The sequence below is a fragment of the Homo sapiens genome, chromosome 6 (genome assembly GCF_000001405.40).
Source record: "Homo sapiens chromosome 6, GRCh38.p14 Primary Assembly".
NCBI classification, from domain to species: Eukaryota; Metazoa; Chordata; class Mammalia; order Primates; family Hominidae; genus Homo; species Homo sapiens.
This window is the reverse complement of record NC_000006.12, coordinates 132,969,493-134,072,349: the sequence shown is the minus strand read 5'-3', so window position 1 is coordinate 134,072,349 and position 1,102,857 is coordinate 132,969,493. Positions and strand designations below refer to the sequence as shown.

At 37.9% G+C, this 1,102,857-nt stretch overlaps 6 protein-coding genes, 6 long non-coding RNA genes and 5 pseudogenes across 45 annotated transcripts, besides 23 other annotated features; 7 read left to right on the top strand and 10 right to left on the bottom strand.

The window, feature by feature from the left end:
* Window positions 10,661–11,325: an enhancer, noted in NCBI's record as "H3K27ac hESC enhancer chr6:134382163-134382827 (GRCh37/hg19 assembly coordinates)". NCBI's record gives its function as "activates a minimal SCP1, AML or CMV promoter by ChIP-STARR-seq in primed H9 embryonic stem cells {active_cell/tissue: H9 hESC(primed)}" and the evidence as "EXISTENCE:reporter gene assay evidence [ECO:0000049][PMID:30033119]".
* Window positions 11,326–11,990: an enhancer, noted in NCBI's record as "NANOG-H3K27ac hESC enhancer chr6:134381498-134382162 (GRCh37/hg19 assembly coordinates)". NCBI's record gives its function as "activates a minimal SCP1, AML or CMV promoter by ChIP-STARR-seq in primed H9 embryonic stem cells {active_cell/tissue: H9 hESC(primed)}" and the evidence as "EXISTENCE:reporter gene assay evidence [ECO:0000049][PMID:30033119]".
* On the top strand, window positions 19,726–84,769 carry SLC2A12 (solute carrier family 2 member 12). Of its 3 annotated transcripts, NM_145176.3 has the most exons (5): window positions 19,726–19,972; window positions 42,629–43,969; window positions 65,416–65,538; window positions 70,221–70,353; window positions 81,042–84,769. In NM_145176.3, the coding sequence occupies exons 1-5, from the start codon at window positions 19,870–19,872 to the stop codon at window positions 81,193–81,195; spliced, it is 1,854 nt and encodes a 617-aa protein (NP_660159.1). In that variant the 5' UTR covers window positions 19,726–19,869; the 3' UTR covers window positions 81,196–84,769. The 3 variants fall into 3 exon arrangements, with proteins under 3 accessions (NP_660159.1, XP_016865800.1, XP_006715412.1); XM_017010311.3 differs by lacking the exons at window positions 65,416–65,538; window positions 70,221–70,353; window positions 81,042–84,769 and adding an exon at window positions 62,288–62,386; XM_006715349.5 differs by lacking the exons at window positions 65,416–65,538; window positions 70,221–70,353; window positions 81,042–84,769 and adding an exon at window positions 56,087–57,699.
* LOC100421250 (epithelial splicing regulatory protein 1 pseudogene) lies at window positions 62,803–63,342 on the bottom strand (annotated as a pseudogene).
* Window positions 81,918–120,176, bottom strand: TBPL1 (TATA-box binding protein like 1). 2 transcript variants are annotated; one of them, NM_001253676.2, is made up of 7 exons: window positions 119,620–120,176; window positions 92,090–92,268; window positions 89,700–89,782; window positions 89,470–89,533; window positions 87,871–87,974; window positions 87,679–87,773; window positions 81,918–85,389 (listed from the first exon to the last, which is right to left on the bottom strand). In NM_001253676.2, the coding sequence occupies exons 2-7, from the start codon at window positions 92,222–92,224 to the stop codon at window positions 85,310–85,312; spliced, it is 561 nt and encodes a 186-aa protein (NP_001240605.1). In that variant the 5' UTR covers window positions 92,225–92,268; window positions 119,620–120,176; the 3' UTR covers window positions 81,918–85,309. The 2 variants fall into 2 exon arrangements, with proteins under 2 accessions (NP_001240605.1, NP_004856.1); NM_004865.4 differs by lacking the exon at window positions 119,620–120,176 and adding an exon at window positions 118,925–119,126.
* Window positions 88,716–88,885: an enhancer, noted in NCBI's record as "experimental_90037 CRE fragment used in MPRA reporter constructs". NCBI's record gives its function as "activates a minimal promoter by MPRAs in K562 erythroleukemia cells, with activity observed for both the introgressed and non-introgressed 6:134304688 variant alleles {active_cell/tissue: K562}" and the evidence as "EXISTENCE:reporter gene assay evidence [ECO:0000049][PMID:34662402]".
* LOC128092253 (umcharacterized LOC128092253) lies at window positions 92,262–119,046 on the bottom strand. The gene is made up of 2 exons (NM_001414965.1): window positions 118,925–119,046; window positions 92,262–92,268 (listed from the first exon to the last, which is right to left on the bottom strand). The coding sequence occupies exons 1-2, from the start codon at window positions 119,044–119,046 to the stop codon at window positions 92,262–92,264; spliced, it is 129 nt and encodes a 42-aa protein (NP_001401894.1).
* Window positions 105,275–105,324: an enhancer, noted in NCBI's record as "active region_25081". NCBI's record gives its function as "activates an Ori minimal core promoter by ATAC-STARR-seq in GM12878 lymphoblastoid cells {active_cell/tissue: GM12878}" and the evidence as "EXISTENCE:reporter gene assay evidence [ECO:0000049][PMID:35858748]".
* Window positions 107,508–107,677: an enhancer, noted in NCBI's record as "experimental_90028 CRE fragment used in MPRA reporter constructs". NCBI's record gives its function as "activates a minimal promoter by MPRAs in K562 erythroleukemia cells, with activity observed for both the introgressed and non-introgressed 6:134285896 variant alleles {active_cell/tissue: K562}" and the evidence as "EXISTENCE:reporter gene assay evidence [ECO:0000049][PMID:34662402]".
* Window positions 109,296–109,465: an enhancer, noted in NCBI's record as "experimental_90026 CRE fragment used in MPRA reporter constructs". NCBI's record gives its function as "activates a minimal promoter by MPRAs in K562 erythroleukemia cells, with activity observed for the introgressed 6:134284108 variant allele {active_cell/tissue: K562}" and the evidence as "EXISTENCE:reporter gene assay evidence [ECO:0000049][PMID:34662402]".
* Window positions 120,019–120,128: a silencer, noted in NCBI's record as "silent region_17555". NCBI's record gives its function as "represses an Ori minimal core promoter by ATAC-STARR-seq in GM12878 lymphoblastoid cells {active_cell/tissue: GM12878}" and the evidence as "EXISTENCE:reporter gene assay evidence [ECO:0000049][PMID:35858748]".
* TCF21 (transcription factor 21) lies at window positions 176,813–183,237 on the bottom strand. 2 transcript variants are annotated; one of them, NM_198392.3, is made up of 3 exons: window positions 182,503–183,237; window positions 180,540–180,637; window positions 176,813–179,195 (listed from the first exon to the last, which is right to left on the bottom strand). In NM_198392.3, the coding sequence occupies exons 1-2, from the start codon at window positions 182,950–182,952 to the stop codon at window positions 180,548–180,550; spliced, it is 540 nt and encodes a 179-aa protein (NP_938206.1). In that variant the 5' UTR covers window positions 182,953–183,237; the 3' UTR covers window positions 176,813–179,195; window positions 180,540–180,547. The 2 variants fall into 2 exon arrangements, with proteins under 2 accessions (NP_938206.1, NP_003197.2); NM_003206.4 differs by lacking the exon at window positions 176,813–179,195 and having other exon boundaries at window positions 180,093–180,637.
* Window positions 179,266–179,874: an enhancer, noted in NCBI's record as "H3K4me1 hESC enhancer chr6:134213614-134214222 (GRCh37/hg19 assembly coordinates)". NCBI's record gives its function as "activates a minimal SCP1, AML or CMV promoter by ChIP-STARR-seq in primed H9 embryonic stem cells {active_cell/tissue: H9 hESC(primed)}" and the evidence as "EXISTENCE:reporter gene assay evidence [ECO:0000049][PMID:30033119]".
* Window positions 180,760–181,524: an enhancer, noted in NCBI's record as "H3K4me1 hESC enhancer chr6:134211964-134212728 (GRCh37/hg19 assembly coordinates)". NCBI's record gives its function as "activates a minimal SCP1, AML or CMV promoter by ChIP-STARR-seq in primed H9 embryonic stem cells {active_cell/tissue: H9 hESC(primed)}" and the evidence as "EXISTENCE:reporter gene assay evidence [ECO:0000049][PMID:30033119]".
* Window positions 182,776–183,689: an enhancer, noted in NCBI's record as "OCT4-NANOG-H3K4me1 hESC enhancer chr6:134209799-134210712 (GRCh37/hg19 assembly coordinates)". NCBI's record gives its function as "activates a minimal SCP1, AML or CMV promoter by ChIP-STARR-seq in naive H9 embryonic stem cells {active_cell/tissue: H9 hESC(naive)}" and the evidence as "EXISTENCE:reporter gene assay evidence [ECO:0000049][PMID:30033119]".
* TARID (TCF21 antisense RNA inducing promoter demethylation) lies at window positions 183,344–570,098 on the top strand. Its single transcript, NR_109982.1, has 9 exons — window positions 183,344–183,746; window positions 226,399–226,473; window positions 303,427–303,519; window positions 312,090–312,165; window positions 504,102–504,160; window positions 534,992–536,570; window positions 565,029–565,106; window positions 566,080–566,271; window positions 569,670–570,098. It is a non-coding gene; the product is annotated as a TCF21 antisense RNA inducing promoter demethylation (long non-coding RNA).
* Window positions 217,438–218,176: an enhancer, noted in NCBI's record as "NANOG-H3K4me1 hESC enhancer chr6:134175312-134176050 (GRCh37/hg19 assembly coordinates)". NCBI's record gives its function as "activates a minimal SCP1, AML or CMV promoter by ChIP-STARR-seq in naive H9 embryonic stem cells {active_cell/tissue: H9 hESC(naive)}" and the evidence as "EXISTENCE:reporter gene assay evidence [ECO:0000049][PMID:30033119]".
* On the bottom strand, window positions 218,358–251,203 carry LINC01312 (long intergenic non-protein coding RNA 1312). Its single transcript, NR_027030.1, has 3 exons — window positions 250,615–251,203; window positions 234,626–234,757; window positions 218,358–221,153 (listed from the first exon to the last, which is right to left on the bottom strand). It is a non-coding gene; the product is annotated as a long intergenic non-protein coding RNA 1312 (long non-coding RNA).
* Window positions 234,336–234,385: a silencer, noted in NCBI's record as "silent region_17554". NCBI's record gives its function as "represses an Ori minimal core promoter by ATAC-STARR-seq in GM12878 lymphoblastoid cells {active_cell/tissue: GM12878}" and the evidence as "EXISTENCE:reporter gene assay evidence [ECO:0000049][PMID:35858748]".
* On the bottom strand, window positions 300,154–323,416 carry LOC124901402 (uncharacterized). The gene is made up of 3 exons (XR_007059772.1): window positions 323,305–323,416; window positions 313,962–314,040; window positions 300,154–301,346 (listed from the first exon to the last, which is right to left on the bottom strand). It is a non-coding gene; the product is annotated as an uncharacterized LOC124901402 (long non-coding RNA).
* Window positions 364,532–364,732: a silencer, noted in NCBI's record as "peak6128 fragment used in MPRA reporter construct". NCBI's record gives its function as "represses an SCP1 promoter by STARR-seq MPRAs in K562 erythroleukemia cells {active_cell/tissue: K562}" and the evidence as "EXISTENCE:reporter gene assay evidence [ECO:0000049][PMID:32103011]".
* Window positions 370,516–370,660: an enhancer, noted in NCBI's record as "145 bp enhancer 179 fragment used in the MPRA reporter construct; PK_construct_4085". NCBI's record gives its function as "activates an SV40 promoter by MPRA in K562 cells {active_cell/tissue: K562}" and the evidence as "EXISTENCE:reporter gene assay evidence [ECO:0000049][PMID:23512712]".
* Window positions 370,579–370,596: a transcriptional cis regulatory region, noted in NCBI's record as "GATA motif; enhancer activity is reduced when this motif is scrambled". NCBI's record gives its function as "necessary for full MPRA enhancer 179 activity {active_cell/tissue: K562}" and the evidence as "EXISTENCE:site-directed mutagenesis evidence [ECO:0005528][PMID:23512712]".
* FTH1P26 (ferritin heavy chain 1 pseudogene 26) lies at window positions 394,949–395,462 on the top strand (annotated as a pseudogene).
* Window positions 540,222–831,757, bottom strand: EYA4 (EYA transcriptional coactivator and phosphatase 4). 30 transcript variants are annotated; one of them, XM_017010368.3, is made up of 20 exons: window positions 831,513–831,757; window positions 830,601–830,722; window positions 797,537–797,634; window positions 689,909–689,958; window positions 625,596–625,720; window positions 624,171–624,239; window positions 615,702–615,794; window positions 611,170–611,236; window positions 609,873–610,015; window positions 609,586–609,729; window positions 607,492–607,571; window positions 603,601–603,784; window positions 590,751–590,887; window positions 589,235–589,318; window positions 566,155–566,244; window positions 559,571–559,629; window positions 559,312–559,472; window positions 556,915–557,029; window positions 549,173–549,294; window positions 540,222–547,196 (listed from the first exon to the last, which is right to left on the bottom strand). In XM_017010368.3, exons 3-20 carry the CDS (start codon window positions 797,567–797,569, stop codon window positions 546,988–546,990), a joined length of 1,965 nt encoding a protein of 654 aa, XP_016865857.1. In that variant the 5' UTR covers window positions 797,570–797,634; window positions 830,601–830,722; window positions 831,513–831,757; the 3' UTR covers window positions 540,222–546,987. The 30 variants fall into 30 exon arrangements, 27 of the variants coding, with proteins under 27 accessions (XP_016865857.1, XP_047274234.1, XP_047274235.1 ...); XM_047418278.1 differs by lacking the exon at window positions 624,171–624,239 and adding an exon at window positions 547,235–547,335 and having other exon boundaries at window positions 540,222–543,625; XM_047418279.1 differs by lacking the exon at window positions 624,171–624,239 and having other exon boundaries at window positions 540,222–543,625; window positions 547,096–547,196.
* Window positions 561,624–562,077, top strand: HSPE1P21 (heat shock protein family E (Hsp10) member 1 pseudogene 21; annotated as a pseudogene).
* Window positions 566,000–567,199: an enhancer, noted in NCBI's record as "MED14-independent group 3 enhancer chr6:133826289-133827488 (GRCh37/hg19 assembly coordinates)". NCBI's record gives its function as "activates an origin of replication core promoter dependent on BRD2, BRD4, P300/CBP and CDK7 cofactors, and independent of MED14, by STARR-seq in HCT116 cells {active_cell/tissue: HCT116}" and the evidence as "EXISTENCE:reporter gene assay evidence [ECO:0000049][PMID:35650434]".
* Window positions 590,736–590,909: a silencer, noted in NCBI's record as "fragment chr6:133802579-133802752 (GRCh37/hg19 assembly coordinates)". NCBI's record gives its function as "represses an EF-1alpha promoter that drives an FKBP-Casp9 reporter gene in an ReSE screen in phorbol 12-myristate 13-acetate-treated (for megakaryocytic differentiation) K562 erythroleukemia cells {active_cell/tissue: K562(+PMA)}" and the evidence as "EXISTENCE:reporter gene assay evidence [ECO:0000049][PMID:32094911]".
* Window positions 615,745–619,665, top strand: EYA4-AS2 (EYA4 antisense RNA 2). The gene is made up of 3 exons (NR_199014.1): window positions 615,745–615,816; window positions 618,688–618,742; window positions 619,304–619,665. It is a non-coding gene; the product is annotated as an EYA4 antisense RNA 2 (long non-coding RNA).
* Window positions 661,272–661,804: an enhancer, noted in NCBI's record as "NANOG hESC enhancer chr6:133731684-133732216 (GRCh37/hg19 assembly coordinates)". NCBI's record gives its function as "activates a minimal SCP1, AML or CMV promoter by ChIP-STARR-seq in naive H9 embryonic stem cells {active_cell/tissue: H9 hESC(naive)}" and the evidence as "EXISTENCE:reporter gene assay evidence [ECO:0000049][PMID:30033119]".
* LOC124901403 (uncharacterized) lies at window positions 748,554–771,696 on the bottom strand. The gene is made up of 2 exons (XR_007059773.1): window positions 750,188–771,696; window positions 748,554–749,143 (listed from the first exon to the last, which is right to left on the bottom strand). It is a non-coding gene; the product is annotated as an uncharacterized LOC124901403 (long non-coding RNA).
* Window positions 818,756–832,030, top strand: LOC124901231 (serine/arginine repetitive matrix protein 1-like). Its single transcript, XM_047419612.1, has 3 exons — window positions 818,756–818,837; window positions 829,939–830,131; window positions 830,694–832,030. Exons 1-3 carry the CDS (start codon window positions 818,756–818,758, stop codon window positions 831,562–831,564), a joined length of 1,146 nt encoding a protein of 381 aa, XP_047275568.1. The 3' UTR covers window positions 831,565–832,030.
* Window positions 828,863–829,755: an enhancer, noted in NCBI's record as "H3K4me1 hESC enhancer chr6:133563733-133564625 (GRCh37/hg19 assembly coordinates)". NCBI's record gives its function as "activates a minimal SCP1, AML or CMV promoter by ChIP-STARR-seq in naive and primed H9 embryonic stem cells {active_cell/tissue: H9 hESC(naive and primed)}" and the evidence as "EXISTENCE:reporter gene assay evidence [ECO:0000049][PMID:30033119]".
* Window positions 829,756–830,650: an enhancer, noted in NCBI's record as "H3K4me1 hESC enhancer chr6:133562838-133563732 (GRCh37/hg19 assembly coordinates)". NCBI's record gives its function as "activates a minimal SCP1, AML or CMV promoter by ChIP-STARR-seq in primed H9 embryonic stem cells {active_cell/tissue: H9 hESC(primed)}" and the evidence as "EXISTENCE:reporter gene assay evidence [ECO:0000049][PMID:30033119]".
* Window positions 911,170–911,339: an enhancer, noted in NCBI's record as "experimental_89904 CRE fragment used in MPRA reporter constructs". NCBI's record gives its function as "activates a minimal promoter by MPRAs in K562 erythroleukemia cells, with activity observed for the non-introgressed 6:133482235 variant allele {active_cell/tissue: K562}" and the evidence as "EXISTENCE:reporter gene assay evidence [ECO:0000049][PMID:34662402]".
* Window positions 921,522–921,803, bottom strand: MTCYBP4 (MT-CYB pseudogene 4; annotated as a pseudogene).
* Window positions 922,578–922,747: an enhancer, noted in NCBI's record as "experimental_89898 CRE fragment used in MPRA reporter constructs". NCBI's record gives its function as "activates a minimal promoter by MPRAs in K562 erythroleukemia cells, with activity observed for both the introgressed and non-introgressed 6:133470827 variant alleles {active_cell/tissue: K562}" and the evidence as "EXISTENCE:reporter gene assay evidence [ECO:0000049][PMID:34662402]".
* On the bottom strand, window positions 965,772–984,270 carry LINC00326 (long intergenic non-protein coding RNA 326). The gene is made up of 4 exons (NR_026969.1): window positions 983,773–984,270; window positions 975,787–975,840; window positions 972,166–972,343; window positions 965,772–966,255 (listed from the first exon to the last, which is right to left on the bottom strand). It is a non-coding gene; the product is annotated as a long intergenic non-protein coding RNA 326 (long non-coding RNA).
* Window positions 1,074,305–1,074,976, top strand: RPL23AP46 (ribosomal protein L23a pseudogene 46; annotated as a pseudogene).
* Window positions 1,083,993–1,085,192: an enhancer, noted in NCBI's record as "BRD4-independent group 4 enhancer chr6:133308297-133309496 (GRCh37/hg19 assembly coordinates)". NCBI's record gives its function as "activates an origin of replication core promoter dependent on BRD2, P300/CBP, MED14 and CDK7 cofactors, and independent of BRD4, by STARR-seq in HCT116 cells {active_cell/tissue: HCT116}" and the evidence as "EXISTENCE:reporter gene assay evidence [ECO:0000049][PMID:35650434]".

Here is a 1,102,857-nt window from a genome sequence, read left to right as displayed (position 1 = left end):
ATTCAGAATCTGAGATAGTGGCCTTAAAGGTCGCCCCTGTGTCATTTCCTTTTCACGATGCTCTCCTGGGATAAATAGCAACATCACTCCAATAAACTCAAGTAAAGTTGTCTTTGGGTTTTCTGACATGTTTGTTAATATCTCACTCAGTGCTTGCCCAGGAGTCCTAAAGCATTTTACAGGTTTTTAAAAAGTGTTGTTTCAAAATCCACTGGTTTGTCCCAACTCAACACTTAAGAAAATCCTAACTCAGCCCTGTCAATCAATTCTCCAAAAGAGTTAAGGCCTTGTCAAAACAATCTATGGCATACAATTTTATGGATTTTGACCAGCCACGAATTGCCCAAGAATACACATAAATCCTGGAACTATTCCTCTTGTGTAGTTGTTATGAATTTTGTTCCACATCATGTGGTATAAGAAATGTCACATTTCTTGAATTCCTATAAATCAACCACATAAACTCTGGTTGACAGCAAATTCAATCTCAGCCATCTGGGGCTCTATTTCTTCCAGGTTTGCGGAATGATGTGGAGGTTTCACATGGTTCACAATGTTGAGAAGCAGCCTCTGGTCATGGATCTACAGTGGTCACGGTGGAGCTGTCTACATTACATATTTCATGGTCCCTTTATGGGGTGGTTTTGTTTCTTTGGTGCCATACTTGGGCCCGGGGATTTTTGCTGAGGTGGTAGTCATGTGCTTTGTGTCCAAGCCCCTCTAGTGCATCAGATAGCCATGGTAACCCAGGCCCTGGCACCTCCAGGGCCCCATGGGGAACACGGTTGGAGTCCTTGGAGATTGTGGTACCACAAAACCCTTAGTCTTCTACCTAAATCCTCAAAGCCCCGTTTGTCAAGGGGTTGCTTCTGACTCTTTAGCTCTAACACTGGATTGAATCGTTGTATTAGTCTGTTCTCATGCTGCTAATAAAGACATACCCAAGACTGTGTAATTTATAAAGGAAAAAGTTTTAATTGACTCACAGTTCAGCATGGCTGGGGTGGCCTCAGGAAACTTACGAACATGATGGAAGGGGAAGCAAACATGTTCTTCTTCACATGGCAGCAGCAAGGAGAAGTGCTGAGCAAAAGGGGGAAAAGCCTCTTATAAAACCATCAGATCTCGTGAGAACTCACTCACTCTCACAAGAACAGCATGGGAAAAACCCACCGTCATGATTCAATTACCTCTCACTGGGTCCCTCCCATGGCATGCGAGGATTATGGGAGCTACAATTCAAGATGAGATTTGGGTAGGGACACAGCCAAACCATATCAATCATGTCCCTCAGAATTCATGTATTCCCTAAAACTTCAGAATAAAACCATATTTATAAATTGAGTCTTTGCAGATGTAATTAGGTAAAATGTCATACAGCAGGCAGGTGGGCTCTACTCCAGTGTGACTGGCATCCTTATGAGAAGAGGAGGAGAAACAGACATAAGGAGAGAAAGCCAAGTGACAACGAAGGTAGCAATTGAAGGGATGTGTCTACAAGCCAGGAAATGCCAAGGACAGCCAGCAAACACCAGAAGCGGAAAAGGCAAGGAAGGGGTCTTCCCTGGGATTTTCAGAGAGAGCAGGGACCTTCTGACATCTTTAATCTATACTTCCAGCCTCCGGAATCATGACAGAATACATTGCAGTTGTTTTAAGACACCCAGAGTGTGGTGCGTTGTTATGCAGCCCTTGGAAACTAACACAAACCCAAGCACTGGCCTCTCTTCCCCCCGTCAGTCGGACAATCCAGAGCAATCCCACTCCATCAGTCTGGACTTTGGCAAAACAAAAGCCAGGAGGAGATGTGTTTTCTCAGCACCAGGTCACTGCTGCTTCCCATCTGCTGCTCAATGCCCCGAGGCAGGGCACACTAAGCCCTGGTTTCCCCGTGAGCCCGGGAGGGCAGCACACTCAATGTCTACATAAACTATCCATGTGGAATTTATACGATATTCATGAAGTTGATGAGGGAAAAATGTTCTTCGATGAGTCTTTATATTCAAATGTTTCAATCTCCAGATATATTTGAACCACATATGTCTGGTGCTGTCACCCACTCATGAAAGACCTGAAATCAGAAATTAAGCAAAAAATATTGCTTTGGCTACTGAAAAGTGCAAGTATGGGTCTGTGTGTTTTACTCACCAGGGGAAGGGCTGACACCCCTTCCTCAGGCACAGAGCCTACCTAATTATACAGGTGATTTTGATTTATCTGTCTTTCTTTAAAGGCCTTATGTTCCTACCTAGGTTTCAAGTGGGGACTGGGGAGTAGACAACATGGAGTGCAGGAAAAAGAGGGGTGAAAAGCTGCAGTCTGTGGGGCCCTTCTGTGAGTCAGCGGGCTGACCAGCAGGAATGACTTACAGAGGGGGAGAGAGGGCCTGCCCGGAGGTCCTTCAAGGCAGGGCAGCTGCTCAACTCTCTGAGCTTTTGTCCTGAGGACCTGCACCGATCCTTGCCTTACCTCCATTTGCTTTGGCAAATCTACATCCAATGTAGACACAGAGAACAACTTACAGCAGCTCTCAGTTCAGAGACCCAGGGCTGGCCTCATGTTACCTTCCCTGCAGCCACTAGCCTGCCTCCACGTCCAGGAGCCAGCTCCTCTCACCGCTGGGCTCCCAGCAGCGGTTCCCTGGGCGAAACCTTGACCCTGATTCTTGAACCCTTCTTCTCTAAAGTCCCAAAGAATGAAACATTTCTCTCCCTTCCCACCCAGTTTCTTCCCCCAACCTTGAAATTTTCATTTGTGCTTTTCAGATCTGCCCCTTCTCAGGAAGATCATGGCAATTGCCACTTGCTGCATGGAGCTGCATCCCCAGTCCAGAGGGGATGGCCTTCTTATTTGGTGCCAGCAAGACGACGGTGTCTACTATGTGCAGCAGAGTAGACAGAGTATACTGAGTAGTCTCCTGTGATAGACACCATTGTCTTACTGGCACTATAGTACATTATTGTAGTTCCCCAGGCCAGAGTGATTTAGTCTGGTATCACACCACCTGCAAGACATCGATGGACTAGTTCAGATTGAGCCTGGTCAAATCTAGTCCAGTTTTTTTGTTTTTTTAAATACACTTTATTTTTTTGGAGTAGTTTTAGGTTCACAACAAAATCTAGCTAAAAGTACAAAGATTTTCCATATACCACCCACCCCAACTACACATGCACAATCTCTTTTATTAATCTCCCCCACCGGAGAAGTCCTTTTTTTTTCGAGATGGAGTTTCGCTCTTGTCGCCCAGGCTTGAGTGCAATAGTGCAATCTCGGCTTACCGCAAACTCCGCCTCCCGGGTTCAAGCGATTCTCCTGCCTCAGCCTCCCCGGTAGCTGGGATTACAGGCATGCGCCACCATGCCCGGCTAATTTTGTATTTTTTGGTAGAAATGGGGTTTCTCCATGTTGGTCAGGCTGGTCTCGAACTCCCGACCTCAGGTGATCTGCCCGCCTCAGCCTCCCAAAGTGCTGGGATTATAGGCGTGAGCCACCACTCCCAGTCGTCCATTTGTTAACATTAGTGAGCCCACATTGATGCATCATTATCATCCAGAGTCCAGAGCTCACATTAGGGTTCACCCTTGGTGTTGTATATTTTGTGGATTTTGACAAATGTTTAAACACATGTATCCACCATTATAGTATCATCCAGAGTAGTTTCACTGCCCTAAAAATCCCCTGTGATCTGCCTTTCCATCCCACCCTCCTCCCTTGTCCCAGCAACCACTCATCCTTTTAACCTCTCCATAGTTTTACTTGATCCAGAATGTCATCTTTGGAACCATACAGTATGTAGCCTTTCCGGATTTGCTTCTTTCACTTAGCAATATGCACGTAGGGTCCCTCCATGTTTTTCATAGATTGATAGATCTAGTTGCTTTTTCACCATTTTTCAGTATAAGTTGGGGATTGGGCCTGTTTGCTCCTCCTGCAAACTTCAGATCTCAAATTCTAATTCATAGAGAGTCTCCCTCCCTCCCTCCCTCCATCCCTTCCTTCCTTCCTTCCAGCTATAATCTATTTATTTTAGAGTAAGAATTCAAAAATGAGAATACTGTCACAGAAGATGCACATGTATGTTTTTATCTGAACTTAAAAATTTGCTGGTGGAAAATAAGTATTATTTGACATTTGGTTTGACACTGAGGCCGATTAGCATATGTAGCAGATGTTATCTACAGATTGGATCTGTAGTTCCTTGCTTTGACGCATATAATAAAGGAATATGCATTATACAGTACCTTGGAAAATATAGACTCTGCAACTATTTTAACTTATGGTAAAATATTTAGATGCCATCTTTAAAATGTGTGAAGAGGTGTGGAGTTTTTAAAGAGTTTTTTGGGGCCGGGCGCGGTGGCTCATGCCTGTAATACCAACACTTTGGGAGGCTGAGTGGGGCGGATCATGAGGTCAGGAGATCAAGACCATCCTGGCTAACACGGTGAAACCCCATCTCTACTAAAAATACAAAAAAATTAGCCGGGCATGGTGTTGGGCGCCTGTAGTCCCAGCTACTCGGGAGGTTGAGGCAGGAGAATGGCGTGAACCCAGGAGGCGGAGCTTGCAGTGAGCCGAGATCGCGCCACTGCACTCCAGCCTGGGCGACAGAGCAAGACTCCGTCTCAAAAAAAAAAAAAGAGTTTTTTGGCCAGGTGTGGTGGCTCACGCTTGTAATCTCAGCATTTTGGGAGGCCGAGGTGGGTGGATCACTTGAGGCCAGGAGTTTGAGACCAGCCTGGCCAACATTGTGAAACCCTGTGTCTACTAAAAATACAAAAATTAGCCGGGGGTGGTGGTGTGTGCCTGTAATCCCAGCTACTCAGGAGGCTGAGGTAGGAGAATTGCTTGAACCAAGGAGGCGGAGGTTGCTGTGAGCCAAGACTACACCACTGTTCTCCAGCCTGGGCAACAGAGTGAGACTCCATCTCTAAAAGAAAAAAAAAGAGAGAAAAAAGAGAGTTTTTCAAGTTCTTTCATGGTGTAAATGAGCACAATGTTGAGGACTGTATTAGTCAGTGTTCTTTAGAGGGACAGAACTAATGGAATAGATATATATAAAGGGGAGTTTATTAAGTATTAACTCACATGATCACAAGGTCCCACAATAGGCTGCCTGCAGGCTGAGGAGCAAGGAGAGCCAATCCAAGTTCCAAAACTAAAGACTGGAGTCCAACGTTTGAGGGCAGGAAGCATCCAGCATGGGAGAAAGATGTAGGCTGGGAGGCTAGGCCAGTCTCTCTTTTCACATTTTTCTGCTTGCTTATATTCTTGCTGCATTGGCAGCTGATTGGATTGTGCTCACCCAGATTAAGGGTGGGTCTGCCTTTCCCAGCCCACTGACTCAAATGTTTCTCTCCTTTGGCGACACCCTCACAGACACACCCAGGATCAATACTTTGTATCCTTCAATCCAATCAAGTTGACATGCAATATTAACCATCACAAGGACCATCAGCCAGAAGCAACTGAGAGAAGGAGCAAAGGTGACTGTATTTGACACATCAGTTACTCTTCAGGACATCATTGTATGACAACACAATATACTCACTACTCAGAGTAATCCAGAAGATATTCATTCTGGTTCCTACCATATGTTAACTAAGGCATATTAATTAGAATAGTTAAAATAAAATTTCAGAGTGGTCATCAAAAAATTAACTCATTATCTAGTTCCCTGATGGTGGCAAATGTGAATATACTATACATTTTTAACTGCCTACTATGGTGTATAAATGTTTTGCCATGTACAGAAAAAAATGGAAAGTATCATTGAGGATAAGGAATGATAAGATTATATTTTATATTTAGTGGTGTTTGATACTCATCTTTGTCCTATTTTTTTTTTTTTTTTGAGATGGAGTCTCGCTCTGTCTCACCCAGTCTGGAGTGCAGTGGCATGATCTCGGCTCACTTCAGCCTCCGCCTCCCGGGTACAAGCGATTCTTCTGTCTCAGCCCTCCGAGTAGGTGGATCTACAGGTGTGTGTCACCACTCCTGGTTAATTTTGTATTTTTAGTAGAGACAGAGTTTCACCATGTTGGCCAGGCTGGTATTGAACTCCTGACCTCAGGTGATCCGCCCACTTAGGCTTTTGAAAGTGCTGGGATTACAGGCGTGAGCCACCGTGCCCGGCCTTTGTCCTATTCTTCACCAACCCCTCGAACTTGGACAAGCAGATTCCCTTGTCGGTCCTTTCTCAGGGTGGGGCAATGTGAGAATTGCATCTGTAGGGCCCAGGCCACAGCAGCACCTGTTCAGGTTCTGCAGCACCAGTGATACAGACTTAACTAATGTTTTTTGATAATTTTAAAAATTAAAGATAACATGAAAGTAGTAATTCTACTACCTAATAATTAGCGGTTTGCTTTGTAAACTAAAGCCACTGAGTAAGTCACCATGTGGCCAACCACTTAACCATGGAGGGGGCTCAATTTCTCTACCTGTCAAAAGGGGGCGCTGAACTAGAGTCTCTGAGGTCACTTTCAATCCTTACATGTTGTGATTCCTAGTGATGTCATTATAAAGCTGAAGAGAAGAAATGATCAGGAATCATTTTATTTATTCAATTATGACTGCACATCAGAAAAAAAATATTTCAAAGCCCTAGGGTGGTTAGGCTGTGGGTAGAAGACTTTAGAAAAATGCAAATCTCCTCTTCCCAGAAATAGTCTTCTGGAATCCAATCAAGAAAGGTATCTGAATGTTGCGCTTCCGAAAAGTGCTCACTCTTTGATTAACATGTTTACTAACTCCTTTTCCTTAGGTTTCTTAGACTTACCAATCTTTGAACCCGAATTTTCTCTTCTTTCACTCTCAAATGTTTAATTAAGGGGTAGAAGGATCATTCTGAGAAGAGGAAAGTGCAGTTTGCATGAGATCAAATTATTATCCATTAAGTAGATCTAGAGTTGATTGGGTTGTGGAAGGGCTTAAAATGAATTGTGATGAAGGTGAAGTTTGGGGAGAGGCTAGACTCTGACTGCTGGTGAGTTTGTTGGTGGAGCACTCGGAACAGGGTCTGGGGGAGGCCACTGCCACTGCCGAGCTGTCCAGCATGGTGGATGGGTCCCAGTTCTTTTACCTTTTTCAGAAGGCAGATATAAGGTGTTGCTTACGCCTGTCTAGCAGACATTCAGAAAGCAATAAAAAGAACCGTTTTCATCCAGCCAGTGAGTCCTAGATAGGAGCTCCAACAGTGAGGAATTTAAAAGGCTCACCTGCACATCAGAGCTTCCAGAACCCCAGAATCAGTAAGTTGTTTTGAGAACAGATTGTGAGAATACATTCATTTCCAAGTGCCCAGGATAACAGAAAATTTTTTTTTCTTCTACCACTTTACTTCTCATCAGTAAATACCATAGATTAATGATGACTGAAGCGGCAAAGTACCTCAGCCTGTCTAGGCCACTCTATGTTGCTCTGAAGTGGGGCAAGACTCTGGAATTAGGAAAAAGTGCTTAATTGCCACTTACAAGTACCTGTAAAGTTAGAGCAGCCAGGAAAGGGATGGAAGTACTAAAAACTGCCTCATGACATTTTCCTTTTTTTCTGTAGAAATTTTTAAGTGTTCCATTTCTTGTGAACCATCACAGGATAATGACAGCTCTAGATATTAAAAATTCCATTAAAATTTCTTCCCCGAGTGAATACCCTTCCATGTCCAGGGTAACCCCTAGTGGTGTATTCTGTGACACAGACTCTGCCTCCAATGTCAGCACAAAACAGAATAAAATAAGAATTCTGGACATAGTGAAAATATGAACCTGAAGAGGTCATTTATAACAAAAAACAAAAAAATCCAAGTGTCCTTGCTAAACAGAATTTGGGATCTGGGAAGCTGTGAAAAGTTGGTTGTTGGATGTGATGTGATAAGAAAGCAGTCTTAGATCAAAGACTTCAGTCTTTAAGATTCACATTTAGAAAGGAAGAATCTTAGAGTCAAAGAAAGGTCAGGCACGAGTGTAATGAATATAGTCAGGCTGGAAGAGTGTCTGGTCCTTCGATAAGAATGCCTCACTTATCTTCCTCTTTGTATCACCCTGCATTGCACCAGGCACATGGTAAGCATCCAATATTTGGACGGAGGGATAAGTTTCTAAATGAACGCCTGTGCTCCCTTCGCTCTAGGGCCCAAACACACCTGGGCAGGCGTAGATAGAGTGCAAACAAGCAGCTAATAAGTCACAAAAACTGCACAAAGCAGTTGACAGGAGCAGCTCTGAGGATTCAAGTGACTCTCTCTTTCCCTAATAGACTCTGTTACCAACTTGCAGGCTCCCTCTTCTGTCCATTGCACTGGAAGCCTGCTCTTCCCTCCATCTATCAAAAGGGGGCAGCAGACAAGAGAAAATTCAGGTTCGTGGCCTACTGTGAGCTGAGCAACCCCACTCCCACGAAGGACTTAACGCAGATTTCCCAAACTGTGTTCGTTTAAACGTTAGCAGGTTTTTTTTGGGGGGGGGGCAGGGGGGACAGGGAAATTAAGAATCCAAAATTTAAAAGTGCGAGGAAATCTACGCTAAAACTGTTTACACATGTATACAGCAAAATTTCTTAGACATGAAACTTTTTTTATGTCCTGAGAACAGCATATAATGTGAAGAATTTCTCAAAACTTTTTGAATGATGAAACAGCCTCCTCATTTTTTAATTCCACAGAATATCTATTAACATCTCAGTGGTCATACAAGCTCTGCAGAAGATGAGTTTGGAAGCTCTGTCCTAGCAAGTCCCGTCCTATTTTCATGCTGAAGCTGATTCTCTCAGCTTTCCAGTATCGGCTCTCTTTCCCAACAGGGAGAGAAGGATCGCAACTTTGACAAATGCCATTTCATGGAGTAGCCTCTCTGAAGATGGAGCTTGAAGAATGGAAATATACCTCAATCCTTTACACTTGCACTTTCTTCTCCTGGCAGCTATCTCACCACTCCTGGGAGGTAAGGGCAGCCCCCAGATTTTCACCTGGGAGTTAAAAGATCTCACCAGGGGGCTCCAGTTGTGTATGGGCCTCTATGAAATGCTGAGTCAGGCCATGCTATTGTAACTAGAGATGCCTGGACCTTTCTGGTTTTTCACCACTGTTTCAGTTGCCAGTCTCCTGTCATATGCTGCTTCTATCCTTATTTAGAAAGGGAGAGCATGGTTTGAATGGATAAACAAATGGACTAAGCATTAACTTGATTCTCTTCTACAGTTGCTGTTGCTGTTGCCTTGGTGAACGGTTCATATTTATATAGCACCTTAATAGTTTTTAAGATGTTTTCAAATACTTCAACTGATTTTCTCTTAACTAAAATCCTTTGAGAGAGTTTATGTTAGGGAATCTTTGCACTCTGGGTAACACTAGCTAAAAATGAATTTGTTGCTTGGCCTTTGGTTCATAGAACTGAAATAAGAAGAACTGTCTCGGGGAAAAAACAGAATAGCTCAGGAGAAACATGACATAGAAACTGATAAATAGATGGTCTTTTTTGAGTTCTGCCATTGGGAATGGCTGTTCTATTCGGGTGTAGTCTAATGCTACCTCTCAAGACTAACATTTTAGGGATAGAGTATCTAATTGTCATTGCAGGTAGAGAGTGGTAAACATTAATTGACAAGTACATCAAATCCGCATGCAATATGCAATCCCCCCTGCCCTGACCCTGATAAAAAAATTACAGGAATATTGCCAAGAGGAGAAAGCTTTGCTTCTGGGCAAGCAGTTGACAGCTTTGTATGAGGCAAGTATATGTCTCCCTGTGTTAGAGATGATGAAACTGGACCTAAAGGGATTATAAGACTTGCCCAAAGTCATGGATAATAAAGTTCCAACATTAGAATTTATATTCTCTTACTCCTGAACCAATATTTTTTCTCTTTCTCTTTTTTTTTTTTTTTTTTTTGACACAGGGTCTCACTCTGTTGCCCAGGCTGGAGTGCAGTGGTGCAATCTCGGCTCACTGCAACCTCTGTCTCCCAGGCTCAAGTGATCCTCCCACCTCAGCCTCCTGAGTAGCTGGAAATACAGGCATGCACCACCACAACTGGCTAATTTTTGTATTTTTTGTAGAGATGGGGTTTCACTATGTTGTCCAGGCTGATCTTGAACTCCTGGGCTCAAGTGATCCACTTACCTCAACCTCCTAAAATGCTGGGATTACAGGTGTGAGCCACTGTGCCCTGTCCCAGCATTTTTTCTATTATTACTATATACTTCTATGGAGTCCCTTGGATGCAGCAACAGCTATCATTTATTGCAGATGACTATGGTCAGATACTGTTCTAATTACTTTCTATATATTAATTCATTTAATCATCACAAGAAGCTTATGAGATGGCTGCTATTGTTGTCCTTATCTATTAGAAAAAAGGAAACTGAGGCATTAAAGAGGTTCTAGAGCTTGTAAGTGGTACAGCCAGAATTAGAACCAAGACTAGGCCTAGAACCTACTTTCAAAAGGATGCTGCAATGAAACAACATAAGGTTGATCAGAAGTTTGATTGTGTATACCCTTTTCTTCTTCCTCCTTTTCTCCTGGATTTCTTTAAATACATATTTAGTGAGCAACTCAAGGTTTCAGACACCATGCCAAACTCTGAAGGAGTATGAACAAGGTGATCACGACCTTGTGCTCATGGTGTTGACACACTAATAGGGAAAACAGATTAGTGAATTATCACAGCACTCTCTGTTTAATGCTCCGTCTGTGAGAGCAATATGTGCCCTGGGAGCAGAGAGGAGAGCACTTGGCCCAGCCCCGGGGGAGGGAAGGTCAGAGAAGACAGAAGTGCCTTGCAAATGGGGATGGATAGGGAGTGAGCGGGGATAGAAAAGAGGATATCAGTCAGTCCCTCAGCATAGAAGGGCAAGTGTAAAACACAGCCAGGGCCGGATGTGGTGGCTTATGCCTGTAGTCTTAGCATTCTGGGAGGCCGAGATGGGTGAATCACCTGAGGTCAGGAGTTCGAGACCAGCCTGGCCAACATGGTGAAACCCCGTCTCTATTAAAAATACAAAAAATTAGCCAGGTGTGGATGCGGTGGTGGGCACCTGTAATCCCAGCTACTTGGGAGGCTGAGGCAGAAGAATTGCTTGAATCCCAGACGCAGGGGTTGCAGTGAGCTGAGATTCCGCCATTGCACTCCAGCCTGGGCAACAAGAGTGAAACTTCGTCAAAAAACAAACAAACAAAAAACACCACAGCTAGGCCTCACAGAAAACCCAAAGCCAAGACCCTTGTCGTGGGGCCATAGAGTCCTGCTTCTGCTTCATTCTGTGAGTTTCCATTGTCCAGCACTCACGCTTCTTTTATTATGCATGTCCCTTTTGCTCCTGCTATTACAACTTCAGCTTTGGCCTGCTAGGGCCCAGACCTGAAGCCCCAGCTCATATGATCTATTGACACAAACATTCACTATGATGCCGGATACAGCAGCGTGGCCCTCTCAACTTCCATCCTGCCTTCCCTCCCACTGGAGAGATTGATTAGAAAGCTACATTTCCCAGGTTTCCTTGCAGTAGGGGTGTAGATATCAGTTAGATGCACCTGCACGAAGATGAATATGAAGGGAGTGTGTTTGTTTTCTTTTTGTTTTCCTCTTTGGGGAGTTTCTGCTATCCTAGGGAATCAGGCAGATACGAGATTTTCCTGAGGTGACATTCCAGTATCTATAGCTTCCTAGAGAATGCAGGTATGGGAGCAGAAATGGTCTGCTCTCTGGGTTTAAACAATGCATTCCTGAACTCATGGCTCCATTGGGCAGCTCAGATGTAGGAGCCCAGCTGATGAGTCAGCTCTGTATTATTCTGGGAGTCATTCCTGAATGCTTGGAATCTTTCAGGCTTTCCAGTGAAAATATAAGCACCCAATTCTCTGTGCTAAATTTCTTCCTACTTGAAGTTCCTGCACTGAACTACAATTGATATAACAACCCCTAACCTAATCAGAGAGAAAAAGGATCTGAAAGAGAGGACCCTAGCCTGTCCTATCGGCTCCCTGAGCATGAGACATCTACTCCTGGTTAATTTAATTTTGCTGGAGGCTGGTGGGGGACAGGAGCGGGTGGGGAGATGGGAACCACAATAAAGTGTGAGACAAGACTGTCTAAAAGAATATCAGGTCAAGGAGGCGATGATTGGCATCTCCACCATATAGTTCATGATGGGACCAGATTGCAGAGGTCGAGTCAGGAAGTGGCAAGAGATGGACCTGGAGGGATCAGCCCATGCAAGACCCTGTGGGGCATTTTAAGCCTCATGAAGAAATTTAGATCAACCCTAAGAACAACTAGAAGTTGGAGAAAAGTTTAAAACAACTGAAAGCCATTTAAGTATTTAGATTTTAGAAAAAATCTTGGCACCACTGTGGAGAATGGGCTTAGGAAAGCAAGAATGCCCACAGGAAGACCTGTTAGAGGCTATTGCAGCTCTTCCCGTGGGAGATTATAAGGTGGCCCGGATTTAGAGGGTGGTAATGGGGATGAGGAGGACTGAATGGAGGTACAAGGTTTTTAGTAAACATGGTCATCTGGAAAGAACTATACTTCTCCAACATATTCATAGGGGCAGAACCAAGTTTTGTGGGGCCTGATGTTTATAAAATTTGGGGGCTCTGTTTTAAAAAATAAGAATACAGGCCAGGTGCAGTGGCTCACACCTGTAATCCCAGCTTTTTGGGAGGCCGAGGCGGGCGGATCACGAGGTCAGGAGATCGAGACCATCCTGGCTAACATGGTGAAACCCTGTCTCTACTAAAAATACAAAAATTTGGCCGGGCATGGTGGCGGGTGACTGCAGTCCCAGCTACTTGGGAGGCTGAGGCAGGAAAATGGCGTGAACCTGGGAGCTGGCAGTAAGCCAAGATTACACCACTGCACTCCAGCCTGGGCGACAGAGTGAGACTCTGTCTCAAAAAAAAAAAAAAAAAAAGGTGAATATTTATTTTGATAAATTACAATTTTTAAAAAATTTAGACAGGGTCTATCTAGCTCTGCCACCCAGGCTGAGGTACAGTGGTGTGATCTCAGCTCAGTGGCATGAGCTCAGCTCACTGAAAACTCTGCCTCCCAGGCTCAGGCAATCCTACCTCAGCCTCCCAAGCAGCTGGGACTACAGACATGTGCCACCATGCCTAGCTAATTTTTGTATTTTTTGTAGAGAAAGAGTTTCACCATATTGTCCAGGCTGGTTTCAAACTCCTGGGCTCAAACGATCTGTCCGTCTTGGTCTCCCAAAGTGCTGGGATTACAGGCATGAGCTATCATGCCTGGCAGTAAATTACAAATGATAAAAAGCTGCCAAGCATTACAAAAATTGCATAATCCAGGAATTACCTGATACACTTCCATAATACTTTTTTCCCTTCATTTTTTGATTGCACACATTTTGATCTTTTTTTTGTAACACAATTTTTTTGTGACATTACTTTCTATATAAAGAAAATAAAAGAACCCAGTCTGTCCTCTAGCATGGCCCTCTGCCATGGCCCTGGGAGCTGTAGGACAAGTTCACACTGAGAGATAGCCTCTAGCCCTGTGCTTTTCCATCTTTGTGCCACGTGAGTGATAATGTGGGATATGCACGGCATGAGATGGCATAGTGAGGAGCAAGAGAATTCCTGGAAGTCTTTTCTATTCCAAGAGAGCTAGTGAGGGCTTAACTCTATATTAGTTAAGTGCTTGTGAACTATCCATGAGAAACCAAAACCAGGCCCAGTACAGTGGCTCACGCTTGTAATTCCAGCACTTTGGGAGGCCGAGGCAGGTGGATCACTTGAGGTCAGGAGTTTGAGAATGGCCTGGCCAACATGGTGAAACCTCATCTCTACTAAAAATACAAAAAAAAAAAAAAATTAGCTGGGCATGGTGGTGTGCACCTGTAATCTCAGCTACTCAGGAGGCTGAGGGAGGAGAACCACTTGAACCCGGGAGGCAGAGGTTGCAGTGAGCCAAGATTGTGCCACTGCACTCCAGCCTGAGTGACAGAGTGAGACTCTGTCTAAAAAAAAAAATACAAAAAAAAATTTTTTTTCTAACTTCACTGATCTTAAGTCAGATCCCAAATATTCCATGGCCACCCTTATGTCACATGACACAAAGGAAACAAGATGTTGCTGGCCAGGTGCAAAGCATTAGTGGTCTTAACTGATTGCAGTTATTTCATTTTAGCAAATTTTACAAAACATATCATTATATAAATGCATTGCTGGGTGCCTCCCAGGGTCTTGGAAGGGCTGGTGTGGGTGAGGGGCCCTGCAGCTTAAACTTCATTAGCTTCCTGATTAATCTGCTTCTGCACACATGAAAAAGGACTTATCTAGTTGAGTCTGGTGTCATTCCTAGTTCTTGGTTTAAAGCAACAGAAACCAACTCCAACTTGGAAACTGTAGTCAAGAATAACTCCCCAAATCCTGCTTTGAGCTAATCTAGCCACCCCTGAGCACATACCTAACAGTGTATATCTAGCAACTCTGACATTAAATATTTTGGCCAGAGCCACTGCCACCATCCTCACTGGAAGGTGGGGCCTGTAGATCCTGCTACTTTGTGCTACAGCTTCTGATGCAAAATCCAGGGTGCATGAACTGCTTGGCAGAGCCTGGTCCTAAGAGAAAAGGGAGTATCAGGCCTTTCCAGCTTCTGTTTAGGAGACAGGTTCTTCCTTGCAGAGGGGGATTCCCAACACAGGAAGGATCTTCTGATCCTGGGCAGCCTAGAAGAAAATAAAAGCCCGTGACAAGCTCTAACATGTCCACCTGAGCTGAAATATAATGAGTTCATCTTCAGAAGCTGAGCACAAGGTTTCGCATTTCAGTAAGCTTTCTGCTCCAGATTTTCCCTGAGTTATTCAGATTATTTAAACTTGGAAAGTAGTCATTTTCTGTGCAGTGCCCTCCTTATTGTCTGGCAAACAAGGGACATGTAATGAAAGCAGACCAGAGTTCCCAACCCAATAACTACTGCTTGTTGTCATGTATGATCAAGCAACTTTTTCTGACTTCATGGTATCAAAGGCAGGTTAATCTCAAGGAAAGGTTTAATCATTGAACAGCTTTTTGTTAATGCCCTCCATCCAAGGGTCATGGCAATCGGACTGAGAGAGATTTTTAAGTTAAAAATACTTTATTTGGAAAAATAGCTAATCAAAGGAAGAACAGTGCTCATTCCACGTAGCTGGGCAGTACAAAGACAGACATGGGCCAAACTAATAGATATGACATTGGTGTGATTTAAAGGGAGATGATAATTTGAACAGCCCCATCAGTTGCCCAAATGTACCTTTGAGCAAATTAGAAAAAGCTGCCCTTTCTTCAGGTTAGTATTGTCATATTCTGGAAGATTTGCTTTATAAATAAGCAAACTTCTGCTGTCTGCAAATGAGAATGACCCACTTAGAGTTGTACTGTGTCCAAATTGCACAATGGTATATGGCAGCCCTAAGTATGAAGAAGTTTTCTTCAAATTTATATTTATTATATATACAATCTGATAGAAGCATTAAGCAAACAACTTTTAAGACAGTACTTTTTACACATGATTTACCACCTCAACCTATTAGTTATTTTCAGTTGTTCCAAGTTTCCTTCCAGTCTCTACCAATAGGCGCATATATTTTAAGAAAGTATTGTAATAGTAATGAGTATGCAACTTTCTGTATGCCACTTTGATTCTCCCACTTAAAATAATTGGAAAAACATTTTCTTGCATTGCTACATTGTCTTTCTTTTAATGATTTATCACATGTTATAGCAAGTGAACATACCATAATAAATTTAACCACACTTACTTTGTAATTTGAGGAACTTTAATCAACATGTTATGAGTGATAATATTCTACACCTAAGGAAAGAAGTCATAATGAAAACTTTCAGATAGAGAAGTTATTTAGATAGTATAAACAGTGAAATAATAAACATCCTTCCAAACAATCATACCAAGATGAATATTTTATTGCAATTAGGCTAAACAAGAAGTGAATTTGTATTTGGAATTTTTTTGTTTGCATAAAGACCATATTTTCCCATTTGTGTTTACACTGTAATGAACCATTGTAGAAGGTGCATTCCACATCAATGTGCACTGCAGGGTGCACTGCAGGGAAACAATACGGTGTAGTGAAAAGCATTTGGGTTTTGGAATCAAATGGACTTGAACTGCTGTGCTCTGAAATGTTATGTTCTGCATAAAAAGACTTGTGCAAGAGTGCTCATAACAGTTTTATGTGTAATAGCAAAGAATTGGAAACAGCCCAGATGTCCATCAATAGGAAAATGGATAAACTGTGGTGTATTCACCCATATAACACTATTCAGCAATAAACAAAATGAACTACTAATATACATAAAAACATGGATGGATATCAAAACTATGCTCAGTGAAAGACTCCTTACACAAGGCTGCATTCTCTGTGGTTCCATTATATGAATTAAGGTTTAGAACAAGCAAAGGTAATCTATGTGGAAAAATATCAGAAAATTGGTTGCTTCTGGAGCTTTTTTGTCTTGAAAAAAAGAACCTAGTATTGAACTCTATTTAATAATATGCATTCTGAAGTATTTCAACTTACTTTGATATGTATAAAAACTAATACGGATCGACTGATGGATGGAAGAATTGTTATATATAGATGTGAATGAGCAAGCATGGTAAAATGTCGAGTGTAGGTTTTCCTGTGGGATTCAAATTTTTATAATTCAACATTGGAAAATGTTTTGATCTTAGAAATGTTTCATAAACTTCTCGGTTTCAGTTTCTGCAAAATGGAAGTAACGGTATTTACTTCACAAGGTTTTTGTGAAGCTTTTAAAAAATTGCCATGAAAATAGGCATGCTCTATGGTAGATGTTTACGAGCCCTGTGAAGCTGCTTGTCTTTCATCCCCTCTTCCCCGCTGTGCCAGTTTATAAGTCAGGATAGGTGTTTTTGGATTTGGTAGCATTGCCTATGAGCAGTGGTCCAAAGTGGTATGTAGCAAAATTATTGGGGTTATGAAGAATGAACTGTCTGCTGTCTGCTGATTATGAATTCCTTGAGTGGAGGAACAGATTTTAATAATGGAAGTGGCTCAAACTCCAGGGAAGATGGATAGCCTGTGGTTATACTTGGTCTAAAGGAATTGGCAGAAACAGAGAGGAAGGACAAAATGTCATAGGCAATCATCATATGGATTTTAATATTTAAAAACTAAATAGTTATTTAGTCACTAAAAGCTCTATTTGTGAGCACTCATTTATCTAACAAATATTTATTAAGTGTCTACTGCATGCCTGGCATTGTGTTAGGAGCTGGACGAATGTGCAAGATAGAAATAGGTGCCTGCCCTCTTGGAGCATACATTCTAGTGTTGCTAAAGTTTATTGGATTTACAGGGATCAGTCTGTCAGCCAGCAAATACTTACTGAGTATTTGCTGAGTGCCAGACACGCAGAATACTATAATAAACTAAACAAACATAGTCCATACTCTCATAGAGTTTGCAATCTAGCAGAAAAGGCAGATTTAATTGAATCACCGCATTTAACTGTATTAAATACATTATGGTGTGCAAAAGGCTGGGAAGGAGAAGTACAGGGTTCGTAACAGAATTGAGGCAGAGTTTCCCCCCTCTAGTCTGGGTGAAAAAAATTTTCTCCCCTAAACTTTTCTCTGAGTTAAGAGATTGAGGTAAGTACAAACAGAGCTTGAGATAGCCAGTGGCCCCGGTCAGGTCACCAGCAGAATAAAGAACAGAATTAGGAGCACCAGGAGGTGATGTTGTCAGTTGCATTGCTGAGCATTCTTTTTGACTCCTGGTTGGCTTACTATGCCTGTGGATCTCCTGTATGGTTTGGCTACACAAAACAGAGTGAGAACTGTTGAACTGCTTTTAACCATAGTAAAGTATTCTGGAATTAGTTTTGTCTTCTGTCTAGTCAAGCACTATAGCAAACACTCTAACACTCCCATGGGGCCAAGAAGCTGCTAGAAACACAGGTTGTGGGATCACGAAACAAAGCAATGATACAACTAACCCATTGCAAGAACATTTTCCCCCTAATGAGGTCATTGGTTCTGAGCAGAAAGAAGTTAGAAGCCAAGAGAATATAGAGAACTTATGGGAAACATATGTGTCTCACAGATAGAAACTGGGACTCCTATATAATTATAATGCACCCTGGGAACAAATAAAATGAGTTGTTTCAAACCATGGTTGCGTTACACATTCTTTAGTGGGGACACTGATGTGTGGGATTCTGAACTTCTCACCCTCTTAATCATAAGGGGCCTGGATTATGCCTGGAGGACTTCCATTTTCTAGCACTATCAGCAGACATACAACGGGTACATAATAAAGACTAGTTGAATTATTATAGGTTTGTTTCCATTTGCTACCTGTTTCCCTGAAAGATAAGAAAAATATAGAATTATTTAATGACAAGCAAAGGAAATGTACAAATAAGTGAATTTAGAACTTTGAAGTGATTCAGTTAAAATGTTGAAAAGAAGTAACAAAAATTTAGCTTCTGCTTATACAAGCACAAATTTGTTTTTCTGTCCAGAGAAATGCCTATGACTAAAAGCCATATTTCACGGCATCTTCTTAAAGTCGAGTAGGTCTGAAACCATAGGAAGCCAAGAAAATTAGAGAAGGACAAGGCTGGGAAGTTAGAATATAGGAGAGTTACAGCTTTAGACCTCCTGGATTCATAATCTCAGCTCTACCACTGATTAGCTGTGAGACTGTAGCCAAGTTACCCAACCTCCATTTCCTCTTCTATAATGTTGGTACCTGCCTCAAAGTCATCATCTGCGTTATTGCGCTTAGCACAATTTCTGGCACATAAGTGCTCCACACATGTTAGTTTTTATTCCAAATGATTTTTAAGATGATCTCAATTTCCTCTATAAGGCTTTTTTTTTTAATAAACATGATTTGTTGAATGAATAACTGAAGGTAAAATGTCATAACCCTGTAAGACTTTTTTATAAATATGTTCACAAATCAGAAAAAGATCCTCTCTCATGACCTGATTTTGTTTGAGATTACATGTCCACCACACGCACACAATGGGCCACTTAGTCTGGCCTCTCTGAGTGAGGAGTATCCTCCTCCTACCTACGCAAACATGAAACCTAACAGAGGATTCAGTGTTAATTTGTCTCTTAAAGACAATTCTGCATTAAGAAATGGATTACTTTGCTATAACCTCAGCATATAAAAAGTCTAAAGAATCTGTGCATTCTGAGTTTGTGTATTTTTGGTCTCAGGCTGTGATTTATCTGAAAGGCCTTGGAGAGAAAGATATAGGCCTTTACCTAGACCAAAATCAGGTTGAAACAATAAAGGTATTTTATGCTTTGTGTAAGCTGGTAAATACCATGACTTTTGGAATAACAGTCTTGCTGAAAAATTGACACACTTTTCCTTCTGGTATGTCTTTGCATAAATTGTTCCTCTTTCTGCAAGATTAACTGATACCATCTGTGAGTATTCTATCCCCACTCTCAGCTTGCATTTAAATCTGCATGTTTCCTTTCTCTGCCTCTTTTCAAAGGTGCTAGAATACAAGAGCTACCCTTAGCTAATGGCCAAACACTCCGTCTGAGTTCCCTTTCTTTTAACCCCTTGCTTCCAACTCTGCATCTAAAGGCAAAAACAATCCTCTGACTCACGGCCCTCCCCCTGCCTGTGATAGGCTGCTTGGAATAGCAACAGCCTGTGTCACCGAAAAGGGCAAAGCCTTCGGAAATAGAAACAAAGTTGGTCACAAATCACATTAGCTTTGCCCGAAGTTTTTCCCCACACTCTTCTTTAGCATGCTATTATGGGGAAAGTGACCACTCCTGGGAGCGGGGGTGGTCGGGGCGGTTTGGTGGCGGGGAAGCGGCTGTAACTTCTACGTGACCATGGTACCTGTTGAAAACACCGAGGGCCCCAGTCTGCTGAACCAGAAGGGGACAGCCGTGGAGACGGAGGGCAGCGGCAGCCGGCATCCTCCCTGGGCGAGAGGTAAAGTGAGCCTGCAGTGCTCGGGTGACCGCAGAGAAGCAAGCTGTACTCATCTCCCGAGTGTACTGTCTCTTGAGTCCCGTGTGTGTGTGTGTGTGTGTGTGTGTGTGTGTGTGTGTGTGTGTGTATGCGCGCGCGCGCATGTGGGCGCGCTGGATGAGTGGAGAGAAGGGGACAGGGTCTGGTGGGACGTGGGACAGCTCGGAGCTGTAATGTTGTGAAGATCGAAGTCTTGGTGGAACCTTATGTGCCAAGAAAATACAGGTTACACATCCACCACTGGTATGATGGGTCCCCTTGATTGTGTTTACATAATACAATGTATGGATGTTTTTCATATTGGAACGGTCCACTGGCAAAGATAGTCTCATTTGTAAACACACACAAGCACACGCTTGCTTACACTTTTTCATTTATTGTCACAAATGGACACTGTGTAACCAGTTGACATTATAACCACTGTTTTAAAAATCAGTATTTTAAACAGGCTTCATAAAATTATTAGTTATGTAATCAATGAGAACACAAACTTCCTTTTTAAATTCCCAGCACGTTTGTGATGAATTTGAGCGTTATTCAGAGCCTGAAACGCTTGCTTTGCTGGGTTCTGCCTTCTTTAAAACTGGCCTTGCAAACTGAGGTTTGTTTGCTATGATGACCTTCTGAAGGTGAAATTTGGAAAAGTTTTAATTCATTTAATGATCTTTGATAAATCAGAGGCTGGTCTTCACTTCCACATTTACAATTCCCACAAATACATTGTACGCTTTTTGCTGCCTCTTCCTGCTCATTTAGTTTGTGCTGCAAGGAATAGAAAGTAATTGTAATATGAAATGACAACAAACACAAAAAATCTTCTCTTTCCTACTACTTTCCTCAGCTGTGTATTCTTAATCAGATATTACATTCCCAAGCAGCATATAGAAATTTCATGCAAAATCCAATACACTAAATGATACAAAAGACATCTGCCTTTCTCTTGGGAATGGTCCTAATACTGACGTTTGCCTTGTGGGTTTGTCTGATCTTGGGGAATCGAACCTGTGACCCCTAACATCGAGGCATGAAGCGGCCCTCTTCAGGAGTGGAGAAGCCCTCCATCTTCCATGTCCTGATCTCTTCTCTTGCTTTCACACTTCTCGTCAAGAATGAGGCCGGGCGTGGTGGCTCATGCCTGTAATCTCAGCACTTTGGGAGGCCAAGGTGGGCAGATCACTTGAGGCCAGGAGTTCAAGACAAGCCTGGCCAACAGAGCGGAAACCCTATCTCTACTAAAAATACAGAAAAATAAAAAAATTAGCTGAGCATAGTGGCACATGCCTGTAATCTCAGCTACTCAGGAGGCTGAGGTACAAGAATCACTTGGAGGTTACAGTGAGCTGAGATCATGACACTGCACTCCAGCCTGGGTGACAGAGTGAAACTCTGTCTAACATAATAATAATAATAATAATAAAAGAATATCTGGGGTCATCTTTCAATATGGCCTGTCCTCTCCTATGCAGAAGTACCCTTTTCCCTAAGCGCTTGCTACTCATTGGCCCACAAGTTCCCTAAGAGCAGGCAAGGGAAACTTATATTTGGAGATAAAGGGAAAGAGTTGCAAAGTTCTTTTCTCCAAATTCCTGGGAACATGAGCTGCAGTCTAGACTGCAGAGCAAGCTGAGGTGGTGATGTTAACAAAAGGGCTCACTAAATACAGTCAGTGATAATGTCACAAAGAAGATGAAAAGAAACTGCCTAGGAAGAGCCTTTGTAGTAACCATTAAAAATGGACTGTTTATTTTGATATGGCTTTGAAGGTACAATGTGCTCTTAATAGCTTATATTGTACAAATTCACAATTATCCAGAAGAAAGATAATGTGTATTTACATTTGCAATAGTTGGTTACATGCACAAAATTCAACTTAAAGTGCAACTGTTTATGTTGTAAAGAAATAATAAATGAATAAGTACCATAAATTATCTTTCAAATTTAATTTTAAATTAACTTTCATTTTGTAGAAGAGAAAGCCTGAATGTTTCCTTAAAATGTCAGATGAATACAACTTTGATTTGTGCTATACATAATCTGCATTTAGATGAATGCAAACCTTTTATTTTCTACTTTTGTAAATTTTCTTAACTTATCTTAAACATCTTTTGGCACCCAAAAGCAATTATACATACATATGTATAAATGAATGCATAGTGCAGACTTGCTGTATGGTTTTCTTAAGTTACTTAAAGTCTCCATTCATTAATATTGGGATTGTATCTTCATCTATTTTATGAAGGTGTTGAGATTTAATGAGGTAATATTTGTCAAATACTCCTTTTGGCTTCTTCATATTTTCAACTTCCATAGTTTTCATTTAAGACATTCAGAGTATTTAAATTATGCTCAACAATTATCACAATATGTCTGCATTTGAAGGTAGCAAGCTTTTCTACATTCCTAGATGGAAAAATCAAAGCACAAAGAGGAATGAGTTATATAACTCAGGACAAGGTAATTAAATCATGTGAGATACTGAAAAACAAAACAAAACCAACCCCCTAAGGTCTGCAGTTGAACTCCCTTGATGCTATTGTGCACAGTGAAAAATTTTGGTAGGTCTTTCTTGACTAACCCTCTTTAACTGAAAAGAATGCTTTGTTCCAATGACTAGAAGCTAATGAACTTAATTCATTTTCAATAAGCTATGACTCAAAGTGGTTACATTTTTAGTAAATTTTTTCAGCTTTCATGGACATGTTCCAATCCATCTTAATATAGGACAGGATTAAGCTCAGTTTGAAATTCTGGTGCCTAGAGTTGACAACAGATATAAATGAAGTGAGATATTAGACGGATGGAGCAACTCACACAAGGGAAATCTGAGGTCAAAAGATGTGTGATCGGCCCACGGTCACACAGAGGATGGTGCAGAACTGACCCTGGTGGCCTCTGGCCCAGGAGATTCAATACTGACTTCTACTTCAGCTCCCAGGCTTCCTTTATTTCATGATCCAAACAATTGGCTGGGGACAGAGTCCTCTTAAGTTTCCCTTCACCCCCAACTGTCCAAAGGTTCAGAAAACAAGAACAATATTTACTGTATGAGTGCAGGTTGTCAGCACTGCAGAACTCTCTGGCACTGGGACCCAGAACATGAAGAACGGGACTCACGAACTCAGCTGAAAGGACTGTCCTTTATCCCCTCTGAAGATGCCACAGTCTGGAATTTAAGAAATACACGCTTCTGCTCAGCAGATGAACATTCTAAGGCAGTTGTTCTCAAAACGCTTTTAAAGCTGTGAACTCCTTTTTCCTAAATGGAAGCTGGGCAGGTGGTGAGTATGTAAGATGTAACTGTAACTAAGTTCCTACTGAGTGCTGTTCTCCCGGGTTTAGCTTAAAATGGGCCCCCTGGAATTTCGTCAGGCCTGGCTTTCTCAGGCTTCGTCAGTCAGCTCTAGGGGAAGTCAACTTGTAAAAGAGACGGAGACTTGGAAACAAACTCATCCTTAGGGAAGAGGGAGTCAGGCCAACCAGCTTGGGCAGATGTCAGAGCTTTGGTTGTGAGAAGACAGATTCTAGTAAGAGGCCAGTTACCTTGGGCAGACCCAGGCATCTCAGAGTTTTTGATGCTGGGCCATTCCCATTTTTCCACACTTTCTATATATTAAAAACAATTAAGCATCAAAACCCGTGACAAAAATTATAGTGCTTTAAAAACATATGTATTTAACAAGTCAACATCTGATAACAATGATTGTGTCTACTGTGATACGTATTTCCAAGGAAATAACAGGTTTTTTTGTTGTTGTTGTTTTGTTTTTTCTGAGATGAAGTCTCGCTCTGTCACCTAGGCTGGAGTAAGATGGCGCGATCTTGGCTCACTGCAACCTCTGCCTCCCAGTTTCAAGTGATTTTTGTGCCTCAGCATCCTGAGCAGCTGGCTAATTTTTGTATTTTTAGTAGAGATGGGGTTTTACCATGCTGGCCAGGCTGGTCTCCAACTCCTAACCTCAGGTGATCCGCCTACCTTGGCCTCCCAAACTGCTGGGATTACGGGTGTGATCCACAGTGCCTGGCTGGAAATGACAGGATTTTTAGACGTGTTCATTTATGGAGGACCACTTGCTCTTCTGTGTGGTCATGAGACCAGATTTAAACATAAATATCTCCCCTTTCAGTCCAGTCAGCGTATCTCTGTGACTGTACATTTAACCTCACTTGGAAATCACATCAAAAGTCTAGATTTGAGGCTTTTCACCACTGTGAGCACTGGGCAAATGGCTCCTCTGGGATCTCTTGGGAAGGGAAAAGGCTGCGAACATGGTGGGAGATGTTTCTCTGCAAACTCTGGGTGCTATGCATCGTACGCGGCAGTGGTCTTGCTCCTCTCTAAGGATGTGTCACCCAGAGAGAGCAGAGAGGTTGCCACAGACCCCCTCCCAGGCTCTGAAGCAGCAGCAGACACACGCTGCAGGAAGCCTGCCCTGCCAGGGCCTGGCAGAGCCAGACCAAGCCAGCCTGAGAGCAGCCGGCCAAGAGGTTGGGCCCATCTGAGCAGGCTGAGATTAGCTGGTGCACACCAGCATGCCTGAACCAGTTTTTACAGCCATTCTGATAGGTCGGTGCCTCTGTCCTAGTTGTTAAATATTCTCAACATCACCGTTCTCTCTGTCAGATTACCAACAGTTGCTGAAGCAGCTGAGAGCCCAGGAATAGGCCTGGTGGTAGCTGATAGGACCTGAATATGAGCCCACAGGGTATCTTTCCTGTGAATTCTCAAGAGGGTGGTCTTTAGTGGTCTAGAGCTTACACTAGTTGGTAGAGACAGAACTCAAAATACACTGAATCTACCTTGGAGCAGCCGAAGGAAGCTGAGATTTGCATGTGTAGATAAAAGATGAATCCACCAACTTGAAATTGCAATTTTTAATTGCTGTAGGTATGTAGGATTTTATTATTCATTCAAGAATAGTTCATTTTAGAATCACGGTTTCATAGGGAGCATTTTCTCGGTACTATCTAGCCTTTGGGTTAAAAAAGTTCTGAGAGCTCTAAAGGGCCCTCCATTACTATGCAACAGTTGAAACAGCTATTTACTCAGTGTATGAGCAAGAACGGGTTATATAAGATTTTAAAATTGAATAGAGTCAGAGCTCCTTCATTCAGTATTTTTTCTCATGAACAGTCTCCCCCAGAAGGATGAGTTATTGAAAAAATTAATGCAATGGAAGCCACTTAAAAGATACCAAGTTATGGTGATGAGAAAGGAAAAGTTGGAATTGGCTCCTTCCCAAGAGGCTATTTGACCAAATATCAAATGCGGATGATTTTTCATCCCTTCTTCCCTTCAAAAGTACTCAATATCAGTTAATGTCACTGAACGTGACATCCCCCAAAATACTTCCCAGCTGAAACTGAGTCAAATATATTACCTTTAGAGTAAATCATAAATTCAAATTTTTTTTCTGTATTATTTTGTTTTGCCTTTGCACACTGGTATCATTTTTCTTCCCATGTTGTAGCACACTTATTTTATGCATTTGCTAAATGACTATGCCCCAGTAATACTAATCATTCTTTTTAAAAATGTAAGACAGAGTTTTGCTCTGTCATCCAGGCTGGAGTATAGCCTCAGCTCACCGCAACCTCCACCTCCTGGGTTCAAGCAGTTTTCGTGCCTCAGCCACCCAAGAAGCTGGGATTACAGGCACTCACCACCACACCCGGCTAATTTTTGTATATATATATTTTTTTTTAGTAGAGACGGTTTCACCATGTTGCCCAGGCTGGTCTCGAACTCCTGGCCTCAAGCAATTCACCCGCCTCAGCCTCCCAAAGTGCTGGGATTATAGGCGTGAGGCACCGCTGCCCACCTAATTATTCTAAACAACTTAGTAGAAATAATAGTAAGACTAAAATAATTTATTACATCATTCTAGTTTTAGGAGATTTCATTATTTTTGAACAATGATTTATTTTATACTGTTTTGCCAAAATTCCACGGAGAAAAATGCAATTCTTGTTTGACTTTTAGGAATATATTTTTTAAGTAAAGCAAGTGTAATTTAATTTTAAACTGTTAAATTGTGATTGCCTTGGAAGTAGCTGCTTCTCAGACAACTCATGACTCAGGTCTGCCTGGCATCACTGGGCTCTGGAGCTGTTAGCAGTGCCCATTATTATTTTATACAAAATGTCTTGCTCCCACACACATTTCCACACTTTATGGAAGTTAGAGTTGGGAGTTATGAGTAATACTAATTAAAAAACCATGACAGCTCAGCTTCAGATGTGCAAAGTTTTTCAAGAACAGGGGAAATGGAAGTTGTAATTAGGGTCAATTTGTGTGGTGAGAGAGCATCCTCACACTAATGAAATGTTTTATTTATATTGGGAAACTAAGCTGCAGAAACCTTCAGACAAAATCACAGGAGGAATTTTTCATGCTGCAAGCCCAATTATGTAGGTACTGCCAATTTTGAAAGCAAAGGAATTCAAGAATTTATGAAAGACACAATTGTTATGCTGGAAATAAGGTATTATTTTATTTCTGTTGCTATCAGTAAAAGACTGTTTCAAAGCTTTACCTCCGTATTATGAAGATTTTACCTTCTAGATTCAGATTAAAGGAGCTTTTGTTAAATGATTCTTGTGGGCCAAGTGGTTCTACTACTGTAATCCCTTCAGATCTTTACAGCAACCCCATGAGGCACCCCAGTTCACAGATAAGGAAACTGAGGCTAAGAACAACAGCTAACATTTACCAATCATTTACTACCAGGTACCAGGGTCTCTTCTGTCTCATTCATTCTTACAACTCTATGAAGGAGGTAATATTATTATCTTTATCTTGTGAATGAGGACACAGAGAGAAACAAACCTTAAGGGACTTATCAAAGTCTAGCCGGTAACTAATTAGGACTCTGATTCCACACTGTTCTTCACCTTCAAGCCCAGGTTCCTCCTGGAAAGAAGCAAAGGGACTTGTCTTGGGTAGCACAGATATTAGAGGACAGCACAGTGATCTGAACCTTACTTTCCTAAATCCAGTCCAGGTTTGCTCTCTTGACCCATATTACCAGCCAGCAATAATGCTTCTACTTTCCAATCTGTGAATTTGGATTCCAGTTACACTCATTTCAGGACTTGTTTGCATTCTGTTTTAGTTAATTCCCTAACTTTTTATGTAACTTGTATTTTTCTATAAGATTATAAGTTTCTCGATAAAATATATATTTCATGCACCTATCAGAGCTCTGAGCTGACTGACAGTGCTTGGAAAGTTCTGTGCAATTCATAATAGGTAGGAATCATGCCTTTTTCTCTGTATTTCCAGCCTACACATGAGGGATCACATCCATGTGGCACAAGTACCACCTTCTAGTGCCATTAAATCCAGATGTAACCTAGGAAACATCTCAACACGATGCTGCCAGCAACCATGAAGGCTGATTGCAATAGCCGTCAATGAAACTTGCCTGCCAGACAGTGCTGGCACATAGTTCATGCTTAATTGTTGAAGGAGTCAATGAGTAAAGAAGCGATTGCTGAACTAAAGAGCATTTTACTTCTGCAAATACATATTGGGCACCTACTACATGAGAGGCACAGTGCTGGATGCTTCAGGGTTAAAAAAAAATGTATCTAAGACATTATTCTTTTTTTTTTTTTTTTTTTTTAGACGGAGTTTCACTCTTGTTGTCCAGGCTGGAGTGTAGTGGCGCTATCTCGGCTCACTGCAACCTTCACCTCCTGGGTTCAAGCGATTCTCCTGCCTCAGCCTCCCAAGTAGCTGGGATTACAGATGCCTGCCACCACATCCTGCTAATTTTTGTATTTTTAGTAGAGATGGGGTTTCATCATGTTGGCCAGGCTGGTCTCAAACTCCTGACCTCAAGTGATCCACCCACCTCGGCCTCCCAAAGTGTTGGGATTACAGGCGTGAAGCCACTGTGCCCAGGCCTTTATTCTTGTCTGTAGGTTTTACCAACTTATCAAAAAAATAAAAATCGAACTAACTGCAAGATAACCATTCAGCAAATACTGAGTGGATAGTAGGAATCAGATATGATGCCAGACCCTGGAGTCTGGTGAGAAACGAAAGGCATCCTCACAGTGCAGGTGCTTACTGCCAATTAGTGGAGAGCGATGAGGGATCAGGAATCCTTTGATGGAGGAGATGGCTTGATATTATACATGTATTATGTGTAATATCTATGATAGCAAAGGGGGAAGTTCAGCCAGTCCCTGGAGACTCCTGGAAGACAGGATGGCTAAGTTGAGCCGAGCACGTGTAACTGAGGCCAGTAGTTTTACGGAGCATTCTAAGGAGGGAAAATAGCTTGAACATGTTTGGAGAAGAGAGAATGGCACGTTCAGGGAGCTTCCAATACTTCGGAATTCTGGGAGCACAGAGTTCAAAGCAGGGAAAGAGGATGACAAAGGAATCTGAAGCTGGCAGCAGGCACAGCTTCCTTAGCTTACAAAAGATGTCACAAAACTTTTGTGAACTAAGTACCATGAAAACAGGAATTCTTGGGAAGGAGACCATATTAATTTAGAGACATCAAGAAAATTTCTTTTCTTTTTTTTTTTTTTTTTTGGGACAGAGTCTCGCTCTGTCGCCAGGCTAGGGTGCAGTGGTGTGATCTCGGCTCACTGCAACCTCTGCCTCCCGGGTTCAAGCGATTCTTCTGCCTCAGCCTCCCAAGCAGCTGGGACTACAGGCACATGCCACCACACCTTGCTAATTTTTGTATTTTTACTAGAGACGGGGTTTTACCATGTTAGCCAGATGGTCTTGATCTCTTGCCCTGGTGATCCGCCCATCTCGGCCTCCCAAAGTGCTGGGATTGCACGTGTGAGCCACTGCACCTGGCCTGAGAAATCAAGAAAATTTCTAAAAGTGACGGTAGTGGTGACAGAAGTGGGAGTTTTAGAAATCCTCATTTACATGTCTCCAAATTCTACAGCTTTATGGTGTCACCATTCTTTTAATTTTAAAATAAAAATAGTTGCAGGCCCCTTATGGTTAAATCCACATGCCTCCTTCCTCCCCACCAGCCTCCCATCCAAACACACACAGTACACTTCAGGAGTTTCGTGGTTCTGATCACCCTCCTGCACCAACTTCCTGCTTTTTCTGGGTCCTTGCCCTCCACTTCCAGCAACTGGTCTTTTCTCTTATCCCTGCTCCAATCCATTCTTAGATGACAGCAGCCCCCTTTCCTTCATATTCTTGAATCCCATTCATATAAGCTCTTTGTAGATTTTTACTAAGAATTTGAAGAGTGCTGTAGTGCAATTGAATATTAGGTAGGCCCATCCTGAAAATTCTCTTGTCAAATCCACCATAAGGAGTTTCTTTTTTGGGGTGTGTGTGTGTGTTTGGTTTTTGTTTTGTTTTGTTTTGTTTTGTTTTGTTTTGAGACAGAGTGTTACTCTGTCGCCCAGGCTGGGGTGCAGTGGCAGAATCACAGCTCACTGCAGGCTTGATGTTTTAGGTTCAAGCAATTCTCCTGCCTCAGCCACCCAAGTAGCTGGGATTACAGGTGCACGCCACCACACTCAGCTAATTTTTTTGTATTTTTAATAGAGACAGAGTCTTACTATGTTGCTCAGGCTGGTCTCAGACTCCTGGGCTCAAGCAGTCCTCCCACTTCTGCCTCCCAAAGTGCTGGGATTACAGGTGTGAGCCACCTAACCCAGCCAGGAGTTTCTTATAAATCAACTTTTAAAAAATCCTCAGGCTTCTTGTCATACTGAGCTCTTGGTGTCTCTCCCTTTCCCCATTCCCCACAACTCGACAACTTGTCCTGACCTTTTCTTCTACTTTTTTTTTTTTTCTATTTCTGGGCTCTCTTAGCCTTTCATTCTCTCTTTCTCTTTCTCTGTCTCACTCTCTTTCTCATCAAAATCCCTCCTTTGTATTCGATAGAGCACTTTAGCCTTTTCTCTCTCCCTCTCGCTCTCTCCCATAGGCCACCTGTCCATTATCAACATGATAACGGTGAGCTTAACCCTTAGTGTTCAGGTGGCCATTCAGGTATTAATTTTAGTAAATTGCTCTTCCTAAAAGGACCTTCATCCACAGCCTTCACAATATAGTTTATGTTCTTCCCATTTCATTTCCCTAATTAAATAATTTAAAAAGCACTACTGGTGATTCTCAACCATTATTGAGTGCAGCAACTCCTTTTAAAATATAAAAACAACTTCAAATCCTCACAAAATTGTCTTCGCAGTTTTATATTTATTGATTAGAAAATATAGAGTGAGAGAAAGTTGCTATGTACTCACTAGCACACTGAATTTTTTAAAAAACAACTTTCCATCCCATTTATATACATTTGAAATTGAGAAGTACAGATACATCTTTTACTATTTTTTCAACATTAAATAATCTTCAGTGGACTGGGGATCCTTTCGGAGATGTCGGTTTTCAAATGTCCATGGCTCACCAAGGCTCACACACATTGAGCATCCCCTTCCTGGAGACGCCAGGGGACTCTAGGAAAGACAGCTGCGGGTTTATTCTCCAGGTTCCCTCCCTCTTTACCATCTATCATCGAAAGTCTCCACAAAAATGCAGACAGAAGTGCAAAATCACCACAGCATTGAAAGCCCGAATATTTGTCAATGAGTTAGGATTTAACAGTAAATAAAATGGGGAGCCTAATGTATAAGATTGGGCCGTAAAATGTTGGATTCCCGTAGACTGCCGCTGTGCATCCTCATTTGACAGAGATGGAACCTTCACCAAGCAAGGAAGGGAAAGAGCTCCTCAGACCCTCAGAGCTGCTTTCTCTGAGGGTCAGAATTTCTTGCCCTAACACCTGATTCTTCCAATCCCATCCCCCATCCTGTCATTATCACTTCCCTTTCTTTCTCTCTCTCTCTCTTTTTTTTTGTTTGACACAACTTTCTTTGTTGCCCTGGCTGAAGGGCAGAGGTAAAATCATAGCTTACTGCAGCCTTGAACTTCTGGCCACAAGCAATCCTCCTGCCTTGCCTCCCAAAGCACTGGGATTACAGGTGTGAGCCACTGTGCCTTGTCATTTCTCTTTCTGTATCTCTTCAGGGACTCCAATTTCCATGATTTCAACAACTCTGGGCTGGATAGGCAAGACAGTGACTCACTGCATTTTGAAATATGAAACTAGTGTTAAGAAGAGACAAAGCCTTTCAGAGCCACTGGAGCAATGCACTCTAGAAGTTTGTTTTGCACCCACTGTTTTTGACAAGTAAAGAAATACAGACTGCTTTAAATAATCCAGGAATGATCTCCCTCATTTGTAATCAGGGGACCAAAAAGTGGAAGAAAAAAAAATTAAAAAGTTCCTTTCTTGGTTCAATGGAACCACACCAGAAAAATAACATACAGACATCAGAAAGTTGGCCAGCAGCTGTGCACATCAATTGCACCTCCAGTGCAAAAGACCTGAGAGGAGTTTCTAACTGCAACCAGGTGGCTAGAATAAGGTGTGTCAGACACTGAATATACCACAGCCATTCCAACTCCCCTCTGATTTTCTACTTTTCCTACATGGGTAACTAAAAGATTCAGACATGCACTTGTCAATCTCTCTCACAGCCAAGTTTGACCAGTCACCCACTGGCTCTGGTCAATGAGATATTAAGTAAGTCTTCCAGGTTGCTTCTTGAAAGTTTTCCTCCTGATAAAAGGAGAGAGCCACAGGAGGATAAATCCTTGTCCCAAGCCTCCTTCTATTGTCTCCTGCCTATGGATGTGGTTGTGAGGGAACGTAATTCCTGGAGCTGCGGCAGCCACCTTGCACATATGGTGACAAGCCAGGGGACAACAGACAATCCTTTGAGGAAACGGGAACAGGAGGATGGGTACAGTGTGAGTCTTTGGAGACACCAAACCCAACTTGGTCTTTTAGTTAATTAAGCAATAAATGCCACTATGATGTAAGCTTCTGTTTATCAGGGCTTGGGGTTCTTGCAGTCTGTGTTAGGCTGTTCTTGCATTGCTATAAAGAAATACCTGAGACCTGGCGTGGTGGCTCACACCTGTAATCCCAGCACTTTGGGAGGCTGAGGTGGGAGGATCACTTGAGCTCCGAAGTTCGAGACCAGCCTGAGCAACATGATGAAACCCCATCTCTATCAAAAATACAAAAATTGGCCAGGTGTGGTGGCATGCACCTGTAGTCCCAGCTACTCGGAAGGCTGAGGTGGGAGGATCACTTGAGCCTGGGAGGTGTGGAGGTTGCAGTGAGCTGAGATCGCACCACTGCACTCCAGCCTGGGTGACAGAGTGAGACCCTGTCTCAAAAAAAACAAAAAACAAAAAACAAAAAAAAAAAAACAAAAAACAACAACCTGAGATTGGATAATTTATTTTTAAAAAAGAGGCTTTACTGGCTTACCATTCTGCAGGTTATTCAGGAAGCATAGTGACATCTGCTTCTGGGGAGGCCTCGAGAAGCCTCCAATCATGGCAGAAGTCAAAGGGGGAGCAGGTACATCACATTGTGAAAACTGGAGTGAGAGAGAGAGAGTGGGGTGGAGGGAGAGGGGCCACACACTTTTAAACCACCAGATCTTATCTGAATTCAGAGTCAGAACTCACTTATCACCAAGCAGATGGCCCAAGCCATTCATAAGGGCCCCCATGACCCAAACACTTCCCACCAGGCCCCACCTCCAACATTCGGGATTAGAATTCAATATGAGAGTTGGTGGGAATATACATTAAAACAATATCACAGTCTTGGAATGGGACATCAATTGTGATTAAAAAAAAACTGTATCACAGTCAAAAATATCATAACTGATTTAGGGGCTAGGTTATGCTGCAAATTTAGGGGCTAGGTTATTTGCAATGCTGCAAATCTGGTTATTGGCAAGTATGTTTCAAATACAGAGGAAAAGGATGCATTCTAAGATTTCTATTTATAGGAAACATAAATAAATTATGGAAAGCATCTGATTTCTGTTCTCAATATAGTTTTTTAAGATAGACTCTGTGGCAAAAGATGTAAACCACATCTGATGATAAGAATAAACTGAGGTGAAGATAGAGCTTGCTGAGAACTGAGATGCAAATAGATCAATGACGTGTAGAGTGGAAGGGAATGAAACTGCAACAGCAGAATCATCATCTGAAATCTGTGATGTGGAGGATGAATATGAGAAGTTCTTCTAGGATGCAGATGAAAAGGATGAGAAGCTAGAGATGAAAGAGGAAATGAATATATTAAACTAACATATAAATAACTGTGTCTAAACAAATAGACAAAAATATTAGAGGAAATCTTTCCTGAATGGAAAAAGAACTCAACAAGTAGCAGAAAAATTTAGAAGAAAATGCACCAGACTTATCCTGATGAAAGTTTTGAATTGAAGAAAGGAAGAAAGGAGGCTGGGTGCGATAGCTCACGCCTGTAATCCCAGCACTTTGGGAGGCCGAGGTGGGTGGATCACCAGAGGTCAGGAGTCCAAGACCAGCCTGGCCAACATGGTGAAACCCTGTCTCTACTAAAAGTATAAAAATTAGCCAGGCGTGGTGATAGGCACCTGTAATCCCAGCTACTCAGAAGGCTGAGGCAGGAGAATTGCTTGAACCCAGGGACAGAGGTTGCAGTGAGCTGAGATTGTGCCACTGCACTCCAGCCTGGGCGAAAGAGCGAGAATTTGTAAAAAAAAAAAAAAAAAAAAAAAAAAGGAAAGAAAGGAAGAAAGGATAAAAGGAAGAGCAGAAAGAAGCCAGGTGCGGTGGCTCACGTCTATAATCCCAGCACTTTGGGAGGCCAGAAGCAGGTGGATCACTTGAGGCCAGGTGTGCAAGATCAGCCTTGCCAACATGGTGAAGCCCTGTCTCTACTAAAAATACAAAAATAGGGGGTGTGGTGGCCCACACCTGTAATCCCAGCTATTCGGATGGCTGAGAAAGTAGAATCACTTGAACCTGGGAGGCAGAGGTTGCAGTGAGCCGAGATCGCACCACTACACTCCAGCCTGGGCACCAGAGAGAGACTCCATCTCAAAAAAAAAAAAAAAAAAAAAAAAAAGGCAGAAAGAAAAAGAATGAAAGTAATACACATAATCAGGCAGAAAAAGTGAACCACAAATCAAAGCACAGGGGAGTACTAACATGCAAATTTAAACAGTGTCTCCTCTTATTAACTCCTCAGCCAATAGGAGTGGAAGAATATTAGTTTCAGGAAAGGATGTCTGTGAAATTGCTACTAAATCAAACCCGGGGTTGGAAAACTAACAAAGAAAGATCGCAACATTTCTATATTTTTTCCGTAGAAAATTCAAATAATAATAGGTGTTGAGAGAGGCCAAAGTTCCTTTTTGTCTGAGTTTCACTGTGTGCTGAGGAGAGGATCAGGGTGCAGGGGAGGGGTGGGAGATAGTGGCTAGATAAGCCTTGTACCCAGTATTTGTCAATACAGGCATGGCCATGCAGGGTCCAATGCCAAGGAGCAGCATGTTGGACATTTGGTGGGCTGGAAACACCACACCAGAACTCTCCCTGGGACATGCCCTCTGGGAGGTTATAGGAGGTGAGCCTTCTGCTAAGTTCCTGCATCTCCTTCCTGGGGCATCCTGTAACCTCTACTGAGCACTGGCACCCATGATACAGACACTCCTGCTCCCAACATGCTCCCAGTCTAAGGCAGGATACAAACCTAGTGAAATATAATCCAGGGTGCTGTAAAACCTTGGATGTAAAGGCAAGAGAGAGAAGGGAGAGTAAAGCTAACCTGGCCGGGTGTAGTGGCTCATGCCTGTAATCCCACTTTGGGATGCCGAGACAGGCAGATCACGGGGTCACGAGATCGAGACCATCCAGGCCAACATGGTGAAATCCCGTCTCTACTAAAAATACAAAAATTACCCAGGTATGGTGGTGCACGCCTATAGTCCCAGCTACTCCGGACGCTGAGGCAGGAGAATCGCTTGAACCTGGGAGGTGGAGAGTGAGCCGAGATCATGCCACTGCACTCCAGCCTGGCGACAGAGCCAGACTCCGTCTGAAAAAAAAAACAAAAACAAAAGCCAAAAAAAATGCTAACCCAAGAGGGTAAGCCTATGGAGGAGGGGATATTGGAGCTGGCCCTTTAAAAATGAATAGGAGGAGGCCAAGGAAGGAGCATCACTTGAACCTGGGAGGCAGAGGTTGCAGTGAGCCGAAATCGCGCCACTGCACTCCAGCCTGGGCGACAGAGTGACACTTCTTCTCAAAAAAAAAAAAAAAAAAAAAAAAAAAATTGAATCGAGTTTCCCTGGGCTGTGAAGGAAGGCAAACGACCCTGTGGTGAAGGGAATAGCCTGAGTCTCAGCACAGACCTGGGAAAGAACACAGAAGATTCTGGAAACAGCTAGTGGTGTAGATGGGCTGGAGAGTTGGTGCCTGGAGAATGTTATGGAACCTGAAGACCTGGTCCACTGAAACAGGGCTGCTAAATACTCTGTCTGAACAACTAGAGAACAATTCCATGCATAGGGCTGAAGTTTAATAAAATATAAATATAGTTGTGACAATAAAACACTTTATGGTCCCTGAAATGGTGCTATATCAGCTAGCTAAACATAGCGCTAAAACCTTCATAGAAATGCTAATGGATTGCTATTCAGTTGCTAAATATTTATATGAAGATAAAGTTCTAGATGCTAACCATTATATAACACTACAGATTAACCATAGTCTGTTGATACAATTGTGGGGAGTAGAGGTGTAAGGATCAGTATTCTGGAGTGTTGTTTTCATTCATTCATTCATTCACTCGACAAACATTGAGTATTTACTTTGTGCCAGAAGGCTAGCGGTGAAAGGACAGGTCTCAGAAAGGCAGGGTTCTTGCCTTCAAGGAACTTCCAGTCTAATAGTGAAGACACACAGGTCAATCAAAGAGTGCCTTAAAATGAGATGGACTCTGAACACACATTCTGTGCATAGTGGGCACACACGAGCCGGGGGCAAGATAATGCTGAGGACTGAGAAGTGGACTTCAGAAATGAGGTGGTAGTAGAGATGACTATTGAAAGATGAGTTGGGAACAAAGGCGTTCAGGGAGAAAGAGCACAGGAAGGGCAGGCCATAGCTGCAAGGCCATTTTTGGACAACTGCAAGTTTTTCTTGAACAAAATATGAAGTGGGGGTGGGGGTGTCTTTTAAATTTGTAAAGTATTCACAGTTGGTCAAGCTATATAATTACCTGGCTGCCTGCCAAAAAAAGAAAAAAAGAAACCACCTGTGTGTGCATGCTTTTCAGCTGGCTGTAGGATTTAGTCAGCTGGCAAGTGTTTATTGCGTGCCCATTATGTCCATATGCAATAAAAGGCATATGGGGAAGAAAGAGAAGAAGAAAGCAGGCAGAAACTCAAATATTGTGAAAAATGGATTGTTTCGTGTTGAGTGCCAGCTACAGTTGTGGTTTCATCTGACTCACTGACCAGCAGACAATGCAGCTATTGTGGTGGTGGCTGGTGCTACAGTCTCGTGGCACCCTTGGTGCTCTTGTGCTGCAGGTCTCAGCACCTGTTTGCATAAAGCTGCTTGATTGAATCACAGCTTTGATAGGAACAGTTTTACTTTATCACCTTAATAAAGAATTGTCATTGCATCAAAAGGCAAACTGGAGATCTTCCTCCTACTGCTGCTGCTGAACTTCTAGCAACGCAGTGTGGAGACAGAAAGGTGTGATGCCTTTCCTCACTCATCAGGGTCACAGCTAACACTCCTATCACAGGAGACAGAGTGACAAGAGAAAAGCATAACAAATTTAGTTAATCAAAGTTTGATGTGACATGGGAGGCTTTCAAAATGAAGATCTAAAGACTCAGGGAAAAATGTCTGATTTTATGCTTAGGTTTGATGAAGAAAGGATGGGCGTGTAGAAATGTGATTGAACAAAAGGGTATGAGTCAATAGTAATAAACTGAAACAGAAACCCAGCAAGGCCTGTCCAGATTTTTTGGGCCTCACTGTGTGGCATTTCTTCCTCCTGGGCAGAGGGCAGGACTCCCATGAAATAAGGTTTTCAAGGGAAAAGGGAGAGAGTGACCTTTTTAGGTTTTATGATTTGCTTTGGGGCGGAGTGGTTCTGGTTTCTGAGACCCACCTTGGGGAAAGGAATTCTGTTTTCCATGACTTGCTTCAGGGGAAAATGCGAGAGGGTCAGAAAGACCTTGTTTCTGGCTGATATCCTACAGCCAGCTGAAAAGCATGCACACACAGTTTTTTTTTTTTTTTTTTTTTTTGTCAGGCAGCCAGCGGCCTTTCCTATGTTCCCATGTCTAGTTCAAAGTACTCAGCACACCAATGTGCCGTACTTTGGGGTATCTTATTCCGAGCCCCAACAGCAGGAAGAAGACAGGATAGGCATAACAAAACTGCCTATGGGGTACCACTTACAAGCCTCCAGGTAGTTTCCACTTCTGTAATGTCCACAAAAAGCCAAGAATTCCCCATGGCACTTTTTGGGAGAACTGGGGTGTAAAGGAAGGGCCCCTGTGAAGCAAAGCCATGAGCAAAATGACTGGGAATGCTCTACTTCATCATTATTAAAGGCAGACTGACTTGAAAGCTGGGTATTTTTTGGAAAAGTGCTAATTGTGAATCCTCATCTTACTCTGTCCTTCACCACTGACAACTTCTCCTCAGTCCACGTGGCTGCCCAAACTCTCACCTCTGTGTGTAGACAAACACAAACCCCACCTTCCTGCCAGTGCTTTAACCCACATTCTGATCTCTTGCTTCCTGTTCACTGCCAGATTTCTTAGAAAAAGGTATCTCTACTTTCCAGCATCCATAGGATAGCATCTTGCTCTTGTCATGGCTAACCAACACACAAGAAAAACCCACTCCTTATGCCTCTCTTTGTAAAGTAGCACCAGGAAAACTTCCTGTGATGGAAGTCTTGAAGTATCAGAGTCACAATCTCAGAAGCGCTAAGGACTAGCCTTATACAGTGAATTAGAATTCAAAACCCCAAATGGAAAGGCTGAGGATCAAACAGCAGTCCTAAATATGAGTAGTAAGGGAAGGGGAAAAGCTAGTTTGGGGCAGTATCCCTTAAAGCATATAATAGGGAAGATATTAAAATTCAGACAACTGAGACCACAGCTAAATTCTGTAACATATAACTCCATGTTGGTAAGCCGTCCATGTGGGACTAGGGTTCTAGAATGATCTTGTACAAGGTTTTAACCTCTTAAAGGCAAATTGCCCAGAGACAGGAAGATAGAAAGATGGATAGCAAGAAAGAGATATATGTTATCATATAGAAAATTGTAAAAGGTTTTTATGATTCATATAAAAATAATTCCTTAATGTCTCTGAAGAATTATACTCCATGGGTTTCAAGGGGAACGTTGACAAACTGGGATGGCTTCCAGACCCTTTGCACATATTCCCATTTGTCAGTGTGCTATGAGTCCCGGCCCGAGAAACCAGGCAAATGATCTAAGTCCAGAAAGCAGCAGAAGAGGTTGGGTCCCTCTTCTGTCAGGAGCTCTTTCCTCCAGACAGAGAAGCTAGCACTTAGCAAACCACTTCAGGCTCTCTAAGGTAAGATAATGGAGCACAGAAGGAAGGGACTCCTGCATCTCAAGGCATCTTTCTCATTGTAGGGACACAGTATTTTCCATCTCATGAAAGAGGAAAACAAGAAAGGAAGAGGAGAAGCACAGGGTGGCAAGGACAATCTTCTTCTGCTATTAAAGCAGTTATGGCATTGATTCCCCTGCATCCTTAACTCCGCAGCCCCAGGTGCCCTCTGTCACACCACATGCCCTTCCCAGGTCCTTCACTCAGTCTGGCCTCCCAGGTGGTCCATTCTCCAAATTCACTTATTTCTCCAATCAGAATATCAGAGACCAGTCCTCAATTGCCAAAACACATACACTAATCAACACAGCAAACATAGAAAAAATGAACAATGACAAGCAGAGATAAGAATAATACAATATTCTTATCCAAATGTGAAGATTTGACCTAATTCTCCTTGTGGTAGAGGAATTCATTGTTGAGGATTTTAAGATCACATAGGAAAAGGAATATGGAAACCGTGGACATGAATGAACCTATAAGAGAGTACTTTAAAGTCATTTTGCATGCCAAAAAAGTCAAACAGCACACAAAATTAATAAATAATAGGTAATAAAGATATCATCAGAATGTTAAGTTTTTTGGCCCCATTATACTTGGAACACAATGAAAAGTCATCACTGTGACCGACAAGGCCCTACTTGAAGTGCCCCCTCTGTACTTACCCAAATTCACTTTAAGCCCTTTCCGTCCTACCTCTCCAGGCTCACAATGTGCCCCACATGTTATATGCTGGCCATCTGACAGTTCCTAAAACATAATGAGAACTTTCCTGTCCTAAGGCCTTGGAAATTACTTTCTCCTGGGCCTGAAATACTCTTCCCTCTGTTGCTTTTTTGTTTTGTTTTGTTTCTATTTTGACAAGTTGCAAACATATAACAAACATCTGTGTTCCTACCACCAAAAATTAAGTTATTTATATATATAATATATGTAATATATTATATAAATATATATTTATATATAAATAATATATAATTTATATATATAGATATAAATTATATATATATAATATATATATATAGCAGTGAAACAGAACAAATGTGGTATCAGAGCCACAATCTCAGAAGCATTAAGGACTAGCCTTATACAGTGAATTAGAATTCAAAACCCCGAATGGACAGGCTGAGGATCAAACAGTAGTCCTAAGTATCAGTAGTAAAGGAAGTGGGAAAGCTAGTTTGGGGCAGTGTCCCTTAAAGCATATAATAGGGAAGATATTAAAATTCAGGCAACTGAGACCACAGCTAAATTCTGTAGCATATAACTCCATGTTGGTATATATGCTATATATATATAGCAGTGAAACAGAACAAATATATATATATATATATAAAAATATATATATATATATTTATATATATATATATATATATAAATATATATATATATATATATTTCTCCCTGTACCCAGGTAAATGCCTGCCATGTAACAGTGCCAAATATTTTGTTTTCTGATTAGCTAGATAAATTGCTGATTTAATTTCAGTTTACTGGGTTTTGTTCAAAATGCTCATAAATTTGCTTTATTTCTTGTGGATTATTGCACCTTTATTTGCTCCTCCATCTAAATATTCAGTGCTTTTTTCCCCTTATTTTTGGGGCTGCCAATTCCCATAGCCTACTAGGATCCTGGAGATGGAAAATACCTTGAGTATTTGTGGTAGAGCTTTAGATCACCTTTATTTGACCTGCTTATTTCACTAGAGCTGAATAGCATTTTTAACTATACCCTCCCCCAACCCCGAAAAGGCAGCCTTAGCTCAGCCTATGAAAACCGTGTGTGTAATCACATTTCTAACATTTGACTTACACCTCAGTTCTGATTCTTCTCCATCTCCTTTGCTGGCACTAGTCTTCTAAATATTGGCATTGCCTAGGTCCCAGTCTTGATCATGCTTTTCCTTTTCCCCTATTTTATCTTCCTAAGTGATCTCACCCATTCCTGTGGCTTTAAATACCAAATGTGTGCTGCTGGCTTCCAAATACATATGTCCAGGCTTGACCTATCTTTAAGCTCCAAATCTGTATACCCAATCCCCTACTTAACATTTTTACCTGAATGTCTTACAGATAAAATAAATAAACCATTTTACTAAGTCCAAAATGAAACTTTTGATTTTTGCCCCTCCTCTTATCACCACTCACAACCAGTTCTATTCCTAATCTTCCCTATGTTGGTATGTTGCGCTACACAGTATATAGTACAATGCCCTCTACATCTCTCAATGGGTGTTGGCCCCATATAGTACTGTATTGAGTATATCAAATATTGTAAAATCACCCACCCACCTGCTCAAGCCACAGAGCCATCCTGGGTTCTGACCCATTTTTTATCCCCCATCTCCAATTCTTGAACAAGTGTAATGTTTTTTTTGTTTGTTGTTTGTTTTTTGTTTTTTGTTTTTTTGTGAGATGGAGTCTTGCTCTGTTGCCCGGGGTGGAGTGCAGTGGCATGATCTCAGCTCACTGCAACCTCTGCCTCCTGGGTTCAAGTGATTCTCCTGCCTCAGCCTCCTGAGTAGCTGGGACTACAAGGCATGAACCATCATGCCCAGCTATTTTTGTACTTTTAATAGTGATGGGGTTTTGCCATGTTGGCCAGGCTGGTCTTGAACACCTGACCTCAGGAGATCCACCCACCTCAGCCTCCCAAAGTGCTGGGATTACAGGCGTGAGCCACCACATCCAGCCCTGAACAAGTGTAGTGGTTTTTAGCTCCAAAATAAGTCTTGAATCTGCCTACTTATCTCCAGTTCCACTCTTAACACCCAAGTCTAAGCTACCATTATCTCTTGTCCAAACCAAGGCAACAAACTCCTCCCTGCTACCAGTCTTGCCAGTCTTGCATTTTGAAGAACTAATCTCTACATAGCAGTGAAGGTGGACTTTATAAATAAGAAACCTATAGCGTCAATGCCCTCTACACCTCTCAGTGGGTGTTGGCTCCATTATACTTGGAACACAATGAAAAGTCATCACTGTGACCGACAAGGCCCTACTTGAAGTGCCCCCTCTGTACTTATCCAAATTCATTTTAAGCCCTTTCCGTCCTACCGCTCCAGGCTCACAATGTGCCCCACATGTTATATGTTGGCCATCTGACAGTTCCTAAAACATAATGAGAACTTTCCTGTCCTAAGGCCTTGGAAATTACTTTCTCCTGGGCCTGAAATACTCTTCCCTCTGTTGCTTTTTTGTTTTGTTTTATTTCTATTTTGACAAGTTGCAAACATATAACAAACATCTGTGTTCCTACCACCAAAAATTAATAGTTACTAACTTTTTGACATTTTTCCTTGGATTTGAACATTAACGAAAGAACAATATAAAGGTAAATTCTCCTTGTTCTGCCTGTGTTCCATCCCCCTTTCTCCTTACTCAGAATGAGTAAGGGATATTGCTGGTTCCTTACACTACATACATTTCTTCCTTCCTTCTGTTTAGCAAAACCTTGACTTTGTTAAGGCATTCACACACTGCCCACTCCCACCTCCACCCTCTGCCCCAACACCCTCATGTGTTCAGCAGAGGCCATTTGCAGCACGACTGTGGCCCAGGAGATAAGAGGGCAAGTTTCCTGGAGGCTGTGTTTCATTTTGACCCAGGCTATCCAGCAAGGAGGCTGTAGCACTTCTAGAGGCTCCTATCCTCTCTCTCCTGCCCTCAAAGATTTGCCTTTAGAGAACTGGAATGGGACCAAAGAGTCAGGCTCTTTGAATTTCTGATCCACTGCCAAGTCATGAACCAAATGATGTTCTTGTTTGTTCAGTCTTCATCATGTGTCATCTGCTTATCTCAACATCACTGTCTGATCTAAACCAAAAACATCAACATCATAAATAGAAGGAAACTGGACTTCCTACATGTCTCCATGCCTATCCTCCCAAAAAAGAAAGAAAAATGATTTCTCCTTCTATATCAAATCATTTTTTGGTTAGTGTATTATTTTATCATAATTGTGTGTTCGTTTAAACCCAGTGCTATGAAAGACTTCTACAAGGTTAAATCTCCGCTCAAATACAAAATGTTTAAAATCTCAACTGAGAACTGACCTCCCTGTCTCTTCTCTCTGCTTGCAGGCTGCGGCATGTTTACCTTCCTGTCATCTGTCACTGCTGCTGTCAGTGGCCTCCTGGTGGGTTATGAACTTGGGATCATCTCTGGGGCTCTTCTTCAGATCAAAACCTTATTAGCCCTGAGCTGCCATGAGCAGGAAATGGTTGTGAGCTCCCTCGTCATTGGAGCCCTCCTTGCCTCACTCACCGGAGGGGTCCTGATAGACAGATATGGAAGAAGGACAGCAATCATCTTGTCATCCTGCCTGCTTGGACTCGGAAGCTTAGTCTTGATCCTCAGTTTATCCTACACGGTTCTTATAGTGGGACGCATTGCCATAGGGGTCTCCATCTCCCTCTCTTCCATTGCCACTTGTGTTTACATCGCAGAGATTGCTCCTCAACACAGAAGAGGCCTTCTTGTGTCACTGAATGAGCTGATGATTGTCATCGGCATTCTTTCTGCCTATATTTCAAATTACGCATTTGCCAATGTTTTCCATGGCTGGAAGTACATGTTTGGTCTTGTGATTCCCTTGGGAGTTTTGCAAGCAATTGCAATGTATTTTCTTCCTCCAAGCCCTCGGTTTCTGGTGATGAAAGGACAAGAGGGAGCTGCTAGCAAGGTTCTTGGAAGGTTAAGAGCACTCTCAGATACAACTGAGGAACTCACTGTGATCAAATCCTCCCTGAAAGATGAATATCAGTACAGTTTTTGGGATCTGTTTCGTTCAAAAGACAACATGCGGACCCGAATAATGATAGGACTAACACTAGTATTTTTTGTACAAATCACTGGCCAACCAAACATATTGTTCTATGCATCAACTGTTTTGAAGTCAGTTGGATTTCAAAGCAATGAGGCAGCTAGCCTCGCCTCCACTGGGGTTGGAGTCGTCAAGGTCATTAGCACCATCCCTGCCACTCTTCTTGTAGACCATGTCGGCAGCAAAACATTCCTCTGCATTGGCTCCTCTGTGATGGCAGCTTCGTTGGTGACCATGGGCATCGTAAATCTCAACATCCACATGAACTTCACCCATATCTGCAGAAGCCACAATTCTATCAACCAGTCCTTGGATGAGTCTGTGATTTATGGACCAGGAAACCTGTCAACCAACAACAATACTCTCAGAGACCACTTCAAAGGGATTTCTTCCCATAGCAGAAGCTCACTCATGCCCCTGAGAAATGATGTGGATAAGAGAGGGGAGACGACCTCAGCATCCTTGCTAAATGCTGGATTAAGCCACACTGAATACCAGATAGTCACAGACCCTGGGGACGTCCCAGCTTTTTTGAAATGGCTGTCCTTAGCCAGCTTGCTTGTTTATGTTGCTGCTTTTTCAATTGGTCTAGGACCAAGTAAGTACTTTATTCTTTAATGTATTGCTTTTGACCAGTCAGAGCATCCTACTGCTATAGTACCTCATGAACATAAGTGCTAGAAGGAAGACAAGGATAACATTGGTCATCTGATGTTCCTTCTAATGCAGAAAGTATGCTTGGCTTATATCTGCTTCTGAAAAGTACAGGGCTAGTATTCAACTGAAAGATAAGTTTCCCATTATCTGTCACATGAGGATACTTTAATTCCCATTAATTGAGGATGAACCAGACCTGGAAAGATATTTATTGCCCAAGGGAATTACATTGCTTTATGAAAGCAAAATTTGCTTTCATAAAATGGGTAACATTTTCCTCTATATCATCTCTGAGTTTCTTCCTATGTAGAAGGAAAAAAATCAAGGGTTTAGATTTTCTTAAAGACACAATAGTGGATGCATTCCAGTGATAGTAAAGAAGGAAGACATTATGAGCTGAGAAGGAGGATGTATTATTATTACTATTTTGAGTACATCTTATTCACTAGAGTAGCCTCCCATGGCACTTTACTCTTGTCCATTAAACAGAAGCATGAAAGTCTAGTTGCTATCATTCAACATAATACAATTTACAAGGACATAGCTATGAGGTTTTATTTTATATAACTAGTCTGCTCTAATGACAAAGTATAAACACCTCTCTTGGGCAAACTCTTTTAGAGATGGATTTACTAGAATAGGCTGTTTGTTGTAGTTCTCTTGTCTATTAGCCTCACATCTAAAGCCTGAATGTCTCTGTAGGGAGGCTGTGAAGGGTCTTTTGTACGCCTCACTAGAAAAAAAAGGAGGACTTAAAAGCTTAAAGGTAGCCTCTATTACCCCCACCTCCTACCCCATTCCTCTCTCTCTCTTTCTCTTTTATTCCTCTCCTTCCTTTCTCTTTCTTTCTAAGTCTCTCCCTCTCTATCACAAAGTTGGTTTTGAAACTTGTTGAAAAGGATCAAGGAGGCAAACAAATTGGCTCAAATAATGGGAAACATTGGAGGTTCAGGCCAATAAGAAGGTATAGGCTATGCTGAAGAAGGAATTTCATGGGGAGATGTAGGGCTCTGGTTCTAGGTACTGGACAGGGTTTCTGGAAAGAAGGCCATGTAGGGGCTTGCTTTAGTCATCCACTGCTAACTCATTAACTATTAATTCAAGCAATATGTATTGAGTGATGAATTTTTTTCATAACCAGGAACTATGCCAAATATTGGGGAAAGGATAATGACCAAGACAGACACTGTCCCTATCTTCAGGGAGATTGTAGGTGAATGGACTGAGCTATACTCTCTGTATCTGCCTCCTTCTGGTCAGCAACCAGCAGGTTTGGCCTGCTTAATCTCAATTAATAACTAGACTTGCACATGGCTGATATGTCCTCTCCTGCTCTAACTCCACCTCCTCATTTTTCAGCTTCTAATTCCACTTCTAAGGGCACTCAGTTTCTAGATATTGATTTGTTCAAATTCCAAAGAGAGAGAGAGAAGGGTTAGGTGAAATCTGATTGACGCTGCTCTTTGCTGTGCCAAGTCAGAGATGGAAGTTCAGGCCTAAACAGCTGTGGCAAGATTGGGTCATGGTCCAAGACATGGAAGACCAAGACATGGCCCTTCCTCTGCACTGTGAGTAGACATATTTCCCGCTATAAGACTGCTTGGGCAGATAGAGTAAACATTACAATACCACCAGCCTCTGATGACTCAGACCTGCTCCTGAACCTTAAACCTGCTTTTTAAGACTTAACAATGATAATTACCATTAATGAACAGTTTCCCGGAAACAGATTTCTACCATTACTTTGGGGTTCAATTATCTTGAGTGTATACCTATGAGATACTCATATGGCTACTATGACACTTTAAGCTAATGAAATTTGAGCTAACCTCTTATTTTCATTTTTATTATTTTCTTTATTTTATTTTTATTACATTTTTATTTCAAGAAACTCTTCAAAGCAGAAGGACGAGATATAGGTGCAGTCTTGTACCAAGGAACACCTTAGATTTGGGTGTGAAACTTCTCTATGTTAACAAGTACAATAAGCTTTGCTCATTTGATAAACTTCAGGTGGTAGTTACTGTTCCATTGGTTTCTTCTGCTAGCATCTCTTGTCCTTCTTGTATATTCAACATAAAACTAAAAGTATTTCCTTTGTACATCAATTTTCTTGGTCCAATTTTTTGAAATGTCAAGATTAGCTAAGAGTCTAAGAAAAAGCCACAAAAAAAGGAAGGGATACCCTCTTCTTTCTAATTCAGAAAACCTCTCAGGTTAAAAGGGTATATGTCATGGCACATATTATGATATGAGATCAATATGAGAGACATTGATCTTAGGCCTCCTGAACCAACCTACTCATGGTTAGAGTCCTTTCAATTTCATGCCACCCATCTCTCTTTAGTTTTGGGGTAATTTTGAAAAATGCAGCAAATCTTCCAGTCTCTAACACATCATTTGATACCTTATTGTATTAGAGCAAGAGTTCTCCTTTTCAGAAAACCAAATTTGATTTTAGAAAAAATTACTGGAGGCTGGGAGTGGTGGCTCATGCCTGTAATCCCAACACTTTGGGAGGCCGAGGCTGGTGGAGTACTTGAAGTTAGGAGTTCAAGACCAGCCTGGCCAACATGGTGAAAACCCCGTCTCTACTAAAAATACAAAAAACAGCTAGGCATTGTGGCACACAGTTGTAATCCCAGCTACCCAGGAGGCTGAGGCAGGAGAATCTCTTGAACCTGGGAGGCAGAGGTTGCAGTGAGCATTGCACTCCAGCCTAGGCAACAGAGTGAGACCCTGTCTCCAAAAAAAGAAAACAAAACAACAAAAGAGAAAACATTCTGTCGGCTGGTTGTCTTTCAATAACATTCTATGCTAATTTTTTTAAAATATGGTTTAAGCTTTAGATTCCACTAATATTTATTGACACCTAGTATGTCAAATACTGTGCTAGGCAGCTTTTACGTACTTTGCAGTACTTCATTTTACCTTCAAAACAAGCCTGATAAGAAAGGATATTCACTGCATTTTACAAATGAAGATACTGAGTCTCAGAGAAATTAAGTGACTTGCTGAAATAAATGAAAACATGTTTTATCTTCTGAAATTCAACATTAATCTCAAGTCTAAGACAGGAATAGGCAGTCCTGTGTTGATCTTAAGGGTAAATGTTAATTATTTTTAGTTCATTCTTCTCCTTGAAAGTCCACTAGGAGGAAGAATGAATAAAAATAGTGTACCATTGTCCATCCATCAGGATACTAATGGACCATTGTGCATTTTGCAAAATAGAGAAATAGTCTCTGCTTTTCTGAAGCTCTGCTAAGTAAGTGAACATGTACTTTTTATAAGGCTGAGATATAGGATGAAAGAGAAGAAGGGTAATAACAAGAAGAGAGTTTTTGCTGTGCATTTACTTTCATAACTGAACGTATTGAGAAAATGCTGAATGTAGAATTCAAGCTCAGCAGATGTAACAAGGCCCAAAATAACAATGGCTTAAACAAATTAGAAGTTTCTTTCTCTCTTACTTAATAGCTGGAGTTGGGTAGTTCTGGGTGTTGTGGAGGTGCCCAGGGTCAGACACCTGAAGTCTATAGTTTTTCTATACATTATTCAATTCTGGTTTCTAGTCTATCATGATGACCATTTATATAAGATACATTTAAAAATCTCACGCATATTAAGATGCATTTAAAAATCTCATCATCATTTACTAAGAGCTAATGGTCCCTTGGAAATAAGTAAAAATGCACGAGTGCAGTCAACTAAAGGGAGATTGGGTATAGTAGGGCCTGGGTAATCTGTAGACAGCCTGAGCAATTGCAGCAGGGAATTAGGACTGCTGTGAATGATACGGCAAATCATTTCCTATAGGGATTTGGTATCGCACAATTGTAGGAGAAGCTGAGAACACAAAGGTCTAGAAGGGGACAATTGGGGAAAAAGGAAAAATTTATTAATCAAGGCACAGAGGGAAGCTGGTGAAGAAGTATGTGGAAGACTGCGGTCTTGGCATCTGGTGGTGGCCTTCTGAAGCTTCTGCTTGGCAGCAGGGCAGGCCGGAGGAAAAGCTGGACTCAAAGCAGAGGGAAGCAGAGACGACTCACTGAATCCGGTAGACAAACTGGAATCCATGGGAGGAAACTGCAGCACTCATGTCTTTCGCCACATCACTCCAGTGAGGCAGGCGACCTGCAGAAAAACTGCTGCCTTCTCCCAGAGCCCAGTCTAGTGCTTGGAGAAGTTGTAGGAGGAGATCTGGCCAAACTCGCTGGGCCCTCACTCCAACAAGGGGAACCAGTGATCGGCAGCAGGGTGCACGAGCTGCGGTGGTGGCTAGGGCCCGGCACCAATGCCTCAAGCACAGCACTGTAGGGTCACTTTGGCCTTCCAAATCATGCAAATTTCTCTTCTTTCCAACCCTAATCCAGAGCTACCCAGGGGAAGGGAATTCTGGGAAATGTCCTTCTAGCTTAGCTAAGTAACACAGCACAAAATCATCACAGTAACAGACTCTGGCCTAAGAGAGAATACACGTGACTGTGGGGGAAAAAATTTCAAAAGGTCAAGGGCCCTAAATTCAGTCCATTGCTGTGATAAACTTTAAAAATCAAAATGTTAATTATTCAAATATATGACTAGCTTCCATTCCATCTAAAATAAGAGGTGAGGTCATTTCATTAAGGTCTCCTCGCCTTCTGTTTCTTTAGCTATAAAACTGAAAAACACATTTGCTAATGCATTATAAAGGCTTTCATGCTTGTTTTCTCAGGAACGTTAATTATCTCCCTTGAGCTGATGACTCTCGCTTATTTCCAGTTCCATCGTCTCACATGATTTCTAGCTCCTTTTTTCCCAATGAGTACTAAACCTTTCCCCCTCCATGCTTCACTGTCAGCCAAACACAACAACCCCAAAGCTGAATTCCTTTTCCTCTTGTACCAGGGTTCTTTACCACTTCCATTCCCTTTCTAGAGGGCAGTCACTCTTCCTGCCACTCGGAGCGATGCTCTGGGGCTTTTTCTCAGTTCAGTCAATCATCACAACGGCTGTTGCTTTTATGGTTTCCTTCCTATATCTGCCATCCTATGCTACCTCTTATCATCTCGTTGTCAGATTACTGGGATACCCTTCCAGAAGTCATTGTCTATTCCAGGCCCTTCTCACACCCATCCATCCTCCAGACCACTGTCAACCTAAAATGAGTGACCAACTCTCCGAAGCAAAGAGTTTAATACGGAATAGCGGGGGTGTTGCAAACCTGTGATATGCATGCTGTGATGGTTCATAGACATATCTGGGGGTTGGGGCAAAGGGGGAGCTTTGAAAGACAAAAAGAATTCCACATAGACTGTAACCAAAGGTTACAAAGACCAAAGGTAACATGAGTTTGTTACAGGAGTTGGCATTAGCTTATTGGTTGGTTGAGACAGACTAACTAGGCAAGTGTCCTTGTGTAAACAGATTATTTGGAATACTGCCGTCTTGAGGGATTTCCTTGCAATAAGTCCTGTTACAGGAAAATCATGTAGTACGTGCAGAAATCTCTTGTGATAAGAGCTCCTTCTTTCTTGCCCTCCTGACTCCATTTTGTTTGTGTTTTGACATAAGTGACTCCATTTTGGTATTGGCAACTTTCACACCAGTATTCCTTAAATACCATTTTCCTCATGTCATCAATGTTTACAAATCTTCAAAGCTTTCCTCTTTTCTTCCACGACATACAGGTCAAATGGCTTTCCAGATGAAAAGGAGATTAGAAATGATCTGGGGCAACATTTTTCTTTTCTTTTCTTTTCTTTTCTTTTCTTTTCTTTTCTTTTCTTTTCTTTTCTTTTCTTTTTTGAGATGGAGTTTCACTCTTGTCACCTAGGCTGGAGTGCAACGGTGTGATCTCGGCTCACTGCAACCTCTGCCTCCCGGGTTCAAGAGATTCTCCTGCCTCAGCCTCCCAAGTAGCTGGGATTATAGGCACCTGCCACCATGCCCAGCTAATTTTTGTATTTTTAGTAGAGACGGGGTTTCGCCATGTTGGCCAGGCTGGTCTTGAACTCCTGACCTCAAGTGATCTACCCACCTCAGCCTCCCAAAGTGCTGGGATTACAGGCATGAGCCATTCAATAGAAAACAAGTAAAAGAAATTCTGGGAGATTGAGGGCACACAGATTTGGGAATAGAACCCTAGGTACCTGAAAGCTAATCCATGTTCTTTCTGCTTCTATATCACCTATGTTTGAGGCAAAACCTCTGGTTTTTCAAGACCCTCCATTATCTCACCCAGCTCTATCAGGGTGTCTGCAGGACCATAGGGCCACGATTTACTTGTAGTCTTAAGTCTTGTGCTCCAGGGCCACCATAGACTCCACATAACGGACAAAGTGAATGATGCTCCCTGGGGTTGTGCAATGAGGCAATACTTTATCAGTGTGGGTTTATTCCCCACTGCTCCACACCCAAGTCAATACACACAAAGCACTTGTTGTGGCCCCTTCCTTCCGCCTCTGCTCTATCCAGATCCTTCCTCTTTTTGAAGTTAAATGAAAGCTTTATCTCCTCTTTGAATCCACTCCATTTTTTAGAGGTCTTTATTTGTATGAACTACTAGTGTGTTTCTAGAGTAATTCAGTTCTGGGCTACCAAACGTATAAATTTAAAATCAGAAAACCTCTGTTCTAATCCCAGCTCTTCTACTTACTGGTGGTGTGACCTTTACGTGATTTTTCTTCTCTGAGCTATTTCTAATCTATGTAATGGGCATAGTAATATCTGTCCTATCTCCTAGAGTACAGGTGCACATCAGATGATCTAATGTATATGAGAGTGCTTTAGATGCTGTAAAGTATGAGAGTATGATATAATGTAAGTTACAATGTGAGAACACATCTTAGTCCTTAGCAATAGGGTATTACTTCTGTATGTTTATTTTGGTTTATTAACCAGAATGTAGTTATAGACTGTAAGCATTTTGAAGGAAGAAACATCTCATATTTTTTCTTTCTGTCCCTGTAAGTGAGCACAGCATGAGTCTGTTTAAAAATCATGCTGGTTTATTTACCTTTGTGTTTTTAAGCAGGAAGAAGGAAAAGGACTTAAAAATACGATGCAGACATAGGAAAAATGTCAAATTGGGCTTCTTTACTTGTGTAAAGATCTGGCTAGTGGGCAGGCTAGGAACTAAGTAAGCTAGAAATACTAGGCTGCCAAAAAAACTCCTGTTCCTGCCAGACACCATCACGAGGCTTTTTGCAGAACAATCCATCACTTGGGCATGATTTTTAAAAAATATCTTTCTGATTTTGGCTGTAAGAAAAGATGCAGGAGATTTAGTAGTGTTAAGAAACAATTAGCGGGAGATATTTAGGCATTTCTTTGTTAAGGCATACATAGTTATTCGAGAATTTTGGACACAATATCTAAAAGTTGTTCTGGATGCTTTTTGGATCCTCTGCTTTTTGCTACAACATGGAGAAGAGGGGCTTCGGAGAACTGCTTAGACCAGAAGCAATGCCAACGAGTTGGAGAATCTCAGGGTTGAAGGAAGTTTGGATCTAGGAAAAGGAAATACTTCTTACATCTCATGGACTGTCCAATTTACAACTGCAGGTGCAAGGACTGGCCTGGGTAATCACACGTGAGGCTTGGAGTCATGCTGTCAGAGGCAGGAATCCAAATCACATCTAAAGAGAACAGTCATTTCACATTCTTATCTTGAGGCTATGGATTCTCCTCGTGTTTTTAAAAGAGACCCAAATAATTCTCCATTTTTTTTCTTGCTAAGAGTCAATCCTTTACATCCATATTCACATTTTAGTTTCTTTTTCTTTTCTAAAGAAAATATCCTGTAGTAATTTCATTTCAATCCCCAATTGTATTCTAGAGCATTGGTATAAACTATATAAACTAGTTGGAGTTTAAAGAAGATTTTTATTAGGAACAAGCTTTTCATACCAGATCTTGAATGCATTACCAAACTTATTAAGCTGATGTGATTAGTGCTCAGGTATTTAGAGAGTTTATTGCTTGTAATACAAATAAATCCTTTGTGTAAATAGAGGTATGAAGGAAAAGTACTTGCTGTTCTAAAGTAACATTGAAAGCAAGATTAAACCATCCTTATTAGACCTTCTTAAATATGGATTGGCTTAGAACAACATTCCTTAATTGTGTTAGATCACAGCATGATTTTCTTCTGCCAGGAAAGTGTTTCTATTCTTAGGTTAAAGTGGATGCCCCACGTCATTTTACTTTCTGGTCCCCTGTTCCCCTAACTGTAAAATAATTGGGTTGCCCCAGAATTTAGAATCCAGGAGGGGTACTCATGTAATCTTACATACTTTTTTTTTTTTTTTTTTGAGATGGAATCTCACTCTGTTGCCCAGGCTGGAGTGCAGTGGCTCGATCTCGGCTCACTGCAATCTCCGCCTCCTGAGTCCAAGCGATTCTCCTGCCTCAGCCTCCTGAGTAGCTGGGATTACAGTTGTGCACTACCACCAGGCCTGGTTAATTTTTGTAGTTTTAGTAGAGACGGGGTTTTACCATATTGGCCAGGCTGGTCTTGAACACCTGACCTCAAGTGATCCACCTGCCTTGGCCTCCCAAAGTGCTGGAATTATAGGCATGAGCCATTGCGCCCAACATCTTATGTACTTCTAGAATGCATTTAAAATATTATTCTAAGAAGGGGTCCATAGGCTTCACCAGCCTACCGAAGAGGTTCATGGCCCCAGAGAGGCTAAGAGCCCCTCCCTTCCATTTTTCTGTAGCTAATATTAAAACCCGTATGTCAAACAAAATCAGGATATATACTTATTAAACACTCTGTTGTCCATAACTTATCTTTCACTTCAAATATGTTCAAAATCTTACCTCGACTCCCCACTGTTTCTGGGGTGCTCTTGATCATCACTTCAGCTCCCTTTAATAACAGAATTTTTCTAACATGGTTCAAGCTTTCACAACGTAGAATCACAGATTCTTGACATTGTGAAGACACAGAACAACGTGAAGATTTTTATATTCATGCTTCACAAGTAAAGTCAAGATGAGCCAAAACCCAAGGCATAATGTTATTATTTCATGAGTTCATCTGAGGTGACACTTGTGTAGAAACCCAGCCCTCCTTAAAATAGCCACTGAAACTCCGGAAAATATATGTGACTGTTTTTTTTATAATAATTATTAGGGCTTTTTATCCAAAAATTAATATGCCCATAAATTAATTAATTAACCTCTTCTTTCATCTCATGATGAATAAGTTTTCACTTTGAGCAGATGGAAGGCATGTTTCCCAAGGTCACATACGAAGTTAGGTGATAAAGCTGCGACTGTCATCCTTCAGCTACCTTTGTATTCACATATTCAAGTGACAGATGACACCAAATAACCTCCCCTGATCTCTTCTACCAACTCTGAGGACTCAAATGGGCAGAAATTCCAGCCAGAAAACATCTTGGAGTGAGGAAGAGGAGAAGATAGAGAAGTGGTAGGGATTCATTGATTCACTCACACATCCAGCACATGTGTCTTGCTCACCCACAACATGGCAGGCACAGTACCAGGTGCTGGAGATCCACATCTTATTTTCACGAACCAGTGATAGGGACAGACGAAAAGAAAAAAAAAATGAACACACCTATGATACAGTTTCAGGAGACAGAAGTGTTAAAATTTAGGTGGAGGTAAGAGTGATAAAGAAAAATAAAAGAGGGTAAGTGAAAGGGCATGCTTGGAGGAGGGTTATTTCCGATATGATAGTGACAGAAGACATTTCTGAGGTGGTAACATTTGGGCCAACGTTTGTATGAAGAAGGCAGTGTGACAATCTTGGAGGAGGGGGTCTTGAAGCAGGGCTAATGGCAGGTCAGATGGCTTTGAGGACATGAGCTTGAAGGGTGAGGAGAGCTGCAAGAAAGCCATTGTGTTTGAATGTGGACCAGGCTTTGGTATTGGACTGCCTGGCCTTGAATCCAGCACCACCATGCAGGACTTAGGGCAAGTCCATTGATCTCTCTAGCTTTCAGTTTTATCTAGAAAACAGGGCAATTGTATCCACTTGATGGCCTGTCGAGTTAAATGAAGGAATCTGTATAAAGTGCCCCTAGTTCAGTGCATGGTTTGTGGCATGGACTTAGTACACTTAGTCATTAGTGTTATTAAATGTCTGGCTGTGGTCTAGACATGAGGTGAACAGTTCTGATAATGCCAGCACTGACTTCAACAGGCATTTTGCTTAAGTCACTCTGGGACACATAGGATGTGCTTAAAGCCCTTTATTGATTTACGATGCTGTGGTCTTCTTTCCCTCCCTCTACACATAAATCCAGCTGAGTCAGGACCACAGAGACCGGATTGTGGCTTTGAGAAACATAGTTCAATCCTAGGTCACCTGCAGTCCAGAGGGCTTCCTAGGAAACCAGACAGGTTTTACAGAGAATCATGAAGCTTTGGTGAAAGATGAAAGGTGAGATATAGGCTGAGAAACATACAAATGTCCACTCTTCTTTTTTTTTTTTTTCTTTTGAGACAGAGTCTCGCTCTGTCGCCCAGGCTGGATGGAGTGCAGTGGCGCGATCTCGGCTCACTGCAAGCTCCGCCTTCCGGGTTCACGCCATTCTCCTGCCTCAGCGTCCCGAGTAGCTGGGACTACAGGCGCCCGCCACCACGCCTGGCTAATTTTTTTTGTATTTTTAGTAGAGACAGGGTTTCATCGTGTTCGCCAAGGTGGTCTCGATCTCCTGACCTTGTGATCCGCCCTCCTCGGCCTCCCAAAGTGCTGGGATTACAGGCGTGAGTCACCGTGCCCGGCCTAAATGTCCACTCTTCTAAGTTGGTGCAACGAATTTAGACTATATATCCTGTGCAAACATCAACTCTGCCCTGTTCACATTGGCTTCTCCAGGCCTAACATGGCACCTGGCCTACAACTGGGGCTCAATAAATATTTGTTGGATGAATCAAAAAATTCTTTCTAGAACTCTTTCAGCTTCCATAATTAAGGGGGAGCTCCCTAGTCTGGGACTGGATATCTTGATGTCCTCTGGTATGACTCTGACCCAATATCCAGGGAATGAGAGGTGAATGTGGCTTGTGTGGAACCTCACACACATTTGGCCAAAAATTATTTCTGAGTAAAGCTACTAAATTGAGTATGCAAGGCCATCTGCAATATTTGGTGACTGAAAAAGTTTCATGTTTTAGATTCACTAAAATGAAGGCCATTTAAAAAAATGTACAGTGTTAGACAAAATTTATTTTAAGTTTTTCCATGTTTTTCTCCAAATATGAGACCCAGCTTCCTCTGAGAAAAAGATTGAGAATAGCCCATCCAAGGTAGGATAATTATTCCTACCTTGGTTTCATGTAATTGAATGTATTTAAACTTTTTACCAAAAAGATTGGAGGAAATTCCTTCATGGTTTTCCTAAGAGAAATATGTGACAATCTAAACCTGGAATTTGGGAGGGAAGTGTTTTTGCTTACCTAATTAAACATTAGAGGTTATAGAAATATTTCAATAGATTATCTCAGCCTTAAGAATCACATTAAATCTCTCAGATGTGAATGGGCAATCTAAAGTTGATAATAGTACTAAAAGATCTTTGTAGAAAAATCATACCATAGCCACAAGTAATCAAACTGTTGATAACCATAAGGGGCTGAGATTTTACCCCATTTGCAAGCTAACAAGTTAGCCTGTCACAGTTTAATGATGTTGACAAAAAACACAAGACTCCTTGGTCAGAGACAAAGGGCAGTTTATTATCCATAGCAAAGCAATAGCTAGAATATCAACAAGTTAACCTGTCACAGTTTAATGATGTTGACAAAAAACACAAGATTCCTTGGTCAGAGACAAAGGGCAGTTTATTATCTATAGCAAAGCAATAGCCAGAATATCAACACTTGCCCAGGTTCTCCTAGCCCCAGTACAGGTCAACATGAAGGGGGCCAGATGACACCTGCACATAATTTTTTTTTTTGAGGGAACACCCCAGCCTAGCAAACCCACATTTTTCATAATAGAGAGTAAGCTACCCGGATGTCTTCCCTGGATGGAGACATTATCTTATTTATTTATTTATTTATTTATTTTTTCTTTTGTTATTTTTTCTAGGAGATGTTATCTTTATCGGACAGTCAACAAACTTGCCCTCTGCTCCAGAGGGTGACACTATCTCTATCTCCAAGACTATTTATTATGCAGCCTACAACAAGGCTATTATACAAACAGCCTTGGAAAGACAGCCTAGAGCAAAGACAGTCAGTGCCTTTTCCCATAAGACATGAAGAAATGTGAGAGACCTACGGAGAACTGGCTCCCAACCCAAATATCCTAAAACTCAAATGTCTTTCTTTCTATTCGAAACAACAAACTAGAATTTTGAAAAACTCAAAGACCATAGAGCCTAGCTTTTTGCTCTGTTTGGTTTTATGGAGCTGAACCAGCCTATTGGAGGGTGGGTATCAATGTTGGAAGCATGAGTCATCTGCCGTAAAATTTAAACTTAGATTTAAACAAATAACTCTGGCTCTTAAAAATTTTGTTCATTGGATATTTGCACAGCTAAAGATTATGACAGCTCCAAGGATGTGGAGCAGCAGGTTCTAATTTGGAAGTTTACCTAGTGGCTTCATTTCAAGACCTACTGGGTTTAAGGCAAAGAGGCTGACATTGCAGAAGCACAGGTGTTTCAAAAAAGATTCTGGTATTCTTCAGATTTCCTCCAAGGCTCCAGGTCCCTAACACGCAGAACCACCACAGTCAAAGGCTTTTTCTCTGCTCATCTTCCTCTTCCACCATTCTTATGGGATAATTACATATCTTCAGAGAAAAGGCAATTTCAGACATTGTTATTTTTTGAACAGGAGAGGGTTATTTATTTTTTAAATATATATTTATTTCCAACTTTTAAGTTCAGGGGTACATGTGCAGGATGTGGAGGTTTGTTACATAGGTAAACGTGTGCCATGGTCGTTTGCTGCACAGATCAACCCACCACCTAGGTATTAAGCCCAGCATCCATTTGCTATTCTTCCTGATGCTCTCCTTCCCCCCACACACTCCTTCGATAGGCCCCAGTGTGTGTGTTGGTCCCCATCCCCCACATGCTTCCAACAGTGTAAAAGTGTTAACAGGAGAGTTTTGTTATTAAATGTAGCCATTATACAATAATAGTCATGTGAGTTTATGTTGTGCATCTACCTTTAAGATCTTTCAAATCTTGTTTTTCCCTTTAAATCTTAAATTTCAGTTATCACCAATATTTACACAAACACTGTTCCTTTTTCTCAACTAATTAAGTCAAAGGTCATTTAGGGTGATGGGAATGGTGAATTATTATATGGAAAACAGCATTCATGTGGTTCTGTATTAACTTTGCATCCAAACAACCAGGAAAAACTTAAAGAACTAGATGCACTTAGCTAATTAAATCCTGTTTTCCCCTCGGAGTTAGATGATGCAGCAGCAGTATCTAATAGAACTAGAGTTTAAAACTACATTTTTGTAGCATAACCACAGCAAGAAGTACAGCAAAATGACACCATCAGTCCTGTCACCATGGGCAACTGCTCACATAATACGTCAGTGTTTAACTTATCTCTCAGTCTATACTCCAATTACAGTTCTATGACCTTGAAAATGATAAATATTGGACTGTAAAAGATGTTAAAGTGTCAGGCTAAGGCTTTAATACTATCTTAATAAACACAAGTATTCACGTGTTACTTTACTGTTTTCCATGACTCAGTGTTAAGGATTTTTCAAGGATAATTTGCAACATTTAAAACTATAATACATTTCTAATTAAAGTATCAATAATGAAAAATGTACAACATCAAATATGATCTCCGAAGCCATGACATTCAAGTTGTAGTACAAACTAGAAAAGACTAATTTCTTGCAGCTCCTTCCTTTTTGGCTTGGTATTTTGAACTTTTAGTTCAGTGGTCTGCATATTGGGGTATGCATGCTCCGGGGTAGGGGTTCCCAACTCCTGGACCATGGACTGGACCAGTACAGGTCTGTGGCCTGTTAGGAACCCGGCTGCACAGCAGGAGGTGAGCTATGGGTGAGCAAGTGAAGCTGAGCTCTACCTCCTGTCTAATCAGCTGCAGCATTAAGGTCTCATAGGTGGGCAAACCCTAGTGTCTGCCCATGCGAGGGATGTAGGTTGCATGCTCCTTATGAGAATCTAATGATAAACGTCACGTACTTGAATCATCCCGAAACCATACCTCCTGCCCCCGTCTGTGGAAAAATTGTCTTCCACAAAACCAGTCCCTGGTGCCAAAAAGGTTGGGGACCACTGCTCTAGGGAGTTTACTTTCTGAAGCGCACTCCTTCCATGATAATTCAAAGCAAATCAATTTCCAGAGATTCAGGTTCAAAAAAATCTGTTTCTTGATATTTCTCCTTCCCCATCTCCCCAGTTATAGCTGTTCTCCCACTTAAAAGAAAGCACACTTGTTACTACCAGAAATATTATTTTGATACATGTTCAAAATTGTAAAAACCTAAGAATGCTAGTTAAAAACACAACTGGAAATATTGGTGTAGCTGTTCAAAAATGAGTCTAAAGCCTAGATAATCATCATTTTATAAGTCAAGCTATTTCCAATAATTTGCTTTCAACAAAAAATAAAGGATAATCTAATCAAGTTATCAGCACTATATTATTACAAATAACTTCTGTTTTACTTAAAGAATTAAGTGACATTGCTATTAACAAAATTTTTTCAACTCCCCATATTTTAATTAATCTTGAGAACAATCATTTTCATCCATTTAAAAAGTAGAAATGTATCATGTTATTCTAGAAATAAGTGACATTCAACCACAGATACAAAATAAAGAAAAAAACTCCCCATCCATCTCATTGAGAGGTATTTCCAATATATTTTCATTTTTCCTGTTTAACAATCATTTCTAAAATATGTAAGATATTTCTATAATTTTGATCCATTTATAGTAATTATTATGCTAATAGCTTAATTCACACAGATTCTTAGAAGCTCTTAGAGTAAATAAAAAAATTTCAATTTAAAGTCATATTTTAAAACATTATTATTATTATTAATATTATTGTTTGAGACAGAATTTCACTCTTGTCACCCAGGCTGGAGTGCAATGATGCAACCTCCACCTCCACCTCCACCTCCAGGGTTCAAGCAATTCTTGTGCCTCAGTCTCCCAAGTAGCTAGGATTACAGGCATGAGCCACCATGCCCGGCCTAAGGTCATAGTTTTTTTGAGAGATGTATGATGGGATGATCAATAAAAGACTTTCCAGCTTAAAAATGCAGTACAGTAGAGTAAAATACTAAGTTCAAGTGAAAAAGAAACAATGTAAACTTTCTATTAAATACCTTGTTCTTATACTATTTATTTATTTACTTTCTAAGAGACAGGGTCTTGCTCTGTTGCCTAGGCTGGAGTGTAATGGTGTGATTGATCATAGCTCACTGCATCCTCAAACTTCTGGGTTCAAGCCATCGTCCTGCCTATGCCTCCTGAGTAGCTAGGACTACAGGCATGCACCACCATTCCTGGCTATATTTTTAAAAATTTTTTGTAGAGACAGAGCCTAGTTATGTTGCCCAGGCTTTTCCCAAACTTCTGGCCTCAAGGGATCCTCCTTCCTCAGCCTCCCAAAGCAATGGAATTGTAGGAGTGGGCCACTGCGCTGGCCTGTTCCTAAATTTTTTAAATGGATGACAATGGCTATCAAATAGGTATGGTATTTGAGTTCCACAGGAAACATTTAAAAGAGTAATATAACTATTCTACTTTAAATGTTAGAATTTAAATACAATATAAATTGCATCCTTTGCTATTATTTAAATTTATGGTGAAAAAATGTTAGCTGTTGGCTTATAAATTAAAGAAAATAGTTATTAAAATTCCAGGCCACACAAGCAAGAGAGTTTGAAGACCACTGCCATAGTTCTCTCTTATCCCCAATTGGTGCCTGCTCACAAAAGAGTTCCATTTTTAACTCCAGCATTCATTATTGAGGCTTATTCCATTTAGTCCAATTTCCCTTAGTATATTTTTTTGAAAAATCATTTCAGTTGGTTTTGACTAGAAATCTTTAGGACAGAAAGATTAGAGAACATTGAGCCTTTATTTAATTGCCTTTTTTAGTTTGTAATTTAAGTAATCCAAGATAATATTCTTGAAAAAGTATTTCTTTTACAAAAGGCCATGAGTGGATATGACTCAGGGAGACTGAGAATACAAAAAAGAACAAGAAATTAAAGCAACCACATCACTGCCAATGTTGGGGATGCTATCCTATAGTGGGGTTTATTTATTTATTATTTATTTATTTTGGGGGAGGCAGCCTAGCTCTGTCTCCCAGGTTGGAGTGCCGTGGTGTGATCTCGGCTCACTGCAACTTCCACCTCCTGGGCTCAAGCGATTCTCCTGCCTTAGCTTCCCAAGTAGCTGGGGCTACAGGCTTGTCTACCACGCTTGTCTAATTTTTTGTATTTTTAGTAGAGATGAGGTTTCACAATGCTGGCCAGGCTGGTCTCAAACTCCTGAGCTTAGGTGATCTGCCCACCTCGGGCTCCCAAAGTGCTGGAATTACAGGAATGAGCCACTGCCCCTGGCCTATTTTTGTTTTATTTATTTATTTTTTTGAGACAGGGTCTCACTCTGACACTTGGGCTGTAGTGCAGTGGCGTGATCATGGCTCACTGCAGCCTCGATCTCCTGTTAATAACTTAATTCAGAAAAACTCTTGGAAGCTCTTAGAGTAAATAAAAAGAAATTTCAATTTAAGATCATATTTTTAATTTGATTTTAAAATTCAAAGATCACTCACTGCAGGCTCAATCTTCCTGCCTCAGCCTCCTGGGTAGCTGAGACTACAGGCACACATCACCACACCTGGCTAATTTTTGTATTTTTTTATAGAGACGGGGTTTCACTACATTGCCCAGGCTGGTCTCAAACTCCTGGGCTCAAGCGATCCACCTGCCTCGACCTCCCAAAGTGCTAGGATTACAGGAGTGAACCATCACACCTGGTCGTATACTTATTTTTAAAGAACCCAATTTTTCCACTTGGGCAACTTATGAGGCCAGAATTTAAACATCTGCTTGGAAGGGATGGGCACAGTCCCTCTCAAATTCACATTTGAATTACTCCTTTGCAGTCAGAGAGGTAGGTGTGCCGCTTACAAAGGCAATAAAAACCAAGGATTTTTCACTCCTACAAAGTATAGGGCATGGCTCCTTTGCAAATCAAGTTGTTGAAAACTCTGCAGTCTGAGTGTAGAGCTTCCTCCAAATTGTTAGGAGTTCTCTGGCAAGATTTTCAAGACCTCTGTGAGCCTTTCAAACCCTGGGCTAGCATGCCAGGTGGTTTAGGAAGGACTCAAGCCAAACAGAAAGTGTGCCTGGAGAGCTGTAGAATTTAAATCTGAAGGCATAGAAGGTTAAATGACAGTTTCTGTGGGAAAAACTGGGGCAGGAACCTGAAATAGGTAGGAGGGGGAAACACACAAGTGTCAGGGCTGCCATTTCCATTGAATACCCCTATGAATCCAAGTCCATGTCCTCAACCGGAGACAGAGAGACTTCAACGAACTTGCCCTTCATGATCTTTTTATGACACTCTGTGTAGCCATAAGCACGCTGTCTGTGGATTTCATCTGGATCAGGCAAGTTCTGATAGGCAGCCTTGATGATTTAATACCATGTGAAATATGAGTTTCATCTCTGTAAACAATCACCACACCTCCGCCCCCCCACAAGTCCAAAACTTCCTCCATTATTGCAACATAGACAAGACCTTCAAGATTCATGCAGACCCTGACATTTGTAAGAGTACGAATTGCTGAGGCGGTCCTCAAACGATGGGATTGAAAGTGGAGTAATAGGAGTCAAGGAGAATAATTTTCGTGCCTGCTGAACTCCAGTGGCTGCGCTCACTGTAGAAGAGTTCACTGTGTCTCTGTTACAAGTGCTCTGTGGATTCCTGATGCACAAATAGGACAATGTGCATCCCCTTTTGGCCTGTCATCGGGGTAGGGAATAAAGAAGATTCCCAGAGAGAGCCACTACTTTTTTGCTGTGGTAGTGAAAGGGAGCCCTCCCCTGTGGCAATAATTTAATTTTCCTTGGGGAGAAATTGGGCCATCTCATTGGGAAAAGGAATTAGTGATTTTAAGAAAACTCCCACCTGTTATTATAAACATAAACACATCAAATCCCCATGTAATGATTCATACCTCCTATGAATGAATAAGAGTTTCAGTCCTTACTTATGAACTGAAACTGAGTTTCTCCACTGCTTCTGCTTTAGGTATTGAAAGCATCTTTCCAGAGAACATCAAGATTGGTGAGATTCTGGCACTGTCTTGCTTCTAGGTCAGCCATGGAAAGACTCTGACCCTTTCAGTGAGTCTATCTTGCTGCACATGATACTTTCAGATTTGTATTTCCCTTTCTCTGGAGCTGAAAACCTGTGATTTTACAATCTGGAATCATTGTTTAAATAATATTCTCTCTTTATTGGGGTGAGGGACAAGGTCTCACTCTGTTGCTCAGGCTAGAGTGCAGTGGTATGATCATAGCTTAGGGCAGCCTTGATCTCCTGGGCTCATGTGATCCTCCTGCCTCAGCCTCCCAAGTAGTTGGGACTACGGGCATGTGCCACCACACCTGGCTTATTTTATTTTATTTTATTTTATTTTATTTATTATTTTAAGTAGAGACAAGATTTCGCTATGTTGTGCAGGCTGGTCTGTAACTACTGAGCTCAAGCAATCCTCTCACCTCAGCCTCCCAAAGTGCTGGGATTACAGGCTCAATATTCTTATTTTTAACTTGACAGGCTCCACATTGGGAGGTTGAGCCATCCTTGTCAAATTGTCAAAACATTTGTCAATTTTTGTGACATCCAGTTTGTCAATATTAGATAAACCAAGCCATCAATTCTTTAATTCCTTCATTCAATCAAAAAAGAAGTAGACTCTTTCAGCAACAATACAGTTATTTTTGGAAGCATCAGGTGTAGGGCTTGCTTGACAAGTTTCCTTTCGAACAGAGACTGAGGGAAGCCTCTTTTTCAATATTCAACTCACTGCTCACTGACTGGTGAAACTACTGGAGGACTTGGCTTAGCTGCTATATTGAATGAATATCTAGGACAGGCTTGCAATGTGGATCTCGAGTTTTTCTAGACAAGCCCCTGGCAGTTCAGACTGAGCACATAAAACTGGTGTTTTGTGCAACTGTCCCATCTTCTTGTTGGCGAGGTCCACTTTCTATCACAGCAGGATCAACTCATTTTCATTTGAGGCCAAGGTGGTTCTGATGAGCCCAGCAATGATTCTCCCCAAATCTCACTAAATAATCAAGGCCACCATGATGAAAGATGAGGAGGGGAAGAAGGAGGTTTGAAAGGTGACGAGGTGAAGATGGAAGCTGGAAGAAGAAACCCTGAGCTATCTCCTCTACTAAAAGAAAATGAGAGTGCCCTTTACCCCACCTCCTCCTCATGGCTGTTAAAGCAAATGGTTGTAGGGACCCTCAGCTTCACCTGGCCAGCATCGAATACCCATGCCAGGAAAGGGTATAGGGAGGTTGGTCCGTGGCATATATTATTTAGCTTCAAAATCGGATTTATATAATTTTATCTTGCATTTGTCCGAGGACAGGTCTTCATTACAAAGGCTTCACCAGAATTATGCAGATATCAGTCTACTCAGAGCTGGATCTTCAGTCTTGCAAAGCTCAAGACAGGGTTACCTGAGCACTAAACTGGTCTCATTAAAAGTAAAGCGATTCCACCAACGATATAATCTGCAAGAATCTAGTGAAGGTCTTTTAGCATGGAGAGGGGCAGGGGAAGACAGGTGAGGTGAGAGTGTGGCAGACATGCGGTTTCCTAGTTTTGAATTCCCCATTAATAAGAACAACAATAATAATTACGCTACTTTTTATTATAATTATCTTCCATGCATGAAAGGTAACCCTGTATAGATTCACTTGGAGAATGTAAGAAAAAAATAGATTTTTTCCAGTCTTCTGCAATCCAATTTAGTTTTTTCTTCTTTTAAAGCAGCAAATTTACAGCCAGCAGATGTTTTTTCTACAGGGCATAATCTTGTCAGGAGAGGCAAATTTTAAGTTAGAGGCATGGCTGACTGCTGGATTCTGGCATAGGCAGCCCAGGTGGTTGCTGGCCAGAGCGGCCTCTCCCTGGCTTCTAGTTTCTTCTTCCCATCCCCTCTTCTGGGATAAAATTATGTAATTGGTTGATAAATCAGAGCTGGTCTTCTGAAACACAGTGAATCAGCCAACAGTGAGCCTGAGCTGGGGCAGGGCCAAAGGCCTTCTTTCCACTGAATCAAAGATGCTTACACTTGACATGTATTTATTAATTAATAAATATTTATTGAGTCACTATCAATAAAGCACAATGACAAAAAAGCATGAATTCCAGAGACTACTAGGGATAATGCCACGTTTGTCACTTAAGTGCTCTGTGACCTTGGCAAGTAACTCTTCTAAGCCTCAGTTTCCTCTTTGATAAAAGAGGTTTCGTAATAGTTCCCACCTTGTAGGGGTTTGTGAGGATCAAATGAGATGAGGTTGTAAAAATGTTTGTAAAAGCCCACAGTAAGAACTTCTGGCTGTTTTTTATTAGGCAAACTGGGCTTGATAGGCTGTGAGCAGAAGACAAGTTAATTTGCTCCTTTATTGCCCCATCTGATCCCATCAGGCAAGCCCCATAATGTTCCCTGTCACTCTCAGATAATAAAAAGTCCTCTGATGAGTTTTGGTGCCAATAAGACTCTCCTTCTAGAAATTCAAATGTTTAGTCTGGTACAATAATCAAATCTTGGAGCTCTATTTAATTTAGAACTTCTCTCCATCCAGCTTGCTTCAGGCCAGGACGCCCAAGTCAGAGAAGGGAGAGTAGCCGGCTTCCTCATGCCCACCTGGCTCCATTTCCTACCCACTCATTAGCTGTGATTTCTGACTCCTCCAAGGTCAGGGGGAGAGAGCTGAGGAAACAGCCCAGTCCTACAGCAGGTACACCTGGGCTCTGGCACTGAGGCTTCTGTGCTTGGCAGATGTCCAGAGCTGGCTCTCTTGTTGCTGCCAGGCAGGTGGCCCCACCTCTGCCCCTGCGGTTTGCATTTCTTGGGCCTGTGACAGATACCAGCACCTCATGCCCCTCACCCTATGCATGGGGACCATGGCCCAGCTCTCCTAATGTTTCTGTGAATCCTTTCTTCCTTGGCTGGAGGTGAGGAGGCAGCACGTCCCTTTACTGTCCTGTTCTGCTGAGGTAGGAAATGGTGCTTCCCAACCACAAATCCCGGCAGGATGAGGGCAGGGAGAGATCAGGGTGCTGGCACTCAGATTCAATGGGTTTTTGCTAAATGTGCTGTCCGCCACCCACTCTTGCCTTTCTTCTAGTGCCCTGGCTGGTGCTCAGCGAGATCTTTCCTGGTGGGATCAGAGGACGAGCCATGGCTTTAACTTCTAGCATGAACTGGGGCATCAATCTCCTCATCTCGCTGACATTTTTGACTGTAACTGGTAAGAAGTCTTTGTTTTCCTCTAATGTCTTTGGTCCTCGTAGGACAAATGTTAGGGAATCACACCCACCTAAAGACCATTTTTTCGTGGAAATTTTCAAACACACTTAGAAGGAGAACGGCCATGACCCTGAAGTACCCATGACCCAATTTACAGTTTTGAATGTAAATCTATTTATAACCCCACCTGCTCTTCCCCTACCCAATTATTTTGAGTCACATCCCATATGCAATGTTGTTTTTTCTGAAAAATTTCAGCATAGACCTTTGACATTCAAAAACATATAACTACAATGTCATTATCACACTTAAAAATATAATCATCCCATAGTATCAAACACCTAGTCTGTGTTCATGTTTTAATTGTCTTATAATTGCTTTTTATACATGATTTGAATCATGACCCAAATACATAACTTACAAGTCACTGAAATATGTCATAATTTGTAGGTTTTGTCTCCATCTCCTCCATCTCCTCACCCCCACTATACCTTATATTTTTAAAGAAATTAAAAATCTATTAAAAAACAAATGATTTATTTCATAGAATTTTCCAGTCTGAATTTTGTTGATTATAGTCATGTCACGTGCCCCTCTCTGTTTCTCTGTTTTTTTTTTTGTTTTTTTTTTTTTTTTCCGATAGTCTCTCTCTGTTGCCCAGGCTGGAGTGCAGTGGCATGAGGCATGATCTCGGCTCACTGTAACCTCCGGCCCCTGGGTTGAAATGATTCTCTTGCCTCAGCCTCTGGAGCAGCTGGGATTACAGGCACACAGCATCACACCCAGCTAATTTTTGTATTTTTAGTAGAGACAGGGATTTCACCATGTTGGCCAGACTGGTCTTAAACTCCTGACCGCAAGTGATCCACCCACCTCAGCTTCCCAAAGTGCTGGGATTACAGGCACGAGCCACCACGCCTAGCCCTCCTCTCTGTCTTTTATGTTTCTTGTAAATTGCTATTAGATTTAGATAGAGGCTTGAGGAGAAAGAGAAACCAATCCACAATAACAAAAGTCATGTTTAGGTGTCAGGCAGAATTGCTTGTAATAATAACAAACTTTTATTTTCAAAAGGGATCTCATCAAATTTAAGGATAGAGAGCAGCAGAAGGGAGATTCTTTTTTTTTTTTTTTTTTTTTTTTTTTTTTTTTTAAGACAGAGTCTCACTCTCTTGCCCAGGCTGGAGTGCAGTGGTGTGATCTCGGCTCACCACAACCTCCATCTCCCAGGTTCAAGTGATTCTCTTGCCTCAGCCTCCCAAGTAGCTGGGACTACAGGTGCGCACCACCAAGCCTGGCTAATTTTTTTGTATTTTTAGTAGAGATGGGGTTTCACTTTGTTGACTCAGGCTGGTCTCGAACTCCTGACCTCGTGATCCACCTGCCTCAGCCTCCCGAAGTGCTGGGATTACAGGCGTAAGCCACTGTGCCTGGCAGGGAGATTCTGTAATAAGGTCAGGCTCATTGTTACTTTCCACTGAAGCCTGAAATTCAACTGCATTGTATAGAAAATTTGAGGATCCCTATGTCGGAAATAAGGCAAGGCATAAAAAAATGTTACAAGCAAAACAAAAAATGGCTGTTTGTGTGTTCCATTCAGCAGCCCTATCTAAAGGAACCACAAATTAGATTTATATATTATAATAAAATAACCCAATATTAGGGATCAAATCAGAAACAGAAGCATTCGCCTTGTTTTCCTAGCTCCAACTTGTAAACATGAAGAAAGTAAGAAGGGAAACCCTTTGGGGATTACAAAGAATGATAGAGCTAAAATAAATAAATAAAGCCTAAATTTATTTTTTTAAAAACGATAGAGGCTTGAGGAGATTTACATGTCATTTTTTGGTGAACTCTGTGGCAGCTGCTGCCGTGTGAACTGCCAACAGGAGGCACATGAGGTCTGGTTGTCTCGCTGTTTGTCATTGTTGGCCTCCTTTGATGATCATTTCCCAGACCTACTCATTATGTCATTCCTTCTCCATTTTTATCTGAAATACCTCTCTAAAGAGAAATTTCTTCTCATTAGCTATTTGGCTATCCTGAAGTGTGGATCATATAAGAAAGGTAAAATACGTGCTTGAAACTTTCTCTTTATTTTCTAGTTTTCAAAATAATGTGGCAGTTCCCCAGTATCCACGAAAACTGACCAATGAGTCGGTTTCTCTTTATTTCATATATAGATGAGGAACATGCAGCATGACTACAATCAAGAAAATCCAGACTGTGGGAAGTTCTATGAAACAAATAACCTAATTTCTTCATTTCATATATATTGTCTTTATAGATACAATTTTCAAAAATGGATGTTTGCTGAAAAGCATGCATATATATAAACACATATATACACATATACACACACATACATACATATATATTTAGTATATCCACTTTTGGAAATTAACCTTTGGGGTTACTATTTAAGCGTGGTTTGGGTTTTTATATAAAATTTTCAAATGTTCCTATCCTACCTTTTGAGAAGTAGCTCAAGATTAAAGGAAACAAAGAAACTGGTCCTACTCAGATCACACACATAAACACATGCCCTCAACCTTCACATGTGCACACACGTACTCAACACACACACACCCTCCATCTGCTATTTGATGTGGAGAAAGAGAAATATAAAAGAAAAAATGGAATTGATGAGGGATGGAAAAGATGACACACATCTCTGGGAGGGCTATAGCTAATACACTGGAGGAGCTAGTGAAGCTTTAGAAGTTCCGTATGGGCTTTTAGAACAAATGTAGGAAAACAGATCCACTTAAAAACAAAAAGCCTAGAATGCTCTAAAACCTTTAGATGACATTTAATTGGAATGCTTGACATTTCCTACTTATTTTCAAAAATAAATTTTCCAAGTGTAGGACACAGGGATCTAAAAGACGTGAGGTTCTACTTGGCAGTAAGCCCTTAAACACCAACATTTTTTATGCAATTTCAGCTGTATCAATAAAAGCAGACTGTTCCAGATAGACAAATGTACTCTGCAGTGATCATGACACAATTGTAGCATTGCATTCAGCTCTGAGTAAAACATCTCGAGAGGGCCATTTAAAAATTGCAGTGTGTTCGCTGAAGGAGGGCAACCTGAATGGCGAGGGCAGTAACCTATGCTGTGGGAAGAATGGTTGAAGAGCTCAGGATGTTTGACTTGGACAAGGGGATTCTCAGAGGAGGGCTGAGGTGCATTCAAATATTTGAATGGCTGTCACGGAGAAGGGGTGGGGAGAGCTGATTCACTGTGTGTCCTTCCACAGGACAAAGCACAGCCTCTGAAAGGCAGATTTAGGATCTAAGCAAGGAATAACTTTTTAGCAGACGCAACTATTTCACAGGGCAGTAAGAGGCTTCGTGAAATGGTGAGCTCCCTGTTACTCAAAGTGCTCAAACAAAACTGGGGACAATTTGATGAGACAGCCTTTAGGGTTTTGACAATTTCTATATTCTGGTTTTAAGCTCCAGAGAAGGAAGGACACCCAATTCTACAAGGACTTTATTAAGCAATCAGTTGGGCCATACCCTGTGCCAGCTAGAAAAGCAGAGAGAGACAGGAGTTTAATTAAAATTGCCAAAAGAACTGCAGTGCGGTTCCTCCTTCCTGCTTCTCCCAACCTCAGCACAACTCACCGACAAGTAGTTACTATGCTTCGATTCTTTCATGCTGCATTTACAAACACTGCCTCAGTACACAAGTGCTCAGTCAGTTTTCCTGCCTGACCAACTGTGGTTTGTGGCTGCAGCTGTTAAAGGCTATTTGTAAAATCTTGTTGTTCGTAGTTGACTACTCCTTGCCACACTAGACATTCTGCTGCTGAGTCAGGGGCCGCCACAATGCAAATGGCAGCCTCAAGTGCACTGTGGGGGCCACTGCTGACCACTGAATGTGCCTTGACTTGGTCCATGACTACAAAGGGACTGTATCTTTGGCTGGAAGCGGTCAGAGGAAAAACTAGGTTTGCAGATGAGAGTCATCAGAATCTTGAGGATCCTGCTTCTTGTGATGCATCTTGGCAAGTTGATGGCTTTTACTGGATCCATGATCACTTTTTTCTCTGAACCCAGGAAGAAACATTACAAATACACTGCAAGCTATTAAAAATGATGAAATATTGCCAGCATGAAATGATTTATTCACATCAGAGCAAAGAAGGGTGAGCTCATTCCAAGAAAAATCCATCTGTACAAATGTCATTAAAAATGTCCACCATTGGGAATGATAGCAAGAGGGGGAAAAAATTGTCCACCGAACAGAAACTAAACTGCTACCATGGCGATTCCCAAGAGGGGAACTGTGGAGAGGGAGAAGAGAGATTTTACCTTCTACATCATATGTTTCCATGTTATTTGAGGTTCCTTTTTTGCATGTGCTTTTTTATATTAATAAAGACACATTGCCATTTTGAAACAGAAAGACATGCCCACCAAGAAGATGACATTGGGTGTAAATTGTGATAGTTACAAGACTGCTATTTTCTTCAACAGAGAAAACTAAGGTAGTCTGTAAAAGTAACACCTTCAGAGCTGGCTACATTTTAAATTTGTGATTTCTATTTTCCTGGATACTGCTGGCATGTTTGAAAATACATATGGTGCTATGTATGCCCTAAGTGGCTGTTCACAAATGGGATCAAAGCTACACAAAACACATTTCTAATCAATTTCTTTTGTCCTTTATAGATCTTATTGGCCTGCCATGGGTGTGCTTTATATATACAATCATGAGTCTAGCATCCCTGCTTTTTGTTGTTATGTTTATACCTGAGACAAAGGGATGCTCTTTGGAACAAATATCAATGGAGCTAGCAAAAGTGTAAGTATTACATGCATTGGTTTCTGAACAATACTCTTTGGTCAAAAGTGCAGCTTTTATATACAGCAAAGGAATAATATCTGAAATTATTAGATATTATTAGATTAGGACATTCCCTTTAGCGTAAGACTATGTCTCAGTGCATAATTCCAATTTCCCTGCTTTGTCTTTAATTTGGGTGATTCAGCTAAGGAAGAATAACCATTTCTTCCCAATGAATGAAGCTTTTTTTTTTTTTTTCAAACTACAAAGTGAATGTATTTGATTGGCAAGTGCAAATTTTCACTTATCAATGAAATATTGTACTGAATTTGAATAAAATCTTTACAATTGGAATGTTTTTTAACGTTAGCCTTTTATAATTATCATCAAACTGTAATGCTATTATTCATTACTATGACCAACCAATATGTACGTACAAGGTTACAAGTTTTTTCCTTTTATACGAAACAAAAACAAAAATACATCATTGTAATTAAAAAGCATTAAACCATATTTTCCTTTTTTGTAATGTAATAATTTTTACTAGAACAAAGTTTAATATTTTCACTGTCTGCATTTCTTTTCGGAAAAAGAAACTGTTACTATTGTTGTTTTACCTGATTTTTTCCTGAAACTAATTTTGTTGTACAGAGGATGTGAATCTTCTGTGCTACTGATTAAAACTATCTCATTTAAAAAACAGTTTATTTCCATAGGTTTTTGGGGAACAGGTGATATTTGGTTACAGAGTAAGTTCTTTAGTGGCGATCGTGAGATTTTGGTGCACCCATCACCGGAGCAGTATACATTGAACTCAATTTGTAGTCTTTTATCCCCCACCACCCCCCAATGCTTCCCCCACCCAGTCCCCAACCAACGGGTGAACATTTTAAAGCTCTACTCAATCACCATCTCAGAACTTCTTCCGCCTCTCTAGCTCCCCCCAACAGGTTTTCTTTGTTTGGGGTTTGGGGTGGGTCCCGGAAGTGTAGATATACCATGTTCACACTGGGCTAGGAACTTGGGTCTCAGCCTTTCCATCTCTATCAGACTTAGAGCTCCTTCTCTGTGCCCTAAACACTTGCTAAGGCTAAGATTAGCAGAAAAACTCTCAGGCTTAACCATCTACCGTTGTTCTAAATATTGCACATTTAAGGTAATTTTAAGAAAGATAAGTTTCTTATATGAATAGGCTTTTAGAAAACTGGTTTAAAAAATTTCACAAGGAGAGATTGTTTAAACAATTTAACTTAGAAGTGAAACATTTAATTTAGAAGTGAGTGGCAGAAAATTCCCTTTCCTTTTTTAGTAGCTCTAATTGCCAAAACCATGTCCTGGGGGAAGAGGTGAGACATAGGGGCTAAGAATGAAGCAGAACTTGTTACTCTTCCTAGGATTACGTCGTTCCATTTAGAAATGCAGGGATACTTATTGTTGGGTTTTAATATAATGGGAGGAAACTACATTTTCACAATTTGTGATTTTCTTTTAAAAATACTTTGAAAACAGTAGAGAAAAATGTATGATTACAGATATTGTGGGCATAGCGATTCTTCAGCTTTTACTTGAAGGAAGAATAAACCTGATAGGTGAATTGTTAGTAGGTATATGTGTGCATGTGTATTTATATTGAACTAACCATTAATCCTGGCTTATTGGGGGTATAGTAAGTAGGATTGTGGAAAATTTTCACTTTGTGCTTTATACACTTTTAGATGGTCTAAATTTTAAAATATTTTACTTTAGAAAAAGCAGAAAAAAATTCTCCCAGTTTAAGCTTAAGGTAAATATCAAATTATAAGGCTAATTTTTTTTGATACAGATGAGGCCCTGTTTTCAAAAAAATAAAATGAAAATGATTCATTTACAATGGGAAATAAAATTGTGAGGAAGGCTGGCTATATCCTTGGACTAACTAACGCATTGCCTGGCTCTATCCAAGTGGAGGTTAAAATGATTGGATTTCTTGGTGAGCATTAGACTCTGAATAAGGCTATCAATTACAAACACGATTTAAATAATCAATGGCCTCAGACTTTGATAAGCCAATGTATCCACCTGTAAACTGGCAACATTCCTCATGGATTCAGGTTTTTCCATAACTGAGATGCCAGGACACCGATGACTTCCAAATCTATTGGTATTCCTCCATTTCTCATCCTTCCTTATGCCTGTTTCACATCAATTATCCATTGCTGCATAACAAGGCATCCCAAATGTTGCAGCTGAAAACAACTATTTCCCATGATTCTTTGGTTTGGCTGGGTGGTGCCTCTGCTTGCTTTGCCTGGGCTCACTCACATGTCTCCCTGGGCAGGAGGGCCCACAATCACATGGGACTTGATCACATAGGTGGCAGTAGGTGCTGGCTGTCAATGGGGAGCTTCAGTCCTCCCCAGTGGCTTCTCATCCTTGAGGAGGCAAAGTGGCTTCCTCACATGTCAAACTCAGGGCAACTTTCCAAGGTAGTGAAGGCAGAAAGAAGCTGCAAGTCTCTCTGAGGTTTACATCAGGAAGACACACATCACTTTGACCACTTTCTATTGTCAGCACAAGTCCTGAGGCCAGCCTAGATACAACAGGTGAAGAAAGAGACCTAACCTCTTGATGAGATGAAGGGCAAAGAATTTCTGACCACATTTAATCTATCAAACCTATTCTTTCTTGAAGTTCTTTTAGCTCATGTGAAACAATCTTCTTTCCTGGAGGGCCTCCTAGCTCACGGCTCTAATCTCCTGATTTCTCCTTCTGTTCCTACATTTTAGCTAACTTTGAAGATTCAGCTCTACATCCTTATGCTTTCAGACCCAACTCAAGTACTCATCCTCGAAGCCCTGAGTAGCTCTAGCCCTGGAGAGTAATCCTTTGTCCTAGATTTTCAATATCTTCTAGCCCTCTTTACTTCTATACTGCATTGGCTAGAACTCTTGTGGTTTCATCTTGTTAATTAATAAAGTTTTAGTTTCCAGGAATGCTCTGTCCATTATCTTTCTTATGTAACTCCTACAATGCCTACCTAGCTTAATATTGATTTCTGGTAGATGATTAAAAAGTATCCACTGTTCAATTTTATAACTTGTTTTGTTGGCTTCATGGTAAATCCACTTTGTGTATATGCACCTTTGAACTACTCATCTACTAACTCAGGGAGCAAAATTCCTTTAAACATTTTGTGGCTGGGTGTAGTGGCTCACCTCTGTAATCCCAGCACTCTGGGAGGACAGGGCAGGCAGAACGCTTGAACCCAGGAGTTTGAGACCAGCCTGAAAACATGGCGAAACCCCATCTCTACCAAAAACACAAAATATTAGCTGGGCATGGTGGCTTGCGCCTGTAGTCCCAGCCACTCAGGAAGCTGAGGTAGGAGGATCATCTGAGCCTGGGAAGTCGAGGCTGCAGTGAGCTGTGATTGCACCACTGCATTCAGCCTGGGTGACAGAGTGAGACCCTGTCTCAAAAGCACACACACACAAAAAGTAAAATTTTGTGAATTATTGTGAACAAAAATAACTGAAAAATTGAGGCAGGGAGAAAGTAGCAATTAATTAATTGAATGAAACTATATAGGCCTCCCTTACTATCACAACCCATTGTACTCTCTTAAAAAAGTCAAACTTGAAAGCAGAATGTTCTGTATAAGATTAAGAACTTTCAAATCCTTTTTTTCATATAGGGTTGCCAGATTGTATCAAATTGCAAACCAAACGAAAATTCAATGACAGAACTTAAGAAAATCTAATCTTTCTTTCTAGTAGGCTTCCAGAATAAGATATTCCTTAAGAACATATGATGTGGGTATCTAAAACCCAACAGAACTTATTAATTCAGAATTTGGGGTGGGGAAAGAATCTGTCTAAATTATTAAAATTCTGACTTAGGAAATGTTTTTGAAAGAATCACATTTCTGTTACTTTTGAGTCATGCAGTTACTCAAACTTAAATCCAGACCCTCTCCAAGAAAGTTATAAATTGCAAATTAGGAGAGGACCAAAAGCCAAAGGTACTGTTGACCTCTAAACAGACTATAGGAGAACTGCAAGGTTTGTAATGAAGAACAAAAATAAAGGCAATTATGAAAGATGAGATGGCAAAACAATTTTACATTTTAAAGTCATTACAGCAGTAGTAATCCCTACTAGCTATAAACCATGAGGAAGCCCAATACTGAGGACAAAAAGGAAAAGGTGCTTTCAGAATTTTTTTTTCAACATTTATTTTAGAATCAGAGGCTACATGTGCAGGTTTGTTACAAAGGTTTACTGCATGATGCTGAGGTTTGGAGTATGAATGACTCTGTCACCCAGGTAGTGAACATAGTACCCAATAGGTAGTTTTCTAGCCCTTGCCCACCTCCATCTCTCTCCTCTCCAGTCGTCTCAGTGTCTATTTTTGCCTCTTTATGTCCATGAGTACCCAATGTTTAGCTCCCACTTATAAGTGAGAACAAACAGTACTTGCTTTTCTGTTTCTACATTAGTTCACTTAAGAAAATGGCCTCCAGCTCCATCCGTATTGCTACAAATGATTTCGTTCTTTTTGACGGCTGTGTAGTATTCCATGGTGTATATATACCACATTTTCTTTATCCAATCCACTGCTCATGGACACCTGGGTTGATTCCACATGTTTGCTATTATGAATAGTGATGCAATGAACGTATGGGTTCATGTGTCCTTTTGGTAAAATGATTCATTTTCCTTTGGGTATATACTCAGTAATAAGATTGCTGCGTCACATGGTAGGTTAACTTTTTTTTGAGATGGAGTCTCGCTCTGTTGCCCCTAGGCTGGAGTGCAGTGACATGAGCTCAGCTCACTGTAAGCTCCGCCTCCCAGGTTAACACCATTCTCCTGCCTCAGCCTCCCAAGTAGCTGGGACTACAGGCGCCTGCTGCCACGCCCGGCTTTTTTTTTTTTTTTTTTTTTTTTTGTATTTTTAGTAGAGACGGGGTTTCACCGTGTTAGCCAGGATTGTCTCGATCTCCTGACCTCGTGATCTGCCCGCCTTTGCCTCCTGGTTAACTTCTATTCATGCAATACTAGTGAGCCAGAGGCTTTTCTGAGCTGAACCAACAGGTTGGCAAAAGCTTTTAAAATGACAATGTGAGCAGCCTGGCTTATGTAAATTGACCAAAGTATCTAAAGGGTATACGTTAAACAAGGTTTCCAACAGAGAAATGTCAGAGACAAAAAAATACAGTAAGTTATCAAATTAGTTAAGGAAATGCGAGGTGGTAGAAAGCCCATGGAACCTGCTTGTGCACAGAAGCTGAGGTGAACTTGAAGAATGAGGAAGGACACTGCTGAGTTAAGAGAGCCTTCATGAATTTACAAGTTAATAAAACAATGAATCAACTTTTGTCACCAAGGTAACCGTCCTGATGTAGAAATCCCAATGTCTATTTCTAAGAAAGGAAACTACAGTATCAAGTTAACTTCAAACATGATACTACACATTGCTTAGCATTTTCCTCTACATTTGGAGCTGGGTTCTACCCCTATTTCTAAAAAGCTGAAAAAACGAATATTCTTCCAAGGATGTTAAGTTTCTTATAAAATAAACAGTGACTCAGCTGAGAGGTCAGAAAAGATTTCTGCAATAATGTAATTTGAAAAGATTTTATTTTGAACTTCTGCCTTGCAAGCTACAAACTCAAAATGGGATGTGATGTTTGCCATATTTGCTGTTTCAGCTGTGATTTACTTTTCCCCCCAGCTTAAGTGGGCACAAATGGAGAAAGCAAACAAGTTAATGTTTTGTAAATATTTCAGTTCTGAGGCAAACTTACTTTTCACTTTTAGCAGTTAATTTGATGTGGTCATTTCTTCATTCATCCATCCATCCAATTCATTTATTCAACAAATATTTATCGAGCATCTACTATGTGCCAGGCACTGATCTAGGTTCTACAATAACATTATCAGCGAGTACAATCACCATGAGATTTCCAGTATACTGATTAGATAGTAAGTGACTAAAGGACTACTTTCAACTGGGCGGATCTGAGAAGGCTATTCTGAGAGGTAACATTTAAGATAAAACCTGGGTAATAAAGAGCCAACCTTGGAAGATAGGGGAGTAAATCCAGACAGAAAAAACAGGTAGTGCAAAGGCTAAGTCAGAAACACACTTGACTTGTTCCAGAAATGGAAAGAAGGCTGTAATCTTTGACAATGAGTTAGGAAGTAGGTAGAGACTAGTGTGCAGGGCTTTGCAGGCTGAGTGAAGAGTTTGGTTTCATTCTAATTGCAGTGGAAGCTACTGAAGGATTTTAAGCAGGGCAGTGACATGATCTGATTTACACTTTAAAGTGTGCCATAGTAAGTGTCTGCAGCCATCCAGCTGAAGGAGGCTGGGAAAGCATGCGATTCTAGTGCTGGGTCTCTTTTTCCATCATGACCACGGACCTTAAGTGGCCTTCAATCACATGTGGCAATCACACATATCCCTAGTCAATTAACTTTGCTTCTCTCCTAGACACATGTTCCAGATCACTTTCTCTCTGGAAACCTCCTCATTTCCTCATTCCTCACTGATGGCCTTGCTTCTGACTTCACTGAGAAAATGGACATAATCAGGGGGAAACTTCCACCCCTTCCACATACACAACCATTCCTCCAGGGCCTATGTAGGAATGCAGTCCTTCCTATGAGAGCCCCCTTCACCCCCTCTCTCCTCTCTCCCTTCTCCGGCACATTCTCCAGCAATTCTCCCAGCTCACTGCTGCATCATCTGCATCTTTACCTACTCCTCATCAGCACAGAAACCTGCTATGATTCTTTCTCCATCTTTTTAAAAACAAAACAAAACAAAAGGTCTTTTTGTGCCACTTTTCTCTCCAGCTTTTGCCCTATTTCTTGGGTACTATGTATAGCCAAGTTTTTCTAAAGCGTTGTCTATATTCGCTGTCATCACTTGTGCTTCTGCTCTTCCCATTCTCACGAAGCTGCTCCAGTGAGACTGTTATGGCCACTCCGCTCCTGAAATTACTTTTTAACATCCCAATTACCTCCATGTTGGTTAACTCTGTGGTCAATTCTCACTCCTCATCTTAGATTATCCCCAGCATTTGACTGGAGATAGTGCTCTTGGCTGGGGATAGTCCTTCCTGAAATGCTTGCCTCACATCCTTCTGCGACCCGTCCCCTGGTTATCTCTTACCTATGGTCTCTATTCCTCTGCTTCCTCTCTTAAAGTTGGTGTGCCCTGGGGCTTAGTCCCCTGACCACTTCTCTATCACCCTCACCAGCCAGTTGATCTCAGTCAATGTTAGTTTCTTTTTTGTTTGTTTGTTTGAGATGGAGTCTCGCTCTGTCGCCCAGGTTGGAGTGCCATCTCGGCTCAATGCAAGCTCTGCCTCCCAGGTTCACGCCATTCTCCTGCCTCAGCCTCCCGAGTAGCTGGGACTACAGGTGCCCGCCACCACGCCTGGCTAATTTTTTTGTATTTTTAGTAGAGACGGGGTTTCACCATGTTAGCCAGGATGGTCTCGATCTCCTGACCTCGTGATCCACCCACCTCGGCCTCCTAAAGTGCTGGGATTACAGGCGTGAGCCACCGCGTCCAGCCAGTTTTACAGTTTTTATCTCATTGATATGCCAGGGTCTGAAATTTATGTCTCTAGCTATCTCTCTAGAATTCAAGGCTTGTTTATTCAACTGCTTACTCTACATGTCTTTCCAAATGTCTAACAGATACCTAATACCTCACATGCCCTAAATTGAACCTGTGATGTTCTCAAACCTATTCTACTCACTGCCTTACCCACCTCAGTTGATGTCAATGTTATCCGACTACTTTGGCCACAAACTTTGGAGTCTTTCCTCTTTCTCACATACTCCACATTCAGTCTATCAGGAAGTTGTGTTGGCTCTTACTTCAAAATATATCCAGAGCCTGAACACCTTCACGGCTGCCCTGGTCTGAGTCACCATGATCTCCATCCTGAATTACTGCAATACCCACTTACTGGTCCCCATTTCTGCCTTTGTCCCCTCCCATCAGTTCTCTACACAGTGGCCAGAATGACCCCTTAAAATGCAATCAAGGTATTCTTTTGCTCCAATCCTCCAGTGGCTCTCCAGCAAGAGCAGAAGCCTTCCAATGCCCTTCCAGCCCTGCACAGCCTGCTAATCTCCCCTTCTTCTCTCACAGCCACACAGGCCAGAGGCTGCATCCCAGACACATCAAGCATGCTCAAGGCTCCAGATCGTGGCACTTGTTTTCTCTGCCTCGAATTCTCTTATCCTAGATATCCACCTGTCTTGCTGCTTCACCTCCAACAGACTTTTCCTGTCCCTCTATTTCAAATCCCAATTGTGTAGCCAACTCTGCACCCACTTTCCAATCCTTCAGTTTTAACCAAAGCAGAAACACTACATTTTACTTGGTCTACTGTCTATCTCTTCCTGCTATATTTAAATTCCATGAAGCCAGGGAATTTTGTTCACTGTTGTTTCCCAACACTTGGAACAATTCCTTGGCATATAATCGAAGCTCGGCATTGAATAGATGAAAAAACATGAATGAAATGGATACAAGAATAAGGTAATGAAGTAGTCAGGATGACACTGCAAGTTTTAGCTGAGAAACTGGACAGATGGTGAGATGCAGAAGCCTGAGAGAGGACTAGGTTTCAGGGCTCAGGACAGAATAGAGCTCGGATTTGGAGATATTGTGAGATGTCCATTAGACATCAAATAGACACATTAGTAGTAGGCAGTTGGATACGTAAGTCTGAAATTTGGAGACTCTAGGGGTTAGAGTCAAATGTGGGTGGCCATCAGCTTATAAGTGGTATTTAAGTCCTGAAGCCAGATAAGCTTATCTGGTCAGAGAACAGAGAGAGAAGGGACTAGGCCCAGTTTTGTGCCAAACTTAGAGACCGAGCAAAGAAGAGAGTGTTAAAAGGGACTGAAAAGAAGCCAACAGTGAGGCTGGAGGAAAGCCAGAAGTGTTGTAGGAAGGTGGGACTGGAGAGGCCAAGCACAAAGACAGATGTAAGCACAGGCTCAGCGGAATGAGAGGACAGAAGCTGACTGATGTGGTTGGAGGACAAAATGGAAGTGAAGTGAAGAAGCAACAGTCCACTCCTTACATCAATTTTGCTGTGAAGGGGAACAGAAAAGCAGGATGGTCATGCCCTAGACTCATTTCCAATCACTGCTTCATTCACAAGCATTCCACTCACCCTCTAACCACTCATCTCTCCAGCCCACTTCCTCAAGTACTGGCACTTCAACAAGTCTTCAGCCCCACGACGACCTGGAGGCCCATGCTCTCCCTTCCTTCCTTACCCTGCTTCCTACTTTCCATGGCCCACCAAGGCCACTTCTTCGCATTTCCCCTTCTCCCTTTACTCTCTTCTCTCTCCCTCCATCACTCAGGCAAACCTTAACTCTGACCAAGTCAACTCTTAGTTTATTTTAACCCTGCATTCAAGGAGCTAAACCTGGCTGAATCAAACACACAACTATGCTGATAAGCCTTGTTTTCACCTTATGAACATACATCTCAAGTAGATCTTGAGGAATACCCTGCAATATACCACATTTCCCTGGTGAGTTGACGTTCCTACTTTCGAAGATGATTACTTCACACCAATACTTTTCCCAAGCCTCCAGGACCCCCTCCCACTTCTTCACTCTAATTATTTTGCTTTTTAGTTCACTGAGAAAATAAATTGAGACCACCTTGTCCTCCTGCCACAAGATCTTCTAACCTACCTACATCTATGCCCACACACACTGCCTTGTTGCAAAGGCCAATGCTTCCATTTGTACACTGACTGCATCAATTTCCCCCTCCTATGGGATTATCATCACGCACACACGCACAAAGCTGCAGTATTTCCCATCCTGAAAAAATACCTTCCTCAGATTTCCCTCCAGATACCAACCGTTTCCCTGCCCCAACTTCTCAGGTCTCTGGGATTCTCTGCAGGAGTTCCCTCCCTAACTTCATTCCATTTTCTGATCATTGTCACTGCTTTAGAGAGATGCCACCTGTATAATACAGTCTGTCCTCTCCCACCCAACTAAACCCTTTTTTCTCCTTCCCCGTTTATTTCTCATTTGCACTTTTACTACTTCAAGTTATAAGCTCGTCTCCCCTCTAAAATCTAAGTAAGCTCCTTGAAAACAGAAGTCTTTATCTACTCAACCCATACTACCTACATATTGTGGCCACTCAAATCATTGGTTAAATTACAGAAAAAGGTATTTGAAAAGGGAGGTTCAAAGGCAGCTCTTCATTTTTAGTAAAGGTAAAATACAATAGCATCTTTTTATGCTGATGGGAAGAATCCTGTAGAAAAATTTGTTAATGCAGGAGTAAGGGATAACGTAGAAGATAGAAGAGATATAAATATAGGCACATTGCTGGAGTTTGAGAAATGGAAAAAAATAAGGTCTGGGATGAAACCTCCACTGGTTCTCTGTATGTAATACTATCCTTGGAATCCTTCCCCACAGAGCTGACTGCTGGGATTGTATTCTGAGAAGACACCGTTACCCCTTGCATGAGATTGACCAAAGTCTGTGGCATACTGAATTTCATGATGCAGCAGGATTCCTAATAAAAATGTGTATTTATTTTTGCATAGCTAAAACATTAAAGCCCCAGGGTGGTTTAAAAAATAATAGCCTACACATTTTTTTCATGTAAACTAAGAATGACATTTTCATTAGTGCCTCTTTCTCTTTCAGGAACTATGTGAAAAACAACATTTGTTTTATGAGTCATCACCAAGAAGAATTAGTGCCAAAACAGCCTCAAAAAAGAAAACCCCAGGAGCAGCTCTTGGAGTGTAACAAGCTGTGTGGTAGGGGCCAATCCAGGCAGCTTTCTCCAGAGACCTAATGGCCTCAACACCTTCTGAACGTGGATAGTGCCAGAACACTTAGGAGGGTGTCTTTGGACCAATGCATAGTTGCGACTCCTGTGCTCTCTTTTCAGTGTCATGGAACTGGTTTTGAAGAGACACTCTGAAATGATAAAGACAGCCTTTAATCCCCCTCCTCCCCAGAAGGAACCTCAAAAGGTAGATGAGGTACAAGGTCCTAAGTGATCTCTTTTTCTGAGCAGGATATCAGGTTAAAAAAAAAAAGTTACTGGCTGGTTTAATACTTTCTACCTTCTTCACAGAGCAGCCTTTGAATAGACTATGTCCTAGTGAAGACATCAACCTCCGCCTTAAGCTATGTATGTATGGAGGCCAGTCGCAGCTTTATTATGCAGACACACAAGTGGTCTGGACATGAGGGTACAGTTTCTGCCTACCAAGACACTACTTGCACTGGATCTTACGCAAAAAAGAACCAGAACACACAGTGTGGACAACTGCCCATATATTCTATCTAGATTAGGAGAGGGTCCTGGCTAGGATTTTAGTGGTAATTCCTAGTTACATTCAACAAGTATAAAGATTATAGAGCTTATTTTATGAACTATAAACTATAATTTAATGCAAAATATCCTTTTATGAATTTCATGTTAATATTGTGAAATATTAAAATAATTCCACAATAGTTGAGAAAAATGAGCATTTTTTTCCATTTTTAAAAAATGCATAGAAAAGACAATTTTAAAATCCTGGGACCATATTTATTTAGAAGTAGCTGTTAGTAAAACATTAGAAAAGGAGTCAGGCCATTAGGTTATTTATCCAAATCTCTAAGCAATTAGGTTGAAGTTATTAAGTCAAGCCTAGAAAAGCTGCCTCCTTGTAAGGCTTTCATGACAATGTATAGTAATCCACAGTGTCCAATTCTTCACACTCCTCAGGAATATCACTACCTCAGGTTACGGTACACAGGCTATAATTGATGATGATGTTCAGATAACTGAAGACACAATAAATGACATTCAGACATCAGGACAATTCCCTCATGTTCTTTTCTATGATGGCCACCTGTACCAGCAACGTGGGTTTCACCCACACAACGATGAACTGTTCTCTTACTTCTCCAGTTGATTTTAAAGACTTGTTAAGAGGTCTTACTAATAAAATTTGGGTATGATAGAAAATCCACAATCAAATCTTGAACCAAATAACATATTAAATTACTAATATTTAAGTGATGGAAGACACACAAAAAACTTAAAAGCACGAACAACCTAACTTGAAAAAGAATTTTAAAATATGATTAACCTGAAGAAAAGAGAATCCTAAGAGCCAAAGCTCCTTTTTATTTAGCTTGGAATTTTCCTATTGGTTCCTAACAAACTGTCCCAATGTCATATAAGGAAACATGATCTATTACATTCCTTTATAACAATGTGGAGAGACTATAAACCTATGTAAGTAGTAAAACTATATCAGAGACTCAGGAGACTGACTAAAAGGCCTGGATCTGCAGTGTATTATCTGTATAAAAATTGGCAGGGGGAAGCTAAAAGGAAAGGAGATTGGAGATCTCAATTCTATCATGGTGTATTTCATACGCAAATCAGAGCATGCATTGTTTTTTGTTTTTGGAAAGAGAAGGGAAGTGTGTTCTGCCCCATGTTTCCTTCCGTGTTTATAGTTCAAACTCTATATATACTTCAGGTATTTTTTGTTTAGCCCTTCATTATAAATGGGCAGGAAATTGTTTATCAACCTAGCCAGTTTATTACTAGTGACCTTGACTTCAGTATCTTGAGCATTCTTTTATATTTTTCTTTTATTATCCTGAGTCTGTAACTAAACAATTTTGTCTTCAAATTTTTATCCAATATCCATTGCACCACACCAAATCAAGCTTCTTGATTTTCAAAAATAAAAAGGGGGAAATACTTACAACTTGTACATATATATTCACAGTTTTTATTTATAAAAAAAATTTACAGTACTTATGGAGAGCCAGCAGAAGACATCAGAGCACTCACTTCTTCCCATCTTTGTTAAGGTTAGCGAATTACCCATGGACACTGTTAGGTGAGGCTCATTCGGCAGCCCTGAAAACAAACCTGGTCACACTGTCTTTACCCTCTCCCTTCAGATAAAGCACTTCGATTATCTATTGATCTGCCCAGTTTTCAAGTCATGCGAATACTAAAAAGGTTACATCATCTGGATCTGTACCTTGGCTATATAAGCATGTTTTCCCCCTATTCTATGTTTCTTTTTTTGGTGAACATTGAAAAACAGGAGGTGACTTATTACTGTTAATTAAAACTAAATGAAAAATGTCAAGTCTTTAAAACAGTGAGCTTGTAACTCTTTCATGTAATTTTATTCTCTATGAATTTGGCTATCCTACTGAATCTTAAAATAAAGGAAATAAACACTTTTTTTTTAAAAAAAAGGAAAAATACAAGTCTAAAAATCTCAATGAAATATTTCACAAGAAGGAAAAATGTAAGTTAGCCTTTGCTTTCCACTTTGGAATAAGCAGGAGGTTAGGGAAGGCATTGAGAAGAAAAAAGATAAAAATAATATGTGTTGTTCAGTGCAGTGCCTAAGCTAGGTTTTCAAGATTTTATAATACAGTAAGGAAAATGTACTATATATGGAGATTAGGATGTTGCAATTTTTCCACAAAGGTTTAAAAACATTTTGGAAATACAAGTTTTTGTGGAACATTGTGTTGGAATATTGTCCCCATTAAGTTTCTCCTGAGAAGCTAATTGGACTCTCCACTCAGCTTTATTTCTAGGTATAATCACTGTTGGTTACACTAAACTCCTAAACCTAAATGACAGGGCACAACTACAGCTTGATCCTGTATTACCACATCAGGGCTCCTGGGTGAGCCAGAGACACTGTTTCATAAATGCATATTTATTATAACTTTAAGAGTAGCAATCTCATATACTGAATAGTCACTCTTTAACTCCATTAAATAAGATACAGCAAGGGGAAGGACAGTATCACACAAAATGGCTTTCAAATTCAAGTGGGGCTATTTGATAATTACACTGTGGCACAGAGGCAGCTTATGGGCACTTCTTGTTAAAACATCTCCATGTTACCAACTTCTGACAAGACTCTTAGTATAGGCTTGGGCATCAACCCAAGATTAAAGTCAAGAACCTCAATCACTTCTCTACAACTACAGGTGTTGAGTCTTTCCAGAAAAACAAAGGTCCAAATGAGGCACCATTCATCACAGCTTCTTTCTCATTTCCATCTAGTGGGTAAGAGGTTTCTCTTCTTAAAACTACAATTTCTTAACCTTTACAAGTTATTTAACATTTTCTATCATATTAAATTAGCAACATAAAACATTATCCTTTATCTATAAACTTCTAGTCTGGTTCCCTAGAGTTTATATACACGTTTTTATTTCTAATCTGCAAGAAAAAAAATTCCTATTTGTTATTTGGTAACAGAGCATTAAAAGATACTATACACATGTGGTGCATATATATATATATATATACACACACACACACACACACACACAAAATACACTTCAAAAAGAAGCCAACACACTTTAGCCAAAGTCTTAAGCTTGCATAGATTTTAAAAAAAAGAAGTATGAATACAATTTTTGTTAAAATAGAAAATGGGGAATAAAAGTTATAGAATGAAGAGAGATCTTTTCCAAACTTTTATTTGTGCACATTCAATTGAAAAAGATAACTTTTACAGGTTCTTTGGTGCCCATATTCAGCATACAAAAATGTAAAAGACTATTCACAAATAAAACACATTAGCTCAAAATGGAAAAAAATAACAATGACGACAATAAAACAATCTAAGGTAGTGCACACTGTGACAGCTCTGCTTATGGGGACATGAGAATTACTGCGAAAATAAATAGAATGTCCTTTTGTAAAAGCAGCAATATCATGTCTTGTAAACTTCCTTTTATATTACAGCAAGGTTTGGAATAAAATCCAAAGGGACTGGAGCTTACACTGTAGCCGTGAATGAATAAAAGAGTCTATTTCCTCAATTATTGTTGGTCCAGTTTTCCTTTTGAGTCCAATGTGCAGCAGGTTTAAAAGGTGCTCAGTTAGAGATTCTAACCAATTAAGTGGTGAATTATAAAATTTCTTTCCTGCTTTCAAACACAAATGGGTAAATCTGTTCCACAGCAGTAGCAACAGCCTTTACATTGGGCCCTGTAATAAACACAATGGAGGAAGGAGTGAGAAGAGTTGGAAAAGGGAGCACTAGGAAAAACTGATTTTCCAGAATTAAAAATATTCAAGTGGTATAGAATATCAAGTTAACTGTTAAAAAAAAGAAAACTAGACATATAATTATACACATAGCCATAATAAGTAAAAGTAATACAGATTTTGTTCTGGGCAATTAAAGGACATATGAAACACAAAATGAGGTTATTCACTTTGTTTTAGGGCATACAAACTATCATGGACTAATATAAAAAGCACTGTAATATAATATGTACATGAAAGGAAGGAGTAACAAATGGGACTAAATAACAGCTATCCTTTAAGTCACTATCATCTGGCTTCTGGTTAGGCTACAACAGAGGCTCAGGGATATGGAGGAACACAGCAGAGTGAAACAAAGCTGCTACCAAAATGTTGGGAAACCAGAATGCTGGTTTAAAAATCCCCACAGATTTACCACCACTGGGTATCCACATATTTATTACCAATCTGGTCATTTCACCCTCAGAGCGTATACAAGTCAATAGAAAACAAAAAAAGCACAAGGCTACGAGGTGACCATGCATTATGCTAATTCTTGAACAACTTTATAAAAATGTAATCTTTCATTTAAATCGCTAAAAAGAAACATAAAAAAGGACAATGAAAACTATTCTCATAAAATTTTGAATAAAAATGGCTTCACCAATACACACTTAACCTCTTTTGAAAGACCCAGGAAACTAACAAATCCACCCACTGTAAACTCTCTGAAAGTCCTAACCACACATCCTATCTTGGTCAGGTCCTTCCTGACTCACTTTACCCCCACCTTGCTATGCTTTGTTCATGGGAACCAATTCAGTAACATTTCATAGGCTATTCCTGATCTAAGTAAATAATGCATACTGCTTAACCAGGTGAATTGTCTTCAGTTTGTTATTGTTTTGTTTAATATCTAGTAACTCAGTAAATACAGAGTTTTACATATGCATTGTTTTATTATATACTTAGTAGAGATTGTTCAATAGGCTTTGTGGCTTCTCAGACATCCATGCTCCAAAGTGTAGAAACAGAGAGCTGAAAGAAGGGAACAAACAGACTCGTCTCCTATCATCCCATATTTAAGATGCAGGTGGGATCTTGGGAATACGTTTTGAAAGTCCCCAAGGAAGATGGAAAAACCCATGGGATGAGTCAAAACTAAAGTTTATTTGTTGAGAGACTAAATTATTTTCCTCTGTGGATTGAAGAAAGAAAAAACAAAGCTCAAGGACATTAAAGACATTTTCTTTAATTCTTTTTTGCCTAAGGTTGGGCCTGACTCCCAAGCAATGCCTCTGTACAATTTATAATCATAGTACCATTAAAATGTCACACAGCATGCTAATGCTACTCTCTGACATGAATGCCTAGTTTTCTGAAACCACCCTTTCTCCAAATAAAGATTAAAAGATATAGCAAGACAAACATAACAAACAGGTACCAATTATATTTAATATTTTGCTTATGTAAAACCTCTGTGAAATTTATGAGTTTCTCATGAGAATTTTAAATGTAAGATATCATGAATTTACAAAAAAAAAATCATACTATGGATACATATACCAGAAAATATATGTGTGTATATATATATATATATATATATATATATATATATATATATTTTTTTTTTTTTTTTTTTTTTAGACAGAGTCTCACTCTGTTGCCAGTCTGGAGTGCAGTGGTGCGATCTCAGCTCGCTGCAACCTCCGCCTCCTGGGTTCAAATGATTCTCTTGCCTTAGCCTCCCGAATAGCTGGGACTACAGGCGTTCACCACCACGCCCAGCTAATATTTTGTATTTTTAGTAGAGACGGGGTTTCACCATGTTGGCCAGGATGGTCTTGATCTCTTGACCTTGTGATAAGCCCGCCTCAGCCTTCCAAGTGCTGGGCTTACAGGCATGAACCAATGCACCTGGCCTACCAGAATATTTTTAAAGCTCCAACTGGAAACTACTCAAATGCCCAATAAGAACGAATGATCTACATACAGCTACATAGAATATAATATAGATGAAACTCACTAAGATAATGCTGAGTGAAAAAAGACACAAAATAGTAAGTGTAACATTTATAAATAGTACAAAAGTAGGCAAAATGCATCTAGTGTTAAAAGTCAGGAGACTGGTTCCTCTAAAGGGCAGAAGTGACTGAAAGGAACAAATCACACATTATTTCTATCTTGGTATGAGCATCTTGTATCATTCAATCCATAATTGATAAGTGTGGTTTCAATATCATAGAATACCTGTTACTGTGATACTTCCTGTTGAAAAAATCTGTAATGTAGCTCTTAGAGATTTTATCCGATAGCACACAGCAGGATGAAGTTCAGGTTCGTAACTACACAAAATAAGCCACAATTAATATAAATATTTATACCCTGACTAGTAATTTCAAATTTGGTAATTTCTCAAGATAAATTGCTTCAAAGACTTACCTGGCATGAGGTCTATTGTTCTTTGTGAATTCTGGCAAACGGATTTCAAATGGCATGTTACACACTGCCAGAACGTTAACAACCTTAAAATCTGTAAATATTACCTTTAGGAGAGAAGTAAAATTCAATAAATTTATTTTGAAACAAACAAACAAAAAATCTGCTCATAATGGCAATCCTTAAAAACAAGAGCAAACAAGATAAAACAAAAACATTTTAAGTGTATGTTTAGTACTGTAAGTTGTGTAGCATGGAAAGCTTTAATTCAGTTTTTTAAAAAGCTCAAAAACTCCATTAAAAAAATTAAAAACTGAGGTATTTGCATGATCAAAACAGTATGGGTCTTTCTAATCATATGTTTAATTTTTTAATACTTTAAGTGAAATATTTAAAACTACTGAGAAAGGAGAGAGAATAGTGAGGGAAAAAAAATTTAAGTCCAGGTCATCCTGCTAGAGTAAAAATGGAAAAGATGTCACTTTAAAGTCAGTAAATACAGAGTGTACACTGGGCTCCAAAAGTCAGATGTTTTTCTCATATGCAATAAGGCAAAATGACATTTCTGTGAGATTAGCTAGATGTTTATTTTCTTTCTGGGGATAGAGTGATAAATTTGTTTCTAACTAATTGGGATTTCTCTCAACACTTCTAATGTTACACTAAGAAAAGAAGTTCCAAGGCTGAAAATAATGCTGTTAACATTAATAACTTTGGCCACTCCAACCAACATCTTCGTTTCATCTCATTATCTTTTCAAACATTCCTCCTAAAACCACAATTTTGGGTGAGCGAACTATCCTTCAACTCAGCCTTGCACACAGCAGTTGCGCAAAGCCAGGAAACCGCAAAGTGGCAGCACTCTCAAATCACAGTACAACTCAAGCCTCTCTCTACTGCCACCCTTCTCAAGCACCAACCCCCACTCCCCACCAGCCGTTCAGTCTCTTCCTATCACCCTCTACTTCAGAGAGACTGAGTCATCAGAGGGAAAGGTAACTTCCTATCCCCACTTCTACAAACTTGTCTCAATCCCAAACAGCCTTGCCCTCATCTTCAGGGACCATTCTCATCTTTATCTTTCATTTATTCATCATTTGCAAGTGACCTAGCAAGTCCATAATATGTAATCGTTTTATTCAAAGGTATACCTCTATCAAGTTATAGTGATGAGGCTGACATGCCAGTGACAGTCACGTTACAAGTGTGAGAGCCTGCCAGCTGGTGTGTCCATGTCAACGGCCTCTGCCATTCTCTATTCACCATTCTGACCTGGCATTCTTGAGATGACCAAAAACCATTTTGTTTGTGTACGTCAGAGGTGAAAACACTTAAAAAAGAGTTGAAAAGGAAATTAACTTGTGAGGAAACAAGTCTCTTTATGGGAAAGGAATTAGGGAAAAAGCTAGGATCCTTTACAAATACCCACATAGCCAAATTTTGCTACTAATTTTCACACTGAAGGGCAGTATTAAAAAACCTAGAAAAAGTTTAATCATAAGAATAGTACGCATAGTGATTTCTTGAGTCTATTACAATTTTTAATTCTATAAAAATAAGTCCTTGAATATTTGTAGTTTAGATACTATTTGAAAACGTTACCTGAAAACCTAGTTTCTGCAGACTACGGGCTAAGCGTCTGGCACCAAATTTAGCTTCTTCTTCACTACGGTTTTAAGGAAAGAAAAAGATTATCAGTTACACAGGAAATAAATGTTATACTGAGGAACATAACAAACTTTACATATGATTTTGCTGTTAAGTCTAGGAAAATGTCCTTTCCATGAGGGAAAAAGTAAAAAATAAAAACAAAAAACCCAAGTAGCATTTACCTTGTTGCTCCAGTGCAAATAATTTTTCCTGAGGACCAAATTGTAGCTGTAATTCTAGGTTTTCTAAGCTTCATTAATACTTTCTGGGGGGAAAAAAAATCTGATTACCTCATAAGCATTATTTTTCACATAAGGTTCTGTTCTATATAGTCATATTAATGTCCAAATACTACTCTCCAAGCTTATCCAAGACTGCAATAACTGCTCTCCAAATCTACCATTCTGAAATCAAGTACAATACCAAACACAAAGAACATATTAATCCAAAAAGACATTTGATTAATTAAAAATACAAGGTGTATAGAAATCTCTCACTCTATATACTTGAAATCAATGTACTCCAAGTATATAAACAATTCAACTCTCATTCCACCCCAGTCATATAACTGGAACTTGCATGGTTCTTCACACACACCAAATCTGTTCATGCTTCAGAAGCTTTGCAGTAGCTGTTGCTTTCATTTGGAATATTATCCCCTCAATATTCTCACTTCATTCAGGTCTCTTACCAGATGTCACCTCCTGAAGAGAGGCCCTCCCTAATCATTTCCCTGAAACACCCATCCCTTCATTGCTTTCTAATTCCTAATTCTGCTTTCTGCTGCTTCATGGTACCCATCACTACTTTATATTGCATCCTAGAGTTGAGATGCTTATTACATACTCAAGTTCAACATCGGCATCTTGAATAAAGGAGAAATGTTGGAGCTGGAGATGTAATTGGAAATTCATTTAAAGCTATGGGTTACAATGAAATAACTACAGAGTGTGTATAAATAGGTCAAGGACTAAGCTCCAAGAAAATATGCAAATTTAAATTTTCATTCCAACTTTTCATTAATGGAAATATTTGTTAGATGCTCATTCTATGTAAGAAAGACATAAATGCTCACTGACTAACATAAATGAATCAGATGTTTCTGCTTAAAATTTTTGTTACATTTTGTGTTCTTCATTCTCTGTCATATGCCATATTATCAAACTAGAAAGCTATTAAATCTGGGCAGACTCAAAATTCACCAAAGATCAAGATAAAATTTGAACTAAAATACATTATAAAATTTCATATACAAGTGACTGAGAAACACTTGACTGAGTTTATCCTACATTTAATTGTCTCTCACCATCACCAGCTTGTCTATCAACTCAGAATTTTCAATTAACCTGCCTTAAAAAAACTACTTCCTTTCCATATGTCATGCTGAAGTACCAAAGCAGTGTTAGGCATATTCCTCTCTAAACTTTTGAGCAGACATATTTATTACTTTTCTAAAGGAAGGATGGGATTGCTGACAAACTTGAAAATCTTTGTGAGTCACTGAAATTTTTAATTGAATTTAATTCATCTTTACTTAGTTTCTAGTACTAAGAATTAATGACGGCCAGGCACGGTGGCTCACGCCTATAATCCCAGTACTTTGGAAGGCTGAGGTGGGTGGATCACAAGGTCAAGAGATTGAGACCATCCTGGCCAACACGGTGAAACCCCGTCTCTACTAAAAATACAAAAATTAGCTGAGCGTGGTGGTGTGCACCTGTAATCCTAGCTACTTGGGAGGCTGAGACAGGAGAATTGCTTGAACCTGGGAGGCAGAGGTTGCAGTGAGCTGTGATCATGCCACTGCATTGCACTCCAGCCTGGCGGAAGAGTGAGACTCCGTCTCAAAAAAAAAAAAAAAAAAAAAAAATTAATTAATTAATGGCAATTTACATAGGTATCCTGGCATCTAATTTTTAAAGCTAAATAGAGCCTTGAGATACATTCTTAATTTTCATAACAAATGTGTAAAATACATATTCCTCTCGTCAATCTTTGGTTTATAATGACATCCAATGTCTTTTATAATGTTAATCTCAAAACACTAAGGTTTTATTATTACTTATTAATATTCAGGCTTTAAAATATTACAGGTTTAACAAAAACTAAAATTTAAGATGTCCAGGTTAAGATATAAATCATATTATTTTCAGCAGTTTGTTATGAAAGAAAACCATCTACCTTTGTTAAAGAATATGACAATTAAAATATTATAAAAATTATAATATATATTAAGGCATCATTCAAATATAATTCAAATATAATCATATTTGAATAGGTACATGTGCGAATATAAAGGTCCCTTTCTTCAGTTAAAATAAATTGAGAGAGCAATAAAATGTCTCTGTAACCAATGAGTTCTTTGCTGATTCAGGTACCAGCACTCTATGTACAAAAGCTTGCACCTCCATGAGAGGAGGGATTGCTTTTACAGGGCTCACTTCTGTATCCAGGACAACCAGCACATGGTAAGGTGCTCATAAACTATCTGTAGAATGAATACATTTTAGTATTAGTCATAGAACTATAAAATTAGGCTATGTAGTACAAATACGAAAACTCAGATACTTACTCCAACATCACGTTTATAAATTACATTTGCTCCTTCCAAAGCAATCTTCCTTAAGTTTAAATGACATCTTGTTCTAAAAACACAGACTACATTTGTAATTAGAATGTCCAATGCAACATCACTGTCTGCATCCATTGGGGTGGTTTTAAAATTTAGCTTTCCACCACGAAGATCACATCCTGAGAAATAAAACAAAATAAAGTCATTAAACTTAAATGTTGTTAATTCACTTTTCACAATTTTGAAATTGAAATGTAAAAAATGAATCTATATTATTTATTTTTCAAATGTTACTAGAATCAAATCATGTCCCTGGCCGGGCACAGTGGCTCATGTCTGTAATCCCAGCACTTTGGGAGGCCAAGGTGGTTGGATCATCTGAGGTCAGGAGTTCAAAACCAGACTGGCCAACATAGTGAAACCTGGTCTCTACTAAAAATACAAAAATTAGCCGGGCATGATGGTGCATGTCTGTAATCCCAGCTACTAGGGAGGCTGAGGTGGGAGAATCACTTGAACCTGGGAGGCGGAGGTTGCAGTGAGCCGAGATCGTACCACTGCATTCCAGCCTGTGAGACAGAGTGAGACTCTGTCAAAACAAACAAACCAAATCATGTCCTTTCTTTTCCCCACTAAAAATGTCATTTTTAAAAAAGCTAACATGACATCTAATATATTTCAAAATCTAGGCCTAACTTTCATTCCTTAAACTAAAAAGTAACTTTTACTTGACAGGAGCTTGCCAGACTTATCTCCTGCTATTCACCTCTACAAACACTACGTTCCAGGTGTACCACAGTAATGACAAATCCCCAAATGCACCACGTTCAAGGGTTGGACTCTGGTTCCAATGTCTAACCATTAGTGGCATATAACCCTTCTCATGCAACTTGCTGGTACTATAAAAAATATGACATACTTCTATTTCAAGCAGAGTAACTGACTTAAGTTTAAAGCAGCAAAAATATGAATAACATTTACTAACAGACTTTTCTCATTACTAACCATTCATTCATTATTTTCTTTCTGAACACCTATACACTGAAGATAATGGAGGGAAAAAAATGATTAAGGCAAAGTCTTTTGTCCTCAAGGAGTTTGCAAACTTGGGTGTACAGGAGGAGCTCTACCAAGTAATTTGCATAATACCATTTTTATCAAGATCAGAATCTTCCAACATGTATTTGCCGAGACTCCTATGATTTATACAAACAAACAAGCCCCAGTTTTTACTAAGTACGTGACTCATGACCCAGCTAAAAAATTCTCTCTTTGCATTTTCACACTTCAAAAAATAAACAATGGCAATTTGACTTAACTCACAAAAAGATCAGAAAATGATAAAAACATACTATAGTTGTTTTTAAAATTCCTTGCAGCCACAATGTAAAAAACTAGTATTCTTTATAATAAGGATTCAAATTATTATATAACTAAAACAGTGAAGGGGCCAAGAGTCTAAATAAAGAAGGTCTTGTTTCTCTGCCTTTAAGTTTCTGATAGAACACAGTGGCAAACCAGACCAAGACTTCTGACACCTCTATAAGACCATATGGCATTCAATTCTGTGTATCAATTGTACCTCAACTTCATTATATTTTTTCACTCTTGTATTCCCATATTCCCCTCAATCTGTGTATCTTTTTGTTTTTCTGTTATTTGTGCATGTTTGAGCTACCTCAAATAATTTTTACGTATGAGGAGTGAGGCAGGGGTGACAATAGGAACTGATGGATAGATATATAAGCAGACAGATTAAAAAGCAGAGGCACAGGGCCAGTTTATTACCATTGGTCTTAAGCACGTGCAATGTCTGACTCACCACTTAATAGCTATCAGAACTTGGGCAAGTTATGTAACCTGTGTCTCAGTGTTCTCATATTGTAACATGGAATAGACCATGCCTACCACACAGCAGTGTTGTGAAAATTATATAATGTATGAAAAGTACTTAGCATATATATCTAGGATATTGTAACAGTAAATGACAGTAATTATTGATGAAATAAGTTCAAATCAACAGGCAGAGGATTTCTTAGCACTACTTCCCATGATTACATTAGAGCCCAGTTACTGAGCCATCTGGACAGCAGCAGGTTTTCTGCTAGGCTCCTGGCTGCTTACCCCAACATCCATTCCACCTTGCCTTCATAATGATCAGAGCTCAGATGTTTAGCTGGGTACAATGTGGCAGAAATAAAATACTATAGATGTCAGCCTCCCTGGCAACAACTGGTATAGCCAACTGGCCACCTGAATATGTTCTGGTCAATGAGACATAAAATAAAATGGTTATGTATCCTCTGGGAAGTCTACTTAGAGCAACCAACTAAGCCAGCAAGGGCTCCTTTGCCTTTCTGCCCTTTTTCATTCTTGCTGTCTAGAGGTTGGATATGAGAGCTAGAGCTCAAGTAGCCAATTTTGCACCACGAGACAATGAGGATGAGGATGGTAGAACAACAAGATAGAAGCAGCCTGGCCCCTGACGCTGTGAATCTCCTTATTATCCCTGTTCTTCTTAATTCTAGACCTCATGAGTATGAGAGAAAAATCAGTTTCCCTCATGTTGGATTTCTGTGATATACAGCCAAACCTAATCCTAACTGTTGCACATCCCTTGAGGATAAGCTACCACAAGGCAACTACTGAAGAAGAAACTTCATGCGAATCAACTATCAAATTTACTATTTTACTTGTTTTTATATCAAACAGGAGAAAACAAATTGACTCAGATTTACTACTTTGAGTTCTACTCTACTCTGAATTTACTACTTTGAGTTCTGCCTGAGGGGACAACACTAAGGACAATATAAGTAAAACTAAGTCAAGAAAAAAAGGGGTAAAGAAAATCTGTGTGAATGCAAAAAAGAAGCCTTGAAATTCAAAATTGGTGATTTTTCATCATTTCAGCAACTTAAATTTTAAAAATAAGGTCATGGGAATAGTTCATAAGTTACTAAGTATTCATATTTTTATAATATGAGTAACCTGAAAAGCAGGCTCAGAAAAGATTGCTTTAATAAGAAGTTTTCAATTAAAGATGCAATATAAAAAGTCAGTACTTTTTTAAAAGAGGCAACCTACATAAAAGATCACATTTTTCGAAGCATGAAAAAAGGTCCACTTGCAATCAGTTCATCTGTCTTGTAGAACGAGAGCACAGAACTGGATATTAACAAAGATTTACTTTCTAAAGCTAAACATATTATATCCCTTTTCAATAGGATAATTAGAATGACAGTCCAACGAAACAGACAAATCTCAATTTCTTTTTTTTCTTTTTTTTTTTTTTTGAGACCAAGTCTCGCTTTGTTGCCCAGGCTGGAGGGCTGTGACGCGATCTTGGCTCACGGCAACCTCCGCCTCCTGGATTCAAGCAATTCTCTGCTTCAGCCTCAGGCACCCACCACCATGCTCAGCTAATTTTTGTATTTTTAGTAGAGACAGGGTTTCACCATCTTGGCCAGGTTGCTCTTGAACTCTTGACTTCGTGAGCCACTGCCTCGGCCTCCCAAAGTGCTGGGATTACAGGTGTGGGCCACCGCGCCAGGCCGACAAATAGCTCAGTTTCTACAAAGCATCTGATTGCCTAACATGTCCCTTGTATTTTTAAGTGTAGTGACATAATTTATCGATGGGTTAAACAGGTCTAACTAAATATTAGTAGTTCAAAGGCTTAGGTTATTCTTGAAAACACAGACTCACCACTTTGTTTAAATTAAAACAAGAAAAACAATAAAACAGCTAAAGGAAAGATGGAAACTAATTCCCAGAAGGGAACAAATATTCCAAGTTGTTTATGACTATGATGGTACCTACAGTTAAACACCAGAATCACCTATTTCCCCTACTAAATTCTAAGCTTCTTGAGGTGAAAGACTCTTTTATAGGTCTATATATTCCCATGACTCAACATCGTATCTGAAACATTGTAAATGTTCAATTATTTGGTGTATGAACGCTATGAAATCGAACATTTCAAACTCTTAACTATATTAAATTTCTCATCTACCTAGAATTCCAAATTATTTCGTTTAATTCTAAGCATGAAAAAAAAACTGTTAGCAAGGCTGAAACTATTTCCAAAGCCACCTATTTTCACTGAATGCAAAAGAGTTAACGATCTTTTTTTCCTACAAGCCCTTTGACACAACATTCATGAAAATGCATATACAGTACATTTCATTATATTTCATGGTGGTTTATACATGATTTTTTTAACTGGTTGTATAGATTCCAAGGGGAATGTGTTTAAGCAACTCCACCAAAAATACAGCATTTGAAAGTGACATTTAAACTCACAAGGCTATTAAGCCTGCTAATCATGGCACTACCATATATTTAAGATATACAAAAAGGCAAAAAGAACACAATGAACATCTACGTACCTATCATTCAGCTTAAAAAATAAACATTACAATACAACTGATGCCTCCCCATGCTGTTCTTCCAAATCACATCCTCCTCACCTTTCCCTCCAGAGAAAGCCTCTACTTTCAATTGCAGTCTTATCATTCTCATATATTTCTCTTAAACTTGTTATACACAGTGTTATATTCCTAAATCCAATTAATTCTTGATTTTTAAAAGATTATTGATGAATCTGGTTTGCTAATACTTCATTTAGTTATTGGGTAGAATTAGCCTATACTCTTCCTTTCTTGTATTGTCCTTATCTGGTTTGAGCATCAAGATTATACTAGACTCATTAGACAATTTAAGGTGGCTTATTTCTTTTTTCTTTTTTAATTCTCAGGAAGACAGGTTAGAAGACGTTACCTGAAGATTATCTGGAACTGTTTCTTGTTTGATAAATTTTTAAGACAATTTCTAATTTTTAAATTAGATTGAATTTAAACTTTTAAATTCAATTTCTTTAAGAGTTTTAAAATAATTCATGTCTCTGTTTTCTTCAAGTCTATTTTGCTTAATTAAATTTTCCATTTCTTCTAAATTTTAAAATTTACTGGGCATACAATTCTTCATGGTTGTCTTAATAATCTTTTAAAGTCTCTGTTGTAGCCTACTTACCCTTTTTTCACTGTAGTATCATTTATTCCTGCTTTTTATTGCTCTCGTCAATCTTGCTTTTTTTCCACTTTGGTTTCTTCTCAGAACAAACTATCAGTAGCTGATCCTCTCTAGTGAATTTTTTGCCCATGTCCATTGTTTCCTTCCTTCCACAGATTTAATATATTCTTTTTCTAATTTCTTAAATGAAAGTATTTAAGTTGAATACTTAATACTTTAGTTTTTAACTGTCTTTTCTTGTATAAACATTTAAGACAATTATAACCCAGTGTCTTAGGTGTGACTGAAGTTGGATATGTGTTTTCATTATCCCTTAATTCTAATGATATTAAAATTCATTTTTTCTTAGACTAATCATTTATTTAGCAGTTCTTTGCATTTACTAGTAATTGAGGAAATGCTAACTTAAAAGAATAAGATGACACTTACTTATATTGGCAAATATCAAACGATGTTGAAAGTGTGAGTAAATCTGTGTTCTCTTACAGTCTGGTACAAAAACTTTCTATAGGAGATACTCTGGCTGTGTGTATTCAGATAATTTAAAATGTAAATATATGTGGAACTATAGTCAACCAGTAACAATAAGAAATAACTGAACTCGTCTGGGCACGGTGGCTTACGCCTATAATCCCAGCACTTTGGGAGGGCAAGGTGAGTGGATCACGAGGTCAGGAGTTTGAGACCAGCCTGACCAACACGGTGAAACCCCGTCTAAAAATACAAAAATCAGCCGGGCGTGGTGGTGCACGCCTGTAATCCCAGCTACTCAGGAGGCTGAGGAAGGAGAATTGCTTGAACCCAGGAGGCGGAGGTTGCAGTGAGCTGAGATCGCGCCACTGCACTCCAACCTGGGTGACAGAGCAAGACTCCATCTCAAAAAAGAAATAACTGAACTGACCAAAGTATAATAAGATGATATATGGCAATTTTATTTATAACAGAAACAACCTGCACATCCAATGAAAAGGAACTAGTTAAATACAGTACAGTCTTATATAATAGACTACTAAATGGAGTTTATAAATTATAAAGCTAGACAGATGTAGAGATGTAGACAGAGGTCCATAATGTTTGCCAGAGTAGAAAAAATTATATGTCTAATTATGAGTTCATTTTGGCTTATGTATCTACATATGCACTTACATAGTTATATCTGCCAAAATGTTAACAACTGTTCTATTCAGAGAATTGGCACAGCAGGGTGACTTTTTTTTTTTTTTTTGGTAAAGTCTGGATGCTTTAAAATAAAAAAACAAATATATATATATATGTTAGGTTTAATATAAGAAAAATAGTTGTTCCCATTCTGATTTAAATACAAATACCAATTATTTGCCCACTGCCCAAGGCCTAATATTAAGACATAGCTTGATCAGGTGTTTTGTCCTGTTTCTCAAGGAAATGGCTTAGTGTGATTTGTCAAATATCTTCTCATAAAAAAAGCAAACTTCAAAACTGTAGCCCTTCAGGAAGTGGCATATTTCTAGCTTTCTATTAAAATACATCATAGAAGTTAAAGCACATTCTTCCTCACTCAAAGATTTTGTGTACAAGAACACATCATCTGTATTTTTGGTCCTCTTTCTAGTGGTATTCAAAAACATTACTCCAGCAACTACAATGAATTGAAACCTTAAATGGAAAACATCGCCACCTTCTGGCTTTTACGACAAATTGCATCAAAGACTACTGCATTTAAAATTTTCCACACCAGGAAAGATATTTAAACTGAAAGGCCACAATAAACCCTGTCATAAAAACGAAGCAAAAATAAATCTAAAATCTAATTGAAAGCCAAGAGAATAAATAAACCTGAGAATACAGAAAAGAAGAATCTAGCTACTTAAAGTATACTCAAGTTGAAGCTGAGGATACAGGGGAATGGGCCCTAAGGTTCTAACCACAAAATTACCATCTATGATCTAAGAAATGGCAGAAGCAGGGGAGGACTGATAATAGACCGATTTGCAAACACAATAGGAACCCACATGGTCTCCTAGAGATAGCTCTTTTCTAAAAGAAAGACAGGCCATTCAAAGTAACCTCACATCCTTTATAAAGCTCCCCAAATAGTAGATTAGGAAATAGACATTTTGTGTCCCAATCCCAACACATTACTTGACAGTCTCTCAACACATGCCTAGAATCAGGATGAAGAAAAGCTAACATTTGCCTTTTAGAACGATGTTCTTTCGTATCTGTTTGATAGTATAAAATAAGCCTTATAAAAGGGGGCTCTGACCTAGTGTTCCCATTTAGCTATGTGACACTGGGCCACTTACCTAACCGCTCTCTAAATCCTCATTTTCTCATCTATAAATTGGTGATAATACCACCTGTACCTCACAGGGTGCTTTTAAGGATTAAATATTATTATCCATGCCAAGTATATAGCATACAGTATGTGTTCATTAAATGGTGGCTATTACTGACAGATGGATTCACCAATAGTTGAATATTAATTGTATTATTTAATGAATTGATGCAAAACTTGAGAACAGTTACAGATGAGGGGAAAAAAACAAACAAACAAACAAACAAACAAACACCAAGATCATAATAGGTTAGGCAAGGGTCAGCACACTACAGCCAATGGGCCAGTGCCTGTTTTGCAAAAGTTTTATTGGAACACAGCCATGCCCGTGTGTTTCCATAATGACTACGCAGCACAACTGAGTAGTTGTGACAAGAACCAAATGAACCACAAGCCTAAAATATTTACTCTCTGGCCCTTTAAGAAAAAGTTTGCTGATTACTGGACAAGCCCAAAGAGGCACTACCAACAAAATAAAATTTATCACTGATAAATGTAAGGCCCTTATTTTTAATTAAAATGACAAAATGTCTGTATAACATGGTCCTTGATTAGATCCCGGTTTTAACAAATCAGTATAAAAGATATTTGAGAGAAATTTGAGTGATTTGAGTGGATCTGAATAGATCTGAGTGACATGAAATTATGAAATTACTGTTAATTTTGTTAGAAGAGAAAATAGAGTGGTTATGTAGACAGACTTTTTTTAGAGATGTAGACTCAAATACTTGGGGGAATGTCTTGTCTGCAATTTAACTTTAAAATCTTTCACTGTTTGAACTCAGTAACAAATACATTGAGATACAATTTCAGATGACTCTTGATGTCTGGAATCTTGCCACCAAACAAATTTGGATAATCTATTCTAAGATAAAGCACAGACTTGTATAGTAGTTATCACAGTATTTTAGCACCAAAAAATGCTGTATTACTGCTTTACCTTTTAACGATTATTAGATCAAGATGACAGAGATTACATCCAACTAAAAAGCTTTTGCACAGCCCAGGAAACTATTAACAGGGTGAAAAGCCAACCCACAGAACAGGAGAAAATATGTGCAAATTATATATCTGATAAGAGATTAATATCCAGAATATATATATGAAATTCAACCAACTCAGCAAAAGAAATAATCTGATTAAAAAATAAGCAAAACACCTTAACAGACACTTCTCAAAAGAAGACATACCAATGGCCAACAGGTATATGAAAAAATGTTCAACATCACGTATCATAAGGAAAATGCAAATCAAAACCACAATGAGATACCACCTCACTCCAGGTAGAATGGCTATTATAAAAAAACAAACAACAACAACAACAACAACAACACCTATGTATTGGTGAGGATGTGAAGGAAAGGGAATACTTTACACACTGTTGGTAGGATAGTAAACTCACATAGCCATTATAGAAAACAGTATAGAAGTTCCTCAAAAAATTAAAAATAGAACTACCACATGATCCAGCAATCCCACTGCTGAATACATATCCAAAGAAAATGAAATCAGGATGTTGAAGAGATTTCTATACTTCGCTATTTACTGCAGCACTATTTATAATAGCCAAGATATGGAATCAATCTAAGTGTCCAACAGTGGAAGAATGGATAAAGAAAATGTGAATATTATTCAGCTGTAAGAAATCTTGTCATTTGTGACGTTAGTGAACCTGGAGGACATCATGTTAAATAAACCAAGCCAGACACAGAAAGACAAATTCCTCATGATCTCACTTGTATGTGGAATCTTAAAAAAAAAAAAAAGTGTTATCATCGAAGCAGAAAGAAGAGCGATTAACAGAGACTGAGGAGAAGAGGATGAGAATGAACGGAGGTTGGTCAATTGATTTAAAATTACAATTGGATTGGAGGAATAAGTTATGGTGTTCTGTTGCACAGTAGGGTGACCATGGTGAACAGTAAAGTATATCATAAAATAGCTAGAAGAGAGGCTTTTGACTGTTCTTACCACAAAGAAATGATAAATTCATGAGGTGACAGATGCCCTACCCTGATTTGATCACTATACAACAAATCTGTACCTCATAAATATGTATAATATGTACAATCATGTGTCAATTAAAAAATAAAAAACCAGCCTGGGCAACACAGATAGACTCAATTTCTACAACAAATTTTAAAATTAGCCAGGTATGGTGGTGCATGCCTGTGGTTCCAGCTACTTGGGAGGCTGAGGTGCACTGAACCTGGGAGGTTGAGGCTGCAATGAGCTATCATGGCACCACGGCATTCCAGCCTGGGTGACAGAGTGAGACCCTGTCTCAAAAAAAAAAAAGCAAAAACAAAACAAAAACAAACCTTGGTGACAGATATATGAGTGTTCATTATGCTACTCTCTCCACATTTCTGCCTAAAAGTTTCCATAATAATTTCTAACAGCTGTTTAAGATTAGGACTTTATTTAATAATAGGTTATATTAAGACAACATGGGGTTCAAAATGTACTGTATTACTTAAACAAACACATATACACATAAACTTAGGTTAGATAAGAATGTCCAGACCAAAGAGAGTAATAGCCTTTGCTATTGAAATATCTACAGTATCCAGAATTTATCAAATTATTATTTAAAGATACTAAAGATATTATTTCCAAATATCCAAAGCAAAGTACGATGGTGTGAGATATAAAAACAGTGAGCTGTGTGAAGAAAATCTTAGGACATTTAGCATAAGAATGGAAAAAGAGTAGTTGTTCTCAACTGAATAAAAAAGAAAATTGACAGAGTCAATTGAGGTCACATGAAAGATCTCATGAAGCCACACAAAAAACCAGATACTTAACACTGCAAAGTGGTGGGCTCCCCAGAAGATTCGTGTCCAAAAAGGGAAGGCAGAGCTAGATAATTAACCAACAGTTAGGAGTGGCACAAAACAAGTCTTCTATTAGGTGAAAGATGAGACTAGACTGATGGTTTTTAAGATTCCCATCTAATTCTAAAATCCCAGGAGCCTAACATATTAGATGAAGATACATTCTAGACAAATGTAGGAATTATACAGTAAATTTCCATTTTAATTCTAGAATTATTCTGTTAGTTTAGATAAATTATCATCAATTCTGAACTCACCACTTCCCCTTCAGCATGCATTTGTGTTCAAAGGGGCAGTAATGGGAGAGAGTTAGATGCACTAAGGTCTAACAGTTGAAAACCTTGAACTTGTTTGGCAGGGTGACATTCTATCATGAGGACATTTTAGGAGTCAGTCCACAGGGTTGGCATTTTTATAGTCTAGCCACATGAAGAAAATTTTACCAAGTTTGCCTGGCCATAAAAAACCTTGAATCTTCCAAAGAAAAAGACTGTATATTTTACCACCCGTAAAACATTTAACAAATGCTTAAGTGAAAGCAAAAGTATTTGATGTACAAAAAGCATCATTACATTCAGTTAAACAGAAAGTTAAACTATCTTCATTACATATGACTACCTACTATCTATGAGACTCAATCTAGATATTCAGTCTGAAGACTGTTAAGCAGGTAGCATTCATGTGAATAATTTTGTATCAAAGTGAATTATGGTTAAAAAAATCTATATTAAGAAAGCTACAAGGTACTATTTTTTAATGGAAATTAGTCAACAACTCTGAGGTTGCCAGCATCTATTTACTAAAAAAAAAAAAAAAAAAAAAAAGTGTATTTTATGGTTCAGTCAATGACATTATTTGTAATGGTGTCTAAAAGGTGATGGGGAAAGATTTAAATGATACTGATTTTCTGAATGACTGCTTAAGAAAAGATAAGTTCAATGGTTTACATTCTCATGCAAAAATTCTGGTTGAAAAAATGAAATATTTTGCAATATAAGAAGATATAATTGAAAACCTGTCTCATCTTAATAATGTTTAAACAGTAACCTAGTTAAGATTCTCACTGTTTCGACGAATACTAAAATATATCTATAAAGTAAGAAAACTTGGATACTGACCAGGAGTGGTGCCTCACGCCTGTAATCTCAGCACTCTGGGAGGCCAAGATGGGTGGATCATTTGAGGTCAGGAGTTGGAGACCAGCCTGGTGAAACCTCGCTCCTACCAAAAATACAAAAATTAGCCAGGCATGGCAGTGGGCGCCTGTAGTCCCAGCTACTGCGGAGGCTGAGGCAAGAGAACTGCTTGAACCCAAGGGCAGAGGCTGCAGTGAGCAGAGATTGTGCCACTGCACTCCAGCGTGGGCGAGAGCGGACTCCATCTCAAAAGAAACAAAACAAAACAAAAAACTTGGATGCTAAGACAGTAGACATCAATTGTAATGGAAGCTACACGACAGTGGACTAGTTCTGAACTGCTCCTGTTCTCATTTGTAAAACACAATACCATTTACCTCTCATGATTGTTTTGAAGAATAAAAAAACTCACAAATTTTGATATGCTCTATTAAAGCAATGTATTAGTGAATGCTAACAATAATATTAACTAATATACTATTGTGGATAAAGGAAAAAAGTGTATTTTACTGACTACAACCTTACATTTGGAAATTCAAACGCAAAGATGAGAAATTTGGCATATGATTCCTTACTATATAAAAGCAAGTTTTATTTTGGATAGATTTCTTAATATTTCAGATAAACTGTCTAAGTATACAAGATTTAAGGAAGATAGCATGTCATTTTCTGATTATATAAGAAATACTCAAATAGTCACCTGGCCAGGTGGATCACGAGGTCAAGAGATCGAGATCATCCTGGCTAACATGGTGAAACCCCGTCCCTACTAAAAATACAAAAATTAGCTGGGCGTGGTGGCACGCGCCTGTAGTCCCAGCTACTTGGGGGAGGCTGAGGCAGATGCAGGCTGCAGTGAGCCGAGACTGCATCACCACATTCCAGCCTGGTGACAAAGCAAGACTCTGTCTCAAAAAAAAAAAAAAAAGAAAATAGTCACCCATAATCCTAACAGTGATAACTGCTTTTTTCCTGTGCTCATATAAGCACATGGTCCTAGGCTCTAAATCCATATATTTGTCTGTGCACATGAAACAAGATTGGGATCGCACATGCTGTCTTACCTAGTCAGCAAAGGATTTTATAAAAATCTTGGACAACCTGAGATATGAAAAGCAGCAATACTGAATTAATTGATTTTCCTTGAATACTAATGAGGGTGAACTTTTCAAACACAGTCATGTGCTGCCTAACAATGTTTTGGTCCAGGGGTCCATAATATTATAATACCGTAGTTCTACTACACCTTTCCTATGTTTAGATACCCAAATACTTATGATTATGTTACAACTGCCTACAGTACTCAGTAAAGAAACATGCTGTATAGGTTCACTGCCTACAAGCAATAGGCTATACTACATAGCCCAGGTGTGTAGTAGATTCTACCGTCTGGGTTTATATAATTATACTCTATGATGTTCACGTGATGACAAACTCACTTCTCAGGACACATCCTTGTCATTAAGCGATGCATGACTATATTACTAACCATTTGTATTTCTTTAAAGTTAGCTGCCTCCTATCTTCTGTTCATTTTCCTTCTAAGATTTCTTATTGATTTATGGAAGCTCTAATATATAAAGAATATTAACCTTTTGCCCGCTTAATCTAATTCATTCTGCTGAAAATGATTTATGCCCACTTCTACATGTGATCCACTCCCACTTGTTCTACAGCTGAGCATCACCTTCATTCAATCAATTCTATAACAATGAACTGGAAATCTAAGCATTAAGACCCATACTAGGGGATAGGGACCTGGTAGTGAACAGACTCGGTTCAGGAAACAGCAGATGTTCTCAGCTAAGAGTAGGAACTGCTCAGGCCTGAAGGAAGAATCAGCATGGCTACGGTGAGAAAAGTGAAAAGGAAAGTGGCATAAGACTAGGCTAGAAATGCAGGGAGGGGTCAAATCATGCCTTCTATGCCACGTTCAGAATTTTCATGTTTATCTCAAAAGTAGTGGTTAGCTAAAAAAGAAGCAAGAACTGACATCACGTATTTGCATTATAAAAATGTATCACCACCACTCTGCAATGGGAGGATGGACTGAAAGAGAAGAATGGGTAGCACAGCAGTCCAGGCAAGATGACAGGACGGACCACAGTGGTAGTACTGTGGTTTGAAAATGCAAAGTAGTAGACACAAGACAGGCAGTTTTAAGAGATAGAGTGAACAGAATTTTCTGATTGATATGGGGATGGAAAAAAGGGAGATGGAGAATGACTGCAGGTTTGTGGCCTAAGATACTATTTACTAAGATAGGAAACACTGGAGAAAGGGCAGGTTTGCAGGGCAGATGAGAAAGGTAGGAGGGGTTAACAATTCGGTTTTGGACATTTTGAACTGAAGGAACTTGTGAGACATCCAAGAGGAGATACGGAGCAGTTAATCAGCTAAAAGTCCATTGCTCAGGACAGGTCTAGGTTAAGACTGGAAATGAAAATTTGGAAATCCTAGTACAGAAGGTAATTAAAACCATCATGGGTGAAATTTAAAAATCAAAGGAACTCAGAAATCTGATCCTCAATATTAAGCCAGAGTGTCCCTATTCTGAGTCCCATTTGGTCAATGGTAATGTTACTATACATACTTATATCACAGTTTTCCACACTACAAACTATGGTAAAATGTTTCCTATTTATAGTCTCCTTGGTAGACAATAAGCTCCTCAGAAGCATGATCAAATCTTCTTTATTTCTGTACCCCAGCCTTGGCGTAGTTCCCAATGCGCCATACACATTCAATAAAATGTCTGCAGAGTTTAACTGTAAGCTTGAGGTTATTAAAAAGCAATGTTTACTTACACACCCACACGACACACACACACATGCACACACACTCTCTCTCTGTTTCTTTCTGTCTCTCTCTGTCTCTGAAGTTGAAGAGCTCAGCAGAATGCTTGGGTTAAATCTAGACTCTACCACTTATTAGCCATATGACTGTGGGTAAGTTAACACCTTTGTGCCTCAATATCCTCCTCTGTAAAATAAGGCAGATAAACAGAACCCATCATAGTGTTGTGAAAATTAAATTTCATATAAAGCGCTTGGCACAGTACTTGCACATGACAAGCATTCAAATGTAGCTGTTCTTATTGTTACTATTATTATATCTCCTTTCTTCATATGGATGGAGAAATGTTCAAAAATGGAAAGGATTTCTAGTTACTCACTGTAGTCCTCAAGCTTTGGAACACAAAAGCAAATCATATTCCTTCAAGTTTAAAAGTAAGTGGTAAAAATAAAGAATACAACTTTGATGTATCTGTTAAGTGAAATGAGTACTGAAAAAAGCACTAAATTTAACAGTGAATTAAAAAAAAAAACCCACAAAACTCCAACAATAACAAAACCATCAAATCAAAGCAAATAGTTGTTGATCATGGGGTTCTTTTTTGGTGGTGCTGAGGGGAGTGGGGACAGGGAAGGTGGCAAATGAAACAGGAAAAGACTGACCAAATCTACTACATGTTACGAAATAGGTATTATGCTAGATTTTACTTCATTAGGTACCTGCAAAAAAGCAGGAAAATTAGAAGCATAATGGGTTTGGATATTAAATTGTGATACAAGTTTATGATGTTCATTTCATTTAAATTGTAAGGTATTTGTTTTCTTGAGCAGGTCTTATATGTGCCCCTACTTCCCATATTACGGACTATAATTTTAAAAGCTAAAAAGTTTCATCTCTTTACTGAGAAGTTTGATATTTGTCCTAAGCTACTGTAAGTGACTATAATTTGTAAGACTAATTTAGCCATTAAATTAATGCTAACAAAACAGCATAATTTTTAAAAGATTATTAGTTTCATTTACAAGTGTAAATGTTAATTCACTAGGGTAGCTAAAAGACTGAATAAATCTTCTCATAAGTTGGTGTCAGAATTGGCATGCATCAAGATCAAGCCTCTCTATATTCTGATTTATTTCAAGGGTGTGAATGCAGGGCTCAAACTTGAAGCACTGATAACTCATCAAGAATTTAATCAAGAGAAAGTACTGCATGGGGAAAATACAACGGGTGAAACTTCCTATTTTCATAGTTTCGACTGTTTTTATAGAGTTACCCCTCATATAAAATGCTCTAGCATAGACAACCTGTTTAAGGTCTATGTCATGCACAAATGCCATTTTAAGAAAAGGAAGGTCAGATTATGAAATTAGTTACTTGGGAAAATAAAACAGAGTTCGGCCGGGCATGGTGGCTCACACCTGTAATCCCAGCACTTTGGGAAGCTGAGGCGGGTGGATCACGAGGTCAGGAGATCGAGACCATCCTGGCTAACACGGTAAAACCCCATCTCTACTAAAAATACAAAAATTAGCCTGGAGTGGTGGCAGGCACCTGTAGTCCCAGCTACTCGGAGGCTGAGGCAGGAGAATGGCGTGAACCCGGGAGACGGAGCTTGCAGTGAGCCAAGATGGTGCCACTGCACTCCAGCCTGGGAGACAGAGTGAGACTCCATCTCAAAAAAAAAAAAACCCAAAAAACCCAAAAAAACAAAACAAAACAAAAAAAACAAACAGTTCAAACATTTCTGGTTTAAAAAACAGTACAAAATATACTTAAAACAAACATGATTACATAATGAACACTCTTTCCACATGTAAGCACCATTAGGAATTTCTTATTTTACTCAGAGCTTGTCAGATCTGAGTAACTGGTTGAAGGGTGCGTCACTCAAAAAGGATAAACACAGAGAACTTGGCTAGAGATCAGAAGAAAGCCATACATTTTTAAAACCTGAAATTATGGTCTGTGAGAAAGTCAAGAACACTACCACAACAGTAGGGTGAGTAATTTAATGATAATATACAAGTAAAAGAATGGGTTCTTACACAGAACACACAAGAGTGATAAGGAAGTTTTCTGATTGGAACATTGGTTCTTTTTTTTGAGACGCAGTCTTGCTCTGTCGCCCAGGCTGGAGTGCAGTGTCACGATCTCGGCTCATTGCAACCTCCGCCTCCCAGGTTCCCACCATTCTCCCGCCTCAGCCTCCCGAGTAGCTGCGACTACAGGCGCCCGCCACCACGCCTGGCTAATTTTTTTTTTTTTTTTTGTATTTTTAGTAGAGACGGCGTTTCACCACGTTAGCCAGGATGGTCTCGATCTCCTGACCTTGTGATCCGCCCGCCTCAGCCTCCCAAAGTGCTGGGATTACAGGCGTGAGCCACCGCGCCAGGCCGGTTCTTAACGATCAAGAAAAAGACAAGGACAGGCCTGGTGGACTCATGCCTGTAATCCCAGCACTTTGGGAGGCCAAGGTGGGCAGGTTGCTTGAGCCAGGAGTTACAGACCAGACTGAGCAACATGGTGAGACTCTGTCTCGACAAAAAAATACAAAAATTAGCCAGATGTGGTGGTGTGTGCCTATAGGCCCAGCTACTCAGGAGGCTGAGGCAAGAGGATTGAGCCTGGGAGGTCAAGGCTGCAGTGAGTTATGATCACACCACTGCACTCCAGTCTGGGCTATAGAGTGAGACTATGTCTTAAACAAATAAAAAGACCAAAAGACAAAACAACAGAAACAAGATAATAACTATGAAGATGCTCAAATCCCACAAATACAGATTTAATTGACCTTGATAGGGCCCTAATTTTGAAAATATTTCCAAGATGTTTCTAATGGGTAGTCAGTTGAGAACGACTGGGTTGAAACACCATCATAGGGTAATTAAAATAATGGAATTTCCCTCTCCATAAATCCTTAAAAAGGGCTCTATTCTTCTATCAGTACTGTTTTTCAGAGAACATCAAGACTTCTACATTCTGTTTACCATCCCTTGTTTCCCAAACTCCACTTCATGCTTTTAAACCAGCATAATCTGTCTTCTGCCTCTACACAGTACAAAATGTTACAAATGAATGGCTCATTGCTGAATTCAATGGCACACTTTAAACTCCCTCCTACTCTAGAGCATAAAGCACTGGGAACTTCTGATTCTCCAACTGCTCCCTTGCCATGTCCTATCCCTGGATTCTGAAGAAGCTTTCTTGAATTCTCTCCCCATCTCATATACTTCTCTGTCTGTTCCTTAAATCAGAAGTTCTTAACTGAAATCCATGCCAGACCCTGAAAAGCTCAACAATAGGTTCCACAGGTTAGGAACCCCCTGAAATTGTATACACACTAATCTGTACCTGAGAAGGCCATTGTTTTTTTCATATTACCAATAGGTTTAAGATCCCTAAAGGTTATAAACCACTGCCTGAAATCCTTTTCCTCTTTAAACTTTTCAGGCCTCAGTTGCTATCTATGAGCTTATGGCTGGCTCCTACATCTATCCTGACCTATCAGATATCTGAATCCATATTCCCAATCATCTATTAGGCATATCTATTAAAATCGACACATACAAACAAAACTCATTAAGCACCTCAAGAAATCTTGCTCTATCTCCTTGTAATTCTGTGAATGGAGTGAGTCACAATTAACACTCGCTCACTTCAACCAGAAATTTCAGAATCATCCTTCATCTCTCATTCTTCTCCTCTGCTCAGTTAACTTTTAATCTAGCTTCTTTTCTGCATCCAAAGCAACGTTTTATTTTAGGCCAGCTCACATGTCATTATGGCTACAGGCTTCTAATAGAACTCTCTGCTTGCATTCTCCATGCTCTAATCCATCTACCAAATAGCTACCAGGATTATCTTCCTAATTGTCTCCCTATCTGAAGAAGCATCTCTTGGCTCTCTTAGAATGAAAAACAGAATCTCATCTGCTTGCCTTGGAATGCAGTGGACTTCCCACCCCCGATCTTCCTTATATAACCTAATCTTCCACTTCCAACACACCTTAACATTCTCAGCTTTACACCATTCCTCTTCCAATAACAGACTGTTTCGCGGTTTTATAGCTGCCTAAATCGTCCTTTCCCCACTCCTTCAACTAGGAAACTTTTACGCATAATTGCATATTTAGTATGCAACTCATGTGAACCAAGCTCTGCGGGTAGACACTGGGAATACAGCTCAGAACAAAATGGTCAGGCAAGCAACTCTCATGGCAGTTGTATTTCAGTGGAAGAAAAAGACAACAAATAGGCTGACAAAATAATCAAGAGAATGTGATCTATGTTATAAAGGAAACGAGATAATGAAAGAGAAACTTCAGGAGCAATGATCCAGGGAAGGTCTTTCAACTTTCTTAAGAGGTAAGAAATAATTCTTGGCCAAGTGCGGTGGGTCACACCTGTAATCCCAGCACTTTGGGAGGCCAAGGCGCATGGATCACGAGGTCAGGGATTCAAGACCAGCCCGATTAACATGGTGAAACCCCATCTCTACTAAATACAAAAACTAGTCGGGCATGGTGATGTGCACCTGTAATCCCAGCTACCCAGGAGGCTGAGGCAGAAGAATGCTTGAACTCGGGAGGCGGAGGTTGCAATGAGCCGAGATTGCACCACTGCACTCTAGCATGGGTGACAGAGCACGACTCCGTCTCAAAAAAAAAAAAAAAAAAAAAGAAAGAAAGAATCTTAAAAAGAGATCTTAAAGGATAAGAAGTAGCCAGCCATATGAAACACTGGGAGAAGAGCAACCCGGCAGAGGGCACAGCAAATGAATGGTACTGTTGGTGTTATAAGTGTCTACTGAACTGCAGACACCAAGCTCCTTGAAGATAACTGTTTAATTTAAATGTGTGTCTTTAGAACTTGGCTGAATTGCTGGCATTTGGTCCTAAACTCAATAAAAAGTTGATGAATTAAATGAATACCTTAAGAACAACTGAGAAAATGGTTTGTGGGGTTGGGGGCAGGTAAGTGTAAACAGTAGATATCTTTCACGATAGCAATAAGAATCTGAGTAGCCTCAACTGACTCAAGTTCTCCAACAGTATCCAACTCTTCCCTTACTTCACTTTCTGGTATATTATACTACTTAGTGCTCCTACACCTAACAAGTTACTAATGGTTTTAGGTCAGACCCCCAAATCCTGAAGAGCAACTGTGTTCCAGGAGCTTTTACAAATACAAAAATATATTTCTGATGTAAGAAAAGAATTATTTTAATTAAAACACACCTACTGACCTTCAGCATTTTTTATATTCCCTTTTCTCATCCTCTGAAAGTTACTGTCTCCTTTTCTTCATCCCCAAGGGTTCTAACTCACCCATGTTCTATAGCCTACAGCTAATTCCACTATAGCCGGTCATCAGAGAATGGCCACCCTGTCAGTCACTTCCAAGATATCAACCATTCAGTTAAAGTTAAACAGGGTGTGATGATGAAGCCATTTTTCCTCTATACCCAAAGAGACAGCAAAAATATATAACCAAGACAAACAAATTCAGAATATTGTTTCAGGCATTTGAAACTCTTCTAATTTTAATAGGCCAAAACCAAAAGCCTAGAAAGAGTAAATCAAGAGGCATGCATTCTAAATGTACAGACAAATTAAATAATTATCCAAGTTGTTTTGTACTGCGCACTGAAGTGGAAGTTTCAAGATTACTGGCCACAGCCAAGGAGTAGTGTTGAATTTCTTAAAATTAAAAAAAAAAAAAAAAAAGGCTGGTCAGCCAAAGGCTTTCTCTGCTATACTGAGACCTACAGATTTCCATTAGCAATATAGCTTTTTAATCTGTTGAGCCACTCAGCATCCCTTACTGAGGGCCTCCCCCCTCAGTACAAAAGAAGAGTAAAGAACAGAGTACCTTTAAGATTAGCACACTAATTTCTGTTGAGGAAGGTCTAATGAATTAGTCATTGTGCCTTCAATATGGTTGTCTGTGATCCCTGCAACCACCCTAATCTGTAACGAGCAAAGATCCTGGAAGGAGGTCAACCCACAAGCAATTAAGGTATGCTCATTACAACTTTCCTAGGTTGTACATGTACACAAGTCACTGGAAATGCCCAAGGAACACACTGCAGCCATAAGTAGGTGAGAGGAAAAACGCTTGCGGCTCACCAGAAGCATCTGACAAATTAAAAAGGATGGGGTGGTTCTTGTTCCACAAAAGCTTCAAGTTCATTAACTGAGTTTCAAACAGTAACAGGCCCTATAAATGTTGTCCACAGTCATAAATCAAATCTCCATCTTCATATTTGCACTTTTGGGTTACACATTGACTTTATTATGTTCATATCTGAAAGACAGCAACATCTGTCCCTGAAAAAGAGTGTGATAGAAAGAACACTAGGTGGCCAGGTGCAATGGCTCACGCCTGTAATTCCAACACTTTGGGAGGCTGAGGCAGAGGGACCACCTGAGGTCAGAAGTTCAAGACCAGCCTGGTCAATGTGGTAAAACCCCATCTCTACTAAAAATACAAAAAAATGGCCAGGTGTGGTGGTGGGTGCCTGTAATCCCAGTTACTCGGGAGGCTGAGGCAGGAGAATTGCTTGAACCCAGAAGATGGAGGTTGCAGTGAGCCGAGATCGCGCCACTGCACTCCAGCCTGGGCGACAGAGTGAGACTCCATCTCCAAAACAAAACAAAAAGAAAGAAAGAAAGAAAGAACACTAGAGAAAAATTAACAATGTGTTAGACAGAACTTTGTCTCAAAACAGGCAAGTTTTATTGTGGACTATAGTACTGATACCATGGCAACCTGTTTTCCTAAAAATTTCCTAACACAGGCCAGGCATGGTGGCTCGTGCCCATTGCCCATAATCCCAGCACTCCGGGAGGCTGAGACAGGCAGATCACTTGAGGTCAGAAGTTCGAGGCTAGCCTGGCCAACATGGGGAAACCCTGCATCTACTAAAAATATAAAAATTAGCTAGGCGTGGTGGCGCATGCCTGTAATCCCAACTACTTGGGTGTCTGAGGCACAAGAATCACTTGAACCTGGGAAGCCGAAGTTGCAATGAGCTGAGATGCCACCACCGCACTCCAGTCTGGGTGACAGAGTGAGACTCTGTCTCAAACAAAAAAAAAATTTCCCAGCACAGTCCTCAGGGTATCTAAAACTAAAGGAAATATATATCTCTATCTATTTGGTGCAACAGTCATGATCATTTCCTCTCTTAAACAGGAAAACAAAAGTCACACCTCTAAATACAAGCATATTTGCCAACCTCCTTAGTGTGTGGAAGCTTATAAAAACCAGCTGAAACAAATAAACAAAACCAGCACAACATGGAAGAAGGAATTATAACACTTTACCCTGCACATTTAAAGCAAAATATGCTTTTAATAATATATTTTATATAAACCTCTATAGTATATATTTTATAAAAATGGATTTCAACTAAAAACTAAGACCTGGTTATTAGCCAGAATAGGAAAGAACAGTCTGCAATTCACTTTGTTTAGGCAGAAACATTTATTTTTAGTCAGCAGTTTCCAATGTCCACACAACTAAACTAAAACATTTGGACTTAACTTTTTAAAGTTAGCTATTATTTCAGCAGCAGCCTAAACAAAACTATAATTATCAAATTATTTTCCTGATTAGGTAGCTTCAGTATTTGTTTTTAGCTTTACCATAAACAAATAATTTTGCTATCCTACGAAGTCATTCTTGAGCCACCTGAATTACTGGGGCAGAGCAGCAATTTTAGCTACTTCTAAAATTACAAAAAAAAGCTACTATTAGAACATTCATAGTGGCACAGAAAGCTCACAACACATGGCTTTACACTGATACTAACAAGCTTCAAGTTTACCATCAACTAAGGTTATACAAGTAAAAAATAGTGCCTTCTAACGAAAGCCTAATTCTGTTAAATGAAACCATTGGGGTTTATTCCTTTTATTCAGAAGTATCATACAGCTAAACAAGTCAAGTCCACAGGGAAATAGTATTTCAATAGCTGCAACATGGTGCCAGCCCAGGCTTTGTCGGCCTTCCTTTTCCAAGAAACAGAGATGTCTCTCTTTACTTAGTCCATCTGCCATCAGTGATAACCAGATGCCTGTGTGACAATTCAAAACTTAAAAAAAGTACTTCCCCCTCCTAAAGCCTAACAGCAGAGATGAGTCCAATAGTCAGTGAACAGAAAGAAAGAAAGAATTTCAATGCTCTAGTAGAAAGCCTCCCAACCAAAGAAACAAAGCATCCAAGTGGTCCAACAGTTCACCTTTAAAATAATATCCAGTGCCACTGCTACTAGCACCTGCTAATACTTTTTAAAGCTTTTAACTAAAGTTCTAAGTGCTTTATGCTAATTCTCACAGCAACCCTGTAACGTAGTAGTAGTATTAACTCCCTAGTACAGATGAGGAAACTGGGGCTCAGGGCAGTGAGAAAGCTATTTAATATTTAAGGCCATGCCATTAATTAAAAGCACAGCCATGATGCTGAACACAGGCTGCCTGCATCCAGAGTCCGTACTCTTTAAGTGTTGTACCAATCCCAATCTCAAGAAAACGTAACTGATTCTGATCAAAACTCTTCTGTCTCACAGTGAAAATACTTGTAATTTATCAGGAGCGGGAACGTTAACACCTGATTCTTTGGAACCATTTTATTAATGGAAACAAATTTTTTTACTGCTTTTAAGTAAGACTTAAGTTCTCACCTAGTGAGTTAAAAAACAAAAACATACCATGGGCCAATGTCTACACACAGATGTCTATCTTGTGCTAAGCACAATTCAATGCTGAAATCATCCACATATGTCCTAAGAAAACTCTGTCCTTAACACACCGTCTGGTTTTCAGTATTTTTTATTAATGGATGGTGAAAGTAACCAACAGCCAAACTTCTGTGCTGTACTTTTTGGTGAAATTTTAAACATTTTCATTATTGACTCCCACACAAAGGCACATCTCCACTACCCCAGAAATCACCCTATTGAGTTTTTTTTTAAAAACATTTAATGGGATCCATAGCATGCTTCAACCCACAAAACCAGCCATTTAAACCAAATTCTCTATTTTATCACCCTTTAGTCACAGACAAGTAGAATTTCTGATGTGACCTGATTCCTTTCCACTAAAGACATACTTCCAGAATCTTGCTTTTTCACAACTACACAAATACACAAACTCCATCTGTCTTCTAAAGAAAAGATTGACTGGTTAATAATACAAAAATCAAATTTGTCTATGTAGCCTGGAAAAACCTCAGATACGTATACAGTCTCTCATCCTTTTGAAATTTCCCAAAGTGGTAGTCATGTGACAAGAGCAAATATCGTGTCTACTCAAGTGAAGGCAGTCCACCATTATCTTTATTGTTTGAATTGGTTAGAAGCTGTAATCATGCTTGAGAAAGTGTCACTGCTTGTAATTTGCATGCCCACAGCCAGAATACAAAGTTGAAATTTTAGGCATCAAGAATCAGATTTCAAAAAGGTTTCCTTCATCCACTAGCTAAGCTCTTGAAGTGAAATAAACAAACATGTATCTCCTTCTATTAACAACGTAATCTTCAAAATACACACACAGGGCAGGGACATACAATATGATGATGGCTACTCATACTCCTGATCCTCAAGAAACTTCTAGTTTAGCAGGCATGATGAAGTCCATTCACCAATAGTGACAGTACCAGGCAGTATGTAATAAAGAATTTAAAATTCATATTTGTGTCTGTCATGTTTTATTACACACATGTCATTTCTCTGCTACCTACAAGTGCACAAAAAGCACCTGAAGGGAAATACCTCTCTCATCCAGCTTTGCACACCTGACACGGCACCAGACATACAGAAGGCACAACAAAATGGATTTAAGTTTCAGGGAATCTTTATTAGTTCGAATGTCACAATACAGCTAAAATTTGAAAACACCAGAGATTTTAACTCAGAGACAATGTGGAAACATTCTACTATAAATTCTTCTAAAAATCAACTGCAACGTTCATATTTTATAGCAATAATTTCATCACATGGTCTATGATGAAACAGAAGGAAATCAATCACCTAGGTTATTACTGGTATCCTTCATCTAAAAACAGTCCTCATGTTCACTCAACTAGATTATACAGTATTTTCTGATTTTTTTAAATAATGTGCCATGTCCATGAGAAGAAATAACTCTCTCCAAAAACATTCAGCTATATGTTTCATAAATATTTGTTCTACTTCATAGCAAATTCTGCATTTTATATGTGTTCATCCACACAAATGCTGATGTGACAATTTTCTATGTTAAGAATAACTTGGGGAAATTACTATAAGTAGTTCCCTCAAATTTGGCAGAATATAATTTCAGTCAAGATTGATTTTAAGAATAATTTTTTTAGAATAAGAATCATGAAAATCTAAGGTTCAATTTAAAACACAGAACAGGCTCTACAATACTTTTTTAAAAAGTGACCGTCTACAATTACAGTATTACCATTTGGACTTCTAACGTCTTTCATTCTGCTAAGTTCAAAAATTTTAATATACCTTATTTTAATAGAAGCTCTTGAGTTTCAGCAGAGGCTCTTAACCTGTTGTATTCACAACCAACAGTTACTCAGAATGAATACAGAACATCTAACATGACCACTCCAATTTTCCAAATAAAGAGGAGGGTACAGAAGGAAAATGCAACAGATAAAATCACATTAATGAAATGCACATGCAGGCGAAGGACACATGTTGAAAATGCTGTAAGAAACGGAAATGATACAGCATAAAAAATCATTTTTGATTGGGACATGATTAAGAAAAGACAGTAACTAAACTACCACCAAAGTTGGGAGTATTGGGGCGGAGGAGAGCAGGGAAAGCAGACACTGCATTGTTAATAAAGGTGGAAGCTAGGGCTTGACCCTCACTCAAACAATGAAGAGACAGACAACGGCAAACTAGATCTGGGTCAAGTGAGTCTGATGGCAGCCCTGAGGTTGAGGGACACTTCGTCAAGTCTCATATGCACAAAGATAACCCCAGGACTCAACATCCACAGCCTCAAGTATGGCTATCCCAGTATATCCTTCACAGAACTGCTACAAAGATTAAGCAACAGTCTTTGATTCATTAATCTATCTTTTTCTTCTTAATGTCTTAAAATGCAACTTAAGTTTCCCAATGTTCACACTTTGCATCCTGTCCACTTCTTTACACATGAATGAAATTCCTTTAACAGACACTGGACCTCAATTCCATATTAAAAGCTTAAGATGAAAACGCCTGAGTTGAAGCTATATTCTGGCTAGCCCTCATTCAGGAACAAGCCAGCCCAATCAAGGGCACATAGTAATAGGTCACTAGAGTTTCTGATACTGATTTTGAGGGCAGAGGGTACGTAAAGAGGAGGCTGGGGAAAGGATGACACCTTTTTGCTTAGGAGAAGTCAGGTTTAACAAAAGGGGTGGGGAACAAACAGAAGCTGTGGTTGACCTAATTGCTCCTATGATTTATCAATTTTATTTTCATCTTTAATCTTCAACTTTACATAAAGAACTTTGTATGTATATGTGGCCTTTTCATTGTGCTACAGGAAAACCTCATTTACTCACCCAAAATGATTTTGTAAAGTATAAAACCATTAAGCAGCTTGTGATGTAAGACTAAAGAGGTAACATAAACTGATATTTCACTGGGCATACCAAACTGTGAATAATCCTTTCAACCAGATAGTGCTAACAGTCACTTCTCAATAGGAAGGAACTGCCATTTTCTCAAAGAGACTGCGAAATTATGCCAGGATGGCTGAACCTTCTTATGTCTCTTTTTATATTTTCCCAGAGAATCCACATTGCTTACACACACACACGCAAACCTGCTCCCTTTTCTTAAGTCACAGTTTTAAGGCACTGTTCTAAACCCTAAATACAGAAGCTCATGCACTTACTGCCAGTGTCGCTTTGGAACTGCAGGTGACAGATGCAGTCAGAGAGCTCACAGATGTGGATTGACTGCAGTTTGAGTCTTATTGCAATGAGCACATTGACAGAGCCTGCAGATGCACATCTCGGCAGGAGAGATTTTCTTTTTAAGCCCTCATGCCCTATTAGATTTACTTTTAGGGCTTTTATTGGCTATTTTTATCACTTATCCCGACTCTCATCCCTGCTTAGCCCTACCCACAATTCATTTTCTCTTCTTCAGTTCTAGATCCTTCTCCATCAATCCTAATTTTGGTCAAAAATAATAATAAAATAAAGCGAGGCTGCCGGCATTGCCAGAATCAGAAACCGACGAAGCCGCTTTTTGGGAGCTATTAGAGAAGCCGCTGTAAGTTTTCTGAGAAGCAACGGACCCCTAGCATCTTTGCACGGTCCCTCTTCCCCTGGGTGATGGCTCCGAGACAGATGAGGAATCTCTTTTCCCCGTCTTTCCCAGTGGTGGCTTAAACGAAAGATAACCCTTCTTTTCTTATCCTACACCAGGCTCGGTAACGCTCCCAGGTACGGACGCCCCACCCCCAACCCGTTATCCCTAAAGAGATCCCCAAATATCGCCCGGTCCTCTTCAGAACTGAGCCCTCCCTCGGCCACCGGACCGGTTTCCCCCACCTCAGCGGCTGCCCTCCAGTCGCCCGCCCCCACACATCCCACCCCAAGTCTGGCCCGGGCTCCGCACATGCCCACCCCGCGCCCAGACGCCCCGCACCCGGTGCTCAGGCCGCTCAGCCGCCCGCGCTCCCTGTGCCCAGGGTCGCCTAGGGGGTTACCGTGGGAAGAGGGAGCGGTGGCTGAGGACGCGGCGGCAGCGCTGCTGCCGGTTGCGTCGGATGCGAAGGAGAAGCTGGAGGACAAGGATGAGGATGAGACGGGCGCGCTCCCCAGTCTCCATGGAACTCCCGCCCCGGCCCGTTGCTAGGAGCCCCCGAGGCTCGGACTCCGTCTTCCTTGCTTTGTTGTTCCGGGTGCGAGGCGGCCGCAGCTTCCCCGCGACAATAAATAGACTAGACGCTGGGGAGCATAGAGACAGTGCGCGAGGGCTAGAGCGCCGCCGGACAGGGCGCTCCTGGGTGCCTCGCTAGCCACTCATTTCCGGCTCTCACTGCTCCCGTCACTTTCCCCGTCCCCCGCCCCCACCCTTCCTTCCTCCTTCCTGGTCCCCAAATCAGGCCCCTCCTGCCCACCCGCTGGGCTCGGTGGGAGGTAAGAGGTGGGATGGGGGCGGCGCTAATGGGCATCGGACTAGACTTTTTTGTTTAAGAACCGCTTGAAAGGGTTCTGAAAACACCGTGTATCCTTTGTATATTTTTAGTTGATATCTAAACGTGTAGTAATTTCTGGCATACAGTCGAATATTTAGGTGGACTTTTTTGTCAAAACCGTAGAACTTTCTCATCAGCTCATTAAATTTATACAAAAGGTCCTCCCCACCCCCCATTATATAATTGCTAAAGCTAGTCCTTACCGTCCAGACGAGACTTGTTTTCTGCCTGAAAAAAGTCCTTCGCTTTTTCAGTCAAAATGAACCCGTTAATTTATGATGTCGCGATAAATTCCCCTAGTGAGATTCCTCACTAGGCGAATTGGAATCCTGGTCTTAGAGCGACCGGGGATGACAGATGACAGACGGAGGGAAGGAAGTGGGGAGAGATGGAGACACAAGGTGTGGCGAGACGGAGGGATAACGCAGGACCGTATGCCACTTCTGTCGCCTGTCCCACATTCCTTACTCTACGTGGGTTTGCGGTCGGGACTGTCCCTCGGGAACCGAGAGGCGGATCCAGGAAGGATGGGAGTGGGAGAGGGCGGATGCTGGCGAGGACTCAGGCAGCCCGGGATAGGAGGACCTCTAGGAACGGAGACCCTCCGCGGCTCTGCGCCCAAGTAGCCCTGCAGGGGCCGGGGGACCCCGGGGGCGCACAATGGCCCGTTTGAACCGTCGCCCTGGGGCCCGAGTGCGTCCTCGGGGTCCCTCGGGAGTGGCCTGAGAGGCGCTGCCCGCGGGAGCGAAAATCGCGTAACGGCCCTGAGGGCGCCACGCCACGCCACGCCACGCCACGCCGCGCGGAAGCCCCCGGCTCCCGGCCCCACGTTTCCCACTCTCAGGCCGGCATCGGCCTTTCCACCAGAGCTCGGCTGCAGTCAGAAGCCCCTGGCGTTAGTTGAGGTCAATGGCAGCCCTGATTTAATTATTAAAAGACCACGCCGAGCCGGGTTCATGGGTACCTGGCCTCTGATTGGTGGGAATCAGATGAAAAAAATGAAAATGCCACTGCCTTTTTAAAAGAGAAGACGTGGGCTGAATTCTTGGGGTTTTGACAGTAGGCAACCATTTAGGTATTTTATTATTTACGAGATCTCCAAGGATGCCTCTTGATTTTTTGCTTTCCCCTCTGAGTGTTCAGAAACATATTCGAGCATTTGAAAGCTCCGTAGAATGATGGAGTTTGTTTTCATTTCTGTACTAATTTATTTTTCAAGGGATAGTGATTATAGTTGGGTCAGGTTTAATAAAGAAAGTGAACAAGAAGCTGGGTTAGAAAGTAATGTCTGTGTGGTGGTGGGGAGAGGACTTTTAGGAGGTAACATCTCAGCCAATTTCTAAAAGGGATGGGAGTGGGAAGAATGTATGTAGAGTGTTCCAGTCAGAGGGAACAAGATATGCTGAGTACTTGCTGTGCTGGGGTATTAGTGTGGCTAGGGCATCAGGAAACAGTGCAAAGGAAGAATGACAGTCATTGAAATTGGAGGGAAATTAAGGTCTTGAACTTTCAGTGCCTTGTAGACCATAGAAGGAGTTTGGACTTTCTTCCAAGTGCTAGGGAAAGTGGAGTTTTAGCCTGGAAAATAACATGATTTGCCAAGGAAACGGCAGGGGAGACTCTCTATTCCAGTGGCTACTGCCACTCCTGAAAAGTCAACGTTACAGCAATGGCGACAAGTTCTAAGGTCCTTACGAGGCATTCTCCTTCAAGGGGACCAGCCAAATACCTAGAAGCAGGAATGTCAATTACTTTAGACTCCCTTTTGTCATGGATCAGCCAATAGTTTGCTTCCCTACATTAGTTCCACATTCTGGAATGGGATTTGGTTTTGCTGCAAGCACTATTCCCTATTAATTATAGACCTATTATACTATTCCGGTGATGGTTAACACTAAAAGCCCAGATTTCAACCACTATGCAACATATCAATGCATCAAAACTGTACTTGTACTTCCAAATTTATACAAAATAATAATAATAATAATAGACCTATCACATTATCCCATACACCATTCCTCTAACCAAAGGCCATGGGCTTCACTGCTCTTATAATGTGACCCATTATTCAGGTGCCAGCTAGGAGACAATGCATTGTAAAGTTAGAATATGCAGTATATGTTCTCATCCAAGACTATTGATCAGTACAGAAATTGATAACCTAGAAATAGGAATTGTGATTGCTGACCCTTGTATTAGGGTTTTCTAGAAGGACAGAACTAATAGGATATATATGTCTATCCTATTAGGATAGACATATATATCCTGTTATGTATGTATATAACTACTACTTAATAAAATATATATATGGGAGTTTATTAAGTAGTAGTTAACTCACATGATCACAAGGTCCCACAATAGGCTGTCTGCAAGCTGAGGAGCAAGGAAGCCAGTCTGAGACCCAAAGCTGAAGAACTTGGAGTTCGATGTTCAAGGAAGCATCCAGCATGGGAGAAAGATGTAGGCTGGGAGATGTAGACTGTAAGACAGTCTAGCCTTTTCAGGTTTTTCTGCCTGCTTTTTATATCCTGGCCATACTGGCAGCTGATTAGATGGTGCCCACTCAAATTAAAGGTGGGTCTACCTTTCCCATCCCACTGATTCAAATGTTAATCTCCTTTGGCAACACCCTCACAGACACATCCGGAATCAATACTTTGCATCCTTCAATCCAATCAAGTTGACACTCAGTATTAACCATCACAACCCTAAAATGTAGAACTGGCCTAGTAAAGGAAGTGGGGACAGTGAGGAGTCATCCATCCCAGGCTTGGAAAGTAGCAAGTTTTATTGGTTTTATCAGTGCTACTAAAAATGTGATGTACAGACCAAAGCCAGTCTGCAAGCTCTACTAGTCAACAATGAAAGAGATATGGAAAGTGAGAGGAGGATTTGGAAACGTTTAATAATTTGACATCACAGGGCTATCTAAGCATGCAGTTTTGTATTTATGAAAATATTTGTCTGCAATGGGCTGGTAATTAAAAATAATCCAAAAATTGATTCTTCACCCTAGAGACTTTGAAAAACACTGGTAGATTATTTGTTATGTCCAGTAAGGCTCTAACTTTAGGGAAATTGGCAAAAACAAAACAAAACAAACAAACAAACGGGCTATTGGAATATGTTGGCTACTTCTTGCTTCAGTGCCATGAGAGAGACAAACTAGCTCAGCATGGCCTTTCTGAAAGAAACCAGCAATAGTGAGATGTAAATTACAAAGCATTGTTGAGGAGCTCTTTTTCTAGTGGTTTAGTTATCCTGTATTCCTAAGGATCAGATAATATCTACTCTGCCAAGTGAAATAACGAAAATTTCTGCCGTCTATAAGTTAATACACTAAGTAGGAATTAGCAATGGAGTCATGGATGCTTCATTCCTCAGAACTCTTCCCAAATATCTTCTGCTATGCTTCCTTATCAATGGAAAAAGGTAAGTCCTCCCATTATACCAGTTGAGTGGTATACAACTTAAGGGCTGGCATCCAATACGATAACCTAGCTTCATAATCCCAGCCTGTTCTCTTCCTCACCCTTGGAGAGCCTATGACAAAAGCCATTGAACTAAGATATCCAGGGAGATTTCATGGAGCTGCCAGGCTAGTTTTCAAGAGATCAAAACAGGAAGGGTAGTGTCCATATTTGAACCTGAAGTCTTAGTGAGATTTCTGATAACAAGCTAATGGATTTCGCCAAATGACACTGACTGGCAGCCAAGTCAAGTTTTAAGGTATCGCTAGAAATTCCTCCTCAGCCTGGCAAAAGGTACCTACTGTTGTGCTGTCTTAAAGGCAACGTCCCAGTCTCCATTCCTGATAGAAAGATGGCTACCTAATGGCTGCCAGGATTCCTTTCACTACATCTCTGAGGCAGGATCTTTGAGAAGGAAAATCTTGACACGTTGCTTGGCTGACAGAGATCTTGATTCTTTGCCGTAGAAGCGAAGTCTGTCTTACTCTTCTTACTCTTGTCCAGCAGGATATGGTATATGCTCACAACCATTGTATGTTGCTTTTCCTTTTTCTGTTTTCTCATTAGTTTTTGTTATCTAGTGCCCCCCACCCCCTACACCTTTAACATACATTTGTACTCTAGGGATACATTCATTATTCATTATTTAGCTACATCTGGACCTCATCAAGATTGACAGTACTCAAAGATCCTGAATTTGAGGCTGGATTCAATATCGGGATGTGACTGAGTTTTCTCCTCTCACTAGGGAGGGACTGGGTATGGAGAAACCAGGGTGTGTGTGTGTGTGTGTGTGTGTGTGTTCATGCATGCACTGAGCAGTCAAAGGGTGAAGTGTAGGGAACATTTTTGTTTTGTTAGCCCAGAACTCCTCTCTTCTTTTGGGAAAAGTGCTTCACCCTCTTATTTTGGGAGAACTACTTTTCTTCTCTGCCTATCCCCAGTCTAATGATAGACCAAATGGGAGCTGCAATAGCCACGGTGATTGACAGAGAGGTAGTTTTTCTACCTAAGCTAGCCAGCTCTATAGTACCTGTGCTGTAATTTATTTGTTGCCTCTCAGTTCCAAATTCACTTTTCATGCTTGTTCTATATAGATGGATCTGACCCCTTAAAATAGGCTTCTACTACTTCTCTCAGCATTCTCTATGTGGTAGGTAGGTCTACCTACCACAATGGTAAGTTCTGTCCATAGAGAATGCTAGAGACGCATTGAAATAGGAAAGGGTTTACTTTCTGGTTCCAGTGTGCTTCCCTGACAGGCTCCTGCAGCATGGAAGGCCTCTCTAGAATCCATCTTCTGCAGCACAGGTGGCTATCCCAGCCCTAGTCAGGCGCCGGAAGGGCAGTGGTGAAGGCAGCTCCTCCAGGTGGGCATAATTCAAACAGTACATTTGTTTACCCAGCATGTCTGGAGCGAGAGATGACCAGAATGGGCAGTGGCTAATGATTTGTATAGATAGTCTGTGACTTGGAAAGAATGACATTGAAAAATAGGCAACAAGGAAGTGTGGGAAAGAGATATCTGGAAGGACTTACCTGAATGTTTAAAAACTATGAAGTATATCTGCTACATTAAATGTATCCATTGCTGAGGAGACTCCTAATAATCAGGTGGACACTCTGTGGATATCAGTCAGCATCTTTGCCCAACCAACCAGTGCTTGCTCAGTGGGCTTATGAACAAAGTGGCCACAGTGGTAGGGATGGAGACTATGCATGTGCTCAACAACATGGAATTCCCCTTTCCAAAGTTTACCTTGCCAGCACTACTGCCAACTGGTTAATCTTTCAAGAGCAGAGAACAACATTCAGTACCTGATATGGCACCATTCCCAGGGGTAATGAACCAGCCATCTGGTGGCAGGTTGATTACATTGGACTTCTTCCATCATAGAGGGAGCAAAGATTCATCTTAATTGGAATAATCACATATTTTGGAAATGGATTTGCCTTTACTGCTTATAATGCTTCTGCCAGCACTACTATCTATGAACTCACAAAATGCCCTATCTACCATCAGTGCTTTCTACTCAACATTGCATTTGATTAGGGAACTCATTTTACAGCAAAGGAAGTGCAGCAATGGATCATGCCAATAGAATTAACGAGGCTTACCATATATACCATCATTTGGAAGCAGCTGGCATAACTGAATGGTGAAATGGCTTACTGAAGACTCAATTATGATCTTAGCTGGAAGACAATACCCTGGAAAATGAGTTTCTGTCTTAAATGATATGTTTTGAGTCAGAGACCATTATATGTTGCTGTCTTTCTCATAGCCAAGATACATTTGAATCTAGTTATGGCAGTAAGAGTAGCTCTTCTTATAGTATCACCTACTCTCAGAATTTTTTCTTCCTTACCTGGAAACTCTGTCTTCTGCTGGGTTAGAGACCTCAGCCTCCAAGGGAAGAGTGCTTCCATCAGGAGATGCAACAATGGTTTTGCCGTAATAGACTATGAGACTACCACTTGGCCATTTCCTTACACCACTGAAGCAAAAGGCAAAAACAGGAGGTAGTCCACTGGCTGGAGCGATGGATCCTGATAACTAAGAGGAAATTGGCTAGCTTCTAGACAATGGGAGCAAGGAGTACAGTCTAGAACCCAGGGGATCCTCTAGGGATCCTCTCAGTACTTCCGTGTCCAATATTAAGATAAATAAAAAACACAGCAACTGAAAATAAAAGGTAGGGTGTTTGAGGACTTAGAACTTTTGGAAATGAAGGTTTAGATTACTCCATCAAGAATCCTGACCAGCTGAGTTTCTGGCTGAGGGCAGAGGAAATACAGAATGGGTAGAGGTGGGGGGAAAGCTGTAGATATCAATTATAGCCTTGTGAACAATTATAGAAATGAGGACTTATAGTCTTGTGAACAATTATAGAAACGAGGAATTATAGAAATGCAGTAACTTTACATATTTTCTGTTGGCTTATTATATATATATGTGTTGATTTGTATTTACTAACCATTTTCTTTTCACTCCTTCCCCATTTTAATTTTTTATTCAAACTCTTGGCACTTGTGTTATTTTCCTAGGGCTGCTACAATAGAGTTACCAAAAACTCGGTAGCTTAAAACATAAATCTATTTTCTTACAGTTCTAGAGGCTAGACATCTGAAATCAAGGTGTTAGCAGGGTTGGTTTCTTTCAGAAGCTCCGAGGGAGAATACGTTCCAGGCCTTTTTCCTAGTTCCTGGTGGCTGCCTGGCAATCTTTGGCATCCTTGGGATTTTCATGCATCACTCTCATCTCTGCCTTATTTTCACATTGTTTTCTCCTCTGAGTGTCTCTGTGTCTCATATTCCTCTCTTCTTTCTTTAATAAGGATACCAATATTTGAATTCACAACCCACCCTAAATCCAGGATAATCTCAAGATGTTTTTTTTTTTTTAAGACAAAGTCTGGCTCTATTGCCCAGGCTGGAGTGCAGTGGCACGATCTTGGCTCACGGCAACATCTGCCTCCAGAGCTCAAGCTATCTTCCCATCTCAGCCTCCAGAGTAGCTGAGACCACAGGTGCACACCACCATGCCTGGCTAATTTTTGTATTTTTTGAAGAGATGGGAGTCTCACTATATTGCCCAGGCTGGTCTCGAACTAGTGAGCTCAAGTGAGCCACGCATTGCCTCAGCCTTCCAAAGTTCTGGGATTACAGACATGAGCCACTGTGCCTGGCTAATCTCAAGATTTAATAACATCTTCCAAGACTGTTTCCAAATAAAGTTCCAGTCCCAGGTATTGGGGTTTAGGACTTAGATCTTTTTGAGGCCACAATGCAACTTTCCACAGAAGTTAACTTCACAATTTGTCTTTAGGTAACCATATTTGGTGGAATTGATTATGAGGATTAATAATATAGCCAGTGATGGATACAATTACTCCCAGGACTGCCTTTCCTCATTTTGGGGAAAGCATAAACTTCACTGGTAAGAAGATAGCTGTATCTTATTACATAGAAAGATAGCATTGTTTGTTGCAGAAAGGTGCATATGGAAGCTGAGTAGTCAGGCGGGTTTCTGAAGTGCATGTGGCTGCTGCAATGTGAGCAGCTTCTCTGGCATCTGATTCTTGCAACACATGCAGCTCCTCCAGTGCCCAGTTCCTGCAACAACACCCCCACCTCTGCCCTGTCGGGTGCCTCCAGTGAACTGCTTCCCCAGCACCTAGAGGGTGGATTTCCAGTCTGTGAAGCATCATAGTTTCCAAGGCATTCAGTGAGCCCTGGCCATGCCCTCTCCAATAAGGGCTGGAGCTCAGCCATGATGAGGGGGAGCGGGGGTTGGGGGGAGGTTGAGGGGCTAGGAGGACATGAAGGGAAGCTCTTTGGGTGCCCCATCTCAGCCCTAGGAGTAGTACCTGCACCTTATACATACTATTTATGTATTTAGAGTTTTCTTGCCTTCTTCCTAGATATTTGCTCAATACTCCAATCCCCTGCTATAGTTTAAAATTCTTTATATTATTGTCTCTATTCAAATTACTGTATGGTTTATCTCCCCTGACTGGACTCATTACCCCACCTTCCTCACCACTGTGATTGGTGGGAAGAAGGTATATGACCAATCCAGACCAAAGAGTATCCTACCCAGGATTAACTGAAGTGCAGCTAGGAAAAAGAGCAATTTCCTTTTCTGGTAGTAAAACTGGGAGGATGTGAACTGAAAGCAATAGGCTGACATATCTTCTGTGAATAGGAAGATGATATGCACTAGCAGATAACAAAGCTGACATGCAGAGAGCAGCAGAGACAAAAGGTGGAGAGAAAAGGAAAGCAAGTGTAATACTACTTCACCAAGCTTGTCCAACTTGAGGCCTGCAGTTCACATGTGGCCCAGGACAGCTTTGAATGTGGCCCAACAATAATTTGTAAACTTTCTTAAAACACTATGAGAGTTTTTTGTGAATTTTTTTTTTTTTTTTTTGCTCATTAGCTATCATTAGTGGTAGTATATTTCACATGTGGCCCAAAACAATTCTTCCAATGTGGCCCAGGAAAGCCAAAAGATTGGACACCTCCTGACTTAATGAAAAGCTCAGTAGTATGAAGATATCAATTCTCCTCAAATGTGCTACAAATTTAATGTTATCCCAGTCCACAGCCAATGATAATTTTTATAAAATTAATCGGATTCTAAATTTCATCTGGAAAAGAAAATGCAAGAGCACAACAGAAAATTTTGGGAAAAAAAAATACATTAAGACTGCCAGGGACCAGGCACAGTGGCTCATGCCTGTAATCCCAGCACTTTGGGAGGTCAAGATGGTAGAATCACTTGAGGCCAGAAGTTTGAGATCAGCCTGGGCAACATAGCAAGACCTCGCCTCTATAAAATATTAGTAGTCCTAGCTACTTGGAGACTGAGGCAGGAAGATTCCTTGACCCCAGGAATTCAAGGCTGCAGTGAACTCTGTTCATGCCACTGCACTGCAGCCTGGGTGACAGAGTAAGACCTTGTCGCAAAAAAAAAAAAAAAAAAAGAAAAGAAAAAAAAATTTTTTTTTTTTTAAACCTGCCAGCCAGATGTGGTGGCTCATACCTGTAATCGTAGCACTTTAGGAGGCCGAGGTGGGTGGATCACTTGAACCTAGAAGTTTGAGACAAGCCTAGGAAACATGGCAAAACCTCGTCTCTACAAAAAATACAAAAATTAGCCAGGCATGGTGGTATGCACCTGTAATCCTAGCTACTGGGGAGGCTGAGGTGGGAAGATCGATTGAACCCAAGAGGTTGCGGCTGCAGTGAGCTGTGATGGTGCCACTGCACTCCAGCCTGCATGAGACCCTGTCTTAAAAAAAAAAAAAAGGCCCTCTAGATACAAAAACACACTGAAAAGCAATAATAATTAATATAGTGTAGTATTGGGACAGGGATGGACAAAAATATGAGTGGAAAATAATAGAAAAAACAGATCCATGTATTTAAGGAATCTAGTAAATAATAAAGGTGGCATTTCAACTCTGTTGGAAAAGGATAAACTACTAATAAATGTTATTATGTCAATTGGTTATTTTAAAAAATATATATGATAAGATCTTTATTTCATAACAAAAATAAATTCCACATGGGTTCCCACTATCTCTGATCTTAGGCCACTTTTGGAGGTGTTTTTAATGAGATGTGCCAAATGTATAGGTTTTAAAAATCCTCAGCTCTGTTAGGTTTTATTGTCAAATCCGGATCCAGTATCCTTACAGTTTATTTATAAATGATTATACATAAATACATTTTCTTTGTAGAAATTCAGTACACACACACACACACACACACACACACACAGATTCCTTTAGTCTTCTTACTCCTGCCATTCTACTTTCCTCCTCAAAATTAACACTTGATATGATATCTACTTTAAATAATCCAGAAATTATCCATTGTGCCAGTCTTCTGGTTTTTAGTGCTGCTATGAATTAATTTTTATGTTTCTATTTCTTGTTAATTTAATTAAATTTTGAAAGAGTATGGAGATAAATATGTATTTCTAGTTTTGAAAGTAAAATATGGAGTTTTGAAAGTATGGAGATAAATATGTACTTTTTAAATTGACAATAATTGTACATATGGAGTACATAGTCATGTTTTGATACATTGTATGTATCAAATTACATTGTATAGTAATTAAATCAGGGCACTTAGCAAATCTATCATCATTTATCATTTAAGTAACCTTCTTGAAACAAAAGTTCAGTTGGTTATTTCAAAACTAATTCATTTTGCAACTAATATAAAACTAATAAATATTAACACTATTTTGAAGTATATAAAATCAAAAGTTATTTTGAAAATGCATTTCAGGCCAGGCGCAGTGGCTCACGCCTGTAATCCCAGGACTTTAGGAGGCTGAGGTGGGTGGATCACCTGAGGTCAGGAGTTCGAGACCAGCCTGGACAACATGGCAAAACCCTATCTCTACTAAAAATACAAAAAGTTAGACAGGTGTGGTGGCATATGCCTGTAATCCTAGCTATTCCGGAGGCTGAGGCAGGAGAATCACTTGAACCCTGGAGGCGGAGGTTGCAGTGAGCTGAGATTGTGCCACTGCACTCCAGCCTGGGCAACAAAGGCGAAACTCCATCTCAAAAAAAAAAAAAAAGAAAGGGAAAGAAAAGGAAGTGCATTTCAGCTGGGTCCAGTGGCTCATACCTGTAACCACAGCACTTTGGCAGACTGAGGTGGGAAGATAGCTTAAGCCCAGAAGTTCGAGACCAGCCTAAGCAACATAGTGAAACCCCATCTCTACAAAAAAATTACAAAAAAATATTAGCTGGGTGTGGTGGCACTTGCCTGTAAATCACATCTACCCAGGAGGGTGAGGTGGGAGAATCACTTGAGCACCCAGGAGGTTCAGGCTGCAGTGAGCTGCGATTGTGCCACTGCACTGCCCAACCTGGGGGACAGAGTGAGACCCTGTCTCAAAAAATAAAATAAAACAAAATAAAATGCATTCCACTATGTAGTGGTGAGAAAGTTACCCACTTTATTTCCACTCTAGAAACTTTATCATGCATACTTAACTCTATTAAGTTGGGGGAAGAAAGTGGAGGTCAATGCAAGAGGAATGTCCTTAAAACTTGTATTGTTTGAAAGAGGAGTTAAGATATGATTAAATTTCAGATCTTGGTGTTAAGTAGAGTACTAAGACTATTACTATCACAAGAGAATCAAACTAGAGCATAAAACTAGAGTATGTAAGTTTTCATCTAATAAAAGGCAAAAATGAAATAAGAAAACAGGTGATTAAACAAATACTGTATAAAGAAAATCAAGAGAGGAGAAAAAAGAAACAGAAAAAGTAGAACAAATAGAAAGCACAAAGAAACAGAGTAGAAGCAAGCAAGTTCTAAATGTAGTAACCATAATATGTGTAAATAGATTAAATTTACCCTTAAAAATACAGAAATATAATAACAATGGAACAACATAGTAATGGATGAAAATAATTCAAGAATTTTTTTGTACAAATATATTGAGCTAAAATAAAAACAGAGATTGTTCTGGTGGACTAAAAAAGTAAACAAAAAAACCCCTCTATTGTCTCCACAAGATTCTTTATATTTAAAGAATGGAAAGCTAGAAACTAAAAAGAATTTCAGAAAAATACTAACCAGAAAATCTAGTAGCCATGTTAATATCAGACAAATGTTTTGCTGATATTTTGCTTACACAAAAATCACATCTACCCAGGAGATAAGCAAAAATTAATAGATACACAATTGTTACCAAAATGCCAAGGGGTTCATCTAGGTCCTGCTGCTTACTGCATGGAAAGCCAATCACTGAGAGGGCAAGTATTGCCAAGGAAGAAGGCTTTAATTGGGTGGTGCAGCCAAGAAGATGGGAGCTCCATCTCAAATCCATCTCCCTGACAGACTAAAATTAGGGATTAATATAGCAGGGAAGAAATGTAACAATGCATAGAAAAACAGGAACTTAGGAAGCCTAAGGAATCAAACATGATGATTGAGGGGCCTGTTGTGTCATTGTCTGGATGCAAACAATTGCTGAGTTTCAGTTCTTTGATACTTTTTGAGAGGCCTGAGGGTCCTTTCTAGAGGAAGGAACTCAGATAAAACAAATTTAAGTTTCAAGCTTTAAGAAGATCAGGAGGATTAATTTCTATGTTTATATAAACACAAAAACAAAAAATCTATCTATGTGAGTATTGGGTTGATTTCACAATGAGAAATTGACAAATTTATATTGCAATGAATATGCCAATAATAAGCCTTTCTGAATAAGGCAGATAAAAGTAGAGATATAAGCTTGTTATTTGCTTTAAGGAAGAAAGCCTGAAAGTTATCCACTTGAGAGTGTAGAAAGAAAGGCAGAAGAAACTGCAAGAAAGAAAAAATTAACGACGAAGATAAAGACAGAAACTCATGAAATAGAAAAACAGAAAACAGAGATGATTCTATTGATTAAAAAAAAAAAACGTAAAATAACCATTGGGTGAGTCTGGCCAAGAAGAATGAGATAAAGCCCAAATAAAAACAACTAAGAATGAAAAAGGGAGTCCTAACTTCAGATATAATGAAGCCTAAAACAATAAAAGGGAGAACACCATAAACAACTTTGTACCAATAAATTGAACATTTTGAAGAAATGGATAACTTCTTAAAAATAAAAAAAAACGTATAGCAAATATAACACAGGAAGAAAGAAATGAACCTCTGGATTTTGGTAATTGACCAAACATTCTGAAGAAAACTATTAAAAATGCTGGGGAAAAAATCTAAAATCCTTTTTAAAAGCAAATACTGAACAGAGAATAAGATACTGTAAGACCAAAATTAGGAACGAAAAAGAACCAAGAGAGATAAATAAGCAGTAGAAGGTGTTTATGCTTTGTAGGGGTAATGACAACTTGAACTTTCGTTTTGATGTCCCCACTGAGTGAAAGGTATGGCAATTGCCCAGGGATTGCACAAAGCAGGAAGCTGAACAGGAAGGAGATCCTCCTGACAGTGAGGTAGGAAATGAAAGGGCTGTGTCCTTAGGGCAAGAATATACCTGAAATAAACAAATCCTCTTTTGGTTGTTTCCATCATGGTGACGGTCCCGGGAATTTCAAGCTTTGAACTTAGATTAAGGTAGTCTCAGACTGATGGTGTCCTTAGGTGCCTAGCAGAAACAAAGATATCTCTCTATAGGAAGGTGGATTCCTGTTAGGCTAGGATAGTTCCCACAAATACATTTTAAAGTACTATTACCAGAACATGTGTAGTCAAGTTTAAACAGACACATGAGGAAAGAAGACAACATAAGCAAGAACAAACAGAAATAACAAAGGCCATAGAACCACAAATACTTAATATTTGGATTTAGCAGGTTATAAAACAGGTAATAAAACTATAGTTATTATTTAATGAAATAAAAGATAAATTTGAAATATCTTCGGGAAAAATTACGTTGCAGATATTTAAAAAAGGACCAAAGAATAAAATAAATTTATATGGTTCAGAAATTCTCCACTGTTTTAGTCTTCTGGTGGCACTCCATACTGGTTTTTAGTGCTGCTACGAATTAATTTTTTTTTCTTTGAGACGGAGTCTCACTCTGTCACCAGGCTGGAGTGCAATAGCACAATCTTGGCTCACTGCAACCTCCACCTCCTGGGTTCAAGCGATTCTCCTGCCTCAGTCTCCCAAGTAACTGGGATTACAGGCATGCGCAACCACACCTGGCTAATTTTTTTTTTTTTTTTTGTATTTTTAGTAGAGATGAGGTTTCACCATGTTGGCTAGGCTGGTCTCAAACTCCTGACCTCAGGTGATCCACCCACCTCAGCCCCCCAAAGTGCTGGGACTCTAGGTGTAAGCCACCATGCCTGGCCTGAATTAATTTTTATGTTTATGTTTTTACATAATTTTTATTTTTACATTTCTTCAATTTAATTGCATTTTGAAAGGGCAAGGAGGTAAATATGCATTTTAGGCCACCTTGAAAGCCAGTTGATGACTTTAACGGCAGACTAAATACAGTTGAAAAGAGAATTGGTGAACTAGGAGCTAGGTCAGAAAAACAATAATTTAAAAGTGAAACAGAGAGACAAAAAGAAAACACAGAATAAGAATTAAAAGAAATAAACAACAGAGGAGAATAGATTAATATACATCTCATCAGAATCTAGGAAGGAGAGGAGAGAGAAATGGGGCAAAGGTAATATCTGAAGAGATAATGGCTGAGAATTTTACGGAAGTGATGAAAGACACTAATGTACATGAAAGACACTAATGTACAGGTTAAGACAACCCAGTGAGTCTCAAGCAAAATAAACAAGAAGAAACCTATATCTAAAATTGTCATAATGAAACAGCTGAAGAGCAAAGCTAAAAAAAATAGAAAAAGAAAAGAAAATAGTGAAAACAATCAGAGAAAAGTGATGAATTGCTTTCAAAGGAGTAAATATGAAACTGACATGACTGCTCAGCAGCAGCAAGAGACATCAGAAGACAATGGAGGGGGATCTTCCACTTACTGAGAGAAAATTACTATCTAGTCTTAATGTCTAGTGAAAAATATTTTAATAGTGAGGCTGAAATAAAGACATTTTCAGGCTAATGAAGACTAGTAGTTTTTCCTAAGCAGAATCATACTAAAGAAAGTTATAAAAAAAGTGCGTTAGGCAGATAAAAAAAATGTAAGCTATAAAAAGGTATAAAGAACAAAGAAAGTGGTGAATAAATAAGTTAATATACACTGAAAGAGTAAAAGAACAACAATATAGCATCTAAAAAATAGAAAAAAATGCAATTACAAGTATCACATATGTTGAAGAGGGTCAAATGGAATCAAATATCCTAAGCAGCTTGTATGAAGGGTAAAGGTTAAGTATGCATGTTGTAATTCTAGGATAATTACTAAAAGAATAGAAACAAATTACACAATCTCCCAGCAGTAAAGGGAAAAAATTGGATGATAAGAAACAATTTGTTGAAAGAAGCAAGAAAAAAGAGAAAAGTATATACTGAATAGGTAGAACAAATAGCACACCATAAGATGGTAAATTAAAACCCAAATATGTAGACAATTACATTAAATGTATATGAACTAAATACTCCAGTTAAAAGTCAAGCTTATCAAGCTTGACTGATTAAGAAAAACAAAACAGGACAGGCACAGTGGCTCAGGCCTGTAATCCTAGCACTTTGGGAGGCTGAGGTGGGTGGATCACTTGAGGTCAGGAGTTCAAGACCAGCTTGGCCAACATGGTGAAACCACATCTGTACTAGAAATACAAAAATTAGCAGAGCTTGATGGCGCATATCTGTAATCCCAGCTACCTGGGAGGCTGAGGCAGCAGAATCACTTGAACCTGGGAGGTGGACGTTGCAGTGAACCCAGGTTGCAGTGGAGCCACAGCACTCCAGCTTGGGTGACAGAGTGAGATTCCATTTCAAAAAAAGAAAAAGAAAAACAAAACAAAACAAAAACAAAATCTAACTATATGCAGCTTACAAGAGAGACCCATCTAGGGCATTTTGGGATCATGGTGGACACAAGGCAGGACTAGATTGCAGCTCTGGTCAGGGCAGCATGCGGAGGCTTGCATTATGAATTTTAGCTCCAGACTGACTGCAAGAACAAACCAGCAATCCTGAGAGGACCCACAGACCATCTGAAAGAAGCAGACTGCTCCTGCAGGACCCAGGAGATACCCCAAATACTGTGAGTGCCCCAACTGCAGAAGTGGGAAAGGGAGACCCTCCTCTCCTAAACACACACCCCTACTGGAGAAGCTGACAGTCTGTTTGCGGGAGAAGTTTCCAACTTTACCTGGAGCTGATGCAAGTTACAGAGCTGAGTGGAGTGAAATACAGGGGTAGAGGTAGCAGCAGAAAGGCCCTGGGAGCAATCTGGGTCCCCAAGCAGCCCATTCCTGCCTGGCACCACAGGGATCCATCAGGAGGGTGGCCAGAGGAGCAGGGGGTAAAACTCCAGGGGGAAAAGGAATTCTCTAGCTGAACTTTGTAACAATTTGAACTAGGTGAGAAGCCTCCTGGCCAGAACTCAGAGAGAGCAAGAATTCGGCTTGTAGACTTCACAGGTGGGGAAAGTACTAAAGCCCTTTGTTTCCTTTTTTAAAAAAAAATTATTATTATACTTTTAGTTCTGAGATACATGTGCAGAGCATGCAGGTTTATTACGTAGGTATACACGTGCCATGGTGGTTTGCTGCACCCATCAACCCATCATCTACATTAGGTATTTCTCCTAATGCTATCCTTCCCCTAGCCCCACACTCCCTGACAGGCCCCAGTGTGTGATGATCCCCTCCCTGTGTCCATGTGTTCTCATTGTTCAGCTCCCACTTATGAGTGAGAACATGCAGTGCTTGGTTTTCTATTCCTGTGTTAGTTTGCTGAGAATGATGGTTTCCAGCTTCATCCATGTCTGTGCAAAGGACGTGAACTCATCCTTTTTTGTGGCTGCATAGTATTCCATGGTGTATATGTGCCACATTTTCTTTATCCAGTCTAACATTGATGGGCATTTGGATGGGTTCCAAGTCTTTGCTATTGTGAACAGTGCTGCAATAAACATACGTGTGCACGTGTCTTTATAGCAGAATGATTTATAACCCTTTGGGTATATACCCAGTAATGGGATTGCTGGGTCAAATGGTATTTCTGGTTCTAGATCATTAAGGAGTTGCCACACTGTCTTCTACAATGGTTGAACTAATTTACACTCTCACCAACAGTGCAAAAGCGTTCCTATTTCTCTACATCCTCTCCAACATCTGTTGTTTCCTGACTTTTTAATGACGGCCATTCTAACTGGCATGAGATGGTATCTCATTGTGGTTTTGATTTGCATTTCTCTAATGACCAGTGATGATGAGTTTTTTTTCATGTGTGTGTTAGCCACATAAATGTCTTCTTTTGAGACATGTCTGTTCATATCCTTTGCCCACTTTTTGATGGGGTTGTTTTTTTCTTGTAGATTTGTTTAAGTTCTTTGCAGATTCTTGATATTAGCCACTTGTCAGATGGATAGATTTTCTCCCATTCTGTAGGTTGCCTGTTCATGCAGATGGTGGTTTCTTTTGCTGTGCAGAGGCTGTTTAGTTCAATTAGGTCCCATTTTAGTTCCATTTTAGGTCCATTTAGTTCAATTAGGTCAATTCTGGCTTTTGTTGCCATTGCTTTTGGCATTTTAGTCATGAAGTCTTTGCTCATGCCTACATCCTGAATGGTATTGCTTAAGTTTTCTTCTAGGGTTTTTATGGCTTAAGTTTTACGTTTAAGTCTTTAATCCATCTTGAGTTAATTTTTGTATAAGGTGTAAGGAAGGGGTCCACTTTCAGTTTTCTGCATATGGCTTGCCAGTCTTCCCAACACCATTTATTAAATAGGGAATCCTTTCCCCATTGCTTGTTTTTGTCAGGTTTGTCAAAGATCAGATGGTTGTAGATGTGTGGTGTTATTTCTGAGGCCTCTGTTCTGTTTCATTGGTCTATATATCTGTTTTGGTACCAGTACCATGCTGTTTTGGTTACTGTAGCCTTGTAGTATAGTTTGAAGTCAGGTAGTGTGATGCCTCCAGCTTTGTTCTTTTTGCTTAGGATTGTCTTGGCTATATGGGCTCTTTTTTGGTTCCATATGAAATTTAAAGTAGTTTTTTCTAATTCTATGAAGAAAGTCAATGGTAGCTTGGTGGGGATAACATTGAATCTATAAATTACTTTGGGCAGTATGGCCATTTTCATGATATTCATTCTTCCTATCCATGAGGATGGCATGTTTATCCATTCATTTGTGTCCTCTCTTATTTCCTTGAGCAGTGGTTTGTAGTTCTCCTTGAAGAGGTCCTTCACATTCCTTGTAAGTTGTATTCCTAGGTATTTTATTCTCTTTGTAGCAATTGTGAATGGGAGTTCACTCATGATTTGGCTTTCTGTTTGTCTATTATTGGTGTATAGGAACGCTTGTGATTTGTGTGCATTGATTTTTGTATCCTGAGACTTTGCTGAAGTTGCTTATCAGGTTAAGGAGATTTGGGGTTGAGATGATGGGGATTTCTAAATAGACAATCATGTCCTCTGCAAACAGAGACAATTTGACTTCCTCTCCTCCTATTTGAATACCCTTTATTTCTTTTTCTTTCCTGATTGCCCTGGCCAGAACTTCCAATATTATTTTGAATAGGAGTGGTGAGAGATGGCATCCTTGTCTTGTGCTGGTTTTCAAAGGGAATGCTTCCAGGTTTTGCCCATTTAGTATGATATTGGCCGCCAGTTTGTCATAAATAGCTCTTATTATTTTGAGATATGTTCCATCAGTACCTAGTTTATTGAGAGTTTTTATCATGAAGGGGTGTTGAATTTTATTGAAGGCCTTTTCTGCATCTATTGAGATAATCATGTGGTTTTTGTCATTGGTTCTGTTTATGTGAATTACATTTATTGATTTGCATATGTTGAACCAGCCTTGCATCCGAGGGATGAAGCTGACTTGATCGTGGTTGATAAGCTTTTTGATGTGCTGCTGGATTCGGTTTTCCAGTATTTTATTGAAGATTTTCACATCGATGTTCATCAGGAATATTGGCCTGAAATTTTCTTTTCTTGTTGTGTTTCTGCCAGGTTTTGGTATCAGGATGATGCCGGCCTCATAAAATGAGTTAGGGAGGAGTTCCTCTTTTTCTATTGTTTGGTATAGTTTCAGACGGAATGGTACCAGCACCTCCTTGTACCTCTGGTAGAATTCAGCTGTGACTCTGTCTGGACTTGGGCTTTTTTTGGTTGGTAGGCTATTAATTACTGCCTCAATTTCAGAACTTGTTATTGGTCTATTCAGGGATTCAGCTTCTTCCTGATTTAGTCTTGGGAGGATATATGTGTCCAGGGATTTACCCATTTCTTCTAGATTTTCTAGTTTATTTGCATAGAGGTGTTTATAGTATTCTCAGATGGTACTTTGTATATCTGTGGGATCAGTGGTGATATCCCCTTTACCATTTTTTACTGTGTCTATTTGATTCCTCTCTCTTTTCTTCTTTATTAGTCTGCCTAGTAGTCTATTTTGTTGATCTTTTCAAAAAACCAGCTCCTGGATTCATTGATTTTTTAAAGGGTCTTTCAGGTCTCTATCTCCTTCACTTCTGCTCTTACCTTAGTTATTTCTTGTCTTCTGCTAGCTTTTGAATTTGTTTGCTCTTTTTTCTCTAGTTCTTATAATTGTGATGTTAGGGTGTTGATTTTAGATCTTTACTGCTTTCTCCTGTGGGGATTTAGTGCTATAAATTTCCCTCTAAACACTGCTTTGGCTGTGTCCCAGAGATTCTCGTACATTATGTCTTTGTTCTCATTGGTTTCAAAGAACTTATTTGTTTCTGCCTTAATTTCATTATTTACCCAGTAGTCATTCAGGAGCAGGTTGTTCAGTTTCCACGTAGTTGTGCAGTTTTGAGTGAGTTTCTTAATCCTGAGTTCTAATTTGATTGCACTGTGGACTGAGAAACTGTTATGATTTCCGTTCTTTTGCATTTGCTGAGGAGTGTTTTACTTCTAATTATGTGGTCAAGTTTAGAATAAGTGTCATGTTGTGCTGAGAAGAATGTATATTCTGTTTATTTGGGGTGGAGAGTTCTGTAGATTTCTATTAGGTCTGCTAGGTCCAGAGCTGAGATCAAGTCCTGAATATCCTTGTTAATTTTTTTTCTTGTGGATCTAATATTGACAGTGGGGTATTAAAGTTTCCTACTATTATTGTTTGGGGGTCTAAGTCTCTTTGTAGGTCTCTAAGAACTTGCTTTATGAATCTGGGTGCTCCTATATTGGGTGAATATATATTTAGGATAGTTAGCTCTTCTTGTTGCATTGATCCCTTTACCATTATGTAATGCCCTTCCTTGTCTTTTTTGATCGTTGTTGGTTTAAAGTCTGTTTTATCAGAGACTAGGATTGCAAACCCTGCTTTTTCTTGCTTTCCATTTGCTTGGTAAATATTCCTCCCTCTGCTTATTTTGAGCCTATGTGTGTCTTTGCTGATGAGATGGATCTCCTGAATACAGCACAGCGATGGCTCTTGAATCTTTATCCAATTTGCCTGTCTGTGTCTTTTAATTAGGGGCGTTTAGCCCATTTACATTTAAGGTTAATATTGTTATCTGTGAATTTGATCCTGTCATTATGATGCTAGCTGGTTATTTTGCCTGTTAGTTGATGCAGTTTGTTCACAGTGTCGACGGTCTTTACAATTTGGTAAGTTTTTGCAGTGGCTGGTACCGGTTGTTCCTTTCCATGTTTAGTGCTTCCTTCAGGAGCTCTTGTAAGGCAGGCCTGGTGGTGACAAAGTCTCTCAGCATTTGCTTGTCTGTGAAGGATTTTATTTCTCCTTCACTTATGAAGCTTAGTTTGCCTGGATATGAAATTCTGGATTGAAAATTATTTTCTTTAAGAATGTTGAATTTTGGCTCCCACTCTCTTCTGGCTTGTAGAGCTTCTCCAGCGAGATCAGCTGTTAGTCTGATGGGCTTCCCTTTGTGGGTAACCCTACCTTTCTCTCTGGCTGCCCTTAACATTTTTTCCTTCATTTCAACTTTGGTGAATCTGATGATTATGTGTCTTGGGATTGCTCTTCTCAAGGAGTATCTTTGTGGTGTTCTCTGTATTTCCTGAATTTGAATGTTGGTCTGTCCTGCTAGGTTGGGGAAGTTCTCTTGGATAATAGCCTGAAGTGTGTTTTCCAACTTGGTTCCATGCTCCTCATCACTTTCAGGTACACCAATCAAACATAGGTTTGGTTTTTTACGTAATCCTGTATTTCTTGGAGGCTTTGTTTGTTCGTTTTCATCTTTTTTCTCTAATCTTTTCTTCTTGTTTTATTTCATTAAGTTGATCTTCAATCTCTGACATCCTTTCTGCCACTTGATTGATTTGGCTATTGATTGATACTTGTGTATGCTTTGTGAAGTTCTCATGCTGTGTTTTTCAGCTTCATCAGGTCATTTATGTTCTTCTCTAAACTGGTTATTCTAGTTAGCAATTCCTCTAATGTTTTTTCAAGGTTCTTAGCTTCCTTGCATTGGGTTAGAATATGCTCCTTTAGCTCAGAGGAGTTTGTTATTACCCACCTTCTGAAGCCTACTTCCGTCAATTTGTCAAACTCATTCTCTGTCCAGTTTTGTTCCCTTGCTCTCCAGGAGTTGTGTTCCTTTGGAGGAGAAGAGGCTTTCTGGTTTTTGGAATTTTCAGCCTTTTTGCACTGGTTTCTCCTCATCTTCATGGATTTATCTACCTTTGGTCTTTGATGATGGTGAGTTTCAGATGGAGTTTCTGTGTGGACGTCCTTTTGGCTGATGTTGATGCTATTCCTTTCTGTTTGTTAGTTTTCCTTCTAACAGTCAGGCCCCTCTGCTGCAGGTCTGCTGGAGTTTGCTGGAGGTCCACTCCAGACTCTGTTTGCCTCTTTCACCAGCTGAGGCTGCAGAACAGCAAAGATTGCTGCCTGTTCCTTCCTCTGGAAACTTCGTCCCAGAGGGGCACCAGCCAGATGCCAGCCGGAGCTCTCCTATGTGAGGTGTCTGTCGACCCCTGCTGGGAAGTGTCTTCCAGTCAGGAGGCACGGGGGTCAGGGACCCACTTGAGGAGGCAGTCTGTCCCTTAGCAGAGTTCTTGAGTGCTGTGTTGGGAGACCCGCTGCTCTCCTTAGAGCTGGCAGGCAGGAATGTTTAAGTCTGCCGAAGCTGTGCCCACAGTCATCCCTTCCCCCAGGTGCTCTGTCTCAGGGAGATGGGAGGTTGATCTATAAGCCCCTGACTGGGGCTGCTGCCTTTCCTTCAGAGATGCCCTGCCCAGAGAGGAGGAATCTAGAGAGGCAGTCTGGTTACAGCGGCTTTGCTGAGCTGTGATGGGCTCTGCCCAGTTTGAACTTCCCAGCAGTTTTGTTTACACTGTGAGGGGAAAACCGCCTCTTGCAGCCTCAGTAATGGCAGACACCCCTCCCCACATCAAGCTCTAGCATCCCAGGTCGAATTCAGACTGCTGTGCTGGCAGCAAGAATTTCAAGCCAGTGGATCTTAGCTTGCTGGGCTCCGTGGAGGTGGGTTCTGCTGAGCTAGACCACTTGGCTCCCTGGCTTCAGCCCCCTTTCCAGGGGAGTGAACGGTTCTGTCTCACTGGCATTCTAGGCGCCACTGGGGTATGGAAAAAAACTCCTGCAGCTAGCTTGGTGTCTGCCCAAATGGCTGCCAAGTTTTGTGCTTGAAACCCAGGGCCCTGGTGGGGTAGGCCTGGAGGGAATCTCCTGGTCTGTAGGTTGTGAAGACCATGGGAAAAGCGTAGTATCTGGGCCAGAGTGCAGGGATTACAAGCATGAGCCACCGAGCCCGGCCACCAGCCAGTTTTAATCATAATGCAAAATTCTTGAATAAAACAGTGGAACAATGATAATCTTCTCAACAATAGCACCGGAATCATTTGGTAGCCACATGCAAAAACACAAACAAAACTTCAATCCAATCCGTACCTTGTATCATATGTAAAATTAATTCAAAACGGATCCTACACCTAAAACTATGAAATTTCTAGAAGGAAGGATAGGGAAAAACCTTTATGGCCTCTGGTTAGACAACTATTTCTTATATATGACGTCAAAAGTCTGTCCATTAAAGAATAGACTAATACACTGAGCTTATTCAAAATTAAAATGTTCTATTCTTCAGAAGACATTGTGAAGAGAATGAAAAGATAAGTCACAGACTGGGAGAAAATATTTGCAAATCATATGTCTTATAAAGGATTCTAAAAACTCAAATATAAAGAAAAATTAAATAATATAAGGAGCAAAAGATTTTAATAGACATTTTGCCAAAGAAGATATACAGAAAGCAAATAAGCACATGAAAAGATAACTGTCATTAGTCATTAGAGAAATGCAAATACAACAAAGAGATATTGCTACATAGCTATTCAAATAGATAAAGTTTTTAAAAAACTGATCATATCAAGTGTTAACAAAGATGAGAAAGAACTGGATCTTTTATACAATGATTTTGGGAATACGTAATAGGAAAATTAGTTTAGAAATCTGTTTGGCAGGCCAGGTGAGGTGGCTCACGCCTGTAATCCCAGCACTTTGGGAGGCCGAGGTGGGCGGATCACCTGAGGTCAGGAGTTCGAGACCAGCCTGACCAACATGGAGAAACCCCGTCTCTACTAAAAATACAAAATTAGCCGGGCGTGATGGCTCACGCCTGTAATCCCAGCTACTCGGGAGGTTGAAGCAGGAGAATCACTTGAACCCGGGAGGCAGAGGTTGCCGTGAGCCAATATCGGGCCATTGCACTCCAGCCTGGGCAACAAGACTGAAACTCTGTCTCAAAAAATAAATAAATAAAATAAAATAAAATAAAAAGAAATCTGTGTGGCAGTATGTTAAATAGTGAAATGTATACCAACCATATGATTCAGTCATTCTACTTCTAGAAATGAATACATATGTTTATCTGGATATCCCATAAAAAAGAAAACACAAGAAAACATGTTTATTCAAAGACTGTACACAAATATTCAAGAAGCTTTATTTGTAACAGCCAAAATGAAGAAACAATCCAAATATCCATCAACAGGTGAATGGTTAAACAAATGGTGGTATCACCATGAAACGGAATACTATTCAAAAATAAGAAGGAATGTACTATTGATACAGGCAATAAAACATAGACGAATCTGTAAATAATTATAATTATGCTGAGGGAAAGAAGTCACGCAAAACTGAGCACATATTGTATCATTTCATTTATGTGAAATTCCAGGAAATTCAAACCCATATATAGTGACAGAAAGCAAATCAGTGTATCCTTAGGGATAAAAAAGAAGGGTGGGAGAAAGAGATTATAAAGGGGCATAAGGAAACTTTTTGGAGTGATGAATATGTCCATTATCTTGCTTGTGATGATGGTTTCATGAGTGTATGCACACATCAAAATTTATCAAATTGCACATTTAAATAATAAATGTGCAGTTTATTATGCTAATTATACCTCAGAAAAGCTCCTAACATATTAGCCAATATATAAACAAGTGAATACACCATGATCGAGTGAGTTTATCCCAGGAATGTAAGGTTGCTTTCATATGAGAAATAAATAATTGTAATCTACTAAATGAATAGATTAAAGAAGAAAATTAGATGAATATTTCAATGGATACACAGAAAGCATTTAATGAATTTTAATATGCATCTATAATTTAAAACATAACTCTTACAAAATCAGAAATAAAACCAAACTTTCATAAACTGATAAAGATTATTCTCAAATAATAATAACAACTTTACTGCAAATATCACACCTAATGGTGAAATGCCAAAAACTTTCCTTTTAAGAATGAGATTAAAATAGACATTTGCAAATAAACTTCTATTTTATTTCAACCAGCTCTCTGCTGGAGTACTAGCCAGTTCAGTATGGCAAGAAAAATAGATTAAAGACACAAAAATTTTAAAAAATAGTCAATGCTAGCAGATGCTGTGGTCATGTACATAGAAAATTCAAAAGAATTATAGGTAAACAATTAAAATTTTTAAAAAGAGGGCTGGTTGTGGTAACTCATGCCTGTAATTCTAGCACTTAAAAAAAAAAGGAGTCCAGCAAGGTTGTTACATTTTAAAAAATGAATATGTAAATATAAAAATCAGTTGTATTCCTATATATTAGTTAACAACCAGGAAATAGAAACCACTCTAAGTTATTTAAATAGAAACAGATTTAATAGAGGAGATTAGATGCTTATGAAATCATTAGAAGATCTGGGCTTTTCAGCGTGAATCTCAGAAAAACAGAAATTACCCTTCAAAGAAGACAACAGTAAGTAACTTAGAGAATCAGAAGACTGCCACTGTCATTTAGGAATATAGCACTGTCTTAGTCTGCTCAGGCTGCCATAACAAAATACTACAAACTGCTTATAAACAACAGAAATGTCTGTCTCACAGGCTGGGAAGTCCAAGATCAAGGCTCCAGCAGATCCAGTGCCTGGTGAGGGCCCTGCATCCTCATGTGGTGGAAAAGGCAGGGAAGCTCTCTGGTAGCCCTTTTATAATGACATTAATCCAACTCATGAGGGCTCCACCCTCATGAACTAATCATCTCCCAAAGACCGCATCTCCTAATACCACCGCATTGCCGATTAGGTTTCAACTTACTAATGTAGGGAGGACACAAACGTTCAGACCCTAGCAATCTCTAAAGCTGCAGTTCAGGACTCTGAAATCAGAAAACCACTTCTTCAGTTGCCTTTCAAACTCAGCACCTGTGAAATATGACTGGATCCTAGAACAGAGCTGCAGACAAATTTCATACCTCAGTGACCTTGCCTATTTGCCGAAAACCACCGAAGCAACAGAAAGGTGATTTCTGCCTTACTTTTTTTTTTTTTTAAACAGAGTCTCACTCTGTTGTCTAGGCTGGAGTGCAGTGGCAATTGTGGCTCACTGCAACCTCGGCTCACTGCAACCCCCGCTTCCTGGGTTCAAGCGATTCTCATGCCTCAGTCTCCTGAGTAGCTGGGGTTACAGGTGTGCACCACCATGCCTAGCTAATTTTTTTCTATTTTTAGTAGAGACAGGTTTCACTATGTTGGCCAGGCTGGTCTAGAACTCCTGGCCTCCAGTGATCCGCCCACCTCTGCCTCCCAAAGTGCTGGGATTACAAGCGTGAGCCATTGTGCCCAGCCGATTTCTGTCTTACTTTTGCCTTCCGAATCTCCCATAAATGTATATAATTGGTGGAAGCTATTCATAAAGATAAAACTAACTTGAGAATCTGCAAGATGTAGATTTTAGCTGTCCATCCTCTTCTGGGAATGACAATGGCAATCAGGTGGTGACTCTGGAAAAGGCTGGTAATAAAACTGAGGGTCAATTCACTATGTCTACTTCAACTAGCAACAAATAGTTGAGAGAATATACTACAAAAATGGATGATATTGACAGAATCCACAAAACAAACAAAGTACTTAGGAATACATGTAATAAGATAATTATGTTACATTAAAGGAGATTTAGATAAATTCAGAGATATACTATTTCAATAGATAGGAAAACTCAATATTTAAAGAAAAGTAATTTCTTCTCAAATTGATCTATACATTCAGTACAAATTCCAGTCTAGATCCCAACAAGATTTTTAGAGGAACTTGACAAACACTCCTGAAGAAGATCAAGGTTGGGAAGAAAGGTTGGGAAGAAAGACTTGCTCTTTCGATGAGCGGAATTCATTAAAAGCTATATGACTGCAGGATGAGCCACTGGTGTAGGATTAAATAAATACATTGACTAGTAAAACAGAATCGAAAGCCAAAAATCAGACTCACTTACATATAGAAACTTGGTGTATGTCAGAGGTTATACGGTGATTCCAGTGGGGAATGGGTAGATTATTCCACAAACAGTGCTAGGAAAATTGGTTATCTATATAGAAAGTAAAATAGGACACTTACTTTACATCAGATAGAAAAATTAATTTCAGGTGAATTAAAGACAAGTAAGAAGGAAAAAATTTAAAACTTTTTAGAGAAAATATGAAAGAATATGATCTCAGGATTGGGACGTATTTCTTATATAAGATACAAAAAGTATCAATCATCAAACAGTTATATTATACAACATTAGTATCCTTAATCCATGAAAAAAAAATAACCCGCCTTAGATAAAGTGAAAAGACAAGCCACAAACTGGAAGAATGTATTTCTAACTTACATAAATGCCAAAGTGTTGGTGTAGTGTCCAGTTTCTATGAAAAACTACCATAAATGAATAAGAAAAAGACAGAAGACCCAGTAGAAAAATGGGCAAAAGACATTAAGAGGCATTATATAGGAGAAACACAATAATATGATAAACATGTAAAGAAAAAGTAAGGAAACATGCTCAATTTCATGTTATTAGAAATAATCAGAATAACCCATTCACCAGGAGACAATATACAAAAATGTTCACAGCCACGTTGTTAACAGCAAAAAGTATAAGCAACCCAAAAGTCTCTTGAAAGTAGAATGCATAAATTGTGGTGTGTTTATACAAAGGAATGTAATATAGCAGTAAAAATTAATAAATGAATGCTGGAAGCAATTACATGGATTAATATTAGCAATTTAATATTGAGAGTGATGAGTAACTGGGAAAAACTACATAGAGTATGATACTAGCTCAAAGACAAGCAAAACTGAACATATATGCAAAAGCTCTTTTGAAGCAATGCAAAAAAACCCTCAGAAAAATAAATTTTCAGAAAGTAAGATATAAACACCCAATTCAGGATAGTGTTTTCTTTTGATGTGATGCAGGGGGATGGGATAGGTGAAAAGTGAGACTTTGGGTCATTTGTGATGTCTTTCCTGTTGTATTATTTGTCAATGCAGCACATTCGTTAAAGTAAAGCTAAGACAAAGATTTCTCTGATCACCATTATTTCTCCTTGTTTGTTCTAGAAGTTCTAGCCAATACAGTAAGATAAGAAAAAAAACTGATAGATTAGTAACTAATAAAAGCAGAGTTAAGTGATTTTTATTAGTACATGATGGTATTGTCTGAAAAACACAATGAAATCAATTAAAAATATCCATCAAAACTAATAAAACTTCAATGAAATAATTGGTCATTAGTATCACTATCTGCCATTTGTCATATATCTACCACGTGCCAGCAACTGGGCTCAGCACTTTATATTCATTGTCTCAGAAGCAACCCTATGTGTTACATTTGTATCTCCACAAAGATGAGGAAAAGTTTTAGGTTGAGTAACTTGGGCAAGTGTCAGGACAACAATTTGAACTTGCTTTGTCTGATTCTAAAACTTCTGCTCTGAAACACTTGATTACATCGTCTCCAAATAAATACTGAAGCTAAGATATTTTCTCCATCACAAAAATCATCAGTGATCAGGAAATTCATCCGTGGAAAAATACTTGAATATTTTCAGTGGCAAGCATTATCAAACAAGGATAGTATCTTATTTAAAAGTACACAGATCTCAAATGGACAAAATCTGTAGGCAAAGTGAACATGACTTTCTCTCCTGAACAATATTGCAGAAGACAAAATTCTTCTCCATCTCCCCCTTTTTTTAGACATTATGCAGATGGCTACCTTTCTTTTAACTTATTTTTTTCTCCAGAGGAGTTACAATATTGTTGATCAGTAATTTTTTCCCCCTGAAACTATGCCTTAGTTGGATGGGGGTGGTAGTATATTTCTCCTCTAAGCAGAGTTGCTTACACTAGAAGTTGATGCTAATTTTCTTCTGAGATGGCAGTTTTATGCGTAAGAGTTGGTTTTAGCACATTTTCTAGGGTATGGAAATTAAACACAGAACCAGTGTTTTCTAGCTCATTCATAAATTCCATCATAATCTTTCTTAATTTTTTTTTGTCCTGGAGACCTTCATACTTTCAAAGAGTTTTGATGAGGTCGTTATTTTCATACCTTTCATTTGGAAAATGCTGGAAGCGTCCTCAGCCTGCACTTTCTCTTACTATTTCACCACTCTCTGGAATGTGCCTGCTGAGCTTGCCCATGAAGTTTTTGGCCCACCAGCCTCTTCTCACGTGTAAGCCCAATCTTAGCAGGTTCAACTTTGCTATCAATTCAGCTTTGAATCATGAATTAAAGCTAGACGGAACTTTACAAATCACCTAATTCAGTTTTACAAATAAGGAAAATACCACTTTTTCTACTAGTTTCCTCCAGGGCATGGTTCTGCCTATTTGGTTTCTGAGGATTCTCCTTTCCTTTTTTCCCTAACTGGATACCTACAGCAGCAGTCAAGATCCCTATTGTGAACATACAGAAAAGGAAATGAGAGACAAGGCTGCCACCATGTGGTGTAACAGGTGAACAGGAAGGAGGGGTTTATACAGAGAAGCATAAGAATTGGGAAGCTTATGAAAGGTGAATGTCCATTCATTAGAACAGTAATTGTCAACCGTTTATAATTGCTGTCATGACTCGGTGAGATCTACAAGTTTCTGAAATCCTCCTTATGGTACATCAGGAACTCCTGGACAGCCATTAGACCTAGCCATGCAGCTGCCTTAAAACTTAGGAAGATTTTATAATTGACAGATGTCCATGGATTGAGAGGTCTATAGAAGGCCCTTAGGAATATTTTTTATCTAAAAGTAGACCTACATATGTTTAATTTTATTTTATAAAATCAAATTAAGTAAACCAATATTATGGGATATTACACTATTAACCTTCTTTTTTTTGTGTTCCCATCTTTTTTACCATCAGATAGCTTTGGCATGATAGTCATATTCTATACATGAGATTATTTAATTAAATCGAATTTAAAAAATGCTAAGTGAAGCAAGTATTTAAGAAGTCAATATTTAAATAGGTTTTGCTTTCAGTAGTTACATAAGTTGTATTCTAGTTTGAGTGTCACAGAAATGGGCATGAGATATATTTTTGTTAAACATAAGAGGGAAGCACAAGTGAACTCACTGCTCGAGTTTCATAAAAGCCACTCTGTAGATGTGATGCTCCCAGCAAGCTGACCCAGGGTAAGAAGCAAGGCAATGAAAGATCAATCCACCAAAAATACTGTAGCAGCTGCTATCCTTGTCCTAGACAATCACAAATTGCTCATGGCATGTACCCACATATCTGCACTACTTCACCCAGAATCAGTGAGAACGGGCAGGGGGCAACATATCAGCGGCTCTTCCTCTGCTAATCTAAAAGAATTAGAAATAGGCTGCTCCCTATAAAATTGCCTGACATTCTTAAAACAGCCTAATAATCTCAAAGGAGCAATTTCCTTTATTAATTGAAAGCAGCTGAAAAATATATTAGCCTCATTTTATATTTTTAAAGCTTAAATATCTAAAGTATTGGAAACAAAGAAAACTGTACATCAGAGGGGAAGCAAAAGGTGACTAGATTGGGCCCTGGCCTCATGGCATGGTCAAGATGTTGAGCCGGCCAGGCGCGGTGGCTCATGCCTGTAATCCCAGCACTTTGGGAGGCCAAGGAGGGTGGATCAATTGGGGTCAGGGGTTCCAGACCAGCCTGGCCAACATGGTGAAACCCTGTCTCTACTAAAGTTACAAAAATTACCCAGGTGTGATGGCATATGCCTATCATCCCAGCTACTTGGGAGTCTGAGGCAGGAGAATCACTTGAACCCAGGAGGGTGGAGGTTGCAGTGAGCCGAGATCGTGTACTCCAGCCTGGGTGTCAGAGTGAGACCCTGTCTAAAAAAAGAAAAAAAAAGTTGAGTCCTGGAGTAAGACTTATTTGGACTAAAATACCAGTGTCACCGCTTAGATGATGACTTTGGTGAAGTTATTGAACCCCTCCCGTCTTCAGTTTCCTCATCTGGAAAATAGCCTGTCCTCTGGGTTGTGGCAAGGATTATAGAGGTAAAGCCATGCAGAGCACTTAGCACAGTGTCTAGCATTTACTCAGCACTCCATAAATGCTAGGCTAATAGAATCACCCAGAACTAGAGATGTGAATACAGCTAGATTCTGAGCACACTCACAATGAAAGTTAAAGAGAAAAGCTTAACTTCTATTGCATTTTTTAGACATTTACAAAAAATATGTGTCATCCAAAAAGCAATAGTTGAATGCCTGCAGGATTTCTCAAAGGCAGGACCTTAGTTGAGGCACCACATTTTCAGCTTAGAACTTGGAATTTCTTAGCACATCACATCAAAAAATTAGTCCCTTTGTGAAAAGTTCGTCCTGAGTTAGTGACTAGAGCACCAATATTCTAGTCAAATGATCTTACATTCAGAGTTTTAGATTCATCACTTACTAGTTGTGAGTTCTTGAACTTCAGTTTTCTCATATTGTAAAGTAAGAATAACGGCCGGGCGCGGTGGCTCATGCCTGTAATCCCAGCATTTTAGGAGGCTGAGGCAGCCGAATCACGAGGTCAGGAGTTCAAGACTAGCCTGGCCAATATGGTGAAACTCCGTCTCTACTAAAAATACAAAACTTAGCCGGGAGTGATAGTGGACGCCTGTAATCCCAGCTACTAGTGAGGCTGAGGCAGAAGAATCGCTTGAACCCGGGAGGCGGAGGTTGCAGTGAGCCGAGATTGCGCCGCTGCACTCCAGCCTGGGTGACAGAGTGAGACTCCTTAAAAATAAATAAATAATAAGAGTAGTAGCAAGTACTTATAGACAGCTTACCAAAAGTATAGCACTCACTATGTTACCACTGCAGCAGGGAGATAATGTATGTAAACACCTATCCTAGAGCAAGCCTCAATAAGTTTATTTTATTACCTTGGAATTCTTTGATGGTGGTGTCTAGAGAAACCCTGGGATTTAGGAATTTGGGAATGGACTAACAAATCCATTTTGACTTATGAATGGAAAAAGAAGAATATAGGAGGAAATGATTTGGCAGTGTTCCAGTTATCAATTTGTTGTCTCTCAGCTCCAAATCCACTCCTGGTTGCCTGTTCAGCTGGAAACCCACTGTTCTGGAGCCAGTCTCTACCAGCATCTCTCCTTTGCAGCTGGCACGATGCTAAACTTTATCAGTAGAGGGCGCTGGAGGGACACTGTAAGGAGAAGTGTTTCCTCTTTCGAATTCATCCACTGTGCCCCTCCTAGCAGGATTTTACTTTTCTATTATTTTATTTTATTTTATATTTTATTTTATTTTATATTTTCGAGACAGAGTCTGGCTCTGTCCCCAGGGCTGGAGAACAGTGGTGCAATCCCGGCCCCCCGCAACCTCCACCTCCCGGGTTCAAGTGATTCTAGTGCCTCTGCCTCCCGAGTAGCTGGGACTACAGATGCCTGCCACCATGCCCGGGTAATTTTTGTATTTTTAATACAGACAGCATTTCACCATGTTGGCCAGGCTGGTCTCGAACTCCTGACCACAAGTGATCCGCCTGCCTCGACCTCCCAGAGTGCTGGGATTACAGGCATGAGCCACCGCCTCACCCACTGTGCTCCTCCTAGCAGGCTCCTGCAGACCATGCTCCTGCAGCAGGTGTGGCCTCCAGCAGCATCTGGTGGCCAGAACACAGCCACTCCCTTGTGGAGATCTCCATCCATCGTCTCCTCAGGTGGCTTTACAGCGACTTCCTAGGTGTGGCACCTTTTGTGGGTGGCTTTCCCCTTAAACCCTAGAGGGCAGTTTCCCAGTAATTCCCAGCCATGGTTCCCAGCTTGCCAGCCTCTGCCAGCCTGCACCCCAATAGGCAGTTTCCTGCTTGCGAGCTCTAGCTGAAATTCTAGTTTGCCAGCCTTTGCTCAGACCAGCTGTGGGACAGTTATGGCCTCAATCAACTCAGGAACCTCTCCTCTCTCCGGTGAACTTCTCCAGTGAGGTCTGAATCCTACCTTTGGGAAGGGGCCCTCTTTTCCAACTTTGTTCCCTCGCTGGGTATATTCACTCATCCCTAGGGTTCTCCCTTTATAGTTAATCCTCTGCTGCAGTCAACTTTTTTTTTTTTTCTTTTTTTCTGAGATGAAGTCTTGCTCTTTCACCCATGCTGTAGTGCAGTGGCGCCATCTCGGCTCACTGCAACCTCCGCCTCCTGGGTTCAAGCGATTCTCCTGTCTCAGCCCCCCAAGTAGCTGGGATTACAGGTGCACACCACTATGCCCGGCTAATTTTTTTATATTTTTAGTAGAGAGAGGGTTTCATCATGTTGGCCAGGCTGGTCTCGAACTCCTGACATCAAGTGATCCACCCGCTCCGGCCTCCCAAAGTGTTGGGATTACAGGCATGAGCCACCACACCCGGCCAGTAGTCAACTTCTTAAAATTTAATTTATTCAAATTACGTTCTGGTTTCTGCCCTCTGATAGGACACTGACTGCAAAGGTGGGTCATTCATCCAACCTCTGTAAAAACCCAATGAACTCTAGTCTACCATTAATAGGGTAGAACTCTATTCTGCTTTCTTGTGACCAAATTTCCTTTGTCCCTCATATCTTTCTGGGAAATTTTGAATACATAATGGAGATTTTGGTTCTTTGTGTGAGTCACGTCCCTTTTATTAATCTATCCTTGGCTCAGATGTATAAATTTCAGTGAATGGTCAAATCAATATTGATAGGAGCCTGCAAATGTTATGCCTCTTCCAGTTATGAGTTGGTTTAATGAACTGATTCTGTACCATCCTAGAATCCATCTCACTCACACGGCAGCTTACACCTTCTTGGTAAGGTGATTGGGAGAGCCTTCATGGAGGAGATGGCATTTGAGTTGGACCTTGAAGGAAGGATGGAATTTTACAAAACTGAAATATAGCCACAATCATGGGTATATTCCAGGCAGAAGGAAAAGATGCAGAGGTTTAAGCATTTATCCAACGAACATATTTGATGGGGAAAAAGTAGGAATAACATTGAGATGAAGGTAAAGTCAGAGCATGGAAGGCCTCGAATGCCAGGCAAAGAAATATCGAGGAGTATCATGTTTTCATGAAGATTTGGCTTCAGTGTAGAATAGATTGGATTGGGGCATGATTCTGAGACCTAACCAAATTCACGAATGAGAAAATTATTATAGTAGCCAAGATATGAGGCAATTTGGACCTATAGAGCCACGAGGATAGGAAATGGAAAGGAAGGAATAGTTGTACAAAACAATGCAAAGGAAAAATACGTGAGATCCTGAATGGGTGGATGTAAGAGAGGAGACTTTGATAACTGAAGTGGTATCCAGTTTGTGGCAACAGAAACAGGGATCATAGGGAAAACATGTTAGTGCTGATTTTCCAATCTGACAGAAATGTGCTGTGAGGAATGGAAAGTCCCTGTAATAAATATAACTGCTAGGATGATGTAATCCCAAAACTTTATTTATCTATTTATTTAGAAACACACCTAGCTAATTTTGTTTTTTGGTAGAGACGGGGGTGGAGGTCTCACTATGTTGCCCAGGCTGGTCTTGAACTCCCGGGCTCAAGCAATCCTCCCATCTCAGCCTCTCACAATGCTTGGATTACTGGCATGGACCATCATGCCCAGTCCTATTTATTTATCTATTCTCCTATTGCCTCTTTAAAAAGGGTTCAGTGGGGGAAGTTATTATTATTCCCCTGAATGAAAATTTGGCAGGTCCCATACTTTTTGTGCTAATTCTTAGTAGACAATTCTAAGTGTCATAGAGTTTCAATTCAGTAATTATGAAGTCCAATTCAAGATATTAATAGAAACTCTGAACTATTTGTGTTAAACCTCAGCTTGCCAGCACAGATTTGCCTGAGGCTGGAAGTGGGAAAAGGGCATTAGCTGGCTTCATCTTAGTCTCTCTCCTTTTTTTTCTCTTCCTCTACCACTAATCTTGCCAGTTTCTGACCACCAAAAGTTGAAACAGGAAGGGGTGAGTTTGGAGACTCGTAAGGGGAAAGGAAGTATCTTACTAGAACAGGGTATCATTATTATTTGGCTCCATGTATTCTGGATCTGCAGATGTTTAGAGCCAACCTTTTCCTTATGGGAACTGTCCCTTGCCCCAGACAGATGCATCTCCACTTCATGTGGCCCCCTGAGACTCTGTCTGTGGGCTTTAACTTTCTGCTTGGGTTCTTCTGCCTCCCCAAGTGTTCTGCTTGGACTGGGGCCAAGCCGACCTGGTGCCAGCTTGCTCTCTTGTGGATGACAGCTTCTGAGAAATGTGTTGTTAGGTGATTTTGCCATTGTGTTAACATCATAGGGTGTACTTACACAAACCTAGATGGTATAGCCTACTACACACCTAGGCTATATGGTATATATTGCTCCTAGGCCACAAACCTGTATGGCATGTTACTGTACTGAATTCTGTAGGCAATTGTAACATGATGTAAATGTAACATGATTTATATATTTTATATATTTGTGTATGTAAACATAGAAAAGTTACCATAAATATATGGTATTATAATCTTGAGGGATCACTGTTATATATGTGGTGTATCATTGACTGAAACGTCGCTATTTGGCACATGACCATAGATCCCAGCACAGTTTTCCTCTCCTGGCTCTGCTACAAAGGAATTGAGCCTCTGTGGCCTCAGGCAGGAATCATCCCTGGGAAATCTCTCCCACCCCAGGAAATGGCAGGTCTCTCCTTCCCCCTTGAGATAGGAGTGAAATGGGGCTCGCAGCTCAGCGCCATACCACATACAATATCTTCTTTCAAAGATATTCTTCTCACAAAAATCTTCTTTCTCCCCACACTTACCTCTCCCTTTTTATTCTTGATTTGGTTGAGGAGTTCAAGGGTCATGAAGCCATTTTTGGACCAGTTTCTTTACAAATTATTCATAAGGGGTTCTGTCTTGAATCTTACATCTGTTATAGTGTACTATCACAACAAAAACTTCAGTGTGAACATTCTCTTACATAAAGCCTAATCCCAATGGTAATTTTTTTCTGAATTTCTTTTATAAAACATAAACTAGTTATAATTTTTGTGTCAAAATTTATATGTTTACATGTTTTTGTAAATGAAACATATATTCATGTAAACACATAAATCATTTATATATATTAATACATTAGATTTATGGGTTTTTTTCACTCTTTTATTCTAAGAAAATTTTAAGACAGCTTTCATAGCTTTGGTTTATTAGTTCCATTGCTGCTCTAACCAATTCCCACAAATTAAGTAGCTTAAAAGAACACAAATTTATTATTTTACAGTTTTGGAGGTCAGAAGTTTTAAATTGGTTTCCTTGGGCTAAAATCAAGATACAGCAGGATTGCATTCTTCCTGACAGCTCTAACAAAGAATCTATTTCCTTGTCTTTTCCACATACTACAGGCTACCAGCATTTTGGCCTGGGGTCTCTTTCTATCTTTAAAGACTCTTCTGCCTGCCTCTTCCACAGTGAAAGACCCTTGTGATTGAATTGGGCCCACCTGGACAATCAATGACAATTGCACTGTCTTCAAGTCAGCTACAGCTAATTAGTAAGTTCCATCTGGAGCTTTACTTCCCTTTTCCATTGTATATCAGTCACGTTTCAACCAGAGAAGCAGAACCAGTAGGAGAAATACATATTTTAAGAAATTTACTGCGAGGAATCGGCTTATGTGATTGTGGGTGCTGGCTAGGCAAGTCTGAAATGCAGGGTTTCTTGGTCATTCAAGGGACATACACAGAGCAGAGAAAAAATTGAGTCAACTACATTCAGAGCACGTCTCCCGCTGAGGTTATTAACAAGACAATGCTCTGCTTTCCTGTCTCAGCTTTCAAACAGCGATGACCGGAGGATGCAGCCAGTAGGGGGCAGTGCAGTGTAGTGCAAGAAGCTCCAGCTTTAGGGTCAGTCAGATGAGGTTTGAAGTCCGACCTTGATAGTGGGGCAGCCTCATGCAAGTTATTTTACACTTCTGAACCTTTTTTTCACTCTTTTAAAAAACAAAATTTTAATTTTGAATAGCATTTTCACCTTTGTAAAATAAAGAAAATAGAATCTACAAGGATCAACTGTTTTGAGGAGTTAAGATTATAATCTATGTGAGATATGCTTGCTTAAATATGAAACATATATGAATGAGCACACATCCTAGGAGCAATGGTTCAGTATTTGCTAATTCAGTGTTTGCAGCTGCGTTTTGGAACATAACTACCACAAATAACAAGAATTGGCTGTACTAAGAGATGGCACTAGGGTATCTCTTGTACATTCTTCTTTACTTTTATGCATAGTAGCAACCCAATTTCCCCTTGATAATCAGGACAAATTACTTCAGCCAATACAGCATCCCTTTCTTTGTCTGTGAATGTTATGTAATGGAATCATACATTATGTAAACTTTTGGGATTGGCTTTTTCACTTAGATAATTCTCTATAGATTCATCCAGATCGTTATGCGAACTAATAGCTCATTCCTTTTTACTGCGGAGTAATAGATGTGCCAGTTTGTTTAGCCATGAGGTTTGAATTCTAATCCTGTTAGTGGGGCAGCCTCAGATGAATTATTTAATACTTCTGAACCTCCTTTTCGCTCTTTTAAAAAACAAACTTTAAATTTTGAGATAGTTGTAGCATTTTCATTTTTGGAGCTATTATTAGTAAAACTTCCATAAGCATTCATGTACAGGTTTTCGTGTGAACACAAGTCTTTGTCTTCTGAGATAAATGACTGGCAGTGCGTGGTAATTGCATATTTAGTTTTAGAGGAAGCTACCAAACTTTTCCAGAATGGCTGTGCCATTTTACATTCCCCAAAACAATGTGTGAGTGATCCATTTCTCTGCATATTCACCAGCATTTGATGTTACTTTTTTTTTTTTAAATAATGCTTTAGCTATTCTGAGAGGTAGGCAGTGACACCTTATTGTGGTTTTAATTTGCATTTCCCAAATGACTAATAATGTTGAATATCTCTTCTTGTGCGTATTTACCATCTGTATATCTTCTTTGGTTAAATGTCTCTTCATGTCTGTGTTTGAATTGAATTGTTTGTTTACTATTTAGATTTGAGAGTTCTTTATAAATCCTAGATACTAGTCTTTTGTTGGATATATGGTCTGAAAGTACATTTGTCCATCAGTATTAGTGGGGATTGGTTCCAGGACCATCCCCAATACCAAAAGTCCATGCATACTCAAATCCCCCAGTAGCCCTGCAGAACCTACCTCTTGGATATGAAAAATCAACCCTCCATATCTGAGGATTTGGCATCCTGCAAATATTGTGTTTTTTAACTGTGTTTAGTTGTGGATATGGAGGGCTGGTGGTATTTACTGAAAAAAAAATGTGTATGAGTGGACTCATGTAGTTCAAACCTGTTATTCAAGGATCAACTTTATTCTCTTCCACTCAATAGCATGTCTTTTCTTCCTTTTCACAGCGTCATTCAAAAGGTAAAAGTTTTAATTTTGATAAAGCCCAATTTATTATTTTTTCCTTTTATGGCTCATGCTTTTGGTGTTATCTTTGTTCAGGTTGCTATAACAAAAATACCATAGACTGGGTGGCTTAACAGAAACTTATTTCTCGCAGTTCTTGAAGCTGGGGAGTCCAATTTCATGTCACTGGCAGATCTGGTGTCTGGTGAGGGCTCACTTCCTGGTTTGTAGATGTTGTCTTTTCCCTGAGCTTTCACATATTGGAAAGGAAGAGGATGCTCTCTGAGGTTTCTTTTATAAATGCACTAATTCTATTCACAAGGGCTCTGCCCTTATGACATAATCACCTTCCAAAGGCCTCACCTCTTAACACTGATGATTAGGTTTCAAGACAAAAATGTTAAGAAGACATAAACATTCAGTCTATAGTAGATGTAAGTCTAAGAATTCTTTGTCTGGCTTTAGATCACAAAGTTTTTCTCCTATTTTATTTTTTCAAAAAGTGTTATGGTCTTATATTTTACATTTAAGTACATGATCCATTTTAAGTTAAATTTGTATAAAGTAGAAAACTTCAGTCTAGGTTCTTTTTTTTTCTTTCTGCCTGTGAACATCCATTTTCTCCAGCATCCTTCATTGAAAAGACTATCTTTCCTCCATTGTCAAAAAACAGTTGAACATGTTTGTGTTAGTATATTTTGGGATTCTCTATTCCAGCTCCATTGATTTATGTGTCTGTCCCTCTGCTAGTACCATGCTGCCTTGATTGCCATAGCTGTAAAGTAGGTTGTAAAATCAGGTAGACTGCTTCCACTCATTTTGTTCATGTATTTCAAAATGATTTTAGCTATTCTAATCCTGTACCTTTCCATGTAAATTTTAAAATTATCTTGCCTACATCTATCAAAATCTTGCTGGTATTTTGAGAGTACTTGTTTTAAGCCTATATATTAATTGGAAGAGAATTGACATCTTTACTATATGATATTGAATCTTCCAATCCATGAACGTGGTATGTCTCTGTATTTATTTAGATCTTTGATTTCTTTTATCAACTTTTTGTAATTTTTGGCATACAAGTCCTGTGCATGTTCTGTTAGTTACACTTAATTTTTTATAAGTAATTGTAAATATTGTATTTTTGATTTTAGTGTCTACATGTTTATTGCTAGTAAATGGAAATATAATTGGCTTTTGTGTGTTTATTTTGTATCCTGTGACCTTGCTGAACTCTCTTATGAGTTCTGTTCTATGAGATTTTGTTTGTTTATAGATTGGGATTTTCTACATAGACAATCATGTCATATGTAAAAAGGGACAGTTTTACTTTTTTCCAATCTGCATGACTTTTATTTCTTTTTCTTGCCTTATTGCACTGCCTAGAACTTTTAGCCCAATATTGAACGAAAGTGGTGATGACTAACATCCTTGCCTTGTTTTTGATAATAGGAGGGAAATCATTCAGTCTTTCACCATTTCATCTAAGTTGTCAAATGTATGTGTCTGTAGAGTTGTGTCCAGTAATCCCTTTTTATCCCCTTGAGCTCTGCAGGTATAGGTGTATTCTCTATTTAATGTGTCTTCTCTCTTTTTTACTTTGTCAGTCTTGCTAGAAGTTTGTTCATTGTATTGTTTCAAAGAATCAACTCCTTGTTTCATTGATTTTTGCTTATTTTTCTGATTTAAATTTTATGGAGTTCTGCTTTTATCTTTATTACTGTCTTCTTTCTGCTTGCAGTCAGTTTATTTTGTTCTTCTTTTCCTAGGTTCTTGAGGAGGAGCTTAGGTTATTGATTTCAGACCATTCCTATTTTCTAAAATATGAATTTAGTGCACAAATATTCTTCTCACTGTTTTAGCTGTGTTTCACAAATATTCATATGTTGTATTCTTATTTTTATTCAGTTTAATGTATTTTTTATTTTCCTTCCTCTTTGACTTATAGGTTATTTGGAAGAGAGTCATTCATTTTATTTCCAAGTGTTTGATGACTTTCCTGTTATCTTTCATTTATTAATTTCTATTTATTCTGTTGCGGTCAAAGAACATAACCTACATAATTTTAACTCTTTTAAATATGTTGAGAGACTTGTCATAAGATCCAGGATATGGTCTTTCTTGGTATATGTTTATACGCACTTGTAAAGCACATGTATTCTGCTGTTGTTGAGTGGAGCATTTTATAAATGTGGAATACATCCTATTATTGAGGTTCTTCTATATCGTTGCTTATTTTCTGTCTAGTTTTTCTGTCAATTATTGAGTGAGGAGTGTTGAATTCTTTAACTGTAATTAAAGATTGCCTATTTATCCTTTCAGCTCTATCAGTTTTTGCTTCACATATTTTCTAGACCTGTTTTTTGGTTTATATACATTTAAGATTAAGCTATGTTTTCTGGATGGATTGCCATTTTATCATTATATAATATCGTTCTCTGTCTCTGGTGAATTTCTTTGCTCTCAAATCTATTTTTAATATATTAATTATAGTCACTTCTGCTTTTTTGATTAATATTCGCAAGTTATGTCTTTTTTCATCCTTTTACTTTTAGCCTATCTGTATTGTTTTATTTAAATTTTCATGTAGACAGCATGTAGTTGGATCATGTTTTCAAATCCACTGTGGCAGTCTCTGTCTTTTAATTGACATATTTAGACTATTTACATTAATGTAATTACTGGCATGTAACAAACTTAAGTCTGCCATTTTGTTTTTCAATTTTTAATATTTCTTAGAGATGGGGTCTCACTCTATTGCCCAGGCTGGAGTGCAGTTGTATGAACATGTCTCACTGAAACCTCCAACTCCTGGGCTCAAGCAATCATTCGGCCTCAGCCTCCCAAGTATTATAGCTGGGACTAGAGGCATACGCCACCATGCCCAACTTGTCATTTTACTTTTTTGTTTATTCTAGTTTTTTGTTTTTGTTTTTTTTCCCTGCCTTCCTGTAGCTTACTTGAATATTTTTAGAATTCTATTTTATTATCTATAGTGCTTTTTGGTGCATCTCTTTGTATCATTTTATTGGTGGTTTCTCTAGGCATTACCTTACATGTTACTGTCTACTGGTATTATTTCACCAGTTCAAGTGAAGTATAAAAATCTCACTGCTCTTTATGTGCATTTCCCCTTTTTCATCTGCAATATGATTGTCAGTCTTAAATATTTCCTCTACATATATTTAGAATTACATCTGACAGTGTTTTAGAAATTTTTGATTCAACACTCAAACATAACTTAGAAAACTCAAGAGGAGAATAAAAGTCTATTGTATTCATCTATATTTTTCCTTATCTTGTTCTTTCTTTCTCCCCGAGGTTCCAAAGTTTCTTCTTTTGTCATTTTTCTTTCTACTTAAAAAAAGCTTACTTTAGGCCTTTTTTTTTTTTTTTTTTTTTTGAGATGGAGTCTCGCTCTGTCACCCAGGCTGGAGTGCAGTGGTGCAATCTCGGCTCACTACAACCTCCACCTCCCTGGTTCAAGCAATTCCCCTGCCTCATCCTGAGTAGCTGGGAATACAGGTGCATGGCACCATGTCCAGCTAATTTTTTTTGTATTTTTAGTAGAGATGGGGTTTCACCATGTTGGCCAGACTAGTCTCGAACTCCTGACCTCAGGCAATCCGCCTGCCTCAGCCTCCCAAAGTGCTGGGATCACAGGCATGAGCTACCGTGACCAGTCCTTTCGCCATTTTTTAAGGGTATGTCTGCTGGAAACTACTAATTAAAACTTAATTCTCCTAGTTTTCCTTCATCTGGGATTGTCTTTATTTTTCCTTTCTTTCCTGAAAGAAATGTTTTATGGGTGTAGTATGCTGCCTTGACAATTCTTTCTTGCAGCATCTAGAAATTATCATGTGACTTCTTTCTGGTTTCCATTGTTTCTGATGAGAAATACATTGTTATTCAAGTTGTTTACCCACATAAGGAAAAGCATAGTTAAAAAAAGATTTTTTATTGTCTTTCGTTTTCAGAATTTTAATAATAATATATCTCAGCTTGTATTTCTTTGAGTTTATTCTGTTTTGGGTTCACTCACATTCTTGAGTCTGTAGTTTTATGTTTCTTGGAAAATTTAGGAAGTTTTCAGCCATTATATCTTTGAGTACTTTTGTATTCCTGCCCTCTTTTTCTCTCTTTATGGGACTCTGATGACACAAACCACAGGTCTTTTGTTATAATTCCACAGATTTCTGAGGCTCTAATTTTTTTTTTCAGTGTACTTTCTCTCTGTTTTTTAGAATAGGTAATTTATATTGTCCTATCTTTTACTTCACAGATTCTTTTCTCTGTCCCTTCCATTCTGCCACTGAGCCCATCGACTGAGCTTAATATTTTGGTTATTATATGTTTCAGTTCTAAAATTACTATTTAGGGCCAAGTGTGATGGCTCATGCCTGTAATCCCAGCACTTTGGGAGGCTGAGATGGGTGGATCACTGAAGGTCAGAAGTTCGAGACCAGCCTGGCCAACATGGTGAAACCCTGTCTCTACTAAAAATACAAAAAATAGCCAGGTGTGGTGGCAGGCACCTGTAATCTCAGCTACATGGCAGGCTGAGGCAGGAGAATCACTTGAACCCAGGAGGCAGAGGTTGCAGTGAGCCAAGATCATGCCACTGCATGCCAGTCTGGGTGACAGAGCAAGATTCCATCTCAAAAATAAAATAGAATAAAATAAAATAATAAAATTACCATTTAGTTCTTCTTTATATCTTCTTCCTCCTCTCTCCTTCCCCTCCTTTTATTCCTCCTTCTCCATTCTTCTTGGCTGAGACTTTCCATTTCTTTTTTGAGGCTTCACAGTTTTTCATTTGTTTCAATCATATTTGTAGCTCCTCAGTGAAGCATTTTCATCACGGCTGCTTTCAAATATTTGTTAGACAATTAGAGCAGCTCTGTCATGTGAGTGTTGGCATCTATTGATTGTCTTTTTTCATTCACTTTGAGATCTTCTTGTTTCTTGGTATAATTTTTAATTTTAACCTGAACATTTTTGTATCATGATATGGTGTGTTCTATTTAAAACTTCTGTTTTAGCTAGCTTTCTCAAACACTCCTCTGGCAGGGTCCAGTGGTAGCCACCTTATTACTTCCAGGCCGAGGTAAAAGTCCAGGTGCCCTGCTTGTCCTCCAGTGACACCTGAGGGTGGGGTAGACAAGGGTAGGAATTCTGTTTTCTGTATCGTCTCCACTGACAGTGCAGTGAAGGGGGCCTTGTTACTGCTAGGTGATGGTCTTGACTCTCCCTCAGACCTCATTTAATACCACCCTAGCCGGGAGAGGAAGGGCCACCTTATTACTGCTGGATGGGAGTTCAGTTTCCTCACTTGGTCTTCACTGACACTGAAATGGAATCATTCCATGTGTTCCTCAGATTCCAAAGTCCCTGGCTGGTTTCAGAGTCTTATGTTTGTTTAATATATATTATGTCCAGGGTTTTTAGTGGTACTTAGCAGTCAGAATAGAGAAAAATACATCTACTTCAGTTTCCTGGAAGCAGATGTCCTCAGTGAAAATTTTAAAAATTTGGTAACACTTAATATTGTCAAGAGTGTGATGAAATCTCAATACTGGGAGTATGAACTTTTTCAAATTCGGAGGAGAGCAACGCCCAAAATTCAAAAAGATCAGGAATCCTACTTGTAAGGATCTACTGTATACAAATACTAACATCAGTGATTTAAGAATAAAAATGTTTACTTTAGTGTTGTTTGTAACAGGGAAAATAATAAGCAATTTAGCTATAAATAATGGATATAAATAATATATGTGTATATATTCTCTAAATAGAGAAATGTTTAAATATATATAATATACATTAATTATGCTATCCACACAATGAAATTACAGGTGGCCAGTCTTATTTTAAAAAAAAAAACAAGCAACGAAATAGGATATGTAGCACATTCCTTTTTTTTTTTTTTGAGACAGTCGCTGTCACCCTGGCTGAAGTGCAGTGGCCTGATCCCTGCTCACTGCAACCTCCACCTCCTAGGCTCAAGTGATCTTCCCACCTCAGCCTCCCTAGTAGCTGGGACTACAGGCATGCATTACCACGCCCAGCTAATTTTTGTATTTTTTGTAGAGATAGGCTTTTGCCATATTGCCCAGGCTGGTCTTGAATTCCTGGGCTCAAGTGATCTACCCGCCTCAGCCTCCCAAAGTGCTGGGGTTACAGGTGTGAACCACTACGCTGGCCCTTCCCATTTTTTTAAAAATGAAAATTGTTGAGTGGGGCTTTGCAGGTTTCTTAAAATTGATACCTAAGGCTATAAACTGTGGACAGAGAGGCATCAAGTGTCCTATTTTAAGAAAGCTCAAACATTTGTGGGCTGACAACACTATTAGAGCTTATAAGCAACTAGGCAAATTCTCACTACTACCTCCACTCATTATCCCTGGGCATCCTCCTTCCTCCAGTCTCAACCATTGCCTCAGGGCTCCCCAATAGCCCTATAAATAGGAGATCTTGGATAGTGGTAAGGTAGGGAAAAAAAATCTGTGGAGTCAGATGTTCTTGGTATACATGAAAACCCTGTTAATTCTCCACTGACTTCCCACGGAAAAAGGTAAGGGGATGCTTCTCCCTGTACACAAATCAAGTAAGGAAAAGAGGGGCATGATAATTGCTTAAGACATTGAAGGTACCTGAAAAAAAAATCTGAAACTGGCATCTTGTTCCCCAAAGGAATTTTTTGGATTTTAGCCTAAGTAGTTGCTTCATCAACTATGCATCTGCATGAACAGGTGAAGACAGAACTGGAGACAAACGGCAGACAGATGAGAGTTGACCAGGACATGAGGAGACCCCGATGGCAAGAGCACAGAGGCTGACGGGGTTGTGAAAGCTAGACACAAAGATACAGAGACAAACTCCACTCCAGAGAGCTGTGCAGAAGGGTTGCTCCAAGGCATCCTCTCCATTCCCAATGCATTCCCCTCTGGAAAAGAGCCTGCAGAACTTATTGTTGAGCCCACAGGAGAGAAAATTTTCAGACTCTCGCTATCTAAAAGTTAGCCAGAGCAAGAGAGAAGCAGCAACAACCAACAGAGAACCAGGCCCGTGGGCAGTTAATAAAGACAAATCCTCTCTCATACACCCTTCAACCCCCAACACCAGACACATAAGACCTTGAATAAGGTAAAGGAAAAGATAAGTCCGACTCCTGGCCAGGCGCAGTGGCTCATCCCTGTAATCCCAGCACTTTGGGAGGCTGAGGCAGGAGGATCACTTGAGGTCTGGAGTTTCAGACCAGCCTGGGCAACATGGCAAAACCTGTCTCTACTGAAAATACAAAAATTAGCTGGGTGCGATGGCGGGCGCCTGCAGTCCCAGCTACTCGGAATTGCTTGAACCCGGAAGGTGGAGGTTGCAGTGAGCTGAGATAGCACCACTGCACTCCAGCCTGGGCAAAAGATTCAGACCATCAAAAAAAAAAAAAAAAAAAAAAAAGCTAGACTCCAGACTCCTTTGTCCTCCTCTTCAACTGAAGTGAATGATTTGGTGGAGAAGCTGAAGAGCAAACCCACTGCAGGTCCCTGGAGGGACGGCCCACAGCAAGTGGAGGAGATGAAATCTACATCAGATATGAGATCTGAGTGGTCAACTGGAAATTATTGAATTTGTCTCTTAATAATAAGGTGTTGGAAATGCTGTAGCATCAGCCCAAGATATTATTAGGGATCTGTTCCCCACTAAGGAAAGGAGATTTGACATAGCATGGATTATAGAAAAATGAAACTGGTTTATGAATTATTCATATGAAGTTGAAGCTGTTAATCAACATGTGATATTCACATGTATGTACTGTATGTATGTTTGTATATACCTGTTTGTATATTCTTGTTAGTCTATATGTTTACATTTTCTCTAAGGGAAGCAAACTATTTAGAAGGATCCACACTCCATTATTAACAATCGTCACAAAATTGTATCTATAAAGTTGGAATTTATAATAACCAACATGTTTTACATTTGAGAAACAAAAATGTTTCCTATATAAACAATGGGATGTACAGTTCCAGACAGATAAGAGCATGCCCATAAATTTCATAAAGATGAAAAAGGCTTTATTGATTGATGAGAATAATCTTTCACCTTTGCACCCCACACATCTCAATGCTCTGAGCACCCACTGGTTTGACTGCCAAGCTGTGGCCTTTTGATTAATGAATTCCTAAGAGAATGACCCTGTCTAGGGTCATTTTAAATGTAAAAATCCCTGAGGAATAAGGGGCAAGGGCTGGGTTGAAGTTTGGAGCTACTCCCTTAAAGTAATCAAAGTGGTGGCTCTGACTCCATTGGGTGAGTTTTGGCTCCTCTTACCTTCCTGCTTTGTTGAAAGCTTTCATTCTTCTACTGGAAACAACATCAGCTTCTTTGGGACAGCTAGCTCCCTCCTATCCTGTGGATTCCTGCCCCTATCTCTGCTGATCTTCTGGGAACAACTTCCTGGTGTTCTTTTCCGATTAGCTATAGGAAATCTCCGCTTTCGGTGACTTCTCTTTAAAAGAAAGTTCTTACAGCACAGCAGTTTGCTCTCCTGGGACACTGTTCTTTCAGGTCTCAGTGGCTAGTTTAGGGTTTAGGGGATGATTGACTCAGTTGCTCATTCTCTCTGGAACCAATGCCCTCTTCAATATCCAGACCCTGTGGAGCAGCTTGGCCCACTCTACTCCACTCCTTTGCACTCATGGTAGTGTTTTTCTTGAGGCCGTCCCTGTCCCCCTTCCACTCCAGTTTCCTTTGGGGATACACAGGTTCTCAGGTCTGCACATCTCTTACCTCTAGTTGTAAACAGAGCTCAAGTTATTTCTCACAGGACTTCTGAGTCCATGCAAATCAAGGAGCATGACTGAGCCTTTGCTCTACATGTCTCTCAACATTTCAGAATGGTAAAGTTCATCAAGAGGCAAACATGACCAGACCACATGGTGGGGTGGTGGTGTCTAACTCCCGCTGACCACATATCAGCAATTACTCAACTCAAATGCCACAAAGGGAAGTAACTTGCCTTTCAGAGCAATCCTGGGACAATTCTGGGAGTGGAAACCTTCTTTCTTTTTCTTTCTCCCATTCTGTCTGTCTTTCTCAGTACAAGATCTATAAGTAAAGTTCCCAAAACCTGATTTGAAAACAATCTGGAAAAATAACAATGAAGTCAATGAAATATCTTGGACAAAGATTTAAAAGAATAATATTCAGTGTTTATAAGGGTTTATTTTAATGGGCATTCTTGTATACTGCTGGTGAGAGTTTGAATGGGTACAACCCTTTTGTAAAGCAATTTTGCAATATGTATTCTTAAAGAATTACTACTAAGATTCCATTATAAAAAACATAATTTAAAAAACAAACAAAAAAATTAAAAGAAAAAGAAAAAGAATTTGAGAGGTAATCAAAGATTAAGGATGTATGAAGATATCCAATGCAGAATTACTTATCATAGAAAAGATTGGAAACAACTTAAATGTCCAAAAATAAATTATTATTTATACATTAAATGTGATATTTAAAAATATTTAATATAATGTTTTCCAAAACAATTGTATGAAGTGGCAACAGGCTTATTCTGTAATATTAAGTGACAAAAGTAGAATATAAACTGCATATACAATATTAACCTAATTTTGTTATGTTTATCCTCTATGTCTCTGGAAGTAAACCCTTTCTTCCCAAATGCTTTAAAATAATCATAATGATTTTTATGGTTAGAAAACCAAATTAGTTAACAGAATCTGTTTTAATTTGGCAACGATCTGTTTTGGGGGTTTCTGGTTTCGGGGGTTTCTGGTTTCGGGGGTAGAAGCCTCTCATGGTGTACTGTGTCTTTAAAGGTTCTTAGAGATGGACTGGAAAAACAAAAAGTTGGAAGCCAGTTTATTCACTCCCCCACAGATGTAGTTTTAATTGTTCTCATTGTTTCATGTTCTCCTTCAGTCTTTGCCCAAGAACGTTTTTTAAAAAGTTGAAAATTGATCCAAAAGTGGTCATGGTATGAATTAGTGGAGAGGAAATAAACTCATTCATCTCAGTCAATCATTCTCTTAACCTGCAGAATGGTTAGACTTCCCTCTATGGCAAGAGGAAAAAAAAGTTAAATTAAAAATTGAGTCCTAGTAGTGAACTAAGTGATTTCTGGTGGGGTATAAAATAAGAAGCAATTTAGAAATGTGTATCAACATCCTAAAACTGGTCATGATCTTTGGCCCAGAAGTCTACTTCTGGAAGATGGAGACAAGGATCTAAGATGGGCATCCCAGCTCCAAGCAAAACTGCAAAATCAGACACAACCTAAATACCTGGAAATCATGGAATGGTTAGCTAAACTGTAGATGGAACAAATAACATATGATAAAATATTAAATGTTTTGAAGGTTTAGCAAGTTCTCGGAGTACCATGCTCTCTTCTCACAGAGGGACATCATCCTTCTCTTCTCAGCCCCATTTTGCTTATGCAGCCATAAGCAAAGTTGAGATGGGTCCCAGACCTAGGGTCATAACAGTAACTAAACAGATGTGAATGTATAATTCGTTTCAGGATTTTTTTTTAAATATTATGGAATGTGGAGAAGGAACTCATTCTAATGAGAGAGAGACAGTCTTAGAAGCAATTTCATGCTCTTTTTGGTATTGGTCCTAACTAGTTTTTAAGACTTCCTATAGCATACAGTTGAGACCGGGTGGGGTATTTATCAGACCAAATAACAGTCTGGTTCAAAAACCTTGGGATTCTTCTCTAGAGTTGTAACTTTTAAAAAATTGTTTTTAATGTTAGAAGGAACTTTAGAAATCTTACTGGTGAAGAAACCAAGGCACAGAGAGATTAAGTGACAGTTTGGATTATAATACCAAAAGACACATTTTTAAACACCATAATTGTTAATGTTGAAATCCTGAAAGAGCAAAATCCTCAAACTCTAAAAATCCTAAAATCCCCAAATCCCAAAATCTCAAACATCACCATCACAGGATAGTTGGATTATATTTGACAAGCTCTTATGAACCATCTCCATGCAAATTGCCCAAATCTATCCCTATATTATACTTGTTTATATGCTGAATTTTCTTTTTAGTTTTTAAATTTGCTTTTCCTTTTTTTAAAAATTTTCACTATTTTAAATTGTCAGCATTATTTCTTATAATTCTACACGCTATGTATTTAATCTTCACATCATTTCCAATATTGGAGGTATAAATCGTATAGAGACTTTTAGAGCATTCTAATTTGTTTTATGCATGTTTTGCAAATTTGACTCCATGAAGATGCATTATCAGAATGTTGCCTTTGTGTGTAAGCATTGTGCATGTACATAAAAATGTTAAAACTTCTTCAATAAATGAATAGATGTTCTTTTGTACATCTGCATTTGTGAAAGGTAAGATTTCTCAAGATCTCAGCTCTTAGGGTAACTGTATATGTGGTGGTGACCCATTGAGGTTTTCAATTGATCTTATCAGAAGGTTATGGTTGTTCATCATGGTATTTCAGATGGCCAGAGTTATAAAGTTGGGTACACTCAACTACCAACCATAGTGATATGCATTGATCCATTTCCTTTTCTGACCTACTTCCTTGTGAATACAATTTGTCTGCTCATAACTGTTTTGTCCATGTGACTGTCACTAGTATGCCTGAGTGCCTATGTTTGCAAAAATATATACATTATTATGGCTTATTTTATTATGTAAAGTGGCCTATGAAGCCTTCTGTTGCATTTTTATGCTTCTCAAGTAAATCCCCTTTTTAAAGTATAAATAAAAATCTTTTAAAAAATTAAATTTTTTTTTCAGAATTATATTTTTGAGATTCTGATCTTTTGGGATTCCAACATTCAGGTTTATAGCATTTGGGATTGTGTCTTTTGGGATTATGATCAGCTTCCATTAAAGGATTTGCTTGGGGTCAGAGCAGCTAGATGGCAGAGCATCCAAGCTCAAGTCTATCTATGAGCTTTTGAAAATACCACTTTTTGGTTGGTGTTATGGGTCACGCCAGTAATTCTAGCACTTTGGGAGGCCAAGGTGGGCTGATCGCTTGAGCTCAGGAGTTTGAGAACAGCCTGGGTAACATGGAGAAACGCTGTCTCTATAAATAATATTAAAAAATTAGCCAGGCAAGGTAGCACACAGTAGTCCTAGCCACTTGGGTGGCTGAGGTGTGAGGATCGCTTGAGCCCAGGACATAGAGGCTGTAGGGAGCCAAGATCGCGCCACTGCACTCCAGCCTGGGTGACAAAGTGAGACCCCGTCCCCCCCCCCCAAAAAAGGAAATATTACTTTTTAAAAAACTTATTCTAATACATTTGAATGTACCTGATATGAAATATTGAGAAGGATAGTGGAATTCAGTATCATATAATTTATGAGTTAATGTATAAGATTCAAAAGAGAAGAAAAAGCAAAAGACAGGTTCTAGAGACAAAAAGGTTTGGAAAATTGATGAACTGTTTGAGGGGATGGTCCCTAAGATGATGCAGAGGGCCTTGGGAGGTGGGGAATGAAAAATTAGCTCAGCTATCACTCTGATGGTCTATCATTCATAGTTTTTGAGTTGATTTTCCAGTAGTGGAGGTAAGTTTCTGTGAACACATCTATCATATTTAAAAATTTTTTCACTTAGGACCAAAAGTACATATTTACAAGATGGCTGCCCATATCCATGTAGCAGAATGATGGCCCACCGTATATAGCTCATCTCCAAATGGCCAGAGTCCAATTTCAGCCTTGGGAAAATAAAAACCTCCAGGACAACTACCTTAGATACAGGGAGGGATCTTTTGGAATCACTTCTTCAGATACTTGCCCACCATTGGTTAATTGGTTAGTCTGGGATAGAGGCAGGTGGGAGTGCTCCATTTTGGGCTAGCTACATGAATGGCAGGCTGAGGTGTCAGTAGCCTAGTGGTAGAGTACGGCAGGGGCAGCCAGCATGTCCTGGTAGCTGACCCTTGTGGAAACTGGCACAGCTGGCAGTTTTCAGAACACAAGATTGCCCTCCCCTGCCAGGTCCTTGCAGAAAAGTGATTGGGTCTTCTGAGGAATACTCAAGCTGGAAGTCAGGAACGTGTCCTCTAATTCAGCTATTTCCAATGTGTAGCACAGGGTCATGCATACGGTGGACACTCAATGATGATGCATATAGCCAGGCAGCCACAGATATAAGAGCAAGCCCCAGCAAGAACAGTAGAGTCCAGCTCAGAGTGAAATGAGTTACTATATATCATCATTCTAAGATGCATTTTCTCCCCAAATTTTCACTTTTTTTTTTTTTTTTTTTTTTGAGATGGAGTCTCTCTCTGCCACCTAGGCTGGAATGCAGTGGCACAATCTCAGCCCACTGCAGCCTCTGCCTCCTGAGTTCAAGTGATTCTGCTGCCTCAGCCTCTGGAGTAGCTGGGATTACAGTCACACACCACCACACCTGGCTAATTTTTGTATTTTTAGTAGAGATGGGGTTTTATCATGTTGGGCAGGCTGGACTCGAACTCCTGACTTCAAGTGATCCACCCGCCTTGGCCTCCCAGAGTACAGAGATTATAGATGTGAATTACCACGCCTGGCCCATTTTCACATTTCTAAAATCAGGATGCATCTTAACATTGGTCTCTTTGTTTCAACAATTTGTATTGTCGGAGCTATAATGGATTCAACTGCAGTTGAAGAATGTCTTTACAAAGATTATGCTCTGATTCCATATTGAAAAAATGTTATTTTATGCATAGAAAGTAATGGAAATAGAGAATCAATGTGTAGTAACAAAGGCATTTGCCATTGGAAGAATATCCATAATTCCATATTTTCTTACAAATTAACATCAAAGTGCTTTTTGGGGCATAAGAAAAAAAGTAAACAATAAGTAGATGATCCTGTGATATTTGGTTACTGAGATACATGCAAAGGATTGCCTAACACAGGCTGTATTAGTTTCCTGTGGCTGCCTTAATAAATTTCCACAAACTTGGTGCCTTCAGCTGACAATAATTTACTCTTCTCTTAGTTCTGGAGGCTGGAAGTTCAATGACAGTTTTGTTGGGTTGAAATCAAGGTGTAGGCGGAGCCATGTTCCCTTGGAGGCTTTAGGGGACAATCTCTTCCTTGCCTCTTCTGGTTTCTGGTGGCTGCTACTCTTCCTTTGTTTGTGGCTGCATCATTTAAATCTCTACTTCTGTCTTCACATCACCATTTTCTCTTCTGTGCATCAAATCCCCCTCTCCCTTTCTCTTATAAGGACACTTGTGATGGCATTTAGGGCCTACCCAAACAACCAAGGATAATCTCTCCATCTCAAAATCGTTAATCATATCTGCAAAGACCCTTCTTCCAATTAAGGTAATATTTACGGTTTCCAGGAATTAGAATCTGATTTCTTTGAGGCCACCATTTAGCCCACTACACAGGCCAAACAATGCAACTAGGGTTAGGGAAACCTCCAAATTTGTAAGAATAAGTAAAAGAAAGCTTGGTGTGACTAATTTATGTTGCTATTTTCATTATGCTCCCTGCCAAAAATATCAAGAAAGAGTCAATATTAAAACTATAGAATGGGTATCAGTTGCTTGGAAGAAAATTACAGAGATAACAGAGAACTCTTCTAAGAAATGTTCTTAATAAACCAGAAGATAAAATTGGGTGGTAAATCACTAGATATTGACCTTTCAAAGTGGAAAATTATTCAGAAGGGCCAAAGAATTTTTTTAAAAAAACTTTTGTGTGGTAGATTAATTATAAAAATAGTTCTAAATTTCCACACGTACACAGTCTACATGTTCTAAGCAAAGTGCATTTGTAGTTTCTCCCATTGAGAGGTAAAATTTATTTCCCTATCTCTTGAATCTGGGATGCCCTTGTGACTGGCTTTAGCCAATAGAACACAGCAGAAGTGGCACTATACCTGTTGTAAACCTAGGTCCAACAGGCCTTATGACTTTCTGTTCCCTCCCTAGTTGCTACAAGAACAAACTAGCCTATGGGATGATTAGAGATGCATGGTTTAGCTGGACCCAGTGGCTCACACCTGTAATCCCAGCACTTTGGGAGGCCAAGCTAGGTGAGTTGCTTGAGGTCGGGAGTTCGAGACCAGCCTGGGCAACATGGTGAAACCCTGTCTCTACTAAAAAAGAAAAAAAGCTGGGTGTGGTGGTATGCACCTGTAGTCCCAGCTACTTGGGAGGCTGAGGTGGGAGGATTGCTTGAGCACAGGAGGTGGAGGTTGCAGTGGGCCAAGATTGTGTCACTACACTCCAGCCTGGGTGACAGAGGCAGACCCTGTCTAAAAAAAAAAAAAAAAAAAATGCATGGTTTGGTTTTCCTCATACCCTAGCCAATAACTGGCCAGCCACCAGGCATGTGAGTGAGGCTGTTCTTGACCAGCTAGCTCCTAGCCAAATAGACAGCCAGCCAAAAATGTATGGGCAAGCCCCAGCAAGAACAGTAGAGCTCAGCTCAGATCAGCAGAGCCTCTTAACTAACTCAGATTCCTGAGTAACAACTAAAGCTTATTGCTTTTAAGCCACTGGGTTTCAGGATGGTTTCTTTTATGACAAAAACTGTTACATAATAAAAAGTCACAAGACTTTCATGACTGGGATTGACTAAATGATTCAGAATGAATTAGGCTCTGAATATAAAATAATTTTTGGAATATTTTAACTAGTTTATTTTGCTTATAATTTCCTTTTATGTATCCTTAATGGCAATATAGGATTAAAATAAAGTTATAAATAAGTCTAAAAGAGATCCTTAAGTAAGTATAAAATACAAATTCTAATTTTAAAAAGGCTTAATGTCATGCTTTTATTGGAAGTATTTCTTTCCTTTGTATGGCTACAGTTTTTAAAATTTCTTTTATTCTGGGACCCTCCTACATTCAAGGTAGTTTCAACAAAATAAAAGAATTCTATACTCAGCTTTCTGCCACTTTTTCACTATATAGCTCTTGGCAATTTATTTTCCATCTCTGAGTTTCAGTTGCCCTATAAAAAAAAGTGAGGATAATAATACCTCTGGGTCAGGGTTGTTTTGAAGATGAAATATGATAGCCTCTATAAATGTGCTTCATGAATGCAAATGGATGAAAAAAATTAAGAAATCTTAGTCTGTGCTGTTATTTCTTAAATGTGCCTTACAATAACATTTTACTGGCTAAAAAGTGCTAGTGATTTCCTCAATAAGATTGTTCTAGTCCATAAAGTAGATCATTTAGGTTATATGAATTTGTTTTGTTGTTATCTCTGCTCCTTCCCCACATCATAGACACAATAAGACCTGAGAACATGACCTTTTTCCAAAAACATGTTGCTCCCCATTGGAGTAGCAGAATAAACCCAGGTGGTCCATATGTAGACACCCCAGGCCTTATGGCATTGTATTATGTTTGTAGCAAACCGATTTGGGATTCTTGTTGCATTCAAAGCCTCCATTGCAAAAAGCTGCCCCAGCCAACAGCCAACCCATCTCCAGCCAACTACAGCTGATGGGATAAGAGGCATACAACTGCCTGGAGAATCTAACCACAGCCTCTAGATGAAGTCAGTAGTGGTCTCTATCTTGAAAATTCAAATTCAAAAGATATGGAGATGTAAGCTTTGGATAGTGGAGTTTGCAACTGAATTCAGTTCTTGCAGAATTGGGGCCATAGTCAGCAACTTAATAAACCAAACCTATGTGAAATCGATAGTTCAGAAGCAGTTGAAAGTGAGCCAGCACAGAAAATTAGGTTGCAGAGGACAAAATGCAGAAGACTGGCAGAGAAAACAGAGACAAGGGCCCAGAGAGCTCCAGCTCCAGAGAGGAGAGAGTTTCACTCCTAACTTTTCAGTTTCCCAGGGGATATTCCCTAATTCCTTGTTACAATTTATTTTCTGCCAGGAGATGTCAGCCAGATTCTCTGGACTATCTTTACAATACCTAATTCCCCTTTTTATTGGAGCTAGTTTGTATGGATTTTTATTACTTGTAACTATATGACCCAGTTAGTTTTAAAAAATTCTCCTGGGTTTAGAGATGTCTTAGATTGCTTTCATTCAAGGGGAATATTATTTGGTGATATAATATAAAATATAGATTTGGTCTCTGTCCCGGTTCTTGGCACAAGAGCTTCTAAGACTCTTGGAATCTCCTGAGTGATAAGAATTTTTTTTTTTTTTTTTTGCATGCTAATGAGATGGCTGGTGGCTGGAATCACTGCATGGTCCATAGACAGCTAAGGTATAGCAACTGGTTGCCTGAGGAACCAGCCTTGTGATTAGAGGGTCAGCATTTTCAGCCCCACTTCACCTCCAGGGAGGGAAAAGGGGCTGGAAATTTGAGTTCAATCCCTTATGGCCAATTGTTTAATCAATCATGACTATGTAATGGGATCTCCACAAAACCCCTAAACAACAAGGCTCAGAGTGCTTTTGGGTTGGTGAACACATCCGCTTACTGGGAGGGTGGGACACTCTGCCTCCATGGGAACAGAAGATCTCATGCTCAGGACCCTTTAAAACCTTGCTCTATATACTTCTTCATCTGGCTATTCATCTGTATCTGTTGCAATATCCTTTATAATAAGCTATTCTTTGTAATAAACTAGTAACTGTAAATAATAAACTAGTTCATCTGTGTCCTTTGTGATATCCTTTATAATAAACTAGTAACTGTAAATAAGTGTTTGTGAGCTGTTATAGCAAATTAGCAAGGAGTTAGCATCAGAATTGAATTGTAGGACACCCAGTTGGTGTCCATAGAGAATTGGAGAATCCATTTGTATGTGGGAAAACTCCACACATTTGGTGTCAGAAGTGTTGTGACTGTACAGAAAGGGAGAGTTTTTCTTTTAGGGAGGAAAAGTATGATTGTTAAGAAAAAAAAAAAAGACTAGGTGCAGTGGCTCAAACCTGTAATCCCAGCACTTTGGGAGGCCGAGCGGGTGGATCACCTGAGGTCAGGAGTTCGAGACCAGCCTGGCCAACATGGTGAAACCGCGTTTCTACTAAAAATACAAAAATGAGCTGGGCATGGTAGTGGATGCCTATAATCCCAGCTACTTGGGAGACTGAGGCAGAAGAATCGCTTGAACCCAATATTAACTAGTGTCTATTATGTTCCAGGCATTGTCCAATTACACATTATCTCACAAAAGTAGTCATTATTATACTCATTTTAAAGAGATGGAAGAACCAAGGTCCTGAAAGGTCTAGTATCTTGTCCAAGAACTCAGTCAAAAGCTCTTTCCACTATACCAGTGTCTCACCTACATCTGTGAAAAGCAATACATTACTTCCTCATCACCAACTGGATTAATTTTAAAATAAGGTCATGTAATCTGCTTAGTGTCTCAAATCATTTTCATTATCAAAGCACATTTTAAACTAATGATTCTAGTCTACGGGCCATGTAAATTAACATCTAGTAATATATTTTACTGGAAAAGGAGAGAGCATATTTCGTGAGTGCTGCAAACAATCCACCACCACCTGATTTCACCCAGTCCCATCATACCTACTTGCTTTATTCTTTTCTCAAATGTGCGCCCAGACTTCAAGGTAAGAGGTTCAAGTTCAAGTTCAATTTAACCACAACAGCCCATTGTCACTTTGCCCCATTACTCTCTATCTTATCTATCTTATAGCCTCAAAGAGTTAATGATTCATTCATGATTCAACATTTATTGAGGTGTCAGGCACTACACTGAGTGCTGGGTACAAAAGACCGCCTGACACTGTTTTTGAGAAGTCTGTTCTCGTCACTCTGGGGCATTCTAAAGGGATGCTCTCTCCTCCTTTTCCCACCCTTTCTCCCCGTTCGGCCCTGAGAGGGGCTCTTAAATAGTCCTTGGAGGTGGTTAATCTTTCGGTGAACTGGAAGGAGGGTGGGCCCGCGCAGCCTGCCCAGACCCAAAGATCAAAGGCGTGTTCCTCCAAACGCCTGAAGGAAGCCCGGCGGACTCTGAAGAATGCTGCTGGCAACCAGCGAGTTTCCAAGGGCAGAGCCAGCATTTGGAGCGAAGGATGCAAAGCTAAGAAAGGATGTTGGCAGGCCAGCTGCGCCCCGCTCGCACCTGGGTTCCCCGCGGTGTGGGGACGTAACCCAGAACCTGCCCTGCGCCTCATCCCTGAGCCAGCGGATCTGCAGCGGGACACGCACCCGCTGGCCCGGAGATTGCACCCGGAAAGGGACGGAAAGGAGGCTGTGCGGACTGAGGCTCAGAACTCCTTCCCCGTCTCGCCTACTTCCAAAAACTCTTCTCCCAGGCGGGGAAGCCTCAGAGGCTGCTTCCCTCCTCCGCCTTTGCGCTCAGCTCCCCGCTGGCCGCGAGCTCTCCAGGCACTCCTGCTGCGCTCGCCACCAGCCGTGGCGTCCCTGCAACCCCAACTCCAGGCCGACTTCCCGACGCACACAGTGCCGGACCAGAGCAAGGCCAACCACTCGCACTGGAGTGATGGGGAGATTTTTTTCTGGCCCGAGAATGGACCAAGGGACTCTCTTGCAGGGGACGTGATTCCAGGGAGCCCAGATTTCTCTCTCCCTTAGAGGTCGCAACGGAGCCAACAGAAGTCTGGCTTTAATCCACTCAGGACTTAAAAACATCATCTAATGACTGAAATCTGTCTGAGAACACAGGATGAGCGCATCCATGTCCACACACCCGGGTGGAACAAATCTTTTATTTTCTGAAGACAAGTGATTTGAAGTCCAGACTGAATGGCATTTAAGAATTAGGAATCCTGCGTGCCATCCTGGAGTGAATTAAACTAAATTAGAGTCCAGAATATGCAGCTTCTTTAAGAAAAAATTCTCCTCTGAAATATTTTCTTTCCCACTGCATTAAGTAGTGTTCCTCATGAGACACCTGAAAACATTGATTGTTAAAATGTGGTCCTGGGACCAGCAGCAATGACATCACCTGGGGCCCCACTTCAGACTCCTGGACTCAGGATCTCTGGAGGGTGGAGGCATCTAGGTGATTCTGAAGAACCACTGGCTTAAAAGTCTCCTTGGTCAGTGCTTTCCACTAATCAGTAAATATATAGAGCTAGCAGAGCTGGAGCTCTGTTTATCACTTCTCTTTTTAGAATGAAGTCTCTGTTTGACAGTGGGAAAGCCTGCTAGAATGATCCTGAGTTGCTTGTGAAGTCATACAAGCAATGAGAGAGAGAGAGAGAGAGAGAGAGAGCGAGAGAGAGGACTTCCCTGGCTGCAGTCCAGATTGGATATCTGTCTGCTTCTGAGAACTTGCAGACTCGCTTACTTGAAACACTTCATTCTCCGTTCAGGCGTCTGTAAGCTGCTTTGGTTGTTCTCCTGGTTCTTTCTAAAAGCACCTTCTAAGATAGTTTTCATAACCTAGAGGTCACAGGCAGGATACTCCCCACCCTTAACATCCCCGACCCCCAACTTCCAAACTATACTGGCTTGAGGCCAAGGGAGTTCCCCATTCTTTCTATGAAGCTACTCACCCCCTATTCATATTGAGACACACCAACTACCTGGGCTGAAGCTGGAGCAGGGTAGGCTGGGAGTTTTACCCTTCTGGGAAGACCGGAGGAGAGAGACCTATGGTGGGTGTGGGTGTGCTGATGATCTGGAATGGGAGAAGGGCTCACTGAGAAGGAGAGATGTTTAGACTGTGGGTGTGTGTTGGAGGCATGTGTGGTGTGGTCACGTTGTCATGTTCCTGGGCTAGTGGCAGCCACCACCCAGTCATTCCCACCTTGATCCTCACTCCATTCAATGGACAACCATGGGGACCTGAGTGTGCCCAGGCCCCTCCTTGGCTGAGGCTCCTGATGGGACTGGGCAGCCTCACCATCAGACACCAGTGTTATCCTATCTGCAGGTGCCAGGCTCTGACTTTGCTCTCTGGATTTCTAGGAAAAAGAAAGCTCTGGACAAATTTAGAGAGCATTAGGGAGAGGTGCAAGGTGAAAGAGAGACAGAAAGAGAGAGAGAAAGAGTCAATAGATACCAAAAAGAGGTATTTTAGTTCGTGGAAAAAAAAAGATCATTGCCTGGATGCTATAAACATACATCCCTTGGAACTTCCTGCCTGAGACACTTTCAGTTTGGGTCTAGGCACAGATAATTCACTACCCGCCACTTAGTAAAAGTAACTGACATTTTCACGGAGCTTTTCCTTTACCAAGGGATTTTACAGATATAATCTCATCTGAGCCTCACTAAGCCTCTGTAAGATGAAAGAGGAAGGTCTGCATATAATGATTATTATCATTCTCATTACCGTTATCCCTGCTTGCAGAGATGGGAAAACTGAGGATCCAGGCTCTTTCAAGAAACAGCTAGTTGGATGCAGAACCAGGGTCAAATCTACGTGTTCCCTATTCATAGCCACATGCCTCCTGCCTAAAGCAAAGGCTTCAAATTATTGGTAGGGAACTATAGATAGCCATGAAGACTTTCTAAAAATCCATGTATAGATTGGGGTTGTAAGGGAATGAGCAAGAAAAAGTTATTTCTCTATGGATGGCCTGCCTGGAATCCTCAGAATTTAGAGCATTCGTTTTGTAAAAACGTGAGTGGGAGATTGGAAAATTTGCGAAACGTGAAAGGCAATCAATTGAATCACACTGGGGACTCTTTGATTTGAACTCTGGATAGGTTGAGGCATGGGCTCTATCCCTCTGGTAGAAAGGAGAGAACACATGAATTTGAGGAACGGGACTCTGGCCAGAGCTTGAAATGTGTTCTTGAAAGTCAAGTTGGGGTGGCGGTGGTGGGGTGATGGAAGGGTATCCTGACATCTTGAAAAGTCCTCCATGTGCAAATAGACAGGTGGATGAAGTCACCGAAGTTCTCAGCCCTTGGAGAATGGGGAATTGCGCTTGGTAATGTGGTCGCCACCCCTTGGTAATGAGGTCACTATTGCTGACAGAGAGCACACCTGGCAGAGCAGCTTCTCCAGTCGGGACCAGCCTAGCGGGATCCTTCCTCCATGGCCAGGCAGAGGGCTCCACCCGCGAAGCGGCCTGTGGGGTTGGTGGAAGGGCGGAGAAGCTCTCGCTCCAGGTACCAAACTAAGCCGAGAAAAAAGGGTAAAAAATCGAAAAGAAAGAGCAAATGAAGCGGAAGTTTCAAGGCTCTCTGCGAGGAATAACAGTATAAATAACCGAAGACGTCTTGTAAACACTGCGGTCATAACCCCGAACATTAAACAGCCCCGGTGGCATCTGGCGCATCGGCCGCCGCGGGCTGCGCTGGGGCAGTGAGGGAGCCGGGTCGCAGGCTCCTCGGCCTTGCTTCTCTGTTTATCTCAACTTAATCTTCCCTTAGGAGCTGTTCCGTAGCCTGGAAAATGTTTAAATTAAACCCAGTCCGCCGGAAGTCGTGGCGGGAGCTAAACGCACCCGCTAACAGCAACCAAAAGGCAGGCATGCGGGTTTATTGTTAGAATTAATTAATGGACTATTAATAAGAAATGTAGATAATGTATGCTGCAGAGCTTTGAAAATCCTGAAACACACCCTAAGGGTTATGGAATTTACATCTTTCATAGCTTCTATTATTTCTTCACTAGTTTGCAGCTATGCTCACACCTGGAAGGTGACAAAAGGTGGAGTTTACTTTCTCGCCCGTGTCAGCAGTCATACGGTGGAATCCATGAAAATTGGATTTCCTTTTTCTGGTGCGTTTTACTCTTGAACTGTATAACTGTGGATAACTTTAATACTGCCCATTCTTTGTTTTCAGTTATATAATTTCTATTAGCCTTAAAAGTAACCGATATATTTCTTTTTTAAGGTTTCAGTATAAAACATAATCTGCATCTTCATTATGAAACTCATATGCAATTTTCTTCTATCTCTAGAAGTTTAGATTGAGGTTTAAAAGAACCATTTTCATTATCAAGCTTCCCCATAGTTTCCCACTTTCTTATTCCAAATATTTTTAAAAATCACTCCAAATATCAGAGCTTTTAGCAATATAAAGAAAGATTTATTTTCAAAAGTAGCAAAACTTGTTTGAAAAAAATATATATCTTTAAGTGAATTACTTTATAAATGTGACTGTCAAAGTCAGCTATCCTATGATCTACATTTTACAACATATTGTACAAAAGATACATTGATAGGCTCTTATCTATTTATATATTTATAATTACATATTGCACTTGGACCAGCAAGGCTTGCAGAGTCATTCACGGTAGAAGTTAATAAAGTTAAATAGATGGGAATCTTTGTAAGTACAATTGATCTCCTCTGGTTTGGAAACGAATCTCCTCGTCGTTGTAAAGTGTTCTCGCGGGGTGGGACAGAGAGAGGAGCATTGCGAGGGGGAAGCAGAGACAGAGAGCACTGAGGGCAGGGGTCGCCTTCCCGGGGCCCGCTCCCCCCGGGAGCGCGCCTTTCCCAGACTCGCACCTCCAAGGTCAGGACGCGGTGGTTCCACATAAGCGGCTCGCGGTCACCACTTCTTTCAGGTCACTCTCGGGTTTCCCGGCCACCATAAAGGGCCACGTCTGCGGGAAAGAAGAGGGTGGAGGAGGTAAGTGGCCGTGGCGGAGGGGGTGGGGTGGACTCGGGGCCTGAGATGAAAGGAAGGGGGGCGGTGGGGGCAGGCGGTGCTCTGGAGAGACCGGTTATCTCTGCAATTTACTCCCGGTCCTAGCGCACCCTGCGGCTGCATAAAGCAAATAGCTGCTTTGGCGCCAAGTCACAGCTCGAGGTGGTGGTGGTGCTGGTGGTGGTCTTTTAGAATGAGAGCCAAAAGGGCTTATACTGGGTTCCTTGTGAGACTCAATGCAGGAAGCCCCGGGCAAGCCGAGAGTGGGAGAGTGGGTGGTGCTGTGGCACTGCCTGGAGGCAGACGCTTTGGCAGTCTGAGCCGGGAAGCCCAGAACGACCTTGTGCCTACTGGGCACCGAGTTCGGGGCGAAGCGCCCTCCTGGCCTCCTTCTGAGGCGGTGGTCGGGTTTCAGGGCCCTGTCGCTTTCATCGCCTTTCATCACCATCTATTTCCCTAGTCCGACTTTCGTTTCTTCCATCGCAAACACCGGCTTTGACTACAGCTTCTAGATTAATCACCACCTCTTAAGGAAAAAAAAATGCTATACTACATTGACTTTTAATTTAAGATCGTCTTCATGCTGGACTGAGAAAGTATGCTTTCTCTTCCTTTCTCCGGGCTGTTTTATAATAAAGCTCATTTAAGTTTCTTATTCAAAGATGAAGAGAGTAGCAGTTGTAAATATTCGAGGCAACACTTTCATTTTAGGTGGAGATTTTAAAAAGCTATTTACTCATTGGGGGGGAAAAACCCCAAACTTTCAATTGGAGAGAAAACATTTTTCATGGTAAAATGTGGGTTTGCATCTTCTTCTCCAGCAATTCCAGAAACCAATTCGGTGAGAAGACAATTCAGACCCCTCTCACTACTGCTCTAGTGCTAGCTGATAAGACTTGCCTTTTAAAAGGAAAAATCTCTCATTCTTATCATATACAAACAGAGATCCTAGTAAGTTGTTGTTATTGTTTTTCTTTAGATCTTAGAAGTTTTAAAATAAAATCAAATGAAAAAAATTAAGATATATTTCTTAAACAGTAAAATACATTTGAGAAAAAAGTAGACTCAATGATTATCAGTTTTTTGTGTTAAAAAATTAGGCTCAATGGGCATTACTTTTTAAGATAAAAGGTAACATTTCTTAAATCTTGGGTGAGAGTGACCTATTTTAGTATTTATTACACTCATACTAGTGAGGATTTACTGATTTTGCTGATCATTACTAGAACTTCTGGGATTTAAAAATATTAATCCACTTATAGGAGAAGCACAGAATATTTAAGCGGTTAAGGGCTTACGTGGACAATTTGGGGGGCATAGATGTGTCCTTATCCAATGGTCCTAAATATGCTTGTGAAAGAAACGGAGTTGGGTGTTTTTATTTACAAGGAAAGGAAAATCAAGTTCCACTCTCTGCTAAAAGAAGAAAAAAGGATTAACAAAATGCCTGTCCGCTCGCAGCGTCTTGTCAGTGTTCTCAGTTCCGCAGCAGCCACTGCACCCCAGGGAGGATGGCGATGGAGCGGGAGCGGGGGATCCCTCCTCTGTGCCAGCTCAACACACTTGCAAACTTTTAATTGGGCTGCCACGTCAAACCCTCGCATAAATCACTCCCGCTCCGGGGGCTGGTAGGGCAGAGAGCGAGGGCCGTGTCTAGACCGCCCGCCTCCGGTCCCTGGAGGCTCTAGGCCCGCGGTGGTCGAGATGTGTAAGTCACCGCCGCGCCCACACCCCCACTCCCAGCCCCGCGCGCACTCGCGCCCACCGCAGGCGGGAGTGCGGGCGCGCCTGGACTGCAGCTGCAGCCCCGGGAGCACTCACCAGGTTGACCGGGTGAATGTACCCGTTCTCGTATTTGTCGTTAGCCAGGATCTGCCTCAAGTGGGCGATGTAGCTGGACGCCAGCCTGAGCGTGTCCAGCTTGGAGAGCTTGGTGTCGGGGGGCACCCAGGGCAGGGTGGTCTTGAGTCTGGAGAAGGCCTTGCTCAGCACTCGCATGCGGGCCCGCTCTCGCGCGTTGGCGGCGTTGCGCTGGACCTGCTTCCCCTCCTGGCTGACCCCGCTCAGGGGGCTCTTCTTGGTGGGCGCCTTCCTCCTCTTGCCCAGGCCGCCGCGGCCCTTCTGGGGAGACCCATTCTCGCAGTTGGAGCTCTCCTCGGTGCTCTCGTTGGAAGTCACAAATTCCTTGTTCGAATCCATTTTCAACCCGTCACATTCCAACATCTCCACCTCTTGAAGGTCCTCCACATCGCTGAGGGAGCCGGTGGACATGTTTGGGGGAGTGGACGAGGGAGAGAGAGAGAGAGAGACAGAGAGACAGAGAAAGCGAGGAAGAGGGTGAGAGAGAGACAGAGAGACCCTGAAACCAAGAGGCCTCCCGAGTGTGGCGCAGCCACCTCCTGCTGGGAGCTGGAGTTGGGGTCTGGTTGGGTCTCACAACCCTTTCCCCTTCGCAGAGTTGTGAGAAGGAACCCCGAGGACTTCTGCAGCAGAGGAACCGGCTCTCTGTTTCCCCACTCCCAGAGTCGTGGCCGTAGAGGAGGGTGAGCGAGCGCTGAGGAATTTGGTGGACACTAGGAATTTATCTGGGGAATAGAGGGGCGGATCCTTGCAGCCCAGGGAGGGGCCTGCCAGGCCCCAGCAAAGCGCTTAGACCCCTTTCACAACCGGAGGGAAACTCAATGCACAGACCCTGATTTGCAACTTGTAATGTAAATCAACTCAACTGCATCATGTACTTACCAGCCACCTTCTCCCAACTGTGGCCGGGGCCGAGAAGCAGCATGTTCTGTCCATCTGTAAAAGGCCTTCTTTCTCTCTTAAGACGTCACAACTGGTTGTTACTGAGAACTTTAGAAAAACGACTAGATCGTTTGGCTCTTTCTGGGCCTTCCACCTACACTCCATGCCCTCTCTCCTCCCAAGAAAACACGAATTAAAATACAGGGAGTATCAACCGCATCCTGCCAACACCTCATAAGACTCCAAGGCTTTACCGAGATCTTCCACCTTCCCCGGGATAAATGAAGACAAGTGCTTCCTAGAATCTTTATGGTGATGGAAAAGTAAGTATAAAACATTTCACCTACACCTGGTCATTTTCAAGACATCAAAGGACTGCCTACGTGTACACAAACATACTTGATTTGCACACTCAAACCCAACCACACACAGCTTAGTGGGAGTGGGTAGGGAATGAGAGGGCAGTATGAGTGTGTGGAAAACATTATGTTAGTTGATCATCTTTTCCTAATAAATGGAAACTTTCCCCTCGGTTTTTTTTTCTTTTCTAGAAATGCATTTAATATTGCCTTGAGAGTCTTTGTTGCTCTCAGACATCACCTTGCCTGGCACTTTTTGTGATGCACCGTCCCTTTCAATGCTGCTGTCTTTGTCTTCTTCCAGCCTGTTAGGTGCCAGTGTTCCTCACATGAAGCTGACATTACACAACACAAAGCAAGACTATCCTTTTGAGAAAGGTTCTTTTCCATCTTTAACCCCAGCTCGAACCACCTTTCCTAGAGAATAAGAAAGTCTCCTGGGAAGTAGGTAGAAAAAGCACAGGGAAACAGAACCTAGGGATTGGATGAAATTGGTGCAATGAAACCAGGGAGACTGAAGGCATAAATCTCTCTTACAATTTCTTTGCCAGGTTTTCTTCCCTTGCAGGTAGGCATTGAAGTTGAGGGGCTGGAGCAAAATGTAAGAGTGGTTTCTGAGTGGTTGGCTTAGGGTCTGAAGGCTTCTCCTACATTAAGATATCATATCTCTAATCCTAGGCTCAGCTGGGAATTCACTAACCTCTAACGTTTTGTTTTGCTAGCAGGGTCTTGTTTGCTTTCCCCCTATGCTGTAAACTAAACAGGTTGTCAGCAAATCAGTCTTTATTAATGAATTAGCGACCCCTCTTCCATAATATCTTCGCTGAGGATCCAAAATTTGTTAATCACCAGTGTAGAGATTTATGAGCTCTCTTATTTTCTGTTGTTTGTGCAGGTGGAGATTTAAATGACCACATCCACCCTAAGATTTATTGTGAGAATGATTGATGTTATAAACCAGGAAAAGGACTCTTCCCACAGCAGGGATGACAGAAATATCAAGTTGAAGTTGCCTTTGTCTTCACATACGAATGACCCAGTACTACAACACAGAAAGTATAATAATTTAATCTGAGGTTCAAGACAGCAGTGAGAGAACACCCAGCAGGCCTGTTAAAAATTTCTTCACTAATTCCTCAACTAGTTTCCTTTGATTTGCTCTCCCTTTTCTCAGTCTTGGTAAAACATGAAAGTTAAAGTTATTTTTAGACTAAAGAGCTATGTGAAAATGGGCATTGGCCAATACTTTGTGAAATGTGTGTGTGTGTGTGTGTGTGTGTGTGTAGCTACTAAGATATCTGCAAAATAACTACAAATAATTAATTTGGGCTCTGGAATGTGATAATTATTATAAATCCAAACTATGGCCTTACTGCATACATTAAGCTGTGATTTTTCTTGTTGGAGCCATTTTTTTTTCTTTTTGGCTCTGGGTCTCTGTTACACCTTAGTTAATGGACTGCTCAGGCTGTCTGGGGAGATAGTAAAAATCATAGTAATATGTACCACTGAAAAGATTTCTGTTGTCTGTATATTTTTCAATGTTGGAAACTTAAAAGTACCAATTTCTGGAAGCATGTAAAACTAGCCTCATGTCATAGGCTGGTTTTTATGCTTAGCAATTATTTTTCTTCATAGCCATATAAGAAATAATTAAGTCCCATGTCCATTTATCTTGCAGTAAGACATTTGGGCTGAGAAAGGCTAGTGGGCTGATAATAAATTTTGGAGTGTTTCTAAAATTCTGTAAAAGATGGCTTCCAGTTTGGGAGTAAGAGTCGAAGAATACTGTTGCTTATGTATCTTGATATGAAGTCTTGGAGAGAGAATATTCATATGAAAAATACTTTTTTTCTTTTAAAATTTTGTGTCTATCCCTGCTAATAAACACTTAGGGACAAATGGGTGGGAGAAATGACTTCTTGTTGGATTCTACTGAGCAAGTCATTTAAGCTGTAACTTAAGCTGTGCCAAATTCTCCCAAAATATAAACTATATTCTGTGAGAAGACAAGCACTTTTGAGAAGCTGTATTAACCCTTTTGGTAAGTTGACCATTTCTGTTCCAAAGCACGAAATAGAAAACTCGTGATTTGAAAGTATGAGATCATTTCTAAAAGTTCTTACCTGACTTTTAAGAAACATTTATGCCCCAGAGGCATCTGGCCAATTTGCTGCTCACTTCTAACAATTTGTTTTGCAAGAGAGACTATCTTTGAAAGATTTTAGTGCTAAGGAAATTTTATCTCTGAAAGCTGTAAAATGAAGATTAGGCATGGAATGTACCCTTGAACTTAAATCCTGGTTTATCAGCTGATACATTTACAGGAAGTTCAAATTTGATTCAGTTGCACTTGGATGGAATAATTTGCTTCCTTTTTTATGAGAAGGAAAACATCATAGGCTTCCTTTGAACTGACTTCATATGCCATTACATAATCTTTCTCAGGGGAAAAATATGCCTTTAAATTTAAATGTTAATCCTTTTCTCTTACTCCTCATCATTTGGTCAGGAGACACAGGCTGGCAAATTGGCAAAACTGCCCATTCTCTTTTTTCTTCATTTCTAATTAGCACCTCCAGATGTTTTATTCATTTTATTTGATGGTAACTACCACCACTTCAAATATTTGCCAACTTTCTATGCAAAAAAAAGTTGACGCCTTTTTTTTTTCTTTTTTTGATGGAGTCTTGCTCTGTCACCCAAGCTGGAGTGCATCAGCACGATCTAGGCTAACTGCAACCTCCGCCTCCCAGGTTCAAGAGATTCTCATGCCTCAGCCTCCCGAGTAGCTAGAATTACAGGTGCCTGCCACCATGCCTATCTAATTTTTGTATTTTTAGTAGAGGTGGGGTTTCACCATTTTGGCCAGGCTGGTTTCAAACTCCTGATCTACCCACTTCAGACTCCCAAAGTGCTGGGATTACAGGCATGAGCCACCGTGCCCAGCCAGGTGCCTCTTTTTTGATTTTACATAATTATCTCCATATACTTTGTTTGCTGCTGATTGACTGTTGTCTATCTCCCGCTTATATGCCTATCAAACTCTGACTTTGTTTCATTAAATTTTAACTTTATTTAATAAAGTGAGCATTACCTCTCTTTGCTCATTCTAAATTATAGTGGTGCTGTCCTGTTATATTTTGGCAGCCAAAGTGAATATGGCACTAGTGAGCTTGGTGGCTAGCTAAGAAGGTCAATAACAGTGATGCTGGGTATTGCTGCTACCTTTACCTGGCACCAGCTGGGAGATGGTATAAATCCTGGATGGTATAAATCCATTCAGTAATTAGAAGTCTTCTGCGTGTTCACTATACCTTAACCCCCTCTTTTCACATTTAATTCAGTGAATTGTAGATAAGATGCCACATTGCTAAGATTTAAAGGTGGCAAATAACAACAATAAAGTCTAGGGAAAGATTCTGCATGGTTCTTTGAATCCAGGAGTTAATCTTGCATTTCACATGTTCCACAATACAGCTTTGAAAGCAGCCAAGCCTATGCACTTGAAAGTCAGAATTTACCCTAAGGTGTAAGTGGGCCAGAGAAAACTCGGGCAGACAAAGAGAGTTAAAAATTTTGCAAAGCCAGTTTAATGTCCTCCTAAGTTTTCTAATACTAGAATAATTTTATTAGACCCTGTCAGTGTTAGGAAAGAGAGAGAAAAGGACTGAGCGACTCCTGAGTCAGGTACCATGCAGGGACTTTTGCCTCCATTCTCTCATTTCATGTATTTTCTCTCCTTTCTGTTGGCACTACTAAAGAAAGAGCTGCCACATGAAATGAACAGTGTATTAGAAATGTATGCCAGAGGCTTTCCCCTGTAATAAAGTTTTAGAAAAACTGGCTTGAGTGATGACTATTCTGTATCTTAAAATAAAGCTTGAAAGCAAAACCTCCCAAGCTTTCACAAAAAGAATAAATCTTCTAGGTTGTATGGGAGACCTCTGTAATGCACTTATATGTTAAATATAGTTTATTGATGGGCATAAAACAATACAGGCCAACTTGCTGTCAGCCTCCTTCCTGTCAGCTTGGGAGAGTATGGGCACTGGAATCAAAGGCTCCTTCGGGTGATTACCTCTTTGGGATTATTTCCTGGTGGCAGGTGCTTTCAGCTTTGAGGAGACAAGAGTTGCAGGGTTTAGATCTTAGGACCAGCAGGAAAGTACTGAGTGTGAATCCTGACTTTAGGAAGATGAAATATTTCCAGGTGATGAAGCAGTTTAAAATAGAGACACAAAGTAATAGTTTGTCAGAATTGGATGGGGCTGGGGACCAAGGAGGCCATAAATAATCACAAACTCTGTTCCAGTGAGGTATCAGGGACAGTACTGCCCACCTGACCCTGTGTCCTGATTTGCCTCGTATTATTCCTTCCACTGAGTCACATTGCCATGAATGGTTTTTGCTGTTTGAATAATCATAGTAAATGTGAGAAAGCTTCTATTCTGTTATTCCCTATTTAGAATATGTAACCATTGATCCCGAAATTATACAAAATGAGATAGACTTGAGCTGTCCTGGGATATAATGCTTAGAACCCTGTCTAAGATGGTTTAAGTAACGTAATCGCCAGAAGGACTTTGTTAAAATAAAAATCTCATCTCTACCGTAGAAACCTGATGGGCCATCCGAGGGCCACTCATTCAACTAACATATCCCCAAATCTGCCCTCTTCTCACCATTTCCTCTGCTAAACACCGGATCGAGTCACTAAAGTCACTCAGATGATAACAGTCTCTTAAATGGTCTTTTTGTTTCCATTCTTGTCCTCTTAAAATCTATTGCCAATACAGTGGTTCAAGTCATTCCCCTGCTTAAAATCTCTTAAAGCTTCTCATTGTGTTTAATATAAAATCCACACTTCCTATTGTGGCTTGTATGACTGGTTTGCTTGCTACCCTTTAACCACGCCGGCCATGTCTGTGCTCCTCCAAGACACAACACCCATTCCTCCCTCAGGACCCTTGCCTTGCTGGTTTTCCAGTTTGGATGTTTTTGTCCGGCTCTCTGCATGGCTGAGCCCTTAGATTTCAGGTCTGAGCTCAACTGTCATTTTCATGTGAGAACTTTTCTGAGCATCCAATGAAGAATAGTTTTGTTCCATGATTCTATTTTATTTATTAATAATAAAAAGCAGTAGCTAACATTTACTGTTTATCACATACCAGGCACTGTTCTAAAGCCCTTTCCAGTTTAACAAATTTAGCCCTCATAAAAACTTTATAAGGTAGGAACCTTATAGATGAGAAAACTGAAACACAGATAAATTAACAAACTTCTTTAGTTCATAAAATTAGTGTTCTAGTCGTCTATTGCTGTGTAATACCCAAATTAGTGACTTAAGTTATTATTATTTCTCTTGGTTCTATGGGTTGACTGAGCAGCTGGGTGGTTCCCATGTGGGGACTGTCATGGTGTTGCAGCCAGAAGGCATCTTACCTGGCTAGAGTCATGTAAAGGCTGGACCAAGCTGAAATCAAAGGGGACTTCTTCATTCACACATCCAGGCCTCAGCTGGGATGGCAGGAGCAGCTAGTTCTGGGCCAGCATCTCTCTCCAGACGGCGTCTCCATGTGGCTTCCTCAACCTGACAATCTTAGGTGGCTGAAGTTCTAACACAGTAGCCAGCTTCCTTCAGAGTGAGCATTCCATAAGACCCAGAGGCAAGACAGAAGTCTTCTTATGACCTAGCCCTGGAAGTTACACAACATCACTTCTGCTTCATTCTGCTGGTCAAAAGTGAGTTCTGGGGCCATCCCAGATTGAAGAGCAGGGCTTGTATGAGAGCATGAATACCAGGAGGTATGGTTCAGTGGGGGCGGTGGGGGGTTGAGTGGGGGCCATCCTTGGAAGTTGGTTACCACAGTGCATAAATGCCAGAGTCTGGACTAACACACAGACAATCTGACTCTTGAGCCTTCACTTTAAACTACCATGTTCTGAAATTATTATTTTTTAAAATTTTGTTTACTTTGTTATTATCTCTCTGCCAACCCCTCTCTAACTATGATGAAAGCTTCGCGAGTACAGGGACTTGATGTGTCTTGCTCAGTTGTGTACTCAGAACCTAAAGCAGGGCTAATATATAATATGTACTTAATAGTTGTTGAATTAATGAAAGAATGAATGAATGAATGGATGGATATTTTATCTTTTATCTTTTTAAAAAAATTACTCAGCCCCCAATGTCAGATATTTTAGATTTTAACATTTGGAAGGTACACAGTAAACTGTAAAGTATAATAATTATTTAGAGTACTAATAAATCTTCAAAACAGAGTGGCTCAGACAAGCCACAGATTTACTTTTGTCTTTCATATCAATGCAGACCTAGGCAAGTGGATGACTCTGCTCCATAAGGACACCCAGGGATCCTCGTTTTTTTCTACCTTGTTACTCTCTCATCCTTTGGGGGGTGACATACATGAGTGAAGCCAGCTTACCTTCACCAGCCCCGAGGAAGTGCGAAAAAGAGGATGGAAGGCAAGCAGATTCCTTGTAATAATGGGATCTGAAAATTATATATATAAGTTCCATCTCCATCCATTGGCCTCTTTAGATACAGGGGAATTTGGAAGTATGGTTTCTAAATATGCCATGCTAAAACTTAGGGTTAGGGGGAATCTATTAGAAAAAAGAAGAGGAGCCAGTTCACAGAATCTGCCAGTGTATTTATAGCATAAATGATAGAGTTAACTATAATGTAAAGACCTGAGTCTTTTGTTTGACCCTGATATAAAGTTTACTTTCTGTATAAGTTAGCTTCATTGTTTTTATGCAGATGACAGTTCTCTGTGAAATTTATAATTAGTCAAAATCTAGTGCTAGTGGGCTTCAGGTCTTATTTGGAGCTCAGAATCAGTTGAAAAACATTTAACAACTCACCTCTAGCTATGTGTTTGAGGTCACACACCAGTGTGAGGCATTCCAACTAATGTTGTCATTAACTTACCTTCAAAACAACAGCTTTATAAAATTACTGTTTTTGAGGCTAGACCAGTAAAAATATATAGGCTATATTTACTAACAATCATTGGCACTCACTAAAGCCCTCCAAGTTGTTTTATAAGAGTTGAGAGCAGCTCTTCAAAATAAATTGCTCTGTCACTCAGGCTGGAGTGCAGTGGCACAATCTTGGCTCATTACAACCTCAGCCTCCTGGGCTCAAGCAATCCTCACACCTCCTCTTCCCAAGTAGCTGGGACTACAGGTGTGTGCCGCTATGCTTGGCTAACTTTTAAATTTCTTGTAGAGATGAGGTCTCACTATATTTCCCAGGCTGGGCTCAAACTCCTGGACTCAAGCAATCCTCCTGCCTTGACCTTCCAAAGTGCTGGGATTACAGGCATGAGCCACCACACCCAGCCTGACATATTTTCAAGGTTTGATAGTAGTGTGCTCTTTTAGTCAGCTTAGCCTGCCATAACAAAATACCGTGTGGCTTAAACAACAGAAATTTATTTTCTCACAGTTCTGGATGCTGAAAGCCCAAGATCAGGGTGCCAGCATGATTAGGTTCTGGTGAGGGCTCTCTTCCTCGCTTTAACTTTAACTTCATTTAGCAGCCTCCTTCTCACTGTGTCCTTCATGGCCTTTCCTCTGAGTGCATACAGAGAGACAGGCAGAGAAAGACAGAGAGAGAGAGAAAGAGAGAAATCTCTTCCTCTTATAACACCACTGGCCCTATTGAATTAGGAACCCCCTTTAAGACCTCATTTAAGTGTAATTATCTCCTGAAAGTCCTATCTCCAAATACAGTTACACTGGGAGATGGGACTTCGACATCAATTTTGGGGATACACAATTCAGCCCATAAAATTCACTATTAGAAATTATAACCAAAAAATGTCTTTTCTTTATTATTATTCCCAGTTTTCTACCTATTCAAGATTAAGAGAAGATATGCCTAGGACTCTTCTCTCATTTGAAGATTTACTGTAGATTTTATACCATTGGCAATAATGGTAACAACGATAAACCTAAAGCATTAGCTGTCTTGATTTTCCTTTTTGAGGAATCATTAGGATGAATTGTACATCTAGATTCATGACCTATGATGGGGGCAGGGAGGTCATCTGATTCTCATTCCTAAAATTTGCAAAGAGAGAGGAGGACTATTCTTTAGTTAGAAGCTGTAAATCAATTTTAAAGAACCATTAGTAGAAGAATTTAGGAATTCTTTATCTAGTGCATTTGAGTACACCACATCACTCCCACACAGCAATAGACATGGGTTAGATCAATTTAGTAATAACATTTGCCAAATGATTTTGGTGGGTTACTCCATAGACAAAACAAACAGTTAGTTGATTGACTGTACTGGGGTCTTTTCAACTGGTCACTGTGACATATTTTAGATAAAGTCAGCATTATTTTAAGCTAGAATGTTAAGCAGATACTACACTTCTTGCTCTCACATGAGTAAGTAAATTCTTTTTCCTCTCAATCTAATTGCAAAGCCATCTACAGTGAAATAACTTGCCCAGGAAGGATAGGAGTCACACTTCTCAAATGAATTTGAGTGGAAGAGTAAACTAAATGTTGGATGGAAAGTATAAAGCTTACATCCTATCAAATTTTAAAACATGAAAGTCCTTAATAGAATTATGATTTTCTGTTCATTTTGTATTTTTCTCTTAAATTATTGTGGTAGGAAAATACTCCTGGACTGTGAACCAAAGGACCAGGTCCAAGTTCTGCTTATACATCTAACTAGTTGTATGAACTTGGACAAGCCCTTTAACTTCATTGGGTCTCAGTGTCCTCTTTAATGTGCTGACAGCAGGGATGGTTTCCATAGGGCTAATTGAGATGATGCATATAAAGGGATTTTGTTTAGTGCTTAACATGTAGTAAACATTTACAAATACTGGTGGTTGCTGTAACGGTAGTTGTTGCCGTCTCTTAGGCCCTTTTTAATAGTAACATTCCATTTTTTTTTCCATTTCCATTTTTGGCTAGGGGTAAGATTTTATAGAAAATAAGACTTTCAGCAATAACAAAATAATAATAATAATAACTGAAAATGAGTAAAAGATGATAGTCATATGTTTGCATCATGAAAAAACATAGACTTGCATTGGATCTTTTATGGAAAATGGAGCCAAATTTTCTATTGCTGATGAGGGAAGCCCTCAATCAACAAACCAACCAAATAAACAAAAATGCTGTTTAAAATGATGCTGTTGATACTTTGGGAGGCTGAGGTGGGTGGGTCACTTGAGGCCAGAAGTTTGAGACCAGTCTGGGCAACAAAGTGAGATCCTGTCTGCATGAAAAATAAAAAAATTATCTGGGCGTGATGGTGTGCACTTGTAATCTCAGGTACTCAGGAGGGTGAGGAAGGAGGATCACCTGAGCCCAAGAGTTTGAGGCTGGAGTGAGCTCTGATTACACCACTGCACCCCAGTCGGGGTGGCAGAGCAAAAGACTGTCTCGAAAAAAGAAAAATGATGCTATTGAATAAAAACTTTAAACTTTTAGAAAAAAGGAATAAATAGTCATGCCTCTCTAATAATAATATTTACATATGATTTCCCATTAAATGGGGGCAGGTAATAGAATCATGAAGACTCCGTTTCAGTCACTTAAACATATGCATTTTATTTTAATTTTCATATATGCATTCATATTCATATATATTTCTAGTATTAAAAAATCATCTGAGAACTGAACCAGTTATTGCAAGTATTATTTATCGTTTTGTCTTTAAGAAGAAATTTTAAAAATTATAGTCTATTGTTATGTCAAGAAAAGCATTGAAAGGCTTAAATGTTTCACCTTCAATTTTTCTATTTCTACCAAGTGACTCCACTTGATTCCAATTATTTTGCATCCTTTTCTCTCCCTTTAATTATCTTTTACAAGGTGTTCAGTCAGTATCTTAATGATGAATAATCTTAGAATAACTGTAGTTTATCTTCTCATGCCTTGTGGACTTTTATCCATTAGATCAAAAGCTTCATGGACTTCCCAAGCAATAAAGAATTAGCCTTAGAAACTTTACATAAACCATATACGTTAGGCAGCATTTCCATTTTTCCACCTTATTTTTTAATAACTTTTCTCACTGTGGAAAAGACTCTTGATCAGACAGATGTCTTTTCTTTTTCCCTTGGGCTCTTCCAATTTGTGTTATATATTTTTAAAAAATCCTTAAAAGACAACATGAATATAATATGCTTGGTAAGACGTGTTCTTTTTTTTTTTTTTTTTTTTTTACAAAAATTAAACATTGACATATAAAAACAACTCAGGTTGTAAGGGGCTTCCATCTTTCACACTGAAAGTGTTACTGACACATACCATGTGAAACGAGTTAAAGAGTAATTTTATCTCAAAGCGTCTGCAGCTATTTTTTTGTCCTTCACCTATACAAAATGACAAATAGGAATAAAACATTCTTTATCACATCCTAGAGTACTCATGAATTTTTATATCAAGTGACTGATATCTATTTTTCAAAAAATATTGTTTTTGTGACATGAAAGAAAAATGTAGTATACTCTAGGCTGATGGCTATTTGTAAGATGGCAGCATACTTTATCATCCCACAAATATTTTGACAGGGAGAATGTTGAGAGGGATGATGTCTTTTTTGACTGCTTGTTTCTGAAATGTTAAATAAACTACATTAACATGCTTCACTTACATTGTTTCTAAATATGCAAAACCATCAGAGGAATTTTCATCATTAGGATAATCCATGCCCATTTTTTTTCTTCAAAAATATAAAGATAACAAAGTGGAATTTTGGGAAAGAGCTTAAATTATGTAAATAATTGCCTTCCTTCCTCTGCTTCACAATAATTGTAAGTTCTTAAATATTCTAAAATATTTTAGTTTTCTTTTCTCATATTTTAGTTTTTGGTCTGGGCCGGATCGAGGTAAACATGCTCTGTTTCATTTACAATTACATCCAAAAGAGTGGGATCACTTTGTCCAAATTATCTTTTTATTTCTAGTTTCTATAGTTGATTTCCTTTGATGACATGCACAATGTTAACTTCAGTTAACAGCTACCACTCCACAACTCGACTGAGAACGTAAACTTGTGGAAACAAAAAACTTAAATGCCTCTGACAAAAGGGAAAAGGATTTTTAAAAAGGTAGACAAGGCATAAGTTATCATGAGCGCTGTGGGTAACTCTATAGTGTAAGTAGCTATTGACCTGTCTACCAAGTTACTGAAACCTCTCCGTAAGCTCCAGGAAGGAAAATAAAGTGTTAGTAGAAGTTTCCTGTAATCCTTCCTCATCGTGACATAAGATCCCTTGGGAAATCTGCTGCCGTTGTAGGATTTCTCCGCTCCTATGTGGAATAGTGGTTATCTTTCCAATGCCATATTCTAGGCCCCTTAGCAAGTGGTTCAATTCATTCTTACTCAGATACCATCTTCATCAGCAGGTCTTCTCAAATTGCTGTGTTTTTTAAATTCTAGTTTCACTTCAATATGGCACATAAACAGAGTATGTAAATATTAAAATTTAGCACACTGGAGCTCTTTCTTCAAAATGGCAAACAACGTATAGATAGCATTAATTGACTGAAAAGATAAAATAAAGTATTTTAGAGATATTATGACAGAATTTCACTTTTTAGCAGCTTTATGGAAGTATAACTTACATACCATAAAATTACCTCTTACAATTCAGTGATCTTCGTAAGTTTATAGAGTTGTGAAACCATCACTACAATCCAATTTTAGACCATTTCCATTAATCCAAAAGTTCTCTCCTGCCCATTTGCAGTTAATCCTCACTTACCTAGCCCTAGGCAATCATTGATCTGTTTTCTGTGTCTAAACATTTGCCTTTTCTAGACATACTATAGAAATTATAAAATACATGAATCAGAATATGTAATCCTTTGTATCTTCCTTCTTTCACTTAACATGTTTTTGGGGTTCATCTATACGATGGTATATATTTGTATTTTGTTCCTTTTAATTGTTGCTTGGTATTCTTGCATTTCAATTTTTAACCAGATATTTGGCATATTATGGAAACACAGACCCATCTAAAGGACAGCGTTTTTGACTTTAGTATTAAGAACTATATATTAAGTGTTTTAAAGAGAAACAAAATAAGTACTGTCCTTTTCACTTCTGAAAACCATAGTGGAGTGTGATGACTAGTTCTTCCAGTTTCTACAACACTGTAATTTGTTGTGGGAAGGTTGTAATAGATAGACCAAATTTTTCTTTCTATCAGTAATTCCTCAGACAGAAACTAAGTTACTACCATGATCTTTTCATGCAGACACTGGCTTGGATATATTATTTCTGCTTCTATTCTCGGATTACATTAGGTATGAAGAAGGAGGAAAAAAATTGAACAACAATACAAGATAGAAAGCAAAAGCTTAATATTATGCACCAGGGATATTGAGACAAACTACAGCTATATTCAACATCATGGATGAATCATAGAAACGTGCTTAATCATAGGAATATTGAATGAAAAATCAAGCCACAGACTACACACAATATGATTGTATATTATATATTGTATGTGATAAAACTATCTAGAAACATAAGGGATTGTTGAAAACAAAATTCAGAATGTGATTTTATCTAGGGATTTTAGGGGTATGTGATTGGAGGAGCACAACAATAGATTTATAGGTGTTGGCAATGTAGTTTTTGTGTTGAATGGTGGTTCTGGGTGTTTTAAATGAATGGTGGCTAAGGTGTTTGTGTGGATCAAATATTATGTAATTACGTACTTGTATGATATAAAACCATGAAACTCAATATAACCTCATAAGTTTTATAAAGTCATTAATTTATACCTTCTGGAATAATGTAGAAAACCTATTTATATTTATGGTGATGATAGTCATTCTTTCATAGTACTGAATATTTCCATTGTTAATATTCAAAAGAAAATCTACAATCCACTCTCCAGGCATATGCCAGAAATAGTAACCTGTTGAAAGTGATAACTTCAGTGAGACCAAACAATTTTTTTTACCAACTTGACTGAATATATTTGGGGTTTACCACTTTAGCCTTTGGGACTGACGTTAAGTTATTTTTCCCATTCACCTTCTGGGATTTTTCACTACTCGTAAAGCACCTCCATTAGAGAGGAGGGAAAGGGAAGGAGAGGAGGTGAAATTCAAAACGCTCAATGTTATTTCAGTGTTGGTTAGCAAGCTGTACTGGTGAGAGTTATGGGACAGACACTGAAATTAATAGCCATACCAAATATTTTGGATTATCTGTGAAACTCACTATCTATTGAAAGGTGTTCTTAGAGTTACAAATAAAAATAGGCCTTTTGGATGGGTTCTGCATCAAGTGACAGAAAACCCATTTTGATTTAAGAAAGAAGTGGGGAATTTATTGGCCCGTATATGTCAAAGGTCCGAGGATATAGTTGCCAACTATAGAGCTTAAATTATTAGAAATCAGTCCACATTTAGCCGGGCGTGGTGGCGGGCGCCTGTAGTCCCAGCTGCTAGGGAGGCTGAGGCAGGAGAATGGCGTGAACCCGGTAGGCGGAGCTTGCAGTGAGCCGAGATTGCGCCACTGCCCTCCAGCCTGGGAGACAGAGCAAGACTCCGTCTCAAAAAAAAAAAAAAAAAAAAAAAAAAAAAAAAAAAAAAAAAAGAGAAATCAGTCCACATTTCTCTCTGCCTTCTTTTTTATTTTTATTTTATTTTTATTTTTTGAGAGAGACTCTCACTGGTTGCCCAGGCTGGAGTGCAGTGGCACCATCACAGCTCACTGCAGTTGCACAGGCTGAAGAGCAGTGGTGCAATATCGGCTCACTGTAGCCTCAACCTCCTACACTTAAGCGATCCTCCCACCTCAGCCTCCCAAGTAGAGGGGACTACAGGTGCATGCCACTATGCCTGGCTAATTTTTATATTTTTTGTAGAGATGGGGTTTCGCCATATCAGCCAGACTGGTCTCAAACTCCTGGGTTCAAGCGATCTGCCAGCCTTGGCCTCCCAAAGTGCTGGAATTACAGGCGTGACCCACTGTGCCTGGCCTTCTCTGCCTTCTGCTGGTTGACTTCTGTGTCAGGCTCCAAATGGCATTAGAGTCATTGCCTGATGGTCCAGACCTCTTCCCAGGCATAGCCTTGGTGGGAAGAAGAGGGAATGCTCTTCTCTTGCAGCTCCAGCAAAAGGTTTGCAGGTGTGAAAGGCCCACTGGACAGCACAGACTTAAACCTGAACAAATCTGTGGGTTACTTGTTCTCTATAGTCTTTCCCCCAGGCACAGATGAATATTTTGAGTATGTCATATCTTTGACCCCCACTTTCACCTATACTCACTCTTGTGATCAGAACTCTTTCCTTTCCAGTATTCTGAACTTGCTCTTGTAAGGCCACTGTCACATTTCTAATGAAAAATACCAATGGCCTTTTTCTTGGTTTTCATCCTCTTTGGTTTTTTTGTACAGCATTGGTAGCTGACTTATTATTGATTTATTATAAACATTTTATAGTGTTTACCACCAGTTTACACAAAGAGTGCGTAAGTATATTTTTTATGGTAAAGCTTCAAATAAAGCAGAATCAAAATGAGAAAGTTCCACTTCACACTGCTGTTCTACGCCTCCTCTTTTCTCCATGTGGTGGTCAACCTTAAAGTCCACCAAATACTTTTGGTCTGTGAATATCTATCATCTATCAATATAGAGATATAGACGTGTGTGAGTATATATTTTACATATATTTTATAATGTTTTAAATTTTCTTCTTACATATTTGGAAACTTAACCACGTATATATTATTCTGTGATTTAATAATAGGGCTTGGGAATCTTTCCATCGTAGCAAGCATAGATCTACCTTTCCCAATGGTTGTGTAATATACTGTGGTATTACATCATAATTTAATCATTTCCTGATTGATAGGCATTTAGGTTAACTTTTAAAACGTTATTTCAAATAATGCTATATCACTTTCTCTATTTTTTTTAAAATACTCCTTTTGCTTGGATCCTGTGACGCTACACACCTTATATTGTTTTCACATTATCTTTGATCACTTGTTTTATTTTCACTGGGTCCTCTTACACAAACTACCTAAATGTGTTCTCAGTTTCTCTTGCTGTTTTTTTTTTTCTTCATTTTCTTTCTTTACATTAAATGGTCATGGTCATTTCCAAGTCTTTAATTAGTAGTTGTACATGTATGGTGTCCGATTAGGTTTTTCCTCTGGATTTAAATCCTGCAGTTCAGAAATGAATCTTCAAATGCCTTCTGGTCATTTCCTTATGCATTTGTCTCACAGGCAGCATGCCCCAAGCTAAGCTCTTTACTTTCTCTTTCAAACTAACTCCTCCATGTCAACATTGATCATTGATGAGAAGGAAGCCTTGGCTATTTGATAAGAAGAAATAATTGGGATTTCAATGAAATATTTGAGAGAATTTTGATTGAATTAATTTGAAATTATTACTGAATGTTAGGGAATTTTTTGTTAAATTATATGTTTTGATTTATTGGTTGTATAAGTAGGGTTTGCGTTAATAAAACCATAATATCAATAAGTTGATCAATATAAAAAGTACAAACAATAGGAGTTATTCCTGTCCAAGCAGAACTCTCCTTAAATATATAAAATAATGCTATCAATACCTATAACAACTCATGCCTCTTCCCTGCCCCTCAAGCTCCTTTTTCATTTAGCAAATATTTATTAGTACATTCCATGTATCAAGTAATGTACAAGATTCTGTGGACTTTTATGATTTGCATGCCTCTCATTCGTCTCCATCTCCATCTTATTCTTTGGGTTGAAATACAAGGCACAGCATCTTGTTTAGGCCAGCAGGTTGTACTTTCAAGCTGCAAATCAACAGATGAAATGTTGAATGGGCATTTATTTTCTCCTTTCATTTAACACATGCTTTGAACTGTCACATTTTCCTGTCTTAGTCTGTTTTATCAATTTAGATTTGTGCCTTAAATAAAACAATTGAGTTTTTTGGCTGCAAAATAGCCAGGTCTGAAGCGAAAAGGGATCCCTAGTTTATAGTGACTTTCCTCTTCTTTCAGTAAACTAGCTGCTGCAGAGAAATGAGTATCTATGAGAGGCAGAATAGTACAGCTAGGTTTGGTGCCAGATGAACGGATCATTCTGCTCCTTTCTGGCTGCATGAACTTGGGCATAATTAACCTATGTAGCTTCATACGCTTGTTTTGAGGATGATGTGAGATTGTACAAATACACACACACACACACAAATTAGCACATCTTAAGTACTCGATAAGTGTTAACTCATTATTACATGCTCTATTTTGTGTTTCCTGTATGTTCCAGGTTAGAGGTCTTTTTCTGCCATTTTTAAAGTAAAATATATTATTTCACGTATTTAGATGTATACCTTAATCTAAACTTTCTAGAAAAATCATCATTCGCTGTATAATGTGAACTTTTAATGGATTGTCAGCTATCAATCCCAATTCTATGTGCTTGAGCAAACAAAGTTACCATGGAAATCTCTGTATAACAAAATGATTATAAAACCCATAGAATTGATGTATTTTAATAAACAATGTCTAAAATGTGAATTTCAAGGCAATCAAAATATTTGAGATTTTAAAATACTTGAATTTTTGCTGTAAAAGAATTAGATCCATATTGTTGTCATAATTTTGATAAAACTACTGAGCTGTGTTATACATGTGGACAGATATAAAAACACCATTCTACCATATGACATTTAAAGAAGTTCAAAGCAAAGAAATATATTTGAAAAATCTGGATCCCATGCCTCTTTAATGGCCATATTTCACTGCAATAAGATTATATTTTACATTTCTTCAACACATTTGGTAATTTCATACAAATATAAATTTTATATGATCCTTTGTAACAATTCTTTCTGCATCGAGTGTTAAGTATTTACAAGAGTACAAGTTCATTTAATCAATATTAGACTCCAAAAGTACTATTTTCATTTAAAAGACGGTAAAATAATTTGTGCCAAGGTGCGCAGGACTAGCTGTTTTACATTCACTAATTACTTGCTTATTAAAAGCAAATTTAGCAATTCAAAAAACCCTCTAATTTGAAGGAAAAGATCTACTGTGTGCCAGATGGGTTGAGGGCTTTACATGCATCATCATATTCAATCTCATAATAATGTTTCTAGGTAGAAAATATCTCCCTTTACACACATAAAACCAGAACTTAGAATGATTATTTACTCAAGTTCAGTCTTTCAAAGCAGGGAGAAGCTGATGAAATCCAAGTCTTTCTGAGTGATATTTCTCCATTGCCTCACACCACTTCCTAATTATCTGCTTGTGGTAGAAATATTTCTTAGTAGAGAAACTTCCAAATGCCTTTATTTGTTAGATGGACTGGTGTTCTCTCAGAGATGGATTCTTGGATCTTTGTAGAATTGTTCAAACTAATTCATTTTTATTTTATTTTACTTATTTATCAACAAAAATTTAAATATTTATTTATATTTTAGAGGCAGGGTTTCACTCTCTCACCTAGGCTGGAGTGCATACCGCAGCCTTAAACTCCTGGGCTAAAGTGGTTCTCCAGCTTCAGCCTCGTGAGTAGCTAGTACTATAGGCACATGCTACCACATCTAGCTAATTTTTATTTTTATTTTTTTTATTATTATACTTTAAGTTTTAGGGTACATGTGCACAATGTGCAGGTTAGTTACATATGTATACATGTGCCATGCTGGTGCACTGCACCCACTAACTCGTCATCTAGCATTAGGTATATCTCCCAATGCTATCCCTCCCCCCTCCCCCGACCCCACAACAGTCCCCAGAGTGTGATGTTCCCCTTCTTGTGTCCATATGTTCTCATTGTTCAATTCCCACATATGAGTGAGAATATGCAGTGTTTGGTTTTTTGTTCTTGCGATAGTTTACTGAGAATGATGATTTCCAATTTCATCCATGTCCCTACAAAGGACATGAACTCATCATTTTTTATGGCTGCATAGTATTCCATGGTGTATATGTGCCACGTTTCCTTAATCCAGTCTATCATTGTTGGACATTTGGGCTGGTTCCAAGTCTTTCCTATTGTGAATAGTGCCACAATAAACATACGTGTGCATGTGTCTTTATAGCAGCATGATTTATAGTCCTTTGGGTATATACCCAGTAATGGGATGGCTGGGTCAAATGGTGTTTCTAGTTCTAGATCCCTGAGGAATCGCCACACTGACTTCCACAATGGTTGAACTAGTTTATAGTCCCACCAACAGTGTAAAAGTGTTCCTATTTCTCTACATCCTCTTCAGCACCTGTTGTTTCCTGACTTTTTAATGACTGCCATTCTAACTGGTGTGAGATGATATATCACTGTGGTTTTGATTTGCATTTCTTTGATGGCCAGTGATGATGAGCATTTTTTCATGTGTTTTTTGGCTGCATAAATGTCTTCTTTTGAGAAGTGTCTGTTCATGTCCTTCGCCCACTTTTTGATGGGGTTGTTTGTTTTTTTCTTGTAAATTTGTTTGAGTTCATTGTAGATTCTGGATATTAGCCCTTTATCAGATGTTTTTAAATTTTTTGTAGAGACGGTGTCTTGCTGTGCTGTGCAGGTTGGTCTTGAATTTCAGTCCTCAAGTGACCCTCCTGCCTCAGCATCCCAAAGTGCTGGGATGCTCAAACTATTTTAGGGACTTGGTTTAGTATCTTTGTAATATGTGTAGATATCTACTAATTGCGTAAATATGTATATTAACTTATTAATTATGTCTCTATTTTCTTGAATTTAAAAATTGAGATACTCCTGTTCCCAGGGGTACAGGCCATGGACATAGAGCAAGCAAGCTTCATTCTTCTCAAGCAACACAGACTATAGGAGACAGAAACCCAGGATGGATTCTTGATACTTCTTCCTGTCTCATTTTCCATATTAGATAATCCATCACCAATTTCTCTTAACTCTACCTTTGAAAAATCATTGGAATACATCCATTTCTTTCATCTTTCTAGCTAGCACTAATGTTGAAGCTACCATTATCCTTCACCCTGATAACTGCAACTGAATTAGTACAAAGAAGTCTCTCCATATCCTTTCTTGCTCACCTCTATTTATTCTCTGTGATGCAGCCAAAATAATCTTTGGAAACACAATTCTAATTAGGCCAGTCTTCTGTTTTAAACTCTTTCCTTTCCATTGCATTTAAGTTGAAAACTGTCTTAGTCCATCCAGGCTACTATAACAAAATGCCCTAGCCTGAGTAATTTAGAACCAATAGAAATTTATCGCTGACAGTTCTGGAGGTTGGAAAGTCCCAGATCAAAGCATCAGCAGATTTGGTGTCTTTTCCTCATAGATGGCACCTTCTGTGTCCTCATGAGGCAGAAGGGGCAAGGAGGCTCCCTCAGGCTACTTTTATTAAGGCACAAATCCCATCCATTAAGGCAGAGCCCTCATAACCTAACCACCTCCTAAAAGCCCCCTCTTAATACTACTGCATTGGAGATTAGGTTTCAACTAAGAATTTTGGGGAGACACAAACGTTAAAACTATAGCAAAAACTATAGCAATGGTTTTTGGTGAGAGATAGACTGAGTGTGGCACATATACTTATTTATTTAGTGTTTTAAATATGTAGAAATGAGTAGTGACTTCAATGCATTTTCTCATGGTTTAATATTATGAAAAGTTACTATTACCTGCTATGAAGATGAAACTTGTTTTTGTAGATAATTTTCTGAGCGATAATATTAGTACTAAAATTCACTTATAAGACCAACATGATAGATAGGAAGTACAGTATAAAGAGTATAGACTTTCCTGGAGTCAGACTGCCAATGTTTGAAACCTATTTGTTTTGCTACTTCCTCACTGGAAAACTTACTTGAGTTCTCCGGGCTTCAACTTCTCCATCTGGAAAGTAGGGACACCAACAGTTCCTATTGTGAGGATTAAAAGGGAAAATACATATAAAATCTGCTTTGGAGAGCTTGGCACACAAAAGGTATTCAGTAACTTAGAGCTGTTTTCATTAGGTTCTTTAGTAGTTAGGCAAAATCTTGTAAAGAAGACCTACATGAAATATTTTACCAAACTGCTATTACTTAGAACAATAAATGAAAACTGAGCACGATTACTGTTCTTAAATGTTAAAATATGATACAAGTTAGAAAGTAGAAAGGGAGAATTATCACAGGTAATTAGGGAATCAGAAAAATTTAAAGAGATTACTTTAATTACTAAATTACTGTGAAGAAATTTCTCCTTAAAGAGTAAACACAGATCATTTTGGAGAAAAATATGATATAGCAAAACTTAAACTAGAAGAGACAAAAAAAATCCCCTAACAGTCCTTAGAAAAATTGAAAAGCTGTCAAGACTTTCTACTGTCCCCTCATCAAAAAAGCAACAAGCCTAGATGTTTTTTTCATGGGATTCTATTTCTAAGGAGCTGATAACTCCATTATTACTTATACAGTTTCAGAGGATAGAGGGAAAAGAAAGTTTCCAAATTATTTTCATGAAGTGAGTATAACATCGATAACAATTTTTTTTTTATAAGTAGACAGTTTATTTGCGTCAAGTTTAAGGATTATAACCTGGGAGCAAAGACTCAAGTTGCCTGGAATCTACACTTTGATTAGCAGCAGTTGCAAGAGGAGTTGTAAAGACAAAAACAAAGAGACAGAGAGTGGGCTGATACAGAGTTGTTTGCCAGAAATTTTTATTTATTTAAAGAAATAACATGGGTTATTGATTAGATATATATCATTATGGTTTAGGGTATGAGATATAGTGTCCACTGTGGTATTATTAGTTTAATATATATCCACTTGTGGCAATAGTGAACAATTTCAAGAGTTGGATACATAATTTTGAAATATAAATTGTTTTAACTGAAGTATAATTAAAATTTTTAAAAATGGCACGTAGATTACTACTAGTTTATTAAAATTATTCATACTTAGATATTTATATCTAATACCCCAAAAATTTACTACCAAATTGTTACAGTGGATATTAGTCTGACATGCTTTTGATACCAAATGTTAAGAATGCTAGCACACTTGAACCTATGCATACGTATACCCAACCATCCACCATATCCAAGAACTGTGGTCCATTTTCATCTAAATCTTTGCAAAAATCCTAACCAAAATATTTATAAAAAGAATGAAGCAGCATATGAACAGACTAATATGATATATATAAGTACATTTATACATTTTTATATGTATGAAAACAATGATGTTTTAGTATCAGGGACTCTATTATCTATTAACATATTCATTATATTCATATGTCAGGAAAATCACATAGTCATTGCTATGGTCTGTGTATTAGTCAGGGTTCTCTAGAGGGACAGAACTGATGGAATATAAATATATGTATATATGTATATATATGTGTGTGTGTGTGTGTGTATATATATATATATATATATATGAGTTTATTAAGTATTAACTCACAGGATCACAAGGTCCCACAATAGGTTGTCTGCAGGCTGAGGAGCAAGGAGAGACAGTCTGGGTTCCGAAACTGAAGAACTTGGAGTCCGATGTTCAAGGGCAAGAAGCACCCAGCATGGGAGAAAGATGTAGGCTGGGAGGCTAGGCCAGTCTCTCTTTTCACAGTTTTCTACCTGTTTATATTCTAGCCATGCTGGCATCTGATTAGATTGGGCCCACCCTGATTAACAGTGGGTCTGCCTTTCCCAGCCCACTGATTCAAATGTTAATCTCCTTTGGCAATACCCTCACAGACACACCCAGGATCAATACTTTGTATCCTTCAATCCAATCAAGTTGACACTCAGTATTAACCATCACAGTCTGGCTCCGTGTCCCCACCCAAATCTCATCTTGAATTGTAATCCAAATTGTAATCCCCATGTGTGGGGAGAGGGACCTCAAGGGAGGTGACTGAATCATGGGAGCAGTTCCCTCATGCTGTTGTCATGATAGTGAGTGAGCTCTCACAAGATCTGATGGTTTTGTGAGGGCTCTCCCCCTTTGCTGTGCACTTCTTTCATTCTTCTCCTTCCAGACACCATGTAAAGAAGGATGTATTTGCTTTCTCTTCTGCCATGATTATAAGTTTTCTGAGGCCTCCTCAGCCCTACGGAACTGTGAGTCAATTAAACCTCTTTCCTTTATAAATTACCCAGTCTCAGGTATTTCTTCATAGCAGCGTGAGAATGGACTAATATAGAAAACTGGTTGTGGTAGAGTGGAGTGCTGCTATAAGGATACCTGGAAATGTAGAAGTGACCTTGGAACTGGGTAACAGGCAGAGGTTGGAACAGTTTAGAGAACCCAGAAGTAGACAGGAATATGTGGGAAAATTTGGAACTTCCTAGAGACTTGTTGAATGGCTTTGACCAAAATGCTGAAAGTGATCTGGACAATGAAGTCTAGGCTGTGTTGGCCTCAGACGGAGATGAGGAACTTGTTGGGAATGGGAGCAAAGCTGACTCTTATTATACTTTAGCCAAGAGACTGGCAACATTTTACCCCTGCCCTAGACATCTGTGGAACTTTGAACTTCAGAGAGATGGTTTAGGGTATCTGGCCCTGATGCCTTCGCTCTTCCAGCCTTCAGGCTTTGGAGAGTCTGAGCCAACTCAGGGCAGAAGGGATCCCCCCAGCACAGCACAGCCGCTCTACCAAAACATGCCCAGACTGCTGCTTTAAGTGGGTGCCCAATCCCATTCCTCCTCACTGGACTGGTCCTCCCAACCAGGACCTCCAGCCGCCCCTGCCCAGGCTCTCCAGCCAACACAGACCTGAATTCCCCTGGGGCAGTGCATCCAGAGGGAGGGGTAGGCCACCATCTTTGCTGTTTAGGCAGAGTGTCTGAGGTGACCAGGAGCTGAAGTGGACCCCCAGCATAGCATAGATGCTCTAGCAAAACATGGCCAGACTACTTTTTAAAGTAGGTCCCGATCCCATTCCCCCTCACTGGGCGGGACCTCCCATCCAGGGTCTCCAGCCACTTCCTACAGGTGTCTTTGGACCAGCAATAGGTCTATACCTCCCTGGGACAAAGCTTCCAGAGGGAGGGGCAGGCTGCCATCTTTACATTTTTGCAGGCTTCACTGGTGACACCTCTAGGTTCTGGAAAATCCAAGGTGGCTAAAGACTGGAGGGAGCCCCAAGCATACCACAGCAGCCCTACAGAAAAGTGGCCAGACTGTTACATGAGTGGCTATTCCCATAACTCTTTACCAGACAGGGCCTTTAGTCCTGGGCCTCCAGCCACCTCCTTCCAGAGCTATTGAGCCAACACCAACTCAGCAACTATCTGGACAGAGCCTCCAGGGGAAATTGAAAGCCTCTTGGCCACTCCCCCTGCAGTGGAACTTCCCTTGCCACCTCAGACTAATGAAGTAGCAAAGACCCTAAGTGCCTTATCCATACCTCCAACAAGCTGTAGTCAACCCAAGGAGAGGAGGCCAGTCCATTTCCCATAAGTCCCACACATTCGCCATAGCTCATCACTAGACAAGGAACCCCTGGCTTGGGCTCACAGCACAAACCCTCCATCTTGCTGACTACACTGAGTGATTGCTGACCTGCATCTCTCTGGGGTGGAGCCCCCAGGAGACAACCAAATGGCCCATGGCCACAGCCACTACTAAGATCTCTTCCTCTGCTGCCTCTAAGCTGGGGAAGGAACATAAACACTGAGATTGTCCCAGAGCTACAGTGGGCAGCCCAGGAGTGCCAAGTTGTGAGCTACAGGCAGCACTCAAGGGGGAGAGGAGTCCACACTTTCAGAGAACTGAGAGAGAGCATGGCTGCAGCTGTGAGGAAACATAGGGGAGCCACATAACTGAGCAAGAGTCTACTAACTGAACAATATGCCTCAGTGTCACCCACTGGATCACACCCCAAGGCTTCAACACCAAAAATATCTCACTAACATACCTCTGAAGCTACAGGCAAGAAGTCAGCTTCAAATAGAGACCCTACACAAAGCCTTGGTCCAGTGAAAACGTCCAAAAAAGAGGTCTATTGACCATACTTAATCTACACTGGAGTTAAAGGAACACCCACACACAGAGATGACAAAGAACCAATGCAAGAACTCCAGTAACTCAAATGGTCAGAGTGTCATATGTCCTCCAAACAACTACACCAGTTCTCCAAAAAGAGTTATTAACCAGGCTGAACTGGCTGGAATGACAGAAATAGAATTTAGAATATGGATAGGAACAAAGATCATCAAGATTCAGGAGGATAGCAAAACCCAATCTGAGGAAAACAAGAATCATGATAAAGTAATATAGGAGCTGAAGGACAATATAGCCAGTATAAAAAAGAAACCAATGGTTCTGACAGAACTGAATAACACAATATAAGAATTTCACAATGTAATTACAAGTATTAACAGCAGAATAAACCAATTTGAGGAAAGAATCTCAGAACTTGAAAACTGGTTCTCTGAAATAAGACAGACAAAAATAAAGAAAAAAGAATAAAAAAGAATGAACAAAACTTCTGAGAAGTATGGGATTAGGTAAAGAGGGCAAATCTATGAATCACTGGCATTCCTGAAAGGGAGAGGGAGAAAGCAAACAACTTGGAAAATACATTACAGGATATAATCCATGAAAACTTCCCCAACCTTGTTAGAGAGGCCAACAGTCAAATTCAGGAAATACAGAGAACTCCTTCAATATTCTACACAAGAAGATCATCCCCAAGACACATAATCATTAGATTTTCTGAGGTTGAAATGAAAGAAAGAATGTTAAATGCAGCTAGAGAGACAGGGCATGTCACCTACAAACGGATCCCCATAAGGCTAATAGTAGACCTCTCAGCTGAAACCCTACAAGCCAGAAGAAATTAGGAGCCTATATTCAACATTCTTAAAGAAAAAATCTTCAACCAAGAATTTAATATCCAGCCAAACTAAGCTGCCTAAGTGAAGGAGAAATAAGATCCTTTTGAGATAAGCAAATGTTGAAGGACTTCATTACTACCAGACCTTCCTTAGAAGAGAGCCTGAAAGAGGCACTAAATATAAAAAGGAAAGACTGCTACCAGCTAATACAAAAACACGCTTAGACACACAGACCAGTGTCACTGTAAAGCAACCATACAAACAAGCCAACATAATAGCCAGCTAACAGCACAATGACAGGATCAAATCCACACATACCAATACTAACCTTGAATGTAAACAGGCATAATGAGCCACTTAAAAGGCACAGAATGGCAAACTGGATAAAAAAGCAAGACCCAATGGTATGCTGTCTTCAAGAGACACATCTCACACATAATGACACTCAATGAAGGGATAGTAACCCTATTGAGGGAATGACATTCTATGAAGGGGTAGAGAAAAATCTACTAAGCAAATGGAAAATGCAGGGGCTTCAATTCTAATTTCAGAGAAAACAGATTTCAAATCAACAAAGATAAAAAAGGACAAGGAAGGGTATTACATATGGCAAAGGGTTCAATTTATCAAGAAGACCTAACTATCCTAAATATATATGCACCCAACACAGGATAATGAGTTCTTCTTGATGAATTGAGTACCCAGACTTATAAAGCAAGTTCTAAGCAACATAGACTACCACACAGTAATCGTGGGAGACTTCCACACTCCACTGACAGTATTAGACAGATAAGGCAGAAAATTAACAAAGATGTTCAGGACCTAACATTAGGGTTGAACCAAATGGATGTGATAGACATTTACAGAAGTCTCCACCCCAAAACAACAGAATATACATTTTTTTCATCACCATATGGCACATACTCTGAAATTGACCACATAATTGGACATTAAAAAGTCTTCAACAAATGTAAAAGAGGTGAAATTATACCAGACACACTCTTGTACCACAGTGTAATGAAAATAGAAGTCAACACAATGAATATTGCTCAATACCATAACATTACATGAAAACTTAACAACATGCTCCTGAATGACTTTTGGGTAAATAATAAAATAAAGGCAGAAATCAAGAAGTTCTTTGAAGATAATGAGAACAAAGATACAACATACCAGGATCTCTGGGACACAGTTAAGGCAGTGTTAAGAGGCAAATTCATAGCACTAAATGAGTTAGAAAGATCTCAAATTAATAACCTAACTTCACAACTGAAAGAATTAGAGAAGCAAGAAAAAATCAACCCCAAAGCTAGCAGAGGATGAGAAACAACAACAATTAGAGCTGAACTGAAGGAAATTGAGACAGGAAAAACTGTTCAAAAGATAAATGAATACAGGAGTTGGGTTTTTGAAAAAAATAATAAAATAAGTAGGCCACTAGTTAGGCTAAAAAAGGAGAACAGAGAGAAGATCTAAATAAATACAATTAGAAATGATGAAGGGAATGTTACTACTGACCCCACAGAAATAAAAACAACCATCAGAAACTACTAAGAACACCTCTAACCACACCAGCAAGAAAACCTAGAAGAGATGGATAACTTCCTGGACACATACACCCTCCTAAGACTGAGCCAGGAAGAAATTGATTCCCTGAACAGACCAATAATGAGCTCCGAAATTGAATGAGTAATAAATAGCCTACCAACTGAAAAAAGCTCAGGATCTAATGGATTCACAGCTGAATTCTACCAGATGTAAAATGAAGCACTGGTACCATTCCTATATAAACTATTCCAAAAAACTGAGGAGAAGGGACTTCTCCCCAACTCATTCTATGAGGCCAGCATCATCTTGATACCAAAACCGACTAGAGACATGACAAAAAAAGAAAACTTTGGGCAAATATCCTTGATGAACATTGATGCAAAAATCCTCAACAAAATACTTGCAAACCAAATCCAGCTACACATCAAGAAGCTAATCCACCGTAATCAAGTAGGCTTCATCTCATGATGCAAGGTTGGCTCAACATATAAAAATCAATAAATCTAATTCATCACATAAGCAGAACTAAAGGCAAAAACCACATGATTATCTCAATAGATGCAGAAAAGGCTTTTGATAAAATTGAACATCTCTTCATGTTAAAAACTCTCAATAAACTAGATATTGAAGGAACATATCTCAAAATAATAAGAGCCATCTATGACAAACTCACAGCCAACATTATGCTGAATGGGCAAAAGTTGGAAGCATTCCCATTAAAAACGAGCACAAGACAAAGATCCCTTCTCTCATCACTTCTATTCAAGATAGTATTGGAAGTCCTAGCCAGAGCAATCAGGCAAGAGAAGGAAAGAAAGGGCATCCAAATAGGAAGAGAGGAAGTCAAACTCTGTCTGTTTACAGACGACATGATTCTGAATCTAGAAAACCCCATAGTCTCGATCCAAAAGCTCCTTCAGCTAATAAACAACTTCAGTAAAGTTTCAGGATACAAAGTCAATGTACAAAAATCACTAGCATTCCTATACACCAACCACAACCAAACTGAGAGCCAAATCAGAAAGGCATTCCCATTCGTAATTGCCACACACACACACAAATAGCTAGGAATACAACTCTCTGGGGAGGTGAAAGATCTCTACAATGAGAATTACAAAACACTGCTCAAAGTAATCAGAGAAGATACAAACAAATGGAAAAATATCTCATGCTCATGGATAGAATAATCAATATCATTAAAATGGCTGTACTGCCTAAAGCAAATTACAGATTTAATGCTATTCCTATTAAACTACCAATGACAATCTTCACAGAACTAGAAACAATTATTTTAAAATTTATATGAAACCAAAAAGAGCCCAAATAGCCAAGGCAATTCTAAGCAAAAAGAACAGAGCTGGAGGAATCGCGTTATCCAACTTTAAACTATACTACAAGGCTACAGTGACCAAAACATCACCGTACTGGCACAAAAACAGGCACATAGACCAATGGAATAGAATATAGAGCCAGAAATAAAGCCACACATCTATAACCATCTGATCTTTGAGAAAGCTCACAAAAACAAGCAATGAGGAAAAGAGTTCCTATTCAATAAATGGTGCTCGGATAACTGGCTATCCATATGCAGAAGATTGAAGCTGGACCCCATCCTTATACCATATACAAAAATTAACTCCAAATGGATTAAAGACTTAAATGTAAAACCCAAAACTATAACAACTCTGGAAGACAAACTAGGCAGTATCATTCTGGACGTAGGAATGGGCAAGGATTTTATGACAAAGACACCAAAAGCAACTGCAACAAAAGCAAAAATTGACAAATGGGATCTAATTAAACTTAAAAGCTTCTGCACAGCAAAAGAAACTATCAACAGAATAAACAGGTAGCCTAAAGAATGGGAGAAAATATTTGCAAACTATGCATCTGACAAATATCTAATATCTAGCATCTATAAGGAACTTAAACAAATTTGCAAAAGAAAAACAAACAGCCCCATTAAAAAGTGGGCAAAAGACATGAACAGACACTTCTCAAAAGATGACATATGGGCCGGGCACGGTGGCTCATGACTGTAATCCCAGCACTTTGGGAGGCCGAGGCGGGCAGATCACAAGGTTAGGAGATCCAGACCATCCTGGTCAACATAGTTAAACCCCATCTGTACTACAAATAAAAAAATTAGCCAGGTGTAGTGGCGTGTGCCTGTAGTCCCAACTACTTGGGAGGCTTAGGCAGGAGAATCACTTGAACCCAGGAGGTGGAGGTTGCAGTGAGCCGAGATCGTGCCACTGCACTCCAGCCTGGTAACAGAGCGAGACTCTGTCTCAAAAAAAAAAAAAAAAAAAAAAAAAAAAAAAAAAAAAAGGAAAGAAAGAAAGAAAAGAAAAGAAAGAAGACATGCATCTGACCAACAAGCATATTTAAAAAAGCTCAATATCATTGATCATTGAAGTAATGCAAATCAAAACCACAATGAGATAACATCTCACAACAGTCAGAATGGCTATTATTAAAAAGTTAAAAAAAAAAAGAAACAGATACTGGCAAGGTTGCAAAAAAAAGGGAACCCTTACACACTGTTGGTGGGAGTGTAAATTAGTTCAACCATTGTGGAAAGCAGTATGGCGATTCTTCAAAGAGCTAAAAGCAGAACTACCATTTAACCCAGCAATCCCATTACTGGGTACATACCCAGAGGAATATAGAGCATTCTACCATAAAGACACATGCACGTGAATGTTCACTGCAGCACTGTTCACAGTAGCAAAGACATGGACTTAATCTAAATGCCCATCAATGACAGACTGAATAAAGAAAATGTGGTACATATGCATCATGGAATATTATACAGGCATAAAAAATAACAAGATCATGTCTTTTGCAGGAACATGGCTGGAGCTGGAGGTCATCATTCTTAGAAAACTAACACAGGAACAGAAAACCAAATACCACATATTCTCACTTATAGGTGTGAGCTAAATGATAAGAAATTATGAACGCAAAGAGGGAAACAACAGACATGGGGGTCTACTTGGGGGTAGAGGGTAGGAGGAGGGAGAGGAACAGAAAAGATAACTACTGGGTACTGAGCTTAATACCTGGGTAATGTAATAATATGTACAAGAAACCCATGTGACACGTGTTTATCTATGTAACAAACCTTTACATGTACCCCAAAACCTAAAATAAAAATTAAAAAAGTAAATAAAAATAAAATAAAATCTTATAACTAAATAGAAATGTTAATAATATCACAAAAACATATGATGAAGCACTAGACACAGTCTCACTGAAGTCAAAGACAAAAGATATATTATCTCTACTATTATTTATTATGGTTCTGGAAGTCTTAGCCAAGGCAAGTAAACAAGAGGAAGAAATTGAATTAGTAAACTGCGTAGGACAATTTATTATTGTTTTCAGATCATAAACCTGTATACCTGGATAACTGAAGAGAATCAATTAAAAGCTATGGAAAGGATAAGAATAATAAAACAATAAAACAAAGGAAACAATATTTAGAAAAAAACTCAAAAAGCAATGCTCAGGACCTAATAAAAAGAAGAATTTTTTTTGGAGCATTTGCTAGTGCCAAACATTGTTTAAGTGCTTTGAATGGAACTTTACATTATTTTAATTCATTTAATTCTTTTTTTTTTTTTTTTTTTTTTTTTTGAGACGGAGTCTCGCTCTGTCGCCCAGGCCGGACTGCGGACTGCAGTGGCGCAATCTCGGCTCACTGCAAGCTCCGCTTCCCGGGTTCACGCCATTCTCCTGCCTCAGCCTCCCGAGTAGCTGGGACTACAGGCGCCCGCCACCGCGCCCGGCTAATTTTTTGTATTTTTAGTAGAGACGGGGTTTCACCTTGTTAGCCAGGATGGTCTCGATCTCCTGACCTCATGATCCACCCGCCTCGGCCTCCCAAAGTGCTGGGATTACAGGCGTGAGCCACCGCGCCCGGCCAATTCATTTAATTCTTATTACCACTCCCTGAGGCAGGTGCTATCGTTATTTCTATTTTGTCTGTGAGAAAATGGAGGTACTAAGTGTTTATGCAGCTTACTCAAGGTCTCATAAACATGAGTCTATGCTCTTAATCAGTATAATATACTTCTTCCTGGACAATCTAAATCTCACTGATGAACATTTTTATAACTTGGGGAAAAAAACTTCTGCCATAAAACCATAGTTGCTCTTGGGTCAGAAGATTCAATATTTTGAAGACACCAATTCTCCCTAATTAATAAATCCAATGCAATCCCAAACATAATATATGTACATTTTTTAAAGCTAGGTACACTTGTTCTTATATTGCCAGAAACATTAAAGAAAAGAATAAGTAATAAAGTAATGAGGGAGGAATGATGTCATAAATTAACATATATATACTAATTTAAATAATTATGTGTTGACACCTGAGTAAACAGACACATTATTCAACCAATGTGAAGAGCCTAGAAACTCAAATATAAATAAAAATTTAATTTATGGGATAGCTGATATTTTAGATCAATGGAAAAATATATTCCATAAATTGTGTTAGGACAAATAAACTGTATCCTTACTTCACTGCTTGAACCCAAATAATTTCTAAATGGACTGAAGATTTAAAAGTAAAAAATTAAGACTATAAAAGTACTAGAAGAGAAGTGAGAAAAGTTTTATAAAGTGTAATTTTATCATGTGTGTGTGTATGCAGAGGAGGGAGCTTTCTTAGCAAATGTAAAACCTAAAAACCATGAAAGAATAGATTGATAAATGTCTTTACATATACATGTAAAAATAAACAAAATAGAAAGACACATTTCAAGTAGAAAAACATTTGGAAATATATGATAGAAAGACAGCTCATTTCCTTAATCTATCAAGAAATTTTCAAACCAATAAGAAAAAAGCCAACAACCTAAATTGCAACATGGATAAAGGAAAAATACTTCTATCGTATAATCATTTTGTATTTTAAAATTATATACATGTAAAACTTTTGAACAAAAAAGTAGAACATCATTATCCTGTGATAAACCGCCTCTCTATATATCTTCTCAGATCTTTTTTATGACTTTATTTTTTCACAAAAGATGAATTATATTTTATGATAATCCATTTTGTCATCTAACGTCATAAATATCTTTGGATGTCATAAAATTTTCTTCTATGACATAATTGATGACAAAACAATTTTTTATGTTGTATATATTTATTCCTAGTTTTTTATTACTGTGAATATTCTGTAAGTAAAATCTTTGTGTATATCCTTATTTTTTATCAAATAAATTCCCTGAAATAGAATTGCTAAAGTTAAAGGGTATATGCATTTTAAACTCTTTTACTAATACTTTTGGACATTCCTAGGTTGTTCTAATTTACATATTCTCAAACAGTATCTGGGAGTGGCTGTTTCGTTGAATTCTTGTCAATATTGGGTGTTATATATTAGGAAATTTTGACCAATTAGACCACTTGAAAGACAATCCTATTATTATTATAATATTACATAAATGATTACAATGGAGATTGAATTTTAATATATATGCATATTGGTTATTTTTTCTTTTGAGAATTTAGACATCTATTTAGAAGAAATTAATACTGTGCCTACTTGGCTAAAATAACTATCTGGCCTGATCATTTTGCTTTCCATAATCATTAAGTAGGTAGTCTTGCAATCAGTTTAACAACAGAGCCACAAATAGTATCTTGACTAAACTCTTAAATAGCTGCTTTTGTCAGGGAACCTATATATGCAGATTCACCAAGCAGCCATACAAGAAGGAAAGCCTGATGAATTAACACAAAATTTAGATGGTTCTCCAGTGTTCACGCAGACAGTAGAGTTTTTACAATTACTTCCTCTACTTTTTTTCTTATAATTTCTTTACATAATAAACCCGATAATTTAGAACTCTCCTTTCAACCGGATTGGTTTCATTTCCAACAGTCAAGGGAAGACACAAACAGCTCGGTGTTACATTGTCAATTAAACCAAGGTGGAGGAGGGGGAGGGTGGGCACAGTGATAAATGAGCAGTCATTTCAATGTTTTCTTTCCAGCAGAAATCAGAGCCAGATTACACTTTATCTCACCCTGACTTTTAGCAAGATAGATAGCCACGCAAAATTTTCAGGTTCAAATAGTCTCCATCAAAAGGGCTAAAACCCTCATCTTCTGGCCACATTGAACTTTCATCTTTCTAACTCAAGGGATCTGATTCCTTTTACTGAATAAGAAAGAATTTTATTCAATTTATTCTCCCAGTCTTAGGTCTTTAACCAAAATAAAAGCAAACAATTAAACAAATTAACCTCACTGCTTCATGCACGGCTTTTTAGATATTGTCCAAAAAGTACTGTTTCAGATCCTGAAAGCAAAGTGATTAGGTTTACTTGTTATCAACGGGGAGTTCTTGTTCAGAACTACGTATTTTAGGTATCTAAGCCTGCATATTCTGATAAGACAGCATTGGCCTTAAAGCTGAGGCAGCAATAAATTACATTAAAAGTAATAGACTTCTGGAAAAATAATTCCTTTTGATTGCATAGCAGTTAGAAATTTACCTATTTATGTTTGTGCGTAGATATTTAATACAAATGTCTCTGTTTTTAAAGGATTTTAATGTAGCACCTAATACACTAACAACAGAAATAAATAAAGTTCGGAAATACAGAACGAATGAATGTGGCAGTGGTTTGTTCTTTTCACGTTAGAGCTGTAGGAGCAAGGCTTGCAGGGTTTTGGAGCGGATCTACTGCAGAGTCGCTGAGACACCAAGGGTTGTCTGCTGTTAAGAACCAGTATATTTTAGTTACATTTCATATTAAGTGGAATTAAATTTCACGTTCAAATCACTTGTCAGCGCTTAAAAAAAAAAGACTTCTAAACGACCTCTCAGATATATGACCCGGATGCTGCCAGACCAAACGACTTTTATCCAGGTGGACCCTTCGGGGGTACTGGGTCACCTGCAGGGTAACCGGGCAGGATCTCAGATTTGGTGACCGTCCCAGAAGCTGGGGAGAAGGTGCCGCCAGAGAGTGAGCGGAAATCTCCCTTGGAGGCCTGGAGGCAGCAATACGAACCCCTCAAGCCGGGAGAGGGCACCCTGGCTGGCTGGGGCCGGCAGCGCTGCAGCCTCACGTCCGCAGGTGAAGATGCGCTCCCGCTGGGCATGCGCGCCCCCTGGGGCCAGGAGCAGGTGGGAGGTTCCTACCTTCCGCCCCAGCACCGCCTGAGGTCAGAGGGACTGTCCTTTCTTGCACTGCCCAATTTGTCAAGGTCCCGTATCGAATAAATAGCTGTCTCCCCAGACCTTTATACTGACTAATCCAAATAAATCGCAGTCACTTTTACTGTGCGTTTCAGCGGGCAGCCTGGCTTTAATGGCTCTGCCTCCTAGACCTCCGGGGGAGACTCGCCGCGGCTTCTGCGAGATCGTCAGCTCCCCTGGCTGGCCTCAGAGCCTCAGCCTCCCCTCTGGGTTTCGTGGGGTCACTGGGAGCGGTCGCAGCCCATCCCCTGCACGCTGGCACTATCTGCTGACTGGAGTTGCCCTCTGGGGTTCCCAGGGCTAAAAGCGAGGGTAAAGCCTCCCATCTTCAATGTGCGCCTGTCTAATGTGGGCTCTCCTCTGAGATCTTGTTTACTCCCTACCTTTCCACCCTCTTCCCCTGCTCCTCTAAACCTCAGAAATTCGAATTATCTTCCCCATTCCACTTAAACCCCTTCGGCCAATCAATCCGGATGTTACCGATTTCCTCTGGGATATTTAAAGCTTTGATCCGCAGGCTTACAGCTCCATCTTACGCACTCCCATCTTTCCCCTCTGGGATCCCTCTAGATGCCTGCTCAAAATACCTGCTGGCGCCAGAGGAAATTCACATGTAACAGATACCCAGCGGGTGTGAAACCAGCACTCTGCTTCCAGGGTCGTTTTCCTCCTCACCTTCCCCATCAAATTGTCGATTAGTGAGTGCTAACACTAGGCATTACTGTGAATCATGAGTGCGGGGCTGGAAGATATGGAACCGTTTTAATAGAGCCGATGATTGCTAACTTACACGTGGCATCGCGCACTCCACCCTCCCCTACTCGGGGCAACCCTGGGTGCCCGACGTCTGTAAAATTAATATGAGCCCCAGGATTGGTCCGCAGGTAGCTTTTGTAAAGGGGTCCAGAATGACTTCAAGCAAATTTCAAGATATCTAAAGTAAAAGATAATTATTCACTTGCTTCTAAAACTGTTACTGAAGTAGAAAAAAAATCAGAGGAAAGCAGTAAATCTCACTCATTTTATTTTGGTGAAAACAAACTACTAGGAAGATTTAACAGGTAACATCAATTTTGCAATGAATTTATTCCAGATACCTTTTATATTTCATATATAAGGTGAATTATCCATGAAAATAACCACTTTATATGAATGCAGATGGCCAGGATGTTGAAAAAAATGAAATTGGCTTCAGAGAGAAACAGTAAATATAAAGGGAGACACACTTTCCCTCCCTAAACATTTGCAAGAGTGTCAGGTAGGTTTTATTTGAGCAAATAACCTTATTGTAATATTTCTTTTCAAAAAAGCAAAAACTGGTAGTCCATTCATAAAACTTTTTTTTATTGTTGTCGTATTTTCTCATTCAATTTGTTATTTAATATCTGATCTTTTTCAAATTTTACACTTTACAAATCATTTGGCATACATGTGATTATCATCAAAACTGTTGAACTTTATAAAATACTGAAAAAAAGTATGTGTTGTGTTTATATTTCTAAACATTTGAATTTCTTGGGGAGATAGTGGATAATCCCCAGTGGTTTTATTTGAAAATCTCACCTGACAATTGTCTTTCAGAGGAGGTGTGGCTCTGGAGTTGTTTCTGCCTGGCTCTGTCTTTGTGCTGCTGACCAGAGCTCTAGGCTCTCAGTAGAAGCTCACAGAATTCCTTTTGATTGATGGCGAGGGGTGATGGCCTACGCAAAGGTCTCTACTTCCAACTTCCCTGTCTTCTATGGCGGCTCCAGATTAGCTCAGTGGGTGTGGGGTGGAATTTTCAGTCAAGATGCATGATGCCTCACGGTTTACTTTCTACTATAGCATCACTCTTATGGTTAAGAACTTCTGGAATGCTGTTGAGCAGTTTCCCCATTATCGATTTTGGAGATCTTGGCCTATGTTATTTAGAGATGGGTTTTAAACAGTGATAAAGTTAAGGTACAGATTTACACTGAGAGTTAGTAAGATCTTCCTTTGGAAAAAGATCTACCACATTTCAGAGGTTTGGAGCTGTTAGTTGAGCCAAGAATGACATATAATTTTTGTTACTTGAGGTCTTTCTTGTTTATCAAGTTTTCCAGTTTGCTTTTCTGCCAAACAGAAATGGCAGAAAACATCAGCATATGAAAATTTTAACTAGAAGACAATATTGTCTAGGTTCTGGGAAAGCTAGGATGATTTTAAGGAGAATACCAGGGAGAACATAAGAAATACTTTACAAATTACATTTAGATGTCAGTGTTATAATTGTTTCCTGAACCTTTTAGAGAACTTGAGGGAGGAACTAGGAGCAGGAGGGAGTTTCTTAGGATTATCCAATTAGATTTCTAAGTTTTCCATTATAGATTTTTTGTTTGTTTGAGACAGGGTCTTGCTCTGTCACCCAGACTAAAGTGCAGTGGTGCAATCACAGCTCACTGCAGCCTCAACCTCCTGGCCTCAAGGATTCTCCCACCTTAGCCTTCCCAGGAGCACACTATCACGGTTGGCTAATTTTTGTATTTTTAGAAAAGACAGGGTTTCACCATGTTGCCTAGGCTGGTCTTGAAGTCCTGGGCTCAAGCGATCCACCTGCCTCGACCTCCCAAAGTGCTGGGATTACAGGCACGAGCCAACAAGCCCGCATATGGAATGTATTTGATGGTTTAATTGTGCAAGGTCGGTTAAACTGATTGGATTTTCTCACTCCAGAGTTTGGTAGGTGGCAGAGCATAACACTGTTGTTTGAGATATTAACATCCTAAAAATAAGTCACTTTTTGATAACACCTAAGGTAAAATTATTAGCTTCAGGTTAATAAAGCATGAAAACAAAGTTTCATTTTGTTAAAGCTGAGGTAAGTTATTATAGCATTAGAACAGACAAAAAGGAACAGCAAATGAATGGGGAATAAAATATTAAGATCAAAACAATAATTTAATGCCAATTGTGATGATTGTATCACTTTTGATTATCTTCTTTTGAAAGTAAAATTTTAAAAAGTGTATTTTACTTTGTAACTGTCTCAGTATTTGTTTTTTAAGGGAGAGATTAAGAAAACCCTTAAAAACAGTTTTGAAATACAGGAATTACATTATCAAAAAAGTACAGCCAACAGTAGTTTTCTAGTGAATTTGAGTTGTGTAGGAAATTAAGTAGGTAATGGTGCCTCCAGATAACAAATCTAACCTCAGATAATTATTCAAGCCTCCTCTCCATGTTTTCACCAGAAACCTCTTGCTCACTGGCAGTCACTCCTATTCTCCTCTCCTGACCCCAGCCCTATACAACCACTAAACTATTTTGTCTTTGCAGATTTGCCTACTTTAGAATTTCATATAAATTGAATAATACAATTTGTGGTCCTTGATGGCTGGCTTCTTTCACTTAGCATATGTTTTTGAAGTTCATACATGTTGTAGCATGTATCAGTAATTTATCCTTTTTAATGGCTGAATAATATTCCATTGAATGGATGCACTGCATTTTGTTTATTCATGCATCAGTTGGTGGGCATTTCGGTTGTTTCCATTTTTTGACTATTATGAATAATGCTGCTGTGAACATTCATATCCAAGTTTTTGTGTTCTCCGCCTTGATTATGTAGATAGTGCCATGCATGGCTTGGTCTGTATGTCCATGTGAGATTATGAAAATTTGCTCTCTACCTTGAAAGAAATAGAATTCTAACCCAAGTTTTTCCTGTTCATTTACCAGGCTGAGAGTTGTTTTCTCTGATACATGCATGTGGTTTATCTCTAAGAAGTACCATCGGAATGAAGAGTTGTCTATTTATTTGAACCAGTTGGAAACAAGGGATCTAGAAAACAGAAAAATATTTGTTTTGTTTGCAGATAGGCAAATTAATATAATTAACCAAATTAAGTTACTTTCAAGTGTTAGGAACTAACTATGTTTGCTTATGGACTTTCCATCTGGTACAATTTGGATGATTATTTTTTGATTCTGCTAATCCCTAACTCTTGGATGCTTGCTATTGTAATTCCTATGCAGAAGGCTCCCGATTTACAATGGTTTAACTGAACAATTTTTCAATTTTACAATGGTGTGAAAGCAATATACATTCAGTAGAAACCACACTTTGAATTTCGAGTTTTGATCTTTTCCTGGCCTAGCAATGCACAGTAGGATACCCTCTTCTGACACTGGGCAGTGGCAGCAAACTGCAGCTCCCAGGCAGCCACGATCACAACAGTAAACAACAGATACTACACAGTGCACTGTAGTCAATAAATTACATGAGATATTTAACACTCTATTATAAAATCCGCTTTGCATTAGATAATTTTGCCCAACTGTAGGCTAATGTCAGGGTTCTGAGCACACTTAAGGTAGACTAGGCTAAATTATGCTATTTGGCATATTAGGTGTATTAAGTGCATTTTCAACTTATGATAGTTTCAGCTTACAATGGGTTCATCGGAAGGTAACTCCCATCTTAAGTCAAGGAGCATCTGTATTCCCATAGAATATGCATCTTACACTTTAGGTAGTGTTCTATTCCATTTGGTAAGCATAGCTTCTTTAACCTTTTTTTTGGTTTGATCCTATCAAGGAATATCTAATTTCTATGGCAGCAGGCTTATTTGTTTTTGTTTGTGTGTGTGTGTTTTTAGGAGGTTTAGCAGAATACTTCTGGTATTCTGTCTTGCAATGGTGACGAATCTGGCTCACCATGTATTTTAAAACAATTAATGTTTCCAAAGTAGAACTCCAGGGACATAACATGGTATGATATTGGATTGTATGAATGGCTGTTAACACTTATACATGTTCTCTGTAAAAAGGGGTTATACATTCATCCAACAGATATTTATTGATTTCCAACTATAGCTATTAAAATCTCTGCTTTAGGATATTATAAAAGTGTTATTTATTACACAGATTCACCTAGCACCTCTTAGACTATCTGAGACCTTTTGGAACTCAAAAATTACATGGAACATGATCTGTAGCACACAGCAGTTCACTATCTTTGAAATAACGAATGTAATTCCAACTGAATTAAGGTTTACATTGCGCAGAGTTAATTATAGAGCTAGTGGTTATTACTACATAGTTAATACACATTAATAATTGCAGATAATTCAGAAAACTTACTTTGGTAGGATCAGCAACACTTTTGCAAAAATCTCAACATATATCATTTGTTTTGTTTGTTTGTTTTTTGTATTTTTTTTGAGATGAGTCTCACTCTGTCGCCCAGGCTGGAGTGCAGTGGCGTAATCTCAGCTCACTGCAACCTCTGCCTCCCCGGTTCAAGCGATTCTCCTGCCTCAGCTTTCAGGGAGCTGGGACTACAGGCACATGCCACCACACCCAACTAATTTTTGTATTTTTTGTAGAGATGGGGTTTCGCCATGTTGGCCAGGCTGGTCTTGAACTCCTGACCTCAGGTGATCCGCCTGCCTCGGCCTCCCAAAGTGCTGGGATTACAGACGTGAGCCACTGCGCTTGGCCAAAAATCTCAACATATATAATGTTTCAAATAAAATAAAGTAGATCTCTTTCAATTAGCAAGAAAGAATCTTAGACAGATTCTAGTTATTCAGGCAGCTATGGCGTCAGGGTTAAAATAATAACCCCTGAAAAAGATGTCATTGACTCTTTTATAATCTCAGCAATCCAGATCCAGTATTTATATTTTGTTTGAAAGAGAACATGGGCTTTCCTGAACTGTGTAAGCTGTACAGTTAATGCAATAAGATTCAACAGGATTTTAGAGCTTTCCAATTCCCTTTCTCTCATGTGTGATCTTGATTAAATGCATCTATGTTCTAAGCCTTGATGCAAGCTTTATCCCTTACCTTGAAGTCTCTTTTTAAAAACTTGTATAGGCAAGAAGTGTGTTTTGGAATTGGGTACAGTTAGTTGTCTGAGTCAGAATTTTAAACATGGCAGCATGGTTCTTGCAGTATGGAGTTCAGGTGAGGATACTTCACTCAGTTGACATCTTAATGGCTAAAGCTTTTTACTGTTTTGTCCTGACTAGCACTTCAAAAGATACTCTACACAGCAAACATTCCCTTAAGTGTTGGAAAGCTTGGTTCCAAGTGTGCTTCTACATGGAACCAAGGATATTTGGGTGTTGAATACTGTAGGAAGGTTCTTTGGTGCAATGAAGAATGTCGGAACTATTTGACAATGTACTTGGGCACACCAGACATAGGATTCTTCATTGCACAATTATTCTCTAGCAATTTTCTTTGCAAGAAAAGAGACCTGACTTTCTTTCATGGATATAAATAAACTTAATATTTCTTATAGCTGTGCATATTTATCTTCTTAATGACACAAATTTATAACATAAATATGTTATTTACATATCCCAGGACAAGTAGCAATTTATAACATAAATATGTTATTTACACATCACAGGACAAGTAGCATCTTGACAAACTGTCCTCAGAATAGAATACAGTAACTAATAGAATACAGTAATTAATCTTTGTGTGTGTGTGTGTGTGTGTGTGTGAAAACAAACACTTCTTTAATAATGACTTTTGAAAAAAATGATGAAAAGTTATAAATGAACAGTCAGTGTTCAAAAGAGGTTTCTGTGATTTTTATAAATGCATAGCATCTTACAAACACTATAAATTAGTTGGTGGATATTTAATATGATAGAAACTATTCCATCTGAATTTTCTAGGGAGGTCAAAGTTACTTTGGTATTGTAACTCTTTTAAGCCAAATTAATTGGGTTATGTTTCCTTTTTTTTTCTTTTTCAACTTTTATTTTAGGTTCAGGGGATACATGTGCAGGTTTATTACATGGGCAAATTTCATGTTGCTAGGATTTGTTGTATAAATGATTTTGTCACCGAGATAGTGAGCACAGTACCCAAAAGGTAGTTTTTTGAACTTCTCCCTCCTCCCCCACTCCACCTTCAAGTAGGCCCCAATGTTTGTTGTTTCCCTCTTTGCACTCAATGTTTACCCCCCATTTATAAGTGAGAACATGTGGTATTTGGTTATTTGTTCCTGCATCATTAGTTCACTTAGGATAATGGCCTCCAGCTGTGTCTATGTTGCTGCAAAGGTCATTTAATTCTTTGTTATGGCTGCGTAGTATTCCATGGTATATATGTGCCACTTTTTCTTTAGCTAGTCCACCATTGATGGGCATCTAGATTGATTCCATGTCTTTGCTATTATGAATAATGCTGTGATGAACATACATGTGCATGTGTCTTTTTAAACTATAGGTATTTTGACATTAGTAGTATGCAAATCACTTTCTAAAACCATTGTATAGACTGTCTAATGGTTTCCAGTTAAAAGACACAAAGATAAGTGAATAAATAAGAGAATGAATGATGGAATAAATATACTATAAAATCCAGATGTCTGTTGTCTTTGCAGGAGGGAAGAAAAAATTTATCATGGACTTTTGAATCTAATTAGGAAATTTGCATTTTATCATCTTCTCTCTTGTTTCCTTGCACTATAAGAATACAAGTTACTATTATTACTACCTGGACAGTTAAACAGTTTGGGCTCTTTTACTATACAGGCATTAAGGCTCATGTTCTAGGGAAGAGGGAATGAATACTTGGAAGATGAGCACGTATCTCATTGGGAATTTAAAATGTTTTAGTTTAATTCTTTTGTAGATTCTGTGTTAATGGGTGGGGGCTGGATCTTGATGAAAATACAGAGGACAAAGCAACTGTCATAAACACTGATCTTCTCACTTTAGGAACCTGAGCTCTATTATTGTCTAAAAGCATGAGTGCCCAGTAAATGTCCAATGATTGCTTGAATAATTACTATGCGTTCAGATATACAACTCTGTGCTTTTGTGTGTGCACATGTGTGTGAAAAAAGGAGATATAAAAGAACTTGAACTTGCCACTCTGTAGTAACTAACAAAATTAGGTACATAGTGCTCAAAATAAAATTTCATATTTAGGATTGTTAGAAGAATAAACAGAAAGAAAATTATTAAATTGTTAATTTTGTAATAGGAGACAGAATAAACTCAGTTTTCACTATAGTACAGTATTCTTTTAGCAGCAATCCTTACAAAATATCAACTGAAAATCAATTACATAATTTTTCCTTCAAGGAAAGAGCTCATATCTTTGGTTTCTATTACTCCTGTGTTTTTATTGTCTTTGTATATTTAAAAGATGGGCTAGGACATCAATGGACAAGTCCTTGGAACATTAAAAACTATTATTCTAATTTCCTTCTTTTAAAAATATGCATATTTAATCTATTTTGGAACAATTTGGAAATTCAGGAAGCATAAAGTAACAGATAATTATAACCATGACTCAATTCTGATTAAATGTCATAATATGACTATCTTTCTTTTTTCAATGGTTGCCTCTTCAATATGCTAAGTAATGAACACCTTCTATACATTACACATACAACGGAAAGATTACAGGATCTCATTGTGCAAAATTGGTATAAATGAATGCCTCTTAAACTTCTGCTACTTTGCATGGATAAACAGAAATAATAACAAGTATAACAAATAGACCAACATTTCTTCTTTTATTTTGAAATTGAGGGAAATATGTCCAGCTGGTGGTAAGAGCTACACATTGTTTTATTTCAGAGGAAATGGAACTTTAAAGAGTTATCTGTGTTCCTTTGGGTTGTAAAACTTTCAAAATATGTACTAAAACAAGAAATAATAAATTATTGTTGTATACAGTTCTTTTTTCCTAGGAAAGAACAGTGGAAAGCTGAGAAATTATTCAGTTCAATTGAATCACTCTTATGAAATAAAAAATGCCGCCCTAAGAAACTGTGACTTTTATTTCAGATAACCCAAACCTGTCAGGGTGAACCCAATCTACACCATCACTTAAAGCTGACAGGAAAAAAATGTATACTATAACTTTTAGTTTAAAAAAATACCACTATGTATGTTTTTATAAATTATTCAGTCAGAATTAAAAAATTATGTATCATTCAATATTAACTGAACAATTCAGAATAGCAGGTTTTTGTAGTTAATATTTGTACAAGCTTCTAATAATTATTAAAATGGCCTTTATTTGTTTTTTCTTGCCACTGACCTATAGGATATACTAAAAGAAGACAGATCAGTCTCTCTCCTGATAAGAAGAGTCACCAAGAGGAACATCTGCAACAACTAGGTTGTGAGGAATTTCTTTTTTAAATGTACATAAAAATATGTTAATGTACACTGCCTTGGGTAGATGAGATGTGTTATTTCTTTAATAAGTTTGCAAACATTTACAGAAAAACAGTACTTGCTTCTTTATTTTTTGTAAAGAAAGGAATTAGTAAAAATGGAAGTTCCAGAAAATGCTAATTTCTTAGAATAAGATCTGTTTAAATTTTTCCAGTGCATAACAAAACACTTAAAACATTTTTTCAAACATTAAATTTAACATACTATGTTTTAGAAAATATGTGAAAGCAACCTGGATTTAGAGGGTTTAGATCAAGCCTTTGAAGTATCTTAAATCTCCTTGAGACCTAAAAGACTTGTTTATAACTAACAGTTGCTTTGTAAAAACAACATTATGAGATGTTTGAAAATTTTCTTGTTAAATTTTTATAAGAATATTTCGGTTGGGGAAGGAAGCATCTGTATTGCAAGATGATTTCTATTATTGATTTATTTAATCTCAGGAATGGAGAACAGGATGCCTTGCAGGGAAGTTTATCTGTGACTTGTAAACATGAAGCGACTAAAAATATGGAAAGTTCTATCATCTTTGGATGGGCCTAATAATTTCTCATTATGAGTATAAGACTAGTGATATGGCATCTTTAGTAGATTTTTGTGTGTCTTTTTTTTTGTAAGACTACTGGAACTTAATCCTGGTTCACCCAAGTTTGAGAGTACACTGTGAGACTATTGAACAGATCAAACCTACTAACATGTAATTTTCTCCCAAGTTTTGCTTTTAAAGTGATCAGAATTTATTTAAAACAGATTGACATAAGAAACTTATTTGGAAATAAAGTCTGCATTAGTATTTGGGACTATTGATAGGGAGAGAATTTTTTTCTAAGAAAAACATTTCACTGTCTTGTTGTATAATAGAAGAGAGTTTTTCACATTTGCTCTGTGCCTCACTCACTCTTGGCTATGTACTTTTGTAACATTGTCAGACTTTGCAAGAGAAGGCCAAGGAACAGAGGGAGATTCAACAAATATACCACATTCCAAAATGCCGAGTTCTTATTTCTCTACTATGAATTAGTCTGCTAGTCATTTATTTCACTAATTAAGTCCTCCAGGAAAATGTGAACTTAAATTTGTACAGCTGTTGAATCCTAAAGTAATAAAACAGTTAGGTTTTAATTAAGAGATTTAGTAGAGGGTTCAATATACTTTGCATGTTACTTATATTATTAATATATACTTTAGTATATATTAATACTAATATAAATATATTTAATAAACAAATATATTTAATATTAATACATTATCTAAATCTATTTAATGTATATTATATATTATCTAAATATATAAATATAGATGAATTGCACTTATTTTTTCTCTGTTCGATCACATACGCATTCTAGAATTTTCAGAATTGGTTGCAGTGACCCCCATCGTTTTCCTCCTATTTTCTCTAGATTCATTATTCAGACTATTAACTTATAGTCTCCAATACTTTGTCCTTACATCTCAATAATAAATGTATTTTGATCTATTTCTTTCTTTAGATTTTGAGGGCTTTATTATTACAGGGTAATAGTCCTAGATTTCTTAATATTTTGGGAATTCTATCGTGAAATTACTGAGTGATTTGGGGAAAGCTATTTTTTTGGGAAGAATTGCTTTGCATTTGGTGTTTAGTTCTGTGTTTTTAGTCCTAAACCCTATACTCATGACAAATTGGACATATTTGTGCTTATGTTGAAAAAACTGAATTGAGATTAATCTTTTTCTTTTTTTTTTTCTTTTTTAGACAATCTTGCTCTGTCACCCAGGCTGGAATGCAGTGGCACAATCTTGGCTCACTGCAACCTTTGCCTCCCTGGTTCAAGTGATTCTTCTGCCTCAGTCTGCTGAGGCAGAAGTAACTGGGATTATAGGTGTGCACCACCATGCCCGGCTAATTTTTTGTATTTTTAGTAGAGATAGGGTTTCACCATGTTGGCCAGGCTGGTCTTGAACTCCTGACCTCAAGGTGATCCATGTGCCTCAGCCTCCCAAAGTGTTGAGATTATAGGCGTAAGCCACTGTGCCCAGCCCGAATTGAAATTAATCTTATAAGAATTATATTTCTACTTCTCTAAAGAATCAGTGTTTATTGAGTAAATACATTCAGTAAAAAAGGCAGGCTACAAAAAATGCATTAGATATGATGTCATTTTTCTAAAAACAATATACACGTAGGAAAAGATTTAAAAGGATCTACATCAAGGTACTTGGTGGTTTTTAAGGAGATTTCCCTTGTATATCTGTATTCAGTAATTTTTCTACAGTGAATCTTAATTGATTTTATAAGTACAATAAATTTTAAAAATAATTCATGTTGTGGAATTGAGTATAGAAAGCTAGCCACACTGGATCTTGATAGATTGAGGTACACTTTATACTTTGTCAGCAGTTAAGTCAGAAGCCACATCCTCATCTGAGAGTTGAAACTGGGTGTGGGGAGGATGATCATAACTCAAGAATTGTTGAGTGCTCATCTTATAAAGAACTCTGGAGCTGCTGCTAGGGAAGTCTTCTCCTCCATCCTATGGATGAGGTCACTGAAGCCCTAGCTATGAGGTCATGAGTCCAGGTTCACATGGCTACATGGCTAAACCTGGTTTTAAGAAGTTCTTTTCTTAGAGGTCACAGATTTGTGAAACATTTGCTGCTACGTCAGGTCTGCAGGCCTATGAATATTTAAGAATTTGGGATTCGTGTCTGCATTTAACAATCAGGAGTATTCACATAAAAATCCAGATGTCTAAGTTATCTTGAGAAAAATCTTGAAAAGCCATACTTCATGTTCTTTTCCTAAGGTAACAGGTGGAATGGGACACAGATTGCCCATTTTATGAGGGGCACAAACTTTTGTTCTCCATTGACCTCACAAGAACCACCTGGCCCCGTAGGCCTTGGAATTAGCAACTTATGTATACTGGCCCCAAACAATGAAACAGTGGGAGCGTGATTCTTCATTGATAGTAATTAGGATCACCATTTCTCAGAATGTCTTATTCTCAGAATGCTTCTTTTCTTCCTATACTTCTATGTCATTTGGGAATCATTACTGAAGAATAAAAAAACTCATTACTGAGTTATTATTCAGTAATAATGAAGTTCTTATTATAGTGAGAGGGTAATTCCTAAACAATAGCTTGGAGCACTTAGTGTCAGACTAAGTTAGGAAACACAGCTTAAGAATGTGGATTTGTCAATCCTATGATACATGGATAGTCAGAAAAGAGAAAGCAGCAGAGGAGATGGCTCTGGTCCACTGGGCTTTCCTGAGACCAATCTGAGACAGCAGGAGGTAACACTGCCTTTTAAGTGTCTTTTTCCCTTGACTCATAAACCTTCCACTTATGTTCATTTATATAGTTATTGATACTTGATTTTTAACTCTCACAGCACCCCGAAGGAAAGCACATGTTTAATCCATAATGTGAAAAATGCATTGATAAGTCTTGACTTGAGTTCAAAGTCAAGAGGATGTCTTAGCTGTGATGTTATTTCTAGACTATCCCCTCTGAAAGCAAATTATCAAGATTTGTTAGAAATACCTATTCATCTTACTAACCCCTTTCCAAAATGGAAGCGGATTCTGAGATGGATGTTAGCATGACAATTAAGGGTAAATGGCAGGACATTTTACTCAAGAGGCAAAGAAAAGCCATATATGGTTTAAATGGGATGCCAAATAAAGTACTTACTTTTCCCATGCTTTATAATGCTGACACTTACATCTTGAAGACATCGTAAGTTTGGATTTGTTTGGAGGTTCCATTATACATTGTCATACATGCAAAAAATTTTATACATGCTGTAGTTAGAGATTCCAAAGTACTTTTGGTTATTTGATACTTTTCTAGAATAACTCTCATATCTTGGCTCTGAATGACCAAATGCCTTGCTTACTGTACATTCATCTTTATAGTTGCATTATTGAGCTTGACCAGTTTTATTTGAAGGAAAATATTAATCTAAGCAGAAGCATTCAGAACATGTGTGTAAATCATTTCTCCCAGTACACATTTGTTTTGTTAACTTTAGTTCTCAGTGTCTCACCAAGCTGCCTCTAGCACCATTTTCTTGTTAATCTAAATAGAGAAGTCTTCTTCAGTCTTGCATGACTGTTTACGTAGGCTGTTGATCAATTTTGTTTGATTTTTAAAAGTTGTTATTAAACCTAAAGAGAATACTTAATACTTAAAGCATACCACTTTTAACATCTTCTTCCTGGTTTTATTCCTAATTTAATAATTAGGACATGAGAAACCGACTCCTAAATAGTTTTTGGCTTAAAATCACACACGGTTTTTTTTTTTTTTTTTTTAACACAATGCTTAGCTATGGCTTTTGGCCAGCGTTTATTCCTTGCATGTCATTTGTGAATGCCTTCAAATAAAAAATGTGCAGAGTTGAATTTATATTTTTGGCCTCAGAGCCAGCATAAAAGCTGTTTCCATTTTAATTTTAAGCTAGTTCTGTAAAGAGATATAATGCTACTTAAATTTTAAACACATCAAGGATCTCATACAGTTAGTATGTGTTATGTTATCACATCTGGTCATTCTTGGCATTAGGATTATTCCTAATGTTTTGCAATGTTCACTACTTGGGCATCCAAAATCTCAATAACAAACCAAGACCCTAAAGGGTCCCTATTAGAGAGCTATTATCAAGAGTAAAGAATAGTATTGAAATACACTTTCGTCTTTAAGACCAGTTTTTAAAGTTTTGGGTTCATGGGTTTCTCTGAGAATCTAATGAAAGCTGTATAGCCTTCTCCAGAAAAATGCACACACAATGGAAAAATCTGAATATTCAGAAAAGCTCTCATCATGTCTCTAAGTTTATAGGTCACAGGTTAGAAAGCCCTGTGACAAACTAATATAGATATATGTTCATAGATTTGTATGTATGCACTGTATATGCTATAGGATATACATGTATTTAATTTTTTAAAAACTTCCTTTAAAATCTCCTCAAGTAGTTGAAAGCTCGAAAATCTTGGTTGCTTCTATCTAAGGATTCTTTACTTCTGTAGAAGGCAGGTAGAGGTACTGAGTTTTAGGAATCAATATATTAATAAAATAAGAGCGTGTCTAAAACAAGCAACTGACCTAAAGGTAGGTTATATAACTGCAGCTGTATGACACCATCATACCCTCATCCCTTCAACAGTTTTTGACTTCTAATGTTCATGACATGCCAGTTTTCCAGGTATGCTTATAAAAACAGATATTACATTCATTGTCTTTAGTCACATTCAGATCAACATGTTTCTAATTTTATTTTTGATGTCTTCTTTGGACACAGGAGAAATTGAGAAGTTTGTTGCAGAATTCCAAAGTTCCTAGAAATGTCTTATTAGATTTTTTTTATAATTTTCAAGTATTTTGGGTTTTTATATATTTCTTTTTGTTTGTGTTTTCTGTTTTCTTTCTGCTATTGTCAGAAAACATACTGTGCATGATTTCAATCCTGTGGAACTGATTGTAATTTGGTTTTTATATAGCCCATTTAGTTGAATGTTTTAGATGCACTTAGAAAGACTATTCTGCCACTGTTGGTTATAGTGTTCTGCATACGTCAATTAGATCAAGTTGGTTGATATATCTTTACTGATTTTTGTCTCTTTTGTCAATTACTGAAACTGGAGTGTTAAAATCTCCAAATTTAATTGTTGTACTCGGTTGAGTGGTGTTCCTCCAAAATCTATGTCTACCCAGACTTGTGCATGTAACCTTATTTAAAAATAAAATCTTTGCAGGTATAATCAGGTTAAGGTGAAGTGGAGCTGGATTAGGGTGGGCCATAATTCAATGGTTGGTGTCCTTACACACCTAGAGATCTGGACACAGAAGTAGAAGGAAGAAGGCTATGTAAAGAAGGAGGCGTAGATTGAAGTTATGGTCAAGGAATGGCAAGGACTGACAGCAAACACCAGTAGCTTGAAGAAGGAAGGAAGGATCCTTCCCTAGGGCCTTTAAGAGAGCACGTCCCTCTGATACCTTGATTTCAGACTTCTGGTCTCTGTAACGGTAAGCCAATAAATTTCTGATGTTTTAGGCACCACCCCCGCCCCCCCCAAAAAATAAAAGGTGTTAGGATGCAATGATAATTATTTTGACAGATTTCTCTGGAAAGCTTTAAATTTTTTAAAAAGCAAAAATACTCCATCACTATCCTGATAACAATCAACATGTAGTCAGATGCTTTAGCTAGCATAGTCTTACTAATATTTGTATCAATGAGCAGGGTTATAGTATTAACATTTTCAACATGGTAGCAAATATTTGTCCCCTGCACTTCTAATTATAAGGTCAAATTCAAATAAAAGTAAGAACACAAAAATGAGAACCCTCATCCAAATTTCGACGTACATTATTATTTATCAATCATCAATAGACTCTGTGCCAAGCACTGGGCTGGGTGCTGTACCTTTTGAGGATGCAAACGTAGAGTAAAAGCAGCCCTGTCCTCACGGTGCTCTGGACACTGTGCGGGGGAAGACATACAACCAGCGACATCGTAATATGGGCCATCAGTACTCTAATAACGCTGACAGGAGTGATGCTTCGGAAATACTTTTCAGTTCGTGTTTCCTTATTGGCTAGCTACGCTTTCTCTCCCCGTTCCTTGCCGATCTTAAACAATCCAAGAAAGGGGCAGACCAAAGCTACTTAGGAGACAAGAGCGGTCTTGGTGAGATTGCAGCAAGAAGGGCAAGGTTGGTGGGCGTGGTGGTGGGTGCCTGTAATCCCAGCTACTCTGGAGGCTGATGCAGGAGAATCGCTTGAACCCGGGAATCGGAGGTTGCAGTGAGCCAAGATGGCGCCACTGCACTCCAGCCTGGGCGACAGAGCGAGACTCCGTCTGAAAAACAAAAACAAAAACAAAAGCAAAAACAAAACAAAAAGGTCGGACGCGGTGGCTTACGCCTGTAATCCCAGCACTTTGGGAGGTTGAGGCAGGTGGATCACCTGAGGTCAGGAGTTCGAGACCAGCCTGACCAACCTGGTGAAACCCCGTCCATACTAAAAATACAAAAATTAGGCGGGCATGGTGGCGCATGCCTGTAATTCAAGCTACTAGGGAGGCTGAGGCAGGAGAATAGCTTGAACCCAGAAGGCGGAGGATGCAGTGAGCCGATATCGCGCCACTGAACTTCAGCCTGGGCAACAAGAGCGAAATCCTGTCTCAAAACAAAACAAAACAAAACCTGCACTAGAATAAGTGCTAGTTCTTTTTTTCTTTAAAGACGGACAAGATGAAATGTTTTAATTCTCATTTTACCTAATAATAAAGGATGTACCGTTAAAATCAAGTAGGAATTTATCCTTGTCTTATTGTCATTTTTTAAAAATTTTGCTATTCTGCACAGGACCAGTTTCTCTAGAATGTTCCCTTGCTGACTTTTCCTCTGGTAGTATCAGTTACACTGAAAATCAGTTGTATTCTTTTGCTTTATTTCACTGGGCACCATCAAACTAACAAAAGAGGAGAGTAACAGAGTAGGAGAAGATGGAGGATGCAAGGGAATAGGACACCTGTGTCCTAACCTCCTCTCGGGTATATATCCCGGGTTGGGGAACTCTTTCCACAAGCCCGGAGAGAACTGGTAACAAGAGGGCGGGGCGAGTGCGAGTTTCGATCCAGATAGGGCCTCCAGGTGGAGCGCCTGGGATCTCAACGGCACCTGGCCCCCGGGCGGGCGGATTCAGCCCCCGGGGAGCAGGCGCGGGAGTGAGGAGCCCCGATTGATTCTGCATGGGATGGGCCACGGCTCAGGGGGCCAGAGGCGGCGCCAAGGCAGGGGGCGCGGATCCAGCACAGCTCCTTCCCGGCCCAAACCGAATAAAACTCCCAGCAGCCCACAGTGAGACCCAGTGGAAAAGGCGCCCTCTGCTGGAGAGGCGCAGACGGGCGGAGCTGGAAGAGACAAAACCCAAAACACCTGAACATTTATTTCAGCAACTAGAATACTTCAAGTAGGAGGCGGGGGAAGCCGTGCCTTGTCAAGTTAAAGCGGACAACTTGTTCCTTCTCAGCACACCTCACTCCCAACTACCCTGCAGGATGGAGGTGTATCAGGAAAAACAGTGCTCCGGATCCCTTACCTGAGATCTAAAGACGCCACATTTTCTTCACAAGTGTTCTTAAGTCAACTGGGAGGACAAAGATTGCGTGAGTGCTTGGCTTATATGGTTTCATTTCTGTTTTCCAGTTGTCATTGTAGGCATGATCAATCTCTGCAAAAACAAAAAGAATAGGTTTAGGAGTAAAATATCCCTGAAATTAAGATTTCTAACCGTTCCCCTTCTAAGTGTATTTTAAAAGGGCACAACCAATTTCTTGATGTTTTGGATTTATTATTATTATTATTATTATTATTATTATTATTATTAAAGACAGGGTCTCATTCTGTCGCCCATGCTGAAGTACAATGGTCCGATCATAGCTCACTGCAGGCTTGAACTCCTGGACTCAAGCGATCCTTCAGCCTCAGCCTCTCAAAATGCTGGGATTACAAGCGTTAACAATTTCTCCCGGCTGCATTTTATTATTCTAATTGCGCAGCTTTGTCTAGTAAAGGATGGAGGACTAAAGGGAATAGGACACCTGTGTTCTAACCGCCTCCTTTTGGGTAGAGATCCCGGGTCGGGGGCCTATTCCACCTGACGGAACAGAGAGGTGCGGCTGCGCGTTTCGGTCCGGAAGAGGCCTTATATCAATGGTAGTTCTCCCTGCCTTTATATACCTCTTCTGTTAAGTTTGATAGTGCCCAGTAAAATAAAGTAAGAGTACGACTGATTTTCGGTATAACTGATACTACTAGAGGAAAAGTCAGCAAGGGAACATTCTAGAGAAACTGGTCTGTGCAGAATAGCACAATTTTTAAAAAAGTGACAATAAGACAAGGATAATTTCCTACTTGATTTTAATGGTACATCTTTTCTTTATTATTAGGTAAAATGAGAATTAAAACATCGCATTTTGTCTGTCTTTAAAGAAAAGAAAGAACTAGGACTTATTCTAGTGCAGGTTTTTTTCTTTCTTTTTTTTTTTTTTTTGACGGAGTCTTGCTCTGTCGCCCAGGCTGGAGTACAGTGGTGCAATCTCGTCCCACTGCAACCTCCACCTCCCGGGTTCAAGCGATTCTCCTGTCTCAGCCTCCCGAGTGGCTGGGATTACAGGCATCCGCCACCACACCCACCTAACTTTTGTATTTTTAGTAGAGATGGGTTTCGCCATGTTAGCCAGGCTGGTCTAGAACTCCTGACCTCAGGTGACCCACCTGCCTTGGCCTCCTAAAGTGTTGGGATTACAGGCCTGAGCCACTGTACTCAGCCTTTAGTGCAGGTTTCTACATTAATCTTCCTCTCCTTTGTTCTCGTGAGCTGACTATCAAGACCAGATTAGGATATGTGGTTGTTTCCTAAGAGACTTAAGCTTGGGGGACATGTGTTTGTTTTGGGAGTATGTCAGTATGTCTGTGTGTGTGAGTATGGTGGGCAAGGGAAAGAAAGATGAGATCCTCCCTCTCAGTTTAAGGTAGTCTAGGTCTCAGGAAAGAAATGAGGTATGAGCTGCATAACATTTGGGTAATGAAGCAGGTCTTCGAAGAACCAGTAGGGCTTCGAAGAACCAGTAGGCCTCCAATGTCCCCATCCATGGCCATACACGTGGAATCAGTGAAATGGATGAGAGTAGGTTCCCGGTCAGGATCATGTACAGGGAGTTGAGAATTCACTTTTCTTTCTTTCAGAAGACCAATTTTAATTTTTCCACCCAACAGGGGTCAGCAACACACAGAAACTTGTCTTAACTAACTCTTTCCTCTTCTTTAAAATATTATCTATATATAGATAATTTCCCCTTCTTTAAAAATTATCTATAAAATTCTCTCTCTATATATATCAGTAATTTTTAAAGGGGAAGATATATACATAAAGATATATATGTTTAATATATAGATAATTATGTATATCTCTGTTTTATTTTATATATATGATAAAACAGAAAGAGAGAGACAGTGTGTGTTTACTCTTTTACCCAAGTACATATGCCTTTCTAGTGCTTTGCAGAGTACTTTGAATAAGAAGGTTCAGAGACATCTGAAAATTATCTGTGAACTTTTGCTATTCTGATTCTTTTAAGGTGGTATATTATAAAATTTTTAAAGGTACAAAATTACTTTAAAACAGCCAGTGGGTTAGTAGTTGGTAATGCTAGTAACTGATAGTAGATGACATGTAAGTGCTCACTATGCCACTATGCTGGACAACACAAGCAAATACCGCACATACATTATAGAACTTGATTCTCACCAGCCTGATAATATCAGCGTGTGTCAGGCTTTCTAGGTGGTATCCACTGCGCTAAACACCTCAGTATGCACTATTTGATTTATTTTTTCTTAACCTTACAAAAGAGGAACTACTATCAATTCCACCTTAAAAATGAGAACACTTTTGATTACCTCTGTAAAAAAGAAAAAAAAAAGGAAAAAATGAGAAAATCAAAGCTTAGGAAGGTTAAACAATTAGCTTAAAGTCACACTGGTAGTAAGTGGTGGCACTGGGATTTGAGCAGGCAGGCTAGTCTTCGCCACTCTTGTTATTATACATTCTACACTCTTACAGAGGAGTTAGTTGAGATTCTTTAGAGGTAAATCCAATCATGTTACTCTTATTCAGTATCCTTTAGTGAGTTCCCATTTCTATCAAAGTAAAATCCACACTCTTTATTATCATGTACAAGGCCCTCTGAGTTCTAGCTCCCTGTTACTCTGACATCAACTGCTGCTGCTTTCTTGTTCTCTGCCAGCCATAGCTGTCTCTTTGCCCAACAAGCCAGGCAACACTCTTCTGTCTCAGGGCTTTTGCACTTGCTGTTTCCTCTTTTGGGAATGCTTTTTTTTCTCAGCTATCTGCATGACCTCAGGCCTGGTGAAACATCGCATCAGGAAGTTAGGGACTGGTCTATTCCAAGTTGCTACCTTCCTTTCTACTCCTAATCTTGACACTCCCTATTCTTCTTCTCTCATTCCTTATATTTTTTCTTAAATGTCTATATTTTTAAATCCACCTATTTATTAACAGTTACTTTTCCTCTTTAAGATATAAACATCACAGAGGGCAGGTATTTTTGCTTCCCTGTTTAAATTGCAGCATCAGCATTTACAATAGAACGTGGCATAGTAACAGGCACTCAATAAGTATTTGAATGAATGACAAGAGCTTAGGAAACTCACCCAAGTTCACACAGTTAGCAATAGGTGAAGTGAACTTTGTTACAAATCCAGTATTGGATTTATCCACATATCAAATGCATAAACCATCTTCCTGGGCTCTTCTTAGAATTCCCTTGGTCTTTAATTATAATAGACTGAGTGAACATGAATAAACAAACCAAACAGGAAAAAGGCAGCATTTGTTACTGTCTCTTAAAGTGGGATACTTTAAAGTGAGATCAAATCAGAGGCCAGGTCAGCGAAAGGGGACACTGGTCTTTAACAGAAAGGGAGTTGACAAGTGATGAAGTCAGGAATGTGCTGATGTTTCTGGGCTGCGTGAAGGGGCAAAGTGTGGGAAGGTCCTGGATGAAGCTGGTGTTGGGTTAATTAATTAGGGTGGGATGCCTGTGCATTAAGGGGAGGAAGGAACCAAGGGGATTGATTTGGAGTAGACTGGAGTCTCAAGTAGCATTTACAAAGGATCCTGGAGGCACAGGAAGGATGGGAGAAGTGTTGGGTACAGCTCAATTTGGCGAGTGGCCAAAGAAACATGTCAGATATTAGTGAAAACAGGCCACAGCTGCTGCACTTTACAAGCTAAATGGCAGGCCTTTCCTTAGCCCTCCCCCACCCCAGCCCATCTTATGTCTTGTAATAGTTATTTTCTTCCTGAGACAGCCAGCCATAACTCAGTTCTCACTTGAGGGCACAGGAGAAGCAAAGGGATGCTGAGGCTTCATTGCCAAGGGAAGAGGGTTCAGAGCATGAATGAAAACTCAATTTCTCCTGAAGCTGAGAATTTAAATGTTAGTGTATTGAAGACCCACCTCTTTCATTCCCAGGATCATTTTTAAAAAATCACGGTTATTTCTCTTTAATCTCATGATATCTAAACTTGTCATTTCTAAGATTTCTAGAATACTTAAAAGTCTTTTAAAACTGTTTTCCTCTTCAAAATGTATTTGTACATTTTGTATATTTGTATATTTCTCCTTTCTAGAAAAAACATCCTAGATAGTTCAGAGTAAAATAAATGTGTGCATATCTATATATATATCTATATATATATGTATATATATATCTATATATATATCTATATATATATGTATATATATCTATATATATATCTATATATATATGTATATATATATCTATATATATATCTATATATATGTATATATATATGTATATATATATCTATATATATATGTATATATACACACCCATATACGTATACTACACTGGAGTGTTTAAATATAGAAAGAACAAAAACACTGAAAGAGAACACATGTTGTTACTAAATAATACTATTTGGTTAAGCTGCTTGGTAGCATCTCTTCCCTCCTCTTTCTTACCCTTTTCCCACACTTACCTTACAAAACTTTGCAATTAGATGCATGGACTCTGGAATTCATAGCTGCATTTCAATCCAGGCTCTGCCACCTTCTAGTTGTGTAACAGTGCCCGCATTATTTAGCTTTTATTTTCCTTATTTTTCCTCATTTGTAAAATGAGGCCAAAAATAATTAACTAAAGGACATTCATAATAAAATAGTATTAAATGTTAAATATTACTATTATTTACAGACATTATAATTTTTTTTTAAGTTCAGGGGTACATGTGCAGGTTGGTTACATAGGTAAACATGTGTCATGGGGGTTTGTTGTACAGGTTATTTCATCACCCGGGTATTAAGCCTAGTACCCATTAGTTATTTTTCCTGATCCTCTCCCTCCTTCCACCCTCCACCATCAATAGGCTCCAGTGTGTGTTGTTCCCCTCTACGTGTCCATGTGTTCTCATCATTTAGCTTCCACTTAAAAGCGAGAACATACGGTATTTGGTTTTCTGTTCCTGTGATAGTTTGTTAAGGATAGTGGCCTCCAGCTCCATCCATGTTCCTTCAAAGGACATGATCTCATTTTTTTATGGCTGCATAGTATTCCATGGTATATAAGTACCACATTTTCCTTATCCAGTCTATCACTGATGGGCATTTAGGTTGATTCCATGTCTCTGCTACTGTGACTAGTGCTGCAATGAACATAGGCGTCCACGTGTCTTTATAATAGAATGATTTATATTCCTTTGTGTATATATCCAGTAAGGGGATTGCTGGGTTGGATGATCTTTCTGTCCTTTAGGTCTTTGAGAAATCACCACGCCATCTTCCACAATGATTGAACTAATTTACACTCCCACTAAAAGTGTCTAAGCATTCCTTTTTCTCTACCACCTTGCCAGCATCTGTTATTTTTTGACATTTTGATAATAGCCATTTTGACTGGTGTTAGATGGTATCTCATTGTGGTTTTGATTTGCATTTCTCTAATAATCAGTGATGCTGAGCTTTTTTTTCATATGATTGTTGGCCACATGTGTCTTTTTTTGAGAAGCATCTGTTCATGTCCTTTGCCCACTTTTTAATGAGGTTGTTTATTTATTACCTCTTGTAAATTTGTTTAAGTTCCTTATAGATGCTGGATATTAGACCTTTAAGTTCCTTATAGATGATGGATATCAGATGCATAGTTTGCAAAAATTTTCTCCCATTCTGTAGGTTGTCTGTTTACTCTGTAAATTCTTAAATAATTTTTGTATGTATTTGGAACTTCATATTGGCTGCTCATCATTTAAAGTCTAAAGCGGGTGGGAAACTGGTTTCTTAACTGGTTTTATACAGCACTTAGGAAAACTACTTCAACACTTTTATCATGTTGAGGAAAAGAAAATGTAATTACAGTTCTAGCCAAATGATGCTTCTTATTCTTGATGAAAATATAAATGTATATGGCATATGAAAAACTCTTCTATTTGGTGAAATAAAAGTTAATATAAAATTAAGAGCAGGTTCAACATTTAGGAAGTGAATTTATTGTTTTCTTAGTATCAATTTTTCTTTCTGACATTGTCCAAATGTTGTGTGAAGTTGTGTTTTTTTTTTTTTTTGAATAACACTCATTTGAATGCTGAGATGGTGTAAGGTCCATGACCCCAGGAACTACCTGCTGTTTAAGATGAGGAACGTGGTGGTTTATCAAGCACACATGATAAGAATGAAGATTTTACTGTAATTTCTTCCTTGATTTCTTCTAACATGAATTGATACTTATGAGGGCATCATAAAGCATGGATAAAGATTGTGAAAAACATTGAAACCAAACTAAATCTTATGTAAGTTATCAATGAATAGATTTACCTCAAATTGCTAATTTTAAGTGCTTTATTGGTTAATCAATTGTTCTGTGGTCAGTTGATTATTTAAACTAAACGAATTATTGATTTTTTAAAATCAGGTGCTGAGCTTTGTTAAAGGGGCTAAATATAGAAAGTTGCATAAGACAAGTCCTGCCCTCAATAGAAGTCATTTTGTATTAGGAGAGATACAAATTATCGTCTTTTAATTGTAATGCACGTGGTAATGCTATGACAATATAGGACTAGGAGGATGCTAAAAAGACAAGGGCTAATTCTTCTAGAATTAAGGGGTGTGGGTGATCTTGAAGGATGAATAGAGGTAACACAGCGTCATCTCAAAGAGCAGCCAGAGAATACTTGGTGCTTCTGGTACATGCAAATAGTCTATTGAAGCAGGAGTATAGGTTGCTTGGTGGAGACTGTCGTGATATGTGACTGGAAAAAGGATAAAGCTGAAAACAAGGCAGTGACAATGAAAATGGAGAGGAAAGTATTTACTTGATAAACATTTTGAGGTATGATAGACAACACATGCTGACTAATGGCCGTGAAGGTCTAGGGAGCTAGAAATTGGAGATAAAGTGGCTTGAGTTTGTAATATTATCTGAGATAGGAAACACAGCACAAGTTTATTTTTGTTTTATGCTTTGCTTTTGCTTGGCAAGGATGTGAGTATTGCTAATTCAGATTAAAGAGTTTTGAGTTTAAATATGTTGTCACCATGCAACCAAACTACCTTTGCCTTACTGGTTCTGGTATTCAGCTAGTCACAGCATCCTCTTAACTTGTATTTGCACTGTGCCACGCATCTCATGGCTGGTCTGGTTCATTCTTCCTCCCTTACGGAATGTTGTGTACCTTTTTCAGGGCTCTTAGTTTTTAATGCTAGCGACAAGCAATAGAACTGGCTAGTATCAACTAAAATAAAACAAAGAAAGCTCTTTCTATGATTCAAATACGACACATACCCAAACAACGTAACCCATTCCCCTGGGCACACTATTCCAGGTGACTCTTTTGGTCCTTAGAAACTTCTAGATCCCTAACCAGATGTGAGAGTTAGCAAAAGAAGTAAACAGTTCATTTGAGTGCACCAGGAAACTTCTCTCCATTCCCAGATACATTCCTATTCCTGAGAGTTATGCACAAGTCAATAAAGATTAACTAAACAGTTGGAAATACAACTAAATAAAAGCTGAGACTTTTAAAATCACTCAAGAATATGCACATTGTAAGCCATTTGGTAGGAAACTGCTGCATGTTTGTTTTTGCTCTGTTTCTTAACACAGTTTCTAGAAAAATCAGCTTTGAGACCGGGCACAGTGGCTCACGCCTGTAATCCCAGCACTTTGGGAGGCCGAGGCAGGCAGATCATTAGGTCAGGAGTTCGAGACCATCCTGGCTAACACAGTGAAACCCCAACTCTACTAAAAATATAAAAAGTTAGCCGGGCGTGGTGGCGGGTGCCTGTAGTCCCAGCTACTCGGGAGGCTGAGGCAGGAGAATGGCGTGAACCCAGGAAGCAGAGCTTGTAGTGAGCCGAGATGGCTCCACTGTACTCCAGCCTGGGTGACAGGGCAAGATTCCGTCTCAAAAAAAAAAAAAAAAAAATCAGCTTTGGCAGAAAAATGGAAGATCCTCTGTAAATGGATACTTGAGAGCTTGGGCTGTGTTCATAGTTTTCTTCTTAAACTGAAAGCCTTAATTCACTCTACTGATGGATGAGCTATATTTTTTCTCCCTTTAAAACTAATTTGTAACTATAGTATAAAATGTAAACATAGGCTGGGGTGCGGTGGCTCACGCCTGTAATCCCAGCACTTTGGGAGGCGAAGGTTGGCAGATCGCTTGAGGCCAGGAGTTTAAGACCAGCCTGGCCAACATGTGAAGCCCCATCTCTACCAAAAATACCAAAAAATTAGCTGGGCATTGTGGCATGCACCTGTAAACCCAGCTACTTGGGAGGCTGAGGCGCTTGAATTGCTTGAACCTGGGAGGTGGAGGTTGCAGTGAGGTGAGATCGCACCACTGCACTCCAGCCTGGGTAACAAAGCGAGACTCCATTTCAAAGAAAAAAAAAAGTAAACATATCAAAGTGGCATATATTAAACAAAAGCATATTTTAAGAGTTTTTAAAACAGATGAAGGCAAATATTCTTTTGGCTTATACATTTCTATTTAGATGTTAGTCTAAGAGTACTTTAAGGTACATATAATTGTGACTAGTATTTAATTTTAGAGAACAGTTATCCAATTTGTGGACTCAAGAGATAACATGAAGTTTTAAAAAATGTCGTTAACTTTTTACTTTTGGTCTTGTAATTAATTTGTGTATTTTTTCAGTATGAGGATAGAAAAATGAAACAAATCAATTCTACTCCCTGAATATAGCTCTAGTACAAAGTCAGGTGGAGTTGAGAAGATTTAAATTACTCTGGAAACTGGAATAAAGTTTCTAATGATGTGTGCATTTAGATTTATTTACACCAGTTCTTCCAGTTACAATGTAGAATTGAAAAATGGATTTAAATTATAGGAACCATACGTATTTCAATGCTAGAATGTCTTCATTGGAGAGAAAGAAATACAGAATCACTAATTTAATAATATTTTTTTTCTTGTAATTTGTACAAATGTATGGGCTACACATGCAATTTTGTTACATGCGTAGATTGTGTAGCCGTCAAGTCCAGGCTTTTAGGGTATTCATCACCCAAATAACGTACATTGTGCCTATTAACTAATTTCAAATCATCCTCCCTCACACCCCCTCACCCTTCCAAGTGTCTATTATCTATCATTCTACTCTCTATGTCCATGTTAACACATTTTTTTTTTTGTTTTTAGCGCTCACTTATGAGTGAGAACATGAGATATTTGTGTTTCTGCTCCTGGAGTGTTTAGCTTAAGGTAATGACCTCCAGTTCCATCCACGTTGCTGCAGAGGACATGATTTCATTCTTTTTTTAAATGGCTGAATAGTATTCCATTGTGTATATATTCCACATTTCCTTTATCTGTTCATCCATTGATGGACACTTAGATTGATTCTCTATCTTTGTCATTGTGAATGGTGCTGCAATAGACATATGAGTGCAGGTATCTTTTTGATATATTGATTTATTTCCCTTTGGATAGATACCCAGTAGTGGGATTGCTGGATTGAATCGTAGTTCTATTTGAGTTCTTTGAGAAACCTCCATACTGTTTTCCACAGAGGTTGTATTAATTTACATTCCCACCAACAGTGTATGAGAGTTCCTTTTTCTCTGCATCCTCACCAACATCTGTTATTTTTTGTCTTCTTAATAATCATCATTCTTGCTGGTGTGAGATGGTATCTCATTGTGGTTTTAATTTGCATTTCTCTGATGTTGATAATATACTTTCTTTATAAAGAGCTAAAAGTTGATTTATTGAAAATCTTCAAATGCTTTAAATATCTGTCTAGTAACTCTTATTTGTGGTTTCCAGAAGAAGAATTGAGCCAGCATTGCTGGTTGTTCTGCTCAGAGGAAGGGCTCCTCTCTGGCATAATCAGTTATTTTACTCATTTCTTTTTTTAACATTAAGTTTGAGAATTTACCAGTTGCCAGAAAAGGGAAACAAAAGTTTTTTTTAGATATAAAAGGCTTAAGAAGATATTTTAAAAAAGTTTTGATACTTGATGAGTTCATTTAAAAGTTTTCAAAAGTATTTCAGATTTGACTAATGTACTTATGTCAGAGTTCCTATTAGTTTTGAATAATTTCATTTTCAATTCGTTTAAACTTGAATGTTAGTACAGACTATAAAAATAATAAAATTAGTTATTTATATTGATTAAAAACTATCATATTAGTTTTAATTGATCACTTCAGTTTTATTTTTTCCTCAGTTGAGGTTACTAGCAGAGCCATTTCTAAATACATTGTTGACATGCAGAATTTTCCCTCAGAGAGTAATCTTCTCCTTCTTACCATGAGTCCAGAAACCTCATGTATTTCGTGAAATAAGATTACCCACTGTAGAGCCTCCATCTCATGTTCTAGAATTTTCTTTCATTCTCTCTGTTAAAACTTCTTTTGTCTTTCCTCTTGGTTTTGAGCTCTGTTCCTAGGCCATCATTAAAGCATTAATGGCCAATATGCCTTAATAATAAGTTACGCCTTCCAGGCAACATCTTTCTACACTTCCAAGAGAAAGTAATTTTAAGGAAAAAAAAATCAGGAGTGCTTTATTTCAAGGGGAACCTTTTCATTATTTCCCCAAATCATACTTTTAGAATCTGCTTGCCTAGTTTGGTGCAATAATTCCTAATAATCCCACAGAGCATTTTATGGGTCACAACCTGAAACCATACAGGAATGCTGCCTTGATGGGCATTGTAATACTCTAGGGCAGTGGTTCTGAAAAGATGATTATGTCCCTTTCCCTCCTCCACCCCGAAGATATTTGGTAATGTCTGTAAACATTTTTTGTTGTCACAACTGGGGAAGTGCTACTGGCATCTAGTGGGTAGAGGCCAGGTATGCTGTTCAACATTCTATAATGCAAAGAGTATCCTCCTACAAGGATTACTTAGCCCACAAATGTGAATAGTGCTGAGGTTGAGAAACCCTGCTCTCAGACAATACCAGCCTAGGATGCAGATAATTAATCTAGCCAAAAGGCTTTCTTTTTAGTCTGGAATCAGAAGTGAAGTAAATTTTGATTGACCACTTAGAGTGGCACAGCTATTTATGAGATAGTCTACTACATTTTTGCTTTGGCAGAGATAAATAGTTAAAATATATATACTTTCAAATTGGAATTTAAATTAAGCATTTTGTAATAAATGAAACAGGGAACTTTAGAGTTTTGCCTTGGTCATTAATATTATAGTTTTAGAAGTAACACTTTTAGTGCTTTTCCTTAGTGTTATTTCCCCACTCGGATTCTTTTCATTTTCTCTAGTTTGGGACAGATAACCCAGCAAGCTTCTTGGGTTTGTGTGAATGCACAATATTTATTAATATTTACTATATTTTCTTCTGTTTCTTTAAGTTACATCTTTCTATGTTTGAGTTTTTCAAAGCTTTCTATAGTTTGAATCATTCACTAATTTATTCATTAAATAAATGTTTATTGTCAATTGATCCAGATAAAGTATGTTAGGGCTACAATAATGAATAAAATGGACAAAAGTCCATACAGTCAAGGAGTTTATATTCTAGTGGAATAGAGAGACAATAAAAAAAATACACCAGAAAATTGCACAGGGATGAGTGCTATGGAAACAATTAAGACAGAAAGAGAAGGGGGAGTTTCAGGGTGAGGGATGGGGGTAAAATCTTAAATTGATTGACAAATACAGACAAACTGAAAAAGTGGCATCTGAGCAAATACCTGAAGAGGATTGGAGGTGTGCCATATGGAAATCTGGGAGAAGTACGTTCCAGGAAGGGGAAATTACAAGTGCAAATGTCCTGAGGCTGGAATGTACTTGGTCTGTTTGAGGACAGCAGAGCAGTCCGCATAGCTGGAAGAGAGTGAACTGGAGATGAAGAAGAAGCAATGGAGTCAGGGAGGTGATGGATGAAAGGATCATGTCAGAATTTACAAGGTTGTTGGAGAGATGTTGGCTTTTACCCTGAGTGAGAGGGGGAGCCATTTGACACTTTTGAGAAGAAGCACAACAGAATCTGACTTGTGTTTTAAAATGATCACGTTGACACTTACTTATACACTGTGGTGGGAATGTAAATTAGTTGAGACACTGTGGAGAGAAGTTTGGAGATTTCTCAAAGAACTAAGAGTTGAACTACCATTGGGCCCAGCAATTTGATTACAGTACATATACCCACAGGTTCTACCGAAACGTGCACCCATATGTTCATTGCAGCAGTATTCACAATAGAAAAGACATGGAATCAACCCAGGTGGCCATCAATGGCGGACTGAATAAAGAAAATGTGGTACATATACACCATGGAATACTATGCAGCCATAAAGAATTAAATCATATCCTTTGTGGCAACACAGATGCAGCTGGAAACCATTATCCTAAGCAAACTAACACAGAAACAGAAAACTAAATACTGCATGTTCTCACTTATAAGTAGGAACTAAATATTGGGTACTCATGGACTTAAAGATGGGAACAATAGATACTGGGGAATACAAGTGGGAGGAGGGAAGAAGAGGGGCAAGAACTGAAAAACCACTTATTGTCTACTATGCTCAGTACATGGATGACGGATTCATTTGTACTCCAAACCTCAGATCATACCTTTGTTACAAAGGTATGATTAGACCTGCACATATATCCCTGATTCTAAAATAAAAGTTGAAAAAAATTATCAAATAATGTTGTAGAATTCCAAAAGAAGATAATTAAACTCACATTTTAATAACTAAAATAAATAAATATATAAAATGTTCACTTTTGTCCACTATCTGGAGAATAGGCTAGTGGGGAAAGGGTAGAAACAGGAAGACCAGATAGAAACCTGTACATGGCATATGGACCAGGATGCTCAAACCTAGAAGTGGTAGATCTATTGATGGATTTGATTTGAAAACAGGAGAGGAGCCAAGAGTTTTAGCCAGAGCAACTGGGGGACCAGTGTGGTAGACTGTTTTACTGTTTACCAAATATTTTAGTTTCACTAGATGTAGGCTCCTTTCCCGTGAGGGGACAATACACCTCTGCCCTGTGGAAAATGGGAAGCCATGTGACTTGCTTGACCAATAGAAGTGGTCAGAAGCTTTAAGAGCCAGCACTTGGTTCGTGTGTCATTTTTCCTTTTGCCACAAATCCAGTAATTTTCCAGATAAAGGTTATTCTGTAATTCTGGCTCCTGGAGTAAAGCTGATGTGGATGGCAACTATAGGAGACAGGCAGAAGATAGGCAGCAAGAAATAAACCTTTGCTTTTGGAAGCTGGTACAGTGTTAAGTTCGTTTATTGCTTCAGCAGAACCCAGCTGAGCCTGACCAATACAGATAGGGTTGGCATTAACTGAGATGGAGATGTCTGCTAGAAGAGCAGGTGTTGGATGTGTATGGAGAGACCAGGAGTTTCAGTTTAGGTAAGTGAGATTTGAGATGCCTTATTAGACATCCAAGTGGAACTGTCAAGTAGCTGGTTGTCTATAAAGAGCTGGAGTTCAAGGGAGAGGTCGTGGATAAGGATCTACATTTGAGAGTCTTCAGCCTGAGATTGAACAAAATTACCAAGGGAGTGTATAGATGTATAAGAAGCCCAGGAACTGAGGTTGGGAGTATTCCAACAATGAACAAATGAGACTGAGAAGGAGCAGCAGTAAAAGAGGAGGAAGACTAGGAGAGCATATTATCCTGGAAGCTAAGTGAACAAAGTATCTCAAGAATGATAAGCTTGTCATATGGTACTGATACATCAAGTGAGGTCAAGACTGAGAATTGACTTTGTGATGCAGCAATGTGGAGGTCACCAATGACCTTGACAGGAGCAGCTTAGACAAAGTGGTCTGTAGGAAAGCCTGAATGAAATGGGTTCAGGACGGAATGGCAGGAGAAGAGTGAGACAGCAAATATAGATAACGCTTTCAAGGAGTTTTCCTGTAATATGGAGCAGAGAGTGATAGCTGGGTGATATGGTTTGGCTCTGTGTCCCCACCCAAATCTCATCTTGTAGCTCCCATAATTCCCATGTATTGTGGGAGGCAGCCAGTGGGAGAGACCTGGTGGAAGATGATTGACTCATGGGGACAGGTCTTTCCCATGCTGTTCTTGTGATAGTGAATGGGTCTCATGAGATCTGATGGTTTTAAAAATGGGAGTTTCTTTGCACAAGCTCTCTCTTTGCCTGCCGCCATCCATGTAAGACGTGACTTGTGCCTCTTTGCCTTCTGACATGATTGTGAGGCCTCCCTAGCCATGTGGAAATATATATATAAGTCCCTTAAAATCTCTTTTTCTTCCTAGTCTCTGGTAAGTCTTTATCAACAGCATGAAAATGGACTAATATACTGAGGAAGGAAATGGGGCAAAAAGGTGTTTGTGTTTTGCTTTTTTTTTGGTAAGATGGGTAAAGTGAAAACCTACTGATTTGCTAATGAAGTGATCCAAGAGAGGAAAAACAGTTGATGAGGCAGAAGAGGGAGGGAGAATTGCTGGAGACATGTCATTTAATAGGCCAGAAGAGATGGGATATGGTACACAAATGGAGATGAAGGACCACATACAGTCCGTTTACAGGAAGAGGACGGGAAGGAAAGTATGAGGATATAGATGGGTGTGGGGTGAGAGCTTGTAGAACTTCTGATTGCTTCTGTTATTTTCATTAAAAATGGAAGCCAGGTCATCCACTGAGAGTGAGGATGGGGAAAGAGCTGCTAGAGATTTGGCATAGTTGTGTGTTTTTCTCCATCTATGTTCAGTTGGATGTAATGTAAGTGTGGAGTGATGGAAAGATGCATATAACCATGGTTGGAGGTTTTCCTAGCAAATTCGACAAGGCAAAGGAGGATGAAGTGTTTGGGTGTGTATTCAGGGGAGAAATTACAGTGAACAACCATGGAATTTTAGGTGGGTAAGGAGAGATGTGAGGAACTGGGGGCACTGAGAGACAGTGAGAAGGCGGTACTGTGAATGGATTGGTGAAGTTGGAGAAGTAGAAGGAATACATTGCAAAAACAGAAGCTGTTGGTCAGAGAATGGGCTGCTTAAAATTGAGATTCTAGAAAGGCTGCAATTGGTAATGGCAAAGGCTAGGGTATGTCAATGGAAGTGAGTAGGGTGTAGGACAAGATCCTGGAAGTTTTTTACACTGAAGTTGCTCTATTTAATTCATTTCTTTTTTCTTAAGAATTTTCTTTCACTGAAACTCCTCAATTAAACTCATATTTCTTGCGAGTTCCATCCATATGGATTTCAAATCTAATGAAAATTTACAAAGCCAAATTGAGTAAGGAAGGAGTTTGTTGAGTATTATTTCAATAATTAAGATGTGTTCATATCAAAGATGACCTAATCACTCATTAAAGTCCCTAAATATATTAGACAGTTAAAAATTTGTTATTTATTTGTTTAATATTTGGCTTCATGCTACCTTTATAAATTATTATCTTTAATATCACTCTTCTCACCATCATCTATTGAACTATTTATATTCTTAAGATATTGTTTAGTGTTGGGCAGTCACTAATTATTAGGTTGTGAAAATCAGATAGGAGATACCTAATTATCAAAAAACGTGAATGTATTGTTTATCTGAAACAATGGAGAAAGTCCTGTTTTATACTTGACAAATCACAGAACTATAAGTTAACTTTGAAGCATCAGGGCTTCAGGTCAGTTTTGGATGCTTAGAAAAAGTTGAAGGTAAATCATTGAATTTATATGAAAAAATAATTACAAATAATTTAAAGTCTGAGACTAAGAATGAGACTTACTGCTAAGGAGAAAATACGGTTATTGATCCTAACCTGACCGACTTTATGTCAGTCTTTTACATTGACATTTGATTGATATAAATCTCATACAACCCCAAATTTTGGATTAGCTTTTTTCCAAATGATTTCCAATGAATGTGAATTCATATATATTTCTAATTTACATGTATGTCATATAAATTTAATTTTATGACTGATTCTGAGGTTGTTAAAGGTCTCTAAGGCAGAAACTGTTATCTCCCAATTATCCTTCTCCTTTCTTTAATATAAATACCTGATTTTGTCATAGCATTTTTCAGCTTAAAGACTGCATTTTCCAGGCTTGAAAGCAGCCAAGTGAGCTTTGGGACTAGGTTGGGGAATTTTAGGTGGTTCTTCTTAGAAGTCTTCTTTAAAGTGAGCGTGCATGCCCTTCTTTTCTCCCTCTGTCTGGTTTCCTGGAACTCAGATGTACACGTGATGTCTGGAGCTCTGGTAGCCATGTTGGGTGATGAGATGAAGGAGTTACTAGCACTAGAATTGGGAAAGAAGACCTGGAAGGTGCCTGGGTTGCTGAAGAGCTCTTGAAGCCACTGCATCAGCCTGGACTGCTGAATATCAGTTTTCTTGATGGAACAAAATTTTATTTGTGTAAATCACTATTTTCGAGGTCTCTCTTAGTTGCAGCAAAATTCAATTTCTACAGATAAAGTAAGAATCATTCGTTCTCATCCCACCCATATGTCTTTTAAAGAAATTTTTCTTTTATTGACTGCTCTTCTGTTACCTCCTCATTTCTCTATAACTTCCTAGGAAAAGACAAACTTTGGGTGGGCCGCTGTTTTCATGTACAAGGTTTCTAGCCACTTGTCTTGGTGTTCCACATCTATGACAGCAGTTTGATCTCATTATGAAGTAACAGCTCAAACAGTAGTTCTAAATGAGGGTGAGGGTGGGGGAGTTGTAGAATCATTTTGGGGAGTTTTTCCAAACTACACATTCCTAGCTCCATTATCTCTGCAGAGATTCTGATATTCTTCTATCAGCTCCCATTCGAGACTCACTTATCTGTAGCACATCCGCAAGTGTTTACTTGCTTCCAATTGGCAAAATTTAACATTAAAAACAAACCAGGAATTCTGTGAAGTGAAAAACTGCCTAGATCATTACAAGGTAGTAGAAAAAAGGTATACATTTTTAAATATTTTGAAATCCACTTAGAGGCTCACAACCTTTTAATTTAAATGTGTCTTGAATCTTAGTTTGAAAAGCCCCAGTCAAATATAAGTGGCCTAATGTAAGTGACTATATATTTTTTCTCCACTAGTTTCTTCCTAGAATTCCTCCTTTAGAAATATGGGGAGAAAGTATGGAGGAAGACACTGGGCTGTATGTCTGTCAAATCACTATTTTTCTTTTCGTTATCACACTTTCAGTAATATATATTAAACACTAAATCATATGTATTGCTGTGCTAGGTGCTATATGCATTTGCCAATGGCAAAACACAATTATCTCCTGTTTCCATCAGAAGCTCTTCCAGGTCTCTGTGGGAGGACTCAGGGTCTTCTTTTTACTCTCTTGGTGGGTGGCCTGTTGATTTGGGCTTATACCGCTCAGCGTGTACTCATTAGGCTAAGCTGTAATTAGACCAAGACTGTGGCATTCCTTGCTTTGTCTACAAGACATGGTGATAGAAGAGACAAAGACTGGATTATATATACCTGATATATTCGATGAAGAAGTAGTGTGTTCAGGACAGGTGAACTCTATAAATAAAAATAATCAAAATAGAATTAAAAACTGAAAAGAGAGCAAGGTTACATGTAACAAGGAAATGACCTTACCTCAGAGGTGTGGCAGCAGCATTGCTGATTTTAAAATTGAAAAAGAAATCATAGACTGCCTTCAATGATTAGTTCCACAATTAGAGAGGAACTAATAGGATGCAAATACTATACTTGTGTGTACTCAGAGCATTGCAGAACAGTGTCTTGTGCAAACCATATGTTCAGGGAATGTGTATTATTGACTGATTACTTTCTTTTAAGTAGTAATTTTGTGCTTTGGGTGATACTGAAAGTTCATTTCAATCTGAGTATGCTTTTGATTTAAAAAAATCTTATTTGTGTAACTTTAATTGCACAGTCTTATATTCTTTGCTAATTTATATAAGTTGTGTGAAGTCCAGGATTTATTATTATGGCATTCAGCACAAGCCTTTAATAAATAATGGGTGGATTAAGTAAGTACAAGGAAAAAACCTCAGCATTTTTCTGAGATTTGACTTTTTACCTTATTGATTTTCTTTTTACCTTATTGACTAAGACATAAGCCTTAAGTACTGGATTTGAGAGAATGGCTGTGGTTGTCAGCTATCTACCTGAGTCCAGTCTCTCCTCTGCTTTAGTGAAGGGAATACTGCCAGGCAAATGCTAAGACTTCAGTTCCCATTCTTCCTTGGCTTTTGAGTGAAAGTGACTTGTGTCACATCTGGGCTGGCTGAGGCTTTTTATAAGTGCACCTGTGGGGTTTTCCATGCTCTTCTCCAGTTTCTGCCCACTGGATACAGATGATAATGCATCACTAGAAGATAGGACAGCCACACAGCAGGTTGAGGAGAGAGGCCCATTAGTATGAATACGAGCCCTCTGCTGCTACATATGTGAGAAATAAATTGCTATTGCTTTTAACTGACTAAAATGTCCAGGTCTATTGATTACATAAGTTTATTTTAACCAGTACAGATTTTAACTTATTTATTTCATATGAAAATTAATTATTCAATCATTAAAATACTAATACATAATTAAAGTAGAAACAGATATATACTATGTACTACAAAAGTCTGAAAAAGTAGCTGATTTAATGACCACTTTCAAAGATGGGAAAGATTTTAGAAAAATGAGATTTCTGGGAGCAAACTCATAGGATGGAGACTGTATCTTGAGTAAAGATCTTGATTTTTGGTGCCTTAAAATGACGGGAGTTCTATTCCTTGTTTTGCTGCTCAAGTAGCTGTGATCCCAGGAGGCTGGGCTATGGTTTTCTCATCAGTTGAAGGAGGTTAGCCTACTGCTACTTCCAAAAAGGCTAAAATTAGGGAAGATACTCTATTTTTGATGAGTTGCTATAGTTTCTTGGGCAATCTGAGATTATCGTTGGTTTTTCATTAGCTCTGTCCTATCACAGCTTGCTTCTGTTGCTATACACAATGTTTGTGCTTTGTGAATTATAAGTAAAATGTCTTCAGATTTTCTAAAAAAATTACTTAGCTTTCTTTCAGCCTCTTGCTGTAGTATATTTTTTAATTTATAAAATTAATAGTGCATGGAATAAGTGTATTGACTTACACATTTAATAGTATACTAAATAAGTCTATTTATTTCTATTCAGTAGCATATTTAATACTGATGTGGTTTAGGCCGTGCCCCCACCCAAATCTCATCTCGAATTGTAATCCTCATAATCCCCACGTGGTAGGAGGTGATTAGATCATGGGAGCGGTTTCCCACATGCTGTCCTCATGACAGTGAGTGAGTTCTCACGAGATCTGGTGGTTTTATAAACAGCACTTTCCCCTGGGCTTTTCTCTCTCTCTCCTGCCACCTTGCGAAGAAGGTGCTGGCTGCCCCTTCTGCCATGATTGTAAGTTTCCTGAGGTCTCCCTAGCCATGTAGAACTGTGAGTCAATGAAACCTCTTTCCTTTAAAAATTACTCAGCGTCAGGGAATTTCTTTATAGCAGTGTGAAAATGGACTAATACAAATACATTTAATAATATTTGGTACCATATTGAATAAATGTATTTTCCTCATGTCTGGGTTTAGGTCATAATGAATGAGCTGGATTATTTGCTGTAAAGTTCTTTTCTAAAAACTGAGATGTATTTTTACAGGAGAAAGTTTGCCCAAATGCTATAAAGGGGAAGCATTAGGCAAAGAAGAGGCAGACTGTCCAGTCGGCTCCAAGACAGACACAAGCTGGGAGTCTTTGCTTTCACAGGATAATTCCTTTTAATCCAGTACATAGTAACAATTTTTGGATTTCTTCTTCACTCTCAGTTCTCCCCTCTGCAACTGTTCTGTTCTACTGCACCATACTGGCACTGTGGTTCTAGGAAATACCCTGACTCTAGGGCCCAGGTCCTGGCATTTTTTTTTTTTTTTGAGACAGTGTCTCACTCTGTCGCCCAGGCTGGAGCACAGTGGGGGACTCTCGGCTCACTTCAGCCTCCATCTCCCAGACTCAAGCTGTCCTTCCGTCTCAGCCTCTGGAGTAGCTGGGACTTCAGACGCACGCCACTGGCATGCGAGAATTTTTACTTCTCCAGGTAGGTAGGTATTACCCAGGCCCAACCCGCTGCATGTGCAGTGCCTCACTTGTCCAGTAGGGGCGCCAGCCACACTATGTTTGGTTTAAACTCTAAATTCCCTTTGGGTCTGGGGTCCAGACTGTGTAACGTTCTTTCTCTCTGCAATCACTCCTGAAACACATTTTTATTTTATTTTAAATCCTTAATTTATTTTATCTACTTATTTAAAATTCTTATAACACTATTACATTAGCTGGCAGATTGCATAGGAACAAAATAGTACCTGAGGCTCTGAGTTTTTAATTATGGAGCAAAACATTTGATTAAGATACAGATGTTCAGAATAAGGTTCCTAATTCTTTTTCTTTTTCTTTTTCTTTTTTTGAGACGGAGTCTTGCACTGTTGCCCGTGCTGGAGTGCAGTGGCGCGATCTTGGCTCACTGCAAGCTCCGCTTCCTGGGTTCACGCCATTCTCCTGCCTCAGCCTCCCCCGAGTAGCTGGCACTGTAGGCATCCGCCACCACACCGGGCTAATTTTTTGTACTTTTTTAGTAGAGACGGGGTTTCACCGTGTTAGCCAGGATGGTCTCAATCTCCTGACCTCATGATCCGCCAGCCTCGGCCTCCCAAAGTGCTGGGATTACAGGCGTGAGCCACCGCGCCTGGCCAGGTTCCTAATTCTTAAGAGCTGGAGTCATCTTTGCCTAAAAATTTGCTGTTGCCCTGACAAATTGTTTGGTCTGACTCTGCCAGCACCCTTCTATTTTTAAAAAGGGTATTTTGGCCAGGCATGGTGGCTTACAGTTGTGATCCCAGCACTTTAGGAAACTGAGGCTGGAAGATCGCTTTAGAACGGAAGTTCAAGATTAGCTTGGGCAACATAGTGAAACCCTGTCTCTACAAAAATAAAAACAATCAAACAAACAAATAAAAATGGTATTTGTGTTTAATGTGTCATGAATGAAACATTTTCCTTCTCCTTCAGTTTGCAGCTGAGAGGGAAGTCCTGACATTACAACAGCATTGTCCATTATAGAAGCAGCATCTGCAGGCCTGTTCTTCCTCTCCCACTGCCAACTCATTATGGATATATTGGGATGCATAGGTATCCAAAGCTCATTAAATACACAGTAAAAAGTTGGACAGGAGAAAAAGGGGTCAAAATTTATGCAGAACTCTCTCAGAGAAGCTAAAAGGCAAGAAGGTCAAAGTTTCCCTGTGTGTGTTTCAAATTTTTTTAAATGAAAGAAGACACTGTTTTTATGTTCTGTGTGTCCAAGTGTTAACAGAATGAGAAACACTTTTTGTTCACATTCCCTTGTAACCTTGAACTGAGAATGTTGAAGTTTTCGTCTTTCTTTTTTATTGCATCCCACAAAAAGGTTATTCCAAATGCACTTGGCAATATTCAGACAAGCTATTTCCTAATTCTCAAAATAGCTTTTGTTTTGAGTGTTTCCCAAAAGTCTTAAAATATGTTCATGTTCATGAACTGTATATATGCTTCATTACTAAACTTTTTGATTGAAAATCCTTAAAGGAAAAAATGAAACTTGAAGAGCAAAGATTTTTAAATATTGTAAATCTAGATAAGCAGAAAAGCACATTAAAATATCATCTTTTTACTAATAAATAGAAATCAGCTTAAAGTTATATACTCAGAAAAGAACCTCATCAATACTAGAAAGTTAAATTTTTGTTGTTCCTATTGTAAATCATACTAATTTATTGAGTTTTCAACCACAGAATATTTTTACTTAACATGAAATTACTCATGGAGTAGAAAACAAAGTAATATTATGAAATCATTCAAAACTGCATGTCCTTTTCGAAGCATTCCACATAGTGTGGATTTTCTTCTAAGGTAACACATTCTATTTTCTGAAATTGTAAACTCATTCATTTACTCATTCAACAAATACTCATTGAGTGTCAGCTGGCACTGTACTGGTACTGATAATATAATAGTGGAGGAATTAGACATTAATTAGAAATAATCACACAAAACTATGTAATCACAGATTGGGATCTGTATGATGAGGGAAATAAGTTGGGAGTCTTGAGAGACCTGACTGAGGCTGAAGAATTGGGAAGAACCTTGTGAAGAAGTAACCCTTGAGCTGTGATGCAAAGGATGAGTAGGAGTCAACCAGGCACACAGTGAGCCAGGACAACGTGTACCATGGTCCTGGCATGAGGAGCACAGCATCTGTGAGGACCTGAAGGAAGACTAATGTGCCCAGGGCACAGAAGGTGAGGGAGTCTGTGTCCCCTGAGTTCAGCCAGGTCTGGATCTTGTTGGATCTGAAACCGTGCTGAACATTTTGATTTTATGTTAAGCCCAAAGTAAGTTTTTAAGGTATTTTAAGAAAAAAGGGAGAAAGACCATATGAGCATTTAAAAAGAATTACTCTGGCTATATTGTGGAGGATAAATTAGAGAGGGAGATAGGTGTGGATGAGAGAAAGCCAGATGAGGAGTTGTATTAGTCCATTCTCATGCTGTTATGATGAAATACTTGAGACTTGGTAATGTATAAAGAAAAGAGGTTTTTCTTTATAACTCACAGTATAAAGACTCACAATTCCACATGGCTGGGGAGAGCTCAGGAAACTTACAATCATGGTGGAAGGCACCTCTTCAGAGGATGGCAGGAGAGAGAATGAATGCCAGCAAGCAGAGGAAATGCCAGATGCTTATGAAACCATCAGATCTTGTAATGACTCACTCACTATCACAATTACACAATGGGGGAAGCCGCCCCCATGATTCAGTTACCTCCCACTGGGTCCCTCCTATGACACCTAGGGATTATGGGGATTATAATTCAAGATGAGATTTGGGTGGGGCATAGCCAAACCATATTAGGGGCTATTAAAATGGTGCAGGGGAGAGTTGTCAATAGTAGCAGTGGAGAGTAAGTGATAAGTACAGAGGTTCAAGAGATTTTTAGAAGCTAAAATCAATAGGAAACTTTCTAGAGGTCTCACATAGTGAACCTTAGAAGTATGGGCAAAAGCCTAAGTTGATGAGGCACTCATCTTCTTCTTTGTTGAAAGGTACATGGCATTTATGTGACATCAGCAGAGGCAGCTGCTGAAGAAGGTAGACAGGTAATAGGCCATTGTATGCCAGAAGTTTCAATCAGAAACAGAACAGCCAAAGTTAAGGCAAGATAGTGGCCAAGCTAAGGCGAGCAGCAACAGCTGGGATCTCTCTTGGGAAGGCTCCTTGAATGAAGCAACTAAGTTGACATTCAATGCAGGCTGTATATGGGGTGGTTTAGATTCTCAGGCAGATCTGCTCATTTGCCAAAGTAACCCTAGAAAGCTAAACCTGCCAAGCCACCTGACTTATCTCTGTAACTGTTTGATGTGTTCTCTCTCTTTCTAGGTTGCAACACAATAGTCAGGGTTCCTCATCCCTCCCTCACTGAAGAGAATTTAATGTTCTAGAAAGATTTTGGAATAGGGAGTCAAAAGGTTGGGGGCTAAATGCTAGTCCTGAATTTTTTTAGTAGTGTAAAGTTTAGAGGTACAATTTCTCTCCTATTTAAACTATGGTTAATAAGATCTACAACCTTGCAGTGTGGTTGTGAAGATTAGGTAACAGGTACTCTGCAAATGGTAGCAACAGCAATAATAATAATAAGTAATAATTTTTTATTGTTGAAATATACTTTTCTTTCACATCTTTTTTTAAATAGTTATTTTCGAGATAACTTTTTTCACAATTATAGCTTCAGCTATATCTTTATTTGGCAAATGTTGCATACTAGTTAGGTGCCAGATACCATAGAAGGTGATGAAGATAAAGTGCAGGAGATGAATATATTCTCTGTCCTCACAGACTTTTTATTTTAAATTTTCATTTTATATGTATATTTTTTGAGACAGAGTCTTGCTCTGTTTCCCAAACTGGTGTGCAGTGGCATGATCTCGGTTCACTGCAATCCTCTAGTGCTTCATGCAGGGGCAATGGTGAGCACCTGCTAACTTATAACATTCCCACCAGCCTCCCTCACTTTCAGTCTATGCTGCCAGCCCCTGTTATATTAGCCTTCTGAAAGCATTGGTGTTATTACTTCCTGCTTAAGTTCAGTGGCTTCTCCTTATCTATCAAAGTGAACTCTGTAGCCTTGTATTCAAAGTTTACTGTAACCTAGTCTCATTTTATGTCTCCAGCTTTTTCTTCTATTATTCTTACCCATGTTTCTTAATGCAAACAATATTGGCCTTTGGGAGGGAATATTATTGGTTGAACCATAATGTCCCAGGAATTATAGAGCATTTAGCCACGCTGAGCCCATCCACTAAGTGCCAGGAGAACTCTCTGGGCATTATAAAATAATAAACATGTCCACAAATTTTGGAGAAGGGAAGAAGACTGTCCCTGGTTGAGAACTCCTATGACTACACCATTAACAAAAGACAACATGTATTTATTGAGTCTGCACCACTCTGTTATTTCCTTATTTAATCCACATAACAACTGCCTGAGCTAGGTGTTATTTTTATAAATATAGATATTTGGAGAAAAGTTTGGCTCAGGAAAGCGAGAATTACATAGCTACTGAGAGAAAGAGAGCTGGCTCAAAATGTTCACTTGTATACTTCATCCAAACTGGGCTAATATGCTCTGTTTTATATTGATTCTCTTCATTCTGCTTATTCTGCCTGATATGGTTTGGATATTTGTCCCCTCCAAATCTCATGTTAAAATGTGATCTTCAATGTTGGAGGTGGCCTAGTGGGAGGTGTTTGGGTCGTGGGGACAGATCCCTGCCACCCTTTTGGTAATGAGTGAGTTCTTGCTTTATTAGTTCACATGAGATCTGGTTGTTAAAGGAGCCTGGCACCTCCTCCTCTCTCTCTCTCTTGCTCCCTATTTTGCCATGTGACACGCCTGTTCCTTCTTCATTTTCTGCCATGAGTAAAAGCTTCCTGAGGTCTCACTAGAAGCTGAGTAGTTGTGGGTGCCATGCTTGTACAGCCTTCAGAACCGTGAGCCAAAGAAACCTCTTTTCCCTAGAAATTACTCAGTCTCAGGCATTCCTTTATAGGAAAAAAGGAGTACATTGCCCAAATACCCCTAATTTCTTTCTTTTCTTTTATTTTTTCCTCCCTCCCTCCCTCCCCTTCCCTCCCCTTCCCTCCCCTTCCCTCCCCTTCCCTCCCCTTCCCTCCCCTTCCCTCCTCTTCCCTCCCCTTCCCTCCCCTTCCCTCCTCTTCCCTCCCCTTCCCTCCCCTTCCCTCCTCTTCCCTCCCCTTCCCTCCCCTTTCCTCCCCTTCTCTCCTTCCTTCCTTCCTTCCTTTCTGTTTTGCTCTTGTCGCCCAGGCTGGAGTGCAATGGCGCAATCTCAGCTCACTGCAACCTCCGTCTCCTGGGTGCAAGTGATTCTCCTGCTTCAGCCTCCTGAGTAGCTGGGATTACAGGCATACACCACCACACCCAGCTAATTTTTGTACTTTTTAGTAGAGATGGGGTTTCGCCATCATGGCCAAGCTGGTCTCAAACTCTTGACCTTGGGTGATCCGCCCACTTCAGCCTCCTAAAGTGCTGGGATTACAGGCATGAGCCACTGCACCTGGCCACCCCTTGCCCTGTCTTCAAGCATGAGTTTCTATACCATTCCCTTTAGAAACTCTTCCCTGACCACATTAACCAGGGACCTTTAAGGAGCCCTGTGATGCTTTCTCCTGCTGCTCAGCCTTTTCCACAGCTTGCATTGAACCATCCTCTGTGCACCCTCTTCTCCTCCCATGTTGGGGTATACGCTCCTTAAGGGCAGGACTAATAATATTGAAGCCATTGGGTTGTCATGAGAAGTAAATAAGAATGTATGACATATTCAGCAAATTAATGGGAGCTAGTGGAAGTAATAATGAAAATAGTTACATATCAGGGCTTTAAAAAAATCAACGCAAATGTTTTTCAATGCTGACTTAGGCATTTTCCTGAAAGTCCAGGACTGAATTATCTCTTTACGGGTATGCCTGGGGATGGTGTCCATGAAGTGATTTTGGTTTCAATTCTCACTTTTCTCACACTATTCAGGTTGGTTCTGAACCTGGGAAAACACAGAACTATAGGGCAGGCTTTCCCTAATACTCCCTGGTAAGCTCCTCTATAAACCTGGCTATCAAAGTAAAAGAGGAGAGCTCTTATTCTGATCCTCACAGGAATTTCACTGGGTCATTGTACATCTAACTGTAACTCTAGAAGATTTTGATATGAAACCAACCACTCATCTATATATCCACTTATCCATTCTTTCTTCCTTCTAGTCATCCATCCACAGGCCATTTGGCATTTTTAAATGCCACCTACGTATCTGTATTATGCTAGGAACTAGAGCTGAAATGAGTACGAAGACATAGTTTCTGTCTTCAAGAACATTATAGTCAAGAAGGTCAGAGAGAAATGTAACACATTCGGTGAACACAGTTATCAAGTCAATTGTAGAAGCATGCGTAAAATGCAGTCTTCTGGATCTCTAGACTGCCAATAGACTTGAGGACTATTCTTAGTCTTTAAAAGAAGTGATAGAAAACAGCTTGCTTTGTCTAGTAAAGTAGGGTCATCCATTGTGTAAGTTAACTGTGAAGTTAGAGGGATCAGTGCACACAAGGCCAGCCTTATTTCTGATACCAGTTGCAAATTCAGGGGATTCCCAAAACCACTTCAGGTTTGATAACTTGTGAAAAGGGCTCACAGAACTCACTAAAAGCTGTTATGCTCACAGTTATAGTTTTTGGAAGGGAAAAGAAACAGATTAAAATCAGCCAAAGGAAGAGACACATAGGGAATGTATAGGAGTACATCAAAGAGGGAGCTTCCAGTTGTCCCCTGTGGTTGACTCAGGACAGCATTATTTCACTAGTGTCAATGAGTGACTATGCATGGAATACTGCCAGTCAGGGAGGTTTACCTGATGTCCAGAGTTTTTATTGGGGCTTCATCCTATAGGCATGACTGATTGCTCATATAGCTGATCTTAGTCTCCTGTCTCTCCAGAGGTCAATCGATACCATATGACCCAAAGTCCCCACCCTAATGACATTGTTATTATTAACTCAATCAGTAGCCTAATAAGGCTACCTGGTGTTTCCAGCCCCCACTCTAAATCAAATTGTCAGGCTATCCAATGTGATTCAAGTCTGCCAGGCAAACAAAGACACTCCTATTGAGCATGACATTCCAGGAGCTCAGAGATTCCTTCCAAGTAGCCATGGACAAGGCCAGACCTCTCTTTGGGCAAGGCTAAATTCTTTACCACAAATTCATCTGTAGTATTTTCAATTTAAAAATTCTCACAGTTTATAGTAAGTGAATTTTTATTGTCTGCTCATAGTCATCTACCTAAATGAATTTTGGAAGTTCTGCTCAAGGGTTGAGGATGAAGTGATGAAGATGAGTAGATGAGTTTAGGGGATTATCAGATACATTATTTGGGATTTTAGTTACAAATAATAAAATCTCGGCAGCTCTGGTTTGAGAAAAAAAGTGGGATTTATTAGGAGGATAAGTTCATGGAATTCATATATGTGCTTCTTTCTTCCTGTAGTCCAGAAAGAGGAACTTGGTCACTCCATGGTTCAGGATATATATGATTTAGGTCGAGTAAAGGAGACACTGATTATTTCTTTTATGGTCCCAATTCCAAATTTCAGTTAGAAGGAATTTGATGAGCTCAACGTGAAGAAGGTATTTACCTCTGGGTCAATAAGCTAGGACCAGTGGAATAGGGCTATCAGGTGTAAACATGTGGCAGGGAGCCAGAGAAATATGACAGGGAAGCTGTCCTATTAGATGTTGACTATAGAGATCCAGACCCACTGCAAGGGATGATCATCCATGAAATGTCATGTAGCAAAAGGACTCATGGGTAGCTTAAAAGCAAGGTAGGCTAGATGACTGGGTAAATCCTGGGATTACAAGAAGGATGCTTATGTTCTCCTTTTAATTTTGCCACACATTTATAGCATTATTTTATGTCAGACTATGCATTAACATAAGAAAGACATGGCATCTGGATACAAAGAAACCACATTTAGCCTCTTACTAATGTCTTAGTGAATTATCTTCTTGGAGCCTTTGTTAACTTATTTGTGAAATACGGAAATTCCCAACTCATGAGGTTGTCATGAATAACAAATGAGATCATGTATGTGAAAGCACTTCCTAAAATACTGAGCACACATTAACAATTATCTTTTGGAAATAATTTATTGACTTAATCCAAAGATTTTCTAATTTGTGTACTCAAGAAAATGTATACATTTAATTAGTCTATTAAGTATTTTGAACTCAAAATTATATGCAGATCTAAGTGTAAAGATTCATTTTGATGCAAAAAAAATGTTTCTCAAGGAACTATAAGACTTATTCAACAATATCCTTATTAAACTTGATGATTGATTTTTTTATAGCTGATGAGATGGTTAGTTAGGAATAATGCAACATGTTTCAACAATTCTTTAAAATCTCAGAATACTTCAGTTAAAAAATGTTGAGTGGTCATGATGTGCAAAGAATTGTTTTTCCTTAAAAGGAAAGAGGCAAATCTAATTAATACCATGATTCAGAAGGTTGGTGCTACTTCTTTAATCCTCTTTTTTGATGTATTACAAAATCTAGATAGAATCTATTTATTAGACCCTTACTGAATTACTATAATAAAGGAATTTATTTTCCCTGTGTTTCTAAGATAGCAGATATAAATGATATCTCTTTTTTCACCTTGGGATATATAGCATTTAGATTAAATGACTGAGCATGTGGTCTACCAATAAGAGAATGTCTTACCTCTTTCCCAGAGATCTTCTTCCAACAATAACTTCCAGATCCTCCCTGAAATTTTTATATAGTCCAGTGAGTCTGTCCTACTTCCTGTTGTCCCAGTGAGAAAACAGGAGAGCTTAGTAGTCTCCCTGTGACTGTCACTGAAACACAGATGTTCTGGTCTTTCTAGTGGTATCTTCATTTTTGTCTACTAAAATAAAAAAGTCCTTCAATGACAGGGTCACCACTACCATGGCTAGCTGACTTATGGTTTCTCCAGTCTGGTTTCCCTGTGCTACTTTCACCTGCCTTAGTTGCATGCTCATACCATTTTCTCCCTGGCAGACCTGAGGGCCAAGAGAGTTGAGTCTGCAGGGTTTCCAGCCTAGGTGACTGTATTAGTCCATTTTCATACTGCTTTAAAGACGTACTCAAGACTGGGTAATTTATAAAGAAAAGAGGTTTAATTGAGTCACAGTTCAGCAGGGCTGGGGAGGCCTCAGGCAACTTACAACGATGGTGGAAGTGGAAGAGACACTTCTCATGTGGCAGCAGGCAAGAGAGAATGAAGAGCAAGGAGGAAAGAGCCCCTTATAAAATCATCAGATCTCATGAGAACTCACTCACTATCATGAGAACAGCATCGGGGAAACTGCCCCTATGATTCAATTAACTCCACCAGGTTTCTCCCTAGACATGTGGGATTATAGGGATTAGAATTCAAGATGAGATTTGGGTGGGGGCACAAAGCCTAACCATATCAGTGACATACTGTGCCAGCCTTCTCCCAAACCTTCACATCCCAGCATCAGAATGTGACATTCAGTGCAGTTCAGGAAAAACTCCATCTTGTTACACAGAGATGGAGAAAATGTACTTCCTAAAGGCAATTCAGAAGACATATTTTAAGTAATATGTAGTATGATTTAAAGCTAAAATAACTGCTTCATCTTGTTTACAATTAACAAAACCTTGTGCTATGCAAACTATTATTCCCTATTATTATGCATATGCTTAATTTCTCTTTGCAATTGTGGCCATAGAATGCTTGGGACAGCTTGGTTACATAAAGAAGATAACAAATTCAATGAAGAAACTCAGAAACGGAAAACTGACAAATAGAATAAACAAGTTTATCATATTTCCAAATGGAAAACATAAAGGGTTTGCCAAGGGGATTGTAAGATTTGCTAACTTGAATGTGTGTGTATGTATAATGTAGTTTCTAGGAATTTTGGCCATTTCCCTCATAACACTGCTAAGTTACAGAGAAATCAGACAAGTAAACAAAATATTTATAAACAACTCAGAGGACATTTATGGGTCTTTGGCTTTACACACCCTCTTTGTGTTTGCTTCTTACCTCAAGTTATTCTTCATTTCCCAACAGAAAGATATCATGTCTGTTCATTATTTAAATCAGGCAGATTTCCTCTAAAAACTACATTCTCACATATTTCCATAGAAATAATGGACACTGGTTTATTTCAAATCTTCCAAATATAACCACAAGTAAAAAATGTACAAGGCATTAATCATATTATTCCCTATCTTTTAGACTTATTTGGCTGGATGGCTCTATGTGTAAAAATTTATTTTGATTCTAACTAAATTTAATACAGTAACTGCTGCATTTCAATTATTTGGGGGCCCCCAAAAGCTGACAAAACATAGTACTGGGGTTTAATCTGCTTTTTATGGAGTTCCCTAACTTGTTTCAAATGCATTTTCATTTTAACCTTAATGTCAACAGCTGGAAATTGAATCATGACATGCCTCATTAGTCAAATGAAAAATATGAAAAATAAAAATTTGATACACTAGTGTTAATATAAAGGTTACTTTTTTTTTGTTCACTTCACATCTCTAGTCAGTTTCACTCAGGAAGAGAAGGATACTCCTCCTGCTGAAAAGATATTTGGCTGATCCCACCTCTGTCTTGGACATACAGAAGATGATTCTCCTCTCAAGGGATTTCCTACTCATTATTCATATGATCAGTGTGCCTTTTCATAAGCTAGGAAGAAGCAAGTTTCCTATGCACTTGGCAATGAGTAAATTGAGGCTAATGGTTACTCAAAACCCATCTCAATTCTGAAGGATGATTCTATAGAATTTCTAAAACAATCATGTGTTTGTGGAAGTGGGCAGTCTGTTCAGGATTGACCATGAGCCGTGAAAGGAATCAGGGAAAGTGATGTCTGTGTGCCTTACTCCATTTGCCTGGTGTACTTGCTTTCCTCATCTCTGAGAAGGCAAATTGATATCATTTCCTCTGTCATCAAACTTTCAACTTCACTTTCCCATTCTTCACTATCAGCTGGTGACCTCATTTGTTATTCCACTGAGAAAACAGAAGCATTCAGAAGAATATGACCTCATCTTTGCATCACCAAATTGACCAACCTTTACATGTGCTTGTATATCAACTTTTCTCTTGTTAAAATGAGGAGTTCTGTGCTCCTCTAAGGTCACTGGTCCCATCCATTCTTCCACAACTATCATCTCTCTCTTGCATCATTATTTTATCTCTCTAACTAAATTATTCCCATGAGGCTTCAAGTATAAGGCCATTTGTCTGAAATAAAAACCCTCTGTTGACCACATACCCATGTCTAGCCCATTTCTTTGCTCTTCTTTAGTAAAATTCCTACCGTGACTGGGTATACTCAATATATTCTTAATATATTGAACCTACTCTAATCAGCTTTTCACCCTCAGTATTTCACAGAAACTGCTCTTGTTTATAAAACCACTCACCTCTCAGTTTGACAAGACAAAGGTCAGTTCTCTGTCACCTCCTGGCTTGTGCCCCGTGTAACATTTGGCACTGTAAACCACTCTCGCCTTTTTGAACACTTCCTTCTTTGAGCATCTGAGATGACACCACTCTCTTGGGATTTGTTACTTCACTGATTGCTCCTTCCCCTGACTAGCTTATTTCCCAAATTTGACCTTTCAATGTTGGCACACCTCAGGTTTCAGGCCTCAGCTCTCCTTTTTCTTCCATTTGCACACTTTTCCTAGCTGACCTTATTCTGTGTAGTAGTTTTTTTTTTTTTTTTGGAGATGGAGTCTCGCTCTGTCACCCAGGCTGGAATGCAGTGGCGCGATCTCAGCTCTCAGCTCACTGCAACAGCTGCCTCCCAGGTTCAAGTGATTCTTCTGCCTCAGCCTCCTGAGTAGCTGGGATTACAGGCGTCCGCCACCACGCCTGGCTAATTTTTGTATTTTTAGTAGTGATGATGTTTCACCATGTTGGCCAGGCTGATCTCAAACTCCTGACCTCAAGTGATCCACCTGCCTTGGCCTCCCAAAGTGCTGGGATTACAGGCATGAGCCACTGTGCCCAGCCCTGTGTAATAGTTCTAAACACCTTCAGTATGCTCAAGTTTATATTCTTCAGTCACGACTTCCCTCCTGAAATTCAGATTTGTGGGTGTAACTAGTTATTTTCAGTTTCTGCTTGAATGTCTAATTGGGATCTCAAATGTTAACATGTCCAAAACATAATTCTTTATATTATTACCCAAAACATATGCTACTCTAAGCTTCTCCAACTGAATAAGTAGCATTATATTTGTTCAGGTCCTCAAACTAGGAAGCATAGTGGATTTCTCTCTTTTCTTTACCCTCCATACCCAATCCATTAACCAGCGCTGTTGGATCTGCTTTCCTAATACATCCTGAACCTGATCACCTCTCACTGTTGTCACTGCTCCCACCCATTCTGGAACAGTTGACCGTCAAGCTAGGCCTGGCCTCCCACCATAGCCTCTTCACTGGGCTTCATGCTTCCTCTGTGCCATTTCTGTGATCAGCTTCTCATTGGTTCCCATTGCATTTGGAATAAAGCCCGTTATTCTGCATTATCTAGTGTGGTCAAACTCTCCTGTTACTTTCTCCTTGACTCCCTCTGCTTGTGCTATGCTTACCTTTTCGACATTCTTCAAACCATCTGTGCTCCTTCCTGCCTTAGAGCCTTTCCACACCTCTTCGCTTAATGCTGATGCTCTTCTCCCACTTCTTGATATAATTCAGATCTCTGCTCAGGCGTCACCTTTTCAAAGAGGCCTTCCCTAATTGCATGATTAAACACATTGCTGTCCTCCTTTTTTGCCATTTTCTCTCCCCATCCCTGTTTCATTTTCTTCATATCCCTTATCATCATTTGACTCTAATTATTTATTCAATTTTGGCGGTTTATTTTTTATCTCTTTTAATAAAATTTCTATTCATTGTTATATTTACATTACTCTCTCCTTAAAACACCTCTATTTCTTGGCATCTGGGACACCGCTTTCTTGGTATTGCTTATCTCTTTCCCAACCTGACTTCAGACTTCCTGTTGCATAACTCCAACAGAATGGTGTGGGGCCAAGGAATAGGGAGCTGCTAGGCTGGAAAAATTGGGAAATATTTAGGCTGCTCAGGGAAAATAAGAGGGGCTATCAGAAAATTTCAAGGTCTAGACAGCTAGTCTGGAGCCAACCTAAGGTCAGAGTTGCCCTTGGGAGTTCTTCTAGAGAAACAACAAAACTGAACATTAGTGGTGGTTTTAAAATGGAGTGGCTCAGGCTTTCCCAGTCATACTCTGGAGCAATCTTTCTTGATCTTAAAGATAACAAGCTCTGGTGGGTAGATGAGGTTCTCATGTAAAGCTTTTACTTTTATTTTCCACCTCTTTTGTCATGACTCTTTCTGTTGTCATCTTCTCTCCTTCTGTTGTCTGCCCTTGCACTTCATAAGGTTTAATTTTAACAAGTTAGTAGAAGTAACTCTTCAGAGGATGGAATAAGTATGATGAGATGTTTTATGCAAGAATCTGAAGGTAAAATGGTGAGCAAAATAGACTTTTCTGAGTTTTATTGAATGCTTTTTCAGCATCTATTGAAAAAATTATATGGTTTTTGTTTTCGATTCTGTTAACAATATACCTTAAGATGATAAAGGCTATATATAACAATCACACAGTTAATATCATACTGCACTGGTTTCACCACTTTTACTCAACATAGTATTAGAAGTCCTAATCAGAGAAATTAGGCAAGAAAAAGAAATAAAAAGGCATTCAAATTTGAAAAAAAGTCAAATTATTATTGTTTGCAGATGACATACTTTTATATTTAGAAAAACCAGCCTCCATTAAAAAACTCATAGAACTGATACACAAATTTAGTAAAGTTGTAGGATACAAAATCAACATACAAAAATCAGCAGCATTTCTATACACTAACAGCAATAAATCTGAAAAAGAAATTAAGAAAGCAACCTCATTTATAATAGCTACAAAAAATAAAATGCTTAGGAATAAATTTAACCAAAGAATTGGGTAACTATATTTAGAAGAATGAAACTAGACCCCTACCTCTCATTACACACAAAAATCAAATAAAAGTGGATTAAAGAGTTGAATCTACGACCTAAAACTATGAAACTAATTGAAGAGAAAACATTGGGGAAACACTGTAAAGCATTGATTTGGGCAAAGATTATTTGTTTAAGACCTCAAAAACATAAGCAACAAAAGCAAAAATAGACAACTGAGATTATAGCAAGCTAAAAAGCTTTTGCAAAGCAAAGGAAACAATCAACAAAGAGACAGCCCACAGAACGGGGGTTTTGCAAACTATTCATCTGACCAGGGATTAATAACCAGAATATATACGCAACTCAACTCAATAGCAAAAAATAATAATAATAATAATAATAATCAAATGTAAAAAAGGGCAAAAGATCTGAACAGACATTTCTCCAAAGAAGACATACAAATGGCCAATAGGTATTTGACAAAATGCTCAACATCACTAATCATCAGAGAAATGCAAATCAAAACCACGATGTGATATCATCTTGCCCCAGCTAAAATGGTTTGTGCCAAAAAGAGAGGCAATAACAGATGCTGGTGAGAAAGTGGAGAAAAAAGAACCCTCATACACAGTTGATAAAAATGTAAGGTAGTACAGCCACCATGAAGAACAGTATGGAAGTTTCTCAGAAAACTAAAAATAGAACTACAATGTGATCTAGTAATCCTATTACTAGTTATATATTCAAAAGAAAAGAAATCAGTATATAAAAGAGATACCTTCACTCCTATGTTTATTGTAGCACCATTCATAATAGTCAAAATATGAAATCAACCTAAGTGCCCATCAATGGATGAAATGGATAATGCAGTATATATACACAATGAAATATTATTCAGTCATAAAAAGGAATAAAATCCTACTCTTCGCAGTAATATGGTTATAACTAGAGTGATTATATTAAGTAAAATAAGCCAAGCACAGAAAGACAAATATTGCATGTTCTCACTCATACGTGGAAGCTAAAAAAAGTGGATCTCATGAAGACAAGACTAGATTGGTGGTTATCAGAGGCCTGGAAAAAGGGAGAGGAGGGAAATTAAGACAATATAAATTTATTTATTACCACTGAACCATAAACTAAAAATGTTAAAGATGTAAATTATATATGTATATGTTACCTCAATAAAAATAAAGAAGTGAAAGATCTCTATAAGGAAAACTATAAAATATTGATGAAAGAAATTGAAGAGGACACAAGACATGGAAAGGTATCCCATGCTCATGGATTGGAATAATTAATATTGTTAAAATGTTTCTACTACCCAAAGCTATGTACAGACTCAATGCAATCAAAATACCAATGACATTCTTCACAGAAGTGGAAAAAACAACCTTAAAATTTGTATGGAACTACAAAAGACTCCAAATACCTAAAGCAATCCTGAGCAAAAAGAATAAAGCTGGAGGCATCACACTACCTGATTTCAAATTATACTACAAAGCTGTGGTAACCAAAACAGCATGATAATGGCATCAAAACACATATATAGACCAATGGAACAAAATAGAGAACCAAGAAATAAATACACACACTTAACAGCCAACTCATTTTCAACAAAGGTACCAAGAACATATGCTGGATAAAGGACAGTCTCTTCAATAAGTGATGCTGGAAAAATTGGATACCCATATGCAGAAGAATGAAACTAGATCCCTGTCTTTCACCATATACAAAAATTGTCTGAAAATGGATTAAAGACTTAAATGTAAGACCTGCAACTGTGAAACTACTGTAAGGAAACATTGGAGAAATGCTTCAGGACATTGGTCTGGGCAAAGATATTTTGTTTAAGACTTCAAAAGCACAGGCAACAAAAGCAAAAATAGACAATTGGGATTATATCAAGCTAAAAGCTTTGGCAGAGCAAAGGAAACAATCAACAAAGTGAAGAGACAATCCACAGAATGCGAGAAAATATTTTCAAACTGTTAATCTGACAAGAGATTAATAACCAGAATATATAAGGAACTCAGACAACTCAATAGCAAGAAAACAAATAATCTGATTTTAAAATTGGTAAAAGAGTAGGGCATGGTGGCTTGCACCTGTAATCCCAACTACTCAGGAGGCTGAGGTGGAAGGATCACTTGAAGGCAGGAGTTTGAGACCAGCCTGGGCAACATAGTGAGACCCTGTGTCTAAAAAATAAAAAAAAATTAGCTGGGTGTGGTGGCCTGTACCTGTAGTCTCAGCTACTCAGGGAGGTTGAGGCAGGAAGATCACTTGAGCCCAGAGTTCAAGGGCTGCAATCAACTATGATCATGCCATTACACTCCAGCCTAGGTGACAGAGGGAGACCTCATTTTTAAATAAATAAATAAGAGCCTGGCCAAGATGGTCAACTAGAAGCAGCTAATGTGTGCTGCTCTCATGGAGAGAAATAGAAGGCATGAGTAAATACAGGATTTTGAACTGAAACATCTAGGTACACACATTGGGATTCATCAAGAAAACAACTCAACCCATAGAAAATGGAGAAAAGCAAGGCAGGATGGCTGCTTACCCAGGAGCAACATGGAGCCAGGGGAGCCTCCCCTACCCAGGGAAGCAGTGAGTGACTCTGGGATCCATGCTTCTCCCACAAATTTTTGTAACCCTGGGGTCAGGAGATCCCCTTGTGAAGGCATTCCACCAGGGCCTGCTGTCTGACACGAAGAGCTATGTGGGGTCTTAGCAGAGCAGCTGCTTAGGCACACTTGGAGCCCTGGGAGCTTTAGATATCTGAGCTTCCTAGCAAAAGTGGCTGCAACTGTGGCAAAGCAGGAGGATAGACCCCTTTAAAAACTCCTAGGAAAGGGGCTGAATCCAGAGGGCTGAGCAGCAATGATCTTCAGGCCCCACCCACTTCCATGGTACTTTGCAGGATAAGACCCACTGGTTTGGAACTACAGCCAGCCACCAGTAGCAGTGTTACACCTTCCTGAGATGGAGCTCCCAGAGGGAGAGGCAGGCCACCATATTTGCTGTTTCTCAGCCTTAGCCCCTGTTGCCTTCAGTGAAGCTGCTGTAGGAAAAGCAGCCAGATTGCTTTTCTTACATGGATCCCTGAACTTGCTTCCCCTCACTGGGTAGGACCTTCCAACTGGGGTCACCAGCCACCCCCACCAGTGTTTTCCAGCTGGCAGTGCTTCTGAGCCTCCCTGGGATGGAGCTCCCAGGGAGAAGAATGGGCTGCCATCTTTGCTGTTTCACAACCTAATCCATTGTTGCCTTCAAGCTCTAGGGAGTCTGAGGTAACTAGGGTCTGGAGTGGTCCCCCAGCACAGTGCAACAGCTCTACAGAGGAGTCGCCACACTGCTTTTTCATGGGGGTCCTAGTTTCTCTTCACTGAGTGGAATCTCCTGACTGAGGACTACAACCACCCCTACTGGTGTGTTTAGGTTGGCAACAGGTCTGTACCTTCCTGAGACAGAGCTCCCAGAGAAAGGGGAAGGCTGTCATATTTGCTGTTTTGCAGCCTTCACTGTTAATACCTTTAAGTGCTGGAAAATCTAAGGTGACTAGGGACTGGAGTGGACCCCCAGCATGCAGATTTTTTGTTACATGGGCCCCAGATCTTGTATCTCCTCACTAGGAGGGTCCTGGGTCTCCAGGCACACTCTGCTGGGGCCGTCGAGACAGTAGCAGCTCTGCAATTCCCAGTGGGAGGGGTGGGTTGCCATCTTTGCTTTTTTCACAACCCTTGCCCTTGTTGTTGCCAGGCTCTGGAGAGTCCACAGGGACCAGGAGCTGGTCTGGACCCCCAGCAGAGAGCATTCACTTCATGGAAAAGAGGCTGACAGTTCTCCATGCAGGTTCTGGTCCTCACTTTTCCTCACTGGGTAGGGCCATCTCACCTGGGACTCCAGCACAACCATCCTGACCCCACCTGACCACTTCAATCAGAGGCAGCCCAGCAGTTAAAGAACACCCACATGCAGAGATAAAAAAGAACCAACACAAGAACTCCAGCAACTCAAATGAACAGAATGTCTTATGTCCTCCAAACAATTGCACTAGTTCTCCAAAAATGTCTTATGTCCTCCAAACAACTGCACTAGTTCTCCAACAAGTGTTCTTAACCAGGCTGAGTGGGCTGAAATTACAGAAATAGAATTCAGAATATGGATAGAAACAAAGATCATCGAGATTCAGGAGAATGGCAGAACCCAATCTAAGAAAAGTAAGAATCACAATAAAACAATACAGAAACTGACAGATGAAATAGCCAGTATAAAAAAGAACCTAACTGATCTGATAGAGCTGAAAAACACACTGCAAGAATTTCATGATGCAATCACAAGTATTAACAGCAGAATAAGCTAAGGAAATAATTTTGGAACTTGAACACTGGCTCTCTGAAGTTAGACAGATAAAAATAAAGAAAAAAGAATGAAAAGGAATGGACAAAACCTCCAAAAAATATGGGAGTATGTAAAGAGGCCAAATTTAGGAACTGTTGGCATCCCTGAAAGGAATGGGAAAAAAGTAAACAACTTGGAAAATATGTTTCATGATAACATCCATGGAAATATCCCCAACCTCACTAGAGAGGCCAACAGTCAAATTCAGGAAATATAGAGAACCCCTGCAAGATTCTACATAAGAAGATCATCCTCAAGACATATAATCATCAGATTTTCCAAGGTTGAAATGAAAGAAAGAATGTTAAAGGCAGCTAGAAAGAAAAAGCAGGTCACCTACAAATGGAACCCCATCAGGCTAACAGTGGACCTTTTGGCTGAAACCCTACAAGCCAGAAGAAATTTGGGACCTATATTTAACATTCTTAAAAAAAAATCTTCAACCAAGAATTTCATATCCATCCAAACTAAGCTTCCTCAGTGAGGGAGAAATAAGACACTTTTCAGGTAAGCAAAATCTGACGGAGTTTGTTGCCACTAGATCAGCCTTACAAGATGTCTTGAAAGGAACACTAAATATGGAAAGGAAAGTTTGTTACCAGGCAATACAAAAACACACTTAAGTACATAGACTAGTGACTGTGTAAAGCAACCACACAAACAAGTCGGCATAATAGCCAGCTAAAAAGACAATGACAGGTTCAAATCCACACATATTAATACTAATATTGAATGTAAACAGGCTAAATACCTCATTTAAAAGGCACAGAGTGACAAGCTGGACAAAAAAGCAAGACTCAATGGTATGCTGTGTTCAAGAGACCCATCTCACATGCAATGACATCCATAGGCTCAAAATAAAGGGATTGGCCAGGTGTGGTGGCTCATGTCTGTAATCCAAGCACTTTGGGAGGCGGAAGTGGGCAGAACACAAGGTCAGGAGTTTGAGACCAGCCTGACCAACATGGTGAAACCTCGTCTCTACTAAAAATACAAAAATTAGCTGGGTGTGGTGGCGTTCACCTGTATTCCCAGCTACTCAGGAGGCTGAGGCAGGAGAATCGTTAGAACCTGGGAGGCAGAGGTTGCAGTGAGCTGAGATTGTGCCACTGCACTCCAGCCCAGATGACAGAGTGAGACTCTGTCTCAAAAAAATAAAAATAAATATAAAGGGATGGAGGAAAATCTACCAAGCAAATGGAAATCATAAAATAACAGGGGTTGCAATCCTAGTTTCAGTCAAAACAGACTTTAAACCAACAAAGATTTAAAAAGACAAAGAAGGGCATTACATAATGGTAAAGGGTTCAAATCAACAAGAAGACCTAACTATACTAAATATATATGCACCCAACACAAGAGCACCCAGATTCATAAGGCAAGTTCTTAGAGACCTACAACGAGAGTTAGACTCCCACACAATAATAGTGGGAGACTTCAACATTTCACTGTCAGTATTAGACAGATCTTCAAGGCAGAAAATTAGCAAAAATTCAGGACCTGAACTCAACATTGGATCATATGGATGTGATAAACCTCTGCAGAACTCTCCACCCCTAAAACAACGGAATAGACATTCTTCTCACTGCCATGTAGCACATACTCTAAAATTGACCACACAATCCGACATAAGACAATCCTCAGCAAATGCAAAAGAGTTGAAATCACACCAAACACTCTTCTGAGCCACAGTGTAATAAAAATAGAAATCAAGACTAAGAAAATTGCTCAAAACCATACAATTACATGAGAATTACCCTGCTTCTGAATGACTTTTGGATAAATAATGATATTAAGGCAAAAATCAAGAAGTTCTCTGAAACTAATAAGAATAAAGATACAGCATGCCAGAATTTCTAGGACACACCTAAGGTAGTGTTAAGAGAGAACTTTACAGCACTAAATGCCAACGTCAAAAAGTTAGAAAGACCTCAAATTAACAAGCTAAAATCAGAACTAAAGAACTAGAGAAGCAAGAGCAAATCAACCCCAAAGCTAGCAAAAGACAAGAAATAACCAAAATCAGAGCTGAACTGAATGAAGCAGGTAAAGACACAAGAAACCATCACAAAGATCAATGAATCCAGGAGTTGGTTTTTTGAAAAAAAAAAAAAAAAAAAAAAAAAAAGAAGATATGCTGTTAGCTAAATAAAGAAGACTAGAGAGAAGATCCAAATAAACACAATTATAAATAACAAAGGGGATGTTACCATTGACCCCACAGAAATACAAACAACCACTAGAGACTACTATGAACACCTCTGTGCAAAAAAAACTAGAAAACCTTGAAAAGATGGATAAGTTCCTAGACATATACACTGTCCCAAGACTGAGCTAGGAAGAAATTGATTCCCTGAATAGACCAATAATGGAGTTTTGAAATTGAATCAGTAATAGCCTTCCAACTAAAAAAAAGCCCAGGACCAGATGGATTTACAGCCAAATTCTACCACATGTACAAAGAAGAGCTGGCATCATTTCTAGTGAAACTGTTTCAAAAAATTGAGGAGAAGGGACTCCTCCCCAACTCATTCTATGAGGCCAGCATCATCCTGATACCAAAACCTGGCAGAGACACAACAAACAAAACTTTAGGCCAGTATCCTTGATGAACATTGATGGAAAAATCTTCAACAAAATACTAGCAAACCAAGTTCAGCAGCAAATCAAAAAGACTAATCCACCCTTATGAAGTAGGTTATCCCTGGGAGGCAAGGTTGGTTCAAAATACACAAATCAATGAATGTGATTTCATCACATAAACAGAACTAAAGACAAAAACCACGTGATCATCTCAGTAGCTGCAGAAAAGGCTTTTGATAAAATTCAACATAGCTTCATGTTAAAAACTCTCAATAAAGTAGGTATTAAAGGAACATACCTCAAAATAATAAGAGCAATCTATGACAAACCCACAGTCAACATCATATTGAATGGGCAAAAGTTGGAAGCATTCCTTTTGAAAACCAGAACAAAACAAAAATGCCCTCTCTCACTACTCCTATTCAACATAGTGTTGGAAATCCTGGCCAAAGCAATTAGGCAAGGGAAGGAAATAAAGGGCATCCAAGTAGGGAGAGAGGGAGTCAAACTATTCCTGCTTGCAGATGGCATGATTCTATATCTAGAAAACCCTGTAGTCTCAGCCCAAAAGCTCCCTCAGCTGGTCAACAACTTCAGCAAAGTTTCAGGATACACAATTGACATACAAAAATTACTAGCATTCCTATACACCAACAACAGCCAAGTCAAGTGTCAAGAACACACTCCTATTCACAACTGCCCCCAAAAGAATAAAATACAGCTAAGAATACAGCTAACTAGGGAGATGAAATATCTCTACAATGAGAATTATAAAACACTGCTCAAAGAAATCAGAGATTATACAAACATATGAAAAAACATTCCATGCTCATGAATAGGCAAGAATCAAATTCTTTAAAATGGCCATACTGCCCAAGGCAATATACAGATTAAATGCTATTCCTATCAAGCTACCAATGACATTCTTCATAGAACCAGAAAATACTATTTTAAAATTCATATGGAACCAAAAAAGAGCCCAAATAGCCAAGGCAATTCTAAGCAAAAATAACAAAGCTGGAGGCATTATGTTACCTTACCTGATTCAAACTATAGTATAGGGCTACAGTAACAGAAACAGCATGGTACTGGTACAAAAACAGACACATAGACCAATGGAACAGAATAGAGAGCCCAGAAATAAGGCCACACACCTACAACCACTTTGATAAAGCTGACAATAACAAGCAAGAGAGAAAGGACTCCCTATTCAATTAATGGTGTTGGGATAATGGGCTAGCCATATGCAGAAGATTGAAATTAGACTCCTTCCTTATACCATACACAAAAATCAACTCAGGGTGGACAAAAGACTTAAATGTAAAACCTCAAACTATACCAACCCTAAAAGACAATCTAGGCAATACCATTCTAAATATAGGAACTGGCAAAGATTTCATGACGAAGATGCCAAAAGCAATTCCAACAAAAGCAAAAATTGACAAATAAACTAAAGATTCTAAATATAGGAACTGGCAAAGATTTCATGACGAAGATGCCAAAAGCAATTCCAACAAAAGCAAAAATTGACAAATAAACTAAAGAGCTTCTGCACAGCAAAATAAACTATTAATAAAGTAAACAGACAACTGACATAAAGGGCAGAAAAATATTTGTAAACTATGCATCTGACAAAAGGCCTAAAATCTAGCATCTTTAAGGAACTTGAATTGCAAGTAAAAAACAGACAACCCCATTAAAACGTGGGCAAAGAACACAAACAGACACTTCTCAAAGGAAGACATACATGTTGCCAGCCAGGTGCGGGGGCTCACACCTGTAATCCCAGCACTTTGGAAGGCCAAGGTGGGCTGATCACGAGGTCAGGAGTTTGAGACCAGCTTGGCCAACATTGTGAAACTCTGTCTCTACTAAAACTACAAAAATTAGCTGGGTGTGGTGGCGTGTGCCTGTAGTCCCAGCTACTCAGGAGGCTGATGCAGGAGAATCGCTTGAACCTGGGAGGAGGAGGTTGGGGTGAGCTGAGATGGTGCCACTGCACTCCAGCCTGGGCAACAGAGCGAGACTCCGTCTAAAAAAAGAAAAAAGAAAAAAAAAAAGACATACATGTTGCCAACAAGCATATGAAGAAAAGCTCAATATCACTGATCATTGAAGTTATGCAAATCAAAACCACAATGAGATACCATCTCACACCAGTCAGAATGGCTATTATTAAAAGGTTACTGGCAAGGTTGTGATGAAAAGGGAACCCTTATACACTGTTGGGAGTGTAAATTAGCTCAACCATTGTGGAAAGCACTGTGGCAATTCCTCAAATAGCTAAAAACAGAGCTACCATTTGGCCCAGCAATCCCATTATGGTATATACCCAAATGAATATAAATTGTTCTACCAAAAAGACACATGCACGTATGTTCGCTGCAGCACTATTTACAATAGCAAAGACATGGAATCAGCCTAAATGGCCATCAATGACAGACTGAATAAAGAACGTGTGCTTCTTATACACCATGGAATACTATGCAGCCATAAAAAAGAATAAGATCGTGTCTTTGCAGGAACATAGATGGTGCTAGAGGCCATAATCCTTAGCAAACTAATGCTGGAACAGAAAACCAAATACCACATGTTCTCGCTTATAGGTGGGTGCTAAATGATGAGAACACACAAACACAAAGAGGGGAACAACAGACACTGGGACCAACTTGAGGGTGGAGGGTAGGAGGATGAAGAGCATCAGAAAAAATAACTATTGAGTAGTAGGCTTAATATGTGGGTGATGTAATAATCTGTACAACAAATCCCCATGACATGGTTTTACCTATATAACAAACCTGCACATGTACCCTGAACCTAAAATAAGTTTAAAATAAGCAAATAAATAAATAATAAAAATAAAAAATAGGCAAAAGACCTGAATAGACATTTCTCAAAGTAGAGATACAAATGCCAACAGGTATATGAAAAAATGTTCAACATCACTAATCACCAGGGAAATGAAAATCAGTGCCACAATAAGATATCTCACCCCAGTTAGAATGATTATTATCAAAAAGACAAAAATTAACAAATGCTGGTGGGGATATGGAGAAAAGGGAATACTTGGAATACTTGCACATTGTTGGAAGAAATGTAAAATAGTGCAGCCAAAATGAAAAACGATATGGAGTTTCCTCATAAAACTAAACATAGAACTAACGTATGATCCTGGAATTCCACTGCTGGATATGTATCTATAAGAAAGGAAATAGGTACATCAAAGGGCTACCTGTTTACTGCAGCACTATTCAAAATATGAAATGTTTATCAATGGACCAACAAATAATGGAATATTATTCAGCCACAAAAAAGATTAAAATCTTGTCATTTGCAGTAACAAGGATGGAAGTGGAGATGATTATGCTAAGTGAAATAAGCCAGACACAGGAAGACAAACATCACATGTTGTCACTCATATGTAGGAGCTAAAAATGTAGATCTCATGGACCTTGAGAGTAGAATGGTGACTACCAGAGGCTAGGAAGGAAAGTAAGGTGGAATAAAGAGAAGTTAGTTAATGGGTACAAAAGTACAGTTAGATAGAAGGAATACGTTCTAGCATTCGATAACATGGTAGGGAAATTACAGTTAACAATAATTTATTATATTATTTCAAATTCACTAGAAGAAAAGGATTATGTTTCCTAAATAAAGAAAAGATAAATGTTTGAGGAGATGGATATCTCAATTACCCTGATGTAATAATTGGACAATGTATCAAAATATGACATGTACCTTCAAAATATGTATAATTATGACATATCAATTTTAAAAATATAAAAAAATAGACTTTCCTGGGGCTTACAGCTTAGTAGGACAGACATATTTGATCACATCCATGCACACACACACACACACACACACACACACATACACACATATATAACTTTCAACTCAGAGGAGTAAAGGAAATCACTCATCAGCCTGGAGTCAGGAGTGACTTCCCTAGAGTTCAGATTGGAAGGTTGACTAAGAGTTAATAACTGCTTTGGCAATCTGAGCCACATCACTCCCCATTTACAAGTTAATACTCCTTTCTGTGCAGAACACAGTCAGGGTGTTTCTCTCTTCAATTGTTTCTTAACATTTACCAATATAAATGATAACTGTGTGCCCAAGGTCAAGTCTGGCAAAGCAGCAGAAGTGAGGCTGGGAAGGGTGGAGGCTCTGGAGCTTAGTTTACGGAATCAATAAAAAATCATTATGAGATTAAGTTGTGGTTTTCATAGAGACAAAATAACCATGTTGGAATTCATATTTTGTGCGGCACAGGCTCAGGCCAGCTATTCTCCACAAATGACCCAGAATAGGAGTCTGAAATACATAATACCCTCCTGAGATCATGGTAGACATTATTACTGGCCCTGTTTTCTGCTGAGCCAGCCTGGCTCAGAATCTTTCTAAGGAATGTCTTCTAGGTGTCCTCCACCAATTGGCTACAATCAACATGAGAAGAGTTCCATTTGCCAATGTGAGCATAGGTAGTGTATATGCTGATAGTCGTATTTATTAATAAATTCAGTAATGGTTACTGGTGAAGTTATGTAGTCACCATCAGTGAGCAAAGGAGCTGTGACATCTTACAGCTGTAACTTTCAAACCTTAAAGCAAAGTTCAATACCTTCTTTCGCTAATAGAATTTTGAAAAACTGGCATTGAATTGTAACCGCAGTCTATAAACCATATAACAAAAGAATTAATGTGCTTGCAGCTGGAAGTAGATCCCCCCCATCTTGGTCCTAATGTTTTTATGTTTTTCACCCATACAGAAAATCCCGAGGCATCCATGGAATCCTAACCACTATTGACACATTCAGAAAACCACTGTCCCAGATGATTGTCCTGACATGGTTTTTGACTATAGTTCATAGTTTGGGGGCTCATGAATTATAAGATTCAAGTTCAATTGGCACCCATTGGCCAGGGTCTTCTAAGACTACGAGAATGGCACTGGTCTAAAATGTCTTAATATCTCACATCTTGGTGGATAAAACCACTTGTTCACAATTCAACTGAGATTTAAAACATTTTTGCATCACGGACACTGATATGGTTTGGCTGTGTCTCCACCCAAATCTCATCTTGAATTGTAATTCCCGTAATCCCCATGTGTGATAGGAGGGACCCAGTGGGAGGTAATTGAATCATGGGGGTGGTTCCCCCATGCTATTCTTGTGATAGTAATTTCTCATGAGATGTGATGGTTTTATAAGGGGCTTCCCCCTTGGCTCGGCTCTCATTATTCTTTCTCCTCATACCTTGTGAAGAAGGACATGTGTTCTTCCTCTTCTATCTCCCCAGCCCTGTGGACTTCCCCAGCCCTGTGGAACTACTAGTCAATCAAACCTCTTTCCTTTAAAAAATACCCAGTCTCATACACATCCTTATAGCAGTTTGAGAACAGACTGAAACAGTAAATTGGTACCACAGAGAGTGGGGTGCTGCTATAAGGATACCCGAAAATGTGAAAGCTACTTTGGAACTGGGTAACAGGCAGAGGTTGGAATGGTTTGGAGGACTCAGAAGAAGACAGGAAAATGTGGGAAAGTTTGAAACTTTGAACTTGAGAGAGATAATTTAGAATATCTGGAGGAAGAAATTTCTAAGTGGCAAAGTGTTCAAGAGGAAACAGAGCATAAAAGTTTGAAAAATATGTAGCCTGATGATGCAATAGAAAAGCAAAACCCATTTTCTGGGGAGAAATTCAAGCCCTCTGCAGAAATTTGCATGAGTAACCAGGAGTTGAATGTTAATTACCAAGACAAGGGGGAAAATGTCTCCAGGGCATGTCAGAGACCTTTGCAGCAGCCCCTCTCATCACAGACCCAGAAGCCTAGGAGGAAAACATTGTTTCATGGGCCAGGGCCCAGGGCCCCCCTTGCTGTGTGCAGTCTAGAGACTTGGTGTCCTGTATGCCAGCCACTCCAGATGTGGCTAAAAGGGGCCAAGGTACAGCTCAGGCCATAGCTTCAGAGGGTGCAAGCCCTAAGCCTTGGCAGCTTCCACATGGCATTGAGCCTGTGGGTGCACAGAAGTCAGGAATTGAGGTTTGGGAACCTCCACGCAGATTTCAGGGGATGTATGGAAGTGCCTGGATGTCCAGGAAGAAGTTTGCTGCAGGAGTGGAGCTCTCATGGAAAACTTCTGTTAGGGCAGTACAGATGGCAAATGTGGGATTGAAGCCCCCACACAGAGTCCCCACTGGGGCACTGTCTTTAGTGGAGCTGTGAGAAGAGGGGCACCATCCTCTGGACCCCAGAATGGTAGATCCACCTACAGCTTATACCCGTGTGCCTGGAAAAGCTGCAGGAACCCAACAGCAGCCTGTGAAACAGCCTGAAGGGGGGCTGTACCCTGGAAAACCACAGGGTTGGAGCTGCCAAAGGCCATGGGAGCCCACCTCTTGCATCAGCGTGACCTGGATGTGAGACATGGAGTCAAAGGAGATTATTTTGGAGCTTTAAGATTTAATAAATGCCTTTTTGGATTTTGGGCTTGCATGGGGCCTTTAGCCCCTTTGTTTTGGCCAATTTCCCCTATTTGGACTGGGAGTATTTACCTAATGCCGTACCTCCATTATGTCTAGGAAGTAACTAACTTGTTTTTGATTTTACAGTTTCATAGGCTGAAGGAACTTGCCTTGTGTCAGATGAAACTTTGGACTTGGACTTTTGGGTTAATGCTGGAATGAACTAAGACTTTGAGGGATGTTGGAAAGGCATGACTGTGTTTTGAAATGTGTGGACACAAGAGTTGAGAGGGGCTAGGGCTGGAATGATATGGTTTGACTGTACCAAATCTCACCTTGAATTGTAGTTCCCATAATCCCCATGTGTGGTGGGAGGGACCCAGCAGGAGGTAATTGAATCATGGGGGTGGTTTCCCCCATGCTATTCTCATGGTAGTGAGTAAGTTCTCATGAGATCTGATGGTTTTTTAATGGGCTTCCCCCTTGGCTTGGCTCTCATTCTTCTCTCTCCTCCCATGTTGTGAAGAAAGATGTGTGTGCTTCCCCTTCTGCCATGATTATAAGTTTCCTGAGGCCCTCTCAGCCCTGCAGAACTGTGAGTCAATTAAATCTCTTTCCTTTATAAATTACCCAGTCTGCAGTATGCCCTTATAGCAACATGAGAACGAACAAATATAGACACCCTTTAAAATCTAATGAAATCTACTGCACTTCTTCTTTTAAAAAATACTCAAGGAAATATGGACACATTATTTGACATACAATTCCAAGGACTTTAAGGATCTTCAGAAGCTCTTGATTTAATGCTAGAGGCAGCCTGGAAGATGGAGCTCCTGGATGTTTATAGTTAAGGAAAGAAATGAGCTGACCCTGGACAGAAACATGGGTATTGGGCAGGAACATGCGTTTTCCATACAGTAGTATTGAAAATTTCTTTTCTTTTAAAAGACCAGTGCTTATTAGAGAAGGCCCTGGTGTAATGTTCACATCCAAAATATAAATAAATGGTAATTTGCCTTCATCATTGTTCTCTCTCTTCTCTGTCAGCCGTTCCCATCTGCACCTATAGGAAATTGGGTGTTAGATCCAAAGGCAGTGGTGGATCAGCAAGGACATGACCCTACCCACCTGGGTTCACAAAGGCTGTCCTGGGCTGCTCTGCGAGGTAGGCTTTGTCCCAATGAGATAGCATCCTCTAAGCATGAGGCAACTTGCACAATTTCCTCATAAGGATTTTGAACACTTTTCTATGGTTTTATCCATCAAGAAGAGCTCTAGTAATGCAACCTGTTAGAAAGATCATAAGTTTTGAAATAAATCAGAATTGAAAAGCTGTGCTTTGGAGCTGTGATTCATTTCGATGGGGAGAAGTCATACCCCTGTTCTGGGGCCCAGAGTGTAGCCACGAACTGCTCCAACTTGCACAATGCTAGTGTTATGCAAGGTGCCTGTAGTTGAATTAGGTGCTGCAGATTGGGGTTTGGTGAATAGATTTTGGCGCAAGATCAAGTAACTGGCTCTTGGGTGCTGCTGGTGAAGGGTACACAGGTATATTTTACAGATGACAGGAGGCTGGATTAGGCACTCCAGGCTAAGCTTGGTGAGTAGAATTAAGGGCAAGATCAAGAAATCCCTAATTGGCTAGGAGTGGTGGAAAGAGGGAGGTCATTGTTCATGAATAACCAATAATGGGAATAAAATTGTTCCTTTGCTGGATAAACAGGCCCCTCTGGAGAAACTTAGAGATAAATGGCATGGCAGATAGACAGGAAATAAGTTCCTAAAACATGAAACCATGGTCAAATATTGGTGAAACCACACGAGCAGTGAGGCAGGGCTGAGACATGATCAAGAACAATAGTTGGTATTTCTTGTTGGTGGTCAAGCTGTCTCAGCATGGCCTGCTTCAGTATCAGAGTTCATTGTTTAACCAAGTGGCTCAGCATTTCCCAGGCAGCTTCTTGGCCATCTCAGCATTTGATGTTAAGTGGGCCACTTCTTGGGGACTTGAGGTTTTCCACTGACACCTCAACACTTGAGAGACTTCTGCAAATTTACATGAGGGAAGATCAGAGCACCCTAGAGAAAGAAAAACTCTTGGACATAGACTTAAGAGTTTGAACAACACACAGGCCGAGAGCGTCAACTAGAAACTACTGGAACTTCCTCTAAAGCGAGCTAGAAGTCTTTAGGTATTGTAGGTAGTGAGAGGAGGGGAAGAACATAAGTTTGAAATGGAAAGACTGAAGAATAAAAATTTATAATTATAAGAGTTAGGGAATAAGTTGCTTATATGCAATTCTTCAAATTGTGATATAAAATGCATTTTGCAATAAAATAGTTAATATCTATTCTTAACATTTTAGTAAAATCACATTTGTATCAAGAAAGCTTAATTTAGTTGAAAAGAAGTAACTCTCTGTGTCAGTTTTGAAAAAGTCTAATTGGAGCAAAAGACACGTAGGCACCACCATCCACTGGGTGGTAATATGTCTTAATTGAGAAAGTAAACCTGGGAATGGTGTTTCTCAACTGGAGATATACATACATGACCCTTTTTGTCAAAGTAATATCTCCTGTCCCCACAGCTGGCTATGTAAATTGTTGACTATAAAAGAAAAATGCTAGGCTCCTTATTCAAAATGCAGGAAAAAAGCATTTTCCTTTTTTCTGTTGTCTCTATTGACCCATTATGGCATTCTTTGTTATTTAACATCAAACTTCTGTACCCTTGCTGGCATCCAAGGGTCACATACCATGACTTTGTGTGTGGGCTGGACTCTATTGCTTCCTAGACCTGTGCTCTGACCCCACCTGGGGAAAGGGTAACAGCGTCACTGGGCAGGGGCTGTGCAGGCAGCTGCAGCCCCTACCGGGAAGGTAGTGAAATGGTGAGAAGCAGGTGATTCTGAGCAGAGGCTCCAAACCCCTGCTCATACTCTATCATCCCATCAGACTTCACTTACAAAACACAAATTCAAAGGTAAAAATAAGAACACCAAGACTGCAGAGTACTGAGCCTCAAGTGCAGGACGGGGAGGGAAAGGAGCCCTTCTGAGAACTCCTAATCAAACCCTCATTAAACTGGCCCTGCTCCCATGCCATCAAAAATTCTGATATATTCTCCTTAGTTATGACAAAGTCACTTTGTCAGAAACTAGTGTGTTCTTCAATGTGTTGGCTATCAAAATCATCTCCAGAACTTTACACATAAATTCCTGGGTCACACTAAAGAGATTTCTGTTGGATTACAGAAATCCAACAGGAATGTTGGAAGAAATTATTCCTTCATCCCTTCACATATATATTGGGCATTTACCAGGTTCTAGGCCCTAGGGTAAGCTTTATGTACAGAATGAAGACAATAACAGTCAACATCTCTGTCTTTGTGGACCACACAGTCCACTGAGGAAGACTGTCCTAAAAGAAATGAACAAACAAACAAAAATCTAACCACATATTGTGGAAAGAGCGATGAAGAAAATACACCAAAGGTAACTGGGAAAGGTTTAGCCTGGAGTAGAGGATGGATGATATTTAAAGCCTACGGTGAGAGTCACCTCAGAGTATTTGTAAGAACCTTCTCAAATAATCCTGACTATTTGCCAGGTTTAGAGTTTTAACTAAAAGTCTGACTGCCAACTGTCTTCACCACGCAAGAGGAATTTGGCAAATCCACCCTCTCTAGTTCATATTATGAAAGCAATATGAAATCACCAAATCCTATTATAATAATGAATATGCTTTTCATATTATAAGTGCTCTGTAGAGATTTTTCCATCCCACCTCTTGGTTGTGAATCTGCAAATCTATTAATCTTCCAAATACAGTGATGACATGTTTCACAGGCGCCGAGAAGGTATATTATGGGCCAAGGCAAAGTTGTAGCATATGACAGAAGTGTGCCCTAAAAAACCACATCTCTTAATTCCCAGTCTGTGAGAGACCACAGATGTCATCACATGTCCCTAACACTTAATATTGAACATGAAGCTTCCTTGTTTCCTTCATAGAATCACTTGTATCTGTCACAGTATAATTAATGGTGGCTGTGGCAAATGGGTCAGTGTGAGGGTAGGGATCTTTTTGTTTTTAACACAGAAAAGCTGTAGGAGACACTATAGTTCCTCAAAATGCCTAACAAACCTTAAATGCATATCTCAATTGATCTTTTCTTCTGTTTTATGACTTTTCTCATTACAGTGCCACAACTGAACTAGGACATGAGTAATCAGGCCTGAAAGCCTTCACTCATGAAAGTTGGGGATGGTAGGCTTGTCCTTCCACATTTCAGGACATCCAGTAATAGAGAATGATGGAAAGGTGATGTCCAAGCAGAACTTTCTGAACCAATGAAAAATGTGGCTCATTTGGAAATCTCCGATAGGATACATTAAAAAAAAAATCATCACCTAGATACACTGTGTTGGAGCATTGGAGTAAAACAACAAAACTTAATTAGACCAAAAGAAAGAACAAAGAAAACTATTGCAAAATCAGGAGATGTAGCACAAAACAAAATTGTAGAAATAAATTTAGATCTATTAGTAATAGTAATTACTATAAATTTAATAGACTTGACAGTTAAAAGTTATAGATTGTCAAGGAGAATGAAAGAAACATCTAAATTATGAGTACACAGAAAGGTCAAAAGTAAAGGGGAAAAGATATACTACACCCCAATTCACTAACATCATGGTGGAGAGATAGGCCAGTCAAAATAGTCTTCAAGGCAAAACGTCACTAAGCATAAAGAGTATTGCTATATGATGATAAACATTTAATTGCAACCTGTAAACTTTTTAGCATAGCCTCAAAATGTATAAGGCCATAATGGACAAATCTACAATAACAGTGTAAGAATTTACAAACTTCTCTGAGTAACTGATGAATCAAGCAGCAAAACATTTTTTATGAGTGTATTAAAAGTTTAGATAACATCATTAGCAAGCTTGAGATGAAAGAAAAATGACCCCCAATGAAAGAATAAACCGTATTCTCAATTATACAAGGAGCAGTTTTCAAAATCAACCTTACCCAATAAACCATATTCTCAATTATACAAGGAAGAGTTGTCAAAATCAACCGTATCTACAATTTTGTAGAATTTTTATCATCTAGACCATTTTTCCATGTTAGAAATCAATAATAAGTAGTTGTATAGGAAAAATTTATATCTTTGAAAATTAATTTTAGAAAGCATTTCTAAATAACTCATAGCCAAAGGTGAATAATAACAAATACATGCCCAAATTGCAAGATACAATTGAAGCATGCTTTCTGGTGAATTTACAGCTCTAAATGCTTATACTAGAAAAGGAGAAAGCTGAAAATAAATGAGCTAAGCAACTTAAGAAGTTAGAAGAACAACAAAATAAACACAGAGAAAGCAGAAGGAAGGAAACTATAAAGATAAGGGGAAATTAATTAAATGAAAAACAAATATACAGTAGAGAGAATCAACTAAGGCAAAAGTTCATTTTTTGAAAAAACTAATAAAATAGACATTTTTGGGCTCAGAAAATATGAAACAACACAAATAAACAATATTAGCAATGAAAAAGAAGACAGCTATAGATACTATTGACTAAAAAGATAAAACTATGAAATTAACTTTTGACAAACACAAAAACTTGGATAAAGTGAGAATTTCTTAGAAAAGCTACAGCTTAAGAGGGAATTCAAGACAAAATAAAATGCATGAGTCTTCTTCTCATTATATAAGTTTAATTAAGATTGGAAATGTACTCACACAAAAGCCAGTTCCACATGATTTCAGAGGTAATTTAAATCAAAGAGTCAAAAAACATGATTTCATTTTTACCCTAATTTTTCCTGGAGAATCAAAAAGTCAGACATCTTCTAATGGTTTTATGTGAAACTAGTATAACCTTGCTACCTAAATTGGATAAGGAAAATATTAGAAATGAAAATTACGGGCTAATCTCACTTATGATCATAGATGTCAAATGCTAAATAAAATATTATCAAAAAAATAAAAAATTAGATCAAGTTTAAACTGGGTTTTCCCAGGAATAAGAGGATTATTGAAAATAAAATTATCAAAAGAATAAAAGAGGAATTAGTTTAATTCTTCAAATAAGAGATGAAGGATCGTCTCACAAGATGCAAAAATATTAAAATATTAAACACTTCCTTATGATAAACAATGTAAAAGATCTCTAAATGCACTGGTAGTGGAAAGCATCCTAGTTTGGTTTCCCCTAATAGGAGACACTAAGGCAGAGAAGCCAGTGCCTCCAGTATTTGGGAGATGATTCAAGAAACATGGATGAATCTCACAGATACAGGTTCAATAAGACAAACTTTACAAATAGGCAAAACAGCACTATACATTGCTCAGGAAAATCTATGTACGTAGTGGTAGTATAAAGCAATGCAAAGGAATGATGCACACAAAATTCAGAATAGTACCTCGCTCTGGTGTGGGTGCATAGAAAATTTCTTTGAGGAAGAGCAAACGGGTTTGAATTCTATTAGTAAGGTTTACTTTCCTAAGCTAGGCAGTGATGTAAGTGTGCTCATGTGACCATTCTTTATGTTTTACTTAAAAAAGTAAACAAGACAGAAAAATATAGAAAAGATACATGTAAATATCAGGGATATAGAGAACACAACTATAAGTAAACAATAGAGTACTGGCCGGGCGCGGTGGCTCACGCCTGTAATCCCAGCACATTAGGAGGCTGAGGCGGGTGGATCACGAGGTCAGGAGATCGAGACCATCCTGGCTAACATGGTGAAACCCCGTCTGTACTAAAAATAAAAAAAAAAAAAAAAATTAGCCAGGCGTGGTAGCGGACGCCTGTAGTCCCAGCTACTCTGGAGGCTAAGGCAGGAGAATGGCGTGAACCCAGGAGGCGGAGCTTGCAGTGAGCTGAGATCGCGCCACTGCACTCCAGCCTGGGTGACAGAATGAGACTCTGTCTCAAATAAATAAATAAATAAATAAATAAATAAATAAATAAATAAAATAAAAAATTAAAAAAAATGGAGTACTATAACCAATACATTACTAAGATATGCAAAGCATTGATCAGAGTGATTTGGGAGAGAGAGAGAAAGGGAATGAGAAAGAGAGAGAGGATATGTTATTACATATAGAATAAATAACTACAAATGAAACGTGGAAATATAGTAAAAGTATTTATAAAGAAATGTGAACAAATTTGAAAAATTACAGAAATATAAATTGCCAAAATTGACACTAGAAGAAATAAAAAAACCTTGAGTACATTAATAACCATTAAAAAAATCAAAGTAGAAGAAAAATATCCCACTCCCAATTATAAGCCTCAGACCCAGAAAGTTTCTAGATGAGGTTTACCAAATTCCTTGACTTGTTACAGAAAATAGAAAAATAGCTGTTTGGCTTTTGAAATGTGGTTAGTAAAAACTGAATTTAAAACTGGATCAGAATAGTGCAGAAAAGGAAAATTACAGCAATCAATATTTAAGAATGTAGATGTAAAGCTGCTAACTATAATATTAAGTAACCAAAATGGACCTAACAGACAGATACAGAACATTCCATCCAACAGCAGCAGAATATACATTCTTCTCAAGTGCACATGGAGCATTCTACAGGATAGATCAGATGTTAGGCCACAGAATAAGTCCTAACAATTTTAAGAAGATTGAAATCATATCACGTACATTGTCTGGCCAGAATGGAATGAAGCTAGAAATCAGTAACAGGTGGAATTTTGAAAAATTCACAAATTCAGCAGGCCTTTCCTATCTGTGGGTTCCACATGGATTCAACCAACTGTGGATCAAAAATATACAGAGAAAAATATTTAAAGGTAATACAAATAAAAAATGCAGCATAACAAAGGTTTACATCGTGTTTACATCGAATTAGGTATTGTAAGTAATCTATAGATGATTTAAAGTATCTGAGAGGATGTGCAGAGGTTATATGCAACTACCATGCCATTTTGTATCAGGGTCTTGAGCTTCTGTAAATTTCAGTTTCCATTGGGGTCTTGCAACCAATCCCCGATAGATACTGAGGCACTTCTGTAGGTGGAAATTAAACAGCATGTTCCTGAACAACCAATGGGAAAGAAGAAATTCAAAAGAAAATTAGGCTGGGTGCGGTGGCTCATGCCTGTAATCCCCGAACTTTGGGAGCCTGAGGCAGGTGGATCACCTGAGGTCAGGAGTTCGAGACCAGACTGGCCAACATGGTGAAACCCTGTCTGTACTAAAAATACAAAATTAGTCGGGTGTGATAGTGCATGCCTGTAATCCCAGCTACTTGGGAGGCTGAGGCAGGAGACTCGCTTGAACCTGGGAGGCAGAGGTTGCAGTGAGTTGACTCCAGCCTGGACAACAAGAGCGAAACTCTGTCTCAAAAAAAAAAAAAAAAAAAAAAAAGGAAAATTAAAAAATATCTTGAGACAAATGAAAATGAAAACACAACATGCCAAAACTTATGGGATGCAGAAAAGCAGTTCTAAGAGGGAAGTTTTTAGCAATAAACACCTATACCAAAAAAGAAGAAAGATCTCTAACAACTTAAAGTAGTATCTCAAGGAAGAAGAAAAGGAAGTGCAAATTAACCCCAAAGTCAGTACAAGGAAGGAAACAATAGTAGAGCAGAAATAAGTGAAACAGAGACTAGAAAAACAATAGAAAAGATCAATGAAACTGAGTTGTTTTTGAAAATATAAAATTGACAAACCTTTAGCCATATTAAGAAAAAAAGAAAATGCAAATAAATAAAATCAGAAATGTAAAGGGAGACATTACAACCGATACCACAGAAATATAAAGGATCATAAGAGGCTATTATGAACAATTATACATCTGCAAATTGGATAACCTAGAAGAAATAAATTCCTAGACACATACAACCTACAAAAATATACTCAAATCATGATGCAGAATGACAAAGTGACTCATCAAATGATATTGCCTATGTGATTAGTATGATGGACTAAATCTCAAATATAAAACTTCAGAGTGGACTAGAATGATACACATCAGACTCATGAAAGGGGATACTTTCCGTCAGGGGAGACTGGGAGGCAGGATTCCAAGTGTGGTCAAAGTAGACTGTAATTTTGTCTAAAATTCTTCAACATTCTTTCTCTTTGTCTTTTACCCCTACCCACTTCCCTTTCTTCTTCCCTCTTCCTTTCCCTCACTGCTTTCTTCTTTCTTCTTTCTTCTTTTCTTTCTTCATCCCCCTCAACTTCTCCTTCACTCTCTCCCTTCATTTTTCTTTCCCTTCCTTTCTTCTGATATAGACTTATGTTATGCATATAATATTCCAAAAGTATACACATAAAACATTCCTGCAGTAAATGTAACAGTACCAATAAATACCTTCCAACTCTTACATGTTATTTTTTAAGATAAAAAATTAAATGAAGCCTAAATTTTGAAATAAGCCCACATTCTTGGTGAACTACTTTATTCTAATTTCAAGAATTAGTCTAAATTTAGGCATCACTGCTAATTTAAAAAGTGTTTTATTGTGATTATCTATAATTTTCAGTCATCTCATAGAAGCACTGACTTACTTAGCATGGTATTCAGTCATTGTAAAAGAAAGACAAACCAGACAAGAAAATATGTAGTTTCATGTGGAAAGTTTCACTTCTTTTAAATACCAGAAATGAGTTCACATTCTCATGGTTGAAAGGAATGAATCCAGAATCCTTAAAAGGACTCTTTAACTTGCTTTGAAATAATGTGTATACATCAGTTCTCTCATAAGAATTAATTTCCCCAGAACTGACAACCTTTCCCACAGTCATGGACAACCTTGCTTATATTCAATGCCTGGAAGATTTCCTCATGGCCTGGATCAGAGTGAGAAACATTTCCACCAGGATGGTATCTTGAAGAAACAGTGACAACACCATTGTCTTTGGAAGAGAGACAGCAGCTCTCATGTGTAGTATTGCCTATCATTGAAAAGTATATTCCTGATGTGATGCAATTTGACAAGCGGTCAACATTAAAACTGGCTTTACTTTTCCTAAGAAACACAAAATGCCCATCTGACTCTGATTTCTAGAGTGGCTTGGCACTGTTCATTCAGTGATCATTGGAAAAAAAAATTGAGTTCATTTGGATAATTACTTTCTTGTGGTACCACTGCCACCAGAGGAAAAGTACTGATGAGATTCTAAATGTTTTAGAGGCCTTGCAAACCAGAGATGGACATAAAATAGATACGGTTGTGTAATAGCTTAATTAATGCATGGAGCTCAGACTTTTGACCTAGAAGACAATCTGCACTGAGTTTCTGGCTGTGCCAGAACACAGATAATTATAAGCTCTCCCAAGGTGGTTGTTGATGAGACGATTAATGAAATGATGGCTGTAAAGTGCTAATTGTTATTATGAGGTGTTACTTGGATCAATAAGTTAATCGTACTGTGTCAGTCTTGCTGTTGTTTCTCTTCCCATTTTGCTATTGTCTATTCTTTTCATTTGGAACTTATAGCATTTTACCTTGTATAATTTCTTACCTGTATTATAAACATGGCTCTATTATTAACTTTCCCTCTCTCAAATCCTTTGGAGAATATGGAATATAAACACTTTATATTTATTAATAGCTAAATTTTTCTAAATCTTAGATCCTTTGTGAGCAAGATTAGTATAAGCAGATTAAACTAAGTAATTCAATTTATCATGAATCTATGTGCCACTTTGTCAAACAGATGTAGAATTTTTGAAATAAATTCTTATCTTTTGTGTCTTATCATTTTTCATAGTACACATAGTAATGTCGATACATTGTAAATTCTGACATTCAGCAACCAGAGACAAATTCTATTTAATTTCTTTAATAATAAAACATATTGGCCTCAAATCTGTTTCTTGTTTCATAAAATAATGTATGTATATTTATAAATGTTTCTACCCGGCATTACTTAACTTTCTTTTTCTTCTAGGATTTTAACTTGTATTTTTATCTCTGACAAAGTCTTTTATTATTTTGAACTCAGGCTTTAAGACACTATACACAGACACACACACACACATCATTTATAGAACATATATACTGCAGGTAAAAAGTACACAAAAATTAAAGATTATAGTTATGTTTTACTATAGCCCTGCATTGGAATTAGGAAAGCAATGTCAAAAATCCAAATGATGTTTTTTATTGCTCAGTTTAAGTGGTATTGTTGGAACACTTAACTGTATAAATATGTGGTTGATACTACCGCAAATATGTCAGTTCTAATATAGATATTGTTTTCATGCACTTGAATAATGTTCTTTATCTGGCTTCATTTCACTCTGTATTGGTGGAAGATGAATTCTGAAGAACCTCTGGGTCAAATATATAAATCTGTTTTAGTTTAAAAGAGTAAAAATGTAACTTGTATATAAACCAGTTTAATAGATAAAAAGTGTAGTTTTATATTGAGTATGGGCTTAGAAATCTTCTATGTGCTTATATTTTTAAGCCAAGTGTGAATCATTAGGATTTGCCAAGATCGAAAATGTAGAGTTGTGTAAGGCCCTGGACATTTGGACAGTTTTCTCTCCCCATATGAGTCATGCTAGGTCACATGTCCAAGTTTGAAATGACTTTGAATTACTGATTTTTTCCCACTCTTTTTCAGACTTTGGTTTAGTCCAAACTGGCTTGAAACCAAACTCAGTGAAGTTGAAAAATAGGCTTAAAAATAAACCCTTCAGAGACAAAAAATATTTTCCACCTTCAATAATTTTTTAAGCATCTGGAATTTCAAGTTTGAGCTGTGACTTTTTTTGAAATTTGAATTTTGGATTTGGATTCCCTAATTTTGACATGAACTTCTGAATATGTTCTTCACTAAAAAAAAATTTAAACCTATACCAAATGTCAACAAATTTCCAATAGAAAAAATGACTTAAATTTTCCATTATAAAAAAATGCATCCTGGCTGGGTGAGATGGCTCATACCTGTAATCCCAGCACTTTGAGAGGTTGAGAAGGGCTGATCACTTGAGGCCCGGAGTTCGAGACCAGCCTGGCTAACATGGCGAAACCTCCTCTCTACTAAAAATACAAAATTTAGCTGGGCATGGTGGTGGGTGCCTGTAATCCCAGCTACTTAGGAGGCCGAGGTAGGAGAATTGCTTGAATCCGGGAGGTGGAGGTGGCAGTGAGCCGAGATCGGGCCACTGTACTCCAGCCTGGGTGACAGAGTGAGACTGTCTAAAAAAAATAATAATAAAATGCATTGTAAGAGAGTTTGAGAGGAAAGAAAACATTACCCTATCAATGTTAGGGTAAGAAAAAAAGACATGACATGTGATTTCAATGTACGTTTAAAGTGTATATGAAGAATTGTCATTTTGATGAATGATATACCTTAATGGCAAGACCTCTTGTTGCAAAGTCAAAAATCAAGTAGTGGCAATGGATGCATCATTGAATATTGCCTAAATTATAAAGGCTATTAGTACTATAACGCATAATACAATTTGCTGGAAACAATTTAAAAAATATATTGTTTAAGAGAAAGCAGGGTATTGTAGTTACACTATTGACAATGTTATTTCTTATAAGATTGTTTTTATTTTTAAAATTATTTAAAATTTTTTTAATACATCAATAACAGAGGCTCTTCATTAAAAATTAAAAAATTCAGAATGAAATAATAAGAATTCCAATTCTGTTACCTCTCTTCCTGTTTTCTAGGGGAGGCTTTGTTAACATTTTGGCATGTGTCTCATGGTTTTTGAATCCAATAACACAAAATATAAAAAGATGTGAAAATATGATCTTTCTCTCATGGACTAGGAGAAATGAGAATAACTCGTTTCTCATGTCAGAATAACTAGTTCTTTTCTGACTGGCCTAGTTGTATTTCTGTTTGTATGAAATTTGTTAAAATGATTTGGAGACAGTTTCCCTAAACAGTTTTGCCTTCCACTTTATTCCACTAAGTTTTGCAGTTTTCTCTAGCATAGAGAGGCAGTTCTGAAATAATTTTTTTGGATGATGTATATCATAGACACATTTGGAAAGAGAGTTTTCTTTTTACTGATGCAAGCTTTACTATACTTACAATTTCCACCTGAAGAACTTAGTAAATTGACATATGGACCAAAAAGTTTTTATTGGCATGTTTGTGATTCCAAAATGGATCAAATGGTAAGTGTAAATGTACAGTGTTATTTATCTCTAGAGAAAGAAATTTGAGCTTCCTAGAAATGAGTGAATATGACTTAATTGAACTAATTGTTGGACAAAAGTCAGTATGAAATTTCAAGGGAAAGTAGTAATGACTCTTCTTGCTGTCAAATTTATGGGTAGATAGGCAGAACCTAGCACTTGCCTCTGGAAAACACATTTCAGAGCTCTTCTGAAGGGGTTCCACACCTCAGAAAATGCTGCTTATTTCCATAGTAAGCTGCTTCACTCTAGTAGATTTTGAGTTTCTAGCTGTCACTAATTAGACACATTTTTCCTATGTAACACTGCCTGTCCCCAAGTAATCCACAAATAACATTATCTGTAACTTCCTTGGCCAAGATAAGACATGCTATCAGTTATTAAGGTCTTTTGTGGCTGGTGGTCCCTAGCATTTTCTTCTCCGACTTCTTGCTTGCTCTGTGAATCTTGTCTCTGCCTCAGTACTTAGCCCTACTTTTTCTATTGTTTCAGATTTTCTTATTCCTGGCTCTCCTACTTTTGCCCAATACTCTTATCTTGTTCTTCAGTATCTCTTTTCTTTTGACTCCAATTACTTTTAATATTTGCTTTGACCTGTATCTATGTGTTCCTCAATTAGACACCATTACATTAGTGTTTATTGCTTGGATTGAGCTAGTTTCACACTGTGCCTCTGTGCTTTGTTTTGCTATGACTATCTTGGTCCTCTATTTCTGTCTTTATTCTTGCTGACAGCCAGTAATAATACTTTCATCTATAATCTATGCTCTGTGTCCCCATAGGCACACACATACACATATCTGAATTATTTAACTTATGTAAACATATATATATATAGTGTATAAATTCATAAATATTTGACCACAAATTCATAATACAATCATTCTTTTCTTTTTCTTTTTATTTGGCTCCCTTTCCCCTCTTCCCTTTCTGACTACCAAACCTTTTGCCTCCCAACTGTGGGGTAGCCATATTGGCAATCTAGTTCATATACTACCATATTTTTAACTGTGCTTAAAAATCATATGCACACATACATCTAGAATATACACTTGTACATACAGAACACAGAAAATAATCTCTATGTACACACACACCACACACAGAAATACACACTCAAATGTATACGTACACACATATATGAGGGGAGATATTTAACATCCTTTTTTGTCTTATTTTTCCCATTTAACATTACCTCATAAAAATTCTTCCAAATCTAATAATATGGCCCCAAATTTTCAACAATAGTTTCAAAATATTCTATATGGTAAACATACCATTATTTATGCATCCTCTCATTAATTAAACCTTCACTTTGTCCAGCTTTTATTTCTGACTTCCGTTTGGCCTCTTGGTCTTATGATTTATGTTACATATTTGATCTTTCTTTCTGACCTAACCCGAAGAAAGACTTTTCATCCTAAAAAGACACATTTATCATTGAAAAATATTTATAGGTATTTCACTTAGAACTGCTGAATAACAAATTACCCCCCAAACTCAGTGGCTTAAAATATTCATTTTATTTTGCTCCATATTTTGAGGGTGACAATTTAGGAGTTACTCATGAGGTTGCAATCAGATATTGGCTGAGGCTGCCAATATCTAAAGGCTTGACTTGGCTCAATGTTCAAGATAACTTACTCTCATGACTGGCGTTTGCTATTGGTGATGTTGACTGGAGTACCTATGGGTGAGTTCTCCAGCATGACAGGCTCAGCATAATTGGACATCTTTCATGGTGGTTGGCTTCCCCTAGGGTGAGAAGTCCAAGAATATCAGGCAGAAGTTGCATGATATTTTCTTACCTAGACTCAGAAGTTACATGGCATCACTTCTTTCATACTCTATTGGTTGAAATAGTCATAAATACACCCACATAGATCCTACCTCTGGATAGAAGGAATGTCAAAGTTTTGGATCCATTTTAAACAATCAATGTCTATGCTCTGGTCACAAATTATTTTTATTTCTCCTACATGCAAAATACAGTCATCCCCTCTCAAGATTCCCCTTCTCCTCTTTATCCCCCCAACCACCTATCATCCCATTTCAGCATCAGGCTTGGAGATTCAGAATCTTCTTAACTAAACCAATTCTAGGATGGAGTCTCTTCAGATATTGTTCCCTGGGTTCAGCTCTGTGAGTACCATTCTTCCTGATCTGAAGATCTGTGACGTAAGGAACACATTATCTACTCCCACACTCCCAGTAGAAATTGGTGGAATAGAAATTAGACAACTTAGAGATACTCTCATTTAAAAAGGGGGGAATGGAAATGATAATCGCCACTGATTTATAGTGTGTCTGGAATAAGCTGAGCACAAATTGCCAGTTTTAAATGAGGGATCAGCACTGTTGTCTGGGACTAATTGTCTGTAGATTTTGGTTTGCCCTCAGAATCTTGCTTCTATCTCTCTGATTCATCTTTCCTTTCCACAGGAAATGGCTGGTGTTGCAGCTGAGTCATTTTTTTAGTCTGCTTCCTGTTCAAGGGCATCCCTCCATTTTGTACTGTCTATGTTCATTTCAGTTCAAGCTTATACAATTCCTTTAGAAACTCTGTAAGCTTCTTGTGTACCAATTTAAAATCCACTCCATTAGATAAAATCCACATGCGCAGATCTCTCCCAGGCAAGTCCTTCTGTACCCCGGGCTCCCTATAAGGTGGTTATGAGACCACACTCTTAGTAGTCTTAGAAGCCTTATTTAACAGAAAGGCTCACCAGGCAATCCTTAAGATACTTATAAGGCTTTTTTGTTTGAAAATGTCTCAGAGGCACCATCTAAAATGATTCCAAAATTTTAAAAATTGCTGTCACAACATAGTCTTCGTATTGACCATGAGACCACATTTTTCCAGATTCAATATTTATCCTAAGACCTTTTCTTATGTTTAGAATCTTTTTCTGGGAGAGATTGGAAACAGTGCTGTATTCAAGTCCATTAAGCCTTGGCTGCTTTCTATTTTCTCCACATAATCTTGGAAACTGAACGTTTTCTTCTTTGGCTCATCTTGCTCTATCTATGCCTTATGAATATATGGCTAAAAGAAACCAATTGACTTTTTCATTCTGTCTAGCAGTCTCCTTAGCCAAATCCATCAGTTCCTGAGGCACATTTTCTATTTTCTGTTACTGCAGGCAACAGTTTATCTAAATTTTCCCACTACAGAACAAGAATCCCCTTTCCTCCAGCTTCTAGTAACATTTTTCTCAATTACCTTTAAGCTCTCACGGAGTATTTTCGAGGGCCATTAGACTTCTGACAGTAGTCTCCTTAATCCTTCCAGCTTTTTCTGAGCACCCAAGCTGAATGTTCAGCACTCAGTCTCAAAGTCAGTGCACATTTTTTGGGTTTTATTGTTGTTATTTTTGTTTTCAACAGTAACCCACTTCTAGGTAACTAATTCTGTTTTGATTACTATTGCTGTGTAACAAATTACTCTGAAACTTAGCAACTTAATCTTTGGTTTGCTCATAATTTTATGGGCTAGGAATTTGGAAAGAGCTTGGAGGGGCGATTCTTGCTTGAAATCTCTTCTGCAGTTGCAGGCAGATATCAGCTGGAGATACAGTAGTTTGGGGATGCAGTAGTTCAGTTGGGGATACAGTAGCTCAGTTAGGCTTGATGTACAAGATGCCTCCCTCATATTACTGGGAATTGATGTTGGCTCTTCAATAGGAGCTCACCTGCACTTTTACTGAATGCCTACACATGGCCTTTCCAGCCTGGTGGTTGCAGGATAGTTGGACTTATTTCATGGTGCTTGGCTTCTTCTAGAGAGTGTTCCAAGAGGACCAGACTGAAGCTGTATGACTGTTTCTGACTTAGCGTTGGAAACCCCATCACTTACGCTATACTCTATTGGCTAAAGCAATCATAAGTTTTTCTGGGTTCAAGGGGATAGGACATAGATCCCACCTTTTGATATGAGTGTCAAGAAATTTTTGACCCATACGTTACATTACCACACTAGGGTAAGCATATCAACAAATGGCCTTGATAATCTGTTTGTTCACTAATTTGAGAGTAGAGCAAACTACTCACTTGAACAACATCCTTCAGGCCATGTTGATTAAGTTATTCCTGCAGCTGGTCCAAATGTGGTATCTCTAGCAGTCCATCTTTTTTCTTTAACCACAGGACTGCTGAAAAAGCTGGCTGTAAAATATTAGACTCAGCATGTTGGCAAAAGAAAACAGGGCCCTCAACAAGGCATATCTAGTGACAAAAACAATTTTCAGAACTTTATCTTTCAATTTAGACATCTAGTTTACCCAATCTTCTCTCTTAGCTTATTAAATAACTGCAAGGGGCACACCTAGACTCTGCCAGTTTTTTTCTTTTCTTTCTTTCTTTTTTTTTTTTAAATACAGTTATGGTGGGGTTTCAGGCAGCTCCTGCAGGATAATGTCTTGGCTTGGCTAGTAAGTAACAGTTCTGTATGTGTTTTACAAAGATGAACAGCTAAATCAAAAGAATGCAGATGTAGGTTTTCCTTGTTGGGAAAATGACTGGAGTCTACTGTAAACAGGCATCCATGTAGCATATCAAAACTGTCATTACATCCAGAGGTGACACCTGAGAAGCTCACAGGGGAACTAGTGGCTTTCAACTTGAATGGGAAAAGCATTTGGAATCTTGGACCCACTTGACAGTGCTTTCTCATTATGGAGGTTGGCATCCCTGTTGCCTAGATTGGCATAGCAGCTTCACATACAAGGAAAGAATTGAAGAACAGCCAAAGTATTAAATTATTAAGTTAATGTAATATCAGATAGGTAATCAAAGTGCTAAGAATTATTTCACTTAAGACAAAGATAAAAAGAATCAGAATTCCCTCATTATTAATCCTCTCATGCTCTGTCTTTATCCAGGATGGTCTTGTCCTTTCTTGGTGGTCTAGTGACCTCTCTCTCCTCCACCCACTGGCTCTCCTCTCAAACATGTCCATTGCAATACTGGATCTTTAATTTTCCCCCAGATCGTTAAACTTTCTATAGAGTGCTCCTTTTGCCTTCTCAGCTTACCCAAAACATGAATTTGCTCTGATGGCACTCCCTTCCTCAAACCCAGCTGGAGGGAATGCTGTCCATTCTGCCTCTCCCCAAGTCCTGGGGTTAGAAGATTAAACCAGCTTTCTCCTAGCTTTCTTACTTGACCACTCTGTGATATTGGCACAAATCTTTAATTCCTCCTTCTGAAAACTCTCTGCTCTCTTGACTCCCAATATGTTATTCTCTATGGTTATAACCTTTCTTCATAGACTTTCTGTATTGGTTCCTTCCCTTTGCCCTGCCCTCTCAGGATTGGTATTCTCTTGGTGTTTTCTCTGTCTAGAATCATGTCCACAATCTCCAACTTTCTCCAAATCCTCATCCTCTGCTTCCCCAATATATTTATTCTTTTTCTGTAGTTCTTCTTTTAGTTAATGGTGTATTCATCTGGTTTACCACCAAACTGAAAACCTCAGGGTCAACTCTTATCCCAAGGTGTAGTCAGTGACCACATATGGTAGATGCTGCCTCTAAATTATTTCTCAACTCAATCTCTATTATTCAGTAACTGTCATTGTCTTAGTTCAGACATCATCTTCTCTAATCTGATCTTGGGAATCTCTTACTTGATTTCACTCCCTTTGGGCTGTTGCCCTACAAACCCATTCTCCATAGTGATCTTTCCGTTACACAACTGGAATCATGTTATTTTCTTTTCATCAAAGTCCCTTGTGGTTCTTTGTTTTCTGCAGGATTAAATTCATTAAACCAGCTCAGCTTTCCAGTTTCATGTCCTGCTTGTTCTTCCTAGCTTTATGGGGCAGCTTTCTACTTCTTTAAAACAGCATGTAATATGCTCTTTCATGTACAGACTGGATACACTCAGTATCTGGAATGTTTTCCTTCCTTGTTCTTTCTTCCTTTGAAAACCAACCCTTTTCAAGACATGGCTCAAATATTATGTCTGTGGTTGAGTTTCTTCTATTATAGCACCTAAGAAAGAAAATGGAATACACAATATTTACTGAGAGTTAGGTATTTTGCCAAGTGCTTAAAAGTTGTAATTTCATTTAATTTTCATAACAGCTCATGCAGTAATTATTTTTACCCTATTTTATAGATGAAGAAACTGGGCTTTAGAGAGGAGGGATAGCTTCTTGAGAATGTCCATTTACTGAGGGCAAGGATTGTGTCTGTTTAGCTCTATGCCCCCTCAGCACCTAATTCACTGGCTAGCAATAGTAAGCATTCAATAAATATTTATTGAAGGAAGACGAATGAAAGTCTATTCCATTAAAGCAGGAGCTACAAAGAGGTAAAAATCTGTAACAGAAATTCTCAAAATAGTGGGGGTTATTGTAACATGGGATAGAAAATTGGAGTAGAGTCAAAGGAGAGAAAATGGAGAAAATGTTTTTTTCAAAAAGGAAATGTAATACTTGATTGAACTCAAGACAGTAACATTTTGATGTCGATATTCATAGGAATACATGGACATAAAGATTAGGAAAGGGTTCCTCTCCTCATATAATATTTGTGGATTGTGCTAAATCGATAAATCTCAGAGATAATAATGTACCAAATGAAAAGTAGGTAAAATGAATACAATAGGTCACCCAACAATTTATATTTTCTAAGTTGACATCATTTCCCAGTGTGCTAAAAAAATCATATGATTTTGGTGTTTGCCTCTTCAGTCAATCTTACTACATTATGAATATTTCACAGTTCAGCTAAATTTCTAGAAGTTAAAAACTTAGAAGTAATTTCAAAGCTCTTTAAGGCTTTTATGTTTTTAAAATATGTATTAATGTTTACTTAACTAATATTTGAGATCTATATAATTTTTGCCTTGCATTAAATTATAATGTTAAAAAGTTTAGGTGGACCAACATTTAAAAAATTAAAATATGAAAGTATTAAAATGCAAGTGAGTATTTTTAAAAAAGAAATGCAAAATAAACATGAAACTTGAAGGCAACAGGTGATATTTGCCATGGAGGACAAATTTTATGTATTTTTTAATAAGGTACCTCTAAAATAGACCAAGAACTCCTGGAATTTTAGTGGGGGGTTTTGATAATGTTCTAGAAGCCTAAACACCTAGTTGTAAAGTGAACAAAGTGAGGCAAGAAGGTAAGTGGGATTAATTAAGGGTCATACATACAGTAAGATCAGAGCCAGTGACCATCACCCAACACATTTCTAAGTCTTTGATTTCTTTTTATTTTCACAGTTATTATAAACTAAAATGACTGCTTTATTATCAATGGAGGAACAAAGCAATCTGGTTGATGACATCAGTGCATTGGCAGCTTCTGTGGTTTGTTAAGGAAGGGGGGATTCACTTAGGTTGTCTTTCTGTCGCCTTCCCTGGGATGGGCCCCATGAGGATGAACACTGCAGAGTTAGAGGCATAAAATGTGATAAATACCTTGAAAATATGGTTTGAGCCTCTAACTTGAGGAGTTACAAGAAACATAACTTAGAAAGAGGCAATTAGGAAGGATGTGCTTATCTTAGGTTTTCCCAGATTAAATATAACCTTGCATTTTAGTATAAAACTGCCAGAGCTAGTAATACTTTGGTTTATTTTAGGGGGGAAGGGAGGGCGGATATTCAGACAAGTCAATTAAAAAAGAAATTCTTGCTTAAGAATTATCTTTATGGCTCACAACTGTAAACTGTTCTATATTCTCTATTTATTAAATAAAAATTATTATTCATGGACTCTTCACTCCTTTTCATGCTCTAGTCTTAAGTTTTACTCAGAAGTGTAGAAGGATCTGCTTTTACTCAGAAGGGTTTTGAAGACTTCCAGAACCAGGGTCCTTGCGTTTCTCCCACTAGTACTTATCCGAAGCTGAGGGATCCGCTTGGGGCTTTCTGAGAGCAAGCCCTTTGATTGTCCTGCTTTTGGCCAGCTGCCAGCTTTGCTGCGTGATGATTAAGTGTGCTTTTACCCAAAAAAGTTCAGAAAAGCTTTAATTATTCTTGAAAAACAGAAAGTGTTATCAGACTTTGTACACAATTGGAAGCCAGATAATGACCAGCTTTTCTTACCTCTAGACAGATGCTGCTACAAAGAGACCAATCAACAACTGCTCAGCAGAGATACAGATCTGAAGCACAGAAGTGCAATAGACCTTCCTGATGCCTTCGCCAGGTACCTCTGCATTCCTCTATCTCATGTCATTTCCTGCCCACTCCTCTGGCCTTTCCAAATACCCAAGTATTTATTGGAATTTTTATTATGCCACATGCACAGCCTTATATTTTATATATGGAGGGTAGGTAGCTATAGTTCATTTGGCCTTGCCTGCCACTTTATTCAAACCAGTACAAGGATTCTGAAAAACATCACGAAAGATTATCACAGTGAAAGAATGAAATAAGGTTTAGGTGCAAAGTAGAGGGAAGGGGAAAAGAGCCTATTTACATTTAGGAGATGATAAAAGTAAGTTCTTGCATTTTTTGAAGTATGTAATACATATTATTTTATGGAATAAATTGTAATTTAATAAGTAATTGTAATTTAAATATGGGACATCTTGTTATAAACAGTACAATAGATAACAACTTATTGTACTGCTTTTAGGTATTTTCTTATGGTAGGGAACTAAAAATCAATGCCTGGTATTTCTCCAATCTGCCAAATAAGATCATTTTCTTTTTTTCTTTTTTTTTTTTTTGAGACAGAGTCTTGCTCTGTCGCCTAGGCTAGAGTGCAGTGGCGCAATCTCGGCTTACTGCAAGCTCCGCCTCCTGGGTTCACTCCATTCTCCTGCCTCAGCCTCCCGAGTATCTGGGACTACAGGCGCCCGCCACCACGCCCGGCTAATTTTTTGTATTTTTAGTGGAGACAGGGTCTCACCATGTTAGCCAGGATGGTCTCGATCTCCTGACCTCGTGATCCGCCCACCTCGGCCTTCCAAAGTGCTGGGATCATTTTCTTACCCCCACCTTGACTCAAGCCTCATGTTCCAGCTTTTTTATTTGTATAACTCTTACCTTCTGGACCCAAGGTGGGAAGAGAACCATCTTCAGCCCTGAATAGACACTCAGTTTTTTGGCTTTCACTAAACTGCACAGTCAGATCCAGGTCGGCAAAACAATTTGGTCTCATTTTGCTTGGAACCTGCTTAGTCAATGCTGATTAAACCTGAATTGCGTGGTTTGGTCACAGAGTTGGTAACTGAACCTCATTTGATTCAGTCACTGTTGTTTACCAAGCTTTCATCCTCCTTCAGTATTGGCCCAGAGTAGGATTCATTCAGTCATGTACTTCCTGGTTTAATATGCACCAGCTGCTAAGGGAGATATAATGAATGAGATGGATGTGGCCCTGCTTTTGGGAACTTAAGGTCTATTTGGGAATACAGATCACTAAGCAGGCAATTACACATCTCTAAGTGCTGGGAAAGAGAAAGAACACTGTGTTATGTAGTCACCAAGGGAGGATGCATAATCCTGCCCTGAACATCAGGGAAGGCTTCCTGGAAAAGATGGCATGTAAATTGAGGTCCACAGGATGAGTTGGAGTTAGCCAAGTGACACTTGGAGAAAAGAGTGCTTCAGATGCAGAAGAAAGTGCTTCGGGGTAAGTAGAAGTCTGAAGAAGAGAGGGCATGGCATATCTGAGGAAAGGAAAGGAATTCCACATTAGTAGATCATGACATGTGTGTGTTTGTTTAGTAGGCGAGGGTGGGACTAGGAGGTGGGGTGGGGAACAGAATAAGTAATGGCTTCACTGGGCTTTGTGAACCACGTGGCTCAGATTGAACTTCACCTTGAGGGTTTTGGGAAGTGCCTGGAAGAGTAATGTGATGGGATTTGTGTGTCTAAAAAGATCACGCTGGCTAAAGGAAGGAGAATGGACTGGTGAGGCACAGTTAGGAAGCTGCTGCATTAGCCCAGCCAAGAGGCCCGTTCTAGTTTGGTAGCATTGAGCCTGCAGTGAAGCCAGTAGACAAGAGACAGGTTTAGGAGGTGGAATTGATAACGCTCAGTGATTGATAAGATTTAGGGAATGAGAGAGTGGAAGGAGGCATGCATGATACCTCTGTTTCTGGTTGAATAACTGGATAAATTATGACTTTTTTCCCCTAGGTGGAAAAGGAAAAGCATTGGTTTTTCCTAGTTTCCTGTGATCAGCCATACTTTCTTAACAATTCTTCCCTTTTTCCCTCTTCTTACACTCACTGGTCTTGCCTTTCCCTCATTTCCCTGTTTTCTCTAAGGTTGTTTAGGCATTCAGTAAATACCTGAACAACTCTAGGGTTGCTCTCTTGACCTGGAAATATGGGAGAGACTGTTCAATCTCTTTAGTTATGTTTACAAAGAGCCATGAGCCTCTGGAGGGAGAGAGAAAGAGGTCAAGAATGAATATTTCCCATTAGTGCCAAGCTTACCTGAAATAGCTCCTGGCTTTGTCCCATTTTAGAGGTGTTTAACTTTTCTCATTTGGAAAACCTTGCTTCATAATGTTCATGCATTTGTACCTACTTTCTTCTCTGTTACAAATGTTTTCTACCACTTATTTTTCAGGCAAAGTTTTGCCAATCTACTTAGACCCAGATCAGCTATGACCTCTTCAGTGAAGCCATTCCCAGCTCCCACAGGGAGAATTTTGTGGCTCCATCCCTATTCTTCTACATCCCTTTGTCCATATCTCAATCACAGGACTTACTACCCATTGTATTGTCTGTCTTCTTCCTCCTCACCTTCCCACCATCCCATCACCTCACACCGGATTATTATCAGCTCCTTGAAGGCAGGGATTCTATCTGTTTTATTCCTGTTTCTGTCATCATAAGGGGTTGGACTTACACATACTAGGTGTCCAAGAAGAGTTTAATGAGAAGCTATGAATGAATTACTCATAGACTTTCTTTACAAATTGGTTTAAATGTCCACCTCCCTCCAAAAAGTTGTTTTAGTTAAGTCTATTCCTTAGCCAATTTACCAATACATATTTGAGTCTTTCTTATAATAATTGTCCTTTTATGGGAATAGTTAAGCCAACCCTGTGACACTCCTGAGTTTGTTATGAAATGCTAAGTTTCCTAAGGACAGACAAACGTTGTTTCTGTACAACGCTGACCACTCCAATTCTGTAATATAACGTACAATGTTTCAAAAATATGGGGTTAGTTGTGACATCTTAGGTAAATTACTTAAACCTTTCTAATAAACCTAAGTTAGATATAAAAGGTAATAATTTCTATCCCATTAATATGCTACAAGAATTAATTGAGAAAAATGCATTCAGAGCATTTAGGACAGTACCTGGAGCACAGTAAAAATGCTCAATAAATGCCATCTTTGCTTAATCTCTGCTTTCTACATATTTAAAATTCATAGATAGTTATGATTTTTTTCAACTTTATCTTAACAGACTGGTGATTGCATGTGTGCATGTGTGTATATTCATGTAACAGATGTTGATAAATCAATTATTTATTAATTTAACTTTATTTTTCATTTTCATATTTTAGATTTAGGGGATGCATGTGTAGGTTTATTACATGGGTAATAAATCACAATATGTGTGATGTTGAAGCTTGGGCTTCTCATTTTTCCATTGCCCAAGTCGTCAACATAGTACCTGATAGGTAGTTTTTCAACCCTTATTTATTTTGATTTATTTTTACCAAAGTGCATACTCGTATTCCATGATTAATTATTAAAGAAAGCAGTGTATATTAAATACGTTACCTTGGTCAGAAGAGCTCTCACGGTTTGCACATTTGCCTTTGGCAACAACTTTGTTAAATCTCATGTTTTGCTGCTAATCTATCATTTAACTTTTGCTTATATAATTCTTCTTGCTCCAGTGGGAACTATGTCTTTTATTTCTTTGGATCCCTATAGTGCTAAGTACTAGGTTTTGTGCTTATTAGGCATTCAGTAAATATCTGAACAACTCTAGCTTTGCTCTCTTGACCTAGAAATATGAGAGAAACTGTTCAAACTCCCTAGTTGTGTCTATAAAGAGCCATGAGCCTCGGGAGGGAGAGGAAAAGAGGTCAAGAATGAATATTTCCCATTAGCACAGAAGACTTTGAGAGCCCTCTCATCTTTTTCTCTGAAGTTGTAGGAAGTTCTGTTTCCTTTTACCAGTGCTTTATGTTGCCGGACCCAAAGTGAATTTTTGAGGAACTAAGGGAGGATGAGAGCTGATCCAAGATTCTGCACTAACCTCCATAGCCACAGTATTCAGAAATCAAGCATCTGGGTTCAGAAATGATGATGTGCTTTAGTGAAGCATGTGGTTAAAGGGCCAGTAAGTCTTCTAATTATGCAATCCCCAGCCTTCTGTGAATACCAAGGATAAAAGAGCAAAGCATGTGCTCTTCCTTCTTCCCTTCCCCCTCCCTCTCTCCCTCTCTCCCTCCCTCCTTCCCTCTCTCCCTGTCTTTCTTTCTCCCTTCCTTCCTTTCTTTTTTATCTTTAGAATTGTTTTTACTGTTTTTGTAAAAATGATGCATGCTTATTACAGAACAATCCAAGCAGTGTAGTCATAGTATATTTAATCTCTTCTAGATTGCCTTCTGGAATTTCATCAGGATCGCCCTTTTAGGGTTAAGATGAGGTCTCATTTTTGTGGTTCCTGCAAACAATGTAAAGTGACAGCACTTCTGACAGGGTGGCCCAGGTTGGCTTCAGAGGCTCCCTCATGCCACAGGCTGGCCTGAGCTGGATCTTCCAAGTGTTCTGCTTAGATTTTGATGGCAAGGTTTTGCTATCTCAAGATCTCTCTTCCTACATTGGAAAAAAATTACCTAAATGTAAGAACATGCAGCTATGACAACTGTTGATACTCTGGGTTGAACTGGCTGTTCTTGTTCTTTCTCTCCCTCCACTCCATGTGTGTCCCCTGAGTCTGTGTACTGGTAAGATCTTCACAGGGAAAGTACAAGTTGACATTCCAGGGTATATGAGTGGATGTGGTTCCCCTGATCAAATTCTTAAGCCGTTTTGGAAAAGTTAGGAAAGCACTAAGAGTTGTGTGCACCTGCATACAATTATTAATTGTAATTACACAAGATACCCATGGGATCCTTACACTTTGGATCTGAAAGTATTATTCAGCTTTTCTTAGTATGGATTATGTCTTACTAAGTGTCCTTGAGTAGACATTCTGGGGAAGCTTTTGAGTTTTTCATTGCTGTAGGTTTATGAATGTGATATCCATCTGGAAGAGGGAGAAATGTACTACATCACTGCACATAGTAGGCAGACAATAGATATTGTTGCTGGACCTCAGAGCCAGGCCAGCACTTGAGCTCTTTAGAAACTGGGTGACTTGGTTAGCCTCCTCCTTTACAGACTTCTTTAGTATCAGAAAATTTAAAGATCAGGAGGTTATTTAAGCTTTTGGTAACCCCTGGTAGTTTACTTTGCAGAGAAGGCACTATGACTGGTACTCTGGAAATGTTTTGGGCTGGCTTATTCTCCAGTGCTGCTCCCTTAGGAAAATTTTCTCCTAACTTGACTTTTCGATTTGAATATTTTCCATATAAACTTTGCCTTCTTTCTGCTCATCTTTTTTTCTTGCCCCACTGTAACATCTGATTGACTGTGATGTCACATTCCCCACCCTCCCACAGCAAGGAGACGATGAGAAATGACTGTTCATTGATTGCTGAGTATGTGGTATACTGCAGTTATGGGTCTTGACATTGAAAATGATCTTGTGAAGAGGGTGTAGGAGGAGTGGATCAAATGGGATAATGTGTTGAGAAAGCTTTGTCAAAGTTCATTCACCATTTTTGCACACTTCTTATAGACCAGGTGCCGTGCTAAGCATAAATATATGGGATGAACAAGACAGACTTGATCCCTGCACTCATAGCTCTGACGGTTTAATAGGGGAAGAGAGACCTGTTTTAAAAGGAAGGCTTTGAGCAAGGATAGCTGAGGGACATGACATAGTTTCCGGGGCCTGTGAAAGACTTCTTGGGGTTCTAACTCAAGCAAAAAAGTCTTCTTCAAAACTCAGTTGTCATGCTTTTGTTGTTACTCTTGTTGGAGGACTCAAGATCTATCCCTGACATACATTAACCATCAACCGGGCATGCACATGTCCAGTGTAAGGTACTTGTGTCTTCAGGAGAAGGCCATGCTGCAATAAAAGTGCAAATGTTATTTGAAAGGCAGCAAAGCTCGGTGAATACTAGTATTAATAAAATTATCAGAGGATTAATTTAGGAACATTAAGCTATAAACCCCTGAGTTACATAGTTTATACATTTGCTAGTCCAATCTGATTGTCAGGAAACTGAGGAAATGGAACTCAGGAGAAGTCTGTCACAGAGCTAAACACTTGATGAATGAATAAGTAAATGGTTGAATGGATTGGCACCACTCTACATATACCTTTTAAGATACCTGTCAATTTATTCTAAAGTTTCCTACATAGTTTTCTCAGTGATTCTTTTGGTTTCGGAAGTTAGATTAGAATGTGAGTACTTCTGGAGAAAGTTACACTAACAACTACATTTTATTAATATGATTATTTTTATTATTTCATAACACCTAATGAGCAATGTCATTTAATTCTATGGGAGTGAAAGTGAAGCAAGCATATTTTAAAATCATTAAGTATAAAACAGTAATATTTTAAGACCTTTTTATTTTCTGCCAAAAATGGACATTAAAAGAGGTGTTTTTTGTTTTTTTTTTTAATGATTCACCCATTTCACAGATTTAAAAAATGAAGTTTGGACACTTCTCTAGGTTTCACATGGAAAATCAGTGGCAGATGAAAGAAACTCAGGAATTTATTTTTTCAACTTGTGCTTAACCAATTGGAGACAGGCTGTCTCCAGGCTATATTTTCTTTCTAATAGCTATAAAGTGAATGAACTCAAAGAACAGTCTAATGTCCTGCTGCAATTGATATGAAAAAGGACAGGGGAAGAAAAGATTCCTCATTAATGGATTTATATTCTAGTGATAGGGTTAGGGGGTAGAAAGGTCATTTTGAAAAGAAAAGTGAAATATAGACCATGCAGAAAAATTATCTTGTTATCTGACTCAGAGACATGAGGCTGCATGTTATCCTCTGTTCGTTTATTTTTTCTCCTAGCTTTTCTTTTATTTTTAGATAAATGTGAGTCAGACAGATGAGACAAGAGTAATTTTTAGAAACTCTCTTCTCTTGCAAGCTTTTGGGAGCAGAGTTTTTCTCTTTTTATATGGTCTAATTGGAAGTACCATTTAATTGTAAAGGAAGAAAATTGGGCAGGTAAATTAGTAAGAACAAATAAGATATCTTATTAAAAGTTGAGCTTACCTTCTTATTAAGTATATTAGGTCATAATCAGACAAAATTTAAAGCTTAATTGAAAAACTAAAATTGAAGTTCTCTGCAGGTTTTTTTAAGTGGAAAGACATTATAACCCCGGAAACGACTTTTTAGTTTAGGAAAGAGCATGGGATGCGAAAGTAACTAACTATTTTGGTGGTTTTATGTTTAGTGACAAGTTTCTTACATATGAACAACTTAATTTAATTTTCAACAGTTACTTCACCAGGGATGTCTTATTTATTTATTTTTTTCAAAGTGTAGAAAAGGAACTTTAAGCCTTGAGAGTGTAAATGTATTGGCACAGTATCCTGGGTTCAAATCCAGCTTTGTCTGGCTCTGACCCTCTGCTCCTTTCCCATACAAAATTTCTCCTGAGGTATCTACTAGTTTCTGGTATTGGGGATGTGGTTGAGTGAAGCACACTGTGTCCCACTGACTTCACATCCAGACACACACAAATGGGTGAGATACAGCTTGTGACTTGGGGCATAATGGAGTACGTACCAGGCACTGTTGTGGCACAAAGAGGGGAATGATCAGCTCTGCTTGGACTGAGTGGAGCAGGTCAGCCAAGATTTTATGGAGGAGGAGAAAAAGCCATTTGAGCTGGGTCTTCCTTGTAGAGAAGGCACAGTAGGTCACCTGAGATGGAGGGAAAAGCCTGCCCAGAATGGCTTGAAACAGTGGCATGGAGGATATGATTGCAGTATTGTCAGATAAAGTGCAGGACACACAGTTAAAGTTGAACTTCCCATTAAACAACAAATAATGGCTTAGTATATCCTATGCAATAACTGGAACATGTACGAACCCGTTATTTGTGGGTTATTGGAAATTCAAATTTAACTGAGCATTCTGTGATTTAGTTTGTTAAATCTGGCCATGCTAGGCATTCGGGCTTCATTGGAGTGTAGCGTGTAAGGCTGGGGGCACCAGGAGGGATGCTGAGAGAGTCAGGTTGAGGCTTACACTTGGAGAAACTGGTCTTTGCTATACGTGGTAAATAGGATTAAAAATAGCTTTACTGTACACAATAGATGTCTGTCTATCCTATGGCTTAGTAGGTCATATATGCCACTTATCAGTTAAAAACACAGTTTGAATAAAGCATTGTCTCAAATGAAAAGTACTTTTTTGCTCAAGGAGTCATTTAATAAAATTACTTATAACAAACTTTCAAATTAATTCCTAATGTCTGATTATTCTTTTCTCCATAAGAGAAATGTATGAGAAAGGGAAGAAATGCTTTAGAGGGAGGAGAAAGTTAAATAAAACCAGCAAGAGAAAAAACAGATACATTTATATGGCATATATGTGTTTCCTGTTTAATTTTTAAGTGGAGCAAAAAAGACAGATGAAATTGCATTATCCCTGTGCAAATCCTTTCTAAACTAAAGCAAAGATATTTTACTCTGACTCAGGAGCATGGAATTCTTCCCAGAGTCACAGAAGATGGCACAGCCTGGGGACAATTGGGAATCACCTGGAGGATGGCAGGTAGCACTGTTACATTTACTTAAAAATTTGGCCAGGCATGGTGGTTCACACCTGTAATCCGGCACTTTGGGAGGCCAAGATGGGAGGATAGCTTGAGGTCTGGAGTTTGAGACCAGCCTGGGCAACAAAATGAGACTTCATCTCTAAAAAGATTTAATTTTTTTTAATTTTTAAAATTTGAGGGTCACAGATTGTTTAAAAAGGTATTTTATTTTTGTGTTTTTTCTTAATGATGTCCCAGGTATCTGTAACATTGGCTCATGTAGCATGTCTCCTACATTTGTGGTATTGGTTGAAAGGCGACATCTAAACATTTCGATATAACGTTTAGAAAATAAAATGGCTTGTGAGAGCAGTGACTGCATACCAATTTAGATTTTTCTCTCCCTCCTCATTAAATATGTGACTGCGTCTTTTGTTTACTTTTCTCCTTACTCCAGAAAGGATTTAGGGCAGCTCATAAATATGTGCGAGACCTATCACTCCTACGCATGTGGCCATTCAAGTGTTTTGATGATTGTACATTTTAAAGTTAAATGCAAAGACCTCTTTATATTTAGTGTGTGTTTGCTTCTGAGGAAAGTTACGGTAATCATTACTTTTGTTGTTATTATTTCATTGTATCTAATGAACAATGGTAATAAATCCCATGGGAACCAAACATAGTATAACATATATATTTTGAAAACCGTTAGATATAAAAATTCTAATTGACTTGGAGAAGTTTCATTCATTTCATTTCATTTCATTTTCATTTATTAGGGTATTTCATTGTCCTTTGCTTAAGCCTTTCTTTGCTTTAGTTGAGGTTAAGGAAAGACAAAAATCTAACTGTGGTAAACACAATCTGAATTTCATTATTAACACTTTCATATAAAGACAGATTAATAACCAAAGTAGATGCTGGTCATAATGAATGACTTTTGATTTGTTATGTTTTCCTGAGTTATTTTTACTTTGGTAGGCATGTTATTTCTGCTTAAAAATGAAGTGCTATTAGTAATCAAGGATGTGAGTTCATAACAAGTAAGTTAAATTTTAAACCATGGTTTATTTGAGATTTTGCTTTGTCTGGGAAAGGATTTAAACCTCAGCAAGAACGATTTAGGGGTTAGAAAAACAAATCTTTGATAGGGAGAGTGTAACATGTTGGAATGGGTTGTCTTCTCTTAATGATTTGGCAGGCATCTTGTCAAATGAGCTGGGGTTTTATTGAATCTGATAATGGTAATATTAGGCTCCAAATGAGTTTGACACGGTGCCCAAATGGCTGGATCTCACAGGATAAAGTTTAATAGGAATAAGCAATAAACACATAGCCCATTACCTGGATTCAGAAAAGCAACTGGAAAAATAGTTCACATTGAAAAACAGTGAAAAACAATGGGTTACGGCTTTTAGATAATAGCGAGTTCAACATAAGTCAAGAGAGTGGTGGGCTGCTATAAGTCTAATAGGATTTAGAATCAATTTTAGAGCAAGCTTGCCAGACTAAGAAAGTTATAACCCCAAATCTACATTCCATAGTGGGCAAAACTTTTTTTTAAAAAAATACTGACTTTATATCTAGATACTATACCTTAAAAGCATACTTTTAAAAACAAAAAAATGTACTTGATGAGAAGATATAAAACCATGTCAAAAACAAAAAAAAGAAGGAAAACTACAGGAATAGAAGATGTTTTACCTGGAGAAAAGAAGAGCTTCATTGTTAAAGAGGAAAAGGTTTATTGTCTCTGATGTTGAATTTCTGCAAGGACCAATATATAGAAGTTTCCGTATAAGAATGGACTTACTTGCAATCAATCCTTTGTAGATAGAATGGGCTGCCATTCTGTGGATATGGACATCAGCATTCCTCACCTGTTGGAGAGGCTGGAGAAAGGTGATTTACACATTGCATCTAGATTTAGAACTTTGTGGTCTCTTCCAAATCTGCTATTCTGTGATTCTAAGGATGTTTAGGATAGTTATATATATATTTTGGTGTACATAACTTCTAGACCAATCAATTATTTCAGGAAATTTCATGACATTAGAAAACAAAAAACACCCTCACCAATCTACCCTTTGTTATTACATAGACAAAGCAGCTGGTTGATTGACTGGAATTTTCTATTTTGCTGGGTAGGTATCTGGGAGATGTAGCTTGATTTGTGCTTATTGGGTCACCTTGCCCACATACAGGCCTTTTCAATGTAACACTCCATATAAAAAGGCAAAATGGGTTGCAAAAAATACACAGAAAACCCTGATGAAAGCAGTTCTTAGAATACATTAGCTGTAAAATTTCATTGCAATCAGAATTTTGTGTTCCTTGCACTTATGTATTATTGCCTCTTTCCAGCCTTTTAACATACAATGAAAAACCTCTAGATAACAAATACTTGTCAAGCCCCAGCCAATTGTTCACTTGTTTTGAGGAATATTTGGTACTATAAAATATCCATATGAGAAAATAAGAAAGTCAGTTCCTTGGAGTTTGTTTTAATAAGATTAATACAATCAATGCTATGATTCTTTTTTTCTTCCTATCAACACCCCCTCTATTTCATTTTTGCTAGTCACCAGCTGGCTTTTTTTTTCCCACCACAAAATGACTCTAAACTGCCAGATAATTCTACAAAAAGAAATTTGTTCCAAAAGTTACACGGAGCCAACTATGTCAGCAATGGAAAGAACTAGTACATTTTGTTTTGAAAATAAAAAAATCCTAGATCTGAAAATTTGTCTACTTAACCCCAAAACACTCGACTCCAGAACTCCACATGAAGAAGTTTGCCTTTACTTTGTCATTTATTTCTAAAACTATGAAGGTAAAATTTTGGGGATATCTTTAAATAGCATCCCATGTAAAGTATTGTAAAATGTTCAATTATAGTACAACAGTGTATGTACTAGTTAGCTAAATTAGATGGTTAAATGGTTAGAATGCAATGCATGTACTGAACTTTTTATAGTTAGGAGTCAAAATAATGATATGAGTTTTGATATATTCCTTTGCTGAAACTCTTGGTATTAAATTTCATTAGTATCTTTCTTTCCTTTCTCGATATCTTAATATTATTACACTGTATGTTTAGTCCCAGAATTTAGAAATCAATTACAAAAACCTGAAACAAGACTTGTCCTGGTAGGGTCATCTCAAATTGTCATTCAGGGATTCAGTGTTTAGGTAGAAAAGCAGACAGCATGTTGCCTTGAGTCTTATTTTTTCAATAAATACAAGCCAGTTCAATTCACTGCTTTTCAGGTAAAATACCTAGCAAGAGCTGAATATCTGGAGACATGCTGCACTAACCTTGTTCCTTATAATATAAACTCCCAGGGGAATGGCAAAATGCATGAAGGTTAGACAATCATATTGAAAGAACTTTACATCTTCACCTTTCCAGGAGACTAAAATAGAGGCTGCCCTCTTATCCCATGTTCTAGGAAACTCTTATCATATGTAGGGCCCACTCTAGAGCATTTCAGTGCACCCTATGTTGTCTAATTGAAGAGTAAATCTGTACATTCAAAGCGTGCATTTTTTTGGTCTAAAAAAAAGCACTGCTCAAATATGAGGTCTTGTGGTTGCATATCATTTTAATAGAGCTACACACTATGCACCATAATTTTTAATTCATGAAAGAGCTTAGAGCTTGCATGTGGCAAAGGATTAACTTCTGTCCTAATTACTTTCTCAGAAAAGCTAATGGAAAATTAGATGCACTCCACCAGGCAATAAATATATCACACCAAACAAAATTTAAACTAAAGAACAATCAACCCCTTTTCTTTGTTGTTTCAAAGGAGAAGGAGATTAGACCTTTTTAGAAAAAGATCAAGAGCATTTTATGGGAAATTCCGGAAAAAAAAGCTATTTGGACTGAAATCAAAATGTTATGAATAGTACTTTCTAAGTAATGACACATATCAGCAGTATTTGTAACCATAAGAACAATGTGATAAATTTTAATCACTTGGGACTCCAGCTCTGTGGGAAGTGCTTACTACACAGACATCATTTATAGGTTTCCAGTTATGACCTACGTCTAAAAGACATTTTAATGATAACTGGAGAAAGTAGATAGATTGTCTTCCTAGAGTGTTGAAGTTCCTGCTTGTTGTCATCCTCAGCTCTATTAAAGAGCAGAGGCTTTCAAAGGTACACTTCAGCCTAGCAGTCAGGGTGCGAGACCAAAGGGATGGAACTATCTGAGATAAAATATGCCAGAAACGTACACTCCTCAGGATTTCCTGTGGGAGTCTGCCCAAAATAAAGCAATATTAATAAATATAAACTCTGGAACACAATTATAAACAGAAACAGAGTCTTGAAATGTACCCTTGAAATTCTTCTAGTTTCCTCACGCAGGTCAACTATTACAACGTAACTGTGCAAAATGTTAGACCTCCCTACAGGGACAATTGCTTTAAATTATATTAAGGACTCAAAGACTCTAACATACATGCCAAAGGAAGGAGTTTAATTTGTTGAATGCTCTAAATCTTTGAGTTAACTCAGGGTCCTTTGGCCCCCGACCTTGAAAACATTTCTGGGGAAAAAAATGTAGTTTCAAAGCCTCTGAACATTAAAAAATATGCAATTGGTCAATTTGCTTTTTATCTTTTCCCCTCTCTGTACTGCATTTTTGGAGAGAAAGGAAGCTCAGGTAATGCAGATGGAATACAAAAAAGAAGAAAGAAACAACAAAGGGAGAGAAGACTTGTGTTCCTAAGCCATAAAGAATTGTTATGCTCCTTCAGATTTCATCCCAATAACCTGAAAACCCACCCTTTGAATGTAGCTCAAAGTCAAAGAAAATTTCCTGACCCTAAGTTTCTTATGAGGCAAAGGTTTTGCGAGATTTGAGTGTTAGGTCTCTTGTGGCTTCCATACCATCCCAAGCAAGCGAATCATTTCTCACAGCTAGGAAGATCCTTGCTTATAACTACTATTTTTCCTTTCCATCATCATTTCCTTTCCAACATTTCCTTTCTGATGTGGGGGAATGAAACATCTTCTGCCTCTTTCTTTCTCGCATTCTGGTTTCAAAGTATTTCTTACTCCACAGAATGTAATATTCCTTAGTACAATTAAGGGAGTCATGATGTATAATACTCCACTGAAATCTAGCCATTTTACAATCAATTTGGAGTAAAATCTAATTTTTATAAGTTTATTTTTCCAATAGGACTAATTATGAAAGTGCTTGATTTTTCCAGCTTTGCCTAGAAGGGTGCCGGGTTGACCTAGTAGCGTAAGAACATCAGAAAGAACTAAGGATAGGAGACAGGACAGTAATCACCACTTTTCCCTTAAAGAGTCAATAAATGCACATAAGTTTAAAGAACCTTTTGTTTTCTGGTTGATAATTCTAAAGTGTGTTTTTTTGATAAGTTATTTAAAGGTAAGAATGATCAGAGTGGTAGCATATCAAAAATAATGGAATCATCAAACTTGTCACTAGATCCATATTTTAAACCTCCAAGATTTCTCAGTATTACTGTCCTTTTTACTGCTTCTATATTAAAATGTAAGACTTGGTGTTAAACCAACAAAATAAAGAACTCAGAATCAAGGTTTGTTATTGGACACACAGAAAGCACAAGGATTCATGATATTTGTTATTTCTAAAGATGAGGCTCAAGTCCAGCTGTTTTGACTATCCAGTGCCTGGCCCTGGCTCCGCTCACTAGACAACTGCTCTCCAGAAAACATGGCCCTTCTTCAACCAGGCTCAGCCCCAAGCACCATCAGTAACTTGGCCCAAGATGAAGGGGCTCAAGTCAATGTGAAATGTTTAAGTCATAGAATTTTCTAGTTTTAAATGGCCTTAACAACCTAGACCCTTTTCTATTCCTCCCATTCCACCAAGGAATGGTTCAATGTCCTGCCTAGTCTTCCAACCCAGATCTCCAAATCAATGGCTTACTTGTTTTCTTTTGCTGCTGGAAGCACAACCATGATAGGATTTTGTCATTGTTATTGTTTCTTTCTTTTTCTGTTCTTTTTCTTTGCTTTTAATTTTTTAATAAAGAACTCTTTAACATAATAGAAAGTCATGTCAGTGGATATGTTTTTCCAAATGCTTTTTATTTTCTCCCAAGCTACTCTTTCAAGAATGCTTATCTTATGAGAAAGGACCCTATCATGAACTGAGTGTGTGTAGAGCTGTTGAAAATACTGAATGATTGCAATACAGCAGAAGAATGATACCCAACATCAACTTCCTGGTTAGGTTAACTGATTACACTTTCTGTGATTAATAAGCAACCCTGCAGATTAGCAGTGAGAACTAGTTATTTAACCATAGCTGCAGCCCAGCATAGATGTGATAGGCTATCTACCCAAGAAGTCTTTTGAACTATAGAATACTTTTCATTTTTTTGCTTTCAACTAAAACATGGTTCTAGCCCTTTCTCCATTTCCTGTTTTATGGCCATGGATAAAGTTTAGACAAAGGAGCACCTCAGTTATGTGTTAATTCAAAGTCTCTCTGAAAGAGGAAAATTCTAGTGCATAACAAATTGTGTTGCTATTTCAGTTCATAAGACTTTTATTGCAGATTCTGGGGTTCCAGCTAATAAAGATGTAATGATAATTGTCTATCAAACAGAATAAGAAGAAATGAGTAGAAGGAAGAAGGTACATTATAGTTGATGGATAAATGATATCTCATAAGTGACAGAGGTTTGTATCTAATGCTTAGGACTAGCATATTTATCAATTGCTTTTGACTTTTTCATTCACAAGGGATGTTTATTATTGAATAGTGAATCCAAACCGCATTGGACTTTTGAACTTCCCATTCTAATGGGAAGGCCTTGTCAGAGAGAAATCTGAATTTGCACAGATTTGAGAAGTGATGTAAGATAACACATACTGTGTTTTACAGCTTTTGAAGCTCAGATCCTCCCTGCATATAACACACACAGCATTCCAACACTCACAAAGCTTAGCTGTGATGAACAACTCCACTGAGACTGAAATTATTCAACTGATGTCCCATCCCCTTCCTCACCAAAAACCTCCTCCATGAACAGGCCCCTTTGAAGGCCTCTGTGCTCAGGAGAGAGATGTGGCCACATCAAGGGTCAGGAGTCAATCTAACTCTAATTATCCACATTATTATTGCCTGGGAACCGGATCTACAAGCCTCTCTAACCCAGGCAGGGCAAGTAATCAGGTTTCACAACACTCATCCTTAATTGAGGAGCATCTTTGCTTCAGTTTTCTTCATATTGCATCCATGTTAAAACACCATCTGACTTGGTTAGGGTTTTTTTTTTAATAAATCATAAATTCCCAGGTGAAATGAAATTTTAATTATTAGAAAATAGAATTCCTAAAATTTCTATCCCCAAGTTCTTCTTTCAATTTGTTTAGTCTGTCGAAAACAAAGCATGGCTTAACCTAGGGTCAACAAGATTTTGCTTTGGAAATAACATTTTTGCTTCTTTAACATAAGGATATCTTACACTTTTGGTTACTATCCTCAAATTGCAAGAACTCACTAACTGATGCACAATCAGTTTTAAAAGAATATAATAGAATGTGAAAGACCTTTCAGAGTGAAAAGATTGCTATATTCAAAGCACACAATTTCATTTTCAAGTGAGTTTCAGCCGTCTGCTATGAATGACTGGAATTTTAAAAACAACAAGACCACTCAGATATTTTTCCAAGACTCACAATCTGGAGCCTCCCCATTTTGCCAAACCTCCCACTAGACAAGCAGGAAAGGTAAACAAAGCAACAGACCCCTGGGTTGTACACATTGACAAGACCGCAGGCCCTAGGATTAGAATGTTTCATCCCCATATCCAATGTCTCCCAGAAGGACATCGAGTAGGAGGAAGAAGGAAGCATGAGGTTAGAAACTTACAAAGATTGGGCAGATAGTCAAAGCACTGGATAGATGAGGCAGCCTGTAACTCATTATTAGCAGAACATCTCCAGGGAGCCCCTGCAAACATCCTACAGCCAGCAAAAAACAGAAGTCTTGTGACAGTTGAGGCTTTGCGTTATGCCTGTACCCACTGCAGGCCAGGGTATTGCCCACAGGTGTTGGGGAGAGTCCAGGACATGCTGAAAGTGTAAAGCCTTAAATCAATGTTTGTTGAACTGAAGACTTGGTGAAAAATGTCATTGCCAGGACTGCTGTCATGCAAGAAGCAGAGTGGGAATGGGAAGGGAAGAAAATATGTATTGTGACATTTCAAATATCATTTTAAAATGATCAGATGAGTAAGTGACTGTGTAGGAGGCACGGGGTACCAGAGGCATACTTCGGAAAAGTAAAGGAAACAGTCTTTTATTTTGGGTGAGGAATTTACTAAAAAATCCTCAAGGATTTCATGTTTACATTTATCCCAATGGTAAATATCCTAAGGATAAATATAATTCTGTTAGTGAAAGATAGACTTTTTTTGGCATTGCTCTTTCAGTTCATCAAGGAATCATTTACTAATCTATGGCTGTATTTGTTTAAAAATGTAGTACACAAAGCATCTGACAGTGCACTGGACTCTCTCACATGAGCAGGACAGGATCTAGAAGACCACAGAGATCACTCACCCTTTAATTCTCAATCACAGCAAACGTCGTGCCTCTTTTAATTACATATATTTTGTACTGCCCTCTTTAAAATCTGAAATAAAACTCATAGTTTTTCCATGTACACAGATCATTTAAAAAACTTTAATAAATTTCCCAACTATAATAATAAGAAGAAATAAAAGAAAAGTAATTTAAAATAAAGCAACATTCTTGTTTTTTTAAATTTTACTTTGAGTTCTGGGATACACGTGCAGAACGTGCAGGTTTGTTACATAGGTATACATGCACCATGGTGGTTTGCTGCACCTATCAACCCGTCATCTAGGTTTTAAGCCTCGTATGCATTTGGTATTTGTCCTAATGTTCTCCCTCCCCTTGTCCCCCACCCCCGCAACAGGCTGTGGTGCGTGATGTTCCCTTCCATGTGTTCTCATTGTTCAATTCCCACTTATGAGTTTGTTTTGTGTTTTGTTTTGTTTTGTGTTCTGTTCAAACTAACACAGTTTGCTGAGAATTATGTTTTCTGTTCCTGTGTTAGTTTGCTGAGAATGATGGCTTCCAGCTTCATCCATGTCCCTGCAAAGGGCACGAACTCATTCTTTTTTATGGCTTCATAGGATTCCATGATGTATATGTGCCACATTTTCTTTATCCAGTATATCACTGATAGGCATTTGGGTTGGTTCCAAGTCTTTGCTATCGTAAATAGTGCTGCAATAAACATACATGTGCATGTGTCTTCATAGTAGAATGATTTATACTTCTTTGGGTATATACCCAGTAATGAGATTGCTGAGTCAAATGGTATTTCTGGTTATAGATCAGCAACATGCTTTTCAAAATGTGACAACATAGGTGCAACTACACTAGAAGAAACTATGAAGTAGTCTGAGGCTTGCACCTACTTGCAGTGCATAGGTTTGTATTTAAATGAAGACAATATTCAAATTCATGCTGTAAATACCTTCTTCTATATTGGCATTTTGGAATATGGTCTAAATAATTATATTCTTATATATCACCATGAATATGATAATGTAAAATGCAGAGATATGGGTGTATTTCATTAGCAACTCAAACACAAGAAGAAGCTTCATATTTCTAGGAAAAGTTTTGTATTAACATTTGATTAAATACTTTATATTTTAATGCAAAGCAGAATTGGCTTCTAGGCTCAGATAATAATAAATAGTTTTTTTCCCATGCACGAGGGGAACATTTGAAAGCTGTGTGTACATTTCAGGTTGGGACTGCTCTGTACATAACAAGACATCAACCATCCCTGGCCAGGTCCATCAGATGCCAGCATCACTTTTCTGTCTCAAATTTTTGTGGGAGCCATAGTTGTTCCTTCATAATTTTCCAAACACTTCTATACTCAGATGTCTAGAACTGCTTTTCTATTCTTGCCTTCTTAATCTACAGATGTAAGTCGAGTCCTTGAGAGGTTAAATCCTTTCTTCAATATCACAGTTGTTGATATTGAACACAGTAGCCAGAATTAGGATTAGGTACATGGATTTATTGGTCCTTTATTTAATTAGTTTTAAAGCCTTTATAAAATCTCTATAATGGCTTAAACCCTTCTATCCAGGCTTCATCCACTTTGTTTTCTTATATCCTGTAGTTTTTCTTTAAGGTCAAACCTGCATACTCGCCATCCCCAAAACATATCCATTTGCTACTACTTGGTATTGTTTTTCACAGTTTCTATGCTGAAAGTATCCACTTTGATCATCTTTTTTCAAATATACTCTCTTCCATGAAGGATTTCTTTACACCCAAACCTGAAATGATCTCTCCCTCTGGGGCAGGAGTCCCCAATCCTGGGGCTGTCCATGGCCTGTTAGGAACCAGGGGATACAGCAGGAAGTGAGTGGCAGGTAACCCCGAGAAGCTTCATCTGTATTTACAGCCGCTCCCCATCGCTGGCACTACTGCCTGAGCTCCACCTCCTGTCAGATCAGCAGCAGCATTAGATTCCCACAGGAGGACAAACCCTTATTGTGAACTGCGCATGCGTGGGATCTAGGTTGCAAGCTCCTTATGAGAATCTAATATCTGATGATCTGTCACTGTCTCCCATCATCTCCAGATGGGACCATCTAGTTGCAGGAAAACAAGCTCATGGACCTCACTGCTTCTGTTATGGTGAGTTGTATAATTATTTCATTATATACTACAATGTAATAGTAATAGAAATAAAGTGCCCAATAAATGTAATGCACTTGAATCATCCTGAAATCATCCCCCTCCTCAGTCCATGGGAAAATTGTCTTCCATTGAAACTGGTCTCTGGTGCCAAAAAGGTTGGAGACCACTGCTCTAGGTAACTTCCATAGGAGTTCTTGACAAGCAGCTTGCCCTGTCACTCATTGACCTTCACTATTTGGGGAGTGTGTCCACCTTATAAGTACCTCGATGGCAGAAACTAGACCCCATCCTTCGTTGTCTTCTGCTTACCACTAATCACCACTATATAATACATAGTAGGTACTTAGGATTAGTTCTCAGTTTTTACTGTTAGATCTCTGCAGTGCCTACAATCTTCAACAAGAGGGGAACAGATAATTGAAGTTAATTTATCTTACCCATCTCAGACAGAGGCAAAGCACAGCTTCAAGCAACATGGCCATGCTGGGGAACATCTGGGAAAGAACAACAGAGACAACGGTCTGGCTTGCAGCAGTCAGGAAATGAAGTGGTTCATTCCTAGCAACGGACCATTTTGTATTTTGGAGGCAGAGATATAAACAATGACAAGCTCTGTTAAAAGCAGCTGTAGTCACAAATCTCCCAACAAGCTTCATATGTGCAAACTACAGGAAGGACTCCTGGTACCATATTGGGCTTCTCAGTCACACACAGAGAGTGGAGCAATCACTGTCAGTAGTGTCATCTTTGAATACAATGCAGAACAAAGTGTTCATGTTCCACTTGCCATGTGCGTGAAGGTGGAAGAGAAATGGGGTAGGGTCACTGACACCAGTTGGTCATTTTTTTAGGCTGTTTTATTAACTCTCTGCAAAATCTGAACAAAAATTTTATCCTTAAACACAACTTTTTAAATTTTAAGTAGAAAACAGACTTCAAATTAAATCTACACCCATTTTATAGATAATCTCTACCTTTGGGTTTTATTTTTTCTGAGTGTTCACTGATTGGTTGTCAGGTTGTTTTGGTTATCGCCTTCTCATCTGAACATTTTATTGTGAAAGTGCAACATGTGAAATCTAGCATGATGTATTAGACCTATAAGTAATCAGGGAAGAATTTAGTTAAGCTGATGGATTCTTTGGAAATATGCATAAATATTTACAAATTATAGAGTTAAATCCAACTTTTTTTTTGCTAAATGAAATATATCCCTTTTTTTGTAAATGAGAAACATCAAACTCTGGAAGGCAGTAAGAAAGCAAAGAATAGAACACTGGGAAAATTGATTCGTAATCCCAGTTACAAGATAATTGCATGTAATTTTCATAACTCCCTCTAACAGCTTTTTAGATTTACATGTCTAAAATGTGTATGTGTGTGTTTTTTACAGTTGTAAGTAATTTTGGTAGGAATTTTGATGATTAGCTCTGCATCTGGACAAGGAGATTTAAAGTCAATTCTTTCTTAAATGTTAAAGACACTATTCATCGTATTTCTGGCTTTTTGCATTTGCAATTCACGGCTCATAATACAAAATTTTCAAGCAGTTGAATTCATAACCTATTTTCTTTCTCATCCTAGAGTTTGCCTCAATACAAAGAAATGAAATCAGAGACTATATGTTGGCAGTATAAGCAGTGACTAACCAGTAGAAGTGATCACCTTTAGACTAGTCCACAGACCAGAACGCTCATTATTCAGTGCTTGTGTGGTTTGGTTAAACAGCAAATTCTACTTGGAGGAGATACTTTTAATTTAGAAGAGATTATTTCAAATAATTATCTTTGTTTATTATATAAGCTTTAGCTAGTGTTTTACATTCACTGACCAAGCATCAAAACACTAGAGAAAATGACACAAAAGGTGAGTCAGTTAAATTTGGAGAATGTTGGAAGAAGAAACATTATTTCAAGAGTATGGAGGATGACCTAAAGAAATAATAAAAAATGATTTTCTGGAATTATTTCTAGAAGTTAAAGGTGAAGCATCATTGATAATGGTGCTTTTCATTTTATCAGTGGAAATACAGTAATTATTTGGGGGGATTCATCTCTACTCCTGAGTGTCGGTTAGCTGGGGGTACACATGGAGCATTAAATGGTGTCCTACGTAGTCATCACAAGCCACAGTACCTGTCCTGTCACACAGAGGGGTCTGTAAAGGGGTGACAACACAGAGGTTTCCCTTGATGAATGATGAAGAATCCTTTCTCAAGATAGGTACAAATTAGTTGGACCCAATTGATTGAATCAGTTGATTTTATAAAATTGGGCGGACACTAGGTATCATTCTTTTTTCAAAAGCAATTGGCTGGGCGCGGTGGCTCACGCCTATAATCCCAGGACTTTGTGAGGTGGAGGCGGGTGAATCACGAGGTCAAACGATCGAGATCATCCTGGCCAATATGGGGACACCCCGTCTCTACTAAAAATACAGAAATTACCCGGGAGTGGTGGCACACGCCTGTAGTCCAAGCTACTCTGGAGGCTGAGGCAGGAGAATCGCTTGAACCCGGGAGGCGGAGGTTGCGGCGAGCTGAGATCGCGCCACTGCACTCCAGCCTGGCGACGACAGAGTGAGACTCCGTCTCAAAAAAAACAAAACAAAACAACAACAACAAACACAAATAATGTTTTTGACCTGAAATAACTACTTATTTTAGTCAATATAGGCAAACTATGAGCATATTCAGATGAAGACTCAGAATTGGGAGGGTGGGTTTTGAAGGGAGCATCTACCGCGGAGATGGATTCCCACGAATTTGGAGCTGCACTGTCTCTTTGCAATGAGGTCCTGTACCTATGTATGGGCTTGGGCTTACTTTCAAGAGTGACATGTTCACATTACAGAGAAAAGTGTCATACAAGAATAATATGTGGAATGAAGAAGAACAAAAAAAGTGTCAATTCTCACTTATTTACCAATCATGTTAGCCAGAGCAAAAGAATTTGGCATACCACACTCCTCCTCTGACCTAGATTAGAGATATCCATCTTAAAAAAATAAGGGGACAGAAAATATATTGAGAAGGGTTAGTGATAACACTTTTCTATTAAAAAAAAAAATCACCTGTGTCAATCTCCGTGACCATACAATGCAATGGAACTCTCCCAAGAATCCCAGGCTCAGAGCCCTTTAAAGAGCTCCAGGCAGGCTGGGCGCGGTGGCTCACGCCTGTCATCCCAGCACTTTGGGAGGCCGAGGCGGGTGGGTCACGAGGTCACGAGATCGACACCATCCTGGCCAACACGGTGAAGCCCCATCTCTGCTAAAAATACAAAAATTAGCGGGGCGTGGTGGTGGGCGCCTGTAGTCCAGCTACTCGGGAGGCTGAGGCAGGAGAATGGCGTGAACCCAGAAGGGCGGAGCTTGCAGTGAGCTGAGATCGCGCCACTGCACTCCAGCCCGGGTGACAAAGCGAGACTCTCTCTCAAAAAAAAAAAAAAAAAAAAAAAAAAAAAAAGCTCCAGGCAGAGACAGAATTCCCAAGCCCTGCTCCAGGTGAGTCACCAATGTGGAACGAGGAAGTATCCTATGGAGAAATTCAGCCTTCTCATTAGGATGGAGAAGCCTACCTGTGGTTTCAACCCCAGCTACCTTTCAGCTTCATGTCTAACACACAATTCAATACCTGCCTCTCAAACTGAATTCATCTCTTCTTCTCCCACACACTCTGGGGTTTCCTGCCTTCCCCTACCCTTGCATTCAAAATGTACTCATCCTTTAAGACTTACCTCAAATGACTCCTCTTACAGGAAGGGTTCCTCCATCGATTCCAGCTAAATTCGTCATTCTCTTTTCAACATTTTCACACTTCACACACTGACTAAGTGTACAGACATTTCAGGGAAGGAAGGAGGAGGAAAGAAAGTTTTATCAAATATTCAACACTTTTACCAGTACTTAAAAATAACATTTATTGCTTCTTTGTACTAGGTTAGTAATGCATATTTAATGAAAATAAAAACGACAGTACTTCTATGAATACTTTGGCAAAAATCCTTCCATTACTTTTATTTATTGTAGGAGAGTGAGTATGTATGTGTAGATACATAACACTTGAAAAAAATGAAATCATATAAATTGTTTTTAAATGGTTTATTATTTATTTATATATAGACTATGTAGTTCCACACCTTTAATCGAAAATTTCCAATGGCTACCCAGTATTTCACTGTATGGAGATAACAGTTTATTTAATGCCTTATCCTGGGACATTTCAGTTTTTTCCAGTTTTTGCTATTATAAACATTCTTATTGCAAAAGTATTTTTATACATCTATTCAAAAATATTTATTAGGCACCTTTTTTTCTTAGGCATATGTGATAGGCATTCCATTATTGTTTTTCTCTGGATAAATTAATAGAATTTTAAAAATCTGGGTCAAAATGTATGAATACATTGAAGTATTGATTTTTCCAATGTCCTCTTCAAATTGAATATATATTTATTTTCACACCTTTGCCAATGTGTTGGGGGAAACCATTTGCTTTTACTTGATTTCCAGTGGGATTTTATACTTAAAAGTGTGTTTTGGCCATTTTACTTCTTTTTTATTCTTCTTTTGTGAATTAACAGTCCTTACCCTTTATATATATAAAATATAAGGCCAGACACAGAGGCTCAGGTCTGTCATCCCAGCACATTGGGAGAATGAGGATTGCTTGAGCCCGGGAGTTGCAGACTAGCCTGGGCTAGATGGTAAGATCTCAGTCTCTGAAAATAATTTAAAAATTTATTTTAAATTTAGTCCTAGCTACTGGGGAACTGAAGCAAGAGGATCCCTTGAGGCCAGAAGTTTGAGGCTATAGTGAGCTATGATCATGCCACTGCACTGCAACCTGTGGAACAAAGTGAGGCCCCATCTCTTAAAAAATAAATAAAATAAAATAACAGATGCTCATCTGTCTCTTATTGATTTGGAAAACTTTAAAAATATTAAACAGACTACTTTGTGAGGCTGAGGCGGGCAGATCACGAGCTCAGGAGATTAAGACCATCCTGGCTAACACAGTGAAACCCCGTTTCTACTAAAAAATACAAAGAAATTAGCCGGGCATGGTGGCAGGAGCCTGTAGTCCCAGCTACTCTGGAGACCGAAGCAGGAGAATGGCGTGAACCCAGGAGGCAGAGCTTGCAGTGAGCTGAGATCACGCCATTGCACTCCAGCCTGGGGGAAAGAGCAAGACTCCATCTCAAAAAAAAAAAAAAAAAAAAAAAAAAAAAAAATTAAACAGACTACTTGCCTATCGCTGTATTGAAAATATTACCCTCAATGTTTTTCTTGTTTGCTTACTTTTTTTGTTAACAGATTTAAAAAATAACTTTTATGAAGTCAAATCTGTCAGTCTTTCCTTTCTATCTTTTGCCTTTAGTGCCACATATGAAAAATTATTCTATACACTCCCAGCTCTATACATTGATATTTTTGAAAAATTTTTACCTTTATGATTGTGGTGATTTTTCACTGTGTCAACTTAGCTCCTTGCAAGTACATTTAACAGAATTCCATCCCCTGCATAGTTCCAAGTTTGCCTGAGCCAGAAGAGACATTTTGTGTGAGATTTGGAAGATGAAAGTAAAGGAGGGATATTTGCCTGTATGCTCAAAAGTTTGGCTCAGGGTCAGCAGGCGCTGTTGCAGCTTAGGCATGTTGTCAACCACCTGCTACTCCACCTGGTTGGTCCTGCCAGGTTCTCCTCCATCTTCTTCAACTCTGGGGCCGGGTGGGTGTTTAGAGCTATCAGATGAGACCTGGCATCTCCTGAAGGACCCCTGCACCACTGCATTTGGAGGTCTGGGGTTAAGTTAAATTCAAAAATTAATTACAGGAGAATAAATATCTTTAATATAATGTTTATAATTAGTAACATAGGATATTGTTTCATTTATTCAATTCTTTGACATATCATTTTCTTAATATAGTTCCTTCATATTAAAAAATTAATACAAGTAATTTATATATGTTTTGTTATTTCTAGTGGAATCTTCTACTAACATATATGTACATATATGGGTATGTATGTGTGTGTATACATGTATATACTTCTACTAACATATATATGTACATATATGTGTGTGTGTGTGCGTACTGAGGGACAAAGTTGTCCGTCAGTATCCATGGGGGATTTGTTCCAGAACTCCTGCAGATACCAAAATCTGTGGATACTGAAGTTCTTTATATTTGTTTATAACTTAATGCACATCCTCCTGTACACTTTAAATCATCTCTAGATTACTTATAATACATAATACAGTATAAACTCTATATAAATAGTTATGTTTTTATTTATGTAATTATCTTTTATTGCTGTATTATTTTTTGTGTGGGCATGTGATTTTTTTGGAATATTTTGTGTCCCTAGTTGGTTGAACCCATGGATGCTAAACCCTCAGATGCAGAAGGCTGAAAGTGTATATATTTCAATTACATCCATAGGTATACAAGAGCACTAATGTTTTTTTCTTGGTATATTTAGCTCACAATCAGCCACCTTTCTGAAATTTCTTTGTTCTAGTAGTTTTTTTGGGGGAGCGGTTTGATAGAGAGGTGCAAATAATGATACTTTGTATTTTCTTTTACAATATTTGTCAATCTCTTTATTTTTTACACTTTCGTTACAATTTCAAATATCTAAGCAATTCTAATCTGTTTGACGTCTTTTTTTTTTTTTTTTTTTTTTTTTTGACAAGAGTCTCGCTCTGTGCCCATGCTGGAGCGCAGTGACGCGACGTCGGCTCACTGCAAGCTCCGCCTCCCGGGTTCAAGCGATTCTCCTGCCTCAGCCTCCCGAGTAGCTGGGACTACAGGAACATGCCACCACGCCCGGCTAATTTTTTGTATTTTCAGTAGAGATGGGGTTTCACCGTATTAGCCAGGATGGTCTCAATCTCCTGACCTCGTGATCCGCCAGCCTTGGCCTCTCAAAGTGCTGACATTACAGGTGTGAGCCACCGCACCCAGCCTGTTTGAGATTTTTAGCAGTGTGTTTTTACTTAATTAGCTGGTATGGATAAGATAATAAGCATTGCTTTCTGGTGAAGTAGAATTGGTGCCAAGCAGTGTTTTTCTAGGAGGCTCGACCAATTAGTAGTTGTAATTAAAGCTGAATATAGTTATATAATACTTGAATTTTCTAATCCTTTGCATTTGAAAATATGTGCACAGAAGTGCGCATGTGTATGTGTGTGTGTGTGCGCACACACACACACAGCTGAATCTCCAGAAACCCTAAGTAGGTTTCTCCCCTGCCTCTCACCCTCAGCACAGCTAGGTCACCTTCTTCTTCTGCATCAAAACCTGGTTCCAAGACCCCAAGGACCAGCGGGCCAGGTTCTTCTCTCACCTGAGAGAAAAAGTCAGCATTTGCAAATGATTAAAATATTAAAGTATTATATAATTAGATAATTAACAACATAACAACTATTTACATAGAGTTTACATTGTATTAGGCACAATGAAATCTACACCATGTAACAGGCATCATGAAGCAATGATGGAAAATAAATCGACATAAATGAAATCTCAGCTGAATTTCTCTTGGGTGAAAAAAGAGCCTGGTGCCCTGGTCCTTGGGGTCTTGGAACCAGGTTTTGATGCAGGAGAAGAAGGTGACCTAGCCCCTCTGAGGGTGAGAGGCAGGGGAGAAACTGACTTAGGGTTTCTGGAGATTCGGCTGTGTGTGTGTGTGTGTGTGTGTTCACTCATGCGTAGATGTTGACAGTGGACAGACGGGAGTGAGCCTCCTGTTAATTGCAAAATAATAGATCGTGTTACATGTCTCTCCCTCCCCTTCCCTTTGCTCTCTCCGTGTCACCTTGTAGTCAGCATAGGAACAGCTTGGGTGGTAATTAGGCTGTCTCTGCCCACATTAGGAGTTGCTGCAGGGGGAGCCTAGCTATTGTATAACACTTGTTTAGATTTCTCCACTGTGGGATTTCTGGCTGAAGCCTTCTAATGGACAAGCAATGAACTCTCTTGGGAAGATATCTTTTTTCCTGCCACTACCACAGCTGGGGTGTGGTTTTCATTCTGTTCTCCAAAAATGACTGTCACTCAGACAACCTCTATATCCAAAGCCAAAGCTCACTAGCCTAGGCCTTTCTCATAAAAAGGATGGAAATTTTTCACTGAAGCACTTTTTTTTTTTTACACCCAAAGTCATTGACTCCTGTCAGGTTATAGTGTCACCCTCAGCCCCTCTTAGCCTCAGAGGACCTGGGAATGAGCAGGATGTGATTTCTTTGCATTTTCTGGTCCAAATTATTGAATAATAAGTGTATGAGAAAAGACTTTCGCTAGGTGATTAAATTCCCTTACATGCTTTGCCTGTATTCATTGGTTTGGGGAAATAATGGTAGAATTTATTTTAAAAACTTTCAAAAATAGATTGGAAAATTATGCAAGAAAATTCTCCTGTGGTTTTATTTTGTATAAATTGTGAACAGCTGCGTCTGACTCTCAGTGTCATTGTGAACTGGTCACAGATTTTTTTTGGAGTTACTCAAGAATTTGGTGGCAAGAATCAGTCCAAATATTCATATGACATAGAGTTTAGTTCTTCCAACACCCAGTTCAGACAGATGTTTCTTCACCTGTGTTCTTCTCACCTCTAGGTCCTCAGTTTTATAGAAACCCTTAACTTCTTATGCTAAAGGAAAGTAACGGAAAAAGTGACAAAGATGGTGATGCTAATCCAGAGGAATGGGTGACTGGCAAATGTTATGCTTCAGATATTAGGGAGAGTTCAGGGAGAAGCATGTTAGGGACAGGGGCTTTCTTGGGCCACTAAATTGGACAGCGTGGATTGCTGCCCATACGTGGAGCCTGCCTTGTGTGCAGAAGCAACTGAAAGGAAGGCATTTTCCTTAATGATCATAGCACAAAATTCATGTTGAGTTTTGACTTTTGGTGTACTCTAGCAGTTAGTTTGTTATTATTGCTGTTTTCATTGTAATTGCATCCTTGATTAGGCTCTGCTACTTTGGACTGAGCTGGACACAGGGATCATATCTTACAGGAAAAGCACCGTGTGCTGTTGGTATATGATAGGCTTGGCTCTGTGTCCACACCCAAATCTTATCTCGAATTGTAATCACCACTTGTTGAGAAAGGGACCTGGTGGGAGATGACTGGATCATGGGCGAGGTTTCCCCCATGCTGCTCTCATGATATCAAGGGAGTTTTCACAAGATTTGATGGTTTAAAAGTGGCAGTTTCCCCTGTGCGCTCTCTCTCTCCTGCGCTAATGTAAGAGGTGCCTTTCTTCCCTTTTGCCTTCCGCCATGATCGTAAGTTTCCTGAGGCCTTCCTAGTCATGTGGAACTGTGAGTCAATTAAATTTCTTTCCTTTATAAATTACCCAGTGTCAGGTAGTATCTTTATAGCAGTGTGAGAACAGACTAATGTAGTAGACGTGGAGTCAGTGCACACCCCCACCCTCTCACCTGCTCATGCTCACATATCCTCACCTGCTTCCAAAAGCATCAATCCAGAAAGATTTCAGGAAGAACCTGGAAAATGGCCTTCACATGAGAGAGCTGGGAGAGCCCCAACCTAAAAGCACAAAACATCATATCTTTTAAAAAGGTGATTTTGAAATCCTTAAAACCTTGACAGATACCCTTAAGCTGCTTTTCTAATGATGTCTTCACAGGGAAGAAAAGTTCTTTAGAAAAGGCAAAAATCAATATTTTGTTTTGTTTACAGAGCAAGCATATAAGTTAACCATACTTATGAAGTGGAATGAAAGACTCCTGCAAATGTTCATGGGAAAACATCAGGGATACTGTACTTCTTTCTTTCCCTTCTTCCTACTTCTCTTACTTATCATTTGGATATTTCATAACATATAACACCTAAGATCTAAACATTTTAATGCCTACTGATTGAGTCTTAACACTCTTAATCAGACAAATTAAACAAAATAGTCTAATAAAAGTGATTTTTGCTCAAGTATACATTAAGATAACACTTTATTAGGCATAGAAATGAGAGGCCTCTTCTCGGCTGGTTTCCCACAGCAAGGGAAGTGCTCAACACGCAGTGCTGGTCATGTGTTCCTCATTCACTGTATACTACCAAGGTCGATTTCTCAGGTTGGGCAGGTTTAGAGGTGTTAAACTTAGCAACCAATTTTCAATAATAATAGTAGCTACAATCAGTAACTTATGTACCTCTCATTTAGAGCCAGGAGCTGTTCCAAGCATTTTCACATCTATCAATCCATCTAATCCTTGCAACTAACCTATGAGGTAGATGTGACAATTATTATGTCTATTCTATAGAGTGGGAAATTCAGGCACAGAGAGGTTGCATGATTGCTTTGAGATCACACAGCTAGAAATTGGGGAGCTAGACTTTAAACCCAGGCATTCTGGTTCCAGGGTATACATTTTTAACTGCTGTTCTATCCTGCCTCAAAAGTAGAAGGAGCTTTGAATCAGGTCTAAATAACAATAAATTCAGAGCGTTAGTCAAAATACAAATTGCGCTTCATTTCAGAAATCAATTTGTAGCCTTGCATTTTAGTTTTCATGTTCTTTTGATTCATTCGGCAAATATTTACTGATGTTATCATAAGCCAAGAGTCTTCCAAAGGTGCTGGGAATAGAAGTTTTTTCATGGAAACTGCATTCTCAGGTAAAACGTGAGACAAAGCCAGATTAGGTGTGAAACATGTTTAAGATAAAACTGGATTTTCAGAATAATATTTTCACAAGCAGAAAATATTTTTCCCTTAAAAATAGTCACCTAAATAAATTATTTTTACTCTTAAGTGGGTGAAAAGTATTACTAAAATAGAATAATTATTCAAATTTTTAAAATTACAAATAAAAATCATATGTATTTATATGTACACATGATGTTTTGATGTGTGTAACCTTGTTAAATGATTAAATCAAGCTAATTAACATATCCATCACCTCATGGGCTTGCCTTTTTTATTTTTGTAGTGAGAACATGTAAAATCTACCCTGTTAGCAATTTTCAAGTATCTGTTATTACTAACTGTAGTCACAATAGTAATAATTATTATAATATTATCTATTAATTATAAATAAATTAATATTTAGAACTTAGTCATCCTACCGAAACTTTGTACCCTTTGGCCAACATCTCTCAATTTCCCATCTCTCCCACAGCCCTTGGTAGTCACCATTCTGCTCTCTGCTTCTATGATGAGTTTTTAGATTCCATATATAAGTGAGATTATGCAGTCGATATTTGTCTTTCTGTGTCTGGCTTATTTCACTTAGTAAAAATGGAATAATTCTAAATCTTCATGTGAAGCCATTTCGATTCAAGGTAGAAATACTTGCAGTAGTGTTTTATGTGGATGAAGCAGAGTTTAGCTTCTCAGGGACATTTGGGCAGAAGTATGTGGTTATAATATCAGAAAGATTCTAGAATATTTTAGTTACAGTAAAGCACAAGAATATCAATTCCCTTGGAAAGGAAGAATGCAAACATTAATAATTATCTAAAGTCTTTATAAAGAACAGAATCAAAAGAAAGTGTCCTGGGAAAGGAGAAAAAGGGGAGGAGGCTGAGTAGAGATATAGTGCAAGGATAGATAAGGACAGCCAGATGCAGATGCATTCTCATTCTAAGATCATGAAAGACAATAAAAAAGGATTTGAAGAGGGGAAGAGTGAGGTGGTAAATGAGGAGGACAAAGGTAGCTGCAGAGAAGTCTATCCACTAAAAATCTCAGTTCAATCAAGTTAGTGATATTTGTGACACATTTTAAAAAGTTATAGTCACTTCTCAAGTGGGTGAAAAATAATTCAGGCAGCTGAAAAGCAGGAATTGACAAACAGCTGAAGACATTATGTAAAATAAAAAATACTGATGTACTTGTTCATTTTATCTGGCTTGTTTGAAAATGAGAATTAGAAAAATCAGAAATATAAAAAATGGCAAATCACATATGTACTATTTATTAACCAAAAAGAAATTCTATTCTTATTACTGTTGACATCCTTAGAATTTAAGAAAATAATAAAAAATGTAAAAAAGATCTTGGCTAATAAACATTAATATACATTTAGATTATTCATGGAGTTATTAATTAAGTACCGTTCATCCTAGCATGGTTATCTACCAGATTCTCTGGATGCCTAAGAGAGTCTGTTAGGTAAACATGATAAGATTAATTTTTCTGATTACTTGACAGAAGTAAAATAGTAGCAAACAAAAAAAGTAAAAGAAAAAAATTATAGTTTAAATTAACTGTATAAAGAAAACAATCCCCGTGTAATCAAAATAATTCAAAGATTCTATGAATTAAAGATTTGTCTAGATATGGAGAGATGTTCAGTTTTATTTCATAGCTTCTGAGGCCTATGTGACTAGCAAAAATTAATATGGACTGACAAAATTTAATTAATAATTAGCAAGAGAGAAAAATTATAGCTATAAAGAGATTGTTATTCATTTTACTACTCACTTGCAGAGACTATGAAAACATTTCTTTGAATTAGGAAGTTAAGTGAAGAAACATAGCACTAACTAAAAGCACTTAATATAAGTATACATCAATTTAAGGAAAACTTCAAAATATAAAAAGATGTGAACAATTGCTTTATAAAGCAATTGTTTTCGTAGTAAAATGATTCATCATAAAATTTCTTAAAATATCAAAATCTCTTCTAAACTATTTAAATAAACATTAAATTTTTTTAAAGTAACACTAATTTTCAATAAAATGTAACTGAAATTAAGAAAAAAAGGGTAGGGTCAAAATACTAAGGAAAACAGAGCATTCCTTGAGCACTGAGCAGTCAGGAACTGCCACATATTTTATTTAGTTCTCTAAACAGACCTGTAGCATAGGTATTATTGATACATTTTACAGTTGAGGAATCAAAAAATCAGTGAGCTTTACCTAATGTAACCCAAGTCTACTTAGCTAGTAAGTGGCAGAGTTCCATTCAAATGTTGATCTTGCTGACTCTATTAGAATACATTCATCAAACTATAATCTACTGGACTATATTTTCTACAACTACAGTAGACAGGTACACAGAGGAGTCAATGGTGTATCTTCTACACCTGATATTTCCTGTTTAATATGTATTTCTTGGAAGCTCCAAAATTTTAGAGGAGATTGAAAAACAATTAAGTGGCATACAGTTTAACTAGTTTAATAAATAATGAGTGAGCAAAGACAATGACTAATATCCTAATATAAAGGATGTATCCAAGCTGCAAAAGAGCCTGAAACATAAGAACTTTGGTGGTTAGTTATCTGAATAATAAAAATATTCTGATTAAAGTACTACATATTTATTCATAACATTTGGCCATATGGATGATTCCATTGCCTTAGCTGTCTTTGTAGATCATGCTTATTGATTCAGTGTAAGTGATGAGCTGTAACTGTCTACATGAATTGATTTGCCATGCTGAAATCTACTTATTTCATTAATTTAAACAGGTCAGAAATACTATAAGCATTTGTGATGTAAAAAGCAACTGAAATAGATGGATTAGATGATAAATTTCCCTTCCTTATGTGGAAGTTATTTCTCTCAATAATGTCAATTTATTCATTTATGTAATTGTTGCAAGCCTGCCAATGTGTTGGGCATTCTTCAAGGTGTTGTGTATATCACAAAACAGTATAAAGTCCCTGTCCTAATGGAATCTACATTTCAATAGAAAGACAGACAATAAAAATTAAACAAAGAAACACATAATTTAATGTCAGGTAGTGCTTGAAGTGTTATGAAGACAAAGTAGAGAAAAGGGAATGGTAACTGAAAAGGGAATATTTTCGAGAGCGTGGCTACGGAAGTTCTCTCTGCGGTGCAAATTGAGGCAAGATTTAGCAAAGGAGGACAAATTGCATTAAAAAGCGTGTTGTTATTTCAAGATTTGTGTTATCTTGCAGGCATATTGCTGTTCTTACCTTCTGGCAGGAGTAATTGTTTTTCAACTATGGTTAAAATACATATAATATTATATATATTTTAATAATATATAGACAGATAGATAGATAGATAGATAGATAGATAGATAGATAGATAAAATTTACCGCCTTAACCATTTTAAGTGTACAATTCAGGACTATTAAGTATATTCACTTTGTTGTACATTAGATCTGCAGAACTTTTTCATCTTGCAAAACTAAAAGTCTATACCCATTAAACACCAACTTCCCCTTTTCTCTCATCCCAGATCCTGGTAACCACCATCTACTTCTGTTTCTATGAATTTTGACTACCTAGGATACCTCATATAAGAGGAATTTAGCAGTAGTTTTCGTTTAGTGATTGGCTTGCTTCATTTAGCATAATGCTCACAAAGTTCATCTATGTTGTAACATGTGATTGATTTCCTTCATTTTTAAGGCCGAATAATATTCCACTGTTTGTACACATTTTCTTTACCCCTCATTCATTGATGGGTGTTTAGGTTTGCCTTTGGCTCTTGGCTATCATGGCTAGTACTGCAATGAACATGGGTGTGCAAATATTTCTTTGAGACCCTGCATTCAATTCTTTTAGGTGTATAACCAGAATTGTGATTGCTGGATCATATGGTAGTTCTATTTTTAATTTTTTGAAGGAATCACCATACTGTTTTTCACAGCAGTTGCACCATTTTACAGTCCCACCAGCAGTGCAGAAAGGGTTCCAATTTTTCCTTCACCAGTACTTTTTGTCGCCAATAAATTTTGTTATGTTCTGTTTCTTTCAATAATAGACATCCGGCTGGATGTAAGGTGGTATCTCATTGCGGTTTTGACTTGCATTTTTCTAATGATTGATGCAGTGAATCTTTTCACGTGCTTGTTGATCCATTTGTATATTATATTTGGAGAAATCCCTATTCAAACACTTTGCCCATTAAAGAAAAGATTATTTTTAGAGCAATTTTTGATTCACAGCAAAATTGAAAAGAAGGTACAGAGGTGTCCAGGTACTCCCTGACCTCATACAAGTATTGACTTCCCCATTATCAATCTCTCCTACTAGAGCAGTACATTTGTTACAATTGATGAACTTGCATTGACACATTGTTATCATCCAGAGTCCATAGTTTACATTAAGGTCCAGTATTGGTGTTGTATATTCTATGGGTTTAGACACATTTATAATAGAAGTGATCCACCTCTATAGTATCACTACCCTGAAAATCCCCCATGCTCTGCTCACTCATTCCTTTCTTCTCTCAGCCCTTGGCAACCATTGATCTTTTTTACTGTCTCCATAGTTTTGACTTTTCCAGAAAGTCATGCAGTACAAATCATATGGAAGCCTTTGTTAGATTGTCTTCTTTTGCTTGGTAATATTCATTTATGTTTCCTCCAAGTATTTTCATGGCTTGATGGCTCATTTGTTTCTAGTGCTGCCTTTGTCCATTTTTAAATGGGTTATTTATTATTTTATTGTTAAGTTGTAGGAGTTCTTTATATCTTCTGGATATCAACCCCTTATCAGATACATGATTTGCAAGTATTTTCTCCCATTTTGTATGTTACTGTTCACTTTGTTGATTGTGTTCATTGACACATAAAATTTTTTGTTTGTTGTAGTCTCATTTGTCAATGTTTGCTTTTGTTGCCTGTGCTTTTGGTGTTGTGTTATAGCCAATAAATTATTGCTGAATATAATGTTGTGAAGCTTTCCCCCTACGTTTTCATCTAGGAATTTTATAATTTTAGGTCTTATGTTTATGTCTTTAATTCATTTGAATTAGCTTTTGTATAAGGTGTAAGAGAAGGTCCAACTTCATTTTCTCTGCGTGTGGATATTTGCTTTTCCCAAAGCCGTTTGTTGGGACTGTCCTTTCCCCATTGTGTGCTCTTGGCATCTTTGCTGAAGAGCATTTATTTCTGGGCTCTCTATTCTATTACATTGATCTATTCTGTCTTTATGCCAGTACCACACTGTTTTGATTCCTGTAGCTCTGTAATACATTTTGAAATTAGGAAGTATAAGTCCTCTAACTTTGTTCTTCTTTTTCAAAATTGTTTTGGCTAGCTGGGGTCTTTTGAGATTCCATATGAATTTTAGAATCCTTTTTTCTATTTCTGCAAAAAGTACCATTGGGATTTTGATAGGAATTGCATTGAATCTGTAGACTGCTTTGGTTAGTATTGATATCTTAACAATATTTAGTCTTCCAATTAATGAACATGGAATGTCTTTCCATTTATTTGTGTTTTTTTTTTCCATTTCTTGTGTAGTTTTCAGTGAACAAGTTTTTCACCTTCTTAAGTTGATTCCCAAGTATTTTATTCTTTTTGATGCTATTATAAATGGAATTATTTTGTTAATTTCCTTTTCAAGTTGTTCATTCTTAGTGTAAAGAAACAAGTGTTTTTTGCATATTGATTTTGTATCTTGCAATTTTGTTGAATTTACTTCTTGGTTCTAACAGGTTTTTGTGTATGGAATCTTTAGGGTTTTCTACATATAAGATCACATATTTTGCAAACAGATAATTTTTACTTCTTTCTTTTTAATTTGGTTCCTTTTATTTCTTTTTCTTGCCTAATTGCTCTGGCTAGGACTTTCAATACTACATTGAATAAAAGTGGTGAGAGGGGCATCTTTGTCTTGCCATTAATCATAAAAATGAAATGTTCTCAGTCTTCCACCATTGAGTCTGATAGCTGTGGGCTCTTCACATACAGCCTTTATTATGTTCAGGTAGTTTTCTTCTATTACTAATTGTTGGGCATTTTTATCAGGAAAAAGTGTTAAATCTTATGAAATTTTTTTTTGCATCAAATGAGATGATCACTTAGTTTTTGTCCTTCATTTTGTTAATGTGGTGCATTACATTCATTGATTTTTGTATATTGAACCATCCTTACATCCCAGGGATAAATCCCACTTGGTTGTGGTATAATACGGTATGTAGTATAATCTTTTTAATATGCTGTTGAATTCTGGTTTCTAATATTTTGTTGAGGATTTTTGCATCTATTCAACAGGGTTATTGGCTTGTAGTTTTCTTTTCTCAACTGGCTTTTGTACTGAGGTAATTCTGGCCTCATAGAATAAATTTGGAAGTATTCCCTCTCTTCAATTTTTTGGAAGGTTGGTGTTAATTCTTCTTTAAGTATTTGATAGAATTCTGCAGTGAAGCCATCTGGTCTTGTGTTTTTGTTTTGTTTTGTTTTTTAGTTGGAAGGTTTTTGACTGCTGATTCAATCTTATTATTAGTTATTGGTATATTCAAAAGTAATTTTTAAAATAAACTTTAGAAAGATATAATTTACATGAAAGAAAATGCACCCAAAGCTCAATGAATTTGCCGACACTAGTGTTCAAAGAGCTCACTATTGTACTTTTGAAACATTTGCTTTATATTTAAAGTGTATTATTTACATGTCACTTCACTAAGAGTCAAATAACAAAATGAATATAACCTAATGATATAAGCCACAAAGTAAGTTAAATCCTTATATAAGGCCTCTAATGGAGATAATTTATTTCAGAAATTGAAAAAAATTGTAATACTTTCTAATCTTTGTAAAGAACTGAGAACCAAAAGAACACTGATAAGCTTTTTAATCAATTCATTAAATAAATTTAAATTTGACAACTATATGTGAAGTAGTCACCATGTCCAAGGCATGATGTTAGGTGCTGGTAGGATCCAAGTACAAGAAACTGTTCCTATTTTGAAGAAGCCTAAATACAGAGTGGGAAACAAGCAAGTAAAGAGTCACTTATGATATAAGAGAGAATATTCACCAAAGAGGACGTATTAGGCAATAGGCTATGGGATGTAAGAAAACTGTGTGCACTTGTGTGTGTGTATGTGTGTGTGTGTGTGTATAAGGAGGTGAGGATTTAGGCAGTAGGCAATGGGATATAAGAAAACTGTGTGTGTGTGCTTGTGTGTGTGTGTGTGTGTATGTGTGTATGTGTGTGTCTATGTATAAGGAGGTGAGGATTGGTCTCCTCCTGATATCTCTTTCAGTGATGAGCTGCTAACTATGGTTAAGTCTTTTTCATTGTAGCAAGCCTTAGGGAGATAATTCTTGCAATATAAAAGCAAGGCCCACAGCATACACTTTTAGAATAGTAAAAAAGATGAGTTGCAGTAGAAAATAGGAGCAGTGTTAAAACACTGGTCTTTTTTTCTAGATGCTGATGAATTATTCTGATTTTGAGGCTTTGCTTTCCCAAACCTGTACATCTAAGACTCCTTAGTACTGAATCCTCATTGAAAAGGAAGAGAATCACAGGAAGAGGAAAAGAAGAAGAGAAAACAGTTGACAAAAGGAGGGATTTCTTTATTTGCTTATTTGTAGCTATTGGTGGGATCATTGCAAATGCCGGATGCTGAGAGGGTGCACATACACTAGCGTTTGTTAACATGTCTGAGAGGCAAGCATACTGAGAGCTGGAGTTTCTGAGCAGACTGAACAATTCCAGACAGCTGGCAGGTCACAGCGAGTCATTAAAAACAGCTTACTTCCTCTCTATAAAGGAGGAATCCACTGGTCTGCAACACAGGGAAGTTATTATTTGTGTAAATGTCACTAAATTTAATGGATATTTTATAGTCTCCATTTTATTTGTCCTCTCTCAGTGTTTTTGAACACGTCCATGTTCCCACAAGACTCTGCTTGGCTCCCATGATACCACCCTTTTCTGGTTTTCTTTCTCTCTAGATGTTTCTTCTCAGTCTTCTTTGCCAGATCATTGCCCTCTTCCCATCTCTGAAATGTGATTTCTTCCCAACTCCGAAATGTAGTTTCATACCAGTATCTGTTTCTGGCTCTTTTCTTTCTCATGCCATATATTTTCCCTGGTAGATGTCCTCTAATCCCATAGCTTCATCTCTCTCTCTGTCTCTCTTTCTCTGTCTCTTTCAGCCATCATTCTATATTCTGTCTTCACAATCTTCACTTGCATGTCCCACAGAAGCCTCAAGTGAGCATGCCTTAAAATGATGTTATTATTTCTAGTTGTCTATTCTAAACCTGACCCTCTTTTTTGGTTTCCTTATTTAATAACTGGTACATTGTTCATCTTATGACCCAAAACAGCATTTTCGGCAGTATTCTTCACATTTCCCTCTTCCGAACTCCCAACATTTCATTAATCACCAGATTCTGGTGGTTCTGTGTCCTTGGTACCTCTCAAATCTTTCCACTTTCCTGCATCCTCACTGCTCTTACCCTTGATAAACCCACCAGCCTCTCTCCATGGCTTATTGCAAGAGCTCTCTAAGCACCTTGGCTCAAGCCTTGCCCCACTCCCTTATCTATTCTTCATACTGTGATCTTCCTACTGTGCAAATCTGATCATGCTTCCTCTGCTCCCCACTGTTCTCAAGGTAAAGACCAGCCTCCACAGCAGAGTGTACAAGACCCTTCACTGACTGAGCTTTGCACTCTCTCCAGCCTCAGCTCTTGCCCCATTATCCTCATATCTACTCTGTAGGCTCCAGTTCTTTTGTATTCTCTGTGTTTCTAAAACATATTCTATTAAGCCTATTTTGGTGAAGTGTTCCTTCAATATCCTTCTCAGCTTTGGTTAAGTGTTCTCCCTATGTGTTTCCATGGAGCAAGGCAGTTCGCCTCTACCTGCCCATCATATGGTATTGAAATTTTGCTTTTGCTTGCCTGTATCTACCACAGAAATCTAAACTTCTAGAAGGCAGAGCCCTCTTGTAGACTATTGTTCTCTAACATATCATACAGTAGGTGCTCAATATAAATTTACTCACTCAATCAATAAGTTGCAATGCATTCTAGGAAGGTTAAAAAAATGTTCTGTCTAGAAAGGCCATGGCTGTCAAGCACACAAATGTTTTCTTATGCAATTCTTTCTTATATCCCCTTTCTAATATCTCTTTCTTATATCTCCAAGATCTCTTAGTACTTTCAAATAATGATGGAATACCTAAGCCTCTTTGACATTCCTTCTCTTTCTCTACAGCTCTAGCATGTTTTTGCTTCCAATTATATTTATTCTTTCTTTATTTGTTAAAGCAAAGAAAATGGTGTAGGGGTTCCTGCTTCTCATACATTATTTCCAGAATAATTTCACCTGCCTTCCCTTTTCAATGCATCATTATTTCTGGAATAATTTCACTTCTTTTCAATCATTTTTATAAAAGTGACAGATTACACATATTACTATACCATTTGACTGCTAAGCCATAATGCTGAGATATTTTACTTTTCCCCAAATTTGTAAGGTTTTAGAGCTTTTAGCTACTTGCACTATTACATCTTTGTGCTGCTATGTAATAATAAGCTGCCTTAGCTTGTCTAAGGGTCCTAGAACTGTTTAGATTTCTAAGGTAGTAAGTTCAAGGAAAACTTACCCAAGGTCTTTATACTCAAACCACTCTGCTTCAATGTTTATACTTTATGGTAAACATGTCTATAAGACTATACATTTTATACTTTTACATTTTTACGAGGTCATAATGACAAGGAATGCCACATCTGTACATCTGAAAGTGGCATTTACTTCCTCACATGTAAGATAAGCAGACTTTTTATGATATCTTTATATGTTTAATTAGTTCTGGCACATCAAAATTCACCCTCATTAATTGAACACGTAAATATTTGGAGACTATGTGTCTAATAGTGATATGACTTCTAATATTTTAATAATAAAACCTTTCCAACAGACAGACATAAAGGGATGTCAAATTCAGTTTATAGGCCAGGTAAATGTTAATTGCTAAAGGTCTGTAATGATTCAAACTTTATAGCTGTGTTGGAAAGACCAATACTGCATATTGCATATTAATTTAAATTTGCGGTGTCCTCCACATTGGCATTAGCTTGTTTCCTGTTTAATCTGATTGTCATGTAATTTAAGTAGAGGTTACTTCAATATTTCTGGTTTTGTGAATAAAATAGTTCAGCTCATCTGCAAGGATACAGCTCCCTTCCTTTGCTTGTACGACCTAAACTAAAATAGAATAAGTTACATCTGGGCTTATTGTCAGAAGTGGGTCCTTGTTAAGGTGTTCTATAGTTAATATTAGGAATTTATTGAGACACTGCCTCCCAAATTCTCAGGACCAGACCCTTCAAGTTTTTCTCATGGATGGACCCTTCAGGTCCATCCTCCTTGTCATCTGTGGTGCCATCAGCCCCTGGCAAATTTCTTCTTTACTATAGGGAACTGTCCTGTACAGGTGGTCAATACTGATACCAACACCGAAGCCTCATGTGGCGGGGAATATGGTGCTTCTCTTTAGTACTTTATAGCACATCATCTCAGATTTCCACTTCTAGCATGGTTGAGTAAGCTCCTATTGGACCATGTCTTTTTACAGATAGTAACTGTAAACTCTGAAAGAAATACATATTTAACAACAATAACAGCAACAACCTGAAGGCACTGATGAGTGAACAAAAGCAGACATGTGGGAGAGTAGTCAGCACTGGGAAGACGGGAGCCACATGGGTGAGCTGCCCATTTTATGTGGCCTTTAGCCTGAGGGCAGACCAAGGATAGTGCTGTACTGGGTGGCTAAAACTGCAATAGAAAACCCACAGTATTTCTGGATTTAAGAATCAGAAGCCAAAGTCTAGGGCAACCACAGGTGTTGGAAAATAAAAGAATGAGGAGAAAATCCTGGAAAGAAGAGAGCCAGAGAGTACATCTAATTCTGTGCATAAATTCTTCCCAAATCTCTGACTGACTCTTGGACTGTGTATGTGTGAGACAGACTCAAAGATGCTCGACTAAGGATGAAATAACTGAATAGGGTTTTGAGCTGTCATTTGTGGTTTGGTTCAACCAAGCTAATTACCTGTTACACAAACAATCCTCTTTAGAGGATTTTTGACATAACCTTGAATCTTTGCAATATAACATTATCCATACCCAGGACAAAATCCAAAATTACTTACCATACAAGGAATCAGAAAAATGTGACCCATTCTCAAGAGAAAAGACAATCAATGGAGATAAACCCTGAGGCTTAATTCAACCATGTTTTGAAATTTGGTGACAAGGATTTTAAAAGAATTATTTTCAATTCTTTGTCAGCCAACTATAAATCTGTATTTCTTTAGGGTAGTTTTTTTTTGAATTTTACTTTGTTCCTTTGATCAGGCTATCTTTACCTGTTTTTGTCTGCTTTGTAATCTTTTGTTGAAATTGGGGCATTAGAAAAAACAACCACCTCTCCCAGTCATTATGGGATGGCTTTATGCAGGGGAAGACCTTCATCTCTCAGTCCTGCTAGAGGTTCTAGGACCTCTGAAACATTTTCCAGAGACGTGTCTTCTCTGAGTTGTGCATGTGCTTTTTGCTGTCTTAAATTCCCTAAAGTGCTTGCCCCTGCTTCTTCTCAGAAGGCTGTAATCTCTTGCTCCCCAGCATATGCCTATAAAACTGTAGCTGTAACATGCTGCAGCACTCATCTCTGTTTTCAGTGGCTTCCAAACTATGCTGCCAGTCCCATCAGCACTTCAAGTCAGGCAGTCCCTTTGCAGCTCCCAGACAAGCAAGAAGACTGGATGCACAGTCCATTCTTTTGTTCTGTCCTTAGGGAGGAGCCCTAGTATGAAATATTTCTTCCTGTGGCACCTCTATGCTGGGTAGGAGAGGGTCAAATATGGGTGCATAAAATGCAATGAATTTTCCTACCTCTTTCACTGGGATTGCTTCTTGATTTGATGTTGGCTTGAGTATTGTAGCTTTTCAACTGGTCCCTAGAGTTCTCACAAAGGTATTCTTGTGCACATATTGTTATAGTTATGTCAGTGTCTCTGTGGGGAACTGAAGTTTACTCATCTGTCATCTTGGTGACATCACCCTCTAACAAGGATTTTAAAGTAGCTATTATAACTATGCTCAAGGACATAAACAAAAGTGTGTTCACAATGAGTGAAAAGATAAGAATTTTCAGTGGGTAATTAGACTATTAAGGAAACACATGGAAATTGTAGAGCTAAAGATACAATAACTGAAGGAAAAAAATTACTAATTGAGCTTAACAACAGATTCAACGCAATAGAGGAAAGATCCAGTACATTTTAAGATAGATCAATAACAATTATCCAAATGTGAAGAACAGAGAGAAAAACATTGAGTGACTAGTTTCTCAGGAACCTGTGCAACAATGTTGAAGGTCTAGAATATGTGTAATTGGAGTTACAGAAGGACATAGAGAGAAAGAATGAGGGCAAAAAAATATAATAGCTGAAAAACGTCCCAAATTTACACATTTAAGAAGCTCAACCCAATGCACACAGAGTAAAAAGCAAATCATCCCTGGGCACATCCTACACTGCTCAACACTACATAAAAGTAGAAAAAACTGAAATAGCCAGGGAAAAATAACATATTAAGTATAGGAAGATATTGAGTCCAATGACTGCCAAAGTATTTTCCCTATGTTTTCTTCTAATAGTTTTGTAGTTTCAGGTCTTACATTTTAAATCTTTAATCCACTTTGAGTTGGTTTTTGTTTATGGTGAGAGACAGGGGTCCGGTTTCATTCTTCTGCATATGAATATTCCGTTTTCTCAGCACAATGTATTAAAGAGGTGGTCCTTTCTCCCATGTATGTTCTTGGTGCCACTGTCAAAAATCAGTTGACTGTAAATACATGAATTTATTTCTGAGTTCTCCATTGTGTTCCATTGGTCTATGTGTCTGTTTTTATCTCAGCACCATTTTGTTTGGGTTACTATTGTTTTGTAGTATATTTTGAAGTTAGGTAGTGTGATGATGCTAGTTTTGTTCTTTTTGCTCAGAATTGCTTTAGCTCTTTAGGGTCTTTTGTGGTTCCATATGGATTTCTAAGATTGTTTTTTCTATTCCTGTGAAGAATGACATTGGTATTTTGATAAGGATTACATTAAATCCGTAGATTCCTTTGGGTAGTATGGCCATTTTAACAGTATTAATTCGTCCAATCCATTAATATGTGAGGTCTTTCCATTTTTGTGTATGTCTTGGGCAAAGATTGTATGCTTCTATATTGACCTATTCTTAGGATGATCTCAATGAGAATTTTCTTTACCTTGAGGGGAAGTTCAGCTCTAACTCTTGAAGCATGCATGGCCCTATGAACCTGACAGAATAGTCACATAATGGCTTCACAATCGTATATTCCCTAAAGTCATGCTTATTTGGGCTTGAATAGCCCTACAATTGTTTATCAACATTCAGCCAAGATTAGTTTACTTGAATTTGAGCCTAGTTTCTTTTCAGTCTTTCCTCATCAGATATTGAAAAATTTTCTGCCAAGGCTCACTCAGGGTTAACCTGTAACACATATAAAAAAATGTCTAATTGTACTCACAATTGAATATCTGTTTATTTCCAGGTTACAAAAGCATATTCATTTAGAAAACTCGTTCACATATAAATTTATGTAAGTGGTTGTTTAGTTATACCTAAAAGGGAAGCCTGGGGTGGTTCTCAAGTAGTCTTTGATATGTAGCCAACTCCTTAGCAAGTTGCTGGGCCTCTCAGGGCAAACAAGTGATCACCCACACTACCACGAACATGGATTGCGCATCTTTATTCTGTATTTTTATCCTTTGGCATACATTTGGTACGAATACATGGGTCTTACTCAAGTTCCGTGGTATATCTCAGCCCCAAATAACTGTGTATTCTTAAAAAGAAGGAAATATTTCACACATTCCTTGAATTCCTTTACCATGAGGGAGATGCCTCATCTTCTTAAATGTATTCCAACTTAACAGAGCCACCCTCATCCATTCATCTTTGTATCCTTGGAGAACTGAAAAAAAAAAGTACACTCATTGGGAACACTTCATTAATTTTTTTCTTTCGGTTCTCAGAGAGTAGATAATTGCATTAACCATCTTTCTCAGTTCATGGCACACTCTCATCCTCAGTCCATAGGGGTTTCTATGTTGTTTCATTTTATATTTCCTTAGACCAGCATGTAGTGCATGATCTATATCTTTGGATATATATGTACATTTTAAATAATTTAATTTAATTTTTAATCAACAGATAATCATATATATTTATGGGGTGCAATATGCTGTTATGATAGATGTACACATTTTAGATTTGTATATTCTCATAATATATATATTGCTTTGGTACATATGGGTTTTATATTTACAGTAGCATTGTGCTATAGAACTTGCTTATTCTTGGGCCGGGCACAATGACTCAAGCCTGTAATCCCAACACTGTGGGAGGCTGAGGTGGGTGGATCACCTGAGGTCAGGAGTTCGAGACCAGCCTGGCCAACATGGTGAAATACCCGTCTACTAAAAATACAAAAATTAGCCAGGCCTGGTGGCACAAGCCTGTAATCCCAGCTACGTGGGAGGCTGAGGCAAGAGAGTTGCTTGAACCTGGGAGGCAGAGGTTGACTCCGAGATACACCACTGCACTCCAGCCTGGATGACAGAGCGAGACTCTCTCTCAAAAACAAAAACAAGGCCGGGCGCGGTGGCTCACACCTGTAGTCCCAGCACTTTGAGAGGCTGAGGTGGGCAGATCACAAAGTCAGGAATTTGAGACCAGTCTGGCCAACATGGTGAAACTCCGTCTCTACTAAAAATACAGAAATTAGCCAGGCCTGGTGGCAGATGCCTGTAATCCCAGCTACTCAGGGGGCTGAGGCAGGAGAATCGCTTGAACCCAGGAGGCAGAGGTTGCAGTGAGCCAAGATTGCACCACTGCACTCCAGTCTGGGTGACAGAGCGAGACTCCATCTCAAACAAAAACAAAAACACCCAAACTTGCTTATTCTTTTTTTCAGAATAGTCAACATAATGCTTTTTAAGAACAATTCATATGTTATGTATACATTTATTGGTTTTATTTCTAATTGGTACCTAACACTACAAGGTATACATCTACCAAATACCCTTCCACATTTCCTGGTTATGAACACTTAAGGTGCCCCCAGTTGGTGCCATAATGCATATCCTTGTTCAGTTCTTTCAGGTGTATACCCCTGAGTGGAAATCCTGGGTCATCAGATGGACAGAAATTGCCCTGTAGGTAGGCTCCCACCTGCGGTGCATGAAATTTCTGTTTCCACCTTCCTAAATCTTACAATCTCTTGGCATAAAGTGGTATCTCATTATTATTTTATTTTTATCTGACATTGAGTGAGGCTAATATCTCTACATATTGAATGTTTTTACTGCCAATTTATATCATTTGTTTGTTTTCTTTTACATTTCTTGCTTTTTATTTTTCATTTGCAGGAGTTCCTTATATATTCCGGATACTAATCCTTCATCAGTTTTAGATATTTACAAATATAGTCTACTAATCTGTCATTCACATATTAACCTTGTATGTGGTATATTTTGTTGAACTGAAAAATGTAATTGCAGTGAATTAATAAATATTCATCTTTTTTCAAGTTAGAGCTCATGTTTTTAGCATCTTAAGTTCTAAAGATTTCAAAGGCATTATTCTTCTTTTTAAACTTTATAGATTTACCTTTTACATTGAAATATTTATCTCAAATTCATATTTGCCATATGTTTTAAGATTGAAATCCACTTTTTTTCCAAAAAATAAGCCCCAATTTTCCCAACCCCTCAACTATGCAATCCATTTTTCTCAATGATTTATAGTATAATATTTAGCATGTAGAGCGTCTCCATAAATACGTTGGCCTGTTGGCAAGCATTCTATTCTGTTTCACTGATCTATTTGTCAATTCCTCTATCGATATCATACTGTTTTTATTATTATGGCTTTGTGGTGCATCTTAACATCTCATAGGCTAGGCTGGAGTCCCTCCTATTTGTTCTTCCTTATCAAAATTGACTCAGCTTTTTGTTGAATAGTTATTTACACAGTTGTTGGTATACGTATGTCAGGGTCTTTAAAATATTCATTTTGAATTTTGATTGGGAGTTGATAGGGTTTGGTTCTGTGTCCCCACCCAAATCTCATGTTAAATTGTGATCTTCAGTGTTGGAGGATACACCTGATGTGAGGTAATTGGATCATGGGGGCACATTTCCCCCTTGCTGTTCTCATGATAGTGAGTGAGTTCTCATGAGATCTGGTTGTTTAAAAGTGTGTAGTACTTTCCGCTTTGCTCTCTTCCCCTTTCTGACATGTGAACACATGCTTGCTTTCCCTTCGCCTTTCTGCCATGACAGAAAGTTTCCTGAGGCCTCCCAGCCATGCTGCCTGTACAGCCTGAGGAAGTGTTAGTCAATTAAACCTCTTTTTTCATAAATCATCCAGTCTCAGTTAGTTATTTATAACAATGTAAGAATGGGCTAATACGGGAGTGTAAAGAATTTGAAGATAAATTTGGAGCAAGATCATTATCTTTATTAGGTTAAGTCACTCCATCCATGAACATGGTAATCTTTTCTTCATTTATTGAGATTTTATTTTATTTTATTTTTTTTTTATGTTCTAAAATTAAACTTTAACAATTATCCATGAAGTCTCCTTGTGCATTCTTTTTAGATTCATTCCTGAATTCCATTTGTTTCTTTGTTTCTGTTACTATAATGAATGGTGTCTGTAGTACTTTGTACTGTGTCAGCTTGGTCAAATTGGAACTATGTTTCTCAGAATTCCTTTCCCTGTATGTTTGCATATTGTCTAGAGTTGGTCAAGAGAGGAGTTTGTGTGAGATTTGGAAAGCTAAAGTGAGAAGTGGTCATTATGATCTGACAGTTATTGTGCTTAGCTGCAGTGACAAAGAGACACAGAGGTGGCATCGGGTTCCAGCTTATCTTCAGTATTGTCTGTTTCACATCCAGCTCTTCCCAACTCCTGACCCTATTGACTAATAGCAATCCCAGATCCATCACCAGATTCTTAGGAGCAAAACTATAGAGGTGTTAGCAACATAAAAGGACAGCTTCTCATAGACCTTTTCAGGAACCTTCCCCTTCCAGTCTGATTTAGATGGCAAAATATGCTAGGCTTCTCAGATTGATTGACTGGGGGCTCCTCTGGTCTCCAAACTTTCCTCTTGGAAATTTGCTTCCGCACTTCCTCCTACAATGAAGTTTAACTTCTGTAGTAAATCATCATTCTATAACTCAGTGTGTTTCTGCATCCTGTCTTGAATCTTTACTCATAAAGTACATTGTTTTCTTGTGTATTTTTTCTGATTTTTTTTTTTACTGTTAATGGTTTTTATTTATTTTTTATTGTATTATGATTAGAGAATTTAGTTTCTTTCAGTTTGAATTCCTGGGATTATTTGTGGCCCAGAGCATGAAATTTTTATAAATATTTCAGGAAATCTTTTTATTACTATGAGCTTTGTGATCATGGTACTCGTATTTACATTTTCATGTATTTTTTATTTGCTTTAATAATCAAGATAAATATTCATTAATATTAGTAACTCCGTTGTTGTTCTGCCTGTATCTCTCCATAGTTATTTCAGTTTTTCCTTTTTATATTTTGAAGTTACATGGTTCCATGCGTATTTATTCAGGATAATTAAAACTTTTTGATCAGTTACTTATTTTACTTGTAAGAGTATCCATCTCAGTGCTTTATAATGTTTTCCATCTTAAGTTGAAGCCAAGTTTTCTTTTGGTGTATATTTTTATGGTATATCTTTTTTATTCCTTTACTTTAAGTATTCTATATTAGTTAGTTTTTAGTATGTGTTTGTTGAAAATATCTCTGAATGTTTTAAATTCCAATTTTGAATGTCTCTGCTTTTAGGCCAAGTCATGCATATATTCAGTAAATACTTATGTATGCTTACTGTGTGTCAGACATTGATCACAGATAAGAATCCTTGTTGTGTGGAATGTGTGTGCTAGGTGGGACACACAGCCCCACCAAAATGTTTAAGTAAAATATATAGTAATATGATAAATGTTATAAAGAAAAATAAAGTAGGAAAGTGAAAGTAGTGAGAGGAGGACATTGATCAGAAAAGGCCTCTTTGATAAGGTGGGATTTCAGCAAAGACCTGAAAGAGGTAATAAAGTGAGTCAGGGTCCGGTTGAAGAAAGAGAATTTTAGGGAGAGGAAAAAACTATTGCCAAAACCCAGATGTGAACTAGAGGAACAAAGAAGCGGCCAGTGTGCCTGGAATTGAATAACTGAATGGTGAGTGGTAAGAGATGAATGCAGAGAAGGCAGGGGAGGCCAGAATGCGTATGGTCTTGTACAACCAAGTAAGGACTTTACTGTGATTGGAAGCCAGTGCAGGATTTAGAGCAGAGGATTGATGTGATCCCATTTACATTTTAACAGATTCTTTCTATTTTTTTTTTGTTGAGAATGAATTCTAGAGGGTAGAAGTAGGGAAGATTGATAAAATAATAATACAGGTGAGGAAAGGTGATGGCTTGGACCAGTGTGCTCACGTGAAGGTGCTGAGAAGTGATGAAATTCTGAATATATTTTGAAGGCAGAGCTGGAAAGCTTGGATTGGATGATGGATTGGTTGTGTTGTGAGAGGAAGCAGAGACAAAGATGACTTCAAGGATTTTAATTTTCCTAAGCAACAGGAGAGAGTTGCCAATATCAGCAAGAGACAGCAAGAAGAGTGTGTCTGAGAGGAGGATAGAGGTCGGGTTTTGGTTTTGCTCAGTATGTGCTAAGTTTGAGATTCTAATTAGACATTCAGAAGAAACTAATGAGCAGGCAGTTTAGACACACAAGTTGAGGCCTCAATGGAAAATTGCTGAAGATGTACATTTAAGAGTTGTTAGCTTGTAGATGGTATTTAAAGCCTTGGGGTAGAATGATACCACAAAATGAATTGAGTGCAGTGAAGAGGAAAGGTTCAAGGTTTGAGATCTGGAGTACTAGAATATTCAGAAACCATGGAGATGAGGTGAAATCTGTACGAGTGATTAAGGACAGGTTAATGAAGTAGAAGGAAAATTGGAAGATTGCAGGGTCCTAGAAGGAACTGGTTCAACTGTATCAAATTTTCCTGATAAACCAAGTAAGTTTTGATGAACTCACTTATCACACTGTAGAAATTTATTTCTGTAATTTCATTTCACAGTTTTTATTTACCATACTTTCTTTTCTGTATTTTCTTTTATTTTTCTTTTAGGAACAGAGTTTTGTTCTGTCACCCAGGCTGGAGTACAGTGGCATGATCACAGCTCACTGTAACCTTGAACTCCTGGGCTTAAGTGATCCTCCCACCTCAGCTCAGCAGGTGGAAATAGCCTGCACCTGGCAAATTAAAAAAAAAAAAACCTTTTTTAGAGATGAGGTCTCACTATATTGCTCAGACTGGTCTCGAGCTCGTGGACTCAAGCGATCCTCCCACCTCAGCCTCCAAAGAAGCTGGGATTACAGGTGTGCACCACTGTGCTCGAATTTATTTTCTGTATTTTCACCTTTCTCCATTTGTTTGGCTAAATCAAATTTTCTTCTACTGATTTGAAAGATATTTATTTTCCTGGTTATTACAATGACTTATGACATATATCTTTATTTCTTGATTATCTTCATTAAGATATAATTTTTATAGGAAAACAGGCACATATTTTGCTGTACATTTTGATGAGTTTTGACTGATTTGAGCAATTGTGTGACTATCACACAATATGAAGCCATTCCATCACTCCCAAGACTTCCCTTGTGCTCTTTGTGCCTCGATCTCACCTCTGCCTCTCATTCCCACCCTCACTACCCAACCCAGATAACCATGACTCTGCTTTGCCTCACCTTAGGTTAGGTTGTTTTCCTTGTGGGGAAGGAGGGGTCAATATAATTAATATAATGTGACTCTTTTGTGTTTGGCTTTTTGGCACAGCATATTTTTGAGATTTATTCTCATTGTTGTGTACATGAGTAGTAGTTTCTTTTTGTGATATTCAGTTGTATCAATATACCACAATTTGTTTATCCACTTACTCATTGATGGACATTTAAGTTGTTTCTAGTTTTTGACATTTATGAATAAAGTTGCTGTAAACATTGGTCTACTAGTCTTTGTGAATACATATATTTTCATTTCTCTTGGGTAAATTCTTAGGAGTGAAATTATGAAGTCGTATGACTAGTATAAGTTTAACTTTATAAGAGACTGGCAAATTATTTCCCAAAGTGGTTTTAGAACTTTTCATCTCCACCACTATAACATCTAAGCATATCATTGGCTTCATATCCCCTGCCCAGTTTCTGTTGGGTTGCTTGTCTTCTAATCATATCAAGAGTTCTTTATATATTCTGAATACACATTGTTTATAAGCAGGATTGCCAGATAAAGTACAGGACAACCAGTTCCCTTTGACTTTCAGATAAACAACGAATAATGTGTCAGTAAATCTATGGTCCTAATATTACATGAGACAAACTTAGGCTCAAAAAATCATTTGTTGTGTATCCAAAATGTGAATGGAACAAACCTGCACGTGTACCCTTGGATGTGTGGATGTTCTTTGTTTTTATTTGTTAAACCTGATGTCTTGTCTGTATGACACATTTATTGGAAACGTTTTTTCCCTATTCTGTGTCTTGTATTTTATTTTCTCGTGTTCTCCAAAGAGCAGATATTTTAAATTTTTATATAAATCCAGTTTGTCAACATTTTTAAAGGGTTCATGCTTTTTGTATCCTATTTCAGAAAACTTTGGCTACTTCAAGGTCACAAAGATTTTGGATTTGTTTTAATCTACAAGTTTTATAGCTTTGACTTTTATATATAAGTCTGATTCATTTGGAGTTAATTTTTGTGTATAGTGTCAATTAAGGGTCTAGGTTCATTTATTTTCTTATGAATATCCAGTGGTTCCAACAGCATTTATTGAAAAGACATTCCTTTTCACATTCACATGTCCTGGATTCTTTGTTGAAAATTAAGTATATATGTATACATATACACACTTTATATATATGTGTACATATATATATATATAATATGTAGAAGTTAATGGGAAAGAAGAGAGTCCAAAGTAGAATATATATAGTTGAAAATTGATAATTAATAACTAGTAAATACTTATTTTTTAACTTTTAAGTTCAGGGGTACAAGTGCATGTTTGTTACATAGGCAAACTTCCGTCATGGGGGTTTGTTATACAGATTATTTTGTCACCCAGGTATTAAGCCTAGTACTCATTAGTTATTTTTTCTGATTCTCTCCCTCCTCCCATCCTCTACCCTCCAAAAGCCCCCAGTGTGTGTTGTTCCCCTCCAGGTTTCCATGTGTTCTCATCATTTAGCTCCCACTTATAAATGAGAACAAGCAGTATTTGGTTTTCTGTTTCTGTGTTAGTTTGCTAAGGATAATGGCCTCCAGCTCCATCCATGCCTCTGCAAAGGATATGATCTTATTCTTTTCTATGGCTGTATAGTGTTCCATGGTATAAATACTTAATTTTCAACTATATATGTATATTTTATTCTGAAATCTTCTTTTCAAATTTGTATGTCTGTTCTTTATCTATGCCCTTATACCACTACCATACTTTATTGATTATTAGAGCTTTATATTAATACTAAATCTAATATTAACACTAGAGCTTTATATTTGTAACATGTCTTAAAATCTGATAGTTTAAGTCCTCCAACTTTATTCTTCTTTTTAAAAATTGCTTTGGCTATTCTAGGTAATTTACATGCTTTTATGATGGGTAGTTTAGGCTTCATCTGTAATGAACTTGGTAGTCTCCAGTAGCTAAAATCACATGAATTTGGTAAGGTTTTTCATTCAGTCAAAGGGTAAAAAATTTCTTTAGGTCGTTAAGAATGAACCCCCAAAATAGGCATTTAGAGATATAAACTATTTGATTTCTGATTTTATATTTAGTATTTCCTTCCTACTACTTATTTCGAGTTTAATTTTCCCCCTTTTTATTGTTCTTTAGGTGAAATGTAGATTATTGATTTTTAGACCTTTCTTTTGTGAAAATTAATTATATACCTTGTGTTATTCTTGTCATACCGAACTAAATCAGAGTTAAGGGCCAGGAGGAAAAATCACTCAGGGAATATAGCACCAGTTCCAAGAATTATCTGCAAGCCTAACTACTGAAACAGTCTGCTATAGCCCCAGTACCAGTTTACCTAGTAGCTGCTAAACAACGTGCCATGCCTCCAAGATTGGTTTTACCTATGGCCATCATTCACCAATCAGAGCTTGCCAGCTCCCCAAAACTTTGCTAGTGCCAAATCTTCTTGGCCCTAGCTTTCTTTCAAAACAATATGTAACATTTCTCTTTCTAATAAAACTCTCAACCTTTTCTTCTTTGAATGTACCAAAGACTACCCTGCTCTGTGTGTATGACCCGAATTGCAATTCTGTTTTTATATATGTGCATTCCCAGAAAAAATGTTTTGCCTAGAGATTTGTGTCTGTATTTTTATTTGACTTTGACACTTTTAATGTAATATAAGCATTTAATGCAGTACTTCGGTAACATCCCAAAATTTTTTGGGTGTTGTTTCCATTTTCTTTAGTTAAAAATATTTTTTAATGTTCCTTGTGACTTATTTTTTGATCTTGGAATGATTTGGCACTATATAACTTTTAGTTTTTGGAGGATTTTTTTCAGATATGTTTCTCATACTGATTTCTGGTTTAATTTCCCTCTTGTCAGAAAAGATAGTTTGTATATTGCAAATTTTAAAAAAGATATTGAGACTAGGTTTATGGACCAGAATGTGGTCTATTTAAATAAATGTTTCATGTACACTTAAAAAGAACATTTATTCTGCTGGCAGGAGGCTGAATGATGGCCCCAAAGATATCAGGTCCTAATCCCTGAGACCTGCAAATGTTACCTTATTTGGAAGATGGGTCTTTGCTAATGTGCTTAAGTTAAGGATCTTGAGATGGAGAGATTATTCTAGGTTGTCTGAGTAGGCATAATGTTATCACATTGGTTCTTCTACTCCTTTATAAGGACTATAAAAGGGAGGCAGGAGAGTCAGAGAAGATGTCCATGGTAGTAGAGATTGGAAAAATATGATTGCTGGCTTTAAGGATGGTAGGGGGCCATAAACCCAAGAACATGGACAGCCTCTAGAGGCTGGAAAAGCAAAGATTCTTCCTTAGAGCCTCCAGAAGCAACGCAGGCCTGCCAGCACCATCATTTTAGCTTAGTGAGAATTCTGACTTCCTGTCCTATAAGGTAGTAAATTTATATTTGTATTTGTGGTTTGTGGTGTTTGTTCTCTGAATTCGTTGTACTTTTCAGAGAACAATAGCAATAGGAAGTTAATACAAATGCTCCATGTGGTTGTTTTTTAGAAAACTATAATTCTGTTTCTTTCCGAATTACTGTAGACAAGCTAATTATTATGTATCTTATAGGATAGTTTTCCAAATTACAGAAAATACTGAGTAAAAAGGAACACAAGTCAATTCCTTCTATGAAGTAAATGTTCTGCAAATGTTGATCTCGTTTGCTCTCCTCACATGTTAGGAAGTACAGCATCGTTATGGAGTTCTAATCAGAATGAATGAAATAATTGAAACAATGCTTTACAAAGATATATCTTGCAGCAGTTGCAGATGGGTGAGCAACAAGGGGCTGCTGCAATGATCTAGGTATTGGGTGATAAGGTACTGGACTGGAGTGAAGACAAAGGTAATAGAAAGGAAAGGAAAAGTCCGAGAGATATATCAGAAGAGCTGGTGAAATATTGAATGTAAGGAACAAAAAGGAGAAAAGAACCAAAGATGACTTTTAGCAAATATTTTCCCTCCAGGGCTAAGTTGAAAAGCACCATGTAAACCCTTAAAACCTAGGAAGTACATGAATACCAGTCAAGGCCATTGTTATCTCTGACCCTGAGCTAATGTGAGAAGCCTCTATTGCTAGTGCTCCAGACCATCATCCTCTAAGTTGCCCATCTTCTATGATAAATTCTTGACAGCAGCCGTAACAAATATGGTCTAGGACAGTGTTTTTCAAACTCTAGTCCATGACCAATTAAGTGTCATGAAATTGGTGGTATGAAAACAGCATTTTAAAAAAATGTAATAGAATATGATAAAATAATAGAGAAAATATGTGTATGTCAATTGTAATAGTAGGAATTATTTTATTTTTATTGTGTGTTTGTGTGCGTGTGCCCACACTGGATTGCAATGCAAAACATCTTTCTTATAGATTGCTGTCAAAAGCGTTTGAAAAATCTGATGTAAGAAGCATCAGCCTATGCATGCCCTGTTTATATTACGGGGGATTGAGGGGTAGAAGATGAGGTCAGCCTCCGGGGCAATGCAGAAATCACAAGTTCCTTTCATTCTCCACTGTCAGAGATTAATCTCAGGCTAGCAGAAGCATAATAACCATCTTAATTCTCTATTAATTGACATTTATAAGGCAAATCTATTAAGCCTACATGTTTATGGGGTAGGCCTTTCGATAACCTAGCCCTCCCTTTGTAAATAATAACCATTCATTTAACATCCATTTGAGAGATGCATACTTTCATGGATAATTTGGCTAGTTCATGTTTTGTGGTATTCCAAGGCTTTTCATGTACATTTTAAAATCAGTATAATTCCTATATTAACTAATTATATCAGCATCCACATTTCAGACATGGATTTATGATGAGTATCTAGACTCCATTTATAATGAACTATGGTAAGGATCAGTAGCCAAAATCACGTAGATTTTGGTAATGTATTTTAATTCATCTAAAGGCTAAAAAAACATTAGGTCATTAGGAATGGATCTTCCAAATAGGCACTTAGAAATTTAAAATATTTGTAAAATATTTTATGTCCTGAACTTCAGAGTGCCTACTATCTTTTAATAAATCTTTGCTTTATGGAAAGGTGGAAAGTTATTTGAAATCAACAACTCAGTATACTAATTGCAATTAATTAAGATAAAATTAATGGTAGCATAAAGATTTCTTTTATAGAGGCAAAGTAATATAATAAAGTTGAAATGGAAATGAATACATGATAAAATTCCATTTGAATAAGGATTGGAACACCTCGGGGCCTTTCACAAGCAAAATGATTGATGAAGTGTCCAATTCAGTTTTTAAAGCACAAGATAAATCTTAATGAGATAAATTAAGATCTCAATTTTAAAATTAGTCAGTAGTTATTCAAATGAACTAGACACTCAATGCTAGGTGATCCCCTGATCAGCTCTTATTTGTTTTACAATTATATTTTTAAAAAGGATGCAGGGGATAATTTGTTACTTTATAAATTATGTTTTCCTTATACCTAGAAAAGAGCTTCCTATGGAAGACACTGCCGTGATTCTTGGTCATACATGTTGTAGGATTTTTTTTTTCATTTCCTATGAAAGACACTGCCATGATTCTTGGTCATACATGTTGTAGGATTTTTTTTTTTCATTTCATGGAATTTAGTGTTACCAGTCTCTAACATTTTAGTTTTGAACAGATTTCAAAACAAATCCACAGACACATTTGGACATTGGTTATTTTGGGCAAGTGTTGGATAAGTGAATATTCTAGAAGTTTCTGACATTGTGCCAAATGTGTTTAAGTCTAAGCCATAAAGTCATGTTTTTAATGAAACTTTGAGGTTTGCCAAGAGGTACATTTTTTATATGTTACCCTACTACATTCAAAGGACTTGTCTAAAGAGAGGTTGATAGAGGGCAGTCAAGTCTTTGCACTGCATAAGTTATGTCATTAGGTGTCTGAATATGGATTGACTTGTTCTGAAGACCTAAAAACTAAACACTGCTGAGAGCTAAATCCTGTGACAAATGAAAGTTCTGTGCAAAGATCACAAACAGCATATAACAAATGGAATTTCTAAAAATTGCACTATAATATATACCTGATAAATGGTCATCTAAAACTGTAATTTGGGGGAGAAAAAGAATTTAATGTTGCTGCTTCAGGATAGCAAGAATTGTTTAAAAATGTAACATACACATTGGAAGCAGAAAAGATTAATGAATTCAATTTAGTGTTCAATGTAAAGAAATTTGGAGGAGGTGAATTAATGATGAAACCAGATTAAAGTTATTGCATTAATCTGTTCCCTCTGAGATTCTTGTTGAAACAAAGTTTTTGAGAAGGCAGCCTATCAATTGGGAGAAAATATTTGCAAACTATATATCTGATAAAAGGTAAATATCCAAAATATATAAGAAACTCATACAGTTCAACAGCAAAAACAAAAACTAACAGCTGATTAAAAGATGTGCAAAGGACCTGAAAAGACATTTTTCCAAAGAAGATATGGAAATAGCCAACAGGTGTATGAAAAGGTGTTCAACATCACTAATTATCAGGAAGTACAAATCAAAACCAAAATGAGGTATCACCTCACACCTGTTTGAATATCTTTTATCAAAAAGACAAGAGATAAGTGTTGACTAGGATGTGGTGTAAAGGGAAATCTAGTACACTGCTGGTGGGAATGCAAAATTGGTGTGGCCATTGCGGAAAATGGTGTGGAGGTACCTAAAGAAACTAAAAATAGAGTTACCATATGACCTACACTCTCTCTTCTGGGAGATGAAATCACCACCTTGTGAAGACATCTGCACTCCATGTTCATTGCAGCATTATTCATACTAGCCAAGATATGGAAACAATCTGAATGACCATCAATGAATGAATGAATAAAGACAATGTTATATATATACAATTATATAAGCATATATATGTGATCTATATATACACACACAATTGTTATGGTACATATATATATATACACACACATATACCATATATATATATACACCATATATATATATATATAATGTTTTTAAGGCTGAAGAATATTCCATTATATAGTAGAATATTATGGGCAGGAATATAATGGCAGGATTAGAGATGCTGCCATTTGCCACAACATGGATGGACCTGGAGGACATTATGCTAAGTGAAATAAACCAGGCACAGAAAGAAAGATACCGGATGTTCTTGCTTATGTGTGGAATCTAAAAAATATATATCAAATACATAGAAACAGAGAGTAAAATGGTGGTTACTAGGGATGGGAGCTGAGGGGGGAAATGGGGAGATGTAGGTTGAAGGGGACAAACTTGTAGTTATATAGGATGGATAAGTCTAGAGTTTTAACGTGTAACATGGAAACTATAGTTAATGCATTGTATAGTGGAAATTTACCAAGAGAATAGATTTTACTACTTTACCACAAAAAGAAGAAAGGTACTATATGAGATGGTGGTTATGTTAATTTGCTTGGTTGTAATAATCACTTCACGATGTGTGTGTATATCAGAACATCATGTTGCACTCTTTAACTATATAAAATAAAACCAAAAAAAAGTAGGAAAAAATAAAAGGAAAAATCTTTTGTATTATCTGAGGTAGAATATTTAATCCTGCCTTTAAGGTAAGACCAAATGGCTATTTGATGAAATAAGGGAAAGTCCAACTGCAGTGCTCCTAGGGTCCTCCCCTCCACATACACAAAAAAGATTCTTGCAATTATATTTTTAAAATAATTTATCATTATTAATAACAACATATTTTATTGAATAATAATTCATATTACACAAGTATTAAGTAAGACCTTTTTTGTGAGTAGTGATTTAAGTCAGCCATGTGAGTCAAATTTTAGAGTTATTACTATGACTAATGATATGGTTTGGCTCTGTGTCCCCACCTAATTCTCACCTTGAATTGCAATAATCCCCAAGTGCCATGGGTGGGGCCCAGTGGGAGATAATTGAATCATGGGACAGTTTCCCCCATGCTATTCTTGTGATAGTAAGTTATAACAAGATTTGATGGTTTTATAAGGGGCTTCCCCCTTTGCTTGGCTCTCATTCTTTCCCTCCCTGCCGCCATATGAAGAAGGACGTGCGTGCTTCCCCTTCCACTATGATTGTAAGTTTCCTGAGGCCTCCCCAGCTATGTTGAACTGTGAGTCAATTAAACCACTTTTCTTTATAAATTACCCAGTCTTTGGTATGTCTTTATTAGCAGCATGAAAATGGACTAATACAACTAATATCTGAAAAATTGATATCAAATCATTTAACCAGCTGAACTGGTATCCGTACTAAGTAGTTCATAGTCCATTTGACTATATTTCTTTCTCAGATTTTTTTCATTCCTTGGGCATGGCTACTATCACTAGTGGAGAAAACAATTAATTAGGAATCATAATATAAAATGATGGAGTTGGAGTTGAGATTAATAGCCGGTACCCAGGATTTGAATTATACTTTTAATAATCAAATAAGACTCAGTCTATATAAGTGCAACTTAGTGCACATTTACGCCTTCTCTATATTGATTGATTTATTCAATATTTATTATTGTGTATCAGACTTTGTGTAATTCATTGCATGTACAATAAGGAACAAGAATGAAGAGGTCCCTTCCCTTCTCTCTTCCTCCATTCAACTATTTTGAATTATCTTACTCCCCTTCCAGAATATAGACTCTTTAAACAGGCTCTATGAATCTTTTAAACAATTTTTATCATAGTACTTAGTACAAATATTTTGCAACAAATTTGCAATAGTATATGTGCAATAAATATGTAAATAAAAAGAAAATTTACAACTGGAAGTAACTTAGACATAATATGGTGTAATATGCAGAAGATTGAAACTGGACCCCTTTCTTACACCATATACAAAAATCAACTCAAGATGAATTAAATACTTAAATGTAAAACCCCCAATTATAAAAACCCTAGAAGATAACACAGGCAATATGTTTCTCAACATAAGAACGGGCAAAGGTTTCATGACAAATATGTCAAAAGCAATTGCAACAAAAGCAAAAATTGACAAGTGGGATCTAATTCAAGTAAAAAGCTTCTTCACAGCAAAAGAAACTATCAATAGAGTAAACAGACAACCTACAAAATGGAAGAAAATATTTGCAAACTGTGCATCCAACAAAGGTCTATTATCCAGCATCTATAAGAAACTTAAACAAATTTACAAGCAAAAAACAATCCCATTAAAAAGTAGGCAAAGGACATGAACAGACACTTTTCAAAAGAAAACATACATGTGACCACCAAGCCTATGAAAAAAGCTCAGTATCATTAGAGAAATGTAAATCAAAACCACAATGAGATACCATCTCACACCAATTCAGAATGACTGTTATTAAAAAATCAAAATATAACAGATTCTGGGGAGGTTGCAGAGAAAAGGCAATGCTTATACACTGTTGGTGGGAGTGTGAATTTGTTCAACCATTGTGGAAAGCAGTATGCCAATCCTCAAAGAGTTAAAAGCAGAACTATCACATGACCTAGCAATCCCATTACTGGGTATATACCCAGAGAAATATAAATCATTCTACCATAAAGACACATGCATGTGAATGTTCATTGAAGCACTATTCACAAAAGCAAAGACATGATGTCAACCTAAATGCCCATAAATGACAGACTGAATGAAGAAAATGTGGTACATATACACCATGGAATACTATGCAGTCATAATAAATAAGAAGATAATGTCTTTCTCAGGAACATGGATGGAGCTGGAGGCCATTATCATTAATAAACTAACACATGAACAGAAAACCAAATACATCTCACATATAAGTGGGAACTAAATGATAACTCATGAACACAAAGAGAGGAACAATAGACATTGGGGTCCACTTGAGGATGGAGGGTGGGAGGAGGGAGAGCATCAGAAAAAATAACTATTGAGTATTAAGCTTAGTACCTGGGTGCCAAAATATTCTGTACAACAAATCCCTGTGCAACAAGTTTACCTATATAACCAACCTGTACATGTACCCCGAACCTAAAATAAAAGTTAAAAAAAAGAAAAAAGAAAGAAATGATATGGTCTAATGACTTAACTCCTATGGATAACAAAACAGTTAGGCAACTTACCCAAGGTCCATAGTTAATGACACAGGCAGAACTAGGATTCAGGTTTCTTAGCTTAGGTTTAGGGCTTGTTATTGTCAGCTCTTCTATTTCTAGGAAGATGATTTTCATAGAAACTTTCAAGGATGAAATAAAACCTGTGTGTTATATCAGAATATTATATTAATAACTATATTATGTTAAAATATGTACATTTCACCTAATTAGAAATGAATATAGTGAACAGATACAGTGGTGGTGAATTAGGGAAAGTAGGATGATGTTGAAGATAATGAATGAGTCTGACTTATGTATAAAATATCATCAAAGATGAAGGCAATTACTATGAACCTTATAGAAAGGAAAAAAATACTAGTACAGAAATTTGAGAAAATCATTAATAAATAAATGATTAATAAATGAATTATATGCCTCCAATAAATATAGAATAATGAAGAAGAGGGAAGCATCTGAGAATAGACTTTCTGAATTTTATATTTACATTCTGAGATTTAAAGTAGAAGCTTGAGGATATGGTAAAATTTTGTTATAAACAAATATACCATATACTTAAGTCTACAGAATTTTGAATACTATATGCTACATATAATTGAGTTTTATTAATTCAAGTGATATTAAAGATGCACATTAATTTTATCAGGGGGTTGATTGAGTTAGTATAGGCTATTATTATAATAATTAAACTGAAGGAAAACAAGAGAGATATTCTAAACTTATAAATGTGGTAGGTCAATATGACACTTTGAGTTTCCAGTCTTCACAACATTTTCCTCAATGTTATGGTTTTAATCTTCATGTAAGCTCAGTGAATTAAGTGAGAATTTTCTAAGTATCTACATTTGACAAATAGGAAAACACATGTGTAGAATGACATTTTTGACTTATGCTTATATGATTGCAGATTTGTATACAAAACCAGGTTGCCTTATTTTGAGTTCGTTGTTAATTTTCTTGGTTCATCCCTGATTAGTGAGTCATCTTGAAGTAACGTCATTCAGATACTTTATTAAGCATTTTAACTCATAGACGGCTCAGCAATACAGAAACAATTTTAAGTATTACCAGCAGTAATAAACAGAATACGCCGAATTTGTTGCTGAGGAAACCCACAGTAGCTTTCAGAAATCACAGGAAACCACAGTCAAGATTTCAGCTGCCCACACCATCAGTGAGTGATTTGAAGGAAATTGCTCACACCACAACAGAACTGCACCATCTGTCAAAGCCACTTGCTAGAGGGGTAGTAATGGCTCTGCCTTCCCTCAGCCTTTCACACTCCATGTAAATGCCTCTTGTTCTCAGGCTCTGAACCAGAATCCTGCTGGCAAGGGATTCTGGAAGAAGTGCTCCTTGATTCCAGCTCCAGCATGGGATACAGGGGAACAGGCAAAGCATGCTTGTTGCCCCTGATAAAAATAACACATTGTCCTTCGACATACAGCTTATAAAATTTCTTAAGAACAAGCTATTTGTTTCTAAATTATTATATATTTGAGACCTAGATGTTTTCTATGGATAGTGTGTACTAAACATATGTTTATTGCTGCTGCTGATAAGAGCATTATGGTGGTTTTCTGTAACTTGCTTTAGTGTTATATTGTTTTTGAATGCACTCATAGAAAAATTGTCAAATCTACTGTATCCATACTTTAAAATAAGTCTTTTGTTAAATCATCAGCAATAACAATGAATTAGTAATAGTGGCAATAAAAGTAATATGCAAACACTTACTGAGTTTATAGACTATTTCCAGTGTGGTACTTAGGGTCCTTTACATCTCTTGTTCCAAATCTTACCACAATTCTGCTAGGGAGCTATTTCACATTCCACTTTATAGATGAAGAAGCAAATATCAAGAAATATTAAGTACTTTCCCAAGATCACACTTATTCAAACATAAGTCTGCCTGACTTCAAACATGCTTCTCCTACAACATTTGTTAATTTAGATTATGTGAACACAAGTAAATACAGCATATATATACATTACTGTAAATACATTACATCATTCAATTTTCAATTTGTTCCCATAGTAGAAAATCAGAAGAGAAATTACCTTTCTCTTCTTTTTAGTATTTTAAGTTAACTCTTTGTGAAAACAGTAACAGAAACTGTGACAGAATGTGAAATTGCATTTAATATAAATATGGTTCTCAAACTTTAAGCCCCATAAGGTCAATTACAAAACAGCTGTCTCCTAAAATGTTATTTTCCAGCAAAACAAAAAAATCCATAAAGGATCTTCTTTGTCTGTTTTCTGCTACTGCCACAGAATACCACAAATCAGGTAATTTATAAAGGAAAGAGATTTGGTTTAAGGTTCTACAGGCTGAGAAGTCCAAGATCGAGGATCTACATCTAGTGAGGGCCTTCTTGCTGCATCATAACATGGCAGAAGGGCAAGTGAGCACACAAGACAGACAGCAAATGGGGGATGAGCTTATCCTTTTATCAGGAGCCCACTCCCACAATCACAGTCTTAATCCACTCATGAGGGCAGGGCTCTCATGACCTAATCGTCTCGTAAAGGCCCTCCTTAATATTGCTACAGTGAGAATTAAATTCCAGCATGAGTTTAGGAGGGGGCAAACATTCTAGCCATAGCAGTCTTCCTTTAGTGCTTTGTTTTGAAAAGCAGTGGCAATGAGAAACATCGAGAATACCCTTGCCTCGAGAGATTGGTGTCTCCTGTGTTTCATGTTTTTTCTCCTGCCATTCTACTTTTCCATTTTTTTTCTTTTCCAAAGCATGTTCATTTAGAGCCAGCTAGGGTCACCTGGCAAGCTGTCTGTGTAACAACTGCTTCCACCACTGTCACTACAGGCCTTCTGGATGTTCATTTCATTCCAATTCTCTGACTAAGTTGTATCAACAATCTCCATATTATTCTGAGAAAATTGCAGTAGGTGCAGCTAAACTCCACCCAGTTAAAGTATGGTATAAAAAATCTTATGAGACCACTGTTGTATATGTGGTCTGTCATGAACGGAAATGTTATGTGGCATGTGACTGTACTAGAATTTATTTTGTGGAGGAAATGAAAAATAACAGTAATGTATAAAACAATAGTTCTCAAACTCTTTGATCTCAGGACTCTTTTAAACATTTTTATAATACTGAGGATTCCAAAGACCTTTTGTTTATTTGTGTGATATTGATCAATATTTACTGTATCAGACAAAAGCGTAAATGCACACAATCCCACAAAATTTTGCATTCCACTTCAAAGGGCCCCTTGATTCCCTTTGTGGTGCATCCACAGATTATAGATCAAAAAACTAATATATTGGAATTTGAGCTTAGAATACACGTCTGATTTTGCCAGAACAATTTGGATTGGTTCTAAAAAACAAAAAACTTCACAATTTTGGTTTTCTATTGCTGAGCTAAAATATTCTATAGTATAAATCATGCTGCTGGGCTAGATGGCCTTTAAAATCCCTCCAAACCTAGGATTATATTGCATTATGATTCATCCTTATTGGCTAGTTAGACTGTTCTGATTTCACTGCTCTATTGCACCACCGTTACTTCACTCAAGTCATATCCAACTGGCCTCAAGTTTATTCCCCAGAAACTGTAGTCATAAATTTATCTTCCAATTTCCTTTGCTTAATTTGGAAAACATTTAGTGAATTTAAAAGTCAAAGAATAAAAAGCATGGCAAATAGCTTATTTATTACACAAGTACATACTTCTCATGACAAGGAACAAGAGAGGAAGTATCTTTTGGCCATAGCATTTAATTTTCACAATTCACAATCTTCTTTAGCTTGTCAATTCCATTGTTTCCTTCTTTTCTACACTACTTTTTCAACAGAAAAATATTTCCATTTTTACAAAAGGACATCTTTATCCAAGTGTGCATACCCAATGAGCAAGATCTCTTCTGCTTGAGAAGGGCTACTGTGCCATAAATCAGCAAAGATATTTTCAGAAATCCCAAGAGCAAATTGTGACCTTGAATATATCATGTATTTTCCAGGACTTTTGAAAAACTTTAGAGGCAGAAAACTCACTAAACATTAAAATTTGTGTTTGTGTAATATGAATCAGCCAGTTGGTTACTAGAAATTGCAGCTCTAAATGTGGATTTTCCAAATATAGGAATGTTTGATATTTGAAAGAAAAAGTTCAGACTTTAAATTAAATGCATGTAAGTGAATCAGCAAATCTGAGTCTGCCTAAATTTTCTCAAAATGAGATTTGATTTAGCCTCAAGTGTGAGTCAACTAACTGGCTACTTACTAACTGGTGTTATGGCCTTTCCAGTTGCCTTTCTGCCTTGTCCTCTTTCCTGCCTAACTTGAAATTTTCACTATACAAAATTCCTACATGTAACCTAGACCAGGATGCTAGCCTCTCACTAGTACAGAGCAGACCAGGGCATTATTGAGTTGATGCCTTGCTTCTGAGGATAACACACATACTTTAATGCCAGTAAAAGGAGAAAACTGAAGGCTGTATTCTCAAATCTACACACACACACACACACACACACACACACACACACACACTCCTTCCTGAAAAAAGCAAATCTGAGTGTTCTGAATGATGGAATAAGCTTAGGGACATCAGCACAGAGCTATCATCAGCATCAGAGCAGTGAAGATATCTAGAAAACACATCACCTGCTTTACGTTTTTTCTATCATCAGTGCAAGGGTCAGGGAGCCCTAAAATTTTCTTTCTTCCAAGATGGGGAGTTCTAGAATGGTCCATAAAATAAGTATATCTGTGTTTTCTCTCCAACTGAATCATTCACGTGTTACTTTCTGGCATGTCCCACACCTAAGGAACCGCTGCATTGACAAGTGTAAATAATACATCTTAAGACCAGGTATGGTAGGTAGCTCATGCCTATAATCCCAGCACCTTGAGGGGCTGAGGTGGGAAGATCGCTTGAGGCCAGGAATTTGAGACCAGCCCAAGCAACATAGGGAGACCCACATCTCCACAAAAAGTAAAAAATTATCTGGGTGTGGGCTGGGTGTGGTGGCTCACGCCTGTAATCCCAGCACTTTGGGAGGCCGAGGCGGGTAGATCACAAGGTCAGGAGATCGAGACCATTCTGGCTAACACAGTGAAACCCTGTCTCTACTAAAAAAAATACAAAAAATTAGCCCGGTGTGGTGGCGGGCGCCTGTAGTCCCAGCTACTCGGGAGGCTGAGGCAGGAGAATGGCGTGAACCCGGGAGGTGGAGCTTGCAGTGAGCAGAGATGCGCCGCTGCAGTCCAGCCTGGGCGACAGAGCGAGACTCCATCTCAAAAACAAACAAACAAAAAAAATTAGCTGGGTGTGGTGGCACACGCCTGTAGTCCCAGCTACTTGGGAGACTGAGGCAGGAGGATCACTTGAGCCTAGGAGGTCGAGGCTGTAGTGAGTCGTGATTGCCCCACTCCACTCCAGTGTGAGCAACAGAGTGAGACCCTGTCTCTAAAATAAATAAATTTTAAAAAATACATATTAAAACAAAAAGGAGTCATGCATCTCAAAGTGCAAGCCTGGTAGCTGGTAGCAGCTTTCTCAACCTGAGTGGCATTAGCTAGTTCATTCGCTCACATTAGAGAAAATTTCTTCCCTCTCACTAAACAAATCTTCTGAGTAATCACATATACCAAATATTGAGAGAACGTGGATCATTGGGACCTCATACATGGCTGGTAAAGTAGAATAATTGCTTTGGAAAAGCAATTTGGTGCTATCTTGTAAAGCAAAACATGCAAATAACCAGTAAATCCATTCTTAGGTGGACATAGAGTAGCCCAAGTGCACCAGGAGCCAAAGACAAGAATGTTTAGAGCAACTAATATGGTTAGGCTCTGTGTCCCCACCCAAATCTCATCTTGAATTGTAATCCCCATAATCCCCATGAGTTGTGGGCGAAACCTGGTGGGAGGTGATTGGATCCTGGGGGCAGTTGCCCCCATGATGTTCTCATGATAGTGAGTGAGTTCTCATGAGATCTGTTTGTTTGATAAGTGTGGGGCTTTTCCTCCTTCATGCACTTCTCTCTCTCACCTGTTGCCATGTAAGAGGTGCCTCTTCCCCTTCTGCCATGATTGTAAGTTTCCTGGGGCCTCCCCAGCCATGCAGAACTGCGAGTCAATTAAACCTCTTTTCTTTATAAATTACCCTCTCTGGTATGTCTTTATAGCACTGTGAAAACAGAATAATACGGCAACTCTGTTCAGACTTCTAAAAAGTGAGAAAGTACCCAAATGCCAACAGGGATACAAATAAATAAACCTGGTCTAGTCATACAAAGTCCTAGTACACAACAGTGAAAGTGAATGACCACAGAGCAGCATGCATAAAACTTAGAACAAAATGTTAAGTGATGAAAAGGCAAGTCCCGAATACTATAGATAGTATGATACCACTTTTAGAACACTCAGAAACTAAACACTATCTTGTTAAGATATAGGCATATGTGATAGAATCATTTTTGAAAGCAAGGAAATTAAAAACATAAGACTTTGGATCCTGGTCATCCTGGGTTGGGGGAGGCAGAGAGGGAGGGCTAGGAAAGAATACCCAGTGGAGGCTAATTTTTGGCGATGTAGTAATTCTTGGATTGTGGACACTTTATGACTCATAAAGAGGTCACACATATTCTTTTGTATATATCAAATATCATATTAAGGACATAGAGGAGAAAGGAAGATGTTAAGGGTTATCTTCTTTCATTTCTTTCTAGTCCTCAACAAGGAGAAATAAATAACTGAGAGGCTCAGAGAAAGTCCGATTGTTAGAGAAATTGCGGTCATGTCTCTCTTGAACTTTTTGCTGCCTTCAACACAATGCTTTCTTCACAGGAAGTGTCCAGGCAAAACCTCATTATCAACTCCAAACATGAAGCTCATGTCCAACAGGACATGGGAAGCTTTCAGTTGCCATACGCTGCCCCCAGAGAATCCACTCATTTTGTGTGCTTGTCGACTGTCATAGCTCAACTTGAGTGTCCACACGATAAGCTCTTCAAGGCAGAACATTTCCAGCTGTTGTGGTCAGACAGCAGCAGGTTCTTATCTGAGGACAGCAGGGCCATGTGGCACACCACAGCCGGGGCAGTGTCAGGGGAAGCATGTGGTCTCTGTACACAGTAGCAGGGTCCAATAGACAGCAATTAGCACCGGGAGAATGAAGATGAACGGGACATATACATAACCTTCATAAAAATGTCACAGGGAAAAAGACTCACAAACCATATGGATCCATGCTGGGGCTTTCCCAGGCATGGCCTTTTATGAGAGGTCTTTTCTCTGCTGTGTCTTCCTGGCCAGTTCTAAAAAGGGAAGTAAAGTAATAGGCTGCCTAGGTGATGTTGGATCAAATGTAAAGGACATTTAAATCCACATGTTGTAACTTTCTCCACTCTGAGTTTTCTTGATCAGTTGTCTCATCAGCATCATATGTTGATTGTTAATTAGATGGACCACCTCCTCTTGTACTATTTTCTCTTTCAGTTTTAGTGATATTTTTCTGAACCTATGAATATTTCAGAAATTTCCTCATCCATTTTCGAAAGACCAATACTTGGGTGTTCTTAGTTGTTAGCAAAGAAACAGAAATCCTCACTGGCTGACTTAAACAGAAATATAATTATTCAAAAGGATTTTGTCTCACTTACAAGATCATTGAGGTGGCTGCATAATCAGTCCCAGGAAACTGACTGTGCCTGACCCCATTCTAGGTACTCGAGAAATATCTCTGAAGGAAATAAACAAATGCCTCCACCCTCTTGAAACTTATACTCTAGGTTAGGGTCGGGGAGAGTGAGTTATTGGGAGACAGACCATACCAATGGATACCATAAAGAAGTAAGTTAGGTAAGATGATTGTAAGTGATAAATGTTTTAGAAAAAAGGAGAGCAGAGTAAGTGGAATGTGTTAGGGTTCTTCAGAAAAACAGTCAGGTTGACACATAAAATTAACCATTACAGGAGATAAGAAGGGTGGGTGTAGAGGGGCTTACATGTGCAGTTTTTAAATGGTGTGGTCAGGAAGGTATCATGAAAAGGCTGACATTCAAGCAAAGATTTGCAGAAGCATAGGAATGAGAGAACTTGTTGTGCCCATTGCAAAACATACAATATGGCATGTGGACCATTTCAGAAGGCACAAGGAAATGATTTCTGGGATTGGGGAGGGTGGGAGGGAGGTAAGAATGAGGGATGTGCTAAGCCTTATGGGGAATAAAGAGATAAGGGGGTTAACTGGGAGCATGGGGCTTTTTTTGCTAATTGATATAAACAGAGAAAAAGGGCTAAATGAGAGTATTCCTGGATGGATTCAAGGCAGAGAGTGTGGACTAGAGGAAAATAAATTTGGGGTAGCTTTGTCTTAGGCTTAATTTGCAGGTCCTTTCTGGCCCCTGAAAATGGTGGCAAAGGCCCAGGGAGAGAGTGGCCTCAGACTCAGTGCACTTATTGGAAGAGATGTCTGCTTATTTTGGGTTTTTAGGGTCTGTCTTAATATGTTAATAGAGTTAAGATTTTTGGAGAAGCTGGTGGTTATTCCCAGTGTGCAGACCTCTCTTGACACTTGATGACAGGGTAGAAAGTCTAGGTGATTTTGGTGGAGTCATCTGACCAGCTGCATCTAGGTCATGTTCCCATCCCTATTCCCAAAGGAGATTGGTAAATAGAATATCTGACTCATGATGCAAAGTCCTCAAACATTACACAGGGATTTGGATGCTGGACCATTGAAAAAGAAGGAAGATATTTAATGTATTTTTTAGTCTAGCCTTTTTAAAATGTAATGAATTTTGGGTTCTTCATAATACAAAATCCTCTTCTATCATTTTCTTTACAGTTTATTTGTTGAGGAATCTGGGCCATGTGCCCTGTAGTTTCTACCATCTGGACCTGCTGAGTGCATATTCATGGTGCTGTTCAACATGTTTCTCTGTTCTCTGTATTTTCTGCAAACTGGCAGATGAATTTAGTCTTTTTTTTTTTTTTTTTTTTTTTTTTTGAGATAGAGTCTTCCTCTGTTGCCCAGGCTGGAGTGCAGTGGTGTGATCAGGGCTTATGGCGGCCTCAAACTCTCAAACTCCTGGCCTCAAGGGATCCTTCCAGCTTAGCTTCCTGAGTAGCTGGGACTACAGGCACACACTAACATGCCTGGCTAATTTTTAATTTTTTTTTTTTTTGTAGAGATAGGGTCTCATCATGTTGCCCATGCTGGTCTGAACTCTGGGACTCAAGCGTTATGCTTCCACCTCAGCCTCCCAAAGTGCTGGGATTACAGCTGTGAGCCACTGTGGCTGGCTTGAATTCAAAGTTTTGATCTGACTTAAATGAAACCTTTTTTTTTTGCAAGATATACGAAGTGTTATTTCATCAGGAAGCAAATAATGTCTGGTTATCTTTTTTTGGGAGGTATTTTTAGCTACTATTGATGCCATATGCCTGGATCAATTAGTTCTGGGTTACAAAAGGATAGTTTTTTAAATTCCACATATTATTTTTAATTTATTATATTTCAACTTTAAATGCACTTTATTTTTTAGAACAGTTTTAGATTTACAGAAAAAGTGAGCCGATAGTACAGTGTGCCTACATTCCCTTCTCTCCATATAACCAGTTTCCCCTGTTACTATCTTACGATAGTACAGTATGGTTATTATAATTAATGAACCAATATTGATATAAGATTATTAACTATACCTAATGCCCTTTTTATGTGGCAGGATCCCATCTTAGCCTGCTTGGGCCACCATAATACTGTTACCGAAACATTAGGGGTTTGGTCTAGGTCCTGCTGCTTGCTGCACAGAAAGCCAATCACTGAGACAAGTATTGCCAAGGAAGAAGGCTTTAATTGGATGCTGCAGCTGAGGAGATAGGAGGTGAGAGTTCAGTCTCAAATCCATTTCCCTGACTGACTTAAACTAGGGGTTTATATAGCAGGGGAGAACTGTAACAATGTGTAAGAAAACAAGAACTAGGGAGGGGCAAGGAAGCAATCGTGGTGAATGAGGGGTCCCACATCTGATGCGGTGATCTGGTGAGTTTCAGTTCTTTAATACTTTATTTAGAGGCCTGAAGGTCCTGTCCAAAGGAAGGAACGCAGATAGAACAAATATAAGTTTCAAGCCTTAAGACCAGAAGGGTCAATTTCTATGTTTATCAAAAGATCAGCCTATAGGACCAGTGGGTTGGTTTCTTCCAGTTCTGGAAGCTGGGAAGTTCAAGATCAAGGTGTTAGCTGATTCAATTCCTGGTGAGGGCCCTCTTCCTGGATTGCATGCAGCTGCCTTTCTCCCACATCCTCACATGGCAAGGAGAGAGGGCAAGCTCTCTGGTGCCTCTTTTAAGGGCATTAATCACATCATGGGGGCCCCACCTGCGTGATCTCATCTAACTATTATTATCACTCAAAGGCCTGCATATCCAAATACTATCACATTGGGGGTTAGGGATTCAACATATATGAATTTAGGGAGAATACACATATTCCATCCATAACAACCATAATACATTTAGTCATCATTTCTTTTAGGCTTCTCTTGGCTGTCACAGTTTCTGAGACTCCTTGTTTTTGATAACCTTGAGAGTTTTTAGTATTGTAGAATGTTCCTGCATTGGGGTTAGTCTGATATTTTTCTCATGATTAGACTGGGGTTATGAGTTTTGGGGAGGAGATCATTTTTCCCTTCCCCCCTGCCAGAATCTGGAGGGAATCCTCGTATCTTCACTGGTAGAACATGGTGCGGTTCCTGGACATAAGACCCATGAAAAACTGTGGCCCTTAGGACTTTCTAACTCTCATACTAGTCCATATTCATTCAGTCTCCTGCAGTCTGTCAAAATTACCATGTAAGTGTTTTTACCAGTTTGTGGCTCCAGAGGCATCTGCTCCTGGTGAGATCTTGGCTGTGACTCTCTGTATCCATCTGTCTCTCCAGATTTCAGGGTGTCAAATTGCCATGCAGCTTCAGTCCTCTGAGTGTTGATGGAGAGCCAATGATTTTCAGTTTGTTCAGTTTTTTTCTTCTTGTAAATACATGAGTGATGATTTCCAAGCTTCTTACATGCCCAGGCTGAAATCAGAAGTCGCAGTCAATTCCTACTTATTAGCTTTGCTTTTTAAGGAGAGACTTTTTTTAAAAAAATCACCTATTAAATTACCCTGGGGTACAGTTATTAAAAAGGAAATATAAATTCCTGAATCTTTCCCTGTCTTTATCTTTATTCTGGCTAATGAATTGGTTTCCTATTTCTCTTAAAAGTGACCAATTAGTTCATGGATATTATTATCAACTCATGAATTTAAATACATTTAATAAGTTTCAATCCACTGTAATTATTATCTTTATTTAAGCTCAAGCTATTCCATCTTTGAACAGTAAGATCCTTTCAAGTTAGCTCCTCAGTCTTTTGGACATGACACTAGTGCTTTGACAGATTTCTAGCTATCTAGCTATCAATCAGATATGACAAGATGGTTCAGTCTCATCTTGAACATTTCCTGAACTAATTTAAGTATTTTAAGAACATAATCTGTATGGGCACTAGAGATTCTCATTCCTAACTGCATTAATCAATGATTCTAAGACTCAATGTACAGAGAAATATATGTAGACACACATATACTTACATGTACACACATAAATATGATACCTTATACATTTGTACTAATATTTCCAATTTAAATTTAGTATTATAAATATTTTATTTAGCCAATTAATAATATAACCATATCTTCTTTCTTCCATACCAAGTATCCTGGTTCTTAAGCTGTACTTCAAATATCAAGGCTGTAGAAAAACAGTTTTTTTGTTTTCGTTTTTTGGTTTTTTTTTTTGAGATGGAGTTTTGCTCTTATTGACCAGGCTGGAGTGCAATGGCGAAAAACAGTTTTAACTTACAAGAATCTAGGAAATCCTGGACTAATTAGCCCTTTTTGAGGAATCTACCATTTTAATGACTGGGAAAATTTCAGCAAAAGTTTGAGGGTGAGCATTTTAAAACATAATGATGTACATTGAAGATTTAATGGCAGGAATGATGGTGGAAGACTAATGTACAAATGTTACATACTGTGCCACAGATGATTCACCATAAAAAACGCATGAGAATGGCCCTCAAACATATAAAAAATGTTGAGCCTAATTAAAGAGAAATGGAACATTGAGCTGCTATTTCTCATCTATCATATTGGCAAAGATTTAAAACATAATGACACTTTCTTTGTTTAGGCTAGTAAAAGCAGACACTCTCATACATTGTTGGTGGGGAACTGCAGAAGATATAATAGTTGCAAAATATTGGAAATAAATAAAATACCCAAACATAAAAAAGTGGATGAATAAATCTGATATACCCACATAATGAAGTACTATGCAGCTATGAAAAAGAAAACAAAGAATTAGGAAGAGCTCTCTATGAACCAATTAGAGTGATTTCCAGGTTATACTGATAAGTGACAAAAGCAAAGTACTAAAGAGTATCTATATTATGCCACCCTTTTGTTAAAAAATAAAAGGATTTAAGAAAACACACTGGTATCTGCTCATTTGTGGAAAAGAAATTAAAAATAGTAAACCAGAAGCTAAAGATATGGGTTACCTACAGGTGGCGATGAGAAAGGGGTGGAAAGAAAGGAGGAAAGAGAATGTATTACCATGGATGAGAAGGGAGAACCACTTCTCCAAGCATATCTTTTTGTATGTCTTTGCCTCTTAGGAAGATAGTGACAGTTTTTACATATCCTCCCTCACTCAAGTAAATAAATAATTTGAATCAACTGAGATGTAAGGAGATCCAAAATGGAACATGAACACTAACAAATGAAGCTAGCCATCTTAAAAATTAACAAAATAATCACACCAAAGGGGGTGCAAAAGAATTCACGTAAGTAACCTTGGCAAAACAGTATTTTTACGGGCTACTGTAAAGCTAAAGACAAAAATAATTATACAAAAACACTGTACTCTGTTTAGTAAATCTGTTTCTAATAGGAGTTTGAATTAGCAATTTTATAGCTCTTTTATGTGTATACTGTGATTGAGTAAATAAATGAATATATTGTAAATAGATAATGAGAGCCAGATTCTCACTATTGGAGAAAGAATATAAAAATAAGGAAAAAGGGAAATCTAGAATGAATGTTCCGGTGTTGAGTTGGAATCAGAGCTATCCATTTGAATTCAGGGTTTCATACAGAGAGTTAAACATAGAAATAAATATAGATGTGTGTGCATGAATGTTTCAGTGCACATACATGTATTTCACAGCTCTGTCTGCTGAGAGGACCTAGGAGTAATGACATCCCAGTAGCAATGAGCATGTGTTGCACCCAGTTATTGGTTTCTAAACACCGTTCTCCAATAAAATAAATAATTCTTTGAAAAGTGGTTAATTCCAGGAGTGAGCAGCAAAAATACAAGATAAACTTGGTGCCAGGAAATAATGAGGAACTCAAAAAAGATGGGGCATGCCAAAGGCCACAGGTTGAAGCACTCAATAGCCAAATGTGGAACAATTTGAGCCACAAAATAAATAATGATTGTATTGTCTTATAGCCTATAGAATAAAATAAAGAATTTGTGAGCTCATACTTACATAAATGAATAATTGATCAAATAAATAAATGGAGGATAAGCAACAGCTCCACCTTACAGTATAAATTTAATTAATAAATGTCAATGGAAGAGGGAAATGTAAATGCAAAATTAGGCAAATACCACGATAATAATTGTTGCAGGTAAGATGCACTGTTGGATTCATGGGGAAATGTTTGAGAAGAAAAAAGACATTTAAATAGTGTCAAAGTATCTTTCCCAAGATATTTATCAATTAAAAAGGGCAAGATAATAACTACAGTGGAGAATCCTGGTAGAAAACACCTTTATCAAGTGTTCAAAGTTAACATCACCAGTAATACGACACATTGACCTCATGTACTCCCTACTTCTATGTTGCATTAAGAACTAAACATAACTTTTATGGTATTCTTGCCAGAAAATGCAAAATCTCAATATAACTATTAGAAAATATCAAACAAACTGAATTAACAGATATTCTACAAAAACTAATCAGTACTCATAAAAACTGTCAAGGTCATGAAAGACAAGGAAAGAATGAGGAACTGCCATAGTTTGGAGGAGACTCAGGAGACATAACTACCAAATACAATGTGGTATCTGAGATTACATCTTGACATAAACAAATAAAAAATGGCATTAGAAGAAAAATTGATGAAATTAGAATAACATATGCAGTTTGGTTAATAGTATTGTACCAATGTTAATTTCCTGGCATTGCTAATTTTACTACAATTATGTAAATGGTTAACATAAGGAGAAGCTGCATATGATTTCTCTTTATTATTTTTTGCAAATATTCTATGAGTTTAAAATTATTTCCAAATAAAAAGTTGAAAATACATAGTGAAAAGACATGCCACAGTATGAGAGAAAATAATTGCAACACATATATAAATATGAAAAGACTCATATCCAGAGTACACTATAGATCAAATAGAAAAAGACAAACAACATGGTAGAAAAATAGGCAAGAGACTTGTGTAGGTACTTTATAAGAGACGATATCAAAAATTCCAATAAATCCTTCAAAAGGTGCTCAATTTCATGAATCATCAAAGCATTGCAAATTAATACTACTATGAATACCATATTCATTCACCACAATGGCTAAAGTAAAAGATGGGCAAGACTGTGATGGGTCAAGATGCAGAGCAGCTGGTACTTTCATACACTGCTGGCCAGAGTATAAATAGGTACAACCACTTAAAAACTATTTGGCATTATCTACTAGAGTGTTATATATATTCTATATATATTATATATAAAATATATAATTCATATATTATATATATAATTTGACCTAATAATTCCACTTCTAGGTATGTACCCCATTAGAAATGGGAACATATGTTCACCAAAAGATGTGCCATAGCCAAAAACTGGAATCTACTCAAATGACTGTCAACAGTAGAATGGATAAATAAAGTGTAGTAATCATACAATGGAATACTATACAACCATGAAAATTAGTGGTACACAGTACAATGTGAATGACTCTCACAATCATAAAATTGAGCTAGAGAAGCCAGACATACATAAGGTATGCTATGAAATTATTGACGTGAAAGTCAAAAAAAGGCAAAACTAGTCTATGGTTTTAAAACTCATGATGGTGATTATGTTGGGTGAGGAGGCAGGAGTAGGGTGGGAACTTCTGGGGATTTGGTAACCATCTCTTTACTGATCTGGGTGGTCTTATGGGTATGTTCCACTTTGAGATAATTTATGGAGCTGTACTCTTGGGATTTTTGCACTTTGACATATGTGTGGTAGACTTCAGTATAAACACTTTCTTTAAAACTGTTTTTTCCTTAATAAAAACAATTGTTAGCTGCTTAGGAATACAGGTAAGGTGATACCCAGATATCAGTTGGAATCCTTTCCTGGATTCCACCCCCACCATCCTTTTTGTGTGGGATGGGATAATAAACATTTTCCCCCAGTATCTACACACTTCTATCTCTGATTTTCTACTTCTGAGAAATTCTCTCTTTTATTTCCTTTCTTTTTTTCTATTTTCTTTTGTATACCTTCCGTTGATCCTGATGGGGAAGACAAGCCCCCTGCCTTAATTTCTTCTCAAAACACTCACAAAAAGCCAATGTAGGTCATAGACCTTTACTGATGATTTAGAGCAAATGGGGCAAGGCAAGAGGCTTATGCAGATTATTTAACTTAAATATAAAGTTCTGAACTTTAAACTCTTTTCCATTATCCTTATCTCCTCTTCCCCCCAAAATCTTCTGCTGGAAATTTTTCAGTTTATCTCCTCTTGTTGAATTGCCATTCCCCATCATGTTTCTTTTCTTCACCAATCTTGTGTTTTTCCTTCTCCTCCCTAGCTAGCTTGTTGAGATCTCCTAAACATATTTTAAAAATTACCTTATCTCATGCATCAGCTTTATGGCCTTACCCTGGAAGCTAACTCCCCATACCAAACATGTCTCATCAAATTGGCTAAACCGAAACAGTCTTCTTCCCAGGACATGGATAAACTACTGCTTCCCAGGCAGACTTATGCCGATGGCCCTTAAGCTGACAACTTGTTTTCACTTTCCCCAATCCTTAAAGTATGTGTGTGTGTGTGTGTGTGTGTGTGTGTGTGTGTGTGTTTGCTTTTTTAGAGACAGGGTCTCCCTCTGTCGCCCAGGCATGATTATAGTTCATTGCAGCCTCAAACTCCTGGGCTCAAGTGATCCTTCTGCCTCAACCTCCTGAGTAGCTGTGACTACAGGCATGTGCCACCACCCTCGACTAATTATTATTTTATTTTTGTGGAGACAGGGTCTCTCTAATTTGCCCAACCTGGTCTCAAACTCCTGTCCTCAAGCCATCCTCCCACTTTAGCCTCCATAATTGCTGGGATTATAGGCATAAGCTTCTGTGCCCAGCCTCTTAAACTGTATTTATTCAGACTTATTTTCCTAAAATGTAGATCCCAGTGCACTGCCTTCAGTTTAATTTTAAAAGAATTAAAAATTATCCTTTAATTAAAAAATGGAGACAGCATAAAGACATGCAACAGCTTAAAAGGACAGAGTTGGTTTACTGTTCTTTTGTCTTTTTCTTCTGAGGACGAATTCATTCCTAGATGACCTTATCATATCTTTACAATCTGTTGCCAAACTAATATTGTATTAGTCTGTTTCCATGCTGCTGATAAAGACATACCTGAGACTGGGCAATTTACAAAGAAAGAGGCTTAATGGGCTTACACGTCCACATGGCTGGGGAGGCTCACAATCATGGTGGAAGGCAAGGAGGGGCAGGTCACATCTTACATGGATGGCAGCAGGCAAAGAGAGAGAGCTTGTGCAGGGAAACTCCCCTTTTTAAAACTATCAGATCTCATGAGACTTATTCACTATCACGAGAACAGCGCAGGTAAGACTTGCCCCCATGATTCAATTACCTCCCACCAGTTCCCTCCCACAACACATGGGAATTCAAGATGAGATTTGGGTAGGGACACAGCCAAACCATATCAAATGTCTTCATTCATATTCCTCTGTCTTATATTTTACTTCACAAGAATTACATTTGTAGTTGCCGGATGGACATTATTACACAGAAATCTGTTGTTACAACCATTTTATCATATCTAAAACCCAATTACCCAATTAATGTTTTCTGTTTGTCCACAACACTGGTCCACAACACGATTACATCATGCTAACCGTACCGGATAAACAGATAGTGGAAAGTACTTTGGATACTTAGTAAAACTGATGAACAGCAGAGGACATGAAATAAACATTGATTTATTTTAGAGGCTTCTCACATTAATAAGGTTTTTTGTTTGTTTGTTTTGTTTTGTTTTTGAGACAGACTCTTGCTCTGTCACCCAGGCTGGAGTGCAGTGGTGTGATCTTGGCTCACTGCAAACTCTGCCTCCCAGGTTCATGCCATTCTCCTGCCTCAGCCTCCCAAGTAGCTGGGACTACAGGCACCCGCCACCACTCCTGGCTAATTTTTTTATATTTTTAGTAGAGACATGGTTTCACCATGTTTGGTCTTGATCTCCTGACCTCGCGATCTGCCCGCCTCGGCCTCCCAAAGTGATGGTATTACAGGCATGAGCCACTGTGCCTAGCCAATAAGGTTTTTATGAGTCCAGTGGTTTGGGGCAAAATGGAACATCCTTTCTAAGATAAGGGACAACTTGCTGTTTCTTGCAGCCATTCTCATTACAAAAGAAGTGTGATGCTTTTCAGCCCTCTGGATTTTGAGGCAGCTTCTACTGCATGTGGGAATACTGCTCTGGCTCACATGTCACATGGCTCAGAAGGCTACCAGTTTTGAGAAGGACCCAGCATGAAGGAGAATTGTGTGCCAGATCCAGACTCAGTGAAAGTTGTCGTGACCCTTGAGCCATTTGTATCGCAGATCTGAGAGTCCTAAAGGTATCCACGGTGGATGAGGATGCAGGTGGAAGGTCTAGCAACCTCCATCAGGGGAGTCACAGTTCAGACACCTACCATCAGACACCTAGAGCTGGGGCATACCTGCTGTAGCAGAGAATCAACAACTTGCTGTTTAAAAGCAGTTCCTAGTGTGTTCTTGAGCCCTTGCAGAGTCTGAGTGTCTGCCGTTAGGACCTCAGTGACAATGATTCAGAGAAAAGCTGGTTGGAAACCTGAATGTGGCACGATCCTTTGAGATACCAGACATCTGTCTCAGACCCCAGAGGGGGCAGTGATGTATCCTGACCAGAAATAGCATCCACACTGGATGTGAGTTTGCTTTTCTTACCTGCAGTGCCTCAGCCAGCACCATCATGCAAGGAATTACAAAATGCCAATCATTGGTATGGTATCCCAACTAGCAATGGCTGAGATTGAGGTGCTTATTTTATGACAAGGGACATCTGGTACCAGACTATAAATCTTATCGCTCAGAAGCAGTTCAACTGAGGCACCAGCAAAGTGGGTTGTCATTGTCCAGGATGTGGTATGTTTGCTTGTCCAGTATTGGATGTTTGGGGCAGAGTCATTAGAATACTTGGGTCTGGCAACCAAAGCACAGAAGAAATACCGGATCCTGTTGATGTAGGAGGTGGGACTTGACTCCAGAGGCAGGGCTGCGACAACGGACCAGATTAAGGACTAGCTAAAACAGGGCCAAGGTCAAAGCAGCTTTCAATCAGATACACACATCAGTGTGCTATGTCAATTTACCATTGCCATGGCAACACTCAGGAGTTACCATCCCTTTCCGTGACAATGACCCAGTGACCCAAAAGTTACTACCGCTTCCCTAGAAATCTCTGCATCAACTGCCCCTTATTTGGATGCAGTTAAAAGTGGGTGTAAATATGACTGCAAAACTGCCATGAGCTGCTACTCTCTGCCTGTGGGGTAGCCCTAATCTGCAGGAGTAATCACAGACTTGTAACACTGTCAGAGCTGTAACACAGTTTTCCATAAAGCTGTTTTCTTCTACCTCTGGCTTGCCCTTGAATTTTTTCCTGGGAAAAGCCAGGAACCCTCATGAACTAAGTTCCACTTTGGGGCTCACCTGCCCCCATCACCCTCGCCATCATGGTGACCCTCTTTTGGAATTTGTGTTTCCCATTTCTGCTCTGCCAGATCAAGTGTCCCAGTTCTCAGGGAAGGGAACACTTCCACTAAAGCACATAGGAAAGAGTACTCTGAATTTAAAGTTCCAACTAGCACCCGGCCACTTTGGGCTTCCCATGTCAGCAAGAAAAGGAGTAACCTAAAGTAATCAACTCTAATTGCACTGAAGATGTAGGTTTGCTGTTACATGACGAGAACAGAGAGGTATATCTCAACTGCTAGGTATTTCTGGGATGTCTCTTGGTGTTTCTGTGCTCAGTGACAATGGTGAATGGATATGTAACAACCATTGTTTGAAAAGGGAAAGTTACTAAGGCTTAGACTCTTTAAGGAAGAAGAATTAGGTCACCACACTAAGCAAGCTAAGGCGCTGTCAAAGGATGAAAGATTTCTAGAATGGGTAGTGGAGGAGTGAGATGAGAAATATCAATTTCAGTCTCAGAACGAACTGCAGTAGCTTGTCACAATAAGCCATGTGTATAAAGTCCTTACAGATACTGCTGCTGGTTTTGACCTAGAAGGGAACCCTATGATGGGCTTGACTTAATGGATCATAACTGCATTTAAAAAACACAAAGGATGGACTACATCATACCTTTCTTGTGTGTCACTTCATATCTTCCATGTAGATATCCACCAGCTTTCCTCAGGAGCTTCTTGACAACACCTCACTCAGACCTGCTGTCACTTTTTCCCCAGAACATCTCTGATGCTGCAGCACAGGATGTTTGCACGAACCCACTTAGCTTTCATGAATGTACAAACCAGGACTGCAGAGATGACAGATCTGTAGGAGCTTCCTTTACTAATGGGGGAAATGGGGCCACGTCATAAATGCTTTTCTCTTTTTTTGTTCCCTGTTTGGACAATTCTGAGACATGTTCCATGAGATTCCTGAGAAATTCCTGGCTACATGGTGCATCAGCCCTCCATAGTGATGGCCAATTCAACATGCACCCTTGGATTATTTCCCTTTCTCCTGTCTCAATCCTCATGCCCCCTCCCTTTCTCACTTGTATCACTCCCCAAATAAACTATCTGTGGGTAAGGCTTTGTATTAGGGGTTCTCTTTAGAGAAATCTAGACTAAAATAAATTGGAGAAGAGATTAGAGCTGGAGAATGAAATTGATCAAAATTTCATTTCAGTCCCTTCAAAACTGACTGTAATTAATTAGTTTGGCAGGCTTGGCTATCATGCACTTATGTGAACTCTTAGGTATGAAGGTAGAGAAGTTTAGCTGCCTGAAACGATGGGGTCATTATTATTCTCCAGATTACTCAGGATCCAGTTCTAGTGGGCTGCCTCAACTCAGTCTACCCTCAGAGAACCCTCAAGAAATTGGTTGTGTAATTGCATTGCATAATAAACTGTATCTATAACCAAACTAAATTCTATGCTCACCTTATCAACACTATAAGCTGGTTCCTCCTGTACTTGACAAGTATAATATCAATAAATCAATTTTAGTGTTTTAACATTAAAACCTTGTCTCTTTTTATTATCAGGTCTGAAAGTGATAGTGTATCATTTATAATGCACCCTGAACCAAGAATGCCCTCTTATAAAAGTCCTCAGTTTGTTTTTCCTCTGTAGAACAATATCCCTATAAACTGCAGAGAATCCATTGTTAAAACATGGAAGCTGTCTTTGATGATTTTAACTATACTAAGTAATAAAGTCATTTTGGTCCAAATGCAAGAGAAAAGTCTCTACCTCCCTTTTATTTCTGTGTGTCTCATTAAAGAAAGGGCTAAATGTTAATTTGGGAAATCAACAACTTTAAATGATGAAGGAAATGAGTTTTTTTCAGTACCAATAATTTAAAAGTCTATCTTGAATGTTTCAGCATTGGATAAGAAGAATGATGAAGCTATTAATAATTCTGCCTTCGTGTTACCAAAAATTGTTTTAATGAAAGACAGCGTATTCTGGATTTAATGTAAATCAGGCTAAGAGAAACATAGTGCCTTAAAAATAATTAGACATCCAATTGAAAAATCTTGCTTCTATAATCTTTCTACCCCACATCTTAGCCTGCTCTCCAAGGTAAAACTATAACGGGGTCTCTCTGGTTCCTTTTCTGTCCCCCGTGTTCATCTAGAAAAGACGTGAAGAGCAAAACTATACAAGACCTCTGTTTCATTAAACAAACTCAAGTCCAAGAAGATGCTTCACTTAAAAATTCAGCTAGCCTAAATGTGATAAGTTCTATTGATATTTTTCTTCAGTCATGAAAATGTTAATCAAATTTTCCACCTGAAGATCCAACTGATAATTTAAAATGATACATTAATTAAAATTAGTTGAAAACATTTTTAGATGAACAGAAAAGAAGTTTTGAAACTATGGGAGGGTGAGAAACATGGAAAATTACATACATTATATAAGTACAATTGAATAAATGCTAATATATTATTTAATACATTGTATGGTCTACAATATTTGAATAAGTAAAATACATGACAACTAATAGATCAAAAGGTGGGAAAAGAGTATATGCATTGTTGGGGACATAGCAAAAATAATAAATATTAAAAAATAAATCAAAAATGTATGTTTTAATCTTTAGGGTAATCCATAAAAGAATAGTAAAATGAATTATAAAGTAGTAGAGACTGTGGAATAGTACTTGATTAATACTTGACTAAAATTGAGGAAAAATAAAAAAATTAATCTGTTCTCACACTGTTAATAAAGACAAAGGCGAGACTGGGTAATGTATAAAGGAAAGAGGTTTAATTGACTTACAGCTCCACATAGCTGAGGAGGTCTCACAATTATGGCAGAAGGTGAATAAGGAGCAAAGTCACGTCTTACATGCCAGTAGGCAAGAAAGCTTGTTCAGGGGAACTCCCATTTATAAAACCATCAGATCTCATGGGACTTATTTACTACCACTCGAACAGTTTGGGGGAAGCCTCCCCATGATTCAATTATCTCCACTTGGCCCTGCCCTTGACATGTGGGGATTATTACAATTCAAGGTGAAATTTGGATGTGGACACAGCCAAACCATATCAGAACAAAAAGAAAGTAAATAGTAGGATAGTCAATTTAAACAAAAATATATGAGAGTTTTAATTAAATGTAAGCAGTCTAAATACTGTGATTAAAAGATTTGTCAGTTTTTTTTTTAAGCCAGACATTTATGACATACATGAGATGCATTTTAAATGTAAGGCTGTAGAAATGTTGAAAGCAAATTTAAAAGAGAAAAAAATTAATAAAAAAGCTGTATACACAAATATTAACCAAAAGAAAGTTGATATATAACATTAGAAAAAGTGGGCTTTTATGCAAGAATAATTGCCTATATATGTTTCAGTTCATTAATTCTCTTTTTAGCAGTGTTCAGTCCTCTGTTTAATCAATCCATTGAGTTCTTTATTTTGGCTAATCTATTTTTCCAAGTAGAATTTCTATCTGATTTTTTCTTTATTCTATTTCTTGGCTGAAAAACTCTATTGTGTCATGTATTTTTCTTGAACAGGTTAATCACATTATTTTAAAGTCTGTGTCTGATAACTAATATTTTATCAATTATGCATCTATTTCTATTATTCTATTATTTCTATTATCCCAAGTTTTTCTCCTTGTTTTCAGTGATTTGATTCTGTGTCTGGTATGATTGATAATTTTTACTGGATGTCAGACACTGTATATGAAAAGATTTAAAGATAACGTGAGGCTCCTGATGTAGCTGATTTTCTACATGGAGGACAAATTTTTGCTTCTGGCAGATAGCCAATTAGAAGAGAAATAGGTAAACTTAATTGGTCTTGTACTGAACTGACACAAGGTTATTTTGTTTTTTGTTTGTTTGTTTGTTTTAATAATAGTGAGAAGTACTCTATTTCCATTTCCCTTAGCCCAAGAGTATAGACTTTCTGGGCTTTAAAGGGAATGTCTGGAGTATTTTACCTATGATGAGGTTTGAACTCCAGTATTATTCTCCCCAGCTTTTGAGACTGTCAAAATTCTCCACTGTTTTTCATTTTAATTACCAGTTTTTGTTAGACCTCTAGCCTCTTGGCCAAAAGTTATGGATTGGCAAATATTTCTATGGTCCAGGCAATAGTAAATGTTGATCTTATATCACTGTTCTGATCTCCTTGCAATATTGGTTCCTAATATCCTAACTATTTTGATTGTTCTGTGACATCTTAAAACTGATTTTTAAAAAATTTCCAGTTATTTTTGTTGTCTTACATTAAAATATTTAGTTTCATGCAAGTTAGTCAGCTATCATTACAAGTAAAAACCCTATGATTGTTATTTTGTTTGTATAACCATTTATTATAGAGAGGTTGAGAGTACTTTTATATATTTACTGGCCATTGTGTTTTCTTCTCTGTGAGCTCCTTGCCCACTATTTATTGGGTTGTCTTTTGGTTTATAATACATGAAGAACTATTTGAGAGATACTATTTGAGAGAAAGGAGATTTTAATATGCCTGCAAATATCTTCTAGTCTGTAACTTGTCTTAATTTTTTTATGTTGTCATTTATCACACAGAAATTTTAAATTTTGATAGTTAAATTTCAAACATCTTTTCCTGTGTAGTTTTGATTTAACAAATTATTCTCTATCCTGATATCATAAAGATATCCTTCTAATTTTTCTCCTAAAATTTTTGCAGTGTTAATTTTTATATTTATGTCTTTAATTTACCAGGTTTGTTTTTCTGTGTTGCCTTATTAGGAATAGCCAGTTATTCTACAACATGTGTCAAAGTGCCAATAATTTCCCAACCATTTGGTAGTGACACTGTGTTTTTTTTAAATTAATTATATTATTTTAAAATTCATTAATAGTATTAATTTCTTCACGTTCACATGAATTTCTTAAAGACAGTGATTGTATCCTGTGGTCTCCCAAACTCCTCAAATTTCATAAAAACTAAATATTTATGAATGGATATATTGATCTAGATTGGTTGATTGATATGTATTTGTAAATAACATAGCATTTTATACCTATCACAAAATTTACACTCATGATTTCTAGCCAAAATTTTCCAACCTATGCAACAAAATATTGACTTTTGGTGCCTCTAAAATAAAGTTCTAAAAAAGTGATAACGGTGCTAGCTAACACTCATTGATTACTGATTGTAAGCCTGGCAATGATCTAAGAACTTTATATGTTTTAATTCATTTATAAGGAAACTATGAGTCAGGGGAATAGCATTATCTTTCATTTTTCAGATGAGATAATAGACCACATTATAGTGAATTTTTACTTAAGTTTATGAAGATAGTCAATGCAGAGTCACTTTATTTAAATGTGCTTTATTTTAATTTATAATATAAATGAAGTATTGCTACTACACAACTTTCAGGCAAACACTGAATATGAATATATCTCTAAATACAGCTATAATCATTTCTGTGTGGTATGTTCACATTTATATTTCTATATACAAATGCTGTTATCATTATCCTTAATAATTCATTAGAAGCTTACCAGATTTGCGGTGTTAGACAAGGTGTTAAAATTAACTATAATTTGTTTGAATCTACATAAAAAATTTGGTATGTCTGAGTTTCACAATTCTTTCCTTGATCATGGCTGCATTTCAAGGGATAATGCACTTTATCTGCTGCTCTGGTGGTAAAAACAAATTTCACATAAATGGAGTAAAGAGCATTTAATGAACTGAGCTCCATGCATGTGAAAGCCAACAGCAATATTAGAAATGGTGTTTATTTTATGGCCCAGAAACTGCATTTTAAATGCTAGTATATGTTTATATGACAGTTCTATTAAATATAAAAGAGTCCCATTACAAGGGAAATCCTTTGCATGGGCTTTTTATATGGTCTAAATAGCATACCCAGCTCTGCAACTACTCATGTGAGACATTTTTAGAACCTTATTTATGTTAAAGCCATAACAAACTAGCAACTAGAAAACTATAATGGGCACAAACGGCTAATAAAAATGAGATTGTTGAAAATACTTCTCAATAGTAACTTAGGAAGTATCCTGATGAAACAAAGTTAAGGCTTGGTGTCTCTGGAAGCCTGCCACCGCAGTAATCACAGACATTTGGCCACAGGTACTCCCCTTTTCCATCTTTGCTTTTCTGGCTGAAAACTAAATAGCCAATGCAGTTTAAGGTTGGTATTTGCCCCATTTTTCATTGTAATGCCTACTGAGCCAGAGGTGCTCTAGAAAAAAATCCTAGGATCATTCTTCCTCCCTGCACTGATTATTCACTCAGTGATCCCTCTGCAGAAGCCAGATGCTCCCAAGATGATTAGAGGAGGAAGAATGCCAGGATGCGTTCTGGCTCCATTTGTGCACATGTGTGTACACAAGCTGCTTATGTGTGCAAATGTGTGCAATATATGTAAGTCCTCAACACTTGAAATCTGGATCACTTCTCTACTAAACTGCCATGTTTAGACAAGCTGGCTAAAATGAACAGGTCAACCATTTATTTATAGAGTGAAAACTATTTGATCTGGGGTAGATAGCTCCACAGGCATACATGTTGAGCCAAAGTCATTTTTATTGCTGCATCTTGCAGAATTCCAAAATAGTTCACGTGGCCCTTCATGTGAGCAAAACAAAAATTCCCACAGAAGGGTGGGCTGCTCAAGGGTGAAACGTGGCTTGAATCACCCCAAACCAACATCTGTTTATATGAGCAAGAGTGTAAAAGAATGGAGAAAGAATATCTTTGAGTTTTATACTAATGCTAACCTCCTAATGAATTTTGTTCATCCAGTCCCTGGTGGTACTCTGCTAGGGCAGAACTGAGTAAAGAAACAGAATATATAATGCTATCTCTTTGCACACAGGGATGTTGGAACACTGTTAAATAGAGTGTGGAAATTACTCACCTATTGTAATTATGCCATGACGACTGGTCCAAAAACCATCCATTTTTGGCATAGGATCACCTTCCAGGTCAGCAGCATTCACCACTCACTCAGTGTGGAATTTCCTCCACAACACCCAGGATGATGGTCCTCTGGTCTATTTTTGAACTCTTCATGTTGGGAAGCACATGATCTTAAAACTTGTCTAGTGGGCTGGGCTTGGTGGCTCACGTCTGTAACTCTATCAATTACAGAGGCCAAGGCGGGTGGATCACCTGAGGTCAGGAGTTTGAGACCAGCCTGGCCAACATGGTGAAACCCCGTCTCTACTAAAAATACAAAACTTAACTGGGCGTTGTGGCGAGTGCCTGTAATCCCAGCTACTCAGGAGGCTTAGGCAGGAGAATCACCTGAACCTGGGAGGCAGAGGTTGCAATGAGCTGAGATCACGCCATTGCACTCCAGCCTGGGCAACAAGAATGAAACTCCATCTCAAAAAAAAAAAAAAAAAAAAAGTCTAGATTCACTTGTAAGGAAGTTCTTTACAAAACAGTTCTCAAACCACATATGCTTAATTTATGTTAGCATGTCACTTAACTGAAAATGGCCACCCAAGAACAGCTGGCTCATCTTATAAGCTTCCCACTGCCATTCTGGGAATTTCTCTCTGGGACAGAGAAAAGTATTAATGTATAGTTATGAATATTAATGTCTTTTTCAGCTTGTTGTCCTGCTCAGGTCCTGAGCCTTTGTTATGCTAAGGGAAGAAGAGAACTGGAAGGCAGGAGGCTGTAGACTGGTTTACATTAGAAAGACAAGGAGCTCTTTGCAGAGAGCCAGAAACGGCTTAGAAAGCAGGATACTGAGGGACGAGTTTGAGCTCACATAAGCAGTTTGTGGGGTGAGTTTTATGAGAAGAGAAAGATATGAGGACAATTGCCTGGGATTGCAGACTCTGAGAGACACAAGTGCAGGGGATTTTAGGAATTTTGACATAGGTTATATTCTATTACTCTCTCTTTGGTTTGTTTTTGAGACATCAGTGAAGATCAACTGCTTTTCGAGGTATATGAAGTTTGATTTCTGGATGAAACAGCTTACTTGTTCTATGCCTCGGCCACTTAAGATGTGATCTTGCTCTATATTTCCACCTCATTAGCATCTTTGTAACTGAGTAGTTGCTGTTAAGGCACATGGAGACACTATTATCAATATTTTGTCATTTGGGAAAATATGAGTTAGTCTATCTGAGTCTGATTAACTCTAAAATGCAAACGGTAAGTTTCTGGACCTGCAAAACTGAGGGTCTGCCTTTGAGATATGTGGGAGGTAGTGGGAGAGGAACTGGTGCTGTAGACTGGTGGCTGCCTAGACATCACCTCACACTGGGCTGTGATCTTAGACAAGTCATCAACGAGGCTGGGAGCAGTGGCTTACACCTGTGATCCCAACATTTTGGGAGGCCAAGGTGGTAGGATTGCTTGAGCCCAGGAATTTGAGGCCAGCCTGGGCAACATGGTGAAATCCTGTCTCTGGTAAAAAGACAAAAAATGAGCTGGGCATGGTGGCACCTGTCTGTAGTCCTAGCTACTGGGGAGGCTGAGGTGGGAGGATCACCTGAGCTTAGGGAGGCCAAAGCTGCTGTGAATCATGATCGTGCCACTGCACTCCAGCCTGGGCGACAGAGTGAGACCCTGTTTCAAAAAATTTTTTTAAAAAGTTACTAAGGCTTGGAGATTGGTGCTCAGTTTCACAGATTCAAAAATTTGTTGCTGTTTAAGCCTTGGAGTTGATCAGATTCTGAGAGACTGACTCATATTTTTCAAATTTATGAGATATTGACATACAAATTAAAATATCAAATATGCTGGTATATAATATCAGTTGGCTTTTCACCCAACAGGAAAGCATATGGAAAAACCACTTAGAATTTAGGTTATTTGGTTAGTGTGGGATTAGAGCAAGTAGAAGGGGCTAGGATAAACTTGTCTTAAAAATTCACTTCTGCAAGAGACATAGACTCGCTGAGAGTAAGCTGGGAGCTTGATTGAGCTGAGCTTCTATTGCCTAAGTTTGGCTCAATAAACACCATCATTCTGTGGTCCTTTGCCAATCACTAATCCATCCTCCACTCCTATTGATACAACTTTTCTTTCTCTATATTATTATCACTGATATGTACATAGTCAAATGCACCATTCTAATTTCAGTCTGGGAGACATGTTATCTATTTCTTACTGTGCTTTTCAATATTTTCTTCTCTATTCAATTTTCAAAGCATTTGTTTGACTTTGTAATGATTCCAAAGAACAAATATTTTTGTTTTGACTCTGTAGTTGGTATTATGTAGTATGTTAGACAGAAAACAGATCTAAGAAGAATGCCATTTACAGTCTCACCCCTCCCTTCATCTTTTTCCAAACCCACCTCCAGTAGATAACTAATGTATCACTCCTCTGCATTCACACAAACATATATAAACAGGCAACCATGTTGTAAAATGAGAGCATATTTATTCATGAATCTGTAACCTGTCTTTTTCCACTTAATGTATTATAGACAGCTCTCTGGATTTTCCCTCCAACTCATTTTTTGGAGTGCCCAATATTCTATCTTATTAATTTTCTCTAATTTATTTAATTAGCTTTTATTCATAAACAGTCTAATTATTTCCAGTATTTTGCCCCTATAAACAATGCTTCAATAAACTCAAACTTTGTATAATAATCTTTTTTCTTTTCCCTGTAGGAGAAAATCTCAAATGTGGGATCACTGGGTCAAAGGCAACATACAGTTTATATTTTAATAATATTTCTAGACTCCTTTCTTGAAATATTTCCTAAACCAGTGCATGAGAGTACTAACTTCCTCTAATTTTCATTTGTACTGGATATTATCAATCTTTTAAATTTTTGTCATCATGACACTTTAAGTTGCATTTCCCTCATTAGTGGTAAATTTGAGTTTTTCTTAAAAAATCTATTCGCTTATATAAACCTCTTTGACAGTGTTTGCCTATTAATATTATTTGCCTGTTTTTCTGTTGGGTAATTTTAATTTTTTCAATCAATTTGTAGATGTTCTTTCTTTCACCTCTATCGTTTTCTTTTTCTTGTCCTTCTTCCCTTCCTCCTTCCATCTCTGTCTTCATCTCTGTTCCCTCCCTCCTTCCCTCCCTCTCTTCCTTCCTTCTCTCCCTCCACCCTTTGTCTTATTCTCTGTCCCTCCTTCTCTCTCTTCCCTCTTATCTGTGTCTCTCTTTTTCTTTTTTTCTAAACACCAGTCAGACTTTTTTCCACTAGAGCTTCTTTATGGTTTCTTTTGTTGTATATTTCAAGTTTTTACATGACAAAGCAAATACGTCTGCCTTTCTCACAGGTTTTCTGAGTCTCCATCTTGTTTATTAAAGTCTTCTCACTTTATTACTATTATGTATTTCATTAGGCAGATGTTCTGAGTTCCAGTATTCTACCATACACTGATGTGATTTATGCCATAATAAGGATATACAGCAGAAAGCCTGCTGAGTCCCCTTTGGTTTATTAGTACTCCAACACAACATGAGCAGAAAGTTATTTTTTAAAAGTACACAATTTTTAAAAAAATTTTAAATACAAAGAATTATTTAATGTTACATCGTAGAATATTCCAGCAATTGACTAATTGTTCTAGCCTGTGGTGTCATTCTCTTCTTGTAAAGTAACAGTTTGGGCTAATCTCTGTTGTTCTAGTTTCTTCCTAAAACATAAACAATTTTTAAGCTGTTTTACCAGTGCCTTAAAGATAACATCTCCAGGTTATTTCAGGGCCCTGAATATAGTGTCTTTGGAATTGGAATATGAATAAAGATAATCAAATGTGCTCTCATTTTCTTATTTTCCATCTTAAGCTTTAACTCCTTCTAACCCAAGTTGGTTCTTCCTGTTTGGAGACTATTCTCCCTAACAGGACTCTCCTAATAATACAGCTTCTGGGTATGGGATAACAAGACTGCTAAATGGATAATATAAATTTATATGCATCTAGTTATACCTAAATTCAATTCCTAATTAAAGGTGCTAGCATCATAAGAATTGGGAGGAAATGCGAGGTTTTGATTTTTGTAGGTTTTAATAACTCCAAGTCTATTTGAATGGTTAAAACAACTTTGAAAACAAAATATAGAGTTAGAGCACAAATACCTTATTATTATTATTTTTAATTAATTAATTTATTTATTTATTTTTTGAGACGGAGTCTTGCTCTGTCACCCAGGCTAGAGTGCAGTGGCGCGATCTCGGCTCACTACAAGCTCCGCCTCCTCGAGTAGCTGGGACTACAGGCACCCGCCTCAGCCTCCCGAGTAGCTGCTCCTCAGCCTCCCGAGTAGCTGGGACTACAGGCACCCGCCACCGCGCCCGGCTAGTTTTTTTTTTTTTTTTTTTTTTTTTTTTTGTATTCTTAGTAGAGACGGGGTTTCACCGTGTTAGCCAGGATGGTCTCGATCTCCTGACCTCATGATCTGCCCTCCTCGGCCTCCCAAAGTGCTGGGATTACAGGCGTGAACCACCGCACCCGGCCAAATACCGTATTATTTTAAGATTTATTATAAAGCAATAGTAATTAAGGTAGTGCGGTATTGGTACAAAGATAGAGAATAGAACAATGAAATAAAATAGTCTAGAAAATGGCAATTGATTTTCAATCGATGCAAAGGTAATTCAACGGTGAAAGGACAGTCTTTTCAATAGAAAGTGCTGAAACAATTGGATATCCACGTGCAATAAATAAACAAAAACCCTTTAATCCGTACGTTACACTATAAGCAAAAATTAATGCAAAATGGGTCATGAATCCAAATGTGAAACCTGTAACTCTACAGCTTCTAGAATATAACATAGGAGAAACCTTTGTAATTTTGGATTAGGCAAAGATTTCTTAGATGCAAAACCAAAAGCATAATTCATAGAAGAACAAATTAATAACATAGACTTCATAAAAATTTAAGAAATTCTTTGAAAATCATTGTTAAATAATGAAAAGACAAGCCAAGACTGAGAGAAAATCTTTGCCTAGCATACATTTGATAAGAGACTAGTATCTAGAACACATAAAGAACTCTTAAACATCAGTAATGAGAAAAAAGTACCTGTTTTTTTCCAATGGTCAAAAGTTTTAAACCAACACCATATCTAAGAAGATACATAAATGGCAAATAAGCACAAGAGAGATATTTAATATATTTAAGGAAATACAAGTAAATCTACAATGAGATGGAGCAGAGGTTCTTCTCAGGGGTCAGAGTGTCTTCCTACTTTCAAAGTGCTTGCATGGAACCTGGTCCTCCTCTTAATTCATTCCCCACCCAGATGGCTGGCTGCTTACAACTTTCTCATGGGTCCCTTAGGCAGTGCCAAGTTCCCTGTCACCTGCCATGGTGACTGGTCCCCCAAGCAGGTGCACAAGAACTACCACCAGAACTTGGAGGTCACCGTCAACCACCAGATCAACTTTGAGCTCAACACTTCCCCATCTACCTGTCAATGTCTTGTTATTTTAACTGCGATTATGTGGCTTTGAAAAACTTTGACAATTTCCTCACCAATCTCATGAGGAGAGGGGACATGCTGAGAAACTGTTGAAGTTGCAGAACCAACAAAGTGGCCAAATCTTCCTTCAGGATATCAAGAAACTAGGCCATGGCCACTGGGAGAGTGGGCCGAATGCAACGGCATACGTTGCATTTGAATAAAAGCATGAATCAGCTACAAATGATCACTGAAAAAAAGAGACCCCATTTGTGTGGCTTCATTGATATTCATTACCTGAATGAGTAGGTAAAATCCAGTAAACGTGAGTGACCACTGAAACCAGCTTGCATGAGATAGGGGCCCTGGAATCTGGCACGGCCAAGTATGTCTTCGACAAGCTCACCCTGAGAGACAGTGATGCTGACAGCTTAACCTTAGGTTGGTTCCCTCATAGCCAAGGGAGTGACTTCCACCAAGGCAGTGCATGCATTTGGGTTTATCTTTATCTTTTTCTATAAGTTGTACCAAGACATCCATTTAAGTTCTTTCATGTGTACTATGTTTTCAAATAAAGTAATTTGGTAACCCTCCTCCCCCAATGAGATGCCACTGCAGACCTATTAAAATGGCTAAAATTTTAAAAGCTGACCACACCACATGTTGGCAGCAAAGTGGATCTCTTACCTACTGCTGGTGGAAATGTAAAATAGCACAACCACTTTGGAAACCAGTCTGTTTGGTAAAAAGTTAAACATATAACTATCACATGATCTATCCCTTCTCTTAGTTACTTACCCAAGAGAAAAATGAAAGCACAAGTCCTTATAAAGATTTGCACACAAATGCACATTCAAGCTTTATTTATAATAGACAAAATGTGGAACCAACTCCAATTGCCATCAATAGATGAATGCATAAACTAATTGTGGTATATGGTATATCTATCCAATGGAAAGCTACTCATTAATAAATATGAACTACTGATATATGCTACAATATGAATGAATCTAAGTAATTAGGCTGAGTGAAAGAAGTCAGCAAAAAAAGAGAGATTAAATCCTATTTCATTCCAATTTTATGAAGTTCTAAGAAATGCAAGCACATGTAAACTGACAGAAAACAGATCAGCGTTACCAGAAGAGAGGTGAGGAGGTATTGGAGGAAGGGATTATGAAGTGGTGCAAAGAAACCTTTGGGAGTGATGAGTATGTTCCCTATTTTGTAGGAATAGTTCAAATTCTACACTTTGAATATGTGCACTTTATGTATGTCAATGACATCTCAATAAAGCTGTTTTAAAAATCTCTAAATGGTGTAAACTTATATCAGCTTCATCTTTAAATGCATCGTTTCAAGGCTGGGCACGGTGGCTAATGCTTGTAGTCCCAGCACTTTGGGAGGCCCAGGCGGGCGGATCACGAGGTCAGGAGATCGAGACCATCCTGGTTAACACGGTGAAACCCCTTCTCTACTAAAAATACAAAAAAATTAGCCAGGCATGGTGGCGGGCACCTGTAGTCCCAGCTACTCGGGAGGCTGAGGCAGGAGAATGGCGTGAACCCGGGAGGCGGAGCTTGTAGCAAGCCGAGATCGCGCCACTGAGCTTGTAGCAAGCCGAGATCGCGCCACTGCACTCTAGCCTGGGTGACAGAACAAGACTCTGTCTCACAAAAAAACAAAACAAAACAAAACATAAATGCATCGCTTCAATGTGGAAGGCCCAGCACAGGGGTGCACATGCAGGAAGGAGCAGAGATTGCTCACCTCACTGGTGGGTCCACTGATCTTTCTCCGGCATCTCCCTGCTTTCCCTAGCTTGTAGGTGTGTGGTCGTGTAAGGTGGCTATTGCTTTTGTGGCTTGCTTCTTTTTCTCTCATTTTTTCTGCTCTTTTTCTCTCTGACATATTTTTCTCAGGGCTTAATGTTCTCAATGAAATTCTTTAAGAAAAGATACATATAAAACCAGTAAACATCCTTCTTCCTTCATTTCCTCCTTTAAAAACCATACTGGTTCTTAGAGTAAATAGCATTCATTTTTGTGTTTTTTTTTTTTTTCAAAGAAAAATATTAACATCAGCTTTACATTTGACATTTTAGAAACAAGGGAATGAGCGGAGTATGTGAGCCTTCTTTCTCGTGGAAATTGGTGCAAGCAGATAGACTTTATTCATCTGGTCAAACAAACAAGAAATTGGGAGGGCTGGCCCATGAATCCCATCTGGTTCTTGACTTAAAGTTCAGCCCACAGTCCAGGAGCCCCAGGTGACAAGGCTCTCTGCTGCTTCTGTGGAAAGCATGCACTAACTTCATGGGTTTCAAGGATCAAAAATTCAAAGACCACAGATCACAGATGAAGGTCCTTCTCTGTGAAAATCTGCCCTGCTTTTCTCCTTTCTGTGTTAATGGCTGTGTGTCTCTTCCTCCATGGGGCCTCTCTCTTTATCTCCCCTATGTGACTGTGTGTGGTCTCCTTGCATGTCTATTTCTCCTCCCTCTTCGACTCTCTTAACTCTATCTTGAAGTTAAAATTTGTTTTTATTATTTTATTTAATGAATGGGATGTTTGAATTGCCTTCCTTTAAAGCAGATGGGTGGCATATTTTATTCCTCTCAAAACCACTCCAATTACAATGAATTTACAATGCTTTATGCTTTTTATTTATATGGCTTTCAATTTGCTTCATTTCGGCCCTATGGCACTTTCCTCTCCTCTCCTGCCAGCGATTGTAAAGCAGCAAACAATTTAGTGAATTATTGTAGCTTACAGACCTGTTTGTGGGTGTTGTCAAAAAGTGCATTACCACAGAGCTGACAGTGCATTTAAGTATTTGTTGTTTTTATCTTTAGAATCTTTTTCTATTTTGATTTTCAATAAAAAATTGGATGATTAAGGTGAAACTAACATATGTAATTTTTAAAGCTTGCTTATTTAATAAAATTGTGGTAATCTTCAAAAATGACAGCAAAATTAAGATTCTGAAATCAGTAGCAGTCAACACAAAACATGAAGTTTCTAATATCGGTTCTGGCCACTTTTCTCATTTTGGAGGAGAGGGCAATCATGACCTCACGATTTGCACTGAGGGATCATAGAGGACACTTGTTTCAGGAATTCAGTTTTATACATGTAGAGCCTTGAACTTCACAGAAAGTTTACTTAACTATTGGCAATCATCTGCGAGGCTGTTGTTCTACCTAATAAAGCATGAGGCCAGGATTAATGGACCTTGTAACAATTACAGCACAGAATGAAAGAATAATAAAGCAAATAATAAAGCAAAACACAAATGAGAGAAAAATTACAAAAGAGTTTTGGAAACTTTAAGCAAAAATATTCTAAAATGATTTAGTCAATTCTGCAAGGAGATTAGAAAAAAAATAAAATACTGCTTGAAATCCTGTGCCTCTGATTCTTTATTACCTTTTATTATCTTAGTTATAGAAAATAAACAATACAAGACGAGGGAAGTTCTTTTGACATACAAGTTTGAGAGAACTTCTTTTGTAGTTCCTTTATTATATCATCATCTCTTTCCAACTCTGCTCTTACCCTGTGACTTCCTTATAAAGAGAAGTTATAAAATTTCCAGAATTATACCCACCTGCAGGAGTAAGAGTTAGAGATGGGAGGATTTCCAGAAGGAGAGTTCAGCCACATTGCTACTGACCTTTGGAGATATAAAACAACCCCTTAGTGACAAGGCCCCTTTAATAATAGCCAACCATGCAGGGGGACCACTTGCTTGCATCCCATCTCTAACCTGTGGCCTTTCCTGCCCACATGAAATGATATTTGAGCAATTAATACTACCACATCAGCAGACCAAGTGGATGATGGAATGTTACATCAAATTTGGATTAAGAGGCAACCAGTAGGAGGGGCAGAAATCTCAAGAGCAACTCTACTTAGAACAGACTTCGGCCTTGGTTTTTCCACAGTGCAGCAAACACACACTCTTGTAGGTAAAGAACAGCCAGCAGGCATCGCATACTTTAACCACAGTAGCTGAAGCGTCTTCAAGCAAGACTTGAATTCCTCACACCTTCCTGGGGAGAGAATCTGGAGGCTGCCAGCTTATCTGGGATTCTTCAAAGACAATCCTTGGCAGCAGAGGCTAATGGTGTCTCCTCTTCTGCTGCCTGAAGTCAGCACTAGGCTGAGGAGGCTGAGACTGAGGCATCAGGCCTTGGACTCTTGGGTTGGGACTCTGCTCCAGAAGTCCTTACTGTGTAGTCTCCTTTGTCTTTCTAAAGTCAAAAGAGCAGCCCTCACCCACACTGCTACCATCTGTGCTGCCCCAAACTTCAGTATGGGCTCCAATCAATTGCAAGGCAGGGACTATCCCCACCAATCCCATCCCCTGAGTCTTATATGAACCTAAAGACAATTGCCATGTCAAATGGGCACCCATCTTGGAAGAGGCAGAGTTCAGATTGCCTAGAAGGAGGAGCTGGTGTGAATATTAGCAGTTAAGCCTTAATTTCTGCCAGATAAGGCTCAAGATGGCTGCAGTTGGGCTGAGACAAGCATGGCATCATTAGGTGATGTGAATTCATCAGAACGTGTGCAGATTAAAAGGATCGTTCATGATTAAAGAAGGAAGGAAGACTCAAGACTAGGGGCTTTTCATATTAGAAACAATTACTGATTGAGGGCTTTCTATGTTCCATGTACTTTACCTGTATTTTCTCTAATCCTTATTACAATTATACGAGGTAACTATCCATTCATTCTCAACAAATATGAATAGAAACCTACACTGTGCCGAGTTAAATGCTTAATTTTGGGGAGATAGCTGAGAACAAATCAGCTTGCCTTTCTGGAGCCTACATAACCTCTAAAATGTCCTTGTGTTAGAGATGGGGAAGCTGGGGCTCAGAAAGGTTAAGTAATTTATTAAGGATTCATAACCTGTAAATGTGGAATTGGGCTGGATTCAAACCCAGATCCTCTGACTGAAGTGTTTTTCTTTTAAGCTCAATACTAACAATTTTAAATGTTTTTCTTATTATAACATATATCATATTTGGGGTCCACTGTGTAATATCCCATCGTAGGCTGGCTTGTGTCATTGATAAACCATACTTCAGTATTGCTCTCCCATTCACCTTTAGGAAAATACACCTAGGAGGAAGTCAGTGTTGTGGGACTGATGAAGCATCTTCTCTATTTTATGTCAAAGAAATCTTTCAAAGACATCATTATTTTAATTATCACTGTTACAAGCCCATATTTGCATGTTAGGCATCAGTTAGTCTGCAGTAGATGAGCCGTTTGCTAAGCCACGTGTCTGCTAGACTATCCTATTCTCTGTCTAGAAGGAATCAGGCATGGGGCATAGTGGTGAAGGCACAACTGCCGACAGAGACAAGGGCTCTGCATTCAATATTGCAGTTATCTGGCAGTGTGGACAACCTCTCTCCTTCCACCTCTGGAGTCTTACAGAGCCAGGTTTGCCAGAACCCATGTGGCTAGTCTCTCATTTCTGACTGAGGAGAAACTTCAGCATGGAAGGTCCAGTTGTGACCCATCCTTGTCAGTTTCTACCTGACTTTAAGGCCTTGATATCATTTGTATCTGTGTCCCTACCCAAATATCATGTGGAATTGTAATCCCCAGGAATGGAGCTGGGGCCTGGTGGGAGGTGGTTGGATCATGGGAATGGTTTTCATGAATGGTTTATCACCATCCCCTTGGTGCTGTCCTCGTGATAATGAGTAACCTCTTGGAGATCTGGCTGATTAAGAACATGTGGCACATCCCCCTTGCTTTCTCTCTCTCTCACTCCTGCTTTTGCCCTGTGATGTGCCTATTCCCCCTTTGCCATCTGTCATGATTGGAGGCTTCCTTCCTGAGGCCTCCCCAGAGACAGATGCTACTATGCTTCCTCTACAGCCTGCAGAATGCTGAACCAGTTAAACTTCTTTTCTTATAAATTACTCAGTCTCAGTTATTTCTATACAGCAGTGCAAGAATGCCCTAATACAGGCCTCATGCACTGGACACAGCTGTCTTGGAGGCAACGTAAGAAGTGTAAGATCTTACGGTTCTTATCTCTGGTGATAGGACTGGATGCTTTGGGTTTGGTTGCATTTTCTTAATGTTAATTATTTGTAATTAATTATTTGCAAACAATTAAAATTAATATTATTTGGATGATATCAAAGAAATTTTTGCGGCCTCCAGCTTCCCCCGGGAAAGAGACTGAAGCAGAAATGTGTGTGAAAGCAGTTAGTGCTGAGTGCTCTCAGGAGAAGAGATCTCTAGGCTCATCTTTATTCTAGAGCCTTAGCTCTCACTTATCTCAGCAGGCCTTTTTTTTTTTTCCAGAAAAATACATTGAAATCTCCCCCAAAATGTGGTTTGATGGAGAGGATATACCTTCTTACATTACAAAGGAAGGAGAGCAAATTGTCACATATGCACTTATTTATTCATTTGTGTTAACAGCAGTAGTCATGGTTTAAGTAAAACCAGGTTGACTTTTTTTTGTAGGTAGGAAAATGTATCGGTCAGGTTTCAGTGAAAGATCAAGAAACTAGTGTAAGCAGTTCAAGTGCATGGGGTTTAACATAGGGAATCTGGTGTTTATAAAGCCAGTGGAAAGGCTAGAGGAGCCGAAGTCGGGTTGCAACTGGACACTTGTTTCCAAGTTGCACCACTGCAGCTTCAATCCATTGGTCAGGAGACTGCTGCCCTCTCAACTGACACCCGGGAGGCTGGGGATAGACAGAGGAACATGGAGTCTGGCCCTTGCAGACCCCCAGTCTATCAGAGCTCCTGATGAGCCCACATGGGGGCTTCCCACCCTTCCACCTCTTAAATCTCATGACAGCGCTTTTCATCGGGAGCACTTAAATCACACCCAGGGACAGAATCATCTCTCCAGTTGCAGGAGTTTCAGAAACACAGCATTTAGTCTTACAAACCTGAAATACAAGAAAGGAGGAGGAGGAGGGATTGCTGTAGACGGTCAGTAGATACTCTCTAGTACAATCTATTATTATGTTAGACTAAAACCAAAATATTACTGTGTTACTTTCCACGAGCACAGTATTCCTGACAAAGCTAATGCATCATCAACCCAATGAACACTCCAATGGCCAGAAACTACAGTCCACATTTACAAAGGTAACTACATTATATAAAAATAAATTTGTTATTTTTGGTAATCCAACTCTGCTCTCATAAGAAATGATATGATTATACCATTTTAAAATCTTACATCTATGATGCTTATGGATTAAATATTATGATGTCTTTTCATATAAATAGTTTAAAAGTTACAAGCAAAATGAACCATTAAAACCAAATAATTTAAATCCCGTTAATAAAAAATCATAGGCCGGGCATGGTGGCTCACCCCTGTAATCCCAGCACTTTGGGAGGCCGAGGCGGGCAGATCACGAGGTCAAGAGCTCAAGACGAGCCTGACCAACATGGTGAAACCCCGTCTCTACTAAAAAGACAAAAATTAGCCAGGCATGGTGGCAGGCACCTGTAATCCCAGCTACTCAGGAGGCTGAGGCAGGAGAATCACTTGAACCCGGGAGGTGGAGGTTGCAGTCAGCCAAGATTGTGCCATTGCACTACAGCCTGGGTAACAGAGTGAGACTGTCTCAAAAAATATATACATAAAAACAATTTATAATTGTTGTAATATAGCTCTTTGTAATGGTTAATTATGCTTGTATTGATTAATTTTTATTTTTTGTGACAAAATGAATAATGCCAACAAAGCTGGTCAATTCAGTCAATTAAATTATCCTGTGGTTCAATTTCCTATTCCTCCTTCTGAGACTAGATTTGGTAGCTACCATGTATCAGAGTGTTATTTTCAAGTATGAAACACAAAAAAGACTAAAGCATTAAGTAATATTATTTGGATAATATCAAAGACATTTTTGTGATCTCCAACTTCTCCAGGAAACAGACTGAAGCACAAATTTGTGTGCAAGCAATTAATGGTGAGTGCTCTTGAGAGAAATGTCTGTGAGGAGTGAGGGATGCAAGATTGGGCAAAGCAGGGAATTTAAACTACGATTCAGTTTTAATGGAGGCCTCAGAGGATCCTCTGGAGTTGAGATGACCTGTCAGTGTTGTCCTGAATCTAGGCAAGTATGCCAATCCTTTTTAAGCCAGTCCTCTTTACTACACTGGATGTGGACTGTGCCTAGGGAATAGGGGTAACCTTGGCTGAGGCAGCTCCCATCTACAAAGACCAATGTCCAGAGAAGAACTCATCTGTGAGCTGTTAGCAGCCAACATCTCAACATCTGGAACAATGAGGGCCTCAGCCCTTAAGGGGAGATCTGTCTGGCAAACCACAGCACTTTGGAAGGCCAAGGCAGGCAGATCGCTTGAGCCCAGGAGTTTGAAACCAGCCTGGCCAACAGGGCAAAACCCTGTCTCTACTAAAAATACAAACATTAGCTGGGCTGGTGGCACGTGCCTGTAGTCTTAGCTACTTGGGAGGCTAAATCACAAGAATTGCTTGAACCCAGGAGGTGGAAGTTGCTGTGAGCCGAGCTCACACCACTGCACTCCAGCCTGGGCAACAGACAGAGACTCTGTCCCCCAAATAAATAAATAAAATAGACACAGATAAATAGGGTGGACATTTCAGGTGAGGAAATGAGCAGCAGAACCTAAGAAGTAGAATCCATGTAGAAAAGTCAGTCATGATTGAAGATAAACCAGATTATGACAAATATCTTAACTACCATAAGAATGACAACTATTTTCTGGAGAGTATTAATAACCTAGTATTTTCTAGTATTCATTATACTTTGCTTCTTTTGCCAACTTTATTTTCTTGTACTATAACTTTGCTCCAGAGAAATTGCTATTACTAATCTTTTTTTTCTGTTACTTTTTCAACTTTTATTTTAGGTTCAGGGAATACATGTGCAGGCATGTTACATGGGTAAATTGTGTGTCACTGGGGTTTGTGCACAAATGATTCCGGCACCCAGGTAGTGAGCATAGTAACCGATAGGTGGTTTTTTGACCCTCATCCTCCTCTCACCCTCACCCCTCAAGTAAAGCCTCAGAGTCTATTGTTCTCATATTTGAAAAGCTCATGGGAACTAGGTTTCTTCTTTCTTCAAGTTGCATTTAAATTTTTCTTAGATTTTTTTTCTAATCTGACATATGCTGGGCTGCTGAATGAAGAACAGGCCCAAGGCCCAACAGTCTGAGACTGTAACATTGATTCACTTGTACTAAGATGCTTAAGAAATGCTTATGTTTTAGCTGAAAGTCAAGAATCCAACATTTGAACATCCATGATTTTTTATTAATCTGGAAGGTATGTTACCCAAAATGTCCCCTATAATAACAAGTCAAAAAACAAGAATACTGGAAGCACCTTGTAAAATTAGATTTGGGAGTCAGGAGAACATCCATTATGGAAATCAATTATATGTATCTTGGTCTTTTCATTGGTGGTCAGTTGTTCTTCAGGTGACCCAATGGGACTCACTACATAGAATCAAACCATACCATAATGGTATGTAATGAGGTTACAATGAAGAAGCAGCTTATCACTAAGGAAAGCTACTTCCTAATGCCCTTACCCATGATTTCTCCAGGGTGACTATTTGGTAGAGTTAGGCTGCTATGCTAAATGTTTCCCAGCACACTATGGACCTCTGGTTCCCACACCATATCAGCATCCCCATGACCAACCTCCGAGTTTAGTTCAGCTGCACTGCACAGTTGCAGACAACCTCATGCTCACCTCACCCGACAGTGTCCTACCTCAAGGGCACATGCCCTCTTCTCTATTATCCTCCTTCATTCAAGTGCAGCCCACATGTGGGGGTGGGGAAGTTTTAATGTCTAGAGACACTCTTTAACCACTGAGGGGTAGTAACTGGTAGGTGTATGCCCCTCTTTCATTCTTTAGGGGGACAATTGTGAGAGGCATTCTGCTCATGTCCCAAGCAGTCCCAGAGAAATTGATTGCAAAGCAGCAACCTCAGTGAAGCATCTTTAGGTTGGCTTTTCCTTGTTTCCTGTCTTACTTCCCCCTTACTTCTCCCAGATGCCAACTCCCAAATAAACTTCCTGCAGCCAGGTTCTTGACTCTGCTCTCCCTTTCGGGGACACCCAAAATAACACAGTTCTGATGATCATCATTATTATCATCATCATTGCTGTTTCATCATCTCAAATACTCCCTGCTAAAATTTTGCAAATTTTAAGCATTTGTGTGTATTTGGGTCTATTTTTGTACTCTGTTGTTCTACTGATTTTTTTTTAATTTTTTGGTTTTTTAAAAATATTTTATTTTAGATTCAGGGAGTATGTGTGCAGGTTTGTTACATGGATATATTGCGTGATGCTAAGGTTTGGTCCTCTATTGAACCTGTCACCCAGATAGTGAGCATAGTACCCAACAGATCATTTTTCAAGCCTTGCTCTCCTCACTCCCTCCCCACTTTTGGAGTCCCCAGTGTTCCCAGCATTATGTTCATATGTACCCAAGGTTTAGCTCCCACTTAAAAACGAGAACACATGGTATTTGGTTTTCTGTTTCTGCGTTAATTCACTTAAGATAATGGCCTCTAGCTGCAATCTGTGTTGCTGCAGAGGATGTGATTTCAATCTTTTTATGGCTGCATAGTATTCCATGGTGTATAGGTATCACATTTTTTTTTAATCCACCATTGATGGGCACCTGGGTTATTCCATGTCTTTGTTATTGTAAATACCGCTGCAGTAAACATGCAAGTACAGGTGTCTTTTTGGTAGAATGATTTTTCCTATGGATAGACACCAAGTAATGAGATTGATGGGTCAAATGGTAATTCTATTATTAGTTCTTTGAGAAATCTCCAAACTGTTTTCCACAGTGGCTGTGGAATTTACATTCCTACAAGCAGTGTATAAGCATTCCCTTTTGTCCTTAACTTTGCAAGCATCTGTTATTTTTTGATTTTTTAATAATAGCCATTCTGGCTGGTATGAAATGATATCTCACTGTGCTTTCAATTTGCATTTCTTTGATGATAAGTGATGTTGAGCAGTTTTTTTCTTGGCCACATGTATGTTTTCGTTTGAGTGAGAAGTGTCTGTTCATGTCCTTTGCCTACTTTTTTTTTTTTTTTTTTTTTAATTTATTTTTTTATTGATAATTCTTGGGTGTTTCTCACAGAGGGGGATTTGGCAGGGTCATGGGACAATAGTGGAGGGAAGGTCAGCAGATAAACAAGTGAACAAAGGTCTCTGGTTTTCCTAGGCAGAGGACCCTGCGGCCTTCCGAAGTGTTTGTGTCCCTGATTACTTGAGATTAGGGATTGGTGATGACTCTTAACGAGCATGCTGCCTTCAAGCATCTGTTTAACAAAGCACATCTTGCACCGCCCTTAATCCATTTAACCCTGAGTGGACACAGCACATGTTTCAGAGAGCACAGGGTTGGGGGTAAGGTCACAGATCAACAGGATCCCAAGGCAGAGGAATTTTTCTTAGTGCAGAACAAAATGAAAAGTCTCCCATGTCTACTTCTTTCTACACAGACACGGCAACCATCCGATTTCTCAATCTTTTCCCCACCTTTCCCGCCTTTCTATTCCACAAAGCCGCCATTGTCATCCTGGCCCGTTCTCAATGAGCTGTTGGGCACACCTCCCAGACGGGGTGGTGGCCGGGCAGAGGGGCTCCTCACTTCCCAGTAGGGGCGGCCGGGCAGAGGCGCCCCTCACCTCCCGGACGGGGCGGCTGGCCGGGCAGGGGGGCCGAATCCCCCCACCTCCCTCCCGGACGGGGCGGCTGGCCGGGCGGGGGTCCGACCCCCGCACCTCCTTCCCGGACGGGGCGGCTGGCCGGGCAGAGGGGCTCCTCACTTCCCAGTAGGGGCGGCCGGGCAGAGGCGCCCCTCACCTCCCAGACGGGGCGGCTGGCCGGGCGGAGGGCTGACCCCCCCACCTCCCTCCCGGACAGGGCGGCTGGCTGGGCGGGGGGCTGACCCCCTCACCTCCCTCCCGGATGGGGCGGCTGGCCGGGCAGAGGGGCTCCTCACTTCCCAGTAGGGGCGGCTGGGCAGAGGCGCCCCTCACCTCCCAGACGGGGCGGCTGGCCGGGCGGAGGGCTGACCCCCCCACCTCCCTCCCGGACGGGGCGGCTGGCCAGGCGGGGGGCTGACCCCCCTACCTCCCTCCCGGACGGGGCGGCTGGCCGGGTGGGGGGGCTGACCCCCCCATCTCCCTCCCGGACGGGGTGGCTGGCCGGGCTGAGGGGCTCCTCACTTCCCAGTAGGGGCGGCCGGGCAGAGGCGCCCCTCACCTCCCGGACGGGGCGGCTGGCCGGGCGGGGGGCTGACCCCCCCACCTCCCTCCCGGACGGCATGGCTGGCCGGGCGGGGGGGCTGACCCCCCACCTCCCTCCCGGATGGGGCGGCTGGCCAGGTGGGGGGCTGACCCCCCCCCCACCTCCCTCCCGGACGGGGTGGCTGCCGGGCGGAGACGCTCCTCACTTCCCAGATGGGGTGGCTGCCGGGCGGAGAGGCTCCTCACTTCTCAGACGGGGCAGCTGCCGGGCGGAGGGGCTCCTCACTTCTCAGACGGGGTGGTTGCCAGGCAGAGGGTCTCCTCACTTCTCAGACGGGGCGGCCGGGCAGAGACGCTCCTCACCTCCCAGACGGGGTCTCGGCCGGGCAGAGGCGCTCCTCACATCCCAGATGGGGCGGCGGGGCAGAGGCGCTCCCCACATCTCAGACGATGGGCGGCCGGGCAGAGACGCTCCTCACTTCCTAGATGTGATGGCGGCTGGGAAGAGGCGCTCCTCACTTCCTAGATGGGATGGCGGCCGGGCGGAGACGCTCCTCACTTTCCAGACTGGGCAGCCAGGCAGAGGGGCTCCTCACATCCCAGACGATGGGCGGCCAGGCAGAGACACTCCTCACTTCCCAGACGGGGTGGCAGCCGGGCAGAGGCTGCAATCTCGGCACTTTGGGAGGCCAAGGCAGGCGGCTGCTCCTTGCCCTCGGGCCCCGCGGGGCCCGTCCGCTCCTCCAGCCGCTGCCTCCCGGGCGGCGCTCGCCGGCGCGGCGGCAAAGACTGAGACAGCTCCGCTGCCCGCTGAACTCCATCCTCCCGGCGGTCGGGCGGCGGCGGCTGCGGTCGGTCGCGGCAGCGGCTCCGCTTCATATCTGCAGCTGGGGCCCGCGGGCGTCAGCGCCGCGACTGTCCCGGCTCCGCACTGCCCCGGGCCGCAGCGCAGCCGCGCCAACCACCAGCCGCGGCCACCATGGCCGGACGGGCTCCCTAAGCCACCGACCCCAGCCCGCGGCGCCTTCGACCCTTCTGGGGCCTCCGGCGCCGCGACCTCCTCTGCCTGAAATTTCTTTTTTCTTTTCCTTTTATTTTATTTTATTTTTTGAGACGGAGTCTTGCTCTGTTGTCTGGGTGGAGTGCAGTGGTGCAATCTCGGCTCACTGCAACCTCTGCCTCCCAGGTTGAAGCGATTCGCCTACTTCTTAATGGGGTTGTTTGCTTTTTTCTTGTTGATGTGTTTAAGTTGCTTATAGATTCTGAATATAAGTCTTTTGTTGGATGCATAGTTTGCAAATGTTTTCTCTCATTCTGTAGGTTGTCTGTTTACCGTATTGATAGTTTATTTTACTATTAGTTTTTAGTTTAATTAGGTCCCTATTGTCAATTTTTGTTTTTGTTGTATTTGCTTTTGAGGACTTAGTCATAAATTATTTGCCAAGGCCCATGTCCAGTAGTAGAGTATTTCAAAGGTTTTATTCTAGGATTCTTATAGGTTGAGGTCTTACATTTAAATCTTTAATCTACCTTGAGTTTATTTTTGTATATGGTGAAAGGTAGGGATCTAGTTTCAATCTTCTGCATATGGCTAGCCAGCTATTCCGGCACTATTTATTGAATAGGGAGTCCTTTCCCCATTGCTGATTTTTGTCAACTTTGCCAAAGATCAGAAGGCTGTAGGGTTATGGCTTTATTTCTGGGTTCTCTATTCTGTTCCATTGGTCCATGTGTCTGTTTTTGTACCAGTACCATGCTATTTTGATTACTGTAGCCTTATAGTTTGAAGTTGGGTAACGTGATGCCTCTGGCTTTGTTCTTTTTGCTTAGTATAGCTTTGGCTAGCCAGGCTTTTTTTTTTTTTTTTTTTTTTTAGTTGTATATGAATTTTAGAATACTATTTTCTAATTCTGTGAGGAATGATATTGGTAATTTGATGGGAATTGTCTTGAATCTGTGGATTGCTTTGGACAGCATGGACATTTTGATGACATTGATTCTTCCAGTCCATGAGCATAGAATGTTTTCCCATTTGTCTGTATCATCTATGATTTCTTTCACCAATGTTTTGTAGCTCTCCTTGTAGAGGTCTTTCACCTTCTTGGTTAGATGTATTCCTAGGTATTTTTTTTGTATTCCACTGACAAATATATATATTTTTTGGAATTGTGTTTGCTTTATAACACGTTAATATATGTTAAAGTATGTTTACCTTTCAATTTTCCTCTTTTTCAAGATATTTGTGTCTCTTCACAGTGATTTATTTTTTATAAAAATTCTAAACTAATTTTATCGAGTTACAAAATATACCAGATTGTGATTACAGTAAATTATTGCTGGTTTTGGATTAAATTTACATATTCATTATTACTAGAAGAATTGCACTTTAAAAATAATGTTGTTTCATTCAGAGGCAAGATATATTTTCCTAAGTGTTCAAGTGTTCCTATTATTTAATTTTCCTTATCTAAGTTCTGTGTTTTTCTTATATAATATATTCCCAGGTATCTTTTTCATTTTTGTTGCTATTATTAATTAATATTTATTTTTCAGTTTGGATCTTCAACTCATTGCTAATATAAATAAAATCTGTTTTTGTGATTGTTTTCTTTTATCTGGCTTCTTTGCTAATTTTTTAATACAGTTGTTGTATTAGTCTGTTTTTATGCTGCTTATAAAGACATACCTGAGACTGGGAAGAAAAAAAGGTTTAATGGACTTACAGTTCCACATGGCTGGGGACGCCTCACAATCATGACAGAGGGCAAGGAGGAGCAAGTCACATCTTACATGGATGGCAGCAGACAAAGAAGGAGAAAGAGCTTGTGCAGGGGAACTCCTATTTATAAAACCGTCAGATCTCATGAGACTTATTCACTATTAGGAGAACAGCAGAGAAAGACCCACCCCCATGGTTCAATTACCTCCCACTGGGTCCCTCCCATGACACAGGGAATTGTGGGAGTTACAATTCAAGATGAGATTTGGGTGGGGACACAGCCAAACTGTATCAGTTGTATTAGCCCATTTTCACCTGCTATAAAGAACTGTCTGAGACTGGGTAATTTATAAAGGAAAGAAGTTTAATTAACTCACAGTTCCACATGGCTGGGGAGACCTCAGGAAACTTACAATCATGACAGGAGGCAAAGGAGAAACAAGTACCCTTTTCACAAGGTAGCAGGAGAGAGAGATAGAGCAAGAGAGTGAGGAAGTGCCACACTTTAAAACAATCAGCTCTCCTGAGAATTCACTCACTGTCATGAGAACAGCATGGGGGAAATGACCCCCATGATCTAATCACCTCCCACCAGGTCCCTCCCTTGACATGTAGGGATTACAAATCTCTTCATTCGAAATGAGATTTGGGTAGGGACACAGAGCCAAACCATATTAATTCTTCTAAGTATTCTGGGCATAAAATCATATTTTAGGTATGTAGAAGTAACTGTCCCCTCTTCTTCAATAGTTGTATTGGTTATTTCGTTTTTCTTACTGCATTTTCTAGTGCCTCCCAAATGATGTTGAATTATAGTGGTATTAGTAGATATCTTTTCCTTAGTTGTGATTTTTTTGTGGGAATTATCCCAATGTTTATTTCATATGCCACAGTTTTTTGTAAGTAGCTTTGATCATATTTAGGTAGTTTTCTTCTATTTCCATTTCACATAGAGTTAACAAAAATCCAGGAATTGAGGGAATGAGATAAGAAGAATTTCTTATGGCTATAAGCAAAGGCAAAGGATCCCATAAATGAAAGAGCTTGATGAAAATAAAAGAGAGAAATTATTTAGCAAGGTTACAGATGAGGAAAGACCATCCTGCGAAAGTGGTAGAATCCCTTCCCTGGCAAAGCAAAAGGGAAGGAAAGAAAGAAGCTTAAAAATCCAGAAAAATCCTGACTTGGGGAAGAGGGATGTTTTCTTTATGTGTGAATTCCTCATGCTCTTTTATGAAAGACACTGGGTAGAAACTAAAATGGACAGGAAAGTTAGGGTTATCTTAGGTTTGATAATGGCAAGTGTGATGACAGAGATGTGCCAGAAGATTATACAACTCAAAACAGTGAGCCAGGCTGGACCACAGGGAAGCTCGGAGGAAAGAAGCAAAAGTGCAGGTTCCTTGAGAATGACCTTGAGGAGGTGGATGGAAGTAAAGAGGCTGTGGTCTGAGGATTGAAGTCAAGGTTTTATGTGAAGCTGAGTGCCCTATGTGCCAGAGGGAGACTTAATAATTTAGTAGGGTAATGGTAAATGGAATTAAATTCAAAGGACTCCAATGAATGCATTTTTTTTTGAGACAGAGTTTCACTCTGTGTCACCCAGTTTGAGTGCAGTGGTGTGATCATAGCTCACTGCAGCCTCAACCTCCCAGGCTCAAATGATCCTCCCACCTCAGCCTCCCAAGTAGCAGGGACTACAGGAGTGCACCATCATGCCTGGCTAATTTTATATTTTTTGTAGAGACAGGGTCTTGCTATGTTGTCCCAGCTGGTCTCAAACTCTTGAACTCAAGTGATCCTCTTGCCTCAGACTCCCAAAATGCTTGGATTACAGGCATAAGCAACTATGCCCAGCCAAAGGCAAGAGTTTTTTAAGAACCATTAATATGGAGGTTAAAGCAAATCTTAATTGATGGTAGGGGTTTCAAATAGAAAGAACAAAATTAAGTCAGGGGCTGAGTCACAGAGGAAGCTGGGATCTGAAGATGACATTGGTGAGCATGAAGACAGGTAGTTGTACTGGATGATAAGTTTAGGTAACACCAAAGGTGGTCTTGGCTCAGGTGGGGAGGAGGAAGGAGTACTTTGGGAATATTGTGGATTAGGATGAGAATCCAATGGGATGATAAAGGCATAGGTAGCTAGTAGGGCATAGCTGAGCAAAAGAGGGATGAGTGTTTAGGAATCTGCTGATGGGAGAGGAAGGTGAGGATAAGAAGAAAAAGGAAGTAAAAAATCAGTGATTAATTTGGGGTCACATATTATTTGTACTGGACAGAGTTTGGTGATCATGCTGTATCAATGATGTGTAGAACTCCTAGCTCCAAAGATTGAATTAGAAGTTTATGGCAGGGGCTTTCTGAAACTTTGTTTTATGGTAGGCCTAGTGGGTTAAAAGATTCTTTTGCTGATCTTCTTGTGTGTCTGTGTAAGTGTGTGCCTGTTCTTGTTACCAGATTTAGCAAGATCACCCAGCTAAATCAAAATGTCAAAAAACAAAGAATAATTTTTTTTTTAGTATAAGTATGCCCCACGCAATGGAGCATATTTCACAGGACATACTTCACTTTTTTGTTATTTATCCAAATTCAAATTTAACTTGTTTGTGTGTCTGTGTGTCTATGGGAGCAGGTATCAGGGATATGAGCTGATGAGTTATTCCTTCAAACTTAATTTTTTTAAAAGAGCATCTCAGAGTAAGTCATGAGAAATAGTATCACTCTGTTTCCCAATCATTCTAATTTTAAAAAGCAGGGGAATTTACACTTACAGGGATTCTTTTAGGTTTTTAAAAATATTTCCATAGCTTAAGATAGACATGTTTGTTCCCATTCTGTATTCTCTTTGCCTTCAGCAAGCACCTTAGCAGGTCGTGTTTTTTTTTTTTTTTTTTTTTTTTTTTCCTGGTGGAGTGACCCAAACTTTCATTCCTGGGGGTCTGGGCCATTTGTAGTCCTGCCTCAGTTGGGCTGTTGTAGTTTCCCATTGACCTTATTCACAGGGTATGGTAATACTAAGAGACACCTTAATGGATTGCCTGTATTCCATGCATACTCTTCCCTACCTCTGTTGTGGAGTAATAGACTGATTTTGTCTTGATTGTCTGGGTCAATCACCCCAGCCAACACTATAACTCCCTCCTTAGCCTGTTGACTTAAAGGTAGGAGGAGCCCAAACTATCCAGGTGGCAATCTTAACTTCCAGTTCAATGGAATCGTTGTGTCCCCTGGTGGCAGCGTTCCTCCCTCTGGAACTAAAACCTCTAGACCAGCAGAAGGTAATGTCGTGGGAACATTTTGCTAGTGGAAGGAAAAATTTTGCTAATGGATCACTAGGGGTGATGGTGAGTGGTGCCACTTCCACTTCCACACTTGATTCCTGAACCTGTGAATCCTGGCTATGGGAGAAACAGTATCATATATTGGACGCTGATTCAGAACATACATGGCCCTCTAGAGAACTTTGCTCCAGCCCTGCAAAGTATTGTCACCTAGTTGGCATTGTAATTGTGACTTCAAAAGGGCATTCTACTCTTCTATCAATCCAGCTGTTTCGGGATGATGGGGACCATGGTAAGACCAGTGAATCCCATGAGCAGGAGCTCACTGCCGCATTTCTTTAGCCATAAAATGAGTGCCTTTGTCAGAGGCAATGCTGTGTGGAATACCATGACAGTGGATAAGGCATTCCATGAGTCCACAGACGGTGGTCTTGGCAGAAGCATTGCGTGCAGAATAGGCAAACCCATATCCGGAGTAAGTGTCTATTCCAGTGAGGACAAATCTCTGCCCTTTCCATGATGGAAGAGGTCCAATATAATCAACCTGCCACCAGGTAGCTGGCTGACCACCCTGTGGAATGGTGCCATATCAAAGGCTCAGTGTTGGTTTCTGCTGCTGGCAAACTGGGCACTCAGCAGTGGCCATAGCCAGGTCACCCTTGGTGAGTGGAAGTCCATGTTGCTGAGCCCATGCATAACCTCCATCCCTGCCACCATGGCCTTTTGGTTCACGGGCCCACTGGGCAATGACAGGAGTGGCTGGGGAAAGAGGCTGCGTAGTGACCGCAAAATGGGTCATCTTATCCACTTGATTATTGAAATCCTCCTCTGCTGAGGTCACGCATTGGTGAGCACTCACATGGGATACAAATATTGTCAGTTTTTGATAACTCAGAGAGGTCCATCCACATACCTCTTCTCCAAATTTCTTTGCCACCAATTTTCCAATCATACTTCTTCCAAGTCCCTGAGCATCCAGCCAAACCATTGGTTACCACCCATGAATCAGTATATAATCGCACATCAGGCAATTTCTCCTTCCATTCAAAGTGCACAAACTGGTGCACTGCTCGAGGTTCTGCCCACTGGGAAGATTTCCCTTCACCGCTGTCCTTCAGGAATGTCCTAAAAAGGGGCTGTAGTGCTGCAGCTGTCCACTTTCAGATGGTGCCTGCATATCGTGCAGAACTATCTGTGAACCAGGCCCTAGTCTTCCCTTCCTGTTAACTGATCATAGGAAACTCCCCATGAGGCCATTGGTGCAGGTTGGGGAAGAGAAGGCAGGGTGGAAGGAGTGGAGACCATGGGCATTTGAGACATTTCCTTGTGTAACTTACTTGTGCCTTCAGGATATGCTCAAGCCCGATCGCCTATATACCACTTCCATTTGATGATGGAATGCATGACCCACTTTATGGCTAGATGGGTCAGAAAGCACCTAGTTGATGATAGGCAGTTCAGGTCACATGGTGACTTGATGACCCATAGTCAAACGTTCAGTTTCAACCAAAGCCCAGTAACAAGCCAAGAGCTGTCTCTCAAAAGGAGTGTAGTTATCTGCAGAAGATGGCAGGGTCTTGCTCCAAAATCCTAGAGGTCTCTGCTGTGATTCCTCTATGGGGGCCTGCCTAAGGCTCCAAAGAGCATCCCTATATGCCACTGACACCTCAAGCACCATTGGATCTACTGGGTCATATGGCCCAAGTGGCAGAGCAGTTTGCACAGCAGCCTGGACCTGTTGCAGAGTCTTCTTCTGTTCTGGACCCCACTCAAAACTGGCCGCCTTTCAGGTCATTTGATAAATGGGCCAGAGTAACACACCCAAATGAGGAATGTGTTGTCTCCAAAATCCAAAAAGACCCACTAGGCATTGTGCCTTTTTCTTAGTTGTAGGAAGGGCCAAAGGCAGCAACTTATTCTTCACCTTAAAAGGAATATCTCAACAGGTCCTACACCACTGGACCCCTGGAAATTTTACTGAGGAAGAAGCTCCTTGAATTTTAATCAGATTTATTTTCCAACCCCTGACACACAAATGTCTCACCAATAGGTCCAGTGTGTTTGCTACTTCTTGCTCACTGGATCCAATCAGCATAATGTCATCAATGTAATGGACCAGTGTGACTTCTTGCAGAAGTGAAAAGCGATCAGGTTCTCTCTGAATGAGATTATAACACAAAGCAGGAGAGATGATATATCCCTGACGTAGAACAGTAAAGGTATATTGCTGGCCTTGCCAGCTGAAGGCAAATTGCTTCTGGTGGGCCTTATGGACAGGAATGGAGAAAAAAGACATTTGGCAAGTCAACAGGTGCATACCAGTACCAGGAAATGTGTTAATTTGCTCAAGCAATGAAACCACATCTGGTACAGCAGCTGCAATTAGAGTCACCACTTGTTTAAGTTTATGATAAACCACTATCATTCTCCAAGATCGATCTGTCTTCTGCACTGGCCAAATGGGAGAGTTGAACAGGGATGTGGTAGGAATCACCACCCCTGCATCTTTCAAGTCCTTGATGGTGGCACTAATCTCAGAAATCCCTCCAGGGATGTAATATTGTATTTTATTTACTATTTTTCTAGGTAGAGACAGCTCTAATGGCTTCCACTTGGCCTTTCTCACCATAATAGCCCTCACCCTACCAGTCAGGGAGCCAATGTCAGGTTTCTACCAGCTGCTAAGTATCTCTAAGCCAATTATGCGTTTTGGCACTAGGGAAATGACCACAGGATGAGTCCGGGGACTCACTGGACCCACTGTAAGTCATACCTGAGCTAAAACTCCATTAATTACCTGACCACCATAAGCCCCTACTTTAACTGGTGGACCACAGTGACATTTTAGGTCCCCTGGAATCAATGTTAGCTCAGAGCCAGTGTACAGTAGTCCCCAAAATGTCTGATCATTTCCTTTTTCTCTGTGCACAATTACCCTAGTAAAAGGCGAGAGGTCTCCTTGGGAAAGGATGGGAGAAACATTCACTGCATAAATTGTTGGTAATATAGTGGGGTCCTTCCTCAAGGGGACCTGGTCTCTCCTTCATTCCAGGGGTTCTGGGTCTGTAAAGTGGCTGTAGTGCTGCAGCTGTCCACTTTCAGATGGTGCCTGCATATCGTGCAGAACCATCTGTGAACTAGGCCCTAGTCTTCCCTTCCTCTGTCAACTGATCATAGGAAACTCCCCATGAGGCCATTGGTGCAGGCTAGGAAGAGAAACCAGGGTGGCAGGAATGGTTCAAGTCTGGAAGTTGGTTGAGGCGCCACGACTCTCTGTTTTTATAATTCAAATTAGTCTTTTGTCCATTCTACCTAGAAGTTTTCTGCTTGTGTAAACTAAGTAGGAATGCAGTAAGCTTCTGTCAATTTCACTTTTTGGGAACACCATTATTAATTAGCCAATGCCAGAGCTTTACACGTGTCAAACTATTCTGATTGCCTCTTTGCCTCTGCTGTCCATTACGGTAGTTACGCCTACCTTGCATTTGATGGTTGAGTTCTGCCACTTGGTTCCTCCCACCTTGGGATCCAATTATTCCCGTTGTATTTCAATTTTATAGTTGAGTGACTGCAGTTCCCACTGTTAGATCTGGCATACAGAGAAGAGCAATTACATATTCTCTTCAAAGATGCTGGTGCTGCCCTCACAAATCTATTTGACAAGGCATTGGTCAAGGGTATATCTTCTGGACCCTCCCAGCTGGGATGAGTAGGTCTAAAGTGACTAATCCACTCCACCATCCCAGTCTCCCTAAGCCTTTGGATCCCTTCCTCTACATTAAACCAAGAGAGATCAGGCATTTCCAGCTCACTCACAGTGGACCGTCTTTTAATCCATATTTCAGCTAACCAAGCAAATAAACTATTAGAACCTTTTTTAACTCCCCAAGCTGCAACATTAAATGCAGAATACCTACTTAGAGGGCCCAAATCAATAAATTCAGCCTAATCCAACTCTTATGTTCCTTCCACCATTATCCCACAACTTAATATCCATTCCCATGCTTGTTCTCCAGATTTCTGTTTATATAAATTAGAAAAGTCAAGCAGTTCTTTTTGAATGTAGCATACCTCCTCAAGGGTCATGCTCTCAACTTCACCTCTAGGGGCCCACTGGGACTTTAGTTATAGGTCTAGAAGCAAACCGGGGTGTTGCGGGTGTCTCATGAGGAGAAACAACATTATCTTGCCTGGCAACTGCCTCACAGGAGGCCATTACTGTGCCTCAGGCAGCACAGGGTTTATCTCCTCAGACAAAGGTGGAAATGCTGAGGGCAGCATGGGTTCAGGAGTGATGTTGCCACTACTGGGGTTGGGGAAGCTGTTTCTTCTGGCAAAAAAGGTTCATCGGAGTTTACAAACTCAGTGTCCCCAGCTTCATCAGGGTCCTCTGACACATCCTCATTCCAAGTTACAGGGTCCCATTCTTTTCCAATCAATGCCCTCACTTTAACAGTGGACACCTGGCGAGGCTGTGCGTGCACCTTTTGTTGCAGGTCAGACACTTGCATGATAAGAGCCGGTGTCTGTTTTCCCCTGATTTCAGCTCTTTCTCTACAGGAGATAAGACTCTCACTCAGGGCAATCTTAGCAGATTTGAGGCTCAGTATCTGCTTCTGAAGCCTGGAGATAGAATCCCTGAGTTCATCATTTTCTTTCGTCACTTTGTCCACTGAACTTAGGAGCAACCAACCAGCTTCATTATGTTCGTTGGTTCTCATATGGTCAAAGGTATTATATATAGAGTCACTAAACTCCTTGTCTCTCATGAGCGATGAATCAGGATTATCAAATGCATTTATTTTGCATAACTCTCTAAACAGTTCATGCCAAGGACTATCAACGTTCTTCATATTATTAGAAGTAGAGTCCTTAGCATTTTTTTGGTCTAATCATATTAAGCAGCCAACTCCAGAAACCCCAAAACCCACAAGAAAAACTCTATCCTTAATATTCTGTTTCTTTTTTTTTTTTTTTTGACAGTTTATATTTTAATCACTCAAACTTCTACATATATATTTATGTAAAGAACATAGACAAAAAATGTTCCATTTTTATTTCAATTTTAAAGGAATTATGGAAAAAGCCTTAATAAAAAAAGACTGAACTTTTGGTTAACTGAAAAAAAGGTAGGAGGAAGGGAATATAAATAACTTGAGATCATAATAAAATTAACATCATTTAAAAATTATCCAAAGGCAGATTTAAAGAAGAAATAGAAATGTTATTGTTAGAACTGGGCCATGGGGGAGGGTAAGGAATGACAGTGGCAATGGGAGATGGAACTCCCAAACACCACCCTGCTTTAAATAGAGTACCTATTCCCATCCCAGTTTGTTAGACAGCCTGGAGCAAAGCTAGGAATAAACAGGATTACTCTGCTTTGCCTAATTTTACAGAGTTTCATTGAAGAGCCAAGAACCACATTTCATCAAATATAAAAAGCCATCCATTGAAAACACATCATTAGTTTAAACGTCATGAAGAAAGAAAAATTAAACTATCATAATCAACCTATGACAAATACTTTCTTATCATTCATTATAAGACAATCTTCATTTCAAAGATGTTAAATGTGAACAAATGAGTATAATATAATCAATGAAATATTACACAATCCAATTCTCAGATTTTAACCTTAGTATACAAGTCTATTCTGGATGAGTAAAAATCTGATTCTATGACTAGGCATAAATTAAGGCTGGAAAAGTTGAATTGGTAATCTACTTTTAAGGCATAATATAACTGGAAAGAAATAGCAAATTGTTATAGAAAGCTCATGGGTTTTTTAATTGAGTTTTTTTTTTTAATTTTTTTTTTTATTATACTTTAAGTTTTAGGGTACATGTGCACATTGTGCAGGTTAGTTACATATATATACATGTGCCATGCTGGTGCGCTGCACCCACTAACGTGTCATCTATCATTAGGTATATCTCCCAATGCTATCCCTCCCCACTCCCCCGACCCCACCACAGTCCCCAGAGTGTGATATTCCCCTTCCTGTGTCCATGTGATCTCATTGTTCAATTCCCACCTATGAGTGAGAATATGCGGTGTTTGGTTTTTTGTTCTTGCGATAGTTTACTGAGAATGATGGTTTCCAATTTCATCCATGTCCCTACAAAGGACATGAACTCATCATTTTTTATGGCTGCATAGTATTCCATGGTGTATATGTGCCACATTTTCTTAATCCAGTCTATCATTGTTGGACATTTGGGTTGGTTCCAAGTCTTTGCTATTGTGAATAATGCCGCAATAAACATACGTGTGCATGTGTCTTTATAGCAGCATGATTTATACTCATTTGGGTATATACCCAGTAATGGGATGGCTGGGTCAAATGGTATTTCTAGTTCTAGATCCCTGAGGAATCGCCACACTGACTTCCACAATGGTTGAACTAGTTTACAGTCCCACCAACAGTGTAAAAGTGTTCCTATTTCTCCACATCCTCTCCAGCACCTGTTGTTTCCTGACTTTTTAATGATTGCCATTCTAACTGGTGTGAGATGATATCTCATAGTGGTTTTGATTTGCATTTCTCTGATGGCCAGTGATGATGAGCATTTTTTCATGTGTTTTTTGGCTGCATAAATGTCTTCTTTTGAGAAGTGTCTGTTCATGTCCTTCGCCCACTTTTTGATGGGGTTGTTTGTTTTTTTCTTGTAAATTTGTTTGAGTTCATTGTAGATTCTGGATATTAGCCCTTTGTCAGATGAGTAGGTTGCGAAAATTTTCTCCCATTTTGTCAGTTGCCTGTTCACTCTGATGGTAGTTTCTTTTGCTGTGCAGAAGCTCTTTAGTTTAATTAGATCCCATTTGTCAATTTTGGCTTTTCTTGCCATTGCTTTTGGTGTTTTGGACATGAAGTCCTTGCCCACGCCTATGTCCTGAATGGTAATGCCTAGGTTTTCTTCTAGGGTTTTTATGGTTTTAGGTCTAACGTTTAAATCTTTAATCCATCTTGAATTGATTTTTGTATAAGGTGTAAGGAAGGGATCCAGTTTCAGCTTTCTACATATGGCTAGCCAGTTTTCCCAGCACCATTTATTAAATAGGGAATCCTTTCCCCATTGCTTGCTTTTCTCAAGTTTGTCAAAGATCAGATAGTTGTAGATATGCGGCGTTATTTCTGAGGGCTCTGTTCTGTTCCATTGATCTATATCTCTGTTTTGGTACCAGTACCATGCTGTTTTGGTTACTGTAGCCTTGTAGTATAGTTTGAAGTCAGGTAGTGTGATGCCTCCAGCTTTGTTCTTTTGGCTTAGGATTGACTTGGCGATGCAGGCTCTTTTTTGGTTCCATATGAACTTTAAAGTAGTTTTTTCCAATTCTGTGAAGAAAGGCATTGGTAGCTTGATGGGGATGGCATTGAATCTGTAAATTACCTTGGGCAGTATGGCCATTTTCACGATATTGATTCTTCCTACCCATGAGCATGGAATGTTCTTCCATTTGTTTGTGTCCTCTTTTATTTCCTTGAGCAGTGTTTTGTAGTTCTCCTTGAAGAGGTCCTTCACATCCCTTGTAAGTTGGATTCCTAGGTATTTTATTCTCTTTGAAGCAATTGTGAATGGGAGTTCACTCATGATTTGGCTCTTTGTTTGTCTGTTGTTGGTGTATAAGAATGCTTGTGATTTTTGTACATTGATTTTGTATCCTGAGACTTTGCTGAAGTTGCTTATCAGCTTAAGGAGATTTTGGGCTGAGACGATGGGGTTTTCTAGATAAACAATCATGTCGTCTGCAAAGAGGGACAATTTGACTTCCTCTTTTCCTAATTGAATACCCTTTATTTCCTTCTCCTGCCTGATTGCCCTGGCCAGAACTTCCAACACTATGTTGAATAGGAGCGGTGAGAGAGGGCATCCCTGTCTTGTGCCAGTTTTCAAAGGGAATGCTTCCAGTTTTTGCCCATTCAGTATGATATTGGCTGTGGGTTTGTCATAGATAGCTCTTATTATTTTGAAATACGTCCCATCAATACCTAATTTATTGAGAGTTTTTAGCATGAAGGGTTGTTGAATTTTGTCAAAGGCTTTTTCTGCATCTATTGAGATAATCATGTGGTTTTTGTCTTTGGCTCTGTTTATATGCTGGATTACATTTATTGATTTGCGTATATTGAACCAGCCTTGCATCCCAGGGATGAAGCCCACTTGATCATGGTGGATAAGCTTTTTGATGTGCTGCTGGATTCGGTTTGCCAGTATTTTATTGAGGATTTTTGCATCAATGTTCATCAAGGATATTGGTCTACAATTCTCTTTTTTGGTTGTGTCTCTGCCCGGCTTTGGTATCAGAATGATGCTGGCCTCATAAAATGAGTTAGGGAGGATTCCCTCTTTTTCTATTAATTGGAATAGTTTCAGAAGGAATGGTACCAGTTCCTCCTTGTACCTCTGGTAGAATTCGGCTGTGAATCCATCTGGTCCTGGACTCTTTTTGGTTGGTAAACTATTGATTATTGCCACAATTTCAGAGCCTGTTATTGGTCTATTCAGAGATTCAACTTCTTCCTGGTTTAGTCTTGGGAGAGTGTATGTGTCGAGGAATGTATCCATTTCTTCTAGATTTTCTAGTTTGTTTGCATAGAGGTGTTTGTAGTATTCTCTGATGGTAGTTTGTATTTCTGTGGGATTGGTGGTGATATCCCCTTTATCATTTTTTATTGCGTCTATTTGATTCTTCTCTCTTTTTTTCTTTATTAGTCTTGCTAGCAGTCTATCAATTTTGTTGATCCTTTCAAAAAACCAGCTCCTGGATTCATTGATTTTTTGAAGGGTTTTTTGTGTCTCTATTTCCTTCAGTTCTGCTCTGATTTTAGTTATTTCTTGCCTTCTGCTAGCTTTTGAATGTGTTTGCTCTTGCTTTTCTAGTTCTTTTAATTGTGATGTTAGGGTGTCAATTTTGGATCTTTCCTGCTTTCTCTTGTAGGCATTTAGTGCTATAAATTTCCCTCTACACACTGCTTTGAATGCGTCCCAGAGATTCTGGTATGTGGTGTCTTTGTTCTCGTTGGTTTCAAAGAACATCTTTATTTCTGCCTTCATAATATTCTGTTTCTTTAGAATCAGTCCTGGTACCAAAATCTGTATTAGTCAGGGGTTCTCTAGAGGGATAGATCTAATGGAATATATATATATATATATATAATTCCCTATATATATACACATATAGGGGAGTTTATTAAGTGTTATTAAGTTTATTAAGTATTAGCTCACAACATCCCCAGGTCCCACAATAGGCTATCTGCAGGGTGAGGAGCAAGAAAAGCCAGTCTGAGTTCAAAAGCTGAAGATTGGAGTCCAATGTTTGAGGGCAGGAAGCATCCAGCATGGGAGAAAGATGTAGGCTGGGAGGCTAGACCAGTCTCTCTTTTCACATTTTTCTGCCTGCTTATATTCTAGCCCCACTGGCAGCTGATTAGACTGTGCTCACCCAGATTAAGGGCGGGTTTGCCTTTCCCAGCCCAATGACTCAAATGTTAATCTCCTTTGGCAATACCCTCACAGACACACCTAGGATCAATACTTTGTATCCTTCAATCCAATGAAGTCGACAGTCAGTATCAACCATCACACACTCCAATTGTGTGGGTGGCTGGTTATGTCGAGTATTCCTTAGCGCTGTATTTTGTGATGTTTACGTAGCAGTGCCTGGTAAAGCCCAGTGCATCCTCCATCTTCCTTCTTATGGATGGTCCAGGGATGTTACACTTGCTAGCCCTTACCGGAGACTTTCTGTTACATGATTCTACTTGGTTTTTGTGTCCACCTTCTTTTTGCAGAGGAGCCACTTGGTAACTATATGTGTCCCCACCTCCCCCTCTGCTGGATGCATCTCTACAGAGATCAAAAGCTCTGCTCTGACTCCAGACTCTGGTCGGGGAACTGTAGACACCCAAGCTCAGTCCTCTGTGACTTGGCAACAAGGCTCCTTGCTACTCATTTATTTTCAGCCTCTCCTTAGTGAGTGTGTGGTTCTTTATGTATTCACATACCTTGTGAAATGACACAAAACCTCCCAAGGTAAATTGTATTATTCACTGATTACAGATATGGGGACTAAGACTCAGAAAGGAAAAGACAAAGAAATCAACATTTCCTGTGCATATACTTTGTGCCCAGCACTGTGCCAAGCATTTGAAAAATATAATCTCATTTAATTCTCACCACGTACTTGAAAATTAGATGCTCGAACAGGCAGGAGTCATAGCACATATTTTACAGATGAAGACACAGATTCAGAAAAGTTGAGTAACTTATCCAATCATCTATAGCTAATGAGTAGGGGGAGAAGAATTCAAGTCAGTTCTTTGTAGCTCTGAAGACAATGTTTGTCCCACTCCACAATGGCTCTGCATGGAGGGCAGTTAGATTATCCAGCTTTACCTAGTTGGGAAATGGGGGATATAGGGTTGAACTTAGGTAAGTCTGAATCCAAAGCCCACTAAAAATAGCATTTAATGGAGCTGATTAGACCATTCACAGAACATTGATGTCTATGGCAGGTCCAAAGAAACATCACAGCTGTCATCATAAATAAATTCTCATAACTTGTGTGTATGTGTATGTGATTTTGGGAACGAACTTAGCAGGTTGCCTTCAGAAAGATGCTAAGAGACCTTGAAGTGCGATCTACTTGCTCCTTCCCCAGTGCTTGGTTCTTGAAGTCCATTAAGTAAGCCTGGGCATTTGAATATAACTACTTTAGTCATATATCTATGGGAATTATGCTGATGCCATCCTTCTAATGATAGAAGTCATGCAACTAAAGCACAGAGAAAATCCTACCGGATTTCATAAGAAGCAGAACTCATTGTCGAGATATACAGAGATCACATCAGATGCTTTTTTTTTAGAGGATGGGGTATGGGACAGATGTGAGTCATTTTATGGTAGACACTTGGCTTCTAGTTTGAGCTTTGGGACTAGCACACTGGGGGACATTGGGGAAACTGCTTAACTTTTCTGGGTGATTTGTTTCTTCATCTGGATGGAGACCAGGGAAACCATCTATCTAAGTTAATATACCTCCAGCATTCTGTGATATTATGACAGTGATATTTTCTGCATTCTGCTCTTCTCTGTTAAGAAGCAAAGTCATGTGTAGTGGACCTAGGGTGATGATGGGATTCCTACAGAAAGCAGGCCGGGGTAGTCACGGGAAAAATGGTATAGCAGACAAGGTTGACCTTGGAGAGTCTTCCTTCTCTTATCTCAAGTCCCCAACAGCAGCATGAATTTTGCCTTTGGAGACAGCTTTCCACCTACAGAATTTCCAGTGGGCCCTTACTTGCTTCTTATGCTCTCTCCAAACCCATCTGTTCTGAGCCTCATCCAGTGCCTCACACAGAAGCAGTATAAACAATAAGTATAGTCCTGGGCTAAGACTACTTTGGTTTATATCTTGGCCCTATCGTCTCTCAGTTGTATGGTACTGGGGAAACTGCGTCCCATTTCTCTACTCCTGCTTTTATTTGTAAAATTGGGAGATGATGGTGTTTACCTCATAAGCATGTTGTATGCATCAAATGCATTAATATACAAACTTAGCACAGTTCCTGACACATGTAAATGGTCAATATATATTAAATAAAATATAGAATTAGGACTCTTTGAGGTGACTAATGTAACCTGTTAATTAGCACTAATGTACTCATGAATGTCTGTGGCTCTACATTTTTCCTAACCCTGAACACAGATGTGCATTTTCCCATTTTTATATTAAAGAAATGAATGGTTTCCCGGGAGTTCCCAGCACCATGGCTTACGACTGAGGCAGATGTTTTGGGTGGGCATCCGTTCTGCAGGCCTCAAATCACACCCCAGAAGTCCCCTTTGCATCCCAAGCTGGCCCTCTGCATGGGCAGTTTGACAACCCTGGGAAGTCAGCACCCCTGACAAGAGTGATTAAGAATTACTACAAGAACCACCACAGCCACATCTTATCACATGCTTTAAATGTTGTTGGGGTGGCAACTAGATGTGTTTTCACGCACACCTTACTAGTGTCCTTTTTGGGCCCCTGAGGGAGATATGAAAGCACAGAAGGGCATCTATAATACAAGAATTTCCCTCTGCATCAGTCTTTAATAGAGTGTCTGTTGATCTCTACACTGCATTTTATGCTTCTATTGACCTGAAATGATGGGTAAAACTAAGGCTTTGGATTGGTGTACTTTTTTGTTTTGAAGTAATATTCTACATATCAGAAGCTGATTATATAACTGTTCAAAGAAACTGCTGTCCAAGTGTTGCATGGAAAACCTGGATTTCTTTTTCAACTGTCATCTACTTCCTTTTAATGAAATTGTAGGATAATGTTCTTTTTCTGGTTAGACTCAGACAATCATAGGGAATGAAAACAACAACAAAAAAATCAATCTTTTACCAGTGTCCTGCTTTGTCCCCTTTAGTGGGTCTGACAGTCAGGAATTTGTAAAACGTTTGGCATTATGTGTGCAAGAATTTTTTCACATGACAGGCATTTTCTACTGAGTCCACTCGGCATCTTTAAACATCACTATTGAGCCAGTGCCAAGTGCCAGTGTAATTAGTCAAACTCAGGCATCTGAATGGTTTGGTTCAATAACCCACAAGGCTTTTATTATAAAACTCCAGCCTGGTCAAGAATTGGTTTCAAAAGAAATCATGTACTTGATTAACTAGGATTTTTTTTAAAATAAAGAAGTTACAGTAAATATTTTAGAAAGCAAAACAAGAGGCAGACACATGGAACATTTCTGTCTGGACCAGAGTAAGATTCAGAATCCAGAGTATAGCTCAGAAAGCCAATATCTTACTGAATTTACCAAGAACAGCTGCACTGTGTAGCAGATTTGGACTAATAATGAGAGCTATCTGGTATTGCTTTTCCTTGTAAGATTGGTATATTTGTATTCTGCTCTTATCAAGGGCAGAGTGTCCTGGCTAATAAAGATTGTTTTTTGTATCAAATGAGTAACTAGAATAATCTCTAAGAACCTCCAGTGAGTTACTGACCACGCACATGGCCACATGTCTTCTATAGGAAAAAGCTCCTTCCGCTATTTACACATATTCATGAAATATTTCTCCATTCTATTTTCTCTGACTTTTTTCTGCATCTTTTATTTACTTACAATAAGAAACATGTCTTTCATTTAAGGAACAATTAAACAACATTAGGCAAAAAAAAAAAAAAAAGCACAAGGTAAGATATCTGTGTGTGAAAGAGACATTAAAATATCAACTTCAAACAGCATGGGGGAGAAAACAGTATGTTTCCCATTTCTTTTCCAAAACAAAGGAAGTAAGAAATTCTTTCATGGTTTTTGTTTGTTTTTCAAATCACACTGTCCTCAACTTTTAAAATAATAATCTTCCTTGACAGTCATTTAATAATTGTGAGTGATCTATGACTTTATTATAAAGTACTCATCTAATGATCTATTTCCTTTACCCCAGGGGCCAAGTACAAAGCTAGAGAATTATCTTGGTGATACTTTTAATAACTTCCTGTGGGATTGCAAGCTCTAACTGCAGCAGACTCTGCAAAGGAGTTAATCATGTAATTTCACAGATTAGACACCACAGGGTTACTAATGAGAAACTTCGGTTTAGTGATAAACTTTTTTTTTCCAGGAATATTTTGAGAGGCCTGTAACCTTTGGCTGACACCCAGCAAGGCTATTAGTTTAACCATGGGATGCACTACCAAATGCACGAGAGTCAGCAGAACTTCTTTTCTGGAAAGTTGACTGTAAGAATAGTTTTGTTAAAGAGACTTCAGAAACAGATGGGATGGACAAAAGGGAGAAAAAAAAAAGGCAAGCATAAAAAAAAAAACTTATCAACTTCCGTTGGTTGGCATAACTTCAGCTTCCAGTGTCTTTTCAACCATATGCTCATGATGGAAACCGCAGTTCACATTTAAATGTCATGCTGCCCTCTGTTCCATAAACATGTATCATCCATCACTAAATATTTAGATCTGAATTGTTGGAGCTGAGCTCTGTGCCAGGGGTAAGGGGATTAATTCCTTTCAAGGCACTCACATGATGGATTTTCCACTGAAGTAAACATCCGAGAAGAGCTCACACTAAAGCCATAAACTATATAAATAAAGTTTAAAGTTTAATTAAGTTAACATTATTTAAAGTGGTTGTCATATTTTATGGCAAACTTTTCGTGTTTATTTTGTGTGACTCCTAATAAATAGCCCCTCCTAATCAGACAAAAGGCACAGCTAGGTTAAAGTCAAGGGCTCCAAACTTAGGGCCGGAAGAACATGGCTGAGTTGGGGGTAATGCAACATTTTCCCATTAGGCTTTTTTTTTTTTTTTTTTTTTTTTTTTTTTTTCCCGAAAACCAGCATGTTAGCTAGACACTGAGTCAAGATCCTGTACAGGCAGAATGTTTCAAAATCCTTTAAGGATTTATCAATTGGACTGCGGGGAGACAATATAATCATATAGATAAGAACACAGGAAGGCAAATAAAAGTGAAAAACAACTTTCATTTTATTTTACTATTTTTAGTTCTCATAATAATAGAAATCATAAAGATAATAGCTAATTTAAATACGTTCATACTGGCTTATGAGCTTCTTAAAATTATTAATTAATTAATTAATTTTTTAAAGATAAGATCTCCCCTGTCACCCAAGCTGGAGTGCAGTAGCGTGATCATGGCTCACTGTAGCCTCAAACTCCCAGGCTTAAGTGATTCTCCCATCTCAGCCTTCTGAGTAGCTAGGACTATAGGCATGCACAACCATGCCTGGCTAATTTTTTATTTTTTGTAGAGACAGGGTCTTTCCATGTTACCCAGGCTGGTCTCGAACTCCTGGGCTCAAGCTCAAGTGATCCTCCCCACCTGGCCTCCCAAAGCGCTAGGATTACAGGTTGAGCCATGGTGCCTGGCCTTAAAATAATTTTTTTAAAGATAAATCACTTAAATGTACATAACTCCTACTCCTCAAAGGTCAGTATTCTACGGCACCCGATTTTTGTCCATTAATATTAAATAGGGAAGTTGTTAATAATACACTTTCATGTGTGATAAATATGATGTTTAAGGAGAAGGAGCAAGTAAAAACAAGAGGATTTCCTATGGCAAAGAGTCGAAGCACAGTTGCCTCTCAATAAGGACTTTTTCCTTTGCAAGAGCTCCCTCAACATGACATTGAGAGTCCTATTTTTTCCCATAGAAAGAAATCCCTATTCAAAGAAATATTTAAGCTAGAAGAAAATGTTTAGAGTTAGGTAAACCTTTAGCTTAACCCTGACATTTTTTAAGAAGAAAACTGAGGCTGAGAGAAACTAATTGTCCAAGTTCACATAGTTAACTGGTAGCAAAGTAGTCCTAGAACATGTCTCCTAATGCCCATCTTACTGCTTTCCTACCCATAATATTCACCAAATAATGCAGATCTTTGCAGAGGAAGTTCATGGTAGGTATTATTGGCAGGCTTTGAGAAGATAAACTGGCAAAGCTGTGAAGATTGTAATAATATCTTTGATGGTTCTTAGGATACATGTATTTGGAGACTGGATTACTTGGAGTAAGATGCTTAATCATTGTTTCAATTTCTGCAAGTGTAAAATGCAGGTACTATGAAGATTAGAGGTAGCATTTGCAAAGTGCATCCAGCATATACACAGCAGACACCAGTGGCATCAGTGATCATGGGTATCACATCCACACTTTAGAAGCTACATATTAAGGACAAAGTGTCTTTCCAAATTATTAAGTTGCTGCCATGGCTGAGGATTATTTCACTTATTTTGCTAAATTGGGGCTCACATTTATTTTTTGACATTCCACAATCTTCTTTATATACAGAAACAAAAAATCTAAATAAATTTGTTTTTTGGAGTAAAAATATGTGTTATATCAAATGAGAAAATACATGCCATCAAAATGTTTATTATCACTAGGACTAGAGTTTGAAGTTTTAATGAACTGAAAAATTTTTTTAAAACACACTGTTTTGGCCTGGCATGGTGGCTCACGCCTGTAATCCCAGCACTTTGGGAGGCCAAGGCGGATCACGAGGTCAGGAGATGGAGTCCATCCTGGCTAACACGGTGAAACCCCGTCTCTACTAAAAATACAAAAAAAATTAGCCAGGCGTGGTGGCGGGCGCCTGTAGTCCCAGCTACTCGGGAGGCTGAGGCAGGAGAATGGCGTGTACCCGGGAGGCGGAGGTTGCAGTGAGTCGAGATTGCACCACTGCACTCCAGCCTAGGTGACAGAGGGAGACTCTGTCTCAAAAACAAACAAACAAACAAACAAAAAAAAACACCGTTTTAAGCAAAACACAAAGTTCATTTCATTCTTTTCTATTGAGAAAATGTCTCTTCACATGTTTACATTTAGCATATTTAAATGTGGTGATTAATCATACATCAAATGAATTAGGAAATTAACAAACATTCAATTATAATATACGTATATTTTAGGCATTTGGTCAAAGAAGACTAAAAGAAAAAACTTACTGATAACAATATAAAAACTAAAACTATTTCAAGGACCTAAATCACTACATACAAACTCTCTCCTTTTTAAAATTTTATTTAGTTTCTTTCAAGTTCATACATTATTCTGAATGTGAATTTTTAGTTCCATATCACTTCTCTCCATATTTCTACATAGTTCTCTTCATCAAAAGCAGTGAAACTATTGCACTTTTTACATTAATATATCACAGTCTGCTGAATCACTCCTCTGGAGATTACATGTTTCATGAAATAAACATGCGATTAAAGGGAAAAGAAATGAAAGTGAAATTATACTTCTACACTAAAAATTTAAAATTAAGATTATTACAGACATGAAAACATTATGCCAAGGCAGATGATTTTATGAAAACTTGCATGCAAAATGATAACTCTAATTGAATTATTCACTATTTCAACATCTAGTAGATCTATTATGAGATCTATTTGAAGATACATTTAAAATTCACTAAAACAAAAATGGTAAAGCATAACTCTACTCACCTGATGGGCACTATGGTATTTATCTTTTATAAAAATTATTTCGCTGGATAATTCTAATGGTTTAACATTCTTTATTAATTTGCATCTTCTAAAATTATCTTTATTTTTCTGCTGCCTTTGAGTCATATACATTTATAAATAAATACATATACATTTATATCTACAAATAGCTAGACTGAGGAAGTTATCACTATTTGTTACCTTCCTAGGGGTAGAAAAAAAATCAATTCGAATATGGTAATTTGTATGTATTTAGTATTTTCCTTTATTTATTTATTTTTTGGAGACAGGGTCTCACTCAGTTGCCCAGGCTGGAGTGCAGTGGCACAATCATGGCTTACTGCAGCCTTGACTTCCCTAACTCCAGTGAACCTCCCACTTCAGCCTCCCTAGTAGCTGGGACCACAGAGACATACACCACCATGACCGGCTATTTTTTTTCATTTTTATTTATTTATTTTTTCGAGACAGGGTCTGGCTCTGTCACCCAAGCTGGAGTGCAGTGGTGCAACCACAGTTCACCGCAGCCTATATTTACTATTTTCAGTAGATGGATGACCAAACTGTCCATAGGGAAATTTTAATAAGTATGTGAAAAACATAAAAAGCCATCCACAAAACTCTGCTTTCTTTTCCACTGTGCTGCTTACAAAAAAAAAAAGAAACCTTTCCTTGATTCATACCTAACCTCATCCAACTAGGCTTTCAGGAGTGTGGTTTCCGATGCTCATAAATTGGTGACCTAGAAGGCACGCTGAAGTGTGAGTTAATTTCATTAATGTACTCTGAAGGAAAGCGCATGTGCAGCTAGTATTTCCAAACCATTTATTTGTCTAAACAATTCCCCTCACTGAGTTATTTATACATTATGTGGTGGAACTAGAGTGGGTGCGAAAGGTACAGTCAAATGAGAACCTTTCGAGATGTAACTCACAGGTAGTAAATCCTAGGCTTTTATCAAGGACACTCTTCAGTAAGCAGAATATCCATGCAGAAGCAAAGGCTTTCAGAACAGAACAAGTCAGATAATGAAGACTTACACTCTTAAGCCTTAGCTATTCTACAAAACATTTATTACTAATACATCAATTTATTCCACAAATATTTGTTGACTAACTCCTGTGCAGTTAATGAAACCTAATGAATAGTAGACTTTCTGTATCTTCTACCTGGGATGAAAAAGTCTTTTAGGATTCCTTGTGAATCTTATATCAACACACACACACACATACACACACACGCACACACACACACACACACACACAGAGAAGCATATATGCATGCATTTTAAAAATGTGTGTGTAAATGTATATGCATATGTTTGGTCTTAATAGAAGATTCATATTAATTGGTTTTTAAATAAATTATGTATGTATTTTCAATCTAAGTAAACACATATCATTCCATGTATTTTGGCTTTATTGTATCTCATGAGAGAAAAGAGGGATGAATGAGATTAAATTCTTAAAACAATCAATCCATAAATATCACCAACTCTTCAGTTTATCAGTTCTAACTAAAAAATGTGGTTTTCATTTTAGATAAGGGTTGAATGAAAGAGGATAGTAGGAAACGACTTCGCTTTTCTTTAGCTAGAATGCCTCGCAAAGAAAGTTCAAGAGTCTGTAAATTAGTACAAATAAGGCTGTTATTTCATCTACATCACAAAGCCACTGACTTAATAGCTCACTTTCAAGTGTAGACATTATTCATTTCACCTATATTCTATCCAAACTATAAGCCATAACATTTCTAACTCATTAAAATGTAAATATCAGTGGAAAGCCACTATGCTTCCCTGATAAAATAGTTCTTAACTTAGTTGTGTTTTGACATTATTTTCATATTCAGTGTATAACTTCTATGTAACTGTATTATTAATAAACTCATAACCCAGGTGATAACAAAGTCCAAGACCTTTATCTATGTAGCATGCTGAAATCTTGGCATTGTCATAGGGCTACATATTGTTTAAATATAAAACTAGCAAGTATGCTTTGGTAAGGAACAGGTTGGGAATATGAAGGTGGAAACTGTCCTTTAAGGATCTTGAAACAGCAGGTCATCATTTATAATATAAAGCCATGGATTTAAACAATTATAAAAATAATTTTATGTAATAAGTCATTAATATCATGGAAGTTAAAAAGAATAAACCTGAAACAAGGAATTTAATTGAAAAAAGCACATGCATTCAACTTGAGCCAGCATGATCATTTTACACTGTTACCATTAACTCCAAAAATGAGAGGAAAAAATAAAATCCCAAGACTGTAGTCAGAGATAAGAATTAGAGAAATAAAATTTCAAATTTTAGTAGTAAAAACTAATAAATCCGTTCTTACTTTACTATGAAGAACTACCTGAGACTGGATAATTTATGAAGAAAAGAGGTATAACTGACTAACAGTTCTGCAAGCTGTTCAGGAAGCATGGTTGGGGAGGCCTCAGGAAACTTACAATCATGGTACAAAGCAAAGGGGAAGCACGCACATCTTCGTATGGTGCCAAGAGAGACAGCAAGCGAAGGGGGAAGTGCTACACACCTTTAAAGAACCAGATCTCAAAAGAACTTCATCATGAACTTCATCATAAGAACAGCAAGAGGGAAGTCCACCTCCATGATTCCATCACCTCCCACCAGGCCCCTCCTTCAACACATGGGGATTACAATTCTACATGAGATTTGGGTGGGGACACAGAGCTAAACCATATCAGTGGGAGTGTAAATTAGTTCAACCATTGTGGAAAGCAGTATGGCAATAGCTCAAAGAGCTAAAAACAGAACTACCTTTGGACTCAGCAATCCCATTGCTGGGTATATAACCAAAGGAATATAAGTCATTCTACCACAAAGACACATGCACGTGAGTGTTCATTGCAGCACTATTCACAATAGCAAAGATTATTGTGAATAGTAAATAGAATCAACCTAAATGCCCATCAATGACAGATTGGATAAAGAAAATGTGGTACATATACAAGATGGAATACTATGCAGCCATAAAAAAGAGCAAGATCATGTCTTTTGAGAGAACATGGATGGAGCTGGAGTCCCATCCATGTTCCATCCATTATCCTTAGAAAACTAACACAGGAACAGAAAACCAAACACTGCATGTTCTCACTTATAAGAGGGAGCTAAATGATAAGAACTCATGAACACAAAGAAGGGAACAACAGCCACTGGGGCCTACTTGAGGGTGGAAGGTGGAAGGAGGGAGAGGACCAGAAAAGATAATGATTGGGTACAAGGCTTAGAACCTGAGTGATGAAATAATCTTTACAACAAACCCCTGTGACGAGCTTATCTATATACAAAACCTGCACATGTACCCCCAAAACTAAAATAAAAGTTAACAAAATAAAGAAAAATAGAAACTCGCCCAAGATCATGCAACTTGTAAATGGTGGAACTGGGGTTTTAAACCCAGGAATCTTGTTCCCAAGGCACTGTGCTATGTTGCCTGGTTGGAGGAGCTTAATAAACCTCTTTGAGTGAAAAAAATAAATGAAATAAAATGTGGTTTTAAAGGAAATACTGAACTTGTTTCAATTGCATCTCCATTTTTATTTCCCAGGAACCAAGCTAAGCTTTAGCTTAAACTGTAAAACAGTTGAACTGAAATAAAAACTCAAAAGGGGGGTTACTTGGCAGAAGTGTTGATATGAGAATTTTGAAGGAAAAGGTGTGGTAGATGGTTAAAAAAATGGCCACCGATTCTTCCCATCCCTGCATTCATGCTCTTTGCAAAGTGACTTTGTAACTACGCCCATCAAGAGCTGAAATCTGTTTCTCCATCCCTTGAATCTAATCTTGACAATGTGACCTACTTTGGCCACAGACATGGAAAACGTGACACAAGCAGAGGTTTGCCCTCTTGCTACTGGAAACATTTCCACCGCAGCGTGAGGAAGCCCAGACTAACCTGAAGCAGAGGCTACATGGGGGAGGACTCAGGCACCCTGATGGGCAGACAGCCTGCCCACTGCCAGCCTATGAATGACAGCGCCTGCCACAGCCAAGGTGCCGACTGACTGCAGTGAGCCCAGTTGAGGTCAGCAGAACTGCCCCACTGAAAGCCAGATTTCTGACCCAGAGAATCATGAGCTAATTCAATGTTTTTATCCAAATCAAAGTTTCATGGTAGTTAGTTAAAATAGCAAATTCTGTAACAAGTTAATTTAAAAAAAATGGAATCCTTAATCATTTTTTCCTGTAGAGACAATAAATTTGAATTTAACAATGTAAAATTTTTCATGTTTGGTCTCACTTCATGATCAAGTAATGTATTTCGTACATGGCTTGGTTGCTATGGAATAATTTTCCTCTGAAGAAAGTTAACTGACTTCTTTAGTAATGAAACATAAGATTCTAGTTTCACAAGCATCCTGCTTCTGGAATGGGGAGGCTTGGCTCAGATACTATTTTCAAAAGGGTCTCTGCAGCCAACTGAATGGTGTATAGTGATCAGGCCACATTATAACTTTCAGGAGCCCTAGCCCCTTTTCCTGTACGGGCAACTTCCTTCATAAAAGATACTGATAATTATGGTTTATGACTGCATTGGTATAAAGATGAATACACTCATATTACATATTAAAGCCTTTTTTTCAACTTAAAAGTTTGGTTTTCTTTTCTTCTGACTTTAAATGAAAATAAAATATTTTTCGTTGACTCCCAAAAAGATTGTGGATCCTGGGCACTGGGCTTATTGTGTCTAATGAATAAGTCAGCCTAGCCAAATATTATAAAGGTCAGCTGATTTACTTCTTTCTTCCTTCCAGATCTTCAGAGCTGCTATTTTATAACCACGGTTGAGAAGGGGTGTGTGTGTGTGTGTGTGTGTGTGTGTGTGTGTGTGTGTGTGTGTGTGTGTTTTGACAGTGGCCTCCTTTTATGACTAAAGTAGGTAAGCCACCCCTCTAGTTTCTCCCACACCCATGTCTTACAACGTAGGGGCACCCTGCATAAAGGCAACTATATAGAGATTGCAGAGGACGTAACCATTCATATCCTACAATGGCAAAAAAAAAAAAAAAAAAAAAAAAACCCACACTGGGGAATCTTTAGTATAAACATTAATAGTTTCTCACGTCTTTGTTTAGAGAATAGCCCGAGGATTTCTAAACTTGTAGATCTTATTCATTCCAGAACTGTTTCGCTTATGGCCACATAAATCTTGATCCTTTAGAAGTTCCAAGATTAAGACTCTTTGGAAACTAGAATTACAGAGAACTCACAGGTGAACCATGTAAAGCAAATCTGCTTTGGGCCATTCAGGAGACATACCATTTGCTGAGATAGTTTGAGTCTAGCTCTCATATCAGTTATAAAGAATAGAGACTTGGGGCTGGGCATGGTGGCTCACCCCTGTAATCCCAGCACTGTGGGAGGCTGAGGCGGGCAGATCACGAGGTCAGGAGATAGAGACCATCCTGGCCAACATGGTGAAACCCCGTCTCTACTAAAAATACAAAAATTATCCTGGGGTGGTGGCATTCACCTGTAATCCTAGCTACTCGGGAGGCTGAGGCTGGAGAATCACTTGAACCAGGGAGTTGGAGGTTGCAGTGAGCTGAGATCATGCCACTGCACTCCAGCAAGACTCTGTCTTAAAAAAAAAAAAAAAAAAAAGAATAGAGACTTGCTTAAGAAACACTGAGAGTTTGGTAACAATTATAGTTTTCTTGTTGTTTAATGAGGTTGCATTGTTTTCTTCTGATTACAAAAAGAGAGACATATTCAATGTAGAAAATTTAAATAACCGTCCTTTTGTAGAATAAAAAATGAAGACTATGAAAAGTTATATACAAGGCTGACAGGCCAGATGTGAAAGTGTAAGGTTTTATATAATTTTTTCTCTACCTACAAACACATTTAGGTGGCATTTTATTTTTTTAATGTATTTCATTTTGAATCTAGTCTTATAAAAAGCTCAACCCTCCAACATGTTCCAAAGTGAAAAAGTAACTATTTTAAAGAAAGTTTCCATGAGAGCTACAAGAGCCTATGGCTTACATTTCCTTATAAGTTTTAGATTTCCCTATCCTCTCACATTTTGCCTGGCATATAAATTAAAAAATAGTCCGCTATTCACAACTCTCCTCCTCAGTTCATGCCCGCTTTTAAAATTAAAAAACTATAAAACAATAACCATATAACTCCCATGATGTAAAAGAAACCAGAAATTCATCTCAGTCATACCTCATAGCTCTCCAGTTTATCAGGATCTTCAACCTATTGACCTCCGTGTTTTGTCACCATCTATTGACCCATCTGACTTGCCTTCTGTTCCCCAGAGCCTGATGTCCAGGTTACATCATTTTCATGTGGCAGTAATAACCTTGTCTTTGCTCAGACACTGGTTCCTCAGGGTCGCATGCTCTGACATGCAAAGCCCAGAGGTTGAAATGAGAATGGAGGGCAGGGAGCACATTTTGCAATCTTCCCCCTTTCTCTTCTCCTCTGTCTAGGAGTACTTGGGAAAGCCCTATATAAACACAACATTAGAACAAGTCTAGTTTTGTATTTTGCATCTTATTGCCCCAGAAGGTACTGAAATGCTTTAGAAACTAAAATATACTCAGACAAAAACTGTCCTCAAGGCTGCCTTTCCCTCTTAGACTATCTCAAATCTGCAACTTCAGGTTTGGAAGGTATCATGGAACTCTATTGCACAGTCAGTCATGTAGTACCCAGAAGCAGAGGAATTCTCACCACCTGCTATGGAAACACCTTCCAGCTGCCACAGCATGCCAGAGCCAAACCAGTAATAGGAAGATGGGCATCATCTCAATGCTCATAGCACACACTCGGAGATCACTTATTCATTGCATTGTCTTCACACCTTACAAGTTCTTGTACATAGGTCATCCCAAGGACTATAAGGCATCTTCATTGTTCTGGGCAGGTGCAGATGGTTTGGTGACATGAACTTAGACAAGGTTAAACAGCAAAGAAGGTGCAGCCTGTGTCTGCGGCTCTCAGTTCAGGATGATGCTGTGGACCATGGGCTCTGAGGTCTGTAATAGATCTCAGTGGTGTTCCTTCCCTCACTAACCCACCTCAATTCAGTCAGTCCCTAACTCCCTGTGCCATCAGCACTCCACAGCCAGTTGGAACAGATTGTTCAGACCCACTTATTGGTTGTTTTTGTGATTTCTGAGTCATTTCTCCAACTACATTATAAACTCTGAGGCCCTGTCCCTGGATGGCCTTATCTCCCCACAGGACTTCAATTTCCACATGTGGCCATTCCAATATATGTGCCCAAATGCATGTCAGTCATCAGCACGTGGATGTCCCACAAGGCTCTCAAAGGCAATGTTCAAAACAGAACTTACCATTGCTTCTAATCTTCAGGCCCTGACTCTACTCCCCCATTTGCTATCTTAGGGAACAGCATTCAGACCAGAAACCTGGTTGTCGTGTTGGGTTCTCTGACTCACTCCCCATAGCCATAAGTCATTGACACTCTTATTGCCTTAATAATTCTTCACTCAGTGTCTTTCTTTCTACTCATGTTGATAGGACCGAGGAACTCATTATCTCTTGTCTGAGTTGCTGCAGCAGCCTTCCAGCGACTTCTCACATCCTTCTCTTGATTTCCCAAACCAAGCAACACGTTGGTGGGATATTTTTCTAAAACAGAAATCTGATTATGCAACTCCTACTTAAAATAATTCAATGATTTCTTCTTCACCTACCGCCATCATTCACAGACAAGAAGCTCCAGGAGGACCATGGTGCATCTTCTTAAAGATTAATTTATTTGAAGGTAAATAATTCAAAGTCTACTAAAATTGATATAATATAGAGTAGGTTACAAAATTCACATTTGTTTTTAAACCTGGAAGCTCCAGAAATTTTAACATGAGCTACAACCATTTCAGGTGATGTTCCTCTATCTTCAGAGGATAAATACTTGCTCACAATTGCTGTTAGGAGTAATATGATTTAAAAAGGGATAATGAATGGATAAGATCCAAATTCCTTAACATGGTTTATAAAGTTTATTTTGATCTAGCCCTCCTTGTCTTCTCAGCTTCATAAGTGTCTTCTTAGGCCTCACCCAAGCACTAATCTGACTAACTCCTAGTTGTCATTACCTCTCAGGCATGGCTTCATCAGAAAATCTTCCTTCTTTCCCTCCTTTCCCAATCTGGTTTTAGACTTCCCTTCTCTACAATCCACCAGCATCCTGGGCCTACTTCTATCATAGCCCCTTCCACATTGCTTTGATGTTGTGGTTTTCTTATGTGATTCTTCCATTAGACTGTAAGCACCCTAAAGGTAGGTGTCATAGAGCTTTGAAAGTTCAGTGCCTAAGATAGTATAGCATACATGGTAGGTGTTCAGTGAAGCTTATGATTAGTTGAATAATCACCCTCCACAGAGCACAACACAGGTGTTCAATAGATGTTTAATTTAACAATTGATAATCAGAAAATAGACATTTCTCATTAACTCTTTCCCTTTCCTTTTGAGCATTCATAATGTTCCACCACTAATTCTTAAAACCCAAGTTCCCACCCTCTAATCACAAACTCCTGTTGCGAGGGGGGATTGCTGAAGGGAGTCTGATAGGACACAGATCAGTGCATCTGCAAATTGATCCTTCTCAGTACCAAGTGGGCTTCTTTGTCATCTGACAACCTTTTAAATTGTCCTTTTCCCTCAGTGGATATTTCAAATATTCACCACTGTCATTGATTCCATTAACATTTCAGTATGAAGTTCACTCTCTAATTCATAGTTTATCCTCAACTTTTGCCCTCCATTTAAAACACTGACAGATTCATCTTTATCTTGTGTGTTCTTCTGTTTTCTTTTTCTTTTATGGGGAAAGTTATCCTCTTCTCTTCAAGAGCTTGCCCTCCAGGCTCTAGGTGCCAATAATCACCTGACAGCAAATTCCACGAATGCTTCGCCTTGTGTATTGTAAGTGGCCATCTGTTGCATTTGACATCATTACTGATCTTTTTGTAAGTGGAAGTCCCCTTGGTTTGAGTGATAGATTATCTTACTCTTCAACTTCTTTGTCCTTTGTGCACTGTTTTCTAGAGTTCCATCCTTTACTGTTCTTTCATTACCCATATTCTCTCAATAGAGAGAATTAGATCCTTCTACTCTGAAGGATTTAATTGCAAGTGATATACTAATATTGGCCAGATTTGTATACTCTGCCATACAGCTCCTAGACATCTCAACCTAGAAGCTTTATGGAGATTTCAAACTCAAAAATCAATAGCTTATCATCTTTATCTCATCTTTCTTCTTCTAATACCCTTAAAGTTCTCTTTGTCTTCTGTTTCCTCTCTGGGTAAATTGGCAGCATCATCAAGTTGCCCAAGTCAGAAACCTGGGAACCATCTCACAACATCCCTTTTTAATGTTGATGAAGAGCTCTTGACAATTCTTCCTCCTAATCTAATCTCAGTTTTTCCCACCCTCTTTAATCCAGCTGTCAATGCTCCTGCCTGGTCCTCACCAGCTCTCACATGCTGTGTTACAGCAGACCCTAATTGTCCCCCTTTCAGGCCTCACCTCTCCCAACCCACAGTTTTTACGGCTGCCAGTGTTGGTTCTCTGAGTCAGCCCAGATATTGCTTCCTGTAGAAACTCTCGCAACACCATCCCCTGGGCAGATATAGCTGCTTTCTCCAGTATGAATCTGAGACCTGGTACAGCATAAAGTTCTCCTGTAATCTTTTACTCTGTTGCATTCTTTCATTTTCTGTTTCTTTCATTTTCTCTCTTCCACTTAATTGCAAGCTCTTTGATTACAGAAGTTGTATCTTTCTGAATTGCTTAATAAATATTTATTGAATGAAATGTTTATTGAGTGAATTCTTCCAATTCTTTGCCTTTTTCCACTTAATTTCACTGTTATTGTTTTTTATTTAGAGGTAGAAGAGTGTAGCATTTATAAGTTCAGGTTCTGCAGTGAGACTTTCTGAGTTCAAATCCCAGCTCCTCCTTAACTTTGCAAGCTCTCTCATTTTTCTGTGCCCAGTTTCCTGATCTAGAAACTGGAGATAATAATAGTAACATTTTCCAGGAAATTATGAGGACTAAGTGAATTAACATGTAAACATTTGAATTTCAGACTATTGCCTGACACACATTAAGCCCTTAGATGTTACTTTTATTATTGTCATATTTTTTCTTTTTTCATCTCTTCTTCTTTCCTTCCTTTTTCCCCATTCTTTTTGTTTGTTTGGCATTCAATTTTCTTCCTTCTTCTCCTATTACTCTCATATTTACTAACAGCTCATAATGTCCCAGCCACAGAGAAGGTCCTGCTATGAGGAGTCACACAAACAAATACCTCTGTAAGGTCATGTTGATGTGACATTTAGAGATGGAGTAAACAGTTGCATTGTGGCAGTGGTCATGCTCAGGAATTTGACTGCAACACAGCCCTCTATAGCATGGAATGCAGAATAATCTCACTCCAGGACCCCGTCCAAGGCAGGGTGGAGCATTTCTAGGATATTATTTGTGTTATGACTCCAGGCATGGGACTACTGCAGGCTTCATGGCTGTTTCTTTGTGGTCAATATCATCTGATGGATCCATTTCAGAACCTTGCTCTGAGCTGGTCTTTCCTGGTGGAGAAGGAGGGCTCCAGACTGGATTTGGGGAGCACATGATTTTAACCCTCAAAGGGAAATTTCTCTGGAAGTCTGACTGCTACTTCTTCCAATATTTTGAAAAGAATAAAAATGGAAAGACTATACCACCAGACTTTATGCAAATATGTGATTGTTTATGGCCAATGTTATATGGACACGTCAAAATGGTCTATCTGTGTGGGTGCATGAGTTCATTTTCAGTAATATGAACATCTAGAAAAGTTTAGGTGTGTGTGTTTGTGTGTCTGTTTGCTGTAGAAAGAAACCACAAGGGCAGTTCAAAAATATGCTTAGCCTTTTTTATAGAATTAATCTAACCCAAATTTAGAGGAGAAAGACTCAAAGATTAACCAACATGAAAATACTTAATTGGGCAAATTTGGGCAAAGGCTTTTGTTTTTATGTTTTTATGATTAGTTTTTGTCACAGGATAATAATTGGATTAGGTCATTAAGAAGCCCCGACACACTAAATTATGTAGCCTAGTGCCTTACACATAGTGGATACTTGGTAATTACTTGAGGGATGAATGAATAAGCAAGGAAATGGATTCCTCAGTTTAAATGATGTGTACCAAATTGCCTAGATAAGTTTTCTGGAGGAAGATACTTATGAATACATCAGCCAAGATAATTGGAATGAAAGTAAAAGGCTAGGATAAAAATATTTAAGGGGAAAAGTGAGTTGTGGCAACGAATTTAGAAATATAAATTCAGTTACTATTGGCCTAGTGACACTTGAAAGCCATTTGTAAGATTACTTTTTGTGGCAAATTAGTGGAGACAAAGAATAATTTACAAATGAAAACATGTTAGGAATGAAATGTAATTTTAAGCCTGAAATACTTGCTTGTCCTCCACAGCCACATCTGCCTCAAGATCAAGTCCTTCATAGCTAATGAAAACCAGAAAACAAGAGAAAAACTTAAAACTGAGATTTCTTTAACTATTGTTCACTGAGCATACATTTAGATAAGGCCTTGTGCTTAGTGCTTCAAAGACTTGAGAAATCCAGATCTTGATTTCAATAAATTTATTCTCTAAAGAAGAAAGAAATTGAGTAAACAAATTAATATTGACACAAGAAAGATTATAAGACAAGGAAGTTTTTGGTATTTTCTTGTTTTTGTTTTTGTTTTTTTAGTTATATCAGTAAGGATTCAACCAGAGAAACAACATCAGTAGGAGATACTAAGAGATTTATTGCAAGGAATTGACTTGTGCAATTCTTGGTGATGTCAAAGCAAGTCTGAAATCCACAGGACAAACCAAGAAAGGCAAGCTGAGAGTCCTGAGCATAATTTCAGGTTGCTATCTACAGGCAGAATTTCTTTTTCCTTAAGGAAGCCCCAGTTCTGATCCTAAGGCCTTTGACTGATTGATTCAGGCTCACACTGACTATCTGGGATAATCTCCCTGCATAACATCAACTGATTATTGACTTTAAGCACATCTACAAAATACCTTCATCGCAACAGCTAGATTGTGATTGAAGTTTGATTGAATAATGGGGACTATAGCCTAGCCAGGTTGCAAGGTAAAACTGACCACCACAGTCCACATCTTGCCAATTTTACATCCATACACATCTTCTGGAACCATACTTAATCTCCAAATAAAAATAATGGCAAAATCATACTTCCATCTAATATGATACAACTATCTTCCATGCCACCAAAACCACACTAACGCTTTCCTCAGAAGAGGATGCAAAGTCTTGGGTACTGTTCACTTTTCTCCTTGATATTCTATAATGTAAATATTGTGATATAAAGTTAACTATTATTAATACAGCCTATGTTAGATGAAAAGGGGATAAGAGAGGAAAGAACACAAAAATATTTGCTAAATATATATACAAACATTCATAATAAGAAAAAAATCTGTAACTATTATAGTCCTTATTTTTGCAGCTGATCATTAGCCATAATTGATATTTATAACTATGTTCTTCCACTATTCATTCTGTATTCCTTTTGCCTTCAACAAGCACCTCAACTGCTTATTTTTTATTACCTGCAGGGATGTCCCAGATCTTCATTTCTGAAGGATCTGGACCATTAGCAGTTTTGCTACAGTTGAGTTGTTGTAGTTTTCCATTAACTTTAATCACGGGGCATGAGGATTAGGAGACTCCCTGAAGGATCTACTGTATTCTCTACATACTCCAACTTATCTGTGTTCTGTAGAAAGATCCCAATTGGTAGTCAATATCAATAACACAAACCAGTATAGAAACTTCCTTCTTTGCCTGTTGCTTCAGAGACATGAGGAGCCCAAAGTGGCCAGGTGGTTCTTTCAACTTTCAATTCAATGGAATCACTGTTGTGTCTCCTGCTAGAAACATTCCTTCCTTTAGAACTCTAGACCAGCAGAGCCCAAGGTCAGCAAACATTTTGCTGGTAGATCAAAAAGGATAATAGTGATTAGAGCTACTCCCATTTCTACTCCTTGATTCTCAGACCCATGAATTTTGGCTATGGGAGAAAAAATACCACACGTTGGATACCGATTTAGAGCATATATGGCCTCCTGCCCCAACCTCACAAGGCATTACCACCTAGCTGGCATTGCAACTGTATCTTCAAAAGGCTATATGCCATCTGTCACCCCAACTGCTTCAGGATGATAGGGTATAATGGTAAGACCAGTGAACTCCATGAGCACGGGACCGTTGCGGCCCTTGATAAGAAGCACTGCTTTGTACAATGTCATGATTGTGGATAAGACATTCCGTACGTTTCAACAGAAGGATTATATACAAGAAAAGCAAACCTATATGCAGAATAAGTGACTTTTTCTAAAAGAACAAAGTGCTTTCCCTTTTATGATGAAAGTGGTCCAACATAATCTGTCACCAAGTAGCTGGCTGATCAACCTGCAGGATTGCGGCAGTGTTGGTTTCTTCTGCTGGCAGATTGGGCACTCAGCAATAGCAATAGCTTAGTCAGCCTGGTGAGTAGAATCCATATTGCTGAGCCCATGCATAATCTCTGTTTCTAGCACCATGGCTACTTTGTTCATAATCCACTGGGTGATGAAAGGTGTGTCTAAGAAAGATGCTGAGTGGTATCCACAGAATCAGTATTTACTTGATTATTAAAATCCTCTGCTGCTGAGGTCACCTTTTGGTGAGCAATCACATGGGCCACACGTATATTCACATTCTTTGTCCATCCAGAGAGGTCTATCTATTCATATACTTCCCCCCACCCAGAAATTCTTGTCAACAATTTTCCAGTCATGTTTTTTTCCAGGACTCTGATCATCCATCCAAACCCCTGGCAATTACTCCTTTCAAGCAAAATAAACAATCAGGTGCACTGCTTGATGTTCTGCCCACTGCAAGGAAATCCCTTCACCACTGTCCTTCAGGAGTATTCAAGAAAGGGGCTGTAGTGCTGCATTTGTCTATTTCCAGGTGGTACTTAGCTGATATGTTTCAATGATTGTGTTTCCTCAAAAATTCATGTTGGAATTTAATCCTCAATGCAGTAGTATTAAAAAGTGTAGCCACTGGGAGGTGATTTAATCATGAGGGCTCTGCACTTATGAATGGGATTAAGTTGAAATGAGCACACGCACACACACACAAGCATTTCATACTTATTGGTATATATGAGATATATATATATATGTATATGTGTGTGTGTGTGTATATATATATATATATATATATATATATATATATATATATATATATCTCCTATTAATTCTGTCCCTCTAGAGAACCCTGACTAATACAGCTTGCAACAATCTTTCAAGGTATTTATTGTGACCCCCCACTTAATAGATGAGGAAACTGTGACTCACATAGCTGGTAAATTGCAGATTCAACATTGGAATTAACATCTGCCTGCCTCCAAATCCTTTGCTTCTTACCTTATAGCATGTTGTTATATTTGGAAATACCTATTACTTTCAATAGCTTTTGACAAATAAATGGCTTTTATATATTTATAACCTATTGAGACAAATAGAGAAATTTATACATCAGATAAACTGATCTCTACAGCTAAATCATGTGAGATAAAACCAAAAGTACTTTTCTAGTGTACAAAAATATTAAGAAGGCTTGGCTTGGTGGCTCATGCCTGTTATCCCAGCACTTTGGGAGGCAGAGGCAGGTGGATCACCTGAGCTCAGGAGTTTGAGACCAGCCTGGGCAAGATGGTAAAACCCATCTTTACAAAAAGCATGAAATTAGCTGGGATGGTGGTGCACACCTCTACTCTCTGCTGCTCTGGAGGCTAAACTGAGTATCAGGTGATACTCTGGAAGATCACCTGAGCCCAGGGAGGTGGAGGCTATAGTGAGCCATGATCGGGCCACTGCACTCCAGGCTGGATGACAAAGCAAGACCCTATCTTGAAGAAAACAAAAAAGAAAAAATCTTTTTGTTTTTTAAAATGTTAGAATTGTTGGAAGACATAGTCCTTTGTTTGCCCTTTGTTTGAATTGCTTTGGCATAGGACACAGTGCGACATAATAAATACATTTCACAAAGTAAATTTATTTCCCTCAAGATTCATATGTCGACACAGTACATGCAAATAAGTAGCACAGAGCCCATTGGGAATTCTAAGAAAATCATATTGCCTAGTGCATGATAGACACCTATGAGGCAAATGGAAAATAACAGCATTTTTAAAATGTAACTTTCAGTAGGAAAATAATGGAAATAAAAATTAAACTATACAGTTCACCATACAAAAAGAATTTTAAGTGAGGGTAAGTAAAGTGCAGTGAAATAATGTGGAAAATAACTATAAACCTTTAAAACACTTATAATAAATAAATGTTATCTGAATTAAACTGACAAGTTTTAATGAGGCATATGTAATTTATTCGTGTCTTGATGAGGCCATAATTTTATCCAAAGCTCGTATCCAAATTTTTTTTCTTCATAATGAAAATAGAGTAGCACACATACCAAAAAAATCATTTGAAAGATGCTATAATTTAATCCAGAAAGATAGTGAAGGCCCATGTCCATTTTGGGGAGCTTGTGTTTTTTTACATAACATGGTTTGCAACAAAAAGCTGGCTGTGGAATAGCACTTTATTCCATAAGCAGCCAATATATTTGCTAAAATGTTTGTTCTTTTGGTCCTAATCACATTGCAATCTTTTGGGACGATTTCAATAATAATAATTGCAACAATTAATAATATCCAACTGGAAAAAAATTTCATGACTGAGTTGCACAGTGATGTCCTATAGAAACTTTATGGGGTACATGTTCTACATTTTGATGTTTTTCATGCAAAAGAGCTCATTCTCCTGATGCACTGCCTAAATAGTTCGTGGGTGGTATTGAAGACTCTGGTCAAAGGGCATAATACAAATACAAATCTTGTTTAATGCAAAGAAAGGAAAAATTACACAAGATGAGAGTACAGATTAATTTCAACAATATACACTTTCACAGAATGTGCCCATTTGCGATTACCTGAGCTGGTAATTGATAAACTAAATCCCCGTTACAATTCATTGCCTCTCCAAAACGATTTGTAGTGTTATATTTTTACAAATTATACTTTAGTCTTTTATTTTTAAATTCTATACACCAAATGATGGAATCCATGAAATTTAGAACCTCGAAGATATTCCAAAGTATTTGACCTTTCTCTTGCCTTTTACTTGGAAGAGTGTTGGTACGTTGATAAAGTGAATGCCATCGTTTCATTAAACAAGTATTTGTGAGAGATACTTTTTCAGATACTTAAACCTTGAATATCAATCAAACATGAACGCTTGCATCCAGGAGCTTACTATATTTAGAAAAGACAGATATGTAAATAAATAAATACAGCACAACATGATAGAGGCACATGTAAAATACTGTGATTCAACGAAAGAACAATAAATTCTGGAGTGTGAATGGAAAAGAAGAGTTCTTTGTGGAGGTATTCCTTGACCTGGAACTTAAAGGATGTTCTGTAGACAGACTAGAGGGAACAAGTATTCCCAGGAAGAGAAGTAAAGAGATTCTGCCTAGGTGTCAAGGAGAGGAACAGCGTGGCATCCTTTCATCCCCCTTGCAAAAGGTTTAGTCAATAAGGAACATTGTATTTCCTAGTCACAAGCCAATGACACAAGTATTTCTGAGCAAGATGTGTCCCTAGCAATGGAGTGTCAGAGGATGCAATAGGATATGAATGATGGTGTAATCAAGTAGTATCCACGCAGCACAATCCTACGAGCCAAACTTTTATGCTTTTAATGTTGGTGTCCTCCGAGGATTCCAACATTGTACATAGCTAATGATTCCATAGCACCCAACAATATTTTATTTAGTGTCTATTTATAACCCCAAGCATATAAATAAATGATAATGCTATGTGAGAAGTTCAATAATGAAAGTATCTTCAAAATAAAGAGAAAACCTAGAGAAGGGGGAATAATTAATAATTATTACTAACAATTTTGGGATTGAGATGTCTCAAGAAGACTTACTGGGAGAGTAATTTGGGCAAAATATTGTTGGAGCATAAATTTTGATGGAAATAAGAATGGTGGAAGGTGAGTATGTCAGTTAGGCTTCCATCCTGCAACAATAATAGAGAACCCAAATTAACCAAACAGACAAGGGTTCATTTTTCTAATATAGTCAGGAAGTTTTTTTTCAGTAGATCCACTATCAGGGCCAGCGTCTCTGCAATTTTAATGCCCTTTTTTCATGGTCACAGAATGGCTGCTCTAGCTCTAGTCATCTTATCTTTATTTTTAAGTCAGGAAAAAGGAGGAAGAGGGGAAGTGGAAGCCACTAACATATCTTTTTCCCTTTCCTAAGGATAACAAAAGCCTTTTTTTAGAAGTGCCTTCACTGATTCTGCTTGTAATTCTCTCTTCAGCTGGCATTGTATCACATGGCAGCCCCTAATCCAAAGGGAGGTTGGGGAAGTGACAGTTTAGCTTTTCAGGTTCTATTTCAGAGTAATAAAGGAGAATAACAGTTGGGAATGAATATCAGATTGAAACCTGTGTCTGCAACATGAGCTTTGAGAGAGAAGCAGATTCTATATCATGAGGATTTTCGGTTTTCTTTTTATATGGGAGGTTAAGGACTTTTAATTTTACCTTGTAGAGAAAAGGGGGTCCAGTGGTTAGTTTTGAGAGGTGTGATCAAACATGAATATTTGAATAAAGAGTTGCTTAATGGATTGATAAGAGAGGCACACTCAGGAAAGCCTTATAAATGTGAAAGTTGTTTGAAAGAAAATGAATAGGAACAAACCATTGTACAAACATTGATCTTTCTAGCTCTGGGTGCACACAGTAATTCCATATTTGAGGATGAAAGGATATAATCACACACACATGCACACACAGAAACACACACACAACATCCATGTACTTCCCATGCAAGTTATAGAGCTAGATCCCTACTTAATTTTGTTCATCATCATAGTTAATTTGTCAATTTCCAAGTGGGCAATCAGTTTATTTTCTGGTTCATGGCTCCATCTTTATTCAGTTCCCTTGGAAGGAGCCCTTTGATTACTATACTTGTTTGCAAATGAACTCTTAAAAAATATGACTCAGAAGCAGCTCAGTTCCCTAGTTCTATGTGTTAGAGTGGAAGCCAATCATTGTCTTTTTCATTATTGTGTTTGTAATCCAATAGGAGTATTCATTACAATCACACAGGAGCCGGCTAAAATGAACAGTTTTTCCTCATCCTACCACGAGTTAGAAAATTAGTAAGAACAGAAAAGATTCTGGCATAAAATGTGAAAGAAGGACTTTCCCCAGACTGTTTCTATTTTTTAAAAAATAACCATTTCTCAGACTCAATCTCCGAAGCGGAACTGCTCATTTCACTTTCTAAAATATGGAAAATCACAGATGAGTTTAAGGAGTAAAAGAGCACTGCACTTACTAAATAAGTGTACAGGAATAAAAGCATAAAGGAAAAATGTAGTTAAACACAATTGCTTCCATTTCAAATGAAAGAAAAGAGGTGAAGAGTCCTTTGGTGAGTCAGGAGAATGCCAAAAGAAACGTCTATGAATGGGAGCTGGGCAAAGGAGTCAGTGGAAGTCCCCTGGGTAGCACTGGAGTGGGATGTGCCTGAGGTCTCCACAGACAGGCATTCTCTGAAAAAAAAAAAAAAAAAAAAAAAAAAAAAGGTATGAGCAGAATGTGAAGCAAACTGCCAAACTGCACAATGGGTCAAGAGGGAGTTGGACAGAGTTTTGGACACAACAAGAAAATACACAGCTGCTCCCAAGATTTTTAAGCTGAGGATGAGGAGTTAGTGTGTAAATGAACTGGTATTTCCTGGGCAGGCCTGCACTGAGATCTTGTCTTCTCCAAGTCCCAAGTGTTGCACTATTTTTGCTTGAACTCTTACCTCTACATAAGCGTGTGTCTTTACCTGCTATATCTAAGAATTAGTACGACCTTATCTTGATATTAATGAGATTTTCACTGCACTTCTTGATCTGTTTTTCTGTCACCTTGGTGCTGGTCAATCCTTGCAGGACTTTGAATTACAGTGTAGAAATGGGGAGAGGAAAGGGTATCTATTTTTATTGATTTCATATATCTATACCTATATCTATATTTTATTCTCCAAACAACAATAAGCTTGTGAGGTAAATATTATTGTCATCATCATTTGCATATTAATAATGATGAAATGGGGATGCAAAGAGGTTAAGCAACCTAACAGAAACAAGCACCAAAAAAAAAAAAAAAAAAAGAATCACAAAAGCAGATGCCCTGCTTAGGAGCCAAGCTCTGTGCTGGAGAGGCATGGCTGAGGTCTCACTTCTGGGACCAGGAAGGTTCTGGTTATGCATCTCCAATAACTTAAAAAGGGTTCATGGGGCTTCAGTGGACCAGTGGTATTTACTGGGCTCTCACCGTGTGTACAGGACATAATGAACAAGTGCTAGGGGAGAAAAGTAGAAAGCAAATTAGAGCACCTTCTACCTAGCTGTTTAAAATATGAATAATGTATAAATATGTTTGAATATGAAAGAACAAGGATGAAGTGCTGATTATTTGCATTCATACTAAGGGTGGCATGTGTGCCAACTGCTGAGAAAGTGGAACAAGGTGAGATAATTCCACCTTTCAGAGGCATGTTTATTCTTGTGTATGGCTCTTTTTCTCCCCATCTATAATGCTTGCTTCACTCAATGCTTTTTTGAATATTCTTCAGAGTTTGGTTCTTTGAGAAAAAAATCTTTCCTCGCAATGTCAGCCTAAATTCATGTTTTCCTTTTATAATTCCCAGTTGGATTCATTTTGTGTGCCCTCTGCTCTGATTTAAAATTTAACTTAGACTGCAACTTCTGCTTTGCATTGGCAAATAATCATTATCCCTGTTAAAATGAACTGTAGAAATGCTGCTGTCAGAATTTGCAATAGGTAGCTGTGTGAAACAGTGTGATACTATGTGAACTTGAAACAGAATGAGGCAGGGTTTCCTCAGATTTCTTCTCTTGCTTTAGAAATGTTGAACACTTCTCATTCTGGCACACAGGATGGGAGTAAGGGGTGAATCACATAGTCTGACTCTCCCTAATATAACTTTGCTATAGCATTTACTATCCTTTCTTCTTTACACTAGGGAAAGCATGTCTGTAATGAGAATTTCTTCTTTCTTGTTCATCATATACAATAGGTAGAGATTCAGTGACCTCTGATCATGGTGCAGGAGCCACTGAAGGACACACTATCTCTTTCAGCCATGGTCTTGTGGCTTCTGTGGAGGAAAATGATTTTCCTCCTGAGAATGATCCTCAGATGGACCCAGATGCATATTTGAACAAAACTGTAGCCTTTAACTTGGAAGGGGGATGACTGTTTAAAAGTTCTTAATATTGAGTTTGGGTTGTTATCACTCATTATTTATGTGAGCATATAGACATAAGAAAGTCTTCAGGCTCCTGGCCAGGCATGATGGCTCACACCTGTCATTGCAGCACTTTAGGAGGCTGAGGCGGGAGGGTCACTTGAGCTCAGGAGTTCAAGACCAGCCTAGGCACATAGTAAGACTCCAACTATACAAAAAATAAAACAAGTTAGTCAGGCATGGTGGTACACATTTGTGGTCCCAACTACTTGGGAGGCTGAGGAAGAAGGATTGCTTGAGCCAAGGAGGTTGAGGCTGCAGTGATCTGTGATCAGGCCATTGCACTCCAGCTTGGGTGACAAAGTGAGACCCTGCCTAAAAACAAAGAAACTCTTCAAGATCCTGATAATTAGTCCTATAACTATATGCTTTGTCTACTGAAAGGACTTTGAAGTTTCCAAAGCAGGGATCCTACGCTGGGCCATTTGCCATGAAAAATGGGACCCAGCAGCAGTTTAGTCCTAGAGCCTACAAGTGCCAGTCACTGGGGTCTTCCCTGAGACTCTCTTAAGGATACAGATGGAATCTACTAAACTTAAGGAATTTCAGCACTCTTAAGTTCCCATTGTTGATTAATTGAGATATTTACGAGAGTCTGAGAAACTTCAGAATCTAGAACTACCTTTATTTTGTATTAACACAGTATGTTTTAGAGAGCTGATATAGAGCTCCCAGTGCTTCACCACGTTGGATATAATGTTTAACCAGAAATAGACCTGGAACCATAACAAATTCATAGGATTTTCTTTTCCTTTTTTGAATAGGGGTGCTTTTCTTCTTTTTTAATTTTTTTAATTATGCTTTAAGTTCTGGGATAAATGTGCAGAACGTGCAGGTTTGTTACAGAGGTATACATGTGCCATGGTGGTTTGCTGCACCTATCAACCCGTCATCTACATTAGGTATTTCTCCTAATGCTATCCCTCCTTTAGCCTACCAGCCCCCCACAGACCCCAGTGTGTGATGTTCCCCTCCCTTTGTCCATGTCTTCTCATTGTTCAACTCCCACTTTTGAGTGAGAACATTCAGTGTTTGGTTTTCTGTTCCTGTGTTAGATTGCTGAGAATGATGGTTTCCAGCTTCATTCATGTCCCTGCAAAGGACGTGAACTCATCCTTTTTTATGGCTGCATAGTATTTTATGCTATATTTGTGCCACATTTTCTTTATCCAGTCTATCATTGGTAGGCATTTGCGTTGGTACCAAGTCTTTGCTATTGTGAAGTGCTGCAATAAACATACGTGTGCATGTGTCTTTATAATAGAATGATTTATAATCCTTTGGGTATATACTCAGTAATGGGATTGCTGGGCCAAGTAGTATTTCTGGTTCTAGATCCTTGAGGAATCGCCCCACTGTCTACCACAATGGTTGAACTAATTTACACTCCCACCAATAGTGTAAAAGCATTCCTATTTCTCCACATCCTCTCCAGCATGTTATTTCCTGACTTTTTAATGATCACCATTCTAACTGGCATGAGGTGGTGGTATCTCATTGTGGTTTTGATTTGCATTTCTTTAATGACCAACGATGATGATTTTTTTTTTCATATGTTTGTTGGCCGCATGCATGTCTTCTTTTGAGAAGTGTCTGTTCATATCCTTCGCATGCTTTTTGATGGGGTTATTTTTTTCTTGTAAATTTGTTTAAGTACTTTGTAGATTCTGAATATTAGCCCTCTGTCAGATGGATAGATTGCAAAATTTTTCTCCCATTCTGTAGGTTGCCTGTTTACTCTGATGATAGCTTCTTTTGCTGTGCAGAAGCTCTTTAGTTTAATTAGATCCCATTTATCAATTTTGTCTTTTGTTGCCATTGCTTTCAGTGCTTTAGTCATGAAGTCTTTGCCCATGCCTATGTCCTGAATGGTATTGCCTAGATTTTCTCCTAGGGTTTTTATGGTTTTAGGTCTTATGTTTAAGTATTTAATCCATCTTGAGTTAATTTTTGTATAAGGTGTAAGGAAGGGGTCCACTTTCAGTTTTCTGCATATGGCTTGCCAGTTTTCCCAACACCATTTATTAAATAAGGAATCCTTCCCCCATTGCTTACTTTTACCAGATTTGTCAAAAATCAGATGGTTGTAGATGTATGGTGTTGTTTCTGAGGCCTCCGTTCCATTCCTTTGGTCTATATATCTGTTTTGGTACCAGTACCATGCTGTTTTGGTTACTGTAGCCTTGTAGTATAGTTTGAAGTCAGGTAGCATGATGCCTCCAGCTTCGTTCTTTTTGCTTAGGATTGTCTTGGCTATACAGGGTCTTTTTGGTTCCACATGAAATTTAAAGTAGTTTTTTCTAATTCTGTGAATAAAGTCAATGGTAGCTTGAGGGGGATAGCATTGAATCTATAAATTACTTTGGGCAGTATGGCCATTTTCATGATATTGGTTCTTCCTATCCATGAGCATGGAATGTTTTTCCATTTGTTTGTGTCCTCTCTTATTTCCTTGAGCAGTGGTTTGTAGTTCTCCTTGAAGAGGTCTTTCACATCCCTTGTAAGTTGTATTCCTAGGTTTTTATTCTCTTTGTAGCAATTGTGAATTAGAGTTCACTCATGATTTGGCTCTCTGTTTGTCTGTTATTGGTGTGTAGGAATGCTCATGATTTTTGCACATTGATTTTGTATCCTGAAACCTTGCTGAGGTTGCTTAGCAGCTGAAGGAGATTTTAGGCTGAGACAATGGGGTTTTCTAAATATACAATCATGTCATCTGGAGATGGAGACAATTTGACTTCCTCTCTTCCAATTTGAATACCCTTTATTTCTTTCTCTTGCCTGATTGCCCTGGCCAGAACTTCCAACACTATGTTGAATTGTTGTTCCAATACTATGTTGTCTTGTGCTGGTTTTCAGATGGAATGCTTCCAGCTTTTGCCCATTAAGTATGATATTGGCTGTAGGTTTGTCATAAATAGCTCTTATTATTTTGAGGTACATTCCATCAATGCCTAGTTTATTGAGTGTTTTTAGCATGAAGGGGTGTTGAATTTTGTTGAAGGCCTTTTCTGCTTCTATTGAGATAATCATGTGGTTTTTGTCATTGGTTCTGTTTATGTGATGGATTGCTTTTACTGATTTGTGTATTTTGAATGAGCTTTGCATCCCAGGGATGAAGTCAACTTGATCGTGTTGGATAAGCTTTTTGATGTGTTGCTGGATTTGGTTTGCCAGTATTTTATTGAAGATTTTCTCATCGATGTTCATCAGGGATATTGGCCTAAAATTTTCTTTTTTTTCAGGTTTTGGTATCAAGATGATGCTGGCCTCATAAAAAGAGTTACGGAGGATTCCCTCTTTTTCTATTGTTTGGAGTGGTTTCAAAAGGAATGGGTACAGCTCCTCTTTGTACCTCTGGTAGAATTCAGCTGTGAATCTGTCTGGTCTTGGGCTTTTTTTGGTTGGTAGGCTATTAATTACAGTCTCAATTTCAGAACCTGTTATTGGTCTATTCAGGGATTCAACTTCTTCCTGGTTTAGTTTTGGGAGGGTGTATGTGTCCAGGAATTCATCCATTTCTTCTAGATTTTCTAGTTTATTTGTGTAGAGGTGTTTTTAGTGTTCTCTGATGGTAGTTTATATTTCTGTAGGATCAGGGGTGATAGCCCCTTTATCATTTTTAATAGTGTCTATTTGACACTTCTCTCTGTTCTTTTGTATTAGTGTGGCTAGTGATCTATTTTGTTAATCTTTTCAAAAAACCAGCTCCTGGATTCACTGATTTTTTGAAGGGTTTTTCATGTCTATCTCCTTCAGTTCTGCTCTTATCTTAGTTATTTCTTGTCTTCTGCTAGCTTTTGAATTTGTTTGCTCTTGCTTCTCTAGTTCTTTTAATTGTGATGTTAGGGTGTCAATTTTAGATCTTTCTTGCTTTCTCCTGTGGGCATTTAGTGCTACAAATTTCCCTCTAAACACTGCTATAGCTGTGTCCCAGAGATTCTGTTATGTTGTGTCTTTGTTCTCATTGGTTTCAAAGAACTTACTTATTTCTGCCTTAATTTTGTTATTTACCCAGTAGTCATTCAGGAGCAGCTTGTACAGTTTCCATGTAGTTGTGTGGTTTTGAGTGAGTTTCTTAATCCTGAGTTGTAATTTGATTGCACTGTGGTCTGAGAGACTGTTATAATTTCTGTTCTTTTGTATTTGATGAGGAGTCTTTTACTTCCAATTATGTGGTCGATTTTAGAATAAGTGTCACATGGTGCTGAGAAGAATGTATATTCTGTCGATTTGGGATGGAGAGTTCTGTAAATGTCTATTAGGTCCGCCTGGTCCAGAGCTGAGTTCAAGTCCTGAATATCCTTGTTAATTTTTTGTCTCTTTGATCTGTCTAATATTGACAGTGGGGTGTTAAAGTCTCCCACTATTATTGTGTGGGAGTCTAAGTCTCTTTGTAGGTCTTTAAGAACTTCCTTTATGAATCTGGGTACTCCTGTGTGGGGGGCATATATATTTAGGATAGTTAACTCTTCTTGTTGCATTGATCCCTTTACCATTATGTAGTGCCCTTCTTTGTCTTATTTGTTCTTTGTTGGTTTAAAGTCTGTTTTGTCAGAGACTAGGATTGCAACCCCTGCTTTTTTTTTTTTTTTTTTTTTTTTTTTTTTTTTTTTTTTTTTTTTTTGCTTTCCATTTGCTTAGTAAATATTCCTCCTTCCCTTTAATTTGAGACTATGTGTGTCTTTGCATGTGAGATGGGTCTCCTGAATGCAGCACACCGATGGGTCTTGACTCTTTATCTAATTTGCCAGTCTGTGTCTTTTAATTGGGGCATTTAGCTCATTTACATTTAAGGTTAATATTGTTATGTGTGAATTTGATCCTGTCATTATGATGCTAGCTGGTTCTTTTGCCCATTAATTGATGCAGTTTCTTCATAGTGTTGATGGTCTTTACAATTTGGCATGTTTTTGCAGTGGCTGGTACTGGTTTTTCCTTTCCATATTTAGTGCTTCCTTCAGGAGCTCTTGTAAGACAGGCCTAGTGGTGACAAAATATCTCAGCATTTGCTTGTCTGTAAAGGATTTTATTTCTCATTTGCTTATGAAGCTTGGTTTAGCTGGATATGAAATTCTGGCTTGAAAATTCTTTTCTTTAAGAATGTTGAATATTGGCCCCCACTCTCTTCTGACTTGTAGGATTTCTGCCGAGAGATCCACTGTTATTCTGATAGGCTTCCCTTTGTGGGTAACCTGATCTTTCTCTCTGGCTGCCTTAACATTTTTTCCTTCATTTCAACCTCGGTGAATTTGTGTCTTTGGGTTGTTCTTCTCGAGGAGTATCTTTGTGGCGTTCTCTGTATTTCCTGAATTTGAATGTTGGCCTGTCTTGCTAGTTTGGGGAAGTTCTCCTGGATAATATCCTGAAGAGTGTTTTCCAATTTGGTTCCATTGTCCCTGTCACTTTCACCTACACCAATCAAACACAGGTTTGGTCTTTTCACATAGTCCCATATTTCTTGGAGGCTTTTTGTTCTTTCCTTTTTACCCTTTTTCCTTTAATCTTGTTTTCATGCTTCATTTCATTAAGCTGATCTTCAATCTCTAATATCTTTTCTTCCAGTTGATCAATTTGGCTATTGATACTTGTATATGCTTCACAAGGTTCTCATGCTGAGTTTTTCAGCTCCATCAGGTCATTTATGTTCTTCTCTAAACTGGCAATTCCAGTTAGCAATTCCTCTAACCTTTTCTCAAGGTTTTTAGCTTCCTTGCATTGGGTTAGAATGTGCTCCTTTAGCTCAGAGGAGTTTGTTATTACTCATCTTCTAAAGCCTGTCAATTCGTCCAACTCATTCTCCATTCAGTTTTGTTCTCTTTCTGGCAAGGAACTGTGATCCTTTGGAGGAGAAGAGGTGTTCTGGTTTTTGGAATTTTCAGCCGTTTTGCACTGGTTTTTCCTCATTTTGTGGATTTATCTACCTTTGGTCTTTTATGCTGGTGACCATCGGATGGGGTTTCTGTGTGGACATCCTTTTTGTTAATGTTGATGCTATTCCTTTCTGTTTGTTAGTTTTTCTTCTAACAGTCAGGCCTCTCTGCTGCAGGTCTGCTGGAGTTTGCTGGAGTTCCACTCTAGATCCTGTTTGCGTCAGTATCACCAGCAGAGGCTCCAGAACAGCAAAGATTGCTGCCTGTTCCTTTCTCTGGAAGCTTCATCCCAGAGAGGCACCTGCCAGATGCCAGCCGGAGCTCTCCTATATGAGGTGTCTGTCAATCCCTGCTGGGAGGTGTCTCCCAGTCAGGAAGCACAGGGGTCAAGGACCAACTGAGTCCCTTAGCAGAGCTCGAGGGCTGTGCTGAGAGATCCGCTGCTCTCTTCAGAGCTAGCAGACAGCAATGTTTAAGTCTGCTGAAGCTGCACCCACAGCCACCCCTTCCCCCAGGTGCTCTGTTACAGGGAGATGGAAGTTTTATCTATAAGCCCCTGACTGAGGCTGCTGCCTGTCTTTCAGAGATGCCCTGCTCAGAGAGGCAGTCTGGCTACAGAGGCTTTGCCAAGCTTTGGTGGGCTCAGCATAGTCCAAACTTCCTGGTGGCTTGGTTTACACTGTGAGGGGAAAACCGCCTACTCAAGCCTCACTGATGGCAGACACCCCTCGCCCCACCAAGCTGAAGCATCCCAGGTCGCATTCAGACTGCTGTGCTGGTAGCGAGAATTTCAAACCAGTGGATCTTAGCTTGTTGGGATCTGTGGGTGTGGGATCTGCTGAACTAGCCCATTTGGCTCCCTGGATTCAGCCCCCTTTCCAGGGGAGTGATCGGTGCTCTTTCGCTGGCTTTCCATGTGCCACTGGGGTATGAAAAAAACTCCTGCAGCTTGCTCAGTGTCTGCTCAAATGGCCGCCCAGTTTTGTGCTTGAAACCCAGGGTCCCTGGTGGTACAGGCACCTGAGGGAATCTCCTGGTCTGTGGGTTGCAAAGACTGTGGGAAAAGCGTAGTATCTGGGCTGGATACTACCATTCCACATAGCACAGTCCCTCAGGGCTTCCCTTGGCTAGGGGAGAGAGTTCCCCAACCGCTTGTGCTTCCCGGGTGAGGCAATGCCCCACCCTGCTTCGGCCCACCCTCCGTGGGCTGCACCCACTGTCTAACCAGTCCCAGTGAGATGAGCTGGGTAACTCAGTTGGAAATGCAGAAATCACCCGCCTTCTGCATTGATCTTGCCTGGAGCTAGAGACTGGAGCTGTTCCTATTCAGTCATCTTCCCAGTCACCCCAGGGATGCTTTTCTAGATCATTTCTAAAGGCATTGGTAGCTTCATCCAGGTTTGGACATTCATTCGTTCATTCAGCAAATATTTATGATATATCTCTTGTGTCCTATACATGCTCATTTCTAAGCCCTGGAGATAAGATAGTAAACAAGATAAACATTTATCCTGGGGGATTTTTGAAAAAGACCAGAATGGAGATAGTCTGCTTCCTATTGCCAATTTTATCATTAACAGGATGTTTAACTTGCAATCAATTACCTACTGTGGGCCTTAGTGTCTGTATTTGAAAAAAAGAAAAAAGCTACAGATTAGGATGTTTCTTTCCACTTTAAAATTCTCTGATCTTATATTCCTTTCATGTTTTCCACACTCCAGGAGAAAAGCACAAATAAAAACAAAACCAAAAGAAACCAGTATGTCTGCTGCCCTTAATGAGCAGTCTTCCTTTATCAAAATGTATTCAAATAGCCTGAAAAGAAACTTGACTCAGTCCGAAGTAAAAATTCAGACAGAGAGACAAAGGATTCAAACCACATTTAAAAAAATTAGCAGCAATAAACGTTTGTAGGACGAATGAAGAAGGAATGAATCTACCATTTATGTGTTGAAAAAGTAATAGCTGTAGAACTTGTAAGGCTCTTCCTAAAGCTGTTTCACAGATGTGATTACCATAAAGAAGCAATGTACTGCTGGTTTTACAAAGTACACAGAAACAGGAACATAAAAGCACTTAAAAATATTTTCAGAATTAGGAAAAGATAAAGTATGTACTTTTCCACTTCATTCTAGTTGTGGACCTTTTGCATACGACAAAAGGCTGCAATCCAGCCCACTTTCTGGATAAGCTTTTCTTCTTCTACTTTGTTTTCACACACCAGTGCCTGCCCTCAGGCTATATAGTTTCCCAGGCACAATTACACTTATTCCAAGACAAGTTTCCTGTGAATTTGAAGGGTAAAGTTTAACCTTCAGGTGTCTCAAACGCTCACTCTATTTTTTAATCTTCGTGTCAGAAATGTAAAGAGATCATGACAAATTAATTCTTACATGTATTCCTCAGCTTATACTGGGAGATGTTACATATCTTTCCAAAGTCTAAGAACTCAGGCCAAGTACAAATGGGTCAGTTTCCTATAATGTCATATAAGATTTATGGGAGCCAGACTCTGTCTATCTGAAATGGAATAAAATAAACTTTCCATCGTGAATCCACCTTAAATACCTTAGGGGATAATTTTGTATTATCAACTATCACACAGGTATATGTTTCAGCAAAAGCTGCCTCATACTCTTGGGGTTAGATAATATTTGACTTTTTTTCTTCTGTTCTCCTGTGGCTTACGCAGATAGCTAGCTCAGGGGTTGGCCCTGTGGCAGAGTGGAAGAGAGATCATTTTCTGGTTCGTGTTTCAAAAAGCCTAAGCTCATCTGAAAACTCACAGGGCTTGCAGAGGAAGAAGCATGGAGGAGGGTTGCAGCCATGTTAGGGGCTTGCAGGGCTTCCAGAGGAAGGAGCATGCAGAGGGCTTCCAGAGAAAGGAGCATGGAGAGGGTTGCAGCAGTGTTAGGAGCTTATAAAGGAGGTGGGGCTCCAGCATGGTGTTATCAGCCTCAGCAAAGACCCCTTGCCTTAAGGATGATGCAGCAGCAGAGCCCAGCCATCTCCATGACAACACAGCATAGAGGAATCTGCTTACAACTCAGATGTTCTGCTGTTCTGCTCATCTATGATAAGAAGTAGGTGAAGCCAATCAAAGGCTTCCTAAAGGAAATGGCTATTTTTATTTTAAATTCCAAAGGAGGTGAGAAACTAATATGCACAAAGGCACAGAGGTGAGAACCAGAACAACCTGCAAAGTATTTCCAAATTCACTGGAGATGGCTGGAGAGGAGACAGAATAACGGATGCTGAGCAGAGAGATCATGAAAGGGAGGAACTAGTCATTAATTAGCTTGAAAAGACTGGTTATGACCCAAGGGGTTGACCAAAGACTGAGGTGATGAAAACTCTTCCTGTTGAAGAACTATGTCTGTTGCATTTGGGTGAATGGAGATGATTTGGGAGGAAGTTGGAGATGATTCTAGGGAGATAACCACAACAATTCAGGTGTGAGGTGGGAAAGGCAGAGCAGAGTGGGGTTTTAAGACAGAATTAACAGGCTGCAGTCATGTTGGATTGGGGGCATTGGCAAAAAAAAAAAAAACGCTTTAAAATGACTAACCAACCAGGAGTCTGTTGCTTGGGGTAGGTAATCTTGGTGCTATGGGAGGTAACAGCACATTTATAGGAGATGAGAAGGGAGAGAGGGTGAGAGGAGGTGGAAACAAAGTGGATAACTGTAAAGAAAAGTGAAAATGAAGACCATAGTTTCACTAATTATACGATATGCAAAAAGTTAGGTATAATATTTTTATGATCAGAATATCCAGTGTCTTAGTTATTTAAACCATATCTTACTGATGAGGAAACTGAGGGCTAGGGAGACTGAGGCTACTTCATCCAAGACTGTTCAGCTGGTGGTTGGAGAATGGGCACCCAAAGCCTGTGTCCTCGCTGTCCATTAGGCCCCACCATACTGTGGCACTCTTGGCTCCATCCTGCTGCCCCATGCTGCCTTTCCTGCTCACTGTATTTGTTCATGAGGGTCTTTCCCCCAAAGTTTCTGCTAAACTTTGCATTACATTTCTCTAGTGCATCAAAGAAAGGCTGGCTATCAGGACCTGTGATATTTAGGCCTTTTTCTAAGTTATGTCTACTTTCATTCAGAAATGTTCTTTGCACATCCACTCTATGCCAGGCAATGCTTTGATACAGCAATGGAAGAAGGTGTCCCAACTCAGGGAGCTAACAATCTAGTGGGAAGAGACAGACAGTAAACAATAAATAAAATGTCAGGTAGTGACAATTGCCATGATGAATAGAATAGGGTAAATGGAAAATGAATAATCAGACGGGTGATCAGGGAGAGCCATTCTAATAAGGTGACATATGGAAGGAACCCAAATGCAAGGAGAGAAGGACTTGTGTGGATAAGTGGGAGAATAACCTAGGAACAAAGAGCGTAGCAAAGTTCTGAAAGTGGGAATGTCCTTGGTATGTTGGAGGCTGACGGGACTGCAGCAGGCTGAGCAAGGGGAAAGAGAGAATGAGGTCAGAGAATTGGCATGGACACAGACCCCATGAGGCTTGTAGGTTATGGCCTTTGGCTTCTGTTGTGAGTGAAAAGAAAAACCATTAGAAGGTTTAAAGTAAAGGAGTAACAATCTGGTTTATAATTTCAACCTGGTTTATAATTTATAGGAATCACTCTGATTGCTGTATGGGGAAGAGATTGTAAGGGGGCATGGATCAAAGCAGAGACACCAACAAGGAGGTCTTTGCACTAGCCTAAGTGAGAAATGATTATGGTGTGGTCTAGGGTGACAGGCATCACACATGGTTAGCATTGGGGCACAATTTGAAGGTAGAGTCAACAGAATTGCTGATAGATTAGATGGAAGCCTGAGGACTCACAAAACACTTTAGCCATGATAATTTATTTTCTAATTTATGAGTGAGAAAGACTTGGGAGGCACAGGTTTAGTGGGAATTAGGAGGGAGAGATAAATAATGACTCATGTAAGGGATGTTTCAAGTCTGAGATGCCTTTAAGAAAGAAAAGTAACCCCTGACATCAGGGAACTGTCCTGGTACCAGCTAGCTAGGCCTTGGTGTGTGTTCCTGAGAGTCTTGACTGGAAGGTTTTGACAACCTTTAGATATTCCAGTAGAAATATGGCAAAGGTCATAGCCTATATCAGAGAGAGGATCAAGGCTAAAGATAGAAATTTGGTGTTCATCTGTGTACTTAAAGCCTCGGCACTGGCTTTGTAAGCCATTTCCTGATAGTAGATAGAAGAGAAGATGATGGAGGACTAATTCTGGGGTGCTTAGTATTTGCAAGTTAGGGGGACGATGAGAAAGATCCAGCAAAAGAGATTAAGAAAGTCTAAAGTAATAATGACTAAAGTAGAAGGAAAACTGAGAGAAAGAAGAATATAAGAGAAGCCAAGTAAAAAAAAAGAAAAGAAAAGTATTTCAAGACACAGAGAGTGAGTAACTGTGAAATGTGAGTGGTCAAGTAATCTAAGGATGGAAATTCATTTGGAATGTGGAGGTCACTGGTGACCAGAGGAACACAGTTTTGGTGGAGTGATTGGGATGAAAGCTGGCTTAGAGTGGCTTCAAAAGAGAATGTAAAGAAAGGAATGTAAAGACAGTAGTATAAATAACTCCTTTGAAGAATTTTGTTGCAAAGTGGGGAGGGGGGAGGTGGAGCAATAGCTGGAAAGGAATATGGGGATATGAGGCAAAAGGAGGTGTTTTTGTTTGTTTAAGATGGTGAATATAGCATGCTTGTGTGCTAATGTGAATGACTTAACAGAAAGGGATTAACAAATGACGCAGGACAAAGGGTACACTGGGGTGAGTCACAGGATGGGATTCAGAACACAAGTTCATCCATCACAGAAGGGCAAACAGAATGTGAGGTCCAGCCACACCAAGGTTGGCTGATAGACATGTGGGTTCAAGCACGTGAGTGTTGACTCATAACCCTTCTGACAGCTTCTGTGAGTATTTCTGAGGGAAATAAGGAAGGTGACCACTTGAATGAGGGCAGGAAAGAGAGCACAGGAAATTTGAGAAAGGAGAAATGGTTGTGAAATAACTCTAGGAGAGTGGGAGAGTCTTCCCATTGATCTTCCTTCTCTTCAAGTCCCCCATCTTAGCAAATAAGGAATCTTAGAATGGATGACAATATTATAAGCAGTCTTTCATTAAAAAAATATAACTCTCTCTCTATATGCCATATAGTATATATACAGTTGACCATTGAACACAGATTTGAACTATGTGGGTCCACTTATATGTGGATTTCTTTCCTATAAATATTTTGAACAAATTTTTGGAGATTTGCAACAACTTGAAAAAGCTCACAGATGGACCTAATAGCCTAGAACTATTGAAAAAATTAAGAAAACATTAGATGTGTTATGAACACATAAAAAACATGTAGATACTAGTCTATTTTATCATTTATGACCATAAAATATACATGAATATAAGATATCTTAAAATTTATCAAAACGTAGGCACACAAACACTTACAGACCACCTATGGCACCATTTGCAGTCAAGAGAAATGTAAAGTTGCAGTATTAAATCATAACTGCATAAAACTAGCCATACTACATACTGTACTGCTGTAATAATTCTGTAGCCTCCTCCTGCTGCTATTGCAGTGAGCTTGAGTGTTGCGAGTATCTGCTTAAAATGCCAAGTGACCAAAAAACGCACATCATCTCCTCATTTCCACTGAGCAGTTTGCCTCTCCAGTAAATTGCATTTTGCAGTACAAAGTGATCTGTCAGGCTTCTCTTGTATTTGTCATCGTGTTTAGTGTGATACCGTAAACCATGAATAACAGCATGGAACCGACACGAAGCGCCATTAGTGACGCTTGGAGTACTCCCAAGAAGCAAAGTCATGACATCACAAGAAAAAGTTGAATTGCCTTATATAGACTGTAGATTCAGGTCTGCAACTGCGGTTGCTGCCATTTCAAACAGACAATTCATCTTGTCAACAGACAACCTAAACTTGTGGAATCAATAAATGTAGTATAGTGCTATATATGCATTTTCTCTTATGATTTTCTTAACACTTTCTTTTCTCTAGCTTATTTTATTTTAAGAATACAGTATCTAACATATATAACATACAAAATATGTGCTGATCAACTGTTTATGTTATTGGAAAGGCATCTGGTAAGCAGTAGACTATCAGCAGTTAAGTTTTTGGGAAGTCAAAATTTATGTGTGGATTTTCAACTACACGGGTCAGTGCCCCAATCCTCATGTTGTTAAAGGGCCAACTGTATATAAACCATATACATATATGTAGTTTCAATTATATGGTGTATGTGTATATATATGTATATAGATACACATACATAAATAGAAAATTTGGTATTATTAAATGATACTTATTTGAAAAAATATTAAATTAAGGAATAAAATAATGCCTGCACATATTGTAAAAACTAATTGAATTTCAGGGTATGTATTATGACTTTATTTGAGATCTTTATGATTTACTACTTGTTTTACCCAGAAACCTTGAAAGTTACATCATCTAGATCAGTGGTTCTCAAATTTGAGTGTGCATCAGAATCACTCAGAGGGTTTGTTAACATAGGTATTGCTGGGCTGCACCCCCAGAAATTCTAAGTATGTCGGGGGTGGAGCCTGAGAATCTACATTTCCGGTATGTTTCCAGATGCCACTGCTGGACAAGGGACCACACTGTGAATCGCTGATCTAGAGTCAAGGGATCTTGTTGGTTTTCCTGTGTGTGAAGAGCAAAAGGGACCTGGGAGAGACATGAAAAAGGTGGATAGGTCTCCACAGGACACAAGAAATAAAAGAACATACTTATGTGTCACAGTTTGTTGGGACCTAGACTAGCTTCAATCTTCATTTCTTCCTTTTTTTTTTTTGAGATGGAGTCTCACTCTGTAGCCTAGGGTGGAGTGCAGTGGCCTGCAACCTCTGCCTCCCCAGTTCAAGTGATGCTCCTGTCTCAGCCTCCCAAGTAGCCAGGAATACAGGCCTGCACCACCACGCCTGGCTAATTTTTTGTATTTTTAGCAGAGACAGGGTTTCACCATGTTGGCCAGGCTGGTCTCGAACTCCTGATCTCAGGTGATCCGCCCTCCTTGGCCTCCCAAAGTGCTGGGATTACAGGCGTGAGCCACCGCGACCGGCCTCAATCTTCATTTCTTACTTTAGTCTCCAACTACTGCACTTCCCATCAGCCCTGCAAGAAGAAATTTCTAAATAGATTAGACTCTAGAACTAAGATAGGATTGCATTCTGCTAGAAAATAAACTCTGTTAATTATAAAGCCTTTTCTCTTTCTATTTTTGAGGTAGTTCCTAGTATTTATGAATCTCCAGCCTAAAATAGAAAATGCTGCTTTGATAGAGAAAGTAGTCAACCTTTTAGCAGCTTGTGCCAGCTTCCACCTTGTGTAGGGCCTTGATTCCAGTTTTCTTAAGGGAATGCAGGCAGTGGCCTTACATTCCCTCATCACCTACTCTTCTCTTTTGTCCCTGCTTGCCAACTGAGGCCTAAGAGGCCCCTTGAGACTGGCCAAATCCATTTGTTAGGAGTCCATGCAGTAAACATGCCACTGATCTCAGCCCATTAGTAGAGCTTCTGCCAAAGGGCCATCTGCACCACAGCTCCGCTGGGCTTCTTGCTTCAGTTTCCTCCAGATCTTTACGTTTTGTTTATAGTCATGTACACAGTTCCCACATAATAAATGTCGACTAATAACTTGACCAACATCAACAGTAACACAAATGTGGATGTTCTGTAATTTTAACACATAAAATGGGAACTGAGAAAAGGTGGGCTATTTCATATGCAGTATCAAGCATCTGTAATGTAGATCAAATCACAAGGTAATTTATTTTATAAATTTCTTACATGGCAAAAATTCCCACAGGTAATAGGCATTCATTATAGTTATCAAAGCAAACAAAAAAGAATTAAAGTACCTGTAATGCCATCACCTATACATAGATACAGTTGTGGGTTTGGCAACTAATCTTTCACACAAACACACACACATGCATGTGTGCATGCCATGCACAACACATATATGATAGAACTAGACATGTTTTTTTTGACCTGTTTTATTTATTTATATTTTTACTTAATACATTATGAATAGGCTGGGCACAGTGGGTCATGCCTATAATCCTAGCACTTTGGGAGCTCGAGACAGGCAGATTGCTTGAGCCCAGGAGTTTGACACCAGCCTGGGCAACATGGTGAAACTCCATTTCCACAAAAAAGAGAAAAAATTAGCCAGGCATGATGGTGTGCACCTGTAGTCTCAGCTACTCAGGAGGCTGAGATGGGAGGATCACCTACCTGAGCCTGGGAGGTCGAGGGAAACTGGGTGACAGAGTGAGACTATATATACATAGTAAACATCATTCCACATCATTAATCTCATAAATTTCTGCGTAAGTATTCCAACATCTGGATGAACCAGTTTATTTGTAAGTTAACCAGTCCTCTATTGGCGAATATTTCCTCCCAATTTCTTACTTTTATCATAGTGCCACATTCTTTTAACAGTGTTGTATATAACTTCAGTCCATCTTTAGTAAGTTCTTTAAGACAAATTTTTAGAACTTTCATCTTGAAGATATTAATGCATATTACCAAATGACCTTCCAGAAATCTCACTCTGGAAGAAACGTTGTTTCTATGTGTGGAAGAATGAAACTGGATCCCTACCTTATACCACATACAGAAATCAACTCAAAGACGGATTAAAGACTTAAATGTAAAACCTAAAACTATAAAAATCCTGGCAGATGACCTAGAAAATACTGTTGTTAACACAGAACCTGGCAAATATTTCATGACGAAGATGCCAAAAGCAATTGCAACAAAAGCAAAAATTGACAGATGGGATCTGATTAAACTAAAGAGCTTCTGCAGAGCAAAATAAACTATCAGCAAACAACCTACAGAATGGAAGAAAACATTTGCAAACTGTGCATCCAACAAAGGTCTAATATCCAGAATCTATAAGGAACTTAAACAAATTTACAAGCAGAAAACCACCCCATTAAAATATGGGCAAAGGACACGAACAGACACTTTTCGTAAGAAGATTAAATGCAGCCAACAGGCACATTAAAAAAAAAAAAGCTCAACATTAACCAATCATTAGAGTAATGCATATCAAAACCACAATGACATGCCATCTCACACCAGTCAGAATGGCCATTATACTAGCTCCTAACGAGTTCCTAATGGTGCTTATATACTAGTTCCTAATTAGTTCAGCCATTGTGGAAAGCAGTGTGGTGATTTCTCAAAGAACTTACAACAGAATTATCATTCAACCCAGCAATCCCATTATGGGGTATATACTCAAAGAAATATAAGTTGTTCTATCATAAAGATACCTGAACGCTTATGTTCATTACAGCACTATTCACATAGCAAAGACATAGAATCAACTTAAATGCCCAACAACAGAAGACTGGGTAAATAAAATGTGGTACACATACACCACAGAATACTACACAGCCATAAAAAGGAATGAGATCATGTCCTTTGCGGCAACATGGATAGAGCTGGAGACAATTATCCTAAGCAAACTAACACGGGAACAGAAAACAGAAAACTGCATGTTCTCACTTATAAGTGGGAGCAAAACAGTGAGAACACATGGATACTAGGAGGGGAACAACAGACACTGAGGGCCGACTTGAGGGTTGAGGGTGGAAGGAGGGAGAGAATCAGGAAAAATACCTACCAGGTACTATACATATTACCGGGTGACAAAATTATCTGTACACCAGACCCCCATGGTATGTAATTTACCTATATAAGAAACCTGCACATGTACCCCTGAACCTAAAATAAAAGTAAAAAAAAAAAAAAAAGAAATTACAAAAAAATACAGTGTTGTTTCTTGTAGACAATCAGACTGCCCATTTCTCTAATATTTTTGTAAACTATAGCTACCACCAATTTTCCAAACACTTTGTTTTAATGTGTATTTTCTTCTTAGCTAAGTGACACTAAGTCTTGTCTGCCCAATATTTACTGGCCATTCATATATTTTTCTTTTGTGAATTTCCTATTAATATTTTTTGCTCATTTGTCTACTTTTCCTATTTTGAAAGCATTTGTGATAGTTATATTTATGGGTCAGTTTGACTGGATTAAGGAATACCTAGAAAACTGGTACAGCATTACTTCTCCATGTGTCTGTGAGTGTTTCCAAAGGAAATTGGCATGAGTGAGGATTGAGTGAGGAAGATCCACCCTCAATGCTGTGGGCACCATTCAATCAGCTGGGTGCCCAAGTAGAACAAAAAATGAGAGAAAAGGATTTTCTCTCTCACTCTTCTGGAGCTGAGACACTCTCCCTCTGTGTCCTGCCCTCGAACATCAGAACCCCAGGCTTTCTGGCCTTGAGACTCCAGTACTTACACAAGTGGCAGCTCCCAATCCCTGCATTCTCAGGCCTTTGTCTTCAAGTTACACCACTAGCTTCCTTGGTTTTGATGCTTTCGGACTTAGAGTGAGCCATGCTATTGGCATCCCACGGTCTCCAGCCTACGGACAGCCTATCCTGGAACTTCTCGGCCTCCATAATTGCGTGAGCCAATTCTCCTAGTTAATCCTTCCTTATATATCTATGTCAAATCTATATCATCTGTCTACATCATCTCTATAGCTACCTATTAACATATCTTCTATTGATATTGTCTATCTGGAGAACCCTGACTAATATAGCATGATTTTTATATATTAGTGATATTTGTTTATGTGTTACCATGTCTTTCAAGCTTACTTTTGGCATTCAGTTTTGTTTATGGATTGTCTTTGACCTTTAGATATTTTAGATCTTGTGATGGTTAACTTTATGTGTCAACTTGACTGGGCTGTAGGGTGCCAAGATATTTGGTAAAATATTGTTCCACTTGTTTGTGTTAACATTTAAATTGGTAGACTAAGTGAAGCACATTGCTATCCCTAATGTGAATCCAGTCAGTTGTGAGCCTGAAGAGAACAAAAATGCTGATCCTTATGCAAGCTACAGAGAATTGTTACTGCCTGATTGCCTTTGAACTGAAACACTGGCTCTACCCGGCTCTTGAGCCCACTGGCATTTGGACTGGAACTAAGTCATTTGTTCTCCTGGGTCTCCAGCATGACAAATAACCCTGAAGATCTTAGGACTTGCCTGCCTCCATAATCATGTGAGCCAATTCCTTATAATAAATCTCTTTATCTATATAAAATGCATCCTATTGGTTCTGTTTCTCTGAGGACCCCTGATTAATACAGATGTTTATATCCCTACATGGTCATATTTATCAACGTTTTCCTTTAATGTTTCTGTTTCTGGCATCATTACAAAAGGGTAATGGGGCTTTCTCAAAGTAAAAGTTAGAAAATAATTTTTGGTTATTCTAAATAAACTTGTTAGGTTTTACCCTTCATTGCAGATCTTGCTCACTCCAGGGTTTACAATAGTGTCTCCTCAGCTGGTTTGTTCTTTGATGTGACCCCAGATCTCCAATGAAGAGTTGTTGAAGGCTGCACACTTTTTGGTAAGAGATGTCAGCTCCAGTCATGAAAGGAACTTAAGAAATATCATTTAAAAAATATCAGAAATGGCATAAAATAGAGGTTAACAGTTTCACTTTTGAAATCATACAGACCGGGTTCAAAAATGCTTTCTATTACTTATTCGCTGACATTGGGTAAATTAAATGTAAGTACAATAAAACTTATCTAACAGAATTGTTGTTAATATTAAATAAGACAATTCATATAATACACTTTACATGTTTAGTATGTAATAAATGGAAAGTAAATTTTTTCAGAAGTTATTTCCAAATTTCAAGTGTCTTAAATCAATTAACTTTTTCCATGTCATTACACAGGATGTTGAACAAAATAGCAATCATTCTCAGTTCTTGATTCTAAAGTCTTTGAAGGCAGGGACTTTGCATGTCATTAATATTTGCATTCGCAGAACCTCTTACAGTGACTGACACACATAAATATTTGTCAAGTGAATTAATAAAATTATAAGTTCAAATATCAAAAGTGTTCATTTATATTCTATGAATCAGGAATAGAATATCTTAGCTAAACCCATATTTTACCGTTAGGAAGACTATAAACGTTTGAATAGAATTATTGAATCGATTGCTTTGGTGAAGACTTCAGAGATCATAGACCTTTAGATAAAGAGAAATTAAGCTAAGAGCACCCTACTGTTGGGGATTACAAAACAGAGTGAATGGGAGCACATTTCAGGGAATATTGTATGGTGGATAATATATATTGGGGGCAAATTAATTGCAGCATGGAGTAATAACTCCCTAAGTGACAAAATGTGCAACATAAAGGACACCGTGATGGTATTTTTATAAACACAAGACTCTCTCTTAAGGGTTTTATTCATGTTGAGGCTATATCAATTATCTATCTGTATCTATGTATTTATCTATCATCTGTCTATCGTCTTTTTATCTTTCTGTTTAATAGTCTAAAATCTCTATCAGTTTGTAGCAGTTTTGTATTAACACCTTTATATCATGTAGAGACACGAGTTAATAGACTTTTCTCCTTCCTCTGAGTGTCCAAGATGATGGATGTATGGTTGACATTCATCAAAAGAATATATAGGTCAAAGTAAATTAACTTAGATGAAAGAGATTGGTAAGCATAGAGCAGATATGAAGTAATATAAGGAGTCCAAAAAGGTCTACCATGGTGGATGCTATTGTTTGAATGTGTCCCATAAAAAGCATGTGTTGCAAGCTTAATCCCCAATGCAATGTGTTGGGAGATGGGACCTAATGAGGACCCTTGTGAATGGATTAACGCTGTTATTGCAGGAGCAGATTCATTATCTTGGGAGCGGGTTCTTTATAAAAGGATGAGTTTGGCCCTCTTGCCTCTCTTTCAACCTATTTGCCCTTCTGCCATGGACTAACAGCAAGAAGGCCCTCACAAGATGCTGGCCCCTCAATTTTGGACTTCCCAGCATCCAGAACTGTGAGAAATACATTTCTTTTCTTTACAAATTACCAGTGTGTGGTATTTTATTATAGCAGCACAAAATAAACTAAGACATTGGACAACAAATTAGAAAATGATGACAGGATCAATGATTCATTAACTCATTACTCAGTGTTCATCAAGCCCTGCCTGTGATCAGTTACTTGGTTAAGTCCTGAGGGAATGTAAAGATAATCAAGAATAGGCTCCTATACCCAAACAACTTACAAGCCAGTAGCAAATATAACATCTTATAAATTACAGAGTATTGGCTAGGTGTGGAGGCTCATGGCTGTAATTCCAGCACTTTGAGAAGCTGAGGCAGGTGTATCACTTAAGGCTAGGAGTTCGAGACTAGCCTGGCCAACATGGCGAAGCCCCATGTCTACTAAAAAATAGAAAACTTAGCTGTTGTGTTAGTGCATGCCTGTACTACTCCCAGCTACTCGGGTGGCTGAGACATGAGACTTGCTTGAACTGTGGAGGCGGAGATTTCAGTGAGCAGAGATCACACCACTACTTCCAGCCTGCACAACAGAGCTTGACTCTCTCAAAAAAAATTACAAAGTATTTATCATAAAATTTCTTGATTAATCTTCATGATATCCTTGCAAAATAAGTAGGGCATATATTATTAGGCACATAATACATGAAAGTGAAAAAGTAAACTGAGGCTCAGAGGGAATTTTCATAAATATTATGACTTAGTAACAAGTTCCAAAACTAGAACCTTAACATTTCAGTGCATATTTAATTACATTCTGATGATCCTCTAGGTTTGCGGATATTTTGGTTAAAAAAAAATTGTGGGAATGACAATTAAGACATTCCCAGACATTCCCCAATCAGAGGTTTCGAGTTTTTTTAATAAGGTCATGGTAATATGGGACCAAGATGCAGCAGATATTTTTGTATCTCTTTTAACACTTCTGCTTACATTTTAGGATGAAAACTGTGCACTCACTAGCTTTTATAAATCACTATGACCACATGGTTTTCTCTTATTGTTCTATTCAGCAACTTGTGTGGTCGCAGAGGGATCCTTGAGAGATAACACTGTAAAATTTCTGCAAGACAATCAGTATCAGCAGAGGAGAGTGCATGCTTTTCTTACATGTTCTGCTTTCTAAGGAACAGCAAACATCCAGGACAACAGTGTCTGAGAACACCGATATTTACAAAGCCATGAGACAGAGGATGTGCCTGCTGGATGCAGAGGCTTACAGCAGGATGGAGCTTGTATCCTGAGTAAAAAATAAAAAATAAATAGAAAGATAATACAATAGAGAGAAGAATGTACCCAAAGGAAAGAGTTTCTTATGGACTGAGAAGAACCAGAGGGGAAGAGAAAGGGGATAGTCACACCACTCTTCAAGTACACTTCCAAGTATACTTGTAATGGGCTGCAAGTAAGACCATGTTCTCTATGGGATGGATTAATAAAGGCTTCTTGGCTTTTTATTTGTAGCAAGCATAATGCATAGCTAGTTTTCCACATATACTTAAATTTATTTATTTAAATGAAGTTTTAAGTAATTTTTAAGATTTTTCTATTAAAAACATTGACAGAATAAATTAGAAATTGTAAAAGACATCATTTGGGCTCTCTGCCTAGCTCATGTTGATCCCTAAGAATGCCTCTCTGCAGTCATGGGGTGGGATCTCTATTGCCATGTTTTTGTGTTTACCACTGATCCTTTGGCTACAGTTAATTGGGCACAGATATTCATGTGTTTCCCAGTGTGGCTGAGGGAATCTTCCTAATGTGCCTTTCTAGAGAATTGGGAGTCAGTGGTAATTACTTTTTCTTAGGATTTGAGTAGAATAAACATTTTAGAATTGGGGCCTATTGAGCCTCCATCTTCTACACACCAGAGTACAGATAAACAGAGATGTTCAGAGAGGGACAGAGAATGATAGATGAGATAGCCTACTGCCATTCTGGGTTCCAGAGTCATATTACTACATCAACAGTGGTATAGGAATGGATAGAAATAATATAGTATGCTAAATATGATTAGTTTGAAATGTGAAATATAAAAGCCAAATAAATCTGAAAAGGAAAGGGGAGATAGCTGGCCAAATGAGAGCCATAGTTACCAGTAAAAGCATCTTTTGAACATAAAATCCATCATCAGCTATTCCAACTCTACTGCTGAAAAGCAAGCTCCTGAAATCTTAAGACCCATTCCTTGTAAGTGACCTTTACTTCTGGTATAATCTTTCGTCAGTTTTCTAAGTAACTATCAACATTCTGTTGATTCCCTCACTGTGATGGTTAATATAGAGTGTCAACTTGATTGGATTGAAGGATGTGAAGTATTGTTCCTGGGTGTGTCTGTGAGGGTGTTGCCAAAGGAGAGTAACATTTGAGTCAATGGGCTGGGGAAGACAGACCCACCCTTAATCTGGGTGGGCACAATCTAGTCAGCTGCCAACGTGGCCAGAATAAAAACAGGTGGAAGAACATGAAAAGATGAGACTGGCTTAGCCTCCAAGACTACATCTCACTCCTGGATGCTTCCTGCCCTTGAACACTGGACTCCACATTCTTTAGCTTGGGGACTCAGACTGGCTTCCTTGCTCCTCAGCTTATAGATGGCCTAATTGTGGGACCCCACCTTGTGATCATGTGAGTTAATACTCTTTAATAAACACTCACCAAATATTTTTGAAGTTCTATTATATGCTAGGAATTTTTCTATGTAGTTGTTAAGCAAATATGAATAGGTCAGAAAAAAATAGCCCATTTTTCATATAATTTAGTCCTAGTTAGATGGAAAGAAAAATCCAAAATAATCAGGAAAATTATGAGATGATTATAAGCACTATACAAATAATTGAATAATTGATATATTGTGATGTGATATTGATGTGTTGATATCATATCATAATATTTTGATCTGATATTGATAGTTGCTTTGCACTGGGTGGCGTTGGAGGGTGCTCTGAGAAGTTAACTTTTCAGTGAGCTCTGGTTCAGCCGGTGAAAATGGAGCTGGAACAGTGAAGAAAATACTCCAGTGAAGTTGTTTCCAAAGTGTGGTCCAGAGACTCCTGGGAGTTCCCAAGTCATTTCAGGAGATTCACAGGTCAAATCTATGATCACAATAGCACTAAGAAATTATTTCACTTTTTCACTGTGTTGACATTGACACATGTTGTAAAAGCAAAGGTAAGACTTTGAACCTTTAGCAGGAATCAAGTCAGTGGTTACCAACTGTGTCTATAGTAATAGTACTTTTTTTAACATTAAGCAAACATAGTTTTAAAAATGCTAATATCAGTTGCTTTGAGTTTGTTTGGATTACTTATTTATTTGTTAGAGACAGGATCTTTCTCTGTTGCTCAGGCTGGAGCATGGTGGCACGGTCATAGCTCACTTTAGCCTGAAACTTCTGGGCTCAAGCAATCCTCCTGCCTCAGCCTCTAGAGTAGCTAGAACTACAGATGTGAGCCAACATGCCTGGCTAGTTTTCTTATTTTTAAAATTTTTTGTAGAGACATGATCTTGCTATGTTTTCCAGGCTGATCTTGAACTTGTGGACTCAAGTGATCCTCCTGTCTTAGCCTCCCAAAGTGCTGGGATTTCAGGTGTGAGCCACTAAGAAATATATACTTGTATCCCCTAAATCTGTAAATATGTAGAATTTTAAAAATTGAAAATAAAATGCTAATTTCATTTTACAACTTCTTTGAAGTGGGAAAAATGATCAACTTTATTATATATCTCACCCTTAGAGTACACATCTTTTTAATAGTCTAGGTGGTGACAAGGGAAACACACATAACCTACTTCTTCTGCATACCAAAGCATGGTAATTGTCTTGGGGAAAAGCCTGTAATTTAAAAAGATATATTCTTATAGAAAAACTTCAGCCACTGAATTAAGAAGTGTCTCAGTCTGTTTGGACTGGTATATCAGAATATCGCAGAATGGGTAGTTTATAAACAACAGAAATGTATTTCTCACAGTCTGGGAGGCTGGGAAGTCCCAGATCAAGGCACCAGCAGGTTTGGTGTCTGGTGAGGGTCCACTTCTCTGCCAATAGATGGTCATTTTCTCACGGTGTTCTCACATGTAAGAAAGAAGGAAGTAAGCTTTCTTGAGACTCTTATGAGGACACTAATCTCATTCAGGAGGGCTCTCCCCTGAAATCCATGCTCATGTAATCTCGATTACCTCCCAAAACTAATCCCATCACATTAGGGTCTCAACATACAAAATATAAATTTGGGGATGGGGGGACACAAACATTCAGTCCCTACAAGAAGTAACAATAGAATTAGAAAATCATCATTACTGATAAACTAATGGATCTAGGCACTGATCACAAAAGAGAAATTCAACCAGATATTATGTACTTCCTGAGGGAGGACCGCACCATGACCATAATTAAATAAGTAAATAAATAAATAAATAAATAAACAAGACTTTAAATCAAACTACCAACATACAGAAACCATAGATGACAAGGGGTTATGTTAGATAACACAAGGAAATGCAGTCAGCAAAATGTAGACTTTGGGAAATTCTGCAGGACAAATAGTCTACTTTCTTCAATATAAAATTCAAAAAGTAAGAAAATAAAGACAGAAAGTTCAGAAGTGGGGAACCTATAGGTTAAAAGAGATTATAGATGGCCAGGTGTGGTGGCTCACGCCTGTAATCCCAGCACTTTGGGAGGTCGAGGCAGGCGGATTACGAGGTCAGGAGATCGAGACCATCCTGGCTAACACGGTGAAACCCTGTCTCTACTAAAAATACAAAAAATTAGCCGAGCGTAGTGGCGGGCACCTGTAGTCCCAGCTACTCGGGAGGCTGAGGCAGGAGAATGGCATGAACCTGGGAGGCGGAGCTTGCAGTGAGCCGAGATAGCGCCACTGCACTCCAGCCTGGGCGACAGAGTGAGACTCCGTCTCAAAAAAAAAAAAAAAGAGATTATAGATCATAAGAAATACTGAATAATCATAATATGTGGATCTTTTTGACACTGATTTTTAAAAATTCCTTATGATATTTATGAGACAATTAGAATCTGATTATTGACTAGTTGATAATATTTTATTAACTGTAATAATTATTAATATTATAGTTACATCTTTTAAAATATCTTTATCTTTTATAGATACATACTAAAATTTTTATAGATTGAATGTGAACAATAAATCCATGAAACCAAAAGTAGCATCAGGCTTACCGATAAACCATAGGAGAAAATTTCTATAAATCAGGAAAAAAATAAATATGCCCTCTATCTCCATTATCATTTAATTTTTTTGGAAGTGTTTAATAATTGACTTGATAAGTGAACTAAATGAAGAATACAATATTTACAACAGAGGAAGTAACATTATCATAAGTTACAAAGAAAATTCTGTAGAACGTGAACTGAAAAACAATTAGAAATAATAAAAAAACCAGTAAGTCTACTGGTTACAATAATAATGTATAAAATCATTAACTCTCCTTCACACAAACAAGAGCTTTGAAGCATAAAGATAAGCAAGATCACATTCAAAATGGCAGCAAAAATGTACAACACCTAGGCATAAATGTAAGAACTATGAAAGACTATGTGAAGAAATATTTGAAGCTTTAATGAAACATGAAAAGTACGTAGAAGAAACTGATATAACAAAGATATCCACTTTCTAAGTTAGTTTGCATATTCTGTACATTCTTAAACAAAAATCAATATGATTTGGGGGTAAAGAAAACCAATATGATTTGGGGGGTAGGTTTTGGGAAAAAATATGTTACATTTCTTTTAACAAATGAGCCGGTAACTATGACTAAGGAAAGCAGCAGGTTTTAAGTCCTCCTTTGCCTGTCTCCCACTCTGAGAATGAAGGAAAGCCAAGACACCCTGAGCTGTCCATCCACAGTGGGCTCACTAATGGGGGCTTTGGCTCCCGCAGCCCCGCTGAACCCAGCTGAACAGAAGAGGACACTGTCAGCAGCTGTGAGCCCTCATACAACATCTCACTTAAAATGTCATGTGTGCTACTTGGTTTAAATTGTCACCCCTCCAGCAACCACAAACAATGCAGACACAGCAGATGTGTTTTCTATTTAGAATTAAACAGTTTATCTCAACCACTGTCATTGTTATAGGGAAAAAATAAATAAATATCCATCTTAATGTAAACTTCAAAAGGTACTTTCTGGCAACATGAGATACTTTCAAATCCAAAGTCCTCGGAGAAAACTAGGATTCGACCACAGATTTTTTTTCAAATCGGGATGCTGGCAGCTCCAAGAGTAGTAAAATGTAGCCTGGTCAAAAGATTTTTGGCTAGATATTACATACAATAACTCATGTCATTGATGCTTAATGGTCCAAAACATTAAGTAAACATCATAAATGTCTTTTGTTATTAAACGTTCCATTCAAACATTTTGTTTAACTCTTGTGTAATGGATAGAAAATAAGAAAGCTATAGTAGAGACTGGCCTTCATGATAATCTCTGATTCACCTTTCGGATATGTTTTTAAAGATGTATGCCATCCTGAAAGTTACAGCAATAAAATAGCTTTCTGTCTTTAGAGCATGCATTCTATCTCTGAAAGTTAGGCTACTTGTAAGTTTGACTCTGTTAGGTCAAGTTCAAATTACCACCCATGTGTTTAGAAGACTATAACTTTGTTCTCTCTAAAGTTGGGAGTCAGCCTTCCTCTGTGATAAATAAAGTAGAAATATGGGTGTTTTCTTAATGTGAGGTTACGAAGACAAGGAAAATGCTACTTTTCAAAGATCGTTTTACAAGAATAACAATTGCTGTAGTAAAAGGAAAAACCGAAATTGGTTCGTAAAAAATGGCCTATCAAGACAGTGATCGTCTAGTGTCGTCCACCCAGTCCACAAATCTTGACATAAATGCACTTGTGTTCCATAATCTGAAGGTTCCGTTCAGTCGTTAAAACATGACTCATTTTATCCTGGATCTAACCTCAGCTTTTCTCTTGCAGTGTTTTTTCAATCTGTAGCTAAAACATAGTGAAAAGCCCTGCAATGACATTGAAATTGTTATATTTTCTCATGGAGCTTCTTTTCTTCCAGTTTGAGTAAATACAGTTGCTCAGCTGCCCTACTTGGATTATATATTCTCATAAGCCTCAAGTGCTGAAAGAGTTATCGGGATGCTTTCTGTTTCTATCAGGGAAGAGAACATCCAAACAACACAAACCAAACGGACCTCCATTTATATTTTATAACTTTTGTGTAAAAAAGACCTGAAATCACATTTGGTGCATTGCATCCCATCTCAGTCAATTCTAACTGTATGTTTTGCATCATATGCAGGAGGCATTAACTTTCTTGGGAAAAGGCACCTACACTGTTCTAAATTGTGTTTTTCTGAATGAAACTCCTGGAAGTTGATGTTTTCGTAGTATATCTATAATTCATCAGTTTATTCATTCATTCACTCTGTTTTATCTGACAATTTTTTATTAAGCATCTACTATGCTCTAAATCAGAAAATCCTGTCCTTACATTTATGGAATTGCTAATTATATTCCACTTGGTTGGCCATATTTCTGCTCCTGTACAATGAATACAGTTTTTTTTTTCTATAAAATTCATCCAAATCCTTTAGGACAATCGCCCCCTGTTATCTACTGTGGAATGACCAAGGCCACTGTGTTGTACTTTTAACTATAGTTATATAGGATCTAGAGCCATAGATTTTGCCATGAATGCTACAAAAATTAGCAGGCATGCATACTTTTATAAGAGTAATAACAGGTAAGGAGCAACAGCAACAACTAAAATACTGTTATTTATCTTCTGAGCTTGGGAAAAATAAATATTCCTAACATGTATTCTAAAGTATTTGTATTTTCACTGGTTCCAAGATCTGATGCCTACACACATGATTATAGAGAAATTTTTGAAATATACTGCATAAGCAAACATGTAGTGAGGGAAATTCATAACGTATTGTTTCTCTATCAAAAAACCTTAACATTTCCTGCTATCAAACTACTATTTGAGAAAAGTGGTATTTCATGGCTCAACTATCTACATCTTGATAATGTCACTGCATTATAAACAAAAATATGGCTGGTCTGATATTTGAAATCAAATATCATGCAAAGGGAATGAGGACAACAGTGACAATGTATAAATAATAACATTGGGCTTGCTGGTTTCTTATCTATTTTTGTCACAACAGAAGCTTTATTGGAATTTTGGAAAAGAGAATATGTTAGTAATCAAACTTGTCAATCAATACCAAAAACAATTCCTTTTCCATTGAAGGATTTTAGAAAGGTAGAAGCAGGAAAGAGAAGAACTATGAGCTTCCCCCTGAAGAGATCAGTAAATATTAAGAGATTCTGGAATATTCATATCTTGCAAATCATTATTTAGTTCTCCCCCTTTCACTGCATTAAATAACATCACTGAGAGAAATTTAAACATCCGCTTTATAAGAATATCAAAGAACATTCCTAGATATTATTATTTGGTGGAAGAAAATTTGAATGTCCTGAAAAATTCCCACACTACTAACAGCTATAGAACCATTAAAGCATAAAGGACTCTCTTAATGACTTTCTGTGGCACTTCAGCGCATGGGGTCTAGGAACACTGTATTACAAATCTCCAATCTACTTCTATTAACAAAGAACCAGATTACCTCTGTTCATAGGCTTGTTAATGACAGCCGGTTTTTTCATTGGCTTACCTGAAGAGATATGCTTTGAAATAAACTTTGGAGAGCTTTATATATTTATGTGGAACTGTTCTCTAAAAAGAGGAAGGCAACACAGAAGTCAATAAGAACTATGAACTGGGAGCCAGGATGCCTGTGTTCTGGTCCATGTCTTGAGCCCATGTAGTGATCCAGGTCCAGGGGTGGCTTGTTCTTTCCACCTCTACTTCTCTCTTTGAAGACTTTTGTGCTTCCCTCATTAATAAAGATGCTTGGCACTTAAAATGTGTAAAATATGTGAAGACTCTTTACATTCTAAAAAGGAGAAACAAAATACTAGGGGGGAAGGGAACCAGAAGATTTTCACATGATTTATATTGTGTTGAAAACAGGGTGAGTAATTTTAAGGAGGATGTCCTTCCTGATGAGAGAACTTAGTAAGGACCTTAGGTTTCAAAGGCAGACTTAGAGGTAACTTAGACAATAGGTCTCATATTGTTTTATAGTTTACCTGTAATATGAGGAAGGACATCATTCTTTAGGGCACTCTGTAGCCTGTAGTACCAACATGAAACTAATGTAAGGAAGAATTTTGGATTATTCATACCAAAGTCTAATTGCAGCCCAAGCAATAATGTTCAGTACATTCTTTCTGTGTGATTATTGCTTTCTGTCTTTTTGTTCTTCAACCTGAGGAATGGCTCCAGTAGAAATGTAATTTTGAAATAGGTCCCGTATTTATGGGCTGCCAGAACATTTTTTTTGAAGTTGTATTTTATAACTTGGGTATTTGAGGAGAAATTATGCACGAATGCCCATCCAGAAAAATTCTCTTTATTACAAAGATTTGAAAACATATTCTGAATTAGAGATTTTCACTGGTTAGAAGAGAATGCTATTTCATCAATTCACTCATAAAGCAATAAGGATATAAAAACAGGAGTTCAGAGCTATAATAATCCTAACTTCTATTCACATGTATTATATCTGAAAAGGGGTCTGATTTTCTTTTTATGCAAACCAAAAGAATATTTAGCCATAATATTTCTTTTTAAATATTAAAATAGTTTGTTATGCAAAACAAAACAATTATGGAAGTCCTAAGTGATGAGATGATTATCTCTTCTTACTATACAAAGGAATCAAACATAATGGAATAAATAAGCAATGTGATGATGAGACTTGTTTTACGATAAATGTAAGACATCACAATCAAACATGAGCCAATGCATAGCCTCCATTTCAAATGAAATGACAGTCTGCTATCTTAAAAGAGCAGTTGGTTCATAAATTGACTATAAAGTGCTTCTTTTAGCTTTTAGTGAACATCCTTTTTTAAAAATGCACCCAGAGATAAGATATTCTCCAATGCTCAAAGTGGTCCTCCGATTACAGTAGAATTTTAGTGTTTACACATCCTAAAGGATTGGAAGAGCATGAGGCAATAGAGAATGCTGGAGTCTCATTCTTGTGACTAATTTTTTTGTAACACATCTCTTTCCATACTTTTAATGGCTAAACCTCTATAGATAGTGGATTAGCCAGAGCTTTTTCAGTGGCAAGTGACATAAACCCAAATGAATTTGAGCTCATGTAACCAAACTATGAAGGGGGTATGGGTGGAACAGAAATGCTCTGACAATTTATCCCAGGTTCTGAATGCTGTCAGCTTATTACCATTCAACACCCCCTCTCCCCACTCTCTCTCTCTCTCTCTTTCTCTCTCATGTTGCAGTCACTATCCTAGACATTGGAATACAATCATGAACAGAGGAGCAATAGAACTCTCCACCCTTATGAGGTAGCATTGTTTCATAAACCTTTAAGCATGAGTTTAGTGTAGTCAGACAGATGGGGAAAGGGCAACACTGGAAGAGGAAGCAGCGTGAACAGTTAACCAAGGGAGGGAAGTGCATGTGATGAAACATGCCAGTAATAGCTAGGGATCAAGTATGGGCATGAAGAGAGAGCTGAAAGCTAAGGTATAGTCGAATGCCAAAGACATTGGGTGCTACAATAACAAGTGAACAACTACGATGTCATTCTGAAGATGAGTCAGCAGAATCTGCAAATATAATAGGTAAAGAAGAGAGAATTGTCCAAAGTGAGTGTAAAGTTTCTAATTCTAGAAACTATGAAGAAGCATACCCCATTGCCTCCACTCACAGACTTTACATATAGCCACGCCAAACTATAATTGTCAGTATGAGTCAGGTTTCTCCAGGTAAACAGAACCAACAGGGTACAAACATATTTGAGAGACAGAAAGGAAGAAAGAGAGAGGAATTTATTATAAGGTACTGGCGTGATTACGGAGATTGAGAAGTCCCAAGTTCTCTAGTTAGCAAGCTGGAAACCCAGGAGAGCCAATGGTGTAAGTGCCAATCTAAAGGCCAGCAGGCTCAAGACCTAAGAGCCAATGTCCCAATTCGAGTCTGAAGGCAGGAAAAGACCAATGTCCCAGATCGAGGAAAAGGAGTTTCCTCCTGCAGAGGATCAGCCTTTTTGTTCTGTTCAGGCCTTCAGCTGATTAGATGGCCACCCACATTAGGGAGGGCAACTGCTTTACCCTCCCTAGAGGGCAATCCATCAATCAAATGCTGACGTGATCTGAAAATACTCTCACAAATACACCTAGATTAATGTTTGACCACATATCTGGGAAACCTGTGGCCCAGAAACTTGACAGATAAAATTAACCATCACAGCTGGGTTCCGGCACATTTTTGAGCCTTTGTTTACGAGAATTCCTTGGTTGGAAATATTTTCTCCACCCTCCTGCCCTTTCTTTACTCTCAATCCTATTAGCCGCCACCTTCGTCTTTGAGAATACCTGCTCATCCTTTAACAATTTGCTCAAATGTCATCTGTGAAGTCTTTTCTGAATTTCTGTGCCCCAGACTCATCATTTTTTAGTTCTCCTAGCACCCTACATTAACTACCAATATAGCAATATCATATTATTTTAATCTCTGGTTTAAACTTCTGTCGTCTTGTACTAAAATGTGATTCCCCCAAAGGTATGGATAATTTTTTCTTTTTACTGTTACATTATTTTATTTCTCCTAGGTATGTGTGTGTGTGTGTGTATATTTATATATATGTATGACTTGAAAAGAGGGACTCACACAGATTATTTGTAAACCAATGTTTGTAGCAGCATTTTTTCACAATAGCCAAAAGGTGAAAACAACCCAAGTGTTCAACAGATAAATAGATAAACAAAATGTGATATATCTATTCAATGCAATATTATTCATCCATAAAAAAGACTGAAGTTTTGATATGTGCTACAACATGAATGAAGCTTAAAAACATTATGCTAACTGAAATAAGCTGACCATAGTTTGTATTTTTTTTTTTTTTTTTTACGACAGAGTCTCTTTCTGTCACCCAGGCTGGAGTGCAGTGGCGTGATCTCAGCTCACTGCAACCTCTGCCTCCTGAGTTCAAGCAATTCTCTTGCCTCAGCCTCCCAAGTAGCTGGGACTACAGGCAGAAGCCACCACGGCCGGCTAATTTTTTGTAGTTTTTGTAGAGAAAGGGTTTTGCTATGTTGGCCAGGCTGGTCTCAAACTCCTGACCTCAGGTGTTCCGCCCACCTTGGCCTCCTAAAATGCTGGGATTACAGACCTGAGCCACTGCTCCCAGCCAACCATGTTTTATTCATTGTTGAATAAAATTCAACAGTGTTGAATTCATTTTATTCAACAATGAATACCTACCACTTAGCATGGCTCCTGGAATATGGGTGGTACATGTATAATGATTTCGTGTATAGATTTGGAGCCAGAGTTCCCGAGTTCAAATCTTAGGAACTTCACGTCCTAGTTATATGATCTGAGCTAGTTATTTAACTCTTATGCCTCATTTTTCTTATTTGAAAAGGGTCAAGAAGAGGTGAAACAAATGTACATATCTTGTAGGGTTATGAGGATTGAATTAATTTGTAAAGAGATTAGAAAAGTATCTGAAGGCCAGGCACAGTGGCTCACGCCTGTAATCCCAGCACTTTGGGAGGCCGAGGCGGGTAGATCACGAGGTCAGGAGATCGAGACCATCCTGGCTAACACGGTGAAACCCCGTCTCTACTAAAAATACAAAAAATTAGCCGGGCGTGGTGGCGGGCGCCTGTAGTCCCAGCTGCTCAGGAGGCTGAGGCAGGAGAATAGCGTGAACCTGGGAGGTGGAGCTTGCAGTGAGCAGAGATCGCGCCACTACACTCCAGCCTGGGCGACAGAGCGAGACTCCGTCTCAAAAAAAAAAAAAAAAAGAAAAAGAAAAAGAAAAATATCTGAAACACAGTAACACTAACAAATGTTAATTATTATCATTATCATTGTTCATGTTATAATGAATTTATGGATGAGATGCAGGTTGGAGAGAAGAAGTTCTTAATATTTAAGAGAATAGCTTTTAGAAAAAAACTATTAACTCTAAGGAAACTTAAATTGTTTTAAAAGATATTTTGTGTTGTATCACCAAGAGCATAAAAGAATGGGCACTGAAGCCATGCCGCCCAAATGGAAATCATGGCTTCACCATGCCCTAGCCATGTAGCCTTGGATAAACCACCTAACTGTCTGAGCTTCAGTTTTCTTTTCTAAAATGGGATTCGAAGAGGTTGTTATGAGGACTAAAGGAGACAATGCATGTAAAGTGCTTGACATAGTGTCTGGCACAAATTAAACACTGTTTAATAAATGGTAGCTGATATTAATAGTGTTAAACTAATAGTCTTCATTGAACTCTTGACTCTCTTCGATTAAAAATATTAGTCAGTGATTTTTAATATTCTATCCCCTTTGATTTTTCCTACAATTTTAAGGGAAGGACAGGCTTTTTTATGTTGTAATAAGGTTTTAGCTAGTTTTCCAGAATGCCTACATATGTAGTCATAAACATGACATTCCTCCAAAGCTGACCTCAATCATTTATTACTGCCTAGACATGGAGGAGCAAAATTCTTCATCTTTGTGTAATGTTAAGCTCAGTGCATGTCCTAGTTTTAAAAATAAGACAATTATGCAGATAGAACAGATGGATTGTATCGGTGGGTGTTTATCATTTTTTAATATTTTGAAACCAGATGTGCTACATACACATTGCTGGTTGCCTTCTAAGGAAGCTTCATTGGTGGGTTACTAATCTTTAATAAGAAGTTACAATGTTTTCATCCAACTTAAATCAACTATTTTTGATATACAATTGGACAACCACTGCTGCAAGCCTTTAGAAAATAGAAAACAGATGCTTAATACAAGAAATACTATCAGCCAAGAAATTCCTGATGATCTTTTTATAAAATGTAAACTTACATATTTTATGGGTCCTTTAATGAACTGCTATAGAACAACTTCAGCAGTCAAAACATTTCATGAAAATAGACGTGAACAATTTGTCACTTGTTAGTATATTTACAGAAAATCCTTCAGTTGCACTCCTGGGAAAATGGGCATAATAGTGGTTCTTACTAGATTATTAACAACATCTGTTATTTGCTATAAACCTGATTGGATACGTTGGAGAAGGGAGGAGTTAGTATAAACAAACCGATATGCCTCTATTTCTCTAGGTGTTTCTGTTAGACCTGACAAAGATCCCTTGCAAGGGCATGAATACTTCTGTGTTTATTGTACTCACAGGAGAAAGGTGGAGTTCAGAGCCATGCCAGAGAGATTGTGTTGTGTTTCAGGATGTCTTTGGCAGAGAAAAGTCCGACAGAGACTTAGACCCTTGTGAGTAGAATTAAGGACCAGAAGAGTCTAAAGGGAGCCTTAACATCTGTCCATTAGGACAACCATTAAATCAACCTTCCATTGGCTCAGTTCAACTCTAAAACTGAAGACAAGGAGGTAGCTAGTTCCATTTCCGAATTGTGCCTCTGCCGGATGCGGTTGTATGTACCCTGTACCTCCACAAACTGGGACATCGAAGCAAGGATTGGTAGAGTGGGAATTAACCCCTCCCATAACTCCACCCCATCACCAATGTCAATCTCATATACCCTTCACCTTGGTTTATGATTTCTAATGCTGGTTTGGAGTATAAGAGAGCAAAGTGAAGAAAAAGTAGAAGAGTTGATAGACAACAATCTAAGGAGCAGGGCAAGTAGTTTGCACTTAGCATCATCCCAAAGAAGAGGATGGGCTTTTAAGCAATTTATATATTAAAAAAAAAAGCATCTTGCCCATTCCTCTTCGCCAGTGTCCCTGGGAGGAAATGGAGGCCTGATCATCTGATGGTGCTAAAGTCAACAAATTTACAATAGAAAAGGATTTTCTCTCCTGGAAATATACCCAAGCTATTTTCTTTGTTTAAAAAAATAAAGATCTGCTCTTACGATCCTTTGTGAAGTTAAAAAAAAAAAAAAAAAGAAGGAGATACTACCATACTAATAATTTGCTGCCTGTGGAAAGGTTTAGACAAATAGGCTTTCTTACCTTAGTAAGCAATGAGTGGAAATCCCCATCTTGAGAAAATTCAACATAAAATACAACATTTATAGCTTAATGACAGTGTTACTATCAAAAGACTTAGGATATCCATAAATCTGAGCAGGTAGCAGGAGATGAGTAGGCTCTACTTAGTGATATATACTTTTCAAGATGCATAAATATAATTAACATGCTCATAAGGAACTTACAGGCTTCTAAAAGTAATACAAATAATGTAAATATGGCAGAGACTGCTATTTACTAATAAATGTCTCTTTTAAACATCCAGCTAAATGGCTGCACACCCCTGGCAATTAGGTGTTACATATTATTAGATTCCCATTAATGAAATGTAAGCAGAAGTATTGTTTGGGATTTTTAGAAGGCTTTCGAAGGGGAGCTAATTCGTTTGAGAAGAGGGCCTTTTTATTCCTTTCCTTCTGACTTCCTTTCTCCTGTTTACTGGAATATGTATGATTTGAGCTTTATCAGCCAGCTTGAACAATTAGGTGATTTTCAGGATGAAAGTGCTAGGTTGGGCAAACACCAAAAAATAGAATCTAAGACTGGATCATTTTGAGCAAGGAATCTAAATACCTAAATTCCTAAACTGAGAGATCCCAATTGCGTTTACATTAAATAACAATGAAGTCTTGTCTTATTTGGACCAAAACGAATATTAAATGCTACACTAAATTACTATAATTAATCCTGGGAAGTGATAAGTGCTAATTTATAGATACAAATCAAATACCAGGAGAAGGGAGGAAGGGGAAATCGTGATGATCAGGGAGGAATTGCAGAGGAGATGGTGTATTAGTTTGCTCAGCTGCCACAACAAAATACCACAGACTGAGCAGCTTAAACAACAGAATTGTATTTTCTCACAGTGTTAGAGATTGGAAATCAAAGGTCAAGGAGCATTCAGGGTTGCTTTCCAGTGAGGCCTCTCTTCTTGTCTTGTAGACGGTGACCTTCTTTGAAGGGTGTGTCCTTATATGGCCTTTCCTCTGTGCACATGCAGAAAGATTTCTGGTGTCTCTTCCTCTTCATATAAGCACATCTGTCCTGTTGGATTAGGGCCCCACCCTTATGACCCCATTTAATTTTAATTACCTTAATTCACTCTCTAAAGGTTCCTACCTCCAAATACAGTCACACGGAGGGTTAGATCTTCAACATATAAAATTTGGGGAGAAATAATTCAGTCCATAACAGGTGGTATGCGAACTCAGCTTGTAAAATTGAGTAGGACTTATATATACAGAAACTTCCACTATTAGAAACCAGGGGATCAAATACTTGGAGGTAAGAATATCCAGGTTACACACATAAAACAGGAGTTAGTCCAGTTGATTGAACTATAAAGGCCATAAAGGGAATTGGACTATAAGAGTCATAAAATAAAAGAGTTGGACAGCAAGTTTGGGGTTTGAATGCCAGGTTCAAGTGTGTACTTCATGGTTCAGAGAATGAAGAGTCATTGAAGGTTTATGAGCTGAGGAATGACAGGATCAGAGTTGAACTTCAGAAAGATAATTTGTGAGTAGTGTATGAGAGATTGGAGTGAGTGGAAACTGGAAGCAGAAAGACCAGTAAAAAGACTATTGCAATCGTTCAGGGAAGAGATAATGACTTGAAAGTTATATTCGATTAAATGGAATCATTGTTTTGCTTTTAAAGTGGAATTCTTAATATTTTCCTTATCACTATTTTTTCCATTTGATTTTTGGCATTCTCATTCTGCAGCTTTTCTTCTGGCTTTTTGTGTTCTGAGGATTTAATCCTACTATTGAGAAAGTCCTATGGGGAAATACATGAAATTCACACCTAGTGATTAAGAAATTTTTGGAAGTGTCACAGGGAGAAAAAAATCACCTGTCAGAGATCCATAATGCCCACAATGCAGTTGGATTTGGCTATCCACCTGAAACCTTACAGTTTTCGTATTCATATATTCATAAAAAAGTATGTCACAACTACAAATGTAACTGTCTATGGAAAATGCTAAACTTGGCATTTGAATTTTATTGAGATGTTATTCAACTACACAACCTGACTACCAAATGAATGCTTACCATGTTATCCATACCATTCAAAATAAACACCAATGTTTATTATATAAATAGGAATTTAAAAAACAAAACAAAAATTGTCAGCAAAACCACGTGTATAGCAAAAACAGCATGTTTTGCGTGTATTTTAGCTACAAGTTGTTTAGTTTTTCATGTTTTTTTTTTTCAAAACAACCTCATTTCTTCTCATGCTGGAGTTCAGCTAATTGTTCTATCTATGATAACTAGAACTACAAACCATTTGGCATTAACCCAGCTGATACTTAGCCGAAATAATTTAAATAGTTATTGTTTCCAAATAGCCCCTCTCATTTAATTGCTATTTTCTTTCCCAGACTAGAAGTCCAGTGGTTTATAGCACATCCTTGTAGTTTCTCCATAATGCCAGAATCATAATCCTCTCTCCTAGTTTGCAGAGAAAGACTACCTAAGAAAATAAATCAAGAAAATATATCATTAATCAGTAAATAGCTACTGACTTGCCATCAGGAGCAAGAGTGGGCTAGGCACTGTTGCGAATACAAATATAAACCCTGCTCACTGACTTACAAGCTCTGGTTCCAGACAATAAAAATAAAAATAATAATTTTTCCCAAACTCTTCCAACTAGAGTTCCAAGAGCTCCAGCCCACCTGAAATTCCTCTGGAATCTCATTCCTGTGCATGTCTTTCCTCTGTTCAACTCCCCTGCAATACTTTCTATTGTGGAAAAATACACATAAGATCTACCATCTTTGCCATTTTTAAGTGTACAGTTCAATGGTGTTAAAACAATCATAACAGTGTGCAATCAATACCATTATGCATCTCCACAACTCTTTTCATTTTGTAAAACTAAAGCTCTATACCCATTAAATAAGAACCCCTCCCCTCTCCTCCCATGCCCTGGAAATCACCATTCTACTTCTTGTCTTTATGATTTTTACTACTTTAAGTATCTCATATAAGTGGAAACATAAAGTATTTATCTTTTTGCAACTGGTTTATTTCATGCAGCATCATTTCCTCAGGGCTCCTTCTTTTTTAAGGCTGAATAATATTCCATTGTGTATATACCACATTTTGCTTATCCATTAATCTGTGGGTTGACACTTGGATTGCTTCCATGTTTTAGCTATTGTGAATAATGTTGCTATGAGCATGGACGTACAAATATCAAGACCCTGCTTTCAATTCTTTTGTGTATATACCCAGATGTGGAATTGCTGGATCATATGGTAATTCCATTTTTAATTTTGGGGGGAATTGTCATAATGCGTCCTACAGCAATGGTTCCATTTTAGATTTTCATTGACGGTGCACAAGAGTTCAGATTTCTTCCCATCCTCACCAATACTTATTTTCTGAATCTTTTTGATTATAGCATCCTAATGGGTATTAGGTGGTATCTCATTGTAGTCTTGATTTGCATTTTCCTAATGATTAGTGATGTTGAACATCTTTTTATGTGCTTATTGTTTATTTGTATATCTTCTTTGGATAAATGTCTAATCAAGTTCTTTCCCATTTTCGAATTGGATTGTTTGTTTCTCTGTTGTTGAGTTGGAGGAGTTCTCTATATTATTCTGGATGATAATCTCTTATCAGAAGCATGATTTGCAATATTTTCTCTCATTCTGTATGTTGCCTTTTAACTGTTGATATTGTCTTTTGATACACGTTTTTCAGTTTTTATGAGGTTCAATTTGTCTATTTTTGTTGTTGTTGCCTATGGCTTTGGTTCATATCCAAGAAATCATTGTCAAACTCAATATTGTAAGGCTTCTGCCCTGTGTTTCTTTCTAAGATTGCCATAGTTTTGGTTCTTACATGTAGATCTTTGATCCATTTTGTGCTTGTTTTTGTATATGTTGTTAGGTAAGGGTCCACCACCACTCTTTTGCATGCAGTTATCCAGTTTTTCCCAGCACCATTTGTTAAAAATACTCTTTTCCTCACTGATTAGTCTTAGCATACTTGTCAAAAATCATTTAATTATGTATGTGAGGGTTATTTCTGAGTTCTCTATTCTATTTCACTTATCTCTATGTATGTCTTTATGCCTGTTCCACACTATTTTGATTACTGTTGCTTTGCAGCACATTTTGAAATCAGAAAATGTAAGTCTTCTAGCTTTGTTCCTCTTTTTAAATATTGTTTTGATATTTGGGGTCCCTGGACATTACGCATGAATTTTAGGATGGGTTTTTATTTCTGAAAAAAAATACTTGGGATTTTGATAAGGACTGCCTTGAATCTGTAGATCTTTTTGTGTAATATTGACAACAATATTAAGCCTTCCAGTCCATGAATGTAAGATGTAGTACCACTTATTAATGTCTTCTTTAATTTCTTTCAGCAATGTTTTGTATTTTCATTGTACAAATCTTTCACCTCCTTGGTAAAGTTAATTCCTAAGTATTTTATTCTTTTTGATGGTATTGTACACAAATTTTAGTAATTTCATTTTCAAATTGTTCATTTTTAGTGTACAGAAATGCAACTAATTATTTGAATTGACTTTGTTTCTTGATGCTTTGCTGAATTCATTTATTAGCTCTAACAGGGTTTTTTGTAGAATATTTAGTTTTCTACATATAGGATATTATCTACAAACACAACTAATTCAAATGTTTACTGCTTCCTTTTCCACCTGGATGTGTTTTATTTCTTTTTCTTGCCTAATTGCTCTGGCTGGGACTTCCAGTACTATGTTGAGTAGAAGTGACAAAAGTGAACATCTCTGTCTTATTTCTGATCTTAGAGGAAAACCTTTCAGTTTTTCATCACTGGGTATGATGTTTTCTGTGTTTTTTTTTTATACATGACCTTTATTATGTTGAAGTTGTTTTCTTCTATTTCTTGTTTGTTTAGTTTTTTTTTTTTATCATAAAAGAGTGTTGGATTTTGTCAGAGGCTTTTTCTGCCTCAAGTGAGATTATCATAAAAGTTTTTCCCCCTTCATTCTGTTAATGTGGTATATTACTACATTGATTAGTTTTTGTATTTAGAACCATCCTTGCATTTTGGGAATAAATCTCACTTGGTCATAGTGTATAATGCTTTAAATATGTCATTGAATTTAATTTGCTAGTATTTTGTTGAGGATTTTTACATCAATGTTCATAGGGATATTAGTCTGTAGTTTTCTTTCCTTATAGCAATCTTGTCTGGCATTGATATTAGGGTAATGCTGGCCTCAAAATTAGTTCCTGATGAGTAGGAAGTGTTTTTTTCTCTTCAACTTTTTTGAAAAGTTTGAGAAGGATTGGTTTTAGTTCTTTAAATGTTTGATAGAATTAACCAGTGAAGTCATTAGGTCCAGGCTGACTGTTCTATGCCAGGAGAATTTTGCTTGCTGACCAATCTCCTTACTAGTTGTAGTACTATTTGTATTTTCGATTTCTTCATTATTTAGTCTTGGTAAATTTTGTATTTCTTGATATTTGTCTATTTCATCTCGATTATCCAATTTGTTGGAATACAATTGATCCTAATACCTACTCTCTTATAATCTTTTTTCATTTCTGTAGAATTGATAGTAATATTCCTATTTTCATTTGTGATTTTAGTAATTTACTTCTTGTCTTTTGTTCTTAGTCAATCTAGCTAAAGGTTTGTCAATTTTGTTGATCTTTTCAAAGAACTAACTTTTGGGTTTATTAATTTCCTGTATTGTTTTTCTATTATCTTTTTGGTCTTTGCTCTAATCTTTATTATTCCCTTCCTTCTGCTAGCTTTGAGTTTAATTTGTTCTTTTTCTTGTTCTTTCAGTTGTAAAGTTAGGTCATTGATTTGAGATCTTTTTGTTTTTTAATGTGTTTAAATTTATCCATTAGCACTGTTTTCACTCCACTGCATAAGTTTTGGCAAGTTGTGTTTTGCTCTTATTTATCTCTGAGTATTCCTAATTTCCCTCATGATTTCTCCTTTGAGACTTTCATTGTTAAAAAATGTCTTGTGGCTGGGCGCAGTGGCTCACGCCTGTAATCCCAGCACTTTGGGAGGCAGTGGCAGGCAGATCACCTGAGGTGAGGAGCTTGAGACCAGCCTGGCCAACATGGTGAAACCCTGCCTCTACTAAAAATACAAAAAAAGTCAGCCGGGCTTGGTGCCGGGCATGTGTAATCCTAGCTACTCCAGAGGCTGAGGCAGGAGAATTGCTTGAACCCAGAAGCCGGAGGTTGCAGTGAGCCAAGATCGCACCACTGCACTCCAGCCTGGGCAATAAGAGCAAGACTCCATCTCAAAAAAAAAAAAAAAAAAAAAAAAGTGTTGATTAATTTCCACAAAATTGTGAAGTTTCCAGTTTTACTTCTGTTATTGATTTCTAAATTTAATGCATCGGGATCAGCTATTTTATATGATATCTGTCTTATTAAATTGATTGCAACTTAATTTGTGGCCTAATATATTTTCTATCCTAGAAAAAGTCCCTTGTGCACTTAAGAAGAATGTGTATGCTGTTGTTTGGGGTAGAATATTCTGTATCTATCTGCTAAATCTAGTTGGCTTATTGTGTTCTCTATTTTGATACTTATTTTCTGTTTGTTCTATTTATTATTAAAAGTGGGGTGTTGAAGTTTCCAACTATTACTGTAGAACTGTCTATTTCTCCTTTCAATTCTGATATGCTTTGCTTGGTATAATTTAATGCCATTAGGTCTGTCATTAGGTATGTAAATGTTCCTGTTTTTTCTTCTTGCTGTATTGACATTTTTGTTAATATCTATAATGTCTTTCTTTGTCTCTTGTAACCATTTTTATTTAAAGTCTATCTTTCCTGATATTAGTATAGCCACCCCTGCTCTCTTTAAGTTACTATTTACGTGGAATATCTTTTTCCATCCTTTCATTTTCAAGCTATTTGTGTCTTTGTATCTAAAGTGAGTCTCTTGCAGACAGCATAGAATTGGATCATGTGATTTTTTCCAGTCTGACAATCTTTGTTTTATGATTGGGGTGCTTAATCCATTTACATTTAAAGTAATTACTGATAAGGAGGGACTTCTGTCATTTTGCTCTTTGTTTTCTATATGCCTTGTAGTTTTTTTGTTCCCCATTTCCCATGTTGCTGTCTTCTTTTGTGTTTAGTTTTTTTTAAGTGAAATATTTTAATTCCCTTCTCATTTCCTTTTGTATATATTCTGTAGATTTTTTTGTGATTACCATAGGAATTACATATAATATCCTAAAGTTATAACTGTCTAACTTGAATTCATATTAGCTGTCATTTAATAATGTACACAAATTCTATTCCTTTACAGCTTCATCTCCACCATTTTTGGTTACTGATATCAGAAAATTGTGCCTTTATATATGATGTGCTCCAAAACACAAGCCAATCATCCCTCTAAATACATTAGTCTCCTAAATTATGTAGAAAACAAAATGTGGAATTACAAATCAAAGTTACAGTAACACTAACTTTTTTTTTTTTTTTTTTTTTTGAGATGGAGTCTTGCTCTGTCGCCCAGGCTGGAGTGCAGTGGCACAATCTCAGCTCACTGCATACTCTGCCTCCCAAGTTCAAGCGATTCTCCTGCCTCAGCCTCCCAAGTAGTTGGGACTACAGGTGTGTGCCACCATTCCTGGCTAATTTTTTGTATTTTTAGTACAGACGGAGTTTCACCGTGTTAGCCAGGATGGTCTCGATCTCCTGACCTCATGTTCTGCCCACCTCAGCCTCCCAAAGTGCTAGGATTACAGGTGTGAACCACCACGCCTGGCCCTAACTTTTAGACTAATACTTTAAAAAAAATGTATTAGTCTCTTGAATCACCTAGGAAACAAAAGGTGGAGCTCCAAGCTAAAGTCGCAATAATATTAGCTTTTATAATTGCCCATGTATTTACCTTTATTAAGATCTTTATTTCTTCACCTGGCATTGAGGTAGTTTAATGTCCTTTCATTTAACCCTGAATAACTTCCTTGAGCATTTGCTGGGGGCCGAGCTAATGGGAATAAACTCCTTAAGTTTTTGTTTATTTGAGAATGTCTTAATTTCTCCTTTACTATTGAATGAAAATTTTGCCAGATATAGAATTTTTGTTGGCAGATTTTTTTTCTTATAACACTGGCCTTCAAAGTATCTGACGAAAAATTTGCTGATGATCTTATTGTGAATCTTGTGTATGTAACAAGTTGCTTCTCTCTTGCTGGTTTCAAGATTCTCTCTTCATACTAAGAAACAAAATTGACTGAAATTAATCACAATTTACTGTCTAAGCCTTCTTCAGGAAGTTGTAAACCTTCAGTAGAGTTCAGAGTTCCCAAATAGTTATATCAGATTCTGCCAGTGCAATTGTTGTCTAAGTAGGAAGACAGATTCCTGGTGCTTCCTACTCTGCCATCTTCCTGGAATCCTTCCTATGCTTGCCTCTTAATGTTGCTTCTCCATGATCACATTTCTATTTTTGCTCTACAGCCATCTCTCATGTTTCTGTTCTATAGCTCTGGCTGCCAAGTGATGCCTGCCACTCATGCAGTAATCTGATGCTTTCTCTTTCTCTGCCTGTTGGTGTTGGTTGATCTAGATCCATTCTCGGGGTAGTGCCCACCTGTGTTTCACCTGGCTTCAACACAGCCTTTTCACTACCCCTGCACTACAAAGCAGCCTACAAAGCAGAGCTTCTTGGTGATCTCCAGTTCTTGTAGATATTCTAATTTAAATGAAATGAAGAATATGTTTCTTTATAATTTTTTTATTATACTTTAAGTTTTAGGGTACATGTGCACAATGTGCAGGTTTGTTACATATCTATACATGTGCCATGTTGGTGTGTTGCACCCATTAACTCTTCATTTAACATTAGGTATATCTCCTAATGCTATCCCTCCCCCCTCCACCCACCCCACAACAGGCCCTGGTGTGTGATGTTCCCCTTCTTGTGTCCATGTGCTCTCATTGTTCAATTCCCACCTATGAGTGAGAACATGCGGTGTTTGGTTTTTTATCCTTGCAATAGTTTGCTGAGAATAATGGTTTCCAGCTTCATCCATGTCCCTACAAAGGACATGAACTCATCATTTTTTATGGCTGCATAGTATTCTGTGGTGTATATGTGCCACATTTTCTTAATCCAGTCTATACAGAGAACCCCTATGGGGAAAAAAAACTCATTCTAAGGAAATGATAAAGTGCAGTAAGACCATGGAAGTGGAAATCTTTTTTTTATTTTAGTCCCTAAGATGGTCCTTCTGTCCGGTTCCTGTGATCCAGTATTAGAATTTTTTTTTAAATTCTAATACTAAAATTTTTTAATTTTCTAATACTAAAATTTTTTTAAAAAAATTAGATTTTTTAAAAAATTCTAATACTGGATCACAGGGACCAGACAGAAGGACCATCTTAGGGACTAAAATAAAAAAAAATATTTCCACTTCCATGGTCTTACTGTACTTTATCATTTCCTTAGAATGAGTTATTTTTTTTCCCATAGGGGTTCTCTGTCCCTCAGGCTTCCAACTACCCAGATAGATCTGAATCCTGGGGTAAAACAGCTTAGGCAGAGAGAAGCTGGAATTGCAACAACAAAGCTTTAGCAATTCTTTAGAAGGTTCCATTTTCCTGATGTTTATAGCACTGAATGGTCATTTAACTGGCTAACTAAAATTTTTCTTCTGGGCCTATGTCTCAGGGAGGAAGGTTCCATCTTATCAAATAGCAGTTGGCTTTGTAGTCCATGGGAAAGTGGAGCACAGGTCAAGGTATGGGAGAAATTCCTGCTGGAAGGAACCAGAAACAAGTTGATGTACGGAATAATCGCACTGCTCTAAATAATGAACTAAACCAACCTCTTTCTTGGAAGAGTAGAAGCTGATAACATTCAAAAGATTATGTATTTGAAAACTACATTTGACACTCTCAAAAATCAGAATAAATAACTCCAAAAATGGATCTTATTTCACATCTTCCCTGAAGGGTAGCAGCGTTCCCATAACTAGACTCCAGTTTCCTCCCCTCTTGGTTTTCAGGCAGAGACTTCTGGATGAAGGTCCTCAACCAATAGATCAGGAGAGTTCTCTCATCCTGGTCCCCAACATCCCTGCAAGCACCAGGCTTCAACCATGGAGGCGTCTGTGCTTTTTTAAGTATTAGAAGAATATTACAACAGTCTTACATTCTAGGTGTATTAGCCTGTTTTCACACTGCTATAAAGGATTACCTGAGACTGGGTAATTTATAAAGAAAAAAGGTTGCATTGACTCATAGTTCCACGTGGCTGGGGAGGCCTCAGGAAACTTGCAATCATGGCAGAAGGCAACGGGGAAGCAAGACACATCTTACATGGCAGCCTGGGGTCGGGGGAATTGTCACACACCTTTAAACCACCAGATCTCATGAGAATTCACTCACTATCACAAGAATAGCATGGGGGAAACCGCCCCCATTAGCCAATCACCCCCCACCACACCCCTCCCTCAGCATGTGTGGATTGTAATTTGAGATGAGATTTGGGTAGGGACACTGAGCCAAACAGTATCACTAGGGATAAACCCTATTTGGTTATTATGCTTTGTCCTTTTAGATATTACATATTACTGGATTCAATTTGGTAATAATTGTGTTTCTTATAATGTTCTTGTTGGGTTTTGATATTAGAGTTATGCTGACATTGTAAGTTGAGTAAGAGTCTTCCTACACTATTGTTTCAAAGAAAGTTTTGTAACATTAGTATTACTTCTTTCTCAAATGCTTCATAGAACTAACCAAACGATCTACCTGGTTGTAGAGTTTTCCTTGTGGGAAGGCTTTTGACTATGAATTCAGTTTTTAAAAAATAGTCCCAGGGCTACTTATATTTTCTATATCTTCTTGCCTCAGGTATGGTAAATTTTGTCTTTCAAGGAATTGTTCATTACAATTAAGTTGTCAAGTGTGTTGGCATAAAGTTGTTCATAATTTGTTAAGAGAAAATAATATTATATTAGCTTGAATGCTTTGTCCTTTAATTAAACTTTTTCCTTTCAGATAATGATAGCTTCATATGCAGTTTTGAAAAATTATACAGACAGAGCTCCTGTAACCTTTACCCAATTTTCCCCAATGGTAACACATTGCAAAACTATAATACAATATTACAATCAGGTTATTTAATTTGACAGAGTCGAGATACAGAATATTTCCATCAGCGTAGAGATCCCTCATGCTACCCTTTCCATTCCATTCTTTAACTCTGTCAACCATTAATATGTTTCCCGTTTCTAAAATTTTGGGATTTAAGAATGCTATATAAATGGAATCATACCTATGTACCCTTCTGAGACAAGATCTTGCTCTGTTGCCCAGGCTGGAGTACAGTGACATACTCATGGCTCACTGCAGCTTCTACCTCTCCCCAGCTGAAGCGATCCTCTCACCTTAGCCTCCTGTGTAGTTAGGATCACAGGCATGTGCAACCATGCCTGGCTAATTATTTCTCTTCCCATTTTAACCATGTTGGTCTCCAACTCCGGGGATCAAGTGATCCTCCCTCTTTGACCTCTCAAATTGCTGGGGGGTCTTCTTCTTCTTCTTCTTCTTCTTCTTCTTCTTCTTCTTCTTCTTCTTCTTCTTCTTCTTTTCTTCTTCTCCTTCTCCTTCTTCTTCTTTCCTCTTCTTCTCCTACTCCTTCTCTTCTTCTTCTTCTTTTGCTGTGTTTTCTTTTTTTTTATTTCTAAAATTTCCACGGAGTTCTTCTTCTTCTTTATTTTTTTGCTGAGTGAAACTTTCTATTTCTTTGCTGACATTTTCTATTTTTTCATTTGTTTCAAGCACATTTATATTTTTTTGTTGAAGCACTTTATCATAGCTGCTTTAAAATCTTTGAGAGATAATTCATCTCTGATTGTCTTTTTTATTGAGTTTGAGATCTTTTAGTTTATAGTATGACACATGTTTTAATTGAAATCTAGACATTTTGGATATTAGATTATGAGACTCTGAATCATCTTTAAACCTTTTTTTTTTTTAAGCTGGCTTCCTCTAACACTGTCTGGCAGAGGAAGTGACAGATACTGCCTATCTACTGCCAGGTTGTGGTAGAAGTCCAGGATCTCCACTCAGTTTCTATTGACACCCAAGGAGAAGGGGGCTGCTTGTTACTACTGAGTGAGGGTCAGAGTTTTTGCTCCCCACTAGGTCTCTTCTGATCTTTGTTTTTTCTGTCATGGGTTGGGGAGAGATCACAGGGGTGTCTGTGTGTGTGTGTGTGTGTGTGTGTGTGTGTGTGTGTGTGTGTGGTGTTTAGATACAGAAGAGCAGTTATTTTCTAAAAGTTTTTTGTCTTGCTAGACTGACCTTCTCTTGGCCTTTTGGCTGGGGAACACAGGCTATATTCAGAGCTTTTTTGTTCATGCTTATTAGCATTTCCGGCTTCTCCTGAATCCAGTTTAGAATATATGAGCCAGAAATCAAACAAACAAACAGGTAACTCACCAACATGTCAATTTTCCAGTCCTGAGGTTTCTGACTAATCTGCTTTCTTCTTTCAGGATCTTCTTGTTTTGTTTTACATACAATTTCCAGGGATTTTAGTTAGTTTTTCTTAGAGGGAGAAATACAGAAAAGTACATCTACTTCATCTTTCTGGAAGCGGAAGTCTTATCATCCTTTGAATTTTTCTAAGAGGCTTTAGCTAGATTCCCTTGCTCTCCAGCAAACTACAGCTTTTTAAACACTTCGGAATGATCTTTCTTCACAGCTATATGCCTCCTTCCTTTTTTTTTTTTTTTTTTTTTGAGACGATGTCTCGCTGTCACCCAGGCTAGAGTGCAGTGGTGCGATCTTGGCTCACTGCAGGCTCCGCCCCCCGGGGTTCACGCCATTCTCCTGCCTCAGCCTCCCGAGTAGCTGGGACTACAGGCGCCCGCCACCACGCCCGGCTAATTTTTTTGTATTTTTAGTAGAGACGGGGTTTCACCGTGTTAGCCAGGATGGTCTCGATCTCCTGACCTCGTGATCCACCCGCCTCGGCCTCCCAAAGTCTGGGATTACAGGCGTGAGCCACTGTGCCCCGCCTATGCCTCCTTCTTTTGACCCACTAGGTCTAATAACATAGGTCATAATAATAAATTTAGAAGTCCCTTTATAAGAGTATACCAATCAGGTGTACATAACCATAAAGAATACAAAAGAAAATATATTTGATTTTATTCAACATACACTGAGGACAATCCGTTCTAAAAATATAGGGCCACTTATTACTGTTAATTCAGTCATCTAGACTTGGCAAATCATCTAGATTTGACAAATTTCTTTCCCTGAATTCTGGTATTCCTCAAGAACTCAAAACTACATGAAATATACTCTTTATTAATATCTGATTGATGCATCTGACCTAATTAAAGATTAGGGAATGTTATCAGAGAATAATAATAATAGTTTGCATATACTTTTTCTTTTGATATTTGCAATAATTTCCAGGTAACAATTTAAGAGGTGTTAGTCTTCCAATTTATAGATTAAAAAATGGGTTCAAAAAGAAGTGACTTGAAGGGAAGAATGTTTAGTTATAGAATGTTTAGTTATAGTACATTTAGTTATAGCTGACTGAAAGCCAAAACTAGTTTTATAGTTTCATGTTTTATATTTAGATCTCTTATTCATTTTGTGTTAACTTTCATATAAAGCATTAGGCTTCTTCTATATCCTGGAAGAGTGTGCAGAATTGTCTTTCCTTTTCTTTTCTTTCTTTCTTTCTTTTTTTTTTTTTTCTTTTTTGAGACAGAGTCTCGCCCAGGCTGGAGTGCAGTGGCACAATCTCAGCTTACTGCAACTTCTGCCTCCTGGGCTCAAACAATTCTCATGCCTCAGCCTCCCAAGTAGCTGGGATTACAAGCGTGCGCCAATATGCCTGGATAATTTTTGTACTTTTTTTTTTTTTAATAGAGATGGGGTTTCACCATATTGGCCAGGCTGGTCTTGAACTCCTGACCTCAGGTGATCCACCCGCCTTGGCTTCCCAAAGTGCTGGGATTACAGGCGTGAGCCACTGCGCCCAGCCCAGAATTGTATTTCTTCACAAATATTTAGTAGAATCTATTGGTGTAACCATGTAGGCCAGGAGTTTCTTTTTCAGATAGTTTTAAACTATAACTTCAATTTCTTCTATAGTCATAGGACAAGTTATGTCATGTGGGTTGTTTTTAGTGGTTCTTAAGGAGTTGAGTCTCCTCCTTTAAGTTCCTTCTCCAGTCTGCTCAGGTCTCCTTGTCAGCTCTGCGGGTTCTTCTCCTCTCAAATCACAACTTCCCATATCCTTAGTAACCTCCTGCCTCAGCTTTTTATTGTAGGAAAAAAGAAGTAGCTAAACAAATACAACATAAACAGAAAACATAGAAAACAAAACTTTCATTATCCCTTCAATTAAAATTCCTCTCTCTCATTCTGAAACGCTGAAGATAGGGGTTGTGTGATCCCACTGCACCCTCCACCTTGCACACATCTTCCTTCTAACTTCAGATGTTCTGTTTCTGCTCAGGAATTGCAGAAAAATGGCTTTTCCCGTGTTGTCTAGGTTCAGGCAATGTCACAGTGTGTGATGTGTGTGGCTCACCCTGTGAGCATGATATTTTACCATTCTCATGGTGTAAGGGCTTACTTTATCAGTCTTCTCTAAGTGTTTTAAACACAATAAACCAACTATGTCTTCACATCCCTTCGGGAAAGTCAATCTTTCTTACTCATAAGGAGAAGGAACAGAAGAAAGATTTTTCAAGATAAAAATCTTATTAAGGCAACCCTCTTAGTAGAAACAAAAAAAAAAAAACCCAACAAGATGAATCAAGGAGCCATTCATTACAATAATAGAATCTTTCATTTACGAAGCATTTTACAGGTTTCAAAGTACTTTTACATTATTAGTTTAGCATTTCCAAACTCATTTGGCCCCAGGAAACTAATAATATCAAATAAGGGAATAATAGAAAGATATGATATATAAAGTATGTTTAGATTAATGTAAGTAGCAAAAAATTATCTCACAGATTAAATGGTTTCCAAAAAACAATCAAAATTAAATTTTTCATAAACTATACAGAATTCTTATGAAACTTAATTCAGGAAACACATTAGATATTTACAATTGTGTGAGATAGCCACAGTAAGTTTTATGATGTCCACTATAGAAAAGACGTTATTTTTCTCAGTTACTAATACTTTCAAATGATTATATAAAACTGTTGTGACAAAAAGTAATGGAGAACATGATATAAAATATTGAATTCATCAAATTCTTCTAATGTTCCTTTCCAGACTTTTTCTATACATGTTATTTTTTACATGCATGACACATTATCAATTCCTATTTTTCATTCAGCAAATACTATGTCAGAAACATTTTTCTAATTGCTTTGTTCATAATTCTCATTTTATTGGTTATATAGTTTTACAGGATATTGATAAGCTAAAATTTAATTGTTGCCTTTCCAACTGTTAGGCATTTAAATTATGTTCAGAGAATATCAGAGAATAGTCACCTGCATACAACTATTTCCTTTCAATTTAAAATAATACCGAACAGCAAGCAATATGAGCACGGGGATGGTGTGTCACTTTACGCTGGTCATTGCATTTCCAGTCCCTAAATCGGTGAATTGGAGGTGCTCAGTTATTACTTCTGGATTTTCCGAATGAATGGAATCCTATATTTTGAACTATGCTGCAAAATTGTTTTACAAAATGACTTGCTTTAATATTTATTAAAACTAGCAATGTATGAATATACTAGTTTCATCATGTGCTCATTAAAACTATATATTTTATTGATTTAAAAATACTTCATTATTTTTATATTTTTCTTATATAGATTGTAATTTGCATTTCTTTGGTAATGAAGTTGAATATATTTTCATGGATGTTGTCTAATAATATTTGCTCTATTTCTAATTGTTGGTTCAGATGAGGGAAATAAGATTCTGGGATGTTGGATGATAATCAAGAAATATGCACTTAAATGAAATTAGTCAAGCATCAAATCTCTTTCTGATACATTAAAATATGATCTCTACCATGACACCTCAAGCATAGTTAATTTTTTAAGCAAGTGTTTTGATTAATTTAGCTCACAATGTGTATATATGCGAGACTCTCAAGTTAAAATATTTATGGCTTGTCCTCTGTAGAAATTATAAATACATTATTCTTAAATCCCAGATTTTCATAGATTTAATTTAGTTGAATTGTCAGTGATTTTGCTCATGTTAGTAATAACCAGTAATTGCTGACTATTTTAATTCAATAAATTATTTTCTAAAATTTTAAAATGTTTTAAAATTACTTAAAATGTTTTGAGACTTAAGAGGTTTTTATTTATAGGTTAGAATCCCTCCCACTACTTATATATTTTGAGTCAGTTGTATTTTGCAAGTCACAGAGTAATTTCTGAATATTAAATATATCTTCACAGAAAACACAAACAACTTTGGGTGCTGGGGAAGAAGAATTAGCTTCTTTTAGAAGGATTTTATGGACATTGGGGCTAATAACTTTCTGCAAGTAGGTTTAAAGAGGGCTAGAATTGCAAAAATGTATGGCAAATAACGCTTTAACGTCTACCCTAAAGTTAGTTTACTTCATCATTGCTGAGATATTGAGGAAAAATTATAGTTTCATTAATAAGTTGGATGTTGCTTCTAAGTGCTTAATTTCTAGTACTTTTTGACAAATGTATTTTATGTGAAGCATATTTAAATCTGGTGTACTAGAGTTAGGGCAATAAGGCCAGGTTTAGCTAGAGGGAGCGCTGAGATTGTCTCATCGAGGGGAGCTGGTTTTAAACACCTTCCTCAGGATGATGCATGCTCCGTGGCCCTCATATGACACACCCTGCTGGGGTGACTACAAAGAGCTGAGTCACCAAAGCTCCGATCCTCACTTCTCAGTGAAACTCCTGTCAGTTGCAGTCAGGAATGATGGAATACTATCTGTAATGTTAATATTTGAGACACTGATCATAGGTTTTCGAGGGGGTCATAATTTGTACAAATATACACATGCATACACACGTATGTATACTTGTTTTCATATGGCAATATACGTGTCTCCTGTTATTCTTTTCCTGAGAACTAATGTTTTTTCTAGATGTTTGTGACAACATCACACGTATCAAGTAGGTAGTGCCGAAAAGGAGCCTGTTCCCAGCCAGGAACCGGCCACAGTAACAAAGCGGGCTGCCGTTTTCGAAAGCTTTAAGCACCTAATCTCCAGAGTGTTGTGATTGTACTCCCCCTCTTGTTTAGGCTTGGAATCATCAGTATTCATGCAGTTCGCAGAAATTCTGTGTAAAATACAATATTAATATTAAAGTATAATACATTATACCACGGCTTCTCTACAAGGCATGCTGCTTCTACTTTATTTCGTGGAATAGTTCTTAGGTTAATTTGTCAGTTGAGATTTGAGACTCTGAAAAAGAAAGATGGGGTTTTAGAGAGAATCCGAACAGTTAAAATACATCGTCCTCTGGTGTCCTTCTGAGGTATTGCCAGTGGGAAGACTTTCAGAAACCTGAATAATGAAGGGAAGGAGGAAAGAAAAGGATTGATGGCGTTTTTTCCTTTAACTGAATAAATTTTAACAATAATTAGCTTATTTCTAGGGAAGGACCTGGTGAGGGGTTCTTATGAGGAATAAAGAAACGTCTTTATTCTTATCTCACTCCTTAGGTTTTTGTTGTTGTTTTGAGACGGAGTTTCGCTCTGTTGCCCAAGCTGGAGTGCCATGCGCGATCTCGGCTCACAGTAACCTCCGCTTCCCAGGTTTAAGCGATTCTCCTGCCTCAGTCTTCCCAGTAGCTGGGATTACAGGCGTGTGCCACCACGCCCAGCTAAATTTTTTTTTTTTTTTTTTTTTTGTATTTTTAGTAGAGACAGGGTTTCACCATGTTGGCCAGACTAATCTCGAACTCCTGGCCTCATGTGATCCGCATGCCTCTGTCTCCCAATGTGCTGGGATTACAGGTGTGAGCCACCGCTCCCAGCGTAGATTTTGTTGTTATGGTTCGTGTTACTGTTGTTTTTCCTCAGCCTTGAGCCAGTTATTTTCTGCTCAAAACGTTCGACCCTATATCTTTTGGCCTCAGAGAGCAGTAAGTGCAATCAGGGTGTAATCGAACAGATATCTGTGGTGCTCCTTCTATGTGTCATGTACTGTGTTAGGTACTAAAAGAAAGATGGAGGGGATACTTGGAATTTTCTCACTTGCTCTCAAGTCTTTTCTGACTATCCAGGTTTTGCTGATTATTTAATCAAACTTGTTTTTTTCACAGACAACACGAACCTGCAAGTAATCATCCGACCAACTTCCTCTACTGCTTGGGAATTGCAGGCAAGTTCAAATTCTTCCCCCAAATTTCTCAGACTCCTCGGAGTTGTCTCAAATCTACTTGAGAATCGTTCTGTATTTCCACGTAGCCCATCTCCAGAAGCTACTGAAACACATGCATCAAAAGTCACTGCAAGTGGGAAAAGGGTCCCTGAATTCCTTCTGCGCCCCGCGCTGCTACATAAAGGGTCGTGTTGAGCCCTCGGTGGCAGAGATTTCAATCTGTTGTTTTAAAACTTATTTTATTTTCTATTTGCTTAGAGACTTATAGATGAGTCAACTTTCCTCTGCAGAAACTGAATCCTTGGTAGGATGAGGCATTCACTTAAATGAGGATCAGAAACTGGAAGAGGGGGTGGGAAAAGTCTGGAATGTTGGGTACTGTTCAGAAAACGCTGGTTGGGGAGAATGAAGAATTATGTGAAGCAGAGAGCAAGGAAGCATCATGAGGGCTCTGGACATTGCAACAGGAATGAGAGGATGCAAAATGCAGGGAGAGTGGTCAGTGCTGGAAAAGGTGTAACTATGCCAAGTGTAAGCTCTGGGTGTGGCAGTGTCATGGGGTGGCATCTCCCTCCCTCTACCCCAAGGGTTAAGTGGCCAGCAGTATCCCCAGGCCTGGGCCTGGTATTAGGGCATAGTTGTAATGGACAAAGTAATAACCAGAGGCAGTGCCCTATGCAGCCTATTATTTAGCATTAAAGGATCCAGGACTCAGTTATTAAATCCAAATAGAGAAAACCAAAAGGGACTGGGATCTGAAGCAAAGTGAATCAGAGACTGAAAGAGCAGCTGCCCTAATAAATGCAAGTATGGAAGAAATTCACAGAGCCAAGTTTCCACACCCACCGTGTTTTATGTTTGTTTGTTTGTTGTTTGGTTTGGCATGCTCATGGCCTATGCCACTGTATAGGAAACTGACATCCTGCAAATGAAAATCATATCCCCAATTCAAGTTGGTTCAGAGCCCAAAGATCCCCAGAACACTGGGTTGAATGATGCAGTAAAGTATTTTGAAAATTAGTCTGCTTTTCTCCACCTGCACATCCTCTCCCTCTTTGTAGCTTGGAGACCCATACACAATTCCAGAATCCTACAATTATTATTTTAATTAATTTGAGATGAACTAGTTCACAATACATTCTCATTATGTTCTCTGAAATCACTTCTGTTTATGTCTCTACTATAGCCCTTGTTGGAGTTTTGTTAGTTGTTTTTGTATCTACTGTTTTCATTTGTTATTAGAGCCCCTTAAAAGCAGAGACCATGTCTTCTTATTTATTTTTGTATTATTAGTACTTAGCACAGGATGTGCCTGTGGTGTTTTTTAAAGGTGATTTATCAATATTTTGCTGAGTAAATGGATGAATTGATGAGTGATTGAGGTACATTGTAATAAATGAATTGTAGATAAACTGAGACCAGGTCAATTCATTTATATTCACTTACATGGCTAGCCTTTAAGTTTCTGTTTGAGATGGGCTGTCAGGAGCTTAAACAAATTAAAAATAAGAAGAAACAATACCCCAATTAGGAAAATGTTCCATAGTGTTTAGTTTAGTATACAAAATGGAATTAAAAAGAGGCACCCTGGAATATTATAACATGTAACTCAAGCTATAAGTTCATTTTGTCCATAAGTCTCAGGTGTGCTATATTTTGGAGGAAAATCTAGGTTTGGTGGTCAGCAGTGAGAATGATGACTGATTTCTGATGGTGGGTTATCTAGGTGGGTGAAGTAGAAAATCATAGATGCCACTTCATGGCTTTTTGGGAGAGCCATTTTTATCATTTTTATTTTAAAAATGATAATTACTCTAAAACTTTTAGACCTCAAGATATATTTCTGATTAGGCACAAGTAACAATTGTAATATAGTAAAACTCAAATTAAATACCTGTAGTTTTGTCTTTGCTTCTTTCTTCTCCCCTCCATCCCCCAGCAGAATTGAATATTTTTAGATTGTTTATCTGAGTGCTGGTGTCTGATCTTGGTAAACTTGTTGACTGTGCTTACTCTGTGGGTACAATTATTTGAACAGAATCAATTCTAGTTTTCTAAATGGGCAGTTTTACTTCCAAAAATTATAAACCCTTTGCCTACTGGGATTTGTTACAATTATCTAAGTTGGTTTACTTCTTACAAAAATTATAATCCTGTGTTTCTGAGACCAATATTTTATTAATACCTGAGGAATAAGATATATTCTCATTCAGCCCTTTCCTAGTGATGATTCTTATCCTTCCTAATCTTCTTTGGGGAGTATGAAAGGAATCACCCAAGGTTGTTCCTTTTATTGCTGTTTTGAAATGTTTAGCTCTGTGCCCAGAAATTGACTATGCACAAGGTATAGGAGTAGAATATACACTCTTGATAACCTGGCTCCTTGGTCATGTGAACTGTATCTTGATATTAATACAGGAGCTACCAACAGGTTAAAAGGTACCTTAAAAATTGAGATAACCCTTTTGAGAAAAAAATATTGAACAGTTTTTCCCACTTCTTTTTCTTAAAACATTATTTGCTATGTTTTTAAAAGTTACCTAATTCAATAGTCACCAAGATTTCAGTATAATGACCCAGTTTCAAGTTTTCTAATATCAAAGAACAATTATAAACATTCATAAGGTAGAGTAAATAGTACCATATAACCTTGATATAACCATTACTCAGATTCAAAAACTATCAATAGTTTATATTTGCTTGCCTATCACTTTTTCCTTTTTTTTTTGCTGAAATATTTGAAAGCAAATCTTATATTATTTCACCTCTACATAACAATGTTTTAACATAACCACAATGACATCATAACACTTAACAAAATTAAAAATTGTTCTTGGTCCCATATAATATTCAATTAATAACTGATTTCCCGGATTGTATCAAAATATGGTTTTTACTGTTTTTTGTAGAGGTTGCACACATCCAGTGTTGAAAACATAGCCGAATTCCCACATAATACACATTGATTAGGAACATGAAGATATATTACCTATGTGAACTTGGTAAAACTTTTAAATATAATTGTGTTTTGCTATTCTCCATATCATCAACATATATTTAGAAAACAATAGTGCATATGTGTGGTATTTTTCAGATTACACACAGTGTTAGATGACCATATGTATTTGTAGTATTTGTAATAATTTTGCCACCCCTCTTTAGGCTGTGAGTCTTTGATCTAGACTAGGTATGTTAAATGGTTAGAGAAAATGCTAATTTAGATAAAGATTTGTATTTATTTTGGGATTTGTTATGTTGTTACTGTATTTTGTTACTGGTTTCATTAAGAATTATAAACTATCCTCTCTTGGTGGAATTTTAGTTATAAGCCTGGATTATTATTCTAGTGATTTTCTAAGGCTTAATGCTATGGAATACTTAATGCATGAGATAATTTTGGATCTTTTGGCATACTAAAATCTGAGAGCTTCTTTATACTTGACTTTGCACTATTCCATTTTTATAATACTTGTTAGTTACTCATATATTCCTAAATTGTGAATTTTACATTATTCAAAAGTTATTTTTATAATTAAAATGATGCTTTATGAATTAAATTCTAAAAATTATAATCTTAAGGAACTGAAACTTACTCATTGTAGAACACTTAGAAACTACAGAAAAGGAAGAAGATGATCTCTTATGATCTGGTGACCTACAGAGAGCCTGTTAATATTTTGAAGTACAGCCTTCCAGTTTTCCCTGTTATAATTTGGCTCATTGGGCCTATACAACTAAATATTCTACTTTTTCCGGTTTCATTAACTATGCTTAGAGATGTGGTTTTTACAGATGCCATGATATTTCACCATATTTCACTTAAACATTATGTCTTTGCTGAGCCTATAGTTATTTATAACTATTATAACTAAACCAATAATTATTGTTCTATGATTTCATCTAATTATTTTTAAAAATAATTTAAACTTATTTAGTAATTATTAACTAGTGACAGCTCTTTTAAACTAACTGTACTGGATGCTTTTTTGTTGTTGTTTACTTTGACCTCCAAATCGCGAGAATCTGTTCTATGCCTCTCAAGGTCCTAGACACGTGACATCTGCTCATTCCTTTTTCTCACCACCACCCTTTACATCTTGTTGCATTATCCCCCACCTTATTACCCCAAGGAACTTTAAGTTCTCACTCAATCAAGCTGTCCCCAAAATATTTCCAACTCTTATTTTCTAACTGAGATGCAGTCCTATCATTGTATATCCCGAACAACGCAAAATGTTCAGGAGAACAAAATGGACTTTCAGTGACCAGAATCTATTTTTAAAGGGCAGTTATAGTTACGCAGGCAATTTTCCTTCATTAAACAAATAACTATCTAATAATTTGCCCTGAACATTTTCCAGGACTATCTGTGGAGTTGCTAAGAGGTAAGGCAAAGAAATATATCAGATACTTAGCACAATGCTTGGCACTTATAGTGCTTAATAAAAGATGATAATGATGATGATGATGATGATGATGATGGATACATCTCCTTCATGAATATATTGGATTGACCCTTGTGAAATTGGCATTTTCATAAACCAGTGGTATATCAAATTATATTCCATATAAGATGTTAAATTATGTTCAACACATTTTGAGAAAAACCTCTGAGTTGAAAAACAGACGAAACTTACTCAAAAAAAAATATACTCCACTGAGAAAGCTCTATGGGCTCTATCAATTATTTTACTACTACTAATTATTACTAGTATTATATTTGTATACATGTTCTTCAACTGCAAAACTTGAGTCTAGTATACACAAATCCCTCCTGTTGTGAATAATCTGGAAAAAATAGGAGCGAGAGGGTTAAAATTTTAGATTGGGGAAATAAAAGACAAACCAGGAAGGGACTTAGAAAGACAAAAAACGAAGGCATGATAAAATAAACCAGATCTTGGCCCAGCGCAGTGGCTCATGCTTGTAATCCCAGCACTTTTTGGAAGGCCGAGGTGGGTGGATCACGAGGTCAAGAGATCAAGACCATCCTGGCCAACATGGTGAAACCCCATCTCTACTAAAAATACTAAAATTAGCTGTGTGGCGCCTGTAATGCCAGCTACTCAGGAGACTGAGGCAGGAGAATCGCTTGAACCCGGGAGGCAGAGGTTGCAGTGAGCCGAGATCGTGCCACTGCACTCCAGCGTGGCAACAGCACGAGACTCCATCTCAAAAAACCCCCAAAAAACAAGCCGGGCACAGTGGCTCACGCCTGTAATCCCAGCACTTTGGGAGGCTGAGGCGGGCAGATCACCTAAGGTCGGGAGTTCGAGACCAGCCTGATTAACATGGAGAAACCCCATCTCTACTAAAAACACAAAATTAGCCGGGCATGGTGGCACATGCCTGTAATCCCAGTTACTTGGGAGGCGGAGGCAGGAGAATCGCTTGAATCTGGAAGGCAGAGGTTGTGGTGAGCTGAGATCGCACCATTGCACTCCAGTCTGGGCAACAAGAGCAAAACTCCGTCTCAAAAAAAAAAAAAAAACCAAAAAAACAAAAATAGATCTTTTTCAGAATGACACCTGGGCAGCTTAAGAAGCAACTAAAAACTTTGACATAAAATTATCATGAGCTGAGCTAGATAATAAATTTGGACCCTTACCTTACACCATAGAAAAGTATGTATTCACAATGGGTTAAATAGATTAATGGCCTAAAACCAAGACCTAAAACTATAAAACTCCTAGAAGAAAACATAAAAGAAAAGCTTAAGGACATTGTATTTGACAATGATTTCTTGAATATGACATCAAAAGCACAGGCAACAGAACTAAAAATAGACAAATGGGACTACATGAAACTTAAAACTTCTGCACAACAAAGAAAACACTCATCAGAGTGAAAAACAACCCTTGGAATGGAAGAATATATTTTCAAATCATATATCTGATAAGAGATTATTATTCAGAATATGTGAGGAAATTCCACAGTAACAACAACAAATATAACTCAGTTAAAATATGGGCAAAGAACTTAAATAGACATTTGTCTAAGAAGATATATAAATGGCCAACCAGTATAAGAAAAGATACTGACTGCAATGGTTAATACTGAGTGTCAACTTGATTAGATTGAAGGATGCAAAATATTGATCCTGGGTGTGTCTGTGAGGGTATTGTCAAAGGAGATTATCATTTGAGTCAGTGGGCTGGGAAAGGCAGACCCACCCTTCATCTGGGTGGCCACCATCTAATCAGCTGCCAAAGTGGCCAGAATATAAAGCAGGCAGAAAAACATGAAAAGACTAGACTGGTTTCGCTTCCAAGCCTACATCTTTCTCCCAAGCTAGATGCTTCCTGCCCTCGAAGATTGGACTCCATGTTCTTCAGTTTGGGACTCAGACTGACTCTCCTTGCTCCTCAGCTTGCAGATGGCCTGTTGTGGAACCTTGTGATTGTGTGAGTTAATTCTTAATAAACTCTCCTTTACATATACATATACATATACATATATGTATATATATACCTATATATATACACACACCTATATATATACACACACCTATATATATATATATATACACCTATATATATATATATATAAAAATTAGTTCTGTCCCTCTATAGAGGGACATATATATATACACACACACACACACACACACATATATATACACATATATATATAATTAGTTCTGTCCCTCTATAGAGCCCCGACGCCCTGACCAATATACATTTTGGTATCAGGAGTGTTTCTAGAGGAACAGAATATTAAGAATGGGGTTATTTCACTGGTTTTGGGGTTTCTGGAGTTGGCTGCTTAATATGATTAGACCAAAAAATGCTAAGGACTCTACTTCTAATAGTATGAAAACACTGATAGTGCTTGGCGGAAACTGTTTAGACAGTTATGCAAAGTAAATGCATTTAATACTCCTGATTCACCACTCATGAGAGGCAAGGAGTTTAATGACTCTATACATAATACCTTTGACCATATGTGGAGAACCAAGGAACATAATGAAGTTGATTGGTTGCTCCTAAGTTCAGTGGACAAAGTGATGAAAGAAAATGATGAACTCAGGGATTCTGCTTCAGAAGCAGATATTGAGCCTCAAATCTGCTAAGATTGCCCTAAGTGAGAGTCTTAGCTCCTGTAGAGAAAGAGCTGAAATTGGGGAAAAACAGACACAGACTCTTATGTGAGTGGCTGACCTGCAACAAAAGATGCATGCACAGCCTTGCCAGGTGTCCACTGTTAAAGTGAGGGCACTGATTGGAAAGGAATGGGACCCTGTAACTTGGAATAGGGACGTGTGGGAGGACCCTGATGAAGCTGGGGACACTGAGTTTGTAAACTCTGATGAACCTTTTTTGCCAGAAGAAACAGCTTCCCTATCCCAAGTAGTGGCAACATCCCCTCCCTGATCCATGCTGCCATCAGCCTTTCCACCTTTGTCTAAGGAGATAAACCCTGTGCTGCTTGAGGCAAGAGTGATGGCCTCCCCTGAGGCAGTTGTCAGGCAAGATGATGTTGATTCTCCTCAGGAGCCACCACAAACACTCCTGTTTCCTTCTAGACTAAAGTCCTGGTGGGACCCTAGAGGTAAGGTTCAAAGTGTGACCCATGAGGAGGTGTGCTACACTCAAAAAGAATTGCTTGAGTTTTCTAATTTATATGAGCAGAAATTTGGAGAACAGGCATGGGAATGGATATTAAGGGTGTGGGATAAGGATAGAAGGAACATAAGAGTTGGATCAGGCTGAATTTATTGATTTGGGCCCAATAAGTATGGATTCTGCATTTAATGTTGCAGCTTGGGGAGTTACAGAAAGGTTCTAATAGTTTATTTGCTTTGTTAGCTGCAATATGGATTAAAAGATGGCCCACTGTGACCCAGCTGGAAATGCCTGATCTCCCTTGGTTTAATGTAGAGAAAGGGATCCAAACACTTAAGGAGATCGGGATGGTGGAGTGGATTAGTCACTTTAGACCTACTTATCCCAGCTGGGAGGGTGCAGAAGATATACTCTTGACCAATGCCCTGTGAAATAGATTTGTGAGGGCAGTGCCTGCATCTTTGAAGAGCTTTGTGGGTGCTCTGCTCTGTATGTCAGATCTAACTGTGAGAACCACAGTCACTCAACTACAAAATTTAAATACAATAGGAATAATTGGATCATGAGGTGGCAGGGGCCAACTGGTGGAACTCAACCATCAAAGGCAAGGTGGGCATAGCTACCATCATGGACTGCAGAGGCAAAGCAGCAATCAGAATAATCTGACTCGTGTAGAGCTCTGGCATTGACAAATTAATCATGGTGTTACTATAAGTGAAATTAATAGGAAGTTTACTGCATTCCTACTTAATTTATATAAGCAGAAAACTTCTAGGTCGCATAGACAAAAGACTAATTTGAATTATAAAAACAGGTCATCATGGCCCCTTAATCAATTTCCAGACTTGAGCCAGTTTACAGACCCAGAGCCCCTTGAATGAAGGGGAGGCTGAGTCCCCTTGAAGAAGGAACCCACTATATTACTGACAATTTATGCAGTGAATCTTTCTCCCATCCATTCCCAAGGAGACCTTTGGCTCTTTCCCAGGGCATCTGTGCACTGGGAAAAGGGAAATGATCAAACATTTTGGGGACTACTGGACACTGGCACTGAGCTAACATTGATTCCAGGGGACCCAAAACATCATTATGGTATCCAGTTAAAGTAGAGGCTTATAGAGGACAGGTAATTAATGGAGTTTTATCTCAAGTCTGACTTACAATGGCTTCAGTGGGTCCCTGGACTCATCCTGTGGTCATTTCCCTAGGGCCAGAATGCATGATTGGCATAGACATACTTAGCTGCTGGCAGAATCCCCACATTGGCTCTCTGACTGGTAGGGTGAGGGCTATTGTGGTGGGAAAGGCCAAATGGAAGCCATTAGAGCTGCCTGTACCTAGAAGAATAGTAAATCAAAAACAATATCACATCCCTGGAGGGACTGTGGAGATCAGTGCCACCATCAAGGACTTGAAAGACGCAGAGGTGGTGATTCCCACCACATCTCCATTCAACTCTCCCATTTGGCCTGTGCAGAAGACAGATCAATCTTGGAGAATGACAGTGGATTATTATAAGCTTAACCAAGTGGTGACTCCAGTTGCAGCTGCTGTACCAGATGTGGTTTCATTGCTTGAGCAAATTAACACATCTCCTGTTACCTGGTATGCAGCCATTGATTTGGCAAATGGCATTTTCTCCATTTCTGACCATAAGGCCCACCAGAAGCAATTTGCCTTCAGCTGGCAAGGCCAGCAATATACTGTTGGGAACAGGCCCCCCAAAATCTGGCCATGAACTGGCCCCAAAACTGGCCATAAACAAAATCTCTGCAGCACTGTGACATGATGGCCATAATGCCCATGCTGGAATGTTGTGGGTTTACTGGAATGAGGGCAAGGAACACCTGGCCCGCCCAGGGAGGAAAACCGCTTAAAGGCATTCTTAAACCACAAACAACAGCATGAGTGATCTGTGCCTTAAGGACATGCTCCTGCTGCAGATAACTAGCCCAACCCATCCCTCTATTTCGGCCAATCCCTTTGTTTCCCATAAGGGATACTTTTAGTTAATCTAATATCTGTAGAAACAATGCTAATGACTGGCTTGCTGTTAATAAATACGTGAGTAAATCTCTGTTCGGGGCTCTCAGCTTTGAAGGCTGTGAGACCCCTGATTTCCCACCTCACACCTCTATATTTCTGTGTGTGGGTCTTTAATTCCTCTAGCGCCGCTGGCTTAGGGTCCCCTCGACCAAGCTGGTCTCGACAATATACCTTTACTGTCCTACCTCAGGGGTATATCAATTCTACAGCTTTGTGTCATAATCCTATTTGGAGAGACCTTGATTGTCTTTCACTTCCAGAAGATATCACACTGGTCCATTACATTGATGACTGATTGGATCCAGTGAGCCAGAAATAGCAAACACACTGGACTTACCGGCGAGACATTTGTGTGTCAGAGGATGGGAAATAAATCCTACTAAAAATTCAGGGAACTTCTACCTTAGTAAAACTTCTAGGGGTCTAGTGGTGTGGGGCCTGTCAAGATATTCTTTCTAAGGTGAAGGATAAGTTGCTGCATTTGGCCCCTCGAACAACCAAGAAAGAGGCCCAATGTCTAGTGGGCCTATTTGGATTTTTGAGGCAACACATTCCTCATTTTGGGTGTGCAACTTCAGCCCATTTATCGAGTGACCCGAAAGGCTGCTAGTTTTGAGTGGGGTCCAGAACAGGAGAAGGCTCTGCCACAGGTCCAGACTGCTATGCAAGCTGCCCTGCCACTTGGGCCATATGACTTAGCAGATGCAATGGTGCTTGAAGTGTCAGTGGCAGATAGGAATGCTGTTTGGAGCCTTTGGCAGGTCCCCATAGGTGAATTACAGAGGAGGCCTCTAGGATTTTGGACCAAGGCCCTGCCGTCTTCTGCTGATAACTACTTTCCTTTTGAAAGACAGCTCTTCGTCTGTTACCAGGGCTTTGGTGGAAACGGAACATTTGACTATGGGTCATCAAGTCACCATGTGACCTGAACTGCCTATCATAAGCTGGATGCTTTCTGACCCGTCTAGCCATTATGTGGGTTGTGCACAGCGGTATTCCTTCATCAAATGGAAGTGGTATATAGGCGATCCGGCTCGAGCAGGTCCTGAAGGCACAAGTAAGTTACACGAGGAAATGCCTCAAATGCTCATGGTCTCCACTCCTTCCACCCTGCCTTCTCTTCCCCAACCTGCACCGATGACCTCATGGAGAGTTCCCTATGATCAGTTGACAGAGGAAGAGAAGAGTAGGGCCTGGTTCACAGATGGTTCTGCACAATATGTAGGCACCACCCAAAAGTGGACAGCTGCAGCAATACAGCCCCTTTCTAGGACATCCCTGAAGGACAGCAGTGAAGGGAAATCTTCCCAGTGGGCAGAACTTCAAGAAGTGCACCTGGTAGTGCACTTTGCATAGAAGGAGAAATGGCCAAATATGCCTACATCTTTCTCCCATGCTGGATGCTTCCTGCCCTCAAACATCGGACTCCACGTTCTTCAGTTTTGGGACTCCGTTTGGCTCTCCTTGCTCCTCAGCTTGCAGACAGCCTATTGTGGGGCCTTGTGATCATGTGTTAATACTTAATAAACTTCCCTTTATATATATATATCTCCTATTATTTCTGTCCCTCTAGGGAACCCTAATACACTCACCATCAGTAATTATTAGAGAAATGCAAATCAAAACCACTATGAGATATCACCTCACACTCATTAGCATGGCCACTATCAAAAGAACAGGAAAATAGCATGCTGGCAAGGATGAGGAGAAATTGGAACTTTTTGTTGCACCATCATGGGAATGTAAAATGGTGCCGTTGCTATAGAAAGCAGTATAAATCTTCCTTAAAATTTAAATTTTAAAATTTAATTTTAAAAATTTAAATTTAAAATTAAATTGCCATATGATCCAGCAATCACCCTCATGGGTATGTATCCAAACAAATTTAAAGCATGATCTTAAAGAGCTATTTGCACGCTCATGTTTATTGCACACTCATGTTTATTGCAGCATTATTCACAACAGCCATGAGGTACAAGCAACCCAAGCAGCCATTGATATATGAATGCATAATAAAAATGTGATACACACACACACACACACACACACACACACACACACAATGGAATATTATGCAGCCTTAAAAAAGAAGGAAATCATGTCACACGTTACGACATAGATGAACCTCAAGGACATTATGCTAAGTGAATAAGCCAGTCACAGAAGGGCAACTACTGTATGATTCCATTCATATGAACTATTTATAGCACTGTAGTCAAAATCATAGAGACAGAAATTAGAAATGTAGTTGCCAGAGGCTAGGTGGATGGGGAGGGGCATTAGTGTTTCATGTGTGTAGAATTTGTTTCACACGATGAAAAAGTTCTAGAGCCCCGTTGCACAATAATGTGAATATATGTAACATCACTGAACTTACACTTAAAAATGGTTAAAATGGTGAATTTAATGATATGTGTCTTATTACAATAAAAAAGTTTGATGCTGAAGCACATCTCATCTCTTCTTATACATGTCCAAAGTTTAAAAGTACAGCTTTGGATTGTGAGTTATTTAATCAATGAAGACTCCAGTTTCACTGAAAACACAGGTGATGACAAAAATGATAGGACTTAATACCACCAAAATTTCACACTTCTGGCCATCTGCTTTTCAGAGTCAATGAGTCCTGAAGACAAATTAACATGTGGCATATGAAAGAAAGGCAGGAAAATTGGGACTCTGCCCAGACCTTCAAAGACTAGTACTATCCATTCTGTTTGAAAGCAGTTCTTTTATATATGGACAGGTCTTTCACATTCCGGGCCAAACTATTTCTTTATATAAACAATCTCCTGTAGCCTAATACATCCCATGCTCCTCTGTGATAACTATTCAGCCTCAAGCACAGTAACCCGAGTGCCTGATTGATTGCACTTCTGATCAATTCTTTTTGTATTTGGCTTTTACACCTGACTTACTGTTCCTATGTGAGGTACAGGATAAGTTAGAATAAGCAATGAAATGTAAATCTTCATAGAGCTACAAATGCTGAATTCTTTTGTCAAGAGATCTATACACCAGCAACCAAGGGCATCCCTGGCATTTAAATATAGACCAGTGTCTGCACCAGCAACAGGAAGAGTATCTGGGAACTTGTTAGAAATGCAAGTTTAGCGCTTGTAATCCCAGCACTTTCAGAGGCCAAGGCAGGTGGATCACTTAAGGCCAGGAGTTTGAGATCAGCCTGGCCAACATGGTGCAACCCGTCTCTACTAAAAATATAAAAATTAGCCGGGTGTGGTGTCAGGCGCCTGTAATCCCAGCTACCTGGGAGGCTGAGGCACGAGAATCACTTGAACAAGGGGAGGCAGAGGCTGCAGTGGGCTGAGATGGCACCACTGCACTCCAGCCTGGGCTGGAATGAGACTCCATCTCAAAAAAAAAAAAAAAAAAAAAAAAAAAGAAAGAAAAGAAAAGAAAAGGAAAAAGGAAATACAAGTTTTGGAGTCCCTTTTCAAACCTATCAAGTAAGAAGCCCTGAAGGTGGAGCCCTGAAATCTGTATTTTCACAGCCCTCCAGTTGATTCTGAAGCCAGTTGAAAAAGCAATTGCAACAAAAGCCAAAATTTAGAAATGGGATCTAGTTAAACTAAAGAGCTTCTGCACAGCAAAAGAAACTATCATCAGAGTGAACAGGCAACCTACAGAATGGGAGAAAATTTTTGCAATCTATCCATCTGACAAAGGGCTAATATCCAGAATCTACAGAGAACTTAAACAAATTTACAATAAACAAGCAAACAACCCCATCAAAAACTGGGCAAAGGATATGAACAGACACTTCTCAAAAGAAGACATTTATGTGGTCAACAAACATGAAAAAAGCTCATCATCACTGGTCATTAGAGAAATGCAAATCAAAACCACAATGAGATACCATCTCACGCCAGTTAGAATGACGATCAATAAAAATCCGGGAAACAACAGATGCTGGAGAGGATGTGGAGAAATAGGAACATTTTTACTCTGTTGGTGGGAGTGTAAATTAGTTCAACCATTGTGGAAGACAGTGTAGTGATTCCTCAAGGATGTAGAACCAGAAATACCATTTGGCCCAGCAATCCCATTACTGAGTATATACCCAAAGGATTATAAATCATTCTACTATAAAGACACATGTACACTTATGTTTATTGCAGCACTATTTACATTAGCAAAGACTTGCAACCAACCCAAATGCCCATCAGTGATAGACTGGATGAAGAAAATGTGGCAAATATACACCATGGAATACTATGCAGCCATGAAAAGAATGAGTTCATGTCCTTTGCAGGGACATGGATGAAGCTGGAAGCCACCATTCTCAGCAAACTAACACAGGAACAGTAAACCAAATACCACATGTTCTCACTCATAAGTGGGAGTTGAACAATGAGAACACATGGACACAGGGAGGGGAACATCACACACCAGGGCCTTTCAGCGGGTGGGAGCAAGGGGAGGGAGAGCATTAGGACAAATACCTAATGCATGTGGGACTTAAAACCTAGATGACAGGTTGATAGGTGCAGCAAACCACTATGGCACATGTATACCTATGTAACAAACTTGCACGTTCTACACATGTATCCCAGAACTTACAGTAAAATTAAAAAAAAAAAACAAAAAACGCAAGAACATTGAGAGCCACTACCATAGATCTTTTCCTGTGTGAAAGAGGCCAAATAAAATCCAAGTCCTACCAGCACATGTGTGAAGAGTGACAGCAGGTGGCAGTGTTCGACTATTTCTACCTTTTCTAGAACTCTATTCACCACGGAGCAAATGAAATTTGTCACAGTTTACTGGTCATTTAGTGAAAAAAATAAATTCCATTGCTGTTTTCCATTTCAAAAAAGAAAACTAATTCTCTGTAGATACAGAACCAAAACCTAAAAATAAAATATACACTTTTTTCCTTTTTTGAAATTTAACTTTGGAGGTATTTTTTAAACTGTATTCCATCAAGGTAATAAAATGCCTCTGCTGGGACCCTCCTAGTTGTATTCACATGAAGTCAACAAGATTTCTTCCCACCCACACACCATGCCCTGCCACTCTGTACTATTTTCTATTCTGTGCAGCCATGACTTTTACTTGCCCAATTTATTAATATATAAATATCAGTGCAAACACTGAACTTAAGGATAGTTTATATTTTGAAAAGGGTTCCTTGCAGTGTAGGCCAAAATATTGACCATAGTCCATGGGAGGATGGACTTGGAAAAGAACTATCGTTGTCTTAAGAGATTACGTGACACATGCATGATTTTACAGCAAGAAAGTGAGGAGTCAGGCTTTCCATCCAAGCAACTGATTCTTTTCCCCACTAGTGGAACCAACACCAGTTGCTTTCTGATCCTCAGTGGCCACAGGGATTCAGCCTGACCTGCCCAGAGCCTTCTTTTTTTTTTTTTTTTTTTTTTCTTTTTGAGACAGAGTCTCACTCTGTCACCCAGGCTGGAGTGCAGTGGCTGGATCTCTGCTCACCACAAGCTCCGCCTCCCGGGTTCATGCCATTCTCCTGCCTCAGCCTCCCAAGTAGCTGGGACCACAGGGGCCCGCCACCACGCCCAACTAATTTTTTTTTTGTATTTTTAGTAGAGACCGGGTTTCACCGTGTTAGCCAGGATGGTCTCAATCTCCTGACCTCATGATCCACCTGCCTCGGCCTCTCAAAGTGCTGGAATTACGGGCGTGAGCCACCGCGCCCGGCCCCAGAGCCTTCTTGAAGGCTGCCCTCTGAGTGACCCTTCCTAGATCCCAGAGACTGGCCCACTGCACTGGGCTTGCTCAAAGCAGGACCAGAAAGACCATACTGAGCTCCAGACATTGCCTCGTCCCTTTCACCATATTCTCTAAACACAAAGAGTTTTGAATTTTAACATTATTGTACCCTTAAGAGCTTTTCTTGATAAATGGCTCTTTGGATGACATGTACAATAGCATCCAATGCCTTCTCCAAGACGAATGACTACTGTAATAACAGCAATACACTTAGGGCTATTCCGCCTACAACTGAAGCTTTTGTTTTCTGATGTTCTTTTATCCCTAACATCAATTTGTTCCTGTCAGTAAACATAAGCTATCGAGGCAGAATTTCATGTACAGAAGGCAATGTTTGGTCTTCCCTACTGGCATGTTAAATACATTTTCCTGATGCAATGTTACATTTAATGTTGTGCTGCTGGGGAGAAAAATTCATCAGTGTCTCTTCAGCTCATGATCCTATCTTGTCTTGAGATCACGTTTCATTATTCCTCAAGCCAAGAATACACGGGGTCTGGTCTATGGCCAAATAATGTGATTCTGGGACATAGATTGGGATTACTGAAGATAAAGTGGCCTGGCCATGAGGCATACTGTAAGAACACATGTTCTTATTAGATTGCATCCCATCTCTGCGGTGGCTGCCCTCCTGCCAAGACTGAATGCTACTAAGCACATACCTCCCCTCAGCTCTCAAGTGAGTCACAAGTTTGCTTTCATTCCAAAAGCAAAACATAACAGTGAGAGAGGCCCAGGGCCACTTAAGAGCTACAAGCTGTTGGTTCGTATGGGGGCAGAGCCTGCCTTCCAGCTGAGGCAGCACCCCAATAATGCCAAGTGGCGCCTTCAGCATTCTCACAGGTGCAAGCTATTTCTTCCTGAATGAATCACCGAGTCTCCTCTAAGTTCTTTGTGCTACTCACTGTTGCTTACATCATAAACACACGGAGGCTGCAAAGCTTCACACTTTGTTCCAAACATTTAAAAGGAGCTTTTAGCCTGTCTCCCTCCTTATATGGCGATAACTGATCTCTGAACCATTCTCAGCTCAGGGCCTTACCTTGGAAAGGACCATGGAAGTCAAAGGCAATATCAATAGCTGAAGACCTCCAGTGGTTTTTTTTAACGGACCAGATATAATAAGGCAGGTATATGGCCAACCACTTTTCAGATGGAATTACAGAGATGAGACCACAAGGAGGAACTCATGAGCCTTAGGAGTACTTTAACATCCAATAGTGAAGTCCACTTGGTCTTAAGTGAAAGATCTAGGAGGCAGAAATGGCTCTGTAATTTTATTCTTCCATTTGTCATCTTCCTTATCCAAAGTGCCTTAAGGTTATGGGCGGGTCTCATAGTTTCTTAAGGGCCCTAAAGTTAGGGGAGGGTCTCATAGTTTCTTAAAGTGTAGAGTGCAGAGTACCTGTGTCAAAATCACTGGAAGTGCTTCTTAAAGGTTTATTCCTAACCCCCACCACATACCACTCACTTCTCAGTGAACAGAATCACTCAGTTTGGGGCCCCAGGCATCAGCATTTTAATGAGATTCTTGGGTAATCTTTTTGGACACTGCCTTTTGAGGACCATTTATTTAGGCTCTTAAGAGACTTTCACACTACTGATAACAATGTCATTCCCTGAATAGTTGTCATGGAGTATGATGAGCTCCAACCATGCCTTCAATTAAACCCTTGGGCAGAACTGGCACTCAGAGGTGGTTGTTCTTACTATGTATATATCACCCACTGAGACACAAACCTCTCAAGGTCAATAATTAGGTCTTTTACTTCCTTTATTTTTTTCAGCAATGGTAATGACAGTGCCATTGTAAGTAAACAAGACATATAATCTTGTAAAATTAGATGTAAAACAAGGCATATAGTCAGTAAAATAAGGCAGAGAAAATTATTTGAACTTATTGTATTGCATTTGAAGGACATTCTACTGGTATTCTGTTGGAATAGGTCTTGCCTGATTGCCTAATTTCACTGAAGCCCACAAGGACGTGGCAAGGTTGACAAGCGGGCTTAACTGGCTATTGGCAAAGTTCTGTTAAGAGGACAGTCCTTACTAGCTGAGTTGAAACCTGGAGTGACCCAACAGAGGTCCAAAGGCTAGAATACAGCCTGACATACTAGGTGTTCAATAAATGCTTGATGCATAAAAAATGAGAACTGTGATTCTATTGCTTTGCAATATTTGCTGATTCACAGTTTCCTCATATTCTTGTGCAGTTATTTTATTCTTATTATCCTATATATTTGCCTTAATGCTCAGAGAGTTATAAATAACAATGAAACTTAATTTGAAAAAAAATTCATTGGTATTAATTAAGGGAAAGGGTCACAATGAATTCTATCAGACATTACTGAGGCTCCCAGCTAAAGAGCCTAACTTAATACCGCTTAGACAACTTAAAACCTTAGATCTAAGCAGAAAACCTAGGGAGAATAAGTTTTAGAGAAAATCAAAATGCTCAAACCTCTAGGAAACTATCCCCAGAACCTTTACTACTTCTCTTTCTATACACAGGCACTATCTCAAATATGGTAGTTGGACAAGAATATTGCACATGTATTACCACATGCAGTTCTAATGCCTCCCTCTATTTAGAATGCAAGCTCAGTGAAGACAGGAACTAAAAATACACTCAATAATCCTCATAGACACAAATAAGTTAGAGTCTAAGTAGCTCGCAAGCAGTTAATAAATACCTAAATACTGGAATGAATGACAACCAGGATTCTGGCAAAAAAAATAGGCAGGAAATCTCCTCATGCCTAGAGGGGTTTGCCGGATAGTAAGGAGGATCCTCTGAGGAGGGGCCAGTGGAAAGTTCTTGCTTGAAAAAAGATTCTGAGCTGAATGCTTACTTATTCCCAAGGACCAGCCTGACTCTGTATGTGCCGTTCTGGAGGAAAAAAAGAAAAGAAGGAAAAGGAAAAACAAGAGCAACAAACTCTAAGTGGCAGCAAACAGATTTGAGGCAAAGGCATCTATTTGTGCTCGTTCATACAGCTCTTCAGCCTCTGTCCTGTGCCTGCTGCAAATGAATGACCCCTTCCCATTGGGAAACAGGTGTCTCCTGCCAATTAGGATTTAAAAATCAACAGGGGCTTCTTAAGAGAATGATGACAAGTCTAATTGCAAGAAGCAGCTGTAGAGCCCTTGGCTACACTAGGGCTGGTTTTATTAATCCCCATTTTGTTGGGTGCCTGGAACTGAGCTGGGGTCAGCTCCCCTGTCAAAGGGTCGAAGCTGTAAAATGTAGGGCGAGTATTTAATGACCTGAGCTCAGCAGGAGGGATTAGAGTGCCCTTCCCTGACACAGGGAGTTGGGCGTGTAAAAGTCAAGTGGACACAAAGGCACTGTCAACAAGAGACAGCAATTCAAAGGGTTGCCACCACTAGAGAAAGGGACCAGCAGGCTTACACAACGCTCTGTTATTTATTTGACTTTACCGTGTTTACTGGTCTGTTGTCTGAACCCCACCTCTCTGTCCAAGGGAAGAACCTGGAGTTTCTTAGGAGCGTGGCCTCAGTATGATTACTGATGTTTGCTTTTGCAAACATACATATCCTTATAGTGCATAAACCCTGGCTTGAAGAGATCAAAAAAGTGTGGTAGCATAGTACACCATCTGTATAGAACTGGCAAAGCAAAGCAAGACAAACAAATCTGTGCATTTGAACGGCCTATTGAGACAGGCATTTTAAAGATAAATCAAAACTGTTGACTTGAAATAGTTTCTTAAGATTTCCTAGTGGCAGAGCCTTCCTAGAGTCCCCCTTCTATGGGTGTGTTCTCTAGGCAGCATGTACATTCATATGTGCTCATATGCATATATATATATGCATACATATGCAAATAGCACCTCTCCAGCAAGCCCTCCTTACCCTCTGTGCTTCCGTAGTACAACATTCCTTCGAGTGCCTTTACTATTTGCTTTTATACCCAGTTCATTCATTACTAGAGTGCAAACTGTGAGGGTTCATTGTGTTTTAATTGTCTTTGTATCCTTATCTTCTAACATGGTACCTGACATATAGCAAGTGCTCAATAACTATTTCTTTGAACTACCACTTCCCCAATCAGGAGGTGGGGAAACTACCTGCCAAAGAAATGCTAACAACTGCCAAGGCAAACATACTGTAATCATGTGGTTCCCTTGCCATCTAAGAAGTCATTCCTCTAAAATGCCAGTGACGATAAGAAAGTCCAAGAAACATTCCTCCAGAAACACATGCAAACATCCACTGTGGAATGCCTTGGCCTTCTCTCATAAGAATAGCTCAGTGAGAGCCCAGCAGAGAGGAAAATGAAACCAGAGGCTAACATTTGCTCATAGAAATGTACAGACCTTAATTTAGGCAGTGCTGAAAGGTCAGGGTCAAGTGGATGAACAGGATGAAGAGTTTTCTATAGGGAAATTCTGCAAGTCCTGTGAATACGTTTAGGTCTACATGTAGAAACTAGGCCATATACAAACAAAATCTTTTAAAACTAACATTTACTGGGAATTTATTATCTTCTGTTCCGGTCAATAGAACCCAGAGAGTGTTGGTCCCACAGTGCCATGCTAAGAAGTTTCCACTTGGTCTGTTAAAAGATCCTGGCATCACACAGACAGACAAGCTCAGTTCTGTTCCTTATCACCCTAGTGGGCTCATGCAGGATGTATTAGAAGGACAGGGACTTCAGGAAACAATTTAACTCTATTAATAATCATCTTGGCAAACAGGAATTAAAATCTTTAATTAGAGATATGGCCAAGGGAGTGAATTAAAGGAAGTTTTGAAGAACATTTTACATATAATATTGATAAGCCTGGAAAGAAAAGGGAAAAGTAACGGTCAATACTAAGTTAAAGTTTGATAGTTTGGAGAACTAGGTGGATGGTATGGCATAAACAAAGATATCATATGGCATAAACAAAGATAGGAAGGGGAAGAGATGTTTCCAGTTTGGAATTTCAAGTGAAATGCTAAATTATGGAGACATGAAAGAAAAAAATTTTAAGATAAACTTGTAAAAAGCTGACAGATATTACCCTGGGGTCTGACCCTATAATTAATAAAGAATGTTTCCTAAATAAACTATTTTAACATAATATTAGGTTGATGCAATAGTAATTGCGGTTTTTGCCATTAAAACCTAGATCGATATGTAGAAAAACAAGCCTGTATAAAGTGGTAAATAAAGATTCATCTTATAATTTCAAATAATGTGAATATAGCATAAAAGGAAGAGACCAACACACTGAATCCCAAATATACAAAGCTAAATGTGTTGCCTGAGGAAGGAAGAACTTTGGAAGAGCTTTGCTGGTCCAGGCACAGTTTCACTGAGCAAAAAAAGGCCTTACAAAGGATTTGGGGAATAGTTGTTTTGTGTTGTGTTGGTGGCAGAAGCAGGAGAAGGGTGCCACAGTCTGGGAGGCAATGTTTTGTGTGGGTGACAGGGTGGGTTGATTTCAGCCTTAGAAGCATATTCTCTAGAGAGGATGTGCCACTCACTGGCTGACTTTAAATATGTAAGGCTGCTGTTGATTGGCTGGCTTCGAGAATTGTGTTCTCTGCAGCAAGTTGTCACTAATTGGTTAGGTAAGTTTAAAATCAGCTCTGGTGTTTATTTGTTACCACAGCCCTTGAACTGAAATTTATTGATTAAACAGGATTAAAACTAGTTTCTACTCTTTACTGGCTAGCAAAGCTATAGAACTATTGGGCTTTTCCTGGGAGTATGGTGTCTTCAGTTTTTCTTTAATTATTCTCAATACATACAAGACCAATTCAGTAACAATCTAATGAGCTATTTCACTGCATTACTTCTCTGGAAATCTTTTTTTTTTGAAGTCTCAATTTTTTCATGGTGAAACCTCGTCTCTACTAAAAATATAAACAAAACAAAACAAAAAAATTAGCCGGGCGTGGTGGCGGGCGCTTGTAGTCCCAGCTACTCAGGAGGCTGAGGCAGGAGAACGGCGTGAACTCGGGAGGCGGAGCCTGTGGTGAGCCCAGATAGCGCCACTGCACTCCAGCCTGGGCTACAGAGTGAGACTCCGTCTCAAAATAAATAAATAAAATAAAATAAAAGTGTCGCCGTTTTTTTTAACTTCTCATAACAATAGAAAGATAATTATTCAATCAAAGATTTCTGAAATTGCCAAATGCTTTTAATTTGTGTGGTCTTACCGACTAATTAATCTACCATAATTTGGCTAACACCTAATACATCTTTTCATTTTGCTTATTTTCATGGCATTATGCACTGTTTTGTCCTACGTGGAAGATTTTATATTCAGTACTGAAGTTATTTAAATTCAGAATGGTTCCTTACTGCACTTAGGGGCTATGCCTATGTGCTGTGGGTTTTCTCTTGTAAACGATTGGTTGTGCCTGTCATACTGTTTAAATACTTTGAATTCTAAGGCAATTTTTGGTAAGGCACCATTTGGTTCCCTTACAGCTGATGTCTGGGGCTATATGTGATTCAGCTGTGGTGCTGGTCCTGACAGGCTGACAGAATGCTTGCTAAGTGGATGTCTAAACACATATGTCTAAGCACATATGCTTTCTCTGCACGGGATCAACAGAAGGCCTGCATTTTTTGGAATCCATTACACTGTTTATATTGTGATGTAAGACGTGGAAGCCGTTTTAGTTTTTTTTTCCTAACATGGCTGAAAGAGAATCCACCTCAAACATTATTGAACTGGAAATAACATTCAATTCCAGATACTACCCCATGTAACTTTTATTATAACGCTTACTCCAGGTCATTGAGGTTGCCTGTGATCCTAATTGTATCCCTCCACAGTCTCCAAAGTCCCTAGAGGGCCAGGCCTGCTTCCTTTGATGTTTGGGTCGGGTAGCTGTACGAGGGCTTGACATGTAATAGGTACTCAATAAGTGTCTGTTGAATAAACTGATCAGTAAGTTTTTAATGTCAGATATTTCTTCTGTGGAAACAGAAGTAACATATTCCTTTTCTTATGCTCATTTTCCACTTCTGTAACTATATATATATATATATATATACACACACACACACACACACACACAGAGAGAGAGAGAGTACAATATGATCAGGCAATAGGTCTTTTGATTCCGAATCCAGTGCTTTTCCTATCACCACTTACTGGTATTTTTACACTATTTTTATTTTTTTTCTAGAATTCCAAAACAGTTACTAAGCATCATTTGTATGTAAAGTTCATTGAACTCTTTAAACTTAATCTCCATATATTCACTAGAATCAAGTTTGGAGAGTAGAGTTCTTATGATCAGCTCTTTGCCAATACTGAATCACTTAAACATTTTCACAATGATTGTCACTGGATACTTCAAGCTACTACTCTCAGCTTCTTCTTTTACACAAATGACATTAAAATGTCTCCAAAGAAAGAAAGGAATTCTAATGACAAAAAAATAAGAAAGAAAAAATAAATTGTATAATTTAATATCCATTTCAGGTTTGATTAAACATCAAAACATCTTGTAAACCCATGGTCCTATGTGTAACAGGGAACTATCTTGGTTCTCTTTGACTGGTTACAATCTCACATGTTCAAATCACTCATTCCTTCCTTCCTCAGGCAAGGGCACATATTACAACCTTTGACCTCAGGGACGATCTGGTCGAGAGGCAAAAAGAAGGGCATGCCTTTAAGCAGAAGGAAATAAGCTAGAACATATTGGAATATATGGCTTTTACAGTTGTTCATGAACTGAAACTCACTTTATAGAAATTGGAGCATTCCTATTGCTAAAAAATCTTGGGAAAAATCTTGTATAAGTCAAAAACAAACCCTAAGATACAAATGTAAGTGTCCACAATGCATCTCTGTCAAAGGCAGACACCAGGCTGCTGATATGAAACCAAGTATCAGGCTCCTTTACTCTCTTTTTGCCTTAAAATGGAACACCCACCTGACCTGGAAAGAACTAAAGGACAGCTCACATTCCATTGCCCTAAACCAGCAGTCCCCAACCATTTTGGCACCAGGAACTGGTTTCCTGGAAGACAATTTTTCCACAGATGGGGGCGGGGGGATGGTTTTGGGATAAAACTCTTTTACCTGAGATCATCAGACATTAGATTCTCATAAGGAGCACACAACCTAGATCCCTCTTGGGCAGAGTTCTCAATATGGTTCGCACTCCTCTGAGAATCTAATGCCACCCTGATCTGACAGGAGGTGGAGCTCATGCAGTAATGCTGGCTCACCTGCCTGCCTGCCTGCCGCTCACCTGCTGCTGTGCGGCCTGGTTCCTAACAGTCCCAGGGATTGGGGACACCTGCCATAAACAATCCAATCATTGAAAACAGGCAGTGGTACTTACATGTAGACACTATAACAAATCAACGTGAGCTTAGTGAAAAGCAGGTAGTTCTCCTGAAGGATATTTAATGAACTGTGAACTGTGCCAACTCAGACATTTTAACATATTTTCTCCGGAGATTTGTGTCTAAGTAGAAATTAAGAGTGTGATGCCTGCAGTTTCTGGACCAACTGCTTGAGGGCAGAGAAGGCACATGTGGATGTTTAGGTGGGTCCAAGTCTTTTGAGTCTGTTCCCCTCCTACTTTTCAATGGAATGAGGTAATATATTTTTAAAAGCAAGTGATAGGACCAGGTGCAGTGGCTCATGTCTGTAATCCCAATTCTCTGGGAGGCTAAGGCGGGAGGATCACTTGAGGTCAGGAGTTTGAGACCAGCCTGGGCAATGTAGCAAAACCCTGTCTCTACAAAAAAATTAAAGGTGTGGTGGTGTGCACCTGCAGTCCTAGCTTGGGAGGTTGAAGCAGGAGGATCATCTGAGCCCTGGAGTTCGAGGTTACAGTGAGCTATGATTGTCCCACTGCACTCCAGAGGGGGTGACAGAATGAGACCTCGTTTCTTAATAAAATGATTAAAATAAATTAAATAGGCTTTTAATGTTCTTGGGCAGGAATAGCCAGTTTTTCACCTGCAAGGCACATGGAAGTGCCTGACATTGCTCTGTCAAGGAGGGTGTGTTAAGCTGCTTCATGATGACAGTGTGCTGTCATTCAGGTGTACTGTCAAGAAAATTGGACATTCCTTGGAATAACAAAAGATAAGAAGATAGTTTATTAATAGTTGTTGATCCTGACTTTGCATTAAAATATCCAGGGAATAAAAGAACACCATTGTCCAGGTCCCAACATAAACTAGTTAAATCAGTATCAGTAAGAATGGTTTCAGTATTCTTAAACCTCCTATGTAGTTCTAATGTACAGCCAAGGTTTGGAATAATTCATTTAACCCTTTAAAAGATGTGTCCTACTAAATAAATGCTCCATCACCAATTTCTGCCCTTAGACATGATTCTACCTGCCTCTCTGCTCTACCAAAGTTTGGCTTGGGTCAAGTCCATTTCCTCTACGTCTTGTCCTATTGCAAGTCTCCTAACCATTCTCGCAGCCCCCAACCCCATTCCCACCACCTCCCTCTGTTCTCTGCACAGCTACCAGAGTGGTCTTACCCGAAATGAATCTGACCATGACATTCCTCCACTGAAAACCTACTGGCCCTCCAGCATGTATCCAATATTGGTTTATTAATACATGCAAACTCCTCACAACAGGCATTCACAATCCTTCCTAATCTTTTCTGCTGCCTTCTTCTGGAGCCTCAGCTTCCACTACTCTAGGCAAATTAAATGTTTGCCCCAGGATAGAGTTGCCAGAGACAATGCAAAATACCCAGCTAAATGTGAATTTCAGATACACAAATAATATTTTTGTTAGTAAATGTCCCAAATATTTCATTATTTACTGTTTACCTTAAATTCAAATTTAGCTGGATGTCCTGCATTTGTATTTGCTAACCTGGCAATGAACCCTAAGAAGAATTCCAGGGAGCAGGCCACCACCCCTTTCCCTGCCCACATTGCCACTGCCCCTTCTAGCAGGCATTCCCTTGCTTGAGTGCCCAGAACTGGTTGAAGACCTGCCTCTTTCGCCCAGATGGTCAGGCCCTCCTTCCTCTGCACACACACACTTCTTTCTTCAAACTCCCACCTAAGGTGAGAATTGTCTCTGTGCCTGTCCCCTCATCTACTCTCCACCCCCAGGCAGGATGAGGGGCAACATGATGTCAGGAGCTGAGTCTTAGTAGTGCCCAGCACACCGGGGCTCAATAAACGCTTGGGAAGTGACTCAACCGCACTTCCTGAGCACCCTGGCTGACACAGTGAAGCAGGACCATTACCTTACTTTTCAGTAGAAAACAATAGGAGCAGAGACAATATGAAAGCATTACCCTTTCTGGAACATTGCCAGCACGCTCATGTCTCCCCATTCCTGAGGATACTGTATCCTCCAAATACAGTGGCATGCTATTTTTGGATTTCTTCTATCTTACAAAAAAATACATTTTTTTTTGTTTTTATTGTTATTTGTTTTATTGTTAATTTCCTTTAGAGGAACCTCCACAGAAGGCAGACTCTTTAAATATTATCTCATTTAACTCTCACAGCCAACCACAAGAGATGGGTAATGGTTAGGGATGGGAAGTTTAAGGCTCAGTGAGGTAATTACCACAAGGTAGCAAGAGTGCTCTCTTGCTACCTGGATGACTCAGGTACATCCTACTCTGAATGTGCTCTTTCCAATTGACTGCGCCGATTCATCTCACTTTTCAATCTGTTTGCGTCAGTGCCAGCTTCATCCTAGAGGGAGGCGGCCAGCCTCCAAAGTAGCCCCAGCGATCCCCTGCATCCTGGTATTAACATCCCATGTAGCCCCCTCCCACACTGTACCATGCTTGAGCTATATGACAAATGGCATATGGCAAAAGGTACACCACTTCTGAGGTTAGGGTAAAAGACTGCAGCTTCCATCTTGGGTGCTCTCTTGCTAGCTTGCTCCACCTCTTCCTCTTGGATCTCTTTTTGTGAAAAGCAAGCTACCATGCTGTGACTATTCTCACGGTGAGGCCTATGTGGCAAGCAACTGAAGACTCCAGCAAAGAGCCAGGGAGGAACTGATTCTTGCCAACAACCACTTATGTGAGCTTGGGAAAGAATTCTCCAGCCCATCAGGACTTGAGGTGACTGCAGTCCTGGCTGATACCTTGATTCTAATCTTCTAAGAGACCCTGAGCCAGAACTGTACAGCTAAGCTGCTTCCAGCTCCCTGACCCTCTAACGCTATGTGAGATAATATATGTTTGATGTTTTAAGCTGCTACATTTTGGAGAAATTCATTATGCGGCAATAGAGAACTAACACACAAGGAGACAAGTAATCCTCCAAGAGGTTTTCTGATAACAGTTGCGTAGAAGAAAACTTCAGATGTCTAAAATCACACTATTTAGCCCACTGCTTGCCTCAGCTCCTGAGATGATGATGGACAAAGACCTTGTCTTAAGGTGGAATACTGGGGTCTAAGCCTTGCTTCTAATGTATCAACTATGGAGAGAAAATCGACTTAGGGATCTTTTTTACACCATCTAGCAACTGGGGAGCAAGCATTCCCTCTTAAAGCCTTGACTCTCCCCAAGGCGCTGGTGGGTGGTTATTTATGGTTATTCTGAGTTATTACTGCATAACATCCACACAGGCAGTTAGCACAGTATTTATTGAGCAGCCTTTAATGATGAATAGAGTGAGAAACACCAGGCAAAGAATATGGTAATAACAGTACATAAATTTTATTTTCATTTAGCATGAAAACACCTGATTTCCTTCAACACTGTAAACATGTCACATTATTACACAGTGAAAGGCTGATGAATTTAAACATTCATGTGTACATTGTTTTGAATGGAAAATGTACTTTCATTCCACTTGCCTCCACCATTACAGATCATTTTGTTTTATTTATTTCACTTTAGCTTGTTTTAATTAAAAAAACAAAATCCGAGGAGAGAAAGTAACTAGAAGGTTTTCTCAGGATGGGATTGGTTATTTTCAAGACATTTGACTTCTTATTCTCCTCAGAAACAGAGAGACAGCCTCAGAATAGAACATTTTATGGTCAGAGTTGGCAAGTACCTCACGGTTTGTAGTTAATAAACATGATTAAACTAAATGTTCAGAAGGAAATTTTGCTAGACCATTTTTTTAAAAAAACAAAACACAATGAATGCACTCATTAATTATGTACAATTTTGTCATTGGGTAAAGAAAGAAATTTCAGGCTAGGAAGGCAACTTATTCCTAGACATAACGTTAAATAAATACGTGCCTTCAAACTTGAATTATTGCCCTGTAAAAAGACAGACAAATGTCTCAGCAACAGCTTCATTACTGTCAAGCTCATGATTTGTTGTTCCATTGACATGATGATGTGCTTTCTAGCACTAAGGTCTTGTCTGTTGTTGCAATAGAAACTCTTATTTTTAGAATTTATCATTTAGTTATTTAAAAAAAAGTTATAGTTGATCAAAAAGCATGGTAAATAAGCTCTCAGTATGCGTGCCAGTATGGGTGTATTGGAGTTACATTAGAAATGGGAGAAAAGGAACACCTATACACTCCTAACTACTACGCTAGTCCTGTTAAGCAGAATGTTGGAGGCTTAACGTGATTCAGCAGTGCCCTTTCTATTTAACACATTGCTTGCCTATGGGTGGAACTGTCATAGGTCAGGGTTATAGGTCACACATTTTTCCAAAGAAGAAAAATTAAGGAGTGGTCATAGGATGTGGCATCCTATTCACTAAGTGAGTTCTAAATTGCATTTCACAGATAATTTGATGTGGTTATGGGATGGCGCTGGAATGCAAGAAACAGATGGAGCACTGCAATTCTAGTCCTGGATATCTGTGTTCTTAAGAGGTGTGGCCAAATCGCAGGGTGACACAGAGTGAGGTGCCAGGATTCATCCAAAGCACCACAGTTTAGAGGGGAAAATATTTTAAAGTAACAATGTTAAACTATTGTGAGACATTTGAAGCCCCTTTCCTTATAAATAACTATCCATCTCTTCCTAGTCTCACATGTCTTGGCCACTATATAGCTGGAAAGAGCAGAAGACCTAGGGAATAACACAGTCAGGAGTCCCAAACTCACTTTTTATAATTTGAGTAATCGACTCCAACATCCTTTCTTCTTTAACATCTTTTATTCTAATCAATCCTAAGCACTGACTAGAGGGCATGCTTTGAGCTGCTGGTTCCAAGAATTAACATTTCCAACTGGACATTCATGCATACTCTCTTGACCACAGATGACAGAAACTAAAGTCAATCAAGTTCAAGGAAAAAAGAATAAAAAAGTTTTGGGCTTACAAAACTAGAAATTCCAGGCATGGTCACTGAGTTGAAGTTCTGTCTCCTGACATCCTAAAACCAAATTCTCTGACAGCATCAACAGGGCATGGGTTCTGAGCTGTTTCCCACATGTTGGCTTCATATTCAGATTCTCTCTCAATGTGGTAGGAAAGATGGTTCTGGCATTTTAGGCTGACATAGTCACCAGAGATCCTAATCCCAGAAAGACAGTGCATCTTTCATAATGACTTTGGAGAAAAGTCTTGGGGTGAGTTTTCATAGGCTTAGCTTGGGTCCTGAGCCCATTCTTGGGCAAATAAATATGACAAAGAGGGTGGAATATGTTGATTGGCTAGGGTTCAGCCATATGCCCAGGAGTATGGTGTTCCCTAAAAAGAGGGATGCTTTGTATACACACAAAAGTCAAGTTTACTATGGAAATGGTAACCCAAGGAATGGGAGAAAATGTCTGCAAATCTTGTATCTGATGAGGAGTTAATATCCAGAATATACAATTCAACAACAACAACAAAAACAACCCAATTAAAACATGGGCAAATGATTGAATTGACATTTCTCCAAAGATATACAAATGGCCAATATGCCATAATCATTAGGTAAATGCAAATTAAAACCACAATAAGATATCACCTCACACCCATTAGCATGGTTACTATAAAAAACAAACAGAAAATAACAAGTGTTGGTGAAGATGTGAAGAAAAGGAATTTTTGCACACTATTGTTAGAAATGTAAAGTGGTGTGGCTGCCATAGAAAGTATGGCAAGTATGGTAGTTCCTCAAAAAATTAAACATAGAATTACACAAGATCCAGCAATTCCACTTCTGGGTACATATCCAAAAGAACTTAAAGCAGGGACCCAGTTATTTGTATACCCATGTTCATAGCATCATTATTTGCAAGAGCCAAAAGGTAGAGGCAACCTAAATGCCCATCAATGGAAAAATAGAGAAACAAAATATAGTATACACACATATTATTAGTCAGCCTTAAAAAGGAAGAAAATTCTAACATAGGCTACAAAACAGGAGAACCTGAAAGAAATTTTGTTAAATGAAATCAGCCAGTCACAAAAGGACAAATACTATATGATTCTGTTTATATGAGGTACTTCAAGTAGTCAAATTCGTAGAGACAGAAAGTGGAGGAGTTGCTACAAGGTACTAAGGGGAGAGGAGAATGGGAAGTTATTGTTCAATGGGTAGAGTTTTAGTTTTAGAAGATGAAAAGAGTTTTGTGGATGGATGGTGGTGACAGCAGCACAACAATGTGGATGTACTTAATGCCATTGACTGTACACTTAAAAATGGTTAAGATCGTTACCTTTATCTGTATTTTACCACAATAATAAAAAAAAAAATCATCTCCACTAGGCGGAGGTTGCAGCGAGCTGAGATTGCGCCACTGCACTCCAGTTTGGTGACAGAACAAGACTCCGTCTCAAAAAAAAAAAAAAAAAAAAAATCATCTCCACTATAGAATTTCAGAAAAGAGGTAAACTTGGCTACATAGCTTTTCTCCACTTACCCTTTAGGAACTTGCTTCTGAACATCTTCCATTCAGATACTCCTAAAATCATAAATCATGCTGACTCAATGCTCCATCATGGTTTATTTTTCCTATATTAGGTGGCCCCAGAACCTTCCTAATTCCCCACTCTAATCAGAAGCCTGTCCAGTACCCTTCTTGGAACCATGCTGTAGGTTAGGGAGCCTGTAAGTCTGTTGTATTAAGAGCAGTTGATATGCATGCTTAAAGGTGTTTTAAAAGGGAGGAATCTGCAAAATGTATCTTAACTTAAATGCAAATTAATTGAGCAGCTTTAATTGAATAGTTATCTCTTGGGCCTTCATATAGGACTGGATATAATTCCAATCATCAAGTCAAATAATCAGCTTAGGGTCCTTTTACTGCTTATCTGCAGAACTAACATTCCTACTACATAAAGGCCATTTCTCACATAGGCAACACAGGAGTTACTTGGATGGCAATTATATTCACAGAGAGAAAAAACAGTGACAGTTAACTCCATTGCTTGCAATCTCACCTGCTCTTGATGGCACTTTCCCTCAGATCATACCCCTTCAAGTGCTAAACAACTCAACTGAAGTCAATGGACAGAAGATATGGTGCAATGAGCCTATTTTGCAGTCCAGATAATTTCCACCTAATGGACTAAGTTCCAATTCTGTCTGTGCTACCTACAGGTTGTATAATCTTGGGAGGTCACTTCAACTATACAATTGGACTAAGAACACTGACTCTCGTGGGTGTTATAATTAAATCAGGTAATATATGGTAAGGTAAGCATTGATTAGTCTCTTCATTAGTTGATTAGCCTCTTCAAATGTTAGTTTGATTAGTCTCTTCAAACGTTAGTTTCCTTCCTCTTTTCAGTATGCTCGCTGAAAAGCTGGCTACAGAGCGAGTGACTGAATCAAAGCATCACATCCTACATGCTCCCATTCCCCATCTTGCTACAGTGGTACCAGCTTCTGTGCCCAGAAGATGGTGCTGTGGTTGGATGAATAAAACAATTACAGGGCCTTCAAGGATAAGAAGAAGGAACATGGATAAATATCCCCATTCTGCCTAGACAGAAATAAGAAAAACATTCCCTTTTCTCTTCTTTAAAACGAATTCTTGAGTCATGCATGGCAACAATATGTGTTGCCAAAAGTGGCCAGTTTGTGGTAGTAGGTTTTATTCAGAAAATCAGTGGGTGATGAAAATTTAGAAGATGCACTCATCATTTGTAAAACTGTAGATGAAAGTTTAAAAGATGATGTTATACCACTTTTTCTTCACTGCCCTCATCAGTGGCTCCATCCCACCCTCCTGCTGTTCTCATAACTGATGTAGAAATAATTTCATGAGCCAAACAGGATGGTTTTATACGTGTGTGTTTGGCATTAACTTTATTTCCTATTCACGTACCAGATATTACTGCCCGCTCTTATGAAATAGTTTATTCCACCATAAATGTATGTTTTAATGATCACCACATTTTTTTGGAATACATTAATCTGTCTAAAAATAGGTGATTAAATCATCTGTCATTCTGCTGTGAAGCTCTTTAATGTTTTCTTTGGGAAATAAATTAGAATGCCATATTGGTTTCCAAGCAGACATAAGCTGGCGATGACTTTTTTGTACAAAAGTTACTGATGAAAAGCTCATAGAGGCATTTGGATTTCTTCAGGGTTGTAAATCCAGGTATGTTACTACTTTATCTACTGGAAATTGGGGTAATGCAGGAGATGGGAAAGCATGATGTTAAATCAACTGGTGACCCCAAATAATTTTCCATGGTGTTCATCAGCCATGCACACACTGTATTACTGTCATCATTCCTAGCTTTTCCACTATGCTGTCTCAAGTTTGCACAAATTGTAAGTGATTTTAAATCATTAACTGATGTGACATAATCAAATTACTTAGGGTTTTATTTACTGTGCTCCGAGTAATTCAGTTATGACTTGGCAAGGTATTTAACAGACAATAGTGAAGTTACTACAAATTCAACTTTGCATTGGACAACTCCATTTGAGGATACCACCACCTTCAAATTAACAATTCCAGAAACTGGTCTCAGTATCTCGTTCCAACAACAAGCATCACCCACTACAATAAAAACAGCAAGTAGAATCTTTTTACTTCTTTTGTGTTTCTCATCTCGGCAAACTGCACTACAATCTACCAAACTGCCCGAGCCAGAAACCTAGAGGTCAGGCTGGATTTTCCTGAGGACATGAGGTGAAGAAGCAACCACTGCGAAGTACTAAGGTATTCTTAATACCCTAATTTCTTTGAATCTATGCACTGTCTCATATTCATGCCCATCACCTAATTCAGGAATCTCTCCAGGATCCTGCACCAGCCTCTTAGATCCCTCACTCTCCTCAGCCTGGCCAGAGTAACTATTATAAGATATAAACTGGGACACATAAATCCTCTGTTAACAAACCTTTCATTCAGTACCTACTGATACCCGAGTAAAACTGAAATTGGTTGATGCTGTATTAAAAATCCTCACCAAGTGGCCCTTGTTTTTTTTTCAGTCTCATTTCTTACTATTCCTTTTATTCACTCCATGCTTCAGAAACAAGAATTACTTGCAGTTCCCTGACTACACCATTCTACCCTTCTCCCTCTTACCTGCATTCTCTTACATATTTTCCACTTTGCTTATATGCTTCCAATCCAGTCCTGCAAATGCTCTGGCCTTCTCGGTTTTGTCCTTGGGGCTTCAGCTTTGGACTCATTTTCTCCAAGAATCTTCCCTTTAAGGGCTGGTTAGGTTTCTCTGCAAGTGACTCACCATGCCCCTGTGCTTATCCCCTGCTAACACCCTTCATTCGTTATCTTAAGAGTCACCCCGATTGAAAAGCATAAGAACCTTAAGGGTCAGGACTGTGATGAGTTTAGGGTCAGCAGTACTCTGCTGTGGTTCTGTGGAGGATGATTTACTTGGTGGTCCCTCTACCTTTTCCAGTACACCCTCTTTCAATTCTATGTATTTTCACTGAAGGCTCACCAGAAAACTAAAATGGCAGCATCATAGCAGACATAAGGCACACAAATCTAAGATTTCATGACCACAAAGGACAATGCATTGCCCTTTAGCCATAGAGACACTGTCCCTGCAAGCTGCAATCAAAAGGCATTTTGTTGGGAGGGAAAATAGTCATCTGGCTTATATGGAGTTATATGCATTGTCAGAGATCCTTTAGCATATTACATTTGGAGATCTTTCAAACTGTGTGCTAACACAGACCTGGAAGGTTCTGTGGATGAAGGAAAAGCTAAGGAATAATGGCTACTATTTCCATTGAAAGTCAGAACTTGGGCACAATGAACATTTTCCCCTTGAGGCTCTGAGAGGGCATCTTTGTTGATTGCAGTATATCTCAAGAATTGACTCTGGCACAGTCAAATGTAGACTGCTTTGTGTAGCGACCTGTGTATTAGCACACATGCATACTTTGCCAGAATTACATCCAATAACTTTTAAAGAATATACAAAACCATGCAGAGATGTTAAATAATGGTTATTAGTCTGGGTGCAGTGGCTCACACCTGTAATCTCAGCACTTTCGGAGTCTGAGGCAGGAGGATTGCTTGAGTCCAGGAGTTCGAGGTTACAGTGAGCTATGATGGTGCCACTGCACTTCAGCCTGGGCAACAAAGCAAGACCCTGGATCAAAAAATAAATGGTTCTCTTTTGGTAACTAAACAACATCCGACACTTAAAATTTTTTTTGTTGTTGTTTGTTTCAGGGACTCAGAATCATGAACCACAGTTTGCAGAGAGATCTGATTTTTACATGTTTGTTTGTGTGTGGCTTTAAGTAATGTAAGTCAATTAAGCCTACTAATATTGCATACTTTTTCTTTTATGAAAGGGAAAAAGGGAGTATAAAGGAGGCAATCGCTGATTCATTGTAAACGTTTTTTATCCAGACGATCATTCTCAGGTCACATACAACCTTTCTTCAATTACATCTTTGCTTATGGCCATCCTTGTTCTTTATTTCCATAAATTAGGCCAGCAAATACTCCAGCTAAGGTATAAAAACTTACACAGGTCCTGTGTATGTTTTCTTCTCTCCTTTTCCCTTTCAAATCTAGCTCGATCATTTCTTTTCTTTTCTTTTTTTTTTTGAGACAGAGTCTTGCTCTGTCTTCCAGGCTAGAGTGCAGTGGCGTGATCACAGCTCGCTGCAGCCTCCACCTCCCAGGCTCATGCGATCTTCCCGTCTTGGCACCATGAGTAGCTGGGACTACAGGCACGCACTATCACATCTGGCTATTAGAAAAAGAGAGACAGAGAGAGAGACAGGGTCTCTCTATGTTGCCCAGGCTGGTCCTGAACTCCTGAACTCAAGTGATCCTCCCACCGGCCTCCCAAAGTGCTGGGATTATAGGAATGAGCCATCACACATGGTCCTCTACCACTTTAAATCTCTTCAATTCTAGATCATGCTCATGCAAGTGTTTTCCTGAAGTTTATACATTGTAATGGATGAATCAACAACACAAAAAATAAATGTGTATCATGCTGGATTAATCTAAGAACTAAGTATTTTTTCTTAGTAAAGAAGGAAAATGCTAGAGGTGTTGGGAAGCAGGTGCAATTTCAGAGAGGAGGACCTTTACAGCAAAAAGGTGTTCTTTAAGAACTGAAGAAACCCAGGGCATAGGTGATGCAAAGATCTGGGTGAAAACCTTTTCAAGTGGAAGGAATGGTGAGTGCAAAAGGCCTGCAGCAGGTGGGTGGGTGCAGGTATGTGCCAAACACGGAGGTGCCAGTTTGGCAGTGAGTTGTGAGACAGAGGAAGGGAGAGCTCACCAGGGATGCTGCCTGTGGGCTTACAGGCCATTGCAAAGGTCACTGGTGTTTGTGCCAAGCGAGCTGGTGGTTTCCAAGAAGAGGAGAGAGATATCCTCTGATGCACGGTATGTTTCTGGCTAGTGTGATGAGATGGTGAAAGGGTGTGAGGGCCAGAGAAGGGAGACTAAGCTAGAGGCTGATGTACTTATCTATGTGAGAAAGGATGCTGGTTTCAGCTGGGGTGGTAGTCGTGGGAGAGGTGAGAAGAGGCCGGCGCAGAAGCACAAGCTCAGATTTGGACATGTTGATTTGAGAGGTCGTTTCTTCCAAGCAGGTATATAAATAGGCAAACAAGATACATTTGTTTGGAGTTCAGTGGGGAGCTGGAATACGATATGTATAATTTAGTCTTTCTCATAAATTCAATTTCAATGGCAACTGGATATAAGAGAAAACAAAAGAAGTTTACATATTAAATTTATTTTAAACATTTCCATTGTTTTCCTGTAAATCAGTATTGATTTTTGGATGGTGTAAGGCTTACTAGAATGTTGCCACATAGCTCCACTTAAATACCATTAATTTGGAGGCTAACATTTTTAAAGGTTGTGAATGAGCAGAGGTTTATCTGAAATTTGCATTTGGTTTACATGTGAACAACAGATTCACAAATAAATAAATACTATACACCAGACAATAAAGGAGCTATTAAATCTGTTACAGAAAACTACCTTTTTATCCTCTTGGAAGATACTTATAAACTATGTCCCATATTCACGTAAACGATACTTGCTTTAAATATTCTAATAGGTCTAAATATTTTAATTACTTTATCATTAGTGAATTGTGGCTACATTATGCATTATACTTACTTGAATGTAGCTACCTGTGTATAAAAAATTATGCAACTGACATCTTTTCAGTAAAGCAGCTCACTTTTAGTCATAATTAGTGACGTTTTACTGTGTTACATCTCATTTTGCTTTAACTGGAAATTATGCAACTTAGGCATAAAAAAGAAAAGTTATGAAGACCAGAAACCTAAATACAAATTTCACATGATTTAGAACCAAGCTAAATAAACACACAAAAACTCTACAACATGGGAGGGTGAAGGAAATGAAAACAATTGCAAAGGTATTTATTGAGAAATAGTAAAGATATACATATTTTTACAAGCTTTTAATATTAATTTACATTTCTTTTAAATTATGTAGGCCCCAATAATCTATACTTTACTAATACATAACAGAAACCCTTGACATTGTGAGATGTCCATAATGCTACCGTAGTTGGGAGTCAAAGTGCAACTTTGGCTCATGATGCTTAAGTTTGTTTTCAAAAGAAATACTAAATGCCATATTCACTGAGAATGTAGGCTTGTCATAAACAAATGTGCTTTAAAAAAAACAACTTCATATAGGAGCATGCTGTTGACACTATTCTGAATCTTAGCTCATTGCGGACTAAGGAGAAAACATTTTTAGAGACAGTTATTACCTACTTGTCGTGTGCAAACTGTATGATTCTAAAATATGTTTTTGCCTCTGAATTTGATTTACAAAATTTTGCAGGGGCATAGTGTCCTAATTGTATGCTATAATACCATAGCCAGGCCACCTATTTTGTTATGGAAATTACATGGTCTTGATATTTTTAAGGTGCAACACAAGGTGGTTATCTTTCGTAGTAATATACCAAGCTGTATACATAATAGCCGAAAACCCACTTTAGTTACAGAACATTTTTCAAACTGGTTTACAATAAGGCACAATATTCCATATGTCAATAGGAGGTGGGAACTGCCAAGGGGTTGGTTTTGTGTTTGTTCAGTTTTCGTTTTTCAGATTAGAAAGGAAGAGGATTTTCTATTCCTAAGGTGGGAAGGGAAGAGTTCTAGTTTGTGCATACTCAACGTCCCATGGCCAAGCTGTGATGCTGGCTCGTGGGCCTGCACCATTGTTGTGCCAGACAAGCTGTTCTCCGTCAACCTTGCATTTAGGTTTTATGCCGGCAGCCTCTTCTGAACACAGAATCAGAAAAAGAGATGTGTGTGAGAAACTGCACGGGGTGATGCAACCAGCCGGCTTCTCTTTGCCCTTCCAAGGGGTGTTTCTTTCTGCACCCACAGACTTAGCAGCATAAAAAGCCTTGCTTGTTTGATATGAAAAGACTTACAAATTTAGATGTAATGCCACAATTCTATCAACATTTAAAGAAACCAGCTATACAGTAAAGATAATTTGTTTTTATTCACAGTAATAAATATTTAAGGTTTTAGTGCACAACATAATTAAGTACTGATAATCAAGGCAACATTTAAATTTTTTTAACTGCTATTTTCAAGCTAAGGGCCAACAGAAGTATAAGATTTACTATCATTATTTTTATATTATTAAAGGTATTCCAACTTTAATTTGCCTGGAATAGTACTTGGGGCAGATGCAGCCAAAAGCTACAAAATTTAAAGGATTAAGTTTAAGGTTTAGATAATGAAATCACAATCTTGTACAAAATTGGGATCTCAATATCTTTCTACCCAATATAAACATGGCCTTAGCATTCAGTAAAGAAATACAGGTTTGTAGCCTAAAGAAATGAAATCATATTTCCACAGTGAATGTTGTGATCTGTGAGCAAAATGTAGACTTTATTGAAGCCACAGAGGCCTCAGTTGATGAACTCATGAACCAGCCTCTGGCTAGGGGCACTGACTAGTAGCCTGACTCCAGGATCCACATTATGACATTTTAAACACAGAACTGCAGGTGCAGACACCATAAAAATACTCTAGTTCTTAAAGTCTTAAATTTCCACAAGGGAAATCGTGTCATAGGAAATAAGAGGAGAACCTGTATCGTGTTCCCAACATGGGCTACACACAAGGAAAAAAACCATGCAAACACAACGATGATGGGCTCTTCTTGTAATGAATGCCATCCGTTGCGCAGTGACAATACAGGCAGAAACTAACAAACATATGCAAGTCTGTTACGAGGAGAACCTGCATTGATGTATTCAGATGGAGAACCAGGTATTATTTTACTGTTGTCATTTCAGCAGCGCTGCCAAGATCCAGCGCACTTGCTAATTTAATTTATGATGATATTCTAGGTAAAATTTTCATAGACTCATTGCTTTCATTAGACACCATCTGGGAGAACTGCCTTCCATTTCTGATGATATTATCATTTTTGCCATGGCATTGGGAATAAACATACTTAGCTTTATTTTAAGCCCTGTGCACTCAATGTGAATTTTATGCCATGTTCATGGCACATTCTAAAAAAGTTTATGTGATAATTGCTCATGATTTGCATGATAATATCCTCCTCTATGCAACTTACACATATCAAAAGTCTCAACCTCAAAACTGTGCAAGTTGTCATGAATATGGCTCTTAGTTTTCTCCAGTAAAACTGTAGAAGGGGTACTTGAGACTTCTACATACATTTCACTTTCTAAGTAAAGGTCCCACAGTCTTTCCCAAACCTTCCACTCATGGTTGGATGCGCAAATAGTTGCCTCATACAATTATTGGAATTATTAAGAACCCAAATGAAACACAAGCTTTCCTTTATTATTGTTGTTTTCTTATTGCAAAAAATACTCAGTTTCTTGCTGATGCGGTAATTAAGCTCTGAGAGCTTGACTTTTAAATTTGGTCATGTTAAGAATCATCACAAAGGTTTTTTTTTTTGTTTTTTTTCATTATCTACAGAGATTTTAACCAAAGTTACATTGTAACACACAAATGCTGTCTTGTCTTTAAGGCACAACACATCAGTATGAACATTCTGTTTGCCAAACTTAAAAAAGAGACAATATTATATTCCCATTTCCCCTCCCATTCCCCTCCCCAACAAAAGAAAGAAAAATTGCATCCACTTTGAAAGTCAGCTGCTAATAAAGTCACAGTAAATTATTTTCATCAATAATTTACACAAATTACATGTCTAAATAGGACTGTCCTTATACAGTCTGAGTGCATTCCAATTCAGATTTTCTGGGTTAGGTAGGCTAAAGTCAGATTCAAACCTCAGGGCTGAGAAGATCTCCCATTTTGAGGAATGTTGTTGACCACCTTGTCAGACGGAGCATGTGTGTTGCTGCTTTGCCAGGGTAAGAGTTCTTTGCTAAAGCTGCTCATTCCAGTTTGGACTCATTTGGTGTGTACCAGCAACCTCCACAGATTTTTAAAAAACCCATTAAAGTGTTGTAAATATAAGACCATAGAGTTTCTTTTCTGTAGCACTAAAGTTTAACTCCATTCAGCAATCTGAATTCTTCATTCTGGAATTTTTATTCCAAATATGATTTCATCCATTAAGACAATTTATATGTGTAGAGCCAGAGGCATTGAATCACACATAAAAATTCAGTGTACTTGAAATATAAAAAATGGATCTCCGGCTAAAGAACACAGTTACAAATACTCTAATTCCAGTGCTTGGTGGAGAGCCAGGAGGTCTGAGTGACTGGATATCCTCCAGAAGGGCATGTTGTGCTGTGTGGTTAGGAGAAGGAGGGATGGGAGAGAGAAGGGGAAGGAATGAGGCATGGAGAGAGATCACAACCATTGTCTCAATGAAGCAGCAGCACACACAGGGATGTGTGGTCCACCCAAGTTCAGGGGAGAGAGTTTAAAGGCGGGATGATCATATGTGAAGGCTTGGCAGCACCAATATGGCACTGTCAAAGTAACAGAGAAATAGATCTGAACTGGATTTTAATGAGAATAATAGCAAATATTAACATTTCTTAGATAGTTTAATATTTATTCTGGAAGTATCGCTACCAACATCAACATCTGGGAAAGCAAGTGGGCATCAAAATCCTACCTGGCTAATGGAAAGCAAGTTTTAATCAGTGCATCACTCCTACGGGCCTCTCAATTAAAAATAAAATGAAACAAAATGACAAACTTCTTAATTTTGTTAATCTAGGAAGAAAAGAGGGTGAATTCCTTTCTGTATAAAAATAATTTGAAGCAGGACTACATAAAGTAGAAAAAAAAGGTGGGGATTATAACTTTCTTACTTGTCTGGGACAACCAATAACTTAAGCCAGTAGAGTCGACCTGATTTATTTCACTGGCGTAGAATTGAGAGAAAGTACTCTAGCATACATTTTCAATGGGGAAGATATCTCCAAAGGGACACAAATGAGCTCTTGTGGGGCAGAAAATCTTAGACATTACAGTGGTTTGTGGCCTTCAAAAGATATACTATAATAGTATACAGTACATATGTGACATTAAAATTTCATGAAAGGGAGTAATTAGAAAAAAACTGTCTAAAGAGTCCCCACTGGCGATGATAATGAAAAAGAAAAAACACTGCATTACAGGAACTGACAAAACAAAAGCATGATTTGTTAAGTTTGGGCTGATGACATCTTCTAGAATATGTACGTATAAAATATTCATGTATATAAGGGAAATGAGTATATAGATATAAAACATGCAAAAGATATTTTATTTAAGAACTAAGTAGCATAATAATCCTTATTGCTATATAATTCCTTGCTGCACACTATGGTAGCCACCAGCCACATGTGGCTATTGAGCACTTGAAATGTGGTTGGTCCAGTTTAAAATACACAATGAATTTCAAAGACTTAGGACAAAACAAACAAACAAAAAAGAATGTAAACATGACTTCAATAATTTTTACATTAATTAGATATCAAGACAATTATTTTGGGTATACTGGGTTGACATGTTATTAAAATTAATTCTACCTGTTTCTCTTTAATTTTGTAAAATGTAGCTTCTAGAAAATTTCAAACTACATATACAGCTTGTATTAATATTACATGTTTCTATGGAAGAGCGCAGCTAGACATTCCTATTCCTAAACTTTGATATTTCTTCTTAAATTTCTCAGACAAAATATGTCTAGGTCAAATTAAGTCACTGAAATTCACATAGAAGTAACATTTTTTCATTCAGCTCAGATCTATTTGTAACAACAAAACAGTACTTAACATTTCTGCACATGCGATTACCGCTACATCCAAAGAAAAGCATGCATTCTGGGTACTAGAGAAACCAATCACCTCTGTTTTAAAATAGAATAATAAGCCTTCACCATCACCAAAACTGTACCTACATAAACAACCATTTGGAAATAGCATTCTATCTGAGATTGTTTTCCATTCAGGGTTATGCGTTTCCCTCCTGAAGTTTTAGGTATAACAACTGGTAAACCGAATCTAAACATTAATGCTGTGGAAAACAGGTAGACTCGGCTAAGTTTTAATTGTCAAAAGCATATTGTGTTACTGGTTTGGAAAACTGAATTATATTAGTCCTTACCTAAATATACGTGAATTTAATTTGCATAGGCTAAAAGACATGTAAATTTAGCAGGAGTGGGGCTGTATTACTAATCATTGGCTGCTCTTTGTTGTGTATAACTATGGTGCCAATAAGAAAAATCACAACATGGACTCAGGACATTGACAAACTCCAGAAGATATTTCAGTTCAGTGTGACTGGAAGCATTTGAAGTAGTAGTCAGCAATGAAAGCCGTATTTCTTGAGGCTGCAGCCCTGACCTCATACAGGACGTGCTTGGGGCTAGTGTGCTGTCTTGGGTCATTGACACTGCTAATGAAGGCTGAGGTGTTCTGTGGCAGGCAGAGCCTGAGCCTACTCTCTTAAATGTAATCGAAAAGCAAGTATGGCTGCCAATACGTCACCAAAACTTCTAAAGTGGAAGTGCTTTCCTTTTCTCCATTTTGCTTGATTTAAATCGACTAGAAACATACATCATTTCCTTTCTCTTTCTCTTATAGCCATAAACTTTTCTATAAAACTGTCTATGTTGACTGTTTTTTGAAAACAGGTAAACATTCCAGCACATGCAAATGGCAAAGGCTTTATTAGATGATGATTTAAAATCTCCTTAGGGTGATACAGATGACATTCTTTCTATGTAAAACAGTATAGGCTGGCATGTCATTGTTTTAAAAATACTAATTCATCATCTGGCTTTGTTTTGTAAATTCTATCACTTTTATCTTGGGTAGATGATATTTTTCTATCATTCGGTGAAGGCAGCAGTAGATCTTAGGGTGGAGTTGACAGTCTGGTGGTGGGGGCCAATCCTGATATCATTCTTCTTTTGATGTTGAACCAACCATTTAATGGTTTTTAATTGCCTTGGTTTCTTCTTCAGAAATACGGGCCAGATGAAAAGGCTTATTAAAATACTTAGGGCCCATGGGATCTTCTGAATGTGTTCAAAGCCAGCTGCTTGGCTTCAATCAAGTACCACTGGCTCACCAAAACAGATGAAACTCTTCTAGGAGATGTGAGGCACATTACGGCTAAGACAAGTTGGTGCAAAAGGATCTGAGCAATACATCCCATTTCAGTAGCACTTATTAAAATCTCTTGTAGCAGTTTTTCTTCAGCTATTAAATCTGCCCTCAGCATTCCTTATCATGGAGCATGCCTACTTCCAGGCACTCACGAGGACCATATGGCATGCAGGTCTCATGAACTACTCACATGACTTTTGTATGGAGCTCATTAATCTCTATCTTGCTAAATTTCATGTGCTTAACAATGGTTATTCTCCCCCCCAATCTTTCTTGCAGATCCCCTGGCTCATCTATATCTGTGCACATTGTATGTGTATTAATATATACATATGCATCTATATAAGCATGTGTATACATGCCCACACAAATATATATGTTACTATATATATTTACTATATGTATATACTTTCAAACACATAAATAAATATAACTAAATTTCCCTGCATTTCCTATCAAATTTCAGGCAAAAAATGCTAAACTCCAAATGGTTTATTTGAATGTAAGTATTGACCCTCTCATGCTCTTATTGCTTTGCATCTATAAATTTAAATCATTTGTCAAGCTGCCATTGGGCCAAACTACAGAAATGCAAACAAAAAGGCTTGCATTAGAAGTATCACACCGACATTGTTTGAGACAGGTTACCTTTTTTGCTGCCTGTTCTTCTTCTACACCATCCCCAATTACAACATACACTACTTTTCTGCCAAACCTTTGCATTATTCGTTCAAAGCAACTTTCTTTTCCTGGAAGATAAATGAGATAAAGTTCAGAGTGAAGTTACCTGGTTAGCGGCATGCTCCTCATCTCGGCCATCTCCAATCACAACATAAGTTATGTTAGTGCCAAATCTGGACACTATACGCTCAAAACAGCTTTCCTTGCCTGAAAAACAATGCACTGCTTATTCTTCCAGCCACTGCATTCATTAACCTAAAGATTCATAAAGTGTTAAGTTAATGCCTCTTGAACATCACTTGAACTGGCTCACAACCTCTGGGTTTATGAAATCAACATATATTTGAATAAGGTAAGGCGTTACTTCGGACAGATGATTAAACAAATGTGTTTCACACTCCAAAAACATCAGTAGGGATAAGCATTTGACCTAGAGAAAATATTAGTATGTTTTTCTCCACCAACAGAGTATTGGGGTAACTTTACAAGCAACTATAAGTTTTAACCTTTGTTTAATTCTGTAAATCAATTTTAAGTAGCATAGACAAGTCAGCTAAATGTGTTCTAGAGAAAAACTGAAGGTTCACCGCTAAAAAAAGAGGAAATACTAAGAAGTGAATTTATCTTGATAAACAACACCTTTCTTCAAGTGGGTGAGAGTTAGCCTGCTCAAATAACTTCTGCTAAGGGTGCTGTCTGACTGGGCCACAGTACTGACAACACTGGTATCCTCTTATTGCACTACGGGAACATCACCGTGGAATTTCTACATATTCTTTGTTTTTAAAACATTGGCATTATTCTCTAAATTTCACTCCCAGAATGTTCATGCAGCCATGGCTACTTCTGCCTTTTTTCTTAATCTGATGGTTCAGAAGTCCAAAAAATACTAGCTTAATGGAAAAAATAAAAATGATTTTGTTTCAGATTAAAGAATATAAGGAACTATTTCGCCAACAGAAAGAATATTGTCTTTACTAAAATAAATGTTTATTCTGCTGTAAAATTATTTGATTCATCAAAAAAGCAAAATTACCTTCTTTCTATTAGTCCTGCTGACATAAATACACACATTTAGATTAAAAATGTATGGTATTGATATCCAGGCTCTGAACTGTAGTGCTTATGACAATGTGAAATTTACTCTACGGAAGCTTGGCTCTCCTTAACTGTACTCTTGAAACAGCTGCCACTGGAGGCTCCTTTTGCCAGGGCCAACATCAGACCTCCTCAAAGCCCAGGGCAGGTTATTTTTGGTGGGGGATTTTAGGATTTTGAACTTCTCTTGTCAATGTGCCAGAGCCTAAGTTTGTTGACCTTCAAGGCATATTACACAACCCATTTATTTTCCCAAGTATTTCCTTGACAGACAGTGGAATACATCAGTTTTAAGTCTTTCAATAAGGCAGAAGTTGATGAAGTTTTGCTTTTGAATGTTTATTAGAAGTTGGAGTCTGCGAGAAATGCACTTAAAAATCAAAGATGGCTCCACAAGCAGATATCATCTAAATAAACAAGGTTGTGGTTCTTTGATTGCTACTGCACATTTTTGGAAATGCAGATTTCCAGTCGCTCATGTGTTATGAATATTCCTATTATGTTTTCTGATACATAAAACTCTTAATTTTTTTCTGTAATTAAGGGCACTCGTTCAATCCATCAAAGAATCCCCTGCAAAGCCAAAATTGTATTTTTATCTTGGATCTAGATTACTGCATATGCAAGGATGCAACATTATAAGCCAAACTAATTAAACTATTAAATACTATGGCTAGAGGTATTACATATTATTTAGATAACATGGGCTGTAATATTCTGTGAAATACAAGAATGAAATATCTATACTCAGATACTGAGTTCTTAATGTCACTAGGCAACAGTTCTCAAAAAATTCATACATGTACAATGAGTTGTAGGGGACTTTGTAATTTGAACTTTATCCAAATTTGTTTCATGTACTAAGTGAAATTGCTGAAAAAGGGAACTAGGCAGAGACACACAGATGTGGACACATTCCATACAGAGTTTAAAATAATTTCCTTACCTATTTTAGTTGCACTGTAAATATTCTCAATGGGGAAAGCACCTCCTAAACTATAGAGTAGAACCTTCGCAAGTGCTGGGATCAGTTGAGTTGTCGTTACCAAGACATTTATGCAGTTACTCCTAAAATAGGGAGGAAATATACATGTTTGTTTTCTAATACTAAATAACTTCTAATAGATTTAAAATTGTCACTGTGGTCTCTAAATTCCTTAATTAATGGTCCCTTTCAAAATTCATTACTATTGCCTATCAGCAGACAGACACTCCTCCAATAATGGCAGATTATTAAGAAGAATATACAAACCCATGACTATACTGTGATGCTTAAAGTTCTACAAAATATTTCGTCAAAACAATATGCTATTAAAAGTCATACGTAGGCAAATGTTACAAAATGTTACAGAATGAAAACATGGTAGAATGAAATAAAGCACAGGCTTTTAAAGTTTCGAGATGTGGTTTGGATATGAACTTTTGTGACTTGCACTGTGTGATATTCAGAGTTACATTTCTTTTTAAATTACAAACACTGTATATACTTGTAACAGGAAAATTTGTAAAAGACAAATATAAAGAAGAAAACAAAAAACATTAACTATTATTTAACCATCTGGAGAAAACTGCTTTCTCCATTTCATGCATTTACTTTCAGTGTTTCTGTTCATATACAGATTTTGTTTTCCCATTGGGAACATTCTGTATATTCAATTTTGTATTCTACTTTATGTATTTATATCATGAGCCTACTTGTTTATATCTATTAACTATTATTCCCCTCTCCCAACAAAACAATGTAGAGTACATACACGGTAGAGTAGTTTTATACATGTATATACTCTACACGGTAGAGTAGTTTTTATACATTGTTTTGTTGGGAGGTGGGAATAATAGTTAATAGATATAAACAAATAGCACACCAACATGGCACACGTATACATATGTAACAAGCCTGCACGTTGTGCACATGTACCCTAGAACTTAAAGTATAATTAAAAAAAAAAAAAAACTACTCTACCATGTAGATGCACCAGAATTTTTTTTTTTCCTTTTTTTTTTTATTATTATACTTTAAGTTTTAGGGTACATGTGCACATTGTGCAGGTTAGTTACATATGCATACATGTGCCATGCTGGTGCGCTGCACCCACTAACTCGTCATCTAGCATTAGGTATATCTCCCAATGCTATCCCTCCCCCCTCCCCCCACCCCACAACAGTCCCCAGAGTGTGATATTCCCCTTCCTGTGTCCATGTGATCTCATTGTTCAATTTCCACCTATGAGTGAGAATATGCAGTGTTTGGTTTTTTGTTCTTGCGATAGTTTACTGAGAATGATGATTTCCAATTTCATCCATGTCCCTACAAAGGACATGAACTCATCATTTTTTATGGCTGCATAGTATTCCATGGTGTATATGTGCCACATTTTCTTAATCCAGTCTATCATTGTTGGACATTTGGGTTGGTTCCAAGTCTTTGCTATTGTGAATAATGCCGCAATAAACATACGTGTGCATGTGTCTTTATAGCAGCATGATTTATAGTCCTTTGGGTATATACCCAGTAATGGGATGGCTGGGTCAAATGGTATTTCCAGTTCTAGATCCCTGAGGAATCGCCACACTGACTTCCACAATGGTTGAACTAGTTTACAGTCCCACTAACAGTGTAAAAGTGTTCCTATTTCTCCACATCCTCTCCAGCACCTGTTGTTTCCTGACTTTTTAATGATTGCCATTCTAACTGGTGTGAGATGGTATCTCATTGTGGTTTTGATTTGCATTTCTCTGATGGCCAGTGATGATGAGCATTTTTTCATGTGTTTTTTGGCTGCATAAATGTCTTCTTTAGAGAAGTGTCTGTTCATGTCCTTCGCCCACTTTTTGATGGGGTTGTTTGTTTTTTTCTTGTAAATTTGTTTGAGTTCATTGTAGATTCTGGATATCAGCCCTTTGTCAGATGAGTAGGTTGCGAAAATTTTCTCCCATTTTGTCAGTTGCCTGTTCACTCTGATGGTAGTTTCTTTTGCTGTGCAGAAGCTCTTTAGTTTAATTAGATCCCATTTGTCAATTTTGTCTTTTGTTGCCATTGCTTTTGGTGTTTTAGACATGAAGTCCTTGCCCATGCCTATGTCCTGAATGGTAATGCCTAGGTTTTCTTCTAGGGTTTTTATAGTTTTAGGTCTAACATTTAAGTCTTTAATCCATCTTGAATTGATTTTTGTATAAGGTGTAAGGAAGGGATCCAGTTTCAGCTTTCTACATTTGGCTAGCCAGTTGTCCCAGCACCATTTATTAAATAGGGAATCCTTTCCCCATTGCTTGTTTTTCTCAGGTTTGTCAAAGATCAGATAGTTGTAGATAGGCGGTGTTATTTCTGAGGGCGCTGTTCTGTTCCTTTGATCTATATCGCTGTTTTGGTTACTGTAGCCTTGTAGTATAGTTTGAAGTCAGGTAGTGTGATGCCTCCAGCTTTGTTCTTTTGGCTTAGGATTGACTTGGCGATGCGGGCTCTTTTTTGGTTCCATATGAACTTTAAAGTAGTTTTTTCCAATTCTGTGAAGAAAGGCATTGGTAGCTTGATGGGGATGGCATTGAATCTGTAAATTACCTTGGGCAGTATGGCCATTTTCACGATATTGATTCTTCCTACCCATGAGCATGGAATGTTCTTCCATTTGTTTGTATCCTCTTTTATTTCCTTGAGCAGTGTTTTGTAGTTCTCCTTGAAGAGGTCCTTCACATCCCTTGTAAGTTGGATTCCTAGGTATTTTATTCTCTTTGAAGCAATTGTGAATGGGAGTTCACTCATGATTTGGCTCTCTGTTTGTCTGTTGTTGGTGTATAAGAATGCTTGTGATTTTTGTACATTGATTTTGTATCCTGAGACTTTGCTGAAGTTGCTTATCAGCTTAAGGAGATTTTGGGCTGAGACAATGGGGTTTTCTAGATATACAATCATGTCGTCTGCAAAGAGGGACAATTTGACTTCCTCTTTTCCTAATTGAATACCCTTTCTTTCTTTCTCCTGCCTAATTGCCCTGGCCAGAACTTCCAACACTATGTTGAATAGGAGTGGTGAGAGAGGGCATCCCTGTCTTGTGCCAGTTTTCAAAGGGAACGCTTCCAGTTTTTGCCCATTCAGTATGATATTGGCTGTGGGTTTGTCATAGATAGCTCTTATTATTTTGAAATACGTCCCATCAATTGAGAGTTTTTAGCATGAAGGGTTGTTGAATTTTGTCAAAGGCTTTTTCTGCATCTATTGAGATAATCATGTGGTTTTTGTCTTTGGCTCTGTTTATATGCTGGATTACATTTATTGATTTGCATATATTGAACCAGCCTTGCATCCCAGGGATGAAGCCCATTTGATCATGGTGGATAAGCTTTTTGATGTGCTGCTGGATTCGTTTTGCCAGTATTTTATTGAGGATTTTTGCATCAATGTTCATCAAGGATATTGGTCTAAAATTCTCTTTTTTTGTTGTGTCTCTGCCTGGCTTTGGTATCAGAATGATGCTGGCCTCATAAAATGAGTTAGAGAGGATTCCCTCTTTTTCTATTGATTGGAATAGTTTCAGAAGGAATGGTACCAGTTCCTCCTTGTACCTCTGGTAGAATTCGGCTGTGAATCCATCTGGTCCTGGACTCTTTTTGGTTGGTAAGCTATGGATTATTGCCACAATTTCAGATCCTGTTATTGGTCTATTCAGAGATTCAACTTCTTCCTGGTTTAGTCTTGGGAGAGTGTATGTGTCGAGGAATGTATCCATTTCTTCTAGATTTTCTAGTTTATTTGCGTAGAGGTGTTTGTAGTATTCTGATGGTAGTTTGTATTTCTGTGGGATTGGTGGTGATATCCCCTTTATCATTTTTTATTGCGTCTATTTGATTCTTCTCTCTTTTTTTCTTTATTAGTCTTGCTAGCGGTCTATCAATTTTGTTGATCCTTTCAAAAAACCAGCTCCTGGATTCATTAATTTTTTGAAGGTTTTTTTGTGTCTCTATTTCCTTCAGTTCTGCTCTGATTTTAGTTATTTCTTGCCTTCTGCTAGCTTTTGAATGTGTTTGCTCTTGCTTTTCTAGTTCTTTTAATTGCGATGTTAGGGTGTCAATTTTGGATCTTTCCTGCTTTCTCTTGTGGGCATTTAGTGCTATAAATTTCCCTCTACACACTGCTTTGAATGCGTCCCAGAGATTCTGGTATGTTGTGTCTTTGTTCTCGTTGGTTTCAAAGAACATCTTTATTTCTGCCTTCATTTCGTTATGTACCCAGTAGTCATTCAGGAGCAGGTTGTTCAGTTTCCATGTAGTTGAGCGGTTTCGAGTGAGATTCTTAATCCTGAGTTCTAGTTTGATTGCACTGTGGTCTGAGAGATAGTCTGTTATAATTTCTGTTCTTTTACATTTGCTGAGGAGAGCTTTACTTCCAAGTATGTGGTCAATTTTGGAATAGGTGTGGTGTGGGATGCACCAGAATTTTTTAGAGTTAAATTGAGTTGCTTAAGTGGCTTTTGATTTCTAAATATTACAAGTAATGCTACCAAAATATATTCTTACATCTTTCGTTATTCTGAGACTATATTCACAGAATAATTAGGGTCAGAGGGTAAGTTAATTTTGCTAGGGGTTCTACTACATAATTCAACAAAGCATCTGTTTTTCTGACATTCCAGGCATTTTGTGAAAACTATTGGGTTGGTGCAAAAGCAATTTTGTTTTTTGCCATTAAAAGTAATGGCAAAACTGCAATTGTATCAATATGGTAATATATGTGGATAACTCAGCAAATTCCATAGCATGTAACTACTCAATGTATGTTGATTTCTTTTTCTCCTCCCTTCCTTGTTATATCTTTATTTATTTCTGGAATATCACATATTCCTTTAGTTGCCTTAAAGCCATCTGTTTAATAATTAATCTGTATATATTATATAGTATATATAATCTAATAATGTAATCATCTTTTTTAACTTATATAGAAGACATCTTTTAGAAATAATGAAAGCTATCAACCTCCTTCTCAGAGAAATGCACACTCCACTACATTTTACACATCATGTCAGTGGCTCAGGGGTCCTCGTGCTCCAGCGTCCCTGACATTTGGTCTCTCTTGTCACCAATTACAGAGGACATGAGATAGCAAGTCCCATTTCAACTGGTTTAGACATTTCTTCCTTATATAGAGCCAGAATCTCCCTTGCAGGATTCCTACTCATTGGTCCCAGTTCTTTCCTTTCCAGACACAGGGAGAAATCTAATTGATTTTCAGCCTAACGTCTGAAACAGGTGAAATTGGTAATCTTGGTTCTGCACATGACTCTTCTGACTAAGCTCTCTGGCTCCTCCTTCCATCTGTTTCTTTTAGGTGGTTCCCACAGTCCAAACCCGTGACTGCCACACTTGACACAGGCTGCTTCAACCCTGCCACAGCCCCCACTGGAATATGGTCCCTAGAACTGACAAACTAAGCTGCCATGGCTTCCCCAGTCAGACACAGGAAGCTACTTCCCCTCCGCTCTCCATTTGGACTTTCTGCTATCCATGCAGCTCTGCCTGTGCCACGAGTCAGAAGCTGTGCAGGATGTGACAACTATTCATTTACTTTCATGTTCTTAATATTAACTTTTTTTTTTTTTGCCCTGTCAGGCTTTTCTGCATTCTGATTCAATTAGTCCAAATAAATCTTTCTCTGAATGCTGTGTTCCCCATACATTTATTAAGCATGCTTTTTTCTTCTTTTTTTAAAACTAACAATTTGTCATCTTATTCATTGATCTTTTCTTTTCCAACTTTTATTTTAAGTTCAGGGGTACAAGGGCAGGTTGGTTACATAGGTTAACTTGTGTCATGGGGGGTTGTTGTACAGATTATTTCATCATCCAGGTATTAAGCCTAATACCCATTTTTCTTTTTGCTGATCCTCTCCCTCCTTCTATTCTCCACCCTCTGGAAGGCCCCAGTGTGTGTTGTTCCCCTCTATGTGTCCACATGTTCTCATCATTTAGCTCTCACTTGTAAGTGAGAACATGCGGCATTTGGTGGGAGTGTAAATTAGTTCAGCCATTGTGGAAGGCAGTGTGGCGAATCCTCAAAGATCTAAAGACAAAACTACTATTTAACCCAGCAATCCCAGTACTGGGTATATACCCAAAGGCATATAAATCATTTTATAATAAAGACACATGCACACACATGTTCACTGCAGCACTATTCACAATAGCAAAGACATGGAGTCAACCTAACTGTGCATCAATGATAGACTGGATAAAGAAAATGTGGTACATGTACACCATGGAATACTATGCAGCCATAAAGAAGAATGAGATCATGTCCTTTGCCAGGACATGGATGGAGCTGGAGGCCATTATCCTTAACAAACTAACACAGGAACAAAAAAGCAAATACTGCACGTTCTCATTAATCTTTTCTTTACTTTTTTTTTTTTTTGAGACAGAGTCTTGCTCTGTCTCCAGGCTGGAGTACAGTAGCATGATCTCAGCTCAGTGTAACCTCCGCCTCCCAGGTTCAAGCAACTCTCCTGCCTCAGCCTCCCGAGTAGCTGGGACTACAGGTGTGCACCACCACGACCAGCTAATTTTGTTTTTTTTTTTTTGTATTTTTAGTAGAGATGGGGTTTCACCATGTTGGCTAGGGTGGTCTCAATCTCCTGACCTCGTGATCCACCTGCCTCGGCCTCCCAAAGTGCTGGGATTATAGGCATGAGCCACTGCGCCTGACCCATTAATCTTTTCTTAATGGAAATGCTGACAGATTCTTTTTTTTTGACTTTTATTTTAGGTGCAGGGATACATGTGCATGTTTGCTATATAGGTCACGGGGTTTTGCTATACAGATTATTTTATCACTCAGGTACTAAGTCTAGTACCTAACAGTTACTCTTTCTGATTCTCTCCCTCCTCCTACCCTTCACCCTCAAGTAGGCCCCAGTGTCTGTTGTTTCCCTATATGTGTCCATGAGTTCTCATCATTTAGCTCCCACTTATTAAGCATGCTTTTATTTATTCACCTAACTCAGATATAAAATAATGGAAGCGGACAGTACAGAGATTCAACTCTACCTTACCAGCTATCACGTTCCAGACTTACTTACATCACTTTATGAATTAGCATATTTGGCACCTGGTTGTACAACTGGTTACAAATCAATTTAATTCTGCTCTGTATACTGACACAAGTCAGAATTTCACTGTTTAGTTCAAACAACAAAATGGTTAGAATTTTTTCAAGAGCTTTCTCCTGCTTTTCTGATGTGCTTACATTATGTGTATTATCCATTATGGCCTAACACCTAAAACATGCCTTTTTGTATCAACAGTACTGTTTCATATTTGCCATCACCCCCTTGTACTTTGCCACCAACTGAGTTCTCTTTCTTTTTTCATTAGAAGTCATGTAACCATTCTGTGGGGATTATCAGTTGCTATGAGAAGAGATGGGTGGTGAGATAGGGTCTCCTGTTTATTCTGAGAAGCAGCAACCTTCTCTCATCCCAACACACACACACACACACACACACACACACACACTCACACACACACTCTCTCTCTCTCTCTCTCATGCACATGCACTGAAATTGAAAAAATCACTGAACTCAGAATTGTTAGGTCCCTTAAAGTCTAAAACAGTCTAGGAATTAAAACATTTTTTCTATGTTGTACAATTAGAACTAAATCTTCAATACGATACACATAGAAAGGTAACAATTCCACTTACCTAGTGCTAATAATTGATAAAGACTTAAGTGCATTTGTTAGCCAGGAATCTGTCAGACCTTCAATCTCTGCCCTTAACTGTAGCCAGGCATCCCTCTTGGCAGGGCCAAGGAGTCCTGCAACACCAAAAAACCAAGGCAGAGTCGAGAGATGAATATTGTCTCAGAATATCTAGTTTAGATTCCCTTCTGTCTGGAATAGATCATTTTTATTTCAGTATATATCAGAAATGCAGAGAGATACAGATTTATGTCCATATTGATCCTTCGTTTCTGAATTGAATATCCATTGATTCCGTCAATGAATATTTACTGAACTTCTAGGTCTCAGGTAGTGCCACTGAAAAGTGGCCCCAGTCTCTGCCCTCACTGATCCTACAATCTAGCGCAGTGGATCTCAATCATCTAAAGAGCTTTGAACATGCCCCTGCCTGGATCTTATTCCAAGGGACTGTGATATTTGAGGTCTGGAGGAATAGTTGGGCTTCACCAACCTAGGGACACAAATCCCAAATGTTTTGACTGTCTGAAAACGTTTAGCTTCTTAATAATCACAATCATTTCCACTTTCAAACAGTAACAATGGCATCATCATATGTAGCTGTTAAAATGTTTCTAATACTACTGCTAATGCTACTATAAATACTTTGCTATGTAAAAAATTAATAATTTTGTTTAAAATCATGAAGTGTAGGACAGTTACAATCATGAATTATAATATTGATGTTAAAAGAAAAAAGATAGATGTGCTAATTTTTTATTTTAAAAGATCCAGTTCTTGCTTTTATGATAAAACAAGATCATGTAAATCCATTAAAAAGGAAGGTTTCTTATTGAAATTGTGTTTTAGAATATCGGGAGCACATACACACTTGTATGGTTTTTTCAATCAAAATTTACAGTTTCTAGCAAGTCTCATTTGTCCTCATTATAATAGAGAGATGCTCACGTATGACAGAAAGTAGACTCGTGGTTGTTTAAAGTTTCTAAGATACAAGATTACTTCTTAGTCTTCTTGTTAACTTAAAATAATTTTATTAATACACCGCAAGAAGGAAATGATGACATCTGAATGATAAAAATTAACTCAGATTTCCCAAGGGGATATTTATTTTAAAGTTAAAACATATTATCTACCATTGATTTTAACTAGAAAATCTACTTATTTGATTTTACAAAAGCATCATGTACAGAGCACTAGAGCAAATCAGGAAATCAGAGATTCTCCCCAGCACCCCATGCAAGTCGGCAGCTTGCAGGGGTCAATTTCTTTTTGGAAATGAATGTCTTCCATATCTAAGCTCCCTTTTGTTGCTAACATTATTATCCTCTTTGGCTCTACATTTTTTGTTCTCTTACAGTTATTATGTATCTGTTGAGCATCTCTTATGTGTTTCACTGCTAGGCACTGGGGATACAAGGTGACCAGACACATAGCCCCACCCTCATGATGTATATGGATATATGTGATTATATACTATATATGAACATTTTATTTACTATATTGTATTCTATGATATATATGTGAATATATGTATGTATAGTATGCACATGTATATTTAGTATATTGGATTCTAGTTTATGTTCCTCAATTACTCTTCCTTTTTAGAAAAAAAGAGAAGCACATAAAGAAACAAAATCCTGGGAGATTAATCTGATGTGACCTAATAGCAAATTTTAGGAATCTTGTTTACCTAAAATTGATTCTAATAAGATATCACCAAGGTTTATTTTATATATAGAAGCACATCCAGGATCACAGTTTTGATAGCAAAGGTTTTGATATCACCTGTAAAATATATGAAGGGGTATAAAATGGTTTTGATATTACCTACAGATTATTTGAACTTTTAAAAACTATGATAATCATAGTTGACACTATGCATGAGAATGATACACTGACATAAAACATGATTTTTTTAAAAGATAAAATAAACCTGTTGAAAGTCTTTGAAATGACATTAATAACTGTTTATATTTATTTTTGATGGGATTCCAGAAAGATAATGCTTGCTAACCACCGTCCTTCAATGATTGAGGCTCTCTACTTGAGAAAGGACTTCTTTCTGTTGCCTCGGTTAGTTCCTCTGTCTGATTTTCACTGATAATGCTCCAAGCACCAGCTGATAAAGGGTCAACTAAATGCCCTGGTATAAATCTTGACCAAACATCTGGGCACAAGGTTACACAAAGAATTCCCAATTTATGTGACGGTGGTGCATGTTTTATTTTGTAGTTAAATTTTTTCCCACCAATTCTAAGAAACTTCTGGCTCAATGTGGTTTAATATGAGCTTTTGCTTGTTTCTTTTACAGCAGAATCATCTTTAACATGAAACTACAGATTGAATTCTACCTATACCCAGAGTACCTTTGTTAGATTGAAAAAGCCACACATACCTCCAACGTTGTTCTTGTAGGTGTTATATAATTCTTTTACTCTTCTGTAACGAAAAGCCAACTTCCTCATCCAGTCAACCCCTCCTCTTACACCTGTTGGCAAACAAAGGTTTGCACTACTTGCAGCTGCATGGAAGCCATCAGTTGCAAAACTGTAGGTACTGTAACACCCAAAATACATTAAAAAGAAATAATTACATGTGCAAAACTCCACAGCCGAATTTCTGTAGGAAACAGCATACTGAAAGGCATAGCTTACCTTAAGTCCTGCCCATTATCATCAGAGGAAACATCATCTATATGAACTTGATCACACTCCTGTTAAAAACATTGGAAAAGTTATTTGTTTTCTAAATGATGCTTGTTACCATGCTTGAAGGTTTTCCCATCTTCTCATCTGATCAGACTACCACCAGAAGATGGCAGCATGTGCCCGTCCATCTCATTGCCTCACTCTTGTTTTCTTCTGTTGGGAAATGGCACCATTTCTACCCCACAAAATTTAAATCCAGAAGAGTTCCATAGAAAGGAGGGGTGAGAAAATATACGGCATGAGAGTTTCTTTAGAGCAATTTAAAAATTTTAATCTTAAAATTATTGATAAGAAATTCTCTTGAATCTTCATAAGCATTTGAGTTCCCTTCCAGGCCATTTCTGTTGTGCATACTTAAGCATGGCTAATCTGAAGATACACAAAACTTAGTCTGAACACCTCAGATGGTTACTATTATTTATCATTTGTTGAGTGGCAACAGAGGGGCTTGCCTTCAGATTATGGTGTCCTGTGGAATTTCCATGACTTCCTGCTGGACCAGAACCATGAAAGAACCATGCTGGTGTTATTTCAAGGTCCTAGTCTTTTGACACAGAAAAAGGGTAATGATCATAGATATTGACATTTTCTTTTTGTCAAGTTTTTAAATTTTCAAATCAAAAAGACTACTTTTAAGTAAAAGGGAAATAATGACGATTTATCATCTCAAATGTGCTACAAAATTCCAAGCAAAATAAACTTTATGTAAGTATACCCACACAATTGACCTGATTTTTTTTTTTTTTATATGGAATCTCACTTAGTCGCCCAGGTTGGAGTGCAGTGGCGCGATCTCGGCTCACTGCAAGCTCTGCCTCCTGGGTTCACGCCATTCTCCTGCCTCAGCCTCCCGAGTAGCTGGGACTACAGGCGCCCGCCACCACGCCTGGCTAATTTTTTTGTGTTTTTTGTATTTTTACTAGAGATGATGTTTTACTGTGTTAGCCAGGATGGTCTCGATCTCCTGACCTTGTGATCCGCCTGTTTCGGCCTCCCAAAGTGCTGGGATTACAGGTGTGAGCCACCACGCCCGGCCACAGTTGACCTGATTGTAAGTTACTGTGTGCTCAGAACAAATGGTAACTTATGTGGATAAGGATTTGATCCTTCTTTGCTGTTCTGAGTCTTAGTCCATCTTCAAATAATCTGCAAAGTTCCAGCGCAATATTACAAGATCTAAAGGTGAAATTTGGTGAGGGCATTTAAAATGCCTAGTTCTCAGAATAATAAATATATAATAAATAAAAATAAATTATTTATAATAAATAACTACATCATATTAACCTCAGAGTAAGTATGGTTTAGCATCTTGGGCCTCCTTAGTCCCCCTCAAAGTATTTTACTCATACTTACAGCTTCTGACTATATACATAGTGCTTAGCATTCAAAATTAATTTTTAAAAAAAATCATTAAATTTGAAAATACACCATACTAAACAAAGGTTTTTTGAAAGCTACTATTTATATTCATTATTGGGCTTGAAAGTATCTGGCAGTCAAATATTTCATACCTAGTCTCCAGATTTCCACACAGAAAGTGTTTAATCCGGTTCCAGTTTAAAGGTATAGTTGACTCAGGCTTCCTTTAATATACAAAACTCAGTGACTAGCCCAATCAGTACCTTCTGAGTATGTAACTTGAAAATCCAGGTAAGTTAAAAGTTCATATAATTTACAGAAATTACAGGGTTAGTAAGTTTTGAATAAATCTCCACCTACACGTATGGGTCCCCAAATTTAATCTGACTGGAAGTGCCCTGGAGTGCGGCATTTGGTTCACCAGGTTACATCCCCACTTACGGCACAATCTAGCATAGAATAATCACTCCACAATTCTTTCTTAAATAAATGGGAGAAGTCTAGACAAATGCTAATTCTTTACAGGATTACCACAATCATTTAAATTTTCTAACACAAGGTTACGATGATATAAAATAAAAGCATTCTAAATGGTGAGGAGAGTAAGAAGATATTTATGTCAAGAGTGGAAGGAAGGGAGAGAGAAGAGTGCAGAGACTGCCCAAGGAATGGCCTGGCCGGACAGGTATTTAGAAAATGTCTTCCCCTCTTTGACCAAGTATTGGCTGAAAGGAGTGCAGTCCAAACTGTAACCAAAGGAGGCATTATGCTTCCTGAAAAACATCCAGTAAAGGCATTGCAAGCAATGATAGTAACTGCTGGACTGGGCTTTAAGGAAAAGAGTGGAGAGATTTTACCCATTAGCATAAGGGTTGGAAATAAAGTTTTTCTCCCAGAATATGGAGGCACCAAAGTAGTTCTAAATGATGAGATTATTTCTTATTTAGAGATGGTGACATACTTGGAAAGTCCGTAGACTGAAATAAATCACTATTGAAATGGTGTCACATGAAGTTGCCCATTCCATTGAAGCTCTGAAATCTTTCCACATGTAAATAACTTCTGTGTTTCTCTTTTATAATAAATTAATGACATTCAAAAAAGTGGAGGAATCCTTGTAAATTTCCCTGGTAATCAGAAGTTATTTCTCTATTTAATATCCTCTCATTGTAATTTTTAGAGAAATTCCTCTGACATTAAATATTAACTCGCATGATTAATTTGTACATAGGTTGCCCAAAAACTTATCTTTTACTCCTGAGGACAACAGTATATCACACTTATTGGACCATAAGCTCCATAATTGAGGTTATATTTGAGGTTTTTCCAAATTTAACTTTTCTTTAAATTTATGCCTAGTTAACTATGCCTGTTGACTCTGGACGGTTGCCTGAGGATTACGGTCCAGTGAAAGAAACCTGAACTTCCATTATTTACATTTTTAGAAAAAGCTAAATAATTGTCCTTCAATTATTTTTCACTCTGAGAAACTTTGTAAGAATCATTTTGACCAAAAAGTGAAATACTAAAAACACTGTAATGTTTTGGCTTTAACAAATTTTAATAAAACTCAAACATTTGAAAATATTCTAGAACTAACTTTAAATACTTTAATTTTGTCTCACAAAGTGACCAAAAAGTGGTCACTGATATTTATCAGTTATAATTCACAGCAGTCTTTTCTCACCTTTGCCATCTCAAACTTCCTGAGACTTCTTTTCTGGAGGTTATTCTAACCGAAATAGCACTTTATTTAAACACACAGGATTCTCTTCTGTTGGGGGAGGGTAGTTTGGGCATCTGCCTTCTCTGCAGTTGGGCAGGATGCAGTGAAGTGTCTATTAGGAGGATTTAAATTTGTATCTTTTAAGGAATTATGTGAGGAACAGCTGCTACTATATATGTTGCAGTATCTACTGAAAGAATGGAGTGTCAAATTAGATGGTTCGGTTTTTTTTTTTTTTTTAAGAAAAGCACCCTGAGAGCTTAAATATTCAACATCAACAATGACAACATAATAAGCTAATGTTAGAGTTACTCTCTTGAGGAATTCTTTTTGTCAACAAGAGTAGAAATCATTTAATTCCAGTTATGGAGCCCAAGACAATTTTTGGCTGTAAGAGGTTTATTGAAATAAAAAGTTGTGTGAAAGTAAAACTGCCTTTCAAAGTCAGATGCAGAAGGATAGGGCGCTATGTATGTAACTGTACTGAATGCTTTTGAAAGCTACTGTTTTGATTCTATTGGTTTTAGTGCTTGTTTACTCAAGTCAGTAAAAATCATTTATGTTTCCTTGGGCACTTTATCTGGATGTGCAAGCATTTGTGTGGCACGCATATACAGTGAGAGTTCAATTTATCTGCAGAAACTCAATTATTTTATTGATTAAGTACAGTATTGTTGAATAGCTAAGTTCTAGGGTTTGAGTCAAATGAAATTCTTATCACATTCTAAAACACAACTAAAAAGCTATATACTCAGAGAAGAGAAAGTCAATACCAGTATTTTCTCATGAACTACTTCTACCAAAGATCCTGCCAGGTATTTTTGAAATACATATAACATAGTACCTGAACTAAAATAAATGTCTTTAAGTGCCATACATGACTACAACATGTTTTTGATATACCAATATTCATTTCAAACTTGCTAGTTAGTTACAAATTCATTATATGCTACTTTCACCTTCTCACTGCAGTGTTCTTTTAAAAGTTGGGTAGCAAATTTATTCCATCTGGCTTCTAATGTGCCACTACAAAAGCTAAAAGTTCATTTATTCCACTTATTTCCAGTAAAAAATAATTAACCAAATGAAATAAGCACTTTTACTTGGATACTACCACATAAAATTTCTTTTTTCTTTTTATACCTTTGAAAAGACTAATAATATTAAGATCCTCTTTACAATGCAACTCATCCATACTGATCAACAGAAAAACTAACCCCAAAAGTTATCGCTGTATGTAAAAAATTCAAGTTGTGGAAAGGTTAAGGTGTTTGTTATTACCAGATATATATATATAAAATCATTCTGTATTCATAAGTAGCAGGATCAATTTAAATCAGGTTTTAGAGAGGTGATTATTATTTGTTATCTAAAACTGAAAGCTTGCCTAGTAATATGAGCTTTCATACTGTCCACTGTAGAAAAAAAAGAATGCCGCTTTAAACAGACAGTAATTGTATTATTCAGTAAAAACATGACTCACCATAGAGAAAAACAACAACAACAACAGCAAAATGCTATTACACAGATTTCAGCACACACATTTATGGAATGTACTGAACCACTCATTTTTACTCTCATGTCTCAAATATAACTCAAACTGGATTTAAGACCTTGTCATTTAAAAAAAAAAACTTTCTAACTGGCGTGTTGGTGGGAGTGTAAATTAGTTCAACCATTGTGGAAGACAGTGTGGCAACTCCTCAAGCATCTAGAACTAGAAATACCATTTGACCCAGCAATTCCACTACTGGGTATATACCCAAAGGATTATTAATCATTCTACTATAAAGACACATGCACATGTATTTTTACTGCAGCAATGTTCAATAGCAAAGACTTGGAACCAACCCAAATGCCCATCAATGATAGACTGGATAAAGAAAATGTGGCACATATACACCATAGAATACTATGCAGCCATAAAAAATGATGAGTTCATGTCCTTTGCAGGGACATGTATGAAGCTGGAAATCGTCATTCTCAGCAAACTAACATAAGAACAGAAAACCAAACAATGCATGTTCTCACTCATAAGTGGGAGTTGAATAATGAGAACACATGGACACAGGGAGGGGAACACCACACACTGGGGCCTGTGATGGGGTGGAGGGCTAGGAGAGGGATAACATTAGGAGAAATACCTAATGTAGATGACGGGTTGATGGGTGCAGCAAACCACCACAGCATGTGTATATCTATGTAACAAACCTGCACGTTCTGCGCATGTACTCCAGAACTTAGAGCATTAAAAAAAAAAGTTATTTAAGTAACTCAATAACTTGGCTTTTCTTTCTCACACACTTGTAAAATTTTCAGCAAAGGATGGGTCAGAAGTATGTGCTCTGGAGCCACGCAAATCTGCTTCAAATTCCAGTTCTGCCATTTAGATAGCAGGTAACTTTAGATGTGATTTGTATGTTGTGGACCATACAGTTTCTCCCTTGCATAAATAATGTGATAAACACATTTACTTCAATACATTGTTAAGTAATTAATGGAAAGTCCAACATAAAATATCTAGAACAAGGTAGGGGTTCAGTAGTAGTAATCTCCCTCTCAATTCATAATATGACTATAGATAAAAACTTTAATTATGAAACTATGAGATAAAAAATAAATTTAAACATGCCATCTGAAAAAAAATGAAAGAGAAATCTCTATTTCAGCATAGTTATGCTTGACTGAGAAGTACTTCTGCCAAGAACCTGAACTATTTAGTTATTTCGAATTCTATTATCTGAATGTCTAATAACCTAGGTCATTAGCACACAGATGGCATACTTTATTGCAGTACACATTCAACTACTCTGAGGCTATTTTTCCTTGGGTCGTTTCATTTTGCTGTTGATTTTTATTTTCTATTCCTCTTATTTGCCATTTAGACACTGTCTTGCCATTTGAGGTTGAAAATAGAAACATAATTTTTAAAATGAGAAAATAAATGCATTTAAATGCATCAAATGTGCTTAAATAGTTCTAGCACTGTTTTATCCAGAAGGGAAAGAAACGGGGAATGATAATGTTAGCTAAAGTTAAGTTTCAGATTATCCACAAAATTAATTGATCCACGCTATCACCATGAATAGTGTCTGTGAATATCGTTTAGTGATTAACCTAGATAGGTTCCGGGTTAATAATCTGGAAGAGCTAATGCTGAAACACTAAAAGAACCAAGAGTCATGTACAGCTGTGGACAGTAAGGACAGCAAAGCCAACAATCTCCTCTTCAGAGACATTTTTGTTCTACATATGTATTATTCATGAACACAAATTAACTTTCTGCTTATATTTGTATATACAATTTTTCCTCTTGACAAGAACTTTATGCTTCTCTTGAGCTGAATTTTTATCTTTCTGTTTTCTCGAGGTTATCTACAGATACAGAAACCATCTAGGAGGTCTGGTGTTGGATACAACTATTTGTACCTTGTAAAATTCTTACCTCTAAATCATTAAAAAACAAATGAGTATCAGCAAGATTAAAAATCATTTCTTCCATGCGGAGTCCAAGGGTTACAGCCATGGGGGGATCCTGTAAAGAAAATGTACACATAATGAGGTAAAATTTCAGTAAGCGCTTATTATTAAAAATATTTTAAGCACATATTGCTGTGGTGGAAGAGGGAGAAGACTGCATGGGTTTTTACTGAAGATTCAAAAGATTTCTCAGTTTTCCAAAAAGGTGACTTTCCAGAAGGTTCAGACATACCAAATGCACAGACACACCTGGGAATTCAGACATACGTAACGATGACTCAGCATACATTTTCACATAAAGCTGTATGTTGAGGAGAGAAGGAGGAAGGAAATCAGCTAGTTCATATGACCCAGTTTACATATAATCTATGGAAAGTATTCTGGAGAAAGGTATTTGGATGGGGTGCTGAAGAATGGAGCAAACTTACTAAAAAGAAAGGATGTCTTTTTAAGAATAATGACAAATAATAAGAATTAAAAGATAGAGAAAAATAGGTCAACTGGGTATTTATAGGACTTGAGTAGAGAATGTTATCTGGAGGTGAAACAGGAAGAGCTGGCAGAGGATGGTGCGACCATCACTTAATTTTTAATTGCATTTTTATCAACAAGGTAAGAGGAATCTCCCTATCCAAACATGTGTAGAGTTTGGTCTAACCTGCATTTGACTAAGGTTGAAGAAGGGAGGGGTGAGAATAGCTAAAAGAACATTAGTTCTCTAAGTGTAATCCAGGTAAAAAATATATGCTTTGGGAAGTGATGGGGTCAGTAAAGAGTTAAAATGACTCAATTTTTGTTTACAGAAACCAAGATATTAAACAGCAGCAAGAAGTCGAAAATCAAGACCAGAGTTGTTACTTTACCATAATTAACTGCAGCTGAAGGCCTAGCATCAAGAGATATAAGACTAAAAAGAAAGGAGCATTTGGGGATAGGGATGGGAATAGGGAAGTAATTCATGCTCAAACATTGTGTTTAAAATTATCAAAGTTGGAATGATGTCTAAAGAAGAACTGCTCATAGGTGCAACTCCGAAGATAAGAGAAAGAAAAAACCTGGAAGGGACAAACCCTTAAAATTTGAGACCAGATGGGTGTTAGCAGGGAGAAGAATAAGGTTTTGAATAAAGCTGACAAGTCTAGAAGGATACTATTGGTTTTGGCTGGGAAGTTATTTTGGAAGACCTCAGAGGGTGATTTGGGTTGAGTGGCTGGGCCAGGAGCCAGACTGCAGGGATTTGAGAAGAGAGAGCCGAAATTGTGTTTTCAACGTTCTAATAGTTGGCATTTCAAGAAATGTATCTCAACTTGGGGAAATGTAATGCAAACTTTACTCAATTTATGATAAGAACCTGCAACCCAGGTCAGGCCAAGCAGTATTCATCTACACCCTGAACTGATTCCATTTGCAAGGAGAAACCACTCTTCATTCCACACCTCCACTATGATAATCCATTTTATTCCTATATTTCCTTTCATCATGTTTTGAGGGGGAAGCCCTAAAGTGTAAACATATTTGAGATGTCATCCTGTGTTCTATAGCCATGAAAACCTGGAGAATAGGAATTAAATGCTAAGAAAAAGGCATTGAGTGCTAAGGGGTCACTGGGGTATGAGAGCTAAACTAAGACGATGTGAGTGAAGATAGAGACAAGATAATAATACGCTGGATTTCAACATAATTTTCTAATTGTTTGCATCTTCTCATTTAGAGATTTATGTGGATTTCATAGGCAGAGATTCTCATTTCTCAGTAATGGATGCTGACTCTTCACATATCTGATGGCCTCCTGGTATTATGTCATCCGGTAGCTTGACTGTGCTGCCGGATTCATCCGTCTTCCAGTGACAGAACCATTTGGGACTATATACCCAAAGATCAAATCAGTTCTGTTTTAGCCAACAAATATTCATTAAAAACAAGAATAAAATTATTAATAAGTAGGCCAGGCACAGTGGCTCACGCCTGTGTTCCCAGCACTTTGGGAGGCTGAGGCAGGCAGACCATTTGAGGTCAGGAGTTCGAGACCAGCCTGGCCAACATGGTAAAACCCTGTTTCTACTAAAAATACAAAAATTAGCTGGACACAGTGGTGTGTGCTTGTAATCCCAGCTACTCAGGATGCTGAGGCACGAGAATCCCTTGAACCTTGGAGGTGGAGGTTGCAGTGAGCCAAGATCATGCCACTGTACTCCAGCTTGGGTGACAGAGTGAAACAGTATCTCAAAAGAAAAAAAATATTAATAAGTGCCAGTTTGTGTCTCAAGGGGTTTCAGAGCTCAGAAGGGCCCCTTGCTCTGTTTCCTTCAAGTATAAAATTCTTTTTTCTTCATTTTGTTGATCATGTTTTTGTTGAAATAAAATCTCTAAAGGTTGTGTAAATTAAAAAAAAAACATTTTGTCTTTTTTGGTTGAAAAATTCCTATAATTAGTCTCTGTCTTTTTGACAGGGTTGGGGGAACTAGGCATTAACTAGGCTGAGGATATTCTATGAAACTATTCTGCCTAGTCATGGAACCATGAACAAAGTCTACAGAAATATCAGGAAAAATCAAATGTAATTATAGCATGAAAACATATAATTCCATTAGTGACGCTCTGTGCTTCTGAGGAATGTTCACTGATGCAAGACAATAAAACTGAGCTCCACACTAGTCTGTTATGTTTCTGATGATTACTGCCCTAAAGATATATATTTCAGATAGGAGTTCAGAAATATCTGATTTAAAAGGTTTTCCTTCTGGAGACCAGGTTGGTTAGGCTCTTATCCTATGATTTGCCAATTTTTCTTTTTAAGTTTTAAATACCATTATTGAATTTCTTATGTTCATTCTTCACATTCTTTGCATTTACAGATCAGATTTATGGGGATGGGAGAAAACATACTGTTCCTTTTGATTGTTACTTTGATCAATTCCATGCTTCTGAAGTACGTAACTCTGTGCTACCCAAACAGTGATAGGAAAATCCATGAAGAATGCATTTTGTACATCTGATAAGCATGCAAACAAGCATAATTTTTTTTAAAAAAAGCAAAATGCAAGAATCTGCTAGCAAGCAAGCATGGCATGTGGTGTGATAAAAACTGTAGTTGAGCACTCCACTGGAATGCAACCCCACGGCACTGGGAGGGCTGGTCATTTGTTTTTCAAGCTGTGGAGATTCCACATCACACACTCTGTGAGAGCCAGGACTTAGTAAGCATTTTGGCAAAATATCATTTGTAACTGGGAAAGTTTAGGTTTGTGGTTTGCTGGAGTGTGAACTAGCTGTATTTTACTAAGCTTTCCAGAGAGCAAGGCCTATTGAAAGAGAGAGGTTTCATCAGCCATGCCAAAGTCTTGGCACAGATGGGCCAGGGCTAGTCATGCCATCAGCCAAGGAAAACCATGCCTGTAAGAGGTGGTGATCTTGTTTCTAAGAGAATGTCTGGGGCAGGCTTACTTTCAAATATCTAATTTTAATTTTGTTTTTTTCCAGCTTACTAAGTCACTGGGACAGCTAATTCTAAGTGAGCAGATTACAGCACTGCATTTTTCCAGCTAAAGGACTCACAGATCCAAGAATCCCAGAAAGATGACTGGACATTTGGTGGGTGTAGCCTTAGCAATGCTGGGCACCCTCCATCTTGCCAAACTGCTGTGAGGGAGCTGCCAGCACCTGCAATTCCACTGTTTTATCAGGCATGTGAGAATGAAACATACTTCTGGATTGAACCCAAGTTTTATACAGAGATGTTTGCTCATTTTCATTAGATGTTTGTAGAATTATGGGCACCTTATGAATCAAGAGTTGCTTTTTTTTAATTTGCATTTAAGTGTAGTGAATGTTGAGTTTAGGGTCTAAAATGAGGTGATAGCAAAATCTTGGATAGAGGAAAAAAGTGGGATAATAAAGGCACTAACAGGGTTTTGTGGAAGTTCTGATATATATTATACATATTATAACAGTTCCAAAAGGTTCAAAGTGTCTACAACAGAGTTTAATAGGAAGCAAATTGAACTACTGCCAATTTATTCTGTGTACTGCTCTATCAAAATACTGAAACTATTCCCCAGACATTTTACTGAATAGAGAGAGAGAGAGAGTGAGAGAGAGAGAGAGAGAGAGAGAGAGAAGAGGAAGATGAAGAAAATAAATAGCTCTTGGCCTTTAAATGTGTGGTTCTAAGCCAGATGTTGCCAGTGTATAACCAGGGCAGGATCCAGTACAGCAGTTCTCTAAATCAAAATACTAACGCCTATTAGCCATGTGAACACAGAGCATAAATTGGAGCCAGACTGTCTGTCTACGGGCCTCTGCCCTGCATTGGGCCATCAGCTGGAATTCCTCCTCTAGGGACACACTGTAAAAATATCTCTGGAGAGGCAGCAATTATGTATTTTTAAAGAAACTAAGGACGTTTTTTTTTGTTTTTTAAAGACATCAACCTCTTGAAACAGTTATTCTTTTGGGACCCGTAGCATATGTGTAGACATGTGCACACAAAGATAGAAGATATGCAAGTTCATCATGGAAGAAAGAAGGCAGACCAGCTCCATGAACCAAGGTGGAAAAAGTTACTGGATTTTTTAGAATACATATACTCTTTAAATCATAAGAGATAAAATGAAATTCAGTCACAAATCAGAACAGAAATTTTACAATTGTGATACTTGTCTATGATGGATAGGTAGTGGGCTTACAGGTTCTTAGGAGGAACTGGAAAATGGTTTCAGGAACATTCATTTATTCATCATATATTTATTGAGTGACTAATTATGTATTAGACACGTTCAAATTCCAAGCAGAGAGCAGATAACCAAAAAAGCAAAGCCCGTACCTTTATGTGGTTTATATTATTACTGGATGAGATATCTGATAAACAGACAAGAAAACAAGGGAGTATAAGCATTTCAGGTGGTGATGAGCTATGAAAGAAAAACCAGGACAAGCAGATACAGAAGTGATGAGGATGAGTGGAAAGGGCTAATTTAAAGCAAATTCAGAGAAGCCCCCTTTCAGGAGGTAATGGCAGAGAGAGAAACAGAGGCCTGACAAAGGTGAGGGAGCTAGGTATGAACAGGTGCAATAGTAGCGAACATACACAGAGCCCAGAGGTGAGGAGTCTGTGTGTGAGAAGAGGGACCCTGACCAGGGAAGGGAAAGGAAACAAGGATTTTAAGAATGCAAGAGTGCTCCACTGAATGTATGTGAGAGGCCCCAGCAAGATAAGCCAAGAAGGAACACTTGATTTGGCAACAAGGTGGCTCCTCAGACTTGGCAAGTGTCATGTTATGGCAAAGCTGGAAAGAGCAGAGAAGGAGAGCAGTCACCAGAGGGGAAAATGGGCTCAAGAAGCTCTTCTAATGACAGGAATGTGACAGCAGATACGATGGTGATGGGAAGAATCTAGGAGAGTGAGAAACTGGTGGCTTAGCGAAAGAAGTCCTTTCAGGAGTCGATTCTTTGGGTAGGTGAGGGAGCACGGAACCAGGGTGCAAGAGAGGTGCAAGAGACATCTATGGCTACAGATGTAGGAGGCACGGATTTGGTGGTGCAAAGATGACAGAATTCATTTGTTTGCTTTTTTCCCCCTAGTAATTGAGGAGGTTTGTACAGAATTGGGAGAGATATGCTTGCTCTCCCTTCAGCTCTTCAAAACCTCCAATAGGAAGAGTTCATGACCCCAAGAGTGCTTGCACCCACTTGAGATTTGTGGCCACATTCAACTGTTGAGGTACAGGCAGTCAGTGGGGTTTTCTGATGGAGAAATAATGAGGAAAGGATAGAGAGGCGTTATGGAAAAGTAGGGTTATAGTGGTACATAAGGAGGACTCCAAGCTGGGAGGATGACATATAAGACAGGAGTTCTCAGACTCCACCATGCATGGGGAACACCGGTGGAGCTTTCACAATGCCTGTTGCTCGGGCCACACCCCATACCAACTAAATCGGATTATCTGAGGTGGGTCCACGCATCAGTCATGCTAAAGCTCTGCAGTGAGTCCAATGTACAAACGAAATTGAGAGTCAGCAGATGACAGTCTTGCTACTCAAAGTGTGGTTCACAGACCAGCACCATTGGCATCATCTGGAAACTGTTAGAAATGCACACTTGTAGACCCTTCCCCAGATCTAGTTTGCCAGGTAGTTTAACAAGATTATCAGGTGATTCATATACATGTTACTTTTGAATAAATACTGGTCTATAAGATATTATAATGAGAGACTGGGATAGTTAAGAAAAATCAGAGCTGGCATGACCTTCTGGCTTTCCAAGAGTTAAGCCTCTGTGGTGCTTCCACAGGACGGCTGGACTTGAGCCAGCGTGATCACTGAGTAGAACTGTGGCTTAGTATAATTTCTCGGGAACTAGACTTCTCTAGAGTTGCTTATGAGGAAGAGTGCCTTTTCCACCCTTCACCTCCATAAAGATCATTCTGTGGACTTAACTTCAAGGACCAAATGTCTGATGGTGTCTTTTTCTTAGTAATGTAGCCAATTACCTGCTGGGGAGCTGGTAAAGGTGAAAAGCTAGCACATTTTGAATTAAAAGATTTTGTTCACAATTCAAGTGTTCAGTGTAAGCAACATATTTGCAGTTGAACAGTAGTTAATGTTGTCAAGCTTAAATTGTATGATGAAGGGGATCATCACACAACTTACCACTAGAGGCTTCTACAGTTTCAGTCAGAAGGGAATCCAAATGTATTAAACTAATAACAGAATAAATGTACTTCAAGGGGGGAATTACAGTGGTAGTACATGGCAACAGTGTAACATGGTACTTGGATGGAAAGAAAAATACCATGTTGGGAGGATGGGCTAGAAAGCACAGGGCCCAGAGAAAAGTGGCAGAGCAGAGGTGGCAAATACACACACCTCACGAGGCTCCTCAGGACTCCAGGAGAAAGGTGATTGACATGTTAGGAGATGGCTATAGGAGGAAATGCCTAGGAGAGGGTTGATGATGGTTAAAGAATACTTAAGGTAAGTTAATGTTCTAATCCCCCACCTTCTCAAGATATGAGATTAAATGATCATCAACTGAGATCAAAGGAACTGAAAACTTCAGGGCAGGTTACAGAAGGTTGCTCTATGTGTTTTTAAGAGATTAGTTACCATTATCTCTCTGGTATATTAGCTTCAAGTTAATCAATGTGATGTCCTTTCAAGATCTTTCCCCTTTTCTAACATAATTCCAGCAATTACTTGCTAAAGATGGGCTTAAATAAAAGTTAGGAATATATTTGGCTATTCATGAGATCACGCAGAGTCATTCCATTTAATTTTTAAAAGAAATTCTCAAACATATACTCAACACGAAGCTCTGAAAGGGGAGACAATAGGTAGCAATGATTCCCCAATTCCCTAGGGAAGAGTTCGAGATATGTCACTGTCTTTGATTTGGCTTTATTTTCACATGCATATGTATGATATTTATGTACACACTATATACATACACATGCACACACAAACTTACTATAAGCTACCAGTAAAAACATTATGCATTTTTTGAGTCTTGCAAATTCTGTAATCATTCCTTTTATATAATATATACCAAAACCACTCTCTAGTCACCCTGGCATAGTGCTACTTCTCTGCAACACTGACTGACTCATATTATGAGGTAAAATAACAGATACAAATATAAAATGCAAATTTCCTTAGAAAAATTCAGTTTCCTGTATTCCAGATTTCCTTGAAACTAAATAAATAGGTTATGCTTACTGAATGTTTATTCTGTGGTGAGTTTTAATGCATTAACTCATTTAACCCTCAGAATCAAATTACTACTTTTATTATTCTCCTTATTTTATATACAAGACAACTGAGGCTCATAAATGCTAAATAAACTACTCAAGGTCACATGGGTACTAGGAGGGAGAGGCAGAATTTGAACTCAGGGTCATTCTCCCTCCAAAGCCAGAGCCCTCTAAGCATATGGTGTTTGTTAGCACTGCCATTAGGATTGCCTCAGATCCATGGTTCTAACACTTGATTAATTCTATTACTTTCTATTAAACCATGTTGGTTTTCTTTAGTCCAAATGCACAAACATCAGCATTTATCTTCATGACTAGCCTATCATTTAAAATCCAGCCAAATGCTATGTTAGAAGTATTTTTCTGCACAAATGTGTGTAGACTGTTCAATATACAAGCAATCAATTGATTAATTCTGATAAACATATTATTTTGCCAGCACTGCTGTTAATATGAGATGTTGTCTAAAATAAGCAAGCAGTTTGGGGACCCTGAATCTGAGTTTCACATTATCAGCCAACCATTCACTTTTCCTGCAGTTCCTTCACTTTTTCCCCCTGACTTGGGCTATTTCCTCTGTGTCCTTACTGTGGAATAACTTTAGAGTATCATAGCTTCATAGCACATGATACATTAATGATCCAAGATAAACCAAATCCCTAAAGCACAATTTATATAGCTTTCTTCACCCTCCCCTGAAAACAAAAGGAATCACTGCAAGTTATCAGGTAAAATGATATACACAATCAGGGAATAGAAATAAACTCTAACGTGATGGATGATTCCTGGTCTACATCCTGTCGAATTTACAAGCTCCTATTTTAGAGTTTTGCAGCACAGACACTGTACATTGCAATTGGTGCTCAGCTGCAAAACCCATCACCAGCCTCATAGCAGCAGGGCTCAGATAGCAAGGTTCCTCATTCACCATCGTCAGAAATGTCCAGGAATAGTTCTGCTTGGAAAAGACAGTGTTGACAATTGAACAGGGTCAAAAAGTGATAACCCATTAGGAAGATGCTTGGGAAATTCACATAATTTAATTTATAAATGGAAGTAGAATTTTCCAAAAGTTTTTTTAAATTAAAACACAAAAGTTAGTTGGGACAATTTATGGGTAAAAGGTCATTCCTACATTACTGTGGTCCACACATTTTATTTTTACAAGTTGTGGGGAAAGAACACGAGACCAAAGAATACAGAGATTAAGAACCTGCCAAAGAGATACGGATTTCACTGATCTTGCCACTTATGAGCTATGTATGGTAGTACCAATCAATCACACAGGGTGATGGGAAAAGCTAATGAGAGAATGCATTTCACAGGACACTCAGCCAAGGGCCAGGCGCACAGTAACCAGTAAAAAAATGATACTCAGTATTGCCCACTAATTATGGGTGCGGGGAGAGGAAGAAAGACAGGTAGATATGCAGGTAGGTATGGTAATTTCAGGATATGATTGACATCTCTGGTCTTCATAGGTGCAGCTCCCAGCTCACTATACTTGAGGCCACTGCAGTGCCACTTCACATGGTGCAGGAGTAAACATTGACCTTGCAGGTCTGAAAACATCTGCCTTTAGTTATTTCTCATTTTGGAGAAAGAAGGTATATTTTTATGAATTTTCTCTAACCTAGGAGGTAGATGATAGTTTTCACCGTGTAGTGTCATTTTTATATACGTACATTATCTCATTTAAGCCACCCCGTAACCCCTGGAAGGAAATGAATTATAACCATTTTCAGATGAAACAGGCTCAGAGGTCAGTTTGCCCTTAGGCACAGCCAGGCACAGGAGGTCCTTCTGACTTTTAGTTCAGTGCTCCTTCAGCTAGTCGACTGCCTTCCAGGCTGTATTCTGAGCAAGCTCCAGGATTCAGGAACACCTTTCATGGTGACCAAGAATGATGGGGAAGGGTGGTCATGTAGGGGAAATGGGATCTCTCCAGTCCCCCATCTGTACATTTTACCTAGAGCAGTTCTGCCCTTAGATGTTCTATACAGTGATGCTCTCGGTCATATGTGTGTAGAGGAATCTCTGGCTAAAATAATCAAAAAAATCACTATGCTATACCAAAATGTTGTTACACTCTAACATGCATATTGTGGAAATAAGACTGATCTAAGAAATGAAAAGAATTAAGGACCCATAATAATTTTAAGGACCCATAATAATTTCAAGCTTAGACAATCTTAACACTACAAAGGTCTTTTCCCCCCTCCCAGAAATAATGGCTCTGGTCACTTTTGTTATTAGCAATGCAAAGTCCTGACTTAACTAATCATCAGAATAACCTTATTTCAGTCAGTCCTCAAGGTTATTACTGATGACATTAGGGAACTGAGGGATTAAACTTAGTTATAGAGGATTCTTTTAAACATCTCATGACCTTTAATATGATAACATGCATTGAATGGCTATAAAATGTAAGCATTCCCTAAATATATTTGACCATGGCCTTTTCTCAAAGACTATTAATTAACATGTTCATTAGTTTGCTCAAGGAAAAAAAGTCTGGGAAATACTCCACTCTAGTGGTTCTCAAAATGCAGCCCAGGACCATCAGCTTTATCTGGAAATTTGTTCCAAATGCAAAACCTATGGTCCCACCTCAAACCTCTTGAATCAGAAACTCTGGGTTGTAACGCAGCAATCTGTGCTCAACAGGCCCTGCAGGTTATTGTGACACACACTCAAGTTTCAGAAGCACTGTTCCTATCTAAGGCATGGCCATTCTTACTGCATAGTGTCTCCTAAGTGGTCAACTTGTGTCCACTCTTATTCCTCTAAATTCTATTCTCTGCATAGCAGACAATAATAAACCTAAAACTCCCCAACAGCTTCTCACTGCAACCAGAAAAAACCCAAACACCTTACCATAATGAAGAGTCCTTGCCTGGTCCAGCCCTTGCCTACCTCTCTCTTCTATATTTCTTTATATTTATTTATAAATAAATGAATATATTTCTTTATATTTATTTATAAATAAATGAATATATTTCTTTATATTTATTTATAAATAAATGAATATATTTATATTTATTTATAAATAAATAAATATATCTCTGTAGTATTTTTTATTTTTGTGGGTACATAGTAGGTGTATATACACATGGGATACATGAGATTTTTTTTCTTTTTTTTGAGACAGAGTCTCACTCTGTTGCCCAGGCTGGAATGCAGTGGAGCCATCTCAGCTCACTGCAACCTCTGCCTCTGGGGTTCAGGCGATTCTGCTGCCTCAGCCTCCTGAGTAGCTGGCATTACAGGTGCCCACCACCACACCTGGCTAATTTTTTTATTTTTAGCAGAGACGGGGTTTTGCCGTGTTGGCCAGGCTGGTCTTGAACTCCTGACCTCAGATGATCTGCCCACTTCGGCCTCCCAAAGTGCTGGGATTATAGGCGTGAGCCACCGCACCTGGCGTCATGAGATATTTTGATACAAGTATACAATGCATAATAATCACATCAGGGTAAATGGGGTATCCATCACCTCAAGTGCTTATCATTTTGTTGTGTTACAGACAATCCAATTAAACTCTTTTATTTATTTTATAATTTTATTTATTTTTTACTCTGACATCTGGGCTGGAATGCAGTGGTGTGAACATGGCTCACTGCAGCCTCAATCTCTGAGCTCAAATGATCCTCCAACATCAGCCTCCTGAGTAGCTGAGAATACAGGCATACACCACCATGCCCAGCTAATTAAAAAAAAAACACTTTTTTTTTTTTTGTAGAGGCAGGGTCTCACTATGTTGTCCAGGCTAATCTCCAACTCCTGGCCTCAAGTGATTCTCCTGCGTCACCTCCCAAAGTGTTAGGATTACAGGCCTGAGCTACTGTGCCTGGACTCTCTTAGTTATTTTAAAATGTACAATAAATTATTGTTGACTACAGTCACCCTGATGTGCTATCAAATACTAGATGTTATTCATTCTGTCTAACTATATTTTTGTACCCATTAACCATTCCCACTAACTGCACCCCTCAACAACTACCCTTCCCAACCTCTAGTAACCATTGTTCTACTCTGTCACCATTAGTTCGTTTTTTAGCTTCCAAATAAGTAAGAATATGTAAAGTTTGTCACCTTGTGCCTGGCTTATTTCACTAAAAGAGCTCCAGTTCCATCCATGTTGCTAAAAATGACAGGATCTCATTTTTTATGGCTGAATAGTACTCCACTGTGTAATGTACCACATTTTCTTTACCATTCATCTGTTGATGGACACCTAGGTAGCTTCCAAATCTTGGCTATTGTGAAAAGTGCTGAAATAAACATAGGAGTGCAAATACCTCTTTGATATACTGATTTCCTTTCTGTCGGGTATATACCTAGCAATGAGATTGCTGGATCACATGGTAGTTCTATTTTTGGTTTTTGAGGAACCTCCAAACTGTTCTCCATAGTGGTGGTACTAATTTACATTCCCACAAACGGTGTATGAGGGTTCCCTTTTCTGTACAACCTCATTGGCATTGCCTGTCTTTTGGATACAAACCATTTTAAGTGTCTTAAGATGATATCTCATTGTAGTTTTGAGTTTCTCTGATGATCAATGATGGGAACACCTTTTCACGTACCTGTTTGCCATGTGTATGTCTTCTGAGAAATATCTATTCAAATTTCTTGACCGGTTTTTATTCAGATTATTAAATATTTTCCTATTGAGTTGAGCTCCTTGTATGTTCCGCTTATTAATCCCTTGTATAATGGATAGTTTACAAATATTTTCTCCTATTCTGTGGATTATCTCTTCACTTTGTTGACTGTGTTCTTTGCTGTGCAGAAGCTTTTTAACTTGATGCCTCCCATTTATCCATTTTTGCTTGGTTGCCTGTGCTTGTGGGGTACTGCTCAAGAAATCTTTCCCTAGTCCAATGTCCTGGAGAGTGTCCCCAATGTTTTATTGTAGTAGTTTTATAGTTTGAGATCTTATATTTAAGTCTTTAGTCCATTTTGATTTGATTTTTGTATGTGGCAAGAGATAGGGGTCTAGTTTCGTTCTTCTTCACGTGGATCTCCATTATCCCAGCATCATTTATTGAAGAGACTGTTCTCTCCCCAATGTATGTGCTTGGCATCTTTGTAAAAAATGATTTCACTGTAAATGTATGAATTTGTTTCTAGGTACTCTATTCTTTTCATTGCTTTATATGTCTGTTTTTATGACAGTACCATGTTGTTTTTGTTACTATCACTTTGTGTTATAATTTGAAGTCAGGTAATGTGATTTTTCCAGTTTTACTCCTTTTGCTCAGGGTAGCTTTGGCTATTCTGGGTCTTCTGTGTTTCCATATAAATTTTAGGATTGTTTTTTTCTGTGAAGAATGTCAGTAGTATTTTGATAGTGATTGCATTGAATTGATAGATTGCTTCAGGTAAAACGGACATTTTAACAATATTGATTCTTCTAGTCCATGAACATGGAATCTCTTTCCATTTTTTTTGTGTCCTCTTCAATTTATGCCATCAATGTTTTACAGTTTTCATTGTAGAGATCTTTCATTTCTTTGGTTAATTCCTAGGAATTTTATTTTATATGTAGCTATTATAAATAGCATTACTTTTTTATTTCTTATTCAGATTGTTCACAGCTGACATATAAAAATGCTTCTGATTTTTGTATGTTGATTGATTCTGTATCCTGCAACTTTACTGATTTTATCAGCTCTGATAGTTTTTTGATGGAATCTTTAAGCTTTTCTAAAAATAAGATTATATCATCTACAAATAAGGCTAATTTGACTTCTTCCTTTCCAAATTGGATGCCATTTATTTCTTTCTACTGTCTAACTGCTCTAACTAGGACTTCCAGTACTATGCTGAATAACAGTGGTGACAGTGGGCATCTTTGTTCTGCTCCAGATCTTAGAGGAACGGTTTTCAATTTTTCCCCCTTCTGTGTGATATCAGCTGCAGGTCTGTCATATATGGCTTTTATTGTGTTAAGGTATTGTTCTTCCATACCCAGTTTTTTGAAGATTTTTTTTATCAGCAAAGGATGTTGAATTTTATCAAATACTTTTCAGCATCAGATGAAATAATCTTTATGTGTTTCATTCTGTTGGTATGATGTATCACGTTGATTGATTTGCATATGTTGAACCATCCTTGCATCCCTGGGGTAAAGCCCACTTGGGTCATGATGAATTATCTTTTCAATGTGTTGTTGAATTCAGTTTGCTAGTATTTTGTTGAGGATTTTTGCATCAATATTTATCAAGGATATTGGCCTGTAGCTTTCTTTCTTTAATGTGTCTTCTTCTGGTTTTGGTATCAGAGTAACAATAGCCCTGTAGAATGAGTTTGGAAATATTCCTTCCTCTGTTTTCTGGAATAGTTTGGGCAGGGTTGCTATTAGCTCTTCCTTAAATGTTTGGAAAAATTCAGCAGTAAAGTCATAGGGTCCCAGGCTTTCTTTTCTTCTTCCTCTTTTTTTTTTTTTTTTTTTTGAGACGGAGTTTCACTCTGTCCCCCAGGCTGCAGTGCTGTGGTGCTAACTCGGCTCACTGCAAGCTCTGCCACCCAGGTTCACGCCCTTCTCCTGCCTCAGCCTCCCGAGTAGCTGGAACTACAGGCACCCGCCACCATGCCTGGCTAATTTTTTGTATTTTTTAGTAGAGACGGGGTTTCACCATGTTAGCTAGGATGGTCTTGATCTCCTGACCTCGTGATCTGCCCACCTCGGCCTCCCAAAGTGCTGGGATTACAGGCATAACCCACTGCGCCGGGCCTGCTGGGGTACTTTTTATTGCAGCTTCCATCTCTACTTGTTATTGGTGTGTTCACGTTTTGGACTTCTTCATGATTCAATCTTGACAGCTTTATATGTCTAGTTGTTGGTCCATTTCATCTAGATTTTCCAGTTTATTGGCATGTAGTTTCTCACAGTAGCCTCTAAGAATACTTGGAATTTCTGAAGTATAGTTGTAACGTCTCCTTTTTCATTTCTGGTTTTACTTATTTGAGTCTTCTTTTTTGTTAGCTAGGCTGGTTAAAGATTTGTCTATTTTGTTTATCTTTTCAAAAAACCAACTTTTAATTTTGTTGATCTTTTGTATTTTTTTCATTTCAAGTTCATTTATTTCTTCTCTGATCTTTTCTAGTTCTTTAAGATGCATCATTAGGTGGTTTATTTGAAGTTTTTCTTTTTTTGATGCAGACAATTATAGCTATAAACTTTCCTCTTAGTGCTGCTTTCACTGTATTCCATAGGGTTTAGTATTTTGTGTTTCCATTATCACTTTTTTCTTTCAAGAAATTTTTAATTTCCTTCTTAATTTTTTCATTGACCCATTGGTCATTCAGGAGTTATTGTTTAGTTTCCATGTGCTTGCACAGTTTCCAAAATTCCTCATTATTGATTTCTAATTTTACTCCATTGTGGTCAGAGAAGATACATAATATAATTTCATTTTTTTTAATTTTTAAAGACTTGTATTGTGGCCTAACATGTGGTCTATCATGAGAATGATCCATGTGTGTAGGAGAAGAATGTATATTCTGCAGTTGTTGTATTAAATGTTCTGTAAATATCTATTAGGTCCATTTGGTCTAAGCCTGTGCAGATTAAGTCCAGTGTTTCTTTGTTGATTGTGTGTCTGGATGATGTGCCCAATGTTGAAAGTCAGGTGCTGAAGTCTCCAGTGACTATGGTATTGAAGTTTATCTCTCTCTTTAGTATTAATGATATTTGCTTTATATATCTGGGTGCTCCAGTATTGAGTGCATATACATTTAAAATTGTTATATCCTGTTGCTGATTTGACTCCTTTATTATTATATGATGACCTTCTTTTGTCTAATTTTTATAGTTTTTTTTTGTTTTACTTTTTGTGTTGAAATCCACTTTGATGATTATAAGTATAGCTACTCTAGCTCTTTTTTAGTTTTCATTTTCAGGAAATATATTTTTCCATCCCATTATTTTCAGTCTCTGTGTGCCTTTATAGGTGAAGTGTATTTCTTGTAGGCAAGAGATCGCTGGGTCACGGTTTTTTGTTTTTTTTTGTTTTTTTTTAATCTATTCAGCCACTCTATGTCTTTTCATTGGAGAGTTTAGTCCATTTACATTCAGTGTTATTACTGATAAGTAAGGACTTATTCCTGCCATTTTGTTATTTGTTTGCTGGTTGTTTTGTGGTTTCCTCTTCCTTCTTCTTGTCTTCCTTTTAGTAAAGATGACTTATTTGTTGGTATGTTTTAATTTCTTGCTTTGTATTTTTGGTGTATCTGTTGTATGTTTTTGATTTGCAGTTATCATGAGGCTTGCAAATAATATAACTCATTAATTGAAATTGATGGCAATGTAACACTGATTGCATAAACCAACAAACTAACAAACCAGCAAAGAGAAAACTAATTAAAAACTCTACACTTTGACTCTGTTCCCCTGCTTTTTAACTATTTGTTGTTTCTATTTATATCCTATTTTACTATGTCTTGAAAAGTTGTCAGTTATTATTTTTAATTGGTTCATCTTTTAGTCTTTCTACTTAAAGTATGAGTAGCTTACATACCACAATTACAGTGTTACACTATTCTGTGTTTTCCTGTGTACTTATTGTTACCTGTGAGTTTTTTACCTTCAGATGAGTTCTTACTGCTCATTAACATCCCTTTCTTTCAGATTGAAGAACTCCCTTTAGCATTTCTGGTAGGATAAATCCAGTGTTGATGAAATCACTCAGTTTTTGTTTGTCTGGGAAAGTATTTCTCCTTCATGTTTGAAGGATATTGTCACTGGATATACTATTCTAGGGTAAATATGGTTTTTTTTTTTAATCCTTCAGCACTTTAAAAATGTCATGCCACTCCCTCCTAGCCTATAAGGTTTCCACTGAAAAGTCTGCTGCCATGTACTGGAGCTCCACTGTATGTTCCTCATTTCTTTTCTTTCACTGATTTTAGGATCCTTTCTTTATTCTTGGGCTTTGAGGTTTGATTATCAAATGCTTTGAGATAGTCTTTTTTGGGTTAAATTTTATTGGTGTTCTAGAACCTTCTTGCATGTGGATATTGATATCTTTCTCTAGGTTTGGGAAGTTCTCTGTTATTATCCTTTTCAATAAACCTTCTAGCCCCACCCCTCCATCTCCTGTTTAAGGCCAATAACTCTTAGATTTGCCCTTTTGAGGCTATTTTCTAGATCTTGTAGGTGCGCTTCATTCGTTTTTATTCTTTTTTCTTTTGTCTCCCCTGGCTGTGTATTTTCAAATAGCCTGTCTTCAAGCTCACTAATTCTTTTTTCTGCTTTATCAATTCTGCTGTTAAGAGACTCATGCATTCTTCAATATGTCCATTACATTTTCAATTCCAGAATTTCTGCTTGATTTTTACTTCAATATCTTTGTTAAATTTATTTTATAGGATTCTGAATTCCTTCTCTGTTATCTTGAATTTTGTTGCGATTCCTCAAAAAAGCTATTTTGAATTCTCTATCGGAAAGGTCACATATCTCCATCTCTCTAGGATTGATCACTGGTGCCTTGTTTGGTGATGTCATGTTTTCCTGGGTAGTCTTAATGATTGTGGATGCCCACCAGTGTCTGAACATTGAAGAGTTAGGTATTTACTGGAGTCGCTGCTGTCTGGGCTTCTTTATACCTGTCCTTTTTGGGAAGGCTTTTGAGGTATCTGAAGGAACTTGGGTGTTGTGATCTAAGTTTTTGGTCACTGTATGCTATCTGCATTAAATGGGGGCACCCAAGCCCAGTAATACTGTGGCTCTTGCAGACTCATAGAGATGCCCTCTTCTTGGTCTTGGATAAGATCTCAAAGAATTCTCTGGATTACCAGGCAGAGACTTTTGTTCTATTCCCTTACTTTCTCCCAAACAAATGGGGTCTCTCTCTTGTGTTGAGCTGCCTGGAGCTGGGGAAAGGGTGACACAAGCACCTCTGTGACCACCACCCTGGGACTGTGCTGGATCAGACCTGTAGCCAGCACAGGACTGGGTCACATTCAAAGCCTGTGGTAACCACTGCCTGGCTACCACCTATGTTTGCTCAAGGCTCTACAATCAGCAGGTGGCAAAACTAGCCAAGTTTGTATGATTCCCTTCAGGGTGTCAAGTTCCCCTGGTCCCTGGTGGGTCTACAGAGCCTGGCTCCATCTAGGAGCTAGGACCTGAATCTGGAATCTACCTGGTGCTCTATTAGGAAACTACCTGTTGCTCTATTCTACTGTGGTTGAGCTAGCACCCAAGCCACAAAATGAAGTCCTTCCCACTTTTCCCTACCCTTTCCACAAGCAGAAAATTCTCTCCCATGACCACTATTGACTGCTCCAGGCCCATGGCAAGTAATGTGTAGCTATCACAGATGTTCATTCAATGCCCAAGGGCTCTTCAGTCAGCTTGTGGCGAATGCTTTCATGCCTAGGGCTCTCCCTTCAGGGCAGTGGGCACCCCTCTGACCTAAGGCAGGTGCAGAAATGCCATCCAAGAGCCATGGCCTGGAATCAGGGACCCCACATGCCGACTTGGTGCCCTATCCCACTGTTGCCAAGCTGGTACCTAAACTGCAAGAGGAAGTCCCCTTTATTCTTCCTTCTCCTTTTCTCAAGTAAAAGGAGTCCCTCTCCATAGCCACCACAGCTAGGAATATGCTGGGTCACACCTAAAGCCAGCACATCTCTGAGTCTCACCCAAGGCCTGCGGCAAGTACTGCCTTGCTACTACTGTTGATTATTCAGGGCCCAAGAGTGATGAATCTTGGTAGCAGGTGATGAATCTTGCCAAGATTGGATCCTTCCCTTCAAGGAAGCAAGCTTCCTTCAGGGCGTGTGTAGAAATGTTATCTCAGAACCAGGGCCTGGAACTGGAGCCTCAGGACTCTGCCTGGTGCCCTTTCTTTCTGTGACTGAGTTAGTATCCAAGTTGCAAGGCAAATTCCTCTTTACTCTTTCCTCTCCTCCCTCAAGTGGAAGGAAGACATCTCTACTAGAACTGTGAGCTGTGATGCCTGGGCCTGAGGGAGGGGTAGCACAAGCACTCCCTTGGCTGCCCTGGCTGGTGTCTTACCATGTCATGTGTCTGCCGAGTCCACTGGCTTCAAGCCCAGCAGAGCAGCAGGACTTGTCCAGGAATTGCGGTCCTTGTGGCCTAAACTGCCTGGACCCCAGAGCACTTTATCCCATGGTGGTGATGATTTGCCAGAACTCAGGTTCCAACAGCTGAGATGGAAGATTCTTCTCTAGCTAGGACTGGTCTAAATGCCCCCTCCATGGGTGTTGGCTAAGTTCTACCCAGTGTTGCTTTCTGCTGTGAAAGGTCACTGAGTTCCAATGCAAAAACCTACACTCACTGAGCTCTCCCTCCCCCAAGTGCACAGATTCTCTCTCTGTGCCATTCAGCTGCTGCTGGAAGACTGGTGTGGGGTGGTGGTGTCAGCAAGTCAAGACTGTCTTTCTTACCCTCTTCAGTGCCTCCTTCAGTAATATGAGTTAAAACTAGGTATTGTGTGATTGCTCACCTGGCTTTTGGTTCTTATGAAGGTGGTTGTGTTGTGTGGATACTTATTCAATTTGGTGTTGCTGCAGGGAGGACAATCAGTGGAGGTTTCTATTTTGCCAACTTGTTCCACCTCCTTCCCTTTACCTTGTACTATTCTTTCTCTTGTTTACAACCTTCCAGCCACACTAGACTTCATATTCCTGGAACACTGGAAGATCAGCACCCACTGCTGGAATGCTCTTTCCAATTCTCCCACTCTCTTAATTTGTAGGGCTAGCTCCTCTCAGTACCAATGTCACTTCCTCAGTCACATACCCCAGTCACTCATTATACGACCTAGTTTTATTTTCTTCACAGAAGTCACCAATACCTGAAATGTGTTTTTTTTTGTTTTGTTTTGTTTTTTGTTTGGTTTGTAAGCTCCATGAGAGCAAGAAGCATGTCTATTGATATTACTAACTATTTGTTAAATGAATGCAGTCTGTCTGAGGGGCTCTAGTTTACCATTTTTCAGTTATGGTTTGTGGTGAAGCTGAAGCTACCCAACGTCATCTCTGTCCCATCTGCCGTGAACCCTGAGGTGTCTGTGGTCCATAGCTTCATAAGATGGGCCTTATTTAGCTACTTCTCAATATGCCAAGATATTATTTATTACTGGCTAAAAGGCAGTGCCGATTTTCTGAATTACATTAAGTAAATTGTCAATGATAAAACAACTTTTAGAGAAATATATGTAATAATTCAATAAATAAGGCAATATAAGTTGTTTTTCATGGAATTCGACAAGGATGTTTTTGTTTTTATTAAAAAAAATATAGCCTAAAAACACTTTTACTTTAGTTTTCTTAAATTGCTCTGAGTAAAAACATTATTCAGTGTGGTCAATCTAACAGATGGTGTTATTCCCATTTTACAGATTTTGAAACTGAAGATTTAAGTAATTTGCCAGAGTCAGAATGCTGTAAGCATCAGAACTCGATTTTCGAACTTAAGTTTATCTGACTCAAAAGCTTTTGCCTTTCACCACCACCCTATTGCTTCTAAAATGTCAAACATCGGCTGAACCACAGGACAGGTATCCTATAAATGTAAGTTTATCTTTCTCATCCCCTTCCAATAGTGCCTCTGATTCTTTCTGTATTCTGCCCCACCAGCAGATACTGATTACTGTCTGCCATATTCTATTTCATGGAATATTTCTTAAGTTTTACCTCTTGATGAAAACACATTCCAAGTGTCTGAGAGAAGATCATTAAAATTACAACTTAAAAGAGAACTCACCCAACTGCCTATGCAGTACCTCACTAATTGTCTTTACTCCTGTTTGGAAATATTACTTTTCTATTGCATTCCTGGTATATTAACTGTCCAGGCCATGCGATGTGCTATGGCAGAAAGAACATGGCTTCAGGGTCAAAGAATCTGGGGCCCCAGGACTCGTCTCTGCCACTGACTGGTTGTGTGGCTGTGGACACATTTTTATTACTTCTCTGGATATGTTTCCTCATCTATAGCTTTGAGAGAACAGCCTACCCCTTCATCCTGTGGGATGCTTCCTGCCTGGCGCATCATGAGCCTTCCATAATGGTTAGTTTCCTTCTTCCCCTCGCTTTGCCCCACCCTTTTGGTATTCTCCTTCTTTTGGTTTTAACCTTCTAGAAGCACAGAGGATGCATAGAGAGTCTCTATTTTGAATTTGAAAAAAAACCTTTTAGGGAAATACTTTGGAAAAATAAAACTTGTGTGTTGAAATGAGTGCTGCATGTCCTGTCGACATCCTGGGAGCTGACAGGTTTATTTCCATGACGCAGCAGTGCTGAGAGAAGTTGAACTTTGCTTTTGGAATTGCTCTTAAAGCCAGTTTATGAGTAAATTGAGAAAGGCAGCTTCATTACTCTATGGTATTTTTGACAAAAATAAAACAAATATATACAGTGACAGTTTTACCATGCTCCTTATTCACCGCCTTGGGTCCGAATGATCTTTCTATTTTTAAAGAAAGATCAAAATGACCACAAAAGGATAAAGATGTGAAGCCAGGAAATATGTTAAAAGGCTAATGATAATTCCAAAAGATGAGTTCTACCACTGATTTGGCACAATGGGGGCAACATGGATATTTAGGTGTAACACCTCATGGTGACTATTTTGAAGGGATCTTTATTTGGGCCAGTCTGCTTATTAGATTGTTTATTTTAAACACTTACCTAATATGAAACTTAGCTGCACAAAAATATTGCAATCAGCTCAACAGGATTTACTGTGTACTTCTGATAAGCCAATACTACTTAGAATAAATTCTTCAGATTATAGTCTGGAAACTTTTTATATTGCACACTTAATCAGTAGTAGGATATTGAGTGTGTACTCCAAATTTCTGTATAATTTACTTTACTTTTGTGATAAAGGGGCTAACACTTCTTGTAAATGGTTGTTAAACAAAATTATTACCTTCACATCTGTTTAGAAATATCCATTACCTCATTACCTATACTAAAACCAAATGACAATGCAGATTCACCCAAAGTGTAATTTAGGAAGACTAGACTTCAACGCAATTTTATCATTACTTGTCAGAAGACAAAGCTTAATATAGCTTAATATAGACAAAGCTAAAAACTGCATGAGCATGAGATATTATAAAATAATGGAATGCTATGAAGACATAGGAAGACATTTCTGTAAGCGTGATATGTAAAGGAACCAAAGATACAACTTTGAGTATAGTAACTGACAGTAAGCCAACATGTTCTGAGTTGGCTTTAGTTTGATTATGAGCCCTACAGAGTCTAAGACTTAAACAGTTATTGCCTAAACAGCTGTGTTTCTAGCCAAAAAGCCTTTCAGAGTTGCATCAGTCTTCGGAGAAGCACTCACAGAGGTTTGTAATAATGATGTTATAAGAAGCTAACTATAAAAATAACTGCTGGGTGTGGTGGCTCACGCCTGTAATCCCAGCACTTTGGAGGCCGAGGGGCAGGCAGATCACTTGAGGTCAGGAGTTCGAGACCAGCCTGGCCAACATGGTGAAACCCCGTCTCTACTAAAAATACAAAAATTAGCCAGGCATGGTGGCGGGCACCTGTGATCCCAGCTACTCGAGAGGCTGAGGCAGGTGGATCATTTGAGCACGGGAAGCAGAGGTTGCAGTGAGCCAAGATCATGTCACTGCACTCTAGCCTGGGGGACAGAGTGAGACTTTGTCTCAAAATAATAATAATAATAATAATAATAATAATAATAATAATAACAATGAAATAAATAAATAAAAGAGAAAATAAAAACAATAGCAAGAGAGAAAGGCAGGTGAGGCATGAGACCATCTATTGCTGACTTTGTGTATGGGAGGGGGTGTTACCTCGGTTGCTGTTCATATGTGTACTCAAGTCACAGAAAAAACACTCATTCATAAATCCAAAAGATCTGTCAGACGAAAGATTACTCGCTATTGCTATAAAATTGCAACAAATTAATTTAAACAATTTCTTAAAGCTCTTTTATTGGGGATAATATATGATTTTATAATGTTTTGAAGTCCATTTCGATTTACAATTTTTTTTCTAAAATAATTATGTGAGACTAAGAAGCTTGGTCTTGATGTAGAAAACTCAGTCCTTTTGAAGAAATAGCAAGGAATTCAATTTATAATTAGCTTTGTTAAATTTGCCAGTTCATATTAAAGAACTATAAGACACTAGAAATAGATAATTAAGAGAAGATTTCACAGACTGCAATAAAAAAACACTTAAAAGAATTTTTAAATAGCCCTTGATTTTAAACAAACACAAAAAATTTAACAAGATTTCTTGGAGTAACATTTCTTGATTTCTTACCTTGCCATACTTCTGTGCATAAGACCCGGTGAGCAGTGAGTGAAAAACAATGATGGTTTCATCCAAATCCCAGACAAACACACGCTGAAGACAAAAAATAAATATCAGAAAATTAAAAAGTCCAAGGAAACAGAAATCTCTTTACAAGCAGAAAATGTCTCCCTTCCTAGAGATCATCTTGATATCATTTAATAGAAAATAATACTATTCATTTTTTTGTTTTTCAAATTTGCCAAATCTAACTCCTATAAAGCCTGAGGAGCAGGAATTATACAAATTATAAGCTTAAGAGTCAGATGTCCTCGCTTGAATAAATTAATCCATACATTTACTCGTAGTTAACACCAAAAAGAGATACATTCAGACTTTATGATAGAAGCATGCTTGAAACTCTACATATTTTAAAGTTTTATACCTTAGGGATTCATAAACTTTTACAATTTCTGCAAAGAATTAGATTTTAAAGAAATATTTAAAAGAATCAATGAGTAACCGCTAAACAGAATTGTCAAGTATAGATCCTGGGGTCACATTAGGCCAGCAGATATGTTGGCCTCCCTGGAGTTTTGAAGGATTTCAAATTATGAATTAACATTTGAGAACTAGGCAATTGCCCACAAACTTCAGGGTTTTGACTGTAGCACAGCAACTAGAAGTTGTGGCCAGGCTGGCTGCCATTCCTACATGGCAGTGACAGGCAGGTCCCTCAGAATGGGCCTGCACTCTGAGCTCCTCACAGTCTGCTGGGCAACTCAGCCCGGTCACTCATTTATATCATCTGTCAAGTTCTTGAGGCAATGTGAACTTGTTGCTGTTGTTCAAGAAAAGGAAGTTATCTCTTATAAAGAATCACAACGTCTGTCACTTGATTTTACTAAATCTGGAAGTTCAATTTTTTTCTTAACCGAAGTATGTGGTATGTAAGAAGTAACATATTATGGTTAAGAATAGTTTCTACTGATGTTGTATATAAAAATCAACCCTGCTTAGTACAGATATATCTCAAAAGAACTCATAAATAGAAAGTGACATATAATGAAATTTTCAGATTTTAACACATACTATTAAGTGATTGAAACTTGTCCTATTTTTAGAAGATGAATTTTTCTTTCTATACAAATTACTTTCATCTTTTTAAACTTAATGACCCATTTGGACATCTTCCATTACTTTAGTGCTATCGAATACAGTGCTACATAGAAAAGTATCCCACAAACAATGGCTATAGTTTTAAAATTTGTCGGTGCCAATTTAGATCAAAACTTGCAATTATCTCAGGCCAATAATCTGTAAATCAAGATCATTTTTATACTGTTATTTGTTCTTAATTTTAATATTATAATGGATGGAATCTCAAACTTCAGAGTTGTAAAATGCCTATCACAAAGTAGTTCCATTCAATTCATGATATATCTTGATTTTTAAATTTGAAACATAATGGAACTGTAAGATAGAGAATGTATCATTCGGTAAAATAAAGCATCACACTACAATCTTTAAGAATGAGTAGGCATACCTCCAGGTCACTATCAGGAGGCGGGGAGGGATTATTTTTCCGGCCTCTTCCTCTGGACTTTGACCCAGAACTCCTACAGGTTCTCTCATCAAGATCTTTGATGGGTGTGGAGGGACTCTGCATGGTATCGAACTCTCCTATAGATAACATGACTTAGGTCAAGAATAGCACTTCATTTTTAGATCAAGTATGAGTCTTCATTATTAATTATCTTAACAAATTCCTATACAATAGAAACCTCCTGATGGCAAAAAAGAGATTTATAATCCCAAGCACACACAAGTCAGTCAGAACTTTTGTAGTTTACACAAACTCCTACTAGTTGTAATCTATGTGATCTATTAAACTTGAATGTCTTTTCTACACCATACGCCTTCAACTTCCTGTCTATACCTTCACTTACATATTTATCTCCATTTAGATATGTCCTCACCTCCTTTTTTGTCACAGTTCAGAGAATGAGATGTCTTCTTCTGGATCAATTCCATCCCTCCACCTGCAAACCTGACTCCCAGCCCCACCTCCTAGGAAGTCATGCTTCATTAGTCAAACCCTCTCTCATCTTCCCTTCCACCTCTCTCATCTTCCCTTCCACCTCTCCCATCTTCCCTTCCACCTCTCCCATCTTCCCTTCCACCTCTCCCATTTTCCCTTCCACCTCTCCCATTTCTTGGGGTCACTGAGAAGTTAAAAAGTCCTTCCCTCTGACCTGGAATTTCCATCTAGATACTATTTGCTTCCATTTTCTCTTTTACATAAAACTTCTTAGAATAGTGCATACTAGTGCTATATGACAGAAATACCATGTGAGCCACAAATGTGATCTTATATAATATTTTAAAGTTTTTTATCAGCTATGTTAAAAAAAGTAAAAAGAGATATGTAAAATTATCATCACTTCTATGTTAATTGCCCCAATATATCCATGTTATCATATCAGTATGTAATCAATGTGTTAATTGACTCAATATATTCATGTTATATCCGTATGTAATCAATATAAAATTATCAATGATATGTTTTACATTTTCTTTTTCATACTAAGTCTTTGAAATGTTGTGCAGTGTTCTATGCTTATACTGGATCTCAGTCCACACTAGCAACATGACAAGTGCTCAAGAGTCACGTGTGGCCAGTGGCTGCAGCACTGGACGGCATATCTGTCCCCACTTATTGATATCCAATTTATCATAATCTAGCTTCAGTTCCCCAAAATGCGATAAAAATACTCCTGCTAATAGTCCCCAGAAATCACCTTGTTGACAAATGCAATAGACAGACTCAGTCCTTGTCTTCCAGGATCTCTGTGCTGTGTGTGATTCTCTTAAACAGCACCTCCTCGAAACTATTATTTGACAGCTGATACCTTGCACTCTCCTAGTTCTAGAATCACTCCGATCAGTCCATCTCCATCTAGAAAACATGGACTCCTGTACTTCTCCCATTCCTTATGAGCTAGTATGTCAGAATTCCATCCTCTGATCACTGTCTTCACTCCACACAATCTGGGGGATTTAACTCTCTCATGTGTTAATGACCCTCTCTGTGATGACTCACATATAAACCTATACCTCCAACTAGGCCACATCCTAAGTTTCAGACTTTAATTCAGTTTCAGAATCCAATTGACTTCTGTACGTCCCATAGATATCTAAAACTCTGAAATGATTAAAGCTTGTGAGAAAGTATCTTAGGAGGTAGAGAGTACTGAGTAGTAGCAAATCTGTAGGAGCAACTGTTAAGATAAACTGAGGCAACTGTGAGATACAGTATAACAAGTTGAAGAGTCAGAATTACTATATGAGTACAAGCATTTTATTCAATCTCTCTAAATCTCAGTTTCATGGCAGCTTTCTGGAATACTGAGGGATAAATCTGATTTATATTTAATTTGATTTAAATTATATGTATAAAGTGACAATTTCCAAGACAGAAGGTAAACTACATTAAATTTAAATTACATGATTTTTAAACAAAAAGATATTATGGCTATTATTTTTTATCATTAAATTTAAAAATTAAAATAAAACAATTCTGAGGAAAACCAAGCAGTTATTAATCTAAATAAACAAATCTGAACAAACTAGGCATCACTTTTTCTGAGAAATAGTAATTTTTACATGGGTAACCTCTAACATTTTCTTTGGGAAACACTGTGCATGTCAGCACATGATCAAAAAAATATGCCTGTGCTCCAAATATTATTTGCACTTAAAATATTGCCAGCATAGTTCATTTCATGGGTCTATGTTATCACCTCGGTGAGAGTAGATAGCAGAGTAATAAGGTTTTTAAGTTATGGGGTTGAATATAGCCTTGTCTCATAGTAAATCATGTTTCACCTTATTTGTATAGGCATTAAATTAGTCTTTAGATGTCTGAACATACACCAACTTTTAAATAAAATCACATAAAAGTTCCATTTTTAATTATTTTTGAAACAGAATTTTCCTAAGGTTACTATATCCCACAAACCAAATGTCTGCTTTCAAATAAAATGGTGATTAAAATTAACCCTCACTTATTAAGCATGCATTTAAAAAACATTTTGGATGACGTTCCATAAAACTTCTCCTTATAGTCATTATAGATCAATTTTCAGGTGTTAACTATCATAAGGCAACTTTGTTCTTGTCACAGTGCAAGAGCTGAAAGGACAAAAACTTGAGGAACCCCAGTCATGGGTGGTTGTAGGCTGAGTCCATAAAGGAGGAGTTTAGCAGGAATAATTCTGCTATTCAAATGAACTGGGATCCAGCAGCTGTCACAGCAAAGGGGTGAAAAGAGCAGAAGAGGAAAGAGAAAAGACTGTGGTTGTAGGACGTATCTGGGTTTCAGTAAACCTAAGACTTTATTCCCATTGATGCTTTTCAAATTACTGAAGGATCTTAAAAGGGCTCTAAGAATTTGGACAAAATATCTGCAGAAGTGTTTTGATGGGGATAAAGACAGCCTTTTTAGAAAACTATGAAGGGTAACTCTACATTTATTCACCCCTTAGTACATGTCATGCACTGTTCTTTAAAAATTTTTTTTATTGAAATATATGTGTTTGGCTTCATTCACTGCTGTGAGATAATCCATATTCTAGCCTGGGATAGCAGTTGTCCTTTCCTTAATGTGGCTAGAACTTCTTCATGTATATATATATTACACTGTATCTATTACACTGTATCCATTCTGTTGATGGACATTTGGGTTATTCACAATTTTAGGCTACTATGAATAAAGCTGCTATATACATTCTTGTACATGTCTTTGTGGATACAAGCTCTTAATTCTTCTTGGGTATGCATACCTGGCAATGTGATTCCTGGGTCAGAGGGAAGGCATATGTTCATCTTTAACAGACACTGACTTTTTTCCAGTGTATTACTCTCTTTCCAGTGTATTAACGACCATGCTAACCCACTGCTCATTTTTATTAATTTAAAGACAGTATTAATTTACTCTTACCACAATGAGAGTTTCAGTTGTTCCACATCCTTGTCAATACTTGATATTGTTAGCGTTTTTTTATTTTCACCATTTTGGGTGTGTGATTGATGGTATCTCACTGTGGTTTTAATTATAATTTTCTTGATGAGTAATTATGAAGAATACTTTTTCATGTTTCTTGCTCATTTGATATCTTCTTTTTAATGAAGTAACTGTTAAATCTTTTGCCCATTAAGAAAACTAGGCTGTTTGTCTTTTTCTTATTGATTTGTCAAAGCTCTTTATTATGAAACATTATATATATTTATGTGTGTATATATATATATGCGTGTGTGTGTGTGTGTGTGTCTGACTTAAACCTCACTCCAACCCGGTGAATTAGGTCCTTCATTATTGTCTTTTAATAATGGAGAAACTGGAGAAGTGGCAATTAATTTAACAAAATTAAATAGCTTGTATGATGCAACACTGGTATGACTGCAGAACTCCTCCTTTAACCATTTGGCTATACTTTCTCAGGCAAATAGCAATGGACTCTTCAGGTTACCAGAAGGTCAAACCTAGATCTGCTTCTACTTATAAAAGAGTCATATAACAACCTACTAGAGTGAGAGAAAATATTTGCAAACCATACATCTGATAAAGGGTTAATATCCAAAATACACAAGGAACTTAAACAACTCAATAGTAAAAAACAAATAACTCAAATAAAAAATGGGCAATGGGTTGGCATGATCATCACTCAAAAGAAGACATAAAAATGACAACAGGTGTATGAAAAATGCTCAACATGACTCATTATCAAAGAAATGCAAATTAAAACTACAATGAGATACCACCTCACACCTGTTAAAATGGTATTATCTAAAAGAAGAAAAATAACAAGTGTAGGAGACACTGTGGCGGACAGAAATCTTGCACACTGCTGGTGGGGGTGTAAATTAGCACAGCCATTTAGTCCATTTTCACATCGCTATAAAGAACTACTCGAGACTGGGTAATTTACAAAGGAAAGAGGTTTAGCTGACTCAGTTGAGCATGGCTGAGGAAGCCTCAGGAAACTTACAATCATGGCAGAAGGGGAAGGGGAAGCAAGGCACCTTCTTCACAAGGTGGCAGGAAGGAGAAGGAAAGCAGAAGGAACTACCAAACATGTATAAAACTGTCAGATTTCATGAGAACTCACTCACTATCACGAGAACAGCATGGAGGAAACTGCCCCCCTGATTCAATTACCTCCACCTGGTCTCTCCCTTGACACATGGGCATTAGGGGGATTACAATTCAAGATGAGATTTTGGATGGGGACACCACCAAACCATATCAGCCATTATAGAAAATGCTATGGAAGTTCCTAAAAACGGAACTACCATATGATCCAGCAATCACACCGCTGGGTATATATCAAAGGAAATGAAATCAGTATGTTGAAGAGATATCTGCACTTCCATGTTCATTGCAGCATTATTCACAAATAGCCAAGATATGGAGTCAACCTAAGTGTTCATCAATGGATAAACGGACAAAGGAAATGTGGTATATGTACATTATGGAATAATGTTTGGCCTTAAAAAAGAAAATCCTGTCATTTGAGACAACAAGGATGAACTTAGAGAACATTATGTTAAGTGAAATAAGCTAAGCACAGAAAGACAAATACTACATGACCTCATTTATATGTGGAGTGCAAAAAAGTTGAACTCGTAGAAGAAGTGAGTAAGATGGTGGTTGCCAAGGGCTGTGGGGCTGGAGAGGGAGACTGGGGAGCTGTTGGTCAAAGGATATAACACTTCAGCTAGACAAGAGGAGTAAGTTCAAGATATCTATTATACAACATGTTACTATACGTAGTAACAATGTATTGTATTTCTAAAAATTGCTAAGAGAATAGATTTTCGGGGTTCTCACCACAAAATGATAAGCATGTGAGGTAATGCATATGTTAATCAGCTCAATTTAGCCATTTCACAATATAAATGTATTTCAAAACAATGGGTTATACACAAAAATAGATACAATTTCTTTTTAAAGACTCAGACTCCTGGACTCAAGCAATCTTCTCGCCTCAGCCTCCAGAGTAGCTGAGATTACGGGTGCCCATCACTGCACCAATATATATACTTTTTTATTTGTCAGTTAAACAATAAATTAAAATAAAAGTCACATGGGCATTATATAATTTCTGTGAGATGGAGGGCCAAAGAATTCACTGAAAGAACTTCACAGAAGCAAAAGAGCATGCCCTGCAGAGGCCATGCGATACATCTGGGCTCCTAGAGCAATCACCCAGGTGGAATTGTACTGACCTCTATTCCTTTTGCAGGTGCTATCCTTTCTTCTGATAAAGGGTAAAACCAGGAACTTGAGCTCAACCAGTCATTAAACATTTGTTGACACTTTTTTTTAAAAGAAGAAAGCTGTTAATTCCAGTGCCTCTGCCAAATTTCACTCAGGTAATTGCACAAGGGCATAGCAATGCCACAGGTAGGGAAAATGTAAATTGGCAGAGCAGTTGAATGTGGTCCTTTCTATCTAAATCCTCTTGTTAGTTTCCATTAGATGAGTTAGCACTTTACTTCCCTTCCTTTCCTTACGTGAAATACCATGAAGTTATCAAAAGGCTGCTGTGTTCTGCCTAAGAAACTGGCTTCTTTTCAGAGAGTGAAATGATCTTACTCTATCCTTTACTTTTCTAGAGCACCTGTTAGGTTCAGTTAGCTAATGTATTGTAATGTTTGTCAAAGTGTCAGGGTAAAACATAATATTGTTATACAAGACTAACTGTATTTGATTTTAAAGATGTTTAAAATATTTGAAAAGGAGGCGCTATAAAAATATTTCTCATCTTCATGTGCAAATCTGTCCTCAAACTTTCTTAATACAAATAAAAAATCTGATATACCCAATATAAATTTTACTTTAAAGAAAGACCTTTAGAAAGAGAATGAAGTAAAATGTCTGCTCTTAATCAGCATGGTAGTGTTTCTTTAAATCCACTGTCAAACTACCTAATAAGGTAAATTAAATAATGGAATGCTATTTGCAATTTCCAAGTAACATCAGTCATTACAAAATTGCCCTAGGCTTTTCTTGACCCAATACTATACATGATTGAATAATTATCCTTTAATCAGTACAGTAATGAATAACTGCACCTTTTAAGTTTTGGATATTTAGATCCCACTTTATTTCATTAGGCTTATCTCTAAATCAGAAAAACCAGCTGTCTCTTATTGAACATAAGGTATGTTTTCATTATAAAAGTAGAATTCAGCAGTGACTGTTCTATGAAAAACTGTGGGTTTAATTTTAGGTTTCTACTTTAAGTCCAAAATGCAGAACCAGTCAATGGGAAATACTTTTCTTGCCCTTGAACTAAATACATCAGATTCCATCAATAATAAAGAAAAATTCCATAGTTATAAACTTGTTTGCTTTTTGGCCGTATGCCAGATCTGAAAAGGCAAAATTAAACCTAAAACTGCATTGACTGAAGGTCTGAGGTCATAGAATTCTTTAAAGATCCAGACATGTGTGTTGTTACGATTTTGGTTGAGAGAATAATATAGTTATAAGTAGAATTAATTCCTTCTTTAAATTCAACAGACAGTCTAATAAAATCTGAAAATGATGTCAAACTATATTTCTTGACCTCAGCAACCAATGAAGGCCTGATGAAATTGCAGCATTCTGATAGTGAATGTCAGAATTCCATATGTGAATGTGTCACATCCAAAGTCACATACTCAGAATATCTACCTGCCTGCATTTAATATATTTAATAGGAATAAAATAGCTATTTTCAATACTGATTATTCTAATAAGGAAAGTAACCATCTGTGTTTTTCCTGCAGAGAAGCTTTCTCGTGATTATATGGAAATTGGAGCAAAAGCAACATTTTACACAAAGCTCCACGTAGCATATACCGTATCTGAGTACACAAATGGGTTTCATTCTTGGTAGCTGTAGTCTAGCAAATTAAAAAAACACCCTTTTGGTCTTGTCCATCATTCAGTCTCTGATATCTTGATAATTAAATACTTCTGTGGTTTCACCCTACCTTGTTTTCCTCACACATTCATCATTGAGAAAAACCTTCCACAGGGTGATAAGAGGTCGTGAAATATCTCCTTCCCTGAAGTATCTCCACTGCTTGTTAAGCAAGGATTCTGAAATCATTCATTCTTTGAATGAAAGTAAGATCCTTGATGCAACACAAGTATTGACCCAAAGAGGATCATGACAGATTTGGAACATGTGATTTGGGCTGGGGCTAATGAGTAAGGCGCCTAGGGCACAAAATTTAAGGACCCCAAGAACGAGTTCCACCTTAAATTTTGTGCTCTAGGTGCTTCACTGACCTCACCCTAATCCTGGCCCTGCAAGGGGTACAGATACCCAGGGAGGCTAAGGCTAGCTGAAAAGCCAAAACAGAGAGCCCCAAAGGGACAAGGACCAGAAATTCAAAGGGGCTGTGTGCCCACAGGTAGGAGGATATAAAAGGAAGATAAGGGGAAAAAACTAAAATGTAGGGGCATCAAAGACAAGCTCTATCTACTAGATAATTATTTCTTGGACCCACAGGTAAAGATTATATTCTGAACAGGGAACTAAAAATCATGAATGTTATCATTTCATCAATTCATGATATAAACATATCTTGGCTGTTGCTTAAAATATCAGTTTCATTTTTACTTTATGTCCAAATTAGTTTACTTGTTAATATCCCCCATATGACCTACCATTTTCCCTTTCTCACTATTGTAATTACTTGCTTGATATTTGTCCTGCTTGTCAAATGAAAGCCAAAGGTGGGCAAAGAGCTCATTTACTGCTGAAATATCAGTTTCTAGCACAGTGCTGATGCCTAATATATACTCAATAAATAATCGTTTAATGGCATTGAGTCATCTTGGCCCCACTGGTCCAGTTAGAAAGAGTTTACAGTACTGTGACCATGTTTCCCTATTTTCCCTCCCATCCAAAGCTGAATAAGAAAGAAGTAGAGATGAATTTGGATCTTGCAAATAACTGAAGGCAGAAAAATATACTTGAACAAATTAATGATATTTTAAAAATTTCTTAACCTAATTTTTCTTAGTGAATTTTGACAGTTCTTTATATATTTATATAATTCCTGTATCAGTATGTGTATTATAAATATTTTCTCCAAGTCTATAGCTTGTCTTTTTAAAAGGATGGAGGAAGATCTACCAAGCCAATGGAAAACAAAAAAAGGCAGGGGTTGCAATCCTAGTCTCTGATAAAACAGACTTTAAACCAACAAAGATCAAAAGAGACAAAGAAGGCCATTACATAATGGTAAAGGGATCAATTCAACAAGAGGAGCTAACTATCCTAAATATTTATGCACCCAATACAGGAGCACCCAGATTCATAAAGCAAGTCCTCAGTGACCTACAAAGAGACTTAGACTCCCACACATTAATAATGGGAGACTTTAACACCCCACTGTCAACATTAGACAGATCAACGAGACAGAAAGTCAACAAGGATACCCAGGAATTGAACTCAGCTCTGCACCAAGCAGACCTAATAGACATCTACAGAACTCTCCACCCCAAATCAACAGAATATACATTTTTTTCAGCACCACACCACACCTATTCCAAAATTGACCACATACTTGGAAGTAAAGCTCTCCTCAGCAAATGTAAAAGAACAGAAATTATAACAGACTATCTCTCAGACCACAGTGCAATCAAACTAGAACTCAGGATTAAGAATCTCACTCAAAGCCACTCAACTACATGGAAACTGAACAACCTGCTCCTGAATGACTACTGGGTACATAACGAAATGAAGGCAGAAATAAAGATGTTCTTCGAAACCAACGAGAACAAAGACACCACATACCAGAATCTCTGGGACGCATTCAAAGCAGTGTGTAGAGGGAAATTTATAGCACTAAATGCCTACAAGAGAAAGCAGGAAAGATCCAAAATTGACACCCTAACATCACAATTAAAAGAACTAGAAAAGCAAGAGCAAACACATTCAAAAGCTAGCAGAAGGCAAGAAATAACTAAAATCAGAGCAGAACTGAAGGAAATAGAGACACAAAAAACCCTTCAAAAAAATCAATGAATCCAGGAGCTGGTTTTTTGAAAGGATCAACAAAATTGATAGACCGCTAGCAAGACTAATAAAGAAAAAAAGAGAGAAGAATCAAATAGACACAATAAAAAATGATAAAGGGGATATCACCACCGATCCCACAGAAATACAAACTACCATCAGAGAATACTACAAACACCTCTACGCAAATAAACTAGAAAATCTAGAAGAAATGGATACATTCCTCGACACATACACTCTCCCAAGACTAAACCAGGAAGAAGTTGAATCTCTGAATAGACCAATAACAGGCTCTGAAATTGTGGCAATAATCAATAGTTTACCAACCAAAAAGAGTCCAGGACCAGATGGATTCACAGCCGAATTCTACCAGAGGTACAAGGAGGAACTGGTACCATTCCTTCTGAAACTATTCCAATCAATAGAAAAAGAGGGAATCCTCCCTAACTCATTTTATGAGGCCAGCATCATTCTGATACCAAAGCCGGGCAGAGACACAACCAAAAAAGAGAATTGTAGACCAATATCCTTGATGAACATTGATGCAAAAATCCTCAATAAAATACTGGCAAACCGAATCCAGCAGCACATCAAAAAGCTTATCCACCATGATCAAGTGGGCTTCATCCCTGGGATGCAAGGCTGGTTCAATATACGCAAATCAATAAATGTAATCCAGCATATAAACAGAGCCAAAGACAAAAACCACATGATTATCTCAATAGATGCAGAAAAAGCCTTTGACAAAATTCAACAACCCTTCATGCTAAAAACTCTCAATAAATTAGGTATTGATGGGACGTATCTCAAAATAATAAGAGCTATCTATGACAAACCCATAGCCAATATCATACTGAATGGGCAAAAACTGGAAGCATTCCCTTTGAAAACTGGCACAAGACAGGGATGCCCTCTCTCACCGCTCCTATTCAACATAGTGTTGGAAGTTCTGGCCAGGGCAATCAGGCAGGAGAAGGAAATAAAGGGTATTCAATTAGGAAAAGAGGAAGTCAAATTGTCCCTGTTTGCAGACGACATGATTGTTTATCTAGAGAACCCCATCGTCTCAGCCCAAAATCTCCTTAAGCTGATAAGCAACTTCAGCAAAGTCTCAGGATACAAAATCAATGTACAAAAATCACAAGCATTCTTATACACCAACAACAGACAGACAGAGAGCCAAATCATGGGTGAACTCCCATTCACAATTGCTTCAAAGAGAATAAAATACCTAGGAATCCAACTTACAAGGGATGTGAAGGACCTCTTCAAGGAGAACTACAAACCACTGCTCAATGAAATAAAAGAGGACACAAACAAATGGAAGAACATTCCATGCTCATGGGTAGGAAGAATCAATATCGTGAAAATGGCCATACTGCCCAAGGTAATTTATAGATTCAATGCCATCCCCATCAAGCTACCAATGACTTTCTTCACAGAATTGGAAAAAACTACTTTAAAGTTCATATGGAACCAAAAAAGAGCCCGCATTGCCAAGTCACTCCTAAGCCAAAAGAACAAAGCTGGAGGCATCACGCTACCTGACTTCAAACTATACTACAAGGCTACAGTAACCAAAACAGCATGGTACTGGTACCAAAACAGAGATATAGATCAATGGAACAGAACAGAGCCCTCAGAAATAATGCCGCCTATCTACAACTATCTGATCTTTGACAAACCTGAGAAAAACAAGCAATGGGGAAAGGATTCCCTATTTAATAAATGGTGCTGGGAAAACTGGCTAGCCATATGTAGAAAGCTGAAACTGGATCCCTTCCTTACACCTTATACAAAAATCAATTCAAGATGGATTAAAGATTTAAACGTTAGACCTAAAACCATAAAAACCCTAGAAGAAAACCTAGGCATTACCATTCAGGACATAGGCGTGGGCAAGGACTTCATGTCCAAAACACCAAAAGCAATGGCAACAAAAGCCAACATTGACAAATGGGATCTAATTAAACTAAAGAGCTTCTGCACAGCAAAAGAAACTACCATCAGAGTGAACAGGCAACCTACAACATGGGAGAAAATTTTTGCAACCTACTCATCTGACAAAGGGCTAATATCCAGAATCTACAATGAACTCAAACAAATTTACAAGAAGAAAACAAACAACCCCATCAAAAAGTGGGCGAAGGACATGAACAGACACTTCTCTAATAGTGTCTTTTGAAGAGCAAAAGTTCTTTACAATTTTTTGAAATCTAATTTTATCTGTTCTTTTCTTGTATGAATTGTGTTTTTAATGTCATATCTATAAAATCTTTATGTAGCCCAGGGTCACAAAGATTTCCACCATTTTTTTCTTCTAGAAGTTTTATAGTTTTAGCTTTTTAGATGTAGGCTTACAATCCATTTGGAGTTAATTTTTGCATATAAGTTGAGATCCTTTCCTCTTTTGCATATAGATGTCCAATTGTTCTAGCACCATTTGTTGAAAAAAACTATTCATTCTCTACTCAATTGCCTTTGTATCCTGATTCAAAAATCCATTTTCTAGCATATATATGCATCTGTTTCTGGACTCTCCATTGTGTTTCATTGCTCTATGTGTCTATCCTTTTGCACTCTCTTGATTACTGTACATTATAAGTCTTTAAATCAGGTAATCTGAGTCTTCAAACTTCGTTCTTATTTTTAAAAATAGTTTTGACTATTCTAATTCATCCACCTTTCCTTGTGATTTTAGAATCACCTCAATAATTTCTCCAAAAAGTCCTGGAACTTTTCTTAGGATTATACTGAGTCTCTGTTACATTTGCTTTTAACTTTAAATACTTCAGCTGTGTCAAATTACGTGTCGCAAATGCAATTCAAATACTGCAAGTTTCAGATAATGAAACACACAATGGATTTTAAATACACACTGATCACACAAAGATATTAAACTACCTATCACTGATTCTACAAATCCCAGGAATGTAGGAAATGTTCACGGGCTAGAGCTACTGACAACTTACAAAGGTGAAGGGCTTATGCAGTCTCTTTAGCACAAAAGAAATAATATCAGTCATAAGGAAGATAATATTACAACTTTGTTGCAAGTTCTTCACAAATGAATAATGAGTCTGGCAAAAGCTCCATATTCATATGTACACCATCATTTAGAGATTAAAATCGCCTATCTGTCCCATATCTAAAAGAAGGATCTTCTGAAATGCCAGAAGAGCCTCGTCTTACACAGTCATGCTAACACAGATTAAACATCAGCACAATTATCTGGGAGCTTTCCGCCATGTTTTTGGAATGTCCACTTTCTCCGTTTTATTAGATATTGCAAAACATATAAAAGTATTTCACCTGGGTGAAGATCTGTACCTGGTTGGTTAGTCAGTCCTGGGAGAGATTCCTGCAACTGATAAGTAGAGGTTGAAGAGGGTGTGCCATCGGCTGTGTTATTCGATGTCATATACGCTCCATACGTTGATGCTGAATAATACTGTGCATACTGGTTTTGGCCAAAGGCTGTATAGGATGGATAATCCTGAAACAATAATTGAGATGTGTGTGTTTGAAAGAGAAATTACTCTTTAATACTCTCCCAAGAAAACCAGTCATTATGGTAACTGAAAGATTAGTACTCAGCCCCATTTGTTTCTGAGTCCACAGCTTTGAGGTGATCCTAATGAGCAGAGACTACTTTGTGGGCATTTCTTACAAACATATAGTAGTGAAATACCCTATTGTTTTGGCAAACCAGGTCCAGTACACAAATTTTAATGTGATTAAAGTTAGCATATGCTTCACTTTGCTCCTGATAGTTACTTATTCAAGGATTTACATCATCAGGACCTACGTGTTTGAAGAGGAAAGAAGGAGATGGAATCAGCTCATATTCACAAAATCCGTTCTTACACATCTTCTAACATCACCAGCAAGGAGTTGGGGCTGCCCCTCCTAGACTCCACAGAGACCTCAGTCTGCATTTTTGTGATTTTTGTTCCTTTCTGGGCTACCACTGATAATTCTGTTTTCTTGGCAGGAGGTAAAAAGTAAATAAAAGAAGATGAATATTATTATTTTTTTTTTACCCAGCCTCTCACAAACTACATGCCACCTGAGGCCTTGATTTAAAGTCTTTAGTGAACTTTTCAATGATTTAGTTTCCCTCCTTTGTTACAGAGAAAAATGAAAGCACTGAATCAACACCCCTGACCTGCTTTTTATTTAAAAATTTTAAGAACCTTAAAATGATTCAAAATCCTTTTACACAGTAGGATGATGAGTAAGGATTTGTTGTGATAATTGGTGTTTAAGATATCTAGCATGTGTCAGCCCAAAATGTTATCAGTGATGACAAATCCTTGGTCATCACTGATAACATTAAGATCCCCTGATGAAATGTGTTCCAAAGGAAAAAAGATCTACATTTGATGTGGTTTCCAAAAAATAAAAGAAATAATCTTTATAAGTAAATATGTATATCTTCATAAATGATTAAGTAATATGGCAGAAAACTAAAATTCTATTAGTCTGAAAATTTCAAGATCCAATGTTTCCCACTACTGTAACTTGTGAGCCAAGAACAAAAACCTCATCATATTTAAACAAAGTTCCTACCAATATCTCTCAGAGTAAAACAGTGGTAGCAAATGTTTACATAGTGCTTACTCTGTATCAAAGCACTGTTCTAAGGGCTCAGATATATTTACTCATTTAATCCTTATACTCTCTTATGTGGTCTTAATACTATATTCATTTTACTTTGAAGGGGACTAAGGCACAGAGTGGTTAAGTGATTTGCACAAAGTCACACAGCTAGTAAGTTTCAGAGCTAGAATTTAAACCCAGAGTGCCTAAGTCAAACATCTGTGCTGAAGCTCTCTGTTAGCCTACTAATTCCTGCAGAAGAGGATGAGGTTACATACTGGAAAGGTCCAGGCTATTCCCCACTGGGGAATATAATGTCTTTTCATATTCAAACATATCTCAAAGATCTCACTTTCTTTTCATTTCCACTGTCGCCCCCTTGTCCAAACTACCTTTTCTTCCTGTTGCAGGCAATGTATTCATTTTTAAATTTATCTCCTCGTTTCCATTTCTGACTTTCTCCAAAGACCTTGGTGGCAGAGTTATCGTCTCAAAACATAAATTAAATGATGTAATTTTCTTGCTCAAAATGCTATCATAGCCTCCCACTGGGCTTGGAATAGAATCCAAATTCCTTATTGTAAACCACCAGGCCTTACGTGAGCAGGCCCCCGCCTATCTCTGCAAATGTGCTTCCCCACTTCCCCCTCATGCACTAACTGAACTCCAGCCTTTTTTTTTTTTTTAAGTTCAGTGACACACCAAGTTTTCCATCCATTGGGGATTTGGTACACTCTGCTTTCTTTGCCTGAAACACCACTGCCCTCCTTCTTCACCTAACTCTTAGAAGTCTTGGCCTAAATGTGGTTTCCATAGAGAAGCCTTATATAAAACCTCCCCTATTCAAAATTATATTCAGTTGATGTTTTCGCAGGCCCTGTTCTCTTTCTAATTCTGCATTTATTTGTGTGTTTACTGGTTTATTGTATGTTTGTCCCAGTAGGCTGTAAGCTCTATGAGGCAGGAATCAGATCTGATCTACTCCAGCCCCACCTTCGTGTGCCCCAGTATACAGACCAATTCCTAACACTTTATGGGCACTCAATAGGTATGAGCCAAAACAACAAACTGGTGCTCAGGCCATGGTCCCAAATACAGATTACATTTTACATTGGGATCCACTATATTTAAATCTTCACAGAGAATCAGATCTGTTCTATGATTAACTCTTTTCAAATAAATGCTCTTTTCCTTTACAAATCTTTTCTTAATCCTCCCAAATAGAGGCAGAGCAGTTTTTCCTTTATAGTACAACTCTGCCTAGTGTATATTTCTGTTATTATATTCACTATATCCCATCCCACCCTCTGTCCATCTTATTTTCATATTTGTTTCTTTCGGAGGACTGAATCCTTCTAAAGAGCAGGGAACAATGAGTTACTCGTTTTGAATCTTCAATCCCTAGCCAAAAATCTAACATATAGCAAGTGCTCAATAAATGCTTGCTGGACCAATAAATAAATGCATAAAATCAAGTTACAAAAAAAACCTCAATTTTAAAAAATAAAATGTATACACTGGCTCTGATGTTTAGTGTTTTAAGACATCATTTTCCTAATGCTAAATTACACCGTTTAATCCTATCAAAAATATTATTATTCCACACGATTTTAATGATCAAAATTTCCTTTCTGCCTTTTGTGATATCAATAAAACTAAAATAAAGCAATTGATAAAATTCCTTCAGTAAATCTAAAAAGTAAGCACTTGTACAGTAACTTACATTTTAGAATATATAAGTGTCTAGCAACTATACTAAAGTAAAATAGTGTATTGCCAGACCAGAAGTCAGCCACTAACTCTTCAATCTCAACTACTTCGAACATGGCTGAAAATCAAAAAATAAGGACAAAAGATTTGGAAGTGTCAACATATATCACGAATTCATCTCACTCCGAGCTGATTTACTTATTCAGGGACATTCACTCTTGCTTCATGCATAATTCTAACATGCTAGATTTTAAAACTCACAAAAATATTAAGAAAACATAATTAGAAGGAGGACTAAAGACTACCAGAGGCAGGCACAGTGACAAAAGCAAAAAGTTGCAGCTGTCAGGAAAGTGGGAATCAAACATTTATTAAAAGTATTCATAAAACTAAAAAACAGAAAAATTATTTAAAAGCCAACAGTAGTCTTTGAGGCATTTTGTTTAGTAACAAAGGACACTTTTTAGGACTGAAAATGTTATATAGTCTGTAGTATAATCCTATGACTTATTTTAATCAATTAATATTGATTCAACCAATTAATATTCATTATAATAACTGCTTTATCAAGAAAAATAAAATTGTTCTTAGTATATTTTAAGATAGCAAAATATCCAATACATTTTGTAATTCCATGCCAAATGATTAAAACAACTACAGCATAAATGTTTAAAGCACAAACCTTTAGCAATCAAAAAATCTAAAATAGCCAGAATAATGCATATTCCAAGAATTCTAGATAGCTAATTTTTTACTATCCTGAAATGCTATCATAATTTTTAAATAAAGAAACCTTATTCTGGGAGAGTATGCACATATATGGCAACCTGAGAGTACTCTTCAAAAATCTGAAATACATATAAAAAGCATAAACACAAAAAGCTACTATACCTGTTGTGAACCACTGAAATTCGTTGAATTGGAAACTGAATTATTTGCATAAATAGTAGATGATGGTGCAAAACTAGAACCTAGAGGTAAAAAACAAATTGCATTTTAAAAGTATTCCTTGTAAAATGATAAAGATATTTCACTTTGCAGAATTCTGTGAGAGAAACACTTTGAAATTTGTCGTGAAGACAGTGAAATTTGAAGTTGAGACATTTATACAGAAAATAGGCTTAGCTCTCTCCCTCTTGTAACAGCTGGTAAACCCTTTCCTATTGAATCTGTTGAGCTAAACAGAAGCACATGGGAACAGTCTTCATAAGGAGTGAGGCCAACATTCAAGGGTTAAGAGTCTAGAAGTGCAGGGGTATGCAAAGGATAAAATCTTACACAGACTAAGACTACCTCCAGGAAACTACTGGAACTTTCAAACCATATCAACTGCATTTACATACAAAAAATCACTTGAGTTCAACATTTGTACAGGGTTTTTAGCGTGGGAAATAAACATACAGAACCCCATTTAGCAACTCCTTGTACTTTTGTTCCCTTTGTCTTTTCTTTAGAACAAAAATAGCTGTGAATTAGGGTTCAGACTCAAGGGAGAACTGTTTATGGTACACAAATCTAGGGTTTGAGGGCCTTCTAAAACTTTACTACAAGGTCTGAAATTTAATGATTTCTCAAATCAGGGCAAAAACAAGTGAGCTGCCAATTACAGGTTTCCTAAAAAAAAAGTCCTTATGGAATGTGCTTGTCAAGAAGTAAAATGAAAGGCTATTGAGGTAGCTGATTACTTGTTTTATCAATGTGTTTTGACTAGCAATGTATTATGTAATCAGTGCCACTGACCTGACCTGGAATAACCAGTATGAAAGTATTCGTGAAAAAAAAAAAAATACTGTCTGTCACATGGCTAACTGAAGCTGTATGAATTTTTGTGGCTATAGCATGCTTTCAAATATGTTTCAACCTACATTCTAGGTAAAAAAGAGCACTGCTATTCCAGCTGAACATATCTAAGTAATTATTTCATTTGAATCAATTGACCAAAATGTCATACCAGTTGGTTCAAATATGTTAATATAGCCCCAAATTTGTGATTTGCAGTACAGACAAAATGACAGATAGTAACCAGCTTTTAAAGTTTTTACTATGTCACTAAAATTCTTTTGGCAACTATTGCATTAAGATAAAACACAGCTAGGCATGGTGGCTCACGCCTGTAATCCCAGTACTTTGGGAGGCCGTGGCGGGCGGGTCACCTGAGATCAGGAGTTTGAGACCAGCCTGATCAACATGGTGAAACCCCGTCACTACTAAAAATACAAAAATTAGCTGGGTGTGGTGGTGCACACCTGTAATCCCAGCTACTCAGGAGGCTGAGGCAGGAGAATCGCTTGAACCCAGGAGGTGGAGGTTGCAAGTTAGCCAAGATCATGCCATTGCACTCCAGCCTGGGCAACAGAGCGAGACTGCATCTCAGAAAAAAAAAAAAAAAAAAAAAGATAAAACACAATTTTAATAGGAGTCTAAAATTTAAAAAAATTTAATGATCCTATATGCCTATATGGAGGATTGGAGAGTAAATATTATATAACAGTCCTATTAAGCAATATAGTATCAATAGGAGAGAGGAATTTTAGGAATGAACAAAAAATCCTCAACTGGTCAATAATATATGGAACTTAGAAAAGAGTTAATTCAAGTTTAAGTATAATCAAAACAGCATTACATACTTCAGGAAGAGTGAAAAGAAAATACTGGTTTGTGCTACAGATCTTTTAAATTGCTTAAGTAGACGCCAAATGTGTGGCTGACCTGGTGTCTGGCTTGGGAGTTGCTTTGCTTGGACTTGGTTTCCTGCTGATGTTACGCAGCTTAAACTTAAGTATTTAAGTTTGGTATAGGTCATGTTTCCTGACGTATACTCAACCATTTCATCGTGTTTCTGTCTAGTTATCTTTCTTTAGAAATTGTGTGAGCTGTGATAAAGCTTAAAACTACCTTCATGATTGGATATTCCTAGTCTGAAGCCAATGAGTCTCACTCAAAGAATTAGTTCTCCCAAAACATGTTTCATGTGTAGCTACTTACCTGGCATTTGGTAAGAATAAGGTGTCTGGCCTGGCTGTGGGGTAGAGAACCCTGGGCTGTAACTGAGGCAGCCACTCTGTAATGGGGACTGAGTTTGGGAAAGTCCACTCTCTGTCTTGATGGCTGGCAACATCACACCCAAATCTGTTCAGAAAATTGAATGTGTAAACCATTTAATTAGTAAGATGATTTTCCTTCTAAGTTGTAACCTACAATAGAATACAAAGCTACCAGCCAGCAGGATTACCTGCCTATAACCAAAGAAGAAAACAGAAGATGTGAAATACCGTAAGTGGGCAAGCTGTAGGGCTGTCCTGTCTGTGAGTAGGCTGTGTAGACGGCTGGCTGCTGCATCCCCGAATACTGAGTCTGGCCTGCATAGGCAGACATTGTTTGAGCTGCTGGTGTAGAAAGAATGTGTGGATAGGGCCTAAATATCAGAAAAATAGCATTACTGTGGCAACAAAGACTGTGTATTAATTTAGACAGCCTAGATTCAGTGAAACCCTATAATATCCAGGAAGTAATCCTCTTTATCCACAATATAATTTTAACAATATAGGAAAAAGCAACAGTCTGAATGTCAGGAGCTCAGGCTCTGCTACAAGCCAATCTAGTGACCATAGACAAATGATTTAAACTCCCTATGTCTATACCACACCTGTAAAAGTAGAAATTTGATTTAGATTTTACACCTGTGTCTCTTCCAGGTCTACAATTCTTGCTCATATCTGAAATAGCACTCCAGTTAATACACAGATGAGGAAAATGGAGCACACACTAGCTAATTAATATGCTCATGAGCAAATTCACACTCACCATGAGTGACTTAATGCTATGCAAAGACTATGGAAGTCTATTTAAAAGCCCTACTAAGAATTCGCTCCCAAGAATTGGAAATTTAAAAAAAGAAAAAGAAAGGTAGGAAGCTTCCTTAAAAAAAAAAAAAAAAAAGGAACATCATTCCTTTCATCATGCCACATTTTACATCATGTTCCCCATTGGATATCCAACCTTCAGTCTATATATATGTAAAGGCAGACACTCTAGATGCTGCAGAAAATAACATACTATATTTAAATGTGTATGTATCAGCAATACAAAATCTTGGCACGTCTGGCTGATTCCAAACCAATTCAGATATACACCCAATATAGTTAAACTTAAGAAATATCTACCACTGTCCTCAATAAAGTGACTATATTAGTTATAAAAACAATAAGGCATATTCTTCAAAAATATGTTTATTAGAACTGGAAATCCAACAAAAGAATTTCAATGATGGAATTAATTATGAAGTGTTGACATTTAGATAAAATGTAATCTCTTTAGATTTTTTAACCAGCCAGCATTTTTGAATTTGAATTAAAATGCAATGTATTCTAATTTGAGCTTGATATTTTTCTCAAGGTATACATAAATATTCAAGGGAATCATCAAGATACATGTGGGTGTCTCCATTTCAAATTTGTACAGGATATTTATCTATATATGTAATCTATCCAAGTATTATCCAACCATCTATAAAACATGTATAGACATAAATGTTTGCCAATTTAAAGCAAGAATCTACTGACCACTTACTTGGAAGGATACAGCTGTGGGGAATACTGATGTGCTGATCTGGGGCTGTAGCCACTACTTGTAATTACTGTAAGACACAAAAATACCAGTGCACCAAAGGTTGCTTCATAAATACATTTCACTAGAGTGTACATAACCAATTTGAAGAAATTACCATGTTAAATACATGTTTCCAGAAATTCATTTTCTAAAAGGAAACAGCTGCCTAAACACTTTCTCCTAATTAAACTGCTTTGAGTTTTGTGCAAAAAGCATGAAATAAACATTTGTCTCACAAATCATTCCCTCTGTCATTCTTCCAGTTTCTCAAATCATTAGCATGCTCTTATATATTAATATGCTATGAATAAATATCTTTGATTATAGGGTAATTAAGCTTTCAAAATATAAAAGTAAATTTTTAAAATTTGCAAACTTTACATTTTAAAATACCAAATATGATGGCAATATATACATATTGCTCTTCCTCCATATCTGTTCTAATTCAAATACAATACAAAATAAGACTGTGATGTTCCAAACTTCATTTTCTAATGGTAAAATACTATTTTATTCTATTTCCTCTCATTTTACCCATCAGATGAACAATTAAAAAATGCAGTCTAAAATATTCCAGTAATAATTAAAGAAAGTGCAGGTGATTTCTTTAAAACATAATCACAAAATGCAGTAGCAATTACATTTACAAATATACTTTGAACTATTAGAGATAATACTTTTCTGAGAAGAACTTAAAGGTGAAAGTGAGGTCCTATTAACAGTTCATCCAAACATGGAGCCCCAAACTGGAATATATCCAATAGCTTGGAAGTTTCTCTTTCCTTTAACTATCTGCCTTGACTAAGACAGATGTTTTGCAAATATATGGACTCTAAAGTGTGAGCCAGTTCCCTTAGAGCCAATCCACACTGAGCGAGCACACAGAGTGTCTTTATTAGGCCATCTGCTGTTCATTCACTTTTCAAAAAGATTAAAGTAGTACACAATGCAGTGCTGGAATTAGTTTAGTCTAATCAATCATAGTTATACTTCAAAGTACTATGTCCTTTCTGAGTTGTTCATAATAATTCTGGAGCGAAACTTTTAGAATTGTAAAAGTGACAAATAGGTTTAGGTTGCTAACTATTTTATGAAACATGATATATTTCTATATATATCACAAGAACCCTTGTGATCTGCTTCACAAACATGCATCATTTAATGTGTTTAAAATGCTATTTTGCCTATAAGCTCTGAATATGGAAAGAATATTTTCATTTTCATAGCGATAATGAAGTAAGTATATTTTTAAGAATATTATCAGTCAATTTTGAAAATCATCAAATTTGACTAAAGGTGTTACTTCTAAATATTTTCAGCAACCAGAATTTAACTGAATTTGATACGTATCGTTGAAAATAAATTGACCAATAAACTATTACTTTTCTACATATTTATCAAAACTTAAAGAACGTTTTAAATTTTCAAATCAACTTAATGAAAACAGACTCTTTGTTCTACTACACAATGGACATTAAATGTGCACTTCATAATAGTAGTGTTATTCCAAAGATATTCATTCTAATTTATCGATTAACAATACCAAATACTCTAACAGAAATATAGTTAAATGACGCTTGATTAAATATTCTTTCGTCTCTTCTTTACAGAATTTCTCCTTGGTACACTCAAGACTTGGGCTATACTCATCAGTTATTATCAATATTGTGAAATAGAAGGCTTTTCCAAAGAGACGCTGAATCATGAAGATAAATATTCATTATAGTAACCTTTTATAAATAAGACATAGACCAAAATTACACATTTCAGAAAAAACTCATATACATGAACTCAATTCTGAATATATAGGATGTTTCTTCTAATGATAAATCTAAACATCATTAGAATAATGTACTCACAACACTATAAAGCCTCAACTAACCTTTACAAATTTCTATTAACGTCTATATGTTCATTTTCTAAATAGAACAGAAAACCTTTGGCTCAGAAAACTACGATGTTCACGTAGGAAAGTTTATGCTTCTTTACTAAAATATATACATTTTGTTCTAATTCAGAAATTTGCAGATAACTGAAAAGAACAACAAAATTGGATTAAAGTGAGTGGAAATTTTGCAGATCAAAGTAAAGACTGCTCCCACAAAGGGCAGCCTCATTTCCAGAATGGTTTCTGGAATATCTTGTACAAACTTGAAAGAATTTCGTTTTATTCCCCACTGTCATCTGATTAATCATAAACATTACCCAAAACACTCATTACATTCCATCATTTCTGCATACAACAGTAAGCAAAACTGCTTGTTTTCAAAATGCCCTGAAAATTAATTTAAATACATGTTTAATATCTATTGTCAGTTTCTCTGATGGTGTCAAAGCAATTTTAAGGTTTCATTCTCATTATCGTGCCATCTTAGATTGGTGACTCTCAATGGGATGAGAAGTGGGTGGGGGTGAGAATTTTGCCTGCCAGGGGACACTTAAACAGTCTGGATACATTTTTGGTTGTCTTTAGTAAGACATCTTTGGTTGCTTCTTTAGTAAAGAAGCATCTGGGGGAGTGCTGCTGGCATTCTGGGATAGATGCAGCCAAACATCTTACAGTGCAGAGGATAGCTTTCCCACACTAAAGAATTAGCCCAAGTCTTTAACAGTGCTGATGTTGATAATCCCTGCCCTGGATCACTGCTGTGGAATAAAACTTTCCACAGTGTTGGAAATGTTCTGTATCTGAGCTGTCCAATATGGTAGCTGCTAACCACATGCAGCTGTTAAACACTTGAAATGTGTTTAAACTTGAAAATTCAGTTAAATTTTGGTTGCTGAAAATATTGAGAACTTAACGCCTCTAGTCGTACTTGATGATTTTCAAAATCAATTAATAAAAATATACTTACTGCAATATTGCTGTGAAAATGAAAATAAAAAACAAAATTTTTAATTTTATCAAATTTTAATAACCACATATGACTGGTGGCTACCTTACTGGACAGCACGTCCCTAGATACTTCTTTAAAAATTTGCGAAAATATCTACAAAGACAATATGAGTGAATTTCAGACAGGATGATTGTTCATGCCTATTTCTTTTTCCATCTATTTTCTGATGGGGCATTACAGAAAGGACCCAGGGACTGATCATAAGGACATGGTTTTAGATTTGTTTATACCACTGACCAGCTGTGAGGCCTTGACTGTATGGCCTTAACCACTTTTAACTTCTCTTGTCTACAAAACGGATCAGAGAGCTCTGAAATTCCTTCTGGAGCTAACACTTTATAGTTTTGTCATTCAGCTTTCAATTAACTTGTAGTATACTACTGAAGTAGGTCAGCAATAAGTTAATAACTCCATTCCTTTCCTTAACAATTTGTTCATATAGATTTATTTTGCAGAAAGTTTACAAAAGCTATGGTAAGTGTGCAATACAGAATACTGAACTGGTAACTATCTCCTGAGAGGCAGGTAAACTGCTAGAAAAGATGTGGATTAGTACATATGAGTCTCTGTGCAAAGTTTATGTACTATTATTTCTTTCTTGGAGTACTAATATTTATGTAAATATATGGCAACTGCTTCTAATCGGTGTGAACTAGTGAAATTAGATCATCTGTAAAAATCAAATATATGCTATAATGACATAATACTCTAAGACATATCTCAACTATTTTTACACAAAACATACTGACAAAAAAATCCTTATAACATGAGCACATGGATAAATGTAAAATGTATTAAAGTAGAATAACAGAACCGAGATTCAATTACCACAAATACTTTCCTAGGTTTAATGTTCTTCTTTCTGATGTACCCGATCCTCCTCAGGTTAGAAAAATCCTTTCACCAGATAAAAAGCCGAAGAAATATTGTAACTTAAAAAAATTTAATTAAGTCTACTTAATTCATGCCCTTTGTGCCCAGCTGGGAGTTATCAGGTATTTATATTTTAAAGGGATTGATGTTTAAAGACATGCTATTGTTCTCTTTGAAGCATTCGAGCGCTCTCAGAGGCTGGGTTCTAATGCAACCAGCATGTGCTCTCCTGCAGCCCATTAACCTTTAATACTTGTCACTCAGCTGCTTACACAGGAGGAGTTTTTTAAACCCAGAGAGGAAACAAGGTTATTTAGAAGGAATCAAATGGATAGTTTTACATCTCGAATGTTAAACAGAAGGCAGTTTTTATGTAATTCAAATGGGTAAGTTGAAGAAGCAAGGTCAGCTACTACAACTTAATTATTAAATTAATTAAACATCGTATAAAATAATTTTGAAGGAAGTTAAGTTTACTTATCCATAATAAGAAAGTCATGGGACTTTTGCTGTCAACTAAAATATCAAGCGAAATTATTCTAAATATAATTTATAACAATGCATACTGCTATGACTATGAGTTCTCAAAAAATAAGAATTTGTTTCTAACTTTATAAGGATCAAAGTTCTAAGAGCTTGGATGCTTATGTTGCTTATTCCCGAGGAGGAGGATGTGGATGCACCCCCATGTGTACGTAAGGACACACGAGCTAAAGGCTTTACCTGACCCAGTAAAAGTGTCAAGCGCTCCATCTCCAGTCGTGGCTGTGGTTTCACTGCTGTTCAAGGGCTCTGTTTTGACTGCAAGAAGAGACACTACGTAGAAGAATAAGTACATGTGAGTTTTACTTCTAAATTTATGTCAAAGACTCTGTCCGTTCTACTAGTGATATTTCTAGCTACCATGGGCATGCAAGAGAAAACCTGAGAAGTTGATGAAGAGAGTTTGTTAATTTAGCTTCTAAACGGGCATGCATTTAGAGGATTTAATCTAAAATCCTCTGGCCAAGCTAGTTCTCTCAAATCCAGCTTTTAAAGGCAGTCAGCCTTAAAAAGTGAAACAGCAGTACACATATTTGTATTTTTAATTCACCTAAACACACTCTCATATAGTCAATAGGAAAGAAGGAATCATCATCAGTCTTCAGCACATTTAATTAAAATTATACCAAAGAAATTTACTAGCTTATATTTTATTTTTCCCAGGAAGATATTTTTTAAGTTTGCATAATAATACAATGGAGACATATAAAAGTATAGAAACCATGGGCTCATTCACACAATGAATGAAAAATGAAGCACTCAATGAAGCTCTAAAAAAGACTCACGAGCTATAAGGTGTTGGGCTTCATACTTTAATGGCATAACAATTTTTAATATGTTTAGAGATAAGCGTAGAAAAAGAGATGACTTCTACAGCAGCAAGTACACCTTTTGAAAACTCATTTTAATATGTTATTTCTACGTGGTAATGGTGTATTTTGGCAAAATCTTTGCTTGGTAACAAAGTGGCCTAGTACACATTATTATCATTATTAGATGCAACAAGGGTGATGGGGCGTGAGAATAAAGTTTTACCCATTTGGTCACACCATATTTTCCCTTTGTTGGCAAGGCTTTACTACATATATCATAGCAGCAAGGAAATAAACTAAGCTATTTTCTACTTAACACCTCTTGTGTTTCCTGGTCATAAGTGAAATGAATGATACAGTTAAATAACTTAGAAGCAAGCAGAAAATTATAAAGAAGAAAGCTGAAGACTAGCCAAAGGACAAAAAAGAACAGTCAGTCATAGGGTACCCACCAATCACACAAGTCAGTAATGTTATTCTGTTAGAAAAGAAATTAATTGATAGAAAACCATGCGGTAATGATTATGCTCTTTTCCACATGAACAGAATTAACCAGACCTTCAGTGAGCTCTGGGTTAATTTAGTATCCATTATTTATTAATGACATGATCAGCTGGAAGATTCAGAGGAGAAATGTAAATGTTGGAAACAGAAAGTAAAGAAACTTGGATTACTTTTCTTAGCAAAAAAGCAAACTCAAGTTTGACTTATCTTTCAAGAGCAACAATGATCTGAAGAGTAGTCTAATTATTTATATAATGATAAATAATGAATTGGTGGTTATTACTTTTCAGTAGTAATTTGCACAGTAATCCCTATTATGGTTATACCTTATCAATAACTAAACCTATCATTATAAAATCATTTTATCACCTTTATATTTACTACTATAAAACTAATACTTATTGAGAGCTTGCTACGTGCTAGATGATGTACATTTAGCTAATCCTTAAAACAACTCTAATTAATACAAATCACTATAACCATTTTATAGACAAGGAAACTGAAGTTCAGGGGGGCTGAAAAGCCTGCATAAGTTCCAGTGCAGGAGACGGTAGAGCTAAGATTTGAACTCAGGTTTTTAGCTCTAGTATGCAGGATCTTTCCACCGTATCAGGCTGCCTTCAGGTACGAAAATAGCTTATGCTCATGACAGTGTCTCTTCTCAAAGGCCCAAAGCATGATGAGAATGCAATTATCTCCTAGATAGAATAATTAAAAATACTTCACTGAAAATAAAAACTGCAAAATACTGGAATAGGATACTAAGGCATGTTTCCCATTTCTTCCTCATGGGATATTTTAAAAGACATCAAGAAGTAGCAAATTTGAAATTAGGTAACAGTAACAGCACACCCTTAAAATGAACTTGATACATTCCAGGCACTTCTCTTGTCCTTTACACCTACTGATTTACTCCTCTCAACAGTCAGTAGATAATATCATCATCTTTATTTTTCAGATAAGGAAACTGAGGCACAAAAAGGTTAAATAACGTCCCCAGTCACAAAGCTTGTAAGAGCTAGAATTTGAGACCAAGTAGTGTGTGTTCAGAATCCAAACTCTTAAACCATACTGCCTCTCAGGCAGCACTAGCTAATCAAGAATTCCTTTTGTCTGTATGAAGATAATGCAGAGTATAATCTAGATGGGTATCAAGGCTACTCCATTTCACGCAATGTTTACAATTGAGTTCTAACATTTATGACAAAAAGTCATGGCCCAAAGCCTTCAGCAAAACTAAGAAACAGTTTATCAGAGCTTCTGACTTCTACTTGCAGCTAAATTCCTATTTATGCATATCTATATCTACGAACAATATTTGCAAAAGTAGCTTTATTATACTAATTGTAATATAGATTTTACTTGCGAATGGAGGTGGCAGAATGTGAGCTGTGTCTAACGAAACTGGTCTAGAAGCCAGACATGAAGATTAGTTTTGTTACTTTGAATTTCAACTTTGAGACCCAATTTCAAAAGCTTAGTATTGATTTTGATTATAATCTCTTCAATTTGAAAGTTTGGGGAGGTCAAAAGGAGAAAGAAGAAGGAGAGAGTGAGTTTTTGGTCTAATTCATTATACTGGAAACATCTCTCATTAAAATTTTAAAGGTTTGCTTTTAGTCAAAGATAGACAAAGGAAGTTCATTTTACTGAGAAAAGCCATCCCTGGGAAAGTATATGAAGAGAGGAGTAACAAGCAAGATGTGTTAGCTTTACTAAAATGCCTGAATTTTAAAGTAATGGATGCTAACATTTGAGGGGAAGTGGTACATGTTAATGTAAAATTGTTTTTCCTATGCAAGGGTAGAACAAAATGGAAAAGTAGAAATAAAACATTTATTCTGTCACAGAAAATAAGCTGCATTCATACTAAGTGAGCATCAACAAGCACCTCTTGATCTCTAAGTAAGTCCCAAAGTTATTTTGGTTTGATTTTTCTAAATAAAAAGCAGTAATATTAGGTAATAATAAACAACTATTTTTTCAGCAGTAGAAAGCTCAAATAGAGAAGTGAATAGACACTCCTTATATTATTAGCTGATTTATTAAGACATGTTAGAATACGAAGAAGTATTATCTTGATATTTATATAACAGTTAACTAGTATAAAGTAAACATTATATAATAATTATAGATAAAGCTTGGAAAACAACGTTATTTTCACTGAAGCTAGAAATATATTTGAAATGTATTCTTTTTTCTTTTATCTTGCTTTTGTTTCTGCACTTTAAATTACACCTACTATATACTTTTCTAGTGGCAGGAAACTTTCATTAAATATATGCAAGACACTATTGGAAAAATGTTCATTAGTAAGACAAATCTAGTCTTATTACTACTAACTTGTAAAAATCCTTATTCCAAATAATTATCAGTGCCTATTCCTTGACTGTTCAAATGTATGTTAAGCTATATTTTGTCTTTCTTAAATTAACATGAAGTTTAAATGGGGCTTTTAATTTTCAGGACAGCAAACCAAAATCATTACATGCAATAAAATGGAAGCAAAATCCTTTTATAGAAGACAAGCACCGTATTTCTCAACCAAATGCAAGCTTACACACCAAATGTTTTGATTTCAAAAGAAACAATATTTTAATGTCCTAGGTTGAAGAGTTTTGTGGGATTATTATTCTGTATCTTCAAAGTAAGTGAGTCAGAGCTCGTTTTGCTAAAAGTGGCATAAAATTACTTTCTATACCACTTTGTCGAGAACCGTTAAGAAATCCTTGTACTGTCAGGTCCCCCTCCCCACTAGTTAGCTACTTGCAATTTGGATGTTTCTGATAGAGTCAAATGGTAAAAATAAATAAACATACATGATTGGCTTTTCCATTTTTTTAGCTTTAAAAATAATTCTTATCTATAGACTAAATCAAGGTCATACATAATTATTGTCAGGTACCAGTAATGGCTACTAAATCACAGATTTCCTGTCTTCACATCCCAACCTTCATCCCTACTGCCATACACTTATTTTTAAAGCAGTCTTACTCTTGTCCCCTTAAATTGTCTTTAGAAGTTAAGTATAACATTAATGTCGATTAATTACTTTTAGAGAAAGTCTGTTTTATTATCATAACTCAAAGTTCATATTCATATGTTGCAATTCAGGCTTCATCCTCGAAAGGTAACCCACATAATTTACATTTACATTTCATCTTCATAAATCAGTGTAGTTTAAACATAGATTAAGGTGTGTGTGCACCAGTTTAAGGTGTCCATTTAAAAAACTACATATATGTAATTCCACATACACTTCTTTCTGAACCACAAAAATCACATATAGAGGCTTTTGACAGCTTAGTTTCTACAAAGAATTTCAGAAAGAGTTAGATCAGGAAAGTTACAATTTATAACACTGCAGGGAAGCAGTAAAAGTATTGCCTACTGGTTTTAATAATCAGTATAGCCTATGATTTATGCTTGTTTGGATCAATATATTCATTCAAAAACCTATGATTACCAAGTGTCTTTCATTCCTAACTACCCATAAAGTATTTAATTTTGTAAAATAATTTGATGAAGCCATTTATGACTTTTATTCTAAAAAAAAATCTACAAAAGAGCTGACCCACAGCAGTAGGTAGCTCTATTGCACAAATACTAATTCATTATATGTGAGTCAATCATCTCTACAGTAAAAATTCTAGAAGATTCTTTTCTATATCGATTTCAAATATAGAAAAAAACACTAAAGCTGATCAGAATGTCTGATTTCTATTCCCCCAAACCTTTTCTTTGAAGTTGTTTCTTAATCTCCATGTAGAATCAAATATTCCCTCCCTCCACTGTTCATCCACCTTGAACATATTATGGCATTCATTATTTTCATGTCTGCCTCCCTCTGCTAGACTTTTGGTTCCTGGATGGCTGGTATTGTGTTCTTTAGGTCACTGGGTTCCCATTTCCTGGCATAGAACTTGGCATATAATAGGAACTTGATACATTTCAATTAAGTGAGAAAGTGAAAATTTACTCTTTTAGATACTGCCCTAGCCCTCCCAATAGATCTAAGTATTTTTGTATATGAAGTGTAGTTCATCATGAATCCTGACACCATTCAGCAAATTAGAATCTGGAATTACCTATATCTGGAAGTAAATTTTCATATAATTGGCATGCATTCTTATATGTACAACATAACTTATGTATACACATATAGATCTATATCAGGAGTTGGGCCAAATCTGACCCATGGCCTGTTTCTGTATGGTTTTAAGCTAAGAATGGTTTTTACCTTTTTAAGTGGCTGAAAAATATCAAAAGGAGAATATTTTGTGACATGAACATTTTAATGAAATTCAAATTTCAGTGTTCATAAGTCAAATTATTTAAATACAATCACGTTAATTTGTGTAGGTATTGTATATGGCTGCTTTTGTGCAACAATAGCAGAGCTAAATAGCGACAACAGAGAGCAGACAGCCCACAAGGCCTGACCTCTGCTTTATTTGCTAAGGTATGCTTGCATTTATGCTATCTCTATATTTTACACTTTAATAATTTTACAAGTGCTAACAATTTCAAAGGAAAATCTATGTTCCATATAAATCTGCAGATGTAATTATATAATTAGGATTAAGGTAGTGAAACACATTAAATTACTTTCAAGAATATTGCAACATACTTAAAGAGCACCAATGTAGTAGGATAAAATCTAAAGGTGATACTATCTACTTATATCAATTAAAAAAAATTAGGCTGGGTGTAGTGGCCCACGCCTGTAATCCCGACACTTTGGGAGGCCTAGGTAGTCAGATCACCTGAGGTGAGGAGTTCAGGACCAGCCTGGCCAACGTGGTGAAACCCAGCCTCTACTAAGTAAAGTACAAAAATTAGCCTGATGGGCGTGGTGGCGTGTGTCTGTAGTCCCAGCTACTCAGGAGACTGAGGCAGGAGAATCACTTGAACCTGGGAGGTGGAAGTTGCGGTGAGCCGAGATGGCACCACTGCACTCCAGCCTGGTAGACAGAGTGAGACTCCATCTTAAATAAATAAATAAAGAATCTTTTTGAACATCTCGAGTTATTGGAATGATCTTGAAAAGCTATTAAATTAGTTCTTTTCTTTTGCCTTTTGTTTTGTTATAATTTTATGAAGTGATACAATTCCAACAATAAAAACCAAGAATTGAAAATAAAATAGTTTATTCTTAACAGAAGAGATCATGCAACAAATGCTTAGTCTGTGTCACCAACACCCACCATAAAAAGTCATTGAAATTTGGCCGGGCACGGTGCCTCAGGCCTGTAATCCCAGCACTTCGGGAGGCTGAGGCGGGCCGATCACGAAGTCAGGAGATCGAGACCGCCCTGGCTAACACGGTGAAACCCCATCTCTACTAAAAATACAAAAAATTAGCTGGGTGTCGTGGCGGGTGCCTGTAGTCCCAGCTACTCGGGAGGCTGAGGCAGGAGAATGGCATGAACCCGGGAGGCGGAGCTTGCAGTGAGCGGAGATCGCGCCACTGCACTCCAGCCTGGGTGACAGAGCAAGACTCCGTTTCAAAAAAAAAAAAGTCATTGAAATTCATTAAAAGTTTCATATAATATGCTACCAGGACTACATTATTAATAATCAAAGTTTATCTAACATTTTGTTACCAAAAGTTTGCTTTCTTTAGCCCAGTTTACACATTTCTAAATGCAACTAAATTTATCTGACCAAATGGAGTCTGTTAACACAATGCATATTTTCATTTTCCTTAAAAAGCTGTTGCCTATTATTGCATTACTAATTAAAGAAAGGAAGACATACTGATATTTATTGTTAAGCAATTTATATACATTATCTAAGACAAAAGTCTTGCCAAGAAGTATTATTATCATCCTTTTATAGAAAGGAATTGAAGCTCAGAGAGCTTAAGTAACTTGTTCAAGGTGACACAGCCAGTATGTGTAGTGCTAAGATCCAGATCCACAGTGGCCCTGACGCACAACTCCTTGTTCTTCTCCCATGGACTCACGAGTTTTAACACTGACATTAAGAACCAGGAAAGCCTGATGCTTACCACTTAGAAAAATGTTTCTGGTTGAGATCAGAGGTAAATTACTATTTATTGCACATATTCACTATTATAATGTTGCTTGTGTTAAACACTATTTGAGAACAGACCACAGCCAGTAAGCTAAGAACATTTTTTTACATATTAAATGTTTAAAAAGTTGTCAAAATTACAATATTTCATGACACATGAAAATTATATGAAATTTAAATTTTAGGGCCCATGAAGTTTTATTGGACCATAGCCATGCTTATTCATTTACATATTTTCTATGTTGCTTTTGCACTATGATGGCAGAGCTGAGCAGCTGAAACACAGACATGTGGCCTACAAAGCCAAAAATACTTACTATCTGGCCCTTTAGAGAAAAAGACCCTGCTATAGAATTAAGAGTATCTAAATTCTAGCAACATAATTTTAAGTATGAAAAGTATATTTAAGTATAAAATTGAAAAACATTAAAACTAAAACTATACAAATACAAATAATGAGCATATTGAAGTAGTTTTTCTTCACTGATCATATATTCTAATTTCATCAGAGATAGAGCAAGGTCCAGGCAAACTGTGCCTATTCTAACTGCTTGTTTGTGATGCACATTTCCAATAGGCATGAGCTCCTTTTTGATTCTACAACTGGGTGGTGCCACAAAAATGTGATGGCTTTGTTCTAATTGATTTTTTTTAGGATATTAGAATTTGATTTAGGAGAAAGTTTGTTTATATGTGTGTAGGTATGAATGCAGTTAATATCCATAGTTCAAAAAAATTTAAAAGCCAATATTAATTTCTAGTTTTAAATGTATAGCTTTCATTACTGATAATTTTTAAGGTGAGGGGATATTGATTATTAATGTTACCTTATATACTTTGGAATATTTCTCAAAGTCTGTAGAGTAGCAAATATCTTTCCTTAATTAAGAATTTAATTTAAATTATGAAAGTCTGTGGGTTATGAAGGTGATTAAGTTTGCATGCGTGGCCATTCTGCTTCAATTGCTGTTTGACATGGCAGTTGTTGGGCAAAATTAATCATGTAATAAACTGATAAATAGTTAGAAAACCAATATATGCATCATTTAGGTGAAATTATGAAAAATTTAAGAAAAGAATACTAATACTACTGACCTAAAAAAATCTAAGAATACAGATTGATAAGAAATCATAACCAACTGCTGTCAATAAACAACTAAAAGGCATGTTCATTTTTCCTTTTTAAGTACTGAACACAGAAAAGAGATGCAAACATAGACATAGCAACAGACAGCAATCCAGAGGGGCAAATCCACACACCCAAACACATGCAGTGTACCAGCATCTCTCATACTTGTTGCAGAAGAGGGGGTGTTGCAACTCAGCAACCAGTCTGCTGTGTTTAAAACAGTCATGTTTTCCCCTGAGAACAGGAACAGTATAAAAGTTCATTGTCTGAATGCCTGCTGAGTGGATATGAATAATCTTCAATGCTTGCACTGGTTTCTGACCTTTTAGCCAAAATTATAACTGCACTGTATGACTTCAACATTTTAGTTTATCAGGTCTGTTTTAGTTCAGTCAAATATATACATATGATGATTAGTGAACTTCACCAGTCTGTTCCTAGAGTGCTTGAGTTTTTAAATTTTATTATTTGTACCCAATTTAAGGTTTAAATGTACCTTACTCTAGTTTTCATCACTAAATATTCTATACATTTGCAATTGCATAATTAATTAGCTGAAATTACAGATGCATGTTTAGAGACAAATAAACATCATAAACAAGGAAAATGTTAATCTACAAGGGAACTGGTGTAAAACATTATTAAATACAGGTAAGTTGCAATGCACACAACCTTACAGAGAAAACTTTAGATTGCATCGTTATTCTAAAATAAATGGGAAGAGGTGTATCAATTTCACAGATATTTATTTAAAATTTAAAAGAAAATATGATGTGGCAAATGCTAATATCTAAATTAAATGTCATATAATTCTAAATTTATTGGCTAGATGGATCTACAAAATTTCAAATTGTGAATAATTTAAAATACAGTCTATATATAAGTGTATACATAATCTCTACAAACACACATTCTGATATAAAAATTGGACCATATTTTCTGACAAGTTGAATACATTTTATAAAAATAATAAAGCAGAATATCTGAAGTAATAGCTATTATTGTTGTCATGCTGTGGCGTAATTATGGGCTAATAGAATGAGAAATTATCTGAAAAAAATGCAATTCCTTTTTAAATAAATGTTAAGTGTTATTCTCTTTGAAAAGAAAATGCAGCAGATATGAGTATTTTTGTATTTCCAAAACCATGTGTTTTTTTAAAAAAGCACTTTTAAGAAGAAACATTTTTAAGAAAAATGTTTATAATTCAAAATAAAACCAAAAAGTAGTAAGTGTGTACACACACACATACAGACATTTTTGCTAATACCAGGGTGGAAATCCTTTGACCTCAATTTCTAAAGTTTGTGGAATATTTACAAGGGCAAATACAAAAAGAAAGCCTTGTTCAAGGCCCTTGAAATGTTGCTCAATGCTATCTATTCTCTGTGAATGTTCCCAGCTATACAGGAGGAGCAAAAATTTCAAGAAAATCATCAAAACAATCAATATTAATTATATATACCTTGGATATAATGCTGATTTGTGTTATTGATAATAAGATATTTATTTATTAGCAGATCTCTAAGAAGTAAAATTAAAGCAAACATTGAAATATGATTCTGGGTATCTTCAGGGTAGTACACTTACCTCCTGTCCCATTTGTAGTAACTGATGTGCTGCTGAGATTAGATTTTTCCAGTTTGGAGCTACCTGGAGTATCACCACCTCCAACAAGAGTATGAGGACTTGCTAGGTCCTGCATTTCCATAGACCTGGTAGAGCAGTAAGCAGCAGAGAAAAGTTGAAATTGCAGCAGTTATTTTTTAATAGATTACAAATATTATTCTATTGACCACGTGATCTCACAGTAATAATTAAAACCAGTATCTAAGACTTAGTCAACCAGATGAACATGCCAGTTCATGAGAAACAAACATACAAACAAATGCATAAATAAATAAGAAAAGCTTCCCTAGTAAGTTAAGCCTCATAACCGGTTTGTAATAACATAACACGTTATTATAACATATTATAACATAATATGGAAAACATGTTATTACTAACACAAAAATAAACATGTTATCACTGACATATAAAAATAACAAAAAATAATCCTATGACTATTCCATATAATACTGTAAGAAAAAATGCAGATTCTGTCATCTTGGCAATTTAAGCTGATATGCATACCCACCCTCCTAAACTGATCACCTTAGCTACACACTAGAGAGCTGAAAATGTTTAATTACCTAAATTTGGCATCCCCTGCCACCAATATGGAAGAAATCAGTAGCTAGAAATAAAGTGTGAACTCCAAATCAAGCAGAAGCTTCCAGCTGACCTTGTTGACCCAGGGAGTCAAAAAATGAGCCCAAGTCCTGACAGCTGGTTTTGTAACACTTTTAGTATGCATTCAGGAATAGGACTTTGACTTAAGTTTGCTCCAGAGATTGTGCTACAACTGGGATAAAATAAAATTGGGATTCTTGAAGGGCTGACCATCTTTTGAAAAGGAAACTAGAGGCCGGGCGCGGTGGCTCACGCCTGTAATCCCAGCACTTCGGGAGGCCGAGGCGAGTGGATCACGAGGTCAGGAGATCGAGACCATCCTGGCTAACACGGTGAAACCCCGTCTCTACTACAAATACAAAAAAAATCAGCCGGGCTTGGTGGCGGGCGCCTGTAGTCCCAGCTACTCCGGAGGCTGAGGCAGGAGAGTGGTGTGAACCTGGGATGCGGAGCTTGCAGTGAGTGGAGATTGCGCCACTGCACTCCAGCCGGAGCGACAGAGCGAGACTCTGTTTCAAAAGAAAAAAAAAAAAAAGAAAAAGGAAAGGAAACTAGGAAAAAGAACTGTGCAGTAGCCCAAAGAAGCTACACATGCTTTCATGGAAGAAAGAAACATAAAGATCAATAAAAGTTGAGAGAATTTCTCACCAACAACCTGAACTATAACAAATACTAAAGGAAGACCTTCAGCTCAAAGAAAAGATACCAGAGGAAAACTCAGACCTACAGGAAAGAATTAAGAATAACATAAATGTAAATATATAGGTAAATATAAAAGATTATCTTTTATTTTTCTCTTAATTCATGAAAGACAGCCTATTGAAGCAAAAATAATTGCACTGTATACAGGGACTTATATAATATGTGACAACAACAGCAAAAAGTGGGGTGAAATTATATTTTTCAAGGTTCTTTCATTTGGCATGAAGTGTTATATTAAACTTGGATAAGAGGTTAAGTTTAGGGTACATGGAGTAATCTCTAGCATTAAATGTTAAGAAAAATACCATCAGGTATAACAAAAACCCAACAGAACGATTAAAGCAGCATTTTAAAGAATTCAATTAACCCCAAGAAGCCAAAAAAAGGGAAGCAAACAAAGAATATATGTGAAAAATGGAAAATACAAAGCAAGATGGCACACTCGAACTCAAACACATTGACGATTACACTAAATATCAATGGACTAAACACTCCAATAAAAAGCTGACTATGGTCAGGTTAGATTATACAACCAAGACCTAATTACGGGGGATCTATGAGAGAAGCACTTTAAATATCAGCATACTGTGCTACTTTAGTACGCTGCCCAGACATCCTGAAGAACTCATTCCCATAGCTGCTGAGAGTGTTACCAACTGGTAGCTTTCTACTGAGTTCCTTTCCAAAACTTGCCCTCAACTAAACGGGGTCACTGTGCCCAAGAGCACACTCTTTCTGAGGGCAGCCCTCATCTACTGACAGGTCAATGGAGGGGTAAAATGACTATTCCCTCTTACCCTAAGGGTCACCATAGTCTAGGGCCTCTCATAAGACTAGCTGAGACCTTTGCTGCAACTGTGCTACAGATCAACGTCTCTGAATCCAGCCCTGCTTCCTTCATGCCCCTCAAAAGGAACTAATACTGACAGCACAACCCAAATAAACTCCTGCAGGAAATATCTCAGCATCTGCATCCTGGGAACCTGAAAAGTGATAAGGCCCAAATAGGTGGAGGGTCAAAGAATGGAAAATGATATACCACGCAGATAATTAACATAAAAAAGATGGTCAAGCTAATATTACATCACACAAAATAGGCCTCAAGATGAAGACTATCAGCAAATATAAAGAAAGGAATTGGAAAATGATGAAAAACAATAAATTATTCAAGAAGACATAACATGTGCCTACAAGCAGAGATACAGAATACATGAAGCAAAAACTGACAGAATTAAAGGAAGAAACAGATAAGTCTATGATCATAGTTGGAGCTTTTATGACACAGTTTTCACAGTAACCAACAGAAGAAAAGTAGACAAAAATAAATTTTAAAAAATATACACGTAAGATTTGGAAAGCGTTATCACCAATGTGACCTAATTGACAGTTCCAGGACACTAATACCCAATAATTATAAAATGCACACTATTTTCAAGTGCACATGGAACATCTATCAAGAGGACAGACCTGGGATATAGGTGGGCTATAAAGTAAATATTGATAGATTTTAAAGTTGAAATTTCACAGGGTATAGTATCTGACCACAATGAATTAATTTAGAAAGCAATGGTAATAAGACATATAAAAAATCCCCAACATTTGAAAATTAAACACTACACTTCCAAATAATTTGTGAACCAAAGGAAAAAAAATCACAAGTAAATATAATAAATATTTAGAACAAAATGATAATGAAAAGATCAAATCAAACTGTGGTATGTAAATAAAGTAGTGATTAATGAGAAGTTTATACCTTTAAATGGTTATATTAGAAAAGAAGAAGGATTTAAAATCTGTGACCTAAGTTTCCACTTTAAGAAACTAGAGGAAGAAAAGGAAATTAAACAAAAGGTAAGTAGAAGGAAACAATAAAGAGTAGAAATAATTGAAACAAAATCTGTGAACAATAGAGAAAATTTACAAATCCAAAAGATGATCATGAGAGATACCAATGATTTTGAAAGGGTAATAAGGAAGTATTATAAACTATATTATGCCAATTAATTCAAAGACACACAAAATCAGTGAATTTCCTGAAAGACACATTTATTAAAATTGATCCAATTAACATAGAAAATCTAAATAGTCCTGCATTGATTAAAAAACTTAATTTATAATTAAATATTTATCAAAAAACCTCCAGGGCCATATGGTTCAATTAATAAACACTAGCAAACTTTTTTTGCTACTGTTATTTAAAAAAAAATTTTTTTTAGTAACAATTTTTTTAATAAATTCTTTCAGAAAAAATAGAAGGAAACACTTTTCATTCCATGGTAGGAGACCAGAATTACCCTGACCCCAAAACCAGAAAGGAACAATTTTAAGAAAAGAAAATATGGATATATATTTCTTATAAACATAGATGAGAAAATATTTAACAAAATATTCTCAAATCAAACCCAGCAATAGAAAAAAATCATGACCAAGTGCGCTTTATGCCAGTAATGTAAAGCTGATTTCACATGTGGAAATCAATGTAATTCAATATATTAACATAATATTATTTCCATGAGTGCAAAAAAAATTTGACAATATTCATCATCCATTCATGATACAAATTCTTGGCAAACTAAGAAAAGAAGTATTTTTCCTCTGTCTGATAAAAGCACTCTTGAAAAGTCTATAGCTTATATCATATTCGGTGATGAAATAATGAATTATTTCGGTAGCAAGCCAAAGACATCTGCTTTTCCTACTTCACCACAATATTCTACTAGCAATCTTAGCCAGTACAAGACAAAGATAAATAAAATAAGCAAAGTTTAGAAAGAAAAAACTTTAATTCACAAATGATTTAATTGTTTATAGAGAAAATTCTGGGAAATTCATACCCCAAACCCCCAAACTACTAGAACTAATGAGTGAATTTACCAAAGTTACATGTATAAGGACCTTGCCAGTACTAAATAAAAATATTAACTAAAAAAAACCCTAAAAAATTATAACTTCAGTCAATGCCTCTCCAGTTCAAATGTTGAAATATAAAAGCAGTGATTTTTCAGAGGGATGGAAGTTGGGCTAATCATAGTCTAGCTCCAGTTAAGCTCAACTCTAGGAAGGGTCTCAGTGAACAGATCCTCACCTTAACTGCCAGAGGAAAGAACTACCACTTTTTGGGGAAATAAAACACAAAAGAAATACTATGCTTCAATCGCTATTGATTTATTGTATATAATGTTCAGAACATTATAAATATTTTGTGACCTAACAAAAAGCAGAAAAATATGACTCCTAGTGGACAGAAAACACAGTAAATAAAAGCAGACCTGTTTATGACCCAAGTGTTGAAACTAGCAGATAAGGATTTTAAAACTAATGTGAATATATTAAGTAACTTATAGGAAAAGATACACACAAAAGGTATATAAATATTTATATGCCATATATAGGTATTAATATATACATATCTGCCATATATACATCTGTCATATATGGATCAATACATATATGTATATAACATATATATAAAAATATATGTATTGTTAGATATGAGTTCTAAATTTCTTTTCAAAGAATCAATATGTCAGTATTGATTCTTTGCCTTCTACTTTTAAACTTAACTTCCTCATAAAGCAACCCTTTTCAATTACCTGTTCCACCCTGACTCATTCTGATTACCTGCTCCACCCTGACTCATTCCAATTACCTGCTTCACCCTGGCTCATTCTGATTACCTGCTTCATCCCAACTCATTCCAATTACCTACTACCTGCTCCGCCCTGACTCATTCTCCACCCTGGATAACCATTTTTTTCCACCAGACCACTCACCCTGTCACTCTCTTTAAATTAGCCAATCAGAATTAGTTTAGCCATCTCACCATAGCCAATAGGGGAAAGACACGGCAGCAGGGGCTATGTGCCTCAGGGGTAAGAACCCCTTTCCCTCTGTTGTCCAGGTGTGCACTCACCATTGCTCTATCTGTAAGTGCGCACCCTTCTATAGAAGTATGTTGCCTTGCTGAGAATTAAAAAGAAAATTTTATATTCGAGTGCCATTTCTTTTGCAGCATTGAAGCTTTATTTATAACAGTATGTATCTCTATATTGCATAGGGAGAAGAAATGGAAACTCTTAAAAAAGAACTAAATAAAATTTCTAGAATGAAAATAACAATATATTACATAAGTATTATTTGAGTGGACTTAACAGCATATTGGACATTGCAAAAGAAAGGACCAGGATATCTGAAGCTGGGCCAATGCAAATTATCCAAACTGAAGCACAGAGGAAAAAAGTGGGAGTGGAAACTTAATTGAGTATAAGTAACCTGTGTAATATTATCAAAAAAACAGGAGAAAGAGAATGATACAGAATAATATTGGAATAAGTAATGGTCAAAATTTTCCCAAATCTGATGAAAAACATCAACCCCAGAGCCTTACAGCACCACAAACATCAAATAGGAAAAAGAAAAACCACAGCTAAACACATCAGTCAAATTCTGAAAATAACAGAATGCTTTATTAAAGCCAATCATAAGAAATGCATAGAGGGGAACAAAAATAAAGTTATATGTGATTTCTGAGAAATCCAAACTTAGCTCTTATTATATGTCTTCTCTTTACAAATATAATCAGTACTATCCTGTCCCAATGCCTTACCCAGACATTCACAACTCTCCATTCAGCTTTATCTTCAAGTAATCACCTAGTATACAGTTTCTTGTATCAGAAATGATTATTGTACTATTGTCACAATTTCCCCTTCACAATTTTAGCTTGTACAGCATCTTTCTTGTCTGATAGCTCCTGAAAACCATCTTAATCAATGTTTAAATACCTCAGAAATGCTACTTTCTCCAAACAGCTTTTTCTGGTCCTCAAAACCAGAAGTGACCTGGTCATACTGTCATATTTTTGTTATATTATTTTTACCTTCCTCTGCAGCACTTTTCACACTCTGTCTTAACTTATTGTCATTTGTGTACACGTTCTTCTAGAAAACAAATGAAAAAAAAGAAGCTGCCACAGGATGTCTGTGATAACAAGATTCTTTTTCATTTATCTTTGTTAACTCCTGAAGTGCCCTTCCTATTAAAGATGCAAATAAACAGCTGTCAAACTCAGTAGCTTCCAAACTACTAGATTGTTAATTGAATAAAAAAAGTAAGCACCTCAAATATGTGTACATATTTATTTAGGTGTCATTTATATGTGCTAATTAATTATGTACATTTTTATATAGGCACATTATAGAATATATTCAAAAGCATAGAAAGGAAGTAATAAGAATGAAATAACATTTTATAAAGAGTTGTTCAAATTACTTGACTATAATTCCTGTCTATGATAGAGTAACTGGGACCTAATATTGCCACTATAAAACTAAAACTGAGGAAACAACGTTGGAAACAATTGTTTAGATGGCGCAGGGCTTGGTCCTTGAGAGAAGAAAGAAAATAAGTGAGGTTAGCCCTTGTGCAGTAAAAAGTGTATCGTCCAAACCCTGCACATTCAAAAGAAAGGTCTGTCCCTTGACCAATTCCTGGGAGATAACCTTTAAGCCCTTGGAATATCTTAACTTATTAGAGTACCTGTGTTTAGCTGGAGCCTTGGGCCACACCAGATACTCTTTGCTAACAATGATGCTAACAATGTGATTCCTGGTGGGGGCTTTGAGCCACGCAGAATCAGTCTGACTTATGAAGGGGCTAAAAACAGTAATGAAGGTCAGCCACATGGGTGGTCAGACATGTTTATATAACTGACCTCCAATAATAGTGACCCCTGGGCACTAAGGCTTGGATGAGCATCCACCATTGGCAACGCTCTGCATGTACTGTCGCACATTGTTGTAGGGACAAATAAGTGCTATTTGTACAACTCTGGACAGAAGACAACTGGAAATAAACTCCGGTTTCTCCTGAACTCTGCCCCATATGCCTTTTTCCTTTGCTGATTTTAATTTGTATTATTTCATTCCAGTGAATCACTGCTATATCCTTATTGCCTGCAAAGCTGCCTGAAAAAGTAGTTTCTCAAGAAAAGCAGTTTCTCAAGAAACATTTCAGTAATAAATGAATGAGTGAAATGGTGTGTAAGCCATAACCATCTTAGAAACAGCTGTGAAATCAAGCATGTGAGTGTGACAAGGTGAATTTAAGTGTGAAAAACTGGGATAAATGAGTTTAAATGGCAGTCAGGAATCAGAAGATTTGCCAATCATGGAACAAACAGAAGAAAAAGAGATGTGAAATCCAAGAACAAAGATGAGCTCAAAAACAGTACCAAGTAGTATCTGTAGCACATCCCGATAACAGACTTAATTACAGTCAATGCTAAATGCTCGTAAAGTCATTATCTTCTACTAGACTCGCCCAACCCAAAGACTTTTTTTTTTTTTTTTTTTTTTTTTTTGAGACGGAGTCTCGCTTTGTCACCCAGGCTGGAGTACAGTAGTGCAGTGGTGCCATCTTGGCTCACTGCAAGCTCTGTCTCCTGGGTTCACACCATTCTCCTGCCTCAGCCTCCCGAGTAGCTGGGACTACAGGTGGCTGCCACCACGCCCGGCTAATTTTTTGTATTTTTAGTAGAGACGGGATTTCACTGTGTTAGCCAGGATGATCTCGATCTCCTGACCTTGTGATCCACCCACCTCGGCCTCCCAAAGTGCTGGGATTACAGGCGTGAGCCACCGCACCCGGCCAAGACTTTTAATTTAAATGATCAAACAAATTAATGGTTGCTTACTACATGTAAAGCACTGTCACAGGTGTTAGGATTGCTGAGTGAAGAAAACATGGCCCTACCCTCAAGGAGTTTACCATCTAAATGACAAAGCAGCGTCCTGTGAATAGAAAATTAAAGTACAGTAAGCGTCCATAAAGTGGAACAGATAGAAATTAATGTAAACTTAAAGATTCTAGAAAATGTCATCAGAAATTCTTAGCTGGGTTTTGATGAATTCGAATAAGGGATCCTGGGGGAGGTATCTGCTTAATGATATCACTGAAGCCACAAAGTAGTGTAGGGGCTCATAGCCAATCTGGACGACATACAAGATGAGTAAAGAAGGAACACCGGTCAGGAATAAAAGGATGAAGCACACACCATAGAACGGAGCAGAGAAGAAACAGAAAATGTTACCCCTGAAAAACAAAAACCTCAAAATAAAAATAGCCTTGGCATTCTACATTCCAGTCCACAGGAAACCGAAATGCAATTATCTAGATATTTACAATTTAGTTACTTATGCTTGAATTCATTTAGGTAGGTCAATGTTTCTTGCAACTAAAAGTCTTCAGAGAACAGAGATACACTATGGCTACTAAGAATACAGCAAAAATATTCCTGTATTTCCTTTTATATGTTTTGTGATTAATTTAATTGTGACACTTCATTTTCTTTTTAATTCCAATTTATACAGAATGTAAAATCTATAAATTTTACCTTAGGTTTAAGCAACAGGAAATGATTAATGGGTATCAGTTTTTACTGTGTATATATTGTATGTGATATGGTTTAGGCTTTGTGTCCCCACCCAAATCTCATCTTGAATTGTAATCCCTGTAATCCTCATAATCCCCACATGTCAAGGGAGAGACAAGGTGGAGGTAATCAAGTCATAGGGGCGGTCTCCCCCATGCTATTCTCAAGATAGTGAGTGAGTTCTCACAAGATCTGATGGTGTCATAAGTGTTTGGTAGTTCCTCCTGTGTTCATTCTCCTCCCTGCTACCTTGGGAAGAAGGTGCCTTGCTTCCCGGTCACCTTTTGCCATAATTATAAGTTTCCTGAAGCCTCCCCAGCCATGCGGAACTGTAAGTCAACTAAGCCTCTTTCCTCTATAAATTACCCAGTCTTGGGCAGTTCTTTACAGCAGTATGAAAATGGACTATTACAGTATGACACATTCTGTGTTTGGTTTTTCATATATATATTATCACCTTTAATCTTTAAAATAACGTATTAATATATAATTTTCCACATTTTACAGATGAAGAAATTGAGGCTCAGAGAGGATACACAGCAGTCCCAAGGTTACACAGATAGAAAGTAGCAGCACCAGAACTTGAACTCATGTTTATCTGATGCCAGAGCTCAGACTGTTTCTATCAATTTAAGTGACTTTATTTTATTCACACCATGAAATCACAATCAGGAATGCATATCCCTGAAATAAAACATTTTGAATAGTTTTCAGGTTACTAAAGTCAATATAAGGATCTGCTCTGCCAAATGTACACTGCTCATAATATTTAAAGGTAGTCATTCTTTCTTTCCAGGATGTTTATTTCAACCCCTTGTTAGTGGTCCTTATGTCATGAGGCCATTTGAATATTAGCATCTTTCCAGACAATATAAAAAATGAACTTAGTCATAAACACAAAAACTTAAAAAAGGAAAAGAAAGAAAAATGTAAAGACATGCAACTAGTTTCTGGGGATTTTTTTTTCCTGCAATTTTTCTGTAGCATAGATGGAATTTCTTTCTAATAATTTGAAATATCCTCTTCAAACCCAAGAAAGGGGAAGCCTTAAAACTGTGTAGTTTAGAGTCTACTCGAACTCTGAAGCCATTATTTATTCTGTACAGATCCTGGTAATGAGTCATGATCCTGCTTATTTATAAGTTGACTCCATCAGTTGTTCACAACCCAAGAAATGCAAAAGCATTCTTGATGTTCAAACACTCCCACTCATGCCAGCTTTTTCTCTTTGCATAAAGTGGACATGGGTCTATTTCCCACATTCTCAAGAGTCCACCAAAATAGCAAATTTGCATTTGACCATCAGAATGATTTTAAGGGCAAGACTTGCTCATAATTTTTTCTTCCTATGTGACAAAAGCCTCAATTCTCCTTACCTGAAAAGTAAGAATAACAACAATAGCTTCTATTCACGTAATTAAGACTGTAAGGCACCATCAGGGTAGGATTGTTTTCTAATTTGTTCATGAATTTTTTTCCCTATTCCTAGAATAGTGGAGTATATTTAGTGGGTGCTAATGAATAAAAGGAATAGAAAAAAATGTAGATAAAGTCATTTGGTTACATGGAATCAAATGTAGTCTAGTTCAGCAAACATTGCTTGAGCATCTACTTTGTTCTTGGGACAGTTCTTAGAATACAAAGAATCTTCAAAGATTCCCACAGGCTAGGCAGGAGAGCAAGGGGCTAGGTAAGGGGAGATGGAATTAGTTCTCTGATGGAAATGCATGTGGAAATTTCTTTTTTTTTTTTTTTCCTCAAGACGGAGTCTTGCTCTGTCGCCCAGAGCTGGAGTGCAACGGCACGATCTTGGCTCACTGCAACCTCCGCCTTCCGAGTTCAAGCAATTCTCCTGCCTCAGCTTCCTGAGTAGCTGGGATTATAGGCACGTGCCACCACGCCTGGCTAATTTTTGTATTTTTAGTGGAGACGGGGTTTCACCATGTTGGCCAGGCTGGTCTCGAACTCCTGACCTCCTGATCCAACTGCCTCAGCCTCCCAAAGTGCTTGGATTACAGGTGTGAGCCACCGCGCCCAGCCTGGAAGTTTCAATATTTATATGTGCAGTGTTAGATCTCCCAAATGAGTGAGGGGGGGTGTGTGTGTGTGCACACATGTTTGTGTCTGTGTGTGTGTGTGTACACGCGTGCACATGCACTTTAGAGTCAAAGAGGAAAAATATACTGTGGAATAAAAAAAGTAATAAAGCATCCTGATCAATTTAGATCTTATGAAAATTAGTAGGACATGCCACTGCTGTGTATCAGTTCCCACTTTCTGGAAAAAGTACGGGCATTTAAAAACATCAGGTAACAATGCCAGGTCATGTTAAACCGACATATTTCAGATTAGGATCCAAAAACCACTTGTCACAACTTGTAACCCTGAGCCAATTACTCTGCTGGCAGGCTGGCTGGGAGATGTGGCTCCTCTCCGCGGCACAGTGTCTATATCACTGATCAGGTGGACAGATAGTCCCAGAAGGAGGCCCTCACCAACCCATTTCCCCAGACACAGTCAGAACTGGGGTCAGCTGCAGAGATGGGAACCGCAAGAGGAAGGAGACCCTTAACAAGGACCAGGAAAGTGGTGTATGCATAAAGAAAGGAAGCTGTTCTTGAAATGTGCCAGTGACCTCATCCCTGTCCCTGAGGCCAGCATGAGTGCTTGCAGTGCAAGTGACCCATCTGCCAGGGTGACCTCAGGCCTCGGACTAACAGCAAATAAAGCCATGAACACACTGTTCTCTGGACACTTTTGCAATTTTTCCTTTCCAGGGCCTACAGCTCTAGACTTGAGACCTGCAACTCTTCCCCTTTGTTCACTATGACTCTAACAAATTTAAAACATGTCAGTTCTCTCCAACCCCAAGAAATGTGAATAAATGTTTCCGAAAACCAGAAGCATTTCCCTAAATTTTTGTTTTTAAAAGTCCCCCTTAATCGGAAAACAAAGAAATAAACAAAAATCCAATGGATTTTCCAAGCATTATTTGAATGGCACAGGATTCACTTTCTGTCAGATCAGTTCAAACCATCATTAATGAAGCAGAAAATTATTTTCCTCTAGCAAGTAGTGGAGTAAAGCCATAAGACCACAATCAAAACATTTAATGCCATCAATTGTACTAAGAAACATATCACTGTTTTTTTCTAAGAAAAAACTCTACCAGTAAAGATCAAACTGTTCACAGGATAAACAAATCTAGGTTTCCCAATGTTGTACTAACAAGAGCAAAGCATTGATATAATGTACAAAAAAAAGGTGGTAACCTATTAAAATGATCAGATTTCCAGTTCTGAAGGGACATTAAATGTCCTCAAAAGCAAAATGGAATATTGTGCTTAAGGCTATGAGAGCAGTGTTAAGAGTCTCTACTGTCAACTAAAACCTGAATTTTAAACTCTGCCTCATTTACCAGTCATGGGACCTTAGTCTCAATATTGGAGATAATAATATCCTCTGGAAGGCTAATGTGTGAATTAAATAAGATCACACAAAAAAAAGTATCCAAAGGTTGGCCTACAGTGCATCCTTCATAAATTTTATTACTACAATCACTTCTACAACACAGACAATAAAACAGCCTGGTTTGTCTATTTGAAAACTTGTAGTGTCAAGAAAATCATTTTCTTAAGAGGCAGCCCTTTCATTTTCAGATAACTTATACTATCAGAAAGTTTTCTATCCGGGGCTTCCCTGAAACTTTGGTCCAAGAAAATTCATTTATTGTCATGGGTCAAGTCTAAACCTTCTTTCATATAACAGTCTTTCACACATCAATGACCTGTCCTGCCCAAGAGCTTTTTCTCTCTCAGGGAGGGCATCTCCAATTCCCTCAGTCCACTCAGTCCATCTCAAACTCTTTTACTTTCCTAGCATTCTCTTCCATAAGATCTCCAGGATTCTTCTTTAACAGTGGTCCCCATAGTCACACAGTTGTGGTCCAAAATATGGCAAGGCTATTACAACTCTCACTTGTCAGTGTAGACTGAAGAGTACATTAGCTTTGTCCTCAGACACTGTGCAGTCCTAATTCATGCCTAAACCCAGCCAGTGAAATTCTCAAGTCTTTGTCCCATGTGATGCTTGAGAGCCCTGTGTCCTCCCAGTCGCTCACTACACATGCAGTTGGCATTTGGGACCCGAGTGAACAGCTTTTCATGTGTTTCTCCTAAATGCCATCTTGTTGGACTTGAGTCCATTGTTTCAGCCTGTCTGTTAGATTCTGATTCTGCTGTTCAATGTCCTCTTTCCCAGTGAAGTTCCTATCTCACCTACAAACTTTCTTAGCATGCCCTCAATGCCCTCACAATAAACATGTTGGCCAGCCACAGTGGCTCACGCCTGTAATCCCAGCATTTTGGGAGGCCAAGGTGGGTGGATCATGAGGTCAAGAGATGGAGACCATCCTGGCCAACATGGTGAAACCCCCTCTCTACTAAAAATACAAAAATTAGCTGGGCGTGGTGGCGCATGCCTGTAGTCATGTTGAAAAGCACAATGCCAAGGACAGGTCTTAAAGAGGGTACTAGAGGTATACCTCCAGATTTATATCAGTTCATCGGGAATAGTTATTGAGCTAATTTCTGTCTTTTTCTCATAAATATCCGAGCCTCTGGCATGCGCTTGGCTGAATTCTATGTGTTCTAAGTGTAATGCATGTCTTTGCTCTTCCTTTCTGGTACTGCTGTCACAAAAGACTATGAGGTTACTCTGGCATGTCTTTTGCCTACAGAACTTATATTGGCTTCTCATTATCACTGCCTCCTAATTATTTAAATTTAATCATTTGAGAATTTCATTTTAGAACCAGCAATTCACAAGAAGTTCAGTGGTTCACTGATCTATAGTTTATTATGCTATACAAAAATACAATTGAAGAGAATGATTTTTTTAAGCAAATTTCATGATAAAATCTACATAAGGAATGTGCTTTTATTAGATAACAATATGGATTAGGAATCAGGAACATGAATTTAAGTCTGTGATCCACCACCTAGAAAAAGTTAATGGGTGTGTGTAGATGGGTTTCCAAATATCTTCTCGGGTTTACAGGGCTAACTAATAACTAAATAACACTGAGACTCTTCCATAGACAGGCATTCTGTAGTCTTTTCCTTTCTCTGCCAAGACATTCTGTATCTTTATGAGGTTACTCAACCCATTCAGTTTGAGAGCAAGGAAGTTAGCACCTGCCACGAGGGATCAGAATGTGAAATGTGATGAGAGGGCCCTGTGATAAGTCCCTGACCTTAGCAAACAAAAATAAAACCTTGAAAAAAAAAGACGAACATGCAGTAATATACAAATCAGAGTATATTTGTCTGTCCCTGAATAGGAGCCATTAAAGTTCCACTCCATAGCAAGCAATGGTTGAAGTTGTGTACGATTCATGTAACAGCAGTGTCAGGAGATGTCAGGGAACTCCCTCACTGCCCCAGCTTTTGATACTATAACATGATAGTCTCCATGAAAAAAAAAAAAAAAGTCAACCAGCCGTCTTAGTGATAGGAACTTGGGCCCATTTCTCATCTGGTGTAATACTTCACAAAGCTGATCCAAACACAATGCAGCGCCCTGAAATCAGCAGGAGCTCAGCCCTGTGTTCAGTGCCAAAGAGCAAGATGAGAAATGTGGCTGGCATAAATATTCAATTGGGAAGTTATGGCCAATCTCCTTGCGCCGTGTGTTTAGTGCAACTCAAAACTGCTCCACCTGGTCCTTGCTGGCTCCCTCATGTCTACTGGGGCTGGCAGCTGGGAGGCAGGCTGACCCTTGGAGATCTTTTAATTTGCTGTAGCACCAGGAGAGCAGGCAGGAGGGATGACAATGCATATGCTGGGATTCAATTACAGAGCTGTCTTTTTCCCAGGTGGGAGGCACCACTGACTGAAGAGAATTCAATGCTTCCGTTTGTTAAGGTCCCTAAGGAAATGACTGGTGGTTTGCAAATGCTGGGGGCGGGGGTGGAATAATGCACCATGGTCTGCCCTCATGAAAAAGATATTGGCAAAAAAAAAAAAAAATCAAGAAAATGGACTATTTTATTGGGCTCATGTGTTATCTTTACTTTTCACTTATTTTCCAAAATGAAATCATTCTGTAACTTCTGCCCTATGAATCTCACTGCCAAAAAAGTTTTTAAATATTGCATAAAATTAGATGTGTTCCAACCATGAACATTTAAGGGGAACACACAATGTTATAAATTTAAAGCACTCCAACAGTTCCTAAAAGCTTGACAAAAATACCTGCCATATAATTCTTTCTTTACAACAGAATGTTATAATAACATTAATTTTAAGGAGACTGATCTCAATAATCTGGTAATTTGTCCCTGCTGAGGAGGGATGGTGCACTTCATATTGCACTGGCTTCAAAACAAAGTTCATCAAATACAAGAGTAAGATTGCATGAGGAGTGATTAGTCAACTAGCATCAACTGAATGATTTCTATATGAATAGTTACTTTGCTAATTACAAACCATTATCACCTATTTATTGTAGTAGATCTGACAGTGCTATTACTTGCACAAACTCCCTGAATAGGTAGCTTTACTTTATTAAATATTTCAAGGAAACAAAAAGTTACATTTGTTTGAACTTTATCTCCCCAAGCCACACTTGCCCTAGAACAGCCTATTCTCCCCAAGGCAGTTAGAGTGATAACCAGCTCAATGCAATCAGTCCTCTGCTCTAAACCCTCTAATGCCTTCTCATGTCTCTTAGAGTAGTTCCCAAATTCCTCCCACAGTCTCTAAGGCCTTGCTTCCTTATATGGCACACTGATGCCCCATTTCTTGACCTCATCTCCTAGGTGATTCCCCTCACTCACAGAGCCCCAATTCCCTACATCCCATCTCCCCAGTCTAACCTGCTGTTTGTCAAACACACCCAATGTGTTCCCAGGTGAGGACCTCTGCACTTGATTTCCCCTTTCCCAGGAACACAGTTCTCCCAGCCATTCTTCATGTCCTGTGTCTCAGCTCAAACATCCCCTGTTCAGAGATTCCCTTCCTGCTCTCCTCATACAAAATGAAAACATTTGTACTAATTGCCTACTATCCCATTATCTCATTTTATTCTTCTTCAAGGCAATTATCTCCCTGACATATTGTATATTAATTTATTTAATTGGCTCTCCCTCTAGAATGTATACTCTATGAGAGCAAGAAGCCTAGCACAAGGCCTGTCACATAATAAGTGCTCAATGAACACTTGTTGAATGTATGAATAAATTTTCCAGTAACTTCAATTAACCTACCTAGTTAGACTTAGTTACCCAGGTTTTGCTGCACTACTCAATATTACTAGTTTTTTTTGTGGCATAGTTTTATTGTTTTTTAGAATCAATTCTCTGACAAATAAAAAATATGGTATAAGAAATTTCTCCAGTATAAAGAATTTTATAATCTGATTGATGGAGAATCTCTAATATTTTTCATCCTTAAATATGAAAAGTAGAACAATTTAATAATCATTTAATGAGTTTCTACCATGCATTAGGCACTATGCTTTCTATACATTTGTAAAAAACACAGTTCTACCTGAAGTTTAAAAATTTCTTGAATTCTCCGTAAAACATGGATTTTAGCCTAAGACCAAACAATGAGGTAGAAAGTAAAATTAGTTTATTTTCTGTTTCCCCCAAATGTATTGAAGACTTGATGGAGTATAACATTTAAAATATCTCCTAAACACACACACCTAAAATATAAACAATATTCTCTTCTTTAAAATATTTCTGAAAAGGACATGATTCCATTATGTTTTGGCTGCATAGTATTCCATGGTATGTATGTACCAGCTGGAGGTCATTATCCTAAGTGAATTTACTGCAGGAACAGAAAACCAAATACCGCATGTTCTCACTTACAAGTGGGAGCTAAACATTGAGTACTCATGGACATAAAGATGGGAACAATAGACACTAGGGACTAATCGAGGTGGGAAGGAGGGAGGGGCAAGGGTTGAAAACTAACTGTTGGGTGCTGTGTTCACAATCTGGGTGATGGGATCATTCACACCCTAAACCTCAGCATCACACAATCTACTCATATAACAAACCTGCACATGTAACTTGTGATTCTAAAAGTTGAAATTATAAATAAAATAAAAGAAAACTGAAGAAAAATATTTCTGAAATCCACCAACTCCATAGGATAAAAACAGCTTTCTTTTTTTCCCTTTCAATGGATGAGAAGTCAAAGAGACTTGACAAGTTGACTAAGTTCATACAACTGGTCACTCAAAGCCCCTTCATCAGAGCCCAGTTAGAAATCACTGACTAACTTTGAAACATTTAATTGATGATCATGAAAACAAAACAAAAAAGAAACCCCTGATTCTCATTATTTCCCCCCTCTAGCTATTATCTTTATCGTTTCTTTCAAAACTCAGAATCTTGAAACTAGACTCAATTCCTCATAACTACTTTTCCCCTCACAGTCACCCTCTATCCACTTTAATTAGAATCCATGGTGTGTCTCTGGGGTCACATTCTAATTACTGCTCTCATGGGCATTTTTCCGCCTCTCCTTAATTCTTCCCTTGACCCATTTGGTATATGACAATGTTAATAACTTCTCCTCAACCTTTCTCCCTCCTAAGCTTACTAATGCTTCTGTAGTGCTCCTTGTTGTCTGCTATGCATTAACTGTCTCACTTCCTTTTACCTAACAGAATCTTAATTTTTATTCAGGTATTCACCTCTCACCAGCAAAGGCTGGTGCCTCAAAAGAAGCTAAATCTGGACAGGTGCAGTGGCTCATGCCTATAATCCCAGCACTTTGGGAGGCTGAGGCAGGTGGATCATGAGGTCAGGAGTTAGAGACCAGCCTGACTGACATGGTGAAACCCCGTCTCTACTAAAAATACAAAAATTAGTCGGGTGTGGTGGCGCACACCTGTAATCCCAGCTACTCGGGAGGCTGTGGCAGGAGAATCGCTTGAACCTGGGAGGTAGAGGTTGCAGTGAGCCGAGATCATGCCACAGCCCTCCAGCCTGGGCAACAGAGTGAGACTCCATTTCACAAAAAAAAAAAAAAAAAAAAAAAAAAAAAAAGAAGCTAAATCTACCCTCAGCCCCAGAAGATGGAGGCCTAATTCTTAATCTAAATTAATAATTGTTTTGGGAATAATTAGTTTACCAAATTTGTGCCAATGGGACAGAAGGAGCACTTTGCTGGAGACTTGGGGGTAAGTTCCTCTTCATTCTTCTAGGAGAGGTTCCTATTCAAACTGCCTCTTCCGCTGAATATAAAGGAGGGAGCATGTAGTCTGACTTGTATTACCAGTCATTCTATCCCCAGAGGAGAAACAGATGTAGGACAAATTCACAGCCGTGGATGGCAGTGCAAAAGGAGACAAAGGAAACTGGTTTCTTGATGAAGTTATTGAGCTCCTGGATCAACCACTCTTGAGGCCAGTCTACCTCTGGAATTCCAGTTATGAGAGCAGATAAATTACAGTATTGTTTAAAAGTGGGTGGGTCAGGTTCTCTATTACTTGTAGTTGAAACCATTTTAAGTGATACAACTACTCTTTCCTGGTTTCTTGACGTCACGTCTAGCCATGATGTGCTGTCTTTGAGTGTCATTCTTGTCCTCTTAACATTCTGCTGTCCTTATCTGCAGCCTCAGCCCTTATTTCATCTCAATGAGGTAAGCACCCTTCTGGGGAAATTCCACATGGATTTATGTTTTCAACAACTATTTTTTGTTGATTAATTCCAAATTCATCCCTCCTCAGCCCTCATATCTCTCTGAGCACCAGAACTTACCTATAATTCTATACTGGTTATCTCCACAGGGATTTTCTATAGACTCTTCTAACTTCATATGTCCACAACCAACCCCATCATCATTCCTTTCATACTTTCTCATACTCTTATCTCTAACTATATTATTAAATTGGTCTCTCAAATCAGAACACTGGAGTGTGTCTTCAAACCCTCAATTTTTACACCGTTCACCAAGTACAATCAGCATTTCTAGCAGAATAGATTCCAAAGTGTTCACTCCTTTCCCTCTAATCACTCTTAAATTTTGTCATCATAATTGTTCATCTAAATTTTTTCCAGCAGGCTATACTTATAACAGAATCTTAGTTATTCACTCAGCCCTAGGTATATACCAAGTAGTAGGTGCTTTATAACTGAACCTTGATGAATGAACAAAGAACTTCCTGGTTTTACTATCTTCTGTCTTCTCTCTATATCATTCTCTAGACAATTACCCTAATTTTTTTCTCAAATTCAACTGGAACTATGTCACTGCCCTTCTGAAGTCCCCCTCCTCTTAAAAAAAATGGTTCTCCAATGGCTTCCATTCAACTATTTAACACATATCTAGTACGTGTCAAATTTTGAGCTAAGGACTTCAATAGAGTGAGCTTTAATTTTTTCCTTTTAACAATCATGGAATTTAGGAAAGACTTGCAAAATGGCCTTACCCCTGTCAAAATACAGATATCATCACATTAATCTGGATCCAAGAACCTGAATCTACTTTTTTACTTTGAGTAGAATGTTCTCATATCATTTCATGCTCCATTTATCCACTTCTGTAATAGAACTATGTTGAGTTAATTTCAATTTATACTAATGCATAAAAATTCCAGATAACATGATTGACTAATTGACACTATCTTGTACAGAAATCATGACGTTCAGAAGTGGTTCTAAAATTCAGAACTTTAATGCTACATTTTAGATAAGTGAATATGGTTTTGTAATTCCACTCAAGAAATTGCCTCTAAAGTATCACATACTTTAAAATTCAGAAATTCAAATTTGTTCATACTTTCTTCAAAGTGCTTTTCTTCCGAGGAAATGAGGATTATTTGAACCAGCACCATGCAACTGTTAATTTCATACTTTCATTCACTTATTTAAGAAATATTGTGTGTCTCAGCCCTTGGCTTTCCTTTACAGACAATACAGACAAAAATTCTCTGCCTTTGTGGAGCTTATATTCTAGTATAGGGTAGGGGGGAAAATATAGATTCCGATATATAGAGAGAAAATATGTACATTGTAACTTCTATTCGCTTTGAATAGCAAATTGCTATAGTTCAGAAGTTCCAAGGAGATGTGATATAAATAGATAGATATAGATATAGATAGAAAGGAGATATGATGCAGGTGCCAACTTTAGCAAGGCATAAATAGTCAGTAGAATTCAGACAGATGGGAAGAGAGGACAAGGGTATTCAGGCAAAAGGATAAATGTGAGCACCGGCACACAAGCTGGAAGGAACAGAGCTTGTTATGGGCAAGTGGGAAGAATGGGTTAGCTGAAATGGAGACTGTGTTATACAATAGAAAAAAGTCTGATTATTAGAGTAGCTAGAGCTTTTGAAAGCCAGGCAGTGGAATCTAATGGGGAAATAACATAATTAAAGCAGTCTTTGCAAGATTAGTCTAGCTAATCTGTGTTACTATAGTTTAGAAAAGAGGGATAATTTACTGACATAGGTTAGCAAGCTGATTCAACAATTCAGGAAGAAAGTTAAATGGTTTTTGACTAAGGTGGTGGTGACAAGTGAAAACAAGTAAAATACAAGAGGCATATGTTGGCTGGGATATTACAACTTGATGATCAGATTATTTCAGTCACATGTTCATTTATTCGTATTTATTGAGCACCATAATTTGAGTTACTCATATTTATTCAGCACCCAAAATATTTGCCGAGTACCTATTAGGTAACTGCTCTTGTACTTGTTACTAGATTCAAAGGTAAAAAGCCACTTGCTGTGGTCACAGTCTAGCATGGAAGATCTGGCAACAGTGCAAGGGCAGTGTTGTAGACACTTGGCATAGATGAGGAGTGGTTAACTTTACTGAGTTTTCTGTAAATGTACATGTATGCAGGAGATAAAAGAAGGCTTCAAATCTGAGTTCTGAGTTTTCTCCTGGTCAAAGTTGGCGAAACATTCCAGAAGATGGATGGACAGGTTTATTCAATGGCATGGAGATGGGAAACGGCATCGTGTGTTCACGTTCCTGCAAGCAGTTAAATATTTCTGCATGATAGAGGTCAGGGAGAAAGCGTGAAAAGCATAGAGCATCTTCAGTGCTATCCCACGAAGTCTGAATTTTAGCCTACAGGCAATGAGGAGCAAATGGAGAGGTAGAAGCAACAAAGCAGCATGGTCAAAATTACACTTCAGAAAAGTGTGTGATGACCATGTGGAGGCTGAATTAGAGAGGGGAAAGCCAGTCAAGGAGGCAAGATAGATGACTAAGTGCTGAGCTAAGAGATAGTTAGAGCTAAACTAAAGCAGTCATAGCGGCAACAAAGTGGGGGCATTTAGGAAGCAGAATAACCAGAACTTGGAAACTAATCAAATGTGAACAGAGGGACATTACAAAAATAATTCAGGTTTTGAACTCAGTAGTTAGGAAAAGATTTGAACAAAACAGGAAGAAAGTGGAGGGACTGTTTTCAGTGAAAGATGAGTGATTTAATTTAGGATGCCTTGAACTGAAAGAAGGGAGACTTCCAAGTAAGTGCTGATGGCGAGGTTGGGGGGGTGTCATGACCTTTGGGTAGAAGATGGATATTATTATATTACTGATTTCCATTCAGGTCAACTGCTCTGTGCACTTTAATTTCTTAGGTGTGCTTGCTTTGTTTTCCTAATTAGATTGCAGATTTTGCCAAAACATGTCTAAGTTCCTTTAACACCTACTTACTGAATACCTATGCACGTCCTGTCCCAGGCACTGATTACAATACTAACAGGGATTATTTCCTATTTAACATTTTGCATATGACAAAATTTATAGGCGCATATATATATTCTTCTGTGAAAGATTAAGTGGTCAATTAAACAGCTGGAAATAACACAAATGTCCATTAATAGGTGAGCGGATAGATAAACTGTAGTACCACCACCCAAAGGAATACTGCTCAGCAATAAAAGGAATGACCCATTGATACACACTTACAACACAGAAGGCTCTGAAAGCAACTATCAAGGAAGATCCATGGTTGCCAAGAGATTGGAGGGAGGAAGGTGGTAGTGATGGCAGTAGTTGATGCCATCACACTGGCTGTAGCAGGGAGGCACTGCTGGGGCTGCACACTCCATGGAGCGGGTGGGAGCCCCATCCCTTCTGAGTGGGCGGGAGCTCCCTGGATGCCACTGTAGCCGCCCAAACTGCGGCTGTGGATCCAAGCCTCCTTGTGCTCTTGAGGGGTGCCAAGAACAGGCAGAATCTGCCCTCCTGGGTGCAGCTGCAGCCACCTGACCCACAGCTGCAGACCTGGGCCTCCCACTCCATGGAGAAGGCAGGAGCTGGGGACAAGTAGGAGTCCCGCCCCTTCCAAGTTGGCAGGGTGGGAGCTTCTGGGTGCAGCTGTGCCTGCCCTCCCAGGTGCAGGATCTGGGTCGTCTCTGCCACTGGCACCCACGGTGCCCCCAGGAAGGACCCCCATCCTTATAGGCTGGGGGGGGGGTGTTTGCTCCCGTTGCCTGGCCTCTCTCTGCTCCTGGCACCTGCTCCAAGATCAGAGCAGGGGTTGGGGCCGAGACCAGGGCCATGAATGGCAGTAGGAGGCAGACTGATTCTTGAGCAGAAGGAGGAGGGTCCTCAGTAAGGCCCCACTTTCAGGCCAGTGAGGGCCTGAAGGCTGGGGGCTGGGACGCCAGTCCTGCAGACCAGAGTGGGGAGTCTTGGTGCCTCTTCTGGGCCACCAATGGCCACCCATGGACCATTTGGCAGGCACTTCCTCCCTCTTCCCCTCTGAGGTCTGTAAAAGCCCTGGGCTCAGCCAGAGCAGGGCATAGGACAGCCAGAGGATGGCCGAAGGGGGCAAAGAGACAACAGGACAACCAGCAGAAAGAGGAGCTACCCTCTCTGCTGAGAGCTGCAGCCATCTGGACAACCAGCTGCAGAGACAGGCTACTCTCTCCAGAGCCTCCTCTCTGCTGAGAACTGAACACTCCACGGATGACATACCTACAGAGAGGAGCCACCCACTGTGGGTCTCCTCTGAGCTGTTGTGACACTAAATAAAACTCATCTTTATCTTGTTCACTCTTCACTTGTCTGTGTACCTCATTCTTCCTGGATGCAGGACAAGAACCTGGGTAAAGGCGCCACGGTCACAGAGGTTTCTGGCTAGAAAATTGACACCCCAAAGATCCCGTAACAATAAGTAGAGAGGAATAAATTATTAAGGGGCAGGAGCAAACTTTTGGGGTTGATGAATAAGTTAATTATCTTGACTGTGGTAACGGCTTCATTGGCACATACATATGTCAAACTGAGGTATGTTTATGTGGCGGCTGATGGTTGCTTGCTTGTGTTTTTAATGATTTTAATGATATTATAAAACTATACTACCTTTGTAATAAAATTTATTTTAAAAATTATAAAAGTTATAAAAATGCACTGGACAAGTATTCACTACAGTCCTAATAATCAGTGAATGAATTATAACTTTAAACAACAATGAAACATTGTATCAAACCTATCAGGCTGGCAAACATTACAAAATCAAATAAAGGTCAAACGTTAACTAGAGTGTGGTAAAATGGGTAATTCTCTCACTGCTGTTGGGAATGTAAATTGGTACAGCCAATTTGGAAAGAAATATTACATTATCTAGTAAAGTTGAAAATGTGTTTACACTACTACTAACTGTAACACCGGTTTTTAATTTTCCATTAATAGGTGCCATTTTAAAGTACTAGCATATATTTTTGTGTATTTTGCATAAATACTGATATTTGAAACTATAATATCTTAGTCCACCCCTCCTAGATTTTTCCCTGTTCCCTCTCTCCTTCCCCTTTCCTTACTCTTTCTCCTCCCTGATCCTCCTGCAAACCCTCCAGTCATTTTACCACTCATGAAAACCCCTTGTGTCTTAGCATTTCCCTTTGTGTTCCCCATCGCCCATATCTAGCCACTCACCCTCCAAAAAAAGGCTGAGTAGAGATGAGAAGTGCCATCTGAAAACACATCTCTCCTTTGGGATGGGAAGCAGTCAGAGAGTGGGCAAGGTGGGTAGAGAGAGAAAACAAAACTGTTGCCAGAGATACAGAAAGAACTTCACTCAAAGCTGCATACACTCAGCAGGAAGACAGGAAGCCCTTACAGGGCCAGCCAAGTCAGAAGGGGCAATTCCAAGGGTATTCTGGGTTGAGGGAACTAAAGACTAGGGAGGCAGCAAAGCCAATAGCAGGCAGAGGGATATTCTACCAATTGTGTTTATTAATTTTTATTGAAATCTTTGAAATATTTTTACAAAATGTTATTATTGAATGCACACATTCTAATACTTTAATTTACTGTTATTAAAACTTGTATTACACAATAAATGGTGAAGCAAGTACCTTGCACTAAGTCCCCAAATTCCTCTTTTCTGTTTCAACTCCAGAAAAATTATTCCATAACATGGTTTCTAAGAGTTAAGAATTAGAAATAACTTAAATGTCTATCTAAAAGAGAGCATAGTCTATGCCATATAATTACAATGAAATACTATACAGCGGTTATAATAAATGAGCTAGAGCTACATGTATTAATAGGAATAAATATAAAGAATATAATCTTAGATTTTTAAATGTCACAGCATTATGCATACAATTTTATATTTATGTGGATTTTTAAAACTGGCAAAAGCATATTATATATTGTTTCTGAATTCATAAATATGTACTAAAATATAATGTGAATGCACTTATGGGAATGATAACTTCTAAATTCAGGATAGTGTTTTTCTCAAGGAGCAATGGGGTCGATATCTCAGAGGAGTATAGAGACCCTCATCAGAGTCTGTAGTGTTTATTTTTACGATCTATAGTGAATATAAAATGATTATAAGGCCTTATATAGGTAGCAAGTGGGTACACATGTGTATTTGTCTCTGCTGTTGTCTGTTTGCAATATCATAATAAGAAATGGGTAAAATTAATAATTGTATTCCCTTTCAAAGCAAAAAGCACTGATACTAAAACTTTCACATATTTACTAATGAAAAAAGATAGTAAGTTTAAAAACAAAAAAGAGTTTTGTAGGCATATCATATCTTCAAAACCCCATTATAATGGAGAATAGTGAACTCTCCAGTTATAACACAAGTAATTTAGGCTGACTGGGTTTCCCTTCCAAATTCACAATCCTATCTATAAACACTAGGGAAGTATACGGCTATCCATAACTCTGTCCTGATTAAGCTGATCCTGCATACACTTCAGCTTTTGATTATGTGAATGGTTTTATAGGCAAAACACCTTCTAAAGCTGAGCTGTTGTTGTTCAAAGTTAGCTTTAAGCAAAACAATAGAAAACCATGGTTTCAATCCCATCCCATAATATAATTCTCAATTTCAGAAAAGTCTAGACTTTGCAATTCAATGTCACCTCAAAGTGAGGAAGAGCTTCAGGACACCCACAAGAAAATGTCCAAATATCAAGACACGGAAATGCACAATGTCTAAGGCTACTCTTGAGAACTCATGCTAAATAAGACATATCATCACCAAATTTTAGGCATATGGAATAGATTCAAAACATCGTGGCTCGCCCACAAACTCAGTATATTAAATCTTATCCCAAGTATGATATTACTTGATTTATTTAGACTCCGTGGCATGTTTGAGTTAATGTGCTGGTAGTCTGATCAGCTCTCCTTCTTAGGTTCTACAAGAATTCTTGGATAGAACTAAGACGATCTGAATGACACTGATGCTGGAATGTGGCTCCAGGTGCAACTGTAATCAGCGTGTAGTAGGAACAGCAGTGGTTCTTTCTGCACACTTTGGTTGGGTGCATCTGCTTAGAGAGAAAGGTAGACACCTCACATCTCACTCTGACCTCTTGCATAATGAGGCCGTAACTAGCCTTGTCTTCACTTGAGGCACAGTCTAAGAGGAAGCCAAATGGAGGGAAGAAGTGGGGGAAGAATAATTCTTTAAAGGTGTCTATCCATCTCCTTTCTGCAGCGAAGCTTGATGTGGAGGCAGGCTACAGTAACAGTAGTAAGTGAAAAGAAACGTATGACAGATAAAAGGCTGTTAAACAGTACCCTATTCTGTATACAGTGTGCAGCAGGTCCTTGAACTACTGCAGGACCTGCTTACCTTGTATTAAGTTGAGTGGGAAGAGTTTAGAGAAGTACTTGTCTGATTCCCTGGGCTCATACCATGACAAACATCAACTCTATCTGTCTGCATGTAGCAAATGCAGTTATGCCATGGAGTTAGCATTTTAGCTTACTGTCACCTATGGGCACACCACAAGTTTAGCAAAGTTGATTTTTCTTGTATTTACACAAGTGTTAAAGTTGGTCAAGGTCATCAAGGTTGTCCCTGCTTTGGATGTTGTTATAATATAAGCAAAGGTAAATTCAAGAGCCTGCTGTCAGAGTCTTACTTTAAGTCTAAGTGGGCAGGCAGAAAGAATGGATGCCTGGAAGGCTTGGGCTCTAGTCCTGTCTCTACTTTTTCCCAGGTGAGAGACATTATTTAGGCTTTCATGTATGAAACCAGAAAAACAGCTCTTGTCCTAACAAGGAAGATGGAGTGAAGAATAATGTATGTTTGAGACGATGCTTTCAAAATTGTAAGTTGTATGCAAATGCAACATATTGTTTGTAGTAATGGCAAAAATCATAATCAGGAGAGAAAACCTACATTTTACACAAGGTACCCCTTCTTTCTATAGTCTTTGCCTAACACCAGGATGTTTATCAATCAGCTCTGCCCAGAGGGGATACTGAATAAGTGTTCATTCTCTTAATAGTGAATATGAATGCATATTCACTATTAACATCTCTTAATAATGGGAAATTTCTGCATAATAAGGTATGGATGATTTTTTTTTGGTGTTGTACTAAAGCCAAGAATTACAGATCTCCTTAGAGATTTCCTGCACAGTGGTGTCATTTGCCCAAATAGGTTCCTACAGCTTTTCCTCTATGGCTAATCACCTCAAAAATGTACTCCTTCCATTTTACAATGCCACTATTCCCACCTTCACACATAACACATACTAAATGGGACCTCAAGCAAAACTAATAGCATAAAACATATTTTCTGAGTTTTAAATGTGGGGCGTCTTATTCATTCATTCATAAATGTCTATCTTTAATGCCCACCATGTACTGGCTGCCATGCTAGGCACCACAGATGCAAGATGAAGCAGTCATGGGGGTGTTCTGCCTTAATGAGATTGCACCTATTCAGACCATCATGGCTGGATGCATTGTTGCATTGTGTTGCACTGTTTTTTAATTGCACAGACTTTTTTGGTGGTAGTATAATAGTTTGGTTTGTCTGAGTCTTCTTTTGCCATGGAGAGATGTCCACATAGAGTGAACAATATTTACGATGTATCTACATGCTGTCTTCCATTTCAGAATTATTTTCATACAGGATAAAATTATCTCATTAACTTACAAATATTTATCTGAAATCTACTTCATCTGAGGCATATTTGGAGGATACTGAGTTTTATATGATAGAATCCATTTCCTACAAGAGTTCAGAGTTCAGGAAGACATATCATAAAGGCTGTATATCATGAAGGCCTAGTGACGACAAACAGACAAGACGTGTCCTGAGGTGTATCAAGAGATAACACCATTGACATCTTGTGAAGGACAAGGAAATTTAATAAATCACAATTGACTTGCAAAGGGAAATTATTCCACATGCAAACTAAATTTTCCATTTCAATAAAGGATCAGTAATGTTTGGGAAAATACATCCCTCACGGTCACAGTGTGTAAAGCTGGCTGACACACTGTTCATGAGTTTATGTAAGTAAAAACAGTGCAGCTGGACATTGCTCCTGGGCTGTATCCCTTACTCATTTGTAAGGCCGTGCAGGGCCTATACCTATCGAAACAAAAGAAATTAAGTAATTTTAAAAATTGATGAAAGGAATATTGACTTTCTACTGGATAATTATACCCTTATAAAAAGAGAGAAAGGCCACCCTATGTCCTATGAGTGGATATTATTAGACAATATAACAGTGGCCCAGAAACTAGAGGGAGAGAACAGGGCATTATATCATTCTATTCATCCTTATCAACAAAAGGAACAGAAGGCCATGTAAGTAAATCTTTATTACTTTAGAAATTACTGCTCCTGGGTTTACCGTTTTCTCTCTTTTCAAATATATGTCAAAAAAAAGAAATATACAGTATTCTAAACTGAAAATGTTTATCTCTAGATCCCTCATATCTATTTGGTTGCCCTTATTTATAGAGTTGTGCTTAGTTCCTGGACTACCATTTCCCCAGCTAATCTGTCTAAAATATAAAGCACTCATGTTGCACAAAACCTTAACTTCATGTTTCAGATTTCATACAACTTATCTGTGTACTGACTTATCAATTATGTATATTTGAAATGTATGGAGAATACATATGTATAGTTTAATATTTGTGTGTATATATAATGTATGTGTATATATATGCATCTGTATATATTTAAATGTTAAATGTCAAAGAAAAAAGTCCACAGAATAATGCCAATAATAACTTTCATTAACCATGCATTCAACAATGTTTTTGAGCAATTAATACAGACAAGGTGCTGTGTAAGGCACTGTGGGGAGAGGAGATTTGTAAGATGTCTAACAGTCTAGCCTATGCCTAACAAAGCCCAAAGAGAAGCCACAACTGTCACATCCATGAAGAATGTGATCTGTTACTCAGACACCATACTGAAGAGTCAAGCTTCTATGCACAAACTCCTAGGATGCAGTGAATCATGACCTGGATGGGAAGCTTGGCTTTACAGATTTCGCTAGGTAGTACACAGATTTAGAGTGTATATGGCTCTCCTCCAGCTGCTGAAGGATGAATAGCTCGAGAAAGACCCCAGGCAAAATTAATGCCATAATGCACTACATCTCTAAACACTATGGTGTATGCTGTCAAACAGAGGAAACCAATAGCTTAAGGCAACTTAAATCTGGAAAAGCAGATAAGAGGGTGTGGGATATATGTTTTCTGAGGAGCCGTACTATGCACTGCCTAAAATAAAGGAATAGACTGATATAACAGGTTTAAAAATTCACCACAGAAGAAAATTCAGACCCTACATGCTTGGGGTGAGTGAAAGGGCGCCTGTGGAAAGAACAGATTTTAATTAAGAAACTTGTCTTCAAGTCCCACCTCAGCTCCTCACACTAATTTATGACTTTAGGCAAACATTTAAACCCTTTGAGCCTTATTTCTATGTAAAGGGAACAACAATATCTCTCAGTGTTTTTACAAAGATTAAAGGAGAAAATAACGTTTTGACTGCTGTTTTGTTTTGTTTTTATTAGTGATATGCATGTTATGAATATCCAATACAGAGTGTATCTGTGATAGGTATATGTATGAGGGTTGTGTGTGTGTATGTGTTTTTGCCTATATAGAACATATATATTCTAACTACCAAGTACAAATGCTCTGCATTACCTAACTCATCACAAGTCCTATGAGTTTATCTTGACATATATTGAATATATGTCATATTCACCTTTTCTTTCTTTTTCCCATTCACTCCACCCTATTCAGGTCCTCTTTCACTGTCTCAGGTCTGAAACACGACAGTATCTTCTAAACTTCAATCTTCCTTCCTAACCTACTATAATAACAGACACATCTTCCTAAAAATGGCTTTCCTTTCCTTGTCTAGGTGCCTCATAACTCACAGAGTGCAAAGAGAACCAAAGTGTGACCCAATGACCCAAGAAGTTAACGTCTAGTGTTGGTTCTGCCTGAAATGCCACAAACATTGAGCAAATCATTTTGCCTCTCTGGCCTTTAATTACCCCATCAATAAATTCAGTAGATTTGCTCTAAATGATTCTGGATCTCTTCCAACTCTAATATTCTTAATTTTAAGTTTCACATTCAAATGACACATCAAAAACATCATTGCAAAAATCGATAGCCAAGACAACTGTTTCAAATAACGATCAGAATAGGAACAATGACAACAAACTGCTTCATCAACAGATTGCTTTGCTCTCCTTCACATGGGCAGTAGGTGTTCGGCATACACCCAAACCTACCCTGCACCCACAGTGGCGTAACCACAGAGGGCAGTGGGCCCCGGCCAACTCCACTCATTTCTAGAACATTCCGTTTGAACGCTATAGGGAGATGGTGCTTTGCCCTATTCTCCTATTCATGTGTGAGTCAAGGTATGTGAAGAGCAGAGGGACACAAAGAGAATATGCAATTTCACATCAAGGAGTGTGGTTCTACTCTTTTCTGCCAAGCAAACTGAAATACATTTGGGGCCTCTATTCTCAATGCGAAAATATAGGTGTATAAATTCTTATGCATGTGCAGTTTTGCTCTTCTATGATATCAATGTAATATAATATATACGTAATGCTTTATCTTATCTATATGATGTTGAAATTCTATCTGAAGCTCAATCTAGTGATGCAGAGATAGGTTCTCTTACTTTCTCATTCCCCTCCTAACCTCCTCATGGAAAATGGGACCTTGTAAGGATTTTAAAATAGATCAAACAAAACAAATCAACAAAACACTTGATCAATATAGACAGTTATTAATTGACTTCAGGAAAAAAAATGTGCAAGAGGCACTGACTGACAGTCTCCTGGAGTCACCTGGTTTTTCCCCTTCCCTCACTAACCAAATCCCATCAAATAAAAAAGCGTGATGCTTTAAATTCCTAAACTTTTATGAGTCAGTCCTTTATCTGCATTTTAACTCCTCCCTGTACTATGCAACAACCTTCCATTATCTTTCCTGCCTCCAATTTCATCTTCTTCAAATCCATTATTGATACTGTAGCCTGAGTATTCCCTCCATAAAGGTTCATCTGCCCATGGCACTCCCTTAACAAGCATCCTTCCATGAGTTCTCACTGCCCAGAGTATCACATCTTAGTGTCCTCTACAAGGCATGCTGATTCTGATCCCATATCCTTGCACAAAGATTCACTCTACTCGGAAAACCTTACCTCTTTTTACCTGACAGACTCCAACTTATCCTTAAGGGATTAGCAAAGGCTTTACCATTTGCTGGAAGTGTTTATTGAGCCATTCAGAATAAACTAAATGCTTGTGATGTTCCCTATACATATCTCTACTATTGCCCTTCCACGCTGTTTTATACTTGTTGTGTGTCTGTTTCCTCCCATTAGACTATGAGTTTTTTGAGATGTCTTATCTGGCACAGGACCTTGGACATTAATTAATTAACAAATATTTACAGAGCACCTACAATGTACTAGGCACCATTCTAAGTGCATAAAAGTGCACAGAGGAGTTGGAACTCCTTAACCCCACATCTTTAATAACTAAGTAAATTGTGCATTATGTCAGGAGATGGTAAATTATAGGAGAAAACCTGAAGCAGAGATCGACAGTGTTGATGAGGAGGCAGGGTACAATTTAAATATAATTGGCACATGTGTCTCATAATCCTCATTCATGCAGATACCAGAGGGAAGAAAATTCCAAACAGAACAGCCTGCGTAAAGGCTGTGAGAGGAGGCACGTCTGGCAGGCTCAGACAGAGCAAAGGCCAGCAGCCCAGAAAAGACCGAGCAGTGAGAGAAGAGGAGGAAGTGGAGCCAAAGATATCATGGGGGGCTAGGCTGCATTGGACTTTCAGACTATTGTAAGTTCTTGGGCATTTATTCTGAGAGGAATGGGGAACTACTGGAGGGTTTTACAAAAAAGAAGATAGGTAAAAAGACTCGCTTCACCTCAGGACCAAGGCACAGTTTCACTCTAGTGGATCACTTACCTACCCAGTAATGAGGTCCTTTGTCAATACAATAAGGCTCTGGAATTTACCAAACCAGCAGTGTGGGTAAGTGAGAAAGGAGGCAGGTTTGATAGCAGCCAAGCCTGAGTTTGAAAGCTGGATGTGACTAGCTTTGTGAACTTTGGTTAGTTACAGGGTTAGTTACAATTTGCCCATCTGTAAAACAGGACAATAAGATTTACCAAATTGGATGAAATAAATTCATGTACATAAAAAATATGGCATAAAATAAAGGCTCCAGAAATGCTTATTTCTGATGTCCCTTCATCTTTAAGTTATTCTCTAAGTATATCAATAAAAGTCCATAACTGACATATAACGTCACCCACCTCAAACAGGTAACAGACATGGTGTAACTTCTGCTTTTACCTAAGATGGAGTAACAGGGAACTAACTTATCTTTCCACCTGAAAAAAACTAAAAAGAACTAAATAAAATACAGATAATAATGTTTCTCAAGATATTGAACATCAGGCAGCATGAGACAGTGCTCCCTGGGAAATGGAAAACAAATCTGGTGAGCCCTATGATTGCTCCAGTTTACCCCCTGGGGAAAATTTTCAGGCCATGGTGCAGAAAGGAGGAAGCCAGGTGAAGTCCAGTGAATTGAAGAGATATAGCCTGGCATAGCAAAGGGCCCCACCCTTCTTTCTATTGGATCCATGCCAATGCTGTATCTCGTGTTAAATATTTTAAATAACATCTATAGATACAGTGAGGAATGAGAAGCTCAAAGTCTAGTAAAGGTAACATCAAATCAGTAGAAAATTAAAATACATTTTTCTAAGTAATCTATCATAACGGCAAGCTTTGGGGAATACATACGAGGGATTCTTCATGAAACCTTGGGAGTGTGTGAGTCAGACAAAGGTTGTTGGCAGAGAAAACTGTTACCTTTTTTTTCGAAATCTAAACAGAAGCTAGACAAAGAAATGTAGGACATTCCAGGCAGAGTGGGCAACACATGTAAAAACCAAGACATGGAGATGAGCATAGAGAACATGGAGGATCGGAGAAGAAGGTGGAAATGTCAGCAGGCACCACACCATGGGGGTCTTACATGTCTGGATGCATAGATTAGAAGAGAAAACCACATGCAGGGAAATGATCAAGAGACTCCACTACCAAGGTGACAGATTATGGGTATGAACTGGAGTAGTAACAGTAGAGATCAATGAAAGTCAATAGATTCTAGAAATTTTAAGAAGACACATTTTTCTAGGGAATTGTGATTGATTAAATACGAGGAGAGAGCATGAAAAAAGAATCAGGATGGACATCCAGATTTCTGTGATGAAGAAGGCACGATGCACCAAGATAAGAAGAAAAGAAAGAGGAGAATCTTTGCAGATGCATGTGAGTTCAATTCTGGACATGTTGAGTTTAAGGTGCACAAGGGATATGCAAGTAGAGATATCCAGCAGTCAGCAGGAAGCTTCACAGAAGAGATCTATGCTGGAAACAGAGATTTAAGATTCACCAGCATATACTGGGTATTCAAGCTATGGGTATGGAAGAGGTCACCCCAGAAAAGTGTGGTAAGTAAAAAGATACAAGTGATAGAACACTGGGAAGCAACATTGCTTAAGGGATAAGCATAAAAGAGGAACATATACATGATATCAGAAAAAAAGAGAATCAAAAGATGGCAGGAAAGCCAGAAAGATACTGTCTTAGAAAGCTAAAAAAAGAATATTTTAAGAAGTAGTTAACACGTCAATAGTGATAAATTTAGCAGAGGTTAAGAAAGTAAAGGCCCAAAAAAAAAAAAAAAATCACTGGGTTAACACAAAAGTTTTTGGTAACCTCTGAAATGGTAGGAGACCCAGAATATATATAGAGAGAATTGGCCATTTACAGAATGAGGCACAATAGACAGGCTTTTAATTTATCCGTGAAGTGGGAGTCAGGACCTTCAAATGTGGAACTATGAAGGCAAGATGAAACATAGTAAGTTTAAGGAGAGTGGAGAAGTTTTTAAATAAATACTATTAGAAATAAAAGAGAGTTGTCTGTGAAACAGAATAATTTCCAGGCAGGATTAATGGCCTAGCTGAGAATAAAGAACAAATTGGTAGAGTTTTCTAGCACATTTCATAGTTATCCCCAGTATTTTATGATTTCCTTCTTCCTTTGCAATAAATAGGATTTAAGTTGTGCTCCTGGGCCCCCAACCATAATTCTGTACTTTAGAATATCTCTTATATGTAAGTGTACACATGACTGCATCCTATCTAATGGAAGGGAGTGTAAGAGAGGTGTGCAGGCTTGTTCTCCCTGTCCTTACCACATCCAGCTGCTGGGCTGTGGTGAGTATGGAAATAGCCACTTCAAACCCACCAAAGGAAGTCCGATGAAGAGGACAGCAAAAACAACCAGCAGCCAAAGGCCACAATGTAAAGAAGATGAAGAGAAAAGGAGACAGGAACTTAAGACTGTTGGAAGATTAGTGGTTGAAAAGGTGAGCCATGAGATCTATGCTGAATAGGAAACAAGCAAAGATCATTCAGAGACCATGTAAGGTGTATCAAGACATGACATCTTAATGAGGTCTCACTCAACATTAGGGCCACAAAACAAAAACGAATGGAGACTATAACAAACACATGCTCTCACATAGCAAAATGCATAAATTTTACAAATACAAAGTTAAGCAAAAGAAGCCAGACACACAAAAAATACATACATTACACGAAATTCCATTTATACAAAGTAGAACACAGGCAATATTGATCTACAGTGTTGAAAGTCAGGAAGAAGGGGTATGATTGTGAAGAGGGCATGAGGGAGGATTCTGGGAATTGATCACATTCGATGTCTTCTCTGGGTACGGATTACATGGGTGTATCCAGTTTTATGAAAATTCACAAAACTGCATATTTATGATATGTATAATTTTCTGTTTGCATATTGTACTTTTAAAAATAAACTAAAAATCTGCCAAACTAAAAAACTCATAATTTTTACTTAACCAACACTTACATCATGAAAGTCATGATCTGGCTATATATCTATATATTATCTTTGTCTAAACTGGTTTTGCAAATATTAGTAAATTTGCTGCATTAAACTTTTAATAGATATGCATAGGTTGAAGTTGTATTTGAAGTGTTTCAGAAGCTTAATAACCCTCTACTTTTTAAAATATCCATTTAAATGACTTTGAAGAAGGGAACAGAACAGCAACAATTATAGTTTACAATGACAAAACAAGGTGCTGACAGGCATGAGACAAGAACTCCTCTGCCATGCTGGCTTTGACTTTTCAATGGTATAAGCTTGATGGAATGCTATCTGGCAAAATGTTCAGGAGCTTTAAAATATGCATGACCTTTGACCTGAAATTGCATTTCTAGAAGTTCACTCTAAGAAAATCAGGAATATGAGAAGATTTATGCACAAATATATTCAATGAATTATTTATAAGAGGACAAATTCTGAAAGGAACAGAAATATCCCCAAATAAGAAAATGATTACATACATAAATTATTATGTGCTCTGATATATTATGCAAATAACTTTCAATTCTATGGTGAAATATTCATAAGATAATGTAGAGTTTTTAAAAAGCAAGATAGACTGAGTCATACATTTTATGAAACAAAAATTAAAAAAAGACCGAATATATATATATATAGATAGACAGATATACAGATACACACACACACATATATGGAAAATTAAATGTGCCAAAGTGTGGTTAACTCTGGGTAGAGTGACTGTGTTTTTAGTTTAATAAATTGAGTATTTTCTGATTTTCTAAAAAGAACATGCAATACTTTACTGATTACAGATATTTAAAAACCATGCTGGTGTTTCCCTTTGATGTGCTTTTCTCATGGAGTTTCATATTTGTGCTCTATAACACAAGTAATAATTGGGTCCCGCTCCATAAAAATTTATTAACTATTTCACTCAGCACTGCCTGGGAACAAGGAGTCTCTTGCTCATCATAACCTTCCCCCACAGTGTCTTACAGAGAATAGAGTGTATGTTCAAAAACCACCGAATCAAAAAAATAGTAAGTCCTCATCTGTTATCTTCTGTTTATACAGTTGTACTATACAATAAAACATCATGTAGTGTTAAACCGTTTGTTGCTTGTATGCAAAAGTAAAAATAAAGTGCTTGTAAGTAAACAGTTCAAGCACATAGCCCCCTCTGTCTTCTGATTAGGCTTGAGAGGGCAGAAAGTCAGGGGGTGGTGGGGGTAGGCTGGGGTCAGGCGGGGGAAGGGCAGGGAGGAACAGCAGAGGGGCTGAGGGCTCATCCCCACCTCTAAAGCTCCAACTTCAGTACTGCTACTTTGATCTTCTTCAACTCTCTTCCCCTTCCCCCATGCCTGAAGACTACAAAATGGTAAAATGCAACAATGCCAAGGATGAATCAACACCTGAGGGTAATAATTTAACAGGCCCGCTAGGGAACCAGAGCCCTGTTTGAAGTGGACTGCAGGAAGCCCCCAGGAGGAGAGAAAAGCCCTGCCAACAGGAGGGACTGCTGCTGCAGGACAGAGTAGGGAGCCTTCAATGCAAACGGGGAAAACACATGATTGATAGAAGGAATTAAGACCTTAGTTCTATGGAAAAATACAGAAGTTTTTTTTTTTTTGGTTAGGAGGAGCTCTTTCAGTCAATTCATGAACTTTACTCTTGAATAAAGCTGTTAAACTTCATGTTAGTTTGTAAATTTTTATAAATTTGTGACCTTAATAGTAATTATCCAATGTCCTTAATTAAGTTGGATTTATATAGATTTAAATAATACCTTCTCAAAATAATATATTTTCTTCCTCTTCAACTTCCTACAATGCTGTTCACTTTAAAGTTTATATCCAATTTAAAAAGCAGCAGCAAGTAATCTATATTTAAGAAACACCAATAACACATCCCTATTTGAAAAATATTTACTTTACACGAACATTTTACTCATGTTGTATTCAATAGGAAGTTTCAAGGACGCCAACCATTTACTTAGACAAGTTTTAGTATACTATCATCTCATTAAATTAATGAAATCTATTCATCAATAGATACTAAGAACACTTAGGACATGGTCAGAATCTGACTATATATCTATATATTATCTCTATCTAAACTGGTTTTGCAAATATTAGTAAATTTGCTGCATTAAAATTTTAATATGCATAGGCTGACGTATTTGAAGTGTTTCAAAAGCTTAATAACTCTATTTTTTAAATATCCACTTAAATGACTCTGAAGAAGGGAACAGAAATTTTATATGGGGGGAGGACATATATTTAAGGTGTACAACATATGTTTTCATACACATATACTTAGTAAAATGATAAGACAATCAACATATCATTTCTTTCACAGTCACCTTTCTTTTTTGTGAAAGATTTTCTAACATCCATACTCTTAATAAATTTCTGGTATACATTACAGTATTATTGACTATAATCTTCACACCAGTGCTTTAGATTTCTAGAGTTATTCATCGTACATAACTGTAACTTTGTAAACTTTGATCCACACCTCCTGATCCCTCCTCCCATCTCTGGTAACTACCATTCTACCCTCTGTTTCTATGTATTTGACTTTTTTATTTTTAGATTCCACATATAGAGATATACATAGGTTATAGTTGTATTTGAAATGTTTCAACAGCTTAATAGCCCTCTATTTTAAAATATCCATTTAAATTACCCTGAGGAAGGGAACAGAAATTATATACAATTTCTATCTATCTATAGAAAGTACGTGTATTCCACATATAAGTGAGATCATGCAGTATTTTTCTTTTTGCGTCTGCCATATTCACCTAGCATAATGTCCTCCAGGTTCATCCATGTTGTCACAAATGGCATAATCTCCTTTTTAAGGCTGAATAACACTTCTTTTTTTGTGTGTATATATTTTGCAATTTCTTTATCCATTCAACCATCTATGAACACTTCAACTGTTTTCCATATCTTGGTTATTGTGAATAACGCTGCAATAAACATGGGAGTGCATACATCTCTATGTGGGGCTGATTTCACTTCCTTTTTGGATAGTGAATAGAAGGTTTTATGCTCCAATTTTGGTTGGGAATAATACAGGTTTCTAAATTACCTTGCCAACCCACCCTTGAGTAGACCTTTGTCATTCAGGACTTTTCCATGTAACAGAGCAGCTACAGACTAATGACCTATGGACCACTGAGTCACTAACTTCATTTCACTCATAATAAAATCCAGATCAGAACAGGGAGTCTGCAAAATCAAGTCTAGTGAGTGGAAGGTGAACTCTTTTTTTCACTATGTAAAAAGGAATTAAAGTTACTCTCCACTAAAAGTGACCACACACCTCCATGAGCCTTATCAAAATTAGCATTGAACCACTCAATATTAGTCCCAAATTTAATCCTAAATCATACACAAATGAGAACATATTCTTGTCTGGTGAATACCATGAATAATCATGACATCATGACTAACACTCACTGAGTACTTAGTCGCGCCAGGCACTGTCCTAAAAGCTTTGACAGTGTAAACCATTTAAACCTCATGGAAACATATGAGGTAGATATTGTTATTATCATCCTGTATGTGGTTAGGGAAACCAAGAAGGCACAAAGAGATTAAATAACTTGTCCAACACTGTATAGCTAGCAAGTGGCAAATCCATGTTTCAAATTAAGCATTCTGGCTCGAGAATCTACATCCTCTACTAGATTGCCTTTGTAATAATAAATTTAATTTTTTTTTCCAAAACTGAACTTGCTGAGATTCATTTAATCTTATGCGTAGATTCTAAGAACCAGACCAAATATATATGTATTTTTAACCTCTACATAAATCATTCAAGAGGACAAGACTATGCAGACAGTCCATCTACAATGTAACCACATAAAAGAATTCTGGGGAATCTGAGCCCATTAACAAAAGTGTGCATGGAATCAGCCAAGAAGCCAGATGTCTCCCTCAGAGGAGGAGTATCTTCCTAGCTTTTCACTGAGACCTTCAGCCAGGTATTCCCCAACAAAAGATGGAGGAAGGACGGTCTGTTCACCATGCAAAGGGGCCAAATGTAAAATGATTGATGTGTTTAGTAACAACCTTGAAGTTTTTAGTAGTAAATACTTTTTAGCAAAATCCAAATTGCAGCCCCAACAATTAATAAAACTCTATAAAGATATGTATTATAGTTCAGGAAAGTTTGCATAATGAAAAAGTTAAAGCTTTGCCTAATCCCTTTTTCATGTTCAGCTCTTAATGTAAGTCAGGTTTCCTTTTCTTCCCCCCATACTTTAAATCCTCCAAAGAATGCTAAAGAAAATCAGGCAAGCAAAACAAGCAGCTTTTGATTCTCTGGCACTCTACCATTTGGAAAACAGACTCAAATTGCATGACAGATAGTGGTCTAGGAATTTGAGAAATATGAGTTGGTTTCAATAAGAAATACCTTTATAAGGAAGCTTTAGAAAATAGCAGCAGTATTTTTCTTTTATTTTTTTTTCCTGAAAATTAGTAACAAACATCAGAACCCTAAGTTGAATTTGAATCTATATAGAGCTCACTGTTTGATCCACAAATTCTTACTGGGCTCAACTTAATTGAATTTAGAAGACGAAAACTGCTGAAGCTGAGAAGATTTATGATTGCATGTTATCTGTGGCACAGGGAGTCTCTGGATTATTCAAAAGTGAGGGGGGTTGGCATGCTGTGGAACTGCTTCTGCTAAGCTTGCTGTAAGGTGAAGCTACTGGGGAAAAATCTGAAGGCTCCAAGAGCAAGGAAGGCGGGGGTGAGTGAGTAACAGCCAAAGCCCTGGTGATTTGGAAAGAGTTTGCACCTGTAGGGTCCATCGCCTTCTCCTCCTATCCTCCCATTCAACATTTAGTCCAACTTTAAGAAACACTACAAATTCCCAGAGAATATGTAGAATAATCTAAATAAATCTCTTTCGATAAATACGTTTCCTTCCAAAAAAAAAAAAAAAAAACCCTAGACTCCTTTATTTCACAGTGTAGGTTGATAAAACTATGTGATAACAAGTGGTTGATAAACTGAATTAGCACTTTAACAATTAACTCAAATATCCCAATGTAAGGAGTTTAATTAGACCTTTCCCAAATTAAAAACTTGATCTCAAAGTTTTTTCTTATCTTCTGAATTTAAAGACATTAGTAATATATTATGTATTACACTGAGATATGTCATACCAGCTCTATGTAAAATCTGCTCAAGAGAAAGACAATATAGTTGAAACCTAAAAGCTAAATAAGTGCTTACTTTATTCTAGAAAAACAAATGCTATATACACATTATTTTTCTATTCAGCTTTCTCTATAAGTAACTTTAATTTTAAATTATTCTGCATTTCTCCCTAATTTACACTCGAAAACCTATAGAAGACTGAAATAATAAGAGACAGATTTCATACATTTCATTTTCATTTTAATAGAAAACCTTCTAGAATTAAAAATCGCATAGTACACTTGGAAATTATTTTGTTAAAGTATAAGAAACAGGTTTTATACAACCTGTTAACAGCTTTCAATCTGAAAAATGTATATAGCTAACTGAAATATCTAATTGAATTTAACTAAAATATGCTGGCAATTAGGTGAGGGCAACACAGAATTATGAAGACCAAGGCACTGAACATCATGACAAATCTTAGAACATTTTTAATGAAGAGAATTCACAAAATATATACTCATTCAAAGGCTTTCAAATGCTGACCAAAGCTTTCCTTTTGACCTTACCTATCACTCCTGCCTTCACAGATCCTGCACTGCCAGTGACTCAGTGGGTGTGCCCCCGTTTACACCATTGCATATGATGTGCCGTTGGCATTGTATGCCTCTCAAGGTGCAGTTTGATGCCATCTCTTCCAAGAAGCCCAGATGTCATTCTCTAGCTGTTTCTCTGGCCAATGAGTAGTCATTTCCTTATGAGAGCTCATCTCGTGTCATGAGTCCTGTATGTGTCTTATCTCTGATTATTTCGTAAACTTCTTTTGGGCAAGAACTATATCTAATAGATTTTACTTTCCTTAAAATACCTAAGATAGAACCTGGCCCATGGTAGGTGGTAAATAACTGCCTGGTCAATTAGTAAATAAAAATATGAATGAAGTTTGACAGCCTATACAATATATATATAAAGTAATCTGATACAATGTTACTAAATAGATAGATAGAAGATAGGTAGGTAGGTAGGTAGGTAGATAGATAGATAATAGAATTTAGCAGCATTCTCTCTGCTCTCCAGTTGACTACACAGTTCCTAAAATACAACAGACATGCTCTCACCTCAGGACCTTTGCACATGCTGTTCTCTCTTCCTGGGACTCTTCTCCCAGACAGCTGCATGACCCAGCCCTCATTTCCTCCTTAGTGAGACCCAGCTCTCACTAAGGCCTTCCCTGGCCAGGCAATGCAAAATTGTCACCCCCTTCCCCCCATTCATTCTCTCTCTTCTTTTCCTGCTTTTTCTCCATTGCACTTACCACCTCTAATATACTGTTTTGTATATTAATCTTTATTATTGCTTGCCTCTCTCCACTGGAATGTAAACCCCAAAGGAGAAACTTTTGTCTGTTTTATACTTTGCTGTAGCCCCACCTAAAATTGTGCCTGGAACATAATTGACATTCAATAAATAACTGTTGAATTAATTTGTTGAATTAATGACTCAAGAGTATTCACCTTTCATACATAGGAAATAGAATATAGAATACCGAGAATGATTTTTATGAGATCTGTGGAAATCAGTCACATCATCACGACAATGCAAGAATAAAGAAGTTAGTAGATGGCCTTGAGTTTTCCCAAACAATGGCATTTTCTGCTACCAAAATAAATATGTTATTCAGTCAGAACCACTGGACTATAAGAAGTATATTCCATTCTGGTTTTTACTGGGGGAAAGGATGTTGCCACAAGATGTCAGTCCATTTATTCATTCATATATCCAATAGATATTTTATGACCACTTCCATGTGCCAGGAGATGGCTAAGATCCTTGGAAGACAGATAAAATGCTACCTACCAACTCAAAGTCCAGTTAGGGAGTCAGGGGGTAAAACAATATTCTAGCACAGTGTGTTGAGGCCATGGCATGGTGAGCACAGGAGCCTGAAGGAGTGGATGGAAAAGGCACCTCAGAATCATGACACTAGGAAATGATTCTCAGTGAAGCAGGCTCTTAAGTGAGAAAATAAAAGTTGAGGAACTAAGAGCGACTATGTTCAAGCAGAGAATAGCATGTCTGAAGGCAGCTACGAATGAGTAAGCAGGGTACTGCCAGGGTAGAGTTTTAAAATAGAATGAAATCGTAGATGTTGAATCAAGTGAACAGGGAATTAGGGTTTCCCATTTCTCTCTCTCCTCATGCGAAGAGCCAAGGAGACTAGAAACTGGATACAAGCAATCCACTTTAAGGTGGGTGATGAGGCAGGGCTACACGTGAACACGAAGGACATCCCGAAACTCAATGAAAGTCGTATTTATTACACACAGACTTACATTAACTGATAACTAAATGCATAGGAAGTTACTAGTCTCAAATGTTTTGTGTTAGAAAAAAGCTTTACTATTCAAGCCAACAACTGGAATTGCTCTCTATGACTAGAAGACTGTGGGTGCTGAAACTAGAGATTATTTTTGTTTTATTTAGCATGACCATATGTATTTTCTGTCTGAAGAATCTACAGTGTAGTAGATCCAATGTAGTAAATTTGTAATACGAAAAAAAAAACAGCTCTGAAAGTTTTACAAAAATTATTAAACTAGGAGTAGCTACTTGTCAACCTTGGTTAAGAGGAGGTATTGTCTTTCCTGTAGGATCACAGTGACAGAGACAAACAAAGCTCTTCAATAAACACTGGCTGAATGAGTGTGAATGGACAGAATGATGTTATTAATCGCTTTGGTAACTGGGGATCTTATCTGCTCTCCCCTCATCACTGAGTAACATCCACATTAGAAAAGAGATGATGTGCTTTGTCTTTTTTGTCTAATCTCTCTCTTATTGGCAACACTCACTGAACTGAGAAAAATAAGTGAACAGGGGAGTCAGTCCAAATAAAGGGCTTAAATTCCTGAGACACTCCTGTTAAAAATACATGACAGGAGGCCGGGCACAGTGGCTCACGCCTGTAATCTTAGCACTTTGGGAGGCTGAGGCGGGTGGATCACCTGAGGTCGGGAGTTTGAGACCAGCCTGACCAACATGGAGAAACCCCATCTCTACTAAAACTACAAAATTACCCAGGTGTGGTGGCACACGCACAACTGTAATCCCACGTACTCGTGAGGCTGAGGCAGGAGAATTGCTTGAACTCTGGGGGCAGAGGTTGTGGTGAGCCAAAATCATGCCATTGCACTCCAGCCTGGGTAACAAAGGCGAAACTCCATCTCAAAGAAAAACACACAAACAAACAAAAACAAAAAACATGACAGGAAAAGATAATTCCCAGTTCAGAAATATGACTTGTAGAGTGGCTTCCTTCCTTATATGAGAGTTTAGTTGATGAATGTGCAAATAGAAGACTATGATTTATCCAGATTTGAGTGGATTATTTTAGGCACATAAGCTCAATTATGAAAAATAAATATTGCTTGATATCAAGAAAATTCCTTGAAGTAAATGTAATCTTTCTTAATGAACACTTTCTTCAAATGGTCATTTTAATATGGAATTAACATTATATACTATGTGTACTATCTTTGACTTAAACATACAAGAACAAAGTTGTATTTTTTCCCCCTGTGGTTAAAGCAGGCATTTAGAGCAAAATGAGAAAGATTATTTATGTGACTATGTCCTCTAAAAATACTATTGTTTAGGCTAGGTCTTTGGGAGTTAAATAAAGCCTGTGAAAAATATCAATAAAGCAAGACAGCCAGCTATTTCATAGTTTTCATTCTCTATCAGGCCAATTCCTGTTTTTCTGTATAAACAAATCAAGATGGTTTTAAAGCTTTTTTGTTATTAGAATCCCAGAATCATGTTAACCTTCAGGTGCAATAAAATCACATAAATTCTAATTTAGTGTAATCACATTTTAATTTTTTTTTGGCTATTTGAACCACACAATGTTCATGTTTCCTTTTCCACAAAATGCATAAACACAAAATTAGTAATGGAAATAATAAAAATAGCACTTGATGCTGCTGGAAGTGTTTTAGTTATAGCTAATTTAATCCTCATAACAATTGTAGAAAGCAGGCATTGTTATTAGCCCCATGATAAAACCGAGGCACTGAAGGGCCCAAGTTGGTAGAGTGGGTGCTGGAGGGGCTGAGACTCCACTCCTAGAGTGTCACAATTCATGGAAACATCAGATAATGAACAATTCTATAAGCCATGTGCTTCCCTAATTCTTACTGGTCTTGTCCCCTGTTACCCTCCCTCTTGTTTCTCTATAAACATGGGAATTTACTACATTTGCAAATAGATTCATTCTGTTATTCTTTTGGGTTCACATTTTATTTCTCCTGGCTGTGTGTGTGTGTGTGTGTGTATCACATTTCATCTTTATATTGCACAGCTCCCTGAATCAGTAGCCTAGACAGAGATGTAAGCATATGACACCCAGTTCCAGACAAAAATTCCCACAGTGCCTCATCAAAATGAATTTGCTCAGGGAAAAGTTGACTACACTCTTTCAGTAGATTTCAACATTTGTGTTGGTAACAAAACAATGTGAGTTTAAGCCTCCAGATATATAGCTAGATTCTCACTTTAGAAATTTTTATATAATACTGAGTTATTTTATGAATGTTCCATTTTTAGAAATCAGACAGGGAATAAAAAGGGTAAGTGCTGTATTTAGAGAGCCAATGAATAAATAACGAAGAGCAACTACTTAGAGAATAAAGATAATATAAGAAGTGCTCACCACTCAGTGACAACAGATGTACCAAAGTGGTTTTCCCTCTTAAGGTATTTTGGAGAGGTATTAAGTACTGCCATTAGAAATCCTTCTGTGTCATGATGCAATCTTTGGTAGCTGTACGTGTTAATTTTACAATTCTACAATGGTGTAAAGAAGGGGTATGTGTGTGTGTATGTGTGTGTGTGTCTGTGTCCCTAGAATCATATAGATCTTTTTTTTGATTTAAAAATATGGGTTTTTGCTGAAATGATCTAGATATCTTTTAGAACAAAAGAGCAAAGGAAATTCCTCCCACAGTCAGTAGAAACAGCTGGTGGGCAACTCCTCAGTTCCTTCCCCTTTTCCTCTTGATTCATTATGGTTATGCTCAAAGAACAGAAAAAGAGTACAGTTCACCCATGGCACTGTTGCTATCATCTTTTCCCTGTGACTACTAAAATATTGAGTTTCTGGTATTAGAGAGAGGTATGCAGGGAAATACCCTCAATCTAATGCTAATGATCCTGAGAGGGGTGAGCCCTGGATTGTGCCACATTTCAATAGGTCAACTAATATTTCTCTAGAGTTATTTGTACAAAGGCTGAAGATAACTATCTTTCATTGAGTGTTAACTATGTGTCAAACAGTACACATAATGCCATCTAATTTAGTCATCAAGAAAATAGAAGAGGATGGTACCAGATTTCGGGGTTAAACGATGAAGCTAAAAGACTATATGAAACTTAGATGTTAGTAAGAAAGGGAATGATATTTGCACTCAGGTCTTTTTGCATCTAAGGGCTATAGTTGTTATATGATGTTATTTTCTTTTTAAAGTTGGTACGTAACAGAAGGACACATTTTGAGGGTACGTGTGATAATTTGATACATTCATATAATCAAATCAGGGTATTTGGGATATCCATCATCTTAAATATTTGTATTTTCTTTATGCTAGGAACATTCCAATTATTCTCTTTTAGAGATTTTGAAATGTACAATAGATTAATATTAACTATACTCACCCTACTGACGTGTTGAACACCAGCTCTTATTTCTTCTATCTAATTTATATTTGTACCCATTAACCAAAATCTTTGGATCCCTCCTTCCTTCCTACCCTTCCTGGCCTCTGGTAAACACCAATCTACAATCTACTCTCTATCCTTATGAGATCCACTTTTTTAGCTCCTACATAGGAGTGAGAATATGTGATACTTGCTTTTCCGTGCTTGTCTTACTTCACTTAAATAATGACCCCCAGTTCTATCCATGTTGTTGCAAATAACAGGATTTAATTCTTTTTATGGCTGAATAATATTCCATTGTATACATATACCACATTTTCTTTACCGATTCATTCACTATGGGCACTTGGGTTGATTCCAGAAGAGAGGGACAGGAGAAAATAGGAAACCTTGAGCTGTGTCCCCAGTCTCATTCCAAAATCAAAGCTGCTCATATGAACCATTTCAAACTTTCTCTCCACTGTTATGCAAAAAAGTTAGAATTTATTAGAATTTATGGCAATTGAGTAAGAAAAAGTCTACAATTTAACATAAAAAAGCAGGTCCCAACTTCAGTTAAATTTATGTTAAATTGTACATTCTAAATAACAATTTAAGATATCTCCAAGGTATTTAAAAATAACACTGTAAAAAAATAAGGTAATCAATAATAATTTTTATACTTTATTACTATCCTTTAATTGACTGGGATACCCTTCAATATGATGTTCAGGGCACAAACACTATGTCTATTTTCATGAATTTTGCTAAATGAATCCTATATTAGAACAGATTATTTATGCAAAGCGGCTTGCAATATAAGCATATAATTTTTTTTTTCTTTTTTTTTTTCAAGACAGAGTCTTGCTTTGTCACCCAAGCTAGAGTTCAGTGGTGCAATCTCAGCTCACTGCACCCTCCGCCTCCCGGGTTCAAGCAATTCTCTTGCCTCATCCTCCGGAGTAGCTGGGATTACAGGCGTGCGCCACCACACCCTACTAATTTTTGTATTTTCAGTAGAGACAGGGTTTCACCATGTTGGCCAGGCTGGTCTCGAACTCCTGACCTCTTGATCCGCCCACCTTGGCCTCCAGAAGTGCTGGGATTACAGGCATGAGCCACCACGCCCCACCGCATATAATTTTCTAACTCGCATCTGTATCAGTGTATACTTTTGTAATGGTGTTGTTTTGCACATAATATGTATTCAGTGTATTTCATTTTATCATGAAACTCTTGAATAGAAAATATATAAGTGCAAAAAGCTATAAATATGTATTAATGGATAAATATGCTGCTATTCTGATTTGCAAACTCAGAAACAAAAAAATCAAGTGATGTCAGAGAATAATGCAAGGAACCCTATAAATAGTATGAAATTTGAAAACCCTAGTTCACTTCTTTTCAGGTCTAACTACCTAATTGTTCCTTCTATGTTTTCCCAGTAATTATACAAAACCTCCTCTTTGTGTTTTCTCTTATTTAATTTTGTTTAAACTATGGGAGAACTTTATACACTGACATTAAACAATTACCTTCCCATCAAAATTATTTTAAGAAACCTACTCTGGAAATCATACAGGCACGTTGCCAATTTATCTTTGTAATGTGAAGGAGAAAAAATGCTGTTAACATTTTTTAAAGTCAGAAAACTACTCTTAAAGGCAGAAAAATAAAGTATTGTCATTTGATGGGAACTTTCGTTTCATATCACAGCATAGACTCCTGCCAGAATTCAATGCCATATAACTACTTACACTTTGATTTTCAGCAGATGTAGTCCAAGTTGACATTCTTCTGTGAATCATTAGAGAGTATTTTCACTGAAAACATATTCTTGATTTAAAACATAAGTAGCCTCATTGTATTTTTTTTTCTCAACAGCTTGTATCAACCTGTTTTTAACTCTCTAACTTTTTCCACCTTTCTACACCACACATCAACATCTTGATCTAGTGAACTAACCAGATAATGAATAATACTGTGTATCAGTTTCTCATAGTCATCCTCTACTTGAAAGGGAGAGAAAAATACATTGAAGTACTAGTTTAACAAAAGTAATTTCCTTCTGTTCACTTGTGCTTCATTAGGAATCATTTATATTTGCTCCAAATTAAATGGTTTACTATCAGAAAGAAGAAATTATAAAAATGAAAATGCTTGGCCTGACACTAAAAATTATGTATGTATAAATTATGCCTAGAAAATCCACTAGCTAAGCAGGCTGATTCCCTTTGCATGCTGACCTGAATTTAGCATGATCCAGTGTGGGCACCAGCAGAGGTGAGCTGGCGCTGGTCAAAATAAGAGAGGAAAAGTCCGCAGACATGGGAAGGCATATATTTAGCTAAAAGATGAATAAATAGGTAGTGACATTGTATCTTATACTTACTTAATTCACTTTTGTCCACATACTTTATGATTAATCTTTCAACAAATCCAACCCTCCTGCAACATGCACTGATGTATCCTGTTTCTCTTCTTTGTGCCTATTTCCCTGGTTTTATTTGGGGACAAGGTTTTACTAAATACGATTTGGCACTGCATGTTGGCAATTTTTTTTCAAAGAAGCCATATTAGGGTTTTCTTTAGGAAACTGCCATTCGCTTTCTACAGGATGGCCAACTTACCAAAGAAAAGGTCCACATTCTTAGCGAAATTCTGGGCTCTACTTAGAGTCTTCTCAAAGTTTTTAAGCAAGCCTTCCATAGCATGCATGCAAAAGAAACAATTTTAGTAGAAGTCCTTGAAATAAAAAACACATGTCACACTTAGAAGTTCTAACTCTTATTACTGACAATGTAAACAGCCAACTGGATAAAGGCAACATGAAAATATGAGGAAAAAAAATAGCAGCTGAAAAAAATCAGACTCTTTAAATAAGAAGAAATTGAAACCTGTCCTTATAGTCATTCAGTTAGCAAGAGTTCAACCAACTGATAACAGCTTCAATTTGGTTGTGAAAATTCAATTTAATGAAAGTCTATTGCATAAAATTCTTTCCCCCATAAGAAAAGGAGTAAGAATATTTAGAAAGTAAAAGACACCCAGAATATCTCAAATAAACTAGTCTCAATAACTCCCTCACCCCTAGCATACACATGGACTCAATTCACATGGTTTGCAAAACCAGTTTGGTCATTCCCAGGAATTGCAAACATGGAAAATAAGCTTTCTTTCACGATTCCTCTGTTTCTTGACTAGGCAACAAGGGCTGATATCTTGCACTGTCCTCCCCCCCTTTTCTTTTTTCCAGTTTTATCTCTTACATTTAGCACAAAACATTTAATGGCCACTCAGTTGCTTTAACTAAATGGATTCACAATGTATGGCCATAGGGGAAAAGACACACAAAACAATGCACTGTAAGAAACATGGTGATATGGTTTGTCTGTGTCCCCATCCAAATCTTATCTTGAATTCCCACATGTTGTGGGAAAGACCCAGTGGGAGGTAATTGAATCATGGGGGCAGGTCTTTCCCATGCTGTTCTTGTGATAGTGAATAAGTCTCACGAGATCTGATGGTTTTAAAAAGCACAAGCCCTCTTCTCTTGTCGGCCCCCATGTGACACATGCCTTTTGCCTTCCGCCATAATTGTGAGGCCTCCCCAGGCACGTGGAGCTGTAAGTCCATTAAACCTCTTTATTTTGTAAATTGCCCAGTCTTGAGTATGTCTTTATCAGCAGTGTGAAAACTAATACACATGGGGATATATCATATATGCAAATAAAAGGAATCAGTTCCAAATATTTTCCAAACCCTGTTTAGAGCACTGATAAACAATAAATCAAGAAGCAGTTATCAATATGTGAAAAGCCAACTATTCCCAATATTCCTCAAAGATCACTAATTCTAACTGCACAAAAAAATAACCTTTCCATGAAATAAAATTCAATTTTCTAAAAATCTGTATGCCCTAATATCAAGAATTTGCTAGATGGAATGCAGCTGATTGGAAATGGAATGGAAAGAGAAAAGATGCTGGAAATGTAGGCGTTTTGGAAACAATTTGAAGCCTCACACTGCTCTTCTTCCAGTGTCAGGAAAAGGCTTTGAATTCAGGATCTGGAGCTTATTGACTCTTTCTAAGCAGCACCTACAGTCAAATGATGTTACTGGGAAACCAACTGTGAGTTGCTTTTCTAAGGTATTGAGGGGTTGTGCTTTGCTGCCTATACTGTCATGTGGATGCCCTCATTGCAATGTTAAGTATCTGGGCAGCCATGCCATGGTTCATTGTCAGAAGCTATAGAAGAGAATGCTTTTTCCAGCCAAGTTGAGTGATTCATTCTGGGCCATTAAAAGTCTGCTTCACTAACATTTTCTAAGCCTTGCATTTTCCAGATCTTTTTAAGTCCATGAGATGTGAATTTTTAGGATACACAGTATCTTCCTCTGATGAAAATCATGCATCTCTTGGGTAGCCAGGAGAGTGTGAAAACACGGCAGGGAGTTTGGGGTTCTCACTGTGACTGGAACTGCTACTGAGATCTGGAAGAAGGCATGGTTGGATAGTTGTGTCATGTGCTGTCAGCCCTGCGCAGAAAGAATTAACCCTTCTAAATCCCCTTTGGAGAAATACCAATGGGTAATCCACACTTCCAGTCATGTTGCATGCATGCACATATACACACAGACACACACACAAACACACCCTCTCCTCATTTTTTCTCTATACCATGGTTTTCATCATTGTTTCTCTTTAAAACAAACACCTATAAATAATGAGAAAAACCTAGGATAATAACTACCCCAACAGCACACACATAACATAATGGTTAAGAATATGTAAATGTCAGTGTCTCAGCCACAGTAAACTATTTTGTCTCCCGTTCGATGTCACACATGATGCTCCTATGTAATGCCTTCAGTCTTTACTACAACAGCTGTTGCACCGAGCAGGGTGTGGCGCATCTGTCTTGGCATCCCACCAAACCACATTAATCATTTTTTCCCAGGCTCTAGCATGATCTCTAACATCCCCATTAGTTGGGACTTTAGCTCTTCTATTTGAAGAATAATAGAAAATAAGAGAATGAGGAATACAGAGGAGATAAATAGTATAGGATTACATCACTTCATGTAATAAGACTGTCTATGTTCTTGAAAAGATTACATTATTTCTGACAGGTATGGAATTTTGACAAATTAATCACATGACAGAATGCATTAGAAGAGCTTCCTATGGAAGCCAAGCCTAAAAAAATGGAACAATTATTTCCCAAGTCATCTTTCCTTTCAAAGAGCTTTTTCACATATTGTCTTGTATTAAAGATAAAAGTGCAATGCCCATGGTAAAAGTCATCCTAAGATAGGAAAGAAGGGGAAGGGAGAAAAGAAGGGGGAGACAGAAAAAGGGAAATTCTTGATTATTACATTTTTATTTCAAAAACCTTTGGTAAGGACGTGATGACTTTAATTAGAATAACCATTAAATTCATCATGCAAACAAGACTTTCTTGAAAGTAAACTCTCTATCCAAAAGGGATGCTGAGATACCAAGTGTAAACTGGGACTCTACATGGGGTAAGCTGGGATACAGAGTTACTCTACTTGTTAGAGCAAACTTAGAGGGTTTTTATTTTATTTTAATTTTTTAGACGAAGTCTTGCTCTGTCACCCAGGCTGGAGTGCAATGGCACAATCTTGGCTCACTGCAACCTCCACCTCTCGGGTTCAAGCGATTCTTCTGTCTCAGCCTGCTGAGTACCAGGGACTACAGGCACGCAACACCACGCCTGGCTAATTTTTTGTATTTTTAGTAGAGATGGGGTTTCACCATGTTGGCCAGGCTGGTCTCAAACTCCTGAATTCAAATAATCTGCCTGCCTTGGCCTCCCAAAGTGCTGGGATTACAGGCGGGAGCCACCACAGCCCAAACTTAGAGGTCTTCCTTAGATTTGATCTTATTTACAGATGACATTTAAACCTTCTTATATGGCATACGGTAGTGCGACTAGTGTAGGTAAAGACTTGAAGAACTTGCCACTTCTCTCCCCAAAATATAAAAACTAGCTCCTCATTCATTCATTCACCAATTCCTATTATAAATATTTATTGCACTCCTACTATGTGCCACACACTGTGCTAGGTACCTGACCTGGATTGGAGAAAAAAAAAAAAAAATCCCTAAGTGATCCAGATGCTTGAGTTGCTCATGTTAGCATGAAAAAGGAATAATTCTAGATAACCTCATCTATCCAGAACCTTCAAGGAATTTGGTCATTATGGTTTAGTCAAATATTGTGTGTTGCTGAGCTGTGGTTATTTTAAGCAATAGCATATTTTAAATGGGATCATTTTGTAAATAAATAATTCTAAAATATTTTAATGGGATCATTTTGTATATAAATAATTCTAAAATGTTATGATGTTAAATGTAATTTAACTTTTACTGAGAAAATCAGGGTGACCAACACTAGTGAGAATCATCACACAGTACTAAGGCATATCAATGTCCTCAGGGATTACTAAAGCATACTGGGCTTCCAGTGTTCATGCCAAAATATCTCATGTGACTAAGCATTTTGCATTCTTACATTTATGCTTCGCTATTTTTGTCTTTTTGTCATTAGACTGTCACTTGTCAATACTATCACTATGCCTACTTGTAATAAGAGCAGTCATTTAAATTCACATAATACAGTGGCAGGTACTTTGTTAAACATTTTCGATATATTCCTTCACTTAGAATTTAAAACTGTGCATTCAGTAAGACAAAACATTCTGAGACAACATCTCAGAGATACCTCTATGAAGCCTAGATTTGTCATAGGCTTTTTTTTTTCTCTCTGTAATTCTCAAATATGTCTGTATGGGTGAGGTTTGCTAGACAATTGAGTTTGCCATCAAGTCTGTGGAGCCTTGGAAATTAATTATAACTAAAGCAAAAGTATTTTTTAAATACAAGCTTATAAAGGTGCCGCTGTTGAACTAAAGATACCTGTATTATTTGGCTCTTACTACCCAAGCAAGACAAGTATTTGTTTGATATAACTTTTTCTAGAATTTTAAGAGTGGATTAAATCATTCGATGACCAAAAAAAAAAAAAAAAAAAAAAAAAAAAAAAAAACACAAGCTTATATATACATTTTTCCAACTATTCTTATGTTGGAGATTCTCTCATTGGAAATGTAAATATTTAGAAAAAGTAGAGCTTAATTTTAGCTACATGAATTTTAGGAATATAAAGACAGTTATTTGGCACAGTAAGCATGCCTGAAAGACTTCAAGTATCAGGTGATAGAAATTCATAAACACGTGAACAAAGAACCCATTCATCCATTGGCTTATTGAAAACCAAATGAGAATACTGTGTAGGTTGCTAAGACAACTGAAATGTGATGATTAAATGTAAGATAATAAGCAGAATCTCTGTACCTTTACAAATCAAAATTTTGGAATCTCTATTAAGCCCTCATCTATATTTAAGACTGAAACTTTAAGAACACTACTTTAGAAAAAGCCTTAAGACTTCGAGTTCCACTGGTGAAGAATCTTGAAGCCTTCTGATCAGGAGAGAGCCCTAGTCTTAGAAGATGTGTGTGGTGTGGCAGAGAGAGGTGTTCCTGGTTGGGGATCAGCCCCATCTTGTAGCAGTGACAAAAGAGGCAATTAGTCCAAGACATTTATTTGAAAATGGTTTATTGAAATTACAAGTAAATATTTCCAAAATGTGGAAAAGACTAGAAATAGTAGCTTTTTCTAGAATATTGCTATTTCAAATTTTGAACTCTGGGCTCACTCTATTCTAGCCACACTGTCCTTCCCTCTTCTGTCACCTGAACATGCCACGCAGGCTTTTACTGAAGGGAGTGTACTTCCACCAGCTCTCTGCTTGGCTCACTCATTCATTTCCTTCAAGTTTGCTAAAATATCACCCAATTTAAAACCACAACCATTCCCCTCCGCAATGTTCCTGATCCTCCCTATTTTATTTAATTGGTGGTTATGTATTACCTTCTAACATACTCCTTTACCATGTATGCTCTTGTTTTGTTTACTGACGTATCTCAAGCATTTGGTGCCTGACCCATAGTAGATGCTCAATAAATAGTACCTTTAAGGGGGAGAATAAGCATTTAATTGAACTACTGAGAGGAAAACCACTATATCCCCCTTTCTATTACCATCTAGAGTTGGCCAAGCATGAAGTGGACCACAAAAGCTTCTATGTTTCTACTCACACTGAGTCTAGAATTTCTGCACTACAGATGCTCTAAGTGCAAAATAAGGATTTAAGATGCTTAATAACCCCTAAGCAATCTTGGAGAATACTCAGAGATGGTTGTTGCCCTCAATCGACAACATTCTAATTACCCCTGTGATGCAAAGCAGAGTCTTGTCCTAGCTCCTTAGGTCTTCTGGATAGAAGTCACTGCACAAATGCTGCTTTACATGAGGAATTACTCTGACCAAATTAACTCAAGCAGCTAACAGTCTCCAGAACGAGTTTTGTACTGTTAACCACAAAGATTTCTGAGCTCAGTTTACTGTAGGAGAGGCTGACCAGGAACACAGCCATTTTCTGGAATTAATCACTAATACATGTGGCGAAGACAGGCATTTTCTCATCTCTAAAGAACAATGCAAGCTGTCAGAAAGAAGAGGCCAGATCCTTCCCCCTGCCACCATGCCTATTTCAAGCCAAATCTATTATTTCAGGCTTTATATGCATGTATTTGTTCTTAAATCAAAAGAAATAAGTATCCACTGTAGAAAATTTGGAAAATGTGTTTAAGCTATGAAAAAAATAGTGTGTAATGCCGCCCCAAAATAACCACAATTTGCTAAGTGTCTCTCCAGCCTTTTATGTAAGTTTCATAGCTGGTCTCCCTGCCTCCAAGCACCTGAGTCACGGTTGATCTGTCATCACCAGTACAATTTTAATTATATCATTACCTGATCAGAAATCCATTGGTGAGCTCTCAATACCTGTAAGAGAGCTTGCCAAGTTTTAAATCTGGGCTCTAGGTTATTGATTGCTGACTGTCTTTCTGCAGGTATGTTTGAACATTGTTTTTTTTTTTAAAGAGCTAAAACCTAGACACTAATCTTGGCAAAATTGAGGGCATTAGTCAGACAATTATCTAACAACTACACACAGGAAATGGAGAAAGCAATTTGCATTTGAATTGGTATTTGAGAGCCGAAGAGAAGACTGGGTCCCTTGAATAGGAACTGGTCAGCTTGGGGATGGGTATAGGGAGGCCAAAAATTGGTACAAGAGTTTACATAAAGAGGGGAACTGAGTTCCTCTTACTTTGCAGTTTCGCTGCCACTCCACTTAAAGGTCTGTCTCCAGCAATCTCTACTTTCAGATCACGGTTTGTAGATGCCTGACCTATGAAATCAAGCTCTAAGTCTCTATAGTAGTAAAATGAATAGCCATTGAGTTGTCTCTAATTAGGAAAGGGGGGAGTGCATTTTCAATTTCCTTGATATATGCTAGTTTATATAGGCTGGATTATAAAGTGAAGGATGAGGGAGGGGTAGGTGCTGGATAAAACTGGCAGGTTAAAAATGTCCTGGGAAGGGAAGGAGTAGAAAGTAGAGGGCACTTGTGGGTTATCTACCCTCAACCTTTGCTTGAAAGCTCCTCACAACCCAATTCATAGGCTCCCAGAGGTGGCTCCTGAAAGCCACATTTCTGTTTTGTGACCCTGACTCTCTGAAAACATTCCCGTCCCTAGAAATCTGGAACTGAGATAATGAAAAAGAGAGGAATCTATTATCTAGGTGGCTAAAGAAGTCAAATGTATAAAATCAGGAGCAGTGTCACATGGGCATTTTCCTCTTGTTGTGTGGCCTGGAGAAAAACAAAGCTGGTCAGCCAGAGAGATAAAGACACAGAACGGTGAAGCAAAGGGGACAGAGATGAATAAGAGATGAACAGGGAGATAATCTGTGTCTCCCATACCTTCTGAAATTCAGCAAGCCCTCTTTTCCCGAGTTAAGAAATTAATCCTTTGCTTAGGTGCATGCCTGTAATCCCAGCTACTCAGGAGGCTGAAGCAGGAGAATCGCTTGAACCTGGGAGGTGGAGGTTGTGGTGAGCCAAGATCATGCCATTGCACTCCAGCCCTCCAGCCTGGGCAACAAGAGCGAAACTCCATCTCAAAAAAAAAAAAAAAACAAAAACAAAACCCAAAAAATAATAGATACTAAAACTTCCTTTTTCTGCTTCAACTGGCTGACAACAGTAGCTGCAACCAATAAGAGTCCTAACTAAAACAACTAGCAAGCTAAACCAGCCACAAGCTGTGCTAACCTACCCTAACTTTCTAATCTCATCTACTATTTCTTCACATGGATCAAGTGGGACTATCCAAAAACCATACCTTTCAATTTCAGCTCCTGGGTTTTTTGGTTTGTTTGTTTGTTTGTTTGTACCTCACTGTGAGTTCTCTTTCCTTCATTTCTTCAAAATTTATCTATTCTTTGACATTCAGCTATAGCCCCCCAATCTTCTATGAAGCCCTTCCTAACCACACTAACCCCCAGTGCTCAAACTGCACTCTGGTGCTCTTATTCTCCTCTATCCCTCTAATGAAATGATTTCATCTGTAGAACTTACCAGATAAGTATTACCTAAAAATAGATGCCCTTGGGTGGCCACAGAGTTCACACATACATGATTTTACTCTATGATACATGTAGGAAATGGAGACAGCAGGGGAGATGGAAAACATTACCTATGTAACTGGTATATATTTTTTCCTAGAATGTTTTGGGACTAATGTTAGAGCCATGCACTGCTATGTCAGTTTGGAACGATAGGTAGAATACAAAATGAGACTCAAGCAACATTTAACAGAGTAAAATAAGGGAAATAGGGCCAGGTGCAGTGGCTCACGCCTGTAATCCCAGCACTTTAGGAGGCCAAGGCGGGCAGATGACTTGAGGTCAGGAGTTTGAGACCAGCCTGGCCAGGATGACAAAACCCCACCTCAACTAAAGATACAAAAAGTAGGCGGGTGTGGTGGCGGGGGCGCCTGTAGTCCCAGCTACTCAAGAGGCTGAGGCAGGAGAATCGCTCAAACCTAGGAGGTGGAGGATACAGTGAGCCGAGATTCTGCCACCGCACTCCAGTCTGGGTGACACAGCGAAAGTCTGTCTCAAAAAATAAAAATAAAAATAAGAGAACTAGGAGAGTGGACAACAGGTAGCCCAGAAAACCCCTGACCTTTTGTGGGCAGTAATTAGGCACAAAAAGTATATTTTCACATTTTTACTTCCTGCACATATAAACTTTTAAGGTTATTTGCTCATGCTTCTGTATATACTCTGTCTACTGAATACTGCCTGATCAATTGACCAACACGGCAACACCATATGGAAAGTGTCATTAAGAAAGGCTCTCTGACAGTCTTGGCAGAACAGAAAGGCAGGGTCTAGACCCTGTAAGCCATGTGAAGACCTACTGCATTCATTCAGAGGTGAGGTGGCAAGATTCTGAACTTTCATAGTGGCAGTGAGGTGAGGCAGGATAAAGAGATTCAAAAAGCACGGCAGAGGAAAATTCAAAAAACATGGTTTCATAGAAAATTGGGGGGGCTATAGCTGAATGTCAACTTGATGACCAGCAGGATTAGGAAAGGGAGCAAGAAGTCAAAGATTGCTTAAAAGTTCTGAGACAGGACAACTGAGAGAATTATTTATCACTAGAAAGGAAAGACCCTGGGGAAAGAAGTGTAATTACAATTTTTCACAAGTGGAGCTGAGATGGCAGAGAGAAATCCCTAACTAAATTACACTAGGGATTTGTGGTTAAAAGAGATATTCCAGGAGCAATTGCAAGCCAGATTTGTGTATTTGGAAGTTATTCATTCATTTAACAGATATGTACTGGGGACCTGCTATGTGCTAGGCCCTGTGCTGTATACTAATGAGGCAATGGTGAACAAAGGCAGATATGAACTCTAACCTTGTAGAGCTTATAGTCTGGTGAACTGAGGAGGCATCTACCACATGCAGAATCTCTGAAGGAGAAGAACATGGTACCCTGTGGCCTTATGACAGTGGGGCTGGACTAGTTGGCTGGATAGGGAAGGCTTCCTTAAAGCACTGAGCTTCTTCAGGAGTTTGGCAGCCACTCCACTTAAAGGTCTGTCCCTAGCAATCTCTCCTTTCATATCACAGTTTGTAGATGCCTGACCTATGAAATCAAGCTCTAAGTCTCTATACTAGTGAAATGAATAACCATTAAGTTGTCTCTAATTAGAGAAGGGGAGAGTGCTGCAACGGGCGCAAAACATCTGGAAGATGATTTGAAATGATGTAGGTAAGCAAAGGTGGGAGGGGAAAGGAGAAACTGAAAGGGAAGGAGAGTCCCAGCCTCTGTGGAGAGAGGCAAGTAGCAGTGGTGAATGCAGACCTCCTAACAAGCAGCAGCTCATGCACACCGAGCAGAAGCAGAAGGACGTGGGCGGAGCATGCTAGGCACTGTGGGCCACATCAAGAGTTGTAAACAGAGATTATACATGAAAAAGTATGAAATGAAAGAAAAGCAAAAGCATCAAGAATAAAACCTAGGGAGCTGAAGACAGTGAGGCAAAGGTTAAATAAACACGGTATGAATGAAGAAATGCCACTGTGAGGCCCTTCCTCCTTTTGGTTGTAGCCTATTCCTTTTCCTTAATGGGTTTTAGGATGAGTCTTCTTCAATTTAAACACATAATAAGCAACTATTCTCTGAGTAACAATGAGAAGGGACATGTACTATATTATTCTCATTTGCCCATTCATTTAATCTTAGAAAATGATGAACTCTACAGGGGAAGTGCAGAAAGAAATCAAAAAGTGTACAAAAATAACACTCAGCTACACTGGCCAATAAAGATAAGTTACCAGGAGTTCCCAATGAGCTACTGGAAGGGTCGATTGGGCACATATGTGATAAGACATTTAGGAAACAATAGTCTATGTTTTGAGACTTTTTTTTTTTTTTTGAGACCGAGTCTCACTCTGTTGCCCAGGCTGGAGTGCAGTGGCATGATTACGGCTCACTGCAACCTCCGCCCCCCAGGTTCAAGCGATTCTCGTGCCTCAGCCTCCCAAGTAGCTGGGATTACAGGTGCCCACCACTATGCCCTACTAATTTTTGTATTTTTAGTAGAGACGGGGTCTCACCATGTTGGCCAGGCTGGTCTCGAACTCCCAACCTCAGATGATCCACCCGCCTCAGCCTCCCAAAGTGCTGGGTTTATAGGGTGAGCCACTGTGCCCGGCCGAGACTGTTTTTTAAAGCTGCAATTATCACTGAAATAAGTGATTTGGCAAACACCACAGACAATTATCTGAGGAAATCAGCACAGATGCCACCATGAACAAAGGATCAAGATAGGTCAGCTATCAAAGACACAATTAACAGCAAAACAGAGGACATCATTCACCCTCATTCACAGCCCCATCTGCATCCATATCTGCAGGAATCTGTCAGCACACCCCAGAAAAGGTAAAACAAATTCTGAAAATCTCCAGTAAATGCCAGCCAAAAATGATGAAAAGACTAGAGAAGCATCCACATGAGGCCAGACTTTGAAACAAGACAAAACACTTTCCAAATTGGGAAGAAAAAGATTAAGCTATAATATGACTCAGGTTAAATAAATGACATGAGAATTAAATCACACTCTTAGAATATTTAACTATTAGAATATCTATCATTTTCAGGGGAAGTATGCCTTATAATTTGAAAGAGGTGTTTTTTAATAATTAAAGGAATTAATTATTACTTTGCATTGTGATTAGTAATTTCCTGGGTTCATTAGTCAAAAAGATAATATATGATAATATAATTAAGTCCAAGAAATGGTTACCCAATTCTGTGGTCTGTACAACCAGATCATGTTATTGAGAGAATTTAAGGTATTTAGAACTATATTCCAACCTTCCAGGTTTGAGAAAAACATAAACTGGCAGTAATGATTTTTGGTACTTCTTGGAGACAGAATATTGGGCTAGATGGACCTCTGATTTGACACAGTGAAATGCTATGCATGTTTCACAAAGGAGCCCTCAGCTTTCCCTGCTTTGAAAACAATACAGCATTTAATTTTGAGACAGGCAATTATATGCAGATAAACATTTCAGTCTTCCGGAAGTACTGCAATAATTATTTTACTAGCAAATAACTATGTATAATTTAATACATTAAACATTATTAAATCACAACTGTCTACATAATAGGAGTTAGGAATTTCATTTTTTTAAGCTGTTGCATGTAGACATTGAATAGATAAACTCCCTGAGGCTCACTTAAATATTACATATTAAACTGAAACTAATTCCAATGCTTCTTTAAAAAACGGAAAGTCATTTTGCCTTTCTCTTAATAATTGGAAAGTTAGTAAAGACTAGGGCAAGAAGACACAGGCCAAGGCCTTTACTAATTTCAGGTAATCATTAAGTTCTCAGCAAACTCAATTTCTTTAACTTACGAAGTGGAGAAGAGTCAATCCTCCCCACTATCCACAGAATCTTTTGTTATTCTCCATGTGGAAAAACTATCATCTTAGCTCATACATACCACAAGTTCTTCCTATATTTTAAGATTCTCCTTAGATCTCCTTACTATATTCTACTGGTGACACTGTGGCCAGGATGAAACAAAGCTACTAAAGGACAAGAGCTGGCTTAACTCCTGATAAGTCACTTCACAGCCCAATTTCACCACAATTTCTATTTCTATTCACTCTCTAGTTAACAAAACGAGTATAAAATAAAAATTTCCTATTTTGAGTTTTATTTCCTTCCTATGTCTTTGATCTCTTCTTGGTGAAAATGCTAGTCAGTGGCCCAAGAGAGGAAAAGCAAAGAGAAACAGAAATAGAAATTCAACAGAGAAATCATTTGTGTGTTATAGGGACTACTTTAACACAGAGACACCCTAAGATATTTGTAAAGTATGCAATACAAGAATGAAATAAATTATTTCCTCACCTCATTATCAGAAATAAAAAGGACTGAAAGTAGAGGAGTTAAAAAAATAAGATTCATGGAAACTTCTGCTGTAAAATTCATTTGTCCAGGAGCTATTTATTACATTAAACAAGAACCATGTATTTTCGGTGATGAGTCAAATGGGACCCAAATTGACACAAATAAATTCACCATGAAGACAGAAAAAAACATCAATGCAAAATATCATTTCAGTTTATGTTTTAAGATGGTCTATCTAGTAACAAACTTAATTTTAGGGTAAGGATATTAATTTTGTTTTTCTCATAAATTCATTTTATGGTTAACATTAGTTTAGGAACAATAGTACATCCTGGACATGGTTAGCAACACAGAGGAAAGCAAAAAAAGAAAAACATTTAAGGAATGTCAAATTTTACACAAAGCACATCACATCCCTTTCCACATGACATCAAGTTTAGTAGCTTTAGGAAACAGGGAAAAAATACTATTCCTGACATCTGGCTTATACTATATACATGTAATGCTATTTCAAAGAAGATAGTTTGGTGCCGTACTTATACTGCATGGGTTTGTAAATTCTTTTTCCCAATATACCATTACATCTGCAGCCCAAGCATTTCTTCCCAAAAGAATTAAGGCCAAGCAAGAAAAAGAATTTGCTGATACACATATGTCACTTCAAGAATTCTCTTGTCAAAGTCTCCACACCCAATTTAATTATTTCCCTACTGTAAAAACACTTTCCATCTGCATTTATTCTAATCATTTCAAATCCAAAACCAACATACTATAAAGCTAACTAAATAAATGAATGATATTAGCTTTAGGTTCCAAGTGAGGCAGCATTTTTTAGGCAGTAGTTCTCTGGCTCACATTTTATGCGGATACAGTATTTCACTTTGAGTTCAATTCTTTATTTGATATTTGTTTAGAATAAAACTACCTAGCCCCGGGCTTTAAATCTCAATCTGAATCTCTCTCTCTCTCTCTCACACACACACACACACACACACACACACACACACACACACACACACACAGAGAGAGCATACATACACACACAGAGGAGAGAGAAAAAATATATATATATGTATAAAATATATATATTTTGTGGGTTTTTTTTTTTTTTTTTTGAGACAGAGTCTTGCTTTGTCACCCAGGCTGGAGTGCAGTGGCACAATCTCGGCTCACTGCAAGCTCCGCCTTCCAGGTTCACGCCATTCTCCTGCCTCAGCCTCCCAAGTAGCTGGGACTACAGGCGCCTGCCACCACGCCTGGCTAATTTTTTGTTTTTTTAGTAGAGACGGGGTTTCACTGTGTTAGCCAGGATGGTCTCGATCTCCTGACCTCATCATCTGCCCGCCTCGGCCTCCCAAAGTGCTGGGATTACAGGCGTGAGCCACTGCGTCAGCCCCTGTGGTTCTTAATGAGCAAAAAAGAATGTACCCATATATGTATGTATTAAAATAATGCTGCTTAGTGTCTATATTAGAGACATTTTTCTTGTTTGGTTGTCATTTTTTTTGTTTTTTGACAGGTTAGAAAAACTGAACCTCAGTACATGCATATAATTTGTTCACTATTCAGTAAATTCTTGTATCCTTTTTGTGTCGAGTGCTCTTCGGTATATTTTTATTCTCTCCTTGGTGTTCCATCAATACATTAAGTGCCAGTTCTGGCACTCTCAGGCCTAATATTGGGGAATAAATACAGGATCCAAGAACAGTCACATTTTTATGTTATTGATAGATATTGACCAGAGTGTGGAGATTGACCATTGTACCACAGGTCAGGAGAGGAGACCTGTCATTATCAAAACGTCTGGGCAAACTTGAACCAACAAATGACTCTAGGTCTTCTTGAAGGTCTTTCCATCTCACATTTTAAGAAAAATTATTGTATTTGTTTGCTTGTTTTTGATATCACAAAGTTATGAAGTTCTTAGAAATTGATTTGCCTGATTTTACCCATTTACATTACAGATTAGGAAACTTTAAGCAGCAGCTAATCCACAGCAACTAACTGCTGATTTCCAGGAACTCTGGCTACTTTTCCATTTAGAGAGACAGTTATTATTAAATGACAAATATATTTTAAGCAGTCTTCAAAAAAACTATTTTTTTCTTAAAAATAAAATTATATTTTTAAGGCCACATGGGCTGGGATTTTCTAGATAAAAAAGAATGACCTAATTCCAGGTTTAAATACACTGAGCTCTGAACTCTTTCTATTTCTTCTCCAACTTACTGATACCAACTATGAACAATGAATCAGTTTGATCGCTTTCTGTTAGTTTAAAATTTACTTAAGCATAGTATTATCTGCCCAAAAATCCTGAGTAGCCTCAAAGCTAAAAAATTTTGATATGAAATATTAATAATAAGGATGATTATATTGTTCTGTTTTTCCTAACTCCCAAGACCAGCTGCTTGCAAAAATTATCTAATTACATATATCATCCTTAAAAAGCAAGTTATAGGTAGGTCACTTATATAGGTCTGCAAATACTTAGGAAGGAGGTGCCTCCAAGGAATAGAGCCCCAGTCTTCCCTTCTGTTCGCACATCCTAGAACTACTCTGCTTTGTAGGAAAACATTTAGTGGTTCATCCATTTCCTAATGCTCCAATAATCTAAAATTAGTTAGTTCCATTTTGATAGCTAATTACACAGAACAAAGATCAAAGATCAAAAATCTGATATCATATCATATGCTCTTCATGATCCAAAGGGAAAATCCATATGCAATCATTTTAATATAATATGCACAGGAATCAATTATAGGAATATCATACTGCATACAACAAAACAAGAGTTACTCAAACTATAAGTGGACTATACATAAGATACACTTACTCTACAAAAAGAAAAACATAATGGCCATTACATTTTTTTTTTTTTTTTTTTTTTTTTTTTGAGATGGAGTCTCGCTCTGTCGCCCAGGCTGGAGTGCAATGGCACAATCTCGGCTCACTGCAACCTCCGCCTCCCAGGTTCAAGTGATTCTTCCACCTCACCCTCCCGAGTAACTGGGATTACAGGCACCCACCATCCATCATGCCTGGCTAATTTTTGTATTTTTGTAGAGATGGGGTTTCACCATATTGGCCAGGCTGGTCTTGAACTCCTGACCTCAGGTGATCCACCCACCTTGGCCTTGGCCATTAACATTTTACCTAGATATGCAATGTTTTCATGTACCAAGAAAATCACTACATGCACTATATGCGGGAGCAAGTAGGACAAAATAAAACGAGACCCATCTCTCAACTGAATACACATAGGTTAAGTCATATCACTCATAGCATAGTAAGAACATGTGTTTATTATTGTCATAGTATTTACGATACTTTTACTTATCCATTCAAAATTGCAGCCTGGACTTTGAAATGAAAGCAATGAAAATGTGTAGGTCTAAAAAAATCTGTTGGGCATCTGGTTCAACCACAAACAACTAAATGGTGCTAAATTCCTATATGAAGTGGCCTCACCACTTTAATTCATCATTTCCACAGGCTCCAAACAACCCAAACGAGAATGCCAAATTAACTATGAGTTTCCTAATTTGACAACATTCTCAAAATCTAGCAATGTTTCACTGCAAAGAAAAAGAAATATCATAGTTTTTTTTTTTTTTTTGTAAACACAGATTTGACAGTTATTCAGTATCTGGCACAATTTTAGATTCAAAACATTATAAAAAGAAATTAGAACAAAAAAATGAACATTAACTTAATGCCAAGGGATTTTTTTTCACGTATTTCTAGAGATACTTCCACTATTGTTCCTTAAAACTGACTTCAATCACAGTCCCTTTGACTAATATTATGAGTAGTGGTACGCTAGCCAGCATGATATACAGTTTCCATCAAGATAAGTTCTTCAAGAAGCTCAATGTTTCAAATCACAATTGTGTCTCAGGTATAACATCTTACTAGTGCTCCGAAACTGCAATTCTCCTTAGGGGAGTCTTGGTCTTTATTTTACTGTACCTGGAATTCTGAGATTGTGAAACATCTGATTCTGTGCACGTTTTCTTTACCTGTAAGAAAAGAGTACTAGTTATTCTCATATGAAAATACAACTTCCTCACTCAGGTTCACACACTATTAAAGCGGATATAGCTCTGTTCACCAAGTTCTCTATAAAATACCCCCCACACTTTACAGCAGCAGCATACAGTACTAAATAGTGTATTTCATTATTATCCCATGAACAGCTGCCAAATACACTTCCCTGGACTCCATTAGTATGTAAAATGTTCAGCTGAAATAACTGGGGATAAGCCTAACCAGGAACAAAGAAACCAAAGAACCAGGTTTCCCACTTAGGAACTAGAAAGCATACTGTTCTCAATCCACTAAGAAATGTTTTTCCAACTGATACTGCTTCTGTCTCCTACTAAAAGCACATAATAATAAACACCAGGTTTTGATGCAAAGCACAGCATTAACTAAAATGTTCATACACTAATTTTCATTTTCTCAGTCTAGTGGCTGTATGTTTTATATATGTCTCAACATATCAATTAAGTTTAGCACTGCTTCACACATATATTTTCAGTATATCTTGCAGACTATATTTCAACTTTGTGGTTTTTAACCCACAGAGGTAAAGGATGAGAATAACTCATACTTCTAGGCCATGCTATCTATTTCTGGACAAAAGTATGTGGTACATCCTCTAAAGATGGTGAAATCCATAGATTTTCACAATTGCACTTCAAGCACTTATATCTATATCTGATTATTATGGTCTTAAAAGTATATGCAGAGTAGACTAAACTTCAAAAATCTCTTGGTTAATATGAAAAATGTACAATATACATTTATAAGCCCACTATTTCTGGGTGTTCATATTTCAATAACTTAACTATGCAACCTATGGAATCCAAGGAGTTTTACTTCCAATATGTGGTTTGGAAGCAAAAAAAAATTCTACTGAATATATACCATGAGGAACATGTGTGCAATGTGAATTGCAATATGAACAGTACCACTTAAAAGTAAGTCTTAAGCTTTGAAGATACAGCATTGTCTTTCCAACTCACAAAGTAATTTTTTCCTCCTCTGTTTCAGAAAAATCCTTAACAAACAAACTCACAAAAACCCTACATTTTCAAAAATCCCGTCTTTTGCTTTTAATACAAAGTCTAGACATTTTTATAATCTGGGAAATCAATTATTTTCTTGATTAACTCTGTAGTCTCTTTTGCATCTTGTGTATACACTTACACAATATGAAAATAAAACTGACCAGCAAAGAGACTGTCATCCTGTTTTATTATGTAATGTCTTCTATGCCTTTAACATGGTAATCAGTACCATGAGATGGAGGGGCAAAAAAAAAAAAAAAAAAGAAAAAAAAAACGGTTTCACAGAGAGAAGAGAAGAAAAAGGAGGAGGAGGTAGAGAAGGAGGAGGGGATGAGGAAAAGAAGAGGAAGAAAAGGAAAAAGAGAAAGAAGAGGAGGAGGAGGAGAGGGAGAAGAGGAAGAAAGGAGGAGGAAAAAGGAAGGAAGGAAGTAACGGGAGGGGAGGGGAGGGAAGAAGAAGAAGAGGAGGAGGAGGAGGAAGAGGAACAAGGAGGAGGAGGAAGAGGAATAAGGCGTAGGAGGAGAAAAGGGGAAAGGGTGGGGAGGGAGAAATACTTTTTTAAAAATGTAAACATAAAATTAACTCCAAATCCCACAAGTCTTATGTCCATTAAATTTGTATGAGGAAAACAAGAATTAAAAGGAAAGCATATCTGAAAAAAAAAGAACCTTCTTTCCTACTGGTTCTTGCCTATGATTTATCACCAAAAAACTATATGAACTGCCCAATGAATACACAGAAATTATCCCCAGGTGAATGTCACTTTCCTCAAGACCATGATGACTGGACCTTGGGACTGGCTGAGGAAGCTCCAGACCACCACAAACTAGACATATGCTCGCAACTGAAAGTCAGAGACAGACAAGCTTCCTATCATTTAACTTTTTTTAGTCTTTAACACCCACGGCTTTCCAAAGCATAATTACCCCAAAGAACTTACTAGAAAGTTCTGCTTGTTTTAATTTATTCTCAAAGTAGTAACAGTAAAGGCAGAGAACACATCTACAGGGTTTTGCTATTTAGTACCCACAGAGTCCCACACTTATAACCAATGCTTAACAGGCATGTGATGAAAGAATGAATTAGAAATTCCTTTAGATATTAAAATAACCATTTAGCAGAGTGGTTATTTTTAGAGGTTTCATTCATTTGTTCTTGGTCAAATGAGAGAAGAATAATATTTAGGATACCATGACTACTCTAGGGGAAGTCTATCTAAAGTATTGTGAGTGTTCATAGAACAAATTAACTTAGCCAAAGGAAGATGGAGAAGGCAATGAAGAAAGTAAGTTCTGAATTGAGTCTTCAGAGACTGTATGTGGGAAATAGTAGGTATTTCAGTGTCAAGAAGTTTGCCAGAGGAAGCATATTATGAAGCCCTTATATACGGTAAAGAATTTGGAATTTAACCTTTGGTCAGTGAAGACCATTGAAAGGTTGTAAAAAAACAAACTGGGTAGAGATGCTATAGAAGGTAATGTGGAAGGGGGATGAGGTGAGGGCTGAAAGTTGGGAAAAGCCTAATGCAACAAAACGGATAGTAGAAGTTCCATGAAGGCAGAGATGGCATTGATCTGGTACATCATTATATCCCCAGCCCTGAGTAGGTGTTCCCCAAATGCTACTTTGAACCATTCAATCTGTCAGTGAGAGGTGGTGAAGACTCAAGACAGGAGCCATGGGGTGAACTGAGAGGGTGTTTTTGACAAACACTTCTGAGATAGAATTGACAGAATATTGTAATTGATTGAAGTGTTAACTAGAATATTATCAGATCTTTTTATCTGTATTTGAAAAGAAAGATTAGATATACCGAAGACAAAAAAGGTTATTTTATGACATCTTCAAATTACTTCAAAACCCTATCTTATTTCTGAATTAAGGTAGAGGAGTTAAAGGAATCATCAAGAAAAATATTTCTAGGGTTTTGATCAAAGAAGTAGAGGCAAATGGATAGTTTTACCTAATTTGAACACACTCTTCCATTTGAGACTTCATTAAATGGCAAGTGCTGACCCATATATGCTATATAAGAAAGAATATTCTTATAAAACATATAGAACCTTCAATGACTATCATTTAGGCAGGAGTGCAGTGGCTATTCATAGGTGCAATCATGGTGCACTACAGTCTCAAACTCCCTAGTGTAAGCCATCCTCCTGTCTCAGCCTTCCACGTAACTGGGTCTACAGGTATGCACCATCACCCCAGGCTTACTTCTGAATGTGTTTTGAATGAAGTGGAAAACAAGCAGGTCAAGAAATGAGTCAGAATTTCATGCCAAAAAGTTAAATTCAAATCCTAGTTTTCACAAGACACACAAGGGGGTGGGCCAATAAATAAAAAAATAAATGTTGAAAATTTTTCCATAGAAATACACACACACACACACACACACACACACACACACACCAAGACAGAAAGGATGAATAGCGTAAATGAATGCAACTTGCTGCAAATAAAGTGAACTTTAACCTATGCAATATCTCTTCAGAGAAATTATAAAAATACAGGAAAATTCCAAGCACCATGAAAAAGAGTTAAATATTTAACTATTTTAAGAAAAGCAACTATTAGTATTCAATGAAAACATAAATATCAAAATTCTAAATTTTTGAGATGAAGGAATGGGTGAATAACAGCTAAAATTTTTGAGTGTTTTCCACATGCCAGGCACAGTGCTTAGATATATACAATTTTCTTCCCAGTTCCCATATAGTAACACTGAGAAGCAGAAACAACCTGAAAGCAAGTTATGTAGCAAATTTCAACTCCAGATCTATGAAGGCATTTTAACCAGAACCTATGAAGAACCTAAAATTCATAAACATATGAATTAAAAATGTTCAAAATGAAGATCAAAACGTCTTAATATTTAAAATTTGACTTCAATTACATAACAATAATAATTACTGCCATTTATTAAGCAAATATTCTTTTCCACTCACTCTGCTAGACTATGTATATATATAATCTCATTTAATGCATGTAGACAGGTATGATTAATAAAATCCTCCTCTTATGAACTAGAAAACTAATGTGCAAAGAGGTTCAACAACTTGCCTAATATCCCACAGCTAACACTAGCAAGGCTGGAATTACAACTTAAGGCCACACATCAAGCCTTTCATTCTCTCCTATGCTACATTTGCCAGTTGTGTTCATTAGTTTACTTTCCTTTCTTTTTAAAATCTCACTTTATTGAGGTATGATTGATATACAAAAAGGTACACCTATTTAATGTATACAACTTGATGAGTTTGAGATAAGAATGCACCTGTGAAACTACCACTGTAATCTATGCTGTGAACATATCCATCACTTCCAAAAATTTCCTCCCAAATTGTGTGTGTGTGTGTGTGTGAACATAATATAAATCTACTCTCTTAGTGAATTTTAAAGTATACAATATTAGTGCCTATATTGTTGCTATAGGCACTGTTCTGTACAGTGGATTTCTGGGAACGACCCACCTTGCATAAGTAAAACTTTGTACCCTTGACTAATATCTCCCATTTAAAACTAAGAGTGGAAATTAAAGTTCTGTGGAACAATTTTCAAAGAAGAACCTACTAGTTACTTTTATAATACATCAGTCATTAAAGGAATCCTTTAAACTAGACTACTGAAGTAACCAGTTTTTACCAAGCACTAGTAACATTTAAACTCCATGTAAGCAAAATAAATAGTAGTTTTGAAAAAATTATCCAGATATCTCTAGCATCCACCTCCGCCACCACCCCAAAAACAGCCAAAAAAAAAAAAAAAAAAAAACTAATGTGAAAAACAACTTCTGCGTTGTTTCTTTTTCTGTCCAAAATATCAAGATTTGCTCATTCAGCAAGGCTTTACTGAATGCCTGAGATATCCGAGGCAGTGTTCCAGCCACAGAGATGAACTAGACGTAAGCAGTTTGACACAGGAGCCACTAACCACACGTGGCTATTTAGAGCTTGAAATGTGGCTGAATTGAACGGAGATGTGCTGTTAGTGTAAAAAGCACACCAGATTTCAAAGTCTTACTATGAAAAAGAGGAAGTAGAATATCTTAGTATTTTTGATATTGAGAGTAAAATGATATTTTGGGTATACTGTGTTAAATAAAATAATTTCTCCTGTTGATTCTTACTTTTCAAGTGTGACTACTAGAAAATTTAAAATACGCATAGGATTTGTATCATTTTTCTACTGAACAGCACTCACCTAGACCAACAAACACCTGTCTGCCCAACAAACACCTCCTCCTCTAGTGGAGGAGACATACAAGAAATAAGTAAACTGGTAAATGAACAATACAATGCCAGCAGTGGTTAAGTGCTGAGATGAAAATAAAGCAGAATAAAGGAGTAGAGAGGACTGGTCAATATTATTACATTAGTCACACAATTATTTTTAAATGTCATTTCTCTTATTACACAACACTATGCATCTCTTATTTCACAATACTATTCACCCCTCAAGCTTTTTAGGTTGTATTTACGTAAGTAACATAAAGTATACTTTAAAATAAAGAATGTGTGATTTGGTATTGAGAATAATTAATACTTTCAATATCTGGAAAATATATGTAGAAAATACCATAATTTCTGGACTCTTTGGAATTATGACTATTACATTCATATATAAAAATCAATCTTAATTTTTTTAATGTTTCCAAACCACTAGGTGCTTTGAGAAGCTCACAATCTTTTGAGGAGAATTAACTCATAAAAAAAGTTTGCAAATAAGAGCAAGGTTCTTTTATTATATCTAGCATCTTCCAAAATAGCTGGGCTCAATTATCCCAATTATCTTCTAGTGAATAGTTCTGATTACAAATCGTGAAACATTAATGGGAATAAAAAATGTAAAGAATAGAATAATGTAAGAAGACATTTTCAAAAGATCTCTTTTGGAACTTCATTTTGTTTTGAAATGAGCATTAATAATTGAGTCTTAGGACATACTATACACTGAAAACAAAAGGTGGATTCAGCAACTATAAATTCGAGATTAAAATTTCACAAATGAAAGTTTATGTAATAAATAATTTATTAATATATATTCTTATGGATGGTAAGACTACTTCTTCACTGAACTGTGTAGAAAATATAAAATATAATGTAAATGAGATTAAATGCACTATTGCTTAAGGAAAACATGGATAAGCAGATAGAAAAATATTTTTTTCCAAAAATGGAGATTATATTACAGATTATTGCATGCCAAACTCTTTGTAAACATAGAAAACGATACAGAATTACTGTGAACAACAATTTAGACTTGTCGGCTTTGTTGGCATTTCTAATGTGAATACTCTAAGATGTGAATCTGACTGAATAAGTGATATTTATTTCAAAAAACTGTAGTATATCAATGCCTAGAGTCTTATATGAATGCATACTTTATGAAATGAATTTTATGACTGGGTTGAATAAAATTGTTGTAAATTATTGCCTGATTAAGCAGAATGGTATCTAACTTTAGTTACCTTTGGCTTCTAATTTAGCGAAAATAAAAGACTTCTTGAAATGTCCATGGCTATGTGACATTTTTCATATTTTCTAATACTTACAAGTTATCCATATTTGAATTTTAAATTAAATAATGTAATTTAAAAGTATTTTAAATAATTATTCCAGCTTTATTCCAGGAATAGCTGTCATGTTCTTATTTAATGCATCTCAATTGACTGGCCCTTATCACATTAATTTTTTTAAAAATTGATAACCGACTGATACAGGGTTTAATGGGCTGCCCTAGATTATCCTGGTTTCTAGTTAGCAGCATTTAATACATATGAATTAAAATATATCCTTTCCTATTACATATGTCCTTTCCTATTACATACCTCAGGAATGTATGAAGGAACATAAAAAAATGTAAAAGTAGGTATTAACTTAAAAATTGAGTCCTAATGTAATAAATGAAATAGGCAAAACATAAACAATTTTTACAATATAAGCTTTTACTAAAAATTATTCCAAAGTTTACTTACGTACAGGTGTGAAAGAAAATATATACTCATATCCTAAATATAATATTTAAAAGTTAATACCACTCAAGGACTTCCCATAAGATGTACACTTTACTGTGATAACCTATGATTATTTTTGGATCCAAGTAAATATGATTTATGTTGTGAAGATCTTCATAGGATTGGTGTACTGCTAGGCCCATAGGGATATAAACTTGGAGATGCACTTTCTCAACTGGCTAAAAATGTGTCAACACTTCTCAATACGACTCATTTTCTATCTTTCACTTACGTTATACTTCACTTCTTAACTTTTAAAAACTCGAAACATTAAATCTTTGCAACACAAAAGTTGTCACCAAGAGTTTTAAAAAATATATCTCTGTTTTAATATGTTTATACAAATTTGAGAGGCTTTTCAAGGAAAATAAAATGGCATTTTGCCAAATGGTGGTCAAAAAATTAAAGTCTTAGAAATACAGTTTCTAAAAATCCAATTATTAAATAATACAAAACTTTTAATAAAGTGTCTTTGTTTTCCTTAGAAACAAAGATCTTGCAGCTGTAAAATGTATACATTTCTGAAATTCTTTTCATGTAGTTAGGGAAGTCTATTTATTCCTCCATTTTCTTACTATATCACTTTTCAACCTCTTTATCATTCCTTAACCAAGCTTCTCCCTGGCAAAACCAAAACCGTGTTTCTAAAAGCCCAAATCACCATTTATTGACTATGAAAGTGAGAGGACTCTACTGCATACCTGGAAGTCTGCATCTACTTCCATTCAAAGAAAACCTGCCATAACCCTTCTTTAACTGCTACACATCAAAGATACTATCAAATACTCTAAGTGCAACAGTAGACAAAATAACATACCTATTAAGAATAGTGGAGTTAGATAATTAATAAATAAAATCCACCACCAAAAACCTGAAGGCAAAATTATTTTACTCCTTTAGTATTGGGCTGTCACAGGCAAGATCTCACTTGATTTCTGGCCTTTAATGCGAGGGCCTTCCAGGACCCTGGTTTGGGGGAGGGAGGTTAGACAAAATCATGCACTAGGGAGGAATTATGTTTTAAGTGGAAAAACTTCTATAGTCTATAACTCTTCATCAACTACAACTGTCACAATAGCTTTCAAGTGATTTGAGAGTTCATAGCAAGGTTGAATATATTCAAAAAGCAACTTAGCAACAATAACAGAAAAACAAAGCACAATTATTTATGTACAGTATGTAAGTATTAAACCAAATGTCAAATCACATTAACCTTTAAAATGCCAAAGCACGTTTTCTCCTTATCTATGCCACAGTCCTTTTTCACCTGCCATAAATGCCATATCGGCTTTATGAATTATTTAGGAAAATTTCAAACTCCTTCTAATGGTATATTTTTTCATTATTACCCAGTGGGGCAGGCAAAGGTAACACATTACTTTTTAAAAAATGCCACAAAAGGAACCATAATATGCTTTAACATATCATGTTACAGCTCATATGAAAGCTCCCATTCTAAGATTGGAAAAAAGACTAGATTGTCCAGCCTTGATACTATGCATAAATACTATACATAAGCGCTAAAAGAATTTTTTTCCTCACAAATGTGCATGATAAACAAACACCTAAAGAGATACTTCCTCATATATCTTGGTCTTCTTTATACCTTTTGTTTATATGTTTCTTTGCCGTCCTGGGTGTCACAAGAAAGATGGATAAATGCTTTACAATGTATTAGCATAGCAAAAAGAGCAAAATGAATATTCTAAAGAATTATCACTTAATGATCATAATGTTAATTTGGTAGAATCTTCTGCAGCGAAATTAAAATTGCTGACTACTGTGCAGCTTCGCAGTGAACCAGGAAAGAAGAATTCCAGCAGTATTACATATCAGAAACTTTAGATTTCCCTGCATTAAAATGAATATTTATGAATTCTCACAAATATTGCTTTAAAAATCATCTTAAAAATTTAACCTAGTCCCCTAAATAGAGAAAATTTGCTCATGTTTTTCGCAACATATTCTATATCTTTATAAATTTTTTTAAAGATATTGGAATGTTTTGGCCACAAGGTTAAGAAAAACTCACCCATTTATCAAGATCTGCCAAGCACAAAAGGACCCCAGACAAGCCAGTGCTCTACCACTTAACAAATGCAGCTCATCTTGGTCATTAAACTTCAAAAGAATTTGGCCACAGGCATAGTTACATATGTTTCCAAACATAAAATATCAATCATTATGTAATATACTCTAGTACACCATCATTTACCTATTAAGTAAAAATGACAACTAACCTTTTCAATTTGAACAATAATTGACTATAAAGGTTGTCTCACTTACCAATATAAAATTGTTCAATTCATATGCAAAAGTTTTGTTAAAGTTTATCTGTGTGCGTATGTCTGTATAAGTACATATATATGCCTAAACTTTAAAAAACATTTTAAAAGTATATATAAAAACTCTCCTAATGTGCCCAATAGTATCACCATAACTTTTAAAAAAATTAGAAATTCTTTAACTTTAAAAACAAATTGATAGAATGCACACAAAATTTTAAAGCAATTTTAAATTTAACAACATATATCTCTATATATCTGTAGATTAATTTATATAAAATATAAATATTTCTAGAACAATACATTGATAAAATAATTATGTAAAACAGGCATATTTTTGAATTTTACAGATTTTATCTTCTTGATCTTCCATTAAAATAGCAACATTTATAAAGAGAAAATTCAAGAATGTTGGCATCAAGTTCTTTATTTTTAAAATTAAGCTTTATACAATAAAAAAAAATGTATTTATAGCATGCTGGATTGAATCTGATATTTTCCACAACATCGTAGCAACATTTTTGAGTTTTAAAATCTATTTTAAAGTAGTTTTATATTTTATATTAAATCTCTCTTCTATAACCATTGTTATAAAAAAAGATTACAAATCACCTTTTCTCAGGTTTTAATCCTAAAATAAAATTCTTCATTAGTAGTTAATAAGACACTGACTGTAGCATAATTTACACACCAAGAATGCAAATTATATGATTTGTTTGAGTAGAAATACTCAAATTGTCAAATTAAAGAAAAAACAATTTAAATTACCTGTAAACTAAGAGCTGAAAATAGTTCTATGTGAAACATTTCACACATACAAGCATGTGACCAGAAGAAACAGCATCATTAACTGTGTAACTTCAACTAAAATCTAAGAAATTTATTACAATAATTTTTATATGCAGAAGCTTATTCCTTAGATGAAAGTAAAATTTAGTCAGTTAATTTCACAATTTTTATGTCCCTAAATTCTGGACTGTCATAAACAATTAAATACACTCTGCAGTCTAAATGTTAAAGGGATTCATACAGCAGGAATGCTCAAGGGTTAAAGAGTATAGGAATTATAGATTAGGTATATCTGTAGTGAAGGTCTCATTCTAGGTAAACCTAATAAATAATTGAGATATACTCACAATTTCTTCCTCTTTGACCTCAATTAAAATGGCTTTCTGGGAGCTGGTTCTAAGGACAATTTATCCTGGTTTCCTCAATACACGTAGGAAGTCATCTGGCTTTTCTATTTCTTCAACAGCTGCATTACCTGTTAAATTTGGCTTGCACCATTTCCCTAAAGCAAAATGTGTGCCACCCCTGGACTCACACAACCATCTCCCTCTACAGGGTTGCTACAGGATCAAAAAGTTAGATCATACAATTTTGAAACTGCTAACGAGAGTAATTTATAAGGAACTTGGAGAAGAAAAGAGAAAAACCAAAGTAGAGATAAAAAATTGGCCTCTCTGTCCCTCTTCTTCCCCCTGCAAAAAGTTAGAACCCATTATATGGTTACTGGTATTTGCTTTTCTTGGTCATTTTTGATAAGTAACATTTTAGTGGTTTAGTGAACTTTCGGTTAGAAAACAAACAAAACGCAAAATAAGGTAGTGTAACATCATTATTCAATTGCAGAGTATTTCAGAAAATAGTACCTACAACTCAGAAAAGAAGTGGGAAACTGGATAGTGCTGACTGATGCTCAGTAGACCCCGTAAACCAAACGGGAAAACTTATTGGCTGGGATAATCTATCCTCCCTTTCTTCCAGCAGCTTCCCTAACTATCCACCTCTAACAGTAAATCAGTACTCGCAAATACTTAGAATAGATCTATTTTCTCCGCCTGAATTGTGTTGTTCTCACAAGAATAAAATAGTCCCAACACAGCAAAGCTTCCCTCAGTCGTCTTTAACAAAACAAATGCTGTTATTATTTTGACAATTCTCCCACATCTCAACCCTCTGATGCAGCAAAACAGCAATTTACACTTCTTCTTCTTGAGAAAGACACAAAGATATATTTAAATAATTTAAACCAAAGCATACCAAAGCCTTCCACATCAAGGTTTTAAATCAAAGTATGTGCTCAGTACACATCTAAAGGAAGGTAAACCTCACTAAACACTACAGGATTCTTTAAAAAGTTAAAATTAAACTTGATCTTACTATTATGGTTTCAGGAAAAAATAGTTCCATAAATGGAGGGAAACACTCATTCTCTTAAAAATATGACATATCTATCAAGATGACTACATCTCAAATCTAATGAAAAGTTCAAATTCAGCACAAATTTCAAAACAAATTATGCAGAAAAAAGCCTTTCATTTAAATAGTTGGTATTAGTTTTTTAAAATCCTGCAGTAGCATGTACTATTAGGGGAAAACAAAGTTGACTGTTAAAAGTTTTGTAGTGAAATGTAATCTATTATCACTTATCACGTTACCTGCATTTCTCCCAACATTAACATAATGTAATTTGAATAGCTGAATTTTATAAAGTAAACAAAGACGAAGTGTGTTTCACACTTTAGCCATAAACAGATCAGGGATTTTCTCTAATTGATTGGCTTGCTCAGTTCCTATGTACAAGTTTCTTCTATCATCCTTGTACTAAAAAACTGTGAAAAATCTAAACAACCTATTTTAACAAGAAAAATATTTTTCTCTGAGATAGAACTGCCTACACTTAAATGTGTGACTGCCCATGGAACATAATAATAATGATAACGCTTCAACCAAAAGCTAAATGCAACTTACCTCATTCAAAACCCCAAAACCTGAAATTTATTCCAGCTGTATTTGGAAGTCAGTTCTGTAGTGCGTGTGTGTGAAGTTCAGCAGCCAATAAATTCCAGTCTCCATTGTCAGTAGAATGAAACTGTGTCGAGGTTTACAGAATGCTCTGAGAGGTTTATAGTCTCTAACCAACACCCAGGTAGCCTTAAAAGCACCTTGCTCTGGCGTGAACCTTCGGGCTCCAGGAGCAGTGCAGTTATGTAGGTTAAATAGGAGGAGACCTGGATAGTAAACACTCCTGGTTCCGACCAATGGCTTTCCACGCCCTTCTGTTTATAGTAAGATGACTTGATGTCAGAGGTCACCCTCATCAGCAGCTCCTGTCTTTCAGTGAAATCTAACGTAGGGCATTATCTGGAGGTGCTTTTAATGAAGCCACATCTCCTGACTCCTAGACTCTAGCAACCTGCTGTCATGGTGATACATTCATAACCCATTGTTGTAAACCACTCAGAATTAAATCCCTGCATTAAATTTTCAAAAAGCAAATTTTACTTTAAATTTCTTTAAAGCAAAACATTTCTGTAGGAGAAACACTTTATGGCAAGTTAATATCAATAAGGATGGTATTCATTTAAAGTTCCCTACCAACATTTTACATTTTTGTTTGTTCTCGTTTTTTTGGATAAGACAAGGTATGTAAGATTTCACTTTCATTATTACTTCACTCTAAAAAGTACAGGGCTCTCTTCTAGTTTTAGGTACACATGTATGTCAACAAAATGGAAAGATAATTACAGACATTTTTATTTAATTTATTTTGTATATATTTTCATCTGAGGTAGACTGAAGGGATGAACACAATTATAAATGCTCACACAGATGTTAACATTTTATGTAATATATTTTATAAAATAAAGTCTTTTATGTTTACGAAAGAGAGGGATATATTAATTTCTAATGAAATGAAAATGAAACAAGAATAGATAAATTCAAGAGATAAGGATAATGTGAGTAATCTTAATGATTAGATAATAAAATCAGATAATAATGCTATTATCTGATATTAACATTCCCTTTTATTCTAATAGCTTATGAAAAATAATTATTTTCTTTAAAGAAAACAGTATCTTCCAACTCATCTCTCATCCCTTCAAAAATGTCTTAACAGATCTTAAAAGAAAGATTAAACTCATTTCATAAGTTCTTCAGACAGTATTTCAGTGTAGCATTTCCTGTCTCTAATTTGTTTATCTAACACTGAGTTTATTTCTTTTTTTCTCATAATCTTTACAGTTTGGCTCTAAATGATACAGTGACGTACAGGAAAAGAGTAAATACTGCATCTGAGTAATTTGTAGCACAAGTATTTACTGAAGTCATTTTCATTTTCAAGGGAGGATTGAATGAAGAATCATTTACCTATTTCAGGTTTGGACAGCACACAGACGCCCCAATGGCTTTAGGAACTGAAGACGGCGCTGTCTCCCTACTAGTGTCAGCTGCTTCTGCTGCGAAACTGGGTGAGTGTGTGCATTCCACCTGCAGCACATGGTCAGCCCAGGTTTTGATGCCACTATGATATTTATATGACAGAGAGCTGCCTGACTTCATCAAAGTTCACAAAGCATGTGGATTATTTTAGAGCGCCAGAGATCCCATTTTGACAGACGCAATTCTTTGTTCCTAGTATGGTTAGGATCACTAAAAATAATGTCTTTGCAGCCAAATACTTTCAAGCAGTTGGAGCCTGTTGAGTATTGTGGTATAAATTATATTTTTAAAGTTCAACTGAATATGCTTTTTTAAATGGCTACTTTCTTAAGGGACTGTAAGTCATTCAATATTTTCAAAATGCTTATGAGCTCAAGAAACACTCACTGAAGCAAAATATATGTCTGTTCCTGTTACAATAGAGGCCCAGTGAACCTTGCCTAAAACTCTGGGAGAATAAGTTCTTCATGCATTAAAGAAGCCTGGGTGGATTGTAATTTTCTTCCCTAATCTTAAAGCGGGGCGAGGTAGGAACAACAAACAAAGTGTGGTGAAGACTTTATAAATATAAACGTGAAAACAAATGTCATTTGCAGTTTCAATTTTTAAAGAGTACAAATAACTATAATTTTTCTGATGAGAAATATAATCTTTATCTCAGCTTACACCAGGACACCAAAGTGTTCCTAGAAACAGAGAAATGGTATCCCTTTACTTTGTACCATTATAACCAAGTGGGAAAATTGCATAGATGATTTTTAATAACATTTTATAAACAGAGATGTCTAGGATGCCCTTCTGGTTCCAGCATACTGCCACCAATTAATTATGTGACCTGGGAACAAACATAGAGGTTTCCATCTCAGAGTGCCAGTATTTATTTTTGAATATGAACCACACATTCTGAAAGACTCCATCTTCCATATATATTTTATTTAACAATAACGGTTTTCATTACCCCATGTTTAAAACCAAGCACATAGCAATCATTCAATGCTGCTAATTATTATGACATCCTGTAGGTACGAATTATTAATAGTTAATAAGATAGCCAAAATCAAAGGAACTGGATATTCTTAAAAACCAGTACAGCCTTACTATGGGTAAATTCTTAATTTCCCTTGTTTTAAAATGTTGAAAATGGCACCCTGACCTCCAAAACCTCTATACAGTGCTTTTGAGTCCATCAATCTATGAGAGTCAGCCACACATTCTGATAAAAGTGAAGCTATTATGAACTATTGACAGCTGATATATTAAATAGCAGTGACTTTCCCATTGTCAGTACTACACTGGTATTTGTTGGATGCATGAATATCCTTCAAAGTAATATGCGAATCAAGATTTAGTCAGTAATGACACCTGTTAAGTTTGGTAGAAGTCTTGCCACATATATACGTATTTTTAAAATCAAGAAAATAAATTAATTACTGCAGTTTCATGGGGTGCATCCTTTACATTTACTTTGTCTACTCCCTCTCCATAACTCTTAGCACAAGGAAGCTGCTTACATACTTCCTTTCTTCGTGTCTTCTACTCTTCTCAGCATGAGTACACATAAGTAGGCAGCAAGAATCACAAAAAGTCTGAGATTTTACCCTGCTTGTAAGCTAACACAGTAGCCTCAGTTGCACGGATATAGGAAGAAGACCCAAGGATCCAGGTTATGGGGGCACTTGGTGAGCAGTTTAGTAAGACTACTTGTCTAGTAATCTATCAAGCACCCTTCATCTCCAAAGCTGTGAAATACCTCCAGGTTCTTTTACAGCATTTCTTGCCACTTTTCATTACTGGCAAACTAACTAAAAGAACTTCCTGAATGATTCCAAGAAATGACATTTGACATTAAGAGATAAAACAGAGCCAACATGGGAGAACAAAGAAAAAAACAAAAGCATAGTCATGTAATTCTGATAACTACTGGCAAGCATTAGAGAACGAAGAAAAACAATGTACAATTTCTGTATGTTCAATAAGCCCCTAAATTGCTACTTTGAAAAAGACCACATGAAATCAAAACTAAACAGCCACCACAGCTTCCTTAGCCAGGCTACTGATGTGTTATCTACATAGAATATAAAATCCAAAACCTAAGGGACTACTTTTAGTTAAACACTTAACAAATCATGTCCATGCCACTGTATAACAAATACCACGTAGAAATCAATGCAATCATTTCATTTGCCATTTGCTTAACTGTCTTCCTTCTTTGCCTATTAAGGCTGACAAACTCACATACATTCAGAAGCCAAGATGGTTATTTAAAAGAGAGAAGCAGGTCAAATGGAGGTGGGGCTGTGGGCAAATGCATGATCTGCCCCCAGTCATTCAAACTCTACTGGATAATTCATCTAGTGCCATGCCTTAACTACTGTCTATATAGTGTAGGTTCCCAAATTTTTATCACCACCTGAGATTCATCCTCTTAGTTCTAAACTCTCTCACTCTCCTGCCTAACTTATACCTCTACATAAATAATCTCACAGCCATATGGAACTTGAACATGTCCAGTGCTGAACTCTTTATTATTTCTCTACCAATGCTATATTTACCGTCCAAAATGTTTCATTTAGGTAAAGCCGGAAACAGGAGTCACTGAGTCCTCCCTTTCCACAAACTCTATATCTAAATTCATCATCAATTGAATTGATGCAGGCTTCAAAATATGTCTCAAATCTGTTCACTTCTCTTCATCTCTTCAGCCACTTCTCTAGTTAAAACCAATGTCATCTCCTATTTGGATTACTACAGTAATCCCCTAAGCAGTTTCTCTCCTCTAAAACTGTTTTCTTATATTGTGTTTGTCTATTTGGCATCCATTTATCACAAGGCCAGTTATATCAACTCTATTTCATTATTTTCTGTATTCCGATGCTCTGGAATTTGTGGCCTCACTGAATGGGAAGAGACTATACTCCCAGAGCTAGCCAATTCTTAGTGCAAAGGGCTGGTCTGGGATCATGCCCTTCATATGCAGCTAACCAATCCAGAGACCACACCCTCAACTATCCCCTTTATCAACTTCTCATCAGTAAGTCAATACTCCCCTTCCCTAAATCTCCCAGGGCCAGGTACCAGACAACCAGGTATCACCCCTACAACCCACAGCCCACTGAAATTACTCAAACTAGCCAGTCCTAAACTGTTTCCTCTGCCCTTCCCTTTCCCACAGAAACCCCACTAAAGGATATGGCCCAGGCTTTCCCTTCCTCCTTCTGCATCCTGACCAAACCCAGTGCTTCCCCATGCGCCCCATCGTGGGAAATGTAAGTAATAAAATTACTTACATTTAATGTAAGTGCCCCCCCTCCTCTTGGGAAATGTAAGTAATAAAAATAATCTTTCGATGGCATTGGCCTCTCCATGTTGTCACTCAGTCACCTCCATAAATTAAAATCCCCTGGTACAACTGATAAACTCCCAATTTGTACCATTAACTCTTCAATCCATTCGGCAGGAAGTGGCTAAAACTATTTCAATACATAAGTAGATGTCAAGAATTATGAAAGGTCTGAGATTTTACCCTATGTGCAAGCTAACATGGTAGCTAGCCTCCGTTTCGTGAATACAGGAAGAAGACTCAAGGATACAAGGTTTGGGGGCGCTTGGTGAGCAGTTTACCCAACCAAGCGATCAATATCCTAAGATAATGCAATCCAATAAGAAAACTCAAGAGGCTGAACCAGAATAAATTTGAATTCCTGTTCCATCTTTTGACCAGGCTGCCACCCAGCAGATGTACCAAACAGTCTAGCCTGAGATAGGTATTAGGAGAAAGAAAGATTCATCATGTCTAGAAATGGTCAGGATGATATCCTGAATTTTCAAAATAGTTCTAGATAACCTATTTTCATCCTGATCATAACCAAGAAAGGACAAAAAGAGGATGATCCCTAACTGGGCCAGTTGCAGTTAATGACCCAACTGTCTTATTAACGTGTCCAAACCAGGAGGAGATTAGGCAGGTAGAGTTTTAAATCTTTTTGAGTTGATTTTAGGAAGCCATTCCAACATTCAACAATACAAAGTGCCTATGTACTGTAGGGAGCATGGAAAGACTATCAAATACTTTGACTATCAGCCCTGGCTTCTACAATAAAAGGTGCACCACTGGCTTTGACTAACTGGAATGCACCTGGCAAACTCATAACCTGAAAATGTGTCAACAGCAGTGAGGCACCACCGCCAGTTTCAAGAGGAGTCAAATGCAGTAAATCTGTTAAGAATTAGCAGAAGTAACTCCCTGTACATACAATGTGTCTTCCTTCATTGAGACAAACAGGTCAACTATTGGCAGGAGCCCCAAGTCTGTGATGCCAGTCACCTCGATATCAGAAGTCCTTCACCTTGTGCCCAGTCTGTGCTGTGGGTGTGTCGCATGTCCAACACCCTGATGAAGCGAGGCAGCAGTGGTGGCAATCTGGGTGGTGCAAGTGGAACCAGCAGCTTGATTCCCATTGCTTTTCATCAGAGAATAGGCCCTTACCATCTATATAAATAACTGTGACAGCCCAACCATTTCCACAGCTTGTGGCCCCAAAGAGGGGAGTTTATAATCTTCCAGTTGGCATTTTTTCAAGTGGCAGCCCAAACACCTAGGTCATTGGCAACACTTGCAACACTCCCAGAGACAGTAAAAACACAGCAAGATTCATTAAGGGGAGTATTGGCCAGGGCTAAGAGCACTTCCTTGATTGTGAACACTGAGCACAGAAACAATGTCCATTTCTAGTTGAGCAGGTGATGGTGAGGCTGAACATAACCCACTGGATACCATTAGGTTTCAGGTTAGCTGATCCATAAGTGAGGCAGGCCCAGGTACTTAGGGGAACCTTGGTGAATCAGGCAGCAGAGTGGGAGATTAGAGCTGCCACTTTCTCAAGTGAGGTTAAGATGCTGCTTGCCTCAGGCTGGCTGCATTCCTAAATTTGCCATTTCCATTTGACAACCCAGGCCTGTTGGGCCCTTCCCTTGTTATTCAATGAGTATGACTGGACCCGAAAGCGGGAACATCAGGCTCAAGAGTTACAAGGTCTCGCCGGGCGCGGTGGGTCACGCCTGTAATCCCAGCACTTTGGGAGGCCAAGGCGGGCGGATCATGAGGTCAGAAGATCCAGACCATCCTGGCTAACACAGTGAAACCCTGTCTCTACTAAAAATACAAAAAAAATAGCCAGGCGTGGCAGCGTGCGCCTGTAGTCCCAGCTGCTGGGGAGGCTGAGGCAGGAGAATGGCGTGAACCCGGGAGGCGGAGCCTGCAGTGAGCCTAGATCGCGCCACTGCACTCCAGACTGGGTGACAGAGCAAGATTCCGTCAAAAAAAAAAAAAAAAGAGTTACAAGGTCTCCACGGGCCAGGCATTCAGTTTAACTAGAAGAGACCCTTCTTTAAAGGAATATACCTGTTTCAACGTCAGAGCTGTGAGTCCAGAACTCCAAGGGTGAATGCTGCTTCCTTTTGCAAGAGGCTCCAATCAGCAATACCATCAGTCATAGAGAACTGAAGCTCCAAAGAGGTCATTAGGGTTGTGGGGCCCCAAAGGAAGAAGCACTTCTGTACTTGCAACTCTTCCTGGTCAGGAGACTCCCCTCTGGACTTCATAAACATCCATAGTACAGTCATCTACAATTCAGCAGGGGAAGCTACAACAAAGACACACTAATTGGAACAAAGGCCCCACCCGTAAGGTCTGCTAGCTTCCTTCCCCCACTGCAAACCATGTTCAAACCACCTTGGCTGAATTCAGCTATCCCCTCCTTCATCGGACTGGGCAGGATGATAAATTGGGCCAGTTAATATTTCCTTAATGTGTATCTCACAGAGCCATAAAAGTTTAAGTCCCTGCCCTCGCCAGAGTTTCCCAGCATACTTGGAGAGAGGCATGTAAGAACTGTGGACCTCTTTCAGGACAGAGAGAACCCAGCTCCATTCTTTCCTCCTTAAAGAAGCTAAAGCTGAAGTAGAGTCCGAGGAGGGGGAATCAGGGGCAGAGAGGGAGAGAACAGTTCTATGTTAGTAAACAAGATTTATTTACTTTCAGTTTTGATTGGCAGCTGGCTCAGGGCTCAATCAAATAAACTTCTACTATTTTCATTCCATGCAATGCTCTATATTTGGCAGCAAGATCATTACAGACACCATCTATTCCAGTTCTGGGAACCCCTAGACTTAGCAGCCATAACCACTTTCTGGCTGTGGCTATAGAATTTGTTCCATTTGTCTGATTTGGGCTTGACCTGCGCAGCAGCTATTTTTTTTAAGGAGTCTGTTTCAATTGAGGGCATTTACTGCCCCATTATTATAACATCTCATGTTCTATCACTGCTTCACCAAAAGAATTATGAGAGTTTTGCGAGGCAACAGGGGTGACGGTAAGAATTTGTCTAGATTTCATTAGGTCAGTTTCTCATTTTCCAATAGGTAATCTTCATCAGCATTACAAACCCATTCTAGGACAATAACGGCCCAAAGACTAGTCAATACCTCATCCATGGCTTCCTATGGGAGCTTTTCTCTTTCAAGGAAATCTCCCCCAAGGTAACCAAAGCTCCCTTATAGCAGCCTGGCCCCACTCTAAGAAATTCTAAGTCTCCTAGTGAATCTAAGGTTGGTGTGATAGTCTACAGGAGGGGATAAGCTGTAAAATGGTGCAACTAAAAGAACCTTGAGGGTTAATACTTTCTGAACAAGTATTACATACCCCACACCTTCATCTTCTAAGGGAACCACCCAAGGTTATAGCTATTTGCTTGGTTTCTACCTATAGTGGTTACAAATTTCCTTCCTTGTATGCCAGAGCATGAAATTATAACTGTTGTTACAAAGAGGGTCAGAACCTTCCTCCAGACTAGATTGGGTCACTGGCCTACTTGTCACAATGGGTGGATCTGAAGCTGACTGTTAGATTGTCAAAAACATCTCCATGCCTGGAACAGGGCTAGTAACATGCAGGGCACCTTTCAAACAGCTGACTTTAAACCTATTTCCAGGTACTTGGATTACAATCATCTCTCCAATTCTTCCTCATCAACAGATAATAAAATGGAGGGTCATTTATTCCCTAACTGACCAAACAAGTTGATCAACATGTTCACTAATGATGTCCATGGATTCCTCTCAAATCTCATCAATTGGCCCAGGAGGTCTTCATTCTTTCTCTTCCAGAAACTTATGTCTCTATCAGGACCCCATCCTCATCCCTAAAACTGCCAACAACTACGAACGGTTTGAGTTTTATCTTATTCACAAGCTAATAAGTTAGCCTGCCACAATTTCACAGATGCTGGCAGGATACACAAGACTTCTCGGTCAGAGACTTATTACTCACAATAATGAGACTTATTACTTCCAATAAAGGAAGCCCAGGTATCAGCATTTTCTTGTGACAGTTCTCTGATCCCCAGTTCCCTCAAGGTGACATGACACCTGTACATGCAATTGATTGTATTGCAGCAAACGACCCTGAATGTAGGGACATCAAATATTTTTTATAATGGGCAGTAAACAAGCCTGCCCTTGGTTCCAAAGAAAGACATTATCTTTATTATCATTCTGGACAGTAAGCATGCCTGCTTTTGCTATGGAGGGAGGTACTATGACTTTCTTCTAAAGTTGTTCACAAACATCCTTGAAAAGGGAGTCTGTGACAACGACAATGGACATGGAGATGTTTTTGACAATCTAACAGTCAGCTTCAGATCCACCCATTGTGATAAGTAGGCCAGTGACCCAATCTAGTCTGGATGAACTCTGGAGTATCAGGTATTACTCATAACACATACAGAAATGTGAGAGACCCATGGAGAACTGCCTTCTTCCAAGAGTAGGTTCACAATATTCCAGTCTAAAGCGCTTCTGTGTCTTCCCTATGCACTTAAGACACAATTCTAACTCTCAAAGCATACAAGAAATGATGTTCTCTCTATTCCATAAACATCCCAATCTCTATGCTATTTCAGGACCTTTGTACCTATGGGTGTATGGGATAAGAGAAAGAGGAGCATCGAGAATGCCATCCCGGTTTCTGACTAAATAGACACCAGGAAGACCATCTGAGGAAGGTGTAGAGGAAAGCTGGTTAGAGAGGAACACGACCAGGCAACCCTCCCTCTATGTGCCCAGCTCCCCTCACTCTCCATACCTGTGTTGAAATGCCACTTTCTTGTGGTATCCCTGTTCACCACTGTATTCACAGAGACTGGCTTATCATAAATGCTCAAAAAATGGTTGTTGTAGAATCTGACACTCAATTTCTTTGAAAAATGAAAATAACACTTGTTTGATTATGGTGATAACACAAGATATCCTGAAAAGCATCTAACACATTGGTTGGCATACAGTAGGTACTCAGATGTCATTCTCTTTTCCTACCACCCTTTCATAGTCACAGTAGCATCTGTTTCTCTCAGACAGAGCATGTATTTATAGCACTCGTTATGACAGATGACGAAACTGGAGCTCACTGTTCTTCTACGGCTTCTCCTAAATAATAAAGTAAGTAAAAGTCGTCTCTGACTCCTAGCCTACTAAGCCGTAACACTGAAATTATCCTATTTGATACTAAGTATGTATGTTCACAAGACATAATACCTTTACTTGTAAATGTTGTCTAATTAAATCATAATGGTTTGCTTTTACCTTAATGTAGAAGAAACCATTTTCTCTCTTTTCTCATATTTTTATTCCATTTTATAAAATAAAAACTTTCTTGTGAGTATCAGGTATTACTTCTTTCCTTTCTGATGAGTAACAGAAGAAAAGGTCACAGGGCAGGTTTCATTAACCCTTCCTGGGCTACCTTCTTCAGATGCAGCCTGCCTTCCAGATGTACATAGCGTTCTTTCTCTGTCTTCTGGTTCTGGAGACAGAGGTCTGATTGCATTTGTTAAGTTCAGCTTGGGTAAAGAAGGGGAAGCATGATTTAGGCCTTAGGTTCATGGACAGCTGTCCAGTCTGGCTTTATTAACAATAAACCTGGTACTGTCATCTTTGTCTAACTCCTGTGATTATTCACAATTGATTTGAAACTCTTAAGAGAATGGGATAAGAGTGGCTCCTCAGACATCAACAACTTTATGTAAATATCTCCCTCATTTAAACATGATTTATTTTTTGGCAAATATTTTCAAAGTAAAATCAATTTTACAATTAGGAATAGTCAAACATGACTGCCTGTCCTACTGAGACAACAAATATTACAACAATCCAATGGGCTCTCACACAGAAGCCATTGGCTATTACTTTACACGTGCCTAATAAACTAAACATGTTGGTTTCTATGTCTGCAGCTCCTCAAAAACAGATAAGGGAATTGCTGAAATCAAATGAGAGCAACCCAACAGCAGACAGAAAAACTATGATTCAGACATAAGAATTCAGAAGATCTTACAGGGCAATGGGCCTTTCACACCTCAACAGCCCATTAGGGTTTCATTTCAGTGACTGATTACATAATAATGGCCTCAGACATCAGAAAAGTATGAAACTGTTCAGCTAGGAAATTTTCACAGCACAAAGAGCCTAGGACTAGGGGTCAAAGGAGGCTGGAGCTTTCATCCTCCCCTCCCAGCAGGGTGACCTTGGGCAAGTCAGCCCCCTTAACCCTCAGTGTCTATACATGGAAACAAAAAAAGTCTTCTGCATCTCAACTGGTTTTAAGCTATAAATATGTTTTATAAACTATACAGGATTCTGTATCTTTTGTCAGACCAGTCTTCTCCATGTTTCCTGTGTTCTAGTCACACTGAATTTCTGTCAGTTTCTTGAAAACAAAAAGGGCCTTTTTTTTCTTACGAGGCCTCTTTTCCTCGTTTCCAGTACCTGGAATCCTCTCCCCCACATTCTGTAAGGCGGCTGGCTCTCATCCTTCAGATCTCAGCTTCAATTTCACTTTCTCAGAGAGAGCTTTCCTGACCACTCAACCTACAGTAGTTTTTCCCCTCTGTTTCTTCTCATAGTGCCCTCTTGTTTTTCTTCTTAGCAGTTATCACAATGTGTGTATCATTTATGTGTGTTTGTTTTACCTCTTGAGTGCGTGTCTTCCTACTAGTTCATACACTCTGTATGTCCATTTTTCCATCAGTTTATGTACAAGGCTTAGCACAGTGCCTGGAGCAGAATAGCACTCAACAAATATTTGTTAAAGACTTAATGAATGAATATACAAATGTAAGGCAATAATACCCGTGCATTTTACAAAGCAGATACATGTAAAATAATGTTTAGAAAAATGCTCAATCAAAATAGTTCAACTAGAAAAAAATGTTTGGTGCTTTAAATGGGTAAAACCTAGAATATCTGAAAATCCCAACTACATTCGATGATTCCTTTTCACTGTGAATTCTATCTAGAAGTATGACTTTATAGATGCATTTCCAACAAAAAGGGAGTTTTTAAAATTAACTTATTAATTTTCTCATTTGAGCCTGTGAGATCATTCTTGTCTCACTTTCACTGAGGAAAATAATTGAAAATTCAAATATTTAGCAACTTCCTCAAGGTCACAACAATGATACTCAACAGTCAAGATTCAAACTCAAGTCCTCTGATACAAGTCCAGGACCCTCCAATACACTAGATTACCCCTACCTTAAAGACAAAGCTCTGTCCAGAGGGCTCACTAAAAAAACTTGGGTTTCTATTAAACTAGTTTCAGACCACTGTGTTTTGCTCTGTTGAAGCATAAACTTCAATAAAATTAACAGTAAGTAAACAGCAGCTATGAAGCTATCGGGAGGTTCGCTTCAGGGTTTGTTTTCCTTTAACATTTGCTTTAATTCAAACCATAAAGGAAAATATTATACCGTAGCAAGACTTAGCAATACTTTAGATAAACAGGGCCTAAACAGATATAGATAATATAGATAATTATTTTTCTCAAATATATATTTCATATTATATATAATTTTATAGAACTGTATCAAAATGATTACATAAGTATTATATATAAAAAAACTATTTTTCCCAAAATGACAACAAGCATTACCACAGCGCAAAATCTGTGCCACAGGAAAAACTATCAGAAAGACCCCTTTACCTTCCCTTAACCATTAATACAGAACAAACACAACACCAGCGAGTCCCTGCTTGTGTGGAGTGCCTCCTAAGAGAAATAAGTATTAGTAAGACAGCTGTTTCTGGATAATGGGCTCCTGTGTCTGTGAAAACTGCTACAAACCAAACAGTTTAGATTTTTTGACCTGACCTGGAAATGGAAGTGTTTGGATTTATGTGAAATTCTGAAATGTATAGTGTGAGAATGGAAGGATATTTGGGGAATTTTTCTGAATAATTTCTTCAGTTCAAAAATTATCTTACAATTAGATTAGGTACCATAATTTAATTAGATCAAAACAATTCACCTCTCTACAGTTCATTTTGCTACTTCAACAACATTCAGATATTTCTGCAAAATACATTTTGTGAGAATAATACAAAGGTCCCCCCTTTTCTTTGCTAGGAAATAAAACTGGTAGAGTTTATGCATAAATAAAGAGACTAGTTAGTTTTTTCTGCTCTTTTTTTTTTTTTTTTTTTTTTTTGAGACGGAGTCTCGCTCTGTCGCCCAGGCTGGAGTGCAGTGGCGGGATCTCGGCTCACTGCAAGCTCCGCCTCCCGGGTTCACGCCATTCTCCTGCCTCAGCCTCCCAAGTAGCTGGGACTACAGGCGCCCGCCACGAAGCCCGGCTAATTTTTTGTATTTTTAGTAGAGACGGGGTTTCACTGTTTTAGCCAGGATGGTCTCGATCTCCTGACCTCGTGATCCGCCCGCCTCGGCCTCCCAAAGTGCTGGGATTACAGGCGTGAGCCACCGCGCCTGGCCTTTTCTGCTCTTTTATAATGGAAAATAAACTCTTAAAATAGGACAATCTCAGTTCAAAAAGACTCAGATTAGCCAAAAAGAATCACTTGAACCTGGGAGGCACAGGGTGCAGTGAGCCGAGATCATGCCATTGCATTCCAGCCTGGGCAACAGAGTGAGAATCCGTCTCAAAAAAAATAAAAATAAAATATATATATACACACACACACACACACACACACACACACACACACACACACACACTGAATAATGCTTTGACACTTCAAATGCTAATAGATAGTAAACTAATCTTTAGCAATCTTATGCTCATAACTCTTTCACATTCACTATACTCTTTGGTCCTTATATCTTATTATAAGGCTTGCTTCATAATAATGGCTCGCATTTCTAAATCTGTAACTGAGTAGACACTACGATCACTTCAGCAGCATTCAACTTCTATCTTCTGCATAACTTTCATAACAATAGTTATAAATAATAAATAATAACCTCAGAAATAAAACAAAAATATTTAGGAAAAGTACCATGGAATTCTAGTCAAGCACGAAGTTCCCTAACATGACTACATCATCATCAGAAACATCAAAATATGTATTCATATAAGTAAAATACACCAATTTTAATAATGCACATGGGTTACTCCATTTGAGTGAAAAACTATAAATAAGTAGTATAACTCTTGACTTTAATGTTGGTGATACTAAACTGATGATGTTCGTTATGGGCTGAATGTCTGCATTGCCCCAAAGTTCACATGTTGAAGCCCTAACTTCCAATGTGAGATTATTTGGAGATGGGCCTTTGATAGATAATTAGGCTTATATGACGTCATGAGGAGCAGGGTCATCACGATGGGATTAATGCCTTTATAACAAGAGGCACCAGATAGCAAGCAGGAGCACACTCTTTTCTCTCTCTCTCTCTCTCTCTCTTTCTCTCTTTCTCTCTTTCTCTCTCTCTCCCCACCCCTAACCCCCAAGACAGGAAGAAAGCCCTCACCAGAAATTGATCATGCTGGCACCTTGATCTTGAGCTTCCCAATCTCCAGACCTGTGAGAAATGCATTTGTATTGCCTAAGCTACCCAGTCTATGGTATTTTGTAACGGCAGCCTGAGATGACTACAACAATATGCAACTATGTAATACAACAATTTTGAAATTTTGAGAATTATATTTCTAATAAAAGCATGCCCTCTTATTTTTATTGATTTTTACATTCAAGATCCTGAATTCTTGACATACATAACATAAAAATGATTTTTCAACACAAGAAGCTTAATCTTTGAATATAAATAACAATACAAATCTCTTTAGAGATCTTATAGAAGGTACTTATATAGCAATCAATGAGGACAAGCCATCCCAAGTAAGCTTAAGAGTATGGTTCATCCCCAGGAAACTGCAATCATTAGAGAACTATTTTTCTAAGGATAGTGGCCTCTAGCTCCATCCATGTCCCTGTAAAGGACATTATCTTGTTCTTTTTCATGACTGCATAGTTGTCTATGGTGTATAGGTACCACATTTTCTTGATCCAGTCTATTATTGATGGGCATTTAGGCTAATTCCATGTCTTTGCTATTGTGAATAGTGCTGCAATAAACTACCTGTTCATGTGTTTTTATAACAGAATGATTTATATTTCTTTGGGTATACATCCAGTAATGGGATTGCTGGGTGGAAGAGAATGCACAAACACATAGTGGGGAACGACAGGCACTGGGGCCTCTTGGAAGGGTGGAGGGTGGCAGGAGGGAGAGGATCAGGAAAAATAACTAATGGGTACTAGGCTTAAGAGATGGGTGATGAAATAATCTGTACAACAAACCTCCATGACACAAGTTTACCTATGTAACAAACCCTGCACTTGTACCCCTGAACTTAAAATAAAAGTTAGAAAAAAAGAAAGGAAAAAGAAACTATTTTTCAAAACCATTTATCTGAATCTTTACTAGGATATCTATGTACCCAAAAGGTAGATTTATTATTCTACTGTCTAAAAGCTGTGGCAGCAGTCTTCATGAGAAGTTCTGGGGAAAATCAAGGTTGTATAGAAAGACTCTGTTTTTAAGATTTCCCACAAACTTTCATGTGAAAAAACAACAACAACAACAAAACACTACATTTCAATCTGTTTTCAATGGACCTGGTTAAACAGAAGCTGAATGCCTTCATAAACAGAAATAAAGTTTTCCACATTTTTATCTTTTTCCCTGGCACAATTTTTAATAAACTAAAGAACTCTTCCTTTCTTTCTCTATAAAATATTCTTGTTCCAGAAGTCCTAACAAAAATGTATTTTAAAATTTTCACGGAAATTCTTATAAAAGGTTTTACAGAAAAAGAAGCAATATACGGCAATGGAAATTAGTACATATTTAGAATCAGAGAGCAAAGAATTTGTTTTCCCTTTCTGCTGCATACCAGTTGTGTGAAATTCTTCATCCGAAAAATTAAGATAAAATAACAATACCTGAGTTATTCTGGTGAATAAATGACATGTGAACCTTAAACGTATAGCACAGAGTAAACATTCGGGAAACAGTAGCTAGTCTTTATCTTCTTCCTCTATTATTACTAATAGGACAATTATTATTGCTATGACTTTTCAACAATGTCACCATCACTGCCATGATGTCCAATAATAATAATAATAACAGTAACTATTATTACTGGTAGTATGTTCACTCCTGGTAGTTAAAGATAACAACTTCCACCTCTCTGGAATTCATAGTTATATAAGACTTACTCAAGAATTTCAGTGACATTTTGTCACAGAAGCTGTAAATAAGGATTTCTAGAGCATATATAACCTTGTTCTTAATACCACAAACATTAATGCAGTTATTATGTCTGCAATTTTCTAAAAATACTATAGCACATCCAGTAATTATGCATGGTTTACTTAGAATAAGCTACACTGTAGGTGCTATGAGCATTCTATTCAAAAATGTGACAACAGAAAGGTAGCATTCTCATCATAAAGCCCACCTTCCCTCACATGAGTACTAAAAGTCTTCTGGTTATCTGAATTTCCATCAACAAACAACTTTTTGAAAATTAGAATATTTAATGTCAGAAATGGGTTTTCACTGACGAAAACAGTAGCCTCTTGAGTAGCACTGTGAATGGCAGAAATGAACTCGCACATCTCATTTTAATAGAAGTTAAAACTACTCAAGATAAGTAGATCACTAAAATATTTTAGCAATACTCTCCACCCTTACGTAAATCAAGTGTAAAAATTAGATAAGCCTGCAGCTTTCACTTTCAAGAGGATGTGTTTGGCTAAGTCTTTTTAAGTATTCCTATGCCTAGTCATGAACTACAGAAGATTCTAATTGCCTGATGCTAGACATAAGGTGAGAGAATCCGGTCTTGGAATTTTCACGTTTATCTCAACTGGAGTTTTCATACCAGGTAATGGTCAAAACATCTAAAAGGACATAAGAGCTAAAGTGTCCTTGATCCTACAGAACAAATATAGAGTTACTTTTTATGTGTGTTTGCTTGCCAAGAAATGTTCAAAAAATATCTATATGTAAGCCAGAATTTGGTTTGACATTTCTTTCATTCTTACCTAGAAGCAAAATTTGGAAGGAAAAGTGGACAGTCTTCACTCATCTCAACATTTGTCACCTAACAGAACTAACGAACCATCATTTTATAACACACATACACATACACAGCATGGAAGCACAGGCATACTCACATGCCAATGCTGTTCTCTGGCAAGATGTTAAAAATAGAATCTTGAATAATAGATAATTGAGAAACTTATGGGTCAAGTAGACATAGAGGATAATGCAATAACTATCATGATACATTGTTCAGGAAAGTTATCTTCATTGTGGGAGAATAAACATTCTCAGCACAACTTACAGACATGGTTTTTACATGTGAAATTTATTCCAAAGTAAAGAAATTACTACCCACAGTGATATTTTATTGTAATATATGCTTGTTTTCAAGTATAATAAGCTATGAACTTACTATCATTTGAACTTGTAGATACATGCCTGAAATATCATTAGTGTTGGGACAAGATGATCAACTCTTCACAATTGTCACTGATGATATTTTGAGCTAAGACATGTGAAGCTTTGTTAGTGGTATTAACTTTGTTGGTTTTGCTACAGGCGACTGATTTTCCAACTTTCATTCTGTCTTGCATGATTCTTCCTTTTATTAAGCTTGGCTTTGACTGTGTTTCTGTCATTCTCCTTTCAATCCAGCTACAATTCTGGCCTCATTATCATCATGCATTAGTAAGTTAAGTCAGCTGGATATGTCCATTAACAATAGATTCCAATTATTTTCTTTTTAATGCTTTCTAACTTGTATTTACTGATGAAATAGTGTCAAATAAATTTTTAAAAGAAAAAATATATTCTCACATATCTGTTAGAAAAATCACTAACTTAATTTTTTTCTAGATTTCTTTTAAGATTCAAATTACCTGTTATACCAATTTTATATGTACGTATATGACATTCTTAACCATTTATGAAATGTAGATGAAAGTGTTGTGTAGTTTCTTTCACTTAATATTAAGTATTATATTGTTTTAAAACATTTTCCATGTTGTTTCATTGTTTACCTTTTAAGCTCCTCCTCATAACAAAAAACAGTCAACACAAACTTCCTTTTGAACAAGATATTACTGGTCAAATCTATGGTAGCCAATGAATTGTGACGTTACTGTGTTTTATCAGTTGCAACCAAATCACATTGTATGTGATATGAATCACATTGTATACACAAGATGATGCATAAGGTATACAAACTGTTGAAACTATCAGACTATTTGTAAAGCTTTGGGCAACAAAAATAAAAATGCAAATCAAAGCTTTATTTAAAATAGATTTGGCAGCATTCAAAAAGATTAAGTTGTAAGGTTTCTGTGATAATAAAACAGATTGAGATCTATAGTTCAAGAATAAGTACCAAATAAATAAAGAAGAGATTCAATAAATACTATCTTCTCCTGTTTTTTTTTTTTTCTTTAACACAGCATGAAGTTTTGCCATTTTAAATTCTTCTAAATTCTTTCTTATGATCTAGATGGGTAAGAGGCTGGGAAGAAGGTATAGGTGAACAAATTTGGCACCATGTAGCTAATTGTTAAAGATGGATGGTGGGCATAAGGGTTCATTAGGTTCCTTTCTCTACCTCTGTACACATTTGAAAATTTCCATAATAAAATGTTATGGGAAAAGAATCTTTCTCAACATCATTCATGACCATGTTAAAGAACTTGTACCCAACACCCTTCCTGTAATGAAACATTTAGAAATCCAGAGAAATAAGTGAAATGGTTGATTTTAGATGTTAGACAAAGGCAGTGGAGGACTGTAATCCAGGAAAGAAGGGAAACAAAGAAGGTCAGCACTATTATCACAACTGTCTGTCTACAGTAGCTTTCTGGACTGTGATGCGGGAGGGGGTATCCTCAGTTAAGCAGTCAGATAGAGTTCTGGAAGGTTAAGGTGTCTGGTGTCTGCAGGGCAGGGTACTGGGGATAACACAGCTAAGTAGACAGAGAGCTCCAGAAATCTGCATGGGGACTCACTATATAGTTGCTAAAGACTGAACTGCATATACATAGGTTGAAACACAACAAGACTGTGCAAAAGAAAGGGCCAATTAATAAGCTGTAATCTTAACAATATGCAGTTTACAGGGAGCTAGAAGACATTTGTATTTTATCCAGCCAGAGTACAGAGGCCTCACTAAATACCGGACACATTCAACTGAGATCCTGAAAGTTCACACCTTAATGGTAAGACAAAACTAACACTAGATTAAGGGCTTCAGCAGCCTCACTATAATACCATTTAAAAACAAGCCTCTAAAATTTAAGCTGATTCGGAAGTTACTTAACAGCCTTCTCAAACAGGTTTAACACTCCATAAAAAAGACAATAAAACCCAGACAGTCAACAGCCAAATATCCAGCATCTCCTAAAATGTTACTTGTCATGCAAAGAAAATGTAAGCAGAAGAAAAATCAGTCATTAGAAATAGGCCCAGAAATAACAGAGATAATATAATCTGAAGAAATTGATATGAATTGATAATTGATATTATCATAAATATATTCAAGAATCTAGTGAAGACATGAATATAACAAAAAAAGAAATGAAATGTATAGAAATGGAATGAAATGCAATTTCTAAAGCTAAAATATAGAACATTTAAAATAAAAATAAATTCTTTGGACTGGATTAATAGCACATTTGACACTGAAGTGGAAAAGATCAGCAAATGTGAAGATGTAGCAAACTGAAGTACGAAAAAGATACAGAGAGCAAACGACAAAGAATAGAGCCACAGGGGCCAACTTCCCTAACTTCACCCACCTCAGCTCTCTCCCTCACTGCACTCCAGCCCCTCTGTCCAGTTTGCTGTTCTCCATGCACAATAAGTTCCTTTCAGCTTTATGGTTTCTTCATCTCATATCCCCATTGTCTAGAAGCTCTGCCCACATATTTGAACGGTTGCCTTTCTTGCCAACTGGTCTGTGCTCAAAAGTCCCCATTTCAAACATACCCTCATCAACCACTTAGTATAAACTAGCCAACACCTAACCCCAGCATTCTCTATCAGAACATTTTGTTTATGTACTTATTGCACTTAGGTCTATGTAAAATTATCTTTTTCACGAGTTAATTTGAACATTATCTGTCACCTTTCTCTCCCCTCCAAGTAGGATGGAAGTTTCATATCAAGGTGTACTTTTGTCTTCATTCTTGTAACCCTGGCACCTAGAACACTGCATGGCACATAATGGGAACTCAATAAATTTTATTTGTTCATTTTTTGGTTCAATTAGACTGTCAACATCAAAGATCAGGCCCTTATCAGAATGAAGAGCAAACAAGAGAAATGGCAAAGGGAGCCAGAAACACTGCAAAAAGATTCTAGGAATTATTCTTCATCAAACATTCTTGATTTGATTGGTATTTCATGTCCTACATTTTCTACTCAAGTTATTTTACAAACTTTTCTGACGACATTTTAAACCAGGTAAAGTTTGCTAAAATAGATAGATGTCTGAAGTTTATACTTCTTTTACTAGAGCTCTCAAATTGGCAGTCCACAAGTTGAATCTTGCTAGAAGATGTTTTATTTTACCCACACAAAATTTTGAATTGGAAATCGATATTTATGAATTGCTGGAGCTCTCATAAAAATCTGGATTTGCAGCTGCTTCTTCTAAGTCAAATGGCAAGGCACTGTTTGCCTATGATAGCAATGAGATGTAGCCCACTGATTAGGGGTTAACCCTGTGGTTTATTACAGCCCCCACATTCCTATATTATTTGCACTCAAAGCATTTCATACACTTACATTTCTGGCCTGGATCATGAGGCATTTTGTTTCAGCATACATTCACTCATAGGCCCCAGCTATCAGAATAAGAGACCAAAACTAACTTGCCATCATTTTCAAAAGAAGATAAAAGTTCCTAATAAAACTCAAATGCCATTCTTTCATTCATTTATTCATACATGAATTCAACAAATGTTTATTAAGTGCATAATATGTGTCAAGGACTGTCCTAGGTGGTTAAGTATACAACACTGAAATAAAAATCTACAAAATCTATACCCTCATAACACTTATATACTAATTGATGGAGACAGAAAAGAGTAACAAAACAAAAAAACTAAAATTTATTATGCTACCTAGAGAATGTTCATTACTATTGGGCAAAGTAAAGCAAGTAAGGAGTGTCCAGCAGTTGAGGAATGAATGCTATTATAAAATGGGTAGTCAGGGAAAGCTTTATTCAAAAGATATTTTGGAAAACACCCGAAGGGGCTGAGGGAGTGAGTTATACAAACACTTAAGAGATGAACGTTTTAGACATAGAGGAAAGTAAGTGCAAAAGCCCTGAGGCAGGTGCATACGTCTGGCACATTCAAAGACCACATCCTGCTATTTTGGCTAGGGTGAATTAACTGAGGAGGAGACAGATAACAGACAATGTCAAAGGTGCAACTAAGGGCCTGTTTGTGTAGAGCCTCAAAGGCCACTGTAAAGATTGTGACTTTGAGTGAGATTGGAAGCCAGGTTTGAGCAGAGGAACAACAGGCTCTGACTTAATCTTTTAATGGCTTACTTTGGGTGTTGTGCAGAGAATATACCATAAGGAGACAAGTTAGAAGGCTACTGCAATCACCGAGATGGAGATGAACCTCTGAGCTAGGTTGGTAGCAATAAAGATGTAGAAATTTATTAAATTCTGGTTATATTTTAAGGGTAGAGCCAACAGGATTGCCAATGGATTAGATGTCTACAGATCAGGGAAGAGGTCTAGGTTGGAGATAAAAGTGTGAATCTTCCCTATAAAAAATGGTATTTAAAGATCAGAGACTGGATGAGATCACCAAAGGAGTATCCAACATTAAAAACTTGAGGCTGGGTACGGTGGCTCATGCCTGTAATCCCAGCACTTTGGGAGGCCGAGGCAGGTGATTCACAAGGTTAGGAGTTTGAGACCAGCCTGGCCGATATGGTGAAACCCCGTCTCTGCTAACAATACAAAAAAATTAGCCGGGCATGGTGGCGCATGCCAGCTACTCAGGAGGCTGAAGCAAGAGGACTGCTTGAACCCGGGAGGTGGAGGTTGCAGTGAGCTGAGACTGCACCACTGCACTCCAGCCTGGGCAACAGAGCGAGACTCTGTCTCCAAAAAAAAAAAAAAAAAAAAAAAAAAAAACTACTTGAAGAGATGAGGAGGAAGATTTGTAATGGAGATGGAACAGTGCCCACCACATGGGTCTGAAGGCTTCAAAATTTATGTTTAAGCAAGAATGGGTAGAAAACTTTGCATTACTCACTGTTGAAGGAGTGATACTTAATCATCACCCAAACGAAGAAGCTGAGAGCTTGAAGGATGGAAGGAACTGATTTTTAAAAAGTCACACAACTAATTATGGCAGAACCCAGATTTCAATAAGCGTACACCTAACTTCTGACCTACTCTTTGACCTATCCAATATGCTCCCCTTTATAACATTTAAACACCACCATATCATACGGAAAAATAATTCTCTAATGTGAGCCAGGAAATGCTTACTGAATATTTATGAATGACCGGTTCATAAATTACAGATTTGCCTCCAAGCTGAGAAGCCCCAATTAAGTTTGAAACATGCAGTATCTAGAATCAGACTTCTTCAGTTCATGTTTTCACTCTGCCACTAACTAGGTACATGATTTTGGGACAAGTTATTTAACCACTCTGTGCCTTGGTTTTATCATCTCTAAAATAGGCATAACAACAGTTATCTATGCATAAAGTTAAAGTGAGTAAATAAAATAATCCATGAAAAATGCTGGCAACAGTGTTTGGCATAGAATAATGCATAATAGGGGTTAGCAATAATTGTTACTAGACACTGTGTTAAATCTGGGCAATCCTCTTGCCCTTTTCCGTATTTCCTATTAAGTACAGCTACAAAACAAAAGGGGAGGACACAGGGAGGCATGAATAATCACCATTTTAAATGTACATTACCACTGTAAATCTCCATTTTAAGTGTATAATTAACACATTTTAAATCTCAGAAGTCAGAAAAAGAAGAGTTAAATGCAGTTATATATTTTGAAAAAAAAATTTAAAAAGGATAATTACCCTTCCTCAAGAACCTAATAAAGTAAAATACATGTTTTACATAGTAGTAAAGAGAAATGGAAAAGCATATGAAAGCAAACACAATGAAACTGTGGGGAAATGCATGGTTTGGAATACACAGCACAATCAGAAGTCCATGTGAATTTAGATATGAAAAGGATATCATGAAATGTGGAACAAAGTTGCACGGGAGAATGTTACACAAAAATGAAGTATTTTGCTCTCCCTTGATCTCAGGCATCTGGTCTTCTCCAAAGCCCTCCCCATGACAGAATTGCCATGTTCTTTTTTGACCGTTGAAATAACACAACGCAATTATCTGATAAACTCTCTCTCCAGAAACCTGGAGCTCCACAGAGCAGGGACTGGATCTTCATCTTTACAATGTCAGTATTACCAAAGATTTTTAAAATGTAATTTGGTCACACATCATCCTTAAAACAATGCTTCCATTTCCATAAAATGCAGAATTGCAGAAACAGAAAGCTGGTCTGCATCATATGGAAAGTTCACACTCTGGGTGCCTTACGGTGTGTGGTTAAGACTCAAAGCCTACAGCCAGGCAACAGGACATGAAATCCTCATTCTGCTACTCACCAGGTAAGCCACCTGGGGCAAATTATTGCCCGAGAACAGGAAAATGAGCATACCTGCCAGATGAAAGTGATAGGAAGACAGAAGGAAATAAATTACGAGGAGGACTTAGTATGAAGTGACACAGGAGGCACTCAATAAATATTAGCAGTTATTTTGTAGAAATAGTAGTAATTAAGGAACTGCACAAATAAAAGACTTGTAGAATGTTCTAAGACTATAATTTTGAGATCCCAAGGTTGCTAATGATAAGATTTTTAAAGATAATAAACTTTCTGAGAAAAATGAATTTGGATTGGTATTAATTCTATCTGGACATTGCAGAACATGCTTAAGAAGGTTTGTTCATCAGAATACGACTTCGTCTGACTACTAGTCTTTCAAGCCTGTGAAACTGTACATTCTAAGTCCACGTCAAGAAAGATTATGTAATTATCCCTTGGGGAAAAAAAACTGAATGACTATATCAAATTTTAGCCCCAAATCTGACCAAAATTAAATTTATTTAGATCTAGAATTTAAAAGAAGGAAAGCAAACTTTAATACTTCTGGAACATACAGATGACATAACTCAAAAAGACTAACGTATAAACCAATCACTTCAATCATATCAAGCAGTCATTTATTTCTCCAAAAGTAGTTTTCCTTCAGGATCCCTAAGCCTGACACAGCCCACAGATGGCATATAGGGAGGGCATTTGACTGAGAAAGGAGTGAGCAAGTCAAGTGTCTATCGCCTCCTGGAGTGTAGACTTTCATGATCTTTAATTGCTAGTCTGCCCACGATCAAGTCTTCCACTCCAAGTAACCAGCATTCAAATAACTCTGAACTAGAAATACTCAGTTTCTCTAAAAGATGTCCTTACCTTCTCTTAAGCACTGCATAGCAGTGTGCAGAAGAAAATAGGAAAATATGCCTCAAAATGTATTATAAGAGACTTTTCCTTTAAAATTAAGGGAGAATCTAATGAATAGACTATTTTTATTACTTTACCCCTTTCTAAAAAATCAGTTTTCTTATAGTTGACTAAGTTAACAGACAGATTAACAATTTAATTATCATTACTCTCAATTTTAATTTTTAAGATACAACCAAAGTATTATTTTAAAGGTGCATTCTGTCACTTTATTACTGAAACAGGTGATGAAATAGTAATGCTGTTGAATGTACTCTCTAAATATGCTGTTTTCTGGTTTATTTACAAAGAAAAGGTGAATGAGATTGATAATCAGCAAAATTTATATTTCTTTGGAAATTAAAGGTTGAGGATGCAGGTCTTAGATTTACATTTTTAATTTAAAATATTTTAGTAAATCTTGTTTGTGTACATATGTCTATGCAAAGATATATACATCATACTTACTACGCATACTCCTCATAAAAGTATGGAAAATTCTAGTTTGTTAAGACAGATTAGCCAAATGTAACTCTTCAGAAATGACAAACTCAATATCTCATCATATCTGCAACTTTCCCTCCACATAACAGCTGCAGTATTTAATTAGCAAACTATATGAAAAGAGCATATTTAATAATTTTTCTTTCATAGCATAGTTTTACACAGTATTTTTTTTCTTTTAAATTTCTTAATTCCAGTGATTCATTTCAAAAGGCTAGATAAGATCATGGGTCCCATACATACACAAAGTTAGGAAAACAGCATGTTGAAAGTTAACAATTTTACCTTATTACAGACATCTCAAGGAGTATCTAGTCCTTTCTCAGAAATAAGAAATAATAAGACTGTTCCTTTCTAAAATGGAAGGCATCTATTTAACCCTATTAAGTAGAGAGAAGAAAATCTCAAGGCATTAATGGCATTTCTAGAAGATAAGCTAATAAGTTTCTCAGTTCTGATGATATTGATATATGGAGTAATTATTATATAAACACATAATTTCATACCATTCACATTGTTATAAACAACTGAAGATGGAATGAGTAAATGAAAAGATGCAACTTTGGTATGATTAAAAGAATATGTATCAAAATCCATAATTTGGGTTATGTATACTATATGCAAATTTGGATGCAATGTTATATTGAAATGTTTCATAAATATAATCTCTAAATGCATAATGTATAAAATATATATAATATTAACATCAAAATAATCATTTCAAATGCCAGCTCATTTAAAAATACCAACTTTGTCTAAGGGTAGTTTTCTGCCTTAATTGGTTTATTACCTACAATGGATCAGTTCCAAGTATAAATGGACCATATCAAATATATCGTAAAGCTGACCTGAAGTTTTGACCAACCAGATAAGATTAAAATAAATAACAAGTTATTATGGTGACAAGCAAAAGCAAAATTCTCATAACAGTGAAATTTAGTTTTGGACTCTTAAATTCGTAAAATTTTATTTTTCAAATATCAAGAGACACCAGAAATATTTTCAAAAGGAAAGGGGCATAGATATCTCTTGTCACATATATTTGAAATAACAGGGTCCTACATCTAGTTCACCTATTTTAAATGTAGAAATGGAAGATGTGAGATAAGTCAGACAAGTCATGTAGACAAAGGCTTGGGTCTCCCGATCTCTTCCAGTCCAATGCGACTTGGCATATAACCGTGCCTTGCATTTATCCAGTGTTTAAAACATGTCCAGCCTTTCTCCTATAAATGCTCTGGGTTGCTGTCTCCATCTTCACTCATACTGAATGAACACTCTCCTGTTCTCGCTTCTCAAGAGTAAGAGGTTGCTTTTAAATCAGATATGACAAACATCACCAAAGTAATGATTTCCTCAATAATGAATACAATTTATTGATAAATGGCTATCAAATTAGAAGATTTGCAGAGCAGTATTTTTCTGATAAACAAATAAAACTTTGTATATATCATAAGAGTCCATATATATTTGACCTTCCATCCTATCACTGAAACATATTTATAAACACTTATGTGGACTTTTACATATGTAAATATGTGTAAATATTTATGAAAAACATAGTCCTCCTTTAACCCATATCTCACTCTTCCTTTTCTATTTTGAAACAGGAACCACTATCTCAAACAGGAAAATGAATATGTAAACACTTTGTAAATAGTAATGTGGTGTGTTATTTGTTATTATTAGTCTTTGTTAAGCTTATCAAGGTAAGGACGCCGAAAAACAGTCTACCAGAGTGTGTATGGAGAGGGTCAAGGGTGGTGGGGTGGGTGGGGGGGGTGGTGGCGGGGGTGCTGGTGGTGGTGGTGGTATTGTTGAGCTAGGGGGAGGCTATCTGCTAGGGAACTCGGGAAGCACCGAGGAATGAAAAACAACAACAGTGATCCAGGATAGCAGGTGAAGCTGAGTTCAAGCATCAGATCAAGGTCTGTGCCAAGCCAAAGTGGAGCAAGAGAAAGCATTGAGCTCAAGGATGGCACAGGGTGGGGACAGAGTAAAAGTGTGAACAAATGAGTAAGAAATAAATCAACAATCAATCTAAAGTAAAAGAAAGGTCACAGGGTCATCCTGGTAAATACAGTTGAGGAGTCACATGCAAGAATTATATCTTTTCATATGTACAATTTTGTTCTGATAGATTTCTTCACAACCAAGCTTTTGTTAGGTTGATCTCAGGTCATTCTTTTCTGTAAAGAAACCCACCCCTCCATTTCCCCAGGATATCTGCATACATTCTAGAACTGTCCATATAACATTTGAAAGAAATGGTTGCCACCTTCTGAGCCATGTATAAATTAAATAACTCCAATAGCCATTGATCTGTAAATGTTCATGGTTATGGCAACTGTTCACGTCTCTATAAATTAGAAAATAAATTAAGCAAAAATTAATTGTACAAAAATCATGAAGGTCAATATGCCTAATATAGATAATGGTGTTCAAAATGCAGAACTATTAGTAAATACCTAGGAATCAAATCTGTACCATATTTTTAAAATATTGCATCAAAATATAAAGAAATTTTCACTTTTAAAATAAATCAGTGCTTTTTAATTTCTATCAATCCTAGTTGTTGATTTAGGTTATGCTAAATAAAGATTTCAGAAATCTCAAATCCTCTTTGTCAATACCTGTTAATCCTAGCCAGGCCCAGATATAAAAATGCTAAATAATTATTGTATGAATGATAAATTCATGTGCCTTAAGCTAAGTTCAGTTAAGCCCAGAGAAATATAAAGAATTATATATATATATATATATATATATATATATGGCAGTGTGTACCTTAAACTGGATGGCAGCAATATACCATGTTATCAGGTAATCCTGGTAATGAATGACCAAAGCTCAGAGCTCACTATAAAACAGGCTTTCCTGTCCCTTGCTACACCTTCCGATCTGAATCTGTGCTTCCTTCCCTTGGATGGACCCAGAAAATTGTCCTGAAATTCAGCCCACTTGGCTGGACTCTGAATATGTGCCCAGGCTTTGGGAAGCCCTTCTGGGTACTGGACCCTCCCTTTCCAGTCCCCAGAAGGGCTTCCCAAAGCCTGGACACATCCTTGAATCTAACAATGAATTGTAGCCAGTAGGTACCAGATCCAAAATGCTTCCATGGCACCAGCCACCTGACTCCACCCTGCTACCGAAGAAACCCAAAGAAGCTGGTACCAATCTAGACTGGTCTCAATTTCAACTCACTGTCTGTAATTTTATGATCTTGATTTGGGGCTCTGCCTTAGGGTCCATAAGTTACCCTTAAGCCCTGATGATTCCAAGTTAGTGCTTTCATGTCAGTCAGCCTCTTTAGAGGCCCAGCATGTTTCAAATGACTTGTCAAGATATTTATGAGACAATTCAGCAGCATTAGACCAAATCCTGTCATAAAATTCATCCTGAATTTGACCATGAGAAGACATGATACAAAAGTAAATAGTTTGAAAAAATGTATTCAGTCACTTGGGGAGACTGCTGAAAATCAAATTTCAAAGATGCTATCCATTCCACACTAACTATTTCACTTGTTGAATGGTAAGTTTTTTTTTCCCCTTAAGTGGTAGTTGGCTTAAAGCCACCGTCCCCATTAGCTCCATAGTTGGTGAGAAACAGTGGAGATTGTTTGTCCTGCTTATCTAGAAATCCTGCCCTCCACTAGCTATTCATTTGTGAGTCAATGTTTTTTTTTTAATGCAACTATTGCAAAAGTCCTTTGTTTCAACATTAGAAAAGAATTTTCTAAATTCTGTTCAATGTTACACCTTTAAACTAGAATTTATTAGGCTATTCTTATTTGGAAGTCCATAAAGCTAAATCCAGCTGGAATTTAAAATTTAATGTTATAGTGGATTTCATAAAGGGCTCCACTGTTAATGTTTTATCCACATCTCTCAGAATAGTTCACAGATTATTTTCATCTGTTTTGTTCATGCTTTATTCCTGCGTACCTACAAAGTGTTTGGAACATGGTAGGTATCCACTAAATGTCAGTGGAATGGATAAATGATTTGATGGACAGGTGAATGAATTTAACCTATATGGTAATTTAAATTTTAAAGGTAAGTGGAAAAGCCAGGATTTATTCTCATGCCACATTTTGATCAAAGCAACTATTCTTTCTACTTTAACCTGTGAACTATTCCCTCAGGTAGCCTAGGCAACTGTTTGCTGTGTTTACTCAGTTCCTCAATTTGCAGAATCTTCCTTGGATGGTTGGAAGATCTTCTCTTAAAATGCATGTTCTGGGTCTTCAAACCCAGGGTTCATGTCCAGGGTCTATGCCATAGCAAGTATAAACATAGAAGCTAGACCTTAGCATTTTCTAAGTTTTGCGCTCCATGATAAATAACTTCTATTTAAAATCCAGTCCATTAGCAAGCCGTGTTGGCTAAATCTTCAGAATACATCCATACTTTAACTGCTCCTTCCCACCCCTTCTAATTTCAGGCTGCTCAGTGGCACAGGCTGAGCAGCCTGGATATGATTCCTTTCTTCACACAGCAGCCAGAGGGACTCTTTCGAAAAGTTAGATCAGCAGTCCACTCTTCTGATCTTATCCTCCAGTGGCTTTCCATATGACTCACAGCAAAAGGCAAGGTCTTTATTGGCCCACAGGGCTTGATATCAAAAACTTCACCACTCCCTCTGACCTCAGCTTCGAGTCCCTCTCCTCACTTTCCCTCCTCTGCCGCCTCTTGGCTTCTTTTCTGTTCTCAAGCACAGTTCTGCCTTGGGGCCAGTGCACATCCTTCCCTGGAATGCTCACTTCCCAGATACACATACACTTCCTTTTCTCATGTCTATGAAGTCTCTGTATAAACACCACCTTATCAATGGGGCTCACCTACCCTAATTTAATTCTCTCTCACCTCCTTTTCAGCTGCGTCTTTCTTGTAGCACTTATCATCATCTGACATGCCATATATTTTGTTCATTTATTTATTATTTTTTGACTCCAAACAAATGTAAGCACTACTTTATGTAGATGTGAAAAGAGGCAAAGGCAGCAGAAGAACCATTCTTGCATTCAGAGGGATAGTCCAAAATCAATTTGGCAAAGAACAGGACACAGGATTATACCATCCGTTGCTTCACTTTTAAATGGTTTTTCTGTGTCTATACCTACAGTCCCTCTAGTACACAGAAAAAGCATGGAATGACTTTTGCCCATGTTTTAACACATTAAGCCTATATATAGTCTTAACATTAGAGACAATTTCGTTTTAACCCCTGTAATGGATATGATTACTTCTGATAGTGTGACGTAACTTCCCCTTCTCTTTTAAGTCTTTTCACCACTTATATTAGTACTAACCTCTACCCCTACTGGTTGCTAAATTCTATCAAGCCCAGGAGCACTCTTCCAAACCTACTTGTTGTTTTTAGCAACTACTTTATGCACCTCTGTAATCCATCCTTGGCCACCGTCCCTGATGATTTGACATCATGTTACTAAGCATTTCTGCCTTGTAAGCACAGTCCTTCGCTGCCTCAAAGTCAGCGTCCTCCCAGTTTTTATCCACTTTGGCTACCTATAAACACCTACCTGGACTTGTCCTAACTTGTTATTAATCAACCAAGAGTTCAACCAAGTTAGAACTCTTAATAGTCCCTCTCTAAATACAATGTTTTCTCTTCTTATCACCTCAAAAATCACAATTCTATTGAGCATTCTGCCCTGACCACTTACCACAGGCCCTTTCTGGCTGTCGTGTTTCATTAGGCAGCCAAGAATCCATGGTCATCCTTTCAGAGCCTAATTTTTCCAATAAGCAAGTATAACTTATTCCCCCCATTTCTCTTGCATATTTCCTTCTCCTCTCCAGGGACAACCTCTGCTTTACAGACACATGTTATCATATTTCCCCAATTCTAAAAACAAACAAATTTAATATTCTTCCACTAATGGCTCTGTACTACCTCTATCCATACAGTCTGACCTAACTGCAACCATTACACACTTGCTGGTCTTTAAAGGCAAACAGTGAACCTCACACTGGTATTCATAGCAACTGCTTAGGTACTTTGAATATACAGCTCCACTCATTCTACCAGCTCTTTGAGCTTGGTATTTGAACTTGTCTCCTTCAGAGATGCTAACCAAATGGGCCTGGGGTCTATCTTGATGCACTTTATTACCTTGTCCTGCTTCAGTTCCTTTTCCCAACTACTTAGCTAGTTCCCTATACAGGCTATCCAAACTCTCACCAAACAATGATTTCATCAATAATAACTTATGTAGAGACATATGACAAGTTTGTGGCCAGGTCTCCTGATACACAGCACATGCTTTCCTTACCTGACCCTGCACCCCGAGCACTGATTTCAGCACCTAATAAGGTTTACTGATAACGATAAAAATGAAGTGACAATCAATTTACAAAAGAGCCAAGTGATGCCCAGAGACACCACCTTCTTTACAGGATAAACCTGATTCTTAAGGGTTTATATTTTTAGTACATAATCCATCTGCCCATTTCTGAGAAGACAAAAAAAAAAAAGAAGCAATTGGTGATAATTTTCTGAATTGTATTATGTGTATGTGCATCCATGTAATATTGTTTAGTTTTAGCAAGAACTAAAATTGTTACCTCTTCTGTAGTCATCATGCTGTAGTTAAACACTAAGCACCACCAACTGGGGCTGCCATGATGTTTCCTTAGAAATTATTTTAAATTATTTGTGACAGTGGGTAAAAGTACAACACATCCAAAGTGTTGTAGCAGGATTCATGGTTTTATATCATTTTTCTGTGACTATAGATTTAATAGAGGCTGAATGATTATGATATCTAACTCCTAGAGGTAAAAATAAAAGGCTTAATTTGTATGAATTGTTATCACTATAAATAAGTAGAAAACTTCCTGACAGAGCCATCCTGGAATATAAATACACATTCAAGTGAAGTGACATAAACCATCTAGTTACCTCTCATTGAAGAACTATAGTAAAATACACATAGTACAAAAAGTAATTATTTCATTCACTACATGTAAGGCACAAACAGATTTTAAGTTTAAAATGAGTACAAACTATCTACATCAAATGCCAATTGATGTAGTGACCTTTTTTTCTATTTACTCATTAAATTGAGTGACCTTTTTTTCTATTTACTCATTAAAAATTTTCAATGTTTCTAAAATGGGTATCTATTACTTGCGGTAGAAATATTTTGGTAATTTTTAAGCTAATGACTAGATGGTAAGCCCACAAAGTAAGCTCTAAAGTAAGTTTTTAGCTTTTTCTAACTCCTACAAAGAATGAATGTTCTTTTTACAATAAAAAGTTGGAGAGAGAGAGTAGATGGCAGGCTGGGTAGTTACTTGCTTCACCCTATGCATCTGGCCGAAAACAGAGTTTCTGGTCCTTGGCTAACTACAGCTGTTGGGTAAATCTTTCACCAACTCAGAAAGTCACCCCAACATCTAAAACCCCAATCTGCGAAATTCTCCAGGTTCTGAATACATGCTGTGCTGACATCGGCAGCGTAAATGTGTGTGGTCTGAGTCTCAGTTTGTGGATATCTGAACAAATTCTGGAAAAGGAATAGCTTATATAATATTTTTATATAGCATAGTTTCCTAGAGAATAAACAGCATAGAAAAGTGTTTTTTACAACGTTGCAATTAAAAAGAGTTTATTATTTGTCTTGAAACTGCTTTAAGTGAGAGCAATTAGAGATGTGTATCAAATTAGTGCTACTTTGTGCAAAATTAATGTACTACAGTACTTTCTGAAGGTCTGTTTTTCCATTTAAGCTGTGTTTAACTACCCAATATATACAAATGACACATTTCCATTTTGATTGCAAAACCCATGATGTCTAATACCAAATCTTGGATCTTTCTTCCCAAACTTGCCCACTTTCAGACTTCTGACCTCTGTGTCTGACACCAACATTCTTCCATTTATACAAATAAAAAACCAGCGAGTCATGCATTAAATCCCTCTCTGTCTTATTCCCCTATTAACAATATAATATGAAGTCCAGTCATTTTTTACCACCTAAAATTTATTCATTTCTCATATCTTGTGCTTCTCTCTCTCATCCTAGCATCCTGGTATGAAGCTATCACATTTTCTGCTATCAGGTCTACCGCATAGCCTCCTCACTGGTGTTCCACAGCCATCCATTCTGTGTAGTTTAAATCAAGCACAAAGACTCTCTCTGCTACAGACACTATTCAACTTTAAGCCCCAGGTTCCCGCTGGAGGTATCCACAAACTGAGACTCAGACCACACAACACACATTTACGCTGCCGATGTCAGCACAGCATGTATTCAGAACCTGGAGAATTTCGCAGATTGGGATTTTAGATGTTGGGGTGACTTTCTGAGTTGGTGAAAGATTTACCCAACAGCTGTAGTTAGCCAAGGACCAGAAACTGTTTTCGGCCAGATGCATAGGGTGAAGCAAGTAACTACCCAGCCTGCCATCTACTCTCTCTCTCCAACTTTTTATTGTAAAAATTTTCATAGATGCAAAAAAATTGAAAGATTAGTACAATGAACACTTAGATATTGTCCTCCAAAATTCCACAGTTCTTAACATGTTTCCATATGTATCTTATCTGTACCTTATATGTATCATTGCTTTTAAATCGTTTGGAAATAAGTTGCATATGTCAGATTTCACCAGTAAACATACATGATCTCCTATCAAACCTATAAAAATTAACAATACCATAAAATCCTCTAATATCTCCAATTGTACTAAGAAGGTCTTTGATAGCTTTCTAAAACCAAAATACAATTGTTTGTTTGGTTGTTGGCTGTTGCATGTCTTTAATCTTGTCTGAAATATCCACTCTAGGATTCTTATAGAATGTCTCACCTTATGGTATAATTTAATTCATCCTCCATTTCTTACATTCTCTACAGACGCAGAGTTCTGTTTAGAGGCTTGATTGTGGTCAGGTTTGACTTTTTTCTTCTTTTGTAGAAACACTTCCTTTGTAAGGTTAGGTACTCCATATTCTATCACATCACACAATCTGTGATACCAGGCTGTACCACTAATTGTGAAGTTAAATCTAATCCCTTGATTAAAGTGGTGACTCTGATATATTATCACTGTAAAGTCACATTTTTTCCTCTCTTATTAGTAAACAGTCTTTAGAGCAGGATTTTGGCACCACAGGACTATATTATTCCCCAAAAACATTCCTCTAACAATTTTAGCATCTGTTAATGACACCCTGATCAGTTATCCTATTGGGAACTGCAAAAATGGTGACACCCCATCATTCTTTCTATTTATAATAGTTGGCATTTTTCTGTAAAGCAGAGCTTTCCTCTACCCTACCCAATCCTCAAGCATCATTTTGGATTCATGAATTTTAATTTCTTCCATTTGTGTTATAATAAATCACAATCATTATGTTTTATCCTTTATTAATGCCTCTAACCTATGGTCTACAAGTACAGCCAAAGTCACCTTTGCTAAAAGCAATGCTCACTCACTGTCTCTCTAACTTGTTAAAGCTTTCCTATTGCTCTAGGGACAAAGACAAAAAAGACCCTAAATGTGGCCTACAAGTGCTTGATGTCCTGGCCCCTACTTACCCGCACAGCTTTACTGCACCCAAATGCTTCACTTTGTTTTCGGGGTTCCATTCACAATGCACCATGCTCCCTCCCGCTACAGAGTGTGCACATTATTTCCCCCACCTAGAATGTCCTCTCCAAGAACCTCTTCCTACTTAATTCCTATTTATTAGTTTTAGTCTTCAATCAATCCCTTCCTCAGAGAAACCATTTAACTACTTACCTAACTCTGCAGCACTTAAGACAGTTGGATTGTATACTTATTTGCATGGTTATTTGCTTTATCCCTCTTTTAACAACTTGATTGCAAGCAACATGAGGGCAAGAACAGAGTCTGTCATTTGTTCATCAGGAACAGTGCCTGGCATTTAGTAGGATCCTCAATAAATATCCGTTGAACAAATTAAATGAACCCAATGAATAATGTTACTAATTATTTTCACTTATGTTTAGGACAATTTAAAGATAGAATGAAAGTGTATATAAAGATGTATAAACTAGCAATCAAAGTCTTGAGCACTTATTGTTGAGTCCTTCTGTAATTAGCCAAAAAGGAGAAGCAAAGCCCTAGGTATACACAGGTGCATTGCTGAACCACTACTGCAGTTCTTCCAGTTTTTTGTTTTTCAGATGTTTAATTTTCTTTTAGTGATCCAGATCAATAAACTATCTTGAAAAAAGGAAATGCAAAAAGGCCTCTTCCAGGTCATCAGCCATAGCTAAATATAATTATCCTTTCTTTTGTGGAATAAGAATTCTCTCACCTAACAAACACATTGTACCATAGCAAAAGCTATATCAAATGGTCAATTAGCACTTTGATGACTTCTCATTCCTAAAACTAGCTAAAGAGTATTATTTATTAGCTAGAGCTATATGTAGCTATTTGTAGCTATATGTAGCTGGCTTGATTTTTAAATTTCAGCAGTAAAAGCAAATTTTCAACCAAAGACAACTGGATCATAAAATATTCTTTATATAGGTATTATTTCTAATATTTATACTAATACTTACCAAGATCTTCAGAGTACATAATACAGCCTTAATAAAATAAGCTTTCATTAGGCTTATTTTCAATAGTCTATTTTATAAAGAATTTGGTGCAGGTCACTAGGGTTCTTTTTTTCCTTGCTAAGAGAGATCAAATAGGTAGATTGGCAAATGCAGACTCATGTAGGAAAACTACTGAAACACAATACAACTTCGAGTTTGTGCTAAAATGTTCAGCCCTGGTGACACATGCCAACTAGACACATGGTAGCAGGAAAATACATTCAGGTAGAGCCTGCTAATCACAATTACTAATACAATTTCCAGATATCCCTCAAGAACAACAACAAAAAAATCCTACTGTGACAGTCTTACTATTACCACTAACCTGCAAATGAACAAATCACATTGAAAGAAAAGTTCCATTCTGGACTAGGCTGTTTTAAATCTCTGGTTCCAAAACACTAGTGGTTTGACTCTCTTCTCTCAGGCACAAGAATGTGAGGAGTTACACGAATTCTGTCCCTATGTGCCTTTGAGGCACATCACAGACAATTTAGTCTTTAAAATCGGATTTTTTAAAAAAGATGTTTTTCTTTTAGCATATGCATCTGCTAATTCGAATTTCTGTTGTCTTGTAAGTTTAAAGTTATTAAGCCATGTGGGAAATATCCTCCCCAAGACTGACTCATTTTCACGGACTGAATGGCAAACTGGGCTGGAGAACTATAAGGAGGCTCAATGTTGTTCTGCTCTGTCTTTTTAATTACACTAAGTGGTCAAGATTGAAACATAGCTGAGAGCAGTGGAATTTTACCAATCAGTGGAATTTTACCAATTAAAAGAAAGATTTCCTTAGTATACATAGAGCCCACCAGTAAAGTTCCTTACCCTAAAAAAACCTTTTTTCAGAAGGCAAGATTAGCTTAGCTATCTGAAAAAAAGTTTGTCTTTACATAGTAGTAACATTCAAAATTTACAGTACAACCTAATCAGATATTACTCACTACAATGATCATGTTACTTATTTTCCCTTTTCTATACATTCATCACTATTATAATATATTAAGTGTTCTTGCTAACATAATTGGTATAAAATAAAAGGAAAAAAAGAATCCCAGGGATTCTTTGGTGTTAGACATTGCTGTGGCTAAAATATTGAACCAGTTGTCTCAGTTTTCACAGTACTCTGAATAAATGCTTAAAGAATAAATTAGAAAAAATATTCAATTTCTTCAAGAAAGCAAATATTGAGAGACTGTCACCAAGTAGATATAATGTCTTAGTCAATTAATAGGCAACTATTGATTGATTATTTCCTAGCTGTTGGAACCACCACCACACAGAATTAGAGTAAACTGTTATGGTCATCTATTTCAATTTCCTTTCTCATGTGTCAGTCCTCTCTCTGGAGGCAAATCTAACACAGAGTTGTCTAGTCTCTTTTTAAACATTTCCATGCATGGAAAATGCATTGCCTCTTAAGGGGGCTCCTTCAAGTGTCTGACAGATTAAATTGTTACGTTCTCATCTCTGTTGTTTTCATTCACTTATCAAGTATTCATTAAGGAATACTATGTACCAGGCATGGTGCCAAGGTTTCAGCATGATCCTTGCCTTCTCAAGGCTTACAGTCTAGTGGGAGAGATAAATCAATAATCACAGAGGATGACTATATAATTATATATTTTGATAAGTTATAGGAAGGAAAGCAAAAGCCTTGGCACATGGTAGGTCTAAAATAATTTAGCACAATATTGAAAGAATCAATGGATGTCATGAGAGAATATAACAAACTGGAAGAAATTAGACTGGGAATCTGGGAAGGCTTCTCAGTGGAAGTGACATCTAAGCTAGGGCCTAAAGGATGCCTAGGAGCACATCTGGAAAAGATCCAAGAGAAAGCAGCAGAAACTGAACTGACTAAACAACTGCAAATAAGAAAGCCTCAGGCTGGGCGCGGTGGTTCATGCCTGTAATCCCAGCACTCTGCGAGGCCAACGCGGGCGGATCACGAGGTCAGGAGATTGAGACCATCCTGGCCAACATGGTGAAACCCCGTCTCTGCTAAAATACAAAAAAAAAAAAAAAAAAAAAAAAATTTAGCTGGGCGTGGTGGCACATGCCTGTAGTCCCAGCTACTCAGGAGGCTGAGGCAGGGGAATAGCTTGAACCCGGGAGGCGGAGGTAGCAGTTAGCTGAGATAAAGCCACTGCACTCCAGCCTGGCAACACTGGCGACAGAGCAAGACTGGTCTCAAAAAAAAAGAAAGCCTCAAAGTGGAAGAAGTCTTGGCACTTTCCAATTGCCAAAATAATATCACAGAGAGTATAGCACAATGAATATGCAGGCCGAGGAGAAGGCACAGGGGTGACAGAAACTGGGAAAAGGAGGCACAGCAGGGGTGTTCTGAAATAAAGCTGAAGGAGTGGGAGAAGCCTTGTTAAAGATTTCAGAGTTTAGTTCAGATAAAATTAGAAATCCAAAGAAGAACTTTAATTAAGGGTGATGAAACAAACAGGTTATGTTTTGTTTTGTTCTTAAAGACCCTCTGTCTGCTTTCCTGTTACTTTGGCCCTAACCCTGATTTCCTTGGCTTCAAAGAACAAGACTCAAGCCTCCTCTTTATGGCCATCTTCCATTCAGGCAACTAAGGGAAAGGAGAAGCCACAAGAATTGGGCGACATGGCCAGAGTCTCCAGGAAGGCTTCTGTTTGGTGACCACGCAGAGAGCTAGTACTTCCGGGAAACTGTTGAGTTCCCACTGAATTATAAGTAAGTCCACTGATTTGCCGTCTCCTTATTACCCATATAACCCTGGTCGGAGGCAGTGACCCCACTGGGGCAGATCTGGGGTGAGGTCAGGAACTGACAGACCATCCACACAAGAGCACAATAACATACCTATAGCTGATACCAAAATGTGACTGCATTACCTATTTTTGGCCTCTAAAAGGCGACATTTTTGTCCCTGAATTAGGAATTTACCCCCAAATTACTCTGAAAAAGCATTTTCTATTCTTGACATCCTTGAAATATTTTTAAAATCAAAAATTGCTTCAACAATTTGGAATCCAAATCTGAAGGTATTGGTCAATTATCCTCTCTCTAGGTTCTGAAATAAAAATCAAGCCATCTTCTTGGATGGCCACATTGTGAGGACTCAGCATGGCTGTATAAAAAGCACCGTTGCAGTAAACTAGGTCCTTTCTTAGAAATGGAACAGACAAAGCCTTTCATTTATTATTAATGATGCCTTGTGCCCATGTCAACTCCTGATTAATAATTAAAATTAATCTCATTACAGAAGATTTCATTACAGGATAATTTAATTAAATGATGAATTGGCTCCCAGATGTTTCCTTCTGTGCCATCTTTTAAATAATGCTGATGATGACACAGGGATTCACTAGGCATCAGTAGGTCCTTAAGAAAGTGAATTATTTATTGGGTTCTGCCATTCTGCTGATAATAAATGATACTGATCACTACTATGCATTATCCTTCTCCAAAGTCATACATTCCCAAGATTTCTGATATTTCACAAATTTTTAAAAGTCCATTAGAGATTTTGAGCCATCCTTTAGTCATTTTGTCATTTCATAAAACCATATCTATTTGGTAAAAATTTTAATGCACAGAGCCCATTCATTTTATAGGATAAGAATACAATGGGGTCTTTGAATTAAAAACCTAAAATTTCAACTTTAAAATAAGTATGAGGCGGGATATATTAATCATTACACTACTTCTGGTTCTGGTGCAAAAAAAAAAAAAAAAAAAAACCCGTTTGGTTATACAAAATAATCAAATAGCATTAGAAATGAAAACCAGAATTTGTTTATTTACATAAAAATTCTCACAAAGTCAATGTACTTTTAAAAAAAAATTGCCAACAGCCAACATAAATCACAATTTTTAGGCTCTTCTAGTTACCACATACTTCACTGATGTAAACATACTGTTCTCGCCACACTTTGCACAAGATACATATCCTGATATAGCAACATAAGAAAATATTAAAACCACCAAACCAGACTTTTAGAGGTGAAAACATTTAAAAGACATTTCTTTATTTACTTGGGACAAATCTGGGCTTTTTTGAATACCACAGTGTATAACAAAATCTGTGCCACTCCAAAAATTACCAGCTAAACATACAGCTTTTAATTATTCTACTTAATTTATTTTAATGCTTCTTATCCCCCCCAAAAAAGTATGTGTGTGTGTGTGTGTGTGTGTGTATATATATATATATATATAAATCTCAGTATAAAATTGTAGTTTTGATATTTGTCATTTCTAATAGTAGAGGAGATTTTTTAAATGGGATTTACAAAATCAGTTAGAAAATGTGACATGATCTTCCCATAAAGAAGTGTACTGCTTCATTTAAAAAATCTTCAAAAAACTTCATTGTAATTAGCAGAGGGGGTAATTTATAATTACAGAGCAATCAATTGTGCTGTCATATCTTTCACACACTATATTCATTGGCTAATTAGCAATACAAATAGGAGAATCACAGCATTTCAGAGGTGGAACATATCTTAGAAAGCATCTAGTTTGTCTTCTACCCAATGTATGAATTCCGTAAACAACATCCTATAAGGAGACGCTCTTGACTTTATTATCTCTATCAGTGGATATCACAACTTTGCTAGGAAGCTCGTTCCACTTTTAGTCAGCTGCTACAATTAGTAAGTTCTTATAGATACCCTTTTCAACTCTCTTGAGACCTTCCATTCCTTTTCTTTTTTCTCTCCTGCTCTCCTGCCTCACTGTACATTGTTTCATTAAATGGTCAAGTTCCTGGCTCTGACCCAATTCAATCATCTTTCTTAGACAACTCTTGTTCATTCCTATGCAATCTGAGTTCCTTTTCTGACAAATCATGTTCCTTCTCCTTTAGAATTGATCCCAAACACACCACTTCAGAATTATTTGACATCACGTCACCATTCACGTCTATAAATAATTCTTATTAGTTCTTATGTGATTTGTACCATGCCAATTTATATGTGAGTATATATTGTACACTACTACAACAGCAGATGTCAAGTATGTTAGACCCAGGTTATTTATGGGGAAATATGAGGCCTTTTGAGAAACACCAAGCACCATTATATTTCATTTTATTGGTATGAACTAGAAACAGTTTTACTAGAAGACATATGCAATGTAACATCATTCATGGGCATCCACATTTCTCACAGAAATAATCTAGGTTAATTATTCAACCAATAATGACTATTTCTGAGATTTTTGTATTAACTGAGGCTTGTGACTTGTTCACTCGTAGTAAACACTCATGGTATCAAAGGTTTACCAAAACTGCAAAAACAAAACAAAACTATGCAACAAAAATTGTCATTTGATTTCAAATTCTCCGTCCAGAATTTCATCTCTTTCATGAGAGGTTACACATTATCATTTCTTCTTTATTCCTCTATAGCATTTGTAAAAATGGCATAGTAGTTACTCAACGGACTGGGAGTATTGCACTCTAGACTGGGCATGGATTTGCTAGCACATAATAAGACTATTAACGTGGATCCAATTTATGCTGGGAAAATACACATTGGAAAAAATAAGTTCAGAAAAATTTAACAACTTTAAAAAGTTTGGATGATATAAAAACAGACCTAAGAATCATCAAATCATATTTTACTAGAATTAATTGTTGTTGACACCAGAGAAATGTACAGTTGGAGCAAATAAAAGGAAATTTAACTTCAGATTTAAAGTGAAGGATCATATTACCCTAACAGAGGCTTCTGCTTAAAAGTTTTAAAAAGATTTAGACAAATTAAAAAAGATACACAGAAACACACTGAGTGGGAAAATTTCTTTGCACTCAGGTGGCCCTCTATTTGTTGAAATGAATTTAATTTCGATTTGTTTAACTTAATATCAGATGGGAGCTTTTGCATGAATATCCAGTACCATTTTTATAAGCCAGACATTTACCCATAACAACCTAGTATCTTCTGCAAACCTGTGTTTTCATCAAAATGATCCATCTTCAAGATTTAAAAATTTATCAATATTGGGTTTGGAGAGACAACCCTTTATATATACATTTGTCTGGTTTTTTTGTTTGTTTGTTTGTATCTATTTGTCTATCCATACAAAATACTAAACTGAATTTAATTAGTCAGTACATTTAAATATATTTGCCAGTGGAAGGAAATCTTAAATTAATTTTGAAGAAATGACATATAGTAGATAGATTTCACTTCTACATATATTTTATTCTCTACCTAAAATCAATCAGGTTATTTAAACCAAGTATTTTTCTCTTTAGAAAATGAAAATTAGTGCTGCCATTTATTGAGCATAGTCTACGTGTTAGAAGATTACTTACATTGATCTGAACAAATCCCTAAAGCCATCCTATGCAATCAACCCCCACAATAAAGAGAAGGGTACTTAGAGAGTTTATTTAATTTTCTGACAGCCACACAGCTAGCAAATGGTGGAGGAGTGATTTAAAACCATGTGTATGTGACTCCAAATAATAACAATAATAATAGTGATAACATATTTTAAGTGTTCTAAGTGTCTTATTTGTATTGTTTCATTTAATCCTCACATAATCAACTGCATGATATTGTTGATTCTTCACTGAACTATTTTAAAGATGAGAAAACTAAGCACAGAAAGGTTAAATAATCTTCCCATACTTAGGTATAGAACTAGGCTTTAACATCAGGTAGTCTGACTTCTTGGTACTGCTCTTAGCCTCTGCTCTAAGATTGCTTTCCCAAAGACTCTAACTTATTCAGACCTTTATCCCAGAGAATTACACTGGTTATGTAAATAATCCTGAGCTTTATTAAAAGTTTATCAACTTGGCCCATATGAAAGTGACACTGACGACTCTATAGTCTCTAAGAATTTTTTCCATTTCGCTTATACTATCCTGCCCAGGCTATCATCTGGACAATCACAGTGGCTTCCTACCTAATCTTTTAAGCATCTATCATTTCCTCTCTCTCATCCGTAAACATAGGAAGGAGTCTCTATAGACTGATTTTATAATAAAAGAATAAATTCCACTTACGTGTACTTCTGAGAATTTTTCTGATATAAAAGGTAAAGCATCACTAATCCCTTGTACAATTCCATTTACTGAATTGGATCAAGCATTTTGACTCTAGGATGGTAAAAGACAATTTAGGAGCAGAAATCCTCCTAATATGTCTTTGTTACTCGGGGAAAAACAATCCAGTTAGCATTAGTTTTATTTTGTTAATTTCAAATTGCTCCCTATGTTCCATGACCAATTTGAGGCCCTACTGGTCCTTTTATATGGCTTTAATTTATTTTGACTATCTTTGAGCACTGATGATAAGGTTCCTTAAAAAAATATTTTAAAGACCAGGTGCTGTGGCTCACACCTGTAATCCCAGCACTTTGGGATGTCAAGGCAGACAGATCACTTGAAGACAGGAGTTTGAGACCAGCCTAGACAACATGCTGAAACCCCGTCTCTACTCAAAAAATTAGACTGGCGTGGCGGCGGGCACCTGTAATCTCAGCTACTCGGGAGGGTGACACAGGAGGACTGCTTGAACCTGGGAGGGAGAGGTCGCAGTGAGCTAAGACTATGCCACTGCACTCTAGCCTGGGTGAAAAAGCGAGACTCTGTCTCAAAAAAATAAAAATAAAATAAAATAAATTTTAGTGTAAGATTTATTTGTAATTTAACTACCAATGACTATAAAATGTAGGAGTTTAAACAAAAAAATCAAATTATATACCACTCCACTGAAAAGAATCTGTATTTTGGCAAAACTCATGCTGGTCTGACAGTGAAGGCAAGAGCCCTCAGGAACAAGGGTCAGCGAGAGGTCAAGGCACAGGGGCAGGAGGGATGGAAGGTGGCAAGAAAGTGCAAAGAGGTTTGGGTCAGGCCAGTTCTGAGAGCCTAGTAACGGCCAAGAGATGGAATCATGTAATTGGGCAGCACATGGAAGATGACGACGTCACCGGTACTTAAAGAACAGAGTCAGTTGATGGCAATCTGCCCATTAAGAGCAGCACTTCAGTCACGGTGAAGGGATGAGGAAGGGAATCCAGGACTCTGGGGAACAATCGGTCCCTGTGTCCAGGCAAGCCGGCAAGGTCCCACTCCCTGCAGAGGAAGAAAGGCCTGTGAACCCGAGAGGGTGGAGGGTCCAGTTTGCCAGTTACACAGCCTTGCCCAGATGTGGGTGTCAACAATAGTAACGCTGATAACTAATAAATTGGTCCACACCAATAACACACACCAAAAAGACACATTATTTCAGTTCTCTTTCTGTATATACAGGTTGTCCCTTATCCAAAAGGCTTGGGACCAGAAGTGTTTCAGATTTCCAATTTTTTTCAGATTTTGGAATATTTGCATTATACCAGTTGAGCATCCCAAATCCAAAATCTGAAATGCTCCAAAGAGCATTTATTTTGACAGTCATATTGATGCTCAAAGAGTTTCAGATTTTGGAGCATTTCAGTTTTGGGATTTGGGATTATCAAACTATCTATCTATCTCCCCAGACCTACCTGGCACCAGTCACTCATCCCACACCCTGCCAGCTTCCAGAGCTAAGTTCCCCCAGCATGGGTCAAGCTCTGGTCAAGGCTGGCTCTGGAACCAGGCTGCTCTGGCCAGAAGGGTGAAAGGCATCACTGCCTCCATATGTGAGGAACAGGAAAGAAGGGCAGAGGTGACACACATCTTCCCAAATCTGAACTTGAAAGATGTATGGAAGTCCCCACAAGCTTCTCCTACAAGAAGGTCAGTGAGGCATAAGAAGCAAAGAGGCAGACCACCAAACAGGAACAAACAGGAACCTGTAGATACAGCATACAGCAGAACGAACCCCAAGACGGGTAGCTAATGACAGAGGAGGATGTGGCAAGGAGTGGCTGGCAAACTACAGCCTGTTTCATGCTCCTATTTGTGCAGCTGAGCCAACAGAAAGCTAACAGCTACACCTTTCATTTGCATCTCGTGGATGGCTGCTTTTTCATTGCAACAGTAGAGCTGGGTAACTGCAGCCATGGCTCTATGGTCCAAAACATTTACTACCTTGCCCCTTACAAAAAACATCTGCTGACCCCTGCCTTAGAGAAATATCAGTCTTTCCAGATGCAGATTTATACATGAAAGTGCATGCAAACAGTGAAAATTTAGAACCATAAGGTTTGAAAGGACAGATAATAAAAATGTCATAAAGTCAATCTTGATGACTTGACAGCTAACCCATCCTGATCAGATGGATCATACAGATGTGAATATCAACAATAATAATGCTGATACTAACAAAATGGTTTACACCAATAAGATGATATTTCAGTTCTCTCTCCCTATGTATATATTATTTTTCCCTCCCAATGGATACGTTTACCTTCCACAAGATGATATAGGTCCTTTCTTCTTGGAATAATAATCCTCTTCCTGTACAGCTCCCATTGTTACCTGATTAAACATGCATGCAGCACTGATCACACTCTTCCCATCTGATGTGGATCTGTGGCTGCCACAATGGACACTTCATCTGATGGGCTAGCCTGGCATCCTATAAATGTGCCAGCTGGCTTTAGAAGATTACACCACCTCTATCAAAATAGTTTTTGAGGCTGGGCACAGTGGCTCAAGTAAAAGCGGGCGGATCACAAGGTCAGGAGATTGAGACCATCCTGGCTAACACGGTGAAACCCCGTCTTTACTAAAAATACACAAAATTAGCCAGGCGTGGTGGTGGGCGACTGTAGTCCCAGCTACTCAGGAAGCTGAGACAGGAAAATGGTGTGAACCCAGGAGGTGGAGCTTGCAGTGAACCGAGATTGTGCCACTGCACTCCAGTCTGGGGGACAGGGCGAGACTCTGTCTCAAAAAAAAAAAAAAAAAAAAAAAATAGCTTCTGAAATATACTCCATAAATTTTCAAGAAAAACTAACAAAACTTGAAAGAAAAGACTGGATTTATTAATCTGATTTTTTGAAATACCAATTTCCCAATGAAAAGCTTTCTTTTAATTTATTATTATTTTTAAGAATCCATACTCGATGAAGTTCATGCAACCTTCCACTCAACAGGCATTTACTGAGGGTCCTGAGCTATGCTGAGAACCAGCCTGGATCAGAGAAACAACCTGGTATTGGTCTCCTATCTTTCCACTTTTACAAGGATCCTCTTTCTCAATATTTCAGACACATAATAGAATAACTTTATAGATTTACTTTATAAAAATAGAAAAAATAATTCATAAAACCAAAATAGGAATTGCAGTTATATATTGTACATAATACATAAAAAAACTTTTAAAATAATAAATACTTGAAAATAGAATGTTGCTGAATCAAGTACTATATAACACTTCTCTCTGCCTCCTGGCCAAAAGTAACCCCAGAAAACAAACAACCAACAAAACCAGAAGTTTAAGATCTTCCAAGATTCTAAATTTCTTCCATTTCCGTCAAAATTACAGGAGCTTAAATGGAATTGTAAATAAATATTGTAATTATGGATACTATTCAAAAATATAACCAGATTGCTAGAATACAGCATAATTTTTGGTCATATAAAGAGATGCACTATATAATAATTCATGTGCTTTCCCTCATTTAAGAATTTTAACTATATTTTCTACTATGAAGCTACAAAATGACTGTTTGGACAGCAGTGGAGAATATATATGCATTATATATGAATTGGTGTCCAATTTTCAAGTTGTCTTTGAAAAGCTGAAGGGCTGATTTTCCAAAGAAGAAGAAATCAATAATACTCAAACTTCTTCACATGGAGATGGAAATTCTAAAAATTTAATGGAGAGTGAGTTTTAATCCCAAAAAGTTCATTCTTATTGTGTGAGAAATAAGAGTGACCACCCAGATATCCAGATATTACATCATGCCACTTCTTATGGACCTATATTAAGAACCTTGTGTTTGTACTACTTCTTCCTTGAGGCGTATCTTGTAATCTGAGAGCAGGACTCTTCAGCATTTATAACAATACAGAAATAGCTATTATAGTTTCTTTATTATTTTTGACCACAGTAGTATATCAAACCTGTTACTGGAAAATGAGGTTTTAGAAGCATTCTATCCTGATACATTCCTATTCCTTCTCTCATTCTCTCACACATATGTACACACACCCAAAATCCTTGCTTCCCCTAGAACCTCATTATCAACTATTTTTATTACATATATGCAAAAACTAAACATTTTTGCTGAGCTATTTGGTGATATGAATAATTCAAATTTTAGTAGAAAATGAAACAGCAATATAGCTGGATTTGACAATCGATCTGATTAACCAAAGTTTACGCAATTTTTCAGTCTCAATTCAGATTAATATGTCAAAATACTACATCTTATTAAAAATTTTTGAAGGAAGCAGCAGCAGAAACTTTTCACACTTCTGTTGAAATCCAAACTTAGAAACCTAGGCAACACTCTGCAGTTCTGAGTCTCAGAGCTCTTCTTGGAGCCACTTTAATTCTTAATGTCTTAATTACTTGCTCTTATTAAATAATTGAAACCCTCTAACAAACAAAAGATGAGATGGCTCTTCTTCTATCTGACCAACATGATGGCAAGAGCTTATTCTAAAAAGAGAAAAACAAGAATTATGTTGGCTTGGGGAAATATGCTAACGAATAAAAAAATTTAAAGCCTGTTATTCATCATGAGTTTTTGATCCTCACACACACACACAAACACACACACACACACACACACGGATTTTATACTGATATAGACATAGATATAGAGAATAAAATGAATTTTGTCTTGAGAAGCTGATAATATTTATATTTAGAAACAATCACTAAAATCATGGGCTTTCAAAGATAGGGTAAGTAGAGATCATTTTGTCACATCTCACCAGTGACAAAACATGTAGGCAGGTGTGGTACACATGTAAGTTTTGCAACTCATAGAAAGTCTGAAATGTGTTTGCATAACATGAACCTTTACTTTTACTAGAGGTAATTCAAATTCTATATATTGGTTCATTCTGTATTTGCAAGACATAAACACTATAAATTTCTCATATATGCTTATTTACAAGATTTATTAGGAATTATAGTAGGTTATAGTAGTTAAGACATAGTCTTATGATACAATGTGCCCATCAACTTTACCTCAAAATTAACTCCTACTGCTGACATTCTTCCTCTGGCTGTTTTTTGGAAAATTAGGCCCAGCTACTATGAGATGTAATACTATAAATATTTTAAAGAGGGAATGGTACATATTGCTGAAAAACTTCATGACTAACATCAGTTTCAGATTTACTCATACACACATTTCTTTCTCAGCTCCATACTCCATGTTTTCAAAGACTCTTGGCCTTTATATTTATACAATAATCATGTGTTTCTTATAGAAAAAGCTGTCTTGTAACTCTAGGTAGCATACAGACATCAATAAAAATAACTGTGATATTGAATCATAAATATTCCTTTCTAAAAATTTAAAGAGGATAGTCCTTTTATAGCACAACGACTACACAATTCTACATTCCTATAATAGCTCTGGCTTACACTTATAATCCTATATCACTACTAATAATGTCTTCTGTCACTCTCAAAGGTATCTGGGTGTGAATATTAAATGATATAGTCACTTGATCAATAATCAATGCTTACCCTTTTAAATTTTTTCTCAGCAGTTATTCCCCAAGTCTAGCCTCAACTTCCAGTCAAATTGCTTCCAAACAAGATGACACATTTGATCACTGACATAAGCCCTCTGGCTCAAAATCCATAGCAATGATAAACACAATCTGAAAATATACAAAGTCATAGGGCTGTAACTGATATCTTTTAAATATGGCAAACATCTTTAGGCAGGAAATGGGAAAGTGGTAAGAGAGGAGAGACCATGGGCCCTCGGGCCTCTACGTCCAGAGCAGGCAAGAATCTGGCTCCTGAGACCATGAGCCTAAGGGAGCTCAAACAGTAGAGAGGACACACCTAGGATGACTCCATGAAACTGAACTCGTGTGGTGCTCATTTTCCCATCTCATACTCAATTTCATCTAATGTGAAAAGATGCTGTGGGGGAAAGAAAAGACTTTTGCTGGAATCTTCCAACTCAAATACAAGCCAGCACACCAAAATTCCAAAACACACAGAAATACATTCTAATCCCAAGAAATACAGTGAACAAGATCGACCAATTTAAACATGAATTTTTCTCCACATGAAATTATTTTTATGGAAGTTTGTTTAGGATTTTCAAATAGGTAGTAAGGGGGAAAGTTCCTTGTCTTCCTCCCTCAAAAGTAAAACTTCTGCAAACAACAACTGGCAGAAATGTAAAAAGAACATGAGATAAAAGCATTATAAATTTAAAACATGAGAAAGGAAATTTAAAGCTGCTGAAATGAGCAGACAGCACAGAACAACTGAGAGGCTCCATCATCTATCTAATAAAAATTGCAGAAAAGGGGACTGCACATAAAGACAAGGCAACCCTATTTGGAGATATAAAAGTTGAGAATTTTAATAAAGTTAGAATTCTTGACATCAAGAATTTATTTGTCCTACATAGGATTCAGGACAAATAAAGCTGAATCAATACCTAGATACAACATAATAGACTATAAACAAAGTTAAGTAAGTAGCAAAAGCTACTAGGGAGACAAAACAGATTACTAACAAAGGACCAACCGACAGACTGACAGCAGATTCTTATTAGCAACAACGTGTCATTCATTCAAAAATATTTTTGTTTATTGTGTCCTAGGCGGAAGACAATAGGATAACATCTTTGAAGTGCCGAGAAGAAAACAATTTGTAATCTAGACTGTTATGTCCAGCTAAAGTATTATTCAAAACTAAAATTAAAAGAAAGCCACCCACCCTTAGACCATTGTTGAATCAATTACTTGAGGATACACCTCAGTATGTAGAAAAATGAGTTCAGGATACTAGGAGGCCATAAAAGAGAGTGAAATCATGTCTCCTGCAGCAACACAGATGGAGCTGGAGGTCATTATCCTAAGTGAAATAACCCCGAAAATCAAATACGGCATGTTTTTACTTTTACGTGGGACCTAAACAATGGGTACACATGAACATAAAGATGAAATTAATAGACATGGGAAATCCAAAAAGAGGGGAGGGTTAAAGGAGGGTAAAGATTGAAAAATTGCCTATTAGGTTCAATGTTCACTGTTTGGGTGATGGGTATGCTGGAAGCCCAGACCTCATCATTACACAATATGTCTATATAATAAACCTTCACATGTACCCCCTGAATTTATAATAACAAAAAAAGAAAAATGAATCCATGAGAATGCAACAGGATAAAAGAGAAAAAAAAACAAGTAAAATATAGATTTAATTAACTGTTTACTCTAAAATAAGTAAGTACATTGCATTTAAAAAAATAAAACCAAACTCTAATTAACAATGAGAATTATTCAGTGAGCATTTATAACATGCTAAGGTCCACTCAGGAAGAAGATATAAATACAGATTAAATTTTTTAAATGTATAAAATTTATCCATCTTTAAAAAGTAAAGTGGAAGAGTGATCCCTAAAGAAAGAAAACCATGCTGTATAGCTTTCAAATAAGCAGAGAGAAATAAAGTGAAAAACAGAAATCCCTAACAATCCAATAGAAAGCAAGAAGTTGGGAAAAAAAGGAGCAAAAAAAAAAAAAAGGAATGGTCATCGAAAACTCAATAGAATATGAATACATACAAACACACAAATACAATAAATGTAAATAACAAACTCCCTATTCAAATACAGAAATTATCAGAGCTATTTTTAAAATTATGAAGTAGGCTGGGCATGGTGGCTCACACCTGTAATCCTAACACTTTGGAAGGCTGAGGTGGGTGGATTGCTTGAGCCCAGGAGTTCAAGACCAGCTGGGCTACAAAACTCTGTCTCTACTAAAAATACAAAAAAATTAGCTAGGCATGGTGGCACACACCGATAGTCCCAGCTACTCTGGGGGGCTGAGATGGGAGGATCGCTTGAGCTGGGAAATTGAGGCTGCAGTGAGCTCTGATTGTACCACTGTGCTCCAGCCTGAGTGACAGAGTGAAGCAATATCTCAAAAAAAAAAAAGAAGAAAAGAAAAGAAAAAAATCAGAAGTAAAACATATTCTGCATAGAAGAGACACCCTTAAAACAAAATCACGCAAAACAATTTTTTTAAGCGAGAACATGGGGTTAGAAAGAATATCAAAGTAATACTAGCCAAAAGAAAGCTGATACAGCAATGTTGATATAAAAAAGTTTAATTAAAAATAATCATTAAGACTGGTAAAAAAAAAAAGGGACACTATCCAATAAGCAAAGAGAAGTCCACCAAGATGTAATAATTATGAACTTGTATGCATAAGTGGCATGACCTCAAAATACACAAAGTAAAAACTGACAGAGCTATGAAGTAAGAAAAAAAGGCGCAATCCATAGGGAAGATTTTTACTCATCTAGTTTCCTGGCAATTACAGATACTTATGTACCTCTAAATTCTAACTGCTAATTCTGCATGCAGAGTCACAACTTCCGGCTTATGCCTTGTTCTGAAATTCTCTATCTTTTAAAAGCTATCACCATGTGAATATCCTCAAAGCTTGGAGCAAAGCCCTGGGGTTGAATTCTTCCCTCTTCTCTTATAGCAGTGAAGAGAGGTTTTATGAGGTCTAAAATCTGATAGAAGAGGTGGGAGAGGGAAAGAAGGGATGAAATTTTATTCTGCACAGATGGATCTACACCATACAAATCAGAATGAGGACTTACTAGACAGCACGGAGCTGCCTGCTGGACAGGCTGTTAAGCAGAAATGCTGTAAATGTGGCCTCCTATAACCAGATTCACTGCTTGGACACAACTCCACAGATTCATATGAGCTTTAGAAAAATCGTACTTTATGCTCAGATCATCGCATTAATATAGTGCGTGCGTAAAAACCATGAATAGTACAAAGGAAGTGGAAGAAGAAAGTAGAAAACACAGTTCAGGACTTGCAAGGAAACTCAACATTAGGAACACACTTACATACAAATGAGAGTACCAGGCAAAAATAAATACGAGTGATATGTGTCAGCAACATCTATAGAGGCACAGAACCCACTCAGGTATGCTGGATGTTTAAAAGGGCAGTCAAAGCTGCCGAAGGAACTAAATTAGCTCAGGAGACTCTGGATGATTAAAAAAAAAAAAAAGAATGGCTTAAAATTACTTTTTCAACCAAGAGGGTTCTGGGTAGCAGAATAAAAAGAGCATCTGGAAACAGAATAAACCAACCTCAAGTTTTATCAGATGGGAAGACAGAATAGATACGAAGATGAAGACACAGGCACCAAGCGAACTAGGATCTGAAATTAGGACAAGCAAAGAAAAAGTCTTTGGTTTTTGTTTACCTCCACCGGCAAATCACAGTTTTAACAGTTCATTCACTGCCAGAAAAATGTTTACATCAAATTCTGAACAATCTCCAAGCCTTTTCAGATTTAAAATTCCGATTCTACACTTGTGGTAATTCCTCTCATAATTTTCCCCTAAGTTCTATCATCAGCGAAGTCAATAAAAAAGAAGAGTCACACCCATAGAAGGGTCCAACCCCTACCACAAGGCAGAGACTTAAATTGCTCACAAATTGCCATGCTTCAGCAAAAATAAAAAGTCCCAACTAAATAACTACATGCTAAGAAATAAAGCACTAGGACATCATTTCCATGAATTGTAGGTCAATAAACAATTACAGGTGACTTCTACAAATATGTATTATTTATCTTCAAAACTACATTTAAAAAGCAAGTTTCATTATGAGATAAAGGCTGCACTTGTATAAGAGGGTGGATGGATGGGTGGGTAGATGGATCAACGGAAGGAGGATGGATGGATGGATGAGGGAATGGGTGGATGGGTGGGTGGATGGGGCACCGGGGGATGGAGGGATGGGTGAATCTGTGGATGCCTGGATGCGGGCATGGGAGGATGGGGGAACTGGTGAATCTAGGGATGGATAGATGAACGGGGGGCTGGATGGATGGACAAAAGGGGAGATGATTGAGAGTGAGATTGAGAATGATCATATAGAAATTCAGATACCCAACTATTAGGTGATTATTACCTTGGGAATAGAAAGGACACGATGAAGAGAAGACATAACTTGTTTTTTATTTCATACACTTAATAACAATTTTACTCCAGAACATTGAGATGTATTATTTTATGATTATTTTTACACTTATTAATCTAAGCACATTTTCCAAATAATGATATAACAAGAATAAATATTAACTTAGAATTGTGTTAAAGTTGAGTAGTTCCTATATAAAAGCAAAGAGAGCAGAAATACATTATTATTAATTACATACACAAATAATTCATAATAAAATCATAAGTATGTTGGTTCCAGTGCTTACCCAGGAGAAATGATGACTGGGTTTGTTACTGAAAACTCAATTTGGTCACTGCTTACCTGGCAGCTAAATTAATCTTTGGCTGTTTATTTATATGGGTCATTATGACAATGTTCTCAAATGAACTTGAGATTCTTCAAAGCATCATGAAGATCTGCACACACCTGTCCTGTGGTAATTACAGGTTTGTGCTACGAGCTATTGAAATGAGCTGCCCACAAGTATCTCTTTCTTAATGTCTCAGAGCCTTCTGACTTTTTGATAAGCCAAGAGAACATATGGAGCTGTACAGTTTTGAGCAGCTGTTTGAAGGTGAGAACACCATCTGGTGTAGACTCTTGTCTCTCTAACCTCTATTTCTGTCTCTCTTTGTCATTTCCTTTTTTGATCCAAAATGGACAAAGAATTCACATGAGGCCTCAATGGTCCAAAATGAGTAAAGCTTTGCTTCTATGCAGGCCGAAGGAAGGCTTCTATGCTAAGCTAGGCTTCTATGCAGGCCAAAGGAAGAAACTACTAGGTCCTAGTAAGCCACTAGGACCCAGGGAAGGCTCCAGAGCACCTCTCGGCCAACACAAGGCAGTTAGGAAGTGGTGAGAGCCCTAGCTCCAGCTCACACGTACCTTCAACTAATATGCACAAGGAAAAAGAAGGCCATGCCAGATGCATCAAAATCGTGTTTTCAGAGGAAAATAGAGAGATGGACACTTTATGCATCTGTTGGTGTGGCATGAATGAGAGGCAAAACACAGTATGAATAAATAGCCATGTACAAGTACAGCAGGGCCAAAGAGGGGTAGCGTAGTCAATTAATGGAAAGTAACTAAAGAAGAAAACGACAGTCGTGGAATTGGTAGGTTGAAGTCAATTTCAATTAATTGCTTCAGTATTAATTTTCTAAACTATCAGGTTATCTAAAAAGAACTCCAGTACTCAACAGCTACAAAAAGACAACTTCACTACCCAGAAAAATCTGCTCTAGGATTTATTTATTTTAGCTAATAGCTAAAACCTATTTAAGTAGCTGATTATGTAACTATTATGTAAGTACAACTGTCAGATTTTTACCTTGGGGACTGTAATTATGCACGGTGGGAGGATTGTATTTAAGAATTTAGGGAACAAATAAATGCAGCTTATTTTTTTTTCTATGATCATCAGCACACTTTATAATATCAAAGAAATCTCTAAATAGGCCTTCACTAATATCAACTATTTGCTGAGAAAAACGTAAAGTTTTCAGGCTTTTAAGAGAATTAGGGAGTTTTCAGCTTACTGAAGTGAGAATTAGGGACAGCCTCTTGACCAGCATACGTATCGTATACCCACCTACACAGGGACATCAATGAGAAGGTGGTGCTGAGCCCAGCCAGGGTCTGCGGGATGCCCTACGGGAAAGCAGAAGTGCTTTCTGGAGTACATGCTGCCTAGTGTCACAGCCTGCTCCCATTAGCCAGACCTTGCTGCTGACACTTCAAAAAACACTCTGTTCCTGTTGATTTTACATCACCCCCTTTTCTGAAGTTCCCACACTGTGGCTGCCACTCTATTCCAAAATGAATTTCTATTAGAAGATGCAAAACATCTTTCCAATAATATAAATCTTAGCAGTTGGAAAAATGCTTTTAAAATGAATGTAAAATAAGAATCCATATACCTCATGATCTTACTGTAGAACACATTTCTCACCATCATTCACTTCCACAAGCTTCCTGTTTGTCTCCGTGGTTTACATTTTTACTTCTATTTCAAGGCTCTATGACTCTGCTTCAGTCACCCTGATCATTTCTGTTCCCAACATTGCTTCAGTATCTTCCCACTTTTCTATCAGTGGCGCGTTTCTTGCACTCATTTTCTTTTACCATTTTGGAAGGAGAATTCTCAGCAAATTTTCTGAATTTAAAAATATCTGACAACCCAACCTCACATAACGGTAGATTTTTCCCCTCTTGCTTAATAATGTCCCACAAAATTGTAATTTTAATGTAATTTTCTCATTTAAAAAATAAAGTTTACACATAATTAAAGAAATATTTCACCTTGAGGTTGAAATTGCCATAAAAGGAGAGAAAAATCTTCAACTTTCCCAGAAAATACTGAGTTTTAACACTTGATGAGTTTCCAAAAGCACTGGGAAAATATTCTATAAAAAACAGACTCTGTGGTTGCTGCCCTGAATAATATCTGCAGCCTCCCCTGACTACACAGCTGTGCAGGCCAAGAGTGATTTAGTGGCCTCAAAAATGAAATTCTGAGCCGCTTCAGTAATCACAGATCTTTATTGTTCAGGGGTTCCATCAACCATGTTCTTCTCCAAGAGACTGGCTCCGTTCCATGCGGGTGAATTTCCCCTCAGCTTAGACATGTGGTTTTCTCTGAGGGTAGCTGGGGAGACGCAACAGTTTATATAGAATGTTCTCTTAAAGTTGTATTGAAAAGTCAGTCACCACCCCAAATTAAACATCCATATTAGATGAGGAAGGAAAACAAGGTGGCTCCTGAGTTTGGTTCTTCATGGATTCCAATTTCAGCTAGAAATTTCCATTGGTTTGGAGTTCCTACCACCAGCTACTAAAAGGAGGGTGCTATGCAGTAATTTAAATTACCCTATTAAATATTTTAGGAGCTAAACATGTTTTAACAGTTAAAGATAATAAAGACAGTAAAAATCAAAATCAAAATTAACCTTTTTTAATACTAGCGCTTTATTTTTATGGTTGTAACATTTCTATGTTAACCAAATTTTAGTTGAAAAGTATGATTTGATAAACTGAAATATTTTCATGCAGAAGGGAAGTTACACCAGTGTACCTGAAGGAAAAACATGTTTTATTACCATGTTGGAGAATTAATGCTTTCTATAAAATAGAATAATAAAAATAAATATGCAAGTATAGATGTTTTCACACAAATTACACCATGAATAGTTAACTTTCTGCCATTCACACTACAGGAAAGAAGACATTCATGACTAATCTAAAAACAAAAATATTTAACTGTGAGATGTTTCTCATTATTTTTCCACACATTTTGTCACTAGGTTTAAGAACATATTTAAATGGTCTTTCTAAATCAAATAAATGAAAATTAACAATGTAAACTGAAAATGGTCAAAGTTTTGCAGAAGTTAACAACTTTTGTGTATAACATATACAAGCATACAGTCACACATTGGCACATACGGTGCTACTTATATTTTTCTCATCTATATTTTTTTCCTAGCATTTCATTTAATCTGTATCAGAAGTCATAAGTAATTTGCAACAGATGAATGATTTAACCATAGTTATATTTTCATCACTTTAACCACATATGTACCTCCATTGATAGCTTTACTCAGATACTAACATAAAACATACAAGCTTTCTACAACTTAAAATAAGATTTTTTAAATATAGAAATAGCTTTCAAGATAACAGCTTCATATTAGAGTTCAGCCATTTTTAATTACATAGAAGTTATTTTGAAAAGACAGACCATTTCTAACCAAAGTCAATGCACAGCCTCTCTCAGAAAAAAAATAAGACATCAGAAAGATCCTCATGGAAAGGGAGAAATAATTCATATACATTTGCTAACATGATTTCTCTATAGTCAGCTTAAATACAATAATGAAATGAATGAAACTGACAGAAAACAAAGTCCTACTCTAACAACTGTGTAAGGAAAATAAGCCAGGGAATTACTGCAGGTATTTATTAATGAAAGAATGAAAACAGAGTTATAAAATATATTTTACAGCTCTAAAGTTATCTGAATAGCTGAATCTTGGTTAGCATATTTTAGCAATAAGATAACTGAATCCAGTTTCATTTTCCTATTGGAATAGCAACAACTAACCTCGCACAGATTTTATATTTCATTAAATTATCCTAATTAGTATCTAAATCTATTTTCTCCTAGAAAATATACTGTAGATCAGCTGGAATGGGAGATAAAATTAAAAAGAGAGGAGTCTTCCATCTAAATGATTTTTCCCCAAAATAAAGGCAATAAATGTTAAATATGAATGACAGTAAGAATCACTTCATGTGGCTAGATACTCAATCTCCACCTCTATTCTAACTTTCTCCAGGCAATGTGAAGAATAGACACAGGCAGATAGCTATTCCTCAGTCCTCAGGAAGGAGGCATGCTTGGCTTGGAGCAAACTTTCCTACTCCACAGGAGGAGGAACAATGTCCTTCTATCCAAAATAAAAGGGAGCATCTCCTTCATTGTAAACCAAAAAGTTAACAAAGCAAGCTCTCCCACACCCTGGCACTCCCATACCTTATAAGTCCAATATGTAACTTCTATCTTTAAAAAAGTAATAAAATGTTATCGACATGAGTTTGGGGAGAGGTTTTAAATAAGAGAACCTGCTTACTAAGAAGAAAATGAAAATAAAATATAATCTTAAAAGATCTTAGGAGATGTGGATACACCTACACTTAATCCTAAACCCCTCTCCCCAACAAGGAAAGGCAAAGGAAACATAAAAGGGCATAGTCTTAGGCTCAGTGCTACAGGGAAATGGAAGAAAGTCCTATTCTGAAAGTGAAATATAGCCCAAGATGGAAGGAATGGAAAAAAAAAATGAGAAGGGTGGTAAGAAAAAAACTAAGAAGAGAAGTTAAATTTCTTAGAAGCAGAAAAAGAGGATGGAAGCAAAGAAGCTATTAAAGAGTTAGAGCTCCAGTTAAAACATTTACTTTGTTGTTGAGGGTGGAGTCTTGAGCAAAGCTATATGGTGAGGAAGAATATCAAAATGATAGTCCAGCTTGAATGGCTGCAAACCAATATTGAGGAATACAAGGAAATATCTGAGAAATAGTTAACTACAATCATCTACATGTATACCAATACCAACTCACAGTTTATAACGTATTTTTACAATTCCATTTGACGTTCACCATAATGAGTTAGGCATTTTTAGGTGTGTTTTTCAAATGAGATAGGAATCTGCAATTCAAAAGGTTAAGTGATTTGCCTAAGGTAGATCTCATATTCTCTTGCTTTATCTCTGTGTGTGTGTGTGTGTGTGTGTGTGTGCACGCGCCTCTCTCTCACACACACACAAGTACCACCAAGACTTGAACCTCTCCAAATGTTAATGTTTGCCAAGATCCACCCAAGTGCTTAACCAAAAGCCTACTAATTCCTCCCTTTTCCTCACCCCTCCCCACATTCAGCTTATTAGAAATCCTTAACAGCAGGTAACCGCCAATGCTCCTGCCTTCTAGCCACAGTCTGCTCCTGCCCCTACAGGCTTTGAACATGCAGATTTTTCCTCTAGAAAACCCCCTCCCTGCATATTCTCTCCTCTCCCCACTCACACAAACACCCCAACCTCCTGTACTCCCACTCATCACCTCAGTCATGACTATCTCAGTAAGACTTCACTGTTACCTGCTTTCATAAAATCATGAACCTATTCTTCACAGCATTTATCAGTGTTGTACTTTTAACAGATCTTTCTGCAATTACGTGGATAATATCTATTCTACCAGTAGATGAAGTTCCATGACTAGAGTCCACAGGTGTTCCTGTTTTCCATTTCTTTTTCTTCTCTCATTCTTATTTATTAATTTATTACTATGTCCCAGTACTCAGCACAGTGCCGGTGTTGGACACAAGTGTTTTAATGAACATTCCTGAATGATAATGAATGTCCTCGTGGAGCTTACAATCCAGGAGAAGCAGACCATGCAGGCTTTGCAGGCCACACTAAGGAGTTGGGATTTTTAGAGTCCAACAGGGAGCTAGCTACTGAAGGGCTTTGGAGGTGAGGTAGATGTTATCTAATCTAAAATTTAAGCCGGGTGCAGTGGCTCAGACCTGTAATCTCAGCATTTTGGGAGGCTGAACCAAGAGGAGTGCTTGAGCCCAGGTTTTTGAGACCAGCCTGGGCAACACTGGGAGACTCCCATCTCCACAAAAAATTAGCCAGGCATGCTGGCATACACCCGTAGTCACAGCTACTTGGGAGGCTGAGGTGGGAGGATTGCTTGGGTCTGGGAGGTAGAGGCTGCAGTGAGCCGTGATCGCATCACTGCAATCCAGCCTGGGCAACAGCATGAGACCCTGTCTAAAAATAAATAAATAAACAAATAAAAATTAAATTAAATTTTAAAAATTACTACTTCCATTGTATAAAGAAGAGATGCCACAGGAAAGAGGGGAAGGAAGGGACACTGCCAGAAGCAACTACCATGGTCCAGAGAGGGATTATCACAAGCCGGCAGTAGCAGATGTGAAGGCAGTAGAACAGGAAAGGTGTGAACAGGCTTGGAACAGACTGAGGGATAAAATGGACAAGCCTGGGTAATGGTAATACTAAGAGAATGTATGTGGGGAATAAGCAAGAAGAAAATAGTGAAACCTAGGTTTAGGCTTGAAATACTAGAGAGACAAAAGACAACTTCAAATATAGGTATAGGGGAAAAGTCTGAGCTCTTATGAGAGTTACAGGATCATCAAAAGAAACATTCTAAAAAATGGAAACTAAACAAGAATAATATAAGTCCTTCTAGAAATCTAATACAAAGGAAAGTTCAAAACATAACACACGAAGTTGTTTCCTAGGAAATTAACGGTAGGCATGTTGTTAAATTATCCTAATACTTTAGTATTCAGAAATCCATTTTTGGATTTTTGATTTGGCTAAACACAAGGCATCTAAATCATATAACTCTGCTACAGTCTGCAATGCTACAAATTTCTTTTCAGCGTTTTTCACAATTTAGTTTTCCCCAAGACTCCTCCAAATATCTTTTAGTCACTGAAGTCTTGAAATCAATGGAAATACTGTTAACCAAATCTTAGTGCCATATTCAAGTTCGTAAGTCCTCAAAAAACTATTACCAAATATTTGACGATCATTTCTCATGTCAGTTATATGATACATTTTTCTTTACAATGGCAATTAATAATTCACTCACCAAAGCTAGAAGAAAAATATTAAACTTCAAACTAAATCTGTATCCTAGCATATTATATTAAAATTATATGTCAAATGATTAGCTGATGTGGGGAGGGTAACAGATGACACATGTTGCAATAACATATTGGTGGGAGATAAATGAGTAACTACTCAGAATCCAAAATAATCATATAGATAGTGAAGTAGTTTTCAAGTCAGAATAAGATGACAAATACACAGATGCGAAATAACAAGGCACTAAGATCTCCTCCTGTTCACCAACCAATATTTTGCTAAGAAAAAGGCTTCCTTTCCTTTTGCAAGTAGAAATTATTGACCATCCTATATGGCAGGAATTATCAAAACACAACCCAGTGCTTTCACGTTAAATTGCCAAATAAGTAAAATTGACCTCCTCACTTTCGCTGCTGTGTGATAACTGAGGCCACTGGTGTGAATACCAGGCTCCCTCACAACATCACATAAAACCTCATATTAAGAGAAGATTGTCTGTTTAAGACTTGTTAATTGTCAGCAAATCATAGAGATACCCTTCTTTTTTAAAAATATCCTTCCCAAATATCTTTCTTTTCTACTCTCCTACAAATCCCAGAAACTTTTCCCCACTACCTTCTTCGTCAGGACAGAATACTGTTTCATAATCACAAGAATAAGATGAAGCTCTAGGCCAGACAGACCGTACATTACAATGGGGTTTAATTGTGCAATCTTCTCTCCATAGCTAACCTCACTTGCCTTCCTTGTGCCAGAGAACTTTAAGATCCACAACTTTCAAACCAGAAAAAGAGATCTGGTTTCAAATAAGGAGGCATGTTGGCATGTTAGTACATTATCTTACTGCGGCACATGGTTTTATTAGTCTCCTATTGAGGAAAGAAGCCAGAATGGTAACATTAATAGCAAATTAATGAAAACCACTCCTAAATATTTTGGAATAGTACTGCCTTAATCAGAATAGAGAACAAAGATTTGTTTGAAAATGTCTAGAAGGCTTTAAAACAGAAATTTTTTATGAAAACAAAATATGTTTCCACCACATTTGCTTATAGCATATATAAGAAGCCATAACTGCCTAATAAGTTAAAATGGAATATTTTAAGAGAATCATTACTGTACTTCTGGATCACCATATAACCATTATCAGACACTACTTAAACTCTTTAATATATTGACATTTGTTCCCTGAAAACAAGTGCAGTTCTGCATTAAACCTCAACTTCAATATCTTTAATTTCACCATTTAGGGATTTTTTTCATAACCTATAAAAGAATATTATATTGTTTTAATAATAAAAAATATATTTAAAGTAACTACTAAAGGAAACTGTATCATATTGGACAATAGCATAGCAAAATTATACACAAATCTCTTCAAACACAATATTTCAAGTGCTTTTCTGTGTTTGTTATATTTTTTGCTATATTTTGTTTTAAAAAGTGAATATTCTAGTCCACCTACAGAAAGTTTGGTAGTTATGAAAAGTCATATCCACAGTCACAACCTTGCTTCCTCTCTGATTCAATTTAGATAAAAAAAATTCAAAAAAATACCTCTCTGAAAAATTTTTAAGTTATATATTAAACATATTTAAAATATTTTACATAGTTGTATTTAAGTTTCTATGCATAAAAATACATATAATTGCTGAAAATGAAGGAACATGTTTTAGTTTTAAAAATTATTGAATTTGGATAAAAAAATGTGGTACACATATACCATGAGATACAATGCAGATATAAAAAAGACAAAATCATGTCCTTTGCAGCAACATGGATGCGGCTGGAGGCCATAATCCTAAGCAAATTAACACAGTAACAGAAAACCAAATACCGCATCTCATAAGTAGTAAAACCAAATACTGTCACTTACAAGTGGGAGCTACACACTGGGTACTCATGGACACAAAGATGGTAACAACAGACACTGGGAGCCATTAGAAAGGGGAAGGAGGGAGAGAGAATGATTGAAAAAGTAATTATACAGTACTATGCCTACTACCTGAGTGAGTGGATCAATCAAACCCCAAACCTAAGCATCAAACAATATACCCATGTCACAAACTTACACATGTACCCCAAATCTAAAATAAAAGTTGAAGTTTTTTTTAATTACTGAATTTGGAATTAGAAGTCATGGATTCAGCTCCTTTTTCTATTTATTACATATGTGATTTGGGTGAGTTATTTAACCTCTCTGATCCTAGCTATATCATCTGTAAAAACAGGAATAATGCCTGCATTGCCATGAAAGTTAAATTAGAAGGCTAGAACTCACTAGCTGTATTAGTCCATTTTCATGGACTAATGAAGAAATATGAAGAAACACCTGAGACTGGGGAATCTATAAAGAAAAAGAAGTTTAACTGACTCACAGTTCCACATGGCTGGGGAGGCCTCACAATCATGGTGGAAGGCAAAGGAGGAGCAAAGGCACATCTTACATGGCAGCAGGCAAGAGAACGTGTGCAGGGGAACTGCCCTTTATAAAAACCATCAGATCTCATGAGACTTATCCTCTATCATGAGAACAGCACAGGAAAAACCCACCCCCATGATTCAATCACCTCCTATCAGGTCCCTCCCACAACACACGGGGATTATGGGAGGGAGCTGCAATTCAAGATAAGATTTGGGTCATGACACAATCAAACCATATCACTAGCCATGTAACCTCCAGCAGGTTCTACAGCCTTTCAAATCTTCAATTTCCTCACGGGTAAAATGGGAATTATAAATGTATCTACTTCTTAAGACTGTTCTTATGAATAAGTGAGATAATTTTTAGAAAGTGCTTAGAACCATGCCTGTACATGGTAAGGCCTCAGTAACTATCACTACTTGTACTATTGTCATTATATAGGGATAAGGCAACAAACAGTTTCCTGAAAGAAAAACACTCACATAAACTTTACAGCCAGTCAAATCTGGATTAGAATGCCAGATTAGTATTAAGGCTTGAACTGCCTCCAGCCCATAGCACTTAATGGGTACTTGATTAAATAGCTACCTGTTATCATGGCAATAGGTTCTCAATTAAGGTGAGTCATCTTTAAAAGAGAAATTATTCCTTTCAAACTGTCAAAACCCAGTAAGAATTTTTCCCAACAGATGGGGCATTTCTGCTGAAGCTTTTAAAAGATACAAACTTGAATTTTATCTCTCCAGATTAAAAGGAAATCTAAATGCAATAATGTTTAACTTCACTGATTTAGTTCTTTAGGAGGCCACAAAAAATTTCATGATCTATTAAAAACACTCAAAACCTCAGGGAGCTAAGACGGATGTTGGAATTCTTTCAAACCGTGGAAGAAACGATTCAGGATGCAGAAACGTGCTAGGAGGCTCCTAATGAAACTCGCCTCACATTCATCATGTGCTGGATCCTGGAACAGCTTTTGCTTTGTCCCAGATGGTGGCTTAAATACATTTCAAACTATTGTGGGTTTATATAGTACATGACAGAAGATAATTTAAACACAGTGTCCCAATTGTATATTTGTTTTGGTTATAACACTTACTGTGTGTGCAATAAATGCCCCACTACAAAAATAACAAAAAAATGTTTTCCTTCTACATAAATCATACCCTGCTTTGTTGCAATGACTGGGAAGTATGGATTAAATACATGTGATACTTATTTTTTTTAAAGTTCTTACTGAGGATCTCTGTCAAGTTCAATTCTTCTATGATTTAAATTTATGTGAGTTATAAATAAGACATATTTTATTCCTTATATTTGATTTGTAGAAATAACTATTTAAATATGGCTACAATATCAGGTTCTTAAAAGTGTTAGCTATCATAAATGAACATGAAACAAATGAGAGAATCTAAATTTGCTGATTTTTCAATATAATTAAATATAAAACAACTGAAAGATACAAATCTGATTTTCAAATTAAAGATTCAGTTTTTAATAAATCGTCACATTAAAACATTCAGCCACTCACAAACTTTAAGAGAATAAAGAAAGTATTTGTTTCTTCCCTTGGAGAATACACTTTTCATCTGGAAAAACAGCTGATCAAATTAAGGCTGTGCCAGGTAATGGAAGTGAGAGGCACAGATTACAGTACTGGCTCTACCAGTTACTGGCTACAGATTCTACCTATCAGAACCCCAGTTTTTCACATGCAAAATGAAGAGCTCTGTCTATAAGGTCCCTTCTAATACCACATGCCTATAGTTTTCCCTTGGGGTGATCTACTCAGCAAGAACACGGACTCTGGAGCCAATCTGTTGAATTCTCAAATGAACTCTGCCACTTACCGCGGTAAGTATCTTTGGTCATTTAGCCTCTCTTTTCTCTAGTCTCCTTGTTTGTACTTTGTACTAATCATCATGCAATATGAATGCATTGTCTACATCGGACAGAAAAGGAACCAGAAGCATCACAGACTCTTGCAACACCATTAAAACCGCCAGGAAAAGTGGTTACATTTGGCACAATGTCGTCTGTGATCATATCAAACATACCATTTAGAAGAACAAATACACACACACAATGACATCTATTAAGCACATAGATAATCATTATTACTTAAGAGTTACCAATAATGGCAGAAATATAACAGACATGTCCTTCATATGCTTCTTTCCTTACATATTTTATTCTTTGATAGAATCTACTTGAAATTTTGAATATCAGATGCAATCTAATGGACATAGTTGAAAAAGACAGACCTGGTTTCCAGTTACCAATTCTGTGGTCCTGAATACCTTCAACTTCCCCAGTGGTACCACATGTAGCATAGATCTTGGTGTAAGGAGAGCTACCACCTTGGGTTAGTGAGAAGATTAGGAGAAAACATGCTAAGGAGGCTGTACAATGCTAACTCACCATGAATGCTCTTGGCTAAATGATAGCAATTATTATCTTAGCCAGCAAAGTTCCTATTCTTACAAGTGAAACTCAAAGATTAAAAAAGAATTAAACCCTGTTTGCTGAGCATAGATAGAAGCTTTAACAGTCAAACGCTAGCTGACATTTATTAATTCCTTACCATTTGGCAGGCACACGGTAAATATGAAGTGATTTACAAGTTATTTAATTCCTTACAAGCACCACTTCTCACCACTCCATTCCTAAAAACTGGCCTTGTAACCGGTCTTCCTCGTGCCCTTGCCCTAGCTAGGCTATTCTCAAAACAGCAGCCAAGGTGTCCTTATGAAACATATTATGTTATTACTTGCCCAAAACTCTCCAGTGGCTTTATCTCACTCCAAATCCTAATAATGACCAATAAAGACCTACAAACTCTGGCCCCCACTACTAGCCTGACCCCATCTCTTACTATAACTCCCACTGCCCCAACTTTCATGACTCTTTGCATTTCTCAAACATGTCAGGCATTAAATTTGGGGTCTTTGCATTTGCTCTTCCCTCCAAAACGCTCTTCTCTCAAATACCCTCAATTAATTGGGCCTCCATGTCCTCAGGTCTTCATTCAATTGTCATCTCAAATAATTCTTTCCAGACAATGTTATTTAAAATTGCAGCCTTCCCTCTTCCTCGCTCCTAACCTAGTCCCAGATTCTTTATCCTCCACCCACCATTTAACAGACTGTATATTTCACTGATATTATTTCTTATCTATCTCACCACCACACTCAGAAATATAAGCTCTTTGGAATAAGGATTTATCTCACGTTTAGTGCTGTATTCCCAAGGCCTAGAGTCCTGGAACATGGTATGCATTCATAAATTCACTGTTGAATGAATACACAAACCCTGAAAGATAGATCATTTGTATCCCCATTTTATGTGAGAAAAACAGAGAAGGTGTCTGACATTCAGAAAATGTAGAGGCAAGGGTAAAACTCTACAATGGCCACTTGACCACTGTATGCTCTACTTCCTCTCAAGATAAAGTTCAAGTCTCCTTACCATGATACACATAACCCTCCAGAAGCTGACCCCAGTGTATTTCTCCAGACTTATCCTCCAACAACACAGCTTGAGAATCCTTATCTGTACCTCATTGTCTCACCCACCTCTGTTAAAGCCAGCCCTTCAGTCTAAATTTTCTTCTGCTCTTCTTCCTGTTATTTCCCTAGCTTGCCTATATGCATATTTCAGGATTTGGCTGGGAATGCAAGAGACAGAAAAGACTGTCCATCTTCCTGAAACAGAGTGGGGTGCCCTCCTCTAGACTCCAGAGAATCCGGCACAGCTCCCAGAGTTGCACCTGCCACATTTTATTAAAATAATATGTTAATGTTTGTCTTCCCCACTAGATAATTAAGTAATTGAGTATGTATCCCCAGAATCTAAAATAATACTTAGGACAGGATTGATGCTTAGTTAAGGGTGAGCTAAATGATGGCCACAAAAACCCACTAGGAAGTTTTATGTGTTTAAGGTATATGAAGGAAATTACTGCTAGCAATAATATCATACTCATCACCCTTGTTCCTTCAAGTGGAATATCTATCCATTCATTCCATCATCACATACTGATCTGAACCTTCTGCATGTGAAGCACTGCATTAGACTCCAGGAACGGCTGAAGATAAAGGAGGCAAGTCTTCCCTGTCTGACCCCTGTACCCACCACTCCACCTCCACCTTCACCTCCAGCCAGGAGCTAATAATCTCATATTAAATTTAGTGCCACAGAAATTTCATAGGAGTGATATGAACAAAGTACTAACGGAACCATGGCACATGAGATACCACTTCAGGCTGAGGCAATAAGGAAAGATGGCATGAATCAAGTGAGTTTAAAGTAGGAGAAACTGTTATATTGTCACATTTGTGATTTTTATTACAGAGAACAAATATTATTCCTAAACCAAGTATTAAAGGATAAAGTGAAATATTCTCTTTTCCATCAATTAAATGAACCCCCAAAATTTTGTGTTTCTAAACTAAAATTTTACTGTGTATCAGTATTCAAAATATCTACAACTAACCCCAGAAATAGAGGAAGGCAGAAACGAAGGAAAGAAAGGAGCCCAGTCACAGTCACTATCTTGGAGGCAGTGGAGAGAGAGGCTATAAACTTTGGTCTCTCCAGGTTCATACCACTGGCTGCAAAACACTGGTCTAGCTCCAGCACATGCCTCCAATCAGCCTTCTGATAGACAGAACAACCTCTCTAGTTAAGTGAATATCTGAAATAATTACAAAGAACAAACCACAGTCAAGTCACCATGAAATCCAAATGACAAGAAGACATAAAGGCCAAAACAAATAAATTAATGTATCTAGTCCTACCAAATATAAAATTACTGTATGTCACTAAGGGGAAAAGCATCACCGACAATACACTGAATACCAATATGGTTAAAAGAAGCATCTACTAGAACCAAATACAGTATTGTTCAGTGTAAGCCTGCATCATTATAAAATTAAGAATCAAGAACAAGTAAACAAACAAAACTATAGAGCAAATAACTGCCCATATACCAAATCCATCCTGTCATTTGCGTTTGGAAATAAAGTTTTATTAGAACACAGTAACATTCATTCATTAACATATTGGCTGTGGATGTTTTCATCCTTCAATAGCAGAGTTAAGCAGCTGCAACTGAGACTGCATGGCCCGTGAAGCCTGAAATATTTACTTTCTGTCTTGTTAAAGAAAAAAATCTGCAAACCCCTGGATTAGGCAAATAATATAAAACTTTTATCTGTGGTTGATATTGCTAATATAATATTTCTTGACTACAGCAAACATTTAAAATTCTACGAACTTTTCAAAAAGATTTTCATTTAATAAAAATAAATTTATTATTGTCACATTATAATAACACTATCATCTGTTCATGAAGATTTAAGATCTTAACTTTTAAAACTTATACCAATTTGAGACTTAGTGTAAGCTGATAAATAGTAAGTTGTTGTGTAAGCATGTGTGTGTTTGTGTGTACTGTGTATATATTTTCTTAAAAGTCTCAACTTCATTGCAGAAGCTAAGAGCTAGGCTAAAAACACAAGTATAACGGATTGTTTGCTATAAACAATTTTGTTTCTAGAGTATCAAAGCTTCTGGCTGAATAAGTTCCAAACACATTCAATTGAGAAACGATTATTAATGAATATACTGCCAAAAGTGTTATGAATTTTTGTACAACTTTAGTATTAGATTGAAATCCCAGGCACTTAAACCTTTTCATCTCTTCCTATCCCCTAAGGACTTTGATCTTGGACTCCTGACAGACAGCCTTCAATATGATCTTCCTAACTGGAAACTCTCCACTCTAAAACAGAACTTCTACACCATTGCTAGAGAAATCTTTGGTTTATTTATTTATTTAAAAAAAAAGAGCAAAAAATAAAACAGATAAGGAAATCCCACCCTATTATTGCTTACATTCTTTTAATGGTTCCCCAGTGTTCACACTGCGTAACCCAGAACTCCTTCACTAGGCATCCAAGGCTTTTCAAAATCTGGTTTCTGAGTCATTTGCAAAAACTGCTGCTTTGCAAATTCTGTCCTCACTTCCCCGAATATCTGGAATACCCTTCTCCCTTTCTATACCAGCTAAGCCTAAATATCACTCTCCAAGAAGTCAACCTGATACTTCCTCTCTCTTCGTCCCAGGCAGATGTGCCCACAGCTCCATGACCGTCTAATCAAGTAGACTGCAAGCTCCTTCAGAGCATGGGCTATGTCACATTCATCCTTCTGCTCCTGAAGCCCAGCGCTTCCTCCTTCAAAATGCAAACTGGCAAAAACATGTCACATAAATGAAAGCATCAATGAAAACCATCAGAATAAATCAAGTGTGACACAGTAGATAAGAGCTTGAGTTCTGAAGGTAGGTCCAAATCCCAGTTCCGATACTTACTAGCTCTCATATTGTACATGTTATTAAACAGCACCAAGTTCCAATTTCCCTATAAAATAGAAATAAAAATAGCATCTTCTTTATACAATTGTGTGAATATTAAATTAAGTAACACATGTAGAATACTTAACACATGCTTAATGTGCAGTAATTCCTTGATAAATGCTGGCTATTAATATCATATGTGCAGCTATTTTCATTCACTTTGTATTAGAACATTGTTTTCTTCACCAAATAAAAGGCATCCGGGAATCCACTAAAATCTTGATAATCATAAAAGTCATACTGGTGCATCAAGGGAAAAACCTGGAAATTCAGAATGTACACAAAGGAAAAACTCACCAGCCAAAGATAACAGTGGATAGAATTTTCATCATGTGTTATTAATACAATCATATAATGTTTAAAAGATAAACATCCATTCATCAGGTTTTCCTTAAGGAAATTCTCTGTAAATGTTTTTTTGAATGAATAGTTTACATGTTTAAAATTTCTTATCAAGATGGTTTAATATACTCTTATGATTATAATAATTCACATATTCCAAAAAACCCTCATACAGAACGTAAATACAAACACACATCCTGTTCATCAGCGTGACTCACATGGATATGCCAGTCTCATTACAGTCAAAGTGTGTAAAATATGAAACACATGATACGAAAAGTCAAGGCCTGGCTAGAGTTGGCCTTTAGCAAGATGTTTCTTAGTACTTTGCAAAAACTTTGCTTTTAATTTCATAAGGACTGGGAAAATAACTGGACACATAGAATACAGTAGGGAAGCAGACCAGCTGTGGTAACCATCTAACTATTGCGCTCATTAAAAGTTATAAAAGACACTTCATGAGAAGAGTCTCATAATATTCCTCCATTCTGACACTATCATCAATTAAAGCACTTCTGAAAATAATTACAGCCAGTATAAGAATGCAACATGCCTACAAGAAACAAAGTTATAATACATTTTGCCTGCCCAAAATGGTGAAACCCTGTCTCTACTAAAATACGAAAAATTAGCCAGGCATGGTAGCACACGCCTGTAGTCCCACCAACTCGGGAGGCTGAGGCAGGGGAGTTGCTTGAACCCAGGAGGCAGAGGTTGCAGTGAGCTGAGATTGTGCCACTGCACTCCAGCCTGGTGACAGGGCAAGACTCCATCTCTAATAATAATAATAATAATAACAACAACAATACATTTTGTACAAATATTTGTGATTAATACAGAGACTAAATACTGGCCAGTAAAAGAAACTAACTTCTGAAGGAAGATCAGGTATCTTCAGCCACATAGTTGTGTTAATTTTATGTTACTCTCATTACATTAATATTTAACAGTAGATGATGACAGAATCATGGAATAAACTACAGTGGACCCTTGAACAACATGAGTTTAAATTGTGTGGGTCCACTCACTTGTGGATTTTCTTTCATCTCTGCCATCCCCGAGACAGCAAGACCAACCCCTCCTCTTTCTCCTCCTCCTCAGCCTATTCAACGTGAAGATTATGAAGATGAAGACCTTTACAATAATACATTTTCACTGAATGAACAGTAAATCTACTTGCTCTTCCTTATGATTTTCTTAATATTTTCTTTTCTTTAGCTTACATACAGTACATAATATACGTAACACCAAAAAATGTGTTAACGAACAGTTTATGTTATCAGTAAGATTTCTGGTCAACAGTAGGCTATTAGTAGTTGGGTTGTGGGGTAGTCAAAAGATATATATATATATAGATAGATAGATAGATAGATAGATAGATAGAGATCTTTATATATACATATGTATATGTATATAAGTGTGTGTGTATATATATAAAGTTAGCACCCCAATCCCCATGTTCATCTTAACATGATCATCATATAAACTTCTAATCGCAGTGCTATTGTGAAGGATAATCACATTAGCTTGATTTTAAGTGTTTTTATTTTATTTTATTTTATTTTATTTTATTTTATTTTATTTTATTTTATTTTTTTGAGACAGAGTCTCACTCTGTTGCCCAGGCTGGAGTGCAGTGGCGCGATCTCGGATCACTACAAGCTCCGCCTCCCGGGTTCACGCCATTCTCCTGCCTCAGCCTCCCGAGTAGCTGGGACCACAGGCGCCCGCCACTACACCTGGCTAATTTTTGTGTATTTTTAGTAGAGACGGGGTTTCACCGTGTTAGCTAGGATGGTCTCGATCTCCTGACCTCGTGATCCACCCACCTCGGCCTCCCAAAGTCCTGGGATCACAGGCCCAGCCGATTTTAAGTGTTTAATGGCACCATCTCAATGGTGAAAATACTGCTCTGAGGTTGGGTTTCCGGCACATAAGAAAGACACACAGAAAATTCTAAAAAAGGAAAACAACAAAGAAATACATAGAATTTTAACATATATTAAATTTCTTCATATTATGGAAATAGCTTCATGATTATTAAAGATTTTTGTCTGCATTAAAACTGTGTGTCAAATTGCACACATTATTGCACACACGTGGTTCATCATTTTCCTAAGTGACTCCCTGAGGACATCCCATTGGAGTTCCCACCTTAATTCTAGGGTCTTCAATCTAAAATTCCGCCCTGTTCAGCAGACTGCCAGATTTTGTCTCCTTCCCCCAAGTCGCTTGTGGTAACCTAAGAAGAGTCCTGCTTCATTCCCCCACCACAGGCAGAAAGCACTACAGTGCTAGGAAACTTTATTTATAGCTCTATTATTAATCTCTCAGCTTCTTCAAGGCAGAGACTCTTTTACTTATCTTTATCCACAGCAGAGCTGTGGATACAAACAAAATGGACCTTAAAGCAAAGGGTGCTGCCCCTAAAAGGCATTCGGTCAATGAAGGTGTTCACATTTATCAGGATGAACCGCATGAAATTATTTCTGTAGGTTAAAGACAGTCAAATAGTGGCAGTTTCACACGGTCCGACCTCATATTTTTAGCAAATAATTTAAAAGTATATCCTCTGAGCCAGGAACTGCTGTGAGCACTTTATATAAATCCACACACTTATTTCTCACAACTATGCTTGAGGTACTTTTATTATTCTGATTTTGGAGATGCGGAAACTAAGAAAGACAGTGAAATTAAGTAAATTGTCCAAGGTCAAACAGCCAAAAGTACATCGAAAAACTGGGATTGTTTACCTCTATGCTATAATTGCTGACACTACTTTTTCAGAGAAAATAAACTCTCAGTTGAGAATACCAATACAGACTTATGATTTAAACACACACACATATACATACACACACACACAGATTTTCTTGTTCTTTCCACTAAAAGGGCCCAAATACAATGACACTTGTAGGAACAGGTACATCCAGAACTCCAATTTTGGTTTCTGAATGTCGCTTCTCATCAAAAGAAGCCGGATTCGTCAGAAAAATTGGCTGCTTCCAGATCTGGAGCAGACAAAGTATAAAGCCAGCCTGGGACATCTTATTCTGCCAAAAAGCAAAGATAGACTCAAAGACTTTAGTGAAGCACAGCAAAAGGGCACAGGAGTTGGCTTCAGGGGCTTCCACCCTAAAATTCAAGACAATTTGAGTATCAAAATAATTATCATAGTAAAGAAGTATAACACGTCAAATTAAAAAATGATCCATGAGAACACAAGACAAGAAAAAAGTAAAGAGATGCTGGGGAAAAACTCTTTTCTTTACAGAAAAAAAGGCAACTAATAAATGTAAAAGAAATAATAGAATTTGAAAATCACCATATTGTAGCCTCGGTGTAATAAGTAATTCAGGCAACAATCATTAGTGGAGGCTAAAACCACTGAGTGAATGGTTGTGAAGAACAGGATCTTCATGCAACCTGAAAATATCCACCCCACATAGCTGGTGAACAGATACCACAGTGCTAGGTTTGGCTTCAAACTCTCCTATGTTTACAACGTTGCATGTCAGCAAGAACTACTGTGAATCAGATGTTCAGAGAAACCTTTGTTGGTACAACAGATGAAAAATATTATACAAAAATGAAGCATCTTTTAATGCCTGGTGGGGATGGCAGGAAAGTAAGGAATATCTCAGAGAACAAAAAGGAAAAGACGTGAAAATTCTGTAGGATTAGCAAGCACAGGCTGTGTTTGCCCTGAACTCAAACTTGGGTGTTAGTAAGGCAAAACCAGGAGTCCAACTTCAGATATTAAAAGTGGGATGGTCACATCACAGTGGATTCCCTGAAGGGCTGCACCCTCAGTGATAAACCAGAAAAGCCCCATCTTGCAAAGGGCAATGATGGGGATACAAGCCTGTTTTGACCTTGGCTCAGAGGGAGGAGGAAAAGAAGAAAACACTGTTCCTGACAATTCCTAACCACAAGCCCGCAATATTCAATTTGGGATCAAAATTCATGCTATCTGTGAAGCCAAACAAGTCCTAAATCAAACTTTAAACTAACCCCAGATGATAGGGTTTCCAAGTGTCTGACAAAAGTGAATCTGAATTCAGACCCCAGGGATTCCCACAAATAAAGTTCAAGACAATAGGAGCTCAAAAACAGAAACACAAATGCTATCTAAAGAAATCATGTGTGTAGACACATTCATAAAAAACAAAAAGGACCTTAAAACAAAGAGTATTTGATAAAGAGCATTACATATTGAGGAAAATTTAATTCACCAGGAAGAATTAATGCATGAATTCACCAGAAAGAATTAATGCAAGAATTAGTGCATGCATCCAGTATCATAATTTCAATTATGTATATAACAACAATAGAATTGTAAGATAAACTGATAAATCCACCATCACAGTGGGAAATTTAACACACCTGTCTTGCTAGTTGATAGATTCAATGACAACAACAAAATATTTTACAGGTCAAGTGATAAAGATCAGTAAGATGGAAGCTTTGAACAAGACGATTGGTAAACCTATTTTCATGGACATAAATGGACACCTGATAGATGATAAATAAAAAAATAGATGATGAATGAAAAAGGAGAAAGGCTAAGAAATGTGCTGGGAATCGTTTGCCATATAGAGGAGAAAAAAAACCTACCCCACATCATACAAAAACTGAACTCTTTTTTTTCCCATCTTCCCTCCCGAAAAGCTTCTCATCATAATACTTAGGGTCAAAAACTGACAGTCATTACTGACCCTTCCTTTTCCTCAGACCCCACATCCACCATCAGCTTATCTGGTTGGCTCTACCTCTGAAATAGATCCAGAATTCTACCACTCCTCATTACTTCCACAAGTACAACCCAACTCAAGCCACCACCATCATCTCATGCCTGAACTACTGCAACAGCCTCCCAACTGGTCTCCTGGATCCTTCCCCATTGTCCTACAGTCTATTCTCCATCTAAAACACAAGGCACACTATGTCAGACATTTGCCCAAAGCCTTCCAGTGACTTGACGTCTCCCTCAGAGTAAAAGCCAACGTCCTGACCAAGGTCTACAGGTTTTGACACCACACCACCTCTTGGACCTTGTGCTCTACTCTCTCCCCAACACTCACTCTGCTTCAGATACACTAGCCTCATTTCTGTTCCATGATCATGCCACCAAGTCCCCACTTGAGGAGCACTGCATGAGCTCCTCCTTTTGCTTGTAGGCTGTTTCCTCATGTATTCCCATAAGCTCACTCTTTTACTTCCTTCAGGCCTGTGCTCAAATGTCAGTTTTACAGAAGGAGCCTTCCCTGATCACCGACCTCCACAGCAATACAGTACAAATACCTCTTGTACCATCACTTTCGATCCTGTTACACTGCTTTGCTCTTTTCTCTGTAGCACTTAATGCCACTAGACATATTTGTATATTCTATTTCCTTCACTAGAATATAAATTATTTGAAAGCAAGAACTTGGTGTCTTTTTTCACTGCAGTATTTTCAGCATCTATAACAGTTCCTGGCAATGGGAAGGGCTGAATTAATCTTTGTTTAATACATCCATCAATGAATAATAAATATGATATAGCAGAGTAAACAAAGACCCTGCGGTCTGACAGACCTGGATTTGGATCTCATGTTTGCTAATTTCTATATGAGTTTGGGCAAAATCCTAACCTTACTAGATTTTATTGTCCTGTCTTTAAAAAGAGAATGTAAATACCCCAATTATACTTGTCATTTTTGCAAGGATAAAAATTGCAAATATACATACATATATTTAGTATCTATGAAAAATTATGTCATATATAATCACTGTGGTTTATAATTAGTAGGTACTCGATAAACAATAGGTTTCATTATCATTTTATTTCTGGAGACAACTTCCTACTCTATCTCCCTCCTTAACAGTCTCTGAGCAAATGCAGGCATTTATTTCAAGCCCAATCTCAATGCAAAACTTTAAAATGTTACATAAGAATGACAGTTGTCCTAGTAAGGCTAAATGAAATTCTTTGAATACAGCTTCAAATGTAGTTTTTCTAGGTCAGCTTAGAGTCCTAGCATTAATCGATGATTTCACTTATCACCACTCTAGGGGAGCACTTGAACATAAAATTAGATGAAAAATATAATTATGGAGCTGATCATTTGAAGAGTCCTTTTGAAATTCAGACATCCTTTGAAACATTAATTTTGTATAACTTATACTGGTCATGAATAAGCTTTCCATCCATAGCATATTACTCAAAATATTAACTTTGAAACCATTTAAAACATTTAAATATATTTAGTATAACACTATCTTGTGTGATATAAATGTTTATTGATATTAATTCAGAGTCTAGCAATTTAGCTATATTACACTAGAGCAAAAGAAATACAATATGTTAGATACTCAAATAAGAGAGAAAGTTAAGAAATATCTAACAAATGCAACGTTGACATCTACGTTTCAATAAGAAGAAATTGGCCGGCTGTGGTGGCTTGCACCTGTAATCCCAGCACTTTGGGAGGCCGAGGCAGGTGGATTACTTGAGGTTAGGAGCTTGAGACAAGTCTGGCCAACGTGGTGAAACCCCATCTCTACTAAAAAAATAAAATAAAATAACAAAAATTAGCCACGCATGGTGGTTCATGCCTGTAGTCCCAGGTACTCTGGAGGCTGAGGCAGGAGAATCACTTGAGCTCAGGACGAGGAGGTTGCAGTGAATCGAGATCGCACCACTGCACTCCAGCTTGGGTGACAGAGCAAGACTCCATTTCAAAATAAAATTAAAAAAAGAAGAAGAAATGTATTTCGATGTTGAATGACAACACAAAGGGCAAGAGACTGAGCAGAGTGGTGACACACACCAGCTACTAAGGAGGCTGAGGCGGGACGACCACCTGAACCCAGGAGTTATAACTGCGTCTGTGAACAGCCATTGCACTCCAGCCTGGGCAATGAAGTAAGACTGTCTCTTAAAAAAAAAAACAAAAAAAACAAAAACAAAACAAAAAAAAAACAGAAAGAGCAAGAGACCAAGAATATCCTTTTTCTTTATATTTCCTCAGTGGACTAAAGCATATACATTGTGTCCTATGTAGTTATTTCGAGTACATATAAACACACTACTTAGGAGGATAAGCCTGTGAGTAGCCTACCTGTGAATAGTTTGCCAGGGAAAAAGAGACCTGCCTAGTTGAGATGATGATCATCATCACTGTCGCAACTCATAATATCATAATATCTAACAGTTTTTTAAAATATATATCTACAGTAGAATGTTATATATAGAATAGAATTATATATATATATATATATATATATATATATATATATATAAAATCACCCTAGGGAGCACAGGAATTTTATATATATATGTAATATATATATGTAAAATAATATCTATATTTATATATATAAAACATTCCTGTCTCCGAGGATGGAGTGCAGTGGCTTGATCACAACTCACCACAGCCTCCACTTCCAAAGCCTCCACTTCCAGGGCTCAGGTGATCCTCCAACCTCAGCCTCCCAAGTAGCTGGTACTACAGGTGCATGCCACCATGCCTGTCTAATTTTTGTATGTTTTTGTAGAGATGGGGTTTCACCATGTTGCCCAGGCTGGTGTCGAACCCCTGGGCTCAAGAAATCCCCTGGCCTCAGCCTCCCAAAATGCTGGGATTACAGGCATGCGCCCAGGCTCTAACTGTTATATTTATAAAGAACTTTATGTTTTACAAGGCACAGTTTAACTCTGACTCCAGTGCAGGCCAGGATGAAGGTTATAGACGAGGAAAGAGGTTCAGAGCAGTTAAGGTGCTATGACAGGTTATATGGTAATTCAATGAGTGGGATAATGTCCCTCCTAAAATACTATGTTGCCTTTCTTATTCTCATTCATGATTTTTAACTATAGTATTCAGTCATCAAGTGTTTCTGAGAGATTATTGATAGCAGAAAATTTACCTATTTCCCAAGTATATATATAAAAAAAGGAATTCATCAAATGTTTGTCTACATGTGAATTAAAATGCATCTCTATGTGTCAACTGTAATAGAAAAAAAAATCATTCTGCAGGTGATGTGTCTCATAAAAAATAAAAACACTGTCATCTTTTAGTGGATCTTTGGATGAAAAAGGCACAGTTATCTGGGCATACATTGGATGGTGAGGGCATAACAAAGACAGCTAAATTTCTGCAAAATGAAGTAGGAGGAATTGAGGATGCTGAAGACAAAGAAGAGAAATTCAAAACACCTAAGGAAGAGGAGGAGATCCAAGAGGGGATCAGAGAAAGAGACCACGGGAATACATTGCAAGCCAGAGACCCCTGGGGGGAAGATGACCAGTGGCCAACGAATGACCAACAAATTTCTATCAACTGTGTTGTGTGACAGTGAGTGTCAAGTTCTTTTTTATACTTCATTATACTCAGACTGATCCTTAGTTTACTCTAATTACATCTATGAAATGACAGAGTTGGACTGTGTGATCTCTACTTGCTCTTCAAGCTTTAACATATAAACACTCTGCCAAAGGGTTGACATTCAGGAAAAGGACAAAAATATTTAAACAGACTTATTCAAATTTCTGGGGGTATAAATATGCATCTAGACATCTGAGACAAAAATATTGTTTAAAGATGCTTTAATGTTTTAAAAACATTAACACAAAAATTTTCCTTTTAGATCAACTCCTAAATTTGTTACTTTTCACAAACAAAGAGCAACCAGGGACTGAGAGTACATTTCTTCCCAATTTCCTTGTATAAATGTTGATACATTCAATGTGATGGAATCTAACAGCAAAGCAACTTCCCGTTTAAAATCCCAACATCAACATTCAATCCATGTTCATGTAATAAACACCCATATCCTAAGGCCTTCAATTAATTCCCTTAATGCTCAAGCTATTTGATATTAAGGGCTCAAGAATTAAAACAATGTACATATAATTCCAACAATTATGCAAGAATAAAACTAAGAAGAAAAATTACTCTGGCATTATGAAAATATTAAGCCTATTAAACCAGACGCAATTGGTGTAAAATTTACTCCTTTGAAGATTAGCAAATTGATTCAACATTCTAAAATAAGTATGCATAACCTGAAATTATCATGAGTGATTCCTGACTTACTTTTGCAGAGTAATTTTGTGCAACGGAATGTGTCTGCATCATCCAAAAATTAAGCAGATGCTATTACAGTAAGTTCCATATAAATGTCCAGTGGACAAGCACTCTGGAAAGGCCTCTTAACCACTGATAACAACTTACTTAACATAAACTTTTAAATACCTCTTAGGATTTTTCACAAAGATTTTCAGTCACAAATTATTGCCCTAGGATAGTATGCAAGTACTTTAATTTTGAAGGACTTTCAAAATCTAAAATATTAAGCAAACAAACGAAAAAAGGAAAAAAAAATCAGTCTAGCTGGGATCCCAGCCAATGAAAACTTTATTTCATGGAAAGAAAATAAGAAGTTCATAATCTCACAGTGAGGATGGAAACAATCACCCCAAACATGAATCAATGTGGATAATACTATGCAAATCACAGAAGAAAGGGGAAGCAGTCAGTCCTACAGAGAGTGAGCTGAGGTGACCACTTTTATAAGTGGCTAAAGGAAGAATCCTTGCATTGCTAGGAAGCTGGAGTTGGTAGCACCTTGGCACTATTTGCCTCTTTCATTTTATGAAAACGCTCCTAAAACTGAAGCTGCAAAGCCTTTTTATTTTGAACTTAGGAATCTTCAGCCTTACTTTCTTTAATATTAGCTTTATTACCACTTGTAACATCTACTCCATATTTTTCATTACTGAGCACCATAACGAAACTATGGCCTATATATGTAGTTAAGCAATATATAAAATCATGTTTATATCAATTTGCCAAAGATGTTTATTTAAAAAACACTGATTATATGCAGTAGTTATCAAATACATACATCTTATAAGATTTATGAAATAAACAGAAAATTCTTTGATGAAGGAGCTATTCAGACAAGAGTTAGCTAAAATAAGAAAATAAAGCTATAAAGATATCCCTAGGAATTTGGAAATAACTGTAAAATGCTTTTAAATCTTTGTTGAATAAATATTTTAACTTCCTGAATACAACTTAAGTCTATTGTTTAATTCCGGGTCAAAATGAAGTAACCCAAATATGCACTCTGTTACATAAAAGGCCCAGGGGATGAAATTACATCTCTCTCTAATAAGGTCCTTTGAAATCCTATACTACAGTAACTTAGCAGCCAAATTATTTTTCTTCTGTTAATGCTGATTGAGCAGTAAATAATAACTAGGAGAAAAACAAACATGCAAAATAAAGTTTTCACACCTTTGCTTGAGTTTTTTTAGATGACCCTGATCCACCAATTGTAGTAGAAACTCAAAAGCAATTATTTCATTAATCTTTATATATAGTAATAACTCACCACAGTTTTCAGGGAGGCTGGGGCTGATGTTAATTTCCAAATATTAAGAAACTTACACAAAAGTATGCTTTCAAATTTGTGTGAAGGTTGGAACGAATCAAAAAACCTCATTTCAAAACAAAGTGTTGTTGTTAATGTTCTCACTCTGCTTAAACCCTTTCAGTCTCCATTTTTGCATCTGTTAAACTAACGTAAAGGATTTGGACAGCATAATCTCTAAAGGTCCTACCACCTAGTAAACTAGTCCTGGAGCCCTCTGTATCAAGCATGGCAATACGAAAAGGAGATTAAGTGGGCAAGGCATTTAATTGAAACAAATGAGAGTGTGCTCTATTTAGAATCTCCCTAAAAACCCTGGTGTAGAAAAACCATTACAGACTCCAAATCTCACCTAACTCCTCCCCTTTTTTCTTCACATTAGCAGATTGAAAAATAAATATAGTCTAGGTTGTTGTCTACCCCTTTCACATCATGTCTGATACAACAGACTGTAAATCAAAGAAAATGTTAATAGGGGAAAATAAACCCATATCAAATTTTTTTCTTCTTATGTATGAACTGAAAACATTTCAAACTTTTTTGATGAAGGCACAAGTCAGGGTGGAGGACTGAAAAATAAATAAGGTATTTTTCTAACAAATCTGTCCAGCAGTTACAATTGCCAACTCTCAAGCCACACTTCCCGGGGTAAGATTCTGCTCCCCTACCCACAAGTTGGGCAATCCCTCATCTAGAAACTGGGAGATAGAGCTCACCTCATCAAATCGTCATGAGAATTAAATGAGTTAATGCATTTATATTATATATACATTCATTTATAGCACTTAGCCCATGGCACACAATGAGCATTACATAAGTGTTAGCTGTGGGCATCTGGGGCTCAGAATCTAGTTATAATCTACTGTCCACGTGTGTCAACCACAACAGTTTAGGCAAAATAATGAAAGCAAAGCAAAGTAAGTAGGGAGTGTTTGCCCTTTCATTTTTAACTCTCCTTTGTTTGTTTGTTTTCGCAGTTCTCCTTCTACCCTGCTATCCTAGCTCTTGCCAAGAGAGCTAACACAAACTTTTTAACAGATTAGCCCTTACAAAGTTATTTGTATTCTGAAGAAGTCTGAGCAGAGAAATCAATCCCTAATCCAAGAAAATATGAAGCCACCGAATTTCAAGTACTTTGAGGCAAGTACTTTTAAAGTCAATGTCAGCTAACTTTAGTCTGACTCTATTGTCAAATTTGACCCAATCATATTTATGAACATAGGCTCTTCTATTTGTTGGAGATGCTAATATCCAAGGAAAACAGGCCACATAGTTTCTTCCAAAGATAACGAGAGGCATATTCATTAATCTTAGAAGTGTTTATTTTTCCCCTTTATCTTCTTAATTGTTTCAATACAAAATAAAATAAATTTTCAATGCTAGCAGTATAGCCTTAAGTCCTAGTCAATGAGAGATATTTTGCTAAAAGAAAACTGAGTATGTCTCAATAATCCAAGTATTGAGTTCTAGGAGATCACCTACTATTTTTTTATAACAATGGCTACTGCAAATCTTCTTTATACTACTTAAGCCCTTAATTCTAACCCTGCTTCCATCTACTTCCTGATCTTGCCTGGACAAAGGTATTTGCCTCCTGTAAAAAGAATGCATTAAGGAAGAGCACTTTGGAAAATTCCAGGATATCCACGTTCTCTTAAATTTCCAGAGTCAGAGTGTATCACTCCTCTCCAGCTAGTTCACCTTCTTTCTGTTCTCCATTAACCTCATCATCCCTTCTGCAACAACTTGAAGTCTATTCTCCACTGAATCCTTCTCAAAATCTGTCATCAAACACAAGCAAGCCTCCTCTTGGAAGAAGGTGCTCCATTCAATTGCTGTTCTGTGTCTCTTCTTTAAACTTACAAACTTTCTCTTAATTCCTCATTATCTTCTCTAAATTGAATCTCTGGGATGCCTTTTCTTACCACAACTCTCTTGGGACTTCCTTTTGAAGGGCCACCAGTAACCTTCTGGTCAAGAAATGAAACAATCTCTTTCTCAGTGCCATTCTGCTTGACCTCTTGGAACGTCAGACAGTAATGACCAATTCCTCCTGAGAGTTAGCTTGGCCATGGCTCTGAAGACACTATTATCCTACTGGTTCTCATTTCCCTATCTTTTCTCAGTTTCTTACAGTTCATCTTCCTCCTTGCACTTCATAAACATGCTGGTCTCCTATGTTTATCTTCATCCTTCTGCCCTTCCTCAGATACCATCTCCCCTTAAAAGCATCACCTCAAGGAAAATACTGTTCTGTTCCACACATGAGCATGGAGAAGTTCCAGACTTCTCCCCCATGGCCCAGCAGGCCTTCACCAATTGCTAGTTTAACATGTTCTCAAAAGTCCTCAATTCAAACACATCTTTCTCTTTCCTTAAGTCATTGATACCTGCTCCTAAACTCTATTAATGACATCTTCTAGGCTTGAAACTCCAGGATAATCTTTTTCCTCCTCCAAGTCCACCCCTTGCCCTTCCTCCTACTAACTCTATTTGGTTTAGTTACCAAGTTCAGCAAAGCTTTATTTTCAAGTTCCTTTTATTGATTCTTTACTCGATGTCTTTCTTTCCACCATCATGTCATAAGTTTAGGCCAGGGGTTGTCAAAGTATGGCCCACCACCTGCCACATGCTTTTGTAAATAAAATTTTACTGGAACACAACCATGCCCATTCATTTACTTAATGTCTACAGCTGTTTTCACATTTCAAAAAAATTGCCAATCCCTGACTTAAGCCTTTTTTTTATTGAAATGGAGTCTCACTCTGTCGCCCAGGCTGGAGTGCAGTGCAGTGGCATGATCTTGGCTCACTGCCACCTCCGACTCCTGGGTTCCAGCGATTCTTCTACTTCAGCCTCCCGAGTAGCTGGGATTACAGGTGTGTGCCCCCACACCCGGCTAATTTTCGTATTTTTAGTAGAGATGGGGTTTCACCATGTTGGCCAGGCTGGTCACCTGACCTCAGGTGATCCGCCCACCTCGGCCTCCCAAAGTGCTGGGATTACAGGCATGAGCCACCGTGCCCGGCCACTTGGTTTAAGCCTTTCGGAGTTCATGTGCAAACTCCTTCAAGATCCCCTAAGCCATCTCTCGTACTCTCAATTTCCCACCTTCAGTAATCTCCCTACCATCTGGTTAATTTTCCTAAAACATCATTTTAAATATATTAATCTCTTGCCGAAAAATTATATGTAATTTTCCATTATGTCCAGGTTAGAAAGTCCAGAAATACAGGACTGTTATCTTATACATCTCTGTCTTTTGTGCAGTAATGAGCATCATGGTGGCCACCCAAGAACACGAAAACATCTCAGCTTGGCTTCAAAGTCCTTTTCAGTCTAGTCTCAGTGCTTCTCAGCCAGATTTCCCACTGCCTCACAACCTCATGCCCACAGAGCTTCTGATTCAGTAATTCTAACCTAGCCACAGTCCTAGGCAGGCCTTAACACCTTATATTTGGTACCTCTGAGCTTTTATGCCTGATATTCCCCAGGCCAGGATAGGTTCTCTTCTGTCCATACAAATTCATTCTGCCTTTCAAGACCCATTGAAGGTGTAACCTAGTCTATCTATAATTCCTTTCTTGTCTTTTATTGAACACATTTTCCATGCTGATAGCATAGTACTGTTACCTTTGCAATATTATTTTGCTTTCTTGCTTAAATTCTATATTATGTCTTTGGCTTTTCATTGCAGTTCCCTCAATAATATATCATAGCATAGTATATATTATATTAAATGTTCAGGTAAACTTTCTCAAATGTTTTGCAGGCAGTAAGTATATAAATAAAACACTCATTGGAAACAGATGTAATGTAGATCTGTGGTCCCCCCGACACACACAGAGAAGACATTTGGCAATGTCTCAAGACATTTTTTATTGTCACAACAAAGGAAGGGGGGTGCTACTGACATCTAGTGGGTAGATACCAGAGATGCTGCTAAATAACACAATGTACAGGACAGCACCCCTCCCCAACACTACAAAGAATTTTGTGGCCCAAAATGTCAACAATGCTGAGGTTAAAAAACTCTAATTAGATTAATTCTTTCCTAACCTGAAGTGCCTAGAAACATCACATCTACAAACAAAGCAATGAAAAAATGAAAACTATTTGTTGACTGAATTTTCTTCTAAATATTTCATGATTTTGGTTACTTTGATGGAAATCTCAAATAAGTGAATACTGTCTCAATACCTATTCATAGCTGTATGGTGCTCTTTCTGCTATGATAGAGGTGAATCCAGTAATCAGTGACCTGGATATGTGTTTTTGGAAATTTGGAAAGAAGCACCTCGGAGGAAAATTCACTGAATGTGGCCACATACAGTCTATGACATAACTCATTGCTTATGGGTATTAGGATCAAGCAGCTATCTATGTAAACTAGCATCTCCTTGCTCTCTAACCTGGGGTGCCCAGGGCTTAGTCCTTTTAATTTGTCCCTAGCTAGACTTATTCTTTTGGAGATTTCAACAAATATAATGTTTTGAAATACCATTGATATCTTGAAGCCTCCCAAATTTATATTTCAAGTTCAACTCATTTCCCTGAGTTCCCAATGGTTACATCTGATGCATATGCCTAAGAGAAAGTAAAATTTCACATGCGTTTAATTAGCTTAGTTGGTTAACACTCCCCTCAGAATGTGCCCCCCATGCAGTGCACTAGCAATCCAGCGTTCTTCATAACTGGGGATCCCCATTGTTTCCCTGAGGCCTCCTCCTCCTTCATCACCCTAGGAGAACACAGAGACCAAAGAATCATTCTGGGGCTTCTCACTGCCTCATTCTCAAAATGATCAACATTATCACTTCTCCTTACATTTCACAGGCCAGCACTAGTTATATGGCCCTGCTGAACTGTAAGGAAACTGAGATGCACCAGAAAAGAGGGGTATGAAAGAGGGTTGGTGAAAACACAGCAATGTCTCTGCCACCATGTCTAAAACTGACCTCCTGATCTGCAACCCCAACCTGTTCTTCCCCAGTCATCCTATCTCAGTCAATGCCAACTCCATCCTTCCCATTTCTCTGCACAAAGACCTTGAAGTTATGTCTGACACCTTTCTTTCTATCATAATCCATAACCCATACATTAGCAAGTCATCTTAGATTAACCCCAATGCAACGACTTACTACCTCCAATGCTACTTTGTTGATTTTTCATCTGGATAGTTAAAATAGCCAGTCTCTGCTCTTGTCATCATAGTCTATTTTCAAAATAAAAGCCAGAGTGGGTTATTTAAAAACTTTAGTCACATCACACAATACCTAAGCTCAAAAGCCTCCAATTGCTTTACATGTCACTAAGAGAAAAAGTTTAAGCTTTACAATGGTCTGGAAACCTCTACACAATATGTATTCCTCCACCCTCACATGCCCATGCTGATTACCTTTGCAGCCTTATTTCTGCCTTGTTCTGCCCATCACTACCACCAACGCTGACATCCTTTCTATTCCTTGAACCTACCCTGCATGCTACCACCTCACGGTTGCTGTTCCCTCTAATTAAAACCCACTTTCCCCAGATATCCACATGGCTCACTTCCTCGCCTCTCTTGAGTCTTTGCACAACATCTTCTCAGTGAGGCCTCCCTAACTACTCTCCAAAAACCGCAGCTTGGGAGGCCGAGGCAGGCAGATCACAAGGTCAGGAGATTGAGACCATCCCCGCTAACATGGTGAAACCCCGTCTCTACTAAAAATACAAAAAATTAGCCGGGCGTGGTGGCGGGTGCCTGTAGTCCCAGCTACTCGGGAGGCTGAGGCAGGAGAATGGCGTGAACCCGGGAGGTGGAGCTTGCAGTGAGCCGAGCTCGCGCCACTGCACTCCAGCTTGGGGGACAGAGTGAGACTCCATCTCAAAAAACAAACAAACAAAAAAAAAAACAAAAAACCACAGCTGTCCCTTCACCTACCTACCCTGCCCGCAAGCACTTCCTATCCTCCTCCCTGCTTTATTTGGTTTTTCTCCTTGCACTTATTACTATCTGACATACTATATTTGTTTACTGTTTGTCTCCCCCTCCACAAGAATATAAGTTCCACAAGAACAGTAATATGCGTCCATTTTGTCCACCAAGTATTTCCAACAATGAAAACCATGCTTCAAATATAGCAGTGCTCCACAAATATTCACTGAATGAATTAGTACTAGCTATCCAAGTCTCGTTTTAAAAGAACTAAGAATAGAACTTACACAGTATCATATAATCTTATGCTAAACTAAAATTTAGGGGGAGAAAAGGAATTATTATATTCATCTTTTAATCCCTAGTATAGCAAAGTTTCTAGAGGATAGCAAGAAGTCTTGAAATGCTTACTTAATTGAATTTGCTGAACTATCATTTAATTTCCATACATTCTGCTATCTTATGACTGCCTGTTAAAATATTTACTAATAGGGTCAGGTGCGGTGGCTCATGCCTGTAATCCCAGCACTTTGGGAGGTCAAGGCAGGTGGATCACATGAGGCCAGGAGTTCAAAACCAGCCTAGCCAATGTTGCAAAACCCCATCTCCACTAAAAATACAAAAATTATCCTGTTGTGGTAGTGTGCACCTGTAGTCCCAGTTACTCTACTCGGGGGGCTGAGACAGGAGAATCACTTAACTCAGGAGGCAGAGGTTGCAGTGAGCCGAGATATGTGATTAATGAAGATTGTACAATTAATCTGTAATCACGGTGGAATAATTTAAATTTCTCACTCAAATCCATAATATTTAAAATTGTTTGATCTTCATATAAATAATCTAAGATCAAGCTGAGTTTTAATACATACTCTATGACACCAAGTTGACCGAAGGGTCTGAAAATCATGTAAGTTGATGGAAGCAGGTGAGTTCACGTGTTTAACATGAAATCGTGTCTTTAGCAGTAGCATGGATGGAACTGAAGGCCATTATCTTAAGTGAAACAACTCAGACACAGAAAGTCCAATATCACATATTTTCACTTATAAATGGGAGCTAAATAATATGTACATATGGAAACAGAGAGGAATAATAGTCACTGGAGACCTTTGGAGACCACTGGAGAAGGGTGGGCAGGTGGGAGGGAGTGAGGGATGAGAAATTACTTAATGGTTACAATATACACTATTCAAATGATGGTTACACTGAAAGCCCAGACTTCATCACCATGCAATATATCCACGTAACAAAACCACACTTGTACCCCTTAAACTTACATATTTAAAAAAACAGTATGGATTCTGGAATAAAGACTATGTGAGTTCATATTCCATCAGCATAGCTTCCAAGCTGGCACAACCCTGAATAAGATACCTAAACTCTGCTTCAGTGTACTCTTCTTCAGACTGAGGTTATGACAGAGCCTCCACAAAGGGCCGTTATGAGATTTAGTGAGATGAGTAGCATAAAGCACTTGGCATGGTACCTCTATCGATGAACATTAACTTTTTTCATCAGTGAATTTTTCCATTTGTTAAATACCTTATAGCAGAAATTGCATTATATTTATTAATGTTTTCTATTTCTCAAGAGTATTAAACCATGAAAGAGATTATATTTCTATCATAAAAATTATTTTCATTTTATTTTTTATATTATTATTATTATTATTGAGACAGAATCTTGCTCTGTCGCTCAGGGTGGAGCACAGTGGCACAATCTCGGCTCACTGCAACCTCCGCTTCCCGGGTTCAAGCAATTCTCATGCCTCAGCCTTCTAAGTAGCTGGGACTACAGGCATGCATCACCATGCCCGGCTAATTTTTGTATTTTTAGTAGATACAGGGTTTCACCATGTTGGCCAGGCTGGTCTCGAACTCCTGACCTCAGGTGATCCACCCGCCTCAGCCTCCCAAAGTGCTGGGATTACAGGAGTGAGCCACTGCACCCAGCCTGAATTATTTTCATTTTAATTTATAAGATAGAATTATTAGATAACAATATGTAAATTGTAAGTTCAGACACAAGACTTTTGGTACCCAAAGATATCATAGCTCTTATTTATATCTATACTATCCAAACCAACTGCCCAGGGATCTTGACAACTCACCAGACCAGAATTAGCAGTTATGAGGCTTGGTGCTACCCTTCTTCCTTACCAAGTCCATGGCAAATCACACCAAATTGATAACATTACTTTTCCAATGAGCTCGGATGTAGCCATAGGTTCCTTCTTAACACAAACAGCTGTTACCAGCTGATCACAGTTGACAGAAGAAAACGTAATATTTAGTCTCCAGATCTTGGCAAATGACATAGAATCACACTCCATATTCTGTATAATATGAGGCTCTCCATATATACATATATATATATACACACACATATGTGTCATATATATTCTAAGATTTGAGAAAAAATTTTAACAAATCAAATTATAATTTTAGAAGTTCATAGAAGATAATAATTAATGAAATCTTGTGCTGAATCTTCATAAACTCACACAAAAATATAAAAATTCAGAGTTTAAAAAATACTTAGAAGTAGGAAAAGGATATGAACAGACATTTCTCAAAAGAGGACATACAAGCGGCCAACAAACATGAACAAATGCTTAACATCACTAATGATCAGAGAAGTGCAAATCAGAACCACAATGAAATACCATCTCACACCAGTCAGAATGGCTATTATTAACAAGTCAAAACATAACAGATGTTGGCAAGGCTGCAGAAAAAAAGGAAACACTTATATACTGCTGGTGGGAATGTAAATTAGTTCAGCCACTATGAAGCAGGTTGGAGATTTCTCAAAGAACTTTAAACAGAACTACCATTTGACCCAGCAATCCTACTACTGGTTATAGACCCAAAGGAAAAGAAACCATTCTATCAGAAAGACATTATTCACAATAGCAAAGACAAGGAACCAACTTAGGTGCCCACAACAATGGAATGGATAAAGAAAATGTGGTTTATATACACCATGGGATACTATACAGCCATAAAAAAAATGAAATCATCTCCTTTGCAGCCATATGGATGCAGCTGGAGGCCATCATCCTAAGTGAATCAACACAGGAAAAAAAAAACAAATACCACATGTTCTCACTTAGATGTGAGAGCTAAGCAGTGAGGAAACATGGACATAGAGACAGAAACAATAGACAGTGGGAACTACCGGAAGTGGCAGGGAGGAAGAGGAACAAGGGCTGAACAACTACCAGTTGGGTATTATTCTCACTACCTAGGTGCTGGCATCAATCATACCCCAAACCTCAGTGTCACACAATATACCCATGACAAAAACCTGCACACGTACCCCTGAAATCTAAACTAAGTTGAAGTTTAAAAAAAAATCTTCCTCAATAAAATTTAACTCAAAATGAACTAAAGACCTAAATGTAAGAGCTAAAACTATAGAAAACTGTAAAATTCATATAAGAAATCATAGGAGTAAGTATTTGTGAAGGCCATTATCTTAACTGAAGCAACTCAGATATAGAAAGTCAAATATCACATGTTCTCGCTTACATATGAGAAATCATAGAGAAATGAAATCATAGGAGTAAATCTTTGTGACCCTGGATTAGGCAAAGATTTCTTATACACAACACTAAAAGCGCAAGTGACAAAAGAAAAAAATAGATAAACTGGACTCAAATTTAAAACTTCTGTGCATCAAAGGACACTATCAAGAGTGAAAAGACAACCCACAAAATGGGAGATATCCTTTGAAAAGTGTAGATCTGGTGAAGGACTTTTATCTAGAATACAGAAATGACTCTTAAAACATAATTGTAAAAAAAGAAGTAACCTTATAACATAGGGGCAAATTTATATTCTTTCTATTTAAAGAGTATAAATAGAAGTGTCTCCATACAATGGAATATTATTTGGCCATAAAAAGGAACTAAGTACTGATTCATGCTACAACATAGATGAACCTTGCAAACATTATGTCACGTATAAAAAGCAAGCCACAAAAGTTCTCATATTGTATGACTCAATTTATATGAAAGGTCCAGAATAGGCAAATCCATAGAGATAGGAAGTGGATTGGTGCTTGTCTAGGGCTGAGGGGTGCTCATCGGGGGAATGGGGAGTGTGCTAATGGGCATGGGATCTCTTTCTCAACTGATTAAAAATCCTCTAAAATTGACTGTGGTAATAATTGTACAACTCTATGAATACCCTAGAAATCACTGAATTGTACATTTTAAGTGGGTGAGCTGTATTGTATGAGAATGACATCTCAATAAAACTACTATTGGCCGGGCGCGGTGGCTCACACCTGTAATCCCAGCACTTTGGGAGGCCAACGAGGCAGATCATGAGGTCAGGAGATTGAGACCATCCTGGCTAACAGGGTGAAACTCCATCTCTACTAAAAATACAAAAAATTATCTGGGCGCCGTGGCACATGCCTGTAGTCCCAGCTACTCAGGAGGCTGAGGCAGGAGAATCACTTGAACCCGGGAGTCGGAGGTTGCAGTGAGCCGAGATTGTACCACCGTACTCAACAGAGCAAGACTCCATCTCAAACAAAAAAAAAGAAAAAAGAAAAACTATTATTTTAAAAATGCTTAAAAAGGAAGAGTAAGCCTTAATGATTATGAAACATTAAATTATACTGAACGCATCTACTTTGTAACTTCAGTTTAGGTACTCTACTACATAACTGCAAAGTCAAGCTGTAATTGGCAATTTGGAGTTAACAGTAATTCTGAAACTGGGCTTTGAACAGAATTCCACAGAACTCTGAAGTATGTTATTCAGTTGGATAGTATAAAAATTACATGTTGTAAACAAGATTCTTTTAACTAGTTTAAAGGTCAAGTTCTTCGATACAGAATTGGATCCTGAAAAAGAATAATCCAACATTGTTTAGATCTAAGTAAAATATATTTAAGATATTCAGTACAAGTATGCCTTCTGGTCGAATGGGTTTAGAGTACCCAAGAATAAAGCAACAGAATAATAGAATTTTAGGATTTTGATAATGTCACATTATAAAAATAGAAAAATGATTTAAACAAAAATTAATCAAAATAATTATATTCTAGCATACTGTTTAAACACTGTCATAAATTGGTGGTTCTGAAGTTCTATGTCTAGATGATAAGTTTAATGGCAAATTCAATTCTATACAATAGTTAAAAATCTGATACAGAGAGGAGTACACGTTTTAAAGATGGGCTAGTGGCTATAATCAAAGATAATACTGTAGGATCTCTAGGAACAAAGATCTGAGGACTAATCAAAGTCATGAGTACTCTAAGGAAAAACAAGAGAGAGATAAAAATAAATTAATTTACTAAACTAGCTCTAGAATTTTAATAGACATTATTAAATTAGCATGGTTGGTGAAGGCAAATAAATACAATTCATATCTACAAATGCATGTAGAAACAAATTTCCAAAAGTATTACTGAAACATGTCTATGAATATGTTTCATAAATACAAATAGAATAGCTTTGAAATATAAATGTATTATATTTAAAAATGGACACAGAAATGAATTTCCAGAAGTATTAATGAATCATACAATATGTAACATAATCCAATGAATGTGAGTTAATTTAGATGTCACTAATAAAATCATGCCACCAACAATATAAGTGAATTGATTTAGTAACAATGTGGAAATACATATGAATGTTCAGGCCCGTAATGCATAACATTTAGGGAAAGCAATCCTGCTGTAACTTATTCATTTTACTTAGTTTTACTTAATATTCACGAATGTTTTACTTTATAACATACAATACTTAACATTAATAAAATATATTTCTTTTCAAACCTGCTGGCTTGATCATTAATTTAGGCCAGACTCCATCTCATGTTGATATGAATGTTTTGGATGAGAAAAAATCTGAAGTAATATCCCGGACCACCAAAATAGGATTATAAAACACCTCAATCTATAAAGATATTATAGAAGCTATAAAAATAATAAATATTGCTCATTCTCTGCTTGAATACAAAAATACAATATATTTCACAGTATGAAGGGAGCTATTGCTAGGTATAACCTACATTCACAGCCATTTCTATTATCAAGAACATTTCATTAAAAACTGTAATAAGCTGTAACTGGCTATAACTTAAACCAATTCTAAAGAATTATGAAGCTCTAAAATAGAACTGCAGATAAATTTATGACAGTTAAATATTCTTTTTAGTTGCTTATCTCTTAAAATTCTCTACATCCTCTAAGCCAGAATGCCAAATAGGAGCCAGATATACTAGAGGAAAAATGAAGGACTGAACTTTATTTTGGTCATATGCAGTTAAATTCATGTTAGACCTTCTATGCAATTTTTTAAGTGAGTCGAATATAAATTCATGAGTCAGTAATCTACTCTGAGAATAACATTTTGGCTTTCTAAAATTTGTCAGGCTACTCATTAACATACCTCACTAAAAGTATATAAAGGCTTTTGAAGAAAACATTTACTGAACACTGGCAAGAATCGTGCTAAGAAGTAAGAGTACGAGATGAACGAGATCCACCATTACTCTTAAGTAGTTTATAATGTAGTGGTGAGATAGGCAAGTAAACAGATAGGGTTTCAGTCCTGTAGGGTAAGTGCTGGGCTAGAGGTAAATGCCAAAGGGTTATGGCAGCACACTGCAGAGGGCCCTGACCGGTAGGGCTGATTGGGTGAGAAGAAAGGAGGTAGTCTGAGAGGGCTGCTCAGAGGGATGGAAACCTAAACTGAGTCTTCAAGAATTACAGGTTATCCTGGTGGTGGGAAAGAGACCCTTCTGGGAAGATATTAAAGCACTTGCAAATGCATAGAGACCTCAGAGAACCTGGGAGATTCAGAAACTGACAGAAACCAGAAAAAAAAAAACTGAAGAAATACATAAGCATTAAGCTCTGTATGCTTGATGACACACTTGAGCCTCTCCCTTGAAGGCAAGAAAGGGCTTGTGAAGGATAAAAAGGAAGGTAGTGATGTGATCAGGGTTGTATTTTAGGAAGACAACTCTAGAAGCAACTTAAAGTAAAACAAGAAAGTCAAGAGATAAAATAAAGATCTCAACTAAACTAAGGGAGCTCGAGCAAAAAGAATAGCTTTGAATGACATTAAACATTAAGAGTGGACAAAGCTTTGAGATGCGGGATGAAGAAAAGGAGGATTACTACCTCTTTTCTGCCATAACCCATTCAGTAGCTGATGATGCCATTCACTGAGATGAGTAATACTGGCATAAAGGACAAAGGAAGAAAAGCTGGGAGAGGGAAGGAGAGCTGGTGAATTTATTCTTCATTTGCTGAGTGTGTGGACCTGTGAACTCCCAGAAGGGATGTCTGGTCAGTAGCTGGATATGCTAGAATGAATGAATACTCATTAAAGAGCATCTGAATATCTCAGGTATTTGTGATAGCAGCTAACATTTATTGAATATTTACTCTAAGTGAGGCATATGCAAGCACTTCATAAGACATCTTTTTATTATCCTTCCACTCCATAGAGGAGGAAGAGTTTAAGTAATTTCCCAAAGGTTTTAAAGCATTTAAGTGACAGGGAAGTCTGATTTATAGCTCATGCCCTTAACTACCTATTATGTTGTATCATGCAAAATCCATTAAAAGTTTTGGGGCCAGAGAGAAGTTGGTTTAATTCTGATCTCTACTACTTAACAGCTGTTTGACCTTGACACTCTCTAGGTCACAGTTTCATCTGTAAAATAGTGGCCTTAAAAATTGCAATGAAGGAATACATGGTAAGAATTGGAGCAAGTATATGGAAAATGCTAGATGCAGTGTGCATGTGCCACAAATGACTCCTACTGCTATGTCTACACCCAAAGAATCCCTCTTGAACTAAAATAGCAATGATATGAGTAAATTCACTTTCATCTAACTATGAACTTTATTTTAATTCCACCCCTACTTGTTCTATATCTTAATAAATGCTATCATTTTTCAAAATATTTTGAGACATTAATATACTCCACAAAATTTAGAATCATATAAAGATTTCATTCAAAGAGAAATTATTTCCATGTAAAGGGGCTGATTCTTTTTCTTTTCTTTTTTTTTTTTTTTTTGACATTTCTATAAATGCCACAATATGCATAACCCAAAGGCAATGAGGCACGTCGATGTTATGGAGAGAGCTTTGGACTTGGAGTCAGAAGAACCGTGTGAAGTCCTAACTCTGCCTCTTATCAGCTATGCCAACATGGGCAAGTCATTTAACAGTTCTAAGCATCTCTTTGCACATTTATGAGATGAATACATTGGTCTACATGTTTGAAATTTAAATTCAGCAAATGGGTTCAAGCTGAGAGGGTAGGCAGGTCTCCCTAGATTTCTTGTTCTCAAACCTGACTGCTCACTAGCATCACTGGAAACTTTTAAAAACATACTTTAAAAAGAAATAGTGAGCTCCATGACCTTAAAATATCACTAGAAGGACACCATATCTGATTTACAAGTTCTGTGCTTCATTTTGTGAACGGTGATATGACGCATCTTTAGTAACACATCACTTTAGTGTTAAACATAAAAATATATTCTCAACTGCATTGAAAACAAAATTCTTTCTTGAGTATATACACACCCTATAGTAATTAACAGAATCAACCATCCTGGTTTTCCCCCAAACTTTGTGTGCTTTAGCACTGAAAGTTCTATGTCCCTAGAAAATCCTCAGTCTCTGGCAACAAAAAAACGTTGGTCACTCTAACATATACGCACACATACATACAAACATTTGCATATACACACACACTTGTATGTGACCCTCGGTGTATCAGAACAAAGTTCAGATCAACAGCACTCTTTTAATGAAGCATCACCACTAAGATGTTGTCAACATTTACTACTAACTATTCAAGTCCACCATAGTCACACAGACAGACTTCTGATTCCAACAGTCATGATGACTAACCTCCATTTTGCTAGAGTCCATGCTGTGAATATTTACAGTCAATAACCAGCATTTTTAAAAGTTTGAAAGCCCTTGCCTTCCCATAGCCATTTCTGTTTACCTTACTAAAGAAGTCACACAATTCTAGAGGAATATATCTCTACCATTTGACAAATTTCATAGTTTTTTCACTTTATAATTTTTTGTTACATTTTTCCTATGATGCCATGTGAAATAAATCATAATATAATATATATTGAAATTAGACTATGGTCATGTCTATCCAAATTAAAGGCATGGCTATCATTTCTTTTAAATAAAATATCCACTAGAAAGCAAATCAAATCAACTTCAAATGGCACCAGAATATACATCCCTCTTAAAATTAAACTCATCACATATACCTTTTCTAGAACCACATTATTAGATATAAGTATCTTCTCCTCAGTTGCCTGATGGAGAAACATTTGACTGTAAGATCAAGTCATGATCACATAAGCTAATAAAGAACAGCATCAAAAAAAAAAAAAAGGAACAGCATCAGACTGCAGAACACACTCTCAGTAAGCACACGTCTTGTTACTTGTAACATCATGAGTTGTCCGTATGCAAAACAGCTCAAACGACAGCTTCCAGTAGTGTGAAGGCGTGGGGGTGTGAGGGAAGCCCTCCCACTGCCTCTAGTTCCACACGCTAAAGAACTACTGTCACAGAGACACCACTAACAAGCTAGGAGGAAAGGTTGCAAAGAGCCTTTCCCTTGGGAAATCAGAATCTTAAAAGGATTGCCATCAAGCTGGTGCATTCTTGGTCCTGCAATGAATCTAGTAAAATACTAAAAGCGCTTGAGAACTATGGTTTCTTTCCTCCTTAAAATGACTAACAAGCATGCTAATAATATACTTTCTCCTTTTATACTTCTGATATTCAACAATATCCAGCATATCTGAAATAAAATAATAAAGGACGTATATAAAATTGTTTAGACTGTCTAAAACATGCATCATGATTTCAATGCCTTAGTCTTTCCACCACTAGTTTTCCAAGTAGAAAATCAAAGAAGACATCAAAATGTGACATCATCATTAAGCAGAAACGGCATAAATCTCCAAAGGTCTGTTTCATGGTCTTTGAAAGGAAATTCAAAAATCATTTAAAAATATATTTAATGAAAAACTTACTTCTTACAATATATCTCTTTTACGTATGATTTTCAGTAGTGTTATCGCAACTTTTTTCAGCAAAACTGAGAATGAAGACTTACTGATTGTTCATTTAAATCCTGGGAGTCTTCCATGTGGTTTTCTCACTTCTCCTGCCACTCCCAAGTAGAAGCAGCTTCCTTCAAGTAAAAATGACTATCTAAAACAAGAAGATGGAAACAAAGGGGAAAAATGTTATCTTTATATTCATTTGTAAGGTTACAAAAACATATCAAGACATAGCATGGTAATTAGTAACTTGTAGGAGCATTCTCTCAAGAAGAAAATCCACTAATATTGTCTCCATATCTGATGCAATTAATGATCTTGAAAATAGTGTCATGGTAAAAGTGGGGTATGTGAACAGCTAGTCAGGAATTCTACAGATCAACAAAAATATCCATAGTCTGCACTAAACACAGTCTGCAATAAACAGTTAATACACTATTTTACTGAGGGAGGTATGTCATCAAGCAATTGACAGATTAACAATCAAGAGTTTGAATTAACCATTTACTTTCAAAAGTACATAAAATAATTTGAAAAAGTAAGTGTGCATTTTAATATGACAACTTTCTCTTACAGGAAAATTTGAATTATCAGATGATTATTCTTCTGAAAAATAATTACTCTTCACTTTTTAAAAATATAAAATACATGACCAACCTTAAAAAGACAATATGTTAAAGAATGTATTACAAATAAACATGGGAAAGATAATTAGTAATACACTATGGTGAGATAACTGGTTAACTATTCAAAAAATATCTTTACTCCATACCATACATTAAAATATTTTCAAATGAATTAAAGTTGAAAAACTCTAAGAAAAATAGGCATATATTTTTAAATCCCCAGATAGAGGATTTTATCATAGTAGCAATAGAAGACACACCAAAAACCCAAGTAACCCTGAATCCTCTCTCTTGCTCTCTCTTTTAAAACACATACACGCACACACACACACCCACACACACACAATGAAAATTAAAAGGCACAGAAAAATCTAGAAATACCTGTGCAAATACCAAACACAATGGGCTGATGTTCTTAACATATAAAGAGCTCTTACAATTCAAACAGAAAGGCACATGCCCTACAGAAATATGTTCAATTATCATAAAACTGTGTTCAAATTCACAATGAAATGTAATTTAAAATTGCAATGGTACATTTCTAGTGTTCAAATTCTAATTCTAAAAAAGAAAAATTAAAAGATTATAATAAAAACAATTTAGATTTAAAAAGTTGTTCATCATAGATGAACATAATCATTGAAGTCACATTTCAAGAAATATCTACTGACATTAAATATTTCTGAAAATACAATTTAAATGGAAAAGAGTATTACAATCTAAAGAAACAATCGGACACTGTGGTGGTTAATACTGAGTGTCAACTTGATTGGATTGAAGGATACAAAGTATTGATCCTGGGTATGTCTGTGAGGGTGTTGCCAAAGGAGATTAACATTTTGAGTCAGTGGGCTGAAGAAGGCAGATCCACCCTTAATCTGGCAGGCACAATCTAATCAGCTGCCAGCGAATATAAAGCAGGCAGAAAAGTGTGAAAAAAAGAGACGGGCCTAGCTTCCCAGCCTACATCTTTCTCCCGTGCTAGATGCCTCCTGCCCTCAAACACTGGACTCCAAGTGCTTCAGTTTGGGGAATCGGACTGGCTCTCCTTGCTCCTCAGCTTGCAAGCAGCCTATTGTGAAACCTTGTGAACATGTGAGTTAATATTTAATAAACTTCCCTTTATATATATATATATATATACATATATATATCTCCTATTAGTTCTGTCCCTATAGAGAACCCTAATACAGATTTTGGTAACAAGAGTGGGGTGTCTAATGAGCATCAGCATCGGGTGCCTTAACCCAGCGTTTGGCTCCTCCCACAGTGCCAGTTCTGCTTACCAAAAGTGGCCCACTAGGGACTCATATTCCACGCCTAGCTCTATGCCAGCGAGCCAGGCTTCTAACCCATTTAAAGTTTGAAAATAGGTTGAGATCATTTTGGCCCCAAGACCTTTAATCATTCACTTTACCAAATAAAACTGCCTGGGGTCCAGAACAGGAGAAGGCTCTGCAACAGGTCCAGGCTGCTGTGCAAGCTGTTCTGCCACTTGGGCCATATGATCCAGCAGATCCAATGGTGCTTGAGGTGCCAGTAGCAGATAGGGATGCTGTTTGGAGCCTTTGCCAGGCCCCCATAGGTGAATGACAGCAAAGGCCTCTAGGATTTTGGAGCAAGGCCCAACCATCTTCTACAGATAACTACCTTCCTTTTGAGAGACAGCTCTTGGCCCATTACTGGGCTTTGGTGGAAACTGAAGGTTTGACTACGAGTCATCAAGTCACTATGCAACCTTAACTGGCTATCATGAACTGGGAGCTTTCTGACCCATCTGGCCATAAAGAAGGTCGTACAGAGCAGCATTCTATCATCAAATGAAAGTAGCATATATGTGATCAGGTTTGAGCAGGTCCTGAAGGCACAAGTAAGTTCATGAGGAAGTGGCTCAAATGTCCATGGTTTCTACTCCTGCCACCCTACCTTCTCTCCCCAAGGCTGCATCGATGCCCTCATCGGGAGTTCCCTATGATCAGTTGACAGAGGAAGAGAAGACTAGGGCCTGATTCACAAATGGTTCTGCATGATATGGAGGCACCCCTCTAAAGTGGACAGCTGCAGCACTACAGCCCCTTTCTGGGACATCTCTGAAGGACAGCGCTGAAGGGAAATCTTCCCAGTTGGCAGAACTTTGAGCAGTGCACCTCGTTGTGCACTTTGCATGAAGGAGAAATGCCCAGATGTGTGATTATATACTGATTCATGGGCTGTAGCCAATGGTTTTTGGCTGGATGGTCAGAGATTTGGAAGAAGCGGGATTGGAAAACTGGTGACAAAGAAATCTGGGGAAAAGATATGTGAATAGACCTCTCTGAGTGATCAAAAACCAGGAAGGTATTTGTATTCCATATGAGTGCTCACAAATGGGTTACTTCAGCAGAGGAGGATTTCAATAATCAAGTGGATAGGATGACCCATTCTGTGGACACCACTCAGCCTCTTTCCCCAGCCACCCCTGTCATTGCCCAATGGGCCCATGAACAAAGTGGCCATGGTGGCAGGGATGGAGGTTACACATGGGCTCAGCAACATGGACTTCCATCCTCCAAGGCTAAACTGGCTACGGCCACTGCTGAGTGCCCAATTTGCCAGCAGCAGAGAGCAACACTGAGCCCTCGATGTGGCACCATTCCTCGGGGTGATCAGCCAGCTACCTGGTGGCAGGTTGATTATATTGGACCTCTTCCATCATAGAAAGGGAAGAGGTTTGTCCTCACTGGAATAGACACTTACTGTGGATATGGGTCTGCCTATTCTGCACGCAATGCTTCTGCCAAGACTACCATCCACGGACTCACGGAATGCCTTTTCCACTGTCTTGGTATTCCACACAGCATTGCCTCTGACCGAGGCACTCACTTTATGGATAAAGAAGTGCGACAATGGGCTCATGCTCACAGAATTCACTGGTCTCACCATGTACCCCATCATCCTGAAGCAGCTGGATTGACAGAATGGTGGAATGGCCTTTTGAAGTCACAATTACAATGCCAACTAGGTGACAATACTTTGCAGGGCTGGGGCAAAGTTCTCTAGAAAGCCATGTACGCTCTGAATCAGCATCCAATATATGGCACTGTCTCTCCCATAGCCAGGATTCACGGGTTCACGAATCAAGGGTGGAAGTGGAAGTGGCACCACTCACCATCACCCCTAGTGATTCACTAGCAAAATTTTTCCTTCCACTAGCAAAATGTTCCCACGACATTACCTTCTGCTGGCCTAGAGGTCTTAGTTCCAGAGGGAGGAACACTGCCACCAGGAGAGACAACAACGATTCCATTAAACTGGATGTTAACATTGCCACCTGGACACTTTGGGCTCCTCCTACCTTTAAGTCAACAGGCTAAGAGGGGAGTTACATTGTTGGCTGGGGTGACTGACTGACCCAGACTTTCAAGATGAAATCAGTCTATTACTCCACAACGGAGGTAAGGAAGAGTATGCATGGAATACAGGAGATCCATTAGGGTGTCTCTTAGTATTACCACGCCCTATGATTAAGGTCAATGGGAAACTACAACAGCCCAATCCAGGCAGGACTAGAAATGGCCCAGATCCCCCAGGAATGAAGGTTTGGGTCACTCCACAAGGAAAAAAAAACATGACCTGTTGAGGTGCTTGCTGAAGGCAAAGGGAATACAGAATGGGTAGTAGAAGAAGTTAGTCATCAATAGCATCTACGACCACGAGACCACTGCAGAAACGGGGACTGTAATTGTCATGAGTATTTCCTCCTTCTTTTGTTAAAAACATGTTTGTGCATGTATACACTTGTACTAAGAAAATACCTTTATTTCCTTTTCCTTTATCATGTGACATAAGATTTATTGACTTCATATCGGCATTTAAATATTGTTAACTTTATGTAATAGTATTTGGGTTGGGGATTGGTGCATTTCCGGTTATACAAAGGACAGCTGTATTATGTTAGGTATAATTATGACCTTATTATTGTCTTTATTTGAAGATGATGTATAATCTCAGGAGATGTATATGGGTTCAAGTTGACAAGGGGTGGACTTGTGATGGTTAATACTGAATGTCAACTTGATTGGATTGAAGGATACAAAGTATTGACCCTGGGTGTGTCTGTGAGGGTGTTGCCAAAACAGATTAACATTTGAGTCAGTGGGCTGAAGAAGGCAGATCCACCCTTAATCTGGTGGGTACAATCTAATCCGCTGCCAGTGAATATAAAGCAGGTAGAAAAATGTGAAAAAGAGAGACTGGCCTAGCCTCCCAGCCTATATCTTTCTCCCATGCTGGATACTTCCTGTCCTTGAACATCAGGCTCCAAGTGCTTCAGTTTTGGGACTCGCACTGGCTCTCCTTGCTCCTCAGCTTGCAGACAGCCTATTGGAGGACCCTGTGATTGTTAAGGGTAAGTTAAGTTAATAATAAGTGTAAGTTAATACTTAATAAACTCCCATATATATATATATCCTATTAGTTCTGTCCCTCTAGAGAACCCTAATACAGATGCCAATTCAGTTTATTGAATATTCAATATCAGTAGATGTTTTGCTCAGTTTTACATATATCCAGTCATATATTCCCTACTGCATCCAAGTAGGCATGGTCTTAATTTCTTCAATTTCTTTTATGCTTTGCAATATTTTCCAAAGTACATGTTACTTTCCTTATTAGATCACAAGACGTTTTAAAAATTACAAGAGAAATTTAAAATGTAAATTGCAAAAGTTTTATGCATATATAACAGAGACACAGATCAAAGGTATGTTTTTTTCATTCTTAAAAGTCAGAAAATAATAATAACACATGTATATAATGTGACAGTTTCAGTGAGATATTGATTTAAAATACTCCAAAACTAGGAAAGCATCATTTCGAAGAAAAGCACAATTTTAAACTGCATATGAAAAGGGAAGGGAGGGTATATAGGATATGGTGGATTATCAAGCACACTGAAAGTTGATGCAGTACACATTCGGTTTTTTTGTTTGTTTTGTGTCTTTGAGATGAAGTCCTGCTCTGTCGCCCAGGTTGTAGTGCAGTGGCATAATCTCAGCTCACTGCGACCTCTGCCTCGTGGGTTCAAGTGACTGTTGTGACTCAGCCTCCCAAGTAGCTGGGACTACAGGAGCGTGCCACCACGCCTGGCTAATTTTTGCATTTTTAGTAGAGACAGGGTCTCACCATGTTGGCCAGGCTGCTCTCGAACCCCTGGCCTCAGGTGATCTGCCTGCCTCAGCCTCTCAAAGTGCTGGGATTACACGCATGAGCCACCATGCCCAGCCAGCAGTACACATTTGAATTCAGGAGTATAAGTAGGCAGAGAGTTCTAGATTTACGGTGGTGTTTTTGTGTTGGGACAGCATGGGGTGTGGAGGCTAAGAAACCGTGATGGAAAAGCCCAGCTTTTTGCCTCTTAGCTCACACGCCCACCTTCCTCCTCCCACTCTCCCTCTTCTCCTCCTGATGCACTGGTTCCTCCCCTCAAATCTGGGTATCTCAGCCTGGTCCTGATTCCTGCTAATCCCTTTCTTGCTTATCCTTTCCTAGCTGACCCATTGATCCTTGGTCCTGTGAACTGTCCCCTGGCCCAAGTAACCAAGACCACTCTGGCTCAGGTTCACCTTGGAAATGATGCACGCAAATAGTTAAGTGCTGGCCACTGGTCAGCAGGCACAGAGCTGCCCAAGACTTGACACCTGCCCACCTCATGTCAATCCCTCTATTCTCCCAGACTGAACTGTGGCTGGCCTTCTCCTTTAGAGCCATTTTCTCCTCATTACCTTGATAACAAATTAGCCAAGTGCTCTCTTTCCGAGGAAAATCTGATGTTCCTTCTTACTCTGATAGATACATGGATTACATAAATGGCAAAAATACTGCATTGGATTGCAAAGAGACCATACAATTCATTGCCTACATAAACAAAACAAAGCAAAACCTTTGCATTTCTGAATAAAGAAAAACAGCCCCAAAAGTAAAAGGATACAACAGATTATGGAAAATATCTTTAGTAAATAAATGTGACTATATATACACTTACTGAGGACATAAAAATTAGTGAGGCGAAGTTTAAATGCCCACTAAATGATTAGGAAAGAGTAGGAGAACATAATTTATTATAAGAAAATGTAAATAATAAACTAATATATGGAAAAGCGTTCACTTTCAGTTACTGAAATACATAAATCTGAGCAATAAGTACATGTTTTTTGGATTATTGTATACATATTCAATGCCCAAACTATTTATATATTGATAATACTTAATATCAGAAACACTGTGAACACGGTGTCCTCAACCATTTGCTAGTAACAATGTCATTTTCTAATATTTTTAGAAAGCAATCCATCTCTGTACTTTAAAAGCTATAAATATGTTTAAGCCCTTTTACCCAGTATTAACTTTCCTAAGAAGTAACCTTTCCCCAAAAAAACTCGTAAAATATAAACTACAGAATAATTCATGACAATGAAAACTAGAAACAGCCTCATCTTTGCAGTGGATTAATTAAACAAATCATGGTCAGTTGTATAATATAATTTAATGATCAAAAAAGTAATTATAAAAATGATGAGGGGCCAGGCGTGGTGGTTCATGCCTGTAATCCCAGCACTTTGGGAGGCCGAGGTGGGCGGATCACCTGAGGTCAGGAGTTCGAGACCAGCCTGACCAACATGGTGAAACCCTGTCTCTACTAAAATACAAAAAATTAGCCGGGCATGGTGGCGGGCGCCTGTAATCCCAATTACTCAGGAGGCTGAGGCAGGAGAATCGCTTGAACCCAGGAGGCGGAGGTTGCAGTGTGCCAAGATCATGCCACTGCACTCCAGCCTGGGTGTGACAGAGTGAGACTCTGTCTCAAAAAAAAAAAGTGGAAAAGTGAACATTGTTGATTGTGAATTAGATGAAAAAATAAGAACACCACATTTTAGTTATGCTAACATGGATGCACAACTAAGAATGTATTTGGATACTGATGAATGGGAAACACTAAAAAAAATTTGATAAACAATTACATTTTTGGTTTCACATACTTTAATTAATTTTATGTTGTCTGTGCAATAAGTAAATTTTATTTTCTCCAATATAATACAGAAGCACAAAGTAAAACCAAATGATGCTAAAATGGTTTCACAGGATCAGGTAAAACTACAGCAGATAGTGAAAATGAATTTTCATGGTAGACTCTGCAAATGGCCTCTTTCACTTCTTCTACAGATTAAATTTCATGCCAAAATAATCTCTTTAGGGGAAGGGAATGTTTGTCTTATTTACCTATCTACAATACCTAGCTCAAGGCCTAGCAAATTTTAGGTATTTAATAAATATTGATTGAATGTAACATACATAATGTATGAAATCATACATAATGTATCTGATAATGTAAACAAAAAAATGGAATAAACAGCCAGATGATTTAAGTTTTAAAATTCTTTCTCAAATGTATAGCCATTTTAGGAAAAATCTTTCCTAAAAGATTTTTCTTTCCTTTTTCACATTTTTCAGGTACATAACTGACTCCATTTTAATTTTTGCTTTGTTTTAGGACAATACAGATAGAAACTTTTAGACAAGTATTATTTACTGAATGGGAATATTTTAACTTTTCAGAAAATACAACATTGATAATTAGTCTACCAGGCAATTTCCTACTCACCTGACCTAATAATAAAATATACTTAAAATTATTATTTATACCAATTAGAACTACTGTTTATTTACAACATAGCATGTTGCATTAGTTTCCTAGGACTCCTATAACAAAGTACCACAAACTGGGTGGCTTAGAACTGAAATCTATTCTCACAGTTCTGGAGGAAAGAAGTCCTAAATCAAGGTGCTGGCAGATTTATGCTTGCTCTGGAGATCCTAGGGAAGCATCCTTTGTCTCTCCCCAGCTTCTGGGGGTTGCTGGCCATCCTTGGCTCATAGATGCATCACTCCAATCTCTGCCTTCATTGTCACATGATGTTCTCCGTGCCTAACGTTACATGGCATTCTTTTGTGTGTGTGTATGTCTCTGTACAAATTTTCCTCTTAAGTACAACAGTCATTGTATTAGGACCCATCCTAATCCAGTAAAATCTCATTTTAACTTGATCATACCTGCAAAGACCCTGTTTCCAAATGAGGTCACATTCCCAAATACAGACATTAGGATTTAAAAGTATCTTTTACGGAACACAATTTACTCACCACACATGTATAATTATTACATTGAAATTATTTTTAAGACGTCATCAAAGTATGAATGTAATATTTCCAGAAAGCATATGTAAGAATTAAATTAAAGATACTGATTGTCAGGAAAGAAGTGATAATTTTCCAGATGCACCACCATCTCAGAGTACTGTTGCTAACGCAAGTGAAATTAAATAAGACTTCAGGAAAGATATTGGAGCATAAGAGAATTAAGCCAAAACTAGCCTTTCTTTGTCAACTGCCAGTTCAGAATCTATTTCATGAACTGTTGGGGAGTTATTTACATTAATGTTCCATGTTACAACATAATACTTTGCTTTATATTTCCTTGAAATTTAGATTAATTGTTACTTGGTTTGACTTTTTATGGTAACGTGAATTTTTTTCTTGGCCAATCACACTAAGGTACTAAAATATTATGAGCCTAGTGATTTTATATTATTGAACCAAGTAAAACTACCTAGGCTAATTGCAGACACAGTATTATTTTACATCATAATTTAGCAATGGTTGTTATGTTAATTCCTTTAACATTTAGTTTTCACAAATATATGAGAAAAAGATGAGAACATTCTCCAAATCAAGTAAGAGAAGCATTACCTCATAATAAAGATATAAGATTAAGGAATAACAGTAACTGCATGCTGTTTTATGAGCCAATAATCTAGTTCCCGCTCTATCTCAAGACTGTTCCACCAGAAAATATGAATTTCAAACAGTATTATTAGGTTTGTGCAAAAACAATTGCGGTTTTTGCCACTGAAAGTAACAGCAAAAACCGCAATTATTTTTGCACCACCTGTAGCAACCTCACCCATTCCATATTAGATTATTTCTTCTGCAGTTTTCAATATATAGACCATTCATCATATCTTTTTCTTTAACTCTGCTAGAAGCGAGCTACAAACTCTTGTCTTAGAAAATTAGAATTACAAATTCAACATTTCTTCTCATTTAAATACATAATAGCAAGTTTCTATATAAAGTTTTAAGACAATTCTCAGAAATGGAATGAGGCACCATGGCGCCGTCCAGGTGGGAGAGACTGTAAGGTCCCTTAAGGAATGAGATGCTGAAGGAGGTTTGAGAAGTTTGTAGAGAAGTACACCTAATCCTCTGATCACTTGAGGCCAGGAGTTCAAGGCTGCAGTGAGCTATGATCACGACACTGCACTTCTTCTAGGTGACAGAGCGGAGACCCTCTCTCTCTAGAGAAAAGAAAGAAAGAAAGAAAGAAACCTAGGTTGTCCAGGCATGCTTTGCTCTGGCTAAAGAAACGTGAACATGGAGTGGAGGGGGCACATCTCAACTCCACACCAGGCTGCCGCGGAATGAGGACCGACGCTGCACATGGAAACGCTAAACCTCTGGATTCTGTACACAACCGGCACAGGCATAGCCAGTCATCAAAGCCAAACACCTAGGCTTTGTCACTGACTCCCTGCCCATTTGCTCTCCACATTCAATATATTACCAAGTCCTACCAATACCTCCAAAAGTTCGCCAAATCCCTCCTCTCTCTCCTCTCTGCCAGTACAGGCGTTCCGCCATCATTGTTCCCTGCTTGGGCAGGAGCAACAGCCACGTAATGGTCTCCTTCCCTCCAGTCCTGCTCCCTGGACGTTACCGTTCACAGTGCAACCAGAGTGATGGTTCCGAAATATAGATCTGAATGCAGTCTCTAAAAACAATTCAGAGCTTTACCCTGTCCTCAGAAGAAATCAGAAATTCTTTAATCAGTCCTACCTGCAGCCATGGCAGTGTCTAGCGGTAGTACCGCTCTGCCAAAAGGCCCCTTGAAGGGGCTCCAGGGGTGTTTTTTGCTCCCTGGGACCACCGTCCCAAGTAGTAGTTCTGGGGACGATTCCTCTTCCTTCTCCCTCAGTCCTGTTCCATTGTTCTCGCCATTCTCTCGCCCTGTCAGCAGCCTCACACTGTCCTGCAGCCAGAGCCCGGGACCTGTACATGAGTCTCCTGTGAGGGTACAAGCAGGGCTGAGGGCTATACTTGCCTCTTGCTGCAGTGAAAAGGAAAACAAGGGAAAGTGGGGGAGTACATTCCCTACTGCTTTAAATCCCTAGATACCCTTGGGAAAAGATTTAAAAATTGCAGCTGCCAAAACTTTTGTTCCAGTCCATGTGCAGACCTTGGGATGGGGAAACAGGTGCCTGAAGAGTCCCACTCATGACCTCTGACACAGACCCTTTCCAACCTGGGTGGGGCTTTCAAGAATCTTTCTGCCTATGCAGAGTTGCCTGGGTCACAGAAAGTGCCATTACACTAAATTCTAACACTCACAACAGTTGGTCTACTGTTTGGCTTCCAGATTTTCAAACTGCAAGTAAATTTTCAGAAGCGTATCTTGTACAATATTAAGGTTTGCTTGCATGTGTATTATACCCACAAAACATATCTCCCTCCCACAGATGCATATCCAGCTTAACCCATTAGGTAGGGTCTGCAAGTCTTCTCCAGTTGCACGAAATTACTTGGATCTAATGATTCATCTTCCTTAGGATATGAGTCTGGGAAAATATCAGGCTAGTCCTCCTTCAGTGGCAAAACCCCTAGGATATAAAACTTGGAAACGTTTCATATCCATGTGGAAAAAAGCTGGTCTGTAGGGAAAGACAGAAGAGAACTGACCGAGAAAGAGGAGCAAAAATGAAGATGGCAAGAAAGTCCTGGCAGAATTTAAGCACCCAGATCTTGTGACTCCCAAAGTCTCACTGTTTCTCTGCTCTTCCTGTTGCTTAGTTGTCCAATTCTTCCTTGCATTTCATGAGCTATCTTCACGGCCTTCAATTATCTTCTTTATATTGCAATGGTATAGGAAGTCTAACAGTTTATATTCCTGTTACATTATTGAGAAGTTATAGTTGTGATCAACTGTCCAGATGGGCATTGCTTTACAATTCTTGTGTACCTAGTTACCTACTCTGCCCTCCAAATTTCATTACTGGGTCTGTGAAGCTGGATCAGGCACTGGCTGGCTCCAACCACCCGGGAAGCATGCCAGAGAGGAAAGCCAATGGCACAAAGAACACCTAGCTCCAATTCTATGGCCAACTGTTCAGAGACATGGAGATGCACATTCTTGGACTATGCACATGACTCTCCTCCCTGGCCGTAGAAAAGAAAAACAGCTGAGGTGTCCAAGAAACAGATCTGGATGAATAGTAATGAGCACCTTGCCTGACTTCAAGCTCCTTAAATGGAGCCAACCTACAAACTAGATGCTGAGCTATTTTTGAGCTGTCTATAAAGATAGAACATGGACTTTGCAAAACGGTCCATTTAACTCAAAATGTTTAAAAAATGATAATGGGGTTCATACTTCTCATGCTAAAAGTTACAACAAGCTCTACTTTGTGAGAATCATTTGGGTCATTTGTCATAAGTTCATTTGATGGCAAGTCTTCCTGGAATTATAAATTATGATCATTTGATTTTTGACAAGCAGGTCCAAACAAGGTGTTCTATTTTGTCTGTGTTTGCTAATTGGTGATGGTTGCCTAGATAGCCTAGAAAACACAGAAGTAATTCTGAGTGAATTGTCCCAGGGAGACATGTGAAAGAATTCTTAGCCCAAGCAACCTCATCACCCCTACGGATACTAAGGCAGACTCTGCAGACCAACTTTCCTTCTCTTGTGTTACTCCTATTGCTCTTCCCTACCAGTACTGAGAAATTATTCTGCTGAGCATTTTGTACACACTGTAATGGTTCATCTAGCTGGCTCTCCTGTAGCCTGTCAGAAGAGAATATATTTGAAGCCTTTCTTAGAAGCAATCTGCCTTTTTCTCAGCCATAAATCTCTCTTCTGTGTAACCTGGAAATCTTTTTTGATCAAGAGTATATGACTATATATATTGCTTAACACACATCTGATGACTTTATGATCATCCTGAGGAAAATGTGTTGCACTTTGAGAGAATTTAAGAATAGATCTCCCAAGTTTAGCATTGAACTCTTGAAACCCTAGAAATGTAAACGATAGTTTTGCTAAAGGGAATGTAAGTTTAGTGATTCCAAATAAAGACTGGAATAAAATAGATCAGCTTGTGAAAACTTGCTTTTACTACTGGATAAATGTATGATCTTGGAAAAGCTAATTAATATCTCTAAATATCACTGTCTTCATCCATAAAATAGGGCTTTTAATAACATTTGTATTATATTTTGTTATGATTAAACAAAAAATATATTTCAAAAATACAGACCACTTTGCTTGCTAGTGAGAGTGGAAGAAAACCTGTTTTTATATTTTGCTCTTCATATACTGAATTAAAACATTTTAACATTCTTTGCTGTACAGTAGAGTAGTATCTGCAACTTAAACAAATGTAATTATTTTTAACCCTGCTCAACTAAGAGTATTATACTAACCACTGATCTCCAGGAGCTACATTAACCAATTATATTTAGATAGTAGCCAAAAGTCACCAGTCTTTTACCAATTCTCTGAACTCAGGTAAGCTTGTAAAAATGAACAACTCCTCGATTAAGTCATTAGCATTTGTCACCTTTTAGTTGTCATTCTGTATAACATCAAAGTTGTGACTGGTGCCTTTAGTGTTGAGAGACTGATATAATCAATAAACAATTATAGACGGACATGTGAAAGAAAAGGGAATAGGAAAGCATCAGCATTCAGTATTAACAGGATGTTAAGACATTTTAAGTTGGCAAAAGCAGGAGAATAAGTACAAAATACAATTAAGACAATTGGTTATTACAATATTTTGATAACCTTAAAAGCCTTAAAACCCCCAAAACAAAGAATGGCACATGTGATATCATTGCAACAACACATCTACTTCAGATTTCTGACAAACAAGATGAACAAGAAGTGGAGTTAAGTGGCAACTTAAAGGCTGCTGTGACGCTCCAAGTGAGAAGCCAAGAGAATCTAGACTGACATGGGGTGGAAAAAGGCCTGGAGAAGTGGATATGAGGGATAATATGAGAGATACATCAATAAGACAAAGGAACTATATGAATATAACTGATAAGGCAAATGTGACTTTCAGGTATCACACCTTAATTCATGAGAAATTGATGATATGGAAAAGTTAAGAGGAAAAGGTACGTTTACATTTGTGTTGTTATCGTTTTGTTGTCATTATCTTCTTTTATGGCGATGGGCAGGAAGCAAAAGCAAGAGGCAATCCACAGAGGAAGGAGTCTAAAAAGTTTGTCACATTTATTGGAGGGGGGATAGAAAAACTCGGCCCACCATCAGATTCAGCAAAGAAGCCTGTCCTATGATGGAGCCTTTGGGAAGAGAATAAAAGAAAATAATTTCTTGAGTGAGATAAATCAAAACTTCAGCCTTGCAGGATGTAAATTCTAAATGTTTACTGCATCTGTGGTATGGAAACCTCAAGACAAAAAAATAAAATAAAATAAAGACTGACCTAGAGGTTTGAAATCCCTAGACTCCAGGGGAATGCAAAATTGCTCCACAGAGTACAAAGGGTTCTAAGAGAGAAATCCACCAAAAGTTATAAACTACAGGCGAGGTGCGGTGGCTCATGCCTGTAATCCCAGCACATTGGGAGGCTCAGGCAGGCAGATCACTTGAGGTCAGGAGTTTGAGGCCAGCCTGGCTAACATGGCGAAACCCCTTTTCTACTAAAAATACAAAAGTTAGCTGGGCATGGTGGTGGGCACCTGTGATCCCAGCTATTCGGGAGGCTGAGGCAGGAGAATCGCCTGAACCCAGGAGGCAGAGATTGCAGTAAGCCAAGATCGTGCCACTGCACTCCAGCCTGGGCAACAGAGCACAACTCCATCTCAAAAAGAAAAAAAAAATTATAAGCTACATAAAGAAACAAAACACAGTAGAGAGTAGCCACAACAACAAATTAGGAATCTAAGAATGTGAAACTACAGAGCAATGTGGAAAAAACTAGATAGGTATACTTAAAACAGACACAAAAGAAACAGAAATAAAATTGAAAAGCCACACACGAAAAAAATATACACACAAACCTGGAAGAGAACCATAAAAATGTTTTTAAAAATATATTCACTGAATTTTTTTACAAGAAACAAACTAAACAGCAAATTAGATACATCTAAAGAAATAATTTATGAACTACAAGGTAAATCTGGTAAATCTCAAGAAGTGTGTGCCCATCCCCATAAAAGAAAATAATGACAACAAAAACAATAACAAAATCACAATTATATCTTTCCAAACAACTTTTCTATAACATTAATTTCTCAGGAATCAAGGTGTGACACCTGTGAGTCATATTCTTTATTATGGGGAGGGAGAAGTCCCAAACACAACAAAGTAAACATGAGAGTTATATAATATGGCAATAAATCTGATTCATCTAATGCCAAGTTACTGATTTGAATTGTGTCTATAGTGAATACTAATTAAGAATGTAATTAAATAAGATGCTGTTTGCTTTCCTTAAATTTGGGACACTTGAGGAAATTTTATTGATCCAGATTTTTAATTGAGGCATCCAGGAAAGTTTGAGTACCCTTTTTCCTCTCAATAAATTCCCCTGTAGCATTTGAATATAAAAATCATTCCACTGACTCTGTAACTGAATTAGAAGTAGGGCCACCTTTACCAAAAACTGCCCTTATAGCTTCTAAAAATCCAAAGACCTTTAAAAGGGCTGAAGTTGTAAGAATTCAGAAAATAATGTATCAAATACATTTGGTGTTTTGAGTCAACTCAACGTTATGCTTCCCTGCTATGTGTCCTGCTTTCACATGTATGGCAGGCTGTTAGATATTAGGAGTATGCTGTCATTCCTGTCATTCCTAATCTTTTTCTCTCAAGTTAAGTACGGTGCCCCTGGTTAACAAGACCACTTCTTCAATTTAAAAAAAAATCTTTGTTTCCCAACAGGGAATTATAAGGGAATTCAGTCAGCCACAAAAGCATAATTGCTTAGGAAATGCATTAAGTGGAAGGCAGATATAAACTAGGTCATAGTGCATCATTATTTTTAAATCACTCAATTATAAATTGACGTATTAATATAGATCAACATTAATGTATACCAAAGTATCACATTTATACCCAAATAAAAATGTAAAGGAAAACCAATTAGCTGAAATAGAAATTAATGATGATAATCTTCAAAGCAGCAAGAATGCACCTTTGAGAAAGACCCTAGGGTTCTGTTTGCTTGTTTGTTGGAGACTAAATTATTCTTCAGTAAAATTGAAGGGGGAAAAAAGACTAACGTTTAAGCTACAGGAAGATGTGGTTTGCCTGGTACTTGGATGTTCTTTGTAGAATCTACAAGTTCATCTCCCAGGGGTCCAAATGCTCTTGGACCTAAAAAGCCCCCGGGAAAGAACTCTTCCAAGGGAAGAGATGGAGAGCCATACAAGCAGAAACCAAGTCTGAGTCCTAAGTCTTGGGGCTGCAAGAAAAGAACAAGAGAACAAGCCAAAAAAGTTGCCCACTAAACTCTCTATAGAAGGGGAGGAGGGCAGGTGTCATCACTACGTACTCTGAAGTCTCTGTTACAGGGTACTGGACTGAGGGAAGTTGCTAGACACTTTCCTCATTTCAAATTACTTGTAACCCCAGCAGTTCGATCAAAAAATATAACTCCGCAAGCTGATGGAAAGAAACGAATTTGGTGAAGAAAGCGCGGGAAAATACTGGTTAAACTAGTAAGAAAAAGATCGCAATAAAAAAGAATTTAAAGCGTGAGAACTGAAATCAGGAAGATGGCAGAATGAGAAGCAGAATAATTTGCCCCCTCTCTCTTGACTGAACCAAATGTAAAGACATCAGGTGGTAGAGATGTGGATACTAGTCCTTACAGTACTCTCTAAGAGTGCTATGGTTTTTCCTCGTCCCCACTCTATGCCCCAGGCATCTCCTCCAGGGCTTCAGCCAAGTTCTTGTTCAAGCACTTGAACAAACTAGATTCACTCCTGAATTAGCTTCAGGTGCTGCCCATAGACACTGCTATGGCCCACACTTGGACAATCCAGCTTGGTTTTCTTAATGTCTTAATTTCTTTTTCATGATCGTGAAAAAAATGCAATGAGTTTCTTTGAAGAAATATCTAAGATATATAAATTCAGAATATTCATAGTCCCTAAATCAAGACTGTATCATACAAAAACACCGATTCTTTTAAAATGCATGAATGAGTGAATGAGTGCATAAATAGTCAATAGTGCATAAATGCATGCATGAATGAATGAATGAGAGCATAAATAAGCAAATAAGGAAATATACTTCTAAAGCACATGTCAGGAAATGGATAAATTACGTTTCATGAAGTTTCAGATTGAATCAGGCAAACAGAATTGTAGATTTCTATGTCTGCCATGACTCAGTGTATAGCTTTGGGAAAACCTTGTAATTTCTCCATACTTCAGTTTCTCACCCTATAAAAGGAGTATATTGCTTGAAATTTAATTCCCTCACAGCAGTGAGAGTTTTGATTCAACGTTTATAAAACGTTTTTTAGCTTCCCTGATTAATAGGCAAAATACTGTGGTAGTTTGTATAATACATTTTCCAAAAAGGATAAAGGTAACTGGTCGAATCTGATGTAAAATAATACTTTACTCAAGAAATAAATATCAGTCATATTTATTACCTCTCCATTTCATTTGCTAAGTAATAAAAATTACTTCTAACAGAAAAGTATCAAATTAATATTCAAGCCAGTTGAAGTGTTATCATCACAGGCCTCACCTACGTTGGGGGAAGGAGAGTTGTTTTGTTTTTCCAGGCTACCCCACATGTTTATATGGTAAAGTCAGGAATGTTGGGCACAGTTTTGAAGGCCTCTAGCGTATTCATTGGTTTCTGGCATTCTAATGCACTCTACTCTTATAACCATAAAAGTACTCTTGAGTGCTTCTGGAAATATATAACAAATCCTTAATCAATTTAAGAGTGTTTTAACTGCATACATGAAATTTCTTGGGAGGAAAATATTAGCTATTCTACACACATACAGTACTTAAGTTAGCAAGAGAGTTCCTTCTGAAAGGCACAAAGCAGCTTCCCCATAGTAATATAATTTTCAGTTTTATATGTGTAAGTCCTATTGAATCCCTTAGAATAACAGGAAATTCTGCAGGAAAAAAAACCCCACAAAAATTGATAGCCATATTTATTCAATGCAAGAGGAATACATTAGCTATTCTGAGTTGGACTACTTTTTAAAGGCACTAGATAACCATTGAAGATTAATCAAAATCTTAACCAAAAACTACAAGAACTGAATATTCTGGAGACAGAATTTTCTACATATAAAAATCGAACAACAAAATCAACTGATTAATATACTTCATTTTAAAACTGTATCTATCAGATTACTTTAGCCAGCATTTGAGTAGCAATTTTCTGGATTTTGATGCATTAACTTTTATTTCCACATTAAACAGATTATAATAAGTAACAGATTTATAAATTAGTCATTGATATGACACAACTGATATTGTGACATGTATAATAATATTTATCAACACATTTATAATGGAGTAATGTCATTTATTACTTATACAATGTCTATACCTTTCATCTCTATGTTAAAAAGCTATCGTAATATATGTAAGGTGCTTAGAACTGTGCCTGGCACAGAGTAGGCTCTTACTAGAATAACAATATATCATTCCTCATAAGTTCTCACCAATCACATGAGAGTTAGAACCATTTCTCCTAATAATTCTGGTAAATATTTGATGGTACTAAGTAAAAAAAAATGTAGTGAATATAATATTACTGATTTATTTCTTCCTAACATTTGGGCTTACGAACCATAAGTAAATATAATATGCATTCATAAAAATGAATACTAAATATTCTTAAGTGAGAAACTAATTATATAAATTATATGTATATATTAAATATATATCGTTAATAGAATTATTTATCCTAATCATAGTGGAGTATTCCGATTACTATATGAGTTTCAAGGAATTTACTACTATAACCATTTTTCTTAACCAGAGCACAAATAATTACAAGGTTCAATTAAGTTGAAATTTTTGCACCTGGTTTTTGTGAGAAAGATGAGAATATTACCTTAAAGATGCAAGATTCATAAATCTTTTTAAAAAGCATTTTGGTATTTTCTATGGAAAATGCACATACATATTTATCTATTAATATTGCATCTAGAGTTTTATCTACAGATATTTTTGGCAGATGTACGAAGAGACATAAAAATCATCAGTGCAACATACTTAGTAATAGTAAAAATATGGAAGCAATGTAAACATACACCAAGAGGGGAACAGTGAAATTATGAAATATCTGCATACATTAAATAGAAGCACCCAAAACTATATGTACTGATGTGGAAAAATATTCAAGATTCAGCAGATCAAAAGCAAGTTTTAAGGAAATCAATGATCCTATTGGAGTTAAAAATGTAAAATGAAAATAAATTACATCCTCACATAGTTATTACATTTACACATATATAGAAAAAAAAATGCCTGAAAAGATGCACATCTAAGTATAACAACTTATCCTGATTTGCAGAGAATAAGAATGAGTAAATCCACTTTTTACTTTAAATATATCCGTATTTTTAAAACTTTTTAAGAAAGTATAACATATGCACAGTAAAATAAAATACATAAATCAAAAGTTGATCACTGATGAATTTTTATTGAATAAACACTTTCACATGACCAGCAACCAAACCAAGATAAAAGACATAATCAGCATTCCAAAGCCTCTCTCTTGCTCCCTCTGGTCATTCCTCTCAAAAGTAACCTCTATCATCTCTGTTTTAATATGTTATACAAAGTATGACTTATTTGTATTTTTTAAGTAACAGATTAAAAAAAAAAACTTGCTTTAGCAGCATGAATTTCCTTCTCTGAATATCAAATACACTCAGCATTTTATTCCAAGATATCAATTCAAACTATAACCTGAGCTTTTATAGTGGGCCAGGCACTGAACCAAATGTCTTTCCTGCATGAATTCAATTATTCCTTACAACTCCATGAGGCGAGTACTGTTATTATTCCCCATGTACACATGCTGGAACTATGGCTTACAGCCACTCAGAAAATTACATGACCAAAGTCACATCGCTGATGAGTGGCAGAGCCTGGATACACACAAAGGTAGTCTGATTCCAGCATTCTCAACTCCTCATCAGAAACAAACAAATAAAAATAAAGTGGTAAGATGTAGAGTTGGGAGCATGAAGTGTCCCCAGCATGAAGTTCTCTTTTTCTGTTTTGTTCTGAGTAAATGACTTAAGGTCTTAAGGTCACATAATACAACATCTCATCTGCAAAATGGAAGGGTTAGGCTAGATCTCTCTTCTGATCTGATCATCTGACGCTGATAAATAAAGTGACCCACTGAAACACAGAGCAAATATGCTTTGTCATGATGTAGTGCAATCATGTACTGCACTATGCTAAAAAATGACTCATACAAGAAAATAAAACCACAATTTTTGAAACTATTGGAAACAATAATCTTAATTTAATGTTATTTCTGGACATAGGAAGACTTTCCCCCCTAAATAAGCAAATTGGTGGTTTTTGAAGGGTCTTGCTCATCTTTGTATGGAAAATGCCTAAAAACAAACCACTAAAAACTAAACAAAATTTTTTTACTTCCTCAATTGTGCCTGAAAAAAAAGATGTAATTTCCCTCAGCAAAAGGCCACGTATATTTTTAATAGATACATCTGGGATTTTTGGTCCTCACATTTTGAAACACTGACACAAACAAATACAGAACATGCTTTCTCTCAAATGAAATCTATAATTCTGAGGGTTAAAAATTCTTCAAAATAACATGAAATCGATCTTAGCAGAAGGCAACCAAAGAGATCAAGGTCTGTTTCTGGAGAAAACTAGAATTATGAAGACCATAAACCTCAACGAGAAATCTGTCTTTTAAATGTCAGTTTATTGAAAATACCAATGTACGCCGGACATACCTGTTTTTCCACTAGAAAATCAGTAATACTTTGGTACAAATGAGGCTTTAAATAAGTTGGAGTAGAAAATAACCAATAAACCAGCTTTCATGACCACAAGCAAAAGAGAACCAGTTTTCCAAAAAGTTAACAGGATTCATCCTTTGCAGATGTCTGGTTTGGGACCTAATGCCCTTTAAAGATATGCATGGAATAGTGCAGTCACTTAATTTCCATTAACATCTCCAGGTGTTGAGGTTACGGAGGGAAAAAGATATGATCTCTCCCCTCTGTGAGTTCATAGTCTCTCTAGAAGACAGACACATACAATGAGCCCCAACACAATCTGCTGTTATATTAACAGTCCAAAAAAAGTGCTATGGTATTACACAGAGAAAAGAACTAATTCTGCCTGAGCCTTAAGGAAGGCTTCACAGAGGAGGTGACATTTGAGCTAAGCCTTGAAAGATGAGTAGATTATTATTATTATTATTATTTTGTCCAGGTAGGCAGCAAAAGAGCACTAGGCAAGTAGGTTAAGGGAGTTGGGGCCATGGAGGATAAGGGTGGTGAGAATATGCCAGGGAGAAAAAAGGAAGTGACTGACGGCATTATAAGAAATAAAATGTTCATAAGTAAGTCTTACCACATTAGGACCCACTATACAAAGAATCAACCTGAGAAAGGAGATATGTGACTTGAATACTCTGTGGGGTTCCTTGATTTATGAACCCAGGAAGTGCTCATTTGGAAAAATAGAACCTCTGGGTTTTTGGCCGTTCTCCAGTAACTAAAGGGCTACTAGGCTTCCCGTTCAATATCTGGCATAAAGTGCCTGGATGGACCTGTGGTTCGCTGTGCCTTCTTTGGACTTCCTGTCCATGAATGAAGCAGAACTCTCCTCCACTATCTGTGATTTAAACCCCTGTCTCAAATTCTCCGCAACACTCCCCGAGAACGGCCTCCACCTGTCATTGGGTTGCCCAGCACCCACTTTATCTCTCTGCTAACAAGGAGCTATGCAGGGTCCTTCTCCACCTAGGAAACAGAAAAATATTTTGGTCAAACACAGTATGCTGTATTTGCAGCCCTTTGCCACCTAAGCACACATTTCAAAATTAAAGCACAAATCAAAGGAAGTGAGAGAGAGAGAGTGAGTGTGTGTGTGTGTGTGTGTGTGTGTGTGTGTGTGTGTGTGTGTGTGTTTTCAAGTACCTCTACCCTGCCTACTTAGGCATCAATTAGTAAATGATGTGAAATCTCCAGGTTAGTCTGACTGCTTCCATGATTATCTACCTAATACAATTAAAGTACAACCACTAAATTAGACAATGCATAAGTGTGGAATTTCAAGTATCTTTGCAATTTCTAATAAGATAAAAATTATCTACTGTTTAGAACTCTTAAGAAAATTAGTCTAATCATATATTTATAATATTAATGTTTCATATTTCAGAATAATTTTGAAATTCAACCCAAAACTCATATGGGAAAAGTTATCCTCTCTCACTTTATGTGAACATTATTGTTCCCATTTTGTTCAAGTGATTTTTGAAATGTGTTTCATATATGCTTAAATTATGTAAGGGTGGTGCCCAAACAACAGTCAAATTTACTTACATCAATTATATATCATTTCATAGATAAAATGTATTGGTCAACATCAAACCCATAGAATGAGAACTTAAAAGTTTGGATCTGAGAATTCACAAAAGAGAGTTTTTACATGTAATATATTTATTTTTACTTTCTTCTAGCTGTACAAATGTTATTAACTCAAGATCTTGAACTTGTGGTTACAACTGAAAGCTACACATAATTCTTTTGAAAATTTCTCATTACAAACAAATAATTTAACTCACTAAGTATTTTAATCTTCAGCAGTTGTGATTATCAGTAACTTTACCTTTTCTAACACTACAGACTAAATAAAATAAAAGTTTCTTATTACTGAATATTTACCCACAGAAATGGAAAGGCAATGGTCATTATTTAAAAATAAATCCAAACTATCTACTGACAAATAACCGGAAGAAAAGACACATAGATGATTCAAATAAATATTTACTTCCTACATACTCTCTCTCAGGTATTCTGTTACTCCCACTCATATATTATTTCCAGAAAAGGAAAATATGCTGGAGATGGTCAATCTGTGTGAAGCGTATCTGTAAATCCCCTCTGTGCAAAGTTAATCTATCAACACAGACTAATGAGAATTGTTTGACTTCATGTTTAAACTTGGGAGGAAGGTATTAGGATTCTCCACACTTGACTGGAAATAGAACAATCCTCTTATGCAGAGCCCTGGGAGTTTTTTGACTATATCAAATGATATTAAGATCTGCTTAGGTTATGGGTTCTCAAGAAGAGGCAATTTTGCTCCCAGAGATCACCTGACAATGTCTGGAGACACCATCATTACCAGGGGAGGGAGGGTCCCTGGCATCCAGCGATGCCACTAAGCATCCTACCAGGCACAGGACAGTATCCCCTGAATAAATTATCCAGCCCAAAATGTCAATAACCAGAGCTTGAAAAACTCTTATTTAAATATACTGAAGAATTCAGGTACAACGTTATCATTTTTAAAACTATACAGATACACCTGGTAGCAGTTCCAGACAAGCTGTAAAAATGAGACCTTGACAATTAATATTTTAACTTTCCTTTTTCCTTCAGCCCCATCCTGCCACATAGCCATTATATCTGAATCCAAGTGATAAATTCTGTAAGTAGAGGTACTAATTACCTCCTACTGTCTCTCTAAAGGTAAGAATCATAGCAATATGTAAAGCTACCTTTTAAAAAGTTTACATTGAGTTCATCAGGCCCACTGACTATTGAAAATTATACAAATTCTCATAATTGGTACCTTACGGCTGAAAAAAAAGCAACTGAGGAAACTTAAATATTGGCTATAAAGTACTACCATTATACAACGTGCTTATAATTGCTTAAAGTAGTTAAGGAACCACACAGATTAAAGCTCTAAAACAATCTAGATTACTGTATGCGGAAATATTTACTAAAAGAAATATTACTGCACAACGTAAATGGCCAATGCCAACTGTTGAGCACCTATAGTGTCTTCTCTTAAGGCTCCAAATACAACCTCAGATTTGCCAAGATGACCCACAGTATCTAATTTATACTTGGACTACTGGACACTCCATTTATGGTCACCAATCCATAGCCCCCCAAAAAAGACCTTCAGCTCTAAATATCTCTGGAACATTTGGGGGTAATCTAATGAAAGATACCCAATCATAGTAATAACAACTGATACTCATATCAAGCACTACTCTAAATATATTTACATATATTTACTCATTGAATTCTCATCAGAACCCCATGAGGCATGTTCTGTTACACATGAGAAACTGAAGCAAAATCTGTTTCAGTAATGTGTTTGATGTTACAAACTCATCAATGTTAGAGCTGAGGTCTGAACCCAAGTGCCTGGCTCCATATTCTTCTTCCTTTTTATTTATTTATTTATTTTTGAGATGGAGTCTCACTCTGTTGTCCAGGCTGGAGTGCAATGGTGCAATCTCAGCTCACTGCAACCTCTGCCTTCTGGGTTCAAGTGATTCTCCTGCCTCAGCCTCCCGAGTAGCTGGGATTACAGGCGCCCACCACCACGCCCAGCTAATTTTTGTATTTTTAGTAGAGACGGGGTTTTGCCATTTTGGTCAGGCTGGTCTCGAACTCCTGACTTCAGGTGATCCATCCGCCTCGGCCTCCCAAAGTGCTGGGATTACAAGTGTGAGCCACCGCGCCCAGCCCCCATATTCTTTCTACTTACTCACTGTGCTATAAGAACTGAGTCTCTCAGATTTCAAGTACTATGAAATTACCGTATCTCCAGAGATTTTCAGGATCCTTGGCTTATCCACCAGATCACTGACTTCCCAGTGGTAAGAAATAAACACATTTCTACATTCACGTATACATACATATAACCTAAGCCTGGATTCACAGCTGCAATTCTACTGGGTTTATACCAAAACTCCCTGAGGTTGTTATTGAGGTAGTCCCACCTTGTAATAGTCACTGCCCTTCTCACTGTTCCCAGTCTCAAGGAGGGGATGTTCAGTGTCACAATCTCTGCTCTCATTCCCAGTACCTCTACTCATTCATTCAATGGGAATATAACAACTACCTACTGACTATATGTCCAGCAGTGCACTGTGCATTAGCGATACAGAAATGACAAATACAGCTAATCCTTCCAGTAAATTCTCAGCTTAAAGCAGGATTTAGACTAATGTAATCTATTACATTTCAATGTGGCAAGGGCTATGTTAAATGTAGAAGCTGGATGCTTTGGGAGTAACAAGAAAGAAACGTTCAACTCAGACTCTGGAGGTCAGAGGAACTTATCAGAGGAGCTAACATTTTGCACCTTAAGTATTGAAAAAGCAGTAGAAAAGATATTTGCAGGGGGAGAGGGGCGATGTTTTCCAGAGAAAAAGCATTCCACGCACAAAGAAATGAAGTGGAAATGTCCAAGGTGTATTTGAGAACTGCAGTTTTCCATACAGCTGGAAAAGAGAGTTGTTGTGAGTGGGGAGTGAGAGATGAGAAGAGCAACCTGAGCAAGGTTCTCAGTATGAAGGGTTATCTTCCCTGCAGAGAATTTTGGAATTTGCCCTATAGGCAGCAGGCAAATTTTTTAAGGAATTTTAAGTCCAGGAGGGACCTCATAAAAATCATGAACAAATGTGGTTGAATATCTTAGGGACGTGAGAGAGTGTTAGAGACAGCTTCAACACAGTCCAGAATGGGCCCCCAGGAGAGGCATCAAGATATTATAACTATATTTGTTATGACAACATTAATACGAACAAGTGTGTATAGGACAATTGTCCACCTAAAGCTAATTTGAATACCTGAGGATTAGACCTGTGACCTTGGTTACAATGATTCTCTCTCTAAATATTCCTGGGAATGGTATGTAAAAATATAAGAATACAATAAAAGCTCCAAAGTCTTCAAAGCCATGCAGAGTAGAAAAGAAATCTATCCATCCCACTCTAATTTTGCAAGTCTTCAGCAACACTGATAAGGAAAAAGCATTTAACAAGCATTTACCAAGTACCCACAACTTTGCTAACCATTTTCATGAACGAAACCTTTAAAAACTAAAGTCAACAATTAAGGGAAAAAACTAGACCTAAATTAAAATTCTTCATGAGTCAACTAAGAAAAATAACAGTACCATCATCTTATCAACTAAAGTTAATGCAAAAACAAACAAACAAAAAAAAAAACAAAATAAAACAGTAGAATTGCCGTTCTTGACAGGTTTATTGAGGTTTGCATGCTTAAGTTACCTACTAGAAGCATTGTTTTAGATTACTGGAAAACCTGCAAAAGGAAATCTGAATGTGATTCACCTACAACGTCATTAAATTTAGCAAGAATGACTTGAGTCATAACCGCACATGAATATACATTTGCATTCAAATGTAAGAGAAAAGAATTAGGTAATGTAGAGATCTGCTGATTCCCCCAAGTCATCATCACTTTCAACATACTGAAAACATTAAGTTAGAAATATTCAATCTCTTAATCAGAACATTCGGTTCTTTTCAAATCTTTTAACATTAGGGAGTTCAAAGTCAGAGGTGAAATGTAATGAATAGATCACTCCGTTGGGTATATGCAGAGGTCTGTGAATTGTATATATGACCTTGTGCATAATGAGCCCTCCCGGTATGTGGTACACCTACTTGATTAGGGATAGAATTTCAAACTCTGTACTGTTGCTTTTGTGAGTAGAATTAAACTTAATGGCACATGAATGTAAATTTTTATGATTTAATTGTAGTCTTTCACAAGAAATGTCCCTTTCATTTTAAAAAGAAAGGGGGAAAGGATAACAGAAATAGTAGCAATAATTTACGTGAAAATCTAAAGTCATGTCAAGTTAGGCCACTGCTGGTGTTTCTTCTTACAGTCTTTAAAGGAGGAAAGATGTTCTAATTAATAAAGTCAACCTTTGCAGGTACAAGTCCTTTGTGCCTCATTCAGACCTGTAACTACACACAGGGAACATTTTGATCAGTTTTAATTTTCTCAGTGCTAAATCGAATTTGAAGACTGGTTAATACGGATACTCAAGTTATAGAAGGGAGAGTAGACACACCTTTCTGCTGATATGTCACACTGGGAGATATTTTACCGTATCTGACAGTCTGTTTTTTAGTGATGCCACATGAACATGTTAGGGCAGGTACTCTGAATTAACCCCTTTTGTCAGAAGACTTGAATTTTTTTGCAGCAGTTTCCATACATTGAAGACACTTAGAGAGAACTCCAGAGGCGGCGGCCACCGTGAGAGGGTACTGTTGGTGAGTCATTCTCAGGCTACCTACATCCTGCTTCACCTAGAGCAGTGGCACATTTCTCTACTGGGCATATCATCAGTTTCCATTTAAATGAAAGGATCCGTGGCTGAGTATATAAGTAAATAAAAAAATGAAAACCACTGCTTCAGTGGAAAAATACTATAAAATTGTAAAACAGGTTATTAACAGCAAAAGTATTTACCTACAGAAAACCTTACACATGCGATAACCAGATAAATTGAATGTATTTCCAAAATATGGGCAGCTCCATTATAATTTAAACCTGCCTCCAGAAGTCCATCATGCACTCTTTAACTCTTCAAGCCTTATTAGTTGGTTCAACATAAATGTGCAGATTTGAGATTCAAAACCAGCATTAAAACAACAAAAAACAAAAACAAAGAAAATACAAAGTTGATAACATTTAACCAATTTGGATAAGGCTTGAAGAGCAAAGGAAGATTCCACATGTTAGTTAAATATTTAAAAGATCTGGTCATAAGTTCTTGATAATTGGGAAACATTACAAAATACAGCATTTCTCCAAATTCAGTCATTTGCTGTCCAGCCTTCATGACTGTGGTTATTTAGGCCATATTCTTGTTCACTGTTACTTAATACGTTTCTTCAGATACTTAATTTTTTTTCTTTGACTTCAATACTTTGTTTGGTCTTGTCTCAAACAATATTGCCCATGAAGTTACAGGTTTAATACAAAATTTAACAAATTTTTCTAATATCTAGTTATCCTTACATAAAATATAAGTATTATTAAAACAAAATGTTCAGGTACCACCTAAAAATGGTGGTATATGACTGATGGAAGCAAGAGCCCAGCACACGCTTAAGGATAAGGGTGCTGGCCTCATACTGGGGAGTTAGGATCCTGGCTCCACTGTGCTGCATGACTGGGTCTCAGCTTCCTTATCTGTAAAATAGGAATAACAAAAGTACCTAATTTACGGCATAGTTAAGAAGATTAAAATTAGCTAATCCATATAAATGCTTAAAACAGTGTTTTGCACGAAATTCCTGAGTAAATGCTAGCTATGATGTTATGATGGTGATAGTGATTAATATTATAGTAATAATGACAGCCAAATTGTAATTATCTAAAGACTACAGTGACCACTTTTATTTAAAAATACACTTTAGGATATAAATATACTCAAGAAAATATGCTCTCATATTTGACATCTACATTAATATATGCCTTGGTGATACAAAAGCTATTCCACATTGGTTTAACGCAATTTCACTTTGAAAATATTCATGTGATAATAGGAATCAGACTTTGCCTAAAAATTATAACCTAAATAAACTACCTGTGCAGAAAAAAAAAAACTAAAAAATTCTAACACGATAGAACATATAGGTCTTTCTCCTACTGTCCAAAAGTACGTTAAAATAAATTTACTTACTGTATGTAAATAAAAGCTTTAAAAATATGAACATACTGTATTAAAACATTTCATATTGGAAAAAAATGAGAATTTCTGGTATTTTAGAATGGTGTCTTTCTTCATCATCCATGCACTGAAATCTCAGGGTAAGAAAAGGGCCAGACCAACTCTGAAAGGTTTCAAATATCAAACTATACTATTGTGTCAGTACCCTAAGATCAATTAGCACCTTTCAATGACAAAAAAGGTTACAGTGAGACTCAGAGGTGCACTCTCTGAAACTGTCTCAAATCACTATATAAATGTGGTTTTGATAACACAAAATGGTTTCTATTTTAAATTAATCAGTTTCATCTCTTTTTCTGGAGGTGTGAAAGGGGTTAGGGGAGTAAGAATAGTAGTGTTCATTTTCAGTATCTCTTTACTAATAAAAAGATGGATGGAGAAACACTAAGAATGACAAATTTCAAGCGTAAAATGACATATCACCAAAGCATATATTAATGTACAGCTCCACAAGCAATATTGAGTGACAGTAATGTTTACAAAGTCTTCAAACCTCTTAAAAGCAATCAAAGTTGCTTGTACTTCTTTTGAATGTGTAACTCTTGTTCATTTTCTTCCACTTAAGTTCAAGCTAAATGACGCCAAGTTTGGCTCCAAAAATGATTTAATGACTATGCAGTGTCCCCTTCATTAAAACACATCTAACTATAAGATGCAGCATTACACATATTGCATCTCACCCATCTCCAGGGCAAATGCCTGAAACAGCATGTCATTTCTTAGTTTAGCAGGAAAAATTCATGAGAGAAGCAGGTACACTGCAATGCCACCCCATTCCCCTGGTGTTGATTTCCTTCACCTAGTAACCATTGTAATAAAATCCCCCAACTGTATTTCTGAATATAATTAGTTTAAGATACTCTACAGGGAGGCACGTTATAAGAGTTTAGCATTTAGTACATGTAAGAATAATATCCATTTAGAAAAAGAAACTGTCAAGATTATATTCTCACTGAAAAAAGAAGAAGGTGTTTTGATAGAGGTTTGTTCAGCTCTTCAATGAGAGGATTCAAAACGTCTCCTACTTTTGATAGCACACTTTTCTATTTATTTCTTAAATAAGTGATCTGAAATATTTACAACCAGACAGTACCTAATTTTAGGTTTTAAGTGCTTTAACAGCTCCATGAAATATGATCAGCAGCTGCAATACAGAACTATGGTGAATAAACTCCTTATAAAGAGGGGCCTGTTTTTACAGAATGTCCAGTGTTCTTGCATTTACCTAACAGAAAAAAATGATAATGAGAAAGCATAATACATACTTGCATTCTTAAATTACTTAACACTTAACTAAGTAGTGAAAAAGATTATCACCCCTCTTCTTGAAATCTGTATAAAAACTGTGAGTTTTTGTGGGGCAAAATAAGTTTGATTATTTGAAAGTTAGAATGTGAACTTCCTAACATTCTAACTTTTTATAACAATAGTCATCGTCTTTCTGTCATTCTATCTTTCTAAAAATCCTAAAAAATCTAATTCCAGTGCATAAAATGTTAAAATGAAATATCAAGCCATATAAATATATTTTTAGACACGACATCAGTCATTTAGAGCTTGCAACAGAGACTGAAAACATGAAATTGGATACTCTATTTCCCGTGGCTATGTAAAATTTATTTACACCCCAAAGTACAACATAAATAAAAAGGAAACTCTTAGAAATGGAGTACTTGTTTTTCCTTTTTTTTTTTTAACCCAAAGAGCCTTATTAAAAGAAAAAAATAAATTATAGCAAAATGACAAGTAACTCATCTGCCAGTCACCCGTCAAAAAAGAAACTTCTATGCAATTTTTTTCTCCAGCTTCTAGAAACCCTCTGAAATTCAGCATCTATTTTTCTTAACAATTAATAATTATTATTCCTTTTTATACAATCACTCCTTTTTATACAAATCTTAAGATTTTAAAAATTTTAAAACTTAAGCCTACTACTTAAAAGAAGTGTTAATTGTGAGTACATACATATATGTGAGACGTTTTATTTTGGAAATGAGAAATTCAATTTCAAATATTCAACAAATACTAATAAAAAGAAAACAACTGAGTAAATCTTATTTTAGTTATAATTGTGAACCAACCGGTAGTTACAATGGTCTTTAAATATTGAAACATACTATTTTCAGGAAATTTACAAAGGAAAACAGGCTTTTGAAAACCATATTGATTGTAGACCTTTACTTATTATGAAAGACAAGTACATATCACTAATAATCAGAGAAAGGAGACATTTTCAACAAATCTAATTATGTTGCTTTCAAAGCTGTAGCTGTCAAAGGTTTTAACATTCTTGTACAGTCATTCCTAAATACGGGTTTAACTTTGAATGACTTACAACTTTTAATCAGGTGGAACAAACTATTTTTACGGTTTATAACAATAAATGTGGGTGTAGTTATGTCTGCTTTCGATATTGTTGCCATAAAAATCAGATTCTGGCAGTCTTGCTCCACACAAAACAATCTGTCTCTTGTTACTACTGCTTTTTGTTTCTTGGGATAATGTTATTTTTAAAAATACACAAATGTCTTTGAATGCAGTCTCCTAAAACGCTCCGTATCACGTATCAAATATTTTTTGGGGGGATTCTCTCCCCACCCCCTCTAGTTTTTGGTTCTTCAGGTTTAAGCTTGCCAATAATATTTTAAAAGACAAAAAAAAAAAAAAAGGCACTGATTCTGCTTAAAACCAAACCGTACCCGGGAAAGGAATTCAAGTACAATCCCTTCCCTAAGGTTTTAAAAACAAAAACAACGCAACAAACAAAAAAACCATCGTCAACTTTCAATCCTGTCAGTCACCTACGTGTAAGTGAAACTTCAGAAGCTGCTGATGGGGAGCCCGCGGTTGTTAAACGCTCCTAAGACTCCCACCTAAATCCCGCAGGAGCCCGCACTGAAACTGACAAACACCCGAGGGTTCACAAAGTGGCCACAGATGAGAAGAGGAACAAAATGCCATATTCCAGGAGGTGTATTTCGCTCCAACAATTACGTTGATCCCAGGGTGCCAAGCCAAAAGGGGTAAGGGAGAAAGAAAACTGTTAAGTATGAGCCCTTAATGTGAAACCTAACCTGTTGGTTCTCTTAGGTATCAGATTTTGGAAGTGTCTGTAATGACAGCCAGGAAAGCAAACTAATGGCCAACGGCCCACTGGGTTTGAACACCAGAGTCCTGTTACCTCCTCACAGATCAAGTACACAACACACACACACACACACACACACACACACGAAGTTGCTCCACGTGGAACTGCTCTGGAACCAAAACACACGCCCGGGCGCTATTCTGCACCTTGGCAGAAAGGGCAGAGGGACCTGCACCTTCCTCCCCTGCCCTCAGGTTAAGATTCATGAATGACTCTCTAGGCCCGCTCGGGATGGCGGGGAGAGGCGCAGGAGACGCGGTGAGAGAGGACAGTCTCCACACCACTCTCCCGCACACACTCTCACCCCAGGCGCAAATCCGTTGTCTTCATAGGAAGGAGAAAGAGGGGTGGTGGTGAAGGGAAACACTATCCTCCCAAGCAGGGAAGAGATGACAAAAATTAAATTGCGCTCTCTGCTTTCGCCCCAGCTCTGCCACCGGACTCGGTCCGCAAATTCCCTAATCGCTCCGAGCTGTTCAGAATCTCGCAAACAAAGGGAGAAAACTCTTTCAAGTGCTACCAAACGAAAGTTCGGGTTGCTGTGCGGCGCAGAATAAAACAAGCACACACACGTCTACTTCCAAACCTCGCTTCACCACGCTAAAAATCCGAGCCATTTCAAGTTCCACTGCCTCCCCAGACCCAGCAGGCTTGGAAGGAGAGAAAAACCTGCTCTACCCAGCCAGGTCCCTTCCTTTGGAGAAGTTATAAGCCTTCCATGGCACCCGCTACTCGAGCCAATGAACGCGACTGCTCTGACAAGGCGCCTCTAATTTCACCGACCCTGGCAAACTGCAGGAGACATTCAGTCCACGCCACATAAAAACTATTAAAGTGGGATCGCCGCAGTTGAAAAGCCCGATCAGTGCCTGGAGATTAGAACGCGAGCCTTTAAAGTACACACGCACCCGGCACCGGGAAAGCCCAGGCGCCTGTGACCCTCCGAAGGACTCTGGGTCAGCATCCTCGCGCCTGGACCATCTAGGGGGTCATCAGAAAGTAATACACGTCATAAGAAAGATGTGGGGGAGACCCCGATGCTCGCGCCTCTGCCAGGTGGAGGCGGGGTGCAGGTAGAAGCCGCGCGCTGGACTGCTGGATGAACTCCGTTACGCGCAGGCTCCGCGCCGACCCCGGAAGGGACAGGCAGGCTCGGAAGGGACCCTTGGGGCTTGGGGACGTCTTCTAGGGCAGAGAGCACCGCTGCGGTCCGAGCGGCCCGGGCCCTCAGGCGTGGGGCACCCGGCCTCCAAGCGCCCCCCGGGGACGCAGGCGCCCACGCACCGTCCAGCTGCGCGTCCTCAGTACCCAGCGCTCGGCGTCCCCGGCGGAGCCTCGCGCACTTTCCCGGAAAGTTTGGGGGTTCTCTCAACTCAGGCTCCCCCGGGAGCCCTGGGGCGGGGGTTGGAAGAAGGGGTCACTCACCTCGTCGCCCGGTCCGCCTCGGGTTCCCGAAGTGTCTGTCCCAGCCGCGGTTCAGTGCGTCCGTAATTAAGTATTTATTCTCGTTCCTTCCAGTGTCGAAGTTTCCCCTTCGCGCTGTGCCTCTGGTGAAAACAGGACATCCCCTTCGGCCACCCCACAACAAATAGCGTACACAAGCGGGGGAGAAGCGGGGCGGAGGGAGAAGCCGGCTCCGAGGGGGAGGAGGAAAGGAGAGGAGCCAAAACTCCGGACTGCGACAGGGGGGAAAGGAGAAGAAAAGAAAATGAGAGAGCGCGCCCAGCCGCCGCAGTCGTCACTCCCCGGCTTTTCCCGCAGCTCTTTCCCCCTCTCTAAGGCAGCGACAACTTCACGTGGACAGGATGGAAGTTTTGCGCGGAAGCCGGGAACGGCCGGAGCGTGCGCCGCGCTGCCGGCAGCCTCGCACTTGCGCAGGGAGGTGGGGCGGGGGCGACGTCGCCACCGGCTACTGCGGGCTCGTGAGGCCGCCGGGGGCCTCGGGGGAGGCCGCCAGGGACGCGGGGGGCGGCGGCGCGCGGGGGACCCACTCCGTTTTTATTTGACCTCGGGTGACTGCCTATTGTCATGGTTTGCGATCTCGCGTGGGGACCGCCCAGGGCCTCGGGGCCCTGGATGTCCCGGGTGGCGCCGCCGTAATCTCCGTGCCCTCCGCGCCGCCCCCACCCCGCCCCCACCCGGGCCGACTCGAGCGGCTGCAGCCTCCAGGCTGAGGGGAGGGACCCGCGACCGCGCTCTCCTCCCTGGGCCGGAGAGCCACTGTCGATCCCCACCTGCTTCTGTGGGGCAGCCCCCGGAATTGCCTGGAACTCTCTCGCTACCCAGTTCCCCTGTGCAGGCCACTGCGGGCCCCCTGCCGGACTCCTTTCCACTTACCCCAAGGGAGGAGACAGAAGGGACTTCGCCTACTTGCAACAACGTGAAATAAAAACCAACCCAGACCAGACTGGGGCGCTTTTTCTGACGGGAGGAAATACCCTTTTCCGTGGAGATATATGTTATGAAGGACTAAGCGGTCTGGGGATAGGCTGTGCTGCGAAGGGCCTGGGCCCCTTCCAGTGCTGCTGGGTGCAGGTATAGGCATCCGTCCCAGACGCCCAAAGGTCAGGCAGCAACGACTTACTTCCAAGGCGGCGTCAGAGCTTCTCTAGGCACATTGCTGAAATGACATTTCGTGTCTAAGCCTTCTGCGCATGCACTACGCGACTACATAGGATTTACGATTTTATACCCACACGTGTGTATGCCACAACCAGGGGACACAGCAAAGGTAGACGGAATAAACAATCCATAAATTTTGCATCCATTTAATCACCTCTTCCAAAAACCTATTGTCTATTTTAGCGGCACCTTCTCTGTCATATTGATAATAAATGTTTTAATTTATTGATAAATCACTGAGTGTCAATCATTGTATTGGTCACTTATGGTACATGAGTTCATTTAACTTCCATGACAACTCTACGGTGGTCATTATTAAGCCGGTATAAAAGATGAGGAAACCAAAGCCCAAAGAATCATGAGTGACTTTTCCAAAGACAAATCCAGTGGTCTCTAATCACAAAGCCTATGATACAACAACCTCTACATTACCTTAGGTGTGGTCTAAGAGATTACAGATTAATCCGTAGAAATTACTCCCATTCAAAGAAAGTTTAGTTTTAATATATTCACTAAGTTACGTTCTGAAAAAGGTTCAGAAAAAAGATTTCATCCTCTACTTTAGGTTGGTCTTATGCAACTGATATGAGCACTGTCTAATTCAAAAGCAGTATCAACCCTGAATACTTATGGTTACAATTTATTTTTTAATGAGTGGGGAATTATCTACAATGCTTAAGAGGCTCTAGAAAAGGTGGTGTTGTAAATTTAAAATGATAAAGGCAGTCGTTGCTGCTCTCATCACTTACTGGGTGTTCTTTCCTGCAGATTTATTTTGGAGGGTGTAGGCATTGCCAGGCATAATGTTTCCTTTTCTGGTTCTCAAGGTAGAAAGGGTTCTGGCAGTGGGGTTGGCACAAAGCGGATTTGGAGCATGGTTGAGAGCACATTCTGGCCTAACGAGGAATGCCAGTTAATATACACTGGAGAGAAAAATATGAATGGACAGATTTAATTAATTTTGCAGATTTATTTTCTCCATTTCACATGTGAGAAAACTAAGGGCTCAGAATTTTTAGAAGCTTGCTAATAAATGGCAGACCTGAGTTTCAAGCCAGCCTTTATTTAAGTCCACTCTTAGTCACTGTGATGCTATTATTAGTATTAATGGTATTCAGAAAAATAGTAATTCTTTTAAATATGTAATATATTACAAGCCAAATATGCAATTTAAATGTTTTGTGAATCATAGTGTCTAAGAATGTTCTGTGGCTATAGCAAATATCATGTAAGGATTAAGTACAATGATGAATTTAATACTGTCCTCAAAAGGCAACAACATTTTGAATTTCATTTTGGCATAAAACATTATGTGCTAGTTTCACCTACAAATAAAGGTGGGAGATGTATGATTTGAATAAAATAAAAATTCATACTTTAGCATATTGTTAACATAAATATAGGGTGGGTTTTCTTAGCATGTTTCTTTGTACCCTTCTAAAGTCAGATTTTTCAGTTACACTGACCTTGCTTTCAAGGTCACTTTGCTCCTGCATAGTTTTTTGTACATCTAGATAAGAATACATGTACAGAAATTATTTTTAAAATCCAGGATAATATATTAGTTATTTGACTTCATATTACTACCTTCTAATAGTTGTCTTAAATATACATATATTAACATGGACACCACTAGGTGTCAGATAAAACGTCAATTTTCAGTACACATTTGAAATAAGTTTAACATAGGAAACAGAATTTTAGGGTTATAAAGGCAAAAATGTATTGTTTGCTTAAATGAGGCCTTATTTCCAGCATTTACATTGAATATCACTTTTATAATTATAGCCATATCGCCTATATTATTGACTTAATATGTATCTTTAAATAATCTATTTTTATTAAATAAGTTTATCTGATAAAGGACATTTTTTATAGTCACCATAAATGGAAAACTAATAAAACCCGCCATGAATAGAAGATGATCTTGCAAAGGAACCTATATTGTAGAAATAAAAGTTATTTCTCATGTACCACCTAAAATTATCTCACATACAGTTTGAGAAACATTGGTTTAAAGAATTACATTCCATATGTCCCTCAGGCTCACCAAGAGATATTTTCAAGCCTCCCCTTTTCATAACCGGAACAAAATGTTGTGTCCAATTTACTTTGAGGTATTACTTTTTAAATTCTGTGCTTATTTAATTATTGCTTTTCTTGTCTAAAATATACTTGAAGTCTCTGAAGTTGAGGCGTCTTTTTAAAATTCATGTATTATTTATTGTTTTACTTACTATCTTATTTGTGGTAAAATGCAAACAATTCATAAATGCACAATTAAAAAGCAAATCACTTTCCTGAAATATTGTACCGGTTACTCATTACCCTTCCCTAGCATCTATTAGCCCAGTAGTGCAATACAGTACAGACAATGAAGAAGAGAGGGAAAGTAGAACAGTGGGAGAAACGCAAAGGGCCTAGAAAGACACATGGGGGAAATTGAAGTCAGAGACCTGCTGCCAGATTCTTGAAGTGATTCAAAAACACCAGTGGGCCCTGCATGACATGAGTCAGGCTCTCAGAATATTTGTACATGTTCAACTCAGTCTGAAAAGGGATGTGTTTTGGGAGGAGTGGGGAGATAAAAAATATAAGACTTTATAGGGTAAATCAGTGGAAATATAAGATTCACTTATTAGCAATTCCCTTAACCAACTCCTCTGGAATGGGATGCCTCTGCAGTTACCATTTACTATTTGTTTATTTTTCAAACGTGCATGGCACTGTCTTGGCATTAGATTTTGTATAAGTCAAATTAAACAAAGCGCTCTAGGAGCTCATAATCCAAAACATAATTTTTGTTTTAATTTCATTTAAAAGCAACCTTAAGGGAAAAACCAGGCCCTCACTTTAGTAAGAACAGATTTTAGGCTAAAAAATGCTATAAGACACTACATTTATTGAAAAAGAATGCAGAGAACTGGATGCTTGTAGAAATAATCCCAAAGTAAATCTCTTGAGCAACTTTTGGTATATCTATGAACTCTAGCTGGAAATATACACAATTTTTCAAAAATACAATAATTCAGTTGTTTCTTAGTAAATTCTAAGCCAAACTATTTGAGCTTTGGAAGTATGGAGTTTTAAAGACCAACCTTAATGTGAACAAGGTTGAACAGTCTTTTAATCTACCTCTCTGCTGATGACAGACCACAGGAATAAATGAAGATAAAATATGATTGCCCAAGAATCTAGAGTCCTATGCTGCCGGTTTTCTAAAATCTATAAATAAACACACTTTCTGAGTAATTTTGTGCAGACAGATCAAGCTTAAAAAGGTTTCTACTAGTTTGTGAAAGTGAAGAAATCAAATCTTCAGGGGACCTGCTAAATTTCCTCATTCTTGGCAGGGCCTCTGAAAGAAAGGAAATGCACATTTTCTGGGAGACAGCTTCATTATATTTACTTTTAGATTTTCTCTTGAAAATTCTCTCCAGTTGAATCATTTTAGTAGCATATTAGGCAACTCTACTCCTTCTTCCATGCTTACACTCAGCCCTCAGATGTTTATAAACAGATATCATGCTCACTTTTAAGTCATGTTAGCCACGTTAAACAAATAGAAGGCCTTTTAATCTTGTGGCAGTTCAGTCTTTACAAACCCATAATCATTCTTATTGCTTGTCTCTGAACTATTTCCAATTTCCTAGATGTTCATTTTTGTTAGAGGTATCCCACATTGAATGCATTGTTCCAGGTGTGGTCTCATTAACATATTAGAATGAGTCCGAATTTATTTTCTTCGGTTGCATTATATTTTTGCCTCACTTTGAATTCCTACCAACATATGCTATTTTCATATTCTAACAACTTACATGTAATTTCTTTTTCTATTTTCACTTCACACAATATTTTTCTTGGCATACTAATCAATCTCCCAAGTACTTTGAATGAACATTTTAAAATATTAATAATAGTCAAAATATGAACAATATTACTTTCTTGTTCCTTTGAATTCATTAGCATATAGTCACCTGATTCCTTTATTCCACTTTCTCAAAAAAAGTGACCAGCCCTCAGTGCATCCACTTTGTGACTCTTCTTAATCCTAGAAATATTACTTCTGCTCCTATTCCTTTACTGAGACTGCTGTCTTTAAGCTATCATCAATGGTCTCCTATTAGTCATTCCTGAATCTTCAGCCTCTTTTATGTCCAGGAAGCATTTGGTATTATTGACAGCAGTCTTCTGTTAACTGGCTGATCAGTTTTTTTGAGAAAGTGGTGGAATAAAGGAATCAGGTGAACAGGAAAAGTCATTTTAAGGTGTGTTGGGGCTGCTGAGAATATATGCTTAAAATAGAAAACCATTGAAGAAATTGTTTCCAAGTGTACTATTAAATGTGGTGGAAAGAAGACACATTGAAAAGCTTTCATTATACTTTTCATTGATATTATAATATCCTTATTCAGAAATATTCAGTACAAGTAGATCGTTGCAATTTATCAGTGTTCCTAACTTGGACTCAGCCTCCTGAGTAGCTGGGATTACAGGCACATGCCACCACACCTGTTTTTTTGTTTTTTTCTTTTTTTTTTTTTTGCTGAGGCAGGGTTCCACTATGCTGCCCAGGCTGGTCTCAAACTGCTGCTCTCAATCAATCCTCCCATCTTGGCCTCCCAAAGTGCTGGGATTACAGGCATGAGCCAATGCCCTTATCCTCTTTTTTCTTAATGACACTCAAAAATGGACCTAGATGCAGGTTCTTTTCTCTTTCTTCACAATGCTCTCTCCTTTGATTCATCCTATAATCTCTTCTTTCACCTCTAAATAGGTGACTTAAGAACATGAATGTCCTTCCCAGAATCCTGGTTATCTTTACCAAAGGGTCAAGGTAGCATCTCAAGCTGAACATACTCCCCATCCTCTCCACCTGTCTTAGTCCATTTTCTGTTGCTTATAAAAGTATACTTGAAACTCGGTAATTTATAAAGTAATTTATTTATTACAAGGGCTGAGAAATACAAAATCAAGGGCCAGCATCTGGTGAGGACCTTCTTGCTGGTCCTTCTTTAAGAAAAATAAAATAGTTGCTTAAGTGAAGGATGTCTAAATACTCCAGTTTATAACCCTATGCCAATACGGCAGCAAACATTTAGTGTGATGAGAAACCTTCTCTGGTATTTCATTTGTTTTGAGAGACTGCCAACTCATGTAGCCCTTTGGGCAATTTGCTATACCTCTAAGCTTATTGTCTCTCTTTTGTATTCTACAATTCCATGTTTTGTTTTGTACTATTACACATTAGCAGAGATGAAGTGGTCTGCTTGTGTCCTATAATTTGAGATCTGTGATAAGCAATTTTAGCTTCATAATATAATCTCCAAAGCAGTTTATAAGTTCAAAAGAGAAAATGGAAAGATTGGGGTGTGTGGCCCAGAGGGGAGCTTGAGCATAATCCACTGAGACAGAAAGCTTTACATGCACAAAAGAGAGATGACTGGATTAGAAAAAGGCAGAAAGGAAAGTGCTATGGTTTGCATGTGTCCCTCAAGTTTCATATATTGGAAATTTAAATTCCATATTCATATGTTAATTGAAGATGGGTCCTTTGGGAGATAATTAGGATTAGATATGGTTATTATGGTGGGGGCTCCCATGATGGAACTAGTGGCAATATAAGAGGAAAAAGAGAAACCTGAGTTGACAAGTACACTCTTGCCCTCTTTGTCAATGGATGTCCTCCGCCATGTTATGAGGCAGTAAGAAGGCCCTCAGCAGAAGCCAACCAGATATTCGTGCCATGCTCTTGGACTTCCCAGCCTCCAGAACAGTGATACAAATAACATTTTTTCTTAATAAATTACCCAGTCTTAGGTATTCTGTCATAGCAGAGTAAGGCAGAAAATTGGTACTGAGAAGTGGGGCTATTGCTAATAATGAGTACATGAAAATGTGGAAATGTTTTTGAAACTAGGTAGTGGACAGAGGCTGAAAGAGTTTGGAGGAGCAGGCTATAAAAAGCTTATGTTGTTATGAATGGAGCATTAAAGGAGATTCTGGAGAGGGCTCAGAAGAAAAGAAGACTGGAGAAATTCTGGAACTTCTTGGAGATTACTTAAGTTGTCATGACCAGAATGGTCCTAGAAGTATGAACAATAAAGGCAATTCTGACACGGTCTCAGATGGAACCGAGGAACAAAGTATTGAAAACTGGAGCAAAGGTCATCCTTGCTATAAAGTAGTGAAGACATTGGCTGTATTGTGTTCATGTCCTGGGGCATTATAGAAGGTGGAACTTAAAAGCAATGAACTAGGATTTCGAGCAGAAGAAATTTCTAAGCAGTAAAATGTTCAAGATGCTGCGTGGTGACTTTTGGTCACTTATGATGAGATTCAGAGCAAATAGATGGTTTGAAGACAGAATTTATTATGAAAGGTGAAGAATAACATACAAATTTGGAAAATTTGCAGCCTCAAAATATTAAAAAACAATTAGAGGGCTGGGCACAGTGGCTCACGCCTGTAATCCCAGCACTTTGGGAGGCTGAGACGAGAAAATCACTTGAGGTCAGGAGTTTGAAACCAGCCTGGGCAACATGGTGAAACCCTGTCTCTACTGAAAATACAAAAATTAGCCAGGCATGGTGGTGGGCACCTGTAATCCCAGCTACTCAAGAAGCTGAGGCAGGAGAATCACTTGAAACTGGGAGGTGGAGGTTGCAGTGAGCCGAGATTTCACCACTGCACTCCAGCCTGGATGACAGAGCTAGAGTCCATCTCAAACAAACAAACAAACAAACAAAATAATTAAGACTGCTAGAAGGAAGCCAGAGGCTATTCATCAGGACAATGGGAGAAAGATCCCAAATGTATTTCAGAGATCTTCAAAGCTGCCCTTCCTGCCAGAGAGCCCAGGGGCCTACAAGGGCAGAATGGTTTCTCAGGATGAGCTCAGGGCTCCTGCTACCCAGATGCAGCTCATACCACTGGCCCAGATGCAGCTCATACCGCTGCTTCAAAGGGTGCAAGCAGTAACCCTTGGCAGTGTCCACATGATGCTAATTCTGCAGGTGTGCAGAATGCAAGAGCTGTGGGGCCATAGTAGTCTCCATCTTGATGTCAAAGGATGTATAGAAAAACCTGGGGGGCCCAAGAAGAGGCTTGTCACAGGGGCAGAGCATACTGAGAGACCTCACTAAGGCAATGCTGAGTGGAGGTGTAGGGTCAGAGTTGGAGCTACCCTCAACTCTCCAGAAATGTGTGGCCACTGGCAAACATGCAGTGCTTGCCTGAGAAAGCTGCAGGAATCAGTGTGTGACTCCAATCTGTGAAAAGCAGCCATGTGGGCTGAGCCCAGCAAAGTCACAGGAGTAGGGTTGCCTGATGCATTGAGGACACACCCCCAGCCTCAGTGTGTCCAGGAAGTGGCACATGGGGTCAAATAATTCATTTAAGGCTGAATTATTTTCAGCTTAAAAATTTAATGTCTGCTCTGCTTGTTTTCAAACTTGCTTGGGGCCTTTTATTTCTTTCTTCTGGCTAATTTCTTCCTTTTCAAATAGGAATGTGTACCCTATGCCTGTTCCACCATTGTGTCTTGAAACTAGATAATTTGTCTTGATTTCACAAGCTCACAGATGAGACTTTGGACTTTGGACTTTTGAGTTGATGCTGGAATGAATTAAGACTTTGAGTCTGTGGGGATGAAATGAATGTATTTTATGTGTGAGAAATACATGAATTTTGGGGGTCAGAGGCAGAATACTATGGTTTGATATGTATCCCCAAATTTCATGTGTTGGAAATTTAATCCCCAAATTCCTATGTTGATTGGCAAAGGGTTCTCTGGAAGATAATTAGGATTAGATAAGATTATAAGGGTAGGGCCCCCCATGATGGGGCTGGTGGCTTTATAAGAAGAGAAAGAGAGACCTGAGCTAACAAGCACACTCTTGCCCTCTTGTCATGTGATGCCCTCCACCAGGGTTATGATACAGCAAGAAGGCCCTCAGCAGTAGCCAACCAATGCTGCTGCCATGCTCTTGGACTTCCCAACCTCTAGAAGAATAAGAAGTGAATTTCCTTTCTTTATAAATTACACTGTCTCAGCTATTCTGTTATAGCAGCACAAAACAGACTAAGATAGGAAGGATTAGGGTTGGCTGCCTTTAATTCCTCTCTCTATTTACAGTGCCTCGCCTAGGGCTGGGGACATAATAAGCACTCATTATTATTGTGTTGAACCAAGTGAACTCATCCTAGCTGCAGTGTCTTGCTAATGTGATTTAACTTAAAGTGAGCCATAGTTACCCATCTGAAATGAGAAGATGATCCCTAAAGCTGCTATTTCAAGATGAAATGAGACTTTTTAATTTCTAAAGTGATATATACACATGTGAGATGAAACTTTAGGGAGGCCATTGTTTTATTGCTCCTCAGTTCTGCCTCATCTGAGTATTAGAGTGGTTATACTGGTGTAGCATTTTTCTTTCTCATTAATGTTCAGATAAGCAGTGGTCTACCCAGGTATCCAAGAGTGAGAGAATGGGGACAGTCTTCCCAAGGGGGACTGTGTTGCCACTGGGCCAGTCTGAGCTCCTGCCCTAGAGGGCTCCACTTGCTGGCATCTGGAGTAGCGGTTTCCTGGTTTCCAAAGCCTCACCTTCTACACCTACTTTTAAAGCTTAAAATTTCCTCTGATTATATACCCTGTAGTTGCCGCACACCTAAGAATAAGTTTACAAGTCCCTTACAGACCTCTTCCTCCCTCTGTCTACAAGAACAGAAGAAATGCAAAACTCCTCTGCAAATGCCAGATCCACCATCTGACTCCAGGCACTCCAAATATGAAAACTCCCTGCCTTGAGTCCCTGTATTGCCATGCTCTGTCTGCTCATGGAGTGTCAACATCTGCCACCATCGTACCACCCATGATGGTGCATACCACCCATGCAGTGCACCCATAATGCACAGCAAAGCCCATGCACCACCACCCAGGGTAGAGACAGTGGACTAACAGCAACTGACACCTATGGCTACTTTATCTACCTACACTAGGAGCATCCCTTGAGAATTTTCACATTTATAATCTCCCTCATCTGGGCTATCAAGTGAATTTGGACTATTTGGAACTAACATATCTTGGAATAAAACCTCTGAGAGAAAAGGAAAAGCAAAACAAAAACAAATCAGCAGGCAGTCTAAATTACAAAAATAGATTATTTGTCCCCATGAGAGTCAAGGAAGCTATTTTAATTTTGAATTTATAAAAAAAGAAACCCATAAACATCTAATACTTTTTTCCCCAAAATTGGCCCTATTGCCAAAAAGTTGTTTTTAACTGTGAGGATGGAAGCCACCCGGGACACCAATCCAGAGGAACTTGAGGACCTGGTGGCAATGCATTTATTTCCTAGTTTCCATCCTGGGTTTCAGGATATCAAATTTCTCTCTTCTTTCCCTGGCAAATCATTTTCTCAGTTCTCCTACTTGAGGACCAGTTCTTTGCTGACAAGCCTCATGCTGGAATTTTCTTCTCCTTTGGCTTCTGTGGGTCTGCTCTGGCCTCAGTCAACTCCAGCGTCCTGACCATTCTTTCTTTGTCTTTTCACTTAAATCCTCTCTGGCCATTTAAAGGTGGATACTCCTTAGCATTCTGCTCTTAGCATTCAAGGATGCTTATTTGAAATAAGGAAGTACAAAGATGAACCACGCATAGTCCCTGTCTTCCAGAAACTTTTGGTCTAGAGCAGAAAATTGAACATTTAAAAATTGTCATTACATTGGGGAGAAAGTGTTGAGCTCCTAAAGAGAAACATTGACAAACATGCTATTTTAGTTCAGAGCAGAGAGAATTTGCTTCCAGCTGAAGGAATGTAGGAGGTATCATTTGGACCTGGCCTGAAATCATGAAGAGTATTTATGCCTAGGAAGATGTACAATTCAATATAACAAAAACAGAAATGGTTGTCTGTCTCCACCCTCCCCAAGACAAGATACTCCTCTCCCTAAGTTCCTTTATCTGTTAATGGGTGCCAGTCACTAAAAGTAGAAATAAGTGCATTTATTCCTTGGCCCTGTTCATCCAGTCAGTTGCTAAAACCAGTAGTTTCCAATTCTGCAATAAACTGTGCTTTGTTTCTCCTTACTATAAGCTTTTTAATGCCATCTTAATCTGGGTCTCATTTACTCTTACACAGGCTATATGTTTGGGTCAATTCTGAGATGAGTATGTAAAATTAAAAGTAGTTTTCTATTTCCAAATAGCAAACATCACAGCTCATCAAGGCTCACACACATTTCACAAATTAAACCCACAACAGCACTGTTTATACATTTAGTTCAATGTGCAAACAATGCCTCATTGAGGGTTGTATTTCAAAACAAATAAAAACTTGCTCTAGTTTCTTTTTCATTTCATTGTAACTTTGAAGTGTACGCTTATATGAAAGAGTTAGCTTTTCATAGCTATCATTGGTCTGTACACCATGAGTAACTAGTTAGATTAATTCCTAGTTTAACTTTACTACTTGTTATGAAGTCTACAGATTGTACCTTGGTGCCTTTCTTGATCAAACAAAAAAGATAATATTTTGTGTCTCTATTTTTTCAATCCATATTTCACTTAGATCTCTTAAATCATTCAATGTCAAAACTATTATTTTAATGTCATCAGCTTATCTGTTAAAGTAGTGGTAACATATAAGTAAATTTTCAAGTTAAAACTCATAAGGGATCATTCAACTTAGTACTTACGAGAATTTTATATTCTGAAGGATTGCACACCATTTTGAAAATGAGTATCTGTGAATTTCCTCGTTTTTAAAATTGCTATATAACCTGAGATTTGAGATGGCCTAATAAAGAGAACAGCCTTCTCTGCCTATTAATTTGACCCCCAAATTCTAGTTTTTTATTAATAACCCATTCTTATATATGAGTTAGTCTTTACTTTGAAAAATCTTCCTTTCTTGCAAAGACTGTTCCCTCATTGTAATATTCTTAAATGCTTCCTCATGATTTTATTACTTGATTAACTTTTACTACAAGGCCTCCAGAACTTTCTTGTGAGGAAACTGAAGAGCTTCACTGTTGTATAAAATTAAGAAATGAATACACATAAAACTCCTTAAAGACAATTGTCTTTTGTTTGGATCTTCCCAAATCCCCTAAGATTTTTCATGAAGTATGGTCACCAAAACTCTTATCACATTCTAGATGCGGGTGAACCATAATTCTGAGCAAGGCTATGGCAACCATTTCTCTTATGTTTCTAATGTATTTCTTGACAATGTCAAGAAGTAGCAAAATACTTTGCGATGGTTTCACCAGCACTTAGGCCAATGTCTTCAGGAAAGCATCTCATTACAATAGCTATTTCTCCAGGGTTGTAACCAATAATTTAGAAGGCATCATCCCAAAGTATTGTTTGTGGTACTTTCTGCTAAGTCTGCCTTTCAATTTACGTCCTGAAATTCACCTGCATAGAGTTGTTCATGCACACACCTTAAAACATTCTTCCGAATGTTTACTTGGCATCTTACAAAGTAGAGTGGCTTAATATCACCTCAAAGATTAAATACTTAATTGAACACTTCTCCCTTTAGATATTCAAAATATTATATGTCTATTCTTTATTCCAGTACACTGTTTGATACCAAACCTTAAATGTGCCATTTATCCTATTCTGTTTTCCAGCTAGATATCAGTTAGTATCTATGTCAAAAGAAAACCTTCAGTTCTATTATCTAAAATATAATCTTTGATACAGAAAGAATTTAGCTCCTAAAACAAATAAAAAGCAAAAGCAATAGCATAAAAATGGATGTTTCTTTCTCCACATTAGTTTGTATTTCAACATTTATTTACCTTACCAGCGATTTTATATGCTATTTATGTCATTTTTGTGTTTATAATTTGGAAGTGAGATTCATAAGTGTATTACAATTTTGAGAGTCCTCTCAAAAAACTTTTCAGTAATTGGGAATCATATTGGACATCTGCCAGATACTCAGCACCTTAACTGTTTGTAATGAGAGATGATATATTATGTCCAACAATTGTATTGCCCAATTTCATTATTAAGTATCTTCAAATCTCTCTAATCAATTATGTGTGGTCCTGGTAATTTATCTTTATGGTTTCATATCAAGGGAAAGAGGAGTTGGAAAGGGGGCTGCCCAATTAGTAGGAGGTAGAAGGAGCTGGAGGTAGGGTTAGATAAAGTAGTTAGATGCTGATTCTAGTTGCAGTCATAGCTAAGGATATCCACTTCCCACTTTTAACAATAATTCTTTTGACAGAAACCATAACCCATAGTCATTTAACACTAGCTCAGGACCTGGTACATAGTAGGTACAAAAAAAAATATTTGTAACAAACAAGTGAATGTTTGTTACATAAGTAAATTAATCCAATCTCAAATTTAGAACTTGATAGTGTTGATACTTCCTTATGTTTCCCTGAAGCCACTGCTCCTATGTTTTGGGGCAGTCATGATTGTATACCTTTTGAGAGTTCTATATCATGGAACAACAGAATTGCTCTGATATACCTTAATCTGAATAGCAGTGCTTCTTGAGGGAGGGAGGGGGTGGTTCTTTCTCTGTGTGTGTGTGTGTGTGTGTGTGTGTGTGTGTGCACAAAGTGAAAGTTATTAAGGGCTCAGTATTCATAAAACAATTGGCTTTTATGCTACTTCGGTTCAAGTTTTAAATTTAATAACTCTTAATTGATGTCACATAGATGAGAGAAGAGGCTAGGATGATTAGAGAATACATACAAAATATTCAAATATTCAATGATACTTTTAGTTTTTCATTGAAATTTACTACTTTGAATGTACTGATTTGGCAAAGAATGACCTTTTGGCTCTGCAAATTACTATTTCTGTAACACTAAATAAGTTTCAAGAAATTAATCCTCCCAGCACACTTATAGAAGCAATAATGGTACAAGTTGGTTATGAGCTGCTGTGATAGGTACTGTAAAGCCCTTTAGTCTTTAAAGAGTCCTGGCATTGGGTAACTTTAATTGTTGGTTTCAGATGTCAGTCTCCATCAAGAACACAGCTGGATACTGATAGGTGTCACTTGGGAATAAGCATTTTGGATAACTTTGAAGTCAATTGGACTGAACATGAAAATTTTATAGTTAGTGGCAGATTTAAGATATATTTAAGTAAAGTATCACTTAAACCAATTACATTAAAAACTACACAGAATAAAAAACCTCAAAGGAAAATTCTTCTCAGTGGCAAAGTGTTAATCAAATAAACCAAGAAAGCATTTTTCCCATACCCATAATTTCCATGCTTTGGGTTGCTTTCATTTGGAAGCAGCCTGTTTTGACTCTTTCCATTTCATTTCTAACCATCTTCAGTTTTGATACAGTCATTTTGAATGGTAGCATACCTAGGACAAGGGCAAAAGTTGTGCTGGTTAAGTACGGCAGGGAGCACATGTCTTGGGAATTCCATCTGTGCCTGATTGTGACTGATCACTCGTGTGTTCACTGGAAAATGTGAACCTCCCAAGAGGAGGCAAGACTAATGCCTCTTGGTCCTCTGAATTGTCTGGTTTATAAGAGAGTGGGTTAGGAGTGATTCACTTACTCTCTAAAGGGTGCAAGAGGACAACAGGGCTGTATTCTCTCAGTGATTGTAATGCTTCAATTTTGTTTCCTACTAGAAGGTTTACATACATCAGTTTTTAACTGAATAGTGATTTATAGCAGAATTTTAGCACCCTTGAATCAAAATGGAAAGTAACGTAATATCAGAGTCCCTGGATTCTAAATCAGTGAGCAGATCTAAGTGCTAAACGAAGATCTAAACTAAGTTTAATAAAGTTAACAGTGCTAAACTAAGTGCAATATGGTGGCATCAGACAATGAATTGCTGCTTTACAAAAAAGCAGAATAAAGAACATAAAAGAAGAAATAATATGTAAACTGGTTGACTTCAATGTGTCATCCAAAGTTACTTCCACCATGTTCCCAAGTTTTCCAGCTCTTGTTTAACTACTACTTTAGTATAAATAACCTTGTGTTAACGCCAGATAAATAACTTCATGTTTTATTGCCTCAATTTTCTCACTCTAGGCATTCTCTGTAATACCATTAGACAGCTTCTTCTATTCTCCACTTGGATCACGGAGAAACTTTTGTTCCAAACTTTTTGTTGTTGTTGTTGTATTACTGGTATACATAAAGAGCAAAGTGAATCTGGGGGTGATGACTGTTTTATGGTTATCTGCCACTATGTTATATTTAGGTTTATCTCATCATCCAATTGTAAGCCACCTGTGAAACAAATACATTTGTGGGTTTTTTTTATAAATAGAGATGCAAAGATGAAATATATAAATGGAAACTGTGTAATAGTAGAGGCTATTATAAACATTATCCAGCCACAGGGTCAGAAGAGTGACATGTATTTTAAGATATATATCAATGAGCTATGCAGTTCTTCCTAATGATTGGTGATGACATTTTATAGCTTTAGCATCGAAGTGTGTCTTTTGCCCTTAGTATTTTCTTTTGACACATGGACCAGAAATCATAATAGAAGGAGCACTACACTAGAATTCTGGGTATAAGGTTCGCTTCTGTCACCATTTGTTGTCATTTAATCTCGGTGTGTTCAGTTTCCGGATATGCAGAAAAAGGGGATCCAGGACAGTGATTTCTCTCTAAGGCCTACTCCAGCATTAGTGTTAATTTTCCTCTTCTCCCCTTTTAAAGTTGCTTGCTTGCCAACCAATGAATAAGCATTTAATTGTTGCCTAATATGTACCTAGGTTGGATCAATTTCTTAGTGACTAAATAAATCTGTTTCCCAACTGAGGCCAGGGCTATAAATGGTAAGTAAATTAAACCAATAGCATGAGGACTGCTCTACTCAGATTTCTTCAGGTTTTCTGTGAAGTGTAACTGAGGGTCAGGAAGCAACTGTGTGCCTGGATCTGGCTGCTAATTTAGCATAGAGAGGGCCTGTGCTAATCCAGGATAATTACTTTTCAGGTCCAGCTTATCATGGGTGTGCGAATATGGCTGTCTTTCAGATGGTGTTCCCTAACAACTTTTAAGTCATGGGGGGAGGGTGAGATGGGAATCATGTTAGCAGACATAATTACAGGTAGTGAAAAAGTATTAGCATTTCAATGAACTCACACAAAATATGCTGCATGTGTGTGTGTGTGTGTGTGTGTGTGTGTATACGTATATTTATGTGCAAGTGGATATGTTTAATCAGGACTAGGATTGCCACGGGCTGTATAGTCATTGATAGGTTGAATGATTTGATCTATTAAAAAATGAATTTTCCCCAGATGGTCTCACTTGCAGTTCTGTAAAGGATTCTCCAAACCCCACCATTCAGAATTGGTTCCTTTGAATCAAATCAAGATTTTCTTATTCACATGAGCATATCTTTAGACAGGTGGTTCCATAATCTTTAAAGCTAACTCAGTGGAACTTTTCTCTTTCCAATGTGAAAGCAAAGTGGACCACATGTTAGGACTATATCATACAATAAAGATGTGAGATAGGGAAATACAGTGTTTGACTGGCCTGGGAAGGATAAGGCTGGGAGAAGTGTCACGGTGAAGATAAATGGAAACCAGGAAGGATCAGCAGGAGAACCAAGGATCCCAGGAGAGGAAAGTGAACAAAAAGGGGAAATAGAAGGATAAAAATACATATATTTAGTCAACACCCTGTTGCGTTTATAGTCCATTGCTGGCTTATGTTTACATCTTGGATATTTTTGGTAAAATGTTGCCTCTGATTCTTTGAGTACTTAAAGGATTTCATTTACATTTATGCCACTTGGGAACTTGTGTGAGGCAGTTTTCTTATTAACTCTGCTCACCTATTAATTAGGATGCACAGATCAATTTATTGATTTCTCTAAATCTAATGTAGAGATAAAAAGTTACTTTTCCTAAGTTCTTATTCTAAAAAGATCAATGACTAAAGTACAAGTAAATGAAGAAGAATACTACCAAAATTCTAGCAAAGTTTACAGATAAATGCCATGTGTTAAAGCTGTATGTTGTAATTTGTATATAGTAAAGTATGCAGCAATATTAGCCAACTTTATTCTATGCTTAGTCCTGAGTTACATGGTTAATCTCTTTTAAACCTGACAACTCTAAAAGATAGATACTATCCTTAGCCCATTTTACAGGTGAAGAAACTAAGGGTTAGATAGGTTCAGTCACTTAGTCAACTCACTCTGCTAAGTAGGAAACAGAGCACAGATTCAAACCCAGGTCCATGAGACTCTGGGGATGAAATGTTAAACAACTCTGGGAGATGGCTTACTGTGGTTGGGTGGTGGTAGGCTCACACTATTAGTGAACATTAAAACAGACAAAAACCAAAACCAAAAAGAATTAATTGCCGCGGAATTGATGGTACTATGTAAAAAATACACAGGCGTAAAGACCTGAAATCTGGGGTTATATTAAATCAGGATGAACTGCAATGATCACTAATCAGCATTCCTGCAAGTACCTTTCCAAGCATTTGTATAATGGCCTATTCGTTATACCAATTGAATTAAAAGTTGATTTTCAACCTAGGAAGTTATAGTAGGCCCATGACTAAGTAAGAAGTTTTAGACAAATGGAAAATACAGCTGACAACATTCATAGTTTGGCATTATTGTTATTCTCTGTATTGCTGCTTGCCTTCTTTTTGGAGGAGTACTGCTGGGAAAATTTCTCCAGCTGGTCCAAATGCTGTGGGCTAATTCATTCCTCTGGATGCCTTTCAGTGAGGCTGTGCTTTTGGTTACTGTGACCACTCACATAGGATAACATTACCATAGCGGTATCCGTGGCCAAGAGACATGACAACTAAGGCTGAGATGTTTATTCCACTCTACCCTCACTTGTTCTAGTTCTCTGCAATTTTTTTCCACTTGGATTTTGATATTTGATGCCAACTCAGCAGAATCTTGACTTCGAATCAGATTTTTCTCAGTCCCAATTTAAAATAAAAAATAAACATAAATGTGCAACTGGGATGGTAAATGTCAGTTCTAAGGTAGGATATTGGTCCAAAGGATGTATGTGGCTAAAGACAGGAGTTGTGTTCCTGTGTTACCTGAAAGTACAAAGTAAGGCTGAGACACAGGAAAGTACCTAGAAATAGAAACAACCATATGCCTAGACATCTTTCCCCAGCTTTATACACCTTGCTTACCACCATGCTCTCACCATTAAAGCTCCTTTTTCAAATGTAATTATGTCTATAAATTAGCCAAAAAAAGACAATGATAGAAAATAGGCAAAAGTCTTCAAGAGGCACCTCACAAAAGAAGGCACATTGAGAGCCAAGAAACACATGAACAATGCTAAATTTCATTGCCGTCAGCATAATAACAATCAGCAAATTAAAATTATAGTGAGACATTACTATATATACACAAAAATAACTAATAGGAAAAGGCAAACAATAACAAGTGTTGGGGAGGATTTTGAAAAACAGACACACTAACATTCTGCTACAGGGAGTATATACTGGTTAACCAGTTTGGAAAACTTTGAACGTTTTGCAAACCTTTACTAAAGCTGAAAATATGTGTACTCTATGAACAGACAATTCCACTCCTACGTATATATTCACTAGAAATGCAATGTTAAGTTCACCAAAACACAAAACAAAATAAACAAACAAATAAAACATGTGAAGACTATTCATGGCACTGTTTATAATATCCTCAAACAGAAAACTACCCAAATGCGAATTAACAATAAAATGAATAAATTAAATTGTGGAATATTCGCACAATGGAATGCTATATTTACAATGAGAATGCCTCACAAACACATGAAACAATATAAAGCAATCTCACAAGCATAATGTTAAAAGAAGCACAAAAGAGTATATATATATCATTAATATATATATTATATATCTAAATATATATATTATATATATCTTTAAATATATATATTATATATATGATTCAATTAAAGTAAAGTATAAAAATGGACAATATGCTGCGGGAAGTTAGAATAATACATACTTTTGGGGCAATAGTGCTTAGAAAAGGGCTTTTGGGCTGTTGGTAATGTTCTGTTCCTTAGTTTGGGTACTGGTTATTTGTGTGTATTCACCTTAATTGAATCATATACTCATGACTAATTCATTTTTTCTGACTATACTTTATTATTCAATAAAATCATTCTTACAAAGGGGTAAGGGAAGACTTCTTTCAAAATGTATTAATCTGAATATCACATAAATGAGGCTGAGTTCATCAGATTAGTTAGCAATCCCCTTGAAAAGCAGAGAGTGGGGTCTTGACACTATGGAACTCAGAAGAAAGTTTTGATATAGATGGGAAGATGCAAGAGAATCTGAAAGGGTTTTGAGCACAGGACAGCTCACATTAGGCCCAAATGAAGAGCTATTGTAGATGTAGTTGCCTCTAGAAAGTAGCTAATGGATCCTTTAAAGGGCCTGGATCAAGGCAAGTGCAAGCAGGCAATGGAAGAAAGAGATTCTGGGACATAAAATGGAAATCTGGAGGGTAAGGGTTAAAAATAAACTTCTCTTTTTTCACAATTTACTCAGAGCTAAATTTAGCTGAAAATAAATTTGATGTCATTCCAAGTTTCATAAAGTTTAATTGAACTCTTTCTAATAATCCAGAATGGTATCTCGCTGTCCTTGCTAGTTGTGTGGTGTAGGTCTGAATAAAGAATTAATTCTTTATTAACAATTTACTAGGAGGCTGGGCATGGAGACTCATACCTGAAATCCAAGCACTTTGGGAGGCTGAGCGGGGAGGATCACTTGAGGCTAGGAGTTTGAGACCAGCCTGAACAACATAGTGAGACCCTGTCTCCACAAAAACTAAATTAAAAATAAATTTGCCAGGGACAGGAGTGTCCACCTGAAGTCCCAGATACTCAGGAGGCTGAGGTGAAAGGATTGCCTGAGCCCAGAAGATCGAGGCTTCAGTGAGCCACAGCTATGCCACTGCACCATGCTGGGTGACAGAGCAAGACCTTCCCTGTCTTAAAAAATAAAACGAAACAAAAACAATTCACCAGGAGAGGAGCTGAGAAGGGAAGAAAGCTAGTGAGCATTACATGCATATAGAACACTCACTCTGTAGAGATTCTAAACAGTGAAGTGTTACCAAGAGGACTATAACATTTTAGTCAACATAAACTCAATGCAAGTCAACATAGTTCCAATACTAAATACAAAAGCTTTAATTAATTAGCATTATTCATAGAAGAATTAATTTTGTTTAATGAAAACAACTTCCTATATTAATTCATTCATTCATTCACTTATTTCATAAACAGCTGATGAATCCCTGTCATATATTACTATTAGGTACTTCCCTTCAAACCTATGACAGCATGAACTATAGAAATAGTCCCAACCATGAATGTCTCAAAACATTTGAAAATATAATTATAATATAAATTATAAAATTTTAAATAAAAGAAATGGTAGGCACCTAAACTAGAATGTGTTTTTTAGAAATCTTTCTGATGAGTTAAAAAATATGGCAGAGAATTGAGAAATAAATTAAATAGTATAAAATATCCTGGACTTTAAATTCTGTTGAATATGTTTCTAATACCAGTTAAAAATGTTTTCTTCTCTCTGTATGTTCAACAGTATTAGATCTGAGTATTGAGGCCCTGTAATGGAACTCTTATATTTTTTGTTTTTGTCTGTTTCTACAGAAAGAATATGCAATTGAGAAGTCATTTGTTTTCATCTCTTTTTGGGGGGACCTGTTACTCTCTTGGATTGCAACAAAGACCACAGTTTCCACAGTAGTTTTTAATCTCAGTGGATTATTTTCTTTTTTTTGAGTCAAGAATAGGAGAAATGGCCTCAAACCAAGATCTGCAAAGTCAAGTTAACTAGAGCTATTCAATTTCTTTTCTCTCTGAGTGATTGGTTCCTCTTGGCACCAAAGACCTTTCTTTTGTCTTTCAACAAAAATGTTGCTTAATCTCCATAGAGATTTAATACTGTGATTCCTTTCTTTCTCCTTCCTAGAGCCAATTTTCTTCATTTTTTAAAGAAGACACCACGTACCTCCTCATAATTTGAAATTGAAACAAGTATCTTTAAATCAACAGGCTGTTTTGAATTTAAAAAGAGAAGTCCCATCCATTGATGTTTGTTTGAGGGCTTCATATTTCTTAGGAAAGGGCTGGCCTATTTTTTTCTGGGCTAACCTGGCTCCCACCTCTCCCCTCCCCAACTCAATAGGAAGCTCTATGTAGGTATCTGCAATTGCAATTAACAGAGCTCTGGGACAGAATTCTAAGTGAAATATAAGATTATGCTTTGAAAATTGTGTATTTATTTGTTCTGTCTTTTTTTAATTGGCTATCAGGGCATTTTCCATTTGAGGATAGTCATAATCCTCCTCCCTATGTAACCCTCATCTTCCCCATCACGAATCACAGAAGGCCTATAGGTAATGAATAATTACAGTGTTAGTCAGATACTGTAATTCTCCCTAATGAAATTTTGTGTTGTGTTAACATTAATGTTAACTTATCTAAGAGATGGGGTTAATAATAATATCGGTCTCATGAGTTAAATAAAATAATGGGAATTAAACTAAGATAGTGCCTATAAATTGTTTACATAGTTCCTGGTCCGTAGTTGACACTCAGTAATTTTAGCTATCTTTCTATTGTCATTATTATCATTTTACTTACAGAAGATTCTTGTTATTTGTAGTAGTTACGTTCTAAAAATTCCCCTTGAACACTGAATTAGCAAATACTGAATCATTGCCACTAGGGAAAACACAGGGGTACACTCCTACAAGTCTCTGGTCACAATATTTCATTAACCAAGCAATACATAACTTTAGTTGATGCATGTTTCTGCTTAAAGACACTTAAATATACAGTTGATTCATTAACATTGAACTCAGACAACAGCACTCTAACTCATGCCTACATAAAGCTTACCTAACACAAGTATTTCCTACATAAGGTGTATCACAGTCTTCTTGCTCTTAGGAATTGCGTTAGTTTGTTTTCAGGCTGCTAATAATGATATACCCTAGGGAGAGTAATTTACAAAAGAAAGAGTTTTAATTGACTCACAGTTCTGCAGGGCTGGTGAGGCCTCAGGAAACTTACAATCACTTATGGAAGAGGAAGCAAACACATCCTTTGTCACGTGGTGGCAGGAAGAGAAGTGCCAAGCAAAGGGGGAAAAGCACCTTATAAAACCATCAGATCTCATGAGAACTCACTATTATGAGAACAGCAGCATAAAGGTAACCGCCCCCATGACTCAGTTACCTCCTACTGGGTCCCACCCATGATATGTGGGGATTATGGGAACTATACTTCAAGATGAGATTTGGGTGGGGACACAGCCAAACCGTATTAGGAATGATAGGCAACATTTCAGCACTATGCTTGGGAATGATTTTAAATAGCAAAATCACTAACAAAAACCACAAACGTGCAAAAAAGTCACACCAAATAGACCACACAAAGGACACTTATTCACAGTATGAGAGCTGAAACCAGACGGCAGAACATCATCTCATTCATCTGCAGCTGGAAACATGTACTTCAGGTGACTCATTTTTCACTGCTCTGAGCATGTTGGTGAATAACTTTGAAAGCACCAGGGGTATTGACTTCTGAATTACAAATAAATGTTAGCCAGTAAGAGCATTTGTAAATATAGAATCTGTCAATAATGAGGATCAATTGTATTGCACTTTCAAAAAACTAAAATAAATTCAGTCTGCCCAGATAATAGAGTTCAAGAGGAGAGCAGCAGGAAAAGAACTGGAGATTTACACTTATGCCAGGAAAGGTAGGACCTAGGCACATTGTTATGAAGTTGGTCCTTTTTTTCTAATAATAATGAGGCATAGTATATCCATTTCTACTTGAAAATGGCATGACTTTGTATATAGAAAATCCTAAGGAATCTACTAAAAACTATGAGAATTAATAATTTCAGCAAGGCTGCAGCATACAAGATCAATATACAAAAACCAATTGTATTGCTATATAGTGGCAATGAGCAAACTGAAAATGAAATTAAGAAAACAATTTCATTTACAATAACATCCAAAAAATACTTAGGAATAAATTCAACAGAAAAGCCAAAAACTTCTACTCTGAAAGCCATGAAACATGGTTGAAAGAAATTAAAGACCTAAATAAATGAAAAGGCATCCATGAATGGAGAGACTTAATATTCTTAAGATAGCAATACTCTCCAATTTGATATTACACATTCAGCATAATCCCTATGAAAATTGTAGCTTTTGGCTGGGCGTGGTGGCTTACGCCTGTAATCCCAGCACTTTGGGAGGCCGAAGTGGGCAGATCACGAGGTCAGGAGATCGAGACCATCCTGGCCAACATAGTGAAACCCCATCTCTACTAAAAATACAAAAATTAGCTGGGCATGGTGGCGCATGCCTGTAATCCCAGCTACTCGGGAGGCAGAGGCAGGAGAATCCCTTGACCCAGGGAGTTGGAGGTTGCAGTGAGCCGAGATCGCGCCACAGCACTCTAGCCTGGCGACAGAGAGAGACTCCGTCTCAAAAAAAAAAAAAAAAAAAAAAAAAAGCAAAGAAAATTGTAGCTTTTGTTTGCATAAACTGATAAGCTGATGTTAAAATTCATATGGAAATTCAACTGATCCAGATAGCCAAAACAATCTTAAGAAAAAAAAAAAACCAAAGTTGGCAGATTCACACTTCTTTTATTTGAAAACTTACTATGAAGCTACAGTAATTAAGATAGTGTGGTACTGGCACAAGGATAGACATAAAGATCAGTGGAATAGAACTGAGAGTTCAGAAATAAACCCTTCCTTACCTTATGATCAGTTGATTTTCAACAAAGATGGTGAGACACTTCAATGAGGGGAAGAATAGTCTTTTCAACAAATGTTACTAACTAGACACCTCATGCAAAAGTTGTACCCATAACTCATACCACGTACAAAAATTACCCCACAATGGATAAAAGATCTAAATGTAAGCTAAAACTATGAAACTCTAAGGAAGAAATTATAAATCTTGATGACAATTGATTTGTCAATTATTTCTTATATATGATACCAAATGAATGCGCAATAGCAACAACCAAAGATAAACTGGATATCATAAAAATTAAAAACTTAAGTGCTCCAAAAAAACACGATCAAAACGGTGAACAGACTACAAATAGAATGGGAGAAAACTTTCGCAAATCATATATCCGATAAGTGTCTTGTATTTAGAATATATAAATAATGATTACAACTCAGCAAAAATAAAAACAATTAGAAATGTGCAAAGTATCTGAATAGAGAGTCCTCCAAAGAAGATAAAAGCACATGAAAAGATGCTACTGTTATTAGCTATCAGGAAAATGCAAATCAAAACCTCAACGAAATCCTACTACACAACCACAAGGATGGCTATCATCAAAAGGCAGTTCATAAAAAGTGCTGGTGAAAATATATAAAAATTGTAACCCTCAACACTGCAGTGCAAACGTAAAATGGTGTAGCTTCTTTGAAAAGCAGTCTGGTAGTTCCTCAAAAATTTAAGCATAGCATTACCATTTGACCCAGCAGTGCCACACCTAGGTATATGTTAATTAGGATACGCAGATCGATTTAGAGAAATAAAAACATATATCCACACAAAACTTGTACATGAATGTTGATAGCAACATTAGGCATAATAGTTGCAAAATGGAAACAGCCTAAATGCCCATCAACTCATTACTAGATAAATAAATACAGTACATTCAAATGATGGAATATTATTTCACAATAAAAAGTAATGAAGTACCAATCAATACATGCTATGACATGGTTAAACCTTGAAAACATTATGCTAAATGAAAGAATCCAGTCACAAAGAACCACATATTGTATGGTTTAATGTATAAGAAATTTCTGGAATAGGCAAATCTATAGAGACAGGAAGTATATTAGTAGTTTCCAGAGGCCGAGGAGATAAAGTGATGAGGAGTGACTGCTAATGTGTTTGGGGTTTCTTTTGGGAATGCTGAAAACGTTTTGGAATTAGACAGTGGTGATGGTTACATAACTTTGTGGATATACTAAAAACCACTGGATTGCATACTTTATAAAGGTGATTTTTACGTGTAAATTATATTTAAAAATTTTAAAGAACTCTATAAAATCTCAACTTTGATCATGTTGCGGTAATTGCTAAGAGAATTGCCCTCCCACTGGTAATCATCCCAAACATGGATAAAATTTGCCATGAACTGTTGAGGCTTTGGGCAATGGGTGGTATGGAATTTTTGAGAAAAGGAAAAATGATGAGCTGTTTTGAACTTGACTATATGAAGAATGGAGTCCAAACAGAATATAGTAATCTTGTGTTGCTGAGGCAGTAGTTATTTGCTTTCAGAGGCATGGAGGAAGGTGAAATTTGAGAGGCAGGTTTCCAGTGTTAAGGAAGCTACTCTGGTGGGTGGAATAAGTATGGATGCAGGTTCCATCCCTACTGTGGTTTCTGGACTCTGTATGCCCAGGGTAAAGCTCCATGAGGCCTAGGAGAGAACAGCTCCTGTGAGACACAGGGCAAATGAAGATTTCAGAGTTTTCTGTGGGTTGGGAAGATGGGAGGAAGGGAGAAAGAGGGAGACAAGACCTTTGAAGAACAGAAGATACGACTGGATATATTGCATAGCAACAGTGCCACACCGTGACAATCTTCAAATTTCAAGGGATCAAACAAAACCAAAACAGTCTTAAATAATTATTAAGGGTTGTCAACAATGTCGACCCATAAAAATTTAAGAAAAATCAAAATGGAAAATGTTAAATAGTAGATTCGCAACCCAGAAGACTCATTAACTGTGGGGAACACCACTGCAGAGCGCTAGATGACCAGTTAGTGGGTGCAGTGCACCAGCATGGCACATGTATACATATGTAACTAACCTGCACAATGTGCACATGTACCCTAAAACTTGAAGTATAATAAAAAAAAAAAAAGAAGGAGGGGTAAGTCTAAGCATTTGGTAGAATTTGTTTAGCTTGGCATGTTCCATTTATGTGAAGTGATGGGCTGAGAGAGAAGTAATAGGCAAAATGGAGAGATATTCCAACATCACTTTCTACTCGATAAATTATTCTATAGAACAGAATTCTTCCAGAAATAGATTTTTACAAGATCAATCCAGTTAGTTTATTCATCTAAATGGAATCCTTGATTTGGAGTCAAACTAAGTACAGTTATACTAGAAGCACTACTCAATTTTAAAATAAGGGATTAATGTCCACAAAGGTGCCAGTCAACCATTTCCATTAATATTTTACCCTTGTCTCCTTTCCATTTGAGTAAAGAATACATCTGTCAATTGCAAACTTTTATTCACCTATTGGCTGAACAAAAGGGCCAGTTGAAAATGAGGGTAGGGAAAACCTGAGCCTGGTCTTATCACATTAACAGGTGATTTGAAAAATTGTTTTAACCTTGTAGTTCGTGGTTAGTTACCACCATGTGCACCACTAACTCAAACTAGGTATTTGTTCTTTTGCCAAATAATGTCACTTTAAATGTGTGCAAATATCAATATCACAGTGAAATTTAGGACCTAAATTCTGACAAGGTGTAACCACATGTGTGGTAATGAAATTTCATCTGTTCCCTAAAAATTTCTTCTCTAAAGATGCTTTATTTGAGGAGAAATGAAACCCATTTAAGTTTAAAATATCCATTCAGAACAGCTATGAAAAAATAAACTGTACTGACAAAATCCTAGCTCTAAGTATATATGGATTTGTTATTCAGTGTAACTCATTGGTAATGTTTTCTAAGGGACTAAATTTTTTAATACATTATGTATGAGAAAGCAAAGTTTTACTGTATTGTATATTAGGTTAAACCCTTTAAAATAAATACTAGACAGTGAAATTCATCACAATATGCCTTCGTTTAACATTTTCCTGCAGCTAACGTTCATTTTTTAAAGTTCTGGCTAAGGGCCCAAAGAGGATCATATATCACTGAAAAAAAAAATCCTAGATTTCTGGAAAACATTATAGGGAGACATTCCAGTGCATTTAATTTTTAAAAAATGATATTTGTCAAATTGTTAGCCATCTATTAGACTGTGCACTCTGTGACTATACCACCATTTTAAAGTGTTGATAATACATCTTACTGGCCTCCCCACTAGCCAAGAGTTCCTGGTAAAATATTTTCCTACCACATAAGCCACTAGTCATCAACCATGTCAAACAACATTTTCAATCTGGATAATAAAATTCTAAGTTCACTATGCTCAATAAATAACAAGAGATATATGATACTATTCATATAATATTTTAACTATATTTAAATGAAGCTATATAACATATAGGAATTTAAGGCAAAAATTTTATGTTCATCAAACACAGGTAAATCTATTAATTACTATGTTTTATAAATGTATAATTTTTAACCCTGTCTTCTTCAGGCTGAAATTCAATTGCATATCTGTATTTGAAGCCTAGGACTAGAAATCTACCCTAGCTGAAGAGTAAAAATATCAAATAAATTTACTTAACTTCTGTTCTCTTTTCCAAATATGTTATATATTTTGTGTATGTTATAAACATAATGTTTTAATGATATTAATCTGATATTTATTATATATTTATGTATATATTTAGATATAAATATATTAATATATAAATATAAAATATACTTTATATTTATCATAATATACATATTATATTTATTATATATACAAATGTATACTTTATTTCACTATATATGGTGATAAAATATGCGTAACATAAAATTTACTCTCTTAATTAGTTAAGTGTATAGTTTAGTGGCATTAACTACATTGACATGGTTCTGCAACCATCCTCACCATCCATCTCTGGAACTTTGTCAGCCCAGACTGAAACTCTGTACCAATTGAATGATAACTCCCCATTATGTCCTTCCCCTCCGGGTCCCTGGCAACCACCACTTCACTTTCTGTCTCTATGAATTTGACTACTTTATGTACCTTATATGAATAGAATCATACAGAATTTGTCCTTTTTGACTGGCTTCTTACACTTAGTGTAATGTCTTCAAGGTTCATCCACGTTGTAGCATGTGTCAGAATATCCTTCCTTTCTAAGGCTGAGCTGTATTCCATTGTCTGTATACACCACATTTTATCCATCCATTCCACCATCAATGGACAGTGGAACTGCTTCCACCTTTTGGCTATTGTGATGATGTTTTTAGGAACATGAGTGTATTTGTTTGAGTCCCTGCTTTCAAGTCTTTGGGGAATATACCCAGAAATAGAATTGCTGGATTCTTTGCAGTATATTTTTAATACACGTTTGGGTCTACCCATGGGCTCATTTCATATTTTCAAAGTGGTTATTGCTCTTTTGAGGGACAGGCATGTCACCATATCCTTCCCTTAGAGTGTTCCCAGTCAACACATTTCCTCTCCATATCTCCTTGCTCTCAAATTGATAGAGCTTCTTATAAAACAACAGTCAAGAGGCTTCTTAAGAAAGTCTACCATTGACCTATTTATAAATTATGAATATTTATTTTGCTTAGGGGTACTTAAGAGTTAGCTTTTGAAAAATCAAACTTGGAAGAGGCTTGGGGAAAAAAATGTTGTCTATTCTTCAGCCTTCATGTAGAGTCTCATCTGATGCAACATAACCCTATTCTAGTGAAAACTTCTAGAAGACAAAATTTCAAAGCCTTCCTCATCAGTCTCTTCTTATAGTCAACACTGTCTCAAGAGGTTTCTTTATATCTACCTGAATTCTCACTTTGCTGTTATACTTCTTACCCTGCTTCTCTGTCAGCTCTTCTTTCCTTACACCCTGAACTCCATTATCATTCCAAAAATGTACACATTGATCTTTGATAATTCAAATAAGTGCCATCTCTTTTTGGATGTCCTTCCTTATCCAACAAGATAACTTAGTAGTTTCCTTCCGAAAAATGGAGAGAAAAAAACTCCTTTTCTTCCACTGGTTTGTTGTAAAGACTCAATTGTAAAAGAAATATGCTGAGCACTTCTAAAGCAGATAGTAACCTCTCAGTAAAAATTAGCTGTTGTTACTAATGAAAACAAAATGTAAGGGGAATAAATAACAGTTGCTTCATATCTTATATTACAGTTTTTGTGTGTAAAACCATTATTACTTTGCCATTGAGCTGATCCATATTTTTTTATCTTTTCTAATACATCTTGTTTTCTAATACATCTTATGTTCTCACTTTTTACTTAAAGCTCTTCCCTGAGTCTTCACTCACTAAATTATCTTCATATACTTCAGCTATCCCTAAGCTTGATATAAAATGGGAATGAAAAATGTCAAATATAATTGACAATGGGAAGAAGGGAGATTCCGATTTAATTAACATCTTCTTTCGTTATGATGCACGTTCTCTAATACTCTGTTGAGCCAGTGGTGTGTCCTTCTTAGCCTTTTTTGGGCCACAGATTCCCTTCACAAATATGATGAAAACTACAGATTGTCTCTTGACTCCCCAAAAATGTAACTCACAATTTTACATTGAAATTCTGAGAGTTCATGGACCCCCATGAATATTTTCAGAGAGTCCATAGATCCTTGATAATACTGATTACTGTATAATATAAACACAGTAAATTTCAATTGTTCTATTTTTCTCTGAAATACACTTCATAGTTTTTGTCCCATTATTTTATCCCATTCTATTTCTTCTTGTCTATAGCTCTTTATGGTTTGCCAGTGGTTAGGCCAAGACTGATTTAGTCAAATGTTCTAAGATCTGCAAAATAACCATTCTAAGTAAAAGGCAGAGAATTATCTCAGTGTATAAGATAAGTTATTATCTTTTTTCCTCACACTTGTGTAACCCGTGTTAGGAAAGTCCTCTTTAGGTATGAACACAGCACATATATATATTTTTTTAATTTCTTAGTGTATTTAGAAATTCCAAACCATAGAAAAGTTAAAGTTTCTGAATTTAGATAATAGTTTAGAAGATTTACTTATATGCAATTTCTTTCTTAAAAAATGTTTTCCCTATTCTATAGAGAACTGAATTAACCTGGTGGTTTTTGTAACTTTTTGTGAGATACTACATTATCAGACTAAATCTGATTCAGCCAAGGGCTTTTAAACCAGTGAATATGATTTCTTTCTAGTCTGTGATATTCTTATACATATGTTTACAGATAATCAGCTCCATTTGAAGGCAAAATGAAAACCCGATTGATAACAGGGGAAACACACAGGACAAAATTTTTCCCCATGATGAACAAGGCAGTTTGATTCTAAATCAAATACATTGATTGCCAAAAAGTCCTAACAATGTCATCCTACAGTGCTGTAATTTTAACTTTGGTCTATACTAAATATAACTTTAACTTTGGTTTGCTTATAATTGACCTTATTACATTATATTTGATTGGATAAGCCTTATTCTGCAATATTCAGGAAATACTCCAAAGAGATGCATGCCCATGATCAACCATCCCTTTTTACCTACTTAGGGATTGAGTAGCTATGAGTTCTGTTGTGTTGTCAGATGCCACCAGTGCCCCCTGAATAAGAGATATTTAAAGCCATTGAAAGCGCCAGGTATCATCAAGCAGGAGCTTGACAATATGAATGAGAATTTAAGGAGACTGCTCCCAGTAAAGTTGTGGAATAATTGATGAACAAAGGAGAAGGGAGAAAGAGCATGACTGAGCTGCAAATGCTGTGAGATCATATAATTCCACCTGCTTATTCCATAAATGAAAACATGAAGTAACTGATTACTTTTAGATTAGGACTAAAGACATAATTTAGGAAGGAGTTTAGTCATATGAGATTTAAGAAACCTGATTCTAGACTTGAATTTGCCACTAATATTGTGCAAGATAGCTTTTCTGTGTCGCAGTTGACATAAACATTAAATGAGAATATTGGGTTAGGATTCCATGATGCTAATCTCTAACTAGGCTGTTTTAATTCCCAGGCTAATACTATTTCTTCTGAACATTTACATTCTAAATATGAACGTAGTAAATGGTGGTCTTTATCATCAGGTTAACATCAGGAAGTCCTGGCTATTATAATAATCATTATTCAATCAATATTAACAATTATGGGACAGATAATATGACATGTACTTTAAAATATATTAGATTTAATGTGTTTTGGTTTAAAGTTATCTAGCGAATTTTACTTGTTTCTTAACGATAGAAATTTTTTTATTTTTAAAAATATATTAAGCACTTACAGAGTATCACCCACACTTCTGGATTCTAGAGATATTCAGAAGTATGTAGAAAAGGATTCTCTGTCCTTTTGGCAGAGAGAATTGGTACTATTTCAATACAAGTTAAAGATAATCTCAGAGTGTGATCATTCCTTTTAAAAAAATAAAACTGACTTTTATAGATAATATTGGGTGAAGTGGCTGAGGGATGGGAAGATGTTGCTGTAGATTGGATAGCCACCTCTAACAAGGAGAAATTCAAGCTAAGGAACACATTATGAGAACCCATCAGTCTGCTAAGATGCACAGAGATAGTAAGAGGTGAAGCTAGCTGTACTTCCTGGGTCAAATGGGGACTTGGAGAACTTTACTGTCTAGCAAGAGGATTGTAAAACTCACCAATCAGCACTCTGTAGCTAGGATTGTAAAATGCACCAATCAGCACTCTGTATCTAGCAAGGGGATTGTAAAATGTACCAATCAGTGCTCTGTAAAAATGTACCAATCAGCACTCTGTAGCTAGCAAGAGGATTGTAAAATGCACCAATCAGCACTCTGTAAAAACACACCAATCAGCACTCTGCAGCTAGGATTGTAAAATGCACCAATCAGTGCTCTGTAGCTAGCAAGAGGATTGTAAAATGCACCAACCAGCGCTCTGTAAAACACACCAATCAGCAAGATTCTAAAAGTAGCCAATCACAGGGAGGATTGAAACAAGGACACTCTGATAGGACAGAAACAGAACATGGGAGGGGCCAATAAGGGAATAAAAGCTGGGCACCCCAGCCAGCAGTGGCCACTCCAGCCTGCAGTGGCAACCCGCTCTGGTCCCCTTCCACACTGTGGAAGCTTTGTTCTTTTGCTCTTCACAATAAACCTTGCTACAGCTCACTCTTTGGGTCCATGCTATCTTTAAGGGCTGTAACACTCACCGTGAAGGACTGCGGCTTCATTCTTGAAGTCAGCAAGACCACAAACCCACTGGAAGGAACCAACTGTGGACACAATAGGAAGGTTCAAAGTTTACACGATGGGAATGAGCTTGCCCTTCAAGGAACAGAAAGGCTAATGTGGCATGATATGGGATTAAGACAGAGGTATAAGCCAGGGCCAGCCTGGAGGGTAAGTCAAAAGTGTCCACTAAGATACTATCCATTTATAATAACTATAAACTTTTAAATATTTAATATAAGTGTATTCAAGAGACATTTTTGCTTAAAACCCAAACTGACTAAACTGACTATCAATACTTCCACTTTCTATGGGGTGTGAGTGTGGAGACAGTGGTGTATGTGCACGTGTGTGTGCTGAAGCACAGATATTTCTCAAGAGTGCAGTAAAATTTTTTTACACCCCTTGAAGAGACTGGCAAAAGACAGACAATTGGGAAGTCCTGAAGTAGATATTTAGAAATGCACTTAGTGAGGCTTTAAATGTGCCTTGGCAATGCAGAGCTGAGTTTGGATTCCATGAAAGAAAGTTAGATTCTCTTATAAAGGATAAGAGGAAGTCTAGTCCATGTGATGTGGGCACCAACATACCTTTAAGTCTAGAAATATCCAATATTGAAAATTGTGTTACTGTTCTGTAAACTACTTTAGTCTCGCCCAACTTTCAGTAAAGTCAGCTATAAGAAAAATACTTTTTGTGAGCAGATTTGCTTTTTTGAGGGAATGAAGGAAAAGGCCTGAGTTCTATGCTTGATTTCATGCAGGGCAAAGAGAATGAAACTGATACAGGAATAAGACTTGGAATCCTGTGAAATGTGAAACCTGAAGCTAGAAGAGACCACAGGAATATAAGTCCCCTAGGAACGCACAGAAATCTTAAGAATTACATGGGATGGGTGGCTTGAGCTGTCATGTAAGTTGTATAAGTGTTTATGCATTTGTGCATTCATTTCCAGTGTCTCATCTCTGTGAAGACTCACAAAGAAAAAGAAAGTAATTGGAAGGGGAAAGAGGCAGGGGAAACAGGGAGAGAGGGGGGGAAAGAGCGAGAGAGAGAGAGGAGAGACAGAGAGAGAGAGGAGACTTTTTTCTTCGAAACTAAAAGTATCCATGATGCCAAAACACCCAATCAAGTTGGCAAGGGGGAAAGCAAGTTAATTTAGCTCTTTAATTCTTTAATACAGGGTGGTCAAAATAATTGGCCAACTGGCTAAGGTTTTTTTTACTTCCGAACCACTTGCTTTGGCATAATGTAGACACAGCTCAAAAATAAATATTTAAAAGTAGAGCTACATTCACTTTATTCCAAATTCTGAGGAAATTTCATGAACATGTTTTTAGTTTTATCAGAGTGAGAATTCATGTGAATAACTTGTCCTGTTTGCTCTAGGACTCTGGAGTTTAAGTGGGTCAGGGTTTTGAAGTGTTGAAAGATATTATAAAGCACTTACAAGTATTCAGCTAGTCAGACTGCTCAATTAGCTGAACATTTATAACCTCAAAATTTTGACAGAGCATGATTCATGGAGGAATGACCCCTTGGACAACAGATGGCTTTATTGTAGGTATGCTTGAAAGAAAACACACAAAGCAATAGAATTTGGAGGAAAGAAAAATGGAACATTTAGAGAAAATAAAATTGAACTGAGGGGTATGGATTGTACTCTTAAAAAAAGGAAATTGTTGAAAAAATTCACTGATATATTTCAAACGATGGGATGCCCTTTTTAATTTTCACTTAAGAATATTCAAGACATATATCTATGGGACATGCCACAAAACCAAAATAGACCATAACTAATATCATTAGGTGCAACCCATACTCAACTCATTTTACAAATCTAAATTAACTATTTTAAAAAAGTAACAGGTATTGGAAAGTAAGAACCAAAATGCCAACTAAATCCAGAACATTTTTTTTTTTTGTCTCCTCCCTACCTCTCCCCTGTAGCTAGGGCTGCTTATATTCTAGAGAGTATTCTGGAGAAGTATTCTGGAGAAACTAATTCAAAAGTATATTTTAGAATAACATTGTTGCCACCAAAATATGTCAAATTTTAATTTAAAAAGTTTTATCAAGGGGATACACAAGGGGTAACAAAAGGCACCCTGTGAAATATGAAGAATGGGTACTGTCATCCATGGGGCCTGAAACATCTGTAGTAGAGAAAATATGTCATGCCAGAGGGCTGCCAGCAAGTAACTTTCCTTTTCTCCCAAGTCCCACAGCCCCGAGGAAGTGAATTGGGGCCACTGGGCACCCAGGATCAGCTCAGGTGTCCAGCAACTGGGAGCCTGACCTCTAAGAGGTCTGGCGGGTCCCAGGCCGAGGAGAGTATGCCTCTCTGTGGTTCAGGAGAGTCAGGGGCCCTCTCTGTGGGTTATCAGCTTTTCTAAGCCGACTACTCCTATTTCATAGTTGAAACAACCAGACTTACGGAGCAGTAAAGGGACTTCAACCTGGCCACACTGAGTTAGCCATAGGTGCAAACAGAACACAGTCCTTTAAATCCTGCCATCATTACCTCTTCACAACTAGTATCTACTTATTAAAGGCACAATGAAGTAGTCTTCCTGCTTATCAACTTTTTAAAAGTAAGTATGAAAAAATTAATAATAAAAAAACAGAAAAGAAGCAAAAACAAATTAGTTTATACTTTCCCCCTCTGTACTTACATGGTCATTTATTTCTCCTTTAACTCCATTAAGTAAGAAGCCATTTTTATAGTGTAGAATATTAATCCTCTATTAAGTATTTTTTACAAATGTACACATACACTTTAACATTCTTGCATTTACTTGGTTCCCATTACAACTCTGTAGAGCTGATTATTGTTATTATTATTACCTGCACTTTATAGATTAAGAACCTGAAGCTCAAAGAAAATAATTTATCAAAAATCAAACTGCTGATACAGACTACAGTCAATGTTTAAACATAGAACTTCTGGCTCTAAATTACATTTCCTTTCCTTTCATTATGCACTTATAACTTGAATGAATCTAAATAAATGTTTTCCTACCAATTTATTATAAAACCTGCTGCCACCCCAATATGGACACATACTAAAAGTATAATTCTTGATTAATTTTTAGAAAGGACTTATAAAAGTTTATCAGTGTTGCGGAGATCATTCTTTACACATTCAAAAGCCTTTTTTCCCCCTTTTCAGTGTTCATAATTTGAATGATCTGGTAAATCCAAACAAGAAGCCCAACTTCAACATCTTAGATGTTTACTATTATTTCCTCAAACCTCTCCCCTCTTGTATATATATTATTTTTCTTTTTATAATTTGAAGAATCAGAAAACCCTTTAAGAAATGTAATCATTACAAATAAAACTGAATTAAAAGAGGAAAAACCTCAGGAGCAAGAGAGAAAAATCTAACAATGATTCTAGTTTGTTTTTATTACTGTGGTTTAGTCCAGAACAAAAGTGAAATATTGTATTCTGTGGCTGCACATATCATTTATACATAGAAGAAAGCAAAAATTGGCTTTGTCTACAAATATTGTCCACGAATGAACTCTTAGTTAAGAAGAAAAACAAAATAAATGCGACATACATTATTACTGATAGAAAATACAGTGCAGAACACAGTTAATCTAGTAAGTGCGTAATAGTCCACAAATTACTTACAAGGACAATTTAAGCCCTATCAAGGCTTCTGTGGTCTGCTTCTACGTGAGATACTCATTGTCACTGCATAGACTTTTTTGCCTTTCTGCTAAATGCAGCATGATTTTCTTGCCAAAACTGAAGGTAAGTTATTCTTATCAAATATCAGAATTGTCATAATTATGATTTTTAGGATCATCCAAATTAATTACAACTTCAAGTATTGACACAGACTAAAATAGCAAGAGTTACTGGTGATCTAAAACCACTCATGGCATGTCCCAGAGAGTCCTTGGCCAGGAGCACATGTAGCTTAAAAAAAAACACATAACCCTTTAGGCCCAGCAGGCAATTAAGACCTTGGTAGAGATGTCAGCCATAAGTAGGAAAAGACCTTTCAATTGTTTACATATAATTTTCCTTTAGTTAGTGAGAACTGATTTTAATTTTTTCCCTTCTTTTCTCAAACAGGACCATATGGGATCAAGTTTAGTGGGCAGCTGCTTCATTAAAGAGAGAGAGGAAGAGACAGAGACAGAGAGACAAGAAGTCATTTCTGTCTATCAGAGCCTGTGATTCTTACAGAGATGGGATGAGTGTCTATTCACTTACTAATCTTTAAGAATTTCTAAGGAACATTGATAGGGGCTGGACAGAACATGTAAACTAAGAAGACATTTCAGACATATATGGCAAACTAATTTAAAAAATGAAGCCTGGTGTCCTGAGATACTGATGCCTGGGTGGTCGAAGTGAGATCCTCTACAGTTATTTGGTTGTCGTGTTGCTTGTCAAATAACTATACATAGGGCTTTTGATCAATATTGATTTTAAAATGGTATAGTCAAAAGAATGTATTTAAGTTAAACAATTTTGAAAGTGTTCTGAAATATTTGAATAGAATTGACTATGGAATAATTGCAACTGCTATCTAATCACTAATAGCAATGTAGAGTTACAGTATCTTTGGGGCATGGTTTGAGAAAACCTTCACAAAAGTGTATGACTTTCATTTTTTTTTTTTTTTTTTTTTTTTTTTGAGACGGAGTCTCGCTCTGTCGCCCAGGCTGGAGTGCAGTGGCGGGATCTCGGCTCACTGCAAGCTCCGCCTCCCGGGTTCACGCCATTCTCCTGCCTCAGCCTCCCAAGTAGCTGGGACTACAGGCGCCCGCCACTACGCCCGGCTAATTTTTTGTATTTTTAGTAGAGACGGGGTTTCACCGTTTTAGCCGGGATGGTCTCGATCTCCTGACCTCGTGATCCGCCCGCCTCGGCCTCCCAAAGTGCTGGGATTACAGGCGTGAGCCACCGCGCCCGGCTCATTTTTTATTCTGTGGAATTGATGGAATAATCCCATCGGTATTCCATCAAATGTATTTTATTCCATAGGATAAAATACATTTCAATAATTCCATGGAATAGAATACATTTTCATTCTGCTGAAATTTTAATTTTACTTCTATATTCGAGAATATCAGCTTCTAGAGGAAAAAACATTCTGTGTCTTTCTAAATACATTAACTCTTTAACATAACTTTTAAAGGTGTTTTTAGGTCATCCAATTATGAACAGTGACTTGGACACCTTTACACATTCAAGAGTAGAATTAAAAAACAAATTACCTTTCAGAGTTTATTTGTATTTATTCATTTAAAAAATGTTAACTTGAAATTTACACATGGGAATTTCCAAATGAGGTAGCAGGCATTTGATATTCCTCTAGCACTTTTCACATTATGCTAACAAGAAGAAAGATTGACATAAAACAAAAAAATAATGATTCACAGTTTTGTTTTCATTTATCCTGACATTGTTATTTAAGACAAAGTACCTAAACTTTCTTAAAATCCAAATGTATGGTATAAGAGCCCAACAGAACCCTCAGGCTTCCACATATGGCTTTAATTCAAATAAGAAATTTCACAAGCCGGATATAGGTAACTATCCCCTCAAATTTCTCCAAATTCCCTGATTCACTGTATGAAGATAATTCACAGACACACACACACACACACACACACACACACACACACAAACACACACTGAACCAAACTAAACAAAACAAAAAATCCAAAAAAAACCCCAAACAGGCTCGGCATGGTGGCTCACACCTGTAATCCTAGCACTTTGGGAGGCTAAGGTGGAATGATTGCTTTAGCCCAAGAGTGCAGGACCAGCCTGGGTGACATAGTGGAACCCTGTCTCTACAAAAGTTAATTTTAAAAATTAGCTAGGCATGGTGATGCACACCTGTGGTCGCAGCTACTGGCTGAGGCAGGAGGCTTAATTGACTCCAGGACGTCAAGGCTGCACTGAGTCACAATTACACCACTGCAATCTAGCCTAAGTGAGAGAGTGCGACCCTGTCAAACAAACCAAAACGAAAACCAAAACAAAATCCCCCAAACAAACCAAGAACAAAAACAGAAAACCTGGGTAGATTATGTCCGTATTTACATGGAAAAGTTTCTGCTAATAGGATTCCTCCCTGATCTAAATAGGATGGAATGAAGAATTCAATTAATTCAGTCATCTGGGCAGGAAAGCAAGCTCTTAAGAACTGATGAGGATGTGCAGATTTTGTAGGGAACAGTCATGGGTTTCTCTGCCAACTTTCTCCCATCTTCAGATTGAGTCATTTTGGGGGAGTGGGAAAGCACCGCAGAAGAAACCAATCTAGAAGTGAGGCAGAGATGGGCTAGGCTTGAAAAACTTATATCCCAAGAGAGTCTCTGTGTTTTTCAACACGACAAGCTCCAGCACCACCCCCAAGCTTGTGTTACCTCCTGAGGGTCCCAGCTGCCAGGTGATTTTGTGAAGACGAGGCCTACTGGCTCAGGCATCCTCTTCTCTCAAGCCCCTTAAAGAGATTCCTGGCTTCTGTCTCCTTTCTGCCATCAGCTGCTTCTATTTGGGAGATATTTTCCTTAGTCCTGAAGCTGTCAACCAAATAAGTCTTGACTGTGCTATACCCACTGCATAAGTGAAATCAGTGAATCATAGGGTTATTTAGTACCAGAGTGTTGGGCAACACTGTCATTTTACAAAGGGCTGTAGCAATGGCTTCCTTTTAGCTAGCCTCTATGATTTATTATTATAAATTCCTCCAATTGAACTCCATGCTATATGCCAGAAGGACTTTGCCAAAATGAAATATTTCCTAACTTTTTGATTTCCTTTCCGATTTTAAATTTTTTGCAGCTCCTCATTACCTATATTGATAGGAGTGATTCCAAACACAGCGCACAGTCCAAAAACATGACAGAATACTCTTTATCTTCAACATATGAGAGTTGCTATTTCCCAAATATCTCCTGAAGAAGGTCTACTAGCATGGGAGTCTTTTCCTCAAACCACCACAACTCATTTTTGCAGGTACAGATGAAGCTGAATATTTCCAGTCAGTACGGGAAGAGCCTGATTCTGGGGTGAAGAGGAAAAAAATGTTGAAAAGTGGGAAGAACTACTGAGGCTGAGATGAGAGGACTGCTTGCAGCCAGGAGTTTGAGGCCAGCCTTGGCAACATAGTGAGACTCTGTCTCTACAAAAAACAAAATATAAATAAAATAAAAATATTAGCCAGGAGTGGTGGCATGTGCCTGTAGTCCCAGTTACTCGGGAGGCTGAGGCAGGAGGATGGCTTGAGCTCATGAGCTCCAGGAATTCGAGGCTGCAGTGAGCTGTGATTGTGCCACTGCACTCTAGCCTGGGGGACAAAGAGAAAGCCTGTCTTAAAAAAAAGTCGAGTGGAGGTGGGGAAGAACCATGGGAATGGGGAAAAAAAGACAAGGCAAGATTTATCTGCCAATTCTGTGGAGATGGCCTAGCTGGTGCCCACCAATGAGGATAACTGGGGCAGCAATGGGAAGGATAAGGCAGAATGTGCTTCCCACAGGGCCGGCTTCCTGGGCAAGCATCTTCTGTGCAGGTGCACAGATCCCCACGCTTAGTATAATGCTCTGTGTCTCCATCTTGAAATTCTCAAGACTTTTATTTTTGAACTTATGTTTTATAAATGAAGTCTTATGAGACAATTGAACATGCACATTAGAGCAGAGATATGCTCAATATGCAGGTACACTGCTCCTTGACGCCCATGAACAAGAATTCCAGTGGGTTCACAATGCATGAGAGTTCAGTGAGACTCTTGAGTACAAGGTAAGCACATCATGGCTATACTCAGGTAAGCACGTTATGTCTAGACTCAATAGCCCTAAGAGGGCATAATTTTCCTTAGAATCAGAACATGTCTTGAATGCAGAAAGAAGGCAAGGATGTTTTAAAAAACACAATTGCTAAAGAACTCTTCCATATATTTTCTTACTTGTGTTTCCTCCCTGTGTTAACCAAGTGCTTATACTAAAAATGCTGACCTAGAAGAAACGGGAAAGATGGGGGAACCCATAGGTTCTTTTCTTTCTAGTGATTCCTTAGTACCATTGGTAAGCTGAGGGTAGAAGGTGTTGGTAAGAATGTATGCATATCAACAAGTGAAATAAAAAAACAGTGTTCGTGGTGTATGTGTTAGTTTTGCGAAGCACTCCCACTGTTGTGGTAAGAATGAAATACACTGACATGTAAGAGCTATGAAATACAAACTGTGTAATTTCAGTGATTCTGCATGTGAGTTAAATACTTTTACATTTGCATTTAAAACTTGCATTGCACCTTATAAAGATTAATGGCAAAATTCATGTTAATAATTTAAATTTTTAACTTTACTTAGAACAACACTAAATCACAAACACCAAGGTAAGTTTAGAGAGAGAATACAGAAGAAAGAAAAAGCTCTATATTTTAGTCCTTTTAATGGCACTTTTTCCTGCTTTTTGAGCAAGGGATCCTGCATTTTCAGTGTGTGCTGGGCCCCACAAATTAAGTAGCTGGCCCTGCCACTTCTTTATCTTTCACTCCCATTTTGGATTCCACAGTTGGTTTGCTTTTGCTATTCAAACCCCAAGTACAAGACTGCTTGATGGATTCTTCTCTACCCTGTGGCTTGACACATTAGAGCTAGAGTCATTTCAGGTATAGACTCAATGCACGCTTTCTTTCATGATTGGGACATAGGCAGGATCGTGGCTGGAGACAGCCAAAAAAGTGGTTCAACCCTGGAAAAAACTCTCCTAATTTATCATCTTTTCAACAATTTTTAGAGGTAATATATTCACATGACAGTTGTTAGAACCATGGGGAAAAGTTGCTCAAGGACCCCCTATGAAACCCTAAATTGAAATTTCAACGTTCAGAATGTGAGATGTATGGATGAGTGCACTTTTTTGAGTACAGAGGTGCCAGCACCCCACCACAGCAGCCGGTATGGAGTAAACACACTGAAGAACACTTGAGAAAGAAATCCTGAGCCTCCCTCTTGGTCCCACGAGGGGCAGATATCACTATGAAAATACTGCTCTCCCCACTTTGCTGTCTTTTAATTCTGTTTTTACTGATAGCAAAAACAAAGGAAAAGTAGGTAAAATAACAGAGTTATGCAGATACAACGGTAAGAGGAAAAAAGTATCCTTTCCTTTCAAATTCAGAACCTGGCTGGGCACAGTGGCTCACGTCTGTAATCCCAGCATTTTGGGAGGCAGAGGAAGGGAGGATTGCTTGAGCCCAGGAGCTCTGGACCAGCCTGAGCAACATAGTGAGATCTCCATCTCTACAAACAAATTTAAAAATTAGCTGGGTATGGTGGCATGCACCTCTAGTCCTAGCTGCTTGGGATGCTGAGGCAGGAGAATCGTTTGAACCCAGGAGGTTGAGGCTGCAGTGAGCCGTGACCACCATGCCACTGCACTCCAGCCGGGGCAACAGAGTGAGACACTGTCTCAAAAAAATAATAAATTTAGAACTTTTTGTTTTTGGTAAAAACCTCAAGAGACTGGATGTGCAAGTTGTGTGGGAGGGCTTGGGTGGAATTGTTTTGCCAGGGGAGAAAAGAGGGGATAAAGAAGGTAGGGGAAGAGAGAGGGAGGAGAGAATCAGCTGCTGCATTGGGTTAGATTTTAAAAGAAAGTCTTTTTTTTTTTTTTTTTTTTGAGACAAAGTCTCGCTGTGTAGCCCAGGCTGACGTGCAGTGACGTGATCTTGGCTCACCTCAACCTCCGCTTCCTGGGTTCAAGCAAAAGTTGTCTTTAATCTTTCAGAGGATAGGAAAAATAGCTCATGTCTCATCCAATATTCTCTGTCTTCCTGATAACTTTTAGCTCTTCAGGTTGACTTCTTTCTGGGTACAGAATCAGTTTGCTTCGTTCCCTTGGTTCCACTCCAAAGGAAAGAACTAACTCCAGTGACTCCAATTTTACCATCTAGCATTTTGTCCAGCAAGTGGACTCTTTGGAAAGATGAGAAAAGAGAAATGTCAATAACAATATGTGGCAAAGGCAGAGAGCATTTCCACTATGAAGGGAAAGGCTGTTTCCTGGCCACCCTTAATGGCCTATTTCTTTCACCCTAAGTATAAAACACCAGGGCTTTCCTCACACCTGACCCCTGATGCTGCCAGCGCCAGAGAATCGAGTCTCTCTTCCAATTTAAGTTCCACATTTCAATAATATGTCTCAGTCATTCTTTCAGTGTGTGGACCTTTTTTTCTTTAAAATTATGCTAATGACATATTGCTAATATAAAATATCTGCTGCATTTTATAAGTTTCTAGGTTTAATCTGTAATTTTCATCATACCATAAGTGGGAAAAAAAGTTTTCTTGTGCTGCCTTTGTATTTTGGGCCCTAACACAGAGTGTCTCATGCTTGAGAACCTTATTTTCTGGACTGAGCTACTAGAGGTCAAGTGTCTTATGGAGATGAATCATTTTGACTCCAAGTGGAAATCATAGGCAATTGCTCACAATACCTGCTTTATGTTGATTCATGGTATAGCAGCCTTCAAGCCTCAGGGGCCTCACCTGCCCCTGTGTCATGAAGAAGCCATTTGTGGTTTTTGATCACGTGTGATCCTCCTCTGTGCCTACGGCTTTCTTTTTCTGGCCAATCCATCACATGCAGACAAAATCAGCTTTCTACAACACAAATTATATTGTGTTACTTCCTGCTCAGGCACCTTCAAGAAATTCCATGGATTTCAGAAGAATCCAAACCCCTTAGCACAGCATTCAAGACCCTTCCCAATCAGAACTCAGCCTCCCTATCTGGTATCTCTTCTCCTTGCTCTTCCCCTCACCTGTTCATGCCTGCCCCTTTTTAATATATATTTTTAATACTCCAGTAATTCTGCATAGCAGTCACTCATAGAGTTGGAGACATTCATTCACTCATTCATTTAGCATTGGGCATTAAATCTTCCTTCTTTATTCTTATATTGATGGAATGAGAAGAGGTTAGTTAAATGCTACTCATTCAGCCGAATTTTATATATCTAACTCTCATCAGAATAATTTGGAATATTTAATAAAAATGAAGATTTTTCAGCACTACTTCAGACCTAAATCAGAATGTTTGGGAAAGGGAGAATCTGAAGGTTAGGTGAGTTACTCATGTCTATCTGGTATATGCTAGAGTTTTAATATTCTATGTAATTGGCATTAAAACAACATCATTTGGCTTATTAATAGTGTCTCTTCTACTCAATAATCTCTATGCCACTTGAATGATTCTGTATGCCACAAGAATCATTCCGACTTTGGAAATACACAAAAGAAAAGCACATAAAGATTCATAAACTCCAGTCAAGTTCAGAGCCCCATCTTAGTGTGTGATGGGAAATAAGAGAAGTTAGACATGGAGAAGAAAGTGAGCCTCCATAAGTGGAAAGATTATAAGTGTGCACATGGAGGTTTTTGATGGGGAGCTTATTCAGCAAGTATTTATTGGCATTGATATGAGAAGCAATAGAGTTACAAGAAATATGGAGTCATCCAATGGCAGTAATTAATATTCACTTAACAAATATTTACTGGATGCTTTCTACATGTCAGTCACTGTTCAAGGTACTAGAGTTCAGCAGTGAACAGAGCAGACAAAACAAGCCCCTTCCCTCATGAAGACAGACAGTAAATATCACAACGGACTCCCAACATCCCTTCTGCCTTTCCTCTGCCAAACAGCAGCAGCACAGTGTGAGGAATGTTCTTCTGCTCAAGGAGTGGGTCAGCCTGGTTGATGGTAACCCTATTCTCCCTTGCCAATAGTTTTTTGAAGAAAGGGGCTTATGACCCAATTCTGGACAATTACATGAAAGGAAATTTCTGCTGGAAGCCAATAAAGGTATAGGAAACTAATTTATCTTTCCTGTTGGACAAGGAGGAGGGAGAAGCCTATGGCCTCAATTTCCAACACCAGAGGAGCTATTTTGGGATGAAATCAACACTGTTGTTGGAGAAAAAGAGATATGGAAATAACTTACAAAATCCACCGTCCCAGAAGCCTGCACTATCTCTGACCTTTTTTATTACATCAACTAATTCTGTTTAAGCTTTACTGTTGAAGCTTGAATAGTTTTACTTATAGCCAAGGGCATCCTAACTGATATACACGCATAACAATGTTTACATATCTCTTCGATCCTTGACAGCCTTGCTCAGGAGGAATATTCTCTGCTAATAAAAATAGAAAAGAAGAAAAAACTGGAAGTGAAGAAAATACCAGAAAGTTATTTTTTACCAATGTGCAAGCATGAGGCTTTGGGATTTAGAAATATGCAGTATGGGAGCAAGCTAACAGTCATTGAACATCCTCTGTATGACAATTCCTCTGCTAAGCACTTCACAGATTATCTAATTTTAATTTTTATAACAACTCTATGAGTTCAATATTATTATTCTTGTTTTACAGATGGCTAAATGGGCCCTGAGAGAGTTTAAGGAATTCACCCCGGCCATAATGTGCTGCGACAGGAATTCAAACTCAAATATTTTGGTCAGCAAATTCTATGCTCTTTACACTTTATCATAAACACTACTAGTGAGAAAAACATTTCTATGAGTGAGTTCTTATAGAGGAGTAATTGTCATGGAATGGTAGTGTGAGAATTTAAATAACTATGTTAAAGGAGAATGTGTGAATCTTTGTGACTAGAATTATAGCGTGGAAATGGTGAAAGCAATGAGATATCAAGGAATAAACCTCCAATAAAAGGTAACTAAATAGTATTAGCAAAAATTCAAAGGCAGAGCTAAAGTGACTATTTGGGAATTATTTGCATATTGCATAGGTGTCACAAATGAATTCTGGGGGAAGCCCAGTAAAGGATTTGTTCATAGGAGGAGCTGGCAAAGCAGAGAATAAAAGGTATGAGAAATATTGGCTTAAGTATAAGCAAAATCATATGCGAGGTTCCTGGAAGAAGAGTTTAGAAATGATATGAAGAAAGCCTGTCAAAATGAAAAATGGACTAATTCATCATGGTACTTTTGGACTCATATTTAAGCCAGAATGGTAATGTAGTTGAACCAAGTTTATTTGTCTATTCATTTGAGCAAAGAAGTGTCTGGAAAAATCACCCAAAATCTGGGAGGTTGGCAGACATTGGAACTTCAATTCTCTTGCATTCCCAATATAATAAATTCCCTGTTATTTGTAGGGGAAGAGAAAGTGTAAGGAAATTTACTTTTGCTTATCATGGGGTAGATTAGACAAGAACCTCACATGCAATTCTTGATCCATCATGTTGCATGGACCTCAGAATAGATTCACCATAAAATCTGCAGAGAAGTAGTAGACATTTAATCCTCTCAATAATCAGGTGGAATTATTGTGTTAGCTTCTGTTTCACAATTGAAGAAAGGGGCTGAGAGGGTAAGTAGCCATAGGTTATGCTACCTGAGGGAGAAGATTAGGATTAGAATATAGGTGTGTATGACTCCAAAGTCCTATGTTGATCCATTTCTTGCAGATCTCTCTCCCAAACTTTTAAAAATATTCCTTCCAGAGGAACAAATATAAAATGAAAGATTCAGACGCAATATTGTTCTTACAGTGTTTACTATTAGTTAAGAGATGGACACATAGAGGAGAACAACACACACTGGGGCCTTTTGGAGGGTGATGGGTGGGAGGAGGGAGAGGATCAGGAAAAATAACTAATGGGTAGTAAGCTTAATACCTGGATGATAAAATAATCTGTACAACAGATCTTTATGACACAAATTAACCTGTGCAACGAACCTGCACTTGTAACCCTGAACTTAAAATAAAAGTTAAATAAAAAGAAAAAATAATAATGGCAGATCTTCACACAAAACAGCAAATTTATTTAGCTTCAGTCATGGTACTCTTTACAGTACTTTCTTCTTTTAAGTTTAATTTAATTTTGGATTCATGGGGTGTATGTCTTGGTTTATTACATGGATATACTGCATGATATTGAGGTTTGGGCTTCTAATGAACCCATCACCCAAATAATGAACAAAGTACCCAATAGGTAGCTTTTCAAACTTTGCCCCCCTCCCACCTTCCACTTTTTCAGAGTTACCAGTGTCTATTATTTCCGTCTTTATGAACATATGTATCCATTGTTTAGCCTCAGCTTATAAGTAAGAACATGTAGTATTTTATTTTCTGTTTCTCTTTACAGTACTTTCTAATTAATGTTTACAAATACCACATTGTAGCCATTTTGCAGGCTTTTGTAGAGTAACTGAGATTAAATTTACCTTTCTGCCTAAAATAACTGGAAAACTAGACGAAATCTCTAAAACCATGATTTTCAAGAGGTAGACAAGAGATACCACAAGTCAGTGATTCCTAGGAGAAGCAAAACAAATGAAGTGACTCCAATTATCTGCCTAAGAGAGGTTTTAGGCCATAGTACAGGGAGAATGAACCCAAAGAGAGCCTAGTGATCTTGTTGAGATGAGACAGAGTTGGTAGTCTGAGGAGGTTAAGGCAGCTAGGATTCAAGTGGCAGACTCAGAGCAAAGGGATCTGGACAGAAAGAGAGCTCCAGAAATCTACAGAGGAGCTTCCTTAAATCTTTGGCTGAGTACCATATATACATTAGAGGAAAATGCCAGAATCCAGAGAAAGAACCACTGGAAAGAAATATCTGGATAAATGACTCCAAAGCTCACACAAGGGAGGGAATGGGTTGTGTTTTCAGCAAGAATTCAGAGACCTAGTTCATGAGACAGAATCCTCCAAAGGTATTGCATCAGTAGTGAAGATAAAGTATCTCTAATTAAAAGCTATTCTGGACCCAACGTAGTAAAGCCTAAAAGCAAATCTTAAAACTGATTCCTAAAATTCATCTGTATGCCAGAACAGAGATTAAATCATTTTTTAAAATACAAAAAAAATCCGGCACTCAAAAACAAAATTTACAATCTTTGGCATCCAATCAAAACTTATCAAACAAGCAAAGTAGCAGGATAATAAAAGCCATAATGAGGAGAAAGATCAGTCAATAGAAACAGACCCAGCAATGAAAAGATGACAGAATTAGTACATAAGAATATTAAAACAGGTATTATAAAATTAAAGAAACAGGCTATCAGCAAACAACGGACAATGTTAGCTGGAATAACATATGTCTAATTGGACTCCAACCACAATAATGCAGAACTAAATTACTGAATGAATCACTAATTATGCTCACTAGAGTTTCACTACAAAGTACAATGAATATGCAAACATTTACCATAAGTCAAATACCATAATAATAATTTCTAGAATAAATGAAGAATGAAATACTTATTGTCCCTGCTCTAAAGGATTGCACATTTTGTTCAGAGTCAGAAGACAAGTAGAAGACTTGCTGATTTGTCTGGTACATGACAGATGATTTAAAGCACCATAAAGAAAAAAAAAAAGAAAATATAAGAGCCAGTCTCAGATAAATGCTTTGTAGAAGAGGGAACACTTCAGCTGGGTTTTTGAGAATGAGTCAAAGAAATCTGAGCAATAATTACATGGCAAGAAAATATGTTCTATATGTAAGAAAAAATTAAGAATCAAGGCAAGGATGCAAGAGAATAAAGAGTGTGTTCTCAGAGTAGTAAGTGCTGTAGTGCTTCTCATCAGCCGGAGAAGGAAGCATAACATTCTTGAATGTCAAGAAGAAAGCTAGGGTAGGTATAGTCCTCTTACCTCCCTATTAATTTCCCACATTCCTTACCAATTCGCAACCTGGTATGTTATCTTAGAAAATCCAAGGAAAAAAATTTAAAAATGCAGTAAAAATGTTGTGCTGGTGGGTGTATTGGTTTGCTAGGACTGCTGGTAAGAAGTATCCACAAACTGGGTGACTTAAACAATGGAAATTTATTGCCTCACAGTTATGGAGTCTAGAAGTCCAACATCTAAGTTTTTACAGGGTTAGTTCCTTCTGGAGGCTCTGAGGGAGAATCTGTTCCCTGCTTCTCTCCTAGCTCCTTGTGGTTTGCTGGCAATCTTTGGCATTTCTTGGCTTGTAGATGCCTCACCCTAATCTTTGCCTTCATCTTCATATGGCATTCTCCCTGTGAGTGTGTCTCTGTTCAAATTTCTCCCTTTTATAGGGACAGCAGTCATATTGGATTACAGACCCACTCAGCTCCAGTAGAACTCATCCTGACTTGACTAATTATATCTACAATAACCTTATTTTCAAACACATTCTGAGGTACCGGGGTTTAGGATTTCAACACAAATTTTGGAGGGAACACAATTCAAACCACAGCACTGGAGAAATGCTGAGGTCTTTTAATAGGGGAGAGTCTTGATCAGGGTGGCCCTTCAGGAGAATAATGGCAACAGTGCATGAATTGGGCTCTGAAAGTCTCTAGTCACATCTTCCCTGCTTTGTTCAATATCCAAACACACACATACTTCGTTACCAAGCGATTTCCTGCATCCACCATGCCTTCCTTCCTTTCCGCCTTTCCTATGCTGTTCCCAATCCTGGGATTTCCTACCCCACTTACAGCTAATTCCTCCTCTTCCTTCAATGCTTATCTTTGAAAGTGTCCTAATCACATTCATAATACATAGGATTATGGCTCCAATTTTTTAGAAGCCTTTCCTAAACATCTCTCCATCTGAAAGGTGGAGTTCACACTCCCTCTGTCATGTAAAAAACTTAACCTGCATGTATTAGAGTATGTATTATATTTTCCTATAATTTGTGTACATATTTTTATTTCATGAAACCATTATACACCTCAGGTTAGATACGGTATCTCATTCATCTCATCTCTTCCAACTAGCTTGGTGAGTCATACCTATTAAATAAAGAGAGTGGAGATACCGAGGCAGCTAATTTTCTGTATATACTAAGACTTACTCTTTGAAAAACTGGTGTGGATTATAAAACATAACCTCTACATAGTGCTTAACATATGCCTAGCACTGTTCTAAGCGCTTAATATGTATTTCTCATTTAATCTTCACAAACACTCTGTGAGCTGGGTACTACTGTTACTCCATTATGTAGACCATGAATCTGAGGCACACAGAGGTTATGTAACTTGCTTGGGATTACATAGCCTGAGTGAGTGGCAGATGTTACAATCTGGCCCTCACCCATGCTGCCAAATTGCCTTTCAAAGACATTTGCTCTCTCAGTCAGGGACCTTTACTTTGGAACTATTTTCAGCTCTGCCACTAATGAGCTGTGTGATTTTGAGCACATTATTTAGCTTTTCTGTATTTCTATCTCTTCAGTTCTGAAATGGGCATAGTAATAGCACCATCTTCACAGAATTAATCCATGTAAAGCAGATAGAACATTGTCCAGCACTAAGGCCACCACCACACACACACACACACACACACACACACACACACACTCAGAATAACTGAGAATTTATTGAACACTGTGTAGCTAATTGAAGCCATACTGCCTCCTGCTGATGATTAATAGTGTCTGGCTTCTGAAGAAGGATGGTATTGGCAGGGTTTTTTTTTTTTTTTTTTTTTTTGCCTTTTTATGAAGGATGGGACAGAGCTGTCACTTTATATGAAAACAAGAAAGAGGAGGTCAGAGGTGTTTTTGATAGCAACACAAAGGACCTTTATATGGCTTTAAAAAGGATTGCAGTGTTAGAAGTCGAAGACCTTGGGCTTCCATTGGTTTACAGCAGTCATCTTGACCTCTCTTCTCTCCTTATAAAGGGGGCAATGGAAAGGCAGCAGGGAAGAAGGAAGAAAAATTTAGAAAATATTTTAGAAAATAGGACCTTGAAAGGAAATTAAAAATCTGAATTCTGCACAATAAGAAAATCCTGTTCACTGAGCCTGTTGAACAGTTATCAACAATTCTTGAGAAAATTCTAGCAGTTTCTATGTGGAGCCAGTTGCTTTCTAATTGCTACAGCAGGCTACCACTGGGAAGAACAAAGGAAATATTTAGCACATCATAAATTCTTCTGCTGCCCCGTAGAGTGGCTGGAGTTCAGATTACACATTTATAACTAGCATTTGAGAGCAATTTCTCCTTCACTTTGAGAAAGTTTTTGGGAGGCACTGTTCCTCCTACGATTCTGGAGGAATACAGACCCAGTGTTTAAATTTAACAATCCAGTTCATTTGTGTTGGGATATGGTGAAGCTTGGAAAGATGTAACAGTGAAATACATTTTCCCTTCCCGAATTTGCTTTTTAATGGAAGTCGATTTCTCAGTGACTGGGAAAGTGTACCTCAGATACTGGTGAGTTGTTTTGACAGCTCTCCGACCTGGGTGGTGGTCTTCTCTGAGGACCAAGACTGAGACAGAAGAATAGGCAGGACCTAAAAATAGACTCAGTTCACACAGTGAAGACAGCAAGTGGGAGAGAGGCAGTAAACATGTTTCATGTGGAGTGAAGAAGCTGTACTACAGAGCTAAGGAAGAAACCACCACAATCCAGTAATGACAACAAGAAGCCACTTGAAGCTAAGGAGTCAGAGGTCAACTGAGATGGACCTTGCAATTGCATGTATTTTACAGCTGAGGTACATGAGGGTCTGCAGTGTCTGACTTGTCTTTGCCTTTGGAGAAGATAGTTCAATTCTCTACAGATTTTGATGGGCAAGTTTTCTTAGCAAATAGAAAGACCTTGTCAAATAATTGGATGGTTTATTATTTATGAGTTGTCTCCACATTTAGGTCCTTATGACTGGCCATAGCCATAGGAGTATGTTGTAATTCTTCACCCAGATGATTGATAGAATATAGGAAGCCATTCTCCCCCATGACAGTAAGTTGATGTTTCACTCCAATACGTGGTAGAAAAGGCTGAGATTCATGTCTTTCCAATGAACGAAAAATGTATGCTATTTGTACTTGTGCAGCTATATTTCCTATTCTCCCCGCCCATGGAAAAGAATTGATAATCTTCTCACTAATTTGCCTTAACTTTTACTTGTGTATTAGCTATATTGGGGAAAATTTTCCAAATAAAATTGAAAAACCAAAGAAATAAAAACTAGATAGATTTTCTATTTATATGAGACTTACTCCAAGATACAATTTCTATAGATTTGAACCACAGAGCAGATTTTGTCTTTTTCAGGATGAACCTAAGCCATAACCTCACTATCTTTTCTACCCAAATTTATAATTGAAGCTTCATTTTGGTTTTATAGTGAAACATTACTGAAAGTTGGATAAATTTAACTTACGGTTTTGCTGTATAAGTAGATAAGCTGACTAAATTGAATAAGGCAGCTATTTAGTTGTCACATTTGTTCATTTAATGTTTACAGTTTAACTTCCAATATCTGCTATAATTTTGTCCACCTATCTGTTGCTTGACATGGCTGAATTTCTTGAATTTCTCGAATTTCTCAATTATATTTTCCATACAGCCCATACCTCAGTAGGAAAGAAATAATCTCTTTGTTTACACAGCGTATTCTCTGAACATAATCTAGTTAGGTAGTAAAGTTTGTTTGTTTGTTTGTTTGTTTTGGAATCTAGCATGATAACAAGTGTTAAAGGCAAATTAAAAATGATTCTATACTTTTACAATATCTGATTTTCCTGCACCATCATTCAGATGCACATATGAACTGCAAGAATTTATATCATGTGCACACCATTGCTTGAAAGCAAAAAGACTAGCCATATGTTTGTAAAAATATATACATATCTTAATAAATTTTCAATATTCAAAAAAATGAACAGAAAATTAGTGAAATGTATGGAGTGAGGAATAAAATAAGAATATTCGCTAACAGCTTGTCAAGAAATATGATGTTTGTGAATCTACACTGTCAGTTGATTTTCACAACAAATATATTATCTCTATGCAGCCAAAAGATTTCTAAACTCAGCCAGTGACTCGCTTACTTGAAGCAACACTTGACACAAACAAAATCCAATACAACCACTCTTTTGGATTTCATTTTGATAAAATTTATTTCCTATTCATAGGCATTGATAATATTGGTCTAGAATAACCAGATGCCTATGGAAATTTTGTTGAATAAGTAATTAATTACTATTTAAACTACACACTCTTACTGACATTTTAGTAACTCCAAGAAATTCAAGTATTTAAAAAACGAGCACAATATAAGAACAACCTCCAATAAATGTAATTCTAAGAGGGAATCTTTTATTGTTGTGAAGCTTATAAAATTGAAGGTCTCATGTTTTAAGAAGATAAAAAAGGAATTCTTTCTCTGCTGTGGAATAAATGGACTATCTCACCCATGAATAATGATTAACGTCCTTTCAGTTGGAGAAAAGCCTCCTAGGAGTTCACACCTGCAGCATTTGTGAATTACAGGCCCCCTTCCCTTGAAAGAAACTTAATAATCACTATTCACAGGTGAAGTGTGCTTCAGTTGGATATAAAAAGTTGAGATAAAACCCGTCTGCTTTGTTTCCAGTGCTGTTATTTTCCCAGCATTCCATCCCAATCTGTCACTGCAAAAATACTTGAGCAGCTTTAAAGTTATCCAAAGGTGATGTTGTAAATACCTTTTCTTTTCAGCTTAGTTCTGTGTTTATCAGAAATTCAAAGGTGGTTTTAAAGGTCAGAAAAATAAGCTGCCTAAAAACTTGGATTGAAACCCAAGTAATAAGGTCGGCATTTTTACAATCGTACTCTTCTTGTTGCCATCTAGGTCTAAACTGCCCTTCAGTTTCTTCATTTTGAACCGAAACCTACCAAGTCTGGCCATATAAGTATACATTTAAATAAGAATATAACTATAAAGTATAAGTTTGCATATAAGTTTGAGTGTAAAATTAAACGTACGCAAATGTAAATAAGAATATAAATGTATTTTTCCAATTTGACAGAAAGGGTTTTCATTATTCTTGTTTCCGTTTTAATCTAAGGAAGATGGTTATGTCATCTTCTCTCTACTTAGAGGTCATGGATAGCCCCACATGTCATCTACAGTTTGTTCACATATTTTCTTGGCTCACAGGATGTTTTTAGAAATGTCAAGCTATAATTTAAGATCTAGAAAATTTTACATTAAAAAAATCTAAATTTTGCAATTACTTAAAAAGTCTTCAGCTCTGGCAACAAACACTCCACTTGTATCCCCTCATGCTAAAAAGCTGACTGAAGCTGAGCATTGGCTGCTTTCTGTAGATCCAGCTTCTATCCTTTTTTTCAAAGCTACATGACTCATTTACTGCTTCCTCCCTGAACCCTGAGTGTGTGATCCTAGAAAAACCAAGTTATCATTCTTTCATCAGCCCTCATCTTTTCATATGGTTACTATTCACTAGCCAAACCGACCATAACTGTGTTTGAGTCTGCGCTTATGAATAGTTAGGTTTTAGTAGTGGAAATTGTGGTTTAGATATGCATTCTTTCATTTCTTGACTTTTAGACAAGCATTATATGAAACACTGAGGATGTAAAGATGACAAGGCAATTCTACCTTCAAGAAGATTACAATTTAGTTGGAAACAAAGAGATATGCAGTAAACACATAAATAAAACTTGCAAGTGCAATGATTAGGTATGGTAGGGGAATTAGAATGTGTAGAAGAAGGTCACCTGACCTAGGCAGGATATGGAAGACATGGCAAAGTTGAGGGGAAAGAGGGATAGGTTCAGATTTGGGCAGAGAAGTCTCTGCTGGGCCTTAGAAATTATGTAGGAGTTGGGGCAGCCAAGGGCACTCATGAGGAACAGGGAGTGAGCCAGTGGTTTGGTATTTCTCTTCTTTTGTCTTGGATTTATTTATGATAACCTGCTCTTTAACTTACATGTTATGCTTTTATTAAAGAAAACAAGAGTACTCAATATGCAGACATTCTTATATTTAAACTATCTATCAGCTATTTCACCACACGTTTTTTTTCCTCTAGTTCTGAATTCAGCATTATTTCTAACACTGTGATACTTTATGAACATTGCTCAAAAACAAATTTTACCACTGTAAGTCATATATTTTCCAAATACCCATCTACACTTCAGACATCATCCTTAGATTTTCATCTATGACCAAATCTGGAGAGATTTTAGCTCATGTATGAGAAAAAGAAAGAAAATAGAAACAAAAACTGTTTAGTAAAATGAAAACCCACCCCCACCCCCAACACGCAAAGAACACACAGAAAGAAACCTTATACAGAAATGCAATTTGTTAGGAGCTAACGTTATTAGCCACCACTGAGATAAGCAAAATTGATCTCAGACACAGAAAAGGAGGGGGAATAGTTTTTTCAGTGTTTTCTAATTGAATTTTAATATTTGATAATAGCAAACATTTTGTTTTGATGAAGCCAAATTGTTCACTAGTCTTAAGATTACAAATTAATTACATTTAGGATTACAATAAAGAAGAATGCCTACCAAGTAGAAGCAATAAAACATTCTAATGTAACTGCAGGGTTAGAATTATTATCTCATAAATAATTCATTTGTGAAATGCAATTTTTGTTCCTCTTTTAAAATATAAAATTAAAAAAGTAAGTGAAGGTCTTGTGGGTTTGTCATTGGTGTGTATTTAAAGAATAGTAATAGTTTTCTCATCTAACAGAAATGAAATCTGCTAATGTTGGGATATCTGGATTTTTTAGATTATGTTGTCTTTTATTTGAAAAGAAACTTAAGCTATAAAACACAAGAGAAAGTGCTTAAGTACCTTCACACATATTCTTTTCAGTAAAATAATGTCAGCCATCAAAAGCCGTTTCAAGTGCAATCCGTACAGTAATAGTTAACTAGATAAGTTCAAGTTGGCAGTTCTTGCAGTGAGTTCAGCTTCCAACTGTATTACCATTCCTCATTTCTTTGTTAGTTGTAATAGTAGGTTGCCAGGTTTTTTTCTTTCAAAAGCTTATAAAATTCATAGTTAAGAGGCAGGTCTATGAAAATTTAAAACCAAAGGAGAAGATGAATTCAAAAGCAGCTGCTTATGGAGTTTTATTGCAATATTTCACTGCAAGCCATGATGTCTTCACAGCAGCTTCATACTTAAAAGATTCTGAAAGTTGATTGATTGTTTCCAAACTGCTACATAGTTTTATTTGATTAACCATGTATATTTTTGCCAATATGTCTGGCTACCTATTTAAAGTTAGTGCATGGCTGGCAGTATTACAAAAACAGATTTTAAGGATTGGAATCAGATTTGGCAGTAAAGGATTTGGTTCCAAACTCATAGGTGATCTTAAAATTTCATTTGACATAAAAAGAAAAACTTTTCCAGTCAAAAACAAAAGATTCTACTTTCATTGAAAAAAAGCTTCTTGGCTGCCAAATATGTTTATTTTTCTTATGTATTTGCTCTATCACTGATTCCTCGGAAGAAAGAACCTCAAGTGATACTATTTTAAAATATACGCACATACACACAAAAAATTTAATCAAGATCTTTAGATGTGAAGTAAAAAGCTTACTCCTTTAAAGTAAAGAAAAAAAAAAAGACATCTTTTCAAAAGTTCATTGCAATAAAAGAATCTTTTGTCCTTCCTCTTGGCATTTTAAGGTTTTAACGAGTTGTTTATATATCTCAATGGCTTGAAAAGACAGATGTATTTTATGTAATCTTCCATGTAAGCTTTTTTCATTTCCCTTATAAATTACTTTTCCATATTTTAAAATGTAGTTGTGTTTTCAAGGAAAAAATGGCCAAAAAATATGAGCCGTTATTTGTTGGCCACCACGAACCTTTAGATAAAGTAGGTATAAATCACAGTAAGCAATAAAATTTCATCCTAACTATAAACCACAACTTTATTGAAGAAATGTCTATTAAACTTGTGTTGTCTCATTTTCATTTTACCTGAACATTAATGTATGAGTTTCATTTGAAAGCTAACAGTTAACAACCCATGTTTCATATTCTAATTAACATAAGGGACATCTGTTTCAATTAGAGAAAGCAAACTTCCTAAAGATTCTATGATGAACTGCTTTTATCCTCTGTGAGCTAGGGAAGTGGATTATATATAACACATGAAGAAATAAAAAACAGTAAAGAGCAAAGATGCCAAGCCCCTGAAATATATAATTGAATAATAATAATTGAAGTACACACGTCAAGTTGTGTGTGTAGCAAGTTCAACCCACAGAAGCACAGACCTAATGAAATGGTTTCTTGATTTTTAATCTCCATAAACCTTTCCTCCTGCCTTTAACTCTTATAGGTTTGAATACAAATCAAACATAGACCTTAACTTCATCTGAAGAAGCTGGAGTCCAAAAAACAAACAGAAAACAAAACAACTTCTGCAATGGTTTAAGCAGACTAACAAACGTGTGCTTTGATGGATGATTAAAAAGCCCTCAAAGTTAAAGGGGCACAGCTGAGTACATGGCCTACCTTAATATTGCTGTAGTGAGTAATGAGATGCCTCTGGCTTATAAGTACCTAATTGTAATGAAATAATCCAGCCCAATCTTTAAAATTAAGGTAAAGTAAATTCTATTATTTGTGGTATACATAAAAAAGCAATGCGAGAGCTCCCCCTATTGACCCACAATAAAGTATAATGTACCCTGAAATATACTTCCAAATATACATAAACAATATAAAATTTCAGAAGTTTAAGGGATTTTTTTTTTTTAAAGATTGAGTTCATCAGTTTATCTTTGTAGAATCTGAGGCCTAACAACATTTATTGTCATGGGACAAATTAGAGTGGCAGGTTTGTCTCTGCACTGTTTTCTCTGTATTATAGTTTGACATCATACAGTTTGTATAATTCAGAAGTAGGAAAGGGCTAAAGAGACCCCGTTGACCTAACTCCAACTATCTCTGGTCAAATGGACCCAGAGATGCTAAGGGATCTGTATAGGTTTATGGCTTTTTACTAATAGTTGGGAATCAGAATTCCAGTTATATGTTATCTTTCTATTATTTCTGCTCTGGCAGTGTGTTTTGTTTTGAGCCCGACATTTTTATGTTCTTTTTGTAATTTAAGAACATGTTGTTCAAAAATATAAGAATTTGAAGTTCTGGAAAACAAGAGGACATTCGTGGTCAGTAAATTAACTATTCTTCGCCTTCTGATGACACATATTTTTTGTAAACTAACTAGCAAATGCATATTGATAGGGTCTTTATATTTTCATACATGCCCTCAGCTATTAAAATATTTATATGATATGTGTAATTGCTGAAAATGGTAACCTGCTCCTATTATGAAATCACAAAAAACATGAAATATATTTCTCTGATGTGCTTTCTGGTGAAAATATTTATTGGTCACTAATTTGTTAGTATTTATTGGTAATTAATTGGTCAGCATTTATATTAACACTACCATTCCTGTAATTAACCATGAGATGTTATTGATTATATTTATGACATGAACAGGGTTTTTCTCCCTATACTTGAAGGTATGTGAAGATATGTGTGAAGGTATGTGAAGTATGTATGAGTTCAATTAGTATGTTAACTCCTAGAGGGCAAGGGTTATTTTGTGCATCTATTTTTACGCATCTTTTTTTTCAAAGAACACAGATGCAATGAACACAGGGCTTTGAATGCAAGTTTTTGATTTGTCACTGCTTGTTATGCAGCTTCTATTGAAGTCTGCTCACAGGTGCCACTACTGATAGTCCTATTTCCGTTGGAGTGCTTTCCAGAATCCCACAACCCTAATGCCATACTCTACACATGACATTCTTTCAAAATGCTGAGGTCATGTACATATATCAAATTACCTTCCTTCATCCTATATGCTTAGCCTCTATTGTAGTTGATTGTAGAAATGTATGTGCAGAGAAATCAAATGAAACCATATTTACTGAAGAAAATCTTGTGCTTGGTGGTGAGAAGGGTAAGATCTCTGTTTTCAAATAATTTAGGACTAGAAAAGAATAATCCTGTTTCCTTAAAAAGTTGACCATCATCTATGTATTCTTCATACTTCTATCATTAAAAACATAAAAGTAACAGAAATGAGGGTTTTTTTTCATCAAAATGAAGTGTATACATGGCTTTTCTTTTCTCTGGTGTTGCCCCTCTGTTTTAAATTCTTCAGTTGTCTGTTACCTTTCTGTATCCTTCTTCATCCTACCCCCAAAACCCATAAGAAAGAAGCAGTCTTCTTAGAAGCTCAATGCAGGCAAATACAACGTATACAATATAGTTAAGTTTGAGAAACAGATTATTGCACTGCAAGATGCTACCCTCAAAGTGGAAATCACATAATTATGTATCAGCTCCCAAATTTGATTTTGCCTTTCAAAGAAGATTAATTTATAATGGTTAAAAGGCATTTTATTTATTTCTCCCATAGACACACAAACATTTCCTTAAGAAGTGTATAGAAGTGTATAGAATTGATGTAAGAAGTGTATAGAATTCATCATACTTGATGAATATATAATGGAGCTAATAAAACATACCACTGCCTTCTAGACATCTAATACCCTTACGGTAAGTTTGACCCTTGGTTAAGCACATCTTGTCTTTTAGTCACTTAAAAAAACTTTTTCAGAATTAATAATTTCATGGACATTGGGTAAATTAGTTGCTAGCTTCAGTTTCTGGTTTTCCAGAACTCTTCCTGGAATTTAGAATTAGAAGATAAAAATAAGTCATATTAAGGTAACTTTGATAGTAGAACTTTCAGATTTGGAAAAATAAGAACTAATGGGTGTTAGTAGGTCCTACAATATAATACGAATGAGCAATCTCATATATGATCAGGGGATGCTGAGTCTGGCCAGGGTTAGAGATGAAGCCAAAAGAAGGAAAAGAAGGCAGGTGACGCCAGAAGGATGCTATCTAGCCTCCATAGGATGTTAAATCACCCAAATTATTATAGCATCGGAAAATCAATTGGCTTCCTTTGTATTTTTTCCCTTTAGCCCTATAGCTGTATACATTCTTGTGTGAGGGTAGGGTTGGGGATAGGGGTGGTGGATTGTAGGGTGGAGGGCACTGGTGAAAGGCACTCAGCACAGTCAGGTGACATAAAGTTTAGCCATTGGCAAGTAAGAACAGTAAAGCTCGTAGCCACATTACTTGCTGAAGACATCTTTAAAATAAATATTAATCTCCACTGACCTGATCCCAGGCTCAGCTGTCAGTGTCATGGGATAAACCCAGATTTTAGCAGCAGACATTTTTGGTAACCAGCCATTAGACAACAGGCAAGCGCTTTACTTTCATTGAACCTCATTTCCTGTGCACAAAATGTTAAGATAGTTGCACGAAGATAGTGGTATTTAACTTTCATGGTGGTTGTGAGAATTAAATGAGATAAGGCATGTAAAATACCAAGTAGGCAGTAAATTATAAGTATGAATATCAGATAAAACTTGATCTAAGAATGAGGACAAGAGACATTATAGAAGAAAGGGCTAACTACAGTTCTGGAAGAGTTTTACTTCAGAAATCCAGTGATGATATAAATTCAGGTATCTGTCCCCCACCCGCTTTTTTATTTTTATTTTTTGAGACAGGGTTGCACTTTGTCACTCTTGCTGAAGTGCAGTGGCGAAATCATGGATCACTGCAACCTCCACCCCCTGGGCTCAAGTGATCCTCTCACCTCAGCCTCCAGAGTGACTGAGGCTACAGGAACGTGCCACCAGGCCCGGCTAATTTTTGTGTTTTTGTAGAGATGGGGGTCTCATCATGTTGTCCAGGCTGATCTCAGATTCCTGAGCTCAAGCCATGTGCCTGCCTCCAGACCTCCCAAAGGGCTGGGATTACAGGCGTGAGCCACCACACCTGGCCTAGATATCCATTTCTGAAATACTCGGAGTAGTAAGTCAAAAGGTAAAAACCACATGATTATTTTGATAAATTCTGAAAAATCATTTGATAATATTTTACATTCATTTTTGACTAAAAGTAAACTTTAATAAATTAGAATTTAAAAGATACTTTTAATGCAGTTAAAATGTATATACTTGTTGGTAAAACAAAATGCAATTAAACCAAGGATAAAGCAAGAAGGATGGCCATCCCCATATTGTTTAATATTGGTCTTGTAGAATTATCATTCCAGTGGATGAAATATTAAGAACTGGATAAAAAGATGCAATAATGTATAGAGGATATGGTTTAAATCTGGAAAATCCAAGATAATTATCCTAAAGAAGAAAAAAATCTTATTTGTAAAATACTTTCTTAATCCAAGTATTATATTAGAAATTGGATATACAGGCTATGAAATAAAAAGTTTGCTTTTAGCTACTAGGAAAGAAAGTTCTTTAGTGGGAAAAATGAAGCCCCACAAAGGACACAAATTAACAACAAATGTGGACACATCCATAATAGTTATTTTTAAAATAATCAAATCATAAAACAAACATCACAATACATTTAATTCCATTTTCGGAAGGTTGAAATATATTTATAATTAGGATTGTAATAGCTTTTTGATGCAATAACAAGATTAGTAAAAACTCTAAGTTAGTAGGTAAAAGTAACCGCAAAGGTTACTTAATTGCATCAGGTCAGTTCAACTGGCAGAACAGTTTTCTTACTATAAATCAGTGAAACAAAGCTCAGATGGAAAAGGGTATTTTTCTCGTACCCTGTCCTTTCAACTATTGCCCTATTCTTCATCCTAAACTTTGAGAAACACTTAATTTTCATTTTAATCTTTACTTTCAGTTACAGATCATTTTTTTCTTTCTTAAATTACACAGTAAATTCTGATTCACTGTGTAAAGTTGGGGCATGCGATTATAATACATGTGTAGTTTGAGATTAGAAATACATCTTGAAAGAATTATCAGGTAAAGTTAATAGAATTATAATTTATATTGGCCAAGTGCAGTGGCTTACGCCTGTAATCCCAGCACTTTGGAAGGCTGAGGTGGGTGAATCACTTGAGGTCAGGAGTTCAAAACCAGCCTGGCCAACGTGGTGAAACCCCATTTCTACTGAAAATACCAAAAAAAAAAAAAAAAAAAGCCGGACTTGGTGTTGGGTGCCTGTAATCTTAGCTACTTGGGAGGCTGAGGCAGGAGAACTGCTTGAACCCAAGAGGCAGAGGTTGCAGTGAGCTGAGATCGTACCACTGCTCTCCAGCCTGGGCGACAGAGCAAGACTCTGTCTCAGAAAAAAAAAAAAACCGATTATAATTTATACCAAAAAATGTGGATGTTTTATTCCTACTCAAAAGTTCAGGAGTATGGTCCTAAGAGTGATTTGGGAGTCCTAACCAAATGGGTGCTGATTATTAACTGCTACAGTCACCAGTATAACCATCCTTCTACCAAACTGTCTACTACCCACACACAAAAGTTTAGACTGAAAGATGAAAATCCTCAAGAGTAGATAGAAAAACGAGTTGGTTTTCATGATAAGAGAATATGTTCTTATTACGTAGTTAAATTATGTGAGAATCAGAACACACAATAGGTTTCATTCTGAATTCTGGATATACTTCTGAAAAAGCCAATTCATGATGGAACACAAAAATATTTACAGTAAAATAAACTTTAGACATGGAAAGAGTAAACCTTCACATTTGTGACTTAAGCAACACAGCACTAGTGAAAACCTGATTCAGTAACCCTTTTTCTTATCTCTTGAAATTATAAAGTTTCCTTCAGCTATTTTAAAAAAGAAATAGCTTATTAAATTACTTGCATGAATAGTTTCTGGACTTTCATTTCTGACAATACACAGATTAAGTGTCTTTAAAAACAAACAAACAACCCCCATTACAAAAATCCTAAAAGTGCTAGATAAAACTTTTAAAGACATCTTTCTAAATGCTTGACTATTCTGGCAAGAAATAAAGGAAGCAGCTTCACAAAGGCCAAAGGGAACAAGAAAGCATAGACCTAGAGATCTTTTACAGCACTAAATTGGACAGCTGCCAAGTGGGACATCTGCCAGGCCCTGGTACCCAAAGTTTTCTTTCAATGAACCAAGTGAATGAAATATAGATGATAAGGACTATGGACTGATCAGGTAAGAAGTTGAATTAAACATGGCCTCATGATGCCAGCACCTTCAAAAGGCAACATCTTTAGCAAAGAATTAACTAGAAAAAATATGATATCAAAAGAAAAACTAAAAAAATTGGCTGCGGATATAGGGGAAAAAAGCCTGAAAATTTTGTAACCACAAGCAAGGCATTTACTCAGGTTCTGAGCCAGAATTCATTCTATTTGTGTGGTCCAAAAACCCCAAGATGAAAATTTAGTTTAAATTGATCCTGGGTTGCTAGTGCCTTTAGCCACCTGGCTGAAACAAACATTTATCTTCTGTGGGGGATACATATTAAATCAGGGCCACAAAAATTACCCCTGTAAAGTGCTACAAACAAGGTCTCAAATCAAAAGTATAAAATACACAAAGACTACAGGCTTATTATAAAATAAATATACTTAACGCATTTTTAAAAGGTAGGGAAACTATCACAAAGGAATACCAGACTATCCCAAATGTTCAGGAATTTTTTTTTGGTGGAGGAGAAAAATAGAATCTCTATAAATAAAAACTAAAATAATTAATAGAATTCAGTGGATAGGCTGAATGAAAGATTTGACACAGCTGAAGAGAGATGTAGTAAATTGGAAGATGAATAAGAAATTATTGTTTGTAGAACACAGACACACACAGGAAATGTTAAAAATCAGTTAAGAGACATACAAGGTGGAGGAAGCATGTGAAACATATATCTGTTTGGAATTCCAGAGTGCAAGATGAGAAAATGTGGAAAAGGCAATACGTAAAGTACTCAGGGACTTTCCATAATTAGCAAAATACATTCAGATTGAGACAATTCAATGAATCCCAAGCATGATATATATTTTTAAAAATCCACTCTTGGACAATCCCAAGCATGATATATATAGTTAAAAGTCCACTCTTGGACAAACTGTAGTAAAATAATAGAACTTCAAGATAAAAAGAACTCACACTAGTTAGAAAGGTGATCATCAAAAAGACAGGAAACAACAGATGCTGGAGAGGATGTGGAGAAATAGGAATGCTTTTACACTGTTGGCGGGAGTGTAAATTGGTTCAACCACTGTGAAAGACAGTGTGGTGATTCCTCAAGGATTTAGAACTAGAAATACCATTGACCCAGCAATCTCATTACTGAGTATATACTCAAAGGGTTAGAAATCGTTCTACTGTAAAGACACACGCACACGTATGTTTATTGCAGCACTGTTCACAATAGCAAAGATTTGGAACCAACCCAAATGCCCATCAGTGAGAGACTGGATAAAGAAAATGTGGCACATATACACCATGGAATACTATGCAGCCATAAAAAAGGATGAGTTCATGTCCTTTGCAGGGACATGGATGAAGCTGGAAACCATCATTCTCAGCAAACTAACACAAGAACAGAAAACCAAACACCACATGTTCTCACTCATAACTGGGAGCTGAACAATGAGAACATATGGACACAGGGAGGTGAACATCACATACCGGGACCTGGTGAGGGGTGGGGGGCTAGAGGAGGGATAACATTAGGAGAAATACCTAATGTAGATGACAGGTTGATGGGTGCAGCAAAGCACCACGGCACGTGTATACTAATCTCCATGTTCTGCACATGTACCCCAGAACTTAAAGTATAATAACAATTTAAAAAAGAACTGAGTGGAAAAAGATTACCTATGAAGAAATGAACACTAGGCTGGTCTCTCAATAGAAAGAACAATATCTAGAAGACAGCATGGTAATATCTTTAAAGTCCTGAGAATTACCTGCAAATCTAGAATTATATGAAAGAGCCTATAAAAATATCTTACACAGAAATTAAGGAATTTTACTACCACCAACCTACTCTAGAGGAACATCCAAGGTACAAACTTTAAGAACAAAAATGTTTCAAAATGAAAAGCCTGTGGTACAAATAGAAATGATGGGAAAAGAAAATGATAAATAGGAGGGTTGTCAATACAGAATTTGACTCTATAAAATGATAATTGCCTAATAGATGAGGCTAAAAAAACAGAACTAAAACAAGACAAGTATAACATGTAAGTTGGGGAGAAGGGTGTTTACAATGCATTCTGATTTTCAAGAATTGCCTGTGAAGAGAAAAGAAATGGATTAAATGTGGACTTTCTTTTATTTATTTATTTATTTATTTATTTTATTATTATTATACTTTAGGGTACATGTGCACAACGTGCAGACTTGTTACATATGTATACATGTGCCATGTTGGTGTGCTGCACCCATTAACTCGTCATTTAGCATTAGGTATATCTCCTAATGCTATCCCTCCCCCCTCCTCCCACCCCACAACAGTCCCCGGTGTGTGATGTTCCCCTTCCTGTGTCCATGTGTTCTCATTGTTCACTTCCCACCTATGAGTGAGAACATGTGGTGAAATGTGGACTTTCTTAAGGTACTTTATATTTTAAACATTTCTTGGGTCAACACTAACAGAATAGAAATAGAGCGTAGAACTTCTAAATTGCTAGACAGATAATACATACAAACATACATGCATAGTATGCAAATCAATGAGTTGGAGAAGACAACCAATAAGTCAATTTGGGAACTAAAAAAATGTTTTAACGTGCAGCACAGATTGAAAAGATAAGAGACTGTTATGCCAAGAAGTTTGAAAACATAAATGAATTAAACAAATTTCCAGGAAAATATAACTAGCCAAAACTAACTACCAAAAAAAGAACATCTAAAGAGTCCTATTATATTAGAATATTGATCAGTGATTTAAAATATTACCACAAAGAAAACAAAAAAGAGTAATTTTAATCTTGAGTTATATAAAATATGCAAATATTCAAGGAATAGTTAATCTCTATTTTCACTGATACCCCAGAGTCCCCCAAAATGAAAGAACACTCCCTAACTTGTATTGTAAGAAATTACCTTGATTCAAAGAATCAGAGAAGTAAGTATGAGAAATTGAAATTTTAACTCAGGAATATGGAAAAAAATTAAAATAGAATATCATATGAAATTAGCAATGATTCTATATTATGACTAATTGTATTTATCTCACTAAAACAATATTAATACGTTAGAAAATGAGTTAACGTAGTTCACTACTTTAATAGATCAAAAGAAAAACATATACTTCTCTCTTATTTAGAAACATTCAACAAAATTCAATAGTTATTCATGCTTTAAAACAAAACAAACCAAAATCCTTCAGCAAACTTTCTCAAATTGATAAATATCCTATCTGAAAATATCCTATAATAAATGATATTAATAGTAAAGTGTTAAACATTTTCTTTAATGGCAGGAACAAGAATACCTGCTATGATCAATTTTATTCAGCATTGTACATTGTAAGATTTGACCAATGTAAGGTTAGAAAATAAATAAAATATCAAACACTGGAAAATAAGTAATAAACTCTTATTATTCCCATATAATATGATCATCTACATAGAAAACCCTAAATAATTTAAGATATATTAGCAGAATTAATAATCGTAATGCTATTTTGCTGATGTAAGATCAGTAATTAAATTCAATTTCATTTCTATATACCAACTACAAAGCATAAAATAAATGTTTTGGTATTTTCAAATTATTTGTTTAAATTGACATAAAATAACTCTACATATTTAAAGGATACATAATGATATTTTGATACATATCATGTATAATGACAAATGAGGGTAATTTGCATGCCCATCATCTCAAACATTTATTTTTTTTTTTTGTATTGGGAACATTCAATATTTTCCTTCTGGCTATTGAAATATAATATAATATAATATAATATAATATAATATAATATAATATAATATAATATAATATTGCTAACTATAGTCATCCTACAATGATATTAAACACTAAAACTTATTCCTCCTATCTAGCTGCAATTTGATCTGGTTATTAGTTGAATAGGAGAATAAAAATTTAAAGAAGACATTATTGTCAATAATATATAGTTACCTAGGAATAAATCTAACAAAATATATACAAGACTATTATTGAGAAAATTATAAGCTTTAATATAAGACAGTTTTTAAAAAGTTAACAGAGAGACAAAGCATATTTATGGGTAGGAACACTCAATATTAGGAAGATATCAATTCCCCCCAAATAATCAAGATATTTAACTTAAATTTGATTAAAATTCCAAGTTGGTTTTAAAAAGTATGTATGGAAAAGCAAAATGGCAAATACAGTCAAGACAGTACTCAAGAAGAACTAATAGTTATCATGACTTATAATAAAGCAATTGTAATTTTAAAAGTATGATATAGTGCAAGGATAAACAAGCCGACCAATGGCACAGAACAGAGACTTCAACGGACTAACTCATGCATATATGGGAACTTTACATGTAACAAAGGTTAAATAACAGATAGCTGGGGAAAGCGTTCAATACATGAAACAAGTCCAGTTGGTTATTCATATGACAACAAAAACTAAGTAGACTCCCTAACTTATGCCATAAATAAATTCTAGATGGATTCTGAACATATGTAAATGATAAACCTTCAAGACTTTTAGAAGACAGTATTAGTGGGTCAGGCATGGTGGCTAACACTTGTAATCCCAGCACTTTGGGAGACTAAAGCAGAAGGATCACGTGAGCCCAGGAGTTCAAGTGAGATCAGCCTGGCTGACATGGTAACCCTATCTCTACAAAAAATACAAAAACTAGCTGGGTGCAGTGGTGTATTCCTGTAATCCCAGCTACTCAGGAGACTGAATCAGAAGGATCACTTGAGCCTGGGAGATGGAGGTTGCAGTGAGCCAAGATCACACTATTGCATTCCAGCCTGGATGACAGAGCAAGACCTTATTTGAAAAAAAAAGAAGAAGACAAAGGAGAAGGGGAAGGGGAAGGAGAATGGGAAGGCGAAGGAGAAGGAGAAGAAGAAGAAGGAGGAGACAGTATTAGTGAATATCTTTGTACCTTTGACTCAGGAAATTATTTCATAAATATGACATATAGAACACAGACTAAAAAGTAAAATATTTATAAATTCAACAATATTAAAACTGAGAATTTTACTATGAAAAACAGCAAACAGAAAGTGAAAAGACAAACTACAAAATGGTTGACAGTATCTGCAATATCTCTATTTGCCAAAGGATTAGTGCTCAAAATGCATAAAGAATTTCTACAAATTGACTTTTAAAGAGGCAAATAGGCAAGTAGAGAAAAGAGGAAAGACTGGAATAGCCACTTCGTAAAAGAAACTCCCAGAAGATCAACCAACAATGGAAAAGATGCTCACCTCATTAGCAATCCGGAAATCCAGTTGAGGTGTCATTTTATATCCAGAATGGCAAACATTTTAAAATATCTGACAGTATCAATGGTTAGTGAGAATGTGATGCAATGACAACTTTTATAGACTGCGAGGGAGAGAATAAATGCATCATTTGGAAGATAGTTTTGGGGCATTTTCTAGGAGTTTAAAATGTGCATAGTCTGGGAGCATCTCCATTCCTAGATAAATGTTTTCACATATACATGGGAATCATGTACACATTTTTTTATTTTTTGTAAGAGACAGGATCTTGTTCTGTTGCCTAGGTTGGAGTGCACTGGTGCTAGCATGCCTCACTACAACCTCAAAGTTTTAGGCTTAAGCAATCCTCCCACCTCAACCTCTTGAGGAGCTGGGAATACAAGCACTTGCCATCAGGGCTGGCTGATTTTGAAATTTTTTGTTGTAGAGATGGGCTCCAGTTATGTTGCTTAGGCTGGCTTGAATTCCTGGCTTCAAGTGATCCTCCTGCCTTGGCCTCCTGAAGTGCTAGGATTACAGGCGTGAGCTGCTGCATCCAGTCCACGTACATAAAATCGTTGTTATAAAAATATGAAAATTACTCAAAGTTATAAAAATATGAAAATTACCAAATTCTATCAAAAAGAAAACAGGGTAAATATATAAAACACTAAGCAATATTTTTAGAGGGTGTATACATATGTGGCAAAATTGTTACGGGATCCTTGGGGTGTCGTTTCACCAGTCAGAAACCTCTGTGGCCAGTGGTGCCTTTGCCTGAGTTTTGCTCAGGCCCTCCGGGCCCACTTGGCCTGGCAGGTTGCACTTGGCTTACACTATTGGCCTGGATCCCAACCCTGCCAAGGGTGAGCAGAGCAGTGAGTGGTGTGTGAGTGAGAAAACGTGGGGTCTGGCCACTGCACACAGCCAGGCACTCTGGCTGTGATGGGGCAGGTGCTGGCTCTCTGTAAGGCTGCAGCTGGACCAGGCATACCACAAGCAGCTTCCATGGCTGGCACTGGGGAATATAGTTGCTTGAAGATGCCAGAAACCTCAGAACCCCAAAGAGGTGTTACAGCCTTGGCTCAGAGAGCTCCTAAGTCTGGGTTCCCTGAACAGTTGCAGCTCTTCTCTCCTTCTTTCTTCTCTTCTTCTTGTCACCTACAATGTGGCAAGCAAGGGGCATGTTTCAGCCCTGTCTGTGTTACAGCTCTTTTAGCACTGTCATTCAGCAGATCCCAAATTCTTATCCTGCATCCAGGAAGAATGAGGTTTGAGAACAAGTGGAGGGTGAGCAAGGCAAAGAGGAGTTTTATTGAGTGACAGAACAGCTCAGTGGAGACCTGCATTGGGTAGCTCCTCTCCACAGGCAGAGTGTCCCTATTAGTGTCAGCTCTCAGTAGAGAGGAGACCTGGGAGTGAGTAGTTCTCTGCAGGTAGGCCATTCTGTTGGGTGTTCAGCTCTCAGTAGAGAGGAGACCCTGGAGTAGGTAGCTCCTCACTGCCAGTGGCAATCCTGATGTCTGCTCAGCTCTCAGCAGAGAGGAGACTCTGGAGTGGGTAACTGCTCTCCATGGCTGGTCATCATCCCATCCTCTCTCCAAGTCTGGCTGAGTCTAGGGTTTTTATGGGCTTCAGACAGGTGGAAATATGTGCTGATTGGTCCATAGGCAGCCATGGGTGGGCCTAGAAAAAGCACCATAAGTTCTCACTCTAGTCTGTGGGGCTGGCAGCCCAGACTCCAGGTTTCAGGCCTTCCCCAACTTGAAGGTGGGGCTTCACTGGGACCCGTCCCTTTCCACCCAGGAGCCTGTCTGCCTCTTGCCAACATCCATGGTACCCAGGCTGTTGGTGTGGAGGAGGGGTGCCTGCAGGTCAGCACTGAGCCACCCTGTGCCCCCATTTGGCTTCCCTCCTGTGCGTGTCAGTGCCCAAAGCACAGAGGGGGCTGAGGCCACAGGGGGCTGGCATGTCAGTGCTGCCCCAGATGTGCACACACCCAGCTGGGTTGTGATAGTGCCCAGGCTTGGCCTCAACTTTGCTCTGAGATCAGAGCAGGTCCCGGGAGAAGGGAGAAGCCAGCCAATGGGAGCAAGCAGTTCTGTGCTGTGGCTGGGCAGCCCCAGCTGCACCCAGGGAGGGCAAGACTCCCACCCTGCCAACTCAGAAGGGGGGCAGGGCTTCCACCTCTGCTTAGCTCTCACCAGCTCCATGTAGTGCTCAGCCCCAGCTGTGCCTCCTCTGTTGCAGCTGGCATCATGGAAGTTGCTGCTCCAGATGGGCCCCTGCTGCTATCAAAACTACAAAGAAATACAAGAGAATGATAATTTTAAAATTCAGAAGAATATCAATGAATCTTTCAGAGACGTGTATAGGACTTCAAAGTATTAGTAATATTCTACTTCATAAGAAGAGTGGCAAATTTTAACAGGCCCATATGCTTTATATATACTTTTTGAGTGTATAAATTTTTGTAATTGATTTTTTTTAAAAAAAATTCTGAATATTTGTTGGGTTTCACAAAGAATAATAATTTTTTTTTCCAAAAGCAATGGTGATTTTGCTGCTAACTTTAGAGGATGTGAGAATAAGGCTATGTAAATACTCTCAAAAACAGTATACCTGACATTGAAAGTGGAGTCAATCTTATTTTATGTATCTTTGTAATTCCAAAAGATTTGTACTCACCATCTTTTGTAAAAGTTTTACTGGGTACAATGTATTTCTCTACTCTTTAAAAAATCCAATGAAACTATAGATTTTATTGTGTATATAGTATAGAGATTTGAAAGAGGCCACTGCAGTATCCCAATGATGAATATTGTTTGGTTATTTATATAGAGTCTCCAATTAGGTATTGTATCCTGCCCCGGGAGACATGCTAGGATTGTCCCACTCATTGGCTAAGCATTGATTTTGTATTTCTACAGGCATTTCTTATACTGAAATTCTATAACATAAAATGTAAACACTGTTTTGTCGTAGTGAAATGTTTCTACCATTGTTACTCTGATATTTGAACGAAAAGATTTTGTTGTGTGTGGTTTTTTTAAAAACAAGAATAATGTCATGAAGTAATTGTTTTTCACTTACACACAATGGAATGTAAGTACAACTTTATGGTTTAATTAAGCAGATAGAAAGCTGATAGTTTTTGTTCAAGCTTAAACAAGGACTCTGCTCAATACATTAAGCTAGTTTTGCTGTTAACATAGGGAAGCAAAGAAGGAGAATGTGCCTGATGCTCAGGATGTCTGATAAACCAAAACACATCTAGCAAAAATTCTCAGTTTAAGGATTTAAAAATTATTAGTTCATATTGAAGTAGGAACAAACTCTTTACACTGACATCCTGTTACTGTCTGGAAAAACAAAATGCCTTGTGATAAGTAATCAGATACATCATTATACACCTGTTAGAACAAAAAGTACTGTATGCTGACTGTCATAAAGAGTAGGAAGTAGGGACTGGATGCTTCAAGAGATTGGGCAATAATAAAAAGGCATCCTTTCAGCTCAGAGGACAGTAGCTGATTTTATTCCAGACAATGCTGGGAGATGCTGGAACTCATTCCTACCTGATGACTAACAAGGGCCTTATACAGGCCATCAGATGGTATCAGTATCAGTTCAGAATCTGATGGAAAGCTGTCCACACAGTCAAAGTTGGTATGAAGTATCATGATACATTGTAAGCAACTTCAGCTCAGAATATTTTTTTCATCTCCAAAACTAGAAATTAAGCCTGATCTTAATTTGTTGTAGTTGAAAGAATAACATATTATAGATTGTGTCTCTTTTTATTTGGGATTGCCAAAGCTACCAAATAAAAATAAAAGAAGCTCAATTAAATTGTAATTTCAGATAAACTGTGAATATGTTTTTATTATACATGTGTCTCATGTAATATTTAAAATACACTTATCCTTAAAAAAATTGTTCATTTTTATTTTAGCTTCCTGTGTTTTAGGTAACAACTCTTTCCCCACATGCTCCCTAGTCAAGTTCCATGGTTTTGGCAATAGTTTTTCTATAGTGATTTTTAAAAAGCAATTCAGGAGTGATGACCCTGAATTCAGCTTGGACCTGAGACTAATTCTGAACATCCGGAAGAGTTAGATGATGTAGGTTTATTTGTTACAGTTCTTGGACTATTCATGCCAAGAGAAAATAAAGTCTCTAGGTTAGCCAAAATGGGTGGTGAATCTTTGGGTCTTTGCCAGGTGGTGCTTCATTGATTCTTCCTGGCTTGATTTGCATAAGAATAAAGGATTCAGTAAGAATGGTGAAATGCAATAGCCTTTTCAAGATACTTAGATTCTGTTTTGCCCAATTTGACTAAAAGCAGCTGGTCTTTCTGAAACAGTCTTTTTTTCCAAAGAAAGCCAATATGAAGAGGAAAATGGCAAGTGTTTAAACTATAGATTGAACAATCATGTCCTGTTAGAATTTTGTGTCACTTCAAATCACTCCTAACAAATAATATAATTTAAGTAAATGTTATTTAAATTGCCCTTATATCTCAAAAAGGCAATAAACAATACTTGCTACAATCAATCTACCTATAAGTATTGACATGTGTGAAAAGTCTCAAAGGAAAAGAAGAAAATGTGTAATACATTGTGCTGGTCCTTTCCATATACATTATATTAACGTTATAATAGAGTTATAACAATTTGGTAGGAGAGGCATGGTAGAGCTATTCAAATGCATTGAAGATAGTCTGAGGCAGTATAATGGAGTGGAAGGAATGTGGACTTTGTAGTTAGACCATTACACTGCACTTATTTTTGAATTCACTTGGGAGACGGCCTCTTCTTTCATATGATTGTATTTTTCTCTTGCCCTCCTAAGCATGCCTTGAAATATCTCTCTCCACTTACTTCCCCCAGTGTGTGGGACAGAACCCAAGCAGCCCATGGTGTTGCCTTCATAGCGTAAGCTCTCTGCCCACTTTGGGCACTCCCAGAAAATTTTTTAACCTCTACTCCAGGGCACATCAACTCTCCAAATGCCTTCTTGGTGGGCATTTGAAGAGTTGGTGTGCCCTGGAGTAGAGTCTAAGAAACTTTGGCCAACAGAACTCATGGTGGCTACCCTGGCAGGTAGAACTTTGCAGGTTGGCATGAAGGTGGGCCTCCTCAGGCATCTTTACTGCAGAAAAGATGATGCTAACTGGAAATAAACTCAGCAAGCCTACATCATTTATTTTATCCCACATCAAGAACAGTGAATGAAATTAAGGACTGTTTGGAGATCAGAGCCCAAGAAAGAATAGAGTCACACCAGCACCAGCAAGAAGAGGTGGGAGTCTGTCAACCTACAAGTGCCTAGACCTTCAAAAAATTATTTTCTGGGTTTAATTCTAGCTAATAGCCATTTTCTAATGACAACAATTTTGCCTACGGCTGGCTCTCCTCAAATTGGTACTTTCTGAAGTCTGATGAGGCTCATAATTAAGGGTAGCTATAGTGGTTAATTGTATGTGTCAACTTGACTGGGTCACAGAGTGCCAATATTAACCATTTTTGCTGGGTGTGTCTCTGAGGGTGTTTCTAGATAAGACTAGCATTTGAATTGGTGGAATCAGTAGATTACCCTCCTCAGTTTGGGTGGGCATTATCCAATCCACTGAGGGCCTGAGGAGAACAAAAGGTGTAGAAATGAGAAATGAGGAATTCACTCATTTTTTCCTGCTTCACTGCTGAGCTGTAACAGCTCATCTCATCTTTCCCTACCTTTTGAACTCAGAATGAATTATACCACTGCTTCTTTGGGGTTCCATCTTGCAGAAGGCAGATTCTGGGATTTCTCAGCCTCCATAATTGTGTGAGCCAATTTTTTATAATCTCTCTCTTAATATATATATATTTCTCTCCATATACATGCATGCATGCGTGTGTGTGTGTGTGTGTGTGTGTGTGTGTGTGCGTGTGTCCTATTGGTTTGTTTCTCAGGAGAACCCTAATAAAATACTCATAATGTAACTCAACCTGGTGAGTGAAGAAAAACATACTCCCTCTTTAAGACAATTCCGTGGATTCAGAGCAAACATCCCATGTCCCCCTGATAATACACTGTGCTGACTACTCCTCTTTTCTCCTTTTAATTCTCCTTTAGCTGGGCATGCTAAATAGAACCCCTTCCCACAGAGAAAAGATAGCTGCTGAATTTTCCTATAAGAAACGCAACCCAGTCATTACTCCTTAGCACTTATTTGTTAAAAACAGAAACAATGGCATTCATCCTTACACATTGGAATGCCCAGTTGGGCATTTTTAGAAGAGGGACTGATTTATAAGTTAAAGCCAGTTCTTTTATGGGTAAAGGGACAATATAAAGCATGGGCAATTATATGAACAGGAATATCAATGCTGTTGATTCATTTTATATCACCACTTGTAATACTGTTATTAAATTTACGTAAGACCAAATCTTTCTTGCAGGGTCTTTGACCTAATTGAAAGGTCACTTGAGACATTGTAGCACTTGCCATCCTCCTGAGGAGCTCTACATTTATTGACTTCACTCAAATCAGTTAAGAGTGACGCTCTGGCATGTGGTCACTGCCATGTCTTTACATCTCATCACAGCCTTGCCATTGATTTATGCCACTCTTCAAGTCTGACTTCCTCCTTCATGCCATCACACCCAGTATAGGCTATCCTAGTGGTTCTAAACATGACTGTACAACAAAATCTCTGACGCTGGGGCTCAGGAATCTATAATATTGAAAAGCTTGCCGTCCAGGATATTCTAGTGCAGCTAGTACACCGACCATTATCTACGGACTTTATACAATTAGCCTGGGCTAGTCCCCTTTGAAAAATTTTCCCAACTCATTGCCAGATATTCCAATACTACCAAAATTCTTATTTTAACTTTACACAACTCCAGGACCTAACCTGCTACTATCAGCTTTCCTACAGTTTATCCATGCCCTTGGAACTTCCTCACTGAGAAGTTTAGTAATGCCAGGTTCTAACTTCCAGTGGCCTGTTACCTGGCATCTTAAGCATTGATCCTACTTTATAAACACACATGGCCCATGAAATCCTTCCTTCCCAATTCCCAAGCTTCTATAGTTGTTCCTTTCCCTCTAAAATCATTGATGTCTACTTTTTCTCTGGCTTACTACGCACTGAAACTCAGCACACCTGTGACTGGATGTCAATGTCTTACTAAGGCAAACCTCATCCTATTTATGGAATAGTATTGCCCCTTCACTTGCTGTTATGCACTCTGTTCTGAGAGGGCAGGGACAATATTGCAGGCATCTCTGAATCCAGTAACACACGCTTCTTCACACATGAAATGTATTAGAGGCCAAGTGTTGAATAATTTATTTCACCCTGCTCTCCTTATTTGAAATTCACCTTCTATGCATGCTCGCTCATCTACTTGACCTATCGTTTAAAGCATAGCAAAAGGCTCATTTCTGATGACTCACACAGTTACTATTCCCATCATTAAACTCGTTCAAGCCTAAACTTTATGAAACAATTTAATATTCATCTATTCACTATTAAATTTTATCCTATATTTTATACAATCTTAAGTATACATCTAGATTTCAAGTTCTTTAAGGAAAAACTGCATCTACAAGTTTGTGGAAACACTCACAGCATGCATCACAAATGCAGTGTTCAATAACAGTTTGAAGGCTGAGCACAGTGGCTCATGCCTGTGATCCCAGCACTTTGGGAGGCCGAGATGGGCAGACCACCTGAGGCCAGGAGTTGGAGACCAGCCTGGCTGATATGGTGAAACCCTATCTCTACTAAAAATACAAAAATAAGCCAGGCGTGTTGGTGGGCGCCTGTAGTCCCAGCTACTCAGGAGGCTGAGGCAGGAGATTCACTTGAACCCAGGAGGCAGAGGTTGCAGTGAGCTGAGATCACACCACTGCACTCCAGCCTGGGAGACAGAAGAGACTCTGTCTCAAAGAAAAGAAAAGAAAAGAAAAAAGAAAAGAAAAAGTAAAAAGAAAGAAAGTCTGCAATGACTTTCAGAAGAGCTGGGCTAGGAGCTGTGCTAGAGCTGCTTCTTCTATAAACTAGACATGGAATCCTGGAGAAGTCATTGACCTTATTTCAGCCTTGGTTTCCTTATCTGTGAAAAATAAAATTCAGTCATACGATTTCTAGTGGTGCAGCCAATTCTGATGTTCATCATCTGGGGACATTCTAGCTGCCTTAGGAAACTGCTGGAGTTGTATATTTGTTCTACCTCTTTCCTCTGCCAGGGCCACTGCTCTTTCAGACACCCACTTGGCTTACTCTCTCACTTCCTTCAAATCTCTGCTCACTTTTCACCTTCTCAATGAGGTTCATCCCACCTACCCTATTGAAGAATTCAATCCACACTTCTCCCTCACCCTCTACCCTACCACTGCATACTCAATCCTTTTCTTGATGTTGAGTATTTTTGGTTTTTTTCATAGTCCTTATCACCTTTTAACATCTATGTAATCTTGTTATTTATTATATTTTTCTTTGTTTGTTTGATATTTTAGAGATAGGGCCTTGGTCCGTCTTGCAAGCTGGAGTGCAATAATGTGATTATAGCTCACTGCAGCCTCGAAATCCTGAGTTATAGGGATCCTCTTGCCTCAGCCTCCCAAGTAACTGGGCTTACAAGTGTGGACCACCAAGCCCAGTTTTTTTTTTTAATTAATTAATTTATTTAGTAGACATGAGGGTCTCACTCTGTTTCCCAGGCTGGCCTCAAACTCCTGGCTTCAAGTGATCCTCCTGCCTTGGCCTTATTCTGTTTTATCATGTCTCTCCCACTAGAATGTAACTCTTAAAGGCCATGGAACTTAGGCTGCTGTGCTCACTGGTGTACTGGGAGCACATTGAACAGTGCCCTGGCAGTTATACTCAACAAATATTTGCAGAATGAATGGATCCATTTATAATGGGAACAACCTTTTATAAATGAGATTTTTAGAATCCAAACTCTCTGTAACCTGAAACCATAAACATCATCTTGACTTTGCCTAGTAAGACTGACTGAAAAATAGAAGCTCTAAGGCAGAGGTAGGGATGTAATTCTAATAATAATAGATATCACATTGCTGAATTATTTCTTAAAAATGGGTTAGAATGCATTCTTCTAAATGTGTCCTTGACAAGCTTTACATGTAGTGAAACTGTAACTCTTTGGAATCCTGGGGAAATGATGCATTTTTGTTACAAATTTTAACCACTGATGTTGAAATGTGGTACCACATATTCATAAACACAATAGTACTAAATATTAATGATTTTTCTTTGATGAATACATATTTTATTACTCAGTGTTCTGAATTGCAAATAAGTCTCTCGCTGTAACTGTAAAAGAAGATAAAGAAAATGTAGAAATGTAAGATAAATTTATTTTGCTCAAGTACATACCCTTAAATTGATAATAATGCAGCATTCTAAAACTCTTCTTGTGATTTGCTAAACGTTATGATTTGCCTATTTAAAAGCAGTTTTTAAAAGTGAATTTGATCAATTAAGGATTACAATTTTAATCAAGATTTAGTCAAGACTTTACTATGGAATAAATTTTATTTTTCTTCCTTTCTATCACTATTCTATATATTTTAAAGCTCTGTCTTCTCTCTGGTCTGTGTCCAATTTTTGGACTGTTTTTAGTTTATTTGCGTCTCAGCACCTCATCACCTTCCCAAGATTAAGAAAAATGAAAGACAAAACAATGTCAGGATTGGTTCTCTGGCACTGTAGAGGAAGATTGAAGAAGCCATCTCAGTAGAAGCAGTTGCTCTATTTGAAGAAGATTGAAGACGTAGTGCTCAGGTGGGCATGGAGCAGAACCACTGTGCCTGAGGCCACAGTGATGGACAGAAAGGGGAGCAACAGTGGCCTGCCACCTTGATAAATCAGAAGTTCTGTCCTATGGAGGTCATAGGGAAGTGGGATTACTTCCTGGTTCTCCTGGAAATATAGCTTACATTATGATCCTCCAGAAGAATCCACTCTCCACCACTGTTGACCAAGAGGAACCAATCCTATTGTAATAAGGTTATTAAGGTTCTATGCCCACAACACTTCAAAGTCTTGAGTGGCTCCATAGTGACTCTGAGGCATTTTAAGGACTAGGAAGACCATAAGACCATTCTTGTGTTCATTCCTCTGTCTACATTTTCTCATGATTCAGCCAGTTTGCATTTAATTTCACTAATACTGAATGTGAGATTTCAGTTCCTTTCCAGGAGGATTGGGTATTGTTAGTTCAAGCGCAACTTTCTAGCTAGCAATTATGTTTCACACTGCTGGAAAAATTCCCTTAGCTACTTCACTCTGTCCCTAAAGTGATTCACTTTTTGTTTTAAAAGAATTTCTGATCCCTTTGTGGATATGAACATTTCCTAATATCTTAGCCCCTGTTGGGACTCTGAGCACTTGTGGAGAATTTGTCAGTATGAAAATAGGTAATCACTGGTATGCTGGTGTAGGTCAGGGCATTGCCCATTAAGATAGCATGGAGGGAAATAAAAATGAGATTTTTAGCATGATCTTACATGTTATAAGATCAGCTTGAGTCTTGGACTTTGGTGAGTTGGCAGGTATTTAAACGTTTGGTTTTTAAAATGTTCTTTCTATGGATGGACTAACATTTTTCAGAAAATTTTCCATGAAAATTAATACATTTTCTGCTTTCAAGTTAATTTTTATGTTTTTATGAATAGATGTGAAATAGAATTTAAGATCTGGGAGAGACCATCAATTGAGTCTTGAAATTGACAGAATTGTGCACTTTCCCTTGAAATCTTTACACATAATTTCAGAATGTTGCTCTCTGCTTAGAATATCTCCACTTCTACTACTACCTCCTGCTTCCACCCCATCCTCCAGCTTATTTCATGTTAGGAAAATTCTTCATTCATTATTTTGTTCAGACATCCCATCTCTGAACTCTTGGCACTGATAATTGTTTCATCTTCATTGCTTCTGTTACACTTTGTACATGTATGTCAGAACTTATCTTTCTATGTTTTGCTATCTTGAGGTATTTATTTCATCTACTAGACCTGAGCTCCTTAGGGTGTAGACTTAGTTATATTTCCATCTATGATATGCATAGACTATGGTAGAAATTTAATATCTTGAGAGAGCAAGTTAAATTCTCAGTGAATTAATTTAAAATACAACGTTACTTGGGTATAAAATCTCTTGTACCTAAGTTCATAACTTACTTGTATTTTGCAATCATACCTGAAGAGCTAGAATCTTTCCACCACTTTCAGGTATTATATTCTAGTGTAATAATACATCAGAATGCATATAAAGTTAATACAAAGTACTTAAAATGAGAAAAAAGTGTAGAAATAAGAAAATAGCTTTTTGTTCAATGATTCTTGGTTGTATTTATGTTCTAAATTTCTTATAACTCAAACTCAAACCAAATAAACGCAAAGATAATGTACATTTGGAGTTTTACTGTATATGAAATGTAGTGTTGTATGAACTTAGTATGTGACATATAATATATAATGTACAACTCTTCTGAATCTGTGAAAAATTACATTAATAAAGTTAGTTTTTAAAAATAGCTGGCTGGCCAGGCACGGTGGCTCACGCCTGTTATCCCAGCACTTTGGGAGGCCGAGGCGAGCGGATGACGAGGTCAGGAGATCAAGACCATCCTGGCAAGCATGGAGAAACCCCGTCTCTACTAAAATACAAAAAATTAGCCAGGCATGGTGGCATGCACCTGTAATCCCAGTTACTTGGGAGGCTGAGGCAGGGGAATTGCTTGAACCCAGGAGGCGGAAGTTGCAGTGAGCCGAGATAGTGCCACTGCACTCCAGCCTGGTGACAGAGCAAGACCCCGTCTGAAAAAAAAAAAAAATAGCTGGCTATAAAACTGTCTTTGATGTCCTTGTAAAAAGTCCCAAAGACTATATATATATATATATATATATATATATATATATATATATATGCCAAACATCTTTGCCAGAATGATTCCCCAGGTGAATTTATTATTGAAGACATTAAGGTCATGATTGAAGACAATGGCCATAGTAAAAAAAGATTAACTGGCAAGATTATATATTGTAGTTCTGTTTAGTCTTCAATTTCTGAGGCTGATAGTTTAATAAATGCTTTCACCTTCATGATAATTGAGCCAATGTAACTGTATTGAAGTTTATATTTCTTAGATTTGTTGGATATGTTTTTCAACTCTACATTTTACTTATCATAAATCACATTCTCTGTTTCTTAAATTCTCTCATATTTTTCCTATTCATGGAAACTTATATAAATGTATAAAACTTATTGTAACGAATTGAATCTGGAATGCAAAACGTTCTTATTTATTATTCTGCTGGCAAGCTAAAGATTTTGGATCTCTCATGGACAAAAGGGCACATGTCCAGCTATCAGCTATCAGACATTTCCACAATGCATCAGTGAGATTCTACATTTTCATATTTCTCTTAATAGATTCTTTTTGTCAGTATCAATAGAGAAATTTTACCTTTGTGTTTCATAATTTTAGCATAATATCTGTTCTAAATCTATGAAAAAAGTAACAGATTATAAGTTTGTTCATTCCATATTTGTTTTGTTATCATATACATAACTTATAAAATTTAATTACTCTCACCTAACAGGCTAGAACAATTCCAAAAATCTTTATAAAAATAAACATATATATAATATGTTCTTTAAGTTATTATTGTGAAGAATGTTTCCAATCAACCTATCCAAAATATGAATTGAACCCCAAAAGTATTTGGATTGATGTAAATGGACAGAGGTTTATGTGGCTTTTTTTTTGGTAAGGGTAGCAAACTGTCAATGATGGATGAGGTGAAAACTCCATGACTGATGCCTTCAGATGCCCACACAGAGTGCCTGTGGTCTTATTCTGCCCCCACTGTGTACACATACAGCATTCTGCAAGGAGGCTTATCCAGAGAGACCATTTCCTTTGTTTCTCCTACAGAAGGCAGTCTAATGGCCTCCTGAAACACTGATGAGATCTATCTTACACAGGTTGGTTCATGCTCTAGATTAATGTGTCTCTAGCTGTGGCCACAAAATCCAGCAGGCAAGCAAGTGATTGTGAATAGTCCACAATGCACTTCCCTATAAAGTCAAGCATTATCTTTATGCGGTGTTAGCTTCACATATAATGAATTTATGCTGTGATTAACTAGATACTAATAATTAAAAGCATCTCTGAATTCATTCATGGAGTAACAAAAATATCACTGATTACATTATGTGGCAGCAGAGGGAACTGTTGACACTTAACACAGAATCTTTGTACAACAAAATTTGGGACTCTAGGTCTTAAACCATTCTTTCATTTTCATTTAAATACTCAATACATTAATAGGAACAAATGTGAAATGCTATGACATTAATGTGAAAACTGCAACTTTATGAATACAACAAGTGCCCCTTTATCTGAGGGGATATGTTCCAAGAGCCTCAGTGGATGCCTGAAGCCTCAGATGGTACCGAACCCTATACATGCTATGTGTTTTCAATCTAATAAGCAAGGGGGTTCCCAAGTGACTAACTGGTGGATAGTGTATGCAGCATGGATACACTAGACAAAGGAGTGGTTCATGTCCTGCCTAGAACGGAGTGGGATGGTGAGAGATTTCATCACACTACTCATAATGGGGCATAATTGAAAACATATGAATTGTTTATTTCTAGACTTTTTCATTTATTATTTTTGGACTGCAGTTGACTGCAGGTAACTGAACTTTGGAAAGGAAAGCCACAGAGAAGGCAAAGGACTACTGTAAATTTTTCATTGAGAAGCTCTTTAAAGAATGTACCTTTCAAAAATAATTGTTGTTTCAATTTGCATATCCCCACGGGAAAAGAAAATGATCAATGGTAGCACTGCTTAGTGAGTTTCACTTTGCAAAATCACAGCTTCATATAATCACTTGTTAATTTGACTCAAGATGAGCTCATGACATCACTTGCATAGTATTCCCTAGCAAAAGCCATTTGGGTTTTTGGACATGACACATGGCAAGAGCCTTGCAGACGACAGTCCAGCTTCAGGGGAAAACAGATTTGCTTGTGCTTTGCTAGTGTCCTCTCTAGTCCTCTCCCTTGCAGGTCAACACTGAACATCAAGATACTGCTTAGGAGAACTCTGTTAACTTTTTGTATTTATTTGCCAACCCCCAGAGCATCAGTGACTTGCTTGCTGTTCCCCTGAAAATTAACTTGGCAAGTATTGAAGGCTTAGGAGGAAATCAATACAATGTGTAAACAGACTGACTAGAAACCCTTGCTCATTTTCTGTAATCAACAAGTCATTAATCAACAACAAATACTTATTGAGCACATCCTATCTGACTTGTTAGCTCTGATGAATTCACAATAGCCAAAGGGGCTATCACAGTGCTTTTAAACAGCCTTCCCCTCTGGTAAACCTTCCCCATTGCTCCTGTGTATTTAGTTCCCTGTATCACATGCATATGAAGGAAAATGACCCTTCCTACTTCGTGTATTTCAGAGAGAAAAGGTTCAGATCCACCTGTCCTTGGAGAGCCTGAACCAGATTAGCAACCTAGCTGATCTTTGCACAGTTAACCTGTGTGTGGTTATGGTGTTTGAGAGACTCATTTATTAATCCAACATGTATTTATTCAGCGCTATAACATTTGAGGCTCTATGACATATATAGGTTGAGCTGGAGATAAAGGCTCTAGAGACAGAGGAAGCATTCTAATGAGCTCAGTCACAGTCATGGCATTAAAATGCACTTTACTATTTGCTGATGTGTAGAAATACAGAGTATCAGAATGTTAGAACTGGGCTCTGAACACTTCCCCTATAGGAGGAAGAAAATGCAAAGTACAGATAGACCATCTGCTCTCCTTTCTTGGCATTTGAAAATGAGACTCTGTGTGAGAAGCTCTGGGATGGCCTTTTGCTGTTCTGTGGGGCTGCTTTGCATAGATTCATCAGCTCTGGGAACAGCAAGTCCTCCAAAGAGAAAGGGGAAATCTGGCTCATTGCATTCTGTCAAGTAAAAGAGGAAAATTCACGTTTGAAACACCTTGAAGGTTACTAGAGAAAAGAATCACATAAATGCACTCCTTTTCCCCAAGGCTAGGCTACTGTCAGCAGAAGATGATTGAGTTAGCAAAGGCATTTCCCCTTTTTTCTAAAATTTTCAGCATTGTAAATTCCACCCATACATACACACTGCCCCTACTTGACACCCCCCCTTAAACACACCCTTTACAGACAGCATCTGAGTCTGCCAACTTTGTAAACCTTCTTATTGAACTAGGCCAGACTTCTCATCACAAACATATACCATGGAGGAAATAGCTGAAATGGCTTAAATGGTTTAAACTAGCCATTCCATTGTACTGGTGAGAAAGGAAAATGAGAAATACAAACTAAATAATTATGCGCTGTTTACATCTGTAAAATGGTGCAGAAAACTTATGCAGACTTTACTTTTTGTTCTACCTTAATGTTCTCAAAACAATTGCTCTACTTCCCTTATGGTTAGGGATCAATATAGAGAACCACAGAAGAACATCTCTTTCTGAAGGAATGAATGACAGCATTATATATACCAATTATTTCATTATTGTTCATTGGCCCAAGAATTTATACATAATATGCACACTATAGGTTTATTTATATTTATTTTTAATACTTAGTGATGATGCCATTATATGTTTTTAAACTTTTAAATTTAATTCTGTAACTGGTCGCAGGAAAAAAAAGTCCACTTTTGTGTGGATGAATTTGTAAGAAAGATCCAGGTATCTTATAATTCCTTTCTCTTTTATTGTTCCATTTTAAAACTTCCTACTAATTTTCTACCTTTTCTCATTGGCCCAAGTAGTATTAGAGCTTTTATTACTCCTTAATGTTTTATCTCATTATTATTTTTTGCTCCATTACTAATACTCACAAATAGGACATCAGCACATGTAAAAACCATTTGGTATACTCCAGACCATGAGATCCAGGAGACTCCTGCTACCTGGAAAGGACTTGATTCATTTAGCATTGCTCATTTAAAATATTTTCTTTGGTTAGTCTAATGCTTGTTTTAAATACTTGCGTGCTTCACTTTAAGATTTATTACCCCCATTAGCATTGCTTTGCTGAAACTGCAGTATGCATTCTAACAAGTATCTACAATTTATGATGGTAAGTTCAAAGTTGTGTAATTATTGTTGTAATTTCCAACTCATTCACTTGTCACTTTTTATTTCCAGGCCTTCCCACAAAAATTTCCAAAATTAAAAAGGCTCTTGTCCAACTTGGTCTTTGTTCGCAAGTTAATCATTTTAGCTTTTAGTGAAGCAAAAATCTGCCTTAAAATATATCATTCTTTTTTTTCCTATTTAATGTACAAAGATGGGTCACCAAAGCTCAGAAAATCTGGCAAAGTGAAACACTCAAATGGCTGATTTGCTAAATGTAATATTTTCGGAATATAATGTTTTTAACTAATATTTCAGAGTTAATGGATAAAAGTATAGTAAGCTTTCTTCCAACATGTTTTTGAAATCTCAGTTGAGAAGACCTTGCTAGACTGCACAGAGAAATGAAGCTTAGTCTTATTTCCCTCTCTAATTCATCCATGCATGTAGATAAAGCCACTGTAGTCAAGAAGTGTTATTTGAGCAGCAACACCATGCACTGCATTTTCATCAGTATCCTGTTTTTCTGCTATTGCCGATTTTCACCATTAACCATTTTTCTAGCCAGTACTTTGACAACAACTGAAGGATCACATTTGCATTTCACAGAGGTTCTCATGTACCAGTCTTTGGGTCCAGTAGGTGCTTGGTCTTAGTTTTTCAAAAATGTATCTCCTCCCATGTAACAAGATCATCTCTCATTGATTATAACAAAAAGTTATGATCAACTGACAGAATATGGCATGCATATTTTCAAGAAATATTTGTTTCTTGCCATAGCAAATTACTGGGTTTCAAAAAAAAGGTTTTTTTTTCTACAATAGTTGAATCGTCCATTGAAAATTTTCAGGAAAGTTGTTTGCCTGTTGGTAATCCTAGTATCTATTTTTTAAACTTTTTGTAGGAGTGAAATCCTTCCTCCAAATAAAATATAAGCATAAATTCCAATACATAAAAAGACAAAATGAAGTTTCTCTGGTTAAGGTGAGGGTAGTGATTTAGAGCCGCATCAGCTCAGCTCTTCTTTTGCTGGTTAAGATGGTTTCTGAGGCAACTCTAAGGACTCCTAAAGCTCTGAAAAGTGAAGTGCTTCAACACCATTCTCCTAAGGTTTTACTTTTATCCTTTTAGCTATAGATATTATGAGTTAACAGGCATGAGGCATACACAGTTTCATGGAAATCAACGTCAAGTAAGGGAGGTAACATCTGCATTTGTCACTCTGGAGCTAACCCAAATGACAGATCTAAATTCAAATCTTGAACAAGTTGCATCATCTTTTGTAGCTTTAGTTTCTTTCTCCAAAATTCATCATTAATCACCTACCTTGCACAAATGTTGCTAGGAAAAATGTAATAACATATAAAAAGACCTCAGTAAATGTTAGTTCTCATCCCATGTAGCTATCAATTCTTCTTTTGATAACTTGGTATTTCAAACAATTTTGTAGATCATCTATAAAGCTCTTGTTATTATGTATACAGGCAAAGCTCATTTTATTGTGCTTCACAGATATTGTTTTTGTTTTATTTTTTACAAATTGAAGGTGTATGGCAACGCTGCGTCACCATTTTCCAACAATATCTGCATATTTTGTCTGTGTCACATTTTTAGTAATTTTCACAGTATTTCAAACTTTTTCATTATTATTATATCTGTTATGATGATCTGTAATCAGTGATCTTTGATGTTGCTATTGTAGTTGTTTTGAGGCACCACAAACTGTGCCCATGTAAGACGGTATACTTAACCCATAAATGTTAGGTGTGTTCTGATTCCTCCACCACCCCAGCCATTCATTCCACTGTCTCTCCTCCTCTTTCTGTTACCTGAGACACAACAAATTGAAATTAAATCAACTAATAACCCTACAATAGCCTTTAAGTGTTTAAGCAAAAGGAAGATTCCTTCACTTTAAATCAAAAGCCAAAAATGATTAAGCTTAGTGGGGAAGCTATGTCAAAAGTTGAGATAGGCTGAAAGCTAGGCCTCTTGCACCAGTTAACCAAGTTGTAAATGCAATGGAAAAGTTCCTGAATGACACTGAAAGTGCTACTTCAGTGAACACGCAAATTAAAAGAAAGTGAAAGCCTTATTGCTAATACGGAGGAAGTTGTAGTAGTTTGGATAGAAGGTCAAACCAGCCACAACATTCCATTTCAAAACCTAATAAAGAGCAGGGCCTAATTCTCTTCAATTCTATGAAGGCTGAGAGAGGTGAGGAAGAGCAGAAGAAAAGTTAGACACTAACAGATGTTGGTTCATGAGGTTTATGGAAAGAAGCTGTCTCCATAACATAAAAGTGCAAGGTGAAGCAGTAAGTGCTTATATAGAAACTGCAGCAAGTTTATTCAGAAGATCTAGCTAAGATCACTAATGAAGATGGCTATGCTAAACAACAGATTTTCAATGTAGACAAAACAGCCTTCTATTGCAAGCATATGCCATCTCGGACTTTTGTAGCTAGAGAAGTCAATGCTTGGCTTTGAAACTTCAAAGGACAAGCTGACCCTCTTGTTATGGGTTAACGTGCTGCTGAACTTTAAGTGGAAGCCAATGCTTATTTGCCAGTCCAGGAACCCTAGGGCTTTTAAAAATTATGCTAAATTGGGAGGATCTGGCAAGATGGCCAAATAGGAAGAGCTATGGTCTGTAGCTCCCAGCGAGACCAACACAGAAGGTGGGTGATCTCTGCATTTCCAAGAGAGGTATCCGGTTCATCTCATTGGGATTGGTTAGACAGTGGGTGCAGCCTACGGAGGGTGAGCAGAAGCATGTTGGGGCATTGCCTCACCCGGGAAGTGCAAGGGGTTGGGAAACTCCCTCCCCTAGCCAAGGGAAGCCATGAGGGACAGTGCCCTGAGGGACAATGCTATCTGGCCCAGATACTACATTTTTCCCATGGATTTGCAACCCACAGAGCAGAAGATTCCCTCGGGTGCCTATACCACCAGGGCCCTGGGTTTCAAACATAAAACTGGGCAGGTATTTGGGCAGACACTGAGCTAGCTGCAGGAGTTTTTTTATTGTTGTTGTTGCTGTTGTTGTTGTTGTTTTGTACCCCACTGGCACCTGAAACTCCAGCGAGACAGAAACATTCACTCCCCTGGAAAGGGGGCTGAAGCCAGGAAGCCAAGTCGTCTTGCTCAGCAGGTCCCACCCCTCATGGACCCAGCAAGCTAATATCCACTGGCTTGAAATTCTCACTGCCAGCCCAGAAGTCTGAAGTCGACCTGGGTTGCTCAAGGTTGGTGTGGTGAGGGGCACCCACCATTACTAAGGCTTGAGTAGGCGGTTTTCCCCTCACAGTGTAAACAAAGCTGCCTGGAAGTTCAAACTAGGCAGAATGCACTGCAGTGTAAAGCCACTGTAGCCAGACTGCCTCTCTAGATTCCTCCTCTCTGGACAGGGCATCTCTGAAAGAAAGGCAGCAGCCCCAGTCAGGAGCTTATGCATAAAACTCCTGTCTCCCTGGGACAGAACACAAGGGAGAAGGGGTGGCTATGGGCACAGCTTCAGCAGACTTAAATATTCCTGCCTGCCAGCTCTGAAGACAGCAGCAGATCTCCCAGCACAGTACTAGAGCACTGCTAAGGGACAGACTGCCTCCTCGAGTGGGTCCCTGACCCCTGTGCTTCCTAATGGAGAGACACCTCCCAGCAGGGGTCGACAGACATCTCATATAGGAGAGCTCTGGCTGGCATCTGGTGGGTGCCCCTCTGGGACAAAGCTTCCAGAGAAAGGAACAGGCAGCAATCTTTGCTGTTCTGCAGCCTCCACTGGTGATACCCAGGCAAACAGGGTCTGGAGTGGACCTCCAGTAAACTCCGGCAGACCCACAGAAGAGGGGCCTGTCTGTTAGAAGGAAAACTAACAAACAGAAGGCAGTAACATCAACATCAACAAAAAGGACACCCATGCAAAAACCCCATCCAAAGGTCATCAGCATCAAGGATCAAAGGTAAGTAAATCCACAAAGATGAGGAAAAACCAGTGCAAAAATGCTGAAAATTCCAAAAACCAGAATGCTTCTTCTCCTCCAAAGGATCACAACTCCTCTCCAGCAAGGGAACAAAACTGGATGAAGGATGAGTTTGACGAATTGAAAGAAGTAGGCTTCAGAAGGTGGGTAATAACAAACTCCTCCAAGCTTAAGGAGCATGTTCTAACCCCACGCAAGGAAGCTAAAAACCTTGATAAAAGGTTACAGGAACTGCTAACTAGAATGACCAGTTTAGAGAAGAATATAAATGACCTGATGGAGCTGAAAAACACAGCACGAGAACTTCGTGAAGCATACACAAGTATCAATAGCCAAATCAATCAAGCAGAAGAAAGGATATCAGAGATTGAATATCAACTTAATGAAATAAAGCATGAAGACAAGATTAGAGAAAAAAGAATGAAAAGGAACAAACAAATCCTCCAAGAAATATGGGACTATGTGAAAAGACCAAACCTACGATTGATTGGGGTACCTGAAAGCGATGAGGAGAATGGAGCCAAGTTGGAAAATACACTTCAGGATATTATCCAGGAGAACTTCCCTAACCTAGCAAGACAGGCCAACATTCAAATTCAGGAAATACAGAGAACACCACAAAGATACTCCTCAAGAAGAGCAACCCTAAGACAAATAATCATCAGATCCAGAGTTGAAACGACGAAAAAAATGTTCAGGGCACCCAGAAAGGTCTGATTACCCACAAAGGGAAGCCCATCAGACTAACAGTGAATCTCTCTGCAGAAACCCTACAAACCAGAAGAGAGTGGGGACTAATATTCAACGTTCTTAGAGAAAAGAATTTTCAACCCAGAATTTCAGATCCAGCCAAACTAAGCTTCATAAGTGAAGGAGAAATAAAATCCTTTACGGAGAAGAAAATGCTGAGGGATTTTGTCACCACTAGGCCTGCCTTACAAGAGCTCCTGAAGGAAGCACTAAATATGGAAAGGAAGGAGCAGTACCAGTCACTGCAAAAACATACCAAAATATAAAGACCAACGACACTATGAAGAAACTGCATCAACTGATGTGCAAAATAACCAGCTAGCATCATGATGACAGGATCAAATTCACACGTAACATTAACTTTAAATGTAAGTGGGCTAAATGCCCCAATTAAAAGACACAGACTGGCAAATTGGAGAAAGAGTCAAGACCCATCGGTATACTATATTCAGGAGACCCATCTCATGTACAAAGACACACCCAGGCTCAAAATAAAGGGATGGAGGAATATTAGCAGCAAATGGAAAGCAAAATAAAGCAGAGGTTGCAATCCTAGTCTTTGGTAAAACAGATTTTAAACCAACAAAGATCAAAAAAGGCAAGGAAGGGCATTACATAATGGTAAAGGGATGAATACAAAGAGAAGAGCTAACTATTCTCAATATATATGTACCCAATACAGGAGCACCCAGATTCATAAAGAATGTTCTTAGAGATCTACAAAGAGACTTAGACTCCCGCACAATAATAGTGGGAGACTTTAACACCCCACTGTCAATATTAGACAGATCAACGAGACAGAAAATTAACAAGGATATCCAGGACTTGAACTCAGCTCTGGACCAAGCAGACCTAATGGACATCTGCAGAACTCTCCACCCCATATCAACAGAATATACATTCTTCTCAGCACCACATCACACTTATTCTAAAATTGACCACATAATCGGAAGTAAAACACTCCTCACCAAATGCAAGAGAACGGAAATCATAACAAACAGTCTCTCAGACCACAGTGCAATCAAATTAGAACCTAGGATTAAGAAACTCACTCAAAACCACACAACTGCATGGAAACTGAACAATCTGCTCCTGCATAACTACTGGGTAAATAGCAAAATTAAGGCAGAAATAAATAAGTTCTTTGAAACCAATGAGAACAAAGACACAACATGCCAGAATCTCTGGGACACAGCTAAAGGAGTATTTAGAGGGAAATTTATAGCACTAAATGCCCACATAAGAAAGGGGGAAAGATCTAAAATCGACACCCTAATATCACAATTAAAAGATCTAGAGAGGCAAGAGCAAACAAATTCAAAAGCTAGCAGAAGACAAGAAATAACTAAGTTCAGAGCAGAACTGAAGGAGATAGAGAAACAAAAAAAACCCTTCAAAAAATCAGTGAATCTAGGAGCTGGTTTTCTGAAAAGATTAACAAAATAGATAGATCACTAGCCAGACTAATAAAGAAGGAAAGAGAGGGGAATCAAATAGACACAATAAAGAATGATAAAGGGGCTATCACCACTGATACCACAGAAATACAAACTACCATCAGAGAATACCATAAACACCTCTACACAAATAAACTAGAAAATCTAGAAGAAATGGATAAATTCCTGGACACATACACCCTCCCAAGACGAAACCAGGAAGAAATCGAATCCCTGAATAAACCAATAACAAGTTCTGAAGCTGATGCAGTAATTAATAGCCTACCAACCAAAAAATGCCCAAGTCGAGACGGATTCACAGCTGAATTCTACCAGAGATACAAAGAGGTGCTAGTACCATTCCTTCTGAAACTATTCCAATCAATAGAAAAAGGAGAATCCTCCCTAATTCATTTTATGAGGCCAGCATCGTCCTGATACCAAAACCCTGCAGAGACACAACAAAAAAAGGAAAATTTCAGGCCAATATCCCTGATGAACATCAACGTGAAAATCCTCAACAAAATACTGGCAAACTGAATCCAGCAGCACATCAAAAAGCTTATCCACCATGATCAAGTCGGCTTCATCCCTGGGATGCAAGGTTGGTTCAAAATATGCAAATCAATAAATGTAATCTATCACATAAACAGAACTAATGACAAAAACCACATGATTATCTCAATAGATGTAGAAAAGGCCATCGATAAAATTCAACACCTGTTCATGCTAAAAACACTCAATAAACTAGGTATTGTTGGTACATATCTCAAAATAATAAGAGCTATTTATGACAAACCCACAGCCAATATCATACTGAATGGGCAAAAGCTGGAAGCATTCCCTTTGAAAACCAGCACAAGACAAGGATGCCCTCTCTTACCACTCCTATTCAACATAGTATTGGAAGTTCTGACCAGGGCAATTAGGCAAGAGAAAGAAATAAAGGGTATTCATATAGGAAGAGAGAAAGTCAAATGGTCTCTGTTTGTAGATGACATGATAGTGTATTTAGAAAACCCCATCGCCTCAGCCCAAAAACTTCTTAAGCTGATAAGCAACTTCAGCAAAATCTCAGGATACAAAATCAATGGCAAAAATCACAAGCATTCCTATACACCAATAACAGAAAAACAGAGAGCCAAATCATGAGTGAAATCCCATTCACAATTGCTACAAATTGTGAATTGATAATAGGAGGGCTAATACGCCTCCTAGTTTTTTGGGAATGGACCGTAGGATTGCGTAGGCGAATAGAAAGTAACATTCGGGTTTAATGTGGGGTGGGGTGTTTAGGGGGTTGGCTAGGGTATAGTTGTCTGGGTCGCCTAGAAGGTCGGGTGAGAATAGTACCAGTGTTATTAGGGCGAGGAGGAGGAGAAATAGGCCTAGGATTTCTTTAGTTGTGTAGTAGGGGTGGAAGGTAATTTTGTCATGTTTGTAGACATGGGAATTCAACTTACAAGGGATGTGAAGGACTTCTTCAAGGAGAACTACAAACCACTGTTCAAGGAAATAAGAGAAGACACAAGCAAATGGAAAAACATTCCATGCTCATGGATAGGGAGAATCAATATCATGAAAATGGCCATACTGCCCAAAGTCATTTATAGATTCAATGCTAGCTCTAGGATCATCCTGATAACCTTTCTCTTTGATCCTTTTGAATGACTACAATGTTCTACCCTCTTCTATTCATTCTCTATGATTCAGTCTTCTTTTCCAGAAGTCGTAACTTCCATTTCAGGTGGTGCAGTTCAGTTTATACTCTAAGCCAGGATCTGGATCCAGCACGGGTGCTATGATCCCAAAACCTGCTGACCTCTATCATTCCGTTTGTCTCTGACCACACCTAACTGCTCTCTGCTTTTGTCCAGACCTCTTGCCAGGCATTCCAATATGTTCTTATTTCTAATTCATGTAGATGACACATCTATATCACATCACGAGACATATTCTACATCCAATTCATAATTCACCCTTCAAGTTCTCAGGTTCATCAACTTCCCCCTGATTTTTCCTAGTACCAATTCAAGTGCCCTCCAGGAGGGTGGTCTTCTGAAATCTATAGTAACAGTTTTACAGTACCAAAATATTTCAAGTGGACAATGGAAAAAAATCACTATAATTTACTACAAAGGAGAAGGAAAGCTTTTGAATTAAAGCCTTATTTATGCCAGCATTTCTAAAAATGTTTAATTCTGGATAAAAATTGTTGTGTCTTAACATTCTGGAAGCATTAAAGTCATAACAAGATTTATTATATTTTTGTTCAATTCAGTGGCATTGGACGTCAATGCCACACCTTCATGAATTTTGTATGCCATGTATATTCCAGCAGAATAATAGTGCTCAAAGATTCAGAGTTTGTTTATATATGGGCTGCCAAAATGTATAAAACACTATAGGTGTCAAATATTGTTATTACTAAAGCAAATATGATCAGGTACTTCTTTCATGAAGCATAGCCGCAAAAGGACAACATTCTAAAGTCAAATACGGCTTGTAACCAATGAACGACTCTTCCATGTTAATTAGTGGTCATATATCTTTGAGTTTAATTAACTTGGAGAATACATACGTTAAGTATTGGATTTATGTTAATTTAGTGATTTTATGTCTCTGAGCCTGAGTAATTTGAAGAATACATCGATATATAGGCTTAACTGTGTGATTGGTTCAGAGATTACTTCTGATTACAAAGAATTGCTTTGGATATATTTTTCTTTATTTTTTATTTATTTTATTTTTTTTTAGATTGAGTCTCGCTCTGTTGCCCATGCTGGAGTGTAGTGGTGTGGTCCCAGCTCACTGCAACCTCTGCCTCCTGGGTTCAAGCAATTCTCCTCCCTCAACCTCTGAAGTAGCTTGGACTACAGGTGCACACCACCATGCCTGGCTAATTTTTGTATTTTTTTTTTTAATAGAGACAGGGTTTCACCATGTTGGCCAGGCTGGTCTTGAACTCCTGACCTCAGGTGATCTGCCCTCCCTGGTCTCCCAAAGTGCTGGGATTACAGGCGTGAGCCACTGTGCCCAGCCTTGAATTTGCATTTCTATATGCCATAGTCACAGGCTAGAAAAACAAAACAAAACAATAATTAAACCAATTTGGCCATTCTGCTAGGGCTTAGTCTTTTCCGTTTTGGAGGGAGATGTTGAGGAATAGAGGATGGAAGAGAAAAAAATGGATTTAGGTCATTCAAGGGAGAATCAAATTCAGCTGCAGTTAAGCAAATTAATTACTCAATTACATGCCACACTTTTGAACTCTTCTATAGTATGTATCCTTTGTCATTCTAACTTGAGTCTCATGTGCACCATCAGTACAATTTATGGCCCACTACTATTTTAGTTTGTTATTCATCATTTAAAATAAATTTTCCTGTGCATGAGACTATGTCTTTCCTCTTTGCAAGAGTGATTGTAGATATTTAGGGGACGCATGCCCACAAAACGGGGAGAAGTTATATTTTGAATATAAATATGGGGTCTACATTTTTAAAAATGTAATAAGTATCTATTGGAATGATTTGGTTATATTTTCTAGAAGATCTGAAAGTTTCAGTTTCTATATCTAATAAGATAGAATAAATTTCAAAGAAAAATAATATTTGGAGTCTGAAGAGAGAAGTATTGTGCATGTAGGAAAACTTCTGTGGTCAATGATATGCAATAAGATGATTTAGTATCAGCCTTACTTCCCCTAGGAGAAAAGCTTTTGGTAGCTGTTGTATGATTAAAGTATATTTTTCTATTACTCTGTTCTCATGCTGCTAATAAAGACATACCAGTGGCTGGGTAATTTACAAAAGAAAGAAATTTAACGGACTCACAGTTCCACATGGCTGGAGACGCCTCACAATCATGGAAGAAGGCAAAGAAGAAATGAAGTCAGGAGGAACCAAGATGGCCGAATAGGAACAGCTGCGGTCTACAGCTCTCAGCGTGAGAGATGCAGAAGACGGGTGATTTCTGCATTTCCATCTGAGGTACCCGGTTCATCTCACTAGGGTGTGCCAGACAGTGGGCGCAGGTCAGTGGGTGCGTGCACCGTGCGCGAGCTGAAGCAGGGCGAGGCATTGCCTCACTCAGGAAGTGCAAGGGTTCAGAGAGTTCCCTTTCCTAGTCAAAGAAAGGGGTGACAGACGGCACCTGGAAAATCGGGTCACTCCCACCCAAATACTGCGCTTTTCCGACGGGCTTAAAAAACGGCGCACCACGAGATTATATCCTGCACCTGGCGCCGAGGGTCCTACGCCCACGGAGTCTCGCTGATTGCTAGCACAGCAGTCTGAGATCAAACTGCAAGGCCGCAGCGAGGCTGGGGGAGGGGCGCCCGCCATTGCCCAGGCTTGATTAGGTAAACAAAACAGCCTGGAAGCTTGAAGTGGGTGGAGCCCACCACAGCTCAAGGAGGCCTGCCTGCCTCTGTAGGCTCCACCTCTGGGGGCAGGGCACAGACAAACAAAAAGACAGCAGTAACCTCTGCAGACTTAAATGTCCCTGTCTGACAGCTTTGAAGAGAGCAGTGGTTCTCCCAGTATGCAGCTGGAGATCTGAGAACGGGCAGACTGCCTCCTCAAGTGGGTCCCTGACCCCTGACCCCTGACCCCTGAGCAGCCTAACTGGGAGGCACTCCCCAGCAGGGGAACACTGACACCTCACAAGGCAGGGTACTCCAACAGACCTGCAGCTGAGGGTCCTGTCTGTTAGAAGGAAAACTAACAAACAGAAAGGACATCCACACCAAAAACCCATCTGTACATCACCATCATCAAAGACCAAAAGTAGATAAAACCACAAAGATGGGAAAAAAACAGAACAGAAAAACTGGAAACTCTAAAAAGCAGAGCACCTCTCCTCCTCCAAAAGAACGCAGTTCCTCACCAGCAACGGAACAAAGCTGGACGGAGAACGACTTTGACGAGCTGAGAGAAGAAGGCTTCAGACGATCAAATTACTCTGAGCTACGGGAGGACATTCAAACCAAAGGCAAAGAAGTTGAAAACTTTGAAAAAAATTTAGAAGAATGTATAACTAGAATAACCAATACAGAGAAGTGCTTAAAGGAGCTGATGGAGCTGAAAACCAAGGCTCGAGAACTACGTGAAGAATGCAGAAGCCTCAGGAGCCAATGTGATCAACTGGAAGAAAGGGTATCAGCAATGGAAGATGAAATGAATGAAATGAAGCGAGAAGGGAAGTTTAGAGAAAAAAGAATAAAAAGAAATGAGCAAAGCCTCCAAGAAATATGGGACTATGTGAAAAGACCAAATCTACATCTGATTGGTGTACCTGAAAGTGACGGGGAGAATAGAACCAAGTTGGAAAACACTCTGCAGGATATTATCCAGGAGAACTTCCCCAATCTAGCAAGGCAGGCCAACGTTCAGATTCAGGAAATACAGAGAACGCCACAAAGATACTCCTCGAGAAGAGCAACCCCAAGACACATAATTGTCAGATTCACCAAAGTTGAAGTGAAGGAAAAAATGTTAAGGGCAGCCAGAGAGAAAGGTCGGGTTACCCTCAAAGGGAAGCCCATCAGACTAACAGTGGATCTCTCGGCAGAAACCCTACAAGCCAGAAGAGAGTGGGGGCCGATATTCAACATTCTTAAAGAAAAGAATTTTCAACCCAGAATTTCATATCCAGCCAAACTAAGCTTCATACGTGAAGGAGAAATAAAATACTTTACAGACAAGCAAATGCTGAGAGATTTTGTCACCACCAGGCCTGCCCTAAAAGAGCTCCTGAAGGAAGCGCTAAACATGGAAAGAAACAACCAGTACCAGCTGCTGCAAAATCATGCCAAAATGTAAAGACCATCGAGACTAAGAAGAAGCTGCATCAACTAACGAGCAAAATAACCAGCTAACATCTTAACGACAGGATCAAATTCACACATAACAATATTAACTGTAAATGTAAATGGACTAAATGCTCCCATTAAAAGACACAGACTGGCAAATTGGATAGAGTCAAGACCCATCAGTGTGCTGTATTCAGGAAACCCATCTCACGTGCAGAGACACACATAGGCTCAAAATAAAAGGATGGAGGAAGATCTACCAAGCAAATGGAAAACAAAAAAAGGCAGGAGTTGCAATCCTAGTCTCGGATAAAACAGACTTTAAACCAACAAAGATCAAAAGAGACAAAGAAGGCCATTACATAATGGTAAAGGGATCAATTCAACAAGAAGAGCTAACTATCCTAAATATATATGCACCCAATACAGGAGCACCCAGATTCATAAAGCAAGTCCTGAGTGACCTACAAAGAGACTTAGACTCCCACACATTAATAATGGGAGACTTTAACACCCCACTGTCAACATTAGACAGATCAATGAGACAGAAAGTCAACAAGGATACCCAGGAATTGAACTCAGCTCTGCACCAAGTGGACCTAATAGACATCTACAGAACTCTCCACCCCAAATCAACAGAATATACATTCTTTTCAGCACCACACCACACCTATTCCAAAATTGACCACATACTTGGAAGTAAAGCTCTCCTCAGCAAATGTAAAAGAACAGAAATTATAACAAACTGTCTCTCAGACCACAGTGCAATCAAACTAGAACTCAGGATTAAGAATCTCACTCAAAACCGCTCAACTACATGGAAACTGAACAACCTGCTCCTGAATGACTACTGGGTACATAATGAAATGAAGGCAGAAATAAAGATGTTCTTTGAAACCAATGAGAACAAAGACACAACATACCAGAATCTCTGGGACGCATTCAAAGCAGTGTGTAGAGGGAAATTTATAGCACTAAATGCCCACAAGAGAAAGCAGGAAAGATCCAAAATTGACAACCTAACATCACAATTAAAAGAACTAGGAAAGCAAGAGCAAACACATTCAAAAGCTAGCAGAAGGCAAGAAATAACTAAAATCAGAGCAGAACTGAAGGAAATAGAGACACAAAAAACCCTTCAAAAAATTAATGAATCCAGGAACTGGTTTTTTGAAAGGATCAACAAAATAGATAGACTGCTAGCAAGACTAATAAAGAAAAAAAGAGAGAAGAATCAAATAGATGCAATAAAAAATGATAAAGGGGATATCACCACTGATCCCACAGAAATACAAACTACTATCAGAGAATACTACAGACACCTCTACGCAAATAAACTAGAAAATCTAGAAGAAATGGATAAATTCCTCGACACATACACTCTCCCAAGACTAAACCAAGAAGAAGTTGAATCTCTGAATAGACCAATAACAGGATCTGAAATTGTGGCAATAATCCATAGCTTACCAACCAAAAAGAGTCCAGGACCAGATGGATTCACAGCCAAATTCTACCAGAGGTACAAGGAGGAACTGGTACCATTCCTTCTGAAACTATTCCAATCAATAGAAAAAGAGGGTATCCTCCCTAACTCATTTTATGAGGCCAGCATCATTCTGATACCAAAGCTGGGCAGAGACACAACCAAAAAAGAGAATTTTAGACCAATATCCTTGATGAACGTTGATGCAAAAATCCTCAATAAAATACTGGCAAAACGAATCCAGCAGCACATCAAAAAGCTTATCCACCATGATCAGGTGGGCTTCATCCCTGGGATGCAAGGCTGGTTCAATATACGCAAATCAATAAATGTAATCCAGCATATAAACAGAGCCAAAGACAAAAACCACATGATTATCTCAATAGATGCAGAAAAGGCCTTTGACAAAATTCAACAACCCTTCATGCTAAAAACTCTCAATAAATTAGGTATCGATGGGATGTATTTCAAAATAATAAGAGCTATCTATGACAAACCCACAGCCAATATCATACTGAATGGGCAAAAACTGGAAGCATTCCCTTTGAAAACTGGCACAAGACAGGGATGCCCTCTCTCACCACTCCTATTCAACATAGTGTTGGAAGTTCTGGCCAGGGCAATTAGCCAGGAGAAGGAAATAAAAGGTATTCAATTAGGAAAAGAGGAAGTCAAATTGTCCCTGTTTGCAGACGACATGATTGTATATCTAGAAAACCCCATTGTCTCAGCCCAAAATCTCCTTAAGCTGATAAGCAACTTCAGCAAAATCTCAGGATACAAAATCAATGTACAAAAATCACAAGCATTCTTATACACCAACAACAGACAAACAGAGAGCCAAATCATGAGTGAACTCCCATTCACAATTGCTTCAAAGAGAATACAATACCTAGGAATCCAACTTACAAGGGATGTGAAGGACCTCTTCAAGGAGAACTACAAACCACTGCTCAATGAAATAAAAGACGATACAAACAAATGTAAGAACATTCTATGCTCATGGGTAGGAAGAATCAATATCGTGAAAATGGCCATACTGCCCAAGGTAATTTACAGATTCAATGCCATCCCCATCAAGCTACCAATGCCTTTCTTCACAGAATTGGAAAAAACTACTTTAAAGTTCATATGGAACCAAAAAAGAGCCTGCATCACCAAGTCAATCCTAAGCCAAAAGAACAAAGCTGGAGGCATCACACTACCTGACTTCAAACTATACTACAAGGCTGCAGTAACCAAAACAGCATGGTACTGGTACCAAAACAGAGATATAGATCAATGGAACAGAACAGAGCCCTCAGAAATAACGCCGCATATCTACAACTATCTGATCTTTGACAAACCTGAGAAAAACAAGCAATGGGGAAAGGATTCCCTATTTAATAAATGGTGCTGGGACAACTGGCTAGCCATATGTAGAAAGCTGAAACTGGATCCCTTCCTTACACCTTATACAAAAATTAATTCAAGATGGATTAAAGACTTAAACGTTAGACCTAAAACCATAAAAACCCTAGAAGAAAACCTAGGCAATACCATTCAGGACATAGGCATGGGCAAGGACTTCATGCCTAAAACACCAAAAGCAATGGCAACAAAAGACAAAATTGACAAATGGGATCTAATTAAACTAAAGAGCTTCTGCACAGCAAAAGAAACTACCATCAGAGTGAACAGGCAACTGACAAAATGGGAGAAAATTTTCGCAACCTACTCATCTGACAAACGGCTGATATCCAGAATCTACAATGAACTCAAAGAAAACAAGAAAAAAACAAACAACCCCATCAAAAAGTTGGTGAAGGACATGAACAGACACTTCTCAAAAGAAGACATTTATGCAGCCAAAAAACACATGAAAAAATGCTCATCATCACTGGCCATCAGAGAAATGCAAATCAAAACCACAATGAGATACCATCTCACACCAGTTAGAATGGCAATCATTAAAAAGTCAGGAAACAACAGGTGCTGGAGAGGATGTGGAGAAATAGGAACACTTTTACACTGTTGGTGGGACTGTAAACTAGTTCAACCATTGTGGAAGTCAGTGTGGCGATTCCTCAGGGATCTAGAAAGAGAAATACAATTTGACCCAGCCATCCCATTACTGGGTATATACCCAAAGGACTATAAATCATGCTGCTATAAAGACACATGCACACGTATGTTTATTGCGGCACTATTCACAGTAGCAAAGACTTGGAACCAACCCAAATGTCCAACACTGATAGACTGGATTAAGAAAATGTGGCACATATACACCATGGAATACTATGCAGCCATAAAAAATGATGAGTTCATGTCCTTTGTAGGGATGTGGATGAAATTGGAAATCATCATTCTCAGTAAACTATCGCAAGAACAAAAAACCAAACACCACATATCCTCACTCACAGGTGGGAATTGAACAATGAGATCACATGGACACAGGAAGGGGAACATCACACTCTGGGGACTGTTGTGGGGTTGGGGGAGGGGGGACGGATAGCATTGGGAGATATACCTAATGCTAGATGACAAGTTAGTGGGTGCAGCGCACCAGTGTGGCACATGTATACATATGTAACTAACCTGCACAATGTGCACATGTACCCTAAAACTTAAAGTATAATAATAAAAGAAAAAAAAAGAAATGAAGTCATGTCTTACATGGCAGCAGGCAGGAGAACATGTGTGAGGGAACTCCCCTTTCTAAAACCATCAGATCTCGTGAGACTTATTCACCATCACAAGAACAGCATGAGAAAGACCTGCCCCCATGATTCAATTATCTCCCACTAGGTCCCTCCCACAACACGTGGGAATTATGGGAACTACAATTCAAGATGAGATTTGGGTGGGGACACAGCCAAATGACATCAACTTTTAATGTCACAAAATATTAAAGAAACTTTTAAATGCATTTTGTCCATATAATGCATGCAGCAATCTATGCCTAGTGGATGCAGCAGAGCATTGAAAGGTGTGCCCCAGAAAGCACTCAGATACCACTAACCCCTGGCTGCACTTACAGAAGGCCCAATCTGTGCACTGATTGCAAAGTCACGTCTCAATAGTGTAGATTTTATAAGAGAAAAAAACCGCTTGCAAAGAATGGCGTTCATAATCTCACAGGCTGAAACTCGGGGACTCTTCAGAAATTCTTAATACCGGGCAACAGGTAGTTATGACTATTCATCTAGCAATAATGTCCAGGAGTTGTATCATAGTCAGATACTTCAAGGATATATTTGACTGCTACAATATTTACATATCATTTAAATTGGATGTCACCAAGCACTCAATTATTAGGTCTTTACTACTTGTAAAACACTGAGTTGGGAGCTAAGAAGGCAAAATTAAATATATAGGAATCCATTTCCAAAAGATAATCATGTTTTAATTTAAGAAAATCAATGGGAAAGACTTTAAGAAATCTACAAAGGAATTAGAGTTTAAAAAAAAGAAAAGAAAAGATTTGGGATAACAGGGAATTCTAGAATCTTCATTGCTTTATTGCTCAGGTACCCTTGTTCTTCATGGTTCTCTTTAAAGAAAGTTTCCCTTCTCCATGACAGTGTTTGAAGTCATCTCTTTTGGTTCTATTCTCTGTTTGTGATCCTGTCTGCACAACCTTCCTGCAAACTTACCTCTGCTGTCTTGATTCTTTTCCTTTCTTGCTCATGTCTCTGGACAGCCAGCCCTGTGGCTGAAGATGCTTTGAGCCCCGCCAATGAATGAGGTGTGGAGGAAAGTGCGGAGCTAGTTTGTTACACTTATAACTAGGCATTGTCTGCTGTATGAATGAGACTGTATATAGAAAAATTAAAAGATCTGATTTTTGTTTACTTGTTATGTAACTTCATCCTTTTTTCATGTCTTTGTATGTTTTAAATTTATCTACAGTTTATAGCACATGATAACAACTCATAATGATTTTCCTGGCAGTCTCATTTAGGATAATCACTTAGCTTCTTCAGCATATCAGCCATAATAGAAGTTGCCTTTTTCTTCCCAGAAACTGAACAGTAAAAAATCATTCCATATACATACAAAATTGGATTTTACTCAGCTTTCCCCATATCCCACAGATGTCTAGGACTTTTCATCTTTACGTTAATTCAAAGTACTTTGGGTACAATCACAATTTCTTAAACTCATGAGGTTGAAAGTCAACCAATTTCTTTGCCTGTATTTAAAAAAAAAAAACTACCTGAATTAAGCCTTGCAATTTCTCCTTAAAACTTCCAATCTATCCTTTAATGCACAAATAAAAGTATATTTCAGGGACTTCTTGTTTCTCTGACAGAATTTTATGGTGAAAAACATTGGCCACGTACTGTTGAAATGAATATTTTCCCCATTGGTACATTATGTAATAAGCTACAACCTCAGAGCAAACATCTGTCCTATGGAATCACTACATGTAGAATTCTGAGGTCAAGTTCTGTTAAATGGATGTTCTCCAAAGTCATAGTTTCTTTCATAATAAATGACATACAAATGTCAACTTTATTCCGTACTTAACAGCTACACATCTATTATTATTTTGACCCTACAATAACATTTCCTTATGATGATGCCATTATTTTAAGTGTATAACATATCCAGTATGCTGGGGGTCAAAGAGCAGGCTGCCTCTTTTGTTTTTTCTTTTTCAGAATTTTCTGGGCAATGATTTCTTTTCTACTGCTACTTTTGGGTTTAGTTTGTTCTTCTTTTTCTAGCTCCTTAAGGTGCACAGTTAGGTTATTAATCTGAGATCTTCCTTTTATATATAGGCATTTATAGCTATAAATATCTCTACAATCACTGCTTAGCTGCATCCCATAAATTTTGGTATGTTGCATTTTTGTTTTAATTTGTCTCAAGCATTTTCTAATTTCCGTTGTGATTTCTTCTTTGAACCATTGGTTATTTGAGAGTGTTATTTATTTTCTACATATTTGTGAATTTTCCATATTTCCTTCAGTGATTAACTTCTAGTTTCATTCCATTGTGGTTGGAAAAGGTACTTTGCATGGTTTTAATCTTTGTAAACTTATTGAAACTTGTCTCATTGCCTAACCTGTGGTCTATCCTGAAAAATGTTGTGTGCACTTAAGAAGAACGTGTATTGTGCTGTTGCTGAACAGAGCATTCATTAGATTTCTGTGAGGTTGGAATATTGATTTCTGATAAAGTGACAAGAACAATTCAGTAGAGAAGGGATAATATTTTCAACAAATAGTGCTGGGTCAATTTAATATCAATATAGTTTTAAAAATGAACTCCTATTTATACCTGGCACAACACACAAAAGTTAATTTAAAATAGATCACACACATAAATATAAAACCTAAAACTATAAATGTGAAACAGAAAAATTTTTTGACCTTAGGTTAGGCAAAAGTTTATTAGAAATTATACCAATAGCATGATTCATAAAAGAAAAATTGGATAAATTGAACTTCAAAATTAAAAACATTTATTTTTCACAAAAGAAGCCTCATACTGGGAGAAAAATATTTATATGTCATATAGCTGACCAAAGATATGTATCAAGAATTTCTAAATAACTCTAAAAAATGTAGCAATAAGAAAATTTTAGAAAACCCATTTTAAAAACTGACAAAAGTTTTAAACAGACATATCATCAAAGAAGTTATACAGGTAGTAAATAAGCACATGAAAAGATGCTCAAAATCAGCAATCAGTAGGGAGATGCACATTGAAACCACGATGAATAGCACTACACACCTATTAAGACTGCTAAAATTTAAAAGTCTAATCACACCAAGTGCTGACGAGGATGTAGAGAGACTGGGACTCTCATACACTATTGGTGCAAATGTAAAATAGTATAACCACTTTAGAAAACTGTTTGACATTATTTTAAAAAGTTAAACATGACCTATCACATGATCCAGCCATTTCATGTCTAGGTATATACCTAAGACAAAGAAAGCACATGTCTACGCAAAGACTTATGCATGAACATTCATTGCAGCTTTACTTGTAATAGCTAAAAACTGGAAACAACTCCCATGTTCATCAACAAGCAAATAGATAAACAAATTGTGGTGTAACCATGTAAGAGAGCACTACTCAGCAATAAAAGAGAGTGGAACGTTGATACACATAACACTGACAAGTCTCAAAATATTAATATTTTGTGATGTGTTCTAAACTAAAGAAGCTGGTAATATTGATACATATATACATACTATCTGATTCCACTCATGCAAAATTCTAGGAAATGTTCATTAATCTACAGCAACAGAAAGCAGATCAGTAGTTCAGTGGTTTCCTGGGTTTGATTGTGGGAGAGAGAGAAGGGGAAAGGATTATAAAGAGCCTCAAGGAAACTTAGGGGAGTGATGGATATGCTCATTATCATGATTGTGGTTATATGGATTTATAGAATTCCATGTAAAAAATAATCTATTGTATGCCAATAATATCTCAATAAAACTGTTTTAAAAAAAATAATAAATAGAATCATGTCACTTCCGTGATTAAAATTCTTCAAAGCCTCCATGGTCTGAGAAAAAAGTCAGCTCCCTGGCATGTCATACAACGTTTTTGATGATGTGGTCTCTTGTAATTTCTCCACATACATCTACTGTTCCCATGACATGGAACAACGTGGAGCCCCCTAAAAAGTCATAACTTTTAAAGCCTGCTCACTGGGCAAACATTGCTTTTTCCTGGGTTTCAAGCCTCTACCTCTCTTACATAACAGACAGACACGCGCTTATCCTTTGAGATTCAGTTCAAATTACTTTTGTCGTTTCCTCACCGATTCACCAAGCAGTGAGGGCCTGCCTTTTCTGTAATCCCAAGGCACACTGTTTTAGCTACTCTGCTTACACTTTTGATAGACCGAATTTGTTTACCTTTTAGTCTTCTCCATTAGATCATGAGCCTTTGAGGGCAGCTATTCTGCTTTGACTTTCTTCCAGGCAGGCAGCAGAATTCAATCTTTTTTTTTTTTTTTTTGTTAAATGAATGTTTGATCTCAAGACTAATAAGGCAGAAAAATAAACTGTGTATATGAAATCATGGTCCATCAGAGCCAACTATTGTGACTGTTCTAAATATGTTCTGAAGATAGAAATTATTGCAGAAACCTTCTAAGCATCTCTCATAGAAAGGAGAAACAGGTTTATATCACATTTTCCATCAATAAATTATTCCATAGGCATCATCACCTAGATTATTTGTACCTCTCTTTGAGCCCAGTGAGATCTTGATGTTCAAACATCTCAAGTGTCCTACCTCCCCTGTTACTGAACTTAAAACAAATTTATTTGATTATTATATTGTCAGAGTTTTTAGGTGGAAAAATGTCTATAAAACTTCTCATAAGGGCATAAAATTGACTTAAAACCAACAGTGGTGGTATAATTAAATTTTTATTCATTTTGCCACATTTTCTTTAGGTAATTTTAAAAAACAATACAATACTTTAAAAATATTTCCTGCTTCCTGGTTTTTCCACTTTGACTTTGTAAAATGGCTTTTCTTTCTTAATTGAAAGGGCTGCTAGAGGATAAAGAGGTAGTAATACAATCAGGCCACCCTTTTTCAAATTTTGTTCTGTATTGCTTTCTACCTTAATGAAAACATTCTCACACTAAGCCTTAGTGATATCAAAGAACAACACAGCATTGTATTTAGCATTAGTTTAAATCAAAGAAAACAATTTTGTTGTTCTTTAAGAAATCTGAAAGCAAAATAAATCTATAATTTTTCATGTTTACATTTGGCACAGAAATATAATGTTTACAATTAAATTTGCTGTTAATTGCATCATAATTATTTTCATCTATTGAGTCATGTGAGAAAGGAACCTTCTCTTTAAGTGAGCTTGAAAGGCAAAATGACTGGGAAAATTCAGAAGGGACAAAGTTACAAAATCAGCTTCAGAAGAGAGACTCCTAATCCAATTGATTATGCCTCAGAGAGTCTGTGAGTTCCTTTTCCAGAGCTGAGCAATTCTTGTCTGCTCAGCTTTAAATAACTGTAAAATTCAAACTGATGGAACCATTCCAACCTGTGGACAGCGTGATTAATTCAGAGAACTTTGGCATGGTAACAAAGTCAAGTGTTTCTCACTGTGAGAAATTTTCAACTTATTTCATGGATGAGACCAAACAGATTTGGAAGTACTTTGCTTCTATGGGAATAGCATTAGAGAGGGAATAGCAATAACATGGTAAGAAAGAAGGCTGGAAAAGAACTGTCTCTGCTGGTGGTTTCTCATAGAGTTTCACTGAGAGCTTTGAAAAGGTTTGAGGAATTGTAGACAACAGGTGGGGAGTAAACCCTTGAAGTTTGTTATACTGCAGATAGGTGACTGATTAGTCAAGCACCAGTGTTGACCCAGTCATTCACTACACACTGAGCATTTATGATATGCAAGGTGGTGCTAGGGATGCAGAGTGCAGTGAGAAAGACACAAGATTTCTGGTCTGAGAGAGTGTTTTTCAAGGTATGATTTTAGGACCATCTACAGCCTTATGTGTATGTCAATAACCTTGCCATCACCCAAGTTATTAAATAAGAATTTCTAAGGGGCCGGGAGCAGTGGCTCATGCCTGTAATTCTAGCACTTTGGGGGCCTGCGGCAGGTGGATCACTTGAGACTAGGAGTTTGAGACCAGCCTGACCAACACGGTGAAACCCCGTCTTTATTAAAAACACAAAAATTAGCTAGGCATGGTGGCAGGCGCTTGTAATCCCAGCTACTCAGGAGGCTGATGCAGGAGAATTGCTTAAACCCAGGAGGCGGAGGTTGCAGTGAGCCGATATCACACCACCGCACACCAGCCTGGGCGACAGAGTGAGACTCCATCTCAAAAAAAAAAAAAAAAAAGAATTTCTGAAGATGTGACCTGGGAATACGTAGCGTAGTTTAACCTCTTACTAGCAATTGTTATGGGTCCTAAGTGTGAGACCCACTACCTGAGCTTCCATTCAATGTAAAAATAAGACAATAAACAAGCTATTGTGCTATATGGCATAATTTGATTTCTGTAATGAGAGAGTTAGAAACTGCTATACAGGTTTAAAGAAGAGGGAAATTATGTCTGAAAAAAAGAGTCTGAAAATATCTAAGAGAGAAGGAGTGTTTGAGATAAATTTCCATGGGATTATGGAGGATTTCTATGGTTGGCATTTAGAAAAGTCATGCTCCAGATGAAAAGAATACATGAAGAAAAGCAGAGTGTGTTTGTGAAACATTGATTTTTTTTTTTCTTTTTGAGACAGGGTCTTGCTCTGTTGCCCAGGCTGGAGTGCAGTGGTACAATCACAGCTCACTGCAGGCTTGACCTATGTGATTCCCCCTGCCTCAGCCTCTAGAGTAGCTGGGACTACAGGCATGTGCCACTGGGTTTAAGTTGGAAATTGGTTAAACTCCCTAATTGGTTGATTAGACATTCCATAAATGAGATGGTAAGCCCTACTTTCTTAGGGCTTTACATATTTCATAACTCTCTCTCTAAAAATGTGACATCAAATCCTAATATCTGCCCAATTTTATTTGAACCCTGTCATTTTTGTCCATCAAAATGATGCCTCTTGTCCAAATCTTAGATACTATAATTTGTGGCATTCAAACAAAGACTGAGTCAATCTAAGCCAACTGTGAATTTTTCTCTGCGTTACAAGCTGGCTTCCAAAATACAATTATATTCAGAGTCAGAACACTAATAATATTTGTCAGAGTATTAAAGAGCCACAATACAGAGATAACTACCATCCCTCTGTAGTCAAAATCAATCAGATAGAAATTCATTATATATGCAGTATAAATAGAAAATGGATATATAACAGTCATGTTATCTCTAATATTAAAATTTTAGCATAAAATGTCCTTTTATGTCTTCCTATATGTTATGAACACAGAGATTCAACAACTAAAATGAATGTAGAATATTGCTTTTGAAAGACACAAGTAATTCTTTACTTCTTGGCAAAAATAAATCATCAGAGAGATGACTTCAGATGAAGTCTGTGGCTGTACGATGTGTTCTTTCATTGCTTATCACGAAGAACCTGTTTTCAATTGTTCTGCCTAACAATTTTTTGGTAATTACATAATGATTTAGTCCATTTAGTAATTTATTATATGAGCAAGAGAAGAGAAATAAAGCATAAAACGATAAAAAGTATTCAAACTATCCAAACAAACTTAGAAGTTAAATACTACTGAGAAGCAGTAGATGTTTCCATAACTCACATAATAGCCACACATTACAATGTATTTGAAACACTTGCAGAAAACAGGGATCTGCAGTTTATATTGAAGCAGTAGGATCACTACTGTGATTTAATACGAAATTTATTCTGTACCCATTTTATAATAAATATCTTGTTTTTAAGGATATAAAAATGCATGTGTTTAAAATAGTATAGTGAATATATTTTCAGACAAATATGTTTATTACTTTTATCAGAGATAACTTATGATTCAATACTAATGCTAAATGAAACAGTGAGTAAAGAGAACTGCAAAATAGAAACATGCAAAGAAACAGTCTTTCAAACATAAAACTGATGTTAATAATAGCTAATATTTACTATAACTGTCATAGAATATATAGTTATTTTTAATAGGAAGTGATTTTTAAAAAGTGTCCATTAACATTTCATTTTATAAGACAAGACAGGTCATTAAAGTGGTATAATTTGCCCAAATTCACATCAGGAGATAACGAAAACTTTGATAATATATTCATTCAACTAATATTTCCTAAGTGTCTACTATACGATAAAAGTCAGAATAGTGTTATTTTTTGCTGACAGCAATGGCTGGGAGGAGGCTTGAGTGATGCTTATGGATACAGGTAATATTCCATGTCCCAGTCTAGGTAGAAGTTACACAAGTCTATTTTACTTCATTAAAGGAAATCTTGGAACAGTTCCCTTAATATTTGAGTACTTTACTGTATGTGATATTTCATTTACAGAGCTTACAAAAATAAAATGAAGGAACATTCTATAAGACAACTAACCTGGAGTTTTTAAAAAGGCAACATTAAAAAAAACACATGCAAAAAAGCACAACCCACAAAGACCAACCAAATGCAATTAATGCATCTTGACTAGATTGCGGATTAGGGGAAAAATAACTATAAAAACCTATTGGGCTCAAGTGGGGATATATGAATATGAAAGAAATCATAGATTATATCACAAAATTATTGCTAATTTTCTTAGGTGTGATTATTATTGTATGGTTCTTAGGAAATGCTGTATGTTGTATGGTACTTAGTGATAAAGTGTCAGGATGTCTGCCACTTATTTTTAAATGGTCCAGAAAAAACTGTATGGGTATGTCTGTTTGTGTGAGAGAGAGTTCAAGAGTATGTGTAAGAAGAATATGTGAATGTGATTTTGCACGCAAGTGTGAGCGTGTGAGTGTGTGTGGTAATGTGTGAGTGTGTGAGCATGACCCTGTGTGTGAACATGGATGAGAACGTGTGAGTGTGTTGAGTGTGTATGTGAGTGTGCCTGAGAGAACAAACTACAGCAGAGACAAAATTTGAACAAGTGTTAAATTCAGGTGTAGAGTACCTTCTACTTTTCTTTCAATATTTTTGTATTTAAAAAAAAGTTTCCAAATAAAAGGGGGACTTTAAAAGAAAACTAAGGCAGAAAAAGTAAAAAAAAAAAAAAAAAAAATGATCACTTGACCCAAATCTCAGGCCTTGAGCTTCCCGCTGAACTGCTCTGAGGCCCGAGGTGAAACTGAGAGCTGCGGAAGAATGTGGAAATAATGGGCCCAAGCCGCCGGATGAGTTATATTCTTCACACACAGGGCTCCTGAACACTCACCGTCCTCAATTTTATTTTTATATGGCACACATTTAGAAAATTTAGGAGCGTCCTGGAAAGTTGTAACAGCTGGTCTGCGAGTGTTGGGCCCCGGGGCTGGGGCTGGTTGAATGTCTGAGGAATTCGGAGGCCTCTGAGAGAAGCATGTTTCAGAGAAAGGCCCTAAACTGCCTGGGAGCCCACAGTGTGAGAAACAAGCCACTGGACGGGCCCTGACAGATGTTATGAAAGGGTGGTGTTAAGTGCCTTTTTCAGGATATTAAACCAGCATCCTAACTGGCAAAAAATGAATTGTCACTGACATTATGTCGGCCCAGCAGAGACCCTCTCTGCTACTTTCTGTGATCTGGGAACCATTATACACAGGCGATCGATAATGCTCCTGGGCTGGAATCTAAATAATGATTTCTAATAAAACCTACTTTAGACTGTTCGGGCCAGAGGATAGAGACAAGTCACAAAACATAATTGTCCTTACAGCCGCCCTCCCTCCCTTTCTCTCTTTTTTAAAGACCTGAATAATAGAAGAGAGATCTGGCGATAACACATTTAAAAAAAAAAAAAAAAAGCCTTTTGGTCCTGGCCAATCTGCTTAGCTAATGGCTGTAAACCGACACCCCTAATGAAATAAAAATGTCTCAGTTCAAGTGCATAGCTGCACAATTGTTAACAACACTGAACTCTGGCTACAATCCTGGTGATGGGTACTAAGTAACACACTGACAATTTCCCATGGCTTCCTCCCTGGCCCCTGCCTGTTGAAAAGCAAATAAAAGAATCCTGCCCAAAATTCAGGGACAGTAGCATCAGGGGTTTTGGTCAGTGAAACAGCAGGCTTTATCATTTTTATCTCTTTTCTCTGCTTGTGCAAGCGGACTGATTATTTTTCATTTCAAATCCCAAGGCCCATGGCTGATCATTGGCAAGGAGTGTTCTGTCTTGCCCGGTGCTTTTTTTAAAAGGCGCAGATGAGTTAGAGACACAGAGAAGTGTACATCCTTCAGCCTTTCCCGGCCCCTCCTTCTGCCCTTGGCCTCCTAGTGTTGCCCAGCTCCTCTGAGCCCTGTCCAAATGTGCTAAGACTGGAGGGCTGTGGTTAAAATGGGTTCCCCTGGCTCTCCTGCACAGCTTGCAGTTGTCTGATTTCAATCAGTGGCAGTTCCCTCCACATGTCCAACCATCAATCTTCCAGCGCCCCTGGATGAGTGAGGCACAACACGGGGCATGTTCCAGTTAAAAAATAGCCTTTGCCACAGCTTTCCCTCCTCAGCCACCGATAAGTATGCCTTTGATATTTTTATTAAAAAAGAAAGAAAACCCATTGGGGAATATGTTTCATTTCTTAGAGCCCAGACCAAAGCCCCCGAAGTTGAAGAGGATTGAGGTCTGTTGAGAGCGAAAACAGAGAAGAGGGCTGAGTTCTACCTTTGAAATTCCAGAGTTTTGCCAGGTAGAAAAGGCCCACTCTCCAAAAAACAGAATCTTTGCAGTCTCTTAAAGGATTTCCCATGATATTGATGGGCCTCAGCATTTTTCCACAAGCAGCAAACCAACATCACAATCTGCTGCCTCTAACCAGGAATGTGCAACATGATTTTGAAGGACATAAAATTTGGAAATAAATTGTGGTCCCCACGGTTTTAGCTTTTCTTCTTCATATGCACTGATGGATTTTATAGCACCTCAGATAGACTCACTCTGTCTCCTGTGTCATTGCACACCCAGTGGCAGGAAGGCAGAGAGGGTGGTGGTTGGGAGCATGTGGGAGGTGGGGACGTGTCTCTCCAAAGCAGGGCTCTCCTGGCTGGGCTCCTGGAGATGCCTGCCCACTTAGTCACTCCAGGAGACTGCACAGTAAACATTCTGTAGCCAGGTTCTGGTGCCTGTTTTAAAACAGGCTGTTCCAATTCACTTATGCTCAAGGGGCCCACCTACCTTCCTGGCAGAGTTACCAGAGAACTCTCTGGAGGTGCAGGGATGTAGACACTACAATCTCTGCACCTTTTGTTAATCTTTAAAGCTAAGGAGAGTCTGGCCTGGGTGAAGTTTATTCCAATCAGATTTTTAAATGAGGTCACTTGTCCATTGCTGGGAGGGACTTTTAAGTTATCAAGTCTTGTACCTGGCAACCTAAAAAAGGAACTTAAAGTTAAAAAGGGCCTATCTGCATCCCACCCCATCATGCCTGATATTCTTTGGGAGCTGCAAAGTCATCTGCTGTCCTTCTGGTGTATAAGGCCTTTTACTAGTGGCTCCAGTGCCAAAAACCTATAAAGGAACGTTGGGGAGCTAAGGAGGGAGTGTTTCTAAGTGGTATGGTGTGGTAATTTGGGATGAACAAATCTGTGGGTCAGGGAGGCAATTCTATTTTGGAAAACCTTAGAATTAGAAATAACAGAAAAGAACCTGGAATTTGAAGAAGCTGCCAGAACTTGTTCTAGGCATCTGGTACTGTGTATGCTTGGGATAAGGTTTCAGGAACATGGCTACCCTTCTGCCATGTATGGGTCCACAGACAATATTTGCAGAAGGTGGCATCCCCAAGATCTGAAGAAATGACTCATGTTAGAATGGGGGAAAGCGAGTCCTATCAGTTCCAAAAGGGGCATGAAGGAAGCAACATTTTCAGCAAGTACAGTTTTCATGGACAGACTGAATCCTGTGGCTTCCCCTAGTTGCTAGCTTGCCAGATTTTACAAAATTTTACTAGCTCTTAAATTTTAAGCTGTTGAATTGTATTATATTTTATTATTTATTTTATTTTATTTCATTCTGAGACAGGGTCTCACTCTGTCACCCAGGCTGGAGTGCCTTGATGCAATCATAGCTCACTGCAGCCTTGACCTCGTAGGCTCTAGTGATGCTCCCACTTCAGCCTCCAGAGTAGCTGGGACTACAGGCATGCACCACCATGCCTGGTTAATTTGTGTATTTTTATTTTCACAGAGATGGGGTCTCCCTATATTGCCCAGGCTGGTCTCGAACTTCTGAGCTCAGGCAATCTGCCCACTTCAGCCTCCCAAAGTGCTGAGATTACAGGCATGAGCCACTGCACCCAGCCTAAATTGCTGAAAGAATGAATGAACACAATTGTTGTTTGTGTTGATATTGATGATTGTGATGCCTGTGGTTTATGACATAACAACTAGACTAGAATAAAAAATGATTCATTCACTCAACAGATATTTTTGGAGAGGCTACCATGTGTTAAACACAGGTCTTAGAGGCAGAGATACAATAGAGAAGATATAGCACTGGCACTTCATGTAGTTTACATGCTAGAGGAGGAGACATACAAGTAACTAAATGGAAAAGGAAAACATACTTTGTTAGATACCGACTGATAAATACTACTACAGGTGGTTAGGGATGGCCCTTCTGAAAAGAGTTATTTGAATAGAGAACTGAATGATGAGAAGGAATAAGCCATAGAAGCACCTTGGAGAAGAATGTTCCATGCAGAGAAACCAGCCTGCATGAACACCCATGATAGGATGACCAGCTATTCAGTTTACCTGGGACTGAGAAGGTTGCCAGGACACAGGATTTTAAATGCTAAAAGCAGGAAAGTTCTGGGCAAACTAGGAGGAGTTGGTGCGTGGCTGCACATGCCAAATGAAAGGCCGTGAGAGAGGATGGGTAGGAGAGGTAGGTAGGGTGAGGTCCTGTGGGTCCCTGGAGACCATGGCCTGGAGTTATTTTATTCTGAGTTTGATGAGCGGCTGTTGTACGATATCTGTGGGTTTCAGGCACTTATTCTTGAAAAGGTTTCTACTGCATAAATGCAGTGACACTTGAATAATTTATTTTTCAATGTGAATGGATATGGGGTTAGATTAGTAAGGTTCTCATGTGTGCTTTCAATTCTGTGGAATTTTGGGAATGTGAAAAATATAACAAACTTACAGTTAGAATGGCCAGTTTTGTAGTTTGCTGAAGTTGCTACACATGTTCCAGTGAAAGAATGGGAGCAAATGGCAGGGAGATGGCCTTGATGTAAAGATGTTAATATTGCAGGCCTTCATTTATCAGTGGATCAAAGGAGAGAAGATTCATTTTCTTGGAAATTGAATTTATTTTGGGGAAAAGTTGGGTAAGGTTGCATCCCATTGCAGAGACTTTATCTGTGTAAGTTTGATAATGAGGGGGATTGTGTTGTAAATTTTGTAGGGTGGCAGGAAACATCAGGCATTTATCTTGGCATTGAGTTTCTTGGGCTATGTGGTAATCTGTATTCATTGTATAACTCTTTCTGGTGAACTGGGCAGAAGTAGAGCAGAACATAAATCCAGATGGAAAACAGAATGGAAGGTAACAATTGGAGACACTGTATAGTGTTACTATTGAAGAATATTCTTATCCTGTATTGACCCCTAGCAGAAGCTTCTGGAGGCAACATCAAACAGGCCTTCATAAAAGGCCGTGGGAGACTGAACTGATCGGCTCATTGTTCCCATGTGGCTACATAGTGGCCAAAGACTAGCAGAACAGCCTCACAATGGTGCTGACAGGATGTCTCTGACACTCTGCTAAGCTTGTTTCTCAAGGGGACAGCCCATCTCTAGTGTGAGTCATTAATCCATGTTCCCATCATCTCTTAAATGAATGCAAGAACATTCTCCTAATTGGCCTCCCAAGTTCTATTCTTGCTCTCCTGAAATCTGTTCTCAGCAAAACCATCAGAGTGATCTTTTAAAAGCAAATACATTCATATTTTGCACCCTGCTTTAAAATCTCCCAATAGCTTCCCATTATTCCCATTATAGTAAGAATAAAATCCAAACTCCTTTGCACGGACTGCAGAGCCCTCCCTCATCTGGCCCCTGCCTTCCACTCCAGGCTCATCTCCTAGTGCTCTCCCCTTCCTCAGCCCTCTCCACCCACGCTGGAATTGCCGCTCATCACAAAACAATCTATGCTTGTTCTGTATTGAGGCCTCCACACTTGGTAGTCCCATTCGCTGGAACATTCTTCCCACATCTTTAGTGGAGTTACTCCTTCATATAGTTTAGGTATCTACCTAAATGTCATTTCCTTAGAGAGACCCTTTCTGTCTCCAATATCTAAAAGAGCCACTGTTGTGCTTTCACTTTCTGTCAACTTGGCCTGCTTTATTTTCTTCACAGCACTCACCACTCAGCAGCCACCTGTTTCTTTTATTCCACCAGAATGGTAGGAAATCCAGGACCAATCTCACCAGCTCTGGCCACCACCTCCTCTTCCTCCTTCTTTTTTTTAATCTTGAGAATGTTTATTCTTTTGCTACATGGCAGTCAAGCCCAGGGTTGCTGTCCTTGTCTAGGAAATGATCTCTTGGTCACTCGCTCTCCTCTTCTTCTCTGGTGTTGATGGCTGCGCTTTGAATCGATCTCTTATTATGTTGCAGTGGTAAGATCTGAGGCTTGGGTTTGGTCTTTAGAATTAAAGTAGATAAAGATCGCATCTGACATGCTTTGGTTTTGGTGACTTGGGCCTGTTTATAATAAAAAGAAAAGGAATCCTGTGCTTTATCCTTCTTAACTCATTGAAGTTCTGCATTAGACAATTATTAGACTAGCTAATAATAAAAAGCTTTAATTCTTGCTTTTACCAGTCATTTTCTTATACATGTATGTCTCCCAGGTCCCAGGAAGGAGTTTTTGGTCTGGCAGGTGATTCAGACATTCCTGGGTTCCCTGCTCAACACAATATTAACATCATATCTTCAGAATACTCCACTCTATCATTCTCAATATTTAGTCTCACCAGAAGTACTTGAACTACTATTAATGGCATTAAAAGACTGTCTTTAAAAAAAAAATCCAGAGCAAAGGAAAAGCTCTAGTTATTTTAAAATACATTTGAGGCAGTGCATTATCATTTTCATCTTGCTTGCACCTTGTCCTTTCAGTGTTGAAATGACCAATGACATACTGATAATTAAAAGACAAACATCTTCACCATAAAACAGGGCAAAAAGTTAAATTTTCTGTTTTTATGTTGAAAGTTTACACTAAATAAACTAGGGAACGTTTAGCATATATTTCCATGTGAAAACTCCCTTTTCCTAAATTACATTAATGTGTTTAGATACGAGGTAATTACAGTTAATGAGGAACACTTTGCATATTGCTTTAAATCGTTTTTCAGTTTTTGCATTCGCTTACCATGGAAGCTGTGTTTGTACTGGGTTCAAGACTAATTGCTAGGGTTGAAAGCAGTAGGTATGAATTTTTCCTGTCTGGTAACTGAGTGCATGATTTTGTTCTTGAAAATCTTTTTCTCGATTTGGCTCGATGGACTTTGAATCCTTTGTATTTGAAATTCACTCTCCATTGAGTATAAATATAGTTTCTTTAGTCTCTTGCATGTTCTCTGCTTACTTATTCTTCTTCCCAGTCCGCCTCAGGATGATTAGAGAGAGAGAAAAAGAGAAAAAGTGTGTGTTTGGTGGGCGGGACTGAGAGAGGGGCTGGCAAATTTTATAGTTGTTTCCTTCCCAGCTCTTCCTCTGTAACACCTTCTAGCTCCTTGATTTCTTGTCTTGTTTTTAGGGGTCAATCTTCCTTTTCTTTCCTCCAATACTGCTTCATATTGTAGTCTCCTAAAAACCATTGGAGAGAATTGAGCACCACATTGTAGAAAGTAAAATATAGCACTTAAAAGCCTGTACTCTGAGGCCAAACTGCCAAGACTTGAATTTCCAATCTACTGCTTACTAGGTGTATGAAGTTAAGTGATTTGTTTTAGCGCTTAATTCCTTCTACTGCAAAATGGAAATAATATCAGTGTTCATCTTATAGGTACTGTTATTTTAAACTATGGTACATTAATTAAATGCTTTAGTACATGTAAAGTGCCAATAACAGTGTCTGGCAGTTAATAAGCATTCAACAAATGCTTTGCTCTCATTACAATCTTCCTTCCAAATCTTGAGTCATGCATATCATTTCCAAAAATGTTATGCCTGAGAAACCCTGAGCTGTACTATGGCTCCCCATATGGCCTATGCTCCCCTACCCAAACATGTCTGTAAGTTTAAATCAGGGTAAATTCAACACTGTGGACAGCTTGCAAGGAGAAAACTAATCACAATAAGAGTATCCACAGTGTCTGGAGGAAAGGTTAAGGCACATACACCCATTTGTCTTGAGGATGGAAAAGAAAGTGTGGATTTGGAAGTAATTTTATAGCTGGGAACCCTGGGATACCTTTAGTGCTGGCTTGCAGGGGCCAATCTGTTCTCCAACAAGTTCCCTCTGAGACAGCACAGACCTACCAGCCCAAACCCATTAGTATGGGGCTCTGGACACTCATTTTAATTTGATGGACACTTAGAAGTGCTTAACTACCCAGGATTTAACATTACCACCATGTCTCAGTCTTTTATTTTGGGTAAAGTATTATGTAAATATGTAATTATTAATTTTTACTTATATTTTCAAAAATATTATTTGTTTCCACAATCACTTATTTCAGCATGTAAGCTCCTAATGTATAAGAAATTTACATGTATGAAAGATGCATAGTAAGGCCAGGCACGGTGGCTCACGTCTGTAATCCCAGCACTTTGGGAGATCGAGGCAGGTGGATCACTTGAGGTCTGGAGTTCAAGAGCAGCCTGGCCAACATTGTGAAACCCTGTCTCTACTAAGAAAAAAAAAGAAAATACTCAGATGCATAGTACATTATTAAATGTTTTGAATGATAATTTCTTTTTTTAAATTATACTTTAAGTTTTTAGGGTACATGTGCACAACGTACAGGTTTGTTACATATGTGTATACATGTGCCCTGTTGGTGTGCTGCACCCATTAACTCGTCATTTACATTAGGTATTTCTCCCAATGCTATCCCTCCCCACTCCCCCAACCCCATGACAGGCCCCGGTGTGTGATGTTCCCCACCCTGTGTTCAAGTGTTCTCATTGTTAAATTCCCACCTGTGAATGAGAACATGTGGTGTATGGTTTTCTGTCCTTGCGACAGTTTGCTAAATGAAACAAAGAAGAAATTAGAAGGAGCTCAAAATTGAATAAATACTAGAATAAACAATAAAATAGTAATGGACACAAGAGAGAAATGAGAAAAAGAAAATACAATCAAGATAAATAGTTAAAAAGAATTAGAAAATGTTGAAATAGAAAATAGTAAAAGGAGGCAGAGACACATAATATGCATAATTGGATTCTGTATAAGAGGGAAAATGTAACAGAACAAATATTTAAAGCTACAATTCAAGAAAACTTTTCTAGAGTAAAACAAAAGCATGAGTCTAAATACAAAGAGAAGGTCATGTGTAATGGATATTCAACACCTGAACATTTTTAGTAAAGTCACTGGACTTAAAAAATAAAATCCTTTTGGCAGCTGCAGATATCAAAGAATATCAAGAAATATCAAGTCACTTATATGGTAGAAAAAAATTAGTCATCTCATATATTTGCATAACAATATTTAATATCAGAATATAATATTAATATTATTACTAATATTATTATATCTTATATACAGATGACCTATAGAAAGTACTAAATCCTGGAAATAATAGCACATCTTGTTTTTATGTGCCCATAAGCCTTTTACAGACATGAATCATACTAGCCAATACAGACAATCTCAGCACATTTCAAAACAATTAGAAAATTCTTAACACCAACTTTCTCAAAGAGAAAATTTATTCTAAAATTATAAAATGTCTAAAAAGTGATGATAATGAAAACACTTTACATCGGAACTTATGAGATATAGCTAACAGTGTCCAGAGAAAAAATATACATAGTCCTAAATATCTTATTAATAAACAGAAAGATTGAAAAAAATGAATTAAGCATGTGTGTTGAGTAAAAAATGAACAAATAAATATCAGAAAGGAATTAATAAGGATAGAATTAATAAGAAAGTAATCCAATGAATAAATAAGTGAAACCAATATATAAATCCAAAAACTGCCTTTTTGAAAAAATATTGAGGGCATGCTCCTGTAATCCCAGCTACACAGGAGCCGAGGCAGGAGAATCGCTTGAACCCAGGAGGTGCAGGTTGCAGTGAGCAGAGATTGCACCACTTCACTCCAGCCTGGGCACAAAGCACAAATACTCCGTTTAAAAAATAAAATAAAAAATTAGTTTTAGAAGGAGGTTCCAAGATGGCCAAATAGGAACAGCTCCAGTCTACAGCTCCCAGCGTGAGCAACACAGAAGATGGGTGATTTCTGCATTTCCAACTGAGGTACTGGATTCATCTCACTAGGGCTTGTCGGATAGTGGGTGCAGCCCATGGAGCAGGACGGGGCATCGCCTCACCCAGGAAGCAGGCAAGGAGTCAGGGAATTCCCTTTCCTAGCCAAAAGAAGCCGTGACAGATGGTACCTGGAAAATCGAGACACTCCCACCCTAATACTGCGCTTTTCCAACGGTCTTAGCAAATGGCGCACCAGGAGATTATATCCCGTGCCTGGCTTGGAGGGTCCCATGCCCACAGAGCCTGGCTCACTGCTAGCACAGCAGTCTGAGATCGAACTTCAAGGCGGCAGTGAGACTAGGGGAGGGGCATCTGCCATTGCTGAGGCTTGAGTAGGTAAACAAAGCAGCCAGGAAACTCGAACTGGGTGGAGCCCACCGCAGCTCAAGGAGGCCTGCCTGCCTCTGTAGACTCCACCTCTGGGGGCAGGGCATAGTTGAACAAAAGGCAGCAGAAACTTCTGCAGACTTAAACGTCCCTGTCTGACAGCTTTGAAGAGAGTAGTGGTCCTCCAGCACAGAGTTTGAGATCTGAGAATGGACAGTCTGCCTCCTCAAGTGGGTCCCTGACCCCTGAGTAGCCTAACTGGGAGGCATCTCCCAGTAGGGGCCAACTGACACCTCATACTGCTGGGTGCCCCTCTGAGATGAAGCTTCCAGAGGAACGATCAGGCAGCAACATTTGCCGTTCTGCAATATTTGCTGTTCTGCAGCCTCCGCTGGTGATACCCAGGCAAACAGCGTCTGGAGTGGACCTGCAGCAAACTGCAACAGACCTGCAGCTGAGGGTCCTGACTGTTAGAAGGAAAACTAACAAACAGAAAGGACATCCACACCAAAACCCCATCTGTACGTCACCATCATCAAAGACCAAAGGTAGATAAAACCACAAAGATGGGGAGAAACCAGAGCAGAAAAGCTGAAAATTCTAAAAATCAGAGTGCCTCTTCTCCTCCAAAGGAATGCAGCTCCTCGCCAGCAATGGAACAAAGCTGGATGGAGAATGACTTTGATGAGTTGAGAGAAGAAGGCTTCAGATGATCGGTAATAACAAACTTCTCCAAGCTAAGGGAGGATGTTCGAACCCATCGCAAAGAAGCTAAAAACCTTAAAAAAAGATTAGACGAATGGCTAACAAGAATAAACAGCGTAGAGAAGACCTTAAATGACCTGATGGAGCTGAAAACCATAGCACGAGAACTACATGATGCATGCACAAGCTTCAGTAGCTGATTCAATCAAGTGGAAGAAGGTATCAGAGATTGAAGATCAAATGAATGAAATGAAGCGAGAAGAGAAGTTTAGAGAAAAAAGAGTAAAAAGAAACCAACAAAGCCTCCAAGAAATACGGGACTATGTGAAAAGACAAAATCTATGTCTGATTGGTGTACCTGAAAGTGACAGGGAGAATGGAACCAAGTTGGAAAACACTTCAAGATGTTATCCAGGAGAACTTCCCCAACTTAGCAAGGCAGGCCAACGTTCAAATTCAGGAAATACAGAGAATGCCACAAAGACACTCCTCAAGAAGAGCAACTCCAAGACACATAATTGTCAGATTCACTAAGGTTGAAATGAAGGAAAAAATGTTAAGGGCAGCCAGAGAGAAAGGTCAGGTTACCCACGAAGGGAAGCCCATCAGACTAACAGTGGATCTCTCAGCAGAAACTACCAGCCAGAAGAGAGTGGGGGCCAATATTCAACATTCTTAAAGAAAAGAATTTTTAACCCAGAATTTCATATCCAGCTAAACTAAGCTTCATAAGTGAAGGAGAAATAAAATACTTCACAGATAAGCAAATGCTGAGAGATTTTGTCACCACCAGGCCTGCCTTACAAGAGCTCCTGAAGGAAGCACTAAACATGGAAAGGAACAACCAGTACCAGCCACTGCAAAAACATGCCAAATCGTAAAGATCATCGATGCTAGAAAGAAACTGCATCAACTAACGAGCAAAATAACCAGCTAACATCATAATGACAGGAACAAATTCACACATAACAATACTAACCTTAAATGTAAATAGGCTAAATGCTCCAATTAAAAGACACAGACTGGCAAATTGGATAAAGAATCAAGACCCATCAGTGTACTGTATTCTGTACCCATCTCACATGTAGAGACATATGTAGGCTCAAAATAAAGGGATGGAGGAAGATCTACCAAGTAAATGGAAAACAAAAAAAAGCAGGGGTTGCAATCCTAGTCTCGGATAAAACAGACTTTAAACCAACAAAGTTCAAAAGAGACAAAGAAGGCCATTACATAATGGTAAAGGGATCAATTCAACAAGAAGAGCTAACTATCCTAAATATATATGCACCCAATACAGGAGCACCCAGATTCATAAAACAAGTCCTTAGAGACCTACAAAGAGACTCAGACTCCCACACAATAATAATGGGAGACTTTAACACACCACTGTCAACATTAGACAGATCAATGAGACAGAAAGTTAACAAGGATATCCAGGAATTGAACTCAGCTCTGCACCAAGCAGGCCTAATAGACATCGACAGAACTCTCCACCCCAAATCAACAGAATATACATTCTTCTCAGCACGACATCACACTTATTCCAAAATTGACCACATAGTTGGAAGTAAAGCTCTCCTCAGCAAATGTAAAAGAACAGAAATTATAACAAACTGTCTCTCAGACCACAGTGCAATCAAACTAGAACTCAGGATTAAGAAACTCACTCTAAACTACTCAACTACATGGAAACTGAACAACATTCTCCTGAATGACTACTGGGTAGATAATGAAATGAAGACCGAAATAAAGATGTTCTTTGAAACCAATGGGAACAAAGACACAACATACCAGAATCTCTGGGACACATTTAAAGCAGGGTGTAGCAGGAAATTTATAGCACTAAATGACGACAAAAGAAAGCAGGAAAGACCTAAAATTCGCACCCTAACATCACAATTAAAAGAACTAGAGAAGCAAGAGCAAACACATTCAAACCCTAGCAGAAGGCAAGAAATAACTAAGATCAGAGCAGAACTGAAGGAGACAGAGACGACACAAAAAACCCTTCAAAAAATCAATGAATCCAGGAGCTGGTTGTTTGAAAAGGTCAACGAAATTCACAGACCACTAGCAAGACTAATAAAGAAGAAAAGAGAGGAGAATCAAATAGACGCAATAAAAAATGATAAAGGGAATATCACCACCGATCCCACAGAAATACAAACTACCATCAGAGAATACTATAAACACTTCTCTGCAAATAAACTAGAAAATCTAGGAGAAATGAATAAATTCCTGGACACATACACCCTCCCAAGACTAAATGAGGAAGAAGTTGAATCCCTGAATAGATCAATAACAGGTTCTGAAATTGAGACAATAATTAATAGCCTACAAACCAAAAAAAGTCCAGGACCAGATGGGTTCACAGCCAAATTCTACCAGAGGTACAAAGAGGAGCTGGTACCATTTCTTCTGAAACTATTCCAATCAATAGAAAAAGAGGGAATCCTCCCTAACTCATTTGATGAGGCCAGCATCATCCTGATACCAAAGCCTGGCAGAGACACAACAAAAAAAGAGAATTTTAGACTGATATCCCTGATGAACATAGATGCAAAAATCCTCAATAAAATAGTGGTAAACTGAATCCTACAGGATATCAAAAAGCTTATCCACCACGATCAAGTTGGCTTCATCCCTGGGTCGCAAGTCTGGTTCAACATATGCAAATCAATAAACGTAATTCATCATATAAACAGAACCAAAGACAAAAACCACATGATTATCTCAATAGATGCAGAAAAGGCCTTCGACAAAATTCAACAGCCCTTCATGCTAATAACTCTCAATAAATTAGGTATTGGCGGGACATATCTCAAAATAATAAGAGCTATTTATGACAAATCCACAGCCAATATCATACTGAATGGGCAAAAACTGGAAGCATTCCCTTTGAAAACTGGCACAAGACAGGGATGCCCTCTCTCACCACTCCTATTCAACATAGTGTTGGAAGTTCTGGCCAGGGCAATCAGGCAGGAGAAAGAAATAAAGGGTATTCAATTAGAAAAAGAGGAAGTCAAATTGTCCCTGTTTGCAGATGACATGATTGTATATTTTGAAAACCCCATTGTCTCAGCCCAAAATCTCCTTAAGCTGATAAGCAACTTCAGCCGTTTCAAGATACAGAATCAATGTGCAAAAATCACAAGCATTCTTATACACCAATAACAGACAAAGAAAGAGTCAAATCATGAGTGAATTCCTATTCACAATTGCTTCAAAGAGAATAAAATACCTAGGAATCCAACTTACAAGGGATGTGAAGGACCTATTCAAGGAGAACTACAAACCACTGCTCAACGAAATAAAAGAGGACACAAACAAATGGAAGAACATTCCATGCTCATGGATAGGAAGAATCAATATTGTGAAAATGGCCATACTGCCCAAGGTAATTTATAGATTCAATGCCATCCCCATCAAGCTACCAATGACTTTCTTCACAGAATTGGAAAAAACTACTTTAAAGTTCATATGGAACCAAAAAAGAGCCTGCATCGCCAAGTCAATCCTAAGCCAAAAGAACAAAGCTGGAGGTATCACACTACCTGACTTCAAACTATACTACAAGGCTACAGTAACCAAAACAGCATGGTACTGGTGCCAAAACAGAGATATTGTCCAATAGAACAGAGCCCTCAGAAATAATACCACACATCTACAACCATCTGATGTTTGACAAACCTGACAAAACCAAGAAATGGGGAAAGGATTCCCTATTTAATAAATGGTGCTGGGAAAACTGGCTAGCCATATGTAGAAAGCTGAAACTGGATCCCTGTCTTACACCTTATACAAAAATTAATTCAAGATGGATTAAAAACTTAAATGTTAGAACTAAAGCCATAAAAACCCTAGAAGAAAACCTAGGCAATACCATTCAGGACATAGGCATGGGCAAGGACTTCATGACTAAAACACCAAAAGCAATGGCAACAAAAGCCAAAGTTGACAAATGGGATCTAAGTAAACTAAGGAGCTTCTGCACAGCAAAAGAAACTACCATCATAGTGAACAGGCAACCTACAGAATGGGAGAAAATTTTTACAATCTACTCATCTGACAAAGGGCTAATATCCAGAATCTACAAAGAATTTAAACAAATTTACAAGAAAAAATCAAACAACCCCATCAAAAAATGGGCAAAGGATATGAACAGACTCTTCTCAAAAGAAGACATTTATGCAGCCAACAGACACATGAAAAAATGCTCATCATCACTGGCCATCAGAGAAATGCAAATCAAAACCACAATAAGATACCATCTCACACCAGGTAGAATGGCAATCATTAAAAAGTCTGGAAACAACAGGTGCTGGAGAGGATGTGGAGAAACAGGAACGCTTTTACACTGTTGGTGGGACTGTAAACTAGTTAAACCACTGTGGAAGACAGTGTGGCAATTCCTCAAGGATCTAGAACTAGAAATACCATTTGACCTAGCGATCCCATTACTGGGTACATACCCAAAGGATTATAAATCATGCTGCTTTAAAGACACATGCACACGTATGTTTATTGTGGCACTATTCACAGTAGCAAAGACTTGGAACCAACCCAAATGTCCATCAATGATAGACTGGATTAAGAAAATGTGGCACATATACACCTTGGAATACTATGCAGCCATAAAAATGGATGAGTTCATGTCCTTTGTAGGGACATGGATGAAGGTGGAAACAATCATTCTGTGCAAACTACCACAAGGACAGAAAACCAAACACCGCGTGTTCTCACTCATAGGTGGGAATTGAACAATAAGAATACTTGAACACAGGGTGGGGAACATCACACACCGGGGTCTGTAGAGGAGGGGGTAGTGGGGAGGGATAGCATTAGGAGATATACCTAATATAAATGATGAGTTAATGGGTGCAGCACACCAACATGGCACATATATATAGATGTAATAAACCTGCACATTGTGCACATGTACCCTAGAACTTAAAGTATAATAATAATAATAAAACACTGGTTGCATAAACTAATAAACAAAAAAAAGAAATATTGATTAAATCATTCACTGACCTAACTTGTTTTTGTTTAGAAATTAAGATAATAATTAGACTATTTTTGCTTAATTCTCAAAAAATCTAGATGCAAAGGTCATTTTTATTGGAAAATATTATTTACTAAAATTGACTCCGGAAGAAACAGAAAAATCTAAGCAGACCAAATTACATAGAAGAAATCGAAAAGGCTGGCAGAGAACTTCCTCTTCCAAAAAAAGCACAAGGTGAAAACAAGTTAACAGAGGGTTCTCACCAATGTTTTGGAAAATAATATTATTTAATCAGTTTCAGAGTTTAAAAGGATGGCTTCTGAGTCTTTTCCAGAAAATATAAATAAAGTGTAACCTAGATACCAAAACTTAATAAAGATCATGCATACATCTGTGGTATAGAATTCATGGCAGTTTGGTTTTTCCCAAAGTCAACAACAGAGAATGAGCCCCTAGAGCAAGTTTACTACTAAGATGAAGATTTATATAATGTAGTGTAAGTATGGAAGTCATACCCCATCACCTTTGCCATATTCTGCTGGTTAGAAGAAAATCATGGACCCAAACCATCCTCAAAGAAACTTGATTATACAAGGGCAAGAACACCAGGAAGCAACGTTAAAGTCTGTCCACCATAGACCCTGACACAAAACTATGTAAAACTCTAATTCATGAATATCAACACAAAACTCTCAGATAAAATAGTGACAAAAATATATCAACATCCTAAAACAGAACATTGTAATCTAGTAGAGATAATTTCAGAAATGCAAGGATGGTTCAACATTTGTAAATCTATCAGTATAATCCATTGTATTTATAGGTCTAAAAGAAAAAACAGATCATTTCCATAGTTCCACAGATGCTAAAAAGGCATTTAACACAATTCAGCATCCATTCTTATTTTTAAAAACATTTAAGTACTTAACACTTAATTAAATTATTCCTTATCATAATAAAATATATGTTAGCTTGATAGCCAGCTAGTTGATTCCCTCTAAATTAGGAAAAAGAAGGATGTGCAGTTGTACTGGAAATGTCAGTCAATGCAATTAAAACAGAGGAATAAATCAGAGACATAAAATTGGAAAGGAAAAAGTAAAATTGTTAGGTTTTGTAAATGACAATAAATAAGTACCGGGAACACCTAAGAGAATCAGTTAAAAAGTATTATAGGCAATAATGGAATCCAGTAAAACAAGAGTGGAAATAAATATAAACCAAGATCAAGTCTAAATAAGATGAGCATGGCCCCTTTCCTTTGATGATAGGAGACTCAAGATACCAGTGTTCTACCTTCTGAAGGCACCAGCCCTTCAATCTCCCTCAATGACTTAAGAGTTTAGTTTATTTCTCCACTCTTATAGTTTTCAGAATGCTGCACGTGCAACACCACACTGTTTATGACACCGTATCTCTTTTCTCTGAAACCAGGCCTGCAATTCAATTCCCCCAGGAAGACAACTCTAATTATACTCAGCAAATTCTCTGCATGCCATTAGTCTGCATACTCCTACACTTATGACAGCAGTTTGTCTTGTCCTAATTTGTATTTACTTACATGTTGCTTACTAAGTAAGTGTTAAGTGGTGCATGTTTGTTTGTCCAAATAAAGAATTTGAGAACTGTGTCTTTTCTATTCTCTTCCACTCATAGTGCTAGCTTTAGTGGTCCATACCCAAGTGTTTCATAAATGCTTCTTTTAATTTTTAAATCAATTTTCAAAATAGGGAACATATTTCCATAGTTCAGATGTTAAAATTGATACAGTAGCATATAGTGAAGAGTCTTTCTCCCATCTGACTTCCTATCTTCTCAGTTTCCATCACCACAAAATGTAATCCCTATTGTTATTTTTGTGTTTATTTTTCCAGAGAAGTTTTATGCTTGTGAAAGCCAATACAGTTATAGGGTCTCTTTTTTCTTACATTTTTTATATAAATGGTAGCATCATATATACATTTCTCTAAACTTTGTTTTATACCTAACAGTATATTTTAAATATCTTTCCATTAACATATTAAAGGCCTTTTCAATTTTTAAATCATACATATTATTTCATTATAAGGATATATTTTAATTTATTTAACCAGTACACTATTGATAGACATTTATATTGATTTCAAACTCTTGCTATTACAGTGTTTTCCAATTGGCATGACAGTTACAGGTAGATTGACATTAAAATTCTAGATAGATAATAGGTTCATTTGCAGTGAAATCATATATCGATGGCCTAGAACCACCCTAACAATCTAAGGTAACTTTTCATATCTATGTTCTAATTTATGATGTGTTGATTTCCCATTTTAATCATGAAAGATTCCTGGAGAGCTTCTCATTAAAGGCCATCTCCCATGTTTCCTGCCCCTGCTTGCATGGTAACTGTAGTAGGAATTCACTCATTTCTGCCACTCACACATAGGCAGATGATTCATGTGCACTGAGGCAGGAAAAGTAATAGCTACAGCTGTGAGCTATATATCGCCACATTGGTTAAGAACTTAGACTTTGAAACCACACTGCTTCCACTTGTGACTTTGAGGAAATTAACTTATTTGCATCTGAAGTTAGTGCCTCTCTAAAATGTGAATAATAATAGCTCTTACCCAGTGTCTGATAAGTAACACTACCTGTTAGTTAATATTATTACTCTTTTTAGTAAACATTAGCAAATGTACTTATCATTCATTATAACAGCAAAATCCTTACATTCTGCCTTTAGCTGACTAGCAGACACAATTGAGGTGGGCATTCTTAGAGGTTGTTCACATACCTGCCTAGAGCTATCGAACTTGATGAGAATCTGCAGAGCCATATGGCCAAGCACACCGACCAGAAGCTAACATTTGTATCAATAGTTTTGCACAACCTCCAATTCTTCATGCAAGCATAGACAGGGACTTGCATTTATGAACTGCCCCAAACTCCTGATTTTTAAGTTTAGACAGTGATCTGCAACTGTACTTACTTCACTGTAGTCATCCCTGCATGAATACTTAAGTGTTATTGATATAAGTATATATAACTATTATACTGTTCTCACACTGCTATAAAGAACTACCTGTGACTGGGTAATTTATAAAGAAAAGGGTTTTAATCAACTCACAGTTTCACAGGCTGTACAAGAAGCATGGCTGGGAGGCCTCAGGAACTTACAATTATGGTGGAAGGCAAAGGGGATGCAAGCACATCTTACCATGGTGGAGCAGAAGAGAGAGAGAGTGAGGGGGAAATTGCCACACACTTATAAACCGTCGGATCTCGTGAGAACTCACTATCACAAGAACAGCGTGGGGGAAATCCACCCCCCAGGATCCAATCACCTCCCACCAGATCTCTCCCCAAACGTTGGAAATTACAATTCAACATGAGATTGAGATTTGGGTGGGAACACAGAGCCAAACCATATCATATACTAAGTCTAACACCTACCTATTATTTCAGTATGATGAGTAATAAAGTAACAAAATTGTCAATAACTATTAAAATTAAAGCTATGTTTTAAAATAATAACAACCAGAGAACTCAAGCAAAGTAAAAATGAGTAAATAAATAAACCCCTCATTGTACTGAGCAGCCCACTGAGACCCCACACATAAAATCACCAATAACATTGAGTCTATGATATGACCAACTTTTCCCTGGGAAGCTGGAGCAAAAATTAGAGACAAGATGAAGTCACTGTTGCTGAAAATGGTAAGGGTTAATGGCAATATTGATTTAGTTCACTGACTACTTACTGCTCATCAATGTAATGGTGGAGCAATGGCATCTGTGCTCAATCTAATGGCTTTATATTTATCTGTTGTCCTCAAACCTCTTCAGAAACAAATCAATCTTAACCCCCCAGTTAAGCACAACTTTTCAAATACAATTGTGCTATTTAACTTCCCTAATATTATACTTTTAAAGCTGGCTTTGAAAAATAAAACAGAGGTTAACAAATATGAATGATGAATATAATTCTAGTACATATGATTCTAATACATAGAGTTTTTTATTTCTCATTTTCAAAATAAAACTTGTATAAAGAAAACAAAAATGCATCCCATGAGTTGGATCATCTAGTGGCACCTTGGAACCATTTCCACTCCCTCCTTTGCTCTTTCCTTTGCTGCAGGAGCTTCAGGCCTGAGTACATTACCCAGATGTCCTGGCTACTGGGTTCCCATTGAGGGTCTGCAAATCAGTGGTGCCTGTGTGAGTTACATGGCAGAAGGGAAGAAGGGCCATAAGGGCTCCCATGATGGAGGGAAATCACATGGGCTTCAGCAGAGGACAGATCTGATAATTTTGCTCCTATTTCCTGGAAACTGCTTCAGGACTACAGTCCATCAGGCCATCAGTGGTGGTTGCCTGACATTCCTGCCCTTCCCGATTTCCTGAAGAGTAGCAGTGGTTTCCTTGGCTTTTGTGCACTCTGCTCTTAACATGATTTTGTAAATCTTTGATCTCCTCTGTTAAATCCCTTCCCACTTGAACATCTTAGAGCAGATTCTATTTTCCCTCTCTAATTGAGACTGATACAGAGGTTTGTACCAAAGGTAAAGACTAGCAGAATCTTTTCTTAACTTTGGACTGAGGCAGAGGTTTCCTGGCTCTTCTGGGGCTCCACCTTCCCATCAGGTGTGACCACGCACCCAAGAGCTGGCCAGTGGAATGGGAGCAGAAACCAGGTTCCCTCCTCCAGCCTGGCACTAACAAACCTCCCAGATGTCATCCACTTTTCTTTCCCCACCACCTGCTGAATGGAGCTGACTCCTGAGGAGGTCAGAGCTCATGATGGAGAAGCTGCATATTCCAGATTGGGTATAGTGCTCCTCTGTTTTTGCCTCCCTCCCTCTGAAATCTTCACTAGAATACGAAGAACAATGTTTTATTGTGAGAAGCCACTGAAATATTTGTGATTATTTTTTATAGCAATTATCCTACTCCAATTAATGTATTGTTCCTGAAAGTAGGGACTATGTATTAGTCCATTTGGACTGCTATAATGGACTAAGACTGCATATTTTATACACAACAGAAATGAAGTTCCCAGAGTTCTGGAGGCTGGGAAGTCCAAGATCAAGAGTCTGGCAGATTCTATATCTGGTAGGGTCTGCTTTCTGGGTCATAGATGGTGCTTTGTTGCTTTGTCCTCACATGGTGGAAGAGGCAAAGTGGCTCTCTGGGGCCTTTTTTATAAGGGCACTAATCCTATTGTTCTCATGATTCAATTACCTCCCAAAGGCTCCATTTCCTAACACCATCATGTTGGTGATTACCTTTTATCATATGAGTTTTGTGGGGACCCCAACATTTAGATTCTAGCAGACTATATGCCACAATTTTTGTTTTTCTCATGGAGCTAAGTATATACGTCTGTATATGTATATGTGTGTATATATATATATACACACAACTATATATCTAATAGACAGTAAATGCTTTGTGAATGAAGAAAATAAAAGAAAAAGATAAATGTGTTTAAATAAGTATAGTTTAACAATTGGGTGATCATTGGAGAAGGCTATCTTCAATCTATAGTAGTTATTATGTCATGTGTATTTGAACGAGAAGAATGTACTAGTCTTCCAGGTTGTGTTGGATGTTATGGCTGAAGGCAAAAGTTAGTAAATATAATAGAAAGGTTGAAAGCACAGACACTGGGTTCCAATCTGCTCTGTCACTTACTAGCTGATTATTTTGAAAAAGATACTTAGACTCTTGGGGTTTCAGTTTATTTATCCATCCATTTCATCTGGGAATAATACTCACAGTGTAGCTGTCTTATAGGGCTGCTGTGTGGGTTCCATGATTTGACATTTTTAGAGTACTGTGAAGAGTGCCTGGCACATCATATTGTGTTTGTTAGTATTGAATATAAAAATATTAAAAGGTAGCCCAGGTTTTCTTGGTTTTGGCCATATTTTATGCTGTTTCTTTTCTATAATATCTTCCCCTCCTACAATGGTTTTGTACTGGTTGACATAGAGTGCTATTGAATAGAGTGATAGAAAAATGTGCGCTTTTTCCTCATCTTTACGGTGTTTAGATGTATTCTGGTTTGTCAGAATTGTTGATTAGAGTCAATAATAGTTTCTTATCTCAGACTTATCATTATTGCATTCTGTTAAAGTCAACAGTAAATGTCCCTTTTCTTTCACAACAGCTTTAAAACTTAGTAAGGTTTTAATTTTCTCTTATGATTTCTGAAAACCTTATTGATATCTTTTAGCAATGTGGGGTTTTATAGCCTCAGAACACAATGGCGTGTGCCACAGATTGCTCTTTCCATTTGTATTTTGTGTGTAGTACACAGCCAATGTCCTGCTTGCTGTAACCTTTCCTCTCAGTTACATGTTGTGACCTTCAGTGTCTCTAACTTGTTTGCCCACCACTACATTGTTCATCACACTCTCAGTTTTCCTGTCCTCCCTTCACTAATTCTGGATGTCCAACTCACTAACTTTTATGTCTTTCAGCTTCTCTGTGTTCCCATCTGTACATTCACACACACAGCTGTGATTTTCTTCTCCTGTCACACCTACTTTTTTGCTGAAATCAGCCATGTGTTCTCAGAAAAGCTTTCATATGCCCTCAAAAAGAACTTTTTAATGTAATGTGTAGTCTTTTGTCACTGCAGTGAACAGCACTTACGAAATGCTGTTTTTAATTTGTGCTGCAGAGCTCAAATGCATCATGTTCCTCTCTGAATTAGAGATAATGACCAGGTCAACTACCCAATATTATGACAACCTTCAACTAAATATCACTTCTCCCTCCACCTCCACCCACCCAATACAGTCATATAAACGCATATAAGTCAGTGGAGTGTAGGAAGAATCTTCAAGAAGACGGCATGCCTTTGATACCAGTTTGTTGCTGTCCTTTTCATCTTTGAAATAGAGTGACAGACACATTAAGACCCTTAAACCAAATGCTGTGGCTTTCTTCTTTGATTAGAAAGAATCTTTGCTTGAATTTTGTCGTTGCTTATTCCTGAATTCAAAAGACAAAGAATAGCTTATGATGAAGAGACCAATATTTAGTGTTCTATATGCAAGGTTCTTGGGGGAGTTTACAAAGTAGACCCTTTACAAGTTACAATGTTTTGTAAAGAAGTTTATTACAAGAGCAGTTGTTACATGTGTCTGTGCCTTGCATTAGCTTGGTGTTGTCTTGAAGGGCTCCAGTGTCTCGGAGTAGCAGACAGAGTTGGGCCACAAAGAAGAGGAGTGGGTAGGAGCAGAGACAAACACAGAGATACACAATGGAAGGCTTTTTGCGACATCTGTGTTCATTAAAGCTATCCTAAATGGAACAAACTAGGCCCCCAAACAAGGTACCACGATGGGGATGGCTCTGACCTCTCTAACATTCTAATATCACTGCAGTTTGTCTTCAGTCTCTTCTCGTCAGGGCTTTGGCAAGGCTCTTGGTGCCCTTTCTCGTCGTTCTCTGAGGCTCCCTTGCCTCCTCTCACTGGCCTCCTGGCATCCCCTTGGCTGCACCCTGTCCTGTCTGGGCTTCAAGGCCACGTGTTCTTTCTCCCCCCACCCCCCACTTCCCCACATTGCTCACATCACATTTTATTATCCTCTCAGTTTCTTGCTCATTTATTAGTTTGTTGAGAGAAAGAATGAGATCTGATTTATCTTTTCTGCGTATAAAACAGGGATATCCTGCAGGGGTATAGTAGAGTGCAAAAGTTCAATATATGTGTGGTAGAAAGAATGAATATTGACCCTGTGCCTCAAGATCTTGCTGACTTATGGGCTGACCAATAAAGTGCACATGGGTAAGAATGCAGCTGTGATTTAGCCTTCCTTGAATATATTTAAATATTTTTATTATTTAAAAAATAAACATGCTCATTTTGAAAACTTCAACAAAACAGAACTATATGAAGTAGAGACCCTCTTTTCTTTTTCTCCTCTAGCCCACTGCTCAGAGAGATCCATTACTGGTGTGTAACCTGAACACTCCGATAATGAGGCACTTCTATGCACAGACAATCACACAAACACATTTATAATATATGAGTTGCTGCAGATCTATCTATCTATCTATCTATCTATCTATCTATCTATCTATCTATTACCTATTATCTATCATCTATCTTATCTATCTATCATCTATCTATCCTTTATTTGAACAACTATGAAGAAATGCATGACAATCTAGCCCATGTTCTTCAACAGTGAATATGGCACCTGATCTTTCCTTACGACTCAAGCTTATCTATATGAACACCTATCACAACACACCAGTAATTTAGAGCCTCACACTTGCTGAAATCCTGTGATGCCCCCTAAAACTGTAGAGTCGATACAAGTTCTTCACCCAGCGATGACAGAGAGTGCTGTATTTTTTCCTAGGCCTGATTTCAGCATTTCTCCAACTCCTGCTTAGCTCTCAGTTGTTCCTTTTGCTTCTTTCAGTTGCTTGTTTCTTTCCTTCTAGTTTGCTGTCCGTAATTTATTACATTTGCAAATTAGGCTACCAGTCTTGCTAGAGATGTGCATAAAGTGAAGGTGAAGAAGTTCTAAGAGAGGGCTTCAGAGGGTTCTTTTCTAAATCAGATGCACATACCTTTGGGAATGGCGTTTGTGATTTGAGAGTTACATGCAGAAGAGTCCCACGTCAGGCTGCTGACAGGTGAGATCAGCCGAAGCAACCGAGACCTTGTGTTTAAAAAGTATCCCTAGCAGAGGGCTCGGCTCTGAACTGCAGAGTGTTGCTGGTTGGCAGAGACAGAGAATCAAACTGTGACCTAAAAAATAAAGGCTTACAAAAACAACAACAAAATAAACTTTCTGCCTATCAGCTACAGGATTGCTTAAATCTTGAAGTCATGTGAATTGTGAGAGTAACTAAGAGCTATCAGCTTTAACATACAGACATACTACAGGCAAAAGAAAATAAAGAGTTAGGGGAAGGGGGAGAAAGCCCTGTCAGTAGCTTTGAGCTGCCTCATTTTTTTTTAATGAAAAAATTGTTACAAATGGGTTCTTCAGCATATGTTATTAATTTCATTATCCTGGCTTCTTGCCAGTTAAGCATCAGGCTCTGGTTTTTGTGATTTCAGTTGCAACTAGTAAAACTCACGTGGGCATTAACAGAAACAGACAAGAGAACTTTTTTTCAAATCAACTGCAAGTGACTATTTTAAAGGCTTTTATTTCGTAAAACTAGTTGGAACATTTGTTTTTGTTGATGAGAAGAATTATGCTTTCCTAAAATATGATATTTCCAGCCCATGCTAGCCTTATTTGAAAGACTTTGAATAAATTATTGATACTGGCAAGTAAAATATATTTATGTTATGTTTTAGAATGTATAAAACTTTATAAATGTTCATAAAAGGCTTACTTTTTACGTTTTACTACACTACATAGTTTAAAAAAAATGAACACTATAAAAACCAAAAATGCTTTTCTTCTAGATGAAGATATTGTGATAAATACTTTGAGAGCAGAAAGGCAAATGCGGTATTAAAATTTCATCACGAAGACTCTTTATTATACCTTTTGAAATAGTGTAATTCTATCATTAAAAGGCATTATCCATGTCACACAAAACACTCAGGAATTAGCATCTACCTTTCTCTTTAAGCTGACATTTATTGAGTGCCAATTATCAACCAAGCACTTTAATAATACTACCTTGCTGTTTATCCAGCACACATTTCATACCAGGCAATGTGTTAAGTGTTTTATATAGAGTCTTTTAAAAGAAATACCTACAAACTTTTGAACCAGGTATTTCTAGCCCCAATTACAAATAAGAAACTAAAATCAGAGAAGGTTTGTCTTGCCCAAGGTCTTACTGCTAATAAATGTGCATAAGGAATTCTAATACTTAGGGAATATTTGACTCTAAGATTCAGGGCGAACAACAGCTCTGGTTTGCCTGGCACTGAGGAGTTGCATAGGATAAGGGATTTTTCAGTCCTATAACTGGAAAATGTCTAGATCGTCCACAATGAGTTGGTCACCCTATTAGAATCTGTCATTTTACCTGCTGTGCTGTCCACACTTGCTCTGCCCTGCTACTCCTGCTCTCTTCCTTCAAAGCCCATCAGTTGTCTGAATGATGCATTCTTTTTCCTTTCTTTTAACCTTGAGCAACAGTCCTCACACCACTTCATATTTTCAAGTTTTGAAAATCCTTCTAAGGACCAGGACATTTTAAATTAATATATCCCTTCACAGAATCATTCATTCCTTTGTTCAACAATGATTTATTGAATACTTTCCATGTGGCAGGCTCAGGGGTTACAATGGAAAACCAAGTCTGATTCTTGTGGTGCTCACATGGATAGGAGAGGGGACAGATAAGAAACAAATAAGTATATTCTACATCTGCTGGTGATTGAGAGTTGTGAAGCAGAGCAAGGACAATGGAATGAGATCAGGTTTGTTTTCTAATTTCGTATGCTGTAATCAGGGAAGGTGTCTCTGATGAGGTGACCTATGAGCAGTATTGAGATACAAGGGAGCATGGCATGGAGGTAATCAGGTGGCGCAGAGCCAGTGGAGGGAGCAGGGTTGGTTCAGTTAGGACCTCCCAGGCTCTACTAAGGAAATTGTTGGGAGGAAGTTGTGTATGAATGTGAGGTCCACTCTTTTTTTTTTTTTTTTTTTTTTTTTTCTGTTTCCCTTTCTTTATGTAGAAGGCATAAAAGCAGAGTATGGAACCCAAAGAAACCTTCCTTGAAATTTTCTACTTTGCAATTTAGCCCTGGTGACTAAGATCAGGTTAGAAGTTAGGACTGGAGAAGTAGAAATAGCCAGATGGTGATGAAAAAGAATTATGCTTAAAGTCTCATATTCCCGATCTTTATCGTGATTCTCAATGTACAACTTGGAATTGATGAAACTCAGTCATGTGAGCTGATACTTTCTTGAGTCCCTGAATCAAATAAGACAGTTATTAATAGTAAGCAAGTTCTCAGATGTTTTTGGTTCTAAGGTTTTAGCTGAGTGAAAGTATTAATAATAATGACAATAACCACATAAATAACTTGCATTTGAATAATGAGTTATAATTCTCAATGCCTTTTTCTTAGCATTATCATTTATTCCTCACAAAACCCAATGGGGTAGGCAGCAAACATATTAGCAATATCATTTTATACATGGTAAGCGTAAATTCTCAAAAATAAAACTTAGGTGATTCATCCAAAGCCATATTTGTAAAAGTCAATGGAGACAGGACTGCAACACAGACTTTATTCTTCGTTCAGTACATCCATGTATGTTCTCCATGTTATTTCAAAGTGATGTCTCTATTTGGAAACTGTAAACTAAGGGAAAACTGTCCAGTCTAGAAGTACATGTTTCCTTTGCCAACATCAAACACCATTCCACTGCCACGCTGCAGTGACTCAATCCATTCTGCTTTCAGGTTGAGTGTTCTGCTCATTGTAAAAAACTTCTTCGTGATCTGAAAGGTGAGACAGCAGTTGAGGGTTCTTATTCTCACTCTGCTCCCAACTGTCTTCTGATCATCTTTAAATTCCCATTTCCTATAGTGGAAGACTAGGGGAGAGGTGGGAATGGTTAATGGGTACCAAAAAAACTTGGAAAGAATGAATAAGACCTACTAGTTGATAACACAACAGGATGATTATAGTCAACAATAACTTTATTGTACATTTTTAAATAACTTAAAGAGTGTACCTGGAATGTTTGTAACTCAAAGGATAAATGCTTGAGGAGATGAATACCCCATCTCCAAGATTTGCTTATTTCACATTTCATGCCTGTGTCAAAACATCTCATGTATCCCATAAACATATACAACTGCTATGTGCCCAAACAATTAAAAATAAAAAACTAAGTAAATTCTCATTTCTCTTTCTTTCTGAGCACCTATGTAGTCTAGATGAAAGTAGACCTCTTATCAGCCCCTTTTTATCTCCTATCTCAACCCAGGAAATATTAAAACATTATTTCTAACACATTGGTCTCAATTTAGACCAACCTCAAATTGTACTTACCCTTTAAAAAGTTGTTTGATTCTAACCTTTCTTCAAGTTACTTTCCAGGCCATCTAATTTTCACACCCAACCTTCTTTTAAAAATTATATTCCCTATCTTCTTTCTTCTTCATCCTGCTCTTGCTTTCATCGTTTCATTAAATATTGTCATTCTTGCCAATCAAATTGTCTTCTTTCTTCCCATCCTCAGAGACTGCCAAAGCTTTCAGTCCTCCTTTTCTTTTGCACTGAACTCAGCCTATCCCTAGTGCTCCTATTACCAGTTTTCTTTCCAATCTAATCTTTCCTCACATTGTTGCAGAATGTTCTTTCCAGCCCAAACTGATTCTGACAGTCTCCAATGCAAAGCAATCTCTGTTGACTTCCATGACCTGCAATATGTAATCCAAATTCCTTAGCTTGGCATACAAGACCCATCACAAGCTGGTCCAAACCTCCTTTTTGCACTTTATTTCCTGCCTCAATCATTCTTTCTCCTTTCATGGCTCCATGCAGGTGCAAATGCTATTTCTTCTGCCTGGTAAATGCTCATTCATCCTCTAACACCCAGCTCAAGGGTCACCGTCTCCCATTCCCCTGTGTGATTCCAAACTATGTTGATTATACCCTTTCAACAGTTCTCGCCATATGGCAATACTGTTTTTCCACTTATGTGTCCGTCTCCCCAACTATGCTGTGTTTTGCTCACTGCTTGGCACATAGTAGGTTCTTTATAAACTTTTCAGTAAGTATTGATATGAATAAAGAAATTCATGAATGAAGTAAGGGAAGCAGGTAACTTTATAACATAAATATCAACATTTATGTCCTTTTATTCACCACGAGGGAATAAAAGTTCAACATTACAATAAATAACTTACATGAAAGTGTGTGTGTGTATACACACATTTGCCCCAGTAACTATTCCCTAAGTGTATTTCAACTACTGTAGTTTTAACAGCTGTCATATATGTAAATATTGCAATAAATTTGAGGTTGCAGTTTTATGGCATTGAAGTGAAAATGAAAAATTCCAGTGAAACACTATACTGCAGCAGTATCATAGAGGCTAAATATTATAGATCACTATCACAAGACGTAAAACCATGTGAAGTAGTGAACCTTTTTAACCTCTGATAAAAATGCACTGTTAAGGGATTAATAACATAGCTTTTATAAGATATAAGACACAAAAAGATAGATATAAGATATAAATCAGATGTAAAATGATAGGAGCATATCACAAAAAAGTAGATAAAATTGGATCAAGAAAACTAAATATTAAATAATATGTAAAAATTATTTCTCTATTCTTTTATCTTTTCAAATGTATCTGTAACATACATGTATTATTTTAATAATGGGAAAGACAAGTAAAAAATAGTGTGCTTACATAACTATAAGCTCTTTAAGTCAAAGAAACAGTTTAACCAGTGGCTAAATAAAATTTTTAGCTACTTAGATATTTTAATGTTATCATTAACAAATCTAATGTTTTTATATTTCTTTTAAAACAAGATTGTTTTCTTCTAATTTTAAGAAGAACTTATTTGTTGTGAATATCTGAAGGACAAAAAATTTAAATTACTCATAATTACACTAGCTACAGCAAGTGGAATTATGGCTTATTGACTAATTATGTCAATATATCCTCCTTATTCAGCCATTTAGCATATACATTTCTGTGTCCTTCTTTTATTTTAACCTATTAGTCTGTCTGAATTTCTGATTATTTCCTTAGGAAAGTTAGTCTTTGTATGGAGATGATTCCCAAATTTACATCTCCAGTCCTGACCTTTCCACTGAGTTCCAAATATAAGCTCACATATAAAAGTTCTTCCTTAATGGCTTCAGGCATTTCAAAATCTAGGAGGCATCTCAAAGTCAATGGGGCCAAAGCAACAACTGATTCCCCTGCCACATTTCCCTGTTGAAACTGTCCCTCCCAAATGTTCCCATGTCATAAGAGATCCCCCAACATGGGTAGGCCCATTTGCTTAGGTCAATAATCCATGGGTCGTTCTTAATTTCTCTCACTGCAGCTTCCTCCATCCAAGAGCTATCGGCACCTCATTCAAAATGTGCCCTTCAAAGCTTTTTATCTCTCCTGGTGCCTGCCACACTCTAGTGTAGTCTCCATCATCTCGTCTCTAGACTGCTTCAGTAATCTTCTCATTAGCTTTCCTACTTGAAATCCTGCCGCCCTATGAAGCCTGTTCAAGAGTACACCACAATACGAATGGTTTTGACTTGTAACACGACTTGAAAATGTCAATCATCACACTGAGACTGAGAGCTAAGCTTTTAGATGTGCCATCTAAGGCCCATGCCTACCCCTTGCGCTCTTCCCATCAGTACTTTGCTGGTAAATGTTAAAAAGTGGGAGTAATAAAAGTCCTGGTTTGTAGCATTTGCTGATTACTCTGGTGTACATACTCCTCTGGTATAAATCCTTACTGATTTCAAGCTACCAGCGTGATGTCACTGACCATGCTATTGAAAAGAGATGTTTGTAATCAGCTCTTAGAGGCAATATGAACAGGCCACAGCACATCACTGGGACCCAGCACACTGGGTCTTTTTGTTCCCACTGCACACTCTTCTGCTTTAGAGCCTTTGCATCTCTTCCACCAGGACCACACGTGGCTGGTTACATATTGTTATTCGATTATCAGCTGAAATATCACCTGTGGTAATTAATTTGATGAGTCAACTTGGGTAGGCTACAGTGCTCACTTGCCTGGTCAAATAAGAGCAAAACCAACTTGCTTGGTCTTCATTGCCGTGAAGATAAATTAGGTGGGATTAGCATTTAAGTCAGTAGACTTTGAGTAAAACATCTCATCCTCCATAATATGAGCGAGGCTCATCCAACAGTTGAAGACCTTAAGAGAAAAGACTGAGGTCCCCGAAGAAGAAGAAATTCTGCCTGCAGACTGATTTCAGATGCAGTAGTACAACATCAATCCTTCCTTGGGTTTCCAGCCTGCTGGTCTGCCCTGCAGATTTCAGACTTGCCTGCTCCCACAGTCATGTGAGTCAATTTCTTTTTCTTTTCTTTTTTTTTTTTTGAGACAGAGTCTCGCTCTGTCGCCCAGGCTGGAGTGCAGTGGCACAATCTCGGCTCACTGCAAGCTCCGTCTCCTGGGTTCACGCCATTCTCTTGCCTCAGCCTCCAGAGTAGCTGGGACTACAGGCGCCTGCCACCAGGGTCAATTTCTTAAAATAAACCTTTCTCTGTCTTTGTTTCTCTCTCTCTACACACACACATATGTATGCACGTAAGTATGTAACTATCTATCTATCTATATATCTATCTGTCTATCTAGAGATATGTATACACACACTATTAAAATGTATATACATCCTACTGGTTGTTTTTCTGGAGAACGCTCACTAATACATCACCTCTTCAAAGAGAGTGTCCCTGACAACCCCTGGTCACTCTTTAACATATTACTCCAATTTATTTTCTTCACTCTACATGTCACTTTCTATAATATCTTACTTATTTGTTTATGTACATGGTTATTGTCTATTCTCTCTTGGCCCCACTAGAATGAAAGTACCATAAGAACAAGTACCTGGACTGCCTTGTTAATTGCTGTATCTGTCATCTCCTTTGCCTGTCATAAAGTGGTGCTTTTCAAAAGTGTGGTCAATGAGTAATACTAAGAAATGTAGTTAGGGGGTCAAAGAAGATATTTTTAAAAATGTAAGACTCTTGGTACTTTAAATGCTTTATAGAAAGCTTGTATCAATTAGAACTGTCATCAGTGTCAGTATTAGAGTGACTATCTCAATATTCTCTCATTTACATCCTGCATTACTATTTTGGACAAGTTCTGCTAATATAACCAACCCCTTAACCATCCTTTATGTCCTACTAGTCCACTACTCAAAAGAACATCATCGGATTAGACAACCTGACATACACATGTGGCTCACAGCATGATACAAAACACCTCTTTACTTTCCTTCTAAATGACCAACTGTGCATACTGAGGCTATCTCAGACAGACATTAGAGAGTCATCCTCCCCTTCCCACTATCTCAGTTTTATTTTTTTCTCTCCATCCTAGTCCTGGGGTCAAAGAGGGATCTCCAGTAGCATTGCAATCCTGCAAAATAGGAGGGAATCAAGAAAAACAGCTCCTCCAGACCCAGGCTCACAGCAAAACATTAACACAGCAATGAATCTGCTCTTATAAAAGGATACTTGTTCTCTGTCTCTTCCCTGTACTTGAAGAGTAGCTTGTTATTGTAGCTCTGTATTACATTTTTAATAACCAGTAAAGCAAGCCCCCCAGAATACCTCTTCAAGCATTTCTTTGATTTTTTATCCTTTATTCTTTCTATTATTCTCAGACTATGGTCTCGGAAGGGAAGTTGGGTGAGCAAACCCGTCTAGTATAGGGTTGGGCTGGCGGGTGGGATGGAGGATGTGTGAAATCCCATTGTATATCCCCTTGTCCTCACTAATCCAGCAGACAAAGTGATATCTCATTTTAAGTTGGTAACATGTTTTATTATATTTAGTAGTCACAAATATTTTCCTCATCTGTGAGCTCTTATTTAGAAACACTTGGACCTCTTTCCTATTGGCAAACTTACTGGTTGGCATGAGCTCTATTTAATGACATAACCCTTTGTCATTTTTCTGAAAATACTTTTCGAATTTATTGCTGATCCCTTAATTTTGCTTATGAAAGGATTTAATGTATCACAGCTTGGGCTTTTTATATTGATTTTTTTCTTCTTTAGTGATTACTTCTTTTTCTGAAATCTGGAATTATATTATTATTTATATAAATTATGTATCATTTTATTTTTTGACATTAATTTTTAATTTATCTGAAATGTGTTTGGTTATAATATTTGAAGATAGTTTATTTAATCTACTGTTACAGCAGCATTCATTATATATCTTTGTAATTTATTTGATTTTTCGATTGTATTTTTATTTAATGATTTTATTTGGTTTATTGGAGTTTTGTTTATTTGTTTGCTTATGGTTATTTGCAGTGGTACTGTTGTCATATAGAAAATACTTATCATAATTAGGACTTGTTTCTAGTTTTTTTTCCTATTTCTTGAATCTGCCTTTTGATTCTTGAATCTAAACCACTCTGCCTTGTTAATGTGGCCCTGTATTACATTTTTAATAACCAATAGATCAAGTCCCCCAGAATACCTCTTCAAACATTTCTTTGATTTTTTATCTTTTATTCTTTTATTATATGCATCTTCAACAGGTGCTACGAACTCAAGAAAATCCCACTAGGAGTCCCACTGTCATACACTATATCTAGAACCTAATATGAGAAAAATGTCTGCCTTTAAAATGTCGAGGCTCTTATCTAGCAGCACGAAAAGATTACTGACTCTTAATTAAAATAAAAAATTATGGTAAAGATATTAAATGAATAGGTGATAGGTGAAAACTATAGAGATAATTTTGGGTAAATACCTGATTTCTGGATCCAGGCCATAATACCAATCTTCCCATCTCCCACCTTCACACAATTGAACATTCTGATTCTTACTGAGCACATATTCTTCGTGATGAAAACGATTTTGTCTTCTTTCAACACTCAGTTGTATATGCTACACATTCAGATACCTGATGTAAATTTTTGACCTTGCGTCTACAACATACAACAAAGTTGAAATGAAAAAATCATTTCAACTTTCATTTGAAGTGTGAAGGAAGCATTATATATCTTGTAATACAGGAAGGAGATTACCAAAGGAAAGAGGAAAATGATCAAATTAAGCAAATCTCATAACTCTCTTCTTTAAACAGAGGGGTAAACCAAAGCTAAAAGCATTCCAATGCATGACTCAATTCTCCTCTTGATCTTGTATAGTTAAAGATTGTGTATTCACAGAAGGCTCACTTCACTAAGGAAACCACAGTGAATCTATTATGCAGGAGCTCTTATTTCAGGATGTTGCTGCAAGAATTCCTTAGGGTTTTTCCTGTAACCTTGAGCAACCTCTTTAAACATCATTCACCAGTCACACACAACTATATATAATCATACATTACAAGACAAAAAAAAATTTCCCTTACTTTCAATTAGATTAGAAAGCCATATTTTTCTCAAAAACATTTTTAGTCCTTTTACCCCAAAGTTTATAATTACTTCTTTTATTTATGATTGTATGGAACAACTACAATTCTTAAATTAAGAGGATTTTTCAATGAACTCTAACCTTTCTATTGCAGTGCAAGCATAAATACTCAATTGTTGTTTGATTATTTATCAAGGGCTGGGCTGTGGGCTTAAAGTTTCCCATTGCATTTTGTAATTTACTAGATGTTTTGGAAATATAAGAACAAAGGATAGCCAGAACTCCAGAAAAATGTGGTATCTGATGAAAATATGGGAGTTTTAAATCTTACTATTTCCCCAAATTAATTTGCTTATAACCAATTTCCTTCTCACTTAGAAAAAAAATATATCCTGGCCCCTAACTAAAGAGTCAAATATTAGAAAATGCTTCACAGGAGCATAAATACTGGAATTCCTCAGAAAAACAAAATTCTTCTTTAAGTGGGATTAGAACCCTATTAATTCATTGGATAATGACAATTCTGTTTTTTCCTTTACTCTTGCAAGAGTGCAATGATTGCACCTCTTTCAATCTAAGAAATAATTGCACCACTATTGTTTTATCATGATATAATACCTGTGTTTGCCTGTCAAATACAGTATATTGAGTTGAGAACTAAGTTTGAGAAAAGTAGTATATAATACGGCTAACGTCCCCTTCAAGTCCTAGAATAAAAACTTTAGACCTTCTTAGAGATAACTGTTAACAGTTAGGAATTCTGACATTACCACACATTTTTTTACAAACAATAAAGGTGTAAAAAGTAATTTATCATTTTTGAAAATAATAAATAATAAATGTGTATGTACAGATAATAGCAGGAAAAATCTGTATGTACACATTTATTATTTGTAAAAAAATGTATATACATATTTATTATTTGTAAAAACTAAGAGCATCATGAACCTCATAGTGTCTAGTAAATATATAAATTGTTTTTAAAGCCTCTATTAGTGATACAGGATCAGATCAAGATTATTAAAAGTGAAAATGAATTTGGTACAACGAAATTACTTCTTGGAGGCAGCATGTTATGAAACTCTTATCATGCTCTGTAGTTTAACTGGAAGAGTTTCTACAGTTTAGGATAGAACTGGAAAGACTTCACATAATAATTGATGAAGACATCTGAATAGCTGGTATTAAGGATACATTCACACTTTACTTCTTTCATTGCCAGAACTTTTAGGCCATCCGTAGAAGCAGTAAACTTTACTAAGGTATTTAGACAATAGAAATATTCAGGAAAAATAAAGATGCACATTCTGGAAAAAAAAAAACAGTTCAAATCATGTTTAAAACAATTGTGTTTACGCACAAGGAAAGAAAAAATAAAATTTAAAGCATGAGATAATTAAGTGGCTTTTGTGGACTGTTACACATTACCTGTAACAAAGGGGAATAAAGTCATTGAGGCTTTTTTTTAATGAATAAACATATTTTTATAAAACATGAAAAATTTCTGAAAACCAATAACAAAGATATCTGGTGTGTGCGACATCAACATTCATTTGACACATTTTTTATTACAAATTTAATATATACTAGATTATACTCAAAAACTTCCAAAGTTTCCATTGCCTCCTAGAGTCATGATTCTCAATTCTAGCCTAGAAAGCTTTTTTTAAATGCTTTTGTCTGAGTCTCTTTCTTGGATAATTCAGTCAGTATCTCTGAAGGTGGAGCCCAGGTATTGGTGTTTTAATAAGAGTTCCCCAGGTAAATCTAATGTCCAGCAGGCTCCCATTATTTTCCTATATGAGTGTATATGTCACTCTGTATGATTTAATAACTACATTTGCCTTGCATTTTCCAATCTCTAGACACATCTTTGCTAATGCTTTTCCTTCTGTGGACTTCTCATCCCTCATACCAAAGTTTAACCGCTTGTTAAGACCTTCACAAGACACTAACAGCTATTGAGTGTTCAATCTTCCCATTCTATAGAAGTATTTACATCCCATACTGTACTTCACAGCCAAGTGGAGAAAGTGAGTAAGCTAAAGGCAAGAGTAAAACGGGGCTTGATAACAAGGGTAGAGGGTGCTGTGAGAAAGCACATAGTAAGAGCACCTGACTCAGACTTGGAAATCTAGGAAAGCTCCTAAGGAGCTGGGGCCTGAGGGATGAGTGAAAGTCAGGAGAGGAAAAGAGCATGTTCAGAACAAGAAAGAGCATGTGTGGTGGCTTAGAGTCAAGAGACAACATGGGTTATAGAGCAGGAAGTGCTCTCTATATATAAGGTGGGAAGTGGTTGTTGGCAAGTCTAGAGGGAAAAACAGAGGCCAGGTTATGCAGATAGTGTCAGTTTCTGTTAAGAGCTTGGGTTTTAATTAAGGAACAACAGTGAGCTAGGGAAGAGTTTTAAGAAGAGGGTTAGCACAATAACAAGCAGTTTAGAAAGATCACGTTTGCTGTGGTGTAGAGGCAAAATTGATTTGGGTGGGAGCAAGGCTGGAGACAGGGAAACCAGTCAGAAGGTTTTTGCAATAATCAAGATGAAAGATTATGGTGGCATGAGCTGGGCAGTGCCAGTGGCTTGGGCTGTGACACTGTCTGGCACACAGCTGCAAATGCAGGATCGTTCTTTGTAGAGAACTCCCTAGAGAGCAGAAGAAAAAGTTTCCAGAGCCATCTGTATGGAAGTGGTGGCTTAAGCCATGGAAGTAGAAGAGTTTTCCAAAGAAAAAAAATTAGAAGAAGGTAAAGGACAGAACCTTAGGGAGTGCTGACATTTAAGGGAAGAGTCAAGAAGAGGCATGAAATAAAGAACAGGCAAGTACTGAAGGGAAGCAACTTAATCATGTATTGACTAAGGCAAGATTTTTGGACTCCTCCTTGGCAAACTTGTCCACTGGTACCTAATCAGGCATCTGATCAGGTAGCACAGCCATCTTTTATTGCATTATATTGTGTATCTGTGAATTATTATTCACAAAACTGGAGTATAGATTCATTTAATTTTGCATACCTTGTCTTAAACATGCAGAAGTTGGGTTCAGTGTAGCACATCTTGGTGTCACCCCTATAAAATATTAGTAGAAAAAAAGAAACTGAAGACCAGAAATGTTAACAAAAATAATAAAAAAAGAAGGGAGGCAGAAGACGACGATAGCAGGAAAAAATATAGTTTTAACAATTGATAGAGATGAGGAATAATAAACACAGTCCCTAGAATTTTATTAAGATGGCATCTGTAAAGAAAGAGGTTTCTCTGACTTTCCAGACAGGACAGGTTATATGCTCCCAGGCACTGTGTGATTCACCTTTGTAGCATGCTTCGAAATTGTTATAAAATACCTAATTATATAACTAGTTAAAGCGTGCTCCCAACTCGGGCTGGAATATAAGCATCTAGAGACCCAGGGCCATATTTGTGTCTCCAGCTACTAGAATAATATCTGACAGGTGGAACATGCTCATTAACTAGTTATTGAATAAATGGGGGAGGATAAAGAGATCTCACGTAGAAAGCACTGAAAGAGAAAGTACAAGATGAAGGGAGGTGGGATTCAGAGAGATGAGAAGTATGGCCCAGAATGCAGGAGTCAACAACTGTTGTAACTTGAAAAAGCACTAATCATAGGGTGGCCATATGTCCTGGTTTGCCGAGGACGTCTCCAGTTGACACCTGTTCCCTCAGTGTAATTATTAAAAGTGCCCCCTTTCATTCTCAAAAGAGTCTCAGTTGTTGTGATGAATAAATATCTAGAACATTTAACTAGATATTTGAATGGAACATCAGATAAAGAAAAAAATATATATGTGTGTTTAAAAAATACAACTTTAGTTATATTTCATTTGGGGTGAAAGTTTATGGTGAGCAAAATAGTATAGAAATTAGCATACTATACCAATTTAATTATAAAATTTAAGATTTATTAGAATTCACTGATCTCTCTTTATTTGACTAATGTTTAGTCAAATAGTTTTTTAATTGTTTAATTTTAAGAATATAAACTTGGTCACAAGGTCCTGATTTTGTATTCTCAAACGCTATTTTCACCATGACACAATGAAACGTTTTGGAGTATAACTCTGCTTTTGATAGAAGGCACTACCAGGCTGTTCTCCTACTTCAAACAGCTGTCTGTAAACCCCACTCTTGAACATCAACCACCTAAATTTGCAAAGCCCTGGGAATTCTTTGGATCAAAGCATCTTTTAACTGAACAACACTATTATCAATTTGAATGTGAATTTGAAAGTTTGCCTGGTGGGTAGAATTGAATTGCCCTGCTGATTTTATTAAGCTGATCAAACTTCACTATCTTGTAGCAATTCTTTTCTATCTACTGTTCAGGATAAACAGATTCTCAAACTAATCCCAGAAAATACTGAGTAATAACTTTTCATTTCAGTGTGGGCCATGACAGGCACAGGTGAGGAGAGTTAATCAGTTGCAGGCTGTTCTGCTGCTCAAAGCAGCCAGAAATCCCTCTAGAATCTTGTTATTCCACAGCAGATGCCCCAGTTTGAGGAATAGTTGAAATTTTTTCCCTGCCCAGAGATGCTATGAATTTGTCTTATTCATTTTGTATCCACACTATCTGGTATATAGTAGTGGCTCATTATAAAATGTTCTGGCTTTTTTTTTTCAGCTTATTTAGCAAGTTTTTGTTTTTGTTTTGTTGTTTAGACACAAGGGTCTTGCTCTGTTGCCCAGACTGGAGTGCAGTGGCACAATCATAGCTCACTGCAGCCTCAAACTACTGGGTTCAGGTGATCCTCTTTTCTCAGCCTCTTGAGTAGCTGGGACTACATGCACACATACCACACCCAGCTAATTTTTAAAAAAAATTGTAGGGAGGGTGTCTCGCTATGTTGACCAGGCTGGTCTTGAACTTCTGGCCTCAAACAATCCTTCTGCCTTGGCCTTCCAAAGTACTGGGATTACAGGCTTGAGCCACTGCGCCTGGTGATTTAACAAGTTTTTTATACAATTTAGCAAAATTTATATAATGTGGCAAACAGAGCACTTACAAACATTTGTTGAACTGCTGAAATTGTTATCCACTGATTTCCCTGGAAAAGGATTTGAGAAGGCTCGTATGAAAGTCATTTATAGGTTTTTTTAAGAATTAATTGAGGTCATATTTTTGAAAATTATTGTTGACCTTACAGTTTTTCATAACTATGAGCCTTATTTTTATTATAATCATCATGCCAACACTTAGAGAATCAAAGTTACATAGTGAAGGAATAGTGTAGAGGTCATTGCATCCACATGAAATAGCTTCCATCCTCCTCAAAGTCCTTGGCTAGTCTTCAGCCTGATCATACCTGGGCCCTTACTTACTAAGCAGGGTGCTTTCAACTACTGCAGATCAGGGTTAATTCATTTCCGTTCCTGGTTCTGTTACTCACTAATTGTGTGAATGCAGAGAAGCCTATTGTTTGCTGAGTCTCATTTTTTTCATCTATAAAATGCTACCATTGTCTGCGCTTCTACGCTCCCATAAGACCTTACAGTTGCCTCTGTTATCTGAGCTGAGATTTATTGATTTCTCACTGTGTCAGATGCTGTTCTAAGCTTTTTATATCTAACTCATTAATGGAAACAAAAACTCTGTAAGCTTTTCTGTTTTCTTCCCTTTTTCTCTCCCTCCCTACCTCTCTTATTCCTTCTTCCTTCCTCGCATAACAAGTATATATATATATACATATATATGAGTATATATATATATTCTTCCTCCTATAACAAATATATATCCAAAGTTATACAGCTGCTATGAAATAGAGCCAGAACTCAAGCAATATGGTGCCAAAAATTCAAACTCTAACCACTTATTTTATTTTTCGTTTTAATTAAATGAGTGCACATCTTTTCTGACCACTAAAATGAGAGTTTCTTAAGACCAAGGACTGTATTTTATTAATATTTTATCTGCCTTATACCCAATTGTTTAGTTGGTATGGGGCACATAGTAGGTATGCCATGAATATTTGCCAAATATACAGCTGAGTATTTGCCCTGCTATCTCAAAAGGATCACCTATCACTCCTGTGATTAGGTTATGTTATGTGGCAAAGGTAAAGAGATTTTTTAGGTGAATTAAGGTCACTAATCTGTTGACTTTGAGACAGTCAAAAGAGAGGTTATGCTGGGTGAGCCTGACCTAATCAGTTGAGCCCTTTAAAACAGACTCAGCCAGGCATGGTGGCTCATGCCTGTAATCCCAGTACTTTGGGAGGCCAAGGCAGGCGGATCACCTGAGGTCAGGAGTTTGAGACCAGCCTGGCCAACGTGGCAAAACCCCATCTCTAATAAAAGTAGAAAAATTAGCTGGGCGTGGTACTGCATACCTGTAATCCCAGCTACTCAGGAGGCTGAGTCATGAGACTTGCTTGAACCTGGGAGGCGGAGGTTACAGTGAGCCGGGATCGCACCACTGTGCTCCAGGCAGAGTGACAGGGCCACTCTGTCTCAAAAATAAAAATAATAAAATAAAAGAGACTCAAAGTAGCAGCCAGAGAAGCACCTACTGGCCTTGAAGGAGCAAACTTCTGTGATGTGCAGAGGAATCACATGACAGGAAATGGCAGATGGTCTCCAGGAGCTGGAGACTTCAGTCGTATGTCACCAGAAACTGAATTCTGCCAACGCTCAGTGAACTTGAAAGAGAGTCATGAGGCTTAGACAAAAATCATGTGCATGGCTAATACCTTGATTTTAGCCTGGTGACACCTTAAGCAGAGATCCAGCTAAACTCATGACCAGACTCCTGCAGACCGTCAGTTAATAAATGTATGTTGCTTTTAGCTGTTAAATTTGTCATAATTTGTTGTCAACAGTGAAAACTAATCCAGAGCCACTCTAACATTAAAATTTGGGTTTTGTTGAATTTCTAGAATTGTGTGTTATGATTGGAAATATGAATTGACTTTGGAAGAGAGAAGTAAAAAGGCTGCCCTTCCATGGCATCCATCAGCATTGGTCTGTACAACTTTCTCATGTTTTATTTTTTTCCGCTTTACTCCAGATCCCCACTGCTATTCCAGCCCCCAATGGGCACCCTCTTTCATGTTGTAATATATATCTTTGGCTATGTAATGATCCTCACACAATACAGTGTTATTGAGCAATTGTGTGTGTGTGTGTGTGTGTGTGCTCTTAATTCATATAAATGATATTGTGTAATACTTCTCATTCTACTTCTAACTTTATTCTCTCAAGCTTATGATTTCAAAATGTAGCCACATTGGTACTATTCATTATTATCTAAAATTCATCTGCCACTTATCTATTTCCCTAGGTTTTGGACCTTTACCTAGCTTCCAACTGCCTTCTTCCACCAACATTACTGTGGTAAGTATCTTCAAACATGTCTGTGTATGCTGGAGAAATATACTCAAAAGGGGTATTGACTGATCGTAGGGTATGTGTTTACGTGGTTTTATTAGGTGCTGTCAGATTGCTTTCTGGAAGGCTAGCTTACATTTCAACCAGCAGTGCAGGAGAGTTCCTGTTTCTGCATAATCTTACTAAAACTTAGTGTTGTTTAATTATTTTTTTTTTTAGTTTATTCAATTTGATGGCTGTAAAATCTTACCTAATTAGCTGTTTGAATTTCCCCTTCTGTGACATTCCAATTCATGTACTTTACCTATTCTCTTTCATTCTTTCTCTCCCTCAGTCTCTTTTTTCTTCTCCCTCCCTCCCTTCCTTCCTTTCTCTCTCTCGCTTCCTTCCTTTTTTATTTTAATTTGCAGAAGTTTCTTATACATTCTGATATTGATCTCTTTTCACATGTATTATCATTATATTTACCAATTCTGTCACCTATGTATTTAATCCTCAATTTTAATGCATCAATTATTTTCTTATGATTGAGACTCTGGGGGCAATTTTTGTAAAAGCCTTTCCCACCACAGAATCACAATTTTTCCTTTCACATTTAGTTTTTTATTTAATTTGAAATTTATTTTTGTATGCAATATGAGGAAGGCACCTAATCTTACTTTTCCTCCTATGGACTTCTCATCCCTCATACCAAAGTTTAACCACTTGTTAAGACCTTTACAAGACACTAACAGTAATTTCCCTCAACACATTCAATTAGCAATCTATTTTTCCCCACTAATTTGTGGTATCATCTTTTATTATATATCAAGTACAATAAACAGATATAATTTCTGGGCTATCCATTCTACTTTTTGAGTCTGTTTGTTTCTGTGCTAGTGCCTCAGTGATTATTTTTTAAAATAATTGTTAAGTCTGAGTCCTATAAGAAGCAGACACAAAGATGGAGAGAGGGCTGGGAGCTAGGGGAGTCATCAGACCATCATGCCAGTCTGACCTCGAGTGGAGAGGCTATGGAAGGAAAGAAGAAAGGTTGCCAAAAACCCTCTTGGGCTGCTGTGCAGTTTTAAGGAGAGTTTGTTAAGGTTGTTGGAGAGTCCTGGAGCCAAAGCTGCCTATTAGAAGCCTTTCATGTCCTCCAGTATTGGGCTTACCCTACTATTCCCACCATGCTTAATGCTTGAGTAGGAGCAAGCCTATTCTCAGGCACAAATGCACCAACATGGTAAAGCATTTCAGAGTGCAGCACCTAGGGACTGGCCCACTCATGCTTGCTGCATTAGAGATGGAGAGGGGCACCCCTTTGTTACCAATATGGTGAATCCACATGGGGATTCAAGACTGAATCTTCTTTTCAAGACTGATTTAGTGATTCTTGGCCCCTAAATTTCAGAGTAAGTTTGTCAAATTCTTCAAAATATCCTGGTGAAATGTCTATTGGAATTGTATTGAATTCTTGGATTAATTTGGTAAGAATTTGTGTCTTTGAAGTGTTAAGCTTTGCCATTCACAAATGTATCATACAATTTTATTTTTTTCAAGCATTGTTTTATTTAATTGAGGAGGCTTTAAAGATTGTCCCATAAAAGCCTTGTGCATTCATTGTGGTTAAATGTTATATAATTTAGAAGATTGATCGCTATTTCAAAGTCTATTCACCATTTATTGGTTTATGATTCCTCAACACGTCACGCTATGCTTCTTTGGGTCTTATACGTGGTGAATAATCTACTTTTTTTTGGTTTTGGTTCACACTTTGTCCTTATGATTTCCATCTCTGCCATTTACATGGACACGTCTTCTCTTTGTTTAAATGGTATTATTAATAATACCTTTTCCACTTCCAAGTGTTTATGAGTGTGTCAAATAAGCCAAAGTATATGGCTTTGTAAAAGCTTTGTAAATGGAAAAGTGCTAAATAGATTAGCATTTTCCCAGGGCGTAGCAGAAAGCGAGTGCTCAAGAAATGCTTGCAGACTGGAGATGGAATGGAATGTTAGCATATTATAATAACATATTTTCATTTTCCATCACCCAAACTCTCTACTTGTTGTCTTCAGCTATACGATGGGCATAGCCCCTTGAATTTCTCAGATTCAATATCTTTTGTATTCTGTAAATGAATAGTGCCCTCTTCTTACTCCTTTGCCATAGTAACTTACATTTAGTAAAAGCTTCCAGGTACATGAGTGATATTTGCCTCCTGGGATGCATCTCAGCTTTTTAATATTAAGGGTGAAAATAGCCTTTTTGTGTAAGTTCAAATAAATATCTTGGATAGTGTCTTCAAATATAACTCCAAATCCTATGAGGTTTACCATCAGCTACCTGTCACAGACTCAAAGATAGTGAAGCAGAAAGCAAACAAGAGTGCCAAATATTTTGCAAATTATGACTTTACGTTATCAAAAAAGATTTCTTGTAAGTGTAACATAGGGAATATTCTTGTTAAAAATTCATGGAGTACCATCATTTTAATAATTTTATTAATTTATTAATGTGGTTTCTAAATTAGTTTTCGTATATCAATAAAATTATTTTAAAATATATATAATAGTTAAAGGACAGCTTCCCACTCTAAGTCCTCATTCAGAAAACGACATTTTCTGTTTCCCTCTACTGCTAATTTGCCATAATACATCTGTTTTTATCATTGACTTTGGATGTTTTTGTAGCTTGTGAAAATACTGAATTTTCAATTCCCCCTTAAACATTTCCCCATGATTCTTTTAGGCCATCTATTGGCCACTTTCCTTTAGCTCAGTAAAGACTCAAGAACAGTGCCTGCCTAATCCCCTATCACCATATAAATAGGCAATAAAGAATTTACAGCAAGGTCAACTCTTAGGGGGAAAATATTTAAAAGATCATTAAAGTAATTATTCCCTGGAACCTAAGGTAATTGTTTTAAAATCAGATTTCTAGAGTTGTATGGCAATCAAATGAGCAAAAAGTTAAGAGAGTTAGGCACAAAGTGTGTCACTGGTACCACATTCAGCAGCCTTTCAAATGATGGTTTAGATTTCATGGTGAAATCACACAGATTAAATGGCATTCATCGTGTCATTGGGTTTTACTGTGGGGCTGAAGATACAGGTGTAAAGTTCTCTTCTGGTTCTGCTTGATGTGATTTGAGTCGTTGGTCAAGGCAAGCTTCTTGATGGCTCGGTTTTCTGATTTATACTACGCTTGTCACTCACTTAAGGAAGTTTTAGGTGAAGAGGATGGAACTCAACCTGATTCATTCATTGGTGATGCACAATAACTGTATACTTCCCACCCAGGTTTATTTATTCAAACCTTCCAGACAGCTCCTTCTGGTGTTTGTCGGCCAAGACTTCTGTGTTATTATGGATGGCCCCATAGCAGCTCTCGCCATTGTAAATAAATCTCCATATTACAAACGGGAGGAGTCTGGCACAGAAAGAACACCAAACAGCAGCACTTTCAAGTATTATATATATTTTAACCAGGGTCAACACTTAATGAATAAGGAATGTTTAATAAAACACTTAGGAAATACAGGCACATATGTAAGTGCCAAATTATCAGAAATATCACTTACTGACATAATGTAACATGTTAATACACAAACCCCCAGGATATGATAATTTGTGTATTTATTTCTGAAAAGAAACATGACTGAAGACTTACCTAATGTCAACTGATTAAACTACATCAGAAGGTGTATTCATTTTCTATTGCTCCTGTAACAAATTCCCACGCAATTAGTGGCTTAATACAACATAAATTTACGGTCTCACAGTTCTGTAGATCAGAAGTCTGAGTGATCTTGGCTAGTTTCTCTGCTCTAGGTCTCACAAGGTCAAAATCAAGGTGTCGCCAGCCTGGCCTCTTATCTGGAGGCTCTGGAGAAGCCTTTTTCCGACTTATTCAGGTTGTTGGCTGAGTTTAGTTGCATGCAGTTGTGGAATTAAAGTCTTCATTTCCTTAGCGGTTGTGGGTAGGTGTCAGCAGGTTCTCAGCCTCTAGAGGCTGCCCCCATTCCCTGGTTCATAACCTCCTTCATCTTCCAAGTCAGCCACTGCAGAAGTTCTTCTCACTCTTCAAACCTCCCTAACCTCCCCTTCTGCCTCATCTGTCCTGTCCCCAGCAGGAGGAAGTTCTCAGCTTTTAAGGTCTTGTGTGATTAGGATTGTCTCTCTTCTTAATTACATCACAAAGTCCATTTTGTTGTGTAACATAACATAGTCATAGGTTCCATGAATTAGGATGTGGGCATCATTGGAGGACATCCTACCTACCTTCCACAGAAGGTAAATTACAAAGGAAAAAGTCACTCCACTGGATTTGGTCTATGTGCATCCACCTTTGACAGGCCTAGTGATAGGCAACATACTTGGGGAGAAAATCCATTATGTGATGTTTCCAATGGAAGCCTTATCTGTGAACCACCTCCCAGTTGAAAGCAGAGTTCAGTAGCCACAGAGTCTACTTAAAAGACCAAACAGAAAATTAGTGGATTTTTCAGTTTTTAGCTTCTGTAATACATCAGTGTCATTATTCAAAAAGCAATATTCCAGTCAATGGGCCATACTTATGTAAAATTATCTCCTAAAATAAATTTTCAATTGATAACTTTTAAAGTAAAACAAAAGGCAGCCATCCAGGGAGAATTATTAGCTTGCTATATGACATTGGTGGAACCAGTGCTTCTTGGACTAGATGTCTTGTACCTTGTGCCTCTTGGACTCAGAATTACTGAAAAGCTAATGAAAATTTCTATTATTTAAACTAGCTTGGGGAATAAAAATGAAGAATTCATTAGAAGGTAAATTCCCCAAGAACAATGATGGAGGATTTTATTCACTGATGTATTTTAAGCTCCTAGCATAGTCCCTGACACAGCATGAACATTTAAGTAACATTTGTTGAATGAATAAATGAATGAATGATGAATAAATGAAAGACATTCTATTATCAAGTACAGATTAACCTAATCTGGGCAATCTGTCATTATTTTGATTTGTGTCCTTGTTCATAAACAAGCTGATGATGTGTTGTAAAAATACATATAAGGAGATATTTTTAATGGACATCTCTTATAGTTTTCTTAATGTTATAGATCTATTATTACCATATGACAACCTCTGTGACTATACTGTGAACAGACTTGCCTCCTGGATTAATAAAAAAGTATTAAATGACACTCAAACTCTAAATTATATGTGTTAATTCTGTTCATTGTTTCAAACTTTCATATTTATAAGACCATTTCCCATAATTGTTGCATGTAGCAAAATTTCTGTTTTAAAAATGAATAGAACATGAGAATAGCAAGTGATATGTTAAAATATTAATGTTGGTAAAAGCCATGAATGATTGTTTTTGTTTGTAATCATAAATAAATATTATGAGCATTTTACTTTTATAGCCAGAATGCAATATCCTCCAGAAACTAGCAAAGGACTGGTCTTGGCACCTCCCCTGATACAATGACGGCCATTTCCTAATGGCCATTAAGGTGCAACAGGAGGCAAAAGGAAGATTTCAAGAAGTCGCAAAACTGGGATGCCACCTATAAAAATAAATAAATAAGGATTTGAGATGCCAATAAAATTATTTTAATAACTTACATAGTCTTTCACATAGATTTTTTGATATTAATGTTTTACATATTCACAATAGTTGTGAATTGAATGAAAATAAATACTAGCTGGAATCAGTTAATAATCTTAAGGAATTGTATGTCTTAAGGTCTATGGATTTGACAGACTCACAAAACAGGCTGGGAAAATATCCACAGATCAGGTATCAAGGCAATCTTCCATTCACTATACTTTCCTCTCTTGCATCTGGTAAGGCAGAAAAAATTTACCTTACATTTTTCTGGAGAAGTACTTGCTTCCCTAGGGATATTCTGCTACTGAAGCCTGCATGGATATAAAATGATGATCAGAAAGTCAAAGGTTTTAAAGCTTACAAAATAAATCTTATACTTCTCACCAACACAAATTAGAATTTGAATTCTTCAATAGTAAACAGAGTTTGGGAATTTGGACTACGAATCAGCTACATTCTGTAAGCTAGAGGATGTGACCAGGCTCTATGCAGAATAAATTGGTTAAGGCTGAAGGGGAAGTCAAGAGAGCATGCCTTGCTTCCAGGGACTCATACAGCTGTTGTATCAGCAGGGAAATGTGTCAGTCTTTGGAAGCAACGACTACTAAAAAAAGACTGCAATCCACAGTTTCTTATATGCAATTGCCTAAAGCTTTCAAAATTATAAAATGGGCAGATTATAGCTCATAGTTCATTTTGTATTAGAAGAGCTATTCTGAGCCTAAGAAAGCCACACAGAAAAATGCTTACAAAACCATCTAAAAATATGACCTGTATACACATAATTTTTCTATTTGCTTTCCGCATAGTCTTTAGAGGATTTAAAAGAATGTTTACCTCCTAGCTTCTAGGCATATATATTTGCAGGAGTCTTCAGACAGAAGGAAATATTCTGAAGAACTGTGAATAAATTTGATATGGGATGCATTTAACAGCTGGAAGGATTTCACACTTTGAGCCCAATTTATAAAACTTTCAGGTTGGCATTGTTTCAATTCTAGTCCTGGAAGTCATAATTTCCCAAGAATTTTTCAGGATTTGGATATTATTTGTGTAAGGAAAATGCATCATTTCAAAAATAAAGTTATCATAGCAGAACCTGGTCAAGCATAAATGTATAATTGCAGAAGAAATGTCTGAGAGCATTATCCCACTCCTACTCTCATTCAATTCAGACAGCCAGCTTCAGTTCTTAATGATCAAAGTCCTTTCTTAGTGAGAAAGCAGTCTGTATTTTCACATCCCATATCCATAATAAGCCCAAGAAACTTGCTACTGCATTAAAAGAGAAAATACAAATTCCAATATGATAAATATTAATAAAGAATAGAAACTAATTCAGTTTCTAATTTGTGTGGGTATATGTGCGTGTGCGTGTTTTGGTGGTAGTTGTGTGGGAGATAGAAGAAAAGTGAGATTAAAATGAAGAGACTCTGAGGAACTGGAGTGGGTTTGCTTTTACTGGTAAGATTAAGTATGGAAAAGAATAGTTGGCCAAGAGACAAACAGCAGGGAAGTGAACCAACCCTATTCTGCTATTGCTACTGTTAGCTGATTTGCTCTTTATCAGGTCTTGTGCTTCCAGAACACTGGAACGTTGATGGACAGTAGGAAAAGTGGGCATTGTATCCTTCCTTTCATAGCATCTCCTTGGAGAGGCCCCCAGAACCTTTTTGTGTGTCCAGATTTCTCTAGATTTGAAAAAGTGAATCAAAACTTGGACTCTGTTTTCAAATTGTGATTTGATGCAGCCTCAAAGAAAATTTCACAAAATTGCCAGTAATACAACCACCATCATGAAGCATCAAGTTGTCTTGGCCTTGCCTGGACTCATTGAAATGTCTCTCTTTGGCTCCATGAACCATTCTTTTTAACCCTAGTTGTGATTGCATTTTGAACCTCACATTATTACATAAATCTGCCTTGCTCTCATTTGTTTCAGCATTTACATTCAAATGCTTTATTTAAAGGAATTTTGATGTTTTTAATCTTATGAAAATTACCCTAGTACCATGGAAATGGTAGGGACCTGGGAGTTGAACAAAGTATTTTATATACTGGTGCTACTGTTTATTCACTGTGCAACTCTGAGCAAATTACTGTACTTCTCAGGGACTCACTTTAATCACTTGCAATGTATTGCACTAGATTATGGTAAAGATAGAGTAATATATGTTTTTACATATATACAGAAAGAGTGATATTATATAGCATATTTATATATGTACTTGAGAAAGCACCTGGAGTAACACATGAAGGATGGTGAGAGCTCTATAAATTACTACTTCTCATTCTATGTCATGTCAAATGCTGCACAACATTTTCAGGTTTTGTAAGAAGTGCCTATACAAGGGTTAAAAATAATTTTAGAATTTCTTTAGCATTTAAAACACTAGCATATATTAGAATCTCTCTCAGTCTAAAAGAAATGAGCCAAAGGAAATCAAACAAATAGCAAGAGTTTTATGCTAATTGTTGAATGCACAACTTACATAACGAGCAGTCTGAAAGATAAGTTTCTTAAGGAAAATGGCAGGAGTAACCACTGGAAGCCTATGCCACTGTAAGTTTTTCAATACTTGAAATCTGGTTTCATTAACAAATTATGTTGAATATCATGAAGAATATAATTATTTTAACTCCTGAACATTTTCTGATACAACTAATGCAAAACTGAAGATGTGGAATATTTCAAAAAATTACCTGCTATCACTCCACCACTCACTTTAAACAAATCTTTGGTCACAGGCCTAATTAAATAAATAGAAGTATGTTGTGCCCCTGGTGATGTCCTACTTAATTCCTGTCTGGCCACTGTGAACTGTGCCATGAAAACAAGCTGCACAGCTTCTGCTTGGCTCATAGCACACAAGATTACAAAATCTGCTGATCCCTGTTTTGTTTTAACACCTGTGAAAAAAATACAAGACTGTCATGTGGCACACAAAAGGCTCAGGTGTCTGCCTGTTTAGAAGCTAGCGATCCTGAACAGCAGGAGGAAATAAGGTTGTAATATTAATAAACACCTGCCAGTATTATTATACTCATTGGCTCCATCCCAGTGAAATAGTTAATCAGCTAAACCTAACAAAACAGTTGTCTAAGCACTAAGGCATTGTATATTATCACATCACTCCGAGTCTGCCCTGTGATAAAACATGAGAAACTGAGGTACTGTACTGTTTTGTAAAGTAGGAGGGCAGAGTCTATCCCTGGGCATGAGGTTAAAAATAATAACAGTTATTTTGAGAGCCCAGTTCATGTGTGCCAGGCACTGTTGTAGATGGATCCTGGGGAAATTGCAGTGAATGGGAAAAGAAAGGCCCCTGCTTCCATGGAGGCCACATTCCACTGGGAGAGACAGATGCCAAATAACAAGCCCAGTGATTCCCCATCCTGCTACACTCACTTCACTGGGCTCATCTTCCTCATAGTATTTATCAGTGAGATGGAGAATCAGAGATGGGTAAGGGACAAAGAGGACAGAGTGAGGACAGGAGAGGCCTGACTAAAGAAGAGACATTTGAACAAACATCCGAAGGAGGAGGAGGAGCCAGCCCTGGATAAAACTGGAGAAGACAGGCTGGGCGCAGTGGCTCACACCTGTAATCCCAGCACTTTGGGAGGCCAAGGCAGGTAGATCACTTGAAGTCAGGAGTTCGAGGCCAGCCTGACCAACATGGCGAAACACTGCCTCTACCCAAAATACAAAAATTAGCTAGGCATGGTGGCAGGCACCTGTAATCCCAGCTACTTGGGAAGCTGAGGCAGTAGAATTGCTTGGACCCAGGAGGCAGAGGTTGCAGTGGGCCAAGATCATGCCACTTCACTCCAGCCTGGGCGACAGAGTGAGACTCCATCTTGAAAAAAATAAAAATAAAAAATAAAAAAAACACTGGAGAAGACAGACTGCCAAGATAAATGCAGATGGTAAGGTGTGATACAAGAAAATGGAGGAGTAGGATTCAAACCAATTTCTGAACAACTACAAGCCTATGCTCTTCCCATGACACCAAGCAGAATCGCTTCTTTGGAGTAAAGGAAATATGGACGATACTATGGGTATTCATTATAATACGTGACTCTCACTTTCTAACGGTGTGAGCATGTTTACCGGCCTTGACTGTATGAGATAATCTCAGGTCCCATTCCTCAGGCAGGTTTTGAAGCACCAAAGCAACGTTACTTTAAAAACTTTACTTTTGCAGGACTTACTGCAAGTTGGCTCTTGTTTCTTGAATTATTCAAGTTTTTGATTTTTAAAGGTAGCATGTAATATGTAATACCATTTCCACACACAGATCAAATAGTTGAGAGGGAAAAAAAAGCCATCCAATTATGGGGGAGAAAAAGGATAGGAAACCACAACTTTATAAAAGTATCTGTTACTACCAAATATATTTTACTAATTCTATTTTGAATTAAATAAAAGAAGGAGATAAAATAGAAAGGAGTTATGCATATTATTAGGTATAAGCTGCTTGAAGACAGGATTAATGGCAGCTTTATCTCTATGTCCCAGACTGTGTCTTGCCCAAAAAAAGAGTTCAACAAATATTTGTTTAAAAAAATGAAAAATAAGTGATAACCATGTAATTGATCAGCAAATGCATTGCAAGGAGAGAGAATGATAATAAAATATTTGTATTATGTGGACAATAAGAATGCGAAGAATATTAATATTAAGGAAAGAAACCACAGAACAATAAAACAAGGCATTGCTTTCCCTTAGGAGAAAAGACAGCAAATAATAAACTTTAAAAGCCAGATAATAATATCTTGTGCATCAAAGAGTTGGTATAGACATTCGTTTTCCTTTATTACATGGAATATTTAAGCCTAGAAAATAAAAGAGCCTTATCACTATTTGTTTATATGAATGAAGATAGGGAGATAAAAATAAGTTTTAAAATATCACCACTTGCCCACCCTAAGGCTTTTAGTTATGAGCAACCAAAAAACTAGAAGCTATGGAAATAGAAAGGGGAGGCTGGAGACCCAAGCTACAAACCTGGTTTCTTTTACATTTCCCAATTGGACTGTTAGAACTGAATTAAAGAACTTTGCTGAATTATTCTGTTGGCCTAAGTACGTCTGGCCAGAAGTTCAGAAACAGAAACATATTGCAGAGGGCACAGGGGAGTCTCAGACAAAGAACTGTGGCATCACTCACACACACCCACACACTCACACAAAAACACAACTTTCTTGCTGGCGAATCAAGAGAGTAACCTCTTTAAACTCTTAAAATTAGAAAAAATAGGCATGAGTGCTCTGAACTAGAACTACTTTAGGAATGTTATAAGCCTTTTGTCTGTTTCAGTAAGTATGTAATGACACAATTATTAACCATTGTGTAAACATAATCGTAAATGAAAGACAATCTGAGTCTATTATAGTGACATCACATATCCCCTTTCTATACTGAACCTCACAAATTCAGACCTGGCCTGGTTATAATAATGACTATTTTAAATCATTAATGCTAGCATTGCACCATTACATTATTCTAACATGAAGCGAAATACTAAAGAGAAGTTATCATTTATATGCAAATAACTACTTAAAACACTTGGATCTTAGAAAACTAAATGAGCGTGCAAGGGATCATCAACTCCACTGTAAATGAAAATGTGCAGATATAGCCTATGTTAGAAATCGGCTAAAAACTAAAGAAGAAAATGTTTTAAAAGGCATGATTGGGTTGACAGTAAAACATCACAAAATATTTGATTGGACAAGTATAGTAAAATGTTAATGGCAGAGTCTAGGTGGTGAGTATGTAAATTCACTATAAAATTATTTCAACTTCACTGTTTACTTGAGAAAATTCTAAATATAATGGGTGAAAACAAGATTTAGGGAAACATTAAAAAGTGATAGCTAAGAGAAGTGCATTAAGAACACAAAGACCTGAAAGGGTGAGATGATACTATGCAGCATCACTGCCCAGTAGAGAGGAAGTACAGCATGGTAACTAAAAGCACACTCTTTGAAGTTAAACACATCTAGAAGCAAATCTTAGCTCTAGCACTGACCAGCTGTGTAACTTTGATGTACTTACTCTGTAAGCCCCTCTTTTGGCATCAGTAAAAGGGAGACAATATTGCCTACTTCATAAAAATATAAACATAAAAAGTCTTCACAAGATATTAAACATTATTCACAGTTGCCATTGCTAACAATTATGGAAACAAAATTCCATCAAGTATAGATGAATAAAGTAAGTGCATAAAACTAGCCCCTTAAATGATACACATGGCTAATGTTCTATCAGTTAAGATGTTTTGGGGTGCAAATAGTGAAATAAGTAAAGATCAATTTGTGTTTGGCTCACATAACAAGAAGTCCAAATGTAGAGGACTTCATGGTTGGTTAATTCAGCAGCTTAATGAAGTCAAATGCTCAGGGAGAATTTGGTTTCCTCTCACGGTCATAAGCTGGTAGCAGCAGTTTCAATCATTTCCTCTCAGTATTGCCTCCAAAGCAAGAATAAAAAGGACATTAATCCTTGCACATCTCTCTTGTTATCAGGGAGGAGGTATTTCCCTAGAAATCCTATAACCTACTTACTTTGTGTCTCATTATCCGGAAATGAATCACATATTTTCCCCCTGAACATTCACTGACAAAGGAGGATGAATTGCAAGGATTGGCTTAAAACAGTCATGGTTTATCCCCTAAATTTAGACAAGGGGTGCATCTTCCCTGAATGCAGTATTGTCAAATATCTGAAAAAAATCAGAATGGTGTTGGTTAAGAAAAATGAGGAAAATGGCCCTTGTGCTGGCAACCAACAGTTGCATACTATATATGCATAATAGTTATATGTTAATAAAAACACACACAAATTTCATGCTGATCATAATACCTGAGTGACATAAAATGAGAAGAACATTCGTGACATAAGAGTCTTTAAACCTGCTAAAACTTCCTGCAGCAAATATTCTACCAAAGTATTTCACACTGAAGTAGATTATTTGGTGAATCTATGCTATGTTCACCTTTGACTATAAAGGATGGAAGATTTTCATGAAACAAAGTGATTCCCTTTTAAAACCAATGTCTATCCTATCAAAATATCTCTGAGAAACCAAAATATACATAAAAGTCTTTTTCTTGATACCTTTCTTCAGGGTAAAATTTACAATTAACTAATGGATTCATTCATATTGTGGAATAAAAGCTTACAAATATCCATTGTTAGGAAAAATATTTTGATTGGAGTGTGTGAATTTCTTAGTTGGAAATAGTTACGACAAGAAACGAAGCAGAAATGGCACAGTTCAGTTCAAATTTTTACCATAAAGATGTTCTGTATATAAATGTGATATTCTGGACTGTTTGGTTAATGGAAAAATACAGTTTACTAATATTTAAGTTATAATTGTGTTAACTAAGACTAGTTAGGTAGATTTCTCTGTCATGGTTGCTAGAAAGGTGGACAGAGTCGAGCAATGTACATTATGAGACTTCTGGATAAACAAAGTTTTACATGAATAGGGACCAAGCAGCCCTTTGGAAAACATGCCCTAGGTCCCCAGCTAATAGTATTTTGTGAGCCTTGTATTCAAGCCAAAACTCTTTGAAAGTCCTGAGGGAGCTACAGTACCTAAGTTTCAGCTAATTTAGCATCATTTAAATGGGGCCATGCTATATATCTTAGAGTCTGGATTTCTTTATTTCCAATTATTTAATGGATTCACTGAAAAACAATTTTATAAAAAAAGACCCACATGATTTTCTCCTTTTGTGTGTAGAGAATACATCTCTCTACTTCTTGGCATTGAATTTGTTTCAAATCAGCAAATATTTCTGAGTTCTTATTGCAAAACCCTGTTGTGTTAGGTGTTTTGGAAGAGCAATGGAACCTAAAATACAACTCTGGACTTCCAGGATTTCGAGTAATATAGTGTTAAGTTATGGGTATCCTCAAAAATTATTTCTCAAGAATAAGTTCAAGGGATCTACTGTACAACATATTGACTATAGTTAATAACAATGTATTGTACACTCAAAAATTGTTGGGAGTAGATTTTGAGTGTTCTTACCCCAAAACGATAAGTATGTGAGGTAATGTAGATGTTAATTAGCTCGAATTGACCATTTCACAATTTATACACATTTCAAAACATGCTGTGTACTATAAACATGTGAAATTTCTATTCATCAGTTGAAATAAATAAATAATTTGAACAAATCTTTGTTTCTAAGATATTCTGTCATTTGCAAACTCTTTTGGAGGAACAAGCTCCTGGATGAAAGAAAATTTTAAACTACCAAGGCAGGTAGGGTACAGGATGGACATTGCAGGGAGACGTCTCCTATTTTTATGCACATCTATATTACTCAAATACTTTATTTCAAAATGAACATGTGTTTCCTTGTAAAAAAAAGTAATAAACATTTGCTTTTACCTTAACATTTTTGTAATGCTAATGATAGTTATTCCATATTCATAACCATCGAAGAGGTTATATTATGTATGCTGTAGCCAGCCTCCAAAATGCCCCCTGAGTGATCCCTGCCTCCTCGTATTCTTAGCCTCCTGTGTTGCCCTCTCACATGGCACTAGGTTTGGTTGGTATGACCAGTGGAATATGGCAGAAGAGATGTATATACTTCTGAGATTAAGATGCAAAAGACTGAGGCTTTCCTGGGAATGAGGCTTTCCTCACGATGAGGCTTCTCTCAGAATTCTTTCTCCATCTCTCTCTGTCCCTCATTCTCATTAGTGCTGTGGGGGAAGCCAGATATCTCATGATGAGAACAGTTACACAGCCCATTGAAGAGGTAGAGGTGCACCAGATGAAGAATTAAGGTCTGCCAGCCATCATGGAGCTTGAAAGTGGATTGTCAAGCCCTGGTTGAGCATGCAGATGACTGTAGACCCAGCCACCATCTTGACAACAACCTCATGAAGGCTATTAGCTAAGCTCCTGACTGTCAGAAACGGTGTGAGATAACAAATGTTTCTTATTTGATGTTTAGTTTGGGGATACAATGTTTAGTTTTGGGATAATAATATTATCCCAAATGATGCTTAGTTTGGGGATAAGTTATTATGGAGCAATAGATAACTAATAAAATATACAGTGTCATCCTCTGTACAGATGATCCCATCACAGGGTCTAGTTTGGTTACTGGAGAGCTTATTTATTGCTAGGTTAATATGCTCAGATTTTCTACCTTAAAATTTTATTCTAAAAAGTCCGTTATTCCTCAAAGCCAAGTATCTTTAGCATTTATTTTTATCTCATTTATTAACAGCTAAACAATTATTAAAATAAGTTATTTTTATATGCAAATTAGAATTTGCTATCTTTCAAATAACCTCTGTGATTGCTAGAAATGTAGGTTTGGAATACCTCTTTCAAATTTTTAAATTTTTAACTTTTGTTGGTACATAGTTGGTATATGTATTTATGGGGTATATCAGATGTTTTTGATACAGACAAAAAATGTGCAATAATCACATCAGGGTAAATGGGGTAACCATCATCTCAAGCATTTATCCTTTGCATTACAAACAATCCAATTATACTCTTTTAGTTATTTTTAAATGTATAATTAAATTATTATTGACTATGGTCACCCTGTCGTCTTATCAAATTGTGCTATCAAACTTCTTTTAACATATTTTTATTAGTTATATAACGCTATCTAATATGACAAAGACCCAAATCTCAGTGGCTTAAATCCATCAATCTGTTTCTTGCTCATGTAAGTCCAATATGGATATCCCGATAAATGGGAAGTTTATCACGTGGTTCTTCAAGCACTGTGGATTCTTCAATTTCATGGATCCTCGGCTGATCATCTGCATCTGGTCAGTAGATCAGGGAAGAAAGAGTGTGGAGGATCAAGTAGGATGTTTTTATGCATCAGACATGGAATTGGTCACTTCACTCATATTCTGCTAGTTAGATCTTTTGATTCTTCCCGATCCCAGGAATCTTCGTAAGGCCCAAAGCTTAGAAAATGGACTCTTTCCTAATCTTTAAGGCTACACTGATGAGACTTGAAAAATACATTCTCTCATTTAATTGCCTGTTTTAAAAATCAAAAACAGGCTATCAATTTTTGTCCTGTTTCTCTGCTGTAGCAAGTTGAATTTCTTCTTGGTTTGCTGTTGTTGCTATTTATTTCTTTTAATACCCAAATAACTCCCAAATAGCTTAGCACAGCTGACAGGAATGCTATAATTTGACAAATTAAAAAAAATACGTAAGACTAATACAATAAAAATCAATTCTTTGCAATTTAAATTTCACCAAGTTTCGTTTTATTTGTAAAGTACAAAAGGATTTGGAATCCTTGGGTTAGATCATATCTACAAAATGAATATTTTTTCTTTATATAGCCATTTACATAGAATCACCTTGTATGTAAATCTAATTTATATGAATTTTTATTTTATGAACACTTCTGTGATTTACACCAATAGTGTACTTTTAACAATTATTAGTATTTACTCATAAATGTGCATTCATATGCATACACTTGCTGCATTTATTTTCATACTATATGTACATTTACACTGATTCACAGGCCATCTGTTTCATGTGATTCCCACATTATTCTGCTAGTAAGTGGAGGGCCACCAGAGCAAAAACCGTAGATATGTAAAATGTTCATAATTTCTTGGCATGAATATTACTGCTACCCAGGAGGATAGTAAATTAGTCACTCTACTATAGAAAACCTTCTAAAGTTTTTTCCTTGAAATAAAATACATATTATTGATGCAAAAGAGGCAGGAAGCAACCAAATCTCCTATTTTAGGGCCAACTTTGTAGTTTCATAGTCTTATTTCAAGTACACCACAGAGGAAGGAGAATTGATAAATCATGAAAAAAATTACATAGAACTGTGAGTCTTATGTGTCTTTTTCTTCTGAAGAATAATTCAAGTGATTTAATGTGATTATGATTTATATGGAAAAGGAAGCAAAACAGCCCCAAAATCTGGATAAGCATTTAGCAATAATATGAAAGGTGACCTAATTCAGAACTGTAAAATGACACCCAGTGGGACTTTTATATTAATACAATGAACAAACATATGGGATTGGAAATTTTTCATTCAAATAGAAATTTTTGAATCACCCTAGAAAGTAACTAGAATGGTTTATTTATTTGAAGAATTAATAATATGACTACGAATACAAGGCTTCATTTGAATTCTGATCAAATTCTTACTTTGGGGGTCATTATTTTTTTGTCTTGGAGATTCAATAATGACTTAATAATCCCTGTAATGCATTAGTCTGACGACAAAAATTAAAAACCTGACTTTTAATTCTTCTTAGTTTTGTGTATTTAGGTAAAGCTTCTACCCGAAGCAAGTTTAATACCTTTTTCATCCATGTGTAACTAGGCATAATGACAGCCTGTAAGCCCACTCACCTCCAACACACAGAAATTCAAGATAAAATAAAAACACGTCATCTAAATACATAGCTGAAATTCACCAAAAGTAAGTTTCTCTATGTGCTTAGGATAAAATGAGAACTGAGCATCAGCTTGGTTAGCTCATGAGCTAATACTGTGACTCTTATAGTATAGGATTTATAATTCAGAATAATAAAATATCCAGGGATATAATCTTCCATGAACAAGATTCAGAAGGCATAAGAAACAGCACATTTAGACCTCAATAGCATGAAATAATAGAAATAATTTGACAGAATATACAGAATAAGTGTTTTTTAAAATGATGAAAGACACAAAAGGAAAAGTTGAAACTATATAAGAACCGAAAGGCATCATGAAAAAAAAAAAATGTCAGACTTAAAAAAGAATCAAATAATACACACAGGTAAAATAAAATTGCTAAACTGGAAGATAGATAATTTTGTTTTAAAAAATAAAAAACTAAGAAATTGTTCCAAATACAGAAAAGGTAGAGATTAAGAGTTGGAAAACATGAATGAGATTAAGAGATATGGAATATAGAATGACAAGATACAATCTATTTGTAAGTTACATGTGGAAAGAAAAAAAAGGAGAATAGGAAGAAGGCAATATTTAAAGAGTTGATCCTTGACAATTTTTCTAAATTGATGAAGGCTTGAATTCTCAAATTAAAGAAATATTATACCAAGCATGATAAGTAAAAGTAACTCCTCATCTAAACAAATTATTGCAGAAAACCACAAATTTAGAAAATCTTTTTTTTAAAAAAAGAAAAACCCTTTACTTACAAAAGAACAATGATTAGATTAAAGCAGATTTCTTCAACAAGGATGTAGTCAGAAGAAAATGGAATATCAAGTCATCATGCTGAGTGAAAACAACTGCAAAACAAATAAACCAACGTTTTCGAGAGAGGGGTTTAAAAGGAAACACTCTAAGGGAGTTTTGAGACAAAGATTCTGAAGGAGTTTATAATTGACAAGGTTTCCTCTGAATAAAACTCTTTTAAAATGTATTTTAAGAAGAAAATTTAACACAGAAGGAATATATAGAATGCAATAAGCAATGATGTGAAATAAAATTGGTCAATGATTGAACAATTATAAATAAGATTTGGTTATATATTTTTAAATGATTCATTTGGAAGTATATAAAAATAAGATGGAAGTAAAATACTGGATAACTGTTACATATAGGAAATAAACTGGAGTGAAGCTGCTTCAATGTTCCTTTATTGGCTAGGAGAAACGTTAGGGTTTCTAAGAACCACAGGGTTCTTAGGGTTTCTAAGAACAGTAGCATGTTAAATATTAAGGCTGATCTCTTATAGAGAAAGAGACTATAAAGCTTTCAAATTATAATGGGAGAAAAAAGGAATGGAAAAACTTGATCAATGTTAAAGAAGGCAAGCAAACAGAAGAAATAAAGAAAAGAGGATTAAATAAAATAAGATTATCTATGGCTCCCTATGTCTAAGAATTAAGTTCAAAATCCTCATCATGAAATAGGAAAAATATATAGATGGGACGATTTAACATTTCTTCAAGATACTATCAAATGGAAAACAACCACAGTATATTATTATATTTAAAATAATTGAGCTAAGATTAAATTATAAACTTAAAGGAATATGCAGCAAATTATGTAATCACTGAACAATCCAAAAAAATTAAAGTTAAAGTAAATTAAACAGTCAGATTTTTAGATAATATATTGTGACCTCTTCTCTAACAGATAGAATATCTGGCATGATAGAACAAGCACAAAAGATTTTTGGAATGTCCAGTTGTACTGGAACAGATGTGGTGGCTGAATGAAATAGTTCCTTCTGATGTGGTTTTTTTCTTCCATCTTCGACCCAAGGTTGCTAAAGTGAAGAGCCATCATTTTATACATTTAAAAATATAAGAAAGTTAAAAATAAAAGAAATATATGTTGTTCTTTTCCACAGTTGCTTTGGTTCACTTTGATACTCATGTGGTACCGGCTCTAGTCAAATAGTGACATTCGTGTTTTGGTCCTTTCATCTTAACATCTCATACATCATCACCAATGTGCTCATTCAGCTCCTCACTTCAGCTGTCCAGAGTGTGACTTAACTTTTCCCTCCCAAACCAGTGCTATAAATGGCAACATATTTCAATGGCCCTCTTACAATAAATGTAACTGTCCTGCATTCTGTTTCCTATGAGACTCTCTTTTTTCAGCTTCCAATGCAACAGTAATATCATCAGTAGTGTGAGTGGAATTGGATTTTTTTACCCTCCTCTACTTAGGTAATATGTGAATTTTAATTCAAGACTTGTGTTGAAGGTCAAGGTAGACCTCTTACTAGCTGTGAGACATGAAAAACAGCTAATCTCTTTGGGCCTTAGGTTCTTCATTTACAAAATGGAAGAATAATACCTGAACTGCTCACCTCAAAGGATTATTGTAATCAGTAAATGAGATAAAATACATTAAAGTATTTGAAATATGTAAATCTCCACAAGTTATTTTTAATTGTTTTTTAAGTCTTATTCTAGTGGTTGACTTTACTAGAGATAATTTTGAATATGACGACTTCTTGGACCCTGAATATTTTTCAGGCATCTTCACAGTAGTATTATTTATTCTTCAAATAAAAAAAAAATCTAGTTACCTTTCTGGGTGACTTGAAAATTTCTATTTGAATGCGAAATTTCCAATCCCATACGTTTATTCACTGTATTAATATAAATATCCCACTGGGTGTCATTTTACAATTCTGAATTAGGTCACCTTTCATATTATTGCTAAATGCTTATCCAGATTTTGGGGCTGTTTTGCTTCCCTTCTCATCTAAACCATAATCACATTAAATCACTTGAATTATTCTTCAGAAGAAAAAGACACATAATCATAGTTCTGTGTAATTTTCTTCTGAAACACGTAAGTAGTCATCTACATTTTCTTCAAATATTTTAAAAGTCATCTTGAAATGATTTAGTTATTCTGCATTGGGAAATCCAATTTTCCTCCAAATAATATATACTCATGTACTCCCTGATTTCTACTCACCTAGGTTCAAAAAGACCAAAATTTAAAAAGTCATCTAGAGAAAATGGGAGTTTACCCACACCCATTTATTCTGTTTGAGAACAAGTAATGTAATCTTCTACAACAATGTACAAGATATCAAATCAGCCTTCAGAAATAATCTATAAACTGACTAAATACTATGATAATAGGAAATTTAAGCCTCTTACTAGCTATTTTGCAAGTCCAGTAAAGGAACCAACTACAGAGGTAAATATAAAAACATTTGGATCTAATGTAAGAAATACTCCTCCTTTTAAAAAGGAATGAATCATACTTGCTAACTATAGTATGCTATAAAGTCAATAACAGATTCCTTCATCAAAGTGATATTAATTAACCACAAAATGTTCTCAGTGCAACCCAAAATGTGCCCAAGTAGATTCATCAGATTTAGTAAATTACTAAAAAAAAAAAAAGATAGAGACCAGGGACCAGGTCAGTCTCATAATAAGGTTACACACACAGACCAGACATGCACACAAACACATACTGACTCACATACACACAATACCATTTCCCATCACTATTTATTTCTCTCAAATAAATATGATGGCATATAAAATCTAGATGTTTTTATACATATTTTAAAAATATTATTTAATAGGTAATTTAAAAAAACATGTAAAACATCACAAATTGCAACTGGTCAACATAAACCAAAAGAAGGGAAAATTGAGAAATTTTGTTGGTATTACATAAGTAAGTAAAGGAAATTTCATTTGTGTATCTCATCTTAATATGAAATCCTTATACTGACCAAATGACAATGACTTCCCTGCAAATTCTAACTTTTGGTATCATGAAAATACAAAAATATGTTAAGAGATGGTTCTATCCTTCAAGGGGCTTTGGACAGCAGCCATATTTATTATAAATTAAGTATACTCGCTCTCTTACTACCTTAGTAAAAAACAAAAACAAAAATCCTGTCATAGTTATTTCTATAATGCACTTAACTCGTCTGCTGGTGGTCCTTTCCACAAAATTGTTTTAAAAATAAATATTTCAAAATGTCAGAGGAAAAGCAAAATGCCTTCTTAACAGATGAAAAATCTCAGCTTTGAAATGTATCTTCATTACATAGGAGACAAATCTTCCAAGGTATGCCCATGTAAGCAAACACTATACTAACGTTGTAGGTGAGTACCAACATCCCAGTGACTTATTCAAGGAATACTGGGTGTTCAATGGAATACCAGTGGTCTCAGGCACTCAGAATTTTAAAAGCAGAAAATGAGTTGCCATTGATCCTTCAACAGAGGTTTATGAAAACAATGCAGAGTGAGAGTGAAGTAGGTTTTGTTGGTTTAACCTGAGTCTGTGGTAAGTTCATCCAAGCCATTGCCTTGGCACTCACTTTGCCTGTTCCACCTTTCTATTTGGAAACACAGCAAACATTTCTACGTCAGATTTTTCTAGTTGTTTTCTAAAAAGGTTTATGGTCACAGCTGCAGTAGTTATGGGTTGGTTTATAGTGCATTGCCCATAGATGGGCCCATCTGTCCAACAGTCTGTGTGATACCATACCTTCTACAGACATGGGCCGCTCTTGAGGAGTGCCTATAAACCTGCTGTTAAATGGACCAGCTGTACTCATAAACCTACATTAGCAGCCTCAATCCACCCGCCTTACAAAAGTCATTGGCAATAAATCTATGTTCAGTCTATATATGCACTTTTAAGTATTTTTTTACACTTCTGAAAAGAAAATATAAAATATATCCAAGGCTTCTGTGATCCTGACTGAAATAAGAGCTGATTTCTTTGGGGTGTATAAACAACGTGTTTAAAGGCCTCATTTTCTATTTCTTTGCAAGATGTTTGTCTTTTTTCACAGTCTTTTTCCCTCAGCTTTAAAAAAAAAAAAAAGGTAAATGATCAACTTTGCTCTTTTTCTTATTTTCCTGAAATCCTTAGATAGGAAGTTCGAGGGCTTGGGCATGAGTTAATCCATAGTCACTATGTCATTTCTTCCAGCATGGTAGCTCACTGTGGAACCATGAACCAGCAGGTGTGAGTCCAACCACCTACCCTGGTTCAACTGTGTTGAGAGTGTGCATCTTCAGTGTGGCCAGGCAGGTACCATGCGCTAGCCCAAGATAGACCATCCTCACTCTCTTCATTCTCCATCAAGAGCCAGTGGTAATTAGCTAGTTCTTTACAAGAAAGGACTCATTTGAGGAAGCTACTTTTCCATCAGAAAGAGAGTTCTGACTCATTTTGTTTCTTAATCAAATGTGTTTCATAGAACATACTTCCGTGAAATTTTTATTACTTATTTTAGCTCTTTTTATTGTATATATTTATGATACACAACATAATGTTTGATATACATATACATAATGAAATAATGACCACAGTCAAACAAATTAACATATCATCTCATATAGTTACCTTTTACGTGTATGTATGTAGTAAAAGTACCTAAAAATCTAATCGCTTTGCAAATTTCCAATATACAACATTTTTAGCTATCATCTTTATACTGTATGTTAGATTCCTAGACAAGTTCATTTTGCATAATTGAAACTTTGTGCCCTTTGACCTTTTATCTCTCCGTTTCCCCCACCCCCCTGCCCCTGGTAACCTTTCTACTCTCTGTTTCTATATATTTAACTTGTTTTTCTAACAGCATTTGTTATGGCTTTATATTAGATAAAGCCTTGCATTTGAAGTCAGAAGTCTAAAGCATAGATTCCAGGTCTGCAACTTATTAAACAAGTGTTTGGGGACATATTATCGCATCTCTCTGAATTTCCTCTTCCACAAAATGGAGACATTTGCTGAATCTCAACTCTATGCCTTCACTTCTACTTAGTCTTGGCATCATATCAATTTTTCTACCTATTTCCAGAAACTGATTTTTTTCCCATTCCCATGTCCCACTGTAGATGTCTAGAACTAGAAATATTTTAAATTGGGACTATTGCAACAGCATCTGATCTAGTATCAACTTCCCAATTTTTCCTCTTTCTAGACTGTCTCTGAGATCTTGTGATCTAGTCATTTTCTTACTTAAATCATTTTAATTCCAAATGTATGCATAAATTTAAAGCTTTTTCTTAAATGACAAGACATTTCTTCCAATCCCAATGAGGCAACAAAAATATTTTGTTAAAACCAAGTTTGAAAAGAATTTCAAGTTATTTTGAGGATATAAGTTGACTTTCCAAATGAAGCAAATTTAAAAACCCTAAAAAAAGTTTCCTTTATTTGAAAATTTTTCCGCTTGAAATAGCTGTGTGTTTGAGAAATTAACAACAGCAGGTTTTCTATCAGTTTTGGAAATATAATCAACCATAATTTATTTTAGACAGCATGAATGATCCTTGGATAAATATATTACATATTGTATTAGTAATGTAAGTACTATCTCTATGGGGCAATCTATTGGCAATGAAACTGGAGATAGTGGTGGAGCCCTATCCCCCAGTTTCATTCAGTCTAGCCCTAAGGTCTCCTGGGTAGCAATTATTCAGAAATGGACTAGGTTTTATATCCATATCTGTATCTGTATCTCTGTCTATGTCTGTCTGTCTATCTATCCATCCATCCAATGAATATTTTCCAGTAATAAAAAAAGAGTAATTTATATCTCCACCTCAATTCTTTGTAACAGGAAGGGAGGCAGTCAGAAATTCCCTCTTTCTTCTCTAGCTCCATGTGAAGTATTTCAGATGATCTTGCAAAAGCCTTCAAAGTTACTGGTCCATTCTTTTCTTTTAATATTACTATTTTCCATGGTTTTCAGATATAACACTCTCTTACTTTCTACCTCTCTCTTTATTCATTTATTCTATTTTATTTGTTGCTTCTTTCCGCCCCAGTGAGGGTGAGTCCAGGCCAAGTCACAGGTGAAGACCATGCTTCTGTCGCTTTAAGAAGCACATTTTCTTCTACTTGGCCATTAAATGTTGTTGTTGCTCCGTGCTTAGTAGCCCTTTCCTCTGCTTGCTCTATATCTCTCCCTGGGTGATCTCATTTACACTCACAACTTCAATCACCACCTCCACTCAGACAACCCACAGATTTATCTCTCTAGCTGAGACCTTTGTTTGAGTTACAGATGCATATAATCAGCAGCTGATTTCATATGTCTACCAACCAGTCTCAAGTGTACTGCAAATTTAGTATGTCAAAAAATAAACTCATATCTTCCCCTCCAGACTTTGTTTCTTGTCACAGTGAAGGGAACTAATATCTATCAAGTTATATAAACCAGGAACCTGAGCTCATCCTTGAGACTTACCTTTTCTTTAACAAACTTGCTACATTCAATCCCTCATGAAATTATGCTAATTTATCTCCTAAATAAGCTCTGAAATCTATTCCTTTTCCTGAGTCTTTATTATGAACCCTGTAGAACCAGCCACCACAGTCTCTTGGCTGGTGTAAAAAAAGCCTCCCCTCTGGTCAATCCAAATCCACCTTGGCCTTCTATAATCCATCTGCACGTTCTGTCATATGTTCTCCATTGCTCCCTCAACCTCACTACTCCCCAGCTAAAACTTTTCACTGGCTTGCCATTGATCTCAGAAAAAGGAAAAAATTTTTACAATGACTTTTCAAACCCAGAATGGCCTTGTGCCTACCTGCTGTTTCAGCTCCATCTTGCACCATGATCCCTTTGGCCATAATTAGACCTTCTTAATCACCATTTTCCCTTTTGCTCCTCATCCTTTGGATCTGGAATATTCTTTATTTTCCAAATTGTAAAGTTCAAGCTTACTTACTCTTCAGACTTTAGGATCCTGAACACCTTAATAAGACCAAGTCTATTTACTGTAAGCTCTCTAGTACCACGCATATCTTCTTTCTCATACAATTCAAATTTCAACTTTTTATCGAATTTTGTGATATTTTTCCATTCCCTCAAGCATTTATTCTTTTTGTTACAAATAATCCAATTACACTCTTTTAGTTATTTTAAAATGTACAATTAATTTATTATTGACTACAGTCACCCTGTTGTGCTAGCAAATAGTAGGTTTTATTCATTCTAACTACTTTTTTTTTGATATGTGGTATTTTTATTGCTATCCTTTGAAGAGACTTTAAATTTCATATGGGACATTGTCCGCTTTTACTCACCATTGTATCTCCAGTGTCCAGGACAGTATGTGGTATATTGTGAGTGGTCAGTATTTGTTGCAAGAATGACTTAACAAATGAACATCCCTACAAAAGTAGGTCCACCTTTTCAAGGTGGCCATAGCAAAAGCATTCTGTCTACAAGAAGCAATATAGTTGGAGAGGGGAAGCATAGATCTTTGAGTCAAACAGATGTGGCTATGAAACCCCCTACTGTACCACTTAGAATGCTTCCTACCTAGAACCTCTGTGAAGGTCTATTTTCTTCTCATCAAAAGTGATGCTAATGATGCCTTCTTCAGGGCGTTATAAGAATAAGGGACAATAAGTACTTACTGGGTACTTAATTTAACAAATATATTCACTCAAACAGCAATTGTTGAGCACCTACTATATGGCAGGCTCATGACTATCCTTTTTGCTCCTCCGCATGGCTACTTACTCATCTACATTAATATCAACTTTGTCACTTGTTTGTCACTAGGTGCTGCCCCATAGTTACTCTTTTCTATGTATACATAGATTGTTTCCTCAAGACTGGGGACAAGTATAATGCACTACACTTTTTTTCTCTTAAATGACCTTCAATTCCTATTATTGAATATTTCACATAATAAGTGGGCAATAAATATGTTGGCTGATTCGTTTAGTAACTTGTATATACTAAATACTTAGATAATCACCAGGAAGAAATGCTTAAAGAACAAAAAAGTCCATAATCTTTGTTCCTAGACAATTTAAAATCAAACTTTATGGAGTAAATAAATGAGAATTGTTTAAATAAAGTATGTAAACTATCTAAAAGCATAAATATCACAGTGTATGTCAAGAACTTTGTCATTATAATAGGGTTTAAATATATGAAATGTAAGCTTTGAACAAATTAGTAGTTGCCCATAAACACCCTTAAAATATTTATAGTTTTAGCTCTTTTCCAAGTTCAAACCAACTTTTAGGAGACACTATGTAAATTAGAAACATTTTCTCACATATCCTTTGCATGTTTTGTGGGAGGTATAATTGTAGCAAATATGGGAAATATTCTATTTTATTTTGAAAGCAACCTTCAAAGGAATTTATTAAATGCCAGGGTCAAGATGTGAGTTTCTATTTAACAGACTGAGCTATACGTTAAAAGCAAAAAAAAAAAAAAAAAAAAATCAGATGACTTAACAAAACTAGAGAAATCTAAAAATGAACTAAGGGCTTAACTTCAACTTCCATTTATTCAATTTAAAATATCTGTAAATGTTGCTTATCCTGCCTGGGATAAGGTAAAATATAGATCTTGATCTTTAGCTCAGGAAAAAGGTCTTGCTAAGGAGTCAACATCCCTGGGCTAGGAACTCACGAAATAAAATTTGTATTTTTCAGTACACATATTTACTCTTAAAATAGCATTTTAAAATTACAGAAGTAAGGCCAGTTCATGATAGAGATTTAGAGAAATTTTAAAACATATACAAGAAAAAAAATCAACTCCCTTTCATGGGCATATGATACCAAAAAAAAAAAAAAAAAGAGAGAGAGAGATTGTCTCACTTCAACTCTAAGGGCAAATCAGAGAGGGGTGAATATGTCTGGAGTCTTTGGGATTTTGCTATTGCAGGAAGCCTGAGAGGAAATCCCCAACAAAATAAGCCTGACCCCTAGAAAGACTTAGTTATTGGAAGGGAGCTGCTATTCCAGTCTCAGTGCCACATGGGGTCCAGTGCTAGAAGTGGGCTCTCTGGCCAGTTCTTTATTAAGATCATATGTTGGTCCAACAGAAGGCTGGGGAATCCAGGAAAAGCTATTCCAATAAAACTTAATAAGTCCCTGGGAAATAAAGAAGATGATGCAGGTATTTCCCTAAGAGGAGGTATCACAGAAAGGAAATAAACCATATCTCCATTTTATCCAAAGAGCAATGAGGAGGTATTTGGTATCTGGAGGGAGGTCCTCAGTGCTTCAGCTCAGGTGGGAGAAAATGATGCCCAACAAATACTGGTGGAAGACAATTCTGTCCAACCCAACCCAGGGCAACAGCAGCAGGGGAGGCAAGATCTATAACAAGACTGCAAATGCAAGAAAGATATCCCCTGGTCCATGGATTTGGCAAGGAATGATGTCTTGTTTTAATTAGCATGTCTTTGATGACTAAGGAATGTTTAAAATTATGTACAAGTTTATTGGTCATATACATCTAGTGACTTGCCTGTTCATATCTCTCTTTTTATGCTGTGATGTTCATTCTTTTCGTTTAAAATGGTTTATAATCTGAAGATATTAACAATCTTTCTGCAATATGTTGATCCTATTTTTTACAGTTTGTAATTTGCTTTTTGGTTTTATTTATGTTTCAACCCAAATCTATCAATATTTTCTTTTATTTTCTCTACACTCCACTCCAAGATCAGCAAGACATTTGTCTTTAAGCTATTATATTTCATTCTATAAACCACCTGAATAAAATTTTTTAATATAACAGCCGTCTAACTCCTTTTTTGCATTTTTAAACCAAAGATCTGATTACCATTACTTGGATAATCCGTTACTTCATCACTAATTTGAAATCTCATCTTTATCACATTCATTTTACACATATCATTTATTAACGTATTTATCATCTATCCAATTTATTTATGCTTCCAATGATCTGCTGTAAATTCTAATGCCAGTGCCACACTGCTCTAAGTAATGTGATTTATAATTTATTTTAATATCTGATAATGCAAGTAGGTCTTATTGTTTTTCTTTTAAAAACAATCTTGCCTAGTTTCCTCCATTTATTTTTCCAAATAAATTCTAGAACTAGTGGTCAAATTTCAAAGAAGAGTTATTTTTGTGCATATTGGGTTAAAATTTCATTAAATGTATACATTAATATGGGGAAGAAGCGACAACTATACAGTGTTGAAAATTTCCATCTATATATTATCATATATTCCCTTCTATATAACCCATCTATATATATTATATATTCCCATCTATATATTATTATAATAAATGGAGAGAACAAAATATATCTCTCCATTTATTGTTTTATATATTTTTGAGTAAAGCTTTAGAGCTTTGTTTTCATTAGTTTCTGCATATGTCTTACTAAGTTTATTCCAAATTAGTATATATTTTTGTATATTTTGTATCTCTTCAAAAGAATCTTTTCAATCCATTATATTTTAAGTGGTATTTTTCTGTCATATAGAAAGATAATCATAATTTAAAATAGAATTCTTGATGAATATCTCCTTATACACAGTGTTTCCTCCAAATGCTTTGCAACTGATGACATTTAAGTTTTAGGTAAAGTGAAAAACCCATGGACTTTAGCATGAAACATACCTACCTTTCAATCTTGTTTTGACCATTTCTCACTATGCAAATTTGGTATGTCTAGCATACAGTAGGAAGAAAAATATTAGTTCCTTATTTCTCATCCTGTTCCTCATAGAACAATGACTTGGGAATTTCATTCGTTAGTTACATGAACTAGAAAAAATAATTATTATAAACATATACACATATGGGCTTTACTCATTAATTGCGCAAACATTCACTGACTAAGCACAAACTACCAGGCACAGTGCTAGGCACTGAGGATATGAAGGTGACAATATCTGCCTACTGAAATGTGTGGTAGTCTCAACTACATCTCAAGCCATCAGTGGGTTGACTGTTAGAAATCAGTGGATTTCTCTTCTGGATCTTTAGATAATGTGTCTGATCAATCTATTTCTTTCTCCTGAGCAGGTACTCTCATGTATGACTTTCCCATTTTACCAGCTTAATAAATGGTTCTCAGCCTGAGCAAACTGAAGCAAACTATTGGGCATTCCCATTTTCATTTCTGAAGTGACTGCTCAAATCTTTATTTCATTTTATGCCGATGCCTCGGGAGCTGACCTAGGATAAATGGAAGCTACCAACTGCCAACTGTGCTGTCAGCTGTGTGGCCGGGTCAAAGGTGCTGGCTGAGCTTGCAAATTCTGAAGGTTTGCCAGCAGTGAAGGTATTTGCCTTAGAGGGAAATGATGCCTTGTACATATCTCATCCCACAGTGCTGCTGAATGCGTCCATTTCAGGCAATGCCCAATTTGGAGAAAAGAAGAAGTGCAAAAAAAGATGTTTCTTTGACCTCACCGCAAATACGTAAAACCACCTGCAGATCCACAGCCACTCTAATCTTTGCCTTGGGCACACCCTTTTGCTTTAACAGTAGAGAAGAAACAAGTTTCTGTTCCCTCCGAGTGCTGGGAAGTGGCATGACAGCTGGTTTCCATGAGCAGAGCACATACTCCAACCCTGCAAAGAAAAAACTCCCCACAATGCTCTTTTATCTATTAAACTAAAGGGGGTTTTATTACACTTTTGTACATTCAATACATTTATCTAAATTTTTCTCGCATTGAATTATTGTCAAGAAAAGGCTGTTCTTGCATATATATATGTGTGTGTATATATATATGTACTTGTGATCATGCATAACTTAAATGCTAAATTTCTGATTTTTTTGGAGAGGATAACATTTAGAAAAAAATCTATTGACTAAACAAAAATCATTTGACACATGAGGTCAAACCTTAATTTAGCTGTAGGAATCATTGTCGTATCAATGTGGAAGTAGAAATAGCACTAAAAGAATGTTCTTTTTCTCCTGAAAGATGCACCCTCTGACCCACTTTGTGACACATAGTGAGGAGTTCAGTAACTATAAATGTTACCGATGACTCTTATCCTTGGTTTAACTCTGGGTTCTTCTAAATGCTTATGTAGAGTACAAATTATCTGCTGAAGAGTAGCCAAGGTTGCCAAGTGAACAGCACTGAAGACGTCAGAAGGGAGTGAAGTTTGGAAGTGAAACAGCAGCCTTTAAATAGCCCGACAACACACATCATGAGATGACTTCAGTGGATCTCCCATCACTACGGATTGGCTGTAAAGGAAAAATCCTCTTAAGTGTTTAATCCAGAAGATAACTTTTTATTCAATTACTACCAGTATAATTACTATACTATTGTTCAAGATTTTATTCGTTCTTCCTTTTTTTGTCCACTTTGTCTTTTCTTCCTCTAGAAATTCAGAACCTGAATGATTTCTCATTTGAGTCAATTTTGATCACTGCAATCATTAAATTAGACATAATTTAGAAACTTCTAATGAAAAAAGAACATAATTAAGCCAAATTATCAGAAGTTTTAAGGATTGAAAATATTATCAAACAATTTTTAATAGTATTTTTTCTAATAAAAATTCTGAGACATTGGATGAATTAAGATCTATTGATATGAAAGAATGCTCATGTAACTATGGAAAAGAAATTAACATTTAGTTAGTGTTCTAATATGCCAAGCATTATGCATATTAAACTAAGCATTTTCCATATTTTTTCTCATTTACTCTTTTTTACTGCCTTACAAAATATGTGTTATTGTCCCCAGTCTACAGGGCAGAAAACTGGAAATTCACAAAGATTAAAGTATTCAAGTTTAGAAAGAAACTGTTTTTAAGTGACAGAATCCGGATTAAAATCCAGGTCTGCTGACCCCGAGGCTCTTTCTCTTTCCATTTTATCCCATAGGATTTTCCACTCAGCCAAAAATTGAACTTTAAATTTTTACATATTTTTAAATTTAAATATATTTTTCCTCATTAACAACAAAAAAATGGAAAAGAAGAATTATAATTGGTAACATTGACATCAATTTTTAAAAATATTTGTTTCATGCAATAATAAAAATTGTTTTTCTTTTAATAGTAAATGATTTGAGTGAAAAAGTTATCACCATTGTAAATAAAACATAGCTTAATTGACTTTAATATTGCTAGCAAAATTAAATTTGTACTAGGCTCATAGAATAAATAAAAAGTGCATGCATATTTGCCACATTTAATATAGAATGTTTTTTGTAATTTTCAATCTTTTTTGAGTATACTTGCCAAAGCTGTATTTATTTAAGCTGTACAATGTGGTGATTTGACATAGGTATTCACTGTGAAATGATTGTCAAAGTCAAACTAATGTACATATCCAATCACCAATCACCTCACATAGTTATGATTTTTTGTGTGTGGTGAAAACACTTCAGATCAACTCTCTTAGCAAATTTTAAGTACATGATTCAGTGTTATTAACTATAGTCACCATGCTGTACATTAGATTCCAGAACTTATTCATCCTGCATAACTAAAACTTGTCCCTTTTTCTCCCTGTTTCCCCATCCTCCAGCCCCTGACTACCACCATTCTACTCTGCTTCTGCACATAAACAGGAGCATTCATTTATTTGTCTGTGTTGGCTTATTTAACTTAGCATAATGCCCTCTGCATTCATCCATGTTTTTGTAGATGGCAGAATTTTCTTTTTTCTTTTTTAAGGCTGAAGAATATTTCATTATAAGCACACACAGACACACACACACACACACACAGTGTCATGCATTGCTTAGGGATGGGAATACGACTGAGAAATGCACCTTTAGGTGATTTCATCATTGTGTGAACATCATTAAGTGAAATTACACAGACCTAGGTTGTAGAGCCTGTGACACACCTAAGCTCTATGAAATAGCTGGCCTATTGCTCCCGGGCCACAGACCTATACAGCATGTTACTGCCACACCAGCATCACCACAGACACTTGGCTAACCCAGTCCTCTATGAAGAAGTTATGATGGTTATGACATCATGAGGTGGTAGGAATTTTTCTACTACATTATAATCTTATAGGACCACAGTCATATATGTGGTCCATTGTTGGCTGAAATGTCCTTATGTGGTGCTTGACAGTATATATACACCACATTTTCTTTATCCAGTCATTATGCTTTCTCTTGATTTATTTTTGGATTCTTAATGATCAAAAGAAAACAACAAAACAGCTCTTTTCTCTGTCCTCTGTCAACCTAGTCCCTCATTTGTGATTCAACATCCCTAACTTCCAGATATATTTAGTGCTATTGGTTACATTTATATCTAAAAAGGAAACACAAAATCACGGTAAGGTGTAATTTTTTTTTAAAAAAAGAGCTTGTTAATGTGTGAGTGATGGGAATGTATCCAAACGTCTCTCTCCCTCCCTCCGTCCCTCTCTCCCTCCACTTGTGGTTGTTGGTGGTGATGTTTCTTCTGGATAGGCACACAGGTCCCCTCGGATGAGCCAGAGTCTGAACACTGTTGAAAATGGCCCCTTGAAGAACACAAACTCAACAGAAAGTCCCGTCAGAGGATACTCTTTTGCTCACCCAATGGTGTGTGGCCCTGTGGTAAGTTAGAAGTTGAAAGCCAATGTTATTTTTCCTTCTGCCATGAAAATGTGCCTGGAGTAACAGGGAGAACACAATTTCATGTGCTAAATTCTCCTCAATTTTATTCTCTGGAATTATTTCCAAGGAATATACCTCTATGGAAAGTTTACTCTCCAAAGCTGTAGTATTCAATATGGTAGCCATCAGACATAGGAGGCTGCTGACTGCTTAAGATGTGGGTAGTGCAGCTGTGGAACTAAGTTTATTTTACTTTAATTAATTTAAAATTTAAAACTGACATCATGTAAAACATTTCTGTTCAACACATCTATATTGATTTGGCAAGTACACTTGACCCTTAAACAACATGAGAGTTAGGGACACCGACAGCCCAAGCAGTCAAAACTCCAAATAGAGCTTCTGACTCCCCAAATACTTAACTACTAATAGACTGCTATTGACTGGAAGCCTTGCTTATAGTATAAACTGTCAATTAGCACATATTGTGTATATTATATGCATTATATACTGTGCTCCTACAGTAAAGTAAGCTAGAGAAGAGAAAATGTACTAAGAAAATCACAAAGAAAAGAAATATGTTTACTATTCAGTAAGCGGAAATGACCATATAGGTCTTCATCCTTGTCATCTTCACGTTAGGTAGGCTGAGGAAGAGAAGGAGGAAGAGTAGGGGCTGGTTTTGCTCTCTCAAGAGTGCAGAAGAGGAATAAAATCCAGGTATAAGTGAACTTGTGCAGTTCAAGCGCATGTTGTTCAAGGGTCAACCTTGTACAACATTTCACTTTAACTGTTGCATCAAATGTGAGATATTATTTAAATTAAATTTTATTTCTTGCTTTTTTAGTGTGGCTAATAGGAAATTTGAAATTACATATATAGCCCACATTATGTTTGTATTGCACAATGCTATTCTAGAGAAAGTAGGACAAAGATTCTGGTGTCAGACTGAATGGGATCAATGCCCTACTCCTCTACCTACCACCTGTTAAGCTGTGGGGAAATTTACTCAGCTTCTCTGTACCCTGGTTTTCTCATCTGTAAATACGTGTACCTACCTCATAGGGTTATGGGGATTAAATACATTCAGATTTATGAAGTGCTTAAAATCGTGCCTTACATACAGTAAGCACCATCTATACATTTCTAAATTGAGAATAAAAGCAAATTATTCCTCTCTAGAAAAGACAGATCAAAATTCTTCCAACGGATACTCAGTGAGAGCAAAGTTACCACAGTTAATCTAATGATATAAACTAAATATCTGTAATACATGAAGAATTTGAATAGATAGTTTTTTTTATTAAGTCCCCCAAAATGACACTTATGATACGGACCAACCAAAACACACATTCTTATGAAAGCGTAGCACTACCTTGAAATTTATTTTAAAACTCTTTACCAAAGGCAAGTGTAGACCTGGAGATACTGTTCTTGTTCCTGTGGTGTGCTCCTCTCTCTTTGGGGATTACTGAAACTGTCAGAGCACAGAACTCTGCTTAGATATCACTTGCTGTAAATGACAATCAACCACAAACACTTAATAGGTAGAAATATTTGTGTGTCTCTTTTAGTATTATAAGCAATTACGTCACTTAGATATAATTAAACTATCTAAAAAAAGTCAGTTAAAATTGTGATTCTTCTGTCAGTATATTTATTAAAATACACATAAAAGGTTAGTCAAAAAATAAAGTATAAATAAAACATTATTTTATAATTTTTTGTAGACAGAGGAAAATAGACAAATGTCATCTATAAAAACACACTCATTCAAGATCCTTTTCAGCAGTTAAACTAGACATCTTATATATTAATTTAGTACCATAAATCAGAATTAATATCCTTAATTGATTAGTCAGACATACTGAATACCTGCTATGTGGCTCTGCAAAATGAGACAAAATCCCTGTGCTCAAAACACTTAAATCTTTTGTAGATTTAAGTAAAATTAAGGCAAAAGTCAGCAATTTATTATTGTAGGGCTTTTTGCCAAACATAAGGAACATAAGGTCCATTTTGAGTGGTCTACCATTTTAAATATATTCACATTCTTTGCATTTCATTTTTTTGGGCAAGAGTTGAAAAATGTAATTTCTAATTTGAGAGAGTAGTTCTTTCCATGTTTCATCTAGCTGCCTTTATTTAGTGTGGCTATAGGTAAACAACTGTGGTCAATATTCTATAAAATACTCTTATGTTTCCCTAGAGGATAAACACACATACACACACACACACACACACGCACACACACATGCACGCACACAAGCACACATGCACACACATACACACACATGAACATGAACAATCACACAGATCCTCTGGAAAGTGAAGACAACCCCCCACCATCATCACCACCAAATAAAGCTAGGGAAATCCAAAAAGTAATGTGTTGAGCAAAATTAGGAAGATATTGTGCTTGTCATGCTACTTTCAGAGTGTAGCACTACCCTCACCTCCCCCTTGTCTGTGAAACACATCTGTGATTTCTTTACTAACCATTTTCCAGCCTCTTTCATAAAATAACGGTTGTGTTCTGGTGTTTTTCATTTTGAACACTTAGAGCATGTCTCCCATCTCATCCACTACCACATTGTTAAATCTAAAGTAGAAAGAGAGAGTGATCACTTCGGTGACACCAGTTGGCAGCAGAAAATGTGTTGTTTTCAATTACTGTGTATAAGAGCTCAGCCAACAGGAAGGCAACCTCTTAGGATGATGTGCCTAGAGAAAGAACCACCACAAATGTAGCTTGAAAATGGCAACTCCAACATTAAGCCTTATGAAGGGATTCTCAAAAGCAACACTAGTTAAGCCTGCAAGACTCTTTACATGGTTTTGCCCACTCACATGAAGGAAAATTATTTGCCCTCTAGACCAAATGACACAGGCAGACACAGCCTGCATCCCTATGGAGTGGTGTTTGAAAAAGAAGTTCATTTGCCCACCTTTTGCTCCAAAAGGTTGTCTGCTCCCTGCAATAGTAAAAGTTAACACAATACAGAAGTCTTGCAAATATAAAGGATTTGCAATTAACACTCTACATCAATTCTGATTTTCCATATTTTTTAGTAGGACCAGGTTTGCTAATAAATTGCCAGCTGTTAAAATCACTAAGCCTATTTTCATCACAACCACCACATAACAGGACCCCTGCAAATACCTGAGGCCTGCTTTTCTCTCCTTATACACTTATATATTGTTTTAGATGAAACATACCCTCCACCAGCATTTCTGGGGCTTCGTCGTTAATGACTTAAAATACAGTTACAAGGTTTGGGTGGTAAGTTGGCAGATCTTCAGGCAGCGTGGCATCTGAGCTGATCTTTCGCCCTTCTAAGGCTTGGGATTATTTCAAAAGAGAAAAAAACAGAGCAATAGTCAAAAGACAGGAAAGCCCCCCCCACCCAAAACTTTAACCAATCACTGCCTTGCCGAAAAATAGAGATTTTCAAAATGATGCTGCATCAGAAGGCAGGGTGAGAAAAGGGGCACAAGAGTAATTAATTAGAAAAAAGAAACTGAAGAAAAATAAAAGTAGTTCCCTCTCGATCAAATTATACACAACTCTGTTAAAATTAAGGAAGATGTAAAGTTTAGATTTTGAATTATGATCAATAATATCCACCCTTAATAAGAATCATAGATTTTCTGTCTTCCCTTCTTCCCACCAACCCCCTCCAAGAAAAAGTAAACAATTTATTAGAGGAGGCTTGTAAAAAATAATATTATATAAAGATTTTGACTATTTGGAGGAGATTTAGTGAAAATCACGTGCTAACAGGTCTAACTTCTCAATAGCAATGAGCTTGGCCCCTGAGAAAACATTATTTTCATCACGCCACTGCTTGAGTTATAATGCTGGTTTTGACAAGCTGCGTTCCTGGTAAAATGTTATTGTTGGCAAATGCGGACTGCAGGAGACAGCTTTGGGAGGCTCCCTCCTGAGTGGAGATGTGCAAATTGACTACTGCACCTGTGGGAGATTCAGGTACCTCTGACCCAGATTCGCTCTGTTTTCTAGCACCCTGTCCCTTTGTTCTGTAATGAGAGCCAAATGTTCCCTTTCTCCAGTCCCTCCGGCCCTGTAATGTGATGCCCAAATCAGCCTCACATGGGCCCCCTCACCCTTCCCCAGTCCCTGGCTCTGTTGCTACCATTGCTCTGAAATTGAAAAGGGGTTTAAAAGCCTGCAGTTCTCCCTGGTGACATGCTAACCCTCTTTGCTCCTGGCACGCTGATACAGCTCTGCCCTTCTGACTTTTTTTCACAGTGATCCAGAGGGCTAGCAGGTCAGTTATGGAAGCCAAATTTTTTTTGGTTTGTTTTGGTGGGAGAGTCCTCATACTTTTCAGCAGGAGAGACTCCTCTCTCTGCCAAATGCAAAGTCCAGTGAATTTTGTTATGCTATATAGGACTCAGAGCAGGAAATGCCTATGCGTAACTTAAATCATAGATGGTGCAGTTTAAATCCATGTTTTTCTGGCTGTTTCCTCCCCTACCCCAGCTCAGGAAAGACATGGGGAACGAAGTGAAGTCCTTGCATTGTGCCAAAGCAGCTGTGCTGTGCTCCAACTTCCATCTGAAAATGTCAGTATATGGCCTGGTTTGATTTAGAAAGTTTATCCTTTACCTAAGCCTGTCTGACCAGAAGCCAGTGCCCACACAGAGCTCAATCAACCACACTTCTGCTCAAGCAGGAATCTGCCCCCAAATCAAAGCAAGTCTTGGGAATGTTTCAGAAAAGAGTGTAAGGAGGCATTAGGGGACCCCTGTTAGAAATTCCTAATACTGTCCCTCCTACCTTCAACTAGCCTTCAGTCTGACTGAATACGATGGACCTAGAACATTCAAGAAGGCCTTTCCTTTTATCACTTTGGTCTCAAATTTGTTAAATAAGGCCTTGCATTTCTAGGCCTCCCCATCTTCCATTTCTGTGGACCCCCATATAAATTGTATTATTGCTGTAATGTCACATGTTTTTCGGAGATCACCTTTCTGCCAGGGCAGAGTTAGACTAGAGTTGAAGAAGCCAATTTAGGTTTAGTATTCCAGGCAAAAAGTTTTAAGGCGGTGAGAGTAAAGAGGAAGAGTCAAATTCAAGAGCTATTTGGAAAGGAGATTTGTAATCTAGCTATTTATTTAAACAGTAGGCATTTGTGCTAAGCGCTTTACACGCATTATCTAATTCAATAACATAAATACTATTGTTGACCTGTTCTGTAGATGAGGGAATTGAAGTGTAGAAAAAAATGAAGTAACTTCCCCGCTAAGGCGTCACTGAGCTAGAATTTGCATCTAAGTCCGTCTGATTCCAAAGCTCAGGTTCTTAACAGAAATGCTAAACAGGACTTAGTGATTGATTAGAAGCTGGAAAATAGGCCTGGGGATCAGAGTGATAATGCTATATTGAGCCTAGAAATACAAATCAAGATTTACAATAATACACAGTTTGATCTGAAAGAGACTTTAGCAATACAGGTCAACTTCCCCATTCAATAGATGAGGAACCTGAGGGTCAGAGGTGGCCTAATCCATGCAAGTTCATACAGTGTAATATTGGCAGAGCTCAAGCTGGAAGGCAGCTTCTCCCAGTCCCAGGCTGTGTTTTTTCAGCTGATCAATTTATCCGGCTAGTTCTTTTGAGCATCTCGATTTTCAGTGCATAGACAATCTGTTAATTTCAAAAGTTTTGACTAAAAGCAAAGCATCTTATCCACAAACAAGACTGTTCCGGCACAGGAATGTCTATACCTGCTGGAGGTAGGTACCACTGATCAATGCATCTCTGCTTCCGTGTCATTTTCAAGGGCCAGCTATAGGGCCGGAAGGAAGGGAATATTACAATACTCAGGCACTGAGTTCCCTGAACCAAATGAGCCAGCCAGCCGACCTGCTTAGAACATTTTGTTCAGAATCTCAAAAAATTAGTCAAAACAAAAGAAAGTTTAAAAATCTGCTGTTCTGCTTTCCAATGTAAGTTTCAGATATCATTCTCTACATGCATGTTAAATATTCTGCGTGCCATTCGAGGGTCAGTGCCATTATCTCTTGGTCTGTATTTTCCTGTCTCATATGAGACAAATTAGCTAACCATTTCCCTCCTTTGATTAAACCAGCCCAGCCAACCTTAGAGATAGGGGTCTTACTATGATGCCTAGGCTAGTCTTGAACTCCTGGCCTCAAGTAATCTGCCCACCTTAGCATCCTAAAGTGCTGGTATCAGAGGCATGAGCCACTATGCCTGGCCCCAACTTTCTAATTAAAGAAGAATTAACAACATTTGTATGAATTTGTTGTGGACAAACATTAACTTACATAGCCTGTGTTTGGGTGCCATGCTCTAGGTGAGGTGCTTTACATCTATACATTTATTTAATTCTCACCAGTATCATTATAGCTACCTTTTAGATAAGAAAATGAAGATAAGAAAATGTTTTTGGTTTCAGGTTACACGGTTAATAACTAAAACATTTGGATGTCTGTTCAAGCAGCTTCTTCCAAAGCTCCCGATCTCTCCACCCCAACATGCCACCTTCCATGTGCAATTGTTCAAAGGCACCTTGTGGCTTATGGTGCAAAGTCCAAACTACTGAGGAAGACACACAACCCTCTCCTGTTTCCTCTCTCTCTACATCATTGGGAAACAAACATCTTACACATGACCACAGGGCCTCTTTGCAGTTTCCCTCAACTTCCAAGCAATTTCAGTTGACCTAGCCATTGATCTCATTTCCCTTCTTTTTGGAAATCTCTCTCCTCACCAAACTGACAGCTGTTTTACAGAAACAGGCTGTTTTGCCCCAGAAGATACTGGATTTTCCTCCACTGTGTTATTTTTCATGGTTTTAGAGTCACTGGAAAACTAGGTGATTGTGAGTGGAAAAATTTTTCAATGTATACTAAAAAAAAAAATGCATTTGGAATAGAGGGAGCACTTGGGTTTCCGGCCACTCAGCACTGCTTCTCCATGTGCGCCGCCATCTATGACTGTAACTAAGGCATTCTGCCCAGAAGGACACACAGGGAAAATCATTGCTGCTTGGCAAACTCCACCCACTGATATGGCAGGAACTGGTTCTGCACTTTCATCCCACCAAAGCCAAAAGAAGGGACCCAAGGCACATATTCCTGACCTAGGAGGAAAACTTAAGTCCACTCTCAGCAGAATGAAAATATGACATCATCCATAGTACCTTATTGTCTTCAGGAGTGTGCAAGAAGGCTTCAGCTTTTCAGGCTGAAGAAGAATGCATCTTGTCCCAAGTAGTAGCACATATGTGAGGAAATAAAAAGAAATATCACCAAACTGAGAGCTCCAGAGATAATGACACTAGAGACTTGTAAAAAAAAAATTAATAGAAGTGAATAACACAAAACCTCAAACACAGCCATGGAACTATGCCCAGGGAGAACCATGCTTGTGCCCAGAGATTATACTTTATCATCTCACCCTTCTCTCCAGCCTGGAGAGACTTTCAGTCCTTACCTTCATCTTCATTTTAACCCCAAGAATAATAACATGGGCTTCTACCTGATGTCCTCAAGGAGGCATAGCAGCTTGTAGCAGGTGGAGATATGAACAATGTCCTTTTCACAGGCATGATCTGGCCCCTGATACATAGGTATTCACTTACTTTAAAAAAATACAACCCACAAAAAAATTCAAAACACTGCATAGTTTTTCAGGATTGCAGATACCACTGTGAGACCAAATCTTATTATATATCATTACTGAAAAGTCTCATGTGAAGATATTTTTGGAAAATTCAATTACATATCAATTGACCTCCGTGAACTAGCTATAAAAGGAGGCCTGCTGAGAATAATTTTGTAAGAGGAGGTTTACCTTTTTGATATATGGACTATGACCCCTACTTTATTTGTTTTATATGTTCTGTTTTTACTCATACTTTTCTTTGTTCACAGCGAAGACTTCTGTTCCAAATACACTGAAGAGCTAAGATACTCATACAACTTCCAGAATTACAAATTGCCTCCTTTTAAGAGGTCTCTCCCGTTTCTTCTAGATGGCATAGAAAGTAAAGTGAAATTTGGAGTAAATGTACTCGCTAATGTATCAAGTATAAAAATGTACAAAGGGAACATTTAAACCCAAAGGGCAAGTGAAGAAATCAGGAGCTGGAAGGCAAAGGCAGGGGAAATTTGAGGAACTCAAGTTTCATGGGGATATTAGGAGAAAGAGTATATATACACAGACACCAGTGCCAAGGCACGACATAAAGTAAATATTATAAAGTTCAAAAAAGACCTTCAACTATCAAACATATGGAATTTCCTTTAAAGTCTACTGGAATTTTCACCAAAAGCAGATCAATAGACATAAACAGCAGTTTATCCGAGATGACGCAATTCTAGTGATTCACGTCTATCTATCAATTCAACAAATGTCAGCTATACTGTGCTAAGCCAAATGAAAGGCTAATAATGAAGACCCTCTTCCCGAAGGATCACATTCCAGTAGCCAAAACAAACACTGCAACAAACAATAAGGCAGTTGCAGAGAAGGGAGTATACAACAGAAATCGAAGCATACACAAAACACAGTGGGGCACAGAGGGAGTGGTTAATTGTCTGGAGGGTGATCAGAGAAATCTTCCCAAAGGAAGTAATATGTAAGCTAATCTTGATGGAAGAGTAGAAGAACCAACATTTCAAAATGACAACAAAGATATCACATACTATGGTGAAACCCACTGACCGGGAGCAGTTTCATGTACAAAAACAGAAGGAGCCATTCAGTTACATTGAACAAGTTTTTCCAGCATTTACCTCTACCCTTAGCACTATGTTACACTTCTGTGGATATTAAGGAAAAAAAAAGATATAAAAGACAGATTTGTAATCATAAGTAGGAAAACAAGGCTTACATTCATAAACTAATAAGAAAAGAGAAAACAATTCAATCAAGTGCCAAAATTTGTGTATAGACACTAAGTACTGTAGAGGTCAAATTTTGCAATCTTATTATTTACTAGGCAAGACAGTGGAAGGTCTATGTTCAAGAAATATGATGGGTGAGAAAATGGTAATCATAGCCCATCTAATTAACATTTGTTCCAGGTAAGACATCTGAATCAATCATTGGAAATTAAATGCTTGATTGTTTAAAGAAAAATTGGCGGCCGGGCGCGGTGGCTCACGCCTGTAATCCCAGCACTTTGGGAGGCCGAGGCGGGTGGATCATGAGGTCAAGAGATCGAGACCATCCTGGCTAACAAGGTGAAACCCCGTCTCTACTAAAAATACAAAAAATTAGCCGGGCGCGGTGGCGGGCGCCTGTAGTCCCAGCTACTCGGGAGGCTGAGGCAGGAGAATGGCGTGAACCCGGGAAGCGGAGCTTGCAGTGAGCCGAGATGGCGCCACTGCAGTCCGCAGTCCGGCCTGGGCGACAGAGCGAGACTCCGTCTCAAAAAAAAAAAAAAAAAAAAAAAAAAAAAAAAAAAAAAAAAAAAAGAAAAATTGGCAATGGAGCAAACCTTACCACAAGATTATTTGCCAAACAGAACTTAGCATTCTTTCTTTTAACCTCTAATGGAATAGGTTGTGAAGTGTCTTTTGCTTTTTCCCATGATCTAGCTCAACTTTGAGAAAGATTTTGAGATCGCAGGTCAGCTTCTTGTTGAACCCGACTGAGTACTTAAGCAATTGTTGAGGTTGAGAATTAGATATCAGATGGTAAATTAAGACTGGGATTTTATTGAACCACAGCTTCCATGTATGAGGCTATTTCTCTCACCCTTTGAGCAGGGGCCAGGCCTTGTCAAGCCATGAGACTCTCTTGGAATAAGTGACAACAAAGGTGCAAGTTAGCAGAGACCAGGGACATATAACTGGCCATCTGTAGTCCATGGAACACCAGGAGGGAAATGTAGGTAATGGAAAGAAAAAGAAAAGAGGTTCTTTACAGCATAGCCAACAAACTGCTGCATAATTGCATAACAAACAAGCACTCCACCTGTAGTTCTATAAATACAAGAAATATCTTCAAATCTGCCAGACTCTCCTCTTAATGGCCTAATTCTAATAAATATATGCCTTCAATTAATCTTCTAAAATGGATATACAAATTATTAGTTTCTAAATAAAGTGTATTTAGCATGTAACGACGTCAAAGCAGTTCCTTAGCAAAATGGAGTGGAGGATAATGACAGAGTCTTTGATGGTATACAGGTGCATAACCACTACTTAGTGCCATCAATGACACAGAGAAGTGTGTGATGCCAAACACAGCTGGTTATGAATGCTTCATCCTTTTAAAATAATATGTCCAAAGCATAGGCTTTACCCCCAAGGAGATCTGAACACATTAGCCCAGTGCACGCATTCAGAATTCTATGTATTTTCATCTTCTAATTCTGCTTCTCTCAAATTGACTCAAGCTATGGTCCTCTCTGTCTCTGTCTCAAGGAAGGAAGGAAGGGAGGGAGGGATGGAGGGAGGAAGGGAGGGAGGGATGGAGGGAGGGAGGGAGGGAGGGAAAGAAGAAGGAAGGAAGGGAGGGAGGGAGTGAGGGATGGAGGGAAGGAAGGAAGGAGGAAGAAAGGAAGGAAGGAATAAGAAAGGCAGGGAGAGAGGGAAGAACCTTAATGACAGACAGATGAGAGAAAAATAGTTTATGGAGGTGTCTATGATTTACTTACCTGGATATGAAAACAGTCATGTGTCACTTAACAGTGGGTATACGTTCTGAGAAAGGTCACTGGGAGATTTCGTCATTATGCGATCATCAGAGTATACTTTTCTTATACAAACCTAGATGGCATGGCCTACGATACATCTAAGCTCTATGGTATAGCCTATTGCTCCGAAGGCTACAAGCCCATACAGGATGTTGCTGTACTGAATACTATAGGCAACTATAACACAATGGTAAGTATTTTTGTAGCTAAACATAGCTAAACATAGAAAAGATGCAGCAAAAATATTACATAAAAGATAAAAAAGGGTTACACCTGTGTAGGGAACTTACCATGAATGGAACTTGCAGGACTGAAAGTTGCTCTGGGTGAGTGAATATGTAATAAGTGAATGTGAGAGCCTAGGACATCGCTATATACTACTGTGGAGTTTATAAACATGATACATTTAGACTATACTCAATTTATTTTTTATATTTTAATAATAAATCAACCTTAGCTTACTGTAACTTTTTTACTTTATGAACTTTTTAATTTTTTAAACTTTTTGACACTTTTGTGATAACACTATGCTTAAAACACAAACACTTTGTACAGTTATACAAAAATGTACACAAGTTGGCCTAGCCCTACACAGGGTTGGGATCAACAACATTGTGGTCTTCCACCTCCACATTTTGTCCTACTGGAAGGTCTTCAGGGGCAATAACATACATGGAGTTGTCCTCTCCTGTGATAACAATGCCTTCTTCTATAAGACCTCCTCAAGCACCTGTCTGGGGCTCATCTGCAGGAAATGTTACACTTTTCAGAAGTACATCCATGATGCTTTGCTTGTTTTTTTTTTAACCATAGTTTTGCATGAGTAGTATGTTGTCCTACAACATCATGGCAGCTATGATGTCACTAGGCAATAGAAATTTTTCAGCTCCATTATAGTCTTATGGGACCACCTTCATATATGTCATTTGTTTTTTATCTAAATGTCTTTAGGCAGCACATGACTGTATATTTCTAGCTTTCTATCTGACAATTATTAGACCAGAACTAATACACCATCTTTATCCTTTCTTCCTAAACAGAAGATAAACTCAGAAATGAGCTTAGTCAAGATGTATATTTATCTACTTCAAATCTCTCAATGGCCACATTGATTGAGTTACCAGCGTCTTTCCCCTCAAACATACAAGAACCAAATCTGAGGTTTTGTTGCTTTAAACCCTCTTAATACTCCTTAGGTACTTTCAATGCAGCTTGTAGTCTAGACCACAAAGAAAATTAGAATAACATATGGCAGACCATATAGGCTTGAGTAGCCATTACAGTCAATCTTGCTGACTTCTATGTACTTCAAAACCATAGAGATTTTCATTCTCACTTTCTTTTTCTCCCTTTACAAATTGGCATTTACCAAAATAAAATAGGAAATGAAATTATATAAACCACTTTTATGAAATATTGTTGGTCTGGCTTACATTCCCAGTAAACTGTATGTATATTTATTTTTATGGCTTAAAATATTATGATTATACCTCACGTTTTTAAGCTAAAATGGATATAAAAAATAGGCAAAACCAAAGGAAAAGAAGAAAATATTGGTGTTATGAATGAACCTTCAATACCAAGGGCTTTTCAGTGTGTCTGTTCTCACGGGCTGAAAATCAGATACCCAATCTTACACAGACACTGTGGGATGTCATTGGGTTGTGGAAAGGATAAAAATCCTTCCAGTCTCTGGCCTTCCTAGGTTTTGTGGGTTTGAACAAAACACTTATAGCTATTTGGACTTGGGTTTTGTGGTTAATATATGATAAAGGGGTTATTACAATGTGATCCTTGAGTATTTAGGTCAGCTGTGGCCATCAATCAAGGGACACCTCTTTTTTGGCAGTACACACTTCCATGAAAAATTCTCTGGCAGATCCAAGTTAGCTAGTAATGACAGAGTAAACTCTATGTCAAGCAACATACTTGATAAATTTTGCATGTGCTATTGACTGACAGAAGCTCTGGCGTTCTGGTAAGCGGTATACACAAACCTCAAAGAGCACGAAAACCTCTTCTTTCTTTTCTAACTAAAGTTGGTTAAATTAAATACATAATATTCATGAAAGTTAAAATAGATAATTTAGAAGTAAGTTTACATTTTGGTGCCTATTCTTAGTTCCTTTTCTTTATTCTATTACAAATGATCTCCCTAAAACATCTTTTTTATTAAGCTAATTCATATTTCTGAACGATTCAATTCAATTTAACAAAAATGTCCTAAACTCCTAATGTATGCATACTTGACATGGTGCCAGTGTAGTGAAGGATAAAAGATAAACAAGAGACTGGATGTGACCCCACAAAATCTCAACATCTCATCCACATTCAACTAGGTGGTTATTTGTATTTTTCACGATCAAGTTCAAAGAGAGGTCAAGGTTGGTGGGGTCACTCTTTTTATTTGATTCTAGGTTTATCTTAGCTTGTTTGTGTTTCCCACTACACAGACACTGGCATACTGGGATGGTGCTTCTCCACCTTGTGAAAAAAGAAAAAAAAGACCGTTTATGGAGCAGCTAGATTGCAACTAGATCACCCTAACATCTGTCTTTCTCAGCCATTTCAAGTAAGGCAATGATAATTCTGATATTGAACAAGGACAGGAGAATCTGTTATCACCTACAGTGGTCTGTTATACCAGTTCTGTTCTTGGAAAAATGGGGAGAAAAACATATATAATTTAAACAAAAATTCTCATAGATTAAGAAAAATTTAAAGAGATAAGACTAAACAACCACTGAGTTCAGCTTGTGAATTAACTCAATGATTCTTCTGTTTATAACAGAACCTGTTAAGAGAAATTTCAACTCTGAGGTATGGATCGAGTGCTCACTGACTTCTATGTGATGCCTATGCATACATCAGGATGGGATTTAGATGATTCATTTCCACTTTGGCTTTTCTAAGAATATACTTCAGAAGGAGTGACATGGATTCTATGTATGGAAATAACTATACCCAGCAGCACTATTATAATTGATATACAATGTGAGACATATATGTAATTTTTCATTTTCTAGTAGTCATATTACAAGAAAGCAAAAAAGGAAAAGGAATTTGTTTTAACTATATATTTTATTTAATTAAATATATACAAATGTCATCTCAAAATGTAATTAATATTCAAAAATGATGAGACATTTTATGTTCCTTTTTTCATACTAACTCTTTGAAATCCAGGATGTATCTTCAACTTGGAGCACATAGCTCAATTCAAACTGGTCAAATTTTAGGTACTCACTAGTCACATATGGCTAGTGGCTGTCTTATTAGTCAGCACAGATCTACAGAATCCTTAACACAGCAAGGGATGCTATTATTAAACCAAACAAGACTATCAGTGTTGGCCTTCTGGGTTGGAGGACCAAATGACAAATTTTGTATCATTTACATAAGCTCCAAACAGCAAAAACAGTAAAAACTCCATTTTTTGAGATAACAGAAAAGATAACCCAATTTAAGTCTTACATTATTCTATAATCTGAGCAAAAGCTCCCATTAAACTTAACAAGAAATTAAATAATGTTCAACAGCATTTTCCTACCAATTACCTAATAGTCTAATATGATTTTATCATGAAAGTGTTTTTGATTCCAGATATTTGCCACCGGACAAAACCAAAAACCGTTCCCACCAACCAGTTCTCTGGGTGAAATGCAGTCACTTTCTATCAATCCAAATGAATATGCTCATAAAGAAAATAAGGAGCTTTAAACTAACATTTATATTATAGTGGTGTAGTCAAACTGCTCATCAGCAATAACAACAGTTTCTGGTGTAATTTGGCAGAAGGAGAGCATGCAACGGACTTCTAAAGATCAAAACCAACCAGATCTGTAATCGTGTGTTCAAACATTCTCATTTCAAAAAGATAGAGTTTATTTGTTTCTGAAACAGCTCATTTGGTATTCACATAAATATGTCCTTAACTTCCCTTCTAACACAAGTATGAATTCCTCAAAGACCACAAGAGCCAACTTTATACTTAACTATAGTGGAAAGTTTTGTCAAAATTGTATTTTTCTATTACTGAACTTTTATTTTTGTTTGTTTAAAAACTTTTACATTTTTTTAAAAAAATGTAAAATGATTGTACAGGCAATCCAGTTGTAATTGTGCATCCACCCTTTATATAAACTGTTTTTTTTTTCTTTTTTCTTTTTTTTTTAGGCAGAGTCTCACTTTGTCACCCAGGCTAGAGTGCAGTGGCACAATCCCAGCTTACTGCAACCTCTGCCCCCCAGGTTCCAGTGATTCTCCTGCCTCAGCCTCCCGAGTAGCTGAGACTGCAGGTGCGCACTACCGCATCTGGCTACTTTTTGTGTTTTTAGTAGAGACAGGGTTTCACCATGTTAGCCAGGCTAGTCTCAAACTCCTGACCTTCAGTGATCCACCCACCTCATCCTCCCAAAGTGCTGGGATTACAGGCATGAGCAACTGCATCCGGCCTATATAAACTGTTGATAAAGGCTTTTTATGAAAAATAAAAGCTCTTCCAAAACAACTTTGAATTTCTCATCATGATTTTCATGTTTTAGGATATTTTCTTCTCTCATGTTGCATGATTTTAATGACAAATGTTGAGTAATCATAGGAAGGGAGGTGGTGGGGTAGTGATGGACTTCAGTTCAGAAAGCCAAAGACCTGTGTGAAGGACTGTCCCTGGCCTGCCACTGACTGCCTGCAGGACCAAAAATGCATTGCAAGTTTCTGAGTCTCAATTTCTTCATCTATAAAATTTGAGAATCAAAATAAATCAGCCACCATAAATGAATAATAAATCAATAAATAAACTTCAAGATTTCTTGTATTATGTGAATTATTAGTGAAAATATGATAAAATTTTAAAAGCTTAGTCACTTGTTCAAAATCAAAGAAGCTTTGAATTTTCAAAGGACTTAACCTTGAAAAAGTAACCCATGTCAAGTTTTCATTGTAGAAATAAACCAGTTTTCTAGACAAAGGCTACAAAGTTTGATTTTGCCACTTCCATTAAGCCCCTAGTGAATTAAATTTTGACTCAGTATCACCCCTTCCAAAGCTAATACACAAAGAGGAAGACCCCAACACTGATTATTTAAGTGTAAAATTGTTGTGTATGGACAAATTAGTTAAATGTGTTCATTCCATCATCTTACATAGATACAAGGAAAGCCATGAGTGCTACTGGTGAACGTATATTTTGGCTACACCCTTTCAGGAGATAAGAAAAAATCATTTAGTTAATGTGACCTGAAAGAATGAATATATCTCCATAAATTGAGTATTATAATCCTTGTGAAAATATAAAATTGTGTCATATTGTGAGGATCAAAAAGACACTTAGTCTTTTGATTGTGTTTACTGTGTGTTAAATTTGAGAAAAGATCCAAAGATTAAGTGTAATAAATTTCCTGTGTATATTCATGAAGAAATCTCCATTTTTCTACAGCATGAAATGTTCAATGTGAATAGTCATTTTGTTTCTAGTGTTCTAAAAACAAGTAGTCATCAACCCAAAAAAACTACAGACATAAGTAGATACATAGACAGATAGATGATAGTGTGTATGTACACACACATACACATGTATCATCTTTAACTTCCTTACAAGATTTTGGTTTTGACTATAATTTCATAGGCATAAAACTTAATGAAAAACTGGCCTAATGACCAGGTTAAAATGAAACAGAAGAATGAACAGTCCCTTGCTCTATCTTCTAATGGAAAGCACTACTTTTAATTATCATTTGTTTACAAACAATGGTTTATGTAAAATTCAATCCCTTGCTTGTATATGAAATGTCTAGTTTGTTTAGTTGACATATGTATTCATTCACTCTCCTTTCCCATTTCTTCTCATGTGATGATTTTTACATTGTAATTAATATTTTTAATTATATGATAACTGCACTGGCTCTAAAAATAAATCCTTAGTTTGTATCTTGGCATGTCTGGATAGATAGCCATGCATTTTTATGTCTGTCATTCATCAATTTTCTATTTTTTATTTTTAATAAAAATTTTAAATTCAAGTGAATGTGTTCTACTTGACAACATAACCACTTTACAATATAAATTGTGTATATGTATAATAGACGTATAGATATATTTATAAACCATTCTTTCCAATCTTTTATTATAAAACTATTGTAGGAATATAATTTTAAGCAAAATAAGCCATTAAACAAACCAAAAATAATGAAAAATCAAAATATGCACACTGTGCAAAAACATAGTCACATAGATTTTGCCTTATATAAACTTCACTGTGCCTATGTGGGTTTTAACATATTTCCATGGCTTTAAATAGGAAAACATCTTAAAGCTCAGCCCATGGGAAACCCAAGCTTGATTAGTTTTCCCTTTTACTACAGTCTGCAGAGTGTAAAACACAGCACATCAGAATTGAATTTGTCATCTCCAGACCTCACAGGAATTTTAGGAACTAAATAGTTAGGAAGCCATCCTGGTACTTCTCTTTGCTTTAATCAAAGTCGAAGTTTCAATTTAAACATTCAGGAAATCTCCCTTATTTAAAGCAATCAACTCTTTGCTGACAGGGCCTGGCCTTACTGTGTTTAATTTTTTGGCATCGAGCAAAACTTGATTGGTCACAGCCAGTGCATGAGGGGTCCTCCACTTCCCTCAAAGAAGAGAAGGATTCCAGATCTTTGCTGCATTGAGCTTGAGACACTGGTACATTTCAAATCAGCAATACCTAAACTGGAAAATAGAGCAAATGAGGGATCTCAGAATCAAACAACTGTCCTATCAGCAAGTGGTTCAGCTGTGAAAGAATAAATTTGAGACAAAATTGGTCATGCTTCTTTATTCCTCCATTGATTTCTCTGGATTCTGTGATGCTTTTTGGAATATGTGGCAAGTCACCAACCTGCACTTTAATTTCAAGATTTCAATTTACTATAGATCAAGTAGAAAACAGATTTAGTGAGGCATAGATGGAGAGGGGGGATTGTGGCATATTTAAAAGCGAGGCACCACCAGCATCTCTCAGGAAAGTGTATTTAAGGAACACTATCACATGATACAGACCTAGAGGCAGATGTAAATGTAGGGGTTGAGATGGAGACAGAGACAGACATATCCTACTACGCTTAAGAAATCTGCTGAGAAAAGATTGCTAACAAATAAAACTATACCAATTATCCTAAGATTGAAGAGCATCACTAGAGGTCTGAAAAATAAATCATGCAGTCAAGAATTTGGAATGGCTGAATCTATTCTCAGAGCTCTCAATGGCTCATCTCCTTACACTGAGCTCTCAAAGATGGGAAAAAATGATGCAGAGGCTCTTTAGTTTGGTTACTCCATGGAGATACAGCCAAAGCATTGCTAAAAATCTTCTATGCTAGATTCAACTCTGATCCTTTGCAGTCCTCCAAAGGGTTAGTTCTCCAATAATCCTTCCTTCCGAATAAAAAGCTTAGCGATTTGATGAATTATATAATAAATTTACTAGTTCTTATGAGCAGATTATCTAGAAGGTACTATATTGAAACATTTTGAACTTTTAAGATGGCAAATTTTGAAATAAAAATCAGATAGTGAAAATACTTCATGTTGGCAAAATGTTTCAAAATGCACAATATCTTAGGGTGTTTCTAAAGCTAATTTCTACACAGGACTCTGTTATTTCCCAGAATATTTATTTGGCCTATGCATTAATGTTAGGGTTTCCATAACAAAGTACCATATTGGGTGGCTTAAACAAAAGAAATTTATTTTCTCACTGTTCAGGTGGCTAGAAGTACCAGATCAAGGCCTGGTAAAGCTCTTTTACTGGCTTGTAGGTTACTTCTGGCTATGTTGTCACATGGCCTTTCCTGTGTGCACAGGGTAGGCCAGGGGGTGGGGGAGTTGTCTCTCTTTATAAGGACATTAATCTTATCATCAGGGTTCCACACTCATGACCTCATTTAAACTTAATTACCTCTTCTGGGCCCTATCTCCAAATACAGCCACACTGAGGATTAGGGCTTCAACATGTGAATCTGAGGGAGGGCACAGTTCAGTCCATAGCAGCCTATTAGCAAGATTTAGGATATATATGTTGTTTATCTACCACAAAAGAAGAATTCTCTTTCTCACTATGAACTCACAAATCCACATATAGCTTCTTCCTCCAAAGGCACACATGTTTATTGTCAGAGACAAATGACATTCTTGGAAATTAATATGTGCATTTGTGTGTTGCAGTGCAGAAATCTGATACGTTTTCACTAGAATGTGTAAGTTTCATTGCTGCTACTGACGGAAAAATGGCCAATTTACCACTGAATTCCACTCACATTCTAGTCAAATTCAGATGCTATAAACAAAAAATGTTGGGAGATTCAGACCCTCTACAAACCAGATTATTATTTACAAAATGACCTACAATAATTGTACTCAATGATTTTATGGTTTTATGGAAATGCGTCTACTCTACCCAACAGAAAAAGAAACCTGTACAGAAGCTGCTCACACAAAGTATAAGAAGAGGTGTTACCCACTTTTTGGGTACAGTGAAATGCCTGTTACACTTTCATTTTTCATCTATGGCATACCACAGCTCAAAACCCAAGGGCAAAGAACTCACTTAACTAAGATACATCCCATACATGACAAAAATGAGACTGCCTTTCCTGCAAGATGATGTAATATTTAAGGCAAGTATATTGTATTACTAGGTTTTCTGCATTTTTTCCTTGAAACTGTCACCATTTGGATATGATAAGTGAGGACAACTATTTGATATACTGTATTTTATTTCCTAGTCATGCATCATCTGAGCCAGAGCTTCCCCCGAGTGTGGTCCGGAGATCCCTGGGGGCCCTCTGGTTAGTCTATAATGCTTCATGAGGAGGAAGAACTTGGTGGAGCAGGAATATGGAGTAGAGAGTGATCACTGCAGAAAGCAATTGTAGTGATGGAAATACTTACCCACAAGAGGGGGCCAAGGAGCAGAAGCCTGACAGATCTAAAGAAAAAAGATTTATCACTCAGGCATCATGGATAGAGGGAAAACATGAAACTACTAAACCCTAGGACCACTCCTCTAATCCAGGACTGTATTTTCTTCTTGTTAGCAAGCCATGGGGCCTCACCTTGCTCTTCTTTTCTCTAGCTCCACCCATTGTCTCTCTGGATGTTCTCCAACATCACCACCCTGACCCAATTTTTGCTAGAGAGTAGGCAAAGTCCTCTGATCATTCCTCTCTCAGAGTGTTAGCAATGACAAGATCTCTTCTGTTTCATGCAGTTTGCTGCCTACAACTAAGGGGGAAAGCAGAGAATTTTAAATAAGTAGCAAATGTAGAAATTTACAGATATCTCAGAATTCTTTTTTTTTTTTTTTTTTTTTGAGACGGAGTCTCACTCTGTCACCCAGGCTGGAGTGCAGTGGCGTGAACTCGGCTCACTGCAACCTCCACTTCCTGGGTTCAAGCGATTCTCCTCTCTCAGCCTCCTGAGTAGCTGGGACTACCGGCACACGCCACCATGCCGGGCTAATTTTTGTATTTTAATTTTTAATTTTATTTATTTATTTTGAGACGGAGTTTCACTCTCGTTGCCCAGGCTGGAGTGCAATGGCGCGATCTCGGCTCACCACAATCTCCGCTTCCCGGGTTCAAGCTATTCTCCTGCCTCACTCTACCTAGCAGCTGGGATTACAGGCATGCGCCACCACGCCGGACTAATTTTTTGTATTTTTAGTAGAGACAGGGCTTCCCCATGTTGGTCAGGCTGGTCTCAAACTCCCGACCTCAGGTGACCCGCCCTTGTCGGCCTCCCAAAGTGCTGGGATTACAGGGGTGAGCCACCGCGCCCAGCCTAATTTTTGTATTTTTAGTAGAGATGGGGTTTCACCATGTTGGCCAGGCTGGTCTCTAACTCCTGATCTCAAGTGATCTGCCTTCTGGGATTACAGGCATGAGCGACTGCGCCCAGCCATATCTCAGAATTCTTATACCCCTATGGGATGGTAACTGGATTTCAGTCCTTTGCTTCTGGGGACAGGACTCTCTGCTCGCCTCTTTCTCCCTGTTAGGACATGAGATTCCTTACTACAAGGCAGAAATATTTAGCTGGGGGAGTATTTGGGGTATCTCATTGGTGTGCCTATTCCATAAGTGGGTTCTTTGCATTTTTGATGTGTTGGTGATGGGCAAAACTATATTAAATGGCCTGTTTAATAATCCCACACTAAAAAGTCCCACACAAAGTATTTCTGCACACAGCATTTAAAATATTTTTTCATACTATTCTGTTTTTTAAAATGCACACAGAGTTAAAACCTATTTAAACATTGAATTGGATTATATAGTGAAAAATTTATCCACCCACTTTACAACAGTCCCACAATTGGCCCTATCTCCATCCCAGTTGTCCATTGGAATGTATTAGGTTGTCACTATATACAAGATACATCATACACATAAATAAACTTGTACAAAAATGAGGATATGTGTGTATACATAAATATCTTTTGTTTCTGAATGTAATGCAACATACTGTGCACTGTCCCAAAAGTCTTGGTGAGAATTTTAAGCTTTCATAATTTTAGAAGTATAACTTCTGTGACTAAGCACAGTGGCTCACGCCTGTAATCTCAGTACTTTGGGAGGTCCAGGCAATTGTTTCACCCAAACTACTAGGTCAGAAATCATTTGCCTTGCATTGCCAAGTGAAAAAGGTATTTTTAACGTAATACGTGTAATATAATCCTCCTTCAGTAAAAAACAAACCCGGCCAGGCGCAGTAGCTCAAGCCTGTAATCCCAACAGTTTGGGAGGCTGAGGCGGGCAGATCCCCTGAGGTCAGGAGTTCAAGATCAACCTGACTAACATGGAGAAACCCCGTCTCTACTAAAAATACAAAATTAGCCGGATGTGGTGGCGCATGCCTCTAATCCCAGCTACTCAGGAGGCTGAAGCAGGAGAATTGCTTGAACCTGGGAGGCGGAGGTTGCAGTGAGCCGAGATTGCACCATTGCACTCCAGCCTGGGCAACAAGAGTGAAACTCTGTCTCAAAACAAACGAACAAAAGCAAAAAAAAAAAAAAAAAAAACCCAGAAACATAAAAAACACTATGTATAAGTGTATATACTGTGTGAATATGTCTGAGCAACAAGGTAGAGATATATAACAGCCTTTTACTGTTAGATAGCTAGGCTGAAGGGCAGAGGGGTGGAAGAGTAATAGAGAGGAGGAAGAGAGGGTTACCTTTAGTTTATTATTTCACTTGGTAATACAGACATAGAGTTCTTAAGTAATTTTTCAAAAAATCAAATAAGAGGTGTGGTGCGGCGGCTCATGCCTGTAATCTCAGCACTTTGGGAGGCTGAGGTGGGAGGATCACTTGAGCCCAGGAATTTGAGACCAACCTGGACAACATGACAAAACCCTGTCTCTACTACAAATACAAAAAATTATCTGGGCATGATGGTGTACCTGTGGTCCCAGCTACTCAGGAGGCTGAGGTGGGAGGATCACCTGAGCCCAGGAAGTCAAGGCTGCAGTGAGCCGGAAAAAAAAAAAAAATCAAATAATAAACTCAAAGTAAAAGAAAAGCCTCATTAAAAAAAAATAGAGTGATGAGTTTTATAAAAATGCCAAAGATCCATGTATGGAGTTTCAGATGAATAACTAGTTATGGGGATTGGAAATAAGTAGATCAATTAACTCCCTGTATTTATTTATTTTTTTATTGAGATAGGGTCTCACTCTGTCACCCAGGCTGGAGTGCAGTGGCACAATCATGGCTCACTGCAGGCTCCGGTGATCCTCCCACTTCAGCCTCCCGAGTAGCTGGGACTATAGGTGTGCACCACCATGCCTGGCTAATTTTTGTATTTTTTGCAGAAATGAGGTTTCACCACATTGGCCAGGCTGGTCTTAAACTCCTGGGTTCACATGATCCACCAGCCTCAGCCTTCCAAAGTGCTAGGATTATAGGTGTGAGCCACCACTGCGCTTCGTCAGACCCTCCCCCATATTTATATTAGCTCTTCAGAAGTTACTCCTTTTACAGGGAAAAAATATATTGTAACTAAACTATGTGTAAAATTCAGTGTTTCAGACACAAGTCTCCACCCTAGTCTGTTAAATGAGTCAAAATTTATATGAAAATTAATACTGATGTCTTGAATACCAAGTCAAAGGTAGGGGAATATGCATTTAAATAAAATACATCTAATATCAGTAGACTGAGTTGACTGAAATAGCTGTTCAAATGGACAATGTGCACATACCCTTGTAGACATGCAAGATATTAGGACCTACGCCAAGAGCAAACCAGGCAGCAGATCAGAAATATTAGTGTTGTCTTCTCTTTTCTATTGCTGCATTTATTAGGTTTTCATTTGTGGTTTTGCAAATTTGTGTTTATGAAATTTATGTTTATGAAATTTATGTTTATGCAAAAACTGAATATACTTCCTGCAACTATGTAAGGGTGTTCACCGATGCTCAAAAGTTCCTGAATCTATTTCCTTCACACACCAACTAATAATGCATTTTACAAGCAGTGATTACACTCTAAAAAAAAAAAATTCCTACATTGAGGGCTAATTCTTACCCTCCTTTCTCTTCTGTTTTCTCTTCTTGGTCCCTTTCCCACCAGATTGAAAGACAAACATCCAGGATAATAAAACAGCAGTTATGCAACTGAGAAAAAACCTAAGAGGGGCACTGATAATTGGATTGAGGCAACAATGATAGTTTATTGAACACTTATTATATGCCAAGCTCTGTTTGGAGTACTTTACACGTCTTAATAATTTAATCCTCATGACAATTTTGTCCATCAAGGCAGATCTATATTTATCAGAACCATCAACAATAAACCAGACAACAAAAGTTATAATATAGCAAAAGCAGGCAACTTACCAGGTTCTAGCCTCAAGCCTCATAAGCAGTAAGACAGAGGGAAAGTTCCAATGACCTCATCTTTCTGCTCTGCCTTGACCTCCCTTAAATCGCATCCTCTAGATGGCACAGAGTTCTCAGCCTCAGTAGGAAAGCCAATCAGGTCATCCTTACACCAGGAAAGTAGTGAAATTTCTCTGTCTTTGATTTGGGTAATGTTAAAGAATTTTCCAATTTCATTTATTCTTTTAATGCTTTATCTTCAAAATTAAGGAAGTCTTGGACTCATTTTTCAAAGTTTAAGTGTGTGCTATTAAATATACTACACAAATGATAGGTGAAATAAACTTTTTTTTTCTGGTGAATCAAAAGAGCAAGATTAAGATGAAGCCTACTAGCCAGTTATTACTTAGTTTCGTTTGATACCAAGTCAGGGTGCATGAAAAGTTACAGCCAGATTTTGGTTGACCATCTGGGAAATGTACAGAAATAAAACCTCACTGTCCTTAAGAAAAGTTGCAGGATTCTACTCCTAACAGTTCTCTCAAGTCTTGATGCAATCTGTTGCTGCAAGTCTTTCTTTCTTAGGATTTATGAACACTTAGCCAGCAGTAAATTCTACCAGATATTAGTGCTCCACCTCTCATGTCACTGGAATCAGTATCTCCAAGAGGGTCTCTTTCAAAGGAAAACAGTAACCAACAGTGAGCTGTACTGTCCATCTTCAGGCAAACTGCAGTAGAGAGACACAGAAAGTCCTTGGTCTAAGGGTATAGTCTGCTCGCTTCCTCCCAATGTGTTCCCATATCTGTTTGGGGATCTCTCCAGTCTGGAATAAAAGTATGCAAGTGCAAAATCTGTTTTCCTGCAGAAGCTTTCTCTGCAGCTAACTTCCATATCCCTACTGTGCCTCCCAAAGTCTGATAGTCTTAGCCTGTCCCAGTGCCTTGACCTCCTGTCATATCACAGAAAAAGGAGCATTGAAGAGAGTCTCCATCACCTTCTAGGCCTAACCCCCCTTGACACACCCTGGGGCATTTGAGTTTGGGGCATTTCCAACTTAAGAAAGGAAAGCAAAATCACATTTTAATTTTGGTGTTATGAATCTGCCAGAAAATAGGGGGCCTGGAATAGCCGTATGCTAAAAAATACTGGTCAAAACCACGATGAGACTTTTTTTAAAAAATAAGAGGTTACGCAAAGTTCTGGCTCCTCTTCTTTCCCAGCTGCTCTCTCCCAGACCCCTTCACTATTCTAAGGGCCGGAAAGACTTCTATACACAGGGTCATTTGTGGTCAACATAAAGTAGACTGTAGACTTGGCCCCACTCACTTTGCCTTGTTAAAAATAACATTAATACACATTCATGGTAGAAAATTTGGAATATTCAGAGAAGTATGAGAAAAATAAAAGTTACTCTTAGGCCCACCACTCTACCCCTTTCTTAACTGCTGATCTAAAAGCAAACAGAGGGATCAAAAGAGCCGATAAATGCTCCCAATGTTTTCCGGGCTCTTTTTACATAGTTCATACCCAAATATTTATTTAGTCAGGGAACAGGCAGCAAAATGACTAAGCAAAGGCACTGCCTTAGAACAAAGCATCTTAGAGGCAGAATACACATGAATGGTCATCTTTTCAACCTGAACCACCACCCAGGAATCACCTCCATGTTACCTCTGAGAGAGTATATGCTGGAGTCAGCTCATTGCTTTCGCAAATGCTCCTCTAGATAGTTGGCTCGGCTATATGAAGTTCTGCTTGCTAAGAAGTTCTACTGACATCATGTGCCTCTTACCCATTGGTCCTGATCCATCCTCTGGAGCAACATAGGATCAGTTTAGCTCCATTTTATGTTGTCCAAAACAACCAAATATTGCATCCTCCAAAATCTTCTTGTTTCAAGGATAACCTATTCTGGACATTCTACTCTGAATGAACTCTGCTTTGTTCAAATCATGGCATTCAGAACTGAACAAATAACTCTAATGTTACTGAATAAAATCCACATGTCACGTCATTTTCTGTGATATTGATACTGAATATCTATTGATATCAACCTAATAGTCAAAATACAGTTAGAAAACATTTTCAAATCATAATAATAATCAATTCAATCTCACTGGCCACACTCTCCACTGCTGATGGAGGCAGTGACATTGGCCATAATCACCCTACTCCAACAGACTTGAAAGGACACCTGAGAAAATTTTAGTGCCTCTATATATGCCGTGATGGTTAATTTTATGTGCCAACTTGTCAAAGCTATGATGCACAGTTGTTTGGTCAAATACCATTCTAGATGTTGTTTTGTAGGTATCTTTTTAGACGTAATTAACATTTAAATCTGCGGGCTTTGAATAAAACTCATTATCCTCTATAATATGTGTGAGCCTCATCCAATCATTTGGAGGCCCTAAAAAGGGGAGTGGAGTGGCTCCGCAAAGATGAAGGAATTCTTCCTGTATGTTGCCAGTCCATTCCTTAAAATCAATCAGTCTCTTACCCTCAGTCTCTCTCCCTAATACATGTGTATACGCCGTTCTCCTCTTCCTTTCCTTTCTTTCCCAGCTACTCCTTACTTTCTCTTCTTAATCTTGACACACTCAGTCAAACATGGACCCTTAGCTGAATCTGGCCTCAATTCATCTTCTACTCTCTAGATAAATACCTTCACTTCTGTATATGAATCATGGTTTTCTTCGCCTCATCTCCAAGCAACTATTTTGTGGTATTTCCCTTTACTGAAATGCTTAGTACTTGCTGTCCAAGGAACCACAGTTCTTCCTTCAAAGCTCTGACTCGAATCACTTCGCAAGAAGCCTTACGGTGTAAACTCATGTGGCTCTGCCAACTGAGGCCTCCAGGAACTTCTATAAAACCCACACCTCTGTCATCTGCCTGCTTCTATTCTATATCCTTTCTTGTGTGCTTTCTTGTTGGTTTGTTCACATTTTTTTTGTTTTATCTAAGTTTATATTTTACATTTATATTAAAAGTTCTTTAATGACAAGGAACATTTCTTATTCTCTGAAGTCTTGCCATGAACATAGTTCAGGGCATGGAGGCTTCTTAATAAATATCCTTCACTATAACTTATTCAAGTAACTCAAGGTTTGCCTGTGTGAATAAAGAGCTAGAGACAAAATTAGCCAGGATTTCCATAGCGTTTAGCCTCGTTTGGGTCTTGTTTTAAGACCACTGAGAGATTTAAACGTCTTGTTATTTACCAAGTTCTATGAAGACAGACTTCCTGTGGGTTCATTGTTAAACTTTTTAAGTTCTCCAAGTCAGCATGTGCTGAAATTATATGCAATGATGTGGTACTCCTCAGAGTTTAATGTGCACAGAACTCACCTGAAAATGTTGTTAAAATACTGCTTCTGATCAGAAGGTCTGGGTTGAGCCTAAAATTCTGCATCTCTAACAAAACTGCCAGGTTTTTGCTGCTAGGTGATGCTGATGGTGCTGGTCCAAGGACCACACTTAGATGAATGTGGGTCTAGTAGAAAGAACATAGGCATTGAAGTCAGAGCTGAGCCAAAACTCTGCTCCCTCACCTACTAGTTCTGGACAATGCCTAGATCTACAATATAATGTCAAGTTTAAATTTAAAAATGTATGTGAAAGCATGTGGGGTAGTGTCTGGAACTTACTAAGTGTTCAGTAATCTTAATTTCTTTCCTAGTATGTGACTGACTACCCCTGTCTACGTGTGTTATACCTCTCATAATACCTGGCTCCTTAAAATTCTGTCAGTTTCTAACAATGATATTTCCCCCCTCAAACATCTGTATTTGCTTTCTTTTTAATTTCCATTTACTTATTTTTGGTTTTGAATAATTTTGGTAAAATAAGAAACTGTTTCTGTACTTCATTCATTTTCATGTCCATGGTCATTCCACATATCATTGTGTGGGCTTTGAAGTCTAATGGACCTAATTATTCAAATCTTGACTCTGCTACCTATTGGCTAAAGTCTCCTGCAAGTTACTTTATCTCTGTAAACTTTACTTTTTCCCTTTAAATATGAGGATAATAGTTACCTTGACTTTAGAATGTATTGGGAAAACTAAGTAAAATAATGTAAGAAAGATAGTAAGGGCCTAATTCTTAGAAACAATTTATGTCACAGACTTCTTGTACTTCATTTCTTAATGATAACGTTGGCAGAACTACAAAAGAAACTTAATGCACAGCCTTAAAAATTATCCACTGTCAAAATCAGGGTTGTAACAGAAGAGTGGGACTCAGATCTGGAAGGGGGACATTTGTGTTGAAGAGCCAAGAATCTAAAGCCCCAGAGTCCACTAAACCTATTGACTATCAGAAGTCCTTTCTACTTGCTAGAGGAAAGCAGGCTTCCCTTTCCTGAAAAGGCCTTTCTTGAGTCAGGTGCCTTGCAAGATGATGTTTATGTTCCTGAAGAGTAACCCCTTCATTATTTATTTCCTCTGAGCAAACATTCAAGTCAAATCTCAGCATGATCCAAATAGGGAAATATAGTCCCTGTTTTCAGAAAAAAAAGTCACTTACACACCCCAAAAATGCTAAACCTGGCAAAAATATAAGCGCAGGAACCAGGAGACTATATATGGGAGTGCTTTACAAGGATGTAGGACTAGAAAGGGCAAAATACAAAGGGAATTAGTTTATAAGGTTGGTCAGAAATATTTATTGACATGGGAGCACTCTCACATGACAAAGAGTTCAATGTTGCATCAGTCTGCTATTGTTACAACCAACCACACAATCTCAGTGACGTGCTACAGTGGACATTTATTTCTCACTTTGCTGAGGTTTGGCTGATATAGCCTAAGTTTGGCTGAGATTACTCCAAACTATGGGTCGAAGCTAGATCTGCAGCTCATGTCTTTCATCTTCCTTGAACCAATGGTTATTCAAGGCATGTTCTTCTCATGGCCAAAGATTGGAGTCCAGAGGGCCAGCCCAATTATGCATCCATACTTCAAGCCTCTACTCTTACCATGCTCAGTAACATCCCAATGGCCAAAACAAGTCATGTGGCCAAGTCACATAACTAAATGTTTTAAATATCTAAAAAAAGGAATTCTTTTTTTGCATGATATGGTTGTCTACCTAGAAAATGAAAAGAAGGTATAAATAAAATATTAGAATAATAAAGAGACTATAGCAAGATGTCTAGGTAGAAAATCAATATACATAGGGAATTGCATTACTATTTGCTAGAAAACAATATTTTAAATATAATCTACAAAAATGTACCATTTACAGTTGAAACAAAAAGGAAAAACGTAAAGATAAAATTCTAATAAGAGATGCTCAGAATATGTATGGAGAAAATGGTGAAACTCTGAAAAATTGAAGAAGACCTAAATACTTCAAAAAAAAAAAAAACATATCTCATGTTTAAGGTAGGAATACACAAAATCTCCACTTAAGGATATAATTTCTTTCCAAAAAATTTCCAAACTTCGTTGGAAACCCAACCAAATTTTAAAAACCCAAGCAGACTTTTTCAATGATTTTACAAATAATTATATAACTTATACAGAATGGAAAAGACCCATGTGGAGCCAGAACATGGAGGACACAATAAAAAGAGTAAGGATGGAAGAGAAATATATTATAAAGCTAAATAACAAAGCTGTAATATTAGAATTGAGATAAATAATTTTATCCACTAATCAGAATGAAGAGTCCAGCTTGAGGCTCACATTGGGGGTTAGGGCAATTGGTCATCCATATTAAAATAAAATTAAATCAAATCTTATTGGTATGTCACAGCCACCCTTTAACCAAAGAGTAATCCCAATGGATTAAAGACTCAAATTTGGAAAACAAAATTTTAAATTTAAAAGACAATACAAGAGATTATTACAAACTTGAGATATAAAAAATTTTTATGAAATGGTGCAGAACAGGCCAGGTGCGGTTGCTCACACCTGTAATCCCAGCACTTTGGGAAGCCAAGGCAGGCGGATCACGAGGTCAGGAGATCGAGACCATCCTGGCTAACACGGTGAAACACCGTCTCTACTAAAAATACAAAAAATTAGCTGGGCGCTGTGGCGGGCGCCTGTAGTCCCAGCTACTTGGGAGGCTGAGGCAGGAGAATGGTGTGAACCCAGGAGGTGGAGCTTGCAGTGAGCCGAGATAGCGCCACTGCACTCTGGCCTGGGCGAAAGAGAGAGACTCTGTCCCAAAAAGAAAAAAAAGAAATTGTACAGAACAAAACTATTAAAAAGTTGATAAATGTGGCTACATTCAAATTATCTCCATTGGTCAAAGTGGGGCACTATGGGCAGGAATTCTCCCAGGTCGTGCATACATGAGTACCAAGTGAGTTCCCATGCTACGGTATCAGAGAATTCCCAGGCAGGAAGGAAGAGATGAGACCCACACTGTTTGAGAAAACATATCAGCAGGTGCATTCGAACAAAGCTGTTTACAGAGCATGTGGAACTGGGCACTGCATCGATGGCTGGATAAGAGGTGGAACGGAAAGTTTATAAAGTGGTGCACAAGCCACCTCATGAAAGTTAATTTTGCTAAAGTTAGTCATAATTCATTTTTGCTTATTTAAAGATTTTTACTTAGAAACTTATATTGATTATTCAATAATTCCAACATCTCAATTTGCTTGTGGTCACTACTGAAACCCACTTATAGTGCTTTTGTGTGCACTTAATGATCTTTGATTCTGACCTTGATATGATTTGTCTTTATCCATGAAAATTTGTGGCTTAAATTGAGGATGATTACCTTTGGAGAAGAATTATGTTTGTTTCTATCAGAAGCAGGAAAGTACTACTGGCCTTAGGCAACTTTGTCTTCCTTGGGGAGTTCTTGGGTTAATAATCCTAGAGTCTGATTCATTTCACCCATTTTGTTCATGGTCCAAGACATAGTTTCCCAAATTGTAGCACAAATACAGGCATGTGCCGTAAAAGTAAAGTTATTTTTGAGTGTGTTCATGGTTCCATTTTCAGCATGTTTTTGTGTTGGAGTGACAGTTTCTTTAGCATTTTCCTTTATTGCCTGCAAGCCGAGAAATATGATAAAAATGTTTTATGGAGAGGATGTTTTTTTCCCCTAGGAGGATCCTTCAGAGTATCTTACCTACCATACTGACAAAAGCCAAAGTCCTGAACACATAATTTTGGACAGACCCTGGCAGCCTGTAGTTGGCTGCTCTCAAACTACATCAATGCCTACTTTTCTTTATATAAAACATGCCATGTTTGCTGCCAGCTATGCATTGCTCCTTTTCATCATTTTAATCACTTTAATCACTTCAGTGTAGAATTTTCAAATAATCTTACAATTGCTATAAGATAAGGAGGTGTGAAAGATTGCCAGTTCTTGGTTTTCGCACTCTTTTCCTGAAACTACAGCTCTTTGTCTGCTGTTTTTATTTTAGAGGAAAAAAAACAAATGTCTAGTTTTTATAACTAGTACTTTGATTAATTAAATGATATCACAAGATAAGAACATAAAGCTGACCATGGTGCTAATATGAAACAATTGATAATTTGGTCAGCAAATTCCAAAATAGTTTGCAATTATGCTTTTACTTTGCAGTTCTGTCCTATAGCCAGACAGAAAAATGCATGCCATTTAGCAATTCAAATACAAGCATATATCATCTCAAGTTTAAATCACATACCGAACAACGTCATTAGACCACTATAATTTTCCTGCTTTGCTGTGGCTCTAGAATATAAAATATTCTTGGCAAGGCATGGTGGCTCACACCTGTAATCCTGGCACTTTGGGAGGCCGAGACAGGAGGAATTACTTGAGCCCAGGAGTTTGAGGCCAGCCTGGGCAACATGGTGAAATCTTGTCTCTATTTTTTTTTAAAAAAAAAACTTAAAAATTATTTTTGAAAAAAAAAAAAGAATATAAAACACTGTCTCTGGCTCTCTTTCTTTTACATTCTGGAAACCACAACTTTCAAAGCCTTAGAACTTGTAGTCAGAAAAACATAATCTATCACGATGGTTTTCCTGTTTTCTTTCACAAATAAACCAAATTGTGAATTTAAAATTTTGGCACCATTTAGAATCTTAAAGGCACTTTAGCTAAGAGCCAACATTTTTTCCCCTCCACTGGCAGTCGAAAGCATACTTTCTAAGCCCTTGTTGATTCAAGTAGCAGTGGCTCCCTTGTAGAGTTTCTGGTCATATTTCATTAGTAGTTTAATTAAACTAAGAAAAGAAGTGAATAATATGATCAGATCAGAATTAAAAACTTCATATTTCATGGTCTCCTAAAAATACTTTCTATACCACTTTTCTCCAGCTTTGAGTTTTATGAAATATTCATAATTTTACCTTCTGATATATTTTTCTTACTTGAGAAGATGAGACAATGAGTTCATGCTTACAGAAACGAACTCATTTTCTAAGCTTCTGCTCCAAACAGAGGTAATTCTAACCAACATTTCCACTTAAAATAAAGTTCGACAAAGTGTTTTTGAGTATATGCTTAAAGGAAATGAAATCTACTAACATATTGAAGAATTATTGGGACAGATAATGGAAGGAAATAGAAGTCTGTGAATATGAGTCTGAGAGTTGAAGCTATCTTCCCTCTAAGAACACTTCTTCATTCTGGATGGGGCAGCTGTAAGGCTGACCTATGCATTTGACAAACCAGTAGGACCAGGGATCAGAAATTGGAGTTCAGGGCCTGCCAAAATTGTAGAGTCCTGGTAATTCTCTTTGCTTTTGCTACACTATACCTTTGGAATTAAGGGTGAACTAGAAGTAAGGAGACCTTCACAGTTGCCAGAACTTGGCTTTACATCATGAAATCTTTGAAATTGGACTGGATGAATCCCACCTTGCCAGTTCTGCCCAAATATCTGACAAAAGCAAATGTAAATCCTCCCTGGAGGAAGACAACATCATCTGAAGCCTCAAATTATTTCTATAAGCAAATTTACAAAATCAATTAATGGCATATAATAAAAAATAATAAGTCACACTTGGAGAAAACAACACATTTAAGGAAAATAGCAGAAATAATAAGAAACAGAAATTTGCACAAAATGAAGATAAAAGACACAGACTATAAAATAACTATGCTTTCTATGTTCAAAGAAATAACAGACAAGATTGAGTATTGGAACTGGAAGTTATAAAGAAAGAATCAAATGGAAAATGTGGAATTTAAATGACATTTATCAAGATTAGAAAATCAGTGCATAGGTATAACAGCAGATTTGACCTAGCAAAAGATGAATTGGTAGCTGTAAAATAAGAAAAATAAAATATATAGAATAGGAAAGAGAAAAGGAGAGAGGTAGAGGGAGAAAAGAGAAGGAGAACACAGAAAAGGTGATACAAGATTTACAGGAAAGATTAAGAATTCTAATGTATTAGTATTTAAAACATCACAATAGAGGAAAAGAGAGCAAAAGAAATATTTGAAGAGATCATTGTTGAGAACTTTCAAAAACTGATGAAAGATATTAAACTACAGATTCAAGAATGCTCACAAACTCCAAGCAATTTTTTTTTCTTAAAACATCACACCTGAAGGAGGAGCCAAGATGGCCGAATAGGAACAGCTCCGGTCTACAGCTCCCAGCGTGAGCGACGCAGAAGACGGTGATTTCTGCATTTCCATCTGAGGTACCGGGTTCATCTCACTAGGGAGTGCCAGACAGTGGGCGCAGGCCAGTGTGTGTGCGCACCGTGCGCGAGCCGAAGCAGGGCGAGGCATTGCCTCACCTGGGAAGCGCAAGGGGTCAGGGAGTTCCCTTTCCGAGTCAAAGAAAGGGGTGACGGACGCACCTGGAAAATCGGGTCACTCCCACCCGAATATTGCGCTTTTCAGACCGGCTTAAGAAACGGCGCACCACGAGACTATATCCCACACCTGGCTCGGAGGGTCCTACGCCCACGGAATCTCGCTGATTGCTAGCACAGCAGTCTGAGATCAAACTGCAAGGCGGCAACGAGGCTGGGGGAGGGGCGCCCGCCATTGCCCAGGCTTGCTTAGGTAAACAAAGCAGCCGGGAAGCTCGAACAGGGTGGAGCCCACCACAGCTCAAGGAGGCCTGCCTGCCTCTGTAGGCTCCACCTCTGGGGGCAGGGCACAGACAAACAAAAAGACAGCAGTAACCTCTGCAGACTTAAGTGTCCCTGTCTGACAGCTTTGAAGAGAGCAGTGGTTCTCCCAGCACGCAGCTGGAGATCTGAGAACGGGCAGACTGCCTCCTCAAGTGGGTCCCTGACTCCTGACCCCCGAGCAGCCTAACTGGGAGGCACCCCCCAGCAGGGGCACACTGACACCTCACACGGCAGGGTATTCCAACAGACCTGCAGCTGAGGGTCCTGTCTGTTAGAAGGAAAACTAACAACCAGAAAGGACATCTACACCGAAAACCCATCTGTACATCACCATCATCAAAGACCAAAAGTAGATAAAACCACAAAGATGGGGAAAAAACAGAACAGAAAAACTGGAAACTCTAAAACGCAGAGCGCCTCTCCTCCTCCAAAGGAACGCAGTTCCTCACCAGCAACAGAACAAAGCTGGATGGAGAACGACTTTGACGAGCTGAGAGAAGAAGGCTTCAGACGATCAAATTACTCTGAGCTACGGGAGGACATTCAAACCGAAGGCAAAGAAGTTGAAAACTTTGAAAAAAATTTAGAAGAATGTATAACTAGAATAACCAATACAGAGAAGTGCTTAAAGGAGCTGATGGAGCTGAAAACCAAGGCTCGAGAACTACGTGAAGAATGCAGAAGCCTCAGGAGCCGATGCGATCAACTGGAAGAAAGGGTATCAGCAATGGAAGATGAAATGAATGAAATGAAGCGAGAAGGGAAGTTTAGAGAAAAAAGAATAAAAAGAAATGAGCAAAGCCTCCAAGAAATATGGGACTATGTGAAAAGACCAAATCTACGTCTGATTGGTGTACCTGAAAGTGATGTGGAGAATGGAACCAAGTTGGAAAACACTCTGCAGGATATTATCCAGGAGAACTTCCCCAATCTAGCAAGGCAGGCCAACGTTCAGATTCAGGAAATACAGAGAACGCCACAAAGATACTCCTCGAGAAGAGCAACTCCAAGACACATAATTGTCAGATTCACCAAAGTTGAAATGAAGGAAAAAATGTTAAGGGCAGCCAGAGAGAAAGGTCGGGTTACCCTCAAAGGAAAGCCCATCAGACTAACAGTGGATCTCTCGGCAGAAACCCTACAAGCCAGAAGAGAGTGGGGGCCAATATTCAACATTCTTAAAGAAAAGAATTTTCAACCCAGAATTTCATATCCAGCCAAACTAAGCTTCATAAGTGAAGGAGAAATAAAATACTTTATAGACAAGCAAATGTTGAGAGATTTTGTCACCACCAGGCCTGCCCTAAAAGAGCTCCTGAAGGAAGCGCTAAACATGGAAAGGAACAACCGGTACCAGCCGCTGCAAAATCATGCCAAAATGTAAAGACCATCGAGACTAGGAAGAAACTGCATCAACTAATGAGCAAAATCACCAGCTAACATCATAATGACAGGATCAAATTCACACATAACAATATTAACTTTAAATATAAATGGACTAAATTCTGCAATTAAAAGACACAGACTGGCAAGTTGGATAAAGAGTCAAGACCCATCAGTGTGCTGTATTCAGGAAACCCATCTCACGTGCAGAGACACACATAGGCTCAAAATAAAAGGATGGAGGAAGATCTACCAAGCCAATGGAAAACAAAAAAAGGCAGGGGTTGCAATCCTAGTCTCTGATAAAACAGACTTTAAACCAACAAAGATCAAAAGAGACAAAGAAGGCCATTACATAATGGTAAAGGGATCAATTCAACAAGAGGAGCTAACTATCCTAAATATTTATGCACCCAATACAGGAGCACCCAGATTCATAAAGCAAGTCCTCAGTGACCTACAAAGAGACTTAGACTCCCACACATTAATAATGGGAGACTTTAACACCCCACTGTCAACATTAGACAGATCAACGAGACAGAAAGTCAACAAGGATACCCAGGAATTGAACTCAGCTCTGCACCAAGCAGACCTAATAGACATCTACAGAACTCTCCACCCCAAATCAACAGAATATACATTTTTTTCAGCACCACACCACACCTATTCCAAAATTGACCACATAGTTGGAAGTAAAGCTCTCCTCAGCAAATGTAAAAGAACAGAAATTATAACAAACTATCTCTCAGACCACAGTGCAATCAAACTAGAACTCAGGATTAAGAATCTCACTCAAAGCCGCTCAACTACATGGAAACTGAACAACCTGCTCCTGAATGACTACTGGGTACATAACGAAATGAAGGCAGAAATAAAGATGTTCTTTGAAACCAACGAGAACAAAGACACCACATACCAGAATCTCTGGGACGCATTCAAAGCAGTGTGTAGAGGGAAATTTATAGCACTAAATGCCTACAAGAGAAAGCAGGAAAGATCCAAAATTGACACCCTAACATCACAATTAAAAGAACTAGAAAAGCAAGAGCAAACACATTCAAAAGCTAGCAGAAGGCAAGAAATAACTAAAATCAGAGCAGAACTGAAGGAAATAGAGACACAAAAAACCCTTCAAAAAATCAATGAATCCAGGAGCTGGTTTTTTGAAAGGATCAACAAAATTGATAGACCGCTAGCAAGACTAATAAAGAAAAAAAGAGAGAAGAATCAAATAGACACAATAAAAAATGATAAAGGGGATATCACCACCGATCCCACAGAAATACAAACTACCATCAGAGAATACTACAAACACCTCTACGCAAATAAACTAGAAAATCTAGAAGAAATGGATACATTCCTCGACACATACACTCTCCCAAGACTAAACCAGGAAGAAGTTGAATCTCTGAATCGACCAATAACAGGCTCTGAAATTGTGGCAATAATCAATAGTTTACCAACCAAAAAGAGTCCAGGACCAGATGGATTCACAGCCAAATTCTACCAGAGGTACAAGGAGGAACTGGTACCATTCCTTCTGAAACTATTCCAATCAATAGAAAAAGAGGGAATCCTCCCTAACTCATTTTATGAGGCCAGCATCATTCTGATACCAAAGCCGGGCAGAGACACAACCAAAAAAGAGAATTTTAGACCAATATCCTTGATGAACATTGATGCAAAAATCCTCAATAAAATACTGGCAAACCGAATCCAGCAGCACATCAAAAAGCTTATCCACCATGATCAAGTGGGCTTCATCTCTGGGATGCAAGGCTGGTTCAATATACGCAAATCAATAAATGTAATCCAGCATATAAACAGAGCCAAAGACAAAAACCACATGATTATCTCAATAGATGCAGAAAAAGCCTTTGACAAAATTCAACAACCCTTCATGCTAAAAACTCTCAATAAATTAGGTATTGATGGGACGTATTTCAAAATAATAAGAGCTATCTATGACAAACCCACAGCCAATATCATACTGAATAGGCAAAAACTGGAAGCATTCCCTTTGAAAACCGGCACAAGACAGGGATGCCCTCTCTCACCGCTCCTATTCAACATAGTGTTGGAAGTTCTGGCCAGGGCAATCAGGCAGGAGAAGGAAATAAAGGGTATTCAATTAGGAAAAGAGGAAGTCAAATTGTCCCTGTTTGCAGACGACATGATTGTTTATCTAGAAAACCCCATCGTCTCAGCCCAAAATCTCCTTAAGCTGATAAGCAACTTCAGCAAAGTCTCAGGATACAAAATCAATGTACAAAAATCACAAGCATTCTTATACACCAACAACAGACAAACAGAGAGCCAAATCATGGGTGAACTCCCATTCACAATTGCTTCAAAGAGAATAAAATACCTAGGAATCCAACTTACAAGGGATGTGAAGGACCTCTTCAAGGAGAACTACAAACCACTGCTCAAGGAAATAAAAGAGGAGACAAACAAATGGAAGAACATTCCATGCTCATGGGTAGGAAGAATCAGTATCGTGAAAATGGCCATACTGCCCAAGGTAATTTACAGATTCAATGCCATCCCCATCAAGCTACCAATGCCTTTCTTCACAGAATTGGAAAAAACTACTTTAAAGTTCATATGGAACCAAAAAAGAGCCCGCATTGCCAAGTCAATCCTAAGCCAAAAGAACAAAGCTGGAGGCATCACACTACCTGACTTCAAACTATACTACAAGGCTACAGTAACCAAAACAGCATGGTACTGGTACCAAAACAGAGATATAGATCAATGGAACAGAACAGAGCCCTCAGAAATAATGCCGCATATCTACAACTATCTGATCTTTGACAAACCTGAGAAAAACAAGCAATGGGGAAAGGATTCCCTATTTAATAAATGGTGCTGGGAAAACTGGCTAGCCATATGTAGAAAGCTGAAACTGGATCCCTTCCTTACACCTTATACAAAAATCAATTCAAGATGGATTAAAGATTTAAACGTTAAACCTAAAACCATAAAAACCCTAGAAGAAAACCTAGGCATTACCATTCAGGACATAGGCGTGGGCAAGGACTTCATGTCCAAAACACCAAAAGCAATGGCAACAAAAGACAAAATTGACAAATGGGATCTAATTAAACTAAAGAGCTTCTGCACAGCAAAAGAAACTACCATCAGAGTGAACAGGCAACCTACAACATGGGAGAAAATTTTTGCAACCTACTCATCTGACAAAGGGCTAATATCCAGAATCTACAATGAACTCAAACAAATTTACAAGAAAAAAACAAACAACCCCATCAAAAAGTGGGCGAAGGACATGAACAGACACTTCTCAAAAGAAGACATTTATGCAGCCAAAAAACACATGAAGAAATGCTCATCATCACTGGCCATCAGAGAAATGCAAATCAAAACCACTATGAGATATCATCTCACACCAGTTAGAATGGCAATCATTAAAAAGTCAGGAAACAACAGGTGCTGGAGAGGATGCGGAGAAATAGGAACACTTTTACACTGTTGGTGGGACTGTAAACTAGTTCAACCATTGTGGAAGTCAGTGTGGCGATTCCTCAGGGATCTAGAACTAGAAATACCATTTGACCCAGCCATCCCATTACTGGGTATATACCCAAATGAGTATAAATCATGCTGCTATAAAGACACATGCACACGTATGTTTATTGCGGCACTATTCACAATAGCAAAGACTTGGAACCAACCCAAATGTCCAACAATGATAGACTGGATTAGGAAAATGTGGCACATATACACCATGGAATACTATGCAGCCATAAAAAATGATGAGTTCATATCCTTTGTAGGGACATGGATGAAATTGGAAACCATCATTCTCAGTAAACTATCGCAAGAACAAAAAACCAAACACCGCATATTCTCACTCATAGGTGGGAATTGAACAATGAGATCACATGGACACAGGAAGGGGAATATCACACTCTGGGGACTGTGGTGGGGTCGGGGGAGGGGGGAGGATAGCATTGGGAGATATACCTAATGCTAGATGACACATTAGTGGGTGCAGCGCCCCAGCATGGCACATGTATACATATGTAATTAACCTGCACAATGTGCACATGTACCCTAAAACTTAGAGTATAATAAAAAAAAAAAAAAAAAAAAAAAAAAAAAAAAAAAAAACATCACACCTATGTGCAAACTTACTGAATAAATGAGACAGAAGGATAGAATACAAATCTTAAAAGTAGCAAGAAAAATAAGACAGTTATCTTCAAAGCCACAAAAGGTACACAGAGAGCTGTCTTCTCAACAGGCAAAAAAATAAAAGCAAGAGAATGGAGTAATATATCTATAAGTCTGAGGAAAAAACCTGCTAAGGTACAAATTTTATACCCAATAAAAATATACTTGAAGAAGGAAGGAGAAGTAAGTATTTTTCAGACAAACAGAAATCGAGAGAATTACTTTTCTAAACACTTGCACTAAAGGATAGTCATCAAGCATGAGGAAAATAAGTTCAGATGGAAGGTTGGGATGCATGGAGAAATGGAGAGCAATGAAAAGGGAAAGTATATTGGTAAAAATAAATATTGATTGTAATTACAATAATATATAACTGAAATAGTGAGGTATTGGTAAAAGGATAGATTAGATCAATGGATTAAAATGAGAATCACACAAATAGACTTATGCATATATAGATTATTGATTTATGAGAAAGCTCTACAGAGCAGTGGGGAAAAAAATGTGCTGAGACCATTGGATATCAATATTTTAAAAATGGAAGTTGTTCCTCTATATCATAAGATACAAACAGAAAATAATTCCAGTTAGATTTTTAGATCTAATTGTAAAAGGCAAATAAAAACAAACATTCTAGAAAATACTATAAGGGAATGTCTTCATGACCTTACAGTGAGAAAAAAACTTTTCAAAAGACAGAAAATTCACTAACCCTATAGGCAAAGATTGATAAATGGGCTACATTAAAACTAAAAATATCTTTATCAAAAGACAGTATCAAGAGAGTGAAGAGGCAAGCCTCAGGCTGGGGATAGTATGTGCAGTACAAGTATCTGACAAAGGGCTCACATACCAAGTCTACAAAAGATATTTATAGATAAGTAAGAAAAAGGCAGCTCAATAGAAAAATGGGCAAGAGATTTGAATAAGTACTTCAAAGAAGAAAAAATCCAAAGCATTCAATAAACATCTGGAAGAGGGTTCAATCTCATTTGTAATATGGTTTGGATCTGTGTCCCTATCCAAATCTTATGTTGAATTACAATCCCCAATGTCGGAGGTGGGGCCTGGTGGGAGGTGACTGGATCATGGGAGCAATTTCTCATTGTTTAATGCCATTCCCCCTTGGTGTCATCATCACGATACTGAGTTCTAGTTGAGATCTGGTTGTTTAAAAGTGTGCGGCACCTCCCCTCCTTCCTCCTGCTCTGGCCATGTGATGTGCCTCACTCCCACTTTGCCTTCTGCCATGGTTAGAAGTTTCCTGAGGCCTTTCCAGAAGTAAAGGTTGCTATGCTTCCTGTACAGCCTGCAGAACTATGAGCCAATTAAGGGTCTTTTCTTTATAAATTACCCAGTCTCAGGTATTTCTTTATATCAGTACAAGAATGGACTACTAAAATTAGCAATCATAAAAATGCAAATAAAACCAAAATAAGTAACTACTATATATCCACAAGAACTGCTAAAAAGGAAACAACTGATAGCCACAAGAGTTGGTGAGGATGTGGAACAAATAGAACTCTCATTACCTGATGATTGAGTTGTAAATTGGTATAACCTCTTGGAAAACTGTTTGACATTACTTACTGAAGTTGAACTTACACATAACCTATTGACTCAACAATCTCTACCCAATGGCAATGAGTGCATGTGCCCCAAGAAACAGGCATGAGAATGTTATAGTAGCATTGTACCTAATAATTTGAAATTGGAAATAACTCAGAAGTCCATCAGAGGTAGAAGAGACAAAGAAGTTCTGGTATATCCATACAATCCTTGTGAATTATTTGATAAACAACTAAAAACAACATTGGGTATGTATCTCTCAAATATAAAGTGAAATGAAAGACCCCAGACTAATAGAATGCGCACTCCATGATTCCATTCAGGTAATCTTCAAAACTCTGACACTAAATGAAGTGTTGAAGGATGCATACTAGTACGGTGTATCTGTAAAGACCAAGCATGAATGTGATTACCATTAAAATGATGGTAATAAACATTTGGAGGAGAAGGAAGTAAGGAATAATGACTAAGGTATATAAAGGGTGTTTTGAATTTGGGAAATTTGCTATTTCTTCCTACTTCATGATTACAAGGGTATTCACTTTGTAATAAATCACTTAACTGAGAATTTTTGTTCTGTTTTTGTTCTATATGTGTGTTTATATATCACAGTAAAAAAGTTAAAAACTAAACCAATCTAAACTAAATAAAATTAATTTTGGCTCAAGAGTCAACTTTTTCATAGGGAATCATCTTTTGTGATTTTTTTTTTTCAGGCTACAAAGAGTAGAGAATGATATGTGAAGTATAGAATATTTCATCTTGAGAAGAAAATGGTTTATATATTGTGAATATAACAAAAGTTCCTGTGCTTGTGGTTTTGTTGTGTTTTGCATTGTTTTTAACATTTCTTAAAGAGATTGTGTGAGACCATAACATACTGCTTGAAGGAAACTATTTTTTTCTTTCTTTCCTTTTCATACTTAGCGAATACAAACTAAAGAAAAAAACAAACTACTACAAAGAATATATTGCTATACAAAAGCAACTGAAATTCAGTATGAGAATGCGTTGACCTCTCCCTTTTCCTTTGTGTTGACTCTTAGTTCATTTTAGCAGACTGCTTTTGAGTTTGTACCTTCTGTCTCGAGTTTTCCCCTTTTCTCTTAAAGAGTTTCTTCAAATTACAAGTACCCCAAAACAACCTTAATTCAAATGTCTTTAATTATAAGTTGAAATGCATGAGTTCCCATTTTCTACTACTTTAAAATTTCCCAACAATGATGACCTCACTGCTATTCTGAAGTTCAAAACCACATACATAGCTACTAATCCATGGTGGATTTGTGCCAAGCGTTACTCCTGTCCTCCAAACTCACAACACTGATCGGATTGTGATCATTAAAACCCCTCAGGGATGAGAATTTTACATGTTTACACGTATCTTCTGCTCAATCCTCCTTTGCTCAAGCACAAAGGTTTTTTTTTTTTTAATTATTCTGAACATGGAATCGGGTTTTTATATTGATATAGCAGTTCTATGCATGCTCTCTTGCCCAGGACATAGGTATCTTGAATAACTTATGACTAAAACTATTCAAGTCAAAAGGAGTTCTATGAGAGTAAGTCCTGTGGGATCTGACAGCCATTAAATAATGTATTAAATTAACACCCCAGTTCTCCACAACACCCAATTAATCACTACATCCTATTAATTATTTTTCTTAAGAGAACCCAAGCCAACATCATTTCTTGCTCAAATGACTGCCTAGGCTCTCTTACTGGTCTCCCTGGCGGTAATCTTGATCTCTTTTGGACAATTACACTAAAGGTAAAGATATCCTCTTATTCACTGTTTAAGTTTCTTCCTTCCAAAGTTTCTCAGTGTTCTCAGAGTAAAGTTCAAATTCATTAGCAGGCCTCCAAAGCCCTTCCTAATTGGGCTTCTGATGACATGAAATGCTTTGTGCACCAGCATCTCGAATTACTTCTGGCTGCCCAGGATGTACCATATTCTCTTCTCTTTTTGTGTCTATGCACTGTTCCCTGACCGAGAAAGCCACTTCTATGCCTTCCCTCTTCCTCTCAGAACTTCACACGGTTAACAGCTATTTCCTACTTGGCCTTTCAGTCTCAGCTTAGATGTTACTTTTTTTGAGTCTCCTTCTCTAAATACCCAAGTCTGGATTACATACCACCCACCATTTGTTTTCATAAGACTCTATACTTAGCCCCATAATATTCTTATCACTTTGAATTAACTGTTCATTTCCTTTTCTGTCTAAACCACAAGTCAATAAACGCTTAGAGTGCGGGACTTTTATCTGTCACACAGCTAATACCAATGGCTAGCACTGTGCTGGCACAGGCTGGGTACAATACTAAAAATCATAATTCAATGTTGAATGAATGAAAAAGTTCAGCTAAATGTGGCTTTTAAAAAGACGTACTATTGTTCACTATTAAACGGTAGTTAATATTAGGTAACTCTGAATGGAAGAATAGCAAGAGAGCAGAATATATAAGTAGCTGCTTCATGATGGACCGAGGTAATGATATCATAAACTATAAACAGAAGGGAAAATGTTTTCAGGATGTACTGAAAATGTGCTTCAAGTATCTTGCCAAACATTGAGAAAACCATGTTAATAAGCATTAGCTCCAAAAATGGACGTGATGCTTTTCAAACCCCAAATCAGAACATATGGTTTGACTAACAATTTTTGTAGTGTATACCTCTATTTACATAGACACTTAAAATATTTTAAAATATATCATATTTAATTTGACACAATGAATTGCCCTTCCTGAAAATACTGGGAAAAAACTATGCTAAAAATCTGAAATATGTGGTTTTTGAACCTATGAATTTAGAATGTTTTTGATGAGAACATGCAAAGTAAAGTAAATAAGAAATTTACATCATAAATTTCAGAGGTAGAGCAGGCTCTGGGATTGGCTTAATTCAGTGGCTGCATCTCCATATCTCTGCTATTCCTTTAGCTGTACTTGCCTATGTGGCTGCATCCTCAAATTGGTATAAATGGCGACAGCAGTACTAGGCCTCACACTGGCACACCACAATGTATTTACAAGAGAAGAGACTACTCTCTCAGAAGAGCCCAGCCATCTTTCTTCATGTCTCATGGGCCCAAATTGGGTCGCACATCACATATAAAATAATTGCTGTGGCTACATTGATTTAGCACTGTTTCTGAACCTGTTCCTGTTGCAAGGATAATGGGATTACTGTTTTTCAGACATAAACTTCCTTAGAAGCTCTTGGGCTGCCCAGAAGAGATACGGACACATAAATAGAAATCAGGACATTCTCAGGAAGGAGAAATGGGGCAATGGTTGTTGGAGAAGACAATCAACAATTTCTACTCTAATGAAGAATAGCATAATTGTTTTTCAATTTTATTGTCAATTGTTTTTTATAATTGTTTTTCAATTACGCTATATAAATAAGGTATATAAAGGGCATACCTATGTTATGTAGATTTTAGCAGGATTAAAATTGAGCTAAAGCTGTCTTCTAAACATAAAGCGTTACATTTTAGCGCATAGTCTGTATTACTCTGAATAACACATTCAAAGGCTCACCATTTCCCCTTTGGCGAGTAATAAACCAATTAGAGGACAAATTCCAAATGGAAAACATTATTCTAACCCAAAAGAAGAATGGGTGTTTAAAAAATATTTTCTGACTGGTTAAAAAAATTGTTTGAGCAGAGTATTATTAATAAAATATGTGTACATGGAAAAAATTATACAATTCTTAAGTTGTATATATATTTTTATGGTCAAAGGATTGAAGTAGACATACCTATGCTGTTAAGTGCTTTGGTCTTTTGTTTCTCAAGAAAAGTAAAAAGTATACATAATACACAAAAATCTGTTTATATGTCTTGATTAGAAAATGCATTTAAATTGTGTGTTTCACTTTTCTAGCTTCCTCAAGAAAATCATAACCCAAATTTGACAATATGAGCAACATAAAGACAAAGTAAGGAATATATACAACTCATTCTTAAACTGAAACTGCCTTAAAGCACCAAACAAATGATTTGCTGTATTGTGTGCCTGACTTGGCTGTGCTAGCAAATTCAGCCTGAGCCACATGCCCCCAAGATCATAGCTTTATGCCTTTTCCCACACACAAAATCTCATAATATGCATGATATGATTGGTAACATTCAAGTTAGAAACATAAAGGAAATTTGAAAGCCATCTTTATTTCCTCCATCAACTCATTATTTATATTGAGAATATTTTCATTTTGTTTAATTAAGGTATGCTTTAAATTTTTTATCAACAAAAAGCAAACTTAAAATGTAATACATTTTACATTATAACAGTTTGCTTTAATAACTCTAGACTCTCTTCAAATAATGTTGGGGTTATATCATCCTACGTATATTAAACCAAGGTAAACACTAACTGTATATATTTTTTATGTTCAGTTCAGGTGCCTAAGTAGACAATATTTTAAAATAAATAATAATATAGAACACAGCAGGCATTTAATAATTTTTCATATATTAAATTGTATTTCAAAAGAAATAAAATGTTATGTGTTAAAATGCATGTATGTGTATATATATATATATATATATATATTTCTTTTAGGTTCCAAACAACAGAAAATGTCTGTGTGTGTATGTGCAAAAAATAGAAAGGAACCATGGTTAGACGATCTTCAGTGAAAGCAAATTCATTATTTTCCTGTTTTTACATGTGTAGAGTTCACAAATGTCATCCCGTTATAAGGACATGTGGCTTACAAACCATTTTAAAACTAGAGCTTCACAGCTTCTTTTAGTGGCTCTAAACTGCGCTTATTGCCAGGTTCACTGTGGTTACCAAAACTTTGTTTTTCTAGGACTGAAAATATTTTGTTACTCAAAAACCATGTCATACTATTTACATAAATATGAATAAATTATATTTATCATATAATTTAGATAAAGAGAGCTTAGGTCAAAATCAAAATAAAAACAGGTTATTTGCACTTGAAGCAACATGTCTTTGAAAAGTCCGAAAGTATTTATAGAACAGCCCTCATGATGCTGTTCTAGCCTTGACTCCATCACTCTTTTCTTAAAAGTCTTCAACTTTGTCCAATTTCCAATTGCCTTAAGTGTTTGCGCTGCTATAACAGAATACCATAGGCTGGGTAATTTACGAAGAATGGAAATATGTTTCTTTACTGTTCTGGAGGCTGGAAAGCCCAAGATCAAAACAATGGTGTCTGGTAAGGGACTTCTTGCTGCATCCTTACGTGGTAGAAGGTGGAAGGGCAAGAGAGACGAACATTGTATTCTCACATGGAAGAGCTAAAAAGAGAGTGAGTCCACACCCACAAGCCCTTTTTATAATTGCATTAATTCATTCTGCCCTCATGACCTAAATGCCTCACAAAAGGCCACACCTCCCAACACTGCTGCATTAGGAATTAAGCTTTCAACGCACAAATTTTGGAGGGGATACATTCAAACCATAGCACCAACTTTCCAATTTGTGTCTCCTACATAAGAGAGAAGATTCTGTAAAGGTCTTAAAATATCAAATAAATGAGGGATAAATATAATAAACACAAAATATTAAGAAAAGTGGTCTGCCTCTTAAAAGGGGGGCCAAATTTTTCAAATTATTCCGATGTTGCTTAACTATCTGATACCATAAAGAAAGATGAGAATCTCCTCCATTTATTTTATAAAGATAGCACAAATTTATTGCCAGAATCTGTAAACTATGTTCCAAATAAAATAAAATTGAATGTGGAACTATTGAATTACAGATTTTTAAACAGCATTTGCTGCCCCTTATATATTGATATGTAAATTAAAACCTTGCCTTGCTTGGATATGACTAGTATTCAGTCAGAAAGAAGTCATTTTTCAGGGACTTAACATCAAGTAACTAGTGCAGTCCTGCCTTTTTGTCCCGGGTCTGAGATTTGAGTTTTGGCTCAGTTTTCTGTGCCTGAATCTCTTGCTTGACAATCTACCCAGCTCTGCCCAGCATCCATCCTTTGAAAAGTACTTCTGAATTTGAACACATTTGCTTAATTAAGGTCCCAAAACTGCTGACACTAATCCTGAGGCTTACTGCCTTTGACTCACCTTCAGAGTGGGACACCTGCATGCTGACTTATCTGAACTGGCTGATGTCAGAGCTGTTACTGTCTCCATGCTGCTGGACCAGGCAGCATCTCAGAATATGGCATTCAGTCTGTCCCTTCACCATCTGACTAATCCTCATAGGCATTTTGGTTCTGGGTATCAGTCCCTCCAAGCCTGACTCCTTTTGATTACCTTTAACCAAGCAGTGCCTGACAATGACAGACTTTGCTTATATATTATCTCACCACCCTTAATCACTATTCTTTGTATATGTCTCCATAACAACAACTAAAAAAGGAACACTGATGTGACACTACTATCAATAAGTCAGTTTCCCCATGGAGGCACACACACACACATACACAAACAGATAAATACATATATAGACACACACACACAGAAGGCTAGATGACAATTAGCCTATAATTTCCTAAATAGGTAGAATTATCTTAATTACTCATGAAACCTATCAATAAGTCAATTTCCCCATTCCTCAATAGGTTATGGGGAAATTGACTTATTGATACGTTTCATGAGTATTTAAGGCAGTTTCTTGCACTTAGTAGTACCTGGCAGATGCTTGTTCAGTGACTGAGAAACTATATGCCCAATTTCAGTCATGGTCCTGCTTTCCACACCCTTCTTGTACTTTCTAATGACACATCTAGTCTTTCTAATGACTTTTTATTTCACTATCAAGTCTTTTTATTCCTATTACACTTTTTTTCCTCAATTCTCAGGAGTGAAGCTTTCTGGATGAAGTTCTTTAGAAAATCTTGACACCCATTGTGGTCCCGCTGGTAAAACTAAAATGCCTTAAAAACGTTAATTTAGTGCACGAAAAACTGTTAGAGCAACATTTTATCCAATATGCATATTTCAAAATACATTTGAATATATACTAATATCAGTTGTATCTCCCTTCAGATTAACCAGCACATTGTGTTTATTCAGCATCAAGAAATCACTTACTATGTCATTTAGAGGGATTAACAAAAAATGTTTTAGGGTAATAGCGAAATGTCAGGATCAGTACTGGCACACACAAGGAAAGTTTCTGTTTGAAATATGGCAGTATTATTAGGAGAGGAGGCATGTGAAATTCTATATGCTACTTTATTAATGTGGGCAGCAACATAATTTCTCAAATAGTTTTGTCTGACTTTCAGCATCAGTGGCAGTAAATTTGAGACACATTTCATTATTTTATTATAATTTAACTTATGGCATGTCTGAATCAAGTGTCACCCATCATTAACTAACCACCTATCACCTACACATATATTTTCACCCACCCATGTTTTCTTATTGAGGCCAGCCTATCATGTCTTACCAAGATTGTCTTCCTAAGCACCTCCTGAGTCCATGTTTCTCACAGCCCTGTCCCTATTTTGTCTCCTTTCTCATCTGTTTTCTTTTGGCCCTGCTCTCAGTGCTCTCTCTCTGGTCCCTAAGCTACCCTGTTCCCACTTGAATGAAAGAAAGCAAACTGACTTTGAAACATTTAAGTAGATCCCTTGCTTTAATGTTTTTAACATCATGAAGGTCTATATTGCCTTCACTCAAAGCCAAAAACCGTTCCATATTTATATGAATTAAAGCTACCTGTGGACCAAGAGATCTTTGACCTTGACTCTATCTTAACTTGATTGCTAGGCAATTATGAAGAATAAAGGATAACAATATCTAACTAAAAAATCATTATGAGGATTAAATGAGATTTTGTCAATGTGTTTTACTCTAATCAAGGTAATGTATTAGTCTGACTTAACTAGGCTTTTCCATAACAATCAGACTCTTGTCTCAGGACAAAGGGTGTAAGTTTAAAATCATTTACATAATTCTGACCTAGCATTTGTAAATAATTATATTTAAATCAGAATGTAGTTTTCATATAAAAGAGTCATCCATTGGCCTAGTAACTGGCTTCATGTCATATTCAGAAAAATAATTAATTATAATTATAAGCATAAACAATATTGTTTTTAATGTAATATATATCACCAAAGTAACAACTAATGGATCAAATTAACAACTTCCAAATAAATATGTAAATTAAGTAGATGCTGGAATAACAGTCTTCTTATCCATATAGGTTCTTTGCTGTAAAATTAATTCTATGGGTAGAGTTAATCATCTTCTATATTTGAATTTGATCATTTTCTATATAGAAAATTTAAAAGTAACAACTTCAAAACTAGTAGAACTAATAAAACAGTTATCTGTAAGATAGTTATATTATAAATAGTAACTCAATAGCTTTTGCAAATGTTTCTTAGTGATGGTTCCATTTGAAAAGTATTTACATGGTTTTTTTTTTTTCTGTGAGATAACAAAAAGAAAAGAAGATAAAAGTATTTACAAAATGATTTCATTCAAAATGTTAGCCATGGCCGGGTGTGGTGGCTCATGCCTATAATCCTAGCACTTTGGGAGGCCGAGGCAGTTGGATCACTTGAGGTCGGGAGTTTGAGATCAGCCTGGCCAACATGGTGAAACTTTATCTCTACTAAAAATAAAAAAATTAACCACGCATGGTTGTACATGCCTGAAATCCCAGCTATTCATGAGGCTGAGGCAGAAGAATCGTCTGAACCTGGAAGGTGGAGGTTGCAGTGAGCTGATATCGCGCCACTGTACTCCCGTCTGGGCAACAGAGTAAGACTCTGTCTCAAAAAAAAAAAAAAAAAAAAAAACTAGCGACAAAAATCAAAAAACAAAGCAAACAGCACAATAAAAACTTCCAGGAAAAATTAACGACAAAAACGAAGAAGGAATAGGAAAAGTGGAAACAGGAGGAAAAGAATGGAATAGAATGAGGACACATACAAAATAAGTTTTCAAAGAATTAATCCTTAATTTTATTTTGCAGGTTAATTTTACAAAAGGAAGAAATCATCTTACCGACTATCAAAACATACTGTAAGGCTACATGAATTAAGATTCTGATAATGATTAAAAAATAGACAAATAAAAAAACAAAGACAGTAGTCAATTCCATGCTTATGTTAATATAAGAGTTTGTTTATATATTTAAAAAGTGACATTTTGAATTCCAGGGGGAAAATGAACCGTATAATAAAAGACTTTATTAAAACAATCCTCTATTTAGGAAAAAAGAATTACCCTACTCATACTATATGTGAAGAATACTTTCCAGATAGATTAAACATCCTAACATAAATACAAAAAGGAATGAATAATAGAATAGAACATAGTAAAATTATTTCTATGTCTCCCTAATCAAGACATAAAATCTCAAAATCATAGTTCAAAGAAAAGAGAATGTTTAAATTCTTTAAACTTTTCTTTTGAACAAACAAGAGACTGATGTGGCAGCCACAGGTAAGAATGTATCATTAAGCTATACACTGTATAATTTGTTCTATCAGCCAAAAATTAGAGATAATATAAACAGTACATACACATATCATCTGTTAATAAGAGTGAAGTAGGCTGGGTACAGTGACTCACAACTATAATCCAACCACATTTGAAGGCCAAGGTGGGAGGATCACTTGAGCCCAGGAGTTCAACACCAGCCTGGGCACCATGGAAAAATCCCATCTCTATAAAAAATATATATATATGTGCATAAATTAGCCAGGCGTGGTGGTACACACCTGAAGTCTCAGATACTGAGGAGGCTGAGGTGGGAGGATTACTTGACCCCAGGAGGTGGAGGTTGCAGTGAACTGTGATTGAACCACTGCACTCCAGCCTGGGTGACAGAGAAAGACCCCGTCTCAAAAAAAAAAAAAAAAAAAAAAGAGTGAAGTAAATGTTCATATACTGCCTAGAACACTGTTCATATTATGTTGTTGAGTAAGAACAGCAAATTACAAAATGTCTTAATAAAATGTTATAATATGATCCCATTTCTGTAAGAAAAGCAATACACACACACACACACACACACACACCACACACACACACACACACACACTTATATGTGCTCAGAAAATTTTTAGAAAAATAGATGCAACATTAGCCAACTTGTTAACACTGTCATCTCTAGTGACAAAAACTGGAAGAGAGGCTGAGGAGCTTTCATGTTATACCATCTATACTTTTCAATTACTCTGATGTGTTTTTTTAAATACAAGCATGTACTACATATGTAATTTTCCTGAATTAAACTTTATTTTTATAATAGTTTTAGATATACAGAAAAATTGGAAATTGTACATAGTTCCCATACCCCATGCCAAATGTCTCCTTACATGCATTAATATGGTACATTTGCCAAAATTAATGAATCAGTACTAATACATTATTATTAAATAAAGTGCATGGTTTATTCAGATTTCTTTAGTCTTTTCCTAATGTCCTTTTCCTGTCCAAAAGTCCTATTTGGGATGGCACATTACATATAATGGCCGTGTCTCCTTAGCTGTGGCAGTTTCTCAGACTTCCTTGTTTTTGATGAACTTGACAGTTTTGAGGAGTATTGGTCAGCTATTTGTAGGATGCCTCTCTATTGGAATTTGTTTAATGTTCTTCTCATGATAAGATTGGGGTTTTGGATTTCGGGGAAGAAGATGATGAAGGTTAAATGTCATTTTCAATCACATCATATCAAAGGTAAATGTTATCAACATGATTTATGACGGTCCATGATGACCTTAATCACCCGACTGAATTAGCATTTGTCTGGATTCTCCACCTGTGAAGTTCCCCTGCCCACCCAGCCCTGTTTTCACACTGTACTCTTTGGAAGAAAGTCACTACGCACAGACTGCTCTTATGAAGCGGGAATTTATGCTCCCCTCCTTTAGTGTATTTATACAAAATATTTGGAATTCATCTATAAAGGAAATTTGTCTCTTCTCCCACATTTGTTAATCTATTCAATCATTTATTTCTGTAAGTACGGACTCATGGATATTTGTTTTATACTATTAGTTATAAGCCAATACTACTTTATTTCTTTTAGTGCTAAAATTTTTCCAGCTTTGGCCATTGAAAGCTCTTTCAGTGTTGGCTTCTGTACTTCTTGGACATACCTCCACCCATGTGTTTTGTTGTGTTTTTGAGTAATTTCTTACTTCTTGGCACTACAAGATGTTCTGGGCTTTTTGTGCATTTTTTTTCACCAGCCCAAGAATCAGCCATTTCTCCAACGAGCCCAGGTTCCTTCTATTGGAGAATGGTATAGAAACAAAGATCTGGGCACTAAATGCGTTCTTCACAACTAGAGTATTTTTGCTTCTAAGTCTCTCTGTTCACAAAACAACAACAACAAAAAAGTCTATATATACTAACCTCTGTAAATACAAATATCTATAAATATTTCTATAGCAACCACCTGTATCTACATTTAGCAAAACATGAGTTCAGGCCAGTCGTATGGCTCATGCCTGTAATCCCAGCACTTTGGGAGGCCGAGGCAGGTGGATCACTTGAGGTCAGGAGTTCCAGACCAGCCTGGCCAACATGGTGAAACCCTGTCTCTACTAAAAATACAAAAAAATTAGCCTGGCATGGTGGCAGGTGCCTGTAATCCCAGATACTTGGGAGGCTGAGTCAGGAGAATTGCTTGAACCTGGGAGGCTGAGATTGCAGTGAGCCAAGATTGTGCCATTGCAGTCCAGCCTGGGCGACAAGAGCAAGATTCCGTCTCAAAAAACAAACAAACAAAAAACATGAGTTCATACTGACTTGTGTCCAATTCTAAGCCAATACTACACCATGCTGGTCTCTTTCTCTTGTGTGTCTGTGGATTTTCACTCCAAAAGTGGGAAGTCTGGCTCCCACCGTGTACCACTCATGTACTTAATTTTTTGATTCCATTGTACATGTACATCAGTATCAGAATTATTTCCTGTACACCTATGAGGAACAACTTCACCAACCATAATATAGAGCTCACGTGCAGTTTCTTTTACCTTTAGTCTTACCGACTCTGCTCGTTTCCAAAGTCAACATCTTTTGCCTTCACCCTCCTCAGTGAGGTGGTTCCTTTATTTTTTGTTACAATTGTAATGCAGATATATTCTTGTTACAATCTCCATTTTTTCCTGAGATCCTTCAATCTCCTATACAATTTTTTTTTGTAATTTCATACTTCAGGGTTCACTCTTTCTTCAGTAAAGTTCTATGGGTTTTGACAAATGCATAATGCCATGTATCTACAATTACACTATCACACAGAATCGTTCTACTATCCTAAAAGTCCCCTTTGCTTCACCTATTCATCCCTTCCCCCTCCCCCACAACCCCTGGCAACCACTGATTACTTTATTGTCTCTACAGTTTTGTCTTTTTCAGAACGTCATATAACAGAAATCACAACAGTATGTAGCTTTTTCAGACTGGCTTATATCATTTAGGAAAAAAAATTTCTCAAGCAAGTAATTAAGATGTAATTCATTTAAAGTTTAGAAAAAGGAATATAAATATCTAGTATAGATTAAAGTTTATTAGCATCAAATTTAAAATACATGGTCTTTATAGTGCTCAGAGTCACTAGGATATGATAGAAAATACCCAACAAGCATCCTTTGTGAAAAAGTCCTTAATTCCTAACCCTGTAAATCAAGGCAGGAACTGTCCGCAGGAGCACACTGGCCAGTCTTAATTGCTGGGGATGGCTGGTCTAACGGGAGAGGTAACTTCTAAAGAAACTAGGATTTATCCACAGCTAGAATTCAAACCATTTAAGGGATATGGTTAAGAGAGTAATTTTATTCTAAATTTGTTATTTCAATACCAGACCTTTTGAGAAACCATATTATGTTTAAAAACCAAATACCCATAGGTATGATACAGTCAAAAATATCCTCCACATGGCTTAATAGCGTACTATTTAAAGTGCAAAAATTATACCACACAGAAGCATGAGAAAGAAATGTAATGATCAAGCGGTTAAAGGGAATGTATTCTACTTAAGGACAAACGATTGTTTCCTGAAAAACGGCATTTAGACAAACTGCAAGCAAAAATATATTTAAGACATTAAAAAAATTTATTGTTAAACCAACATCTTTAGGTAAGAGAATGTTATTTAAATTTAATACTGGAGTTGAGATAGATAAAAATAAATCCTTATGAATTATTCAAATAGAAGATGCAGACAGTATTTTGTTTTTAGACTCCTAGGTACCACTCTCACTACAGTTCTGAGTCAACTACTTGTATTGTGGTGTCCTTAACTCATGCCAAAGCCAGGAAGTCCTGAACCAGAAATCTTCCAAGAAAGCCTATTCTTATGCGATATTTAATCTGATCTTTTTGGCAAGTAAAGACAGAGAATAATTTTGGATTGGGCTTCTGAACTTTTTGGCTGCTTATCTAAAGTGAATAGAACCAAACTACTGAAGGCTTTTGTACTTAAAACAAACAAACAAACAACAACAACAACAAAAAAACACTTCTTTAGGGAAAAAAAGGTAATTATATTATTTCTTTAAAAACGAATTCAAAGAAGATTTGAGTTACACCTTCCAGATTTAGGCCAGAAAATTCTATTTTTTCTTATGATCAGACAACAATAAGAAATAAATACCTATGGGCTTCTCTCAGAACAGGCATATCTTTCCCAAATTCTTTAAGATGTCTAGAATAAAACTATGACACTACCCGGGATTATTTAAATTTGAAAGATTTGGGGAACTGAGAGTGCAAAAGCCTGGTAAGGGTTGTCAAATTATCTAAGATTTTGTTTAGTTGAGACCTTTAAAAATTACTTTTAGCCAATGGAATGGAGGCAGTTTTTTATAGAAATTAACATTTTTCACCTACAAATTGGCAAATATTCTTAAAAATTATAACATGAAAAAAGTGAGGATATAAGGAAATGGACACCTATACATTGTTGGTGAGAGAATAAACAATTCTTAGACTATTTTAGTAATAAAAGTAAAAAGCCATTAAACCATGTGTATCTTCAACTCAGTAATTCTATTTTCACTCAGGGAATGGGTCCAAGGATTTAGTTACAAGGATATTCATCAGATCACTTACAATTGTAAATATCAGAAACATCAAAATGTCCAATAATATGCATCGTTGATTTTAATGAATAAAAAAAAGAACATAAATGATCCTTCTAAACCTTTCAACTTTACCAATAACCTTATTGGATAAGTGCAATTCTATTCCCACTGAGGAAATTTACATGTGAGGAGATTAAGTAACTTGCTTGAGTTCATACCCCTGATAAGCAGCAGAGCTGGGATTTGAACCTAGGTTACGTCAGTCCAGAGTCCATACAGTTAATCACAATGAACTATGGTTATGGCTAATATTGACTGAGTTCCTACTATTTCCATCAAGCTGAGCATATTACCTGTCATATTAACCTCTCTAGTTCTCACAACAACTCTATAGACACTCATTATCTCTATCTAATTCTTAAAGAAATTGAAGTCATTCTCAGTAATAGGAATATTTCTTCCAAGCTTGTTTTCTGCCATTAACCCTTACCCTTGTTCTTGCTGTTCCAGTTAAAAAATAATTCATCAAGCACAGAACACTAAAACTTTCATCACTCTTAGAAATCCACTCCTCCTTTACTATGCAGCCATAAAAAATGATGAGTTCATGTCCTTTGTAAGGACATGGATGAAGCTGAAAACCATCATTCTCAGCAAACTATCTCAAGGACAAAAAACCAAACACCGCATGTTCTCACTCATAGGTGGGAATTGAACAATGAGAACACTTGGACACAGGAAGGGGAACATCACACACCGGGGCCTGTTGTGGGGTAGGGGGAGGGGGGAGGGATAGCATTAGGAGATATACCTAATGTAAATGACGAATTAATGGGTGCAGCACACCAACATGGCACATGTATGCACATGTAACAAGCCTGCACGTTGTGCACATGTACCCTAGAACTTAAAGTATAATAAAAAAATATGTATATATAAAGAGAGAAAAAAAAAAGAAATCCATTCCTCCTTGAGATCTGGGGAGGCACATGTAGATTTGAAAATCTTCCCTTGATTAATTTCAAAATCATTCTCTTGAAAAGATATTTTTTATAGAACTGTATTTTAAGGAAGTGGCCCTCTTCTAGTTTCACTGAAGATGGGAGAGGGTGTATGAATTTTTATTCATATTAGCATGTTTCAGCTAGGCAAATGGAGTCAATGTGCCTTTTTTTTTTTTTTTTTTTTTTTTTTTTTTTTTTGAGACTGAGTCTCAGTCTATCCCCCAGGCTGGAGGGCAATGGTGTGATCTCAGCTCACTGCAACCTCCAGCTCCCAGGTTCAAGCGATTCTCCTGCCTCAGCCTCCTGAGTAGCTGGGATTACAGGCGCCTGCCACCACACCTGGCTAATTTTTGTATTTTTAGTAGAGATAGGGTTTCACCATGTTGGCCAGGCTGGTCTCGAGCTCCTAACCTCAGGTCATCCACCTGACTTTGCCTCCCAAAGTGTTGGGATTACCGGCGTGCACCACCGCACCTGGTGTCAATGTGCCTTTTATGTCATATTTCACTAGTTAAAATCTGTATATTACTTTTGAAGTTAAAAAATTAATATTGAGTTTTTTTCTTTTTAAAAGGAATGTACCTGAAAGAAGAAATGAAGAACTTCCTGAGTTAGGAACCGAACCTCTGTCTCAAGCTCCATAATATATAATATATTCAAATAACAACTGGTCAACTCTGCAGTTGTAAGTTTAGCACCATATTTGATAATTTAATATTGTGCTCTTTGGCCCAGCTAGTTCTCTTACTTTGTGACCTTTAATCCTCTTTAGGAAATAGCTACAGTGCTTTTTGTAAAACAGAATTTCTGCCTGTGGAGAAAGATTATATAGTAAAATAAAAATATTATCCTCCCAACCAATTCCTTCAACTTTATTTTGAACCCTCAGTTCAGCTGATCAAATCAGATCAGAGTTTGGTTCTTATTAAAAGTGTTAAATTTTTGTAACTTATAGCAAAGACAAGTGCAGGAAAAAAGTTTTGCAATTTAAAACATTTTGAGAATCAAAAAGCAAGGCTTTGAATGACTCTGGTAATAAAGTTAATCCATAAATAATCAATACAGAGGACCCTTGGACTAAAAAGGGAAGAATTAGTTTAAGAGGAAACCAAGGATTGATACTGCATTGGCAAGTGTCCATGAATAATAATCTTGTGCCCTGTCTCCAATTCCAGGGCCTGTGAGGGCATGAGAGGAAGAGTGATGAGCTGATGGGGGAGATAGGATTAAATACCTCATACACTCATACAACTATTGTATATTTTAGAGTATAGAATGATGGTTATCATACTTTAGCATGCATCAGAATCACCTAGAAGGCTTGTTAACCCACATATTGTTGAGTCCACATTAGGGATTCTGATTTAATAAGTCAATGGTGGAGCCTAATAATTTGAATTTCTAGCAAGTCTCAGGTGATGTCAATGATACTGATTAGGGAACACATTTTGAAACCACTGGCATAGAAGACTTGTCTTTTATTTCCCTGTTGTGCTGAATACTGTCCCTTTACCCTTCCAGATCTACTTTCTACTGTTCTCCACATTGCTCTGAATTCCAGGAGGCTGGCTGTCCCTGAGCAATATGAGTGAATAATCCCCTTCTCCTTTGGTTACTAATTGGTTTGAACTAATGGAGGATACTAACAGAGGGGAAAGAAGAGAATGGCATTGGTTATTTATTCCCCAGGCCCCCTCTCTGCCCTGTCACTGCAGATTGACTGCCTCCCTAAAGAAGGACACAGAAAATGTCATGAGGCCCTCTCCAGCCTTCCATCATTGTTCTCTTGACTTGAGTCTTACACCTACAGGTGGTAACAGTTTCCATTGCCTTTAGCCCTGGGTTCCTGGAAATTCCTTACTGTGTTCCCAGAACATGCCCAAATATTTATAAATAGTCTCTTTTTTAGTCTGATCAAATTAGTATTTCCAGCATAACAGATGTTTCCTGTCAGTATCCTAATACAGCAGGATAAGTGGTCATGTTTAAGTGATTGCTTCCCCTACATCCAAAATGTCTAGGATGAGAAGGTCTACAATAGCTCTGCTGAGTTTTTTGTAGTCCTGAACTTGAAAGCTTTATATGTCTCTCTCGAGGATGTGAGGAGAATGGTCCTGGAGGAAGGAGGTTCTTTATTATATAGTGACAGAAAGTTTAGTAACACTGCCACCAGCAGTAATGTGGAAACAGAAAATTACCAAATGCATCACTTAAAACTGTGAATATAAGCGTGCCACTTCAAGTGCAATTCATGACCAGCCATTCTGAGCCACCAGACAGAATGCATGTCCCTCTGGTCAACTATCCTCTCAAGTAGCCAAGGAGATTTCAAGGCAGTGTGTTGAAGGTGCTGCTTTATTTCTTCTTGATGCATGTATTAGAATATAAGACAGATATGCTGAAGGAAGAACTATTAACAAGATGGAGGCAAGGATTGTCAAAGTTGAATATTCCCAATTCTCTAAGTGGCAAAATTAAAATAGTAAGAGATTAAGAATCTGTCCCTGGATGTAAGGATCATCTCCAGGATACTGTGAGAGAAACATGGGCCAAACACGAAGCTGAGAGTGTGACTATAAAATCTCTCAGGACTTCATAAAGAGCTAAGGCATTGTCTCAGAAAACCACTTGATCATACAATGGGGCTTTTGTCTAATGGAACGAACCTCAATAAGTCATTAAGTTCAAATTAAGGTTAATTTGTTACTCAGCATTAGATAACTAATTGTAGTATACTGTAAGAGTCATATTGTGGCTACAAGATTAATGATTGTCATGAGGCCCACTCAAACATCTTGCATGGCTAACACTGTGTGTCACTTAGCAGTGTAATACAATGTAGCCCAGGGACTTCCAGGAAACCAAGTCACCTCAGCACAGACACAATTCTCAAAAACCTTGAAAGAAAGCTTACCCTTACAAGAATAGCTTAAACTCTCTTTATGAAAGAAACACCTGATAACTGATCTGGCCTTGAAAACCTTCCCAGTCAGGCAATCATCTGACCCCTAACTGTATCCAGTTCATGCCACTGGGCTGCTCCTGCTATCTGTCTTGTAAAAGCACTGCATTAATAGCTTGAACATCAGATGGCCTCTAAGATTCATCTCTGACATCAATCAGACTGATGGGGAAAAGTTGCCCCTGGGGAAACTGATTAACTGGGACCACCCAAGAGCCCCAGACATGACTACTACACTATGTTGTTGAAATTTGGGTTATTTTTCATTGTTGTTTTGCATAACTAAATTTGAGTCCTGAGAATGCAAATCTGCAGCATTTTAATACCCCAAAGGAAAACACAAATTCGACCAGATCAAAACTGAATTCTCATTCTCTGTCTCATTGCATGGACAAATCTTCCATCTTCTCAGTCACTATATAGTCCCTTCTTGCAGCTCTCAACTCCTAGCGTGCACACACACACACACACACACACACACACTCATACTCACACTTGCACTCAGTAACTGGATATAATAGATTCTGCCTCCTTAATGATGCCCTACTTTCATTCACATCTTAGTGAAATGCTTTTTGCCTGAATTATTGCAAACCTGACTGATCTGATGGCTTAGTTTCTCACAGATCTATCCACAATGTTACTAAAAGAGTGATTGTCCTAAAATGAAATTCAGGTTATAGCCCTTTCCTTTATAAAGAACTTTATTGGTTTTTGGGAGAAAGCTCAGACACAAGTCTTGCCATACTTTGATTCCTGACTATATTTCTGCTTTATCCTCCACAGCCTTCTCACACAGATCCTTTCCTCTGACCACACTAGTTTACAAAACACATAATGTTTTCTTTCTCTGTGCTTTTCATACATATGGTATACACAATGGAGGTTGCTCTTTCTTTACTTTTCTCACTAGCTAATTCCTTTTCACAGTTTGAAACAGCACCAATATAATGTCCCTAACTTATGGGTGTGTGACATTAATCAAATTACTTAAAATTTCTGAGCCGTTATTTTCTTATAAGTGAATGGAGATTATAGTAGTATCTATATTCTGGGCTGGAAGGGAGGATTAAATGAGATATTAAAAGAGTTATTAAAAGAGATACTAAAAAAGAGATAATAAAATGAGCATTAAAAGAGTTTATCAGAGTGTCCAGCATGATATCATTTTTTGTGTGTTTTCATAGCACCACATAAAGAAATTTCTTTTTAGAACACTGTGACCTTGTTTAAAGAGAAATGATGTCAGAATGCTAAGATCCTAGGATGCCGTTTGGAAACTCAGATTCATACCTGTCACTTCAAATGCAAACAACACAATCATTCTTCTCAACCAGCCATTTTGAGCCATTAGACAGAATGCAAATCCTCCGGTCAACTAAGTACTCTCAAGCATTATTATTTCCACATTTTTTCCTCTATGAACTTCCTTCCTAATTATTTTCAACACTCCTTTTGAAAACAATGTTTCATTAAAATAAATTTCACATTCCCATATTCCAAAAACACTCCCTCTACAATCTTGTCTTACACTAAAATCTTCCTCTTGCCCCAAAGCCTTTTGAAATGATGGGTGTTCATTTTCCCACAATGTGTTTATCAAAACATCACAAAGACAATATTTGCATTCTCCTCTTTCCCCTTTTCTGCGGCTACTTCTAGACCATTGCTTTTCTACATTTAGGAAAGTGAACAAACAGCAAAAAAACTCTTCAAAGTTCTGGACATTTCCTCACAACGTGCTGTGTCTTTTTGGATAGAGTCTGATCTCATTTTTTATGCTTTATCTTTTGTTATCGTTTTTAAAACACTGGTAGCCTTTGTTTCTTTTTGGTGTGTTCCTGCTATTTGCTGTCATCTGCTAGTTTTTCCTCATGGTGAAGTGCTTACTTGAGTGTGTTTGTGATCTGGATTGTGACCTTATCTTCAGAGAATCTCGAGAATGTGTCTTCCTCCAGAGTTGTGTTATTTTTACATAACTATACAATTATCATAAAATTATTATAGAAAGTGGGCATTATTACTTCTACAATATTGTTTCACAGCTTTGGCTTCCAGACCCTACAGAAAGAGTAAATTCAAATCTCAAAATCAAGGGCCAAAGGGAGAAGGCATGGATACAAATAACCAAGGAGACTCATTTCCCATCCTCACCCCAGGACAAAACAGATAAACCTCCATGTCATCCTCTCTGCTGTGTCAGAAAACCATGATTGAAAAATGCCTATCCTGACAGGCAGTTTGTTTCTGATACACCACTTGATTGAGGTTGTATCCCTGGCTTTACACAGAAGACTCAGAACTTCTATCTCAACATAACTTAAGGCTGAATATCCTCTTTCCAAAAGCATGTAAAAGCCAAGTCCTTGGCTACTAAGATTGAAAAATACCCCCAGGCAACTGCAAAATAAACTCTGACTGTTCTGGTTTTCATTTTCCTCTTGGTTTCTAACTTCCAGAGATTTCCTTATGTCTACATAGATGTGTGCTTATATGCATGTAGGCATTTATGTATGTATATATTCTTGCAAGATCAGTTAGACATTTAAATGGACATTTGTTATATTGTATCCAGCAATACAGAAGGGTTTTCAGGTTTTCTAATCTGCCACATTGACAGAAATTGAAGTCTGCTGGTCTATTTCACCTATTTTTTTTCTTTATGTTTTCTTCTTACTTCTAGTTTCAGCCTATTCAGAGCTTTGACTTTTCATGGTCCCTGCTAACAGCTACATTCTCTTTACCACATGAATACCATGCTTCATAGATTTCACTATTGACATGCCCAAGAGAAAGGAAGGTTTGTCCTAGCTAATGATGATTATTTCCTGCTTAAAAAGAGCTTTGCATAGCAGGCCATCATTATAGGCCACTGGTCAGACTGTAGATTGGCTGCCCCAGTGTTAGCGACTCACAAGTGGGTTCAATTAGCTATGATCACAACAGTGTGGCCATTCGTCTACAAAATGAATGCTATCTCAGCAGACTCTTCAGTGAGGCAATTCTCTTATATAGTGACTATCATTATGAAAGTAACCATGAGACAAGATGGCGCCAAAAGTGAAGAAGGAAGCTCCTGCCTCTGCAAAGCAGAAGCCAAAGCGAAGGCTTTAAGGGCCAAGAAGGCAGTGTTGAAAGGTGTCCACAGCCACATACACACAAAAAAAGATCGCACGTCACCCACATTCTGGCGGCCCAAGACACTGCGACTCCAGAGGCAGCAAAAATATCCTCAGAAAAGCATTCCCAGGAGAAACAAGCTTGATCACTATGCTATCATCAAGTTTCTGCTGACCACTGAGTCTGCCACGGAGAAGACAGACGACAACAACACACTTGTGTTCACTGTGGATGCTAAAGCCAACAAGCACCAGATCAAACAGGCTGTGAAGAAGCTCTATGACATTGATGTGGCCGAGGTCAACACCCTGTCAGCCTGATGGAGAGAAGAAGGCATACGTTCAACTGCCTCCTGATTACAATGCTTTGGATGTTGCCAACAAAATTGGGATCATCTAAACTGAATGCAGCTGGTTAATCCTAAATATATGTATATCTTTTCACTGTATACATGCCTCTCTGTCAATTTCTGGTTGGACTGAGAAGCCATATACAGGCACTGACGTTGTAACAGGACTCGGGCAAGATTCCTGTTCTACTTATCCTTTTGAAACACTCACCCTGCCACTCCACCATGCTTGATCACTCCAGAGATCTTTGTGACTAGAGTTAGTGTCCCAGGAAAACTAGAATTCAGAACTTGCCTTTATGGTTGAAGGTAACAAGAAGCTTTACAATAACCCCTTCTTTTATCCCTGGAAGAGGCTATGTGTGAAACCATTGCGCAGAGTTTGAAGGGCATTAGCATCCATTTCAGGGGAGTGTAGGTTGGCTGGCTTTTGGGTAGCATTTGTCCTCACACACCCATCTACTATGTCCAACCGGTCTGTCTGCTTCCCTCACCCCTTGCCCAATAAAGGACAAGGACTTCAAAAAAAAAAAAGTAACCTACATAGTGAATGAATGACCTACCTAGTGCCTTACCACCTGGAAAACCCAGGAACATTACTTACACACCAAAGAAGTGTCAGTATGATAAAACTGTGTATTCCCTTTCAACCTATTCCCACCTTATCCTTGAAGTTCTTCTTCCGGTCTTTCCCACATACACCCTAGTCTCCTTCCTCCCATTTTCATTTCAGCTTAGCCAAAGGCTCCCCTGGGTAGAATTTTTCTCACTCCAGTAGGTTCCTACGAATGGTATAATTATGTTGTCTTAAATTCCCAGATCCTAAAGCTTGAAACCATCTCTATAGATGGTCTCTAGATCTCAGAAACCATCTCTACAGAAAAATTGGAAACAGATTGCCATTAGGTGCTAGCTTCTAAGGCCAGATATCAGTATTTTTCAACCACAGTTTTCTGACATATTGGTTCCAACAATTGTGAGATAATTTTAAATATTTTGTTATTAACAATAAATGCATAATACTTATGAGGGATTTGCTTTTATTTCATAACTTCACTTGCATCATGATCATTTGCATTCTGAGTGAAAATTTTAAAATAAAATTATAAGTAGTGTATCAGTGAAATCTCTGTAATTGGAAACTACAGACATAAAATTCATTGGAAGGAAATCAAGGAGTGAAGAGGGGTCCAAAATGTATCAAAGGATGAAGAACAATGCTTCAGAATACACAGAAAGTAAGTCAGTTCCCAAAGCTCAGAAGCAGGAGCTCCCACCGTTGTCTCCCAGCTGGCAAAGGCTGCTGAGGACCCCGCTATCAGGAGGGAGGAAAGCTAACCATTAACATACTGCTTATTGTTCTACTCAAGATTCACATTCAAAAGCAGGGCAACTGATTGGTCTAGATTTGTCCTTGACTAGAAGACATCAAGCCTCTGATTATAGCAGTAAGGATGCTGTTTCAAAAAGGAAAATGAATGTTGAGCAGTGAAATAAAATAAAACATGACTGCCTACATAGCAGTTTCAGTAAGCAATGCTTGTCTGCTCTGTTTTCTTACTTAATGGGAAGAGCAGATGGAGAGTTACAAAACAGTAGGAACCAAGAGTTTTATACAAATTCTAAGCATCCTTTATATGAGCCCTAAGCATCACATTTTTTAGAAAAAGTCAGTGCTTTAAAAAAATTATGTATGTGATGAAGATAGCTCCTGATTCAAATACAGAAGCAAAACTAACAAGTATAATATATATGCTTTGTAAATATTCTTAAATCAGTAAATGCAAGCCTATCACTTGTTACAAAACAGAAAGGAAAATAAGTTCTCTACTCCCATCTCAACAGCCTCCTTTGTTTACCCCTGATTTCTGTGGAGGTTTTCAGGCCCTCCTCTCAGTTTCTTCATGCTCAGTGCTCATTGTGTGTGAGTCATGACAAGGCTCTCAGAAGCAGGGTTACCAGAGTGGGGCTGGCATCAGCGATCATTCCTGAAGTGCCAATGGGCATGATGTGCAGACAATTCCAGGCTCTTCCTTGCCTTCACAACTTTTGGTAACAGGTGCAGCAAATGAACTCCTGCCACCGTCTTCCTTAAATGCACACAAATAAAGCGTTACCATGTCTTGGATGTGAAGTGCTGCCTACTTCCATGAATCATATTTTGTGTTCCTGACTCTGCAACTGGGAATTAGTCATTTAGACTTAATTAGTTTCTTCAAAATTGCAAATGCCTGTGCCAATAATTTAATATCCAGATATTATTTATATAGCCATATAACATCTAGAAAAATGCCAATTTACACACTCAACCGATAACAACAAATATATATATTTTTTGCACTCTGCCGACAAAACCCCAAATGAACTCCGAGAGTCATGTGTTGAAACTGGCTGCTCTCCTACATTTGTAAGGGCAGTCAGAATTAAGGGCTGACTTTCAGCGATGCTGAATCCAACCAAGTGCTTGACAAGGCTCCATTGAAGGAAAATGCAAACGGAACAAATCATGCTTCAGACAACTTGTAAAGTTGTATTTAAATTTAATAATTTTATTAGATTTTGACTAAATGACAAAATTACATGACAGACATGTATTTTTTTAGGTACCTAAATCACAACTACTAGAGAAACAAGCATGCCACTAGAAATATAAATAACTCTTTGAATCTGATGCTCCGTTTTTCTACCACAAACACATGCTCAAGTGTGTAGAAATGGGTCTCATCCTTAGCTTTATTTTTTATGCATTTAATATTTGCAGAGACAAAAAAAGAGAAAATTTAATGTGTGGACTGTCCCTGAGATATTTCTTAAATTATTTGCAATCCTCACAAGAGTATCATAATCTATTTTGCTGAGGATGAGCAAAGCACATTTAAATTTCCAACTCAACCAACAACAATCTTTGAGTTTCTACTGTCATTTAAGTATATGTAACATCTCCGAAAGTGACTAGAGAATATTTTCTAGACACAAGGGTTTGTTGTTAATTTAATAAATATTCATTTAACATCTACTAATATGGATATAATCGCTAAACAAAATAAGCCTCATTACAATTTTTCAAAGTAGGAAATGCATGATTACCAGTTTTGACCATCAGAGTCTCTAATAATTGCTATTTAGTGAATACATGATACAAATATCAGTATATGATGATATATGGAGAAATTATTTAATTTGGTGCCTGCTGGAAAGGGCTAGTGACCTAGGTCATAACTTAACAGGAAATGATGAGCTGGGTTAATCCCAAGGGTTCCCACCCTTGGGAACTTGAATTAAGTAATATTGATCAAGTGAGGCAGTTAATGGTGAATATAAAATTGAAAGGGTGTGATAGAAGTGAACAGAGAAATCATGATAGGCCAAATTCAAGGAAGGGTCAAGTTCAAGAAGAATTGGAAAAGGATAAAATAGTTGCCAAAGAAAAGAGATAAAGTACCCAGTCCCAACAGCGAATTGGGTTACCGCTCCAATTTCAATGCATGTACTGCCTTGAAGTTCCTTTTGTTCTGTTACATTGCTTGGTACATGGCTTGAGCCTTTTTTCCTTAAAAAACAAACAAACAAACAAAAAAAGAGCCCAACTAAGGTATAGTCTATGCCTATTAATCCTGAGAATGGCTGCATAATGCAGCAGCTGTCTCTCCAAGAATGCTGGGTCTGCAGTTTCTCTGACAATTAAGTGTTCTTTGCACCATCAGCCATCTCCTGCTCTGGTGACAGAAGGTGAAAAGTTAAAGCCCTATTGGCACTAATAATATCTTCCTTTTCAGTTCCTGACGCAAATATCAGACATCTCACTTGAGTAAAAATGGACCCTACAGCACTTCTTGTGCAATGACTTTATATTTCTCTCTCGGGCAACAGGGCTAGAAAGTATGTCTTGTTAATTACTCTAGGCACTAATATATTTTTTAGTGCTGTGCTATATGCCTAAAATGTAAAGATAAACTAGCCCTGGTACTTACCTTCAAGGGGTTCGGGTCCACACTCTAATGGGAAAATTCACATGCAGCTAGTTGCAGAAGGAAATAATGAATGCTCAAGTCTTTGTTTATTTTTTTAATATGTTGTTCATCTTTTCCTAATTAATTTATGAGTTATTTATTTATTCTGAATATAATTGGAGTTCTTTGTTCCATGTGATCATTGTGAATACCTTCTTCTAATCTGTGACTTGTCTTGTATAGGAACAATGTTCTAACAGAGGAAGATTTCTGCCTAAAAGTATCAGAAAAGAATTCACTAATAGCATTGAACACCAAAATACATGTAGGATTTCATTAGGCAGAAAGTGGTAATGGACTTTTAAGATGAGACAATTCATAAGAATGAGTGATGGTATGGAGTTGAAAAAGTGTGAAGCTTAAGAAGTAGCAGACCTGGAACCCAAGACACATGTGTCAAGTGAAGCACAATGGAACCTTGGAGGCGGCGGTTGCAGTGAGCTGAGATCATGCTACTGCACTCCAGCCTGGGCAATAAAGTGAGACTTTGTCTGAAAAAAAAGGGCAGGGAGGTGGGTGGAGGAAATTAAACTGAAATAATAAAGGACATCCATTATGTGTCATGCAAAGAAAAAGAGGGAACCAGTGGAGATTTTTCTAAACATTCTTAGGTAGAATCCTCTGATCTTAGGTATAATGAATTTTGATATATAACAACCATTCCAATCAAGACATGCAATATTTGAAATACCCTATAAGGTACTTTCATGTCCCTTCTAAGTGGAGCCCTCCTCACCCTCGGAGGTAACTATCAATTAGTTCTGCCTATCTTGAACTTTATATAAATGACATTCAACAGTCTGCATTCTTTCGTATCTGGCTTTGTTCTATCAGCATAATATATTTGCAATCCATTAATGTAGTGTGAGCCAGTGGTTCATTCATTTTTACTGCTGTGTATACCTTACTTGTATGAATATATCACAATATATTTACCATTTGTCTTAGTCAGCTTGGGCTCCCATAAGAACATACCATATAGAACATTATTTTCTCACAGTTCTGGAGGCTGGAAAGTCCAAGAATAAGGTGCCAGCAGGACTGGTGTCTGCTGAGACCTCTCTCCTTGGGTTACAGATGGCCAGCTTCTCACTGTGTCCTTACTTGGCCTTTCCTTAGTGCCTATCTCTTTCTCTTCCTATCATGAATGCTGCATTCTCATGACCTCTTCAAAAACTAATTATGTCCCAAAGACTAAGTCTCCATATACCATCATATTGTGGGTTAGGGCTTCAGCATGAATTTTGAGAGGACACAATTCAGTCCGTAGCATCATTTTCCTCTCTCTGAAAATGTTGATTATTTCGTTTGGGGCTATTGTAAATAAAACTGCCATAAATATTTTTGTACAGATCATTATGTAGACATACACACTCATATCTTACATGTACATATCTAAGAGTGAGATTCCTAGGTCATTATCTTTAGCTTTAGAAGATAATGCAAAAACAGTTTTCTCAAGTGGTTGTAATAATCTTATTTCTCACAGCAATGTATAAGAATTTTACAAAATAAGAATTTTGATTTGTGTCTGTCCTAGCATTTAGCATTGGCAGTCCTTTTAGTTTAAGTAGAACTGGTACAACATAGTGATATTTCTTGTGTTTTAAATTTGTATTTCCCTGATGAGCAATGATATTAAATACTTTTGCAAATGCTGATTGGCCATTTGGATATCCTCTTTTCTGAAGGGTCTGTTCAAGTCTTTGCTTATTTTTTTAATATGTTGTTCATCTTTTACTTATGCTTTATTTACTTATTCTGAATATAATTGGAGTCCTTTGTTCCATGTAAGCATTGTGAATACCTTCGTCTAATCTGTGACTTCTCTTTTCACTCTTCCACGGGTGTCTTATTAACATGAGATCTTAATTTAAATGAAGTCAGATTTATCAAAATTTTTTTGTTTTATGGATGGTGCTTTACATGTCCTTCTTAAGAAATTTTTGCCTATGCCAAGGTCATGAACATATTTTCCTATAAAATTTACTTTATAAATTTTGTCTTATCATTCATATATTTAGGTCTATAATCCATCTCAAATTAATTTTTGTGTATGGTGTGAGATATGGATCAGAGATAGGGCTAAAGATTCATTTATTCTGTATGGATATCCAATTGTTATAGCATCATTTACTGTAAAGGCCATCATTTCCATATTGCAATGATGCACATCTTTCTGGAACGTAAGTGGCCATATTTGTGTGGGTTTACTTCTCGATTTTTATATTCTATTCCATTGAGTCTTTTGTTAGTTTTTTTTTAGTTGCACCTATATATACTATCTTGATAGTAAATCTTGAAGTACAGTAATATAAATCCACCAAATGTGTTTCTCTTCTTCAAAATTGTCTTGTACTTTCTAAGACTTTTGCAATTATGTATAATTCTAAAATCAAATTGACAATTTTCACATGCACAACACACACACACACATTGGGATTTCATTTGGAACAATGTTGATTCCATAGATCAGTTTGGGGAGAATTTAAATATTAACAATATTGAGCCTTCCAATTCTTGAAAGTGGTATGTCTTACCATTTGTTTAGGTCTCCTTTCATCTCTCAGCAGTGTTTTATAATTCTCAGTGTAGAGATAATATGCATCCTTCATTAAATCTATTCTTAACTATTTAATTTTTTGATGCTACTATGGAATTAATTAATTTTACAATTTTTTCCACTGTTTCTTGGTAATAATCAAAATAACTGATCTTTGTATGTTTATCTTGCATCTAACAATTGTATTAAATTTACTTATTTCTGTTACCTTGTTTGAAGATGCTTTTGGATTTGAATTGTACAATCATGTGATTTACCTATTTCTTATTTTTCAACTATTTTAACATTTTATTTATTTATTTTGTCTAACTGCAGTATTTACCATGGAAGGATTTTGAAGAGAAAAGTGACCTGGTTGCATTAGTATTTTAAAAGATATTCTGGTAAAGGTGTGGAATATATATAGAAGTGAGAAGTTAAGTCTGAGGAAATCTAATTAAGGAAACATATGTGGGAATCCAGAGATAGATGTATATCCAAGAAACTTTTCAGAAATATAATTGACAAGGGATGGCAATCAATTATAGAAACTTAGATCTCCCACCAGGGTGCCTAGCCATTACATGGTATAAGGGACATTTTAAAAAAATAAATGAACTAAATGTAGGTTGGGAACAGATAATACAGATGAACACATTTTGAAGATCTTTGATATCCAACTTAGATCCTATTTCCATATCTTACAAAACTAAACAAATAATTTTAACACCTACAGAGGTTAGGTATCTGCTTCACCTAGGGGAGAGAGGGCAGATAGCCCTGAGTAACCATGGTTTGAATTCTCTGACATGGCTAGGGAGTCTAAGTGTGGAATCCAATGAAAGCTGTTTTATAGGTTGACCAGTGGCCTGCAGCTGTATAGTGGCCTGATTAAAAAAAAAAAAAAAATGTGCCCCAAAATAGAAATAAGTTTGGACAGGCTGTTTTACTAATTAGAACCATAAAATATGAAGAGATTCAGGTTGTAGGAAGCAGAAGCAAAGCTCAGAGGAAGCCTATAGACATTTAATAGAAAGAGTAAAAGCCATGAAGAAACCGTAGTCAAAACTTTTGGATTAGCCAAAACTTTTGGATTAGCCAAAGTTTTAAGGTAAAATAAAGCTAAGAGGAAAAGAAAAGATCTAGGGACAAAGACAAGTAGCAAGAAGTATTTAAAAGGAAATTCAACAAATATAAGGGGACATCAAAAAATTTGTGGGAAAATGGAATTAAAAGGTAAAAATAAAAACTATAAACTTTGTTTCTCAACATAAACTTTATCAAGTTCAACATATTTTGTAATCAATGATACCAGCCATTTAGTCCATTCCTAAAGGACTGAGGGTCTTGGGAATTTAACCATGTCAATGCAGTCTTTTTTACATTATTAACTGAAAAAAAAAATGAGTGCCTTTTACAACTTTTTAAAGATTAGGAAACAAAAAGAAGTCAAAAGGGATCAAATCAGAACGATGAGTTGTATGCCTAATAATTTTTCATTGAAACTCTCACAAAATTGTCCGTTTTTGAGGAGAGGAATAAGCAGGAGCATTGTCATGGTGGAGAAGGATTCTGGTGAAGATTTCCTGAATGTTTTTCAAATAAAGCTTTGGCTAACTTTCTCATAATAAGCAGATATCATCCTTCTTTGGCCCTCCAGAAAGCCAACAGGCAAAATGGCTTGAGCATCCCAAAGAACTCTTGCCATGACCTTTGCTCTTGACTGGCTCACTTTTGCAGTGACTGGACCACGTCCACCTCTTGGTAGCCATTGCTCTGATTGTGCTTTGTCTTCAGAATTGTACTGGTAAAACCATGTTTCATTTCCTGTTACAATACTTTGAAGAAATGCTCAAGGATCTTGATGCTACTTGTTTAAAAATTCCATTGAAATTTTAACCAATTGAGATGTCTACAGTGTTGGCTATTGTTTCTGCTGTTAATCATCAGTCCTCTTTAGAGCATGAACAAGATAAATTTTTTTCCTCACAAACTGATGTGGACGGTCTGCCACTGCAGGCTTTGTCATTAACATTGTCTCACACCTTCTTAAAATGAATTATACATTTGTATACTTCTGATTTCCTTGGGGCACTGTTCCCATAAATTTTTCATTAAGCACCAGTGATTTCACCATTTGCCCAACCAAGTTTCACCATAAATTTGATGTTTGTTCTTGCTCTAGTTTTAGCAGAATTCACGTTGCTCTATTACGGGTTCTTTTCAAACCAACATCTTATCCTTCTTAGTGACTCAAACTAGATCCTGTTTATACATGTTATAACAAGTTAGTACAAGTTTATTTGGGTGCAAGAGTTTTTGAAATCTATGCATAGTATTTTCAGAATACCCATTTTGCATGAAATTTATGAAGATCCATCATATTTGAGTACTTACCATGTTCCAGGCATGTTTTTGGATTCTGCAGATAAAGCAGCAAAAAAAACATTAAAAAAAAAATAAAAACCTGCCCTCATGGAAAGACTTTACGTTAGTGTGAAAAGAACAATAGAATAAATTAGGAAATATATAGCATATCAGAAGGGGTAAGTTTCATGGAGAAAAGTAAAGCAGGAAAGAGAAATTATGTGTGTTTCATGGAGAGGACTATTTTAAAATAGGGTAAAGAAAAGTGTAACTAAAATGACAATATCTGCAAAGACCTGAAGGATGCGACAGAACCAACACTGCAAATATCTGAGAGAACAGTGTGCCAGGCCAGGAGAACAGGCCCAGGGTAGCCATGTAAGAGTCTGCCTTGAGAAAGGGGCACCTTTTCCTGAGTCTCACAAAGACAACCTTTAGGCTAATGGAAGTCCTGGAAGCAGCCACTACAAAAGCTCTGAGTTAGGAGCACATTTGGCATGTTCAGGGAACACCAGAGAAGACAAGAAAGGCTGGGATGGATTAAGCCAAGAAGAGTGTAGGAGGAAGAGAAGTCAGATGTATTAGTGGCCATGAAAATACACCCCTCAGATCTCTGCCTTCCAGGAGGTAATTGACTGATGGCCCCAGTTGCTACATTCTAGAATCCATTACTGTGTTTTTGCCAAGGCCAATATTCCCACAGGGTGCTCCCCAGCCAATAACTGGGTGCAGCAGAAATACTAAGGCAGGCCAATCCTTGAGCAATTTTGGACTTCACTTATGGCTGACTTCAGCTACAGGACTCCCTGATGGTTGGGCACTGCAATCTAAGAGGCTCCCACCCAACCCTGCTTCCTCTCTTCTTTCCTTCACCCGAGGACTGACTTGCATTACAGTCTTGATGGCTCTCCCACCTTCATCTGGCTCCCTTCCTGTTTTTCCTCACAGGTGTGTGTGAAGGTGCACTTTAAACAGATTGATCACTCCCAGATACACAGTGTCATTGGTTGGCTGATGCAATGTATCACCAATTCCCATGATCTGCCCCATCAATTAATTAACTAACCTATGACACTAGCATCTGCTGGAGTCAAGTCCAAGTTCACTCCCCTGTTTTGTACAGTGCACATGTAAGTACTTGTTACTCACTTTGGGGATCCAGTCCGTTTAGCCAAGTCAGTGTCCAAGCTTCCTTCCCCCGCCATCTTTTTCTAGTCCCCATTTACCTTGCATCCCATCCCAGCTAGACTCTATGGTTGGGCTTCTGGGATGCAACACAAATTCACCCCAGTTACAATGGCAACACAATAAACTTTCTTGTTCTTGTGGTCATAAGTTTAGTAGAAAATCCTCTCGTAGTAGTCAGATTTTCTACTTAAAATAGTAATCCCAGCTACTCAGGAGGCTGAGGCAGGAGAAACGCTTGAACCAGGAGGCAGAGGTTGCAGTGAGCTGAGATTGTGCCACTGCACTCCCGCCTGGGCAACTGAGCAAGATTCCGTCTCAAAAAAATAAAAATAAAAATATAAAGTAGTATTCCCAGAGGAGAAATTCACTTCCACTAGAAAAACTCACAAGAGGTCGATGTTTATTAGAGGTCCCTCATGGCCTGTGGGTTTTTCTTGGGAAGTTGGTCAGCTCTCCTTTCATCGGGACAGCCACAAAATTGGCAGAATTATGATGATATTGTAAGTCTATGTGAGTTAGACATAAATAAGCCATTTAATTTCATCTCTTGTAACTTTGGTCTTTCTCCATGTGCTCCAGTCACAGGGCATCAACTGTGCCTCTCCAATCAGGCTGCTCCTCTCACCTGGACAGTGAAATGGACAGAAGGTAGTAACTCTTAGTGGCTTTGTTCCTTTGCATTATTCTTCTACTCTAGTTCCTTTTCACACATGGAAAGAAATGAGAAGCTGCTATGTTCATAAAACCTCAGAAGTTTCAGGCAAATATGATTTTGAATAAAATATGTCAACATATTTTTATATTTTTAAAAAGTTAAACTCTCCTCCTTTTTTCTTAATATAGTTGACATCTCCAAAGAAATGATAGCAGAGACATAGCTTGGAAATAAAAGTCCCGGGGGGGGTCCATTTCAAGATGGCCAAATAGGAACAGCTCCACTCAGCAGCTCCCAGCGTGATCAATGCAGAAGATGGGTGATTTCTGCATTTCCAACTGAGGTACCTGGTTCATCTCACTGGGACTGGTTGGACAGTGGGTGCAGCCCACAGAGGGCAAGCTGAAGCAGGGCGGAGCACTGCCTCACCCGGGAAGTGCAAGGGGTTGGGGGATTTCTCTTTCCTAGCCAAGGGAAGCCATGACAGGCTGTACCTGGAAAAACAGGGCACTCCCAACCAAATACTGAACTTTTCCAATGGTCTTAGCAAACAGCACACCAGGAGATTATATCCTGCACATGGCTTGGCAAGTCCCATGCCCACGGAGCCTTGCTCCCTGCTAGTGCAGCAGTCTGAGATCGATCTGCGAGGCAGCAGCCTGGCATGGGGAGGGGCATCCGCCATTGCTGAGCAGGGGTTCCAATCCTAGTCTCTGATAAAACTGACTTTAAAACAACAAAGATCAAAAGAGACAAAGAAGGCCATTATATAATGGTAAAGGGATGAATTCAACAATCAGTAATAACAAACTTCTTTGAGCTAAAGGAGGATTTTGAACTCATTGCAAAGAAGCTAAAAACCTTGAAAAAAGATAAGACGAATGGCTAATCAGAATAAACAGCGTAGAGAAGATATTAAGTGACCTGATGGAGCTGAAAACCATGGCATGAGAACTACGTGATGCATGCACAAGCTTCAACAGCCGATTCGATCAAGTGGAAGAAAGGGTATCAGTGATTGAAGATCAAATGAATGAAATGAAGTGAGAAGAGAAGTTTAGAGAAAAAAGTAAAAAGAAACAAACAAAGCCTCCAAGAAATATGGGACTACGTGAAAAGACCAAATCTACTTCTGATTGGTGTACCTGAAAGTGACGGGGAGAATGGAACCAAGTTGGAAAACACTCTTCAGGATATTATCCATGAGAACTTCCCCAACCTAGTGAGGCAGTCCAACATTCAAATTCAGGAAATACAGAGAATGCCACAAAGATACTCCTCGAGAAGAGCAACTCCAAGACACATAATTGTCAGATTCACCAAAGTTGAAATGAAGGAAAAAATATTAAGGGCAGCCAGAGAGAAAGGTCGGGCTACCCACAAAGGGAAGCCCATCAGACTAACAGCAGATCACTTGGCAGAAACTCTACAAGCCAGAAGGGAGTGGGGGTCATATTCAACATTTTTAAAGAAAAGAATTTTTAACCCAGAATTTCATATCCGGCCAAACTAAGCTTCATAAGTGAAGGAGAAATAAAATCCTTTACAGACAAACAAATGCTGAGAGATTTTGTCATCACCAAGCCTGCCTTACAAGAGCTGCTGAAGGAAGCATTAAACATGGAAAGGAACAACCAGTACCAGCCACTGCAAAAACATACCAAATTGTAAAGACCATCAAGGCTAGGAAGAAACTGCACCAACTAATGAGCAAAATAACCAGCTAACACCATAATGACAGGATTAAATTCACACGTAACAATATTAACCTTAAATGTAAATGGGAAAAATGCTCCAATTAAATGACAGAGACTGACAAATTGGATAAAGAGTCAAGACCCATCAGTGTGCTGTATTCAGGAAACCCATCTCACATGCAGAGACACACATAGGCTCAAAATAAAGGGATGGAGGAAGATCTACCAAGCAAATGGAAAACAAAAAAAAGCAAGGGTTGCAATCCTAGTCTCTGATAAAACAGACTTTAAACCAACAAAGATCAAAAGAGACAAAGAAGGCCATTACATAATGGCAAAGGGATCAACGCAACAAGAAGAGCTAACTGTCCTAAATATATATGCACCCAATACAGGAGCACCCAGATTCATAAAGCAAGTCCTTAGAGACCTACAAAGAGACTTAGACTCCCACACAATAATAATGGGAGGCTTTAACACCCCACTGTCATCATTAGACAGTTCAACGAGACAGAAAGTTAACAAGGATATCCAGGAACTGAACTCAGCTCTGCAGCAAGCAGACCTAATAGACATCTACAGAACTCTCCACCCCAAATCAACAGAATATACATTCTTCTCAGCACCACATCGCACTTATTCCAAGATTGACCACATAGTTGGAAGTAAAGCACTCCTCAGCAAATGTAAAAGAATAGAAATCACAACAAACTGTCTCTCAGACCACAGCACAATCAAATTATAACTCAGAATTAAGAAACTCACTCAAAACTGCACAACTACATGGAAACGGAACAACCTGCTCCTGAATGACTACTGTGTAAATAACAAAATGAAGGCAGAATTAAAGATCTTTGAAACCAATGACAAAAAAGACACAACGTACCAGAATGTCTGGGACACATTTAAAGCAGGGTGTAGCAGGAAATTTATAGCACTAAATGACGACAAAAGAAAGCAGGAAAGATCTAAAATCGACACCCTAACATCACAATTAAAACAACTAGAGAAGCAAGAGCAAACACATTCAAACCCTAGCAGAAAGCAGGAAATAACTAAGATCAGAGCAGAACTGAAGGAGATAGAGACACAAAAAAACCCTTCAAAAAATCAATGAATCCAGGAGCTGGTTTTTTGAAAAGATCAACAAAATTGATCGACTGCTAGCAAGACTAGACTAATAAAGAAGAAAAGGGAGAATAATTAAATAGATGCAATAAAAAATGATAAAGGGGATATCACCACCAATCCCACAGAAATACAAACTACCGTCAGAGAATACTATAAACTCCTCTATGCAAATAAACTAGAAAATCTAGAGCAATGGATGAATTCCTGGACACATACACCCTCCCAAGATAAGCCAGGAAGATGTTGAATCTCTGAATAGACCAATAACAGGCTCTGAAATTGAGGCAATAATTAATAACCTACCAATCAAAAGAAGTCCAGAACCAGACTGATTCACAGCCAAATTCTACCAGAGGTAGAAAGAGGAGCTGGTATCATTCCTTCTGGAACTATTCCAATCAATAGAAAGAGAGAGAATCCTCCCTAACTCATTTTATGAGGCCAGCATCATCCTCATACCATAGTCTGGTAGAGACACACCAAAAAAAGAGAATTTTAGACCAATATCCCTGACGAACATCGATGCAAAAATCCTCAATAAAATACTGGCAAACCGAATCCAGCAGCACATCAAAAAGCTTATCCACCACGATCAAGTCGGCTTCATCCCTGGGATCCAAGGCTGGTTCAACATACGCAAATCAATAAACATAATCCATCACATAAACAGAACCAAAGACAAAAACCACATGATTATCAAATATAGATGCAGAAAAGGCCTTCAGCAAAATTCAACAGCCCTTCATGTTAAAAACTCTCGATAAACTAGGTTATTGATGGAACATATCTCAAAATAATAAGAGCTATTTATGACAAACCCACAGCCAACATCATACTGAAAGGGGAAAAAATGGAAGCATTCCCTTTGAAAACTAGCCCTCTCTCACCACTCCTATTCAACATAGTGTTGGAAGTTCTGGAAATCAGGCAAGAGAAAGAAATAAAAGGTATTCAATTAGGAAAAGAGGAGGTCAAATTGTCCCTCTTTGCAGATGACATGATTGTATATTTAGAAAACCCCATAGTCTCAGCCCAAAATCTCCTTAAGCTGATAAGCAACTTCAGCAAAGTCTCAGGATACAAAATCAATGTGCAAAAATTGCAAGCATTCCTATAGACCAATAACAGACAAACAGAGAGCCAAATCATGAGTGAACTCTCATTCACAATTGCTGCAAAGAGAATAAAATACCTAGGAATCCAACTTATAGGGGATGTGAAGGACCTCTTCAAGGAGAACTACAAACCACTGCTCAATGAAATAAAAGAGGATACAAACAAATGGAAGAACATTCCATGCTCATGGAGAGGAAGAATCAATATTGTGAAAATGGCCATACTGCCCAAGATGATTTATACATTCAATGCCATCCCCATCAAGCTACCAATGACTTCCTTCACAGAACTGGAAAAAAACTACTTTAAAGTTCATATGGAACCAAAAAAGAGCCCACATTGCCAAGACAATCCTAAGCTAAAAGAACAAAGCTGGAGGCATCACCCTACCTGACTTCAAACTATACTACAAGGTTACAGTAACCAAAACAGCATGGTACTGTTACCAAAACAGAGATATGGACCAATAGAACAGAACAGAGGCCTCAGAAATAAGACCACACATCTACAACCATCTGATATTTGACAAACCATCTGAGATTTGACAAAAACAAGAAATGGGGAAAGGATTTCCTATTTAATAAATGGTGCTGGGAAAACTGGCTAACCACATGTAGAAAGCTGAAACTTTATCCCTTCCTTACACGTTACACAAAAATTAATTCAAGATGGATTAAAGACTTAAATGTTAAACACAAAACCATAAAAACCCTAGAAGAAAACCTAAGCAATACCATTCAGGACACAGGCATGGGCAAGGACTTCATGACTAAAATAACAAAAGCAATGGCAACAAAAGCCAAAATTGACAAATGGGATCTAATTAAACTAAAGAGCTTCTGCAAAGCAAAAGAAACTACCATCAGAGTGAACAGGCAACCTACAGAATGGGAGAACATTTTTGCAATCTACCCACCTGACAAGGGGCTAATATCCAGAATCTACAAAGAACTTAAATTTACAAGAAAAAAACCAACAATCCCATCAAAAAGTGGGCAAAGGATATGAAGAGACACTTCTCAAAAGAACACATTTATGCAGCCAACATGAAAAATACTCATCATCACTGGTCATCAGAGAAATGCAAATCAAAACCACAATGAGGTACCATCTCACACCAGTTAGAATGGTGATCATTAGAAAGTCAGGAAACAACAGATGCTGGAGGGGATGTGGAGAAATCGGAATGCTTTTACACCGTTGGTGGGAGTGTAAACTAGTTCAACCATTGTGGAAGACAGTGTAGTGATTCCTCAGGGATCTAGAACAAGAAATACCATTTGACCCAGTGATCCCATTACTGGGTATATACCCAAAGGATTATAAATCATGTTACTATAAAGACACATGCACACATAAGTTTATTGTGGCACTATGCACAATATCAAAGACTTGGAAAAAACCCAAATGTCCATCAATGATAGACTGGATTAAGAAAATGTGGCACATATACACCATGGAATACTATGCAGCCGTAAGAAAGATGAGTTCATGTCCTTTGCAGGGACGTGGATGAAGGTGGAAACCATCATTCTGAGCAAACTATCACAAGGACAGAAAACCAAACACTGCATGTTCTCACTCATAGGTGGGAATTGAACAATGAGAACACATGGACACAGGGCAGGGAACATCACACACCGGGGCCTGTCGTGGGGTGGGGGGCTGGGAGAGGGATAGCATTAGGAGAAATACCTAATGTAAATGACGAGTTAATGGGTGCAGCACACCAACATAGCACATGTATACCTATGTAACAAACCTGCACGTTGTGCACATGTACCCTAGAACTTAAAGTATAATTAAAAATAAAAAAGAAGAAAAGAAAAGAAAACGTTTCAGAAAAAAAAAAAGAAAGAAAACAAAAGTCCCAATGTAAACCAAGTTTAGAAAAAAATGAGATGGGAAAATACTCAAGTTGGCTCACCTTTGGTAAACAGCAAACTGTAATTTTGGAAGCGAGAAAAATATCTCACAGAAAACTCATTTTAAAATTTGTGATGACTCTTTCTCTCCTAGAAAAGCAAACACATTCACAACTATTTTAGTGTAAGCAAATTCAAAACTTACAAATTCCTCCCAATTTATAAAAGTTTTTAAAGTTAGAAAGAAAATTATCAGTCCCAATAGAATTGGCCAAAATAAAAATATATAGAAAGATTTGGAGGGAGTCAGGAAACCAAAACAATTCCAATTTTACCAACGTGCATCATTAAAGCCCAACCCTGCTGCCCTTGTTAGTGACACTGTAGGTGGACACTGGGGTAGAAGACAAAGGTTCTTGTCAATTCTTGGCATCATGGTACGGCGACCACAGGGAGTGAGAACTGTAGTGAGGAAAAACAATTAGCCTTGTTCTTGGTGTCCTCAATTTGTAGGATCAAGATCAAATGTTGGAAGCTACAATGAGATGGATTTCACACTGGTAAAAGTAATATTTTCAGATGTTCAGAGGTTTCCAAACAGAGTAAGCTTCCTGGTTCAGCAGTGGGATTTTCATCTTTGGTTTGTCAGAGGCCAAGCAACTATTATACTTCACAGATGGTTGTAAAAAAGTATTTCCCAAGCTTTAGTCATTTAAAGACTTATATCATGAGTTTCTATTTATGTCTTGATTTTTTTAATTAAAATGATACCTTCTTTGCTTAAATACATTAATGTTGAAAGCAGTAATATCTTTCATATTAAAGGTTTGATGTCTTGATATTATCCTTTTTTCCAAAATTCTTTAAAATAAGCACATAATGTAAAACATTCACTCATGATCCATCTAAAGTCACCTCATGTACCACCAGTGCTACACATTTCCACTTTAGGAAACCTGTTATAAAAGACACTTAAGCAGAGAGGGGCCTTTAATATCCTTTTCCCTCTGAGATCTATGATTCTAAATAGTTGATAGTTGCTGAAGTGTGACTTTTTTCTTTTGTGCTGCTCAGCATAGAGGAATCATTACAGTCACATAGAAACTTCAGCATCAATAGACTTTTATCATTTCAAAAAAGTGCTTTCACTTTTATTATCTTATTTTACCTACTGAGTTCTGCACAGATATACTAGGGATGAGAAAATAAAAGCACATAAATTTGCATTAAGCCTAACATCACACAACTAGTTCATGGATAAACTAGGTCTACAGGTCAACTCTTACTCTGATGCTCTTTTTATTAAAATAAATTCATCTTTAGTGAAGAGAATTAGTTAAACCATTTGCTGTTTTATACAGCCTTTGATAAAAATATTTTTCTAAATTAGTTTTCCTTTATTTCCCCAAATGGGAAAACCATGGCTCAAATAGCAAAGAAATCTCTGAAAAGAAAAAAGGTTTTCTTGAATACTTCATCTTTACACATTCATATGAAAACAGAAAGAATAGAAAATGTTATTTCACTTAAAATAATTATCATGGTAATAAAATTCAAATGTTTGAAGGAGGAATTTGGGTAATGCCACATTTTTTTCAAATAATTGTTCTTGAAATTGTTTTGAATGTCCTTCTGATATTCCAATAAATCAATTAAGCAACTTGTATTTTTTGAAGACCACATTTATGCTCAGCACTAGGATAGATTCTGTGGAAGTTTAGGTAAATGTATAAATCAGTGTGTCAGCAGCAAGCTTATAATCAAGTTAATAAAACAAATCTAATACTAATGGAAGAAATAGCAAATAGTTTATTTGATGGAAAAACCATAACTCTAGTGGATCTTTTATACCTTTCAATAAGACACTTATCCTCTCTGAGTTCTTTCGTTTGTAAAATAAGAGGGCTGACTTTGTTCTCCTCAATTTCTGAAATTCTATGTCTTAGGGTGGATAAAATTAAATAAAATAAGAAAATCACTAAAGAAATGGGTAAAATGCAAAAGAGATCAATTTGATAGTCATTAAATACATTTTGCAAAGCACTGCTTGAAGTGATATCAATATTTAAAATGTAATTCAACTATAAGGATAAGTTAAAATTGTAGTGGATTAGTTAACAAAAAATTCTTAAGCAGCTATTCATACCATGCACTGTTGTCATAGCTGCTGGTGATTCAGGCAAGACTGCCTGTCTATAATGGAGCTTATAGTCTAGGATTGGGGTGGGAAGCACCAAAGACTAAACATTAGTTCAGGTATAGGTAAGTGCTACTAAGAAAGCATGCACAGTAACTTGATAGAGTCTAGCTAGGGCAAGTGCAGAAGGAATTGCTATAGATCATTGTTATGGAGCCCTTCTAAAAAGGTGACTTCTGAGTAGAAAGCTCCTCAAATGATTAGAAGAGGTCATGCAAAGATTTTGAGAAAAAGAGTTTTACAAGGAGCCAAGAACAAAGGCCAAATGTCTAAGCAAGGAGCAACCTAAGTATTTCTTAAAATAAAATAGAGCAAAAACTATAGGAACAGCCAAGAAGGTTGGAGGATGCTGAAGTAAAAATGTTGATAACACCTTGTGGTCCATGGCCATGATTTTGGATTGTATTGAAGGCATGTAAGCAAGAATCAAGTCATTCCTGGGAGTTTTCATCGGATTTTGGGTGAACTACCTATTAACAACCACAGGATCATCAACGACTTCTGATTTCTTCCTGAAGTTCCTTTATCAAGGGCAAATTCATCTTTGCTCTGGTTGTTCTCTTACTCCTTCTTCTGCCCATAGACATCAGTGCTTTCTTTCTAGTAGCCTTCTTGTTAGAATCTAAAATCATCTATGCCACTGTTTCACACTTAATGGTCCACAGGATGATCTCACACATTCTCTGGTCTGACAAACTTCAGGAGTGCAAATCTAAACAGAGCTACCTCATCTTGGCTCCACAATTAAAGTAGCTAGCCCAACCATCACTCATCTTTCAGAATTTTTTTTTTTTAGATCCAAATACTGACCCAATGCTGGGGTCAGAGAGGGTCTTATTAAAGCCCTTTCCTTTTGAATTAAGGTGAAAGAAGACTCACAGCATATCACTTCCTCTCTTAATATCCTGTCTAACCTTTACTCTTTCTACCTTCTATGTGGGTGACAGATTGAAAAGATCTAGTTTTTGCCCATAGTCTTTGAAAATTTGATGTTATTCAAGCTTCTAAATCATATTGTCAGTTTACTAGAAACGCAGAGGGACATACTAAACAAGAATGCAATCAGTAAAATCCAGAATGTGAAAAACTACAGGACAAACAACCCAGTTTTTTCAACAAATTAATGACAAGGGCAAAAAATAAGGAGGGGAAAGAAATCTATAAATTAAAAGAAACTGAAGAGACACACCAACCAAATATGAGTCATGGACTTTGTTTAGATCCTAAGTCAAACATGCTAACTATAAAAAAGTTATGAGACAATCAGGGAAATGTGAACACTGCTGGATATATGATGATATTAAGGAAACACAGTTAAACTTTTCAGAGGAATAATGGTATTTTGGCTATGTTTAACATTGAAGTTTTCTTATCTTTTAGCAATACATACTAAGATATTTACAGATGAGGTGATATGATGTCTGGAATTTGTTTTAAAACAATCCGCTAGCGGATGGAGAAGCATAGAGATAAAATAAGACTGGTTATGTGTTGAAGCCCAGTGATGAGTACAAAGGGATTCATTCTACTATTCAACATACTTGTGTAAGTACTCGAAATTTTCCATGAAAATAAAAAAGAAAACTGCTTCATGGTCTCATCACTTTCTTTGAATTGTGGCATTGATTGTCTTGATGCCTCCATTGAAATATCTATTTAAGATTTTTCATATGATGTGTTACCTGTACCTATATGGCCAATTCGTGGGCTGCCTTGTAGGCTGCTCACTTCTACCATACAGTATTGCTTCTCCTTGGAAACTCACCTTCGACAACTGGTCTACTTTCTCCCCGACCCCTTCAAAACAGTGTTGGACAGTCATACCATAATGGAATCAGCATGATATGGAAAGGAACTCCCCGGATTTTTGGTCTATAAATCACTTTCTTCTACTATAGTAATTCTGAGATTGAAAAAGTTCTATCATGAAGTTCTGTGTAGGAGACAGCTATGGTTCTTATCAGTCTCAAGGGAGTGACTCCATTTTGAGACCAGACACTTTAAATTACATCCATTGATGCCTCCACTTTATAGCCCTTTAACATAATATTTTAATGTAGATGATTTATGAAATATCAGTTGCACCTCTGGAGTACGCTGGAATTAAATGCCATTTAGAGTCTTTTCCTATGATGACATTATGTCACTCTAGACCCTTTCTCTGTAAAATCATTTCTCTTTTTTAGTATCTGCTGTAAATTTTATGATTGATTGCAGATATTTGTCTGCAGGGCTCAAAGTCCTTACACTTCTTTCTTGTGTTGCATTCCTCATTAGGTCACCCAAAAAAAACAGTGCCAAAAGCCGTTATGAAGACAGACATTTAAAGGAATTTTAGGGTGAAGCTCATGAAAAGCAAATGAAAAGAAGGAGCTACATAATATGCTCTGCTTAGTGTTTCACTTTCTCTAAACTCAAATAGTCTTCTTTTTACAAAACAGGTAAAAGAGAGGGCAAATTAAACTTTCTCACCACTATTAAACATTACAAGTTACAGATGTATTTCAACTAGGCATCATTAATATGTCACAAATTATTTAAATTATCTTTCCCTTCTCAGCAATGGCAAGGAAATCACATACATACACACACACAGATACACACACACACAGTCCCAAAATGATAGTGAATTCATATCACTAAGTAGAATTCCCCAATATCCTCATTGTATTTCTTTGCACACTAAAATAATGTGTTTGTGGACATGAAGAATAGACAAGGAGCTATAATCTCATTTAACCAGAATATGTAGATACTTACAACTTAATCTCTTATTAGCAATTGGGAAAAAAGATCAAAGGTTGGCACTGATATATTCGCCAGCTAAAAGAAGGACACAGAACAGGTCATTAAAATTATAGACAAAGTTTGAAAATATAATAAAACTCGCTACCCAAATTCCATTTATAAGGAGCAAATTCATTGGATTAAGTAAAATCTTAATGTGATGAGTGAGAACAATAAACCAAATTAGCCTGGTAATACTTTTCATAGAATTGCAAATCTAAAAAATCAGCAGAGGAAAATAGGTCTGATTAGTGGACTCTGAAGAACAATGATTTAAGTGTGTCCTCTAAAGGCATTGAGATACCTGGGATAAGTAGTTTTGCAAATTATGAAGGAGCAGACATCTGAGAGGGTGCCTGACCAAGGAATAACTACTAATGCTAGAATATCAGCCAGAAGGGGAGAAAAAGAGCACATGTAACAAATGCAATTGAGCAAAAAATAGAGATTACCTTCAGGGACTCACATTTTTATGGATTGCTTAGACTTTCAAATGATACTATTATAACATTAAATGAATGACTAGCTCTTCATAATAACTATATTTACAGTGCTCATTATGTATTAGAAATTGCTGTAAGCACTGCACCAATTTTGTAATCTTCACAATAATCCTATGTAAAGGTATTGTTATTATGCCTCATATTACTTGTGATAAACTGAGGCATGAAGAAGTTAGTTAACTTGCCTCAGGGAATGGTTGAGGTACAGCTACCATTCCTTACTACCCCTTGCCTTTGAAAAGACAAGACGAACTTACATTAAATAATTAGAGGGCAATTATAAATACATTCCAAAAGCTATATGTGCGTAACAAGAAAATGTTGAGAACGGATATGCATACATTAGAGAAGGGGCTTGGTAAAGGAGTGAAAAAAATCATAATATGTAATTAGGATAATTATAAAATAAAGTACTTTCACATTTGTCATCTGATTCAGGGGAGAAATAAAACAACCTGCATAAAGATGGTAGAGAAAAGAGATATGATAGACCACAGTCTCAACCTGAGTTAGCAAAATAAATTAAAATAAATGAAAAATGTATACATAGCACCCCAAGAGGTAAGAACCATGAGAATATACCACCATCACACTTAGTCAATTTATTTTTTGCCACCATGTGATCTCTGGATACAGCATCTGGAGCTCAAAAATGCTGGTAAATGGCCAGCACGGTGGCTCACGCCTGTAATCCCAGCATTTTGTGAGGCCGAGGCAGGAGGATCACCTGAGGTCAGGAGTTCGAGACCAGCCTGGCCAACATGGTGAAACCCCATCTCTACTAAAAATACAAAAATTAGCCAGGCGGGGTGGTGCACACCTGTAATCCCAGCTTCTTAGGAGGCTGAGGCAGGAGAATCCCTTGAGTCTGGGAGATGGAGGTTGCAGTAAAAATTTTCATTTTTACGATAAAAGATCTATTTTTTTTCCTTGCTGTGGTCCAAAATCAGTATTAAAGTAGATAAGGTAAGCCCCGAAGGATGCAAAGGATAGGCCAGCTGTAGCCAGGGCTGTGTTGGGAAACACAGGTTAGAAAACCTGCGGCGATAATGATCCCATTCATTATCTGACAGGAGAGAATCAGGGCCAGCTAGTGTTCCCTAGCGTGAACTTTTTTCTATCCAAAGTTCTCTTCAAAGTAGTCTGCATAGTGGAAAGTTGTGAAGAATATTTTATGGCTGATGTTAAAAGCTTACTTTAAAAAAAAGTTTAATGAAGGAAAGAATGAAATGTTGTTTTTAAAAAGATAGGATCTAGTTTAGATTTAGGAAAAATTTCTTGGCTATAAAAGCTTTCAATCTCTGTAATAGCATAGCAACGTAAATTATGAACTCACCTTCTCTTAGCATTTTTATGGCTGAAAGAGAAAATGATATTGCTGGCCTGCCTGGAATAGGAACATGGACTAAATAATTTCAAGGATTCCTTCTTGCTGGTTGATTTTGGGATAACTTCAGGGAAGAACAGACTCAGTCTACTGTTAGGTTTTTGGCTTAGTCTCAAGTGACTGCAAAGGTTTAAAAAGATCTGAATGAAAACATTCAGATGCATGAAGTCATTATGATATCTTAAATATACTTACGTCAAAATCCTTGAGGATGTGAAAATATGTTTCTACTGACCTTCTTGTATCTAGTATCTGCTGGTCCTCAGCAAATTTAGCTCTGGTGTATCCCTAGCACTGAGGCAGAGGTTTCAAATTACTGATGAGGTCTTCTGCCTCTTTAAAGGTGGTATTAAGAGTACCTAGGAGTTCTGAGCAATATCGTCCCTTTTTAGATCTGTCCATTCATCATGATCCCGTGCCAGAATTTGTTAGGTAAACATGATTGACAGACAGCCATCTTTATCCTTTATATGGCTGGAGGTCAGGCCTGGTGGAAAGTAATGCTTTTTTAATTAGCTGTTAGAGGATTGAGTTTCCTTTGTGTGGATTGCATGCTGCTGCTCTCTCTCTCTCTCTCTCTGAACTGGTATCCAAAGTGGGTATCTCTTATGTCTTACATGCTCAGTATAACTCAGATGACTGAAGAATAGTCATAAAAGATTCATATTGGAGCTGTTTTATAAAAATTTTCACAGCTGGCAAAAAAATAGAGAAAGAAAACATACTTGAAATAACAGAGTTCTCAGGAAAACGAGAGATCTTTTTAAAGGCTATCTCGGTAAATAGTAGCTGCAAAGAGAAAACTGTTTTGTTGCAATTCTTTGGCTGCAAAAATAAAATAAACATAATTTTTAACCCTAATGTGCAAAATATAATTTCCTCCTAGGAATTGGTCCTTCCATTTAAAGGTAAAACGAACCCCTGAAACAGTTCTGGTTTGGCAGAGTTTGCAAAAAAAAAAAAAAAAAAAAAATCAAAGCAAGCATCCGTGACTAATTCGATGGCACTGTACTTCTTCTGCATCTTTTGTGAGGCAGGATGTTCACTTCAGAAAAAGCTGATGATTTTTATGCCTAAAATAACTAATTCAGCAGTATGTGAAACCACTGTGAAATGAAAATGGGAGTGCACAAAACACTGATACATATTCAAACCACATGCTTTTTATTTAAGTGTAAAATTGTTGGGTTACAAAAGAAACACTCCAGCTTATAATATGAACTTCTAAGTAGTTTCTAAATATAGTGACTAGATATGATGGTCTGGTATCAGGGCTGAAGTTATATAAAGATCCTCAAAGTGAATTTTCAACATTATGAATCAAAAATAAAATCAATTGTTTGTATGCAATGTATAAATAGATCCAGACTCTAACTCTTTTGTCTGGTTTCATGTCTAAACTAGTCTATTGATTTTCTATATGGCTTTTTGTTTTTAATTTCATTGATTTCTATTCTTTTATTTATTTTCTTCTTCTTGCATTTATTAAACCCAAATATTTCTTATGGTTTCTGAAAGTAAAAGTTTAGATAGTTGATTTGAGTGCCTTCTTCTTTTGAGATCTTTCTTCCATCATGAACTTTTTTCTCTCTCTCTCTTTTTTTTTTTCTTTTTTCATTAAGAGGTAGTATGATATTTAAGAGAATGAGATCTGGATCCAAACTGCCTGAGTTTGAAAGTCACCTCTGCCACCTACTAGCTGTATGATTTTGGGAAAATTACTTAAGCTCTCTGGGTCTCAGTTTCTTAATCTGATAAATGGGCTTAAAATACTTTTTGCTTATTAGATTTTTTTAAGGAATAAATGAGTAAATATATGCAAAGAACTTAGAAGTTTTTGCAATATGTGCAATTTGCATGCTATTACTACTTCAAGTAGCATACATTTGTAAAATGTGTATGCTGAACAAGTATATTTTACATTAAATAACCTAACTTCCTTTAAATAACACATCATCATTAGTAAATAATTCCTTGTTTTTTTTTTCATTTGTGATTCATTTCTCACTATATAAACAAAATATTGGGTTGTATTTAGAAATGAGGAGGAAAATCTACTTATGATGTTGATGGCATCTATCATTCAGTGAAGGTCTCTAAGCCAATCACATACAGTTTCAACCCAGATAGTCTTGGAGAGGTCTCTGCATGAGACCTCTGCATGTCTTGTTTATGGCAACCAATGATTAATTAGAATTGTCTTTACTACCTAACTAAGCTCCAGGAAATTAATTCATTAGTAAGCTATGTTTTTTTCTCTTTTGAGTGACATGGTGAATACATTGTTTAAACAAACAATCACAAAAGCAAATATTAATCATTCTTTAAGAGTCATGACTATAAGACCAGATGAACTGCACAATTTTTTAAAGAATCAACAATGAACCAGTTTTAGACGTCCCAAAATGATGTAGCTTTGCTGGTTTCATGCGTGACGTTAAGCAGGCAAATACTTCTTCCTACATCTTTTGGCTTTGGACAGAAAAATTGGTCTGTATGATCTGAAACATGAACCATATTTGATGTCATTTGAATTTTTAGCTTGGTAAGGTTGAGTTTTTCCCACAAAGGGTCATAATGGCTGTCAAAAAAAATCCACATATAAAATTTGTTTACCACAGTGTAAACAAGCCATTTAATCTGCAACCGGTCTGGCTGCACGTGAGGATGCCAAGCAAAGCACCAGCAGAGCTGAATGATGTTCACAGTAGAGATTCGTGTAATTACACGACTTTTAGCCAACACCTGGCATCTTTGCTTATAATGTGTGTATATGGGATTGGCAGCCAGGAGTTGTGGGCAAATACAATTAAAATGAGAAAATCAATTTTATTGAGCACTTATTATATGCCAGGTAATGTGCAAAAGAAGCCCTCTATGGATCATCTCATTTGTTCATTTGAATGAAAGCAGAATTACAAAAACCTTCTAAAATGGACAATTGTGTGAGGGTTGCAGGTAACAAAGATGAGCTGTTTTGGTCTGTTGGGATATGCATCACTGAATATGATTTTAAAATGCTCATTTGTGGCTGGACGCGGTGGCTCACGTCTGTAATCCCAGCCCTTTGGGAGGCTGAGGGGGACAGATCACCAAAGGTCAGGAGTTTGAGACCAGCCTGGCCAACATGGTGAAACACCGTCTCTACCAAAAATATAAGAATCAGCTGGGCATGGTTGTGGGCACCTGTAATCCCAGCTACTCAGGAGGCTGAGGCAGGAGAATCATTTGAACCCGGGAGGCCGAGGTTGCAGTGAGCCAAGATCACGTCATTGCACTCCAGCCTGGATGACATGAGTGAAACTCCGTCTCAAAAAAAAAAAAAAAATGCTCATTTGGGAAGGGTTTTTTATGCCTCTGTTTCTCTCTGTGTTATGCTATTGCAGTGCCCTACCTGAAATAGCTAGAGTTCTCATTGTTTATACGCACACTCATATTCAAATATTAATGAATGTATGCAGCTTAAAATGTATTGCTCTCATTGAAAGAAATCTGTTACTGGGACAGGTTTTAGCTACATATTTTTATTAATCTTAATTATTTTTGCTGAGATCTAGTTTTGAAGGGAAAATGCTGCCCCTCTGGTGTTTCATCTCATTAAACTACTCCATGAAAAGGGTTTGCTAGAAATGTATAAACAAATGCAGCATTATGGGTCTAATTAGCTAGAAGAATACCTGTATAAATGGAATTTGTCAGTCACAAAGCAGAGACCCTTCCCCCACTTACTTATATAATAATCCTGGCTTTCAGAAGACTAATCTCTACACACCATCTATACAGCATCTAATTTCCTCATCAAATTCCTCTGCTGGGTTTAGCCATGCCTGTCAACTTCCCAGCTCCCTCTTCAATAACTGAGTTTATTCTTAGTGTCTCGCCAATGAACATTCCTATGAGCACACCCATGAAAGAATTAAGTCCAAATTTCTTTATTGCTCCCTCTTTCAAGAAAGGGTTTTCGGCTCACTCTCCTGGGAAAGGTCACAGGTAATTTTGGCTGGTCACTTTTGGGTGGCAGATTGCAGCCAGCACATTGGGCTCTTTTGTTTAATGGTCTCACTGACCACCAAAGGCGCTCACAAGCTGGAGTGAGACCGTTTGGAACAGGGAGGAGGCAATAATGTAGGCAGGACCGCCAGACTCAGTCTCCCTTTAAACACAAAGTAAATTGCTTATCTTTCATTTCAGGACAAATGTAGCTGTTCTGCAAGCAAACTTATATTCCTTATTGCTTATACACTAACTTTGTTGAATGTCTGAAGAGTTTTAAGGCCACTTTTTGTGATGGAAAAAGGGCCATGAATGGCTTGAAAGCAAACTCCTTTTCATGTTATTTGACAGTGGAAGTTCATTTAAATCTTTCACACTGAATCTCTTTGAAATGGCTGTCTTTCTAGATGCTCAAAAGGAAAGTGGGCCCTCAGTAAATTGTAGAAATTCATAGCCACTGAACTGACCATTTTTAAAATAGTCATCATCTATGGTGCTATGAAGGTTGAATCGTATGCCCCCCAAACAAAGATGTTACAATACTAATCCCCAGTACCGCAGGATGTGGCTTTATTGGAGATAAGGTTTTTACAGAGGAATCAAGTTAAAATAAAGTCATTAGGGTAGGCTCTAATTCAACATGATGGTGTCATTATAAAAAGGGGAAACTGGACACAGGGACACACACA

Bases quoted from the DNA above. Each gene is read 5' to 3' on its own strand.
- SLC2A12 (NM_145176.3), top strand. From the start codon at position 19,870: ATGGTACCTGTTGAAAACACCGAGGGCCCCAGTCTGCTGAACCAGAAG. The intron at 19,973-42,628 runs GTAAAGTGAGCC...CTCTGCTTGCAG, and splicing joins GCATCCTCCCTGGGCGAGAG to GCTGCGGCATGTTTACCTTC. The intron at 43,970-65,415 runs GTAAGTACTTTA...CCTTTCTTCTAG, and splicing joins TTCAATTGGTCTAGGACCAA to TGCCCTGGCTGGTGCTCAGC.
- TBPL1 (NM_001253676.2), bottom strand. From the start codon at position 92,224: ATGGATGCAGACAGTGATGTTGCATTGGACATTCTAATTACAAATGTA. The intron at 89,534-89,699 runs GTAAATGCTACT...TTAAAACCGTAG, and splicing joins ATTTGCACTGGAGCAACAAG to TGAAGAAGAAGCTAAATTTG. The intron at 85,390-87,678 runs GTATTCTATGAT...TGTTTATTACAG, and splicing joins AGGAAGTATCACAGTAACAG to GGCCCAATGTAAAGGCTGTT.
- LOC128092253 (NM_001414965.1), bottom strand. From the start codon at position 119,046: ATGGAGACTGGGGAGCGCGCCCGTCTCATCCTCATCCTTGTCCTCCAG.
- TCF21 (NM_198392.3), bottom strand. From the start codon at position 182,952: ATGTCCACCGGCTCCCTCAGCGATGTGGAGGACCTTCAAGAGGTGGAG. The intron at 180,638-182,502 runs GTGAGTGCTCCC...TCTTTCCCGCAG, and splicing joins ACATTCACCCGGTCAACCTG to ACGTGGCCCTTTATGGTGGC.
- EYA4 (XM_017010368.3), bottom strand. From the start codon at position 797,569: ATGGAAGACTCCCAGGATTTAAATGAACAATCA. The intron at 557,030-559,311 runs GTATGTGTGGCT...TTGGTGTTGCAG, and splicing joins CTACAAGAACAACGTTGGAG to GACTCCTTGGCCCTGCCAAG. The intron at 549,295-556,914 runs GTAAGTGGAATT...TCCCTATTTTAG, and splicing joins TTATCAATTATTAGCACTAG to GAGTAACTGCATAAATGTCT.
- LOC124901231 (XM_047419612.1), top strand. From the start codon at position 818,756: ATGGAGGATAAGGGTGGTGAGAATATGCCAGGGAGAAAAAAGGAAGTG. The intron at 818,838-829,938 runs GTAAGTCTTACC...TGCTCTGACAAG, and splicing joins AAGAAATAAAATGTTCATAA to GCGCCTCTAATTTCACCGAC. The intron at 830,132-830,693 runs GTCAGCATCCTC...CGTTCCTTCCAG, and splicing joins GACCCTCCGAAGGACTCTGG to TGTCGAAGTTTCCCCTTCGC.